Genomic DNA, 1,088,140 nt, shown 5'->3' with positions numbered 1-1,088,140 from the left:
TTCTCACTACAAAGGAACCGCACCAGAGTTCGTTTGTAACCGAACTGAGACCACCTCTTCAAGAAGATGTCAGTCCGGTTGTTTTGGTGCACACCCGAGTGTGATTGCTGTGTTCACCCCTGCCCAAACGAACCGCATTTAGGGGACGAATGAACTTGAGTTCAGATGCAAAGAATAGAGTTCATTAAAGCCTTGTGTCCCATCGGGGATGAAGAGGAGTAAGTAAGTAATACAGAGACAGCCCAAACTGACAATCTGGTATATTTTTATTGACTAGGTATATTAACACATTACATGCTACAGAAAATAAAAAAATAAAATAAAAAAAGATGTAAATTTTAACTTCAAATAATGTATTTTCATAACACTTTGACACGTTGTACAGTCTTTAACAAAAAAAAAAAAAAAAAAAATTCTATTTTTGCTTGTTCCGGTCCTCTTCAGAGTCAGGGCACAAAATAGCACAAAAACAAAAAATGGCAAGAAAAGTAGCATTAACATTATTTGGCATGATGAGACCTGATGCAATTCTTCTTGAACTGTAGAGGAGATAAGGTGCACGTTGTAGGATCATCAGTGGTATCTTCTTAAAACAAAAAAAAATTAAAGTATTAATTGGTCTTTGACGAACTGCTGTGGCACAGCTGTAATGCCATGACTATGAAATGAGAATTTTCTCCCAAAGGCAACACTCAGTGAGAGCTCAGTGTCGTGCATCTAAATGTAATACCCGATGAATACTTTGCATAAAGGCATTACAACAAAAATTAAAAAACACAAGTGACACGACAGAATGGAAAGACCAGATGTGAAACACAAACACTCCTTACAACCACCGAAACATTTCTTTTATATCCAATTGATGTCAAAAATAACCTCCTGAGACCCTGTGTCCTCATATGTGGACATCACATTTTTGGTTTCCTGCACTTTATACTTCATTCTACTTAACCTAGACCTGTTGTCCTCATTCGTGGACACTTGTTTGTGCCATCTAGTCGTAGTAAGAGTACAATACACTAATCCATGTAATAACAAGATGGCAGCCGTCTCTGCCAAGTCAGTCTGCACCTGATCCTAACACAAAAGTGAACAAGGTTCTAAATCTGATCACATTTTGGGGTTGAAACTTGTTTATGATTAATAATGTTTATAGGTTGATATGACAACACATTTGATCAATTTTCGCAACAGAAATAAGCTAAGACGCTGTTAATTAGGAAGTACTCATTTGAAGACATTGGGACTTTATTATCCTTGACAATGTTTAGTTTTTTAAACTCATCAGGTCCTACTGATCCCAAATAGCTAGGAGAAATTAAAAATGCATACCACACAAACGTTCAGGTCTCAGGAATATATGCCAGAGGTAACCAGACTTGACAAATGAAATTGCATTTTGTATTTTCAGTTTAGTTTGTGTAGGCTTGTCATTACAAATCATACAATAGATGATTTTAAATTCCTAAAACAACATGTGACAGGATGCCGTGTTTTGGGATACACTGATCTCACCACATTTTTTTAAACATTCTGCTTCCCCTAAATCACTAACATGCTGAAATTGCATCAGTTATGTAGTGTTCATTGGTCTCTTGTGTACCCATACAAGCTCTCCACAGGCACTCTGTAGTGGTGAATAATGGAGTTACACACAGCTGACTTTTTATCAGCACATTAACCACTGGATGTTCTTGATTTGATATTTTTGCTGAGCTCAAAAATGTAACCTTAAAGAAACGTGGAATATGGGGCTTCAGAGCTATTGCATGTGTTTTATTAAATGACCCATAGATGTGGCTCAAAATACTTAATAAACATATTGTGGTAGTAAAAACATGGCAGCATACAAAAAATATGTTTTTTAAATTTAAGTCTCAATAACAAGAAATGGAGGGAAATCTTCACAATTTATTAACACATTGTAAACCCAGACTACATTTCAGGATATCTGGGGTCAGATGCATAAACATTCTGTGATGGAGAAACTGTGTGTTCATACAAATGCAGACATCTGCACTCAGAGATAGTGTAAAATTATACGCTGGTTCACAGGCCTGATTTTAACTCCCAGTTAGATACACTTCCATTTTCTCCATCAGTCTGAAGACATGGTGACGAAAAGAGCAGCAAAATAACCAAAAATCAGTTGGGTTTTTAAAAAGTTGTTCAACAATATACAACTGGGGCAACTTGCAGCACATGGAATCAGGGTTCCCACAATTCCACAAACACAATTTCAAAAGTTTTCCATTACTTTTTTTCCTTTTCAAGGACCCATAATATTTTTTGACAAACTTGCTTGGCGTTCTTGAAACATATCCGATTTAAACTCTAAACAAAGATAGTTTCAGCTAGGGAGACGTGACGCAGGGAGAAAATGAAGAAATGTACATGACGGTTAATAAAACTGTTAAATAGACGCACATTAGAGCAACATTACCTCGACAGCTACAGAAAATAAATTGAGAAAAACCTGGAGCCACGCTCTTAAAAGCTGGCACAAAAAAGAATGATGACTACTGGTCGACGAGGAATATTCTAAGTCGGGGGCAGGCCTAGTAACAATATATGAAAGGTACTCCATGGTAGATAACTGAAACAATTTCAATACACAAAAATTTCTGTGACTTTTTCAAAACTTTAAATGGACTTCTTCCAGGCCTAGAAAATATGATTGTGAAATTCCATGAAATTTCAAGGTTTTCCATGACTGTGGGAACCCTGATGAATAAATGTGCCTTTGATTGCATATATAGTAAAGATACAGCAGGTGTTCAGACTGCACAAGTTATTCACACTTTGTGAAACTGGACATATGATTAGATTCTGTCTCTCAGCTTATCTTTCCTTTCTTCTTAACTATGTCATACTTCTTTAAGAAAACCATGCCTATGCTGCATATACATATATATATACACACCAATACACATGTATGTACACCTCAGCTTACGGTCTTGACTATAAATATGTTTGGGACGTGACACACGAATGATTTTTGTGCACAGGCATTATTAATACATCTGACCCGAGGGCTGTGTTGAATATGTGATTTGGAAACAGAATGTATTTATGTTGAGTGCTACAGAAAGCGTCTTGTTCATTTTAACATATCAAAAACAATACTGACTGACTGATGGAGCCATGCAGGCTTCAGGCCAGTAAATTCCTACTCAAAACACGAGGTAGAGAGGACGTAACTGCAGATCCTCCCTGGTGACTGACAAGAAAACAACAGCTGAGGTTTGTCACTCACCATGTTCCTACTTTAGCTTACCAGGAAGTATTCATTGCATTTATGTATCATGGAAAAGGCGATACATATCAGGTACAACCCAATCTCAGTTTGCTATAAACCACAGGATGATTTTTTTTCTTAAAAGGTATACTATGCAGGATTTTCTCAAAAGCAAATGTACTGTATTAACTCAGCGGCATGCAGTGGTTAGCAAATGGTTCCTGATTCGAACCCTGGGTGGTAGAGCCCTTCTGTGTGGAGCTTGATATTTTCCCTGTGTCATGGTACTCCGGATTCCTCCCACATGCAGGTTAGGTTAATTGGGGACAGTCAGCAGGATGCATCCAAGAGATTAAGCGCAGATAAACACAAATATAGTGAGGCTAAATGCCAAACGAGAGTGAATCTGGGCTTGGCTTTTAATTTCTCTTTTGCTGGCGAGCACATACAACAGTATGTACGAACAATAACCGAGTCCGAGAGGCGAACCATCATTTGGAGACCCCTCTGTCGACTCTTCAAGTTGAGCAGTTGTGGGGGCTTTTTGCTAGTCAGCGTGCTGTGCAGTGTACTTCTGGAGATGTTTTGGTCCCCAGATTTTGCTGCTGAGTGAGCGTTCTTTACTTTCATGCTACTCTCTGCTATGGACAGCATAGTGTACATGACCCTGGTATAAACTTATTATCCTGCCAACAACGCCTCTCTTCTTTGACACAGTCTCTGGCTTTTCTTTGATATCTAGTGTTAGTAAAAACCTTCTTGCACAATTACAATCATTCGTTAGCGCAGTTAGCTTGTTGACTGTGACGTGAATGGCACTGTCACACTCAAAGTCCCGCTGAGCCTGTTCAAACTTTAAAAACTTTCCATGGGACATAATTCTGAGTCGGGTACAGCCCTAGTAACCAACAATCCTGAAGAGTATACCTTTAAAACACAGTGTTATTATTACTGGTAACAGCGTTAGATCAGTGTCATCGCTGTTCAACACATCTTACAACCATTTGCAAGCCACCTTTTAGTGTTCACCGGGCTACCCTTAGTAAAAACAGGAATAATGTTAAGAAGGACATCACAAGTTGGTGACTGTACTGCCTGCTTTTGAGGAAAAGGTCTAAGGGTGTATTCTCAAACAGTTGGAAAATGACATTTAGCTAAAGAGAGAAAGAATCCTACAGTAACAGGACATTTTGTGGTTTATTTTCATATTGACACACTGCTCAGTGGGCCTGTGTGTGTTAAAAAAGCTTTATGTGTAATAATAACGTGTATTCAATGTGGAAAAAGCTGATGAGAACAATAAACCTGCAGCAAATGTCAATCATGGCACAAAAAAAAGACAAAGTGACACGTCTGTTTGACCAGTTACACATAAAAATGCAAAAGCATTTAGTGTTTTTAGGTGGATTTCATCTTTAAAGCATCTCTGAATAACAATGCCATAAAAACCTTGCTGGAAGACAAAAATAAAATCGCTCAACCTTTCTCCACTCATCTTCTCAAACAGCCTCAGGGGATCTTTCCTTCCTGCATGAAAGGGTGCTTATTTTGTTCTTTCACACTGCTGCATTTCAAGTCATCCATGCTGGCGCTGAATAGTGTTTTAAAAGAGGAACATACAATAATAAGTGTATAGTCTCTGGTAACAAAAACAAGTCAGAGAAAATCAAATATAATGAAAGGAGAAAAAAAAGTTTACAGTATTTAGCATGTAAGGTGTGTGTATATATATAGTCAATTCTATCATAATATTTTCCACTTTTAGTACAAAAAAAGAGGACTTGGTTTGTAGTGTGGGATGTAATAGGTCGGTGAAGTCGTCTTCTCCACAAGACGGAGTCATCAGGACAAGTCTTTGTTCGTTTCGCTCCGAGGTTCACAGTCTGGCACTACGAGAACTCACTGATTCATGATTCTGTGAGAGAAGCCGAGTGTTTTGTCTCCTGTGTGCAATCGATTTCTTTTTCTTCCCTTCAGTGTGTGAATGAAATGAAGTGGGTGGGGATACACAGCTGACACAGGAGAGGAAGAGTGGGTCGACTCTGCAGACTTCAATACTGGGCTGGAGGTGTGTAAACTAGGGTTCGACTGATATCGGTTACTGGCACCTAAAACTGCCTGTTTTGGACTATCCAATATCTCCTATTGCCTTAAGTTCCACGCACAATTACATCCAAAATGATAACATGATTATTTTGATTAAAATGAGATCCAGAATTGTTTTAATTGCACTTTCACATGTATATAAACAGCACTACTCTCACGTTCACGTGCTACTTTCCTAGTATTTAATAAATCTTTGCATCAAAATCAGACTTACAAGGTTCCTCTTCACCTGAATTCAGTGCATCTACTATGGATATGTATCTGCCCCTGCATTTCTTGTCTTTCTTTTTATTAACGGCAGTCACCAATACCATGCCGCGCTGCAGCGTCACTGTCATGGATGTCTGATGTCTTGTCGCCGGACAAGAACGGGGATGTAGTGAAGTAATGTTGGCAAGAATGGGATGAGTGTCATTCAATTTCTGTGGTAGTTATTCTTCCTGGCCTTTATGCGTTCATCGATCTGCAGACTATAGTGTTTTTTCAAGGCAGAGGTCTTGTGCACTCTTTGCATATGATTTATTCCCTACTAAATCTGAAAACCATCCAAACAACAGATGATGATGGTTGTTTTGTTGTTTTGCCCATCTGCAAGTGCAGCAGTCAGAAGAGTTTTTGTACAGGTTGCTGCTGCAGGGTGCACATGCGACAGCTCTTAGGTAGAGACTGGCTGTTCATTAAGGAAGCGCTTGATTTTAAATGCAGTGCAGCAGTTTTATGTGAGCGAAGCACGCATTTAAAAACATCAATCTCGCAGGCGATCATGTTCATTTATTTGTGGGAAACCAAGATGGTAATCGTGATTAATATTCAATTAATTGTGCAGCCCTAGTTCCGGGTATAAAATTACTTGGATTTTCCACATCCATGGGCCCATACAGCAGGCACATTAGCCTTTCCTTTAACCCTGCCTCCCGACCGCTCAGTCTCAGGCTCACGTGAATGACAGTAGGAAAACAGCTCTGGATTTGCCTATTAGTGAATTTCCCAACTTTAACGACCTAATTATTCAGTTCCTAGGGGCTTGTGTTTAACCCCTGCTTTCAGTTGTGTAGCTAAGCTAGGCTTAACAATCCTAACTCTGAGCTGGATGCACAGATATTAAATTGATAATCGAGCTTCCTACACAATTCTGCTCCGGACAACACACAAGTGTGCTCCTTTAAAGTGTAACATATTAATAAATATTAAACCTACAAATACTGTTATCTGTTGGAATACAAGAAATACTTAACTGCAGCTTTTGGAGAAGTAGTCAAAGAGGAATGTGTGTAATGAAAAAAAAAAAAAAAAACTAATATAGGCTAACCGATATCAGTCTGACCTTAGTGTAAACTCTTGAAAATGACAGTAGGTAAGATGACCCAACACGTCTTGTGCTGGCAGGGTCAGGAGAGTCTGACCCGTTGAGCTCAAAGGTTCATATACTGTGTGCTTGTATAAATCTTTTTCTTTCCGAGCGTGAGAAAATGACCATAAGAGAAGGGATGTGCTGGACACGGTCGAGGTGATGCGGAGTGCGTGTGTTTCTCAGCTCTCGTCATCAGGATGGTGTTGTTCCAACAGTCGAACATGGGTGAAGGGGAAGTGGCCTCGTTTGCCCTTGCACTCACCCTCCCACTGGCCGTTCACGTTGATCTTGGTCACTTTTACCATGTCACCCAGCTGTGAAATGACAAAAACAACATTAATGCAGGGCGACAATACACACACGAACCCTTTCAACACAGAGATTGCGCTATAGGGCTGCTACGAAGTCCCTAGATTATGCCGCCTTTGCATTCTTTACACGACAGTAGCATCAGTCCACTCCAGTGTGCGATTATAGACAGCATGCTGGCATCACTGACTCAAAAGAGGCATGACATGTAACACAACAGCATCGGCCTCTAGTGTGACATATACCATGCGTGTTAGCCGCTAACTGCTAACAGCTACTTTTTAAATCTCCCGAGCATGCATAACACGTTGTCAAAATGTCAAATCTGTGCTGCCCATGATCATGTCCTGCCGGCTGTCCCATTTATACAGACATCTTTTTGGCGCCGTAACTACGTCTGATGCCACCTTAAGCGGGATTTATACTTCTGTGTCAAGTCAACGCCACGCCTACTGCATAGCTTCTACGTCAACGCAAAGTCTACAGTGTAACCTACGCCATAGCCTTACGAGCACCTCCCCAAAATTTTAACTACACACCCCAGCAACACAAACAGAAAGCTTTAACTTTTATTTCACAGAAATAAGAGACAATAAATTGTGAAGACAACAAAGCCAAAATAGCATTTTAAGTCTTGTTTGTGATTTATATGGGCTTCATATGGGCAAAGGAAATCTATGCTAGTCGCTAGGCTAATTTATACAATATAAAATGCCATAGGCTTGTGCTAATAACGTTAGCATGTTGTATTTGTTTGGAAAACATGTTTAGTATAAGACAGCTGTTTTGTTGGTGAATCTTGTAAGCTGTAATGGAGCCAAATTTTGTAACGTTACCTTTGTCAAATGTATAAAGTCTATTGTGTGACATATAACACACACATCGGCAGCACTTTATAAACAATAACAATGGTATAACATGGCAGCAACAATAATTTACCGTCTCTATTATATGGCGGCTGATCTCTTCCTTTGCTCAGAGGGTACGAAACTCAAGAATCTCACTGCTTTCCCAATTTGCAGATATTTAAGGCAGCTGTTCTTCTTTAAGTTAGCTGCTAACTGCTATTAGCTGCTTTTTAAATCTCCTGCGGTGTGTTGCACGTAAAAACAATGGTCCCGTCCTGCCAGTTGTCCCGTTCATACAGACACCATTTCTGTGCTGTTACTACCTCCCATGGCGGCTTAAAAGTGAGACCACTCTGACCCCCGCCCCATTTCAAGATCATACCTTATATACAGAGCTGCGAGGCGGCATATCAGCGATATTCCCGCCTTGAACAGGCAGTGTGAAGGGGGCAACTTTTTCTTTCTGCTCCACATTAACTGGCAGGATCAGTTCATGCAAGTTGAACATATCAATAAGCTCAATGTCTGACTCAAATTCTATCAAGCCTGCAGAAAGAACAGTATTGACAGAGAATTGACTGACCCATCTTCATCTTAACAACTGCTGCAAAACCACATACAGTCATCCTAGTCAGACTGATATACAGGAACAATGTGACACTATATGTCTGATTACTTATTTGCATGTACAACTGACTGATACCTCAGTTTTCAAGCCTGCATAAAGTTGGGTTCTACATGTTTATTTTCACATAAGCTGCTTTAGCCTGAGAATCACACTGGATGCATTTTATTTCACTTCATTCATTCAGCCTGACGCTGTGTTCATGGGTAGTTTCAGTTTGAGGAAGGGAGGCTATTTTGATTCACCCTACTCAACCAGTTTGAGTGCCACACCTGTCTCTTGTACAGTCAAGATGGAAGCTGTGGCAGAAGTTGCTGGAAGCATTTAACATTAACATTATTTTTCATCACAATAAAAGAAGCATGTAACATCAATCTGTACAGCTGAGTCACCCAGAGTACAAAACTAGCACAAGCCAAATGCTGGTAAAACATGCAAGTTGCAGGTAAACGTGCTCCATTCACCGGCCAAAAAACACAACGATTATCCATTGAGTAGCAGGATAAGTTTGATCAGTCACTAGCCATTTGGCCATTGGGCAACAAAAGTGAATTTTGCACACTGGGATCACCATTTTTGCAGCCATTTTTCTGTTGCTATTTTTCATGGCAATAGCTGAGCAATGGTGGTATGTAGGACCACCAATAGAGGGCACAACATCAGAAGTGTTTGCTTAACATATCAAAAAGATAAGGGGGTTAATTCAGATGTCTTGGAGGCTGCAGCAGCTTCAGCCCAGATGCTATTTTATTCACCTTTAAACCCTCAGTCAGTCCTAAATGCAGTGACCATTTTACATGGGTTGGTGGTCTGTCTCATGTGGAGAATTTTTAATGTCAGAAACTAAAAACAGGTGAGGCAGACGCTCAGAGGAAGTAAATTACAGCGAGCAGATGAAAATCACAGGATGTTGTAATTTCAGGTTACACACTGTTTTGCAGACGCCACACTTTAAATAGGATTTAGTTTCAAAATAACACAGCCTGTTGTAAATTACGGAATAATTGCTGGTCCTTATCTCCAGTGAAAGTACGGTGTGCAGCACTGTGATGAATCTTGACTTCTGTCAGTGCTTCCAACAAATAGTCTAGACTTCAGCAGGCTGCACGAATATACTGTGACCTATTTTAACGGCAGCAGAGGTTTGTAAACACATCTAGTCTGCTCTGTCTCATACAGAGGCACACAACATCTTTGTCTCTCGTTATTTCAAACAAAATGGTGCCGTCTGTTTCTTGAGAAGACTTGGATCAACAGCTGAGGAATTTAAGAGCTGGCTGTGTTGAAAGTTGGTACTGTTTGCGTGTAGATTGATTACATTTATTTTGTCAGTAAACATATTTTACTGAATTCAGCTTTAGAGTCTGAATCTAGTCGTCTGCAGCTCTCCCTGAGTTTAACACAGGCCCCTTTTATTTTTACTTATTTTTATTTAGATCCCACATAGGGCTGCTACGTGGCAATAACAATCATTTACCGTCCCTGTTACATGGCGTCTGATCTCGTCTTCTGCTTGGAGGGTAAGGAGCTACTGAATCTCTTTGTTTTCCCAATTTGCATTTTCATTTACTGCCACTGTTCTTCTTCTTTGAGTAAGCTGCTAACTGCTAACAGCTTCTTTTTAAATCTCCTGCCCTCTTTATCCTGGCTTCATTTGTGCAGAGAAAATCTCCACTAATTGCTAGGCTAATTTATACAATGTAAAATGCCATAGGCTTGTGATAATAACGTTAGCATGTTGTATTTGTATAGAAAACGTGTCTAATATAAGACAATTGTTTTGTCAGTGAAACTAGTGAGTTGTAATGGGAGCCGAATTTTGTAATGTCACCTTTGTTAAGTGTTGCTGTTAAATGGCTAATTTATACAAAGTAAAATGCCTTAGGCTTGTGCTAATAACGTTAGCATGTTGTCTTTGTGGAGAAAATGTGTCTAGCAAAAGACAAGTGTTTGTCTGTGAATACTGCGAGTTATAGTGAAGCTGATTTGTGTACTTGTGTTTGAAATTGTTGCCATTAAGCCATGTTTAATGTGTGTTTAATGTGTGTTTTGCAACAACTAAACTTTATAGCACATCACAGAAACCCCACTGCTACTCTGCAGAGTTACACTAGACTGTAACAACTGCAGAGTGACACAGTCACACCACTGCACAAGTATATATGCTCACAATGGTGTAGTCCATGTGTGTAGACTACAGCGTAGGGTCTGCACTGAGCTGATGATGTATAAATCCGCCTTTGTCTACCCATTCTGTGGTTGTACCTTTTATGCAGATCAGCGAGGCAGCATAATGGCATGAAATTCCCGCCCTGAGGAGGCAGTGTAAAAGGGGCTACAGACTCACTGTATGCATCACTGTGATGGAAATAAGCTGGGAGAAGGAGGCTCTGAGAGAAAACCCACTGACACAGCCACCACCACAAATATCACCAAGCACTCCCACAGTGTCCTGCATCAGAGCAGCAAGCATGTCAGGAAGAGCTCCTGTGCTGAAATTACTTAAAACGTGGCGGCTAATGATGAGCCACTCAGGATGAACTACATAAAAATCTTCCTACTTTCTCGGCTGTAATCGATGGCGTCTTTGGGTTGTGAATTAACAGGTCAGTCTTATTAACCATCAGTTTGCTGACAGCCGAGATGGTCACAGTCAACAGTGTGTGTGTGATATGGACACAGTGAGTTCAGACTCCTATAGGACAGCCTTAGAGGATTCATGACGAATTAGCTGTCAGACTCACCTCCACTATTGTTTGCACTTTGTTTACTAATCTGAGCAAACACTGTTTACTTATCTGTCCAAAGACAGCAACTAAAAACAACATGCCTTGTTTCACTGGGCTCCAGTGTTACGCTCACATTAATCCATGATGTGAACATAAAGAGAGGCGATAGTAAAGGATCTGTGTCTGTCTTTTTCTATAGTGCCATCTCCACTGTGAATGTCTTCATGTGTGCTGTCAGCTTGCATTTGTAAAGATACTTTGTGTGTATGCTCACATGCATGAGTAAGCCATTAACAATCGGGACAATCTACACTGCCTCAGCTGAGAGCCACAAACAGAAAACAGAGAGGCAAAAGAGGTCAGCAGTCAATAGAAGGACAGCCGTGGAGAAAATGAATGCTGGGTGGAATAGCTACCTCTAGAGCAAGCGCCGTCTTGTCGTAGGCGTTGGGCACCCTCTTCTGAATGGCTCGGGCATAGACAGGCCCGTTCTGTAGGTTAGGGAGCTGGGCATTGACCACAGGCTGAGCATACTGGCCCGGGTCCCCCAGAGGATTGGCCTGAGGGGCCCCTGTTCCGTCTGTGCTGCCCACTACCCCTCCTCCAACTTGCACCCCCTGTCCAGTCCCCCCAGCAGGGGGACCCAGGCCGGCAGCAGTGGGCGAGGCAGGCCGGTACTTCTCCACGTAGGGCACTGGGATCATCCCGGCTCGGCCATCCTGGTTAGCAGCGTTCCACCACTGCTCCTCGGGTTTCTCCAGCACTCGTAGGATGTCGCCCTTGCGGAAGGGGAGGTCCTCCTCATCAGTGCCGGGGAAGTCAAATAGCGCCCGAACAAACTCTGCCTCCTCGGGCTGCTGCGGGACGCCAGCAGAGGAGCTGATGAATCCTGTGTGCTTGGCTTTGTTTATGGGCTCTATGAGTGTGGTGGTGTCCAGGTAGTGGATCTTATAAAACTCCAGCAGGGCCGGCAGCGCCTCAAACTCCTGATCCCCGATCCGAAACCGAGGAGGAGCCAAACCTGGCAGAGGAAAGGATGAAAAGGTAAAAAATAAATGGCAGGAAAAAAACAACAACAAAGCAACAGTCAAATACATACCAACGTTTTCAGACAGACCAACAAGGGCCAATATTACTGGCAGCACAGACCAGCTTGCATTCACACAGCAAGCAAGAGAATTAATTATTCACTGAAAAGTCTGTGTTTGGGGGGAGACTATTAGATCAAGAGCATGATCAGACACCAGAATATAGTCCCAAATGGGACTAATGCAGTTTTATATCACCATATAGTAAATCTTCCAGGAAATTTAAATGATTCATTCATAAAAAACACAATAACTTCAATGTCTGGTTGGGGATGATTCAGTAGTTTAAGTGCGTGATTCATCACGTGAATGCTAATGTCTTCTAAATCCAATACTGCCATTGGTTTGCAACATCATCCACAATGTCTCAGTGCAACCAAAGATATCAAAGAGGTGGTGAACTCAATAGAGACAGCATAGCAAACTCTCTACAGAACAACAAATCTATATCTAAATATTGAACACACAGCTGCAGCTGATCCAGAAGACTGCTGCTTGAGTCCTCACGAAGACCAAGACAGTGGATCACATCACTCCAGTTCCGAGGTTTTTAAGCCGTTATGAGCATTAACACGTGAGCAGTGGTGTGCCTGTGTCACTCTGCAGTTACACCTCCAAAACACTAGTTGGCAGCAGAGGTTTCTGTGAAGTGCTGTAAAGTTTAGTTGATTTAAAACACACATTAATCATGGCTTAACAGCGACAATTTCAAACACAAGTACACAAATCAGCTTCACTATAACTCGCAGCATTCACAGACAAACACTTGTCTTTATCTGGACACATTTTCCCCACAAATACAACATGCTAACGTTATTAGCACAAGCCTATGGCATTTTACATTGTATAAATTAGCCTGGCAGCTAGTGAACTTTTCCTCTTCTCATATACAACCAGGGACAACAGCAACATTTAACAAAGGTAATGTTACAAAATTCAGCTCCATTACAACTAACAAGGTTCACTGACAAAACAACTGTCCTATACTAAACAGGTTTTCCAAACAAATTTACATGCTAACTTTATTAGCACAAGCCTATGACATTTTACACTGTATAAATTAGCCTTGTGACAAACTGACATTTCCTCTGCTCAGATGAAGCAGGATAAATCACATCCAGGACTTCTGGGACCATTCTGCTTTGGGTCCCCGCAGTCAAGCCTAAACACGGAGAAGCAGCATTTATCTTTAATGCACCACATATCTGGAACAAATTCCCAGAAAACTGCTGGAACTCTCAGTTTTTTTTAAATCAAGACTGAAGACTTTTCTTTTTGCCGCTGAATTTTACTAAGTTAAATATATATTCATTTCTAACACTGAGATGCTTCAATGCTTTTGATGTTTTATGTAAAGCACTTTCAATTGATTGAACCTTGTTTTCAACATTTTAAGCAAGATCAGTGCATGATTTATGTTTTGTACAATTTTAAGTGGAAAAAAAGGAAAAGAGCACCATGCAAAAGATTTGGCACCCCATGACATTTGACCTCTCAGACAACTTTCACCAGGGTCTCAGACCTTAATGAGCTTGTTAGGACTCTGGCTTGTTCACAGTCATCATTAGGAAAGGCCAGGTGATGCAAATTTCAAAGCTTTATAAATACTCTGACTCCTGAAACCTTGTCCCAACAATCAGCAGCCATGGGCTCCTCTAAACAGCTGCCTGGCACTCTGAAAACTAAAATAACTGATGCCCACAAAGCAGGAGAAGACTGGAAGAAGATAGCAAAGGGTTTTCAGGGAGCTGTTTCCTCAGTTTATAATGTCATTAAGAAATGGCAGTTAACAGGAACTGTGGCGGTCTTATTTCAGAGATAAGAAACAATACATTGTGAAGACAATGAAGCCTCTGCAAAATGGCATTTTATGTCTTACTTGTAATTTCTCCACTAGTCGCCAGGCTAATTTATACAATGTAAAATGCCATAGGCTTGTGCTAATAACATTAGTATGTTGTATTTGTGTGGAAAATGTGTCCAGATAAAGATAAGTGTTTGTCTGTGAATGCTGTGAGTTATAGTGAAGCTGAATGTGTACTTGTAATTGAAATTACAGCTACTAAGCCATGTTTAATGTGTGTTTAATGTGTGTTTGGCAACAACTAAACTTTACAGCACTTCACAGAAACCCCACCAACAACAACTGGTGTTTTGGATGTGTAACTGCAGAGTGACACAGACACACCACCGCACAAGTATAAATGCTCACAATGGCGTAGGTCACATGCATAGGCTACAGCGTAGGCTCTGCAAAGAGGTGATGCACAAATATTAATCCGCCTTTAAAGGCAAGACAAGTCTGTCCACCCTTTCTGCAACTGTACCTTTTATACAGAACAAGGAGGCTGCATAACGGCGTGAAATTCTCGCCTTGAGGAGGCAGTGTAAACGGGGCTACAGACTCAATGTATGTATCACTGTGTTGGAGATAAGCTGGGAGAGGGAGGCTCTGAGAGAAAACCCACTTACACAACCACCACCAAATTCACCAATCACTCCCATGGTGTCCTGCATCAGAGCAGTTATCACTAGCCAGCATGTCAGCAGAAGCTCATGTGCTTAAATTACTTGAACATGGCGGCTAATGACGAGCCACTCAGGACAAACTACAAAAAAATCTTCCTACTCTAGTGGCTGTAATTGATGGCGTCTTGTGTTGTGAGCATCAGCTTGTTAACTTATTTACAAGAAGAATGGGTGAAAATCCCAGAAACATGAATTGAAAGTCTCTTAGCCGGCTACAAAAGAAGTTTATAAGCTCTGATACTTGCCAAGGGAGCACTACTAAGTACAGACCATGCAGGGTGCCCAAACTTTTGCTTCATGCCCTTGTTTGTTTTTTAAAAAATGTAAATGGTTGGAAATAAAAACAGTAATGTTGCTTTAAAATACTGAAGAAGTGTGTCATCTTTAACTTTTGTCTTTTGGAAATCAGGTCATCTTTTACTTGCTGAACTATACACAGTAAACAAAAATTTGACCATGGTTGCCCAAACTTTTGCGTCCAACTGGAGATGATTTCCTGCAGGAGGACAGAGCCACTGCTAAGGATGCCCGGAAAGGACAATAACTGAGCACCAGACATTAGGAGGTGCAAGCACAGCAGCAGACCTGTGAGCAGGGCTCTGTGTGTGTGCAACAGGGCAGGATCACAGACATTCCACAAGCGCCAATCTGACCAGTCATCTCCAGTTGTGACAGCCCAGCCTGCCCAGTTCCATTCAACCCCTGTAGCAGCAGCAGCAGCAGCAGCCCAGCCCACCTCACCACCGCTGGCCACTGAGCTACACGAGGACGCCTCAACCATCAGTCAGGAAAAAGTAATGAATGATAAATTAAGTCAGGCTGGCTGTAGATAGCTAGCTAGCTAAACTGTAAACTAGCACCAAACTCCATTTAAAAAGTAACTCACTTAACTTTACGCTGCTCACACACAATTTGTACAACATTAGCATTACTTCTTGTTTCCTTTAAACCGTCTAATTCAACTATTAGATGTCAAACACGAGAATTACACCCCCAATAAATCAACCCACATCCAATTTCAGTCAAAATTTGTACAGTTGAGGTGTTAGCTAGCCTGCTAGCTAATGCTACACGGTCCAAAATACACCGCGGTGGGCGGCAGCGGGCAGTGTACACCACATGTAAAAGTTTTCATTTTTGTTCAAAAGAGTGAATATTATGATACCACATGTATGCCGAATTTTGGAGTGGCTTCTAAAACACATGGTATATGTAAAAGTTTGTTATAAAAAGCTGGTATACATCCACATGTACCAAGATTAGATTAAATTGGAAAATTTTTAATGGACGTTTGGCGGAGCTTGGCGTAAGAGTGGAGTGTAACGGGGCTAAATCACAGCAATCCAGTACTAAAATGAACATACACATTGTCAGGTTAGTCTCAGGTGAACATGTGAACCAGGTTGAGTCAGATACCTTGCTAGGTGACACACAATTCAACGTTACCTGAGCCAGACTGCCGGTTGTTACTGATGCTGTTGATTATATAATGGGACACTTTGGAGTTCTCCGAGACGGACAGCACGTAGTCTCCAGGGCTGGTTATTGAGTCCCTCACCAGGAAAACGCCATGTCTCTGTCCCTGTAGGAGAGAAACTGCCTCCTGGCGGCTCAGCCTCCCCCAGTACCAGCTAGAGCGGTCTTCGGCATCAAAATTACCAGCCATGGCTGTGAAATCCCGTCCGAGGCTTGAGGCCTTTCCCCTTCGCCTCTCCCTATCCGCAACTCATACAAAAACTTTGGTAGACTGACGCTTCCCCTGAAAAATCCCGTATAAAACCACAGTATTGGAAACTTCACCGAGTAATGTCGAGGCGTTTGAGTTGGCAGGACTTCTCTTACACCACAAAACCCCACACTCCACCGCTACAATGTTAAAATGACAAAAAAAAATCAAAATCAAAACTAATGTGCAACAAGAAACTCCGGGACTGAAATGGCGGATCTAGGGAAAAGTTGACCTCATCTACCGGAAGGGATGCCTGGTCAATGGGAAGCGCTGCGTTCACGCCCCTAAAAAACACTGTACATACAAGTGAACGACTCCTCTGCTGTTTTAACATTTTAACATGACAGGACTTTAAACTACAGCACACATTAACTTACATTATACTGCTCTCTGGAATAACAGATATGTACATCTTAAGGGACTGTTCTTTACTTATCAGAGGAAGGGGGTGGCTGGGGTGTGACTTCTTTTTTTTTATTTATTGTATATATTTTTCTTTGTATATATATATATATATATATTTAGTTTCCTTGGCAGAAAATGCATGACCCTCCCTCCACCATAAATCAATTAGGCTAGATTTTTAAAACTTACCCCATAATACGGCACTGTATTGATGCCACGCCAGGAAAAAATAAATAAATAAATAAATAAAAAATAAAAATTAAAAGTTTCTTGTTATAACAAAAATGTTTGTCGGATTTAATTGACTATAGTAAAAAAAAAAAAACTCTTTTACAACTCCAAGATTTGATCTCCAATTTTTAACTTAAAGTCTTAACTCTAACATGAAAACTTTGTTGTTATAATAAGATTTTTTTGTCACGGTTTTACAAGATGTTTTCATGTTATAACAAGAAACTTTTCTTGGAAAAAGCACAAACCTCTCCTGTCATAATATGAATACATCTTGTAAAAATGTGAAAAAAAAATCCTGTTGTATCAAGGAACTGCAACCTGCAAATTTTTTTTAATTTATTTTATTTTTACTTTTTTTAGTTTCCTTGGCAGACAATGCATGACCCTCCCTCCACCATAAATTAGTTATTAGGCTAGATTTTTAAGCCAGAAAAAAACAAAACAGAGAACAAAAAAAGTATCAGGTAATAAAAATAAAAGTTTCTTGTTATAACAAGATGTATGGCAGATTTTATTTGACAATAGTAAAAAACTCCAGGATATGATCTACAATTTTTAACTTGTAACTTTCAAAACCTTTCAAACATCAACAGTACAGAGGTACGGCAGCCTGCTGATACCACGCCATGGGTGGGGGTGATCAGTATCAGGTCTTGTCATAACATGAAAACATCTTTTAAAAATGTGAAAAAAAATCTTGTTATATCGAGACACTTTTCATGTTATTAAAGAAATTATATATAAAATTTATTTATTTCTACCATCCCTGAACCTGCAAATATTTGGCAGAAAATGCATGACCACCCAGAAAAAAAGAAAAGAAAGAAAAGATCAGTATCAGGTAATAATATGAAAAGTTTCTTGTTATAACAAGATTTTTGTCAAATTTAATTTGACAATTGTAAAAAACTCCAACTCCAGGATTTTATCTTTTTAACTTGTAACTTTCAAAAACTTCCAAACATCAACAGTATGGAGGTACGGCAGCCTATTGATGCCACGCCATGGGTGGGGTTGATCAGTATCAGGTAACATGAAACGTTTCTTGTTGTAACAAGATTTTTTTTTTCACGTTTTCACAAGATGTTTTCATGTTATGACAAGAAACTTTTCTTGGAAAAAGGAGAAACGTGTCCTGTCATAACATGAAAACATCTTGTAAAACGTGGGAAAAAAAATCTTGTTATAACAAGAAACTTTTCATGTTGTTACCTGATACTGATCTCTTTTTTTCTGGCCTGGCATCACTACACTGCCATATTATGGGGTGAGTTTTAAAAAAGTGGCCTAATAATAATTTAGCATAATAACTTGTAGCCTTGTAACACGACGATAGAATGAAGCTGATTTAAGTGTTAAAAAATGGGTCCATGAAATCAGTCTCCCATTCAGCGGCAGTAGCTCAGCAATAGGGACTCATAGGGACTTGGGTTGGGAACCGGAGGGTTGCAGGTTCAAGTCCCCATCCGCACCAAATATGGAGTATGGACTGGTGGCTGAAGAGGTGCCAGTTCACCTCCTGGGCACTGCCGAGGTGCCCTTGAGCAAGGCACCGAACCCCCCAACCGCTCGGGGCGCCTGACCAAGGCAGCCCCCCCCACTCTGACATCTTTCCACTTAGTGCATGTATAGGTCCTGTTTGTGTATGTGTGTGTCTTTCGGACCTGTGTGTTAATGACAAAAGAGTGAAAAAATTGAATTTCCCCTTGAGACTTCTTCTTTGGTTTCTGGCTTTGAGAGAGTAGCTCATGTTCACAAATGTTGATTACACTTTACTAGGCCATAGAAATAACATACTGGAACTCTTAATATAGACAGTGGTCCCCTTTAATGATTCAAACTTAAAAGGTTTTCCTTTCAGCTCACAATATTTTTCTTCCTCTCTTGGATTGGCTTATTGCACCGTCTAAGCACACACACAGGGGCTGGGTATTGACAAGGCTAACATGGAAAACTATTGTAAAAGAAATAATTAAATAATTATGTCCACACACTCTGGGCATGTCAAACACTTAACACCTATTGGGACAACATGTAACACCCACGGATGTGTTTGGTACTATTCACTGACTGGATCCAGACCCTCCTACTCCTGCAGTCTGGTTACAGAAACTATGGGAATTGTAATGTATGGAAAAGATCACTCATTACTTACACTTTCTGACAGTGGCCTGCACTACATGTATTCCACCAGCAGATGGCACTGACACTGTTATAAAGCATGAGGCTCTGTTTAATGAAACTATTTCTGATATAATTTGCAGGAAGAAATTTGAAAACGTTTTATTTGCCATGGCAACCAAAAACCCTCCATTATGTATGGTCTATACAAGATTTTTATCATGTGTTCTCTGAGTGTGTCCTTAATGTGCCCCTGGATACTAGTAGGAGCTCAGCTGATGGGATAGGCCTATGTGTTGGTTAGAGATGATACATGGGCTGGTTTCCACATCACTGCGTTAACATGTTAATATCTCTCATTTTGCCATTCTCACATGGAGAGTGTGTTACCAGTAGATTTAGATAGATGTTTGATTAACTTTACAGAGCATGAAATGTCAGGAGATATGCCCCCCTCAGTATCTAAAATGTGCATTTGTCCCCCTTGAATAAGAACATTGAAGCAGTAGTACATTGATTAGTTTCCGTGTCGAACTCCAGTCTGCTTCTCCAAACCTGGGTGGGCCTCTACTGTATGTAATATATGTCTGTGGATAAGTAGTCTAACTATCCTGTTAAATCAAGGTCCACTTACTATTTTGTTTGCTTGTTTTAATACTAAATAACATGATTCAAATAAATACTGAATTGTTTAATTGTGAATAGCGTTTTAAAATACCTGTGATCTCTGTAGGTGTCATGCAAACTATCACTGGTATTGGCAAACCCTAAATTTCACACCTGTCTGACTGACCGATCTTGTGCCACTGAAAAGAAATACACCCCCACATTTTTAAATTATAATATTAAGCTTTAGATTTACTGGTCCATCTACGTCCCAACCCTCACCTGTGGCCATGAGCTCTGGGTAGTGAATGAAAGAATGAGATCGTGGATACAAGAGGCTGAAATGAGTTTCCTCTGTGGGGGGCTGGGCTCAGCCTTAGAGATAGGGTGAGGAGCTTGGACATCCGGAGGGAGCTCGGAGTAGAGCCGCTGCTCCTTCAAGTCGAAAGGGGTCAGTTAAGGTGGTTCGGGCATCTGATCAGGATCCACCTGGGCACCGCAGGAACTTCGGGGTAATTTTACGGGGCCGGGGCCGTTGGTGCGTGTCTCCACCTCAGGAACCACCCCCGAAGGACAGAGTTCCGGAACTTTTACAGGGGCTAAACAAGTCCCTGCGTTGGAGCAGGTACTCAGAACGGGCCTGAAAAACTCGTAGGTGGGGCTTGGGGTTTACTTGGTGCTGATTGGATATACTCAAGGCGGGATGTGACGTCAACAGGAAGCGACAAATTTTTAAAACTCAGCAGACGAGGAGTCGCATTTTTAAAAGGAGTCCTAAAAAGAAAAGCAAGAAATGGAAGACAAATCGTATGACAAGACTGATGAAGAGGTCCAGGCGTTGCTGGCATTTTAAAATGGTCGCGCAGCAGTTACGTCACATCCAGAGCCCGGTAACTTTACAGGAACCTTCCTCCTACTCCGCCCTCTCAGTGGAGACACGGCGGCTGAGAGGGCCGAGCGAGAGGACGTTCCTGGCCCAAAATAGTACTAGGAACTTCTTTAGTGGAAACGGGCCATTGGAGGTGTTCCAGGCATGTCCAACTTGTAGGAGGCCCCGGGGCAGACCCAGAGCACACTGGAGGGATTAAACATCTCGTCTGGCATAGGAACACCGTGGGGTCCCCCAGGAGGTGCTGGAAAGTGTTGCTGGGGAGAGGGATGTCTGGGGTGCTTTGTTCAGCCTGCCCCCACGACCCGGCCCCAGATAAGCGGATGTAAATGGATGGATAGAAGTTTAAAATCTGCAGTTTGCCACACTGATGGAAAACATTCACACTAAAAATGAAATATGTTAGAAAATTGCTTTATTTCGCCTCATTGCAAAACACAAACTCGCTACTCGATCATCTCTGCGCTGGTTCATAACTTATTGTCCATGTTCTCACACAGTGACTGATCAACGGCTGCTATTACAAACTGTTATTACGATTTAAAGTGAGCGGTAATCTCTTCTACTATTGATTTGTAAACAACACAAAGAAAAAACAGCAACATTAGAGCCACACACATCACAATACAAGTTATAAGAAACTGCGTTTTAAGAATCAGTGTCAGCCCACTATTTTTTTAAAGGAGAAGGGGGTAAAGTGGTGAATGCAAACGTACAGTATAAAACTGATTTGGCAGAGAAAAACATTTGTCAAACACTAAAGTCTGTGTTCATGGTTTGTTGTTAGTTTGCATGGGCTCATTCAAAGTGCTCATAACACACTGTGGTTAATAACATCTAGACTTTGTAATCTACTCTGATACAGAGTTACTCAAACTTCTTCAGGTGGTTGTAGAGCGACTGGACGTATGTGAACACACACATGGGGTCAGGCTTGTCCCCCATCTCGAGCATGTCCTCCACCTCGATCAAACGGAGACAGTCAGCCTGCTGCCTGAAACACAGAGGTACAGTTACAGGAGTAAAGGTCAACGAGGAAGTGCGAGCGATTTATGTATTTCCTGACATAAAGTTACAATCATTCAAAGCACATTCAAACATGTGCGCTACAGCCATGACTCGTTCTGTTTGGGTTTGAGAAATCTCTCAATACACGCTGGTCAGGACCAGAGTTGGGTATAACGCGTTACAAAGTAACGTTAGAGTACTTTGATTACTTTTTGCAGTAACGAGTAACCTAACGCGGTAGTTTGCTGTTTGAGTAATCAAATACTTAAGTACATTTTCAAACAAGCCATCAGTTACTTCTGTTACTTTTAGAACGCTGGTCCTTCAGCTCCGAAACAGCAACGGCCGTCGTTTGGTTCTAATAACGGAGATAACGTTAAACCTATCAGTCTGAAAGAAGCCACGGAGCTTGTGGCTCGCTACGTGGTCGGAGAAATGCTGCCGTTGTCTACGGTGGAGTCTAAATAGGTGGAGGAGGACTCACTGACAGACATATTTCAGACTCAGGACTTGCATTATGCCTGGTACACGCTACACGCTGGTACTCACCAATTATCCCCGGTCGTCTTTCACGTTAACGTTAACTCAGCGGGTTGACAAAGTGCCTCTGCTGTTTCACACCATCATTTCCCCCATTTACTCTGTGTGGTAACATCCCTAGAGGAAATATTAAAAACGCTGGGGTGTTGTTGTCATACAGTTGTCTACGGCAGCAGATCGCTGTGTGTTTCTACTGGTCAAAGTGACGGCTGTGATGGGAGAATTGGATCTCAGTGAAGGGCAAGTGGGGCGGCACGGTGGTGTGGTGGTTAGTACGCTCGCCTCACAGCAAGAAGGTTGCCGGCTCGATCCCGGGCGTGGGAGCCCTTCTGTGCGGAGTTTGCATGTCCTCCCCGTGTCAGCGTGGGTTCTCTCCAGGCACCCCAGCTTCCTCCCACAGTCCAAAGACATGCAGATTGGGGACTAGGTTAATTGGTGACTCTAAATTGTCCGTAGGTGTGAATGTGAGTGTGAATGATTGTCTGTCTCTATGTGTCAGCCCAGTGATAGTCTGGCGACCTGTCCAGGGTGTACCCTGCCTCTCGCCCGATGTAGCTAGGATAGGCTCCAGCCCCCCCGCGACCCTCAAGAGGATGAAGCTGTTAGAAGATGAATGAATGAAGGGCAAGTGGTCCATAATGTAGGCTTAGCGCCCTGTGGTCCATTGCCCAGTAGGAAATGTAGAATACTCAAAAGTACTTTAAAAGTGCTTGAGTTACTTTACTCAGGGAGTAATGTTGGAAGTACTTTTAAAGTAATTGAGTTACTTTACTCAGTAACGTACTTTGATTACTTTTAAAGTAACCCTTACCTCCCCCCACCAGGGGGTCCTGGTCAGGACCTTGGTCCTGGTCAGGACCAAGTAGGGGTGGGGGGAGGAAATCAGTACAGCATAGTATCGCGATATTTTGCATGGTGATATTGTATCAATACACGGACGCCAAGTGACGATCTTATATTATTATATGCATAATTAATTTAGGCAAATACACATTTTAATACAACTTTTGGTGCTAGAGTAATAAAATCAATTGCTCTTTCTGACCACTAGATGGTGCTGATGTTTTTTGTTCCTGGTGAGGTCAGCAGAGGTCTCAGTCAGTAGCATTTGGCAGGAAGTTCATCAAAACAAAGATGGCAGCACCAGAGAAAGAAATTAGAAATGCTCTGTCGGCATTTAAATCAAACGTCTGGACTTATATTGAGTTTTTTTAACACAGATGGAAAGGAGGACTTGGATATGGCACATGAGATTCACAGGCAGTGTCATATGAGAATAAATACTCTGGGAATACTACAAACATGAGGGCTCACCTCACACGCCACTATCCAGAGGTAGTGTTAGCCGCTGATGGCCAAGCTAACGCTAAACCTGCCCCACTGAAAAATCAACCAACACAGGACACACTTAGCTCGATAAAACTACAATCCAACTGTGAGAGAGCGAAGACAATAACACAGTCCATCAACCACTACATGATGTTGAAAACAAAGGCGACACAGCCGTACACAAGCTCTACAGAGAAGTTAAGCATAAAGCTGTGGAATCTTTGAGTTCAGCAGGAAGGGTGGCGTTAACCGCCTGGACTTCAAGGTCAGTGGATTCATATGTGACTATAACAGCACATAATCTCAGAGGTTTGGCGAACACTGTCTCACGTTCTCCAACCTAGAGCAGGGCACCAAAGTCACAGCAGAGCAAACACTGCAGACCTCCTGCAAAATGCAGCACAAGAATGTCAGTGTGTCAGGTGTATGCAGCATTTCTGACAGGTTTTATGACGGTGTTGGTCAGTCTGACTGCTCTGCATCACGTTTAGCTGCCATAAAAATGATTAAATGAACAGACTGAAAACTCTATCTTATGAAGTAAAACTGATGTTGATGGCTGACTGATTGGAATGAAGGCAAAATGCCCCCAAAATACTCAGCATTTATTCACCGTTCAGCAAATATTAATCATGGTCTCACTTTAATATAAATTTTGGCGGTGCTGTTCTGTGCTACAAAGTTCTGCACCTGTGTGATTCAGTGCTGAGTGTCAGTACACTCGCTGAGAGACTGCCATTTTCTTAACTGTGCCACCCTTTAAAAATAGGTTCAAGTACCTCTAATTTAGTACGAGTGTACTTCAGTGTAATCAAAGCACGCTCACTCACTCACAGTCTCCTTCACTCAGTCATTACTCTCCAGCTTACTCTGCGGTGGTGAAGGCCAGCTGGAGGTTGTGTTTGCGGTTCGCAGGGTCCAGTGTGTTGTAATCAAAGTCCAGGGGGAAGAAAGAGTGGACCAGAGCACAGAAAGCCATCCCATCGCTCCAGCTGGACGAGAAGTTCTGGATATCTATGTTCTGAGAGACAGACGATAACGGCACCGCTTAAGATCTTACATTTATTTTCATTCATTTATTGAGATGCTATTATTTTTGCATATGTTGAAAAAACTTGAAAATTAGCAGTTCAGCATGAGATAAGAAGGAACAGGGTGGGGTATTGTTTAAAAAATAATGATACCAGTACCTTTAAAGTGATGCCAATACCAACAGAGTACTTCATTTGATACCTCTCATGTGAATGGAAGCATTCAATTGCATAAAATGCCACCAGATGCCACAGGTGCGTAGAGTCTGGTAACATTTTATGGTAATGTTGAATACTTTGGTGGCGTCTCAGCACACTAAACTGCCAACTCTTTAAAATACACCGTGTTTGACTTCACCATACCACAGACTATGTGGGCTGAAGCTGCTGTGAGTCAATCACACGTCACGTGAAATCACAAAATGCTTGTGTTGATAGACTGCGAGCAAAACCATAGTAATGTTTTTCTTAATGTAGGAACAGAAAGGATTGAATGCAGGTATTGTTTGACTGGAGAAGTTTCAATGCTACTTGATACGGAGTTATTTTGGTTGATACCTTAAAGGTATGGAGCACAAATACTCAGCTCTAAGAGGGAAGCATCTTAAAGCTAATTCGTCTTTTTGGTCCTTTGCTTTTATTTTGACAAGTCTGTTCTCGTCATTGTCTCCGTTGTCATGGATGAAGATGTTCAAATTTCCATTTGCTGATGAGGATCATGAGATTTGTTGAAAAGCTCCAGAACACCAAGTAGAGCCTGATGATTTCAAAGTCAAGTAAGAACTGTGAACCACTGAACTTAAGTAAAACCAAAGTTATAGTTTTTGGTAATCGTGTCACCAACTCAAACAGCAAACTTGTGATGAAGTTGAAATTGAAAGTGTATTGGAAATTAAATTTTTTGGCATCTTAATAGATAATAAACTTCACTGGAAGCCCAAAATAAATTAGATCAAAGCCAAAATTTTAAAGTCAGCTGCAATATTATATAAAGTCTTCTGAATCAACCCTCATTATACACCTGATACTATTGGTTTATTCTGCCATACATTAGTTATTGTGTGGAAGTGTGGGATGATACATATAAAACATTTACAAATCTAATTTTCATACTTCAAAAGAGAGCCATTTTGTAGATTAATACATGATGTTCTTATTTCTATTTGCAGACCGAAATAAATTCTATTCTCATGGATGTGAGGTCCATAAAGTTCTCAGATATTTTTAACATTTTTTTAAATGTTCAAGTCTACGACAACTGGGCATCCCATCTGCCAAGGAAGATCATGTGAGGTGATCAAAGGCTCTAAAATGGCCCCTAAATGGAGCTCAGCTGTTTCTCAACAACGAATCAGAAACAGTTTTGTTGCCAAGTATATTTGCACATAAAAGGTGTTTTAATGACCAGTACAGTGCAAATGTCAAGAAACATGTAGGGTATAAAAATGACAAAAGAGAATATAACAAATATGGGAAATATGTAAAAATATCTGTTTTGAAAGTGGAAGAGTTGTACAGTTGTGTGCAGGAATGTGCACAGTATTGATGTGCAAACGTTAGGTGCACAGAATACATGTATGATGGGGACACGTGCATTAGTGTACACGTACCTTATAGCCAATGGTTTTTGAGCGGCACCACTCCAGCAGAATCTGTTTGATACCGCTGGCACTGGACACTCCAAAACTCTGAGAGCGCTTCAGTTTAGGTTTGGAATCCTTTGGTCTGTTCAACAGAGATGGAAATCACCGTATGATAACATATTGTTGATGGATATGGACTAGGACGAAATGTAAAATGTATGTTATAGGTTTACTTTATAGGGTCAGAGTGCATCCTCTCAAAGAGGGCCCGCTTGGCCTGTGCCCCGCTGGGGCGTGGAAGCGTTTGTGATTTCATCACATCCTGCTTGAACTCAACTCCACCTGTCTTGTTCCCTTTCCTGTGGAGAAGCAGTGGACAGCTGACACAAATACATTTGGAGTGAGGCTGATGAGAGGCTGTAGATGCACAAAACACCACATCAATCTAACAGCAGTCAACAGTAAGTTGACTTCATGTTATAAAACACAACTCACAGTCATGACTTACTTATCCAGATTAGGTGAGAAACCAGATTTTATGATGGATTTGGAGGGAAGTAATTTTTCTGCAAGAGAAATGACATAAGGTGGGTTAAAAAGAGAGAAGCACAAACAGTATAATAAACTAGAATTCATGCACCAGTCAAGTTGCAGTTACAGTTTACATGTCTGTGAAAACATGAATGCTTCACACACATCTTCACCCCTGGCAGCACAGATCTATACAATCAGCACAGTTTCAAGGTGGACACCCAAGATTAGTGTCACCGATTCAGTATCTGACCAAATGTCTCCCCTTCTGGTCCTGAGATATGACGTTGTGTAATGGCCAGAGAAGTGTTTTATGCAGAAAATCATGATGTCATTTTATCCTGTTAGACATTTGTGTGACATTTTGTCATAATTAGTTTAAGAATTCTTGAGTGACCACCAAGTTCCACCCATCGCTCTCCCCCTCTGCTGCTGAAACTCTCACCATGCCTTCATCACCTCCAGATCTGATGACTGTATCAGCATTCTTTATGGAACACCATCCAAAGTCCTACATGACCTCCAGTACATCCTGATCCTGCGATCACATCACCCGTGGCCTCTGCTGGCTCCCTGTCCCACAACGCATCCAATTCAAAGTCCTTCTCCTCACTTACAAAGCCCTCCATAACCGGGTCCCCTCCGACCTCAATGACCTGCTCCACCGCCACACTCCTTCCAACCAACCATGCAACCTCCTGACTCCACCACTCAGGACCAAGCACCGAACCTGGGATGGCAGCGCCTTCTCCTCCCACATTCGAGACTGCACCAACCTCGACCCGATTCAAATCACTCGTCAAAATTATTGTGTGAATGATGCTGTGTGTATTTTACTGTATTCTATTTTATGATTGTTTTTAACTAATGTAAAGTGTCTTTGAGTACTATGAGAAGTGCTCTATAAATAAAATGTATTATTATTAATTCTAATTAGTTCATTCTTGAGTCAAAGTGGACGTTTGTGCCAAATTTGAGGAAACTCTCAAGTCCTGCTTGAGATATTGCATTCACAAGTTAGAGACTGATGCAAGGTCACACTGACCTTGACCTTTGACCACTATAATCTTATCAGTTCATTCTTGAACGTTTGAATTTGAAGAAATTCCCTCAGGGTGTTCTTGAGATATTGAGTTTAAAAGAATGGTACGGACGGACGGAAGTCGGTATGTCCATATGTACGTACAGATGCACAGACAACTCAAATACTGAAACAAAATGCCTCCAGCCACGACTATTGCCAGTGTGGAGGCATAAAAACAACAACATATGCACTGTATAAACCCACAAATACTGTCATAAACAGGATTATGACTATATTTCACCTGCAGGCTGAGGAAAGCTCACACTTCTCTTCAGACTGGGACTGGGTGTCTTGAGAACTGGCACTGAATTGATGAGAGGAGATCAAAAAAAAGAGTAGAGAAGGAGGAGAGAGAGAAAAAAAGAAAATATAAAAATCCTTCAACATACGTAAACTGAAAACAGTGAACTACCCGCGACCTTTATATTAGAGACAGGTCCTTGTGTCGCTGGCTGAACTCACTTCGTTTAAAGGGATATTCCCCGGGTTTTACTGTAGGGTCCTGTGATGCTGAGATAATTGAGGACTGAGTTGTTACAGTTGATGAAGACTCTGTGTTGGGTTTGCTCATGGCAGAAAGTGGCAGGTATGGTTTGGGTTCAGCGACGTCTAAAGACAGGAAGCACATCAAACTCGTACATGAATTAATCTTTCACATTTGCTTTGATATTTTAAGATCAGAAAATCAAACCAGTACTGTAGCGTCACACTCACCACGTCTAAATGGATATTCGCCTCGCTTTGTCGTCGGGGATTCTGGGACTGAAGGATTCGGTGGAGACGCAGGACCCTGAGATCCAGAGCCTGACTGCTCCTGGGAAACCTGGGGCCTCTGCTCATGTGTTCCAGACGCACCTGCACAGGTGAAGATGGATTAAAATAATAATGAGAAAGAATCAGGAATAAATGGAGTGTAAAAAAGAAATTTACAATTTTCGTGGTTCAGCAGCTAAAGGCAAGTTAGATTTTAGACTTGTTAAAGGTAGGGTCTGGAGGATTTTCCAGTTGTTGTTTGTAAACACACATTCAAATTTGGCCCCTCCTATCAGGCTCAACTCTGCCGGGTGTACGGAACCCGGAGGTACAGAAGAAGGCTTCACATCAGAAGAGGAGAGGTTCAGGCACGGCACCTGCGCTCTCTCATTGGCTGGGGAAATCTCCACCCAGAAGCGGTCTGAGCTCACAAAAACATCAAAATACAGTTAAAGGGCAGGAGCTCTGCAAACAGAGTCACCACCACATATGAGTAGAAGCCCATAGGTGATGATTAAGCAGGATTTCATTTGTATATGTCTATATTTTGTTTTGTTTGAAAATCCTCCAGATCCTACTATTTAATGCCACTTGGACTGAAATGTCAGACAAATTGAAGATTCCAAAAACATGAACTGACATAAATTTTAAAGTTTCTGTTTTGTAGTGAGGACGAGGATAGAGCACAGCTGGTGAATACCTGCTGTTTGTTGGCAAGTTTTCCTGACACTTTTGTGTTTCTCACTCTGTTTATGGGATTCTACTGCCCTGATGACCATCGTACTAAGTTTGAAAACATTTTTGCATGAAGTACGCTGAGCCTCGTATGCATTGCCTTTAACCGCTTTTAGCCATGCCGCAAAATTTTGGTTAAATAGCCATTTTGTTGAGTTTGCTCTTCCCTATGTTGTCTAAGGTACAGGGACAGCGAGCTAACAGACAGTGGATCCTTTGCTCTGAGTGTCCTGGTCAGAAACAAAATATGAGTGTTGTTGGTTTGGCTATTCTGACCTGTGTGACATTAGTGCGAGAGACATTCTGCAAATTATTTAAAAACAAATAGATGTCACCAATTATTTTTAAATTTTACAACACAGCGTCAGAAAAAAAAATCATAAAATCCTTTTCCTCACCTCGGGTAGTATGTATGTATGTCGTTTTTTGTCGAGCCGCAAGTGTCACGTAGATTTATATTACCAATGGTTTATGATAAAATCACTTGACGACACCGACTCCTGTGTGCGCACGGCGAGAGAGGAGAGGGAGAGACGCTGTGCTGCTGCCAGAGGAGCCGCTGAATGAGTTCCCTCTGAGCGGTAAGTCACTAAAAGAGTCTGAGAAGTCCGGGGCTGTTCATAAAATATTTAGGACGCCACAGTTTATTCCACACTACTGAAGCTGCTCCTCTTTTTGGAACCACTGTGGAGTCAGTAATAATTTCACTTTCAGCCATGCTTGTTGTTGCCATGGGTAACAGTATGACGTCAATATGTCAGCAAGTCAAAATATCGCAAGCATCACGATATGAATTTTTCATGTCGTATTAAAAATTAAACCAGTGTTATCGTGAATGACATGATATGACACACCTCTATTTTCCATGTCCTGATTTAAGATATTTAACACCAATGAAGCCTTATTTTTAAATTAATGAATTCAATGCCTTTTCAGACTTTTTAAGGATAGTTTTTCTGAAGGAAATATGTGTGTCCTTGCTGCTAAAAATTTGCAGTTGAAATATAAAACAGGTGAAATACTGACATGAAATGAGAAACATTTAAGGATACCTCTCTGAAGAAATTTTAAAATAAAAATATAATCCACAAAAATTCCTTTAAAGGATCAGAAAGTTTGTTCCGGCAGGTGGCTGTTAAGGGAGGAGGAAAAAACAAAGTATCGGGATAATATTGTATCATGGGTCCTCTGGCGATTCCCACCGCTTAAGTGCTGCTTAATTTTCAGCTCAAGTGTTTCGAAAATGGCGGCCAGGTAACAGACTTTCTCATCTGACAGCTAAACAGTGCACTAAAATATGTTTCTGACAACATCTGAGGCAAGAAATCGACAATGCAGCAACAGAATCTTGACAGTGCTTGGCAGTGATTGACAACTATGTTAGAGACTCCTTGACTTTGATTGATTGTTTTCGTTCACGTGACTGCAGCAAATCTGACAAAAAGTGATTTTTTTCTAAAAGTTTCCAGCTGTAGCTTTAAATAATAGCTCCATTAACTGCCCTCTTATAAAAGAATAATCCCCTGCGTCACCTGCTGGAGTGTCCACAGTAGACTGAACAGCTGCTTTAGGCACCGATGCTGGAGACTGAGCAGGTTTGTTGGCAACCGGACCCTCTGCACTGAGTTTGGTTGTCATGGCAGTGACAGGGAGGTGGGGCTGGGGTTCATCAGCGCCTGAAAAACAGAGAATCTGAATAGTTGAATTTTTAAGTAGTGAGTTTAGTGACACTGACAGAGCAAATTCAGACAGAAACAGAAAAGAATTGTCCTCTCACCACATCTAGCAGGAGACTCTGCTGGTTTGACTGGAGCTTCTTTTGTTGCTTTGGGCACTGACGCAGGACTCTGAGGGACAGCTGGAGCTTCGGAGCTCGGTTTCATCATTGCAGTGAGGGGTTGATGGGGCTTCGTCAGATGACCTGATTCTTCCTGGTCTGGAGGAAAAGAAGTTCAGCTGAATACTTTCATTCAATCAACCACAATCTCGAAGTACGCTGATCTTCTACCTGCATAAAGATATTCTGTTACAAGTAAAAGTCCTGCATTTAAAATTTTACTTAGCAGGTCGTTACGATAAAGCCACCACAAACAAAAACATAATATGTGGTGTGAACATGTAAAACACGCACAGGAATCAACTGACCAGGCATTTTGGGCGTTTCAGTGGCCGACTGAAGAGAGTTGGTTAATCCAGAGGACTCTGTGCTTGGTTTGGTGATGGCGGTGAGAGCCCTGTGAGACTGGGGAACGGCGGCAGCGGCGTGGGCTGTATTAGAGTCCACTGCTGGGCCTTCTGAGGAGATGCAACCAAATATAACCAAAGTTTAGGCCAGCTCCTCAGGTCTAGCAGAGTGAAACTTCTCAGATGACCCACCTACCTTGGTTCCCGTTCTCTTGAGCAGCTGTGGCAACAGTTCTCTCTCCTTTTGCATCAGTGCCCTGTTCAGTGAAGAAAAGACAGACAAAACATGCGCTTCTGTTATTTATCTTTTTCAGGAATAAAACTAAGACATCCACAAACTGGTAGATCAGGCAACAACATGATCGACCCATGAAGATCTCTGGGGTTGTGTCGGTATGTCGAGTGCCGAAACTCTCTCTTTCTCTGATGCGCTGTCTGTCGGAGCTAGATCAAATAAATGATCCATAATGGATATATCATCATCACATCTTTCTATCCCAGTTGACATTGGGTGAGAGGCAGGGTACACCCTTACGAGACTATCACAGGGCTGGCACACTGACACACAAAGACAGACAACCATTCACACTCACATTCACATCTACAGGCAATCCGGCATTATTAATTAACCTGCATGTGTTTGGACTGTGGGAGGAAGCTGGAGCACCTGGAGATGGCCGTGGCGCCACCACCCCAAGGATTGGACCCCCCACCCTGGGTTCAAACTAGGAATCCTCTTGCTGTGGGGTGACAATGCAAACCACTGCACCACCATACCGTCAATAGTATGCCAGTCTGAAAAGGTGTGTTTTCCAACAGGATTTGAAAATGGAAAGGGAGTCAATATTGCAAATGTCATGGGGTAGAGAGTTCCAGAGGCAGGGGGCAGAATGACTGAAGGCTCTAGAACCCATGGTGGTAAAGCAATCAGATGGTGATGTGCGCTGGAATGTGGAAGAAAATCTAACATAGATACGAAGGCGTTCCGACAGGTAAGAAGGGGTTTGATTATGAAGGGCCTTAAAGGTGAGAAGAAGAATCTTGAAACTGATGCGATATTTAACAGGATGCCAGTGAAGCTGATGGAGTGATGCGATCTATATCAGTGGTTCCCAGATGTTCCAGCCACGAGGTCCAGGTTTCTCCTTAGTCATTAGTTCGAGGTCCACACAGTTTAATATGTTCAGAATTATATTTGCGTTGGGTCATGTCGTCGAACTAGTTTGCTGTCTGTGTTAAGTAGCCGTCCGTTCATCATCCAATCAACAGCAGGAAATGACACTTCAAAATAAAGTGGAGGTGGACCCTGAGCCACCAGTTGGGAACCACTGATCTGTATATATCATATATATATATATTTATATACATTTTTGACATACCTGTGTACAGAGTGACTTGTCTATTGTTTATCTATATTTGTCCAGCCTTGTTGTCCTGTCCTTAGCTCTTCTGTCTATTTCTGTGTCAGTACATTGTGACCAATCAAACAAAATGGAGTCAAATTCCTATTATGTGTGTGTGTGTACACATACCCAGCTAATAAAGCTGATTCTGATGGAGGCTAATAATCCACCCAAAACTGGGTTATTAGTTTTAAAATAATGTTGAAACATAATTAAAACTGAATGAAGGGTGGTGCAAGGAGTCAGGTTTCCTTTGGATGCCATTACCTCAGGAAGGTAAATAAGTTATGTAAGACGTGCCACTGACTGTGGCTGAGTCTATTTATACATTTGTCTTAGCAACATCACTCATTGATTCGCTCAAACAAACAAAGATGGCTCTTTTGTCTGTCAAACTGCTGTGGAGCTAAAATTAATATTAGCCCTTTATCCTCCATGGTAAATCAGTTTGTGTGTGTGTGTGTGTGTGTGTGTGTGTGTGTGTGTGCTCCTCTAAAAGTGTGATCTTCAGCTGTTAACAGCTGAAAGCTTCTCCTTTAATGACAGCTGTGGCCAACAAACCCATGTTCCCACTGAGAGGCTATTTTAGGTTTTGCTTTCAGTCTCTTTGCGAGAGTTTCCGCTCCGCTCTTCTTACATCCCAATATAGCCCCAAATGGATGCTTTGGAAATCGGGGAGTTAGCGTGAACAGTTCAAACAGCGCCTAAGTATATCAGCCTGAGGCCTGGCCTGTATTTGCCCCTTTCTCCAACCTCCCACCCCCTGCCTTTTGCTTTCCAGAGACTCGCAGTGCTCTGGCAGCCGCGCAATAAAGCCATCTCGGCCAGCACGTCAACTGGTCATCAGGAGGGAGATTAGCACCATGGTGATCTGCAGGCTCCACAACAGCTCCTGTAGGATATCACAGTCTGACTCTGTCTGACCCCATTAATCCTTTCAACCTCTGCCTGGGTTTACCTCCATACCACTGTGGCTCCTTCTAGAAACATACTGACAAACACACAAACCTTTTTTTTTTTTTTTTTGACAACTGTTGCAGCCACTATGAAATGACCTTTCTGCGTGCAAATTTATAATTTTCAAATCTAAAATTCCCTGTAAATTAATTTCATGTCCAGCGATTGCGTGCAAATTGCAACCATCCAACTAGATACTTGGTTGGGTGGTTGATTGGTTGGGCAGCCACCCAATGTTGAGACATTTGAAACATCTGTCACCTCAGCAAACACCTTTTGGTGCCGCTAATAAATTTATTAACAATGGTTTCAATGATTTCTTCTATGTGAGAGATGTCGCTGCTGTTCCCCTAAACTCTGCAGAGTATTATACAACAGTAAGTTCCGACCAAGCAATTTGATTGGACAGGAGGCACTGATATACAGCATGACAGTGCTGGGACTTTTAACTCTGCATGTATCACTTCGCTACAGCTGTTCTGAGCTATTAATTATGTTAACCATTAATTAGCCCGCATTAAGGGTCATTGTAACAAACTTAGCATTGCAACAAGGAACTTACATTCATTCATTCATTTTCCTAACTACTTATCTTGTTGGGGGTCGCGGGTCACCAGACTATCACAGGGCTGACACATAGAAACAGACAACCATTCACACTCACATTCACACCTACGGCCGGTTTAGAGTCACCAGTTAGCCTGCATGTCTTTGGACTGTGGGAGGAAGCTGGAGCACCTGGAGGAAACCCACACTGACACGGGGTGAACATGCAAACTCCACATAGAGGGGCCCCCCCACCTTCAAAAACCAGGAACCCTCTTGCTGCCAACCAATTATTTAATGACCCTACATTAAGTGTTGTCGTAACAAACTCTGCACCGCAAGAAGGAACTTATGACAGAGCTAAATTAGGAATAGTTGGAAGAAAAGGATGAAGGGACAGAAAGAAGCCTGAATAATTCACTGTCAAATCTCCAGGTATGCTCATATGTCATCAGAAGACGACACAACGTACCCAGTCCAGTTGCAGAACTATTTGTGTTGGTGGAGCCAAATAAATCATGAAATAAACATACAATTCATAACCTGTTGCCACTTTTACTGTTGATAAATGGCATTTGGAGAATTGTTGTATAAAAGCAATATCACACTCGAGGTCCTGCTGTTTTACTGAATATCGGCACAGCTGCGATTTGGTCGCAGGCAGGAGGCCACAGAAATGACCTTGAGTGTGGTATTGCTTAATTTTAGCTTCTTTCAGTTAATTGTTTTGGTTTTACAGCGCAAACTTTACAGTTTGATTCAGTTGCATGGTTCTGGGCATGGGGCCCAGAAAGACTTTATCTTAGAGACTTACATTGTGAAAGACATTTGTTAATCAGAAGATACTTTTTTTTTAGCATCACCACTGCCGCAAAAGACTTGTTTCACTATCGGGATTTGATCCATTTAGTCTAATACCATTTTGAAAGTCTAGAACAGCCACAAAATAAAATAAATGTATCTCCATTTAAGCCAGTGAAAGTCAGCTGCTCAGCTGCGCTGAGCCGTGCTTGGCCACCATAAGTTTCTAGTACACTTGCTCTTTTGGCCCCACAATGTGAAAGATCCATGAAATTCCATACCGTGGATATAGAGCTTTTTTGGCTTCATGTGCCACTGAGCAAATTTTGTAGAAATAAAGAGTATACGCTGTATCCAGTTCTCTTCATATATCCATTCTCGAAATCCACTGCCCACTACCTATATCCAGCACCAAATGGCAGACACTGACAAAGTTAGCCACAAACTGTCAGAGTGTATTTCTGACTTTGGACACAAATAAATAAGTTGGGCTGAAGCTGTTATAAGAGGTTTTCTGGAGCGAGCAGTGAGTGGTCATTGGTGGTACTACAGAACATCTTCAGGCACTTGGCACTGGCTTCAGCTTGGTGGCAACATGAGATGAGTCCAAATAAGGATAACAGTTCACATTTTGAGGTCGAGTCTGATATTCGTGGCACGTGTGCATGGTTGAAAAGTAACAGAAGTAGTTTCAGAATGAAAAAAATGAAAAAGGAGAGCTTGAGGGAGAAGTTCCTGTCTTGCGCAGTTTTTTGTCAGATTGTCAGCTTCATGAAGTTATAAAAACTGTTGGACGCAGCATCTTCCTGACCTCAACAGATTTTAAAAATGCTGAGGGAAAATTGTGTTGCATTTGAAAATGATGGGGCAAAGTGTTAAGTGATGAATCAGAGAGCTATCTTGGTACTTTGGAGGGGGGGGGGGGAGGGGGGGCTGTGGTACGTCAGAGTTGGGGGCTGACGGGTTGGAGAAGACCCAGTGATTTCAGCGGAGGGGAATGTTGGCAGGGTGTGTGTTTCGACAGGACAGCTGGTTGTCCCTCTCAGGGTGTGGGCTGCAGGGGGTATTACTGACAGGGACGTAGACGGAATTCAACTTTCCGTTCGGAGATTTGAGACATGGCTTGGCTGGGAGGCAAGATTCCTGAACGATTAGAGGATATAAATGTATTAATATACCTGTCTTCAGAGTGTGCTTACGAGTTACGTCATAAAAATACAACATAATGTGTACGGCAGCCTCTGTTAGAGGCATGTAGTGTTGACTACTTCTTTTGATAGTCAGGTAGTCCACTACTCTCTACCTGTCGATGTGAGTACATCTCCAAAACTTTACAGACTAAGCAGATATGGCTTCAAAGACCTGCAGCTCTGTCCCAAATCACAGACCCCAAAATACATGTGCCCTTTGGAGGACTTGCTGTTATAAAAGCAAGTCATGAGCAGAAGAGTTTGGGGGGGGGGGGGGGGGTGTAAGCATTGGACATTCATTTGGACCAGTGTAAAGATATAACTCATGTAATAATTTAAATATTCAAGGCCGATAATGCCAGATATTATTATTATTGGTCTGCGATTGAAAATAATGATTTGAGAATATCTAGTAATACTGATGGCAGGCGATGCTGAGCCCATACAGCAGTGCTGTTACAGCTGCTCCCCGGATAAGTGTGTGAGGCTGGTGTCAGAGGTTAAATCTATAATGGTCTCAAATGGAGACCAGGAAAGCTCAGTTCATAAGCACATCTGACCTTTTAGAGATTTAATCATTATTTTATTGAATTTTTCAGGGATCATATAAATGAATACAGGGAAGGACTGGATGTAAGCAAGATACCATTGATGTGGCGGCATCTCCCTATCATGGATGTTTTAGGGGAACTAAATACACCATTAAACACGGGCCCCGTTCATTCCTATGAAAGTTGCTCAGTGGCGCATGAAGCCAAAATGGTTCAACTGCGACCCTTAAAATTACCTAGATGATCCTGGGATTATTGACCCTACCTCCGAACTGTATGGCCCATAGAGCAAGTACACTAAAGACTTACGGAGGCCAAGCGTGGCTGAGGGTAGCTAACTTCCAGTTTAGCGCTCTGCTAACTTGAATGGGGATAAAATCATTTAATCTTGTAGCTCTTCTAGAGCAGTAGTTCCCAAATGGCCCAGCCCCGGGGTCCTCATTTCTCCTCAGTCATTAGTTCAAGGGCCAAATGGTTAAATACATTCAGCATCACACCTGAGTTTGGCCATGTCGGCGAGCTACTTTGCTGTCTCTGTCAAGTAGCAACCTGTTATTTACTGACTCTACAGCGAGAAACAACACTTCAAAATAAAAGCTCTGTGCTGGAAATTCTCTGTACTTCAAAATAAAGTGTTTTTTTACAAACTCGACACGTTTGTGAGTAAATTGCAGCCCACTCAGAATCAACCCCCACTTTTGGACAGGGACCCACCAGTTGAGAACCAGTGGTCTAGACTTTCCAACTGATGGTGAAACGGGTCGTTTTGCGGGGCTGTGATCTTTCTATCTACATATGGAGCGGATCCTCTTCCACGGAGTCCACCGTGTTATTTCTACAGAAGCCCAGAGTGGCCAAACCAAACACTGGCTCTAGATAGAGCCATTTGCGTTTTCGTATCTGCCATTGTAGTTCTCCTACACACTTGGCAGAGGGGAGAAATTTTAGTTGGTTGCACTAGACTTTTGATCGGTGACTTTTAGCTGAATACATCCGTTGTTGGTCATAGTAACTTACATAAATGGTTGGCATAGATGAGGTGACAAAACACAACGATTAGTCTTAGTCTCAGGTGATTACACACTAATGAAAACATAGCTATGAATATTATTTCCTCTATTGTCAATATATTCCCCTAAATCCTGAACACTGGACCTTTAACACGATCTTTAAACTGAAACACCTGCAGCTATGTTTAGTATAAGTGAGTTCTTTTTTTAACCTTGGAAAACCTCACTGTTATTTGGCAGACAGTCAGTAATCTCTACATTTAATGCTAATTAGCTGAGTTGATTTGGAAAATACTGGCGGTGCCGCAAGACGGCGGAGGACACAAAGCAGTCACTGGATTTTTGTATACATGCATGCTTTTTGGGTCGAAAATTTAAAGTGGTTTCTGGTTCTATGATGCAATGATCTACTGTGATGTTTGGAAGGATGGTAGTGTATTCGGCACTGTTTGAACATTGAACACAGGCACAGCTTTGTGGACTGTACGTTTTGCTATGCTAAATTAACTTGGGAAAGGAGGTTGGGCAGAGTCAGGTACTGTAAAAGAGCTACTGAGGTTCCTTGGCATGGTAGGGTGCTGTAGTAGAGTTACAATGAGGTTGTTTACAGTCAGACATTAGCACAGTGTGAAAAACACAACCACGTCATCAAGGGTTGTTTGGCATAAAAGTTTAGGCAGATTCAAATTTTTCCACAATGCAATGTGGAATCATCTGGCAACTCACTGGTTTATAAAATACATCGAAGCACACTTCTGTATAAGGGCCCTGACACACCAAGTTGACGGTCAGTGAGCACTGTTGGCACTAGGTGGCCCTTGTCAGCTTTTTATCGGCTGACTCAGGAAGTTATATCAGCAGCAGAGATGGCAGTGCCTGTCAATGAATGAAATGTGTGTGTTCAGGTGCAACTATTTGGCCACGACAGAAGTGACACGAGGCGACCCAACAGTTGGCCTTTTGTCACTACTATTTCTTTGATGTCGGTTTGGTGAGTCTGGGCCTTCAAGTGATCGCTGTATTTCAACTGTTTATCTTACGAAAACAAAATGATTGTCAGCGTAAGAACTTTCCAGACTTGTAAAAGTCTGCCTCATAATAACACAAACCACTGTGCAATGTTTGGGTGTCTAAGAAGCTGTCAAACTCATGAGCCTGGACTTCTTGGAGAGTTATGCTTTAAGCCCCGTTTCCATCGAGCAGTACAGCATGGTACAGTTAAGTTTGGTACGCATTTTCTCCTGTTTCCATGAAAAGTTGTGGATGGTACCAATGGAGCCGGTCTGCACCATCCCCATTTTGGTCACCCCTCTGTTGGGGTACCAAGCACAAAGATCCAGTAGTAAAAGGTGGATGGCATATATCCAAATCCTCACTTGGAGAAAAAAAAAAAAAAGCATTGTGGATTGCATTCCTGTGGGCTCAGGTTGGCTGCGCTTGCCCGATAACGACTAAATGCACAAAGCTGCTATTTTTAAATATCCCGTGGAGAGAGACTGTCACTGCAGCCTGTTCTAGTTTGCTCTGAAAATGTTGGTATGCAGCCTCGTTCTGTGGACGATAAACGAGGTGCAGACTTCCATCTGTGTCACCGGTGATGAATAAATACAGCGAGTGCTGGATGGAGCAGTGAGTGACAATAACCCCGCCCACATTTAAGAGGACTGTTTGTGGGGAGGAATGCTAGGGTCTAGGTACCATGTCTGAAGGGTACATACTGAAAGTGTTTGGTGGAAACAAGGCTTTAGTGTCTCGGCTTTAGTGTCTCACCTTTACCTGAAGCAACATGCTTCCACCAGCCTTTGACGTTTTTTTCACACAGAGCTGCTTGCAGTATAGTTACCATGTAGCAAGTTAAGATAAAATCAGGAACCAAGTAATTAATAAATACCTAACAAGCCATTTCTTAACAACTCTGAATCAAAGGGAACACAGCAGATAATGAAAAGCTATCTAGAACTGACCTTCATTTGTGCCTCTTTAAGTAAAGTGGTGCATCATCATCAAGTTGTTACGATGCATTTTACTATGCATATTTAATTATTTATTCAGTCGAGCACCCTCTTATCCAAGTGATGAGTTGGTCAATGGAAGTCAGCCTTATAACTGTGACCAGGTGCATCATTTTTTGGTGACCAGGCCCATTTACAACATCCTAAACCTCTCGTTCACCCATCCGTGCATGAATTGTACTTCTAATATTACAGAGATATCTTATGATATATAGAAAGATAGAATGAGTACTCACATTTATTTCAGCATGTCTCTTTACTCTCCATGGAGGAAGGGCTGAGATGTTGCTTGAAGCAGCAGCAGGATGGCTTGATCCTCCACTTGACCCTGATGGTTCAGTGAAAGTAGACTGACTTGACTGGCTCATCTCCGATCTTCCAGAGTTCACCAGACCTCCCTGGTCTTCCGCTTGTCCGTTCACGACACTACCCTCCACATTCTTCCCCTTCACTTCAGCAGGACTCCTCTCGATCTTGACCCCGGCGAGACCTTCCACCAGGTGGCTGAGGGCCTCCAGCTTCATCCTGAGCTGCAGGTTCTCCTCCTGTAGCCTGGTTACCGCCTCTGCCAAGGGTCCGTTGGAAACACACAGCTCCTCGATCCTATGCTCTATGCGCTGTTTGAAAGCATTCACATCCACATGTACCTCCCTCACGGCAGCTTGCAAGGTGGCCCTGAATTGAACCAGAGCCTCGCTTACCATTGCCTCCTGAACACACTCTGTGGCTCCCTCCATGGCTTCTTCTGTGGCCCTCACCACCCCTGAGATTCAAGTCAGATGAGTAATGGGGTGGTCGGTACAGGGTTCAGACACCAAACCTTCAATCTTTCTGTCTCTTTTCAGTTTGTTCTCAGATTCTTGTCCTTAAAATCAAACGAAGGGTTTGAGTTATTGACCAAAAATTTTGTAATGTCTACCAATTCCTTCCTTCAACGATGTTCCATGCCTTTTCAGCAAAGTTGAAGATGCAAAAGGCTTTTAAAGGATGACTTGTCTCGGGGAAGATCCCTTGGCGGCAACTCATTAAAGCCCCATCAAGCTCCATGGAGGACTTCTCTCAATGTGCGTATTCTCTTACACTCTCCTCTCATCTGGTCAAAGCAAGAGCAGTTGTTATTTATAAGTGGTGGAAAACTCATGCACAATGTCATCTTGGGAAAAGAGATTACGTACTGCACAGGCAGATCATGTTCTCAGTGCATGCAGGAGCTGAGGAATGATCGAACTAACCTTTCGGAGGGATCCGGTTGAAGTGGCAGATGATTGGCGGTGCATCTACTGTGTGTTTCCTAGATGCTTACCCCTGCTGTCCTTACCCCAGTGCGTTGACTGAGCTATCTGCGTCTCCTAAGCTTGGGAGTAACAGGTTCGACTCTGTATTTTGGGACAGAAAGGGGGCGGGAAAAGATCGAATGTGAGGGAGGGGCCTGGATTTTTCAAATGTTTTTGCCTGTCGTTGCTGCTGGTAAAACTGCAGTATTAGACAGCATGACAGCCGATTCCTGGGGGTCAATTTCAAGATGTTTTATCACCAATTTTATTCTGAAAGGGACTCAGATAACAAAGGAGAAAAAACATTTCATTTACTCTAAAAATTCCCTCCAGTTTCTAGATTAAAACACATAAAGGTTATAATTCTTTTTTATAATTTTCTTGAGCTCCACCTTCAAACGGTTCCATAGTTTCTGTCCACAGATAGAAATACAAAAACTTTTTCTTGTCGTACGCACAGACAGAGTCTTGAAATTTAATTTTCCATTTAAGTTATAACCCCCTTGGCTTTCAATTAATATTTTTTTAATATTTCCTGGCAGTCAATTGTTTTTTGCTTTAAATATCATTGCGCTGTCTGTAATTCCACAAGATCTTTAAATTTTTTTAAATTTTTTTGACTGTAAGACTGTCCCCATGAATGATCCTGATTGCTTTCTTTTGCAAAATAAGTAACACTGATATATTTAAGCTTATATCAACTGAAAATCCGGTGTTCTTTGTCATTACTTAAAACCTAATATTAAGCAAATGAAGAAAAGATTTCCATCACTCTGATAACATGTCACAATTGAAGAAAACTAATGAATATGTGAGTAATTAGCAAAAACCTAACGTTAGCAATGACCCCTGTAATATGAGAACCAGGGAGTCAGAATATTAAAATATGCATTTCTTTATATATGTATTGACAAATCAGCAAATGTGTCCCTTAATTTATTTGCAGCACTTTTTCACTTTCAATTGCAACATGTCTTCAGCTTCCTGGTTTTTCTCCATTTTGCTATACGTTGCAGTGTTGACCTCTTAGTTACCGTGTAACCAAATACCTAAAAATAGGTATTTTCCCACAATGACACACTCCTTTCTTTTGGTTTCTTTTTATGTTGCATGCATTGCAAAAAAAGGAATGAATGTATAAATTAGTAACATACATACAGGAAATACAAAAGAGGACCTTAAACTTTACGCAATCATCATCGGCCACTTGTAAAAGAGGGATATTTATACTGTATCTTGTGTTAGAAGCTGATAAAGAAGAGTTAACGTTAATGCCAGAAGTCTAAATCCACGTTTGTCAAGGTGCAGATCGCTGTACGAGTCAATCATCTCTGCGTTTCCAGCAGCTTTTTAGTCACTAAAATGTGGGTGTTTTTTAGCGACTCGTCACTGTGTTTCAAGCAGGGATAATGTCACAAAAAGTGGTAATTTTCTACTGAGTCACTGCTGTATATTTACTGCCAGAATAGTTCCACATAAGCAATCGTTTTTTACAGAGCCATCACTGCATTTTTTGCTGGGATAGTTCCATGAAAAGTGGTTATTTTTACCCAAGACAAGGCTGTGTTTCCAGCCGGGATTTTGCCACCCATGCAAACATGCAAACATAAAGAAAAGTTTCAACGTATCTGCAACATAATAACGTACAACTGTAACTTATCTGTCGTTTGCAGAAATGTACAAAGCCAACCTTCATTCTGGTGATTGGTTTGACATATACAGTCATACATAACTTCAAATAAGAAAGCTATGGTAATCATTTCTAGGCTGCTATTTAAATGTTACACTTACAGAAATGTGATTTGAAAAATCGTGGTGTGGTTTATTCTACCTACAGATTTGAACATTGTTCTTCTATTTATACCTGGTATGAGAGTGTCTGATTTATCAGAGAGGCAGGATGACATGCACTCCAGCAGCTGAGCAGCTCAGCCTCAGCTTGAGCCAGCAGCGCCTCTCGGTGGTCATAACTTCACATTACAGCTGAAAGAAACACTGAAGGTACTATGACAAGGCACAGACAGTATACACACTAGATGAAAAAGAGGCAATGCAAAGCATGTGAGAAGAAAATGTAGATATTTTTTATTTACAGCACACAGAGGTTATGACAGTGGCTTCCTGCTCTGTAAGTTTCACATTGTTTTCACACTGCCATCTGATATTAAAATATAGCGGCTTTAAAGGTCCAGTGTGCAGGATTTAGGGGATATGAGAAATGGAATATAATATTCATAACTATGGTTTCATTAGTGTATAAATCACCTTAAAACTTTTCCATGACTTTTCAAGGATCTAAAGTCATTATTTTCTTTCTTGCCCCACTTATCTGGCATTTTTCAAACAAATCAATTTCAAACTCTATTCAAACATAATGCAGCCAGTTGGTACATAAAGCAAGAAAATGTAAAAACATGTATTATAATAAACAAAATATTACACATCAATGCATATTAGAACTAGGGGTGTACCATATCACCTCATTCATGATAATAATATATGAAAAATTCATATTGTGATACTTGCAATATTTCGTCTCATTGACATATTGACGTCATACTGTTACCTACGGCAACAAGAAGCATGGCTGAGAGTGAAATTATTACTGACTCCACGGTGGTTCCAAAAAGAGGAGCAGCTTCAGTAGTGTGGAATAAACTGTGGCGTCCTGAATGTTTTATGAACAGCCCCGGACTTCTCAGACTCTTTTAGTGACTTACCGCTCAGAGGGAACTCATTCAGCGGCTCCTCTGGCAGCAGGACAGCATCTCTCCCTCGCCTCTCTCGCCGTGCGCACACAGGAGTCAGTGTCGTCAAGTGATTTTGTACTCTCAACTGCATATATGTGAATGTGTGATAGTTGTGGTATCATAACAGCCTGTCACAGGTTACAGCGTGATGATTAGAGGAGAAAGGGCAGAGCATAAAGGTCCAGGTGGAAAAACAACTCAGTCATTTAGGATTTTACAAAAAGAAGTAACTCACCTGTTGATTTATATATATATATATATATAGATCCCATTTACATTTTTAAATTCTAAATATTGTGATATTATTTTAGGGCCATATCACCCACCCCTAATTAGAACTGTGTAAAGTTGTCAGCTACAGAAAATATATTTGCTGTTATGTTGCATTACATGGAAGTTTATCCCTGAAGGATAACGGTAACATTTTAATTACACACAGCAAAATTCAAGGACTTTTCAAAGGTATTCCGGGAACCCTTAAAGTCCGCCATATTGTTTCTACAGTAGCCAAGCAAGGACAAACACTAGCTCTAGATGGGGTCCTTCGTAGTTCTCCTACATGCTTGGCACAAGGGAGAAGTTTCAGTTGGTTGCAATCTGCAACTTCACCACTAGATGCCACTAAATCCTACACACTAGAACTTCAGTTTACAGTTTCTAGCAGCTCTTATGGAGCCTCTGTGTCAAAAGAAGTCAGGGCCCCAGGAAAGCTGTTCAGGCTTGATGCCAATTTTCCCCAGCGGTGATTTGTTTTATTGCAGCGGCAAAAAGTATTTCCCCCATAGACCACCATTATAAAAGAGACGTCAGTAAAACTGTTGTTGACAGGATATCTTGAACTGCAGACAAGGTCAACTATGAATCTTTTTATTGTGAATTTTTGAGCCTTGGAGGTTTTATATTTGTAAACTTTCCTCAAGCCACAAAAAGCGATTTGAAAATGCATGATGTCATCGCAACTTGACGCAACAAATGACTCCCTCTGCCAACATGAAAATGGGCTAACATGACCACACAATGTCGGGGTGAATAAAAGTGCAACGAGAATATTGAATGGGATAAAGAAATACTGAACATTTGAAGCAAGTTTTCAGGGGCTTTACAATAAAAAATAAAAAGTATCTTTTAATGGATGCTGATGGTGTGCAGGGACACAGGTAACAACACAAGGAAAACAAAACTGACACTTGTTCAAAACAGTCTATCAAATCAAATTTATTGAATTTTAAAGGGGTGCTCTGAATTCACAAGTTGCAGCTACAGTACATAACTCCTCTCACATCAATAGTTTTAAACTATCTCGTAAAACAGTCCAGTCTCTTTTTCAAATTTCAGAAATCTCCTCAAGAAAAGGTCACGCTACAAAAAAAAGAGACAGATGCATCAAATCTGATATATATGTATGAAAAATTAGAACGCTATCAAAAATAATGTGGGGCAGGAAGTGTTAAAGGTTGTGAAGGTGCTGCATTTAAATCAGTTACACGCCCGATGGCGCAGCAGTGAGTGATAATGGACAGCAGGTCAAGATTCAAATCCAAATCTCCAAAACATACACATCCACCAAAACTGACAGATTAAAAGGTCTAAAACAAGAGACACAGCAAACAAATTCACAATATATCTATGATTTAAAAGGGTTCAACCTCAAATGATGCATGTCCATTAAAAAAAAAAAACATTATAGGATTTGTTTGATAGTTTGAAAATATAGATTCAATGCTACAAAATATGAAACACTAAAAAATATTAGTATAAAGGCCTTTACGTCAACAGAATCACAGGACAATTACTCTCATTCGAGCAATTTAAAATAGGTTCAAATGGTAAAATTTGGATATGTTTTTTTTTTTTTTAAATAAACAAAGAGATCTTTCTGGATGATTGCAGTAAAGTCGTTTGATGACGATAAACATGATAAATACAGCCACAACCTGTAAACACCACCTGCCATCTTAGCTCTTTTACACTGACTTTTGTGGGTATCACAAATAGATTTTTCACAAGGCACTGGAGACTAAATTTGGTTCACTGTCCACGGCTCAAAATCAGTCCCAGCAACACTTTTTTTTTTTTTTTTTCAGTGTTTAATATCCAAGCTCATCCAAAATCTGTACAATGAAACTTCTCAGTCAATTTTTGTGCAGGTCATCAGCCTAATGCCGCATTCACGTCATATCAGAGGAGACCGAACAACTGAATGTTGTTGCGATGTGTTTAAAGACCACCAGTTGGGTCACGACAACCCCTGCAAACAATTACGCGTTTTACTGGTAATACCTATTAATGCTGGGATCAGACAACACAGTATTTATGCATTTTGAGATGCTTGCTATAAACTGTGAACACGATGCATGATGGAAAAAGAGGTACCAGGGACTGGCTTCACTGTTGCACCTGACAGCACCATCACAAAATTTTCATATGAAATTAATTCACGTATTCATCTTTACAGTTGTGCATGGAGGAGTGATCTGTGCTTCTATGGGTCACCATCATGGTTGTAAACGTTGTCAAACTAGTTGAGAGATGGCAAATAAAATATATATTTTTTGGCCATGCATTGTGACGCATCCCAGATTAGAGCTGCCCCCTAATAGTTGACCAAACGTTAGTCGACCAGAAAGGTCTTTAGTCGGCAAGATTTCATTGGTTGCTTAGGTGCACAAAAAAAAAAAAAAGTGAAACTCTATTCGGAGCTGCACCTGATCAAAATAAAACAAAACCTATATGACTGGACCATGTGTGACTTTAATTTGAAAGGACAGACACAGAAAGTGTCCATGCTCAGCAGTCAGACAGGAGTCAGGTTAATTTCCAGGGCTGGTACCTGCGGTTATTCCACAGGCTAGTTAATAACATGTCGGGCGAGAAATCCAAAGTGTGGGATCATTTTGAGAAGGTGAAGGACGAACCCAAGGTGATATGTAAACTCATCTTCATTGGTCGACTACAAACATGACGTATCATCTGAAACATGGAAGTAGCTACATGCCCATTAGCCCACAGCGTCATTAACAGGCGGCTCGCTCCGTGTGTGATGTGCACTTGTAGATAAAATATAGGCCTATATTAATGAAGGTTTATTAGTACAGTTTTGTATTTCTCTGTAATGTAGCACAGTGTTAACAATGTTACTGATACTATTCTTTCTCACACCTTCAACTCAAACCACCAAAATATATCATTTAATAATTAAATTAATGCCGTAAACATGCAGGCGACTAGTCAACTAATGGCGCTAAATGACAACTACTGGTTGACTAGTCAGAGGCAGCCCTATCCCAGATGCTATGACAAACTAAAAAGCAACAGAGCAACAGATTCATCTTTGTTCCCGAGGTTATTATTGGGCCGATATTGTGCAGTCTGATCCCAGCATACGATGATGTGAAAGTTACTCTCTGTCCCTAAGCTCTTAAACATGACATGAATGTGGCAGTAGACCACAATTTTAAAACCCGATCTAGATTTAAAACCTTTATTCAGCCTTGACCACTACCTAGCAAGTTGGTGGGAATGCCTTATACCAACCCTCAACCCATCCCCAGCTCAAATCCTGCACTGCCCCAGAAAAAGGGACCAACCCTGAATCGATGTGTGTGACTACAAGACCTACAAAGCAGCAGAATTATACAGAAAATGTCGGGGGGGGGGGGCGTCATCATTCCCATATACATCTAAACAATCTGCCGAAACTCCAAACTTCATACTGCTGATATTTTGTTTGTTATTTTTGTATCACCCTGGATGTAAAATGATAAAGGAATTAGCATTAGCATGTTGACTTAAATGATGGGAACACAGACACCAAAATTTGCCATGGCAGTTGTGCTAAAAGATACACGTCATTAGTTTAGCCTTAGATGTTATGGAGCTCTTTCGTATTTATGGACGAAATAAAAACAGAAATAAAATGTGATAAAAGTAGTGTTGTATACATTTCAGCATTGTTGGCAACAACTCCAAACCATAAAGAAATCCTGCCCATTCATAACCCACATGTTTGACAGGGTTTAAGCATTCTATATTTTTCAAATTTAGTGTAGACTTATGCTAAAATATTAGCATGGAGGCTGCTATCACTTAACAAAGTGTGTGATAAGGTGTTCGCTTAAATTCAACTGCTGTTCTTCATATATTAAGTGTTAGCATGGCTCTTGCTAGCATTAAAAAGATGAGCATTTAGCACTCAGTACTGTGTGCTAAAGTGTTAGCATGAATTGTACTCTCATTCAAAATAATATTAGCAAGAGGCCGACTGTTGCACTTAAGTGTTAGCATCAAGCATACTATAACTTAATAGTGTACAATGACTCAACATAAAGTGTTAGCTTCAGCTTGGTATGGCTCAACAATGTAAGACAAAGAATTAGCATGAACTCTACGACCATTCAACATAAACATGATGCTAAAGTGTCAGCATGGTTCTTGCTAGCATTAAAAAGATTAGCATTTAGCACTCAGTACTGTGTGCTAAAGTGTTAGCAAGAGGCCGACTGTTGCGCTCATAGTGTAGGCAAATGCTAAATAGTGTTAGCATGATGTGCTGTTGCTGCATATGGGAGACCAGGAGCAATTGTAACAAGGGGAAACTGTAACATCTTGAATTGCACTAATCAGACATAAAATATAACCATGAAACTCCTGTATATCCACCTTATTTTCAAACAAGGAAGTAAATAGTGATCAACTTCTGTTTTTTTGTGCATGACTTCCGGTCAGCTGCTTTCCCTCATGCTTTCCCTTACCGGAGCTAACGGTGCAAGCTATTTTTTTTTTTTTTCAATTTTCAGTTGTTTATGTTAGTCAATCAGTTAGTTAGTTAGTTAGTTAGTTAGTCTGTGTATTTTGTATAGATAACTGTGCCCACGTTTCCGTTATAACGGAAATTTATTCCCTCTAAACGCGAATAAATCGCACGTCAATCATAAACTATGAACCAAAAAAGCACAATCTATCCCGAGTGAGACAAACTGCTTGATCCGCGTCTCCAGTGTACCAGCAGAGAACCTGTAGAACCGAATCAGCGAAAAAACACACCGGGCTACACAGCCTCTCTACCTGAGCAGCTGAAGCAGCGGCTCGCACCCTCGACACACAGACACACAGACGGTGCTTCTGCATGCCAGCCAAACGTGTGCGCAGCTGTGAGAAATAAATACGTGAGGTGTACGCTGCTTTTCTATCTTTTTTCCCCTTTTCTTTCTTTTTCTGTCAGCGACATACACTCCTAACACAGGACGGGTTGTTTTAATTGACTGAGTTGATTATTAAGCCATAGTGATGCGCAGATCGGCTCTGATAGCACCCGAATCAGCATGTACGCATCAACCATCCAGCTGTTACAACATGATTGAGCTAGCAAAGCAGTTTTGTGTTGCTATGTGTGGTATTTATTCAGTTTTGGGAAATCACGATGTCTAGAAAGCATCAGTGGCTGCAGCTGACAGGGACAGCTAACGTTAACAGCAGCAGCAAAGCTAACATCAGGATCGTCATCCGTTAAAAGCCTCCCGTTGTTGGATATGACATGAAACTCCTCCAGTTAGCTCAATCATGTTGTAACTAAAACATCCGCTGGAGAAAATATTTTTTTCACGGGCCACTTTGTGAGTTGAGTGAGTTATTACAACGGCTAACGGTTAGCCCAGCTAATCTACGATAACCATGTTATTAATTACACACAGAGAAAATACTAATGTTTGTTCAGTCATTGTGTTTATAGACTTTACAAATATCAGATTAGTCTAAATGGTGATATAGTGACGTGAAAATGTGATATATACATATATATAAACTCAGCAAGGTAAACAACAAGGCGATTCCCATTTACACAGTGGTAAGAGTGCTGGACCGGAAGTGTCACACAAAAAAACGGAAGTTGGCTGCATTCTGTTTTACCTCCATGTTTCTGTGAAAAATAAGGTGGATAGGTTGTGTCAAAAATCATTCACTCATTCACTACTCCCTGCACACTATAATTTCAGACACTACTCGGGTCATTTTGTCATACATGTCACGATGACACAGACCTCCTGTCTGTTTTTGTGAGCTGAAACCATTTCCCTCAGTGGAAACAAAGCTTTTATTTACTTTAGTTTCACAGATAAGAAACAATAAATTGTGAAGACAAAGCCTCCACAAAATAGTATTTTAAGTCTTGTGTGTGATTTATCCTGGCTTCGTATGAGCAGAGGAAATCTCCGCTCATCGCTAGGCTAATGAATACAATGCAAAATACCACAGGCTTGTGCTAATAACGTTAGCATGTTGTATTTGTTTGGAAAACATGTTTAGTATAAGACAGTTGTTTTGTCAGTGAACCATGTGAGTTGAAATGGAGTCGAATTTTGTAACGTGAGCTTTGTTAAATGTTGCTGTTGTCCCTGGCTTCATATGAGTAGAGGAAAAGTCTGCTAGCTGCTAGGCTAATTTATACAATGTAAAATGCCATAGGCCTGTACTAAAAACATTAGCATGTTGTATTTGTGGGGGAAATGTGTCCAGGAAAAGACAAGTGCTTTGTCTGTGAGTTATAATGAAGCCGACTTATATACTTGTAATTCAAATTGTCGCTATTAAGCCATGTTTAATCTGTGTTTTGAATCAACTGCATTCAACAGCACTTAAGACACACCACCACATCAGTATAAATGCTCATGACGTAGGCCACGTACATAGGCTACGGCGTAGGCTCTGCAAAGAGCTGACGCACAAGTATAAATCTCTAACATTGCTTGAAAAATCAACTGATCACTGTCATCAAGTTGAACTTAGACACAAGTTACCTACGTAAAATCTCTATCCAAATAGCTAGAGGTTTTTGAGTAAAAATGTTCCAACTGCCCCCAGTCTCCCCTACATGCGTTATGGTGTCCATGTTCCCACTCTATCATTGCGTGTGACCACAAGGAAAACAAAGCATATCAGTGTTTAACATGAATATTTGTTTACTGTGTAATGTAAAAGATTTTCAGTATCATCATTATGTAATTTCACAACCAATACAGTCATTGTGTAAAATGTCTGCGCCCAACACCTTTAAATGAAGTGTATGAATAGGGTGCGTGTAATTGGAGAATCAACTTGAACAGCTGGTGAGTCACCACCAAATCCTCAGAGAAAACATCCATCACAAACCCAACAAGTTGGTCACTCCCTGGGCCCCAAAGAAAGACGTGAGACTGGAAGGTAGTTATGTTCTTAAGTGAAAAGTGTTTAACTATTAAGACAAACTATCTACAGGCATGTCTAAAATACTGAGAAGCAAATGGATCTATCTTCATATCACTACAGTCGCTGTAACTGCAGTGCCTGACAGTCTTTGGTTTACCAACCCTAAGAAGTTGACATATCACAAGCCATGTCAGAAAGCATAAATACAAGAAAAAAATCTATTCAGAAAAAAACTTTTAAAATATCATATAGAAAAGAAACAGCATACCGTTTCCAGATGTGATCATCTTCAGAATCAGTCTCACAGTTTCATCATCTTACAATAAACCTCTATACACACACACATGTTAACAACTTCATCAAACCCTGAGCGAAGAGGATGAACTTAAGACTTCCGATAATAAGAGTCTATCAAGTGACAAAAGATTATAGATATGTGTAGTCTGCATGCCTCGAACCTTTCTTAATTCTTACTCAGGGATTCACAGATTCAGGATCAGATGCTGTTCGTGTGGCAGTGATCCAGATTCCTAGAGATGGAAATAATGTGGCTTGTCTTCCCTTGGCTATAAAAGTTACAAGAACTATGCAGTCAAGTCAGTCTGGCAAGTTTTGGGCAAACTTTAGATCGGACCAATCAATTGGATATTGTTTTTATTATTAAAAATCAGGTATTGGCAGGTCAGTGTCATTAGTTGGTTTGGGTATTCTTTTGTAAGTGTAGAAATTACTAGGGCTGCCCCCTAATGGTCGACCAGACCTTTCACTGATTTCACTGGTCGCTTAGTCGCAGAAACTTCATTAGGAGCGTCAAACTTTATTAGAAACTGTGCTTTGTAAGAATAAATCAAAACCTATATGACTGCAGCATGGGGGAATTTAATTTGAAAGGACAGACACAGGAAGTGTCCATGCTCAGCAGTCAGACAGAAGTCAGCTGCATGCCCGTTAGCTGACAGCGTCATTAACAGGCGGCTCGCTCAGTGTGTGACGTGCACTTGTAGATTAAATATAGGTCTATATTAATGAAGGTTCATTAGTACGCTTTTGTATTTCTTTGTAATGTAGCACAGTGTTAACAATGTTACTGATACTATTCTTTCTCACACCTTCAACTCAAACCATTGTGTTGCCCCGCCCAAAATATGTAATTTAATAATTCAATTAATGCCATAAACATGTTGGCGACTCATCGACTAATGGTCCTAAATGACGACTATTGGTCAACAAGGAAAATTCTTAGTTGGGGGCAGCCCTAGAAATTACATTTGTGTTTTGGACACAGTCACTTACAAATATATAATTTTGCTGTCTTAATTACCAGAGGGACACAAAACGAAAAGAAAGAATAAACTACTTTGATAAAGAGCAAACAAAACAAAAAGGGAACTTTTGATCATGAAATGTAGGAAAATACTTAAAGTACTGAACTGTGGAATGTTATATCTTCTATATTTATTAAATGATTTTAAAGCTAAGCTTAAGGACTGCTGTTAAAATCTTAGTGAATCCAAAATTTCATCTCCTCCATTGGTCCATCTAGCAGTTCAAACAACACTCTGTTAAATTTGACAGATACTTTAACAACTGCCTGTCAAACCTGACAGTCAGTGTAACTGTCAAATGGACCTGTCAATATCAGAGTCCTGGGGAAACGTGACATTCTGAAAATCAAAAAAATGATGCTCACAAAAGTCAAAAGGGGGATTTTTCTGCAAAGCACAAACTGTAACAACAGGCTTGACTTCAGGGTGATGGGGAGCTGCTGCTCCACCTCAAATAGTTTTGTGTCATGATGGTATAAATTCTGCATCAATGGCTTTTCTCGTATCAAAATCAGATTTAAATTATTCCAAACACCAGCCATGAATTTAATCAGCATAACTCTTTAAATAATATAATTATATCAACACCATATGTCTGTCTTTTCAGTGTATCTCGTGGAGGGTGAGGTCATGGTGGCATGACAGCAGAGATTCATGCATCCGAAGGCGGCAGACTACGTATGAGACATGCACAGTTTGGACAGGAAATGCCCGCACAGGCTGACTAATCCCAACTGGTCCTGCCTGTAAACTGCTGAGTGGACAAGCAGATAATCCTGACGACAGATGGCGGCAGAGAGGAGGGAGGAGGGCTTGCTCTGCTCTGCTGAAGCTCTCAGCAACTTTGTATCACTGCAGAGCACATCGGCCAAGAGGCTGGGATGAGTTAAAGGGGAAAGATGGAGCAGAGCATGATGGGAGGGGGGAGGAAGTGGGTGACACTATTTGATAATTCAAAAGGGTATGACCTGCAGGTTTTAATCTTAAATACAAAAATAAAAATGGTTGACTGAAGTGACAACCATTCCTTTTGACTGCAGTGGAAGTGGGATAAATTATAAACGAGTAAAATGGACAAACAAAGCATGTTATGAATGTAAATCAAATGTCTTTCTTGATGGCTAGAGGTCAGAGAGGTCACCACCATTTTACTTACACCACTACAAATCTGGAGACAAGTGGGTTTAAGAGGACAAGGGTGAACCGGACAGTAAATTCGAGAGTTCGGCTGCACAAAGAACCTGGGATGTTTCCAGTAAGAGTGGCCTGGTCAGCAGCAGACAAAAGAGGCCTGCACTCTGCTGGGCTCCAGCCAAACTGAGACAAACAAGCCCATCATTCAGCAGCTCAGCTCTCCTTACTCCCTCATCCTCATCCTCATGCTGCTCGTCAGCAAACAGGCTGTCTGTCTGTCAACAGGAAGACTCACCACCTTTCCCCCCCACACTGCTGTTTCCACCCACCAGACGTGGATAGCAATGTGTCTGCCGTGGTGCAGTGCAGGATGATAAGATCCCACACACACAGGGTACAGCAGTACTACAGAACCCACAATGCAACAGCAGACACACCGGCACAGGGCTGCCACTTTTAATGAAAAATGGGGAAAAACATGTCAACATTTGTTTTGTAAAGATTTATCAGAATCCCAAATTCATAAAGAGTCAGTCCACCATGCCTTAGGGCTGGGTATCATTTAAAAACTTATAATACCAGTACCAATACTGGCTCCTTTAAAATGATAGCGATACCAGGATACGTCATTCAGCACCCATAATGTTGAGAGTGACCTGTAGTAGCCATAATTTTCAACCATTGGGTGGCATCTCGGCACGCTAAACTGCCAACCCTGTTAAATACACTGCGCTAGGGTTGCAGAATTCACTTTGATCCCACCTTTGATTCATAGCAATAGTTACGTGGGCTCGCTTTAACACAAATTAGAAGAACCTATCGATCATGACACAAAACCATCTGAAACAGTGTGTAAACATTTTGGATTGGAAACCAGAGCTATAAAAATTTAGATCAAGGTAAACCGGTTTGCTGTTTTACAGTCATGTTACATCATTATTAACAAAACTTGTAGCTTGTTAGCCAAGTAAATTCTAATTTTCATATTAACTGTGTTCAAACTTGATTTTCTGAAAAAGTGACAGCCCTTTCAAGTCGGTATTCTAGCACGTAAACTCGGTTCGGTTTGTCAACTGAGCTGCAGTTGTAAACTTCTTGGTGTGCACTACAAAAACTGTTACTGATAACACTACACTACATGAACCTAAATGAATCAAAACTCTACTGAGTTCAGTCTAAAAGAATCAAGCAAAGAATTTTCAACTTCCAACTGAAATGCAACCTTGATTTGTAATGTGGAGTCGCAGTAGAAATGCACAGTAGAAATAAATTGTGTGGTCCCAAAATAATAACACACTGAGGCGTGGATCAATCCGATATGACTTGACATTAGTGTTGTATGCATGCACCGCAGTCTCGTTTTTGCATAGATTGAATTTGCAGGACATACAAAAAGGCCATAAACGCACACTCAAATCAGTTAGTTCACTATAAAGCTTGAATGACCAAGAATATTAAAATGTTAAATTAACCTCAGGGACGAGATTGTGTGTGACACTAACCCTGCTGCATTTTTAAGAAAATAATATCTTCTATTTACTCTTTGATATGAAGAAATAATATTCTCAAGATCAAAGTGAAGCATTGATTAATTCTCATAAAAGCCTTTAAGATAAATGTCTTTATGCAACTGTGAATCCAACAAGAACAAAAGAAAAAATGGTCCTTTCAGGTGTAATTATGTCGAGATATAGGTTTGTGATGAAACTAAAACAAGAGCTCTGAAAACATTACGTATATACAAGCCCTGTGTGAAGTGCTCAATGCAACAGCTGATACACAAGTGCATATAAATCTGTGGAGCCTCGGGGAAACTAAACACATACTGGATGTTATAGATCCATTTCAGGAATAATCTCTCCTTATCTCTTTCACAAACTTCAACCCACTGTGTAAGTTTGCCCCGGTGAGCCAGTGCTCACCTTATTGCTCTGACCTTGAGTTCCCCTGAGTTCGTCCCACATTAGGCATCACCACGTCCCCATCACCCCTTTTTCTCTGAGGTCTGAAGAGCAGATCTGACTGACGTTTCACGGGAGGAAACAAATCCTCCAACAGCCTCGATAATTGACCATAAGTGACCCTCAAAGACTGTCGTCCCAAGCTGCCCTACATCAGCACTGTAGTGTTTTTATGGCAGCTACAAATGCTCCAGTGTTATCTAAACAAAGATGGTGGATTCATAAGATGAATCTCTCAGTAGCAAGAAATCTAACTAACCCTCACATATGCAAAATGATATAGACCAAACAGAAATTATAAACCTTGCACTTTGGTGTAAATTAGTCCAATGATATTATTAGGAATGTCCCGATCAAGTTTTTTGCCCCAATCCAAGTCATTTAATATCGAGGATCTGCCGATACCGATTTCCGATCCAAAACTTCTGTTTACCTAGATCAGAGGTTGGTAACCTTTACCATCAAAAGAGCCATTATTGGCCATATTTTAGCCTCATAATAAGGGTGATACAGCCTTTTAAGTCAAATTTTGTCTATCCACGTTATTTACAGATCTAAAAGAGCATTCATTAATATGTTTTTAGCACAAGGTGGCTCCTCTGCAGTGGGCTATTTTTGATTATTGGTACTTAAATTTTGCATTCAATAAAAGCAAACGAATTTGTCCACACACTACTAAATTCTCTATTTTCTTTTGAGACTTCTCAATTTTTGGATTTGGAATAGACAGCTAGCCCAGCGAAGGCGGAATATATATTTCTGTGTCGGCTCTGCATCAACATAGAGCCTACACCGTACCCTTCGCCATAGCCTGACATGCACCTCCCCAGAGATGTAACTACACATAGCAGCAACCCAGACCTCCTGTCTGTTTTTGTGAGCTGAAACCATTTCCCTCAGTTGAAACAAAGCTTATATTTACTTTAGTTTCACAGATAAGAAACAATAAATTGTGAAGACAATAAAGCCTCCACAAAAATAGTATTTTAAATCTTGTGTGTGATTTATCCTGGCTTCATATGAGCAGAGGAAATCTCTGCTCGTCGCTAGGCTAATGTTTACAATGTAAAATGCCATGGGCTTGTACTAATAAAGTTAGCATGTTATATTTGCTAAGAAAAATGTGTTTAGTATAAGACAGTTGTTTTGCCAGTGAACCTTGTGAGTTTTAATGGAGTTTAATTTTGTAATGTTACTTTTGTTAAATGCTGCTGTTGTCCCTGGCTTCATATGAGTAGAGGAAAAGTCTGCTAGCTGCTAGGCTAATTTATACAATGTAAATCGCCATAGGCTTGTGCTAAAAACATTAGCATGTTGTATTACCGGGTAAAATGTGTCCAGCAAAAGACAAGTGCTTTGTCTGTGAATGCTGTTATAGTGAAGTCAATTTGTGTTTCAAATTTTATCTATTAAGCAATGCTTAATGTGTGTTTAATGTGTGTTTTGGGTGTGTCTGAGCTGCAGGTTGCCTACCCGTGGCCTAGATAATACAGCTGCACAGTGCACACTGCAAGTGCTTTAAAGGTATGAAACTCAATCCAATGTATAGCCCATGCATGACAATCAGATAGCTCTGCAATGCGTTAAGAAAAAACTGATTAGGCTACACTGATATATTACTCTCATTGGCTTTTCCACAAAGGGCTTTTGGTGCACTCGCAGTGGCGTTGTGAGAGTGGATGTCGTCGGTTCTGCACCGCTGTCTGTCTCTCCCCGTGCAGGGTGGTGAAACACCGTGCGTCATAGTTGAAAGCAAAGCATGGAGACTTTCACACAAATGGTGTTCTGCAGCACACTGATGTGTCGTGGGATTTTATGATCGCGCCTTATTATTGCAATTCAACTGGGCCTATACAAAAGTTATGAATGAATTTTAAATTGACTGTACCAGTATGTTGTGCGCACCCATTTCCTAATAAAGAGGCAAACTACCTAAAAATGTAATTCAATTTAATTAAATTTAAAAAAATTCACGTTATTGGTGCTTTTATGTAATTTCAAAATTTTTAAAATGAATTCTTCAATCATTTTGCTGATAAATATTTCACGAGTAATCGTTTGTTGTCAATTGTTATTTGATATCAGTAAATTAAAACAAACATTTATGTCACAATAAGAGTGATAACACATGTTACAGAGGCTATTGTGCACAAATATAAATACAGGATTGTACATAACTTCAGTAAGTAACTTAACAGTCTCATATGGCGTTTTCTTTTATGACCTGTGGTGTTTTGCAGAGGGCGGGGCTCAGCCACTGCTCCTGCTCTTACACATGGAAGCCCAGCAGAGTGGAGGAGAACAGACAGGGGAGAGTTGGAGAGTTGACACAGCTGCACTTGTTGCATCACTGTGCATGAAAGTTTCATGAGTAAAAACATCTGTGTGACAGCTGATGTAAAACAAAGGATTGGATGGGGCTCTATATCGCTCGATAAAGCAGATCCAGATCAGTTAAAAATGCCTTGATAGACTCTGATCCAGATCTTTGAGACAGGATCGGGACATCCCTAGATATTATGTAACAGAGGGTCATATCTTAGCCCTGTCTGTATGTTTTTCACTGTGATATATTTGAGGTCTTGCTTGAATTTTGTAGCATCAGCCTAAGATTTTGATAAAAATCCAGCATGGGCTTGTTTTGTGCCGTGCATATCATGAAAATCCGTCTTGTGAAAATGAAGAATAGTTTCCACAACTGAGGTAATCCCTTGTTGGTGCCACCATTCTCCAACTCCGACACTGGCGGATATTGCCCAACTGAATTCCTGAAAGCTTTCTTGAAAAGGAAGTGAAAGTATTCCCAAGAGCATGAGTGCAGCATTAAATCCTTGGGGGTGCACCATGCATACAGAGCTAGCACCCCGTTGAAGGGAATGGCTTCTGGAAAACAAATGAGCCCGGGCCGTAAAAGTGCTCTGGATGTTACAGTGAGGAGAATGGGATTGTTGCTGCAGATTTGCAGACTGACGCCATGATAACATGCTGTATGGGAGACTATAAACTAAATGAACAAGAGTGAGAAGTCACATTGACGGGGTTTTAACAAATGTAGCTGTTTTTAGCTCTCAAATGTGAATGAGGTGACTTGTATTCTTCAAAACTATTCCTGCTAATACTGCCTGAATTTGCATCCCGCCCACCACTATTACTAATCCTTCTCGTCAGTGAGATTAGTGAATGGATGGGAGAGGAAACGCAACTATCTGACACGTTACAGTAAAATCATTAAAATAAATAAATCCTGTCATAACAGCCACTCACACAAACACTGTAACAGACCTTCCGAATCAGCAGAGGCTGTAAACACAGTAGGAGTAAGAGATAAAATAAAGTCTTTCCATGGAAGCTCCTCTTCAGTTTCCGGTGCTTTTGCTCCACATTTTACTCTCAGTGAAGCAAACATGACCTTTCTTCAGTGTTGTAAATGTTGACAGACGCAATGTAGCACTTCAACAAGATCCAGGCAAGAGCCAAAATCAAAAAAGAAATAAAAACCCCAAATCATCAAACTTCAGTAGTAGAGCCGGGTCGGTGGATAGGTCCACACAGGCAGCAGATTTTGTAACAGAGGATTCAGAGTGTGCGGAAAATGCCCAGGAGTTGTGGGACAAGAGCAGGCAGTCCTGGTGTACTACAGTACAATGGTGGGGTTTGAAATGTGTTAAGTCAAACTAGTGCCTTTGCAGAAGTAGTTGCGTTAGTAGCTGAGTGTGCGGCTTGAGCGAGCAATCGTTAACTTGGTATCAATCCTCCTTAGAATTGTCAGTGACAGCAGCCGTAGGAGACAAGTCCAGCATACGGCTACGTCGGTAAAGACGGTAGCCCTTTCGGCAAAGAAGGACAAACCAGTAGACCTGCGGTGCCAGGATGCACGAGTTGCCCAAGTTGGTAGACAGCGGCAGGTGGAAGGGCACACTGTAGAGCGGGATGCCGTAGTGGCGGCCGTACATCCAGTACATGTAGGGGAAGAGGGCGATGCGGCACATAAAGAAGGTGAGCAGTACCATACCGCCATTGGCCTTGTGCAGCCAGCAGTCCTGGAGGCTGAGCTGGTGGAGGAGACACAAACAAAGAGGGGGGGATGGAAAGAGGACATGGAAGGTGAGAACATTTTAAGGAAGCACTTAAAAATACTCAGTGAAATGAAAAATATAAAATGTTTCCTCAGGGTGAAAATCGCCAGAGATACCCTGATACGACATTGTCACGATATCTGGGTCACGATACAATATTATTTTGTGGTCCAAAAGTGGGTTGCAAGTCCATTATGAATGGAACGCAAGTGTTTGTAAACAAACTTCAAATTTCAGGCGTCCAGAAACTGCGTACAGATTTTCATGGTCCCCAGAGGATGAATACTAGCGACGTTGTGACTTGTGAATACAGTGAATCTGGGTCAAAATTCCCACTCTAACACTAATAACTAAAGCACTTTGAGATTCATGGTAACACAACATACAAACATCTCAAAGTGCTGGTGACAGCAGTGGGTTAGAACTTAAGTCAACTTGCAAATGCAAATAAGCGCTGCTGATACTGATCTTTGAGAGGACAAAGATTTTTAAAGGGCTGCAGATTCGTTTCGGGGTGCCACCTTCTGGTATGACAGGACTTTAACATTAGCATGTTTACTGTTGACATGCACATAACTTTTAGCATGTTAGTATGTAACGTTGAGACGCTAACATGCTAAACGTTAAGTGCATGGTCATTTGCAAAGCTGATAGAAAGCACAGCCTGATGATATCATAAAATAGTGTAATAATTATTTCATTTGTTTATTCGTTATTCTTTCTATCCGTCTTTTTTCACCCGCTTATCTGGGGTTGGGTCGCAGGGATGCAGGCGGAGCAAAGCACCCCAGACATTACTCTTATTGGCGACACTTTCCAGCTCCTCCTGGGGGACCCCAGGGCGTTCCCAGGCCAGACGAGATTTATAATCCCTCCAGCGTGTTCTGCATCTGCCCCGGGGCCTCCTACAAGTGGGACTACCTGGAACACCTCTAACAGGAGGTGCCTAGGAGGATCCTAATCAGATGCCCGAACCACCTCAAGTGACCCTTTTCGACGATGTCGGGTTGGGACATAGATGGACCAGTAAATCGAAAGCTTTGCCTTCTGGCCCAGCTCCCTCTTCACCACGACGGTCCAGCAAACTGCAGATCCATCTCACGCTCCATTCTACCCTCACTCATGAACAAGACCCCAAGATACTTGAACTTCTTTGCTTGAGGCAGTAATTCTTTCCCAATTATATTTTTTATCAACTTTTTGTTAAAAGCATTTTTTGTATAAAGAATACAGTGAAAACCCCACTTATTTTCTTCAAAGGAGCAATATTTTAGTGAGCTCTAAATTCCTGGGTTTCAAGTGTTGTTGCTACCTCTTCATTCTTAACAAAGTCACATCAAACAAAAAAAATTATATGATTTTAAGATCTACCTCTTATTTTTGAAGTTAAAGTCTGTGGTAACTCCTGGTCTGCACATCAGTGATCATTAGGAATCAACACTGCTCCTTTAGTGCTGATCCAGGCCAAAGGAGAGCAGCGTTTGTTTGTTTTTTTTTAAGACAGAGACGAGCAGTGGAGCTTTGCTTTGCTCTTTTTCTCTCCTGACACCAGATGTCAGCAAAGACCTGAAAGCCCACGGTCCACTGATTTCACTGGGCTCCACAATAAGGCTCTTCTATTCTTAGATTACAGCTTTGCTAAAACACGCATCCTCTGACTGTACAGCCTACATGTGCTTGCCAAAGAGCAGGATGTAACGGCCACTGTATTATGGGTGGAACTAATGAGGGCATTAACTGCTGTTAACGGGTTAAGGGGCAGGAAGAGTGAACAAGGCCAGGGCCTCTTAGCTGAATGCTACTGACTGATGGTTTCTTTTTTTGTTGTTTTTTGGGTGAGCTGTGCACCTAAATTATTGATGGCACAGTGACAAGCTACATCCCAAATGAAACACAGATACTCTGGTCTTTGATGATGCAAGACACTGAACGTGACCTGAGCAGGAAGAGAAAAAGGATGAATGACTTTCTTTTGCCCAGGCAGTGAGTCATAACATGGATGCTACCTGGCTTCAGTTCATCTCACATAAATTACATGTAAGTGTGAAATATATAAAATAAATGATAAAAAAAAAAAATAAATAACATGTTTTTTTAAGAAATGCACTATGACTTTAACTAAACCTGACGTTACAACAACAGTATCTCTGATAGGCTTTTTTGTGTTTAACAAAATCTAATTGCAAAGTTGAGATGTTAAATTTTATAACATGAAAGCATCATTTGAAACCCTAATGAACTTTTTCAGATAAGTTATATGTAAATGGTTCAGCTCATTAAATCAAGACATTTGTAGCAGAAGTCGTCACTGAAATGGTTGATAAATTAAAGGCAGCACTTATTGTACTCATGAAATTATAGATGAACTCTGCATATATCCTTTATTTAAGATCTTTTTGACCAAGGTACATTTAACACAGGTTCTTCCTTATAGGGCATTATAAGTATTTGATTTTCCAGAGCAAGTTTCCATTTCCATTGCAACAACATAAACAGTGGACTCAGTGTGATACACGTTTTCTGCATGTATGGATAGCAAGCATCACACACCTTGGACGACACGTGCTGTCTACAGTGCTGACTGGTGGCAGTTTTGACACTTAAAATTCGTACTAATCCTTAAAACAATTGTTCTTTGAGTTCAGACAGAGGAAGACAAAAGCAGCCTCTCAATTTTCAGCGACTGCCGGTGTGTGTCAACTGAAAAAAAAACAACTTTCGCAAGTAGATTTTATCTGCTGTAGTTAGTAATTAAGCCAATGTGAGCTCCGTGAGTGTCTCTGGGAACTGATTGTTCCCAGTTGAATCATTTTAAAACGAAAACCATGTAAATGGCGAATTTTGATGCTTTTAGGTGTCTTTAAAAAGACGGTTACTAACAAGTGACTAAATGATACTACAGAACATCATAACACTGAACACTTCAGAGAACCTACAGTATGTGGTGGCAATGTTGAGTCATGCCACCGTGATGTAGTTCGTTTATAGTCTGACGTTAGCTTGTTACTTCTGGTGATTGCATTTAGGCTTCAAAAATCACAAAAGTGGTGTTCATTTGTGAAGATTATCTTGCTGAACAAAACATGCGAGGAACAAACTTTTGTTTGTTACAGAGCTTATTTTCTGAAATAATCCAAATTCTAATGGGAAAAAATCCTGTAGGCTTTTTGTCAAGGGAACCAGGGTGAAGCTAACTTCTGTATGTTTTACTCATGATGTTAAAGGAGAAATAGCTCTATGCTGTGATTTCTGGAGTGTGAACTTTCCCAAATGCGACAGGACAGAGCCTCTAATGTTATACCAAACTTTGATAGAGTAGCATTCAAGACCGGCAGAGGAAGATGATACAAGTGTGGCATTCAGAAATACTCATTCTGAGTGCAAGAGCGAACACTCTGTCTGAATGTACCGTTCAGTTATCCAGAGCACCGCACTCTCAGAGTGGCAGAGCTCATTCTGGACACTCTGTCTGTGGAGACAGAGCAGCAGAGCGCCGAGCACTGAGCGCAGTGAATGTGTGATTAACTTTACTGTTTGTTAATTCATGTAGAAATATAACGCTCCGTTTCTTTGACCAACCAGGCTCTCATTTTAGTGTAGAGCATCAGACTGAATTCATGAAAGCACAATGTCAAGTCACTCACTCTCCGGGACCGCCAGTGTTACTTGAATAAGTAAAACCTGACCAACCGGACCAGACTGGCCGACCCGTATGCTCTCACTCAGTGGATGGATGATGTCACAGGAAGGCAATCTTACAAAGGAGGGCGACACTTGAACGGTTTCCTCCAGTTTGTTTTGCTATCAAAGCTAACGTTAGCTAATGCACTAAAAAGTTAGCGTTCCAGAGAAATCCAATAATCCTCTTAATCCCTCCCCAGTTTCTGATGAGGTGGACATGATAACCCTTCATACACATAACGTTATTCATCCCTACAACAGGAAATACTTTTTCCCTAACCTGATATGAAGTGTGCGTTGCACATGTGAGCATTTTTGATGATGGCCTCCATCCAGTCCTTTCCTCTTATCACATTTAACCATAGTTTTGAGCCATGACTCCTTCTATTCTGGCTCCCAATAACACAACAAGACACCATTTTAAGACTCCTGTGTAGCCTACAGCCCTGTGGTGGATAGTCATGTTTTGCCTCCAGCTAATAAAATGATGTCACCTTGATGCCGGCCCTCATGAATACCATTTCAGCTTGTGCATGTGTTGTGGCGGGTTGCTGCTTATCTACAAATGATTGCCCATCTTGGCTTTTATTGTAGTAAACAAGGTAATGGTGGCCAATCTTATAATAGTGTTTACTCTCCACATTAAAACCTTCTGCTCTGAGAGTTTTCCATAAGAGCGACAGCATACTGTACATGACAGGTGTATGACTTGCCTGTTCCTGTCTGGTGACTGCACATGTGAACGCTCTGTCTCACCTGAATAAGTATCTTCCCCAGGGAGACGAAGGGTGTGCTGAGCTCTGTTAGAAACAAGCAGCCGATGAAGAAATCCCCCTGGTCCCTTCTGAAGAACTGAGGAACAGACAAACAGAGCGCACAAGCAGTGAGCAAACAAACATACGCATGGGAAAAAAAACACAGCTGACATTCAAGGACAATTTCTGGAACAGTCTCAGTGGAAATATGCTAAGAGAGGCTTCAAAACACATATCAGGTTTTAAACAGGCTGATTCTGACAAACTTGGACTGAAGGTGCAGATTCCTTAAATAGTCATATAATATTCTATACATGCTTGGACAGGATTGGACTCTCTGGCCTCTCTTCTGTTATTATCAGTTGACAGCAGCACTTTAATGCTTGGTGAACCTGAGAGAGGTTACTGAAACAAAGCTAAGGCCAAAATGGCTTTACTTGCTTCTCCTGCTGTTGCATGCTGTTACTGGTGTCTTCAATAAAAACTGCTTCTGATATAATTTGGCACAAAGCAGGTAGTAGTGTGACAGCACAGAAAAAACTAGACTTGTATACGCCATAACTGCTGTATTGGTTTGTATTTGTGCCCAACCGTCACGGTACAGTGCACAAAGCTGCACGGAGAATACACGCTATGTAGAATGATGCATGTTATGTGGAACCAAAGTTTAAGAGCACGAGTTCTGCCTGGAGGCTTTTAGTACCACGCTGTTAGCAACATGTGCTGCATTTAGCACAATAAGCTAATTGGTGTGAGAGTCAGTCACACAATGTTGAGTACAAATGAAACAGCACAGCTACATGACCTGCCTTTGGGTTGTCAGCAGGGTGTCTAACTATTGAGGCTGCCCCCTAATAGTTGACCAAATGTTAGGTCATTAGTCAACAAGATTTCATTGGTCACTTAGTCGCAGAAAGAAAACAAATAAACATGAAACTCTATTCGGAGCTGTGTCTTGTCAAAATAAATCAAGACCTATATGACTGGACCATGTGTGACTTTAATTTGAAAGGACAGACACAGGAAGTGTCCATGCTCAGCAGTCAGACAGGAGTCAGGTTAATTTCCAGGGCTGGTACCTGTGGTTATTCCACAGGCTAGTTAATAACATGTCGGGCAGGAAATCCAAAGTGTGGGATCATTTTGACAAGGTGAAGGACGAAGCTAAGGCAACTTTCATGACACCCCCAGTTTACAGAATGAGCTCTTATGTTTCACTCCAACACATGGTGGATAGTCAGCCAATAATGTGCCAGGTTAATGATACAAACTGTACATCCATATGATTGATTTGATTTGTAACATACCCAGGCTGCAAAGAAGAGCCAACAGTGTTTTGCTGGTTTATGCAGGGATAAGATCTTCTGTAGTGGCTTTGTTATTGGTCCAATACAGGTGACACATTTACCTCACTGGTAACCACTAAAATCTATATGCCTTGTAAACTTGACGTGGCTGTGTGATATTTCCCAACTTTACAAGTTGAGAAAGATCCCCTGACAACTCCAAAAAAGTTCGGGCTCAGTTCAGTTCAGGCTTTATTTGTCACATACATAGAATCCATGTAGTGAAATGTAAACAATCGGCTCCATGATGTATGAACACACAACAACTCTGACACAAACAACCAACAACAAGAGACTTGTTCATCGTGGAGGCTTCACATCTGTCCTACAGCCACAGGCAAAACAAGGCCACACTTCTTAAGGCTCATTTATACTCCCTTTATGTATGAAAATAGATACGTCAGTTTCTGCCCTCATGCTTCCATGCGCCCTTTAAGATGGCATAGACACAGCCAAAAGACGATGGAAGAGGCTGTAATTATGTACCTTTAAACTGAGGCAGTGTTGTAGACAGTGGTGCACTGCGAGGCCATTAAATACATCCCAACATGTGGATTGAGAATTCTTTTCACTATACTACCGATTCGTTCCGTTCTGCCATCATTTAAATTCCTACAGTTGTATATTGCTTGACTATGCTACACTGCCTCCACGATCTCTGGTGGTACTGCTTTGTTTCGTCCGTATCCGTTAGCTTGCAGAAGTATGGACAAAATGAACAGAGTACGGACAGAAACCTCTGTCCGTCTCTGCATCTAATGCTGAGCATAAATGAGCCCTTAGGCCCCGATCACACTGAAAGCTTTTGCAGGTTGCAAACTGTGGGGCGCACTGCACTGCCTTTTTTTATTGAATGCCACTGATAAAAAAAAAAGCTTGCTGCATCTTTTTATCCTTACCAGGCAACCATGCCATCACCTCCTTACCTTAATCTTCCTGTGTAATCAATCTACTGTTTATTTATTTATTTATTTCACATTAATTAGTATCTAGGTCCTAAAATGATCAGGCAAAGGGTACATGCTGTAGCTCTGGCTGAGGGTGAGAGGCTGTCAGCAAACTGGAGTACCACCAGTTGGTCCAGTAGCTTCACCTTGATGATGGTCAGGCATTTTTTAGGATAACTCGGGGGCAGTTTGACAACCTGCTGTCTATTGTCGGGCCGTATAGCTCTGGTTATCCAGCAACTGCCAATTTCTCCTCCATTGTTTTCCAACTGTGAACTTGTTATCGTGACCACCACAGAGGACCGCCTCTCAAATCATCCAATTGGACAATGGGAAAAAAGCTGAGATGACCTGGGGTTTTTTTTTTTCGCTCTGATTTAAAGTTTTTTCAATTCGAAGAGTTCAGGGTGCTCTGGCAAAAATGCCAGGCACCTGGAGTGCAGAAATGCGAGGCACACAGCAACACAAAAACAGCGAGCAAAAAGCTTTGTTCTCATTTAAAACAATTACAAAGAGCTGCCTCCAGCTGCTGAAACTCTTTCTGTGTGATCGGGGCCTTGGACTCAATTTTGGCAGCCTTTAAAAGCACGCCGCTCAAATGCAGACGTTGAAGTATCAAGATCCATGATGTCAATCTACATCAACACCAATCTCGACAAGCCAGTTGAGCATCATGCTACAAACTCTGAAAGTAAATGTGTGTATTTCATTTTTATTACAATAAATGCTTTCAAAAGTCAACCAAGGTTTGGTTGCCTCTTTCGCAAAGAATAAAAGTACAAGTGTGTCCTGCACTCTACTCCACATGCACAACTTTGCACTGAGCATGCTTCAATCCAAAATTAAATTTAGGTGGATTAAATTTAAGATTGACCCTTTAGCAGATATTGGCACGACAAAGGCAGATGCCTTTTCTGCCACAACTTCAACATGGCAAAGAAAAGGCAGCATGAGGCGAGCCAGAGCTGATGTCCTGTACATAAGTAATGAATGAAGCTTTCAAATATTGACCAGCGGCACAGTGCTGTGTAGTTAGAGAGGCCATCCTAGAATAGGTGAGTCAGTCTAGATGGATAAAGAGACTCCAGACAAAAGACAAGCACTGTCTGGTAGCCCTGCTTGCTGTGTGCTGATGATGAATAAAGCATGAGTGGCTCCAGACGTGGCCTTGCCATCTGCCATGAAAGAATGAGCTGAGACCACAGAAGGGAACTTTACACCACGCCTAACCGGCTACCTGGTTACCTCACCCCACCACCACCTGCCATGGGCGTTACCTTGTGTGTTACTTTTTGTCTGTGTATGTTTGAAGTGCTGCATGAGGCAGAATTTAAACTTTTCTCTGCACGTATTTAACCTGTCAAACACATACTGAACAGTGTATCTTACGGATGTCGCTTAGAGAACAATCAGAAGCCACATAAAGCTTTCTTAAAGCAGTTTTAATCCTATAACTGTAATTTGAGATACATCTGAATGTGATAAAACTGACCTGAGCTCTTAGCCGCAACACACTATTCTAATGCACCAACTAGTTTGCCTGCAGCCACTGAGAACAATAGGTGTATTTGTGGTTGCTAGCGTCTGATGCTTACCATCTGTCCAGCGATTTATTTGAACATTCTACCACATACATTAGCCTGTGTGCAAATTAGGATGCATTTACAATAAGAGAATCGTGGTTAGCCACTCGCTAAAAGCTGGACATTAACATAAAATCAGTCTCATGTATCACCGGTAGTCTTGACAGGATGTTGATTCAGTGAACATTAAATACCTGTATTATTACAGGGCTAAAATATAATGATCTGTTTGTAGTGATGGCAAACTAATTATAATAGCCCAGATGTGCTTCTCACCAGTTGTATCCCAATTCGACCCCGGCTCCTTCTGGGTTGATCTGAGGTATTACCAGGTCAGTGTGTTCTAGGTCTGCATCCAGGTCTCCTTCTAGTTGGACGTTCTCAGAATATAGACAAAAGGCAGTCTCCAAAAGGCATTCTGATCTGATGGCCGACCCATCTCAGCTGGCTCAGGACCAGTGGCTTCACTTTTACCCCTTTCCCACCAAGTTAGCTCAGGTTCTTGAACTTGTTCCATTCATGGTTCCTGGAACCTTGGTGCTATCTAATGAACCAGCTCACGTCTCCACCAGTTTTAAGGGGAACCATTGTAATCACACAATGCACAACAGAAGTAAACAAAAGTAGCAAAATCACTAAGGCTGCCCCCTCATAGACAACCAAACGTTACTCGACCAGAGAGGGGTGGCTTACGACATCACTTATCACCTACCTACAATGCAGTCTTGGGATCCCTCCCCAGACGACTTCACACCCATTCACCCCTGGTCCCACCTGACCCTAACGACTCACATGGTGGCCAGGTGGGCCAACGACTCACACTGTGACCTTAACGACTCTGAAACTAAAAGCTCACATGTGACCCCTACGACTCTGCAAGGGTTCACACCCACACATAGTTTAAAGCCTGCAACTCTGTACCAGTCATTTAGAACTTAAGAAACTTCTTGGATGAGAGGCGAAACATCTTCAAGAAACGCAAGCAAGTCCAGTTGCCTACGATATAGCACTTACGACTCCACCAGAGAGGTCATTAGTTGGCAAGATTTCATTGGTCGCAGAAAAAAATAAACAACATGAAACTGTATTAGGAGCTGCACCTTGTCAAAATAAATCAAAACCTATATGACTTGACCATATGGGAATTTTATTTGAAAGGACAGACACAGGAAGAGGCCAAGCTTAGCAGTCAGGCAGTCATGTTACAAACCAATCACAGCCGACAAATATCTTTCTCTTCTTTTGTAAATATTCAGTCTGATAAATACAGAGAAGTTGATCATGTTAGTGCAGGGCTACCCAGAGCTTTATGTCCCACTGACAATAGGCCTACACACTTATAAACAGCGCCTGGAAGAAGATCAGCTCTGCACTCAGGATTTCAGGTAAATAGGCTATATGATGCTTGTTAAGGCTGCTTAGCAACGTCAGACGCAACCTGCTGTTGCGCTCTTGAAAGCTGGCACATAAAAGGCACAAGAGCAGCGCTCTTGTCTTCCAGGCGGGTAAAGATGCAGCATGTGTACAGCCCTTAATTTCCAGGGCTGGTACCTGCGGTTATTCCACAGGCTAGTTAATAACATGTCGGGCAGGAAATCCAAAGTGTGGGATCATTTTGAGAAGGTGAAGGACGAACCCAAGGTGATATGTAAACTCATCTTCATTGGTTGACTACAAACATGACGTATCATCTGAAACATGGAAGTAGCTACGTGCCCATTAGCCCATAGCGTCATTAACAGGCGGCTCGGTCAGTGTGTGACGTGCACTTGTAGATAAAATATAGGCCTATATTAATGAAGGTTCATTAGTACGGTTTTGTATTTCTCTGTAATGTAGCACAGTGTTAACAATGTTACTGATACTATTCTTTCTCACACCTTCAACTCAAACCACCAAAATATATCATTTAATAAATTAACTAATACCGCAAACGTGTGGGCGACTAGTCGACTAATGGCCCTATATGATGACTTTTGGTCGATTAGGAAAATTCTATGTCAGGGGCAGCCCTACTAATGACAGGCAAAGACCTTAACTCTGGAGCAGTAACAGTATTTCTGAAGTGCACCCTATAAGTTCTCCAAATATATTACTTATTTCATACATAACTGTGTAAATATTCTATTTTTTTCCATTACTTTTTATACTGAAAGGTTCTGTCTTTCCCTGTAACGTCCTGCTGGATAACTCCAGCACCAGCTCATGTGTTACCCAGGTGAGCCAGAGCAGCATAAAGCTGATGAGTGAGGGAACAAGAGGAGAATCAGAGGGAGGGGTGGAGAGTTAAGAGAAAAGAGAGGATGACTGCAGCTGGAGCTGAATAATGTAGGGTAATGTGATCTCATATTGCCACTGACTGCCACTGCAAACAAAAGGGCCAGGTTTCCACTGCACCTGGCCTGCTAACCTCGGATAGTACTTGGAGAGGTGAGTGGCTCCATGACATGTTTCTGTGAACTCTTTGACATATAAATACTCTGTAGGCGGAAAAACTCCTGAATAACCTAATTCAAGTACCTTATACAATAAATATTTTCTGAAGAAAACAGAAGGCTTTGTTCGACTATAGCCACAGTATAAAGGAGCTTCTATGCTGACCAATGCTGAAATCATCAGAGTGAGACATTAGTCAGAAAGTGAAGCACTATTGTGAACTTATTCACATGCTTTACTGCTCGAACTGCATTCACAGTGAACTCAGGTTTAACAGTTCAGCAGGTTTCCAATTTGTTGTTCATACCTGCATTAAAAGTCATCATGGTCCACAGTACCTCTCCTCTTTTGTTACCTGCTTCCTCCCTTGGCCTTGCTAAAAAACTTCATCCATTCAAGTAATTTTTTCCGTGTTTTCTTGCACAGTGAGATCTTTGCCAGGCGCCCATTTGTCCTCTCAACAGTCCACCAACACTTGTATCTCAGCAGAAAACAACCTGCACCTTTCATTCTCTCTTCCTGTTCTTTATTTTTGCATCTCTTCCTTTGCAACACGTACAATACAAGGACGTAAAAGAAAACAATCAAGAATAATTTGTTGCTACTTGTTCAAAGAGAGTAATCAATAATTAATAGCTTACTGTTCTCCTCTCTTTCCTGCCATTTACTCCTCTGAAGCCTGAACACTAGTTGTTGCTTTGAACTAAGTTGGACTGTTTACAGACCACACAGTCAATCAGTGAAGTGTTTCACTCTACTGCATAAACCTGAGACCTTCACAGTCTGACCAGTACTTCAGTTTTTAAAGGGGAACTAATGTTGTTTTCAACCTGGGCCCTATTTTCCGATCTACTTTTGTCTAAATGAGTGATAGGATGTTCAATATTTGACATTTCTCCAGTACGAAGCTAGGGCTGACCTGCCTGCAGCCCGTGAACGCGCGCTATATTAAATAATAGGGCACTCAGACAGCGTCAAACAACGTCAAAATACGTCCACTAAAAGTGCATTTTTTTCCACACAGATAGGCTCGGATTGTTAGTATAATTATCCGACAACATAACAGAAAGGAGAAATGAACGTCTGTGTTTACCTTTAGCTGGATTCGGACATGTTCCTCTGCCTGTTGCTGCTCCCCCTCTCTCCTCGTCCGCTCTTCAATATCAATGAGCTCTGCATCTGTGTACGTCCATGTACTCCGTGTTCAAATAAATATGGGCGGTCATCAAACTCAAATGGCTCATCCAGATCCAGTTGGTCAAAATTGGGTAAAAATTCGGACACGTTTGTTGTGGCAAGTCAAATATCACGTCTCGCGAGATTCTTCTTCTTCTTTGGTGTTTTAATATACAGTCTATGGTGTTTTACAGCAGTTGGTCTCGCGAGACTTGAGTTGTTGCAGAAGGTTAACGCTGGAGCAAGCTTACAAATGAGACTGTTTGGAGTAGTCAAGGCTGAATTTTTACCCGATTTTGAGCAACTGGATCTGGATGAGCCATTTAAATTTGATGACCGCCCGTATTTATTTGAACACAGAGTACATGGACGCAGAGCTCATTGAAGAGGGACGAGAAAAGAGGGAGCAGGCAGAGGAAGTGTTTTGACTTGCCACAACAAATATGTCCGATTTCAGCTAAAGGTAAACATAGACATTCATTTCTCCTTTCCATTATGTTGTTGGATAAATAAACTAACAATCCGAGCCTATCTGTGTGGAAAAAAATGCACTTTTAGTGGACGTATTTTGACGTTATTTGACGCTGTTTGAGTGCCCTATTATTTTATATAGCGCGCGCTCACAAGCTGTTTGATTTAGTCATAAAATGTATACTTGCTCGTTAGTGATGTTTGAAAAGCATATCCCAAAATCAGGTGAAAAGTCTGCAGGAATGAGACACAATCAACCCTTGACAACCAAGACAGCCACTCGCAGCTCAAAATAGCTATTGTTCTTAAATGTTTAGTAACTTTTAAACTGCTAATCCTCTCTCCATGCTTTAAAAAGTCACGTAAAGTTAAGAATCTCAGCTTTTCATTGGTACCACATATGTTTTGTTTGGACATTTAGAGGCTCCGTAGTGAACATGACTACGCCATTGCATTTTGCAGCATTGATTCCACAAGAAAACCAAAGTAGTTAAGTCCTCTGAGCCAAACAGCTGTTTGTGTGCAGCTACGCTGAGGTGTTGTACACATAGTAGCACGGTGACATAATACATGGTTTGAAGACCAACATTAGCATGTTTTTACACTCATGTCCTTAATTTTATGTATGTTTTTACAGTGAACCACTTTTTAAAGCATAACACTGTCAGTATTCGAGGCAGCCTCCAGGTCCATTTATATAAATACACGTTGAAATTTGACTTGCAGAGACTTGAAAATGACTTGGCTGGTAATCCATGACAGAGAGCATCATGTCTGTTTTATTGTTGCCACTTAAGTAATCATTAGGAGATAATGCAGCTTAAAGCGAGGGTTGATTTGTAAACAATGCACTACATTACAGCACACAGTGATAAAGCATTACTGGCAGTGGACAGGACTAAAAGGACACACAACTTACCACAAGTCATGTGTTCATACCAGAGTAGTGTATGTATAGTGACGTAATGTACAGTGTGAACAAGAGGAGTATAATCCTTCAGTTGGATTGATTTTCTCAATTAACAGATCATTTGCTTGGCCTCTACACCAGTCAAGTTTCTCTTACAATTTACATCCATGTCTGTGAAAACATGGATGCTTCAAACACATCTTAACCCCAGCAGCACTGATCTACACAATCAGCACAGTTTCAAGGTAGACATCCAAGATTAGAGTCACTGATGCAGTATCTGACAAAATGTCTCCCCTTCTGTTCCTGAGATATGACAAATAATGGCCAAAGTGTTTTTGCAGAACACCGTGATGTCACAGTGAAGTTGACCTTTGACCTTTTGGATATAAAGGGTCTTCACTTCATTCATTTTATCCTGTTAGACGTTTGTATGAAGTTTTGTCATAATTAATGTATGAATTCTCAGTTTTGGCCAAAAAACATGCTTGTGGGGTCACAGTGACCTTGACCCTTGACCTTCGACCACTAAAGTCTAATTGGTTCATCATTTGCTAGTGAACATTTGTGCCAAATTTGAAGAAATTCTCTCAAGGTGTTCTTGAGATGTCGGGTTCACAAGAATGAGACAGACACAAGGTCCTTGACATTTAGCCACCAAAAGCTCATCAGTTCATTCTTGAGTCCAAGTTGACGTTTGCGCCAAATGTGAAAAAATTCCCTCAAGGTATTCTTGACATATCGCATTTATGAGAAAGGGACAGACGGACAAATGTATGTATGGACACACTAACAGACGGACAACCTGAAAATGTAATGCCTCCAGCCACGACCAACTCTGGTGCAGAGACATAATCATATAAATCAATCTGCTTTGAAAAATGGTAAATGGAAAAATGAGAAATGTAAAGTGTAATGTGAACAGCAGACTTAGTCTCCTAGCTAGGCTACCTATTGAATCTTAATCCAAAAAAGTAAATGTCTTTGAATGTAATAGTGCCAGGACAGATTTGTCTTCTCTCACCGCCAACGCTGCATAGTTAAAGTACCAAAACCTATTGACTGCCCACTGCAGAGTAGCCATCTTGTGGTAAAACATATTGATGAATGCCCACCTAGACTTATCAGTGATCATAATTATGTTTTGTGCCTTCAGACAGATTTTTTAAAACTATTTTTGGTTGAAAATGGCTCTTTTGACAGTGAAGGTTGCCCACCCCTGAAAAAAATAAATAAATAACGACCATTACCATTTCCTAAAGTGCAAGCTGACATATAAAAATTCTCTGTTAGGTCCAACTATATAACCCAAATCCCAAATATACTCAGATTACTATCGTTTAAAAAGAAAAATAGAAGAAAATTCTGTTTAAGAAGCTGGAACAAGTGAATTTTTGTTTTTAAGATGACTTAAATGATTAAATGAGCATCAGAACTTTTAGACAAACTGATTTAAAAGACTAATAAATCCGATAAATAAATCAAATGTTTCACTTACTCAACAAAGTAGGCTAGTTTCTGTTTTTTTGGGAATGTACATGAAGCAGTAATGCACTGTGTAGCAGCTTTTGACAGCAAAATCCAACTCACATATTTTCATATTTACAGTAGCAACAATGACCCATAGATGTGGCGAGCTGGTGTTACTGTCACACATTGACCAGCCTCATGAGATCCATGACAGTTGTAGTAAAACAGCCAGTAATCCCACAGTGTAGAAGAATTACTGTGATGCTAATCGTGTTAGCATCAGTGCTGCAGGGCAGGGAATCCTACTAGCAGACACTGCAGCGAGCCAGTGATCCATCAGCACCAGCACTGCATTACATTCGGTTTTGATCTTAATTATTGGCTTTGACTGAAGACAACAAGATCTCATCAACATTGCCTCGATCTCTCCCTCATTTTTTCTCACCACCCCTCCCTCCTTGCCCTCCTCCCCCTCCTCACCAGTGTGACAGGCAGCAGGATAGTGAGCAGGGCAATGTGATGCAGCACCAGCAGGAACTCTCTTCGGACGAAGGAGTTCACGGTCCTCAGCGAATGCTGCTTGTAGTCCTCGTGCCCTTTGACACGGAAGCGGTGGTAGTGACTGAGGTACATGGCGAAGATGTCGTACGTCATGTAGGGCACACCGTACCAGATGACAAAGTACGTGGCCAGCCAGTGCCTGAGGAAGACCAAAGAAAATACATGTCAATATTTATATGTACATACTCAATAACACTGAGACTGCCATCTAAATTCTTGCTTATTTCTCTTTTAATACAACAATGATTTTGTCAGGTTTGCCCTTCGCACTACCAAAGTGTGAGCAACTCCAAACTGTGCACAAGAAGAGGGGGGCAGGGCGCTGACGTAAATAAATCTAATGAGAGTGACAGACAGCGGAGGGAAATGAGATGACAGAAAAAGCTTTTTAGGAACAACAAACTGTGACAAAATTGTGTAAACCCAGCAAAATCACCATGGCTGTACTGAGGAGAAGTTGTGAGTGAAATATGCTGTGCGAAACCAAACTTAGACTACTTAAAACCTGACACAAAAAAACAGTGAAGTAATCAAGAGGAGGAAAACTTTGTCAGAAGATCTCTGTCGCCGACCTCTGCACTGCAGTGGAACCTTAAAAAACCTACAGAGGCTATGACTTATGGCTTTACTAAAGGTTGAACCAAACAAACGCTACTCAACTGTTCATATGTTATTCTACCTGCTTGAATGTGCCTTATAGGGGTGTGCCATATCATCTCATTCACAATTATACCAGTACGATTTTTAGTATCATATGAAAAATTCATATTGTGAAATTATCATTGACTTGAGGAGCAGCTTCAGTAGTGTGGAATAAACTGAATGTTTTATGAACAGCCCCGGACTTCTCAGACTCTTTTAGTGACTTACCGCTCAGAGGGAACTCATTCAGCGGCTCCTCTGGCAGCAGCACCTCTCCTCTCTCACCATGTGCACACAGGAGTCGGTGTCGTCAAGTGATTTGTCATAAACCTTTGGTAATGTAAACCTATGTGACACTCACGGCTCGACAAAAAACTCAGTATATATGAATGTGTGATAGCTGTGGTATCATAACAGCCTGTCACAGGTTACAGCGTGATGATTAGAGGAGAAATGGCAGAGCATAAAGGTCCAGGTGGAAAAAAAAACAAGTCAATCATTTAGGATTTTACTAAAAGAAGGAAATCACCTTTATTAAAATATATGTATCACAGGTTATTTTTTTTTTGTATTTGAGAACTGTTTAAATGTGTAATGGCACTACCCTGCTGGAGTTTGGAAGTTGAACAAAAGTGTTTTGTAAAACAAAGGACCATCCATTTTGAAAGCACAGTCCCTTCATGACTGGACTAGTCCTCAATCTTTTGATGCACCAGGATACATCTTGTGATACGTAATTTGTCCATTGGGTTTATTTTCTTATCTATTTATATAGCGTGTCCTTTAAAAAAAATCTCAATTTCGAGTAGGAAAAAAAATCTGACTCTCACTTTGACCTGAATCGTGCAGCCTTTTCAACATTCATGAGTCTTACGTAATATAAGCAAATGGCCATCTTACGGTCAGTGACGGGTTAAGCAGTGTTATGTCAGTATTCAGTTCTCGTAGACGCTGGAGTCGATGGTAAACTGAATGACCTTTAGTTTCAGTTAAAGTAAACACACACCACAGACTCATTTAACCTATATGCCTTGCCTCTCTCACACAAGCATGCACAGCCTTTAAGGCAGGCTTATGTAAGTACAGTATAATAAACAGCTTGGAAGGCCGCAGCACTCTAATGAGCACCGATTACCGTGATGGTTAATTATGTGGACAGCACGCAGTAAAGCTGCAGGGCAGAGCTGAGCCACTGACCTCTGACCTCTGACTGGGCTCTTCAGCTCTTAAGGTCACTGAATGGAGATTAAGAGCAGTAAGGCACAACAAACAGCTCAGGGGAGAATGAAGGCTGCAGGAGCTGACTTTGTAGGATGTATGTATAGTGTATTGAGGGAAACAGAAAAAACAGATGAACTGTTTAAGGTAGTCTACAAGAAGGACTGACCTAAACAAGAATTATATTAAAGCTACCTGTTTATTTGGATTTATAGCTTTAAAGCTTTGCAGCATATATAATTTCAGTACTGTAACACATTAATGTGTAGAGCAGTTTTAAGGGATAATTCCAGTCTATTACAACTTTGGCCATGTTTTTGTGTCTTTCAGCATTATTTTCATTGGTAAAAATAACACTGTACGCACCAAAGTCAACTGTTTATTATAGAAACTGGCCGGTGGCGTAGGGGCAGGAACACAAGCAGTCAGATGGTCAGACAGGTTTTAAACAAATCAGCCTCATTATTTAGCCTCAAACACTTCATTTTTAGGGTAAAACCAAAAGTGATCACTGTGGTTTGATCGATAAATAAAGCAAGCTGATGTCTTAGGGTCAATTTTAGGTTATCGTAGCTATATTGGTATGAGCCTACCAGAGGTGGGACCAAGTCATTTGTTAAGTTTACATGACATTAGGTCTTTTAAAACACACAAACATGTTAGTCCGACTGAAATTGCATTAAGTCAAATACCTCAAAGTCAGACTAATACACCAAGATAAGTTTGGGAGTTTAATTATTCTTGCATGTATACAGTAAATTGGACCCAAACTGGCCTAGGCGCTCTGCGCATGCTCCACAGTTTCCGCCCCGGGTTTTGACCCAGACGTCCAATAGCATTAAATGTATAACATAAGAAGAAGCTGGTAACAACATGGAAAAATCTACATCCAGAGCTGTGCATCTTTAGACAGATGAGGAGACACAGTTCATGCTGTGTCAGCTGAAGGAGTTGAATATTTTATAATATATGAATGGGAGGAAAACACAGAATGGCGACTGTTTGGTCTGTGATGTCATAGGTCAACCACAAAAAGGTCCAATTCCAACAAGCTGAAAGGGGGTGTATTCCCAACTATCGTAGCAGAGTCAGACGTACTTTGATAAAGAAATCAATTTCCCTTCCCGTGCTCATATACTGGGACAAGGACAGCCAGACTTTGGGGTTTTTTCGGACCTAATTGTATTGCGGAGTTTTGCACAGCGGCGACCGGATCTTTGCTCTCAAACCACAAAAAAATGTGATGGCACAACAGTCTCCTTCAGTACATTATTCTATGCTTTCTTTTGATTTTCACATTGGCTAGTCATCCTGTTTAATTTGTCTTCTGATTAAATCAGAATCGCTGAAACAAGTTGTAGGAAGCCTCTGCAAGTAATTGGTTGCTGGCAGACACTCTGTGCTGCAATAAAATGGTTAATCAGCAGTGCCGTGCACTGTAAGGCCGATGCGCTGCTGGTTCTGCCAGCCTGAATAGAATATAATGTCTATAGCCTTACTGTTGTGTACAACCTTTATAGACTGAGTAGTGATGCGCGGGTCAACCCGTAACCCGCAGGACCCGCAAATGCACCTGCGGGTCGGGCAGCAGTGATTGTCTGTTAAATCAGTCTGTAAATGATATTTTGACATTATTATTATAATCTATAAATCTATAATCTATTACTGTCATGGCATCCAAAGGCACTGATGCGTTGAGCAGGTGACAGTCCGCGGTCGTTTTCAAAACACACTTGTGTCACGTACTCCAAAAGAAACTTGTTGAAACTTTAAACAACAATTTATTATACAAAACGGGGGAAACAAACATTGACAAAAACAGTTCCATGATTCATATTAAATTCAAAAGATAACGAAAAAACAGCTAGAAGTTAGAGGGAACAGTGATAAAGTGGTAGAACTTGGCATTGATCCACAGCCTCAGACGGATGTGCTCAAGCGTGCCGTGCGCACAAGCGCAGTTGGTAGGCTATACTATATTTTCACATTTTTAACAATGCAATTTAAAAGTTTTGATTTTTATTAATAACCTACATTTACCAACAACAAAAAGACTACATTTAGCACCAAAAAAATATGTTAAAAAACAAAACAAAACCAAAAAAAACCGAATGTCGAATACCAAATTTTCATAACAGATACCTACCCATAGAAACGAATATTCAAATATCTGAATATTTGGGTACAGCCCTAGTGTGTATGCTCATAAATGTCAATCAATCGTAAACTGACAGTGCACTCCTGCTCATCAGCAATTAGCATACATCCCCACCTATAAATAATCAATGACCACTATATAAGGAGGTGATAATTAATACGGATAGGTGCATCCTGTTGACCTGCGAACATGGTGCAAACAATGAAAGACAAAGATAACCTTTTTGGCACTGAGACTGAAATTATTTTGGTTGAAGTAGGGCTGTCTCAGGGGAGACAGCGACATGCCTCCACTGGAGCAGTCAAGAGCAAACTCAGAAGGTACAGTGATGTACATGTTATATTAGTTTAAAGTCACTACACATTCTGAGTATCTATTTTTATCACAAAACATAATAATAATTTAAGAGATCCTTTAAAAATATAAATAAATATATGTAAAACAAAAAAATCAGCCAAAAACTCTTAACTATTAGTAACAGCCATAAAAGGTTGGGTGAACACACCTAAAATGTTGACACCAATCCCTTACAGCCTACGGAAAGTACGATAGGTCAAATTTCAATCAGAAAGTCAGTCTGCAAACTATGATGTAGTTTAAAATCTGTCTGCTCATGATTGTTTTCCCATTTAAATTCTGTTATGGTGCTGCTGCACTCCCAAAGCTCTGTCCTCAAAAAGTCAATAACTGTTTTTTAACATCTGATAGGAAACCAGAATTTTCCTTTACATGACTACACAGACTTTTTATGACACTGGGTCAGTGGAGCTTTTGGATGATGCGAACAAGGATACCAAAAGCATCCTTGTGTCGAGGTAGCATAAGCTACATGCTAACATACTCAGCATGCAGACATGGACATTCTCTCAGGTGTATAAAATACCTTTTCCTCAGTACTACAGTTTTTTTCCTCTGCAGAGCGTTGCAGAAGTTGCTGCGTCCGAGGCAATGAAGGCTAAATAAAGTGACAGATTGTGATGGAGCATTAGAGTATTCATGGGTCTGACTCTGGAGCATGTGTCTCCTAAGCTCCAGGCCGTGTGCACGTCACAGGACAGCAGAACTGAGCAGCGTTGTGGAGGAATTAAGCCCTGTGGGTGAAGGGGAGGGGCGGCGGAGATTAGCAGCCTGAAACTGGGCCTGCCCGGGTCTGGCCGCTGACTCAGTGGGATTAATACGCTAGCATTAGCTTAGCGTCACACTTCCCTAAACAGTACGGGGAGGCTATTGCTATGCTAACACTAAACTGCTGCCAGGTGGCTGATGTCGGGGACAGGGACAGATCAGAATAGGCTGTCCTTAAAAACAATATGGAGGACAAAAATATAAATACGTGTTAAACTAAAGGGTAAGTTGCCTTTTTTTTTTTTACCCAGACTGTACATGACATAAAAACTGTGGCCTGACCTGCCTGTGATCTGAAGTGCATCAGGATGAAAACAGTATTGTATCAACCTCTCTAGTACAGATATAGCATGGCGGTACAACTGTTTCTTCTTCAAGGATATTTAGGGCAGCTTAAACCCTGGACCATCCTGGTGTAAGTACACTGGTAAGCCTTGTTTTCACCCTCGAGCTGCCATTGTATGAGACTAGAAACACTGCTGCAAATGTACAAGAAAACTGATGCATCACATCTCAGCTTTTTTTTCTTTCATTCAGATTCACACCTGAAAGTGCCGTCACATTTACAGTTATACACCTATGGAGAGTGCTACGAAGATGGACTGACAGTGGATGATTCCTGATACGATCACTGACCTTTCCTCTACATTCATCATCAGGCCATACTTCACCTTGTCCCTGAGATGGCATCTCAAAAATACACTAAATTTCCTCAAATGGTCAGAATTATCTTTTGTACACAAGAAGTATATAAATGTCGAGACTACCCAGTTCATGCTCCCCTGAGGATGAACCCTTCCTATTTTGGCACTTAACAATCTTTCCTATAGATCACTGAAGGCGTTTTCAGACCAAACAGCTCCTGGGACTCCCTGACTCCATGTCACGTCATGTTCAGGGGCTGCGCGAAATGTTTCTGAAGGCTGCCATTGACCACATTTTGAAAACAATGTCATAAAGTAATAAAAAGCACATTTTGCTGGCCACTGTAAGGACAAATTTTACATTTCTAGCTCTTCTGTAATTATCAGCAAAACTGTCGGTATACCAGTGATGCACACAGGTGGGTGTGCAAGACCTTGTGAATTTCACCATCTCTAAAGTGGTTCTCTAAAGACGAAATTGCCAGGTAGGTAGGTAGTTTTTTAAGTAGTTTTTATTAGGGCTGTAGTCAACCAAAGAAAATCTTGGTCGACTAAAGTCGCACATAATCTTCAACTAATCGATTAGTTGTGGGGGGAAAAAAAAATCTGCACTTTATTTTTACTTCTGCGGTGGTGTGTCTGTGTCACTCTGCAGTTACACCCCCAAAACACTAGTTGGCAGTGGAGGACAGTGTTAAGTGTCAAATCAAACTTTATTTATATAGTTGATTCAAAACACACATTAAACATGGCTTAATAGAGACAATTTCAAACACAAGTACGCAAATTGGCTTCACTATAAATCGCAGAACTGACAGGCAAACACTTGTCTTTATCTGGACACATTTGCCCCCCACCAATACAACATGCTAGTGTTATTAGCACAAGCCTATGGCATTTTACACTGTATAAATTAGCCTAGCGTCTAGCAATCTTTTCCTCTTCTCATATGAAACCAGGGACAACAGCAACATTCAACAAAGGTAACGGCACTCAATGTGGCTCCCTTACAACTCACAAGGTTCACCAACAAAACAACTGTCTTAAACTAAACACATTTTCCAAACAAAAACAACATGCTAACATTATTAGCACAAGCCTATGGCATTTTACATGGTATACATTAGCCTAGCAACGAGCGGAGATTTCCTCTGCTCATATGAAGCCAGGATAAATCCCAAAGTATAAATCCCTGAAGGATCGATCACACACAAGACTTAAAATGCTATTTTAGTGGAGGCCTTACTGTTTTCACAATTTATTGTTTCTTATCTGTGAAACTAAAGTAAATACAAGCTTTGTTTCCACTGAGGGAAATGGTTTCAATTGGTGGTCCATTTAGTGCACTGTTGCGTGTCCGGACTTCCAATCTTTGCCCAGAAGCTAAAGTTAGCTATCCTGCCACTTGTTTGTGGATTTAATCCTTTCAGGCAAGCTCAGGGGTTTTAATGTTGCCGTAGCCCACAGGCACAACGTTCCGCAACACTTTTTTTTTTCTCCAAAAGAGGATTAGAATATATACAGTTGACATAATCAGACTGAAGTTAATATATATCTTTAAACACTTGAAGATCCACTCAATACTAAAAGTGTATGTCATCCAAGAGAGACAATAAAAACTAATGGAACGGTCAAAGTTGTTTCAGTGAAATTTAAGGTGTGCTGATGGATTCACATTGTCAACCCATACATTGAGTAACATTACAAGTTAACGATCCACCCAACCTGGAAATCCATCGGTAAAAAAAAAATAAATAAATAAAATAAAATTAAATGAAATTAATTTTTTTTCTCCTTCCTTTACCTCTGGAGGCACAGGCCGGAGTTTTTCGACTGACGGAAGTGCAGGGGCCTCGGCGATCGCTCACGCCCTTCACTTCCGGCGGTGCCCCCAGGGAATCGCCGTGTTGTTTACAAATACTTCGGGTAGAAAACCAGCAGAGTTTAGCTATATATCACATTTTTCACGTCACTATATCACCGTTTAGACTAAAGTGACGTTTGTTAAGTCTATAAACACAATGACTGAACAAACATTACTATTTCTGTGTGCACTTTTGTAATAATAACATGGTTATCGTAGATTAGCTGGGCGAACCGTTAGCTGTTAACGTTAGCCATTAGCGGTGTCTGTAATAACCATAGACTGTATAAATATAAGGTAATAACTCAATAAATGGTCCGTGAATAAAATAGTTTTTCCAGCGGATATCTTAGTTACAACATGATTGAGCTAGCAAAGCAGTTTTGTGTTGCTATGTGTGGTATTTAATCAGTTATGGGAAATCACGATGTCTAGAAAGCATCAGTGGCTGCAGCTGACAGGGACAGTTAGCAAAGCTAACATCAGGACGTCATCTGTTAAAAGCCTCCCGTTGTCAGATACGACATGAGACTACTCCAGTTAGCTCAATCATGTTGTAACTAAGACATCCGCTGGAAAATCTTTTTTTTTTTTCACGTTGACGAAACAGCGTTTTGGGTGGAGCAGTTGCTATGGACACGGAGCTTGCTGTTTCTGTAGGTACACATTTCCTGGACACCGGCACGTCTCGGCCACGCTCCCTCCATTGTGATTGGCTAAAGCGCAGCATCGTGCAAACTCAAAGCCCCAAAAATGGGGACGATATGAACAGTTCCATTGGTACCATCCACAACCTTTCAAAGTGGAAAATGCATACCTGATGAGTGCAGGTAAGAAACTGAGTGGGGAATGGGCCAAAACTAGTTACCACATATTACATGAAGGGGATCAGTGACATTGAAGTCTAACCTGTCGTTAATGACGTTGCCCCGGCATGATGACACGACGATGACTCCTGCCGTGGTTGCCATGACAGCATGGATGGAGGACACCAGTCTGGGAGAAAGACACATAAAAAGATTATAAAAGAAGTGTCATATAAAGTGAGCAAACACATTTATAAACATTCATTAATCACACTCTGGGCGGTGACAGTATCTTATATAACATTAGGGTATTTATGTCTTGTGTTTTTAGACATGCCAGCCAAGGTCAGTCCAATGTTAGCAGGCTAACACACTAAACTAAGATAGTAAACATGGTAAACATGGTGCCTGCTAAGTACAGCCTCACAAAACAAATGTCCAATAAAATTATTTTGGCCTCTCCATGTGACTGACGGCTCTATGAGGGGAGTAAAACCTGATGAATGTAGGTCAAGTTTGGAAAGAAGTGTCTCTTCAGGTGAACTCAGTCAGACCTACAAATTCAGTGTACCATCATGGGATTAGCAGTGCTTGGCTTCGACTCTCCTCGTCTATAAACAGACCTGTGACATAGGAGAACTTGGTACAGAACTCTATTTGAAGTGTCACTGTGTGAGGTGGCGTAAGGCATACACAACATTCATAGGCGTCGCACCGATCTTAAAAGGTACACACACATGAACTTATGACATCTGTTAAACAGTAACTGGTACATTAAAAAAGTGTTACTGACTGTGATGTTTTATGGCTGTAATGAAAGAAAATCTAAATTAATGTTCAGTTTACAGTCAAAGAGATGCTGATGTTTTTTTTCCAACAGAGTTAATTTGTGGCCATTTTAAACAGGACGCTGGATTATATCACCAATTTGTTCAAACTATGAATGGCCGCTTTTGCTCAGAGGAGCTCTCCCCCTGGCCGCAATCCAACTTGGCAGCACTGACAGTAAGCTGCTTTGAAATCAGAAAACATGTAATTTATTCCCCAACACTCACTGCAGCCATAACAGACAGTCGCCCCTCTAACACAGCACTGTGTTTAAATGTCTCAGCTTTTCACAGGACCTTGTGGGGCTGGTTCACATCACCACCTACTCATCACCACCTACAGCAGCCAATGGAGACAAACATGGGTTACCTTGTGAATTTGCATCAAGTCCGACAATTACTCAGCCCCCGCTTGTTATCGATGAGAGGCCTGTTTAGGCTTGAGAGAAAACTAATTTTGAATTTAAACATATTCTTGTAGTTTATCTGTCTTGTTTAGGATTAATACTGTGCTACGATTCCCTTTGCCATCAGAAATGAATCATATTTGCATATAAGACTACTTCTGGAGCTACACTTGTACAAATATAAAAAGGATTATGAAAGGAATTGTGGGCTTCGAAGGTCGAGATTGAGTCAGATGTTAGAAATATAATCAGCAGGGTGTCTAAAGGTATCAGACAGTTAGATTTAATGCTTTTCAAGACCCGTTCAAGACATGTATTTAACCAATTTTAGGACAGATTTTTGCATCAATCATGTTTTACTTATTTAAGCATCACAGGTAAACATTGCAGTATGTATGTGGTCCTGTACAGAGGTAGGTGTTATGTAGGAATATGGTTATTAGAGTGAGTCAGTTGACATTTTGCCAGCAGGTTAATGCAGGTATCACGTAAAATGACAGTATAATAGTTTTATTTTTTAAAGATTTGTAACATCAGAACACATCATGATAAATGTTTTAATTTACCTTCGCTTTATACTTATTTTTACCGAACAGAGTTTGAACACATCATGATGTAACTCAATGCAACCTCTGTGGGCTGTTCAATAACGTTAATGGCTGCTAACAGCTAGGGATGCTGCGATCCAACTTTTTCACTTTCGATCTGATACCGATACCACAGCCCTAGTACCTAGTATCTTCTATCTCTGTGTTCTGACCAATAGGTTCACTTTTTTTAGTACTTATTTTGTAATGTGGAATAATAGAAAAGGCTTGATCAAGTGCTATTACTCAAAATGAGAATAACATACTTCCCGAGATGCATAGTCCACAACAGTAGGTTATTATGACAAAACTTGAGCCATTTATTAGATATTTAAATTTTTACACGTTTATACGTTTAATACACCTTTTGCATTCGGCCGTTCCATCTTTTTCGTTTTTCAGAAGGAAGTACTGCCACACCACTGACATTTTTTTCAACTATCTATTTTCAACCAGTTGTTGTTATCACATGACCTCCCCCTCCCGCTCTCCTCTCTTCTTCGTGTGTTACAATGAAGTGCTGGATGGAAAAGCTATAGCAGATTTGTGGAATGGAGTGCTAGTATCACAGTGCTAGCATCGCACTTTTCCCCTGCAGTGCGATCCGATCCGATCCACGTTTTTTGGCTGGATCGCAGCATATTTTCGATCCAGATCGCAGCATACCTACTAACAGCTAACGTTAAGTAGCTCTCCTCCTGCCAGTGTCAACATGGATTTGTTGTTCCCAATGTAGCATTATCAGGGAAACAACAGGGTGGGTCCTCTGACGCAACAACAGTGAGTTTACTGTGTCCTTTCGGCACGAAGGCTTCCCAAGGAAGACCTCTGTCACCTTATTTGCCGATAGGCCGATGGCAGTCAACAAGGCGAATATCGGCCGATATGTTCAGCTGATGAATCAGTGCATCCCTATAGGTGATGTTGTTTCTGTCCTCACGGTGTGCTGGTGTGGACGGTGGGTCGCTGCTGCTGCTCGCTGTATGTGGGTATGTGCATTGCAAGTAGTTGCAAGTTTCAACTCGTCTCGTCACAAATCTTTGGTCTGAACTGAGTCAATGGAGCGCCATACTAAAATAAGAGGCCTCTTGTATTTCACGGCATTTTGTGTTTCTTTTTTTCCTAAAAATTAACTGTTTAGCTACGGGTTAATGGGTTTTGGGCCACTGAAAGCAAAATTCATCTAAACTAGCATCCCTAATCTGAAGTCATAATAAGCAACAATACACATCTTTTGTCCTGTAATTCACAATATACTTACAGCAAATCCCCATGGAGCAACATATGGTCACAAAGCCCAAGACCCTCCCCAATACCACCGGACCCTTAACACATGTGGTTAGAGTCAATATCATTTGGGCCCTGCCTGACTCAGGTCCTGGTTCAGGTCTCAGGTTAGCAGGAACCAAGATGACCTGAGAATTCTCCTTGCGTAAGAAAAGCTTCAGACTTTTAGTCCTGCTGTAAATAATGACTAGTTTTACAAGGCCAATAAAGGCTGCCTTCTTTCTCTTTTTTTAACGAGTAAATCGTGTGTTGCAAGTGGCGAGATTGAGAAACAAAGAGTGTATTTGTGCAACTTTCTGCTTGAACCTGCTGTCACCTCGCACCAATCTCCATGGGAATGCGGCCATGACACCGGCATCGGCAAGGCAACGAAGGCCACGTGACCGGCAACTACAAAACCACAGGCCTGAGCTGGAAAAGACTGACTGGCCTCTCTAGCCCCAGAAAACACACACACACACACACGGACACACACACACACACACATTTTACCCCCACGCCTCACTGCCTTCTAGGGCTGTATGGTCGCATACTCTATCACAAGACCCAGATTTTACACAGCCCATTCATTGTGTGTCCGCCAGTAACCCCCGCTCTCTCTGCTGATGAAAGGTTGAGGTTGATGGGGTGAGTAGCGTGTGGAGGGGAGAAAGGGAAGAATGCCTCGCTGCCTTGTTCGGCAATGTTGTCTTTTCTTTCCTGCTGTGTCAGGCCGGTGAACACCCTCAGCTTCCCTCTCACACTACAACTGAGTCTTCTTACTGACTGTACGTTATACACGGACGACTTGCTCGTTCATGTTCTGTCACACGCACAGTGTCTGACAGTCAGGAGTGGTGTTTTTTTCCTCCAGTAAATGGGCTACGTAATCTGTAGTTGCATTGGTGCTGCAGCAGGGCGAGAGAAAAAGTGACAGCAGAGGCAAAAACAGCAAACAGGGAAAAGTGCATTTCATGGCAAGAAGGAACTCTCTCTAACACGGCCACTCAGTCGTATAAATGGATGCAGCTACATCACTAACTGCATTGTTCGTGAACCATTTTGTTAGTAGTAGAAACACTTTATCAATTACACAATCAACAGAAAATCACCTTGATACTTTTTCTTATCTATTGATGGTTTAAAAACCAGCTGGTTATGACTAAATTTGTTAACTTTAAAATGACAAAACAAGCAATTTGGGTTCTGAGAAATTCTGGTCATCATTTTCGAGACTGAATGATTAATCAAAATCAATAGATTAACCAATCATTGATTTGCAGTGCTAAAGGTGGGTGAGCTCTGGCCTCTAGTCAGTGGTCATCATAGGTCAAACAACCACCAATATAAGGAAAAAAAGCAAATTATTTTTAGAAAACATCAATTGTTTTAACTCTATTAACAGACACGTCCCTCTTGTAACTTAGAGCACCCTCAAATAATGTACTTCAATTTCCTTATGGTAAATATTAGCTCTGACAAACGTACTGTTCAAAGTTCATATTTTCAGATGCAATGATTATCATGTTTTGTCATGTGCAGCTTCTGAAATGAACTTTTTGACTCAGCAGCCGAGGGCAGTGGCAGTAAAAAAAATCCACAGGCCAAACATAATTTGAGATTTCATTGAGATAACAAGGTATTATATTGAATACAAACTGAAAGATAAAGCCATGTTTAAATGATTTTAATGTGTTGAACAACTCATCACTAAAGCTTCAATATGTGTGTAAATAAAGGAGGATTTATACATGTGCATCAGCTCTATGCAGAACCTGCGCCATAGCCTACGCTGTTGTTAGCATTTATACTTGTGCGGTGGTGTGTCTCTGTCACTCTGCAGTTACACTTCCAAAACACTAGTTGGCTGTGGGGTTGATTCAAAACACACGTTAGACACACATTAAACACACATTAAACATGGCTTAATAGCGAATATTTCAAACACAAGTAGACAAATCAGCTTTACTGTAACTCACAGCATTCACAGACAAACCCTTGTCTTTATCTGGACACATTTTCCCCACAAATACAACACGCTGGTGTTATGAGCAGAAGCCTATGGCATTTTACATTGTATAAATTAGCCTAGCTGCTAGCAGACTTTTCCTCTACTCATATTAAACCAGGGACAACCAACGTTTAACAAAGGTCACATTACAAAATTCAGCTCCATTACAACTTACAAGGTTCACTGACAAAACAACTGTCTTATACTAAACACGTTTTCCCCACAAATACAACATGCTAACGTTATTAGCACAAGCCTAAGGCATTTTACATTGTATACATTAGCCTAGCAGCTAGCGGTGATTTACTGTGCTCATATGAAGCCAGGAAAAATCACACACAAGACTTAAAATGTTATTTTGTGGAGGCTTTATTGTCTTCACAGTTTATTGTTTATTTGTGAAATTAAAGCTTTGTTTCCACTGAGGGAAATGGTTTCAGCTTACAAAATGTGTAGTTACGTGTAGCTTGTTGTTGTTTCCTACTTTGTTGCGCTGTCACATATGTACAAAGTTTACACTGTTAAAAGTCTAGTAATGAAGTCATGGATCAAAGATTCGTGACTGTGTTTTAGTTATTAAAAATACATTTTTTCTTATAATTACATCATAGGAAATCAATGTTTCACATACTATTAACAGGAGAAATCGATCTGCTCAGTGTTACGTGCAGTGGCTCTGTCAGAAATAGACAAGGCGTGTATTTTTATTAGTTTCTGGGACTCTTCTGAAACATGTTGCAGCACATCTGCTGAAATGACAAGAATTATCTGCAGTGGCTAAAATCAGCTCCGTCAGCTGCTTGGTGGAAATCTGCAGATCAAATGTATGTTCATTGTACTGGACTCCACCATAGTGTCAGGTGTACCTAATACTTTGTCCACCACCTTTTATTCACGAGGAAGGCAAAATATTATATCACATATATACTGAGTAACAATGAAAAGTTAACGTCATCTTTACTGTGTTCTTGAGGCAAAATAGATTTATGTCAAGTTAAGGTGTTTGGCCGTTGGTCATTTTAGACCCACTTAACTGTGTACTAAAGGCACAAAGCATTGTTACCCATCTATAAGTCCCTGTACTGAGAGCACTGCTGCTGTGTGAAACTAAAAAGGCCACGTTAACTGTGGCCACGAGACTCTTAAGCCGAGAGTGTGCCAGCGGGGTGATGCTGAACATTATAATCCCTGGTGAAGTCAGGTGTTGTTCTTTAAAGTGGGCTAAAGTTGCACCTGGTCTGATTTCAGATCCTTTTAGCTGATTTTACATATTTGGTGTTGAGCAGTCATCCTGGCAGGTGTTCAGCTCTGATTGCTGTCGTGTCTCAGCACTCTTAGAAATCACCCGTCAATCAAGTAATGCGGTCAGTAATGTTACATCTTTCTGTCAGCTCAGACGTGATGGTGATCATCGCTGACACTCATTACCCACTTCTCTCTTTTCCAGACACACTGGACACATATGGGGAAGTTCATCCTGCGCGGCAGACGCACAAAGTCTGAGATGTCCTGAGACATAAGACCGAAGCAACTACGTTGACGTTTGATTAATCATTTATGCCATTTTTCAAGCATAAATGCAAACTGTTGTGTTAAAAAACCTACTCAATTATGATAATTTCCTGCTTTTCGTAATTTAATCTGTTAGTAAACTGAATATTTTGGGGATTTAAACTGAAAAACACACAAACATTTAATTGAAAAAATAACTGGCAGATTAATTGATAATGCAAATAATTACCAGTGGCAGCTCTACAGATGATAAACCCCAGCATCATAGTTTTTCCTACATTAAAATGCGTGTATTTTTGTTCCAGGAGAGGCAAGAATAGCAAAGTTGTCTCCCTGTCCTTTTATCTCTTTTAAAAAATTTTGTTTTGAGCATTGGTTTTTCATTATCATTTTCATTTAAGTGAATGAAAGAGAAAAGGCCTCTCTCAACAACGAAGTCTGTGGGTATGGATTAACTTTTTCTGTGCTGACTTGAGGATTATTCTCACCCCTTATTCAATAGGCTCTTATAGGCTCTAACTATAATGGTTATGCTTCAAACACACAATGTTATTTACAAATTGAATTACTGATAAAATCATCTCAACTTAAAAAGTTACAGTGCTGACAGAGCCCACCATGACATTGCGAATCAACACAACCTTACACATCTTGAGGTCAAAGAAAACACCTCACGTTACCTCAACATCAGGACTGTAAGGAGCAAGTGCGGTCTGCTTTCTGATGCCTCAAATTAAAGGAGAATTCCACAAATTTTACACATATAAAAACAGTTTAGTCGTCGTACTTTATGAATTGATGTAAAGTTGCGCCTGTGCGAGTTGTGGATGTTTCAACTTGAGCAAACGTATGCCTAATCCCAGAGTATACTGATCTGCTTCAACAAATCATAAGGAGACAAGAGGAAAAAAGGACAAAAGACTGAAGGGAAATAACAGAAAGAAGTCCGAAGTCTGTCGCTAGCTGGTTTACAGCTAATGCATAGATGGATCATCGGCTGTTTGGGGCTAATAAATAAACAATCCAGCTGTCAAATTCGTGTACCTTTGAGACTGAGATGTGGAGTTATAGAGACATACAGGCACTAAACATTCAAAGAGGGTTTAATGAAGGATGCTATCATGTTGCATTGTGGGAATTGTAGGCTGCATGTGTACGATCTTGACCCATTCTAGGGATTAAAAGTAAATAGCTCTACCAGGGAAGAATGATATTGGATTTTTTTCCGATAACCGATATCCATATATCAACTTTTTTCCTCATCTAATTTCAGTGATCATCAAGTCTCCTCTGTAGTGGAATTAACATCATATTATACATGCATACTCATCGTCACGGCTCACCAGCAGGTGGAAACATGAAATACAATACTTTTCAATGTATGTAATATTAATACATTGTGCAAAATAATTAAAAGCATGTTGGTCGATTGCAATAGTTCATTTTAAAGCCAATATCAGCCGATACCGATGATGTGCCGATACTACCGTACATCCGTAATCTCTGCTGATTTGATTTTGACCATTCATTTTTTATTTTGTCTCTCAATATCATCATCCATTCTTGAGAGCTGGGAAGACTCATGTCCTATTAAGAGAAAAAGAAAAAAGCCTAAAAAAAATTATCAAAACATTATTTCTATTTTTGGGGTAAAATATTATTTTTAAAGGATGAATTTAAACTAAATGGATATATTCTATAAAATATTTAAATCTGCTTTCATTTTTTTAACTTCCAGAAAATAGTCTTGTCCCAAACAAAATTCATAACTCAAAGGACCTTCAAAATCTAAAACTAACTGTACATCCCGATAACACTAGTGTAAGAATATACTGCTCAAATAATCTTTGTTGTTTTTAATGAACATTTTTGCCCTTTAAAGATGTGTCCTGGGCTTTTTGTCCATCAGATTTCAACAAAAATATCATTTAATCAGGTATTGAAAGGGGTTGACTATGTCTCAAGGACTCCTGCCTCACTTCCCAGTTTTCCAAAATGGTGGGAATGCTGCTCAAGTTCTGGTAAGCTTTCTATTTTATGATAAATTCATTCATCAACGTTGCCATCGGGGTTGTCTCAACCATAACAGGTCAACTACGTAGCCCTTCTAAATCCAAACTAAATAAGAATTATGGAGTATTTTGATTAGCATTAAGAGAACTCTTGGCAACTTTGAAAAAATAAAATGGCCACTCACTACGACTGCTGTGAAATTAATAAATATGTAATTCTTTGTCAGCTCCTTAAGACTTAAACTCTGTCAGATCTTACCTCCAACATCCTTCATGTATGCTATTTAGGGTTGCAAAGGTATGAGATTTTCAGGGTACGATAACTGTCTCAGGAAGTATTGCGGTTTTACAGTATCACGGTATTACATATTATTACATATTATTATTATTATGATCCTTAAAGGAATGAAATTATGTTTTTTCTTGTCCATATAGTTTTCTACCTTAAGTTGAGGGGAGGTCCGTTGTATAAGCTTATAGCTTCTTGACCTCTCCTGTCACATCCTTATTTTTTCTATTATTTATCTGGATTCTATGTAGTTTTTACTATGTGTGCAAATAATAAAATAAAAAAAATAAATAAGAAGGGTTATTTTTGGTTGAACAAATGTTGCAACCTTAACACTATTCAAAATAAAATTCAATCAGACATCTAAAATGAAATTTACAAAGGATGGTAAAGGAAAGATGAAATATATAGGCTATACATTAGGCTTGCAGCAATATACCGGTTTCAATGTATACCATGATATAGCTCATAAGAAAAAGGTTATCATACTGTGTATATTTGCTTATCTATGATACTGAAAAAACAAGAGCAACTGGATGTTAAATCCCTCCTTTTATTTTAGTTACTTTTTAAAGGGAAGACTTTTTACACATACTTCCATCGACAAAATGGTTTCAAATATAAATTATAGTTGCAAAACATTTGTTCAACCAACAATAAGTTTTCTGTTTTCATTCTTTTGAGGGTCATTGGGACTGAAAATAATATAAATATTGTAATAGTGTGAAACCCCAATATCTTCTGAGATGGTTATCATATCATGAAAATCTCTTACAGTTGCAACCCTATTATGTTTATGCTTTTTGTGAGGAAAGAAACACACAGTAACTTACTGGTTACAGGAATTTTCAAAAACTAAACTAAAACGGTGAGGATGAAACCTGCTGAATTTCCTGACACTGCCCCACTACAATCAAAGACACCAGCATGATCCAAGCCTGTGACCTGTGTGGCAGAGTAGATGCTTAAGAGGCTGGTTAAGTCGTGAACAAGCACATCCCCTGAGGCATGGATGCTTGTAGGAACATTTTCCATCAGATGAGCATTAGTAAATTAGTAGAAGCGTTTTTTCAGGAGTGTAGGGTTCAGTGTTTTCCAGTGCATAGCTAACTCAGCAGTCGACCCTGACCAGAGCTCAGAGGAGGATTAACAGGAGTGACAGCGTACAAATGAGCATTGAACTGAGTTGTGCACATGTGAGCAAGTCACACTGACCCACATACACAAGATATATTCATTATTATTATTACTCTGCAGTACTCAAGAGATGAGTTACTGATGAGGTTACTTGATCAATAACATGGGAACTGACTACAACATATCCTGGTGATTTGAATGTGACTGCTTTGCCTGGTGGTGATGTGTATTTTTCTATTTATCTATTTATTTTGTTTTCTTTTTTTGGACTGTGATAGTAAGGTTGTGTTTTTTTATTTTCTATTTAGTTATAATTATATATTTATATAAAAAAAAGAAAGTATAATAACACATGGATCAAGCTTGGGATTGTTCACACAAAAACATCTGTCCCTTCTGGGGATGTGACATCATCTCGGTCACAGTTATTTTTAATATCATAGGAAAAATTCATATCGTGATACAATATATCAACTTGTTGACATACTGATATCATACTGTTACCCACGGCAACAACAAGCATGGCTGAAAGCGAAATTATTACAAATTATTAAAAAGAAGAAAAAAAATTATCCAAAAAGAGGAGCAGCTTCAGTAGTGTGGAATAAACCATGGCGTCGTTAGGCCTGGGCGTTCTTAATAGGACTGGACTACATGTCTACATGTGATTTACCGCTCAGAGGGAACTCATTCAGCGGCTCCTCTGGCAGCAGCACAGCATCTCTCCCTCGACTCTCTCGCCGTGCGCACATGGGAGTCGGTGTGGCGTCAAGTGATTTTGTCATAAACCTTTGGTAATGTAAACCTACGTGACGCTCGCAGCTCGACAAAAAACTCCATATATGTGACTGTGCGATAGTTGTGGTATCATAACAACCTGTCACAGGTTACAGCGTGATGATTAGAGGAGAAATGGCAGAGCATAAAGGTTTTCATATTATTCAATTCAATATTAATACTGTATACAGAATCTGAATCTCACTCTGAGTTACTGTTGTTGTTCACAAACTACAGAAATTAGAGATCATTTTTGTTTAGTTTTAGTAAATATTTGAAGGCAAACTGTAAAACTATATCACTTATTTTGTTACAATTCTATGTAATATCTTTTATTCTATTTTTTACTATTTGTCTTATTGTCATGATAATCGTTGTTGCAAAAGTACCCAGAAATATCGTATTTTAGGGCCATATCGCCTGCCTCTAGGCACTAACCTGCTGGAGTTTGGTATTGTGAAAACGGTTGGTAAAATAAGCTATCATCCATTTTGAAAGCACAGTCCCTTCATGACTGGACTAGTCCCCAGTCTTTTGATGCACCAGGATACATCTAGTGATTGGTAATTTGTCGATTAGTTTCATTTTTTAAATCTATTTATATAGCATGTCCTTTACCAGTAATGATCACACTGCTCTGGCTAGATGAAGACAGTATGGATATTCATTCATAAGTCTTACGTAATATAAGCAAACTGCAGAATAGTAGGGCTGAACAATATATCGTTATCCAATCTATATCGAGATATGAACATGCAAGATATTAATATCCCAAAAGGCAACGATATTGACAATATAATTTCTTCATGAGTTTCCCCAGCTCGACCTGCATGTACAGCTCAGCCAATCACAAACATCCTTTTGACGCTTGCCCTAAATGTACAGCTAAGGCCAGCCAATCACAAACCTCATTTCCTGCTTGCCTTGGATCGACAGCGAAGCCAGCCAATCACAAACATCCCATTGAGCGAGGGAGATGTGCTGCTGCTAGCAACTTGCTAGTACACACTACACAGTGGGAAATTTAAGATGGACGTGGAAGATGAGGTCGGTGCAGGTTTGGTGGCGAAAAATAAGTCAACCTCCATTATTTGGAGGTATTTTGGTTTTAGAAAGGAGGATATACAGTGCGAGGGCTTGTGACAAACATGCATCATCACCTAAAACAACACCACCGAGTACTGTATGAAGAATGCCTTGCAATAAAAGACATGGCGGGGACATCTGAGGCCTCCTGTGTCAAGCCCAAGCAAGGTTGGATTGCTGATGCATTCAGTAGCATAATGCCATACGAATTGACCTCCATCAGGCACAAAGACATTACAAACGCCATAACGTAGCATATTGGTAAACGCATGATTCCCGTGTATTCAATCACTAAAGAGGGTTTCCAGAAAATGGTTCGGACTAGTTTTTTTTTGTTTTGTTTTTTATTATAAAGAATGCTAAGTTTTCACTGAACCCATAGTCATATCGTATCGTATCGGTATCAAGATATCTGGCATAAATATGGAGATATGAATTTTGTCCGTCAATGATGGGTTGAGTAGCACTATGTCAGAATTCGGATCTAGTAGATGCTGGAGTCGACGGTAAACTGAATATTGTAAGTTACTGTTGTTGTTCACAAACTAAAAAAATGAGAGATAATATTTGTTAGTTTTTAACTGAATATTTGAAGGCAAACTGTAAAACTATATCACTTATTTTGTTGCAATTCTACTTTCTTGAATTATTGATAATTCTTATTTATTCTTAATTTGTCGTATTGTTAAGAATATTGTTATCGCAACTATACCCTGAAATATCGTGGTAATATTTTAGGGCCATATCGCCCACCCCTGGTCCCTTCCAATGTGGACTAGTTACAAGGCCTGGTGGGTGCAATTTAATTTTGTCCCACACTACTTACTGCATGTGAAACCACCATGAAAACATGCATGTTGGTAGAACTTTTAAATACACACACACACACACACACACACATATGGTCTATTTTACATGCACAACACACACAGATTAAACTCTTATGAAAAGGCTCAGTTTGCATTTAAGCTTTTGGTGTCCATCAGTCTTTTATATCTGACTGTAGCATTTATATATTCCTACAGGGACCCATAGTTTTGCTGTGATAGCTGCAAATCATCCTTCTAAAGATTTTTGGGGGATTACTGTGCCCATTTAGCTCAGAAGCACCGATGCTAAATCAAACATTACACCCGTAAAATGTTAATACACAAAGTACAGAAGCTGGTGATTCAATTTAGATGACAGTAGTCGCTGTTACGTGACATAAAAGATAAGATAAGACGTTAAGAAGCAGGCTAACTGACGGGGGGAACCGCTACCAGCCAAAAGCCACCAAACAAGGTCAAATGCTAAACATTAGCTTAGTGTTATGAGGTGTTATAGCTAGGTGTGGTGTAAATAAAGAGATGAATGTAGCTGGTTTACCTCTCGCTGACCAGCACCACGTCGGCATCGCTCCAGTGTTTGAACACACACGGCAGAATCCTCCTGAAGGCGAAGAAGAGACCGGGGAAAACTACGGCGCCACAAGCTAAAACTTGCAACATCCTGCCGGTATTTTCCTCTGAAGCTGCCCGGAGACCTGACTCGCTCCCCTCCGACAGTTTGGCCCGTTTACTCGCGGCGTTGAGGCATTTTACTGCGGGCCGGGGGTCGGTGGTTTTTCACCGGGAACAGTCCACCACCATCCGCACACACACACACTCTTACACACACACACTCACACACACGCGCTGTGCCGTGCTGAGACTCAGCAGCAGCACCACTGTCGAGCTAAAGGCAAGGAAACACACACTGAACTTTCCCACCATGACTGTCAAAATAAGAGTCTTGATCCGGTGCCAGAATAAAGGGGGCTACTTCCGGTGAGAGCTTTCAAAAGGCAGGAAAAAAACGGATTCAGTTTGTTTGTTTGCTTGTTTTAAATTCTTCTTCTTAAAGGGTACATTAATATTATGTACATACCAGGGGTACCTATATACAGGGGGAAAAAAATATAAGAAAATATTTAATTAAAAAAAGTAATATAATATACACATAATTAGTTTTAATTGTCTCTTATTCTTCTTTTTTATATTTTATTTATAAACTATACTATAAAATAAATAAAATAAAATAAAACTCCGTTTTGGAGTTTGTCCATCTCTTCCTGTAAATGTGGAAATTCAAATAAATAAATAAGATTATAAAATATTAACAACAATAATAATAATAATAACATAATAATAATATCATCATCATTATTATCAAACATAATTAGTTTTATTGTCTTTTTCTTGAGGCTGCTTAGTTATTTATTTTTTGTTTTGTTCTTTTTTGTTTTATTTAGTTGTTTTTTTGTTTTTTTTACCTCTTATTGTGTGCCATATTGTTGTGATTCTTAATAAAACAATTATTTAAACACAGTAGTTCAAAATCCATTTTGGAGTTTGCCCATTTCTACTTGTGAATGTGGAAATTTAAATAAATAAATAAAATTATTTAATAATAATAATAATAATCATAATAATAATAATAATAACATAAATATAATAACAACAATAATAATAATAATTCTATTATTATTATTATCATTATCAAACACATAATCAGTTGTAATTGTCTTTTTCTTGAGGCTGCTTATTTATTTATTTATTATATTATTGTTATTATTATCATTATTATCATTATTCTTTTAGGGTTTGTTGTTGTTGTTTTTTTACCTCTTATTGTGATGCCATATTGTTGTATTTCTTGATTTAAAAAAAAGATTTTTTTCAAAAAGTAGTTGGAAATCCATTTTGGAGTTTGCCCATCTCTACTTGTAACCGTGAAAATTTAAATAAATAAATGAATAAAATTATATATAACATTTATTATTATTTTTTATCATTATTCATTCCTTCATTCATTTGGCTCGGGAACCGGAGCATCACCGGTTCAAGTCTCCGCCCGGACCAAAATATGAAGCCTGGATTGGTAGCTGGAGAGGTGCCAGTTCATCTCCTGGGCACTGCCGAGGTGCCCCTGAGCAAGGCACTGAACCCCCCCAACCGCTGTGTGTATATGTATGTGAAACAGACTGAAAAGATTGAATTTCCCTCTTGGGGATTAATAAAGTATATAAAATTAAATTAAAAATTAAAATAGAATTATTTCTGTCAAAACACATAAAAATGTCTTTATCCTATAATTGAATCGTTGCTCAGTTTTTCTTCTTTTAAATTGTTAAACATCCACACATGGTAACTAAACAAATGACGACTCATTCTTCTCCTAATTCACAGAGAGTACAAGAATATTTTATATCAATTCTAAATTTATTCAGCATCTTTTTGTTAGATATATTAGATGCAAATTTTAAAAGAAACCTCTTTGACTTCATTATTGAGACAGAACTACCAGACCAAAAAAAAAAAATGAAGAAAACACTGGGGAGAGCTGCACTGGGTCAAGACACTGTGTATAGGTAACTGAAAAATCAGGTGCTCTTCAAGGAAAGGGCAAGTAGTCATACAGGAGTAAAAAGTATGGTTATGGATGCAATCAAATGACGACTGTCTAAATTTGAAATGAGTCAAAAAATTGATTTGTTTCAGCGGTAACAATCATGATGCACAACTTACCCTTTTATTCTGACAGTCAGCTCCCTTACTGACAGATGCACAACTTGAAAATTAACTGTTTGTTATTCTAAGTGACTTTATTTTGTGGTCCTTCAGAATACAAATGTAAACATTAATAGTCAGTCAGTAAGTTAATGAACAGTTTCTCAGTTATTTTTGATGGTGTCTGTCCAACAGTAGAGAGAGAAATACACAGACGCTTTACTTAAATGAGACGAGTATTGATTCGGCACAAGTTAATTATCTTGTGTGCCCAAAATAATAATTACATTGTGCACACAAGATAATAACTTGTTCCCTTAAGACAATAACTGTGCACAAGATTAAAATGGGCTCATAAGATTCAACTTTGTAATTACTGCACAGAGTACACATAACCAGAGGTGCAAAGAGAAACACCAAGACACACACAGAACATATTAGGCAGTGCAGATATACATATGTTAGTAAAATATAAGGGCTTAGTGCAGATGTCATTACAGTACTGCTAATGGTAAGATAATGTCCACAGTGTTCATTGTTTCTGTCACAAGTGCTGCATTCAAAACTTTATTTAAATTTGCATTCAATCATGTTTCAGCCACTTGGGGGCAGTGACACCAGCTGCAATCACCATGTTGACAGTCATCACCTACGGGTCATATGTGTCAGCAAACAGTTCCTTATTGACACATATAGCAGACACATTTTGAGATATTTGGAGTCTCCCATATCTGTCTCTTTAGCTGCTAAATGCTCCACCATGTTCACATGTTGCTGTTTGGTGCTGGGCAGGTTGCAAACAGAGGGTTTATCACAGCTTGTTTGTTAAAAAAAAAAAACACGAGTCAAAAAAGAGAGAATGTGCCGTAAAACCGTAACAATGAGCTATAAGAGTTAAAGATGCTAAACAGAGCCATAAAGATAAAAACACCACAGTTGAATCAACACTTCTGACACAGTCTCTGTATCTGCGGTCCGTCCATGCTAAACTGAGGCTATCAGCCATCAGATGCTGCTATCAGCTTTCAGGTAAACGCTCCCTTTAAAGTCAGTTGACCCGGCTTCACTGGCCTTGTTGGGGAGTGTCTGATGGCCACTTGTTAAAGACGATCTGGCATCAGGATTCACCACAATCCATGTTAGCCTCCATGTCAGTGGAGAGACGAAGGACAGTCACAGCACATTTCTCTCAGTTACTCAGACTATTTGGACGACACCAACCAAAATTTTACATAGTAAACTTAAATCTGTCTTTTAAACACCCATACAAGTTCAACATGATTACACATGAGATATCATTCACAATATTTATTTGAATAGAAAAAGTAGTATAGTACTGTTGAGGGGTGTCTATCTGACCATGTACAGTGTGAGTGTCACCACTGTAGCATGTTTCTGATTGGAGGAATAAGAGCTGTTACAACCATCTTCCCTAGCTTTGTGAGGTCATCTGGGTGACACTAAGATATCACCAACTGCTGCTCTGATTATTGTATTTAAACTCTCTGTGTGAATGAAGTCACTGAGCACAGAAAAAGAAAGTTTATAGTTTGTTTAGTTTTATTGGGAATAAGATATTATGTGAACTGAAAAAGTGGTGTTGGATTTATAATACTTTCATGCAATAATCACTATGACAATTTTGCATGACGTAAAAAATAGTCACAAAGAAAAATGGGTAAATTTACAAACTGATGGTATACATTAGATCTCTTGACTGTGTTGCACGACACACCATATGTCATTATGTTATAAAGATATAAAGATATTTGAGGCTGTCCTCCCAAGATGCTCACATTCAAGTGACAAAGCCCTCTAGCTGCTGTAATAATCATGACAGGAGCAAAGGAGGAAGTCAGGTGACGTTATGGAGCAGCAAAGTCCACGCAGGAAGGAGGTAGAGGGGGACAGATTGGTCAATAAAGCATCAGATTTTAGGTCCCCAAACTCTAACAAAGTAGAAAACATAACCTCAAACCAAGTAGTTATTGTGCCTAAACCTAAGCAAGCTTTAACCATGGCTTTGTCAAATCATAAACAAGATTTGTTTCTTATCAGTACTTATTTATTTTTTAAATGTATTGGTTTAAATTGTATCAGGCTCCATCCATACAGTTATCTTTAACAAAGACTGTTATACAATTTGACAAGAAAACATGAAAAGACAAGAACAACAAAACTATATTCTTGTCAATTAAACACATTAAAGGAAAATATTTCAGGCCTTATACATTTCTTTTGTTCTCATTGCTTTACTATTTATCAGTCCATGTAATGTTTCAATATAGTGTCTGATTTCTATTTTCGGTTGTTGTATGTGTGGCATACATGTGTGAATGTAAAATGTTCCATATAAAATAAAGAGGCTTAAAATAAACCAATTTTTGCAATCAATATCATTTTTATCATTCAAAATATAATGTCTCTTTTTTTTAGATAAATAATGGAACCGGTCAACGACTTAAAGAAATATTCAAGAGCTATCCAAGATAATTTCATATACAGGCATTTATAAAATAAGTGACAAGTAGTTTCAAATGCATGATTACAAAAAACACACATTTAACGTCAATATCATCTCTGAATCTTGAGAGCACCTGGGGTCTCATTTATATGTACTGCGTATGCACAAAATGAGGCCTGTAAAGAGGCGTACGCAACAGACTTGATGGGAGAAACTTTGACCCATGCTTACACACATTGTGGAGACAGGAAATTGGAAGCGCAGATGGTGAGGTGGAAGCCTGATAGTAGACATTGTCAAATGTTTTTTGGCGTACACCATTTTTGGCAGTAAGTACATTTTTAGTATTGATCCCACTGAGGCCCCTGGTTTAGAGGATGACTCAGATTCAAATGTGACTTCTCTGATTTTGTTAGTGACACAATAATTCTTGTTAAAATTCCAGACAGACTCCCATTTAAAATTTTTAAAAACAGAGTTCCAAAAACAGCTTGGCAGGAGGAGTCGTGGCTCCCTGGCAAAATCTCCTGAGATGACAATTGGTACATGTTTTTCTCTTTGATGCACTGTAAATTACAATATGTTTCCGTAGTATTTCACAATAAATTACATTATTATCACCTCACAGGCTTCTACTGTGATTGCTAACCAAATCAGAACTTTACTGTGAAATCCATGCAGAGAAATACAGTCATTTTACTGCTAAATTACAGTAATATATGGAGTTTAACTACAGTTATTTAGCAGTGGGAGCACACAGTAATCCAATGTACATAAACTGTGAAGTTACAGTTAAATACAGTTATTTCACAGGAACATTCTGTTATATCACAGTAATGTAATGGGCTTTAACTGTGAGGTTACAGTTAAATATAATAATTTTAAAGGAGCTTACTGCTAAACCACAGTAATATGAGGCATAACTACAGTGATATATAGTATACAGCTGTTATTTCACAACATTTTACTGTAAAATGGCAGTAATTTACTATAAATGTAAATTCAAGTATTTTACAGTGTGCATTTCTAACATAAGGTTACATTTAAACTGCGGACTCACATCCAGTATGTTACTTACTCGTATTAAACACAACAGACCAGAAGATATTGCTTTGAAAACAACTGCAAATTCTTTCAGAGGAACTGGAATTCCATATTTCTTGTGAAATGTATCCATTTTTATTTAGTGTCACTAACAAAATAACCCAACTATTTATAAACAATGTTTTATTTTTAAATCTAATATCTCCAAATTAACATTTATGTGGAGACAATTGTGTTTATGAATTATTAACCAGGATAATAATGCTTGTTAATGCTGGTTAAATTATTTTGGAGGGATCTTTCTTATACCAGTGATTTGGTTTTGTTTTCCCGACTAATGGTGTCATCCTGCCTATAGGTGGTTAAGATAAAAAGACACTTCTTTGAATTGAGGGCACGGACAAACAACGTTTTGTGTCATTTTATCTCAGAGGACTTGATGAGATATTTTATGTTTCATTCTGTAAATCTTTTACTGATTCATAACAGATGACTTACAGATTACTGTTTCAAGTGAGAGTTTGAACGTACCTAATCTTGGAACCGTATCTCATGGCTTTGTAATTGATAACGTGCTTCCTCCATAACGTAGTCTTCTCTGATAATTATTTTGCACAACTTGCAGACTGATTACAACACTGTAACTTCAGGCTTTATAATTCTGCACAGTGTCATAAATGTGGTGTTGTTTATCAGAGGAAAAAAATAAGGACAGATTAGCAGGTGCTGGGCAAGTGGGCCATCTGAAACCTGCCGAACAGAGTCAGAGAGACACTAATTTGTAGCAATCAGGTTGTAATCAGGTCTGTTTGTTTTGGAGAGGAAGAGACCTCTGTGGATAATTCAGCTCCCAGGAAAAACCTCCTCAGCAATGAACACTGAAGGAATCCTGACCAGAAGAAGTTTCAGCTGGTTGTAATCCTCACTGCTGCCCCACCCTAAATCTTATACACTGGACCAGAGCAATATCATCATCTACTTGTTGAGTGTTTTATCAAGGTGGCACCAAACGGTCGCCTTATTTTATTACTAATACATCAATTAATCCTTGTTGTCCTTTGTATAAAATGTCAATAAACACCTGTCACAATTTCCAAAAGTCCAGAGTCTTCCAACTGCTTGATTTGTCTGAGCAACAGTCCAAAACTCAAATGTCATACCCTTATCTCACACAGTAAATTCACAATGCAACTTAATTGGGAAAGTTAAATGAAGCTAAATTGGGCAATTATAAAGTACAGCCGACAAATCTCTTGGCTCACAACACATATTTCCATAATGAACAGCAGCATGACCAAGTTATGGCTTCAGGAAGTCAGTATTTAAGTCTCGAGACATCTTCATTTCTAACGTCCACCCTGAAGCTCTGGAACTTTCCATGAGTCACAGAGTGCATCCGTGACTTCAGATAAGCTGTAATCACCTGAATATTCCTTGAGTTTCCTTATTGCCACTGTAACCTTTATGAGAGCACGCCAATGTTTCATTTCTCCTGAAAACACAGAGAGCAGTGAATGTTGCGTGAGTGAATCCAGGGTCATCAGAGCACAGAGATACCTAAGATCGAGGCTTTTCTGACATTCTCAACAACTTTAGCTGATTAAACGTGTAAAAGTGCGACTGTAACTCATCAAATGTTCTGTTGTCCTTGCAGCGAGCACTTTAGCTGCCATGCCATAGTGACTGGAATAAGGAACATAATCCTAAGTACTGTAAGTACACATGAATCTGCTGGATCTCCAGTAGCTGAAAACGAGTTAATGAGTAAAGAAACACGGAATCACACCCTATGTGAGCCAGAGTTCAGTTTCTCTTTGAAGTTTATTTGATATGGTGAATGTCCTTACTACTTTATAGGATTCGTAGGTGTGGTCATTAAACTCTCTGAATCTTTCAACCCTGTATGATCTCAGAATACCACATACCATCTTAGGTCATCAAAACTGATAGATTCACCAAAGGAAATCAATGTGTACATGTGTCATTCAGTCAGAATCAGGCCAGACACTAAAAACATTTTAGAAGACAAACTGGGCCAGGTACAAATATGTGGACTCTATGCTTGGTGGATTCCGTCTTCTGGACCAAATAATACCATAAAAGCAGGTACGGGAAACCAAAATAAAACTTCGTGCCCCGGCATAAACACTAGTAAACCTATAAAAACCCAGTGTGATATCAGTTATTAGCTACACATGCTTCCCAGTGTCAAACCACTTCACCATTGCTACTTAGACTGTGCATGTGAGGCCAGTCTAGAAGGAAAAGTTATTATTGACTAATAAAAAGCAATCTTTCATGCTGCCAAACTTAATCAAGTATTAAGGGTCAGGTTGCAGAAACAGTGAGTAAACATTTCTCTTGTTCCTGTTCACATTTATCATTTTTCAAAGTACAACTTCCCATCAAGTTGCATAATATCATGTAGAACACAATTAGCTGCCATGTCCCAGTGCAGTGTTTATCATCTCTGGAGGGTGCCTACTCTCACTGAGTTGTGTGTCTCAGTTGAATCATTCTGTTCCAAAACACACCAGCAGTATAGCAGAAATATCAAGACAGCTGTCCTGTTATTTTCATTACAGTCTATGAGATTACACAATGTGTTTGACGTGTGCTAGTTGGGTTAAGATCACAGACTATATCAAAATAATGGATGTAGCGACCCATTGGTTTGTGTACTTATGTTTTGAAGCCTTGAGTTTACCATTTTGGTCATCACCATCTTGGATTATTGGTGCTCGATGTGACCAAATTTGGACGAGAGAATGGAGCTCTGGAGGAACATTTAAACGGGACAGTTAAATAAAAATTCAGCCCCTTTACAGTTGTCATGAATGTGGAATTAGCTGTAGGGACCAAAGCTGTTTTTTGTACCAGGTTGTGAACATGTTTATTTCTGCTGTTAAGCTTGGCATTTTAACATGGGGGTCTATGGGGATTGACTCGGTTATGGAGCCAGCCTCAAGTGGCCATCTAATGAACTGCAGTTTTTGGCACTTGCGTGTTAGCTTCGTTTTTCAACCCTCTGTGTTTCCTAGAAATTCTGTCTATGTACTATGAATGAAAAAAACAAATACGTTTTGTCAATTCTTTTAAAGCATTAGACACGACATGCACTTTTTTTTTAACATTTACCGAAACCACAACCTTTCCCTAATCTTAACCAAAGTGCGTTTGTTGTGGAAACCCAACACTCAGAACAAGAGTGACGGAAAAACATAACTTACAAACATACTCCGCCACTTTGGCATCGTTCTTCTATAATGTTGTCAGACAACAGAACCAGAGGTAGCTATCAGGTTTTTTTTTATTCTGTCTTCTTTCTTGTCAAAACTATAGACGGTATATAAAGTTGGACGACATGACAGCTCCCCAAAAGTGAAGCCATAACATTTGTATTGTTTCCTGACAGCAGTATAGCTCATAAAGCGCACTCTCTCATGTCCAATCTAAAAAACTCTAATACATTTTTCTCAAAGATTTTCAAAGGTTTCTGTCATTTAAAGTATTTTTTAATCACACTGCTGTATGTTCAAGTGTTAGTTTTTCTGATAAGTTTGGTTATAATTAGTTATTTTATGCTCTAAAATGTGAATTTTACAACATGATTAACAACTGTGTGAGCCAGTTAGTGTGCTCACATACAGTGGAGCTGCTCACCATTGGTTGGATTGGTGTATGGGCAGGAAACTTGATACCAAGGAGATCGCTACTGTGCAGTCTCTGGCTCCGAATGATGTCACCAGGGCAAGATGGTAGCCGCTGTATCTAGGAGGTTCAGGCTATTCTAACAGGTTTTCTTCCTAATGTATGTGAAATATAGGATCATCAAATTCAGTTTGCTGAAACTGTTTTTTTTCTCAGGGGTAACACCAGGGTCAGTCCTTGGACATTTGCTTTTTTTTTTATGCATGCTTCCGCTTGGCAACATTATCAAAAGTAAATATAATACAGCTTATCATTTATATTTACACATTGACGACACACATCTCTTCCTCATTGGGTTATCTTGGTCCTATAAACAAGCTTGTAAACTCTACTGAATTGAACTGAATATCTAGGACATTATTATATCAGTTAAAGGTAACACCCAAAGAAGATTCAAATGTCAAAATGATTAAGTGCTTCAAAGACTACTAATAGTCTTTGAAGCACTTAATGGTTTGGCTCCCCAGTACATTTCTGATGTGCTCGATGATTACAGTCCAATCCAATCATGACAGATCATCATGCGGTGGTTTTTCCATCTGAACCTAAAAGAAAATACAGATTTTGTGAGATAGTGTTTTGGTACTGCGGATCAAAACTGAAATCTGTCACAACTGTGCCCTTTAAAACATTATTGTATTTGTTTTGCTTTCTTGTATTTAATTCTTTCAGATTGTCTACAGGCATGTTAGTTGCTTGAATACAATTTAATGAAGCACCTTTTTGCCAGACACAATTGTCTTTTCCAGGATTGGCACCTCACAGAAGCATCCAGCCAACATCTGCACATAGGGCCCACATGGGTAGTAAATGGATGGAAAAATGGGCCTTATATAGGATTGTGCACAGGTTCCACATTGGCCCTTTGCCAACTGCCCACAGGGGTGGGTTTACCCAAGTGGGCCCCAGATTAGATGCCCATTTTGGGCCCATACCAACACATTCTCACTCCAACCTCATCACATACTGGCTATGGACTTTCCATGTCCACAGACAACGTGCTAGGTACCCTCGATGCGTTGGTTGTTGATGTTCTGGGACACCGTGACAAGTTGCGTCAAGTGTATCTTGAAAGTTTTTTTCAAGATACACTTCCGTTTACACAGGAAATGTAAATGTAAATTACCCATACAATCACTCCACCATACAACGGCCATACACTACCACCCACAGAATCGAGAAAGAGCTATCAATCTGTCAATCCTTTCCGTGTCCGGGCTGGATGAGGTTTCGAGTGTTGAGTCAAATTAAGCCACAGACTCCACTCCTGGTGGTGCCCTTCCATCAATTCCTTTAACTTTGAGCTTTGAAACCATAATCCCCCCCGGAACCCAAAGACTTTGGTTTCCCTGACGCTACCCGATGGGTCATAGGAATGAAGCCAGCAGATCGCTAGCTGGAATTGTTTATGGTCAGAACTATGACGCTACCTGATCGTCTTCAAACCTCCGACTTTCGTTCTTGATTAATGAAAAGATTCTTGCAAATACTCTCGCTTTCATTGAGCTAAGCTACGCTAACTAGCTGCTCATGGTAGACATGAGAGTGGTGTTATTACTCTCATCTGATTCTTGGCAATAATTTAACTCAAATGTAGCTTGCTCACCCAGCAATGTGAGCACAATGTAAGCCAGTGGGAAGAGCGCTTTGGACCCCCGGCATCACATGATGCACCCCGCATTTTGTAAATCCACGTTTGACAACTATATGAAATTGGCTTCAAAGCCAGGCAATGTTCCCAGGGCCTTGGGCCCCACCACATGTACCATCTGCAAACTGTGTTAAAATACAGTTTACACATCCATGCCAACAGTGTCTTGTATACTGGCCATCAGTGGGGAAAATCTGGGCTGCAGGGGACTGTTTTTGTTGCAGGTTGGTCACTGGGAAGAACTGGCAGCTATGGCTCCTCCACACCGTATCCATGTAAATGACATGCTGCTGTGCTGTGGTGACCGTGTGTTTTCAGCTACAGTCTGCTGCGCAGCTCACCAAGCAGAGCAAACTGAGGGACTTTCAGACAGTGAGCTTGTTCTGCAAGGCTGCCTGTTGGATCAATCTTTATTGCTCCAGCTACTGATGCTAGCTGGCTAGTTTAGCTCGTGCTGCTGGCTCAGGGACAAGCTTAAGGAAGCCACTGCAAGAGAAGAGCAATTCACCCTGTAAGTGTTTCTATAACCTGAGGCCTTGTATCTGAGTGTATTAGTGTCTATAGTGTGTTGCTATACATGTTTCATGGCATGTTTTCTAATCTGTTGCCACTATGGTAAGAGTTTGGTTCAGTTTAGGCACAAAAACTAGGCCTTTTTGGTGAAGGCTGAACAAAGACGGTCATTGTTAAGTGAAACCAATGTCTCCTTTGTCATAAAATCACAAGCTTTGCTGAGCCAACCATCCACTCCAACTTTATTCAAAAGGGTTTACAATGTCGTGCCACTTCTGCTTTTGCTTCTGAGACAAAAATGTCATAATTCATACGGGACAATGGAAAACATTTTGGGCAAGTGAACAATGCTCTCATTTTACTTATGAAGATAGACTCAGTTTGATGTTTGTGCCATATCACCGTCATACCTGACATAATCAGGATGGCTTGCCACTAAGATACAGAGAGCTTTTTTTTCCAGAGGTGAGACTAAGTCATTGTTTTGCAGGTGACAAGTCTCAAGCCTTTGCATGCAAGTCCTAAACTTTGAGTTTTGTGTCCTAAGTCCTAACTCATTATGTTTTGTCTTTATTAATTTTGTATTTATTTATTAAGACAAGTTTGTCGGAAGTTGTTAACATCTGTAATTTTCGACCTGTTTGTGTCACAGGAAATGTAAAGTTTCTGCTTGTAAACAAACTTACAACATCGGCGAAACACCTCGTATTTACATTTATTTCCTTGTGCAACAAAAGCATGTGGTTATAAAAAAAAAAAAAAATCATGGATTAGCTTTACAATCATAGGGGGAGTGAAAGATGGGATCTCGAATGAAAGTCCCAGGTTTGTTGGATCCATCCACCTCCTCTCCAGCCCACCCTCTTAAGACTTTGTAGCTCCTTCTATTATGTTGCGGCTGCATTTCAAGTACACAGGCATTCGAATATATAGAAGGGTATACCCACTTCCTCTTTAGTAACCAAATAATCTACCTAGTGGTACACCGAGCCCGTCAATCACCACACCACTGGTTAGAAACTGACACTGCCTGGCAGCCTATCATACCACCACAAAAGGTGCCATTTTGCGTTAGTGTCAGATGCCGAAATCACTGAGGAAGCAGTGGTATTTGATTAGTTGGGAATTAGAAGGGGCTGTGTTTTCTCCTGAGACTTCAGTGGATGCTTATGGATAACTTCAAACAAAGATGGAGAGTTGGAGATGGAGAATCAAATGTCGACTTGCTCATCTTTGAGCTTGGGGGAAATATATCAGGTCAGAAGGCTCAAGTCCACGAGAAACCACACATCATTGGTGTCAAAGTCCAAGTCGTGTTATACGTCTTTATCAGATTTGTCAAATTAGGTCTAAAGTCATCAAATTTGTGACTCCAGTCCACAACTCTGCTTTTTTATAGATGATTATCTTCCTGTTAAAGACATGGCTGCTGAAGTTGAAGTGGAGTAGTCAAATCTTCCACATGGCACATATTCACTCGCAGTTTAGCCTGCTGTCAGGCTGCTACTCCTGCTTCGTCCTCCAACACTCCCAGCTCCACTTACGCATTACAGGGAGCCGATATGTACTTCCTCAACCAATGGCAGTAGTGATTGAGCCATAAAAACCAAATATAGCCCTGTGGTAAGCAATAATAAACATATTAAAATCAATACGGGCCTTATGGCTGAGCTGTGGTGATGTATTACAACACACACACACATATAAAGATGGGAGGGCTGGAGATGATGGGCTGGTGTGATAAAGGGGTCATAAAAGAATATCCTCTGGTCTTACGGGAACAGATGAAAGTCATATTGACAGACTCTCAGGTGAGTAACACAGCTTTCCTCATTACGTTCTCTCAGATCTGTTAGAAAAAATCTAGGGTTTTACATAACAAAATTTCAGGCAGCACAGATACAAATATAAATATACAACTATCTTTGTACCAGATTTTATTCATCCTGCATGGTAAGAATCATTTATGTGAAAAAAAACATGGATTGTATTGTTAGTCCAGGTAAATAATCTTGTAATAACTCTTAGATGTGACCACAAAAAAAATATCTCGAGAGTTATATTCTTTTTTTTATATCTCCATTTGTAAATTAGTGTCTTTCACTTACATTTTATGCAAATTATAAATTTGGGTCTTCCTAAAATGGGGTTGTAAACTCTATTCGGCAAGTTAAAAGTTCAACAAAGTGAGTTCACGTTGATTTTACTTGCTGCTAAGTTTGTCTTTTTCAGCACAGAGGTGGGTAAAATTAATAACAGGCTAAGACTAAATTTCCTGTTTGTGACCCAGAAAGGTTTGATAAGGTCTAACGTTGCAGATAGGTGCCAGAACATATTATACGTGTGCTTGAATAGGTATTAACACTATGTTTGTGCTTTTGTGTATCCAGCAGCACAGCTCAAAATCCAAAGAGCAGCTTTCCAGACACTGATTTATTCCCTGTTTTTGTGGGACTGACACTCTGAGACGATGCAGCTGAATCTTCCTGTCCTGACTCTTTGCCTTCTGGGCACAGGTAAAAATAATATCCATATTTACTATACAGACTCTTTACAGAACTCTTGCCATCACATTCTAATAAGGGTTTCTTTACAAAGAGTTTTTATAGACAGTTATTGTTTAATGGCTTTAATTTAATTATTAATTAATGGTAGGTAAGTAGGTCAGTTACTAGGAACTATCAAGAACAGATTTATTGGCAAGTTGTTGCAACATAAATGTGACACTTTCTAATGTCACAATGGAGGGACAACTACGCAGGTTGATTTTGGCGCTGCTCATTGTGGACTATATTGCTGTCATTGTTCATTTTAGTCAAACCATACAGTTTGAAAACGAGGCTGTAAAAATAGGAATCGTTGTGGATTTTTTACTTAAGAATGAGCTGTTTATATCTACATAGAGAGCAGGTCCTCTTCAATGAAGTCTGCCAAACCAAACACCGGCTCTAGTTAGGACCATTTGCATTTTCGCTTCGTCCACCATAGTTCTCCTACATGCTTGGCACACCTGACAAGTTTCAGTTCTTCAACCACCACTAGATGTCACTAAATCCTACACACTAGACCAGGGGCTAGCTACATTCACTATCAATGGAACCATTTGCTGCAAACAAATTTGAGCCTTAACACAGCCTGTTAAATAAAGTAGCCTATCAACAGTAATAACAGGTCTAAATGAGCATTCATGAACATGTCTTACCACAGGGTGGCTCCTCTACAGTGGGCTATTTATGAATATTTGGTACTTTAACTTTGCAGCATTGGTGGTGAAAGACAAAAAATCTCTCCATGTACTATTTAATTCCGTTTTTCCTTCAAGACTTTAGCAAGACTTGCTGGTGATCCTATAGACTGCTGTTGCCAATGCTACTGAGGAAATTAGAAAATTTAGAGGAAAAAGAACCAGGCTGTTGACATATGACATTTTACATCTTAGTTGACGGAATGTTAAAACAAGGGCTGAGCCGAATACACGAATAAAACGAGTATCTGGTACAGATAATATATTTTCATGAGTATTATATGTACTTGTGATAAAGGAAAATCCTAATTTTGGTAGCTGTGTTTAATCCGTTACATTTGTGATAAAAATGATCTGAAGCTCAGTTGTTGAGGCTATTCTGTAAATACTTGTAGGTAACTCGTAGGTAATAAATATTGCAACTTCTGATCAATCCATCTAAATTACAACTTCTGATTAGGCCCAACTCACTTTTGTTTTAAAATCCACGCACTTCTGGCATAAACTCCGCCCATTCTGAGTACAGATACAGATAATTTAGTTGGTTGAACATAAACAGATAATGATCTCACTCATCCCTAGTTAAAACTTGCTGCTTTGTAATTTGGTGCATAGCCTACACATTTTTATAGTTGGAGAACGTAAGAATTTCTTTAGGTGATAGTAAATGCGTAAGCGCTGTCACACTATATGTCACATTCACCCATTCACACACACATTCATACACTAGTGGCCGTGGCTTCCATACAAGGTGCCACCTGCTGATCAATTTTTAACCAACCCGGACAGAAAAAGCCATCCTTTAATGTCAGCATGATATGTGGTCGGTCGCCATCATAGTTTCACAGGGAGAAATGCAGCAGGACAGGAACAAAAGTTGAGGTGGTGAAAGTCCAAGTAGGGTAGGCAGGAGGGGTCAGAAACACAGGCAGCCACTGGAGAGATGCTGAAGAGCCTCATGTGGCTTCAGAGCTGCCTGCACTCGACCTTTAAAGGAGCACAAGTGAGATTACTGTGATCTCTAAATACAAAACAGTCACAAGATATCAGCCGACGGTTGATGCTGACATCTTCTTTAGTCGTTTCAAGTGACGTTGTCCTTAAATGTCGTAAAAATCAGCAAGATATTCCAAAGTGGAAAAATGTGACGTACAATAAACTGTGAAGAGGAAGTGGAAAATAAATGTGTGGCAGAGGGGTTAATGGACGTTGGGCATGTGCACCTTTACCTTTCTTAACTCATTTTTAATGCTTGTGATATGACAAAGAGCTTTCTTTGTTGAGGATGAAATTAAAAACTTTTTATTGGCGTGAGAAATACAAAAGCTGCTGTATGGCTTAACCATTAGCTAACCTTTCATTTGAGTCATCCATTTAATAGCGTTGGCAGAGGAATGTAATAAATAACTGGAGGAATGTAATGAAAAGAAATTACACGACATGCCACACATTTTAACAATATTTCATGATCACAGTAGGCTGACTTACTTTTGTTCACTGTGAAAGTGAATATATTTCTTTATAACCTGGTGTTATAATTCAACACAGCCAGAGAAGAAAGACAAGTTGGTGACAGAAGATGAAGGTTGATAGAGACTATCCCTTCAGGGTGATAAATGTTTATAGTGTTTGTTAAAGGTGGTCACAGTCATTGTCAAGCTGTTTTAATGGCACCATTGGGTCAAAGATTGGGTTTATTAGCTTTGACAATGTACCCATTAATAATATAAAATATGTTGTTCCCACGTGGTAATTAAAACACTTTACATTAATACATTTTATAGATGTTGATAAAGCAGCACATAAAATCTGTGGTAAGATTTTTTAAAATAAAAGCTAAGATGAAATCAGTGCTTGTGTATAGTTGCTGCCATGGGCGGATTATAAAACAATGGGCCCCTGGGCACAGATATACAAAAGGTCTCACCACCTTGAATACATAGTTGTGGTTCTGTGTCTCCTTGTGGTTGTTTTGTGTCTCTTTGTGGTTTTTTTTATGCAGTGTTACTCTTGACAGCTGTTTTATATTTAGTCTTGAGACGAAAATCCTTATTAGTTTTGGTCACATTTAAGTAATTTTTATCCTTCAGAGTTTAAATCTAGTTTTAGTTGAGGAAAATTCCAAACCTTTATGGCTATGAAAATTCATGACATTTTAGGCCCCGATTACACATTGCATGCTGCACTGCCTTTTTTTAATTGAATGCCACTGGTAAAAAAACACAACTGCGCCATTTAACTGTTGCCAGACATGGACTCACCTCTTTATTCTAACCTGCCCGTGTCCAGTTTGACAACCTGCTGTATATCGTCGGGCCGATATAGCTCTGGGTATCCAGCAACCGCTACCACCAGTTTCTCTACCATCGTTTACCAACTGGAAACTTGTTGTCGTGACCACCACAGAAGGCCCGCCTCTCAAATCATCCAAATGGACAATGGGTAACAAGACAACAAAAAAAAGAGATGACATGGGGCATTTATCTGCTTTGAGTTGAAGTTTTTTCAACATCTCCAGCTGCTAAAACGCTTTCTGTGTGATCAAGGCCTTCGTCAACTTTTAGTCATGATGTTTTCTGTATGTTTGTTTATCTTTAAATTAATCCAGTGAGGCTAATTCATGTATCAGAAATTAGACTCAAGAGCCCCTTTTACACTGCCAGATTTTTGACGAATGTTGGGCCGTTTTGCCGGCAAGCTGCGAGCGTTTAGACACAGAGCCAGATTGGTGAGTTGATCCGAGGTGCCCAATTTCCCGCCTCGTAGGGTAGACATATTGGCGGAATCTTTTTGGTTTAAACAGAATGAGTTGGCCTTCCGCAATGGGAGGGGCTGTTGAAGACTTGTGGGAGGAGCTGTTGATGATGCTGCACGTGCGACCCACTGGCGGTGGATAAGCAGGAAACAGCTGATAGCAGGAATTAGTGAGCAGCTAGTAGCAAGAGGGAAACGCAAACCTGACAGACACTGTAAAGATGAGCAACTGGGGAGACAAAGAATTGTGTGCCCTCCTTGCCTTCGCAAATGAAGAGGCCATTAACCGTCAGATGACGGGCCGACTTACGAAAGAATCGCTGAAGGACTGACTAGCCGCGGCTTCTCTTCCACGTCACTGTTTACGTCACACGCTGAGCTACACGTTTTGTTACTTGCCCACGCCCCCCATTGCCCCAAAAAAGGCGCATTCTGTGTAAACAAAAGTAGGCAGGCGGCATTTTCAAATTCTTTGACACCACAAATAACTAATCTGAGACAACCATGATTTGTACCCAGGTTCATTGTAAACTCTGACTTATCCATCTCACTGTTAAGAAGCAGAGAAATAACTTCTGCAACATGTTAGTCTGGAGGTTTAAACTCTCTATTTGCTCCTTTCACTGCCATTCAGCGGCTAACATGTGGTGCTAGCTGCTAACAGCCACCGCTGCAACCAACAAACTTCACAAATGCATTTAACTGTTCCACCATCCACAGTTGGACACACGGCTGATTATTTACTGCTGAATTACAGCTCACAACTTGCACCAACAGCTGATGATGTTCTGGTGTGAGTGTTTCCTGGCTAGAGAAAGATCTGGCGCAGAATATTTACAGGAGTTTACCAGCCTGTCTCTCATGTAGCATTTGAGATAATGACATCTCGTCAAGGAAAATGAAACAGATTTCGTCTTAGTTTTTATTATTAAGATCTATTTTTAATTTGTCATCATCTCATTTTCGTCATGGAAAAAAGGTCATTGATGAAAATTTTTTGTCGTAGTTTTCGTCAACAGAATTAACACTGATTTTGAGCCTCTTCCTGGTACGTTTTAATTTGAGTCACATTTTGCAGGTGAAGGCCGATGGGGCCCCTGATGTTTTGGGCTCCTGGGCCTGTGCCTTGTTGTACAACCTAAGTCCTTAGCTTACGTTGTAAAGATTTTAGAGATCTGAAGCATTTGAAGGTACTGTAAGAAATGACATCAAAATAATAAGAAAAAAAAAACAATGTAGGCACATGCGGACTGTTTCTATTGTGGATTTCAAAGGGTCAAAAAAATGTATTCATTATGATGTGGCAACCATTTTACTGGTTCTCCTTCAACCCTTTTCTATTTGTGTGCTTTTATTAACACAGCAGTCCTCTGTGTAGTACAGTCAACCACAACGAAGCCACCCACAACAGCTACAGCCAAACCAACAACTGCCAAACCCACCACACCTGGCCCAGTCACCACTACCACAGCTGGAACTGGAACAACCACAGCTGCCGGAACTGGAACTACCACAGCTGCCGGAACTGGATCGACCACAGCTGCCGGAACTGGAACTACCACAGCCGCCGGAACTGGAACTACCACAGCTGCCGGAACTGGATCAACCGCCACTACAACGAAAACCACTTTAGCTCCCACTAAATCCACACCTTCTGTGGGTGGAGAGGGAGAAGGGCTTACATCTGGCGCTATAGCCGGAATTGCCATTGGCTCTATCGCTGGGGTGGCTGCTGTTGGTGAGTACAACAGAATAATGGGGATTTGATATTGAACAATACAGGGAGAAGATATGTTTCCTTGACACTTGCTGATTATTAGAATCTGAATCAATACAGATTTCCCCGTTCGAATCAACCGATCTGGACATACACATGTAACTGGGGTTGTAGGTCTACAACTACAACTACAATTAGTTCTATCATTTAATGTTTCAGAACTATGGACGCTCATTCTTATCAAGAAAAGACAATAAAAGTTGTAAATGATAAAATAAAATAAAAACCTCAGAATTATGAGGCACAAAATCATAATTTAGAGACAGTAATTCAAAATTATGAGGAGGTACTAAATCAGACAGTTGACCTTCTCAGTCAAAGTTATAAGATACAAAATCATAATTGAGATAGCTAAGTCAAAACTATGAGACAGTAGGTAGTTTTGACTTCGTACTGTATTGTTAAGTGTTAAATACTACAACCCGTGAGAGCGTGAGATGGATCAACAGTTTGGTGCAGTGATGCAGGCTCTGCACTGGACCATCGCGGTGAAGAGGGAGCTGAGCCTGAAGCCGAAACTTTCAATTTACTGGTCCATCCATGTCCCAACGCTCACCTATGGTCATGAGCTTTGGGTGGTGACAGAAAGAATTACATCACGAAAAGAAACAGCCAAAATAAGTTCCTCTGGATATGTGGCTGGGCTCAGCCTTAGAGATAAGGTGAGGAGCTGATATCCAGAGGGAGCTCGGAGTACAGCCGCTGCTCCTTCGCGTCAAAAGGGGTCAGTTGAGGTGGTTCGAGCATTTGTTTAGGATGCCCCCTCTGCACATCCTGTTAGAGATGTCCCAAGCACGTCCCACTGGTAGGAGGCCCCATGGCAAACCCAGAAAATGCTTGAGTGATTTTATATATCTCATCTGGTCTAGGAACACCTTGGGATCCCCCAGGAGGAGGTGGAAAGCGTTGCTGGGGAGAGGGACGTCTGGGTTGCTTTGCTCAGCTTGCTTCGCCATGACCCAGCTTCGAATAAGCAGATAAAAATGGATTAATAGATTAAAACTGGCCAAATAGATTGGTTGAAAGACCGAACTTTGTATAAAAAACATAGTGATAGCTTTCTGAGGCCCCTCTCACCCCTTAAAGCCTTACCATACCTTTAAGAAACTGTGTCGGGGTCCGCACCAGATCGCTTCCAGGACGAAACGATTTATGGCACTCAGACGGCACACGTCATCTTACCTAGCTGCTTACATTTGACTAGTAGTGAAATGAAATAGTGACTATTATAAATAGGCGCAATACGCGCTAGAGCTCATGGGAAATGTAGCCTTCATTCCGGCAAAACACTACTGCTTTTGTCCACAGGGTCGCCAAAATCAACTCAAAATGAAAGTTCCTTGTAGGGGTTTTAAAGGTGCAAAATGTATGGTGCGCCCCTGCACTAGGATTTGTCTCTAAACTCAGCTGAAGTCGTGTAAGTGACTGCTTATGCTGCTCGAGTCTTTCACCCATGAAAGGGAAATAAGGGCTCCAAAAAAGAAAAGAAAGAAAGAAAGGAAAGGGAAAGAGACATGGATCATGACAGGAAGGGCGTTCCACAGAGACTGCTTACCCATGGGGCCAAGAATATGGTGCTACAACCCTGCACAGCGTCCAAACTTCTTTGAAATTGGGGTTGTAATTCTAATCACATTTTGAGTGTGTAACACAGGAACACAAGCAAGCAGGTTTAAACTGATCATTAAAAAGTGTCTATTCTCTCTGTTTTCAGGTGGTGGTATCTTTGGTGGGCTGAAGTACATGGGGAAGATCTGAGACCAGTTATTGGCAAACAAGAATGTAAATGGTTATGGATTGTAAACTAAAACATTTCATCCCGATGCTGTTAACTGGACAATAAAATTTCCTTTTGTCTGAAAGGCTCAAATCAGAATATGACAGTGGCTATGATATGGGCCCAGAGGAAGACAGAAAAGTTAATTTGAACTTTGCTCTGTTATTTTGATTGTCTGGCTGAGAATCCAGTAGTAATCTTTAGTTGATCAAAAAACTTTTGGTTGTGATAGAAAATGTATTTTATTATATTTTCATGTTGTTGTCTTTAATGACAGTAAAATAATAAGCTGCACTTTTAAATAGATTGGACAGTCCTTGACTAATGGAGTGTTTGGTTTAAAATAATGAATGTACTTTATGTGTCATAATTGTGGTCTTTTGGATTTCAATATTTAGGGTAGCTAACAATAACGAGCCAGATTTTATAATAACTTTTTTTCATTTTTTATGATGGTAGTTGTGGAGCCTGTGCAGCTCCTGAGGTTTCAGATAAAAATAAATTGTCACTAGATTTTAAAGATTAAGAAAAATTGTCTGCTTTCTTAAAAAAAAGAAAAAAGAAACTTTGTAAATTAATACAGACATTTTTAAAGCCGTAGTTTATTTTCTTATCATTAACTGGGCTTTTGAACCCAAATTCTGTATTCCCTGTATTCAGAGGAAAGGCTTTGAAATCACTCTATACATTTAATAAATAACTGTTTCCCATCTTTCTCCTGACTGACGTCTGTGACATAATATTACATCTTTATAAACAAGAATGAAGCAACAGTAGCTCAAGCTGTGTGGGGAAAGTCCAGGTGTGCATTATATAAGTAGGCTACTTCCTTGCAAACTTGAGTTGTTTGTTCATATAATGAGTGTGATGACGTTACGGTATATGATGTGCGTTGTCTTAAATGAGTGTTTGCAGCATATGATAACGAAACTTTACATCTCATTTTAGACAAACTGGTCTCAGCTCAGCGCTTCATAATGTTGATAAAGTGTAAAAGTTCATTCTTGTGATTGGAAATAGAAGTACAAGGAAAATAATCTTAAATTATGGGCAGTTTTCCTGCCTTTTACTGAACGCTCATCACAGATGGAGTTCACTCAGTTGTCACTGTATTGGTAAAATCTTGTCAGTAGAGCTACTAATAATGTAGTGGTCAAAATTTAATATAGCTTTGCTCTGAATTAGTCAGGAGTTGAATGCATCTTCCTGATGATGTATGCTGACTAATGTTAAAGAGGTGCAACAATACATTGACCTGTAATGTGTATAATCACGACTTTAGCAGCCTATTGCACCGGTGCTGAGTAAGTTCAAACAATCCTGATCTCACTCCAAAGTCGTCAAAAACCAGCACTTGGTCAGTGACAGACACCAACGTAAAAAGTCACGTGAGCATGACACGCAGCTGGTTGTTGTTATTCTGTAAGGGCGCCTGGCAGCATCAGGGGGAACGTAGCCGAGCAACAATGTAATATAAGGGGGTAAAAGTCTTAGTATGGTGGGCGGGAAGGGTGGTGGACAGGTCCAACAACCAACGATTGTCACCCAGGAGGCCAGTGTTTGCTTAGCCAAATCCTGTTCTTTTGTCCTAAACCCAATCACGTGCTTTTGTTGTTGAAGGGAAAAATGTCAATTAGTGGTGTTGTACCACTGTACATTTCCTGTGAAAACATAAGTGTATTTTAAAAAACATACAATGCATGTAACAGGCTGAAGTTGACACGGCGTCCCAGAAAGTCAACAACCAACACACCCAGGGTACCTTGCATGTCATATCTCAACGTGAAAAGTCCACGACCAAATGTCAATATGTGACGAGGTCGGAGTGAGAATGTGTTGGTTCGAACTTCACATAGTTATAACGGAAATTATTCCTAAGTTGTGTTTTATGGATTACTAAAATAAAAGTGATTGCACCATGGAGATAAGTTACAACATAACTCTAAGTAATAATAGTTCCACGTGCCCTTAGGTTAGGTGTTAATCATAAAATGTCATGTAGCCATGACGATGGACCTCTATCTTTAATTGGCCTCTTGCCTTACTTATGACTAGGGCTAGGTATTGTTTCAAATAATTACTCTACCAGTACCAATACCCTTAAAGTGACAGAAGTACCAGTAGAGTACTTAATTCAGTACTCATAAAGTAAATGCAGTGACATGTAGTATTGCCATACTTTTAACCTTTTGGTGGCATCTCAGCACACTGAACTGCCAACTTCATCAAATACAATGCACTCTACTTCAACACACCACAGACTGTATGGGTTGTAGCTGCTGCCGCAGGAGTGCGAGCTCTGCATCTGGACTGTTGCGAGAGTCTGCCCAGTTGCAAACACCAAACACTTAGTACTAGAGGCGGATTTATACTGGTGCACCAGCTCTATGCAGAGCCTACACCGCAGCCTACGGATGTGGCTTACACCATTGTGAGCATTTATAGTTTTGCGTTGGTGTGTTCGTGTCACTCTGCAGTTACACCTCCAAAACACTAGTCGACGGTGGGGTTTTCTGTGAAGTTTACTGTGATGTTTAGTTGATTCAAAACACACATTAAACACACATTAAACATGCCTTAATAGAGACATTTTCAATTGCAAGTACACAAATCGGCTTCACTATAACTCGCAGCATTCACAGACAAACACTTGTTTTTCGCTGAACATATCTTGCACTGTCTATGTTTATGCCCCTGGTTCTGGTTAATTTAAAAATTGATTAGTGGAGCTAAAAGTAATTCTTAACCATCAGTGTGAGAAAACATGTGGATACCTCCAATATTTGATGGTGAGTTAATATTTAACAATTGGTAAAATTCTAATTTGTTATAATCAGTATTTTAGAGTAGGGTGACCATATTTTGATTTCCAAAAAAGAGGACACTCGGCCGGCCACGACATAGCCTACTTAAATGATACTCGCAGCTTACTCAAAGATGCCTTATAATTATAATATATTTAAAAATTTATATGTATGGATAGAAAATTCAGTTATATTAAAAAATAATATCTCTCAAAGACAGAAATTCAGATAGGCCCCAATAGGGGACACATACACACACTAGAGTGTGGCGATCCGAGCTCGACGGTACCCGACGGGTCGGGCCAGGGTTGGTCAAAAATGTAGCTATAAATCGTATTCGGGCTCGGGTCGGATTCGGTCAGCTTTCAGTGAAAATGTAGTGTAAAAATAAATAAAATCCTATTGTCTGTCCTGTTTATTGCTTGGGCACTGTTATTTATGTGACAACACCTGAACATAACACACACAGACACACATTGGCTGTTTGTTTCTACCTCTCCCCTCTCTGGAAGTCTCGGACCTCCAGCCGCCCGCCTCCGCCTTGATTAAACGCATAGGTTTTTCCTATTTTATCTTATTTTGTTATATTTCTCCCTCTTGTCTCGCTGGAAGAGTCGGACCTCCTGCTCCCGTCTCAAACACGGAGGTCTCCCTCTCCGCTGAGCACGCCCGGCCTGTTAAATAGCCTGTAGCTAACCATAACAACTGTGTGACACAAACTCAGTGCTTTGGTCATTAAATAATGTCGGGCTCGGTTCGGGTTCGGACAGAAATATGCGGCCCGTGCCACACTCTAACACACACACAAACACACGGAAAACCGGACACTATCATCAGTTTATAAAAACCCCCCAGACGCCCCGGACGGGACGTGAAAAGTGGACATGTCCGGGCAAAAGAGGACGTTTGGTCAGCCTATTTTAGAGACTATGGTGTTATATAGTTGGTGACAGCTGTTATAAAATAAGGGAAGGGCTAGGTAAAATATAACTTGTAAAGATTCCACTAAAGATTCGGGCAGTAACATGTCGGTAAAAAAGCACAGTGACATTGATAATAATATTGATTTATAACTGTAGGTTATTCACAATTTTGTTTATCCAGAAGGACAGTAATGCAATATGTAGTGTGTGCAGAGGAGACCAACAAAGTAAATTTACAGTTTGGACAATCAGGATGTGAAAGTGATAGACAGTTACCGTATGAAGATTGGATCCGGGATGATGTCAATCAACTTCCAGGTGCTGGCAAACAGATGGACTTGAGCCACGTGACCCCCTCTCCACCATGGAGACCTGTGGAGAGGAGACAAAGACACAAACCCACAGAGGGAGAGACAGAGAACAGAGAAAACATGAACTCAAAGAAGAAAGAGATCTCCTGGAGAACGAAGATGTTCCAAATATCTGATATGAGTCACCCAAACTTAGGAGAGAGGAGTCTTTAAATAGAAACAGTAACAAAAGGTGGACTTTGATGAGGTCATGAAGTAGTGTGGGATTATGGGTCGTCATTATTAAACAGCCACCATTGTTTATGAAAATCTATCTGACATGTTTCCACATGGCGAAAATCGTCACTCTGGCATTTGTGCGCACCTGCTGCATCTCTACATTGAAAACAATGAATTAGAGGGCACATAAACATGGAATGTGTTCGCCCGTCTTTGCTAGCTAGCACACCCTGTGGTCCCTTCAAGTTGCTACAGCCGCCAACTGCAGGTCCACCTCTGGAGCTGCCACTGGCTCTCCTTCTGGAGTCCTGGAAACATTTAGGATAATGTAAGTACACAGCTCAACAAAATACATCCTCCTGAGACCTGAGCTTCTGTTTGGTATACATTTTTAATTTTTCCTAGCTATTTGGGATCAGTAGTAGTATTTCCTAATTAACAGCGTCTTAACTTGTTACTGTTGCTAAAATTGGTCAAATTTGTTGCCATATCAAACTACAAACATTATTAATCATAAATAAAATGTGATCAGGTTTTGGACAAAATGGCAGAGATGGCTGCCATCTTGTTTTTACATGGATTAGTGTATTGTGCTCTTACTGCCACTAGATGACACAAAAAAAGTGTCCACAAACGAGGACAACAGATCTAAGTTAAGCAGAATGAAGTATAATGTGCAGCAAACCCAAAATGTAATGTCCACATATGAGGACACGGGGTCTCAGGAGGATATAACATAGGCCTACTTGTTGGTAGACATTTTAATTCTGAAATGGCAAAAATGGGGCATGACCATTTATATCTTTCATCAGAAGCACCTTAAAGTCTGACCTGACACGGATAGGGGGCAGATGAAGGGAAGCTAAAATGAATTTAATAGTCAGATGTTCTAGTTTTGGCCTCAAGAACCATTTCAAGACTTTTGGTACTCGTCTAACACACTGCAGGCCTGACAACAAATCATTTCAAAAATGAAATGTGCATGAAGCAAAGACATAAATTAGGATCTTTGCATCAGCATCGCTAAGCAAAACAGCAAACTTGGTCGGTCAACCACTTCACTCTATAAAGGTGAAACACAGCTCCTACAAACCTGTGCAGCTATACTCACCCAAAGATCAGCAATGTCAGCAGTGCATGGTTAACACACCATGGGGGCAGTGAGAGGACAAACCAAAAGGAAAGTGTACGCATGAGTCAGCTTTAGTAGCTTAAGGGCCCAGGTGAGCTTAATCAGCTGACGACCCTCCCATGTCAACCAATCGCCTGCTGAGGTTGAGGACAGCCTCTAAACAGTGGGAGGAAGTGGAAAAACACTGTTCAGGTTATTAAAAGTTCTCTTAATGCTAATCAAAACACTAATATTTCCAACATGATTCTTTTTTAGTTTTGATTTAGAAGGGCTACAGAGATGACCTGTTATGGTTGAGACACACTCGATAGCAGTATTATTTAATTAACTGATCATAAAATAGGAAGCTCACCAGTATTTGAGCAGCATTCCTGATTTTTTTGGAAACCGACCCTGCGTTCCAAATCGCATACTTCTACTATATACTTTTAGTATGTACTGCAGCTGCCCTTAAAAAGTATGTAGTGTAGTATGCAGTATGCATGCAGTATGCATACTATTGGGACACACTACATCCGCCATCACATCGCTCCCTGAACTCCAACCCTCTTGCTCACTTCCGCCGTCGTCCGTAGCGCCACATTTGAATATTTTGTTTTGTTGTACTTCGGAGATGCAGTAAATCTCTTCTCATCGAGCTCACCAGAGTCGTGCATACCGTCGGAGGTGCCGGAGAACTCTGTTGCTGTTATGTCGTAATGTATGTTGTTGTTTCTAATAAACTGACGTGTTCACGTAAACAGTCCCAAGCCTATTATTAGTGACCTGTCTATTGAACTAGTCACCAGTAGGCATATTAACCCCCTTCACACATAGCTCTCTGTTGCTGGCAGATGTTTGTTGTTAAATATATTTACAGCTATGCAGCTGCTGGCACTATATTCTGTCTGCATGTGAAGCAGCCTTACACTCACATTACTTTTATTTGTAGTGTAACATACTTGCACATTCTTACTACATTACTTAATATGTGTTTGACTTTTACTATTTATATATTTACTAGTCTATACCATATCCATAGTGTATTCATATTTAGTCATATTCATTCATTATTTATACCACACTTACACTACTGCCTATACTGGTAGAATCTTCTATATTGTAGTCATAGTTGAACCCTAACATTGATTATACTATAATCACAATAAAGTTGAATGTTGTAACTGTGTTCTTGCAAAACTGTATGATATGTGACAGTATATAATCAGATCATTGCAGTCCTAATATGTAGTGTCTTAGTATCCCAAATTAAATAAACCATGTATGAAAGGAAGTGTGGGCGTTGGTTGTACACGGAGCTCATTCAGTGCGACGTAACTTCCGCTGCGCAAAGGACTGTGGGTCAGAATGGCCAAAGAAGCATGCTGACATGCACACTGCGAAATATTAACGGATGTAGTAGAACATCCTGGTACTTTTGGCATACTGCATCTGACATACTATGTATTGGGACACACTAATTCTTTTTCTGGCCTACTAAATAGTATGGTAGTATGGGTATTGGAACGCAGGGCAGGAAGTGAGACAGGAGTCCTTGGGACATAGCTAGCCCCTTTTATGCCTGATTAAATGCTGCATTTGTAGAACTCTGACGGTGTTAACAAAAAAAAGGACCAACATTTTCATTTAAAAACAATATTTTAAAACAAAGATGATTATAACAGTAAAGTTTATAACAGTAAAGTTTTAAGTTTTTAAGGATTTTAACACATTTTTTAAATGTTTAAAGTTGTGAATTCTTGTCTGGACTGAGGCTGTTTTTTTGGCACAGGGCAAGTTTAGAAGTTAAAAAATGAAAACAGATCAAAATGTTTCATAAATCATATTCATTTCATATAAATAAAGCCTTTAAAAATAATATTTAATCCCAAAAACAGAATAAGTGTGTTGGTGAGTTATAAATCCAAGGCTATTTTCCCACTTCCATAATCTAGCTTTATATTTAATTTCATATTATTTAGTGGTAGATAGATAAACCAGTACAGTTATATTGTTGGTATTGCAGTTTGTTATGTGGTCAGTAGATAAATATAGGTAATGATACAATTTTCTTATTACATCACATCTAAAGACAAAGACATGACTTTGGTGTAATTCCTTAAGGTGAGGTACCCAGTGGGCGAAACTCCTGTGATGTCACAGCCGCACTGTAAAGTGTACTTCAGCCTTCATGAGGCCTTCACGGTTTCACAATATGGTCATTAGCTATGAAAGTGTCAACACAGAGAGTGCCTGGTTACAACACTGAAAACAGCTCTGCTCCCATGTAGGCAAATTACTGTTAATCCCCTGAGCTGTGTGATCAGCCCATATGGTGTGCACGGGAGCCAGAGGGACAGTGTGCATATGTGTGTGTGTGTGTACTTATATATCTATCTTTGTGGGAACCAATTTGAGTTTTAGACCTTGAAGGTGAGGAGATTTTTGGAGAGCGTGGACTTTCAAAGGCCTGTTTGAGGGTTCAGACTGGGTGTAATGTTCAGGTTAGAATAAGGTGTAGATCAGGGGAATGCATTATATCAATGAGTGTCCTCACAAGGGCCGATGTACAGGGTTGTGTGTGTGTGTGCACGCATGTGTGTGTGTGTGTGTGTGTGTGTGTGTGTGTGTGTGTGTGTGTGTGTGTGCACGCATGTGTGTGTGATTAGGTTTCTGTGGCTGAGACAAATGACCTGTGAGCGAGGAGGCCAATTTGTGAGGAGAAAAGATAAAGTTGTCTGAGCAGAGCTGAGTGTTACAACACTAACTGTGCTGTTCCAACAACACTGTTATAGGTTAGATACACACAGTCAGTGGGATTAATGCCATGTTAGCCGTGCATACCAGGGTTTTGGGTATTAATAATCAGACTCTAGCCATTCAATTAAAATGTATTTGAAAATATTGTGAAGTTTGATTGTTTTAATGTGGAGGTCTTTGCTGTTCCATCGACCATCGACACTGAGACGTCATATCTCATGATAAATCACGGATAATTGAGTCAAAAGTTTGATCTGACCTCATATGTTTTAATCTATGCTAGAAGCACAGCTCTCGCAATGTCACTTACACGGTCCAACATATTCACTAGTGGATGGATTGCCATGAAATTTTATACACACAGTCATGATCTTCAGAGGACACATACAGACTTTGGTGATCCCCTGACTCTTCCTCCAGCTCCATAGTTACGGTTCATATTTTTGTTTTTGTGTCAACAAATAATACAATTACAAATGCATACATCCAATAGCTTATGACTTTAATGACGCAAGAAATTCAGATGGAGGGCAGGAAGTGATAAATTCATAAATTCATCTCTTTTTCCTAAACCTATCCACATAACGTTAAAACGTCAATTTGCGTTGTACTGAAGTAGTGCATTTATTTTTCAAAGAGACTGTATGTAAATGGTACATTTCCTGTAAAAATGGAAGTGTATTTTGAAAACAGATGATGCATCTAACAGGCTGAAGTTGACACAGCGTCCCAGAACGTCGTATCTGGACGTGGACAGTCTATGACCAAACGTCAATATGTGACGAGGTTGGAGTGAGAATGTGTGTCGTTACAAATGACCTTGTCCTCCAGAGCTCCTAATTTAAAGTTACATGGTGAGTTGATGAGAGCATACAGGAGTCCAGTGGGCAATAACTATTTTGTGTGCAGTTGGGTCCACGACTGAAATGACTGCCATCTTGATTTTGGACAGATTTGTAAATGTGCTTGAGTATAACTGTCCTCAATATTTCTAGTCCGTATATGGATGCACCGCTGTCAGGCTGATTTACTAGGTAACATTACTAGCTAACATTAGCTAACTTAAGCCACTATTTTGTACCCACTTGGTCAACTGTTCCCACAGGTCGGGTTAAATGCTGTTAAAAACCTGGATCGTGGCTAAAAACATGGAGAAGTTGTCACAGCACATTATAATTGTATCCAGCTCCAGGCATGTTTAACCGAAAGCTTTAACAGTAATGTTAGACATTAGTTGACTCCGCTCCTCCAGATTGAAGACGGAGGTTTTTGGTCTACATCAGAATATTGCGCCTTTATGCCGCCTCGCCGTTCTGTATAAAAGGTATGATTGCAGAATGGAGGGAGAGAGTTGTCTCGCCATTAACCCGGCAGTGGAGGTAGTAACAGCGCCAAATCAATGTCTATGTAAAAGGGACAGCTGACAGGATGGGACCATGGATGGGATGGGTGTGATATTTTGACGTGTCATGAGTGTAACCCACTACAGGAGATTTGAAAAGAAGCTGTTAGCAGTTAGCAGCTAACTTGAGGAAGAAGGAACAGCAGCTGAAAATGTCTGCAAATTAGGAAAACAATGAGGTCTGAACTCCCTGAAATGCCATAATTATTGTATGGAAAGGGCTATCGATGCAAATAACAAGCATTTTTGCAGTGTCGGTAGTCGTTGCCTGCAGCTGCCTGCCCACCATCTGGACAGCACACCAATATATGATCTCATAGGAAAAGAAGCAATTACAAATATAGAAATATACACTCACTTATAAACTCTAATGAAAAATATTGTTACAAAAAATGGTCATTTTAAATTTGATTTTCATTCCTTTTTTGTTTTTTTATTCTTGCAGGTACATACAGCCAGGACGCTTCCCTTCTCCAACACACACACACACACACACACACACACACACACACACACACACACACCCACATACATTTCTTTGCCCCCAGACGTTAACAAGCTCAGTGGCTCAAGGATAAGTGTTTCCTCAGAGGGAAGCGAGAGGAAAGATGGGGGTGGTGTCCACTGTAAACCTTTGGTTCTGGGTTACACTTATTCATTGGTTTAATTTTACTAAGTTACACTACATTTTGTTCCTTATAGTACACCGTACTTTTTAAATATCAGGTATGCAGTTGTTATTTTCTACCCTCATCTTTCTAAACAGAATTTGAGAGTCAGTTTATCTGATAAGCCGATGGACTTGTGTCAAGGTACTGACTACAAAAAACAGCTTCAACAAATATCAGCATTGGTCCACACCAACTCAATCTATAGGCTACACACTAACACCTCTTCTGTGTACACACACACTTCATGACCACAGCACACAGCTCCCTCTAGTGGCTGTAGTGTGAAACCAGCACCTCTGTCAGATGGCCTTGTTTTAAGTGGGTCAAAGGTGTTTCTGACATAAATCCACTCCAACCATAATCTGCTCATTTAGCCTGGAAGTTCACAGATGGCATTTCACACTCAGTGACCTCTGCTTGTTTTTCTGGCTATGTGCAGGACTGGTGATTAATATAGGAAATAACACATTTTTAACTTTTGGTGAGTTGCTAATACTGCACAAATTACCAGATAAGGCATAGTTGAGGTTTATTGTTTTGTTTTTTTGTTTTTTCATCACTAGTCAGTGTTATTATACCATCAGCTGGGTTACATCCCATTATTTATTTTATTTTATTCAGGGTTCCCACACATTTTCATGGACAAAATTAAAGAAATGTCCATGACTTTTCAGGAAACCCAAAATAAAAAATAAACATATGTGTTTGCCCCACTTGCGCTGTGTCTTTCAAACATATCAGATTCAAACATATTTTCAGCTTGTGGGTATACACGAAGGAAGAGAAAGAATGCAGGAGAAACAAAATATTGTCACACATCGACGCATATTACAGCTACTGTACTTATGTTGATTAGATTACTGCAACGATCTCTTTACACACAATAAAACTCCACGGCTTATCCAACACTTGGAGTGATTTTTACTAATTCCTTGACTTTTTCAAGACCTAGAGGATGTGATTGGGAAATTCCATGACTTTTCCAGGTTTTTAATGACTGTGGGAACCCTTTATAATATCTATTTTGTTTTATCTAATAATTCAGATTTGACACGTCTCATTAAGCCATTTAAATGCTACAACTTAAAGCTGCAGTAATTAATATTTTTAATATTGTTCCATTAACCAATGGGTGACTTCACTGTGTTGTGACGCCCCTCCCACTGTCTTTGAGAATGTTTCAGCCAGTCTCGTCAGGCAGCTGGCTGACATGGGAGGGTCGTTACCTTGATTAGGCTCACCTGGGCTTCCAAGCTATAAAAGCTGCCTAATCTGTTCACTTGGTCTCTCCCTTCCTTTCAGCTTACATCCACTGAGCATCTTTGGTTTTGGTTTGCACCTTCAACACCTCCACAGAACACTTGACACTCACCCATGCATGGCTTTCATGACTGACTTGGCTGATCTACACACTCCATTGATTATTAAGTTAATTTTAGTTTAATAAATTTGGCTTGTTTTAAGTAAATCTTTTGTGTGGACTCCCTAATTGTCACATACTCTGAGCCAGTTTGTGACAAATGGGGGCTCGTCCGGGATCCATTAGTTTGTGACCAATGGGGGCTCGTCTGGTTTGTGACTTGTAGTTTGTGAATGCTAAATTGAGTTTAAGCACTTTTGAGGAGTACAGTTTAAAGTGTTTTGGTATTAGCATTGTGATTGAGACTTTTGGGAGTATCACACAAGGATTTTTGTTTTAGTTCTTTGTGTGGCTCATTTTTGTGGATGTTGGAAGGGAGTAGCATTTGTTTCCCCCTTTCGTTGATTACAAACCCATGTGTTTGGAAAATTGAAAAACAAAAGTACTGGTGCATGTAACTGGTGAATACAGCCACATTAGTTTGAAGAGCCATGCATCCCCTCTGTAGGCTGAAGTGGTTGATCTCAACAGGAAATCAACCAGTTTGTTGTTTTCACTTAGTGTGGCGGAGAATGTGGTTGAAGACATTGTCTTGGGAGCATTTCCCTGGTTTCCTGAAGGTCACCAGTTTCTGGTTGCCTTTTGGGTTCCAGTGGAACCAGTGCATAAGTACCCACCACCAGTATCTGTCCGAAGACTAGGTTTGAGATTAATTAGCTGTGACCAGTTAGAGCTGGGGAGCCTGAGCTCTGTGGTTATTTGATTTCACCATTGCACATGTTCCTGTGAACTTGTTTTTGTGGGTTTGTAATCTTAAACTGTGCCCAGTTTTGCTGAATAAATGTCCTCTGTCTGGTCTTGATGGTAAGTTGCACTATCAACTGTTTGAGCCTGGCATGCTGCAAGATGGCTAGACATGTGGTAGAATTTGATTTGGTTGGTAAACAGTGGCGGTGAGTAAATGGTTGACAAATTTGTTGTCCATATCTGCAATTTGGTAGCTTGGCCTGCTAATTTTGGTGATAAGTGCTACAGCTCATGCTTTGTTTGGTTTTGCATGTGAGCTTTGTTGTAGCTTGGTTCTCTTTGTGTGCGTCTTGGGACGACTTGGTTGGCTAGTGAGCCTTTTGTTGAGAGGAACCTTTGGGTATGCTACTTTGGTTTAGAACTTATGTAATACCAGTTCAGTGTGCTTTGAGAAGCTGTAATTCTGAATAGGCAGAGCATTCTGACCTGTGCTTTGTCTCGTTGCAGGCCACTTTGTAAGAATGTGGTGAGCTTTGGTGCTCATTCTGAGAGCAACATTTTGATGTGTACTTTGGGTTGTGGGTTTAACAGTCTCCTGCTGATTCTACCTCACTGCTTTGTACCCACGTTACTGAATTCGTGCAAGCTACAAATCTGCATTCTGAGGTGGGTATTGTTCCAAACATTTTCCATAAGTCTTTGTAACTAGCCATTGGTTTTGCTGTGACCCTTTTACCATGCAATAGCTTCTGATGCCAGTAAATTTCTCATTCTTAAATTGCTCCCCTGGATCCAAGGTTGCTGGGTGAGGGATTTGATCTGGTAAGATAGAGATTTAGGTCACGGTAACACAGAAGTTTGTATGATGGCTCATCCAATGTAAAGGGGAACACTTGGTAGACTCAAGTCAAAAGTGGAAATGTTTCTCATTGTTTCAAGTTTTGTATGTTTTGTGTTCCAGATGTCAAGGTGGAACCTTGATCCTAAGAGGGGGGGTGTGACGCCCCTCCCACTGTCTTTGAGAATGTTTCAGCCAGTCTCGTCAGGCAGCTGGCTGACATGGGAGGGTCGTTACCTTGATTAGGCTCACCTGGGCTTCCAAGCTATAAAAGCTGCCTAATCTGTTCACTTGGTCTCTCCCTTCCTTTCAGCTTACATCCACTGAGCATCTTTGGTTTTGGTTTGCACCTTCAACACCTCCACAGAACACTTGACACTCACCCATGCATGGCTTTCATGACTGACTTGGCTGATCTACACACTCCATTGATTATTAAGTTAATTTTAGTTTAATAAATTTGGCTTGTTTTAAGTAAATCTTTTGTGTGGACTCCCTAATTGTCACATACTCTGAGCCAGTTTGTGACAGTGTGTACTCAAAAAGGTGTCACTTGTTGTGATGAACCCACAGAGAATTATCATCCAAGAGTTCCACTCAACAATATGAGGCTTTTGGTTTTAAATTTTCAGTCCACAACTATGTTCCAATTAACCTCATTTCAAGCCACAGCAGGCAGCTCTGATGAAAGGTATACTTCACCCACAAAACAACCATATATATATATATATATATATATATATATATATATATATATATATACACACATACACACATACACACATACACAGTCAGTACGTTTACATGCACAGCTTAATCGAGCTATGCTCAAAATTCGATTTTGGCGTCCTATCAGATTTCGGTTTCCGGGTGTCCTATTACGTCACTTAATAATAAACAACTGGAGTCAGGCGGCAGACCGGCATTTTCGAACAACAGCAAGATGGATAATCGTACAGCTTTGTTCATCTCGTATGTATTGTACGCGTTACTGATTGTGCAGATAAGGTGCACGCTATCCCTCGTGGTCATGGTGATTTTGAGAGGCAGACTAGAACGTTGTATGCTGTTGGAGGGCTACAACAATAGCATGTCTTGTCTGTTCCGGGGTCATACGCCAGTGCGGGGTGTGTGGAGCATGCACACATGCATTGTCTAGTTTAACTCTGATTAAGGAGAAAATCGAATTCCAGTCGCATTATCTGGGTGTCTTAATCGGAGTTGGAGAACTTCGATAGTAGTCGGAGTATCGCGTTTACATGCACTTCAGTTGTCCAGCTGTAGTCGGATTAAGGCAATAATTCGTTTTTTTTCAAGTATCATGTAAACGTACTGAGTGAACGAAGAATCCAAAAAGGGCGAACATTCTTGATGAACTGAAGTTGTAGGGGTCTGTGTTTAACAACGGCAAAACTATATCAAAACATCTGTTTACAAGCTCTAACACAACTCATGCAGTGTAATCCAAAAGTCATTTGTCATGTGCTCAGTACTGCTCAGCATTTTGCTAAAACTTTACTATTTAAAACATGGAATAAACAGATAAGTAACGCCCCTGCGCACTTCAATGGAATACACAAGCATCTTGAGTTAGAATACACCTGGCTACCTGTGTGTGCTACTCATATAGAAGTTTTGATATGGTTTGACCCCCTTTATTTCAGTTAACCAAGAATGTTTGCCGTTTTTGGATTCCTTGTTCACCATTGAGGCAGGCGAGGAAAACAACATAACACAGGGAGAGTAACTGATATACAAATGGTCATTTGATGGACGAAAAAATCCTTTCACAAAGTGTACAATATCTTCTCAGCAGCAAATACCAAACAAAATTAAGGTGAACATAATGGAGCATTCAGCCACTAAAGAGCCAGATATTTTTCTCAGGAGGTGGTTGAGACCAAAAACAGAGCTAAAAGGAGAGCAAATACAGGAATTAAACTCCATCATGAGGCCAGAAACATGACTGTACAAATGTTATTGTTGCTTCATGTCTGCTGGATATATTCGCAGGTAACCATTTAAAACCATATGTCAAATGTTGTGTTAACAGTTTGTTCTGCTGCCCCCAGGTGGCCAAAAAAAAAAAACAATTAATATTGCTTTTAACAAGTTAAAAGTGATCAGTAGTTTGTGTTTAATTTATTGTAGTCTTGAAACAAATTGTCTCTGAATTAGCTGTGTTTTTATTTATATTTAATATTTTTACCTCATAAACTCCTCCTGAACTTTTATTTGGCTGGCTGGATACATAATGGTTAAATAAAGTAATAAACACATGATGCAGAGTAAGTTAACATGTAATTTTATTCATTCATATACTCTTGAACTGACTTACATGTCAAGTCAGCAACATTATTGCTGGGAAAGTATTGTTGATGCATTTTATACAGCAGCTTTGGTAAGTCTGGCTTTCCCACAGTCCTCATCATTGGCGGTCGCTCATGATAGTCCCCCTGGGGCATCCATTTTGTAGGTCTCAAATGGCTGATGAGAACAATTCAACAACCACAGCCACAAACTTTCTTGCAGTGTGGGCATTGATGTGAGGTGCTGGAAGTGGAATGTGGAGAGTCTTTTTGGTGGGGACTCTTCTTTTGCTGCTGCTCAACTCTGGCAGCATTTCGGAGATTGTCTTGATGGAATGTGGCTCCTTCACGTAAACTGTTCATGGGGTTCTGTTTTTAGCATAATCTGTCCAGATAGTTTGATCTGTTTATGTGATTTTTGAGGCTGATCAAAATGTTGTTCTTGAAACGCCTTTTCTGACCTTGGGATGTTTGTTGGCCAACATTTAGTTGTGAGTTATAGGACCAGTTTCTGGAGGCGTGTGTCCAATATTACATGGCCTGTCCATCTTGTCTGGTGTCAAATAATGTTGGTGGCAATTCTGTCAATGGTTGCCTACTAATGAACACTGACATTAGTGTGCTTCTCCTTCCAGCTGATGCGCAAGAGTTTTTGTAGGCATCTCTGGTGGTAGGACTTAATGTCTCTCACGACTCTTATATGCTTACTCCAGATGTCACCGTATAAAAGAGTGGGCAAGATAACTGCTTTGTAGACCTTTACAAGCAAGTCAGAGCTTTCAAATACTCTTCTATGGAGCTTTGCAACAGCCCCACTGGCACAGCAGATGTGCTGGTGTACCTCATGGCCAATGTCTGCTCATGAGAAGAGGTGACTTCCAAGGTAGAGGACCTGGTCCACATTTTCAAGGTTCACACTTTTTTTTTCTTTTCTTTTTTTTTTTTTTTTTTTTTTTACAGAGATCCCATGACTGGGAGGCAAGGAAAACCCTTTACTATGTTGGCTTTGCTTTTTTACACAGAACCAAAAAATGCAAGCATAATGCAGCCCCACTCTATAATTTTAGAAAGCATTCCAGGGTTCTGCTGTTACTACCTTTGCTGCCGGCTTAAAGGCCAGACAACTCCTTCCCCGCATTCTGGGACTGAATGACAATGCGCAATAATGGAGCAACATTCCCACCTTGAACAGGTGGTGTAAAAGGAGCTACTGTCGCTTGGTATTGTTGCGGAGGAGTCTGGTGGGAACTGATGGAGATCTGCATGATGTTCATGGCCAGACCAAGGAGTTAGTACGCCCAGGTAAAGGAATAAAGTATGCACTGAAGATCTTTAAATGTGTGGACTATAATGATGTTATCGTCTGCATACTGCAGCACACGATGGATATGTGAAAGATCTTGGTCTCAAAAGAGTTGAGCAGCAGTTGAATGCTTAGGTAAGGTCGATGGAGGCCAGTTCTATTGGTTGGTTTTGTTTCCTTTCATTTTTTTGTAACTGTCTAGCTTGGAGGATCAGGTCAGTTGTACCACAGGCAGGACGGAAACTGCACTATGATTCAGGGACGACTTCTTCTGATAATGGGAGGAGTCTCATGAAAGAAATGTGGGCAATAATCTTCCCAGTTGGGGACAGGAGTGAGACGCCCCTGTAGTTTCCACACTCTGTCATGCCTCACTTTTTACAAAGGATGACATCTCTGAGGTCTGTGGGTATTACCCTCTCATGCCAGATCTTCATGATGAGTTATTTAAATTCTAATCATTCTCTGAATTGACTTGGATGTAAAATCAGCAGCATTATTGCTGAAAGAAGTCTTGCTGATGCATTTTTATACAGCTGCTTTGGTATGTCTGGCTTTCCCACAGTACAGTTACATTCACTGTGCTGTCCATAAATACTGTACAAAAATAATATGTGCTCTGACATAAAACATCCTCACTCCAGTAGTGGATTTCCACTGTTCTAAGAGGAAACCATAAGGCTTTGTTCAATGACATATACAGTATGCGCTTTCAGTTACTGGCATTATGTTAAATAGAATAAATTAGGTCTTGCAGTTGCTATGTCAGGCAAATCTCTGCAATGTCATCACACAGTAATGTCCTTAAGGTTAATAGTCCATGTTCAAAGTACATTAAAAAAGAAAAAAAAAATCCACTAAGTGGGTGTAGATTCAGGTCCAGGCACAGCTGTAAAATGTCTTTTCTTAGAGTGAAGGTGGTCTTCTTGATGTCCAAAAAGGCATTTTAATTGGACTAACAGCTGCCTCTTGAGCTGAATTTCCACACCCTTTTAACAGTATTTTCCCAGTGTCACTTAAGTTCCATTCAACTTGTGAGCTCAGCTTGACATCCTTTAGTTCGAATGTGCTTTCACATCCACCCTTTTCTCAAAAACACACTGAGTGGAAGGTCAGATGGCGTTTTGTTCTCTGTCTTTGTGCTCCATATTCACAGTCTGTAATGGCAGGACTCTCTCCACCAGGAGGAGCTCCCTCGCAGCAGGCAGTGTCTGACTCCATTCTTGAGAGCAGTTCAGTGCAGCTTGTCAACTCCTCCACGGCGTCAGAGTCGACACGTCTGATATTTGCTGTGTGGGGTGGGGGCCAGCTCGTAGAAGAGGACGTAGGCGTTGCTGCTGCGAACCTGACTGGAGGACACTGGACTCACCCTGCACAGGACACACAGTACATACTGTAGGTAGTACACAAAATATCACAGAGCATTTTTCTCTGATCTGATCTCTGAACAACCGCAGGCACACACAGGCACTTACATGCATATACCTAATGTGCACATTTGCCAAAAATTGGACACCTGTATGCAGCTAGAATGAGGTCATTTCCATTTGACAGCAGCTGCAGTCAATACAATTCAATTGCACAGCTTTCTGCCAATGTGATAAGAGTAACATGATGATATACACGTAGATGTGAGAGGTGATACCTGGCGTCGTTGTAGTTGTACCACTCTCCTAGCGTCGGGTTCTTGCAGTAGGCTGTGTAATGGCCTCCCAAAGTGTTTCCCGTGTGGTTGGATACTGCGTACAGGTTATACACAGCGCGCTCTGCAGGGAGACACAACACTGTCAGTCAACAAGACGATCCAGCCGACCTTGGATGAAGCATGAAATGTCCTCCTCTGGTGACAGCGTGCGTCACCTTCAGCGAATACTTACCACCACTCTCTGAGGCAAACTCCCGCAGGTCCAGCTCTTTGAGAGGGAAGTTGACGTACGTGGAAAGTTTGCTGGTTCGGATGTTGGAGTCTGAAAAACGCTTCAGGTCTGAGAGGAACACGGAGTCAAGGAATCGACAGAAGCTCAAAATAACATTGATGTGCTTTAAGTGACATCACTAAGAAGCGATGACACATTTTAAGAGTCTGGAGAAGACAAATTTCAATGGTAGTGAGTTTTGATTTTCTTTTAGAACATTTTTCTGTCAAAATCTTCTCTGTTGAGCACAACATACTGCAACCACCCCATCATACAGACAATCTATACAATCAGCACACTTTCAAGGTGGACACATTAGTGTCACCAATTCAGTATCTGATCGAATGACCTTTGGATGTAACATGTAATCACTTTATCGTTTTATCCTGTTGGACAATTGTGTGAAATTTTGTCATAAGTAGCGAATGAATTCTTGAGTTATGGCCAAAACATGTTTTATGAGGTCACAGAGACCTTCGACCTTTGACCACCAAAATCTAATCAGTTCATTCTTAAGTCCATGTGGACAATTGTGCCAAATTTGAGGAAACTCCCTCAAGGTGTTCTTGAGATATTGTGTTCACCAGACTGCGACAGGCACAATGACCTTTGACCACCAAATTGTGATCAGTTCATCCATGATTCAAAGTGAACATGTGGGCCAAATTTCACCAAGTTTACTCAAGGTGTTCTTAAGATATTGCGTTCACAGGAATGAGACCGATGAGGTCACAGTGACTGATGAGGTCACAGTGACCTTGTCCTTTGACCAACAAAATATAATCAGTTCATTGTTGGGTCCAAGTGGACATTTGTGCCAAATTTAAAGAAATTCCCTCCAGGCGTTCTTGAGATATCATGTTCATGAGATGGATAGGCGAACGAATGGATAAACTGAAAACATAACACCTCTGGCTACAGCTCTTGACAGCCTGGAGGCATAAACAAGTGCCTTATCTTGCAGGTCTAACATATTCTTCATGCTATCAAAAAACACAGTTCTACATTTGGTTATGATAAAAAATCTAAGAAATCCAAGGTCCAACAGTTTCCATGGAATGACCCGCCTACACTTTATCTTATCAATATAATACTCTGAACCCTGAAAGCAGTCAGCCATATATTTCTGGTGTATCACTGCTGTCACTTACATGTGTACGTTCATGCTGTAATCTTTAAACAAATGGCACAAAGCTGAGAGGAAAGGATACGAAGCACGAGGATCTGAGGGAACTTCTGAATGCTGAATCTTTTGGTGCATTTCCTTCTGGTTTTGCATCTGTTGCACGTCTGAGAGAGAAAGGGATAAAACCGCGGAGAGGGCGGTGAGATAGTGCAGCTGTAAAACCCATATATCATCTTCACAAAGGAACGTGGAGGGGGTTGTGTTCAGCGAGGCCTCTTACCGGTCTCTCTTCTCCGTCCAATACATCTTCTTTTGTAAAGAGCCTCAAGCAGTCTTTGAGAGTCACTTCGCCTGTGCTCTTCTGTGGAGACACAGAACATGTCCGATCAGGAAACAGCTACATTATATTTATAGTATACTATATGTCACAGCATGACGACACTGGCCGTTTTGTCTGTCTACCATCAAAGTATGACATGGTAACTTTGAAACCAAAAGTAACCCTTCTGAAATGGTACCTAGACCCTAGATACGGGGGCTTATATGTGTGTGTTCTGACCTGTGCAACAGGTATGGATAGGTCCCAGAATGGATCAAACACAGTGGAGCGGAAGCCACAGACGGTGCAGGTCACAGAGCTCTTCAGCTGACCAACAAACAGATCTTAAGGCAGAATGAAGAGATGGAGAATTATATTCAATATGCATCTTAATTCAAGGATGGTTGAAGGTAGTAAAGTAACCAAACAAGGTAAATCTCTTACCCACTACTTTGCTGTCTTCTCTCTCCAAGTACATGTTCCACATCCGCTTCCCTTTTTCATCGTCCCTGTGAATGAAGTCAAACAAGTCAATTATTTTAAATAAAAATCCAATGTAAAGTTTTTCTCAGATGCAAGCCACTTTAAAAGGGACATTTCACCCCAATTTTGGTTTGAGTTGCAGAGTGTTAGAATTATCGGCCATAGAGATGTCTGCCTTCTCTTGAGTACAATGGAATTAGATGGCACTTGGCTTGTAGTGCCAAATAAATACACTTGAAAAAATGAGCAACAGCAATGTCTCTTTCCAGAAATCATGACCCGGTAACTAGGGCTGGGCGATATGTCCTGAAAATTATATCACAATGTTTTTATCGTATGAACTGTCCCTTTAAGACACCACAAAGTTCCTTTCTCAGGGTTGGAATTCCACTTATTTCAGTATGAAAATGACTATTATGAATATTTAACATACATGGGGTAATGTTTTCTCTGTGGAAAGGTATGAGGTTCAGAAATGGCCACTAACTGCAAAATCTTGAGTAATTAATTACGTTATAATTATAAATGATTACACAGCTTATTCCCACCTCTCAGGTATGCAGCTCGGTTTACTGGCAGAGGTCAGCGACAGGGCAGGTTATGGGTGACTTATTGGGAGCAGAGGTGAGAGGTGGGGTTAAGTGCTGACTTACGAGAGGTGGTCAAAGTCCTCGACAGACACCTTCGGTCGCACTGTCACTCTGTTCACCTCGTTATGGAGGCCGTCCAGTAGGAAACGCAGGAACTCCTGGGCGTCCTGCTGACTGCAGAGACAAAAGCTTGTTACTTTCTGTTAGTTGAAAAGCAAAACTTTTGCCTGCATGAGTTGAGAGGTGTCGGAGAAGACCCTGGGCCGACTATAGTAGAACAAAGAGCACACCGTCTGCTACACTTGCAATTATAAGAGATTTAGTGGGAACAATGTTTGGGTGAAGAGGCCTTTGTCATTTTAATCAGGTAAAGCACCCTGATCAAAATCTCTGTACCAAACCTTGTTACCAATAAATCTCTTTTAATTTCAAGTGCAGGAGTTCTTTGTTCTACTTTGTTTACTCTGAAATCAGCTATAATTCTTGAACGAGACTGAATGAAACAATCTGCTTGCAGGCAGGAGGATGGGGAGACTCACTTGCAGCCCACAAATTTGGGAGCGTATCTCTGGATCTGGCTCCTGAAGTCAGAGGGACTGATGGCCTCGTTGTTCACAGTCGTCCACAGGCTCTGAGTCAGCTTGGCAAACTCTGAGGAGAAGGAAAGACAGACAGAAAATGAGACCACGATAATGCAACACCAAAATTTAAAGGTAAAGATTTTACTGATAAAATGATGACACAGACTGGATCCTCTTACACGCAGAATTTCTTTCCTCAGAATCAGCGTTTTGCTCCAAAGTCACAAACGGGGTTTTAAGAGAATCTGTGGTCTTTAGCTTAAGATGCAAAGCTTTGACCTTGACCAGGGCATTTCTTTACATCAAACTGTGCCGCAAACCTGAAGCCTGAACTCGTGGGAAATTTGTACTTATTTGTACGAAAATAAATGTTTCATCTTATCCTAACTTAAAATGATTATTTAAAAGGCATCAAAGGGCATACCTGCCTTCAGCTCAATGTCCACTTAACTACATCTTAAGGTCTTCATCAGCTAATGGAGCTGGCTCAGGTGTCATGGTGTAAGAGTGATGTAACACAGTTGAGGTAGGTCACCTGAGGACACCTGAGCCAGTTCTGTGCACTGATAAAGAGTCAACTGAGACTGATTGATTGTGGTTGAAAGCTCTGGAACAGCTAAGAAGTGGGACCTTGAGTTGAGAATATTTTGTTGCATAAGTTAATTGCAAAAAACACTAAACTAAATAAAAACTAGCTGAGGTAACTTTTTTGTACGAATCACAGAGACACACAACATATGGCCTTTTGTACTGAGCTTTGGAAAAGTAGGATTTAATTAGGATATGCAAACACTGGAGTCAGTGACCTGTAAGAACATGCTGCACAAACACACCCTCTAAAAAGCCCTGCAGGAGGACAACAGTCCCTTTCATTTTGTGCCAGCACAATTCTAATTCTGCTGAAACTTATAATCTCAGTTCTGTATGATCTGATTGCAGTTTTGTCACTTCGGTGTGGTCATTCTTCCCACGCCAAGTGATGATGGTTTAGTCGTCATATTTTTAGCAGTGCAGCATAGCAACATGTAGTTTCAGGATTATGAAGTACATATAAACTGACAATATACGACCTACTGCCGAGCCATAAAGTGACTCATCACTGACAAGTCATGGCACAGTTCTACAGTATTCCTCGTTATGTTTACATGTGTTGTCACGTCTCTCCCCTACCTTCCATGAGAGCGGCGTTCGTCATGCAGTTGTTGTTGAGGTCTGTGCGATGGACGTTTCTCAGGCAGTAATCCCTCAGCTCGGGAGTGTTACTCAGGCATTGTAAGATGGAGTTCATGAAACACTGGAAAATCGCATAAAACGCAAAAAATTGATTAAATGAGGCTCCAGAATCAGCAGGTCAAAGTGCAGCATGCTGTACGATTACACCACAAAGTGAATAGAAAGCACTTACTGTGTTGCCCAGGTTCCTCAGTCCCACCAGGCCTTGAGGACCTTTGTGCTATTCAAATAGAAAGAGAGGAGATTTTTAGTTTACGGCTGCATTTTTGGGGAGTTAGAAATTAAAGAGATAACAAATGAAGGTGTCACACAGCACGACAAAGACACAGCAGAAACATCTGACAGGCAGCTGGACAGTAGATAACAAATTAATTCAAGGATTAAAGTTCTTTATATTATACAAGCTGTTCTCATGCACTGTTGGTTCAAAAATGACTGTACCAGAATTCTTATGACCTATGTAATAGTGAGCCAGTAGTTCGTATATAACCCACATAATCGGAAGGCTGTAACCACATGAACACTGCACTGACGGGAGTAAAGAAGAAAGTCGCACAAAAAATCGAAAGTCTTGGGGTGGTGGATTGGTCAAACAGATATAGGGCTTTTCTCACAACACCATTCATAGGGCACTAATTGGTTAGATATCATATGAACTGTATGAGGACACATTAGATTATGTGAGCGTGCTACAAATCTGAAGCTCAATATGTATGCCAATCCTTTATGTATCAACACACAAATCGAAAAAAGTGTTGATACATGCTGCAAAAATAATATTGCAAACATCATCACAGGGGGCCCAAATGGGAACAAATCATACAGCACTCATACATACCATAAAATAACTAATATAGTTTGACTGTTTTCTGAGCTGTTGTTTTGTGAGTTAATGCAATCATACTAACGTATCAAATGATTATGTAATGATGTCCTTATTCTAAAGAGACACATGAGGTCATTTTCTAAAAGTGTCCACACAGATATTTATTGTTCTTTCCCTCGTCAGTGCAGCCTGCTGTGGGCGCCAACAGATCAGCCTGCACACGCTCCCAGTATGATGTAACTACTGTATGATAGCAACCCTGTTACTTTCTTTAAGTGTGAAAAAGCCTCGAAGGACCGTCTGGCATTTATTCAATGCGCACCATCTGATGGTCACATTGCTGGCAGCACTGTAGCTGTGGATATCAGCTACTGTTCCACATGCTCAGATGAAATACCACAGTGTGTCCTGACCAGTAGCCACCACTCACACCACGGTGACATCACACCGGGCATGTGACACAGACCTGGAGAGAAAAGCTCTACTGAGAATCTGCAGAACACGACGTGGTGTCGTGCTGTTTGTGTGAAGAGCTTCACATTGCTGCCTGAGTCAAGGATCAACGAGTTATACAACATATCTGGAGCCACCGGCAGCGAAGTGTTAATCATCTGTAGGGCTGACTGATGCAAGGCTCTGAAAGCCATCTGCTGATGGATGTATGACTGAGAAATTACAGAGCAATCTCAAGCATCTGGCTTTTTCTTAAACTCTAGCTCTTGTCAGAATAATGCCTTCAAACAGCATTTAGATTAACTCGGTCATATCTATCAAACCTTTATGGGTGTAATGGATCTGCAGTGGATAATGAGATTATCATTTTAGTTAGAAAACGTGACTTGTGGATCAAAAGATGTGGAGACACCAGGATTAAAACAAATTAAATGTGATTAAACATGTCACTGGGACTACTGCTTCATACTGTCACTTACAGCCTGTTGCTGCCTAGGTATTTAAAATGCTTTTACACTTCAACTAAATTCAGACTAGTTTTAACCTCCATGTCAAAAAACAAGTGTTAGGTTTCAGGTCAGGAAAATGCCAAAAGAGAGGCTGGCTCCACGAGCAAGTCAATCCCCATAGGCTCAACTTACAGCAGAAAAAAAAAAACGTGTTTACAGCCTGGTACAAAAAACAGTTTTGGTGTCTGTGACTAATTTCCATGTTAATGACAACTTTACGGGGACGAATTTTCATATATGTCACCTGTTTACATTTTATTACGGCTTAAAGTTATGCACAATTAAGAACGTGGCCACTTTGTGTGACAGGCGGATGACAAGTCTCTTCCCAGACAACAATGTTGGATAGCTAACGTAAGCATGGAGTATAGGCTTAGCCGTAGCTGCTGTTATTTCTGTGCTGTTTCATGTCGTGAAAGTTATTTTTAACATTCTGGTCACCTAAAAAAGTCTTGTTCAGCATTTGGTTGAACTAAAAGACCCTTAAAGGAGTCGGATGTTCAGTTTTTTTTAAGTACATTTTGTTTGAATGGTTTTACGCCTGTCTTCTGCTGGCTAAAATTAGCATTAGCATTATCACAGTTAATAATAGACTGTGAAAGCATTGTGCTAACCAAGCTAGCAGCTAGTGTTAGGGTTATCGCCACCCTCTTGTCCAAATACAGTCACTTCTGACTCCAAAAATCCAAGATGGTGACTTAAGGCTTTGAAATGGGAATCCACAGACCAATGGGTGACATCATGGTGGCTACTGTAAGAGTTTACTATATTTATTCTGATATTACGGCAGAGAAAGCAACAGTGGTGTCATCGCATAATATGCAGGCCCCTAAGTCAAGCTTGCTGTGACCATGGCGAGTATATTTCTCACACTAACATCTGCCGCTCATGTGAATAATTGTTGTCAATAGATAAATACCGTTGTTGACATTGTTTTCTTTAGCAACACTGGTATCAACAGGTGACACTCTGGCTTGTGACCTGTAGCTCATCCTTAATGAGGGAACAAAGTAACACTGCAACGTGATCACCCGGTGCCAGTCAGCACCGTCATGCATCAATGCCTCTGCTGACAGCTGAAGAACTGCATGTGGAAATATCAGCGTCGAGGAACAGGCAACAGGCAACACACTGACAGAAGCATACATGGGGGCACAAATATGTACACTGAGCAGCACTGTCAGCTACCCGTAGATCATGGATATCTACTGCAATCTACTCAAAATGTCTGCTGTATCTGTTCATTTGGTATTTCTAGGAAGGAAAAAAAGCATGTCTCTCCAGAAAAAGGTGTGTGTTTGCCTTTTATTTTCCAGTGTGCCTCTCCTATCATAGCCAACGCATGATATCAGTGTAACCGTTGCCAGACTTTGAGATATGAGGTGTGATTCGCAGCTAACCAAGCCACATACAGCCTCTTAAAGTAAATATGGACAGGTTTGTATATCCTATGTGTTATCAAGACTTTCAGTGGAGAGGTTTGGTGCCTCGTGATGGCCGTCATGTTGTTCCAAAAGCTTTCCAACCCTGAAAATAGAACTGTGACAATATAAACTATCAACAGCACTCCTTGGCTGAAATCTCTGATTTTTTTCTCCCCTTCTTCTCTGCAGCATTTGAAGGTGACCATATGGTGTTGAGTCCCAATCTGCTGCGCTGCTCTTGTGAATACTGACCAGCGGGGCTCGGCATGCTCAGCAGGCGGCTCCTGATTTAAAAGACCCGTCCAGAAACCGAGGAAGTGATGCGTTCAGGTAATCTCCGTGCTCTGAGCAACAACGCTCTCAACTGGTTGGCATGACTTCAGAGAGAAAGGAGAGAACGCTATGTCCTCAACCAGCTTTACATGCCTGCTCAAGGCCGTAGGACACGTGACGAAAAGGAAGCAACGCTCCTGCACGCACGGTGCCAGCCATGCCACTCCCTCAGAGACAGTATAAACATAAATCTCTGCTACATACCAGCAGGGCTGAGAGAGGACCAAAGTGCCAGAGTCAAGCAGAAATATTAGTAATCTCCTGAAACTGTACAAACTATGCAGAGGTTAAGTTATGGAGTTCATTTTTATATCACTGCCAACATTTATACAGCTTGAGAAGACACAGAAATGTTCTTGTCTCAGCTGACTGCTCCTTCACTCATTGAGCAGCTTCAGATTTTTAAGGAGAGGTGAGAAAAGTTTCCCCTGATGTACGAGATGTGCTAAAGTGATGCTGTCAATGCCTCAGTTATCATTGACTCGCTAGATGAGCTGGTGACAGAGCCAGCCGGTGTCAGACAGACATTCATAACGTGCCATGAAAGCACGTTCAATTTTAACACAATAAAAAGAAGACAAGTGGGCAAACGAGCAGTTGTAGTGACAATCGTTCGTCAAATCTTGGCGATAATGCTCAGCTCGGTTGCAATTTGCCAAGCAGAAGAAGAAAAGCTGTCAAATCTTGTGACCGTCACAACGGCCATATTTGATTTGAGACAACAATACCCTGCCAAAATTTGCGCACTACATGATTAAGCTAAATGCTAATATCAGCATGCTAGCATTAAAAATAGAAACACCAAGATGCTCATGTCCAGTAGGTTATCTTGTTTTCTTGCTTTGAACCTTGGGATCACGTCTGGTGTCACACTGCCTGTTTCAACTGGTCAGAATCTTTGGTCTGAACTGGGCTTTACCTTCACTTTGACTTTTCAGAATATGAGCTGTTTGATAAGTTGTGAAGCCAAAATCTATTTCTGTTTGCAAGCAGAGGTTTGTGTGTTAAATAAGCCAAGTCGTAGGTGAGCAGGTATGTTCGGGCTGCAGGCCAGCGACTGAAGGGTGAGGCTAATTTGCATATTGCCAGATCTGCAAATACTAAGTTAGGTAAAGGAGTTATACCCAAGCCATTCTAAGGCATGAAGGGATGTTTTTTATGAAAAAAAAAAAAGTGTTTTTAGATTCTGAGATACGTTTTCAGGGGTTTGATCAAAGCGTGGAGAGAAACTTTAACACAAAGAGCAGCTGAGACCGATGGGAACGCCATCAGCTGTGCAGAAAGTTGGTAGTAAAACCAAATATCATACGCATTGATGGGCACAAATTGGCTACAGTTTGATAATAGCTCAATCTTTTAAATCATTTTTCAAGCAAATATGCCACATTATCCTGGCTTCAGCATCTAAAATGTGAGGACTTGCTGCTTTTCTTGGTCTTAAATGATGGTAGACTGAATATTTTCGGATGACGGACTCTTGGTTGGACCAAACAAGCTATTTAACTACATCAGATTGGCCTACTGGGACATTGTGATGGGAACTTTTTCGTAGTTTCTGACATTTTATAGGCCACAAAATAAGCTGATCAGCTATCAGATTTATTAATAACTCTTCTGGAGTTTCAATAACTGCGAAATCTGTAAAACAATTGGAGAAATATGAATGACATGCACCTATGTATATATGATTTATTAGTAATACTTTGCAAAGAATCTAAATAAAAATGTGTTCACAGAAAAGCTGACGATGGTGCCCGAAGAAAGTCAGAGGGTCACCATCATCACCATGAATGTCTTAACTGAATTTCATGGCAATCTATCCCATGATTGTGGAGATATTTCAGTCTGGACCAAAGTGAGGACCAATCAGCATCACCTGGAAGCACTATAAACTACAGTTACACTGAGAAAAGTTGCTGCAATCGTCCACTGTAAACACTCGTGTGCACACCACTGAAGGACCAGTAACACCCCCTCAAGGACAAAGACTTGCAGCCTGTGACCTTAAACAAACTCAGTGCTGTAAACACTCCGGACACAAGCATGTGCCGGCTGAGTGTTAGCAAAATGTACTGTGCTGATGATGAGGCGACAGTCTGGATACATTCCTTCTCCGCAGCGCTCCCTCCTGTGACGCAACTAACGTCACACTTGAGTTGTCACACTGGAAGCATCAGTTTCATGCCACTTCCTAGGGGTGTGTGTGTGTGTGTGTGTGTGTGTGCGTCCAGCCCCCATCCTTCGCCACTTAAGGGCAGATAAGGGCTTAAAGGTCAGAGTCGGACCTGGACCAAGCTCTCTATAGTGTTACATAAGGGGACAAAGTTTGTGCCGGGGGGTGATTTAAAGACTGTGATTACATAATTTTGTCTGAGAGGCTGCACACAAGTGTCCACACTGTATTTCATGGGGGCTATTTTTTTCTCTGCTTAAGCACTGCTGCAATATTTTTTAATATGAGTAACTGTTTTTAGTTTTACTGCCATATTTGCACAGATATACCCTGAAACATTGGTCAGCATGCTATTTTATTAAAAACAAAACTTACAGGCACATGACACAAACTTTCACTTTCCTCTTCTTAAAGGGGAACACCACCCAGATTAGGAATTTCAATATGTTGTTTCCATGGCTTTGGAACATTCAGTAAATATTTGTGAATGTGTATCTCTTAAGTCTCAGACGTATCTGTATATAACATTCATTGTCTTCGGAGCAGTTTGATATTTCAGATTTTTATCACAAATTTGAGTTTTGGCACTCTAGTTTTTGGATTTAGGGGAGAGTTGGTTATATTTAGTGATATTTTTGAACTTTTTTAGACCATAGAAATAACATATTTGAGTTTAATCGTCCCCCTTTAAGGAACAAAGGTTTAAATATCTGAGTTAAATACATATTTAAGAAAACAATACCACTGTAAATGTTCAGACTGGGTGTTCATACTTATCAGCTAAATAATGCCCTTCTGAAAACTACTTTCCTCTCGAGGGTGCAGGGCCCAGACCCTCTTCTCAAGGCTGAGCCACCTTACAATAAAACAGGCTGCTGGTATGACACACACAAGTACATATGAACTTTACAAACTCTGCACACACAGAAAAAAAACATGCATTAAAAAGTTCCCAAATGAAAAGGTGTGAGGAAGAGGAGGATGCTGTGAGACAGGTGAGGCAGACAGGAGCAGGGGTGCAGCGGCGGGGGACTCACCTTGGCCTGGTTGATGATGAGACCCATGAACGTGGACACCAGTTTGGACCGGGACAACGACGGACTCTTCCGCCGCAGCTCGGGCTTGTCTGTGGGGAGAGCGGCCGGCTCCTCCGGTACCGTCACCGTGTACGAGTGTCGCAGAGAAGGCATGGCAGCGCTGTTGAATGTTGTGTCCGACACCGGGACGGTAGTGTGATCCAATGCAGCTGGACACAGTGAGATCCTGCTGACAGGCTCAAGTCACTAATCAATTAGTAATCGATCGATAGGCAGTCAGGCTGTGTGTCGTCCTGCTGTGTGTGCGGGTTGTGGGTGTCTCTGTCTCTGTCCCGCACCTGTGCACTACCTGTCTGTGCTGGAAGAAAACACACGCAGTTGAGTGTGTGTTGGAGTTTTTACTGCGTGTTATAAACACCCCCCTCCCACCCTGTGAGGACCGGCGCTGCCTTCAAGGGCTGTGGGAAATATCAAAACTGCTCTTGGTGCATTGACAGGAACAAAGAAGATGTGGAAAGATATATGTAGAGGAAGTATAGATTGTTTATTTAACACAGCCAAATTATGTTCGAAAACAATATAGTACTGGTAGATTTCTACTCCAAATACAATCATAAATCAATCGCGAAAATAATTTATTATTATCATTATTGTTATTATTATTAAATAATGAAATTAATCAATAATAAAGTGATGCTTTAAAACACATCATGGGGGTTGTTCTGCATGGAGCAGCAGGTGGTGGCCTCCATCAGTGAGACCCCCTTTTTATTTATTTATTTATTTATGTCTAACTTTTGTTATTTTTTAATACTTTAATTTATCTATTCATTTATTTATTTTCAACTTTTATATTTTTTAATTTATTCATTTATTCAATTATTTATTTATTTTACAATATGTTTAACTTTTGTGACTTGTATGTATTGAATGTATTGATTTATTTATTTGTGAAGTTTTAAAAATGTATTTATTTTTAATTCTGTGATTTAAAAAAAAAATGTATTTATTTTTAATTTTGGGATTTTAAAAAAAAAATGTATTTATTTTTAATTTTGGGATTTTTTTAAAAAAAAAAGTATTTATTTTTAATTTTGAGATTTTTTTAAAAAATGTATTTATTTTTAATTTTGGGATTTTTAAAAAAATGTATTTATTTTTAATTTTGGAATTTTTTTTAAAAAAAATGTATTTATTTTTAATTTTGAGATTTTTTTAAAAAAAATGTATTTATTTTTAATTTGAGATTTTTTTTAAAAAAAAAAGTATTTATTTTTAATTTTGGTTTTTTTTTCTTTTAAAAATGTACTTATTAAATTATTTAATTTTTTTACTGTTGTTATTCTTAGTTTTATTTATTTGTTGAATTATTTGTTTATTTCACATTATGTTTAAGTTTTGTGACTTAAAAATATATATCTATTTATTTTCTTCTTCTTCTGTGATTTTTCAAAAATGTATTTATTTATTTTTCTCTTTTCTTTCTCTAACATTATTTTACTTAATCTATTTATAACCCAGACTCTTCTCCTTTCGCCTGTTCCCCTTGTTCCAACTTATTTATCCTTTTTACTGCTTCATCAACACAAACACAAACACAAACACTCAAAACGCCACTCAGTGCCGTCGCCATACGTTATGCCAATATGCCTGTTTGTCTTTTCTGTCAGTTGTTTGTTACACCTGTCTTGTCTCCCACATTGTTCCTGTCATGTCTTTCACCTGCTTTATGCCTGCATCACTTATTACAAAAAAACATGCATCACGTTTATATTTTGTGATAGATTCATCATCACAAAATATATTTGTGAAAATATTCCGTGAACACAATCAATGATATGCCTTATCAGCTGACTGAATTGTAGGAGAATCAAATCAGAACAGTGTTTCCCCTGATTCATTTTACAGTGATTCTTATCATGCATCTTTTCCAATGAATGATATATATTTTTTAATCCTGAGTAAAAAGCTATAAATCTTTTTATATTATTTTTGACATGTATCAGTAATATAACACCTCATATTTACTTTAAACACAGTTTAAATACACATAATGTACTTTAACAATATGATTTATGGACTGAAACAAACCTTGAGGTCCTCCTTACCTCATGGTCGGCCATGTTTGTTCTGTTTACTTTTAGTAGGTGCTGCAGCTGCCTTTAAAAATTATGCAATATACACACAGACCTACTTTCTCATAAAATTACACCCTGAACTTTGACCCTCTTGCTTTTATATCCATTACCTTGCAGATAAAACAAACGCCCCTTACAGAGTTCACCAGACACGGAGATCAAGCCAGAGAGCTCTGCTGTTGTTACTTTGCAATGTATGTAGTTTAACTTTTAAGTTATTACTGTACAGACTGTAGATTCTAACAGATTTGTGACAGTGAGGTTTTCTGTCCTTGTTATTTTCATGGTTATGTCCTTTTGTTGTTTGTGATATTTATGATTATTTTGTTTACTTACAATCAATATTTCTATTATTACTATTCGACTGATCATCAGTTACTTGAATGCACTGTCATCCATCACTGCGGCTTCTGACAAAGGTCAAGCTATCATCTGAGCCAGGTGTTTCCCATGATGCCTTGGGTCTTGCAATCAAGGGAGCGCAACTGCAGCGTCGCTGTCCACATTTGTATGATGTCAGAGCAAGTCGGGATGATGTCAGGCACAAAACTAACCAGCATGCGTTGTGCAGGGATGGCCACTGATCGAATCTGCGCAGGCCTGGCTCATCTCGGACAAGTCTGATGTGACGAATCTTCCGCTGCGCAGAGGATTATGGATCAGAATAGCCAGAAAAGCATGCTGGCTTGGATGTGGTAGAACATCCTGGTATTACTGGCATACTGCATTTGACATACGATGTATTGGGACATACTAAATCTTTTTATGGCATACTATATAGTACGGTAGTATGGGTATTAGAACACACAAAGTTATGTCTTTGGTTGATTTAAATTTTTACTTGTACCTGTAGGACAATAGTTTTTAAGAACTTCTACTCTGATTGTTTGACATTTGTCTAGTTTTGCAGTAAAAAAGTTCGGTATGGTCTTTTCCCTCTGAAGTTTAGCGTCAAGGGAACAAGTGTAGAGTTCAGGTTTACTCACCTCGTCATTCAGCATAAAAGTGCTGATAATGGAGAAACAGAATAGGAAGTGTTTTAGCTGAGAGACCACATGAGCATTATTATCAGTGTGTTCTTTAAGGATGTATTAATGTCTCCAGCTACAGCACCAAAATGAGCAGAAGGAAATGTATCACAGTTTGCAGTTTTATAATCCACTCAACAAAGGATATTAACATTTCACTGACAATATGGTGTTAAGAACAAGGTGCAGTAAGCCTGGTCCTCTCTGGAATGAAATCTATTGTGTCACTATCACTGAATGTGTGGGTGGTTTTTTAAAAAGGGTATAAAAATAGAAAGCATTGGCAGAAAATTAAAGCTCTCATCAGCTTTGTTCAAACCTCAGCCCCGTGCAGAGGGACATGCTGACCTTGACTTTGATCCTTAGACTGTGGTTCTGTCTTGACATGGAAACTGAGTCTGATAAGAAGCTTGATAGCTGGCCTTGTAAACATTTTACAGGTCCTCAGAAATGACTGAGTCCAGTGCTTTCAGAGTCATGTAACACTCCATACTAAGCTGATGAATCAGACTTTATACCTATGTATAGAAGCGTACATGAGGAGGGGTGAAACCACACAATATGTCTTGAAAAGAGCAGAAACCTTGTCAATTACATCTCGATTTCTCTTATGTAAAATGGGAATTCTGACTTGATTGTGGCTCTAGAAGAAAAATCATTGTGTCACCAATAAAATTAGGGTCTATCCTCTGGAGATTGTGAATACTAACATTAAATTTCATGGCAATCTGACCAGTAACCGATAAGTAGGGCATAGCATTTAAACATGCAATCCCATTCACACCCAACTGCCACACCATGACATAACTACAGTGTACACAGTGCGTCACTGAGGAAACACCTAAGCTATAGTCGGACAAACCCATCAGGATCACTGGGTGAGGGATTCCCTCTCTATAAACCCCATAATTAACCACCCACATGCAGAGGGGAAGAATGTCACTAGCTAACTTCAACACATTCCTCTCGCTGCAGGTTGGTACTGTTTGTTCTACAGCAAAGATTATTTTGTAAGATCACATTCCACATCTGTCACGTCAGGAAGAACTTGTTCCAGAGCACGCAGTGTCTGTATTGTGGCAGCGAGCTGCTGACAAAGCTTGACATTTTGTTCAACCACGCAGTGAGGTTAAGGACAGATGGTCAGGAGCTGGTTATTGTCCCATACAACATGTGGGTCTCAGGTCAACCACACTAGCTGAATGCTAAATGTGAGCATGCTAACATGCTGATGTTTTGGAGGTGTAATGTTTACCTCAGTCATCATGTTAGTGTGTTACCATGCTAACCTTTACCATTGACCACTAAACAAAAAGCAGGGACAAATGTTGATAGGACTGCTCTTGTACAGCACCCTTCTAGTCTTACAACTACTCAAAGCACATTCACCCATTCATACGCACATTCACACACTAGTGGCTGAGGCTGGCATGCATGGTACCACCTGCTACTCAGTGACAAATCACACGCTCTCAGGGTGCTTTTAGACCTAGAGTTGTCTTGCTTTGGTCTGAATCAGGGACTTATTTTGTTACAAAGTTGTATAATTGCCTAGAGTTGGTTCATGTTCTCACAGCAGCATTTAAAAGCGGACCAGATCAAATGTCTTGTGTGAGAAAGCTGCTCTTGATTGGTCAGAATTTCCATGTGGGAAAAATCCAGGAAGTAAACCAAACGTTGAAGAAGAGTACACTTGCAAGATAAATGTGACACTTTCTAATGTCACAATGGAGGGACAACTACGCAGGTTGATTTTAGCGCTGCTCATCGTGGACTATATTGCTGTCATTGTTCATTTTAGTCAAACCATACAGTTTGAAAACAAGGCGCGGCTCCAACTAGAAAACAATGTTTTGATGCATTGGATGTGCTGAATGTGCATATTAAGGCAGTACAGGAGGAGGTGCACATTAATAATCCTCCAGGACTGTAACATGCTCATGTTTAACCCAAACTATGTGTCATGTGACTGCAGTTGGTTCAGATTCAGGTCGGAACACCTTCTCACCACAAACGAACCGCACCAGAGTTCGTTTGTAACCGAACTGAGACCACCTCTTCAAGAAGGTCTTGGACCGGTTGTTTTGTTGCACACCCGAGTGTGATTGCTGTGTTCACACCTGCCCAAACAAACCACACTGAGGGGGCAAACGAACTTGAGTTCCATTTAGCTGAACCAAACAGGGCAGGTGAAGTTTGGACACTCAAAATTGCCCAGTGTTCTACGATATTTCAAAATCGGCAGATGAATGTTTTTAAATGACCTCTGTGGCCTTTTGTTTTAACACCTCTCTAAAACAAACTTGACTGAATCATTAAACATTAATAAGTGATATCAATAAACTTAACAAAAGTGACATTTAGGGGGGATTGAACTCAATGACAGAGATATGATCAAGATAACAGCCATGTGCCACACACATTGATAAGAGCTGTTGTTAATAATCACCTCTGAGTGCCACGTTATGTAACCAGCCGAGAGCACATGCATGCAATGACCATCAATCATCTCACAGACACACAGGTTCCAAGTTGCTACTATTTTCAGTGTGAGAGAAAATCTCTGTGAAAGCACTTCCCAAATAATTACAGTGATTACAACTTTAAACACTTTTCCCACTGTAAAAATGCCAATCCCTTTTTGTTCAAACATGCAAATCTGCGCGTCCACTTTGCTCCTCCGCCCTCAGTCGAGGTGAGGCGAGGTTGCACACATACACGTCATTAATGACAGGGAGTCCTTTTCTATAAACTACACCTTCGCTAAACTTTACAGTGAGTACACTTAGCTGCCTATATAAAGAACAGTGAATCATGCACGCGATGACGAACACCAGCAGCATGACGACATAACAGACACATTGAAACCACTCTTTGAGAGTGGTTTGAGCAGCACAGCTAATTACAGTAATAATCTATGTTAACTAATAATTGTTGCAGTCTTATTGTGAAAAAACATGCTTCAGTAGATACAGGTATGTAGGTAGGTACTGCAGGGCTACCTCACTGCCCTGCTCAAGGTTACCAGTGACCTATTAATGGCTGCTGTTGACGGCATGTGCTCCGTCCTTGTGCTCCTGGACCTTAGTGCAGCCTCCTTAGGTACAGTTGATCACAGCATCCTGTTTGACAGACAGGACAGAGGCACTGCATGGCGAAATCTGTCACAGCATTAGAACGTTTTTCATCTTCTCTGACTAACAGGAGGTTTTGTGTCTCTGTGAATGACCATTTCATTTTCTTCTCTTAAGTATGGTGTGCTGAGCTGAAAGGGGATGCTTTCGATTAACTGGTCCATCTACATCCCAACCCTCACCTATGGTCATGAGTTCTGGGTAGTGACCGAAAGAATGAGATCACCCATACAAGCGGCTGAAATGAGTTTCCTCCGTGGGGTGTCTGGGCTCAGCCTTAGACATAGGGTGAGGAGCTCAGACATCCAGACGGAGCTCGGAGTAGAGCCGCTACTCTTTTGTGTCGAAAGGGGTCAGTTGAGGTGGTTCGAGCAGCTGATCAGGATCCTCCTGGGCGCCTCCCATTAGAGGTGTTGTGGGCATGTTCTACTGGTAGGAGGCCCCAGGGCAGACCCAGAACATGCTTGAGGGATTAATGAAATTTTCATTGACTGTATCAGTATGCTGTGCCCACCCATTTCTGAATGGGAATTACAAGTGTGTGACACATCAAAAGCTCTGATTAGCAGCCATTGTGAGGGATAATACACTTAAAAGGAGAATGCCATGAGTGGTATGATGGATCGCTTTATTGTACAGAGCAAATTACAACAAAGCACCAGCAAAGACGACCTACCACCAAAAGAAAAGAGAAAAGGAAACTGTCAGTAGACAGTATCACGAAAGCTACCTATTTAATTTTTTCTTATTTTTATTATATTATGTTGTGATAAGAATGATAACACACATTATTAAAGTAATTGTTCACAGATATAAATACAGGTGTGCCTTGAGTTTCTGGCTTGCCTTTTGGTGTGCCCTTTTGGGACAAAAAGTTTGAAAACCACTGCTTTAAATAAATGTTGCTGCTGATGGGTGCTTTCACACCTGCCCTGTTTGATTTGGTTCAGTCAAACTCAAGTTTGTTTGCCCCCTAAATGCGGTTTGTTTGGGCAGGGGTGAACACAGCAATCACACTCAGGTGTGCAACAAAACAACCAGACCCAGACCTTCTTGAAGAGGTGGTCTTGGTCTGGTTACAAACAAACTCTGGTGCGGTTCGTTTGTGGTGAGAACGTGTTCCGACCTGGATCTGAACCAACTGCAGTCACATGACACATTGTTTGGGTTAAACATGAGCATGTTACAGTCCTGGAGGATTATTAATGTGCACCTCCTCCTGTGCTGCCTTAATATGCACATTCAGCACATCCAATGCATCAAAACATTGTTTTCTAGTTGGAGCCGCGCCTCGTTTTCAAACTGTATGGTTTGACTAAAATGAACAATGACAGCAATATAGTCCACGATGAGCAGTGCTAAAATCAACCTGCGTAGTTGTCCCTCCATTGTGACATTAGAAAGTGTCACATTTATCTTGCAAGTGTGCTCTTCTTCAATGTTTGGTTTGCTTCCTGGATTTTTCCCACATGGAAATTCTGACCAATCAAGAGCAGCTTTCTGGGGCAAAGCATTTGATCTGGTTCTCTTGTAAATGCTGCCATGAGAACACGCACCAACTCTAGGCAACTAAATTAGTCCCTGACTTGTTGTGGAGTAATCTTAGGCTGAGCTTCTGCCACTTACACTGAATATCTGAATACAAATATTACTATATTACTGACAAATATTTAGGATGAGTAGTAGGTGACTAACAGTCTGATACACACACACACACACACACACACACACACACACACACACACACACACACACACCCACCCACCCACACACCCACACACACCCATAAACACATTTACACCTACATACTTATGTAACCATAGATACACAACAGAGCAAACATTCACTGCCAAGGCAAGGAAACGAGGACAGGGGACAATAAACCAGCGTGTCAACGGAGCACATTTGAAAGGCATGTATATAATCAGTGGCCTGACTGCCCTACATGTAACACAGCATGACTGAGTGTTACTTGCATGGTCTGGCATGTAAGTGTGTCTTCTGCTTCAAGAGAGGAACAATGTGTTACATCCTGCTGAATACTGCAACTACTATGCAGTCCTATCAGTAAGAAGGGTTACTCAGTGTTTCCCAGGTCAACCTGCCCTCTACAGACACTTTGTATTTTGTGTTCCGACAGAAATACACTTTAAATCAGTCTTAATTAAAATAATGACAAGAGGAAGTTTCATATTCAGCTGTAAAGTGCATTTTTGATTGTGTACTTTCTCTTCTTCAACCTACTTTCTTTCACACCCCCTCTCATTTCACATAGCATCTATCAAATGTTACTGACAGCTGATGGATGACTACAGCGTACATAAACACTTTGAAGGTATGTCTCACTGCAGAAAGAATTTACTTGAATAGATTTTGCAACTTCCAAGTGCCTGAACACAACCACAAGGTGTGGACTGAGTGACACAGATCATTTAATCGGAAGCTAGGTGACAGCTGCATTGTTTAGTTTACTTCCTGTCAGCTACTGAAACAACAGGACGTACGTTTGGGCACTTTTTGGTGTAACGTAATAAAACTGTGCCAAGAGGTCGGGATGAAAGTCAGCAAAATCAAGTCTGAGGCCATGGTTCTCTGTCGGAAACCAGTGGATTGCCCCCTCTGGGTTGGGAGTGAGTTCCTGCCCTAAGCGAGGGAGTTCAAGTATCTCAGGGTCTTGTTCACGAGTGAGGGTAGAATGGAGCGTGAGATGGATCGACGGTTTGATGCAGCGTTTGCAGTGATGCGGGCACTGTGCTGGACAGTCATGGTGAAGAGGCAGCTGAGCCAGAAGGCAAAGCTTTCAACGTCCCAACCCTCACCTATGGTCATGAGCTCTGGGTAGTGACCGGAAGAATGAGATCACGGGTGCAAGTGGCCGAAATGACTTTCCTACGAAGGGTGGCAGGCTCAGCCTTAGAGATAGGGTGAGGAGCTCAGACATCTGGAGGGAGCTTGGAGTAGAGCTGCTGCTCCTTCGAGCTTAAAGGGGTCAGTTGAGTTGGTTCGGGCATCTGATCAGGATCCTCCTGGGTGCCTCCCGTTGGAGGTGTTCTGGGCACTGGTAGGAGGCCCCGGGGCAGACCCAGAACACCCTTGAGGGATTATATATCTCGTCTGGGAACACCTCGGGGTCCAGCAGGAAGAGCTGGAAAGTGTTGCTGGAGAGAGGAACGTCTGGAATGCTGTGCTCGGCCTGCTGCCCTGTGATCCAACTTCAGATAAGCAGTTCAAAAAGGGATGGATGGATATACGGTACTGACTGTGTTCACTGAATGGACATGACTACAAACTACGCAACAAATAAACTCGACTCACACTGACTTTGAGAACTTCTTCATTTATTCAAAGTAGGGTGGTGCTGCTCTCAAAGCATAAAACATCTTTTGGTTGTGTTTTTAAACATCAAAAAAAAAAAAAACAAAAGATACTGATTATTTTAAAAAAAAAAAAAAAAGTCACGACATAAACCACCAAACTGACAAGGACTGTACATTTGTACATAGAAGGTAGCAAAACAGGCCTACCTATGAAAAACTGCTACTCACTGCATAACTAACCCAAAACTGAGAATTTCAGTGGGCTTCAGTGAAGAACACTGAAGGGTTACATAAGATGTTTGATGACATATATTGGTGCCAAATAGAAAACCAGGGACCATATTTAGAGAACCTCAGTCTATTGACAGTGTTACAATGTCTTCAAATGTCCGACCTAAAAGGCAAACTGTTGTCCAGAATCAACGTCAGAGCCAACAATCAATATTAATCAGAACTGATTAGGATAGAAATTAAATATTTTAATGGCACAACTGATTGCATATCTTACACATCTATGACACCAAAATTTGAGTAGTATTAATTTCACACTGCGCTCTCCTCACACATTACTCTGCATCACTGCATTCATAAACTCCACTTTGACATCCAAGACAAACGTAGACCACCCATTCACAATGTTTCTCCCGCTGTTTGCATCATTAAACACACCGTCCAATTTCCTTCTTACATGAATGATGATGTAAATTTTGTGGAGGTCAAACAGTAAGTAAGCTGGCTGGTGTGTTAAGTGTCTAACTGACAGTCAGGAGAATTTATATTCACTTTTAATTCCACAGCAGCACATGTATTATATGCTTGAGGATCCAGGTCATAGTTTTGTCTGTAAAATGTCCAAAAGTCATAATACCCCAAGGCCCAACAACACCAGGGGTGCCCCCGGAAATCTTTCACAAGGGTGGCCAGATGGGCCTCTGAAAATCTAACCAAAAACCGTAACTGAATTTCAGGCCAGTTTCCTTTTCTATTATGCTGTTGAAGCATATTGGCTCGTCAAAACCTTTGTTGATAAGAGAGTTAAGGAATCGCATACTGATATACTTTAGTTTCTTATTGGTTAATATTACTAATTATCAGATGTGCATGGAATAATACCAGTACAGTTAACATTCTGAGTTCCACAACAACCCGATTTTCTTGTTTTTTGTACTTATACCTGTGAAGCAATTCATTGTTCTTTACATAGACTGGTTGGTCTTTTCCTGAAAAAGACAAATGAGTTTTAAATGGAAGACCTACTCTGATTGTAAGGAGCAAAACATTTACTGAGAGCAAGTTATCACAAGTTTATGGCAGACTTGTCAACACAGTCTCACTCCGACAGTGTCACGTATCAATGTTTGGTCATGGACTTTCCACGTCCGGATGCAACATGAAAGGTATTGTGGGTGCATTGGTTGTTGGTGTTCAGGGACACTGTGTCCAACATGTCCAACACCTTTACACCTGACCTATTCGGACTTTTGCCCACTGTGTTTCCCCCCGATGCGAACAAGCATCTTTAAACTATATCTGTACGTTCACACCAACAGCGACCAGAGCTTCCAAAACAGCAGAAGTCATTCATTTTCAATGAGAGCCTGGCAACTTGGGCGACTTGGTCGTCAGCCGCACATCTTGGGCGACCAAAGCGACCGGAGTGTGTCTGGAGGGGAGTTAAAACTCGTTTAACTTTATGGTAATGAGCTCTGACGCGGTTCAGTGACAACTAACGTGCTTCGATGAAGTGGGTCACAGAGAACCAGCCATGTAACTTTAGTTCCTACAGCACACTTGTTCCGACAATGGATATCGAGAAGTTTACTACTTGCGTTCGTGCCCACTCAGTCCTTTATAATGTAAAGTTGTTCAGTTACAAATACCAAAATAAAAAGAAGGAGGCTTGGGACCATGTTGCAACGTAGCATGCAAGTCTTCCTTGCTTGGTTTGAATGGGATGACATACTGCAAAGCAAAGCATTTTATCAACACACCAGCAATTACGCTGCTTTCAAGCCAGTAGTCCGCTTTGCAGCTCCTTTAAATTGACAAGCACGATTGAATGTTCGAATGAGTCACGTGATGAGCGACTAGAGCAACCAAATCTGCCACAAATATTTTTGACAGTCATGCTTCTTGGGCTTTCACGAGAGACTTTGCCTCTTTGGAAGCTTCTGGTTTGAACGTACAGTAACAGCGACTGGCCGTGTATCATGCAAATACCAAAAGACAGCTTTTTTCATCAGTGTCTGACACTTCAAGTCACTGCCCAAGTGCCGCATTTTGACGACTTCGGAGTGAGACCGTGTTAAAATCATGGGTATCTATAGAACCCATTTCCATTCAGATATTTTGAGATGAGAGTTTAAGGGACACCTTTAAAAATGGCCATGCCTGTTGTTCCCTCACCAATATTTAGCCTAAATTTGGAGCGTTAATTGGCCCTCTTCCTGACAGGCAATGCCGACATCATTGGTACCAATGAAAACCTTAGGTAGCTGAAAAAAATGAGTGCACCACAGCATCTTAACAATAGCAGTATTGGCCTGGACATCTTTATATTTCTTGTTTTGTTTTGACTAACAGTCCAAAATACAAAAATATTCAGTTTACTGTCACATTAAATGAATTAAAGCAGAAAATCCTGTTAGTTGAGAGGCTGGAACGAGATCATCTTTGGCCTTTCTGCTTAAAAATGACAAATTGTTTAACTGATTACCACATTAAATGGCAAATCATTTTCTGTCAGTCACCTGATCAAGTGCATGACTAACTGTTCACAACAGTTTATCTTATTTTTTTGTGCATTTTGAGATCAGAGCACAATGTGGGCAGAATCAGGATAAGGAGATTATTAATGATATCAGGTGTAAATGCAAAGCCCTGTAACCAAATGTCAGTATCCAGATAACGTTGATGCTGACCATTATGCAACTTCAGTGTTATTGCTTAGTTCTAATGCAGAATATATTGTGTTCATAGCAGGGTGACGTTAGAGTGTGGAGGTCAGGAAGTTGGGTCAGATGTTTGCCTTCAACACCATTGTTCTTGGGTCAAGTTGACAGTGAATATGACTCAAACCAGCCAACATGTGTGGGATTATAAAATGTCCTACTCTGGCGCCATCTGGTGGCAATATAGAAAACACTCTGGCAGACCTATGCATTCATTTTTCTACAAACAAAAACCACCAGATAAATTTGCAATGTGTTGTAATCACGTTGGGGTGAAACTTACTTTTCTTGTTTAGTTACGTACATTCAGTTGCATTATGAATATGTGGTCACTGTGAATGTACAATTTACTCTGTCTACATCTTCTGACTGGAACACAGCTGATCTACTCTGACCTACCAACGCTGATAAACTTTGTGCATCTTCAAGTCTTTTCTGTGTTTGATTCTGTTTGATGTGTTGCCCTCCTTTGCTCGCAGGGTGTTAGGAGAGGAGAGTGTGAATACGAGCCGGGAACATGGAGATCACAGCGCTGATGCTCAGCAGAGAAACGGCAGGTGTGAGGTTACAGCTCGAGCTCACAGCTGGGAAGAGAAGAAAACATTTATTATGTAGGATGCGCCATGGCATTTTTTTCTCACATAACATAATGTGTTAGATACATATATTTATTGTGTTGTTTCTTTATTGTTTATATATTTATGTTCACAAATTCCAACCATATCCAAGTGTGCATTTTAGTTAGTTATTATTGTGGGTCTGTTGAGTTATTCTAAAACACTGGAAGGCAACAGAGGCCCCAGGATTGAAAGAATGTGTTAATGCAATGGTGGAAATAGCATCTTATGGATGGTTGCTCAGCAGTATAAATGGCAATCAGGAGAAAGGAGAATCTCCTTGGGACTGGTACTGGACTCAAATCAAAATGGAAGATAAGCCTACATAAGTATTTATTTAGACTGATATATATATATATGATTTTATGCTGTTAAATATATATTTTATATAATTATATTTCCATACATATGCATGACAGTGATGTGCAAAGACGGTCACATCGCTGTTTAGCACCTGTCATTAGCTCATTCCTACCTGAATAAAGAGTTACTCATATGTAAATTAACTCTCTAATGCACCCAAACTCAAACTGAATGGCGCAGTCCATGACAAACATCCTGCACTAAAGGCCGTGTACACACTGACAGTAGAGGTGACTGAGATAAAACAAAAAGACTCATTTCTTTATCACATCTCAATCACAGTAGTGTTACGACAGCAGTGTGTAGTGACGCACGTCGCAGGTTTTTAATGCCGTGTCTCTGCATCAAATGTCCAGCTTGTGTTACTTATTAATCAGCAAACGTCAGATAGAGTTGTTCTGCCCAACTCTTGTTAAATATCCACAGCAGTGAGGTGTCTCATAAACAGACTGAGACAAGCAGGAAATTCACAGAAAGCCACAGAGCAGCACAAGTTAAAAATATGAAACACAAGAGGAGATTAATTCAGCACTCATTTTGTCGCATTGTTCTGCTTTTTAAACGTGTCGTCTTGGATTTTGAATTTTAACCCAAGAATAAATAACTTTGAAGTACTCTTTGTGTCTTGTGTGTACATGTGCTCCTGGGGCTTACTTCGGCAGCTTTTCCCATCCCGTTGCAACATCCCAGTCACACAGCTGCAGACTGGTCCGGTCATCTTACTGGTGCAGATCTGCTCACAGCCTCCATTTTCCTCCTCACACCAGTCTGATTCTAAAAGAAAGCGTCACAGATGAGGCACGAAACCCTTAGAGAAGCTTAGGAATTTGACTAAATAGCTCTGGAAATGGCTCGAATTCTGATTTTGGATATAATAACTTCTGTAAAGTTAAATACAGTGAACTTGGTTAACATCATTCCTGTTTTTAAAATGTATCTCAAGGATATTAGAAATTCACTTATGAACTGTTTTGCTCGAGGTAAAACCCAAAGACAACTATAAAAGAAACTAATAAAGTAAGTACGTCAGGACCAGAGGTGGAATTAAGTCACACATGTGCAAGTCTCAAGCAAATCCCAAGTAAGTTCTTGTGGTGAAAATCAAGTCAAGTCCTTGCTATAAGTCATTGGTCAGGTCACAAATCAAGTCATACTCACAAATTCATAAAGATAATATAACATAAGCTGCACCCAGTGATGGAATGTAACTGAACACATTTCCTCAGATACTGTATGTACAAATCTCCTCTCCTCCAGTACATTTTTCTGACAGCTTTAGATACTACTTACTTTACAAATTAAGATTTTGCAGATGACAGAAAATAAATTTGCTACCATTTTGATCATCTAACTTGTTTCTAATGCAAAAACATTTCCTGGTTGCAGCTTCTCAAATGCGAAGATTTTTTTTTTTTTTGAAGACTGAAACACCTGCTCCGAGCTCTCTGGTCAGGGTGAAAGACTCCACACACATAACACACCTGCTGCTGTGAGAGAGCAGCTGAGATAATAACACACTGTTAAAATCCCCAAATGAGCGGAGCAGGAGCGGGAGGTAAAAAAAAAAAAAAGTAATTGGAGAAACTATATCATGGCACATCATTAACCCTCAGCAGACTGAGGGGGTTTCAGGGTACTGTGATCATTTTGGCACTCTCTAATGTTGTTGTACTATTTTATCAGCATTGTCAGAATCATGTGACTTTTAGGGAGAATATATTTCTGCATCATACTTAAGAGTAAGAGTAGAGTAAAAAAAAATAAAGACAACAGCTGAAGAAAGTTCTAAACTATCATTAACAGTATGAACACAGACTCCCACACACAATCACTGCAGTTTCAAAGTGTTCCATATTTTATGTGTGTGATACACTATTTTACAAATCTAATTATTCGGCAGTGGACACATTGCAAAGTGTGGATGATGAGGTTTCTGTCAATACTTTTTTCACTCTTGTATAATAACTCATGGAGATATTAATCCAAATGAATAACATATTAATGGTTTCATTGAAGACGCCCCGCCTTCACTTCCAGCAAATTGTGCGCAAAGCATTGTGGGGATTTTCTACCAGCAGAGGATCCACAAATGTAGCCTTGGAATTTCTCTGAAAGAAGGACTCAGTCCTTCATGAAACTCGGAAGGATCCTTGACATTGGAACAGTCCTTCGGCGGGGGTCTATGACGTAGCTTCCTTGAAATTTGGCCCTTTGAGGATCCTTCCTTGACTTTGAGAAACACCCAGAGTGTCACAGGTTGCAAAGCACAGTCAATACTTAATGAGTTACACTTAACTGACATGTGTCACACAGACAGAACCGAATGAAACCACGCTGTGAAGCTCATGATGTAGCCATACATACTGCCTTTCCTCCGAGGAGAGCTGCAGGCAGGAGGACAGAGCTGTGGCAGAGTGGGTCCTCCCCTGCAGCAATATGTGCGTCATCATATTTTAAAAGCAAAACGTGACTTCTCAATAACTAGAAAAATATAAATATTAAATTTAAAAAGTCATCTGCCACAAGTCAAATTCAAGTTGAGTCTTTCATCAGTGTTAGTCAAGCAAGTCTCAAGTCCTCAAATTTGCAACTTGACTCACACTTGGGTCAGATCATGTGACTTGACTCAAGTCCCCCACCTCTGGTCAGGACTAGACTGGACTCACCTCTCCTTCTGATGGGGCCCACAGTCAGTATGTGCTCTTTATGGTCACTGTCCTCCGAGTACATTCTTCTCTTGTGCGGACAGTTCTGAATACACAGCACACGTATAGTAATACAGCACATATATGTAAATACAGCTCACGTTGTTTCATCGCTGCTTTGACCTTAAAGGGATAGTGCGCCCAAAAATGAAAATTCAGCCATTATCTACTCACCCATATGCCGTATTTTCGCGTGAGACCAGCGAAAGCACGTGAATGCACATGAACGCAGCGCCCATGTCTCACGGTCTCGCGCAAGCGCACACACGTGAGCGTGGTGCACAGAGAAGCAGTTAGAGCTACAGGCTACAATGAGGCTAAAAACAGAGATCAAATGACGTTTTTCCAAACAACTTTTTATGTCGTTGCTTCAGGACACTTGGATCACTATGGACGAGCACTATGGAGATATGTCGTGGTTTCAATTATGTGTTTTTGGACGACTGAATCTGGGGCGCCCAGCCTGCATTAGGTGGAGTTGTGTTGCTACCTCCTCTCCCCTTGGATCTCCGCAAGTGATGTGAGGACTCTAAAACTTCACCTGAGCCTCCATCAGTATGAGGGTGAGTAGATAATGGCTGAATTTTCAATGTTGGGTGCACTATCCCTTTAAAGATCGTAAGATTTTCTCACCACTTTGCAGGTGTTTGTTTCCGAGTCACACAGGGAGACGTCACAGTGGAGGTGCACCTCGTCGTAATCCCCGATGAACTTGAAGACGGTGACGTGGAAGCGACAGGTGAGGGACACGCCGTTCTCTGCCATGCCGATGGTGTTGTCCTTAATGTTTGGACACCTGGAAATAGTCATCATTAGTTTATGTCATTTCCCAAGCAAAAATTCACCAGATCCGGTTTCTCAGGTGTTTGGATTTTCTGCTTTATATCATTTTGAAAGGTAGTTTTCACCAGCCTACCCTCTCTCTATGATGATGTAGCGAAGCCGGTCACTGCTGTAGCGGGATGGCGTGGCCCAGCACATGTTCACAATGAGGATGAGCTGGTTTTCATCCGCCCCTTCCACAAAGACGCCCACGAACAGGATGTCTCGCGTGCTGAGCACCACCTCCCCCTCCCTGTACGGGTTTCGGTACGAGGAGTTCTTATACAGAGCCATCTTGGTGATGAAGTTTCCCTCCTGGGTCGGTAAGGTGAGATTTATCACACTGGAGGAAAGAAGAAGGAGAAATGTAGCCAGGTGTTTTATTTGAAATGAACATTTTAATCCACTGTGTCGACGTGTGCTCCGTCTGACCTGAGCATGGGCTTGAGGACAGTCTCCAGAGAGATCTTCAGGTCCAGTTCGTAGGCGCAGGAAAACTCCACATTGATGGTTTTGTCTCTGGTGATGACGTTCCCGGTGTTGTTCACACTCTCGATCCACACGGTGTTCTTATACATGATGTGTGTGCCGTTTGACTGCCAGAGAGATGTTTCAAAGATTCACAGTCAGTAAACAAAAAGGCAACAAGGCTGTAATTTGATATTTTGGTGTTAATAACTAAAGGAACAGTCACAATCTGGGAAATACGCTTGTATTCTTCTCATAGTTAAATGTTTTGGGAAACATTTCTGTATTCGCTTTGTTTGAGTGAGATGAGGTAATCAATCAGTCTCACGTCTGTGTTTAATACTGAACTAGAGTCAGGACCTGGTTAGCCTGGCTCAGCTTACACCTCTGAAACTCATTAATCATTACCTTTGCCCAGTGGTGGCCTGAGCACGTGTTGAGCCGCTGTAGAGGCATGATTGTACAAACTTGACAACCCCACTGTGACTCGCTGTCACAGTGGGCGTGAATTAAACAATTCACAAAGTCAATGTAAAGATGGATTAGATGCGAATTACTGCTGGGAGGCGCCGTGGACGCAGCACAAATAACGTATAATACAGGAATTAAGTAGTGCCAATGAAGTGAGTAGCTGCCAAAAAAGTGTAACAAAACTGAACTTCAGCATCTTCCAGGGATATATGACGCCGAGGATGTATCTGCGGAAGTTCATTCATAGATTCAACGATTTCACGCATGTATGAAGCGAGTCAGCACAAAATATTCTAGCATTCGAACTCGTGCAACAGTGTACTGTTGTGTTCACACTGGGCATAAATAAAGCAATTCACACGAGTGAATGACATGTAAAATCATTTCAAAGATGCGATTAGATGTGAATTCCCCCCAGGTGGCACGATGGGCACGACGTGAATGATGTGAAATACGCAAATTAAGTGGCACAAAGTAAGCAAATAGCTTGATTTCGCGTCATTTGCGAGAGTTGAAGAATCTGAACACATCTTCCAGGGACATATGACACGGAGGACGTATTGTAGCGTTTGAGCTCACACGAGTAACGCAACGCAAAAATTTGCTTTGCGTTTGGTGTGAACACACATCATTGTTAGAGCTCCCTATGAAATATATTTTTTATTCCAGATTATAAAACAAGTGAGAGGACAGAGGCGTGTTTAGGCAGTTTGTATTTTACATTTTTTTTAGACAGAGCCAGACGAGCAGTTTCCCTCTGTTCCCAATCCTCATGCATGCTACGCTGACCAAATTCCAACTTTGGAACAGCTATTGAACTTCTCATCTAAATCTTGTTTCTTAAAAGTGTAAACTATTACTTCTTCTCTTATAGAGATGGAGTGTGGAGCTTGTCTCCCCCTTCTGGCAGTGAGAGAAATTACACTCTTAATGCATGCTTATGCCTCCAGGGGAGCACACTGCATTTCTCCCAGAGGCGCAAAGGTGGTTAAATGTCAGAAACCAAAGGCACGGTGTGTTTGTGTGCTAAGGAACTGCTTCCAAAACAACCCATCTAGAAATCAAAGTAACCAGAACAGCCAACACGCATTAATCCAGTAAGAATGGGGGCCGAATGTGAACTGACCAGTACGATGGAGCCACAGTGCCCCTTGGTGTTGTTGATGCGGAAGGAGATGAAGTCCTCTCCCTCGATGCCTGCGCAGTGCTCGTCGTTGATCCTGACGTCCTCTCGTTCAAAGCCCAGCTGGAAGAGCTTGCACTTGGAGATGGAGACCTCCATCTGAGCGTGCTTACAGGTCACCTCCGCCTGGATGATGTCATCATCACCTGCCAGACACAAGGACAGATATCAACGACTGTACATGTCAGTGTCAGGCAGATATTCATGATGCTCGTACCCAGAGGCTATCCCCACCATTTACAGCTCCAGTGTGAAGGATTTAGGGGCAGATATGGAATACAATATAACAATTTAGTTTTCTTCAGTGTGTAATCAGCCAAAAATAAGAATTGTTGCGTTTCAGTTGCCTGAGAACGAGCTGTTTATATCTACATAGGGAGCAGGTCCTTGCCTACAGAGATTGACGTGTTGCACCACCATGTTTCTACAGTAACTGAGAACAGACAAACAGAACACTGGATCTAAACAGGGTCATTCATGTTTTCACATCGGCAAGCAAGCTGCCCTTGCTGCCTCAAGTGAGGGAGTTCAAGTATCTTGGGGTCTTAAATATAGTCTATATAGGTGATTATGTTAATACATCCAAATTGTTATTAATTATGCAAATTTAGCAACATTATGCAAGTTAGCATCCGGCAGTTTCTACATGCTAGAGACCCATTCTGTACATTTATGACATAAAACTTTGGGTAACTCAACACTTCTGGTTCATTGCTGGCAAGTGGACTCTCTGGGAGGCTGGTGAATGAAAATTCCCTTTTCTCTGATTTGAGGTATAGTGACAAATTTAGAGTGTAATTACAAGAAAGAAAGGTCATCTTGGGCTCAAATGGAAGCTTATCAAATTGGGAAGATTTCTATTTACGAGTGAAGCAGTAATATGAAACACAAAGTGATAAAAACTGATCATTTTGACGAGAATTTGCCAAACGGACAGTCATTTTTTTGTTGTTTTTAGGGATGTTGTGTGTGATATTTTGAAATAAAATGGCAGCAACCCCCAGAATCTTATTTTGCTACTTTCCCCTTTGTCTCAGGATACTCCTTGCCAAATTTCATACTTGTATGCCATCATAGTGCCCTAATATTTGCATTTACATCATTATCATTTCACCAGAAACATGCCCCCATAAAAGGGGTTTTGGGCATCTTGAGACCAGACGGCCCCGAGTTGGGGGTGCTCATTATCAACTTGTGATGGCCCAATGTACAGGCTTACAGGAAATGATAATGAAAAAAAGGTAACATCATTAGGGCTGGACCTGGCTCCCGGCCTATTACTATGAATTCCAAATTCAAAAAAGGAAATCTTCTGTCTTCTATATAATCTATCTTTACCTGAAAAGTCGACTGAACTCAGCTGAAGTGCGACCATATTTCAGAATGGTAGTTTGTTTCTATCATGTACCGCATACTGGGAAAGGATTTAAAACGGTGGGGATGGATGACATGGCGACATTGTTGCCCTGTGAAGCGCTCACCTCCAGTGCTGGTGGGTAACTCCGGGCAGCCACACAGGTCTCCTCCGTTCTCCAGCTCACAGGTGAAGTTTGTGCAGATCTCTCCTGCACAGGGGTCGTAGATCCATTCTGCTAAAGACACGTCCACACACAATGTTAGCTGTCACACACACTGTTAGCTCAAAGAAACATGCAGATTCAGTACAGCGACTCAACCAGCCAAACTATGACCGATGAAAAGCACTGGGTGAAATTTCTGCCAAGGACATGTCACTTTCAATGTCCTCTCAAATTTCATAGTTTCAGCTTAATTTTCCCTCCTAAAATCTTACAGTGTCCTCTTACTGTCCAGACAGTGAAATCCAGGTGAGACAAGAGGAGTTGAAACATCAATACACTCATCTGAAACTATTCTTGTGTGTGTGCCATGTGGCTGAGAGAGGCTGGTGCCTCGCGGTGCCCTTACAGCAGTTCTCCTGGGCGATCCACTTGGTGGTGAGGGTCCCCATGGAGCGGCAGGCCTCTGCGTAGGCTGCCAGGGAGCCGCAGACCTGAGCCTTGCGGTGATTATAGCAGCCGTCCAGGTAGCAGGACTGGTAGAAGGGCCGGGGATCCAGCAGGCCATGGCACGGCTGGAAGAAACCCTTCAGCTGGGTGAGCTTCTGACAGGCGTCCTCACCTTGCAACGCCAGCACTGCCGTGTTGTCACAGGACTGAGCCAGAGCCACGTACTGGGTTTCATCACAGCTGGAGGACAAAGGTAAACATCCGTCACAGCTCAGTAAATTCCAGCTAGTAAATCTGAAGCCTGTTTGTCTAGACTAAGGTCAGTTACCATGTATTTGGATTTATGTTTCTGTTCACATGACAAATTTAGGTCCAATAGCCATTTCCCACCAACATTAGTGCATGAATGTTGGCTGATGAAAATTGGCAGATTTTTTTTTCACGGATTATCTGCCTTATGTACTGCTGTCTGGATAGTAACAGTTTCAGCAAATACAAAAAAAAGTTATTTTTATAAAAAATACCAATTACAGCTTCGATGTTAAACGTATGAGGTGATCTCCAAAAGATTTTAAAACGATTGTACAATTCTATATCTGTAAACCTGACCCACCTGTTCTGCATACCGTTGGTCTTCCAGCTCTGAGCCAGCTCCAGGGCGCTGACAGCCGGCTTGCCCCTGGACGTGATGTAGTCGTCACTTGGGTCTCCGTTGAAATTCCCACAGAGTCCGCACACCTTGTTCTGAAGCCGCTGGCCCATGGTGATGCTGAGGGTGTTAAAGCGGTTGTATCGAACCTGGATGTCCTGGGGCGTGTCGATGACAATGAAGCCCTCAGATGTGGACAGACGTGTCATCAGTCCAGTTAGAAACGGTACAGATACTGGTGTACCATTGACCTGTGAAGACACAGGAGATGAACATTTTTACTTCTCTGAGATAAGACACACAGTCATTTGTATTTCATTCATTTTCAGTGACCAGCATAATGTCAACGACATTTCTCAGCTCTCACCGAAGGTTGGAAATGGAATTTCAAGTCCACTTTTAATTGTAGGTGACGATTAGTACCTCAATGTAGATTTACCATTTTACTGGCACTGTAAATCCCTAAAAATTGCAAGATTTTGGACAGCAGTAAGTAACACAAAACACCAATAAATATTTTTGTTGAGTCTAGTCCAATGTTTTATAGCTGGGGTCGCTGAAGGTGAATTTATTCTTGTGCGTCAGCTCTATGCAGTATCTAAGCTGTCGCCTATGCAAGTTGTGAGCATTTATACTTGTGTGGTGGCGTGTCTGTGCCACTCTGCAGTTACACCTCCAAAACACTAGTTGGTAGAGGAGGTTTCTGTGAAGTGCTGTAAAGTTTAGTCGATTCAAAACACACATTAAACACACATTAATCACACATTAAACATGGCTTAGTAGAGACATTTTCAAACACAAGTACACAAATCAGCTTCACTATAACTCGCAGCATTCACAGACAAACACTTGTCTTTAACTGGACACATTTTCCACCCAAATACAACATGCTAATGATTTTAGCACAAGCCTATAGCATTTTACATTGTATAAATTAGCCTAGCAGCTAGAAAACTTTTCCTCTTCTCATATAAAACCAGGGACAACAGCAACATTAAACAAAGGTAGCGTTACAAAATTCATCTCCATGACAACTCCCAGTGTTCACTGACAAAACTGTCTTATACTAAACCCGTTTTCCAAACAAATACAACATGCTAACATTATTATAATAATGTTAGCATGTTGTATTTGTTTGTGCTATAGCACAAACCTATGGCATTTTACTTAGTATGAATTAGCTTAGCGTTAGTGGAGATTTCCTCTGCTCATATGAAGCCAGGATAGATCGCACAAGACATATAACGGTATTTTGTGTGTGTGGGGGGGGTTTGTCCTTACAAGTTATTGTTTGAAATTAAAGTAAATAAAAGCTTTGTTTTTCAGCTTACATAAATAGCCAGGAAGTCTGCATCGCCATGACATTTCTGGGGAGGTGCATGTCAGGCTATGCTGTAGGTACGGCGTCAATTCAACACAGGGGTATAAATCCAGCTTGAGACTACAAACAGTAATGGACTTTTAAAATATGTAATTTGGTCAAAATTATGTTCAGAAGCCATTCTCAGTTAGGAAACATCATGGAAAAATAATTTAAGTATGTTTTTTGAGCAGTTAAAGAGCGTCAGAGCCTCCAGGACCCCGAACAGAACATTAGGATTAAGAATTAAAGCCAAGGTTATCCTACAGCGTAATACTACAAGTCTGACAACAAGATATTACACATTTTCACAAAAGATATCACTGAAGGGTAGCAGGACAGAAAAGAAAGGAGAAACAGACAGCCCAAAGCAAAGATTGTGACAATCTGAGTTGGTGCTGTAATGACTGTTTTTGTGACCTGAGCTTATTGCCACTGATCCCAACACAGCTCTTAAGGCAGTTTAGAAAAATGTTGCTCACTCAGATCAAGTAGGATTAAGACTCACTGAGAGCCAAAGTTAAGAGCAATCAACGAGTCATTATTTACTGTTATTTAGTGCACTTTCAGTGGAATGATACGGCCTTAAGCCTGGAGGTGCTCTACCAGGCTATTAGTGATAATTGGCAAATTGGACTGCAAGTACTCTGGCAAGAAAAAGGGAGGTTTAAATTGGATCTGTTTGTTTAGTTTCTTGAGGGAAGCTTTGATAAAGGCATCTTTGATGACAGACAGCACATTGCCAGAGGAAAGTAAGATGATAACATAAACAAAAAAACATACACTGATCAGCCAAACGTTAAAACCCTTGGTGAGTGAAGTGAATAACACTGATTATCTTGTTACAATGTTCTGCTGGGAAACCTTGGGTCCTGGCATTTATGCGGATACTACTTGATGCGTTCCACCCACCCCAACACCGTTGCAGACAAGTCAAGGCATCGACCTGACCTCCAGATACCCCAGATCCCAATCTGATCGAACATCTGAGGGACATGCTGGTACCCCAGAGGTATCCCAATCCACGGTGGGTCTTCCTTGGCTCTGACCTGTTAAGGCATGGACACAGGGCCTCTGGGTGGTGTCCTTTGGTGCCTGGTATTGGGGTGTTACCATCAGATCTTTTGAATCCTGTGGGCTGTGAGGTGGGGTAACAGTATGTCCCATATATGTTTGATCAGATCGGGATCCAGAGAATATGGAGAACAGGTTGACACCTTAAGCAATTTGTCATGTTCCTCAGGTCATTCCTGAGCAGTTCTTGTGGCGGGACGTGGTGCATTATCCTGCTGCGGGGCCACAGCTACTGAGGAGTGCCGTTGCCATGGGGGGGGGGGCTACCTGGTCTGCACTGGTGTTTAGGCGGGGGGAGCGTGTCAGGTGGTATCCACATGAATGTCAGAGCCCACGGTTTCTCAATAGAACACTGCACTTTAACAAGATATGGTCAATGTTGTTCACTTCACCTGTCAGTGGTTTTAATGTTTTGACTGATAGGTGTACAACGAAAAGCAGCAGTGACCCATCGTCCAACACCCGCAGACATGAGGACAGAAACAAAGGGCTCGGCGAGGACAGAGCACCTGCTGCAGCAAGCGAACGTGCCATCTGCGGTCATTTTGACCTGATCAACGAACTTCACTACAAGCTGAATGGCTGTTGAAACAGGTGATGTGCTTTAAAACCAGCCGGCTGTATTGCAGGTGACACCATCAGCCGGCTTGAGTCGAGCTCAGATCTGCCACCACTACAGCTTTTCTTCACAACATTCTAAAATAGTTTTGTCTTGTCTTGAATGTTTGGTTTGAACTGGGTTTTAGACCTTATTATTCAAAACACTTTAGATAAACAGTATCAAGTACAGATGAGTGGTGCACTGTGGCAACTAAGTGAGAGTGAAGCAGTAAAAGCGAAGAGAAAGGTTTCCAGGTACACAGTTAATAAACCATCCCCAGGTGATACACAGGTGTTGTTACAGTAGGCTGATATACTGACAAACCAATGATGGTCCAACGCTTCCCTCACCTTGACAGTGCTGCCAGAGATAAGGATATTCTCCTCGTTGATGTAAAGGTAGACATGAGAGATGGTGGTGAGGTTTGGTGTGCTCCATTTATCAAAGTTGGCGATGAGCTGGAAGGAGAGGTCGGGCAGCTTGTGACAGTTAGTGGACAGGACGAAGGAGCAGGAGGCCGGGAGCCGTAGGGACGCCCCATCGAAGGTCCTGAACACCCCTCCGCCGGATGCTATGCATTGCTGGGAACGCCGTGCGAAGCAGCCCCTCACTCCGTAGCGCAGGGTGCACTCCTCCTCTGCCTTACAGCGCCTCGGGTCACACTGGATCAGATTTCGTCCAATGCACTGGCAGCGTTTGGTGCAGTCGCTGTTCCAGAACAGCTGTTTGGGCTGAAATAAAGACTTCTGTTAAAATCAGAGCTGAAACAATCAGTCGACTGACTGATTAATTGAAAAGTGTTTGTCACAATGTGAAAAAGACAATCAGCCTAATCATAACCTCAGATTTATTCAGGCTGAATAAAGTTTCCCTGCAGGTTTGTAACACCAGCCTGATTTAGTGTTCAGTTTTGCTTCCATACATCAGCGAGTTTATTCCGTGTGGTGCTGGATGTGAGACTGACCTCATAGTACTTGCCATCAGTGTAGCAGCCACAGTTCTGAGGCAGGATGCAGCTCTTGCCATTGAGCACGTAGCCCTGGTCGCACTGGCAGCCCTCGACACAGTCCTGGCTGCAGTCCCTCTGGCCGCGGGCTGGGGCGCACTGGGGCGGGCAGACCGACACACAACTGGAGTAATGGCTGTTAGGTGGACAGCTCTGGACTGGGAGGAGGCAGGTTGGCAAAGATATTAGCTAACGATCGCACCGACTCCACTGTGCATATAGGACGTATTTCCAGTATACATAGGTGTTGATTTTTCAGGGGTAAATATTTGTGGAGAACAGTTGACTGGAGAGTACACTCCGGAAGCTGTTTAAAGGGATAGTTCTACATTTTGATGACGAGAACATCAATATCAGTTTGAAGCCCCATTTCCACCAAACAGCTTCAGTATGGTAACCAAACCTAACCAACCAAAACTAACCCTTCAGACATGGTACCTAGAATCTAGGTCCATTTTGAGTTTTCATCACAAACAGTGCTGTTAGGGTTGTTGCCACTCACTGCTCCGTCCAGCACTCACTGTATTTCCTCATTACAGGTGACACAGATGGAAGTCTGCATCTCATTTAGCGTCCACAAAACAAAGTTGCACGCCGACATTTTCAGAGCAAAATAAAACAGGCTGCAGTGAGTCTGTCTCCATGGAATATTTAAAAATATCATGTTTGTGCATTAACGTTCCACCTTAAAAGTCGCCAGGAGTCGGCCCAGTGAATTAGGTTATTTTTTCTCAGTCTACAGCTGCTGTGAGAGGCAGCAAAACATCCTTTTATATTTTAGTTAAAGTTTTCTTATGTATGTAGACTCGCCACGGTATGAACAGTGGTTACATGAGCCTCAAAACCAGCCACGACTCAGCCCTGAGCAGAGTGACCGTCCTCTATTGACCAGTCAACAGACTGCAGTGTTCACAGCTCCAGATCTGTGTGCTAGGTACCCCAACAGAGGGGGGACCAAAAATGGGGACGGTACGTAATGGTTCCATTGGTACCATCCACAACTTCTCACAGTGGAATCAGAAAAAAAAAGTGTACCAAACTGATTGGGGGAAGCAGGGCTTAATACTTGCCTGTTAAATACGGAGCTGGAGTCAGGGTGCGGTTAGCCATGCTTAGCATAAAGACTGGAATTAAATGAAAACCCTAACAACACCTCTAAAGCTCACTAATTCGTTTAACCCGCACACAACCATAAATTTAAACTACAATAACCCGTGCAGATGTCCCTGTGCACAAGTCAAGTTTGTCATATAGTTTACATCCATATCTGTGAATACAATGGTTGCTTCACACACATCTTTCCCCCAGCAGCACAGAAGATCTATACAATCAGCACAGTTTCAAGGTGGACACCCAAGATTAGTGTCACCGGTTAAGTGTCTGATCAAATGTGTCCACTTCTGTTCCTGAGATATGACGTTTAAAACCAGCCAAGTGCGTGTTTTATGCAGAACATTATGATGTCACAGTGACCTTTGACCTTACAGATATGAAATGCCATTACTTGATCATTAAATCCTTTTGGACATTGATGATAAGTTTTGTCATAATTAGTGCAAGAATTCTTGAATTATGGACAAAAACATGTTTATTGAGGTCACAGTGACCCTGACCTTTGACCTTTAACCACCAAATTCTGATCAGTTTATTCCTTAGTCCAAGTGGTCGTTTGTTGTCAAATTTGAAGAAATTCTCTTTCAGTGTTTTTGAGACATCCTATTCACAAGAATTAGATGGATGCAAGGTCACCGTGACTAAGACTTTTGACCACAAAAATCTAATCAGTTTATCTCTAAATCCAAGTCAATATTTGTGCCAAATTTGAAACAATTTATTCCAGTTCTTGAGATATGGTGTTAATGAGACAGACAAGGTCACAGTGACCTTGATCTTTGACCTATGGCCACTAAAATCTACTCAGTTAATTGCTGAGTCCAAGGGGATGTTTATTGCCAAATATGAAGAAATTCCCTTAAAGTGTTCTTGAGATATTGTATTCATGAGAATTAGATGAATGCATGGTCATAGTGACCTTGACCTTTGACCAAAAAAATAGAATCAGTTTATTTCTGACTGCACGTGAATATTCCATCACTACATCATTCCATCCTATGAGACATTTGTGTGAATTTTCTTTTTCTGAGGGCACACTTTTTTCTGAGGTCATACTAACCTTGACCTTTGACCATCAGTTCATTGTTGAGTCCAAGTGGCCCTGAGAGGCCTCACTCCAAATTATATAACAGATCTAATATTGCCCTGCATTCCTTCTTGCACCCTGAGATCCTCAGATGCATCTTTTCTCCTTGTTCCTAGATTAATTCCCAAAGCTGATGGAGCCTTCGAAGTCAGAGCTCCAGGATTTTGAATGACCTGCCTGAGGAGGTCAGGGCCGCAAACTCAGTCTCATCTTTTGAAACAAATATCAAAACTTCCTTTCAGTGATTTTAACTGCTTTATTATTGCCTGTTTTACTCTGCTCTGTGTATTCTGTTTTTATTGCTTTTGTCTTTTATTCGGTTTTGTAAAGCTCTTTGTAGCTGTGTTTTGAAAGGTGCTACATAAATAAAGTTTCTTAATATTATCAACCCGAAAACACAACGCCTCTGGCTCCGGCTTCGGCTATCGCCAGCGCAGAGGCATAAAAACACAGGGGGAGTTTAGGGAGAGTTGAGTGATGGAACTATTTTCTGCAGCAGCAGCTGGCGCAGTGACTGTGCCAAATGTTTATATTCATATCTCCTCATATTGCTGTTTTAGCCAGTTCACCCAAATGAAAAAATGATATGTCCTCTCACTTTGGGTTTTATGTGCCCAGGGTTTGAGATACACTTTCCACCTTAAACCAAATACACTGGAGCTGACTGGATTTGGTTTGTGGTGCTCATTGTGCTAAAAATTGCATGAACATTTAACTGTAATTTCAACAGTAGGGTATTTTCACACTTGGTCCCGCACTGCAGTGTCACGTCAAAGTAAAAACAAAACCATGTCAATATATATCATATATTATATATAAGCTAGGCTATAGTGTGAACAGAAAGAGGACTGAGGCCCCATCAGAGCTCAGGTTGACCAGGAAGAGAACTGAGTCCTCTTTCAAATGACCTGACAATGTGAACACAAAAAGAACTGAGTCCCTTTTCTGTTGGTCCACTTTTTGGTGCACTTTAAGAGGACTGAGTTTGGTTCATTTAAAAAGGACTATATGTGAAAACACCCTACGAACAGTCAACAATGGGCCCCTTTGGCGCAGGTATACATAAGGCCCCACCACCTCTCCTACATAGAAGCAAAGACAAACAGACTTTGTGGTGGTTTTGCTTCCCTTCTTAGTCGTTATGCATCTTTTTGTGGTCTTTAGTCTGTTTTAGGTGTTTTCGTGTAATTTTTTTATACTTCTGTCTCTTTCTGATTGTTTTGTGTCTTTTTGTAGCCGTTTGAGTTTCTCAAAGGTAAATTTGTGTCCCATAAAGATAATTTTGTGTCTCTTTGGGGTAATTTTTGTATCTTCTTGTGGCTATTTTGTGTCTTTTTGTAGCCATTTTGTTTGTTTTTGTGGTTGTTTTATGTCTTATTGTAGCCGTTTGATTTTCTTTAAGGGAATTTTGTGTCTCTGTGGGTTATTTTTGGGTGTTTTGTGTTGCTTTGTAGTTATTTTTTTTTCTCCCTGTGGTTGTTTTGAGCCTTTTTGTAGCAGTTTGAGTAATTTTGTGTTCTACTAAGATAATTTTGGGGTTCTTTGGGGTAATTTTGGGTCTCTTTTGGTTGTTTTGTGTCACTTTGTTGACATTTAGTTTCTCCTTGTAGTCGTTTTGTATCTTTTTGTAGCCGTTTGAGTTTCTTAATGGTAATTTTGTGTCCTATAAAGATATTTTTGTCTCTTAAGGGTAATTTCAGGTCTTTTTTATTGTTTTCTGTCGCTTTTTAGTGATTTTGTTTCTTCTTGTTGTTGTTTTGTGGTTTTTTTTGTAGCCGTTTGAGTTTCTTTAAGGTAATTTTGTGTCCTACTGAGATAATTTTGTGTCTCTTTAGGGTAATTTGGGTCTTTTTTGGTTGTTTTGTGCCACTTTGTGGTTGTTTTTGCCTGTTTTGGTTTTTTTGTCTCTTTACAGTTACTTTGCAACTCTTTGTGGCGTTTTCGTGTGTCTTGTGGTATTTTTGAGTGTCTTCCTCACTGGTGCATGTTAATTTGAAATGTAACAATTTGCAGGTGAAGGCCGAGGGGCTCCACTGACACTTGTAGGCCGGTTCAGTAATCCATCCATGCCTTCGACAGAAACAAAGTTCTTGTTACTGTGAATAATCAACAGACTTTGCTGTCCACAGTTTTTACCGTAACTTTTTTTCACCAAAGAAATAGTCCCTATTTAAGCTGCTGACAGTGCGCTCTGTGGATTATTTACAGTAACGGACATTTTCCTGGAGAGGCATGCTGCTGTTGATATTTTAGTGACAGATATCTTAAAGCCTGGACAAATGAAACTAAAATGTCTGCATGAGTAGATACCACCAGAGGTAATAACATACGTTCTGTAATACAAGGGGAGACCTTTGTACCACTGCACACATCATCAATGCATATGGTGAAATTACGGTGAACCCAGACTTGCACTCACCACACGGCGTGTCGCTCCTCCAGCCAGTAACAGGCACCCCTTGGGTCTGACAGGTGCCGGCATATATCTGCAGCCAGTTACAGATTGTATCCTGAGCTCCCTGGTCCAAACAGGTGTCCTGCAGGCAGCTTTGATAAAAGAACGCTGGCGCCACCTTGCTGTGACAACGTGCAAACACACCTCCTCGATCCACAATTAGCCCACACAGCCTCACTGCCTCGGGCTCCACAAACACATACAGTCCATCCCCGATGTGGAAACGTATGCCATTGCTGACTTCATTAGCTCCATTGTCTGTGTCCATGTTCACGTTGGCATCGGCCACCATGAGAGGGGCGTCATTTAGCACGCTTGTCTCTCCCAGGCCGCAGCGTGGGCAGGAGTCTCCACAGCCCACCTGGCAGAAGGTGTCCCTCTCGGCCCAGGCCATGCCCCAGTCGGTGGTGGTGAGGGTGGGAGGGGATAAGGGCATGCCCTGGCAGAGGCCGCACGAGGTGTTGTAGAGGTCACGGGGCAGAGTCAACAGGAGGAGGGTGTTCCAGTCAAAGGCCACCTTTAGGCCAAAATCTGTCTCCAGAATGAGCTGCATGCCCCAGGTGAAGACGTTGACCTTCCCCGGGCCCAGCTTCAGAGGAAGGTACAGACGCTCCTTATTCACCTGGGTGAAGAGAAATTTAATAAAAGGGTCATTCCTGTTCAGCAACATCACTTTGGGAAAAAAATGGTACACATAATTAATGTTTTGGTTTTTTTTACACTAAATAAAAATAGTGACATGTTTAACTTTTAGGAAAACATATTGATGATCACTGATCAGTCTATTATTTTTTTTATTATTTATAGATTCCTTTATTCCACTGAATAAAAGGTTACTCCGGTTTCCTTCCACAGTCCAAAGACTTGCAGGTTAATTGGTGACTCTAAATTGTCCGTAGGTGTGAATGTGAGTGTGAATGGTTGTCTGTCTCTATGTGTCAGCCCTGTGATAGTCTGGCGACCTGTCCAGGGTGTACCCTGCCTCTCACCCAGTGTCAGCTGGGATAGGCTCCAGCACCCCTGCGACCCCCAACAGGATAAGTGGTTACAGAAAATGAATGGATGAATGTAAAAAAAAAAGACATGAGTAAGATTTATGCTCACCCTACTATATTCATTTCAGTTCCCTCCCAAATAAATATGTCACTTCCTGAAAATGGTTTCAGTGGAATTCTAGTCTTTTTTTTGGGAGGTGAGAGACTAAAATGACTTCACAGTACAGTACGTGTGCATAAAAGACCTTGGTGAAGTAAAAAAATAAATAAATAAAAAATAAAAAAAAAACATTTTAATGTGCATTATTCTATGTTACTTTGTTAAGAAGACCTGAATCTATAATTTAAGCCCACTACCCCTTGGCCCTCGAAATGAAGCAACGAGGGGTAGGGGTTGAAATCTTTCCCTAGGAATTGGGACACCACTCACTACGTCACCACGTCGGTTACGTTCACTCAACTATTTTAAACAGGAAACTGCAAGCCATCTACATTTCCATCCGACATCTACAATGGAGTCTCCGGTTGAGTTTGTCCTACCTATCGCGTTTGCTGTATTCATCATGCCCAAAGAAGCTTCAGAGTTCACAAGTGGGGTATTAACTGACCTATTTTATGTTGTAGAACAAAACATGAGAGTCTCTAAAGCTTGTGTTAACCACAGACCTTATTTCAGGCATGGAACCAAAAACCCATTCAAAAAATGCACTGATTTCAAGACAAGGGAGCCGTGAGGGGTAAAATGCCAACTCATCTCTGGGATTTAGGACTCTTTCTAAGAACATCAAGGTGAGAAATAGGCAACGTAGTATCAGAATCTGGATTCATATTTGATCAGTGCTGCTTAGTTTCATCATTTGATCTCATTTTTTTCAGCCACTGTTTACACAATACAGGACACAGTCTGGCACCCACTTCCTGTATACAAACCCTCATAATACAACTAAACAGTGCGCTAAAATACATTTCTAAAAACATTTTAGGTGAGAAATAGGCAAAACAACAACATAATCTTTGAGAGAGCGAGAGGCGTCTGCGGAGGTACAATCTGTAGTTCGAGCAACAGCTCTAGATCCAGCAAAAATATGCCAAATGATGTGAAATGTGTCATCCAGCAAATTTGAGCTGGGAGATGAACAGGGAGATCTAACCTCTGGCAAGATGGAGAGAGGTTTACCATAGGTCATTTACACATACTAATCATATTGCTGTGATACAGAGCTGGTTGAAATTCAGCAAAGTATCCCTCTAACTGTTATTCTGGGATCAGCATCAGCTCAAACAAACACATTCCTACAGAAGCATTTTTAGGCATAGTCTCTAATCCATGTGACCTGCACGTTGTTATGTGGGGAAGTCCAGGTAATAAATAACATGAAGACGCTGAAAGGAGCTTTTATGTGTTACTCATATAATCTAATTGTATAAGAGAGAAAAGACAGAAACAGAGAGTATGAGAGAAAATGTGTGAGTGTGAGCGTTGGTTCGTGTGTGTCATTTCTGTTCCTCCTCAGATCTTTTAGTCGGTTTGTGAACCCAGTCCAAATGTCGCTCAGGGTCGGGGTTTTGTCTGAGCCAAATCCAGCCTGATAAAAGATGCCCATTGAAATTAGATCCACCTTAAGCCAATCAAAGAGGAATTCACCCTCTGCCTGGTTATTCAATCGGCTTGATTAGAAATAACATGCCCTCACAAATACAACAACTATGACCTTCAGGTTTCACACAGGAAAGTCACGTTATCCTTATCACAGGTAATAATAATCATGTCTGTTGTTTCATTCACTCTTTGTGCACTCACCGTCACAGTGTTTTTGTAGCTTCGAGACACCTCAATCTCATACTCGTAGACCTCCAGTACGAAGCCCCTCACCCAAATCGCCTGGCCTGTGTCCCTTTCCTCGTTACGAGCTGCCAGTTTAAAAGGAGGAAAAGCTCCACTGATGGTCGTCGGGTCCCTGTTCCCTCGCCCACAGCTCGTGGTGGCCATCCTAAGCGTACAAGAGCTCTGCAGCTCAAACGGGACGCCACCAAATGGCAGAAAATGTCCATAACCTGCTACCACACACAAGGCCTCAGTGCGCGGCTGGCAGAAGTACAGGCCGTCATTCTCCTGGCAGTACTCCTCAGGGTGACAGGGTGCGAGCTGACAGTACACACTGTTGTCAGAGCCATTGCAGTAGCAACGCTCCTGGCACTCCCAGTCTGTCCAGAAAGTCTGATTAGTGGCCAGCTGGCGCCCGTGGCTCATGCAGCCGCAATCGCTACGTGCCACACACAGGCCGTCGCGGAGTGCAAAGCCGTCCTCGCACTGACACCCCTCCTGGCACGGCAGAGGGCACGGCTCTTCGGGTTCATCTAAGTTGGCACAGGTCAGAGGGCAGGCAGTGGTGCACTCATCGAAATGACTGTTCGGTGGACAGGGAAGAGCTGAGACAGAAGAACAAGGTAGGAGAAGGTGAGACAGCGGCAAAGACAACAGCAAAATCCATATTACAACTATACTTCAAAACCCATTGTTTGGAGTCACTCACTGGGACTAAGTGGTGGCTCTGAGGAGCCTTAACACTGCCCTTTGGCAGCAGCTGTAGACAGTTTGGACTCACCACTGTAAAAATGGATTCTACTAGTGACCAAATTTGTGGCAAATAAAAAATGTCTGTGTTCTGAAACCACTCCACCCAAATTTGGCACAAACGTTCACTTGTACTGAAGTCTAAACTGATTCGATTTTTGTGGTCAAAGGTAAAGGTCACTGTGACCTTGCATCCATCTAATTCTTCTTCTAATATAATATCTCAAGAAGAGTGAGTGAATCTCTTCAAATTTGACACAAACATCCACATGGACTGAATAATAAACTGATTAGAATTTCGTCATCAAAGGTCAAGGGTCAGGGTCACTGTGACCTCACAAAAAATAAATTTGGCTGTAACTCAGGAATTCATACATTGATTACTTATTATTTTACAAAATCTCACACAAATGTCTAATAGGATAAAATGATTAAGTGATTCAATTTTATGAAAAAAAGCACAAGCCCCGTGCACAACGCTGTTAACTTGGTGTAGGTGATGGCAGGAAACATCAGATTGATAGTAATAAGCAGATACACTGCATAGAAGAAAGCTGAATTGCTTCTTCTTTTAATTTAGTCTTCATTTGAAACATTTCAACTGACGACTAAATTAAAAGATTAATATTAAAAGAAGAAGCAATTTGGCCCTCTTGTGTGCGGTGTATCTGCTTATTTACTATCACTCTGATTAAATATTAAAATTTTGCATAAAACACTTTTCTGGCCATCACTCAATGTCATATCTCGGGAACAGAAGGGGAGACATTTGGCCAGATACTGAATTGGTAACACTAATCTTGGGTGTTCACCTTGAAACTGTCCTGATTGTACAGATCTTCTGTGCTGCCGGGGGAAGATGTGTCTGAAGCATTCATGTTTTCACAGACATGGACGTAAACTGTAAGTGTAACTTGACTTGTGTGCAGAGGCATACAACCCTGGGGCTTTTTTTGTCAAAAATATGACTTAATACAAAGCACAACTAGCTGTGTCAGACTTGAAGTTTTCTCATGTTGGTTGCGAAGGACACATTTCAAAGCTAACTGAGCTAGCAACAAATGGAAGCAGTAAATCAAGCCATATTTTGGCATAAGTACGATTTTTGGGAGAATATGGAGCACATGAACAGTCAGCTGGGAGGTGGATTTTGCTGAAGTGGTGGGTTGAGATGTTTCAGTGGACATTTTGAAACTGGATTGTTGTTGGAATCTGAGTAAATGTTGTAAATCAGTTGGGGTCCTTGTAAGAACAAGCCCTTAGCCGACAAGGCGTGAGTGATAAAACAAGTTTGTGGTGGCGTCTGCGTTTAAAGAAGAGGTATAAATTAGTGAGACACTACAGAGCAGCTGTGGAGTGGAACTAAAGAGGAATACAGACAGACCTTTTTCCTTTCACATGTCAGAGGCAAGTATGACTAATAACTTAATTAACTGCTAAACTGCATTTCAATAATTGCTGGAACAGACTCATCATCATTATTAGTTCCACCTGGGCGTTTCCTGCTTTGACAAATGACTGCTGTGAAACAGGTCTCTTAATCTGATTTATCTGGGAGCAATAAAGGAACAAGAGTGCTCTGATGGGAGCAAGGAGGATTCAGGTTAAAGGGACAGTTCACATCAAAATCAAAAATACATATTTTTCCTCTCACCTGTGAGTCTGTTTATCAATTTAGATTATTTTGGTGTGAGTTGCCAAGTGCTGGAGATATCCGCCATTTTTTTTTTTTTTTTTTTTTTTACCAAACTCCACCCACCAAACGAATCACCATGTGGAAGGAAATGTGGATCTACACATGGATGAGAGGCTACTGCTAGCCCACCTTAGCCAGCTAATGTTAAAGCTCAGCTGAGGAGGACACCATTACTGTTTTTAATCTTGCGCTGTCACAGCCATGAGCCTCTCGTCCATAAGTAGATGCACGCTTCATTCTGAGCGGTGATACTACTGGGGGGTATAATTTGGTAGAAAGAATATAGTTCCTACATGAGGTGCTCACAAGAAGGTCTGTGATTTATCTTGAGTAACCAGGCTTGATGCCAGACAACCAGAATACCAGTGTATTTCTTTAAAGAAAAGATATATCAACTCACGGCAGTTGGTGGCACTCCTCCAGGAAGCAAGGCCAACTTGAGCATCCTGACAGGCGGTGGCATACGCCTGCAGTGAGGAACACAGGGCTGAACGATTCCCTTCCCTCACACACATGTTATACAAGCAGTTCCTGAAGAACGGCGAAGGGTTGACCACTGCATGACATGCCAGAAATGAACTATTCCCCGGGTCATTGATGTTGCCACACATCCAAGGACTCTGGTAGAGACGCAAATCTGTGCACATTCGATACAGGTCATCGCAGTCACCGTTACAGGTGAGGTCATCAGCAATGGACCGCCAGCCCTCTGTGAACTGTTCAGTAGACTCCGCCAGACGTCCATTTGGAAGCCGAAGGTCATCGGTGGCATTGCTGTTGAAGACACCGCATAGGCCGCAAGTAACATTGTAGTAGAGGGTGGAGAGGGAGATGTTGAGGAGCCCCTGGCGAGTGTACTGGACACGAAGCAGACCACGGGACTCCACCACTGTAGCATTGCCTGGTGCTCTGTAGATCATCATTGTCTCCATTGGATGGACATATGGGAGAGCCACTGGTTCACCATTCACCTGGAACACAAAAAGGTGTCAAATCCATAGGTATGCAACCGCTGAAAATACCCTGCACAAAGATTTAAATGCAACACTTTTGTTTTTGCTCCCATTTTTACAGGTTTAAGTTAAAGATCTAAGACTTTCTTCATTGACTCAATAGATATATTTCTTTCAAATTTTGGTCTTAGTTAAAGTCCATGTTAGTGAGCACTTCTCCTTTTCCAAGAAACCTGACAGGTGTGGTATATCAAGATGCTGATTAAACAGGATCATTATGATATAGGTGTGCTTTGGGATGGTCCCATTAAAAATCACATTGTGCAAGTCTTTTGTGTGTATAAAAAAGAAGTCTTGGATCTTTAATTTAAACCTTTAAAAAATGGGAGCAAAAACAAAAAGTGTTGCATTTAAATTTTTGTTAAGTATAGATAACAAAAAGGTTTTTGCTTTGCAGAGAAAATACTAACCTTTACTATATCAAAATCTGTCCCTCCCATCTGAGCTTCCAGGTTAGCCACTGTAACGATCACAGGTCTTTTCCAAGTGGGGCCTTTGTTCATCAGCCGCCTGCCAATCTTCACCTCCACCATGGAGCCATTAGCCGGCACTGCACCACACAGCTTCAACAGGTAGTAGGAGCTGTCGTCTGGGAACAGCAGGAAGGTGCCATCAAAGGAAGACGTCACTGAGTTCTGAGTGATTGAGCACACTCCCTCCCTCCGAGGGTAGCAACCCAGCAAGCCCACCTCCGCCACGCATACCTCGCCCTCTTTGCAGGACTCGTTGAAGCAGGAGACTTCCCCAGCAGGCCCGCAGGTGCAGCGGAGGGCACATTCACCTTCCTCACCACTGGGACCTGCCCAGAAAGTTTGATTAAGGGGGTAATAGAGGCCGTTATACTCACAGCCACAGTCTTCACGCTGTACACAACGACTGCCGCTGAGAACGTAGCCTTGGTCACACTGACAGCCCTCAGTACAAGGGTGAGCACAATACAGGGGAGCGGTGAGGTCGGAGCAAGAGGCTGGGCAGGCACTTGTGCACACTTGGTAATGGCTGAACTCCGGACACGACAAAGCTGAGAACCAGTAAGAGAAATAATGATGTCAGATGACACTAGCACATGTAAGATGAAGAATCTGTGTAAGCTAATTCAAACTGAAACTCACCACAGAAGGTGCGAGATCTCCAGGGTCGTATCGTGACACCAAGGGCCTGGCACGCCAGAGCATAGGCCTGGATGGCCTGACAGAGTGTGGTGATATTATCCCTGTTGCTGCACATGTCATATACACAGCTATACACAAAGGCTGTAGGGTCCACTACGGCTCTGCAGTCCCTAAAAGGTCCATCGGTTTTGTTGATGAGCCCACAGTAGTCTGAGCGAAAGTAGAAGGCTTCTGTAAGAGGGTCACACACGCTGCAGTTCTGGGCGCAGCCATCTGTACACCTCCAGTCTGGGTCCTCTGCTCGCCAGCTGCCTCCTAACTCCACCACGCTATCTGCTAGAGAGCCGTCAGGAAGCACGGGATCATCAGCAGGGTCGTCATTGTAGTTGCCACAAAGGCCACAAGTGTTGTTGAAGTAAGAGCTGGGCAGGGAGATGGATGCATAGTGTTGGCCGTCATAGGTAACTAAGAGTCCAAAGTCTGTTTCTAAAGCAATGGCAACCCCAGACTGGTAAACCCTAACAGCACCAAGCTGGAGTTGGACCGGTAGAGTCTTCACCAAGCCGTCCACCTAGAGAAAGAATAGAGGGAAAATCAGGAAAGGAACAAAGAATGAAGGTAGAAAACTTGTCCATTGTCAATATATGCTGGTATCCTGGATCGTCAACATGCAGCCCTTTTCGTCCCCCTCTGCGTGTGATAACGATGCCAAAGGCACCCGTTAGCATCTTTATGAGACGCGCCAGGCTTCAACTAACTCAAATGTAAACCCACCTGCAGCAAAACTTGATGCTGAGAGCAAATGATATCGTATAAAGAGCAAGAGGAAGCAATGTGTAGGGCAGGAGGGACAGGAGGTGGATGGGTCAAACAAAACAAGATTTGCAAATTTGCGCCCTGTACGTGACTATAAGGCACCTGGGGGTGGGGACAAAGTGTCCGTGTTTCATGACCCAGGAATGGGAACAGGTTGCAGCCAACTTGTATTTTGATATCATGAAAAACAGGTAGATGCATCCAAAAGGTAATTATAGGGGCGTTGGTGGTTTAGTGGTAGAGCGGACGTCCCATATACAAGGTGGCCCGGGTTCAAGTCCAGCCTGTGGCCTTTTGCTGCATGTCATCCCTCTCTCTCTCTCCCCCTTTCACACTTAGCTGTCCTATCCATTAAAAAAGGCAAAAATGCCCCCCCCCCCCAAAAAACATACAAAAGGTAATTATAGATCTGTTTACTGTCAAAATCACCCTTCAAGGTGGTCAGAGAAGATCTTCACAGCAAAGTTTAAATGCAGCCACATAACCCAAATCCAGAATTCACATCGGCCAAACCAAGAGGCAAACACAAGAAAAATATTATGGTAATTCCTCACATAAAAGGAATCCACAGATTCTCACCTGGACTGTTCCAAAACTGCCTTTGGGTAATGTGACTCGGTGTCCGTACACATCCACTGTCACATCTCTGAGCCAAGAAACCAAGGCGACCCCACGGTTCTCATTTTTGGCCTCCACAGTGAAGAAGGGCAGCCCAGCCACCTCCCAGCAGGGCCGAGCCAGCAGGTAGGAGCAGGTTCCCTGGAAGTGATAGAGGAAGCCATCGAAGGTGTGGTAATGAGGGTCGCCAAATACCACACAGGTGCTGGTGCGGGTCGGCTGGCAGTAAAAGGCCCCCTCCTGCTGCTCGCAGGTCTCCAACTGCCCGCATGGAGCCTCCTGGCAATGCACCTCGTTGTCAATGTCAAGGCAGCGGCATCGCTGTGAACACTGGTCAGAGAGCCAGAAGATTTCTCCTCGTCTGTAAAATCGCCCTGGAGAGGATGTAGGAAAGACAGAAGAAATATTTACATACAGTTCTGCATGAGACAAATCCACATGGGCATAACTGGAACTTAAACTTGCCATTGTAGCTGCAGCCATTGGCAGGATCGATCAGTTCAGTGTCAACGCGGAAGAACCATCGCCCAGGGATATTAACATTGGTTGTCTGTTCAATGTTCACCACATCATTTGAGCGGGATCCTGGCAGGTTGAAGAAGTGACCAATGTCTCCGCCATTAAAACCTGACTGAAAAGGGGAAAGGTGTGAGGGACGTAAGGTGAAATGTTTATCATACAATGTCTTTAATATAAAAGGATGATCAAATGTATAAAATGATCTTGGGGACTTTGTGAGAATACCTGAGCTGTTGTGCCACCCAGTCCTGTTAAAGGATCTCCACCGCTGGCTGTTCCTGTGCTCCATGTGATTTCTCCATAGTTGAACATACTGAAGAACCCCACGCCATCTGAGATGAGTACAGTTTGGAATGTGTTCACCTTTTAATCAAACAAGAGGATGAAAATAGTTTTACAAAGAGAAAACCAGACATAACATGCAAAAAAACAAGAGTACCATAATGGAGAAGAATCACTTCAACATTCAAAAAATGTCCCACTTGCGAAGGACTCAGAGCCACAGCTGCAGCTCTATTAGCTATAGCTGGTAGTTCTGTGGAGAGAGGTGTGGGTGGAGTCAGCAATGTAGAGGGTCTTAAAGGGGATTGGTTCCTTTCAAAACTTAAAAATTCCCTGTAGCTTCCATTTCAGTATCTCTATTGGCACCTCATGACAAGGCTGTCACAGCAGGATTAAAACTGTAGGCAAGCTCTCCCTGTCAGAGAGCATCTGGCAGTCTCTATTGGCTGGTGACTTGGGCAGTAACACAGTGGTACAGCTTTGGCAGCCTTCTGCAGTTTCAACAGGCCACTTTGACACTCTGTGGTGAGTGATCTGCAGTTACATTTATAAACATTGTGCACGTACAAAACGAGGCCTAAAGGAGGCAAAAGTTGTGATCTATTAAATCAGGCTTGATAGGAGAAACTTTGATCAATGATTATAAACATTTTGGAGACAGGAAATTGGCGATGCAAATGGTGAGGTGGAAGCCTGACTGTAGAACTGAGCGCACACCATTTTCAATTTTTGTCTGTACGTACAATTTTTGGTATGGATCCTACGCACTGTTTTATAAGGCTGAAGCTTGGAAATGAGTTAGCATTTTAGCAATGCCGGCTTCCTTGTCTCAAAGTCAATGGGTTTTTGGTTGGATGCCTTAAATAATGTGGTTAACACAAGACTTTCACGTTTTATTCTATGAGATAAAATATATCAGTAAATACCCCACTTGTGAATTTCGAAGTCTTAAAAAAAGACGGTTGCTAACAACTGGCTAAAAAAGGCTACAGGACGTCATTCCAGCCTTGTTGTGTTGGCGACACTGAAGGCATGCAACCGTGGTGTAGTTCGTTTAAAGCCTAATGCTAGCTTTTTGCTTCTGGCGATTGAATTTATGCTTCAAAAATCTGAAAAGTGGTGCTCATTTGTGAAGAATATCTTGCTGAAATAAACATGTAAGTATTATAAACAGAGCCACAGAGCTTATTTTCTGCAATAATCCAAAATCTAATGGGAAGATCTCACTGGCTTTTTGTTGCGGTAACCAGGAAATTGCTAACTTCTGTGTTGGCCTACGAATAAATGTCTTCCCTGCAGCACAAGATTTGCTTTTTTGATGACCTAGCAGTTGTTAAGATAGGCTAAACAGTGCCAGTATTGAAATGTGTAACCAAAATATTTCATGCAGTGTTTGGACTTTACCGGTGTTGTCTGGCTTCCTCCATAGAAGGTGACTTGATGCCATGTTGCAATAAAGACCCAGGTAGCCGTGAAGGTGGGCATGTTTTTAAAGTACTTCCGGACATCTTGTGTTGCCCTCTCCAGTATTTCTGGTTCTGTGGTCTCTCGGTAGTACACATCTCCGCGGATGCCATTGTGCACATCTGCCCAGAGCGGAGCAATGAACGATCTGCTGTCACTCAGGGGAAAAGCCTCCGGTGTGAACTGGCTAACCTGCACGTTGAAGGAGATCACGCCATTGTTGTTGACCTGTGGACAGAACAGGCAGGGTTGTACTTCAGCATCAAATGGATTCGTCAGTGGTTTGTTACAAGAGTTTGAGAGTTTTGATCAAGGCTTACATAGATGGAACGGTATGGGATGTTGAAGAAAATGAATGGAATGAGCAAAGTGATTTCAGCAGAACTCCCATCATCCATCTTTGGGGTCTCTAGATCTCTATGGCTGGGTCCATATGGATACAGGATATCCTGAGAACTAGCTAAAAGGAGAGTAATGCATAAGAGCTCATTAAATCAGGGTTCCCACACATTTTCATGGACAACATTTCAAAACTTTTTCATGACTTTTCAAGAACCCATAATAACATTTTATGAATTTTACTGTGTCTGCTGTCTGGCTATGGTATTTGTGTCACTTGGTGTAACTGCAGATTCTGATCTCAAATTTAAAGCTCATTTTGATGCAATGACCAAAACTACATTTTGTCATTTACATAATATAGCTAAGGTACGACCTCTGAGAGGCTTGTTCATGCTTTTGTTTCCAGTTATTATTGTATTATTGTAACGTTCTATACACTGACCTACCTAAAACTGCCACTGCAAAAACTACAGACCATTCAGAACGCTGCTGCTGCCAGGGTCTTAACAAAAACTAAAAAGAGAGACCACCTAACTCCAGTTTTACGTAACGTACACTGGCTCCCAGTATCTTTTAGAATCGATTTTAAAGTCCATCTATTGGTTTTTAAAGCTCCTAATGGCGTGGTCCCTCCTATATCACAGACTTCCTATCACCTTATGTCCCTCCACGAACCCTGAGATCCTCCACAGCTGCACTTCTAGCTATTCCTAATGTCACTACAAAAACCTTCGGGGATGCTTCTTTTAACTACCAAACCCAAAAAATATGAAACACCCTGGTTTTCCATGACTGTAGGAACCTTGTTAAATGTACTTATCTCCACCCTAAAGGTTAAATGAATTGATGTGGATGCCTCATACCTGCTGTCTGTAGGAAGATGCTGAAGAGGTGGAGCAGAATGACTGGACAGCCTGGCCTGACCATTCTAAAAAACAGAGAGACAGAATGAGATGAAAGATCATTACGGCAGTGTGATTGATTTGTTCATTAGGTTACCATTTCCTGAGCAACCCCGTTTGAGCAGCTGCTACATTATCTGTCCTGCATTGTCCTTAAAGATAATGGAAATGCAGGCGGACATGAGTCATAGGACAACTTCTTATAAACAAGGCCGTTAGACAAAAGTGGAGAGGAGGGAGAACCATCAAGCCAACGTCACGTTACTTCTTTAAGATCAGGCTCCCAGGTCTCCCCTGAGGGGCCCTGAAAAGGCCCTATTATGCATGCCAGAACAATGTGTCAGGATCACATTTGCCTTACAGTCCCATGTGAGCCAGCAACAGTGGACTACGGGCCTCTCTGTGCCTCGGTTCCCTGCAGCTGACCGAACTGGCCCGCTCTGCTCCAGTGTCTCTGTGTCTGAAGCCGCGAGGCTGCTTAGGACCTCATTACCACTTCTGTTTGGGATCCATCCATGCCTTGTTGGCTAGAGGGAGAGCAGCGTAAACACTGGGGCACTAATGGGTTTAAGTGAGTAGGTTTGAATTGCCGAGGTCCTTGCAGTGGCCCTTTGGGGCTGTTCAGTGCCTGGCTTGGCAAGTTTCCCACTGGCAAAGTAGAGTGTACAGCCAAATTGGCAGATCTTCCAATCACCCTATAGCATTTAAGCTTAATTGTTTAATGAAAGAATGAAACTTTAAAGGTGCTGTCTGTACATTTGGTGAATTAACATTAATGAGTCTAAACATCACTGCCAACTTTACCCACAAGTTAAAACTGCTCTCTTCTGAATATCATAGATCTTGTTAAACATTTAATCTATATCTGCATTTTCCTCTGTTATTGTGATATTTTCAAACTGTGAAACTGTCACATGTGAAGTCCTCACCAGTATCGAAACGTCTCCCGCTTAATTCCTGTAGTGTTTATTGTTCATAAAGTTTTTTACCAGGAGCGGAATTATTCACAGAGGTCTCTTCCTCTCCAAAACAAACGAACCAGGTGATTCTAATCGGTAAAAACACTGAATAAAGCAGCATTACAAATCGGGGTTTTCCAATGCGGTTTGGCGTGTCAGACAGGCTGCTAGCCCGGCACCTGCTAATGTGTGCTCAACTATTTCTTTGATTACTTAAGATCCAGATGTTCAGGGAGTTTTTACCAGGAGCCAAATTATCTGCAGTAACCAAACAGACCTGAAGATATAAACTGGTAAAAACACTCAGTAAAGCAACTTCATGTTAAGAAAAATAAGTGTTTTTTCGTGGAGTGGCTTCTAACCGCAGTGGCCAATACGAAGAAGCAAAGATGTGAGAATGACCCTACAGCCAGTGTTTAGTTTGTCCATTCTGGGCTACTGTAGAAACATGGTGGTGCAATGTGGTGATTACCGTAGAAGAGGACCCACTCCCTGTAAAGATATAAACGACTCATTCCAAGGTAATAAAAACACAGTGATATTTATTTTCAGGTGATAATCCACTGAAGAAAACATACTTATTATATTATATTCCATTTCTGCCAATATATCCCCCTAAATCCTACACACTGGGCCTTCTAGGTTCATACATAGTCAATTAATCAAAATAATGTCTACTAAAGAATTTAAGACATTTTGGAAATATAATGAGGATCCACTAGGCGGCCTGATAACTACCAGCTAGTCAGCATTATCTCAGCAAAGTATTACTGGAAAGTCACTGTTAGCAATGATGTCTTTGTAGTGTTTTAAACATTAGATATAATTCCGTTTGGCAGATAAACTTTAGCATCTGGGTCAAAATTTAATCAGTTGCTGCTGGCTACTGTTATTAATGTTTTTATCAGGCAGTTTATGTCTCTGTAGAGTTTTGGCTTCTAATACATACATAACACCTTACTACCCTGGAAATCCAGAGTTCACAATTTGAATTTGCTCAGTGAGTCACTCTGGCAATCAGTAATGATGCTCATTACCCATGCCATTGGAGCCGAGCTGCACCAATCACATCAGTGTATCTGATATAGGTGGGCCAGAGGCGAGCTAAACTGATGACGACAGCGCTGCGACGACGAAGTCCGGAATCAGTCAGTAAACATTGCAAGATGGCTACGGATGAACATCAATTGTTTGAAATGGCTTTGGCCACTACAATGAACGAGTTAGACTTTTTTTTTTTGTTGTTGCTGTTTTGCCTACCGGATACGGCAAGAGTCTAATCTACCAGTTAGCTCCGCTGGTAGATAAGCGTATACGTCACCCCGTGTATTCTTCTGATTGGCCGTAGTGTTATCCGATTGCGTGCAGTGATATTTACAAATGCATGCCTGGTGCTGCCCCTCAAGTTGGGCCATTTTCATTACTCATGGCCAGACCCTAAATCTTTCTAGATTTGGGTCTGGATTTCCAGGCTAACACCTTACTTCAATAAAGAATAATTAAAGAGGAATTAGTATGTTCATTTCAAGGTTTAAACTTGTATCTTGGGATTCAACTGGAAAATGTATACATGGTTTAATGTCCATATGTTCAGTCTGTCTTTAAGCCCCCCCTCCCGAAAAAGCCCAGCCTGCTCTGATTGGTCAGCGTTTCTGGGTCTTCTGTATCTCGGCATCAGTATAACAGTACTTTCTACTGTTAAAAAATCCTCAATAAAAGCTTCTAAACCAAAATGTTCACAACCAGACATCACAGTTGACAACATCAGCAACATGATCACATATTTTCCGGACATTAGCATGTAGCTACATGTAGCAGTGTATGATCACACTTGCAGTAGTGTGCCTGGGGCAGATGACCATATAAAGAAATCCTTCATGAGCTGACATCAGCTTGTCGTGAAAGTAGAAAAATGTTGGAAACAGTATTCAGAACAGTCTGAAGCCTGAGGTTTCTGCTTACATGGATTACTTTTATATATGTTTACGTCATAATATGAAACATTGCCCACGTTTAATATAAACATCTGACATTTTAACGTCATATATATATATGACAGAAAATAAGAAAGAGAATGATAGATCCTCTTTCATTCATTCATTCATTCATTCATCTTCTAACCGCTTCATCCTCTTGAGGGTCACGGGGGGGCTGGAGCCTATCCCAGCTGACACCCTGGACAGGTCGCCAGACTATCACAGGGCTGACACACAGAGACAAACAACCATTCACACTCACATTCACACCTACGGACAATTTAGAGTCACCAATTAACCTAGTCCCCAATCTGCATGTCTTTGGACTGTGGGAGGAAGCCGGAGTGCCCGGAGAGAACCCACGCTGACACGGGGAGAACATGCAAACTCTGCACAGAAGGGCTCCCACGCCCGGGATCGAACCGGCAACCCTCTTGCTGTGAGGCGAGAGTGCTAACCACCACACCACCGTGCCGCCCTAGATCCTCTTTAGGATATAAAAATATATACGAAAGAGGATCTATAGTATATATTCTTAAATGAATATGAACCCAGCATGATAGTGCATGATGTAATTTTTTGTTTTTATTATCCATACAGTGACAAAAACAGGTGTTATCTGTTAAATTCAAGCTTTATGACGCCATTGAAAGCCTTGGAAAAAGTTAGTAAGTGGACCTCTGAGTTGATATTGGTTGTGTTTAAGTGTTTAAATGTTTAAATGTAATCACTAGGGAGGGGGGAAAAAATCGATACAGCATAATATTGTGATAGTTTTATATATCGTATTGTCACACAGTGCCAAGTATTGTTTTTTAAAATTATTTAAATTAATAACATTGGAAATACAAACTAAACTTTAGGTAGCCTCCTCACATAATATAATCAATTGCTTTTTCATTCCTCTAGATACATTTTGCTAAAAAAAATGGCTGAAGTGATATGAACAGACTGAAAACTTTATCTTATTAGATAACACATATGTTGACAAAGTTTTCCTTTGGGGAGATAATTTAAAGTTGAAAAAAGGTAATACACCGCAATAAATTTTATCACAATACTCATCATATTGCAACATATTATAATCAAATGATATTGTGTCGTGACTTAAGTATCATCTTCTGGTGATTCCCACCAAATCCTGGCCACGCAGGACCAGCCATCTTTGCTTTAAACACTGACCAATGAAATTCAGGAAACTTCTTTATTTAATTTGAAAACTGAACTTTGATATCTATGTGTAAACACTTTCAGCCTACACAGTTAACTGTCCTGAACACAATACTGTTGATCTGAGAGCTACGTGAGGTCAATCAGAGACTTAATCACCTCTCTAATGTGTGAATTCTATTCAGCTTGATGCTAAATTGTGTTCAGGTGTGCCAAGCTTAGTGAGCACCGCTGAGAGAGGTCTGCTCTAATGTCATCAGCCTCTCATCAAACATTGTCAACAGAAAGATTACCACAATTGCTCTTTTGACTCCTGAAGCTCACCATCTTATCTGACTGGCATTAACTCAGCACCTTTTAGCATGGCAATTAAGATAAAGCCCCTGGGACTTAAAAGATGAACAAGACACTTCAGCGTGTTTATCTCTGGGGTCACGCTCAAAGAGACACTACTCTTACTGTATCAGGTAAGCCACATGCTTTATCAAAAATTAATTCACTTTCCTATGTACACCTAATTTACTTTTCTTTGCATATAAGGCTTGAAAATGAGTTGGAGTTGTGAAGTTAAGAAGTGATATACATTTTAATAGTCTACTTTTATAGTCTTAATTTTAAGATTAGTGGAAATGTACCTGCAAGAGTAAACCGGTGGTTCCCAACCTGGGGTTTGGGACCCAAAACGGGGTCCAGAGATAAATTTGAGGGGTCACAAGATGATTAAAGGGGAAACTGACAAAATTTCTGTGACACAAAACTCGTACTTTACTGATTGTTTCGATTTTTTTTCTTGTGAAATATGTGATACATCTACCTCTTCAGGTTTCTAAAAATCCTTACAATTAAATAAGTGGTTGAGCTGGTCATAGCTCATGTCCACACTTTGACCGTAATCTGTAATAAGGGGTTGGACGTGGATTATATTTTGTTTTAAGGGGTTTGCGATGCCTTAAAATGAAGCAAACAAGGTTGGGAACATCTGTGTTAGATATCAGCAATTGTATTAGATCATGAAATGATGATGACATCACCAACAGCAGCCTGTATACTAGATACTTTTTCCTGAACAGATCGTAAATGACCCCAAATACCTGACAAAAAGTGCATGTTTAAAGCATCAAAAAGCCTAATGAGGAAAGTTCAAGTTCATTTACCTCACAGTTAAATCATAAATAAAGAAACTACCAAAGAGTAGGGGAGGAAATGATGCACTCACCTGCCTTCAGAGGATGGACATCTAGCACCTCAGTAGTCTGACCTGGCAACCTCCTTATAGCAGTGTCCCATCCAGCACAGGACCATCCACAGAGTGATGGTGGTGATGATGATGAAGGTTGTCAAAACAAGGCAGTGGAGGTGATAGGGATTAAAAGAGGAGAGTATATGTAGAGGGGCTGGATTTCCAAATAGAAGAGCACTTCTTGTCCAATTCCAGCTCCGCAGGGTTACCAGCAGAAGCAACAACAATCCAAAAAGTCTGTCTGTGTGTTTAAATAATGACGTCCTTACAGGAGAAAAGTGGAGATTAAAAAGCACCTGTTGTAGCTGTGCCTGAAGAAGCAGGTGCAAACTTTACCTGGGATACTGTTCAACTTAATCTGAGATCAGTGTTTGGGGAAGGGGGTAGGTGGGGAGGAGAGGGAAGTTGAGGGGAGGGACAGCATAGGAATCTGAGGAAGAGAGGGAGTGGAAACGGAGTAATATGTAAGGAAGGGGGAGAGGGGAGGTCAGAGATGTGGAAATGATGGAGGTAGAAGTGGAAAAAGCAAGGAGAAAAAGTGCTTGCAGACATGTTTTAAAAGCAGGAGAAGAGGAATTTTGTTGCACAAAGAGAGGCTCTCATAGAGGATGAATGTCAGGCCTTTTGGGCAGGATCTGTCATTTACACCTGCAAGGTGCCAAATGATAAAATATGTCTTTGGTGGAAAATTTGGGGGAAACACTGCAGCCTTTATCTTGTGGAACAATGAATAACCAAGGCCTCAGCAGCATTTAAAACCATTTAGTGGTAATTTCTATAAAAAATGACAGTCAGTTTTCTCCCCTATTTAATTGTTTGTTTGGCAAGTCCTTTGCGGGTATAAATCAGACACTCTGCCTTTGGATTAGGCCTCAGTTATGGTAAAGACTTTGCCAGAGTTCAGTCGGTGCAGTTAGGGCAGCTTCAGGGCACCCGAGCACACAAACTCGCCAAAGAAGTACAGTCTCACTCTGGGGCATTTATGGACAAAAAACAGAAACACACACACAGTCTGAAACCTTGCTTTTCAAGCTCCATGGTAGGTAGAGTTACAGAATTAACATGAGTCACTTTGGATACTGTGTACCCCCTTTTTTTAATTAGGAACAGCCTCATTTACAGGGTTATACAAGACACTTCATCTCCATAGATGCTGGAAAGATAGGGAGGGGAAATCTCAGGTGGATCCACACTGATAGGGGTCTGGGAAGGAGAGGGCAGTCAGTTGGGTCTTTGTTGCAGGAGGACAGTGGAAGTAATTGGAGAGGCAGGGAGCAAGATGTGTGAAAGGCTACAGGACTGAGGGCAGGCCCCGGGCTCCCATTAAGCAGCACCGAGGCTCTCTGCGGAGGCTTCTTTATACCTCCCACGTCTTGTTGTGTAAATGGACACATACTCTTAAGCAACCTGTGAAAGAGAGTGTCGCACAAAAAGGGACAAAAAAATCAACAGTTACAGGTGACCTACTGGGCCGGGGGAGCCTCTTGATGTTGGGTACAGGGTTTGGGAAATGTCGCGCACAGAGAAGTGGGAAGGATGACGATTGGCTGATACACCTGATTTCTCGCACTTACTGTTTTTCGTTCCCGTTCACTGACACCCACATCGACTCATTAGGAACAGAAAACACGATAGGAAATGATAACGCTCCCATTTCCTCTCCATACTTGGGTGGTCAACTTGAGGGTATAGTGTGGATTTTTTGAAGTGGAGTACTTATGAGTCAGTGCATTACATACAGTAGATGTCAGTCGGCATGCTCTCAGTGTGGAGGAACAGGCTGGGGTCTCATACAGAGGCTAAGGGTGCTTTCACACCTGCCCTGTTAAGTTCGGCTCAATCAAACTCAAGTTTGTTTGCCTTCTAAGTGCGCTTTGTTTGAGCAGGTGTGACCACAGCAATCACACTCGGGTGCACACCAAAACACTCGACCTGAGACCTTCTTGAAGAGGTGGTCTTGGTCCAGTTACAAACAAACTCTGGTGCGGTTCAGTTGTGGTGAGAACATGTTGTGACCTCGATCCGAATCAACTGCTGTCGCATTAAGCATAGCTTGGTTAAAATAAGCATGAGCATGTTACAGTCCTGGAGGATTATTAATGTGCACCTCCTCCTGTAATGGTCTGCTTGTAAATGCTGCTGTGAGAGCATGAACCAACTCTAGCCAATTATACAACTTTATAAAAAATGAATCCCTGATTCGGACCAAAACAAGACAAGTCTAGGTGTTAAGGAAACCTAAGTGAAACTTTTCTATACTCTACTCAAAGCCAGACTCCATTAATTGTTTTAAAGAGATGGTTCAGATTCACTGAAGTCACACAATAAAACAAACTACTGATCTTGGCAGCAGTAGACCAGCATCTCCCATGTTCAGCAAGGTAAAATTGCTGTTTTTGACAATGGAGTCTGGCTTTGAATAGAGCATTGATAAGTTTCACTTAAGTTCAGTTTTAAATACTAAGGTTTTCTGGAAATGCATGTGGAGGAAGTAACCTACAGAGCATATGTCTGGATAAATGAGACTTGGAATATACTGCACGAGTTATGTGAGAGTTTGTAAACGCATGTTTTGATATAGTTTTACTGTTGATACATGCCGACCCCTTTGACTTTAATTCATCAAGACTTTTCTTTGTTTTTGGATTCTGTGTTCACCACAGCAGCATGCGAGAGAAAAAGTTTTCCTCAGGAATTCAAAGAAGCATGGGGTGAGTAGCTGATATACACATGGTCATTTAGGGGTTGAAGTATTCCTCTAATTAATGTTCATATGTTAACAATGCATATGAGTAATGTAGACAGTTTTTGCTTGTAGTGACAAACTTACTGACAATTGTCACCTGACTCTTAAAGATCACAAAGCATTTTTAAAGTCTTTTGGCTCATTCTATCAGTTTTAAGGCCCGTACACTTTAGGCTAGGACAGCAGACACCCAAACTTTGTGTGGCCATTTTGAACAGGTCCAAACACCTTTGCCTTAGGATGTGGTCAAGTGACTCATTGTACACGTAAATTATTTGAATCATTCACTTACATCCATCCTTTCTGCAATACTGCTGAAGTGTGAAAGCTTCTTCACCTTAATGACACTGAGTCTTTGACTTTTGTCTGGTTGTTGGATGGGACGATTTAAACTCTTAACAAGAGCAATAAAAATCACCTTTGATATTGAAAGATTGACTAAAGCATGAGATAAGAGCAGCAGCTCTTTGAAGTAACATTGAGTGGAAGGGCCTGAGCTCTTGCTGTTTTTCAAAGAAATGTCTAAACACAGACTTCAACATCAAGAAACTCCACTAAGTGAAGATGCAGACCGATGTCAAGGGTGCTGCAGTGTTCAAGAACGCAACTCCAAATAGAGGTGGCCCAAGGGCTTTGATCCCTGGAGAAGAGGCAACAGCAGGAGCAGTTACAACCAAATAGTTCAAGTGTCTGTGGAATAAGAAAAAGTTGCAGTACTGATGTTAGTAGCACTATCCTGGTTAGAAATGGGAGTGGCTAAGAGTATCAGTGTGGCTTGAAATGCCAGTGGGTGGTGCAGCTCATACCACCTTTAAAATTGTTTGCAAGAGACAGAAGACAGAAATGACATCAAAGGTTTCTGTGCAGCAGGAGGGCACCGTGTGGGAACAGGGTCAAAGTATCCAGCATCACACGTTCTGGAGAATCCATCAAGCCTGACCTTCACAAAGAAGGTCCTGGACTGGATACCCACTGAGCTCTGTTCGGCAGTCACCTAATCCGTGGAGTGGGCCACTCTAATTCAACCCGTATGCCCAGCGGTTGGCTCTGCCCTGCCCTCCTCTCCTTCCTTTCCATTCACAATGGTGAACCTCCTTCCAGTAACCCAAACCTTCTTACCCCAGTGACTCCTTCACCTCGGAGCACAAAAGACCCTGTTCAGCCCTTCTGCCCTCAATCCCACTTCATAATGCAATGGGGCAGATCAAGGGCAGATCAGAATACCAGCCATGCAGCCAGGTCCTGTTTACGCAGCGAGGTGCTAGGTGCGATCTATACAATGCAACCGCATCCATCTTCCAACCTCGGTCTGACCTTACATTAGTGAACATCTTCAAGCACAGTGACAACAGTTTGGCCGTGACCATGTTCACTGTTGGTGAAATTACACAGAGGTTCACAGCTCTACCCAGAAACTGCTGTGACTTTTCCAGCAAAGCTTTCTTATCCACATCTTAATGCAGCATATCTGTTAAAGGATAACTTCGGTATTTTTCAACCTGGGCCCTATTTCCCCATGTGTATGTGTGCGTATGATTCATGGGTTCAACTCGTTCTAAAATTGGTTCAGTATTGAGGGAGGCAGATGCAACCGGAGCCGCGAAACGAGCTAAAACGGTAACGGGGGCAAATGCGTCCCGTATAAGTTTGCGCATTAAAAGTGCTTTTTTTCGCCACTGACCGGTTCAGATCGCCAGTGCTATCTCTGTAAATAGCATATTGTAGCGGCCCTGGGGCAGTGGTGACTGTGAATGAGTGGAGTCAGCTGTCAGTCAGTGTTGGAGCAGAGGGGGATGGCGGCCCCGCTGGGTACTGTAAGTGAGTATGTGTGTATGAAGTGTGTGTGTTACGCTAGAAGAGTCAGAGTTTGGGACGGAGTCTTTTACGTGCTACCCCCTGGAGTGTTACCGGAGTTTTTGGAGTGCTCAAATAAACAGGCCTTTTTCCCAAATGCAAGAACAGGATGTTGTGCAACACCCCGTACAGCTTTCATAGGATGCCTTTGTCGGACGGCGAGATGCTGAAGTTGTGGCTAGTTGTGCTACAAATGGATGCTAACACTCCTGTCCAGACACTGCGCCTTGCAGACCATCGGGTCTGCAGTGCTGATTTCTCCCAAGATGACTACTGCCAGCCGAAGAAGAGAAGACATCCAATCCCGAAACACCTCTTCCTCAAGAAAATGGCTGTCCCACAAGTAGAGAGAGCTACAGACACGGTGGAGCAAAGCTCGTGACATCACACACCCCAGAGGTAAGGGAAAGGCTAAGTTAGTATGCTATCTGATCTGAACCGGTCAGTGGCGAAAAAAAATCATTTCGCGGCTCCCGGCTGCACCTGCCTCCCTCAATACTGAACCAATTTTAGAACGAGTTGTACCTATGAATCATACGCACACATACACATGGGGAAATAGGGCCCAGGTTGAAAAATACCAAAGTTATCCTTTAACAATACCCTCTAATAGTTACATTGAAATCATCGAGAAATTTCCATGTAGAACCCACATGCAAAACAAGACCAAGAAATGCAAACGGCTCTTTAGCCCCGTTTCCACTGAGCAGTATGGTACAGTCTAGGTCAGTTCGGTATACTTTCATTTGTTTCCACAGTGAAAAGTTGTGGATGGTACCAATGGAAACGTTCCGTACCGTCCCCATTTTTGGTCCCCTCTCTGTTGGGGTACCTTGCACACAGATCTGACACTAAAAGGTGGAGCTGTGAACACTGCAGTGAAAACATGTTTATAGCCCGGTACAAGAAAGATTTTGGTCCTTCTAGCTAATTTCAACATTCATGACAACTGAAAGGGGGTGAATCTTTACATAACTCACCCGTTTAAAAGGCGTTAAGTTACACATGATTTAGGGCATGGTTGCTTTGAGTGACAGGTTGTCTGTGGATCGTGTCCACAGGTTCTCTCAATAAGACACACCCCTCACTCATCCACAGCTCAACCCTCTTGTCCAGGTATACCCCTTCACAACCAAAATTAGCTGTATGTATGTGGGTTTTTTAAACATGGGAAAACCTGCTAAAAATAGTTGTTTGACTCCTTTCCTATTGTCAGTAGACCAGAGCTGTATGGAGATGTATTTTGACCACCACCAGTCATTCTGTGGGAAACGTGAATGTCTGAAATTTCATGACAATCCATCCAGTAGTTGTAAAGACATTTCATCTTGATCAAACAATGCCAACCTGCTGTTGTTTTTTTTTGTTTTTTTTTTTCCCTTATCCGCTGCGATGGTCCTAAGGACAGAGGGATGGTGTATGCTGTAAAGCCCTGTGAGGCAATTGTGATATGTGATATTGGGATTTATAAATAAAATTGAAATTAAATGCTTAAAAGTAGTCAGGGGATCGCTAACGTCCATTGTCTGGGACATAGCATGACCTAAAAGACCTTAAAGAGAAAGTCGACTTTATGTTGGTACTGGAGGAAAAGTCAGCGAATCATCAAAGTCACTGGGAATCATCCTTTGGTAATCATGAATGTCTGTACAAAATTAGGTCTTCATCCATCCAACAGACACTGAGATACTTCCCTGGATAAGTGAGAACTTTGACCTGCTGTTGGAGGACTGATTGTCTGTGCATCAGAGAGATCAAATATCATGCAAATCCATTAAGTAGTCATCAAGCCATTTCACTAAAATCCAGAAGTGTCAACCCCATGGTGGCACTAGTGAATCAGGGAATCACCAAAGAAAGTCAGGATTTATTAATCCTGTCATTAATATTGAGATACAAATTGGATAAGCTCCTTAACACTCCTGAAAGACAGACTTAACTTGAGCAATATCAAGAGCACCTTTATGCTTTCCTTGGCTCCCAAACCCTAAGAGGAGGGTCCTTGATGGTGACAGTGTTTTGTGGGGTGGGTGGTGGTGGTGGTGGTGGGTTGCACAGATATCCCACACAGGATTAGAGCCACGCTGCTGGAAGAGGAGGAGGGGGAAAATAGAGGGAATGCCCCAGAAACGCAACACTGCCTGACACGTATGGAATGGACTCTTTGCAGCTCGTCTAAGACGCCTGCCAGAACGAGAGGAGATCTGCAGAATCCCATCTTCTCCACGGCCAAGCATTCAGCCTGTGAAACGGAGCTGTACATGCTGAGCAAGTGTACATTCTGCCTGTAACACGAGCGATGTCCCACTCCATACCTTGTCTTTCAGTCAACTCTCTGAAATGCTCTACACAGTAGTTTACATGTAAGCAGGCCAATATACACTGTGTTTTATGCAGAACATTATGATGTTACAGTGAAGCTGACCTTTGACCTTTTGGACATTAAAAATGTCATCACTTCATCATGTTATCCTATTAGACAATTGTGTGAAATGTGTGTTATAGTTAGCATAAGAATTCTTGATTTATGGTCAAAAACATGTTCTGTAAGGTCACTATGACCTTGAACTTTGACCTTGGACCATAATATTCCAATCAATTCATTCTTGAGTACAAGTGGTCGTTTGTGCCAAATTTGTGGAAATTCCCTCAAGGCCTTCTTGAGATATTGTGTTCATGAAATGAGACAGATGTAAGGTAAGAGTGACCTTGACCTTTGACCACCAAAATCTAATTAGTTCATCCTTGATTCCAAGTGAACGTTTGTACCAATTTGAAAAAAATCCCTCAGGGTGTTCTTGAGGGTTATTATATAACTAGAGTATGGCCAAAAACATATTTGTAAGGTCACAGCGACCTTGACCTTTGACCACCAAATTCTAATCAGTTTATTCTTCAGTTCAAGTTTGTGTCAATTTTGAAAAAATTCCCTCAAGGTGTTCTTGAGATATTGCATTCACGAGAATGAGATGGATGCTGGGGTCACACTGATCATTGACCACCAAAATCAGTTCATTGTTGAGTCCAGGTGTGCGTTTGTGCCAAATTTGAAGAAATTCCTTCCAAGCAATATTGAGATATCGTGTTCATGAGAATGAGACAGTTGAGGTCACAACAACCTTGACCTTTGACTTCCAAAATCTAATCAGTTCATCCTTGAGTCAGAGGGAAAGTTTGTGCCAACTTTGAAGAAATTTCCTCGAGGCATTCTTGAAATATGTTCCCGATAATGGGATGTACATTTGGACGACCCCGAAAACGTTATGTCTTCGACCACAGTCTTCGCCAGTGCGGAGGCATAAAAATGTACCAGTGAAATAAACTGAAATAATTATAATTTATTCCTTAGAGAGAAGTGAGAGCACCATTACACAGTACAGGTGGAGTTAAAATGGCAACATGATCTCAAGAAAGGAAACAAGGAATTACCATTAGAATATCGAGATAAATATTTGAGAAACTACAGAAAGCAAACGTGATATAAATTAAACACCATATATATACTAAACAGCACAGGGCAAACTGTAAAACTGTATCACAGATTAGCAACTATCTTTAATTTTTTTTTTTTAAATCTGTTAATAATCTTTGTTTTTGGTATGACTGAAGGATAAAAGTGAGGATGACTGAAGCACAGATAATATTTTCAAAGTTTTAAAATTACAAAACAACACAGTTTCCCTGAAATGTCACATCTCATACACATTTTTAATCAACCATATCAAGAAGTATCACAACATGCAAACCACCGACTTACCACAATATTACTTTGGAAACAAAATGCTTTACGCTCATCCCATTACTTCCCATGTAACCACATGATCATAATATAGTAAAATGCATGTGTCAAGACAGAAAAAACCCAGAAGAGATCTCCAGTTATCGACTACACAAAGTAAGTTGTGTGTCGGAGGAGCGGTCCGGACGGCACTTTACGGCTGCCACAGGACGATGGCACCTCAACACATTTTCACACACTTTCAGTAATGCAAAGCTTCGCTTACAATTGGTAGAAATGTGCTCAACGGAAACTATTTATCGTGGCAGCTCACTTCACCCGACATGATCTAAAACATGAACTCAATTGCAATATTTAAAAAAGTCTTGCTTGTGGAAGACCTTCCTTATTTTTAACAATATGTATTCATCAACAAATGCTATTAATATTGGGCCTAACTTACTCTGCAGAAAGGTCAGGGAAACTTCAACAACAAATTTTATTTAGAGTCTACGATCAGCCTGACCTGCATGTCTTTGGACAGCAGCAGGAAACCAGAGTGATTCTTCATATGAAGCTACACAGACCTCCCGAAACATCATTTCTTAGCCACCAAAAAACTGTCAAGATGTGTCAGTTTCTTAAGATGTTTATGTCAGCTTCTGAAACTCAGCTTCACCAAAATCTACATACAGGGAGCCCATGTCCAGCAACCCAGCAGGTTGGTGGTGCCTTATATGAGAAGTTACTATAGGGCAAGTCCGTGTCCCCAGCTTTCTATGCATGCAGCATTCCAGCAAAGATATCCTTCCACTGATTACTGAGGCTGATTGTAAGTGGAGTTTTCAAGTTCTCCCCATGTCTGAGAGGGGTTCCTGTGAATGCTCCTATGTCCTCCTATTGTCCAAAGACATGCGAGTCAGCTAATTGGAAACTCTAACATCCCTTTTCCACTGCAAGAACTTGACAAAACACAACACAACGTGCAGTCACGATTGGCCTAGATTCTGATTTTTCCTCCACTGTTCTCCAACTACTCACTGTACGAGTTCCTGGAAATTAATTTCAGCACTGCGCTGGAGATCCTAAACACAAGTTGCAGGTACTTGCAACTTGAAAGATAATTGAGAACTCTCAATAAAAATATAAGGTCTCCAGGCCCTCATTAGTATTCGTGGAGTGGAACCATTCAGAGGGAGCTAGAATCAGTGGCTGGAGAGATTTTTCGGGGTCTGATGGAGGCAAACACAAAGTAAAACATAATATCTAAACCTGACAAGGTTCTTAAAATTTCAGGTTGTGAGAGGTACCGGGTTTTGGGCTGTTACTTGCCTACAGTGGAAACGGCTGTCAACTGGCCCTTCCCAACTCCCTCCCCTCTCTGCTCTGTGATCCAATGACAATTGAGCGGGCTTGGTACCCGATAGAACTTCAGTCAACTTTCCTCTTTCCTGTTATACTTAGATAACGTTATACTATGTGCTTGTTAAAAGTGTTGGACAAAATTGAGTAAAAGATGTGGCTGGGGGACCTGTAAACACATTACACTGGTGTCATGATGGACACTTACATTGTGTAGTCACATTTTAACGGAGCTACTGTTAGCAAAACACTAGTTAACTAGCTGGCTAACGTATAGCTGTCAAGGGAGTTAGCCTAATGTCAGATCACCAGGGGCTGTGCACATGCCGAACTTTTTCCACCCTTAAATTTATTGTTTTCAATGTAGATGTGCAGCAGGTGCGCTCAAATGCTAAAGAAACACCGTTGCAGCATGAACATGATCCTGAGCACCTATTTTTCTGGGCAAGATGGCTGCGCCCTGAAACTTTTAGAATGCATCAGAGCACACTGCATGTCATGTGACAAGGACTAACCAACCACAGCTAACAGAGCTTTACATCTGTCCCATGAACAATAGGCCTACACACAAAGAGTGCCTGGAGGAAGATCAGCTCAGTCTGCACTCAGGATTTCAGGTAAACAAGCTGTGATATGGTGCTGGCAAGGTTGCTTCGTAACATCAGACGCAACCTGCCGCCGTGCTCTTGAAAGCTGACACAAAAATAGCACCCAGCACCTGACCGTGCGTTTTCCAGGCAAGTTTCCTTCCTCCTAATTTCTATGGTAATGTTTAAGAGATTTGAAAAAGGGCAGACAGTTTGGTTGCTGACATATTTTTAAGATGGCATGACTTACTGTTAGCCAGAAAAGAAAAGGCTCACGCTCCTTTGGTCATATTATCTCTGTAAGGCTACGTTTCGTGCGGCCCCAAAGGAACTTTTGGTATTATTAATTTGGATATCGATAATGTCTAGCATCCCATCATGTATCTGTCAATCACATAATGTAGTCCTTGCTGTTGTCTTGTTAAAGCTATACTGCCTGGCGCCATGAAACTATCTAATAAACACTGCGGCACCTGCCTGAATGGAAGCGGTGTCACAATGTTTCTTTTCATCAATGTCTGACTCAGCGACAGCAACTAAAGTGGGCGGGACTTAGGATAGGTCAATTTCTGGTAGGTGGGACTGTGTTTTTACATCTATTCTTTGATTATGAAAACAATCTATGCCAATGTGAGCCACTGCACGACCCCACGTCCTGTGAAACAACAGCCTCTAGAAGTATCAGGAGAGACTGAGGTAAATGGGTGAGGGTCAGGAACCTGCTGGTTGAACCCATTCTAACCTAAATGCAGCGGAAGTGTCCGTGACACAGCAGCGGGTGTGTGGTTACCATACAGGCTGGGCCTCAACGTTTCTCAGCTGTCTCTGCATGGGGACAGAGAGTTGCTCCATTCACGGGCTGGACGGCCAGAAGACCTGCAGTAACTTGAGTGCCAACGCTCCCTCTTTTCTGTCCCAGACCCGAGCTCACCTCAGACTTGTCTCGTCTTTCTGCCAGGGCGTCTTGACTGAGTGGCAGTCAGTGCTCTGTGTTATCCCCCAACGCACTGCATTTGTGAGTTCAGCTCGGGGGGGGGTGGGGGTTATCCCAGGGCACTTTACTGCTACCAAGAGTCATGTGGAGACAGAGTGATCTGAGTGACAGGAAGAAGCGGGGACAGATCTGTTACTTGTGCACACACTCCTCATGTTCCTGGAAAAGAACTTCTCATGGGCAAATCTTCGATAAAAGTTAAAAGAAATGAAGCCTCTTTGAGCCTGTCGTGATCATGAAAATGTAAATAAAATGTAATGTTTTTTGTGTGTAATGCAAATATAGACTGTACTCTGGTCACAAACAATTGGCAATATGCAGAAATTAAATAGTCATATGACTCAGCTTGGCTGCAATCATTTCTGCATGATTAAGGTTCATTGTTTGCCACTGTCTTGGCTTTTAAAGAGTAGATTCATTCAGCATGATTTTCACCCAACTGTCTTCTCCGAGGCATAAAATGTTTCACTGTTCCCTGCTGCCTGAGGACACTGTTCACAGTTTACAGGAAACACGCCTCGGAGTTATCTTCTACTCGCAGAAAATGAGCAGAAAAATGAGGAGAAAACACGAAGGGCTGCTGATTACGGCGCAGGAAAGCCAGACAAGGCATTCTGGAAACTGTGAAAGGTATGCACATAGCAGATGGTACTTTTGAAATCCAATTTCCATCTTAACTTTTTTTTTTTTCTTTTCAATTTCAATTTGTTTTCAGTACTCAAAAAAATACTTAAAAGCCCCATGCATGGTGTAAGCCAGGTTGAAGTTTTTCATCCTAAAATCTCAAATCTAATCAAACACTCGAATTATAAAATAGTTTTTAAAGCCAATGTGCAATTTGTGCATTCACTTGGTAATTGCGGCAGCTGTTTTCTTTCTTTGCACCACATCCGGATTTGCATATTTTTCATAAATGAGACGTAAACTGCAGTCTTACGTCAAGCAACTAAAGCACAGAAAAGTGCAACTCAAGATACAATCTTGGTGAATGTGGAACTCCGATGTGCAAATAAACTATTGTATAGGTTTGTTCAATATGGTGGACAGCAAACATCTTTACATTCAAGGCTGTAAAATATTGCCTTTCTTTTTTTTTGTCTAAACAAAAAACAAGGCTCAAGTCAAAGCTTAGTATCCAGTAAGTGTTCATCTATAATTCCTGATGTCCCAAACTAAAGAGCCCTCTGATCAAACTTCTGAGGAGCTGCAGCGGCTTTTCACTCTGGGCACCACTAGAATCTCATCCCCGTCTCGGATGCTGTAGGAATGGAGGGCCCGGCTGGCAAACTTCAACTCCTCTGGTCCCAAGACTGAACACATCTCTCGGTTGATGTAGAAGAGCCTGATGCCATTCGTGGGCAGCTGCAGCAGAGTTCGAAGGAGTTTCTTCAGGTCGCCCACCGTCTGCTCCAGACGAAGGCTGACGGCCTCCACCCTATCGCCCCAGCGAATGTCCACCATGGTGCTGCGGGGGCTCAGGTCCACCTCCGCCAGGGGGGCCAGTTCACCGTACTTGGATACAAGAATGTGGTACCTGGAAGAAAGCAGGGCTCAAGTCAGATCACTGAAGGGTTTGTTTTTTGTTGTTGTAAACATTACTGAAAAACAAGTAAGTTTTCAAGAAAATTTTAAAAATGTTAAAGTTGCAATTACAGTTTACATCCATGTCTGTGAAAACATGAATGCTTCACACACATCTTCCCCACTGGCAGCACAGATCTATTAAATCAGGGCAGACTCAAGGTGGACACCCAAGATTAGTGACACCTATTCAGTATCTGACCAAATGTCTCCCCTTCTGTTCCTGAGATATGACGTTGAGGAATGGCCAGAAAAGTGTTTTTGCAGAACATTATGATGTCACAGTGAAGTTGACCTTCACCCTTTTGGATCTAAAATTTTGTCATTTCATCATTTTATCCTTTTAGACATTTGTGTGAAATTTTATCACAATTAGCACAAGTTAGTTGGTTAGTTAGTAGCAGTTTATTTCCACATGTAAGTTGCAAATAAACAAAATAGTCATACAATGACAAACAGACATTAAAAAAAATGTTAGTAAGGGGGTGACAGGCAGCAAAGGGCCACAGGCTGGAGTCGAACCCGGGCCGCTGCGGCAACAGCCTTGTACATGGGGCGCCTGCTCTACCACTAAGCCACCAACGCCCCGATGACCACCAAATTCTAATCAGTTCCTCGTTGAGTCGAAGTGGACATTTGTGCCAAATTTGAATAATTCTCTTAAGGCGTTCTTGAGATATCCCATTCACAAAAAACAGACGGACAGATGTATGGACGGACGGCTAGACAACCTAAAAACACAATGCCTCCTGCCACAGCTATCCCGGACGTGGAGGCATAAAAATGCAACAGAGGAGTGAGGGTACAACTCTTGTAGGAGACTACGTAGACACATAGCGTGTGACGTGGGGGGTCAGGAGACATGGGAAGACTGAAGCCCTGATCACACAGGACGCGTAATTAGTATTTAGTTCCTAAAATGTTGAGGCAGAGGGTGCTTGCTGTAGCTCTGGTTGAGGGTGAGAGGCTGTCAGCAAATAGTTTGTTGGGCACAGGGAAACGGAGATCTGTGTGGGTACACGAGACCCTAAAGAAGACGGTGGATCAAGGGGAGTACCACCAGCTGGTCCAGGAACATCTTCAACAAACGCAAGAAAGTCCAGTTGCCTTCGATATAGCATTTATGACTTAATTCTCATTAAAAACAATTACAAGCTGCAGCTGTGGCTCAGAGGTAGAGTGGGTTGTCCACTAATCGGAAGATCAGTGGTTTGATCCCTGGCTCCTCCAGTCTGCATGTCGAAGTATCCTTGAGCAAGATACTGTCCTGATGATGCTTCCACTGGTGTGCCAGTGTGTTAAAAACTGAGTAGCAGGTGGCACTCTGTACGGTAGCCTCGGCTACCAGTGTATGAATGTGTGTGTGAATGGGTTAATGTGACTCGTAGTGTAAAAAGCGCTTTAGTGGTCGTATGACTAAAAAGGCACTATCTGGTGCAATGCAGGTCCATTTACATCTAAAACGCGTCCTGTGTGATCAGGGCAGGACTGACCAGACTGACTGACCAGTACTCAGTGTCGCAGGGATAGTGAGCTGGTAATCAGAGCAAACCAGCCACGAGAAACTACATTCTGTTTCTCTGCTGGAAAGTAGTAACATTTCATGTCTCCGTCTACTGGTGGGCCATCATGATTAGAGTATGCATACATAATATGATGTTAACTCTGCAGAAGATGATGATCACCAAACTTAGGTGGGGTAAAGAAATGGATATATCGATGTAATTATTGGCCAAATGAGTTGTTATATATCAGCAAATCTGATATCGGCAAAAAAATCCAATATCTTGCATCTCTTATTATCACCACACAAAACTCAATACAAGACAGATTCTGTGTAGCATATAAGAAATCTCGCTTTACCCCGCCTATGTGACGCGTCACATCCGTGCCCGATGTAATTTGGCTGAAAGACACAACATGTTAATTAGTGAGCTGACAAGTGTATTTTGATCCACATGTACCCTGTGGTCTTTTTTATCAGTTCCTATGGTAATGCAGAGGAGGGTGAGATGCAACAGGGGCCCCCGTCTGGACTCAATCCGGAGACATTGCACTTATGCAATCTTTTATACTTTCTGGTCTTTCTGGCCAAGTGGAGGCCTGTAACAGTGAGTGATATCATTTTTTTTGTCTACCATATAAGAAGCAGAGGGAATATCAAGGTCTATTTATAGAAAAAAAAAAAAAAAAAAAAAATCTGTTCCCATCACCCACTATTGCTTCTTCTCTTTTTCGATGTGCCAACTCCTCCACCTCAGCCCAAACTGTTTCATGCTAAATTTCAGCTATTTCCTTATAGTCTTGATGTTTCCACGCAGGTTATTTTAAAAGCAAATTAAAAATGGGCATAAAAACAGGTAAACGGAGACCTTGAGTGTGTTTAAGAGGCAGAGAAACACTGCGTTCTCTGCCTCTTGCTTGCCGTGAGAAAGCTCTCAGCCACCTCAGGGGAATGCGTGTTCGAGATAAGGACCCAGGAACGATTAAATAAAATCCAGGAGAAAAGGCCTGTGCTTTCAAAGCTACTGTAACAGCTGGGCCAATCAAAGCAATTTCCCTTCCCTCCCCCAAAAACTCCCCCACAAAGCCATTCCCCCTGGCCTGGGGTTTCTGGCCAAAACTTGTGGTCCATCATGGGAATTCTCCTCTAATGCCACAGTGCACAAAGTGCCATTCTAAGAGAAGCCATTTAGCTAAAAGGCTTCATTTAAGGTGGTAAGCATAGTATAATAGGGCAAATAATGCTGCAGGTGATAACAAGTCAGCATTCCGATTGTCTTTTCCAGCATTCTTCGGTAATGGGCAGTAAAGTAGTGGCGGGAATAACAAGTTTTGGAGCTGATACAGGAACTCTCTATACCAGATCTTAACTGACTTCTCTTTCGGTGTTTCGTCCTGCCTCATTCTCTCATTTCTCTAGTTGAAAGATGACCTGCTTCAAAAGTTAAAATGTTGATTTCCCCCTTTTCCCTCTCAGACTGGCCCTCAATATCCACTGTTCCCAGTCCAGTCCCCTTTCAGTCCCTCTCTACTTATTCTACTGGATACTCCGACTCTCAGATTACTTTTTCAACCCAGTCCTCTCTTTCACTCTTTCCTTGCAACTAATCCTTCCTGTCCAGCCAACACATTTCTTCCTTTATATTTCTGTCTCCTTGTCCCACAACCCCCCACCCCTTTCCCAGATTATCCACCATTCTCTGTACGTCCTAAATGGATTATTGAGATATATCAGTCTCTATCAGTCTGATTTATGGTTTGAGCTACTGAGTTGAGTTACTCAAAGCCAGGCTGTGTCAGATGTGTTCACCTGAGAGGCTGTGACCCACCCTGCAGAGCTCTGATATCTCGGGGTAGCAAGGCCGCAGCCCTGTCCGAGAGGAAAGGGGATAGCGGTGTGTTCACTGCTTACCCAGCGTGTCCGACACCCCATAACACCCACATGCTGTCATGGTAATCCCTAACCTTGGACCTACACTGAAAACCTGGCTCCAAACCAAGACCACCAATGCATAGAGGCAGTTTACAAACAAGAGGAGAAGAGGAACATGGGGACTGGTAAAATGAACATCTCTGAAGGCCTTTGGATGGTTTGTGGCAAAGTATGATGGACATGTGACATGGTTTAAAATATGCACAGCATGGGGTGTACAGGTATAAGACACTTCAATGCATTTTAAGATTATTTTTTAACAAAATTAAAGACATATTTTTGGACAAATCATCTTCGTATTCAAGCACTGTGGGTGAGTATTAAGGTAGGAAGTATGTATGTAGTGCCAAGCAGAGTAGGGCTGCGCAATTACAGCCAAGTGATTACTTTCTTTGTTACTGAGATTATGATTATTTATTGTTTTTAGGGCCAAAATGATTTATCTATTGCACTTTACATTTAAATCAACAGAGCAATACTTTCACATTCATGTTGTGCTTCACTTCATCTTCTATGGAAAAAATATGAGTAAAATTATGCCAAAAGTTTTAAATTTCATTTCGTTTCCAAGGACATGGCGCATTACAGTGTTGTAGAGAAGATGTTTTCATGGACTACTGCATACTCTGGAGCTGAAATATGCAATCCAATCGAGACAGCACTTGTGAAACTTAAATACCAGGTCTGTCCTATCAAGTAAAAGATGAGATGATTTTTTATTTAGACATCTGGAAGAGCTCAGTGTAGTTGCTTTTGGTGGGCTGATACGAATGTAAATGATTCTGATAAAAGGCCAGATGATATAGTCTCATGTCAATCGCAGGACCCTGAATTAATCGAAATCGTATCGTGGCAGACTTTGTATCATTGTCCAAAGAATCAATATAATATAGATTTGAGATTAAACTTGTGATTTACACCCCTATGCACAGCATAATGATCAAATACATCTTGGATCTTCACACGCAAAAGAGCCAGGAGATCCAGTTCAGTTCCAGTGACTTCAGAAAACAAATCAATCTCTCAACTTAAGGTTTGAGGTTGACAGAGTAGGTGTATACATAAAAAAAAAAATCAACCTGCTACCTTCTGTATCACTTTTCCAATCAGAGAATTCCCAGCACAAAGGACTCATTGAGCAGGGAGAGACTGGTGGCATTGTCTCCCAAAGGTTAGTTTCCCCCAGTCAGAGACTACACCTTCCTTCACAAATCCCTCCAACATTCTGCCCAGGTTAAGTGGAATGCAGTCGGAGAAGAGCGCTGGCAATTATTTGCCCGATGTCGGCCCCTCTGGAGGGATTTCCAAATATTATATCACATATTGTAAATGTGTCGAGGACAAAGAGTGTTGCTGTTGTTACAACATTACAGGTGTTCACAGGGGTACAAGTCCTCCAAGCGTTGACACCCGGTGCTACATGTTAAGGCTCCTGATCGACATGAGCTATGAAAACAACTCAAGCCCACTAAAGTCACCCGAATCATGGCATTAATGACCTGGTATATATAAATACACACAAAAGGTCCACATCTCAGGGGCAGTGAATGCATAAAGTTTATTCTAACATTCAAAATGAAAGCCAAGTTGTAAATAATAACATCTAATGACTCGCCTTTTTATCTTGCTTTAAAAGGAAAATAGGGCTGGGAAAATTATTAATGTTATATTGATGTTGTGATATGAAGCTAGATATCGCCTTAGATTTTGAATACTGTTGAATAATAAATTGCTTTATAAGTCAGCTAGATACAGTTTGCTGCAGTAAAAGGGACTTAAGTGAGATAAGGAGACTTATTGGATAAGACAAATGGTGACAAACATTTTATTTGGGGACACAATTAACACCTGACATGCTTCACCCACCTAAACACCAGTGCAGACCAGGTACCCCCCCCCATGGCAACTGCACTTGTCAGTAACACTGGCCCCCCAGCAGGACAATGCACCATGCCACCACAAAAACTGCTCAGGAGTGGTCTGAGGAATGTGACAAAAGAGCTCATGGCATTAACCTGGCCTCCAAATTCTCCAGATCCCCATCTGACCAACATCTGTGGGATGTGGGAGATCTGGAGCTATTGCCCTGGTGCCTGACACCAAGGGACACCCTACAGAGGTCCTGTGTCCATGCCTTAACACATCAGAGCAAAGTCCAAGGAGCACCCGCCATGGATTGGGGGTACCTCTGGGGTAACAGCAGGTCCCTCAAATGTTCGATCAGATTGGGATTTGGGGTATTTGGAGGCCAGGTCGATGCCTTGAGCTCTTTGTCCCATTCCTATGGTCATGCCTGAGCAGTTCTCGTGATGTGGCATGGTGCACTGTCCTGCTGGGGGGCCACTGCCATACAAGTGCTGTTGCCATGGGGGGGTTATTCTTGTCTGCAACAGTGTTCGGGTGTGTGGAGCATGTCAAGTAGCATCCACATGAATGCCAGGACCCAAAGGTTTCCCAGCAGAACATTGCACAGTAACAAGATGATCAATGTTATTCACTTCACCCACCAAGGGTTTTAATGTTTTTGCTGATCGGTGTATTGTCAGAGGTATGTCTTCCCAGCGTAAAATTGTTTAATATTATGAAGCTTAGCCACACCTTAATATTGCATTGTAGTGTGTGTAACTAACTGATGATGGAGATGAAAGATAATCTTTTTCTATGTTAACAGGAAGTCACACCCAAACCACATCAGCCATCGGTAAAGTAAAGTGAAAGTGTAATACTGTGTGTCTCAGTACCTCTCAGGGAGCTTATGTTCTGGCCTGTCCTGGTGGTACCGGATGAAAAGCCTCTCGGCATCCTCTCTCTCCCCACGAGACACTGCGCTCCCATTCAACACCACTACAGACGGCAGCCTGCAGGCAGGGACATTTGGAGTATGGAGATTAGAGAGGAATTAAAAGAGCATGCTGTACTGCATATGTATGGTGATAAGGATTTGATGTGTGTTTAAGTTCAGACTCACTGTGCTAAAAGAAGGCAACGTCTCTCATGGGTGGAGTAAGGCTCTAGTAGAGGAATCCCCATTGCTTTGACTTCTTGCAGCTTAGGGAAGAAGTTCAGCCTTTCAATGTCCTCCCATCTACTAAGCCCTGAATGACATCACATCACAGAGTTACAGGGCCGTAGAGAATATTTACCTAACACCACTGAAGCACTGAACATTGAACATGACGGATGAAACATGTGCACATCCTTCATCATCCCTCTCAGACCTGAGTTGTTGAGGTTGATGCAGCGCAGGTTGGGGAAGAGTCGCTGCAGTGTTTCCTGAGTGTCATCAACAGAGTCCACGCTGTTTTTGGCCAGAACCAGTGTGCTCAGACTCGGGTACATCTGCCCAAACTTCCTCACTTCTGCCCATTCATGCAGCTGGTTGTCTGTGATCTGCAGCAGGCGGAGTGATGGACAGGACGTCTGGGATAGTGACACAGTGTTGTAGCCATTCAGGCACAGGAAAAGCTCCTCCAACCTGGATGATGAGGGGAATGGGTTAAGTTTGAGAAACATAAATGCAGACAACAATAAAATATTGTTCAGGCTGATAAACTTGTTGTGCTTACTATGAGCTTACTGTTCTTTTTAGACAGAGATTGCGCTATTGCTGCTATTAAGTCCCTTCTTTATGCCTCCTTTTCATTTTTACACAGAACCAAACGAAAGCTGCATCGTTACACTTCAGAGTGTGATTACAGACTGCATGCCAGCATTGCGGAATCAAAAGAGGTATGATGGACGTGACAGCTTTGGCCTCTTGTGTGACATAAAACAACTTTATGAACAAGGGTTTAACATGGAAATAACAGTCATTTACCATCCCTGTTATATGGTGGCTGATTTCGTCCTCTACGTGAAGGGTAAGGAGCTCCCAGACCTCATTGTTTTCCCAAGTTGCCAACATTGTTGACCACTGTTCTTTGAGTTTGACGCTAACTGCAAACGGCTACTTTTTAAATCGAAATCGGGCACGTCTAACACGTCAGAGAAACGTCACATCCATACCGATCATGATCCCGTCCTGCCGGCCGTCTTGTTTATACAGACACCATTTCAGTGCTGTTAATACCTCCCATGGCGACTTTTTTTTTTGTATTTGTCTATAGAGTAACATCAGTCATATCCTTGAAGCAGATTCAATGTGTTAGCGTATTTCTCGAAACTGTTCACATTGGTCAACACTAGGGATGCGCACGATTAGTCGTTTAAGAGATTAAACGTCCACTCCCTCGCTAGTCGGCACCAGAAATATTCGTCGGTTAAACTTATTAGTGTTTTATCCATGTACAAGGCAGCTTAACTGTCATGCAGCCTCCCACCACTAGTGGGTGCTACAGGGCTGTCAGACAGCAGTCCCCCTCTCCGCGGTAATGCTCGAGTAGACTGGAGTTTTAAAACAACATGGTGGGAAATTGGAGAGACGTCCGCTTACAAAACCAGCGCGGTTTGGCAGTACTTTGATCTAGAAAATGAATTCAGCAGCAATGAATCTTTTTTGAGATGTTATATTATTTGTTAACTTTAAATGAGTTGTTGTCAGATAATGTGCAAGTTTACATTCATACTGCACAGAGCAAAATGCCTCATTTCAGCTGAAATTTAATTATAATTTAGATGTTGTTTTTTTAACTTTAAAGTGAATTGCTATCATTTCTGTCAGATAATCCGCAAGGTTCAATGTGCCCCACATTTCAGAGGCAATTTAAATCTAAAAAATTTCAATTTCAATTTCAAATTTTCAATTTAGATGTTATTTAAGTGGTTAACTTTTGAATAGTCTCTGTATACAGACTCTACATTCAGTGAATGTAGAGTCTGTAGGCAAACCCAGGATATCTTGCCTCCGGAAGAAGAGCGGAAGAGCCCTGGTTTCCGGTTGTAGGCTGTTTGTAGTCCACGTGATATTGACCAATCACGTTTGAGCCGGCTGGAGTTGTTGCCAGGTTAAATGGTCCGTGCGGTGAACTAACGAGGCGGAACATAATTGGCGTCACTGCAAACTCTGAATCCATCGCAATGGTGCATGTCTTCTTCATGCATATGTTTATACTGTTTCATTTTTCCTACGTGTTTGTAAGTTTGTTGTTACTTGACATCATCCAAGAGATTTACTTTCACTATAATCTCACCTTCAAAGACCGTCCATTGACTGTCTAACAGATACAGACGATTACCTAACATGTTAAATAATAGATTACAACAGGTATGCTCCTCTGATGTAATCAAGAAAACATAATTAAATCAGGAAAGCCCAAGAAAGCTACGATTGATTTCTTCTTGTCGTCTGAGTGTAGATATAAAGATGCCCTGTATTCACTGTTCTGGGCACAACCTCTGAGCTCTGAGCCTGAGGTTGCGCCTTCTCTATAGAGAATAAACTCTCGTGCACAAAGCTATTCAGTCTTGATTGCTGACTCCCAAGCAGATTGGCTAAAAATTGCCACAACACGTGTTGTACCTTTTATATGGAAGACGAGGCAGAATAATGGTGAAACATTACCGCCTTGTGTAAAAGAGGCTTCTGACACTCAGCCCCAAGCCCACTGGCTCATGATGAAAATGTTAATCTCTAAGAACAGGCCACAAATCAATATTTTCAAAAGTAATTTCCTACAACAGCTGGGCACTGCAGGTTTCAGCAAACTTTACTTCAACAGCAGTTCACTGTGCATTTGTTGGGGAGTATTTTCAGGTGCAGATTAATACACGTTTGGGGCTGTAGTGAGTATTTACAGCAGCAGGGGGGGTATATGTGGGACTAACTCAAAAAACTTGCAGCATTTTTTTTGTGGATACACCGACAATAATGATGGCTTTGGTCTTTTCATAGGATTTGTTAATAGTAAGAAATAGGAATATTCCTCGCTTTATCCATTAAACTTTTTATCAGTTCAGTGGACAATCTGTCTCACCTGCTCCCAGTGTCAAAAAGTATTCTGCATAGATGTTGCTTCCAGTGACTTTGTATCACCATCTTTGACATGCTTACCGTGGTAGAATACACACAACTTTTTAAATAACAAAGGAAAAACATCAGCTGTGTATAGAGGACTTCCCTTACTGTACTTCATTGTACAGTCTTTCCATTGACAGCACGACCACAGGCAACATCTCTGTTTCATCACTTACTCTGGTGTGTGCCGTGTGAGTGTGTGGACAGTGTCCCAGCTGATCTGTGTGTTAATGAGGACAAGCTGTCGGATCCTGGAGAACACCCCAGCCATGCTGGGCTCCAGCGGCACGCCACTCAGAGGGTTCATGCTCAGATTGAGGAAGTCCAGCTGGGGGATGCTGGAGACAATGGAAGAGATCTGGCAACCCACAAGCATCAACAGACAGACATTAAATACAATACTTTTCTACAAACTCTGGTTTTGTTATTCACTTATTGAAACTATTTTTAAACTAACACATTTGTGCGATAGACACTGGTGGAGGTTCATGTATCAATGGTGTACAACTCTGGCAATGTGACCTGATACGATACAGATGATCTGATCTTTTTTCTTCAGTTGGTAACATCCAATATGATGTTCTGCTCACCTGATCTGGTCATCACGGTTTCTTAATTATCACGACTACTTGCAGGGTTTTATTTGGCGTTGTATTCTCAAGTGCCAAATTACAGATACATAGTTGATGTCAGTCAGCACACAACCAGTTTAAAGAAGCAATGTCCTACTGTGAACAGCTGCAGCAGCAAAAACATATTATAGCCACCCAAAACTAGAGATTACACTTTGAGGTTGTATGCCTCTGCGAACGAGTCAAGTTGCAATTACTGTTTACATCTCTGTCTGTGAAAACGTGGATGCTTCACACACATTTTACCCGCTGGCAGTACAGAAGGTCTGTACAATCAGCACAGTTTCAAGGTCGACACTAAAGACAAGTGTTCTTGAGTCAAAGTGAATGTTTGTGCCAAATTTGAGGAAACTCGCTGAAAGCCTTTTTGAGAAACTGTGTTCAAGAGAATAAGACGGATGCAAGGTCACAGTGACCTTGATCTTTGACCACCAAATTCTAATCAGTTCACTGTTGCATCCAAGTGAACATTTAAGCCAAATTTAAAAACATTACCAAAGTGATATTGAGTTCACAAGAATGAGATGTACCTGCACAAGTACGGATAACCCAAAAACACACTGCCTCTGGCCATGGCTATAACTGGCGTGGCGGTATAAAAATCTACAGTTAAAGTGTACGCTATATTGAGAGTATTTCACCGCTTCACCTTTATGTCAGACAGTCCTTTCCGACAGGGAAGACGTTAACAGCTTCAGTTCCCCATTTATGCGCTCGTCCAAAGTCACCAGACTCCATTGACAATACAATAATTTTGGCTCGCTGATATCAGGAGCTGTTGTCTACTGCTGCTTTGATCAGTTACTTAGTTTGTGTTATTGTGTGACTTTGTTGAATCCAAACTTACCTCTGTAAATGCCAAAGTCGCACAATAACATAAAGAAACTAACCGACTGAGGCAGTGTTTGACCAGCAGCTCCTGTGTTCGCCGATATTAAATCACTGTTTTTCTCAATGGAGTCTGGCTTTGAAGATAGTGGTGAAATGGCTTCAGTTCCCTGTCAGAAATCACTGTCTGATAACAAGATGAAGCAGTGAAAACAGTCAAAGTATTACACTGGTATTGATTTGTTTAGGCGGCGAAAATACATTTTGTTGCTCCACAGCAGTACATTTCCTAGCTCTCACATAGGACTCCAGCCTGCTTCTCCAAACTGGGGGCGTGCCGACTGCCATTTACCGTATGTATAAATATCTCATACAGCCCTTCTTTAAAAGATCCAAATGATTCATTCAAAGCTTACACAGACCCATCTCACTGCAGGTATTGTAACTTGTCTGCAGGAGAACCACAAGTACAACTACTAACATTAATAATGTTAGAGCACGACACTGTCCCAAACATGTCTGTCACAACTAATGGTGTCTTGTTTAATAACTGAGCCAGCTGTAGTCAGCACAAACAAAAAAAAAAGAGACCAATGAGATAACTGTCTCTGGCTTGGCTCCACTTTCTGAAGATATTAAACTGTACTACTAAGCAGAAAGTCTTTAAAGGACACCCACCTCTGCCCAGTCGTTAAGTTGATTGTGGGACAGGTCCAGCTCGACCACATGGCCACAGAAGGCTGCAATATCTGACCTATCCCCGGATTTACTGATTCCAGAGTCACTAAGAACCAGTATGCTGGGCAAGAACAGGCGATCTGCAAACACACGTTAATTAGTCAAGTTAACTTAACTCCACTTTTAAGACATTCAGGAGGTTGACACGTTCATGTTCTCTTGTTCTGAGATGAACATGTAATGATTCAGATGATGCAAGTGCTCACTTAGCACGATCGATATACTGGTGTCATGTGTCAGCATCACCTCTCACCTTTGACAGGGGATCCTGGGGGGCTGGGCATTACCATGACTCCCTGTCCATAGGGGAAATTCTCTGGGTTGTATTTCTCACTGAGGACTTGGATGAAAGTGCGCACCTCCTCTTCATCAGAGGATGACTCCATGGTCCCAGCCCTGAGCCGGTAGCCGAGGGAGAAACAAAGAAAAAGAGGGTGCAAACAACACAGTCAGTTAATTTGTTTGGCTTTGGAGCCTTTGACACCCTGGGTCAGTGTTTGAAGAAGACGACTGGTGGCGCTACATACTGTCTGTTGTTGTTATTGTCAACAAAACTCACGAAAAGACAAACCAGTATTCTGACATCCTGCCCTGTCTGTGGGACTCACCCAGTAGTAAACATCACACAAACTGGAAACTTAAGGTCAATGGGACTGTCACGGTCTACAGATATGAGGCTGCAACGAGAAACTTTGCATGTTGACAGCCCCACATGGCATCCAACAGGAACATCTGAGAAAATTCAACTTGTGGAAGGCAGCAGAGTGCATCACATATCATGTGACAAAGAACAACCAATCATGACCTCTTTCCTTTCTCCTGTAAATATCAGTATACACTAACTATGGAGGAGAAGCTCATCCTTTCAGCAAGCAGCTAGCCAGGGCTATTCCACGTGTCCCGAACAACAGACAATAATTTAATAGCCGCCACACTTAAACAACAAGCCTGGCAGAATTCTGGCACTGCGTTTTCCAGGTGGCACGAGTAGCATCCCGGGACTGACCTTGTGTTTTCCAGATTGTAGACGTGGCATGTGTATCTGACCTCACTGATAAAGACGATGTGGAGGAAAATCTGAATGTTAAAAAAATAACTTCAGGTCAAAGCCACAGGGAGCTAATGGAGAGGGTCCAAAGAGCTGCGTGCAGCTCCAAAGTTGCAGGTTGCCCACCCCCGATCTAAGCACACACAAACTCATCATACTGTGAAAATGTTTACGTACACATTTGTAGTTTTTAAAACATGAAAAACCAGTTGTATGGTCAGTGACTGTGGAGGCAGTGGGACCAGTTAAACTCTGTAGGATATTTGGCACCTTCACTGGGCTTAAGTGCACCTTCAGGGTAATAAGGAAGCCTTTCATTTGAACAACTCTCAATTTCACTTGCATTTCCACAGGCCTGTAAAATAACAACTAAAACAAAAACATTTTGAATACTGTTTTTGGGTGCACATTTAAATGAGCTGCACATACAAATTTGATGTATGGGGTACAAGTTTAGTGTTGTCTGTCTGACTAGGTGGGTAAGGGCAAATAACGGAAGAGCTCGGACAGTCTGGAGAGGTAAGGCAGCCTTTAAAACCAGGTAAAAAAACAACACTTACAATATTAAGATATCCAAAATCTAAGATGACATCTCATCTTGGTAATCTCAAATCATCATGATAATGATATATTGCTTTGCCTTATCTCAAACTATTTCACTTGTTCTTGTTGCTCCTGCTGGCAGCCATTTTTCCTCTGAGTATGTGTCGCATAAAAAGGTCTAAAAATATCCCATCAACATCACAGAATAACCTCAAAGAGACAGAAACAGAAACGTGAGAGGCAGAGCAGCACTGACAGGAGCAGGTGCTTGGCTGACTCCAGTCTTCCTCTTGGTGAGGCTGAACCACCTGTTCCTGCCTAAAGTCATTTTGTGTAGTGCTGAAACAATTAGCAAACTAACCCATCAGTTGATTAATTGAAATTAACTATTAATCATTCTGATAATCGATCTGATTGTTAGTGTTTTAAGTAAAAAAGCTTAAATGCACTTTTCCAAAGTGTGGATTTGCTGCTTTTCTGTATTTTTAAGTTACTGTTGCAAAAAAAAATCTTTGAGTTTTGTACAGTTAGCTGGATAAAAGAAGCGATCTAAAGACATATTTTTCTGAATTTGTTGACATTTAATGACCTAAACAACTGATCAACACATTTATTGACCTTAAAATCAATATGAAAAATACAGCTGCAGCCCTAACTCTAAAACCACACTATACTTGTATACTTAGTGACAATTCTTGGTAGCTGATAGTTTTCCTTTAAGGTGTGGGGCATAGAAAACACAAGACTATTATCACTCCAACTATAAATACTTAAAATACAAAAACCATCCTGTCAACTTTGGCAACTAACAGCTGATAGCTGATAGCCAGCCTGGCAACCATAAAACATACTGCAGCCCTGCAGTAGACATAGCAGCACAGGGGAATGTCAAGTTCCCTGATTTAATCCACGTTGCATTTATCAATTAGCAGGCTGAGAAAGTTTTCTGTATTTGTAGTAATATGATTAACATATGATGTGATGACATCACTCATAACAAAGCATACAACCTCGACCTTGTGTACCCCCAGGTTAGCCCAGGACTCACGCCCTCTCAACCCTGATCAGCCCTATCGCTTTCAGACAAGCGGGGTCTGATCATCTTAAACTCGGCCGACCTGAGGTGGTGTGCTCGCAAAATGATTGAGCGCTGCGTCCGGACTCTGTCTGATGTTTCTGTCATAGATAGTTTCTCGTTTCACAGATCCCCAGATTCAGACCTCTGATGTGGCAGAGACCAAAGGAAAGCCTGTTTTCAGCTACACGTCAGATCGCATAACTCCTCTGCCGCTGAGAGAAAACGCTGATGACAACTTTGATGAAACAAGAAGAAGAGCATCTATAAAAAGAGCTCAACTGAGTTTGGGAACCAGAGAAAACTCTTTTACACTCATGCACATATAAAATGTCTGAAAGCTTTAGGGACTGTTCGTCATTAATGAGGGCGGAGGGGGTGGTGCGAGAAGATGGAGACATGTCAAATACTTCTTTAAGCACTGGGGAGTGACTTGTGTTTTTTATTTTGTTTTAGGGGAGAGGCATGCAAATTTAAATATCTATATTTTGTATTTGTTTTACCACAGAAAACACAGCATATTTTCTTATCATAGCCAGAACTATAAGTATAAATAACCTGATCCACTTTAATGTCCGAAAAAGAACGTAGGACAACTGAACATCGACGGCAATAGTTTTATCTCACATCTTATTTATTTGTCACTCTGCCAAACTTAATCATAACTCTCAATACCTGCACATAAGGTGCGGGATATTAATAGTTCCAAATTTAACATGAAGAGCAAAATAAAATATGTAAACAATATATGGATGTAGTTAATATTAAATTATGCAGAAGCAAAATAATAAACAGAGAAAACAAGACAATCTACTGGATACGTCGTCACAAGACTCATTTAAAATTTGGCCAAAAACAAACCGTTTGCACTAGGGGTGTGCCATATCATATCCTTCATGATAATACCTGTATAACGTTTAATACGATATGAAAAATTCATGTTGTGATACTTGCAATATTTCATCTCATTGACATATTGACATCATATTGTTACCTACGGCAACAAGAAGCTTGGCTGAAAGTGAAATTAATACCGACTCCGCGGTGGTTCCAAAAAGAGGAGCAGCTTCAGTAGTGTGGAATAAACTGTGGCGTCCTGAATGTTTTATGAGCAGCCCTGGACTTCTCAGACTCTTTTAGTGACTTACCGCTCAGAGGGAACTCATTCAGCGGCTCCTCTGGCAGCAGCACAGCGTCTCTCCCTCTCCTCTGTCTGATTTTGTCCTAAACCTTTGGTAATGTTAACCTACATGAAAAAACTGCATATATGTGAATGTGTGATAGTTGTGGGATCATAAGAGCCTGTCACAGGTTACAGCGTGATGATTAGAGGAGAAATGGCAGAGCATAAAGGTCCAGGTGGATTTTACTAACAGAAGGAAATCCCCTGTTGATTTAGATCCCAGGAGACATTTTTTGTATTTGGGAGCTGTTTAAATGTGTAATTCAGATGTTTAATTTAATAATTTAATTTAATGTTTAATTTAGGTAGATTTTATTTAGTTGAACTATTAATATTGTTACAGAATCTGAATCTCACTCTGAGTTACTGTTGTTGTTCACAAACTAAAGAAATAAGAGATCATTTTAGTTTTTACTTAATATTTGAAGCAAACTGTAAAACTATATCACTTATTTTGCTGCAATTTTATTTTCTTACATTAATAATACAATTTTTTTTTAAACTTATTTGTCACATCATGATGTAATATTGTTATCGCAAAAATACCCTGACATATTGTGATTCGTAAAACAAGTGGATATTGCACTTACTAACCAGTGTAGAGTGAAAAACTAGGGCTTTGTTTCAACTCCAGGATTTTGTTTCCAACTTTTACCTTTTTCAAATTTCAAACATCAAAGGTTAAGTTTAAAAATCTTGTAACTAATTTATGGTGGGGTGAGGGTTGTGCATTTTCTGCCAAGTCACTCAGGGAGGCCCAAGGAAGAATATTTTTAGCTTTGGTGAGGGATATAATCACAAAACGAAGTCACACCCCAGCCACCCTTTCCTCTGATAAGTAGAGAAGAGTCCCTGATGGTGCATGAATGGAGAGAATACAGGAAGGCAGACGTTGCACCACATAAAAAGGGATGAACCTGCATTATAAAACTGACAAAGAAAGGTAGAGTGACAGCTGGTTTCCTGGCAGGGCCGAGAAAGACAATACAGACGCTTTCAAGAAGGTTTGATAAACACACGCCAGACAAAGCTAACAGTATTATACAGAGAAACACATCCCATTTAAACCTTATAATTTAATGTTAAGTCTCTCACCCTGGGTGTTTTTCCATATAAAATGACAGACTGAAATGTTACTTTAGCTCTTCTTCAAATCGGCACACCTAACAAGCACCAAATTATTTTTCTGTCTAAAAGCTCACCTTTAAAACTACTCGCTGCTGCCCTCCGCGGTGCAGTTAGTGGCAACAATACTAAAACTATTTCAAGATACAGTTTAACAGGATGTAGCAAATAAGGTTTTACTGATGCCGAATTGAATGGCGACCCACAACGATTAAAAATAACCCGAAAGTAAGACTGTATCTATTACATAAGCTTAGTAACAGGCGACGCTACATTGAACTAACAGGTTTGTCAACGGGGTTTGGTGAAACATTCTTCAAGCGAGATAAGCACGGCACGTTTGGGGTGGGAGGGGGGGCTGGTTACGAACGAGGCCTGGCTGCCTGATGTCGCTCGTGCAAAAACAAATGGCCAAAATGTTGATTTGAAGGTCGACATTTTGAAAGTAACGGTCGGTACATTTATATATTTAACCGCTGCACAATTACACGGCAGTGTCAGTGTTTGAGGTGCCAGTGTAACTTAGCTACCTTCACCTTTACCGTCACATCGTAAAAAGTGTTTTCATTTAAGTGGCTGTTAAAATGGAGTCGTGCTAATGTCTCGACGGTCTAACGCCCCATGTTAGTATCCATATTGCATTTTGTAACGGGTATATTTGGAAACCAATGCACTCACCGTCCCCGGAACCCCCTCGATGTTGTGTTTGTTTTTGTTGTTCCTCGGTTAGTTGACAGTTTAAGACACGCCTACTTCTCCGGAAGTGACGTTGTTTAAATGTCTAGTTTTTTTTTCGTCTTCCTCAATGATCGTTCTTTTAAAAACTATACACAAGAAATAATAAAGGCATTAACCGGCAAAAAATAGAAAATTAAATTAAATTTTAAAAAAAACCCCATAAATTAATAAAAATAAAAAATCCTCAAATTCCCTCGCATTTTCATAGGCTTTTAAAATAACAACTAAAATATATATATATTTTTTGTTTTGTTTTTGGGTGCACAAGTGAGTGTGCTGCCCATACAAATGTGATGTGCAGGCTACAAAATGCTGTCAACAATATTTGCTAAGGAAAAGAAAAAAGTCATTTTCTTTGTCAACCCAGACAAGGAATATAAAGGGTGACCTTGAGGGCGCAGTTGGGAATGATTATTACTGTTACTTACACTGATTACAAGTATTAGCAGTAGAAATAGGGTAATAGTACCCGACCTACACACTGGTAGTTTTTTTCAAACAGAAAAACCAGCTGTATGGTCATTTAAAGTCACACAGTGACCAGTTCAACCCTGCAGCATAACCCTGCAGGATATTTGGCAAATTAACTGGGCTTAAATGCATTTTCAGAGTGATAAGGAAGCCCTTCACCTGAACAGTTCTCAATTTCTTGCATTTTCACAGACTTTTAAAATAACAACTAAAAAAAAATTAAAATAAAATACTGTTTTTGGGTGCACATTTGAGTGTGCTGCACGTACAAATTTGATGTACAGGCTACCAGATGTCAATAACTATTTCCCGAGATGGAAAATAGTAATTCATTTTCTTTGTCAACCCAGACAAGGCATATACAGGAGTGACCTTGGGGCCCCAGTTGAGAATGATTATTACTATTACTTGTATTGATAGGAAGTATTAGTAGTAGTAATAGGGCAGCTGGGCGATATGGAGAAATTTAAATATCACTATATTTTTGACTGAATACCTCAATATCTACACAGCAACAATATGTAGGGCCAATATGTACTGGCTTACCAGTAATGTGGACAAATAAAGACAAATACCATAACAGCTAGAGGAGTCTGTAAAGTTGAGAACATTATATCACTTTACTGTATTGCAGCCTTTTAAACCAGGAGGAGACAACACTTATGATATTAAGGTATCCAAAATCTAAGATAATATTTAGTCTCACTAACCACAAATACCTACTTCAAACCCTTTCACTTGGTTGCTCCTAATTCAGTTGTCAAATTTAGTGGTTAAAAAAACAAAAAAACAACAACTATGGTTTATAATATAATTTCTGAAGTTTGATTCAAGGCACTTGTATCCTACATCACATAAACAATAAAGAAAGTTACATAAATACATATCATTGTTTACATGTGATGTTCAATGCAGTGATGGAAAGAAACTTTATTTCGGTTATGTAAAAACATGACAAGGGAAAAATAATCTGTCATAAATTCAGTATTTTTAGACAAACTGTTGCACACATACGTAGGCTACGCACTCCAATGTAGCTGCTTGGTCCCACTGACATTTTTCTTCTACTCTTGGTCCTTTAGACCAGTGGTTCCCAACTGGTCCAGAGCCACAGGGTCCAGATTTCTATTCATCAGTTCAAAATCTGCAAAGTTTAATATATTCAGTGTCATACCTCAGCATTTGACCAAGTCATTGAGGTAGTTTGCTGTCTCTGTTAAGTAGCTGTCTGTTAGTCACTCCCCCTACAGTGAGAAGCAGCACTTCAAAATAAAAGCTCTGCACTGGAAATTCACTATACTTTAAAATTAAGTGTGCCTTTTACAAAATTGGTACTTTCGCGAGTCACTTAGAATGTAACCACAACCCACTTTTACACCATGTCCCACCAGCTGGCAACTACTGCTTTAGACTGTACTTGATAATATGTTATTAGTATTTAAATAATGTAGCTGACGTAGCAATACATGGCTCCCGGTCGTCTACTTAAAACTGCATGCATGTAGGTCAAAGACAACATGAAGTTCATCTCCTTGGTGATATAATTTTGATTAAATAACATTAACTCTGCTTATTTTTCCATAACTTCTCCAAACAGTTAAGATCAAATTTGAACATCTGACTGAATTTTGCATGAAATATGGCGCAGATCTCTTCATGACAGGAAGGTTAATTAAAAGGTTACAATGACAAAATGATTCAATTTGAAACTAAAGTCATTTTTACAATAGAAAATAATTTAATTGATCTTTAACAGTCTTAGAGACTGTTCAGAAAGAAACTTCAAGAAGCTGGATTAACGATGTCTTTTATTGTTTGCATCATTTATATGCCCCTAAATTGTGGAATAGTCTGCCTGAAGGAACTAAACAGCTCTACCAAATGCTGCCACTAGATGGCAGTCATGTTGTGTACAGCCAAACAGCACTGTACATGGAGACTCTGCCACCAAAAAGCAGTGTTTGAAAAAGTACAGCAATTTTTAAATAGTCCATTACAAGTAAAAGTCCTGCATTTCATCAAGACATCAGGTAAATATACTTTATTTAAAGTAAAAATAAAAATTGCCTCTTTGACTGATGCATATTAATACATTTATATTGCACATACTGATGCAGCAATACATAAGTAGCATTTTACTGTTGTAGCTGAGTAAGGATTTTTTAATTCACTTACAGCCAGTATTGTTTATCTGCTACAGGAATGTGAGAGCCACGAGAGAAGAAGAACTTGCTGGCTGGTTTAGACACATTTAGTTGGTGTTAACTGACTCTAACGTCTCCTTTAACTCACTTAGTTTTAAAAAACTGCCCAGTTCAATCTTGCACATTTCCAATCCATTGGAAATCACTTAAACAGAGGCTGCCAAGATGTTTCTACATTCTATGATTTTCACTTATCTGATTCACCGTTTAACAGGCTGGTTACGGGCCAACCATCGCACATCAAAACCACCTGGCTCGCCATAAAACCAGTACTTCATACACTAGGTTAAAAAAAATCAAGGCATTTCCATCAATGTCCAATTCTATAAATATATCAGATTTTAAATTGGGATGACCCAATATAACATGCCAACTTGTGCTTGGCATGCAAAGTCGTCCATCTCTGTAAACCTAGTGGACCGTGACGTCACCCACTGGTCTGTGGACTCTTTGAAGCCTCGAGTGTGGCACTTTAGCTGTAACCATTTCGGGTTTTTTTGGAGCCAGAAGTGACCATATTTGGATGAGTGGGTTGTGCAAGAGTGGGATGAGCAAGGGGTGGATGTGAAGCTGAGGACACTATTGGCAGACAGCTTGTCACTGTGGCTTGTCCTTGATTATGTGTAACTCTAAGGCTTAACAAAACCCTCCGTACAGTTTCATAAAGGGGGAAATTAGCCACAGAGACCAAAACTGGTTTATGAACGAGGCTGTAAATATGTTTATTTCTACTGTAAATTCAGCATTTTAACATGGGGCCTATGGGGATTGACTGGCTTCTGGAGCCAGCCTCAAGTGGCTGTGAGAGGAACTGCAGTTTTTGGTACTTAAATAACTTTTAAATAACTTTTTTTTTTTTTCATTTTTATTTATCAATGTTATAGCCCTGAAGAAATTCTTACATTCTCCAATTGTAAAAATGTGTGGCCTATGTATTGAATTAATAAAAAAGAAGGAAAAAAGTCTCAACAATTCTCTAAATTGTATTACACAGAACCCAAAAGAAATAAATGAAACTTTTAAAAAGTTTTATGTTAATTTATACGAGTCGGAATCACCAGAAGATCTGTCCACGATAGATACATTCTTAAATAATATTGAGTTGCCTAAACTGAATCAGGACGACCAGAGGTATTTAGATTCATCATTTACCTCCAAAGAGATCGAAAACGCTTTATCTACACTGCAATCTAATAAATCACCAGGGGAGGATGGGTTCCCCCCCGAATTTTATAAAGAGTTTAAGGATTTGCTTATACCTCTCCTTATGGATGTAATTAATCTAGCATCTAAAACACAAAGCCTCCCTGATTCATTTCAATGGCTATAATTACAGTGATCCATAAAAAAAACAAAGACCCCTTAAAATGCTCCTCTTTCCGACCAATTTCACTCTTGAATGCGGATTATAAATTGATTTCTAAAGCTATGGCAAACAGGTTGAGTAAATTCTTACCAAAATTGATAAACCGAGACCAGGTTGGCTTTATCCAGAAGAGATCCTCTGCCAGTAACATGTGTAGGTTACTTAATGTTATTCATATGGCAACCTCCAGTACTGAACCTAGTATAGCCGTTACCCTGGACGCGGAAAAGGCCTTTGATAGGCTTGAGTGGCCCTATTTATTCAAGGTTCTATCTAAATTTGGATTTGGCTCCTATTTTATTAATTGGGTCAGAACACTTTATAAGAAACCACAGGCCAAAATAATTACTAATGGACAAATGTCCACTGCCTTCCCCCTCAGTAGATCGAGCAGACAAGGGTGTCCCTTGTCCCCTGGGCTTTTCGTTATAGCTGTTGAACCTCTGGCCGAGATAATCAGACAAGATTCAGAGATAAAGGGTGTGAAAGTGGACCAGACGATACATAAAATTAATCTTATGGCAGATGATATAATCCTGTACTTAACAAGACCATTTGATTCCCTTGCTAAATTAAAAACTGTTTTACATGCATTTGGATCTGTTTCTGGATATAAAGTCAATTACAACAAAAGTGAAATTCTCCCACTCTCAAATTTTGACTACACTGAATACCAGCAAAGAGGTCCATTTAAATGGTCTCCAAGCGGGATAAGATACCTTGGAATTATGGTGGATAACAACCTTAAAAATGTGTACAAACTCAACTACTTACCACTAGTTAGTCGAATAATAGAGGATTTACAGAAATGGATGAATTTACCTATTACTTTGATCGGCCGAATAAATTGTATTAAAATGAATCTATTACCAAGGTTGCAGTACCTCTTTCAGTCCTTACCGATTCCAGTGCCATCCAGTTTTTTTAAAAATATGAATAAACATATTAGACAATTCATATGGAGTGGTAAGACTCCAAGGGTCTCAATGGGGGGTCTTCGACTGCCTAACCTTGAAAAGCATTATTTGGCTGCTCAAATACGACTTGTTTCTTTTTTATTTGAAAGGGAAAATGTCCCACCTTGGGTTTTAATTGGAATGTATGCTCTTAAAGAAAATGTTCCTGCAGACTTTATCTATAAATGGACACCTACAACCATCTCCAGAAGAACTGACAACCCTGTCTTGACCCATATCATCAAAACGTGGCATGAAGTCCAGAAAAATATTGGACAAAAAAATATATTTTCACCCAAAACTCCATTGAAACAGAATGAACTCATACCTATGTCAGTGGATAATAAGATCCTGGAAACTTGGCACCAGAAAGGGATTCGTCATTTGGAGGACTGCTATAAGGATGGATGCCTGATGTCTTTTGAGGACCTAAGGAGGAAATATGATCTGTCCAGCAGAAACTTCTTTTGTTATTTACAGTTAAGATCATTTCTTAAATCTGCTTTGGGACCTGAAATAACTTTACCTACGCTCAGTGATCTGGAAAGACTGCTTCATGAGGGTAACGCACCTCGTCTTATTTCAAAAGTGTACTCCCTCTTGATGGATAATGCTCCAAAACCAGGTTTACATAAATCAAGGGAGAAATGGGAGTCCGACTTGGGTGTGACAATAGGTACAGAGCTCTGGGCTGAATTGTGTCAAAAAAGTCTAACTGCCACTCTTAATTCCAGATACAGGCTGACTTATTATAACTTTCTTCATCAGACCTATCTTACGCCACAGAAGTTACATAAATATAAACCTGAGATATCCAACCTGTGTTTTAGATGTAGTATAGAAGAGGGTTCATTCCTACACTGCACTTGGTTATGCACAAAACTTAACACATTCTGGCATGATTTCTCTGACATCATTAGAAAACTCCTAGGACTGCATCTCCCATTAGATCCTCAAACCTGCTTATTGGGAGATACTACAAATATTGATGCATGATTAAGAAAAGCTCAAAAGAGGTTCCTCTCACTGGCCTTGTGCGTTGCCAGGAAGTGCATCGCCATCACGTGGAAGTCTGACTCCCAACTTTCTATAGGAAGATGGGTTTCAGAAATTAATAGCTGTGCTCCACTTGAAAAAATTACATATACACTCAGGAATGACTATAATACTTTTACAGAGATGTGGCAGCCCTATTTAGCATATATGGACACATTGCCAGCTTCTATGGTGGACGGGTTGTAGTTTTTGCAAGCTCTTTGTTGTCAGTGCTTACTGTTGTCTTCCTTGCCTCTCGACCGTTTTTTTTTTTTTTTTTTGTAAATCATTATTATATTATTTTCATTATTTATTAATTTTATTTATCTATTTATTTATTTTTTCTCCTCCTCTCTCTCTCTCTTTCAGTTTGTGGGTGGGTTGGGGAAGGAGTATGGAGTTGTGTGTTTGTGTTTTCATGTATATCTGATTGAATTGAAAGCTGAAAATAAAATATTCTAAAAAAAAAAAAAAAAAAAAATTACTGAACGTCAAACGCGGTAGCTTGTCTTGAACCTTCCGAGCTTGGCAAGCAATGAATTCCAAATCTATAGTGGTAAAAGTCTCAGAGGAATATACAGAATTTAAGAGTGGGTGCACAGATTTGTTTGCTTTCAGCGTAAACACTGAATGCATTTAGACTTATTTTTAATGTTGATAGGCTAATTTAGACTTAATACGCAGTGTTACAATGATGTGTGTTTCAAATATGTTCTGCAGCTCCAGGCAGATTTTTAAAAAAATCTTTTTAGTCAAAAAATGGCTCTTGACAGTTTAGGTTGCTGACCCCTGCACTAAGGGGTCTATAAGAGGAAACAGCACTATTCTGTTGTGGAACAGTGCCTTCAGCCAGTCAGCCTGGTGTATCACAGGTCCATGAGAGTGAAATATAACTCCAATTCACAATGAGACAAGAAAACACTTCTTTGATCTTTGAGTAACCATTTAAAACTACTTCTATGTCCTGCTTATTTGCAGTGTTGTGCTGTATGTACCACTTCTGCAACTGTGTCTTTTTTCCAATCTTGAACTGCATGTCTTGTGTTTGTTTTTGCTTTGATGTATTTTAGGAAGTGTTTTTTTTTAAAAAACGCCATGGGACTTTGTCATAAACCTTTAGTAATGTAAACCTACGTGATGCTCACAGCTCGATAAAAAACTCCATATATGTGTGAATGTGTGATAGTTGTGGTATCACAACAGCCTGTCACAGGTTACAGCATGATGATTAGAGGAGAAATGGCAGAGCATAAAGGTCCAGGTGGAAAAAATTTGGGAGCTGTTTAAATGTGTAATTTGTGGTGGATTTTATTTAGTTGAACTATAAAAGGAAATGATGTCATCAGTGCATCCCAGGCAGCCCTGCAGACATCCTGGAAAGACTCTCGTAACTGACCTGGGGACTAATAGGCTAATCCTCATGTTGTTATTTAAGTGTAGGGATTAACTTGTAAAAGCATGCTATATATGTGTGTGTATAGATGAATGGGGCAGGGCTCACATGAGTTTAGTTTATGATAATGTAAGAAGAGTATTCAACAGTAAGGAGGAGGAATGGCTCACGGTGGGAGAGTAAGGAGGAAAATCAGTCCAGAAAGAGTGAGGAAGATGAGACGGGGCGAGAGGGAGTGGCAAAACACTCCTAATCCGGAATGATCCAGTGAGTCAATCTTAGTCCAGATTATTCTACCAGTGCCTCAGTGTCTGTGGGACGGACAGGACACAGAGGCAGAGGAGTCTGAACAAGCTGCTGGATCACTTACTCTCATACACAGAATTACTTTTCTTTTTCTGCTTCCATTGGATTATCATCATCATCATCATCATACCCAGAGGGACAACAGCTGAGACACATGGCGCTCCTGAGGTCAGGCTGGCTGTGGAGACAGAGTGAGTTCATACAGGATGGTTTCCAAACATGATCAGCAGGGTTGTTTGACAGCTCTGGCTGTTATGATAAGGAGCAAAATTACAATTTCTCCAATGTGGGGTTGCAGCAGTACTGGTTTTAAGGCACACCGTGATATGAAAGTTGAAGGTTATCATATTGTGTACATTTGCTTATCCATGATATTTTTACAAAATGCAACTGGGCGGAGAATCTCAACTTTATTTTAGTATTTTCTTTTCAGAAGGGAAGACCTTTCACACAAACTTACATTTAAAAAAAAAAGGTTTTCTGTAGGGTTGCAGCAGTCAGTTTTAACTTTACTGTGTTTATTTTACACATATTTCCATTAAAGTTTTTTATAGTAATAAAACAATAACAATACCATGAAACCACAATATTTTCTGAGATGGTTATTATACCATTGCAACCCTACACTGATGTGAGGATTTTCAGTTTTCTCCATCTTTTTATCAACTGTTTCTTAGAGAAAATAAACAACTGACCGTTCGCTAAGCCCCGCCCCTTTGTGATGGTGGAGTTAGCATGGAGCTCACACTGTAACTAACTGCACTCCCTGAAGGAATATTATCGTATTTTTGGAAAAATGAAAGAGTGATTCCAGAGAGAAGCGGACAGTGTTTGAAGGATATATCCAGGATGTCAAACTGACTCAGCAGCAACAACAGGTTAAAAAGACAAAGATAGTTAGAAGCTAAAGCCGAACTATAGGCTACAGATCACAGTGTAAAAGTCAACCACCACATCACTGCTGTTCGCCACAGAATACAATGAATAGAGTGGTATTCATGTGCTGCTGCCAGCACCTGGACCTCTGCTGCTGGACAGGCAGGGATCTGTGGGGGAAGTCAAACAACGTTCATCTACACACACTGTGATGACCCACAGCTAGTTGAATATCAGCAAAGTTTCCCTGCTTCCCTTCACTGGTTCCTGTACAGCAGGGTCGGCCTTTGTTTCACTGTTATAATCATTAAAAAGCAAAAGCAGCATGTGTATACATTCAGCAGGCTATATCTTCAGTAGCTAGCTAGCTAACCCTACACTTTTCAGGGTTTGATTTTGGAACAGGGAAGACTGACATGGTTGGTGACAACGCCTTTCAACTGGAGAGTCTTCAACACCGGGTCACCGACCAGTATCTGCTATTCACCCTGATGAAGACTCTCCAGTTGAAACGCGACGGTTTATCCGTGTATCAATAGCCCCTTTTCCACCAAAATTTCCAGGAACTTTTATTACCAGGAATTTATTTAACTGGGTAAAAGAATTCATGGTAATCTGTGTGGTTTGCGTTTCCACTGCATCTCAAAGTTCTGGGAAATTTATTCAAATTAGCACGATGACATAGATGATTCTGCGTGTGCCCTGTATTTGGCTCCACCAGCTTGGCTGGTTACGTGCTGCTAAAGAGTTGGGGCTGTTTGTCTCAACCAGCAGCTCAGTTTAAAAGTATTTTAAGATAAGTGTCAAACTAAGTTAGTCTACATACAGACAGCTATCATTTGAGCTTATTAGTAACAATTCACTATCAGCTGAACTCGCGTGCTGTCCTTGTGTAAGACATAACGTTAGTGTCAGTGGATGAGAGACTGTGGACGGAGCATATTGAATATCACTGTCTACATGTTTACATGTTCATGCTTGCTGAACACATGTATTGATAAAGTACTGGCTTCTTACTCGCTAAGGTTTACTGTCACTTACAGTAACGAGTAGCTGCTGTCAACGAGTCATTTTTGAGTTATCTTCACTTCATTTCCACCGCGGCAGCTCAGCTGTTCACTGGTTACCGTGTTGTATAGGCGTGTGTATGTGTGTGTGTACGTATGTGGAGGAGTTCAGCGCTGGCACAGAAGAACCGATACCATTAGCGCTGATCAATACTATGGTCTTTGATAATGTAGCCCCGGGGCTAATTTAGTACCGGGTGTCGGCACCAATCCTTAATCAAAACACAGACTAAGTGAAGCACACTGCATGTGTGTGTTCCACCAATCAGCGTTCTTCAGCACACAGCCTTGCCCCTCAAGAATTCCGGGTAATCTGAAAAGTCCTACCCCCTACTAGTAGGTACTTTTTCCAGGGAAAGTTTTGGGTTGAGGGAAAGAAAGTCAAAAGCCCGGGTAAATGAGAAAAGTTCCTGCGGTGGAAAAGAGGGTAATGAAGGATTTTTAATCATAGTCAGTGTACCTTGGATGTACTTTTGGACTGCCTGCCTGTACCATGAACTTTAATACTGAGTGAGCCAGCCAGTCGATGTTTATTATTGTTATGTAACTATTTGCCCTGTTCTTGAAGAGCACCTGATTTTTTTATAATTAATCACAGTGCCTTAACCCAGTGCAGCACTCCCGATTTTTTCCTCATTATTATGAGTGTGTTTTCTCCTTTGTTATTTTAAGAAATGCTCTTTAAAATTTTAAAATACATCTCAGTAATGAAAGACATGTTGGCTGTCACAGGAATCAAACATTTGATTTTCCAGTTACAGAACAACAGCTGATTATGTACTTTAGACCAACCAATATTTGGTTTGTGGGGCTAGTGTCAATATCTGACAGTTTTTTAAAGAATGAATATTCTTTAAATAACTAAACATTTTCAAAAAGGATCTCTTAAATAGTAAACTTGTTGGTGCTCTCAAACAATTTAACAGAAACAGGACATTTTCTTAGCATTGCTATACTGCAGTTTCTTTCTTCACGTGTAGAGGATAATATCAGTCGATGTATCACTATTGTTTCTGTGGTTTTCAGGATTTTTCCACACCCAGTATATCTTAATCCTTAAACAAAATCCTCACCTGACATTCATCATTCAATATAAACTTGGCTTCTAACAGGTAACTGGGCATTTTCTAGAAAGTGAAAACTGTACCGGTTATGAAACTTTGACCTTTGTAACTTCTAATCCCATTAATTGTCCCTGGCCATGTCCTTAAGTGGCTTACCCAGGACAGTCAGTGGGGATGTATCTGCTGGAAAACATACTACATCCAAAAAACACAACCAGGGATGCAGTGATTTATCAGCTGAACATCGGTATCAGCTGATATTCTTCTTATTGAACGCCATCGGCCGGTTGGCATATAAGAAGACATTCAGCAATAGCAGTGGCCGAAGCTTTTCTGCTGCGTCACATCTAAAAAGCAGGGCTCCAGACTCATGGCTACAACCTTAAATGAATACTACCTGCCCCTTCAAGGACAAACACTAAAGGTTCACCCTGACATGTGTGTCTTCTCTAGCTTCTTGCCTAAAACGCTGGAAGTTAAACTGGTGTGACCTCTGGATAGATGGGAGTCTTTGCTTCTACAAGACTGACAGCAGGCGAGAGTTGGAGCACCGCGTCAGCCTCAAGACATCATGTGTAGATGTGAGATCTGGCCTGGAATGTGGAGGTAAGGCACGCTGCTGTTTAACCTGTATTAAAAAATAATGTTTTGAGCCAACAAGCATTGGTCAAACCCACAAGCATCCATCTTAAAGCTGTACTGGTGGACACAGTGGAGCATTGAGCAGATGAAGAGACACATATTTGTTGCAAGGCCACTATTTAGAGATGTTATGATCTAATAGGTTGGTTTCAATTTAGAGAAAGCAAAGACTTTAAGCAACAATGTGCCTTTCCAGTTTTTCAAGACCGGTAGAGCAGACAGCCATCATGCGAGAGTATTAATATGTACATATACACCGATCAGCCAAAACATTAAAACCATTGGCGGGTGAAGTGTTCAATAGATCATCTTTTTACAACGTAATGTTCAGCTGGGAAACCTTGCATCCCGGCATTTGTGTGGATACCACTTGACATGCTCCCCCACTCAAACAGGAAGTACATTTACATGCACAAAGTTGAACTACGGGTACAGCTCGACCAGGCCATTTAATTGGACTTCTGTCCTTGTCCCAGTATACAAGCACGGGAGGGGAATCAATTTATTGACTGAAGTATGTTCGACTCCGCTATGATAGGTGGAGATATGCCCCCTTTCAGCCTGTTAGTATTGGACCTTTTTCTGGTTGACCCATTACGTCACAGACCAAACTATCAACAAACGAATTAGCTACGGTTAGCTAGCAGCTAACTGGTACTATGGTGGACAACTTTACAGCTCTGTATATTTCGTTCGTCAGAAAAAGCATGACTCTGGTAGCAGATTTTGCCACATTGTTTTCGGCCTCTTCATCTGTTATGCATTAATGCTTTTGACTTCTGGATCAAAGCTCGGGGTGGAAACGTTGGAGGATGCTCAGAGCGCCTTGGCAAGTTTGAGTCTGATTGACTGCATACATGCAGGAGTAATTCAACTCCCAACCACATTATCTGGGTGTTTTAATTCGACTTTGAGAAATTTGGTAGAGTAAAATTTCAGTCGGACTAACACGTTTACATGTATGTTAAGTCCAGTTTTAGTCAGACTGACACAATAAATCGATTTCTCTAAAGTCATGTAAATGTACTGACTGTTGCAGACCAAGTATCCCCTTCATGGCAACAGTACTCCCTGGTGGCAGTGGTCCCCCAGTAGGACAGTTCGGCCTTTCTATTCATTAAGTAAAGACAATTAAATCGACTAAATGTTTTCACCACCATTTAAGTAATCATGTCTTTATGTTGAGTGACAGCAGACTGCTTGTTGCGCCAATCAGAAAACATTAACGGATTTTCTCAGCTGATTTTGTAAATCTTAACGTGAGCATCTACTGATTCTTAGTTGAATAAAATATATAATAGTAAATATATATATCTAGGGATGCACGATAATATCAGCACATCATTGGTATCGGCCAATATCGGATTTAAAAGAAAAGTATTGTATTTCATGTCTCCACCTGCTGGTCGGTATGGGTTATCGGTCAAGTAAGTTGTCACATATCGGCATATCGAATATCCGCAAAAAATCCAATAGCCTGCATCCCTTTATAGATCAGCCAAAATGAAATATTTAATGTTTGATCATAAGACTTCCATATGTCTCTGAAGTTTGAACAGACAAAGGACTGTTCAAAATCTGCTCATTTTTGGATGAATTACTTCTTTAACTTGTTTCTGGGCTGCAGGTGTGACTCCACCAGAGAGTAATCCCAGGGAGAATCTCATTGTGGTTCAGCTCGCAAACGGCTCAACAGTCAATCTGTGTGCTAACAGCGAGGACGAATCCATGTACGTACCCTCACTGCACTCATGTCTTGTATGCTGTGCCTCCCTTTACATCGATCCACCAGTTCCTCACCCCTGTTCATGTCTTTTTTCAGAGCGTGGAAACTGACACTGCTGGACACCAGGAGAAACCCGGTGAGTGATCGATTGTTCTCTGTCAGAGCTGAGATGTGATCTGTTCGATGTTTTTGTTATTTCCACCTCAGTGCTTAAAGTTGTCTTTCTGTAGGTGTTCACATACGACCCATACGATGACTCCTACCAGGCTGTGCCCATCAACAGCTACCAGACTGTCTACATCACACCTGGAGCAGGACCAGGTATGTTACCATAGTGATGCAGGAACACGAAAGCAAACCCCAAGCCAACAAGCATCTTCTGCTTGTGCCTTCCAGAAGACTTTGAAAATGGTATGAGATTTTCCTAGTGCATTAACCATCTCAGAAAATATTGTGGTTTCATGGTAACACAGTTTTATGGAGTTATTTTTGTGAGTCAAGTTGACCCTTAAAGGAATGAAACCAGATTATTTTTGGATGAACAAGTGTTTTTTTTTTTTTTTACTATAACTGAAACTTGAAACCATTTTTTTTTTAAATTAAAGTTTGTGTAAAAAGTAAAATAAAGCTGAAATTGACCGCTGCAACCTTTCCTAAAAACTTGTAAGTCTGTATAAAAAGTCTGCCTTTTGAAAATAACTAAAGTTGCTTTTTTTTACAGTATCATAGATAAGCAAATGTACATGGTATGATAACCATCAATTCTAATATCATGGTATGCGTTAAAACTGGCAACCCAAGTTTAATGACCTCTTCATTCCTTTTTTCTCTTAAACACAGGTAATTTGTCTGCAACAGTGATACTGCTTTAAAGTTGTTTGGTGTAAGGCCCGCTTTGGGAAGACTCAACATATTCAATTTTGATTACTTTTAGGCCACCAAAATTAAATACTCTAATATTTCCACATAGAGATGAATTTCAGCCTTCATGTTGGGAAAAAAAATGCTGTAAATCTTTTTTTTTTTTAAGTTAACTGCACACAAAATATTAAAAATCCAAACATTTAAAAACTTTTGAATTTAGTCATTGTTTTGGTGCACTGGGGGAACCTGAATTCACCAACATGGCGAGTGCGCATGCACCGATCAAATACAAGACCAACACATAACCCAGACAGCATCTACAGTGCCTGTAAGCAGCACTAACACAAACACACACACACATACTTAACTGACCTCTCCCCTACAGATCCCTGGCTGTCTCCTCCTCTCCTCTGTTTCCTCCTGTCTCCTCCTGTCCACCATGTAAACTCCAGATAATCCATCGGAGTCCGACACAAATGTCAAGCTTCAGTTTAACTTTACTTTAGTACACCAATTTATGCTTTTCAAGGTCCACCATTTCCCCCCTCTGTCCTTTGTCCTTTCCCACGTAGCTTTACCTGCACAGTGCACACCTGCCGGGCGTGTCGCTTCATTGAACTGTGAGGCGTTCGATTTGTGATACTGAGGGTGTCACGCGGGCGGTGCATTAAATCAGTAATGAGTAACATCGAACGAAGCAACATTTATACATAATGTGATTGTAGAATAATAATGAGAAAGCCACATGTGTTACTGTGCAAATGTTTGATATTGGTTCATATAGAGCAGGAAACAGGAGTGTAAATATAGACAGTGCAGGTAGTATACACTTGTGTTCAAAGACAAACTCACATTAAATTAAAAATGGTGCCACTTCTGCCATCTTATCTTCTCTTTTGTAAAATAGTCAGTAGCAGTCTATAACACAATCTACATGAACTAGAAAAATGAATAAACTATAAAAAACTTTTCAATTGAATAAGTATTTTCTTTGATATTTATGTCATATGGTGGCTCAGAAGGTAGAGTGGGTTGTCCACTAATTGAAAGATCAGCTGTTCAATCCCCGGCTCCTCCAGTCTACATATTGAAGTATCCTTGAGCAAGATACTGAATCCTAGATTCCTCTTGATGGCTGTTCCATCAGTGCGTGTTTAAAAAGTGAGTAGCAGGTGGCACTTCATATAGTAGCCTTGGCCACCAGTGTATGAGTGTGTGAATGCGACTCGTAGCATAAAAACTGCATGGGGTGGTCGGAAGACTAGAAAGATGCTACACAAGTGCGGGTTCATCCATATATGCAATGATGATTGTTGGGTCACATGTATGCTGACGTTGCCTAAAGTCAAGTCTCTATTTGATCATGTGACAAGACGATACTATACAGTATCTAGTTAAGGTGCAAAATCTGTCCAGACTGACAAGCTGAGCACATCTGCAAGTCCAGAGAGCAGTCATGTCTTTCAAACAAAATATCAACTGGGTTAATAAAGCCAAGACACCTTCACAAGGAGCCCCATTACATTTAGGATCAGTGCACAATGTACCACATTTATTTGGTGTACAGTAGGACTAAAAGGTGTAGACTGTTTCTGGTGAAAATCAAACATGGCATGTGTCTCCCTGTGTCTTTTCTCTCAGGAACCCACCAGGTGATCGTGCAGAGGGACCCGTTTGATGGAATTTTAGAGAACATAGCACTGGGATTACTGGCAGGCATGGCAGCAGGGACGGCCATGCGATCCTTCCTCTGGATGCCCTTCTTCTTCTGCTGAGATCATTATCATTACCAACAGGATGACGCTGCACGCCGCCCGTGTGGGAGCCTGACATCAGCATGTGTGGAAACACCTCATCTTTTGTATCATCTCTTTTCAGATCATGTCTGCTGTAACAAACAGCTGCTCCTCTGGTTGTTCCGTTTACTTCATGTGCACTTTTGCATATAAGAAGCTGAGAAGGACGCTATGTAATTATACATTCCCCGTGCTTGTGTGTACAGCACACTGAATCTATGCATGCGCATCTGCAAACATCTGGAAGGTAATTTTGTATCTGAATGTTCTTCAATCTGCTGCCTGAATTTTACACTTCATAGCTTGATCATAGTGTAGTTTATAAAGTATGTAGCCTATAAAAGGAAATAAACTGATGTATTTAAATCACAAACAAAGCTGTATTATCAATTTTTGAGCAATATTATTTTAGTTTAACAAAGTCATCCCAACTAAGGGTCGACCGACAAGATTTTCCTCGAGCTTTCAACCATATTACAAGGTCTTCATCGGTGGATGGAGCTGCCTCAGTTGTCACGGAGATAGATCTGTTGAAACACAAACTGTTCGGACTTCATCCAAAGCATTTCTTTAAGGACTTCTAGCCTGAATTGTGTTGACTTAAAAGTTAAAGATCCAAAAGAGGCGACCTCTGCTGATGAAGACAGGAAGACTGTGTGATATGGTTGAAAGCTCAGGAAAAAGGTATCATTCGTCCAATTCAAGAATGAACTTCAATGGGTATGTCTTAATCCAACACAGATGGGAAGTCGCAAAAATGCTTTGGATGAAAACAGCTTCTGAACATGCTCCATGTGCTAAGGAAGACCATGAAACTGTGTTTAAAAGCTCTACAGAAAGCTAGTAAGTAGACCTTGAGTAAAGATTTATATGCCTCTGTGCCAGAGACAGCCGTGGCCGAAGACATTATGTTTTTGGGTTGTCCACCCGTCACATTCCTGTTAAAAGGATATCTCTAGAATGCCATAAGGGAATTTTTTTTTAAGCTGGCACAAACACTTGCAGGGTTCCCACGGTCATGGAAAACTTGGAAGGGTCATGGAATTTCCTCATTACTTTTTTCCGGACTGGAAAAGTCATGGAATTAGAAAAATCATTGAAAGTTTTGTAAAAGCCATGGAATTTTCATGTGTGATGAAATTCTTACAGTAATCATCGATAGATAACCTTCCACATAATGTAACATGATGTACTTTACAGACCTCTAAGCCGACTCAGAGTGGTGACTCAGCATTTTTTGCGCATATGTGAACACTTCAAGAGAACTCAGACCCCTCTGAAGCGAACTGAACTCAGACCCTTGGGAGGTGGTCTGAGTATGGTTCACTTCAAGTCCTTAGTTCAGTTCGCTTAACCTGTGCCCTGTGAACACAAAGTGCTCCAGGTTCACTTTGCTCTTTCCCACTGTATTCAGCCATCTAGATCAAATGCTGTTGCACTGGGACGCATGAAAAAACAGAAAAGACCATGTCAGCCTGTAATGCTTGCAAGGAGGCAGGATGGCCCTAAATACGCGTTACTTTAAGCCTTTATGAAATGTAAACAGGTGAGTTATAAAAAAATACACTGCCTGTACAGTCGTCATGAATGTTGAAATTTGCTACAGAGACCAAAATCATTTTTTGTACCAGGCTGTAAACATGTTTATTTCTGTTGTAAAGTTGGGCATTTTAACACGGGGGTCTATGGGGATTGACTCTCTTTTGGAGCCAGACTCAAGAGCATTGGCTTCAATTTTCAATTTTCAGTAAGTCACAATTTTATATTCATTGTTGATTATATCCAAAAAGTTATTTTTATTCTGTTTGTACCAACGCATTGATAACAGTACTAAGGGGAAAGGTTGTTTTTTTCATTCTAGTGATAATGCAATCACCTCAACAGACAGACAGAAGAACCTGAAAATTTATTCCAACATGTTGACAATTCTGAGAATTCTTGAAAAATACCAGAATTTTCTGTTGAAGCACTTGCTGCTTTGCCACATTTTCAGATTCAGTCTGAACTTACTAAGATTACTACTTGTTCAATCTAAAAAAAAAAATTATATCTCTGCGATGCCAGTCCCACATCCTAATCCTGAAGTCAAACTCCCATTCACAGCTGGTGTCGTTCTCTGGTAGTGTAGCAGCTCCCCTAGCTCCAGCCTTTCCACTCTCTGAGCTCTGTTGTTTCTTGATTTGCTGAAAGCAAAAATTCTCCAGTGGCGTATTAAGAAATGTAGCAATCCCAAAGCTTGCCTGTAATTGTATAAATCCAGCCGAAGCCATCTTGCATCTTATCAACTACTGTTTAAAATCTCACAACAGCATATTTGGCAAGTACAAAAACTCAGTGATTACAGCTGAAATTTAGTGTAGCACATTGTCTTTAAAAAAATAGAGATCACTTGAAGCATTTAACCAGAACTTCCCTTCTGTTACTCCTCCTTACATGTGACTCCTCTCTGAGCATGTCCATTCACTTGCCCTTTACCCTTCACTCTGTCGTCTCCCAACTTTCCCTCTGCTTCAAGTTTCCGGATCAGATCATGAGGACCCTTCCCCATCAGACCCGACGGGTGCCTGTAGGAGCCTCCCAGGCGGTCCCACAGGGTGAAGTATTGGCCGTAATTGTACTCGAAGAAGAGGTGGTGGTCGGTGTGGTGAGCTGAGCCGTTGATGGCACCCGTCAGAGCGCCAGGGACGCGATAGTCACCGTCGTGGATCGAGATGGTCCAGATGTTGACAAAAACGTACAGGGCCAGGTATAGCACCTTGTGGAGGGGGAAGAGGAAGGGGTAGATGTGGTATGGGAGTCCCTGCATGAAGCCGTCGACTGGATGGAAGGCGTGGCTGGCGAAGGGAGTGGGGATCTTCCATATGTGGTGGGGTTTGTGAAACAGCTGTTGAGTGGAAGGAAGCAAAGAGGGTGGAGAGAGAAAGTTATTGTGTTCTTTAAGAATCCTTACAACTGTGATTTTATCTGACTCTTTCATATGGTTTCCATTTATTTAAGGTATGCATACAAAAAGTGTCTAATAGTTCATGGTATAAAGAGCCTAAGTTAACAACTGTAACTCTGTCAAATACACCATGCTTGATTTCAACACACTTTACAGACTATGGGTTGTAGCCACAGCAGTAGTAGGCAAATCACATGTTGCATTAAATCACAGAATGCTTGCAGTGATTGGCTACAAGCAAAATCATTAAAATAGCCTTTTTTTCTAGATCTGCTAGGAAAAACATCAAATGCAGGTATTACTTGACTGGAGAAGTGTCAGTGCTAATTGGCACTCAGTTGTTTCGGTCGATACGTCAAAGTCTGGGTAAAGCAAAAACAAACTAAGCACAAAAAGTAAGGAAAATTGTGTTTGGCAGGTTATTTCTTTATTGTAACAATGCTTCTTGGCAATAAATCTTATACCATTGGAAAGCCTGTTTATTTCCCTTTTAAATGGTGCCACATTTGTAAGGAACATGCATTTGTGGGATGAGCAGCAGAGCTGAGTATGTGGGTTGCACCCATGAAGCATTTGCCAAATCTTCTCTGCCAATGCCAAACAGCTTTTTTTTGCTGTTGACTCTTGGTGGTGGATTGGATGATTGAAGTCTGAAGAAACAACACATATTAGCAATTTAACAGTTCATTCATTGAACAAACAGGAGCCTCGGTAGCATGTGGAAGAACCATACAACACCAAACGAGTCAGAAGATTTGGCAAATGTTTCATGGCTGCAACCCACATACCCAGCTCTGCATTCCATAAATGCATGTTCCCTACAAATGTGGCACCATTTAAAAAGGAAATAAACAAGCTCTCCAACAGTATAAAATTTATTGCCAAGAAGCATTGTTAGAACAAAGAAATAATCTACCAAACACAAGTTTCCTTACTTTTTGTGCTTAGTTTAGATATGTGTAATGAGTTTGTCACACTGCCGAAAAATGTGTTAATAGTCACTCAGCCAAATTTGATTGATTAAAAAAGCCTTAAAGGGGCAAAAAGCGAAATCGTTTCACTGCTAGGTTTGCTGTTGTGCACTGCCTGTAGACCAAAACAAAGTGTGTCATGAGCCACACCACCCTCTCCCTCTGCCCCGGTTTCACTACAGGCAGATTCACTCGCCACAGGGGCGAGGAAATAAAACCTAAACAGCCAACTTAGTTTGGCTTAGTTTAGCAGTTAGCTTTGTCTTTTACTCACTCTTGGTCTCTGCTGTGTTTAGCTATTTCTCTGCTTTCCTGTTAGCGTTAGCACTAGTCGGCTGCCACGCTAACGTTCCTACTCTAATCCGTGAGGCTCCGGCTCAGGCAGAGGAGTAGGAACGTTAGCGTTAGCTCCCGGAGTTATTACTAGAGCTACTACGGTTACTGGAGTAACTTACAGCTATGGAGCGCTTCTACCAGCTCTTCTATTCACTGAGCCTTGCCTCCATCTCAGCAAATATATTACATTTATTACAGCTACCATCATCATTGAAGTAGGCAGGGGAATAGCTAAGCTAAACACTAAGCTAAGCTAAGCTAAGCTAAACACAGCCCGCCAGGCTGCCCGCCGGGCTACATTTGACAATGCTAATTGCAAATGTTAGCTGGGCTGCCGGGCTCAGCGTTGCCAGGTGGGAAATGTAGGATTATCGCACCAGAGACTCAAAATTATCGTATTTTGAGGGAAATTATTGTACATCTGTCATAACCAAAATAACAATCCTATTGATGATGCGCTATAGGCAATTATACAACAGTTATACAATTAGACTGAGTAATTTGATTGGACGAGAGGCATTCCGTCCGTGAGTGCTGATATAGAGTATAACATCACTGGGACATGTAACAGTAAAATCACTCTGCTTACAGGTGTTATAAATACAAATACAACCGTTAATTAACCAGCTGTCACACTGGCTACATTGACACAAACTGACACTATAACGATACACCAAGAAGATATTTTCCCCAAAATTACATTTGAATTCAATTATGAGTGGTCATCAGGAGAGGACAAGGAAAAGGAAAGCCAGGACTCTTCTGTGCAGACCTCCCGTGTGTTTGTGTAACATCAGCCGAGCTCGACAAACTGGAGAGGAGCAAAAATGAAGCGAACACGGTGAGGAATTATCAATAATCATCTGATGAGGTACTGATGAGGATGACGGAGAGCGGAAGCTGAATCCGGCCGTGCCAACATCCAGGTTTGCCAACGTTTCATCAGCCGAACTGGACGAAGTTACACTGTTGCAGATCAATGTAAGGCCCTGTCTAAATACCCGCACTTGCACCCTGAGGTCTTCCCTGAAGTGCACTTGCCAAAAGTGCAGTTAGGGGCTAAGTGCGCAAGGGATCGACGCTGTTTAAAAAGGAGAATTGGGACAGTTGGGTACCCGTCACTTCCGTTTGGGTCCAGCTGGTCCGTCTCCTTGGAGACGAAACATGGCGTTAGAGGAAATAACGTTCGCAGCACTGCTGCTGCAAATGATAAATAGATACAATCAGCGAATGATGAGGAGGATTAGGAGTGTAGTGTAAGATTTAATCTTTAATCAGATAAAAGTGTTAAACTGCATAAGTTGATTAAGAATGAAGTTCATATAACCATGTTTTATGTTACCAGTTCCTATAAAACTGTTTGTTATGCATCTATGTGTGATAAAACAAGGTTATACAAGTTTATGTATTCATAACACAGGGTTATGCATTCACATTGAAGAACACACATACACCACACCATGTATTGTTTAATAATAACACACACACACACACACACACACACACTCTTTAATGTTTGTATTCCATGACACACATTCTAAGCTCACATTGCATGAACGCACAGGGGACTGTATAGAGAAAGTTTTATATATTTTTAAAAAATAAAGTGAAACCAGGCTCCAATCTAATGGTGGGAGAATTTGGGGATTTCCAGGCCTAGGTCATGTTTGGGCAAGGGCCCAAGGGGCCTACTACCAATAGATTTGGACCAGATGGGAAAAGGCTAAAAAGAAAAGGATCTGCCACTAATAGGTTTGGGTTTAGGTGGGTAGGATTAAAGGAAAAGGGTGGAGATTCTCTCGAATCTTCACCAGCATAAAAGAGAGAACGCAGAGAGCGAAACTTCAGTCGCGCTCCGGAGCCTGACTCAATGAGTTGTATGTGTTGTTGCTTGTGAACACATTAAACTCGATTGCACCTGATTCTACTTGACTCCAGTGTTTCTCTAAGTGTTTGCCAACTGAACCTAAGATACTAAATCAACATCAGAGGACGATCTGCAGGAGAAGTAGGAGACGAGGTCGGGTGCCATCTGGCCACTTCCAGGCACCGATTTTCGCTTCTACAGGAGCCGCAGGAGAAGGCGGCATCTACAACAGATCAAAGTATTAATGCTGATGCCCAACCAACTGGTAAATTAAATTAAATTTTACTCTTGAATTTACCTGTTAATAATGTGTATATTAGCTGTAACGTCTTTTTTTACTCTACCGTTAACATAGCATAGATTACCGTTATTTCTGTTAAATGTTTTTTGCTTGGATAAATTGTGATATAAAATAAACTATAAAGACATACAGTAATAATAATAATTAAAGACACAATCAAAACTGTAAAGTGGACTGTCATACAAACCTCCAGTCAACTGTAAACTGTATATTATTTCATTATTAACGCCCTGTCTTGTATTATTAAGTCCACACAGCTTGTTGTTTGACGTTATGTTCCTCTAACGGTTGTTGTCAGTCGGAGTTAACGGCTCGCGGACACGTCAGTTACCGTTTGAAGATGGTGAGTTGTACCGGCCAGCTGTGCAGTGTTACAGCGTCACGACACTATGGAGGATTCTGGGTAAAATCCTTCAGCGAAGTGAGGTCTGATGCACACTTTCGGAAGGGGTGCATTAAGGGCGCAGGTTTGCACCCTTGATAACAACAGAAGACAATTTGGACACCCTACGCACTTGTGCCCCTTAGCGGGAGCGCGCAATTAAGGGGCACAAGGGCGCAAGTGCGGGTATTTGGACAGGGCCTATATACAAAGTAGCTTGTGAGTTCCTGGCGTGTGTGCTGCGTTGCCTGGCAACGGACTGGGGGAAATGTTTGTTTTCGCGGAGCTACATAACATAGTTAAATAATTTATTTCATCACCTTTTGTTAACATTTCCTTACTCAGCATTGCTGTTTAAGCTGTTGTTGAACTGTTGTATAAAAGCAATATCACACTCGAGGTTGTGATGTTGTACTGTATGTCGTCACGGACCGTATCACAACCGTGACAATATACATTACAACATCACTCCCTCTCGTGTGATATTGCTTAAATATAGTCACTCTAGTGTTTACTTTATTTTCCATTTTCCTTGCTCCTGTTTTTCCTCTTCTTCTGTTCTGAATCTCATTCTCGCTCGACTTCCTGATGGGTCCTAGCGCCTCATGGGGCGGGTACAGCTGACCATTCAGCCAATCATGCTCATTGTTCAGAGACAAACGCCACCCGTATCTCATGCTAAGCAAAGTGCGATTGGCTGGAAACATGTCACATGGGAACAGATGCCTTCAGGGCTCACAAAAAAACTCCGGCATACTGATTACAACAACACATTCATGAAATGGTCAAATTATCGTACATTCGGCCTTTTTTGGGATTATTGATCGTACATCGTACAGAGGGCCAAATTATCGTGCAAATACGATAATTATCGCATACCTGGCAATGCTGGCCGGGCTACTCACCTAACACAACCGTAACGCCTGACCCATTGCTGGGACCGAACCGCTAATGACTCAAGGTCCGGACATTAACCCACGCATGCACGATTGTAACATTAAATTTAATTGAATCGACATAGCGACAGGTGCCTAACGTTACTGTAACACTAATTAAAACAGACATTTGACTCCGTCATTTCACTTCGAAAATATGCGCTGCCATTGCTCACTGCCTGTAGCCTTTTATAGGGAGGGAGGGCCAAGGGCTCCACGGGGGCCCTTGGCCCTCGCATTTACATAGCACTGGATGTCTACCCTGGAAATCCAGAGTTCTCGCGAGAGCACAATTTGAATTTGCTCAGCGAGTAATTCTGGCAATCAGTAATGATGCTCATTACCCATGCCCTTGTAGCCGAGCTGCACCAATCACATCAGTGTATCTGATATAGGTGGGCCAGAGGCGAGCTAAACTGATGACGACAGCGCTGCGACGACGAAGTCCAGAATCAGTCAGTAAACATTGCAAGATGGCTATGGATGAACATCAGTTGTTTGAAACGGCTTTGGCCACTACAATGAACGAGTTAGACTTGGCTTTTTCCCTAAAAGAGGAACTGAAGACAGTGCTCGAGTCTTTCCTTTGCAAGACGGATGTTTTAACTGTTTTGCCGACCGGATACGGCAAGAGTCTAATCTACCAGTTAGCTCCGCTGGTAGCTAAGCGTATACGTCACCCCATGTATTATTCTGATTGGTTGTAGTGTTATCCGATTGCGTGTAGTGATATTTACAAATGCATGCTTGGTGCCGCCCCTCGAGTTGTGCCATTTGCATTACTCATAGCCAGACCCTAAATCTTTCTAGATTTGGGTCTGGATTTCAAGGCTACTAGATGTCCCAAATCCTCAACAATCTTTTTGGATTTCTGTTTTGGGGTTTTTGGCAATTTGGATTCTTTTTGGATTTTTAGCTTTGTAATTTTTTTTAACAGATTGTTTTGAGGTGTAACAGAGTTAGACCTCTCTGGGGTCTAAGTGACCCCAAACATAGCTAACATCACAATGTAAGACAATGTAATGTGCATTTCTTTGACAGTAGAGGACTTTTTGGCAGACAAAAGGAATTACATTTCTTCATACATCGCCAAAATAAAATATAAAACATGAAATGTGTCTTTGTTTGGTGTAATAGTAATGCATTGTGGTCATTTTTGTCCATTTTGTCATCTTACTTAAATCAATCAATCAATCAATCAATCAAACCCAGTGTGTGGCAACAGGAAATGAAAATGATCTGCACGACGAATTATATAAGAAAATATATTTTTTATTATTTATATATATTTTATTTTTTATTGTAGATTTATTAAGACATTAAAAAGGGAAAACAAATCAGTGATTTATCTGTGTCAAATGACTGAACTGTTGGTATTAAATGCATCATACAGCCTGTAAGTGGAAAGATGAACCTAACAGGTTAAAATAAAGCACATACTCACCTTGTAAAAAAGCTTATGATGCAGGAAGCGATGGATCCAGTAGATACACATGTCAGTGAAGAAGATGAAGGAGATCGTACTCAGGAAGAGCCCAGGCCAACCTGAAAGCACACAGGCCGTGTCACCACAAAGAGCTCGGTGCATTCAGGGCTTCAGACGCATTGAACCAACAAGATAACAGAAGCTCGGTGAGGTTATTCTTCAACTTACCCAGTGGAGACTCTTTGATGTTATCGTATAGTTTGCTGTATCCTCTAACTTCAGCGAAAAACAAGGCCACCGTGGGGATGCTGATCCAAGGAAGAGAGGTCATCGCACATTTGATCTCCCTCTGAACCTGATTCTAAGAAGGAGAAAATAACAAACAGCTGATTTAAAAGAAAGAAAAAAGGGAAATGTATACACATATAAAGATACAGCAGGTATGTAGATTCCTGGTGATACTTAAAGCTACTCTTAACTTTCTTGCATTTCACATAGCACTTTGATTATTTGAATATCCACAACTCCCGCCTCCCTCCAAAGTCCCATCCTCCTCCTCCTGCAACCCCACTTCCCTCCACGGCCTACTCCCCCCTCCTCCATTACGTCCTCATTACGTCTATCATAGACGTAGGCGTTGGCAAGGTAACTGGTCTATAAAGGGTTGCCAGACCTGGTATAATTTGTTTTCACACCTTCTTAATGAGCTTCCCATGTTTTTAAAAGAAATCAAGCCAATTTGCCCAAGTTTCAAAGGGTTAATTCATCTGTAATAATGTTGAACAGCTGCCATTAACACAGAATCCGAAACCCTATTGAGAGAAGTATTGAGAGAAAGACTGACTCACTGTTAATGCTCCCAATGCTCCTGATCATTGTGTTCTGGGGGAACACTCAAGCTTAAAAGGTAAGTTTTTTCAACCCAGGACCTGTTTTCCCATGTTTTTGTATCATCGTTAAGGGTCACATTCACACCTCACCGGCAGTCATGAGTTCACCTGCATGTCTTTGGACATGCAAACTCTGCACAGAAGGACTCCCTCACCCCGGGATTTGAACCCTCCACCATTGGCTTGAACCAGGAACCCTCTTGCTGTGAGGCGACAATGCCAACCACTATCGCAAAAATACCCTAAAACATGGTGAATTATTTTAGGCTATGTCCCCCATAGTAGATGGAACGCTACGTCACTCAGCAAAAACAGGAGATCCAGGCTTCGTACCTCCAAAAAGTGTGGGTGTTTCATCAGTTTGTGGTCGAAGATGAAGAAGTAGCTGATGGTCCCCAGGCCCAGGTACAGGACCACAGCCCCGAGGTTGGTCAGCACCAACAGGCTGAGGATCTGCCGCAGGGCCCCGTCCTCAGGCCACGACGCAGGGTACACGTACGGGGTGAGGACGTAATAGTCGGCAACATTCAGCACAAGATCCATGGTTGAAACTGTAACGTGTGGAAAAGAGAAAAACTAGTCTGACGTCCAAACATCATGTGAGGACGCATTATTAAAACAGCACTTCATTTCCCAGAAGCCCTGCTGTTTCCTGTCATCTCTTGTATGAATCATTTGAGACATGTTTAAGGTCAAACTTTACACCTGCTTCACTTTATGGCATTTAGAAACTGCATTAACAATTAATAAACTAAAAATAAAATAAAAAATAATAAATAAAATAAAATAACATAAAATAATTTAAAATGTAATAAGATACGATAAAAACATAAAATAAAATACTGAAAATGTTAAATGATAATGACAAAAATATCGAATGAAAATAATAAAATGATGAAGTCAAGTAAGTTGAACTTGAGCTATTATTTTATTTGATCTTTTTTGTAAACTACTGTTTCTGAGGTCAAGAACGAGCCTTCACACTCTACATGTCTTTATAACATTTAATCACATTTAATCACATTTATAGAATATTTAAGCCGATTATGTAAATGACCTGAAAATAAGAAACATTGTGCAGATCTTTGGAGCACAAGTATAACTGGATGATTAACTGAATAAACTATTGACAAAGCACAGACAGCTGTATTGCACACATAATCTTCCCTTTATGTCAAAGATCCTTGAGAAAGTAGTCGCAGACCAGCTGTGTGATTTTCTCCATGATAATAATTTATTTGAGGAATTTCAGTCAGGATTTAGAGTGCATCATAGCACTGAGACAGCTCTAGTTAAAATTACAAATGACCTTCTGATTGCTTCAGACAAAGGACTCGTCTCTGTACTTGTTTTATTAGATCTTAGTGCTGCGTTTGACACAATTGACCATCAAATTCTACTGCAGAGACTGGATCACTTAATTGGCCTAAAAGGTTCTGCACTAAGCTGGTTTAAATCTTATTTATCTGATCGTTTTCAGTTTGTTCACGTTCATAATGAATCATCCTTACGTACCAAAGTTTGTTTTGGAGTTCCGCAAGGTTCTGTGCTCGGACCAATCCTATTTACTCTATATATGCTTCCTTTAGGTAACATCATTAGAAATCACTATAAATTTCCATTGTTATGCGGATGATACACAGTTGTATTTATCGATGAAGCCAGAAGAAAGTAATCAATTAACTAAACTTAATAATTGCCTTAAAGACATAAAAACTTGGATGAGCACCAATTTCCTGATGTTAAATTCAGACAAAACTGAAGTTATTGTTCTTGGCCCCAAACAACTCAGAGACTCTTTATCTGATGACATAGTTTCTCTAGATGGCATTGCTCTGGCCTCTAGCACTACCGTAGGAAACCTCAGAGTAATATTTGATCAAGATTAGTCTATTAATTCTCATTTAAAACAAACCTCACGGACTGCATTTTTTCATCTGCGTAATATTGCGAAAATTAGGCCTATCCTGACCTGAAAAGATGCAGAAAAATTGGTCCCCGCTTTTGTTACCTCTAGGCTGGATTACTGTAAATCTCTATTATCAGGTAGCTCTAGTAAGTCCTTAAAAACTCCCCAGCTAATTCAGAATGCAGCAGCACGTGTACTAACAGGAACTAAGAAACGAGATCATATTTCTCCTGTTTTAGCTTCACTGCACTGGCTCACTGTAAAATCCAGAATTGAATTTAAAATCCTACTGTTAACTTATAAAGCTCTAAATGGTCAAGCTCCGTCATATCTTAGAGAGCTCATAGTGCCTTATTATCCCACCAGAACACTGCGCTCTGAGAACGCAGGGTTACTCGTGGTCCCTAAAGTCTCCAAAAGTAGATCAGGAGCCAGAGCCTTCAGCTATCAGGCTCCTCTCCTGTGGAATCATCTTCCTGTTACGGTCCGGGAGGCAGACACCGTCTCCACATTTAAGACTACACTTAAGACTTTCCTCTTTGATAAAGCTTATAGTTAGGACTGGCTCAGGCTTGCCTTGTACCAGCCCCTAGTTAGGCTATCTTAGGCCTAGTCTGCCGGAGGACCCTCCTATAATACACCGGGCACCTTCTCTCTCTCTCTCTCTCTCTCTCTCTCGTATCCTATTACTGCATCTTGCTAACTCGGCCATTCTGGATGTCAGTAACTCGGCTTCTTCTCCGGAGCCTTTGTGCTCCACTGTCTCTCAGATTAACTCATATCACAGCGGTGCCTGGACAGCGTGACGTGTGTGGTTGTGCTGCTGCCGTGGTCCCGCCAGATGCCTCCTGCTGCTGCTGCCATCATTAGTCATTAGTCATACTTCTACTGTTATTATACACATATGACTATTGTCACACTTGTATACTGCCAGATATTAATACATACTTTCAAACATATTGTACCACAGTAGCCAGAACTATATTATTACTTTCAATAATGTTGTTATAAGCTACTGTCATTACCTGCATCTCTCTCTCTCTCTCTCTGTCTCATTGTGTCATAGGGATTACTGTTAATTTATTATGCTGACCTGTTCTGTACGACATCTATTGCACATCTGTCCGTCCTGGAAGAGGGATCCCTCCTCAGTTGCTCTTCCTGAGGTTTCTACTGTTTTTTCCCCGTTAAAGGGTTTTTTTGGGGCCCAAATTGTGATTTGTGATATTGGGCTTTATAAATAAAATTGATTGATTGATTGATTAATTGATTGACGAAGCCATTACATTAGTAGGTAGTAAGTGTATACATTTAGTTTTAGATATGTTTTTCAAACCTTTATCGAGCTTACTGTGCTGATGGACTCTGGACGTTCGATTTTGGCTTCCTAATCCCTGGGCAGTATCCACATCCTGACTCCACCACTTCAGTTTTACCACAACAGATTTAATTCCTGCAGCTACAATAAATAAATAACTATGCCTAAGTAACCATACACAAATTCATATAACATAAAGTTATAGGCACCATACGTGTAGGTTAAGATGTCACACTGTCACTTTAACTTCCTGACCGACTGTTACAACTTCACTAAACATGCATATTATTATCACCGCATGCATTAACAAACACTAAAGACTGCATCACACGGTGTCAGTAGCGATTAAGTCAGCTGCACTAAGTTATTAATATAATATTATGTCGTACCATGTGTCGGTTGTTCGTCTCCCAGTGAAACGGCGAAGGGATCAGTACTAAACTAAAGGTGTCCAAGCGACCAATCAGTGCTGATTTACCTCTGACGTCGTAGAAAAGGCATCCAATGACGGCGTAGCTTCTCATCATGGCAGGATTGTTGTGATTCCCGATTGGCCAATTGGAGGATCTGATCATGGGGCTACAGAGACAGCAGTACCTCGCTTAAAGGTGCTGCCGTTTTAACGTTTAATCGCTAGACTGGATATTCATTACTGATATCTGCGACATAATTTTGCCTAGTCAAAACTCTAATTACAGATATCTGTCATTCAGTTTTGACTAGTCAGAATGACGTTACAAATATCTGTAATTCAGTTTTGACTAGCCAGAATGACGTTACAGATATCTTAAATTAAAATTCATACCAGTCACAATGACATTACTACTAGTCAAAATGACGTTATAGATATCTATAATGGTAATTCCGGATAGTCGGACTTAGTGATTAAATGTTAAAACGGCTTGCCATAGGCTCCGCTTTACTCAAATGTATACAATATCGAGGAAACAACTTTACAGGTCACACCAAGCTTTGGAAGTCACCCTCCAATTCGGCATCTTTCATTACATCCAGCACTGTTTCCCCCTCTTTGATAATGATTCAAGTGTAACACACACACACTCAATCTTGCTTAGTCGACCTTCTTATTCAAAACCTGTAACGCCGATTTTTCCAAAACAGCCTTCTTAACAGTTGAAATGTTGAAATCAGGCCATGTGAGTTGTGTGTGTTAACAATTCAGCCAGGCAAATATTATTATGCAAAATTTCTTAATGGAGTTTGGTGTGCAGGTGACAACTGCCTCTGGTGCGTTTTAAAAATAGTATGTCCTTATATTCTGCATCAACTTTGTCATCAGGTTTTAGCACTGAATCATACTTTTGATGATCATAACTAAAAAAAAAAACAAGTGTTCAAATCATGATGTGTTCAAAGCAGTCTTTTAAGCTGTATGCACTGGTTTCCTTTTTTGTGCTTTGTTGTATTTTAGGTAGCCTTGTGTAACATCTTGGCCAAGGGACTACAGATGAAAAATAGCCTTTTGGATAATGGCATTTTCTAGCATTTTTATACCATGTGTATTTATTAATTTGCACTGCCCCTTTCTAAATAAACTCAACCAGACTTGCATGGACGGCACTAATTTATTACTATGAAGTACTGTTTCTTGCATCTACAAATTTAAACTGTTTGGTTTTTTTAATGGCAGAGATGACAAACTGCTTTTATTCTACTGTGACACCTACACTTAACCAGCCACAAGGTGTCGCCTGTGCTCCAAGGTAGAAGAGGGAGTAGCCTTTGAAACACTGTGCTGCGTTACAGTGGACTACAGGTGCTGTGTCACACATAAATATTATAGCAATACTGCTGGAGATTAATGTATCAAAAGCAGAAATAAATTTGACATTAGACACATTATAATCTCCTTTATTAGGCCGGAGGATAGTCGATTATGAGAATATTACAGAGGAGGAAAGGTTATAGCCCTCCATTAACTGCAAAACTTTATTTCACTTATCTCGATGAGGTTTATAAGAGTGATTAGATGAGGGCTTATCAGTTGACTTCTATTGTGAGGATAATTATTTCTTCATAACCTGCATGTATTCTCTGCTTTGTCCAGCAGGCTACAATGGTGCATTGTTTTTATACATTTACATGTTGACGAGCCACAGACAGAAGCTTTTAAATTATGTGTCCCTTCTGTTGGTGGTATTTCATGTTTAAAGACCAACAGTGGTTGGTAGTTTTTGTGCTCTTTCTTTCTTTCTTTCTTTCTTTCTTTCTCCACTTCACTCATTTCATTCTTCACTGTTAAACAGAAGCCATTGCCAATCGTCTTTCTGATCAATTTTCATTTTGATGTTTATATTACCACCAGGGACTGACAAACATTTAAAATGAAACCTCTTCACCGACTGCAGTCCTTTAACTGCCACAAGGGGTCCTCGCTGAACTTAAAGCCCTGTAATTAAAAATGAGTACGGAGAATGCCAGGTGGTATTTTAATTTATTCCTATTTTTCAAGAAGCACCTTTATAGACGCTTGGAACACTTTCCTGTTGGATGGAGGGGTCATTCACATGGAAACAAAACAAAGTTGCAAAAATCAGTGACTGTAACTTACTTTAGACTTTTTTTCCTAATTTCTATGCCTCCGTGCTGACAATAGCCGTGGCCGGAGGCATTATGTTTTTGGGCCATTTGTCCGTCCATCCCATTCTTGCGGGAATTTCCAGTTGGACTCAACGAAGATCTGATTAGATTTTAGCGAACAAAGGTCAAAGTCACTCAGTATGTTTACATGCATAGTTAGTCGAGCTACGGTTACAGCTCGACGAGGCCATTTCATTGAACGACTGCCCTTTTACCAGTATACCAGCACAGGAGAGGAAATGATTGACCTAAAATATGTCTGACTCCGCTACAATAGGTGGAGATATGCGCCCTTTCAGCTTGTTAGTATTGGACCTTTTTCTGGTTGACCTGTTACGTCACAGACCAAACAATCGACAAACAAGTTAGCTATGGTTAGCTAGCAGCTAACTGGTACCATGGTGGACAACTTTACAGCTCTGTACATTTCTCTTGATGTAGATTTCGCCATGTCGTGACCAGCTTCTTCTTCAGACACTGTGGAGCATATGCTGAGATCACATTATCTGGGTGTGTTCGTCCAACTATGAGAAATTCGATTTAGTACGATTTCAGTCGGATTTTAAAAGTTCGGTTTTAGTCAGACTAACACAAAAAATAGATTTTCTCTAATGTCATTTAAACGAACTGACTGTGACCTTGTATCTCATTCTTGTTAATGCAGCATCTCAAATGCCTTGAGGGAATTTTGTCAAATTTGGCACAAATGTCTGAATGGGGTCTGAAAAGGATAAAGCAGTCCAACATGCTTCAGGTTTTCCTCATAACTTCAGTGAAGTCTGAACACAGTTCATTCAGTCAGCCATTACACCTGCTCAATCCCCTGCCAGCTCTACCCTCTCCTTCCCTTTTTTAACAACCACAAGAACTACCAGCTGCCTGAACAGCGCCAACCCGTGGAAATGCTTGATACCAGAACACCTTAACATTACTATAAAGACTAAGTATGTGTAAACAAGATGGTTTTTATGTTTATATCACACAATTTTACTCTTACACAAAAATCCAGCTGGACTCAACAATGAACTGATGATGGTCAAAGGTAAAGATCACTGTGACCTCACAAAACATGTTTCTGGCCATAATTTAAGAATTCATGCGCTAATTATGACAGAATTTCACACAAATGTCTGACAGGAGATGATGATAAAATGATGGCATTATTTATATCCAAAAGGTCAAAGGTCAACTTCACTGTGACATCATAATATTCTGCAAAAACACTTCTGGCCATTATTCAACATCATATCTCAGGAACAGAAGGGGAGACATTCTGAATTGGTAACACTAACCTTGGGTGTCCACCTTGAAACTGTGCTGTTTGTATAGATCTGTGCTGCTGGGGGAAGATGTGTATGAAGCATCTATGTTTTCACAGACGTAAACTATAACTGCAACCACTGACTTTGAATTTTACCTTGAAGAACATATTCACGATTTACCTGAAAAGTTAAAAAGGATAAGAAGAAAAAAATGATCAAATTAGATTCAGATTATTAATATTTTATTCATTCACTGAATGCTGCGCTCAAATATTTAAAGGGTCAATTCACCCAAACTACAAAAAACCACGTCCTCTCCCTTTTTGCTGTTGGCGCTGGTGGTATCAAGCCATGCAGATACTTTTAATCTAATGTGCCAAAGTTTTGAGATATCACCCTTGAAAATTGTGCTTCCACCCCAATAATGTAAAAACTGAATGGAAATTAGTGAGTGCTGCTCCAAGCATTACATCACCCAGCTCCACTCTGCAAGTGAAGCTAGATGAGAAGTTTGGAGAGTTCATGTGATCCACATTACAAATAAGTAAAAATCCTGGTTTTGGTGGCTGCTATGTTAAGTGCCTAATATTTGTCTCAGACTGTATTTACTGATACATATTTAACAGCTTTTCCACAGACTGCAGCTTTACTAGTGTTGGGCAAGCTACTTGGAAAATGTAGCGAGCTAAGCTACCAGTTACTCAGCATCAAAATGAAGTTTCACCACATCGAAGCTATCCCCAGAGAAATGTAGCAAGCTAAGCTAAGAGAAAATGGCAAAAGTAGGAACTGTTTATTATAAAATAACAGACTTAAATTAAAACTTTCTTCTTTTTTGAAGACTTTGTGACATTTGAACATGTCCGCCAATAACATGAGATCATCAATTGGCCTACTGGGCTCTCTTTCTCCCTCCTATTCGTACTTAAAGGCTCTCTAAGTCTTCCTAAGCTTGAAAAGTTTTTGTCACATACAGCAAACATCTCTTCATGATCCACGAGCTACATGTCCTCTGAATATGCTGTGAAAAAGTCCGGTCCCTGTAGGCAGCCCAGGCTCCGTGAATGGCAACAAAAACACTTTGGTCCAGGCTTCACCAACCAGCCAGTGTGAGAAAATTTAGAACAGTGCATACTTCATCATCCAGCCCGGTTTCTTTTGTTAGTATATACTTAGATGGAAAGTACTGCCTAGTTTCCCTGTAAATTTTGGGGAAATTACCTAGTACTTTCAGACTAAGGACAGGCAAACAGTGCGCACTTCACCATCCAGCCCAGTCTCTTTTGTTAGTATATACTTAGGTGGAAAGTACTCCCTAGTTTCCCTGTAAGTTTTGGTGAAAGTACGCTGTAGATGTGAGAACAGCACCTACCATGTGGTTTCTGTGTAATTAAATAATAAAAACATTTTATAACTTTTCATGACTCATTATTGTGTATTTTAAGATATATGTAGGCTATATTATTACATTACTGTATTGTTTGTGTTTCGTCCTCGGATGGCACTACATGACTTCCAGAGATGTGCACTTGAGAGAGGTAAGTTTGCTTTGTACTCCAGTCTGCCTGTTAATTAGGCAATTTGCAGAATATAGACCAATTTCTTGACATATTCATATTCAAACTCATTCAATGAAATGTAAACAAAACATAAATATTAAAACCCTGGAGTGTGGGTGAAATTGCCTGATGACACATAGGCTACATAAAAGTAACTGAATCAACTGCCATGAGCAAAGGGCAAAAGCATTTGTTTTTACTGCACTTCATACATATACAGATTCATATAAGGAAATTAAACCATAAGTTTTGGGAAATTACATAAATGACGAGTTATACTCTAACTCCCGGGAAAGTATGTGCTAAGTGACCGCGAGGGATACTCTAACTCCCGGGGAAGTATATGCCAAGTGACTGCGTCATTATACACTAACTCCCTGGAAAGTATGTGGTAAGTGTCGGGAGGAGTTATACTCTAACTCCCGGAAAAGTATGTGCTAAGTGACCGCGAGGGATACTCTAACTTCTGGGAAAGTATGTGGTAAGTGACCGGGAGGAATTATGCTCTAACTCCCAGGAAAGTACATGTAAGTTCCCGGGAATTATACGCTAACTCCCGGGAAAATGGGCGAGAGGTACACTCTAAAACGTGGGCTGACTTATGAAGTGTTACCAAATGACGTATCATCTGAAACATGGAAGTAGCTACGTGCCCATCAGCCCACAGCGTCATTAACAGGTGGCTCGCTCAGTGTGTGACGTGCACTTGTAGATAAAATATAGGCCTATATTAATGAAGATTCATTAGTACGGTTTTGTATTTCTCTGTAATGTAGCACAGTGTTAACAATGTTACTGATACTATTCTTTCTCACACCTTCAACTCAAACCACCAAAATATATCATTTAATAATTTAACTAATATCGCAAACATGCAGGCGACTAGTCGACTAATGGCCCTAAATGATGACTATTGGTCGACTAGGAATATTCTTAGTCGGGGGCAGTCCTAAAAATAATTAAAACTTGTCTTTTTGGGGGAACATTAGAACATGAACATGTCCTGTAAATAACACCTGTCATCAGTATGTCTCTGTCTCCTCTCTTCATTCTTAATACTGTTCTCAGGCAGAGTAGGGCGGGTCTTGCCAAGACAAGCCAATAGCGAAGCAGCAAGCAGAGTAAACTTTAGTATTACTATACGATGTCATGCGGAAGTGGCGCTGGCATCAATAACATTTCTTATCCTCAGTTTTGTTATCCTTGCTATTATCCAGAACTCCGCAGCAAAAAAGTCCGCTGCACTTGGGAAAAGGAGCTTGTAACTTTTGTGGACGCAACAGCGCGACTCAGTCAATTAATTAACTTCGCTACTGAAAAGCTATTTGACTCAGAAAGTAGTGACGTTACCACCACGCCACTGAGAAATGTAGTGAAGCTGGTAATGTTGCTGCTTGTAGTGACACTACTGCCCAACACTGTACTTTACATAGCTGATAACACAACATACTACAGTAGCAAGCAAAAACTGGAAATTCAGCTCATATTCAACAACATTTCAGAGACTTGCATGAACTGGACATTTTTCCCAGGCTGCTGTACTAAATAAAAATGTGTTTTCCATGGCTTTGTGGACAGGGCTGTCACATTCAGGCACTGGTGTCAGAGTGAGCCACCTCTACACACACTCTCAAATTGGCTCGCTGTACTCACTGGCAGTGATCAAGTTTCTGAATTTTCATTAGCATGACATGCAGCACGGCTGCTGCCCTTTAAACATCAAGCTCTTCTCTGCTGTTCTGCCTGTGCTGTGAGGACAGCAGATGGCCACACTCTGTATTTATCGATATAAAGCTGTGGCTGTCTTATATCATAAATACGACCTCCTCTGTTCACACATACGCCCAACGTGTGCACATGTACAATGTTAAGATTAAATGGCTGAATTTATACGACACTTCCATCCAAAGTGCTTCACAATATGCTGCTCATTAACCCATTCACACACTTACACACTGATGGCAGTAAGCTAGCATGCAAGGTGCCGGCCGGACCATTGGGAGCAATTTGGGTTCAATGTCTTGCCTAAGGACATTTTGACATTTGGGCAGGAGGAGCTGGAGCCTGAACTGCCAACCCTGTGATTAGTGGACGATCTGCTCTTCCTCCTGAGCCACAGCCACTCAGTACTGAATTTTCTTCTATGCAAATAAAATTACAGAACAAGAAAAGTATAACCTAAAGTGTAAAACGGAACAACTCCATTATGTTCTCACACTAAGCACAATTTGGCTTAATGAACAGGCATATGTGTATTAAAGGAAATATTAAAGCAAAATATACATGTAATAACATTCATTCTGATTATATCAACACTGTATTTACACACTGAATGCATCAGTTGCATCCTGTATGAGTCTCTTTTCTTTAAACAGAGCGTTTGCCAGTGGAAGCTCGACTGGAACCGTCTCTACTTTAGAAGAAAGTTGGTGTTTTGAGCAGAGCATGGGGCTGTTTAACAGGCTGTGAAGGCATCTCCCTCTGTGTGCAGACACACATCAACCAATCAGAGTATCTGCAGCGAGGCAACCCTCATGCTGAGCCCCAGATAACCTGCTGCTCATCATCTCCTCAGTAGGCAACAACAGTGGATGTGTCACTTTGGGAAATGTAATCAAAAACTGGAGAAACTTGTCACAAGTGGAGACACGGTGGCTGTTCAACTTTTGACACCATCATATATTTGATTATCTTGTCACGCGGCTGATGGGATTAAGATGAATATGACCTTACCTTTCTGACAATTATATTGTCCGTATATGGTAATATATATCACGGTGTGGTTGATAACTCGATTCTGATTGGCTGCAGGGTGTCCGTTAGAAACTGATAATGGACACCTAGTAAGTAGTTCTGATAAAACTGTCTGTTCAGTGTTCTAAATTAATGCGCTGACTACATGATATTATCAGTCTGGATCTAATACAACAAGAAGGACTTTGCATCAGCTCTATGCAGAGACTACGCCATAGCCTACACACATGGCCTATGCTGTTGTGAGCATTTATACTTGTGTGGTGGTAAAAAGTTGACTTTTTAAAAGACTTGTGGTTCTCCTAGGACAGCAACACTTCAAACATATGATGACCAAATACACTAACCAGCCACTTTATTAGGTACACCTTGCTCGTACCAGGTTGGACCCCCTTTTTAATTCTTGGTGTCATAGATCCATCAAGGTGCTGTTAACATTCCTCAGAGATTTTGGTCCATATTGACATGATGACATCACACAGTTGCTGCAGATCTGTCGGCTGCACGTCCATGATGAGAATCTCCCGTTCCACCACATCCCAAAGGTGCTCTATTGGACTGAGATGTGGTGACTGTGGAGGCCATTGGAGTACAGTGAGCTCATTGTCATGTTCAAGAAACCAGTTTGAGATGATTTGAGCTTTGTGACATGGTGCGTTATCCTGCTGGAAGTAGCCATCAGAAGATGGGTACACTGTGGTCATAAAGGGATGGACACGGTCAGCAGCAATACTCAGGTAGGCTGTGGTGTTTAAACCATGCTCAGTTGGTACTAAGAAAATCTCCCCCACACCATTACACCACCAGCAGCAGCCTGAACCATTGATACAAGGCAGGATGGATCCATGCTTCCATCTGAATGTGTTTTTTCCAATCTTCTATTGTCCAGTTTTGGTGAGCCTGTGTGAACTGTAGCCTCAGTTTCCTGTTGTTAGCTGACAGGAGTGGCACCTGGTGTGGTCTTCTGCTGCTGTAGCCCATCTGCTTCAAGGTTGGACGTGCTGTTGGTTCAGAGATGTCTTCTGCAGACCTTGGTTGTAACCAGTGCTTATTTGTCTTCCTGTTGCCTTTCTATCATCTTGAACCAGTCTGGCCATTCTCCTCTGACCTCTGGCATCAACAAGGCATTTTGGATCTCTGGATATTTTCTCTTTTTGGGACCATCCTCTGTAAACCCTAGAGATGGTTGTGTGTGAAAATCCCAGTAAATATTCAGACCAGCCCGTCTGGCACCAACCACCATGCCACGTTCAAAGTCACTTTTAATCACCTTTCTTCCGCATTCTGATGCTCAGTTTGAACTTCAGCAGATCGTCTTCATCATGTCTACATGTCTAAATGCATTGAGTTGCTGCCACGTGAATGGCTGATTAACTATTTGCTTTAACGAGCAGTTGAACAGATGTACATAATGAGGTGGCAGGTGAGTGCAGAATATGATGCATTAATGTAGATTATACTGCCCAACAGTAAATAAAGGAGTTAAAATGAGCATTAACTTCTACAGTAGTAAAATGAAACGTGGTCATTAATGCAGCAGTAGTAAAGTTGTAAAACACTGACAGAATGTTTCACTGCACAGCGACTGCTTTTACTTTTCATACTTGTAGTAGGTTTTGCTGATAATACTTACACACTTTTACTTAGAAAAGCTCTAATAAACAAAAATGACTTTAATTTCCCCCGGAAGATAAATCAAGCTCACTTTTTCAGCAGCTCCCAGCTTCATATTGATAGCGTCTCACGTGCACATTGACATCCATATATTTCATATTGACACATTACTTTCCCAGCTGCACCACTGAGTGTGAGATCCAGGCCAGCGCACACAACGCAGCGTTCACAGTTCAGACCTGCCACCAAAGACTTGTAAATGAGATGGTACATAATCGCATGCTCATTGACAAAATTAGGCTGTATTCTTGGTCACCCTGGTCTAAAGATCTGTGGGATCAGAGTATCCTGCACATAAAGCCAGCCAGCAGTGAGAACCACTTCACCTCCTCTTTAGGTTTGGATGATGCAGGCCACAGCTGGTGTTGTTTAGTCAGTTTGGGGCTGGGGCTGCATCTGCTCATAAATAACACAGTCTCATAAAATTTCATGGAATGAGAATTAACTCTGAAATGAGATTATGTTGTATGAATACTGCAAACGTAATTTTCCTCGACCATGAATGGATTTATGTGACAAACAGCACAAATTGGAGGCCCATTTTCTGCTGTCACATGAGATGTTCAGGTAACAGTTTATAATCGGACGTATTAGAACTTTGGATTGAAGCTGACTTAACAGCAATGATTGCAAAGGGAGCAAAGGGAGTGTTTGTTATTTATGAGGGGGGAGGGGTTGGCGCAAAAAGGGGGAGGCATGTCAAATAATCTTTTTAGCACTGGGGATGGACTTAAGTTTTTCATTTTGGTTTAGGGGAGGGGCAGGCAACGTTAAATGGCTGTATTTTGTATTTATTCTACAGCTAATTTTTGAAGAAAACATGACTTTTTAACCAGCAGCTTTGGAAGGCATGTTGTCTTTAAACAAAAAATACACAATTTTTCTTAGCCAGAAACTGTAAAAACAGAAAATATCACTGGATTTTCAAATTTCTAACTATCCTTGGACACATCATGCGCAACGAACGCTTCTGTCAAAGAAAAACCATAACCAAATGTGAGTTTAAAATAGTGATATTTCATAGAATTAATTTATTCTACATGTTGTACAAAAAACAAAGCATTTTTCAACCCAAATTTTAACTTACAAATAACAAAGGGTACATTTTAAAAATCTGATAAATAATTTATAGTGGAGGATGGGTCAATCATTTTCCACTCAGGGAGGCTCAAGGTAAAATATGACAGCTTCAGGGAGGGTAAAAAACCCCAAAACAAAACAATAAATAAATAAATAAATAAATAAATAAAGTTACACCCCCATCCACCCCTCTCATCTCATAAGCAAAGAACAGTCCCTGAAGGACATTAAAAAAAATACCAGAGCAAACATTTTGTCAAAGCTGCATGTTCATTATCTCTCTGCACATTTGTAACTCAGGATTTTTCCATCATTTCACAAACTTTTATGCAACCAATAAGTTTGTACACTCCTTTGCACGACATGGCTCTGAACCAGAGTGGTGAACTTGAGCTACATGACACGACTCGAGAGAGAATCAAGTTATAAATCTACTGACTTTAGACAAAATTAAAATAACTCTTACGTGGACATGACTTTGCACTCGTTGATCTTGACCACCCACTTTGAATGTTACAAGTCAATTAAATGAATGTTATCAGTGGCCTAATACATACATAATGGATTACAAGGGGCCTGCTACACCTATTAATATGTTCATAAGGCCTTTATCAGCCCATTAAATGGCTGTGTTTTTTTGTTAGGCAGCAGTCTCTAGTGGCTGTAGTAATTATGAGGGGTGCAAGGGAGGAGGTCAAACAAACACAGATCCAGCCCTCACTCCTTCACAGCTCAAGCCTCTTGTACAAATATGGTCACTTCTGGTTCCAAAAACACCAAGATGGCGACAACCGAAATGCCAAACGTGAGGCTTTGAAAAGGAAGTCTAAAGACCAATGGGTGATGTTATGGTAGCTACGTTAATTATATTTTACACAGAGATCGTGCTATAGGGCCGCTACAATAAACCAAAAGACGGCGGCATCATTCCGCTCCACTGAGTGATTATAGACTGGTGGCATTGTGTAATAAAAGGAGGTGTAACGGGACTGACAAGTAACACAACAGCATCAACCTCTTTAATGTCCTTTTTTTAATGCCAAAACACACGCATCAGTAGCACTTTATAAACAACAACTAGGGCATAACATGGCCAAACAATCATTAACTGTGCCTGTTATATGGTGGCTGATCTCATCATCTGCTCGAAGGGTAAGGAGCTCCCAACTCACATTGTTTTCCCAATTTACAGACATTTACAGCTGCTGTTCTTCTTTGAGTTAGCCGCTAACTGATAGCAGCTACTTTTTAAAACTCCAGAAATGGAGTTTTAAAAGTACACATAACACAAAGTCACACCTGTCCTGCAGCGTTTAGCCGCTGTTACTACCTCTTATGACAGCTTAAAGACGGGACCACTCTGTCACCTCAATCCGCGGTGGTACTTGGTGGCATAACAGTGCGATATCCTGCCTTGAACAGGCGGTGTACTGGGCCTTATGGTTATGCTACATCACGTTAGGTAACAACCATACTTATTCTAACCCAAATCATTATGGTTTTTCAAAGTCTAACAACGTAGTATTGGCGCCAAAACACAACAAATCTGCTCCTGATGACAGCTGATAACAGCCATTTAATGGTCTGATAATGACCTTCTGAACCTCCTGGCGCGTAGCAGGTCGCCTCTAACCCATATCTGTGAGGCTAATAACCACTGATAACACCCATTCAGTCGAGTGATAACATTTGACTGGGTCTTGACCTGAGACCGAACTCCTTATAGCTAAGGCTCGAGACTTACTTGTGACTTTGAAAATAAGTTTGTCCCACCTCTGCTCTGAATCACGAGAAAAAATGAAACTCCTCTTGCCTCTTGTCCATACATGTTGACTTTGATGTAAGCATCCAAATCTTCTACAGATGAAAAAAAGAAAGATGAAATGAATGATGAAACTATTGGAAAATAAAATGCCAACAGAGTAAAGGTGTTTCTGCAGGACATTTTGTGTATTTTAAGAAAGAACAAAATTTAACCCTGGGTTAAAAAATAATTAAGACAGCCATCTGTGAAAAATACCGTGTTAATCTAAAGACGTTTCTATTTATGATCTTTTGATGAAGAGGTCCACCGTTTCAGGTGTGCTGTGAGGAATTCAAAATGTCACTTAGCTAGGGGAGTTCATTTTATCTACAGAGAGCAGTAATACAGAAGAGTCAGGGTTTTTTTTGTCAGTATTTCTTCCCAAAATATTCACCCCTGATGACAAATGCTGCTTTCAAATTAAACTTGTGAGGTTGTGCTTTCGACATGAGCAGTCAAGAATTTGGCATTCAAGAGGTTTACGTTGTAAGATCACTGTTGCTAGGTGACTGACAATCAAGATGGACGTTGTCTTGTTCCTTTTTCAAAAACGGTGACTCACGTCCCTGCATTTCAGTGTCAAATTCATTTTTCATGGCCTCGCACATTTAAAAAAAAACATACAAACTTTTTCAGATCAGAGTATTTCCACATATGATACCATAAATACATCAGTGGGTCATTCAAACGGCCTAAACATGACCCCACTTGAAGGCATCACAAGCCCTCATCAGTGTGTTTGAATTATTTTTCAAACTAACAGTTAGTGAACTCTCCAGTGAGCCATGAGATTTGGCTCCTCCAAATATCCATACACTGTTGAATCAAACAACTTAAAACATATTAAAATGCAAATTGCCTTCTGGACACAACATGCTCCACCCATTCCACTTTGATGATTAAAGTTCACTCATCACACAGGTGGCACATCCGTCTCTTTGAAGCTGTCTATTTGTAGATCCTGCACATCCTGAGAGGCACAGTCTGATGTAATTCTTCCTCAAAGAAGGGTAAAAGGAAAAATTTTTTAGGAGGTAGCTCTAAACAGCTGCAGTTCACTTTGCTTTGTATTTCCACAAATGTTGAAGGCCAGTGTGTGACCAAAATGTGTTGGCTTTTATTTTCACTAATATCTGAACTAGCAAGGTAATAAAAACCTTTCCTTTTTGTTTTGTCAGTGAAGGTGCAGTTTTTTTTTTTATTACTTTTTAGACGTGTTGCCAACAAATACGGACTGAAATTAAAGCACTTGAGAGAACAGTGTTGCCATATAGAGGTTTATGCTTGCAAAATGAAAACCTCCATTTATTTTTTCACTTGATACATCCTCAGCATAATTAAAGGTTATGATTTTCACAAGAAGCTGATGCTTGTTGTTATCATGTGCTCACATTTTCAGTGCCCATTTTTAGCTGCTCTCCAAGGATGTATAAATACAGAGTTGGTTGTGTGAGAGTAAGCAATACTGTGCATTGGCAATAATTCTATAGCTATTATTTAATCACCTTGACTGAAGGACTTTGGCTGATGTGAATCATGGCGAGGGTATTATGAAGAAGAAAGGCCAAATTACAACTTGGATGTGAATGGTTTTTACAAGTTAGCATCCAGTAACTACAATAACTCTGATCTATACGTGGCATAAGAACAGCCTCACAAAGTCGTGGTTATGTCTCAATTCCATGCTACACACTATTTCCAAGCAGGTATTGTGTGGCAACATAAAGCACACTCAAAAGAGTCAGAGTGTGCGCTACAAAATGGATTTTTGAATGTGACGCTGATGCACTATATTCTCTCACAAAGCAATGTACAAAGGACATCAAGGAGATGGACAATCAAACATTTTGGGCCAAAAATGGCCGTATACACCGATAAGCCAACACATTAAAAAATTGAAAACATTAAAAACATTGATCATCTTGTTGTCCTGATAGTAAACCTTGGGTCCTGGCATTGGTGTGGATGCCCCTTGACATGCTTCACCCAACCAAACAAGACATTCTCACTCCAACCTCGTCACATATCAGTGTTTGGTCATGGACTTACCACATCGAGATACAAAGTGCAAGGTACCCTGGGTGTGCTGGTTCCATTTTCACAGGAAATGTAACGTTTGCATATAGTCTCTTTTAAAATAAACTCACCACAAATGTACAACACAGTGAACTGACGCATTTTTTCCTTCAGCAACAAATGCACGTGTTTGGATCTAGGCAACAAAAGCACATGGTTGCGTTTAGGACAAAAGAACACTGTTTGGGGGCGTTGGTGGCTTAGCGGTAGAGCAGACGCCCCATGTATAAGGCTGTTGCTGCAGTGGCCCGGGTTCGAATCCAGCCTGTGGCCCTTTGCTGCATGTCACCCCCCCCCTCTCTCTCCCCCCTTCACACTTACCTGTCCTGTCCATTAAAGGCAAAATGGCCAAAAAAAATATCTTAAAAAAAAGAACACTGTTTAGCTTGTCAATTTTATGGGACGTGAACACCAGCCTCTCGGTAACCCGTCCACCACCCCTCCTGCCGGCCCTGCTTGGACTTCCACTGCCTTAACTTTTGTTGTTGTCCCGCCACGTTACCCCTGGACAATGCCAGGTGCTGTTAAACAATAACGGCAACTGGCCGCGTGTATTGCCGACATGAAAGGACGGCTTTTTTCATCAGTGTCTGACTGCGGAAGTCACTGACCAATCGCCTGATTTTGATGACTTTGATGTTAGACCGGGTTGACCCAAACACTGTTGTGGACCAAGCACCCTCCTCAATGGCAGTGGCGATCTAGCAGACATACTGAAAAAACTGTTCAGGAATGGCCCAAGGAATGTGACAAAGACCTGGCCTTCAACTTCCCAGATCCCAATTCAGTGGAGCATCCTTGGGACATGCTGGTACCCCTCTTCACAACCCACAAGACTCAAAGGATCAGCCACCAACACTCTGGCGCCAGACACCACAGGACACCCCCTACAGGTCCTGTGTCCATGCCTTGACATATCAGAGCCAAGTGCTATCCAAGGAGGCCCAACTGTGGATTTGGGGTACCTCTGGGTATCAGCACATCCCACAAATGCTTAATTGGATTGGGATCTGGGGAATTTTGAAGCTAAGTTGATATCTTGAGCTCTTTGCCACACTTCTTGACATTTTTGCAGTATGGCATCCAGTGTGCCTGCTCTATGGGCCACTTAGTGTGGAAGCATTGCAGATCTTCCATGCAATTTTACATGCAGCAGTTGAACTTTTTTGGCTTCATGCGTCCCTGAGCCACTTTCATAGGAATGAACAGGGTTTCACCTCCGACACTGTATCCAGTTCTCTTCATGCATCCATGAAAAAAAGTGACAAAGTCTGTGTAATGTTGCACAAAGATGGAAGAAAACCCGTGGTGGATGAGTCAAACAAGCACAAGACTTTCAACCAGGAGACTGGTTTTTGAGACCTGATGTCAACATTGACTTCCTTTGTAACAATGTTGCTTAGTACAGTGGTGTGAGATGTGTTTGCCTTTTTCAAGGGTATGTCTAGCAAATGACACTGGTTTTTCTTCAATGAGAAAACATGCATATTTCCAAGGTGTCAGTCACTCATAAGGGCCCATTCTCCACACGACACATTGTTTGAAGGCCCATTCTCTCTATGGGCCCCCCCACCTCACAGACCCCTGTGCAACCACACTGCCTGCAATGTCTATATTCACGTCCCTGGTGTAATATGCTAGTATGTGTAGCATATCATACTGTGATGAATGTGAAGTCTGTCATGTGACACATGTGGGGTTAGATTAGCAACAAAAACACTCTAAACCTTACCATGAAGTTTATAAAGTTAACAACATGTTTTAAATTGCGACAGTTGGGATGGTAATATGCAGAGCTGCCCACCCCACTAAGAATTTTCCTAGTAGACCAATAGTCATCATTTAGGGCCATCAGTCATGTTTCCAATATTAATTTGATTATTAAATGATATATTTTGGTGGTTTGAGTTGAGGGTGTGAGAAAGAATAGTATCAGTAACATTGTTAACACTGTGCTACATTACAGAGAAATACAAAAGCGTACTAATGAACCTTCATTAATAAAGGCCTATATTTTATCTACAAGTGCACGTCACACACTGAGCGAGCCGCCTGTTAATGACGCTGTGGACTAATGGGCATGTAGCTACTTCCATGTTTCAGATGATACGTCATGTTTGTAGTCGTCCAATGAAGATGAGTTTACATATCACCTTGGGTTCGTCCTTCACCTTCTAAAAATGATCCCACACTTTGGATTTCCTGCCCGACATGTTATTAACTAGCCTGTGGAATAACCGCAGGTACCAGCCCTGGAAATTAACCTGACTCCTATCTGACTGCTGAGCGTGGACACTTCCTGTGTCTGTCCTTTCAAATTAAATTCCCACATGGTCCAGTCATATAGGTTTTGATTTATTCTGAGAAGGCACAGCTCCTAATAGAGCTTCACGTTTGTTTATTATAAGCGACCAATGAAATCTTGCTAATGACCTCTCTGGTCAACTAATGTTTGGTGGATTATTGGGGGGCAGCCCAAGTAATATGTCTTTTTTTAGGACAGACATATACAGTACAGGCCAAAAGTTTGGACACACCTTCTCATTCAATGCGTTTTCTTTATTTTCATGACTATTTACATTGTAGATTCTCACTGAAGGCATCAAAACTATGAATGAACACATGTGGAGTTATGTACTTAACAAAAAAGGTGAAATAACTGAAAACATGTTTTATATTCTAGTTTCTTCAAAATAGCCACCCTTTGCTCTGATTACTGCTTTGCACACTCTTGGCATTCTCTCCATGAGCTTCAAGAGGTAGTCACCTGAAATGGTTTCCACTTCACAGGTGTGCCTTATCAGGGTTAATTAGTGGAATTTCTTGCTTTATCAATGGGGTTGGGACCATCAGTTGTGTTGTGCAGAAGTCAGGTTAATACACAGCCGACAGCCCTATTGGACAACTGTTAAAATTCATATTATGGCAAGAACCAATCAGCTAACTAAAGAAAAACGAGTGGCCATCATTACTTTAAGAAATGAAGGTCAGTCAGTCCGGAAAATTGCAAAAACTTTAAATGTGTCCCCAAGTGGAGTCGCAAAAACCATCAAGCGCTACAAGGAAACTGGCACACATGAGGACCGACCCAGGAAAGGAAGACCAAGAGTCACCTCTGCTTCTGAGGATAAGTTCATCCGAGTCACCAGCCTCAGAAATGGCAAGTTAACAGCAGCTCAGATCAGAGACCAGATGAATGCCACACAGAGTTCTAGCAGCAGACCCATCTCTAGAACAACTGTTAAGAGGAGACTGCGCGAATCAGGCCTTCATGGTCAAATAGCTGCTAGGAAACCATTGCTAAGGAGAGGCAACAAGCAGAAGAGATTTGTTTGGGCCAAGAAAAACAAGGAATGGACATTAGACCAGTGGAAATCTGTGCTTTGGTCTGATGAGTCCAAATTTGAGATCTTCGGTTCCAACCGCCGTGTCTTTGTGAGACGCAGAAAAGGTGAACGGATGGATTCCACATGCCTGGTTCCCACTGTGAAGCATGGAGGAGGAGGTGTGATGGTGTGGGGGTGTTTTGCTGGTGACACTGTTGGGGATTTATTCAGAATTGAAGGCACACTGAACCAGCATGGCTACCACAGCATCCTGCAGCGACATGCCATCCCATCCGGTTTGCGTTTAGTTGGACGATCATTTATTTTTCAACAGGACAATGACCCCAAACACACCTCCAGGCTGTGTAAGGGCTATTTGACCAAGAAGGAGAGTGATGGAGTGCTGCGGCAGATGACCTGGCCTCCACAGTCACCGGACCTGAACCCAATCGAGATGGTTTGGGGTGAGCTGGACTGCAGAGTGAAGGCAAAGGGGCCAACAAGTGCTAAACACCTCTGGGAACTCCTTCAAGACTGTTGGAAAACCATTTCAGGTGACTACCTCTTGAAGCTCATGGAGAGAATGCCAAGAGTGTGCAAAGCAGTAATCAGAGCAAAGGGTGGCTATTTTGAAGAAACTAGAATATAAAACATGTTTTCAGTTATTTCACCTTTTTTTTGTTAAGTACATAACTCCACGTGTTCATTCATAGTTTTGATGCCTTCAGTGAGAATCTACAGTGTAAATAGTCATGAAAATAAAGAAAACGCATTGAATGAGAAGGTGTGTCCAAACTTTTGGCCTGTACTGTATGTCGTTTTCATTTTGGCAGTCAGTGGAAATTGACCTTTTCTGTTGTTTAGACATGTGAGAACATTGAACATTTTGCTGTCTTTTTTGTCAAAGCTGAATTGGCCCTGCTTTCCAAAGTCACAATTTGGCTTATTGTATAATTTCCTGTTAGTATAAGACTTTAAAGTTTGTTAATATCGTGAATACTACCTGCAAAAACACTACACTATAAAGATTAGTATTTACTACAGCCTATACAAATCTATCACTCAAATATTATTAAGATTTGCACTGTTACCACCATTAAGTGTATATTTTCAGTATGTATTTTCTGTTGAGTTTAGACTCTGTGTTCTCTACGCACCATTTAACATTTTAATTTTCTTCTTCTTCTTCAAAACAAAACACAAAACAATGAATAAGACTCCATTAAGCCCTACAGCAATGTGTCACCTGCTGATTTTGTTTTATTTAAGTAAAGAGTTGCCTCATACATCATCCCCCCATTTTCACAAAAGACCGTCACTTATGAGGAACAAGAGTCACACAAAGAGAGGAGAAAAAAAGGCAAACAAAGCCAATCCTCAGAGCTACCACATTAAACACCTACTCTCTTTGTGACGTGAATGGGTCAGCGTACAACAAAGGTCTTAAGATGAAACAGACTAATTTTGCTGTCATTGTGGCCTTTCACCAGTTTCACAGAGTGAAAGTTAGAGCCTTCTTTTGGTTAGATCTGTAATCACTATCCAATCCCCCTTGAGGAGAAAAAGAAATTTAATTTGACAAGGAGGTAATGAACCCGTGCAGCCATTATCTTAGATAACCCATTTGAGAGACTGGTTGAGCACTGATGAAAATTCTATTAAACATAGCTGGCTGATTTCTCTATTTTGTTCAGTGGCAGAAAAGCCTTTTTTACCCTTGCCAATTTACTTTGAACTCTCTGAGTTGCCAAGGATCATTATATCAAGGCGCTTCAAACACTCACCCTTTACTTAATGATTCAAAGGCAACAACCCTAGACTGTGGGCTAATAACCTCTGTGATGCATACACAAGACACCTAGGCAAGCGCAGGAAATACTTTTACTTTTAGTTTCTCTCTGGAGTTTGAATCAGAGTAGGATTCTGGTCTTCGACGCAACTTTTCTGGTGTCTTAGAACTTTCTTCTTTTCGATCCACTTTAGTTCGGACTCATCTTGGCCTCAATTAAATGCTGACTCAACTTTTATTTAACTTTCCAGTAAACTTTGAGGACACATTTTCTAGTATTTTCTCCAAACTGCAGATAATTCAGTTATTAAGTGCAACACGCAGAGAGTACTTCACCTCATTTGATACATATCATTTGATGCTCAGCATACTGCGGATGCCACATATAGAAGGAAGGGCTGAATACAAACATACACTGAGACGGAGCCGTCACAAGCTTTTGTCCTTTTTGAACCATCATCACGTCAAGTTAGAAATACTTTATGAGATGGAACTTAAAGTGCCAGGTCCTTAAGTATTTCAGTGGTAATTACTGAAAGTCATGACCCTGTAATTCATTTTAAAGTATTTTTCTGAATGGTTTCTATCTGTATACTGGAAACATTCACATGATATGCACAGGTCTGCTGCTCTCCAGGTGTGATTATTGTTACGTCTTTTATTATCCTTCATAGAATGGGCAGAGTATTCGCAACAGCCGACTTCCGCCACCAGAGCCGCCTAAGGGCTTGTGCTGGCTAGGCTACGGTCTACTGCACAACAAAGACAGGAAAGCTCATGTTTTGTCATTAGCACTGGCTTTTACCATCTTAGGTCACTTGCAAAATTAAAACCTTTCCTGCCGATCAAAGATTTAGAGATTTTAGCCCACGCTTTTATTTCCTCTTGCTATTACTATTGCAGTTCCCTCTGTGTAGAAATCAATCAATCAGTCAATCTGAACTGTGGAACTGTCTCCCACTTACAGTTAGATCTTCCCCCTCCACTGCCACATTTAAAACTCATCTTAAGACCCATCTCTTTTCCTTTTAATTATCATTAGGATGACATCCCTGACCACACTGCTTAACACGTGTATTTTCTATGTTTCATTTTGTTGTTTGTGCATCTTATGGGGAGTGTTATGATGTTGTCAAAATATTGTATGCCCGTATTAATTATACTTACGTTCTCCTATTTACGACAGTTTTTATTGAACGTTCCTGCATCCTTTGTGAAGCACTTTGGTTGACAGTTGTTGTTTTCTATGAATAAATCCGACTTAGGAGCAGATCGGCCTGCAGACACTGGATGTTGCTGGTGAGTGTTGGGCTGTTATTACCATTTGCTTTGTAAGTTTGTTGTTGACTGTGTTAATGTAGCGCTACTCTGGCTACCTAGCTAATGTTGGTGAAACACACCTATTTGCAGCGAGTCACTGAAAAAGGTGTTGTGGTGCAGTGCAGAGCGCTTTATCCAGCACTCCTCAGCGCCCTCCCACCAGGCTTTGTGGACACAGACCCTAATTTCCAGTTTAGCCCTATGCTAACTTGAATGGGGTTAAAATAATCTTTCAGACTTTGCAAACGTTACCTGACTGAACTGATCGAAGTCTGGGGTTTGTAATTCTCAAAACAATTTATCCATTATTTTACAGCTGGAACAGTAGCGACTGTAGAGCCTATGAAGTTTAACTAACTTTTTGGTGATTGGCCAGTGAACCTGCAGGCTCATATACACACCCCAAATGGCAGGCACACAAGGCCGGTAAAGACACAGATTTTGCAGGACCCGCAATTTATTTTGTGACCACCTACTCCCGCCTGTGACAAAATTAAAACTACCCGCTCCTGCGAGATTCAAGTTAGATCCTGTGGGACCCTAACCTGTTTTCATTCCAAAGTCTTCAAATACCGCCGATTTGTCATTGATTTTGGTATCAGACACTGATGCTGAAAGCAACCTTTATGGTGGTATAATACACCACTGACCTTCGTCAGTTTGTAATGAGGCTGGGCAGAACCTCTCACGGTGTTATGATACGTCCCTGGTCGGCGAGATGGCACCTGTAGCGGCAGTACGATACGCCAGTGGATGGCATCAGTTTGAAACGCTGCTAATAACAGCGTAATATAAAGGAGCTGGAAAGCCCCTATACAGTGGGTGGGTCAAACAATCTCCGGACTTTCACCTGGAAAGCCAGTGTTCGCTTCTTGTATAAATGTAGAGCCAAACATGGTGTTCTTTTCTAAACCTAACCACATGCTTATGTTACAGGCATAAACTGACACGCTGTCACAGAATGTCAACAACAAATGCAGGAGAATACCAAGCGCACAATATGTAGACATGAATGGCATTGACCAAGCAGCGATATATGATGAGATGGAATGAAAACAGCTTGGGGAACTACGGGATTCTAAACCCAATTCAGTCCACTAGGTCATACTACATGTCCCCAAATGTCAGCAAAATAAGAACACAACAATGATTCATTGGAAGTTGTAACATGTAGCACAGGAGATCAACATCTCTGCATATATATTCAATTATTTTTTACATTTGCAAAGTAACAGTGTATTATATGTAAGTGCTCTTAAACAGAGCTTGATGTGTTTGCATGGATATTTTGACTCTGACTTGACCTAACAGACCTCATATAGACTTATCACACAGTAATGTAGAATTCCATGTGTCCTTGATTAACTTTGATAAGACTTATTTGATACAAGTTAACTCATTTCAAACTATAACACAGTGGTGGCATCTCATTTGTCCTTCTTGTTTTATTTGTACCCTTACTTGTGTCTTAAGTGGGAGGATGTCAAAAGAAAAAGGAAGAAAAAAAGATGTGTGAAGGAGGATATAAAGAAACACATTTAATGAATGAGACATCATTAGCTGAATCAATGTCAGAGGCACAGCTGGATCATCTGCCAGCAAGCTCCCAACTGCTCTGTGGCGTATGTTTGCGTTCAGTGTGTGTTTGCATGGATAATGTGATGTCCAAACAGTGGGAGCACACAGTTACCACTGCTGGGGCTATTAGTTTTTATTCACATCCTCCTACGTGACAACACAGAGTTTGAAACATTAGCCTACGCATGTTGTCCATGAAAATAAACAATCCTACAAGCATCCACACGCATCAGTGAAGGGAGGAATACATTTTCGCAGGAAGTGTTTAATGTTTGGCTTTGGTTATTTAATTATAGCCTATTGTGTAGGAAAAGGGGAGGTTCTCTGCACGCTGACTTTGGTCTTTAGGCCTACTTTTCCTCTTGTGCAACCAGCAGGATGACATTTTTGGCTCTTAGTAAAATGTCTTGAAATTTGGTAAAGACACTCATGTCCTCCCCAAGTGAACTGTAATCACTCTGGTGACCCCTTAAATGTCCAGTGTGTAAAATTTAGAAGGATTTATTGGTGTATAATCACCTGAAACTAAGAATTATTGTGCTTCCTTACCTTAGAATGAGCTATTTATATCTACATATGGAGTGGGTCCTCTTCCACAGAGTCCACCATGTTGTTACAGTAGCCCAGAGCGAACAAACCAAGCACTGGCTCTAAATAGGACCATTCATGTTTTCACATCCACCACCATAGTTCTCATGTTGAGCACTTGGGGGATGTTTCAGGTGGTTGCAATCTGCAACCTCACTGTTTAATGTCACTAAATCCTTCAAATTATACCTGTAACTTTTCACCTGGTGTCATCATCCAGCCAGAAAACAAATTTGTCAAATATTTCATGACTGAATTTCGAGCTTTAATTTGGGGTCCATGTCACTGGTCTGACATCCCATTAGTCCGACGTCCCGTTGTTCCGATATGTGATTATACTAGGCTATACTGTATTTGTGTACCATAGAGGATCAGCAAACACAACAAAAGTAGGCTACTGGTCGAGATACAAGTGTCATAGAGAGGAGAGAGTGAAACATCATAACCTCCTGTTATTAACTCTGAGGTCCGGGTTGTGTGGGGAGCTCTCCGCGGTGCTGAACGGCTCCCGGCGGGCGTATTTCTACCTTGATGGTGCATCGCGACCGGCTCTGGGTCAGCTGGGAAAGGCTTGAGGCGAACAGGCTCACGGCTTATGTGTTTGCCACTTTCTTTTTCATTTTAACCCACACCATGATCTTTTCCTGACCCTAACCAAGTGGTTTTTGTGCCTAAACCTAACCAGACCTTAACCACAGGGCATCATGATGATTTCGGAACAACGGGACTTTGGAACAATGGGTTTAATATGGTCGGAACAATGGGATATCGGAATAACGGGCTGTCGGACCAATGGGCAGATCCCTTAATTTGATGCAACGTAGCTAGCATTAGCAGGCTAAAATGCTCAACTAAGATGGTAAACATGGTAGACATTTTACCTGTTAAACATCAGCATGTTAGCATTGTTACTGTGCAGACTGTTTTAGAGACTGTTTGTGTGTTTTGAGTGAACTTGGAGTGATTTTAAGGTCTGCCCTCACCATGTTTCTTTTCCCTAAACCTAACCACAATAACTTTACCTGCCTAAACCTAACCTCCGTCATTTGTGGGGCGATTGATGAAAATGCACACACAAACTGTTGTATGTGCATTTTCTTGGAATATCATACAAACCGTTGTATGGGGATACACTGCATTTTGAGCTTGTTAGCATGCTGACAGAGGCATTTAGCAGACTACAGCCTTCCAGAGTCTTGGTAATGCTAAGTCTTTTGAGCCCCGTTTCCACCGAGCAGTCCAGTATGGTTCAGTTCGGTCTGCTTTTTCCTGTTTCCATTGTGAAAAGTTGTGGAGCCGTTCCTAACCTTCCCCATATTTGGTCCCCCCTCTGTTGGGGTACCTAGCACACAGATCTGGTACTAAAAGGTGGAGCTGCAGTCTGATTGGTCAGTAGAGGACGGTCACTTTGCTCAGGGCTGAGTTGTGTCTGGTTCTGAGGCTCATGTAACCACTGTTCATACTGTGGAGAGTTTTATTAGTAAATTATAACAGTAAAACGAAAGGATGTTTTGCTGCCTCTCTCAGCAGCTGGAGTCTGAGAAAAAAATTATTTAATTAACTGAGCCGACTGCCGGCGACTTTTAAGGTGGAACATTTACCTGTAATGTAACTCAGTGCAGTTGAGTTGACAATGTGAATTCATCAGCACACCTTAAGTTTCAATATAACAACTTTGACCATTCCATTAGTTTTTATTGTCTCTCTTGGGTGACATAGACTTTTAATAATAAGTGGATCTTCAAGTGTTTAAAAATGTATATTATTCAATTTATGTGAACTGCATATATTCTAATCCGCACCTGGAGGATCCCAACATCCTTCCTGTGGGCTACAGCAATACTAAACCCCTGAGCTTGCCTGAGAAGGACTAAATGCACAAAGCTGCTATTTTTAAATATCCCATGGAGAGAGACTCTCACTGCAGCCTGTTCTATTTTGTTCTGAAAATGTTGGTGTGCAGCCTTGTTCTGTGGATGATAAACGAGGTGCAGACTTCCATCTGTGTCACCGCTGATGAGGAAATACAGCAAGTGCTGGACGGAGCAGTGAGTGACAACCCTGCCACTTTTAAGAGGACTGTTTGCAGTGGAAACACTAGGGTCTAGGTACCATGTCTGAAGGGTTACTTTTGGTTCCAAAGGAACCATACCGAAAGTTTGGTGGAAACAGGGCTTTGGATTCAGCACTATATGAACTCACGATAACTTTCAACTATGGTGTGCTCCAGGGATGACACTTTTCTGTCACGAAACGAGGAAGCTTTGCCCTGTTTCCCTTGACGAAAAGCCTATGGGACTTTTCCTTTGGGTTTGGATTATTTCAGAAAATAAGCTCTGTGGCAAACAAACATCTATGGTACTCGGACGTTTTGCTCATCAAGATAATCTTCACAAATAAACACTGCTTTTATGATTTTTGAAGCCTAAATGCAATCACCAGAAGTAAAAAGCTAACTTGAGGCGATAAACAAACTACACTACAGACGCATGATTTAACATCCCCACCACAATGAGGCTGTAAAGCTGTGGTCGGAGTGATGACGTGCTGTAGTCTCATTTAGCCACTTGTTAGCAACCGCCTTTTCAAGACACATAAAAGCTTCAAAATTCAGGAGTGGGGTATTTACTGACATTTTACATACTAGAACAAAACCTGAAAGTCTCTTAAGCTTGTGTTAACTGCAGACACTATTTCAGGCATCTAACCAAAAAGCCATTGAAAAAAACCAAAACAACATTGACTTTGAGACGAGCGCACCGGTTTGTGCAACAATGCCAACTAATTTCCAGGTTTTGGGACTCATTTGTGGGGCACTGTATTGCGCACTGTTCAATCTGAATCATGAACAAATCTAAAGTTGAAAGACATGTAGAAAATAAACTTATATAAGAAACTGTAGTCACATTGTGTAATGAGCTTACAAAACACGTGCTTAAGTAACACATGACTCATTGTGATTTAATGCCTTTAGTGCCAAATGTATCATGAAATGCTGTTTCCCACCATTAAGATATAATTAAGTTGGTGTGAGTTTGTGTGATTAAGACTTTTAATGGATCATCACACACATAGTTACTTCACATACTTATATGAGGCCAAATTAGCAGGAATCAAGGTACACAGAAAAAGGTATTTCACACCTCACCTAGTCTCATGAAGCTGTTCTTATAAAACTAGATGTAAACATCTACATGTTGCTGCATGACCCAGTCATCAAAAGAAACTAGTTATTATAAAAGAAAATGTATCGAGATCATTTCTGTTTGAATAAAAAAACGTCACGTATAGAGACAAAAGAGAGGCTGCCTTTGGTGTCGTATGAACTGTCTAACGCTGCAGACTTCTGGAGATTATACCAGAATCACACTTCCAGTATTCACGGCACCTCACTAAAGCACAAATATGATGTTTGTGAGGAACTTTTCGTCTCCTCACATGGCTGCTCAACCTGTCTGAACCGAAGATTAGACCTTGGCTAGGGGCCTCACAGCATGAATGCTCAAATTATGAAATGGTAAAATCTGAAGCCATGTGTGCTCCATTTAATATTTATCAGCTCCTGGATGCATGTCAGTATTTATTTGTTCCTTGCCTCCTTGTATATTCATGACATGAATAATGCTGTGTATGTTAATCAGATGGCAGACCAAGAGCAGCGTCTCAAAGCATCCTTCTGGAAAATCAATCATCTGCACGGCCTCCTTAGCATCAAACAAATCCGCTGCTCCCCAGACAAGATCACAGCTGAGGAGTGTACCATCTCCTTTTTACATATTGCTGGACTAACCACAGCCACTGATTAGCAGCATCCCTCCCCCCTGATAGATGCTTTGTGCCTGATTTTAATGAACTGCTTTGCATTAGTGAGCCCTTCTCTCCTCCCTGTACACTTGCCTCTACTTGCTCTCTTGCAGTCTGGCAAACCGGGGCAGAGCTCCTGTGGAAAAAAATAAATAAAAAAATAAAAATCAGTCAACACATCTATCAGTAAGCAGCCGGCCAGGCGCACTCTGAGCCAAGACAGAAATATTGACAAAATGTCTGCTAGCCATCTTATTATCTTGCCCAGGGTTGCAGTTGGCAAAATAGCATATGCTGGAGGCAGCGGCGGCGGCGGTGGTGGTGGAGGGGTGTGTGTGTTTCCATGTGTGTGTTCTGCGGGGTAGAAAGAAGCCAATGTTTGTAGAGCTTGCAACCCCGACACCCTGTTGTTGTACTGCTGAGCTTTCAGTGCTGCACCATCATCTGTGGTATTAGTATTTCTGGCCGTGTTAGTGAGCTTGAAGCAGATACCAAATGAGAGCACATCTGATAATGAGTGATTCACTCACTACATTTCTGCTCTTGGTATGAGCTGATGGTATATTGCTGTGGCAACATGAGCCAGACACCAGTTGCTCGCACCAGTTGCTCAGCTGAGAATATGTCCAAGAAAATTAATGAAATGATCGCGATGTCATCGTTAGAGGATGGAGGATAGGCGACGGGACCAGAAAGAGAAATCAGTTTGACACTGAGGATGCTGCGCAGCGAAAAGTAAACGCCATTTATTCTTATCTGAAAGGATACTTGGCTGTATTACAACTTGAGTTTTACTTTAAGAGCTGCAGCCAGATTTTCTATCAATAATGATGACCCTAAAGTAATAGGAGAGATCTGAAAACATGGCAACATCACTATAACAAAATCAGAGGAGAAGAAACAGTTAGTTCAGGGGTGTGAATATGGTATTTGGTCTTTTTTTAATATGTATGTTGATGTTATCAAATGTCAAGTCTCTGATCATGTGCACGATAGTGTGCACTAGGGCCCATTGTAACGACTGTATGCCACTAGTTGAGGCTCATTTATACTCTCTATATGTGGACAGAGATTTCTTATTACTGTTTTCACTATATATCTAGATATTATTATACATTATCAAGTTGTTCTGTTTTGTCATTATTTAAATTTCTTCATTGCCTCTTTGGGTCATATCTCACTTGAACTGTGCTACGCTGCCTCCATTATCTCCAGTGGTACTCTTCTGTCTAGTCAGTATCCAGAAGAGTGAAGACCAAAGGCTTTGTCCGTCTCTGTATCTACTGTTGAGTATACATGAGCCCTTTAGTCAAACGTATCAAACAACAGGAGAAAGTGGAGGAGGTCATAATAATGTACCTTTAAATGGAGGCATTGTTGTAGACAATAGTAGTCAGTGCAGCCATTATATACATCTTGACATGTGGATGGATAATTCTTTTCACTATTTTCACCATACATCACTATAAATTATCATATATTACCGATTCGTTCACTTCTGCCATTATTTAAATTTCTTTGTCATCTCCTACAGCTGTATCTCGCTTGAACTATGCTACACTGCCTCCCCAATCTCTGGTGGTACAACTCTGTTTCATCCACATCTGTAAGCTTTCAGAAAGCATGCTCAATACAGACGAAATGAACGCAGAGTGGACAGAGGACTCTGTCCGTCTCCGTCTCTGTATCTAATGTTGAGCTTAAATGAGCCCTTAGATGATCTTAAAGTGTCAAACACTGTAAGAACTCTTCGGATACACCCTGAAGACAGGACCTCCATCACCAAAAAGGAAAACTGGGGTGCTGTATGATATTACATGTAATAGATGGGGTAAACACTACGTCATGGAAACGGCATAGACCCTGGACAAAAGGCTGAATGAAAACAAGAAACAGACCAAACAGGGTCAGAAGGTGATGGACCAAAATTCAATGAATAGACGAGAAAAAACCAAGGAGGCCATTTTCATCCAACGGCAGAGGCCCCTGCTCCAATATGTAATACCCTGCTATTAAGTGATCGAAATTCCAGACTGGGCAAATGTAGGTTGTTAATGAAGGCCATGAGATGCAGTTAAAATGTCTGCAATAATATATTAAAATAATATTGAGAATAATCGTCAGAATGCTGCAAAGGACATTGTTTGTTCGTGGTTTACCTGGTTAAGTTACTATCAATGGTGTCGCTTATCAAAGTGATTAGTTTAATACAGCACTACAATGCTTACCAAGCACAGGGTGGATTAATGTTCAGCTGCAACAAGCTACAAGCAGGCAGTTTAACGATGTGAGTCTCTTCCAAAATAGCTACTGTTAAAATGTGTTACCATCCATGTACATTGGCTTTCTTGACTCTGGATGTCGTGATCGACCCATCAGCTAAATTACTTTTTTTTCCAAACCTTCAAGGTTTTTGGGAGGCTCAAAGTTTAGGTGAATAAATTAGCATGTTGTTGTGAGCAGGGCTAGGGTTTGCTGTTGTGTTACTGCTCCTCATTATTGAGTCAGGGTCTACTAGCCAGCGCAGAGTAGCACACAAAGACCAGGTTTAATGAAGTAACATAACAGGATACATTCGGAGGACCTCTGCAGGCCACCCTGCTATCACACCCATGCACACCTTGTATTTGGCTCCACAAAATGCAACTGGTCACACACACGTGTGCAAAGGGATCTGCTGGAGCAGCTCACACTGACTCAGTGTGACATGAGTCAGTGTGACCGCTGAGTCATGTCACACTGAGTCAGAGATGGAGCAGAAATCTAGGTTGCTTTAAAAGTGGAAAATGTATTCAGGGATAGTTACGTATGTCTCATGCATGTATGTCAAATGTGGTATGATACTATTTTTCTGAAGAGGACAGTCATTTCCACAGTGGCTTACTTCTCAGTGATTTTTTAAGTGGTCGAACAAATGACTAATCCTGTCAGTTCACATTCTGCATCTACATGGGTGAACATGGAAAAACACATGTTAAATACCAATATAGTTATGTCTATCTATTCACTTAGAGTTAACATAAAGTTAAAACTAAAACACTATTTGTTATACTAAAGGTGGTGGTGGGTCTGTGTCACTCTGCAGTTACACCTCCAAACCACTAGTCAGCAGCGGTGGTTTCTGTGAAGTGCTGTAAAGTTCAGTCGATTCAAAACACACATTAAACACACATTAAACATGGCTTAATAGAGACAATTTCAAACACAAGTACACAAATCAGCTTCACTATAACTCGCAGCATTTACAGACAAAGCACTTGTCTTTATCTGGACACATTTTCCCCACATGCTAATGTTATTAGCACAAGCCTATGGCATTTTACATTGTCTAAATTAGCCTAGTAGCTAGCAGACCTTTCCTCTACTCCAGAAACCAGAGACAACAGCAACATTTAACAAAGGAAACGTTACATAATTCGGCTCCATTACAACTCACAAGATTCACTGACAAAACAACTGTCTTACACTGAACATGTTTTACAAACAAATTTAACGTGCTAACATTATTAGCACAAGCCTATGGCATTTTACTTTGTATAAATTAGCCTAGCAAGGAGCGGAAATTTCCTGCGCTGCCACTATGCGTAGTTACATTTCTGTAAGGTGCACATCAGGCTATGCTGTAGGGTACAGCGCAGGCTCGACATAGAGCCTGTGTCATAGGTACGGCGTTGATTCGATATAAGTATAAATCTCGCATTAACGTGTGAACCAGTGCAGATGCAAGAGCAGAAAGCATCATACAGTAGAGTTTGTGTGTGTTATTCATGAAACGTTCTTATCTCGCCAATCACAGCACCTGAACAATTGGCCATTGATAGATATGGGGTTTTGAAAACGGTCGTTAGTTACGTATTCTGCCACAGTATATTGTGGGTTTAGAGGCCTCGCCATGAGACTTTCAGACACGGAAAGGTATAATACGACCACGAAGAGAAACTTCTGAGTTAGAAATAAAAACACTGATGTCTCAGGTCCCATTTAATCTACAGGCTCTGTTGGGCAGCCTGAAAAGTGGCATCAAAGGAAGTCAGAAAAACGCAGTATGGAATGAAATCACTGCTGTGGTCAACAGGGTTACAGTGGACAATCAATCTCCAGCTGAGGTTGGAATATTTAATTTATGATGTGTACCGACCATTAGCCTACATATATTGATAATATTACAATATTCATATAAAAGCTTTTAATTGACCCAGACAGAGGAGCTTGGGCCGCACGTATCAGGTCTGCTTCCATTACAGGCACAACAGGTGGCGAAGGAAACACAGACACACCACCTGCGTCCGAGCCATATAATGGTGAAATATTAATAACCCACAGACCACTAGCATTTAAATATTTACACTGATAAAGGGTTTAATTATTTCTTTTTAAGGATGCTATTATGATAATGTATGCTTTGATTTTTCAGTGTTAAAAAGAAAAAAAGAAAAGTATTAGATGAATTAGAGCTGGGCATCGGTGGTGTCCAGCCTTTGGTCACCCTGGAGCTGTACCACAGAGCTAGGCAACTGTGAGCTGTGATATAAAGCGTGCATCCATGTGGCGACTATTTTAACGTGATGATTCTATGGCTGCAAATACTTAGATGTCAGTTAGAATACGGTCTAATAACAATTCTCCAACTCAGCCAGATTTACTGTGCTGTGCCGCAAGTCCACGCTGACTTAAACTTGAGTACACAAGTTGGGACCAGACATGAAATTGGGTCGTAGCCTCAGCTCACCTTGCCATGTTTATTATTCTTAAGTCATTGTTGGTGAAAGATACTTGAATGCCTTGTTGTCCTTCTGTCAGCGGAGTGGTCTGGATTGCTAAAAGCTCATAAGTACTATATCATAGGCAAATGGACTTGCTTGAGTTACTTGAGGATCATCCGAGAGGCCTCTTCAGTTCTGACTGGTGCAGAATCAGAGGCTTTAAACTCTGTGTGGGTATGAGTTTCACAGAGTCATTGAGGTCACATGTGAGTTGTTGACCCACCCAGCCAGGTGAAAATGGGTGTTCAGTCGTCTGGGAAGGGATCCTCCTCTGTTTAAGGATGATTGTTCCAGTTTGACATAGATGGCGTCTTACAGACCTTTCAAGCTTCATTCAAGCAAATCCAGTTGCCTACGATATAGAACTTATGATTACCATGACCTGGATGACTGAGAATCTTCACTTGCTGTCATTGTTCATTTTAGTCAAACCATACAGTTTGAAAACGAGGCGCGGCTCCAACTAGAAAACAATGTTTTGATGCACTGGATGTGCTGAATGTGCATATTAAGGCAGTACAGGAGGAGGTGCACATTAATAATCCTCCAGGACTGTAACATGCTCACTCATGTTTAACCCAAACAATGTGTCATGTGACTGCAGTTGGTTCAGATCCAGGTCGGAACACGCTCTCATCAACTGGACCGAGACCACCTCTTCAAGAAGGTCTCAGTCTAGTTGTTCTGTTGTGCACCCAAGTATGATTGCTGAGTTCACATCTGCCAAAATGAACCGCACTGAGGGGGCAAACGAACTTAAGTCCAATTGAACTGAACCAAACAGGGCAGGTGTGAAAGCACCCTTAGAGAATTCCACCATCATTGCTGCCATGTAGATACTTCAATGTCACTTCACTCAGTTAGGAACTTTCCTAAGCAAAAAACAACAACATTTGACCGCAGCCCATGACTTCATGCTCCCTTCTCACAAAGATCCTGGGATAGCAGGAAGTGCAGCAGAAATGTCCTTCAAAAGACGCTCACAACTGAAAGGGAACCTTCTTATCCACAGCTGTGAAAATAAAATGCTCCCATCCTTGACATGTTACACATTAAGACTAGAATAAAAATGACTGAAAAGTGTCTTTGTTGGGCAGTTACAGGGAATGTTTCACTGATAAATCCTTCAACAGCATACCCCACAAACAAGCTGGCTTAATAATTGAAAAGGTTGCAGCTAGGTTCAAGGGCTGTTTACTGGCAGAATGGATAAAAATGTGGGCTGAAGAATGAGATGCAAATTAAATGCACAAACAGTGTTGGTAAGAATGAACTTTCAAAAATAAATAGCAATTAAAATCATTTTTTTAAAAAAACGGCCAACAATGGTTGATTTAGAAAAAAAGCAAAAAACATTAATATAATAACTCAAGGGTTTGTGTCTCTTTCCACTGATGGGCCTGTGACTGCATCATAGAGTGAAAAACTCAGAGGTCATGGACATTATAATGTGACAGATACAGACAGACTGAGCAGAGGATTTTCAATGTGAGCCTTTTAGATTTTTTGAGACGGAGCATTAGCCACTCTAATATTGAGATTTTTCTGGAGTACAGTGAATCACAATCAGTTTTAGCCATGCCAGTGGGCAGGTTTACCTTTACCTGAAGTGTTTTCTGTTGAAATCATAATGAATGCAATCAAATTAATCAATAGCATTAATAACATTATCACATTTCACCTTGTCCTCCAATGGTCTGACCCTGCTATACTTTGATTTAATACAGTTGTATTTTGATCTTGGAATGAGGTATTGGGTTTTCTGTGATTCAACAGATGATTGTGTTGCTGTATGCTGGTCCCAGACTAAGGATAACTGGGCAGATTTTGGGTCCGATTCACCCCTGTTGACAATGGCGGGGGCGTTTCTGATCTGTGACTAGTCTTTACAGTTAATCTGGTTAATCTTTCCCTTTATATATGCCCGCTAGCTGATAATATGTTTGAAAACAATTTGAATGTTAAAAAATGCTTGGGTAGTGGGGCAAGATTCTTCTGAAATTATTGGTCCTTGAAAAGTCATGGTAAAATGTTGTCGATGAAAATATGTGGGAACCCTGTAAGTGGTAAATAGACTGCACTTGTATTGCGCTTTTCTAGTCGTCTGACTACTCAAAGGGCTTTACACTATATGTCATATTTACCCTTTAACACACACATTCACACACTGGTGGTCGAGGCTGCCATACATGGTGCCACCTGCTACCCAGTGACAATTGACACACTCTCACACACTAATGGAACAGCCATTAGGAGCAATATGGGGTTCAGTATCTTGCTCAAGGATACTTCAACATGCTGACTGGAGGACCTGGGGATCGACCTGCCAATCTTTTGATTAGTGGACGGCCCACTCTACCATTTGCTGGCTGGAATCGAACCCACTGCCTCTGCGGCAAGGACACTACCTTTGTACTGCTCTATCTACTGAGCACCTGTATTAAACATACTTGATATGTACGACTTGAAAGCCTTTCGTAAAAAGGGAACTGCAATAGCCAGTAGTTCTTTTTACACAGAGATTGCGCTACTGAGCAGCTATAAAGTCTCTCTTATATACCACCTTTGCATTTTTACACAGACCAAATGAAGGTGGCATTATTCTGCTCCAGTGCATAATTTTAGACTGTATCCTGGCATTGGGGCGGCACGGTGGTGTGGTGGTTAGCACTGTCGCCTCACAGCAAGAGGGTTGCCGGTTCGATCCCGGGCGTGGGAGCCCTTCTGTGTGGAGTTTGCATGTTCTCCCCGCGTCAGCGTGGGTTCTCTCCGGGCACTCCGGCTTCCTCCCACAGTCCAAAGACATGCAGATTGGGGACTAGGTTAATTGATAACTCTAAATTGTCCGTAGGTGTGAATGTGAGCGTGAATGGTTGTTTGTCTCTATGTGTCAGCCCTGCGATAGTCTGGCGACCTGTCCAGGGTGTACCCTGCCTCTCACCCAATGTCATCTGGGATAGGCTCCAGCCCCCCGCGACCCTCAAGAGGATGAAGCAGTTAGAAGATGAATGAATGGCATCAATCAAGGCGTAATGGGTGTGACATGTAACGCAACTGCATCGGCCTCTAGTGTGACATATAACATACGTGTCCGCAGTGCTTTCTAAATAATAACAATGGCATAACATGGCAATAACAATCATTTACCATCCCTGTTACATGGTGGCTGATCTGGTCCTCTGCTCAGAGGGTAAGGACCTCTCAGACCTCATTGTTTTCCCAATTTGTGGACATTTTTGGCCACTGTTCTTTCTAAAGTTAGCCGCTAACTGCTAACAGCTACTTTTTAAATCTCCCGCTTTGGGTTGCATGCATAACACATCATCAAAACATCACACACGTGCCACACACAATCCCGTCCTGCCTGCCGTTTCATTAACACAAACATTGTTTTGGCGCTGCCACTACCTCCGTTCCCGGCTCTGAAGTGACACGATTCTGTCTCCCAATTCCACAATCGTACCTTTTATACAGGACAGCAAGGCAGCATAACAGTGCAATATTCCTGCCTTAAACAGGCAGTATGAAAGGTGCTGCTCAGCCTTGCAAGAAAGTTTTCCCAGTGGCCACTCATGGTATTGCAACAAAAAAAAAATCCCTGCACTTAAATAAAAGAGGCGTCTTTAAAATTGTTGACAGGACACCTCAAACTGCAAACAAGGTCAATTATGACTCTTTCTATTCTATAAAAACGTCTATAGACATTTGTCAATCTAAAAATCTGTGATGTCACCACAATTATAGTCTATTAGGCAAGCAGGCACACGTGGGTGGGGCTGATGGCAGAAACACTACTGCAAATATTCAGTGGGCTACATACTGCAGAAGTAAACCAAGAAGCTAGAGGAACTACTTTGGTGTATGTGCCAGGCGAGCAACTAAGTCCCTTGAATTACAGCTCTGAAACCGTTTAGTATAAATGTCAAGTGTGTGATCAAACACCTTGTCTGAATCATCCAGGGTCTCATTTATAAACATTGCATATGTACAAAACAAGGCCTGAAAGAGGCGTACGCCACTTCCCACGCAAAAGTTGTGATCTATAAACACACACTTGATGGGAAAAACTTTGACACATGCCTATGAACATTTTAGAGACAGGAAATTGGCAACACAGATGGTGAGGTGGAAGCCTGACCGTAGGAACTGTCAAACATTTTTGGCGTACCCCATTTTTGACTTTTGTCCCTACGTACGTATATTTTAGTATGGATCCAATGCACTGTTTTATAAATGAGACCCCTGGTGCATTCTTACAATTAAAGTATTAAAAATCTGGTTAAATCTGTTGTTATGTCTGTGGTCTCCCGTATTTTCAAAATCAGTTAAGATTTGAAGGTCCTTTCATGTGCACCAGGCATTAGCAAAGACATTTGTTGTCCTTCACAAGAGACAAGAGGGCAGTTTAATAATTTAAAGGGATTAATGAAGGGTATGCCTTTCTGAACTGAGGGAACAAAGAAAGTATTTAAGAGACAAATAACTCATTTGAAAGAAGAATTTAAAACCTGAAGTTTATTGACCTTTTTACTGTTAGCAAACAATGATGGTTTTTTTGGGGCTGGGGCTTAACTGGAGGCAAAACAGTTCTCCACAGACATTAGCCAGCGCTAGCTAGTAACTTCTGTTGGCTTTTTTTAGACAATGGAGGAAGATGATACAAGTGGTGCTTTCAGAAATACTCATTCTGTATGCCAGAGCACACTCTGGGCACACTGTCTGAGGAGACGGAGCAGCAGAGTGCCGAGCGGAGTGAATGTGTGATTAACTTACCTGCTCATTAACTAGAGTGACCATATTTTGATTTCCAAAAAAGAGGACATTTGGCCGGCCACGAAATAGCCTACTTAAATGATACTCGCAGCTTACTCAAAGATGCCTTATTATTTTAATATATTTAAAATTTATATGTATGGATAGAAAATTCAGTTATATTACAAAATAATATCTATCAAAGACCAAAATTCAGATAGGCCCCAATAGAGACACATACACACACTAGAGTGTGGCGATCCGAGCCCGATGGTACCCGACGGGTCGGCCGGGTTTGGTCAAAAATGTAGCTATAAATTGTATTCGGGCTTGGGTCGGATTCGGTCAGCTTTCAGTGAAAATGTAGTGTAAAAATAAATAAAATCCTATTTGTCCTGTTTATTGCTTGGGCACTGTTATTTATGTGACAACACCTGAACATAACACACACAGACACACATTGGCTGTTTGTTTCTTCCTCGCTGAAAGTCTCGGACCTCCAGCCGCCCGCCTCCACCTTGATTAAACACTGAAAATAAAATAAAAGAGGGAGACAGGTTTTTCCTATTTTATCTTATTTTGTTTTATTTCTCCCTCTCCTCTCGCTGGAAGCGTCGGACCTCCCGCCTCCCGCCTCCCACCTCCCGCTCCCATCTCAAACACGGAGGTCTCCCTCTCCACTGAGCATGCCCGGCCTGTTAAATAGCCTGTAACTGTAACAACTGTGTGACACAAACTCAGTGCTTTGGTCATTAAATTATGTCGGGCTCGGTTCGGGTTCGGACAGAAATATGCGGCCCGTGCCGCACTCTAACACACACACAAACACTCACAAAACCGGACATTATCATCAGTTTATAAAAACCCCCCGGACGCCCCAGATGGGACGTGAAAAGTGGACATGTCCGGGCAAAAGAGGACATTTGGTCAGCCTACATTAACTCACACAGAAGACGGCATTTTAAGACTCCTATGTAGTCTACAGCCCTGAGGTGGTGAGTCGTGTTTTGCCTCCAGCTAACAAACTGACGGAATTGAGATGTCGGCCTTGAAAGGGTCTATTAGTGTAAATTCATTAAACCATCCATCTAGTGGCCATTAGAGAATCTGCAGTCTTCCCCAGCCCGTTGTAGTGGTTGCTGCTTGGCTTTCTAAACTATATAATTTCCACTTAAACCAGGAGCAAAGTTTTAGCATCAGTGCACCCGTCTGTCACAATCAGCCTAGTGCTGCTTCAGTGATGCCAAATCTAACTTCCGGCCATGCAGATGGAGCTAAAAGACCCGCTGTTCAGGTTCAGTCTTGTCTTGTTTAACTGACACACCCAAGGTACACACAAATATTTTCTACAGGGCTCTTTGAGTGTTTGCCACTGATTTAATATTTTTCACATCCCTGCCTTTCTTAATTACTGCATATTTCTTACAGAGATCAATGAATCTGTGAATGTCAGTGGGTTACGAACCTCACAGACCATCTAATGCTCATTCCTACTGCTGCCCTGGCAGAGCTGCAGACGACTGTCAACTCCTCCGTGTAAATCCTCGTCTTTTGATCCGAAATGAGGCTCTAGTGACTTTGAAGGCGGTGGCAGGTAAAACAGAGAGGAGAAATGAAAGAGACACAGGAAAAAAAATGGTGGAAACTACAGTTGATTTTAAAGCAGCAGAGGGAGGCAGCATTAATTAGGGAGATGTGACCTGAGTGCTTCTCAGAGCTCCCATCTATTTCCTCCGGACGCCAGTCACTTGAGATGTCTTATGCTTTTTGGGAAGCTGCCAAACTCTGGGAGGATAAATGAAACATTTAGGGCCTGATTGAGTCCCTGAACAATGTACAAATACCCTCCATGCACTGCATGGTCCCGCTGAGAGGGGAGCAGTCAGTACATCCAACAAATGCAATAAGATGAAAAGTTATTGATTCCTAATGTGGGGAAATAGTTTGTTGCAACAGCTACAGTAATATGATACAGCAGGGGATGAAAGGATATAAAAGCTGCCGAGAAACATTACTACTAAAAGAAATGACAGCAAAAACAGATCAAAAACAGCTGAAAGTCATATAAACTACAGCAGAAACTTGGAACATGTTACAGAATTAATGTTATTATGGATCACAGTTAACGAATGTGAACAGGCTCACATGCTAAACTAAGATGACGTCCATGTTAGACTCAACACAGCCAGTTTGGCTGTTCTTAGGCCATTACATGGCAGTTAGCAGGGTTAGAAGTTCTAATAATATGGCACTTAAGAAGGGGCCATTATCAGGCCATTAAATGGCTGTTTACATTTACTGTATGGCTGTGACCTTGTGTGGCTACAATAATAATAATGGCATTACCCAGCTGGCAACAGACGTCAGTATGACGCCAGAAAAACCCAGTCTCACTCTGTCGTTGAAATCCAGCGTTTGAGCAGTGACTTGCGGCATCACACACATTAAAAAAGACCCCCTTCAACGTCGGCATGATACATGGCCGGAAACTGTTATAGTTAAACGGCACCCGGCGGCGTCGGGAGGAAGACAGCAGGACAAGAACAGAACTTAAGGCAGCAAAAATCTGGCTGGGGTGGACAAGAGGTGTGGTGGATGGGTGCAACAAACATTGACGTTCACCCAGGAGAGTGGTGTTTGCGTCCCGTAAGATTATAAAGCCAAACCCTGTTCTTTTTTCCTAAACCCAACCACATGCGTTTGTTGTTGAAGGAAAAAAAAAATAATCAATTTGCGGTTGTTGTACCAATTGCAGTATACCATTATGGTAGAAGTGGACAGTGTGAAGGCGTAGAAGCTTTCGGCTTCAAAAAAAAAAAAAAAAAAAAAGAACACTCTAGCTTTTATAGTTTTTGTATTATATTGATTTTAAACAGGTTCATGTAAACAACAATCCCCCAGCGGCCATGACGGGACAATACAGTGGTGTCGCTGCGTGTTTTCACCATCTTTTGCGCTGCTTGTAGCATAAGGTACTGTCGTCATCGCACATAGACAATGAAACACCGAAGTCGTAGCTTTCTGCTGCAAAAAAAAAAAAGAATATTCTAGCTCTCATAGTTTTTATTTTAGATCAACTTTAAAAGGGATCATGAAACCAGCAACCCCATGTAGCCGCCCGCAGCAGATCTGTTTTTAGAGTTAAGTCTTTATAAAATGTAAACAGGTGAGTTACAAGTTCACCACCCGTACAGTTGTCATGAATGTTGAAATTAGCTATAGAGACCAAAATTGTTTTTTTTAATCAGGCTGGAAACATGTTTATTACTGCTTTTAAGTTGAGCATTTTAACATTTGACTTGCTTTCATTAAAGGAACTGCGGTTTTAAGCACTTCCACAAAGGCTTCATTTTTCAGGTTGCAGCTTGGCCCAACCCTAATAAAACTGAAAGTGAAACCTTACAAAACTGCAACCATTTCAGAATGTTAGATTTGCTATCAGACATTTAATGAGCTGATAAGCCTTTGAACCTAATAGTAGGTGTGCAGGCCCCCTCTCACCCATATCTATGAGGCTAAAAACCAATAATAATGGCCATTTAATGGACCGATAACATCTGAATTGATGCAAAACATCATCCTAGCATAGTTATTGGTGCTAAAAGTGCTTTGTAAATATTGTCAATGTAATTAATGTTATTAATTATGATTGAGCATGTACAATAAAGTACACCACACTATTTCATGTGTCGGATATAGTACCATCTTACATCACAGACTCCACAGACACAGTACATTATGTACTCTAACTTACTGCCAATAAGTCATCACTGTCCTTATTGTAAATGTGGACATCAAAACACACAGAGAACACACAGAACATACAGAGGCAACAGTGCTAACAGCGAGCTGTAGCTACTGCTGATGAACAATTACCATCTGAAACAGACGTGCTGCTTTCATAGCAGTGAAGCAGTGGGTATGGTTGTATCCTGAAGGCTTGAAAAATGAGCGTGCACCTGGAAGGTTGCCAGTTGAAATCCCCAGACTGCCAGAGAGGGTCTGGGAGGAGAAAGTGAATGACTAGTGCTTTTTGTGTTTGTATAGCAAACAATACAAATAAAGCTTAGGATGAATTGGACCTACTGTGAAATTTGATTGGGATGAATGGACCTTGATGTTCTTTCTCTCTGTCCCCAATCTCTTTTAATTTACTGGTGTTGTGGAGGATATGGTTCTCATCATTAATCAGCAAGACAAATGAATCCCCAGCTGCCTCAGTGTGAGAGAGCGCAAGAAACTGAGGGAGAGAGGAAGAGAGGTGGAAGAGGAAAGGAAGGGGCGGGGTATATAAATCAAGTCTGCTTTGATTAATTCACCTTGGTCTAGAGGACATGGCTAATAAGATCCATTAGGTTGATATTCAGGATTCTCATATATTGTGCTAAATGTCAATAAAAAGGAGGCTAGATTATTCAAAATGGTTAATTATACCAGGCTACTCAAAGTCCTTACATTTAGTAACACCAATTAGTGATGTTCAACTCAAATTACAATCATTTAGAGCGGCTAATTATCTTACAGAGGTTCTGCTTTTTGAGTGGCTCTGGTAAAAGTCTTAAATCACGTAATGAATAAACGAAAGACACATTAAGTCCTGAATGCAGCATTCGAACAATCAATACATCACTTCCTGGTTGGAGGTTTAGTTAAATCAGATCAAGCCCCTTTTTTCGAAAGAAAACCATTGACAGTACTTCCTAAGTTTGCCATATAACTCAATGTTATTGTCACTATATTCTTTTAAATGCTGTATTTTCTGTATGGAGACTGCCTCTGAGGCCATTGTTGTTCACTCCCTCATGTGGCCACAGGAAGGCTCTCTAGCACCTGTTTCAGAGCTCATCTGCAGTGAGCCACAGAACGAGAGGCACTTCAGATGGGGGTCTAACAGGCAGAATTAAGGTTGCAACACTGGAGCAAAATTTGCATTTCTCAAAGATAACACTGCAGCACAAAACAGAAAGTCAAATTCCATACACAGTTCCTAAAATCTAAAATCCCTTTTCTCTCTTTTTCCTTACTTCATCCAGTAAAGTACAGTGAAGAAAGACAGTTACACGCACAGTAATCTTGTATTTGAATCCTAACACAATATTCAGTTAGTTCAATTCTACCGAGGTTGTTACATGAAATGTCCAGCCCTACCAATAGAAAGGTCAATATGAGCTCAGCGAGATGAATATAAACTAGTTTTGTACTGATGTAGACTATTAGAAACAGCTACGATTTCATGAGAAAATCATTTCTGCATTTCCCCTTATATTAGACAAACAAATGTGCAATTGGACCTGGAGCTGAAGTCAAGACAACACAGGAATGATTGAGAGTGTACATAACATTTAAAAAAAAAAAAAAAAAAAAAAAAAAAATTCAAAATGAAAAATGAGAGCCACTATTATTAATGACATGCAAAATTAAAATCATTTATAGGATGATAAACAGCTCAACATTTGCTTTTAATTAAAACAACGTACATTATATATTTTATCTTCACAGCATATTATTACTTGGGTTGTTTTTATATTTACTTGTTTGGTGCCATGCCGATATTTCTGGAGGGCTAGAAAGCAAAACAAAACTGAAAAGTTGATTAAAAAAAAAAAAGAAAATGAACTTTACTTTGTAACAGCAGCAATTAAGAGGGAAAGGGAGAACTGGAATAAATAGGAAAGAAATATCTTACATCCATATTATAGAGCTAAATCAAATAGCATTATCCATGTGTGGTTCAACCAAAGGGCAGTAATAAATCATCGACTGGCTTTATAGCTTATATGTGCACTTTCAGGGGGATAAATGTCCGGTCAGGAGCTGGAGTTATTGACCTTGTTGTCATGGTGTTGCTGATGTCCAGAGCCCATTTGGCTAATCATGCTAATGTGTGTAATTCCATCTGCTAATATAAGATTAATGTGGACAACAGATTAGCTCAGATACAGAGGTCGACTTTTACCCTTTTGCCAATACCACTTTTGGCCACGCCAAGTCAAACCATGCCACGCAGATTTGTCTTTTCATTATCAGTTAAAGGGTGCTCAGCCACACTAATTCGCACCAGAGATGGACCTTTCATCAGAGCACAGTGTTCCTGGTTCAACCCTGACAACATTTGCACATGGGGTTCATGTTGGTAGTAAATGGGCTGAAAAATGGGTCCTATATGGGATTGTCCAGGAGTTCAATAATGGCTCCATGCCAACTGCCCACATGGATGATTTACCCAAATAGGCCATGCATGGGTAATGCTAAGGCTACCTGGGCCCATCATGGGGATCTTATCTGGAGCCCACTTGCATAAAATCAACCATGTGGGCAATTGACATGGGGCCATTGTAGAACCTGTGGATAATCCCATAGAGGGCCCATTTTTCAGCCCATTTACAACCTACATGGCACATAGAAATGTTGGCTGGGACCCTTTTTCCCTTTTTTTGGTGGCCTTGTGGGTAATCTTTGAGTGTATGAGGTGTGCTTCCTTGTGTGTGGTGGGGAAGCAGCTCTCTCTTGAGGTGTCATGGTGAAGATGGCATGCGGCAAAGAGTGATGATAGTCAGCAGAGTTAAGTGTCTAGATAAGCTCAGGGCCACTGTTTAACCTCATCAAGCTATGTTTACCGTTTTGTGGTGAATGGCACCTGAACGCCTTCCTCAAAGGGGAACTAATGTTTTTTTCAACCTGGGCCCTATTTTCCGATCTACTTTTGTCTAAATGAGTGATAGGATGTTCAATATTTGACATTTCTCCAGTACGAAGCTAGGGCTGACCTGCCTGCAGCCCGTGAGCATGCACTATATTAAATAATAGGGCACTCAGACAGCGTCAAACAACGTCAAAATACGTCCACTAAAAGTGCATTTTTTTCACACAGATAGGCTCGGATTGTTAGAATAATTATCCAACAACATAATGGACAGGAGGAATGAACGTCTGTGTTTACCTTTAGCTGGATTCGGACATGTTGTGGCAAGTCAAAACACTTCCTCTGCCTGCTCCCTCTTCCCTTGTCCCTCTTCAGTGAGCTCTGCATCCATGTACTCTGTGTTCAAATAAATACGGGCGGTCATCAAATTCAAATGGCTCATCCAGATCCAGTTGGTCACAATTGTGTAAAAATTTGGACATGTTTGTTGTGGCAAATCAAAACAATCATTCAGAGAGTGAAAGTCTGGCTCTGAAATCTCATGTGTCGCGAGATTTGAGTTGTTGCAGGAAGTTAGAGCTGGAGTGACCTTACAAACGCGAGTAGTTACTCTGTTTGGAGTAGTCATGGCTGAATTTTTAGCAGGTTTTGACCAACTGGATCTGGATGAGCCATTTGAGTTTGATGACCGCCCGTATTTATTTGAACACGGAGTACATGGACGTACACAGACGCAGAGCTCATTGAAATTGAAGAGCGCACGAGGACGTATTTTGACGTTGGTTGACGCTGTCTGAGTGCCCTATTATTTAATATAGCGCGTGCTCACGGGCTGCAGGCAGGTCAGCCCTAGCTTTGTACTGGAAAAATGTCAAATATTGAACAATCTATCACTCATTTAGACAAAAGTAGATCGGAAAATAGGGCCCAGGTTGGAAAAAAAGTCATCTGGACCACTAGAAGCTTGTTACCAGCTAAGAATGAGCTAAGCTAAATTAATGCTAATGCTAATTTCTTGATTGTTGGTGTTCCATAGTTATTCTGGGCTACAACACTTGTTTCTTCCTCTTTGTTTAATTGTTACCAACACAGCAAGACAGTACTAACACATTCCAACTCAGGGTTACAGCAACTTCTCTTCACTGTTTAGCACGAGGCACTCACTCTCTCTTGTGTATCACTCATACCTGTCCCCACCAAACAAGGCCAGGTAAAAACCAATTAGCTCATAACAAAAAGAACACAATGACTTCACTTAAACACCGCAAATTAAAATACAAATGAAACAATATACAAAGTACTATAAATGACAATGAAATAATAATTTACCAGTAACTCAATCTATTACTACTTAAATAAAACCTCCAACCCCCCTACTCCCCCTCAAACAAGTCTGTGTTGCAACACTCATCTCATGTCTGTCTGTGCAGGAGACCAGAGAAACAGGTGTTCTTAAAAGGTCTCTGTGTGTCTCTCAGTGGTTTTTTAGCTTCTAACTGAATCTCTGTAGTTTGGAGTTTAGTTTATATCCTGCTTTCCTGTTTGTACTTTAGATATCTGCTGTATTTTACTGTTTATTTGTTCACATTCAGCTGCATGAGTCGTGTAAAGTTACTGCCGATGAAAACCCAACTGTTCCTTATTTTGCTGCCTCACAATAAAAGCTTTTACATAATAAAATAACAGGGGACTTTTATTGTTAAGAAAATTTTCTATTATTCAGAATAAAACAAATGAAAAAGATGTACAGTACATGTGTAATATTTTGACATCTAAATCGCTATTTTCAAGGTGCAATTTCTTTTATTGTGAAAGTCAGTGACACAAGTTGAACCTTTGACCCCGACGTCACATCGGTCGCTGACATGGAGGTTTTATGGTGGTGGAAGGAGCATGTTAAAATCTTTCCTAACCTGGCAGTGATTGCGTGAAGTGTTTTCGCCATTCTCTGCATCGAGTGCTGTCAGTGAAAGACACGTCTCCTCCACTGGATTTGTAATTCAGAGAGAGAACCCAGCTTAATGTGAGTGACTGTAGCCTGTGTGTCTTTAATCACGGTGCGGATTTGGTTGCGGGACTTTTATTAAAGAGTGTGGGCGGGTGCAGCTTTGACTTAGATTTAATGATGGGTAACTGGAGCTTTCTGGGTATGGGCTTGTGTGGGTTTTCAAAAATGGACCGGTGCAGGACTTTGATAGAAATGCAAATTCCCGCGGCACTGGCCTGACCAAAGGGTATTTCTCTTCACCGAACTATCAACCCTCAGGATAACCTAACAACTGACTTGCTCTTGGAGTCAAGGTTTGACCTGAGGTTGAGATAACACAGATCTCCTGCCCCGGCATCACAAGCATGGCCCTGGGGCTTCCTCTCCGTACCCTACAGCCACAAAAAAATCCCCTCTTAACATGGATAGCTGGTCTTAATGGAACAAAAACAGACAACCTTCCTGTGAGGAGGCTCTTCGTGACCTCTGGGACCACATCATTCATAGCCCCGTAGACAGGCACAAAGATATATTAAACCCACAGGCAAAAGACGCCTATGGATTAAACATGGCGAGGCCTTGAATGCCATGAAGGCAGCTCAAACACAAAGAAGGTTAAGATGAACTACAGCCTTGTGTCTACCTTACTGACCAGTGACCAATACCCTTTAGCTTTATGTAGGCCTTCTGGGGGGGTGCACAGGTACAGCCTAACGCAACACACAAAGTCATTGTATTCAACTGTGTCCATAAATGTCTCTGCTGCTGCACCCACAATCAAACTCTTAATAGTTTAGTTTTTATAGGAAAACCCTGGTTTATTTGGATGATTACATGGATCATATTTTCATAGGTGTGGCCATGAATTTTGCCAGTTATGATAACATCGTAATCACAAAGTTAACAGCTGAGATCTCATAATATGGCAAAATTGCTAAAAATAGGTCCAAAGGGGCAAGAGTGGCAGCGGTGACTATGTTTACATGCACATTTATATTCCACTATTATATTCCACATATGACAATATTCTGACTTTGAGACATGAAAGGTAAGTATGGTAAGGTAAAAGTTTAATGTCCCTGAGGGGCAATTTGAGATACAGTTGTCATGAGTACAACAAAAGAGACAGTACTAAGACATAACACACATTATCCAGTATCACACACTGCCAGGGTTAAATCATGGACATTAAGGGTCAATGCTTGTTAAGGTAAACAATAGCAGACAGGTCACGTAAACAGCATATTCCTGTTGGATTTTCTGAGTTGGGCCTTTTTCGGAAGTCTTTATTGGGTAGAGATAAATAGCCAAAAGAAAAGCCCCCATTTCTGGTTGGAAGGAGAAACACACCCACTTCTAAACATTAAGAAAGTCTTGGTTATCAACAGGGTTTTGGATATGCCCAGATATCACCAACCTTTTCAAGAATGTGGTTGAAGGCATGAGAGAGAGAGAGGCTGTGCTGGCACGGTCCAACAAAAAAATTATATTTTAATGTAAAAAAGCAAAATGACAAGTGGCTTCAGCTGTGCCACTCTTCTTTAATTTGATGTGATAAATGTCATGTCAGGGCACATTAATCGTAGTATGCGTGACTGTATGTATACATTAGTGGAAAATTAATTTTCACTTGCCATGTAAACAGCTTAGTATCAATATTGTCTTTTTTGGAATAAGGGCAAAAACTGGATTATTTTAACTTTTGAAGCCAACACATTCTCACTCTGACCTTGTCACATATTGATGTTTGGTTTCCACTTCCACATGCAACGTGCAAGGTACTGTGGGTGTGTTGGTTGTTGATGTTCTGGGACACCGTGTCAAGTTCTGCCTGTTACATGCATGATCTTCCTTCAAAATACACTTCTGTTTTCACTGGAAATTTAACGTTTACTTCAACAACACACACACATGGTTGGGTTCAGGCAACAAAAGCACCTGGTTAGGATTAGGAAAAAGAACATGGTTTGGCTTTAGAATCTTAAGGGGTGTGAACACCGCTTTCTTGGGTGAAGGTTGTGGTTTGCTGGATTCATCCACCACCCCTCCCGCCTGCCCCAGCCAGACTTTCGTTGCCTTAACTTTCATCCTTGTCCCACTGCGTTTTCCCCTGACGCCACTGGGTGCCATGAATCTATAATGGCAACCGGCCACGTATCATGCCGATGTTAAAGGATGCTTTTTTTCATTGGTTTCTGACCTCACCATACTTAGGAGTAGTTGTGTGCACCAAGTTTTCAAATGCAATGACAGATTATTGCTGTGATACACAACTTACAGCCCGTGGGCCAAAGTCAACAGGGTGCCAGGTGGCCGACCATCTTCTAATTCACAATGAAAAGAAAGTGATTCACACTGGGATTTTTGTTTTGTTCTTTGAATATAAATAAGGTGCCAGAGATTTATATACTAATAAGTATTACTGATGTTTGGTTATTAAGTGACCCCTGGTTTCCTGCCATTTTGCAAAAGTGGTCCCACTGCAAAGCAAGTTGAGTATTCCAGGATTATTGCCTATGGGTGCGTTTAATCAACCTGTTTGTTTATAAGTGTTCAGCTCATTTGACTGCTTTGACTTCGTGCTCTGTGGGGTTTCATTGTAGGAGTGTAGTGTTCCCAGATATTAAAATAATTAAATCCCAAACAAAGAAGTGCACTCAACCACTCACTGCCCCAAAAAGCAATGGACTGCCTGAGAGAACAGCCAAATCTGTGTTGTAAAATACCACAGCTGAACATAGAAGCCATACCTGATGCATCCCCAGTAGCAGAACAGGTGTGCTGATGAAGTTAGGAGCCCAACCCAGCTCCTCATCAAGGCTGAGATCCATGCTAACGACAGCAAACAAAAAGCAAACATAGGTCAACAGTAAAACAAGGAGATGCTGTTCACTTCTGCATCCTCATTAATCTCCTTAAACCTGTTGAAACCAGCACACACAGTCTTACCTGATCAAGACCGAGGAGGCCACTGCACCTCATGAAGACACCTCATGGAAGCAATGAACCTGCAGTGATAGCAACAGAGCAGCCAGACACTGCAGAAATAAGGAAGTGACATCACACTAGGCCAAATCAGCAGGGTTGCGTTCAGCTCCGACAAAATGTAGCAAAAACATTTATTTAAATGGAAACAGTGATCAAACTGGCTTTATTGGCATGTAAAACATATGTTTATAATATAAATATTTAATGTTTACGTTTAACATATCAACAAAAAATATAAGTACAATGAGTAAAGATGTGCTAGACCTTCACTGCTGACTGGGTAACACCTCTGACACACCCACCACATGATAGAAAATATACCTCAAAGCCAGGTGCAAACCATTTCAAAGAAACATGTCATTCAACCCAGAAACTAGTCTCGCCACCAGACAATCAGAGATCTCCGCCTTCTGATAGTCTGGGGACACTCCTTTCTAAAGTGTGTTTAACACACCGGCAAAAACGGCCGGCAACAAAGCAACGCCTCTTGCATTTTTGAAAAGGACACGCCTTCTTGTAAACGTGCGCTCCCCCTTTTCTCGTCCGCAAGGAAACAAACACACAGAGAGCTTGAAAATGGATGCCGAGAGATTAAACTTCGTTTTATCAAGCGTGTGCTCATCCGTGAAGAAAATATTTTTTCCAGCGGATGTCTTAGTTACAACATGATTGAGCTAACTGGAGTAGTTTCATGTCGTATCGACAACGGGAGGCTTTTAACAGATGACATCCTGTTGTTAGCTTTGCTGCTGCTGTTAACGTTAGCTGTCCCTGTCAGCTGCAGCCACTGATGCTTTCTAGACATCGTGATTTCCCAAAACTGAATAAATACCACACATAGCAACACAAAACTGCTTTGCTAGCTCAATCATGTTGTAACTAAGATATCCGCTGGAAAAGATATTTTTTTCACGGACCGTTTAATGAGTTATTACCTATTACAGACACTGCTAACGGCTAACAGGGCTAACAGCTAATGGTTAGCCCAGCTAAACGTGCATACAGAAATAGTAATGTTTGTTCAATCATTGTGTTTATAGACTTTACAAACATCTGATTAGTCCAAACGGTGATACAGTGATGTGAAAAATGTGATATATAGGCTATATATAGCTAAAAGCTCTGCTGGTTTTCTACCCGGAAGTATTTGTAAACAACAAGGCGATTCCCTCTGTAGTCCGGCCAGACAGATGAGTCATGGCCTTGTAAAAGATTATGTTTCTTTCTTTTAGTTGGTGAGAATGTGTCGCCACAAACGCGACAAACATCCACTAACTTTGACGGCGTTTTCTGCGAGCACGGCTGAGCCATTTTGTACCGCTACACGTGTTTCTAGTGGGACTATGTTTACAAGCACAAGAGTTCAGCGAGCCACCGAAGGCCTGCCCTGCAGATTTCCTATTGGTTCTGCAACGTACGGAGTTTTTTAAATTCTGAAATTGTATCCGCCCATCTAAACACAAAATCAGGGAGAAAGTCATCAGTCTTTAGTTAAGCAAAGCATCTAAAGTCTGACTTGTGACTCTACTCAGAAACAGACAACAAAACAAACAGAGCATGCCCCTGATCAGATCACCAGATCAGGTTCGGGAGTCAAGCCCAGAAAAGGCCTGAGGCCTGTACTACGAAGCCACTTCAACTTACCCAGGATATCTTTTCGTTATCTGCTTTGACCCTAACATTGGCCGTGGATAACCGGTACTACGAAGATGGCTTTCAACTAGTTCAGTCAACTCTGGGTTTCCCTATCCAGTCACGAGCGTGTTCATGTGAAAGAGGCGGGGGTGTTAATTACAAGTGACATCATCAGAGCCGATGATGAATGAAGTAGGCTACTTCATATGACATGAGATGAAACGGTACCAAGAGTGTCTGGGACAGTAAGATGTCAGTGGTGTGGGATGTAACACATACCCTGTAATCCTGGAAAACATAGAAACATTGAAACTGCTCTCCAAAGATTCACCATTGGCCGAGACTTGAATTACGTGTAGGTATCACCAGGCTATGTGACATTAGTATAGTATAGAGTAGTAGAGAGTACTTTTTTCTGCATAAGTTTAAATTATGTGTTTAGTGTTGTAAATTATCTCTGTGTTTGTCAGAAGCTCTGATTTTAAAACCAGTGGAAACAGAGCCCTGGAACAATGAAATGAGCTTCTACTTCTGCTGACCTGTAACAACATATAGGCTCCTCTTTTTTACCTTAGACTCCAGACTTTCGTCCATGTATACTTTTTTCTTCAGTGATCTGATTTGTCAGAGGTCGGGATGTCGACAGGCTGTGATCCAGGACTCTGAAGGTAACCAGCTCCGGAGCAGGTCAGCTGTTCAGCATCAGTTACCACAGTGATTCATCCTGGTAAAAAGAAAGCCAGCTTTGTGAGGTTACCTCCTTAACTCCGAATCCTGCTTCGTAGTACAGGCCTGCCACAGCAAGAGGGTTTCTGGCTCGAACCAGTGGGGGAGCCCTTCTGTGTGGAGTTTGCATGTTCTCCCTGTGTCAGCGTGGTTTCCTCCAGGTACTCCAGCTTCCTCCCACAGTCCACAGACACACAGGTTAATTGGTGACTCTAAACTGTCCGTAGGTGTGAATGTGAGTGTGAATGGTCGTCTGTCTCTATGTGTCAGCCCTGTGATAGTCTGGTGACCTGTCCAGGGTGAACCGTGCCTCTCGCCCAGTGTCAGCTGCAGCCCCCCAAGACCCCTAACAGGATAAGCGGTTATGGAAAATGAATGAATGAATGAACATTTGTAGAAACCTTTTAGTCCCGACTAAAATATTGCAACAATTGTTGGATGAATTGCAATGAGACATTCATGGCCCTCAGATGATGGACCCTTCTAACTCTGGTGCTCTCTTGATAGTTCAATCTGGTGCCACGAGGACATCGAAGTTTTCACTTATCCTGTGAAATATCTTAATTTCTGCAAAATTGATTACTACAATTTTTTCAACAGACATTTATGGTTTCTGGATGGAGAAAAAGACTTTGGTGAAATCCTCCATCAAACACGACCATACAGACTCGAGCTCCTCTCCCACAGAGCACAACAGCAAAAGGGGGGAGGCAAGGTGGGAGACCCCCAGAGGTGAACATGGGCGTACAGAAACTGAGCATCAAATGTTCCACATATTGCCTACAGAGGTCTAAGTGGGTCAGGTGATAACAACTAAAACAAATTTTGTGTAATAATAATACTTAATATTACAAATATACATCTGACTTTGCTGCACACATTGCTGCTGCACAGTTGACCCTGTTACACATTAACCTGCAAAACTAATTGTATTTGTAGAAGTATGTAGTGTGTAGGTTTGTTGATGACAGGATAAAAGCAAACCGAAATCAAACCATGCCACCCTGACTCACATTACTGTATAAATAAACTAGGTGACATTCAACATGAAAAGGTGAAGTGAATTAGGTCAAGATGGCTGTGACTTCCCTTCAGTCATAATCAGACTGGTTCAGTAGTTTTCACATACAAAACCAAAAGAAATTAAAGCAGCCCAAACATCGCCCCCACTCACTGCTTTTGTTGCAAAGTATAATAATATAAACTAAACATGAAAATCGTCAAAATGACCCACTGAGCACAAATTGCAGATGAAAACAAAACAATCATAACAAATGCTGAATGGCACAGAGCAATTTTCTGCTGGAGTCAAACAAACAAAGGTGATGTTTTAACCGGTAAGTGGTTGCGGCTCTGATTTCACAAATAACAAAGACAGCAACTCAAAGAGGAGGGAGCTGTGGCTGAATGGAAGTTATGTTTTAACAAAAAACAAGCACCTTGGTGACAGAGAGGGATTGTATAAAAACAATGTCACATATCAAAAGTGACTGAGAGGGTTTTTGTTTTCAGTAATGACGACAAAAGGGGAAAAACTTGACGGCCGATCGATTTAAAACACAATAAAAACCAAGAAGCAGCGAGAGCCACAGGCCAAAACATGGCTTAGTAAATATAGTAAGTGTTTCATGGACGTGATTATGGAAATTATCTCCTATCAGTTTCTTTTAAAGGAACAGTTCAGCATCTTTGCATGTCTGTGCATTAATGTTGGATCTGGACTGGACTAAACCACTACAGTCTGACACTACATGGGCATTCAGAGAGTGCAGACCTCCACCCAGGCCAGAACATTAATATGTAAAGATGTAGTGGAGTAATGATGTCCAGAGCAGAGAATGAAGTCACCGTCCCTCTGTGTGTGTGTGTGTGTGTGTGTGTGTGTGTATGTGTATTGTAGTCCGAGCTTCCCTGTTCGTTGTGAGTCAGGCTGGCCGACCCCTTCATGTTCATGTCCCCACTGGCTCGCTCATTCAGTACTGTGCTCTGCACTGTGCACGCTACCTGGGTTGGGCATGCTCAGGAGAGTAGCGAGCACCACCGTATTAGCAACTGTTAGCTCTGTCATCACTGTTGTCGTTGTTAGCACTGTTAGCACTGTTAGCACTACAGATAATGCCGTCTCAACTTACAGTGACAGGACTGCATTGTCACAGTAACATTATGGTGACCCCCCCACAGATTCTTAACCTGACTCCAGTTGTTCATTTCATGGTCAAACTAGAGGAAACTAGAGACCAATCTCACTTGTACCTGAGATATTTTATGGACTGGTATGTTTTGTTTTACTTCTAGCAACTAACAGCAGTTAGTCACGTCTGCACTGAAGTGCCTTTGGGCGGTGATGCATTCACTTACTGTTGTACGTACTGAGCTGTGTTTTAATAGAGATGCATTTACTTACTGTTGTAGGCTACATACTGAAGTGCCTTAAGTACAGCGATGCGTTCACTTACTGTTGTACATATTGAAGCGCCTTAAGAACAGTGATGCGTTTACTTACTGTTGTACATATTGAAGTGCCTTAAGAACAGCGATGCGTTCACTTGCTGTTGTTCAAACTGAAGTGCCTTAAGAACAGTGATGCGTTTACTTACTGTTGGTCATACTGAAGTGCCTTAAGAACAGCGATGCGTTTACTTACTGTTGTTCATACTGAAGTGCCTTAAGAACAGCGATGCGTTTACTTACTGTTGTTCATACTGACGTGCCTTAAGAACAGCGATGCGTTTACTTACTGTTGTTCATACTGAAGTGCCTTAAGAACAGCGATGCGTTTACTTACTGTTGTTCATACTGAAGTGCCTTTAGAACAGCGATGCGTTCACTTACTGTTGTTCATACTGAAGTGCCTTAAGAACAGCGATGCGTTTACTTACTGTTGTTCATACTGAAGTGCCTTAAGAACAGTGATGCGTTCACATATTGTACACATATATACATAGATGCCGCATCGAGCACTGAGCCGTACGTCAATGTCGCCGCCATATTGGATGTGGCAAGGCTGCGCTGTAAACTAATACAAGTGAATGGACTTAATTTCATAAAGCACCTTTCTTCCAAGAAATTTACGTTAATGCCTCTCGTTTATTCATTCACACACACACACACACACACACACACACACACACACACACTAATATACTTGGGAAACAGTTAGGCACCAAAAACAATGTATTTGATCTTCTCAGATGGCTAAGATAAGAACTTTATTAATCCCACACAGGAGCAATTCACCTTACATCAGCTATAGAGAACAAGGTAGTGCCGAAAAACAATACACAGCAGCCTATACACATATATGTGTGTGTGTGTGTGTTTCTATATATATATATATATATATATATATATATATATATATATATATATATATATATATATATATAGAGGGCGGCACGGTGGTGTGGTGGTTAGCACTCTCGCCTCACAGCAAGAGGGTTGCCGGTTCGATCCCGGGCGTGGGAGCCCTTCTGTGTGGAGTTTGCATGTTCTCCCCGTGTCAGCGTGGGTTCTCTCCGGGCACTCCGGCTTCCTCCCACAGTCCAAAGACATGCAGATTGGGGACTAGGTTAATTGATAACTCTAAATTGTCCATAGGTGTGAATGTGAGCGTGAATGGTTGTCTGTCTCTATGTGTCAGCCCTGCGATAGTCTGGCGACCTGTCCAGGGTGTACCCCGCCTCTCGCCCGATGTAGCTGGGATAGGCTCCGGCCCCCCCGTGACCCTCAAGAGGATGAAGCGGTTAGAAGATGAATGAATGAATGAATATATATATATATATATATATATAGCCAGGAAGTTTCCACTCTGAGAGAAGCGCTGGAAACACAGGCAAGCGTGATCGAAGACCAGGGAATGGCTGTGGCTCTGGATCGCCGGATGACAGACTTGGAGAGGTGCCATTGCTTGCCATGGATCACCCGGCTGCTGCGTCGGGATCGCAGGAGAGGGAAGCGCCGGGGTCGGCGGAGCCTGCTCAGCAGTCACTGGGGGTGACGGCGTGCCCCCAACTCCTCTCCCCAGCATGGAGTACCGTTCTAAAGGAAGGGAAGCGCAAGCCTCAGAAGCCCCAGAAAGTGTAATTGTGTAGGATATCTGAGTCACCAAACAGCTTAATTTCAGTGCTTACAAATCCTGCCATGAGTACAGTTAGGTTCACCTCAAGGCTTTGGAACCATTGGCGTTTTAGTTTATATTTTTGTATCTGTCTGCCCTTTTACTGTGTCTTGTATTTTTATTGTAGGCCTACTGTAACTGTACTACACACACACACACACACACACACACACACACACACACGTATACTGTGCATTGTTTTTCGGCACTACCTTGTTCTCTATAGCTGATGTAAGGTGAATTGCTCCTGTGTGGGATCAATAAAGTCCTTATCTTAGCCATCTGAGAAGATCAAATACATTGTTTTTTGTGCCTAACTGTTTCCCAAGTATATTAGTGCGTGTGTGAATGAATAAACGAGAGGGATTAATCTAAATTTCTTTGAAGAAAGGCACTTTATGAAATTAAGTCCACTCACTTGTATTAGTTTACAGCACAGCCTTGCCACATCCAATATGGCGGCGACGCTGACGAATCGCAGCAGCGGGCAAACCCACTTGATTCGGCGTCTATGTATATATGTCTATGGTTGTACATACTGAAGTGCCTTAAGAACAGTGATGCATTCACTTACTGTTGTACGTACTGAAGTGTGTTTGAACAGCAATGCATTCACTTACTGCACATACTGAGCTGTGTTTGAACGGTGATGCGCTTGCTTTCTGTTGAATGGACTGAAGTGTGTTGAATGATGTGATCGCTTGATGTTGCACATACTGTACTAAAGTGCCTTTGAACAGTGATGCGTTTGCTTACTGTTGTGCGTACTGAAGTGTGTTTAAACAGTGATGCATTCATGTACTGTTGTATGTACTGAGGTGCCTTTAAATCAGCGATGCGTTCACTTACTGCACATACTGAGCTGTGTTTGAACGGTGATGCACTTGCTTACTGTTGAATGGACTGAAGTGTGTTTGAATGATGATGCGTTCATGTGATGATGCACATACTAAAATGCTTTTAGAACAGCACTGAAGTGCCTTTGAACAGTGATGCGTTTGCTTACCGTAGTATGCACTGAGGTGTATTTAAACAGTGATGCATTCACTTACTGTTGAGCTTTCTGAAGTGTGTTTAAACGGTGTTGCATTCACTTACTGTTGTATGTACTGAAGTGCCTTTTTACGTTGATGTGACTGCTTGGCTAAGGAAAAAAAGTCAATAAACTAGATTGCCAGTGACAACAAATCTTTGAATTTAATTATTCAAATCAGCAAAGTCACTTGTGTGTTTCACCTCTGTTCCTGACTACCCAACATTAACATTCTGTGAGGCAAAATGTTGTAAATGTGTGTATGAATGTGACTCTACGAGCCCGGGTTAAATGCAGATATATAATTCCTAACAAGTTACTTTGTATTTAAATGATTGTATAAAAAAATGATGCAAGAGAGAAACACTGCATAATGGCGACCTGGGTCTGATTGCAGAGCAAGGACAAGTATCTTTAATTGTTGTGAGCCCCTTACAGGTGGCCTAATTTCCTGAGTGCCCTTAAGGGTTGCCATTACCACAAGAGTTTATGGGTCGGCTCTCTCCTGCCCCTTACAATCTCACAATCAATAAATCATTCATAATCACTTCTGCTTCACTTGTTGATATCAGGCTGTAGAGGTTTGCTTTGCAGGGCCTCTTCATGGCCCTCTAATCTTAATGGCCCCTGGGCAGGCTCTAAATATCCAATCTGAGGACAATATTTAACGGATAACAAGGACACTTTTTTTAACAGAGTTCATTAGATCAGGATCAAAACACTGGCCGGCCTGCGCTGACTCAAATAATAATGTGGCTGCTGCACACGTGTAATGGATAAATGCTATATTATTCATTTCAGGATACTGCAGCTTTAACCTTTTGAGCTCGCAAGGTTAACACATAAAGACAAGCCCGCATCACTGACCTTTTCATTACGCTAGACAAAACACCAAGGACACACACAGCAAAATGATTATACACTGGTTTTATAAAGTGCAGCCATTTGCTGTTATGGAGTCAGTTAACTTGTAATGAATAGAAATTCTTTCTATTTAAGTTATTCAAGGATATTGAGTAATGAGTCTATAACAGACCAACTGGCACACACATTAAGCATGAACTCAGAAGTACATTTTCTATGACTGATAGCTTGCCTCGGGTCTTCACGTTCTAATCAATAGCAGTATCACCTTTACTTATTTAAGGTGTTGGCTCATTATGTACAGCACTTGAGGTATAATGAGAGCCTGAGGTGAAAATGTAATTAAAAAGATAATATCTTCCTCTACTGGAGTCATCTACTGAATACTGAATATTATAGGTGTGTTAATGTCTAAAGTAAAGCCTGACTCATGAACATTTAATATGAATGGAGAAATACATTTTTTTCCAGATGACAGATAGCTCGCCGCGCGTCAATCCCATCTGCTCTGTTGGAATCAATAACTATCTCCATTTATTTAAGATGTTAGTTATAAAGGTTGACTGCGCTCAAAAAACAGGGAAGCAGAGATTGATTTTCAGAGTATAAACCTTGTCGAATTTATTCAAGCTTTCACGGTGCTCCTCAAGGTATTACTCGATATTTGTGTTAATTAGGAGCGCTTGCTTTATACTTCATGTTCACACTGGTTTATGCATGTGATAAAGATTTCATAACATCAGCGCCTGCCAGGGTTCACTTCAGACTGCAAGAAAGAGCTTTCAACATCACCAAAGAATAAGTGCATATATATGTATACATATATGTATATAGACCCATCCTGTTTATCTGCTAACATCCCTTTGTCTACCTGTCTCAGTCTAAATACACTCATGATATTCATCAACGCAAAGTTCACTGAAGCTGAACCTGTGCAGATGATGGTGTTTTATGCGAGGCATTTCAAAACAAGACTAAAGTGTCCCTCCAGTGGTCCCTATAAGGCGCTAGGTAATTCATTATACAACTGAATGATGACAATTTTTTGCCTCTCCAGGCTTTCAGCTCAAGCCTGCTGCTGCTCTCTCATAGCCGTTCTCGGCATTGCAACCTGTATCCGATGCCCCCTTGACATTATGGTGGCATACTTAAGCTATCAGTGTTCTGCTCTTGCCAGCCGCCGCACTGCCCACCTGAAAGCTATGCTGCAACAGGTGCAATCTCTTGCTGCTATTTTTGCTGCTGTCCATAAAGCATTTCATAAGCACAACGTGAGTCTATATTCCCCAAGGAGGGGAAGTTATTATCCCTGCTGTGCCGTGCTTGGTGTTTCCTTGTGAGGAGTGATGAAATCAGAGCCTGAACGCCGAGTATCATCTCTGCACATATTCACATAATGATCCACTGTGAGAGCTGACTGACTGATGTTACAGTAGGTAATTAGTTCAGATTTATTTTGAGACAGAGGTCTACACAATCATAAATATTATTTCAAATATCACCATGTAAACCTATAAAGCCTCTGAGAAATTTTAACATGGAACGAAATATCCTGCATTGGACATTTCTTAAAATAGCTTAATAAGAAGTCGTGTGCCCCTCTTATAAAGCAATGGAAAGTCACAGCGAGGGTGTTGGGGATAAGGCTGCAACTAATGGTTATTTTCATTGTCGATTCATTTGTCAGTTATTTTCTTGATTATTCAATTAGTTGTTTGGTCTATGAAATATCAGAAAATGGTCAAGAGCTGCCCGTGTTTCCCAAAGCCTGAAATGACATCCTCAAATGACTTGTTTCTTCCACAAACCAAAGATATTCAGTTTACCATTGTAAAGGGAGTAAAGAAGCCAGAAAGTCTTCACATTTAAAGGTCCAGTGTGTAGGATTTAGGGGGAAATACTGGCAGAAATGGAATATAATATAATATATGAAGTATGTTTTCTTTAGTGTATAATCACCTACATATAATAAAAAATAAGAATCGATTCTCACGACCTTGTCACATATCAATGTTTGGTCATGGACCTTCCAAGTCCAGATACAAAAGGTACGTGAAAGGACGTTCTGGGACACCATGTCAACTTCAGCCTGTTGTCTTCTTCTTTTAAAATACACCTCTGTTTTCACAGGACATGTACAGTTTGCATACAGTCTCTTTATATACGCAGTATGTTGGTACAACACTGAATTGATGTTTTGTTTTTCTACTTCAACAACAAAAGCATGTGGTTAGGTTTAGGAAAAAAAACAGGGTTTGGTTCTGTAGTCTTTCGGGAAGCAAACACTGCTCTTCCAGGTGAAAGTTGGTGGTTGTTGGACCCATCCACCACCCCTCCTTTCTGCCCAGTCAGACTTTCGCCACCTTAACTTTCGTTCTTGTCTTGCCGCTGCCAGGGAACATTAAACTATATCAGCGACTGGCCGTGCATCATGCCGAAATTAAAGGACGGCTTTTTCCGTTGGTGTCTGACGCTGCAAGTCGTTGCCCAAGTGCTGGATTTCGATGACTTCGGAGTGAGACCAGGTTGTTCTGGCCTCATATTGATGTCTGTTGCCAGCTGAGTGTTCCAAAGAGCACTGCTGCAAAGAACACTGAAGGAATCCTAACCAGGAGTTCACGCTTGGCACACAGGAAGTTTAATCTGGTTGCAATCTGCGATCTTCACTGCTACTGTAGATGCCACTGAAGCCTACACACTGCTTCTTCAGGAATCTCGATCTCGATCTTAAAACATTACTCAAACTTAAATGATCAATTATTTAACTAGTTGGTGATTAATCTAATAGTTGACAACCAATCAATTAATCTGTGTAATCTTTAAAAATATTGACTTAAGAAAATGTGGTTTGCCAATATTTTCTTGTACATTTGTCAAAATTGGACATTTTTAGGCTTTCAGAACGAAAGAGGTAAATAGTGAAGCTTTATCATCTGAAAATGCTTACTGAAGACTAAAAAAATAATGTGTTAATGTGTGGCTGCATTATTCCACATTTTCTCAACTTAGCTGTGGTGCATCATGTTAATATACCACCATTTACAATAAAAAATAATACCAACACTGATTATTTTGGACATTAATATCTTTTCTTTTTTATTAAGACAAGAACTCTTCATTGTTTTGTAAAAATGTCTATTTATGAACCAATACAAAATGTGTATGGGAATGTGGAACTCCTTTCCTCCATTGATACACATTAACATTTCCCAAGAACAGCAGAGAGACAAAAAGAATCAATCTAAAAACAATGACTGGTGACACAATCAAAACTTTTTCGGGAATCAAACGAGCTTCCGAAGGCGGAGATGTGTTGAAAGTGACAGTAGCAGTAGTACAGCCACAACACGTTTATAATCCTGCTTCATTCCAATAAACAGTGTACTCTTTATGACCTATGTCAACACAAAGCAATACTTAACACATCTTTTACAATGCACCAAATATTAAGAAAAATACAGAAAACATGTACAACATATATGCAAAATACCACCAATTTTGCCTCTTGGGTCTAAAATAATGTGTTGTTGATTCGATGAGGATGCATTGTACTTGCTTCTATGTCATTGGTGGGGCCTAAACTTTGCATTCTACCTGAGATGCAGTCACATCGGTCAGCAACGCATGAACCAGAGACAGGACATTATCAAAAGAATTTAATGTGGAGAAAACTACACCAGTTACACTGTAAGACCATTTTTTACTTTACTGGGCATTTAATAGAAAATAAAATGATACATACAGTAACCTTACATATCATTCTGCTATTTATTTCAAATTGAATCCTCATCATTTCTCTTAAAAACTACTTGAATGTTATGTTTATGTTTTGCTCATGGTACTTTTTGTATTGGAACTTTGGGAGAGCAGAGTTATTGTAGGTAAAACATTTGGAGAAACACTCCGGCCGTTCCAACGCACAAAGGATTTAATATGCACAAATAAAATATTAATGCATCAGCCTTAAGGGAGAAGACAATATTCAGTTCTATTCCTTTATTGGCAAGTACATATTTTGAAGTCTGATTTAAATGGAAGCTGCCACATGTCACTGAAGCGAAGTAGTGCTCACTGTAAAATACAAATCACACAATCTCAGTCTTGCAGATGAGGTGGCATCTGCTCTGTGATTCATAAAGCAACAATAACAAGTCAGTTAATAGTTTTATCAGACACCAGACTGTAAAACATCGAACCTAATCAGAACCCGTCCCCGCCCCCACCCATCCATGTAACAAACACAAAACAGTGTCATCAGCATACAGTGTTAACTTAGTGGTAATTCCTTTGTGAGTACAGAACTTTTTAAATTAACTCAAGTTTTAACAGATGGAGAGAGTTGGACACGGCACCTTTGATCTTTGTCTGCAACATCACTCCTGTAGCCCCCATCTCCGACTGACACATCCAATGGAAAAGCTAAAAATATGTCCACAGCTTGCACCCACTCTTCTAAAAACTGCAGAAAAAATATTCAACGACTTTTAAAATGCACAGATGCGTTATGCTCAGGAGGTTAACATTTGCGTAATGCACTTCACAAGAATCTTCTCCACTGCCTCTGAACAACCCCCCAAAACCACAATCTCCATATGGAAAGACTGAATGCTGTCTTCATGCATGACGATGATATATTAAAGCTATCACATTGTTTATGAGTTGCAATCTGAGCTGCACATTAAGAAAGTCCAATCAAATGTGTTAACATGGCAATAAAGGACTGAATCTTGGATATGAGTGTCCACACAGCAAGCAACACCAGTCTCAACAGCGTCTAGTGAGATAATAATAAAAGTGAGTGTGTTTCATCATTAGATATGATTGATATTAATATATCTAGGGCTGCCACCTAATAGTCGACCAAACTTTAGTTGACCAGAAAGGTCATTAGTCGGCAAGACATCAGTCACAGAAAACAACAACAACAACAAAAAAGACTGGACCATGTGGGAAGTGTCCACACTCAGCAGTCAGACAGGAGTCAGGTTAATTTCCAGGGCTGGTACCTGCGGTTATTCCACAGGCTAGTTAATAACATGTCGGGCAGGAAATCCAAAGTGTGGGATCATTTTGAGAAGGTGAAGGATGAACCCAAGGTGATATGTAAACCCATCTTCATTGGTCGACTACAAACATGATGTGTCATCTGAAACATGGAAGTAGCTACATGCCCATTAGCCCACAGCGTCATGAACAGGCGGCTCGCTCAGGGTGTGACGTGCACTTGTAGATAAAATATAGGCCTATATTAATGAAGGTTCATTAGTACAGTTTTGTATTTCTCTGTGATGTAGCACAGTGTTAACAGTGTTACTGATACTATTCTTTCTCACACCTTCAACTCCATTGTGTTGCCCCGTCCAAAACATATAATTTAAAAAATAAATTAATATCATCAACTTGCGGGTGACTTGTCGACTAATGGCCCTAAATGACGACTATCGGTTGACTCGGCAGATTCTTAGTCGGGGGCAGCCCTAAATATATATATGTGTGTATATATATATATATATATATATATGTATATAAAAACAGTATCACTACAATACATGACACCTATATGATATGCAATGTTTAAACTCACTGAAATTTTATTTCTGAATCTCAAAAAATGTATTTTGTCACATCATGATGTATTTTTTTTTAAAGGATGCAAACACTGCAAGTTTTGATTTTTTTTGTCATGAAATTTTTTTTTTACTTTACAAGTTGCCATCATCAGGCAATTAATTGAAATTTTGTTCTGTATTCATTTGATATGGTTTATGTTTGTCCAACTGATTCTAGCTCTTAAACTTTAGAACGTCACTTTAAAAAAACTGAATAAATAAATTCCTTGAAAAAACACTTCATTCTAAGTTTATAATTTGTGATGATAAAATGCTCAAAATTATGTGATATCATGACATTCAACGCCTGCTCAAAGCTTTAAAGGTGTACGCTACAACCAAGACCTCCACCTCAATCCACTCACAGCTGTCATATAAAGTACGGACTCATTAGGCGAGCTGCTTGCTGTGTGAACACATAATTAGGACAATCAATGCCACAGACAGACCCTCATCGCCATGTTAAAAAGCCAGGGCGTTAATGTAACCCATGGATTACGACCACGGAGCACAACGTGTGCATTAAGTTCAGTTACACACAACTAATTACTTTTGGCATTCGTCAGTGCTCCCCAGCTGGCACAGCCAAACAGATCCTCATTCAGTTTTGGCAGGTGACAGAAAAAGCAAGATAGAGAAGCAAAAGAGAAAATGAGTTTCAGCACGTACACACATGCAGGAAAACTATCAATTGTTTACGCACTCAAGCTGCGGCATCAAAGCAAAGTATATATTTGGAAGGTGTGATGGAAGTGGAAAGACTGGCCTGTCTCTCAGAGCATTTCAGTTTGAAGACTCTCCCAAACATTTGCTTGTTTTACATTTTGACAAAACTCACAATGAGCGTGACACAATAAAATCCACAAAGGTACTCCATTGTAATTCTATTAAGTTGTAAAAAATATTTCTTAGTAAGGATTAGTGTACAATACAGCTGTGATTCCATTGGCTTGATTTACATTGGATTGTGTGTCTATATGAGATAACATGAGCCCGCTGTAGGGAAGGACGTTTTGTGCAGCTTATGTGTTCCTAAAATAAATTTGAATGCGTTTGGAGTTTGGTTAAGGCTGTTTCTCTTTTTCGGTGAAGTTATGTACAGTACACCAGCATCTTTTGGCTGCCGGGTGGTCTTATATTAATACCAAATATTTTTTCAACAGCCTTTTATTACTGAGGCATCTTGACTGAGAGTCTGCCAAAAAAAATAAATAAATAAATTTAAAACAATTTACATTTTCTTACTTGGCCATTTGTAAGAAAAATATTTTAGAGTGAGAGCAGATGGAAATCAATTGAATCTCATCATTGCAACTCAATAAAAGCTGGTGGGGAAAACAGGGCTTCCATTCAGACAAATAGAAGAAAAATATTACAGAACAGAGGAAGAAATCAAAATAATGAAATGGCAGCGCAGTGGGGGTAAATAATGTACTACTTCTCTTTACTAAGAAAGGTAATTGTTTAAGAGGCAGTAGTAAATCTGCTCTGAAGACCAAACTGAGGTTGCAGAACATGAATTTAAAAACTGAATTGGCCCGATAAAATCATTTCATGTTATCCTTTGCTGCCTTCTTTTTGATTATGTTCTGAATGTGGTTGTGTTCAGGAGGGGGCAGGGAGAGCATATACAGTACATCAAACCTGTTTCTCATTTATGTCCTTTGTACAATGATATGTAAAGCATTCCATGCATTTTTGGAGCTGTCGAAACTTCAGGGGAAAGAAAAAGAGAGGGAAGTAATGGCTTGAGACAAATCACAGTATACTGGAAAGAGTTTTTGTTATGCAGTAGAGGACGTGTGTGTGCAGACACATTTAGGGAAATGAATAAAGTGGCTGTGTAATTTTACCCTCATACAAAAGCCAACAGCACATTGATAATTACGAGTGGGGAAAGATGAAACAGGAAAAAAGGAGGTGGGGGGAGCAACAGGGTTATGCAAATGAGGATCAACACAAATCCAAAGTATGGATAGAACAAGGCACAGAATTTTCTGCAAATGGTTGAACTAAATAAAATTCGTACCAGCAGTTAGGGAGGTGTCGAAATGGTGAAGCTCTCTACAGTGATTTCTGGCAACGTCTGGCGCACCCTCCCCGCCCCCAACCCCATCCCCTTCTCAATTTACCGAAAACCCAACCCCCTCCCATTTTTTGTCCTTTTTTGATTTTTTTTTTTTTTTTTTTTTTTTTTACACACAAAACATTCCATCTACATCTGCAGACTAGACTAAACAACGGCTTAAAACCAGGCCTTTCTTTAAAACCCCTTCTCTCCTCTACTCCTCGACCCCTCTACTCTCACTAAAAGTGATCCTGAACCAACACAAATCCCTCCATCTGCCCCCCCTCTCCTCCTGCCCCGGCCCCAAAAACAGCTCCCTGTCCCAAAGAGGACACTGGAGTGAGGGGTCCTGCTTTGATTAGATGTAGTACTCTTTCTTTTCGTCCGAGTTGGTGTGGCCACCCTCTGCGTTGATGATGGCTGTATCTGCGTCCGCTGCGTCGTCTGCTCCTTTGGCTTCGTGTGTGAAGTAGGTACCTGAGGAGGAGGGAGGATGAAGGACAGTGTCACGGACTGGGTAATAGCCTGCTGCGTAGATGATACAAAAGATTAAAATGTGCCTCTACATCCCACAGCACCTAATTATGTAAATCCTTCTCCGTGTGGCCATTTACACAAACCTAACACCGGCAAGCTGTAATACTCAGATTATACATCATTTTCCCTCTTTTCCATTCAAATTGGCACATGAAAATCTGGGTTTTGAAATGATCTCGAGTGTGGGGAAGAGCACGGCTCACACCTTCAAATTAACCTTGTCAAGTTCAGAAGGGGGGAAAAAAAAGGAACTAGCGAGCCCCTTCAAACTTCATTTACAAGATTTATTCACATCTATCACAGTCGAGGTTTATAACGAAGGCAATATTCCAGGTGTGCTTCAACTGTGGAAATAAAAGCACAAATGCTGCTCGAATAGATGGAAACAAGGTGTTCATTATTGTTGCACCGCAAAGATGGTGACAGGGATGTGTTAAGATTGCACCTAATAATGAAAAGCTGAATCCTGTTTTTTTCCCTTTAGGTGTTTTCGTTCTCGCATCAGCCATTATAGTCAGAAGCCCTTTGGCAAACAGCAGCATCAGAAAGACACTGATTTTTAATGTGAGACTGTTTTAGTCAGTGTTTAAATCACCCAATCTGTTTATTTTGGAGAGGAAGACACCTCTACGGATAATTCGGCTCCCGGTAAAAAACCCCTGAACATCTGGATCTTAATTTGAAGCGATAAAAGGAGAGCACACATTTGCAGGTGCTGAGCTAGCGCCCCTTCTGATACATGCCGAACAGCATCGGAGAAAACTGCTTTATTGAGTGTTTTTACCAATTCTAATCACCTGGTTGATTTGGAGAGGAGGAGACCTCTACGGATAATTTGGCTCCTGGTTAAAACTTCCTGAACAATGAACACTGAAGGAATCCTAACTGGGAGGTCATGCTTGGCACACAGGAAGTTTAAGCTGCTTGCAATCTGCGATTCACACCACTAGATGTCACTGAAGCCCACACACTGCTCCTTCAAGAAGGTTAATGCAGAGAATTTTTTTAGGCTTTCAGAATGAAACAGGTAAATACAGTCAGGTTTTATTCAGTGTTTATACCAGTTTTAGTTCCCAGGTCCATTTATTTTGGAGAGGAAGAGACCTCTGTGAATAATTCGGCTCCCGGTAAAAACTTCCTGAATATCTGAATCAGAAATAAGGTGTGCACCGCTAGGCAAGTGGCTTGTTTCCAACATGCCAAACAGTTTCACAGGAACACTAATTTGTAATGTAAAACTGTTTTATTTAGTATTATCACTGGTTTAAATCACTTGGTCTGTTTGTTTTGGAGAGGAAGAGACCCCTGCGGATAATTCGGCTCCCAATAAATACCTCCTGAACATCTGGATCTTCAATTATCAGATGAAAAAAAGGTGAGCACGCATTAGCAGGTGCTGGGCTGGCGGCCTGAGAGGAAGAGACCTCTGTGGATAATGCGGCTTCCAGTAAAAACCTCCTGAATGGCTGACTCAGAAATGAGATGTGCAGACATAAGCAGGTGCTAGGCAAATGAATTGTTCCCGACATGTATCAGAGAAACATTAATTTGTGATGTTAAACTGCTTTATTCAGTGTGTTTATGAGTTTAAATCACCAGTGGCCTCATGTACAAAGGGTGCGTATGCACAAAAATGTGGCGTACGTCCTTTTCCACGGCAAAGTTCAGATGTATCAAGAGTGAAATGACCGTGGAAATGTGCGGTGCCTCACGCCAACTTCATGGCTGGCGTACGCACGTTTCTACAGCTGTTGATCCTTTGGCGACACTTAGAGGTGATGCTGGGAAACTGTTAAAATAAATTAATGTGAAAACAATTAGTCCTAAGAGTGATGTGCACATCAGAGAAACATGAACAATTAACATTGATGAACAATTAACACACCCACGTGTCTGCAATTAGATGAGTGGATATAAAAGCATGCGCAAAGTGGTGCCGAAAATACCGTTAACAACAACGGCTGCTTTAGCAGTATTAGAAGATTTGTAAATGGTGCAATATGAAGAGAGCGTGTGTTCAGAGACAGATGGCGCTGGCACATGATGACAACTGGCTCATCAGCTGCTTTAGGTTCCCTAGGGCAATCCTCCTGGAACTGTGCGCAGAGCTGCAGCCGGCAGCGCGACACGGCGAGGAGCCATGCGCTGCCTGTTTCCATACTGGTGCTGACCACACTGGGGTTCCTAGCAACAGGGGCATTCCAGAGGGAGCTGGCCGACTGATCGGGACTGTGCCAGTCGACCCTGAGCTGAGCCATGCCAGCTGTGTGGGATGGAATTATCCGCATGTCAGCCAGGTATATCAAATTCCCATACAATGCAGCTGAACAGGCCAACATTAAAGCGCAATTTGCAGCGACAGCCGGTTTTCCTAACGTTATCGGAGCTATCGACTGCACGCACATGGCTACAGTATAAAAGCACCATCACAGGATGAATTTGTTTATGTCAACAGGAAGCATTTTCATTCGATCAATGTACAGATCATATGTGATGCGCAAATGCAATTAATCAACATTGTGGTGAGGTGGCCTGGTTCAACGCACGATTCATACATCTGAGTAACAGCATGGTTGGGAACAGACTACTAGCTGGCACTGTGCGTGATGGGTGGCTTCTTGATGAGTAAATAATTTATTTGTTTAATTGTCCTAATATTAATCCCCCTGATGCGCATTGAACATGTGCGCCCCCAAATATTATCCTGTCTTCACACCATCAGTACTAGTCAGTGGTTAAAGTTAGTGACTTGCTGTTTTTTGCTGGTTAAACTACAGCTTCAGAGCTTTCTAACAAGCTCCCGATTGTCTCTGTGTGTAAAGTACTCATGTCAATAAACCCATGTGTAAAGTGTGACATTTTCTTAATCAGCCACACCTTTTCCCCGGCGCACTTCTGCAGTGAGCTTCTCCTCTCCTGTCCCCCCGCCTGTTTTGGCCACACTTTGGCAGTGGGCAGCCCTCCTCCGCTTCACGTCCACCTTAATGTCGGACCACATCTTTTTTAATTCTGCGTGTGTACGCTTTTCTGTCCCCACAGCATTGACAGCCTCACACACACTCCCACTCTCTCCGCTTACATTTAGTATTGATGCTGGAGGACAGCAGCGTGCCAAAAAGTACATCTTTGTGCGCCTTCACTTCAGTGAGTAGCGTCTCCAATTCGCATTCTGTGAAGTTTTTCTTTTTTCCTGTCTTATTCATTCTTTTGTTTTAGTTTTCTGATCGTGCAGAGAGGGGAATCTCAGGTGCAGGGTTAATTTAAATATGATCTGCATATTTAAATGGGGGCGTGGATAAGGAGTTCACACTTGGCACATGGGTTTTAGCTGGTTGAAAGCTGCAGTCCTCACCATTAAATGCCACTAAATCCTAGCACAGTATTTCTTTAACATCAGGTTTATATGACAATTAAAAGAAAAAGTAATCAATCACACATTTTTACTTCCTCTTGTACAGCCACGATCCAATATCTGATACACTCTGAGACTTTTGGTAAGGACGCCTCAGTTCAGATCAGAATAATGCTGTAATCCGCCCCCGTTGCCAGTTAATACAACCCCACTCCTACATTTGTTCTCATGATTATGGGTCGCTTCAGGTAAGTGTTTTGTTGAGTAATTATTATGGAAAGTTTCAGACAGAGGCAGTTAAAAGTCGCCGTTAACATCCTGAAATTCTGATGAATAATTTTCCTGAGTGACCTCCCCTGGCTCCTGTCTCACATCTCAATATCTCTGTGCATACATGGAGCCACCTGAAGAAGGCAAAAAATAAATTAATCTGTCTTTTGTCTCTTTGTTATCATCATTATTCTGTCATGAATATTCATATCTGGCATCCAATCCACTTTCAAAGTGGGCTCCTTGTGACTTGTTTATTGCATTTTATTCTACTATTTATTATTAAAAATATTAACAGCCTGATAGAAACACAGGCAACGTGACTACGACTCAGAGGTGAGCATTCAAGGATGATTCCAGTTTATAACAGCTTGTGTCTCACTTTGTAGTTTCCTATAAGTTATGAGAACATCACTTAAGTGAAACAGAAGGACAGTTCATTCAGATTACAGGAAAGGAGTTTAAAATATTGCTTTATTCTAATGAGTTTCATATTCACATACAGGCGAATTTATAATGAATGGACTGCGGCCCCATGAATTGCAGATCACTTGCAACTACTATTCCACCAAATGAGCTCAGGATTCTTGAACTTCAGTGCTATAAACACATTCTCACGTTGTCCTCGTCACATATTGATGTTTGGTCATGGACTTTCCACGTCGAGATATGACATGCAAGGAACCCGGGGTGTGTTGGCTGTTGACGTTCTGGGAAGCCGTGTCAACTTCAGCCTGTTACATGCATTGTGTGTTTTGAAAATACACTTCCGTTTTCACAGGAAATGTATTGTTTGCATATAGTCTCTGTCAAAATAAACACACTACATATGTACAACACCGCATATTGACGTTTTTTTCCTTCAAACAAAAGCACATAGTTGGGTTTAGGACAAAAGAACAGGGTTTGGCTTTACAATCATACAGGAAGCGAACACCAGCTTCCCGCGTTAAAATCGATGTTTGTTGGACCCATCCACCACCGTTCTGGGACTTCTGCTGCCTTAATTTTCATTTTTGTCCTGCTGTGTTTCCCCCTGATGCTGCTGGGCGCCATTAAACAATAACGGCGACTGGCCACGTATTTTGCCAGCGTGAAAGGGTGGCTTTTTTTTTGTCGGTGTCTTGACGCTGGAAGTCACCGACCAAGTGCTGGATTTTTACGACTTCAGTGTGAGACCGCGTTGGATAAAAACCCCTGGAAAACAAATGGATCCTAAGATATCACCAAAAAAAATCTGAGAATCTGCCCACATTTATACCACTTTTGATCAGAACCAGTGTAATCAAGAATGTGTCACTGACAGGGGGTGTTTCAGTAGTACTTTAGTAGTAGCGAACTTTTGTTCTGTTACTCCGATACTTGTTTTTATCCAAAAAACAAGCATGATCAAACAATTAATGAGACCATGCACGCTCTTTTTTGTCTGACGATTTCTCACTGGACTTCTCCATCCTCTCTTTCCAACCTGTAGAATATGACACACCCACTGATGTCATCACGGTTGGCACCTTAGGTCAAGGAAAATCTGCTATATCTTGGTTCCAGATGTCACGAAACTTTTCGGGCTCCAAACAAATTTATTTTTGGTTAAAATGTTCTGAAGGACTCAAAATTAGGTTTCATGTTAGTGGAAAAGGGGTATAGTTGCCCTGTCTTGAGGTCTGATTCACAAATAAGTGAACACTGACCAACGGGACCAGACTGGCCGACCCGTATGCTCTCACTCAGTGGATGGATGATGTCACAGGAAGCCAATCTTACAAAGGAGGACGACACTTGAACGGTTTGTTTTGCTATCAAAGCTAACATTAGCTAATGTGCTAAAAAGTTAGCGTTACGGAGAAATCCAATATTCCTCTTAATCCCTCCCCAGTTTGTGATGATGTGGACATGATAACCCTTAATACACATAACGTTATTCATCCCTACAACAGGAAATACTTTTTCCCTAACCTGATATGAAGTGTGCGCTGCACATGTGAGCATTTTTGATGATGGCCTCCTTCCAGTCTTTTGGTCTTATCACATTTAACCGTACTTGTCTTTGTTTTGTTGACGGGCAGTAGTGGCTAGTTTTGAGCCGTGACTCCTTCTATTCTGGCTCCCAATAACACAACAAAGTGATATTTTAAGACTCCTATGTAGCCTACAGCTGTTTAACTGATCACAGTTAAACAATAGAACAGTGACACACCTGCATTGTTAGCCTATCATCTTGCCGCTGTCTTTTAAAATATGATTCTCTTTCTGCCTTTAGTACGTTCATGCTGCAGTTGTGTGCACCCTCCTTCTCCCCATCACCACCTAGTCTTTGCAGATTCATCAGCTTCATCACCCTCATCGGCCTATCTGTCTCAGCAGCCACCACCATCACCACCACCACCAGTGTCTGGACTCCATGGGGGGATTTATCTTGCTGCTGCTCCGGGCAGATGCCCCTCGATTACTTCCCCGAGTCTAAGCGCCAAAGTCATTCTGTCAAATCATCATTGCATATCATCTGTTAATCCGTACACCTATAATCTGTATGACACAATTACCTTTACCTCATTCACCTGTCTCTCATGATTGTTATATCAGTCTGTCAGTGCTGTTTGTGTTTTCAAACTCACACCTTCAGACTGTAAAAGACAAAAGATGATTACCTGTTCACACTAATATTCTCACTGTAACAGCGTGCGGCTATTAGCGCTAATCTTTGTGAATTGGACTGTTTTTGCAATGAGGCTCATTTGCATCGAAAGGCCAATTTTGCGCCAATTGTATGCATATTACTGCACCTAATTACATGGAAAAAGAACAGGAGCACTGCTTCACCCTTCGCAGGAGCTTTGAGAATGACATGTCATGATCTCTTTGGTTTTCCTTTGTTTTACTCTATTCTTCAGTCATGTTTCGTGTTTCCTGTTTCATTTTCTTACATCTCCTCTCACATTAGATCACTTCACTTCCTGCCCTTGGGTTTTACCGCCAGTTATGATTGTGTGCCCCGCCCTGATTAGTTTCACCTGTCCCTCACTGGTCCTGCAGTCTACTCACCTGTTCCCACCTCCCCAATTAGTGCCTCCCTACCTGCCTGGTTCCTTTGTTCTTTGTCAGTACGACTTCATTTTAGGTTTAGAGTCCTGTTACCAGCTTTCCTCTGCCTGCCTGATTTTTGGACTGTGAGCTTTCTTTTGAAATAAATCTTTGAACTCATCCAGCTGCCTCTTTTGTTGTCTGCATTGGGTCCAAGCCTGCTACCTGCTCTCCAGGACCGTGACATTACACGGTTTCTTTTTGTCTTCAACGTGCAGCGTAAAAAAGCAGCGTAATCCTTTTATGAATTTGCCCAGCAGTGGCCTTTTTAGGAGGTACACATGTAAGATCTAATGTAACCCAAATGACAGCTCAGCCATAAATTCTACCTCTAATAATAATAATAATAATATACCTATAATAATACCTCTCTAATAATAGTAATGTTCAATTTTGATTGATTCTGTCAGAGTGGTATTCACAGGAGCCCTGCCAGGGATTTTGGGCCCATAAAAAGATATCACATTGGACCCCACCACCACAGGTGACACGAACCCTGCTAAGCTGCTGTGACATTCACCTCCAGAAACTAATCAACCCATCAAAGACAGTGACATACTCATACTTTGCTTTTCTATTCCATTACATTTTAGGGGGGAAATACTGTACTTTTTACTCCACATTCATTTGATACTAATAGTAACTGGTGACTTTTAAAATGAAAACACGTACTTGTAATGACATATTTTAAGACTCAAGGCTTTCTACTTTTACTTGAGTGAAAAATCTGAGGACTTCTTCCATCATCACAAGCAAAATTTTAGTTACTATTAACTGACATGTGATTTGACACAATACTGCTCACTTCCTGCTTCAGTTGAGAGTCATTGAGAGTCAGAGAGTTCATTAACAGTGGAAAGGCTGCTGAGGAGTTCAAGGCTGCACCTGTACTTTGGCCCGGTACCAGGAGGGGCGGGGACGACTGATTTAGTATGAATATCTTGATAAATGTTTGTCTGTATTGATTAAATGAAAAAGATGCTGCAAAATGCAGTTGGGAAAAAAATTCCTCGAGGGCTTTCTACCAGAGAAGCATCTCATGGTTAAGGTTTGGAAAAAAAGTTGTAGTTTGGGATAAAATTAACGGCTTTCTGTCAGAACTGGCTTTTTGATGGCTTTAACAACAAATGCAGGTGGTTACATTTCACCAACACAAGCATGTGGTTGGGTTTAGGAAGAATGAACAGGGTCTGGCTTTACAATCATACAGGAAGTGAATACCTGCCTTCTGGGTGAAAGTCAGTGGTTGTTGCACCAGTCCACCTACACTCCCACCTGCCCTACTCAGAGTTTCGCCCCCTTGACTTACGTTGTCCTCTGGCCACATTTCCCCCTGATGCCGCCAGACACTGTTAAACGCCGACGTGAAACAATGGCTTTTTCGTTGGTGTCTGACGCCGGAGGTCACCGCTCAAGTGTTGGGATTCAGTGACTCTGGAGTGAGACTGGGTTGCTACATACGGTGCTGCTGGGTATTCATTTACCTGTGTTTATGATTAAGACTATAGTGGTGTTGTACGTGACTGCATTATATTGAGATGTGTTTAGTAACACATTAGTAATAAGCATGTATTGGACTAACACCTCTGTGACAGTGTCAACAAAAACTGAACGTTAGACCTCCTGAATGTAGACTTTGTGGATGGGATTAAATTGTATGGGTGTTTCCAAAAAAGTGAGCAGAGGATGTAAGTTAAAGCAGGACGTTAATGGAGATAAAAATAAATATTACTACACTTTAACAATGTGTTTTTTTTCTTAGCTCAGGAATGTTTCAGTTCACCACTGAGATCCATCAGCAGACAACGGAAATCATCTTTATCTGAACACACACTTCTGGACAGAAGTCTGAGGGTAACCACAGAGTTCAGAATCACCATATAATAATAAAACATCTCTACACCTTTAAATTGCCTCATTTACACTATTTCCTCTCTGAAGTGGTATCTGATCCCATTTCCTCCCGCATGTGAAATATCAAAGTGTGAAATTTGTTATAGATTATAATTATTTCTGTGTTATGAGGGCAGCATACGAGATGCGTTATACTATTCAGCAGGGCGGCAAGAAAAATGTAATTTTACTCACCATCAGTAACCCGTAGCCTTAATAGCCATCTTTCCATCATGTGGAGAGGATTTAAAAAGAGTTCTTCACAGAAACAGAGTAAAGAGGCCACACCTGACAAACTTTACAGCCAGCTGGATCAGCTTGTGTTTTAGAGACAAGTAGTGTGTCGCTCAGAAATGCTAACAGGTAATGCATAAACTGTTCTTGACTTAACGTTGAGGGGATTGTCTCATAATATTCCTATAAGCATGTGCAACATACTATAGTGTTGAGTATAGTCGGTCTAAACTCAGCTATGTTTCCTTCGAGCTGCCTGCTTCACTAACTGTAATTTATGTTTTATTCTTTATCTATCTTTAGTATATCTATTCTGCTATTAAAGCTGTGTTTTCAGGTCCAGTACCTTTGTGTCTTGCAAAGTAGCGCCCCAAGACAATGAGTAGACAGAGCATGGCGAAAACGACCACGGCCACCACTCCTCCGATCACTGCATGGTCCACCGTTCTGGGTGCTCCTTCTCCAGCTCGTGAATCTGTAAGAGAGAAAAGAAAAAAGAGGAACTCAATATGGAAAGACAACAACAGTACTCAGTGTTACATTGTGGGAAGAAAAGTCAGCCACCACATGCCTCCTGGGATGTCTGACAGTTAGATGAGACAGAGATGTGGGATGTGTAGGTTGAGTTCTTGATCTTGTGTTCCTTTTATCGCCTCAGATTTAAAATAATACCGGCGTTTTACACTGCAATATGTCTTCTTTTGGTTCTGTTTGTTTCCAGTTACTTCCCCTGAGACCAGTTTGGCTTCTCTTTTTTTTAATCTGGTTGACATTTTAATATCCACTCTGCAAAATTGCCACAACGATAACAGTTTGGATTGCAATCAGGAACTGATTAAAGTGAGCGGGATAATAATAACCATGTTCCTGCCGGACTATGAGAAATCACTCAGGGACAGATTTAGCAAGAAAACTGTGCAAACGTGCGCTGCGGTTTTCATCCAGTTTGCGGCGGCAATTGGTGTGTATCCAGCACCTGATTTACTGAGGCAGCAGCTCATTACAGAGTCAGCTCCTGGTGCTGCCCTCCAGACGCACTCTGCAAGTGAAGGAGAGCTCATTACTATTACACTGAATATTACTCATAAAATTATGATATTATAATCTTGTTCTATTAATTAATAATAGCCTAATTTCTTCAAATCTGTTTCTAATAATCACTTTTTGGTTATATATACTGTGCAACAAGGTGGTGCAGTGGTTGGGGTTCACTCTGACTGTGTGTTCTCTCTGTGCCTGCGTTGATTTCCTCCCACAGTCCGATGTATGTCATGTATGTTAGTTAAAGTGATGGCTCTAAACTGTCCATAGGTGTGAATGGTTGTCTGTCTTAGTGTGAGCCCTTTGATTGACTGGACAGCCTGTCTCGAGTGGATCCTGCCTTTTGCCCAATGTCAGCTGGGATTGGCTCCAACACCCCTCTTGACCCCTCAAGGATAAGCTGGTATGGCTAATGGACGGACCATCCATCTATCCATCCATCCATCCATCTGTATTTAATGCATGTTTCTTTCCACTCTACAGTCTTCCTTGTGGCTCTTGTAAATCCCTCCACGCTATGTTTACGCCTCCTTTTTCTCTGCAAAACTGACAGTTGCAAGTGACCTCAATTCAGTGGAATACGTTCCATCAGTCAACCTCTGATTATTTGCACAATCCTACTTTAAATGCATATGCAATCAGAAGGCACTCATCAAGACTCAAATGACAAGGAAAGTGTGACTCCCAGCTATACAGCACATGTCTGGGGCAGAAAGCCATAAAGCCATGCAGCAACTGTAGCAACTGTGATGTCATCAATTGGTTTTTGGACTCTTGTTTTCAGTTTCAGTTCAGCATTACAGCCATCGCCATCTTGGTTTTTTGAAGCAAGGAGTCACCAAATTTGGATGAGAGGGTGAAGCTGTTAACACGTTTATTTCTGCTGCACAGTTGGGCATTTAACATGGGGGTCTATGGGGACTGACTTGCTTTTGGAGCCAGCCTCAAGAGGCCATTTAAAGAACTGCAGTTTTTGGCACTTTCACATTGGCTTCATTTTTTCTACCCCACAGATTGCTGCTTGCAGAATGCGCAACACATTCTCATCCCAGGTCATCAAATACCAACATGTTCTTACACATTGCTGTGTGATGCTAATGCCAAAGGAACCCTTTAATGTCTTTATGAAATGCACCCTTTAGTGGCTGTATATGACGTACAGCTGTCTCCCGGATCAAACATGTTATAACACATGGTTTACGTTGTCAAGCAGTCATGCTTTGGTTTAGGCAAGAAACCTGCTTAGTTAGGTTTAGATAGAACATCATGTTTCGGGGCAGCTGTGGCTCAGTGTTAGAGTGGGTCGTCATCAGAAGGTCAGCGGTTCCATCCCATGCTCCTCCAGTCTGCATGTTGAAGTGTCCTTGAGCAAGGTACTGAGCCTTATTCTGTCTTTTCACCTCATTTTGAATGTCCGTTTAGTCCACTGCTAACATTGTTGTCCAGTCTTGTCTCATCATCACAAATGAAACACAGATTTCGTCATAGGTTTAATTATTGAAGATATAATTTTAGCTCTTCAACGTCTCATCTTTGTCATGGAGAAAGAGGGTCATTGGTGAATGATTTTCGTCATAGTTTTTGTTAATGAAATTAACATTGATTGACTAACATTAAGTTACAACAGCAGTGACTTTTGGTTTCTCACAGGACACAAACAGCAGGCTCCTGGGTGAAAGTCTGTATTTGTTTGACCCAGCCACCCCTCACGCCCACCCCATGCCAACTTTCTCGCTCTTTATCCTACGTCACTTGCTCTGAATGTCAAATATTGCTGCAGATGGGTTTCATTAGAGTTAGCTGGAAGCCCAGTGCTACTCATAAAGGCGCAAAAGGGTGCCCGTGGTATTGTGTCATACACTGAGGGGCCTGACAAGGTGTCACTATTTCACAACATGGGAATGAGAAAGGGCTGGAATACTTAATATCTGAGTAAAGTCTTAGTAAATCTGTCCTTCAGTATTTTACCCTAACAATGTATTTCTTGCATCAGTTTAATGCTGAGAACATTTTAGAGTACATCTCAAGGAGAAACTTTAATGTGCAGAAAACAAAATATTCACAAATTACTCACGGAGTGGGAAAAGTTGACAATGTTTTTAAGCATTAAGTTTTAAAAAGTGCCTGTAAGTGAACAACAAGCCTTTATGGCTCCTGGCTGTAATGCTATGTGAAAGCTATTGATCAGGTGTCGGGATCCATGACAACCCAAAGTTAATATCTGTTTGTGGATGAGATTAGTCCTTCACAGCACTTAGGAGAAGCACTTTTTTTTATTTTTTTTATAGTCCTGCACTATATAGTAAAGTGGATGGAGGTGGTAGAGAGAAGATGACTTATATGGTGAAGTGTTGCTGAGATGTAACCTGGAATTAATTTGCCATTCACATAACACTTTGGCATCTAATATAATGTATACATTACTAATGCATTTTTGTGCTTTTAGCTTATTAAGATACCATTACGCCAAACACTTAACCTTCACTTCTGAGCTAATGCCTTTTTTAAAGACAAGAAAATAGGGAATGCCAGAGAAAGTAAAGCCAGGACACTGAACAACAGCCAGTCTTTGGCAATCAGTGCACGTGGAGGAAACCATCAGCCCCCACCATCCATTAGCTGTAGCAACTCACTAAAACCCCTCTGCACGCTCCTCCAGCCTCGTTCTGCACTCAAGGGATTTGCTGAGTGAGCTCCAGGAAAAAGAAGCAGCAGGCCACAATTTATTAACGAATAGCAGAAACAGAGAGAGAAACATCATGGATTACATCAGTTGCCGCCCACCTCTACACCCCATGCCTTAGCCAACCTGCGGGAATAAAAGAGGGAGGTGGGGGAGGCAGAGCAGTGCTACCTGTCAAACTCAACAAAACATTACCTGATAGATCTAATAGGTTATTTTGACTTCAGATTTTCTTTTTTAGTGCTGGGCAGATTCAATTAAACTGAGCAGGAATCCCTCTGACATCCAATTCGCTCTTGTCAGGCTGCTAAAGCTGTGCTTTAACACACTTTCCTATTACGATGTTAATGTGGACTTTGGCTTTGGGGGAAGCGGGCGAGCGTGTGTGTGTGTTGTGTGCGGCGTGGTCAGGGTGGTGGAGGTGGCTCGGACGGCTGCAGAAAATAATTCTCGGTTGTCTATGTCAAATGTTCCTGGATTAAATTCATTTAAGAGGGAGGGGAGAAGAGAACATCAAAGTCTCTACAACAAGTCCACATGTCTACATCATATCGTATGTTACTTCATGCCATAATAAGCTCTGTCGTGTGGATTAACCTGTGTAAACAAGACCGGCCCTTTAGAGCCATACCTGTAATGGGGCTAGTCTGGCGTGTTGGTGGTGCTAGAGGGAAGGTTCTGGGGTCACCAAAACATCCTCTCAGTCTGAAGGAGCATGAAAATCCACAGCAAACCGCATGGAAATCATTTTTCCACAGAGGTTCCTTTAAGGTTAGAAATCCTTGAGTTTGACATCTTGTTCCAGCTCTTCATTGAAGTTATATGATGCTTACACTAAGAGAAATATTCCAACCCCAGAGTTCTTTTTTTATATAACCATTCCATCAAAAAGAAATATTGTACATGTCTTATGCATCATTTAATATCCCATTTCACATTAATTCAGCCTGACATATTTGTTATCTTTGGAAACTTTGGGATCTCCGCTAGAATTTAAAATAAAGATCTGTGCGTTTGAAGAGGTTGATTTTCAAAATACTTGACAAGGTGCCATGTTTTTCAGGAATAGCTTTGACATGAGGGTGGAGGGAGACAAAAAGGGTCAACAAAATCCACAGAAACCATCTTCTGTGGACCACGAATATCAATCATTTCATGGCTACCTGGTGACCAGTAAGGAATGTCAAACCAAATGATTGATTGCACAGTGGCTGAAGAAATAGCCTATGGAAGTTGCAATTTAAGAGATGCAACCTGGGTCTTATTTTTGTAGCTTTGGTCATCATTCTTATGGGGCCAGAAGGACACTTTACTCATTTAGAAATCAAACACTCTCTATTACACAGATTAAAGAAAATAGAAATAAAACTCGCAGTTTAAATGGACTGATTTTCTGACTCTGGGTCAGTCTGAGTCAGCTCTATGGGCCCCTTGATGTGGAAGATCTGGGTATTTTTAAATCCCACAAATGGAGCATTTTTTGGGCCTCATGTACCACTGAGCGACTTTCATAGCAATGAATGGGCCTCGCTTCCAAAGCTGAAACCAGCTCTCTTAATACACCCATGATCCATCAAAGCACTCCTTGAGCATCAGTCATAATTTAGGCGGCGAGTTTGAGACTGAAAAAGTAAGAGATATTAAATAAGAAGTAACCACCGTGTACACAGCTGTGGTCTACTCAGAATGGGAATACACTCTGTGGCCTTTTTAAAACTGTTTTTCTCATGTTTAACAAAACCTGGATACGCATGCTAATTTTGGTCGAAAAAGGTTAAAAGTTAACAGCTGAGATCTAGGAATTAATTGGCTAGTTAAATTTACGTAAAATTACTTCCAAAACTAAGAAAAAGGATCCAAGTTTTAACAAACCAAATGATCCTTCAGCTTCACTGTCAGGAACTATTCATAGTTATTTTTATTTAATCCTGTTGCCTTTCTTTCTGTATCAACTGGCATACTCTTTGTTAATTTACTGGATGTGATCTGACTAGAATTTCAGATATAAACCCTGAGTCTGAAAGGTGAGTGTTAATTAATACAGCAGGTCCTGTCTCCTCTTTATTAGAGATGACAGTGTGTTAAAGAAGTATTTCAGTACTGGAAAGTTGGTCTTTTCATAAAACCAAGCTGTCTTTGCAGTAGATATGCAAATACATTTAAAATCGGTGCTACATGGCCACAGAAAAGAAGAGAAAAAGGACAGTGGCATTTGCTTTTGCTTAAGATATAGAAAACCTTCAGCTACCAGAATGTACTGTGCTGCACTGCACTAATAAACGCCCCCGCTGGGAATATGAACTCGTCCGTTTGACACAATGGCGACTGACTGGCAACAAACAGTCTCATATTACAGTTAAACAGTGAGGTAGAACATGTTTCTGAAAACATTTGAGGCAAGAAATAGGCAACACAGTAACAGAATCTTGGTTTATATTTATCAGCACTGCCTAGTTTTATCATTTAATCTCTCAGCCTCTGTTTTCACCGTGCAGGAAGTAGTGTGGCGTCCACTTTCTGTTCACCAACTCTTGCTATAAAAGCTAAACAGGGCACTAAAACATGTTTCTGAAAACAATTTAGTCAACACAAACAGACAGTGCAGTCATATAATCATGATATATATTAGATCAGCAGTGCCTGGTCTTACTGTTTTTTCCAGTTCTAGTGGCATGGAACGAATGAGTGACAACGCGTCTGGATGATCCATAATCATAAAGATGAGTTATTAAATATGCACTTATTCCTCCGTTTCTCGACAAACACTGGAACGCTGAATCAAAGTGTACGGGAAAGCGGGTATATTATTTACGGTTTTCTTAAGGTTTCCTGACAATGTTGGCAAAAAGCGCAAAACAATGTGCAACGCTGAACTGGCAACTACACTGTGCGATATTGTCCGCAAGGATATGTCAGGTAAGTCTGACACAAAGTCGCAACCAGTGAGTGAACTAATCGCAAGTCTAAAATCAAAAGTGGAGAAATGTGAGGGGAGATTGGGATCTCTTGAATCCTTTGCTAACGGCTTTCACAGCTCAAAAAGGACCAGGACACATTACAAAAGGAGAACAAAACCATGCGTTTAAAACTGGTGCCTGATGCCTTTCTCTCTAAATTTTACTAAACTTTGAGTCCGGTCTCACTTTGAAGTCGTTAAAATCCGGCACTTGGGCAGAGACTTGTAGTGTCAGAAACCAATCAAAAAAGGTGTCATTTAACGTCTGCATGATACGCGGTTGGTTGCCGTTAACAGTGCCAAGCAACGTCATGGGGAATGCAGCGGGACAAGGACGAATGTTAAGCAGCGAAAGTCCAACTGGAGCAGGTGGGAGGAGTGGTGGATGGGTACAACAAACACGGACTTTCACCCAAAAGACCGGTGTTTGTGTCCCGTAAGCTTCTAAAGCCAAATCCTGTTGTTTTTTCCTAAACTTAACCACGTGTGTTTGCTTCTGAAACAATGTCAACAACCAACTCACCCAGGGTACCTTGCACATCGTATGTGGATGTGGAAAGTCCATGATCAAATGTCAATATGTGATGAGGTCGGAGTGAGAATGTGTTGAAACTTCACTGAGGCTAGCTATGAATTCCAAAAGAGGAAAAGTCTTGGAGGATTTAATAGTGTGTGGACAGATTAATTTGCTCTCACCACCAACGCTATAAAGTTTAAGTACTAAATAATTATAAATAGCTCACTGCAGAGTAGCCACCTTGTAGTAAATCATATTAACGAATGCTTATTTAGAAGTATTCTTAATATCAATGGGCTAAAATAAGCTGTTACCTTTATTCAAATGTGTTTGCGGTTCCAGACAGATTTTATCTTATTTTTTGGCCAAAAATGGCTCTTTTAATAGTAAAGGCTGCCGACCCCTGGGTTGGATGGAGGGCAGTCTACCACAGTACAGCCACACAGACTACCCACATTGTTATGATACAAAGCTGATTGAAAATCTGCTAAGTATCTGCATGTTTTTGTCATGTCATTTTGCAGAACTTAGCTTGTACCCAATTAAGAAATAATTCATTAATAATCTGCATGTCAGGAGCCTATGGTATGACATGATTAAATAACAAATATCTTTTCTCTGTTCTCTAAACGTGACAGAAACCAACAGAAAACAACAAAAGGAGAATCTATTTGACGTGATGTAAACACCTCCTGCACTCTGAAACAAAAACAATTCATATTCATTGCTGTAACAGGAGGGTTTCATAGTGTGATTTTCATGTAGTGTTGTTACCTACAGTAAATTTAGCTCTGGCACTGTGTTTTCATTACTGATGGTGCACAGCAGCCATGATTCCTTGACATCCTCTTTTCTCGAGTTTGGTTGCAGTCTGAGTCTTTTAAAGATGGAATTTTAATTTAAAAAATGAAATGAAATAAATGTATGATTCATCATTAGGCACTCTCTTTCCCAAAATCAAAGTGATCACAAAGCTCAACTTGCTTGCTAGGTCTTGCCTTTTCGAGGTCAGTTATGCTGCAGTAGCATTTAGAGTTCTCACTTGGAAGACGAAGCCGACAATTTCTGTCATAATCAAAACCGAAAAATAAAAGAGGGTTGTTTGGGTTCCATATTTAAAGAGCCCTGTTTGTAAGCCCAAAGAAGTGCCTGGATGACAGCTGCAGAGCATGTGCTGTCAGTTTCTGGAAGCACTCAGTCCCAATGATCCCATATAAAGCAATTTGCATGTCATATCAGTGAGTATCACTTATGAGCAATTACTGTCACCTAGTGAAATACAGTATATTTGTGTTATTTTCTCACACAGGGAGTCAAACTTCAAATTGCATGGGTCATTGTTTTAGCAATCAAAGAAGTGCACATTCAAGGCAATTTCAGTTACTGCCTTAAAAGTCACTTCTGTCGCTGATAAAAAGCACCTAACGTCCACATCAGACTCTAACAATCTGCAAGTCTTGATATTAATTACAAAAGCAAGCAATATCCCAAAATGGTTGGTGCCATTTATAACTACTTGAAAGAGCCATTTGGCCATTAATTTAGTGATCATGACTCAAAGGAGAATTTTCAGTTCTGTCTGACAGCCGTTTCTCCACTTTCTTGTCGCTCAGTGTGAAATCAACAGACACTTATCTCCACACTCTGCAGCTCTCTCAAGCTTTTTGTCATATTTTAGCTCATTCTTTTAGTTTTACAGCACACAGACTGTTTGGTTTGGTCTCTACACTGTGACAAACACTGTTTCAGCAAAAGTAGACAAAAGTAGACAAATGTTTTCAGTTCACAAGCTGTGATAAACTGCATGCTACCTACCCAGCAAATACAAAGTTAGCAACTAGCTGATGAATACAGGTGAGATCCCAGCAGCTAGAGAGCAGGGTATGTGTTTTTTTTAAAGCCCAGACACACCAAACCAACTTCAAAGATGTAGCGGCTACAAAAGCAGACAGTTGCTTTGCCTAATGTTGCCTATGTCTCCTCCAAAAAGCTGTGAATGAAAACACTGCAAAGACTACAGCTGACGACCAACCAGCATGTACATTATGCATCTGCGTGAAGGAAATAACTCACCCCACCAGCAGGTGGCGAAAGTCTGTATTCGTCATTCAAAAAGGGAAACTGGAAGAACGTTTTGATGTTACTTAGCCAGTTAGCACATTAACAACCCAATCCAATGTTGAAAGAACAGATAACATTTACTGTGCACCAGTGAACAATAACACAAACCACCGGGAAGTGTTTCTGCTAAAGAGCTCAATGACTAAAGAAAAACAATTTTACCTTATGCGACAAGTTTGTATTGATCTCACTTCATACCTTTTGACCTTAAGTTCTTTGTTTACTTTCCTCACTTTCATTTTTCTTCTTGTGCGCTGAGCTGAACTGCCAACCAGAGTGATTTCATTCACCAATGGACTCTACCATTGCTGACGTTCATTAAACACACTAGACTGAAAAAAGCCAACGGGGGTGGACGAGGGCAAATGGCGTGGGACACACTGGGGCAACAGACTCTCATCAGTAGCTAAACATTGACAGACTTACAACCGTCAGCTTGGTGTGTCAGCGCCTTAAGAGCTGACAGAGACCAAAACCAAGCCTGAGGCCCTGCGTCCACCAAAGCATTTTTCAATGCCCAGCAGGGAGCGCTTGAGAGCACTTTGGAGCACATTGTTTGTTCAGCTATTTGGTTGCGTCATGTTTCTATGATATGGAATATCTGCAGAAGTAAAAATGTTGGCACAAGGTCGAGTACTTGCTCTGGCCATTGTTCTGTATGAAGGGAAAACTTAAACATGTAGGGAGAGAGGACGGACCTGCCAGTCTATGTGGGCTCATAAGAGGAAACTAATCTTAATATATACACAGTATACTGACACATTTCTCCTCCATTGTTGCTGTTCAGCACTTGTACGTGTAAGGTGTGACTGTTGGTCTTTGTGGTATTTGTCTCTCCTCCACTGTGATTGGGCAGTTTTCTGTGGGGGTACTTATTTATAGTCAGTGTATGTACATACATTAGATGTCAGTCAGCGGCCCCCAGTTTGGAGAAGCAGGCTGGAGTCTGACACAGAAGCTAAGCAACATACAGCTCAGGACGGCGTCAGCAACAAAACGCATTTTAGCCACCTAAAAAATGTCCAACGTAAAAAAAGCAATATCAGTTTAAGTGTACACTATACTGACAGTACTTTCAGTGCTTGACCTCACAGTTGGACAGCTCGTTTTGACGGGAAAGCTGTTAATGGCTTCAGTTCCCCATCTATGCTTTCATCAAAGCCACCAGACTCAACTGGGAAAAACATAATTTTAGCTCACTGAACTCGGGAGCTGCTGGTCTACCCCTCTTTGGTTGGTTAGTTAGTTTGTGTTATTGTGTGAGTTTGGTAAATCTGAACTAACCCCTTTAAGTTCCAAAGTCACACAATAACACAAACAAAGTGTCAAGGCAGTGGTAGATCAGCAGCTCCTGCGTTCAGATATGTTTAATCATTGTTTTTCTCAATGGAGTCTGGCTTTGAAGAGAGCGACATAATGGCTTCATTTTTCCAGTTGGAAATCACTGTCTGACATTAAGGTAAATCACTGAAAATACTGTCAATATAGCGTACACTTAAATGGAAATTGATTTTTTTCAAGTGGCAGAAACACGTTTTGTTGCTGACCCCTCCGCAGCAGCAGATTGCTTAACTTCCATGTCGACTCCAGTCTGCTTCAAAACATCTGAAGTGTCCCTTTAATGTTTACAACAAATGTCATCAATGGTTTTGTTGTTTGGTTGTACAAATAATCAACAAGTAAATGTCTAGTGGTCATTTAAACCATATAAAGGTCCTTCAACATACAACTGAAAGACCGATAGTGTCAGTTTAAAAGCAAGATACACAAACAAAGAGTTGCAGTATCAAGCTCCATGTTTTCATATTACGTCAATGCTGTCTGGACTTATCTCAAAGCTGACACACAGCTCAGTCTCCCTTTGAAATGTGCTCGAAATATAAATGATTAATCACGAATGAGCTTCAGACAAGGTGTCCACGGGGCTAAACAAAGCACGCAACAGTCAATCAAGAGTGGTCATTTTGGCAGTGGGAGAAACGCCCACCTTAAGTGGGAACGTGGAGTATCTCATTTTCATAGGACATGTTGACAGAGGCCTGATTTGAGACAGAGGAGATCTCCTAATTGGATCTTCTAATCTGCTAATTAAGCATTAGTGATTTCACTGGTGTGCCCGTGCTGCCTGCAGATAGAAGGGCAATCAGGAATACAGCAGTGCTATGTGGGTGGGGTGTCATAAGAGCACATTGCCTTGTCAAGATCCACTTCCATTGCCCACAACACTCTCGGTTAAAGAGTGAATGTAATTAAAGTCCCAATGAACCTATTCATTGAACCTATTTAAAAATGTCAGTTAAATCTTTTGCCTCTCGGGTAGCGCACCACACCGCTTACATACAGAGCGACTCGGCCTGAGATTTATTGAGTCTTTTTCAGAACGTCAAAAAAGTGTTGCACTTTAAGAAGAGAGCGGCGCCGTTAAAAACACCGGCCGAAAAAAAAAAGAGAAGTGGAGGGGTCAGATAAAGTTGAAAATGAAATGATTAAAATCAGTGTCATAAAATTTTGACTTTAGCAGTGATATAAGAGACATGTCTGGCTTTACCAGCCTGATCCCCGATTCTGAAAAGGGTTGTCTGTGATTTAAAGGCCTCATTACTTTTGATATCTGTTACAGTGACTGGAGGAACCAAAAACACTCTGCTCCAGGATCTAAACCTGATAACGTGTGATATTGAAAGAATATTCTGGCAATTCAGAGTTGCACTTGAATAAGTTTGGAGAGCTCTCAAGAGACAGGCATGAAACAAGAATAGTCAAAATTGAAGCATAAGTTGAAATATCCAGACTCTCACTCACTAATGTGGGTCAAACTCCAAAACGGATGGAACCTACATTTCCCATAATGCAACAGCCTGATTATCATAGGGTCATTTTATGTTGCTTTATGTGTAAAATTCATGGTGGGCTCCATTAAGATCATGGCAGAAAATCAAAAGTTTTACAGAGCATCATGACAGAGCAAACTTCGTCTTTTCATTAACAGAAATCGTCATGTTGCAGACCTTCTAATCAAGAGGTAAAGGGGGATGGTGGATCCTGTGGCCCGTTGGCGAGACACCTGCCAAGCCGCAAACCACTGTTCGAGACTTACAGTTGTGTTGTGTCTTAGGGAGTGTTGCCATGTTTCGGGCAGAATTCTAGCCCTCAAATGTGGGCATTTTTAATGACCTGTCACTGTTTTTCCAGCGGAGACAGTACCACAAGAAGCAGACATTGCTGTACTTCCTGCCAGGGGGCTAGTGGCACAAGAATCGGTTGTCTCTCACTAAAACGTTGCTGCTTTTCCAGCTGGGATTGTGCCATAATTTATGTCATAACCAAGTGATTTCTGTGCCTAAACACAGCACAACAGCATTGCTGAAACAAAGTTTTAACGGATCCACCACATCCCGAGTCTTCAACAGGGGGTCCTCAGAGTTACCGCAGGGGGGTTACCAATTTACCTCTTTATAAGATAATTAAAAATTCAATTTAATTTTTTTCAAAAAGTAATTGTGCCTGAAAACACACATTATCATGAATTCAACATTATTAGTGAGATAAATTGTCCTATTTATAAAACTTATTTAGTTAACAAATCCTTGTGCAATCATGTGAGCTTGCTAATGCTAAATCAATCTGCAACACTTTTTTTGCGTTCACACATTGACCAGTTAGCTTTATTATTACCAACATGGGTGCGTTGGTTGTTGATGACCTGGAACGCCATGTCAACTTCAGCCTATTACATGCATTGTCTGTTTTCAAAATACACTTCCGTTTTCACAGGAGGTGTACAGTTTAAGTGCAGTGTCTTTCAAAATAAACATACGATGTCGCTACAACACCATGAATTGACCTTTTTTTTTGCACTCAACAACTAATGCACATGGTTGGACTTTATTATCTTGCCGGATGCAAACACTGCTCTCCTGGTTGAAAGTTGGTGTTTGTTACACCCATCCACCCAAAATTGGTTGTCTCTTCCGAAAGCGGAAAACCAATCACATTAACCACAGTGTTGTTGAAGCATAAAGTTTCAACTATCCGCTACATCCTGGGTAGGGGGTCACAGCTTTGTCTCTTTTTCAGCAAAGGGGTAAATAAAGATATAAAATGTAATCAAACAAAATAAATTTAAATCTATGATCAGCAACTTTTACCATAAATATCATACTGATTTCCTGCATTAGTTATGAGGAGGGATGGGAGCATTGTAACATTCACATTTGTTTTCCTGGAGTGGAAGAAACATTGAGAAACTAATTTCTTTAAAACAGGAGCAGTATAATTTGAGGTAGGCTCCAGACTAATTGTTTCAAGGCAGATATAACTAATCATTTTTGGTCAAACAATCAATAGGAGAGAAACAAAGAAGTGACTTCACAGGGAATCCATACAGACTCTAATTTTGCATTCCTAACTTATCAGAGATTGCTATAATTTCGTTGGACTTCCTTTTCAAATGAGCTTTTCTACCAGACTGGAAAGGTGGGGGCTGCTGTAACATCATTTTAATGTAATTCAATTAGACAAAGCAAAGAGGACAGTGACACTTCATTTCATTATGAGTTCATATCTTTTTTCATCCTAAAATCTTTTCTTTTGTCGCAGCAAAACGACAGTTGCAATAGCAGTTATACTGAGGCACTGTCTGCTGAAAATAACACATCGCCAGTATTTGATTTCAACCTTCACTTTCGGGCACAAACTTTTAAAATAGAAAGCTCAAGCAGCTGAATGAGAAACTCGGGGAATGGTAGAAATGAGATTGAATATTAGTGTTCATTTACACCTGGTAGACAGGTGGGGGGGAGAATGCCATGCAAAAGATGCTGGTGTATACTTTCTTTGTGGTATTTCACATGTAATATAAAGCTTTGTGCATGTAATGAAATCTATTTATAGTGCCAAACAATACAGTCATGAGAGAGAAAGCAAATGTTCCATCCCCTTGAAGAAATAAGCCAATACTGCATTATCTCCTAAGAAACCTTGTACCTTGTTTTTTTTTTTTTCTGATGGGACTATTCATCATTTATCTAATCACAGCCGGTATTCATCCAAAATGTAATATAATTATGGGCTATAACTGTTCTCAGGATATTAAGCTGTATCTAGGCCACGGCTAGCTCAATAAACACCTTCTAATAATGGCTTTTAGTGGTCTCAGGAGTGACTTATCCTAACACATTGAGGACTCTCTATGGCTCCCAAGGCCAAATGAGTTTGCAGCTTGTTGCAGAGATGCACATCAGTCCTGTTAATGGGGACACTGTTTGAAAAAAAAAAAAAGAAGCCCAGTGGAGATTCTCTCCATCCACCAGACTGCCCCTTTCTTCTCTCATGCGTGATTATCAACCCCCTCCCCCCGAACACTCTCCTCCCATCCCGCTGTCACCGAGCTGCCTCCAGCCTCGGTCATTTCAACGGCTGAAAAACTCCCCAGGATTTATGCTTGTGGATGCAAAAGGTGGCCAGAAGCCTGGTTTGCGTGTGTGTGTGCTCATGTTGAATGATATTTCTTTCTTCATCTGAGGATTCCCTTGTGTTAGAAAATCTTCTGACTTAAACAGAGATAAGGTCACATTACTGACTGACAATTAGTCATCTATTCATTACAAATAAATTAATGTTACTTGTCATTAAAAAGTAAAACTGTGATCTAAACTGAAAAATCTCCTCAAGGTCAAAGTGACAGAAATGTAAGGCACTGATTGAATTGAGTCCCTAATTTAAGTCCTTTGTCTCCTGCTCTTGGTACGGAGATAATAACAACAGAGGAGACTGTGTGTATCCCGGTGTTGTGAGACAGAATGGTATCAGTGAAATGACATCAGGGGCTTTGTGTAGATCTGTGTACACAGCAGAGTCATCCCTGGGTGAAGGAACTGTGCCAAGGAAATGACGGGCTAATCCTGGAAAAAGAGCCTGAGACAATGGCTACATTTACATACACGCAGTAAACAGACTGTTGTACATTCTCTGGTCAAGGTCGTACACAGAGATGATCTGTTTACACGCGCACTTCCATAGCTTACCTCACTGACTCTACCTATTTCCATAAATCAACAAATGAAAGAATAGTTTTGATGATTTGCAGCTTTAGTCTTTTTTTTTTTTACATTGTGTGTTCTTTTTTATTCGACTCTCTCACTACTTTGGTTAAGGTCTGGTTCAACTACAGCTACTCTGTTAGTGCCTTAAGTAGTTTGTTTTCCTCCTTAATTTCCCCTTGAGTTGCTTTAAAGGGGACCAATTATGTGCATTTTGATTCATGCATGTGTTTTGGGTCCCTACTAGAATGTGTTTATATGCTTTAATGTTCAAAAATTTTTTATTTCACTCATACCATCTGTGCTAAAACACCTGCATTCACCTTCTGTCTGATGTGCAACGTTTTAGTCACTGTGTGTTTAAGCCCCTCCTGAAAAAGCTCAGTCTGCTCTGATTAGTCAGCACGTACAGCTTTTCTGCATCATTGCAGTTGGAAGGTGACAGTAACAGAGAATAGCATCACTTTCTACCATAAAAAAACCATCAACAAAAAGTTCTGAACCTTAATCTTCACAACTTCAACAGGAATATGTTCCGAAATCTGGGAGAAATTAACAACATCAGCAACCAAGATTACATTTTACCCTGAAGTTAGCATGTGGCTACATGTAGCGGTGAGGGAAATGAATTTAATGGAGTATAGTACCACCTTCCACCATGAAAAATCACCGATAAAAGCTTCTAAACCTGAATATTAACAAGCGTACATGTTCCAGCAGGAATATAATCTGAAACTGGGTAGAAATTCACAACATCAGCAACCAAGATTGCATTTTCCCTGATGTTAACATGTGGCTACATGCAGCAGTGAGGGGAATGACTGTTACGGAATATAGTTTCCCTTCCTACCATTAAACCTCTTTAACAAAAGCTTCTAAACCTGAATCTTCACAACCAGACATGTTTCAGTAGGAATATACTCTTAAATCAGGGAGAAATTAACAACCTCAGCAACCGAAATTACATGTTTACCTATTGTTAGCCTTTAGCACTTGTAGCAGTGCACATACAGCCAGAAAAATGACCCTAAGAAATAATGTGTGAAAAATCACCAATAAAAGCTTCCAAATCAAAATATTCACAACTGGACATGTTTCAAAGGAATATGATCCGGAATCTGGGAAAAAATTAACATCACTGGCAACCAAGCCTACAATTTCCACTGACGTTAGCATATGGCTACATGTAGCAGTGAAGGAAATGACTGTAATGGAGTATAGCGTCACCAAAAAAAGCTCCTAACCCCAAATTTTCATGACCAGACATGTTTCACTGGGAATAGAATCTGAAATCCGGGAGGCACCGACAACATCTGCAATGAAAATAACATGTTTTCCTGAAGTTAGCATGTAACACTTCTAGCTGTGTACTTGCAGCCAGAGAATGACCCTAATGGAGTATTGTGTTAAAAATTACCACGTGAAGCTTCCAAACCAAAATATTCACAACTAGACATGTTTTAACAGGAATATGATCTGAAATCTGGGAGAAATTAACAACATCTGCAACCAAGATTATATTTTTTCCCTGATGTTAGCATGTGGCTACATGTAGCAGTGAGGGAGATGACTGTAATGGAGTAAAGTGCCACTTAGTGCTGTGAAAAATCACCAAAAAAAAAGCTTCTAAACCTGAATCAACATCCGCAACCAAAATTACTTATTTACCTGATGTTAGCATTTAGCGCTTGCAGCCATGGAACAATATAATTAAGTATCGCCTGAATAATCACCAGTAAAAACTTCTAAACAAAAATATTCACAACTGGACATGTTTTAACAGGAATATGATCAGAAATCTGGGAGAAATTAACATCACCAACCAAGATAAGCCTGACATTAGCATGTAGCAACTTGTAGACACATCCTGAGGGGAACATTACACCAAATTTTATGCCAATCCAGCTAACAGTTTTCACAGTTCAATCAACTGCAGATGATCTTGATGAGGCTGTCCTTTGAGGAAATGTAGAGTCAAAAACCAATGATTGCCCCTGCATGATCTGCAAGTATTGAGTACATCACTGCGGTTCCAACACCACTTCTTCTACAAAGTCGTGCAGATTAATGCAAATTCTTCTTCTATAGCTAGTGCTAGACTGTAAACACTTCAGCACTTCTCACACATACTGTGCATAAGGACAGGCTGCCACGAGGGAAAACAAGGATGTATGTAAACAACACCAAGAAGTCTCAAAAGGACGACTATAATTGAAATTTCATATAAATGTTTAATCACACCCACTGAAATGAGAGTAACTGTCTGTTAAAAGAGGTTGTTCCAAATTAATGTAGACGTTGGCTTCATTTTTTTCTGAACCAGCACAGTGTGATTTTTCAAAAGTACATAAAAGGACTTTGTGACGTTTGACCTTTGTTCCACAGACCTGTGGCTGCTAACAGACAGTAACGCTGCAGAGCCAAGAGGGGGAAAAAATGGAATTTGGCCATTATGTAAAGATGGAGGCCTAGCAGAATATTTTCTTCGTTATCACAGTCCCTGTATGCCTGCTTTGTCATGCTATTTTGGCCGTCTTTGAGGAGCACTGTTGTGGCACAATCTCCACCAGGTGTAGCAACGCTGACAAAAACCGGCAGTGATAATAAAATCCTTTAGCTGAGTGCATGGTGTCGGCCTCTAATCCGAGCCTCACCTCAAAGGAAATTCAGACCAGCTTACATGCATGGATGGTGTCAGGTATAAAAAGAAAGGAAATCTGCTGTATTCCAAATACAGCTCACATCATAGCCAGACGCTGTATCAGTGCTGCTAAAAGTGAGTGTGACAATGGATGATCTCCACGACTGGGTTTGTCCTATTTACACAAAATACTGAGGGTATTGTTTATTGATAGGTTTTTTAAAGGAATATCCTTGCAGTGACAAATCCCTGGTTGTAGCTTCACTGAATAAAATTGGAAAAAAACATTTACTCCGGCTTTGTCTGCCAACACCCAGACCGAGTGCACATAAGGGAAGAAAATGGCACAAGAGTGACCAAAGCCTCGGAAGCAGGCCAGCCATTAGGAATTATGGACAGGGGGACTGAATTTTCCAAACTGGGCCCCTCATCTACACCCATTCCAGCACCCACCCTTAGCTCTAATACCAATACAGCAATTTCAAATGGTCTCACTACAATAAAAATGGCTACAATGGGGACTAACATAATCTCACATGAATAGAATTGGGCTCATTGAATCCACAAGACTCTCAGCTTTCCAGTCATACCCAATTTATGCAATTCCAAGACTGTTTTGGGAGCCTAGAATGCAGAAACATTCAAATTTTGAAATATGGCAATGCAACTTTTTTCCTCGCCAAATTTAGCCTAAATTTGGAGCTTTATTTTGCCCTTTCCCAACAATATAGCAAAGCATGCTTGGTACCACTGCTTGCTTTAGGTTGCCTAGTTTCATATGATACCAGTGTCTTCACCCAAGCTTCAACAGCACGCTACAGTGGCTTTTATTTGTTAGTCTGGCTAGCTCCTCACCTTGGCCACGTTCAGCTTCGCCTGTCATGCCTGGTGCTTCTTCACACCCTTTTTTTTGGCCAGGAATGTGGTCACTCTGCTCCGTCCAGTTCCTTGTTCTCTCTGTACCTTGGCTTCTCTGTTTTTTAAGCCCCTGTTTTTTGGTGAGACATTTGGACTTAGTTATTCAGGCTGCAGTTGGCTTTGCATCTGTACATTAGCAGCACATGTAGACCCCCGCAGTAATTCCGAAAATGAGGCAGTTGAAAATTGAATAACTACAGGGGGTGGGAGATCAGATTACAAAGTTGAAATGTGTTTTAATGACAACAGTACATTTATTCATCATGTAAATCCATATAACTTCTGTCTATTGTCAAGTTCCTGTTACTGTTTGCACTGTAACCACTATTGTCAATGATGTAAATTGTTGTACTTGATCAATTTAAGGCTCAACCGTAGACCTTTGCATGGGCCCCCTCCCTTGGCCTGGGTCAGGGTCATCTGTACTCCTTTGCCCAATCGCCCAAACTACTGAATAAAGGTGTTTCCTCATAAGCTCTATTCAAAATTGAGTTTTCCTTCCTCTGCCCTGTTGTGCTCCATGCCAACACTGGCCCAGCCAAGCTCACAAAAACAACATAACTGCCTCAGATGAAAGTTACAAGACTTAGCTGCTGTCATGGCAACACTGAGCCTAAATGCAAATTATAATAAGAGCATTCAAAAACAAGGAACATGCAGGTCACATGCCTTGGGATCCTATTTTGCAACTAAAACTTGTAAGAAATAATGCCAGCCTCCAGCTCACCACCTGTTGTGTGTGCCTGCTTGGAGCTCAGAGTATCAACCAAATTATGGTAATTATGATTTAAAAAAGTAAGTCTAACATATATCAATATAATATATACAGAGGGCATGCTAACTGAGAAATGCTTTACCAGTAAATGGTGCATCTATACAAGACAACAAATCGTGTGCTCACTGAGGCATAGAGAATGTGTAGTCAGTGGGTTCACCACTTTGGTCCAGACTGAAATATATGTCCATGAAAGTTTGTACAGTCAATCATGATCCCCAAATCATGTATCCGAATGACATTGATGGTCCCCTAATGTTTGCCCGAAAGCAGATGACACATTAACCCTTTAAAAATGGACCTCTGTTCAAAAAGATCTAAAGTTAGAATCATAAAAGCTATAACATTCATTCTTTTTATGGCAGAAAGCTAAGACCTATGTCTTTACCGTCATCATGTCATGACTTTATGTTACCTTGCCTTACATGCGGCGCAAACATAGTATTTAGCTGTAATTATGCCAGAATTTCCAGATGTGTGCCATATCATCTTATTCACAATAATACTGGTATAATTCTTAATCTGATATGAAAGATTCATATCGTTATACTCGCAATATTTCGACTCGTTGACATATTGACGTCATTCTGTCAAGCATGGCAACAAGAAGCATGGCTGAGAGTGAAATTATTACCGACTCCACGGTGGTTCCAAAAAGAGGAGCAGCTTCAGTGGTGTGGAATAAACTGTGGCGTCCTGAATGTTTTATGAACAGCCCCGGACTTCTCAGACTCTTTTAGCAACTTACCGCTCAGAGGGAACTCATTCAGCGGCTCCTCTGGCAGCAGCACAGCGTCTCTCCCTCTCCTCTCTCGCGTGTTCGTGTCGTCAAGTGATTTTGTCATAAACCTTAGGTAATGTAAACCTACATGAAAAAACTCCATATATGTGAATGTGTGATAGTTGTGGTATCATAACAGCCTGTCACAGGTTACAGCCTGATGATTAGAGGAGAAATGGCAGAGCATAAAGGTCCAGGTGGAAAAAAAAACCAAGTCAATTATTTAGGATTTTACTAAAAGAAGTAAATCACCTGTTGATTTATATATATATAGATCCCAGGGGACATGTTTTGTAGCTGGGAACTGTTTAAATGTGTAATTTGTGGTAGATTTAATTTAGTTGAACTATTAATATTGTAACAGAATCTGAATCTCACTCTAAGTTACTGTTGTTGTTCACAAACTAAAGAAAAAAGAGATCATTTTTGTTTTTACTGAATATTTGAAGCAAACTGTAAAACTATATCACTTATTTTGTTGCAGTTCTATGTTTTCAGATTAATGATATATATATTTTTTTCACTAATTTGTCATATCGTCAAGAATGTCGTTATCGCAAAAATACCCTTAAATATCGTGTTATCATCTCAGGACCATATCGCCCACCCCAAGCTCATAATGTCATAATGTCAAGGCACAGTTGTGCCAGAGGAATGAATGTATCTGCACTTTGCTCATAAAAATAAGCATATCTCAAAAACTAAATATTGTACATAGTTCAAATGACTTACATAGTTTAAAGAAATATTTTGTTTATGTTTGTACAATATAAAACTCTTTTGGATTAATATGTTTTGTGTTTTTATTTTGCAAAACTTAAAAAAAAGTCAGATTTTTTATTATTTTTTATGACACAATTTTAATACTTGTATGAATTATTATGGATTATTTACCTTTATAACCTTTTAGCTTAGGTTGTACAGATTTTAGGGATATAAAGCATCTGAAGATACTCGCAAAAATACGAATGCAGGCATTGGCGGACTGCTTCTACTGCAGAGCTCAAAGGGTTAAATAAACAAAATATGTTTTCTTTTGTCAGCCAAAAGTTGATGTGTATTGTTATTTTACATATTTTTACTGTTGGCAATATGCTAAATTGTTTGCAAGAGGTTTGAAAAGGTCTTGTGAGAGATAATGTGACAGCAGTTGGTGGGAGACTGCAGGTGTTGGCGTTTCAGCAGGTAGCAGAGCTGGGCGACAGATGGGGATGATTGACAGTTTGGATTCATGTGAAATTGTTCCACTGGTTTGTGCTCATCTGGTGGCTTAATGCAAACAGCGAGGACATTAGAAAGTGGTAAAGAATCACACAGAGGTGTTACCAATGTTTCCAAATGACTGTCTGAAATGAATATAAAGAAAACCATCTCTTAGCAAAACATCTATTAGAAACACTAATGCACGGAGGTGTGATACACGTAATATTTTCATGTAAACTTCTGAAATACAGTAAATATAAGCGATAGGCAAGATGTTTGGAACAAGCAGTCTGATTGGTCAGCTGCTGGTGCTACAACTTTGGACCCCAAAAGTACGACTCGACAACAAAACAAGGCACATAAGGTGTGTGCCACTTGTTGACGTGCTTACAATGTTTAACTCCAGACAGCGTTTGGTGCTCAGGCTGATTAAAAACATCAGATCTGTGTCACAGGTGAGGAGAAAAATCACTACTGATTAGACCTCCCTGTCTATTTCAACACTTCCCTGTCTATTTCATCATGTGAAAGCCAGACGGAACCTTAGAGGTTCACTTAACTTTCAGCAGGAGGTGAGTTATGAGAGGAGAAAGAGCTTTTGGGAGGGGGGGCTGTTTGTCACCTGCCATACTCAGTTGTGAGTCTGAAACTAATTAATGCAGCATATGTGCCTCATTTGAATAGAGCCCCAAAGGCGGGTTCAAGTCACTGAGTGCCAACCCTCAAACACATCTATCTCTGTGTGCACACATAAACGCTTATTCGAAGAAGAAAAAAATGGATCCCACAGTGGCACTGATGTAAAATTCCATAATGGACTTTCCATAACGAAATCAAAACACCTTTTTAGGCTACAAAAAATCTTTTCTTTTCTAAACAGGTGTTAAACAGGTCTCCACTTAGCCTTTTTTAAAATCCAAGTCGAAAGCAAGTTGAAAACACCGTTTTGTAATATTTCTGCGGTGACCCAGTAGCACCACCCTGCTGACATCTCTGCCCTTCCAAGAGTATTCATAAGATTCTGTCTCCCTTTTCAGTTTTATTCCACATATTTGTTGTGGTTCCAGCAAATACGGCAAAAATCCAAAAATCCTTTAACTCTTTAAACCCTTACTGTGTTTTCTCTCTGGTACGTCATGTGTTGGTGTTTTCAGAATAGGTTACTGAAATGCCATCATGTTTACTCGTTCTTTTCATGTTTGACAACACCTGTATGAAAAGGAAAGATTTCACAAAACTGTATATTGGTTGTTTTTTTTTTCTTCTTCTTCCCTACAAACAACAACTATCTTAATATAAATGAAAGAGTGGAGAGCCTTCAGAAATATAAAGTGTTAAACCAACATTGAGAAAAATTATTTTTAAAGTTATTTTTCTTTTTCCTATTTACATATCACGCTTTGGGTAAACAGGAAGCACAATACTTCCACAGAGTCAGCCACACCTGGGCCTGATTTTTACCCTGTACATGTCAGTGAATCAGCACAATCTGAATCATGCTGAATTAGCTGCCAGCAGTTCCTGTTTGCATTGTAACCAATGTCTTCTGACACTAAAGAAAATATCTAAATTTCATGACTATAGGGCATCAGGGGCGTTTGTAGGACTTTGTAGGACACTGGGAGCCTAGCCCGGGTCCTGTATAGGGATATGGAGAGATCCTTCTGCAGGAATTTTTTTTTGATGAACAAGCTCTATTTTAATGCTTTTTTAACACGCTCTTTACCGTTAAAAACTATTTTTTTTAACTTCACTTATTATTTTGTTATTAATTATGGATGATGATCATAACTGCTATATCGTAGGCAACTCGACTTGCTTGCATTTTTGAAGACGTTTCGCCTCTCATGCTATAGTTACTATCATTAAAATATTCTTGACTAGAGTCAGAGAAATAGATAAATGTATGTATTTAGTAATAGCGTAAGGAGCTCGGACATCTGGAAGGAACTTGGAGTAGAGCCGCTGCTCCTTTGCAGCGAAAGCGGTCAGTTGAGGTGATTTGTGCATCTGAACAGGATGCCTCCTGGGCGCCTCCTGCTGGAGGTGTTTTGGTCATGTCCCATTGGTAGGAGGCCCCGGCGCAGACACAGAACACACTGGAAGGATCACATATTTAATCTGGCCTGGGAACAACTTCAAGTCCTTCATATGTAGCCTATATGTTTAGATCTGGGGCAATTTATTAAACATTTGGGGCTGACTTCTGGACTCCCAGGCGTAACAGCGTCAGTGCAGAGTGTGATCTAAAGTTTAATGGAGCATGCTTTCGGGGTGTTGGAGGCTTAGTGGTAGAGCAGGCGCCTCATGTACAAGGCTGTTGCTGCAACGGCCTGGGTTTGAGTCCAGCCTGTGGCCCTTTGCTGCATGTCTCTCCCTCTCCCCCTTCACACTTCACTGTCCTGTTGATTAAAGGCAAAAAATGCCCTAAAAAATATCTTAAAAAAAGGAGCATGCTTTCAATAATTTCTAAGCAGATTCTTTGATGTTTATGCTCAACTGACATCACAGAATTTGCTACATTATGACGTCAAGACTGAATATAAAGAAGGGCGACATGTCTCCTCCGGTTGTAGAAAAATTACGCAAAAATATCCTAGATACAGGCTTTGCCATCTTGTGCTGATGATGTCATTTGGAGTCTACACAGTAGAGTAGTAGGGAAGCGGTAATGTGGTAGCAAATTCCCACCCATGCACCTGTCCAACCCAATCGCAAAGCAGTGCCATTGATTGCAAGCACACCGATTGGTACACACAGCTGCCAATCATGACAAACAAACCTCCTTTTTAGAGCATCAGATAATTGATTATAAACAACTTATCAGAAAAAAGAACACGTATAAGAACTACCTAAAATGAAAGAAACCATCTTCAAGAAAAATTTCTTTGAGGTGTACTTTGATTTTTTTGCTCGGCCCATGACCCATACTGCAGACAGCCACCAGGGGGCGATTGAGATATTTGGCTTCACTGTTGGGGAGCTGTCATACTGTCCTTTATATACAGTCATTGCTTATGACTGAGAAGAAAGGTGGCTTTTTAAAATGCTACTTCCACAAGCTTCTAGGTTCAATCAAGGCCAAAAACATTTCATCATCATCAAACCCCCCCCCAAAAAAAGATTTTGTATGCAAAAAATCATCAAACTAATGCTCTGGCTGTCAAAAACCTGCCACTGTGTCCCTTTAACCTAGCAGTATGCCATGCAGTCAGTGATGTTGGCAATGCCATCTGTCCCTTTGATAGTCGGCCGACCTAAGATCACCTGCGCACTGCTGTTTCTGAAGTCTGCAAGGACTTCGTCTTCAAGTTGAAGGGACGGCATTTGGACTTTGGCCAAGTTTTCAAACGCATGTCTTTCCCCATCGTTTCCAAACTCGACACAGGAACCAGGCATCACAGATGTGGAGTGCACGCATTAAAAACACAACAGACAAACTTCTCCTCTGAAAAAGACTTTCCAAAGATGGTCGCCCCATGCAGCAGAAGCAGCAATCAAGAGTCTGAAGAAACAAGATATTTGTTGCACATCAATACCTGATGGTAATTTGGGACATTGTGGTCTTGTTATTTAATGAACGCTTGTCTCTTTAATGACATCCAAATGTGACAGCTTAGTCCTTGGATTAAAGAGAAAGGTCCCGTGCTTCAACTGCCACAATCCTGCTGTGAGCAAAGTGGCCATTATATTGCTGCATTCCTCTCCACTACCAGATCTCCGAGCGCGGCTCAATTATCCCACTACTTTCACAACGCTTGCTGACAGCCGTGTTGGCAGGTGTGTCCTTTCCAGACGCGTTCACCTCTCCGGATGGAAAATTAGTCAGTGCAGCTAGCCATCAGCTAAAGCAACTGACATCTTCCACCAGCATGCCCTTTCATTAAGAGTGAGAAGATGGAAGCGAGAAGAGAAGAGCAAGCTCTGCTTGAACATCCAACACCAGAACGCCGGCTCTGAACTGAAGACCATGTGCTGTTTTAGAAACAAGCTACAGGGAGTTAATTTAACTCAAGCAGATAACATGATGACAAAGAAAATCCTCCTCAAAGCAAAGCCGTGATTATTGAGTGTATTGATGGCCACTATTGTCCCACAATGCATCTGGATAAAACTGACACAAACCATGGACAGTGGTACAATGGCTCCAGCTCAGAAACACAAAATAAGTAAGAAATCCTCATGCAGACATTTTTACTGGTTGTTCTGGAAATTCTACCTCTGAAAAATGTGTGTGACAGTGATTTATGTCTGTTGATGTCAGCGTGGTTTACAAATTATGCCACTTCCAAATTAGTGCACTATTTAGCTATAAAGTGAGGAATCTGTGCGTTTGTGTGTCCTTCACATAAATGAGGAACTGTTAATCCGATCTACTTCACACGTGGCGGGTGTATCGCTGGGTGGCTTAAGATGTACAGTCTTGAATTTGGTGCAATTTGGACATTCAATATCAATAAACTTTGAATGAACAAGCAAACAGTGCTCTGTGGCTCTGTGGGGCTCCCAGGCTCTGCAGAGAGTCAAGTAAGTCTCCATCTACATCACTACATCACTCACTTCAGTACAATTAACAACAGATAAAGAAAGAGACTGAAGATGTTACATTATAGCAAACTCAAACACTTCAAGCATCAGCACTCCTAAGTCATCAAAATCAGGTGCTTGGTCAATGACTTCCGGTGTCAGGCACAGATGAAAAAAGCTGTCCTTTAATGTCAGCATGATACACAGGCAGTCGCTGTCATTGTTTCGTGGCACCCGGTGGTGTCAGGGGGAAATGTGGCACGACAACAACAAAAGTGAAGGCAGTGGAAGTCCAAGTTGGGTCCAACAACTACCAACTTTTACCTGGGAGGCCGGTGTTTGCTTCCCATAAGATTGTAAAGCCCTGTTATTTTTTTCCTAAATCCAACTACGTGCTTTTGTTGCCTAAACCCAACCGTGTGTGTGTTGGCAAAACGTGACCATGTGCGTTTGTTGTTGAAGAAAAAAATGTGATGTTTCCACCCTTTCTCTGTTGTTAGGAATGTTGTTGGCTATTTGCATTGAAACATTTTTTTCTGCAGTAAAACTATTAACTCTTACGAGTAAAACTCTCAGTGCTGCACAGTAAAAGTCCTGCATTCAAATTTGTACTCAAAGTGAAGAGGGAAAAAGAGGAATTATCAGCACACTGTACTTGAATTTACTTCCAACCTGTTCAAGGTGGAGCTTTCACTTTAGATATGATGCTGAATAGTTTAAAGAATAATAATGCATCATATTTAATTATTATATTTTGTGAGCAGAATCTAAATCTGTGATGCACTTAATATCACGTCTCCGTCAGGTAAATGTAATAGTAAAGTGATTTTCTTTGAAGCAGAAGTTCACAGTAAATACTATTGAGCTGCATATTTTTTAGTGTTTTGGGGGCCTTCTGTTATTTTGGTGTGCAGTGAGTTAGATTAGCAACATAGTTCAATATTTTTCATATCCAAACATCATAATACATCTATAGCTGTTTGGGGCCCAGGTGCACTGCTCAGGATCCGAGGAAGTGCAGTGTCGAGAGTGAAGGTGTTTCAACAAAAAGCTGCAAGGAGCAATACTGCATAGGCCACGCAGTTGGCCTGCTTTAAACAGGTGTGTTTTAAATGGGTGCTGGTGAATAAAAACAAACTCAAGTTTGTTTGCCCCCTAAGGGTGGTTTATTTGGGCAGGTGTGAACACAGCAGTCACACCAAAAGAACCAGACAGAGACCTTCTTGAATAGGTGGTCTTGGTCCAGTTACAAACGAACTCTGGTGCAGTTCGTTTGTAGTGAGAGTGTGTTCCGACCTGGATCTGAACCAACTGGAGTCACATGACACATTGTTTGGGTTAAACATGAGCATGTTACAGTCCTGGAGGATTATTAATGTGCACCTCCTCCTGTACTGCCTTAATATGCACATTCAGCACATCCAATGCATCAAAACATTGTTTTCTAGTTGGAGCCGCGCCTCGTTTTCAAACTGTATGGTTTGACTAAAATGAACAATGACAGCAATATAGTCCACGATGAGCAGCGCTAAAATCAACCTGCGTAGTTGTCCCTCCATTGTGACATTAGAAAGTGTCACATTTATCTTGCAAGTGTACTCTTCTTCAGTGTTTGCTTTACTTCCTGGATTTTTCCCACATGGAAATTCTGACCAATCAAGAGCAGCTTTCTCACACAAGGCATTTGATCTGGTCCGCTTGTAAATGCTGTCATGACAACATGAACCAACTCCAGGCAATTATACAACTTTGTAACAACATGAGTCCCTGATTCAGACCAAAGCAAGACAACTCTAGGTCTGAAAGCAGCCTGTGATTCAGTATTCATAAATGTCTTAGGTAGGTAATCTCACCCTCCTAAGAATTTTCTTACAAGCCACCAACAGAAGTCTGTATACCTCTCTTAATATCGCCATTCACAATGGTCTTAATACGGTTTTAAAGCTTAACATAACTCTAGTGGATAAATACTAAATCCCTTATAAAAACATTTTTTTTTGGTAGTAACCAAACCCAGCATGAATCATTTGTGTGTGTGATTTGTTGTGCAATCCTCCCCAGTTCCTTGACATCCCTTTAAAACAAGTGCTCAAGTGTTGTTTGTGTTTTTTAAGGAGGTATTTTTTTTCTGTTTTGGTCAAAGTAAGTGAGAAAGGTTTTGTAATCAAGTTGTTTGTTCCCTCCTTTATTCTCCGAGTTGGTATAGCTTCAGCTCATTCTACTGTGTGAGCATTTACGCAGCTCTTTTTCCTGTAGTTTTTGTTTCGATTGAGCGCCTTTAACTCTGTGGGTCTCACAAGTGAAAATGACTTTGTACCACAAGAGCTTCCGACAGCCAGAAGTGCAGCGGTGTTTATCCACATGCATAATAAAATCAGTCATTATGTTGGAGTTTTTCCAGTTTCTGGGTCTCTCTCTCTCATTTCAGCATCAGAGCTAAAGCTTAATTTATAAGAACACAACGTTTCAACACCCACTTCTCCAGTCCACTGGCAGCTCATCTCAGAGCCTCTTCTTTTCTCTGCCGCATGTTTAATTTGTACCCGCCTGCCCTCCACGCCTCTTCCCCTGTACCTGGCCTATTTTAGAGGGAAATGGACAATCTCGGGAAGAGCCTTCAAGCTCAATAGTGTCTCAGCTTCCTCTCTCTTTTAGTCACGACAAGCGGGGCATCGCCATGGCAACAACATTTGAGAGGATATGGGGAGCCAGGCGGTCAGCGCTGATGCTTTTCTAACAGGATCTGACTTGGTGTCACACACTGGGCACGGAAATACAGACATGAATTAGCATTTTTCAAATACATTGTCATTTTTGGAGATTGCCCCGTTGACACCCAGATTCTTAATCATAATTGTTAATGACACCTAAAGGGAGCACAAAGTAAAAGGCACTCAAAATAATCACAAATTAAGTCTGTTTTTTAACATGAGTTATACACTAAGAGATGGTGTTGAAAACAAACTCCAATCAAGCTAATTGATTATTGTCAACACCAGTGGTGATAGGTAGTTACAATGGGCCCCAGTGACCGCTCTTATAATGGGCCCTAAGACACAGGGTTATGTGACTAAAGCTACCATATTATCTTATCATCACATGATCAAATAGAGACTTGACACTGGTTAATACCAACATACACATTACCTAGATGTCATCATCACATATATATATATATATATATATATGACAAAAATACCAACGGGAATAAGGGATTATTCATCTAATTGTATAGTTTTTTTTAGGTTATTTATAGTTTATGGCAACACATTCACGCTCCCACCTTGTCACATATTGACGTTTCATTATAGACTTTCCACGTCAAGATATGACATGAAAGGTACTCTGGGTGAGTTGGTTGTTGACGTTTGGGGACGCTGTGTCAAGTTCTGCCTGTTACATGCATTGTCTTCTTCCAAAGTACACTTCCGTTTTCACAGGAAATTTACCGTTTACATACAGTCTCTTTCAAAATAAACGCACTTCATTGGTACAACACCACAAGCTAACGTTTTTTTTTTCCTAACACACGTGGTTTGGTTTAAGAAAAAAGAACAAGGTTTGGCTTAACACCTCCTGGGTGAAAGTCCGTCTTTGTTGGACACATCCACCACCACTCTCACCCACCCCACGTGGACTTTCGTCACCTCGACGGACATGTATTATGCCGAGGTGTCTGATGCCGCAAGTCACTACTCAAACGGCAGATTTCGATGACTTTGGAGTAAGACCAGGTTGTTTATGGAGACTAGGCGTATATTTACTAACATATTTTATTATAGATTGCTACTGGCTATTTTACAAAAAAAAGAAAACAAGATTGTGATCGAAATAGGTCTGTCTTTTCAAAGGCATTTACAGCAAATGGCAAATGGAGTCTGTCTTTGAACACAGGCATATTTCTAAGGTATCAATTTAAAGTACTCACAAAGACCTGTTTTCTGCCCAACACAGGGGCCAACCTGCCTGCATTGTCTATATTTAAGCCCCTGCTCAACACATTCTCATCTCAACCTGTCAAATATTGCTGCTTGAATAGTAGATATTCATGTCTACATATGATGCACTGGGTATCCTCCTGTGTCTGTTGCTGATGCTCCAGGACGCTGTGTGGATTTCTGCCTTGCATTGTGTCTGTCGTGCATACAGTCTTGTTCAAATTAAACTTCGGACGTTGCTAAAACACCTAATATTTATGTTTATTTCCTTGTGCAACAAAAGCACTTGGTCAGGTTTAGAAAAAGACATTGCTCAGCATCGTTATGGGAAGCGAACAGTGGGCTCCTAGATGAAAGTCCGAGGTTTGTTGGACCCATCCACCTCCCCTCCCTCTTGCCCTATAGAGACTTTTCAGCTCATTACATTACCTTGCTACCAGTGACGTTATAAACTTTGACTGCCTGGCGGCGGATCAGACCACTGCAAAAGGGGCCTTTTCGCGTCAGTGTCTGACGCCAAAATCACGGACAAAGTGGCAGCAATTGACGAGTTAGGAACGAGGATGGACTGTATATGTTTGTGGGTCAGGCGGGGTGGACTGGATCTCCAAAGGGCTGGGTTGGTGCAGGTTTTAAAAAACCCCAACCTGGGCATCACTACCAGCAACACAACTTTATTATTAGACCAAAGCATTGGCATGACGATGACCTTGATGAGGGCCAGAAGTTGATTGCTCAAGAGATAATATGGTAAAGTGCTTTATATGAAAGCACTTTACCATATTATCTCTTGAGCTACAGCCACCGCTGTTTATCTAAATTAAGTGAGCCCTTCAGTCAGAAATCTCAATAATATTGACTATTGTTAATGCAACTCATTAATTTGCTTTACTCAAACTTATCTGTTTAATGATCATGAGCTGCAGCTGTGTTTCATACAGGCAAATTAAACAGCTATGACGGTATTGTTGCAGGTGTTGCACAGTTTGTGGAGTTGATTCTTTATTTTCACAACTTCCTCTGGCCTAGCTGCTGACCCTCTCTGCCCCTGGGGACACATGTTACTGATGTGCTTATTGATGCATTTTCAGCCACTGACTCATCACTGACAATATTCATTGAATCAAGGCTTGAAATCCAAGTCAAAACAAAGTGATTCACTATTTACTGAACTACTGTCTGTATTGTATTCAGACTGGACACCCACATGGGTGACTGGCTGATCAGACCTCTCCTCAGGACTATGTGGGTGTATACGGACTGTGCTTGATTGATATGTCTGTCTCTCCTGTTTGTTTTCCACCTGTTAATGCTGCAATAACTGATGTCTTGTTCACATGTGGGCAGCAGAATCAAGCTGTGAACCAACCCTGTGTCACTTCCAACTTTTCAAATACAACGCTTGGTCAGTGGCCCCCGGCATCAGATACTGACGCACCAAGCACCCTTTAGCATAGTAGACGCACCAGGTGGTGGCATTGTTTGCAATCCAAGTAGCTACCGTAGTATATAAATTCAGAAAGTCCATATAGGGTGGACAGGAGGGAGGTGGATGGGTCAAATGAACTCTGTACTTCCAACTAGGAGAAAAGTCAATCAAGTTATTTAAATAACAATGTAGTGTGCTAGTATAATAACAAGGAAAGATTATCCAACATGTTCTCATCCCAATTTGTCACATATCGCCGCTTCCTCATCGGATTTTTACCATCTACATATCCCCCTGTGTCCACTGTTGAAGTTCTGGGACGCCTCTTCCGACAAAGGGACCTCAACAAAAAGCACATGGTTAGGTTTAGGCAGGTAGGTCCAAAATTTTTGAAGGGTGTGGGGGGGGGTATTAGATAATGTGAAAATACCTGGGGGCCAGCTGCTTCTCGCATCAAATGGGTGATTAAAAAACTAATCACATACAAATGAGACAAACACAACAGTTTCATCTTTCATTGAAAAAGTATTCAGCTTTCTTGAAAGCAGTGGCCCTCGCTGTCGACTTAATGCTCCTCTCCTGTGGCTATGTTAGGTACCAAGCAGGAAATGTCTGCTGTTAGTTAACTGTTTGATTGCCTGTTTACCGTGTTTATGAAAACACATTATTTCTGCCATTGTGAGGTGACTGGACAAAATGCAAGTGAACTATACAGTGTAGCAGGCCACATACAGTATAGTATGTTTGAAAGACAAGTGGGGGGCTGTTTAAATTTGGTCTGTGGGCCGCCGGACTTTGGACATACCTAGGTTTAGGCAACAAAAGCATGTGGTTAGGCTTAGAAAAAAACACATCATTGGCTTTGCATTTATACGGGTAGTGTGCTTCCGGGTCAACGTCCAGGATTTGTTGGGCCCATTCACCGCCCCTCCCGTCTGCCCTATAGGGACTTTCCAGCTCCTTATATTATGTTGTCACCGGCTGTCTTTCAAACTGATGCCGTCCAGCAGCATATCAGCATCGGTATTTGATGTGATGGGAGTGATAATGGGTTGCTCGACCACATCATAACATCACTTTTAACGCTAATATGGAGAACTTGTTCGCAAACAGTTGCATCCTTACGCATCCGGCCGCTACAGAGCAACAATATAATTCATTTGGAGTCGTGTTTGTGTCCAACTGATGAACATGATTTCAGCATTCCCTCTCTCGTAGCCCCATTTTGGTCTCTACCAACCCCTGAGGGAAATATTTGGCTCTTTAGCAGCTAAATGCTCCACTATGAGTTTTTCTTGATTTCTTTTTTTCTTATACTACAGGAGAGGAAAAAATGACCTGACAATTTCATGTGTCATATAGTGAGGTGTTAAAATGAACAGGGGACAAACACTTAACCTGTATTTGAATTAAACTGATGTCTCAATGCTGACCTTGAGTATATCTAAAATAAATGGCGTCTTGTCAACATCCCATTTTCATTCTTACACTTTACAGATCATTGTTGGTAACCTCTATAAAGCAGCTGGATTTATGGTTTTATCTCCTGGAGTGGAAACCACACAGCACTATTTTCAGAACAAACCAGTTTTAACCTTCAAGGAAAAACGAGCATGATGCATTTGATGTGGAAAATGTGGTCTATATGTTGTGGGCTTGTTCTTAAGGTTATATTTGCATTAAGAAATGTTGGAAGGCTCTGTTGCGTGTGTGTTTGTTGTGCGGCTGGTGAATGCATTAAGGAAAAGAAAAAGCAGGCATTTCACGGGTCAAAACATGATTTGTCAGCTGGTACAAAAAAAGAAAAAAAAAACCCTGCCTAATATTTCCACTGAAAGCCCGATTTCACATCGGCATAAGCCTCGTGGAATAAGTGAGTGTTAATTATATTTAAATATTCGATACAACACCTGAACCCTCTGCTAATGTTCATTCACCAAAATCGTGTATGCATATTAATGAAATCCCATCTCCATCAATCCACCGTGAAAATCCATTCATCTGGTTTAAGCCCATGTTCTTTTGCCCTTTACAAATATTTTATGAGAGGGGAATATTGTAACTAAAAATCCTTTTTTTTTTTTTTTTTTAAACAAAATGATATATAGTATGATAATGCAGTTATTAGTGTTCCCTGGCATTTAGACTGGCAGTAGGCTGCTTAAACACACATTAATTACACCTGCTTCTTTGACATCTACTGCAAACAAAAGATGTACACAAAGTCACACAAGTAACAGGTTTTCAAACCTCTTCAGCATTTCCACTTCATAATGTACTTAAGCCTGCAACGGCTGATTTTATTGGCCACTTTGCCACACAACATTTACACATCATCACCTTTTAAGTTGATTTGACGACCTTGTTGGCAAAGAGTTGCTTATTTAAACAACCAGCAGACACAGAACAACATTATCATTCATTTAAAGTCCTGTTTCTGGCCACCTGGTTAATCTAAGTCTAATATTCACTCTCTTTTAGCTCTGTTTTTGATCTCTACTAATACCTTAGGGAAATATCTGGCTCTTTAGCTGCTAAATGCTCCACTATGTGCACTAGATACTCTCTGTCTGTCTGCTGTTTGATGCTGAGCAGGTAGTGTACAGAGGGTTTATCACAGCATTTTGACTAAAAAACAGCTGCTTGTTGCAGCTGAAAACAACACCATGAGCAGCGTTCCTGCAAGCCATGAATATGTTACTTTCGCATGTTTCATGCATATATCAGTATTTCTAAAGTGATGAAGTATATGAGCTGACTTTGTCATCACAAAGTGGAGGGGATGAGGGATGGCCATCATCTCGGCGAGACTCCTGCCAATCTGGAGACCACAGTTCAAGACTAACAAACAACAAAACTGGTTGTGATTTAGCAAGTTGTTGCTGGTTTTTAGACAGCAAAAGGGTGTTTTGTAGCAACCTGTTGCTGTTATTCTGGCGGGGATAGTGCCATGAAAAGTGGTTGCTTTTCACAGACATTACTGCGTTTCCTGTCAGGATTGTAGAATGGAAAGCAGTTGTTTTTTACCAAGACATCACCCCATTTCCTTTTGGGACAAAGGCATGAAAAGCAGTCACTTTTTTACCAAGACATAGCTGTGTTTCTTGCCGGAATAGTGGAATGAAAAGCAGTTGGTTCTTATTGAGACATCACCTCATTTCCTGCTGGGATAGTGGTACGGAAAGCACTTATTTTCTATCAAGACATCAACTCATTTCTGGTCAGGATAGAGGCATGAAAAGGCAGCTGCTTTTTAAATATATCCTGTGTTTCGTGGCAAGGCTGCAGCCTTTGTACATGGGCACCTGCTCTACCAGGTGAGCAAATGGGTGCACCGAGTGGTTGTTTTTTAACCAACATATTGCTGCTTTTCCAGCTGGAACTGTGCCCTTAAAACTGGTATTTTAAGCCCAAACACGGCCTTTTCTGAACCATAACCAAGTGGTGTCTGTGACTAAATCTAACCACACCTTCACCACAGCTTTGTTGAAACATAAAGTTTTAATGTTCCTCGAATGTGCATATGTAAAACATCAGTGGTTTGTAGAAATGTACAATGGCCACTTTTGTTCTGGAGATTTGGTTGCTATGAGAGTGAAGCAAGATAGTCAACAATGAGCTGACACTCACTCTCGTAAAGCTTTTGTTTAAATCTAAAAAGATCTTTTAGCAGCCAAATTCATACTGAATGATGGCTTCTGGAGCCAGCCTCAAGTGGCCATTAGAGGAACTGCAGTTTTTGGCACTTCAGCATTGGCTTCATTTTTCAGCCTCGGAGGTTGCTGCTTGCTTGTAATATCCACAGTCTTGATTCTATACAGCTGCTTATTATTGTATTTAGCCCATAGTTTCTAGTGAAACCTCCAGCTAATATCCAGTAAATATATTCATGATGAATTACTGCAGTTAAATATTTCCACTTAAAAATGATGATGAGCTGGGACACATTATAGTATCCAGGGCAACCGTTCAAAACCTCGTAAATGTTGAAAAACAAAAAGCATCTGTGGACCGGCCAATACAAGCTGCCAACATCATTTACAGGGAGAGGACCTCAGTTCAGCTGCAGGTGTGTCTGTCTGACACAGGAAGTCAACAGCATGTCAGGAGGCACTTCAACGGCCTCCTATACCACTACCATCACTGTGATATAGTAAACATGCCAACCTATGCTGATTACATCAATTATTCTCATTCATGTAGTACTCCAGATGTCCCTCTGCCCAGCAACACTTTCCAGCTCCTCCTGTGGGATCCTGATGCGTTCCCAGGCCAGTTGAGATATATAATCCCTCCAGTGTGTTCTGGGTCTGCCCCGGGGCCTTCCACAGGTTAGACATGCCCGGAACACCTCTAATGGAAGGCGCCCTGGAAGCATCCTGATCAGCCCGAACCACCACAGCTGGATGCTTTCGACACGAAGGAGTAGCGGCTCTACTCTGAGCTCCCTCCAGATGTCCAAGCTCCTTACCCTATCTCTAAGGCTGAGCCCAGCCACCCTTCTAAGGAAACTCATTTCAGCTGCTTAGATCCGCGATCTCATTCTTTCAGTCATTATCCAGAGCTCATGACCATAGGTGAGGGTTGGGACGTATGATGGACCGGTAAATTGAATGCGTCATCTCAACAGTCTGGATCATGCATCATTGCAGTTGCCGCGGCAAACTGCTGATCCATCTTACACTCAGTTACTGCCCAAGCGCCGGATTTCGATGACTTCATAGTAAGACCGGGTTGGCTTCAACAATGCTGTAGTCAACATGTGGAGGAAGGAAAAAGATCATGTCCTGGTGGAGCATTCCCAGCAGGAAACAGAATAAACAACCAATTTTCATGCCACTGACTGTCCCCGCTGGAAAAACAGTGACGGGTTGCTGCAAAACACCCATGTCTGGTGCCTACTGATCCACTGCAACCACAGCAATGACTCACTAAATCGCAACCAGTGTTGTTGTTTGTTGATCTTTAACAGTGGTCTGCAGCTCTGTGGGTATCTTGCCAAGGTTGTACCCTGTAAATGTTGATAAGATACATATGAAACATGCAAATATAACTTCTTGGTGGATTGCAGAAGCATACAATGCCAACATTTTCTTCTGGAGAATGGGCTGGCACACACAGCCAGAGCGATTATGGTGGTAATCCACATTCAAATGAAAGATTACGTAGTGATCTTCATTTACAGCTCCAGTCTGCAGTTCTACTGAATTTAACACTCACAGTTGGCAGTAAAAGAACTTGCATGAGCGATGGAAAGGGGAAATAGCTTTTACCTTAATGTGTCTGAAGGAATCAATTCTATATGCACGACATTTAAACACTGTTAATAATAAAACACTTCCTGTGCAGTAAAATACCATTTTAATACAGATCCTCATTTCTATAGTTATTATTTAAATTGTTTTTGGGTTACATAAGGATAAAAATGTCACCAGAGATTTGATTCTGACTATAATGTCAAATGGATACCTCACTCGTGCACTCCATCTTAAATAGCAAATCTAATTGTAAAATCTGCAGCACAAGAGGTCAGATGACTCAGGACATAAATTGCGAAAAAATAATTCAAACTGAGTGAGAAGAGCAGAAACCTGTCCATGTCAAATGCCTGGACCATTTTTAAACGGACCCCCCTGGGAAGTATGAGTCATCAAACTTTATCATTTAAAAAGATAGGCTGGCTGTTTTCTCTAAAACACTTGAGTTGTTTACAACTCGCACGCCTCGGCAATCACTGAGCCCATCTGGCCCTATCTTTAATTTTGATCAAATCTGACCATTCATTGAAAATAAACAAGTAACCGAGCAATAAAATCATGTAAATGTAATTTTTTATGGCAAGCAAGGCTGGATTACCATACCGGCAAAATGCGCTCAAACCCTCAGGGGACCCAAAGGTTCTTCTTGGTTTGGGGTAATCTGACAGGTGCATTTGTTTTGTCTACCTATATGAAACCTTCTGCATATTTCTGTATGTGATTGCGTTTAACTAAGCAGCCACAAACAGAAGGTTAATAGGTGCGCGTGGCACATTTTCTGAAGCCCCTAATTTGATCATTATAGCAAGGGAACGAGGTCTGCTTAAAACTTCCTGAAGGAGAAAACTGAGCACATGCTTAATAGAAAGTTTGTGGCCACAAGCTCATGAATTTGTTCACACAAATTACAAAACTGCTGCCACAAAAAGATGAAAAAAAGGATGCAAATTAGGCAAAATGAGAAAATGATGCGTATCATCTTCATTCAAATTAATGAAAACCAGAAAATGAGGTCTATTTTTGCCTCCACACAGAATCGTCTCATGCTGTTGATATAATCAGTCCTGGCCTCAGAGCGGGTTTTATTCCTCTGTGGCACCTTCAGGGAACCACTGTAATTGGTTGCTTGGTGCAACCATTTCACATGTGTAGTTCCAGCAAGGAGAATGAGAAGCTTCTGTTTTTTTTAAACAGGGTGTTTATGTAATGTCTGGATCTATGCAGTGACAGTAAATGATATAAATATATCTTTGTGGCACAATTAATGCAACAAAAATAAAACGTAGTCTGCCTGCTCCTTGGCAGATGCTCTGTGGCCTCAAAAGACAGGTCTGTTGGATCAATACATGACTGACGCCAGGCACATAGCTGACATTTCCAGGCTGGGCAGCCTGGCACAGCTGTCAACTTTGCAACAGTAAAAGTAGGCATGCTGCAGAGAAAGGATACAAGTTCAAAAAAAAAAAGAAAAAGAGAGACATAAAGAGGAAAGTAGAGATACCAACCATGAGCTGCAGGTTCAGTGCTGGGCGCAGTGTCTGAGCACACAAGGAGAGGACATGGCAGTTGAGGAGGGAGGTGTGGAACAGGAGGAACAGCATGCAAATAAAGGAGAAATGGGGGAGGGGGGAGGAGGCAGGGAGGGAGCGGGGCAGGGGGAGAAAACAAATGACACCCATAAGCAAGCATTCAGAAGACCAGAACATGACAAAAGACATAAGGCTTAAGGGAAATCAAAGGGAACCAAAGGCAGTGCAGAGATAAACATAAGCTTACACACAAACACACACATACGCACGCCAACACACACACGCACACAAACACACTTCCCACTGCACAGGCTGGACGTTCCACTCAGAGGGGAGGGGGGCTACTGGTTGAAGAGATATGGACAAGACTATTATCATGTGCTTTAGGCAGCTTTGGTGTGGAGAAAAGACAAACTATCAAGAGGAAATAACTGTGCAGCTGTCCTGATGTAACAGTGTATGACTTGGAAAACACTTCACCACATATTTACAATGTGAATATTTGGTATGGCAACGACTCAAGTTAAGTTTTGACAAAGTAACAGTGTTCAGTGGTGCAAACGACTTGGTATGATGATATATTCACAAACATGCTTTGATGAATTTTACCTTTAAACATCTAGTTTTCATTTTAAATGTACAGTTGTGACCTTACACTTAAGCGCTTGCACTAGCAGGAGGAGATCAGGTGCTATTGCAGCTAGTGTGCAGATGTCCACCAGACGCATGAATGTTTTAGATGTCAGACTGCATGTTTCAGAAAAGGGGTTTCAGATGCTGTTGGATGACATCTGACAAACACTTGGTTTGAAGCATGTTTTCACTCTGTCCAAAACCTTCATGTCTCCTTAGATGTTACATCTGTGCTGCTGTCAGCACCACAGCTGGTCAAGAGGAAAGTTAAGTACAACAATTCCAGTTTCTCTTAAAAGCTGGTTGAATTTTGAGAGTGTTTTTATCCAGCCCACTCACCAAAAGAAAATGTTAGGAACATATGTTTCTACAAACCACAAGCATGTAACATTTGCACGTTTTACACATATTATATTGAAGTTTCTAAAGTGATGTAATACATGAGGTGACTTTGTCAGCGGAGGGTGGATGAAGTGCTACCTAGCTGAGACAGCTGCTGAGCTGCGGGCTACTGCTCGAGACCAAGTTACCAACAAAAGCAGTTGTGTTTTAGTGAGTCATTATTTTGTTTAGATTTGCTTTTAGGCTCCAAACATGAGTGTTTTTTAGGGACCTGTTGCTGTTTTTACAGCAAATGTTGAGGCTCCAAACCTGTGTGTTTTGTGATGACTTGTCGCAGGGGATAGTGCCACAAAAAGCCATTGTTTTTGTCTGTCATGTCGCTGCTGTGTCGACGCCGGTGTGTATTTCCAAAGCGCTGTCAATCACAAAGGGGTTCCGCCTTTTAGACAATTCCTCCAATCATCACGCATACACCGAGCGTTCTCTCCCACCTACCACTCCGTTAGGTCCCAGGGAAGCTGAGCCTCCCTGGAAGTGACGATTTTGTCGCATTTATCCAATGACCGTCTCGCTTTGCTGCATGAAAAAAACCTGCTCAGCACTGTCTCATAAGAATGCTTGGAGGCTCCGCGCCCACCGTGCTGACATGAGAATGTATGACAGGGCGGTCGTGTTTGAACAGTGGTGATAAACAGCTGACATTTGAACATCAAAGTCGTGATGTGAAACGCATCCTAGCGGATGTTTAATGTATTGTAAATCAATTCAATAGTGCATATTTGACCATTTCTTCTATGAAATTTTAGGGGAAGTTAAGCCTCCCTTGTCTCAGAGCAATCGCCCCTGGTCCAGTGTTTCCACTATGCACAGTGATAACATGTAAACAAATCTGTAGTTTCCAGAAACATTTAATGTTGAATTGTATTCACATCTTAAATTTTGAACATTGAATGCAAAAAAAAGTTTGTAGGTAGGTATATTATAGGAAGAAATATGTTCTATTAGATTCAGAACATAACTGCAGATTTGAGGCTGTTTGAGACTTACTGCAAATACAAGCAGTGAGACTGGCTGCACTGATCAGGTTGATTTTATATCAGATCTTACCAACGCACAAAACAGAGACAAGTCACAGCCAGACCAGGTGTGTAGCTATGATGTACTATAACAGTTACAATGAGGCAGCAGACTACTGCACTCCAGGGAAACAGAAGCAGGGATCACGCCTTGCTGAGAGTGAAATGCTGTGCTGGAGGAAACATATGCCTTTTAAAAACACTTCTGAGGGAGACGCTTGCCACCGACAAATGGGGCTTGTCCGAAAGCATTGCTTTCTAAGTGTTTATCAAAGTGTGTCTGCATCAAAGTGTCAACTTTTAACACACAGTAAAAGTGCTGAAATTAATTTTAAAATGATAAAAGCGACATTTGGTCAACTCTGGAATACGGGCATGAAAAAGACATCAAAACAGATCATGTTCAATAAAGACAGTTTCAACAGCTGCAATGTCATTCCAAGAAGCTAAATGTACATTAGTGTGCCTTACGTTATTTTGGCCTTCTGTCTCAGTGGAGACACGAGGAAAGTGCCGGAAAAGCTATTAAGACGCAGACAGATGTTTGTGTAAGAGAGAGAATGATGCTCAGTGTGTGTAATTGTTCAGGGAGCAGTTTATAGGCTAGTGCAACACCTCAGCTCCGCTGCCACAGGCTCAGGGTGCGGGGAACGATCTCACAAGGTGAGACTGTTTTGAGTCCATCTCAGAATTACAGAGGTCTCTGGGGACCCATTTCTCTACAAGGTCCTCGAGTAGTTGAGTGATGTCAGTGCTAAATAACGCCACAGGCCAGTCCTTACATGGACAGTTTCTTAGCATATTTTGTTGAGGAAAACTTACTTAAACAACTGCTTCAAGCTTGAATCCAGATTAGCCAGCTAGTTTACATTACTAACCTTTGCCACAAGGCTAATCAATAAAGCATATATGAAACAGCCCAATCAACATACTGGATTCTGATTAAAGGATCCCAGCACAGACAAAAGCATTGTGTTCAAGTGACAAGTAATAAAGATCGCACTGTGACAAGCTTATAGATCTGTAATTACTTTGCTTTCCACAGTAATTAAGAGCTGCAGCTCACCAATTTACCTGTTCTGGCTCTAATGTAACAAACAGGAAGCCAACTGAGCAGTTATCAATAATGGGTGATATTTACAGTTGCATATTAATTGTGCTGACATTCTTTCAGGCACAACAGGATTCCTGGAATTGCCTATTTTGTTTTTGCTCGACATCATGGCAGCCCTGAAGAGAAGAGGGTGGTTTTCTATTTAAAGACTCTATAGTTGTGTTTTGAAGGTATCCTCACTGTAATGTGTATTTATAATAAAACCAATCAAATGTTGAGTCAAATCTGCAGTGCCTAAAATTGTTTTGATTAATAAGCATGTGAAGATCTTTACATGTGAGGAGCCACAAGCACATTGGGGTTGTTATACAGCTCTACCTGCCTTAGTGTTACCTTCAGCCAAGCTAATTTGGCAACAAATATTTGATGTTGACTCCAATTGCAGTTCGATCAAAAGAAAATAGTCAGTGCCACTTGTGAATTATTGAATGACTTGCTTAGAGGAGACGGTTCTCCCTGATGATGACCATGGTATCTCACTTGCTGGTCTATCTCACCTCTCTGAAATTCACATTTGCGAGAGGGCATTACTTTGATAAACTGACCAGAATGTAAAGGGTTAATTCCAAAGCTGTCTTAAAGAAATTGGTTGGCGATAAAACACTTATTATCGCACTTGAAAATGAAGACTTGCAGTAGTTGGGTCCACATGAACACAAGTACAGACAAGAATACACAACACGTTCTCATCCCATCATGTCACATATCACCGCTGTGTCAGTGGACTTTGATGTCTACATATTACACACTAGATATCCTCCTGCATCTGCTGTTGACGTTCCGGGACACCACAACCAACACTGGGAAGTCAGCAAAAGCACGTGATTATGTTCAGAAAAAAAATCCATCATAGTTTAGTTCTACATTCATACGGAAGTGAACGCTTGGCTCCTGGGTGAAAGTTCGGGGTTTGTTGGACCCATCCACCTTCCCTCCCAGTCACCCTATAGGAACTTGTATCACATTATTTTTGGCAGCATTTTAAACTGACGCTGTCCAGCCACTTGTCATACTGCCACAACAGAGGCCATGTAGCTAACACCACAGAAGGTTCTGGTCGGCCGTGCTACAAACTGACGCCACCTGGAGGCATATCATACCACTGCTAAAGGTGGCTTTTGGTGTCGGTGTCTAACGCCAAAATCACTCGAATCAATCAATTTGACAACTTAGAAATGAGAACAGTCTGGAATAGAAATTGAGAACGGCCCAACCTGTTCTCACTCCCAACTCGTCAAATGCTGGAGCTTTGTCTGTTGTCCTCGGCATCAATTGTGCAAATTTGCAGGTAAGCCCAATCAGTCTTTTTTCAGCATTGGCAGTATAAAAACAAAATCGGGGAGTGCGGCAAAATGCCGCCTGCCTACTTTTGGTTTGTGTTTCCCTCTTGCTACTAGCTGCTCGCTAATTCCTGCTATCAGCTGTTTCCTGTTTATCCACCGCCAGTGGCTTGCACGTGGCTACCTCGGATCAACTCGCCATTCCGCCTCTGTGTGTCTGGCAGTGTAAAAGGGGCTACTGACATACCAAGGCACACTTAAGCAGTGGACTGACTCACTCCAAGCAGTGGCATTTTTTGACTTGCTTGCTTTAAGCAACTTCCGTACTATAAAGAGTGAGAAAATCCACATGGGACAGACAAGAGGACGGTGGATGGAACAAAAATCTCTCCCTGTGTGACACCAAAAAGTCAATTTAATTATTTAAATAACAACACAGTGTGCTAGTATGTGTAGCATACTTTGCTAGTTGTGTGTGTCATGTGATAAATGTGATGCATGTCATGCGGTGCTATATTGCATTACTGAAAAATGTACTTATTTCAAGTCGAACCATGATTTTCTTCTAAACTTAACCCCATGCTTTGGTTCCCTAAAATTAAGAAAGTAAACCTAAAGCATTTTTACATACATTCTAAGTTTATTTTGAAAGAAGACTACGCATTTCCTGTGAAAATGGAAGTTTATTTTGAAAAGACACAATGCATGTAAGGTGCAAAAACTGCCAGGCCATCCCTGAGCATCCGAAACTGACACTGGAGGGTACCTTGAGTAGGGCCACTGACCAAGCGTCAGTATATGATGAGCTGGGAGTGAGGATGTGTTGCAAGGCCATATATTTTAAATGAAAATGGGGAAATGGCTGACTGGTGGATTTTTATTTCCATGGGATTTGACATTTTTCAACAGAACAGCCCAGCAGCCATGTCATGGCTGCACTGGTGTTCATTGGCATCAAAATGTAAAATGAAGCCTCTGTCCTTGTAAGCTTCAGTCAACAGAAAGGCAGCATGGCCTGGTAACCCTCATTACACTGTGGGTGGCAGCCATGTGGGACCATTCAATATGTCTGCTGCTGAGTGATTGCCTGTCCATTTTTGAGCAGCCTCCTCCTCATCCACCATCTCTGGCTTCACAGGTCAACTGAGACATCGGCAGTGTCCTCACTGACATTCACAGACATGATGCGGGCACATCAGCTCCATTACTAGTTGCCACGCTTCCCATGAGCCCTTTGGTGACTCACTGTGACATGACATCCAGCTCAACATGCAGAGATAACGGCATGCCAATCATAATTGTATTGGCAGAAATGGATTAGGTGGAACCCTGTGGTGCTGAAAATGCCAACAGGCTGCTGGGTGTCCCCGCTGGCAGCTAGATTACTTTTTTGTTGGATCCACTTTCTCTAACCTGCCTTCTCTACTTTGGCTTTAGTTTGTGATTTCCTACATTTCCCAGCATTTTGCCGTCCCCCACAGAGCTCTGTTGATAGAGAAGCTGGTACCTCTTTCTCTTCAACAATAGATTTCTCTCTGTAACAACTGTTGAATGTGGTGAAAAACAGTGCAGCCAGAAAGAAACTCCATTTCTGAGTCCTGAGGAGCTAAAAGCTGAGACTGACTTATCATTTTTGTTGTTGATCAATTGTTTTTTGCCACTTTAACATGGGACTGAGGCAAACTCTGCAACCAAACAACAAAACATAATCTTAAATGTAAGAGCAAACTGTATAACAGAACCTGGTTTGTCAATTGTGTCTTAGAGATGGAAATCTTTAGTTGGTCCAAACCGAAATCCTTGAATATAATACTGAATAGGTTTGGGCAAAATGACAGTACATACTGTGCAACAGTGTAAGTGAGTCTGCTGGTAGAGATTTGGCCATGATGTTTCTACCTTGAGAGCTATTCCAGGTAGGTTATGTAGCGTACTAGTGATTCTCATGTGATCCACCCATTTTAAATGTTATTACTCTTTTAAATAAGCTTTAGTATTGGTTATCAGCAATATCACTAGAGGTCAGAAGGCTCCTGCTACACTGACGAGCATGTTCAGAATGCTGTTATCACCTTATTAAATAGTTGAAACTACACGTTTCTTCATGTTTCAACTGTGCTTTGGTTAACATGTGGTTATGGTTTAGGCAAAAAACACTTGATTATGGTTGGGTAAAGATTATGTTGTGGCTTCAAATACTCATGTTTGGTGGCACAAATGCTACTGAAAACGCCTTGATGTCTCGCTAATGAACGACTGGTGTTTTTGCTTGTTGGTCTCGAACAGCAGTCTGCAGCTTGGCAGCCGTCTCGCCAATATATCATGCCATCCACCATCCCCTCCACCTCTCAGTGACAAAGTCAGCTCATATACATGTCGGGGCGTAACAAGAAACATGGCAGTTTAATGGCCGATGACCGCATTCTACACATAATTGTCGGGAGAGCTGCAGTGATTCATCAATTAATCGATTAGTTGTCAACAATTAAATTAATCATCAACTGATTTAATAATCGATAAATCAGTTTCAGTAATTTTCTCTGATTCCAGCTTTTTATATGTGAATACTTTCGGTTTTCTTCTGAAAATCTTTGGGTTGTGGACAAAACAAGACATTTGAGGACGTCGTTTTGGGCTTTGGAAAACAGTGTCATTCACCATTTTCTGACATTTTATAGACCAAATCACTGATCAACAATAAATAATTAGTTGCAGTCCTACTCGTCTGTGTAGCAGGAGCCTTCTAACGTATATCTATAATGCTGATAACCACTACTGATAACCAGTAGCGTAGTGCTAGTTGATAAGGTGAGTATACTACTAGGTAGATGTAGATATACTCTCCTATATTTTCCAATGGCTTTTTGGCTGATAGGTGGGTATACTGTAAACATCCGGAGAAAGAGGTGGGTATATCTCATACACCTGTGTATACCCTCCACTACACTACTGCTCATGCCAATGTACTGCAGTGACAACATTCAAATTGGGTGTGTGAACTCGCAATCTTGCGTATCAAACTGCCTCGAAAGGTAAAGCGGTTTGGGGCAAATGTGAAGGAGAGTGAAGTTGTAAATACAGAAACCTGTATTATAATTTAGGCAGTGTGTTAATTCAATTTACAGAACAATTACTGCATCATGATACATACAGTTAATATAAAATCACATATACCGTGATTGAAGATTTTGGCAATATCGCCCATCCCTAATACTGGGTGGCTCTCAACCCAGTCTCACTCCAAAGTCGTTGAAATCTGGAGCTTGGTCAGTGATCGATGAAAAAAGCCGTCCTTTCATGTCAACACTATATACAGCTGGTAGCTGTTACTGCTTAGTAGCACCTGGTGCTGTCAGGGGGAAAAGCAGCGGGGCAACAACAAAAGTTAAGGTGCCGGAAGTCTGAGAAGTTTGGGAGGCGTGGTGGTTGATCCAACAACCACAGACTTTCACGTGGTGGGGGCAGTGTTCGCTTCCTGTCGTGACTGTAAAGCCAAACCCTGTTCTTTTTTCATAAACCTAACCACGTGCGTTCGTTGTTGAAGCAAAAAAACGTCAATTTACGTTGTTATACCAACGTATTGCGTTTATTTTGAATAAGACTGTATGCAAACTGTCCCTATCTAACAGAAGTGTGTTTTGAAAACGGACAATGCGTGTAACAGGCACAAGCTGACAAGGCGCCCTAGAACGTCAACAACCGATGCACTCAGGGTACCTTGCATGTCATATCTCGATGTGAACAGTCCATGACCAAATGTCGATGTGTGTCGAATTCAGAGTGAGAATGTGTTGTGAATTTACCTCAAAGCACTGTTGTGCCTAAGAACCTATGACTACAAAGAGTTAATAAAATAACAGTGTCAAATACAGGATGTATAGGCACAATTCAGCAGTTATTTGAACACATTTTAACTCACTTCATGCATTCTAGGAGCTGAAAGGTCGTATAAATATGGATAAATGTGTAAATACTGAGTCAATAGTTGCAGATCTGTCTTCACTAGTGGTACTTTCCAGATATTGTGAGGCTGATTACCTCTTGGCCCTTCTTTACGAGCTTCATCTGCTTTTGGCCATTGTGGAGTGCAGTAATACCTCCAGAAGACAATATACCTCCACATTAAGAAGATGAGTTGGGCTCCAGACTAGTGTTTTCCATGATGCTGAGTGCAACAATATCATTGACTCTCTCTTTGGGCTGTACGTCACATGATGCCACTTATTGTGTTGCTATTGACCTTAATCAAATTAGTTATAGCTGGCTGCTCCAATTTCAAAATGGACAAGGAATCAAACCGAGCAAAGTGAGAACAATATCACACATTATCTGGCACATTGTGTGCATGTGTTAGTCTGGAGAATGTGAGGTGGAGGCACATCTAAATTCACAAGATTCCTAAGTCACTTCACCAGATGGTGTTTATGTAATTTAAGACCCAGACAAATGTAATAGATAATTGTTTCTCTTCCCTTCCCCTTGCCTGTTTTGTTGTCCTGTCTGTAGTGTGGGTTAAATGAATTGGTTGTCAGCACTGTTTATGGTCCTTCATCAATTAAAAGTAATGCTAGCCTGCCGCCTGATTGTTTTATTTGCACAAGGTCCACATTTATTATCTCTTTTCTTCATTCAGGGATTACGTGGCATTGTTCATTCCGCAGTGTGCTGAATTGGGGGATGATTAGTCATATTGTGTTGATGGAGGAGAGAGAGGTGAGGTAATGAGAGAGATATGTGGGAGGATGAATGCTGAATCCCTACAAAGACAACGGTGCGTTTGTACTTTTGGGGTCGGCTCGTGTTTCACAAAAGACCTCCTGTTGGACCGACTACCACTAAAAAGATAATAGACTGCTGCCCCTAAGGAGAGTGTGCAGCACAAAATGTTGCTTTCCAAGGAAAATCTTTCTTCACATTGACACAGAAATGGCATAAAAAAAAGAATATGGACAGCAAAGCAGAGGATACTAAAAGAAAAAAGGAGAAATATTCAGTTCCTGAAAGGTGTTTGGAGAAATATAAGAAAACAAACATAAGAAACAGGAGACTGTAAATGGAAATTAATAATAATTCCTAATTGAAGAAGGTGGTCAGCAAGATATCTCCATTTAGAAATTTATTTAGTCGTGAAAATAGCAATTTAGTCATTTCCCCATGTCACTTTCTAAACCCTGCCAAGCACTTAAGAGCCATGTGTTGAGGTCTCTAATAGATTTTTTTTTAAAGTGCTCTATTCTGTCCCTCTAATGGGTAACTGATAAAAAAAAAAAAAAAAAAAAAATCCTACTCTGATAGATTCATTTGGCAGTGGGCGGCACACTGTGGGTAAATGAAATCAACTGGCAGAGCGAATTATGGCCATGTGAGTCTGCTGCCTTCAATCTATATACACAGTAATAATGGAATGCCCCTGATAGTTGAAAGCAAAGAGAGGACATCTGGCAGAAACTGTAAGTGGGTTGTTTTAACCTGAAAATATTGGCACTGCAGACGTGAGGTTTGCTTTATCAGGTGGAGCCCACACATCTCAACGTAAGTCCTGTTCATAAGGGACTGAAATAACTTGCCAACATACTGCGCAGTGATTTTTAGTATTTTACTTCGATGGAATTATTTGAATCTTGAAGTCACGAAGTATGGAGGTGGCTGTAGAGTGGAAGGCAGACTCAGAGATAGCATATAATACGATTAGAAATTGCCATTTTGTTTCTACATAGCCAATGTTCCATACTCCAGACTGCGAGGTGTGGCTGAGAGCTGAGTTTGTCACACATTCTGTTCCCAAGGTAAAGAATGAGCATCAGTGCTCAAGCATTTAACACTTTTATATCAGAGATTGCAGTGAAACTTGGGTCTTAATTATGCAATCGTTTCAACTGGTTATGATAATACTGCACTTGGCACAGTAATAATTGATATTGGGAACACAGAAACATTGCCACTATGTAATGTGATGGGAGAGAAACACAAGTAGTCACATTCTCACTCCGACCTCGTCACATATATCCTTTGGTCATGGACTTTCCACATTGATACACAAAGTGCAAGGTACCCTGGGTGCCTCTGTTGACGTTCTGGGACGCCGTGTCAACTTCAGCCTGTTATATGCATTGTCTGTTTTTAATGTACACTTCTGTTTTCACAGGAAATGTACAGTTTGCGTACAGTCTCTTTTGAAATAAACACACTACGTCGGTACAACACTGCAAATTGATGATTTTTCCCGTCAACAATGAACACACGCAGTTAGGTTTAGGAAAAAACAATAGGGTTTGGCTTTACAGTCACAACAGGAAGCGAATACTGGCCTCCTGGGTGAAAGTTGGTGGTTGTTGGACCCATCCACCACCCCTCCCAACCTTCTCAGACTTCCGCCACCTAAACGTTACGCTAGTAGAACACTGCAAATTGATTTTTTTTTCCCTTCAACAACAAATGCACGTGGTTACATTTAGCCAACACAAGCATGTGGTTGAGTTTAGGAAAAAAGAGCACAGTTTGGCTTTACAGTCACAACAGGAAGCGAACACTGGCCTCCCAGGTGAAAGTTTGTGGTTGTTGAACCCTTAGTCTCGCTCACCAGACCTTTCTCAAGAAAAGAAAGGTCTGGCTGGGCCGACTCTCACTTTAAGATTGGAGAAAAAAACGCCCCGGCTGCTTGTATTTCTTTCAACCAATCACAATTGTTCTGGGCGGTGCCACAGCAACGGTGCGCTTGCAAAAATATTGCCGGGGGAAACAGGTTTTGGTGTAACATGCCCACAAAAATACCGCCTACAGGACGCGAACCATGGCAGAAAAATGGCTACATCCCCGCAAGATCAAACACCGCAAAAGTTAGTAAAGGACGTGTTGAAAATGGTTGAAAACTGCTACACAACCGGAAGTGGTAGGGCGGGACTTCAGCGGGTGGCTCGTTCCGCCCAATGAGAGGCTGATCTATGCAGTGAACTTCCGTCCACTCAGACTACTGAACCCTACACCACCCCTCCCACCCAGCCTACTTGGACTTCCGCCCCCTTTACTAACATTGTTGGCCTCTTGTGTTTCCCCCTGACGCTGCTGGCTGTCATTAAACAACAGCGACTGGCTGCATGTCATGCCAGCGTGAAAGAACAGCTTTATTCGTCGGGGTCTGACGCTGGAAGTCACTGCCCAAGTGCTGGTATTCTGTGACTTCAGCGTGAGACTGGGTTGGTTGGATGGTTTTTGGATGGCTTTTTACATCGATGTCTGATGACGAAATCACTGACCAAGTGGTTGTATTTGACGACTTTGGAATGAGAAAAGGTTGGAAATGTTGCATTAAACCCTCATTGCACAGGAAAACAGACAGTTAAATTATGAATTTTAAACAATATCTAATGAGCACAGATTTGCATGCATTTTTGCACAACCAAAATCAGAAACTGACAAATGACAAGAAATTACATTTTGTGAATCTGCAGAAATGCGACCGTTGAAATGAGACAATGGGCTACTCACATGTAAACTAATATTCCACTATTATCCTGAATGTAACAATGTTCTAAATTTGATACCAGTCCTGTAAACAGCATATTGCATTTGGATACTATGAATTAGTCCTTATACAGAATGTAGCATTGAACAATTAAGACAAGGGACAGGCCAGTATTATTTGGGTTGTAGGAGCATACTTTGGACATGTAAACAGCACAATCAGAGTTACCGCAGTTTGCAACACATGGCATCTCGTCTGTTCACGGTCAGCTTTGTGCGTTGTACACTAACTAACTTGCTTAAGGTTCGCAGGGCTAGAGCAGACATGCACGCCCAAAAGAAAGGCTCAAATTTCTGGCTGAAAAGGCAAACACCTACTTTTAAACATTATGAAAGACGTGGATATTAGCAGCTTTTTTTGATATGCACAAATATCCCAACACAGACTTTTTCAAGACAGTGTCTAAGGGAATGAAAGAGGGAGGCTGTGTTTGCACGGTCCAACGAGTTTTCCACTTTCACATATTTTGATGTGATAAACAACATGTTAGAGCAGGTTAACCAGTGTATGCATGGCCTTGTTTGAATGTGAATATTAATTGAAAATTCATTTTCATTAGCCATGTAAAAAGTTTAGTAAGAATATAATTTCTTTTTGCGGAGTCAAATATCGGATTATTTTGTGCATGTAAAAGTAGTCAGTGAAACATAGTCTGAACAGTGGGCACTGTGGCAATAAATGGCAACATCAAGGAATAATCAAATTAGGACATTTATTTTTGTTTACATTAGGTGACATTATAAACTACTGGTCTTACAAAACCAAATAAGGTTGTTGCAGCAAAGGTCATGAGTGAGTTAAATTGAGAAAAATTGCATTGCTTTTGTTTGTTTTCTTTTGTAATTTTGTTTTTGTGACTGTGTTATTTCTTCTTCTAAGTTAAAAACTACTCGGCCTCACTTTTATTCATTGACTAATTCATACATTTTGTGCAAGTAATCTTCGGAAAATACAAGTCTCCAGTATTATTATTTACCTATAAAGTAACTCTATTATTCTCAGCAGGCGCATTAGGAATAATCAGCATAGATCCGAGTGGGAATCAGCCTGGATAGCTATAATCAGAACGGGCCTGTGCAGACTCTAGACTCCTTGATCTGAGGCAAAGGAGCTATCAATCAGCCTGCATAGATAGGTATTCTCTTTAATCCAATCAGATGGCATAATCAAGCACAATGCCTGTGATTTCTGCCAGCCTCGTGAGATTTGTTCCAATTGAGCGGTCTGTCAGAGAGGCTTTGATTGCATTTGGAGCTCAGGCTGATTTCTGAGTCGAGGCATAAAGTGATGTTTTCTATCTACACCCTTTGGAGATTTATACTCACAATAGCCCCGAGTTCTGTTTCTGAAAGAGCGAGATAAAATTTGCTTATTTCAAAAGGGCCTAATTTTCAAGTGCTCGTGTTCAGTTATTGTTCATCCCCACTGCTACCCTCTTCCCACAACCCACCTAGTGTATGATCTATAATTGACTTTATGAATGAGAGATGTGTTTCATATAAAAGGCAATTCTTGTGTCTGCTGTGAGTAAATGTTATAGAACAATTATCAAACTCATAGAATTACCACAGTGAACCCAGGATCCATGGTTCATCATTTACAGCCTTCTTAGCAATTTGTTTGCTTGAGTTTTTCCCATCATGCCATGTCAAGGGAATTTACACTGCTATTTACATCTGCAATGATTGTATTCCTCCTGTGATGGAGTAGCAGTTTAGGAGGGGGGGGACTTAACTGGGCCTGTCGTGAAAGGATTCAGGGAACAAAGCAGTGAATGAGCAGTATTGATGGCCACAGGGTTGCTATGCGAGCTAGGCCTTGGCCTACGATTTGTTCTTTGAATCCCAACACCTGTACGCACCCACACATTCATTTGGAAAAAGTAGAAAAGCTTGTGGGGGCACATCATTCTGTGCAGTGGAGCGCTGTAATTACTCTTGAATCGTGACTGTGATAGATGCGGTTGTATACATTCCATCAGAGTCTATTTTTATCTGTCATGTTTCCATGTTAACCAACGTTTTGTGGAGCGTTTGTGCATAACAGATGTGAATCATCATGAGCAAAGTTTGCAACCTTACAACGGCTGTGCTTAAGAAAAATGTGAAAGTAAGAGAAGTCAGAGAATGATTGACAAGTTGTTCATTGCCTCACATACATACTTATGCATTAGATGCACTTGTTAGAGAGCAATTATTTACCACAGGAGTTACACTGTGATACTAGTTTTGCAAAAATGGTTAATAATATTTGCTTAAGAGTTAAAGACATAGTCAAAAAATTTTGGGAAATACATGCTTTTTTCCCAGAGTGGGATGAGAATATAGATCAGTCTCATCTCAATCTCTCTGGTTGTTCAGAACGAAGCTGGAATCAAGCTTGCGCTCCGGCCACACTGCCTGTGTGAGCAGAATGATTGTATTTGGTGACAAGACTGATCATTTTAGCCATCATTATATCATTACATATATACTGCTTGTTATAATTGGAAATACCACAATAAAATTATTGTAGCAAATGAGTGGTGAATTTTATCATTAATTCTATTTACATTTTATCCATCATCTCTGTTAATCATTTCTTAATTTCATCCTGAATTGTGAAGTAAGACTTTGTTTTCTGTTTCAACAGCACTACGAACATATCATTGATCATCAGTTTGATGTTAAATAATAATGATGATTGAGGTTTTACTGCAACCGTGGTTTGCAGAAACATGTTGAATTACTGGTACAGTTGCACGTAATGACAACTGTTCCTCTGGCACCATTGGAGAGCAACAGTGGAAGTCTAAATTGCACTTCTTCTTAACTGTATCTCTCTTTGACAGGTCTGATGAGTGGTGAAGAGGGCACAAATATCAATATGCAAACAGATGTTTTCAGATGTTTCTGCATCTATTTATGGCTAAAGTGTGGGAGTGTAAATGAAGCTAGTGTATGTGAGCCCAGTTACACAACGACTGAGATTTATAAAACAGAATTTGGTATACCTGTGGCTTCATAATTCATGTGTATATTTCTTTCTTTGTGTGCACACACTGCTTTAGTCGTGAATCTTCACAGAGCTCTATGCATCGGGCCCCTGGCTCTGCCAAAAGTTCAAATATAACATGCAAACAAGGGAATTGTAATGATTTACACTCACTCAGATTAGAGTCACCAATTCAGTATCTGACCAAATGTCTCCCCTTCTGTTCCTGAGATATGGTGTTGAGTAAAGGCCAGAAAAGTGTTTTGGCAGAACATTATGATGTCACAGTGAAGTTGACCTTTGACTTTTTGGATATAAAACATTAGAATTTCATCATTTTATCCTATAAGACGTTTGTGTGAAATTCTGTCATAGTTTGCGTATGAATTTTTGAGTTTTGGCCCAAAACATGATTTTTAAGGTCACAGTGACCTTGACATTTGATCAATGAATTCTAATCAGTTAATTGCTGAGTCCAAGTAGATGTTTGTGCCAATCTCAGGAAATTCCCTTGAGGTATTAAGTTCACGAGAATGAGACACATGCAAGGTCACAGTGACCCTGACCTCTGATCACCGAAATCTAATCATTCCATTGTTGAGTCCAAGTGGAGGTGTGTCGCCAATGTGAAGAAATACCCTCAAGTTTTTGTTGAGGTATGACATTTACGAGAATAAGACAGATGAAGTTGAAGTGACCTTGACCATTGACCTATGACAACCAAAATGAATCCAAGTCGACAGTTGTGCCAAATTTGAAAAAACAAAAAACAAAACAAAAAGTCAAGTCATTCTTTATATATCGTAGGACAGACATGTGAATGTGTGGATGGACGGACAACCACCAGCAAAAACGTAATGCGTCCAGCCACAGAAATCGCCAGTGAGGAGGCATGAAAAAGCAAAGTTCCCAAAATCATGGGAGTTTAATATTGACCTTGGGATCAAGATGTGCAACAAAAGAATCTCAACCTAAGATCCACTGACTAGTTTAGTTTGTAGGTTTCTGTTTCTCACAGTCTTCATAAGTGAAAGGAAAATAAGCGTAAAATAAATATTTGACGCTCAGCCATTACCATCTTAATACTGGCTTGTATTTGAGAATGTACAGTATGTGAATACGTGTTTTTGCCTCGTCCATGACTTTTTACCTGGTAAATAATGGACAGCATCTGGAATTGACTGTAGAAGCTTTTAAAAAAAAGGGTAAATGATGACAGAAACTGTGTGACCGTAACCCATCGATAAAGGAACATGCATATGAATATGACTCCCACTGTGGCATGAAGATGGAGATATAAGGAGTGATTCAAGGCTGTGCGGGGTATAAGGGAGCACACATTCACACACACATTCACACACACACACACACACACACACACACACACACACACACACACACACACACACACACACATAAACACAGATAAACAGGCTGTGTGAGGGTGATACTGTACCTTGATTGGCTTCGGGGTAGGAGATGGTGGTGGTGATGGTGGTGGTGGTGTTTGTGGCTGTGGTGGGTATAGGGGTAGTGGTGGGAGCATCTGGATGAGAGGACAAATACATGACAAACACAGGGGGGAAAACAAATGAGTAAAAAAGGCCATGAAGATAAAGTAAAGTCAGTGTGACGCGATGGTATCGCTGCTTGATATATGACCAACGGCTCATTGTGTGTCAGCATGTGTGTGTGAGTTAAAGGTCGGCTGCAGACCTTTTGATGAATTGGCAACGGCAGTGCATTAAATAATGCACACCCAACAATGACACTGCGACGCATCGCCTGGTCTCGCACCGGCTGAGCTGATCACAGATCTTGTTGGGATCTCTTTTCTTTTATGTCTACTCACGGCCTACACACCATGACATGAAATACTGACAATGCTAGCGAGCACATGGTTGTTAGAAGTGATTAAATGTCTAATGAGTAACACATGCTGGTGTTGTACTTATGCTGTCATTGTTATGCACTGAGCTATCTTGACAAACAAACGTGTCTGCGCATTCTTAATATCTCCGAGGAGAAGAGTACAACGTTGGTGAGGATACAGGCAACAAAAAAACACAAAAACAAAATCTGATGTTTAAAGTCAAACATAATGACAAAATAAATGGCAGTGCAAAAAAACAGAAGGAGAGAAATTATACACACACATTAAAAAAAAATTATAAATGAACAGCATCAAGCAGTGTCAGTGAATACACAGACTTTGACCAGAGACCATTTTTCCTCCCACAGCTCTTCCTTTTTTACTTCATTATCCGGGTTAGACTCCCCACCCTGACAATGACCAGGGGGAGATATCAAAAGTGACATTTTCCTTGTTGAAGTGGCAGGGCTGCGCTGATATGAAGCCGCTGGCAGGGCTGCTTGGACCTCCCATGCTGCTCAGATTGCCTGGGAATGGACTGAAAAACCTTATGGGGTTATTAAAAGGTGCAGAGAAAAATAAGCTATTGCTGGCTGTTGATAAGGAGGATAGCTTGTCTACACTTTAATGAAATAAGGTGTTATAAGAAGGTGGGAAAAGGAAATGTGTATGGACAGGGATGGGAGAGAAGAGGGAAGTCCGGGAGATGGAGGAGATGCTGTTACACTGACTGTGCAGTGTCAGATGTGAGGGTGTATCGTAGGACTTGGCACCAGCTACAGTTTTACTGGACGCACACAACGGCTATGAAACAGAACAAGCTGTAATGTCTTTCAGTTATCACAGAGGATAAAACTGTAGCCTATAACTTATCTTGCTCATAGACAGCACGCAACAACATTTACAGTTTTAATCTGCTTTTCTTGCCTCACTTTTGATTCACTGCATAGAGACCTGTAGGAAAACACACACCCAAACTGAGGAGGTGCTGGTTCACAGGTAGGAACGCTGCACTCTCAGATTCAAGTTTTTTTAATTTTCAGTTTCTAAATCATCATGTCACCTTCTTCAGGATGAAGATAATGTGCCAAAATGCTAACCTTAAAAAGAATACATCAGAATTGTGAGTGTGCTTTCATGCTCGCACTGCGGAAGTGCAGTGGAGAATTATTGGCTGGTTGCACTTAACATAAATGTAACTGTGTTTTTAATGTTTTAAATGTAATACTTCCCATTATGTCACATGACATTAAATGCATTTGTTTGCATAATGATTTTTAACTTATTCTAAATAGCAGCTATTCCAATAGCAATTATCAGCTGGACTACAAGACAGTGGACATAAATGTAGTAGTGATTTGGCACTATTGAAATAAATAAATAAATAAATAAATATGAGGCTGGTGTTGTTCTATGTTTTTGTAATTATAAACAAAACCTATGAAAACTGGATTGAGTGTGTGTTATTAGTGGTTATCAGCATCATTGTTATCCAGTGATAACCCAGGTGAATAAGACCAAACCCAAGAATGACTTGATCCTAACTCTTATCTGCCAAACCCTGCACCTTCTTCCTTACTGTTTATTACATTTGCATTTTTTAAAAATCTCAAATTATGTACCTCCATTTGAGCAGCATTTGCCAAAATCTTCTGTTTCAGATAATTACTGAGCATTTTAAACTATTCATTGTGTCCTGTCCTGTCACTTGGAACAAATGGGCTTTGGGCTTCGAGCCCCAGAGACAAAGTACTGACAGACAGACTAATACATCGTTGATTTTGGCCTTATCATGGGATTTGTTGACAATATAGTAAAAAAATAAAAAAACTATCAGCAGCTCTATACTTTAAATTGATTGCCAGTAGAGATAAAATGTAGATAAGAAATGAAAAGGACCAAATTTCATAGTGGAACAAGAGTTGATTTTATATACAGTAACCTGACTGCAGATTAGTTTTTTATGGTATCTTTCTACTGTTTAGAAAAGCACTGGTTCCAGTTCTAAATACTGCACCGTTTTCCCTAGAAACAGCATTAAAGGGAGGAGCACTGTGATTATTTTTCTGTGGTAATGGTCATGTCATGGTTGTTGTAACTGCATTACTGAATGTACACAAGCAATTGTTGACATTTCAAGTGAATATAATTCACTGTGAAATCACTGTAAATTGAAAATGCAACACATCCGCAAGTTACATTAAAGAGATAATAAAAGTTATCCTCATGTTTGTAGAGCCGTATGTCTTCCTTAAGGGTACAGAGGTTGTTTATGATATAAAAAGTAGTCTTCCCTGCGGGCAGAAGATGTTCATAGTTACTACAAAAAACTATTCACAATTGTTAGTTTAGAAAATCATCTTTTTTTATGCACTTGAAAAAAAAAGTATCAAGTAATTCAAATACAAGGCGGAGAGGTCCACAAAGCCCCTTAGAACTCTGCCTGAAGCAAATTTAAAAATGCAAATGCAGGCCTTCAGGTGATCGGGATCAGTATTCAAACTCTGCTGATGTACACTATTTTTTTTTTAATCTATCAACAATTCTGTTCTTTTAAAGACAACCTTGACAATACAAAAGGCTTTACACACCAATGTGCAGACAAAGGCGAGGAGAAATGATCCATTGGGAAGTCGGCTGGCAGATGAAGCTTGAGCTGATGAGTTTCACACATGCTTGAGAGCCACAAAACTCCAGCTCAGGGATGGTGCTGTCTAATTGGTTTTATCCCGTCATGAACTGTGAGGGTCCAGCAGATGTTTGGGATCATCAGTGTCAACAACTCATTAAAAACTTAGCAGTAAAAATGAAAAAAAAAGAGATTAAAATAAAGATTAAAAGAAAGATGATTGAATGTACACCAAATTTCCCTTTTTTGTGGCTAGCTGGTGCAATGTATCAAAGAACAGTGGAGCTCATTGACTTTCAAATGTGACAGGCAGAATGTGTTTTTCCTCCCGCTGAGTCACCGGGCCTTGTTTACTGATGAGGCTTATGAATCAGTGTTTCTGGTCTGAACGAATGGAGCAGGACTGCAGGAAGCGCCGAGATGCAGCCTGACAGGAATCATTCCTGCTAAAGCCGTTGAGTTAAAGAACTCCATGTGAGCACCGGATGAGAGAAACACTCCATATCTGCATAGTGCCAGTAATCACACCAAACAATATGAAAGCTGAAAAAGTACCCCTGGCACAGAGTAACTGTTGAAAACATATAACTCATAACAAATGACATTTTTATTCCCTAAACCAACAGTGCTGTAAGGTGTGCCACATAATGACAATGACCTGATTCTCATGGAAACCAATGGTCAAAGGCTACTGAAGGTCTATGGAATAGTAAAGTATTATATAGTGCAGTGTAGTGAGGTTAAGTATGGTGTAGTGCAATACAGTATAATAAAGCATGTTGTAGCAGTCTAATCTACTCCAGCCAGTCCTTTACCCAGTCCTTTGAATTATATAAAATGTATGTAAAATTTAATACGTTTATATAAGAAGCTAAATGGTAAATGTTAATGCTAGAGGCTAAATAATTTTTAATCTGTATAGTATAATGTAGCGCAGTATATTACAGTAAAGTAAGTATTCCTATAATACAGCTCACCTATAATACAGTATGGTAAAGTAGGCTTATAGTATAGTATAGTATAGTATAGTATAGTATAGTACAGAACAATATAGTATAGTATACTGTAGTGTAGTATAGTACAGTAGGCTTATAGTATATTCTACTAGTCTAGTCTAGTCTAGTCTAGTAGGCTTATAGTATAGTATAGCATAGTATAGTATAGTACAGAACAATATAGTATAGTGTAGTGTAGTATAGTACAGTCAGCTTATAGTATAGTCTACTAGGCTTATATTATAGTATAGTATAGTATAGTACAGAACAATATACTATAGTCTACTATAGTCTAGTCTAGTAGACTTATAGTATAGTATAGTATAGCATAGTATAGTACAGAACAATATAGTATAGTATAGTATAGTATACTGTAGTGTAGTGTAGTACAGTAGGCTTATAGTATAGTCTACTGTAGTCTAGTCTAGTCTAGTAGGCTTATGGTATAGTATAGTATAGTATAGTATAGTATAGTATTGTAGGGTACTTCTACAGAATGGTATTTTTATCATGTTAAATGCTTCTGTTAAAATGTTAAAATGCAGGAACTTTACATGTTATAACAGATTTGACTCCTGTAAAGTTAAAATGTGGCTTCAGATTTTGTCTGAAAGATGTCAGCTTTTAGTTTTAAGGGGAGAAGCTATCACAGATAGTGTGAGCCGTTTTTTAAACCAGCCAAAATGGCTTTGTTTAACTTTGTCAATGAAATATTTAAGGGTAAATCTGAGGGGAAAAACAAGTCAAAACAACATTTTTCTACCAGAAACAAATGCATTTTTGCACTTCATGGATATCTGAAGTTCACTCTTCCTTCTTTACTTGTAACATATTGTACATTTGAGTGACAGGTGTTTAAATTAGGAATGAAGTCTTGCTTGAAGCTCGGGAGACAGAGCAGCTCTGCACATTACAGCCTGCCAGAGAGTTTTTTTCTGATACTGCCACTGGGAGCAAAGTTGGAAATTGTCACATTCTTCACACTGTAGCTTTCAACTGGCATAAATTGACATCTTATCCCATTTACTAAAAGTACTTAAATGTATCTTGTTTTCCCATAATTACAATTTCATGTGAGTGAGTGGGGTAAATACTCTGATAAAAGGAAACAAAGAGAAATGAAAGCCAGAGCATCAGGGATTCAAATTCTGAATCCTTTTAGATGCTGCTTGTGCAATGCTGTGACCTCGTCAGAAACGATTTCTCTCCCCTTTTTGCTTTCATGTTTCCGTGCTTCATTCAGTTTTCTGATCTGCACCATCTAACTGTTTTATTGATTTACTGTTTTGTATCCATTTAGTCCCGCTTAGCACTGCAAGGGTTACCTATATTTTATCCTTCCCAAGGTTTCTTCCATTTTCCCTGTATTTTGCTTGTGTAAGTTTTTCCTTGGCCCCTTCAGGAGGTGTCCTTGCTCCCTGTATAATCCCAACCGGTGAAGCCCTGACACTCTTGCTGTGATTGGAGGCTTTGCATACATACTTGACATTGACACAAAGTTACATTTGTGGAAGCCAGATTCGAGAAAAAGTATAAAATATTGGCCTGTTGTGTCTCTTTGAACTCTTGCCTTTGATTTGATCTCACCAGAGAGAAGTTGAGCTGATCTTCCTCCAGGCGCTGTTTTTAAGTGTTTAGGCCTATCGTCTGTGGGGCAGATGTAAAGTTCTGGGTAGCCCTGCACTTCAATTATCAACATTTACGTATTCATCACAGACTGATATTTATGGAAGAAGGGAAGTATATCTGTTGGGTGTGCTGGGTTGTTCCTTGTCACATAACATGCAGTGCGTACTGCTTTCGTTCCAAAAGCTGAACCACATGTCCTCATCGAAAACAATGAATTTGAGGGCGCAAAAAATGTAGCATGTGTACGGCCCTTTAAGTTTGTGTTTTTTTAAAAATACTTTTAATTGTAGAAGAAAATATAATTCCCCTAACTAAGTGTAGTGTGTTGGTTGAACATAATTTCATTAGAAGCTGTCATAACACAAAAAGGTTGAGACAAACTGTTGTAGCCTAAAGAGCAGGGACAAAAGACTGAAGGGTAGTTTTCTCCAAGCTGGGTTATTTTTGGAATTTCAACATGGTGGGAAAAAAAGCTTTGTGGTATGGATTTCTTGGACAAAATATATATTTGGGATGATTTCACATTTGATGTCTACCTGCCAGTGCTGTCCATGTGAAATTTTGGGTGTAATCAAATAAACTATCACAATTACTGTGACCTCTGCCTTCTATATGGCAATCAAGAGATGCATGTTGGGATGTTACATGATAGAATTTTCCCAAAGTCACCACTGTAATGCCATAAATTGATACATGCAGTGAAATTAAAGCGTTCAAAATGTCTTCATAGGAAAAAAAAAAAAAAACAGCATTCAAAACACAACCTCCTTGCAAATTTGTTTTGGAAGTGATGAATTACTCTTCCTCCTCATAACATTTTACACCAGCAATTTCACTTCCACTCAAGTGCAATTTCAGCAAACTAAGAGCGCTTGCAGCTTGAATAGGATGTTTCGGGACACTTTGCACCTCTGGAAGAAATATTGGATGCCACTTAAAGAGCTACCGGTGACTTGTGGAGAAACTCCCATGTGCTTTAATGGAGAAGAAGTGTAAAGTAAGTAGGAGGACGACTGAAAGCAACAGGGTCACTGAACATGCTTATGGTGTGCAATAAAGCCAGTACTGGTAAAGGAGCAGGGAGGAAGAGAACTCAGTTATTGGGTAAGCGGCAGCCTGTAAACAACTTAAAACCCCTCGGCACTGGGTCTCACTCGACTGTGAGAGGAAAACCCTGATGGTTGTGTTTTCTTACCCTGTGAAGTAAGAGCGGCAGTAAGAGTTAGAGCAGTACAGACTGCATTCTTTTCGCTGTTAACATTGTTAGTGTCAGCCAGTCTCACGGTGCTCTCCATCACTTAGGGTCACAATACTCTGGAACCAGATGTATTAAAGGAGATGCTGGCCATAGCTGCATTTGTTCTGGCTGTCAGGCAGGGGGAATGTTGGGGGTGGAGGCGCCATGTGGACTTCATCATTAAATTACACATCTCTAATGTACAGTTTGGGATTTTGTGTTGATATTGTGGCTGGTTTTTAAGTTTTAATAGAGAAAATTAAATCTTAACACAGGAGACGAGACAACCCTTCTGTTTATTGCATGACAGCTTTTGGGGTTTTATGGTGCATTAAATCTAAAACATGGTACATTTTGTCAGACTCTCAGAGGGACTTTATCATTATGACAGTCTTCCCCTTTTTACTTGTCGCATTTGAACTAGATGTATCTTTCTGAAATAGCCAGGAGGTATGGTGGTTAACTTTTGAAAGACTGAAATAAGCATGTCTTTATCTTTGTGAAACTCTTTAATTCACCTTAGATAGAATAAAGCCTAATTTTCGGGAGGCTGTACAACACTTTTGATGAGTATTGCTTGACAAAAATGACATATTTTCAACAGAAAATGTCTCTCGACACCCTGCTTTCATGTCGCACACCTGGAGAATTTGATTATGTTGCAGACAAAGTCATATTTTGTCAAGCAATCTGATTGAGTAGTGTTACTAATGTCACCGTGTAGATGGTAGTTTTCAGTCCACACTGGTTTAAACCTGTATTCAGCATCAGCATCGGCTCCTGGGGAGCTAAGAAAGCAGCCAGCCAAACTACCTTCGCCAGGCTGACTAACAGCAGACATTTAAAGGACCAAAATATTTTTCATGTCAGCACCATGCCGAACACACCCTAGTGAGTGAGGGGTATCTGCCGCTCACAGACAGATTGGGAGCTGATCAATCAATGTAGATGCGGTTAATAAATAAAAACACACATAGAGCAAATGTTTGTGTGACTTAAGCACTATTCGGATGGGATTAGTTTTACATGGGCACGTGGGGTAATGTCACTTTACCACAGGACGTCAGTAATATTAATGGCCGATTCGCACAGGATAAGAAATATCAGTAAAACTACCACAAGTGGGAGGGGTAAATCCATTCACGTACCGCTGTCCCCTCCTGCCATCATGTGCGTATGATACTTTACCCCACGTACCTATGTAAAACTAATCCCATCCAAATAGGGCTTTAAACAGCTGTCTGTGCAGTTACACTTCACTAAATGCAGCAGAAATAGACGCAGAGCATAATAAACCATGAAAACAACTTATAGCCTTTCACTGAAGCATAAATTGAAAACAACACACGCCGTTAAATTTCTGCCAAGCAACATCTATTGAAAGTGTTTAGCACCCTAACATAAACAGAGGAGATGAAACACTTTGTGTGACTGTGGTCTGTGTATCCCCATAAAACAGTTTGTATGATATCCGACAAAAATGCACACACAACAGCTAATTTGATATCCCACAAATTTGCACCCCACAATTGAGGTTACGTTCTTAACGTAAAGTTGTGTAATTACGGTAATGTTACGTAGATTAGGTTCAGGCAAGTAAAGTTACTGTGGCTGGGTTAGGAAAACAAAAACCGTAAGGATATATCTTACAATGACGCAACAGCACATTGTTCATGTGATCGCAGCCTTCCAAAATATGTGGGTTACACACAAATTATTACTACCTTATGATACCTGGGATATGTAGAAATTTGGGTGCATCACTTTTTGTAGGAAAACGTATGAACAGTTTATGAGAACAGCCTGCTGTGGTTAGCTTGATTTTTATCTAAGGTAAGATATGACACCACAATGAAACTTGATATCCACCTAGATTTGTTAGCAATGGGACAGTATTTAAATTTTTCATCAGCACGGTGTAACCATCTTTCAACAAGCTAGTTGGTGACGTCACAAAAATGGTGTGTCTCTGCTGTGGGAACTGCCCATTGGTTCAACAGCCCATTGGTTCGACAGCCCATTGGTTCGACAGCCCATTGTTCCGACCATATTAAAGTCATTGTTCCGAAGTCCGTTCCGAAATCATCATGATGCCCTGTGGTTAAGGTCTGGTTAGGTTTAGGCACAAAAACCACTTGGTTAGGGTCAGGAAAAGATCGTGGTGTGGGTTAAAATGAAAAAGAAAGTGGCAAACACATAAGCCGTGAGCCTCCTCTGCCTCAAGCCAGTCGCAGCGCACCATACGCCCGCCGCAAACCGTTCAGCACCGCGGACAGTCGGACGAATGGGATGTCGAACCAATGGGCTGTCGAACCAATGACATGGACCCTCTGTTGTTCGCTTGTTTGCTGGTCAGAGTTGTTGAGCTAGGCTTGGTAAACGTGGTAATGCTAGACATGTTTTGTCCTTTGATGACTGTTTTGCTCTCTGATGATATGTTTTTTAATGGCCAGTGTGAGAGATATTCTGAGCAGAGTAGTGCAAGAAGTAAAGGAAGTCACTTTTGGGCAGTCACGCCCAACAGGCTAGACATGTTTCATTGCTAGATGCAAGTCAACCTTTATGTCAACATTACCAGCTGTTTTGGTGTGAGAATTGAAGTTTTGGAATACTTATATGGATATGGAAACCTGGGAGAAGAGTCATTACAAAAGCAATAAAGGGTGAACAGAATAAAACTTTTGGTTTATGATCTAAGGCGAAGCTAACGTCATCAATCAGCCTACGTTAAAAAGCTGCTTAGAAAGGAGCTCATCGTTTCGCAAATTTTACAGAGGAGCCAGCAAGATCTTGGTGGCTTCTCCACCTCAAGGATAAAAGTGTGTACCAGTAAGAGGATGGGTGCATGAATGGAACTCCAAGCTAGCACTCCCAGCTATCTAATCCGACATGCACAGTGGAACTGGACAAGCCTGACAGTTCTTCTGATGGTGAGTCATACTGTTTATTATCTCAATGCTTCTCGAGGCAGAAATTGCCTTAGTTTGGTTTACAGGTAGAAATGTAGCTTATATACACAAAGTAACACAGAAGCACCAATCCTTGAATTCATGTGATGATGCACATACACGCTACCATGGTAACTGAATGATCTTGCATATAAGTAGGCTACAAATCACTTATACAGACCCAGAAATCGCTTTGTTAACAGTTCATGATCACCTGGTGGATTTATTAGTTGGGTAGGGTAGTCTTGGTTCAATTATTTGGTCTGCACTAGAGTCCAACTCACAGCTTTCACACAAGTCAAAATGAATCCCACTACACAGGCAAACCTACCAGAGTTTGTTTTACCCAAACACATTAGTTGTGAAAGCACCCTGTGAGCAAAAATAAGGCTAGTTGGCTCTATCTTGGCGAATCTAATATGTTGTAACCAGAACCAAATGCTTCATATCACCACTGTACGAGTGTACATGCTGACGCCCCTGCTGCTTATCTGATTTCTTACATAGGAGTGTGTGTCTACATACACGCCCTCCTCCCAGCTTCTGTTTAGGTACTACCGATGTGTGTGTATGGTGGTGTAGAAGCAGGAGGTACTGTGTTTGTGTGTGTGTAGTGGTAGAGGGGGGTCTGGAACATAATGTGAGAATCAGCTTCTGACAGCTCAGCCAAAACACCCTGTCTTCCCATTAGCAAGGCGAAGGTTCGGCATGATTTGCTGTTGAATTACAGTCGACATTAGTAGTGTGGGAGCCACGGACACATCAAAGTCATCAAAAGACTAGCTCTAAAAGGGTGGAGGCCTTATGTGGTTTTAATGGTGACTGTGTGTTTTTTTTGTGTGTATGTGTGTGCAAGGCTTTTAGTTGCCCACATGTTGCATTACCGTGTTTATCTTTGTCTTTCGCTCACCATGGGGGGATGTGTGGGTGGTTGAGAGAGGGGCGACTTGCAGCCCTCACCATGGGATTTTGTTGTTTAGGCCCGGGGAGAGAGACGTACAAAAAGCCTGCTACAATTACCAGAAAATTCATACTTCATGCAAAGTTAAGGATAATAGATCGCACACACGTCAGCGACAATGTGGCTGGCTTCTCTTATTGATGGTCTTTAATGTGTCCTGTCATTGATCTGCTTACAACACATTTGCATGCACACAAACCTTTGTTTTATCATTCCCTTAACGATGACTCCAAAATGTCATTTCTTATTTCAATATTCCACTTTTTATCATAAACTATCATTGAAAATTGAAATTGAAACACTTTGTCCTGGTTCTGGACTTAACCCGCAATCCAAATCCTTTCTCTGAATGGCAGACTAATTCCTAAAGAAGTCAGCGCTGGGAATTTTCTTGAGTCCAAAGATTTACGTACGTGTCAAACTGACTCTGACAGAGAGAACCAGGGGAATATACAGAGAGAGAAAAAGAGACTTTCTCTTTACACAGTTAGTACAGACTAACAGCTGTAATATAGCAGGTGGCAGTAAGCTGTTTCCTGATTTTCAGCGGTACCTCTGTTGTTTTATTGCACTCATCATTAGCACAGCAACCCGCTCTGCTGTAAATAACATCCATTCAGCTGGTGTCCGTCAGGCATTGAGAGTCTCTTTTTACCCCCCTACATAAAAAAAGAAGCCTTTTCACTCTGCTAATTCCCTCTGACAATAGCAGCCAAATAATTTCTCTGCGGGCTCAGGGTCTACCAAAAAGTGATAGTGAAGTAATTTTGGCCGGGGAAAATGAGCACATTAGAGTGTAATGCCCTGCTCAGGGAGAAAATGTTACTGGTATCAACAGCATAAAAGCATGTTAAGATAATGCTTATGAGGATGAGAGGAAAAACAGAGAGAAAGAGAGGCGGATGCTGCATCAACAGGAAGATCAACAGGAAGCCAAAGAAATAAAGAAATCTGGCAGAAGTAGGTGGAGGCAGGTTAAAGGATTACTCCAAGTTAGTGGGAGGTAGAACATACACACCGCACTCATGTATTGATCCCAAGCTACGTTTTGGCTGTAGTGCTGAATGTAAAAACAACAACGAAAAAAAACTGGTTCACACCATGCTGATGGACAGTTGTTAATAATGCATTTTTTAGCAGTTTTTCCTTATCTGAATTAAGGGTCAAAGGATGGAGGATGTTACGCGCTCTACAGGTTGCGGAGCGCTTTGAGGCAAATGTGTGACATGTATTGTTGGGCTATATAAATGACATTGACATACATCAGCATGTAATAAATTATGACAGATGCTATTTGCACCCAGGTGTCCATTAATCAACAATGCTATTTGCACCAGAGGTGTAATGTGGCTATTTACACCAGGGTGTATATTCCTGGGTTTCCTAGCAACGTAGAAATATGATGTTAACACCAACTGGTCTATTCAGACATTGTGCTAAAGTTAATGTACCCAGTGTGATTTATATATCAGAAAAACAGAAAGTAATACATCAACTAAGTCTAAAAATAATGAGCCAACACTGACTCACACAGGAATCGAAACCCAGTCTACATCACCTGACTTTCCGGCAGTACATATGCAAGATCTTTCTTGGAAATCTACCACTTTCAAGAGGAGATGAAACACTGAACAATATGACTGTGGTTTGGTTGAATTTTACCTTTACTTTTTATGCTAGCTAGTGACATCACTGGGGCGGTTCATCCCTGTTGTCTGCTTGTTCAGTTGTTGTGCAGTTGTTGTGGTAGGCTTGGTAAACTTGCTCGTATAAAGCATGTTTTGTCCTTTGATGGCTGTTTTTTTCTTTGACAATATTTATTTATGGCCAGTGTTTGAGGTGTTTTGAGTAGAATAGTGCATGGAAGTACGCATAGTCATGTAGTGCCTGACAGGTGGGATGCATGTTGTTTACTCTCTGTTTTGGCAGAAATGGATGTACAATACTGGGAGAGGAGAGATTATGATGGGGTGAGGAGTAAACAGAGTAAAACTTTTGGGTTATGATCTAAGGCAGGGGTCGACAAACGCTAGTATTGAAAGAGCCATTTCAGTCAGACACACTTTAAATGTTTATTTCAACAGCAGAACACAGAGTTTGGTGTCTAGATTTCCTGATGCTAAACCCTCTGATGGTAATTCATATAGTTTGTTTTTTACTGATGCTTCATGATGCAGAAAATGGTTACATTTGACTCTCTGGGCTTCGAGAGGTGGGAATGATGTGGATCATGACGTAAGGTGGCTTATGGACGTGACCGCTGGGTTAGGCTACATTAGTTATGTTAGCTGTGACATAATATCGTTAATGCAATGTTGTAAGCATCTCCCGTTGTTATTGTGGTCTGACAACTTGATGAAGAAAGTGGTAGAACACATATTTGTGGTGGAGAAGTGCTTTGTGTGGTATTAATTAGTCAAGTTCAGGCTTTCCACTTTCATTTTCGCTGCTGTCGTCCAGCTCCATGGAAACAGGTCTTACTAATATTTTTGTTCTTGCTGGCTCATAAAGCATAGGCAGTTGGTTTTTAACTTTGACAGTAGTTCTTTGAATCTCATCAAAACTCTCAAACTCCATTATATCAACACTTAACCAGTCTGAAGTACTCAGTGTTCATAGTCACCCAGTGACGTCTCCAACTAGCTTGTTGAAAGATGGCAATTTAGTTTTCTAGCAAATCTATGTGGATATCAAGTTTGATTGCAGTGTCACATCTTGCCTAGGTAAAAATTAAATGCAGTCATGTTGTTCAGTGTTTCATCTCCACTTTAATTTCAGAGGTCTGGGACTGGCTAGTACAAGCCCTAACCCTGACCTTTTTGTCCTCATCCTGAACAGTTCCAACCTTAACGCATCAACATGACGAGTACTAGCCAACCACAGCATGCAGTGGGATGCATAAAAACTTGTCACAGGGATGGGTGAAAATCACCAAACAGATGTACTGTGACTTTTCTCAACTGGGTGCAAAAAGACACTCTCTAAAAATTATCATGTGGCCTGTTAATCCATGAATTGAAAATTAAAACCAATGACTCACTGGAGCTGATGTTGTCAGGTTTACTTTTAGAGCTAGTCCATATATCATGTACATTTGCTGTGCAGTGATTTTTTCCTCACAGTCTCCAGTCGCCTAATACCTTTCTTTTTTGGGTAAACAGCAAAAGTTTAAAACCTGACAAAGCCTTTTCGGAGGGATTTAAGACAAGCTGAGGTCATAAGATCAAAATTGTCCAATTCAACTCTCCACAGACTTTTTTTGACTGGCCAGTACAAAAAGTATGTAATATTTCAGGGTACTCTAAATATTATTTTTAAATTAATTTTATTACTTCATTTAAGGTCTAGTGTGTGGGATTTAATGCCATCTAGTGGTGAGTTGCAGATTGTGCCAAGCATTCAGGAGAACTACAGTGGCTGATGCAAAATGGCAAGAAAAGCAAATTGCCCTGTGTAGAGCCAGGGTTTTGTTTGTCCTTTCTGGGCTACTGTATTGACAACATGTCGCAATCTATGAAAGAGGACTGGCTCTCTATGTAGATATAAACAGCTCATTCTAAGGTAACAAAATCACAACTAGGTTTAGTTTAAAAACTAATAAAAACATAATTATGAATACTACATTATATTTCTGCCAATAGATGCCCCTAAATCCTACACACTGGACCTTTTACTCAATTATGTTTTCTGTACATTTTATTTTTCTACCCGTTTTAAGACCTTCTCTGCACTGCCAGGATATAACTCAATCCCTGTCTTACATTTTATGTTGATAATTACCTAAAAGCAGTTAGAACCGGTCTTCAAAATCCACAATGTAAAATGTGCATGTAAATGCAGAATGTAAACTCCTCTCCAGGTCATTAAAATAACCAAACAATACACAGAGAGAGAGAAACAATACTGAGGACACAACCTCTTCTTTGGTGGCAAAAAATAGGACTGCATTAAAAACATCTCAAGGAGCTGCTTTGGTGTGGGTGTGTTGCCACAGGCACTGGTGAGAAGATGAAATGCAATCCAGTTTGAGTAACAATATTAATGAGTTTGCACGCTTATCAGGGGGCAAAACAGTTTGCATGCATTTTTTTCCACCACCTATTGTGTCCATTTTAATGCAGCCTAGGGACCCCATTTTTCTGGATCCAAGTGCAGGGCAGAAAGAGCACTCATGTGAACAAAGTGGACAGAGCAAAGAGATAAGCTTTTGTTTTTTTGCCATATCCACTATGCAGTTTGAAACAGGGAGGGATTAAAAGCATACCATAACTGTATTAAAACACAGCCCTTATTTACAAGTCAGTCTGCACACATTAGATTATGATCATTGTCTCAGTCCTCCTACAGATGCTAGCAATGAGCACCAGTGCCAACAACTCACCAATCATGTAAATATCATCCTAAGGATGATCCGGGTGTTTATGTTCCCGGGGCAATTTCTCAAAAAAGGCAGGTACAGAGATACAGGTAGAAAGAGAGAGAGTAAAGTGATGGAGGGTCAGTGTTAGACTTGCGTACCATAGACGTAGAGGATGTAGTCATCGAAAGACTCCCCCACTGCATTGGAGGCGACACAGCGGTAGGTTCCGTTGTAGGACTTGTTTAGGTTTTCGATGTAAAGATCGCCACCTGTGATGACGGCGTGAGATGGCACATCGTCATCCACCTTCACCCAGTTCACTCGCTGTGGCCTGAAACAAAAACCAGAGCACCATTAGGATACCATGGATATGATACACATTCAAACAGAGAATAGAAGAAGAAGTGATAGATGATGTGATCCTTTTAGTAACCAAATTGAAAGTCTAAGGAACTGCCCTAAGGGCTGCCATGTTCATTATACCTGAAGTACAAAACTGTAGCGTAAAAAACAAAAATTATTTTTGGTACTCTGAGTCTCCTACCACCAATATGAGCGAAAGATGTAAAATTTGACCTCTGCAGGGCACAGACCTAAAAATGGTATTGCCACATTTAAGAGTTGTCTTCCCCTGGTACCTCTTTTTGCACCTAATGCACACCTAATTTTGAACCACTCTAAGCATTTTGACCAAAAACCATTAGGTCAGAACCCGAAAAGTTGGTTTCCAGCTGGAACCAAAGACCTTAGTTCTGGAACCGGGATGACATTAGTGGGCGTGTCATATTCTACAGGTTGAAAAGAGCAACATATTCTCACTCCCAACTTGTCACATATTGCTGCTTATTCAGTGATGTATGATGTGCTGGGTATCCTGAATGCATCTGTTGTTGACGTTTGGGACGCCATGTTAATTAACGCCTGTTACTTGCAGAGTCTTTTCAAAATACAATTTTGTTTTCACAGGAAATGTACAGTTTTTGTTCGTTAGCTGCATACAATCTTTTTCAAACTGAACTTATGTCAGTGAAACACCTCGTATTTACTCAGCATTAATACAGGAAGCAAACACTGGGCTCTTGGGTGAAAGTCCAGTGTTTGTTGGACACATCCCCCACCCCTCCTGTCTGCCCTACAGGGACTTTCCAGCTCCTTAAGTTAAATTGTTTTCCTGCTGCGTTTCAAAGCGATGCTGTCCAGCATCGTTACACATGGACACCGCCTGGCAGCATATCATACTGCTGCAAAAAAAAGATGGCTTTTGTTGTGTAGTGTCTGACCTGGTAATCAATGACCAAGCGGCAGTATTTGTCAACTGGAAACGGGATGGAAAAAGAGTATGGAGGCTTTCAGGTACACGTCTTCTACGTGTTCTTATCAATTATAGTTACTGTTGTTGTTTTATGGATAAAAACAAATATCTGTAATAACAGAATAAAAGCTCACAGGTAATCAATGTCACTCAATGTCAATCTTGCTACTACTGTTTACCTCCACTGTGCAATTTGCAACATCCTCTGTTGATGACGCAACCTTGATTACAATAGTTCTGCTCAAAACTGGTGGAAATGAGGGCTGCTACGCCGGATTGCACCAAGGCTTCAAAAAGGCATTCCACAAATCAATGGGCAATGTCACAGTAGCTATGTCCATTATTTATACAGTCTATGTTCAAGAACGAGAGCTAATATGAAGGAAAAGAGATATGGGAAACATGGATGTCCTCGGCATGTGGTAAGCATGTGTCAGTTCACTAATTGCAGCACAATATTTTGTGTGCAATGACATGGTATCATTGTTTGAAATCAGTAGGACTTATCCTTTAAGATTGAATTTCAAAAAAATAAAAATTACACCCTACTTTAGGAGAGAATAAAAAATATATATGCCCAAGAAACTTTGGGATACGTTCTCTGAAATCTTACAATTTCTGCAGTTATTCTGTGGCAACGCAGTGGCTTTGTAAAACAACAATGTTTAAACATGTGTTATGTCCTAACTCTGTTTATCTTGCAGGTGATCTGAATGCCTCCTGCCATCAGTACCTGATCTCTGGCATCTGTTGGCTTGCCTTTAAAAAGCTCTCTCTGGCCCCACCCATGCTTCCTCTCTTTCATCTTGCAGCCAGCACTGCGGCCAGCAGGGTTTCAACCACCTCCTTTGGTTTCTTTGTTTACTTTCAATATCAATATATAACTTTTTTTAAAACACAAGAAAAAAAACATTTCTATTTCCCTTGTCACGACATCATGTTTGCCGATTGTTTATCTAAGCGAGTTTCTCTTTTTATGGTAATGCAATGTTTTTTTGGCATACGATTCAAATAGTGGGATGTTGGAGCATCCTTAAACCACCAAGAAGAGTTTTCTCTCAATCACTACTGTGTTTCTGTAATGCCATACAATCACCAATAGAAAGGAGCACATTCCCCTCATATAGTACACGCCTATCTGGGGGTTCACCACATGACAACACTTGAGAACTCTTCCCACATTTAACAGCTCTCTAAAGGTTATTGTCTGTCATTGAGATAAACAAATATACCACCTTTTTATTGATTTACAAGGAGCTGTTTTTACAAGAAAAAAAGACTAATCACAGAGAATTAGGACATAAAAACAAGACGTATTAAAATGACATTCCTCCCTTTGTGTACAGCTAAAAGCAACAATAACTGTGTAGCAGCTTTGTCTTCAAATTGCAGGCTTTCCGTGCTCGTACACTTGTGAGTGTTGCTGTGTAGGTGGGCGCCTACCAAGCGTCTGTATTTGTTCTCTTTTCTACCTTGACTGAGGTTTATAGCGGGGTGACAGATTCCATTTTTATGACAATGAGCTGAGCGCTCAGAGCCACCGAAGGTGAAGAGAAAAAAAAAAAGAAGACAAAACACCTCTATTTTGCCGCTGCAACTTCCAATGGCCACTGCCAGCTACTGTTATTTCCCCTGAGCGTGTGCTGATGGTCTCTCTTGTTGCATTTTGTTGTGGTGTTTTAACTTGTTTCCCCTCCATTTGAAAACATTTGGTGTGGAGGGAGCAAGCAAATAGGAGAAGGGGGAAAAAAAAAAGATGATGCGAATAATCCAGGAAAAGAAAATATGAAATAGCAGTTGGAGCTCAATAGCAAAAACAAACAAAGCACAAGTGCGTTTAATGGCTGCGGTGGACGGCTTGAAAGTGAACGCTGTGTCTATTACAAATGCTCCCCAGATGAAATGAAATGTAAATAAATAATAAATATATAAATATACATCTTTTCCTAAGATGGAGTGAGGGACATGACCTAGAAAAAAAAAACTTTCTATAGGTGGATGGGAGGTTGAGAGAAGGGGAATAGGGAATCCAGAGAAGGAAGATAGACAGAGATAGACGAAAGAGGTAAGATGGGGCTGCAAGGAGAGAGGAAGGGCAGGCGTCTAGAATACAAATGGCTGCCTGCAGCCGGGGCCCCCTGTGCTATCTGCTGGTAATGACTGCACAACTCTCAGCAGCTCTAATGAAAATGACTTCCAATTCCCGGCTCACTGTATTGATTGTGTTTTCATCTTTATAAAATGAATACGGGTAGTGAGCTTGTCTCTATGCCAAGTATGAAAACTGTGGGGGGCTGGTGGATAGAGGCAGTCTGAAGTACACAGTGTTTGGTTCAGTGTGTGTGTTTGCATGTTCTTGTACTTCTACCCTTCAGAGAATCATACAGAGTTTGAGACACTCAGAGTGAGAATAATTCTTGCAAAGTGAGGTGATTTTGATTTAGGATTTAGATGACATTTCATCATAATACATATCAATGACATTTCATCATCATAAGGCCAAGTCAAAGTTCTGCACTGGTCCTGTTTATTAATCATCTATCATATAAATGCCACTGATTTACTTAAAGGGATATTTCACCTTCATTTTCAACCAGCTTTGTATCAAAACAATGTAGGTAGTATGTGTAAATGAACTGTGATAAACTTCCCTCCATCTAACCAGTGCCTAGATATCCCTCCTGGGCCACTGGTGGAACTCCGCCGGATGCAGAGTTTCTCTGACTCTCTGGTTATTGCTCGAACGACACACTACATTTTCCAATGCATTCTCACTCCGACCTCTTCACACATTGATGTTGGGTCATGAACTTTCCATCCGTCAAGGTATTACATGCAAGGTACCCTGGGTGCGTTGGTTGTTGACGTTCTGGGACACTGTGTTAAGTTCTCCCTGGTCCATCACTGAATGTTTTCAAAATAGACTTCTGTTTTCACAGGAAATTTAACGTTTATATACAGTCCCTTTCAAAGTAAACGTACCACATTGGTAGAACACTGCAAATTTATGTTTTTTACTTTAACAACACACACGCACGTGGTTAGGTTTAGGAATAAAGAACAGTGTTTGGCCTTTTAATCTTACGGAAATCGAACACTGGCCTCCCAGGTGAAAGTCTATGGTTGTTGGACCCATCCACCACCCCTTCAACCCACCTTACTCGCACTTCCGTTGCCTTAACTTTCGTTGTTGTCCTGTTGCGTCTCCCCCTGATGCTAACCCTGTGTAACATACCGAGGTCAAAGGATAGCTTTTTTCATAGGTGTCTGATGCTTGAAGTCACTGACCAAGCGCCAGATTTCAGTGACTTCGGAGTTAGACTAGGTTGCATTTTTGTATTGCCTGCCACCCGTGCCACCGCTAGAGACACAAACATATAGGAGCAGATCAAGAGACTGAACCATCCCCCACTTTCTCTCTCTCAAACTTGGACCGAAATCCAATTAAGCGGTAAAACTAGGCAGTGCTCATCGAATATATATCAAGATTCTCTTACTGTATTGCCTATTTCTCACCTTCAGTGATTTTAGAAACAGATTTTACTGCCGTGTTTAGCTGCAACAGCAAGAGTTTATCAACAGGAAATCGGCACCATACTGTTTCCTGCACAGTGAAAACAGAGGCCGAACTACCACTAGGCAGCACTGATCCAATATAAATCAAGATTTTGTAACTGAGTTTCTCACTTCAGTTGTTTTCAGAAACATATTCTAGCTTCTTTTTTAACTGTAATATGCAATATTGTTTCTTGCCAGCCAGTAGCCATTGTTTCAAATGGACGTGTTTGCATTATGTCACCCACCAGCGAAAGTGTTTATTGGTGTGGTGCGGCACAACACATCATGGTAGTTGGAGGTTTTTTCCCTCTTGAACAAAAGTGTCCTTTTTCTCTGTCTTCTCTGGCTCTGTAGCACCAATTTCAAAAGTATTCCTACTGCATAGACATCCTAGTTTTATTAAAAGCCCATCTTTCAAGCAGTGAAACACTTCTTAAATAGAATACCTCACCGAAAAACCTATGTTTTGAATTTTAAACACCTTTAACCTCTGAAAGCTTTGGCAGTCGGCTCTGAAAAGCTCATTAACAAAGGACAGGAGTTTTATTCACCTTGCATTTAAAACACTGACAATGGATTCCAACAGCAACCCAGTTTCAAGGCCAACACGTTACCAAAACGTTTCTGTCCATTCATATGCTCAGCATGCTCTGGACAATTACAGACAATATGGCTACATAAATTGGTTCCATTTGTCAGTAGGGATGGGTGGTATGGCTTCCTGACTAGTCAGTACTGAAATATTAAAAAGTGCTGGACAAACTGTGCTGCTATCAGTATTTTTGTAATGTTAATTCATTCTAACAGAGTTGGCAAATTCCCAATTGTGACAGAAAACAATGACAAAATGTCTGGCGTTAGGCATTTTTGATGTTTGATGTTATGTAACTGTGTTTGCAATCTCCAATCATGGCTGACAGGGCACAACATTCAAAGTGTTGGATCACTTTACTAAATTCAATAAAAATGCAGCTAAATGCATTATATGTAAAAAGGTAGTTGGGTGTAAAGAGGGTAACCTAAAGAAACACTTACTGGGAATCCCCACTGGAAGCGAGATGTGAGCAAATGTGAGCGGCGTGTAAGCGTTCTGTCATTCAATCCACACTGACTCCATCTTCCATTACATCTGAGCCGTCTGTCAGCTGAGTGGACAGCGTCTGGCTAACCTGCCTTCACCAGGCTGACAGCAGAAATTTATTGAACCAAAATAGTTTTCATGTCTGCTCCATGGGAAGAAATCAACATAGTTTATATGTATTGATTAATTGATTTTATTTCCCCACCCACTGTTGCGAGTGAGGCAATCTGCCTGTAGTGAAGCGGGCCTGCAAACAGACAGGCTGGGAGCCTTGATCAATCAATGCAGATACAGACATGGTTAAAAAATTTCAAAACACAAACAGCTGGATATTTGTGTGATTTGAGCAGCTGTCTGCAGATTACACTTCACTTAAGTGCTAAAAATTGTGGGGATAAGTGTAGATTGATACATTTAATAAAATGGAAGTGCTGTTAGGTGAGACGCACAACAAGCTGTCAAAAATGCTTCTAAAAACGCTTTCAGTGGAGATTGGCTGTTTACAACTGTGACACTCTATAAATCTGAAGCAGTGCAACGTGTTTGACTGCTTTAGTAAAGCAGCTGCGACGTATGCAGCCTCAGTGCAGCCTCCCAATACAGGATTTGCAAAAATAAAAATGTAACTGTCTTGACCTCCTCAAATAAAAGTAACACTTTTTAGCATTATAAAAGTAAGTCAATAGATATAAACACAGGACACAGCTGCTATTGGTTTTAAGCACATTTAATTCATGTTCCTAAATAGTCCCATAGACAATAGGTATGTTTGTAAATCTAATCTGATGCTCTACACTAAAATGACTAATGACTAAAATGATTTCTCTTTCTATGAATAAACAAAGTTAGCACATGATAACGCTCTGCTGCTCTGAGAGTGTGGTGCTCTGAATAACCAAAGGGAATATAAATTGTAAGTGTGCTCTGAATTATCCAATGGTCCAGTTTGTGCCAGAGAGTGCTCTGGTGCTCAGAGTGACTATTTAGGCTACGACTGATTGAGCTGTGTTGCTTATAGTCATTGATATTTTCAACAGTTTAGGGAGATGACCATAGCCCTTAACCCTGTTGTAATGTTATGTTATGTCTTTATTATTTGCACCAAATTATGGAGGGTAGTATCAGTAAGAGTACTGACAGGTAGTATCAGTATCAATAAACAGTATTAGTATCTTTATCAGTAAAATCCTAATGATTGCCCATCCCTATTTGGTGCAAACACATTTAGCTGTTGATGTCAGCTATTATAACTACGCCTACAAACATAACTCAAGAGTGAAAGATATTAGGAGCTTACTGTGCTGGGGATGCAAATTTGCAAATCCTTGGGTAGTGAAGAATGATCCGCCCTACTCTCCTTTGATTGGCTATTACTTGTTGCCTTTGTTGTTTGGACGAGTTAGGTTTAGGCAAGAGGAGTGAGACTAGTTAGAGTTAGGGTAGAAATATCAGGTTTTGCCAATCAGAGCCAGAGTAAGGTAGAATAAGACATGCCATTCCTTCACTATAGAACTTTTTCGCAGCAGACATCTTGACTTGTCGTAGTAAGAAATGCCCAGGTGAAATTGATAACATTAACAATGGCTCCATTCCATTAAGTGTCCAACTAAGGTTTTCCTGTGAGCCAGCAGGCACAATACCAGGGCCTACCCTAAGTGCAATGTGAGGAATGTGTGGGATTTGCAAATTTGCACTGGGGACAAACCGAAACTGTGTAATTCACTATATTTTGGCAATTTTGTGCTGTAGGAGGGTCTCAAAAACTTTCAATGCATGTTTTGATTCTTTTTTCTTAATGAAACTGGGTTGCCATCAAAATCCATTTCAACTGTTGCGAATCCAAGCTCACCCAAGTTGTCTTCCTCTGCCAAGCTACTGACTTTTCAGAGTCACTGTTCAAGCCTACAGACAAAAACTTAATGTCAAAAACCTTAATTTTTAATGGGTTAAGCCTATTTCTTTAAGGTTGCCATTTATCTCCACACTTGAATTTACGTGTCCTTGAAAGGACCCACTGCAATGCCACACCTGCAAGTTGGTCACAACATTGGTTCTGATATAATATTCATAGCTCCAGCCTCATTCAATGGTTATTTTGTCCCGTTCAAATTTGAACTGCCTTGTCAACAAACTAATATGATTGATACCAACAACACTGACTGCACTGATGTTTGGATAGCTCAGCAGGTGTCCTGTCTGGAGCCTGAAGCTCTCATTCCTTTATTCACCCCTAAGTGCCCTAATGGCTTCATTTGCACTCCATTACATTTCACATCACAAAGACGTGTCATCTTAAGAAAACAACATCTTGGTTTACAGATAATACATGTAGTATAACAACCTAATGAGTGTCAAACAAGATCTTCCTTATGCTAACACAAGACATGTCACAGAACTTTTTAACACTGATAAAGATCACTGTGAGTTCAGTTTTGACATTGTGGCAAAAATGACTCAGAAACTGTTCTTTGTGCTCAGCTCTGTGTACGAACAATCTTTAAACTTTAATCACACAACTGCCTTCATCTGTGTACACCCAGTGCCTTGAGTCCATCAACATATTCTCTCAGTCTCACACAGTCTCCCTTGATACCTTCAGAAAATTAGCACTCATCACTAAAATAACACCCTGCCTATTCAACCCTCTTCGTGCTAAAATTCCTCCTGTTAGATATTAGGACCCAGTCGCTCGCTATCATTAATGCCCCTTTCTGCTCTGTTCTTCGCCTTTAGAGGAGCAGTAATTAAACACCTGCTCGAAATATCACACAGTAATTCTGATGTGTTTCATAATTACAGGCCAGTTTCAAATTTCCCCTTTGAAATTTCTGAAAAAAAGAAAATAGCAGCCATTCAATTAAGCTATTATGTATCCAGGAATGGTCATTTAGAATTGTCTGGCCTCAGGTCTTTATGTAACATTAAGACCAGCTTAGTCACAGTTTGCTTCTCTGCAACATTTACTTGCATCAAGGCAACCCTCGTATCCATCAGCTCTACCCCAACTCTTTATTGTGGAGATCTCCTGTCTCAGTGAGGAGACAGGTGCTAGAACCAGTGGTTAGTTCAACCACATCTCACACCCCTAAACTGCATGTTTAAAGTTTGTTGTCTTCTCCTAACCTTCCTAGAGCCTTACGAGAGCCAACTTTCAACTAGAGTTGGATTGATTTCTGGTTTTGCCGGATCAGTCTGGTGTACAAGCTTAAACCTGTTTGATTTTATGCAAACCAACTGAACCAGCATTTGTCATTATAACTGAATTTTGGCAAATTCAAAAGTAGCCTGCACCCCACAGAGCTACAACCAACTTAAATTGCCTAAATAATAAGCAGTATGACAACATGATTAATATAATAGGCCCATTATGTTTCTAAACGGACTAATGAAGCCACCAGTATCTCACGAGATATGGGCAATTTACTGCCAAGTCCAAGTTGGTGTGGCACCAAAAAGGAGACAAAATTTCAGTAGAGGTGATAAGATGGAAAGCAGCAAATGCCATGTTTGTTTACTTGAATGTTAATGAGGTTTGGGTGACAAGAGGAGATATGGCAGGGTTTGTCTCTCAAGAAACTAAAACTGCACCAATATGACACGTTAGTTTAAAAGGTGATAAAAGAGGTGTCCTAGCCTAGCTAGGCTAGGCTAACATTATTTGCTGTTGGCTTTATATAATGTATTGTTTTAATAAATATTACAAAATAAATATATATGTTTTCTGAAATTTAAAACGTAATGTAACATTAAAAATGTAGGAGGATAGCAAGTAGCTGACTCACCCATCTTTTAAGTGGCTCAGTCTCTAGTCTGATCTCGAGCTAATAGCTACGTGGTTTCTTTACATGATGTAACTGATTCAGTGTGGACAGAAAGCTCTGATGTTACCCGATGCTACACAATAGTCAGTTTCTAGTTTTCTGTCAGGACACGGTGACATTACGTTTGAGTTAAGCGGGACACCAGGTCAAATTTGGTATGCTAGTCTGGTCCAGTCCGGTCTTTGGCTTAACATCAAACTGGTTTAAAAATGTTCACATGGTAGTGATTCTGTGAATTTTTCAGGTTATGACTGACCAGGCTATAGGGACTCACTGACTGCCACAGGCTCAGAAGGGAGCACCACCTCTAGACCGTGATTTCAGGAGGAGGCCCTAGCGTATATATTCTGGGCAAGACTCAGATCTTTTTAAAACGTAAATCATAAGAATTTTCATTTACTGTCAATTGTGAAGTACCATCATAGAGATAGAAACTAATACTAGCTCATATAGGGAAAGCCAATCAGGTAGCTCAATAAAAATTGTAAACAGAAGTTGAGCGAGGATGGATCCCTGAGGTACTCCAAAGACTATTAGTGATGGTTTGGATGTTTTAACTTCAAAACAAATTCTTCTTTCTTTTTAACTTCTGTATTTTAAGTAAGAGGAAAACTAATCAGGAACAATCCCGGGATTGAGACAAACTGATCAAGCATCAAGGACTGGTAAAAGGGTATAAGAGGACTGAAACAGCACAACATACAAATGAACGGTATCCTGAGGTAAACTTCACCTGGAGAGCAGTTGGTAGCTTCATGACAGCACAGTAGATGTACAAGGCTTCTGTTCAGCTATAGTCTCACCACAGCATTAATTAGGGGCTGGGCAGCCTAAGTTGCCAGGACCCTATTGTTTTGCTGCATGTTCTTCTTCCCCTTCTTCTTCTTCCGAAGAAATCATACTTCCCATGCGCGAAAAATCACCAAACTTGGCACAAAGGTCCAGTCCCATGCCAGATTGCCTCAGCTGCAAAAACAGGCCAATAGTCCTGATGGTGGCGCTACAGCTGGCCTCTAAAATTCAAAATTTTGAAAATTCACAACAAATCAACCCTATGTGCTACAGATTTACAACTTTCATCAAACTGTAGCCCCAATACTGAAGAAACTTTTGTACATTTAAACCTATTGCCAATTATGAAGTCCATCACTCTGTTTTTTTTTTCAAAAACTGTAAAACATATTAAACCTATCTCCACCCACAATTTTTGCTCAATTGACACCAAACTTGTTACAGAGCATCTTCAGACTGTCCTACACAAACGATCCACACAGATTTTTGATTTATCGAAAATTGAGCCTACAGTGCATCAAAATGTTTGACCATAAATGGTACTGTAAACACATACTTGCAAATTCTTACTGAATACATTTTCAATGTTCATTAAACAAATGACAAAATTCTAGAGTCATGGTAGACGATGTTTGGAAAATATCAGAATTTTATCTCAAAAACTGAATTTTTTACAGCATTTTGAATTTCGCTCTCATGCGAACAATTGGAGTCAATGCAAAAATGGCAATTTTAAACATCAGTTTTTCACTTATGGAGCCAATAAATCATTGTTAAAAACAAATTACCAACATCTCCATGCTGTCTAGATGCAATTTGTGTATTTTCGGATTTTTGTCTTAATAACTGAATTTTTGACAGCCGTTTGAAATCTGCCTTTACACACTAGCAGCTGCTGTCTTGCACACAGGTGACTGGCTTAGTCAAGTTGTGAAGCTACATGTGACATTTCTGTTTGACAATTAGCTCAGTGAGATAGAGGATGGTTCTTGGTGTTGAAGATTGTGAGTTCAAGCCTCAGCTTGTGCAACATTTCCGTATGAGAAATCTACCCAATCTTTTCATAAAGGTCCAGTCCCATGCCAGATGTCCTCAACTGGAAACACAAGACAATAGTCCTGATGGTGGCGCTACAGCAAGCCTCTAAATGTCAAAACTTTGAAAATTCATGACAAATCAACCATATGTGCTACAGCTTTGGAACTTTCACTTTGAAATTTGCTTTTCCATGGATGGCTACTGTCTGGCACCCTGATGCTTGGCTTAGTCAATTTGTGAAGCCACACATGAACTGTCACTTGCCAATTAGCTCAGTGAGATAGAAGACGGACCTCAGTTTCAGAAGTTGTGAGTTCAAGCCTCAGCTAAGGCAGAACGGACATTCTAATGTGAAAGTCAGGCATCATGCTATGTGGATTAGAGACTACCAAGGTTAAAATAATTATGATCCAGGCAGTTTCACAGAGAGACAAATGCTTTTTATCAACACTTTTCCCTATTATCCCTTGTCTCTTTTCCCTGTTTATTTGGCTTAGCTATCAGTCAATGTGCAGAGTCTATCCAATAGCTACTTTTATATTTTAAAAAATGTTTTCATCTTTGTCACCATGGATAATGTTTAGCTTTAAGCTAGATCAGGCCAGTTTGTTCATAACTGCTAGCAGTTAATGTTATTCTTACTTTCTTGTTCTTGAGTTTTTTTCCCTTTCCTTTGTATATTACTTGCAAATTTGCATTATTACGAGTCTGATCACTTCAGCCACTCATCCACAATTTGAAGGGCATGCCATAATTATAGGATGTAACTTCTATGTTGTGATATGCTTTGCTTTAGTGTGTGTGTTGCTCAGAATTGCCTAATTTTGCCTAAAACTGCCCGGCCCCAACCATTGCTGCGCAGCAGCTATAATTCTTTCTAAAGAGGCCTCGATCTGAGAGATTAGAGATATGCTCAGAGCAGCTTGTTGATAAGCAGTTTAACTTGATGTGTTTACCCTAAAAAGAGAGTAAAAAAAATTCTTACCATTGCCAGAGAATGATTCAGCCCTTATATTATGAGAAATGTCAAAGGTACAGCTCATGACAGAGTTACTTAACTTAAATTTGTACAATTCTGTTCAGTACAATCATCGCGGTACCTTTGCATTTGTACTACATTAAACTGTTGTGGCTTCTAAAGGTTGTCAAGATGAACAGCGAGTTCCTATTTTCTCTCTTCCCTGCGTTCTCTCGTATTTAAAGGTCTTATTTGATTTTTCAGCTTTAAAGGTACAGTGGCATCTGTGAATGGTGGTGTAGTCTTCACTGAAATTACTGTAATATGGTAAAGGGTAAATGCACTTATAGCACTTTTAAACCTTCACAGAGTGTGCTGTTATATTTGACATTTCCTGTTTTCTGCTACTGTATGCTGAAAACCTCTAATCATTGCCATTTTGGGTTTGGTTGCCTAAGTGAAGACAAATTGACTATTTTTTTGGCCATTACACCCTTGCATTGAATTTGGACAATACATTTCAAAGGATTTACTGAGCTGCTGGACTGCAAGACTCCTTTAAAGGTAGGTAGGCGCCATATCTCTAAAGTTTGAATTGCATACTCATTCATACACTGTACACAGATTATGTATATGATGTGGGCAATAAAAAAAGACCAAAAAGGTCATATCTATTGGTACATATGCTTCGTGTTCATATGAATATAAGTTTTTTATGGCACTGCTAATGTTCCACATATGCTAACACCCTGCAGGCGGAACTGTGGGCGGTAGAAGGTTAATGGAGTTGTATATGTGTACATTGTTACTTGATGTAACTCTCACTCAATACCACTTGCTGCTGCAAAAGTTCAGTGTTCATCTCTTCTCAACCGCAAAGACAAAAACAGCAAGCAATTCCACGTACCACTGCAACAAGATACATGCACACACGACGGAATGAAGTCAAGGTATTTGAATGAATAAATAAGTGTGCTTTCCCGACCCATGGCACATTTTTAATTAGTTAAAACATCTGTCTGTGTGTGTGTGTGTGTGTGTGTGTGTGTGTGTGTGTGTGTGTGTGTCGTACTGGGGTTTGCCTTTGGCCTGACACGTCAGTTCCAGGTTCTCTCCTTCCCTGGTCAGACCCTGAGGAAACTCTACCACGATCTTTACCTCCGGTTTGTCTGAAAGGAAAGAGAGAGACAGAGTATTGAATTCTGGGACAACATAACAGACAAGGCGTTATATATCTTCACTCTGCCTCTAGTTCCTACGGGTAACTTCTTTCTCATTGATTCCTATTTGCAGTCATGCAGTTTGTAGCTGCCAACTGAGTACCAGGAATGTTTAAATGTTCGTTCCAATACAGCCCAGTCTCCTATAATGTCCATATGCAACAACTCCAGGATTTACATTCAGCACTTCAAATTGTCAAACTTCCCCAAAGTTTTGATGTTTGGCTCGGCACATCCTAAGAGGTGCAGTAAGGATTCATGTCACATCAGGAGTGACATTAGGCACTGCTGTTCAGGCAGGGCACCGCAGTGGAGTGAATTATTTGCTGATTGGCATCAGCTGCTCTCCGTTAGGCTACCTGCTGACTGGTAGCATCCAATCATATTCATAGAGGTGTATAACACAGATATTTTAACCCGACTCCTCACATTATCACCCAGCTGATATGGACACATCAGCTGCTCCTGCAGCTCCATCCACTATTAGTCCAGTTTTGCTGCAACAACCTTATGGTCAGACATGAGGTGTAGCTTTTGGTATATTGAATCTTTTTCAATATATATATATTAATGGAGTTAATTTGCGACTGGATGGCTATAGTGTTGTAGTCAGGGATTTGTTTTTCACTTTTTAAAAAAACACAGAATACACTGCTCACCATGGTCACAGAAACACTCCCTGTAGGTTTAAGGAATAAATACAACAATAAGTGGAGAAGCAGCAACAACAACAACAACAACAACAACAACAACAACAACAACAAGAAACAACAACCGTGATCTGCCCCAGCATGCCCCAGCTGCTGAACTTAAACAAGAGATCAGGTCAAGGTTATGTTGCTGTAAGGGAACTGTACTTTTATTACGACTGAGCTACAAGCCACACAAACATTTGCTCGGTCTGGTCAATTTGACTTGACATTATGTCAACAGTAACGTACATTCAAGGTGTTTTTCCTTTACATCTCCCTGCTACTGCTGCCTTAACCTCAACCTGCTCTTCCATTGCATCAAATCACTCTTAAGCCGTGTTGGGTCTACCTTGGGCATAATATTGATGGAATTTTAAATCAACCTAACACCAAAACACGAGCCAAAGCTTTGGGGAGTGATAGATGTGCTGCAGTACAGAAACACAAGTAGCCCTGAGTATGTCCAAAGACGTTACCTGATAAAGTTGCTACACAAAACAGGAGACACTGTTGACGAGCTGAGGCAGCTGGAGAGAAAATGGAAGAATGTTGTTTTGACAATCAGTGGGGTGCTTTGACAGTCGCTGCTGTGCTATTCTTTGCAACCATGGAGTTTCTATTGTTCCCATTCCCTTGACTGTTGCTGGTGTTATCAAAGCCTTTTCTCATCTTGGTGTGAGAGATGATCCTTTATTCTGGACAAAAATGGAATGTTTTATTCAATCTATCATCCGGGTAAGGGATTGGATTCAGTGTTACTATGTACTTAAAGTAAGACTGAGGCAAAACAAACGCAACAGAAATCCTGCTTTGACTTACACCTTTTAAGGTACAAGAAAATCGTGAATGAGGAAGAGCTGAAGAACAAGTAGCGTCATATTCACCAAATGTATTAATTCCTATATCAAGGTGTGGAGGTACCTATTTGAAGTGCATTATCGTACTTAAATGGTATTATGTTAATTAAAACATTCACCCTGTCACCTAGGCGGATACAGCTTATTAATGCACTGGTCAATTTTAAGATTTTGCGTCCATGAAATGTCTTCTCTCAGACTAGTGGAGAGAAAACATCCAAAACACACATTTAGGTGTATTTTAATTCTGATTTCTGTTTTGGAAATTTATGCAAAAAGTGCTTATTTAATTAGATAAGATAAGAATTAGATGCCTTGTTTGCATATTTGAACATAACATTTTAGAAAACTTGTAATAGAAAAAAACTAATTACTTAATATACATAGCCAGCTGGGAAAGTTTCATGATGACATCTATTAACATCAGAGTGGCACTGATTATAATCAAGGACTGAGATGTTTGCTGCTGTTTTTACTCAGATTTTATAATTTATTTATTTATTTTTTGCACTTTTAGCATTTTTTTGTGCACAGATGTCTTAAATAAATGTTTGCACTGATCTTAGCCTGCAGACCTCTCTGCGGCTTTCTAGCCCAATTACATTGGTGTGTGTACTTTTTTGATATCTGTTATCTAAATTATTTTTCCCTATTCAATTTCAGTGTCTTATACCATTTTTTCACCATAATTAGTGTGGGTATGCAAGTATTTTAAACACAGAAAAAACCCACTGCAATAGAAGATAGACTCCATTCCCACTGCCAGTAGACCAGAGCTATGTACACAGAATATGCCTTTGACATCTTGGACAGGCTAGAAAACAGGTTAGTAAACAGTAGAAAGCAACATGGAGGCCAGTGAAAATGATACAGTGATTACTCCTTTTTCACATCCCTCGCTTATTCGGTCTCTCTCTCTTTCAGACTTGGTGCAGACTAATTTGGAACTATGTTCGAGTGCTGCTTGAATGGAGAAGGGCGGTATGTTGTGGCGGCCCATCATTGCATTGCGCCAGCAAAGGGCCTAAAATTAACGCATCAACCCACTATGTCATATTTCCATCACTGCCTATTGAGGCTGGAGCCAATGAATACCCTCGACAACTGCAATCATTTGACTCCGGAGTGAATGCCGATACGACCTTTACCATTACATAAAAAAGCCAGATGTTAGCGGGTGCTAGTGGGAGTTTTGTGCAGTGGGAAAGGGGCTATATTTTTGCTCTAAAAAATATGGCGTTTTACAGTACATATCTTCAGGAACATTGCCTAAAAATGTGTTGTTTTTTTCCAACCTTTGAGCCAGAAATCTCCACAGCAGCATGTACACAGATTAAACTTTACACTTTATTCCTTTCTATAGTCTTAAGATTTTTACAGAGGGGTTTGTTTATATATCATTCATAGCCTGATGTATATAACATTTTATTCCTAAATACATGGTGATTTTTTTTTTCCTTTAATGTCTATTGACAGTATTTTCTGATTTAGGAAAATTCCCTCTGTAAAAACAGCCCGTTCTCATTCCCAACATGTTAAATACCACCGACGCCTTTCGTGGCGGTACAATTTGCCATTGAGTTGCGCCATTTATAATGCTGGCAGGTGGCCTCAGTTTGAAATCCGGCTGGTAACAACGTAATATAAGGAGCTGGAAAGTCCCTATAGGGTGGGCAGGAGGGGAGGTAGGTGGGTCCAACAGACCCCGGGAGCCCGCTGTTTGCTTCCAGTATGAATATTGAGTGAATCCATTATGTTTTTTTTCTAAGCCTAACCATGTGCTTTTGTTGAACAAGGGAGTAAACGTAAATACGAGGTGTTTTATTGATGATGGAAGTTTATTCTAAAAAAGATTATATTCATCTAGTAAGCAGAAACTGTACATATCCTGTGCATGTAAGAGGTGTAAATTGACACGGTGTCCCAGAACGTCAACAACAGACGCACCCAGGATACCTCGCTGTATGTTGATATCAAAAGTCCACTGAACAAGTGGCGATATTTGATTTTGGATGAGAATGTGTTGGTAAAAACCTTTGACTCTAATATAATGTCAGCAAAATGAAACACGAGATTTTTGTCCTGGAAATGTACACAAATCTGCACATATTTAATTAGACAATGCCTCATTTGCATATTTAAACATTAATCTTGTGAAAATTGAATTAAAACATTTTGCAAGTGTATTCACTGTAAGAAAATCTATTAATAAAACATTGATCCCTTTATCAAAAGCAAGATTTGTATCACTGGCAGCTTTCTAAAACGATGGCTAACATTAGCTTAATTAACCTGAAGACCTCACTTGAATCCTTTCAGCACATGAAGCCCTCGCTTGTTTACTCCAAAATGTTATTTTGTTGAAGTTTCCCTACATTAGATGCTATAGATAAGCACCTCCACATTTGAGTCATCTCACACCAGACTGATTGCTGAGTCACAATGGTGTAATTACAGTTTTCTGATTGTGATGTAAATTATTCTCGCTCTTTTCTCCACTTTTATAGCCTAAATGCACAGTTTGGTGCTTGCATTTTTAATCAGCCTGTAGACAGAGGGCCTGAGTTATGATTTCAAAGCCGGCTGTAAAGTTTCACACTGCTGTCCGACCTTCTCGGCAACAAACAACACGTGTCTGGCCATCCATCTGTCTAAATCACACCCTGCCAGTGGCTGGCTCTCAGTCTTGATGATGGACAGCAGATGGGCAAAAAGCCAAGTCTTCTGCTCAGTGGGCATGCACGGGTTTAGACAGCAACCCTTTGGTTTTGTTTCCACTGCAGGCACTACATGGCATCCTGCAACTTTTTCTTCGCTCACAACGTCATCTGACCTTGTCATCTCGGAGCCATAAACATGAAGGACGCCAGGCATCTGTAAGTTGTTTTGATAGCCTCAAGTAGTTATGTCGGAGCTTTCTTGTCTCTGCTTGATGGAAAAACACACACTGCACTGCCAGATCTGGATACTGCCACTCCAGTGGAAATGAAATAGTATCTACAGTATGCAAGAGGGCCGTTATCATTATGCTAACTGAATTATTTGCTTTATTGTGCGCCTCACCTCATAAGCACTCAAGACGGCACTATCCATCTCCTCGCAGCCGGCTGACCTTAAGGGAAAACCAACCAGGCAACGAAGCAAAACAGCTTGCTTTGCTTATGCACATAAACATTACAGGCTTATTTAATTATGCCATCCCCTGACAATGGCCTTTTTTGCTGGTTCTTACTACACAATGCACTTCATTCCACTCACAAATTGCCCACACAGTGAGTGATTGAAATGTAAATCACCTCGTCCATCAGTGTAATATACAATCGGTAAACAAACACAATGTGTCACTGTGTGGTAACAGCAAAAAATCGCTTTAATTTACAGATCCTGTCGCTTAGTATTCCAGGAAAGGAAGCGATATGTAACTGGATTCTCAGAAAGAACCATGTCATTTTCTACTAATTGAAGGGAAAATGTAGTTCTTTTGGCCTTCTTAGCCATTCAGAACATGAAATTCAGTTTGATACAACATATAAACCAAATAATCACTGACAGAATTACCTTAATGCTCTCTAATTAGCCTGTGTTTCAGAAAATGCAAAATAAAACCATGCCAGTTAAGTTAGCCCCTAAATGTATAGCTACATATGGCGAATGCAAACGAAAAGCCTGAGCTGGAAGAGCCTTTTGATGTGATTTAAATATTTTGGAATGGACTGAGACTGTGAACATGTCTCCACAAACACAACAATTTCCATCGGGATTAATAAAGTTCTATCCAATCAAACATGGCATTTAATAAATAAACCATTTGGAGCATCATCACACAAATAGGACTATTACAGGGATCGAGATGGAGTATAATTTCTTTATGCTTGACCAGTCAGTTTGATGTGCTTGCCCTGAACAAACACAAGCTGTCCAGGAATTATCCACTGCCTTGGCAGCTCATCTCATCACCAACAGACACAGAGCTACTGAACTGTGTGCAATGAGAATAAACACAAACTGCTGAAGTGAATGTGAAAAGTTCAAACTGCTCTGCTGGCTCTAATGGTTGATTAAAGATAATCAGACAAAAGTTGCACTTGTCTCTGATAGGATTTTTATTTTTCATTTACTTTGCGTTTTAAAATATACTGTTTTTTTTCTTTTGTAGTAATGAAGGAACATCACAGATGTTAACATTTTTGTCTCTCTATTCAGCTTGATGACCCTGTGCCAATATTTCAGCATAGTAATGTTTTATAATAAGAATTATGGCCACTGAACCACCATTTATGTTTTTCAAAATAAACTAGGATTACCACATGCCTCCACACACCAGTCAAATTTCTCTTACAGTTTACATCAATGTCTGTGAAAACAAGGATGCTTCACACACATCTTCCCCCCTGCAGCACAGAGGATCTTTATAATCCACACAGTTTCAAATTATATATTATCAAGTGAAGTTGATCTTTGACCTTTTGGAAATGAAATGTAATCACTTCATAATTATAACTATTATTATTAATTAGCAAATCATTTCTTGAGCTATGGCCAAAAGCATGTTTTGTGAGGTTACAGTGACCATGATCTTTGAACTTTGACTGCAAAATTCTGATCAGTTCATCCTCGAATCGAAGTGGATGTTTGTGCCAAATTTGAAGAAATTTCCTAAAAGTATTAGTGAGATATCCCATTCATGAGAATGCTACTGACAAGGTCACAGTGACCATGACCTTTGACCACCAAAATCTAATCATCTTTAATCCAAGGGGACATTTGAGCCACAGTTGAAGAAATTCCCCCTAGGCATTCTTGACATATAAAAAAAAAAATCAGACACATTCACAAGAATGAGACAGACAAAGTCACAGTGACCTTGACCTATGACCACCTAAGTTCACTGTTAAGTCCAAGGGGAAGTTCGTGCCAAATCTGAAGAAGTTCCCTCAAGGTGTTCTTAAGATATTGTATTCACAAGAATGAGACAGACAAGGTCACAGTGACCTTGACCTTTGACCAATGACATTAGATATTGTGTCCAGATATTGGCATAACAGTGTAAATGTGTTTTTCTTTTCTCCTCTGTACTGAAAATGCACCTAACCATGATCCTGAATCTGAGGTACACACCGACCTGTGGATTTTGTGTGCTATTGCATCCCTAATGTTCAGTTAGTATACCTCCAATTAATTAACTCCAATTGCTTGTGGCAGTTTTTAGTCAGTGCATATAAGAAGTATTCTGGAAATCAAGAATCTCAATAGTAAAATACACAAGTCAAAGATTATAATTTTGAAATCACCGATCATTATGTCAACATGTTCCACACAAACAAATATATTTTGGTCAACACAATCCAAATGTAACGTTAAAGTGTATGGTTAGAGATATCAAAGAGAAGGTGCAGTGCAGGACTAGCTGTGCCTGTTTGTTGCCCATTACAGTATGCACAGAGCATGACAGCAGCAGCCTCTGCATGTAGCAGTGTGAGGCGCTGAGCCGGGTGGTCCATGTGAGCTCCCTGTTATCAGAGGCCAACAAAATGCCATGCTGCCTCTGTAGATGAGCTGATCTCCTCTTCTCGCTCTCCCAGGGAAAGGTCAGATAGCTACAGAGGAGTTTTTCTTTTTTTAATAGAATGCTAGGACATGCCAGGGGCCAAAGACATAAGGTTACAGAGGCACAAAATACATAAATCCCATCACTTTGCATCAATGAAAAGATCTAAAACTCCACATTTTAAAGGCTTAACATTTTAATTACCTGTCACATGGCTGGAGAGTTTTGTTTAATTTATGATGTCATGGCAAGTATGTCCTGCTGAAAAGGTGTTGCAAATAACCATCTGTGATGCCTAATAAAGGCTTTCTATTAGGGACGCACCAAATATTCGGTAACCGAATATATTCGGCCGAATATTGCAAAACAACACACATTCGGTATTCGGTGGAATAAGTTAAAAGCAAGGCCGGATAATAGTGGCGTGTTTTGATGATGCAATAAAACAGTGTGCGGTGACGGACGGAGTGAAATGTCGGCAGTGTGGCGATATTTCAAAGTGTTGGAGAGTGATCGAAGAAAAGCAGTTTGCAAAGAATGTAATACTGAACTATCTAGAGTAGTGTTGCAGGGTATACTGGTACCAACAGTAGGCCGCGGTACTAAAACACCACCGTACATGATACCATAATGTTGGAGTACCGTAGTACTACGGTACCTCAGGTACCACTACTGCAGGATAAGTTCAAAGTCCAATCGCATGAGGGTGAGTGTTCATGCGCTGTCCAATAACGGCGGGCGCTGGCCACCTGGCACTCGACATGCTGCTGCAGTGGTTTGTTTTCCTCTTCTTGGCATCATGACTGCCCAAAAGTACCTGGACAGCCAACCGTGGCGGCACACAGGTATGTGACGTGTTAGAGGAGAAACGAGCTGTTTACATTTCTCTCTTTGTGGCAGGTAACGGTCCACAAACCTCACCGCACTTTAGGGACTGTTCTTCACTTGTCAGGGGAGGAGGGTGGCTGGTTGATTTTTATTTTATTTCAATCCCCCCTATGTTAATCACTTATTGATGCTGTTTTTGAAGTATGAATAAGTCAATAAGTAATTTATTCCATTGAAATATCATTGATGTATTATAGAAAATTGATTTATCTTTTTATAAATGACAAAAGGCACATCTGCCTCATTTTCACTGTGGTATCGTGATACTACTCAGAACCGTGATATTTTCACTGGTATCGTACCGTGGGTCCCAATTTTGGTACCGTGACAACACTAATCTGGAGGGGGTTCATCTGCAAAAACTAATGAACAACTAAACAACGGCATTCGGTACTTGGTATTCGGCCAAGCGTTTAATTTTATTTGGCTTCGGCTTCGGCCACAAATTTTCATTTCGGTGCATCCCTACTTTCTATTGCAAAATAAAGCAGTTGTTGCTGTAGAACCATGACCTCTGACTTCAATTCATGGCTGAGTGTTGTTTCTTCTTTGTTTGTCAGGAATTTCACTGGGTTTATTTTACTGCCTGATGTACAAGTAAAGTGTATACAGAAAAACATGCATTCATCATTCTCACACATAAACTGATAATTTTCACTTGATTCACATCTACACCTACTTCTGGCTATTCTGGGAGAGTTCACAAGCACCCAATTTCACAAAAATTGAAATTTCTGCCGTTGTGTGTGCATAGTTTTAGTCTTGACCCCACTCAGAGTTCTCTGCACCCTGTCAGCGCACAGTAATGCTGAGTTGTACTCCAAAACATTTTGGATGTCGAAACAATAAACTAGTTAAAAAGCAGGAACAAACCAGTGTCTCACAGTTTAGCTCAGATTAGCAGCACACTATCAGACATGTGCCTGCAGTGTGCTTCCACGCTTCTTGGCTCCTTGTGTGAACATAATGACTTAAACTGTAAACTCAGACTGTAATATACTACTTTAATGCATTTGAGGATAGTAAAAAACTGGAATTACCGCCTCACACTTGTATGCGTCCGAGAACCTGTCAAAATATGAAAACATGGATGCTTCACACACATCTTCCCCCAGCAGCACATAAGATCTATACAATCAGCACACTTCCAGATGGAGACCAAAGATTAGTCACCAATTCAACATCTGACCAAATGTCTCCCTCTCTGTTCCTGAGACATGGCATTAAATAAAGGCCAGGAAAGTGTTTTTGCAGAACATTATGATGTCACAGTGAAGCTGACCTTTGACATTTTGGATAAAAATGTCATCACTTCATCATTTTATCCTCTTAGATATTTGTGTGAAATTTTGTTAAAATTAGCTAATGAATTCTGGAGATATGGCCAAAAACATGTTTTGTGAGGGCCCAGTGACCTTTGACCATCAACTTCTAATCATCTCATCCTTAAGTCCAAATGGAGGTTCAAGCCAAATTTGAGGAAATTTCCTCAAGGTGTTTTTGAGATCCTCTGTTCATTAGAATGCAATGGACATGGTCACAGTGACCATGACATTTGACTTTTGACCACCAAATTCTGATCAGTTCATCCTTACTACTCAAAGTTCATCCTTAATACTCAAATTGAATGTTTGTGCCAAATTTGAAGAAATTCCGTCATTGAATTCTTGAGATACTGTGTTTACCATAATTGGACATACATACCGACAGTGCAGGCAGAAACGCGTTACTAGTAACGTGTAAGAAAGCAGCTAGCTAGGTGAAACGCTTACGTTAGCGGCTGAAAATATTCTCATTACTTTGGTTTTGGCTGGAGGAAAGATGACAAGAACACTACTGTTGCAGGTAGTCGGACAAAAACTCTTTCCACTGCAAAAAACACACATCCTCAAACCTCTGGTCGGAAACACATCGACTCCTACGACCAACAGCACAACAACATGAAGCTCCAGGAAATACACCCCATCAAATTTGAGCCCTTTGTGGAGGTCGGCTGTAGCCCTGCACTGGCTAAACAACCAAAATAGGACTTTAATCTTGGACAGCTGCAGCTACAAAGAAATGATGACGGTTGTGGCTGGATATGAGGTGAACGAAATGAGTGCTCCGTGAGTGTCTCTCCACCTTTCAGGCAGAGCCTTGGGAAAATACCTGTCACAGGTAGCTTAAGACCTCCAGGTAAATAGGAGCAATCTAGCCTTAGCTACACTTAACAGTGATTACCCTGACATGCACACATCTGAATTTTGGAGAGATTCGCAACTACCAATTGTATTGAGTGCAAAAACTCAAAACTGAGTAGTGTAACGAATTACTGTTGGCAGTAATGAAAAGAGTAACGAGGAATGAGTAATATATGACATTTTTAGAGTAACGAGCCTAACACCTTGCACGGACAACCCAAATACATAATGCATCTTGCCACAGCTATCACCAGTGCTGATGCATAAAATTTATCTTGTAATATGAAGACAACTTCAACAGCAACCCAGTCAGTTTCTGATGCTTTATAATAATAATAACAAATGTTTAAAAAGACAGAAAATGTTCTTATTGACAGAAAGGTAATGTGATACCATATTTCTTTGGAAGGTGTTTGTGAATGTGCAGTTTTTATTTGCACTTTTTATTCATCATGCACTGAGAGCATTTCCTTCTACTGAGAATGCCATGCACCAAAGTTTAAGTGGGTGGAAAATGTGGGAAATTGATGTCATTTAATTAGCGGAGATGGAACAGTCTACTCTATTGCAGTCCAATTTTCCCCTTTTATTCATCATAACCTGTGCACAGAGATGATTTCCCCTTCAATGACACTGCCATACATGTCATACACCAAAGTTTTAGTTAGTTAAAAAAACTAGCAAATTTATGCCATTTAATTAGTGGGGATGGAACACTCTTCTCTATTGCAGTCCAATTTCTGAGTTAAGCTGATGAGACACTTAAAAAAAAAACTTGCATAATGCAGTTAAAATATCCATGCTGATTTCTAATTTATTACTGAGCAGAAGTACTTACACTGCACCTCCAGGTATTTCTGTGCTTGGTAGTCCTTGACTGCAGGGTGGTCTACGATGCAAGCCACTGCTACACCATCATCCTCCTTACTGACAGTGAACGTTAGTCGGCTGGTTACTGTGTACATCTTGTCGTAGGTCAGCTCGACTTTGGGCTTGCCTGTGGGAGGTAGGAAACACAAGCAGACTTAAACACAGCAATACAGGTGCTTTCTTGGATTTCAGTTGAAATATGAATGAACCTCACATAGAAAGTCCATAAACTTCACTTCTCTCTTGCGGTCTGGCAGGACCCGGTCAGGTAGAGAGCAAAAGGAACTCAGGAACTCAGCCTGTCGGTGACAATTTATCAGTCGATTTGGGTCCAGACCTTCACCTACAGTCATAATCTTTGCTGCGCAGTGACCAAAAGAACAGGATGGCAAATGCACGACTTCTTTCCAAGTGTCCTTCGCAGTACGTCTGGTTATAGTTCCCCAAAGCTGAACTCATTAAGCATTTACTTCACCTTTGCAAGTGATTCCATCGAAATGAATCAATTTTAGTCTGAACTTTTACTGTTTTAAGTGCAGGTGTGACAGGCCCTTGGTTGTAAATACAATTACTTCGTCACACTGAGAGGAGCTGTGTCTCACCATGCCTGGAAAGCAGGATGATCCTCCACGAGGAGCTGGACAACGTGACTTTGCAGAGGGATATCTTGTCTATTTTTTAGCTTGAGGCTCATTTATGCTCCCTTTACATACAAAAATAGATAGTACGTTTCAAACGGTAACATCACTGTCCTCAAACTTCCATGCATTCTTTATGATGGCATAGATACAGTCAATAGATGGCACTAGAGGGCAAAGTCAAAAGGTTCACACAACAACAAACGCTTGAGGAGGTCGTAATGTTGTACTTTTTTGTACTTTTAAACAGAGGCAGCGCTGAAGACGGCTGTGGTCTGTACGGCCATTATATAAATACATCCCCATATCTGGATGAAGGATTCTTTTAACTGGTCGGTGAAGATTCACAGTCATCCAGGCCATGATAATCGTAAGTGCTAATATCGTAGGCAACTGGACTTGCTTGCATCCAGTTGCCTACGATATTAGCACTTATAATTCTTTTAACTGATTTTTGCTATATATTATTATATGTTACTGATTCATTCTGTTCCGCCATTATTTAAATTTGATTGTCATCTCCACGGTTATATGTTACTTAAACTATGCTACACTGCCCCATGATCTCTGGTGGTACAGCTCCATTTTGTCTGTATCTGTAAGCTTTCAGGAAATGTGCTCAAATACGGATAAAATTAATGCACAGTATGGACAGGAAGATCTGTCTGTCACTGTCTCCAACATTGAGCATGTTCTCCTTTACCTCAAGTACTCCTTGACCTAATTTGAGGTATAACTGAGGATTCAAAAACATGGAGGCTGATCTAGAGCTTTGACCTTGAATCAAAATGGTCTTGACATGATCTGCTGAGGCCTGGCCTGACTGTTTTCAGAACATTCCCCTGGCTTGAATTGGTTGGGTTTGCACCAATTTTCTAATTTCTGTATGAATTAACAGACACTTAAGTTTCAGTTTCACTGCACTTGGTGCTCTGCTCTGTCTCCTTAGACCATAGAGTGTCCTGAGCCTCTGATGCTGGTGCTCTGAATAACGGAATGGTTAATGAGTGTGCTCAAGTGCTTGGAGTGACTTTTCAAGAGCACAGACTGTGTCACAAATGCCACAAATGAAAAAAGATTTTAGTTGACTTTAGGCTTGCAAATACATATATTTTTTTATTGTGGAAATGTAGGTTTTTAATCAGGCAAGAACCCTAAAACTGCTCCCGTGGTTTGAGCTTAGACTGGGCTTGGACAGAAACTGGTGGTTCATGTCGGGTCAAACTTGATTTTTTTGGGCCCATCTAAAGCTCTAGGCTGTTCCAGAAACATCACAGTTATCTCAATCCATCCATGGCCACTTATCCATTGCAAGGCTGCAGGGGTTTGGCGCATATCCCAGCTCACACTGCGTGACAGGTGGGGTGCACCCTGGACAGGATAACCGTCTATCACAGGATTGACACATACAAACAGACAACCATTCACACCTACTGTAAAGGCAATTAAGAGTCTTCAATTAACCTAACCAGCATGTGTTTGGACTGTGGGAGGGAAGCACAGCACGTGGAGAAAACCTGCACAAACGTTCCCATGCAGCAGAGGATTTGAACCCAGGACCCTCCTGTGAATCAGTAGTGCTCACCACTGCACCATCATTCTTTTCATTTTCTTGCAGCTCTCTCCTGCAGTATTTTGATCTATAATGTCTAATTTAAACACAAACACTAAACACAGCACCGCTTGTCGTCTTAATCACTTGAATGGCTCCTCATAGTTTGCTGGTTGGTTGGCTTCCTCCTTCAGGGCTCAATTGATTTTCAGTGTCTTCTCCACACTAAAGTCATATAATGAAAACTGAGCTCCAGAGGTTTAAGGCTGGCAATACAAAGAAAATATGAATAAAGTATGCATGCTTTTATTCTAAAATATCTTTGAAAACATAACCAAATGTTCATATTTTGGTTTCTTCCTAACTTGTTCTGAAACTCTATTTCATGCATCTTTGGCTCCTCTGGGTGTACTTTGCGAACAACTTGTTTTGTTGAAGGGTCAGTCCACTAAGTTTTACTTGACACGATAACAAAGCAGAAACCTTTGGACACAAGGCTGCCGGGGGAAAAAAATGCTGTAAAAATGTTGAAGCCTGACAAAGACAGCCATTGTTTGGCTGCAAGTAGAATGTCTTTCTTCCACTGACCTTACAAAATATGTAGAGTGGAAGTGAGGAGGCTGTCCTTGAGCATGGTCCGAGAAGGTGAATCAGCTAACAATTGCCTGCTGTCAGGGGCTACTGTGCGACTGTGAATCACTCATTAGGCTTTATGAAGCCAGATTTATTGTGTGGCCCCCTTTCACGCAGCACTGCCAGATCTGAAGCCGGCAAAGTAACCCTCCTCTGATTAGTGTCTTCTCTGTAATATCACACAGACAATATGTTCTCAAAAGCAATGAAGAGGATACCTCATCACAGTCATACAAAATAAGAAAGATAGCTGCAGACAGAGCCGCACAGTGGAGTCGCAAAGAGAGATTGATTATTTTTACCCCTTTGTCCTACTTCCTAACAGTCTGTTGCACAAGTGTGTTTGTGTCCCATCAATAAAACAAATACTGGAAGAAAAAAAAGTGAAAGAGCCTGCCAAGAGAAATGCTGCTACAGGAGAAAATCTGTCTTATTAATGTGAGCAGTTGCATCCATCAGTTTATATCTTAGCTGTAAAATATGTACTAAGAGCACATTCTACCCACTCCTGCACTGTGGCTCAGTCGCTGTGGTGATACCGTCACCGTGGTGACAGCTGTCTCTTTGGATGCTGGGAAAGCAAACCTGTGTGATGTGCCTGGTGTAAAGGAACAGGTTGTCATGAATAAATACCACTAGAGGCTTCAGATTCATGAAAGCACCTGAAGCGGGGACCTGAAGGGGTCTGCTCAAATCAAAATGTCTTTTGAGATGCATGAAACAGTGGAGAAGAGACGTCTTTATTCAAATCCTGTGTCTATGGATCTCTTTCTTTAAAGCTTAAGAGTTCATTGTAAAATTATATTACTTTTCTGCAGGAGCTGAGTGTCTGTGGGTCTGAAACCTGTACAAAGGCAAGTAATTAAGGAAGACATAAAAATAATGTAACATTACCATAAATGGTTATGTGATTTAGATGATCAATGGACCCAAATCTTAATTCCTGCCCCTCCTCTTTCTTCAACCATTCACCATTACCATCACCATTGCAGCTCCTTTGCAAGGGAAGCCTATCACCCAGTGATAAGAACAAATGCTACTGCTCAGGTCTGTTGTGAAACTATGGAAGGGACAAACATAGGAACTACAGTTTGTGAGGCAAATTTGGTTTTCTTGTTTTCTCCTTGCCGGGATCTTCACATGACCACAGAGCAGCTGCTTGCTCACAATCCATGTGTGCTAGGTAAAGATAAAACAAATCAATCCTGCTGTGCACTGTATAGCACAAGATGTGGCCGGTGCCCATTCCTTGAGGAAGGCAGAGGAGACACAGTAGTCTCATAAGATGGACATCTGACAGAACTCCAAACGTGCTGCATTAAATATTAATCTGTTCAAGTAGAGACAATGAAGCTCTTGAGGGAAACATACGTGTGTTTATCGTACTTGGTTGATTCACGTTGCTGCATTAGGACATGCCCAGAGTAGACATGCAGCAACACTCCACAAAGCAATTTAATCACATTGCCTCCCTGGGTTGGCACATCCCAGCTAATGTACCTGATCTACTTTGTGTGTGTGTATGGCTCATCCAGTGTTTGCGAGAGGCACCAGATAATACAGCTCCAATCGCATGACGCCACTCAATAGGGCCGGTGTGACGCTGCCCTTTAGCGCTCATGTCCAGCTCATCATCTTGATCCTTGTCTTTAGGTTGCCCTGCAGTTTCCGTCACAGGCCTGGTCACCAAAAAGCAACAGAGCAGTACATCTGTGCATGCTCATAAAAAAGGGGGTGATGGAACCTTGGGGACATCGTGACTGGTTCAGGACTAGATGACAAACTAACTCTAAATATCCTAAAACATGAATCCCGACTGATAAAATTCACATGAATGCCCCCTGATGTCGGAGCAACAATTCAGAAAGACGGCAAAAACTTTAGTACACGAGTTGCCGAGTTGACATCATATATGCAGAAACATGGTGAATGAAAGTTAATGTTCTGATGATGGTAATAATCTTTGTATTATTTCACATACTGCACACCAATTTTTTGCTGACATGTAATTAGTAATATGGTATTAGCCTCTAACTGTTCTACGAGTGACCTAGATTAGTTACAAATGTTATTTTATTATTAGTGAGGAAAAGAAATATTTTAATTTTAGGGGATTTTACTGGTGCAGCAAAAAGTCTGGGACAAAATCACTGTAACATTAAGCTTCAAACTTTTATCAACATGTTGTTTAAATGCTCTGTGCAATAAAATCCAGCACATCTTCTTTGTAGCATCAATGTTGCTTCCACATTACGACTTAAAAGCTCATGGAAACACTGAAGTTGGAAGAACAACTTCCCAACTCTGGAAATGGGACCATCTGCGGCAACCCAGTGTTACTTAGAAGTTGTCAAAATCCAGTGTTTGGTCAGTAACTTCCAGCGCCAGAGGCCGACAAAAAAGCCATCCTTTCATGTTAGCGTGACATGCAGCCAGTTGCCATTATTGTTTAATGGCGGCCGGTAGCATCAGGGGGTAGCGCAGCGGGACAACAGTACAAGTTAAGGTGGGGGAAGTCCGAGTAGGGCTGGCGGGAGGGGTGGTGGATGTATGCAACAACCACTGATTTTCACCTGGGAGGCCGGTGTGTGCCTCTCATAAGATTGTAAAGCAAAACCCTGTTCACATACGTGTGTTGGCTAGATGTAACCATGTGTGTACCAAGTGTATTTTGAAAACTGACAATGCATGCAAGGCAGAACTTGCCAGATCGTCAACAATCAATGCACGTATGTTCACTGATGTTCATGCACTTGCTTAGATTTAGAAGAAAAACATCTTGGTTTGGCTTAACATTCACGTGGGAAACAAACAGCAGCCTCCAGGGTGAAAGTCCGGGGTTTGTTGGACCCATCTACTTATTATTATTCAAAGGCACAACATAAATTTTCATCTATACGCGGATGACACATAGTTATATTTACCACTGAAACCTGGCTCTTGAGATGTTTCCCATGCTCTCTCATGCCTGACAGATATAAAACATGGATGTCTAACAACTTTCTCCAACTAAACGAGTCAAAAACAGAGGTTATCATCTTCACCCCATCTAGCTCCAGCACCTGCAATCCTGAAAGTCTCCCCTCTACTTTTAGCATCCAGAAAGAGGCTCGAAATCTTGGTGTCATCCTTGACTCAGAACTATCTTTTGATTCACAGATAACGAAGGTAGTACAATCATGTTTTTGGCAGCTGAGACAATTAGCAAGAATCCGACTGTTCCTCTCTTCCACTGACTTGGAGAAGGTTGTCCATGCTTTTATCTCCTCAAGACTTGATTACTGTAATGCTCTGTACTCTGGGATTAGCAAGGGAAAAATCCGTCGACTGCAACTTATTCAGAATGCTGCTGCCAGGCTTTTAACAGGTACAAAGAGAAGTGACCACATCTCTCCAACCCTTGTTGCTCTCCACTGGCTGCCTGTGAGTTTTAGAATTGATTTTAAGATTTTACTACTTGTTTTTAAAGCCTTAAACGGTCAGGCTCCTGCCTATATCCGTGACTTGCTTTTACCCTACAAACCTGAATGCTGCCTGAGATCCGCTGGCTCAGCTTTGCTTATGGTCCCAAGGTCCCGTCTTATCACAAAAGGTGACCGGGCCTTCGCTGTCCGTGCTCCACAGCTGTGGAACTCCCTGCCCAGCGATCTCTGGCAGGCAAGCTCAGTGGATTCTTTTAAATCTCTTCTAAAGACTCACTTTTATCGATTGGCCTTCTCTTAATCCTGTTTTATTATTGCTGTACTGTATGTTTACTTTGTTGGGGATGGGTGTTTTTAAGTTAATTTTTAAGGCCAATTTTATTTCTCTTGGTGTTTTTTTATGCTGGCAATTGTACTGTATGTGATATGTTTTATCTCTGTTGTACAGCACCTTGTAACTCGTTTTTGAAAGGTGCTACATAAATAAGGTTATTATTATTATTACTTCCCCTCCCAGCTGCCCTATCGGGACTTTCCAGCTCCTTATATTACACTGATGTTAAAAACTATCATACCACTGTGAAAGGTACCGTTTGCATCGGTGTCTGACGCCAAAATCACTGACAAAGCCGTGGTATTTGAAGAGTAATAATGAAATATGAATATGAAAAAGGGAAATAACATTGGACTTATTCACTGAATACACTGCTTACTTATCATTTCTGTGTCCTTGTTTTAGTTTTAAATCACTCTCATTCTATAAACCTACCAAGCAGGTGATAATTATGTGACTTTACTAAAACAGAACTAGAAAGCCCTTAAAAAGTGAAGTGAGCATTGATGAATTAGTGAAAGCTCTCTATTTGAAAACATCATGCCGTGTTAAGCACTTAGAACATTCTGCGAGACCAACTTTGGAGATGAATGTCACTGAGGCAGTGAAAGGTCAAGTGGTACTTAAAGTGTTTTGTAGATCCCAACATACAAACTCAGCTGGTCCTCTTTCCTCTGCGCCTCCTCTACGTGTCTTTAACTATCATCGTTTAACCACTTTCTGGCAAAGCAGTAAGGGGGTGGCGTCGAGTTAAATAAAATGTATGTCTCGACACTTCAATCGCTTTTCTTGCCCAAAATATTCTTTTATCCACTTGTGGAGTCTTCCTGCTGGGGAAGAGCAGGGTAATTGAAATCACCCTGTGGTTGTCTCATAAGACTTGAGGCTAATGGCTGTTCTGGTCCCTGTCAGTCAATGAAGTGCCCTACCTACTGGCTTTTCTTTTTTTATACCCGTCTTCTTTTCTGTCGTCTTAAAAGAGCAGAAAAGAATGACCTGCACAGCAAGATCCTGCACTGCTACAGCTCCCTCTTTTCATGACTTTCACTGCAGTCCAAGCATAAGAACTGGAGCCATCAGTGCCGAGGCATACGCTGATAAATCACTAAAAAACAGGATAGTGGGAAAAGACAAGATAAGGAGATAATAGTGAGATAATGGGTCTGTGCACATTAGGAGAGATGGTTGGATTTACATTGGCAAGCATGACAATTGCAACCTTTAAATGATATTTAAGAGAGCCTGATTATCCCTCCAGGTAATTAAGTTAAATTCTGGGGACGTTTAATTAGAAATAAGTCTTCCAGGCAAGAAGCCACAGCCGATGGTAATTTAAGTAATTTTGCCCTAGTGTCAGAACTCTGGCACCCTCAGCCATTCTTTCTCTTTCCATCTTTCATTTCCCTGCACTCTTCGTTTTTCACATTTTTCAGCATCAGCAGAGCACTACCAGGTTTCTTTTTCACAACATTGCTGCAGTGTCGACTAAACAAACTGTGGAGTTATTTGACACAGTTTGTTTAAGAGCTAGCATTAAAGCAGCAGTAGTGTCAGTGAAGTTGTACTCGCAAAGACCGTATTTATGTAAAATGAGAAAAGCTGGATTTTGTAAATGGGTCCACCATTGTTTTATCCGTTTCAGCCAGTAGCACCTTTTCACCTGTGGCGAAAATGGATAAAAGCAAATGGCATGCTCCAAATGCAGTCTTGTGACCAGTGAGCCTTTAAGTACCACTGAGTATTGTGATGTGGCAAAAAATTGCATCTATCAATTTTAAAACTTCAAAGAGTGCCGAGTGTGTTCTGTAAATGGCAATCCATTCCCGACAAGTGTGAGAAAACAGCATGGGCGTGGGGGTCAAGGGGGCAGTTAACGTTATACAAATCATTTTCTGCCATTTAATGAAAAAATAAAAGTGTTTTGTTTTTTTTTATGAAAACAAGTGAATACTCACTAAAGTAGGGAAATATCACTAAAAGCAAATAAAGTCACAGCAGTATGAGAAATAAAAAATAATGCTGGATGGAGAGTTTTTTTAATGGAGACACTGTGGCAAGATTCTATTTAAAGGAGATGCTGTGTAAGTTGCAATTGTAGTGGTATTGATCATTATAAGTTATTCGCTTTTTTCTGCAGCCGGACACTAGAGCATTTGCAAAATTCAGATTCATTATCTGGTGATGGTGCAGTGGTTAGCATTGTCATCTCACAGCAAGAGGGTTGTTAGTTTGAATCCAGGGTAGGGGAACCCTTCTGTGTGGAGTTTACATGTTCTTCTCGTGTCAGCGCGGGTTTTCTTTGGGTGCTCCGGCTTCCTCCCACAGTCCAAAGACATGCAGGTTAATTGGTGACTCTAAATTGTGAATATGAGCGTGAATGATTGTCTGTCTCTATGTGTCAGCCCTGTGATAGTCTGGTGACCTGTCCAGGGTGTACCCTGCCTCTAGCCCCACCGCGACCCCCAACAGGATAAGCAGTTACACAAAATGAATGAACAGATGAATAAATATCCTCATTATCTCCGCCAGGTGTAAGCTATCTGGCAAACTACTGGTCCAATCAGCCTAATATTTTGTGTGCATATATATGACTCTATACTCAAGGACCCCTTGTGGTTGCAGTGATTCATAATTGTTAAAAAATCTGTTTAATTGACTATATCATAGCATCATTGACTGCCATCTCCTCACTCATTTTTCATTTATCATTATTATCTTTCCTTGATATTTGCGCTTCAAGCCTTTAAGGCTACATAGTTAAGTTGTTTCTTTTTTTGTCTGCTTCAATCACATTTATTATTTCATACTTTGTTGTGCTGTAGCCTACTGACCAAATTGATAGTGTTAAATATCCAGTTATGAATGATATGGGTCAAAGATTTGTGGCTATGTTTTAGTCATTAAAAATACATTCATCCTCATAATTATATTGTATCCACATTTCACTGCCAGTGCCTTTTAGCAGGAAAACTTAGATAAGGCATGTATTTTTATTACTTTCTGGGGCGCCTCTGAAACATGCTGCAGTGTGTCTGCTGGAATTACAAGAATTGTCCAGAGCAGCCGTGATCAGTCCAGGTGACCGCTTGGTTGCTCTGCACTCTAAGTGCACTTTTCTAGTTCACTTTGTAATTGCCTGTTTAGACACAGTAGTTAGGTGTCATCTGTCTGCAACATTTAGGAGCGCCAATGAAATCAGTGACCACAGGAGCATTTTCGATACTTAGAGTCTAAGTGGTGCAAGCACTTGCTTGTTCACATTGGTCAGCAGAAACAAGACATTTTGACAGGATGTCAACAGTAATTTTTTTGTGATATTAACAGCTACAGTAGTTTTGAGACAAACTCTGACCTTGACACACTGGACCATTCTCAGATATGAGCTGACCACTAAGGGTTTAATGTGCTGCAGTGTAGAGGTGAAGCTGCTCAGGGCCTTCTACACAACTTCTGATTAGGACCTTTGTTTCAAAGTCTTTACAAAGCTTGCCGTATGGGCTCTGAGGTGGAGCTGCCTGGCAGGAGGCCTGTTCACCCCTGAGCTCTGCTCAGACTTCTAAAGCTCAGCTACCTTTGATGAAGGCATGAAAGTTGTCATGGTGCCAACAGGCTCTGGCCACCACTGCACATCCACATTGCTTTAATGGAAACTATTCAAAGTCTCAGCAGAGCTTCATTTAAAAAGCAACAGCATTGATGCAAGCACTAAATAGGGAAAGCCAGCAAGGGAAGAAAGGAAGCCGCCCTGAAAATGGTTCATTTAAATACATGGCATAAGGGCTTAAAAGATGCATACGTGCATGCAAAAGTTGGGATTTAGCAACACTTGAAAACAGAATGTGCACACCTACAGAAACTTGTGTACAGATGCATTTTGGAAACAATGGCAATTGCAACACCGGTGTCACAGTGGTGAAATAGTAGTGAAATAAAGGATCTTTCTCACAGAAGTATTTTTGTACCATGGCAAACAGAGTCTATACAACTATTCATGATGACCTTTTAGGCCTGAAACAATACTTTTCTGTTAGTTTGTTCAACAAACCATATCTGAAATGACAAGCAGCCAATGAAGCGTGTCATTTGGTGCATACCAAAATTGCTTTCACCTATAGCAGCTTTATCCATTTCCAGGTTCTTCCCTCTGTGGAGCAACACCACTGATAAGGCAGACTGCACTATAAAAGCAAATGCTCAGGAAGGGCATCAAGCTCCGCTGTCCCCTGATGCCCACCACTGTGGCCTGTGCTTTGCTGGTGTGTAACAACACACTGTTTGCCATCGACTATATATAATAATTTCTTCTTCCTTGAACGGTGCGGCTCTCTGAGGTTGTGTTGCTCACGGCTGCTGTGACATGCGGCCCCTCAAGACGTTTTGTCTTATTGGTTCAGTCATTATTCAATTAGCAAACTGTGCAGTCCACCTGGCCTCGAGTGTTAATACTGCCGGGTATCTTTAAATGTAGTCATAGTCCTGAGATTAGAAATCCATGTTGGTTTAAGTCATGTTCAGATAATGTCTTCTTTGTTATCTTAAGTGTGCAACATTGTAAAAATACATAATCACTACTAATAAGACAAATGGTTTGTCTCATCAACCAGCACCATTCAAAAAGTGTGACCCCGCAAATGAACAGAACAGTCACAAGCCCCTCTATTTAAATCTCTAAAGCCCAGTTCAGACCAAGGATTCACGATGAGGCGTGTTGAAACAGACAACTACTTGCAACGCGCTGTTCAACAGCGCCCTTAAAACCGGCCGGTTCACACCAATGCAACGACATAAGACGGTGTATCATCTCTATGCAATAATTGTGTGCACTTATGTTCTGATCTGCAGCTTTTCAGACTGATTTTGTGGCTGAACAAAATTTGTAGCCTCTTAAAATTATGAATGAGGATAGTGATAGTCAAATACTGGCTGTAAATAAGCAGCTGATTAATTTTCTTATCACTAAACGTGATTTCCTCGTGAATAACATTTTGATTCATTGTGGCTTCTAGAGAAATTTGCATGCAAGTGGCACAAGTATATGGACTGGATCAACAATCAGAGGATCCATGGTTCTTCTTTTTGCTTTTATGTGGAATGTATGTGGCTCCATGTTTTTTTTTCTTTCAAAGCGAGAGGAACAGTGAATGCAGGAGGAGTTTTCTTCCTTCTTACAGGTGACACATCATGGCCCTTTTTCTCTGGTTCATAGAGCACAATGTGTTTGTGTCACAAGGAGATTTCTTTGTACGGATAACCAATAAAAAAAAAAAAGACAGATGAGTGAATAATTTTGAAAGGAACTTTAACCCTGATCTTCTGCATTACGCTAGGGCCACACCGCCTGCGGAAGTGCTGCGAAGCGCAGCGCACCGAAATTCTCGCGTGCACCGGAGCATTTCCGTTCACATCAGACGCGCATTTCTCCACGCTGGTCGACAAGCGCTTCTGCTCCCAGCTGTTTTCTCGGTCACATTTGGGGCTGTTTTTCCATCATGGGTAAGTAAATAACCTCATAAAATTATAACACCATGTTTTCCTAACAACTGTACATGTATGTGCACTTCTTAGTAATGACTATAACCCGTGAATGAATGTCCACAGTAGGCTGGTAGGTTACATACACACACAGAGGCTACACAGACACACACACACTCACACACAGACAAGGAGTGTATGTTACCAGCGTTGTGTAGTTTGGTCTGTATATAGGCAGTTGAAATACCAGTTTGTAAATCTACTCTTGATTTTACTAAATCTGGTGTTTTCTCTTCCTGTTTCCAGCATCCCAACATTGATCTTTTTTACTGTTGTCCTTGTAGAATGGGTGCTGGGGGTCATACAACTCTCTGTACTTCTCCACTTCCACAATCAACTTCACATCGTCCATCTTCAACAACTCCGCTGGTTCTGACGTCTCTGCCCCTCTCTCTATCTGTTTGCGTGTGTGTGCCCCCACCCCCACCCCCTATAGCCGGCCCACTCTGTGTCTCTCTGTCTCGTGTGTGTGTGTGTCTTCATCTCTCTCGCGCTCTGTTTAGATAACACTGACAATATGTATATAAACACACACATACATATATATATATATATATATACACATATATATATGTATATATATATATATATACATATATGTACACATCGCATTTGTCAAACGTGGTATTTTATTTTGAAATTCGTTTGATTCTGAAAATTGACCGGATTCTGTTGTTGTTACTTTGTTTGATTTCCTGCCTAGCTTGACACATTCCCTCGCGGCTTGCGCAGAAAATAGAACAGACGCCGAACTGAGCGCTGCAAATCGTGAGCCTGCCGCGGAGCTTCCCGGCGCGGCGCGGCCAGTGTGGACGACACAGTCGGTGAACATGGGTGCCGAAAGGAAACTGCCTTCTCTTCTCGGCGCTTCGAGGCTATTCGCGGCGCTTCCACAGGCGGTGTGGCCCTGGCGTTACATAGGTGCCCTATTGTGTTAAGAGAGGAAATATCTCAACTGATGATTGTGATTGTGTGTGTCTACCTGGAAGCTCTTTATCTCCCTTCATCCATCTGATGGTGGCGGCAGGCTTACTGCTCATGGCAGTGCAGGTCATCTCAGTCTCGTTGCCCTCGCTCAGGACCTCATCCCGAGCCTCGATGATGGGGTTACCTGGAGGAACTACGACAGGACAGACAAACAGAACTCTGTAAACACTGGGGGAAATATAATACTTCTACACTCTGAGCACTACATGACAAGAAAATATCAGAACTAAAATACTGTAGAGGTTTTTTTTTTTTTATTTAAAGTTTGACATTTTTAAAGTAGGTTAGATGACAATTAGAAAGATGCAGAACATCTATAATCCAAGACACTAAATCCAAAATGTCCTTGTCCATATTACTTATTTATTGCCTTTACTTATAAATAATTACTATTAAAATATTAGTATTTGTGACTATGAATAACCAATATAAAAACATCCAAACACAAACATGCTTAGCAAACATTATGTAAAGCCCATACAGATGTACAGGAACATATAATGAACAATCAAAAAAAAAAAAGATGGTTTAACGGACAAACTCAAATTAATATCATATTATTAATATTGTTGAGCCATATTTGAAAAGATGAATATATATATATATATATATATATATATATATATATACACAAATGTAGTATAACTACTGCTATTGTTGCAAGCTACAAAGTCCACAGCCCAGTCACAAGAAGAAAATGTCAGCACTATTAGCTTCTGCAAATTACATATAAGTTTTGTTTTTGCGTTCCATATCTATCATATGTATGAACATGACTTAGTTCAGATTACATGCATATGAGCTGAGTTTTTTATTAGGAGGAGGGGATGGTGGATGGTGTGACACCTAGGTGAGACAGCCGCCAAGCAGCAGACCACTGTTTGAGACCAGCCATGCTTTTTAAAGATACATTGTGGGGCATTTCAAGCAGTGATTGTGGTGACAGTGACCTGTTTTTTTGTTGTTTTTTTTCAGGCGATATCACTACATTTCTGGCAGTGGTTGTGGCGACAACAATCCGGTATTTTATAAGATGGCTGGCGCATTTCCAGCAGCGGTTGTGGTGCCAGCGACCTGGTATTTTTTTGGCAAAGTCAGCACATTTCCAGCGGCAACAACAATTGAGTATTCTTAGGGCAATTCTGGCAGCGACAACAACTGGGTATTTTTTTAAGGTGACACTGGCACATTTCTAGCGGTAGTTGTGGCAACAGCAACCTGGCATTTTTTAGGCAATGTCAGCACATTTCCAGCGATGGCTGTGGCGACAAGAACCTGATATTTTTTAAGGTCTGACACATTTCTAGCAGTGGTTGTAGCGACAACAATTTGGTAAGTTTAAGACAATGTCAGCACATTTCCAGCAGTGGTTGTGGTGACAACAACTGTGTATTTTTCAAGGCAACATCAGCACATTATTAGCAATGGCTCTGGCAATAACAACCTGATCTTTTTAAAGGTGACAATGACACATTTCTAGTGGTGCTTGTTTGGACCACAACTGGGTATTTTTACGTTGACATCGACACATTTCCAGGAGTGAAAGTGGCGACAATAATCGGGAACTGCCCATTGGTCCGACATCCCATTGTTGCGACTATATTAAACCCATTGTTCCGAAGTCCGTTCCGAAATCATCATGATGCCCTGTCGTTAAGGTCTGGTTAGGTTTAGGCACAAAAACCACTTGGTTAGGGTCAGGAAAAGATCATGGTGTGGGTTAAAATGAAAAAGAAAGTGACAAACACATAAGCTGTGAGCCTGCTCCGCCTTAAGCCTTTCCCTGCTGACCCAGAGCCGGTCGCGGCGCACCATCAAGGTAGAAATACGCCCGCCGGGAGCCGTTCAGCACCGCGGACCATCAGACTAATGGGATGTCGGACCAATGGGCTGTCGAACCAGTGACATGGACCCCAATAACCAGGTATTTTTTAAGATCTGGAACATTTCTACCAGTGGTTGTGGTGACAAGGTGGTATATTTAAGACAATGTCGGCACAGTTCCAGTGCTGGTTGTGGTGACTGTGGATTTTTCAAGGCAACATCAGCACATTTCTAGCAATGGCTCTGGCAACAACAACCTGATCTTTTTTAAGGTGACAGTGACACATTTCTAGCTGTGCTTGTTTGGACCACAACTAAGTATTTTTTAAGGTCTGGAACATTTCCAACTGTGGTTGTGGTGACAGCAATCTGGTATATTTAAGAGAATGTCGGCACATTTCCAGTGATGATTATGGCAACAACAACCAGGTATTTTTTTTAGGTGATGTTGGTACATCTCCAGTGGTGGCTGTGGCAACAACAACCACATCTTTTTTAAGGCAATAATGCCACATTTCTAGAGATGCTTGTTTGGCCAGTATATGGGTATTTTTAAGGTGACGTCAGCACGTTTCCAGCAGTGGCTGTGGCGACGACAACCAGGTATTTTAAACCAAAACATGATCTTTTTCTAACCATAACCATGTTAACCATAGCATTGTCAGAACACAAAAGGACAAATAGTTGCAACATTTTTTGCTTTGAAGAAATGTACAATGCCAGCATTTATTCTGGCTCATGGGTCGAAGTCCAAATCCAATACTGTGTTAGAAATCTCTTGAGAAGAATGAGTCACATTTATTTGATATGATCACCAAAACACTATAAAACTGTTCATCTCCAATTGGCTTTCAAAACTCTTACAGTAATATGTAAAATAAAGCAATATGTCTAGACTCTGGCAGATAGAATAAAAAAATCCACTGATTGGTTATCAGCTGATGTTACTTTTGGATCTTCCCATACACTCACTAGTCATATCACCTCTTGAGGCACTTCTTTCTAACTGATAGTGTTATTGAAGAGAGCATGAAGCACACAATTACTGTATTTTGTAATTTCCTCCTCAGGTTTTGGTTTGAATGCTTTTCATGAATATGTGAAGAGGACACTTTCAAGCCGGAACAGGATGATGCTGCTCTTTAACGAGCTCCTCTGCAATGAAAAGTTGGTGACAGCTGACCTCATCATCAATCAGAATGTCGGCAGGAAAAACAAAACAAAAAAGCTTTCATCATTTTATGGCAAACTCTGAGCTGAGTTTTACTCTGTTCATTTTTAAACAATGTAAGCCGATTAGCTGTTTCTTAGAGGGGTCATGTAACTTTAACTCTCTCCTACACACACCATTAATGTCATGCATACTCACATACCACGGCTATTATTGTATATCCTCTTTCAGTGAGCGTATCATGATGGTGTGTTCATTTTGTGGAAACTCATTTCCCCGATTGCATTGAACACCAATCTGTTTTATGTGATTTCACACACATTTAAGCCATATCGATATTGGAAGAAATATAGTAATATCTTGATATGGATTTCAGCATGCTGTGCAGTATCCCCCAGCCCTAATGCTCACTACTGAAACCACAGGCATAAAGCTAAATCTTGCATGGGCATTACTTAAACAATGCACACCATATTACAGTGGAACTGTGCACACAAATACAATTCATTACACAGGTGTGTGTGTCTTTTCAGCAGCCTGTATTTCAGCACAGAAATATGATAACTGGCCTCACATTCTTGCAACCTGGCTGCTGTATATTAGCTCATTTACACACTACAACATTAAGACAAGACTTAATAAGCACATACGAAGCATGGTTTATCCATTTCAGACTTGACTGTAGCGGCTGTCAGAGTCTCTCGGAGGTTTCACAGTGAGCTGCCACTATGTTGCTCAGCATGTCAGTGTCTGCTGTCTTCCACTGTCTAAATGTTGATTAAGAGGCTTTACCTCCCTGCTACTATTAGCATCCAGTGTTTATGCATTTCTCTCTATGTGTGTGTCTGCGTGAATGTGTGCATGTGTTTTGCTGTTGTACTTAGCACGGTGATGTCGGCGTAGGCTTCCTGCGGGGGGTCCGTGTAGAGCTGGCAAACATATCGACCCTCGTCTGACAGTGAGACATTAGACAGCGACACCCGCAGCTCGTTGTCTGAGAAGTTCACCAGCTGAAAGCGAGCGTCTTTCAGTGCTGAAGGAGAGAAAAATACAATATTTAGAAGTTATGTGGCATATTTTTAGACATACAGGAAGTACACATATGCTAATAACAATAATCAACAGCAGTAATGTTGACTGAAGCATCAAATGGCATATAACAGTGACCTTTACACCCTGGCATTAGAGGAACCACGTAGGATTTGGAGCCCTTTTTTTTTATTTGATCTCTCAGTTTTAGTGGGACAAACATAAATGGACAAACCAGACTTCATCATATATCAATATTTGCTGTCAAAATCCTTTGCAGTGATTGACTGTTTGAGGTCTATGACCCGCACACATCAGAAGACCCTATCGTAGCTGCCATCTTTTCTGTGATGCTGTGCCAGGCCTGTGCAACAGCCATCTTTACTGCTAGCTTTTTATATATTTTGTTTGTTCGTTTGCTCAGTGGATTGAGGTCAGATGACACAGCTAGTCGAGGATATTTCATAGTTACTATTCTCCCGTCATCTGCTGCTGACCTGACAATCAGACATTTCTGCTTCTATTCTGATCTGCTCTATGCAGGAAGATGATGTCCCCATTGTTAATCCCATATTTAGAGCTCTGATCAGATCAGATGTTCCAACAACGTTATCTAAAGCCTAGTTCACATTACACGGTTTTCACCCCACTTTAGACATCACAGACGATCTTGAGAGCCACCTTGGGTCGGAGGTGAGTCGGCAGATAGTCTGCCACGATGAGTCCTCATGTGTGAACAAGCCTACGAGCAAGTCGCCCCCTCATCTGTGACTGGGACTTGATATCTGGCATGCTAGAAAACTGGAAAAGTCTGACACGACTGACAAAGAGCATCAGCCAATGAGAGGCAGGATACGTCCCACGTCAGCATGCAGGAGGACTCAAGAAATGTAAGGAGGACAAGCTGGCAAGCAACAATAATGGTGGCGTCCACAGGATCAGGAGCTGTCGAACATCCATGCTGACAAGTAACGTTCAGCGCTGGGGAACTTCATAATATCCTGTTTTATTCACGCGTGATAAAATGGAGTTTGGTGACATCACCGCGTTATCTGGGGCTCTGTCAGCAAGGGCTCGGTGGAGAAACCTTGTGGTGTGCACACACAGGTCGTAACACAGTTGGTGAGACTCCCAATGACAGAAACACACGTCGCCAGGTATGAACACTCAAAAGATTATGATAGTCTCCGCAACTCAAGACTGGTTGGCCAGTTGTGTAATGTGAACTCGCCTTAACTTAGATAGTAGATAGAACTTATGGTGAGAGCAACAAAAAAATAAAACCCAAGTTAAATTAACTGCTTCTTTTCCATTAAGGTTTGACCCAATCCAGGGCAACAATTTATATCATTTTTATATATCTTTGGATGAATCATTTGGTCCATAAGATAATGAAGAATGCTCGTCACTCTTTTCTCAAGCCCATGGCAATGTCATCAAGTTGCTTTTTCTGTCATGAGCAATAACTTCTTAAAGTTAAATGAAGACAAAACTGAAATCCTGCTTGTCGGCCCAAAAACAAAAAGAGAAATGCTTCTTAATAATCTGGGGAATTAAACTCCCTGGATTAAATCTGTGGTTACAAGTCTTGGTGTGAAGCAAGATTCACATCTAAGCCTCCAGTCCCACATTAACAAGGTGACAAAAGCACAATTATTCCACCTCAGAAGCATAGCTAAGGTACTCGGTACTTTTTGTACTTGGTACCGATTCACGTCCGTACTACCGAGTACCAATTCACTTAAAATGAATCGGTGCCAAATTTCGGTACCTGAGGTGGAGGCGGAGCGAGAGCGCATGACTCGCACCTCAGACTCAGCAACAATTGTGACAAAAACAATGTGCAGACAAAAGTTAAGGTGCAGCACTGTTCCTAAATGTTCTCAATAAAATGCTGAAACTGAGAAATTTAGACTATGGGCTCGAACGACGCATAGTGCGTCCAAATTCACACCCGTTCTTCTCTGTGGATTTTCTCCGTGACCGTGCGTCATGGCGAAAAGCCATGCATATCGCGTGAAACGGCACAACTGTAGCTTTCCGACAAGACCAAGCATTTGTCGGTAATCCAATGTTTTCACAGCGAAAAAAATGGATAAAGTTACAATAAAATGATGTACAACAGAGCTTTCATACAGCTCTGCACACACATTACTCTTGGATGGATTACTCGTGAACGCAGGCTCGCACAGAAATGCCACGCATATCACATGAAAGCGCAGGACTAGACCTTTCCAATGATACCACACACTTCAATGATGACAGCATCATTGTGCTGTCATCCCATCACGCTATAAATCCAGATCAATTGTCTACAAAACGAAAACCTGACGAATTTCTTTACAATCCATTATACAGATCTTGTTATCAGTCACTTCATATAGTGAAGAATATCGTATCTTACCACGTCTTAGGCTTGCGTGTGTTTCTCCCTGTCTATCCACATCTCCATATTGTCCAGTTGACACTCCATCAAACTTTGTATGACAAGACCAGCCACTTCACCTTTGCGCACCCAGACAACTGCAGCCTAATTATGCATGCTGACAGGGCCGTAGTCACCATATACATTGAGGGGGACACGTGCCCCCCCACCAATGCCCAAAATGTCCCCCCAATATATAACTGAAACTGAAAAACAAATATTATCTTGGAGGACATCATTGCACTTGGTTGACTATTTTTCTATGATCTTAGATGTAAATATTGCATGTTTCTTTCAGATAAAACACATTGTTGACTTGTGAATGAGTCAATGGAATTTCTTGCAATAATGAAAAAATACTGTCAATCATGTCCGCCTGGCACAAACCACATGTTTTGGACAGCTGTGAAGTGACAGAATGTCCCACCATCATGATCCTTATATTGCCAGATTCCAGAGAGTCCAACTTGCTATGGTGAGATACATGTAAAAATGTAAGAATTTAGTAACACAGATTTGTTTTTTCATTGATATAAAAATTAATATAAAATACAGGCACATAGAAGGATATGGAATGATGGCAAATCTGGTTAGCCCAGATTGTCCTGAAAAAAAAAAACAAAAACAAGATATAGCATGTGTATGTAGCCTTTATAATGACTGTGATATGAGCTTAAAAGTAAAGGCAGTAAAAATACCCCAAAAAGGCCTAGGGCCCATAGGATTAAAAAGTACTGAAATAAGGTACCGTTTGGTCCCGGTACCGAATTCCAGATAACGGTACTGGTACCATATCGGTTCAATTATGAACGGTACCCAACCCTAACAACCATTTCTTAATGAAAGAGATGCAGAGAAATAGATTCATGCCTTTGTTTCAAGCCGACTCGACTCCTGTAACACACTTTTTACTGGCCTCCAATAAAACACCACTGAGAAACTTCAGCTCATTGAAAACTCAGGCCAGCCTGAGCTGCTCTGCACTGGCTTCCTGTTACAGTTAGAATTGATTTTAACATCCTCCTCCTTGTATACAAAGCCCTACATGGGCTGGGACCGAGCTACTGCTCTGCTGCTGGTTTATTGGAGGTTCACAGCAACAGCCAGAAGAAGATCAGGGATGCAGCCTTTGTCAGTGACGGCCCAAAGCTTTGTAACACACTACCTATAGATATCAGAGAAGCTAGCTCGCTAAATATTTTCAAAAGAAAGCTAAAAACGTATCTGTTCACTTTAAACTTTAACAAGCTTTGACTTCCTGATACAGGTCTGACGCTCTCTTTTCACCCTCTTACTTTCTGTTTACGCTTCACGCTGCTGCAGCTCTTTTAAAATCTTTCTTGATTTTATCATTTAAAGTTTCACAACTCTGTGATTTTATGAATCAGTTCTGTTTTATGACCATTATGTCTATTTTCATGTGAAGCACTCAGTGTTTATACTACCCAGATTGGAAAGCACTTTGTGTTGCATTTCTTGTATTAAAGGTGCTATGTAAATAAAGTTTATTATTATATTATTATTATATTGTTATTATTGTCTAACCAGCACTCCAGAAGCAAAAGATATTCAGTTTACTGTCACGTAAGACAAAAAATCAGCAAGTCCTCACATTTGAGAAAAAGGAAATAGAGCTTTTTTGTCTGAAATATTTTTCAGATGAATAAAATAACTGAATTCTCGTCTGTCAATCAATTAATCAGTTAACCATGTCAATCCTACAGCAGTGACCGTTGTAATTAAAAAATGAAAAACACAGCTTTCCTTTCTATTCATCAGAGTAACAGATGAGATAGGAGCAACAAAATGGTTAACCATGGCCGTTCATTATGGTGCAAAATATATAAATAAATAAGAATGTACAAACAGGAACCATCGAAGAAGCAATTAATTCTCATTACTGGTAATTCAGACAAATAATAATACAAGAATAATGATAAGAGGTTGCTGTCTTTTGTCTGTGTTTTCATTCATCAGAGGCTCTCAGAGTTGTTTCAGCTCCTCATAGAATCACTCACTCAAACCTGAGAGCCATCCAGCCGTCCTACTTTTTTTTTTTAGGTGTAGGCCTGCTTGTTTAAAAATAAATATAAATATATATAATAGTTTTTATTGTTTTGTTTTTTTTGGACAAAGATGCCGCTAGTCATTTTTTGCTTGAAGTGCATCACAGCTTCAAGCACGCTTCAAAGAACGTTGCAGCTGGAGAGAGTGAAAAAAAACTACCTCAGTCTAATTAGTCAACAATCAATCCCAGAGCAAAGTGATGTAACACAGAGAACAGCAATGAAAAAGAAAAGGGGAGAAAATCAAAGCACAAGACACAATTTACACTTTAATAATTCCCCCTTCATGCATGAATTATGACCACCTCAGTCAAGATTTTTTTCCTAAGTGTTTCATTCCTCTTTAATTTTGTTTTTCTTTCTTGCTTTTCTTTTTTTTAAACACACATTTTTTTTATGCCCACTCGGGTGGAGAGCATGCATTTGGGTTTTCAACTTAAGAAATTTGTATCAACCAAACCCATGAATAAAATGGACTGCACTTGTATAGTGCTTTTCTAGTCCTCTGACCACTCAAAGCGCTTTTTACACTACAAGTCACATTCACCTATTCACACACACATTCACACACTGGTGGCCAAGGCTACCACACAAGGTGCCACCTGCTACTCAGTACCCATTCACTTGCACACTGATGGAACAGTAATCGGGAGCACTTCTTCCTGACTCCCCACCTCATTCAGCTCCTTGCTTTTGAGTCCTCTCCGATGCCTGATGTACTTGACAAATTTAACAACTGTATTACTCTGTAGTTGTTACTTGACGTTACCTGATGTTATTTGCCTTTGAGGGTGTGCTACTATTGCAGGACTGGCAGGATATTCTTGATCACTTCTGATCTGTCCTGGCTGCAAGATCGGTACTGGTGCAACACGCAACAGGAATGAGAGAGAGGGTTTGTGTGACCAGAAAGTTGCTGACTTGTTTGTGTTTTGCACTCGATAAACTTAAAGCAAATACACTTGGGCGATGACGGTATTGGATTTAACGTAATGAATATGAGCTTGTACATAACAGAAGTGGTATTTTGGAAAATTGAAAACACAAACTTAATTTTAAAAAATGTAAACAAATATAAAATGTGTCTCATGTTGCTGCCTCACTGTATCCATGGCAACAATATACTTCCTGTTTCTTGTTTTCTGTTTATACTAATATCATATACCTCAGTCTTAAAGTCTTAGGCCCAATCCCATTTCTACCCCTTAAATCTTCCACTTGGTATTGAGTGCCTATGTTTGCGAGATAACCCTTGATGAAGGAAGTGAGAAATATTAGGGTAGAGATCTTTCCCTAAGAAATGAGACACCACTTCATGCAAATTGGCGTGGCCGACATGCAGGCATACGTCACCCATAGTAGCGACGCAAGATACTGGTAGTCATTCAGGTTTGAAGATGCCAGCTCCAGCGCTTGTGTAGTGGCGTGTGCTATGTTTATGCTTCTCCGTCTGATGAATCAACAGAGAAGAAATGCTGAAAACAGGAGGCGCCTACGACGTCTTCTAGTTCTTTTCGATTTTGTTCAGGTAAGTCGATTTGTTTAAATATTTTGACACTGTGTTCAACCAAGTTCCTGATGAGTTTACGCTAGTCCAACCATCCATTGTTTGTATTGCCTACATTCCGATCGTACGGTAACAAATCGTTTTCCAAAACTTGCCGAAGTTGCTGACTTCATCTTCCACTTTGTTGAAAGTGTGGGTCTGGGCTCCCTTGGAATCTAGGGCGGGTTTTAAGTGTTGGAAACCACTTCCACTTTCTCAATACTGTTTTGGGACACCACTAGCCTAAATGTGAAGGCATACAACCGAGTGCAAGTGGGTATTTCTAGGGGAAGTGTGGGTATTGGGACAGGCCCTATATCAGCGACATACTGTATTGACACATCATTTTTTCTGGAGCAGGTGATGGGAACAAGTAACAGGTGAGCCATCTTGCTTCCATCTCATCTCTGTTGAGAGTTGCACATGCACAGTGCCGATAAGGCAGCCGGAACAGATTGGGCACTGACAAGCCGACGCATTCTCTCTCCGACCTCGTCACATATTGACGTCAGTACAACACAGTGAACTGACATTTTTTGCCTTCAACAACAAGCGTGCATGGTTACATTTAGCCAACACGAGCACATCATTGGGTTTAGGCAACAAAAGCACGTGATTGTGTTTAGTAAAAAGAACAGGGTCTGGCTTTACAATCATACAGGAGGAGAACACCGACCTCCTGGGTGAAAGTCGATGATTGTTGGACCCATCCAACACCCCTCCCGCCCACTCTACTTAGACTTCCGGCACCTTAACTTTTCCTGTTGTCCTGCCATGTTTCCCCTTGACAAAGCCAGGCGCCGTTACAATAACATCAATACAACAATAACAGCGACCAGCAGCGCATCATGCTGACGGGAAAGGACAGCTTTTTCATCGCCATCTGACGCTGGAACTCACTGACCTAGTGCTGGGTTTCAGTGACTTCGGAGTCTGGGTTGGACAAGATGCTTGCCATGTGTGGCATTCTGTCAGCCATATTGATTTTGGGAGCTTAATGTTGCGCTTACGATGGCTAGTAAGTGGGTGGCATTGTATGGCATAACGCTCTGTGGTGGCTGATGTGCAACATTAACATCAATACCCACACATATACAAGAAATGGTTCTGAATAGATGTTGACTGCAGGGACCACTATGTGTTAAAGGGCTCTGTTTAGCCACACAGCGGACACACAGCACACACTGACAACATGATTCGTATTAACCGAGGCCTCATCCTTGGCTGTCCTTTAGTCGGCCCACAGTGAAACTGAGGACAAATCCATAAATCCTGTCTCTTCCTCATCTGTAGCCACTTTCATCTTGCCTTACCTTGTTTGCCCATCTACCTAAGCACACTCTATCAGCTATAATGTAGAATGACAACATGTGGTTAAGATGAAAGCCTACCCGTCTCCATCCCTCTTTGATGTGCTGATAAATTCTGCTCTGATTGACAGCAACTCCAGGCTCTTTGCACTCTGCACTCTCCTAGTATAGATCTGTGTACTCATCCTCTGGCTCTGCTTTTTTCTTAAAGCTTAAAGCATTAAACATGGAAACTTCTGACACAGAGGACCTCGAAACAGACATAAATAGATAGAGAAACCACAGGGCTATGCTATGATTTCACAGATGATGAACAGAGGGAAGATGCTGCTGCTGCTGCTGCTGTATGGCCATACAGTTTTTGCCTTTGACGTCAAGAGATGGAAACAGAGAGAGCGATTGAAACAGAGGGAAAAAGAAGGAGAGGGAGACCGCCAGTGAGAAGCGAGAATACTAATCACCACAATTGATTTTGTGCATCATTAAACAAGAACATCAGGCACATTTTAAGTGATACCACAAGGCTGACTGGAGATGAGTTTTTTTTCTGTGACCACACTGAGGAAAGAGATGCGGAAAGCATTCTGCACCCAAAAGTTCAAAAAATTGAATCTCAGCATACATTTACGCTCTGACTGGCCCAATGGAAAAAAGGCTTTGGTTGTGCTGTTGATTGCTCTGTACATGACATAATGTGCTGCTGCCACTTTCCTACTTCTCTCCATCTTTGATTATCCTGCCAGAAAGGTCTGCTCACTTCACTCAAAACAACTAATACCTAAGATGTTCAAACACACTGGGAAAAGATGGAACAGAGGAGTCTATAAATTCAGCATACAAGGGCGTTATTTTTCATGCAAATGCTTATTTCTTCCCTACACACGTTCCTCACATTCGCCAAAAAAAAAACCTTAAACGGTTGGTTTCCATTAGTGCAGCTATTAGATTCTTTTATCTAAGCACAATGAAGCCCTTATTGTGGCACATGAATAATATGCCCCTAATTAGTGTAGCTCATTCAAAAGCCTTGTTAGCCCTCATTAAAATGAGAGGTCAGACTCTAATCCTAATGATTTAATTGAATTAAATGCTCCCAGATTCAAACATACCGATGCTGCAGTATACACACGCACTGAAGAAAGCATACAACCAAATTTAAGAGGCATAGCTGTATATCCTATTCTTACTTTTTACTACTGTTATGATGGAGATATATGATCCAGTAGATGAATCGAAGGGTATTGTGATAATTAGTGGCAGCAGTGGCAGTATCTCAGGACTGGTAGCTCTGTTATTAAAGGAGAAACAGTGTGAGGATACAAGTTGACTTTTTAGTTTTTAAACAAGGTGTTCAACATTGGCTTTGTAGGACAATATAGAGTTAATTTTTTTTTCTTTTTTTAAAGATATTCACACATCCATCTCAGATGTAGGTGCTTTGGAAAGTATCACTTGAGTCTTAAGGAAAGAAGATCCCACACACTTTTTTGGCTCAGCATCACAATTTATTGGTCATACCAATGTTTCTGTCCAACTGGACCTTTGTCAAAGTAGTTAAGTAATACTCTCTAGTATTTAGAAACACCCTTGATGAAGGTCAAGGGAGACCAAAACATTAATATGACCAATAAATTGTGATGTTGAGCAAAAGCAGTGCGCTAGATCGTTTTTTCTCAAGCTTTAAAGTCACAAAAGAGGTCTAAATGGTCACCAAACACAGAATCATACTAATGTTTCCATCCATCTAAACCTTCATCCAGAATATTTATTAAAATTCTCTAGTATTAGTAATACCCTTAAGGAAGTTAAAGGTATTGAAACGTTGACCAGTAAATTGTAATGCTGTGCAAAGCAAACGTTGGATCTTCTCTTCTCAAGCTTTAAATTGATAAAAGAGGTCTGATGATTACCATAAACAGATAATACCCTGGAAATAGCCTGGTTTGTAGGAAGCTGGTATAACATAAAACTAAACACTTCTTGAGCTGAGCATCACAATTTATTGGTCATACTAACATTTCAGTCCATCTGGACCTTCGTCTTGAGTATTTAAACAAACATCTAGAATTTAGTAATACCTTTGACAAAGATAGAGTCATTGAAACATTGACCAATAAATTGTGATGCTGAACATGAGCAGTGTGCAAGATCTTTTTTTCTCAAATTTTAACTTTATCAAAGAGGTCTGAAGGTCACCAAAAGCAGATAATATCCTGGAGAAAGCCTGGTTTGTAGAAAAATTACATAAATGATAGTGTCATCAACATAAAACTAGACACTGCTTTAGCTCAGCATCACAATTTCACTTCACAACACTTCGGTCCATCTCAACTATTGTCAAGAGCATTTAAGTAAAACTCTCTAGTAGTAATACCCTTGACAAAGTTACGGGCATTGAAACGTTGACCAATAAATTGTGGTGCTAAGCCAGAACAGTGTGCGATATCTTCTTTTCTCAAGCTTTAAATCAAAAAGAGGTCTGACACTCACCAAAAACAGTATATCTCGGAGATAGCCTAGTTTGTGGGAAGATGCATAAAAGATAGCGTCATCAATATAAAAGTAGACACTGCTGTTGCTCAGCATCACAATTTATTGGTCATATTAACATTTAGGTTCATCTGGGCCTTCATGAAGAGTGTTTAAGTAAACATTTAGTATTTAATAATACCCTTGACGAAGTTAAAGGGATCAAAATAATGACCAATGAAACGTGATGCTGAGCAACAGCAGTGTGTGGGATCTTGTTTTCTCAAGCTTAAAATGAATAGGTCTGACAGTTACCAACAGCAGATTACATCATGGAGAAACCCGGTTTATGGGAAGATCCATAAAAGATCATATTATTAACATAAAACTAGAAAGTAATTTGGCTGGGCATCACAATTTATTGGTCATACTAATGTCCATCTGGACCTTCTTCAAGAGTATTTAAGTAATACTCTCTAGTATTTAGTAATACCCTTGACGAAGGTCCAGAGACACCGAAAGCTTAGTATGACAAGAGCAGTGTGTGGGATCTTCTTTTCTCAATCTTTAAATTATTAAAGAAACTAGACATTGCAGTTGGAAAATAATTATTTATGTTCAGAGTAAAGAGCAGGAAGCCTAATGTTGATCCTTGTAGGACACCTATTGACAATTTGTGGACTTTATTTGTAGCCAACAGCAACAAACTCTGCCAGAATGTCTGATGCATACAGTATATAAAAAATGAATAATCCACCTCATCTCTCCTTTGGAGCTGAAATTTCCTGTCATGTTCCAGTGTGTTTCACCTTTTCTCTTTTCAAATATTCCAAAAGATGTTGAGTGAGGTTAAGGTCTGCTGGGTCCAGAGGGAAAGCCAGGTAAGTCGAAACAACTTTAAAGGAGAGATGAAGTGCAATTGTAAAGTTCAACTGAGGAAATGGTTTGGAAACTACAACTCTTCCATTATGGCTGCTGTCTGTCAATCACCTTTTGACTGTACTTTAACCTAGAGTAGGGATGCTTTGTTTGTTTGTTTGGCTCTGTATCTGGGATAAAGATGCTTTTCTATTTTCATGACATCAGTTGAATACACTGTCCTCCAAATGATGATAAATTTGGGTCAGCCCAGTCTTGCTTTGAAGGAAAATGACTTGGCTTTAAATATCTCTTCAGCAGGCATCATAGTGCACTCTGAGGAAATATCATTTTAGGCTCTCACTTGATTCACTTACTGTAGCTCTTTGATTTAAACAGGACATATTATGTTGATGTTAGTTATTTGTTCAGTGGTGAGTGACATAGCTGTCTCACTGCCATCATTTCAGTTGACATGAAAGATAAGATGCTGCTAGGAGTGGTTTATGATTCTGTTTTTTGTGTCAATTGAATAAGTATGCTGACTTAAGAGTTCTGTAAATCAATCTACAACAGAGTTTACGGGCATTTTAATACATGCTTGTTGCAATTTCCTGTCACTGTTCATGGATGCAGCCAGTCAGCCCCTTCCTGGCTACAAAGCTCTAATTGGTAGATTGTTTCTATCAGCTGGTGGAAATCAACACATTCTCACTCCGACCTCATCACATAAATTTTCGGTCATGGACTTTCCACATCGACGTATGACGTGCAAGATACCCTGGGTGTGTTGGTTGTTGACGTTCTGGGATGCTGTGTCAACTTCAGCCTGTTACATGCATTGTCCGTTTTTGAAAATACACTTCTGTTGTCACAGGAAATGTACAGTTTGCATACAGTCTCTTTCGAAATAAACACACAGTCGTTACAACATCGCAAATTGACGCTATTTTTCTTTCAACAACAAACGCACGTGGTTACGCTGAGCCAAGCTTTAGGAAAAAATAACAGGACTTGGCTTTATAATCTTGCAGGCAGTGAACGCCAGCCTTCCAGGTGAAAGTCGGTGGTTGTTGGACCCGCTCACAACCCCTCCCACCCACTCTATTCGGACTTCCACTGCCTTAACTTTGGTTGTTGTCCTGCCATGTTTCCTCCTAATGCCTGCGCATGCCCTGCTGCTTATCATGCCAACATGAAAGGACCGCTTTTTTTGTTGGTGTCTGACGCTGGGAGTCACGGACCAAGCGCCAGATTTTAATGACTTCAGAGTGAGACCAGGTTGTGAGAACAGCTGTCAATGGCCAACAGCAGACTTGCTGATCAAATCAGACATGTTGGGGTGATTCAGAACACTGGAGTCAGACTGCAGATATTTTAAAAGACAATATCGAAAATTGTCAAATTCTTGCAGTGTGACAAAAAAATATCTGCAACTGGATCCAGCACTGCAGAAAGAACAATCGCTTGTTCTTTTGTCACTGGCCTAACCTTCAACACCATTTCATACAAACGTTCTGCCAAATTTGTCATATCTCTCCCTTTGTAACTCACAGACAAACAAACAGAACAAATATATACCCGTCTTGACAGAGGTCAACATGCTATAGGACTATACTTATTCAGTGAATATCAGACTTTAAAATACCAAACAATTCATGCTTTGTACTGGGGAACATCCATTAATATTTGAATGAAGTATTTGGTGTGCCAGCAATTTGAGAAAATCCTTGCCAATCAGATATAATCCATTTCACAAAAGCATTTCTCAGAGATCGCATAATCCTCTTATGTATCACTTCTAAATAAGGCATTGTGGTAGAAGCATGAGCTGAATAAATAAACACTTTCTAATACACATTGAAAAGAAACACTGAGGCACTGTGGCACTGTGGCAAGGACACAGTTCCCCCATGCTTAAGGCTTGGGACAACAATACTGTAGGCTCAAAGAGATACAAGGACAGACGATAGAGAAGAGCCTGGTTCACACAGCAGGGCTGAACACAGTGGTATATTTCAGAAACAAAAAGTGTCAGTTCTGGCAAAGAGAAGGTGAGCCGGGTGCCACTGCAGAAAGTTTTTTTTATTATGTCAGAGCACGCAAGAATATATATTTCATTCCTCTTTGTGTACTTTGGACAAAAAAAAAAAGAATGTGACCTTTAGCTTCATGCTCTCGTTGCCCTGTTCTTCTTCTCTTGTACTATTATATCTGATAGCAGGAGAAGGACATCACCGATGTCTGACAAAGGTAATTGATAGTCAAGTCTTTGGAAGAGAAGACTGTCCAAACGCTGAAAGGCTGTAAATTATCTGATCTGTCAGTTTTTGCAGGCGATAGTGATGAAGTTAATTTAAAAGCAATGATAAGACAGCACAGTAGAAGGAGACTTTGTAAGGTGACAAAGTGAAAGTCCAACTTTTCCTCTCCCTATTCAAGTTCCTGAGTGCAGTGTCACTGATTACTGCTGACACATAGTATACCAGCTTTAATGAACCCTGTTGTTTTGGATTCTGTGAGCACTCTATGTATTTACTGTATGTTTGAAATACTGTGTACGTGCTCCACTCTCTACTCCAACTAGACAAGAAAAAAAATGAGTTGAGCACATTGAGTGCCAGAGCAGTAAATAGTGTGACACTGGTGCACTATAAACTAATTGTGTGGATGCATGGGTAGATGAGTGCATATCCTGGGCAGAGTGTCCATATAATCTTTTTTCTTTTTTTGTCCTGTCCCGTTGGCCCTTTTGAAATCAGCTGCACAACAAAGTCGAAGGCCTCTGGAAAAAAAATATGCTGGGTGCAGCACTATTTTTCTAGGTACCGCATGCTCTCTTTCCCCACAGGGACAGTGTACATTTAAGCCCCGCCCACACCGGTGAGGAAAACAATTAATTTCTCTCTACTGACTTTGTATTACGTGAAGGTGCCTCCTTGTCATTAAACAACCCGGTCTCACTCCGAAGCCTTTGAAAACCGACACTTGGTCGGAGACTTCTGGCGTCAGACACTGACAAAAAGAGCCATGCTTTCACATCAGCATGATATGTGGCCGGGTGCCGTTATGGTGGAACGGCGCCTGGCAGCATCAGGGGAAAACATGGCAGGAAAACGAAAGTTAAGGTGGTGGAAGTCTGACGAGGGTGCGGGAGGGGTGGTGGATGGGTCCAACAACCACCGACTTTCACCCGGGAAGAAAAAAAAGAGACCCATGTGATTTGAGTCAGACTAATGAAGCATCATGTTAGCTACAGTCATTAAAGATACAGCTTTGCAGCCTGATGGAGAGGACGAAGGATGACAGGGACAAACAAGTCTTTCAGTGTACACATGGCATGCAAGTAGTGTATCAAGATAGACTTAAAAAAAATCTGACCCTTTCCATTAATGCTTGCATTAGACCCTGCACTCATGGAATCACGTCCCATCTCATATTACCAGCCAGCACTTAAAATTTTGAATAGTAAATGGACTGCATATAGATGGCACTTCTCAACCTGAGAAGGACAAAGTGCCTTCCAAAGCCTCTCATTCACCCACGCACACACACTCGCACATTACACTGATGACGGCGAAGCTGCCGTGCAAAGCGCTGGCCTGCTCATCGGGGACAATTTGAAGTTCAGTGTCTTACTCAAGGACACTTTGACATGTGGACAGGAGGAGCTGGGAATCATAATGTCTCAGTCATAATTGGCACGACTAAATGAGGTCACTACTCAGGGAAATACAGTCTGTCATTTGAAGTGTTTTGCACTCAAGGCAGAAGAAATGAAAAACATTAAAATACAACATTTAACTTTTGACCAATTATTTGATTGATGTATTGATTATTAATCGTAACATATGGTCACTTTTTTTCCCTGTTGCAAAATCATATACACTTATGTGCATTAGGTTTTGCCTTCTCACTATCATGAATCATCTTCACAAATGTATTGCCAGTACAAAATAAGGCCTAATACAACAAGGTGATGTTCTGTATTTGAACCTTTTCAACAGTTTCCATCTACTTTCTGAGGTCTAGCAAAACATTGTCACCTTGAGTGGAGGTAAATTAATATTTTATGTTTTGAAGTTATCATAAATGCCTAAAAGAAAATAGAAAACGGCTGGCTATTATGAGTCTCAGAACAGTCAGTGCCACACAAGTTATCATCCATCAAGCTGATATGATCACACTATGGAAATGTAGCAGACAGTCAAGGTAAAATTAGAGTTGATGAGTCTTGTGGCACAAATAGACTTTAAAGTAAAACTTAAGAGAATTGGGATCAATACATCCTCGAATGGCTCCTTTCCCCCCCTTTTTCACCTGTGCTGCCTGCATGATTTTAATTCATCTCGCCTTTTTTCTTGTGCCTCTCTTGATTCATCTTCATTCTTTCTCTGCATTTCATTTGAATCTTTTTTTCTTCTCGTCTCCGGCTTTAGCCGAGGATGACTCCCATCCAGAGAGAGCAGGGGATGATGAGTGCGCCTCGCCTAAGTGGCTGCAATCAATTGTGATTAGTGGCTGCTGCTACTTTTTGAGAGGAGCACATCAAAGTTTTTTTATTGGGTGTCAGAGTGGGTGAGATGGGGTGGGGCGGGGGTAATTACATTCTTTCAAAAATCCTCCTCCCCACTCTAGGTGAAGTCCAGGCTTCCAAATCGCTGTGTAGTCAACACCTGAATCCAGAATGATATGGGCACATTTAGCATTGCTTCAGCAGTTGTTTACACTCATGGGGGCCTTTCTCTCTCTGGTACCGCTAGTTGTAATCAAAGAACTGTCTGTTTTCATGTTTTAGTATTTTATCCATATTCTGCATTGTTTATTCTGGAGTTTTACACCGATCAGCCAAAACATTAAAACCCCTGACAGGTGAAGAAATTAACAATGAGCATCTCATGACAATGTAAAGTCCTGCTGGTAAACCTTGGGTCCTGGCATTTACCTGGATGCCACCTGACACACACAACCCACCCAAACACTGTTGCAGACCAATTACATCCCCACGTGGTAACAGCACACCCTGATGACAGTGGCACCCCCAGCAGCACAATGCACCATGCCACACTGCAAAAAACACTCAGGATGGGCCAAAGGAATGTTAAAAAAAGCTCAGGGCACTGACCCAGCTAGGGGTGGGTGATACCACAAAATTTTTATTTTGATCTGATACCAGGTAATACAGAGCCAGAATTGCTGATATGTCATGATTTATGAGGTGAATAATCAATCTGCTTAAGTTACAGCAAGTGATGACCAATTACAGTTTCAAAATGTAACGTTAACTGATGCTGAAGATCTGACTTTACTAAAATATTAATTTCACTACAACCTGAATAGTCCTTGTCTGAGCATCTTGAAAGACACTGTGCCAGTGAACTCTTTTCGGTTGCAGTTCCCAGTTCTCTTTCTCATGCTGTTTCCTCTTTCATTAATCCATCATTGCTATTATGTGTCGGATAAAACTAGTCAGGCTCAGACACACTATCTGCATTGAATGTCCAAGGACAGCTACAGTCACGGGGATGAGCACGAGGTTCTACTCATAATACAATTAAGGGTCTGCATCAGTAAATAGGGGATGGCTGGGAGGTGAGTTTACCGTCCTCCTACTGCTGATATCAGGTGGAAGTGAAACTGAGAAGACGCTGCTGGATCTCAAGTACGTTGATTGAGTGCAGACAACTCAAAAGCAGTAGTGAAGCAAAGAGTAGCTACACGCAACGGACAGTTGCTTGCAGACAGTTTGACTTTGAAATACAAATAGGTATGATATAGAAAAGAGAAACTAATCTTTTTTTTGGTATCGATCCTATTGATGCTAGGATCTATCTTCAAAATGAAAATGTAGAATCGAGAGTATCGATATTTTAGGAATGATTCTCCCACCCCTACCGGCCTCAAAATTCCCCAGATCTCAATCCGATCGAGTATCCATTGGACGTGTTGGAAACCCATCTCGCAACCCACAGTACTCAAAGCATCCAACCCCCTGCTGCTAGACACCACAGAATACCTCCCACAGGTTCAATGTCCATGCCTCAACAGGTCAGAGCCAAGTCATGCATATCTCTGGAGAACCAGCACCTCCACAAAGGCTCAATCAGTCGTTAATGTTTTGGCTGATCAGTATGGAATCCTCCAAGAGTTCTTTATCAATCATGTCATTTTTTTAAGTAATAAGTTCTGCTTTTTGCACTTTTTTGCTATTAACATTAATCAAATAAGTGACAATTATTACCCAACTCTGCAGCTCCATCTAGCTGTTAGCCTCTTTTAGCTCATTAGCTCGTTTGGATAAAAGAAAACTGTTTTCAAGCCAAATGTTCACAACCTACTCAGGAGTAAACAGCTAACTGATTAAGATTGTCCAAACCTTGCAGCTTAAAAGCTTCAGATATTTTTCTCAGGAGTAAGTGGTGAATATTGGACAACCATTTGTCAGGTGACTAGAAACAAGATTTTAAAGCAATGGCTTTATTACTCCATGTCTGCTGGATGTCTTTATAGGCAATTGCTTGGCAACCCAGCATGTTAACATGATTTATTAGAGCTCAGTTTCTTTGAAGATATACTATGCAGGATTGTCACTAAGTGTTTGTGAATACACTCATGTGCGAAAGTTAAGGTAAAAGCAAACCCCAGATCTATGCAGGCGGCATTTCACCTCGCTATATATGCTGTTTTTCCTATGTCTCTTGGAAGCCTGCTCCGTACAGTCTGGCTGGCTGTTCAATCGGTGTGAGTGTGTGAAAAACTGAGTAGCAGGTGGCGCCTTGTATGGTAGCTTTGGCCACCAGTGTATAAATCTATGTGTGAATGGTTGAATGTGACTCATAGTGTAAAAAGTGCTTTGAGTGGTCTGAAGACTAAAAAGGCGCTATACAAGTGCAGGTCCATTTACCGTTCACCGTTAACATCCTGAGTACAGAAAATAAGAAGAAAATAAGAATATACAGGCAGAGGTTTGAGTCTCTGCAGATAATTACACTGATGCACACTTCTAGTGGGTCACAATGTAATGGCTGTAGAACAAGGACACCATCATGGCACAGATTGGTAGTGTATAAGCCTTGCTTTCATTACGCATTGACCCTGACATTGTCTGCCACCAGGTACAATCTTCCAGGAAAATGAGAGTTCTATTAACAGTACAAAGAAAGTGTGTCAACCACTGCACAAACATGAAGAGGATAGTGATTTTCCCTGATAGCTATCTGTCACTATTCCAAGTTACCAAAGAGTCCATCCATCCATTTTCATCCGCTTATCTGAGGTTGGGTCACGGGGGTAACAGGCCGAGCAAAACATTCCAGACGTCCCTCTCCCCAGCAACGCTTTCCAGCTCCTACTGTGGGACCCCGAGGTGTTCCCAGGCCAGATGAAATATGTAATCCCTCCAGTGTGTTCTGAGTGTGCCCTGGGGCCTCCTACCACTGGGACATGCCTGGAACACCTCCAATGGGAGGTGCCCAGGAAGCATCCTGATCAGATGCCTGAACCACCTCAACTGACCCCTTTCGACACAAAGAAGCAGCGGCTCTACGCAGAGCTCCCTCCAGATGTCCAAGCTCCTCACCCTATCTCTAAGGCTGAGCCCAGCCATCCTTCTGAGGAAACTCATTTTGGCCACTTGTATCTGTGACCTCATTCTTTCTGTCATTACCCACAGCTCATGACCATAGGTGAGGGTTGGGACCTAGATGGACCAGTAAATTGAAAGCCTAAGAGCCACTGATGTCAAAAAGTACTGGTGTCATTTCTTTGCAGTTACTATCTTCAGTCGTGGAAATGGCTGATGGTGGAACAACCAAAGTAGTAGTGGAAACAAGTTACAAAGTTGTCTGTTTCCACTTTATAGACAGATGCACAATAAGAAGAGCTGCTTGAAATACTCAAAGCCAAGAGAGAGTTGAAAGACTTGTCTATCTCAACCAGCCCTTTCCAGCTGAACTCCCTCCTGCTGTTTCCATTTGACATTAAATGCCAGACCCCTTTCAAGTGCGAGGATGATCTAACAGTTAGTTCTTGTTCAAGATCCTGGTCACACGCAAAACAGATGAAGAGAGTATTAACTTTGGTATGAGTGATGACATGACAGTGAGGCCAATGTGTGGTATTTTTCACTTGACTTGGGCGTAGAACACAGCGTGTGTGATTGTCAAGGATACACAGCGAGACACCGCTGCCTATTCATGATTCAACATTTATCATGATTGTGTAACAAAACCACTGTGGCACTTCAATTACTCTTGGGTCACTATTCATTTTTAATGGGACAATCTTTGTACCAATCATGATTCAACATTTTGAGAAATAACCAAGTTCAAATACGTTTTTCAATTTAAGTAAATGTCATTAATCACAGTGGGCTCAACTGCTATTAAATCTATTTATTTAACAAAATAATTAGGTCAAATGTAGTCTGTTTGCTAGATCCCATTGTGTCCTTCATGTTGGGATATTTTATACACACACATATCACACATACATATACGTATATACATATATTTATAAACAGTGTGTATATACACACTTTTTCCCTCCAGGCTGCCTGATTAAGCTGTTTTCATGTAAAGCCTTTCACCCTGAACCTTGACCTTCAGTGGACAGATCACCCACTGCTACAGGAGCTGCAATCTTCCCCTCCTCCACAGGAGAACCAGGGCAGTGTTTGTGTGTGCGCTCAAGTGCTCCTTTTTATACAAGCAGCCATGTAGCTGTGTATTTGAAGAAGATACTGCTTTAGTTAATGATGTCACAAGTATGTGCCTTTGTTCTCACGTACACCACAAGCCTGTTCAAAGAGAATAAGAAGGATAACGCAACCCAAAGTGTGAACTAAGCCTTTAACAAAGCCATGATTTTAGCTAAAATGTAGAATTGTATGTTAAAGACCAACCATTTCACCATTCATGAGTATAGCTGTTTTTCTATTGAAGCATAAGACATATAGATCTCTTTACAGTCTCTAGTATAAAGGCTGCAGTCTTATAAGAGGCTTTTGTTCATCAATCTTATTGATGCCACAAGGCCGAACAGTATGCACTGTTATGTGAAGTAACTGTTAGAGGTATGATGGAGGCTGTTTAGTTAACGAAATATTGGAGACTTGTTGTATTTGTAGGTATAATATCTAATTGTAGGTATAGATGTTTGGCTGTGCTATTAACAAGCCTCCAGTTATTCACATTTAGGGATTAATTCCTAAATAATCTCTTTGTGCATTTCCAAAACCTTGAATGAAAGTCATAATTACTGAAGTGTATTTTGTCATAATACCATCATATCTTATGTGCAGTAGCACTGCACTTCCTATTGATAATGTTGTTATGATAATAAAACTAATTAGGGCTGTCAAAAATGATTAAAGTATCAATCGCATTCTGTGATGCCCTTTGGCCTTCTAAAGACAGACGACCCAAAGGTGAAGCTTATTAATTACAGACCTTATTTTTAGACATCTAAACACAAACCCTTCCCATCGACTCCGTGACGAGGGAACTGGGAGTGTAAAAATGCTAACTCATTTTCGGGTTTCAGAACTCATTTCTGCACCATTTGATATGAAAGCGAACTGCTGACTAATACGGGAAACATTTTTGATGGAGTTACAACACCAGCAAAGAAAACTGAAGCCTCCAGTGCAGAGCAGACATGTCAGAACAGAGACCGAGAGTTAGCATTAGCATAGTGAAAGTTAGTGTGCAGTTTCTGAATGTAAACCAAACCAATGTGAACTCACTGTAACCCTGTACAGTCTGTTCTCACAAGTTTTTTGTGTTTTACTAAGAAAACTACTGCAACCAAATTCCTATGTGTCCCACATATTTTGAAAGGCTGCGATAACGTGACAGCAATCCCAGGTACTTGTAAGGAGGCAGATTGGGTTGATAGATGGGTCACAAAAACAATGGACATTCGCCCAGGTCTTTCCTCTGGAGTCGCGTGTTCGGATCCATGTGAACTTTGAGTCATTTTAAGTTTCGTCCTCATCATGTTTCTTTTCCAAAACTTAACCTCCTTAACTGTATGTTAAGGACGTAACGTCACCGGGGCGTCGGTAGCTCAGTGGTAGAGCAGGCGCCCCATGTACAAGGCTGTTGCCGCAGCGGCCCTTGCTGCAGCCTTTGCTGCGTGTCATCCCCTCTCTCTCCCCCCCTTTCACGCTTACCTGTCCTGTCCATTAAAGGCAAAATGCCCTAAAGAATATCTTAAAAAAAAAGAGGACGTAACGTCATTAGTGGGGTACAAATTTGTAGGATATCATACGAATATTTCTATTAAAGTATGTTGCATCGTAGCAGATATTGTATGTTTCACAACCGCTAATGCTGTGTCAGCTGCTGCCAGTTACAAGCTAACAAACAGCTTATACTAATTAAAGATGCTAACTACGCTTACCATATTGTTGCGTCTACTAGACATTTGGTTTGGTTGCACAGACGACACCTCATCTGAGTTTGGATCTGACCGAGGCTCAAACATGTATGGCTGAATCTCTCAGATGTTTCCTCCAAAACTAACACTAGCCATCTTGACGCACATGGCGCTTTCACCGGTCAATTTAGCGCTAATCTCGCATAGCCAGATCTCTCTTCACACTATGTTTTCGTCAAAGAATTTGTCACGGGGGGAGAACGAGTAGCTGTGCTGCCAACCCCTTTTCAGGCTACTTTTTAATGTGGGAAAACCAGAAAATATTAATTACAGCAGAGTATTTTACACACTACACTATATATATATATATATATATATATATATATATATATATATATATATATATATATATATATATATATATATATAACTAGTATATGCCACAAAGAAGGGGAGGTCGAATAAAACCCAGTGCATCACATCCATCTCCTGATACATATGGACATTTGAAACTCATCAAAATAAACTAAACTGAATAAAGGTGCTCACAGTATGCATCAGACATAAAGTATAACAGTAGGATGGCCAACAGTCAGGTTACTCTGTGTATGAAACTGCAGACAGTTTCAAAGCACTCCTCCCTTTCTGTCTCTTTACCCTCTCTTGCTCTCCATCACACACTCACAAACATAATCCACCACTGTGGATTCAGACGGAGATGGCAGATGTGATATTTCGAAGGGGGCAATGTTGTTTGGAGGCTGTCTGGTGGATGCCATGTCATAATGAAGCAGTGCAGCTGTGGCGAAGATGCCTGGGAGGGATCACAGGAGATCAAGGAGCCCCCCTGTCAAAGAAGAACACCTTGCCCTTGACAGCCAGCTTGTGGGAGTCGGCTCACTGCAGTTCGGCACAACAGCAGATAAATACCAAGCTCGGTGTAGCGTATGCAATGAGGCTTTCTGCGAGTGTGCCCTTGTAAAGTATGTAGAAGGTGTGTTTGTAAGGCGGTGAACATGACTAAGGAGGGGTGGTGAGTGTGGAGGCGGGCCTGACACTCACCTCGCAGGGGGCCAGGGAGTCTCTGGTGGATCAGAATGTAGAAAGAACTAAGTCATGAGTGCATGTACAGTATGTTTGTGCACACGCCTGAAGTCTTAACTCAAGAAAAAGGTCAGAACATATAAAAAATGTACTCTAACTGCAGCAAACAACAGGCAGCAGTCTGTATCATCATATCTGGGAAAGGTGCAGTCAAATATGTTGAACATGCAGCCTATGAACAGTCATGCAAATACATGAAAAAGAAGTGTGTGTGCATGGTTATGTTAAAAAGAGGGAAGAATTAAACACTAGAAGACATTTTAGACTGGGGATTTCCAAATTAAACTTGGACTTACATCAGTATATATTGTTTTAGTGCTTCAAATTCATTTTATATACACTTTTTTTCCATCTGTATCCAACCATAAACATAAGACTGTATGCTTTGGACACTCAAGTCCACATATCACTTCAGCTTATCAAGTTCTCATGGCTAACATGTCAGCAAATAACTGCCTACTTTTACATCCAGCAGACATGGAGCAACAACATTGGTCAGTCCAATATTCACTCTCCTTTTAGCTCTGGTTTTGGTCTCCACCATAGACTGTATATAAAGATGGACAGCATGACAGCTCCCCAGAAGTGAAACCAAAATATCTTGACCCCCCTCTGGTGGCTGGCGACAAAAACACCTCACCTCCCTCCTGCCCTACACTGACATTCTCAGTCTTTATAGCATGTCAGTAGCTCTCAGCATCAAGTATTGCCATGGATGGGTTTGCACTGGAGTTAGTTTAAAGCCCAGTGCATCTCGTAAAGACACCAAAGGCTACCTTCAGTGTCAATATCACACACCAAGGGGTCCAGGGGTGTTACAAAGCATCAGTATTTGACGCCCTGGGAATGAGAATAGGCTGATAATATATATATGTATATTTAAAGTTCAGGTCTTTAGACTCATTCAGTATGAACTGGTGATGAAACAGGATGTTCAAATTTGATATAAACACAGAGCATTTCTTTCTCTATCTCTTTTCATCAGATGTTGGAAAATGGATCTTTGTTTGGTGGCAATGTGTAGAAGTGGGGTTACACACACACACACACACACACACACACACACACACACACACACACACACAGGAGCTCGGCATGCGTCAGGCTAAGAGAGCAGTGTGAGGACCAGTAGCTGAAACAGCTGACTACAGCTATAACAACAGCTAAACTCCAGGTCAGTGCTAAAGCCATTTTGTATTTCATACCAAGAAATATACCTAACACATGTATCTTCTTCCTGTGATTAACCAGTCTAGACAACAAGCATTGCGGGAGTTTGCTAGATCGATTGCAGTGATTTCACACAGTTTTTCAAATCATGCTCAATTTTTCCACAAATTTAAACACAAAAGTAAAACCCCATCCTGTTCTGAAATGTTCCAATACTCTACTCTACATCATGCTGTCTAATATGCATGGCTGGAATACCCAAACCTGTCTCCTACACAGTATGTTGACTAGTTTGATTTGCCAAATACATTTTGGAGGAAACATGATTGCTGCCTGGATTACGTTTACAGGCATCATTTGTTTTTAATCTGGGAAGTGTGACGACTTAATACAGAAGTCATAGGGAGGATTTTAGGGTCGATGGTTGTGCATTGGGACCAAGGGACCCTGACACCAGAGTTTGTGGTTCATGTCCTCGCATGGACAGATAATGAGACAATGGGCCCCACCACCTCTCCTACACAGGAGCAAGAAACACAGATTCTGTGGTGGTTTTTGCCTCTGTTTTGTTGTTGTTTTGCATCTCTTTGCTATTGTAATGCATTTCTTTGTGGTTTTGTGTCTCACTGTAGTCTTTTTTTGTGTCTTGGTGGTTCTTTTGCATATTTTTTGTGGACATATTAGCCCCATTTCCACCAAACACTTTCAGTACGTACTTTGGGAACCAACAGTAACCCTTCAGACATGGTAACTAGACCCTACGTCTGTTCAGTGTTTCCACTGCAAACAGTACTTTTAAATGTGGGCGGGGTTGTTGTCACTCACTGCTCTATCCAGTATTTGCTGTATTTCCTCATCACCGGTGACACAGAGGAATGTACGTACCTTGTTTATTGTCCGCAGAACGAGGCTGAACCCCAATACTTTCAGAACAAAATAGAGCAGGCCGTACGTGAGAGTCTCGATAGGATATTTAAAAATAGCAGCTTTGTGTATTTAATCCTTCTCAGGCAAGTGAAGCCGGCCAGCGTTTCATGATGCTTTTTTTCTCTAAGTGAGGATGAGAATATACGCAGTTCACATAATGCGGTATGTAAACGCTTGAAGATCCATTCATTACTAAAAGTGTATGTCATCCAAGAGAGACAATAAAAACTAAAGTAATGGTCGAAGTTGTCATACTGAAATTTAAGGTGTGCTGATGAATTCACGTCATCAACTCATGCACTGAGTAACATTACAAGTAAACGTCCCTCCTTAAAAGTTGCTGACAGTCGGGCCAGTGAATTCAGATTTCTTTTCTCAGACTACAGCTGCTGTGAGAGGCAGCAAAACATCCTTTCATTTTACAGTTTTAGTTTTTAGACTTGCCATGATATAAACACTTATAATAAGCCTCAAAACCAGCCACAACTCAGCCCTGAGCAGAGTGACTGTCCTGTATTGACCAGTCAACAGACTGCAGTGTTCACAGCTCCACCTTTTAGTACCAGATCTGTGTGCTAGGTACCCCAACAGAGGGGGGACCAAAAATGGGGACAGTACAGAACGGTTCCATTGGTACCATCCACAACTTTTCACAGTGGAAACGGAAAAAATGCATCCTAAACTGAACTGAACCGAAGTGAACTGAACCGTACTGGACTGCTCAGTGGAAGCGGGGCTTTTGAGTTTCTTCCTGGTCAGGATGTGTTAATTTGAGTGACACTTTGCAGGTTAAGGCCAGAGGGGGCCTTCACACTTTGGGCCCCTGGGCCTGTGCCTGATAGGCCCATCTATAGTCCTGCATCCCATGTGTTGTTTGGTTTGGTCTAATTAAACCTTTGGTTAATGTTAGGGTCTTGTTGTAGTTTTATTTAAGGGGGGGTGGGGTTAACCATCACCCTAAGACCACAACCTTTCACTAACCAAACCCAGTGCTTTATCTGCCTTAACATAAACATGTATCATGCTGCAGCCGCAGGGAGCCCATTTTATGGGAAAACAATATTTGCAAATAAAAAATATTTTAGCAGACGGGGTTAGGATCTGATGCAAACTCTTGAGAGCTGTATTAACTACACGGCTGTAAAAGTTCTTAATGAATCACATCAACCTCTGTACATTTTGAACTTACAGCATAATATTGTTATATAGTTACAGAGGTCAATACGTTATACTCAACATTCTACACTCAGGGGTTTAAAAAGCATAATTAAAGAAACCAAAACTTGGCAACGACAGAACAGAGCAGAGAATGTCCAGCTCAACACAGCTAATTAGAGCTGTGACATGATAATTGGGCAAGATAAGAATAAACATAACAGGTCATTAAATGTTTAGGGATATGAGCTGCTTTTATTAAAGCAGGCACGCTGAAAGCGAAACATGTTTGGTGGATTGTATTAACCTCATTCTGTATTAATCCTGCTGCAGACATGTGGGTCAAACTTAATGCAGCTCCGTGGAAGTGCAAGTAAAGTAAGAGAATATTAATCAATGTTTTGAAGCTTTACTGCCGGCTCCGTTCGCATGATTTGGTTTAACACATTTTATGATATTTGGCTTAATTTATCAGCTTTGTCTTCAAACTGCTTCTTGGGTTATTTTTTTTACCAAATGTAAATGAAATGTCAAAAGTCTGTCTAATTTTATGACTGCCTGCAAAATGAACCAGCGAATCTGACATAAATAAATGCCTCACTGGGATTGATTTCCATGTCATCTGATCACATCAAGCGGCTTCAGACTTTAATTACACACATACCATATCAATCACATAAAGACACGGCAGTGCTGAATGATTTCTCTTGTGCAGGCGAGTTACTTTTTCCTCTGACAGACTCATAATAGCCCCTTAGGTGCTCTACGAAGGACAAGATTTTCTTGCACTGTGTTTTAACACCGAGATTGTGTTTTCCTTTACACATAGATGTCACAAAGAAGAATTTCTGTTTTTACAATATACTTGGACCATATATTTAAATGTCTTTGTAAAGTCACCCTGATAGCATGATGATGGTATGCCAGTTCAAGATGAAACTGGACTTAAATTGTGAAGTCAAATATGTTCTGTTGTGAAAGCTTTCTTAGTTCTAATGCTGCATTTGTGCCATGACGGAAACATGGGAGACATAAGAAAACCTCTTGTTATAACAACTTGGGAGCATTTAGACATTGTTTCAAGATGATTAGTTAGCTCTGTAGTCACACCAGAGAGCTAATTAAGCCTTAACTGCCTACATTTTTAATTATGTTACATTTTTGTAGTGGAACGAACCCTGACCCTGTGTTCTGGCATTGGCAGCCAAAATGCTGAACAAACAACTACAAATCAAAACTACTTACGGGAAACAAGGCCAAACAAAAACAGCACACCAACAATAGTCCCACCAGTCTGTTAAGTTCATATTTGTATCTTATTTTTCTTCCACTGTCAAATGCCAGTGGAAATATGAAGGAGAAAATCGAAAATTGGCTGCTTTAGTGATGACTCTGAACAAAATGTACATATTAATGGATGTTTTCCTCTGGTCAGAACAAAATCAATTTACTTTAAAAGCACGCTTAAGTACACAAGAACACCCCTTAATTAAAGATGACAGAACATACGACAGTAATGTAACTCATAATGATGCCTGATACTCACGTCTCATGTCTCTGAAGTAAATTGTCTGTCTGTTCGGGTTGAGCAGCTGGATAACAGAGTCGTCGTTGTTCTTCACCCGGCAGCTGATGATCGCCATCTCGCCCTCCACCACCGACACATTATCTGTCACCAGGTTCTGACTCACCACTGGACAGGACAAAGAAAAGAACACATACATTACCACAGGTGTATTGGTTAATCCAAAAAAGCAAGAGAAACCCAAAGCAATTGCAATTCTGATAAGAGTAGCAAGCCTTTTTTTCAAGACACCTCTCATCTTTTAGCAAGAGTCTTTTTGAATGATTCAGATATAGCATAACACTGCTATATCTACCATATGATAGAGGGTGTTTCCAGCCACCCAACCTTTTATGGTATTTCAGGGCAGCTCAGCTTAGATCAGCCTTTTCCTGGTTCTCTGATCCTTCCAATCTACCATTGGTCCAGACAGTGGCCGGGGGCCTTTCAAGAAACCTCCCTGTTTTAGCAAGAGTCTTTTTTGAATGATTGAGATGTAGCTTTATCTACCATATAATAGGGGGTGGCTCCAGCTACCCAACATGTTTAGGTATTTCAGGGTAGCTCAGCTTAGATCAGCCTTTTCCTGGTTCTTTGATCCTTCCAATCTACCATTGGTCCAGACAGTGACTGAGGGCCTTTCAAGACACGTTCCTGTTTTAGCAAGAGTCTTTTTGAATGATTGAGATGTAGCTTTATCTACCATATAATGGGGTGGCTCCGGCTACCCAACCTTTTTATGGTATTTCAGGGCAGCTCAGCTTAGATCAGCCTTTTCTTGGTTCCCTGATCCTTCCAATCTACCACTGGTCCAGAGAGTGCCTGGGGGCCTTTCAAGACACCTTCCTGTTTTAGCAAGAGTCTTTTTGAATGATTGAGATGTAGCTTTATCTACCATTTAATAGGGGGTGGCTCCGGCTACCCAACCTTTTTTGGTATTTTAGGGCATCCCAGCTTAGATTGGCCTTTTTCTAGTTCTCTGACCCATCCGATCTACTATAGGTCTACACAGTGTAAGAGGACTTTCAAGATACCTCCATGTTTTGGTAAGAGTATTTCTGAATGATCAAGATTTTGCTTAACGCTACTATATTTACCATGTAATAGAGGGTGGCTCCAGCTACCCAACCTTTTTTGGTATTTTAGAGCAGCCCAGCTTAGATCGGCCTTTCCCTGGTTCTCTGACCCTTCCAATCTACCATGGGTCCAGACACTGCCAGAGGACAGACTCTTGATACGTATCTTTACCCTGTCACTCTCTGCAGGATTAAGCAGAACACAGCTAATCCTTCTGTTAAAACCACAATTACACCTTGGTATGAATCACAAGATATGTTTAGGAAACCAACAGGGTTATCACAGTTTTCTCCCATTTGGGGTAACACATTATTTACACCAGGTAAAGCCTGGATTTAGGCCCTGGGCTCAGAGGGGATTAAAGAAGATCTCAGGCCTTTGTAGAGATAACATCCTCATGTCCTTTGAAAATGTTGAAGATAAATTTAGGATCCTCAAGATAATTTGTTCAATATATTTTTCAAATATAGAGTTTAATTTGCTCTAAGATTCAGTCATATTAATGTCCTCTTTGGTATACTGTATCACTGAAGTACTTGAATACTCAGACCACGATGCTAAAAGGAAGATCTCCTTCCGAAAACTGGTAAATGTGTCTACAAAATCGTCATTACAAATGAATTGTGTGGACAGAGGGCATTCAGACAGATATTACAGGACAGGAACAGAAAAAAAGACCCGCTATCAAGCACAAAACTTAACTATTAAGTGTAGATTTAAATTGATCCAATATAACTGGCTTATGAGAATGTATTTTACTCCGGAAAAAACTCAAATTCAATCCTCAAGTTCATGACAATTACATAAAATATACAACAGAGAAAAGAAGGTTCAGAGTTCATTGAGAGGCAGGGAAGATGTTTTGAGGAAGACTTGAAAGATGCAACCAAACCATTTTAGAAAGAGTGATGTATTATGTTCAGAATCAATAGAGATATGTGATACAAAAAAAAGGTCTTTTCGAGGTTACAGAATAAAAAGCCCAGTCACCAGAGGAAAATGTTGGCATTGTATGTTTCTGCAAACCCATAAAGTTATCTTTAAACATTTTGAATATATAATAACAACGTATCTAAAGTGACATAGTATATGTGCTTACTTTGTTATTGGAAGTTGGGGGAAGATGGTGGATGGCATGACATGGGTGAGATGCTTGCCAACTTGCAGACCCCTGTTAAAGCCAATAGCCAAAACTATTGTTTTTTTACTGAGACATCACTGTGTCACTTGCTGGGATAGTGTCATGAATGGTGGTTGTTTTTCACTGAGACAGTGCTGTGTTACTAGCCAGGATGGTGCCACCAAAACTGGGTATTTTAAGCTCAAACGCAGTCTTTTCCAAACCATAACCAAGTGCTTTTTGTGCTGAAACCTAACCACATGTTGATCACAGCACAGTTAAAACATAAGGAAACATAAAGTTTCAATGCATTAGCTACATAATAATGTACAATGTAACAATGTAAGATATGAATGGTTTCACATAAGCACATAAGGGCTGTCAGGTGTATTAATGGAAAACAGGACAGAGGCATGACTACAGAAATGATCAGCACACATGGGATTAAAAAGAAACACAGTACGACAGGAAGACAGTAAAAACCTACCCAGTAAGGGCTGTCTATCTGTCTCCATGATAGCAAGTAATATAAATCAAATCAGGGCTAAACAAAGAGACGACCCAAAAGATTGTGGGGAGACAATAATTTCTATCTGGCCACTTTCAAATGTGACAGTTTTGTTAAATGACAGAGCACAGCGGCAACAAATTCAGAGCACAAAACCAGGTAGAACATCTCACTCAATAGGAAAGGATATCTCCAAAGAATATTAATGGATATTGATAGGACAGTGTTTCTCAATCTGTCACTCAGGGCCCCCCAAGGGGTCCCAAGATAAATGAGAGACATCGTGAGAGGATTAATAGGATAGGAGAGCAGAATAAAACATCTGTACTACACAGAAGTACATATACTTTTCTGTTTATTTATGTACTCTGCTTACAGGAAATAACAGGGTAATTTTACCTGTTCTAGACATTAAAGTTGATTGATATAAAAGAAGAGAAAAGCAGATATAAGCTAAAGACATCTGCAACAATTGATCACAAGCTCTGCAGACAATGCGTGAGGACACTTGCATAAAGTCAATGGATTCAATAAGCTCTGCAAATGTTTTGTCTTTAAAACTTTGCTTCTTCTGCACAAGAGAAGGAACAGAAGTCCTCTAACTCTCCTTTCTTGAGTAAGTGTTGTTGATGTAATATAACATTTAATGAGTGTCAACGTGCAGCAGGTGGCAGACCAAAACCCTTTAATGCGTGTCCACCGGAATAAATAGATCTGAGTGACCAGAGAAACAGTACGAGCCTGTGGGCTGAGAAAAATTGGTCACGGCCGTCATCGGTCATCAGCCACAACTTAGATTGCTGCACTTCCTTGTTTCACAAACAATATCTTTGCCTGACGAATGAAAAATGGATTCTTTGTAGCTGTATGTTATTTTGATTTGAAAAACTGCAGTAATAACATCTCAGACTTTGCTTTGGGGTTGCATCCATTGTCGAGGTTGATGGTATGCCTTGAGTGGCTTTGGTTTGTTTTGTTTTAAATGATCGCCACAACACCAGCACCTGGCAGCTCGGCAGTGGTGGCTGCTACTTATGTTGGTCCCCAGCACAATATTTTTCTGATGAGATACAGCGCACACATATGCTCTAGGCTGCAAGGATATGGAAAAACACAAACAGGCAGTCAAAGTGAAAGGTCAAATCAACAATTTAGGGTATCAGCCAACTATATTTGAATTGCTTATGCTCCTCAGTAACAGAGAAACAATACTGTGCAACACATCAGACCACAATACTGAAAAAAAGGTGCAGACTGTTCAGCCCAGCAGATTATCGTCATCTCATCAGACAAATACTTTTGACTGACACAGCAGCCCATCAGAAACACAGAGTCATGTATAAGCCTCTTTTACACTGCCTGTTGAGGCGGGAATATTGCGCCGTTATGCCGCCTCACTGTTCTGTATATAAGGTGCCACTACAGAATGGGAGGACAGAGTTGTCTCACCTTTAAGGCGCCATGGGAGGTAGTAACAGCGGCAAAACTATGTCTGTATAAACAGGACAGCTGGCAAGATGGGACTATGAGCAGGATGGATGCAACATTTTGAAGACATGTTATGTGCATGACCCATCACAGGAGATTTAATTTAAAAAAAATAGCTGCTAGCAGTTAACAGCTAACTCAAAGAAGAAGAACAGTGGCTGAAAATGTCCACAAATTGGGAAAAACAATGAGGTCTGTGAGTTCCTTACCCTCCAGGCAGAGGACAAGATCATCACCATATAACAGGGGCAGTAAATATATTTATTGTCATGTTTCTGCCACTGTAATTATTTATAAAGCACTGCCGACATGTATGTTTTATATCACACAAGAGGCTGACACTGTTGTGAAAAACGTCAAACCTGTCACACTTCTTTTGTTTCTGCGATGGCGGCATACTATTTAAAACCACACCCTGGAGCAGAATGATGCATTTGGTCCCATACAGAAATGCAAAGGCAGCATAAAGAAGGGACTTAGTCACAGCCTTGTAGCACATCTCTATGGAAAAGGGGCTATAGAATAAGCATTAACACACATACTTAAAGTCATTTCTGTGACTTGGCTGAGACACATGTCAGACTAAAAGAAGAAACAAACTGAGCAACTGCTTGTGCTTTTCACAGCCTGTGTGATGTCCAAAGGATTAGGTATGTCAGCAAGCTTGTTTTAGATGTTATCCAACTACCGTAGACAAGAGAAGGAAAAAAAAAAAAAAAAAAAATCCATGTCCTTCCCTTTCCATTAATGCTTTGTGATGCAGCGAGACAGGGAATGAGAATTACATTATGAGACACTATACAGGATAAAACTGTTCCTGACGCCCCATATATGTCAGATCAGGCCATTTTCTGTCTGATGCTGTGTAATCTGAGTAGTTGCATTGTAAGCCCAGTCCTGACATTTGATGCTCTCAGTGGATTCAGCCTTTGCTCCAAATGGGTCTCACAGAAATACATGAAATGACCACAACCTCTGAACAGGGCATTACGCTGTAGTGGCATGTATTGTGTTGAAAATACGTTCAACACCACAGAAATAGTGCCAAGAGAAAGTCAATCAGAATCCTTTGTCATGGTTGACTCATGAATTACCTGGTTCAATAATGTTATGACCCATAGGCCGGGGACGTCCGAAGTCTTGGCCCGTGGACCGATTTTACGCTCACGGTTTGTTGTTCAAAATATACTATACTACCACTACGCAATATTGGTTGATCAAGCTAGATCACTTTTGATCCCCTCAGTGGTTCATTTGCCTCTCCCACTCCAATATATTGAATCCTAACCCCTGTATCATGAAACACATGGTATTGCCAGATTCTTGCCAACACACAGCCCTTCAACCAAGAAGGGTAACGTCAACAGCGTGGGACACCACTTTCAGGAGCGGTGACCAGTTTGATGCAAGAAGCAGCTGCCCAGGTACTTTTACATTATCTAATCTGGCCCTTATTCAAAAAAGTAAGACACGATTAGACGTGAATTCGATGGATGTGATGCGCATGACGTGAAGTACACAAATTAAGCAGAGCGAATGAAGCAAGTGGCATTTTACGTCATACGCTTATTCACGCGAGAGAAACGTGATGCAAAAATCTGCATCGCATTTGGTGTGAAGACAACATAAAAATCAATTAAGTCCATGTACGGAGCTTGGGGCAGTGGATGGGTCAACAAACAATGGACTATCGCCCAGGAGAGTGCTGCTCATGTCCCATGTGAGACAACAGGCCAACATAGACTTCTTTACACCTAACGTAATTACTTCCATTAAATTGTTACAACATGTTTCATGATGTGCTTATGTCACTTTACATCGTTCTTGCATCACGTACGTAACAACCAAATACACATTCTTTTTCTAAACCTAACCAAGTAGTTCTGGTACCTAAACCCAACCGTGCTGCCACCACATGACTTTAACACAATTTGTGTCACTACCATGTAATAGGCACTTTAGAGGTCATGGTAATTTCAAGCATACCATTGAGATCACATTGTCTACTGCCCAGTGTTGCTTTTGATGAGTTTAAATTCAGTCTCACACTGACTAAATATGACAGCATTATAAACAGGCTCTAACTTGGGGTTGGATACTCTTCCAAAATACAACAGACCATAAAGAGGCTATTGTTTTGCCAAGCTTGCAATTGAGGATAAGAGAAAACTTATGGTTAAAGTGGTTGTAATTCCCCCTTACACTTTCCTCCTACATAGCTGCAAAAATAGCATCACAAATAACATCTTCTCACAAAGAGGCTAAAAGGACCGACTCAGGATTGGGGGGGGGGTTGAAGCAAAAGAAACTAAAAGAACTCACGAAACATCAACTGCTAATTTGCATGCCTCAGTTGTCAAGCACCTCTAAATATCCCTGCCATTTAGGAGACAAGGAGGATGAGGTGGGAAGACAGAAATTGCATCCTCTGATGCTGACAGATAAGGATAGACAGCTTAACAAACGAGATTCAAATGAGCATCCCTTGGTGGCCCAAACACAGCCCTAAATAAATGAACCTTGCTGTCTTTAATATTCAGAAGTGAACCTCATTTTTTTTTCAAACATGTGCAGAGGTGGGCGGTAGGGTGGGCATCTGGTTATGATAATACGCTAACATACTACAAAATGCATTTCAAGGCATCCGCTGAAGGTTACAAGGCAGCAGCAGGGTGCTGCAAGGTGTCCACTAAGTTGTGTTTTAAGCCAGTGGAGGTAGTGCGAAGGACTTCAAACGGCGGCTGCCTTGTCAGCTGCTTAATTGTTCCTGTTGTGCTAAATAAACAACTCTGACACGCTGGAAGATGGTACGGGGAGGCGGTGGGCTTTACACTAATTAATGGCCAACAACAACCATGTGCCGTGGCCACCTAGGACACTGTCAGAGGTGCTACAGAAAAGCACTTCTGACACTGTGGTGGGAGAAGGCTGTTTAAAGCTGCAACATGAAGCTTTTTTAACATTTCAAAGAGCATTTTTGGCATGAAAGCCTTGAGGGGGAGGTGGGTCGAAGTGCCACTTTGAAAAACAAAGGCAAAAAAAACAAGCGCCAAAGCCTGTAACTGGAACAGTTTATTATCGGACGACCTTTCATTGTATAACCTGCTGTCTATGGAATATGACCTATGGGTACCATCACAAAAACTTTTTCCCTTAAAGAAACATACCAGTGATTTAGTCCATTTACTATCAATTACATACAACAACAGAAGCATGGTTCCAGAAAATGTATTGAATTATCTTTACAGTGTCACTTATCCACAGGTTTCAATTCATTTCATATGTAAATAACTAAATAATGAATATGTTTATCATTGAAACTTGCTTAGATCATGCCATTCATTGCCGTGAACCAAGTCCACATTTTTGTCAAAGTTACATTTTTGGTATGAGGTGAGATTTTAAACTAACATCAATCAAATCACTGCATACTTGATGCTCATTTAGGTACAATGTCAGATGCATAAAAGGACACGGACTAAGCCTTGTGTCCGTACTCAGTGCTCTTGTCATATGTCATGTCTATTTTCATACAGAAAGGAAGTCGAAATGAGCCTTCAGTGCAGTACATGATTCTTTGTTAAGAATATTAACACTGCAGATAAGCTGGTATACTACTTTAACTTCAGTTACAGTGTGGGTCTTGCTCAGTTATTGGTAATTTTAATATTTTTTAATTAACTTTTATTTTGCACTGTAGACTGACGATAATCAGAGTAAATTAATTTGCCATTAATTGCTTGTGATCCAGTAATCTGTGCTGTTTATGGTCATTATCTGCACATCTGAAGCCCTAAGTTGGTCAGGGGATTGCTTCTATTGATAATTAAGTAGAGTTAGCTATTTGAGAATGAAAGGGAACTTGCCTTTCTGCATTAATACCTTATTCTAGGTGCAAACATTTATCACTTTAAAGTATCAATAAACGACAAACAACACAGTGTGATATTTGGTATGTCACCAGACATCTATCTGTGCCAAATACAGCAATTTGGATGTCACCATGCAACATATTTTCACATGATGAATCACTGCTTGTTCAGGGGACTTTTGAAGTTTATAATTGACACGTTAGATATCCTGGGTGCGTCGGATGTTGACGTTCTGGGACAACATGTCAATTTACACCTATTACATACATTGTGTCTTTTCATAATACACAGGAAGTGTACAGTTTCTGCTTATTAGATGCATGCATTCTGTTTTTAAATATACTTACAACACCTTGTATTTACATTTATTTCCTTGTGCAACAACCGTCCGTGGTTAAGTTTCAACAACAAAAGCATTTAGTTAGATTTAGAAAAAAACATCATGGTTTAGTTCTACATTTATACGGGAAGCAAACAGTGGACTCTTGGATGAAAGTCCCGTGTTTGTTTGTAGGATGCTTTTTCTTGTCAGTGTCTGACACAGTGATCACTGACCAAGCAGCGGTATTTACTGACTTCAGAATGAGAATGGATGTGACCATGTTATATGGATAATGACTTGTTGTTAAGCTGAGTTGTAACTCTCAAAGTAAGGTTTATGACAATAGAGTAAAGGAGGTTTTAAAGGAAGGGTAAAAAAATATTCTTATTTGAAGGTTCCCCATTGAGTTTCTGACCACTAATTGTAGGTAAGAGAAAAGTTCTAATCCTTGTTTTGTATAAATAATAATAATAATGCATCTTATTTTTTGGCGCCTTTCAGAGCACTGATGGACACCTTACAAAACACAGTTAGAAAAAACAAGCAGCAATACATCCGTAGATCATAAAAGCAAAACAATTCGGTCATTTAAAACAAAAGTTAATACAATGACCAGACAAAAATCATGATTATAAATATTAGGTAAAAAAAAAAAAAAAAAAATCATCATCATGAAGTCATCATCAGTGCAGATCACCACCATATGTGTGTCACTATTAAGTCAGACCAAATATGCCAGCTTGAAAAGTTGGTTTCCAGATGGGAAAATCTCATCTTCTGCTGGCATGTGTACTAGGACAAACACTATGTTTTGCTGAGAAACAATTTAGCTACACAGGGTACTTTCAGCGACCTGACATAATGTTACTGACACTTTCTCAATATAACAAACAGTTGCAACCATGATCAGATTTTTCAATTCAAAATAAAGTCAGAACATTTCCTTGTGATCAGAGGATAAATATTTCATGAGCGCCAGAAAACTGACAAACAGCCACACATGTCCTCTCTGGCCCCTTGTGAAATACAAGGTGGAGCTCACTGTTGATATTTTTGAATGCAAGTGAATTGACTGTGCTTCTTCAATACCTGTGAAGCCTTTATGGAAGCTGCTTATAAGTCTTTTCATGAGAGACAGCTCATCGAGACGTGTGACAAGTGTGGGAGCATCAAGTTAACCAACTGAGGGGCAGGAGGACGGGACTAACAATACACTACCTTCAAACAAAGCGCTCACGTCAAAGCTTTCAGTGAGATGCACTTAGTTACAGCTGACAGTCCTGCACGTCAGCATGAGTACACTAGAAGATAAACTCACATAACTGAAATAGACATTATGATAATGACACATCAGAGATGGTGGGAGTAATATATAATTGCTAGTCTGAGCTGCACTTAATGCATTTCCTCCAAATGTTTAAATCTATCACTTATTTTGCCTTTTTCCATCACAAATGAGCGTGGGCATTCACACACAAACACAAAGGCGCTGTCACATATGCATTTGTCCACTGGACAAATGAAGAGATGAACAGCATACTCTGAGCAAACAGCTGGAAAAAGAAGAATATCCAACGTGCTGTATGTCGGTGTCAATCAGTCAGAGGAGCTATGAAGAAGTTAGGAGGCACACGTCTAGCTCAGTTACTCATTCAGCAAAGCTTTGAAGTGCACATCTTTCCAATCTCCCAAGCAGTATACTGCCTGGAAGGTGGGAATGCTACGATAATCTGCATCAATCTAGACCACGGCGCAGTCAAGAAAAGGAATAAATCACTGCGTTATTGGCCTCCTGTTCTCAGGCAACACAAGCAACCACCAGCAGCTGCTGGAAAATATTATTTGATTACAGAAGGGTTTCATTGTTGGAGAGTTATTGTTCAATGACAATGACAAAATACAGTTCTTTAAATTCCTGTTTTCCAAAGCACACTAAACATGTCTTTGTACATCCTCATGGTGCTGGGTTTTCTTCATTTCAAAGCAACTTGAAAAGGTAAATATGATTACACATGAAGGAACATTTAGTCTGTTTGATTTTCTACAGAGTTACACCATCATCACCCAGTTGCTTGCAGAGACTTCAAAAACTGTTGAAATACACTGTAAGTGCTTGACTAGATTCCACAACATTTTAGTTTCGAAGTGACTGCTTAACACATTCTCACTCCCAACTCGTCACATATCGCCGTTTGGTAAGTGAACTTTCACGTCTACATATATGCGCTAGACTTCCTGGGTGCATCTGTTGTTGGCGCTCTAGAACGCCGTGTCATTTTACGCCTGTTACATGCATTGTGTCTTTGAAAATACACTTCATTTTTCGCAGGAAATGTACAGTTTCCGCTCATTAGATACATTCAGTCTTTTTTTAAAATAAACTTACAACGCTGGTAAAACACAGCGTATTTACATTTATTTAACTCTGCAAGAAACGCACAAGGCTAGGTCTGGAATAACATCACAGTTTGGCCCAGCATTTACATGGGAAGTGAACAGCAGCCTCCTGGGTGAAAGTCCAGTGTTGTTGGACCCTTCGACCACCCCTCTTTAAATTACGGTTTTGTCTGGTGGAGTTACACTGCAAAAACTCAAAATCTTACCAAGAATATTTGTCTTATTTCTAGTCAAAATGTCTCATTTCTAGTCAGAAAAATCTCATTACACTTAAAATAATCGCTTAAACAATCTGTCAGTTGAGCAAGTTTTTTTTTCTTATTACAAGCAAAAAAAACTTGCTCCACTGACAGATTTTTCTACTTATTTCAAGTGAAAATTTACTTGAAACAAGTGAAAATTGCCTAAAAACAAGTAACTTTTTAGGTGATGAGTCTTATTTTAAGTGTAATGAGATTTTTTTTTTGACTAGAAATGAGACATTTTGACTAGAAATAAGACAAATATTCTTGGTAAGATTTTGAGTTTTTGCAGTGTATAAACTGAAGTCTGACAAAAAAGGATGCCTGTTTGATCGTTATTGTGTGACGGTACCTGAAAGGGGGAAATATGGCAGAACAACAGTGAAAGTTAAAGCAGCGGTAGTTTGTAGGGCAAGTAGGGCTGGCGGGAGGGGTGGTGGATGGGTCCAACAACCATCCACTTTCACTGGGGAGGCCTATGTTCGAATCCTGTAAGATTGTAAAGCCAGTCCCTGTTCTTTTTTTCTAAAACCAGCCACATTCTTTTGTTGCCTAAACCCAACCATGTGCATGTGTTGGCAAAACAAAACCTCCTGCATTTGTTATTGAAAAAAAAAAAAAAAGTCCAGTAGTACCAACGTAGTGCTTTTATTTTGAAAGCGACTGTATGCAAACTGTAAATTTCCTGTGAAAATGGAAATGTATCTTTAAAACAGACAATGCATGTAACTGGCTAAGTTGACACAGCATCTCAGAACATCGACAACCAATGCACTGCACCCAGTGCACATCAAAACTCGACGTTAAAAGTCCATGACAAAACGTCGATATGTGACGAGATTTGAATGAAAAATGTGTTGGTTTTGTCGGTGTGTGTGCAGGAATCAATGCCCAAGGGGTTGTATTTGACAGCTTCGAAATGAGAACGGCCTGGACTGCTTAACAGCGATAGCTGAAACTTTACGTTTCTTGTGCGAACATGTGTTTATGCACAAAAAACACTTGGAAATAGTTAGGAAAAGGTCATGTGTTGGCTTAAAATATCCATTTGGTGGCACAATTGCTGCTGGAAATGTCACAATGTCGGTTTTGTTGTTTGTTGGTCTCAGCAGTATACAGTGGTGTCATGCCATTCACCATCTCCTCCTCCCAATGACAGTCAGCTCATGTACATCTAATCAAAGCTACATCACTTTAGAAATGTTGACGTAAGTATGAAACATACAAATGTAACATATCTGCGGTTAGCAGGAATGTACAATGTCAAAGGTTTCTTGTGGCAACTGGGCTGTAGTGTGTGTACTGAAAGTCACGTATTAGCAGTAGTCTCTTAATAATTCAAAATATACCCAGCTTTAAGGAAAGATTACAAGGTCTACAAGTCTTATAAGCAAGTCCATGATTGTCATGTACTGTAAGAACAGAAAAACACTGGCTATCTGGAAGGCAACAGAATGTTGGTGTACTTTAAAAAAAACAAAAACAAAAAAACAAATTAAAACAGTAAAATATACATGATGTGTAACAAACGAGTAAAACTTGCACGAATACCAGCATCTGTTTTTACAAGGGGCCAAAACTATCCAGTATTACCTCAGTTCTACAAACATGCTGTAGTATAATCCTATTTTTTTATTTTTGCTTTTTAAATTTAAGCTAATCAAGAACAAAATTTAAAAAATAGATGTTTTTTTATTTTGCTAGTACTTTGCCTGAGTACTGTTTTATGGTGGTAAATGTAGTTGTCCAGTATTGTGCAGTGTAATGCTGTACAGCCCCTTCATGCTTTGACAAATACAAATAGATGTGGCTAAAGTTGTCAAAGTGTATCTTTTAAGTTTTAGCCGGTGTCGTGCACCTCTGGTGTTTCCAACTTTTTTTCACTAACACATTTGGCCCATGGCACTGAAGAGTGGGCTGGATTTCAGCCCTCGGCCATCCATGTCAAAAAGTCGAAGCAGCCAATCCCAGATTAAAGTTGTCAGACAATGACACTCCAAACTGCACCGTACAAAGCTAGCCTCAGGCCCCAAATTCACTAAGGCTGCAATGGAAAGAAGAAGAAAAAAAAGCCTTGTTCCATTCGCCTGGGCTAACAGCTGCATGTTTCCATTTGATTCAATAAGAAATGTATGCATAATAAGTCAGGTCACACAGATGGCCAGCATGACATTGAGAAAGATTTCATCAGGAAATCAAACCCACTGTCAGGCTGACATCAATTTTATTTGTGGATTTTATTTTGTAAATAACAAATCACTTGTCCACAGGATTGAAGGATAAAAGGGTTGCTGAAAATATCAAATATTAATTTGGGCATCAGTCTGTCAATGTATCTTTTTTCCCCACCCTGCCGCTCCCTGTGGTGTTATTAGTAGTAATAGCACTAGCACTGCATCTTTTATAAGTCCTACTGTTAAAAATACATTTATTCATACCCTGTCTCAATCAGAAACATGATGCAACATACAGTAATCTTATACAGTATGGTATATTTTCTTAATTCGTATACTTAACAGCTGTGTGCCGTTCTGCTCTCTGCTCTGCTTATGATCGCCACAACCAATCCAGAGATAATAATTTCCCTTTGACATTTCGAGGAACATGTGTATGTGACAGCATGCTTAGTGAACAGCATATAATCATTTTCTCCTTTTTTTGTTGGTGTGGCTCCTGCTGATAAAATAACAAATCTTTTGTGCACTGGGCCTGAGCCTTTATGTGTGTGTGTGTGTGTGTGTGTGTGTGTGTGTGAGAGAGAGAGACAGAAAGTGAGAGACTGTGTTTGTGTTTTGCCAATGTCTGATTGCAGGCAGTCCTGTCTGATTGCATGTTTTCACAGATGCGTGTGAGCACGTCTGATTGTGTGAGGAGTTGATTTCTGAGTAATCTTTATGAACAAGTGTACTAGTACAGCAATATTACATATCAGGGCATTCTTTACCATATTAATGGCCACAGGCTATATACAATGTAAAGATACAGTTGATATGTATGAGGCAGCGTGAATAGCATAGCAAAATAGGTCGAGCAGGGCAAGAAACACAAGTGGCCAGATGATCACATTGTTTACCAAAAGCCCAGGTTCCTCAAACGTATTTGAAAGAGAAATGCGAGTGGTGAAATTAACACTTAAACTATCCATTTTAAACATCCATAACAGTTTACAGACTAGCTTCATGGTCGACTGAGCGTGCTTGCAGTCGTAGTGTTGCCATGTTCTCTGATGTTAGTGCTTACAATTGCCCCTTTTACACTGCCTCTGCAAGGCAGGATTTCCATGCTGTTGTACTGCCTCGCCGCTCTGTATAAAAGGTACAATCGTGGAATGGGGGAACAGAGTCGTCTCGCCTTTAAGCCAACATCGGTGGCAGTAACAGCCACAAAACGAATACTATATACATGGGGCAGTAGGCAGGACGGGTTCATGGGGGGCACAGGTGTGATGTTATGCGTGCAACCCACCGCAGGAGATTTAAAAAGTAGCTGCTAGCAGTTAGCAGCTAACTCAAAGAAGAACAACAGCAGTCTGCAAATTGGGAAAACAATGAGTTCAAGGAGATCCTTAACCTCCGAGGACGAGATCAGCTGCCGTGTAACAGGGATGGTAAATGATGGTTATTGCCAGGTTATGCCAATATTATTGTGTATAAAGTGTTGCTGACGCATATGTTATACGTCACACCACGGGTTGAAGCTTGTCTGTGTAAAAATGCAAAGGCAGCATGATGAAGGGACCCGGCTTCAGATAAGCAGATGAAAACTGATGGATGGATCGTGGTTTGACATCAAATAAGTATTTTTGTCACAAATATAATGTCATATAAGTCACTTGCTGGACTGCACATATGTCACTGGTATAGCATGCTACACATACAAGCATACTAGACTACTTTGTTATTGAAGGAGGTCAACCTTGACTTCAGGATCTGAACTCCTGTCTCCTGAGTGAAAGTCCTGTGCTTTTGTGACTCATCCAACACCCCTCCCACCCACTATTCTTTGACATTTGTATGACATTATGTGCACTTTAGAGCTTTTCATGCTATGTCACGTCACCTCCTTTTCTCCTGTAATTATTACTACAGTCACTAAAAGCCAGCGTCTAACAATAAATGTAAGCGTGGGTCAAAATAAGCTCGTTACACATTTGACATATGTGGTCATGTTTTGGTGGGAGCAGGCAGACTAATACCAGTAACCAGTTCCACAACAATCCTGTATTAATGTGTTATATATCTAAACATGTAAGGTAATTCATTGTTCTTCAAATAGTCTAGTTGTCCTTCCTTAAAAAAGATACATAAACAGCTTTATCTGAAGCCCCATTGGTAACGCCACTGAACAAAAGGCAACATCAAAGTCAAAATCTGTGACATGTTTTTTAAGATTAATTTAATGCGTAAAATGACTGGAGCCTGTCATTTCAACCACGATCTCTGAGAACAGAACAAGCCTTCAACCAAGCTGCTTGCCATGTGAATGTTGTGTTAGTACAGCCGACTGACGGCTGGAGGCAGCCAGGAAAAGGTCAAGATCCTTGTATGGCCTGACCACTTCAAACAGTGGAATCCCTCTCGGTGAGGATTTGAAGGAGGCAGTGCAGTTAATCTGTGTGTCAGAGGGAAGCTCAAAGATATGACATACAGAATTTGTGGCAGATGATCCCATTGGTCAGTTTAGTGATCAGACTCCACAATAAGTCTCTGATTGTGTCTCTAGTGGACTGTTGCCTTTAGTGTCTCTTTTACAGCAGCAACATAGCTGGCATGTTTAAAGGCGACCTAGTGTGTCAAGGGTATTATCCACAATTAGATTATAACAAGATAAGTCAGTATGTCATTTTTAAAAGAAGCGTACGTTTTATGTGTGGCTATAAAAATGAAAAAGACCCAGTCCAAACAGAAGACACTGCAGCCTGCAGCGCCTTAGTGTGTGCCAGAGGTGCACATAACATTCACAACTGTAGAAATCAACAAAGCATTTTATCTGTTTCCCATCACTTTCCACTGCCTTCACCTGTTAAAGATTTATGTGTTTTGTCGAGTAACTACAGAGGTGCTCACAAATTTGTATTGTTCCATTATTGATGTTTTGTGTACCTTTTAATGTGTTTTACTGAGCAGTGAATGGTTTTATAGAGCCCTGGTGGGTGGCACATTACAATGGATCATACACTGACTGTTTAGCATTTTGTCATTAACTGAAAATAAACAGCTGCAGTTTTTCAAATTCATAATCCTGAGTGGAGTAAATTAATCCTAACAACAATGGAGCCATTACAGAGGTGACTGAATATGCTCACATTGGCATGGCCTTGAAGTTTTAAAGGGTTTGTTGTGCAGTGTTACATTATTTTTTGAATAAATTCTCAACCTGGTGTTTCCTCATTTACAGATAATCCAATACACCACTATAACATTCAAAGGAATACTTCACCCACAAAGTGACTATTTGTCGATCAATTAGTTGTGCTGTGTTACCATGAATTTGTGAAGAAAATTTTGTTTTACATGCATATTTCCACGGAAAACATTAATTGAATTAATGGAGACCACATTTAACAACAGCAAAAACATTCCATAAGGTTTTCAGACCAGAAATCAAACAGAAGAAGAAGTTCTTCCGTTTGTCGCAGAGTGAAAAACAGTGCATCCAAGCAGCAACAAGTAATCACTGTTAAAAAGTATTTCCCTTTTTCTGTTTGACCTCACCAAATGTTGTTTTGTTTTCTAAAATGTTGTGGTGTTTTGGGAAATGTTGTAGTGCTTTCTAAAATGTAGTGTTTTGGGAAATGTTTAATTTTCAAAAATGTGTTTTCTAAAATGTGTTTTCTGAAATGTAGTAATCTGGAAAATGTTGTAGAGTTTTGGAAAATGTGGTGTTTTCTGAAATGTGCTTTCTACAATGTTGCAGTTTTTTGGAAAATGTTGTCGTGTTTTCTAAAATTTAGTGTTTTCAGTGTTTTCTTTTCCTGTTTGACCTCATCAAATGTTTTGTTTTCTGAAATGGTGTGTTTCTTAAAATGTTGTAGTGTAAATGTTGTAGTGTTTTGGAAAATGATGTAGTGTCTTCTGAAATGTTGTGCTTTCTAAAATATTGTAGTGTTTTCTGAAATGTTGTAGTGTTTTGGGAAATGTAGAGTTTTGGAAAATGTGGTGTTTTATAGAATGTTGTAGTGTCTTCTGAAATGTTGTGCTTTCTCTAATGTAGTGTTTTCATTGTTTACTTTTCCGGTTTGACCTCACCAAATGTTGTTTTGTTTTCTGAAATGTTGTGTGTCTTAAAATGTTGAAGTGTAAATGTTGTAGTGTTTTCTAAAATGTTGTAGTGTTTTCTGAAATGTTGTAGTGTTTTGGAAAATGGAAGTACTGAGCCTACAACTGGATGAATGTCACTTGGATTATAGCACGAGCTGTGCGACAGTTTGTAAATGAATGTTCTGATACAGTTGTACTAAACATGATCCTCAATCAATCAATAAATCAATATGTTCCCCATCTCCACAAAGTCAAGGTAACACAACATGACTTACTGATTTACTATTTAAGTGGTTATTTTGTGTGCACAGTATCCCATTAGGTGTCCATCTGTCCATAGAAAAAAGCATCTTCATGTCTGTTTTAATAGATAAAAAAAACACATTTTAAATTATTATGAACAATTATTATGTTCATTTATGAGAGCATCTTTTCTCGTGGTGGCAGGAGTATACTTCTGTAACTCACCCTCTGACATGTAGAAATTGGGGGTACAACAAGAAAAAAAGGTGAATGTTTGCCCTAATCCACTGTGACTAATAATACATGTGAAACTCCTTCAGAAAGTCATATTTAGAATATCCTATATGAATATCAACCAACAGAAGCCTTGCTCTAAAGCCTGCCAGTGTTTGTTGCTGTAAAGTTGTAATGAAGACTCTTTTTCAGTGCCAATATCCTCTTTTCCCATCTTGATTGCATTATTCAGTCACGTAATGCATAATAGACCAAAGCTAAAGCTGGTGATAGCAGAAACTCCCCTTTGAGATTCATTCAAAAGTAAGATAATGCATCTGACTGAATTGCTAATAAATTGCATTGCTTTAAAGTGTCAAAGAAACACACAGAGCTGATATCTAGAGGGGTCACTGTTAAGGCAGTTATATATAAAACTCTTAAATGATATTCTCTCAGTCACAAATAATTAAAGACTTAATATCATCAAAAAATATATGACAGAATTTCTCACATTTTCTGAGCACAAACTCACCAAAGTATTGAACAAATTGAAATCTTGACCAGATAATTGCAGTAAATTAAGAGTCAAAGTTGCTGCAAATTTATTGCAAATCATCCTACAGGGAACATAAATGTCTGCACAAAATTTTATGGCAATAGATGCAGAGATATTACAGACTGAACCAAAGTGGCTGACAAACTGACATTGCCATCCCTACAGTCTTTCTATTAGTGTGACTTTAAAGGGACAGTTCAATCCCAAATCAAAAATACATATGTTTCTTCTCGCCTGTAGTGTTATGTATCAATCTAGATTGTTTTGGTGTGGTTTCTGAGTGTTGGAGATATCTGATATCCAACCGTAGAGATGTCTGCATTCTCATTGAATGAAACAGATCTAGATGGTGATTGGCTAGTGGTGCTCAAAGTGCCAAAAAAAAAAAATCATTTTAAAATCTCAACAGCAATGTCTCTTTCCTGAAATCATGACCTGCTTAATCAAGATTATCCACAGACCTTGTTGTGAGCAGTAACACAGCGCAGAAGGAAGCATGCATCTACTTATGGATGAGAGGCTCATGCTAGAGACAGCGAGAGATGTTATCATTAATGGCTTTTTCATCAACTTAGCTGGAACCTTACCTAGGTCAGTAAGTACGTTTACATGCACAGCTAAGTCCAGCTACAGGTATTGCTCAACTAGGCCATTTAGTTGGACTACTGTCCTTGTCCCAGTATGCAAGCACGAGAAGGGAATTGATTTACTGACCAAAGTATGTCCCACTGGCTAGGTGGCGATATGCCTCCTTTCAGCTTGTTAGTATTGGACCTTTTTTCAGATGACCTATTACGTCACAGACCAAACAATGGACAAACAAGTTATCTACAGTTAGCTAGCAGCTAACTGGTACCACGGTGATCAACTTTACAGCTCTGTACATTCCGTCAGTCCAAAAATGCACGGCTCTGGATGTAGATTTCACCATGTTGTTTCCGGCTTCTTCTTCTGTTATGCATTTAATGCTTTCGACTTCTGGATCAAAGCCCAGGCGGAAACTGTGGAACATGCTCAGAGCGCCTCAGCCAGTTTGGGTCCGATTGACTGTATACATGCAGGAGTGACTCAACTCCCAGTCGATTATCTGGGTGTGTTAGTCTGACTTTGAGAAATTAGATTAAGTACGATTTTAGTCGGACTAACATGTTTACGTGTATTTCAAAAGTCCGGTTTTAGTCGGACCAACACAAGAAATCGATTTTCTCTGATGTCATATAAATGTACTGAGTGGTGCTAGATGAGCAAGCAGTAGATGCACGCTTCCATTCCACAACAAGTTCTGTGGATTACCTTGAGTAACCGGGTCATGATTTCTTGAAAGAGACATTGCAGTTGAGTTTTTCAAATGTGCCATCTAGTTCCATTATATTGGAGAGTAGGCAGACATCTCTATGGCTGATATCTCCAACATTCAGCAACTCCCACCAAAACAATCTAGATGATAAATAGCACTACAGGTAGCACTACAAATGCATATTTTTTATTTGGGGGGTGAACTGTCCCTTTAAGTGAAACAACTTTCTCTTGTTGTAAGTAGCATTAATAAGAGCATCAGCAATTACAGTAAATAGTTCTCACAGCTATATTCCAATAACCCCACCCCCACTGCATACACACTCAAACACACACTCCGTACCTCTCCCACTGATGCTCGGTGGATTTGTGACACATTATGTAAGAACTGGGTGTGAAGAGCTTTATAGGGTGTTACATGCTTGCAGTGAGCATGTAAGTGGCTTTTGTGCTACCACTGCTGCTGTATGCTGCACAAAACACCTTTATCTCTCACTGAGCGTAATGAGTGCAAAGCAAATTTCAACAATGCCAGTAAATAAAAAAAAATAATAATAAAAAAAAGGAGGAGGATTTTACGGCTTTAAGTGTGCTGCAATATTGTGGTTTGTTTATGATATATAATAAAAAAGCCAGCAACCCCATTTATCTATTTACTATTCATTTGCATTCTGTTATATCCAGTGTTCAACCACTCTGTGCTGTGTGTTTGTTTTGCGTTTTCTCCTGCCAGTATTGTGGCTATTAAAAAGCACATACTGCAACTTATATAAACATTTATTTCAAGCATTGCTGCATCATGGAAAAAAAATCTCATTAGATAATGGAGGCTGAAACGCCTGGAGTCAAAATATGTACGTCAGTTTAGTCCAGTGTTACTATAATGTAAATGAGTCTTTGGGAAAATTAGGCAATTATAGAGTAATTATTGATAAATATGCAACAGCTGTTCCAAAATTGATTTTTGAGTGTTGTTGCAAACATGTAACTAAATGGATGCTCATAGGAATTCGACACAGATTCCATAAGGTAACATCAAAACTTGAGTTTGAGTGCCTTGCTAGCGTCCCCCAGAGGCTGCAATCATCACTACAACCAACAATGTGAAACTTTTGGATGCATGAACAAAAGCAAATTAGGGGTCTAACTTTTGTCCTGAGGGTGACACTAGGAAAGACCCGAAGGAATGTGAAAATGAAAAGGGTTTATCTAGCAATCACACTGAAATGCCATTCCACTCCATTCATTCATTCAGCCTCGGGTAGACAATTTAATTATCTGTGCGGCCACAGTCATTTCCAGTCAACATAAGCTTCGATAGCAGCTGCTCGGAGCTGTTAAAATGTTTTACTACAAGGAGCAAGAAGAAACATCTCGATCTAAGGGTTATTATTTCTGTAAGGTGACTTATAATATTCTCTGAAGCTGTCTCAATCTGGCTATTTTTCTGTCGCTATTTTTCATATATGCAGCTGTTTTTCTGGATGTGGCACAAGAAGATTTCCCCTTTCTTAATCTCGCATATGAAGCTCTCATTGATGGATTGTTTCTCCAACCATGGAAAACAGCCATCAATAAGAAAAACACTAGACTTGCTTGAATTGCAAAGCAAATTGGGAATGTGGGTGGTGATTTAGAGGCCCGGAACCAAGTTAAGGCAGGCAAGCTATTAGGAATTGTGGACATGAGAAACAAAATTTTTCAAATTGGGCCTCTTATTCACACCCACTCAAGCACTACAAGTGGAAAAGAGACCTTTGCATAAGCTCCCCCTGGGCCTTGAGTCGGGGTTATCTGTACCCTTAGACGCCCCCTGACGGAGTTAAGGTTCAGCATTTTGGGAACATGAATGTACATTCTATAACAAACTGCAACTTTGATTTTGAAAGTAGGAATTGTGTTGTTATAGTGGCACTAGACGAAAGGTCAGGGGTCCCAGAATACACCAAGATTCATCCACTGGGAACCATGAATATTTACAGAAATCTGACCTGTAGCTTCCAAAGTACCTTGTCACGGATGTGTGTCTATCAAGGGGACGTTTTGGCCTGACCGTATCAATAGACATAAGCCTTGTTTCCACCAAGCAGTCCCGTACGGTTCAGTTCACTTCAGTACATTTTTTCCCGTTTCCACTGTGAAAAGTTGTGGATGGTACCAATGGAACTATTCCACCCCATCGCCATTTTTGGTCCCCCCTCTGTTGTGGTACCTAGCACACAGATCTGGTACTAAAAGGTGGAGCTGTGAACCCTGCAGTCTGATTGGTCAGTAGAGGACGGTCACTCTGCTCAGGGCTGAGTTATGGCTGGGTTTGTAACCACTGTTCATACCATGGCAAGTTTTACAATAGTAAAATACGACTACAAAAATAAGATGTTTTGCTGCCTCTCAAGAAAAAAAAAACAAACTTAATTCACTGGGCCAACTGCCGGCAACTTTTAAGGTGGAAAGTTTACACTGCAGCCTGTTATATTTTGCTCTGAAAATGTTGGCGTGCAACCCTGTTCTACGAACAATAAACAAGGTGCAGACTTCCATCTGTGTCACCAGTGATGAGGAAATACAGCGAGTGCTGGACGGAGCAGTGAGTGACAACAACCCCGCCCACATTTAGGGGTACTGGTTGAAACGCTAAACAGACCTAGATTCTAGGTACCATGTCTGAAGGGTTACTTTTGGTTCCAAAGGTACCATACTGAAAGTGTTTGGTGGAAACTGGGCTAAAAAGGCACAGTCTTCAAAACCAAAAGAAGTCATTCTTTGTGGACCATGCATATCCATACCTATACCTAATATCATGGTAGACTGCAAGTACTTGTTCAGATATCTTGATCTAAAACACTAGATGAACCAAGAGACAGTCTTCCCTTTCCACAGCTTTCCACTGGTTGTTCTGCTGAGTTGGTTTGAAGTCTTGAAACACTCATTCTGAGTTTATTTCCCCTCAACAAACAAAGAAAAACACCCCAAAAAATAGCACAATAGAGGTCACTAATTCTAAAATAACAGGTGGTGATGATGATCATAGACATTTCCTGCAGCTTGAATAAACTGATTTCATTTAGTGTGTTATATTTTCTATGAAATCTGAGCTGATGCTGCTTCAGCTGCATTTTCAGATTCGTTTACATGCTCTCTGGCTCACCAAAAGCCACTTAACATCAAGAGCACATGCTGTTTGAAATACAGAAGGCACAACTGCAGCTCACAAAGCTTTGCAATGAGGTCTCCCGATACAGTGGGAAAATGTCACCATCATTTCACTTGCGACACTTCACAGTAATTAGTTTCACTTTAGGTACGACTTGATATTTGTAATGAAATGTTTGTGCTGTTAAATGTTCATTGGCAATGTCACTCAGGGAAAAATAAGTTAGGATTAATTTTACTGTAGTTACTATTAGTAACTACAGTAAAGGTACTATAGGTACTATTAGTAGTATTAGTAGTAGTTATTATAATACCCTTTTAGAGCTGACGTCACAACAACGTCAGTTTGTTAGCTGGAGGCAAAACATGACTCGCCATTACAGGGCTGTAGGCTACATCGGAGTCTTAAAATGTGGTCTTGTTGTGTTATTGGGAGCCAGAATAGAAGGAGTCATGGCTCAAAACCTGCCGCCACTGCCCGTCAACAAAAACAGAGACTACTATGGTTAAATGTGATAAGAGGAAAGGACTGGAAGGAGGCCATCATCAAAAATGCTCACATGTGCAACGCACACTTCATATCAGGTTAGGGGAAAAGTATTTCCTGTTGTAGGGATGAATAACGTTATGTGTATTAAGGGTTATCATGTCCACCTCATCACAAACTGGGGAGGTATTAAGAGGAATATTGGATTTCAACGTAACGCTAACTTTTTTTAGCACGTTAGCTAACGTTAGCTTCCATAGCAAAACAAACTGGAGGAAACTGTTCAAGTGTCGTCCTCCTTTGTAAGATTGGCTTCCTGTGACATCATCCAATAAAAAAATTCAGTCTGACGCTCTACACTCCGATATATATTTATCCATGAATCACACAGTCACTCCACTTGATGCTCTGCTGCTCCGTCTCCCCAGACAGAGTGTCCAGAGTGCACTCTGCCACTCAGAGTGTGGCGCTTTGGATGACCAAACGGTACATTGCGACAGTGTCATGAATTTACCAACAGTCCAGTTTGTGCCAGAGTGCGCTCCGACTCTCGGAATGAGTATTTTTTGAAACGCACCACTCACATCTTCTCCCTCCATTGTCTAAAACAAGCCAACAGAACTTGCCAGCTAACGCTAGTTAGTAAAGTATCTATATAAACTGTGTATAATATATGTATATATCTATGGGATGTGATGATTGGGCAGCTCGAATTGCTTTTGAAAGTTGATATCATCCATCCAAAAATGATCGTATCCTGCAATAACCCACATTAGTGTAACCTCACTGATGACTTGGCCTCATCAAGTAAGGTTTCCCTGTCAGGGCGTGTAACATCCCCCACTCCTCTCCTACAGGGTGGTTACATTAACCAGGTGCATCACTTTACATATGATTTCCTACAAATTAACATCTAAAGCAGGCTTTCCTCCCTTCTCTTCCCCTCTCTGCCTCACTCTGCTCCCGCCTCCCGTGCCCCTCTCTGCTCGGAGGAGACAGAGGGGAGGTATTGTGCCCGATTCAAATAAAGAAATCGAGAAGTAAACAGAGGAGCGGCGAGGGAGGCAGGAGGGAGGGATGGATGGAATACGGCTGCTGGTTGGTGTCGCTAATGATGAGGAAAATGGAGGGTCATGTGGGAGCCATGGCTGGATGGAGAGAGAGGGAGATGGTGTAGTATAAAGAGTCGGGATCACTTGAGTGGTGGGCGGATGCTTTGTGTGTGTGTGTGTGTGTGTGTGTGTGTGTGTATCATCCTGCTGTGTTCTCTCCCTCTACCTGCTCGAGTCGTGTGCGTTGACATGTGTTTATATTACACGGTGGCGGAACATGCCTTTACTTGTGTGAGTCAAACCAGGTTATCCAGGAGTGAAAGTGAGTGTGTGTCTGTGAGCGCAGTGTGTACGCGCTTGTAGGAGTGGAGGGGGCGGCAGCCAAGTGATTAATGCGTCAGAGAGGCAGCTGTGGTCTGGGCTCACTCATTTGGAAATATCTTTCAGGGAAGAAAGACAGAGCGGGATAGCGGTGGGAAGGGGGAGGAGGGGGTGCTCCTACATCCCCTGCCAGATAAACAAAAGCGAGCGCAGAGCCTTTACCCGGGTCGAACGGGGCAGTGAAGGAGAGACAGAATTAGAGAATAGAGGAGGGAGGTAGAGGGCACTGCAGCATCCTTCTGTCCTCTAACATATCAAGATTCATTAGTGTCTCCTTTAAGCATCAGTGTCTCTTTAACTCCTGAATATGAAACAACACCAATGACTGGGACATGTTTAAAGGATAAGTCCAGTCATTACCACTCAGATATTCCACTGTAGCTTTGACCAGGGGCGTATTATGAGACAATGGGCCCCTGGGCACAAACGTGTTAAAGGCCCCACCACCTCTTCTACATCAACGCAAGGCACACAGGCTTTGTGCTGGCTGTGCCTCTTTTTGTTGTTGTCGTTGTTGTTTTGTTGTGTTGTAGTTCTCAGCATCTTGTTTTTTGTCACTGTGGGGTCATTTTTTGTGTCTTTGTGGTTGTTTTGTGTTTCTTTGTAGCTCCCCTGCATGTGTTTCTAGTTGTTTTGCGTCTTTATATGTTTATTTGTGTCTCTTTGATGTACTTTTCTGTGGATTTGGTTTATTTATTTGGAAGTTTTGTGTCTCTTTCAAGGTCAATTTATGTCCCTTTGAGGTATTTTTGTATTTTTTTTTTCTCTTTGTGTTTGGTTTGTGCCTTTTTGCATGTTTTTCTTGTTGCTTTGTGTCTCTTTGAGGCATGTTTGTGTCTATTTTGGTTGCTGGGTTGATCTTTGTAGATTGTGTGTCTTTGTGTTTCTTTGTAGGTCCTTTAGTAGATCCGTAGTTGCTTTGTATGTCTTTCTTGATGTTTTGTGTCTTTAATTGTTTATTTGTGTCTCTTTGAGGTACATTTGTGTTGTTTTGGTTTATTTCGTGTCTCTGTGTAGTACCTTTGCATCGCTTTGTGGAAGTTTTGTGTCTCTTTGAAGTCATTTTGTGTCATTTTTAATGTCAGTTTATGTCCCTTTGAGGTATTTTTGTATATTTTTTGTTTGTTTTTTTCCTCTTAGTATTTGGTTTGTGTCTCTTTAAATGTCAATTTGTGTCTCTTTGAGGCACGTTGGTGTCTTTTTTGGTTGTTGGGTGTCTCTTTGTACTTCCTTTGCTTCTCTTGGAGAATGTTTTGTGCCTCTTTAAAGTAATTTTGTATCTTTTTGAAGTCATTTTGAAGTCATTGTGTGCCTCTTTCACGTTATATGGGTCTTTTTGTGGTTGTTTTGTGTCTCTTTGTAGTTGCTTTGCATGTCTGTCTTGATGTTTTGTGTCTTTAAATGTTTATTTGTGTCTCTCTGAGGTACTTTTGTGTGGTTTTGGTTTATTTTGTGTCTCTTTGTAGTTCCTTTGCATCTCTTGGTGGACGTTTTGTGTCTCTTTGAGGTATTTTGGGTTTTTTTTCTCTTAGGATTTGCTTGTCTTTCTTGTTGCTTTGTGTCTCTTTAAATGTCAATTTGTGTCTCTTTGAGGCGTGTTTGTGTCTTTTTTGGTTGTTGAGTTTCTCTTTGTAGGGATCTCTCTGTAGTTCATTTACTTCTCTTTGTGAATGAATTTTGTATCTTTTTTAAGTCAATTTGTGCCTCTTTCACGTGATATGTGTCTTTTTCTGGTCGTTTTGTGTCTCTTTGTAGTTGCTTTGCATGTCTGTCTTGATGTTTTGTGTCTTTAAATGTTTATTTGTGTCTCTTTGAGTTACAGTTGTGTAGTTTTGGTTTATTTTGTGTCTCTTTGTAGTTCCTTTGCATCGCTTTGTGGACCTCTTTGATGGTCAATTTATGTCCCTTTGAGGTATTTTTTTCCCCTTGTATTTTTTCTCTTAGTATTTGGTTTGTGTCTCTGCGGTTTCTTTGCATGTCTGTATTGTTGCTTTGTGTCTCCTTAAATGTCAATTTGTGTCTCTTTGAGGCCTATTTGTAGTTTTCTTTATTTTCTTTTTGTAGTGGTTTTGTGTCACTTTTTAGTCATTTTGTGTCTCTTTGTAGATCCTTTGCTTCTCTTTGTGAACGTTTTGTGTCTCTTTAAAGTAATTTTGTGTCGTTTTCAGTCATTTTTGTCTCTTTCACGTTAATTGTGTCCTTTTTTGGATATTTTGTTTGTGTCTTTCTCGTCGTTTTGTGTCCTTTAAATGCCAATGTATGTCTCTTTAAGCTACATTCGTGTCTTTTTTGGTTGTTGGGGTTGATCTTTGTAGACTGACTCTTTGAAGTGCTTTTGTGTTTCTTTGAGGGTCCTCTCCATGCCATTTAAATGTCAATTTGTGTCTCTTTATGTGTCTTTTTTGGTTGTTTTGTGTCTCTTTGTTGTCTCATAGCAACTCTTTCTTGTTGTTTCGCATCCCTTTGAATGTCAATTTATGTCTATTTGAGGTTTATTTTGTGTTTCTTTGTAGTTCCTTTGCATCTCTTTACACCCTGGACAGGTCGCCAGGAAACCCACGCTGACACAGGGAGAACATGCAAACTCCACACCGGGAACCCTCTTGCTGTGAGGCAACAATGCTAACCACTGCACCACAGTGCTGCCAAAGGAAAATGGATATATACAACTAATTTAAAGCAGCAAGAGGAAACCTAATGATGAGTAAATTACATTTTCTATTAAAATAATGAGAAAATGTTGCGTTGTTCATCGTAGGTGTGATCGGAGGTTTGAGGCTCTTCCAGGTTGACACATCGTTATTTGAGTGACGAGGTGTGGGCACGAAGGCCCCTGACACTTTGGGCCTATTCAGAAATCCATCCATGGCTTTGAAAAAGATGCAATATTTCTACAGCAAAGTCTGATTAACAGTTTTAATCATTCTAATCAACTAACGTTTTTTTCTGGTGAGCAAAAAAATGATAACCAATTCTAGTATCATTTTTAATTTTGGTGAATTGCGACCACAATTGTATGAAAGTGTTTCTCAGTTTGCTGTATTTGTAGGAAGAGATATTTTTATTTGTCTCCAGGCTGCATTGTTCACATTAATGAAGAAGACTGTTGTTTGTCTTCAGATTTTCCATTAAAACAGTTTGTCAATTCTTCAGTCACGCAGAGGATTTCAGCAAGATCATTTAGTTTAACTGCCAGTTATGTTTCTGGCAGATTATAAAATCTGAAATGAGTCCTAACACTTTATTACTTTATTTAAAACCGGGCTTGTAGCATCACAGTTGGTGACTTAACGAGCTGTGCAAGTCTGGCTCCAAATTACCAAACTGGAAGTCATGTGAATTTCCAAGATATATTGACAGTTGCATGTAAGGCATTCCTTCCTTTGATAAGTGAACACAATGCTGACTGCAGGATGTTCTGAGTGTAGGAAAGTCACCTTCAAAATAAGAGGGAGTGCAGGTGGAAAACATCATGTAGGGCCACTGTGCATCCTGACTCAAGCATTTCAAACGTGTACCAAGTCGTGTGAATATTATGTCGAGTCAGGCAGCTGTGAAACAGCGTGGGAAGGCAGAACAGGGATATCTCACCATCATCTCCTGACACACGCAGGGCGAAGCAGGTTTACTCCTCAGGGGCCATGACAAGTGACAAACAACTGACGACGAAGGCGTCTGTCTAAGAAAGAGCTCTAAAAATGCACGGCAGTGCAATCTATCTGTCAAACAAACAGCACCCGATATTAATCATGTGACGCACAAATATGACTAATAGGCTATGAAATTACGCAAACGTACAATAAACACATCAATAAATCACACTGTGACTTAAACAACAAATTGAAATGAGGAAAAATGTGATATTTTTCTTTCCTTTCAGTTGGTTGATGAAATGAATTTAAATTCGATTAATTATATTTTCACATCAATCTTTATTGGATATTAAGAAAATATGAATAATGTCAGCACTTGCACTGTTATATTTTTTAGCTTGTTAGCATCTTGGATATGTCATTAATCAATGTATCAGTTTAGTGCAGTTAAATGGAACGTGCAATCAGACACGTGCACAAATCGACCCCATGTGGTGATCAAGTCTCTCCTTTTGGCCTCTGACTGGATATGTGTTTTGTAGTTTTCATTCCTTTTCTGATTTTATATTTAAGTTACGTGTGGCCCATGCCATCAATTCTCAAATAAAAGCATGTTGCATTTGAGTTTTAATTCTGCGAGACTGCAGGTGCCCCAGCCCCTCCCTCTTCGACTTCCCTTGTCACAGCCACTGCCGTTTACGCTCACAAACCAAGCGCCCTGCAGAGCAGCATCTACGTCTCCCTGATCTGCCTTCATGGGCAGCCAGGTAATGATAGTGTTTCCCCGAAGCCTCAGCATTGTTTGTCACTGTTGTGAAATTAAACAACCGTGAACACATCTCAATATAGACAGACTGACTTAAGCCATAACACACTATTAAGCTATTAAGCTTGTTTAGGAAAAAAGTGTTGGGTTTAAGAAAAAAGAACAGGGTTTGGCTTTAACAATCTTGTGGGGAGCGAACACCGGCTTCCCAGGTGAAACTCGGTGGCTGTTGGATGCATCCATCACCCCTCTCGCCCACTCTACTTGGACTTTCGCACCTTAATTTTCGTTGTTGTCCCACCGCGTTTCCCCCTGATGCCGCTGGGAGCAGTTAGACATTAATGGCAACTGGCTGCGTATCCTGCCAACATAACCGTACAGTTTTTTCCGTAGGTATCTGATGCTGGAAGTTACTGACCAAGCATCTGGATTTAGACGACTTCGAAGTGAGACTGGGTTGGTTCTCTGGGATTCATTAAGACACTAATACTATAGTTTACAAGATTCTTAAGCGGTGTAATGAATTTGAAAAACGTGAATTTAATTTTATCTATGAACCAACAGGAAATAAAGCAAACATTAACTAGATCACAGGTTAAATCAAAGGGTTCAGGTGTGTTCTGATCCTGCAACAAGGCATGTAGAAAGGACACATTTGTAGGAGGTTGAATTTAATGCAAATAAACCAGAGCACCGCTCAAAAGACTCCTTTTCTCTTCAGCACTCTGTGGATTTCATATGTAACTGAAGAACTTTGATGTACAAAATTGTCAGCAGTGTGTTTGTGTGTCAGAGAAGCATTAAGACATCCCCACCATAAACTGATGCAGAAGAACTCACCAGAATGCAGGAAATTAAGTGTTTGATTTCCCCCGAAAGGCCCGTGCTTGCTTCTCGTAAAATTGTAAAGCCAAACCCTTTACTTTATTCCTAAACCCAACCAAAAAGACATGTCAATTTGTGGTGTTTTACCGACGAAGTGCATTTATTTTGAAAGACACTGTATGCACACTGTATATTTCCTGTGACAATAGCCCCAAAAATGTCTGTGTTGGGCACTGTTTAAAGTGATGCTTTTACTGTTAACTTGGACACTGAGTTTCCCACACTAAGTTTACCATTAACCATTTGTTGGCTGCTTGAGGGCACTCCCTTAGTCATGTAATTGTAAGTTTTTAACTCCATGAGTTGCCGAGGAGTGCCCGAGTGTGCTGCTAGTTAACATCTGTGAGGTCAGACCATCTCATTTGGGGAGGCTGTACACTTTTGTAGCCTGACTGTGCCTCAAATTCACACCAGACTGGAGATGTCAGCAGTGTTTCGGCGCTAATGAAGCACTGATCTGAAGCTTACAACAGGCCAACAAAATGCAATGGACAAAGAAATGTTTTCAAGTAGACTCCATGGCAGTGTAGACTATGCCTGAGAATAAGGCTGCCGACAATTTCAGGTATTCTATAGTACTCTGTATAATAGGGTAGTGGTGGTATGGTGCATATGGTGAAAGGAGAGGAGGGGTTTTGTTCAACATTTTCTCATTTTCTGTCTGCTGTCTTTTGTAGGGCCTGTGAAACGTTCAAGTTTCTGTGGTATGAAGGTTTATTTCTCACTCCCACGTTCTTTTTCTTACAGCACTGTTCATCTAACACAGTGCAGTGCAGCCTCTCACTTTTCTGATCCACTCTCCTACAGCTGGATTTCGATGCTGCTAATGCTAACTGCACACTTCCTGCTGCTGCTAGAAATTAAAAGCGTTTTACTGCAAAACCACAGAATCGATTTTTGATTGTAGAAACTCCCAAAAATGTAGTAGTATTTGTTACCAAGCACTCAAATACGAGTATGGTCTATGTGACATGATTGAAACATTATCTGGTGTTTTTCTGGTCAGTGGATCGGTTTAAAACAGGAAGCAATGGTGGAAGTAGAAGAAAATGGGCGCCCCATGTACAAGGCTGTTGGCGAAGCGGCCCGGGTTCGACTCCAGCCTGTAGCCCTTTGCTGCATGTCACTCCCTCTCTCTCTCCCCCTTTCACACTTGTCTGTCCTATCCATTAAAGGCTAAAAATGCCCAAAAAGATATATTTAAAAGAAAGAAAGAAAGAAAGAAAGTAGAAGAAAACAAAGTGAACTGGTTCCATGACACACTACAAGTGACAGACGCTTTCTGTAAACTAACACAACTTCAGCTAATTTAGGCTGTTGTTGGGTAAAACCACTCATGAGCAGCCACAATCAGAGCCATACGACACATTCATTGCATGACCTGGCTCAGGGCAGATATCCCAAACATACAAAGATAAGCAGTAATTGAAAACCATGAAAGCTATGGAACTAATAAAAAACACTCAAGATCACCTTTTGTTATGTAGGATGTCATTATCCAAGCCACGTCTTGCTAATTATCATTTAATATATGTATTTTTCATATTCATGCTTAATCAAAGAGTCCCCTGTAGTTCTGTATTTTTATTTTATACAGTTAAATTACTGTTAGGTTTTTCTAACATAAATGTTATATGTCATAATTACTTTACATGTTGCCAGCATGATTGTTACTGTCCCATGTTTGATTTGTTATATTAATTTTCTTGAATTTAAAAAAACAAAACGATGCGGTGCGATACGATACGATGTGATTCGCTATTGTCCCTGTACGGAAATTTGTCGTGGACTCAGGACCTGCACAAGTATTGTTGCCTTACAATAATAGTCCAGAAGAAATGAAAAGTGTATGCCATAAGAAGAAAAAAAAAACCCATACTACAAATAACAGTACTGCACATCAGCCAGTATTAATTTTATATTATATTAATATCGCTATTACTTTTCTTTGATTTAAAAAAAAAATAATAGAATCACAGCTGTATGCCTCCACAAACCAGCCAAGTTGCAGTTACAGTTTACATCCATGACAGATACATCCAAGATTAGTGTCACCAATTCAGCATCCAACCAATGACGAACATGATGATGTCACAGTGAAGCTGACCTTTAAGCTTTTGGATATCAAATGACATCACTTTATTTTATCCTGTTAGACACTGGGTGTATTTTTTTCATAAGTACCCCATTAATTCTTGGGTCATGGCCCAAAATAATGTTTTGTGAGGTCAGAGTGACTTTGACCTTTGACCACCAAAATTTAATTAGTTCATTCTTGAGTAAAGTGGATGTTTATGCCAAATTTGAAGAAATTTCCCCAAGGCATATCGCAAATACAAGAATGAGACAGACAAGGTCACAGTTAGAGGTCTCAATCTCCTCCCGAGCCAGATGGGTCCCTAAAACTTTGACAGGTCAGATCGGGTTTGGGACAAAAATGTGTGCTGATTGGCCAGGTCAGGCAGGGCTTGGGCTGTTGGACATAAAAAAGGCAGGGAGAGAAGGAGAGCAAGCAGCCAGACTCCATGCCAGGCTTTCTGTCTTTCCTCCCAAAAATACAGTATTGAGAGTCAGTGGTCCACCGAGCTGGTCCATTTTCTGCTGGAGAGGCGCGTGGCTTGCACCGCCACACACAATATATTGCTGCTCCCGTGCTTTATTCCCACACCAAACAAATAAGCAACGTTTCACCTCACGTAGGAGGCTTCATCAGGCTTATAGAGTAAAGGGCAGTCCCTCTTTTTATAGCATGTCCTCCAATAAGAGTGAGGCTATCTGGAGACCTACAAAATACAGTACAGGCCAAAAGTTTGGACACACCTTCTCATTCAATGCGTTTTCTTTATTTTCATGACTATTTACATTGTAGATTCTCACTGAAGGCATCAAAACTATGAATGAACACATGTGGAGTTATGTACTTAACAAAAAAGGTGAAATAACTGAAAACATGTTTTATATTCTAGTTTCTTCAAAATAGCCACCCTTTGCTCTGATTACTGCTTTGCACACTCTTGGCATTCTCTCCATGAGCTTCAAGAGGTAGTCACCTGAAATGGTTTCCACTTCACAGGTGTGCCTTATCAGGGTTAATTAGTGGAATTTCTTGCTTTATCAATGGGGTTGGGACCATCAGTTGTGTTGTGCAGAAGTCAGGTTAATACACAGCCGACAGTCCTATTGGACAACTGTTAAAATTCATATTATGGCAAGAACCAATCAGCTAACATAAGAAAAACGAGTGGCCATCATTACTTTAAGAAATGAAGGTCAGTCAGTCCGGAAAATTTAAAACTTTAAATGTGTCCCCAAGTGGAGTCGCAAAAACCATCAAGCGCTACAACGAAACTGGCACACATGAGGACCGACCCAGGAAAGGAAGACCAAGAGTCACCTCTGCTTCTGAGGATAAGTTCATCCGAGTCACCAGCCTCAGAAATCGCAAGTTAACAGCAGCTCAGATCAGAGACCAGATGAATGCCACACAGAGTTCTAGCAGCAGACCCATCTCTAGAACAGCTGTTAAGAGGAGACTGCGCGAATCAGGCCTTCATGGTCAAATAGCTGCTAGGAAACCACTGCTAAGGAGAGGCAACAAGCAGAAGAGATTTGTTTGGGCCAAGAAACACAAGGAATGGACATTAGACCAGTGGAAATCTGTGCTTTGGTCTGATGAGTCCAAACTTGAGATCTTTGGTTCCAACTGCCGTGTCTTTGTGAGACGCAGAAAAGGTGAACGGATGGATTCCACATGCCTGGTTCCCACTGTGAAGCATGGAGGAGGAGGTGTGATGGTGTGGGGGTGTTTTGCTGGTGACACTGTTGGGGATTTATTCAAAATTGAAGGCACACTGAACCAGCATGGCTACCACAGCATCCTGCAGCGACATGCCATCCCATCCGGTTTGCGTTTAGTTGGACGGTCATTTATTTTTCAACAGGACAATGACCCCAAACACACCTCCAGGCTGTGTAAGGGCTATTTGACCAAGAAGGAGAGTGATGGAGTGCTGCGGCAGATGACCTGGCCTCCACAGTCACCGGACCTGAACCCAATCGAGATGGTTTGGGGTGAGCTGGACCGCAGAGTGAAGGCAAAGGGGCCAACAAGTGCTAAACACCTCTGGGAACTCCTTCAAGACTGTTGGAAAACCATTTCAGGTGACTACCTCTTGAAGCTCATCTCACCTTATTTCACCTTTTTTTGTTAAGTACATAACTCCACATGTGTTCATTCATAGTTTTGATGCCTTCAGTGAGAATCTACAATGTAAATAGTCATGAAAATAAAGAAAACGCATTGAATGAGAAGGTGTGTCCAAACTTTTGGCCTGTACTGTACATATAGGAATAATATTATTTCTCAATCAATCACAGATGCATTTTATCATGTTTTTCACAGATTCAATTAATACACTTATGAAAAACCATTTATAAAAACATTTATAAAAAGAAAAAATATATACATATGTATTATTTACAAAAATGGTCTAATATCAAAGTCCAAATTCATCCCATGGGGTTGGAGTGTCTTTAATTTATGGATCCAGAATGTTTCCCTTTGTTGCAGTAGTCTGGTCCGATCCCCCCCTCTTCGTGGATATTCCAATCTTTCAATACCAATGTACCTCAGCATAGAGACACTATGGCTCATTTGTTTAAAATGTGCTGCTACTGGGTTTCTCATATCTCCTGTCCGGATATCACTTCTGTGTTCTTCTTTTGTCCAGTAGTAGGATGGTAGAAAGAGTCACATTTATTGGTGAAGTTACATTGTGCACAGGCTCCACATTTGAAATTTCCTGACAGTTGATTTAGGAATGTAGCAGATCTAACTGGGGGGAGATCTGATTTTATCACCATCGATCTGATGTTAGGTGCTCGTTTGAAAACAACAGTAGGGGGTTCTTTGAAAGAGTCTTTCAGAAGGGGGTCACTCTCAATAATGTGCCAGTGACGGCGAATGATATTTTTAAATCCATGCCCCATCGTTGAATATGTTAAAAAACATTTTGGTCCTTTCCTTTCAATTTTTTCTTTCGGTTCGAGACATTCCTCCTGTGTTTTATCTTCAAATCTCTCGACTGCATCGTCAATCCAATCTTGGGAATATCCCTTATTTTGGAAATGTTTTATCATCACCTCCTTTTGTTTCTGATATAGCTCATTTGAGCCACAAATACGTTTTAACCTACTGAATTGACTAATTGGTAAGCTCTTCTTGAGTGCCAGAGGGTGAAAACTATTACCCCACAACAATGTGTTGCGGTCTATGGGTTTTCTGTATAGATCTGTGACAAGTTTCCTCTCCTGTTTCATGACAGTTACATCCACAACGTTTACTTCATTTTCATTCATACACATAGTAAAATTGAGATGTTCACTGGCCTCATTTAGGAGGTTCAGACATTGTATCATTTTACCTTTGTCACCCTCATAGATAAGAAAAATATCATCTAAGAATCGTTTCCATAGTTTAATATTTTTCAAGAATGTGTTTTTCGCTGGATTAAATACAAAGTCATTTTCAAATTTCCCCATGTATAAGTTTGCATATCCAGGTGCCATCTTACTCCCCATTGCTGTCCCACAAATCTGGTGATAAATATCTTCTTTGAAAAGAAAGAAATTATTTGTCAGGACTAATGAAGCCAGTTCTTTAATATGTGCTGCACTAGGGGACCCCTCATCCAGTCTCTGTTCCAGGAAATATTCCAGAGCATCCAAGCCTCCTTGATGGGGGATATTTGTGTAAATATTTGTGTGCGTTTTAATAAAGTCTGTGGTGTCACATATAAAGGATGGGAGTTTTTTGACACAGGATTGAAGGTGGTGATCTACAAATGTTGATATTTTTTCAGTTAGAGACCCTATACTGGCCACAGTCGGGCGACCCTTAGGATTAGTAAGTGACTTACGTACCTTCGGGAGTGTATAAAATACTGGTGTAACAGGTGCCTCTATTTTCATAAAAGAATATTCGTTTTTTGAGATTATCCCCTGTTCCAAAAAAGTGTCCAATTTAGCATGGATCTTTTGTTTATACTCCCCAGTCGGGTTTTTTGAAAGTTTTTTATAGAATGTATTATCACTTAGTTGTCTCAAAGCCTCCTGTTCATAGTCCTTAATATTTTGAATCACTATTGCCCCACCCTTATCTGCACATTTGATAATGATCTGAAGGTCTGATTTTAATCCATCCAATGCTTCCCTCTCCTGTTTTGACATATTATTAAAAGATTTATATTCTCTCTTTTTAGAAAGCGCTTGTTGCATGTCTCTCTCCACAAGTCTACAATATGTGTCCAGGGAAGCATTTCTACCTTTAAATGGAATAAATGTAGATTTGGGTTTAAACAAATCCTGATTTCTTAAGTTTTCCCTTTGATGTCAGCACCGATTGAAATAAGTTGATTCGGAGGATGTGCATTCTTTATATTTGTTTCACTAATTGCGCTGCCACACAGCCTTGGCATTAGGAGCTGACTAGTGCTTTTTTTGGTGGGCCGGGTTTGGTCAGGCTGAGTATTTTATGTTATGGTGTCAGACAGGCAAGGTTCAGGCTTCAACTCGCATGGGTTAGTTTGGGGACTTTGACCTTTAATCACGAAAATCTTATCAGTTTATTGTTGAGTTAATGTGGACGTTTGTGCCAAATTTGAGTAAATTCCCTCAAGGCATTCTTTAGTTATCGCATTTAGAATGAGATGGATGGACGGACTACCTGAAAACAACGCATTGTCTCTGACCGGCGCAGAGGTATAAAAAGGAGACAGAAGCTGCATTAGCTATGTGTTGTTTCTGGGACTCCTAAGTTCTGGCAGCTACACAACCAATTATCAAACACTCATTGTTTTCATCTTGCCTTTGTGTATGAATGAGAGTCAACAAACTGTAATCAAGAGAGATGGGAGTCTATAAGATGCTGACAGTACTCGTGTTGAGCAGTTGTTTGACACACTTCAGGCCAGACTGGCAAAAAAGGAACAATGAAAAATGACATTTGGCAGTCTCTGGAGACAATGTTAATGATGGAGTGAAAAATGTCAGTGGGCGTGTTGCTCGTCTGCAAACATGCATTCTCAAAAACACTTAGACGCTGTAATGCCTGTTGACTAAACTCAGTGTTGGCATACACTGCCAGCTGTAACTGACAGCCACAGAGGTTTTTGAACTTCGTGCGGCATCAGCTATTGTAAGACTTTTTATATGCAAATCAAGAGAGCTGTGGCATATCAGTATACAGCAAGTGGATAAACAGCAGCCAACAGGCCAGGGGTACCTTTTTTTATTTTATCAAAGGTCCACTTAGGAATTTACAATAAGGCCAGCGGTCTGCAACAGTGCCAAAGGAAACTACCAGCAGGGTCGATTAGAGCACTAAGACTGAATGAATTACTATAGGATGATACCAAAACAAGCTCAAAGCTCAAAGAGGCTAGAACCCCCGTACAGCTAAAAAAACTGTGTGATAATTTGTTGCAGTGTTGGCACCAAGAGCCTTTTCACATTAAAATTTCTACAATAATTTTACTCGGTGTTGATTTTAAATAATGTTGATCCAGCAGCTCTCAGATCCTAACGCTTGGTCCAGGCTGAATAACATCCAGCAGGAAATGGACACATTGGGATTAACTCTGTTGGGTTTTCTGATGTTGTCCACAGTTTTTAGCAGGCAGCTGTGAGCAACAGTCAATACTCCATCACTAAAAGTTTTTTTTTTTGCTACTCTTTTGTAGAGTGCATTTACTTAAACTTATGTTTCTCTTGGGGCTTTCTTTGCTCTAGTTCCACTTCCTCCATTATGGAACAAATAACTCATGAAACACTTTGCTGAGAAGCCTCCACAACAGTGGCCATAATGCTACCGCTCTGCTACCAGAGCAACAACAGCCTCACACACATCGCAACTCTGTGTCCTGCTTCCTCAAACAACCCAACAACATGACCAGGAAGTGAAAACTGCAGGATTGTTTTTTGGTCAGTGACTTCCAGCATCAGACACGGACAGAAAAAGCCGTTCTTTCACATCAGCATGGTACGAGGCCGGTCACTGTTATTCTGTAATGGTGGTGTCAGGGGGAAACGAGGGTGGACAACAACATAAATTTAGGGGGTTAAAGTCCAAGTAGGGTGAGTGGGAGGGGCGATGGATGGTTTCCACCACCACTGACTTTCACGTAGAAGGCTGGTGTTAAATGTTAAGCCAATTTGCGGTGTTGTACCGACACGGTGTGTTTATTTGGAAGGAGACTGTATGCAAGCTGTACATTTCCTGTGGAAACAAAAGTGTAATTTGAAAACAGGCAACACATATAACAGACTGAAGTTGACACAGCGTCCCAGAACGTACACAACAACACAACCAACATACACAGGGTACCCTGCACGTCATATCTTGACGTGGAAAGTCCATGTCAAAGTGTCAATATGTGATGAGGTCGGATTGAGAATGTGTTGGCGTATGCTACCAATGTACACTGTTGTGTCCTTCCCCAATAAAGGTAAATGGGGGGTTTCACAAAAGGAAAGAAAGAAAGAAAGAAAGAAAACTGTCTTTGTAAATCAAAAGGTGCCTGAGAGAGATGTGGATCAAGAGCAGAAAGGCAGGGGGCCCACAGAGACTGCTTGTTCGTAGAATTTGGTCCTATGCCCCTGCTTAAAACATCCACATTTGGTGGCACAAAAGCCGCAGGAAAAGCAGAGACTGGTTGGTGAAAAACATGTAGGTTCACTGGCTCAAACAAAGCAAGGAAATGCCACAATGTCAGTTAAAAACACCAAGTTTCTGTGCCGCCAACACCAGAGGAAATGCTGTAAGGGGTCACCAAGGGGTTGTTTGTTGGTCTTGAACAGTGGACTGCAGCTTGGCAGCCGTCTCGCCTTGTGTCACACCATCCACCATCCCCTCCATCTCCCAATGATAAAATCAGCTCACATGAAAATGATATGTATCAAATGTAATAATTACCTTATCCCTTGTGTACAGAAACATAAATATGAACATTTCTTCTGGCAACAGGCAATTTGATGTCTTCTTAGGCCTCACTCATAGACAGAGACGACTGTTAAAGATGCAGTTTTCCAGTGTACTGCTGCCCTCTGATTGGATGGCCGATACCTACATCGACCCGACTAAAGTGTCAAGTGACGGCTGCACACAGTTGTTTATTATTTTATGATGACTTAATTAGGACAAATAATTTAATCATTAGAAAATGACTGCGTGCGACCCTCTGTTGAGAAATTACATATTATTACATTTGCTAATCAAAGAATGAATATTTAATGCTACCCCATACTGTAAATATCAGGCTGAAGTTGAATTATCCAAAACTATGATTAAATACCCCTATAACCTGATTTCATTTAAGCATAATTAATCATCTTCCTCTTTCACTTGATACAAGCATAGCCTGAGACAGCCTGGAGGACAAATCTGTCTCTTATTTATGTTGTGTTGTTAGAGGCATGCATGTTGCACATTTTACTGACATACATATTTTACATTTAGCAGCTTGTGTCCATGTTCTCTCGGTATCAGTGATGAGGTCGTGACTGTTACTAAATTTGGGTTTAATCACTAGTTCGTCTCATCAGGTGAGACAGCATAACAAAATTTTATTTATCTTGAAATGTCAAAGATAATCGCTTTGAACAGCCGCTGTCATTATATTTTCTCTTCGATTATGAGGATGGAAAGTGTTAAGAGACGGACTGACACTTATGTTTTGTTTTGGTTTTTTTTCGTGGAATTTGTTTACATAAAAAATGTAACATAGCCTCACCAGTTTTAACTTTTAAGAACAACAACATTTATCTACAAATAAATACGAGTCTAAATGAAAACACTTGCCCTCTCGCACCCTCTTAATGTCCTCTAAGTTTGTCTTTGTAGTTCACTGTGAGCAGATGGAGCTGCCCACATGACAGCTCTTTCACTGAGCTCAGTGCGTACCCTCATTACTGACAAGAGCAGGGAGTCCAACCTCTCTGCTCCCTGTAAAGTGTAATTTCAACCGTATTTTTTTTTTTTTATAGCAAGCAGTTTTCCTCATCTTCTACATTAAATTAATTGTCTTCTCTCCCCTCCTCCTGTCATAATAAAGAGGCGGTGGTGGAATCTATAGTTTCTGAGTGACACATTTTTGCTTTGCTAAATTAGAAACTCTAAAAAAAACTGACCTTGAACAGTTTTATCTGTCGTAAAACTACAATTATTTCTTAAATTTTTATTTATTTACTTCACTACTTGTGGGCTTGAATACGATTCAAACTTCACCCTGTTATTACCTGGATAAATCTATGAGTCAACAGGAGTCAAAACAAGGTCTATTTAATGAACAAGCTGCATCCTCAGCTCACAGTGTCGCTCTAAGCAGCTCATGTATTGACAAAATGTAGATTGCAATGCATTGGACTGGGGACTATTGACATTGCAATAGCAAAGACACATCCCGTGGCTGGGAAATTTTCTTGGTGCAGCGAGAGATGACCTTGCTGAATACATATTCTGAGGAAACGCTGATAGAGCTTCAGCAGCTTGGGAAATTGAACCTGTGTTATAAAAGAAAAGCATACAGGATGACAAGCAAACACTGCATGCGTGTGATTGATTTAGTCATTAATCTGAGCAGGGTGTGTGTGTGTGCGTGTGTGTGTGTGTGTGTGTGTGTGTGTGTGTGTGTGTGTGTGCCTGCATGCACACACATAAATGTTTGTGTGTGTTTAAAGAGCCTGTCTCTGTTCACACATGGATAAGACTCCTTGTGTTTAATGGCTGCGTCCCTCAGCCCACCTCCATCCTCTCATGTCTTCCATTCTATTGATTGGCATACAGAGCAAACACACGAGTCGCCCACGCAGGAGAAGAGAAGTCTTGTCTGTAGTGGCAGGTCAACTAAGGAAGCACTGTGACCTTTGACAGCAAGAAATATTTTGCTTGCTGTCCAGTTGTTTTTTTCAAATATGGTCCATTTTTAGAACTGGTCTCCTCCAGTGAAGTGAGGGAAATAACCTATTTCCAAATTGCAATGCTCCACCTACGTTTCTTAACTCCCTAGTTGTTACTACTACTTATTTCAATATTAACAATGATAAAGTATATTTTCAGCTGTTGCTGTTGCTGTGTGCCACTGCTCTGCTAATAAATGTTATTATATACAGTATATAATAAAGTAAACAGTCTCTGACTTTGTTACAAGAGAATGATCTGCTGACTTGTCTTCTTTTCTTCTTTTGTGTTTGACTATATTGATTGCACATTTGCACTGGACCAGGGGCATAAGTATAGACAGTGCAGGCAGTGCGGTTGCAGTGGGGCCTGTGGGGTTAAGGGACTCGTACACAGAGTGGGCCCTTGCAAGTAAATAATAATTTTAAAAAAGATCCTACTTTAAAAATGGTGCAAAAATTTGGAATATATGTCCTCAAAAAGGTATCTACATCATGGTTTACTCTTTTATTTTTATAAATAGTCAGTAGCTGTCTAAAACAAAGTATATGCTTCGTCTACATAATATCTATAAATAAACTATAAAAACTATTAAATTATATAATTTATTTTCTTTGAAATTTTTATCAGATAATGATAATTGCTGTCAATATGTATGTTGATGTTGTCCAATGTCAAGTCTTAATTTGTGTCAAGACAAAACATGCACGACAGCGTCATAACAGTGTGTGCTGGGGCCTGTCATAACTTCCTTATTCTACTGCATTAAGAAATATACCAAACTCTGCCCTTCTTTACTGCTTCTGAGGCTTGATTATCTTCAGTATGCATTTGATAGAGTCAACTGCTACATGTTCTAAATATAGAAAAAAACCCTGTTTTTTTAACTTTATCAAAATTCAACCCAGTCTCACTCCGAAGTCGTCGAAATCCGGCACTTGGTCATTGACTTCTGGCGTCAGACACGGATGAAAAACAGCCAGTCATGTCAGTATGATACGTGGCTGGTCGCAGTTACTGTTTAACACCACCGTCAGGAGGAAACGTGTCATTACAAGAACGAAAGTTTGAGTAGGGCTTTCCATAAGTTGTAAAGCCAAACCCTGTTTGTTTTTCATCAACCCAACCACGTGTGTGTTTGACAAAACGTAACCACGTGCGTTAGTTGCTGAAGGAAAATAACGTCAATTCGCAGTGTTGTAGTGATGTAGTGTGTTTATTTTGAAAGAGACTGTATGCAAACTGTACATTTCCTGTGAAAACTTAAGTGTATTTTGAAAGAAGACAATGCATGTAACAGGCAGAACTTGACACGGTGTCACAGAAAATCAACAACCAACACACCCAGGGTACCATGTACGTTGTATCTGGACATGGAAAGTCCATAACCAAACGTTGATATGTGACGAGGTCGGAGTGAGAATGTGCTGCAAGATCAGTAAATTCAGATTCCTCTAAGAGGATAGTTACCAGAAGTTGTCAACAAACTGAGTCAGTTCCTACTTTTAAATACCTCAGCTTTTTTAAATGACGACTACTTGTCTTTTGAGGCGCATATCCAGCATGTCCCAAAAAACCTGAAGCTTTTACTTGGCTTTTATTTCAGAAATAAGTCTCGCTTTTCTTTTTGTGTGAAACAGAAATTGGTGGAATCTACCTTTTTACCTTTCATTGATTATGCTTATGTCTTGTATATTTATCCCTGGTCATTGTCTTCACCTGCTGGATAGCATGTATCATGGGCCTCTGAGATTCATTACAAACTGTGGATCTCTTACTCGCCATTGTGTTTTACACTCCAAAGAAAACTGGCCAGCTTTAAGTACACGTCACCTCAGTCACTGGTATGTTTTTATTTACAAAACTATTCTTAGTAAAATTCCTTCCTACCCTTCCTGCTCTCTTGAATATATAACATGGAAGTTATAATCTATGTTCGCAGAACTGAATAGTGAAAGAAAGCTTTTAGGTTCTCTGCACCCACAGCATGGAACAATCTGCAAAATGATCTAAAGCCTCAACACATGGTGACCTTGAATGAGTTTAAAACAATGGTGAACTCTGTTGAGTCCAGGCTGTCTGTGTGCAACTGTTTTATCTAATTATTCTATTTTACTCAAATCTATGTGCTTTTATGTGAATTTTATTTTTTGAAACTATGTGTGGTCCCTTGTCAAAGAGGTCTCTGATCTCAATGGGACAAACCTGGTTTGGCTAATAAAAAAATAAAAAACATCATAAGCAAGTTTCTTGAAGACGCTTCACCTCTCATCTGAGTGGCCTCTTCAGCTCTACCTGACTGGTGGGTAGTCACAGGCTTTTAACTCTTTGGTTATATTTAGCCAACGCATGCACATGGTTGGGCGGCACGGTGGTGTGGTGGTTAGCACTCTCGCCTCACAGCAAGAGGGTTGCCGGTTCGATCCTGGGCGAGGGAGCCCTTCTGTGCGGAGTTTGCATGTTCTCCCCGTGTCAGCGTGGGTTCTCTCCGGGCACTCCGGCTTCCTCCCACAGTCCAAAGACATGCAGATTGGGGACTAGGTTAATTGGTAACTCTAAATTGTCCGTAGGTGTGAATGTGAGTGTGAATGGTTGTTTGTCTCTATGTGTCAGCCCTGCGATAGTCTGGCGACCTGTCCAGGGTGTACCCTGCCTCTCGCCCGATGTCAGCTGGGATAGGCTCCAGCCCCCCCGTGACCCTCAAGAGGATGAAGTGGTTAGAAGATGAATGAATGAATGCACATGGTTAAGTTTAGGCAACAAAAGCACGTGGTTAAGTTTAGAACAGGATCTGGTTCTACATTTATACGGGAAGCGAACACAGGGCTCACGGAGGAAAGTTGGTGATTGTTGGACCCATACACCACCCCTCCCACCCATCCTTCTTGGACTTTCACCCCCTTAACCTATGTTCTTGTCCAGCCGCATATCCCCCTGATGTCGCCAGACACTGTTACACACTAACGACATCCAGTTGCGGTGATCAGAGATCACTGCCCAAGTACCGGTATTCGATGACTTTGAAATGAGACCGGGTTTGTTTGGTCATGTGCATGTATGTGTGCATGTTTGTGTCTGTCTGCAACTAATCTCACAAACTACTGGACCCATCGGCCTAATATTATTTTGGGCACATTTATGACTGTATGCACAAGGACCGCTTGTTGCTGCGGTGATTCACAATTTATCTAAACCTATTTTATTTCATCATAACCACTGAGTCATCACTCTTCCTAACCAGCCAGTCGGGAACGCAAGTGATTAACAAAACCACATAGTAAAAGGCTTTTCAGGCAGTCGGCTACGCTAAAAGCAAGCCATATTATTGCCTTTGTCAGAGATCTAAAGCTAACATCCATAGAAAAAAATTGGTCTCATTTTGAACTGGAATATCTGCAGATTAATTCCATACATGAAAAGTTATGATCCATAAAGGTGAAGTATGATATGAAATGACTAAACCCCTGTTTTTGTTATCTTGCTGCAATGTTGATTGTAATGGAGCCGGCAGGGACGTTATAGCAAGATTCTTAAACAAGGGAGGGTTTTATTGGATAATGTATCCGAGGTTTGTCTTCGTATAGCCTCTCTACTCTGGCCAAACCTTGATACTGTAACCTACATATTGTCTCAGTCTACCTTGCACTCCCTGTTTCTCACCCGCATGCCCTCAGACACACCTGGGGGAGATCTGCACTATACTGAGTGCACTTTTCTAGTTAATGTCATGGCTGGAAGTCTGGAGTTCATCACATCTGAGTTGCGCGACTGGCTTTGGCTACACATTAAAAGGTAAAGACAGAGCTTGGAAATACTGTGTTTGTTGTTTTTATCTTTAGTTATGTCAGAATTGATCTATATCTTTTATTGCTTTATATTTCTGTTTTATTTATTGTACACTTAGTTCAAAGTGAAAATACATGAAGATTAATCTAAATTCATTGGGTTGATTTTTATTTCTTTAAGACAGAAACTTTTATCAAGTTATTAAATTGCCTCATAACTAAGTTTAAATGTAGAATTTTGCAACAGACTTTGCAGACAAGCATCCATAAACATCAAATTCTGCGTGACTGGACTAAAAAGGGCATCAATAATGAATCCAACTTTTGACATTTTCTAAATATTAATTTCAAACATATTGTATTTAAAACCTTTAAAACGGGTTATGCTGCCAATATTGCGACATTTCTAACCCTCTGAAGTACTGCAATCATTGGCAAATAGTTCAAAAGGCTAAGAGAGCCATGTTTGGCAGCTTACAGACTCATTTGGCACATCTGTTTCAGTCCAACGCAATAGAATGCAACAGAAAGATAGATCTAACACGAACCTGAACACTGAGAAGGCGGCTTATTAGGGTGTTTGAATTTGAACGAGTCAAATATTTCTTTTGTCCTGACAGTTTTAGAAAAGATAACATTGAGAAGATGAAACAATATTTTCTAAGTATTTCACTACTGAAGATAAAAAGTGTGCACCGATGTATGGTTTTTACATTAAAGTCAGATGAGATGATGATTGCCATTGGCAGTGTCTGTTGCTGCTCTGATGGCATTCGGCTGCCGAGACCACCACTGCTTGGTGGCAGCAGCATAGGTTTGTGACCGAGAACAGGCCTGTGAAGGACTGGGCTCCATCCAATCGGCCCCGAGGGAGGATCTCTTACTGTTCAATTCTAATTCATGTACATATAAATAACTGTCACTGGCACTGCTAATTGGATTAAAAGGCTTGGTGGAGGAGAGACAGGAGAGAGGGGGAGTGAAGGCAGCTAGAGAGGCGGCATGACTTGATTTACAACACACAATTATTTTCTTGTAAGGGGAGCTATGGAACAGAGTTATTATAATTTTGTATTTTTGATTTTAATTTTTGTTTTCAATTCAGTTTAGTTTCCAGAGTGAGTTTGCCTGTTTCAGTTTAGTTTTTATTCTTTAAAAATGTTTAGTTTTGGATTTCTTTACTTTAGATTTGTATTAGCTTTAGTATTAGTTTTAGGTTTAGGAGTTTTTTTGTAATATGGGGCAAGATTTAAAGTTCAGTTTACACTGTAATGTTAAGTCTACACAAATGCTCTGGATTGTCGAAATTACAAACTTGACACAAAAACCCATCCCTTAAGAGCCTGACATAATTTTTTTTACGTTACATTAAGTATTTCTTATTTAACGTATGAAGCCAATTTCACCTAATTAATTTCAGTCCTATAAACAACACCATCATTGTGACCTTCACATATTGTGGCATGTTGAGGCTAAATGGGAGATACCCAGTATGCTGTGAGACATCGTGTTTAAGGCTATAAGCAAAGGAAAACTGGGTTTAAATGTGTTTCTATATCACTCACGTTACCAGTCACACAATGCATAATGTTTATGTATTTCACAATGGATCTAATGCATCACAGTTAATGTGATAAAAGACATTTTGCAGCATGAGTTAAGTTGTATACACAGTTAGGGATCTGCTGCCTGTGTGGTTATTACATCGTCTAACATATAGTTGTGGTGAAATAAAGAGCACCTTCTAATTCAGAATTCACCTTTTTTGCCTTATTCTAGCAATGGAGGATCCTAAATCCATCCACATTTTTTTAAATAATTAAATGAAACTAAAAAAATTGTTGTAAAATGTGTACTAATTGGGGTTTACAGTACAGATATTAGAATGCACACACAACACTTAGCAAAGGCAGTTCACTTATAGTCATGAAGGCATCCTAGTCTCAATAAATATATGCACCAATGCACCCTCACTGTGTTGACAAAATCACCAAATTGATAACAACTTAAACTACGACATTTCCTCTAATTTTTAAAAATCGAATCTAATTCTGTACACAATATCCTTTAGTTTTTTATTTTATAAACTGTAAAAACAGTGCTATGAAAGCAGATTCTAATCACGCAAATAATGGTTTTTTTTTCATTAAAATTAAATCATTATTTTATTTCCTTAAAACTTTAATCTATTGTAAATTCTCAAAAAACAGCCATTATTTACCTCAACTGCACAAAGAAGCAGGACTTTATTTGAAACAGGCTAGTATTAGAGACACTCTTTCATTATTGATTTTCTATGTGCTTATATTTTATCACATGTGTCTTCCTGATTTTTGAATTACTCATTTAACTAACTGTGGATGATGTTTGCTGGTCATAGACATGCATTAGCCTTAGTTTATTTTACTTGCAGTACAACAACAGATCTGCTCTGAGTTTCTCTTTTCACCAGAAAAAGGCCATGATCTCTTCCACTGATTAATTTCAGTAGCTTTCACTTTGCCTTTTTGATTGTTTGTTTATTGTAATTTTTTGTTTTCAGATAGGCTATATATTGTTATATGTTCATTAAGGTTGTTTGAATGGACAGACAAGGTGAGTAGAACATATGGATGTGTTTCTGTTGCTACAGCTACAGCTGGCTACAAAAGAAAGACATAAAACATGTTCATATTCTCAAACAGTGCTTCTACACTAATTAAAAATATAAACACTTTTGTTTTTGCTCCCATTTTTCGTGAGTCTTCACATTTTAGAGTAACTTTACTGTGACCAGCCCAAGGTACACCTGTGTAACAATTATGCTGTTGAGAGAATTTGAGAAAACAAAACCTTTGGTGTGTACTGAAAAAGATCTTTTACTTGAAGCTGTGAAAAATATGAGCAAAAACAAAAGTGTTACTTTTTTGTTTGTTCATCTCTTAGAATGTCTGGTCTAAAGAGAACTGCTGCCTCAGTTTTCCACTACTTTTTAACTCTTCTTGAGTTTGACGAGATTCATGACACATTTCTACTGTCTACTGACACCGTGAGCAACACAATGAACTTGTGAACTGCTGCAAGTCCAGACATACAGAACAGAATGTGAAAGAAAAACTCGGTCAGTGGTTGTTAAGAACCAAACCTCTGCAGATGCTGCCCATCCTTGTTTCTCCACCAAATATGACCCAAATAGTTCAGCTCGGTATCTTTAAAATGTAGGGGCAGTTTATCCAACACATTCTCACTCCGACCTCGTTACATATCAATGTTTGGTCATGGATCTTCCATGTCCAGATGTGCAAGGCACCTTGGATGCGTTTGCACAGTCGCTTTCAAAATAAATGCAGTATAACACCATGACTTGACATTTCTTTCAGTCAACAACAAACGCACATGGTTGGGTTTAGGAAACATTCGCTTTACAATCATACAGGAAGCAAACATCGAACTCCCAGGGTGACAGTCGGTGGTTGTTGGACCCATCCACTATCCTCCCCGCCTGCCCCACTTTCGTTGGTGTCTGACACTGGAAGACACTGCCCAAGCGCCGGATTTCATCGACTGTGTTGACTGAGGTCATGATTGGCAGCTGTGTGTGCCGATCAGTATGCTCAACGTCAGCGGTGCTGCTCGCAAGCGGAGATTGCTACTGTGCAGACTCTGGCTCCAAATAACGTCAACAGCCCAAGATGGCTGTGGCCATATCTGGGATATTTTGGCTAATTTTTGTATGGTGGGAGTATGTGGAGAAGCGTCGTCCATCTTTTTAAACAGTCTGGGTTTAAGGCACTTCTGCATTGGCTTCACTTTTCAGACTCAGACATACTACCTTGGTTTAGACAAATAGTCAACAGTAGCAAGTCTGCTACATGAATGCAGTCGGAGCTAAGTGCATATATGCAGTGTGTGTACATAGATACAAAACCTGAAACTCCATTCTTATTTCTAAAACAGACTTTCATTCAAAGTTTTGTCATTTTGAGAAAACATTCTGTTTTGCAATCAAACTCTTCAGATAACTGAGTTTGATCTTAGCACGACCTGATTAACTGCAGCGTACACTAAGATGCTACAGCTATTTAGGACACTGGTAAGCAACTGCAGACATACTGTATCAGTCAGTAGCAATAAGCACCATGTGATTTGGAAGAAATGGACTGTGGAGAATGCGAGAGGCAGATCTATCTGATCTAAATCTAAATGTGAGAGAGAATGAGAGAAACTGAAATGGAGAAAGATTGCAGATTGGTCGTACGCAAAACACAAACACTAAATACTGAGAGGAAGCATGAAGCATGTCAGGGAGGAAGAGGAGAGAGAAGCTGGAAAGCTGGAGCATGGTGAGAGGATGTGGTGAAGAGGAGGAAAGGACATGTGAGGAAGGCTTACCTGGTTCCTGTGCAGCTCCTGCGTTGGAGGAGGAGGAGGAGGAGGAGGACAGGAGGGGAGGGGAGAAGGGAGGGAAAAAAAAACAGAAAGGGAGGTTAGCATTCAAAGCCCCGTTTAAATTTAATCGCCCCCATTTGCCCATGCAAAGAGGTGCATGCTTGTAAAGCTGCAGGAAAAGCCAGGTAAGAATGCAAAGACAAATCATTCATGCTGTTCCCCTCTGCGAAAAGAAAATCATTAAAAGAAAACAGCAGATTTGAGAAACAGACAGTCGTTGAAGTCAAGGTTTGAACTCCAAAGGCAAATTTATTTGGCTACAAATGGGCTTTGATCAGCATCATCTTTGAAGTTAATTCCAAAATACTGAGGATTACAAGTCCTGCAAAGATATTTTGTGTTAATATCTTTCATCTATGTTTGGCTAGCTGCTCGCCAAACTTCTTCTGCATTACATAGCTCCTTGGAAATATTTTTTAAAAACAACATCACAGTGATTTGCTTAAACTTTTAACTATAGCACACAATACTGACAGCAGTTATGCATAGTTTGGCAGACTTAAACCAGAACAGAGTCAGCTCAGGTTAATAAATGTGTGAGAAATGACACCGTAGGCAACAGCGTGAGGTTGCCAGGCAACCAGCAGGATGTCACTGCTCAGAGCCAAGAGACAGTAAAGCACACAACCCCCCACACAACCACAAATTGCCGCTTTTATAATTGGGTTTTTGTACGGAATAAACAAACGAAATATGACTTATTAACCAGTGAGCCACAGAGGTGCTGGTAGGTGGATTTTTTTTAAACCCTTGGATAGATTTTTTGCCTCCAGTCTGTATGCTAAGTTAAGCTAAAAGTAGCTTCATATTTAACAGTGGCATCAATCTTCTTCTTCATCTAAAAATGACAGCAAAACACACACTTTTAAATAGATAAGTAAAAACTAACTAATTGGCTGAGACAGACTCAACTGGGACATGTGCATGAAATCCAACATTGCAGGGAAAGAGCAGCGTTGGCCCTCAGTATACAGTCTGGCATCCATTTAGGCCCCCATCGTTGAAGAACATTTTTCAGCCAAGTAAGCATCAGGATTCCAGCTACGAGGAGGCTTTTGATTAGAAAACCTATTTCCTCTTCAACTTTTGCCAAATTCCAATCATGGTGATATTCTAATTACCATTATCCCGAGCAAGACAGAGAGGCAGAGATGGAGTGGGTGTGTGTAAGTGAGGCAGAAGAAGAGGAGTGAAAGGAAGGCAGTCTTTGCATGTAAGCGGGGGAAAATCGGAGGAAAATGCAGCGTGAAGATCAAGTGAAACAAAGAGCAGAATTACAGCTCTTTTACATACTGTTACACAGAAACATTTGTGATAAAGATGTTGCTCATTTGCTTTCCATAAACACTCTGGGCTGCGAGCTCGAGTGCCTCGGTGAGCCTCAAACGGACTAGGTGGTAGGATGCGTCGCCCAACCACATCAAAAATAGAAATTACATTCATTTCCAAGCTACTGCGTTCATTATAAAACTGTTTAATTAGCATGACAAATTCAAAATTCATGCAGTTTGAATACAATCTCTGACAGTTCCAACAAAATATTGAAGCTGATGGAGTTTGACAGCCTGCAATCTAACCTGAAAAGCCTTCACCAAAGCTATAAACCGCAGCGCTCACCTAAAGAGTAAAGAGTAACTCATAAAGTCTCCCAGCATCACATCAGTTGTCTCCTGCTTAAGCATTCAGTTGTAGCACACAGGAACCAGAGTAACAAAGTGCTTCAGAGAGTCACATAGTCAACCCAGACCACCCTGGAGTTCAGGTTCATGCAGTGTGATGGGGTGAGGGGGGGTTTGCTTTGGGGAGATAACACAGCAATAGGCGAGACATGGAGCAGCTCTCCCCCATGTTAAGTAAATGGAGAGCGGGGGAAGAATAACTGCACGGCCGCTTTGCCCCTTATGGGTCTTGTGGGAGTCCTCGCTATTCCACCCCGACCTACAACCTCCAGAGGTGAGGTTAAATGACAAGGACTGCAGAGATGCATTAAACATGAGTCATTTGGACAGAGAGCTAGACGTTGGACCACTCCAGAGATGATAGGGACATTAACCAGGGTTTCACCAGGGCCTGAGCTGCATTTAATGAAGGCCTCCACTACCTCCCAATGTCTCTCTCTACATTTGACTCACAGCCAGGGAGCTAAGTAGTTCAAGATAAACACAGCCACTACTCTCTCTGGCTTCAGTTGGTGGGTTTTCTGCCTCTTTCTCTTCCTCTATACTCCAGCCTAACTATTATTGTAGTCTCTTTGTTGTGTCCAGTGGTCAAGACTGACTTGTCAAGTTCTTGTCAGGCACAAAACCAGCAGCTGAGAACAAAGAACTAAAAACAACCATCATCAGCAAAAAGGATGAATTTGTTCAAACTGGTCAAAACAAAAAATACAAAGATATTGTACAATAAGAATATATATACTGACCGACGGTTTTATTAGGTACACCAGTTCAACTGCTTATTAATGCAAATAGCTGATCAGCCAATGACGTGGCAGCAACTCAATGCATTCAGGCATGTAGACATGGTGAAGACGACCTTCTGAAGTTCAAACTGAGCATCAGAATGATGAAGAAAGGTAATTTCAGTGACTTTGAACGTGGCATGGTTGTTGGTGCCAGACGGGCTGGTCTGAATATTTACTGGGATTTTCACACACAACCATCTCTAGGGTTTACAGAGGATGGTCCCAAAAAGAGAAAACATCCAGAGAGCCAAAATGTCTTGTTGATGCCAGAGGTCAGAGGAGAATGGCCAGACTGGTTCAAGATGATAGAAAGGCAACAGGAAGACAAATAACCACTGGTTCCAACCAAGGTCTGCAGAAGACCATCTCTGAACCAACAGCATGTCCAACCTTGAAGCAGATGGGCTACAGCAGCAGAAGACCACACCAGGTGCCACTCCTGTCAGCTAACAACAGGAAACTGAGGCTACAATTCACACAGGCTCACCAAAACTGGACAATAGAAGATTGGAAAAAAACACATTCAGATGGAAGCATGGATCCATCCTGCCTTGTATCAACGGTTCAGGCTGCTGCTGGTGGTGTAATGGTGTGGGGGAGATTTTCTTAGTACCAACTGAGCATGGTTTAAACACCACAGCCTACCTGAGTATTGTTGCTGACCGAGTCCGTCCCTTTATGACCACAGTGTACCCATCCTCTGATGGCTACTTCCAGCAGGATAACGCACCATGTCACAAAGCTCAAATCATCTCAAACTGGTTTCTTGAACATGACAGTGAGTTCACTGTACTCCAATGGCCTCCACAGTCACCACATCTCAGTCCAATAGAGCACCTTTGGGATGTGGTGGAACGGGAGATTCTCATCATGGATGTGCAGCTGACAGATCTGCAGCAGCTGTGTGATGTCATCATGTCAATTTGGACCAAAATCTCTGAGGAATGTTTCCAGCACCTTGTTGGATCTATGAAACTAAGAATTAAAAAGGGGGTCCAACCTGGTACTAGCAAAGGGTACCTAATAAAGTGACCTGTGAGTGTATTGTTTTCACATCATGAACATGAATAATATATATATATATATATTTAAATATATATAGTTACAGAAAAAATCCATATTTTTATAACTTGGATTTTGTTTTTGCATCTTTCGCCATCATCCCTTTTCCACTTTGCACTCAGAACTACAACTCACACGTTCCATGCTGACATTTGGAAGCATCGCTAAAAAGGAGTCAGATGAGGCAAGACATACAAGCAGGCACTTTGGCAAACCTCTTGGTAAGAAAGATAAATTTTGGGGGGGGGGGAAAGCAAAGGCAGGAGGGAAAATTATTACCCAAGCTGTCTGTTGTAAACATCCATCACCATTTACAGACAAACTTACTGGTCCAAATTTAACCCGCAGCACTCACCCCAGTTGTGCTCATTTTTCCTGTGGGGTGAGTGAATATTACAAACATGCTGGTGAAGATTCTCAGTCATCCAGCTCATGGTGATTCTAAATGCTGTATCAAAGGTAACTAGACTTGCTTGAGTTTCTTGCAGATCTAACCCTTACGACCCACATGATGGCCAGGTGGGTCCACGACTCACAGGTGACCTCTAAGGACACTGAAAGGGTTCACACCCACACGGGGTTTAAAGCCTGCAACTCCCCACCTGTCAGTTAGAACTGAAGAAGCTTCTTGGAAGAGAGGTGAGACATCTTCAAGAAACTCCCACTGGTCCAGTTACTTATAAAACAGCACTTAGAAATATTAAAGACAGTTTTTGGCGTGCTCACTTTTCGATTTTAAAGACCCAGGTTGTAGGGTTTATGGGAAATTATTGGCAGAAATGAATACGACATTCATAACTATGTTTATATTTGTGTAAAATCACTTGATAATAAGAATTGTTGTGTTTTTGTTACCTCACAATGTGTCATTTACATCTACATATGGAGTGGGTCTTCCTCTGTGGATAATGCAATGTACAGTAGTCACAGTAACCCAGAATGGACAAACCAAACACTTGCTCTAGATAGGGCCAAGCAGGTTTTGTCTTTGGCCACTGTCCTACACACTTGGTACACAGGAGAGGTTTCAGTTGGGTGCAATCTGCAACTTCAACACTAGATGCCACTATATCCCACATACTAGTTCTTGATCTCCAAACGAAGTACTCTGTAGAACTTTTAGAGCCACTTTATTGAAGGTATGTGAGCATAATGATTCAAGAAAATGCATTTTATTGGAATTCTGATATTTTTCAATTTTTTTTTTTTAAATTTTTAAATTATTTTGTTTCTTTTATTTTTTTTTTTTTTTTTTACAGTGTAGGCTAAACCAATGGCTTTTTACAACCTGTGTGATGATCTAACTGGCCAATTTTTATTGTGTTGTTGATACACACAAAGACGCACATGCATAGAGACAAATATACAGGAATACTGTGAATAAATGCAGGCAGAAGCGACAAAAATAGGACCCAAGTTGCAGTAAGCTGGACTTCCTGGACATCCTGTAAGCCGTATTTCAACTTATTAATGGTGCTATCATGATATACTTTTAAAGCGGCAACATGTTTAACTATAAATAAAAGGAAACACAGTAAAGGCCACTGCTGCCGGTATTCAAGCTAATAGTTTGCATCTGCTGAAACAATATTTCTTATTGATTTAAGTCTTCTAAATAATGTTCATGGTTGTAGTTCCATTAAAAAAGCCTTAGTTATATTAACATTATGTTGTTCTGTAGGTTAGAGCATCGTACACATATTAACACCATTTCTTACTCTTATGTGAAACTCTATTGTGAATATAATAATAATATCCACTCCAAATAAACGACAGTAGATGTTAGGATGTTTTGTTTCAGACCAGGAACAGATGACAGATAACCCCACTGACCAAAGTCACTATTCAGAGACAGAAGGAAAAAAAAAAAACAATATAGCAGAAGCTATTTTATTGCAAAATGCACATTACTAGTGAATCTAAATATATTGATATGCTGCTATGGCACAGGACCTTTACCCCCTATGAATTTAAAACAATGTTGGTCCCACCGCTGAGGCACTGAACATTTGTAAAATAATAAAACCAAAGACAGGTGTTTTTAAAAAAAAAAATGAGCTCCAACCTCACAGAGTAACACAAAAAAAAAACCTCTCAGGTGTTACGAGAGCAGTCAAAAAAAAATTCAGACATAACAGCCCTGCTTTCATCTGTATTCATCAGGTGAGGGAGGCCTGGACACTCTCCTCTTCCCCAGAAACACAATAATAACAATGGCTTCCTCCGACACAGCACGACAACACGCTTCCAAGCGCGTCATCTTCAAACGTAGCTCTTGGTTAATGGCCTGGAACACACATTCAATGTCTATCAAAGAAGGACGTTGCTGGGATGGATGCACATGCTGACAACCTCTCTAGCTCGCTCCTCGATCACACAAACACACGCTAACACTGTGTCCCCGTTACACTCCTACCAGCGCATACACGCACACACACATACACAGAGGAGCCCTCCCTCCAGTCAGTTTAAGTATAGCAAGCAATAATGTGTTGATTAAATCTGTGATCAGCTGCCTAAGGGGCATGAAATTGGACATGATGAGTGTGGCACATTAAAAACTAATTATCAATAGCACCAATCCTATTGTCTTTCTTTTAAACCAGTCACAGCAGTAAATCAAGTGTGGAGAATGGAACACTATGTGCTCTATCACAATGAGCTCTGGGGTTACAACCATACCTGGATCCTGGCTGCTTCAAAGCAGTTTTTTGATAAAAAATGAATCTATTATTTACTGCCTGTAGCACTTCCTTATTGTATTACAAACTCACGGAGAGTTGACAAAATATGCTGCCTGCAGGGAATCAAGCTGCTCTACCTATAACGCTCCACAATTTAAAAAGGTAAACCAGCAAAAATGTTTTCTTATTTGTGTCCTCCAAAAGCCTGTTGCAGGACTGTGATCACAAGTGCCTTTTAAATCTCCGCACGCCTGCACGAACAGTTCGAAAAGCACGCCGTCAAATCTACTTTCCTGTCATTTGGCCTCTGTTTGACTTTCTGAGATTTTAGAGTTTCTATTCAACTTTGGAAATATGAGCAAAGAAGAGAGTCAGGTAATGTTATAAAACGACAAAGTCCGCGTAGGCAGGAGGACTCCAGGGAGGGACACTTCAATGAACTGACCCACCTCTATCTTTTCAGGTCTTTTTGCATGTAGCCGCTTCTTAAGGATGCTTTCAAGATGGCACCTGCTGTGGTTGCTGAGAGACTTGTGATGCAACTGCAAAGTCTCTATATTTCATCACCAACAATGTGCCGTGGGACAGAATCTGCACTTGTCTCATCTCACCAAAAGGATTTCTACTCAGTTATGCACTGAACTGTAAAGCAGCTGTCATTTGATGTAACCTACGAGGTATAAACATTGCCTTTTTTTTTTTTTTTTTTTTTTGCTTCTCTCCTTCCTCCTCTTTTTTCTCTCCTTGGATGTTGCTCACCCATCCACTCTGCCTTTACCTCCGGCTGTCTCTGGGACCCAGCGATTAGAGCGCTGGGTGCTGTCCTGCTGATAAGGCTGAGAAGCCTCCTGCCCTCCCTCCACCTCCAATGGCTGTGTCCTCAGGGTGCAGGGAAAAGAAGGAGCCCAGGGTAATGTCCCCCCCAACACCCCCAATCCTCACCCCGTCTCACCATTCACCGAGTCATGGGTGGCGGCTGAATACGCTGCCTCGTGCGTCTCATGACTTTGAACAGATAGGCCCTCATTTTCATGGTGGATAAGAGCAGCCAGAGAAATGAGCAAAGAGTAATACAGCTCAGCTTATAACAGTGTAACATTATGCATCGAGGGCTCTTTTTATGAGAGAAATTGTACATTCTGGAGTGTGTGTTTACAGTACCATCTGGTAGATTGTGTACACTTAGCACTGGAAATGTAGGACAAATGGTGGTGCTCTAACGTGGATAAGCTTCATTTCATGAGTGCCTCTATTGTCTCAATTTCCATCCAGCTGCCATGAAAGGGAAAATAATATAGCACAGGTTATTTACACTGAGAGTAATTTGATATAATTATAACGCAGTTGAAAAACTGTAGCTTTCCATTGTTGCCTCCAGCTATGTTAATCCTTGTTTTATTATGTCAGTATCTAGAATTGGATTTCAAGGATAAGGCCGGTGTTATTCTGTATTATACATAATGTCAACAAATGGTTTCAATTGAAACTAGGTTTAGGCTGAGTGCCACAGACTGTAGGGAAGTGTGCACTGACAGATTCGATGTTTGCATTAGCTACTGTAAAAAATAATAAGTATAATTCTGAGGAAAATCGACGAGGAAAATCCAGCGACCGCCCAAATATTACCATACCATCTACTCAATGATAGAATTGATAAGGAGAGGAAAACCTAATCCCCAAGGTGTTGGAAAAGAAAAAGACTTGGCCGGGCTTATCTCTGGGGTCAGCGAAGGTCCACAGCCATTAATTTTAAATGAGTGGAATGGATTTGTGGTAATGGAAACCCAATGGCTCCAGACAGCATTGGGACTTGGTGGCGTGAAGACACCAAACGGCGGTGTGATAACCTGACCACTCAACTGTATGAAGTGGAAGAAGTTGAAAAACTGATTTGGGTTTTCTGCCCCCCACACAATATGAGAGCCTTAAGCGCAATGCATTAGAAATCTATTTGGAGGCACTCGAGCGTAACAGAGCTGAAGGTGTCAGGTAAACTCTCTCTTTTTGTCAAAATATGACCCATCTAATTCAAGTCTCTTTAGTTTTTAGGTCATTATTCAACATATCAACAACTGGTAAACAAGTAACCTCGTAGGAGGGTAAGAGCAATTTTTGTGGTTATAATTGTGAAACTGTAAAGGTCAGGGCTTTGGTGAAGAGAATGTTAAGATCTCTGGTATGTGTTGGTTGGAGAAAAGGCCAATTTCTGTTGTTAAACTCCTCACATCCATGTGTTGAGACAAGGTGTGACAAAGTAGCCTCAAACATAACATTATTTTTTCACGCAACAGAGGAGTGTGGAGTTCATAAATGCTACTGTCATTTTCCACTCTGGGAAATAAAAATAGTTTTGCTCGCTCTATTATTTTGTGGACTTACAATATAACAGTAATGACTGTTTACACTTCACATGAAGCTAGTTCACACCCTGCAAACTGTGAATGTGAAACACACACTGAAAAATATGTTCACAGCGGCACATACTTCCCGTATGCCACCATAAGGCTGGCTATTATTTGATACACTTTTGAGGCATTGTTTTGATATCCAGTCGAAGTTGTGGTTTAATGTCCCACTTGGGGAAGAGGGGACAACATGTGAGGCTTTTCAAAGAGAATGTGATGTAACCTTTTATATGAAATGCTATTAAGAGTGGTGGTTTGATGTTAATATGTTCACATGTTTAGTTACACTGTATATTCTCTGACACATGGAGATTGTAGCTCAAGGAAGGAAACTCAGATGTTTTCCATATGTACTTTATAGCATCATTTCAACATTAAGTGCCAGTTAAGGCTGATTTATAGTTGTTTATAGCCTTACGCAGATGGCTGACCCCACTGCCCTGCAATTACACCTCCAGAAAGCTAGATGGCGGTGGAGTTTCTGTGCCACAGTGTTGTGTTTGCAGTGCAGTAAAGTTCAATTGATTCAAGTAATACATCTTAAACACACATAAAACATATCTTAATAGCAACAATATAATTCCAAAGTGCAAAATTCAGCTTCATCATTATTCACGAGGTTCACCAACAAAGGAGTTACCTTTTTCTGGAAAGTTTTCCCTATAAATACAACATGCTAATGTTACTAGTGTAAGCAAATGACACTTTACATTGCATAAAATAGTCTGGCGGCTAGCAAACTTCTCCTGTACTCATATTAAGCTGTGAATTTCAGGAACATTTAACAAAGGTAACATTACAATATTCTGCTCCATTAGAAGTCATGACAAAACATCTGTCTAAAGCCCTTTTCAGATAGGAATTGCGCAAATTTGCAGGAAAGCCCAATCAGTCTTCTTTCAGCATTGGCAGTATAAAAACAAAATCAGGGAGTGCGGCAAAATGCCACCTACCTACTTTTGTTTATACAGAGTGTGCCTTTCTCGGAGCAATGGGGGGCGTGAGCAAGTAACAAAATGTGTGACATAAGCAGTGACATAGGAGGGAAGCCACAGCTGGTCAGTCGGCGATTCTCTCATAAGTCGGCCTGTTCTTCACCGTCCCCATCATCTGACAGTTAATTTTACAGTGTCTGTCAGGTTTGCGTTTCCCTCTTGCTACTAGCTGCTTGCTAATTCCTGCTATCAGCTGTTTCCTGTTTATCCACCGCCAGTGGGTCGCACGTGTGGTGTCTTCAATAGCCCCTCCCGTTGCGGAAGACCGCTTCAGTCTTTTTAAACTAAAAAGGTTGCGCCAAAGACAGTGGATAAACCAAGACGGTCCACTGCGAGTCAGTTTCCTGTATCAGTGTCACGTGGGGTTCGCGACCACCACGCCCCTTAAGGAGACTAACAGCAGGTCTTGAATCCATTGACTATAGTGGGAGAAATGAACGTGATTACAGATAATGGCCGATTCTTTGGCCTCATAGTCACGAAAGCAAATATTAAACCCATTTATCACAAGCCACATATCTTCAGAACATTCCGACACCAAAATGGCAAATTTCAGACGGACAAATCAGGAGAAAATTTACTTTGTTCAAGACCTGTCTCTGTCTCAACAACACACTCGCGAGATCTGGCAACAGATATCTCCTCTCTGGTGCTGAAATCAGTGCAGTTTCACCAAAGATACTGGATTAAAAAAAAATAAAAATTTCTAGCGAATATCTTAGTTACAACATGATTGAGCTAGCAAAGCAGTTTTGTGTTGCTATGTGTGGTATAGCGTGCTATGTGGACAGGGACAGCTAACAGCAGCAGCAAAGCTAACATCAGGACGTCGACTGTTAAAAGCCTCTCGTTGTCAGATATGACATGAAACTACTCCAGTTAGCTCAATCATGTTGTAACTAAGACATCCACTGGAAAAAAAAAAAAAAAATTCACGGACTGTTTATTTATTTAGCTTACGGCCAGTAAGGGTACACACATGTTGACAGAAGCGAGGTTGGGGATACTCGTCTTTGATTGGCGGTTCTGCATCGTCTTTGATTGGGGTACGGGGGACAACGCCTACTTAGGAGACCAGAAATGTATACCATTTCATACAATGGGAGTATATTGTAGGTGGGCCATCTTGTAGTAATCCAGTATCTTTGGTTGTGCCAATATGACTACCCTACGAGGGGGGAAATTGGGCACCTTGGGCACATCAACTCGCCAATCCAGCTCTGTGTGTCTAAACACTTGCAGCTTGCCGACCAAACGACCCAACATTTGTGGAAAATCTGGCAGTGTAAAAGGGGCTTAATACTAGGCAAGTTTTCCCACAAATACAACAAGCTAACATTATTAGCACAAGTCTATGATAACTCCCTTTGCATAAATTAGCCTAGCAGCAAGCACACTCTTCCTCTACTCATATGAGGCAGAGAACAACAGCAACATCTAACAAAGGTAATGTTACAAAATTTGGCTCCATTACAGCTCACAATATTCATTCTTCATTCTAATGTCTATACATCTGTCCATTAACTATACCTGCGTATTCTCTTCTAGATCACAAGGGGCTTTAGCCTGTCCCAGCATGCACTGCGTGAAAGACGGATGTGTCTATTTAGAGTCCTTGTCATTCACAACAGTGAATGACCGAGATCTGCACTGAGGCAGAAATTGCACGCTGACCCTTTCGAGTCCTTCGGTAATGAGTGTATAATATATGTTTTTTTATAGGTGGGGGTGGTAATGCAGGAGTTTTCCAGATTAAAATGCCCCACTTTGAGCTATGCAGCTCAGAGGCTATTACACCAGTACTCATTCCCTCCCACCTTGCTTTTGACTTAATTGAATCAGCCAGTCCCCATATCAGATATTCCTTAACAGAATACTGAAACCTATCCACCCTTTTCCTAATACCATTAGGGGAAGCAGGAGAGCAAGATGGATGCTTTAATCCTGCCGGTTCAGAGCACACAAAAGGAGAGCGTGCCCTGCAGTAAGACATTAGCCACAACATTCACTGCCGAGGCACAATATTCTTCCGAGCAGAAGATTTGCCCTCTCACTGCCCGACTGAAAGCTACAATAACGAGAGCTCATTTCCTGTAGACAACCTAGCATGTAAATAACAGAAACCAGCAACTCATTGCACTGCTTGTTATAGGGGGAAAAGGAAAAAAAATAGAATCACTGCAACATGTTACAGTCGGCAGCACCTTATTTCCATGATGTCTACTACAGTTTTTTATGAGTCCACATGGGTCCAGTACGTTTATGCCATCTGTTCATGAACCCGGCAGATATGCAGGAATGCATGTCCAATTTGACACAATGGTGATGCAGATGAATGAGGTTCAGGCAAGCCTCCTGCTGCTGAGGTATTCTTATTTCCCTACCTATTTTCTGCTGTGTCAAACTGCAGCTAAGCTAAGGTGAGGTCCATTATTTCTGGCCAGCTCAGGCACAAACTAATCCTCTTATTTGGGAGGTCAGCGCCAATCATTATACGGAGGGGTGCCATTACAGTGTACACTCCAGTGAGCTGATTTTCCCCTTACATAAATATATGACTCAAGGGACTGCTCTTACTCCCCTCTCTAATTTATCCCTCCTGCTTTTACTTCTTAGCTCTCATCCTCCTGTTTTTTTCCTCTCTCAACTTTCCCCTCGCTTATCCATGACCTTCTCAAGCCCCTTTTTACCTTTTCATTTTTCACTCTCCCACACTTTCAGCTCACATCCCTCTTTTCCCACCCTCATTTTTTTTCAGGATGCCCAGAGTGGCGTATAATTGAATCTGCAGAGAATGCATGAGCAGGAACAATTAGCTCAGTCACTCAGAATGTGGATATAGCTGTACAGTAGGATAAACAGAATAATAAAAAAAAAAGATAGGGAAGCAGGAAGATAAGCCTGAACTGTATGGGTGCCAGAACAAAGAGAAACACACAGCTCACAAAGTACACACGATTTTGTTCCCACCAACCCCTGACAAAGATGGGATACTCTCATTTTGCATTGCGTGTGTTGTCTTTGCTGTCATACTATCCAGCTTGCCAGAGACATTAGCAATAAGTTATGGAACTCTCCACGCTTGTGCTCTCATGTATTTTTCATTGGTATGACAAGAAGAGGATTTTATTGTAGGAGGGTAAGCCAGATCTAGGAAGGCTACTGTAAAGTAAATTTAACAATTGTCAAATACATTTCAATGGTAATTCATCTGAAAAGGCCCAGACACACTGTACCTACATCAAAGAATAAGAGGTAACGAAGGCCAACTGTATCGCATCGCCTGTGTCTCAGCAAAATAGCTGCATATAAACACACTACAGAGACTATAGCCAGCGTCCAACTAGCACGTATGTTCTGCACCTGTGTGAGAGGAAATAAGTCTCCATACCAGGTAGCCTGTATCCGTCACTGAAAAAGGGAAACAGGAAGATGGACAAAGCAGATTCGAGATGCTAGTTAGCCAGTTAGCGCATTAACAACACAACCCAATGTTGAAAGAACAAAAAATATTTACCGTGTGCTAGCGAACAATGATACAAATGATTATGAACCATTTCTGCTGAAGAGCTCAATGGCTTAAAAAATAATCTTACCTAATATAACAGCTTTGTTTCAATCTCACGCTCTCTTGACTTTAATCATTTGTTTGCTTTCCTCACTTCCGTTTCTCTTCTTGTGCACTGGGTTGTATTGCCAATCAGAGGGATTTCACTCACCGACAGGCTCTGACGCCAATTCAACATGCTATATCAGTATAACAGCCAACAAAGACCGACTAGTGCCAACGGTGCTGGACACACTGCAAAAACTAGGGCGATAGATGCTCACCTACAACTAACAATGTCCAACAGCCGACCGTTGGCTTGGTGTTTGAGCCCAAAGTTGGGGACACATTTCACTCTCAACCAAAAATGTCAACCTGCTGATGGCACAAGATAAAAGTTCTGATTGTCAAATTTATTATGTAGGGAACTGAGAGTGCCTGAGCCAAAAACGTATACAATCAATCTGCTATTTAGAGACATTCCACTGGAAATGTGTCTCTGATCGGGCAAAGCTAAATTAAACAGCGTAAAAACAAATTCCACCCAATTGTTATCAATACATTTTGTGCAGCTGTGGATAAGAGGTAGAGTGGGTTGTCCACTAATCAGAAGATTGGTGGTTTGATTCCCGGCTCCTCCAGTCATATACTAGTATCCTTGGGCAAAATACTGAACCCCAAATTGCTCCCAAAGGCCGCTCCATCAGCATGTGAGTGCGTGTGAATGGTTACTGGGTGGCAGGTGGCACTATGTACGGTAGCCTCGGCTACCAATGTGTGAATGGGTGAATATGACATGTAGTATAAAAGCGCTTTGAGAGGTCAGAAGACTAGAAAAGGGCTATACAAGAGCAAAAAAGTCAGGAGTTCACCAAAGACTCCATAATGTCTGTACAAAGTTTCCTGGCAAACCATCCAATAGTTGAGATATCTAGAACAAAGCGGTTGACTCACTGACCATCCAACTGACCCTTCCATCCCCAGAGCCACACTGCTAGCTGGCGAAAAAAACCAAAAACAATAAAAAGCACTACTGCTAACTCCACAGTCGTGAGCAGCAACCATGTTTGGCGCTGAGGAATTCTTGTTGGACTGATCCATAAGCAATAGCTTTATTTTATTGTCTGTATAGTTTAATTGCATGATAACAATTTCTTTATTAGCAGAAGTGGTGCCTACATCCCTCAGGTCACCATCACAGATGGGGCGGCAGCCTGGTGTGAAACCACACAATAATAACAACCCCTTGGTCCTGCTCAGGCTGTTATATAAGTGCAACAATGCATGACTCTGCTGAATTTATGAATATCTAAAATGGGCAAAACAAAAAGCAACACTTTTCTTCCAGGGTAAGGAAAAATGGGAAAAAGCTTCTCTTCTGTCCAAAAATATATTGTATATATTCTGCACAGTGTGGAGCTGACACTGGCAAAGATGGACCATAAATACTTCATAAATACCAATTACCTCAAGAAGTAGGCATGAAGAAAAGAGCAGCTATTTCAGCCAATTATGAGGCTTCTCTCTCAAAGGGTGGAGAAAGATGACTCTTTTTCCTTTCAAGCTTCCCACTGAAAGGAGAAACCTCTGTCATGTTGTGGAGCCTCAATAATGTTTCTCTCCACCTTCATGTCAGGGATGAAAGGCCCCAAATGTCCTTTGAATGAAACCCCCAGAGGACTTAACATGCATCAATAACATTTCCATCCTTGAAGATGTTTGAGGGGGACTACACATTATCTTCTCACAGACTTTGAGGCTCTGCTCACATCCTGTGACTTTTATTTACCCCAATCTCAAAGGTCCTGCCTCGCCACGCCATAGATGAAGATGGAGGGAAAGGGAGAGAAGAACAAAAGAAAACAGAAGGAGGGAAAGGCAGAGTCAGACAGCACATTGTGGTGAGTGTCGCCTGCTTAAAATAGGACAGCTGCCTCTTGAAGGAGCCATCATTCTTCATAGGGGTAGCCTGTCTTCATTTCCACCCTCGGCAAAGCACACGGGGCTTAACACACTTACGTCTGAGGATTTGCTGCACTTGAAGGTGGCAGCAATTCCCTAGACTGCAGGAGGAGGGAGCACTGCAAAGCCACCCCGAGAAAAGCCAACCACTTTAACAAGTTCAGCCGAGGCAATATCCAGACCTCCTCCTTCTGTCAGAGCAAACTTCTGGCCCCAACTAGGTTTCGGTGTATGTGGGCTTTCATTATTGCAAATGGCATTTTTATGTTTTTATAAAAAAGTGATGAACCACAACATACATTTTCAATGCATCAGTAAGGTCCATTTTTGAAGATGTTCCTGGTATTTCGCTTTTAGTGGACATTTTGCCCGGAGAGAGAGACAAGAACCTCAGAGAGAGAAAGGTGGATGGTACAAAAGTCTTCTCAAACTTGGAAACCACATAGCATACCACTGGCCTGTTAGCTTGCCCCCAGAAGGGCCATTATACATTTTTTAAATTACAGTCCTCACAGTGTGGGAAAAAAACTGCTGAACAAATAAGAGTCCGTGGTGCATTCCCAGTATAAAACTGCAACGGTAGGCACTCAGGAGAGACAAAAACCAGCATACACGTTTAGGGAAGCTCTGGGAAATGTTGGCTGTTTTTACAGTCTGAATAAATCATGAAGCAATTTGAGAATATTTTTGAGCGTGTTTCTCTACTACAGGAAATAAAATACTGTAATACAAAGTTTCCAAGACAATAATAGTAGATTTTGCTTGTTTCAGTGTGTGCCTTAGGAGTGATTTTAAGAGACTATTATGGGATTACTAAAACAGGGCCATGTCTGATGGCATGTTTTTGCTTGATTAACAGGAGTCCGCTGTCAGTGCCTCTTTTGGACTCCTATGCATGAAGTAACTGTCACTTCATCCACGTTTTTCCATTGTCTATGCTCACATCTCACTAGATTCTAGGTCATTTAAATTCAGTAGGACAGCAAGGAAATTCCTGTCATACACAGATTTACTCCACCATTGATCCATAAATTATTCATCCAGTGGTCCAACCCTTGTTCAAACTGTACCTTAGACATTGTATCCTGAGAAGAGGGAGTTGGAGCTTCTCCAAAGTTGAATCTTTAATTGTCAGCTTTTGCTGTAAGTGCCCTCCCCCATGTTCAAATTAAGCTTATGACATTCAGCTACAAAGCAGTGATTATGGAGAAAAGGTTAGCAGATATTGCATCCCCTGGTCCCTCAAAATGACACAGTGAGTCATCTGCAGCTGAGCAGCTAACAGTGACAACAGGGATGTCGAATAAGCATTATTTGTGTGAGCTAATTAAAGAGCTTGACTGTGAGACACCTCACATCCTCCACAAAAGGCAGGCACGTGGAAGAAGTATAATTTCATCTGACCACCCACACAACTGATCTTTCACTCGCCTCCACTGAGAACATACTTCCCCCAAGAAGCACAGTGAAACTTGGGATATTCAATCCAGAACCCTGAGTTCTCTGCTTTAAAATTTGCGGATGGTGGTCACTATGATATCTCTTCAAACCTGACTGATAAAATGACCTTAGAAAAAGTAGAGTTAAATAGTTGGGTCTTCAGAACCCGATGGCTCTTTGAAGAGGGATGATATCCCTACTTTGAGTAAGGCTAATTAGATCATTGACATTTTGCCTTGTGGCACCACTGCAAAAAGTATATACCTTTGAACCATTACTTAAAAAAGCCAAAACACTTTCCAGTTCCATTTTCAGCTACACTTAGTGCCCCATGGTGTAGCAAAGAAGAGACAGAAAAAGAACATTTTCATACCTTATTCTGGCATGATGACTGACTTCCTAACATTTTCCAAACTGGCGACCAAATGAAAAGGAGGCCAGATAACAATGAGAATGTCAGAGAAAATAATAATAAGACACAGTCCTAACCAACCCTTGAACACCATATTGCAAGGCAAATCACTGTTGAGATGACTGCACTGCCAGATGTGCCTCTCACACTGCAGTATCACAGAAAAAAAACAGCCAGCATATGCTCCACGCCGAGGATAACTTAACTGGTACAGACCTCTGGTAAGCGGATTGAAAGAATTCCCCAAGCACATACGGCCTACTTCATACAATATGGTGAGGGTACGCTTGGACCGCGATGATGAGCCAGCATAGCCACATGATGGTCTGTGATAAATTAGTTGGGGATCTATGGTGCAATAAATTGTAGCGGATCAAGGGAGCGAACAGCGAGTATGACTTGATAGGATACGCTTCATCCTTCAGCTGTACTTCCCATGATGTTACAAAGATCCGATTCGTCTTAGGCTGTTTGAAATGGCAATAATATTAGACGTCTAACTACTTGATGTCAACACGGGCGATTTGGCAGTTATATGTAGCTTTTTTAAAGGGGTGTGAGAGCACAGGAAGATGCTGTTCTGTGGTGAGAAATTCCAGCAACGTGCTTTCAACAATAACTGAAAAAGGACTGCAAACAGGCACTTGCAGCACATTTGTCTGGAAAGGACAAACACAATAAAAAGCCAAGTGGAACCTCTGTAGTTCAGCTTGGATACAAAAAAAAAAAAAAACAAAAAAAAACCCCTCTCCATTAACGGTAGGTTTATCTTTGACTTTTCTGCTCTCAGATGAGGAATCAATGCGCTTTAGCTCTGCAAGCCTGTGTTCTAAATTGTACGTGGCCCCTTGGCAGACTTGAATTGTGGATGTCCTCCTTCACCCCAGGCTGGTTCATCCAAGGTCTTATCTACTTTTATAAATTACAAGTGAATGTATTTGATTAGATATGCATTCCTTTAATTTTTTCCTCCTCAGCCAAGGGCCATGGACCACATTGTGACCTCCGATCTTGTATCTTAAACCTCCTTTTGATCCTCGAGAAACATATTCTATTAGTCAGATACAAGACACTTGCTGGAGTCTGAAAGTGCAGGTGTCAGTACTCAATACAGACTAATAGAGCACAAAACATTTCAGATAACAGCCAAATGATTCATTTGGCGCAGAATCACCCGAGTGAAAATTTAAAAAAAAAAAAGACAAGCTCGAAGACAACCAAACAAATGAATCTCTTTAGCGGTTCCTACAGTTGACTCAGCCTTTTTTCGACAGACATCTGTCTTTTCTTCACAAAGCTCTCACACATTGTTTCTCACTATCTTTTGTCATCCAAGATAGAGATATGCACACACAAAAAAAATGGTGTTAGCCCAAATACACATTGTTGGAAGTGATGTTTGCTGACATCAGCTTTGTTGATGAGTGTGCTGTAGGTAGTGCTAAAAGCTTTAACTGCATCTGTGCAGATGTTTGCTCTTTGGTTTTTGATATCAAAATATCATTTGGTTGAAATTATTATTTGCTAGTGAAAATCTTTAAACCTTTATCTAGAGTTTCAGCTTGTCTAGATATAGAAGCAGGGAGTAGAGCAATGGTCTTAAGGTCATGTGATGTCATGTTAAATGGGGGTTTAACATGTTTTATTGGGTTTCTATGGAGCTTTTATTGGCTTTTTGGGTTGTAAAAGGTTTAAATGAGTTTCTAAAGCACATAAGTGAGGCGCATAAGTGTTCAATGTGCTTGCCAGTATGGTGCTATAGATTTATGACACCACCTGATGGTTTACTGTGCTGCTAATTCATGTTCGCCTGTCAGTCAATTGGGTTGAGTACTCATTATGACAAGTGAGAGTTGTTATTTCTGTAACTTGACTTAAAACAAACAGCTGCCTGTAGCAATTTTCAGCCACTGGCAAATTTGCGTCAGCATTTGTCGTGTTGCTATTTTTGTGGCTCTGGATCACTCAGGAAGACAACTTCACCATTTTAATCCCACCCACAAAGCTCTGATTGTTGCACCAGGGGCACCAGTTTCAATCTGAAAACACATGCATTGTTTTGCCACGGTTTCCTGGTTGAGCAACACGTTTCCTCGAAATGGCGTACGGTGAGCTCTGCGCTACATTTTCTTTCATTTGGTGGATGTGCTACAGGTGTTACAAAATCAGCATGGATGTGTATATAAACCACATTCTAGTAGATCTTTACGTGTATGTACAATTTTTGTTTTTATTTTACACTTGCTCTGGCAACTTAAATGCATACTTCCTGTGCTACTGACGCCCTTTGGACTTAAACTGAATTAAACCCAGCTGTGTTCAGTGGCCATCCTGGTTGTTGGGGGCTGATATTACTGTATTTAAGAGGCAGTGGCAAGCTCATTCTTTAAACTAGCGCAAAGGTAGTGGTATCTTATGAAACTAGACAATATAAGGCATCCGTTGGTCTCAAACATGTCACTTTATTTTGTGGAGAAAGGGGTTAATAATGCTCCAAATTCAGGCTAGATTGTGGCGAGGGAACAACTGCCATGTCCTTTTTTCAACGTATCTCAACATTCTCAACATATCTGACTGAAAATGGGTGCCATAAGTACCCATGAGTCTCCCCTGAACTTGAGACGGTTTGTCTCCAGTAAATGTTTTGTTCCTTATAATTAATACACTCCTTCAAATTAAAGCACAGTATTTGTCTTTTTAAAAAGAAGGACAACCGGTCTATTTGAAGAACAATGATTCGCCTGATTCATAGATACATAACACATTAAAACAGGATTGCTGTGGGACTCAAAATGTAAACTGTACCAGTATTAGTCTATGCACATTAAATAATTAGTAATATTAATTGTAGTATATTCCTTAAAGCTCTATATTGATATAGTTTTATACTAGGCTGTAAAGTGCAACAGCAAAGGCAAATTCCTGAAATTCAGTTACGGCTTTTGGTTTTGGTGTACCACCCCAAGATTTTCAGTGACCACACCTAGCCACCCCTATGAAAACTTCTGGGGGCACTTGCATATCACAACAGGGTGTTTACTGCACCATTGTTTCCATTAATATCATAATTTGATACGTTTTGCTGGGGCTGAACACAACCCAGGTCCCTTTGAATCACTGCAACTATTTTAAAATGGGCTGATGACAAATACGAGAACTGAATGTCACAGAGATATAATGAACTTCAAGTGGCGGCAGTCAATTGTCCATTTTTAATTTGCAATATACAACTACTGAAAAAGTCACATCTAATAAATGACGCTGCTCTCTGCTGACAAGATAGTTGACTGTTTACCTGCTGTTTCACCTTTATATGAAATTAATGGACTTCTGCTCACTTGTTGACTTTGCTGCTTGTAGTGCTTATGTTGGGCTGTTATTCAGTATATCTTTTTGAAAAGTCAATTATAATTGTAAGTATGCCTGGCTCAGCTAATCTGGCTGTCCAGACATTTTATTTCCTGGTCATGCTGATCTCACACACCGGTCAGAGAGATGTTGACTGTAGGCACTTAGTGTGGAGCAGCAGCCAGAATGAGCAACACTGGCTGTCACAGATGCTGCCAATCGAGGCTGTCCACACAGAGACTGCTGTACACCTGCCATTCTGGCATATTCTGCATCCTACTCTAATTCAATTTACCACTCAAACCCATTTCAGAGCCCGTCACACATTTTCCCGGCCGAGAGGCTGTTGCATCAAGAAAGCCTGGAGGGTGTTGGTAGATACTGTACGCTGTGAGGCATGTGCGAGTATGTGTGAGCGAGTGTTGCTGGGAGTAAGAGAAAAGACAAAACACAACCCTGTATATTTCGGGTGAATCTATTGAAAGAGGCCTTGGTTTCATTAGAGAACAGATTAGGAGGGAAAGTCAATATCCAACAGCTTTGGATTTAAAGCCCTACTTACAAAGGCATTAAGATTCCAGGAAGTGATAAAAACCATATGATTCTTGCTTCTTTTGTTTAAAGGGGGGAAAAAGAGGAGTTGACTACTGTAATTAGACAGGACTTCTGTGGGATTTTCGGAGGCCACCACAATTAGCTTGCAGTTGATTTGAGTGAAATTCTTAATTTATTTTAACGTACTATATCAGTTGTCCTTATTGAGCGATTTGGTTTATTTGAAAATCTAATAAACATTATGTACAAGACTGCCTCAGGCTTTGCACACATTTAAAACAGATTATCGCAAATAAAAGCACAGCGATGTCTGAAGGCGTATTTTCATTGTGGGCCTCTGTGATAAGGGGGGTACAGAAGGGGAGGTGGGTGGCGAGCAGAGAACGGGGGGAGCAGTTGACAGGCAGACAAAGGCAAGAAAATCAGTCACTCAACAACAGTACAAAACACACTAACATTATCCTCTCCTCCCTTGCGCCAAACAACTCCAAAAAAACTGCATAATCACAGCAACAGCAACTCAAATATTTGTGCCTCTCACTTACTCGGCGATGAGATCAAATAGGTGTGCAGGGACAGGCTATTTATCACTGTAAAGGTCAGCAGGAGCTTAATCTAAGCCACTCTTTTAGCACAATTACCCACTTCACACTATCAAAATATGATGGGTGAAAGTGTGCATTGGGGGGAAGTTTTAGAACATTATAGAAGATTATTTTGAGATGTCTCTAAGACCCCTATCATACTAAGTATGAACATGCATCTTGGTGATTCAGCCACAAGCGAACAGAAATATAAGTGTAAATGACTATCAAGATGCTTTGTCATCCATTCACTCAAACTACTTGCCAAGGTTGGGATGGCTTTGACCACATGTCTTTTGTAGTGTAAACACAAATGCCTCTTGGTGCTTCCCCAACAAGGACTGCGTCATTAACACAGGACGTGGTGGTTGTTTTGGTTCGCCATCATGGACAGATTAGGAGACAATGAGCCCCTGGGCACAGAAATGCAAAAGGCCCCACCACCTTTCCTACATAGTAGCTAGACATGCAGATTTTGTGGTGTTTTTTTTTTCTTTTTTTGTGTTTCTTCATAGTTATTTTGTGTCTCTTTGAGATCCTTTTGTGTCTTTTTTGGTCCTTTTTTGGACTCTTTGTATCTCTTTGTGGTTATTTTGCGTCTCTGCAGTTCTGTTGCATCTTGCTGTGCTCATTTTGAGTCTCTTCCTAGACCATAAACCCCAGTCCATCCACGACAATTTTTTTTAATGTAAAGTGTACACAAATGCCCCAGATTGTCAAAATGACATAAAAACTGTATGTTTACTTAACACAAAAACTCATCTCTTGTGAGCTTGAGATAGTTTTTTTAACGTAGGTCAACAAGCTGAGGTTAATTTGACATCATTTTATAAAGCTGCATTTGACTCATTAGTTTAAGTCCAATAAACACCATGATCATTGTGCACCTAACATACTGTGGTGTGTTGGGGCTAAATGGGTGGAGTTTCCCAGCACGCAGTGAGACATAAGCCGAAGAAAACTGTGTTTAAATGTGTTCTAAATCACTCCCATAATGCTGCCAATAATGTTTATGTATTTCACAATAGTTCTAAGTGGGTACAGTAGTGACCTCCCACCTGTGTGGATATTAGAGTGTCTTACATGTCCAACAACAAAAAGTTATGTTAAACTGACATAAAATTCCTGTCAGACAAGGGTCATGTGACACATTTATTTTGTGTCTGGTATACTCACAACCTTTATGTTACAGGACATTACTAAACTAAAGGTTCTGAGTACAAGCTATCTACAAAACAATTTAAGTTAAATGAGCTAGTTGGGGTTTACAGTATGGTCGGCAAGGTTTAATTTGACAATTTGCAGGTAAGGACCTGACATTTTGGGGTCTCTGACATGTGCCCAGAAGCCTGTTCAGTCATACTTCCATGCATCCTTTTATGATGGCTTCGATACAGCCAATAGATGGCACTAGAGGGCAGAGCCAAAAGTTTCATACAACAACGAACAAAGCGATGGCAGAGGAGTTTGTATTGTACCTTTAAATGGAGGCAGCGTTGTCGATGGCTAGATGGAAAATTCTTCTGACGATATTAACAATTCGTTGTGTTCCACCATTTTAAATTTCTTTGTCGACTCCTATGGTTGTATCTCACTTGAACTGCACTGCCGTCAGGATCTCCAGTGGTACTGCTCTGTTTCGTCCGTATCCGTAAGATTTATACTTTGTACTTTACTTTAGTTTCAAAATGAACACAGAGTACAGACAGAAAGCTCCGTCCATCTCAGTATCTAACACTGAGCATAAATGAGCCTTAAGAAAACCATGCACAAAGCCCTTTGACCTTCTGGCGTAGGTGACATGGGCAATAACAAAATCCGAACGCAAGTGGTCAGCTGGAAACGCACGATAGACACAAGTGTGAACGGCACTGTGTCTCAGTTGTACACTTGTCTTCTTATCAATAAAATACATGTTGATAGGTATAAACAGGCTCTATTTATGGGCACATTATTATACTGGAATTTAAGTGGTTTTCAATAAAGTTATCAGCTGATGTTTTAATTTAAGCAACAAAACAGAGGACCAACCATGCTGTGCTTGTGCACCCTACAGAACCAAAGCAGCACATCACTTTTTTTGTTAAAAACCAAGTGCTATTTGTCTCATTAATAATATATTATAGTCCAAAGTATTGAGGATTTCTTAGATCTTAGAAGTTCTTTTTGTTATGGGGATTGTATTTCTGTAAATTTTTATTCTGCTATAAAACTCTGTATTTGGCAGCAAGTCTGGAGGAGCTGGGGAAAGACATCTGTGTGTGTGTGTGTGTGTGTGGATATCATAGGGGAAATCTGTATCCTTTCATACAGCAGAGGGAAGGAAGCCCTTTCTCGTGAAATCTCACGATGCCAGAGAGGCAGTGGAGTCAATAGTTTGAACCAAATATGATGGAACACCAACATCAACATCAGCCTCATCACTGACAGAGCCCATTCAGAGAAGATGCCAATGGAATTTGACAGCGTGATTCAGGGTGATGTGAACTCACTGGTCTCCAGTGGATTAAACAGTATTCAAAGGGACAAAATTCAATAGGTTTTCTAAGTGTAGTCATATGCAATCCTCAAAACACACGTCAGCAAACATTAATCTTATGCACGCTGCATTACGTGGCGTGAAAAGTATTAAAATGACAACTTCCTCCATTCAGACAATCCGGAAGAGCAAACACTGACATGTTTGGTAAATTATCTGTGATTGATTAATTATATTATCATGCATGTCACACAGAATCATGAGCACTAAATCAGAACTGCAAAGCCGGATAAAAACATCAAAGCATTCAGTACGCTGATGTTGGAGGCACAACATGCTTATTAAACCCTTTTTTGAATTCATCATACTGAACCAGCGGACTGACTAACTACACTGTTCTGATGCACAGTGTGACTAATCTATATTAATCCGACATGACAGTGGGAAACTCTTCAAAATCAATATCTCTGATTGATTGCTGTCCAACTTGTGGTGCCAGTGCTCGCACTCTCAGGAAACGACAACCAACAAATCCAAAATCGTTTAGCCGTATATCACAATAGAGCCTCCGCACCAATAATCCGGTTAGTTGCTGTGGAAGTAGACTTTTATTTTTTATAGAAAGGATATAATGAACAACCATCAACGCATTTTTGAGTACAACCCCCACTGAATAATGTAGGTTGGTTTAACATCACAAAGCGACTTTGAACCGGGAGAATGTTAGTGCTAATGCTTGACAATCTTTCATTTTCCGACCGCCTGTAACCTGGCAAGCTGATCACATGATAGCCTTCCCTGGGTTGAATCATTCCCAAGGTGAAACACACACAGAGAAACATACACGCGTGACTTTCTCAAATTTAGTGCTGTTTGAGTGGCTTCCTATGGGTCTCAATCTGCCACCTGTCACATCTGTTTCCTGGCCTCCCTGCTGTGGTGATAAGAAGCAGGCATTACAATTGTCATTTCACTTTTTCACCTACTATTTTTTTTATCTGTTTCAGTGTCCATTGCCCACCCATCTCTCAGAAAGGAAAAAGTGTCTACTCGCACGCATAAAACAAGGGGAAAAAAACCCCACAATCCTGCTTTTGCAGCTATCAAAGCTATCAATCAGTCATGCCTGGAGGCTAAAATAGAGAGCTGTTCTGATGGATACATTTGCCACATCCCCAGTTCAATTTGTTTGGCAGCTTTGGAGAATGCAGCGAGTTTGGTGTGCAAACACATTGTACCAATCATTCCCATTCAACTGGCAAATCATGAAATAACAGTCAAGGCCGTTTGGGGAGCCTTCTGTTTGTAGACACGGTGAGGCAGTGGCCGTCTGAAAGTACCGCCACGCACAAATAATGCCGGTAAAGATCTCAGCAGAGATGAGGAGCCACTCCATTTGTCCTTTTGGATGTTTCACATTTTTATCAGTTGAGAGCTGATGGGTTACATGGTAAATATAATAATGTGCCTATACACTGCGTCACACATCTGTTAAGCCGTCAAATGACTGCTCCTACCTAACCACAGATGCAGAGTAAGTATTTGAATGTTCAACACTGTTTTTCACAGCATTCAAAGTGATAATTACAAAGTGATGAATAGTTCTCAGTGGTGATAATCATAGTGTAAATTGGATGTTTTTTTTTTTTGTTTGTTTTTTGCCACCTAAGTAAGTTTCAGTTTGTATTTTCATGGAGTAGAAGCTATTTGACGTTACTGGGAAATTGCAGCTTGCATCATAAAAATGAAAAATGAAAAAATTGTTTATATTCAAGAATACTAATATAAACTATCCAATGGAAGCAAAGAAGAAAGTTGGGTGACATCATTGTAGATCTACAAAGTCCAAAAAGGAGGAGGTCAGGGTCAATGGGTGAGTCAACAAAACCTTGGACTCTTCATTCCGTATTCCCTACAAACAGTCAATGTTGGTTTATTCCAACCATGATCGTTCCTTAATCTTGACTAAGGGTTAGGGTTAGGGTTAGGTGATTATTACTGTAACCATAAAGACAAAGGTACCCCAAACATAAGCTCTACAAACAGATGTGCTTATGTGTGCAGGATCTGTGGGCAACCAAACAACTTCTTGGTATCAGAGGCATTCTAGTTTCCACTTACTGTCCATTTGTAGTCAGAGAAGTACTGACCACACAACATCACATCTGAATGGCAGCTAAACAGCTGTGTGGAGAGGTGGAATGCATTGGCTGAAATGCAATATTGGAGCCCATCAACTATCATCTTATGACAACTTGGCTTTAAATTAGCTTTTATAAGAATGTGTCTGCTTTTATATGCAGATATCTGTTTACAGAGATGAACCAAAACAGCATATCCTCACTCCCAACTGTTGATGTTCTGGGATGCTGTGTCAATTTACGCCTGTTTCGTGCATTGTGTCTTTTCAAAATACTCCTCTGTTTTCACAGGAAATGTACAGTTTCTGTTTGGTAGTCTGTTTCAATGTAAACTCACAACATTGGTAAAACACTTTGTATTAAGTTATTTCTTCATGCAACAAATGCACATGGTTAGGTTTAGAAAAGAATGCCATGGTTTGGCTCTACATTCACACGGGAAGCAAACAGCTGGCTCCTTGGTGAAAGTCTGGTATTTGTTGGACCCATCCATCAGGGACTATCCAGCTCCTTAAGTCATGCTGCTTTCCAACAGCGTTTCCAACTGACCCTGTCTGGCAGCATATCACACCGGTGCGAAAAGATGGTGTCTCTCAGTGGTGTCTAATGTGGAAATCATGGACCAAGAATTTGATGACTTCAGAATGAGAGCATGTTGGCTGAAATGGTCGGAGCATCAAAGAGGATGTCTTGGTCTGGACATCCACTTGCTACACAGGATCAAGCCCCCATAGGCTTTATCATCATCAGACTGATAGCCAATGGGTTCCCAGATTGCCCCAACATAACAAATTTGTAATTTTAAATAAAGACGTTTTTCTAATCATAGATTATTTATTCAAACCCAAAGCATTATTTTCTCCTAATCCAAACTCTAACAAACCACACGCTAGCCCTGTGCCCGGTGGATCAGATTCGGCCTAGTAGAGACCCCATTATTATGCTGATAAAGAATTATGTATCATATGTTTAAAGGTATTTTCCTGTCATTACTACTGCAATCAATATAATTGTTAACTATTAATATTATTATTTTATTTGCTTAATAAACCCATATTTGTGCCTAAACCCAACCATAGCGTTGCCATATCATAACGTGGACTTTTTGTCCTACAGTGATTTGGCTGTGAAAGGCAGTGACAAATGATGGCGTCCTACGATCAGGGCGTGAGATCAGAAAACATAAGCCATACTGAAGGGCAGTTACGAACAGCAGTATTTGTTGTTTAATTTGGAGGACTTGTTGGATAATCTGCATGAGCTAAAGTTTGAATTATCCTTAAAGGGCTACCCAAATAATCTTATAAGGGGTTTATGCAGATTTTGCTGTCACATGATGAGATGAGTCCTGTTTTAAAGGCTTTTATATCCTCAAGAATGGACAAAGAAAAGTTATATTATGAAGTTGTTTGCCATGATATTGGCAACTGATATAATTTGCAATTGCTTGATCAAAGAAAAAAACTGTGAACCTTTACCACTGATATTTGCTTTCAGGTCTAAGGTTCAGCTGTCATTAATGCATTTATAGCCCCCTCCGCAAAGGTGAAATGGACTTTAACGCCTATTGGCTGAGACCAAAAGTGGTGGCTGTTTTCAAAATATTTTTACTTCAACACTTTTCTCTAACCTTGTCAACAACATTAGCGGGTACCTGCATGTGAGTCAAGGCTCGGCTTTATGTTTGACTGAGCATCTGACTTATTGACTGGGGTCATGAGGAATGACAGAATAATAACCAACTACCCCGCAGATGTGTGCTTCCTCTTCTATTCTCCATTACCCCATCTGTTTTCCACCAACCTGTGCCAACAGCTTGAACAAATGTAAACGTGAGATCTCAACAGCCGCTCCGTCCTCAACTCTCTAAGTCTGAAGGGGCTTATTTGCGAGAGTTGCGACATCCATTGCTTCCCCCTTGGAGAGCTACCTGCCAGCGATCTCACTTTCTCCCTTTGCCACACATGTCTCCTGATGCTGCACTGTCCTTGAAATGCAGTAACAACATCCTGTCTCCCAAGCTAACATGTGCCAGAAGCAGAGACAGTTAGATGGAAGAAATGAGACTTGTGCAGATGTTTTTTTTTTCTGAAACCTGTAATCTAGCTCACCCCTGATGGTCATGTGTGTGCTTGAGACTAGACATGGGGGAAATAACTTTTGTTTTAATGGCAGCTAAAACTATGTCAGATGACCCATTTGACAATCGAGTAAAGTGGCTGGGTAAGGGCCCAGGCGTACGTGACAGATTTCAGAAAGAATAGATTTAATTATGATTTGACAAATGAAGCCAATTACGATAATCATAGGACTATGTGCTTGTCGTACCACAAAATCCTCAAGAGCGCTGCCTGAGATCATATCTGCAAACACACCAACGGCAGCACATACAGTATATTCCTTAGTATGAATGCATTTTTATGACATGAGGAAATGATATCTTTTTCTTTAGGTGGATGATGTGTTCAGTTCAATTGTTCAATTCAGTTCAATTCAATTCAGTAGAACTTTCCTTTATGCGGTAGGAAATACTTGTGCCAGAGAATACTTCAAATGACAATAACACTAAGTACAGTAACCACAATTTAATGTTTTCAACCAGTGGGTTCCCTGAGTCAGGGTCACTCACTGGGCAATAGTATAGAGTATAGAGTATTAAATATCTGGCAAAATATACAAATATACAAGATATAAGTGTTTTCTGTGCCTGATAATCAGTGTTATATTGAATATGATAAACAATGAGAAGTAGTATTGTGCATGATTTGAGAAAAATACTGAACAGACCAAAGAAAGAAAGAATTTTTAATTCGTTTTCTTTTCAATCCTGGTCAGTTTCTTGTGACACTGACCTACAACAACAACATGAAGTCATATAGACTGACTGGTTACCCCGTCATTAGACAGTTTGAGTGATTAGCGTTCTGCATCATCACGTCACTGACCCTCAGAGTAAAATAATGCTTGCAGTGTTCACACTGGCAGAGTTGTTGCTGCGGCATTGCTGCTGTATCTACTGTATTTCCACACAATAAAAAGCTGATACAAGCCACAACATTGCCAGCAACACAATCCTGCCAATATTTCATAACAAAATGCCTTTTGTTAAAAAATGCAGGGATTATGTCCACAGAAATGCTGTCAGAGGGCACTTATTTTGAAACAGAGACAGGAAGTGCTCAGTTAAAAAAAAAAAAAATCATGTCTGTGACAAATATTGAAACAGTAGTGAAAGGTTAAAAGACTTTCACAGTCTGTTTTTGATGAAAACCGCGTGCATCACATGGAAAAAAATAGGTGAGCCTCCTATTTTCTAAATGTGTGAGCAGCACATGAACATGGTGGGACTTCTTGTAGTTTTTTTTGCCACCTGTGTTAACAGGTTTGAACAGCCACACTGCCCACGTGAGCAGTGTTGCTTAGGCGTAGCTTGGCTACTGTTCAGCTGCGAAACATCTGGAGAGAAGATGGCTCGCCAATTTTTTCCCACGTGACACAGATGGTTTTCAGCAAAAATAGACAGTGAAAATGGTGTTTTGATGATCATACTGAAATTATACCTCCCTTCACTACAGTTTAAATGTCAATATCTGTCACAGACATGAAGAAATATATATGTTCTTTAAACTCAACACTTCCTATCTCCAATTCAAAACGCCCTCTGACAGCATTTCTGTGGACAGAATCCCTTCATTTGTTCACAAAAGGCTTTTTTTATTAAATATTTGCAGGACTATGTTGCTGACAATGTTGTTGCTTGCACAGCTCCATAAATAGGTGGAGTATCAGCTTTAAATTGTGGAAATGCATCAGTTACAGCAACAGGTAGCTCTGCAGCAGCGCCACAGCAACAATGCTGTCAGTGAGAACGCTGCATTTGTACGGGCCGTAGCAGATCAGCAAGGTTGCCATTGTGTGCTTCTCACGCGGGCAGTATGTTCCCAGCATAGGACTGACAGCAAGTCATAATGCATTTCTCTGCACTTCATGGATTTGTGTCCTCACTGATAGTCAGAGTCCTGCATTATGGCCGGTACCTGCTGGGTGATCAGTGGGTGGTATTCTGTCCTAAATTTATTTCGGGGTTCTGTATTGGGCAAAACAAAGAACATCCAGGTCGGATCGTGGGTGTTGGATAATAAAAATATTCAAATAAAATGAAAATAATAGAAATTTATTTAATATTTTAATCCTCTGACTGCAACAATCCTTTCAAATTATTATTTATACATGTATTACATAGTTCAGTGAAATTGACGGCTTCTCTTTACTGCATTTTATTGACAGCGTGGGCTGTTAGTGGACCACAAAATCAGCTGTCAAACACCAGGGGGAAAGAACAAAGGCTATTCATGAAATGTTGTAAAACATAAAATTAATAATATTTTTATTATTGCTTTGTGTGTCAACAACCCGGTCTCACTCCGAAGACGTTGAAAACTAGCGGTTGGGCAGTGACTTCCTGCATCAGACCCTGAGGAAAAAAGCTGTCTTTTCATATCGCCATGATATGCTGCAAGTCAACATCATTGTCTAATGGAGCCCAGCCGTGTCAGGGGGAAACCTGGCAGGACAGCAACGAAAGTTAAGGTGGTGGAAGCCCAAGTAGGGCGGGCAGGAGGGGTGGTGGATGGGTCTAACAACCATCAACTTCCACTTGGGAACCCTGTGTTCACTTCCCGTGAGATTGTAAAGCCAAACCCTGTTCTTTTTTCTAAACCCAACCACGTGTGTTTGTTGCTGAAGGGAGAAAAAAAAAAAAAAAACGTCAATTTGTGATGTTGTGCATTTATTTTGAAAGAGACCGTATACAAAATGTACATTTCCTGTGAAGATAGAAGTGTATTTTGAAAACAGACAATTCACGTTGCAGGCTGAAGTTGACACGGCGTCCCAGAGCATCAACAACCAACATACCCAGGGTACCTTGCATGTCATATGTCAACATGGAAAGTCTATGACTAAACATCAATATGTGACAAAGTCAGAGTGAGAATGTGTTGGTGTCAACTCTGTCTTCTGCACCATCTGGTTTATAAGAGCCACTTCGATCAATTTAAATATCTATTTAAATTGTATTTCCTGAGTTACCTTTGTTTTAAAATATGTTATCTTTGTTTCAAGTGAATGAAATGGCTCAAAATGATCACTTCAAATGTGCTACTTAAAAAGCAGGCAGGTTGTGGAACTAATTAGTCATGTGCGGGTGGCGTGATGAGTGCGGTAGTGCGCGGCATGGTGCCAGAAATCAGACCAGTGCAGGACTCCGCAGGTGGCCACGAAGAGCTTGCAAAGACATGTAGAGATGTAGAGCCCCAGGTTCATTAGCCTGGGAAGAAAGAGTATCTTATTATTCTAAGTTAACTTGGTTAGTTTAATAACCTCACACTGTCAGCCAGTTTCTAGTCTCACACTTTCCTTGTATTTTCTCCCCTACCATGGATAACTTATGTTAGATTTTCAGATCCTGCCCTGCAGTAACCCGTGTTCCTGCCATTCCCCATCTCCTGACCTCCCCCACCCACCTACACACCTGTTCCCACTTCCCCATCAGCCTAGAAGTATACATACAAGTCCACTTCCATTTGAGATTGTTGATTGTGTTTGTGCCTCAGAGTTCCGGCCATTTTCTCTGCCTGCCTGAGTTTCAGCTGTTGTGACCCCGACCTACCCTTTGCACTCCTGCTCTAAAGACTGATCCCCTATTGGTCAAGTTTGTCTCATCTCCCCTGCCTGCCCGGCTTTGACTTTGGCTTGTTTTCAACCTCGAGTAAACTTTTTATTTCACCAGGCCGGTCTCAGAGTCATGCTTTCGGGTCCAAACCTGTTTTTACTGAGCCTTTAAAAGTAAAGGTGAAAAGGCTAAGTGTTAAATAACAATTAAGTTTACTTTCTGTGTCTTAGGTCCAGGGTCTGCCTAGACTTCTCCACTTGCTCTGCCAAGAGACATTTACTCTCTTTTCTCAGGTAAAGCTACAGTTTTCAACTTCAGCTGCCCTCTTCGGCCTCTCTGTGCTGTCCTATCGAGCTCAGTAATACTGAGTGAAGTGATGGAAAACAAGTGGAGGTGGGAGACTCGGAAGCTGCTTTGAAAATACATGTATACGTTATATATAAGTTACGGATACAGCACCTTGAGCCCTTGTTGTGTACAGTGTAATATCAGTGATTAAATAATGGCTCTGCAGGTACTACCTTTGTAAGGCTTTAAACACATTAACAGATACAGCTGTTACTTTTACTGTGCCTGTATATGTATTTTGAAGCACCAGTAGGAGCCCTTTTGTTATAAAAATAAATGCGTCTTATCAGTCTCAAAAACAAAGAGGCAACAAACAGATAAGAGCAGCCCACCCCCTGCAGTGTGATGCCACAGATTTGACCTGTTGTCTAAATCAAACACTGGTGAAGATATGGTCGCTGCAGGGCCTGACTAAGCCTTTCTAGGGCCCCAAGTAGCTGTTAAATTCACATATTCCTTAGTCAGTTTCCAGGTCAGGGCTTCGTACCATTCTCTTGAGCGCTTCTCTCAAAGTCAACAGAAATCTTTACCAGGTTCTCCAAATTAACCACTAAAATACCTTGTTTTCCCTCTGCAATGACACATTTTCTGATCTGATGCCTCTGTCCTTTTGGCTGTTGCATAATGGATCAATTAAAAATATAATTTATTGACCTTTGACAGTTGTCTTTGTTGTGCAGATTTGTGCTTGCTGTATAAATTACTTCATGGTCTTATGCCACCACCTGTCAGTCTGCATAGATAATACTACGAACGCCAGGTCATCAACAAGAGGTGAATTTAGGAACACTACATGAGGACATTTAGGAACTCAATTCCCACCCATATCAGCGAATGCCCTACAAGGCCTTTCGCCCCTTAACTTATGTTGTTGTCCCCCTGCGTTTACCCCTGACACCGCCAGGCACATTACATGATAATGGCCACCAGCCGCGTTTCATACCAGTGTGAAAGGATGGCTTTTTTCGTCAGTGTCTGACGCCGGAAGTCAGTGCCCAAGCGTCCATATTTGATGATTTCAGAATCAGACCAGGCTGAAATAAGAACCATAATAGCTATAACATGGATTCTATTTGTAGCAGACAGCTAAGGCGTCTGTGTTCCCATCTCATCTTCCTCATCACGTCATGACCTTATGTTACCTTCTCATACGTGCCATGCAACCAAGGTATTTTGCTGTAATACCACTGGAATTTCCTCATAAGGGCCGTAAGAGATTGCTGCTTGCATAATCCTGTATATCGATCAAAAATAAAACCATATAAACTTGATCATTTATTCTTTTTTTGCAGCAGAAATCTAAGGCTCCTGCCTTACCCATCATCACGGCTGTAATGATGTCATTGAGCTACATTATATGTAAGGTTGTCATAAGAATACTTCGGTACCAAGTTGATGCCAACACGCAAAAATATGTCGGTACCTGTTATTTTTCGGTACCTTAAGTACCGGATGCAACTTTGCCCACAGTGGGCCGTGTCGATTCCTGTTGGAACTGATGGGGGCAGTATACGCGCGCGTCAGTCGGTGCAGAGGACGAGTGCTGAAGAAGAACACCTGTTCTCCATCGTTTTTGCTAGAAACAATGGCTTTTACAAGTGCTGCTGGAGCAACAACACATCGGCTTGTCGAAAAGTCAGGTAGTAGGAGTTGTGTGTGGAGAGGGTCTGATTTACACCGCAAGCGATGCATTCGCGTAGCGCTCACGAACAGTCGCTGTTTACTCACATTTTCATTTCGGCGAGCATGTTAACAAGTTAGAGCATTCACACCGCATCCGTTCTGTGCGCCGCTTGACTCGTGCTGCTTTCGTGAGCAAGCTTGGAAATAGAAGAGACACAGATTTTTTTGCGCGAGTGGATGGTCATGATATTCAACAAAAAACACGAGTATGCGTGTGTTGTGACGGGACAGCAGCGGCCGCTGCGTGACTCGTTTGTTCGATTGTGGTGTGAATACACGTGTGCTGCCACAACGCTTGCAGTGTAAATGAGGCCTTACAGTTAAAGTTAAAGTTTGAAACAGTTTTAATAGAATAGTGAATTTAGAAATACAAGGGTTTCTGTTTTTTGACTTTTATCGTGGTATCGAATGAGTAATGAGAACTGGGGAAATTCCCTGGTACTGGCATTGACTACTGAAATTCTGGTATCATGACAAGCCTAATTATATGCAGTGCAAAACAGCACAAAATTGTGTGGTGGCACCAGATGGTGCAGAAGACAGAGCTGACACCAACACATTCTCACTCTGACTTTGTCACATATTGATGTTTAGTCATAGACTTTCCAAACAGGTGCTTTTATCAATTATTATGGTTTATTAACGTACATAACCTTTTGGCTTAGGTTGTGCAGATTTAAGGGACAATCCAAGATAATCCAAGAAATGACATTATAGTAAGCAACATACCAATGTGGGCACTGGCGCACCATTTCTATTGCAGAGTTCAGAGGGTTAATAGTTGTATTGTACCGTACTCTCTTTTAATATTTTTCCTGCCCAGGGACCACGGATACAAATGACCTAAATAGCTAACTGTGGCTCAACAGTTGTATTGTGCATGACTCTTGTTAAATAAACCAATAAAATAAACTAACAAAAATAATATGATGCTATGGGTATGGTTTGGTTGAGCCCCCCAAACTATTTGCTGAGGTTTAGGGAAAGAGGATGGTTCTGGGTTAAAATGTTTTCTTTGTTAAAGTAAAACCTTCAATGTCACTGTCACAGTAACACATGTGTTTCAGTTCATGGACTATGGACTCTTGAGTGGATTGAGAGTTTCTCTTTTGCCCAGTTCTCAAAAGACAGACTTTACTGCATCTCTTCCAGATACAAGACATAATCTACTCTTCTTTCATTTTGCCAACCAATATGTGTGCTTATCAGTTTTCTAAGTATCATTCATGTTCACCAGCCAAAAAACAACAACCACTAATTACTGCTTGACAAAATTCTGGCTGGACCTCAAAGTTGCTTCCGTCTTAACAGAAGAAAGAAATAACAGAGAGAGAGAGAGAGAGAGAGAGAGAGAGAGAGAGAGAGAGAGACTGCTTGAGTTTGTAACAGAAACATTTGTGGAAGAAAGAGTAAAAATGTGAAGCAGTTTGTGCGCAAGAGAGGAAGAAGAGAGTGAAAGCCACCCCATGGCCAGAGTCAATACTGATCTTAGTAAACATAAATAGGCTTGGATCTGTTACATTCACACATGGGCACTTCACAAGGAGACTATTGATCACATCCCACCAAAGGCAAAATACAGGCGAGATAAGAGCAAGATTACAAACAAAACTTTTGGCCAACTATTGCTTCCTGAAAGCTGCGGAAGAAAGAGGAAATAATGGGACACAGAGGATGCTGATAGCCAATCAAAGCAAGACAATACAAAGCCATTAATATGGCATATATTCAAAGTGATGCATGAAAATGAATAGTGTCCTGTGATACTAGGACAAAGCAAGAGACAAGATGGGTATGAGTCATTTTTCACTTATGACCTGAAACCACAGTTAAAATGCCATAATGTTGTGTCCCAGTTCAGGGGCTGTTCCGTTTAGAGTAACAACACCGTCTCCTGGAGATGAAGACTACAAAATGGTTTCATCAAACACATTGTTCAAGGAAATATATTTGCTGTCTGTGTGTAAGTAGCCTAAAATAAAGTCTTTTAGTTGCCACTCTCAGTTTTTGTTTTTAAAGGATAACTTTTTTTTTTTTTAACATTAACTTCATCTTTCCAAATTTGACATATAGCCTAGTGTGATATAAAAATGTTTTTACAGTGCTCTCTGTGTCTCAGGGGACTATTTCCAGGGGCCGAACTCTAGATGCATCCAAAAACCAAATCAACCAATCAAGTTACTACAGTCACCTTTACTTTCTCTAATCAGAGCCATGTTTGAGACGCCCACCTTCACATGTTGGGTGGGTTTGGGGAGTATTTGGGGGTTGAGCATCAGGAACTTTGGTGCAATGCATCCTTGTACATGTAGGCACTGAAATAACGGCTGTGTTTGAAGGAAAACTCAGCTTCTCTGTCAATGCAGCACACAGGGAGCTAATTTATTGCTTCAATTGACTGCATTTACCATCAGCACTGATTGGATATCCACTTAAAAATGTGGTGAATTTTTCCTTTAAAAGTGACCAACAAATGTGACCTTCTAATGGCCAAAATCTGAGGACACAACGGGTGTAACATTTGCGGTCCTCGGGTCACTGCTTCGGGGCTGGAACTGCTAATGACACAGTGTCTAGCCCTCTGCAGAGCCGCCTTCGTCCTTCAAAGGAAGCAGCCCCTGAAACGTGACACAGCCGTAGCGTGATGAAATCCAACGGTAAATTACACTGAATTTGGAAATAAGTTTAGATTTGATATTCATGTGGCTGCTTTCCAAACCTGGTGGAGAAAGCTCACAACATGCAATCAGATGCAATCAAATGCAGAAACCCAGCCTTGCTGTCTCACACAGATCTGCCATGGTGGGGTCTAATTAAAGCTACGACCCCCAAGGTATCCTTTCCCACTTTCTGCTGTGGAGGACTGCTGAGGGGGAGCAAACCCTGCGAGTGCAAAGACAAACAGACTTATTAAGCCAAACAGGCCTATGGTGCTGCTTGATAAATGACAAGAGAAACAGGGAAAAAAGGTGGGGGCTTTTGATGGTGGAATAGAGGGGGAAACAAGTTCTCCACCAGGCAAACCACTCTGGGTTTATAAAACTGGCTTATTAATGTTCAAATGGCAAGGCCTGTATCTCCATTCAGATATGCTCCCTAATGGAGGAGGGGAAAAAAGAGAAAAGTTCGCTCTCAGGGCAACACTCTGGAGAAGAGAATTCTCTTTCTAAGCCTCGACTGGCACCAAACCAATGCTGTAATTTGAGACTAAATCACAGAAAAGGATGCAGAAGAGTGCACGCAAAATGTGCTATTTATTCTGCTGCAGTTTCTTCAGTCTCTGCAAAATAAAATTATTCCTCAGTGCAAAGAAATTGGCATGCCCCCAGACATTTGTCTGCAGAATAAGAATTCAGTGAACATGAAGCTTACTTCCCGCTCTGTTCCCTGTTAGCCTTAATACTTTCTCTGCCATGGCCCTGATTTGCCCGGCCTGACATGAACGTTAGTCTTTCAAAGTTCAATCAGTCATTCCAACTGCTTCCTGGTGACAGGGCAAAGAGAACAACATGGCCACAAATCAAAGGTGAGCTGAGAGCCCCTCTTACATGAGCGGGCTGGGGAGATGTATTGCTAGAGGCTTTGAAATGCAAAGAAGGAGAAGGATGTGTTTACATGATGACATTGTGTTTATCCATCAAAAGCAGATTGTAGAGAGAGGTGGTGTCGTTGCACTATTTGGAGATGGCGGATGACTGAGCGCTCGGCAGAGCCTGGGTGGCACGCCAATCTAACAGCCAGGTCCCACTGGTGATGGAGGGCAACAATCGTATTTGGTGCCACATCTTTCTCCAGCTCCGTGTGTGCTTTTCGTCATTCCTCTGCAAACAAAACAAAAATCAGAGGCAGGGCTCGCGTTCTGCTTTCTGCGGTGACCCCATGCATGCTGTATAATCACATCCACTATTAGTTTTACATATTTTGCTTTGGTATTGGAAGGCAAAATGGGAAAAAAAAAATGCATATCAAATTCTTAAAGGAACAGTGTGAAGGGCTTGGGGGAATATAAAGGCAGAAATGAAATATAATACAATAAGTATGTTTTTTTTTTTTTTTAAGTGTGTAATAGTCTGAATACGAGAGTTGTGCTTTTTGTTGCCTTAGAATCAGCCGTTTATATCTACATAAGGAGCAGATCCTTGTTTGTGGAGGTCGCCATGTTGCACTGGCATGTTTCTACAGTAGCTGGACAAACCAAACACCGATTCCAGATAGGGACAATCCCATTAAGGCATCGGCCACCGTCGTTTGAAGGCCATCTTTGTTGTTTTTTTTCTTTCTTTCTTTTTTTTTTAACATAAAACTGCTTTTTTTGTGTGTTTCCTGGTTTAAATCACCAGGTCCATTTGTTTTGGAGAAGAAGAAACCTCTGCAGATGAGGCAGCTCACAGCAGCAGTGCCACCCGCCTCTGACATGCCAAACTACATTGGAGAGAAACTGCTTTGTAACGTGAAACAGCTTTATCTGTTGTTTTTACCGGTTTAAGTCACCTCGTCCAGGTTTTTGGGAGAGGAAGAGACCTCTGCGGATAATGTTTGGAGTTAGCAAGGTAACCTCAGGATTAACTCTGGGTTTTCAGTACCACAAAGCTGGTCCTCTTTTCACCCGGGATAAATAACCATGGTAACTTATGCTGAACAGCGAACATGCTTTGGAGCAGGTTATGTTCAGGATATCCGATTGCAGCCTGTCAACACCCCGACCTCTGACTAATCGGATCACTGAAGAAAAAAGTATCCATGGACAAAAGTTCAGGGTCTCAGGTAAAAAAGAGGAGCCTATATGTTGTTACAGGTCAGTAGAATAATTCTATATTTCCAGGGCTCTGTTTCCACTGGTTTTAAAACACAGCTTCTAACAAACAGAGATTATTTTCACACTAAAGACATGACTGTAGCATGATTTGAACCAATGCAAAGTTTATTTTAGTTTGCAGTGACAGTGTTGCTAATTTTACACTCCGATTCCGTCACTGCAGCTCAAAATAACATGAGACACCTGTTTGATGAGAACCAGGATAAAAGATGATATTCTATACAAAAAATAATCCGCACAACTTTTAATTGGCTCCTGTTATTATAAATGCAACATATGGGTCATACAGACCTCATCAGTCATTAACTAGGCTACTTTTTCTTCCTTAACTTCAGTCGCAGAAACAGTCTGGTGTTACTTTAAAGTGTTTTATGTGACATATTCAGAGTAGTGTTATCACCATCCAACTAAAAAGCAAACAATACCCTATACTACTGTAACATAAAGCCCAGTGATACCTACACGTTCTGTCTTGCAGTCGCAGACACTCTTGGTACCGTTTCATCTCATATCATATGAAGCAGCCCACGTCATTCATGGTTCTGATAATTACACCCCCGCCTCTTTCACATGAACGCGCTCGTGGCTGGATAGGAAAACCCAGAGTTGACTGAACTAGTTGATGAGCAGCTTTGTAGTACTGGTTATCCAGATGACCAATATTAGGGCCAGTCCAGCCAGATAACAAAAAGCTATCCAGTGTAAGTGAAGTGGCTTCGCAGTACAGGCCTCAAGAGAAGTTTCAGCTGTTTGCAATCTGCAACACTCACTGCTAGACATCACTTAATCCCCCTAAATTTCACACACTGCTCCTTTAAAACACTGAATAATTACCAATGAGAAGAGAAGTTTCCATTGCTCTTCAATATAATTCCATATTAATACTTAGGAGTGGTTAGTAAACTCAAGTGTCTTGTTCGCAAGCCTTGTTCTGTCTTGTTTCCTCACCCTAATGACATGTTTTACAAATTCCTCCAGCAAGTACACAAAGTGTTTTGTGTCCACAAACAAATCATCTTGTGGGCACAAATGATCCAGATCCTAATCTTGGGACAAGTGTAGATAAATTATTTTGTTGTATGCACAACTTGTTATTGTGTGTGCACAAGTTATCACACGATGAAACTTGTACACACAAATTATCTTCAGCACACAAGATAATAACTGGCATGCACACAATATGGATCTTGTGGAGGGAGGATGATAAGAAGTGTGAAAAATGTAAAAAAGAAAAGACATAATGTTTGGGACTTTGTCAATTACAGAATCTCAGTCTATATTGGAACGTTTTGTCTTGGTTTTGGGAACAATCTGTCTTTAAATATGTGACAATATGGCTTTTATGATAGACATGCATAGGGTGAGACATGTAGGGTGAAAGGAAACGGAACGGGAGAATCCTCATCCTGTCATTCCTAAAGCTTCAGAGGCCCCCCGCATGACTCTGAAGATTATGTAAAGGCCGCTGAAATATCAGAGGGTTTACTCTCCAATAACAGACATCACTGTGCCGAGATAGATATCATACCAGGTGGTGAAAAATATGCAAATATGGGCCACATGCTCTAAAGCTGGACTCTGGGTGGCTCCAAGCTCATATTAGTCATGACTCGCTGGCAGCACACACTGCCTGAATACTAAAGCACGCTTTGGACAGATGAACAGGCATATGAAGAAACACTGAGCTATATGACAATGATCTTATCAGTGACACGCAGTATACAAAGTGACATATGATGGAGAGAACAGTAATGACCCTGTCTCATAGACAGGCGAGAGCCACAATGTCTTTCCAGTTTTCAGTGCTGTTCCAATAGTCTGTGCTAGCGTCAGGCTTACAACAGTCTCCAGTTTATTTGCTCTGGGGTCTGACAACAAATGGGAAACATAAATCAGCTTCCAGGATGAAGCATGATTATGAATTTAAAAAGATACTACAGTGAACAAACAGAGTGTAGTCAGTCACTGTCTACAATATTCACCTGTTGAAACGAGTTGCATAAGAGAAAGAGCAGATGGGGAGCATTTTCAGGCAGCGTTGCTCTGACTGACAACCACTGCAAGAAATGTCTTCATGTGCTACAGTAGATTTTTTTGCCTCCAAGACGGTGATGGCGGTGGCTGGAGGCGTTATGTTTTCAAGATATCCTTCCATCCATACATCCCATTCTCTTGAACGCAGTATCTCAAGAATGCCTCAGGAGAATTACCTCAAATTTGGCAAAAATGTCCACGTGGACTCAAGAATGAACTGATTAGAGTCAGGTCAGGTTCACCATGACCTTGCATCAGTGTCATTCTTGTGAACACGATATCTCAATAATGCCTTGAGGAAATGTTTTCCAAATTTAGCACAAACATCCACATGGACTCAAAAATAAACTGTACTGAAGTCATAGGTCAAAAGGTCAATGTAACGTGACACTGCATCCATCTCATTCTTGTGAACGTAATATCTCAAGAATTTCTTCAAATTTGGCACAAACATCTACTTGGTCTAAAAGATCCACTGATTAGATTTAGTGGTCAAGGGTCAAGGTTACTGTGACCTTGCGTACTTTCATTTTGTGAACGCTATATTTCAACAACACCTGCAATGAACTTGCATCAATTTCATTCTCATGGACGCGATATCTCAAGAACAAGTTGATGGGATTTTTTTAAATTTCATGCAAATATCCACTTTGAGTCAAGGATGAGCTGATGAGAATTTGGTGGTCAAAGATCAAGGTTACTGTGACCTTAAGTACATTTCATTTTGTGAGCGCGGTAGCTGAAGAACACCTTAAGGAAATGTTTCCAAATTTGGCACAAACATTACCTTGGACTCAATGATGATTACACTTTGGTCAAAGGTCAAACATTCAGTTTGAGTCAAGGATGAGCTGATGAGAATTTGGTGGTCAAAGTTCAAGGTCAATGTGACCGTGCATCTTTCTCATTTTGTGAAGTCATATCTTGAGAACGCCATGAGGGAATCTCCACAAATTTGGCACAAACATCCACTTGGACTCACAAATAAAATGATTAGAATTTGGTTGTTGAAGGTCAAAGGTCAAGGTCACTGTGACATCATAATGTTCTGTAAAAACACTTTTTGGGAACAGAGGGGGAGACACTTGGTCAACACTAATCTTTGGTGTCCACCTTGAAACTGTGCTGATCGTATTTGTCTTCTGTGCTGCCTGGGGAAGATGTGTGTGAAGCATCCATGTTTTTACAGACATGTACACTGTAACTACAACTTGACAGGTTCGTGGAGGCCTACAACCACAAGGCATTGTTTGTATTCTTTTCTACCCGCTGTGTAATGGTCTCATAAACAGGGGTGATCAGATGCTGCTGACCTGATAGCTTATCGAGGTGGAAATGAGCTTGCTGGTGAAGAGAGCACGTTACAGGAAGAAAAGGTGAAATTAACAGTTTGCGCCTCGTAACTCACTGCAGTACATATATAAGAGAGCTCACCAAGAGATCATGGTCTGCTTTGAGGTGCTTTGGTACAAAGCAACAAGAATAAAAAAGAGATGAGGTAGAGCAAAATAATAATTAAAAAAAAGACAGCAACAGTATGTTAAAAATCCAAACAACAAATCAGAGAACCGAGAATAAAGTTTCTTGCAAAAGTTCCGCAACATGGAACATGGTTTTTTTTCATGCTTCTACCTTTTGATACAAGTTCTGCTAAACCTGTCTTGCTCTTAAATGTCAGCACTGACTCATTTTGTATAGTACAGTTTGAAAATAAGCCTGAGAGTGGTGTTGACATAGGATGGAGGATGACAGGTGATGCAAGGCAGAAAAGTAACAGCAGCTTTAGAAAACACTGTGGACCAAGATAAAGGCAAGCCCGGTGAAAGGGGTTTAGGCGACATTTTGTCTTGACATGTTGTACACAGTGTTGTGATGGTGTTGATGGTAGCAGTTTGGTGATCCCTGTGAAGGTAGTTCTCACTTAAATTCTGAGGAGCTGAGCAATCTATTGAAAACACGCAAGACAAGACTTTAATGCACGTCGTACAATACAAGTACATCGTCCCTAAATTTAAATATGTCCATCGAAAAGTGGCCACGCATAAAATACCTACATTCTTTCATTCAGTCACGACTGGGATGATGGACATTTTTGTTTAGCTAGCTACTGTATCCTCCTGAGACATGGCAATCATATTTGTCCTCTGTGAGGGACATGACACTAACACCATGCATGCAGTCTATTTGAGTCCTGATGTGTTGCACAGGACATCCTGAGCTTTCCAGTGATGTAACGCACACGCAGGCGTGATCAGCAGAACAAATCATTTGTCTTATTAAAAAGAAGGGGTATACTATATACTTTGTCAATTTTATCCCCTTCAAGTATATATATATATATATTTAACCTATGCCCTTTGTTGAGGACAGTAGGACTTGCTTCTTCTCGTTTTCAACCATCTTCAGTGCTTCAGGAAACAGGAAAAACTCCAGAGCTAGGCAGCAGAGCAGGATGTTGAATGCTCAGAGGAGGATAAAGCAGCTGAGGAGGAGCCTGAAGAAGACATTTGATGTATTCTAAATCACATACTTTTTCTTTTTACTTATAGCAGGTACTGCAGCTGCCCTTACAAAGTTGAATGCAGTGTGCATACAATAGGGACATCCTACTCTGTCATAATATTATGATCTGGACTTTCACTCTCTTGCTTATATATTTGTTACCTTGGAGATAAAACACCACACGCCAAGATGCCAGAGACGTAGGTCAACCCAGAGAGATTGTTGCAATGTAGGTAGTTTTAACCCTTGGCTGTAGCTGCATATGTTGTAGATTCTAACATATCTCTTCTTATTGTTGTCTGAAAATATGTACATTGGACTCTGGTCCTTGCCTGTTTTAATATTATGGTGTCTTGTAAGCCCAAGCGGGCTAGGCATAACTGTTTGATTATGCCCAATTCTGTCATTTTCATACTTGCGTCCATTTGCTGTTATCTTTATGATTATTTTGCCCACTTAAACAATTAATATTCCCATTATGATGATTCAACTGGACGTAAGTCACTTGAATGCAGCTTCTGAGAGTTGTCAAGCTATCGTCAGTTCGCGGCTCAGTCAATGTGACACATCTTCTACTGTGTAGAATATTTTGGGTCAGGATAGCAGAATAAGCATGCTGGTTTGCATACTGCAGAATGCATCCAATTACAGTAGAACATCCAGGTATTTCTAGCATACTGTATTTGACATACGATGTATTGGGACATACTAAATCTTTTTCTTGCACACTTTTCTTTTGAGTTGAGAGGAACCTGTACATTAAAAACAAAACAAAAAAACCCCCCAAAAACACCATTAAAGACTAATGCAAATCGTCACTTTATTACAACAAAGGGTGTTGGTCTATGGAATAAATGAAATAATGAGCTGAAAAAATTTGGTTCATTCTTGTTGAGTACCGGGCTATCAAATCACAGCATTCACGGTGAAAGGACACGGAATTGTGTGCGCTTTTACGCAAAAAAAAAAACAAAAAAACAAAGTTGTTTCTCTCATCCATAGGAAAAAAAATCAAATATTAAAACTTTTTTTGGCCCATCTCAAGAGCCTGAACAAGTACTTCTGATTCAAAGGAGAACACTTCTCTGAAAGGTATTCCAGGACACTCATGAGTTATATCTTAACATAGACTTCATATAATCAAAAACAGAGGAAGAGATGCAGGTTTAGTGTGTTTTTACACCAAAGACTAAACTTTCTATTAATGCGAAGTTACTCCTGGCATACATTCAACACCAAACATTCATTACACTTAACAGCTGTGAGAATATCAAAGAGTACATTTGTATTTGGAATCAGGAGTCTCTTGCACTCATTTGCAGCAATCACAGATGATCCAAGCAAGAACTTAGAGTGAGAAACATCGACTGCCACCTCTCGCTGCCATCTGGGCCCTCCACCATGCTGAAGTGCCTGGGGCAGCTGGCAGTGAATCATCTTCTACTGGATGTTTTTTGTTGAGATGTATTATAAATTATGTAACCGCACAATGCACAGATTTGTCACATGATCGGTGGATAGCCTTAAGTCTAGACCTTACAATACAATGCTTCATGCGTGACAGTACAGTCAGTTGTAAATGATCACGACACGCCGCATCCTTCATACAAACTTGCAATACACTGATGCGCACACACACACGCGTGCGCATGCACGCACACACACACGCACTTTCACATAACACGCTTTTATACAAAGATAACTGGCTAATTTGTGATGCCATGCTTGTTAAGGGAACTTCCCCTGGAGGCTTATGTGCAGGCATGTAAATACATCGACATCCTTCCAGCTGTACTGTGGAGAAAAGTAGGCTAAATCCTCAGTCCTCTCACTCACAATTTAGTCCAACATCAGTGTATGTATGTGTGTGTGTGTGTGTGTGTGTGTGTGTGTCTTTGTGTGTGTGTGTGTGTGTGAGAGAGCTAGAGTATGCGTGAGATTAGGGCTGCCATTCACAGTTAATTCTACATATTCTAGCGAGGCAAGTTAATTAACGGAGACCATGTCCATATTTACTAATAGCAATATTTAGAACACGAGAAATATACCACTACGGCTCAGTTCACTGGATGAGAGTGTGAGACAGGGCGCAGTCTTCAAACAAAGGTCTCAGATAACTATTGGCATTTTAAATAACAGGATAAGTCATTATTTTGTGTCTGCTGTAACCCATATACATACTGGAGTTTCTATGCTTGTGATTGGCAGATTCATATGGTCAAACAGTGGCTGAGCTCGCCACTAATCATATGCAAGAGCATTAATTGTTTTTGGAAGAGCTGATAGCTGATAGGCATGTGTACCTGCCATTTTGCTGACAATCTGAAACCACTCGAACACTAATTAGATATTAAGTAAATGTGTTTGAATGAAGATATTTAATCAGCTAAGCTAAGGGCTAATTTGCTTTGTTGGCTTTGGTCTGGCACCAAACAGACTGACAAAGTCGTTTGACTGTAACTAAAGCAAAATGGCAGCACAGCATATATCAGCCTATAAATATGCTTGCATCACTTAAAAGAGATGGGCAGGAGCATCGCATGAAATTCTGGGTCCTATGCATGAGCTGTGTCCTTGGGTCCCCTGCCCTACTTTTCCAACCCAGTCTCACTCTGAAGTCAAAATCTGGTGCTTAGGCGGTAACTTGCGGTCTCAGACACCGATGCAGAAAGCCATCATTTAACGTTGGCGTGATATGCGGCCAGACACACCTCTTCTACGCGCCTATGTGGAAAGTCTTAAGGCAAAGAGAGCACACCTGTCTGCCCTTCCAAATGCAAATGAGGGAAGCCTGAGGCAGAGAGAGCACACCTGTCTGCCCTTCCACATGCCTACATGGAAAGCCTAAGGCAGGGAGAGCAGCAGCAAAGACCCCCGGGTACAGAACAGAGCAGAGGAGCTTTAAGGGGTTAGAGCTTAGTTCCATCCCTCTACGACCTTCCTATCAAAAGTTATTCAGGAACATACCTTCCCGTTTTGGACCTGACTCCTCGAGTGTCGAGATCACCCACTCCCTGACGTCCAAAAAGGTCGGGGGTGGGCTCTATCGACATATTGAGCATCACGCTATTGATGCTCAATATGTGTCAAGTGGGCAATTATGGAAAATGCTAAGACACTAAATTGGCTTTTTTCCCTCTAGAAACTGCATTTGAAAACATGCAGGTCATAATGTATTCGATGGCAAGGCATTTAGATATTTCTCACAAAAGCATGTTCCCTTAAATCGAAGTGTTACAGTGTGAGCCTGTTACCTTTGAGAGACTGTCACGTGGGTTGTTTGTAGCCTTAATGTTTCCGTGTTTGAGTTAATCAGCTTCATAAATGATGGGCCCAGTAAGCCCAGTTTAACCTATACAGGTGTTTTCTGCTTTGTCATGGTATGCGTGGTATCACTATGGATTAAACTAATTAAATGAGCAGTTGCAAGGGGAGAGCATCTCTTTGACATTTTTACCTTTGTGCAGACCACGTAATTGGTCTGTGTTTGTATTAAAGTAGGCCTTTTACATACATTAAAAGTTATTTAACATCATTCTACATTCACACTGCATGGTGGCGAGGACGTACACTTTACTGAATCATGAGATCATCAAACTCTTCCTACGAGGCTCTATTATTAAGAAGACCCTTGATCTTACCACTTAGTAGATGAGTGAGTCAGCATGCAATGTGACCTCCCTGATACCCAGATGACTATCTGTAACTCTGCTGAATATCAAAGCAGTGAAACGCAGCATGCTCCTCTTTGATGATACCACGGAAGGTTTGAACAGCATGCATGGGCATGCATTTCCTTATTTCACACTAACATGAGCCCACTGAGGCTGCTGGAACACATTCACAACATGTGAGATGAGGTGTTTATGAAGATCTGAATATATTTATTGTGGATCTTTATGGTCCCCAGATGATAAACCCCTTTTCACTTCAGATAGTCAGTGAACCTTTCCTCTAGCACCAACCTCGAGTCAAAATGTGTAATGAGACAGCAGTAAGACAGACCGGTGCCAGAGCTGCACAAATATGGACAGTCCCTTCTTATCCCTTTCAGGAAATGTATTACACAAGGAGACCAACTTGATAGACTTGATCTAATAAACCAAATAAAATAAAGCATAACGGAATCCAAAAGGACATCACATCTTCAGGGACATGTTGAAGGATATAAGCTATGATGAATGTGGCATTTGTCAATCGTACACACCTATGGTGAGCATGCCATCTGGGTAATCAGCAGTCAGCATGACCTCCCCACACCCACACATCTGACCATCATCACACAGTACAGATTTGCCAACAAGCCTGCCTACACAAGCACATTCCTGTACTGCTATCATTAAGCGGATCTTCCAGTTCATTGAGTTCATTACCTAGCCCTTAACCCTAATATAATGCTAATATCGCCATTTGTGATGGCAGTAACTCAGTAAGACCTACGTCTTTAATTACAGCCACTTAAGCCTGGCAAGAATTCTTTTAATCCATAGACTTTAATTTAAAACAAACACACACAAACTAGAATTACCACCTTACGGTTGTAAGCCCTCACAAACCAGTCACGCTGCAATTGCAGTTTACATCCATGTCTGTCCAGCCCTAATATGTAGCCATCAAAGTTACCAATGTTTCAAGGTGGACACCCTAGATTGGGGTCACTAATTCAATATCCAACCAAATGTCTCCCCTTCTGTTCCTAAACTATGACAGTGAATAACGGCCAGAAATGTGTTTTTGCAGAATATTATGATGTCACGGTGAAGCTGACCTTTGACTTTCTAAAATGCATCACTTCATTATGTTATCCTATTTAAGATTTCTGTGAAATTTTGTCATAATTAGCATATAAATTCTTAAGTTATGGTCACAATGATCTTGATCTTTGACCACCAAATTCTAATCTGTTCAACCGTGAGACCAAATGAACGTTTGTGTCAAATTTGAACACATTTCCTCAAAATGTTACGAGATATTACGCTCACATGAGTGGACGGATGTGAGGTCACGGTGACTTTAAGGTTTGACATTTGACCTTTGACCACCAAAATCTAGTTGACGTTTATGCCACATCTGAAGAAAATACCTAAAGGTGATTATCAGATATTGTGGATGTTCGTGTCAAAATTTGAGGATATTTCCTCCAAACATTATCAAGATATTGTGTTTACGAGAATGGACGGACACAAGGTCACAGTGACTTTGAGTTCTGACCTTTGACCACCAAAAACCAGAATCAGTTCATTGTTAGGTTCAAGTGTACGTTTGTGCCAAATCTGAAGAAATTCCCAACAGGTGTTTTTAATAAGAATGGGATGGACAAATGAACATATGGACAGCCATAAGGACTGATGGTGAATCAGAAAACAAGGCAGGACAAAAAAATATTGGGGCAAAGGAATATCATGTGCCACTGCACCCATTACAACTGACTTTAGTCTGTCTTTGTGTCCTTTAGTACTTAACAAAGCCAGGCTACCTTGGCTTGGTGGTGAAAGAAAAAAGACAGCAGAGATAATGAAGAATGGCTGCTGGAGGTGTGGATGAATACTTGGCCCTGTTGGTGGCCATTGCAAACAACTGGGAGCGGTCCTGACATGATAATGATACAGCATGAACACCACTTTGGCCGGCCAATTCTAAATGTGGAGTGCCACAATTTTTCTAACTATGGGATGCAAAAAAATAAATGGCATTTTCAGTTTGGAAATAAAAAGGCAGCGCTGTTACCTTTGGTTCCACGAACGTGCTTGGGAAGGATGGAGTTTGGAAAACAGAAAGGGGAGGCTGCATTGGGTGAATAACTGGGATTTTAAAGCCAGCCTGAGTATTGGGTCACCAGGCGTGTGCACAAGTGAGATTGATCACAACTCTATTGCTGCCAAGAAACATCAATCGTTAAAGTCAGTTACAAGCTTGAGTAGGTTTTCACTTTCAGTGTCACAGTGTGTTGAGGCAAAGCTGTTTTTTAAACTCATTTCAGGTGTCACACATTAACATATAACACATATTCTTTATGAAATGGAAGCAGCAATTGTGCCAAGGCACTAATGTCTCTCCCCAAACAGAGAATCTGTATTTTTCTTTAATATAAATGAAACAAGTTAAAAGAAAATCTCTTTTGCTTTGTATTATTGATCTACTTATATCATGCAGCTGCAGTCCATTTGCGACTGTCTGCCACTGAAATAACATGACAGAAGTCAATGATATTGTATTAAAAGGAAGATTATTTTATCCAGCCTGCTGCCCTTTCATATCAGAATTTAATTTTACATGCATATTGTATTATGTCGGATTAAACTGTATGTAACCTTTTGTGGTATTACAGATTGCTACATTTTTATTAACAATGATCATTACACTTTATCAATTTCTTTTTCATTTGTATTTTTCCTTCACCACAAATACGCTAAAACACGGAACAAAATGCCTCATTATCAAACTGCAAATTCATCTATCTGATGGTTAAAATAGTACGAGCAAAAAGGGAAGAGAAAAAAAAAGCAAGAGTCACCTTTTCAGAGAGCAGCCTGAAAGATCTATTGTGTGCATTCACGCTGCCGCTGGTTTTCATTTTATATGTAAATTCTTGAAATCAGTTCAACAGGAAATCTCAAGAAAGCACTACTATCTCATTCTTGTGGCTGTAATGACCTCACAGTGGTAGGACCGGGCTGAGTAGGATTGCAGTACTCTGCACATGTTTAAGTAAACTGCTTGATTACAATGATTTAAAGAAAAAAAAAGCCAAATAAGACAGTGAATTAAAAGTATTGGTGTGAGATAGAGCACAGCAGTACTGATGACTGAGGATGAGAAATCGGGTTTTTGCTCTTATCTAGCTTCGACAGCCAGCCAACAGCAGATACAATACTGCAGGATTTTATAGACAGCAAGACCTCAGAGGAGGGAGGCCAAATACCATTGATTTGTGAATGAAAGAGCAACTCATTTTGGCAACCATAACGACCCAAGGTTCCCTTTAGCAGCACAGAACAAAACTGATGTCCTTCTTCATTAAGGTCTGCTGGAGATTTGGATACAACTATAATGCAGTGATTTGCCAACCAAGAAATCTGCATGTCTTAAGAACTCCCTGAGATACAGCCAAGTGTACAATGGGCAGGAGCACAGAGACATAAGCCCTGCTATTACTTTCAAACAGGTCAATTCTTTGTGAAAGTTCCTAGAATGCTGAAACCTGAAAATTATCTTTCACTTGCTCAGTCTTTAGATGTCTGTGATGGTCGAGAGGTCATCAATGTTTTCTTTGTAAGCTTTGAAAGATATGCAAGACAACAAATCATAAGATGGCTCTGAGATAAGAGATAACTCCCTTCTGCTGCAAAAAGACACAATAGATAGCATTGTTTTTCCACCTTTGGTCATAATCCAGCAGCGTTGGCTACTCTCATGAGATCCCCTCTATGCATTCTAGATATAGCCCTGCTGAAAAGGACAGAAGTGCTCAGTTGCATACTACTTCTGTAAGAAGAAACAAAAAGTTGGGGGGAAAAAGTCTAATATTTCTTTCTTGCAAAACTATTGTAATAACAGCTGCTGAAAAATACATTACCAAATGTTCATAGTCATACTTAATTCTGACACAGGAATGAAGATATCACGAAGACTGCATAGTAATGCCATGTCAGATTTGGTTAATCAAATCTGTGGCAGTTCCAGATTTTATGTTTAGAAAACCTGCATTTGTTGTGTAAAGCTTGAGCTGAGTAAGCTTAAATGTATGAATCAGGTTAAAGCAATTCCACAAAAGCACGCTGAGCTAACATGATCGCGTGTTGGAGATATCAGCTGTAGAGATGTCTGCCTTCTCTTAAGTAAAATTCTAAGTGCTATATCGTAGGCAACTGAACTTGCTTGAGTTTCTTGAAGACATTTCACCTCTCAACCAAGAGGCTTCTTCAGCTCTAATGGACTGGAGGAGAGTTGCTGACTTCAAAGCATGGACCTGGATGAATGAGAATCTTTACCAACAACCCTTACAGAGTCCTTTAGGTCACATGTAAGTCGTTGACCTATCCAGCCATACTGTGTGTCATTAGGACCCATCTAATCCTAACGACACACAGGGGTTAAAGCCTTAGGCTCCCCACCAGTCAGTTAGAACTGAAGACGCTTCTTGAATGAGAGATGAGACATCTTAAAGGCACTCAAGCAGGCCTCTAGTCCGTGAGTAGATGCACACTTCCTTCTACACGCTGATACAGTTGGTGGGTGTAGTTTGGCAAGACAAAAACAGTTCCAACATGAAACTGCTCCCATCAAAATCTGTGGATTACCTTGAGTAACTGGGTTATGATTTCTGGTAAGACACACTGCTGTTGAGTTTATCCAATTTTATATTCTGTTGGTGCTTTGGCCACCACAAGCCAAGTGCCATCTAGTTCCATTGTACTGGAGAGAATCCAAAAATCTCTACAGCCAACTCACTCTGACTCCAACATTGTTGCATATCGACATTTGCTCATGGACTTTCCACGTCCAAATATGACGTGCAAGGTACCCTGGGTGCGTTGGTTGCTGACATTCTTGGACACCGTGTCAAGTTCTGTCTGTTACGTGCATTATCTTGTTTCAAAATACATTTACATTTTCACAGGAAATGTAGTGTTTGCATACAGACTCTTACCAAATAAATGCACTATGTCATTACAACATCAAGACTTGATGTTTTTTTTTTCCTTGACCAACAAACGCAAGTGGTAACGTTTTGCCAACATCCACCACCCCTCCCTCCCACCCTACTCTGATTTCTGCCACCTTAACTTTTGGTCTTGTCCCACCACATTTCCCCCGACGTTGCCAAGTGCTGTTAAACAATGACGGCATGAACTACCGAGTGAGACTGGGTTGCTACGGCCGATGTCTCCAACACGTGGCAACTCAAACTATTATTTTGATTTGGGTCAAAAATCTTATCTATCCCTTTAACTCAAAGCCCTACGTACATCACCAGTGTGGACCTCTTCTTTTGATGAAAGAGTCAGTGATGTGAAATATCTTTTTGATGTCCAAAACTGGTTGAATTTTTAATTTAACTATATATCACGTAAAAAAAAGTGTCATGATTGATCCAAGTTCTCAAAGAAACCTGTTAGATTCTGGATGCTTTTGAGAGGAGACCTATTGATTTACCTGGAGTTGCTGCACTGCTTATCGCACCCAACAACCCTCTGTTAACATCCTAATCCACACATTTAATAGCAAATAACAGAACCATTTTCTGAGTCCTGTTCATTGTGGTAAATTCTACTGCCAGATACTCCATCGCCTCCAACACTGAAGCTTTCCACACAAAATGTGAAAAGTGTATTCAGAAAAAGACTCACAGAAGCAACAGCTTTCACCAAACCAAGTCTTTTATCTCTCATTTGTGGAAAAAATACATAGCTGCATCCCAGTGCATCAATGGGTTCTTCCACTGGTCACTAATCCCTGGACTGATGCATCATGAACAATGTCTAAGACTACATGGGTGGAACTGAATAGTCAAAAAATATATTCCTTGCCTAACCACTTTTCCATGACCTCCACTGAAAAGCCTTTTCAAGTGAGGAAAGATGCAAAGGAGAATTTATAAGGAGAGAAGACAAGAATAGTGCTGAGAGAATCCCAGCTGAACTGACAATCAGTGGCCAAATATTTTATGAACATCTTTGTTCATCAAAACACATCAAAATATATTAAAAATGCATTTTTTTCCTCAGTACTGAGCACCCAGATATCCACGGTATCACAGATGTATGAAATTTATAGCATAATGGAGCATTTATTAAAAAAAAAAAAAAAAAAGTCCACAAGATCAATATCATCCATTCTAACAGGGCACCAGCTACGTCTGCAACCAGTGAATACTTTCATTTTAACCTACTGATTATAATTACAATTAACTGTTCAGTTAGTGGTCCAGTAAAATTCACTTAAATTCACCTTACACAGATTCTTTGGGTGTAATAATGTGTTTGGACTAAATATTTCTCTGGATTTAGATCATCTGGACCATTGAGAGTGTGTGAGAAATTAACTGATAGCTGTATAAGCAGAATTTCTGTCTAGATAATACTGATCACTGGATTATAATAACGCTCCATAGTTGAGTTATAACTATTCATTTGTTTTTTGTCTGACAGAAGTGTTTATGAGCCTGCTGTGGTGGTTGTATCTTGAAGTGATCAGCATTAATGGAACCACAAGGAGTGTAGCTTTCCAACGCTATACCATAGGAGTTAATCACTTAAACAACAATGAATACAGCAGTTGTTTTACATAATCTTCCAAAAACACTTTGGGATAGCCGTTGGATGGCCCTTCAGATTTCTAACAGTTTTTAAACATCAGGAAATAGTGAAAAACATCCCAATTTCACAAATTTCTTTTTTCCCTTACACTTTAATATATATTGTTTGAGACTGACGAAAAGTGACATGGAAGTAATGTTGCATTGCTTCTTGTGAATTCCTTGTGTCTGTGTGTCTATCCAGGCAATCTGGATTCTATGTGGGGAAAGGCAAACTTACTCTTTGAACAGGGAATCAAAAAATACACATATACTACATGGGTACTGCAAAAATGCTGTCCATAAATAATATAAAAATAGGATGTGGTATAGTGGAAAATCTTATGAATTATAGGTTAAATTTATAAATAAATCTTTGAAATAAATACAATGGATAAAATGAAATCAGGAATCAGGAACACCCACTCTGAATACAAAGAGCAAAGCACTGTGGGAAAGCTGTATCTCTCCTGGTCCTGTCTTTTATCAGCTCAGGGAAATAGGGAGAGAAGTGCCGCGGCTCCTTTGCTTTGCATTTTGAGAATGTGACCTGCTTTTATCATAGTGACTACTTAATCACTTCCAAGTCAGTTCAATCAATTGAGAACCTTCCCGTCCAAAAAAGACTTTTTCATTGCACCCCAAGACAGTTCAAGTGCTCGCTGGGCTCGGCTGGAATAGATGTCAAAATAGAGTAAAGGCTAACTGTCTGGGCAGGAAGTAATTCATAGCAGGTGACAGGAAAAAGATAGGCATCAGAGGAGAACAAGACAAGGACACACATGGCCCAGTTCTGCCAGTCAGCTCGCAATTACAGTTTGTGGATGTTCGTAGGAGAATTCTCTCTTTTTTTATGACTTGACTTTAGAAAACTTACCAGTTTAAAGTAAACAATACACATAATCTAAACACAATTAAGCGCAGAGCAACAAGACAACAATGAAAGTCCAAGATCATAATTTCTTAATGAATAAAGAAGACATATGATGCATGTATGTGACTTACAAGTACATCAAATGATAGTATGATATGTCATATGACCTTTACAATAACCCTGATGTTTTACATAGGACACAGAAACCAGTCTCCTGGGTGAAAGTCCTGTTTGTTTGATACCTTCACCACCACTATTCAGATTTTCTCACTCTTTATACCACATCATTGTCACAGATGGGTTTACAATGGACTTAGTTAAGCCCTGTACATAAAAGGCTGCCTTGTGTGCCAGTATCAGACACCATTGCCACCTACCAAGCTGCCATATTTGAAGCCCTGGGAATGAGACAGGGCTGTCTGTGACTTTACATAACCTCTTTCTCTGACCCTAAGAGGTCATTTATGCTCTACGGAAGTTTTGTAAACATTTGTTTAGCATTTCTGTACATTAATAACAGTCTATGATGCCAGTTACCCATTCAACAGTGCCCTTGAGGTCAGGAGTTTTATTGACTACAAGGCCCATAAGCCTCGGGTAAAGTGGGCCAATCACTGGCTCTTTAAATACCATTAAACTACAGGAAATGTCAGTGATGCAAGTTCCTTCAGCCAAGGCCCTTGTTGGCTATCAAGGCCATAGCAACAGCACTGGAAGCTCTTATTGGCTCAAGTAAGGTGTCAATGGAGAGGCCAGGTGCTCGCCCCCATTTTGTGATCCTGGCTGGTCAGTTTGTTGACATGCAGAACAGAGAAATTATGGATACTATGTGGAGAAATATGAACGTTTGAAATGATGTAACAGCTTGTGGATATCCAGTGATCTAATAATGTGTTTGCAATCAATACAACACTTACAATACAAGGTTTGAAATTAGCTAATCTATTTGTGTACATAAAGGAAGTATGAATGAGCCTTGAATGTTGCCCTACCGTAGCTTGTTAAGATGCATTATTACCAGGAATTAATGACTTTTTAACTTGGTTCGAAACTTAGGCTATTCAAGCTGTACATGTTTGGAACATGCACACCATTTGCTCTACACTGAAATGCTCCAAATGAGCCAACTGGAGCAAGTGAGAATGGGTATGTTTTTAACATAAACTATCTTCATGAGTAGGTGATTTCGTGACTTATTTTCCAGATCATTTTCTCTCCCGATCCTCTTTACCTAACCTTCCACTGGCAGTTGCCACAATTCCGAGTCTGATCACATGCCGACAACCATCAGAATTAACTGAGTTTAAATCCTCTTACATGATCACACACAGAAGAGACATGAGTGGTGAAATGATTAAAAATAATTTGTAATCAAATTAGAAATCCACTTCTCCACTGATTTGCATGGATAATATTTAATATTCTCGAACATAAATCAGGACAAATATTCACCCCAATCAGGCGTTTACAAAGAGCCTGCTTACGTGATTATTTCAGCAGGGTTGTCTAAGGTTTCAGCTTTTTCATGGACCAGATCTCTCAGAAAGTATAAACTTAGTGGTAGTATGGTTCTTTTACAATACTGCTGCTGTTATTCTCCACCTTCTAGACTGACATGATGCCTTTCATATATTGTCCGCATTTTTTCAGACACAGCTGTTCAGCTATTCATCTAGCCTTCGAGTTTTCAGAGTGCTTACTTAGCATTTGCGTCACAGTAGCTTCTGTGATAAAGTGTAGGATGGCATTGATTTTGTGCCAGTGGTGGGTCTATTCTGGTATGCTTCAGTCTTTTATTCCTATCGCCACCCCTCCTGTGTTTTTTTTTCTGCTTTGGATAGCACAAAACGAAGATGTGCAGCCTCTCAACGCTCGTGTTGGGAGGTCACCCTTACCAAGCCCCGTTGGCTGTCTTTAATTTTCAAAGCTCTAACTCACTGGTGTGGGAGACAGAGTTGACACTATGGACAGTAAATCTGCACACCGAGCACACCCTTGGACACACAGTCAGTACATCATAATGCAAAAATAATCCTCTAATAAACATTCTCACAATGTTTTCCATTTTAAGGCCATATAAAATGTGTATCTCTATGTAAAGGATGCTTTCACACTTGACTTGTTTCATGTAAAGTACATACATACGTGTTCTAGCATGTGATTATCAGGATTATGCTCGGTGATAATGAAGTCAAAGGGGCTATGAAGGAGGTGATTTGTGCTTCTTGTGCCTCCTTGCAGTCATATAAAAAAATAACCATGAAAAAATCTGATGACAACTAAACCGGCCTAAAACTACAAGGCAACAATAGATATTAATAGTATGTTTATTCTTCAAGACCACGTGACCCAGACTACAGGTCTGTAAACAACTTTTAAGAGAACGTCATGTCTGTTTCACCACAATATGCTACTGACAAAGTTTAACTTAAAAAGAAAAAAAGCATTCAAACCCCATGTGTAATAGGACAGGGTATCTTTAAAAACAAACAAACAAAAAAAAAAACAATACCAGTACCAATACCAGTACCCTTAAAGTGATACAGATACCAATAGAGTCCTTCTTTAGCCACCCATAATGTGAATGGAATGGTTTGTAGTATAAAGATACTTTCAAAAGTTTTGGTGATGCAGAATGGCCAACACGCTGCAGGAGTGTGAGCTCCATACCAGGGACAGTTGTGAGAGTCCACTCAGCCGCACACACACAGTGACAGGGCTAACTTTTAGCATCACACAGCTAACATTACCTAATAGTTATTAATGGGTTTAATGACAGAGTTGAGCTGTTTAGTTTGTGATGTTGGATCTTAGCTGCTGCGTTAGCTTGTGCTACCTGGGAAGATGCTGAACTGACCACTAATCGAGGGAAGCAGCTCCTGCAATAGCAGCAACAGAAAGTTTGTTGGGACCATTAAACAATTTGGTGTTGGATGTTAGCCACTGCTGCTGTGTCAGCTCATGCCAACTGGGCAGACAATGAACTAGCCACTCGCCGGGGATAGAGGCTACGGAGACTTCAGCAACAGAAAGTTTGCTGATATGGCGGGGAGTTGAAATGGTTTGACATCAGACCCCTGGTGTTGAAAGGACTGATGCAGGTTTCATTTGACAAAAGACATTTCAGTACTACTTAGTACTAGTCGATACCCAGTAAGGTACAGTAGGCTACTGAGCATTGATACCCAACCCTGATGCTGTCATGATCCCAAATGACACTCCTGTCTGCCCTAACAGCTTCTGTCAGATCATTGCTGCAGCAAAAAACCAATGGAAACTGCCGTGGCATATGCACAATATAATCAGTTAATAATATAAAAAGCAACTGTATACTTTACTAACTCAAAAAAGTAGATTTTGTGTCAATATGAGGGTTGTGATTATACATACAGATTGCACTTGTGCACTGGTCACTGGTGGTGATTATGTTTGATTGAATTTCTTGAAAATTGCTAAATATACTATATAATATGCATGACAAATAGTGAGGGGAGCAGAGGAGACTGGCTGCTGAGGAGAAGGAGAAGGGGAATGGATATAAATGGACAAAGATGAAAGGAAAGAGGGAGGCAGGTGGGAGGGACGAAGAGGGGGAGGATGGATAGATGGTTGAATGAATGAATGGATGGATGGACAGATGGAGGTTAGGTAGCTGGAGGGAGGTATGCTACATATTGGCATCGATCCACGGGAGGGCCCATCAAAGACAGAGTGACATTTATGGCGCCGCTGACTGCGCCGGCCTGCCCTCAGCAGCAGGCACAGAAAGCCGTGACATTGTCAGCTGTGCTGGGAAAACTGTCGCTGCTCTTGACTACTGCTGAGCCATAGACATTTTCTCTATAGATCCACAGGTCGAAGGCTGAGGGGTCTTGTTAGCTGCGGAGGGTGATATACTTGTTCTGTATTAAACATGGATTTGGAGCGAAATGAAACACAGCTGGAGTGCAACCTTTTATTGCTCCCGAGAGAATTTGCCTCGCACATGTAATGAGAACATATATTAAAAGAAACATACAGCAGAGATAACAAAGTGTCGTCAAGTTGCATCTAGTTAAATCTTTTAATACATTTTTAATGCCACTTATGCTTATTTATGGAAGCAAGAAACTGACAAATGGGCCTAAGTGTTATTTTTTAATCAGGGATAATTCACTTTCACAGCCATGCTCATTTCATATTAATGTTTTCTGTGTTGTTAACTCAATGTGTCAGCTGACGTTGGGGGTTCCCACGATTCCCCTAAACTAATCTGATTTCACCATGACCCCTGCCAACCAATCATGCTGTTGCTGTCCGGCTCAATTGTTCATATACAGGTATTTATGAAATACAGAAAAGAAAAAAAAAATCAGGATGTGTACAACTCGCCCAGCTTTTTTTCTGTTTTTCTAAAGGGAGCTCAGTGTTTATATGGTAAGATGGAAATTGTAAAAATATCAAATAAAATAAAGAATAAAATGAGAGACCAAGCTGAAAGTGCAAATGTAATAATTTATACTGATTGCTCTTTTTTCATTTGGTCTGCTTTTGTTGTTTTCCTTGTTTTTTTTTAATCACTTTAACATTCTTTTCATTTTATCTTTTATTGTAAAGCCTGTGACTGTTTTTTTTTTTTTTTTTTTTTTCCCCAAAGAAGTACTACAAGGCTGGATTACCAACCAGGCGAAGCAGGCAACTGCCCAGGGGACCCAAACTCCCAGGGGCCCAAAAAGTCCCTGGTTCCCAAAGCACAATATCAATATGAAGTAAGGTGGGCTCTGCATTGTTATTTGAAGAAGAGTCCTACTGTGGTATGGTGCCATTGGGGAAAACTCTATATAATGGCTTTTACGGGTCAGTGTACATGAAACGGAATAATTTCTTGATGGGGTAAATACGTAAAAAAAAACAACTCTTCACTCCATATTTCATGCTGCCCATCAAAAAGCTACAAACAACCCTGTCCTCTGTGAGAGGAACAATGCAAAGAGCCATTCATCAGCACTTTCGTAGACTCTGGTCAAAAGATGAGGGTCACGCCTGTTGACTAACACTGTGTACCATTTTACATCTTACTTCTTATTTTAAAAAATTAAAATGAATGAATGATGAATCCTATAAAATTATGAGCAAAGATAAATCGGCCTATTCATAATAAAGCCATTTGCAGTTAATTAATGATCAATATCAACCAACATCAATCAACACTGATGATAGGCTGTTACCCATGAATCCCTGTGCAATCATGTGAGCTAGCATGTGCTAAATCAGTTAACTTATGAGATCACATTTACATACTATTAAAACATATTGGCCAATTAGCTGTATTATTAGTGTATGGACATACTTGTGAGCCTTAACGACACTTTTTTTGTGCAAGAGACACGCTGTCCACCTCAGAAATCACCAGAACATGTGCAGAGGGTGAGGCTAAATCAACTTGCCATGCTAATACTGCTACTGACTTAGCAGCTACAGGCAAGTGCAAATGAGAGACGACCCAAAAATATTCTGAGATCTATCTCAAATACAACTCGATTTGACACAGTGTAGTAGGGGGGCCCCGCTCCATCTCTCTTTGAGCCAAGTGGGCCTTGGCCTGAAAAATGTTTAAGACCCGTGGTATACAGTAATGTCTCATTTCCAAAGTTTTATTTCGTGGCAGTATTCCCATTAAGTATTTGGAGTGCACTCCTTGTGTTCGCAACTCAAAGAAAAGCATCCCGTCACAGATGGATAGAAACGTCACTGCAGAAAACGGGAACTAATAATACATGGGAACAAATAAGTGAGGAGGTTGATCTGGTCATTCATCAGTCTGTAAGCTAATTCATTTTTATGCAAACCTTCTGTGGCACAGTGTGCACGATCTGCCCGAAATGTGCCGCAACAGTACAGTTTCATTAACATATTCAAGGCAAAACCCAGACTGAAAAAACAGAGGGGGGAGTTCTGCAAATGCATCAGAGATCATAAAGGTTCTCAAAGGAATGAATGGACTTCTGGTGGACTCACATACACACACACACACACACACACAGATTTTTGGAAACAAGGGGTTAGCTGAGTTAGCTTACAGTTTCCATCAGATCAGAGTCATAGCAACCCCTTGATTAACCTGTTCTCATTCCCAACTCATCAAATACTGCTGCATTGTCAGTGATTTCGCCGTCAGACATCAACACAAAGGGCACCATTCGCTACGGTATGATATACAGCGTCAGTTTGAAACGCCACTGGTAACAATGTAATAAAAGGAGCTGGAAAGTCCTTGAAGGATTGGTGGGAGATGGTTGGTTCCAACAAACTCCAGACGTTCAACCTGGAGCCAGCTGTTCATCTGCCTTGTGAGTTTTAAGCCAGAATATAGCGTTGTTTTCTGAACCTTACCAGGTGCTTTTGTTGCACAATGAAATAAACATAAATATGAGGTGTTTTACCAACACCAGTTTATTTTTGACAAAGGCTGTATTCATCTAACGAGCAGGAACTGTACAAGTGTGAAAGTATTTTGAAAAGACACAATGCATGTAAGTGTAAATGGACATGGAGTTCCATCCTGGAATGGACACAGGAGGATACCTAGTGCATCATGTGTAGACGTGAAAGTCCACTGACAAAGCGGGGATATTTGATGAGCTGAGATAAGAACCTGTTGCCTTGACTGGATCCCTTATCGCTTTCTGAGGGCAGAAAAGAGCCACATAGCAAGAACATTTATTGATACCAGGTATAAATGCAAAGGCCAGATATCAGGTCAAAGTTCAGATGAAAAAATATTGATAGCTACTTTAAATATTGCATATTTCTTTCTGTGAAAATTTCATTCAAATTTTACTAAATATCAGACACTGAATTTATAAATACATCAAGCTCAGCTTTAGTTGTGAGGCTTCAGTCTTCATCCCTCCAGGCTTACACTTATACACACACACTACCCACTACGTACCTTTACTGTATGTGTGTGATTTGTGTTCTATCACTGGCAATCATGAAATGATTGCAGGGAGAGAATGGTGGGTAACAAGCATAGCTGTTCTGCATTCCTAAACAGCCTTTGCTGTCAAGGGCATTTACACACCGCAGAGGTGGACACATTTGTGCAAATACACACACAGTCACACACAAGTCGACAAAAAATGATGCGTTTGGGAAACGAACTTCACCTCGATGTGGTGCTGGAGTAGTTTAAAATCTGCTGTGAGAGATTTATTGGGTTTGTTTTTCGGATGATTTGTTTATTTCTGTCTGCCCTCCTCCTGTCTTAAATTACAACATCTCCAAAGCACAAAGATTTAAAAACCTCACTAAATTCCTTCAGGCTTCAGGTACTCTAAAACAGGTCATCTAATTACAGGTGCAGCTTTCCACAAAATGAGCAACACGCTGAATTTTAGCAGCGACAAAACACTTTCTTTACAGTTTCTCATTTCTCACAGATTATCAAAGAAAAGGCCAAGCATCAATATTTAATTTGATGCCACCGCTGCATCTGCAGCAGACACCAAACAATATTTGAGCATTATTGTCAGTAAATTTGTGATGGAGGGATTTGGACTTATTCATAAACAATACTCTCTGCCAGCTTCAACAGATCTTATCCAGAGGAAAGGAAATGATGAAGTGAAATGTCTTACTTATTGTGCAGCCGGAGCCAAAATAGGATCTTTGTGTTTGCAGCCTTCTACGATCTGTCAATACAAAATATATAACTGAGCATTTCTGGCTGCAAACAGACACTTTCTTTTCCTGATTGTCCAAACTACCTCACAGGGTTTTGGTCATGTTATTGTATCCACTTCCAAACTAAAGATTTTTGTAAACAAAGGAAAAGAAGATGGAGAAAAAGAGCTACTCTCTTCTGTAGCATCACATCAATGTGAGTTTCTAGGGAATGGATGAAGAGCTGACAGTGTTTATCTGTCTGGTTTCACTTGAAGAAGAAGGCAGAAAATTCTAAGTAAAGGATAACTCTAGTTGATTACAGCATGGGTCTTATTTTGGTAGCGCCGAGTTCTGGGAACACAAAAACATTGTTACAGCAAAGTTTGTCAAGGCGAGAAACAAACAGCAGACAGACTGGTTGTAAACAAGGCTGCAGTTTAGACAGATTTTTGGTTAAAAATAAGTTTTAGTTGTCACCATTCTTCTTTATTTTCCCTTCCAAAATGCTTTTTTATTTGCTTGAATCACTGAACTTAACAGTCCTATATTAGGAACAGGCGTCTTTACGGGACAGAACTTTAATTCCTTTTACACAAAACTGGGAGCTGGGAAACACGATCACATTGTTCATTTGAACAAGTGTGAAAATAACTTGAATAAAAATTAGCCTTTGAATAACATATCAGTTATGTGTTATGTCATGACACTTGAGGATAACGGCTCATGGCATACTGACACAACACCACTTTATCCTGTTGAAACACTATTCATAATGTGGATTAATTCTTATGAGAACCACATTTGATTCTTCTGATCTGTGGACCTTTACGGACTAAAGGAATATAAATAACTTTCCATGTGATTAAGAAATGGACACTTATGCTGATTGTATGTTTTTTTGTCATGCAGGTAAATCTGAATTACTTACAGCCTTCTGTGGTGCTCCTGGTTTCAGTAAAATGAACCGAGCTAACGATGTGTAGCATCTCCATGTTGACAAAAGATTAAACATTTATATTTATATGTGCGATCTAAGCAGCTTACTAATGTTGGCTCACGTGGGTAGTCAGCAATCCGCTTTTATACATCTAAAGAACTTCTATTCAAAATGAACTGCTTGGCAACCAGACCGGGCCTCTAGTTGAGACAGGCCTTTATTTGTCAAAATGTGTAGCTACACCAGGCTAGTAAAAGGGACTGGGAATTTCATTGCAACAGGACTTTTGATTCAAGTTTTATGGTTTGTATTTTTAGCAATTTTGTGACAAATCTCAGAAATTAATGTTAAATAATGATGACCAAAACTGCAAAAAATAAAAATTTAAGATGTGATGGACTGGAAATGGAGATTTTGGGAGAAGCACATATGAAACAGGGGGTTTGTCAGGAAATGAGTCAAACTCTTAATTTCCTGCATTCTGGGGCATGTTTATGCGCCAGTTTGTACATTTTCAGCATCAATTCATGGTGTAAATGTCAAGATGTCAAATGACAAATGCACGTTTTAAATATCAAGGGGTTATGTCTCAAGCGTTCCCTGAAATCTATGCCTATGTCTATTAGCCATATTCACACCACACTTCTACAACCCAAGGACCTCATAGAATTTCGTCATTTGCCACCCATGCCCACACTTGGTGCAGTGCATTCACCCCAAGGAGCCCCTGGCCAAGGGTAAAGTTTGAATTGGAAGGAAAAAAACTGTTGCCTGCATGTCATCCAGCTCATTATCTTTGGAGATGCCGGTCCTTTGATGGATTTGAGCTTGCTCCTTCTCTGGATGGCTCTCCATACGAAGTGGCTAGTTGAGCCTCCTAAATTTGCAACCAATCTGTCAACATAACTCGAAATTCTAATTTCCTCTGCTGCCTCCACCATTCCCAATTAGAGGAGATTGAAAAGAAAGTTTGGGAAAAGCAAGGAAAAATACTGAGGACAGAATTTGGTAAAATATGGGAGGTGATTGTTAGTATTTCTGCTGTGACACTAGGATTACAGAAATAAAGCTTTACAAAAGATTATCAAGAAGTCTGTGAGGCTCCTGGCATTATAGATGTGCATGATGTCATTTTTAACATGTTATTTAGAGCTTAAATATAAAAGAGGGATACGTTTTAAGCTTTTAAATGCATTAGAAAAGGTAAGGGAGTATGTGGACACCCAAGGCATACCCTCAAGTATTATTGAAAAGGTTGATGAAGCCAATGTGTAAGTGCCAAAAACTGCAGTCCATCAAATGGCTACTAAAGGCTGGCTCCATGCCCAGTGTTATTGCAGAAATAAACATGTTTACAGCCACATACAAAAATGGTTTTGGTCTGTATAGCTAATTTCAAAATTCTGTGCAGAGGGTAAAATTTTATACAACTCACCAATTTACATTTAATTACGGTCCAAAGTTATAAATGAAGGATCAATAAAATAAAAGTTATGCATATTTAAGCACAGTGCTGGTTGAGTGAGGCTGTCTGTGAGACGTCGTTACAGTCTTTGAGTCAGATCCACCTGCCGCTCCTTCACAGTGCACACCTTTCATCCAAATATGGTCACTTCTAGCTCCAAAAAAAAAAAACAAGATGGCAATGGCCTAAGTGCCAAACTCAAAGCTTCAAAGCAGTGGCCCACAAACCAATGGCTGATATCTCGTTAGCTATGCCGAGTATTTACCCAAGATTCCCTCTCGTTTTGAATTTGCATTTTTTCTGCGCTACGTCTCTTAAATGCCTGCAGCTTATGGTCATGTACCTGGTCTGTAGCTCTAACATAAAGCCCTGGCCACATCTGAGTGCTTGGGGCATACACACCCTTAACATCCTGAACACAGAAAACACAACATATCCTCATCCCAAGTCATTGCATATCACCGCTTTGTCAGTGGACTTTCACATCTACAGTACACGCTACGTATCCTCCTGCGTCTGCTATTGTTGTTCCAGGTTTGCTGCTACCGACACTGGGACATCAACAAAAGCCCATGGTTAGCTTTAGAAAACGCATCATGGTTTGGCTCTACATTTAAACAGGAAGTGAACAGTGGGTTCCCAGATGAAAGTCCAAGGTTTGTTGGACCCATCCATCAACCCTCCTTCTCGCCATATAGGCACTTCCCAGCTCCTCATATTATGTCGTTAGCAGCCGTTTCAAACTGACACCGTCCGTCGTATCATACCTATGCGACAGGTGGCTTTTGGTGTCTGTGTGTGATGCCATCAGATCACTGACAAAGCGGTGGTACTTGACGTCTTTGAAATTAGGACAAGGTAGTTTCTGCAGAAAAATACACCACTGAGGATGGGTCATACAATAAGTGTATTCGTCTATACGTTGTTTTTAGGGAAAATCCCTCACAGTATATCTTTAACACCACTGAAACATTGGCTTTTATACTTGTATGTTATGCACATATTTATATGCTGTACTCAAGTCGTGAGTGTTTTTGTGAGTGTTTGATAGAATTTATTTTGATGTTGTGATTTATTCAGTTTGCTCTTTACTGTTCATGAAATGCTATGCTCATGGATTTTGAGCTTTAAGGTGGGTTTACAAGACTCAGACTGCAGAGTTCAACATATTGTGTTGTCTTATTCTTAACCTCCAAGGCTGATACGACTCAAATTTTATATTAAAAATTGCTTACAAACATAAGAACCATGATCTTTTTGTATTTTCCAATGCATTCGTGAGTGAAAGCCCTCCAAAACTTATAATGGAGTTGTAGTTTTACTTGATGTCATCAGTTCCACTTAATCAAATGGTTATAAACACTTATGGTGTAGAAAAAAACACTTAACAGGGAAGGGAAAAACCATTCAAGCCTTCTCTGGAGTCTCCTCTGTGCACATGGTCCTCCATGGCCAATGGGAGACTAAATATCACAGGACATTAATGGTCAGTCAGGCTTGGCCCTGCAGAAGAAAACGCCAGCCAGATTGCAATCTCTCACCTTGATGCACAAATGGCCCTGCACACCAGGCCGCACCCTCCCATCCTCTGACCGCACACCGGAAATGAGTGATGAGTCTCCAGTTAAGATCCGCGGGAGGCCCGGGATTGAACAGAACTGCATTTTGTCACGCTTACACCGGAGGGGACATTTGAAACAGGATGACACCTCATGAATATCAAATGGCACCCTGCTTTTTAGCGTGACACACTTCACACTTCCTGGAATTAATTATCGGTGGATAATGTGGCAGCGACGTGGTAGACCAGTGCTCCAAGTTTTCAAGGTGTTCTGTTAAAACTTTTTGATGCTCATGAAGTCGGACAAAGAGAAGAATTTTTTTTTTGTTAAATTCCAGCGTTAACAAGCACCTCAAACAGCTCCGCAGCACAGTGATGAAATGAGACAAAAATAGCAAATGTCATCATAATTATCAGGTTTGGACTTCATATAAAAGGCTTTGACTTTAGACAATACGTCGCCTCTTAAAAGCATACGTGTTGGGTTTTATATTTCATGGATGGCCTCTACGTGTCCTTCTGCTACAGAGGTAAACGTTGCTCCGGCACAAAGACGAGTTGATTAACTTCCAGAATGGAGTTACACTTCCTCAATATTGGCTGAAAATCATCCCTGGACTCCATTTCTCAATTCTACTATCCATGCCTGTGTATTAGCCAACTTCATTAATATAAAAGGCGTTAGAGAAGAGAGGAGAGAAGGAGAGAGTCGCACCCTGGCCACTTCATCACGGCATGGGGAGAGGAAGAGGGAGAGAGATGCTTGTGTAAGTAAGTGCGTGTGGGTGTGTGTTTGTGACTGTGTGTGTGTCTGTGTGTCTATGTACGTGTCCCAGCCTGCTTCAAAGGCAGCCTCTTGGACAAGATCAGTGCTGTGACCCTGTTCCAAGCCTATCAACAGGCTGTAGGCTGGCAGGTTTCTGGAGTGGAGACGAGCCTTTAATCTGGGACAGATGAGAGAGAGACACAGTAAAAGACACACACACAAACACACACACACACACACACACACACACACACACACACACACACACACACACACACACACAGGGAGAGAGAGAGAAGAATAGCTAGGGTGGTTTCAGGGAACCTGCAGACTGAGGCAGGCGTCCAACCAGTGGAGGGAAGCCAGGTATCAAAACACACTTTTGCATGTAAACCAATATGTGCGAACACACACACACACACACACACGCACACACTACTGTAAATTCCCTGCAAAGGAATCGAAGAACTAATTCCATCGATCAGCGCTCGCCACTCTGTTGCACTAACTTTCTTTTCTCAAACAGAAATATTGTTTCCATCCACTAATTATTTTTCAAAACTAAAAACTCATCACTTTGTGCACAGATGTGTGACACTAAAAGAGTCCCAGCAGCTGAGAGGGCACAACCTCTCCTTTGCCTTTAATGTAAAGCATCTGCAGGTTGAGTTTCACTGACAACAGCTTAATACAGAGAATGAATTGCACCTGAGAGCAGCAGATTGTTGAGTATGACTCTGTTATGCTGTGCTTTATTTGAAACATACAGATGCTTTAACTCATTCAGACACTGCAGGTGAATGGAGAAAAATGTTACATGTCACCATAAAACTTCCCCAGTTTATTACTCGCATTAAGACAATTATTTTTTGTACTATTTTGTATTCTAAGGGTTTTTTTTTTTGTTTTTTTTTTTTTTTAATACTGTGTAAATGTGTAAATAAACCATTTTCAGATTAAATATGCGCCAACTGGCAAACATTTATACTTTTAAATATCTTAACATGGGATAAATACAGGTTTAAAATTCTTGTTTCATTTTGTTTTACATATTAGAGTCAAGTTTGTAATGGAGCTAATACTGGATATGTCTTTTTACCACTCCATATATCAGACAATATGGTCCACAGCCATAAAAAATGCGTTTTTGCCATATTTTTAGAATAAAGTGTTCTATGAATCAGGCTATGTATGATATATGAATAAACCCCTACGTAAAAACCTTCAGAATATACAGTAGATAGGAATAAAACTGGAGAGTCTGGTGTATGTAAGTGCGACCAGTGTAGATTTTTGGCTCAGAGTATAAGAAAAAGCACTTTTTGAGAAAACAGCCTTTTAAGGTATGTATTGCAAAATTCCATACATTTTTAGACAAGAAATAAAAAACAAAATCCAATAGATATCAACATGAAACTTCCCCAGTTTATTACTGATGTTAAGACAATTATTTTTTTGTATTACAAATTTTCTTAAATAGCATGTTTGAATGAGCCATTTTCTAATTTAATATGTGCTAAGTGACATAGGTTCCCAGAAAATACCTCAACATGGGTTAAATACAGGTTCAGACTTCTTGTTATGTTTTGTTGATGCTTTGAAGTCAAAGGTTTTTACAGAAAGAATTTTATATTAATTTTTATTACTCCATATATCAGAAAATATGGTCACCCGCCACAAAAAAAAAGATTAATTTTTGACATGTCTTTAGGCATAAAATGTTCTTTAAATCAGGCTATGAATGATATATGAACAAACCCCTTTGAATATGGATAGGAATAAAATTGGAAAACTTGGTGTATGTAAGTGTTACTGATGTAGATTTCTGGCTTGCAGTATAAGAAAAAATGCTTTATGGGTATGTATTGTAAAATCCTATACATTTTTAGACCAAAAATAAAACACAAAATCTTATAGGCTCTAGATATTACCATAACACTCCCCCAGTTTATTACTATTGTAAAGACAATTCTTTTTTGTAATACAATCTTTCTGAAATATCATGTTTAAATGTGCAAATGAGGCATTGTCTAATTAAATACACACAAATTTGCATCCATTTCCAGAAAAAAAACCCCACTTGTTTCATTTTGTTGACACATTAAAGTCAAAGTGAAATTTGGATATCTGTTTGTATCACTCCATATATCAGAAAATATTCTCAACAGCAATTAAAAAATGCATTTCCACCACATTTTTAGGAATAAAATGTTCTATGAATTAGGCTATGAATAATAAATGAACAACTGCAAAAACCAGCAGAATATAGATAAGAGTAAAACTTGAAAGTTTAGTGTGTGGTAGTGCTGCTAACGTTAAATTTTGTGGCCCTAAGTATAAGAAAAAAAAAACATTTTGAGAAAATGGTAAAATTTCTTTACATTTTTCAGTAGCGTTAAATTGGGTGTAGTATGAATGAGAATGAGATTAAGACAATTATTTTTGTATTACAGGTTTTCAGAAATTTTACATTTAAATTTGTCAGTGAGGCATTATCAAATTAAATATGCACTTTTAACATACATTTTTAGAAGAGAAATCTGAACTAAAATGAACATCTTAGTTTTTATTTTGGATGTTTCCTTCCCATTAGTCTAAAAGACGACATGTTATGGAGGCAAAATAGCCCAAAATTGCAAACTGACGAGTGCATGAAAACATTATGTTTTCACTTGACGTGTGACCACTTAAAAAAGTACCTGGTGTGATTTTGCTGACAGTGCTACTAGAATGTTCACAGCTAAAGACTTGCACCTTGTTTTGGTGTGGAAGATTTAAAAACAGCTCTGGTTCCATGTCAAATGTGACCAAGGGTCTGAACACACATGCTGTGGAATGCTTTTGTGGCAGGGTCTACAAGGGTCGCAGGCCTCCTGATGAGAAGCCTGCTGTGAGGGCAGAGGAGACCATACATGCCTGGTCAAGAAACATGTGAATACAGAGGGGGGTGGGGGAGGGGCGGGGATGGCATGATATGTTAAGAGAAGAAGAAGAAGAAGAAGAAGAGAAAAAAGAGCACAGATATGAGAATGAAAGGATGACAAAAATACAGAGATTTTGAAACAGTTGAAGAAGTGTGTGTGTGTGTGTGTGTGTGTGTGTGACAGAGCAAAAATAGAGATTAATGGAGAAGCAACAAGCCTCCTCTGCCTCAGCAATCGTGACTCACAGGAGAGTCTGTGCTCTGTGTTTGTGTGTATATATTGTGTGTACACGTATAATGAACAATAACCAACCCTAACTCATACAGCATCTATATTAAGAAAGGAAAGTGGAAAACAATCACTCTCACACACACACACACACACACACACACACACACACACACAAACACAAACAACACCACCGATGCATTTGAGTAGACAGGTAAGCGAGGGAGAGAGAGACTGATAGTGTACAAACGCTGACAAGTTTTCATATATTAAAATATCATTTGCATTTAAAAGTGTAAACACAATGTTACAAATAATGATGTAATGTGAAATATTCATACTGATTATTTTGGTGTCTGCTTCTGCTGATGTTTACATTTTTGCTTTGGTTATGTGGATGGGCACGTGACGTCAGAATGTTGCACTGAATAGCCTATTTACGTACAAGGTTTTGATGATGACGGAGGGACATTTAAACATTTTAGGAAATACAAGTTGCTTTTTTTGTTGAGAGTGAGACGACTTAGGGCTGCTCCCGACTAAGAATTTTCCTCGTCGACCAATAGTCTTCATTTAGGGTCATTAGATGACTAGCTGCCCGCATGTTTATGATATTAATTTAATTATTAAATTATATATTTTGGTGGTTTGAGTTGAAGGTGTGAGAAAGAATACTATCAGTAACATTGTTAACACTGTGCTACATTACAGAGAAATACAAAAGCGTACTAATGAACCTTCATTAATATAGGCCTATATTTTATCTACAAGTGCACATCACACACTGAGCAAGCCGCCTGTTAATGACGCTGTGGGCTAATGGGCATGTAGCTACTTCCATGTTTCAGGTGATACGTCATGTTTGTAGTCGACCAATGAAGATGAGTTTACAAATCACCTTGGGTTCGTCCTTCACCTTCCCTACTTGTCTAAAAATTGTATGACAGTCCTGCCATCGTGAGGTTAATGGAAAAAATGAGATGTGTTCAACCCTTTTTGTGTGGTGGGGTGCATGTAGTATATTTTGAACAGTATGCCACGGACAATTTAAAATCGACCCACGGGCCGTGCTTGCTGGACTTTGGACATTCCTGATGTAGCTTGAGTATGGGGGAGGTTAGCCTAGCTTACCATAAAGACAGGTAGTGAAGGAAAACAGCCTGCCTACCCACACCTCTGAAGCTCACAACACACCATTAATCTTTCATGTTTAATTAGTTAACAAACACAAGTGCTGGGCGGATGAATAAACTGTTGCTGTGCAACACTGACGGAATACATCTCACATCATTGAGGGTTAAGTTTGAATCAGATGCAAATCAGTAGAGATTAAAGCTCAAGACCACACTATTATGAGGGTCAATGTAAAACCTCAATTAAAGTCATAAAAGGTTTGAGCCATGTCTCATCTTGAAATTCTATCAGAACAATAATGACCTTTCAATAAATGTAATGTGTAATATCCGGTAGTCAGGCTTCAATGGTTTTGTGCAGATTATTTGATTTCAAATGTATTGTAGAGAGGAGAAACCTACAGTGGTTGTCTTTACAGCATGCAACATGTTGACTGGAACCCTGATCAAGTATGAATGAGTAAAACACTCTGTATGGAGAGTGCTGCACCTTCTGAATACTATAATTGGATGATGATAAATCAGGGGTCTCACTCTACCAAAGGCTATTTTGGCTACTTGACTTCTTCATAATAGAGTCATTTTTCAAAAGGACCATGTCTATTTAGGAAGAACCAGGGGCATTAACAGTAAACAAATGTGATGGGAAAACAGGCTGCCCTTGTCTGTAACACTTTGGCATCTGGGCTCTGATGTGAATAGCAAGTTCTTTCAATGACTATTAATTCTTGGCTGGTGTTGTCATGACATCTCAATTGTTCACAGCATGGCAACCAGCTGCCGATCTATCCCCCTTTTCTATCGAATTAGCTCTGGTTCTTCATCTGGCTCCATTTAGGATTCTTGGAATCTTGGTGCTATCAAGAAAACCAACCCGCTTTTCCATCAGTTTTGACCACAACCATTGGAATCATGGATCAGTGGAGGGCGTTGCAAAATGTACAATCAAAGTTAAAAAGTAGTAGCAAGACAGTGGATTGGAGAGCTGTGGTGTGGCTATTATAAATATTTGTTTTTAATCCGAAAAACAAGCATGGACCAATGCTTAAAGATAAGAGGATGCAGAAAACTATTACGTGTACGACTCAGTCCTCGCTTTCCAACCTGCAGAATATAACATGCCCACTGATGTCATCACGGTTTGTACTTTAGGTCAAGGAACGCCAGCTATGTTTTGGTTCCAGCTTGGAATGAACTTTCTGGGTTGTGAACCAATCTGCTTTTGGTCAAAATGGTTAAAAATTAGGTGCTTGAACTGGAACAGAGTCCGTTCCATGTTGGTGAAAGGACAAACCAGTCTCAGTCCAAAGTTGTTGAAATCTGGCTGACTTTCGGCGGGGTAGGGTGGGCAGGAGGGGTGATGGAGGGTCCAACAACCACTGACTTTCATCCCAGGAGGGCAGTGTTCGCTTCCTGTAAGATTGTACAGCCAAACCCTGTCCCTTTTTCCTAAACCTAACCACCATTTTGTTGCCTAGCATTTACATGTGTTGGCTAAACTTGACCACATGCGTTTGCTTGAAACTTTGCGGTGTTGTACCAATGTAGTGCATTTATTTTTAAAGAGACTGTATGCAAACTGTGCATTTCCTGTGAAAACAAAAGTGTATTTTGAAAACAGACGAAGCCGCACTCAGGGCACCGTGCATGTCGTATCTTGACATGGCAAGTCCACGACCAAATGTCAATATGTTAAGTTCGGAGTGAGGATGTGTTGGAAAAAAGGTTAAAGGTGATTGCACAAGAAATCTGAGAAAGGATAAGACAGTCAAGACTGCACGATATACTGTGGGCCTTCTTAGTCTTGCAAAGCACCTTGCATTGTGGAGTAAATAAAGGTGTGATGATCCATAAATGCAGCTTATGTTCTGTTTGTTTACCCCTAAACAAACTCTTTTCTTGCCTCAGATTTCTAACTAGTGAAGAAAATGAAGGCTCTCATACAGTCCCTGCTCCTAAATTATGATTCAGTTGTAATGTTTGTGAATCTAAACCTCTCTAACAGTGAAGAAGAAGCAACTCATTCGCTCCATTAGAAACTTAACTGTAAGCAAGAAAGTGCCATTCAATTGCCAACTGACAGCAGCACTGCTTGTACAGTCTGGATGCCGTTATGTCATGGTACTGACTCACACTATTGACCCATTAATATATTATAGGCAGCTCTTTCCTTTGTCTGGTGGTGAGTAAGTACAGCCTCCAGTGAAGTGGAATATGACCACTGATTAGGTTAATGATTCTAATGAACTTTGGGACATTGATGAGTCAATAAGCCTTTTTACACAGCACTTCGCCCTGGGCTAAGATTCACATTATGCCCCGAAAATTTGCCCAGTGTGGTTCACAGCCATTTGACACTTAAAGCCTGAAATGTGGATTCTTCCCACCACTAACCAAGCTGACCATTAAAGTAAGAAACCAAGATATTTCATTGGATTTTTTTTTTTTACATTGAAAGCACTGAAACAGTCATTACTACAAGCACAAAATTTCACTGCATGCATAAATTTGCCACTTTAGTGCTACTAAAACCACAACCCAAAAGGTTTTTACAATTGCCTTTTTTAACATTACTATCACATCTGCTATTTAGTGACACTACATTCATAACGGTTAGAGCAGACTCAACACAAAACTCTTCTCGTGTCTGGTTCAAATGTATTCTTGCAATCCTTGGTACAAAACTTGCATCAGAATGGAAATCTAGTAACGTTTCTTTCTAAGTGCATAACAATGTCATTATTTCATGTTCATCAATAAAGTGGAGGCTTATTCGAATAAATAAATAAATAAATAAACCATCACCCACGTAGCCGTTCATTTCTGCTGTGCATTTCTTGCAAAACAATGTGGTGTTATGTGCAATGTGCACTTGATTGAGTGCAATGTGAATCCAGCAAGCTAGATTCCAGTCACACTGATGCAACCTGTGAAAATACCAGTAGCCTAAAGATTACAGTGAAGCACTGATGTTAAAGTGCAAGTTAGCTAACTGAGAGACTGGAATAAATGAATAAATGTCCCAAAGTCAAAAACAGCACAGATAGCTGTAAATGTGACAGGTAATTCCACAACATCCAAATTCCAATCAAAATTTGCCTTAAGGAGACACTAATCTTTTTTTTTTTTTTATGTTAACAAGGCGTTAAATGACTGTGTAATGTAGAAACAGTAGTTTGGAGTGACTAATCCACAAAGAGTTACCACACAACTCTGCAGTCCGCCTTAGCTCTACTGAGCAATTTAACCCCCCATCAGCCTTGTTTCCAGTCTTAACAGACCTCTAATCAACTCATTTAACAGCTAGATATATTTCCCCAGGACATAGTGGAGGCAAAAGAGATCTGTAAATTAATGCTAATTTAGCTTTATTGCTGGTAGACGATGCATAAGTAAATAACTGTGTGCTGTTGTGTTTGCCATAACAACTTTATAAGACAACAATATTTCAGTACTGTGGTTTCAGATTTTTTTCTATGGGCCCTAAAACATGAACATTTCTGGACACTTGGGGAGGCCAAGCTGCCACCTCCTGGACTGAAAATGCAGTGCCAAAAACTGCAGTTCCTTAAATGGCCACTTGAGGCTGGCTCCAAGGCAGTCTATCCTCCACAGACCACATGTTAAAATGCCAAACATTACAGCAGAAATAAACGTGTTTACAGACTGGTACCACAAGCTTTTGGTCTCCATAGCTAATTACTTCATTCAGGCTTAAAATTATGCATAATTAAGGGAATGACTGCTTTGAGTGACAGGTGGATACTATCTGTTGACAAATTGAGCAACATTGGTTAGGTAATGTAACCATGACGTAACCTTAACCTCAGTACAAGTTAATCGTTACATTTTGGTCTCTCAAAAAAAAAAAAAAAAAAAAAAAAAATCTTGTTCAGCACACAGTAGGCCTGTCACGATAACAAATTTTGCTGGGCGATTAATTGTGTCAGAAATTATTGCGATAAGCGATAATATTATGTAATATTGTGCTTTTAAGACCATTTTTATTATTGCTGTCATTTTGCTGTCTTTAATAAAGGCATAATGATGGAAGTAAACCTTTTTAAAGAGAAATAAACATTTATTTAACTTGAATATTTAGGAAGGCAAAAAAAGAAAATTTAAACATCCGAAATAACACATAAAAATATCAAAATAAATAAATAAATACCTTATAAATACAAAAAAAAATAGACTCTCAGTCACTGTTAATAAAAAGTGCATTGTAATAGAAAAAAAAAATCAAACAACCCAAACGATAAAATGGACTCTCAGTTTCTCTTTTTTTTTCTCCGCCTCGTCTCCCCCTCATGAAGATTGCACTGTGTGTGTGTGTGTGTGTGTGTGTGTGTGTGTGTGTAGCCCATAGCCCCGCCTCTGTGGGGGAGACTGGACACTCTCGTCGTCCAGTCTCTTTGGTGGAGAGAGACGAGGAAAACAAACACACATGAATATGGCAATTAATCGCGGCTGGAAAAGTTACCATCTCCATTTAAATTTACCGTGCAATTAACTGACTTATCGCATATTGCGACAGGCCTAGCATACAGTTGTACTAAAAGACCCTATAAGGAGTAGGATGCTCACTTTTTCCAATAAGTACATTTTATTCCAATGATTTTAAACTTGTTTGTTGTTGTAAGCTAGCAGTTAATGTTGGGGTTATCTCCATTCTCCTGTCCAGATCAAACCCCAAGGAACAGCGCTGGGCCTTGAAGCCAATTTTGTCATGGCTAAAAGGAATTTCATTGTCATGTAATGGCATGGGGCCCAAAATGACTTTTTCCCATAGACTTACAGTGGGAAAGAGATGCCTGCTAATCAGTGGATACATTTTTTTCTAGGTGTCAAATGACTTGTTTCACTACCAGAATTTGATCCATTTGTTCCGATAACATTGCAAAAGTCTAGAAGAGCAGCAATATCAAATAATAAAAAAATAATGCAATTAGCAGAGTGCTAAACCAGAAGTTAGCTATTCATGTGGTGGAAGTAAACTGATTGGCTGCACTCTGTCTGTTGTAAGACACTAGTGCACCTGCTCTATGGGCCCCATAATGTGAAGGATCAGAATAATATCATACCACAGAAATAGAGCAACTTTGGTTTAATGTGCCACTGAGCAACTTTCATAGCAATGTAGGTGGCCCTGCCTTCAATGCTGTATCCAGGTCTCTTAATACATCCATGGTCCAAATGTGGTCACTTCTGGCCTCAAAATCCAAGATGGCTACAGCTGAAAAACATTTATGACATTTTCACTTGGTGAGCAACTTTGATTGGAATGAATGGGCCACCATCTTGGAATATTGCATGAATATGAATTCAAAAGTTCATTTGTCAGATGAATATTGTGCTATCACTTTTTTTTTTTGCAAAAATTACAAAGACACAAAATAAAGAAAACACCAGAATGTGTTTTTTGAAAGCTTCACTACCTGAGCAAGTCATAATTGAGACACTCCTCATGAAAACACAACCCTGTCCCCTCCCTCTGATTGCAATACTGAGCTGTAAATTAAAAAAAAAAAATCTTTACATACTCCTCCTAATACAGGGTAGAAACAAATACATGTCTACATGTCTGAGAATGGAAAGGAAGAGGAGGATAGGGAGGACAAGAGAAGACCGACAGTGAGAGAGGAGCTGCCTGCCACTCATCATCCAAGGGCCAGCGAGCATGGTTGAAGTCTGCAAGGCACAGGTCACCTGATCCATGTTTAATGTGTGTGTGTGTGTGTGTGTGTGTATAAGATGTGTGTGTCACTCCCACTATTGTGGCTCATCGCTGGGCATCACTGCAGGAGCTGAGGATGTGTCACATCAACCACAGGCCAGTGAGCAAGTCTGGGGAATTGTGCTCTCTAACTGTGTCTGCCCGAGTGTGTGTGTGTGTGTGTGTGTGTGTGTGTCCATACATCTGTAGGCAGACAGGACTGCGTGTGTGTTCACAAGATGGAAGCCCTTCTTCATGTCTTTTCCATGCAGAGCATATTAGCCTGTGGTTGTTCTTGACATGTGTGTGTGCGTTGGTGGTGGTTATGTGTACAGTACATGGTGTGAAACATAGCATGTGGTGAATTCTGTGGGGGGAGCTAACTGTGACAGACAGCAACTAATCAACTCCCCCACAATGACAGCATCTCCATCTCACTGCTGCAGCCCACAGACATCCCCATTTATCTCCACAAAGTTACGTGATTACTTTTCTCCTTTATTAGCTCATGTTTAGCATTAATGTTAAATACAGCTGCCTAGATAGACTGATACCGTACACTGTCGTATTTATTAAAACAATGTGATGCAATACAGACAGACACAGACACAGACACACACATAGAAAAAAACACTCAACCTCGTTTGGCTCCCTTGAGATGTGACATAAATTGTTCTTTCTCATATTCTAGTTTTTCTCTCATATCTGGTCGTAGTGTTTCTGGATTCTTCTGTTCTCTAAGGACCAGCTTAATACCCATTGCTACAGGACCCATTGTTGTAGACTTGATGAATTTTCATATTAGTGGTTAATTAGCCTTTGTGTCGTGCGTTATTTTTCCCGTAACTGAACAGGTCGTCATGGATTATTTCAATTATATGAAGACAATTTTCCGGAAATTTTGTTCATTCAAAACTTCTTTTTTTTTTTTTTTTTGTTTCCAACTTTTGAAATAAAATTAATCCAACAAGGGAGTGAAAGCTTTAGTCTAATAACAGCTGAAAAGAGGAGCCTCCCAAGAGGAGGAAAAAATCATTTAGACAGTGATGAGGAATTGTCTGAGAATAATGCACACCTTCCAGCCAATCAAAATAGAGTATTCTCCAGGGGTGTGTTTTAAACAATAGGTCATATTATCCTTGGTTAAACTTAAGAGGAGGGTCCAATGATTGACCACTGACAAAACTTAATATCTTCTGAAAGCAAAGTGATTTAAATTAATGATTTAAATGTCCAAGTGTGTGGGATTTAGGGGATTTAGTGGCATCTAGAGGTGACGACTGCAGATTGCAGAAACTTCTCCTGGTTAGAATTTGGTTAGAAAAGTGTTCATTTGTTCAGAAGGTTTTTACCAAGAGCCAGAGGTCTCTGAGGGTGCACACAGCAATCACACTCGGGTGTGCACCAAAACAACCGGACTGAGACCTTCTTGAAGAGGTGGTCTCAGTCCGGTTACAAACGAACTCTGGTGCGGTTCGTTTGTGGTGAGAACGTGTTCCGACCTGGATCTGAACCAACTGCAGTCACATGACACATTGTTTGGGTTAAACATGAGCATGTTACAGTCCTGGAGGATTATTAATGTGCACCTCCTCCTGTACTGCCTTAATATGCACATTCAGCACATCCAATGCATCAAAACATTGTTTTCTAGTTGGAGCCGCACCTCGTTTTCAAACTGTATGGTTTGACTAAAATGAACAATGACAGCAATATAGTCCACGATGAGCAGCGCTAAAATCAACCTGCGTAGTTGTCCCTCCATTGTGACATTAGAAAGTGTCACATTTATCTTGCAAGTGTACTCTTCTTCAACGTTTGCTTTACTTCCTGGATTTTTCCTACATGGAAATTCTGACCAATCATGAGCAGCTTTCTCACACAAGGCATTTGATCTGCTCCACTTGTAAATGCTGCCAAGAGAACATGAACCAACTCTAGGCAATTATACAACTTTGTAACAAAATTAGTCCCTGATTCAGACCACAGAAAGACAACTCTAAGTCTGAAAGCAGCCTTAATCTCCTAAACAAAGAGACCAGGTGATTAAAATTGGTAAATCCATGTTAAAAAATCAGAGTTTTTCCAACCCTCTTGTCACAGAAGAGTTGCTAACTACTGATGCGAAAATGCACAGATAGAAAAAAATGCAAAAATGCAAATGACCTTTTTAAGAGCCGGTGTTTGGTTTGTGGAATCTGGGCTAATGTAGAAACATGGCGATCTCCGCAGACAAGGACCCACTGTCATATAAATGTCCAGTTCTAAGGTAACAAAAAACAGCTATTCTTATTTCCAGGCAATTATACATTCATGAAAACATACTTATTATATGATATTCAATTTCTGCCGATATATCCCCCTAAGTCCTACATATTGAACGTTTATATTGAAGAAAAATATGAAATTGCACATTTTAATTAATCCCAGTCAGTCAAAAAATATCAGTATTGGTTTTGGTAGTCATCTATGTTGTTGAGCTCTAGCAGAGTGTGAAGATGTTTTCTGAAATGAATGCAAAGCTTACTGTGTTCTGTGAACTATAGAAAATCATGTTGTTCAAGTGTTAAGGTACCAGAAGTGTTGCTTACTCTGTTTAAATCATGACTAAGCACTCCTAAAGCTCTTAATTGCTCCGAGCAGAATATATTTTCAATTATTTATTCAGTTCTGCAGCAGATCCGATCTAATCCCGGCTAATCTTTGCTAAAGCCATGTCAGCAGCATGTCCAATGTGGTGAGATCTCTGTGTGTGTGGCATTTACCAGTGAATGTAGGCTAAATCAGCGCTGCATGTGCAACTGTGCGTCTCCATGTGTTCATGTGTGTTTGCAAATGGGTCCGTCATGTAGGACAGTAGCCTGTGCCCACACACGTTGATGGATGCATGCGTGTCTGCTTTGTACACACCTCCAAAGCAGGCCTATAAATAATAAATGCCCGTCCATGCAGAGGCAATGTGGCAGCGTCAGAGAGATAGAAAAATAGAGTGGCCTTGTTAATACACCTCCACCCAGCCTGCCAGCCACCCGGCTAACCAGCCTGCTCAGGGGACAGATAATGGCCGGCTGTGCCAACGGCTAACGTTGCTGCATTATGATGACGCTCAATGCCGCAATCAAATACTAAAGCATGTGAAAGAGCAATGGCTTTATAAGTATCTGTTATGTGTAGATAGGTTGACTAATAAAAAGGTGGGCAGGAAGGTGTCATTCAGAACCATGACTGGCTTTTTATTCCTTCTTTTTAATTTAACAGAGCATGATTGGGGACCCAAAGCCATCTTATGTAATGAGACCAATTTGTACTAAATGTTTATTGGATCCGTAAGTAGTATCCTGTGCTCATTTCCCATTCAATAGTCTGAGTGAAAATCACACTGGCAAAGGACGAGGAATATGAATGAAGAGGCTCGCACAAACTCTATTCAATACTCCCTCCGCTGGAATAATACAGGACACTGATGCCCTATAATTAATACGACATCAACCTTCAACGCAGGAGCAGGGAACACGTTAGCCAACCCCCAACACATGGGGAAATATAATGTTATTTAATGTTAAGGCACTTTTTGATTTTATCACATGACTGTCGTGCTTGGACGGGCAGATGGTTAAGATGGTGGCTTTCATAATCTTTGCTGATGGTTGAAAGATGGTTCACTGAGAAGAGGAAGACAGAAAAGCTCCTGTCATCAGACAGAATTTATATCCTGTGAAATTAACATCAGAAATTGCAATGATGAAATATGTAGCAGTGTTGTTATGGCCCAAGATAAGAAAAAGTATTTGCTAAAGGAATTAATGCCATGTTGGCTGTAAATAGAAAACATCAGGTGTTGCCAAAAAAAATAAAATAAAATAAAATAAAATAAAATAAAGTGTCAAATAACAAAATGTTCATAATGAGCGATGTTAGACTGGGGGGTGTGAACACCAGAAAATATTGTTTGCTTACGAGAAGGTGAGAAAGATAGTAAGAAGCGAGCCAAACTCCAGATCCTCCATCGCCACAGCCCTTTTGAAACATTCTTGCAGGTTTCGAAGAAAAGATTTTTATTGATCATTTGAGATGAGGGAGACCAAAAGCTGTTTGTCTTGGCACTGCTCCTGTATCTCGACCATATCACAGGCTGTTTTGTGTTTTCAAAAAGTTTTATGAGAACATTTGAAGATCAAGTCGGCACAGGGCCTTTTAAAGCTTTATCTGAGAACTTTTCACTGTAAAATATTGATTTTCCTATTTTTTTTTTGTGTGTTTTTTTTTTTTATTAACCTGTGTTATAATTTACTCCTACAGGGTGTAAAACAGTACCCGGGCATGATGCAGTACTGCACAGGAAGTGACACATGCTTTTTAATGTCTATCTGTGATGCTTCTACAAGGTAAGTTTTCATCCACCTGTTCTAGTGTTCATTGTCAAACTGCATCGAAAGTCCAGTGTGTAGGATTTAGTGGGATCTAGTGGTGAGGCCCTCTTGTGTGGCAAGCATGTAGAAGAATGATGGTGACCAACGAGAAAACCCGAATTACCCTATCGAGAGCCAGTGTTTGGTTTGCCTGTTCTGGGCTACTGTAGAACAACATGGCCGACATGGAAAAGGACTCGATCTGTATGTAGTTACAAATGGCTTACTCTAACATACCCACTCCAACTACCACGTTATGGTTGTATGCCTTTGAAAACGTGTCAAGTTGCAGTTACAGTTTACATCCATGAAAACTGTGGATCCATGTCTGTGAAAACATGGATGTGTCACACACAGAAGATCTATACAATCACCACCAAATTTTAATCAGTTTATCACTGAGTCCAAGTGGAGGGTTTTGCCAAATTTGAGGAAATTCCCTCAAGGTCTTTTTGAGATGTCAAATTCATGAAATGAGATGGACACAAGGTTACAGTGACCTTAACATTTGAGCACCAAATTCTGATTAGTTCATCCTTGATGAAATTCCCCTCAAGGTGTTCTTGAGATGTTGGGTTAACAAGCATGACACGTATGCAATGTCATGGTGACCTTAACCTTTGACCAACAGAAACTAATCAGTTCATAGTTGAGTCAAAGTGAATATTTGTGCCAAATTTGGAAAGATTCTTTCATGGCGTTCTTGAGATATTGCATTCACAAGAATGAGACAGACAAGGTCACAGTGATCTGGACCTTTGAACTATGACCAACAAAAAATCAATTACTTCATCGCTGACTCCAAGTAGATGTTTGTGCCAAATTTTAAGAAATTCCCTCAAGGCGTTCTGGAGATATCACACTCACAAGAATGGGATGGACAGATGGACAACCCAAAAACATAATGCCTCCAGCCTCGGCTATTTCCGGCACAAAGGCATAAAAACACAATTCTTATTTTCACGTGACTATTAACTTATGAAAATATAGTTAGGACAATTTTTTATACTTCTGCCAATAGAGGCCCCTCAATCCCACACACTGGGCCTTTAAAAATGCAGCAATAGGATAAATTCAAAAACAAAAAGAAGAAAGAAAGAAGAAAAAAAACAAACTTTGAAAAACTCTGCAGGCAAATAATTAACTCTGAAAAAAAGTTTTCACCCTTGGCCGAGGCGGAAACTTCGGAATATTGCAAAAAATAAGATAAAGATAAAGATGAGTGCACCTTGACATTGCTGTATCTTCCTCTGCTCTTCTAATGTAGTCAAATCATTACCGCCCTTGTACCTTTACAGGCCTCCACACAGACACCTAGACCAAATAAAAAGGCATAAAAAAGTCTCAGGGTGAACCTCATTGTCCCTGGATTGATTCTGTATCACCACAGTGACATCACAAGTGAATTAAAAGAGAATACTTTATATGTTAAAAAAAAGGCTAAGATGTATCAGAGTTACTGGTGGTCCATAAATCGTGTCATCTTGTCACATCCTCTTAAATATATTCACATAAAAGGGGAGAAGCGCAGTTAGTTGACTAGTCCATTAAACGTTGAAACCCTCACTAGTCAGCACCAGAAATACAAGTCAGTTGGACCAGTGGTTTACGAACTTTTTATGGGGACAAATTCCCTGTGAAGGTTTTATAAAATTACATTTTTAAGATAGAGTTTGCCTTTTTTAGGAAATGGGTGCACACAAAATACTGATACCAGTTGAATATTACTATAATATTGTGTGGTCACCACAAAATTAAGTTAAATTAAAAGTATTATTATTTGATGCGTTTCGCCCAATAAAAATGCCATTGTAATAACCAGGCAGGTTTTCTAAATATTTATCTTCCTAAAGAACATTAAGTTCAATATATGTTATTTGCTAACTTTTACTCATGAGTTGTCGTCATGTTTTTTAGTAACTGTGCAAAGTGCCACACAGTGACATTTAAAATATGATTTTGTTGAAAAATGTGGTTAACGATTTAAAACGGCTCTTGTACGCAATATTTTTTACAGACATTTTTTAACATTATAATGAAATAGTCCCAAATCTGACTTTCAGACTAGTGGACTAGTCTCAGTTTAAACATCCTTTTGAACATCAGGGAAATCAGTCATTAGGAGCATACCTTATAAAAGGTCAGGACTGTGTTCAGGCGTTTCTGACTTGGAAGCTGCTTACTAGTCCGCTCAGGTTCTTGTTGAATAAGGTTTACATTATCATGCCATCAGTCACAATCCAACCATCCGGACATTTCAGCACAGACAAGTATGTTGTACAAAGCTCTCTTGATACAGCCCAGATTTTCCATGACTACCATGCGACACCAAAGCTGAATTGATTCCTGTATTCCACATGAATATCTCTTCAACACAAAATACTACATTCCCCAAGTGTGCAGCAAGTTGTCAGCCATCTCTACCAGTGGAAAAAGATTTCTGCAGGAGTTCAAAGATTGTAATAAGTAGGCTTTCAGATGCAGAAACAACTCTGTAAAGCAACGGCAGGGAAAAAAAGGGAAGTGAAACCCAGTGACGCGCATCATTTGGCAAGATGACAGCTCCTTAGTAAAGGGAATTGGCACCGCTGTTTTAGCGGGTTCCCCGCCGAATGTTATTGCCTCTGCTTCATCTCAGTCGTTGTTGTTCTCAGTCACTTTGAGCCAAGTAATTGTCAAAGCTGAGCACCTTTCAGCCCCTGCAGAGAAGGTTGCACCGCCTTGTCAGTAAACAGCAGTGTACTTTGAATATCTAATGTCCCTCTCCTCAATATAAAGGGAGCGCCACTGATAGCGGATGGCAGCAATAACTAAAACAAATACAGGTCCAAATGTAGGAGAAATTGCTCATTTCAAATTCAAGTGTGGGAAACAAAAACACTTCACTCTTAACTCTCCAGATTTTGACAGTTTTTAGATTTTAATTTAAGAGGATTTGGGGTTTTTGTGAATGCTGGTTGATCCAACCAGCTCTCATGTACATGTACTTGGGCTTGGCAAACAAAGAAGAAGAAAAAAAAAAGATGTTGGATTTCTTTTTAGACAAGTGGGCGGAAATCTCCAAAGTGACTGTCTCACAGGGGACAAGCCAAAGTGTGAGAAGCATTACATGTTACATTTCGGGGCCTTGTGATCTCATCTTAAACTAATGCTAGGCAGAGCAAAAGCTCAAATGAGGTCAATGCAACGCCTGTGCATCAATGCTTCAGAGTTCTACATAAAAGAAGAGCTTCTGTGGAGAAACTATGAAAGCAATTCATCTTCATGAAAAATGTAATTGATAGTGATGCATAGTGTTTCTGAGCAAGGGCCAAAAAAGTTAGCTTGTTGATAGGCGCTTCATATTTCATACTTTGTTGTTTGTTTACAGCTTCAAAGATGCTCGCACATATTCTGAAACTAGTAAATAAACAATGAGGCTATTTCAGGTAAATAGGCCAGCGCAAATAGCTTTGTAATACTTTTACATAATATCAGAATTATGTGACTGACATTTGCTGTGTGCCATTACACATCCGAGGTTGTGCTGCTGTGAATATAACACATGCACTGTACAACAAAAGCAAGTACAGCTGATGGTGTGCGGCGGCCAATATTGGCCCCACTGGTTCTAATACTCATGTAGTCCTGCTCTCATTTTGTGCCTCATTTGCTGGCATATTGCAGCTCTGCAAAATCAAGATCACACCAACTAATCCAGTTGGGGAAGCAGGACCACTGGCCGGTTCCCATTCACTGCAAGAGCAGCTATGCCTGCCTACGGATAGATGCAGCTTTTGTCAACCTATAAATCAAAATGACAAATATAATATATACAGGTAAAAAAGACAATCTCACTTCCCCCCTGAAATATGAGCACGGCTCGAAACATGGCACGCACACATGCAATAAAAGTGCTGACATAGGCAGAAAAATAAAATCTCCTATTTTCTTGTGTACATTGAAGACATTGTGAGGAATGCTGGCAATTAATGACTGGAGGTATTAAACATGACATGCTGGTGGGGGTCTGGCCAACTAAAAAAAAATAAAACAAAACTAGATGAAGTGCTTGACCTTAGGCTGTCACTTTGGAAAGCTAAGCAGAATGAGCGTCATGTGAGTCTGTAATGGAGGGAGGGTCACTGCAGAGGCATATCTTGTTTCTATCCATGGTTCAACAGGGAGATTTGGACAGTCTAAGTCAAAGACAGACATTTGGTGTCGTGTGCAGTGTGGTGTGAAGGTACCTCTGCTGTAAGTATTTCACTGCTGGAAAGACCCCCCCCCCCATAAAACAGGGCTGCTGATGCAGCAGAAAGACAAATGTTTTTCAAATCTTTGTCACATTGACCAGAAAACAAAGGAAAAAAAGGGCTGTGACATTTGCTTCTGCTCCAGAGGTAGAAAACCTACAATTACCAGAATGCACCGCGTCGCACCGGAACAATGAATGCTCCCGTGGGTGGGGGGCCCTAATGTAAGCTAATGTAAACGGCTGGCTGGTAACAGATGATCTCAAATTACAGTGAAACCGTAAAGTAGAATGTGTTTCTGAGTCTCTGTTTAAATATACAGGAAACAGCATGGCGCCTAGCCTGAGTGTCAGAATTTGACTTTTCCCTAACCAATCAGTAGAGATCAACGACTCACCCAGAATCTGACGTCATTAGTATCCATGCCTCGGGGGTGCCGAAAACAAGCAAGCATTGCCCGTTTAAAATGTCTCCATCGTCGTGCACGCCCAGCTGCATCGCCGTTAAATCCAGTTTAGCAGCTTCCTTAATTTGGTCCTCCATTAACGCGAGTAGTGGCGAAATACCTCGATAGCATCGTTAATGTGGTCTGTAGGATCTGTAGCAGTCGCCATTGTTGCTATCCTCACCAGTTACCCACCGGCGTACAGCTTGACATCAGTGTGGCGCTGATTGGCTAATCGCTAAACCCGCCCCCACCCCCGGCATTCATTGGTCCTTCCATCTTTTGGACGAGTTAAATCGCAAATTCATTGCAGTATGCCAGACCAGAGATGCAAGCCTACTCAGCTGAGTGGGCGGGGTCTATGGTCTGGAACCAGGCTATATTGCGCTCACTTCTTGTGCACCAATTCTCATATTACTGCCAAACAGTGCACTGCAATATGTTTCTAAAGACATTTTAGGCAGAAATAGGCAACGTGGTAACAGAATCATGGTTCATATTTTAACAGTGCAGCTGAGTTTTACCATTTACCAAGAAATTGATTCATGCCTTTATTTCAACTCAACTCAACCCAACTCGACTACTGTAATGCAATGCAATTTTTACTGGCCTCCCAAAAATACCACTGACTTCACCGACCAGAACCAAGAGGAGAGAGCACATCAGGCCAGTCTGAGCTGCTCTGCACTGACTTCCTGTTACATTTAGAATTGATATTAAGCTCCTCCTCCTTGTAAAGCCCTACATGGGCCGGGACCAAGCTGCATCGCTACTTCCCTTGTTACCTATTTTCCTCCAAGAACACTGCGATCATCTGCTGCTGGGTGGACCAAAACTATGGAACACACTACATATAGATATCAGGGAAGCTAGCTGGCTAAATATTTTTAAAAGAAACCTAAAAATGTATCTGTTCACTTTAGTCTTTAACTAGCTCCAACTTTCCTGATACAGGTCTGAAACGTTTTCTTTTTACGCTTCATTTTGCTGCAACTCTTTCAAAATGTTGTCTTACTTGATTTCATGATTTATGGTTTTACAATTCATTAATTTTATGATGCCTAGTTTCATGTGAAGCAGTCAGCACTTATACGGCCCTTATTGTAAAGCTCTTTGTGCCCCATTTCTTGTATAAAAGGTGCTATATAAATGAAGTATATTATTATCGTATGACAGCCAAACAGTGCACTAAGATAAGTTTCTAAAGACATTTTAGGTGAGAAATAGGCAAAGCAGCAACAGAATCTTGGCTCATATTTAATAAGCGTCCTTCTGTCTGATCTCAGTTTTTTCAGCTTCCATTTTTACAATACAAGAAACAGTATGGCGCCCACCTCCTGTTCACACATTCTCATATTACAGCCAAACAGTGCACTAAAATATGTAACAGACTTTTGGTTTACATTTGATCAGGCCTGCCTAGTTTTCCAGTTTAATCTCAGTTTGGTCTGTGTTTGAGAGGGAGAAAGATCTGCTTCTATACTCTTTGTGTCTGTGGTGGTGGGCATATGAAAATGCGCAAGTTCAATCTGTAGTATGAACAACAGCCCTAGAGCCAGCAAAAACCTGGGGCTGGGGTTCAAATCAGGATCTGAGCTGTGAGATCTGGGCACTGGAAAGATTGAGGGAAGTTTACCACAGATCATTTACACAAACCCACATTGTTATGACACAAAGCAAAGGTTGAAAATGGGCAAAGTATCCCTTTAAATCTGAGAGGGCAAACTGATTTTTTTTTCTTCTGTGATTTAAATACGACAAGCGTGTTCTTCTTGCTTATCAGCAGTCGTGCTGTGAGCCTGCTGTACTCTGAAGTCAATTATTCAAATCAGCTGGTCTTTGGTGAAAAAAACAAAAGTGAAGACCCCAGCCTCTTTTGATTTATCCTGGTATCAGAGACTTACATGGGTCATTTATCAGCTAAATGGCTTTTTGAATCCATACTCTAAAGTTCATTACAGCGATTAAAGATTTATTCAGTCATAGTTATAGATAATTCATCTGTGGCCTATTAAAATGCCTTTTTGTCACTGCACCATGTGGTCGTTTTTAAAGGGAATGGGCGATGCAAACTAAGTGTTAGATACGGCCAGCCTGGCCATTTTCAATCTCCTCCGATGGACAAAGGTTCAAAACCACAGCGGGGGCTTTCCAATTTGACACATGGCTCTCAATGAAGATGAAAGGCTCAGTGTTTCTTGAACCTTTGAGCCCCCAACTTTTCTCAAGTGCCTCAAGTGTTTCAGCCCTTATGAAGAGGAGCTCTTCATCAGCAATGCTTTTATTGTTAGAAGAAAGCAAATGAAGGCACGTGACTAAGATACAGAAGTACATCAATGTGGTCATGTATGATTTAAGGTCGATTTTACGAGCTACAAAACATGCAAATAAAATTCCACGAAGGCATTTTAAATGAAAGTAGACCTTTGGGACCTGCCTCAGGTGACAAACTCACAACATTCATCAAACTGAACTGCTGTGAATATACAACAGCGAGGACTATATGAGCACACGGATGTAAGCACACACAGGATTAAGAAAACAGTGATTAAGCAAGTAACATAATTCAATAATATGACATCTCCCCTGACGACAGAGAAACTAAACAACATGAGCCATGTCATCAAATACATGCCACTATGGACAGCTTAATTACAGGCATATACAGAATCTTAAAGCATTTCAGCCCAGTCTCCAAATGAAAATGTTGGCATTATACGTTTCAGCAAACCACAGATAGGATACATTTGTACTTTTCACACATATATCAGGTTCCTACAGTGACATAGCAGCTGACTTTGTCATCAGAGGTCAGAGAGGGTGGAGAATAGTGTGACACACAAGCAAAATGGCTGCTAATCTGCACACCACTGCAGACCTCTGTTTGAGACCAACCAGCCACAATACTTGCCATTTCCAGCAGCTTTATAGCCACCAAATGTGGGTGTTCTTTAGTGACCCATCACTGTGTTACCGGAAGCTTTTTAGCCTTTGACGCAGGTGACGCAATGATTTTTACCAAGACATTGCTGCGTTTCCAGCAGGGATAGTGCCACGAAAAGTTAATGTTTTGTTACTGAGACATCACTGTATTTCCTGCGGGAATTGTGCCTTGAAAAATGACTGTCTTTTTAAAGTGGCACTGCTGTATTTCCAGCCGACACAGTGTGTTGCGGCGAGTCAAAGGTGGCTCCAAGCGCATTCCGCTCCTGCTCCTCAGGCGGAGGCTGATTATCCCACTCTGTGTGCACGTACTCCGACGCCAGCAATCGCTTGCCCACGCCAAGCCTCTCTGCTGTGTGCGAGGATCCACAGGTGAGTCAGATGAGTAATCACCTGAGCTGGGGGAGCGGGGCAGGTCAGCACTGTGTGTGCACGCTGGGAGTCGACGGACGCTTTATGGAGAAAGGGGCAAGGAAAACGACTCTAATACTCTAAAAGGACTGCCGGTAAGCGTTCGGGATTGATGCTTGCCTCTCTGGTTTCAAGACCTGGCGGTGTTTGAGCCTGTTAGTTGAATTCTTTGTTTGCTGGGTCACTTGTTTAATTTAGTCATAGACATTATGTGGCATAAAATTTGCTTCGATATTTGTAATCTGTGACCCAGGTAGTTGTATTAGCGTGCGGAGTGATGCGATTTGTGGAAATGCACTGTTAAAATATCTCAGTTAAAAGGATATATTAAAATAGATTGTTAGTTAATTATTTGGGAAGCAGACAGAAATCAGGTACAAGCCTTTGAGTAAAGTGTAAAAAAAACTGTTAAACTGTGTGCTGTAAAAACCTGTTAAAACATGTAACTTAAGACATGTAATTTAGTTCAAAATCTAAAATAAGAATAATTAGTGAGTCTAAATTTAACATCATTTCATTTGAAGCTACTACTAAAATCTTTTCCTGACATTTGTGAAAGTTAAAGTGGCAAGTGTGTCTATAGTTATAATAGTAATATATGTGATATTTAGCAGTGCTGTGCCTTTGTGTGCTGTTAAGTCCATCCTAATTTTGGGTGTTGTTTGTTATATCAAAGGTTTTTCACCTGTGCTCATGATGCAATAAAAGAAAGTTAAGTGCACTGAGTGAAGTCCAGCGTCTGGTTTCAAAGAGTGTGAGGCCCTTCCCTTTCAAGTGTGGGAAAGCTTGCACCGACACAACACGTGACACAGTGCCCCAACAAACTGCTGTCTTTTTACCAAGTCATCACTGCATTTCCAGCCTGGATACTGCCAAGGAAAAACGCTCATCTTTGAACAAGTCATCACTGAGTTTGCAGCCAAGATGGTTTCATGAAAAGAAACTGTTTTTACTGAAACATCATCATCATCATCTTCATCATTGCATTTCCAGCCAGCATAGTGCCATTAAAAAGGGCTGTCTTTCTTTAAGACACTGCAGTTTCCAGCCTGGATAGTTTCAGGAATAGCTGGTGTTTTTTTTCCCGAGACATCGCTATGTTTCCTGCCAGTAAAATGCCACAAGAAGCTGCTGGTTTTTTTTTTTTTGTTTGGTTTTTTTTTGTAACCAAGATTTCACCTTGTTTCCAGCTGTGATAGTGCCACCAAATCCGTGTATTTTAAGCAAAAACACAATCTTTTCCTCTCCATAACCAAGTGGCTTTTTGCCTAAATCAAATCACTCATTAATCACAGCATTGTTTAAATGTTAAGAAGCGTAAAGTTTCATCATATCCACTTCATAAAACAATACCATACAAAAGAACCATATCTGTGCTATGCAGAAAGATACAATGCCAGAATTTATTCTGGTGATTGGGTTGGTTTAATGGTCTCTGACAGGGTGGTCCCCCCAAAAACATATGTATGTTAAGAAAGCTGGAGCTGGTTGTGTATCCATTTTTTAATCTACTCATTTGTGCAACAAATGTTCACTTTGCTGGAGGAAGCAATCCATTGAAGTGACTGATCTCCAAACAGCTATTGTAATAATCACATATAAACACATTACAACAGTTGGCTGTCGAACAGCACCATCCCTCATGCAAGCAGCTTTCTAATCCACATTTTCTTTCTCACCACATGTACATTTGCTTATCATTTATTCCAAGCCACAATGTTTCACTCTATATATTTACTGATATTGCAGTATGAAATGACAGTTATTATCCATACTGCTTTTTCTAGTGTACAAAAAATGAAAAATAAAATAAAATAAATAAATAAATAAATAACTGACTGCCTTGAAGGAAGAAAAAAAACAACACAATTGCATGCATCTTGAAATGTTCAATGTGCACAATACTCAAGTGTGAGAACAAAACATGCCAAAACAACTTTAGTCTTCAAGGTTAAAAATAAAAATAAAATAAAAATAAATCCAGTGTATTTATATACTAAAAATGTTTGTGCTTCGCTGAACATCCCTTACGTTTTCTTCAGTCCAATTACGCCAGTAAAATCTCAGTATATGTTACAGAAATGCTCATTATTAAAGTGCGAGGTTGTTTACTCCTTCACTTAGAGGAAAACTACACCAATATAATATACCATTGTAATCTGAATATGGTGTTTCCATTGCTTTGTTTTCATCCTTGCTTCCATTATAAATGCAATTTACAGCCACATGCGGGTAAAAGAAGCTCTCTGTACAGCCCACCCACCACTAGCTCTATCCATTCATCCATGGACCAGATCAGTACTCTAATATACAAACAATTTACAGGTTTATACTTCCCAGTTGACAAAGGCATCATTTCACTTTTCTATCTCCCTGCCTCCTTCCCTGTTTTTCCTCACCTAACCCTCTCACCATGGCTTCATTCTCACGTCCAGTTCATTGTCTTGGGTCTAAACCATAGTGGAAAAAAATTGCTTTGCTGTACTGGTTTTATTTTGGCTATATTTGCTCCATCCGTCCCCTTATACCAATAAAAGCATGTGTTTGGGGCTGTTTCCCGTAGCTGAACCGATTATATTCTCCCTTCTAATAAACCAAGCCGCAGTTTGCTTGGAGGAGGACCAAGGGCTGCGTTTCCAGCAGTCTCTATGTGGTTATTTGTTTCAAATGGCATTGCTCTCTCCTGCCCAAATGAAACAAATTAGAGGAATAAACCCTCCAGAGTTCAAATAAACCTCTCCAAATATGCCCGCTATGAAATTACGTGAAGACAAGCGTTCACTTTCTCCCACTCTGCTTTCCAAAGTCCTCTGACATGTCCAGGACTACTGGTCCTTTAGCCTCCAGGGAGAATTAATAAGCCTTCATTTCCATTCCTTCCAGGCTTCACACTGTGCTTGGTCTGCTGCAGAGGAGGGCCAGACTTCATGGAGGGTGAATAGGAAGGAAAAAAAACAGAGGCTGATGCTGGGAAGACAAAGAGATTGCTAATAAGGAAGGAAACGGCTCTAAATGAAGTTTATAATCCACTGACTCCTTGATGCTCCTTGAAAAACCTCCCCACAGTAAACTGCTGCTTCCTTGTGTGCCATGGTGAGTGTGTGTAGTCTAGCCCTTCTGCTGCTAAGAAAAAGTTATCTCTGATATCTGACCTTTGGTGAAGGTAATGTCAGCTGGAGCTGAGGTCTGAGGCGATAGCTCCGCTGACCACGCTCTTAGCATGCAGGTTTCTTCACTTCTGAACACCTGCCAGACCTTTACTGAGCTTTAGGTTTTCAACAGGACAAGACAGATGTATAGAGTGGATAAAAGCAGACCTGTGTGTGTAGGTGTGTGAGTGTTTTGGCTGGGAAAGAAAGGACAAGGGCTGTGGGAGTATTAAGAGATAAACAGGACATGGGTAAATAATCAAGCCAATATTCTGATTAAATCTCATTTGTCAGAATCCAGTTTTTATTAAAGATAAACTCCCTGATTTTATTAAAGAGCCAATTAACATTCTCAGATGCCATCGCTGTTATTTCAATACTTTGACAGAGAGCTGAGAGGGAAGTTATGGATTGCTGGGTGCTGTCGGGTGGTCACAAGCCAGTGAATGTGCCATTGGGAGTCAAAGATATCCTTTAGCTGTTGGCCATCGCTGATGCTAACCAACATACAATGCAGAAAGCACCAAGCAGCTGAGACAGACAACTCAGATTCAAAGGACTCGGAAGGAAATTTCAACACACCCTACAAAAACACTCATATCTTGTCAGATATCAGCTATATCATCATGTGTCCCAACAATTTACATCAATGTGAGTTTGATTTCAAGGAACAGTATGTAACATTTAGGGGATTTAGTGGTCTCTAGCAGTGAAAAGGGCAGATTACAACCAGCTGAAACTTCTCCCGGTTGGAATTCCTTCAGTGTAATTGTTGAGCAGGTTTTAACCAGGAGCAGAACAAATGGACCAACTGGTTTAAACCATTAAAACCACTGAATACAGCTGTTTAATATTACAAACAAGTGTCTTTACTAAGCTGTTTGGAATGTTGCAGATGGGGCATAACCCAGCACCTGCTAATGTGCTCACCTATTTTCTCCTGTAACTTAAGATCCAGTCATTCAGGAGGTTTTTACTGTGAGGCCAAAAGTCTGAAGAGATATCCTCCTTTCCAAAACAAACAGACTTAAACCATTAAAAACACTAATAAAGCAGTTTCACATTGAAAAAAAAAAAAAAGAAAAAAGAAACATGGCGGTGAAACAGCAAAATTCGTAGACAAGGATCCGCTCCCTATATTTATATAAACAGCTCATTCTAAGGTAATCAAAACACTGATTTTTTCAGGTGGTTATACACTGAAAAAATACTTACTATATCATGTTCTATTTCTTCCAATATAGTATCCTCCTAAATCCTTGAAACTGAACCTTTAAGGCAAAATAGTATTTGGCTATTCAAACAGCAAACCAAACCTTGGCTGCAGAATGTAAAGAAACTCTAACTGTTGACACATACAGACATCAATTAGCCAAATGATGTATATAATATATATAAAGCATTTACTGTTATTGTTTTACCACCAACTTCTCCATCCGATGAAATGTTAAACTGTAACTTTACACCAACTAATCCAGGCTTCCAGTAGAAACACCTGATTCAAAATCAGTGTTTGATGTGGTTCACTCAATGTGTCTAAGTGAGGCTGGTGAATTAAAAGCAAAGATAAAAATCAATCTTTAACTGACTTTAATGAACATCAATTTTCACAAGACCGAGAACTTTGGGGGTGAAGAAGAAGCCCTGGCCACCCCAGGGATGGCTGTAACAGCACCAGAGCAGAGAGGGCAGAAGACTGTAGATATTTGCATTCAATCAGGTGAGAGATTCAGATCTAATTTTTAAAGGTGATCTGGCCTAAAACACCAAAGACGAAAAACACAGGCAACACATTGTAAAATGTAGCAAGGTATAATAACTTAGGGTGTCCCAATTCCTTTTTGCGTGTAGGGGTAGGGGGCATAACGAGGGGTATGAGCGGGTATGAAACCAGCCCTTCGGAGTGAGGGATTTCAGATGCTGACTTGCCAGTGAGGGGTAGACGTCACCATGGCTACCACCGAGCAAGAGACGGGGGGGAAAAGTTCATACGTAGCTAACCTTACCGTTGTCAGGTTGCTTGTTAGCTAGCTAGCTAGCTAGCTCGCAATATCTGGCATGTGTCATCTGTCCTGTTCTGCAAAATTGTCGGATGTTTCACATTACGATAACACACCAGCTAGTATAACTATGCTACCTCGTAATGTTAGCTGGTTAGCTAGCTATCTTGCTAGCAGAAGTCCCCTGTCGTCTGTCGTTCATCAAATGAAGCATGATGAATACAGCAAACGCGATAGGTAGGACGAACTCAACCAGAGACTCCATTGTAGATGCCGGTTGGAAATGTAGAAGGCTCGCAGCTTCCTGTTTAAAATAGTTACATATGCATGAACGTAACCAACGCAGTGACGCAGTGAGTGATGTCCCAATTCCTAGGGAAAGATTTCAACCCCTACCCCTCGTTGCTTCATTTCAAGGGCCAAGGGGTAGTGGGCAAGGGCTAGGGGTAGGGCCAAGGGGTAGTGGACAAGGGGGGGTATTGGGATTGGGCCATAATATAGCCTGTTATTAACCCTCTGAACTCTGCAAGTAGAGCATTTTTGGAGCATTGTCAAATGCTTCATATCCCTAAAATCTGTACAACCTTCGCTAAAAGAGTAAGAAAGTCAGTAAATCATAATAATTGACAAAAAGACAAAATACAAAAATGGGATGTCTTCCATTAGATTCTACAAAATAAAATCACAAATCATTGATCCAAAAGATTTCTACACGTAGAAACATACACAAAATAGATCAACACCTCGTAAGTTATTTGATCTGTGTACATTATTTAGTTTTTGAGAAATGCTACGTTTTATGAGCAGAGTGCAAAGGAGTTCCTCCAACACCACATTGCGTGTGGTGCAAAACTGTTTTTGCACCACATGCAATGTGGTGCAGTGACTTCATTACGAGCATACGACATGATGACATGGAAGACAAAAGCCTTAGCTTTCTGACTTAAAAATGAATACATTTTCTAGCTGATATGTATTTTATTTTTTGATCGAAACAATCCCCAAGGCCATTACGAGGAACGTCTGGCATAATTCCTGCAAAATACTAAGTTTGCACCTCTATAAGGTAAGGTAACATAAGGTCATGACATGATGACAAGGAAGACAGAAGCCTTAGCTTTCTGCTGCAAAATGAAAAAATGTAGCTATTATGGTTTTGTTTTTGTTTTTTGTTTTTTTAAAATTTTAGATCTATATGTACACAGGATTATGCAAACAATGATGTCCCACGGCCAATATGGGGAAATGCCAGTATAATTAAAGCGAAATACCATGTTTGCATGGCACATAAGATAAGGTATCATAAGGTCACAAGATGATGACGGAGAAACAGAAGCCTTGGCTTTCTGGCACAAAAAAATGAAAGACTCCTCTAGCTATCATGGTTCTTATTTTAGACTGATTTAAACACAATCATGCAAAAAATGCCTGTCCATCTTAAGGGTTAATGCTAATGGTAGGCTAGCTACAAATTAAGCAACTAAAACACAAAATCTTTTTGGAGTTCTAAATATGTTGCCAGTAACTGTAGTGCTTTTGGAGGGGGCTTTTATGAAGCAGCCCTCCATATAAAATGTGTGTTATGTGGACAGAGACGATCAGTCTGTAGATACTGACCACTGACTCTTTTTTATTTTATTTAAAACAGAGCAAAACCATATTTTGCCCATCAGTGTAAAATCTCGCCCTAATGCACTGACGGCCATGGACGTTATGGACACTTATATACTGCCCGCATGAGTGTCTCTGTTTGTGCACATATGGGGGTGAGTCCATCTGAGCGTGCACGCCGGTGTCCATATGTGCCTCGTTTGTGTGCCATTCTCCATTAAAGCTGCAATTGCCCTGCAGGCATGATTTTCCACTCTGCTGAAACCTACAGACAAGCCAGCACCTCGCCACCACGAGTCCACAGCCATCATTATGCCTCAAAAAGACTTCAATCACTCTGCTGATGACACCAGGATACTGCTTCTTCTGACAAAATATTTCCCATGGGGACCTCACACACACTTAATGTAAAGGTGTCTCAAATGGAAGGTGTCAGCGAGCTGCCACATCCCCTTGCATGAAACCCCACACCTTTGGTCATTCACCTACATTCTTTTGTGTCTCTCTGTTTTTTCCCCTCTCTTTTTCCACTGTTCCACCCCTGCCTGTACCAGAGCAAGAGAGAGGGAGAGAAAGCGCTGAACACTGCTAGTAATTAGTGGTCTTGATAATGGGGCAAGGCCAAGGAAGGTTGCCAATAATCTGGCCTAATTGCTCAGATGTATGCCAAAGCGTTCGTCTAGGACAGGGTGGCAGATAATGGCCTTGGCAGGTGCTGCCAGGGATATGCCCCTGGTGACGTGAGCTTTTAATGACCACTGGAGTGTGTGCATACATGTGTGTATGTGCGTGTGTGCCAGTGTTGCTGGAGAGATTGGTCTTAGCCACAAGGGCCGAGTAAAAAAAACATATTATACCAATACATCACATTTTATTGTTACAGAATTGCGTCTGCAAATCCTGCTATCAATATTTCACAGAGGCTTCGTACAGAAAGCTTCCTCAACTAAATTACATCTGTTGATGGCAAATGTTTGTGAGATTTAAAAGCAATTAGACTAAAAGTTTAAGGCTCTTGTAGTAGCTCTGAGAGGCTGCAACATTAACTGAACCCCAGTAATGTGAAAGTGTTGGAAGGGACAAAATATACACTGATGTTTTATGTCACTCATAGAATGATACAAACATTTGTCTGAAAGTGTTACGTTTGCCCTGGAACTGGTGCTAGAGGAAAACACAGAGGTCATTAAGATACAGGGTTTATCCTCTGGTGGGTATGAATACTCGCAGATTAGCCCATAGCATAGAGGTTTCAAAAATATACTTTTTCTTATTTATAGGTTGAAACATCAGCACCTATAGACCTCTTTATGGTCGACGTCACTATAACGTTTATTAGCTGGAGGCAAAACACCACTCTCCACCACAGGGCTGTAGGCTACATAGGAGTCTTAAAATGTGGTCTTGTGTTACTGGAAGCCAGAATAGAAGGAGTCATGGCAACTGTGAAAAATCCAGTGTATTAAACAACTATGGTTAAATGTGATAAGAGGAAAGGACTGGAAGGAGGCGATCATTAAAAATGCTCACATGTGCAGCGCACACTTCATATCAGGTTAGGGAAAAAGTATTTCCTGTTGTAGGGATGAATAACGTTATGTGTATGAAGGGTTATCATGTCCACCTCAGTCAGCCAGTCTGGTCCCGTTGGTCAGTGTTTACTTATTCAAGTAACACTGGCGGTCCCGGAGAGTGAGTGACTTGAAGTGGTGTGTTCGTAAATTTAGTCTTAAATGAGAGCCCTGCTGGTCGAAGAAACAGAGCATTATATTTCTATATGAATTAACGAACGGTCAAATTAATCGCGCGTTCACTCTGCTCGGTGCTCTGCTGCTCCGTCTCCCTACAGTGTCGAGAGTGCGCTCTGCCACTGAGAGTGCAGTGCTCTGGATAACTGAACGGTAAGACAGCACCCAACATTTATGAGTGATCCAGTTTGTGCCAGAGTGCGAAATGAATATTTCCAAACACATCACTCTCATCATCTTCCTCTTTTGTCTAAAACAAGCCAACAGAACTTGCTAGCTAGCACTAGCTAATGTCTATGGAGAGTTGTTTTGCCTCCAGCTAAGCCCTGCCTACCAATAAACATACTGTTTACGCACAGTAAAAGGGTCTATAGGTAAGGAGGTCAACAAAAGTTTTGGTTTACTCTGTAATCCTGTAATGTTGCTCTGGATGCTTCTCTGTTATGGACAGACTAAAAAAACTGACTTTACCTGTAACATTTACATATTAAAATACTGTGCTTATTAAATGCTGTGTGTCACTGTGGTCCATCATACTTAGGGTTTGCTATGTTTACTTTTTTCCTCCAGTTTAAATAAAATCACTTAATTTATCTCCCAAATCATGTAACATTAATTTAACACCTCTGACAAGGAGCAGTTAAGCTGCTAATCTCCTGCCATTTTCCTCATTAATATACTAATTTATGTAGCAAGGTGATCCAAAATGTAATCAAGCATCATGTATTAAATTGAGGAACCTGTAGTGTAAACACATGTCTTATAATTGTAGAGGAAGCACATGCATCTTTGTTATTTACTAATTACTATTCGGTCATACTAATACGGATACACACAGACAAATGGAAGCAGAGAGTGTTTATGATATGTAGCAAGGGAGCTCATCATGAAATGACAACTATAGTTTGAATAAAAGTGCTTTGATGTTTCATGTTCTTTTCATGTACTTGCACGGCTGGAATGACAATAACAAATCCTCGATACACCAATCAGCCAAAATTTAAAAACCACTGGTGGGTGAAGTGAATAAGAGATCATTTTGTTACAATGCAATGTTCTGCTGGAAATCCTTGGGTCCTGGCATTTATGTGAATGCTGCTCAGCATGCACTACCCACCCAACCACCATTCAGGGCCGAGCCATGGACATTGAATCTCCATTTTAATTTAGTTACTTTCAAAGGTAAACTTCCATTAAGTCCAAGTTTTAAATTTAAGTAATAAAATGTTTGTTCAACCAATGACAAGAACCCTTCCATTTTCATTCCTGTAAGGGTCATTCTTGCTGATAATTAAATTCTTTGATACCATGATACCACGAAACCGCAATATTTTCTGAGATGGTTCCCATTCTGTGAAAATCTCATACCGTTGCAACCCTAGCTTTGGCCAGCAGGACAATACACCATGCCACCACACAAAAACTGTTCAGGAATGGCCCGAGGAACATTAGAAAGAGCTCAAGGTGTCGATCTGCCCTTAAAGTTCCCCAGATCTGAATCTGATCGGGAATTGGTGGGCCGTGCCGGTACCCTAGAGGTACCCCTGATCCAAGTTGGTGCCTCCTTGGATCGGACATGGCTCTGACCTGTCAAGGCATGGGCACACTGGGGTGTTCTGTGGTGTCTGACACCAGGGCATTGGCAGCAGATCCAGCAGATCCTTTGAGTCCTGTGGGTTGTGAGGTGGGGTACCAGCTCGTCCCATGGATACTCGATCAGATTTGGATCTGGGAAAGATCCAAATCGGGAAACATGACCAATAGCTCAATGTTGACACCTTGAGCTATTGGTCATGTTCATGTGGCATGGTGCATTGTCCTGCTGGAGTGGGTGCGTGCCATTGTCATGAGGGGAGGAGGTACTTGTTTTTTTATTGGATAAATTGTACTTTTACTTGAGTATAGATTTGCAGTACTATATCACCTCTGTGTAGGTCAGACACTGTATAAGGCTGATAAGTTCTGTATATGTGCTGTACATACGTGTGCCAAAGGCTTCTTCGATATCATCAAATTTATGTTATTCATTAAAATGAAGATATAAACAAGCACAAGTTTTCCACATCACTGATATTACTTTCACAAATTTCCAAACTTTAAATGCCTACATTACACTCAGCCTGATGACACTGGATGACCCTGATGAAGGCCACAAGCTGAACCGTGCTGGTCTCAAAAAGTTTATACTACAAGTGTTGCTGGAGTCGAATCATGCAACATTAAGATTCTATGAGGAGATGGTGTTGGTATAGTGTACATAACATGATCCAGCGATAACATTACAAGTTGTTTAAGTGTATAAAATCCCTATCTGGATTACATTGATTGTATTCTGCAACTCTGCTTACATTATGTTCAGTCCGTATTGCTATCTCCTATCCTAGGGCTGGCTCGTGGATCCGAACTCAAGTGTGAGGCAGATGACGATATGACTTTTGCAATACAATATGTTGGTTTAACCCTAACCCTTCTCCCCTGGATAAAGACTCACTTGTCACAACAGCGCTCATTCTGCTCACACGCAATTCGTCATCGTTCATTGAAACATTTGAAGAAGGTCAGAGATTTTCTTGCAACCGCACTCCAGAAAGCTGCTTAAACAAACAAAACATAAACACTCCAGTGTCCTCAGAATTAATGTGAGGACTTGCTAAGAAAAGAATACTCAGCGAGTGATTACTTTTCATTTCCAGTCAGCAGTAATCAGTAAACAGCCCACATTCTGCAGCAAACACTAGAAACTGGAGAGCACACCACTGAATAACAAGTACTCCAAAAAAAAAACCAAAAACAAATAAAGGTTTCCTAAATACAGTAGCCGTTCATTTCCCTGGAAGCTAAGAGAGTCAACAGAGATCAAGTCAAGCCGAAACAATGAACACCATGAACGTCAGACAAAGACCAAAGCCCTCAGTCGCCAGTGACATTTACTTTTATCTCAATATGTCTCAAGCCAACAGCAACCAGAGCTGCCGAAAAGAGACCGCCACGGCACTCCACTGCATGAAGCTCGTCTCTCTGGGCACACTGCCTTTTTCTCTTTGATCAAAATCACAGCGAATCACAGTGAATAGGGGCAATCTTTTCAAACCTGATGGCAGAATCATACAACGATGTGCAAGGAAACGGCAATGCAGAGGGGCTCAGCAGGAGTTCACAGCTGACTGGAATAATCCACACATTGTTGACTGACACTCACCTAAAGGAGAAGAGAAAAAGAGAACAGAGAATATTAAATAATGGATTCCAGCTGCAATATTGACAAGACAAGAATCACAAAGAAAAAATCATGTGAAGGTAATTACTGGGAAAGTTTGAGAGGCATAGTACTGAACAGCTCAGCTGGTTCTTGTGAGGAAGGCAGACTTTCCTTCAGCATGTTCGCTGTTCTCTCTAGCTCGACTCACAGCGGACGGAAAGAAACTTGCTGACAAGTAAGGGTGCAATTAAAGCGCCTGATTGCTCATTAGTATTCAAGGTTATCTCTTGCACAGGTGTCACAAATTTGCCACCAGGGCAGGACACTGCAGTTGAGTTTGCTTTTATAATCCACACATTTTCCCAATAAGTTGGCCTAACTGTTAGTGTGCTTACTGCCTGACTGATCATCTGAAAGATGTGTTTGTTAACCCATCGGGCATTCTTGCGGTAATGTCACCCTTTTCCCAGGTCTTAAGAGCTACTTAGGTGAGTATAATGCTATCATTAAAAAGTTGTAATGAATCTCGAGTTCCTTAAAGCATACGGTTTTCTTTATCCACTGGGCAGAGCTGAGTGTTTTTCACCAAATGTAAGTTTTATCTTCAGCTTGGAAACTAAATTTCATGGATCTTGTTTGTCGGAAATTAAATGGATTGCTGGGGAAAAAATATTTTAAAGGTCCAGTATGCAGCATTTACTGGGATATATTGGCAGAATTGGAATATAATACAATAAGTATGTTTTCTTTAGTGTATTATCACCTGAAAATAGGACGTGTGATGTTTTTGTTATTTAGAATGAATCATTAATGCTTCCCCCATTGATGAGATTTTCCAGCAATCTGTGTTTTCACTGTTAGAAGATAGGGGGTGCTGTTACACATCTTGTGAAATAGAACAACATAGCCATGTCCAAAAACAAACAAAGAAGAAGATCCGCTGAAAACCAGAAGAGGATGTTTACAGAAATATAGCAGCTTGTAAACTGCATGAAAACGCTGGCGCCGACAGAGAAGTTCATGGTTGCACAAGCCGTGGAGATGTTGATGGTCTCAGACTCAATTCCTGTTTTAATGAACATTCTGAATCTGATTTGGACAAAAAAGCAAACGAGTTTGGTGGGATGAAACGGGATCTCCATGACGGTGACAGTGACACACGGACAAGACGACCACAGGGCCGAGGGACCGAGACAAGGAGAAAACCATAAATACTTAGGTGAGCATTGTAAGGAAACCTTAGGGAGACGACTTAAGGATGTTTTGTGCAATCAATTATATCTTGAGGAAACCTTAACTAGGGCTTAAAGTATCAACCCTGGATCTTTCTTCAGAGAAGGTTTTCAGAGGAAAGAGGTGCACACACATTAGCAGGTGCTGTGCTAGCAGCCTGTCTGTGACGTGGCAAACTGCATTGGAAAAACACTGATTTGTAATGTGAAACTGCTTTATTCAGTGATATACGGGTTTAAAACACGTTTGTTTTGGGGAGTAAGAGACCTCTGCAGATCACTCTGCTCCTGGTAAAATCCTCCTGAGCAGAGGGATTTCTAGTCACGAGTTCACACTTTGCACACTGCAAACAGCTGAAACTTCTCCCATGTGCCGTCCTCACTGCTCGATGCAACTAAATCCTGTGAATCCTACACACTGCTCCTTTAAGGGCTGAGTAATTAATGTAGGCTAATCAGGGGACAAGAGGTGAAACATTCTTTAAATGTGCTATTCACTCTGAAAGTCCTTCAAACGACATAGAAGAATGATTACTAGACCATTATGAGTCGAGTTATTTCAATTTGTGGCAATCCGTAAAAAAATGAAAATCATCCGCGTATGATTCATGTCCTCAAAACACTCCAGCATGTGACTGCTTGATCCTCTGAAATCTGCTTATACCCCACAGTTAAAATACTGGCCTGTGACATTCCTTAAGGTCACAGTTAACAACTTCAGAAAGGACAGATGGTTTTAGAGAGAATAGGCACAAGGTAAGGAGGATACTTTTTAAGTGCTCAACAGACCATTGTGTTAATTAAAGGAGTCTGGACTTTCAAAACACTGCATCTGTTTTTGGCCTCCTGCTGCAGGTACAGACAAGGATATACTTGGAAAACAAACACGTTTTTTCAAAGCACAGTACAGTAAAATTATACTTAACGGGGTACAGCATGTCTGTGAAGCTCCATTTAAAGTATAAAAGGGTGGCTGGCTATTTTCCTACCTTTGGACAAGGACATGAATGCACCAACAGCTACGGTTTTTGAAACCCTATCTGCTCTCAACTGCATTACCATACAACTTCCACCCAAAGTTGACAAAAACAAAAGAAGACATGCTGTTTACTGTGATGGATCACCTATATCAAGCAAGTTCTCGTCTCTGCAAGTAGATTTTTATATCGTAATGAAATGAGGTAGGACAAGCTCATTCATCAATCTGAAAACCGATGCTCTGCTTTGGAAAACGGTCGTCTTTTAAGATGCTTCAAGTGCATCCAAACTTTTGACTTTTTGAGACACTTAACCGTTTTTGAGACAAGACCAGACATCGAATACTTCGCCGAAATCCTGATGAGTGGTGCGGTTTGAACTTGCAACTTGGTCCGTAAGAAACAGAAGCTCAGAGAGGAAGTTTTACATCGTGCTCATTAGATTGAAAGTTGATGATTGCATTTATATGGTGGATGAAGGATGCAGGAGAATAAAAAGTTGTCATTTGTCAGTCAGACTGATGATTCAACTGGGGGTTGAAGTGATTCCAATCATCCTACGGCCCTGCAGGACTGGATGTGTCAGCCACGTTTTTGAGTCATCCGTCTCACAGGTCTGACCTAACAGATACTTTCAGTTTTAATTAATACAGCTGTCCATGCCAGCTCACGTCTCATTTGCGCCTCACACACTTAACTGTGACCGTATTCTGACCGAACGTATTCTAATGCTTCAGGTCTGGTGTCTGTGCACGGCAGCACTGTGGCTGAACACACTTTTTCTGGTTCCAACTTCTTGCAGTTGAAAACTCGGCAGCTTTTCTGTCTGCAAGTCCAACATGTTTTGGACCATTTTGGACAGAAACATGAGGCATTTGAAGATGTCATCTTGGGCTCTGGGAACTTGACAGGGATTTTTCACAATCATCTGTCATCTGCCAGTGAACTGCAAACTTATGTTACTTCTCTCTTTTGAAAATTCAAGTCGACTTGACTCAGAAGCTCCATCTGAAGGGGACAGCAGCAAACAAAAGGAGTTCGAGTCGCAGTTATTTTTGTTTTATTATGAAATTATTTGAATTTAACAACTTTTGGAGTAGATGGTCCAGCTGTCTGAGCATCAAAAGCTGAATATAACTAATGCCTACCTTACAGTAGAAGACCTTGAAAAGATTTGTTAAAGACTTAAGTCTGTGAGTTGCGAGTGAGTTTTTAGTCACAGAGAATCAGATTTTGCAAAGACTGGGGATCTTGCAAGGTTACTATTTGCATGACTACAACTGGATTCTGTTTCAGGTTATTCCACATCCTTTTCCTTATGCCAAACTCCCTTTAAGAAATTGGACATATTAACAATTCCTTACGTGTCCGCAAAAACACTTAACTCCAGAAACACAAGATAAAAGGCGTCACATGTCGATGGAGCTGTTGTTGATTCAGCATTAATATAATCTATAAAGACAAACTGTTTTGTGTACAAACTTTACATTCTGGATTCTGTCAAGCTAAAGCCGAACTATAGGCTACAGATCACAGTGTAAAAGTGAACCACCACATCACTGCTGATCGCCACAGAACACAGTGAATATAAAGGGAAACTTTGCTGATTCTGAACCAGCTGTGTGGCATCGCAGTGTGTGCAGGTGAATGGTGTTTGGCTTCGCCCCCGTGCATATGAGTCCAAGACAAATTTCCCTATGGGACAATAAAGTATATCGTATCGTATCGAATCTCCAGGGGAAGACAAACAACGTTCATCTGCACACACTGCTGATATTCAGCCAGCTGTGTGTCATCGCAAAGTTTCCCTGCTTCCCTTCACTGGTTCCTGTACAGCAGGGTTGGTCTATTTTCACTGTTATAATCCTTAAAAAGCAAAAGCAGCATGTGTATACATTCAATAGGCTATATCTTCAGTAGCTAGCTAGCTAACCCTACACTTTTCAGGGTCTGAGTTTGGTTTTGGAACAGGGAAGAAACGTATATCTTTTTCCAACTTCTCCAGGTAACGAGTATCATTAATACGCAACGTGTCCCAGGCACAACATTTAGCTCCAAATCCACAAAACCAGCCTGAAAATGAAGGAAATCTGAAACGACTGCATTGGAGTCAAAGGAGCACAGCTGTGTTGTTGTTAGACCCTGGTCTGAGCCAGTCTTCTTATGTGTACATGGAAATATTCTTTTCTCTCAGAGTGTCTTCTGATTGAACTGAAATTTGTCCACGTTCTTGCCCCCCCCAGAGTCCACTCCATGTTCATTGTCTACCCAGTTTGCTGCTTGTTGTTTGGTGATGGAGAGAGTGCACCTATGTCTGCGGCGGTGAAATTGCTGGGAAAGTCGTTTTGTGTAAGTCCGGTATGAGTCCATCCTACCCTGGCTGGCCTGCTTTTGAACCCAGTGACACCAGATACTAAACATATGGAGCAGCAGTATGTTTGCTCATTCAGCCGGTTAGCTTGAATGGGAGGAAGCAACCTATTAGCTGCACAACACTTGTAACCATTAACAGGAGTGAGTAAGGAGAAAGACGTGAGGTACGAGGCAGGCTTTTTTTAAACAAAGCAGCAATCTTCTCTGTTCAGCACCAACATTAAGCAGCCTGGTTCTCTGTGCTTCCACATTTGTCAATTTCCTCATATGATGCATCACCATGGGAGTACAAAGTCAAAGAGAAGCGGAGGAGTAAAGATGTTTTCTGCTTACCGGGGTCACATGTCAACCTTTAGAAAAAAAAAAGTGTGAGAATCACATCCTATCAGGAGTGTGACACTGCTGGAATAGCAGATTTGAAATTCAGCGTAGGTGACAGCCAGACAAATGCTCAAGTGTGGTTACAGCTGGGAACAGGTGTGTGTCAAGCTTCAAGCTGGCTCCATTTATTTTCTAATCTGACACGGTACGCTAATAGTGAACCTCGTGGTATATTAAGCCGCTAAAACAGTTCACTCCATGCAACACCGTGCTATATCTATCGCAATTAAACATCATCTCAAATTTTATTAAATCTAATTTACCTACAACAGAGTGTGAAGCAGAGGACAACCAAGCAACACGCAATAAGGAAAATGATTTCGCATTGAAATTAAGCAAACACTGTGGGGGTTTTCAACCAAATAAAAACTAAATAAAGAATAGTCACGAGCAAGACAAGAAGAGGCAACGGTGCAACGTTATCGGACCTGTTACTGCACAGTTTAATATTTCTCAGCTGCCTTAATTGAATGAGAAGGCAGATCTCAGCAGCCTGACTGCCTCCATTCTTTGACAGCTCAAGGCTTTCTTGGAAACCTCTCGTGATTCATGTCCTTTGCCAGGCTGCTGAATTGCCACTGCCACTTGCCAGGCTGCTGTTGTGTCTTTATTTTAAAGGGAGGAGGGGGGTGGGGGGGCAGACAGAGCAAGAGAGAGAGATGTATTTCGAGAGGATTATGAGAGAGGATAAGGAAAGGATGCAAAATCTGATGAACACCTTCCAACTGATATCACACGTGTGTCTGCGTGCGCCGACTTCTTGAATGCGTGCTTTCATAGGCGAGCATAAACCAAAAATAGCATTACTCCATGTCTTGGCAAGACTCAGAGCAAAGACTTTGCAGAGAATAAAATGTGGGGGTTAAATTTATTGCTGCAGCTAGTTGTAATGAATATTGCATTTCTAGGGTTTTTGTTAGAAACCCGAAGTTGTTGGAAAGAGTGAGACTCGGCAGGGTTATGTTTTAAATTTGAAGCTGTTACATGTAATTATAGATTTTTATATAAAGCACAGACTGAAGGATGTCATCACTGACTACTTTTCACTGATTGCTGGAGCTGTGGAGTCTTGTGCTGCTACAAAGTTGTGCCGTTACCTCTCGGCCATGAGCATTTTAGTATGACAACTTATTCAATTCAGTAGTTCCAAGGGAAATTCCTACAGCTGCTTCATGATCTCAACAGACCTGACAGTATAGCATTACCCACAGTATAATATTCTGATGTCTGTCTACTTGACTGTCACGTCCCTTTGACCAACTCCAGACTTAATCAAGGACTGCTTTGCTTCAGCAAGACATTTTTTTTTCATCTACTTCACACCATACCCAATTTAATTCTCTCACAGTAAGGCTCTGCCATGACAGCATTGGTAGCTATACCAATATGTCTTTTAGGATTCTGTATTAGGGCCGAACCATCAGAGTAAGGGGGTAAACACTGACCCTAACAAGCTCAACTTCTGGCCGGAAACCTTTAGCCATATGCCATTCACAGTGTTGGAAAGGTTATTCTTGAAATGTAATACAGATTACTAGTTAGTCTGCTGAAAATTTATAAATTTAGTAAATTTAAATTGAGAAGTTGACTTTAATTACATCATCAAAGTATCAGAATCGGAAATACTTCATCGATCCCCGAGGGGAAATTGCTTATTGATTCCTTACTGTTGCTCCGACATAAAGAACAGAGAATTATAAGAAGTAAGAATAAGAGTCTGACATAGAAATATATAGATATGACATAATGTAATAAAATAGAATCAAAAATGTGCAGTATGCTACAATGTTTAACACTAGAACTTAAGATATTAAGAATAAAACATATATCTTCACTATGCTGAGTCTGTAAGCGTGTAAAAAGATACAAAAATGTGCATTGTGCTACATTACACTGTATAAACTGGTGTCACATTCAGAAATATAAAATATGTATTGCGCTATAATGGTAACTACAATATATACATCAATAAAATAAAAACAAGAATAAAAATAAACATAAGAAATATGTCCCGTTATGTGCATTGTATGTTGAGTAAATATATACATTCACGAGATGTTGGTGAGAGTTAAGTTGTATACTGAAGTTGTATACTATATTGCACAGTTGAATAAGTGGACCAATTATTGCACGGTTAAGTTCTGTAACTTACACATTTGATTTCTTTTTGAACAAATGTTTTAAACAAAGCAAAAAAACCTGTGAAGTCCTAAATGGTGAGGGTGTAAATGTTGGACTCAAATTTTGTCCCAACAACTTTCCCTGACCCATGTTTTGCGTGAATATGCCAAAAGAAGACACTCCTGCAACGCTGGTCTTTTGCTACATGTACTAAGGGTAGCTTAACAAGCAGAAAGGCATGTGAGCCAGAGACACTATAACAAACCCAAATACCACCTGGCTTATTTTGTTTATACAGAATGTGCCTTTTTTGGGGCAATGGGGGGCGTGAACAAGTAACAAAAAGTGTAGCTCAGCGTGTGACATAAACAGTGACGTGGGAGAGAAGCTGTGGCTGATCAGTCCTTCGGCGATTCTCTCATAAGTTGGCCTGTTCTTCACCGTCCCCGTCATCTGACGGTTAATGGCCTCTTCATTTGCGAGGGCAAGGGGGGTGCGCAATTCTTTGTCTCCCCAGTTGCTCATCTTTACAGTGTCTGTCAGGTTTGTGTTTCCCTCTTGCTACTAGCTGCTTGCTAATTCCTGCTATCAGCTGTTTCCTGTTTATCCACCGCCAGTGGGTCGCACGTGCGGCGTCATCAACAGCTCCTCCCACAAGTCTTCAACAGCCCCTCTTGCTGCGGAAGTCTTTTTAAACTAAAATGGTTCTGCTAATATGACTACCCTACGAGGCGGAAAATTGGGCACCTCGGATCAACTCGCCAATCCAGCTCTGTGTGTCTAAACGCTTGCAGCTTGCCGGCAAAACGGCCCAACATTGGCGGAAAATCTGGCAGTGTAAAAGGGGCTTTAGGGACAGCATGTCAAGTTTTGTTATTACATGCATTGTGTCTTCCCAAACTAAACCTTAATTTTTACAGGAAACATGCAGCTTCTGCTCATTCAATTCAATTCATTTTTTTTCATAAAGCTCAATATCACAAATCACAATTTGCTACAAAGGGGGAGCTGGGAAACAAAAAACGGTAGAAACCTCAGGAAGAGCAACTGAGGAGGGATCCCTCTTCCATCCTCCGCTCAAAATACATTTAAAAAAAATAAATGAAAAAAAAAAAAGTTTTTAGGTTTACATCCTTAAATTTAGGCAACAAAAGTGCTTCGTTAGCTTTAGAAAAAAACTTCATGGTTTGGCATAAAATAAATATGTTTGTTACACATGCAATGTATCATCATGGTTGTCAGAAAATAACCCCCATATCCACCTCCATTCGCCCCAAGCAGACTTTCTTGCCCTGTTTTTATTGGCATGGGGTTTGTTTCTATGACAACATCTTGCCACTAACATTAGTTAGGTATATAACATAATGTAACATTAACAGAGGATTGACTACACAGTCAACAAGTCTACAAAGCACACAGTAATAAAGCAGCTGACACAAATAGAGACCCTGGCAGCTGCATGGCGGTCCACCAGTGAACGAGCAGACACAGACAAAAACAACAATCACAAATAAGAAATAAATAATCCTACAAAAACACATATTCCTCCTTTGAGTCCAGCTGGCTGTAATAAACAGACATATTGACACTCAGACCTGAGAGTGGCCTGAGAGCTCTACCTGATTACATCATTTGCACCCTGGTTTGAATCAAACGAGGAACCAATTAAACGCATGGCGTCCTCTAGTTACCACAACCTCTCAAGCTACTTTAAGCACCCATGGGTGACAAATTACATATGATGCATAAATCTCCAATTCTCATGTGCACTTACATCAAACCTTCTTCAAATATCCAACGTCTTTGATCCCAGTGTTCCCCCTTCACCCAGCATGCTTCGTAAACTGGTGTCACTATCTTAGTTAGTCACATACACTGATTATGGAGCCACACATAAATTTCCATTTACTATTAGATAAGATACTTAATCACCATGGCAGAGCCGTATTATAAGAACGGTTTAAAACTACAAGGTTCAATTTCTACTTTCAGTGTTCGGGAATAAGAGCGGGACTTCACAAGCTCTTAAACGGAATGTGTCATGACTTCCCCCCCCCTCCTCTGCATGTCCATAGTCATGCATGCATACTAATGAAGATATTAATTAGCTTTCTTGAGATTGTGCCATGGGCTTTAAAGGTAGCCTTAAATCCATGTTGGCAGCATGCTTAGACCACGGCTGTGATCCCTCACAGCATATGAGATGTTGGCGCGAGGATGAAAAGTGTTTTATGCTACAAACCGGGTTAGGATTAAGACGTCTTCCTCTTTTACGTGCTCTGGCCTGAGGTCTCCGCTAATTTAAATCCTGCTTTGCATTTCTGAGTTTTTCCATCTGCAGACCATCTCTGTGTTTGAGCTCACAGCTGGCCATCAAAGTCAATGTAATCAATAAGTCAATACTTTTTAATATGGTTGTGAGCTTATCGCTGTAATAAACTGCACTTTTACATACCTTGTTAAATATTAATGCACATGTGGTGTGTGCAAATGAAAAGACGTGTATGTATGCGTATTGCGTTATTATCTTGTATGCATAAAAAATAAAACATATATAATCTTTGCTCCGTAGATCCCAAAGCGTTCGGAGTTGGAAGGGGAAATAAGACTTGTAAAGCTGTTACCAAATCTGTTTTGTTGTTAGATACACACTGCACTAACTGATATTAATAACATTCATTAAAATCATAATCCACATTGAAATGATCAAAATAATCTTGTTAAAGCAACTGTGTAAGTTGTGCATATTTGTGATCGCACTGCAACAGGAAACTCGTGAAGAGCCGTGATGTGAAGCAAAGCTTTTTGGAATAAAAAGGACTGTGAAGGTCATTTGGAATTTAAGAAGAAAAAAAGAAGTGAAATGACAGTGGAGCAAAGTGCACTCCAAAGGCAAATGTCTCACAATGTGCCCCAGATTTCATTTTATTTTCTGACAGTGTCAAAGGCCTGTGGCTTTTTTTAAATGAGCCAGGAGTTTAACAGAAGCAGAGATCGTTGCAATAATAAGATGTCAGTTGCCATTTTAAAGTACATAAAGTTAAAGCCACTTGTTCAGTAACTTTTCCCATTTATGCTATTTAAATTCTGCTTTATGCTCCAGCTTGGACAGGGATGTCCTGCAGTCATTCCGCCTTACACTGCAGTATGTATGCATGTGCTGTTGTGTGTGTCTCTCATGTGTTCATTAGCAACTACAGTGCACAAGTACTGCTGGAAAACAAGTGAGTCAAGTGCATCACAATGGTTGTTTATCATATTTTCAAACCCTGTCTCACTCCCAACTTGTCAAATATTGACGCTTGGTCAGTGGTCTGTTGGCATCAGACACTGGTGGACAGTGGCAACCTTGGCGGCAGTTTAAGAAGCCACTTGAAGGGGCATTTGTTGACACCCTGGGCAACTACTGTAGTATAAAGAGCAAGAAAATCAGAATACAGCAGATGGGAGGGGAGCTGAATGGGTCAAACAACTCTGGACTTTCACCCAGGACACTGCTGTTCGTAACCCTGTCTCCGAGAAATTTCATTTGTATGTTACTAAACTGCTTTCTTAATTATGTTGTAGCAACATAATCACTGCCTGGATTATGTCCAGAGATGTTTCCTTCAGGTAATGAAAAATCACAATTATGTCCTGCAAAGGCTTTGGAAGGTGCTGGTTGGCAGGGGTACATAGTGCAGGACCCTGACACCAGAACTTTGGGTTCATGCTCAGACTACTGTCTTAGGTTTAGGCAACAAAAGCACTTTGGTTAAGGTTAGAAAAAGATTGAGATTTTGGTAACACTTAATAGAACATTTTACAACAAAAACTCTCGTCTTAAGGCCGAGACACACCAAACCCAATGCAGAGAGCTAGCGGTGATGAAAGCCCCCTGCTGTGTCACCTCACGTTGCTGGGTCTCGGCCAAAACTGTTGCACATGAACACACCACAAAGACTACAGCTAAATGCAAACAAGCATGTACGTTCTGCACCTACGTGAGGGGAGATAGCTCTGCACTCCAGCAGACAGTGGTAGTCCGTATCCGTCATTCAAAAACGGAAACCAGAAGACCGTCTTGACGCCAGTTAGTGCACTAAAAACACAACCCAGTGTTGAAGGAACAAAGCATATTACTGTGCGCCAGTGAACCAAAACAAAAACCCTCAGGAAATGTTTCTGCAAATGACCTCATTGGCTAAAAAATAAATAAATAAATAAATAATCTGACCTTATGTAACAAACTGTTTCGGTCTCACTGCCTTTTGAATTTAGCTTACTGTGTACCTTCCTTACTCGCGTTTTGCTTCTTGTGCACTAAGCTGAACTGCCCGTCAGAGTGAATTCATTCACCAACAAGCTCCGCCGTCACCAACGACAATTTAAAAAACAACAACAAAAAAAAAAAAAAAACAACAGCCAATGGGGGCAGACAGGTGGTTACGGACACACCGCACCAACTAGGGCAACAGACGCTCGCTGACAGCCCAAGATTGACCAAGTCCCAACCGTTAGCTTGGTGTGTCAGGGACTTAAGATTTATGCATCAATTGCACTTTGGTTAAGGTTAGCAAGGTTTAAATATAAATAATATAAATTTAAAAAAAAGGGATTAAAAATAATACTGCTGTAGCCAGTTATATTTGTATAGCATATTTCATACACCAGGGCAGTTCAAAGTGCTTTCTACAGCAATAAATTATAAAACATAATAAAGAATACTGATCTAAAATAAACATGTAAAGAGAAACAACAGCTATGCAAGTGGATACTGTATTGCTAAGTTGCCTAATGTGGCAGAAAACAACCAAAATACGTTGTCAGTAAACATTTTGCTGAAACATTTTGCTGGCAACTTCCCATTAATTACATTAATTAGCAAAATTTCCTCTTTAGAAACAGAATTCCTTCCCCTCAAAACATATTTGCTGTTATGGATTAGTTGTATGATGGACATACACACGGGGACAGAGCTGAACCAAAAATCAGTCGAGTTATTTTAATAAAGTAATGTGCTAGTATGTGCAGCATACAGTGCTAGTGACGTGACTTTACATTACGTTCCTAACAAACATACTTATTTTAACCACAGTGCTTTTTTTTCTAAATCCAACCATGTGCGTTTGTTGCCTAAACCTAAAGAACCGCCAACTTTCTAAGTTTATTTTGAAAAAAAAACAAAACAAAAACATTTATATGAAGTGTATATGTAATGAGCATAAATCGACAACAAACCTGTGTAAGTGAGAATGAGTTGCACTTTCATCCTGAACGACCTCCGTGGTTTCTTCTCTCCTGATGATTACTGTTTTCATATTGTCATCAGTACAGCTGTATGTAGCTCATGTTTGCCAGCACTGCTGCTGCTGAATAAACCCACAGGGCCAACATAATCTCCAACAGTTGAACCCAAAACCTGATTAAAAAGCTTCCTTTCAAGAGAAACATCCACACTGTGATGGAACCTGCCTTCATCTAATTTCCTTCTTTTTGTTTTGCTGTTGATTTTTTTTTTTTGCCAGCTCTGATATCTCCCACCTGGAGTCATGAATTGCTAATATGTGTCAACATAAGCCGGTAAACATCACAGGATATCCACCGATGTCAGCAGTCCAAGGTAATTAAAAAAAGGAAACCGGGAGTCATTACAATAAAAACAATCAGTTGTGTTTAGTGTAAGAAAGAAGTAAATGTGTTCAAGGTTGATGTTTTAATTAAAACCCAGTCTTTTTCAATGTGGGAGTTTCAGTTCGTTGAATGTGTGCAGAATGAGGTTGTAGCAACATAATGTCATTTTTGGAGTTCTCCCAACATCCCCTGAACACAACACAAAAGCAGCTGCCAACTAAGTAAACAAGAAAGTGTGTGAGCAGAAGTTTTATGGCTACACTCAAAGTAATGTATACAGATACAGTACACTGACCTGGGTGTGCTGAAGGCAAAGCTCGACAGTGGAGTTTATCACCAAATGATACCACATATACTGCTGTGGATTTTAAACCCCAAACTAAAGTGGACCATTACCTGGACAACTCATTCTTGGAAAAAACACTCAGATACAACTTTCTACTTTTAGAACTGGATAAAAAGAAAAGTTCTCGACATGACTCAGATTTACCAATGATTTGAGGTTTCTCCTTTTCCAAATGGCTCTCCATGCTGAGCGAGCTATTGAAGCTGGACTGAACTCTGAATTTAGACCCAAAAATCCTCAGAGTTTTTATGAAGCTCACAGAATTTTTACTGTAGCATTCATTGTTATAGACCAGATATGGAAGTACAAAAAAAAGTTCAAGCTAAAACTTACAAATAAATAAATAAAATGACTAAAATTAAACAATACTTATTCACATAGGTGATCTGTGGTTTTAAAGAAATGTCAAATGCAGAGAGAGGAATGGAGGTTCTAAGACAGCAACATTTGCAGAAATTAGTAGTGCGTGAGCAAGGGTACACTGTAAAAAATAATCCATTTGCTCAACTTAAAAAAAAGAAAGAGTTATAAGATAAAAATTTGCATGCATCTTTTTAAGTAGTTCCAACTCTGGCATTATTAAATATATCCTGAGTTTTTTTAATCTGACAAACTTGAGTCTTTCAATAGAAAGTTAATTAAGCAGAGCCAATTTAATATTCATACAAAAGTTGTGATGATGTTAGTCAAACTGTTTTATTTAAGGTATTCTAACTTAGTTAATTTAATTCCATCCTACTCAAATGATTTGAGCAATTTCTTAAAAAAAGTTTTCAAGTGACTGAAACATGTTAATGAAACAAATATATGTATTTTTAATATATATATATTTTTTAATTATTTTTATGCTGAAAAACGTCTTTATTTTAAGTGTTATCCATGAACCCCATGAATCATATTTTGGAGTGTAGATAAAATTAAAAAAAAAAAAAAATCATCAGCTCTTGATTGGGAAAAGGAGAAGTGTTAAAAATATTTGGGTGGAGTGCCATGAAATCTGGCACAGATATTAAAGGATCAAGGATGACTCCTAATGACTTTAATGAGACTGTGACTTGTCAGCTAACGCCACCAGCGGGTCAAAGTTTAAATTATCCAGTGAACAACAACCACATCTACTAACTGACTGGTAGAGATATTAATGGTACCCAGAGGATATATCATAATGACTTCAGTGATCCCATTACTTCTTCATCTGGTGCCCTCAGGAAGTTGACATTTTTGGTTCAGAATAAAATCTCCCAGCAACTACTTGATGGATTTTCATTCAATTCTGTGGAACCATTCATGTTCCCCACAGGGTGAACTGTATTAATGTCAAGCGCCATCATTAGGGTTCCGTATCGTTTGGGCTTTTATCCAATGCCTGTGCCAAAACGATAGCTTTAAAATGGTACAGGTGCCTAAATGGTGCCTGAGTTGATTACTTTTTGTTTCAAAATGAAGCACAAAACCGCCATCAATGACATGAAAGAACGTTTTCTTTTTTTTTTTTTTTAACTTTAAATATACACTTAAATATAAAAAAAATATTTGGGTTGCCCTCTAATAGTTGACCAAACCTTAGTCGACCACAAAGGTCATTAGTTGACAAGATTTCATTGGGCGCTTGGTCACAGAAAAAAACTAACAAATAAGCAAAAAAAAGAAACTCTGTTAGGAGCTGCACCTTATCAAAATAAATCAAAACTTATATGACTGGACCCTGTGGGAATTTAATTTGAAAGGACAGACACAGGAAGTGTCCACGCTCAGCAGTCAGACAGGAGTCAGGCTAATTTCCAGGGCTGGTACCTGTGGTTATTCCACAGGCTAGTTAATAACATGTCGGGCAGGAAATCCAAAGTGTGGGATCATTTTGAGATGGTGAAGGACGAACCCAAGGTGATATGTAAACTCATCTTCATTGGTCGACTACAAACATGACGAATCATCTGAAACATGGAAGTAGCTACATGCCCATTAGCCCACAGCGTCATTAACAGGCGGCTCGATCCATGGGTGCATTGAGGGAGACCCTACTCATTCCTATGAAATGGCCCTAAATGACGACTATTGGTAAATTAGGAAAATTCTTAGTGAGAGGCAGCCCTAAAAAAAACACAAAGCACTTTAAACAACTTCACATAACACATGATAAATAAAGCCGAACCAAACTACAAACAGTTGCCATATTTGCACCAGGTTTCTGTAGGCAACCCTCACCATCATCAGGTCAAAATTTCTGTTCACCCAGTACATGAGTTTAACCAACTCTGCAGAACGAAAGACATTCCCATCAGCTTTAGCTGCGCTTTATGTTAAACAATAATTTGCAGATGTTGACGAGCTGCTAGCCTAAGATGATGACCCTAGCAAACATTATACCTGCTTGACATGAACATGCTAACACTGTCACCGTGAGTAAGTTAGCATTTAGCTCAAAGCACCACTGTCCAGCCAAGAGCTGCCAGCATGGCTGTTGACTCTTAGCCTTAGTCTTTTTATTGTTTGTTTGCTTATTCTAAGTGACCATGAAGTTACGATTAATATTATTAGCAGTAAAGCTAACAAAATAATTGTCACAGTTTGAATCTCAAACAAGCTGTAGCTGCTTTATGGAGCGACACATTTACACACTGAATGACTCCCCATAAACATTTCCTAGTAAACTCCCAGAGCAGTTTCCAGCTTCCTCAGGATAAACTCACAGGTTTACTAAAATTGGATGCAAACAAATACAGCGACAACTGTATTTGTGTATACAGGAATAAGCAGGGGCTTCGTGGTGCAAATGATGCACCTGTCGCTTTGACTTAAGCCTGAGCGTGTATGAATGGTGCCCTACTTCACTGCAGGTGATTGTGCACATACACACACACATTACACGCTTTTCCACGTGAACAGTTGTTCCCTTCCTCTCTGCCTCAGGCAGAAGGTCTCCTTGGCTGACCTTAAGCTGGACTGCCGCAGCTAGTTTGCATCAGATACCTTATGGAGCGGACCGGTTTATGACTCCAACAGAGTAAAGGTACAGTGTGGAGGGAGGAGGGCGGCATGTATAAAGATCATTAAAGGATGAAATATTTATACACTGCGATAAAAGCTCCCCATATACTGCATCATTACAGGTACATTATCAAGATATGAGTCACATTTTAAGGTTTTCCATGAATAAAAACATTGATATTATTATTATTATATTTGAGTGTTGGGAGCAAATGCTTGAACATATACATAAAGTGAGACTCTGAGACCTATAAGGTGATATTTTTTTTATGGGCTCAGGTATAAACAATCTGGATGTGTCTTTTCCATTAAAGAACATTCCAACTTTTTTGCCACCTCAGAGGAAAAGAGCAATTTCATTCTCATCTCTGAGTGCCCGTAGTAAAGTAAAGATTGTTGAAAAAGGAAAGACCTCAATAAAGATGTGAAGAAACTTGTGCTAGCCTTGCTCAAAAGTATATTTAAATAAATGCCTTCCATTTTTCTTGAAGACGTGCCCTCATACTCCAACAAGTGCTGCAGACTAAAGCTCAAAATGTGCTGCTTCACGTAGCCTTTATACACAATGACTATCATGATTGCCACCCTCTTTTGCAAGGACTTCCTTAGCTCATATTACTTCATGGCTTATCTATCTAAAATACCGCTTGCTGTGATTTAATCAAGGGCCTTGTTCTCAAAACTGATGTGCCAGGTTGCTAATTATCTTCACATCAAGTGCACCTTGCTGTAGCCAGAGATGCAGGACCTTTTGATGAATGTACAATGTAATACACCGTGTAAACAAGGTGGTTGTTGCACGCCTTTGTTCTAAGCTTGAATTAACAACCCCATTTACTTCTGCTATCGCCATGCGATCTGTATCTGGATCTGTTATCTCTATAATAACACCTTCGCATTTACACATGGAAAGCCCTCTCGTTATGTAAATTCTGAATCCCCACATTGTGACCACAGAGTGTGCCAGAGTACCTCCAGATGTGGGTTGGCCGATCTGATCCCGTTCCAATTGGTTCTGTGTGTATTTACATGAGCCTTTTCCCTTTGCAGATAAGATATCCAGACACAGATCACATGGCGATACCTGGGGGAAATTGGGTCATCATGTCCTGGAGCTTCTGGGTACATGGGATGAAATATCAATATTCTCATCTGACTGTGGGTTTGATGGAAAATAAGCATAAACTAAATATTGGACTATTTATCTAAGAATGCCATTTCAGCTTTTTCTTTTTAGTAAAATATTGGTTGAGGCACAAAGCAATCTATGCAGAGTTATTCTCTCAGGGCCTGTGCATCCTTTAGTAGCCTGGATTCTGTCACCCTGCTTATGTGAGTCTTATAATGTCACTGCACAACACAGGCAGGGAGCATTTCTGGATCCCCCTCCACACCCACCTCCCACCCACACATAAACCACCGCCACATCAAACTCGTATAGCATTTTTTGGAAGATATGGCTGTGTTTTGCAGACAATGTCAGCCCCCCCCGAGCCTCTGACCTGGCTGACAGCTTTTGTGTTCAGGATCAAGTATGAGGCTGACGAGTGTGTCTGCGGGGCTAACTATGATATAGCACCGCGCTGTCAAAACGTATTGAGGACCGGATTCCTGCATGCTGGCCCGCAAGGGTAATTGGCTGTCGCCTAGTAGGTGTGCTGTTTAAATAAAATGGGCCTCATTTATCAAACCGTATTCTACCATATTTTAACACGAGCAGCGTTAATATGCAACGAAGTCATTTACACTGCACATTTTAAAATATCTAGGGACACATTCAGCATGAATGCATGATGTATTAATCTTTTGTTTAAGTATTTTATCATAAATGAAAGTATGTCTGCTGATAATAGAATTTAATCTGATTTAAATGTGATGTAATTGGAATTCCATATTTCATGTGCATTATGTATGACAAAACTGAAATAATAGTTTTAAAACCCAGTTTCTGTTTCCATGTCTTAATATGCATCACTGCAGCCAAAATGAAAATTAAAATAAAAGTTCCACTGACAATATTTTGTATACTCTTAAGCATAACAATGTCATAATTATAATGAACTCATTTGTATTTTCAAACTGGCAGACAATTTGAAAACCAAACGTGAAAATAAAACTGCAAAGGGCTTTTGCATTTGAGTTTGAATGTGTCCTGATTCAGGCTCGTCGCTGATGAAACTAAAATTGAAATTGCCTTTTTAATGTCATTTTCATATTGGTCAATTAGATTTTGAGGGACTTCTTAAGAGGCCTCTGGGACATTCCTGCCATTATGAAAGATTTCACTTTCATAATTTCCCATCATCAATATTTTATACGAACCGTCATATTAACACATGAGAGCCGCTGTCTGTCATTGTCATGTGTTGATTAGGTGAAGTGTTACTGGATGATAGTGCATAATGTGACACTGAGGAGGCTACAGGAAGCAAGCGTGGCAAATGTTTTCCATTCAAACCTCAAGCACATTTATACATCATCCCCCTCTTTCCAATGCATTATGGGAGGGAATACATGTATTCAGCCTTGTCTCACTTCACAGGCCCATTTTCAATGCACATTGAGCTGTATGTCTGAATGCCAATGGCCAGCGGGCTGACACCAGCTTTCCAGGCGTCAGATGCCCAAGCCGGTGACCCGTCCCAGCTCGCAGGTCTTCCATCCAATCTACCTGTCACTTCTGCCAATGACAAGACACGCAGAAATGGATACCGAAACGCCGCTGCATATTGACAGTGGCAGCTGCAATTCACAGGCAAGGAGAGGCTTATCTCCAGCGAGCAGCTTCTATTTCCTCTACGTGAGAGACAGAGAGACAGACGGAGACTGAGCTGGAGACAACGTGTCCAGACAGAAGTCTATATTCTGTTCTCACCTACTCATCCTCAGCAAGAGTATAATATTTGGTGGCTCTAAATGTCTCCTTTGGCAGCAAGGGGCAGGTGTTGTCAAAGAAAAGGCTAAAGCAGGCAAGGACTGGATCAAACTTTGGGTTAGGGAGGTTTACACCTTCCAACAGGGAGAATAAGAGGAAATAGCAACAGTTTTACAGCAAAGTGCACAGAGCTTTAGACAGCTGAAAACAAGTCCACATTTTAACCATTTTTTTTTTCTCAAACCACATACTTCAGCAAGTCCTCCAAACTGAATGACAAAACACGTAGGTTGTATCTGCCTTCCAGAACAACCCATTCTGATCTGACGCTCCATCAGTGCAGCAGTACAACAATGTTTGTCAGTGCCTTCAAAAAGTGGTGTATAAAGATTCTCCTCGTGGACTTAAAATGCAAATGAAACCAATACCCAAGTGTCAAAAACTACAGTTCCTCGAAAGGCCAGTTGAGGTTGGCTCTAGAAGACTCCCTTGTTAAAATACCCAACTTTAGGGGCGACCACTAGCTCACCTAGTACAGTTTGAGCCCCATGTGGGCTAGGTCCTTGGCAGTGACCCGGGTTCAGTTCATACCCATAACCATTTAAAAACAAAAACAAAAAAAGACCCAAATTTCAGCCAAAATAAAACATATTTACAGCCTGGTACAAAAACTGTCTTAGTCTCTTAAGCTAATTTCCCAGTTTATGACAACTGTATGGGGAGGTGACAAGTGGGTGCGATCCTCTAATGAGTTGCTACCACAGCAACAATGTCGGCTGAGTAACCATGGTGTAACCACGGAAGTATTAAGCATCCTGGGTATAGCATTGAAGGCAAGACCCTGCTCATTCCCATGAAAGCTGCTCAGTGGCACATGAAGCCAGAAATGCTCGATTTCCATGGTATAAAAGTACCCAGATCATTTGCACTGTGGGGCTAAAAGAGCAAGCACACTAAAGACTTGGGGCTGCCGAGCACAGTCGAGTGGCCAACTTCTGCCAGCTGAACAACTGACTTCCAGTTTAGCCCTCTGCTAACTTGAGCAAGGACAAAATAATTTAATCTTGTGGCTCCTCTAGACTTTCCAAATGTTATCAGACCAAATGGACGGAATCTTGATATTAAAACGAGACATTCTGTGGTTGTTGTGGGGCTCCAAAAAAATTATCGAGTGATTCACAGATGTCTCTTTTTCAGTGTAAGTATATGGGAAAAAGTCATCTTGGGCCCAATGGTATCATGTGACGGACCCTGGAAATTGCAGGCCATTATGAAAATCGGCTTCAAAGTCTGGCGTACTTCCTGGGGGCCTGGGCATAACTCCAGATTAACAGAGTAAAAGCATAGCCTTAGCTGTAGCTGTCTCTATTTCAGTGGGTTTTCAGTTCATAAAAGTTATTTTTAACAACTTGGCTGCCTAGAAAATCTCAAAGACCCTCTAAGGATTTGGACGATCAGTTTTTCCAGTAAGTAGGCCTACATTTTGTTCAAATGGTTTGAGCCTGTTTTTGGCCAGAGAAAATTAGAATTAGTATCAGTACAGTTTACCATAGTCTGTAACTGCATTTTGCTAACCAAGCTAGCATGTCAATCCTCATCTCTTTTGGTTCCAAAAATCCAAGATGGCGACTCAAAGATTCAAAATGGGACTCAACAAATTAATTGGGGATGTCATGGTGCCTTTGTCCATTATTTTGATACATTCTGTGGTTTTCTGAAGAATCGGTCAATTGCCCTTTTGGATTCCATTGTAAAGCCGTGGCTTTACCACAGTTGCCACATCTCAATGACATTGATGAGTATAACGATATCAAAACTGATAAAAGGAGTGATGGTCAAAACTGCAAAAACAAGACTTGGGTTGTGAAAAAAATCCTTTAAGAAGGATTAATGACTTAAAATAAATCCTCCAATGTGAATGAGATGAAATTTCCAGATGAATGTGGGTCATAGTTCCAGATGGAGTCTGTCCTCACCAGGAAAAACAACAGCATGGGTCATTTGGTCGACTGTTTAAAACAACCAGGGTTGATGTTTTCCTGACTAGCGACCTCTTGCAGTCATGCATATAATGACCGCCCTCTCTCAGTATCAAAGGTGGAATAATTATGTCACAGCTGCAAAACCTTTTAGGCAGGAAATCAGCTGGATGACTGGGAGTTCAAAGTGCGTGAACGCAACTGACTGGTTTGGATCTCTTTCAGTTTTACCTCCAAACAAAGTGGTTTACACAATCATACAACCTGTCTGATCATGTGACTGCTCTTGCCTCGTCGGGCCAACGCTATTTTTAGCGATGTCACCGCAATTTCAGACCCCAGCAATTACTTCAACAATAGGACGTGGGGAGAAAAATGATGCACACTCCGAGAACGAATTAAATCACAGAACAAATCTATCCTGTCTGCTTTGATTTGAGATTTTGCAACTTAAAAACTTGAGATGTACAATTGTTGAAACGGTTTCTTTTCAGCATCTACCAGACGACAACGGCTACAGTGCAGAGAGGGAGCTGGAAAAACAATCTACCATTCATCAGCTGATAATTACTTTGAGGCGCACAGTGACAGCGTGGACAAAAGAGGGACACTGGATGGAAAAGAGAAAAAAAACACACCATGCATTTATTTGTCCCTCGCCGATTCCTCACAGTGGGTGGCTAATCCACACTGTTCAATACTGCCATGTTGAAATGGCAACCTTGATTGATGTGCCAGATCCTCATATTTTTCACTCCCACTGACAAATAATGCACAATTCCACTGCATTAGTGAGCTTCTTGTCATCCCCACAATATAATACACCCTGGACCATGGTATTAGTTTATGATTTATTTATTAATATTTCTTAAGCTGGCGGCATAGATAAAAAAAAATGAGTGTGGCATCCAGTAAATATTGTTGAATTAAAGCCTGCATGGAAGACACAACTCCTCTTACATCTTCCTTTGTATAATGCGGCGAGGTGGGGTTCTTTGTTTTGTTTTGTTTTTTTTCCTCCCTAGATAATCATATTATCTGCTGTGGGCTGCATGCACTTGCCAAGGTTGTGCTCTCAGCTAAATCCACAATTGATCTTTCCTCTTTTCTGCCCTCCATTCATTCCTCCATCAGTCTCTCTCTCTCTCCCTCACCCTCCACAAGCCCTCCTTCCCATCCCAGGCAATCACTCAGGCCTGCAGAGATGGGAGGAAAAAGGAGGGTAGGGAGGTGCATATTTAATCAACTGAGTTAGCTCTGCTGGTGCCGAACAACAACTCCTATCAGAAGTGGGATTTAGCAAGTGATCAGCATGGGTCTACTCTCAGTTTGGGCCATTGATCACACATCCCCGACTGCAGTGCTCTACTCCTCTAATGAGGCCAATCCACAGATTTAGAAACTTTTAGGTGAGGGTGGATATGTGGGCATGAGCTAATTAAGGGGGAGAATAGAAAATGTCCTCCTTTTTAGATTTCATGTTCTAAACTTTACCCTACTTTCCTCTCATGTCACGGAAGCTACCTCTGGCTTCAGGGACAAATAGTTTCAGCCAAATGAGTTCTGCTTTGGACCAATTTAGCAGCAAGTTATCAGTAAGTCATGAGGTTAATTGTATGTCTTGGATGAGAAAGGAGTAGATTTGGCAGGAGTGTTGCCAAAGACTGTCATATTGCCTACAAGTTACATTATATCTAGCGACCTAGCAGCCTCTGAGGTGTCTGACAGACTGGTGCAGAATCTGAATCTTTTACACCATTTCTCAAGTCAGGGTAATGTTAATTGAGCACTACACTACAAAAAGATGTCAGGCCAGTGTTGTGACAGGACCGAGAAGACAAAAAGGCAACAGCAATTGGCTCCCATGTTAATTGTCTCTTCAAAGCAGGATGGCACATATTTTAGTGCAGTGTCAAACTGCGTTCGTCACTGTTTTTTTAACCCAATCAGGCCTCAGATGTCTTCCCATCTGCCAAGATCAAATGACACAATATCACTTTGAGACAAGAACAGAGCCACAACCCCTGCCTGTATATCAAATGTGGAAGTGGGATAAAAGCATGCAGGGCTTTCATCTTAAAAGAAACTTGTTGAAGGGGAGCACCACTGTTAGCAGAAAGTCTACAGCTGTCAGACAGCTACTCCCATCCTTCCCGCCCATGTGTTATGAAATGACAAAAGCTACAGACCTTAAGCCAAGGCAAATTGTTTTGTTGCAGTGCAACACAGCGACAAGGCGCAACTAAAGTCTTTATCTGTCAGGATGGAGAGAAGCACAGCTTGGCAGGCTGGTCAGTCATGTGGACTTCCCTTTTGTCACAGTAACAACCCAGCCAGGCTCAAACAATCCAGTGGACCAGGCATTATATACCTTGCTTAAAAGGATAACAGCAGTGCAGCTTAGTTGCTTTGTGTCATTAATGTCTTTGAAGTGAACCTACTAATGTATTTGCCACAGTCAGGCGCTAACACTGTCTGTGCCACCGCAGCTTCGCTTATACCTCCAACAAAGTCACAGGCTGCCATTGTTTCATAGAATCAATTAAAAACAGTTCAAACACATGCTGCCGCAGTGACATACACAATCCGTTATTTAAAAGGAGAAGAGTCGCACAGATCCATGGTGAAGTTTAAAAAGGATGGCATTCATGGTTTAACCCGTTGTTGTGTGGCCTGAATGTAGCACAGTCAAATGGTCAGTCTGATCATCCAACCTGATCTCACCTCTTCATAATTTGCTCGTGGGCAGAAGACTCTGGTGTCACAGCTTTTTCACTGTGTCTTGACACAGAAGGGTTCAGCGGTAAAAAGAGTTGAGCAGCTAGGTTGTTAACTTTTAGACACATGGGATCATAGGCGGATTATGACACAATGAACCCCCAGGCCTCGACAAATAAAAGGCACCGACACCCCGAAAACTCCTGTGCTTATTGGATCCATCCACCTCAACTCCCACTCTTGCTCTTTATACTGTGTCCATTGCTCTGATTGTCTATTAATGACACTGAGGAGTTTACATGTTGGCAGAAAGCCCAATGCATCTCATCAAGACACTAAAGAGTGCCCCTGGTGTAACACTTCCCAGGCATACTTTGACACCCTGGGAGTGTAAACAAGCTTGAACATCAAGATGCATTGGTCCACAGCAAGACATCTCCACAACTACTTTTCAAATCGCTGTGATATTTGGTATACATTCTCAGACCTTACATACAGGTCAGAATTTTCCCTTCCTCTGGAATTTAATTAATTATGAATTTTGATGTTAAAAATACTAGTCATTAGTATTGAACAGAGACAGAGAATTTTGAGGTACTTGTATTTGGGTATTTCAGTTTTATGCTACTTCATGCTTCTACTCCTCTACATCTCAGAGGGAAACATTGCACTTTTTACTGCACTACATTTATTTGTCTGCTTTAGTTACTTTGAAGACTTAGATTATATAAAATATAATCGACTTATAAATGATTATGATCACACAAAATGCGCTGCTTGAATGACACAGAGGGAAAAAAAACTTGCATTCTTTATCAACAATATATTATTTTTAAGACTTTAATGCACGAACAAAATGACACACTATTAGACTAGGATAAGGACTACTTTTTATTATTATTGGAATGCATGATAATATCGGTACGTCATCGGTATCGGCCGATATTGGCTTTAAAATGAACTATGAGAATCAGCCAACGTGCTTTTTTCTTATTTTGCACAATGAATGAAAATTACAAACATTGAAAATTATTGTATTTCATGTCTCCATCTGCTGGTGGGTCATCAGGATTAGATTATGCATGAATAATATGATGTTAAATCAACTACTGAAGACACTTGATGATCACTAACATTAGATGGGGAAGAAAGTGGAAATATTGATGATGGTTTTCGACCAAATAAGCTGTTATATAAATCGGCATATCGCATATTGGCAAAAAATTACTCATCCCTTTATCATTATTCCTGTTCTTACTTTCTAAATATATTTACAGCCTATTTAGATCCTGGATTATTCATAAAACATTCAGGGGTTAAGCCTCAAGCGTCCAGGCCTAACAACGCCACTGCAAGTACTGGTGATGATATGGTAGCATATTACACGGAAGAAGGTTTTAAATACATGAACATTTATTTAAAGTAGAAGAACTTCTTTTTTGGTAGAATGAAAATGGCAACAGGTATCTATTATTTCACTCACCCGCAACCCATCCGCTATGAATCAGAATGTTTACTTGTAGGATCCGACCTGCGCAATCTGCAAATTAACCGCAGTGCCTACAGATAAAACTGCAATCGGATCACCACTAATGTGCATAATATCGCATAAAGTAACATGACAGTATATTGGCAGCTAGGGTGCATATTCCTGCTCCCCAGAGAGTGAACTCTCATGAATTTGGTGACTCCATGATTTATTCTGTCGTGACATCCTGAGGTCATGTTTTACATTTTCCCCTCCAATACTGGTGAGGATGTCAGAAATCAACAGCGCAGCCTCTCGGGGTTGCTCTGAGGGCCTCTGCCTGGTCGCAGTGAAGGGGAAGGCAGATTGGGGAGTCCAGCTACAGATGCATAATGAACATTTCAGATTCAGCTCGAACAGAATGTGAACAGCTTTTGATACATTATAAAGTCATGTTAGTCAAAAAAATTACCATAGTCGTCTCATTTAAAATGATTTATTCCGTTGGTCAGTGCAGCTGCTCAAAGCAATGCATGCTGCAAAATAAGGTCCCCTGCTGTGGGTAACCATCAGACGGCGTGACTGATTTCCACCATTTCAGTTAGATAGATGTTACATGTATTACAGCGGAGCAAATGCACTACTACCGTTTCAAAATTGCATATTGCACCACTGCCTCGTGTTTAAAATGTGTTCTTTTAAGGCTCCTGGCTGATGCTAACTTCTCATATAAAACATAGTTTTCATATATTTATTAATTCATGAGGGGAAAAGCAGAGCGGTGTGCAGAAAAGACATCATTATTTAACCACATGCAAAGACCATAGGGGATGTCTCGCGTTTTCCAAGTGCAGTAAGACCTTGGGGGATTACCCAATCCACATCATTTCCCCCAACCCTCAAACCTCATGCCTTGCTGATCACATAAAGGATTACATGGCTTTGCAAGAACACATTTAAGCATTAACTCCCCACAAAGCACAAAACTCTCAAGGCCAAATTAAACATCTGCCTCTTCAACTTTGAAGTAACAAAGTTCTGAGCTGCAATACATTTTGAAAATGATAAATCCGCAGCTCCTCTGAAATAACCAAGAAGCTCAATTTTTTACCAAGTTTATGTTTAGCTACACACATGATTGGATCACCTTGAGGCGTCTGCTATGACAGGAAGGTCATGCTGTATGATTAGGATGCAATGTCAAATCCTCCCAGTCCCAGCTGAGAATGGAAACTGTGTGTGTGTGTGTGTGTGTGTGTGTGTGTGTGTGTGTGTGTGTGTGTGTGTGTGTACAGACACCGGGATTTTGCAACAGTGTTAATCATCAAGGAACATCCTGTGAGAGCATAGACGCTCAGCACTACATCACACTACATGAATGGAAGGAAGGAGTGAATAAATATGAAGGCAACCTTGCAACGGGTTCTGCAGTTGGAGCAGACATCTCACGCTGCTGCAACAAGTCATGCTACCACACTCAGACAACATGACACGATCCACACACACTCATCCACACATCCCCAGCCCCACTTCACAAAGCAGTCTATTGGAGCTGTCATGTCCTGCTCACTATCTTACTGCCAATGTTGCTGCTCACATTAAGTTGGTTTCCTTCCACTGATTTTTATGCACATTTTGAATTTGCACATAATAAATGCAATGAAAATGAAAGCTTTTACACTTGGCTGAGGTGGAAGAGGTGGCATATTAAAAGGGAGCAGACATTGTTAAGTGTTTCGAAAAGAGACTTTTCAAACAAAAAGATATTGGGAGGCTCTTTTTGCTTCTTCTTGTTCTTGCTGGCATATCAATAAAGACGAGATATTAATAAGGGTGATGGAAGAGGGAGAAAATACAAGCAGGTCCCCACCTGCTTTTGCTTCGGCTTGTTCTCCTTTTATCATCTGATTTCAGATGTTTTCGTTATTTTTGTTTCCTTCTTTTCTCTCTGGAGCATCTGCACTGCAGTCCGCCTCATTGCCAAGTCCACTGTTGGCTAAAAGACGGAGTGGACAGATATGAGACAGTGCCACGTCTGTGACACACGGTATCACATGGTGCTGCTGGCGACTTTCTTTCTGCCAGTTAAGGGATTTAACTGGAGGGTGTAACACATGGGAGGTTTTCCCTGCAGATCCTGATGCACTCCTCCCACCAACAAGGACATAACCCCTCACTGGCTTCCCACACACACAATTTGTTTGTTGGACTGCAGCTCCTGGGAAATAAATCCTGGGTGTCTGTGTTGGTTGAGAATTGTCTCTGCCCACCCATGTGCTCCACAATTTCATAATTCTGTCACCCATGACAACGAACAAAAGCAACAGCACCAACATCACTACACGTGTGAACTAGAAAAGTTACTAACATATGTACTGTAAACCAAAATGTGCAGCGGGAAGCACAGACACGACATGTTGGATTGGGTTTTTGCTAATTTACTGTAAAAGCTGAATATTTGGGGAAATGTGGTGTTTTTTATGATTCATTTCTTTCGTACTCAAACAGGGAAACGCTTTCTTGAAATGAAACAGTTAATCCATCCGCCCACTTCTGTGCAGCTACAGCGAGGGGTGCCAGATACAGCCGGTGTGCACAGGTTTTAGTGCAGGTCTCTTTACAGGCATAATAGCAGCAAACCTGGAAACCTCACAGTGATGACAAGACTGAAGGAAGCTGCACATCGCGATTGCACCTGGCCCATGGAACATTTACAGGATGTAACTTCCCCTCAAACCACAAAATGTCATCTTTGTGTTTCTGTTTAAACACAGATTAAACAAATAAGATACAATGAACCATAAAATCTGCCAAGTTGATCTTACTAGGAAACGAATTGCCTTGAAGTGAAATGTTAAAACGTACTCCATGGGTGAGGTTAATTGTAACAGGCAGTGTTAGTTGTAACACTTAACACAATCTGTACATCCCTCATCTAACCACCAACGCTTCATGAATGGAAAGCTTTACACATAGATGAATACATAGTATGTATGGAAATTAAGTTGTTCTTTTTATCTGTGATAGATTGATGGACAGATGTATGTAGATATCTATCTCTCCATCTACATCAGGGGAAGGATAGGTATCTGTACAGGTATCCATCCATCTGTAAGTCCATCATCCATATTCAGTGGCTGGACCGATAGCTGTACACAGATTGGGTAACCTGGCTCCACATGCCAAAATATGAGTATTTAATGTATGAATGTTGACAAGACTGTCAAACTGTGTCAGTATGATACCTGACTAATTAAAAATACAAAGTATACTTCATTTAATTAAGGACATGAGTTCAAACTGAACGGAAGTTTGAAGTGCAAAAATACACATGCGCTATAGGTGGTTTAGTTGTAACATTGCATTACTGTTAACCCTGCTGTGTGGACATTTTATCAAGCCTAGCTAACACTTGCTGGGAGTTGCATAGTTCAAAGTGATTTAGGTAACAAGACAGTTATTATGATGATATATGGTTGGATTCTGTGACTCACACAGACAGCTCAGTAATCGAAAAAACAGGCATGACAAAGAAATGTATTTAAATCGGCTGAAAACACTCACTGTGTTACCCAACTCAACTAAAACTCATCCAAGCTCTGTGCAATATAGCAGGTCACTGTTTGCCACTATTGTGGTCAACTGGTCAGAAGCACGAAAGGATCAACCCTTTGCAACCACTTAAAAAGTTTAATTGTCAAGTTTATGTCAAATTCAGTGGTTTAATTCAATTTTGTGAAAAGTGAAAGAAAAGTGAAATCAACTTGTTCCCTCCAAGTGTCAGCAGCTTGACCCGTTCAGATTCCCATCTTAAGATCCCTTTACACCTGGACCCATCTAACCCTGATGACACACGATGGCCAGGTGGGTCAGTGATTCACATGTGACCTAAACGACTCTGTAAGGCTTCACACCCACATGGGAGTTTAAAACCTGTGATTAGTGCGTCAGAACTGAAGAAGTCTCTTGGATGAGAGGTGAAAAGTCCAGTTGCCTACGATATAGTACTTATGATTCATTTCAGTGTTTCTGCAAGTTCTCTTTTGTTAACATGCTTAATAATACATAAACGTGATGTTGGCTGAAGCTTGATTGAATATAATTTGTGTTACAACTGTGACATGGAGCCCCGTTGACGTCAGAAGTCAAAGAGAAAGATTCAGTCTTTATTTGTAGATATTTTTAAAAGACCATTTTATAAGGCTTCAACATGAATTTATTGATTGTATAATTTCACTTGAGTTGTGTCTTAAAGGGACAGTGCACCCAAAAATGAAAATTCAGCCATTATCTACTCACCCATATGCCGATGGAGGCTCAGGTGAAGTTTTAGAGTCCTCACATCCCTTGCGGAGATGTGCAAGCGCACACACATGAGCGTGGTGCACAGAGAGGCAGTTAGAGCTACAGGCTACAGTGAGGCTAAAAACAGAGTTCAAATGACGTTTTTCCGAACAACTTTTTATGTCGGTGCTTCAGGACACTTGGATCACTATGGACGAGCAGTATGGAGATATTTTGTGGTTTCAATTATGTGTTTTTGGATGTTTGAATCTGGGGAGCCATAAGCCTGCATTAGGTGGAGTTGTGCTGCTACTCCCTCTCCCCTTGGATCTCCGCAAGTGTCATGAGGACTCTAAAACTTCACCTGAGCCTCCCTCGGCATATGGGTTAGTAGATAATGGCTGAATTTTAATTTTTGGGTACACTATTCCTTTAAGATGCTCAGAGTGACATTTTGTTGAAATAAAAAATAATCCTTCAAACTAATCATTCTCTTTTTGTACTTAATTTATTTATGTAAGTCAATCAGTTAAGTTAAGTCAAACTAACTTGGTTTATTTAAGTTTCTAACACTTAGAAAGAACAAGTTATTTCACTTGTCATTTTTAAGTTGCAACAACTACACAAGACTAGAAGTTAGTTACCTGCATTTTCCAAGGCAATTGGTTTTCTAGAAATTTTTTAAGTAAGATCAACTTGTCAGGGTTTAAAATGTGTGTTAGTTTTTTTTTTTTTTTGAGCTTCACAGCAGCACTTTTTTTTTTAAAAAATTTGGGCATAGCAATGCTGTTTTTCTCTGCTGCCTCAGTTTTGCTCACAATGCTGGCTTTGTTTATCACCGCCGCCTTTTTTATCACTTCCGACCCAGCCCAGCATCTACCTGTGGCTCTGATCCTTCTGATGTCCCCCTTGGGGTTGGGATGTATCATCAATTCCAGCTGTCTACTGTCTCGTTGTGCTAAACTCTAAAGGAAAAGCTCACAGCGAGTAACAAGGTCAGAGCACAGATGCAAAATATGAACTCTGTACAGACACACAGAAATGTCTTTCACATGGATTCTCTGCTTCAGACTGAAATAACATTAAAAGCCGCCGAGGCTAGGCAACACCATGAAGGTTTGTTTATTTCAAGAGAAGCTTGTACTGACACAGGGCTGTCTGTAATGTACTACTTACGACACACACACACACACACACACACACACCAACAATTACTCTGATGATGAATTGTGGCAAGACGCCCTTCACTAATTTAAGGAAATCACTCGGGGAAAGAAAAAGTTAGCAGAAAAAAGTCATTTTTGGCATTCTACATCTGTCAGTCTGTGTTTTAGCCTGATTAGTGCGCGCTAATCGACTCTGCTAATCACACCCTCAGGTGAGAGAGAGAAAGATGGGGGGAGAGGGATGAGAGAATGGGAGAGAGGTGGAGGGTGATGGAGAACATTGCGAGCTGGTAGGCTGCAAAATGGTGGAACAGCTGCTGTGGTCTTTTATGTGAAAGCCCAGGAGAGCTGTTCCGTTGGGTGTTACTTGGTTGCAGTGCCACAGTTTGCTGCAGGAAAACACTGAGAGCTGAACTGGTGGATGATGCTGTTGCTGCTAACTCATCCGATCCAGTGCATTATTGTGAAGACCTCATCTCTATTATGTTAGGAGTGGGACACATGGAGAAAACACTCTTCCTTAGCCCGCGGAGCCCCTGACAGTTACTGTACTGCTGTACAGAACATCTGGAGCCAGATAAATAATCTAAATGACAGCAGTCCCCACACATAATCTGATATTTATAAAAGTGGAATGTGAGGTGAGACTGGAAGCACCTCAGACCTATAAAGACCATGTGTATACAAGGTTTTCGAGAGCTGAGCAAGAGTTGAATGCAATTTAAGATGGAAAGAAAAATAATGCGAGAAACAGGATGAGAAAGATATTAATTTAACTGTCAGCCAGATTTAATGTTTGTGCACGGATCTGTAAAATGCCAATCAAAGCCACATTTCTAAACTTAAATTTGTTTAATTACTTATATGTGCTCAGTCCTATTATAATTTTTCCCTACACTGGGGGCATCATTTTGTTTCCTTGTGTTTGTTTTCTTTTCATCTTATCCTTTACTGTGAACTACTTTGTAAAGTCTAAAATAAAAAGAAAAAGATAGATAAGTCATACAAAGTTTTAAAAAAAAAAATAGATCAATCATTGTTTGATGTTTTTTTTTTTACTTTCAAATAAACACACACCTCCATGCGCTTTCTGAACGCCACAGCTTAGTTATTATATTTGAATGTGATAATACAAGGTATCATGAAAGTATATTGGTTCATATAAAAGCAGATAAGTATATATAAAACTGTCTCTTTTAATCGTGTGGCTTAGGAAGGATCTCGAGTCATTCCAAGTAAAAAGACTAAAATCTTCAGATTCACACCTCTGGATTGAGACATCAGTGCCGATGATGGTTTCCATGTGATGAATTAATGATAGTACAGGTGCTATAAATAGCCGTGCAGTAATAGTTAGGAGTAAGGATGGCTGCTGTGGCCTGGTTGCAGAAACTCGATGATGCAACACAGAAAATTAGTGAATTTGCTAATTTTTATATACACAGGTTGAAAGACTGGTGGAACAGACACAAGTACTGATATGCAAAGAGGAAACTAAAGAAGTATTTCACTGCTGGAAAGATGGAAAGATTTTCATTAAACTGGGGGGTTTATGCAGTAGAAAGATGCAAGACACAATTTGCGTCAAGGGCTGTGACTTTATGATCTTTAGATGTAGGTAGAAAACCTACAACTTCCTACCAGAAGACACTGTGACAAACCAACCAATAAACACTCCGGCTGGTGGGTGATACAATGTGAGATTGGCTGTTTCAACACAGGAAACAATATGGCTACTGGCTGGTTACAAACAATCTCAAATTACAGTTTGACAGTGAGCTAAAATATGTTTCTGGAAACATCTTACACCATGTCCTAGCGAGATGCAACTTAAGTGAGCCTCAAGAGTATACCCATTTGATTGTAATGTTTTCTACTGGACTGTCCTAACTGCCCATGACTGACACAGCACAATGAAGCACGCCATTTTGAATGCAAGTTTTGTCTGACACACCGTTTTTCTTTTTTTTTTATTCCTTTTACCGCAGTGGATGAGGAATGGCTGATTCACAAGGTTTAAATGAGGAATTATCTACATGATACCTCCTAAAGTAATGTGAATACTGCTCTCCAGGGTGAAAGTCAGTATTTGCTGGATTCATCAACCACCCCTCCAACCCGCCCCACTTGGACTTTCGCTGGCTCAACTTTCGTTCTTGTCCTGTCGCGTTTGCCTCTGATGCTACCAGATGCCATTAAGCTATAATGATGACTGGCTGCGTATCACACCGACATTACAGGCTGGCTTTTATCGTCAGTGTCTAACGCTGCAAGTCACTGCCCAAGCACCGGATTTCGACGACCCCGGAGTGAGACCAGGTTGTTAAATGACATAACTGAGGTACATATTCAACACATCTAGTTTAACCAGAGAGTGTCCAATTTCACATGATGTGGTGAGCCAGTCAGAGGCTTGCTTGCTGTTAGGACATGGTCTTCGGCGAGACATAGGTGTTGCCATCAATGAACTCAGGTTTTCAGCCTCTGTTGTGTAGTATAACCAGACAGTGCACTAAAATATGTATCTTTATATCTTAGGTGAGATACAGGCAGTACAATAACAGAATTTTGGTTTATATTTAATCAGCGCTGCCTAGTTTTACAGTTTCACTGGAGTTTGGAATGAGTTTGGGGAAAAGAGGGGGGTCTCTTTTTCTCGATCCACTTCTATACTCTTTATCTTCATGGTGGTGGGCATACAAAAAATGCTGAAGTACAATCTGGACTTTGAGCAACAGGCCTGGAGCCAGCAAAGATTTGAGCTGAGAGACGAGCAGGGAGATCTGGCTGCTGGAAAGATGGAGGGAAGTTGACTGTAGTTCACTTCCACAATACTACCCACACTGTCATGACACAAAGGTGGTTAAAAATCCGCAAAGTTTCCCTTGAAGGGCATATCTACAAATATAGCATTTATGGATGTATGTGGGGCTTGAAATCAGGCTTGTGCATATGCGCCCCATTTAACAATGATTGAAATTGACAAACCAAACTGTTTCGTCATGAACGTAAACAGAGGAGAGGCATCTGGCCCCGGGACTTTTAGGTGGCTTTCATACAATTGGTCTGAGAGAGAGAGACAGAGAACTACACTGTTATATTTCAGTAAACATGACTCAATGCTGAACAACCAGAGGACTGCCTGTAGTTTCTTTTTTTCTACACTCAGCATGTTTAAGTGTTAGTGTGCAACACTGCTCAATAACTAATGGCCATGCAGAGTCCCTGAGATGCCCAGACTCAGATGAAAGATCAGGGTAGAACATCTGTGTCATCTGTTTCTTGCCTGCGTTCATTTCTTTATTTTCCCTTGGTCTTATGAAATCATTTGTTAAATATGTTTTTTAGCTGCCTGGTATCCAAGAATTATTCCCTCCCTCAGCAGCAAGTGGGAATTGTTTTCCTCCCAAATGCACAGTTTTGTTTTGTTTTTTTTCTGCCTGAGTAACTGCTTTGTCTCCGGGTGCTTTTTTATACGCCCACTGAGATGCATTTATGCACACACGTAAACACACTTTAAGGCAAAACAGCTAATGAAATGTACTCCAGGATTTCCAAAAATCCGTACTCTACAGGGATACCACTCACTCCTCCACAGGATGTGTCTGACATGACCGCTGCCAACTTCCAGACATGATTGCTAAATGAGTATCATGTTTCTTTTTATCTAAGATAACTGGATTGACAGTCATGCAGGCATCAGTGATTCACCAGTACAGACAGCGCTAGGCTAGACTTCTTAAATCACCAGGCCCCAGAAAGCTAAATCAACAGCATCCTCGACTGTAGCGTGAAATAAACACGCATACAAATAAAAATGATATATTCAGGAGTACCAGGTCTGCAAAGCCTATGAAGAAACAATAAAAATTCTTTAACATGATTAATTTCCTTTGAGGCCAAAAGAATATTGATAATTATATCTTATAAATCATGTTCTATGATCCCAGGCAGAGTCTCTAACAGGGCTCTGTGGGTTTAGCTCAGCTTACAACTGCACATCTGCTGGCCAAAAGTGTCTGCAAGCAATGACATATTATGTAGCATATTGCCACTTGAATCATTTAACAGTGGTTCTGCTGGTTTTGCTAGCATTTATGCCATCCTATCAGAACCTCCCTGCCCAAAGCATTGATACTTGTCTATGCCCAATAAAGTTCTTCAAATTATTTCTTTGCAAAACCTGGACTTTTCAGGCACCCTCGCCTATACTCACGCTACACTGAGCCCTTCTTGTTTCAGATATGTTTGAGTACAACCTGACATGGGCCAGTGGGCAAGCTTCCATCCTCCCACAACCTGTGCTGTAATAAAGGTAGCACAGGCAGCAGCAATGGTGGGATGAGGCTACCGAGGTGTTAGAAGGAGGAAGAGGAGGAGCGGGGAGGCCAGGAGGTTGGTCAGGGACCAGCTGGGAATTGGAAGTGCGGCGAGTTCGGTGAGGTGCGAATGGAGCCTCGGCATCGTCTGAGGTTTCCATTGCACTTGACTACTCTTAGCTGAGCCAACCAAGCATGGAGGAATGTGCGGGTGGGGGTGGGGGCGGGCGGCTGCACTCTCTCTGGCTCAGCTGGGCAGTTATCACCCTCTCACCACTGCAGCCTTCATTTTCTGTCTTCAATCAATTTCAGGGGGATTTCATGACTGTTTGTGGTTTTGTGACATTAATGTATACGTAGTGTCCAAAACAAATGCATCTATATACTGCTAAACACAACTCATGTGCTTTTCATGAAAATATCCACTACTTTTTCCCAAAAATTTGCCATATAGAAGCAGTGACAACAAATTATTGTTCTTTAATGGTATCATTCCTTTATATATGTTGGAGATAATGGAGGACAGAAAACAGAATGACAAGCTCTTGAAGTCAGGGTAAAGTAAAATCAGAGAGTTCTTTTTTTTACAAGTTATACATGTTAAAAAATACTTGTTAACAACATGTACAAAGACTGGAAAGTATACCACTGAATTGTATATTTAGACCATTGAACTGGTCACCATTTTCATGTCCAGGATTTTTTGAGCGCACCTAAAATGATGGCATGATGGCACTGGGGTCCATCTCTCCCTCACTGTGTTAAAACTAATGTTAGAGGGCATAGTATCAGTGTTGTTTCGTTCACTCCCTCTGTGTATGCGGTGAGTTTGCTACGTTCTGCAAGCTCTTTTAGCTCATCTATTCAATAAATACTTGAAAAAACATCTCTATTAAATGACACAGTCATACACCGATCAGCCAAAACATTCAAACCACTGACAGGTGAAGTGAATACCTTTGATTATTTTGTTCCAGTGCATTGTTCTGCTGGGAAACCTTTGGTTCTGGCGTTTATGTGGATACCGCCTGACATGTTCTTCCCACTCAAACACCATTGCAACAGTACTCCCCAATGGCAGTGGCCCCCCAGCAGGATAATGAACCATGCCACACTGCAAACATCACTCAGGAATGGCCCAAGGAATGTGACAAAGACCTCACAATGTCAACCTGGCCTCCAATTCCCCAGATCCCAATCTGAATGAGCACCTGTGGCATGTGCCATTAACCCACCTCTCAACCCACTGGACTAAATGGACCTGCCGCCAACGCACTGGTGCCAGACACCGCAGGACACTCCCAGAGATCCTGTGTCCATGCCTCGACAGGTCAGAGCCAAGTCCGATCCAACGAGGCCCCACCTTGGACTAGGGGCACATCTGGGGTACCGGCACATCACAAGAATCCTTGAGCAGATTGGTAACTGGGAAATTTAGAAGCCAGGTCGACACCTTCAGCTTTTTGTCACGCTCCACAGGCCATTTCTAAACAGTTTAGAGGGGATATATCGATCGGGATATATCTATCAGTATCTGTCATCTGCCAATTGAGTTGTTACATATCAACATATTGGATAGCGGCAAAAATCATGCATCCCTAATTTTGGTTGTGGAATGAAAACTGTCCACACATCCCGACCTCAGCAAGACAAGCCACACTGCAGCCCCCTCTGACAGTTGTATAGCAGTGATCCACAGCGGGAACAGAACAGCACTTCACATTTCCACCATCACACAAGTCTTTATTCACCATAAAGCACAAGTTTTTATACTTATTGGGTCCTACTGATCCAAAATAGCAAGGATAAATTAAAAATGCATACCAACCAAAGGTACAGAGATCATCTAGTTGATTTTCGAAGGCCCGTACAATGGCTAACACAAGCTAGTTTTGCTTGTTTACACTTCATAACCTTGACCTGGTTAGCTAGCAGCAAGCTAGCTAGCAAGAATTCTGCAGGGGGAGAGTTTACAAGAGTGGTGAGTTGATTTCCACATCCTGGAGAGTGACATACATCCACATGCCATCAACATTCAAAGCCGACCACAAACAGCACCACTAAGACTTGCAAAATAGACAGAAGAGCATAAATCTAGCACAAAGTTAGCGGAGCTGACAGAGACACTAGGGAGTCAGTCACTGCACAGCAATTCACTAAATGTTCGCAGCAACTCGTTCTTTAGCTGAGCGCCATCAGCAAATACACCCTCAGGGTTTCCGAGGAGAGGATACTGCTTATTGTTTTACAATTTTGAAACCTAACTTTATATACTTGGATTTTTTTCTAATCATTCAAACTTGGCCTTGTGCTTAATTACTCACATTTTTTTGTGTTCTGACAAACTTAGAAGCATATTTTCTTTTTGCTTTACCCTAACTTTAAGAAATCCTGAGGGACCCATTTGATTGGCTTGGTGTCTAAAAAACACCTGCTCTGAAACACCTTTGGTTCTCCAAAGCGACTCTTTATTGTTAATTGGTATGATAAAAAGTCACTTTGTCTGTGGCTTCTTGAACTGTCTCTCTGCCAGGAGAAGAGTAAACAGTGCAATATGTGGTGTCAGTTTGCTGTTAGCACAACAAAATTTTAGACTTCAGAACTGGATGCTTTTCACCACAATGCTGCTTGGAAATCAAAGCTGACTTCCAAAGATACACAGTCTTGTTTGTTCATTTGACTCTTCTTCTGATTATTTAACTGTTTCATGCCCATCCCAAGCCTCCAGAGTGCTCCAAATGCAAATCAGCTAACATTGTCTATGCAGAAAACTAGCAGGACTTACTTCCTCCCACTTTATTGTATTCATTGGAGCACCTGGCAAATTAAGCAGAAGGCACTGCTGCCAGGAGCTGAACCCATATCATATTTATTTATTGTTATTCTGATGGCAGAATGTTGCATATTGCAGATTTGAGGAGTAAGATACTCCAGTTGACGACTGTTGGCACATGGCTGAAAGCAGTAAGGAAACCGAGCTACTTTGCACTGCTCAGTCAGTCTGGTGCAGTGCTGTATCTCCAGGAGATGATAAAATATACACCAGCAAAGGTTCTGTGTGTGCCTTTGTGTGGGAGGCAGCTGGGAAGAAGTTATCATTAAGTCAGTGAAATCAACAACGAAGTCTACCACAAAAACACTTGCTCTCCACCCTTGTTCTGTTTTTCAAAGCGTCTAATGCTCATCTGCTGGTGGTCCAAAGATCTGAAGTCACCATGCAAGAATATTATAGTGTCCTGGTCGCAGGTCCCCAAAGGAAGACACGCAATTTGAAGTAAACAAAACAGGAGGAACCATCATAAGCAAAATAGTGATTCTCTTAACTATTACTGGGATAAACCACCACCACCACAAAGCTGCTCAGATGCAGTTGTTCAGTAGTTGATGAAATTATCTCTGACACATCTTTGCAGGTTTGCACCTCTTAGGAGTGGCAGCACACTGTTGACAAGGCAGATATACATTAATAAATATGTATCATCATTCTTAAGGAGGCGGTAGACAAAAATTATATTTGAGAAATCGCACCTAGCAAAACTGTAAATGTCACACAAAATAATTTGAGGCAAGCTTGTGTGAAACATTGGTGATGTAAAGACATCTTGTAGGAAGTAAAAAAATAGCCTACTATTAAGAGAGAAGCAAAAATGAAGCAATGGACTTGATCTAAAGCTTTACGTCATCAATGCTGTACATCAGATGCAGTGCAGGACTGGGTATTCGTAACTAAAATTATTCATTGCAAGTCACAGCTTCTCAGTTATGTGCTCCCACATCTACTGTTCACTTAAAAACCTGAATATCTTCTGTCAAAATTAACCACATATCAAATTTTTATTGGTTTGCAATAAATGCTTTGTTATACAATTATGCAGAGATGGATTACAAAACAGGCCTTGGGTCCAAGGAGTGTGGGAGGCTCGCTGCATGGTTCCAGACCTCTGAATTGCTGTTCACATCTCAGGTTTTTTTTCAGCAGTTCAGATAGGTCTGGTGTTGCGCTCAGTGAGGGCTGTTGCCCCTGGTTGCAAACACAACCGGCTCAACTGGAGCTGTGTGAGCAGGATTGAGAAAAGGATTGTTGTCTCGCTGTGCCAGAGACAGAAAAATGGCAACAAAACGGTGCCAGTTTTGAATGAGATCAATGCAGCTGTGTTAGGTGTTGCACATTTACTTACAGAAACCAAATCTCTTGAATAGGCTTTTTTTTTAATACATGTGAAAAATGTCACATTAACTGCTCCTTATATCCATTACTGCAGTTTCCTTGCTGATGTCAGCAGGATGAAATGACTCACTACTGACTGGTTAGGGCAAAATTACAATGCCCTTACACAGATCATGAACGCAACATGAATGCATTTTTATTTCCTCATTGCTTACTTTCTCCTTTGATTAGCCCACACTGGAATTGGCATAACAGTTAAAATAGGTTTACAATAGCAATGTATAAGGTCCTGGATAATTTCTGTGCGGATGCGCTCATTGACTATGTTTACATGCACACTAATATTCCACCATTATTCCAACTATGACTATATTCAAAGTGTGATACAGGTCACACAAATAGCATATTCCTTTTGGATATTCCGAACTAGTCGTTATTCTGAAAAAAGCATTCTCATTTTAAAACACGGGGGATACGCTGATACTGATCCAGTTTTAGGAGCGGTCTTTGGACCTTGTTTACAGCATATTCGGAATATGTATCTGAAATGGGGTTTTTACCACAGTTTGCGTCAATGGCCTCTTTCCAGTTTACAGTCAGCTCTGTGCATTGTCATGGATATGAGATGCATGCCCCGAAACCAAAGCCCACATTTCTGGTTGGAAGGAGAAACACACTTCCTTTTGAACATCATGACTTGGATATCAACAGGTTTCTGGATATTACCATCTCATATCTCAACAAAGAAGCAAAACTGCGCAAGTGGCGCTAGTATCTAGTTCCTAAAATGTTGAGGCAGAGGGTACTTGCTGTGGCTCTGGTTGAGGGTGAGAGGCTGTCAGCTAATAGTTTGTTGGGCTCAGGGATACGGAGATCTGTGTGGGTACATGAGAGCCTCAAAAAGACGGCGGATCACGGGGACTACCACCAGTTTCTCCTCCATTGTTAACCTACTGTAAACTTCTTGTTGTGACCACAACAGAATGCCCGACACTCAAATCATCCAATTGGATAATGGGAAAAAGCAGAGATGACATGCAGCGCTTTTTCACTCTTAGTTAACCTTTTTCATCAGAGCGCTTCGATAAAAACACAAGGCACCTAGAGCGCAGAAACACAAGGTACGTCGCAAAAACAGTGAGAAAAAAAGCTTCACTCTGCCGCCTCCATCTTCTAAAACCCTTTCTGTGTGATCGGGGCCTTAGTGTGCTAAAGTTTTAGCATGTGGCAGCACAGCCAGCTGTTTACTGAGTGGGGTCTATATACACCAATCAGCCAAAACATTAAAACCACTGGCTGGTGAAGTGAATACCATTCATTATCTTGTTCCAGTACAATGTTCAACTGTGATACCTAAGGTCCTGACATTTCTGTGGATGCCACTTGATGCACCCACCCAAACACATTACAGACCAAGTAGTCCCCCTCATGGCAATGGCACTCCCTGATGGGGAGCCCCTCCCCCCCAGCGGGACAACGCACCATGCCAAACCATAAAAACTACTATGGAATGGTGCAAAGAGCATGAAAAAGAACTCAAGGTATCGACTTGTGTAACCTGTATGTGTCATCGTATCTACAGAGTAGATGTATGTGTTTGATGTATTGTGCTGCAAACAAAATTGCCCTCCACCGACATTAAAGGTCTTCTAAGTCTAAGCCTAAGACTTGTCCTCCAAATTCACCAGATTCCAGTTTTATCAAGCATTTGTGGGACATGCTGGTACCCCAGAAGTACCCTCAATCCACAGTAGGGCCTCCTTGGATCAGACTTGGCTCTGACATGTCAAGGCATCAACACAGTGGGGGCGCTGGCTGTGGGTTCTTTGTGTCCTGTGAGTTGTGAGGTGGGGTAACAGCACATCCCACAGAAGCTTGATCATATTGGAATCCTGGGAAGTTAGAGGCCAGGTCATCGCCTTGATCTCTTTGTCACATTCCTTTTGAGCAGTTTTTTATGGTGTGGCATTATGTATTGTCCTGCTGGGGGGCCACTTCCATCAGGGATTTGCTGTTGCCATGGGAAGGTGTGCTTGGTTTGCAGTGCTGTTTGGGTGGGTGGAGGGTGTCTGGTGGCATCCACATGAAAGCTAGGACCAAAGATTTCCCAGCAGAACTCCAGCCAGTGGTTTTAATGTTCTGGCTGATTCGTGCATTCAGTATCTAGGTTTGTTTCACTTTTCCAAACCTCATTTTTTGGCTTTATAAATCTAATATTTTAATGTTTTTTCAACAGCAGAATAATGTCAACAGCCCCCCAAAACACTGTACACATGGACCTGTGTACATGTTCTATGTCTCTTATGGTTGCTAGTCATATAAAAGTAAACCTATAGCTGGCCCATATGTGCGTCTGTGCTATGATGGACTCAGGAGTGTTCCATTCCTTCCGCCCCTTGACGTGCTGGATAAGGTTTCAGTCCCACTTAACCCCGAAAACAAATAAATAAGTAAACAAATCATTTGTGTGATTGAACGTATGAATAAACAACGGTGACCCTCTTTGCAGAGAATCCATGCTTCCTAATTAATGTCTGTGTTTGGCTATCTCTCATTTGTTACAGTTGGAGGAAGTGACAACAACTATTTGTCGAGCCAAGCGGGGGACAGAGGCTAAAAACTAGGTATGGAGGGAAGAAAGAGAGAGCAGATGGGACGGTGTCAGGGAGTGCAGAATGAAGCATACCTTCATCCATCACGGCACACATGCAACACACACACACACACACACACACACACACACACACACACACACACACACACACACACACACAGAGCCTATCTCACTCATTTTATAGCAGACTTACTGAGGCCACAAAGCACAACAAACAGTTGTGCTCTCTAGTCGGTGTCAAGCTAAATTCGCCACTGAGTACGATGTCTCAGGACAGCAGCTCCTCACAGTCAGATAAACAGTGTGCTGAGTGGTGTGTGGAATACAGACCGGACTGAACAAAAGTTTTACGCTTAATCCTTTCTCATGCGCCATGCAATCAAATAAAACCCAGAGACTTATGTCTGTGCAAATCACTATTGTCTGCAGTGAGAAAAAAGCATTGATCATTTGTTAAAACACCAAAAACAACATAGAATATCAACTGACAACTGACCCCTTGACAAGTGGCAGCTGGGGGAAGGAAGGCAGCTCACCCCTCCTCTCACTCAGTACCACACGTAAAACAACTGACTAGAATTCCCTTAAAACCCGGCACCTCCCATCATGGTCTGGGAACAGGTTTTTGGGGCCAGCTTCCTCCTATAGCAGTCTGGGGTGACCCAAAGTCGGACAGATCAGTCAAAATAGAGAAACTCAACCCACCTGGAATAATAATGATGGTGATAACAAAAATAAATAATCTTTAAATAGATCAATATGGACACCGCAGTTGTAACAATACAACATTTTAGCCCAGACTTCATGTCAGTAACAGATGTAACGATAACCTGGTTGATCCGACTTGTTCAACCTGTAGAAACACACACACACCACAGCCAACACAACCCTGACACCACTTAATTTACTGGCCTGCATTCATTTTTGTATTCACTGTTTTTGTTGTCAGTGTTATGTATTGTCTTGCCATAAAAAACAAATGAAAGAAAGACAAGTGACCTCATGTGGGAGTGCAAACAATAACAGTTGCAGCCCAGTCACCACAATAAATGTTGACATTGCTGTGTGCCTATCAGTGTTTCTAAAGTAGTAGTAATTAATTTTATCTTTTATATCTTTTTTTTCTCTTTACTCCTCTCTGAATCCTGTATTATGTTTTATATTTTATTGCTCTGTAAAGCACTTTGAATTGCCCTTGTGTATGAAATGTGCCATACAAATAAAGCTGCCGTGCCTAAAGCGTTACAAGCAGCAATTGTGGCGCCAACACCGGGTATTTTAAGCCAAAACATTATCCCATTATCCCTAAACATATCCCATAAACATAACCACATGCTCATCAAAGCATTGCTGAAAAGTAAAGTTTTGACTTAACGGCTAACATACAAATGTTACACATCTGTCCTTTGCCAACATTTATTCTGGCAATTTGGTTGACTGTTGTCTTTGAAAAGCAAAACCGGTGATGGTGTGATAGTGTTTTAATGCTCAATCGAATGGATCTAGCAATCATATAATCAATCAACAGTTGATGGTTGATTTTAACCACAAAAACAATCTTCCCCTTACTTTAACTAAGTAGTTTTTCATGTCTAAACTCAACCAAACCATTTATCACAGGTTGCTTTTTTTCCCCATTTTTTGTCTTTATTTTTATTGCTTTCATTTCTTTCCTTCTTTTGTTTCTTTATCTTCGTTCACTCCTTCTTTCACTCATTCTTTGGATTGCCATTAGCACCAGCACCATTGGCTATTCTTCCAGGCATCCAGACACATACAGTCATACATGCTTACACACTACTGTATGACACATAAACACAACAAACACAACAGCTTGTCTCACTGATTTAAAAAATAAAGTGCGGAAAATAAACAAAATCGCGTCCTTACAACAAACATTAAACCAAACACAAAATTAGAAATCGATCACAAATTCCTGCAATTCACTGCAAACTTGATTTTTGATCTTCATACAACAATGATTCTTCATAAACATCAGTTCTTGTCTACATGACCTTAAATTACACATCTATCCATCCTGCGCTTTCACACATTTCATGACAAGAAAAACGGGTATTAAAATAAACAAAGCTTTCATCTAGTTGGCTGCATTGAAAGAACCCTGCTAAACAAGTGGTGTGTAGAGAATCTTAAGAAAGAGATCAGACGTGTCTGATGACACAATAAGGGTGGGAATCACCAGACGATACAATACAATACAATACTATCACGATACGTAAGTCATGATAAATATGATTGCAATTTTAAAGGTGTTGCAATATGCTGCGCATGCAATAAAATATATTGTGATATATAACATTTATTGAACTGTAAATTATGTCCCCAAGGGAAAACTTTGTCAACATCTATTTTTTCTAATAAGATGATGTTTTCAGTCTGTTTATCTCCTCAGCCATTTTTTTGCAGCAGTAAAATGCATCTAGTGGACTGAGAAAGCACCTGATTGTATTATTCAAATAGGCTACCTTAGGTTTAATTTGCAATTGTGCTATTAATAATTTATATATTCAAAAAATTGATACCCGGCACTGTGTGACGATATAATAAAAATACCACCCCTAAATACCACTAGACCAGTGGTTCCCAATTGGTGGGTCGCTGGTCCAGTCTGAATGCACCACAAGTGACTCACAAATGTCATTTTTCAGCACAGTTAATTTCCAACTTTTATTTTTAAGTGCCATTTTAGCAAACTAGCTCAATAACCTGGCCTAACGCAAGTATGACGCTGAATATATTCAGTTGTGTGGACCTTGAACTAATGACTAAGGAGAAATCTGGACCCCGTGATTAGACCAGTTGGGAACCACTGCACTAGATTATGATTGAAATCTCAGCTCCTGCCAGCACTAGTCACTATTGGTATTGTCGTTTATGTATGAGTGAGTTAAACAGAAAAGAAAAAAATTAAAATATCAAAGATTCTTGATCATTTTGTAAATTGAAACAAAATCCTCAATATATGCTTGTTCTGGTGAAGTATCAGGCTCTGACAGTTTTTGCTTTTGTTTTTCTGAATGTGAGAAGAATGGATCTGGACCCTGGCTGGGGAGCATGGACACAAACATCAAGGAGCAGGAGCTCCACCTGTGACCCTGTAGGATCCAGCGCTGTGTTAGGTTTGGAGTGTGATGTAGGCCTGGCTGCCCCTCTGAATTCCCCGCCGGGGATGATGGGGATTAGCTGGAAAACTGTCTGAAAATGACTAAATAAACAATGAAAGCAACAGCGAGAGGGGAAACAAAAGACAGCATGACCATGACATTGTTTTTTGAACTCTTGTTGTGGTTCCTCAAGGTTATAAAAGGTGACAGCAGAGGCAGTCGAAAAGAATTTTAAAAGACTTAAATCAAAGATAAGCAGATTGACGGCGATTGGATGATTCTAAAATATATAAATATAAACAAGCATACGTACATAGCCTTTTTTTTTTTCTTTTTAAATAAGAGTAATAGTTGAGTGTGTTTTCTACTTTCTTACATGCAAAAACTGTAATTTCCATACAAGCCACTCACCAAATATCTAGAAAGAAGGCCAGGAGCCTTATAGAAAATTGGGTGCATAATGCAGCAATTCACTTCTCATTTCTGCTCCCCACATATTGGATGGGGCCAACAGAATGGTAATAGAGTTGATGTCTCCATCCACCGATTCACGCTCATTTGTTATTTATTCATGAGAAAGTAAGCAGGGTGCCCGGCTTAATACGGTTTATATCATTCACTCGCTCATGCTATTCAAATTCCACTATAATACAATCTCAGTTGAAAACTTCTCTCCCCTTGTTCTCGAAACACAACTTCATTCAAACTAGTAAGTCAGAGAAAAGACATTCTTTTCACCGTGCCACGAAACAATAACCTGACAAGGCCAAGCGAGGAGGAAACTCATCCAACGGTGCTTGGAGGAGAATGCGCTAACAGAGCTGAGGAGTCCTATCCTTGTGGTTGTATGAATATATTGTAATCACGGTAAATGGCTTCAACTGTCAAGCTTTTTCACTTTTTGTGTTCCTCCTTTGATCACACTCAGAGCAGCCATTTTGCCCAGGACTGTGTGGGATATGTGCAGCCTTTAAAGCCTTTCTGCCTGCTACAATGAATCTGAACCAAACCTGAAACAGAACCAATTAAAGTTCTTGTACCAGGAATACCAAGCTGTTACTATACTCCAGTATGCAGTGAGGATTTTTGGCCTTTATGACTACAGTACACCTGAAAACAGTAGTTTCACAATACACTGGAAAGGGCTTATAGTGATCCCATCTGTATGGGTCAAACTGATCATTATCAGTGGATGATTGTATACTGTATATAGATATATTCTTTTTCTTCTCATGCAAATTATTATCTAAGTGAAATTGGTATACGATACCAATATAATCAATGTAAAGTATTGACATGGCCTACTCCACCATTTACTGTATTATACTGACTGTTTCTGTGACCCGATCTCACTCTGAAGTTGTTGAATACTGGCACTTGGGCAGTGACTTCCAGTGTCAGACACCACAGAAAGATTCCACCCTTTCACATCGGCATGAGTAGGGAGGGTAGTAGGGGTGGTGGATGGGTCCAACGACCACCAGCTTTCACCCAGGAGGCCGGTGTTTGCTTCCTGTATGACTAAAAAGCCAAACCCTGTTCTTTTCTTCCAAATCCAGCCATGCATGCGTTGGCAAAACATAACCACATGCATTTGATGCTGAAGAAAAAAAAAATAAAGTCAATTCGATGTTGTACCTACTTAGTTGTTTATTTTGAAAGAAACTGTTTGCAAACTGTACATGTCCTGTGAAAACAGAAGCGTATTTTTAAAAATGCATGTAACAGGCAGAAGTTGACACAGCGTCCCAGAACATCAACAACTAATGCACCCAAGGTACCTTGGACGTCAAATGTTGACATGTAAAGTCCATGACCGGATATGTGACGAGGTCGGAGTGAGAATGTGTTGTTCAGATATAGTGGTATACTGATATACTGGTACTCAAACTTTCGCAACCTTAACTTTCACTCTTGTCCTGGAGCATTTCCCCCTGACACCAGCGGGCAGCGTTAAACAATAACAGCGACCGGCTGCGTATCGTGCCGACATGAATGGATGGCTTTCTTCATTGGTGTCTGACACCAGAGGTCTCTGACCAAGCAGCGGTTTTCGATGACTTCAGAGTGTGACCAAGTTGATCTTAACTACTTCATTTCAAGGTTAAACCAAGTGTGAATGCAGAAAATGCAGGAAACCAGGGAGTAAGACTGGTCAAAGCTTGTCCAAGAAACCTGTATACCATGACAAATGTTAACAAGTAGAATTGGTAATCATCTTACCATTTTTATTTTTTTCTACCTGTCTAATCGCCTTCTTGTGTCTCATCAGTCTTCTTTTTATCAACGTCCCTGCACACTCAGATCTCAGAAATTGATGTGGGAAGCCAATCTTAAAGTTTCTGATAGAAATAACAGCCACGATTTAAAAAAAAGGAAGGCAACAAAAAACAGAAAAACAAAGAAGGATCTTGCTTGTACAGCAAAACAAGAGGTGAACGAGGTGAGCCAACGCTTTCCATTCTGATCACGTATCATTGATTACTTTACAGAATGGTTCTGTCAAACACAAGTCTGGCAGCCGACCCTCCAACACATCTCCTATCATTCTGCCATCTTGGATCAGTCAGGGTGGACTAGCTACTGGTGGCGCCCCCTCCTTCCCAAATCCTCTGTGTTTACTTAACCTTTAGGAAGTCCTCATTAGCCAGCTCACTCTTTAGAGCCTATCGGGTTGTCAGGAGAGAGATAAATTAACAGTGGGAGCATTGATTTGACTTATGCCTTAAGCCGGGATCACGTTGGCCGGTCAGTATGCACGATGTAATTAGTTTATCAGCAAGAAGGGAGTTTTCTTAAGTGATTAATCAGGAGAGCTCTCGGACTCCAAAGTAAAAGCATGAGCAGCTGGTGGAGCAGAGTGCCACCTGACTGAGGCAAGACGTCTTCACCAGTGACAGCAGCATCAGTGGTTGGACAAGTGACCTACCTCTGTGGATCATGAGAATAATGACTGTCCACTCTTGGTAGAGAGGCAAACATAGCTTTCTCGTTTGTTTTAACCAAAACGTAATCGTAACCGAGAAGTTTTAGTTCTCTAAAGTCAGTGGAATCCTGACTGTAGAGAGGGCCAGGCAGAAAATGCTCCCTTGAATTGTTTTTGTAACAGCTATATGGAAGATTGTTTTGGGAGGCACTGCCAAAAGACTGTCTTTAAGGTATGAGGACTTTCAACAAGTCAGTCCACTCAATAACTTCAGATGCTCTATGTGGATTCCTAAAATATGGTGCCACCCTCTGAGCATTTCCCCCTCTGAGGTAAGTGCTGGCGAAAAATAAAACTTTAAAAAGCCTTCCTGCTTTCAGAGTGCTCTGGGCATGAAAAATCAAGGGAGTAATATGGTTTATAATTGATTAAGCGTCATTAAGCATCACAAACAAAAAGACAAGCCTCAGCAAACGTACTGCTAATGTTAAAATGCCTCTGGCTAAAGTGCCTCCTTTTGCACATTTACGTGCGGTGGTAATGGAAGGTGGGGGTGGGGGATGGGTTGGGGTGTGGTGGGGTGGGGAGGGTTGAAAGAGAACTGAGAATGGGCTCCACACATTCATGTGCTGTGGAACAGTGACTTTAGTAGCAGAGGCTGAAAAAATAGTTATAATGCCGACAGAGGCTGGATGAACTCCTTGCACTCTATAGGCATTTGATTAAAGGACTAGCATTTATCATGCAGTTGCAAATCCAGCTGCTGCAGCACGAGCGTGCTGAGTCACAGCATATGGACCAGCCGTGGGAACAGAAAAGGAGTCCAAGCACAGAGAAGATGGAGGAGAGAGGAGAGACACATGCTGCTGGGATCTCTCACTTTGGTCCAATAATGGAATCTCATTACCAAAGTGAGAGCTGTCCAGGCAGACCTAATGAAGCCCCACATGGTGAAGGCTGGCCCCTTCATGCTGAGACGAGGGAGGGAGGAAGGAGTGAGGAGAGCTAGTTGGACTGACAAAGAGAGCGCGCAGGAGAGACATCAAATCTATAAGTAGGAGGAGATGTGTCAGAGCTAAATAAATATGGAGAGAAGAATACAACAGACGAAGGGCAAAGGGGGCACTGAGGGGCAAAGAGATGGGGGTGAGAGGAAGAGTATGAGAATCAATCAAGATAAATGATGCAGTATCTCCCAGTGGAAAACAGAGTGCTTAAAAAGACACTCCAGAAAGCATATGGACACATGCTAACATCCAGGCTTTTAGTGCTAATTGACAGGTGGCTCCTCCAGGTTACCACCCGCCCTCTGTAGAGAAACTTGTGTTTTTGTATTTTCTCTGAGCGTGTTTCATAGGTCAATCGCTGTGTGCTAATTGGCTAGCCGAGCCGACGGGCCACACAGTTCCACTGTCCGTCCCTAGAGTGCTGTCATCCTGTCGCCGCCTACACACACAGCTACTTTTCCTCCTTGGTGGGAAGGTGTATGGCAGCTGCCGGATAAAACAGGAGCCGCGGCCTCCCCAAGGGCACATCGGGGGATAAAGTGCAACGGCCCCGGCTTTCAGTCAACAGCGCTAAAAATACCCAGCGATGCCACTGTACATGCCTCACAGCACTGTCACTGTCTCTCTGCAGTTGACAATACATCCAGCTGAGATAGTGTAAAGGACAAGGGCAGGCAACTGACCATGATGTCTAAAATTCATAAGATCACCTTGTGGTTGAAGATGTGGTTGTAGGAACCAATAAACTCAAGAATATCAGATGCATGTTGGACTTCAGTGAGTATTTGATCCTCCTGTACATGTTTTAACTGACATCACACACATGTACTGTAAATAATGGACCATCCCTTTGATTTTTATGATCTGACCATGTCATGCATAAGATAACCACTGACAAGGGTTTGCTCACGAGAAGCAAGATTTCCAAGAATACACACCCAAAGTATTTTCTGTTCCCTGGAAATATAATAACAAGAAAAACAACTTACGTCTTAGGCATAAACCAAATTGGCCAACCTGTACAAATACACGTCACTACATAAGTACATATGTTTTATTCATTTATTTAGTTATTTTTTCCGGAAGTCCATTGCATCATCTTGTGCAGTTCTCGGATTCATCAGGAATGCCAAATTAAGCACGGTAAGTTCTATTTTGCCCACCAAATGCATCTATTATTAGCCAGGTTAATTAGCCACCTGAACCCCACTGCAAACTGCCAACTTTATGCCTTACAGCAGCACAGATTTGTTTCTGACAGAGAGGGAGAGAGAAACAGAGAGGGGAAGAGAAGGTGGAAGGTGGACTATTGCATGAAATGTTTCTGTAAGTTATTAGTAACTTACTCAGAATGCTGCTTTGCCAGTTTTGACCCACCAGAACTTGTGGTATTTTCTGGTAAGCCTACCTGAAACAGACCTTGGTCCCACAGGTTGTGGGTCGAACTGTGCATCACTAGTTGATTAACATAAAGGGAATTCTTTTGACTAAATAATAAAACTACCTAATAATACACTAAAGAGGTCAGGTTTGGACAACACATTCTCAATCCAACCTCGTCACTTATGGACGTTTTGTCATGGACTGTCCGTGTTGAGATATGACGTGCAAGGTACCCTGCATGCTTTGGTTATTGACGTTGTGGGATGATAAACTTCCATTTTTCAAAGACAAATGTACAAGTGGCAAACAGTCTCTTTCAAAATAAATGCACTACATTGGTACAACACCTTTGGTACGTTGGTACAACACCACAAATTGACATTTTTTCCCTTCAACAACAAACACACTCTGTTATATTTTTGGTTGGGTTTAGGCAACAAAAGCACGTGGTTGGGTTTAGGATAAAAGAACAGGATTTGGCTTTACAGTATTACAGGAAGCATACACCAGCCCCCCAAGTGAAAGTCAGTAGCTGTTGGACCAATCCACCACCCCTCCTACATGCCCTACTCAGACTTTCGTTGTTGTACCACCACATTTTCCCCCGATGTCTTCGGGTGCAGTTAATCAATAACGGTGACCGGCAGCATATCATGCTGACATAAATGGATGGACTATAACCAAATCATTTTGACTGTGGCTGGAATTACCTTGAAAGCAAGTCACTTTTCCTGGGATTCCCACTATGGTTTGCTTCTGCTCCCAGGACAGAAAATGTCTCCTTATTGTGAAAATTTTTTCATCTTTACTGCTAACCAAATACAATAGACAGGGCCAGATTCGACCACTGGGAGGCCATGGGCAAGTTTTTCTTTCAGTAAGACACACCATGTAACAAAATATAGTTTTAAAGACTTTACTACAGTGCAGTCATATTGTAAACCAAAGCCTCTCTACAAGGTCAAAATTTCAAACTATACCTGAAATATTTCAATAATAACTTTATATTTTCTTGTTACAGACAGGTGAGAGAAGTCTGCTTGATCACCTTGAATATTTATCCTCAAAATAAAAACCTCCATCATTTAAATATTATTATTTTACCCATGATACTATGACTTCATAAATCTTTTATAATTCTAATAATATAACTTTTTTTTTGATAAATGCACAACATAATTCTTCTTTTGCTTTTAATTTCTTTTTATTTATGAAATCTTGTGTGTATCCCCCAGAGTGCTTTACCAGAGACAGAAAAAAACATACTGCAAAGTCTTAACTGCTTTTCACTGACTTGGAGGCAGCCAATAAAAAGCAAAGCACGGATCAGAGGACCTTGTCAAGTGATGCATTCCTGTGTCTTTTTTACCAAAATCCTTCACAGGAACTTTACAGGCTGGAGCAAGAGAACTGTCAGTGAAAACCTAAGCAGGCTGATGGCTCGCAAATGTGTTGACAGGGATTTGAAAGGAACAATGTGATATTATATTCTTGTCTGTAATCTAATCTTACTATGGTTTATAGTCATAATTCCAAAAACAAACAAGTAAACCAAAAAATCCAATATCTGGGCCAACTTTGTCCTGCATAATCCCCAGTGGGAAAAGCTCTCCAGCTCAAAGCTCATTTTGCTCCTCTAATATCAATTTATAGTTCTGCCTCCTCCTCCAAATCACAGACTGTCACACCAAAGCTATTTTTGCAAAAAGAAGTGAGAACATTACAAAGGAAGACAGAATTGGTCACCAATGTGACTATTTATCATGCTTTATAGAAGGTTTTCTGTGCTAAATTATTATTTAAGACGCTGACCTTAGAGAATTGACAACATCCATAGTAGATTTTTCAGATTTATTTCAGTACTGCAATGCATAAAGATGGTAATTCGCACAACAAGGTTTTCAGATCAATGGTTAGCATGATGATTAGTAACAGATATTCGTATCTGACTGATGTATCACATTAACAAAATACTGAACAGACATATATACAACTTGAAAGTGCCTGCAGTCTTTTCCAGTTTGACATGTACAAACTGTCCGGAGGAAATCCACACCATAAGCCTCCTCATGATTAAATGCCCACCAAGTGTGCGAGTGAGTCAAGCAAGACTGACCTCCCAAGAATAAACCACAGCATCAATCGCTTGTTGAAATGCCTTAAAATTGAATATGGCTACATTTTACTGACATCTAGCTAAATGTTTCAGTCAGTTTAAGGAGCAAAACAGACCAAGCTGAATTCAAAGAACTCTTTCAAAGTGCACAGAGGAAAAAAAAAAGCGGAAGCACAAAAACATCAGAGGAAACTGTGCTAAATGGTTGGAATCAGTGATTCACAAGGCTGAACAGCCAGTTAGAGACCTCTCTCACAGATTGCGCTAAACTGCTGGAGATGAACCAACTGGGGCAAATGGTGCAGGCGAAAAATACAGCCGTTGGTCAATTTCACGTGGCCAAATGATGCCCGACGGCCAAATGTGGGGTTTGGTGTGCCATGGCCCTAAAGTTTCTGCTATTGCTAGCTGCTGCTCATTAATTAACCTGGAGTTCAGCAACAAAGGTGATTGTAAAGATAATGCCCTGTGGGTTCTTGATGGGAAAAAAACATTATGTCATGAAAATATGTGATTCTACTCTTTGGAAGATGCCAAAAACGACACAGTTTACACACAGGAGTTGTAAAAACAGTTCAAATGCACTTGCCCTGGGCTGCAGACTTTACTGGAGTGTTCATAGCACTTATGATATTGAATTACTCTGCATTAGCTCACTCACTGCTGTCAAGTACCTTCACTTTAGCCAGCTACCATCCCATATACCATAGCTTATATCATTAGTAGTGCATGTGTAATTGTCAAAGTGTTGTTGCATCTACACTGATGTGTCAATAATCAGAGAGAATTACCAGTTAATGTAGCTGGGCCATCAGCTCATACTGGGAGAATCTGGTCCCTGGAAACAATTTTACTGTGCTTGCTGAATGAAATGTCAATATGCTGTCAATAGTCTTACCACTTGACTGCAGTACATTGCCCACTTGTCTAAAACATACATGAATTGTTTTTATTTTATTTATTTTCCCAAACCAAATTAAATAATTAATACCCCCTTTTATAACAATGGACTCACCACAACATCCGGTCTCATTTGAAAAGCTGAGACCCTTGGCATTTATCCTCTTTAACATGTCAGCTTGACAGTTTGAGGATGCACACCCCTGAAAAAAAGGCATAGCCTACGGGCTTGAAGCCGCACCTAGTCAATCCATGCACAGCGTTTCACACCACCGGGGACTGTTATGCAAATATAGTGCAAGAAAAGAAAAACAACTTGAATCATTTTCCATTTATTTGATGAACTATGAGTCCATGCCACCATTAAATTTGATAAAAAGCTAAATTAACTTATGTCCACATCTGTGTTTTAATCAGTCTATTGAGATGGATGAGGTGTTCTCTGTGTGACAACGGCAATGTCCCATATAACTCCGGAGCCATTGCTCTGAATAGGAGGTAATTTTCACCTGGTGTCAGCACTTTTACAAAGCCTGATTGCTTGAGAATAATGGCCACTTTGGCAACTGTCAATTTTCCTCTAGGGTAAATTGTTACAGGGCTGGTGCCGTGTGATCCGCTGAAGCTGTCATTTCCTGAGCTCCTATTTCAATCAGGGCCACCTTGCTTACTTCATTACAAAGATGGGCAGACAACTCAGTGCTTTGACTCACTTACGAAATCCACCTCCCTGCATTTTCTCATTCATTCAAGAGTCCAGCTTTGATTTCTGCTCTAAATGGAAGCAGTGCTCCAGTCCCATCTAAGATGTGTTTGCTAGTTATTTAGTCATGACCTTAATTCTTCAAATTTCTTTGGTGTCTTCTGTAAAAAAAAAAAAAAAAATAGTGTAACCTTGTGGATTCTGCAAATAAGTCGGATGATTTCACCACACTGGAAGATTTTTTTTATTATTATTATTATTTTTATTTTTAAATAGCATATGAAAAGTAAGTCTCAGAAACTCAATATGAGACTAAGTGACTTGTTGAAAGATGTTTTTTTTTAGCACTGTGCATTTCTTAACGATTTATTTCCGTCTTTTGAACAGCCAGAGACAAAACTTAAGTCAGGCCTCTAACAATCTGAGACCTTCTGCAGTGTTTCATTCACAAGAAGAAAACCACTTTATGAAGATTTTCTCTGTCACTAATGAAACCGAGCAATTTCCATAGAAAGAGCGGCACTGACTTCACATTATTTTGGGCAGATAAAGTCTCAATGTGCCCTCCAGCCCAGTGTGCATGCATTAAAGCAAAGGTCAGAGCTGCTGTTAATACTTGGGGGCACAAGTACCAATAAGCCTTAGCTGAAGAATGCAGTGCATTAGAGGCTTAGTATTTTCTTTCTCATTCTCATTAGTGCCTTTTTCTGGCTCGGCTTCACATTCTGTGCACCGAGCGACAGAGCGAAAGGCTAGTGAAAAGACTGAAACATGCAGCAAGTACATGCAGACCAGTAAATAATGGACTACAATCACCAGTTTAACACAAAGGGGAATCCAATGTCCATGTTTCGTCCTTTGTCTATATGTGAAAGTAATATAACCCAATTGATTGCATACAGATTTGAAGGAGGAGCTGGAAAGCGTTGCTGAGGAGGGGGATGTCAGGAATACCTTGCCCAGCCTGCTGCCCCTGCAACCCTGCCCCGGATAAGCAAATGAAAATAAATGGACAGATGAATATTAAAGCTATTATTGTTTTTTTTCTTTTATCAAGTACATAAATTGGCTGAAAGTCACTATTTTTTGTTATGAGAAGAAGCCAGCTGCTCCCTGACATCCATGAAGCTCCAAAATCCACCATCACCAACAGTGCCGCATCACTGACTCCTCACCATTCAAAATGTAAGAATGGTGCATAGCGTCTCAGAGACAGTTAACAATCTGTTCAAGTATTTAATAGCAGGCTCCATAGTTCATTGTTCATTAGTGTTCCTCACATTATATGAGATTTAATCCTTCACTGAAACATTGTGTAGTGGTGTTTAATTGACTTTTATGGCACGTGCCTTTCCAGACAGCCCAACCTTGAAATTACACATCTGAATATGCAGCCTTGAACAAGATGTCCACTAGGGCTGGAGTGCTATGTAAATGAAGGCAAAGTTCAGAGCTGTGCAATCCCCAACCTTGACTTGTGCTCTTGTTGCTGAAACAACTGTACACCCTGTGCATTTGAAACCACGCAGTGATTCAGAAAATCACGTCTGCTTGTTTTATCTCCTCATTATCCTACAGAATTCCAGTAACTGTTGATGGTGAGGTCTCTCAATGCTGCCTCCTAGAAATTACATTTTTCTACTTCAACTACTAAACATCATTCATATTACATTGTGGTGGCATTGTAACTGGTGCAGTTTCTTAAACACTACATTTATGTACCATGCTGGTTTTGCAGGGAGGTAGTCTGGGTGGATGGTGGATATACAAAGTGCAAGACTGTGACACCAAAATCCTGGATTTGTGTCCACCCTCTTGTCTGTGGTTAGGCTGCGGCATAAAAAAACACTTTGGTTAAGGTAAGGAAAAACTGTGATATTGGTCTACTGTTAATAAAAAAGTATTAATACATTGTATGGTAATAATGCATTGTACAATTGCCTATTCTGGCAGAAAACAAATGAAAAATCAGTGAGAATTTGAAGCCTTTGCTCACTGATTCTTGGTTTTTCCAGGGTGACCGATCTAATTTCCTGTCGCAAGAGATATAGTGTAGATGACCTGGCATTGCATAAACATTTGTTGTGTGAATACATGGTGTACGTGACATGACATAAACCTATCATCCTGACGTGGCTTCAGCTACATCATCTGGCATGATTCTGGCTGAATTTGGTTATGTGAGGAGAAGCAATTGTTCTCAGAGCTGGTTGACTGAATAACAGAAAAACAGTAGCTTAAGTGACAGGAAACACCTTTTAATGTGTGTTGGACAGCTGTAGGTGTGTCAACTGATACTGCTTGTTGGTCAGGCACTATAAATTGTTCTCTGGCTTTCTCGTGAGTAAACTCTTAAATGTCCACTGGCTGTGACTGGCTGATCATGAGTCCGCTTTTTCTAGACTCTCGACAGAGCTCCTGTAATCACATCACTGCAGCACTGAATTCTTATCAAGTTATTCACATAAGAAGACTGAAAAATGTAATATCAAAAATGAAATAATATCTGCAGAGCTGGAGAGCTGACGTTGGAAACTACCAGTGTGTAACCCGGTACTGTCAGTTTCTAAATTAACATTATATATTTTGGCAGAAAAGAATCTGGTACAGGTGTTTTTCTGACACCAGATCAGTTCAATGAACACACAAAAAATGCAAAGAAAGAATTCACTGAATGACTATTTTAAGCAGTGGATAAGGAGTGAGGGACAACTTTGAGTGGACTATATACAACAGATTCTCACTCCCAACTTGTCCCATATTGCTGCTTGTTCAGTGGACTTTTGATGTCTACATATGACGCGCTAGGTGCATCTGTTGTTGATGTTCTGGGACACCGTGTCAATTCACGCCTGTTACATGCAATTTCTTTTTTTTACACAGGAAATGTACAGTTTCTGCTCATTTATTTCCTTGTGAAACAAAAGGTTAGGGTGAGAAAAAAATATCACGGTTTGTCTCAACATCCATACAGGAAGCGACCACCGGGTTCCTGGGTAAAGGTCCGGTGTTTGTTGGACCTATCCACCAGCCCTCCCACCTGCCCTGTTGGGACTTTACAGCTCCTTAAGTTACATTGTTTTCCTGCAGCATTTCAAAGTGATGCCATGCCGATCAGCTGTAATTGATGACTTCGGAATGAGAACGAGATGTATACAATATGCCAAAATGCAGAGGGTAACCTTTAAAGCTTCCTGTTTATTTTCAAGTGCAAAAAAAACTGTAATTTGATCTTCAAAGATGAGCAGGATAATACATTCTGTATGTCTGACTCTCACTTATGAAGAGTATGAGCTGAGTCATTTTTTGTGCTGGTTGGAACGTCTGAAATTTGATTTCATCCCTCCGAAGCAGCTTTAATAAAAAGTTCATATTGGCTTCATACAGGAGATGTAACCTTAGGTGAAACCAACCTGTCTGGTACACCTATGAGTCAATTATAATCAGGAACCAATTACCTGGTGACTCCAGAGGTGTTTCAGTCAGTATAATTAGTTGATCAGAGGGCTAATCAGGTGTGCTGGGGTAACAATTTTTTTTTTTTTCATAAATGAAGATGAGTAAACATGCACATATGCTAACACATATGTTAAGTAAGAAGAGCGATCACTAATTTCCCCGTCAATCTGTTTGCTCCACTGGACTCTGTCTGTTCACAGCTGTAAATATGAGCTGAAAGCTACAACTCTCAAAGTAAAGGCTGAACCAAAACCGCAAGGTGAAAATGCAAGTTGAAAACCGTCTCCTTAGGCATAGTGTTTATCAAAAGGTTTTTCATTTTACAATCTACATATACATACAGATGGACAAACAGCTCGATAGCTATGAAGCTAGCTCACATATACATAGATAAGACTTCAGTTTATGCACCATTCAACAGAAAGTAAACAGTGGTGTCTCAGATATGTGTTAAAGCAAGCAAAGTAAACCTGCTGGGAAATGCATGGTCATATATAGCCTTCAGAATATGCACTATTCAACAGTGGGTAAACAGTGGTGTCTCAGTAGGGCACACCTCATTAGTATATTGTACTGTGGGCAAAAAAAGGCTGACCACATTTCCACTGAGGACAATTAAAGAAACCACTTAGGACAAAGTCAGATTCCAAGGCAGTGTCATGAGGGACACATGTAACGCCCCGAGTCAATCCTAAAACCAATATTCAGCATGATGCTTTGCTTTTGATCCTGAGACTGATTAATTATGAAAGTTAGAGTTTGTGAGCATGAACAACTGTCTTCCAACCCAAACTGCAGACAAAGACTTCACTGAGCAACCCTGTCTCCTAGAAATTATGTGTGTATGTTACTAATCTGCTTTCTTAATTATGTTGTTGTGGTAACCCTAAATAATGTTCAGAGACAACATTTCCCAGGGCTGCCCCTTGAAAGTCAGAGATTTGAATCATCAGTCAGAGAACCTTCCCAGCAAGCATTTTGGTTTAAAACGTCTAATAGCCGTCTACATGAAGACCTGACGTCTAGGCTAAATCACGGCTGAATTTGGGCTGTCAGTGAAAATTTGGTAGACATCTAACCATAGCCAGACGTCATCAATTATATGGCTATGTAGAGACCATGTCCAAAAAATGGAGATAAACACATTTTAATTACTGTTGACTCTCCATACGTGATTGAATGTCATACCGCATGCCATCTGCAATGGCGAAAATTACATTTAATCAATTTCAAAATTAAATCGGCTAGATTTGGGTTACATGTAGCTAGACTAAATCTGAGCTAAATATAGCTAATACGTTTAAATCACGACTATTCCTTGCTGGGTTCAGTCTACAGGATGTTCTCATAAACTGTTAGTATGTTTTCCTATGAAGAGCAATGTACCCAAATTCGAACATATCCCATGAATTTTTCAAAGGCTGCGATCATGTGACCAATAAACTGACGGGAGTAAACAAGGAAGCAGTCCCGAGTGGTCATGTAAGGAGCCACGTTGGGGTGGTGGATGGGTCACAAAAACCCGGGAACTGCCCTTTGGTCTGACAGCCCATTATTCTGGCCATATTAAACCCACTGTTCCGAAGTCCATTCCAAAATTATCATGATGTCCTGTGGTTAAGGTCTGGTTAGGTTCAGACACAAAAAACACTTGGTTAGGGTCAGGAAAAGATCATGGTGTGGGTTAAAATGAAAAACAAAGTGACAAACACATAACCTGTGAGCCTGCTCCACCTCAAGCCTTTCCCTGCTGACCCAGAGCCGGTCGCGGCACACCATCAAGGCAGAAATATGCCCGCCAGGAGCCGTTGAGCACCGTGGACCGTCGGACTAATGGGATGTCGGACCAATGACATGGACCCCAAAAACCCAGACTTTACAGGGGACCTGGAGTCATATTTTCGGAAACTCGTATTTTCATGAACTGTGAGCGAGCTTCGAGTCATTTTAAGGTACGTCCTTGCCGTCTTTCTTTTCCTAAACCTAACCACAGTGACTTTACTTGCCTAAACCTAATCTCCATAACATTATGTTAATTACGTAACTGTGCACTGAGGAAATAACGTCATTTATGGTGCGCTAATTCGTAGGACATCATACAAATCAGTCTATGAGTATATGTTGCATTTGACTGACATTGCTCAAAATCATGAGTGTTTTTTTTATTATCTAGTCAGTGTGCTGTGCAGTCTACGTCTTGGGATATTTATGTCCCCAAATTACTCTTGGTACAGACAGCTGCTGACACAATATAGCAGCCCGAAGGAGGAGAGACTCTGAATGGTATTATCTTCTCTCTTCTGCTTAGAAGCAGCAAATTTACAGCTCATAGCAACTAAATCCGATACAGTCTCTGGCTTTTGTTTGATATCTGAAAATGCTGTTGCACATTCCAGACCTGTCGTTAGCGCAGTTAACTTATTTATTACATTATGCCAATGCCCCTGTCAAACTGAATGTACTGCTGAGCCCATTCAGACTTTAAAACTTTAAATGAAAAAGAACCATTCGTAAAATATTCATACTGAACAGCCAAATCTAACTCAGGTACAGTCCTAAATGTTTCTTTTCAGTAACGAAACACTATATTCATGAACCATGTAGGCTTCGGAAGGAGGTGGTTGGGGAGGATGACAGTCCTACAAAGTGCAGAGCCAAACAACGGCGTATCATAGGGAACTGCCCATTGGTTCGACATCCCATTGTTCCGACCATATTAAACTCATTGTTCCGAAGTCCGTTCCGAAATCATCATGATACCCTGTGGTTAAGGTCTAGTTAGGTTTAGGCACAAAAACCACTTGGTTAGGGTCAGGAAAAGATCATGGTGTGGGTTAAAATGAAAAAGAAAGTGACAAACACATAAGCCGTGAGCCTGCTCCACCTCAAGCTGGTCGCGGCGCACCATATGCCCGCCGCAAGCCGTTAAGCACCGCGGACAGTCGGACTAATGGGATGTCGAACCAATGGGCTGTCGAACCAATGACATGGACCCGTATCATAATACTGCGGAAGGTTACACCTGGCCGCATTACAACCTGACACTGCCTGGAGGCGTATCATACCAGTGCGAAAGGTGGCTTTTGGCGTCAGGTGTCTGACACCCAAATCACTGACAAATTGGTGTCAGTGTGTCAACATTTCCGAGAATTGACAGAAACTTAAATTAGATACAATTCTTCAGTATGTTAATAGAAAATGTAATTTGTTTGGGGTTATGTTTTCTATGTTTGCTTTTGTAAATCATTTTTAAGTAAATGCCATTGGCAGACTAACAGAAAATTCAATACTAAAGGAACCGAAGGCTAACTTATTTGCCTGTGGATTGCTTCACCATCACAATCAACAATAACAATAAATTTAATTAATAAAACTGTCTGTGTTCTCAACCAGACAATAAACCAATGTCAAAAAACATGACTGTTTTCTCAGTGTCCTTGACTCAACTTTCTATTCAGTCTTTGTTTCCTTACTGTACATTTCAGATTGTGGAACCTGTTCATTCATTCTGAGAACACATGCTTGATCTGTTTTGTTTTTTTTCAAGTGGCTTAGAGCTTCCTGTGCTAACCATACAGCAGAAAAGGATTGGTAGCAGTCGCACAGTATCCTTGTCCCTTCAATGTAACGTCTGCCAGGATGTTCTTTAAGCTGAGTCATTCTCTTTGTCTTGCTGTTTGTTTTCACTTGCAATTTAATACACAAGATTACTGATATTACAGGCATGAGAAAACAATTTCATTTGGAGCGAGGACAAGACCATTGATGCACAACAGTGAGAGAAGATAACAGACTGTTGAAAGTAAAATTTCATTTTCAGATTAGAGACAAGCTGTGCAAAGGCCTCTATAAAAAGCTGTCTCGCCAGATGCCTTTTTGGGCAAATCCTTGATTTGATTAGCTTTTAAATGCTGTTTAAAAAGCCTCCACTGCACAAAACACAATTAGGTTTTTCAAATGGTGAACTAGTGATCCCCTCTACAGCTTGATATCCGCAGGCTTATCTCTCAGTTTATTGCATTATAGTGGCAAAATATTACTGTAATTATACTGTAAACAGAAGCCATAATTGGAAAGGGGGGCACCCTGTAATGTGCAATCTAAATCAGTCTTGCAAAACCGAGGATGGCTAGCGAAGGTGTGCAATTGTATCAGCAGAAATGTGAAGGTGCAGCGCCCAAGAGAAGAGCAAACCAAGCACAGCGATAAGGCAAGAGAGCCATTAAAGGGAATACACAAATAGACCCTCAAATGAATGAATGCACTGGGTAATTCTCAAGACAGGGAGCATTAAAGTGTAAAGTGTGGCTTCCTACTAAAGCTAACTTCATTAAGTTCACAACAAGAAGATCTGAAGCTGTGGGCTCTCTCATGAGAGATGGGTGCACAGAAAACTGCCAGAGTAGACTTTTTTTTTCTATTTTTTTTTTGATATCGGAAAAAGTATTCAAATACCTTGTGAGTTACAGGGGCTGGAGAGTACTTTTTAAAACCCACTAGTGGGGTTGTAAGCCCAAGGGGATGTTGGTCAGTCTGTTGGCCTGTCTATCCGATTGTCCCAAGAAGTACCTACAGGAAACAACTAAAAAGCCCTAGTGTTTCCGATGGCCACTGAGAACATTTTAAGGATCCTCAATGTGTTAGTGGTCACTGAAGATGTTCTAGAAGTCATTTTTACAAGTCCTAGTGTTCCTTTAGGAGGTTATAGGCATCCTTAAGGAAGGAGGAGGTTCTGATGGTCACTGAGGAGGTTATAGTAATCCCTGAGGAGGCTCCAGGGGTCCATTAAGAAGCTCTAGTGGTTCTTTATCCTGGGGTTCGCTTAGAGGTTGTACTGGTCCTGTCATACAATTACACACCTACGGAAATCCAAAACATATAGAACAATAGAAATGTGCTGCAAAAGAAAAATGTGCTGCAGAAATCCAAAACAGACAGCAAACATGCTGCAAATACAGATGCAAAGTCAAAAACACACAAACCCCAAAAACAAAGGCGATAAAGAATGCTGCATATCCACAGCTGAAGTTCTCTGGGCCTCTCAGGGCAGCGCTAAGTGGAACATCTTGATGTTTGAACTAGTGAGACAGAGCAGATGAGAGAGTGTGTTTGCTTTGAAAGCGGGAAGAAAAGTGGAGTAAAGAGCCGACATTAAAAGGTATGTATTCTTTTTTTTAAATTTGGCCTCAGTCTTTTACAATATTATAAAAGAGCGACAGATTTATGTAGCTATGTAAATCAAGCTGTTCCATTTAGCGCTGCCCCTAGAGGCCTGGGGAACTTCTGCTTCAGTTTTGGGGGTTTCTGTGTTTTTGACTTTGCATTGTTTCTGTATTTGCAGCACGTTTGCTTTTAATGACTTAGCGTTTTTTTTTCATTTGAAGCATGTTTATGTTACTGTATTTGTTGAAGATTTTTGAATTGTTTCCAAAGCTGCAGCACATTTCTTTCGATAGAAATGTCTGTCTGACTGCTGAGTGTGGCCACTTCCTGTGTCTGTCCTTTCAAATTAAATTCCCACAGGGTCCAGTCATACAGGTTTTGATTTATTTTGATGAGGTACAGCTTCTAAAAGAGTTTAACGGGGTTTTTTTTATTTTGTTTTGTTTTTTTTATGTGACTAAGCAGCCAATGAAATCTTGCCGACTAATGACCTTTCTGGTCGACTAACATTTGTTCGACTATTAAGAGGCAGCCTTATTTACTATCAACCGAAAGACACCTCAAAACAGTCTATAAGCAGTTTCTGATCTGCCACTGCTTTGGTTAAGTTTATGCTACTAAAACGACTCGGTGAGGGTTTGGAGAAGATTGCTGTCATGGTTAAAAGAAAGAAGAAAGAGGTCGCTCGCCAGGAACATCTAAATACCGTCCATCTGTCCCAGACTTTGGTCCAAAGCAAGATATCCCTACAGCTATTGTTCAGATTGTCCTGACCCTACCCTGATCTCCTCTCATGCCAGCAACAGGCCAAAATTTCCACAAGCACTAACACAAAGTATTTGTGGAGCACTGTGTGTAAATTTACTCTCACAGCCGTCTGCCAGAGGATGAACCCTGTGTTGTCCTGTAGTGCTAACTTCCAGACAAACTTCATATTTCAGCCTCACTCCTCAAAGAACGGTAAAATCCTGAGTAAAATGTTGATCCCATTCCCGGGTGTTTAGTGTCTGTAACTATTTATTCCCATGAATAAAAGTCTGTAAATATAAATTCGCTCTCAAAAGCAGAAGGAAAAAATAAAAGTTTATGTGGTATTTTTTAGTGTTTGTTGTAATGTAAAGGACTTCACTGGATTGTAACTCCACTCCAAAAAGCATCTTCTCTTTTGATGGTATAGCACAAACAGACCTTAAGACATCTGGCATGTTTACTTTGCAACTCCGCAAGAAATCATTTCTGTAAACTTCTGAGGCAACATCCACAACTCTTGCGTAAGTCTGCCTCTTTTTTTTTCTTTTTCTTTTTCCTGGGAGAGAATGAGAAATGTGGACATGGGCTCTTTTTGATGGTTTGTCTTCAGACAGACGGGCCAAATTGGGCCGAATCAGAGGAGTTTCACTCTCCATCTCAGCATCTGCAAACGAATGCAGCTCTTGTCATCTGTTCCTGCCACAGCCACTTAAAAACGACTGATTAGCTTCCCCCACAGACTGTTACAGCCGAGCTAAAACAGGGAAAACTGTCCTACAAACTAAATATTACCTTCACCTTTTTTACCTACACGTTGAAATCTGTTATTTTCCCCTGAGCACCGCATCTCTGGGTAGCAGCGAGGAGACAGTCTGATACACTGCCTCACCGGAGATAACAAAGTTAGCTGTAAGTGATTGTCTTCAGTTATGTCAACTTCCTCCCAGTCGTCCCCTCCCCAACAACCCTTACCTCCCCCCCCCCCCTTTTTCCTTGCACTTACCAAGCAGCACAAGAAGACACACTCGCCAGCGGGCAAATATCCCTGTTAGCACTTGCGCTCAGTGATTTGTTGGTTTCAGCTGAAAAGGTTAGCGCTCAACATAATGCGCGGGGGTAAAACATGCTCCAGTTAAGGCTACCTTAATCTGCCTTTTCTTCTGGGAGTCTTAATGAATGTAGGCAGAGGAGGCCATCACCGGCCTGCCTGGCGGCTCCATCACATCAAGTGGTGCTGAACCCATGTCAGAATTAAGGGTGCAAGACACTGTCACTCAGCTGGAAAGAGGTGAAGGCCTGGGTAATGAGAAAGTGGGATGGTAAAAAATCCAAAAAAGCCCTCTTCATTATAGGCCCCACTGTCCGGTTTTACATTCACACTGGCTTCTTCAAACCTATTTGACATGTGAGGGGGAGAATGAATCAGGTTCCCAGATATTGTAGGATCATTAAAAACCTCTCCCACATACAGAGGTGGTGTACGGCGTTATAAAATATATGATGTAGTGGCGGGACAAGCCCAGCTGGAGCTCCACAGAGGAGCACAGAGCAAGGAGTGTTTCTCAAGAGTTTGGAGATTAATACAGTTAAGCATTCATAATTAGATCACCTGTTTGTCCTGCCCCAGAGGAAGTTTTCTAGACATGGCGTGGAGAGTCACTGGAAGTCAATTGGACGAGTGGTTAAGAACAAGAACAGGAGAAAAGCAGAGGCTGAAAATAGCTAAGGTTGTTAAGAATAAATAGCTGCAGCTGTTAAGCCTGTATTTCAAGATAACAACTTAATTCAAGGGTGGCATGGCGCCGCACTGGTTAGCACTGTCGCCTCACAGCAAGAAGGGTCTGCGTTTAAAACTGCCAGCCAGCTGGGCCCTTTTTTGTGATGTTTGCATTTTCTACCTAAGTCCAGGTTCTCCGGCTTCTTCCCATCCTCCAAAAACATGCAGGTTACATTAAATTAACAACTGTCTCCTTGAAATAAAGTCCTGGTTCACATTCAATTTCCTCAAATTAAACAGTGACAACAGAAATGTTAATAATTGGCTCTAAATCCACTCTCAATAAATCCAATAACTTCACCATTCCGTTCGACCACTCCTCCATCTCCCCTTCCCCTCAGGTAAAGAGTCTGGGTGTCATCCTCGACAGCACACTCTCCTTCACAGCACACATTAACAACATAACCCAGTCTGCCTACTTCCACCTTCGAAACATCAACCGCCTCCGCCCCTCTCTCACCCCTCACACCACCGTCATTCTGGTTCACAGTTTAGTCACCTCCAGACTTGACTATTGTAATTCCCTTCTGTTTGGCCTCCCCCAGAAAACCCTCCATGAACTTCAACTGGTACAGAATTCAGCAGCTCGCATCATTTCAAGAACACCATCCACTCACCACATCACACCCATCCTGCAGCAGCTCCACTGGCTCCCCATCACATACCGCATTCAATACAAAATCCTACTCCATACATACAGAGCCATCCACAGTCTTGCCCCTCCATACCTCTCTGACCTCATTAATATCTCTGTACCTACCCGTACCCTCCGATCCTCTTCCTCCATCCATCTCTCTGTCCCCTCTGCTCGCCTCGTCACCATGGGGGGCCGAGCATTCAGCCGCTCGGCTCCCCAGTTTTGGAACTCCCTCCCCCCTGACCTCCGCAACACGGACTCCTTACCCCTCTTTAAAACCAGACTGAAAACCCATCTGTTCAAACTCTCATACTCCGTCTGATCCTTGCACTGTCCATTGTATTTTATTGTTTGTTTTTATCCCTCTTTTTATGCACTTCTGTACTTTTGTAAGGTGACCTTGAGTGCCATGAAAGGCACCCTTAAATAAAATGTATTATTATTATTTATTATTATTAAATGGTGACTTTAAATAGCCACTAGAAGGGAATGTGAGTGTTTTCTGTCTGTGTGATAGTCTGGTGACCTTTTCAATGAGTACCCTTCCTCTGGCCCAATATCAGTTGGGATAGGCTCCAGCCCCCTGTGACCCTGAACACAATGAGCAGTTACAGTATGTATAACAAATGAATGAATGAACTTAGTTCAAGACATCAAGTTGTTTCCTGTGATAAAATATTATCTGTTTTGCTAAAAGTAACTCCTTTTTCTGTGGATCACTTTCTTGACATATTTACTCAACCCCATGGAGGTCAGATGGTATAAATACTGTGTGCACTGTGTGTGCATGCATCAATTTAGCAATCTGCTCACTCTTACTATAATGCCGTTTTTAGACTTTAGACAGACTGCTTTCCTATTGCTGGTGGCTCAGAGCCATGTACACAGCTCAGTATTAGACAAGCATGCTTTTTTTTGTGGTATGTCATGTTCAACGTCACGAACGGGCTGGAAAATATATTAGTAAACAAAGCCCTATGGAAGCCAATGAAAATGTTGCAGTGATTACTTCTCTTTTTATATCTCTTACTTACGCCATCTCTCTCTCAAACTCATTGCTGACAAAATTTTGAACAATGTTTGAGCACTGCTTAGATGGAGACAGACAGTTTGTGGCAGGGCATTAGTGTACTGCACTGGAAAAGGAGCAACAATCAACCCGGTCTCCCTCCAAAGTCATTGAAAACCAGCCCTTTATACTTCCGGTGTCAGACGCAGATGAAGAAAGCCGTCCTGTCACATTAGCCAGGTGGTGTCAGGAGGAAACGTGGCGGGACAACAACAAAAGTTAAGGCTGGGGGAGGGGTGGTGGATGGGTCCAACAACCATCGACTTCCCCATGGGAGGCTGGTGTTTGATTCCTGTAAGATTATAAAGCCAAAACTCTGTTCGTTTTTCCTAAACCCAACCCGGTGCAACCCTGTGCATTTATTTTGAAAGAGACTGTTTGTAATCAGTAAATTTCCTGTGAAAACAGAAGTGTACTTTGAAAAGAAGACAATGCATGTATCAGGCAGAAGTGAACACGGTGTCCCAGAACATCAACAACCAATGCACCCAGGGTACCTTGCATGTCAAACCTGGATGTGGGAAGTCCATGACCAAACACAGATATGTGACAAGGTCAGAGTGAGAATCTGTTTTGAAAATCGGGGTGTCCACTTGGGTGTCGCATCACCTCTGATCGAAGCCAACAGGAGCTGAAGCTAATAAATACCCATGACTACTGCAGTCATTTGTCAGTGGGTTTTTGTCCAGTGGGAAAGGGGATAGAGACTCTGCACCCAATTAATTGTGACTGACTGACACTTAAATATTCTGGAGAATTCACATAATAGACTACAAACCAGAGAGTCACAATATGTTAGCCTTTGTATAATTTGTTAAAAAGCACAAGTGATATCTCCAAAGTTCAAACATGAAGCTCATGACCAGCAACACAAAATTAAAAGAGCACTTGTCGAACAGATCGGCTGATAGTGATTGTAAGGTTTTAATTCCTTTGTCATCTCAAGTAATCAAACTTATCTCATGATCATTACCATTATTTGATCTGTAGATTGTGACTACAATGATGTGTCCTCTTGCTCTTGAGACAGTGAAATGACTCCATGATGTACAGACCATGAAGTAAGCCTGTAATCCCAAGATAATACAACATGTATTCCATGATCATAAAAAACAATGTTTGATATTTCCAGATAACACTTCAATTAAACCCTTATCTTAGGATAAAGGGTTTTAAAAACTACAAGTAAGGACCTTGATGAGATAATTAAGAGATCATAAGATAACTTCATTGCTAAATAACGAGAAAATGAAGTCATGATAGTGAGATAATATTTGGATCATAAGTGGCAGTCATGATTTAAACATGCGTTTGGAGTTAAAATGTGGCTTTTGAACCATGTGTCAAGTTAAAACTGAACTTTTCTTCCAGAGGTTCAAGGTGATTCTTGGAGTCCTGTTGCTCCATTGTCATCCATGCTTACATTACAGGGTATTCGGACAATGCAGAGAATCAACTGCACTCTAGGAGTGAGTGATAAACCAGCCAAGTGGGCCTTTTATTGCCCCTGGTCCACTGCTGCCACACTCAACATGAAAGCCATTTTCAATTGGACACAAGCATTCAGGGGACATTGTTGGTAGTCTCCATCTATTTCTCCATACCTCTGTCAATGGCCGGATTGTGAAGTAAGGCTCTGTGTCCCTGTGGACAGCTGAGAGCAGAATTTCCACTGAAGTTTCCTTGGTAACAAAGCTGTTGAGCCTTGAGCTCTTACAGTACATTCCCATTTGCACTTTGTAAAGGTGAAGGTACAGGATTTGGCTTGACAGTAGGGAGTCACCTGGGGCCCTGGCTACGCGAAGCAATTTTGACAGATCAGCAGTTGTGCTATGAAATGGAGGCCTCTCTGGCTGAGAAATATTACTTCAAAACGGCCAAAAGTCTGGGTTTTCCTCTAAGACAAATATTTGTTCTCGTCAAGATAATTACCCAGCTAGCATTTCTGAGCTTGTGTTTAACTCTAACAACATTTCATAGTTGTCAACTGTTGGTATTCAAAAATAAAAGCCTTACAAATAAGATATATACTGGCACCATTTCTACGATCAACTGTCTTGTATCTGGAGAAAATCCACATATATGCATCCCAGATAGCCAGATCACAAATATAACAGCAATGCATCTTGTTTTTTTCCAGGCATCCACAAGGGTCCATCCATAGGGTTGGCCCTATTCCAGTCCAGAGAGTGATGGAATTGCACCTGTTTGGTAACTGCCTGCAGAAGAACGTCTGCGATTTAGCCGTTTAGTTACAACGTTCAGAAGTTGTTGCACCTGCAGGCTACAAAGAAGTAATGAAGCTTGTGGGTGGATATGTGGTGGATGAAATGTTGCTCCACGGGTGACTCTCCGTCCTTTAGGCAGAGCCTTGGGAAAATAATGGTCACAAGCAACTGAAGACCCCCAGGTAAAAAAAGAAGCTGTCTAGCCTGAGGTACATTTTTCAAGTAACAAACAAAATACTGCTCAAGATTGACACCAACTCATGTCGAGATTCGTGCAGTGATACCTGGCTGAAATCTGATCACATGCAAGCCAGACCATAAATTTCATAATCATGCATTTAGTGTTGTATTTACAGCTGGAATCAGCATGCGTTTTTTCCTTATCCAGGTAAGTTATCCAGGTACAGGTTGAATATTAATAGCAGGTGGAACTGGGGTCTAAATGTCACAGTAAAACAGAAAACTGACGCCCATGGCTTTTCAGGGCTGCTTTTTGTGCTTCTGTTTGATCTCCGGTCGTTTTGACCATGATCCAATACCCACAGAGGCTGTGATTAGCATATCACTCACCACAGTCTGCACTTGGCTCTGTCCACACCAAAGCATCAGCTTTAAGGGGAAATGAGCAAGGTCTTTACTGGCCCACAGCACACATGACCATAATGTATCTGCAAGCGTCTGATAAGTTGTCGATAGAGATCTGCGGTGGCAACATGTTGACGGAGATAAGCTCTGCTGGTGATGCACTTTCCATTGGCTGCCTATAGAGGTCATAGATTATTACGCACACTTTAACAGCTGTTTTTTTGCTTTGTATTTGTCTCCTTTTTCAAACAATACAAGCACAGCTCAGAGAAATAGGGAAGCAGGTCTGTGGTGCTCTTAAGTGATCGTGCACTTTTCTCTAAACTATCAATGATCCGAAGGAAACATGAACAAGAACCAACATGCCCTTGCTTCAGAGGTTCCCCGTCCCAGGAGAGGACTAATGTTGTCTTTACTAATCAAGGTGTTTAGGAAGGAGCAGGCAGAGGAACACGGTGAAAATAGAGCCGTCAGTGTTGTTCCCCCGGGCCGCACTACGCAAGCCAACCGTGGAGGAAATCACAAGGCAGGCACATACCGGGAACGAAATGGCTACTTTGACTGAGGCGGTTTTACAGTAAATAGGTTTTACATTTCTGTTTTGATCAGGAGTTTAAAGCCGGGCTGCATGATTTTCTTGCCAAGGACGAGAACGTAGTGGCTGGGGATACAAACTTGCATATATAAACGACACAGATATCCTTACTGATATACAGATTATAAGATTCTTCTTAAAAGGGTGCTAGAATTTGACATATGGCAATAAAGAACAGCTCTCTTTGCACATACATTCTCTAATATTAAATGTCTACTGTGTTGGATTTAGGGGGATATATTGGCAGAAATGGAATATCATATAATAAGTATGTTTTCTTTAGTGTATAATCACCTGAAAATAGGAATCACTGTGTTTTCATTAGAATGAGCCGTTTATATGTACATAGGAAGCGGGTCCTTGTCCACAGCGATTGCCATGTTGCACCGCCATGTTTCTACAGTAGTTCAGAATGGACGAACCCAGCTCTTGTGTTTTTGCACCAGCCATCATAGCCCCTCAGTGATGAGAGCGTTGGAAAAACGTCAGAAGTATGGGTATTTAAACATGGCGACTTTGGCAAAATCCTTCGAAAGGAGCTACCTGGTGTGTGAACTTATTTCTTCTTTATTTTAGTGGCCTGTCTCAGACGTGCCGAACAGCATCAGACAAAACACTGATTGTAACATGACTCTGCTTTATTCTGTGTTTGTACCAGTTTAAAACACAAAGTCCATTCATTTTGGAGAGGAGGAGTCCTGTGCCAATATTTGGCTCCCGGTAAGACCTACTGAAGGTCTGTATTAGAAAAACGTGAACACACATGAAGCTCATGGTACGATATGATACGATACAGTATACTTTATCATATAGTCCAGAAGAAATAAAAAGCATACACCATAAAAAAATAACCTAAAAACATACTGCACATAACAGTATTGCACATCAGCAACTCATGTACTGCACATAACACCAGCACACAACAGAGCACTATAAGTAAAACACAACCCCTGAGCATCAAGCAGCAATATTTAAAATCCTAACTGAGGTTGGCACAAATTCATTTTTAAAACTGTTCTGTTTAAAAAAAGCTTGCATTATGTGTGCACCATGCCAAACAGCATTTGAGAAACAATGATTTGTAACTTGCATCTGTTTTATTCAGTGTTTTTACCGCTTTTAATCACCTGATCACTTAGTTTGAAGAAGAAGAGACCTCTGCAGATGATTCGGCTCCCAGTAAAAACCTCCTGAACAATGACCACTGAAGGAAATCTAACCGGGAGAAGTTTCAGCTGGTTGCAATTTGCAGTACTCACCACTAGATGCCACTAAACCCCCTAAATTGTATACACTGTTCCTTTAAGTCAGAAAATGAAATGAAATGTGATTTAAAGTATAGTTCAGAAATGTGTGAAGCATCTCTGAATACTACTGAATAATAGTACAATTCTTCAGTGCACTGTAACTAAAGGATATTTAGTTCTTTCCCAACAGAAGCTAAATTCCTCTCATTGTCTATTTCAAAACAATAGTCATTAAATGTTACTATAATTAATCTAAGCACTGTTAATGCCACAGAAGCAGGGAAAGGCAAAACTAAAGGGGGAAAAAAAGCAATTAACTTATTACAGAGAGCAGCTCAATATTCCTCATCCACAATGCTGCTCATTAACTTGTTTGCCTTATGCGAGCAGGCGCTTTGTGCCTAGGTGGCATTTCAATACAGCAGCACATGTTATGTGATTGAACTTATAAATAATTGAAATTGCATACATGCACACACGCACGGTGCGTCACTGGGATGGAGAGGAGCGGTAGGAACAGAGCAGAAGAATCTGGGTCAGGGATTTGACTCTACTTCTGAATGAAATTCAAGCCTGTATGTGGTGATGCGGGCTGTGTGGGAGGAGGCATGTCATCTTAATTCCCTGATCTCAACATTAGGGAGAGATCCAAAACACAGATCTAAAAGTCAGTCAGTTAATCCAGTGAGGAATTGAACTGGGAGACCCTTTCTAACCAGATTCTTATTTTCCAGCATTATTTGCAGATTCTTTTGTGTGCTCCTGTTGGCAGCACTTCTGTCAATAGCAATCAAAGGCAGATGGCAGAAGCTCCACATTCTGTTTGAACCTTATGTAAGGTGATCAAAAGCAAAATCGATGGATCATTGATTGTCTTTATGGCTTGGCTAAAACTGTTGCAGGGTATTTGGGATATGCGTCTTGGTAGACTGACCCTGTCTCCTCAAAACTGTACATATATATATGTATATATGTGTATACATACATATATATATATATATATATATATTCAGTTCAGTTCGATTTGTAACAGCAGTGTTTTGACAGAAATGATGCTGCACAGATTTGTTTTCTCTCAGCATAATGAGAAAATGTTATTTATTTTTTTAAAGATATGTTTTTGTGCATTTTGCCTTTAATGGATAGGAAATGCAAATGTGAAAGGGGGAGAGAGAGAGAGAGAGAGAGGGGGGATGACATGCAGCAAAGGGCCAGGCTGGACTCGAACCCAGGCCGCTGCGGCAACAGCCTTGTATATGGGGCGCCTGCTCTAACCACGAAGCCACCGATGCCCAGAGAAAATGTTTTCAACAAACACAATAGCAAAGTCCCAAAACCTTCACACTGAATTTATCTGCAAAGTTAACTGACAACATGTTTTAACTTCCTAAAATATCCACTCGTCCACAATAAAAGGGTGGTCACCATCTAGACTGTTATATTTAACCTTCTACTTTTGTACAACTTTTTTAATCTCTGACTCCGACACTTAGCAGTAGCATGTCTACTGCCTTGCTTTTAAATGACCATAAGTGTAGTTTATTTATCAACTTAATTCACTCATCCTAAATAACATCCTTCTAAAAGCTTTTTTTCTCTCTGTAAAAGTGCAAAAACGTGCAACCAAATACAAGGTCAGGAGGATAATTATGCGTGGGAGGTCTGTTCAGACTTTGGAAAGCAGTGTCAATAACGGTGTTTTTCACGTGGATGATGGGATGACCTTGTTGCAGATATAAAGGATGGGGTCAAGGATGTAAGTTAGTTCGTCAGTTAGTTTGTAAGAAACTATTGTGTGGAAAACAAGCAGTGCGAGTGGCTGGAGAAGAGAGACTTTGCTGGTATCTTTCCCTGAGTACTGGCTAATTGTGTACCTGAAACAAAGGGTGTGGGTTTTAATATTTGAGGGGCATATATGCAATGTGGGGTTTGGGGATCCTCCACCAGAAAGTTTTAAGTGTCAAACATTTACCTTCCTCCATTCTGGTGATTATTTTTGCACCAGTTTGTGCCTGTTCTGTATTAATTTAGAGTGTAAACATCTTCCTCTTCTACTTTCACGCTTTTATTTCTGGGGTTGCGCACATCGTCTAGGGGGACATTTCTCCTGCAATCCCCCTAAAATCTACATGTATGTCAGTAACATGTAGTAGCATTTAACTCTGTTCCTGAGGTGGTTTCTCCAAGGCGAGAGAAAAGCAACATTCCCATATTCTTGATCAATACCTCCCCCAGCTTCCTAAATAAAACAAAGCACGTACGACACTCCATCTATTGTCATGAGTAAACATGCATGTATGAGCATACATTATTCTCACATGTGAGTGCATCACAGGTGGAGAGAAAGGTCTTGAGTGTAACAGTAATGGTTAGACTGTATTTCTTGATCAGAGTAAAAGATGTTCTCAGTGGCAATGCTTTGGTGCTCTATCATACTATATACTTCTTATCTTTCCCCTGAAAGGGTTTTTTTTTTTGGGAGTTTTTCCTTATCCGCTGTGAGGGTCCAAAGGACAGAGGGATGTCGTATGCTGTAAAGCCCTGTGAGGCAAATTGTGATTTGTGATATTGGGCTTTATAAATAAAATTGATTGACTGATTGGTGTTATGTTTGATCAGGCCATGCATTTTGATCTTCATATTAAATGACTGACCCGTACTTGTCTTATACAACCAAGAAACATTGCAAAGCTCAGGTCCGTGGTGTCTCGACCTGAGCTCGAGATGATTGCCCAATGCTTTTGTGTCCTCCCGACTGGACTGCTGTATTTCTCTTTTTAATTGTCTGACAAATCTTCTCTGAATCGTCTTCAAACACTGCTGCTCGGCTGTTAACCAGGTCCAGCAGGTCGACCCACATCACACCCAGTTAAGTTTCTTTACACTGGCTTCCCATCAGGTTCAGGATTCACTTTAGGATACTTGCTCTCACCTATCGAGCCCCCCATGGTCAGACACCTGAATACATCAGTGACCTTCTCCATCCATATATGAACAATGACCACTCACGGTTCCAAAGTATTGGACCGTCAGTTGGTCCAATACTTTGGAACTCTCTTCCATTAGTTTTACGGTCTGCGGTCTCCTTAGAAATGTTTAAAAAAACAACTGAAGACCTATCTTTTCAAAATGTCTTTTGTCCTATCCTGAATTGTCTGCTCTATGTTTTACTTTCTTCTTGTAGCTTTGTGTTATTCGTTATATTGCTTTTGTTTTTATTGACTGCATGTTTTATTGTTTGATTGCTTGATTGATTTTTATAAGGACATAATTGGCTAAACCAAATTGGAGATGTCCTTATCAGAACATTTTTGCCCCATGATCCCGTCTAATGTAATATATCAAACCTTTATTTGACCACAAAAAGACTCAAGATTTAAAAAAAATCTATTTTCTAGGAGTGTCCTGGCTGAGACAGGCAGCAACTTAAGTTACAGACAGACAGCATAGAACAAAAATATAAAATAAAAGTATATACAGCTCTAAAACGAGCAAAATAAAACACAAAATGAAATTAGTACGATGACAAGCCCAAAACAGTGTTAATAAATGCTATAAGCTAACCCTTACAATGCAAAAATTATTATTTGGGTTTGAAATAAAGTCATTCATTCATCATTTCATTCATTTATTATTAGATTATTATTTTGAAAATGCCTATCTGCATCTAACGAGAAGAAACTGTACATTTCCTGTGAAAACTGAGGTGTATTTTTGAAAGACACAATGCATGTGACAGGCAGAAATTGACGTTTGATGTCAAAAGTCCAGTGAACAAGCGGCGATGTGTGACAGGATGAAAGTGAGAACATAATCGCCACAACCAAGGCCCAATCCAATACTAGCATTTTGCTACATACTGTAAGCTTACATCTGCAAAGTGCACACAAGAAATGAAATGCATGTGTAAAATATACTCAACTCTTGAATATGTTCAGAGCCCCTGAGGAGATATCAGCAAAAACGTATTTTTTCCACAAGTTCCCAGCACACCAAATACTGTCTGACACAGTTTATATGTTGCTCCACTTGTTTGTTTCCCTGAAACTTATTGATCAATATAACGTTGAAAAGTTTTTGTTATTCCCTCAACAAAAGTCTATAGGATTTTTGACTTCAGTGGAGTGTGTGTGTGTGTGTGTGTGTACAGCACACAACAAGTCCATCAGAAGGCCCTCCAGCCAATTTGGCAGTGAGACAGCCCTGAGCACCCGTAGACTTATCAGAACCGCACGCCAAAATCTGAGTCAGTGAGGGTGGAATTTGGGAAGAAGCACTAGAGTGGGAATAAAAGTGGCCGACACACAAACTACATAAAGTGCCTTATGGAGTCCACAAGTGTCCACTCTTCTTAAATAACATGCAAATGTATGTCCGTCTGCTCTGTAGTAAATATGAAGAATCTGTCATGTGATGCTCTCCAGTTTAAGTGCGCATAGACGCACAGTTAACGCATTAAATACCTGCATATCATGAGTTCTCTATGTGACACAATTAAATCTACACTTCTCCGTTTACTCACTGGCAGAACGCCAATGAAGCAAACCGGCCAAACTAATACATAAAACATTCTCTGCATAGCAGCCTCACTGAAACAAGGGAGTCATGAATAATAGTTTAGAGAATAATAGATTATAAGTTTTATTGCAACTTGTAGGCTATAAATTATAGACCATGATATTATGTGCATATTTTTATTTTATGAATGGAAACGTGTAAATAGAGCAGGAAAGCCTGTTTTGAGCCGCAGCAGTGTGTGTTGTTACAGGAGCTAAATTACAGCACCATGGACAGAGACAGCAAAACAAAAGAGTAGATACATTGAGTTACTTTGGAATCTATTTTCATTCATTTATCTCTTACTGTCATATGTTTACACTCATCGGCCACTTTATTAGGTACACCTGTTCAACTACTCATTGACACAAATAGCTAATTAGCCAATCACGTGGCAGCAACTCAATGCATTTAGGCATGTAGACATGGTGAAGAAGAGCTGCTGAAGTTCAAACAGAGCATCAGAATGGGGAGGAAAGGTGATTTACAGAGGATGGTCCCAAAAAGAGAAAATATCCAGTGAGCCAAAATGCCTTGTTGATGCCAGAGGTCAGAGGAGAATGGCCAGACTGGTTCAAGATGATAGAAAGGCAACAGGAAGTCAAATAACCACTGGTTACAACCAAGGTCTGCAGAAGACCATCTTTGAACTAACAACACGTCCAACCTTGAAGCAGATGGGCTACAGCAGCAGAAGACCACACCAGGTGCCACTCCTGTCAGCTAACAACAGGAAACTGAGGCTACAATTCACACAGGCTCACCAAAACTGGACAATAGAAGATTGGAAAAAACACATTCAGATGGAAGCATGGATCCATCCTGCCTTGTATCAGCGGTTCAGGCTGCTGCTGGTGGTGTAATGGTGTGGGGGAGATTTTCTTAGTACCAACTGAGCATGGTTTAAACACCACAGCCTACCTGAGTATTGCTGCTGACCGTGTCCATCCCTTTATGACCACAGTGTACCCATCTTCTGATGGCTACTTCCAGCAGGATAACGCACCATGTCACAAAGCTCAGATCATCTCAAACTGGTTTCTTGAACATGACAATGAGTTCACTGTACTCCAATGGCCTCCACAGTCACCAGATCTCAGTCCAATAGAGCACCTTTGGGATGTGGTGGAACGGGAGATTCTCATCATGGATGTGCTGCCGACAAATCTGCAGCAGCTGTGTGATGTCATCATGTCAATATGGACCAAAATCTCTGAGGAATGTTTCCAGCACCTTGTTGGATCTATGACATCAAGAATCAAATAGGGGGTCCAACCTGGTATGAGCAAGGTGTACCTAATAAAGTGGCCAGTGAGTGTATATTTCACACATAGAGATTTATTACAACTGAGTGTAAATGTGTAATGTCCAGGTTTAACACTGTGACAGCAGCCGTTGTGTAATCAACCTGTTTTTTTACACAACTGCAGAGAAATCTTTTAAAAACAGCTGAACTCAATTATTTTTACAAAACAAACTGTCACTTGTTTTTAAAGCACATATTTGTCATTTTGAAATGAATGTTTAACGTTTGGTGACAGTGTTGTGACAACTGCTCTGGCGTGCGAAATCCATTATGACACGCAACCCTAATGATTGCATTGAGATTGAGGGAGACCATTTGCAAAGTTTCGATTAAAAGCAACTTCTGGTTCTTTTCAAACTCCCCTTCTGTAGACGGCAAGGGTGTAAAAAGGAGCGAGGAAGTGATGTGAGGAGGCAGCGTGCGGTGGCAGAGTGGCAACGGGGAGAGAAAAATGCATCTGGGCAAGTTAGACAACTTAATTAAAACAATGCTGATTACTTTGTCAACTGATGGTAATTTAAAGGCTGAAGGAGGACTCGGAATAAAGGGAGATATAAGAGGCTTAGAACTCTGCTGGTTTTCATTATTGTGTTAGTTCTCCATGAGAAAACAGTCCGCCACCAAAACTCACTCCCTCAGCTAATTGGTGTTACTTTTAAAACGCTGCAGCACAGTGAGGTACGTCAGTGCCCCAGGTCTTGACAAAAATCTTTCTAGAAGCTTCTATGCACTGCCTTGGAAATGTGGCTCCTCTCTTGATCTGTATTCCCTGAATGGGAGGAAAATGATGACCCTGAACTACAGTGAGTCATAACATTCACAGTAGCATTGTCAGCATTTTTACATTGTGTGCATGACTTCCCAAAAGTGTCCCTTAATAGGCTACAGGAAATTTAATCATAAAACTCTAAAACTCTGGGGGAACCTAATAACATTTATAATGCAGCTGCAATATTTATAATGATTTCAGTGCAGTACTGATTCCAAAAAATAAAAGAAAATTATCATTGTAAGTCCAGCACCTTTTTATTTTGGATTGGTGGTTAAAAAAATGTAAATTAAATAGATGGTGAATAAAGTGATAAATGGTGTATTGAAAAAAATGTCTGGATCAATCTATAACCACATTAATAATCTGCTGAAGTCCTAAAAAGAAACTGCAGATTGATAATAATTACAAATACAAATTCCTTAAATCACATTTTTTATTCAATCTAAATGGAAATTGTCTATTGATTTTTTCTGTTGTTTGACCAAACAATCCTGACTTAAGCTTTTCCCTGCACATTTCAACCAATCACGCCGTCTCAGATATTTAGATAAGACCATCTTCAGGCCCAGACACGCCAAACCAACATCAAAGAATTAGTGGTGACGAATGCCGACTGTAGTGCAGCCTCATATCAACTGTGTCTTGGCCAAAAAGTTGCACTTGAACACACCGGAGAGATGACAGCCAACAGCCAACTAGCACGTATGTTCTGCGCCTGCGTGCACATAAATAACTCCACATACCAGCAGGCAGCAGTCATCTGAATTTGTCACTCAAAAGGGAAACCAGAAGACTGGCAGAATGGATTCAAGATGCTAGTTAGTAGGGCTGTACCCAAATATTTGGATATTCGAATATTCGTTTCTATGGGTAGGTATTCGTTATGAAAATTTGGTATTCGATATTTGTTTTTTTATTTACTTTTTTTTTTTTTTAATTATTATTTTTATTTTTTTTATTATTTTTTTGGTGCTAAATGTAGTCTTTTTGTTGTTGGTAAATGTAGGTTATCAATAAAAATCAAAACTTTTAAATTGCATTGTTAAAAATGTGAAAATATAGCCTACCAACTGAGCTTGTGCGCACGGCACGCTTGAGCACAAAAGTTTCTTTTGGAGTACGTGACACAAGTGTGTTTTGAAAACGACCGCGGACTGTCACCTGCTCAACGCATCAGTACATTCGGATGCCATGACAGTAATAGATGATCATGTAGCCTACCAACTGAGCTTGTGCACATGGCACGCTTGAGCACATCCATCTGAGGCTGTGGATCAATGCCAAGTTCTACCACTTTATCACAGTTTCCTCTAACTTGTAGCTGTTTTTTCGTTAGGCTATAGACATTATATTCTGTTCAGGCCGGCAGAACCAGCAGCGCATTGGCCTTACAGTGCACGGCACTGCTGATTAACCATTTTATTGCAGCACAGAGTGTCTGCCAGCAACCAATTACTTGCAGAGGGTTCCTACAACTTGTTTCAACGGTTCCGATTTAATCAGAAGACAAATTAAACAGGATGACTAGCCAATGTGAAAATCAAAAGAAAGCATAGAATAATGTACTGAAGGAGACTGTTGTGCCATCACATTTTTTTGTGGTTTGAGAGCTAACCAACGGCTCAACATTATGCCGACAGTCAGTCTGGTGTGTCATACAATACAATACGATACGATGCAATACGATACGGTGCGATACAATGCAACACAGTATACTTTTTTGTCTCCATACGGAAATTGTAAAAGTTAGTAAGGAGAGCTTTGGCTGGGATGTTTGTAGAAAGTAGTACAAAGTTCATGGACATCAAGGAGGCTCATACTGACAGCAGCCATTTTTTACAATAATATAAAAATGATATAAATAATATGTTTTAAACATCAACAACAGTTTTTAATCGTTACCTGTTATTGATGCCATCAAAACATTGCTCTAGATAACTTAGAACAATGCATTACTAAGATGAAAAACACTGAAATCACAAGAAATCTGTGATGTAAAGGACCACCTGAACGTCCAGGTTAACCTTGGAGAGACATATATACATATATAGCAGCTTCCCCACCCACTCCACCTAACTCCCCAACCCCCTACCCCTCCAGCATTTTCAGAGCATGTCAAAGACCCTGAGAGGTTAATTATTTGGTGCATGATCTGTTTATTTATTTAACTCAAACCACATTCCCACCGCTCTTATCTATTCCTTCGCAGCATGTCAGGAAGTGCACTGAATCCTAATAACCGGGATTCCTTTGCAGCTCCCAGCTCCACTATTAAAAGTAGTGCGGCGGGTTTGGGAATGAGATATCAAGTGTACACACAGGCATCAGGCACCAATCTTCTGCCGTCACTGTGTGAGACTTCAGATGAATTCAGAGAGCTGATCTGAGATTGACACAACCTCAGCTGTTGGTAAATATCTAAAAATGATGTTTGCGAATGTAAATTGAGGGAAATCTGAAAGGGCTAAAGGTAATTGGTGAGAACTGACTGTAGATCACAAATCCTATGCTTTCCTTTCACGACCACACGCACTTACTCGGTGTCACTCAAGGCAGGTGGAAAGAAGCTCTATAGCTCGGATAAAGTAAACGATGTTCACGCCAGCGTTTCACTCACCCATTTCCTCTCGAGGTATACACTGAATCTTGGCAGTCAGAGGAAAAAGGACAGTGTTCTCATCATTTTTTACAATCCTATGCAACGCTTTGCTCCTGTATCAAAGCTGTAAAAACATGGACATGGTGTGTGTGGGTGACTAACATCTACCTAATGGGTAAAATGCTAGTGGATACGATTTGAACAAAGTAAGAATTTTCACTGCAGTTGTAAATGTTGCATTGTCTGCTGCCTAGAAAGTCTAAAGGGAAATACAAGCATAACACAATGTAACCATGCTATATAGATGCCATGAGTCATCTCAACTCAGACCATCTCCCGAGGGATTGTGCAAGGTATTACGTCCATATTTAACGATTTTGCAGCCCACAGTTTCTGTTCAATGCCAATGTTCATTACCACTGAAGGAAGCAACATGCCCATTATTTACCAAGTTTAAAATTAAAGGTGTGAAGGTCAGGGTGTTAAATGGGTGTGCTGCGCAACCAGTTTTGGGGCTGGAGACTGGACTTTGCATTCAATCAGACAGTTACTGTATAATGTTGCCAAGAGGACAGTAGGCACAGCTTTCTTCAGCCTATGTTTCTTTACATATTGGCGAATCATGGAAATTCATGAAATATAAGCTGCCAGCAGTTGTACTGTTTGCACTGAAATCATAATATATATTGCGATATTTTAAGATCACCTCTAAAGTACAGTAGCACAAAGTTAAAGTGTTGCTACAGTGCCTTTAAACATAAAGATTTATTCACTGTGAGCAACAAACAAACTAACAGCGCTCTAGTTCATATATTTGAAATATTTTACTTACATTTTACTGAAATCATATTTAAAATTTGCAAGTTACACTGGTGCTCCATGGTTGCAAAATGTGACTTAATAGTCGCGTCCTGGAGCCCTGCAGGTACAAGACACACGGTTCCTTTGCTCAAACTATGTTAGTCTCATAAGTTAAACTGTTGCCGTAGCATGTTAAATGTGATGATTTTTTCACTGTTAGCTGAAAACAAATTAACAACTCTCCAGTCTATATATTAGTAACATTTGCAAGTTGCACTGGTGCTCCATGGTTGCAAAACGTGACTAAACAGTCGCGGTCTGGAGTCCTGCAGGTACAAAGACACGCTGCTTTCTCTGCTCACACTATCATTAATCTCATTAAGTTAAACTGTTACCACAGAACTGTTAACGGTGATGATCCTCCCACTATAAGCTGAAAACAAATTAACAGCTGTCCATATTATTTGCAAATTGTACTGGTGCTCCATGGTCGCAAAATGCAACTAAATGGTCACTGTCTGGAGCTCATCAGGTGAGAAACATAACTTGCCTGCTCACACACTTTCACTCAAGAGACAGTAATCTGGGTGGGCGGAGAAGAGTGAGTGAGATATCATGTTTGTGAGTCTATTTATGTGTGTGTGAGAGAGATCAAGAGAACCAATCTCATGCCAGTAGCTTAAAATGACAATGTGACCATTTATACTTGATGTTCTCGATGTAATCATTATATACATCCCATGTGCTGCAATACATTGAGTATATACATCATATCGCCCACTCCTACTTGGACTGGAAGTCTACACACACCTAAGACCATTACACAACATGGGTGATGCCTTAAAAGTCTAGGAGACACATCAGACTTTACTCTTTCATCACCAGCTTGAGCTTTCACCTGGCCGGTCTTTCTGCTCACCTGCCACAGGAAGGAAAAACACTGATTGACACACACGCCTGAGATCTTCTCTAATCTCATGTAGCCCTCCAAATACACTTCTGTTAACCTCTAAACGCCCTCCACCACCATTGTTCACCCATGTGAGGAGCCACGCGCTGCTTTACTAGCTGATGCATTATAAATCAATTATGTTCTGCTATGGAACCAATCCCTCTAATCTTTTCTCTCCAACATCCACTGAAATCATAATGATGAGTGAGCTCATTCATTTCGCCTCATGTGGAGTGGCACTATCACCAATAGTATCACAGTCCTCCCGTAGGGATCCAAGGGTGCTCATACATACTGTATACCCACAGAAAGAAAAAAAGTGACATGAACATATTGTTGGCAAAGGGTGGCTAATGTGAGCAAAAGAATGACACAGAAATGCATTGTCGTTCTACAGAAATCTTTTCATCAGCCCAGGCACCAGAAGGAAAATGCTGGCATTGTACATTTCTGCAAACCACAGATACGTTATATTTGTATGTTTCATATGTATCATATCAGCTTTCTAAAGCAACATCATATATGAGCAGATTTTGTCATCAGGAGGTGGAGGGGATGGCATGACGACACCTTGGTGAGATGGCTGCCAAGCTGCAGACCTCTGTTTACGACTAACAAACTACAGCTACAGTTGTTTTTTAGGTGCCTGAGTGTTTTTGTTTTTTTTTTTTTTTTAGTGTTTTTTAAGCCAAAACATATTTTTTTCTTACCAGTAACCAAGTGTTTTTTACCAATCAAGTGACGCGCCAGGACAATAACGACAGTTAAGGTGGCGGAAGTCCTAGTAGGGTGGGCCGGAGGGGTGGTGGATGGGTCCAACAACCATGGACTTTCACCCAGGAGCGTGGTGTTTGCCCCCATTAGATTGACTCTCTCTCTCTCTCTCTCTCTCCGCTAACTCTGCCGTACTGCATGTCACTAACTCGGCTTCTTCTCCGGAGCCTTTGTGCTCCACTGTCTCTCAGATTAACTCATATCACAGTGGTGCCTAGTGTGACGTGTGTGGTTGTGCTGCCGCCGTGGTCCTGCCAGATGCCTCCTGCTGCTGCTGCTGCTGCTGCTGCTGCTGCCATCATTAGTTACACTTCTACTGTTATTATACACACATGATTATTGTCACATATGTATACTATCAGATATTAATGTATACTTTCAACATATTGTACCACAACAGCCGGAATTATAATATTATTACTTTAATTAATGTTGTTTTAAGCTATTATGGTTAATGTCTGTTCTGCATCTCTCTCTGTCTCATTGTGTCATACGGATTACTGTTAATTTATTATGCTGATCTGTTCTGTACGACATCTATTGCACGTCTGTCCGTCCTGGAAGAGGGATCCCTCCTCAGTTGCTCTTCCTGAGGCTTCTACCGTTTTTTTTCCCCATTAAAGGGTTATTTTTGGGGAGTTTTTCCTTATCCGCTGTGAGGGTCCTAAGGACACAGGAATGTCGTATACTGTAAAGCCCTGTGAGGCAAATTGTGATTTGTGATATTGGGCTTTATAAATAAAATTGATTGATTGATTGATTGATTTTGAAAAAAAGACAATGCATGTAACAGACTGAAGTTGACACAGCGTCCCAGAATGTCAACAACCAACACACCCAGGGTACCTTGCACGTCATACGTGGACGTGGAAGGTCGACGACCAAACATTGATATGTTACGAGGTCGGAATGAGAATGTCTTGCAAAAACTGCCACTTGGCCACTGATTTCTGCATCAGACACTGACAAAAAATAGGCATCCTTTCATGGCACTATGATGTGTTGTCGGGTAGTGTCAGTTAATAAAGCTACCAGATGGCATCAGTTTGAAACGCCACTGCACTGGGCAGGTGGGTGGGGAGTGGATGGGTGTTTGGTTTGGGTGTGTTTGCTTCCCGAATGAATATAGAGCCGCCAGAAACTGTACATTTCCCATGAACACAGAAGTGTATTTTGAAAAGACACAGTGCATGTAACAAATGTAAATTGACACAGGGTCCTGGCACTTCAACAACAGATGCACCCATGATACCTAGCACATCATATGTAGACATGAAAGTCCACTGACCAAGCAGTGATATGTGACGAGTTGGGAGTGAGAATGTGTTATATCTGCACGTTATTAAAAGTATAAACAAATGTTGAATGTTGAAAAATGTTAAAACAGTAAGAGAGGTACTTTGATGCTAACCTTTTAAACCAATTAACCAAACCCTAAAACAGATTAAAATCGCAGCTGTTGCTGGTACGACATGCCCTGCACCCGCCTCTGTAAGATGTTCTGTTGAGGGTGTTGATTTGCGCACCACACAAACTGACAGCACCTACTTTTACAGGACACAAGGACATCTACCTTAATTTATTTCACTGACAAAACGCACATTGATGATGGGAGGTGTTACCGCACGGTAATGGAAAATGGAAGTATAAGGTGTTTTTGAAACAAATAAGCTGAAAAGTCAACAGGGACCTTCACACTTAAAGCACTGCAGAGTTGAATTTGACACCTTTAATGGGAGGCACAAACCACAGGAATATGTATTATATTTGGTCCAAAGTGCTTAAGTGTTAAGAGAGTTGTACTTAACACCATCATTTACAAAGACGAGCATTGGGGAGCCATTAGGGCTTGTCTTGTATTTGACTTTGTGAGTAGCAGGATGTTTAACAACGCATGGGAGTCTGAGCAGGTGCCTGAGTGATTATTTCACTGCCCTTTTTACCACAAGCCACATTTCTCATGTTAACACACACACACATACACAGGCGGGCATGCACACAGAGAGAGGCGACAGACTAACCCACCCACATTCAGACGATGTGATAAGATATTCTGCATGACAGCTGTGTGTACAGAGAGGAAAAAGAGATGTCTAGGGATCGGCTAAATCCAGTCTGCTATAGGCACAGAACACATAATAAATCCTATCGGCTTTAAAAAGCATCTTGCTCTCCTTCATCTCCCACAACCTTCTGAAATCGAGTAACAGCGAAAGAATTCCAAAACCTCTAGCCTGCAGCTACTTCAACTTCAATTTTGACTCACACCCCGTAGCAGAAACTAAAGGCACTTTGGTCCAAATATTGTCTCCAGAGGTTAAGTTGAAACATTGCTTGTTGCAGCAGGGTAACGCTTCATGCTACCTCACAAGGTCTTTAAAGGAAAAATCCTCCCTCTGGTATATTTACACTCAGAAGTAAATGTGTCATATTCAGTGCATTCCCATTCCCCACAACCCACTGTACTTAATCTACCTCAGTTTATAGTTGATGTTATGTCATCCGTGAATGTTCTCCGTGTTCAGAAAATAATTCAAATGTATAAAGCAGCCGCAGAAATGCAAAGTGTACCCTCAATGTCAAGTTTTCACTGTTGCTAGATTTGTATTTATATAAGTGCAATTGTGACTTTCTGAAAAGGCCATATCTGAGCCATGACCTTAACCAAGAGGATATGAATTCTAAGTAAAGAAGGTCTTGTAAAATTCACCTGTAACACCTATCAAAGGCATGCCCAAAGTAAATTGAAAGTCGTTCTGATTCCATTTTTAGTACATGAACATGAATGGTTTCATTTGAAAGGTAACACTGAAGTTTTTTCCTCAACAGTCAGGATCACTGTAAGTGCTTCTTTCACTGAGTTATATAAGTTTCTACATGCTGAAATAACTTTTTTTGTTATCTTCGCCAGAATAGTGATCTGGTAGGTATTAGCTGGAAAACACAATGGGGCCATATCATGAAGCCTCACACAGAATTTAAAGTAGACAACGACAGCACAGAAAATAAACCCTTTACACGGGTTTTTGTAAGGTTTTGTCCTAGAGCTTTTCATAAAAAGAGGGTAAAACAATATGCTGAATGTGTGATTGTAAGTAAAAAAGTAATCAACACAGACAGAAATATCTGCCAATATCAGCCAATCACTGACTCTTTAAATACCTCTAAACTACAGAAAATGTGTTCCCTCAGCTCAGGCCCTCGATGGCCATTGAGGCCATAGCAACAGCGTTGGAAGCTCCTATTGGCTCGAGTGAGGTGTCAATGGAAAGGCCAGGAGTTTGCTTCCATCATGGCAGCCCCCCGTCGATTTGTTCATATGTAGAACAGCAGAAATTATGGATAATATGTGGAGAAATATGAACTTTGGAAACGATGCAACGACAGTTTGTGGATATCTATGGATTTAATCATGTGTATGGACTAAACATTTGGCTGGATTTAGATCATTTGGATCACTGTCAGTATGTGAGAAATGAAATGGGAGCTGTGTAAGCTGTGATTCAGTCTGGATAATATGGATCTGCGGGTTATGATAACGCTTCATATGTGAGTAAATTGTTTTTTTGTCTGACAGAGGTGTTTATTGAGCCTGCTGTGGTGGTTGCATCTTGACATGGTCGGCATTCATGGAACTACGAGAGGTGTAGCTTTTGAACAATATGTCGTATGAGTGAACCACGTCAATAACATAAAATACAACTATTGTTTTACATATCATAATCATCACAAAACACCTTAGGAGGGCCCGCAGGCTGGCTGTCGGATTTTTAACAGTATACGCACAACAATACTGAAAGAGAGCTCATGCAATGGAAATCAGTTGGTGGTTTAAACACAAATGTAGAAAGAATGTTGAAGTGCAAAGACAGAGTTGTTCTTGAGGGTGCAGACAGTAGGTACATCTCATTTGGCTCAATTCCAGCTCAACTGAGAAATGTATAACATGTCATGTGCTGCTTCGCATTCTGGTCTCTGGCTTGAGTTTGTCTTCCTCACCACCAATGGATGTCTGTCTGTATGATTTTTGAATTCCAATGCAACATTTTGAGAGAGAAGCCTTCACTTTTTTTTTTTTTTTGGGGGGGGGGGGGGGAATTATGAGAGACGAGAAAACCTGAAATTTATTAATTTATTATTCATTTTCTGCTTTCTGCAAATTCTGCAATGTTTGTGCAATTTCTGCAGTTTTTCTGCTTGGAGATATTTCCAGCTGCACTACGACTGTCTCTCTGTCATCTATTCTTAGTTCCATATCAGCTGAATCAGAAAAATACAGCACGCCATCAAAGTCTGAAATGGCCTAGAAATGCAAGGCACTTCCTTAACAGAGCTGTGTGTGTGTGTGTGTGTGTGTGTGTGTGTGTTTGTGCCACACAGCAGGCTTATAGCAGGACAATATGACTCTATAAGTCACGCCCATTACACAGACTTGATCCATCAGGCAATCTACTGAATTTCCCTTGGGGACAAAACTGATTCTGAAATCCTATTTAAGTCGGTGATAGCTTCATACCAAAATCAGATGTACACCGGCTCCCTGGAGAGTTGCACTGTACTACTTCATCTGCTTTTACGAGGCTCCTTATTGGTTAAGTATCCCCTATCAACTATTGGGTGGGTCTTTATCTAAATGGCAGCCACTTTTCTTGATGGGCTTGTTTGATTGATAAAAATAATTTAACCAGTGAGACGAGAGGCAATAAATAAAACTAGCAGGGAGCTGTGGCAGAGAGTGAGGCGAAGGCACAATTGTTTTTTAATCTGATGGTGATGAGTGAGGTCACCTGCAATGATTAAAGTATAGGGGGGCCCATCATAGCTGAGCAACTGCTTGGGTTTTCTGTTTGCACCTTGATGAGATGAAGGGCCACGAGCATGCAGAATGGAGAGCCATGCCGCACCTCAATCCCTGATTTACTGCCTTTGGCACTCATTGATTGAAAAGAGCAGCACATCGTGGCTGATCTGCCTAACAAGGAATGGGTAAAGGGGAGATTAAAGTGTGTGTTTGTGTGTGTGAAGTCTGTGAAGTGAGCTGCCACCTACACACCCAAGTCATCTGACTCACTGAAGTTGCGAAGCAGACAACCAGGCTGATGGGAAGAATGAGGGAAAAGAGGCCGAGCTGAGAAAGGACACAGAGTTTACATGCCAATGGTTTGTGCTATGCAACATGTTCCCCGCTGAGCTCCTGTTTACACATATAATGACTGCGATATGGACATGCACATTTCCAAAGAGGCTCACCCACGCATAGAGCAGGCACACACTATCTCACACACACATCCAATTAAGCAGGCAAGCTTGAGATAGGCATGCTTTAAAAGCTCACAATCAGAGAAGACTGACTTAATTAAGACTCCTACGTACTGTATCTCTGATGGCATTTCATCTCTTCTAAGATCCTGCCAGCTGCACCAAGCATCTGAGCTCACCAGGGACCTTGCAACAACTTGCAACACCAACACATCAACTCCACGTTCCTCGATGGAGTTGTGATGAGCTTTGGCTGCTAAGCTTCACTTTTCCACACAAAATGCAAAATGTTGTATTTGGAAACTGTTTTTCTACATTGTTAATAAAAATAAAATAAAATAAACCCAAGACATCCCCCTGTGAGTAATTCATAATTGCCTGTTCAGACTTTCAAATGAATACGCCACCGCAGGCTACACTGCCACGGAAAAGGGGGTAACCTGAGAGCTCAGAGAGACCCAGAGGTGCGGAGATGTGCTCGAGCCCAGATGCTAATTGGTATCCTCGAACTGATTCCTCTGCCTGAGATCTGATAAGAAGATGGAGAATCTTTGGTGTTGGGCTACTGTTGCTCCATAATTTGCTCAGAGAAAATGTAACCAGACACAGCAGGACATAAGCAGGACATAGGCAATAGGACACCTAGCAGAAATAAATAAAAACAGAAAACTTTAAAGGTAAAGTAAGATTTGTTGGCGTTGAGCAATGGATCGCAGATTGTGACCAGCTGAAGCTTCTCCCGGCTACAAATTCTTCAGTGTTTATTGTTCAGGAGGTTTTTATCATGAGCCAAATTATCCTCAGAGGTCTCTTCCTCTCCCAAACAAATGAACCAGGTCATTAAAATCACTACATCACTGAATAAAGAAGTTTCACTTTACAAATCAATGTATCTCCAAAGCTATTCAGCATCTCAGAAATGGGCGGCTCTCCTATCTCTGATAGCTTATGTGTGCTCGCCTTTTCTGATCCAATGTTCTGAAGGTTTTTACCGGGAGCCAAATTATCTGCAAAGGTCCCCTCCTTTCCAAAACAAGCAGACTAGGTGATTTAAACCAGTAACGTTAAAAATACTGAATAGCAGTCTCATGTGACAAATCAGTTTATCTCTGACAATGTTTGGCATGTTGGTGGGAGCGGCTTGTCCACCACTTCCTAACATGTGCTCTTCTTTTGTCTCCGACAACTAAAGATGATTCAGATGTTCAGAAGGTTTTCACCGGAATTATCCGCAGAGGTCTAACGGACATGGTGATTTAAACTGGTCAAGACACTGACTAAGGGTGCTTTCACACCTGCCCTGTTTGGTGCAATCAAACTGAAGTTTGTTTGCCCCCTTAGTGTGGTTCGTTTGGGCAGGTGTGAACAAAGCAATCAGTCCAAGACAATCAAGTGTTGAGAATGTGTTCCGATCTGGATCTGAACCAACTGCAGTCACATGACACATTGTTTGGGTTAACCATGAGCATGTTACAGTCCTGGAGGATTATTAATGTGCACCTCCTCCTGTACTGCCTTAATATGCACATTCAGCACATCCAATGCATCAAAACATTGTTTTCTAGTTGGAGCCGCGCCTCGTTTTCAAACTGTATGGTTTGACTAAAATGAACAATGACAGCAATATAGTCCACGATGAGCAGCGCTAAAATCAACCTGCGTAGTTGTCCCTCCATTGTGACATTAGAAAGTGTCACATTTATCTTGCAAGTGTACTCTTCTTCAGTGTTTGCTTTACTTCCTGGATTTTTCCCTCTAGGCAATTATGTTCGTAACAAAATTAGTTCCTGATTCGGACCAAAGCAAGACAACTCTAGGTCTGAAAGCACCCTAAAGCAGTTTCATGTTACAAATTAGTTTATCTTTAACAATATAGTGGCAAAGCTTAAACTTAAAGCCTGGCTTGACGTGGCTTGGCTTTGCAGTCAAAAAACTGTATGCTCCCTTGTCTGGCAACACCTGTCCCTGAATGAATGGTTCCTACCTATACTGACAGACACCCATGACAATACAGTGACCTCCACAGGACAAATTAGCACCTGACATCTAAATTTTACACTGGGGATGGCTCCTATAACGATGTTTGGCATGTCGATGCAAGCAGTTCGTCCACGACTTCTGACCATGTTCTCATCTTTTTGTCTACGCTAACTTAAGACCCAGATGTTCAGGAGATTTTCATTGAAAGCCTTATTATCAGCAGAGGTCTTTCCTCTCCAAAACAAATGTACCAGGTGATTTAAACCTGCAAGACACTGAATAAAGCAGTTTAACGTTACAAAAGAGTGAAACTCTGATGCTTCTTGTTGCAGATGGGAATCTGACTATGAAGGTCAACAAGAGAATGCCAAAACAAGAATGGCCCTATTTATAGCCAGTGTTTGGTTTGTCCATTCTGGGCCACTATAAAAACATGGCGGTGTAGCATCTCCATAAACGAGGACCAGCTCCCTATATAGATAAAAACAGCTCATTCTAAGGTAAAGAGAGCATAGCGATTCTTATTTTCAGGTATACACTAAAAAAAACATATTATATTCCATTTCCGCCAATATATTCTCCCCAGTTCTCTACACTGGACCTTCAAAACCTAAATAGAATAACATTCTATTGGAACAATAGCTTCCATTTGACAATGGAATTAAAGAGCTAAAATATTAATAGCAACATGGAGACCTGCTGTTGTATAAGAGCAATAACACTGGTAATCTGAATACTTCTGTAAGTACTCTTCTTTGGTCGACTACAATGCCGTCTCAAGGGTACCGGCTTAAAAACTACTTCAGTAAAATCCGAGAGCTTTAATATCCTCAGACAAACTACAATGGAATGTTAAAAAAATAAGGGCTTCACTGAAATATTAAAATTAGACCTTAAAATCAAGAAGAAAGCCCTGAAACTATGGTGCGCCGTGAATAAAGTATGATTTCCAGTAAACTTAATGAAAATGCATCAAAGTCCTACAGGAAAAGAGCTCGGCAGAATCAAAAACCTTCAAAGACAACATTGCTTTTTTTGTTTTCTGATAGATATTTTTTATGTAACATTAACAACAATGCTTTTGTCAAAAGAAAAGAAATTTTCAGTTTGGAATAGCACATAGGAAGACAGTGGGAACAAATATTTGACTGTGTACACTTCACACGATAAGGACGGGGAAAATCCGAGCAGTTAAGTGGTTGTCAGAGCAATAAATACACGAACATGGCTTCAACTGAGAGACATACTTTCAGCTTTTCATCAAAAATGTTTTGCAGGATAAGCTCAACAATTCATGTTCTTGGACTTAAAAGCAAATTAGTCAAAGTACTAGTCCATCTGCTCAAGTGGGAGTGAATTGGGCCCTTGTGTTGAGTTTTAAAACTATCCATCCATCCACTCGGCTGTTGACAAAAAACAGCAACTGTATAACCTCTCAGGATATGGCAAAGGACACATCTCTGTGTAGTAAATTCCGCATTCAATCTACTTTATGAATTTGGGCTTATCAGATTGCTGAGAACAGGTTGGCTCTGTTTGCATTTACATCTGCATCAACCCATTTAATCCCACCAGTCTTATTCTACCCAACATTCTAGTCTGTTTTTTTTAGTTTCACTTTGAGTGAAGTTACGGATATGTGGGATCTTAGTGACGGCCCAGACAATGCATACAACATAACAGTTAACCCTAAAAATCAAAAAGATGCTGTCTTTGGTGATTGTGGTCGCGATGGATCAGATATAGACTATGAATAAGTAAGTAAGTAAAATTTATTTGTATAGCACTTCTCACAGGGAGGACTCACAAAGTGCTTCACAGGATTAAAATACAAACAAGAATACATATATACAAACATACAGGTCACATACAGAGACACAAAAATGAAACAGTTGTTGCAAAACTAAATCGCTTAAGACAAGTTAAAGAATGCCTGCCTATACAGATAGGTTTTAAGATGCTTCTTAAAGATATCAACCGATGCTGCGGCTCTCAGATTCTGTGGGAGGGTGTTCCACAGTCTGGGCGCAATGGACTCAAAGGCCCGGTCAACTCTAGTTCTAAGCCTAGTGCGAGGAACTGCCAACAGGCCGTGATCGGCCGGCCTTAAGTGTCCTACTAGGAACATATACATGCAGCAGGTCAGACAGATACTCAGGTGCCTGATCATGAAGGGCTCTGAATGTTAAAACAAGGATTTTGAACTGGATCCTAAAGCTGACAGGTAGCCAGTGTAGGGAGGCCAGGACAGGAGTAATGTGGCAGTTTTTGGGTGATTTGGTGAACAGCCTGGCCGCGTCATTCTGTACCAGTTGGAGGCGATCTACATGAGTTTTACTCAGACACATGAAAAGAGAGGGGGCGAAAGGCCATTTGCCAACTTATGCAAACAGATCCTGACAGAAACAACTTTACCAGTGATTGTGACCTCCCCCTCCAGTTCGTTCTCATTCAGAAGTCATCGAATACTGCTGCTTTGTCAATGATTTTGGCGTCAGACACCTGACGAGAAAATCCACCTTTCACAGCAGTATGTAACCTTTGGCGTTGCTATGATATACCGCTGGTCGGCCAGACGGCACCTAGCAGGGTGGTATGATGCGCTGCTGGTAATGACATAATAAAGGAGCAGGAGTCAGGTTGAAATGCTGCTAATATACGAGCAGAAAATTCCCTGTAGGGTGGGTAGGAAGGGTGGTGGATGGGTCCAACAAACCCTGGACTTTGACCCACGAGCTGAACCAAGACGTTTTTTTCTAAACCTAACACACGCGTTTGTTGATGTCCTGGTATTGGTGGCGCGTCCTGGAACGTTAACAGGAGACGCAGAAGGATAACTAGCATGTTATATGTGAATGTTAAATGCCATTGACAAAGCGGTGATATGTGTATGTATAAGGGTTTTTGGTACGTAAAGTAGTCACTCTTTAATATGATAAAGCATTGTAATGCTGGGGACAGCCAGTGACAGTTTTAAATGTCTTAATAACTGAGCTGGGATATATAAGTATTCTGCTGACTGCATAGGAGGTTATGTTACTTGGGTCAATAAATGATAGAAACATTATTCCATTACTGAATATTTTAAAGGGTTATCAGTGACAGATGATTTGGATAGTTTTATGTCTTGGAAAATTTGGGATCAAACGAGTTAACTCACATTTTCCTTATCTGTATAAGCTATCTACAGGTCAATAAGCTAGTATCAGGTGAAAATGGGGTCTGAAAGTCGTATCTGAAATGTACAATGCATATGGAACACAATGCAATGGATGACTTTGTGTTTTGTAAGAGTTTAACTGATAACCAAATAATAAAACATTGACTGTAAAATCTAATAATTTCAATTAAAAATATCAGAATGGCGTGATTTTTCCTCTCACTTCAGCTTTCAAGGCAACATGACTGTCAGCTTTATCATAACCACTGAGCACTTAAAGGTGTCAGCCTTAACCAATTAGAGGAAGCCGACCTTTGGTCATGATAATGAATGAGGTCAGTGGATGGCTTGCTGTTAGGGACCAGAGGGCCTGGATTTGTTCTCCAATTATTAAATATGTTTGAATAAGACCCTTAACACTTAAGTGCTCCAGGAGCTTCACACCGACTACAAGACTGGACCCGAACCAGAGGGCGAAGAGAGACTCATGTAGTGAGATCACTTTTTATTTCTGATATTATTAAAGCAATGATTGCTGGAGTGTTTTTGCACAGTAGAATTATTGCCCTGATGGTGGCACTAGAGGCACCAAAATTATCAAGAGTGCTTGGTGTTTTCTAGTTAATGCTGCTGGAACAGCTGTGCACAGTGACCCTGGGGATGGTACATATTTATTAGGCTGAAAAATGGCCAGTGCCTTTATTTATATTTAATTCTTTTGAATTTATTTTTCATAAAAATATAAAAATACAGTGTTTCTGCATTAATGATAAACTGGGAAAGCTCCATCAACAAGTGAATTCTTTTCAAAAAAAAATGTCATCTGTTTAATGTGTCTTACTTCTGCTGCAGATATTAATACTGGAAACTGGTGTAGCCTGAGTATTGGTGGTAACAGTACATACACTGAGCCGCTAATGTCGACAATTGACCATTCTTGAATGCAGTTACATTTACATGTTTTAACAACGTCAGTGTCATGTTAAATTATGTAAATACATAATTGTTTTTCCCTAAACTCATTATTCATTGACCACATGAATAAAAAGTGATATAATTAGTATAACATCTGACACAGAGGGCATACGATTCAAATGTGATCACATTCACTTTTGTTTATGCTTGTATCTCGTACCCAGAGGGTACTTTGGGGAAATGGCCCACTGTGCACTGACTAAACACAACCTCCAGATGAAGGTTCATGTTTTATCTTCTGTGTTATTCCTCTGAGGCCTGGATGAGGAGATGGGGGAATTGCTGGGACAGAGTTTCGAGCATTGTAAGACTCTGTGTGTGTGTGTGTGTGTGTGTGTGTGTGTGTGTGTGTGTGTGTGTGTGTGTGTTGCTGGGAGACAGACATCTGGCCATGCAAAACAAACAAACAAACAAACAAAAAAGATACCACTTACGAATGTGGTGAAATAAACTGGTGAAAACAATAACACTGCATTATTATTTATTAATTTATCATCATGTTTTACATTATAGTAGGGGCCACATGAGCAATGGATCAGTTAGCCAGTGAGTCCACCAATTTGGTCTAACAGACGTTTGGTCATAGACATTCCACGTCGAGATACATACAAGGTACCCTGAGTGCAATGGTCATTGATGTTCTGGGACGTTTCAACATCACTTCCATTTTCACAGGAAATGTACAGTTTGCATAAAGTGTCTTTCAAAATAAACACACTACATCTGTACACCGCAAAAAAGTTTTTTTTCCCTCATCAACAACAAACGTACGTGGTTATGTTTCGCTAGCACACACATGGGGGTCCATGTCATTGGTCCGACAGCCCATTAGTCCGACTGTTCGCGGTGCTGAACAGCTCGTGGCGGGCGTATGGGCATCAGCAGGGAAAGGCTTGAGGCGAAACAGGCTCACGGCTTATGTGTTTGTCACTTTCTTTTTCATTTTAACCCACACCATGATCTTTTCCTGACCCTAACCAAGTGGTTTTTGTGCCTAAACCTAACCAGACCTTATCCACAGGGCATCATGATGATTTCGGAACGGACTTCGGAACAATGGGTTTAATATGGTCGGAACAATGGGATGTCGAGCCAATGGGCTGTCAGACCAATGGGCAGTTCCCACACATGGTTGGGTTTAGTCAGCAAAAACAACACATGGTTGGGTTTAGAAAATAAAAGACCGGGTAGGAAGTAAACATCGGCTTCCTGGGTGAAAGTAGGTGGTTGTTGAACCCATCCACCGCTCCTCCTGCCCTCTCTTTAGGCTTTTGCTGCCTTCTTAACTTTCATTGTGTTCCAACCGCATTGCTCCCTGACGCCACCGGGTCCGGTTAAACTGGGTATCACGCCGGCTTTTTTTGTCAGTGTCTGACACCTGAAATTACCAACCAAGCTGGTCAAGTTGGTCCAGACTGAAGTATTTTGACAAATATTGGATGCACTGCCATGACCCACTGTTAGTTTGTATGCTTACATTACATAAATTAGCGTAGCAGTTCGTGGACTATTTCTTTTATCATTATTATCATTCGTACTTATTGTTGGTTAAAGTCGCTGCATCTCCTGACAGAACAGTATGGTTGCATTTCAGCCTGCATGTACATTTTTTTCAGCTGAACATTGTTCAAACAGAGCAGCTTATGTTGCTGTAGGGAGAAGTTCGCAGAATGGGGAAACAGCGTTGTTTACATACAGCATGTTCTTTTTCTGTTGACCCCATTTTTCTCCATGATCGAATTTATTTCCACACTGCTGATTTATTTCCGATTTAATAACATCATTCTCATCAGTCTTTCTCTCGGCTGCTTCCTGTCTGCCTGCTGCTGTTTGACAGTTACACAGAATTTCAAAATAAAGGTGTAACATAAAGATGATAATATGGATCGACGTTTTCACTTTGCATCTATGATACTGGATTGTTGATGATTGAATCGATATATAAATCAGGGGCGCTTTGAGTTTGAACGATGCAACGCTTTAGCCAATCACAATGGAGGGGGTGGGGCTGAGACGTGCAGGTGTCCTCAGGAAATGTGTACCTACAGAAACTGCAAGCTCCGCGTTCATGGTGACCGCTCCACCCAAAACGGCGTCTCGTCAACATGAAAAAAATATTTTTTCCAGCGGATGTCTTAGTTACAACATGATTGAGCTAACTGGAGTAGTTTCATGTCGTATCCGGCAACAGGAGGCTTTCAACAGATGATGTCCTGATGTTAGCTTTGCTGCTGCTGTTAGCTGTCCCTGTCAGCTGCAGCCACTGCTGCTTTCTAGACATTGTGATTTCCCAAAACTGAATAAATACCACACATAGCAACACAAAACTGCTTTGCTATCTCAATCATGTTGTAACTAAGATATCCGCTGGAAAAAATATTTTTTTCACGGACCGTTTATTGAGTTACTGAGTTGCTACAGACACCGTTAACGGGGCTAACAGCTAACGGTTAGCCCAGCTAATCTACGATAACCATGTTATTAATTACAAAACGTGCACACAGAAATAGTGATGTTAGTTCACTCATTGTATTTATAGACTTTACATCCTATTAGTCTAAACGGTGATATAGTGACGTGAAAAATACGATATATATATATATATATATATAGTGATGTGAAAAATGTGAGATATATACTCTGCTGGTTTTCTACCTGGAAGTATTTGTAAACAACAAGGCTAGTCCCTGGGGGCACCGCCAGAAGTGAAGGGGTTGAGCAATCCCCAAGGCCCCTGCACTTCTCTTAGTTGAAAAACTACGGGCAGTGCCTCCATAGGTAAAGGAAGATTTTTTTTTTTTTTTTAACCGATGGATTTCCAGATTGGCCAATAGATGCCCCATAAATCCAACACTCTGGACCTTTAAGTGTCAAAATAACTTGTCTCGTTGCTATGGTGAAATAGCTCCTTTATGGCTGAAGAATGTACTCTTTACATTTATGCTTACATCAAGAGATCTGGAAAAAAATGCTGCAAGATTCTTGCTGGTTATTGGTTAAAGAAATGTACAGAAAGGTCAGAGAGTGGCTGTAGCACTAAACTCCTGAACCTCTCTTGGATTTGGTGAAGTGGAAGATAAGTGGATATCTTGACATTTCTGTATTTTTCCATCGCCTCTGTATCTAAAAACAGCATGCCATAGGGTGAGAATTCCCACAGAAATGCAACTGATACTGACCTGCTGTTTACACTGCTGTCAGTCCATTTTTTCCTGCTTCTCTAGGCAGAGCTATTTTTACTGGAGTCGTATAGAAGACTGTTAGATGCACACTGGATGGAAGCAAAGCAACCATTTTGAAACTTCTGCCATAATTTCATAAGCCATGGTTTTAATAGATGTGGCTGTGGAGTGGTTTAGATTGTGTTTTTCTTTCTGTGAGACACAAAACACTTTCCCAGACAATTTGGCCAGTTACAGTTAAACTTAGGAGGCTCTGTAATCTATATCCCTGGGCTGTGAATCTGTCCATTTGTCAGTGGACAGTTCGTCATTCAGACAGTGATAGAGGCAGACAGAGAGCAGGTCATTTACAACTCTTAACCACAGCTCAAGGACCATCTGTTTCAAGGATTGAAATAGATTGGATTCAATTTACATCTTAGAATATATGCCAGTGAGTCTGGCTCTCTTGGATGAGGATTTTTAGGTCAACAAGTAAAGTTAAATGCTGAACAGTTTGAGTCTATAGATAAGTCAGGACTTATAAATTGAGAGGTGAGGCTACAGTGGGGGATTTGCAAATGCGAAAGGGCTCAGAACATTTAATCTGACAGCACAATCAGCAGTCAGAGGTTTGGCAGTCTCATCGGCTGGTCATCAGCTGGTCACGCTGCTGCTGCCAATGTGGCCAATGAAAACTACACCAGCTCCACTGGCTTCATCAATAAATCAGGATGAAATCAAAAGCTTTTGATACAACATGACCGCTTTTAGAAAACGGTACTTAACGTGGCAGCTGTACAAAAGGTGTTGCAAAACAGTGTCATGCAGAGGCCTGATTCCTAATGCCAATGTCTTGTTTGTGAGTTTTGGGGACCGTACAAATTAGAAACTCCGTGTGCTGTTTAGGAAAGGTGCAACAGACCATTTCATTAGTTGCTAGGAAACAGTTTAGGTCCAAGTTTATTTCCTGACAGGTATCGCAATTAGAAAACAATTATTGGGAAATCCTGAGCCCAGTTAAAATGTTGACGCTAAAACTCAGTAATCGTCTGCATTTAACAATCCAACTATAATTGTATCACTGCCAATTTATTTAGGATGTTCTGGTATAATAACATTACGACATTACGATTGTGTGTCAGTCAGAATAACTAGTGTCTGGCTGATGAACAGATGGGTCATCTACTTTCACTGGTTGCATTAAAAGTGTTTACAACCGCTATTAAGATATAGAGCAGAGCAGTCGTGTTAAATGATACGTTGATGTTCTCCCTGGGGATTTCCAGGCTAACTACGTTCACTGCTAAGTGCTAAATAAAATGATAATGAAATTGTATTTCATGGGGGTTATATGGCATATGGCTCCTTGGCTCAGACAGCTTGGCCCTCTCACTTTCTTTTTTCTTTATGCTTTTTAGAAACTGCCTACTAAGCAATTTTTGACCTCACTACAACTGCAGGACATTTGTAATTTCATGCTTTGTTTAGATTTAAATGAGGAGAGTTTTACAGCAAGCGTCTGGAGTGCAGTCAGGTCATAAAAGCCTTCACGTTCCCCCTTCTGGGAAAATTCCTCAAGTGATGTTGATATAAATAAAGACAGACATATTAAAGGGACACAAGCTGCAGTAGACATTATTCCTAAACAGACAAAGCAACAGAAAAAGATCCAATCCATACAGTCTTGCCATTTTGGTGTAACATCTTCCCCATGATCCTATCACATGTTTATCTTTATCTAATGCAGTTGAAAGCTCTGCAAAAAACTCCTAAGTGGTGCTTAATCTTATTCCTAGGTCGTCAAATAAGGCTGCTTGGTCAGTAGCGCTTGACGTCTGATATCGACATACAAGGTACCCCTTAGCATCTGTATGAAACACACCAGGCTTTCAGCTAACTCCAGTGTAAACAATCTACCGTTTATTTATTTTTTTCACAGTAATTAGTATCTAATTCCTGACATGTTGAGGCAGAGGGTACCTGCTGTAGCTCTGGTTGAGGGTGACGGATAAACAGAGATCTGTGTGGGTACATGAGACCCTAAAAAAGAGGCTGGATCATGGGGAGCACCACCAGTTGGTCCAGGAGCTTCTCCTCCATGATGGACATTTCCAGGCATATTTTAGGATGACTCAGGGGCAGTTTGACAACCTGCTGTCTATCGTCAGGCCATATAGCTCTGGGTATCCAGCATCTGCTACCACCAGTTTCTCCTCCTTTATTTACCAACTGTAGACTTGTGGTCGTGACCACCACAGAAAGCCCGCCTCTCGGATCATCTGATTGTGGTGCTAGAGCATAGATGGGCGAGCCGTGTCGCAATGCAAAAACAGCAAGCAAAAAGTGTCATTCTCATTAAAAACAATTACAAATATGATCGGAGCCAGAAATTTATTTTGAAAAGACACGGTATGCATGTAAGACTGCATGGATGTAAAGACTGGAAACATTACTTTTCCTATTTTGAAAAGACAGTGTATGCACCTCAGAAGTGGAAACTGCACGTTTCCACTAAAATTTATTTTGAAAAGACCAAGTATGCATGTAACGAGCAGATACTGACATATCCAAAACTGATGCTAGAGGGGAACCTACTGCGTCATAATTTGAAGCGTAGGGCCACTGACTGAGCTGCCGTATTTGACAAGTTGCGAGTAAGAATGTGTTGTCTCAAGACCAACAAACACACTCAAACATTTCTATCACTATGATATCATGGAAATATGACTTTGCTCCTACCATATCTCTGACAAGGGCTTAGTTGGTTTTGTTACATCAAAGCTCTAGCTGGGTGTCGCTGCTTAAAAATGGAATCCTCCGTCCAGCACCATCAAACACACAAAATCTAAACAAATATAAAGAGAACTCAGTCTGAGCTGTAGAGCTGTGACATTACGTTGTTAAAATGTCAAGGAAGAGGAAACGTCATTTCAACACTGGATGAGCGATGAAACAAAGGGTTCAAGTGAATTTAACGTGAAGCCAGGCAGATATGTCGCTGTCATTTTCCTTGGCATTTTCTGGACTGGCCAAATGCTAACACATCAGCAGTCTGACTACAAGTTTTGTTTACTCTTCTGTCTTCTTTTGCCTCTACTTCTCCTGTTGTTTCACTTCCTCATCCATACTAATTGCCTTTTAAAATACTAGGAGTCCTTAAAACAATGACTTGAATATCTCAGTGACTGTAAACAGCTTTTATAAGAATGTTGGGCAAATGCGGCACATTCTCTGAAAAAGATGTGTCAAGCCACAGTAGACATGCATCCAACCTCCTTTCCTTAAATGTCCGGACTACTTTGAAAATGACATTGCAAGTGGCTGTTATAAAAGATGTGCTCTGTTTTCTATCAAATGCAAAGTGGAATGCTTGAAATGGAAAGATGCCTGTCCTATTCTGCAGCACAATGATGCAGTGCACTTAGGATAATTATGTTCCATTGACTGTCTCCCCCACGGATACATCAAATGTGACTGTGCATATTTCTATAACGAAATGACAATGAGCATGCAAAAGACACCTGCTACTTGAAGCAGCATATAGAGTTTGTCTTTGGTCCATTATATGTTTTAAAGGATGAGGTTAGTGGTATGTTTTTTTTTGTCAGGAACAATGGATTGATTATTCTAACAAGCGCTGCCTCAAAGCCTGTAATGGCTTATTCCTTTGTGCCACAGAGCTCAATTGTTGTCCAAAACCAAAGAATAACACATCAATGAGCCAAACTGTTGGACCGGGTGACATGTTACATCATGACAATGAACACAGTCAATCTGGCACACACCATTCTGGTGCCACTTATTTGAGCACCAATTTGTATTAATCTGCAGTGGAAAAACAGTCCCCAAGTTGCCCCTGACTGAACAGCATTTGTTAAAGTACAGTGCTTAACTCTTTCAGGAAATTACTGTCTAAAATGTCATATAAGTGACCTCTTGTATAACATTTAGGTTCTCACTAGAGGCAAATGAGCTTGGTGTAAGGGAGTTAGTTAGTGTTGAAAAATGGAAACCTCATTGTCGGTTTTGATCTTTTCATTGGATTTGTTGACAATAAAAAAAAAAAAAGATAGAATAACAGCAGACTTATCCAAAGCACAAGTACAAACACACACACACACACACACACACACACACTGCCCAATTACAGGCAAGTTAGGGTTTGTGAAAAAGCCACTTTGAAAAGTGGCTCATTTATTTGAGTTTTGGTAACCTGTCAACCCAGGAGATTAGAGATTTTGGCAGTGCAGCGTGTCAAAACATATCAAATTCTAGACTCTGTAACTTCAGCTAAGCATAATGGATGTGTCCGTGCTGTTTGCCATAATTTGCTTCCTTTGGTGTTCATGCCAGTTTAGAAAATAACAAGAACCATCAGTCCAGACTGCAGTTCGCTCTTCGTTTCGATGATGTTCGACTTTCAAAACACAACTAACTGCCACTTCTGCAGATTCATGGACCACCATGACCTGCATTTTGGAGGTGTCGTGTGTTGTTACTCGGTGCGCTAAGATTGAAGGATGTGAGGAGTTGCCAGTATGAATATACTGCTCCACACAAGCTTAGTGTCCTATTTTTGTCATGGTGTATGGTGAATGGCAGAAGCTTTGTGTCAGTGAAGTGGAATTTTCTGCACATACATTGTTTGTTTATTTTATTCTCGCCCGCTCCCTGGTATTTTGGTGACATGCTGAGAGGTTTGACTGTACCAGATTGAAGACAGAAAGTGTTCAGGAGAAAGCTGGGAGTCAGTCAAAGTTGCACAGTGTAACACTGATGTAAAGGATGACCCATATTTCTGCCAGTACTCCATCCTGCACCAGGATAGTGGAATATGAAACAGGGATCAGTCAAAGTTAAATCTATCGGGGCTTTTGGGTAAAACCACATAAATGGCTGATGTGTGTGTGTTATCTTAGACAACCCAAGCTGGTTTTTAATGCCTGTTAACTTATTTTCAAACTGTACTGAGATGAATGGAAACCAAAGGCTGTCAAAAACTAAATAAAACTCTAACCCTCACGCTACATTCAAATATTTAAAACACAACAGCATGGTTTACTAAACGGTTACCTGAACAGTATATGTCCCTTATAGTAAAAATAGCTAAGTCATGTAAAACCACTGACATACAGTAGTAAACATGAAAGTTCAATGATAGTTTATCAAAGTTATCGTCACTTGAAGTCCACTTACTAGCTTTATCTGCATCTCATGTGCTGTGCTTCTGTTAGTATGCTTACACGTAGTAAACTGCATGCACTATGTAGCTACGTACTTGCATGTTGCATTCATTTCCACAGGGTTTCAAACTGGGATGCATGATAATGTTGGCACATCATCAGTATCGGCTTATATTGGCTTCAAAGTGAACTATTGGAATCGGCCAACATGCTTTTTCTTCTTTTGCACAATGAATGAATATTACATACATTGAAAAGCATTCTGTTTCATGTCTCCATCTGCTGGTGGGCCATCATGATAATGATGAAAATATGCATGTATAATATGATGTTAATGCTACTGTGAAAGAGACTTGATGATCACTAACATTAGGTGGGGAAAAAAGTGGGTATATCGATATGGTTATCAGCCATATAAGTTGTTATATATTGGCATATCTGCAAAAAATCCAATATGGTGCATCCCTAGTTTCAACATGACTGTCCTGCCTGGTCAACCCTGTCTCCTAGAAATGACATTTGTATGTTACTAAAGTGATTTCTTAATAACGTTATAGTGGTGATGTAATCTCTGCCTGGATTATGTTCAGGGACGTTTCTGTCAGGTAACAGTTCATGTCAGTGCAGGACCTTGGCATGACTATTTTGCATTCATGTCTCAAGTTTAGGCAACAAAAGCACTTTGGTTAAGGTTATGGAAAGATTGTAATTTTGGTTACATATACAATTATCGTAATTTTAATAGTCACTTTGCATGGATACTGTATTGCTAAATTGCCTATTTTTGCAGAAAACTGAAATATGTTTACAGTCAACATTTTGCCGTTCAGTATCTTTCTCTCCAGTACAACATTTTTGCAACCTGCCACATTAACAAGCAACATTTCCTCATAATATTAATAGAAAACAACATTTATTTGGCATTACATTTCCCTCAAAACTTCAAATAAGTTAAATATAAACATAATTTCTAGGAGACAGATCTTGTTTGGAGACTTGCAACCAAACATGCTTAAACACCAAACATAACCTATGCCCACAGATCATATAATCACAACACATGGAAAGTTACTGAAAAAAAGATTCACACAAAAATGAGACAAACACAACTGTTTCATGGTCCACTGAAAAAGTATTCAACTTCTCCTTTTCACTGCTCCTGAAAGTGGAGCCCTTGCTATCGACTTTACGTTCCTTCCTTCGTTTGTTTACACGCATACTGTCTATTTATGAAAATGCACTAGGTCCCCCTGTGTACTTCCTACTTGGTGCATGTCTTCAAACAACGATAGTCTTGCTATCATGTGGTGTATGACAAAAAGCAAAGTGATCTTGCTTGATTACCACACATACAGTGTATTTTGAAAGACAAGGGCTATTTAAAATCTGTCGGCAGGCCATGATTGGCCTTCGGGCCAGACTTTGGATATGTCTGCACTAAAGCAACGATGAGTTGTAGGAGAGCGCTCCAGAAAAAATTATGCGGGTCTTCAAGTTAAGCAAACTTTTGACAAACCGCTCGTTTGATCCCTTAAAGCAACAATTTCAGATACAAATTCAACACTCTCAGCATAATCTGTCATCAAGTATAGATTCTGTGATATATGAAGGCTTTCCCTGCGAGGCAATGTGCATAAGTAGGAGGGAATACACACATTTCTGTGGATATAAATTAGTGAAGCAGATCATAGAGCTCCATAAAAGAATAGAAAATCTTCAAATGACTAAACACTGAAAAACACTAAGCCCAGTCACTATGACCTGCACGCTCTGTAGGTCAGACTGCACTTTGCACCACTGATCCAACAAAACAAGGGCCTTGGTGTGAACACACCTTCAAATTCAGACCTTCTTTTCTTCTCCCCTCTCCTCTTTGTCTACAGATGGCTTCCCGGGTACAGTGGCTGAGTGTGTGATGGGAGGAGGGGGTGGGATTCACTCCATTGTGTTTGTACTGCTGACTTTGCCAGAACCAGAGCTAGAAGCATCTCTGTTATGGGCACGCAGGCTCAATGCATCACCTTAATCACTCTTGCCTCACATTTCAGCTGCACGAAACCTTCACCGGGGCTGACAGCAACAGGATGCACGCTCGGCCAATCCCTCCTCCATCACCAATACCAACAAAGAGCAAAGAAAGTGCTTACCTAGGAGAAAAGACAAAGAGAGAGCGTCAGAGGGAAGCAGGGATATTCAAATAGCAGCATTACAGTGTGTTACACTCAGCAGCCCCACATGTTTTTCACTTAGATGTTTTTCACTGATGTACCCATGGTATAATGTAACATAGATGGCACATACATCTCCCACATGTTTTCCTTAATGACCACTCACCATTCAAACAAACTCTCTGTACAGGGAAATACTCATCACCACAGTTATCCATCTACACAAATGCACATGTCCAAGGTCTGATACCAAAACCTGTGAGTGGAAAAACACCTAAAATATAAGGCAAACTAAATTCCTCTGTTATCAAGCTTCACATCTTTTCTTCATTAAACGGCTCTAAACATGCTTTGATAGTCCAAATCAATATCAGACTGAAAAATTTGATAAAACTGATGGGACTTCTGTTTTTTTAATAAGCCTCATCAACCAGCAAGTAATTGGAGAGCTCAATTCACCGTTGTCAGAGCTGGCAAATGGTAGATTTCAAGGGAATGGTAATACATTTCCTGGCTGCTGGATTTATGTATATTTCATTGTGTGAATCCCAACTGTACTTTCTAGTAGTATCTAATAAACATAGTGGGGGATTTAAACAGGCAGAACAGTGAGATGTATGAAAGAGCGTGCTCGGGAATAAAATATCAATAACACATTTCCAAAAATGGTTACGGGACCAAAACATATCCAAAAAAGCCCCATCTTTCCTTTTTACGGCACCAAGAATTGGAATCTAATTTTCACCTTTGCCGGAGTATAATATATCCTCTGCAGCATCTTAAAAAGGACTAACCTAAGTCAGAAAAAATGTATGAACCACGAGGCAGAAATGTATCAAATCCTCTTTGTCACTTTCTATTAAGCTTAATGAAATCTGCATTTTTTATGTGCATGTAACAGATGCTGGGTGCATGCTAGAAATAATTCTTGTATTATCTCCATTATTAAGGATTAAATTAAGTTACAAAAGAAAAGCTGCAATGGGAGACTTACGTGATTCAAAAATGAAAACGGTAAGACAGGAGGGGAAGTCATATTTCGGCATTTCTGCAGTTGCATGAATGATAAAGTTCCCTCCTGAAATAAACATGCTATCAGTTTTCTGCTTGGACATGCCATAATGTACGGGGTAAAAAGGAAGAAACTTGGATTACTCTATCTATGGATTATTAAAAAATGTCAGCGAGCCTTTTTCATGTCCAAGTACAGTTTGTAATAACTCAGCTGCTGGTCAGTTTCATGAATTCTTCACTCCTCCTCCACCTCCTCTGTGAACTCTCACTGACAGAAGAGGACACAATTTTCTCTTCCTTAAAGTCACATTTAGGTGTACACTATGGTCAAAACAAGTTCACAACAAATATTAACTCCAACTGACATTAGCACAGCATTTTGAACAACTCCAGTCCATAACTCACAGACCGTAGCTCCAGTGGATCTGAACCTATGAACCTGATATTTGTGAAAAGCTGTGATTTCCCCGAGGCTTAGGTGTTCAAAGCCAAAACATTACTTCAAAGCTAGAGTAAAGAGCAGCGGCCTCCAAAAATGTGCTATGCAAGGGCTGTGCTGCAGCCTGGAAACTCTGCCAGAACTTTACAAATGCCATAGAAACATTGCAATGATGTTGTTGATAAAAAAAAGCAGAGATTTAGATGAATGCAGAGGTAGTTGCTGGATGCCTCTTTATCCTCAAAGATCAGTCTGTATCCTCCACAACAATGCAGCATGCTTCTACTCACTAAACAGGTTAATACAATGCCAGCACTTACAGACACATTAATCTTAACAACTCATTTAGTGTCTTTGGCACTTGTTTCCTTACGTCACACAGAGAGAAAATGACGCATGACTCTGGAAAATTCTTTTGTTCAAAACATACAATAATATTGGTGACACTTTCTATGAAGACCACATCTATAATGTGAATTATAATGCATTTATAATGCTGTATGACTGCACTCATGAACTCACATAGGCCTAATGCTTCCTGGTGCACAATGTCAACAGTCATAAGACATTATAGATGTGACTTATTGAATTATAAGTGTCTTATGGTTGTTCTTGACTTGTTATAAACTGAAGGCTGACTGATAGAGCTTATTATTATGAGTATCTACTCCGATAGCAATCTTTACTTGAAACATAAGGTTAGCTTGTAGGCTAACAGCATACATTCCAGTATCTAACGTTAGCTTGCAAAATAGCCTCTACGGTGGTTAGCTTGCTAGCTATAGCATAGGGCTGCAGCAAATTTTGGCCATTTTTTTCTATCATGGCACAACTGGGAGGACACTTTCTCCACCTTTTCCACAATCCAAGAAGAGGACAAAAGTGGACAGAAATTGTTGCAGCCCCTGAAATCCACAGTAAGTATGTTATATGTAGTAGCTAGCAAGCTAACCACTGTAGGGGCCACTTTTAAGCAAATGTTAGCTACTGGAATGTTTGCAGTAGCCTAGGAGCTAAGTGTATATTTCAGCTGAAGCCTGCTAGCTTAAAAAATTAGTTGGTAGGTAACGTTAGTCTACTAGCAACCTTGTTTGAAATGGGGAAAGTGGTTAGCTAGCTAGCTATAGCATGTAGCAGTGTCACTCGGGATTTTGAGGGCTGCAACAACCCCCCCCCCCCCCCCTTTTTTTTGGAAGCCAACAATCTTGCAAATAGCGACTCTACAAGATGCCCAGTTTGGGTAAAATTTTATTTTGTGACTTAAAAACTCCCCAAAACTCCCCATGACTCATTAGCCATGTTTCCATCAGCCTGTTTAGATGCACATCTAGAAGTATCGCATCGGAAAATTATGATGGAAACGCCAAAATTCAAATTAAAATCCCCTGATTCGCACAAACTAAAATACACTCGCTTTAGCCGGGTTTTGGTTGATTAGAAAAAATGCTGATTTGCACAACGGGGGATGGAAACAGTTACAGTATGTTCAAATTAAGTCTGACGTAGCGCTCCTCTCTCCATGGTGATATCCACACTCCGGGTCGGTAAGGCAGTAATGCATTTACAAGCTGGTTGCCAACCGCCAGAAAATGTAGAAGAAGAAGAATGCGAGACTTGTTTTGTTTCCGGTTCTGCGGAAAACTCGCATGAGTTCGTAGTTTTCACCAAAGTCTGTACATTTAATGGAAACACACAGGATTCGTATTTCTTTTAATGCGCATTTCCCAATGATTCGAATAACGTTTGGATGGAAACATAGCTTGTCTTTAGATGTGAAAGGGTGTTAGACTAATGTTTTTACAAACTATTCTAGTGTATGACAGACATTAACCACTTATGAAGCAGCAATATTTCAAATACATGAAAATGCATCACACTTTACTCAACACCAAACTGAAACCTTATGATGAAACATGCATGATTATAGTTGCATCTTGTTATGTATGTTGACTACTTCACTTTACTTAATGATAACTTGATACTGCATGGACAATTAAAACATACTATGAGTACTTACTAGTTGATTGTTTAAAGTGTGTGTAGATCAGTTTAGGTATCCATAATGCATCATAAGCCTCATCAGCCATCCTCTAGTTTACAACTAGTTAAGAACATCCACAAGACACTTATAATTTATCATAAGTCACATCTATAATGTTAATGACTGTTGATACAGTGCATCAGGAAGCATTGTGTATGTTTATAAAGCATTATAGGTTTGGTCTTCATAGAATGTGTTACCATATTTATCTTGATGTGATAATATGAGATTTTATTTACTGCCAAAATTTTCTCAGTGAAATAAAATATTTCCACCGCATTTAAACCGAGGGACAAGAAAAAGCAACAAAACAACATTTATCTGTGTAATCTGTGTGAGCCCCCTACAGCTTTCCAAATTAAGTTATTTTTACATGAATCATTTCAAGCACTCGACTCAGAGTTTGACTTAAAATAAAAACAGAAAGCAGCCTCCCTGAACGGTCATTATGGCTAATTGCATGGGGATCTACATTCAGGGCAACTTGCTGACTGACCTAATCACCCTGCGTATTCATCCGCACACGCTGGCTTGTTTATGTGTGAGGCTCATTTTCCCTGTGGTTATATTGTCTTCTAAGGAAATTCAAAAGGTTAAGTGCAATGGCATTATTATCCTGCAGACTATTATGAGGACGGCCACGGGTCATTTCACTTCGATGGCCGACTGTATTTATTCAAACCAGAGACACAAGGAGCTAAATTAAATGGAAGAGAAAAGATAAAGAGCGGAGGCAGAGGCACACTGACAACAAGACCGTCCTGAGAGACGACCTCAGGAAACTAGTAGTGTTTCAGTGGTTACTGTTCTCACACAGTCACAGCTGACTGAGGCAGCCTGTTCTCATTCCCAACTCATCAAATACCGCTGATTTGTCAATGATGCTGCATACTGACACAAAAAGGCACCTTTCATGGTGTTATGATATGCCACCAGGCAGCGTCAGTTTATGTTAAGATACTCCTTTAAATTGTTGTGTTTTTAAAATTCTAACTAACTTTCCAATAAAATCAGTTTGAAATGCTGCCGGTTACAGTGTAATATAATGAGATGGACAGTCCCTATAGGGCAGGCAGGAGTGGAAGTAGATGGGTCCAACGAACCCTGGATTTGACCTGGGAGCCTGCTGTTCCCTTTCCATGTCAATATTGAGCCAATCCATCCATCCATCCATTTTCAACCGCTTATCTGAAGCCGAGTCGCAGAGGGCAGCAGACCGAGCAAAGCATTCCAGATGTTCCTTTCCCCAGCAACGCTTTCCAGCTCTTCTTGGGGAACCCCGAGGCATTCCTAGGCCAGGCGAGATATGCAATCCCTCCAGTGTGTTCTGGGTCTGCCACGGGCCTCCTACCAGTGGGACGTGCCTGGAACACCAACGAGAGGCGCCCAGGAGGCATCTTGATCAGATGCCAGAAGCAGTTCAACTGACCCCTTTCGATAGGAAGGAGCAGCGGCTCTCCACCGAGCTCCCTCCAGATGCCCGAGCTCCTTACCCTATCCCTAAGGCTGAGCCCAGCCACCCCACGGAAGAAACTCAATTCGACCACTTGTATCCGTGACCTCATTTTTTCGGTCATTACCCATAGCTCAAGACCATAGGTGAGGGTTGGGACGTACAGTAGATGGACCAGTAACACAAAAGCTTTGCCTTCTGGCTCTATTCTCTCTTCACCGCAACGGTCCGAAACAGCACCCACATCACTGCAAACGCTGCGCCAAACCAATCCGTCTCATGCTCCATTCTACTCTTACTCCCGAGATACTTGAACTCTATGCTTGGGGTAGCACTCCCAACTAAACCATAATGTTTTTTCCTAAACCTACCCTTGTGCCTTACTTGAACAAGTAATTAAACATAAATGCAAGGTGTTTTAGCGATGTTGTGAGTTTATTTTGAAAAAGACTGTATGCATCTAATGAGCGGAAACTGTACATTTACTATGAAAACAGAAGTGTATTCTGAAAAGACACAATGCATGTAACAGACATGAACTGGCTGTGAATTTACTGTGCTTATCAACATTATCATCCTGAAAACCGTGTTCCACCTCTACTCTTCATGTGTTGTGGAAAAGCAGCATGTAAAATGCCATCTTAGGTACTGTAATATGTGATGCACCAGCGCAAACACTTGCATCTGGTTATTCATTTCCTGGACCCATTATAAGCTTATATTTCAACGGTAACTGTGTTAGGAGATATCCTAAATTAAAAAGAATGGAGCATCCTGGAGCAGTGTTGGTGTCACTTTACAGAGCAATTAGATGCAATTAGACTCTTGCTTTATCGTCTGGCAGTAGTTAATGAAAACCTATGAGTCTGACAGAAAGCAAACACAGACAGTAGCACCCTGGAATGACCACTGTGGCGAACACTATGAAGATCTACATCCAGGGCAACAGGTTAAAAAATACAGAATGTTCCTTTAAGTGCTTAAAATAGTAAGTCACATTTGAAACTGTAAGGTACTAAGACTGTTTTGTTGCGTTTGAGTTTTGATGAAAATCCAGTTGGAACATTTACAAACTGTATCAGGTTAAATCAGTTTTAATCAACACTGAAAAAACTCAAGGCTATTTGCATCTCACTAATCTATATGAAAGTGATTGGGGAAAAATAGCTAAAAATGTGCCACGGGAATATTATATGCCTCCAACTGACATGGGAGTAATAAAGAGAGGCAGCTCAAATTGCCCAAGAGGGCCACTAATGTAGAAAGTGATGGGAATGGGGTTAAGATGTTTTAGTCAGTCAGTGGATGCATAGCCTTTATTACTGGGCTTCATTTATTCCAAAGGCTCCAGACCTTTCTCCTGAATCAAGATTGATGGAAGGTAGGTGTCACTAGGATTGAAGCTCTTAGAGCATGGGAGACAGAATATGTGAGCATGACTAAAGACCAGGCTGAGGCCTACTAGGAGGAATACTGAGAGGTTTGGAAGCAAGCTACCTCTTTTCTTCTATCCCAAATCTGTGTTGTTTTCCTCAAAGAAAAGGTTTGGTACAATTTACTTTTAAAATCTGTCATAGGTCTTGAACATACACTGTCTAAAATAATGGATGTATCTACCGTGATGTCACCCAATGGTTTGTGGACGGTCGTTTTGAAGCTTCTAGTTCAGCATTCGGTCATCGCCATCTTTGTTTTTCGGAGCCAGAAGTGACCGTATTTGGACGAGAGGGTGGATCTGTCTGAGATTCAAAGTGAGGCCTCACAGACAGCCTGTCACTCAAACGGGCAATGCCCTTAATTATGTATAAATTTCAACAGGGGAGTTAAATAAACATTCACCCCTGTACAGTTGTCAAGAAGGGGGAAAACAGGTATAGAAACCAAAACTGTTTTCTGTGCTAGCCTGGAAGCACGTTTATATCTGCTTCAGAGTCAGGGATTTTAACATGAGGGTCTACAGGGAATGACTCACTTCTACAGCCAGCCACCAGTGGTCATTCAGTGAACTGCAGTTTTTGGCACTTCCGCATTGGCTTCATTTTTCATCCCTGGAGGTTGCCACTTGGTCATGACTTCTGGAATTTCAACACATTCTCATCCCGATTCATCACATATTGCCACTTCAGTGGCATATCAGTGGCCTGTCATGTCTAAATATTAAATGCTAGGTATCCTCCTGTGTCAGCTGTTGACATTCTGGGACATTGCAACCAACACCAGAATATCAACAAAAGCACATGGTAAGGGTTTGGCAACTAAAGCATGTGTTTAGGTGTGAAAAAAAAACATCATCGTTTGTTTCTACATTTGTACGAGGAGTGAACACCAGTCTCCTGAGTGAAAGTCCAGGGTTTGTTGGACCCATCCACCCAGCCACATTATTAACTCATACACATATCATACTGCTGTGAAAGGTGCCCTCCGGCCAACCAGCGGCGTATCATAATACCACAGAGGGTTCTGTCCTGCCGCATACCAAACTGCCGCCGCCCGCCAGCATATCATACCACCATGGCATTGGTGTCTCACACCAAAGTCACTGACAAAGCGGCAGCATTTGGTGATTTGGGGTTGAGAACAGACTGGAAGCTTTGAGATTTGAAAAAAAAAAAAAAAAAAAAAACAACAACAAAAAATCAACAGACCAAGGAGGAGTGATCAGACAGGTGGGTGAGTACCAGGAAAGGAAGTATTAAAGAAATAATACAGAGAGGTGCATGTGAAAATGTAGAAGAAAGATAAGCCTGCGATGAAGGTTGGACAGGGAGATGACAGCTATAAGGGAAAAGACGAGTAAGAGTGGAAGAAAAAGCAAAATGAAATGTACAGATGCTGATTTAGATGAATATCAAATATTTGTTAAAACCTAATTACCCGACTGACTTCAAGACGTCTCTTTTGACGGCGGCTTTTATGGTGAAGCAGCTGTGGAAACTTTAAGTGAATATAGTACTGAGTGCATTAAACATCACAAACAACTGTTGTCTGTGCTTCCCCTCCTCCGCTGCTCACGTTATCTCTCCTCAGTTTGAATGCAGATTCATTTGGGACTGAACTTTATCAGATGAGCTCTGTGTTTGGTGAAATATGGTAATGTGCAGTAGAAATTTTTACCTCACAGATTATTGACATGACATATTTCCACTGTATTAATAATGCAGACAACCTCTGCAGTCTTATCAAATCACAGGTGGAGCCAAAGCAGTACAACTACCTATGCAAATCAGGCTTTAGGGAAAACCCTGAATGATATTGCCTTCAGGGGAAAAATGAACATGTCAGGCGGAATGCTTGTCTTTCAAAGAAACAATCTTCGAAGGATTTGGATGACAGAACACCAGTCCTGATTAGACCTGACGGGAAGCTAGCCAATTAAAGATCACTTCCATCTGCCCTGTTCACTGCCCACGCCTCATAGTCTGCTCCCTTAAAGTGGGACCGCTTCAGTCACAAATGATTTGCAAGAGAGGAAACCTGTTAAGAAAAATGACTAGGAAATTTATTTCCGAACTGTAAGCAAGCCATTAGATAAGGCCCGAACCCCTCCTAAAGCCAGCAAATGGCTGTCCAAATGTTAATTTGCTGAACAGCCTGCAGATGATGCAGAACATGGCTTTCACCTTCTCCTGCCATACATAATTCATGCTATTGACTGGTGAGGCAATGCCACTTTCATGCACCGAGCTCACAAAGTGGTGCCACTTTCACACACCGACGCAAGCCAATGAATCCACACCAACTGTGCAGTAACGCTTAGCACACAATTGAGGTTGGCGTGAAATGTCCAGACAAGATACAGGCATGCTCACATTTCTGATACTGGCACAGACACCCTTATACTAGTGTAGAGAGACAAGTGCACACATGCTGTCACAGAAGAACCTTAACCACAAAGACTACTTCAAATTACAGATAAAAAGAACCAACAAGAGAAAAAGGAATCGGTTGCGCTCCTAATTTCTGGATATGTAATCACAGAGCGTGACAGGTCACACAGTGCAGTGAGTATACAGTAGCATATAACCGAAGCCTGCCATTGCCTATGAAAAATTCTTCATGGTCTAAAGCATCAGTCCCACAGGGAACATTAAATATAAATTTCTGTGTGCCGCTCAGTCTGACCCACTTTGGAGGATCCAACAACTGCTGCCACAGAAGCGGCTTTTGGCTCCTCCTCAGTACCAATAGGACTGCTGCCACTACAAAGCCCCCCTTTGATTAACCTCACTGCCAAAAGGCGACTACCGTATGACTCCTGTATTTCTCTGGTTGGACTAAGACTGACAACAAAACACTGAGAATATAAGTAGCCAGCAAAGAGTACAAAGTGTGGACAACAGTGCATCTGAAAGTCCACGGTTGCATTTCAACACAGATTTGCAGCGTTGAACACGTTCCCAAGTTCGGGTCCGACCAGATGGCCATCATCACAGGAGTGAAATTTAGCTCTGGATTGTGAGGAGGAGTGATAGGTCTTGGAAACGATGCCCATCGTAAACATTTGCAGTCCTGTGTTTGGCGGCCAAGACGCAAATGAATATTTAATCTAGTGGCATGATGATATGACACATTTGAGATACGTTGGAGAGCAGGGCTTTCTGTGAATGCATGACTAGTTGTGTCATATATTCTTGCTATGAGCTTTAGTATCTGAGTTGTTTCATAAAAAGTAGCTTAAGAAGAGTGCCAAAAGGGATGAAAATAACTGAACAGCATGACAGAAGAGCTGGACAAGAAAAACTGTTGTTTAACAATCACATTCTAATTTTAACTCACTCTGTTGTCCAACTTCATTGAGAAGTGCAAAGACTGAAATACTTTCCCGGGCATGTGTGGCACAAGACAGAGTTCTTTATAACTCAATGACTCTTACATTCTCGTTTTCTTTAACCTTTAGCACCTGAGTCATACATTTTAAATGAACAAATCAGAAACATCTCCTCTGTCCATTGGAAGTTGGTAAAACCAACAGGATTACTCATACAAGTCTAACTTTGACTGAGGCAAGGTCTCAAGTTGGAAGGAGAGCTTTATAGATGACTTGATGGAGCGGGTGGCACAGTGGTGAAGTGGTTAACACTGTCTACTCACATAAATAGGCAACAGTATTCAAACACGCTGGCTGGCCAGGGCCCCTGTGTTGAGTTGGAATGTTCTCCCCATGTTAGTGTGGGTTTTCCCTGGATTCTCTGGCTTCCTCCAACATTTCAAAGACAGGTTAGGTTAATTGTTGAATCTAAATTTCCCGTAGGTGTAAATGGTATAGCGATTGCACTTGTATAGTGCTTTTATAGTCTTCTGATCACTAGAGGCACCTTTTACACTACATGGCACATTCACCCATTCACACACTGGTGGCCAAGGCTACCATACACAGTGCCACCTGCGACTCACACACCGATGGAACAGCCATCAGGGGCAATCTAGGGTTCAGTATCATACCCAAGGATACGTTGACATACTGACTGGAGGAGCTGGGGATCAAATTGCCGATCTTCCGATTAGTGGACTACCCACTCTACTTTCTGAGCCACAGCTGCTCTCTTGGTTGTGTGTGTATGTGAGTCTGAGACTGCCTGGCATCAAGTAACCCAATCAGGGTGCACCCAGGTCCCCCGGGAAGTTCCTCAGCTTTGTAGCCAATTTTCAGAGTGGCCACATACATGCGTCACGTGATGCTTTGATAGCCACAGAGACTTTTTCCAATAGACAACCTCTGAAAAATGATGGGATATAATATCGGAATTTGATCCTTTCAGTCAGGTAACATTTGGAAGGTCTAGAAGAGCTGAAAGATTGAATCATTTTATCCCCACTCAAGATAGCTGCGTACTAAACCGAGAGTAGCCAGCACGGCCAGCTGAAGTGTCCAGTGCGCCTACTTTACATGTCATCAAACGGCAGCTTTCGGAGATGAAAAATGAAGCCAACACAGAAGTGCCAAAAACTGCAGTTCTACGAACGGCCACTTGGGGCTGGCTCCAAAAGCCAGTCAATCCCAATAAACCCCCATGTTAAAATGCCCAACTTTACAGCAGTAATAAATATGTTTACAGCCCGGTGCAAAAAACTGTTTTGGTCTCTGTAGCCAAATTCAGCATTCATGACAACTGTACTGGGGATGAAGTTTTTTTTGTAACTTACCAGTTTACATTTTATTAAGGCTTAAAGTTACGCATTATTAGGATGGGCAGCTATAAATGACAGGCTGTCTGCTGATAGTGTCCACAGCCTCAGTCAGATCCACACCTCACTCCTCCACAACGCCAGGCTCTCGCCCAAATATGGTCCCTTGGGGCTTCAAAACAGGAGTCCACAAACCAATGGTATGCGTCAAGGTAGCTACTTCCAATAATGATACAGTCTATACGTGCCACTCTAACAACAAGGACAAGTAAGTTGCAACAAATCCAACAAAGTGTAAAGGACACCTGTGTGTTCAGAAACAGAAATAATCATAAATACAAAATAAATCAATCAAGTGATACGTGTTAAGTGAAATAGTTATGATGCCTTTGGACGATATGGAGAACTGGAGCAGTGTTAGGCTCAAATTGGAGGAGATCAGCTCAAACATCTCAGGATAATAGCCAATGGGTTCAAGCATTTGGTTTTTATCTGCATGGCTATAAAAAAAGGTCAGCTTCCTCTGATGGAAAAAGTGCCGTTCAAAGGAGGGACACCAACAGCCTTTGACCTGTTCAACTATTTCAACTAAGTTCTAGTATTTTCAAGTAAAAACCACAGCATGTCATTTCCTCATAGCATCAAACCTGAAAGCAGGACGGGATCATTCCACACAGTGAGCCATGACTCAGCCATACTTTTGGGATAAGGTTAATCACGTCCTCCGACTCATTTGCAGACAAGAACTAAAACAAGATGATAGCACAGGGCCAGCCACAGAGGGAACGTGACCAGGTGATAACACCACAAACTACGTTCCTGAGGGACACCCTGTTAATTGAAAGGCTCATTAAAGCGTAATTTAAATTATTCATCCGGCATGTCAGAAAAATGTCCTTTCTAAGTCAAATAATAATTTCATTTCATTTCAAAGCTGCAATGACACTTTGGGATTGCCCTTATCTGTGCCTGCAGTGCCGCCCCTCAGGAGAACTTTAAAATCACTCACCTGACACCTTGCCTAGTATTCCTTGTGTCAGTATCTCTCCCTCCTTCTCCCTCCCTTTCCCCTCACTCTGCGCTCTTCACTTCTCACTCTGAGAGCAAATCTTAAGACAAGCGGTTTGATGTTCAAAGCAAAAGGGCTTGAAAGCTTTTCACCAACCACCCAGACTCAAGACTTCCCCCTTCAAAAGGAAAACATAAATTGGCTCAAGAAAAATTATTCACACTGGACACAAACATGGGCAGACTTTTCCCTACGGATGTAGCAAACTCATTGCAAATAATACAGTGTGCCTGGAACTGTAGAGCCTCTACATGTTGGGATGAAGACAACTTTGCTGAGGGGAAAAGATTAATCATCACACATAGCCTTCTTTTCACCCTCTGCGCCCTCAAGAGTTTATTAATTCTTACTTTGTACCTGTCAAACTGAACTCAGGATTGGAAAGGTGCCCTGCAAATGCATTTCACTAGTGTTACCATTTCTTCCAAACCCCATGCTGATACCTAACACACATTTCATGAATATGAAACGGTTTATATAAGCATTGTTGACAACCAAACCAAATAACAAACAGCTTAATTCTTGGATTTAACTGCCATCACATCAATCAGCTTGACTTCTTTTTTCCTCTGAAATCAAGCAAACTTGAATCTCAAAAATATTTTTCAAGATCTTGAAAATTTAAAAATGCTTCACCATGGAGTTTGTGTTTAGCTGGTTAAAAAGTAAATTGTCAAAGTACTCAACTTGAAGGCACGGAACTGGTTTAAAAATGGATTAATATGAAGTCTGTTATCGCTCTCCTCCTGTGGAGTCAGCGCTTTGTTAGCATGAAGATTCTACGAGGAAACAAGATTAAAGCCTGGAGCCTGCTAGTGCCCCTAAAAGCTTCTGTTCATTATACCACACAATGAAAATGGGTTGGATGGAACAAACAGCATACTGACACTTTTATAACAATCTGTCCATTTGATTTTGAGGTTTATTGTGTACTAGTGGGACATTTGAACAGTTGGATTCATCCATTTGGGGGAAACATGAATATTCGTACTAAATTTCATGCTAATCCTGTCAGTGGTTGTCAAAATATTGTATCTTCCTCGGAATCAAAGTGATGAAGGGAGAGAGCAATCATCCATCACCAGAGACATTTAAAGTATACTGCAGACTGATCAGGAAGGTAGAAGTAACCAAGCAATCTGCACGCCTCTGCCCCACAAAATTAAATTTCATCTTCATAAAGTGTTCATGCTCCATCTGTAATGCATATGTTTTCTGGTTGCAAAGAAGATAAATCCTCTGTTTTCATTTTATGTTTGGATTTTTTTATTTGTATTTGACTGTGTATTTTCTCTAAGTCCAATCTCCTAATATTTCCAGTACTTAATAAACATGATAGGAAGTTATCAGCAATATTGGGCAGCTACACATTACTTAGTAACAGTAATTACTTTTTTCAGCAATGAGAAGTGTACAGGATTATAATTTAAAATTCAGTAATGACATTACAGTTAACTAATCCTGGCTGGTGGTCATATTATCTTGGCACAAAGACTATAGCTGCGGCAGCTGGTTTGCCTATTTTTAAGCCCAAATGTGGGGTTTCAGGGTGTGTGAATCGTGTAGCTTCACAGCAAGGATAGAATTTCTTTAAAACAGTGTTTAGTCACCGTGACTGACATTTAGAGGCGCTCCAATACCATTTCTTCCCTCCCAGTATTGATTCTGATACCATTCATTCATTGGGCGAGAGGCAGGGTACACCCTGGACCGGTCACCAGACTATCACAGGGCTGACACATAGAGACAGACAATCATTCACACTCACATTTACACTTACGGACAATTTAGAGTCACCAATTAACCTGCATGTCTTTGGACTGTGGGAGGAAGCCGGAGTACCTGGAGAAACACATGCTGACACAGGGAGAACATAGAGTCTTGCTGTGAGGTGACAATGCTAACCATTGCACCACCGTGCTGCCCATTGCATAAAAGTAAGTAAAAATAAAAATCAACAATTGCACCCGACAAACCCTGTATGGATGTGAGATGATTGCCGTCATTGTTGTGTGCCATGGCTCAAGTTAAACCCTATTGAAAAACATGAAAAAAATAAATGCAGATGCAATAAAAATTGATAAACTGCGAACCTTACACTATTGCTTACTTACTACTGGAAATCAATTATTCTTTGCCGCTCCAACACAGTAGTTGTCAGTGGCTGGACAGTGAGACTTGCTTCATAGTCTGCTGTTTTAGAGCAACTGATTTCCTAGAAAACTGCCATTTTATTTGTGTGTGACTTTATAGCATATTAATATAACTATCAAGTATAACAAAATAGTGGATATATATATATATATAAATATATGTATACACATTATGGTATATAAATAAGTAACATTTTATTGGATTGGTGTATCAAATTGGATACTCACTGATATCTGATCCAACATTAGGCATTATTGGAGGCATTTCCGATACTGATATAACTACTGGAACAACTCTACTAATGTTAAACTGCCTGTTGATGATAGGGCTGTGTGTTGGCACGAATCTGGCAGTATGACACGTATCGTGATACAGGGGTTACAATTCCACATATTGCGATGCATCGTGATACTGACGACAAGGCAATATGGTTATTTTTTAAAAATCTAATTTTAGGAGCTAGAGCTGTGACCCTTTATGACTCTGCCTGTTAAGTAGACTTGTCAAATGGTTGAAGTCAGATTACAACACTGAAGAATCTAGCTGTCGAGTGGGGGTTTAAACACAACACAAATAAACCTCTGCCACAAATCTTTACATGTAAATTATTAATTAAAATGTATAGTGTTTTTTGAGAGTTTATACCGTAGCACAAAACATGATATGACAATACTTAAGGGTATCGATATTTTCTTATAACTCTAGTTGATCAAGCTGTTCTCGTTTGTACCTTTTTCTACAAAAAATAATGGGCCAAAATTCATTCATGTCCCATGTAATCATGAGCTAGTAAGTCGTGCATAACCCACGTATTTTGGAAGACTGTGATCATGTGACCAATGCGCTGATGAGAGTTAACCAAGAGTGGTCCCAAGCAGTCTGTAAGGAGGCAGGTTGGAATGGTGAATGGGTTATGAAACCATGTACTTTCCCCCAGGACTCTTCCCTGGTTTTCCCAAGTAGATAGGCATTCAGTATCGTGTGAAATTCATTTCATTTTCATTCAGTCATTTTAAGGAATGTCCTCACCATGTTTCTTTTCCTAAACTTCACCACAGTAACTTTACTTGATGAAACCCTACCTCTGCAACTTTATGTTAATTACATAACTTTATGTTTAGGATTTAACATCATTCGTGGAGTGCTGTTTCGTAGGGTATCATACAAACCGTTCTATGAGGAAAAATCAAGTTGACGGTCAGTAAATACCTACAAAATGTAGGCTGGCTGCTTATTAGATTATGTCTTGCATCATAATGTGAAATACAGAAGATGTGATGTCTGGGTGTTGAGAACTTTAAACTTTTTGAAGCAACTTTTGATTGAGTTGTACTGAACAAAAGTTACTCAACAAGGGGTTATCAGCCATAAATTCCAGCAATGTAAGCAAAATAAAAATAAAAACATCAAACTATGAGCTGTTAGAGGAGCGAGGCATCAACACCACTCTTGTGTTTATGATTGCGGAACTCTCCAGCGACTGAATACCATGAGATGTTTACACTGTTTCCCTCATAAACATTCAGAAAAGTCCTGCTAGTTTACATTACGTTTAGGGCGGGCAAAGATACTACAGAACTTATCACATGAGAGTAAGGCAATGCTTTGTTGCAAGCATGACAGCGAGAATCACCGCAAGTGGATACAGCTGGTGAAGACAATGCCAAGCACGGTAAACAAAAGAAAAAGCTAGGTGTGAATTTCACATTAGCTGCCAGCTGTGAATGTCACTGTCAGAATTTGTAAGGAAGATCAAATCCAATAAGGTGGAAAAAATATGGTGTTGTGGTTAAGCTCAAAGCATCTACTGCTTTCTGTGATTCAACCTCTTGCTCCTGTGTGGCGCAGATTAATAGTGATGTACAGTGTAAGGAAGGATATATCCTTTCATTCAAGAAAACATGTCCGACGACACAAGAAGAAAAATGGCTTCCCACTTTTCCCCTCTAAGAAAGCCTATAGTGCACAGGTGTTGCAGGTACTGTCTGTTATCATAGATTACAAATATAGAAGCATTATTATACAGTTGTTTATTATTAATTCTTCTTAATTCTTGCTTTATATTCTCAAATGGCACCGTTCAAATAAAAGTGTAAGCTGAAGAGTCCAATAATGACGTAACATAAACGTGCTCTTCCAGTTCATCAGGCAATATATGAATCTCCACATAACCCATCTGGTGGTTATGCCTGTTATCCCAGAGGTGCTCCACATTGAATTAATTGGTGCATAACGTCATTGGCAGTGTGTTAAATTGTACAAACTGCTCAGCAGAAATGAAATACACTGACCTCTGTGAGATATCTTCTGTTTGGTTTTTTAGACTTCTGACAATTTGCACAAACAAAATCCTTTTTCTTTTTTAGTAGGAGATAATATTTGCCTGCATTTTGTCTTTGTGCTTGAAAAATAACAGTCAAAATTTACTTTCAACACCACGGGAGAGAACTTAACAAACCTCTTTCTCTTTCTTACTACTTTTAATGTTCTGATAAAACTTGTGAGCTGTTTTAATGAATGTAGATCAATATAAAGCAGGCTGACCGACGGCATTATATTTTCATCAGGGTGGCAGCCAAATAATCCCTTTTAAATGTTGATATTTAATGCCACTGCCAATAGAGAGCCACTCAGGAGGTAACCAACCGCGGGTTGACAGAGCCTTTGGTAAATAACATCAGAATTGAGCCTGGAGCCTGGCACTAGTCCAGTGGACTGACATTTACATTAGAATTAACTTGACGGTCACGGACAGAAAACCAACTTCATTATCATGATCTAAATAATGTGTCCATTATTCTGTACCTGAGGTCTGGGGCTTTCTGTGAAGGTGCTTTGGAGATAACAAATCCTTCTCTCGCCACAGCAGAATCAGCTAATGTTCATATCTGTTGCACAGCGGTAATTGTTAAGCTGTGATACTCAACAGCTGCATAGAGACCTTCTCATGTCTTGAGACAACACAGACACATTCATCCCGGCGCCGTGAAGGCGTGGGTGCATGTGGGCAGCATGCCATTAGCCATATCAAAAGCTCCTGCCATTTCGTTCTCTGCTCAAATTGTTTTTCATCAAACCTCATCGATTGTCGGCTCGCTTCCTGTCACTGTGGCCTCGGTGTATACAGTTTGTATTCCTGCAGCTCCACAGAAATCAGCAAATCCGCAACGCCGTGGGGATTTGCCTTTGGCCTTTTCTGTCTCTCCCTCTCTCTTTCCTCACTCTCTCGGTGTGTCCTCTTTCAGTGCCAGTGCTCTCGCTTGTGAGGCAGCCCCGGCAGCAGGAGGTCAAGAGTGACAGGAAGTGCAGGTGTGCTAATCTCCCCTCGGTCAGCTCTGGAACTGGACCTCCATCAGCTCACTGTGGTATTTGACGTAACAGATGGGTGAGGAGATAAAGGACAATGACCCCCCACCCCCCCCGACAAATGGTAGAATTTCCTCGAGTACAGCGCTATACTTAATGGTAATGGTTTAGGGATGAAGAATGGGGAGATTTGGAAACCCATGGAGAAAAATGGTTACTGCATCTAATCCAGATGACAGCAATGACCCCATTGTCACATCAGGGAACTGTCCGCTTCACTTTGATTTTGCTCCACTTGACCACTTGGGGAAAAAATCTTGAAACAATTCAAGGCTGAAATGCTTGTCTTTGATTCACCTTTGGGCTATTTTTGCTGAAAGGAGGTCAAGAAGCGTAAAGCGTAACGTGTGGTCAGATGATCTAGGTTTTACTGCCAGGAATACAAGTGCTGGCAGTGGCTTCAACACTCCCTTCTATATCTTCATCAAGGGCATCATTTCTACTTCAAAATCCAATTTTGGACCCCCAAAAGATTTGTGTTGTCCATCATCACCCAGAGGCCAGAATACACGGAATTAATAGCAAGGCAAGGTTCGCCCATTTCGGCTGCTTCCTTGCAGTTGCACAACACTCTTAATGGGCAGCAGCAAGCAGGAGAACTTTTGACTACAAATTGAGTCTCTGAGGCAGTTCTTCCTCAGGCTGCACACAAACCTGACACATGCTAACTGCTAACCATGAGGTGAAAACTGGAGTTAGACACCCTGGCATGCTTTGGAAATGTAGGCGCTGCTGTGAATCATACCAAAGACTTTAAAGTCATCTGACACCACTGGGGGAAACAAGTGTTTACTCTGTGTCACTTTCTGTGGGAGTGCTACTGAACTCAGTTTAAAGGGACAGTTCACCCCAAAATCAAAAATACACATTATTCTTCTTACCTGTAGCGCTATTTATTAACCTAGATTGTTTTGCTGTCAGCTGCCAAGTGTTAGAATTATCAGCCACAGAGATGTCTGCCTTCTCTCTAATATAATGGAACTAGACGGTACTTGACTTGCAGTGCTTTAAGTGCCAAAAAACACATTTAAGAAACTCAACAGCAATGTCCCTTTCCAGAAATCATGACCCAGTACCTCAAGATAATCCACAGACCCCATTGTAAGCAGTTTCATGGAAGAACTATTTTCCTTCTACAGAGCCATGCCCACCAACTATATCACTGTGCAGAAGTGTGCATCTACTCATGGAACGAGAGGCTCGTGCTCGTGACAGCACAAGATGTCAAAACTGACATTTAAATTAGTTCTAACATCAAACTTCTTACAACAAGATATGTGGACTCTCTTGAGTAACCTGATCAGAAGCTGAAGTGAAAGCAAACTTTTAGACCCAGTGCAGTTAATAATAAAAGTTTCACTTTCACTGCACCATCTGTACCTAGAGTATACTCTGCACTTCGAGATTATGGAGCAATGAATAATGAAATGAGATATACATATTCCAACAGAGCTAATGAACAGTCCAGCTCCAAAAATAGAAAATCAAAATGTGGCAGCAGAGGTTTTAATCATGGCAGGATACAATAAATGAATGTGCGGGAAACTCTGCGTTAATGGTGTCTTCCTTAATTGAGCTGTAATGTTAGCTCGCTCAGTGGTGCTAGTGAGCTAGCAGTAGATGCACACTCCCTTCTGTGATACAGTGATACAGTTGGTGGGGGTAGTTCAATAGAAAGAAAATAGTTCCTATGTAAAATTGCTCACAACAAGGTCTGTGGATTATCTTGAGGGACCAGATCATGATTTCTGGAAAGAGATATTGCTGTTAAATATTTCGAATGTGTGTGTATTTTTTTGGCACTTTGAGCATCACAAGTTGAGTGCCATCTAGTTCCATAATATTGGAGCGAAGGAAGACATCTCTAGGGCTGATATCGCCAACATACCACCATAGGTAAGAGGAAAAATATGGATTTTTGATTTTAGGGTGAACTGAACTATCTGAGGAAATGCAGTTGGTATTTTGGTCCCATCTGTCAGTTTCTATCAGGACAAATTCAGATGTTCTTAAAGCAATCACAAGATTTAACTTCTAGTTTAATCATACACACATAAATCTAATAGCTAACAGATTGACAACCTCTCATGGTCAATTCCTAATGGAAAAACATGCGTAGCCTTAACCGGTAGATATACATGTCCACTTGTAGGGCTGGGTGCTATGGATCAAAAATCACATCTAGGTATTTTTAGGCTTAATGGCAAACCACAGAATGCTTTATTTTCTACAAAGTGGGCTAAATGTTTAGTTGTAAGTCAGAACCACATGTGAGCTGTCCCTGGCACTTTTATTAAAACAGATTGTGATCAAAATAAAAGGCAAAGACATGGTTTCCCTCCCTGTCTGAAAATATACAGCTGCAAAAGCTAAATGAAAAATTATCTAAAATGAATACTAGCCTATATTAAAAGGAAAATAGGCCTGTCTCTGAGAATCAGTTGATTTCAACCACAATAACAGACAGAATAAAACAGAGTACCGACGCCGTGTCTCCCTCCATGTCGCAGGGGAACTTGTGAGCGAGTGGAGGAGGGGTTGAGTGTGAGAGAGGAGAGATGCAAAGACTGGCACGGCTTTGTGGAAGAAAGAGGTTATGTAACACCACATCAAACTATATTGATATAAAGAGTATTTTCTCATCCTCGTATTAAAATATATCTATATATACCTTAAAAAGTCAATACACCAACCAGCCCTATCAACTTGCTTTGAGTCTGGGCTCTTCCCATTGCCACAACCTCAGCCCTGCCTTGCTGTTTTCTGTGCCTTGCATGCTGCACTGAAATAAATCAAAGGGAGGATGATAAAAAAAAAGTTTTTGTTTTCTTTTGCCTCTTCAACCACATCTGGTCAGGTGCTGGATTGCTGAAACATCACCAGAGGACAATTTGAATGAGATTTCATCACCGTAGTGATGAAATCCAATTGCAATAAAAATGAAACACAAAATCTAGCCTTGACAGACTCGCTTCTCACCAGAGCATTTACTTTCTACCTCAGTTTCTCAGGTGATTCTTTTTTGCCCGTGTCCTTTAATGGCTTAAATTACCTCATTATTTTTAATTCTAGTTCACAGTCAGCGGAAAACGACAAGTGAGAGTTCTGAGCAGCACACAGCCAAAGAGTATATCCTCTAATAGAAAGTGCTGTTTATCATTGTTGCGGGGCCTTCACTGGCAACTAATTGAGAAGAACAGAGAGTGAGAGAGCCGTCACTTTAGAGCAGCGTGCTCCATGTGGAGATGCTGCATTTGACTCGTCACTAGGAAACAATGACGCATAAACATATTGACCAGTCCAAGGCCTTGGTGAAAAGATTCTATTAAATTGGTCTATTAGACACAGCATTGGTTGGTTTGTAAATTATTTATTGAGCAGAGTGCAGTATGTACAAGAGGTGGGCATGTTGTTAGCCCCTAACTGCTAATGGGGTGCCTCAAGGTTCAGCATTAGGGCTTCTGTTTTTTGTATTTATCCTTTTAGCCTCTGCCATAATGTACATGATGCACAAGTTCATCTGCATGCTGATGACAGACTTACTGATTGCTCTGCTTCTGCTGAGACTCAGGCCCTTTGCCAGATTTAACTAGTTTTTATTGCTGTTCAACATCTGAATGCTAATTCAGAAAGTGAATGTTATTCATTAAAAAGCCAAGTTGAAGCTTTCAAATCTCCAAGCTATCGTTTTACAATTTTATGATGTGATTATTTTATGACTTTTTATGATTTATTTCATCTTATGATTTGATGATTTTATCTTTGATTTATTTTATTTTTTTTTTTTATGATTTTCAGACTCATGGTTTTGCTATGATTCAAGTGTGGTGGATTTGACGGAGGAAGACTGTGAGCTCTGTTTGATCCACGGCGCCACAACTGGGTGATAGATTCTGGGGAAGCTGTGGGCCATACCTGGCACAAACAATACCCACAGTGAGGTTAGCTCTTGAGAAGGCATTCGGGGGTAATCTGAAAGATGCTTGTTTCAGTTAAATCCATGAATGTTGGTGAGTCTGTACCCATTGGAATTTATATCAAATCAAATCAAATTTTATTTATATAGCCCTTTACAATAACCAAAAGTTACCCAAAGTGCTTTACAACAAAGCCATAAAACAGTACAGAAAAACAATACATAAAACACAGGTTTTGACTGTGGAAAGTGCCATAGTGCTGCAGGTTATTAAAAGCCTTCCAGAAGTACATAAAAATAGAACAGACAAGATAAGTACACCCGAAAAAAAAAAAACAAGACAGTCCTAGTCAGACATTGAAAGCCAATCTAAAAAAGTGGGTCTTCAGCTTTGATTTAAAAAGGCCGAGATCAGTAGTGGTGCGAATGTCGGGGGGCAGTTTGTTCCACAGTCTGGGAGCAGCAACAGCAAAAGAACGGTCACCCCACTGTTTGTATCTCGACCTCGGGACTTCTAACAGAAGCTGACCCGAAGAACGCAGGGCCCTACCATGATCACGGATAGTTAAAATCTCAGACAAGTAGGAGGGAGCCAGGCCATTGATGGCATTAAAAACAAACAACAGAAGTTTAAAATCAATTCTAAAACGAACTGGAAGCCAGTGGAGTGACGACAGCACAGGGGTAATGTGTTCACGTCTGGACGTGCTTGTCAAAAATCGGGCAGCAGCGTTTTGTACAAGTTGGAGACGTGAAATTGAAGACTGGCTGAGGCCAACGTAAAGGGCATTACAGTAGTCCAGTCTTGAAATGATGAAAGCATGGATTGCCTTCTCAAGGTCCTGTCGACTGAGAAACGGCTTCGCTTTGGCAAGGAGACAGAGCTGAAAAAAGCTTGTTCTAACAACAGAACTAATCTGTTTATCAAATTTCAGCCCATTGTCAAATGTTACCCCAAGGTTTTTTACAGAGGGTTTAAAAAAGGGGCCCAGAGTACCACAATTTGTTGTGAAAACATTTGACATAGGTGGCGTGCCAAATAAAATACATTCAGTTTTGCTGTCGTTCAGGTGCAAAAAGTTCTGCGCCAGCCATCGCTTTACATCGGTAATTCAATCCAGCAGCTTCGTAAATGCAGTATTTTCATTGGGTCTCATGGGCAAATATATCTGCAAATCATCAGCATAAAAATGAAAAGACAGATTGTGTTTTTATAATTGCTCCCAGAGGTAGGATATACAGTGAAAACAGAATAGGGCCGAGGATAGATCCTGTGGCACCCCACAAGGGAGGATGCATGTGAAGAGCAGAGGTCACCAATCATTACGGAGAAGCTCCTATTTGCCAGGTATGACCTAAACCATTGGAGAGCAGTGCCACGGATGCCAACATACTGCTCTAGGCGAGATACAAGGACTGCATGGTCGATCAGGCCGTGTCAAAAGCTGCTGTGAGGTCCAGCAGCACTAGCACAGCAGGATTCCCAGCATCCACAGACAAAGCAATATCATTGTGCACCTTTAGCAGTGCTGACTCAGTGCTATGTCGGGATCTGAAACCAGACTGAAATTTATCAAGAACAGAGTTCAACTCTAAAAATGCCTGCACTTGAATAAAAACAACTTTTTCTAAAACCTTAGAAAGAAAAGGCAAATGGGAGACGGGCCTAAAATTGGACAACACTGAGGGGTCAAGGTGTGGCTTTTTAAGTAGGGGCCTAACCACAGCGTGTTTGAAGGCAGCTGGGACAGACCCTAAGCTAAGACAAGTGTTGATAAAAACAAGCAGACTTGACCCAACAGAATTAAAAACCTCTTTTAAGAACTTGGCCGGAATGATATCTAAGGGACAGTTAGTAGGTTTCATGCCACTAACCACCTTGGTGAAAACCGACAGAGAAATGGTCTCAAACTGCTCGAAAACAGCAGACTGTATAGGAGGAACACACACATCATCATGGGACGTATCAATGTTACTAATGTTCTGCCTGACTGTTGTCACTTTGTCAGCAAAAAAAGAGACAAACTCTTCACAGGTTGTAGTGGAGGCATCAGACAGGACAGTGGGGTTATAGGCTCTGATTGTTAATGATGTCAAAAGCCCTAAAGGGTAACACAAGATATGCAGTTTCGATTAATGGGACCTCAGATCACTGCCACTTTGAAATGGAAATTGTTGAATCAGTTAATCCTTGTTTTTAACTGTTTATAAATGTCCTTTTATGCTGAATTGCCTTGTCTGTGTTATGTTTATTATGTCTATATATTTTCATGAGAAACACTGCTTGTAATGCCTGTATTGTAAAGCATTTTGTGCTGCATTTCTTGTATGAAAAGTATGTATGTATACATATGTATATGTATGCTATATTAATAAAGTTTATTATTATTTTTATTATTACACATCAGAACAAGAGCATATTGTTCTTATAAATACCTGAGCATAGTGTTAGACGATTGTCTTTCTTTTCAGCCACACATTTAAACTACTTGTGAAAAGGCTTCAGCTGAAACTCTTATTTTTTTTTCCTTCTTTTGTTGGGAAGTGCTTCTCTTTATTGGCCAAAAAAAAGGACCGGCCTCTGCTACACTCTTGACTGCACATGATTATGGGGATGTATTAGACAGCACCCTTCCAGTGTTTGCATGCCCTGGACTCTGTGTATCATGGTGCACTGAGATTAATCCCTAACTCATCACTGTATCCTGTGGGTTGGGTGGCTGTCTTTAAAATTTCGTAGACTTTTGAAAGCTACTGTTGGTTTACCTTAAGCATATTTATGTGTGTACATTAAGCAAAGTTTGAAGTTTTTCTTTGTAGTAATCTCATTCTGTGCTCCTCTTGTGTTTATATTGCTTGTTTTTGAATTGCATAGTTTTGATTTTTTATTTTAGCTCTACGTTGTCTGTAACTTGTGTTGTTACCTGTCTTGACCAGGACTTTCTCTCTTTTTTGCAAAGCTATTTTCGGCTTACTTTCAGCATATTTATTTGTGTACATTAGAAAAAAAAAAAAAAAAAATGAAAGAAAGAAAATGATGGCTATGCTCACCATTCACAGAGCATGTTTTTATTATCTATACCTAGGTAATGTACGGAGTCTGGCAAACAAGCCTTTATGTATGCAGCTCCACATAAGTGCAATCTCCTGCAGAAGGACTTAAACTTCTACTTATTGGTTCCTCTCGGCTGTTGCAGGGATTTTGTATGCAATCATGTATATGCCAATGTCAGGGTGTATTTTAGTTGGTAATAATTGTTTCTGTTATTTTTAATGGTTCACTTTTTAGCATATATTTGTTGCTTTATAGTAAAATGATGTAATGTTCTGAACTTGCCAGACTGTTCTATCTATTCTATTATTGGCCTCTACCCACTTTACCCACATTACTGATGATTATTTATCAAACAAACTAATTGTGTAAATGGCTTATTCTTCAGCTATGGTCCATTTTAAACATATTTTTGTTTTTAGAAAATCTAAAACATACTTAGAGAAATGTATTGATACAATGTGTTCAGTTGTGTAAGACTTGCATTGTTATTTCCATTACCATACAATACATTTTTTATTAATTGTACATTAAAAGAAAATACGAGCTATTTGGATATGACAGCCAATTAAACATATTCTTGATCCAAGAAAAAAATAACCCTAATTCCTTCTTATTTTAGCTCCCTTTATGGAGCTAACTGTCCTCCAGCCACATGCTCCCCTGTCACGTAAACAACCTCTAAACTCGAACTATCAAAGTGTGTTGGAAATACCTCATCCCGATGGAAAAGGTTAAATGTTAATATCACTACAGAAGAGACTTGATGATCACTAAAATTAGGTGGGGAGAAAAGTGGATATATTGATATTAGTATCGGTTATCGGTCAAATGAGTTGTTACATATTCATTCATTCATTCATCTTCTAACCACTTCATCCTCTTGAGGGTCACGGGGGGGCTGGAGCCTATCCCAGCTGACATCGGGCGAGAGGCAGGGTACACCCTGGACAGGTCGCCAGACTATCACAGGGCTGACACATAGAGACAAACAACCATTCACGCTCACGTTCACACCTACGGACAATTTAGAGTTACCAATTAACCTAGTCCCCAATCTGCATGTCTTTGGACTGTGGGAGGAAGCCGGAGTGCCCGGAGAGAACCCACGCTGACACGGGGAGAACATGCAAACTCCACACAGAAGGGCTCCCACGCCCGGGATCGAACCAGCAACCCTCTTGCTGTGAGGTGAGAGTGCTAACCACCATACCACCGTGCCGCCCTTGTTACATATTGGCGTATTGGATATCGGCATATATCCAGTATCGTACATCCCTAAAATATTGTGATATTTAATTTTATCCACATTGTCCAGCCCTATTAAAACCCTCAGTAGCATTGCGATTACTCCAGGAAGAACTGCTTACCACTGAAGTCATACATTATTTAATTCAGCCCTCTGCATTCTGCATTTAAGGACTGCATTGATCCCCTTACATTAATATCACAGTGCTTTCTAAAAGACACCTCTTAATGCAATATCAATCAGCACACATTTTATCTGTTAGCATCACAGCAACCAGGAGCTCGTCTGAAGGTGGTAATTTACCCCGTTTGATATGGCTGCTGCAAACTTGTTAAGCGTCTTAATTAAAAGCCTGATTTGTTTAGCAATAATGACAATTTAAAGAGCAATTCAAAGACATAGTTAAGAAGCTAGGCAGTCAGCAGCTAATTTGATACTGTTTTCTTTTCTTTTCTTCAGGAGCTATTTAGCACAAGGAAATGCAATACATCAGAGCAGCCCAACAAGAGGATCCGGAGCTGTACATCAACCAATCAAATATTCAGCTATTCCAGGCTGGCCTTAGACAAGGGACGCAAGGAGAGCAGCAAACAGGCCAAAAGTCATTTGAAAGAGCGGACACAGAGATTACACAAGTACCAGCTGTCAGAATGCCGGTGAATCAGCACACTCCAAAATGAAAGCTGCAGAATGTGACAACAGGGCTGCACTTGATGGACACGTGTTGACAGGAAGCGTCGCCGGTGATGGGCACGAGGATACCCACAGTTGGCTTTTCCGCCAAAATACATCCAAATTGGCTGACCTGTCAGGCTTGGCACATCCATCCAGAAGGCTGGAATCACAAGCCAAGCAACTTTACCCTTTTAAAACCAGCCGCTGAGCCGCTCCAGTTCATTTTCAGCAGGTAGCCAAAGTCAACTTGTAGCTGGAATAACCTCCACTGACGCACGCGAGCCAGTATATCAGCAGCCGTCATGATTCAAAGGAGGGGAGTGGATTCACCCAAACACCCCACCAGCAAACAGGTCACTGAAGTGTTTACATTAAAGTGCAGATGAACAGGAGACAGTAAAGCAGCAGGCAAATGTGAAATATGAGATGAAATATGTTTAACCCATTCAGATCCACTGTTTAATCCAATGAACATGACCTTTCTAGGATATCTAGAACTGTAATTTTTTTGTCATCTGACTCCACCCAAATGCACAAACTTATTTGATGGGATGGGAGCCAATCACAGGGAATGACATCATCTCAAGTGGACTCGGTAGAGCCACGCCCCCTTTAATTAATAAGCGGGCCCACCCTGAGGCAAGGAGGAAGCCAAGGCACATTTCAGTCTGTAAATCATTCTGTTAAAGTACATAATTTGTATTTAAACTGAGTTTAAAATAAACAAGAAATGTTATATTACTGATACATGTCAAAAAATCTGCCATACGATACGATACGATACCATGTGGTCTGACGCGATAAATTTTATTGTTCCAGTTGGGAAATTTGTCTTGGACTCATAAGCTGCAAAAATATCCATCCACTGAAATGGACAGGGGATCAGAGTGTCACCAGAAAATGAATCAGGGAAATACAGTTAGGGAAAGATCATTTCTGATTTGATTTTTCTAATGACAGAATCAGCTGTTTTCTGGAGATATTTCAGAAATTAAGGATATTTTGAGAAGTAATGATGGATACAATACAAAATATATATGCAAAGTGTTTTAAGGCATCGCTACATTGATTGATATGGGTTAACTATTTATGAACAATAAATTAACTTGTGTTTTTTGTTGGAAAAAAAGGTGTATTAAGACTTTTTTGGGTCATTTTTACTATTAGGTGGTTTATGCGTAAAGATTCTTTGTCCACTGGAATGAACAGAAAAAAATAACACACTATAAAGTATCCAATCCAAAAAAAAAAAAATAATAATACAAATAAATAAATAAATAAATAAATAAAATAAAGGTTTTGCTAATGATTTACGAGTGATTTTTTTTTGTTTCTTGGTGGTGTGTTTAGAATATCATTAAGTTCTAAACGGGTTAAAAGGAAACAAAAATAAATAAACAACGTAAATGTAAAAATCAGTTATTTACAGTTACAGTTCAGCTTGCGGTTTTTGCCATTGCATCATCTAAATGCAATTTTAATAAAACTGACATATTTTCAGTTAATCAATTGATTTAAAAAAAATTACAATAAATCATTTCAACTATGGTTCATTCTAAAAATAAATTTATAAATAAAATAATAAAATGCATTTATAAAGTGCACTGAGGAGAATATGTCTTTTTTAAGGTTATTTAAATGTTACCTGAGAGAAGATATAATTATGTCATTGAACACTCCTTTTAGCATTTAGGGGGAAAAAGGTTGTGGGTAAAATCTGCCATTAACCAAATGGACTTGGCTGGCTGAAGGAGAGCTCGCCTAATGTGTGGTGTACTTAGTATGGAGGGACTTGTGCCAATTTTCGGTGCTTCAGAGTGTTCCAGTCAGTTCCAGAGACGCAGCAAGGGTCCTGAAGAAGTTTCATTTATTCTCAGCAGGGCAACAGAAGGGAACCGAGTTCCGCCAGAGATACAAATGGTGTATCCATGTGAGGCGACAGCAAGCGCGCCAACCAAAGGTCAGATACCACAATTTCATCTCTCCTTCTTTTCCTTGTTCCCTTTCCTTACAGTGGCTACAGCAGAAATCAGAAATACAGCATCATGCATGTGTCATTATCTGTATTATGAACAACACAGATAGATGTTTTGTTTCTTGCCGATGCCTAATTTGTGGGAATGAAGGCAGGGAATAAAACCCAGTCCTTTCATCTCTCGCTTGTTATCTTTTTCAATATGATCAGTGTGCTAATGAATCCAACCAGAGAGCATGGTAATGGTACCTCATTTTAGTGAATGAAACATCCAGCATGAAAACCTTTTAAGGGAGAGTTTGGCTTGAGGCAAATTTGGGAGAGTTTCAGTTTCCTCAAACTACGGACTGTAACTATTCTTCCTACTTATCCTGAGCCACACAAACTCATTAGATAGCTTTTTATGTTGCTGTGTGCAGTTTGAGGGTGTGTCAACTTAGGTAGAAGAAAGTAGCTTAACCTAGCTTAGTTTCATTAATTAATCAGTGCTATTAGCGCTATAGAAACTAGACATGATGCCACGCTCACATAATTACAGCAATTTAATTTCACTTCCTTGCTTTCAACATGACACATAGACAAAAAGACTGATTAAAATAAACATGATATTTAATGGGCTCCAGACACTGAAACAGTGGAAACAGCTACCTGCAATTGTTGAGAGAAAATTATCTTAATTGTTAGTATAAGGTTTTCAACCCTTTAAAAATGGACCTCCCGTCTGAGGGTGTGCTGTTTTCATTATCCTGTTTAAAACTGATCTAAAATAAAAGACTCTAAGAGACAGAGCATTCATTCTTTTTGCTAAGACTTCTGTCTTTTGCACCATCTTGTTGTCCACGTGCAATGACGTCATTACATTATGGCACAAGCAGTCCAAAAGACGGTGACGCAAGAGTATTGTCCCGTCATGGCCACGGGAGATCGTTGTTAAAACCGATCTAAATTAAAAACTATAATAGCTACAGCAGAAAGCTAAGACTTTCTTGTTTCATGCAATCACGTTGTCCGCCTGTGATGACATCATTATGTTATGCTACAATCAGTCTAAAAGATGGTGAAGACATGCGCTGGCACCAGAGGGCAGGGAAACAGGTCGATAGGAATGTCTGTTGCATTAAATTAATGGCATGATTTAAATAAATTTATCAATTATTATGGTTTATTGAGTTACACAACCTTTTAGCTTTTAGGTTGTACAGATTTTACAAATATGAAATACCAAAAAATAGGCACTGGGGAAATAATTCTACAGCAGATGAAACTATCAAAATGGCTTTGCACTCTACTCATCAAAATCTGTATATCTAAAAAAAATTATCTCTAAAAATGTACATAGTTCAAATAACATAAGGAGTGTTAAGCAATATTTTGATCATGTTTCTACATTAAGAAATATTTTGGATTAATATGTTTTGTGTTTTGTATGTTTTTGTATTTTTTCAAATGCAATGAAAGAACATCCAATTTTTGTATTTTTTTTTAATTTATGGTAATTTTAATACTTTTATCAATTATTTACATAACCTTTTATGTTTTAGGTTGTACAGGTTTTAGGGATATCAAATGCTGAAAAATACCAAAGACTATCAAAACACCTTTGCACTCTGCCAATAAAAATGAGCATATCTCCAAAACTAAAAAATGCACATGGTTAAAATAATTTACAGACTGTTAAGAAACATTTTGATCATGTTCCTACATTTAGAAATCTTCTGGGTCAATGTCTTTATTTTTACAATTTCAATAAAAAAGCATTGTATTTTTTTTTTTTTAAACCATAATTTCAATACTTTTATCAATTAATATATTTAATTGATGTTTTGTATAACTTTTTAGCTTAGGTTGTACAGATTTTAGGGATGTAAAGCATTTAAAAATACTCCAAGAAATGACATCACACTAAGCAAAAATACCAACATATGCACAGGCGGACCGTTTTTATTGCAGAGTTCAAACGATTAAAAGAAACTGTCAACAAGTTGTAAACACGCTCCTTTCCTTTTGGTTCCCTGAAACCACCCAGCTTGTGCTCGTAAGTGAAGGCAGCTTGGTGTTTTACAATCAGCAATAACATCACAGGAAAGTACCATAATAATCACCCATAAACTGTGTTTAGCCTGGACTTACTATCGTTATTAGAGTAGTAATTCAAACCCCTGCTAAGACTCTTTAGATCCTAGTTCTCTCCATTTCTTTAACACCATCCAAATCTGTACCAAAGCACTGCCTATTGCATTGCTTTGATTTCTAGTTTAGGAATTATTATGGTTTTAGATTTTAGGTCAGGGGTAGCCCTTTTTATGCAGTTTACATCTCAAGAATCCCAAAATTAAGAACCTCTTACTGCTGAGAAGTAGCCAGTGGAGATGTTATAGTAGCTGCCCAGAACCATTGGCAGGATATTTATAAAGTAGCAGATTGGCTGCAGGTAGGCTAGCCAGCCCATCTGAGTTGGCTGGACAAGTCCCTGAAACAACCCATGCTGCTAATCCGGAAACCCTCTGATCAAATTAAAACATGTGAGTGGATGAGGAAAAATCTGCAGATCGGTGGATCCTTTCCAGCCGTCTCTGAATACATCTATGAATATGTGTCTGCTTTTGTCTCATTTGAGGGAAATCCTTGGGTTTGTGCAAAAGGTTTGATTTAAGTGAAACACAGTTAGCTGAGCCGACTAGATGCGTGTAAAGATGACTTATTAAATTTGGGTCTGAAGCTAGTGCTGCAAAAATATTTAATGTTGGCAAGAGCAGCATGCAAGATGTAATTTCAAGGGAATCAGTCTGACAAACTATGGAGGCAAACAGTTGAGCCAAAATACTTGACTTTTGTAAGCATTTTATTGTTAAATATAAAACAGAGTGACAGTGTTTTTAACATCACTAAATGTCTGCCTGTGTATTTTACAGCCGTTCGCCCTGGCACTGAGTCTGAGCAGGTTTGTCACTGCCGTCACTGCCCCAACAAAACAACAACAGCAATCGGCCGCTGCTCTTCTTACTATTATTCTTATTAATTATCTCTCATTGTTTTTTTATGACTGTCATTTATATCTTTTATCATCTACTTTCTCTTATCTAATTTAATTGTCCTTTTTGCTTTTGTTGTAATGTCTTACATTTTTATTATGCAACACATTGAGCTGCATCCTCTGTATCAAAACTGCTCTGTAAATAAAGTTTATTACTATTACCTTTATTTAACCCTTTGAACTCAATAGAAACAGTAATCCAGTGCCTATAGGTATTTTTTAGCTCATTGTGATGTCATTTCTGTCAAAAAAACAAACAAACAAAAAAAAACAATATTAATAAAAGTATTCAAATTGTATCACAAAAAGAAAATAATACAAAAATTGGACAGTGTTTTTCATCATTTCATATTTCGCCATTGCACGTCACACTTGCGTCTTTGTGTATTGGCCTACTACTGGATGGATTTATTTATATCCATAATTAACCAGTATAATCAGCACTCAGAAAGTATTGTCTAAATGTAATGGTAAATTTTCACTGGCATGTGTTCGCGTATAGGATGACAGAGACGGCAAAGATTCCCATGACAATGTCATTGTAAACTAAATGAATGAGTTTAGTTGGTTATTAAAGGGTTAACCCTTTGAACTCTGCAATACAAATGGTTCGTCATTGGTATTTTTGCTTTTTGTGATGTCATTTTCTTGAGTACCTTCAAATGCGTCATATCCTTAAAATCTGTAGTCTTTAAAGAAATTACACAAAAATCAGACATGTTTTCTCATCAGATTACACAAAATAAAAAAACAAAAATTATGATCCAAAATATTTATGTGTAGAAACATAAACAAAATATTTCCGAAAACTTTGTAAGTTATGTGAACTAGGTACAATACATAGATTATGAGATATCCTTATTTTTATGAGCAGAGTTTAAAGGCATTGTGATGGATTCATCTTTCATTCCTGTGTCACCAGCGCGCACCACACGTAACATAGTGCAGTGACATCATTACCAGCGTACAACGTGATAACACGGACAACAGAAACCTCAGCTTATTAAAATATTCATTATAGATTGATATAGGATTATGCAAACAACAATCTCCTGTGGCCATTACAGGGAAATTCGAGTGTAATTCCGGCTACGTCAGGTTAAGTAACAAGGTTATGGCATGACAACAGGGACGATGAGAAGAGCAGAGATAACAATTTATATTCACAACATAGATTTCTCACAAAATTTAAGATATTTCTGGCAGCACAGTGATGCAGTGGTTAGCACTGTCACCTCACAGCAAGAGTGTTCGCACTGCGGGGTGGGGGAACCCTTCTGTGTGGAGTTTGCATGTTCTCCCTGTGTCAGCGTCGGTTTTCTGTGGGTGCTCCAGCTTCCTCCAACAGTCCAAAGACATGCAGGTTAATTGGTGACTCTAAATTCTCCGTAGGTGTGAATGTGAGCGTGAATGGTTGCCTGTCTCTATGTGTCAGCCCTGTGATAGTCAGGATAGGCTCCAGCACCCCCATGTCCTCTCACAGGATAAGTGGTTACAAATAATCAATAATAAATAAGACATGTAGTAAAAATGCTAGCAAAAATGCATTGTCGGAAACGTAGGAAACCAACAGGACGATGACAAAGCACTGCAAGTTGTGGGAACATTTGCATGCGTTTAAAGGTCCAGTGTGTAGGATTTTGTGGCATCTATTAGTGGAAATTGTTTATAATATTCCTAACTTTATTTCCATTAATTTATAATCACCTGAAATAAGAATTGTTGCAATTTTATTACCTCAGAATGAGCTATTCTGGAGCAGACTCCGTAATGTTGTTCAACAGTAGCCAAGAATAGACAAATCAAATACTGACTCTGGGTGGGGCCATTTGGATGCATTTTTTGCAATTTCGTCATTCTCCTACACACTTGGCACAGTTTCAGTTCTGCAACCTCACCGCTAGATACCACTAAATCCTCCACACTGGACCTTTAAAGCTCAAATATTTTAGGTCAGGCCATGGCATGTGGGCTTAAAAGTACACATACACAACACAGACGCATGCCATTTGGTGGTTATCTTAAAAGCCAAACTTGACTTGTGACTCTTCATGTCTCTGTCTGCTCAAGCACACTTTGACAAACGAGTGTTGGGGCCAAAAGAAGAAAGGCAGCAGAGTCAGCTTAGCTGTTACTGAGAGTTTGAGGTAAACAAATCCTCTTGTGGCTGAGATTTAAAGCAAAGCCTGTGCTTTTCTGCTCCCGGTTGCACTAAGGCACACTGTGAAATTAGCTGAAACAAATTAATGCTATGAAGGGAAACAAGGGTGGCTGAACAAAATGCGGTCTCAGTCAAAAGATGTTTGGCCAAGCTCATTCTTGGCACATTCCCTTCAAGGCAGAGCCTGTACAAGCGTGGTATTAGTCCCTAAAAAGCCTCAATGAGACCAGAAGAATTTTAAATCAAATACTGTAAATGGAAAAGTGAGTACAAATGAGAGCAGAGCAGAGTAAGAAAAGCTTGTGCTGATGAAATGTCTGACCACCCACACAAGTGCAGAGGCTAATGATGACATTCAATAAAACTGTCAATATCTGGCCAAAATACAGACATTACTGTTCAGTAAATTGATTGGATTTTGATTTATATTGAGAGCAAACATTGGGTTTATCTTTGCATTCCATGCCTCTTTGAAGAGTGGGAGAGCATTTGCAATTTAGCAGTATTGGCAATAACCCCTGGCAGTATGTATTCTTGCCCTATTGCCTGACCTTTAAGAAGCCTCTATAAATTAGCTAGCCCACAGTTATTCAACACAGGCATTAAAGAGTAATGCCCTCGCTCCAGCTCTGAAGCATCCCTGCTGGGGAAACTGCAGGCGACGTCGACTCTCTCGGGTCGCATTTTATTAACCGACAGCGACTTCCTGGGCACCTCATCTCACTCATCTTGTAAATGGGATCTGAAAGATCTGGACTAGGGAAAGCACTCAGGTACAAAGTCAATACAGTGCAATTTGATAGTGAGACCTTATTAAAATGGGAAAAATACTGACTTTACTGGCGTATTTTACATGCTGTAGTTTACCAACATTTACTGTATTTATTTTTTGGCATTGCCCACCATACAGAATGTGCAATTCCTAAGTAGCTCTGGAAAGCATTATGGAGGAAAAAATTAAACATTGATGAATTCCATAGCTTTTATAACAGCTTTTGTTTGCATGTTAAGATCTATTTTGCTAGTGTCAAAGATTCTTAAATAGTCCACACGCCAAGAAGATTTTAAACTCCCTGTTTATCCTCAAAGTGTGGAAAAGCCTCACGGGTGAACAAGAAGCATTGCAGGATGCAGTATCACAAAGGATTCAATTCAACCAAATGTGCTTATGAAATACAAAGCCAATAAACTTTGTGTGCACAAGAAGTTGGTCTCTCACCAGTTCATGTCACTTGTTCTGATGTGTGTCCTGGTAGTGTTTGAGATTCACTAGCCCTTTTTACACAAAGATCACACTATAGAGTCGCTACAAGCCTCTTCCTTCCGCCACCTTTGCATTTTTACACAGAACAACAGTGGCATCATTCTGCTCCTTTGTATCACTTTAGACAGCATGCCAACATTGCAGAATCGAAAGAGGGGTGACATTTAACACAACAACATCGGCCTGTAGTGTGACATAAAACATATGCATCCACAGCACTTTATGAACGATAACAATAGGTCCGTTTCCACTGAAGAAGTTCCTGGTACTATTTGGGGGGCAGGAACTACTACAGGAACATCCTCTCGCTCGGCCCTCTCAACCGCCATGTCTCCACTGAGAGAGCGGAGTAGGAGGAAGGTTCCTGTAAAGGTACCGGGCTCTGTATGTGACGTAATCGTTGCGCAACCATTATGACCGGGGCGATGAAGGGACGCCATTAGCCATTAGCGGTGTCTGTAATAACTCCGGTCACAGTCTGTGAAAAAAATATTTTTTCCGGCGGATGTCTTAGTTGCAACATGATTGAGGTAACTGGAGTAGTTTCATGTCGTATCCGACAACGGGAGGCTTTTAACAGATGACGTCCTGATGTTAGCTTTGCTGCTGCTGTTAGCTGTCCCTGTCAGCAGATGCTTTCTAGACATCGTGATTTCCCAAAACTGAATAAATACCACACATAGCAACACAAAACTGCTTTGCTAGCTCAATCATGTTGTAACTAAGATATGGAAAATGCTGGAAAAAATATTTTTTTCACAGACCGATAACCATGTTATTTACAAAATGTCACATCCCGCCTTGAATATATCCAATCATCACCAAATAATCCCCAAGCCCCAGCCAGGAGTTTCTCGGGGCCGTTCTGAGTACCTACTCCAAGGCAGGGACTTGTTTAGCCCCTGTAAAAGTTCCGGAACTCTGTCCTTCGGGGGTGGTTCCTGCGGTGGAGACACGCACCAACGGCCCTGACCCCGTAAAATTACCCCGAAGTTCCTGCGGTGGAAACAGGCCTAATGGCAATAACAATCATTTACCCTCCCTGTTATATGGCGGCTGATCTCGTCCTCTCCTCGAAGGATAAGGAGCTTTTGGACCTCATTGTTTTCCTAATTAACATTTTCAGATGCTTTTGTTCTTTTTGAGTTAGCCGCTAACTGCTAAAAGCTACTTTTTTAATTTCCCGTGGTGGGTCGCACACACAGGCCGTCAAGACGTTATACCCATCCTGCTGGCTGTCCTGTTTATACAGATGGGGCAGCTGTGGATCAGAGGTGGAGCAGGTCGTCCAATCGGAAGACCGGCAGTTTGATCCCCGTCTCCTCCGGCCTGCATGTCGAAGTATCCTTGAGCGACATACAGAACCCCAAATTGTTCCCAATAGCTGTTCCATTGGTGTGTGAGTGTGGTAAAAACTGAGGAGCAGGTGGCACCTTGTATGGTAGCCTCGGCCACCAGTGTGTGAATGGGTCAATGTGACTCATAGTGTAAAAATTGCTTTGAGTGGTTGGATGACTAGAAAGGCACTATAGAAGTGCAGGTCCACTTACCATACACACCATTTTGGTGCGTGCGAAACCATTAGTGGAATACTCTGCAAAAGACGCTAAACTTTGACAGTCTGCCCCCATCACGGCTGGTTAAATGCCTTATTTCAATATGTATGATTTCATTTCTATTTTAACTGGTATGCATTAGTCAGGGGGTGACGACAAAAGTAAGGTTATCATCAGGTATTTATTTTTGGGGTAACTAATATTATTATTGAAATTTTATCAGTAATTCCTTACACCACAGGTTACTGGGAAAAGTAATATTATTATTGTAAGGCATCACTGCCCAACACTGATAATGAGCCTGCGTCTTGTTGGAGTGGACTATATCAGTGGCTGATATGCAATTATTTATTTATTTTTATTTTTTTTAATAAAAGCACTAATAGCTTAAGGATAACATTGGTGTTACTCCGATGACCACCACTCTGCATTACCAGAGTCTTGCCACAGACCAACAACAAAAGTGAAAAAGAAGGTGGCACATTAATTAAGTGGAAAGAGCCAACTGCTACAAGTAAAAAATCTGCAATTCTGACTATGTATGCAATAATTGGGGTCAGAGATATTTCTCTGCGCGGCACTCACCATTGATTTTGATGTTTACTTAAGTTTGTGTGAGAAAAAGTACATTAAGAGCATTAAGGTTCTCGAGTGTGAAAAGTTCAGTTGCTGTGTAGGTGGTGGTAGAAAGTTGTGCTACTTGAAACTGAGCTGGAAATAGAGTGTAAGCCATCTGCTCAACCCGCCGGACTAATTCATGGAGCATTTGTTGGAAGACAGAGAAGAAAGTATTTGTGTGGCCGCTGCTTTGTACATCACTGTCAAAGACATGCAGCGAGCAGCAACTCACCAGGAATTAATAAATGAACACTTCTGAATCTAAAGTAAACAGGCATGTTAGTCCATCAGGCATCATCTGAGGCCCCCCGCCATCTTTCACAGTACGACTCCCATCCTTTGCTGTAATTAGCTCGTTTTGGAATGACATGACAGCAAGCAAAATATGAAATGAAAAAATGATAAACAGATGAGGACAAAGTTAAATAAGTTTCCATGGAGACCAGCAGCACATCCGTATTCATGTTAAGTCAGGCCTCACTTTACCAGATTTAAACATCTGTCAGTGTGTTAATGCTTTGACAGACATGTTGAAAAGTAAATTAGCTCATCAGAACCACGCGGAACAAGCGTGAACTTTAACAGGAAGAAAACAAATTATGCAGTGTTACATGAAGGGGCTACAGTTTTTTTTGTTTGTTTTTTTACATTTACCCATTTCCGGATATACCAACCCTGCCCTGAAGAAGCACAGGTGACGAAGACGGTGATTAAATACTCACCTCACGTCTCATGTGAGAAGTTGCACTTGAACATGCTGTTAAGACAGCTCTCTCTCACTGACTGCCTCTGACACTGATTCAACCTGTTTAATCAGCTATACCAAGGGTTCTCAAACTTTTTATTAAAGGTCCCCATATGAATATTACATAAAGGCAGAGGTCTGGAACAATTCCAGCAAGTTGTGCATAATGTAACAATAATTCCATTCCTTCTATGGCCCATCACAGAGAGAGGAATGGCACAGTTTGCCTGTAACTAGTGCCTTAAAACCTTGGACAGTGTGTATGATTTCCAGATAGAGGCACTGATCCAAGAGTATATTGGTCAGAAACATAGAGAAACCTCTGAGGCTGAGAAATGAAGCCAAAGCACAAGTGCCAAAAACTGCAGTTCCTTGAATGGCCACTTGAGGCTGGCTACAAATCAGAGTCAATCCCCAAAGACCTCCATGTTAAAATGCACAACTTTACAGCAGAAACAAACATGTTTACAGCCTCGTACAAAAACGGTTTAGGTCTCTACAGCTAACATCAACATTCATGACAACTTGTAAAGGGTTGAATTTTTATATAACTCACATATTTACATTTAATAGGGACCAAGTTACGCATATTTTAAGGGCTAGCAGATTAGTCACAGGCTCTCTGCGAGGCCTCACCAAAGTCTTTGAGTCAGATCCACCCCTCGCCTCGGCCGAAATGCCAAACTCGAGGCTTCAAAACAGTCTACATAACAATGGGTGACATCACGGTAGCCACGTGGATTATTTATACAGTCTATAGTCAAAAAGCTATACAATTTGAGCATTTAAGTTGTTGGACTGCTCTGTTCTCTTTTCTATTTAGCAAACATCTTGCTGCTGTATTCGCAATGTCATTTACCAACCTAGTCACCATCAAAAATGTGGGCTCTGAAAGTTTCTGCAAACCATATACACGTGAAGTTCGGACATTTTTATGTAGTGGATACATTCAAACTTTTCTGAGGTTAAAGTGTGGTTAGATTTAGGCACAAAAAACACTTGGTTATGTTTGGAAAAAGATCATGTTCTGGCTTAAAATACCCCATTTTGTGGGCACAATCCCGGCAGGAGAAGTGTGATATTTTGATTAAAAAACAGCAGCTTTTCGTGGCACTATCCAGTTCGCTACAAATTCAGCTAAGAAACGTTGATATGATACATATGAAACATGCAAATGTACCATACACGTATAATGCCAACATTTCTGTCTGGGGACTGGACTGCATTGGACCCTCACTGACTGACGGGGAGAACTTGTTGTCATGGTAATGACATTACGCTTCTTCTGATTGGTTTGAAATGAATATGTGCAGATAATTACTGAGCTATAGAGCAACAGATGAGGGCCAGTGATTGCAAACAATGCTGGACACAACACAGAACTATTGGTGATTGATGGCCACCAATGCTCAACAATGGTCCACTGGTGCCAGATGACTAATATTCAGCTTGTTGTATCAGGGCCTTCAGACCAATCTGCTACCAATTTGCAACTACAACTGGCAAAGGGCAGCATCTCATACCACCTGGTTACCTGTCCGTTTTCATTAATAACACAAACTAAGGTTAGAAAGTAGCACAGAATTACTACACTCATTAAACAGTGTTGCTGGAAAGAGAACCATGATGCTGAATACAGTCTAGACAGTTTTGGGAAATGCTTGTGACTGTGAACTGATAAACTGACATTATACAAAAAAGTTAACTGTCTATCTTTTAAACATTGTGGGTTTTTGTGGTATAACCCCCTCTCTCTGTGGTACATGGTTGGTTACCACTGTTCAAACAAGTATTCCCCATCATCATAAAAACATATTTTTCCTCTTGTCTACAGTGCTATTTATTAATCTAGGTTGTTTTGGTGTAAGTTGCAATCTCAAATATAACTGTGTACCACTCTATGTCCCTACTTACATTCTGAGGTTTTTGCAGGTCCTTGAGCGCAGCGCAGGTGGAACTCTTCTTTTTTTCCCTCAGCTGTGGATTGTGTTTTTAGTCGCAGTGTGGGTAACTGATCATTTGATTGACCAGAGCTGATCAGACTAGATCAACAGATGAGAGAAGCAGCTGTTTGAGAGTGAAAGCGAAGTTTTAGACCCAGCGCAATTAATGGCAAAGTTTCACTTTCACTGAACCTGCCGTTTTGCCACACTGTCTGTACCCAGAGCACGCTCTGCACTTTATGGAGTGGAGCCATGAATAATCAAATGATTTGTATGAGCCAGGTCTCACTCCCAAGTTCTCGAAATCCGGTGCTTGGATTCAGAGTCAGTGTCTGACGCCACAAAAAGCCGTCCTTTAAAGTTGGCATTATACGCAACCAGTTGCCGTTATAGTTTAAGGGTGCTCAGTGGGGTCAAGAGGAAACACAGCGGGACAAAAATGAAATTCAAGGTGGCGAAAGTCTGAGTAGGGCAATGGTAGGGGTGGTGGATGGGTCCAACAAACACTGACTTTCACCCAGGAGAGCAATGTTATTAAGAGTATAAAGCCAAAACCCAACCAAGTGTTAGTTGTTGCAGGAAAAAATGGTGGTCAGCTGGTGTTGTTGTACTGACGTAGTGCATTAATTTTGAAAGAGACTATATGTAAATGGTAAATTTCCTGTGAAAACGGAAGTGTATTTTGAAAGAAGACAATGCATGTAACAGGCAGAACTTGACACGGCGTCCCAGCACATCAACACCAAATGCACCTATATAATATACAGTCAGGTCCATAATTATTTGGACAATGATACAGTTGTCATCATTTTGGCTCTGGACACCACCACAATGGGTTTTAAATGAAACAATGAATACCTGCTTAAAGTGCAGACTCTCAGCTTTCATTTAAGGCTTTTTTCAAAAGTGTAGTATGAACCGTGTAGGAATTACAACCATTTCTTCACACAGTCCCCCAACTCTAAGGGCTCATAAGTATTTGGACAAACTAACATAATCATCAATTAAACAGTCAGTTTTAATACTTGGTTGCAAATCCTTTACAGTCAATGACTGCCTGAAGTGTTGGACACATAGGCATCAACAGATGCTGGGTTTCTTCCCTGGCGATGCTCTGCCAGCCCTTACTACAGCCGTCTGCACTTCCTGCTTGTGTTTTGGGTGTTTTGCCCTCAGTTTTGGCTTCAGCAAGAGAAACGCATGCTCAACTGGATTCAGGTCAGATGATATGTCTTGGCCATTGCAGAACATTCCACTTCTTTGCCTTAAAAATGTCTTTGGTTGCTTTTGCAGTATGCTTCAGGTCATTGTCCATCTGCACTGTGAAGCATCGTCCAATGAGTTTTGAAGCATTTGGTTGAATCTGAGCAGATAATGGTGCCCCAAACACTTCAGCTTTCATCCTGCTGCTCTTGTCGGCAGTCACATCATCAATAAATACAAGAGAACCAGTTCCACTGGCAGCCATACATGGCCATGACATAACAACATACCTCCACCATGCTTCACTGATGAGGTGGTGTGCTTTGGATCATGAGCACTTCCTTCCCTTCTTCCTTCTCTTGTCTTCCCACCATTCTGGTAGTTGATCTTTTATCTGTCCACAGTATGCTGTTCCACAACTGTACAAGCTTTTTAGATGGTTTTTGACAAACTCTAATCTGGCCTTCCATTTTCAAGGCTAACCAATGGTTTGCATCTTGTGATAAACCCTCTGTATTTATTCTAGTGAAGTCTTGTCTTGCTTACAAGAGCAGCAGGATGAAAGCTGAAGTGTTTGGGGCACCATTATCTGCTCAGATTCAACTAAATGCTTCAAAACTCATCGGACGATGCTTCAAAGTGCAGTTGGACATTGACCTGAAGCATACTGCAAAAGCAACCAAAGACATTTTTAAGGCAAAGAAGTGCAATGTTCTGCAATGGCCAAGTCATATCATCTGACCTGAATCCAATTGAGCATGCGTTTCTCTTCCTGAAGCCAAAACTGAGGGCAAAACACAAGCAGGAAGTGCAGACGGCTGTAGTAAGGGCTGGCAGAGCATCACCAGGGAAGAAACCCAGCATCTGATGATGCCTATGTGTTCAACACTTCAGGCAGTCATTGACTGTAAAGGATTTGCAACCAAGTATTAAAACTGACTGTTTAATTGATGATTATGTTAGTTTGTCCAAATACTTATGAGCCCTTAGAGTTGGGGGACTGTGTGAAGAAATGGTTGTCATTCCTACATGGTTCATACTACATTTTTGAAAAAAGGCCTTAAATGAAAGCTGAGAGTCTGCACTTTAAGCAGGTATTCATTGTTTCATTTAAAACCCATTGTGGTGGTGTACAGAGCCAAAATGATGACAACTGTATCATTGTCCAAATAATTATGGACCTGACTGTATATATATATGTGTATATATATATTCCAACAGCACACCTAATGAACAGTCCAGCTTCAAAACGTGGTGGCAGATGTTTTAATTGTGGCAGGCTGCCACAAATAAATCAGTGTGCAGACCTTGCATTAATGGTGTACTCCTTAGCTGAGCTGTAATGTTAGCTAGCTCACTGTTGCTAGTTGAGCTAGCAGTAGATGCACACTTCCTCCTGTGCAGTGATATGGTTGGTGGGTGCAGTTCAGTAGAAAGAAAATAGTTCTTACATTAAACCGTTCACAAGGTCTGTAGATTATACTGAGCAACCAGGTCATGAATTCTGGCACTTTGAGCACCATCTAATGCCATATATCCCCATTATATTTGAGAGAAAGCCGAGATCTTTACAGCTGATATCTCCAACCCTCTGCAACTCACATCACAACAATCTGGATTGATAAATTGCACTACAGGTAAGAGGAAACATGTATTTTTTCAATTTTGGGATAAACTGTCCCTTTAAGTGTTCAGGTCGATACTTCCTTGATATCTGGGTTGATTTAGCTCTTGATGAAGGATTGTGTCTGCTTGTCACATGTAAATCTAGACCCATAGCCGAGCGCTGGCTCAACCCCTTCCTATCACCCGCTTTGAAACTCCTCTAAGAGAGTGATTAAGACGAAAAATAGCACTAGTGCTTCAACAATCAGGCGTAATGTCTGGCACAAAGCTGCCATTATTGCCCGTCTGTTTTCCAGCACTCCACTCTTTATCCTACCAACGTGCGTGTCTTAAGTGCCTTACCCATCAATCATCTTTATGTTCCGAGAGGAAGATTTATTGAACGAGGAAGATGGTTGGAGATGAGATTCATCTCTGGCTGAAATAATAGGCAAAAACACTCCCAGGTGCCTCCACACACAGGTCGTACATATGATAGCTTGTGAGTATGCAGTTATTACCGAGCTGTGACTAAATGTGTCATCAGATTGTGAGTAAAATAGGTTGCCAGGAAAGATAAGCATGACAGGCTTACATGGAAAAACAGGGCAAAATGGTCTTTGCATTGACATGTAGTGCAACTGACATGTCTTGTTGTGCCTCACTGTCTCACACAGCTGACTGCGTTGCGCATTTGCTCATGGAACATCTCAAAGACAGGAGATGTCTAGACAGGTAATACATGTCCTGTCTAGACATGAACAATACAATGAATTTAAAGAACTCTCTTCCTGTCTTGAGGAGATGGAGGAGCACATACAGTAGCCTCAAATGAGCTCTCTGACAGCCAACTTTCATAGTAAAAGAGAGCAGCGCTGTGGTGAAACATGGCTCGAGGCAGCACTTAAAAAAATCTGGCAATATTTCATTGTGAAACATGGAAAGCTCAATATGTCCAACAAAGCTCTCCCTTTAAATCCTCTCTCAGTGTGAGAGATAAGCATGCCGCAGCTTTTAGAGATGACAGTGAAATGTATTATGCTTTAACAAGACAGAGAAGAAGTTGGCCGAGGTCGACGTGTGCCGTTTCACCCATCCAGTAACAGATTTCCCTCTCTGCTCTACATACTGTAGAAACATCAAATTTTCATGCCAGGTTTGGACCAAGAGGAAGCCACTGTGGGAAACAGCCACATGGTGCGTCAGAAACAGAAAATAGAGACTTGCCTTTGTGGACATCTACAGCTTCCCTGTGAGGAATGAAAGCCCAATATGATGTGAATGTGCCAGGAGAGGAGTGCTACACCACATCACAACTTCCTTTGATTTGAATAGTAAGGTTGATCTTTACCTCGCTGTGTAGGTGGAGGATTTTACAACAAGAAGAAGAAAGAGTGCTGAGAGAAATACAGTAGAGGCAGAGGCTTTTATGAGTTACCACAATGCAATACACAGTCGAAAGTTTAACTCAAGGTTTTTATATAATAGCGAAGCAAAATTGAACAACACTGCTATCATGACGTGGTCCGCACACCCACACTGCCATCCATTCAGCCATCTGATTCAAAATCCCATGTTCAGGATGACAATGTCAGTTTATCAGTGAGCCAGTGAGTAACTTAAGTGATTCTCTGACTTTTTATCTAGTTCCATCAAACTGTCCAATATCTTGATTTATGGTGAAATACTTTGAAAATACTGCCAGTAAGCATTAACATTGGGTAGCATGCTAACTCACTAAACTAAGATGCTGAATGTGCAACACATTCTCACTCCAAACTCGTCACATATTGGTCGTGGACTTAACACGTCCACATCCAACGAGCAAGATACCCTGGGGGTGCTGGTTGTTGACGTTCTGGGACACCATGTCAAGTTCTCTTCTTTCAAGATACACTTCCGTTTTCACAGGAAATATAACGTTTGCATACAGTCTCTTTCAAAATAAACACACTACGTTGGTACAACACCACAAATTGCCATTTTTTTTCCTTCATCAACAAAAACACGGTTAGGTTTATGAAAAAAGAACAGGGTTTGGCTTTAGAATCTTACGGGATGCAAATAAGGCTCTCTCAGATGAAAGTAGGTGTTTGTTGGATCCACTGCCCCTCCTGCCCACCTCACTTGGACTTTTGGTGTCTAAACTTTTATCCTTGTCCCACCACGTTTCCCCCAGACGCCACAGGGCACTGTTAAACTATAACGGCAACCAGCCGCGTATCATACCAGTGTTGAAGGATCCCTTTTTCCTTTGATCTCTGACGCTGCAAGTCACGGATTTCTATGACTTCAGAGTGAGACCGTGCTCAAATGGGATATGAAGGAGTTAGGAGATGAGGAGGCACAAAATAGACAAATGAGAAAAGCCTCGTTACCTGATATTTAAAAGAAAATACGTAAGTTACGGTATATATTGTGAATAGGAGGTGATTAAAGGGTTAAGTATGTAGGATTCAATGGCATCTAACAGTGAGGTTGAGGTTGGAGGTTGCAACCAACTGAAAATTGCCCCATGTGCCAAGTTTGTAGGAGAACTACAGTGGCAGATGCCAAATGGGAATGGCCTTATCTAGACCCAGTGTTTGGTTTGTCTGTTCTGGACAACGTGGTGGACTCTGTGGAAGAGGACCCGAGGTCATTCTTAACTGATAAAACATGGTTATGATTATTATGTTCCATTTCTGCTAATATATCCTGAGAAATCCTACACACTGCACCTTTAATCAGTTGAGGAACCTTAATGGTTAATCAGCTGATGCATTATTACAAATCTAGATTTAGGAACTGTAAGATCATTTTCTGATAACCTTCAGCAAGAACCTTTGTACAAAAGGCTTAATGGTTTAGAAACATTACTTGGAGCTGACTGAGGCCTAGTAAGTGATCAATACTATCTCAAACTGTATTCTAAAAACAACTGGAAGACAAATACCTGATAAAATTACAATGAAAATGACATTCCGTTCTTTTTCAATTACATTTTAACACTATTGGGAGCCACCATGACTGCAGATTTGAATTGCTTCACCTCTAAAGGATGTTTAGCTGCAAAGTTAAATCCAAAACAGTTATTCACTCACATTACCATAAGCACAGGTTTCACTCTGACACTATTCGGAACCACTGCCAAACTTCCGCACAACCCTCCTGAGACTTTTCTCACAAATTAAAGAGGCAGCCTGTCATCTGTTCTTTTCTTTTCTAGGCAACAAACATATTCATTATAGTAATTAAGTTCAGAAGAAAGTGGCTTCATGCTGAAAAATATAACAAAAAAATGTCCTGTGTTTTAAAACTTTAAAGCCCATCAATTTGACCTGCAACCTCTCATCTCCCAATCAAAGCAATGTCAGCATAATTTAATTTATTTAGTCATTCATTATTTTCCTAGTAACTGTTAAAGGGCACTCCTATAATATTCCTCTCTTGCAAACCAATTGCAAGAATAAACAGTGGCACCATATGTTCCATTTATTATGTGTATACGTTGAAATTTTACACTTCAACAAAGCTGTGGTTAACATGTGGTTAGGTTTAAGCACAAAAACCACTTAGTTATGGTTGGGAAAAGATTGTGTTTTGGCTTCAACTACTCATGGTGCCACAACCCAGCAGGAACACTATCATCCCTGCTGACGGGTTGCTACGATACACCAGTGTTTGGAACCTACAAAGCCTCTGGGAAACCACAGACAGGTCACTACAAAACACATTTGTAACCTATAAAACATTGAAAGGACACTAATGGGTCACTACAAAACACCCACATTTGGTGGCTAAAATGCCAGTGAAAACACGGCAATGGGTTGCTACAGAACACTTAGTTTGGAGCCTAAAAAGCCGATTAAATCCAACAATCGGTTGCTACAAAACACCCAAGTTTGAAGCCTAAAAAACAATGGAAACACAGCGATGGATGGCTACAAAAACACCCACGTTGGGTCACTAAAAAGCCAATTAAAACACACAGATACACAACATCAGTGTTTGGAGCCTAAAAACCTTTGAAAACACACCAATGGGTTGCCACAAAATATCATGTTTGTTTGCTTAAAAGCCAATTAAAACACTGATTGGTCGCTACACAACAAGTCATGCTTGGAGCCTAAAAAGCAGTTAAAAACATGCTAATCGGTAGCTACAGAACACCCATAATTGAAGCCTTAAAACTGGTTGAAACACAGCTATGGGTTGCAACAAAACTGCCACATTTCGTGGCTAAAATGCTGCTGGAAACACACTAATGGGTCATTACAAAACACCCAGGTTTGGAGCCTAAAAACTGCTGGAAACACACCAATGGTTCATGACAAAACACCCACGTTTGGTGGCTAAAAACTGCTGGAAACATACCAATGGGTCATGACAGAACACCCACGTTTGGTGGCTAAAAAGCCAATTAAACACACTGATGGGTTACTACACAACACCCATGTTTGGAGCCTTAAAAATCTTAGAAACTCACCAGTGGGTCACTAAAACACACCTACGTTAGGTGGCTAAAATGCCACTGGAAACACACCGATGGGTCACCACAAAACAACCATGTTTGCAGCATAAATGCAAATGGAAACACACAAATGGGTCACTACGAAACACTCATGTTTGGTGGCTAAAACAAACACTGGAAACATAGCAATGACTCCCTAAAACACAGCAGTTATTTTTGTTCGTTGGTCTTGGACAGTGGTCTACATCCACCATCCTCTCCACCTGCTGATGACATCAAATGATATACTATGATCATATGCTTTGTCATTTTAGAAAATGTTGACGAAATGTGCCAATGTAACATATTCGAGGTTTGCAGAAACATACAATGCTAACATTCTCTGGGTCCATGTCATTGGTTCGACAGCCCATTGGTTCGACATCCCATTAGTCCAACTGTCCGCAGTGCTGAATGGCTTGCGGCGGGCGTATGGTGCGCCGCGACCAGCTTGAGGAGGAGCAGGCTCACGGCTTATGTGTTTGCCACTTTCTTTTTCATTTTAACCCACACCATGATCTTTTCCTGACCCTAACCAAGTGGTTTTTGTGCCTAAACCTAACCAGACCTTAACCACAGGGCATCATGATGATTTCGGAACGGACTTCGGAACAATGAGTTTAATATGGTCAGAACAATGGGATGTTGAACCAATGGGCTGTCGAACCAATGCGCAGTTCCCCATTTTCTTCAGGTGACTGGGTTGCCTATTGACACATTGGCCAACTATCGTTTCTCAGTTTGACGATGTGACTGCTCCTATTTTTCCTTAGACTAATAATTTAAATGGGTATAATAAAGAACAAATCCAAGCGTCTACACATGCTGTTTTCCGTGAATAATGGAGTTGAACGTCACACAAGTGAACATTAAAAAGTAATACCCTTACTTCGACTTCTCGGGATCCCTGCTGCGAAGTGTGGCCGGCGCTGATTCCCTCGGGGTGCATCTCATTTGCTAACTGTGGCTTCCTGTCCTTGCATTTCCCTCATCTCATCAGAGAGTACTGCAGGCAAATTGTTTGCACATCACACAGTTCCCTCTCAAAGAAATGTTATGTTTTCCATTGCACTTCAAAAATGAACGTGCATGCAGGCTGTAATTTCAGTGAATTCTGATTAAAATCATAAAGGGGTTCTCTTTTAGTTATTTTGTTTTCATACTGAGATCAAATTAAGTGTGTAACAGTCGCAGAAAATGTGTTTGGGCTTGGTTTAATCTGATTATTTTTCCATAATGTGACACGTAGCAGTTGCAACCAGACTCCACTCAGCTTGCAATCCTTCCCCGGTTATTAATTACCCCACCCACGTAATATAAAGAAAAGTGTGAGGCTGACATTACCATTTGCTGTGCGGTGATTGTGTTTCAAAGTTCATCACTCACGCTCAACTTCATTTTCACATTTCCCCAAAATGGGAGCTGTCTCCTGGGGCCGGTGAAGGGGAAATGGGCCTAAGACCTATTTACTGAGCCATAATCCTATCAATAATGAATCAGCCCTGACGTCTAAGTGAGCACATCCCCCCACTCTGCTTTTGGATGAGAGCTTTTCGATGTTGAGAGTTCACCTCTGACCTTACTCTGTTCTATACTTTGCCTCTCGGATCTTCAGTCTTTTGTTTCCCTAATTTCTGGACGGGAATCACCAGCGTGCTTCATCAGGACTGAGATGTTGGCAGGTTTTTATTCCAGTAAAAACACACAGCACCTGACTCCATTGATTAAGACACTTTCAGTCACAAAGACAGCTTTAATATGAGCAATCAGCAGCTGCAGCGTTTGGTTAGAATGGAGACTTTCAATGGGGGCTTTAACCACAATGAATCTGGGGCTGTCTCTTTATCGAGCAAATCAAACCATAAAGCAGGAACAGCATGGGAAAAGGAAATTATAAGGAAAAGTTCAAATCCAAAGGGAACATAAGTGTATCTGCCAGGATTAACATTAATATGTCATAGCGGCTTATTCTCCCTTTAAATTTGAATCAGATTTGTGCAGGTTTTATGTCTACATGGATCACCTTTTCTTTCTAAACTGCCACTGTGAAGGAGCAGTCATCAAAAGGCTTAGTCAAAGGCACACACACACACACACACACACACACACACACTCCCAGTGACTTAGTTCGCCCTCCACAGTGTCTCTTTGAAATGTGCCACTGTGCTCCCGAACAAAGGTAATAATGTCTCTCTTCTGCCGGTATCTGGGTCGAATGAGATCAATCAGTCTTTGGGCAAAGAATCAGCATGTGCATCGCTCTTTTGTCACCAGTGCCGAGACGTAGGTGGCAGCGGGGATGAGCCTGATGTAAATCAAAAGACTTTGAGTTCAACCGGGGAGACATGGTTCAGACACTATCAGCCCTGGCCATCAGTGACCCTCAATCCCTGAACAATAGGTCATTATGGAGCCCTGAGAGCCCTTAATAGACTGACTGACAGATGAACTTGGAAAGGTGTGTGCGTGTGTTTTTGTGTGTGCAGAATGGTGGTGAAATGCTGCACGCTTTCAACAAACAGGAGGCAGTGAGTCATGGGTGTCATTCTCCCTGTGTGCAACAATAAAGCTGATACATATTTTGCCTGTAGAGTTTAAAAGCAATGCACGTGGATCTTTTTGTAAAGAGCCCACATCCGACCACGGGCAGGGCAAATGTTACGGTCCCAGTGATTCAGCGTTATTTGATTCCCCCCGTCAACAATGGAGGTGCTACAGGTTTGGCTGTAATAACAAGTTTAGCTGTAATAACAAGTACTGTGCCTTTTAAAATGCATTTATTTATTTATTTATTTATTTATTTATTGTGAGAATATCAAGCCATAAGGTGCCTTCCTGAAAAGGTGGGAGATAAGACATTCCTTTATTTTGGGGAACAGACTGCTGCTGAAATTCAGCAGAAAGCCTGACAGGACAATCAAAGAAATCTAAATAAGAAAGTGCAGGACACTTTCTCTAAAGTGTACTGTATGAATGGAAAAGTTTCTCCACATCTACTGCTGTGCTCTCTTCCAAAAAAATATGTTTTACCTTGAACCTTGAACTGCAAGGAATTTGGGGATTTGTCGGCACTGTTGCTAAAAACAAAATTAGGAAATATATTTATATGCCTAACCTAGCCTTGACCAAATTAAATTAGCCTAATAACATCGTTAAAAAACCACTGTCTTTGGGGACTTTTCTGGGACAACATGTTTCACGGAGGTGAGCTGCTTGTTTCCTCAAATACACCGCTGCCTTTCTCCTTCCAGTCAATTTAAAATTCATCAGTGTGTCCAAATAAGTGGAAGCTTCAGAGGTTAAGTTAACTGAGTTAATTGTGAGTTGTTGTTTTTTTTTTTAATCTATTTATATGTTCAAATATTTTCATCAGTGATGTTAAACAGTGACAGTAATCTGCTGAATCCACCTTTGTGGTTTTATTCGCATTTACCTCAGTCTCTGTCCTCCTAGCTTCTGATTGTTTAGTTCAGGGACATGTAAGTCACAAACAAGGAAGTAAAGAAAGTTTTCCGTCTCCATCCTGCTTTTTCTTCTCAATACGCATGATCCAGCCACCACATATCACACCCTCAGCTGACATAAGCATCATTTCCTCTCTTCCCTATAGCGATGTCTCTCCATGTAGAAAGTTTTAGTTTCATATGTGCAGGTTTTTTGGATAGTTTGGATTCCAGCCTGATACAATGGAGGTGCATGGAATTCAGGTTGTGTTGCTTGTGGCTGTGAAAAAGAATTTAAAAAGTTCAAGAGTAACAACACGCTTTCCAGAAACAGTCGACAGTAGAATGTTGCAGTTTTTATAGACGCCGTTATGAAAATGTGGAAATCCTATTCACGTCCACTGTATTGAGGTGGAAGCAGAAATCTCAAAGATGGATGTCTCTGAACCTAGATGAGCTAACTTAAAACTTAGCTGCAGCATTTTGCCAACGATCACTCAAACACAAAATACAAAAAACACTGATTTTCACTGACTTCCAAAACAACTTATGTGACTGGCCCTAAAACAATATATATTACTGTTCTAAGAGTTTTTTTTAACATGCCCTTTACATCATGAGACGCATTTCTGCTCCAAAACAAAATGGTTAGGTTTAGAAAAAACATTGTTTTTGTCATGTCACAAAAGACACGTCATATACACTAGCGTATCATGCTACCCATACTAGCATACTAGGCTAAGCTGTTAAAACAAGTCAACGTTGACTTCTTTTAACACTAACGCTAGTCTCCTGGGTCAAAATCGTGTATTTGTTTGACCCATCCCCTACCCCTCCCTCCTACAAAAAGTTGCACAACATAATGCAGACTTTGTTGCTTTTTATCCTGTCACCTCACTTTCTTTAAACGAAAGTATGGGTCGTAATAGGCCTGCGTTACTTGTCCTAAGCCTAAACTAAACTTAGCCAACATCAACATCGTATATGATAACAAGCACCACCACCAGGACCAAAAGTCAAAATCTCACCTCAGCTACCCTGAAAATGACTCTTATTAGCAGACCATTGTGTACTTTAGAATTTTGATTAGCATGTCAAGTAAACTATCAGCAAGATTGTCATGATCTTTTCTTTTAAGATCGTTTTTTTGCATATTGACAGAGGACAGTGTAGCTATAGTAAATGGACTGCACTTGTTAAGTACCTTTTTAGTCTTTTCAAGCACTCAAAGTGCTTTTAGTCTTCATGTCACATTCACCCATTCACAAACAGTTTCACACTGGTGGCTAGGGTTGCAGCGTTATACCAGATTCAAGGTATACCGTGATATAAAAGTTGACAATAATTAATAGTAATAAAATGTTTGTTCAACCAACAATACGCCCTCCCTTTTCATTTATTTAAGGGTCATTCTGACTGATAATATAAATTCTGCAATACTGTGATATCGCAATATTTTCTGAGACAGTTACTGTACCATCTCATGCCGTTGCAACTCTACTGGTAGCTGAAGCTACCATACATGGTGCCACTTTGACTCAGACACTGATGGAACAGCCATCAGGAGCAACTTGGTGTTCAGTATCTTGTCCAAGGATGCTCAATATGCGGACAGGAGGAGCCAGGGATCGTACCGTCGATCTTCCCATTAGTAGACGATTCACTCTACCTTCTGAGCCACAGCCACCCTAATCGAGCCTTGAGCATTGCAGTTATATAGCATGGGCTGTAACCACTCAGTTACCAAGGCGCTCCAGCTTGTCATCATCTTAAAAGCACTATATCACAACATAACTTGAACACAAAGGTGAACTTACTAATCGTTTTCACCAGCTTGGTTCCATGGCAGTTTAGAGGCCTGGGGTTCAGATAAATGAGCTTCCACTGTAACGGCCCTAAACTTTAGCCTCACTCTATTAGGCGGTGGGAAAAGGGCCCTGAGTGGGAGCTTAGTCACCATCACAGTCAGACTTCACCTCAGCCATTTAGCACCTAGCATACACCCCCTATTGCTAGTGGCTTGACAGGACGTCAATACAACCAGACATGTGCTAATGGCAACGGGAAAGGCTACAGAGCTCCCAACAAACAATATGTGGTTTTAACGAAGTCAGGAGGTGCTGCATATGTTTTTTCTGGAACAATCAATAGATGCAATGTGTATCCTAAAACTACTGGGGGGAAAGTTAAATTAGGCTCGTGTGAGAGTTGTGCTTCAGATACAATGTGAACTTACGCATGCAGATAATAATTTAGAGATGCTCTGGTACTCAAAGTCAGCAAATGCAGTTAGGGGGTGAAACTAATACAAGGATGTGTCAGTAAAAGCAAGAAGCCTCCATTAAAAAGTCAAATACCAAAGCCGACAGGAATTATTGAGCAGGGGAGAGACAGCCTGTCACTGTGTAACAGCTATAGCTTCACCCAAACTCACTTTATAAAGACTGAACAAACACTGTGCTGCTTACCCAAGCCACACCATTGTGTAGTTGTATTTGTTGCAGAGACTCCACGAAGAAATCAGCTTTTTCCTTCAGCAGTCTCATTTGGTGCACATCAGATATCCTCTCCTCTTTCACTTGGGTAAACAATGGCAGGGAGATGGAGCCCGTGACTCAGTCCCTGGTAGACGGTGCAGTTCACTGCCATATGAAAGTTTAATCAAAAGAGCAGCAGGCAGTGGTTAGTTTCTCAGGGGACAGGCGCAGAGCCACCAACCAGGAAGCTTTGGCAAGAGGTCTCATATCAAATTTAGAAGTCATTAGGATTGCTAATAACAAGCACTGGCCAATGCCATGAGCCTTGCTTGAGAGAACACAGCAAATGAAATGCTCGTCCTCATCTTAAGTCCCACAGGAGAGGCCAGAGAGAGGCCAGAGCTCGCAGAGATTTCCATAAGCATTTTTAATAAAATCCAGCATGATGAAAGATAAACAACCGGGAGGCAGGATGGAGTGATATTTAATAACCGCAGACTTCTTGCCTCCCTAGGTATCTATCCTCCCTCAGCGGACCCTTGTGTCAATATAGACTGCGAAGTGTTTAATCTAGAGCGATAAGTCCAATCATAAAGATTAAAACCAGGGAACATCATCACAGCTTGTGAAACAGGATGTTTGCTAGGGAATAAAATCAATGCCTCGGTGAAGCTCTGTGGTACAGTAGCTACATAGGAGCCCAGACAGGTTGTTAGAGGATGTAAGAATGACTTAGTGCAAGGTCAATTGTGATCTTGCGGCAGTTTCAGCTTTTTTGCCTGCTCATCCCAGATCCCTCATTTCAGACTGTATCAATACTGCTACTGAGGGGGTATGAGATGTGGCGTCCAGTTTGCTTCATTTGCCACCTGTGTGCTATAAATGAGAGCACAATGAGACAAATGGCCAATTTGGTAGCAGTGAAATATCCAGTCTATCTCTCGGTGTGGGAGGTGAACTCCCGCGATGCACTCTACAGGGGCTTTTGATAAAAGTCATGATGTGGAAGATAGGGCAGCAAAATCGGAAATTCTCTAGCAATTATATGTGTTTATCAGCGAGGAACTCTGTCTAAACACCTTCCACAAGAAAATGGATAACTTAGAAACTAATCCACGAAAAAGAACTGCAGAAGTCTTCAGTGTGTCTGAGGGACACTTTGTGAAGATGTGGATTATTCTAAGTAACAGAGATGCACTATGCAGTTTTCACCCATTTCTCTCAGTGAAAAAAGGGTGCCCATTTGAATTTGGGGACCTTAATCACCTGAAATGATGCAGTCTGACAAGTAAGCTGCACAATTTGCCAACTCAGCCAGTCTGTGTCTGCAGTTATAAACTGTAAGTCAAAGCTTCTCTGGAAGGACAAGATCCATGTGGCTACTTAAGGATGCTTTCAGATGTAGAGTTGTCTTGCTTTGGTCCAAATCAGGGACTAATTTTGTTACAAATTTGCATAATTGCCTAGAGTTGGTTCGTGTTCTCACGGCAGCATTTACAAGAGGACCAGATCAAATGCCCTGTGCGTGAAAGATGTTCTTGATAGGTCAGAATTTCTATGTGGGAAAAATCCAGAAAGTAAACGTGTTGTTGTTGATGTGCTGAATGTGCATATTAAGGCAGTACAGGAGGAGGTGCACATTAATAATCCTCCAGGACTGTAACATGCTCATGTTTAACCCAAACAATGTGTCATGTGACTGCAGTTGGTTCAGATCCAGGTCGGAACACGTTCTCACCACAAACAATCCACACCACAGTTTGTTTGTAACCAGACCGAGACCACCTCTTCAAGAAGGTCTTGGAATGGTTGTTTCGGTGCACACCCAAATGCGATTGCTGTGTTCACACCTGTCCAAACGAACCACCCTCAGGGGGCAAATGAACTTGAGTTCGATTGAACTGAACTAAACAAGGCAGGTGTGAAAGCAGCCACAGAAGCACTTCTTTCAACATATCATAGCAGTGACCATATTAATGTCAAAACCCAAAACCACATTTTGATTTGTGCAAAAACAGTAAATTTAAATTGAGCCAGTTACTGTGCATGAGACTCTCTTGCAGCTCCTCTTAAAGTTTAAAGACAACACAATTGTGACTTGTGTAAAAATCTAGTTCAGCATTGTGTTGAAAAAAATACCTATGATCAACTGAAGGGAAGAAAACAATTGCCAAGGACAAGCTTGTAAATGAAAAAAAAAAACCCAAAACTCCAGAGGCAATTAAACAGTCATCAGTATTACTTGCCAAAAGTTGAATGGCACCTTCATCTTTCTTAAAAGCCAGGATAAAAGACCGAGATAGACGAAATAAACAAGGTACTGTAAGCTTGGTTTATGATGGGTGATTGTGATTTTATAAAAAGAAAGAAAATTTGGGCTTGATTGACGCCACAAGGACTATTCAGCACATTGTTCCATGGTGATAGCCAAAATGCTTAGAGGCAGTAACTCACTACACAGCATTTGACGAGGTGACAAAAGAAAACAGAGTAAAAGGAGTCTTATCAAAGAGATTCTATCACCAGACTTGCTGTACCCCACTGGGAACATTGTGTAATTTTAAGAATATTAATCTGAGCAAAATAAGAGCTTGGAGTACCATTCACACACGTTAGAGGGGAAACTCAAACTCAGCTTTTTTAAGCAATGTGTTGATCAAAATGTCATCACCAAGGTGAGTTTTTGATACCTTTTCTCAGAGCTGCACAAGCAAAAGGCTTTTGGCTGTTACAGATGTACCCACTTAATTGAGCTGACTCACACTGCTGAGGCCTAATATTAGCTTCAGCTGAACATGACAGTGCATTTTTACATAGACAAAGGCAGCTGTGGGCCTCATCTTCAATTTCTTCTATTGGACTCACTGCAGAGAGGGATCAGTGTGAATGATAACAGCAACCCCTAACTATTTCAGTTTATGCATGAGCATGTGGATATGTAACTCATCCACATACAACAGTTCATATTATGTCTGACAAAAATGCACACACAACAGTTCATATGATATCTAACTAATCAGCAGCATTAGCACCCCTACCAGTTAGTTTAGGTTTAGGAAAAGAATCCTGGTTAGGTTTAAGAAACTTAATTTGTGTAGGGTCAGGTTTAGGAGGAGAACCATGCTTGGGTGTTGTCACGTCGTGTACTTAACATAGAGTTTCTTACGTTAGTTTTAGTAAGGTTAGGTTAAGGAAAAGAAACAGGTTACATACTTAACATAGAATTACACACCCAAGGTAAAGTGACAATGTGGCAACGCACCTTAAAATAACTCATACACACAACACACACAGGGCCACACAACACACAGGTACTATACAAGCCACATATCCTCATTCAATAATACCTATGATTTTTTACTAAAATGCACATACCACAGGTTGTATACCTAACAAATTAGTACAACACAAATTAGCATGCCTACTGGTTATATTAGATTTAGAAAACAAAATATATAGTTGGGCATCATCATGCCACGTACTTAACATTAGGTTACGCAGTTTAGGTTAAGGAAAGTAGACTTACATAGGTTAGGTTTAGGAAAAGATTCATGGTTGGGCATCGTCATGTCACAAACTTGACCCGTTACGTACTTGAGATAAAGTCATGTAGGTTAGGTTTAGCAAAGTAGAGTTACGTAGGAGTCGGTTGAGGAAAAGATTGGGCATGTCATGTTACATACTTAATGTTAAGTTACGCAGGTTAGGTTTAGGAAAGTAGAGTTACGTAGGTTAGACTTAGGAAAGTGGAGTTATGTACATTAGGTTAAGGAAAAATTTGGCATCATATTACGTACTTGACATAAAGCTATGAACTTAATGTAAAGTCATGTAGGTTAGACTTAGGAAAGTAGAATTACATAGGTTAGGTTGAGGAGAAGAAACATGGTTGGGCATTGTCGAATAACATACTTAACGTAAAGTTACGTACTGAACTTGACAGCATACCTTAATACATTCTATGCTTACTCGCTTTCACACGGAGACGCAAATACCGGTCCTCTTGGTAAAAGTCTCGTTAGTTTGACACATCCACCACCCCAACATACTTTCTCACGGAAACTTATGCTGTTCTACTACTTCCTTTTTACTCTCGTCAGCACATTTGTCATATGATCACCGCATTCACGATCACATGGCTTTTATACGAATGAATTGCTCATGATGACATGGGTTTTTCACAAATTCTGGTGCATTAGTTTTTGTTGTTATAATACAAACACTGCATGAGAGCAGCCTGGAATATGATATTATTTTATACTTGGGGAAAAATGAACCTATGCTGTAACTTCTGAGGTCAGGGAAATGCAGAGGCATTATAAATAAGGTAATCAGACTATTCTGGGGAGAAAATGAAGGCGAACAGTACAATGCATTAACCAAAAGGTCAGTTGCAAACATCCATCACAGTTTACAGAGCAACTTCCTGGTACAGCTTTGACCGACTGTATTAACCCTAGATGTCCATGCAGATTATTACAGACATTTCAGTTGTACTTGTTCTTAAATCACCTCAAAATAAAGTGGTTCAGATAATCATGCCAAACTTCTGGCTTGATTACAACCTGCTCAGGATTCATGCCCTGTCTGACTTTTATCAGTGCTGAATCCACTCATTAGCTAATACAGTGAGTACAGTGTCATCATAATTGATAGAAATAATCAGCCAAGACTATGAAATAAAACTCAAGTTGTAGTAAAATCTAAGTATCTTCTTTCATGTTAATTTTCCACTTTAAAGGGTCTGTTAATGTCCACAAGCTTATCCAATACGGTATTTGCATTATGTATGACCTTGATCAATGCCACACTGACACTCACTGAGAAAATGCTGCATGCTCCTGACCTTCTAGTGGCTAAATATAAGGTATAGATTCCCAAGAAGTCCATTAGATCCTGAAAAGGATAAAGTGTGTAGTATAAAAAGCAGCACTTTATCAGTCTGTCTGTACATCAACTTAAAGCTGAATGTCGAGAGAGCAAAAGAAAAATCTGCACCAGCAGGATGAGTGTGACTACGGTGGGTGTGGGGGTGAGCTGGCTCGAGGAAATGAGCGTGAAGTGATAGATGATGCAATTGTGAATTCACTTCATTAGTTAAATAGTCCCTGGCTTCTCATGTGTTATTTGACTGCAGTGTAATTTGAGCAAAAAAGTTGGCTATGTGCAATTAAATCAGACTTTAACAGTGAGGGCTGCAGACTCACTACAGCATGAATGAAAACATCAGAAATATTCTGTAATTATTTTATCGAAAACATTCCTCACAACCATTCGCAATTCCCCAGTTTAAAGCCAGACATTCTGATTATTCTCAAATAATCACCTGATTTACATAAACCTGATCATTACAGAGCGTTTGGAGCGGGAGGTATCTCAACAAAATAACAAACAGCGTTTAACCTTCCCTCTGGAGACCTCACATACATACTTAATGATAAGGCCCATTTAACAGGTGCACCAAGGGAGGTTTCCATAAAATTACCCATAATGCCTATGTGATTAGCCTATATGTTATGTCCTACTAACTCCTGAAAGGGATGCTAATTGTTCAGTACTCAGTAAATAATATTCAAGGCTGCTTGATTTTTTTTTTTTAACTCAACCATAAATAGATGCTTCTGATGTGTTAAAATCCATTAACATTCCACAAAGCACTGCTGATGAGACGAGACAGAAACATGGTAATTTGAGTGACAAAATCTCAAAAATAGTCACCTTGCACACCTACAAATTATCCTCAAAAGAGCCTCCATTTAAATTTCAGTAGCGACATACAATGAGACTGCTGCACTATTTTCAGAACAGCATTCTACACTCTTCCATGTGGTTCAAATTCCTGTTTCCCCTGCGATGAATTTGACAGAGATTTAGAGAGCTTTGTTCACATTTAGCTCCAGAATGTAGTGAAAATGACAAAGCTTGTACCGTTTGAGGGCATGACTTGAAAAAGCATGTCAAACTGACATCACAGGGTCAATCAACATGGGGATGGCAAGTTTACAGGTCCTTGCATTAGGACCAAAGGTGGATACTTTTAAAGGCAAGCCAAGTCATTCTGACTTTACGACCTTGACACTGACATTGTGGACATTAAAAATGTTAAGACACATTTTTGCTCCAAGTTTATGAGCCATAAGGCTTTCAATTGCATGAAACACCATTCATCGTCATTCAGTTGTGTGACTTGCGCACCAGAGACATAGTTTTGTGTGGTGGATAAAAGTTTGGTTGTGACTTCCGGTTCAACCATGCCTGAGTAAGACATGAGTTACGTTGCTTCAGCATTCGAATCTTATAAAACTCATCTTAAACAAAATATTCCGGCCAATACAAAATATAATAACTGTCATATCCTGTAACAGCTAATTACCGGCACAGAGCTTTTTTGACGAAGACAGCAAACTAGCTCGACTGCATGGCCAAAACACAATTATGACACTGAATGTATTTAACTGTGTGGATCTCAAACTCATGACAAAGGAGAAATTTGGACCCCGTGGCTGGACCAGTCGGGAACCACTGCTTTAACTCAACCAGTATTTGCCGTAACATCTAATAACACTGGGATTTAAGACCATGCCAAACCGCCTTTGTAAAACTAATAAAGTCAGTCCTGCTGCCTAAGACTATGGAGAAGATCCAGCTGAGGACGCCCATGGCCTGGCTATTGCTTCACTTCATATTGAAATATATTCACCTAAGACTGAGATTGTGGCCATATTTGACTCAAGGATTCACCAACTTTTGACCACAGTCAGGGGTGAAAAGTCAGCCCTCAAATGCAAAACCGACACAGTACGCTTGGGTGGTATCTAATTTTACGTACCTTCATACTTTCCTAACGGTAAAATACTACCGCTGATGACCAGGGGGGCCCATTTTAATTGCAAAACCGCAACAACAAGTTCAGAGTAGTGCGTCCTGGGTGCACGGACTGTGTGGGCCAGAGCATGTGAGTGGAGCAGAGCGGGTGAAAATTTCCGCTCCTCGCTCGCAGACCTGTCACTTTGCGCCGCTCTTCCGCTCCGCTTGGTTCTGCGCATTCTTCGCTCCGTTCCACTCCATCATAAATTTTATCCCGCTCCACTCGCTCACCACTCCGCTCAAAACAACTGCGTCGTACTACCCTAACCTGTAATCTTCTATTCACAAATAAAACGGGGTCTGCAAAATTTTTCCGACAGCCCATTGGTCCAACATCCCATTGTTCCGACCATATTAAACCCATTGTTCATGATGCCCTGTGGTTAAGGTCTGGTTAGGTTTAGGCAGCCGGGAGCCGTTCAGCACCGCGGAGAGCTCCCCACACAACCCGGACCCCAGAGTTAATAACAGGAGGTTATGGTGTTTCATTCTCTTCTCTCTATGACACTTGTATCTCGACCAGTAGCCTACTTTTGTTGCGTTTGCTGATCCTCTATGGTACACAAATAGGCTACAGTAATAATCACATATCAGAACAACGGGACGTCTGACTAATGAGAGGTCGGAACAATGCTACGGCACCAATAAAACATGACCTTGGTAGATTCTCTGGGGAAGCCCTCTCCCTGCAGTTAGGGACCGTTCTACACGGTACCGCTGGCAGGGTGGAAATAGTCAAAGTGTGGAGGAGACGGACCAGGTTAAGCGGCCGACCTCCGAAGCCCTCTCGCCTCTCCCTGCAGTTAGGGACCGTTCTCCAAGGTACCGCTGCTTCTCTTCGCAGTTTCTTTTCTGAAGTACACAGTAAACTCCATAGTTTTGAAAGAAAATAGTGTGGGTGTGTGCAGGTGCAAAGATGCATTCTGGATGGGGCATGAGCGACCGGAGCGAAATTGGAGCAAGAGATAAGGCTCTGCTCCACCTTTTAAAAAAACAGCCGCTCCTCGCTCAACACAACATCCTCCCGCTCCCCGCTCCGTTCACATGCTCTGGTGTGGGTGTCTCCAAGCACACCTGTTGTTTTGGTTCAGCACCACAAATCTGCAGTCAGAGGCAGATGGTCTTGGTTTTTATTTAATTTGCACAATGATGATGGAAATAAGTCATAAAAAATGTTGATGAAGGTGTTTGTGTGACAGCAATGATCCAACGCCGTTTAAGTTTTAATTCTATTTTATCACGATCCTGTCATTAACGGTCACATCACATTGTAAAGTGTGACACAGCAGCATATGCACCCTTATGCACTTCAAGAATAAAACATGAAATGCTCAGAAAGAAAAAACGAACCGGATGGTGCAATGATTGATGAGCGGCTGTAATCTGACATCTGCAGCTGTGGACAACACACATTGTGAGAATCAATCATATTATTTTATAAAGGCAGACCATATTAAATGTTCATCTTTTAAGCTGATCTGCTGGTTGGAGTGTTTCATTAAAATGGTTTATGATGAAAATTTAAACATCAGTCTGTTATTGCTGCAAAGTATTTTGTTTGCTCTTGAGGACAAATCATGAGATTGACAGCAGACTAAGGCTGGTCAGGATATTGATATTATATCTATACCATGATATGAGACAAGATATCGTCTTCTTTGATTTTGGACATTGTAATATCGTAAGTGTTTTCTTTGCCTTGTTTAAAAGGCTGCATTACAGTAAAGTGATTCAATGTTCTGAACCAAACAGATTGTTCTAGCTGTTCTATTATCGGCCTTCACCCACTCAGGCCTCCAGGCACACCATACTGCCTTTTTTTTTTTTTTTTTTAATTGAAAGCCAATACTAAAAAGCTTGCTGCACCTTGTTATTGTTGCCGAACAAACCAGCCAATCACCTCCTTACCCTAACCTTCCTGTGTAATCAATCTACCGTTTCTTCTTCTTCTTTTTTCCCCCACAGTAATTAGTGTCTAGTTCCTAACATGTTGAGGCAGAGGGTACTTGCTGTAGCTCTGGCCGAGGGTAATAGGCTGTCAGCAAATAGTTTGTTGGGCACAGGGAAACGGAGATCTGTGTGGGCATATGAGACCCTAAAAAAAAGAAGGTGGCTCAAAGGGAGTACCACCAGTTGGTCCAGGAGCTTCTCCTCCATGATGGCTGTTTCCAGGCATATTTTAGGATGACTCGTGGGTCTATTGTTGAGCCATATAGCTCTAGGTAACCAGCAACCTCTACCACCAGTTTCTCCTCCGTTGTTTACCAACTGTAAACTTGTTGTCGTGACCACCACAGAGGGCCCGCCTCTCAAATCATTCAATTGGGCAATGGGGGGAAAAAAAAGAGATGGCATGGGGTGCTTTCCCCTCTGAGTTGAAGGTTTTTTTTTTCAACTTGAGGAGTTCAGAGCGCTCCAGCAATAACGCCAGGAGCCTAGAGCGCAGAAATACGGCCCCAGATGTGGGCTCACACAGTTGTAATGTGAAATCGCCTTCACACACATTAGAATAATATTTTCTTGCATATAAAATAATGTAAAAAAAAAATTGTCTCCAACAACAGATACAAAATCAAAGCTGTACAATCTCTACATAAAGAAGATCTCAAGTTCCTAAATATTAAACCTTAAAGCTACTATCCCTGTGACAAACCTCCTAGATGTGGTCTCCTTTGCTGTGAAAATCGTATCAAATTTCTTGTTTGATATTCAGAATCCTCCATAGACTAGGACTCATCCACTTACCACATTCATCTCTCAGAAAAATGTTGGGGACACATTAACAAGATGTAGAGTAAGAGGAGACAAAGATGTCTCAAGGAGGAAAACATCTTTCCAGCCAGACAGCTTCTACAGTAAGAGCTTTCCATTTTAGGAACATCCTTCTGTTAAAAATACGACATAGTGACTCTTACCGTTCCACCGTCCTACCTCTGTTCTGCACATAACCTTAAAACTTGGCCAAAAAACAAGTAGACCTTCCATCACACCTCGTCACTGCATGCTGCCCTGTCTGCTCTCGTTTGCTTGGCTTTTTGACAGATTGCATCCTGTCTGGTTTTATGCATCCTCTGTCATGTAATGTGATTTTGTGTTGTCGTGTATTGTGCCGATTGTCTGCTTAACATCATGGAGTATTTACCTGCTTTCTGCATGTCCTGCTTTGCATGATGCTGCCTTACTCCTCTAAGCTTTTTAAACCGTTTAGCTTTCTATGTTCCGCTTCCTCCAGTTCCCATTTTATATGTTGTGTGTTTTATTTGTTGTCTTAATGGCCAATTTAACATCAGGCCGAGGAACAACAGTTGGAAATTATCCTTTTAGCTAACGCTGCACACTGATCAATATCAATGTAAATTTGCCATTGTCCCTGAGAATAAATGAATAAAATAAATATGCTATCTAATGTGTGATATCGACCCGATTACATGCAGACACACAAACTGTGCTCCTTATTGTCATTGGACTGAAAATAAAAAAACACAGAGCTTTAAAGTTTTAAAACGGTTTTATGTCCACTAAAGTTTAACATATTTTTAGACTTTTTTTTTTTTCCCTTAAATCAGTTTCACATTACTATGAATAACTAGGGCGGCCCCCTAATGGTCGACCAAAACTCTATTCGGAGCTGCACCTTATCAAAATAAATCAAAACCTATATGACTGGACCATGTGGGAATTTAATTTGAAAGGACAGACACAGGAAGTGTCCACGCTCAGCAGTCAGACAGGAGTCAGGTTAATTTCCAGGGCTGGTACCTGCGGTTATTCCACAGGCTAGTTAATAACATGTCGGGCAGGAAATCCAAAGTGTGGGATCATTTTGAGAAGGTGAAGGACGAACCCAAGGTGATATGTAAACTCATCTTCATTGGTCGACTACAAACATGACGTATCATCTGAAACATGGAAGTAGCTACATGCCCATTAGCCCACAGCGTCATTAACAGGTGGCTCGCTCAGTGTGTGACGTGCACTTGTAGATAAAATATAGGCCTATATTAATGAAGGTTCATTAGTACGCTTTTGTATTTCTCTGTAATGTAGCACAGTGTTAACAATGTTACTGATACTATTCTTTCTCACACCTTCAACTCAAACCACCAAAATATATCATTTACATTTATTGCATTAATATCGTAAACATGAGGGCAACTCGTCGACTAATGGCCCTAAATGACGACTACTGGTCGACTAGGAAAATCCATAATTAGGGGCAGCCCTATGAATAACAGTAGTCTTAGGCTTAGATTCCGAGTTGGACCTATGTTGACCATTTATGTAACTCTTATTAACCCCATAAACATGCATCACAAGCTGTGAACTTTACATCTTTACATTTGTCGCATTTGACGTTAACAGTCAGATGGTTTCCATAAATCAATAGGGTTTTATTAAAGCAGCTTTCCCTTTACCACAGAGCCCTTTTTATGCATGCACATATGTTTCTCCTCTCCCGCCCGAAAAAAGAAACAATTTCAATTCAATGCCTTCTGCTCATCCTTCAGATCCAGACATCCGATCCACTTAGCCATAAAGTTAATTCTAATTCCTCTGTCCCATAGAGAGGGCTAAGAGTCCCACCTCGCCTGGTAGAGCTCAGAGATAATATCACAGGTGGCTCGAGCAGCAGGGGAGCCCCAAATCTCTATTATCAGCCCAAGGGGAGAGGCAGTGGAAGGAGGAGGCAGAGGAGACTGCAATATGGTGAGTTTAGTTTCACCTGGCCTCACAGTTTGACCTCTGGACCATGTGTCAGCTCCTCCAGAAGAGCTTAAAAATAATTAAGGAGCAAAAGTCTTCAGAATGGGAAGTAGATTCAAATAGCGACATGCATGTTAAGTGCTCACAAGTGTATAACACGCAGCATAGTGATACGGGAGAGCCTCGAAAGAGCTTGTTAAATACTGCGTAAAACTGCCATCAGGCACGCAACCCAACCAAAGTCGACACAAGCCAAACTTCTTTTTGGCAAGCGCACATGACTGATGTTCACAAAGGTGTAAACCTTTGGGTAACATTTTAAATAAGATTACACCCTGCTGATTTAAATGGGATGCACTTTGAAGATCACTAAAAAGCAGAGGTTAAAGCAAATCTCCCTCCTGACACACACATAAATAAAAGTGTGCATTTGTTTGTATTTTCACTTTGGAGGAGGGTGAGGTTTTCCAGAACTTCAAGTTTAGTTTTGTTTATTGGGTTCACCTTTCACTCATGTACTGCAGCAGCTGTGGTCCACAGCAACTTTACCCTTGTGACAGCGCACAATACAAATGCATATAAAACATAAGAAATAACAGGACGACACTAAAACACTGACACAGACAAACAAGACAGCCCCTGGGAATACAACAATTAGGATATATAATTTTTCATTAATTCACTTGGTAAGTAGCAGCCAGTTTGGGGCTAAATTTTGCTCTGATCACCTGATGATGATGCTCCATTATTGTAGTATTAACCCAAGTGTTTCCAGAATACTATTCACATTCTATGTTTCCATACACACATTACATGTGCATTGAAAGGAATAAATCCCAGGTAAATGTCATGGGTTTTTTTGTGCAAAATATCACTAATAAACTATAATGCACTATTAAATTTGTTTAGTGAATAATTTCAAATTTTCTTTGGTATTTTTGTCACAAATAGATATGCAATGATGATTGCTGGGTAGTATCTATAAATGTTGTCCAATTTCAAGTCTCTGATCATGTGACAAGACGACATGTGCAGAGTTGCGTACACTATCGGGCCTGTCATAACAGCGTGCACTGGGGCCCGCCGCAACTACCTTACACCACTGACTCCAGTCGTGCCACTTTTCTATTATGTCGATGTGATAAATGACAAGTTAGGGTATTCACAGCGTGCAGGGCTGCATAGGGTGTATTAGTGCAATATTCAATTTAGTTGGCCCTATAAACAGCTTAGTAAGAAGAATGTATTTTTTAGGAATAAGGGTAAAAATCCAAATATTTTGTGCAGGTAAACACAGTCATTGTCAAAGATAAAAGCTGTTACTGGAAAATATACTGCACAATTCTCGTCACATATGCTGAGAGTTTTCGGTCTGAGGACAGACTGTACCAGAGGTGTTCCTGCAAGTGTGGCTTTGGATACACAGAGGTTTATCCTGATTTTGTAGCAGTTTTAGTTTTCCTACCAAGTTTTCTTGTCAGTGAAAGACATTTTCAAGTGCAATTCTTGAATGACAAGCACCACATAAATAAAGTGTTGAAACATAATAATAATGTCTACAACAAAGTTTTTATAATTTATAAGGTCTATGTGTGTGTTGTGTAAAGGCATCTGTTTTGTTGTGCAAGGCAGCTACTGGAGCACACTCTTGTGTTTGTCAGATGTTCAACCAGGTGAATCATAGGTAATGCCCAGCAGTTTCCAGTTTGGCAAGAGCAGGCACAGTCCGTCCACCACAGAGAGCAGACGGGTAGCGAGGCTGTGGCAGAAGGACGGCAGAGAATGGCCAGGTAGCAACAAACAGGAACAGATTCTGCACCGTCCGCAGGAAGAAGAAAAGGAATCTCAGCTCTCGAGCTCATTAGTCCTACAGCTGACTCTCTATCTCCTCTGTGGAAAAAATATACCATACATATGCAGTGATCCTCCTGTATTACAAGTTGCATATGCGTGGGGGTACTGCTCGCATCATTCTGTCATAGGTTTCTTGTTTTCATTAAAAAATATATTTCACATGATGTGGACTTAAAAAATGGTTACATTGTAGAAGTAGAATTTGATTTTTATATACATTATTTTCCCCATAAAGAAGTTTGTTAGCATCTTGCCAAAGTGACAGCCGTCTCTCGTATGAACTAGACTCCAGAAGACCACGGGCACAGTGAAGGGCAGAGGATTAAAAATAGCGAGAGATAACCAGGACGGAGGTGAGAGGCACAAAGTGTGAAAAGCAAGAAGAAAGAGGAAGAAAAGAGCGGATGAGAGAACAGAAGGCCGGGGAGAAAACTCGAGAGAGAGAAAGAGGAGGGGAAATGTCTCTTTTTCCCGCTGACCCGCTTCCTCTGCTCCACCGTCCTCCACGCCCCCTTCCCCTCTGGGCAGCCAGGTGGCCAGGCTGGGCACAGACGGCCCTCCTTCCCTCCTCCATGCTGGCCCTGCTGGCCCTTCCAAACACGAAGCAGCAGTAGTGGGAGGACACCAGCCAGACGTGGTACAAAGGAAGGATGGACAGGCAGTGTTTGAAGGCCTGGCACTCTCACACACACGCACCTTCCACAGAACGCACAAGGAGGACAGAGGACAGCCTGGCGAGCTCGAGGAGGCTTTTTCAGAGCAATTGTTTTCAAGAAAAATGACAAGTGGGCATCCGTGGGGCATTCTACATGACTGAGGCGTGTGTGTGTGTGGATTCTTTTGGAGCTGTTTTGAATTTAAAATCAAATGGATGTGTGTATTTGTTTGAATTATGAGAATCAGTGACAAAATTATCTTCTGCAAGATCAGTTTTCGGTCAACAGGTGTTAATATCTGAAGCCCCGATAGTGATCCGTAGAGGCTGTAATGCTAAAGTAAGGTTTAATGCAATACTGATAAAAGTATTCTTTGCAGGATTGTTGGTTACTTTTCTTTAACACACTTTCCAGCAAACGTGAAAGTAAAAAAACAACCCCAGATTTTTTCACTTAGCACTCCGCCTCGCTTTTTTTGTTTTGTCTCTCGGATGCCTGCTGCTTATGGTCCAGCACCTCGCTACCTTTTTATGAAGCCCCAACCTCACCTGAGTACTTTGAGGTTACGTGCCCATAAATGTCCTGAGCACAGAAAATAAGAGGAAAATAAGAAAACACAGAGGGCAGAGAGTCTCTGCAGAAAAATACACCATCACACACTGAGAGTGGGTCATAAGTGATGATTGAGAGGGATTACTTCTGTGTGAGTCTTTTCATTGCTTTTCAAAATATCCTGCATATATTTTTTAGATGTCTTCATATTGAACATGAAGCAAATTCAAGACTTCATACAAAATAAATAGAAATACACGTGGATGCAAAAAGATTCAGGTACACTTTAAGTGTTGCCAAACAGTGTTGGGGTCATTACTCAAAAAAAAAAGTAATGCATCACATGTGACATGTTTCTTTAAAGGGAGTAGTTACTCCCTGTAAAAAGTAATTCCTTGCAGTACTAGTTACATTACTTTTGCCCTCAGCCACATCATCGCCTGAGATGCATTGTCATGAAATTGCAAGTTAACAACAGTGTAACATTAAACCTTACATATGTCCACATATCAGCACAAAACATACCGGAAGAAGGCTCAGGAGAATCAGACTGCACTGCAGGAGGCTTTAACTACCTCAAATTGAAACTACTTTAATACACAAAAAAGGTTGGCCTTCCTAACACTGCATAGTACAAAAATTATTTGCGTGAAAATATTAAATCAGTAAATGAAACAATACTAAAGAGTGGCCAAACAAATTAATTCAAAGTCGCTCAGTCACCAATCCATGACCTCACAGCAGACTAGACGGGTTATTTGACATGTTTATCCTTAAAGGAGTGGTTATACCTCAAGAGGAACAGTCTCTCAAGATGTCTTTAAGACAACCTGTGCCATCTCTGAGTCAGCAAAAGACTGCCTATGCTGAAGAGGTCTAAAGATTCTTATTTCTATCTGTCGAGTACTAGCACTTGGTCAGGGATTTCCAGCGTCAGACACAGACGGAAAAAGCTATTGTTTAATGATGCCCGGCTGCGTATCATGCAGATGTTGTTCCTGTCATGCCAGTCATGTTCTTGTGTTTCAAATACATGGGCCAGATGTGGCCGTTGAAGAGGCAGGGGAGGTCTGGCACCATGTAGCTCCTAGAGCACTTCCTCTTTTTCTATTCTTAATACAGAATGGAAATAAAATAATATTGGTTGAGCAAATTGAGTAAAGGTACTTATGTATAAAGCAGAAAGTCCTCCACAATAAGGATGTAAGTCTCCTCTCCCTTATGGTCAGACTTTGGGATGATCTCAGTATACAGAGTGTTACTGATGCCATGAGACTTTTCAAATTTCACCAGACTGTCAAACGATGCACAGATCGTATTCATCATGGCATCCGACGTGGCAGGACAACAACAAAATTTAAGGGGGGAGGAAATCTGAGTGACAGACTTCCACACGTGAGGCCGGCGTTTACTTCCCATAATATTGTAAAGCTGAACCCTGTTCTTCTTTCCCAAACCCAACCACATGCATATGTTTGCAAAACATAACTAACATCAAAAACGTCAATTCGAAGTGTTGTATCAACGTTGTGCATTTATTTTGAAAGAGCCTGTATGCACACTGTACATTTCATGTGAAAACAGAAGTGTATTTTGAAAAGACACAATGCATGTAACAGGCTGAAGTTGACACGGCGTGCCAGAACGTCAACCAACACACCTGGGGTATCTTTCATGTCATATCTAAACATAGAAAGTCCAAACATCGATATGTGACAAGGTCGTAGTGAGAATGTGTTGATCTGCCCTTTATGCAGATAACTGAAGAACTTATGTAACATAACCAAGGATGTAAATGTTTGATTAGTAACTGTAATGTGATTACTGAATTCACAACAGTAATGTGATACCCAACACTGCTGCCAACAGAGGTGAAGGTGCATTCAAAAATGTTTCAGTTTAAGCAAAATGTTTCTGCTCATGGTATCATGAAAGAAGTAAAAGGAAATGGCAAATCAGAACAATTGTTGGTGCTGTTGGTACACACATCAGTAAGATCTATATTGACCATAACAGTAAAACATTCCTCCAACACTACATCCTACAAATACACGTGTTATGGACTATGAAAAGAAGAACTCAAATACACATACACTCCAACTGGTTCTGACAAATGGAGGTAACACTGCCTGCTAAAACCCACAATCTATGATTATGTCATCGCTGCTTATACACATACAGTATATTCCCAGGGAACTGTATCTCCATGTAAACAACATAATGCTGGTTTATGGTAGAATTATAGGTCACTGCTCTCTTGTAAGAATACTGTACAGTAATCAATCCACCACCCACCGCCTGCACCAACAACCTGAGGACTACTGCAGGAGACGTCTCAGTCAATACAGCTTACTTAGGTTGAAATCATATTTCTCAGCTTCAACAGGGTACAGTGTACCCAAGGCTACCATCTGTACTTCCATGGCAGATGTCTCAGCCACTCCATCATCTGGGAGTCCTCAGGCCTTTAGGGGCCATGCTGTCTGTATCAGAGTGAACACAGCAACCCATTGAGCCAGCGTACAGAGGACAAATGGGAGGACAAAACTAAGAGGTCATCTGTATGGATGTGAACAAAGCTCCATTCAAGCGCGCTGTGAACACGCAAAGAAATATGAAGATGAATGGAGTGAAAATGAATGTTGGACTCTTGTTTTGCTGCCAAAAAACGAATGCGCTCTGCGTAATGTGATGCCATCACAATGGACACTGTTTCACACAGGGGCATGAATGGGCTGTGATGTGGACAGCCGTTATTGACAAGACGGAAAGGCTAGAAGGGTGGTGCCAGTGGTGTGGCATTGCCCGCCTCGTGCACAAAGTCCCCAGTAGCAGCATTTAACCTTCGTAGGCCTTGGCTAATTTGCTGCGCCTCGCCCGGCACACAATCTCCCAATAAAGGCTGCAGTCTGGAGCTGAGAAGAATGACGAATCGCTGCAGAGCCACTCCAGCAGAGACACAGTAAGGCAACTCGGGCGATCTGAGAAACCACTGTTCAAAAGCAAAAACAATTGCAGCCCCGTTGCATCAGTTGGATGTTGGGTCCACCGGAGCATTGCTGAAAAATTCGTCATCCCCAAAGCCAACAAGGTCCTCAAAAGTTAAAACCCAAACAATGCTCTATGAAGTGATTGATCTCTGCAGCATAAACACCGTTCTCCCATTTTTGAAAAAGGAGCCAAACTCATTGTAATTCAGGAGACACAGAACCACTGGGTTCCCTCTTCTCCCCATTTAGTGCACTGACTTAGCTAAAACACATTTCACTGGATTAATCTGGTCCGCCTGGAAGGTGAAGATAAAACGTACTTCAGGCCAATATCAGCAGGAAGGACAAGGGAGGGAGGATAATCACATGGAGCAAAACTGTATCAGACATTGTAATGATAATTATTTATCGTCCCCTGTCAAGGTCAGGATTCTTTCCCCGAGTTGTGAAAACTTTTGGACCTCAAATAGAACAATCTGCTTACTCATTTTCCTCCCATGCTTAATGAGTATCTGACTGTGAAAGGTACATAGGAAAAAGACAAAAAGATAAAAAAACCACACAAAGCACAAGGTCAACAACATACTTCCTCAACGACCCAAATTAATAAAGGTCTAGATAAAGAACAATGATTAATTGGCCCTTTGCATCAATGCAAGGCAAGGACAAACCCACAACCTAATAATCAGTTCTCAGCAGGAGCTAAACTGGAAACGACAGCTTTTTAGCACAAAGACAACACGTCGCCACCCTCTGAAGACCGCTGTCGTCCTTTCATTGCATCTGTCCACCACATTCAAAGGCACACACCTGCTTCTCCCTGTTGCCTCGACATCATTCAGGCCTCCTTGTCACATTTTACAACAACATGAACACGTATCCCATGCCTGGAAAGAGTTAGGGGACATTAAAAAGATACACGCTTACAGAGCCCCCTTCCCGGTCCTGTTTAGTGCTGAACAGGAGCTGGCTTAATTTCCTCCGACAGTCAGAGGGAAGTGGAGCAGAGGGAGAAAGAGGAGGAGGAATATTTTTAACCAGCACCGCTACCGATGAATCACCTTGGCACCCGCTATCTCCAGGGGGCATTCTCTGATGGGTAGGGTGAGAGGTGCTTGTTTGAGGATGCAGGAAGAGGAAAGCCCAAACTCACTTACCTAGAGAGACAAGAGAGAAACAGAAAGATGTAAATCATGTGACATATATGAAGATATAAAGTAGCACAGGACTTTAAAACAAAGCACCGAAAAATAAAAGAAAACAGGTCCACGTAGATAAATAATATAGCTGGGGAAAAAGGCTTTTCTAACCATAAGCCTGCAGGCACAATGTCGAACATTTATTGGCTGTTAGTCCTGTGAAACCAGCAACCCAATAGCCAGGATAAATGTTGGCATTGTACATTTCTGCAAACCACAGATATGTAACATTTGTACATTATTATTCAGTGGAGATGTTGTAACTTTTCTTTATATCTAACAACACTGTGGTCAACCTGTGGTGATGTTTAGGCACAAAAACCACTGGGTTATGGTTGGGAAAAGATCATGTTTTGACTAAAACATACAGTTTTGGTGCCACAATCTTGGCTAATGATGCAGCTGATGCTTTGCTAAAAATGACCCAGTTTTTATGTTGTAAGCACCACTGAAAATGCTGCAATGTTTCGCAAAAAAAACAACCGTTTTTGTTGTTTGTTGGTCTCAAACAGTAGTCACAACTTGGCAGGTGTCGTCACGGTTTCATACTATCCATTGTCCCCCCTACTCTAAAGAGAAACTCAGCTAATGTACATGTAATCCAAACTACGTCACCTTAGAAACACTGATGTGATATGAACGGAAAGTCGCCTTTTAACACATTACAGTTGATACACGCATGTTTTCTCTTGCTATGTAAATGTCATCATGACATTGGCAGATTGGCACTCTGCCTAGTTAGTCTGAAATGTTTGATGAGTAAACTGAATTTTTGTTCATAGGTGCAATTCAGTTTTAAACCTGAGAGGCAGTGTCTATCCTGTCGAAAAGCCACAGAGGAGGAAGAAGATGTGCTTTGATTTGGAGCGGAGCCTCATAGCAGAACTTACAGGTGAGCGGTCAGCTTGACAAGAAGTCTCTGGAGATTCCATGCTCCACTGTTCTAGTTACGTGCTGTGGCTCCTGAAAGAGCTTGGTGTCATGCTGGCGTGTTGTAATTTTAAGCTCTATCATCTTTTAAACTAAATTATAAACAGAAGTGTAAGACACTGCGATGTCAGCAATTAAAGTAGGTATGGGTAGTGGAGAAAATAATCGTAAATTAAAGTAATGCTGACTTTATGCCACCCCGAAATGGGCCACCCTAGTAAAGAAGTCTGGACACACCACTGGTTAGTATGATGTGGAGCTAAAACTCAAACGGCTATCTGCATGTATCTGCTTTTCATCAGTTAGCACTGGTTCGACATGTCATGCTAGTTGTGATCTGTATGGAACAGCAAAGTACAGGTGTGTCCAATGGCCCATTTAAGACGTTACATTCTTAACTCCCTAGACTTGTGAGAACAGCTTGATTACCTAACTTGTTCACATAATATTATATTTGTGTATTTTGTTTGTCAGTTGTTTTCTCATTAAAACTCCCAGATATAAATAAACATTGTGAATATAGCATAGACTGTAAAGGTTGGTGATACAACTGTATTCTAAATCAGATTAGGGTTGTACAGTGTTTTTACAACTTCCATCCATCAGATTTGTGAACTATGTAGTGTAAGCAATGTCTTTGCCAACGAGGAAGGATACAAATTAGCCAGCTGCTGCATCTGGTAAGTTTTAATAAAATGATTTTGTTTCAGCAATTATCTGATCTCATCTTCGGCATGAAATCAACATAGAAACAGTTGCTTGACTGAAATATTGTTGATTAGTCATGAAAACTTCTTGTTTAATGCCATTTTTTGTCCCAACCATAACTTACACCATTATATTTAAGACTCACATGCGCTTCATTTGTTCGATTGGATAGTGTCCACTTTTGATTTAATTCCTCAAGACGTGTTTTCTCTGTAGAACAAATTAAAGTGTTTTTTGATAGCAGACACATGTAAGTTGTTTGCCTGAAAATATTACATATGTAGGCAAAACAATCTCTCTTTTTGGGGGAGTTTTTCCTTTTCCACTGTGAGGGTCCAAGGACAGAGGAATGTCGTGTGCTGTAAAGCTCTCTGAGGCAAATTGTGATTTGTGATATTGGGCTTTATAAATAAAACTGAATTGAATTGAGTAAAAGAGTGCTACAATTGTGATGACTGTGCCCTTTATTATGTACACGTGTAACATATCCGTGGTTTGCAGAAATATATAATGCCAACATTTCTTCTGGAGACTGGGCTGGAAAACTTACATGGAAATGTAATATATGTAACCACACATTTGATTTATCTTTTCTGGCATTTTCAAGAGGAACATTCTGTCCTAACAATAGTCCACGAGCAAAAGCATGGCAGAGCATGAAACTGAAAATGGAATAAAAAGAAGTCAGCTGTTGACTGTTGCTTTAAAGATAACATAAGATCATTTAAGATGATTCTTTATTCATCCAATAGCTGCAAAATTTGCAACATTACAGCAGCAAAGGGACAGTGCAAACGGGAAGCATCAGTGGAAAAAAGATTCAAAGCAATACATAAGTACGTAAAATAAGTAAAGTGTACATCTAGCATGTAAAAGTGCAAAGCGCCAAACAGACCGACATGATTGCCTTCATGGCTCACTGATCAACAAAGATTAGATGCCGATTAACTTCCATTTCTCAAACCCAACAACCAACTACTGCTCCAGTGCTCATTGCTTTTTCTTGTAGTTGCTGCTCTGGTTTTGTAGCAGGGTGTTTGCTTCCTATCAGACTGATACAAACCAAAGCACCTGCCACTTTCAGAATGGTGTAAATATCCTTGTGTCTGACACTAATCATTGGATAACTTATGAGATTAAATGGCTGTGAGCAGCAGAAGAGACTATGTGGACCACATCCTGACATGTCAGACTTGAGGTCTGGCCTGGTGAAACAAACACGGAATTCAACAGGCATAGAAATAGCTAATTTTGTTCCATAATCTTTTAATTGTGTGTCTACAAAAAAATAAGTAAAGAGTCTGATTGAAATATTTTGGTGAAGAACCAGCAGGTAAGAGAAGGTAATCCGAGAGATAATTCAATTAACTGCCACTGGTAAACAGTTGGATCATGATTAGTAAGTAAAGCGATAACAACATAGAAAACTAGAGTTAAGACTTTTTCAAATCCTATCACAGTAAGCTTACAAAATATCCATACACTGAATGAAAACCCATTTACTGGCAAAGAGACAAAGAAAAATGAAAAAGGAGGGCGGAGGGAGAAGAAGTAGTTGACTCAACTGATATATTTGTGATGGTTCCTGTTCTGGAACTATACCTCAACATGTCTGGAAATGTTTTATGCAGTATTATTCATGGATCTGGCATGGAGTCCGATGTACATGCTACAAGGATTTGTGTTATACCAGGCGGGCAATGTTCACACTGTTATGGAGTACAGCAACAACTAGGAGACTGTGTATGTATGAGTTTATGTGTCTGTTTGTGTTTGTCTTTGAATGGAACAAAATGGGAACAGACAACAGAGGCGATGCTGTAGTGAAAAACACCACATCCTAATCCTCCTGTCTCAGCTCGCTCTGCTGACAGAAAAACTATCTATCTAATTCAAGCGAGCGTAAAACATGGTTAATCGGTTGTGTGGCCATCTATCATGCTGGCAGCCACATGACTTGTGGGTTTGAGACTGCGGAGAGACTTAACCCGCGAGAAGGTTGGGATTTGCCAGAACAAGTCAGCATGATATGCACCAGTACACACCAGTGGATATTTATACTGTGTGTGTATGCTGCCCTCATCTTTAAACTTCACAAGAGATTTTGAGGAGAAGATAATGAGAGCAGGGGAATTTAAACATTTATCAGCTTGTGCGGCACATGTACAGTCATGCAAACCTGCATAAACTACACATTTTCAAGGTGAGTTATGGAAAATTCACCTCATGTTTGATTTGCCAGTAATAGGCCCACAACCTGCCCTGGACAATCTCAACTGGCTTCTTTCAACCTGGGAGTAGCAATTCTTTACCAAGCTCCCTCTGGATGTCCAAGCCTCTCACTAATGGGGCTGAGCCACCACGCAAAGGAAACTGACCAAGCGAGAGCTTCATCTTTAGGCTTACCTTCCCCTTCACTATGACAGTCTAGGGGCTGGGTTGGGTGCTGGGTGCTGCTCTTATGCCTGCTCTGTGCCAACTTTCAAGGGTGCTGAGGCAGTTTGGACCTGAGTTTGCTAGGCAAACATAACCAGCCATATATCACAGACTACCAACCAGACATCTTGAGTTTTAAGATGATCTTTCTGTGTATCAGGCCTCAGATACTGTCCGTGGGAAATATTTGGAAAGATATGTAATGTCACTAATGTGTAAGAGTCGCGGACATTTTCACTCTCACATTTGAGCACATTCTCTGCATGTCTACACTGACAATAATGGATATGAGGGTGCAAACTAGAGTTAGTGCCAAACCAGTCAAGTTACTTACAGCTCACATCCATGTCTGAAAACATGAAGGCTTCACACACATCTTCCTCCCGGCAGCACAGATCTATACAATCAGCACAGTTTCAAGGTGGACACCCAAGATTAGTGTCACCAATTCAGTATCTGACCAAATGTCTCCCCTTCTGGTCCTGAGATATGATGTTGAGTAATGGCCAGAAAAGTGTTTTCTTTTGTTTGTTTGTTTTTTCCGTAACATTATGATGTCACAGTGAAGCTGACCTTTGACCTTCTGGATATAAAATGTCACCACACAAATGTCTGATAGGATGTTATGGTGTAGTGAAGTTTTGTCATAATAAATGTATGTAGTCTTGAGTTATGGCCGAAAAACATGTTTTGTGAGGTCACAGTGACCTTTGACCTTTCACCACCGAATTCTAATCAGTTCATTCTTGAGTCCAAGTAGACATTTGTGCCAAAAGTGAGGAAATTCCCTCAAGGCCTTCTTGAGATATTTTTATGAACTGAGACTGATGCAAGGTCACAGTGATCTTGATCTTTGTCCACCAAATTGTAAGTATTTCCTTAGTCTTAGTGCAAAGTTTGAAAAAAAAAATCCCTAAGACAATCTTGAGATATCAGGTTCACCACAATTATACAGAGAAGATCACAATGACCTTGACCTTTGCCCTATGACCACGAATATCTAATCATTTCATCATTGAGTCCAAGTGAACAGTGACAAATCCGAAGAACTTCCCTCAAGGCCTTACACAAGAATGGGATGGATTAGTCTTGCTCACCAGACCTTTCTCAAGAAAAGAAAGGTCTGGCTGTGCCGACTCTCACTTTAAGATTAGAGAAAAAAAACGCCCCGGCTGCTTGTATTTCTTTCAACCAATCACAATCGTTCTGGGCGGTGCCACAGCAACGGTGCGCTTGCAAAAATATTGCCATGGGGAAACAGGTTTTGGTGTAATGCCCACAAAAATATCGCCTACTGGACGCGAACCATGGCAGAAAAATGGCTACATCACCGCAAGATCAAACACTGCAAAAGTTAGTAAAGGATGTGTTGAAAACGGTTGAAAACTGCTACACAACCGGAGGTGGTAGGGCGGGACTTCAGCGGGTGGCTCGTTCTGCCCAGTGAGAGGTCGATCTATGCAGCGAACTTCTGCCCACTCAGATTAGGGACGGATGGACAATCTGAAAACATAATGCCTCCACCCACGGCTATTGCCGTGGGTGGAGGCAGGAGACAGGTAGACCGGGTTCAATCTGTCTCCTAGTTTCAGTGCAGAGGACAAACAGTAGCTTGGAAATGGGCAATACACAGGGTGAAAAACCCTTTCACATTCTATCAACAAGATCTTAACCCTGATGTTACCCCTTCACTGAACCAAGAACTTTCTTTGAGCTTCAACCTAGGCTCAAGAATGGATGTCGTGTAATAAACATGACATTGTCACACTGTAGCCTTGTTACTTTTCCAGCCTAGAAGACACCCTGAGCTACGTGTGAACCTGTGTCAAGAGGCTTATTCCCCTGAAAACACCTGTAAGGTGTGACATACCGTGTGTTTAAGAGTGTGACAAGCCTCCAAGGTACCTTGAAACATACAGAATTTAACATTCTTTCGGGGCTATGGGATGACAGTGTCCGTTGCATTTTGTAAATTCATACCGATACCTTTCTTTTGCTGGCATTGTATTGGCAATATCTGCAGCATCGCCCACTATTATCTTGTGATTTCAAGATGGAACAGCATCTCTCACTTTCTGTCCTCAGTCTTGTGTAATCTCAATACAGAGAGTGCCGCTTAAAAAGCTGTCAAAATATGGCCCTCATATATATGCAAATATGCAATAAATGCTATCTGCTGTGCTGAGAGCATGGCTTAAATAAGCCAGATAGGGCAAAGGATGGATGGATGGAAACTCCAAACAGCCCTCCCTGCAGGGATGCAGCTGTTGGCAGGGAGCTCTCTGTCTGCCTCCGCCTACCCACAGCCGTGTTGCCCCAGTCAATCGGATGGCCAATCGTTGGACAGCACTTATTTTCTCAACAGATGGGAGGATACCCTTGCCAAAGTTTTGGAGTGATGCCCCTATGACCTCTTGGAGCTCCCTGAGAGGGAGCCCGTCTGCTGACTCCTGCTGTGGCCCTCTCCCTGGGTCATATGGGGTTAGTTTGCAGTGGACACAGGACAAATCACTGGCACAGGCCTGTAGTTACTGAACTGAATTGTGTGCGGGGCTCATGTACAGTACATCCCTGAAACTCAAAGTAGCTCTGCAGTGCATTCCTATCACAGACTTGCAAGCTTGTCAACAAACAACGATGAAAGAACATGGGCATGATAGCTCATTCACTTAATGAGGTAATATTTTAATCCGTCAGTCTTCTAATAATAAACAGGGCACCACAAATGAGCTATTTGTGAGCCAATTATTATGCAGAGCTATTAAGCTTTTAAAGGACTATACCAGCGATTTTGCATGTAAACAACTTATCCTAAAGCCAAAATATTTGGCATTACTGTATGCAGCTTTTTAGAACAATAACCATGTCAGTGCAATACAAAACATCTGCAGACACTGAATGCTTACAAAGATATCCCCACAAAATTAACCCTTATATTCCAAATTATACATCAGTATTACAGTAAAAAACAAGCTAGGCTGCAATTTAGACATTTCGCTTTCGACAAAGAAAACTATATTTCCATTTGTAGCATTATATTTGGAGGTATGATTCTGTTCTGGGGCCTCTCTGCCTTTCCTCGAGCCTAGGCACAAAGCCTCTTCCACACACCTACGTGGAAAGCCTAAGGCAGAGAGAGCATACCGTCCTGCCCTTCCATGCGCCTACATGGAAAAAACGAGATTCGCCATTTGGTTGCATAGAAAGGAATCATGTGATCCTGTGATCATGTGGTTTCAGGGGAGACACTGGGGACTAGCCCCCCTCGAATTTTAGAACATGTGTATTTCTCTTGCCAAATAAAACTTGAAAGTAGCGGATGTCTTTTATTTTGACAAAATTAAAGACACTCCAAAGTAGTCCAAAGACACTTTATGTGTCCCTACCAATGTTGAAACAAAAACTGCACCCTTGTTGTAATCTCTACAACCTGGATAATAATAAAATCATTTCGTAGACTTTTTCATTTTTCATTCTCTTGTTTACAGAGCTATTCTTGACCTGCTTCCAACATACTTATGTGTGTACATCAAACAAAAAAATGAAAATGGCTCTCCTCTCAGTTCTCAGAACATGTTCCTATTGTCTGTATCGAGGGTACGTACAGAGTTTGGCAAGCGAGCATTTATGTATTCAACTCCTTATATGTGGAATTTTCTGCAGAAGGACTTGAAGTTGCACTCTTTGGTCCCTCTCAGCTGTTTCAAAGCACTGTTGCAGGATTTTGTACGCAATCATCTATATGCCAATGTCACACTGTATCTTAGCTGGTCCTTGTAATCATGTGTAGTAGCCCTTTTTTTGCATTTTTATGATTCCTTTCTAGTATATATTAACATAATTTTGAACTTTTCTTCGTTGTAATCTTACTTTGTTTTATATTGCTGGATGTATAGCTGTACATTTTTATTCTGTATTGTTGTTTTATGTTGTCTGTAACTTTATGTTGCTGCCTATCTTGGCTAGGACACTCCTGAAAAAGAGATTCTTAATCTCAAAAGGTTTTTCTGGTTAAAAAAGGTTAAATGAATAAATAAATAAAAATCTATAGGCAATACAACAAGATTTCGATAACGAAAGCATTCTGGTTTCCATTTGTAGTATGTTTGTAGCCCAAGCAGTATTGACCAAGCACTTTTGAGAGGCAGGTAAACAGTCCATGTGGAGATGCGGAACATTCATATGCAGACATCTGTTTATAGAGATTAATCAAAATGATCGCGCACAGAAGAGGAAGTCTTGGTCCAGATATCTGATGGGTTCACAGATTAAGGTACTGTTCTTGTGCACAAGGGATATCCTCAGTATCTCAGATGTGAAATTCAGCCGGTTGGCTCATTGCACAGCAAGTTAGAGTCCTTTGTGCCATAATTTCTATTTGCAAGAAGCCTGTTGCGGTTCCCCTCAAATGCTCTTACAGCCCCTCTCCTTAGATACAGAAGTTCTGAACGCATGCTGGCAGCTCTTGACTGACCATTCAGCAAGAAAATGGCATGCTGTATTCTGAAATATTCTGCACCACTAAATTTGCCAAACACAGCTACATGTTGATATACTGGGATTAAAACATAAAGCCATTTTAAATCTCCTTCTGTTGATAAGAAGAACAGACTGATATTTACAACTTCAGCCAATTTATAAGCCATGATCTCAGCATAGCCAGTCTAAATTGCTCTGTAAGCAACCTGCAATTATTCTTTCATGCTACTGCAAACAATGTTTGTATTCACTGGTATACTTCATTAGCTTACAAGTAAACGGAGAGATAGCAGTTCAGATGCAATGCAAGCTAATTTAATTGAGTAACAAAGCCCTTACATTATTAAGAGAAATGCCAGATAGAAATTGCTAAGTACTGAAATTATTTACTTATTCAGTCAGCCACTCGAAATATTGACAGTCAACTTGATTTAAAATGCATTTAGTGCTTAAACACAGCCAACATTTGCCAGTGTATGAGCACATTCAGAGAAAAGTAAATAAGAATTGTACTTTTTGGAGCACACAAGCTTGTGACTGGGGAAGTACTTCACCTAACCTTTCTGCCCCTAACCAGGCTGAGTCACTGCTACAGACTACTACTGCTTAATAGGGCCATTTTTGTCCCATTTATGCATATTATGACTTCCTGCTAAGAATGCAGAGCCACCTCAAATGTGTTTACTTCTCTTTTGGCAAAGTAAGACCGACTTCAAATGTGTTTTACAAAATTGAAATGAACTTTTCTTCTCTGACCCCATTTAAAAGCTACAGTAGAATTCAAGTTATCATGCCTACTTCCTGCACACAAGGACACATGGGCAAATACACTGAGGAATTATGACACAGTGGTAATTGAAACAATGGGAAAAGAGACTAACTATTCACTGGATGCTTGCTGTTGTCCTCTTGCACTCTGCAAGGACACAATCTGCTTTAATGAACTGACACCTCTTTGTAAACCACTCCACTATGACTGAAATGCACTTTCTGTAATGTAAAGAGACGACGCCGATCCCTATGAATCATTGCTGCTTTCCTGCTGGATCACAAGGTAGCCTACGACAAAAGAGTCTTAATTGGTAAGACTTTTTAACACTCAGCAGCGGTTATCTTTCATCATCTTACGTGGCAACTTTTTTAATTATAAAAATTTAATCCCTTTAAATTAAATACTAACTTGAATGCTTTAATTGTTCTCAAACTTTGTCCCTGCTGAGTACCAACACACTCTCAGACAGAGAGGTAATCAAATCAAAGCTCACTAATGGTTCTGTATCAAACAGGCTCCCGATCTGCAGTCTATTGTACTCTGTCAATGCAAACAAATAGCACCAAAGCTCCTGATTTTGTGGCATGGTTGGGTGACTTAAAGGGCCTACCAAGCAATGTCAATGACATTGACACGCATCAACCAGGAAGAGACTTAAAACGAGCACAGGGAGGTGCAAAGGAACTGCAAAGAGACATAAAATAAGAACAAAAAAGGGGTAAAACAACCACAAGGAGGCACAAAATGACTACAAAGAGACTCAAAGCCACACAAAATGACACACAATTATGTCAAAGGGAAACAAAATACCCTCAAAGCAACACAAAATGACTACAAAGAGATACAAAACAACCACTAGCAGACACAAAATTACCACACAGCAACACAAAACCACAAAAAGATGCATTATGACCACGAAGAGCTCCAAAATAACAACCAAAAAAGAGGCAAAATCACCACAAAGTTTGTCTCTCTTGCTCCGATGTAGAAGAGGTGATCGAGCCTTTTGCATCCCTGTGCCCAGGGGTCCAATGTCTCACAACCTGCCCATGGGTCTGAGGTCAACAAGAAGGAAAAACGATCCACCGTGCACATGGTTATGTAGAACTCTCTTCAGCTTACCGAGCCTCTTTAGCTAACCACGTGAAACAGAACTGTCCTTGTCCATGCAAGCAGTGAAAAGTGACAAAGTATTTGTTTGCGTCCTGTGTGTCACAGGCCAGGGTCTATAGGTTTTATTGGCTGGATCTTCCTCAAAGTTCCCCTCGACGGCATGAAGCAGCTGTTACAATCTGATGGGCTGAAAAAATATGCAGGGCAACCCACAGTTCTAGTAACACTGTGTCTCATAAACCCCATGGCCTAGAATAAAACTGCTGATTAATAGCTTGTGCACATTAAAAGCACGATCAGGTTTGAGAGTGCCAACTGTGCTTCTGGCCCCAGTGTGTATTGAACTGCAATGCAATGCTGAGCAGGATAGAGGGGAGCAGAAGCAGGGGCCGCGCTGCAGCGAAGACACCCTGTGCACACCATTAATGAAACAGCACTGACTGTACAGTACGTTATCTATAGAACGCTCGACTATGAATTTCAAAATCGGACAAATGCAAATGTATAAGTAGAGTGAAAGATATGAAAACCGGGGAGCTGTAAGAGCAAGCCCGGTGAGGTCTTTTACTGGGGAAATTATTTAGGCATGAGCAGTAATACCCTCCATTAAATTTTATGAACTCAATTACCTCGGAAAGGCTGACTTCTTGTAGTGACACTGCTCTAACCTCTGTAGATGTACACAGGATTTCATTATCTTGACAGCAGAATGTGTGGATTTGTAGTAACTGAGTTTGGTTTGGCTTTATTTTCCCAGAGTTGTGAAGGAAATGTCATTAGAGCGAAATGAGTGTGTGAGGCTGTGTTTAAATTCCACCTCAAATAAGGGTGAAATTGAGCATTGGTGAAATAAATCTTTTGTGTTGCTTCAACTTGCAACTACTGTTATTTGTTTCCCAGTCTCTGAAGTGACATTTGTTGTGTTTCTGTTCCATTCCTGTCTATTTAGTGCAAAACAGATGAACAGCGAGTTAAAAGAGGGTCTCCCCATGACTTCCACTGAGGCTTGGATTGCCCAAAACTTCCCTAACAGTGAAAATCAAGTCTTTGTAGTGTCTTCAAATAGACATATTTAAGCTGGGGCCATTCAGTATCAAAACCCCATCCGGGTTTTTATTGGCAGCTGCAGTTTGGGAGGCCTTTAAGCAATGAACATGGCAGCCTGAGGCATGGATCGAGGGCTGAGAAACTCCCAATCCACTCGTAGAGGCTGCAGTCACCTCCAGAAGAATTCTCCCAGGACCAGAGGATGGAGGTCATGAAAAGGTCCCTAGATTTAACAGAAAGTGCCAGCAATGATAAAGTACTCTGCCAAAAAGAAGAAGAATTTCCAACATGCTGTATCCACGGGGAGTAAATGAAAACAAGGTTAATGCATTCGGCTCTTATTACCCACGCTGGAAGAGAGGCCATCAGCTGTGTCGAGAGGCAGAGAGGCAAGAAATCAAAACAGCAAGTGTTATGCACGCTGGTATGCAATAGTAGGAAGTCTGTTGGGTTTGTTCTTTGGTAATGACTTATAAAGCATGGCGGAATAACTTTGTTTCTATGCTGTGTGCACCTGGGCTGAGAGGTCTGCACCAATGTGCTCTTATGGGAACTTATAGTGGGTGAATTGACTGCTGTATTGCTTTAGTGGCCCTCAACAGCTGGTAGATTCACTGCAGGAAAAATGTCCCAATGAGACAAAATGTTTCCAGACTCCCTGTTGGTTAGTCAACCATGGGTGATTGTTTCCAGATTACAAGAGTGCCAAGAAGCCCTCTGTGACCTACAGTGTAATGGGATGGGTCTTTAATCTCCTGTTTTGTTCCCCAGATAGTGTTGTCTTAATAAGTGGCGTGTCTGTGTTTGGATGTAATACCCTCTCTAATAAGACTTAAGCTCCCTTCTCTTTGGATGCCAGCTTGGAGCTCTGGTGCCTCACAGTGTGAGGTCAGGCCGCTCTGCCTCCCAGCTCTCGCACACCCAGATGGGCCCCCATGACCAATTGCTCCGGTGTCAGTCATGTTGGCCTGTCAACACCGAGCTTAAACAGCGGGGCGACGGGAGTCCTGCGGGCCGACGGGGGTCCATGGATTCAGTATGGCAAATAATCTCTCAACAAGGACTGCTGGCTGCTGTCTAATGTGCCCATTAGTCATATGGAGCCCCTAAACTTCAACCCATGCCGAGACAATAAAAGCTGAGCAACAGCAACCTAACAGCCACAAACTCTGACGGATGGACGTGTTTTGACAGCAGAAGTAAAAGGAGCTTTAAAGCAGCCCTACTAAACTATACCATAAACATCCTGTGAAGTATCACACACAGTACACAGAGCTGTGGCTTATCAGAAGAGACCTCAGGATGTTTATGATCTACTATTCTAATCCACACAGGAACTTGTTTTTTATATAAGCTATAGAGTTGGCGTTTATGGGGTTTGAGTTATTTACTTGATGATGAATCATTGGTAATAACCACAGGTGTAGACCTGAGTCACATGACTTGGACTCGAGTCAGACTCAAGTCAAGAAATTTGATGACTTTGGACCTGATTTAACAAAATCAGAAAAGACTTGCAACTTGTCTTGGACTTCAGCACCAATGACTCGTGACTTCACTTGAATTTGAACCTTTTGACTTGAAAATATTTGGCACCTTCCCTCCAGCCCAAAGATTAAAAAATATGTTATTCAAACAATGCGCCACTAAACTAATCATTTCCGTTTATTTCAACTTCCATTAATGCCATTTATTCCCAGCAAGTAAACATTTAATTCCTCGGATCCACTTTGTTTGAACCAATCTGACCCTGTCCAGTCAAGTTACAGGAGATGAGCATGAAGAACTATCTTTATATTTCAGAAAAAAATTATACCAACGTTGGTTGGTTGGTTAATAAAAAACGAATAGTAAATTACAGACGGAGACGCAACAACTTCGAAATTTGCTTTAAATTTCCAGTTGCACAAGAACTTTAGTCAAGGCTAAGATTAACATAGTGAGCGAACTAATGCTTTGCTAACGTTAGCTAAACAGCTAAGTAACTTTTTTAACTGGAGCTGTCAAGGGATTCAAAAAATGAATCAAATTAATTCCATGCTGAGTGATTTATTAATCTAAATTAATCACGTTAATCAATTTTTGCTGTAAAAGTATTTTAAAAAATTCAATTCAACAGATGTGTCGTAGTTAAGCTGCTGGATTTTGGGCGCAGTTGTCCCCTTGTCCTCTACCATCCAAACTGCCCTGCAGTCCATTGCAATCTATTTTGCAAGGGAGTTACAGGTAGACTTACTCAGTTTGTGTCTGAACACGTGGTTGAGTGTGGCTTGACGAGGCTGGCTGCTAGCGCAAGCATCAGAGGCTGTGCTAGCTCGGACCTCTGGGTTTGCTGCTAAATGCTTTGTGTTGAGGTGAAATTTCAAGCTTGAAGTTCTCTGATGGTAAGAAGATTCCTTACTGAAGACAACGGTGCTCCTATCAACAGTTCCATCTAGGTATTTTTTTAAATATAAATGTTCTATTCACAAGGCCAAGCAGCGTCGTCTCGTCTGCCTCCATCATGTGACAAAGTCACTGTGGCCTTCCATGACGCACCGCGTCAAAGGGCACCACGGAATCCGATTAATCAGCATTTATTTTTTAAGGTGTTTTTTTTTTCTGTGATTAATTAATCGAAATTAACACCTTATTTTGACAGCCTTACTTTAAATATACTTGTTTTAACAAATAAACGCAAATTTTAAAAAGTATCCCCAATTTTGTACATTTAATATCACTTTATTGTATTATGACTTGTTTAGGGTTTAGGACTTGGGACTTGAATGCAAAGACTTACTTGGGACTTGCAAAGCAATGACATAGTCCCACTTCCTGTAGTAACATAGCTACTGGTATTACTAACATAAGACAAACCTTAAAGTTTCACTGTCATGAGTCATGACCTGTATAATGTCACTTCCTCTTTACTCATGCCATAATGTCTGTGGATTGAGATGTAGTTTTATGGTTTAATACAGGTGTTGTCGGAGCACTACACACCATGTGGGTATTTGACTTATGTTTTCGCATTAGCTGCTGTTATGTGTGCTTTTATACTGCTGCACGTTTCCCCTTGAAGAAAATGAGAAATGGCTGAACTGAACTCTACTGAACTGAACTCAAAGAGAATTTACCTGTGGATATTTTCTTCACTTATCTAATATATATTTTAAGTCACTAAACCGCTCGCTCTCAGTTAGGCCATCAACACGTTAAACTGAGTCCGGCTGTAAGGAGCAATAAAAATAAACTTAAATGAATGCAGAGGGTATGACCTCTTTACTTTTGCCAGCAATTATTACCTGGCCCATTTAGCACAATCTGCACAAATCAGTGAAAGTGAGTTTGTTCCCCCGAGGCTGCTCTTCCTATAAAACCCCATACCCTTCCACCCCCACCTCCACCCCCCACCCTCTCACCCCATCTGCACCTTGAAGCCTGGGAACAAAGCCCATTATTGCTCCTCTGAACGCAGATGCTGTGACAGGTAAATGTTGTCTCTGAAGAAAATGTCCCATGATGACAACATTCACTGCAGGGTGACTATTATCCCTGATTCATCATTCTCATATACTGCGGTGGTTTGCGTATTTCTTGCCTGCAGCTTATCAGCAGCAGCCATTCTCTCTCTCTGCCTTGTGCTCCTCTTTCTATCTTTCCCCCCTCTCCTGCCTTTTTCTCACTCTGTCCTGCTTCAGCAAATCCCAGCAGCCAAATGCTTTACCCCAGAAATCTAATGGAAGTGATTTGACTTCCGATTAATAGGGCTGACAGAGGCATAACGCTGGGGCAGTGCACTACTGTGCCTATTATGCTAAACACAAGCCGCATGGAAAGAAAGCCCGCGGGGCTTTAGACTGTTTGGTAACAGCAGCTGGTGAGGTAAACACAAAACACATTTCTGAGGAGTGACACAAAAAATGTGATATCAATATTTCATACTTTGTAACGCCAGCGTGGCATTTCCAATTAAATCACATGTCTTGATGTAATAGACGCCAGGATATTATTGGTTTCAGTCTTGACACCTATTATTTCCACTATTTTCTTCATTCCATTGTGACGAACACCACTAAATGTGATAACTGTACTTCTGGTCGGTGTCTTCCTCTGAGACAAGGGTATAATCCAATGCTCTGGGACCAAATTGAAGATGTTATGTTGAGGCTGAAGACCAAAGTATACAGTATTTGTCTGCTGCTCCATGGTGCTGTTCATTCTACTCCCCAATGTGGCCACAACAGTATTTTATCAAGAGTTCATAACTCTCCGCTTGATTTATAGACAAACTGTCTACATCTGCCCCAACATAAAGTCTGATCCCTACATTGTTCTCTTCACACTATATAAATATTATATTGTGTTTTCCTAGAATCAGGACATGGCTGCCTAGGGGACATTCTATAAATACAGCCTGACAGGCTACATGGCTTTTAGGGTCCTCTGTGAATTCACTGGGCTTGCTTGGAGTAAAAGCCTCTGTGTTTCTGCAGCTCTGAGGGATGATCTGTGTGCACCAGCCTCACTGTGATTTGATCTGACTCAGAGGAGGGCTTTTTTCATTTAAAAGTGCCAGCATGTCCAAGGTCTGTCAGAAGTAGGAGTGGGAGAATGGGCTGAAGTCCTCCATGAGGGAGTTCGCCAGGAGACAATCAAACAGAACCTCCCGGGATCTGCCATATTGCAATAGGAGAGAGTGATGCAAATTCAACCAATCAAGGCAAGGGCTTGCAATTTTGCCCAGTCCTCGATATATTCAGAAGAACACACTGGCAATGATTATCCTTCAGAGAACAGGACGTGTGAGAACATGAGGATCAAGAATTGGGTTTGGCTGCGTGAAAGCTTTTAGCTTTTCCATTTCAAGTGTCACAGACAGCTGTCATCACAAAAGTCGCACACTGAAAGGTCACCGTCAAACAAGGTTGAAGTTGAAACAAGTCCAATTTTGTCTACAGGAGTAAGGTGTCATATTGGAACTACACCCAGTTCTGAAGGTAGTGCTGTTGCAAAGTTAAGACCTTGTTCAGACTGCCAGCCCAAACCTGTTGTTTTGGTAAATTGTATCCAGACTGATTTTAAAAAGTCTGGACAGCAAAAACCTCACAAAATGTGAGTTTTGCAAATCAGATTTAAACCACATAAGGAAGTGATTTCTAGGGGTAGAGGGGGGAATGATGAGGCATAGTTTTGCAATATTTTTCTTGGCAATATTGTATCGACACAGACAAAAAACACACACTGAAAACTTTATCTTATTAGATAAAACAAATGTTGATAAATGATTACAATATATCGCTATATGTTATCACAATACTCAGCATATCATACAATGTTTAAAATGACAATAACATTGAATCTTGACTTAAGTATCATGAAAATATCATATCGTGGGGCTTCTTGTGAAGCCCACTTCTAGTGGTTTTAAATGGATTCCAATAGACCCTTTTACTGTTAGTAAACAGTATGATGTTTTTGGGTGGGTGGGGCTTAGCTGGAGGCAGAACAATTCTCCACAGACAGTAGCTTATGCTAGCTAGTAGGTTCTTTTGGTTTGTTTAAAACAATGGAGATATATGATGCAAGTGGTGCATTCAGAAATACTGCCAGAGCGCACTCTGGCACAAACTGGAGTGTTCGTAAATTCGGAGCACTGTCTGAATGTACCGTTCAGTATCCAAAGCACCACACTCTCTGAGCTCTGTCTGGGGAGACGGAGCAGCAGAGCACTGAGCGGAGTGAATGTGTGATTAACTTAACAGCTTGTTAATTCATATGGAAATATAAAGCCCTGTTTCTTTGATCAACAGGGCTCTCATTTTAGTGTAGAGCATCAGACTATATTTATGAACGCACCATGTCAGGTCACTCACTCTCCGGGACCCCCAGTGTTACTTGAAAAAGTAAACACTGACCAACCAGACCAGACTGGCCAGATAAATTTGACAGGATTGATGGAGGTGGGATGGCCGGCTGTATGGTTGATTACTATGCCAATCTTACAAAGGAGGGCGACACTTGAACAGTTTCCTCAAGTTTGTTTTGCTATGGAAGCTAACGTTAGCTAATGCGCTAAAAAATTGAGAGAGAAATCCAGTATTCCTCTTAATCCCTCCCCAGTTTCTGATGAGGTGGACATGATAACCCTTAATACACATAACGTTATTCATCCCTACAACAGGAAATACTTTTCCCCTAACCTGATATGAAGTGTGCGTTGCACATGTGAGCATTTTTGATGATGGCCTCCGTCCAGTCCTTTGGTCTGATCACATTTAACCATAGTTGTCTTTGTTTAGGTTGACGGGCAGTGGCGGCTGGTAAATTTTAAGTTTTGAGCCATGACTCCTTCTATTCTGGCTCCCAATAACACAACAAGACAACATTTCAAGACTCCTGTGTAGCCTACAGCCCTGTGGTGGATAGTCATGTTTTGCATCCAGCCAACAAAGTGACGTCATCATGATGTCAGCCCTAAAAGGGTCTATTGGGTTTCTACAGATGCGTCTCACTCTGGACATTGTGGACGCTCAGATTGGATTTTAAGGTGTCTTTGAACGCAACACACAGTGGCATCAAATCCAGAGTGCCGGAAGGTGCTGAGGAGAATACATGCTGCTACTGTCAGAGGGCTAAAGAGGATGGAGAAGAAATTCTGTGGATAAAAAAAAAATGAAAAAAATAACCACAAGTTGAGAGCTGGATTGATTAGATGGTGAAATAATGGACGCCATTGCCACAGTAACCGGTGTAGATATGTTGTTGATATCTGGACAAAAAAACCCAATCTGATCACTTGCAACAGTGAGGACAGTCCATCTTTACAATCTGATTTGAGAAACAAAATTAATTTGCCTGCAGTCTAAGCATAGCCTAAGTGCCTCTGTCATTAAGCTCCCAACTAGCTCCTGCAGCCACAAACTATTACAAGGCAGTCAACCAAGTGCTTGCATTTACCTACCAAAATAAAAGCTGACATCCTTTGGGAACAGTTAACGATCACACCGACATAAATGATCCATCTTTTTAATGACACAAATTCCACAGCATCGTGTGGAAAGTGCCAGACAACGATGCTGAAGATCAAAATAACTCTTGTGAAATTCTGATGAGCAAGTCAACACAGCATCACAGGGCACAGCTCCCTCAGCTCGCTCACACACACTCACTTCACATCATTTTTATTCATTGAATGAGCACGCATGTCAAATCCCTCTTAAAGTTCAAGTAACCAAAACAATTCAAATGCCATGCTTTTTAGGAGCTTTAGTCAAGCAAGGAACCTTCCATTACCACCATGAATGAAAGCGATGTCACTTTTGCCTCTCTACACCAGCCAAACTAGGAGAAAATTCTTGTATGCTCCATATGCCCAGTATTAGCATTATCAGAAACAAAACAGTTACTGGCACACAATCACAGCTCGCTGCATAGCCCCTCAAATCATTTAATTACGAGGCCCCAGTTGAGTGTATATTTAAGCCATCATTATCTGCCGAGTGCAATTGTTGTTAGGAGAATCTGCCGTGGCTCATAAAACAGAATTAAAAAGAATAGTTAAAATTCCCCTCCTTTTCCTCAAACCTGTACTGGGGCCCATTTATTTTCTGCGTGGCGCTAATGCGGCATTAAAGGCTGGGAAAAAAAAAACAACTTTAACAGGGAGGCCTACAGTAAGCTTGTGGACATAAACTAGTTCTCCGTTATCTCCCCATTCATCTTTACTCAGCTACCACAGGGACATGGAAATAAATAAAAAATATGGAAAACAACTTTCATAAAACCTCAAAGTGCATAAGGTGTGCTCACAAGTCGGCAAAATAGACTGAATCCTTAGAATGGTATCAGATCTGGTGCTGCTCTCCAGGTGTTCCTCCCTACTTCCTGACCTCAGACCTTACATGCATTACCTTTAAAGATCCTGAAGTAGTGGTGTACGGTGAGAATCATATATTTCATTGTGTTGTTTCACTGCAGCACTTATGCACTGACCTTGAGTGCTTGCTCACTTGGTGAATGTATTGATGGAGCTTCTCCTGTAAGGAGGCGCACCTGTGTTTATGCTCAATCTTTAGAACCACAAACAGTATAAAACCTGTCTCAATGGTCACTCTAAACTCCGTTCACAAAGATACCTGATTAAAGCAATACAGATCCTTTCAAACTGTTAGGACGGTGCCTATGGTGATTCAATCATATTATCTTTACTCAGACGAGTCAGATTTCAGAACTTGAATTCTAGCGGAGCTCAGATTTCCAAAGATAGAGCTCCGCTAAAGCCCTTAGTGAAGTGGATCTGAGAGAGGAGATTCCTGAGGAACTTTGGAAGGATACACACTTAATCTATCAGTGCAAACCATTGACTGATCCAATGGAAAACTGTATACCACACCCTTTTCCACAAAGGTTAGGCTCTCTAGGATCTATAAAGATGTGAGCTCAACTTTTGCAGGCTGTTCAAATAAACTGTTTTCCTACAAAAAGTAATGCATCCAAATTTGTACATGCCCCATGCAATCATGAGCCAGGAATTCATGAGTAACCCATGTATTTTGGAAGGCTTCAATCATGTGACCAGTGCGCTAATGGGAGGAAAAAAGGTCAGTCCCGAGTGGTCCGTAAGGAGGCAGGTTGGGGTGCTGGATGGGTCGCAAAACACAGGAATTTCCCTCAGGACTTTCCCCAGAAGACAGGTGTTCGGAACTGTGTGAACTCTGGGTCATTTGAAGGTATGTCCTCGCCACGGTATTTTTTTCCCTGAACCTAACCATAGTAACTTTACAACACCCGACAATGTTTCGTTTCTTAAACCTAAGCTACGTAACTTCACTATGCCCAACCATGCTTCTTGTCTTACACAAACTAAGTAACTTTATGATGCTCAACCATGCGTCTTGTCTTAAACCTAACTTGCTTAACTTTACAACACCCAACCATTGTTCTTTTCCTGAACCTAACCTGCATAACTTTACATTAATAACTTTAAGTGAAGGACATAGCATCATTCGTGGGCTGCTAATTCGTAGAATATCTTATGAAGCATTGTATGAGGGTACACTGAGTTGTGACACTTGTCGCCAAGCACTGGCAAGCCATGTACATTTGTTCTCTTCCTGTCCTGCTTTACAATCCTCCTGGGAGGGAATCTTAAGATCACTGTTGAAGGTTACTGAAAAATCTATTGTTATGTTTGCATAGTTTGGTGCGACTCCACCCACAGTCCCACCCTCTCCCCTTGAGGCAGCCTTTACAGCCTTTGTCACCCTACTAACCAGACACTTGGCACTGCTAAGTCTCCAATACTTCCTTGGCACACTCTTTGCATAAGAGTAGTCCTTCATTTTGTCAAACTTGAAAGAGTAGGTGCATAATAAGGGGCTCCTTGAGAACATTTTACATGATGCAGGCCCCTATTTTTGAATGAACATGAGAGCTGGACCTTCCAGATATCCCTGAATGATTCATCATTAAATGAATGAATGACTGATTGTATTTCAGCGACATTAAATTGTAAACTAACAGGCAGCTGTCTTACCAACCAGCATTATATTATGTTCTAGTATTTCTTGTTATCTTTTATCAGTCTACACATATTTTTTATTTCATTATGAATTAATTTTATATTCTTAAGTCTTGGTCTGGGTTCTGTTTTTGGTTTGTAGTATTTATCTTGTCTTGGTTTTGTCTTGTTTCCATTGCACTCACTACTTGCTCTTTTGCTTTATCACTCTTGTACTGACAAGATATTGTTGTGTTGTCTATCTCCTCTATTTTGAAAATATCAATAAACAAAATGTTGGGGAAGAAAAAAGAGTTTCCCAAAGAGAGCAAGTATGTCATGCTGGAGGAAAGTGCATAAAAATTGTATTTGTGTTCCTCTAAACAGTGTAAACACTGAAGCACATCCGCCCGTCATGGAGCTACTCTCCAGGGATCAGAAATGCAGCTACGGACCAGAATTAGCTACACTGGTCATGTTCATTGACTGACAGAATATGTCACCCAGTATTGCTGTGTTATGTGCTTTTAATAGTGGCTTAACCATTGTTGAACGGACAAAATGATGCCAGTCCACGTCACATATAAGTAGTTACCGACTTAAAACAGACAAGGCGACAATCACACACACTTTCCAGAACAATTGGCCAGATGTGCAGTGGTATGAAAATAAGCAGGGTTTAAATTTCTCTTTTAAGCTCTCTTTTGTCATCCCTGATACAACTGCTGTCAGTCTTTGCATGTACCACTAAGTCTGACACGTACTGAATGTTTTCAGGGAGAAGACTGTTTGAAAGTAGGCTGCATTATCTCCACACCTGCATTTGTACAATTAACTGCATGGAGACTACAAAGACTCCTAAAAGACAGAATTTGGGGCAGTGGGGTGCAGCTCTGCCTTTGGGTGTGGCCACTCAGAACATTCACAACACTTCTGCATTTAGACAAAATTAAATGGCACAACTAAATGCCCTAACAAACCAGAAAAAAAAATAACGCTTTGACAAATTACATTAAGTTCACTTACTTCAAACCTTGCACTGCGAGGAGACTGAAGTTATTTACTGCAGAAATGTATCATCACTCGACATGCTTCTTAGTATCAGTCACAATTAACTGTGTGTCTATCTTCATAGCTTCCGCAATTTGCTATAATTGCCTGATGCTTTGGATTTCCTCACATGATTCTTTCATCTTAAAGAGGTAAATGACACTTATTATATTAAAGTGTAAAGTCAAACAGTTCAGAGAGAACATTATAGGTTACCACTTAAAGGCAGCAGAATCAGCATGAATAAATGCTAATTACCAAGAAGTGGTGGTTCTCTGTTGCATATAAATACAGGAATGTGAAGGTTGACAAGAAATAGAAAATACACAGAGATTATGATTTATGATAATCTCTCTTTGTAATACGGATGAGCGAGTAGACCAATATCTGTATCTATCTATGCTCAGTGTGGGCTGGGTTTAATTACTGGAAATGGGTGGAAACTAACCAGAAGTTGTTATTTAAGCCTGAAAATGATCTTGGCTGATCAGGAGTTGCTATGTTTATCATTTATGAGAAAACTTTAGCCGGTCTCATTCCAAAGTTGTCGAATATTGGTGCTAGGGCAATGAATTCTATATCAGACACAGATGAAAAAAGTTGTCCTTTCATTTTGGCATGATACGCAGCCAGGCACCGTCACTGTGTAGCAGCGTCTGAAGGTGTCAGGGGGAAACACAGCTGGACAACAACGTAAGAAAAGGGGGTGAGAAGTCCAAGTAGGGTGGGTGAGGCGGTTGGTTGATGGGTCCAACAATCACCAACTTTCATCTGGGAGACTAGCGTTCGCGTATGAATGTAAAGCCAAACCCGGTTACTTTATTCTAAACCTAGCCACATGTGTGTGTTGCCTATACGTAACCACATGCGTTTGTGGTTGAAGTGAAAAAAAAAAAAAAAATTAATTAAAAAAAAACATCAATTTGCGGTGTTGTGCTGACATAGTACGTTTATTTTGAAAGAGACTATAAGCGAACTGTACATTTCCTGTGAAGATGCAAGTGTATTTTGTAAAGACGCAATGCATGTAACAAGTGTAAACATGTGACCTGGAAGCCCAGAACATCAACAACAGAAGGATACCTCGCATATCATATGTAGACATGAAAGTGCACTGATCAAGTGATGATATTTGACAAGTTGGGACGAGAATTCGTTGAAGATGCTGATAGTATTGATTGTAATGTCGGCAAAGCTGTTCAAACAACAAGGGTGTCATTAAATCAGTGTGTACATTTGGAAACTTGGCATGCCAGTCTTAAAAGGTCCAACAAACAAACCATCCAGCATGTTAATTGACCAAAGGAACTAAATGGAGCATTGTACACTCAGCAAAATACCTTCCCTTCCTCTAACTGCAGTCCAACACCATTAACAGCAAAATTATCATGTAGTTTGTAAACATGTGGATCAAATGCTTTTAGCAGAAAATGTGCCATTAATGAAGATTTGGTGCAAATTTGATTTTTTCAGGAAACATTAACATGACCAGTCCGAACATCAAAATGTCACATGGTGACATGATTTAAAATCCCACAACTAGACCACCACCCAAAAGTGTTCAAAGTGCCTGATCAGCCCTGTGGTAAGAGTTCTGAAATATTGTATTTCATGGGATGCTGAACATAGAGTTGACTTATTTTTCAGGGTACAAGGAGTTTAATTATTTTAATGCATGAATGAAAACGTTATACATAATAATCTGTATTAGCAAGAAGCTGCATTATGATTAAGAACTGTTGCAGGTGAAAATGAAATGAAAATAATGTAGCCTTTCGAGGTCTAGAATCTTCCTCTCTGTATGGGGGAGAGGTTGTTTAGTGTCATATTGTACTGTATATTGTACAGTAAAGGGGACTGGATAAAAGTCTTCCAGATTCGATCACACTTTAGCACACATTTCAGAGTGTGAGCTGTAAAAAATCTTTTGTACATGTCTCACAAAGCTGAGGGGGGATTTGGATGCTGTCCTGCTACCTGAAAGCCAGCACAGTTAGTGCCAGTTCCTGCAGACTGAATGAGTAGCAAGGTTGGTTTTATGCAAAGCACATCTTCAGAGTTAGACTCTCCTGCACATATTTGAATCATTTATTCAGATGCACGATGTCTTAATAAGGGCTCCTTATTCAGTCCTGGTGACACACGGTTTGATTGTTTATTTGTGGGTTTTCAGGTTGTGCTGCACATTTTCCAGCTCCCTTGGAACAGCCCTGCTGTGAGGAGGAGAGTTAGGGCCATTTTCCTGGCTCCTAACCACAGCATACCTTCAGCCTGGTGGAGCTTATTAATTAATCACGTAACTATGTTCCATAACCTGGGGATTACAGCAAGCATGAGTCTCATAACCATCTGCGCACTTCTTAAACCTAAGGGCAGTCAGACTCTTTGACTCCAGGGCTCAAGACATCAGACTGAACTACACAGGAAAGCCATCTGCATTTAATGTTTTAAGCCTCGTACACACCCACCGCATCAGAGCCCAGACTTGTACCATTAAGTCCTGTTTAAATCATCTGAGATGCTGTGCTCCCCACCTGCTGTGGCAGTTCAGACCATTCTCATTTCCGGGTCGTCAAATAACAATACTTTGTTACGCCCCTTGGAGTGTGATAATGACGCCAAAGGCATCCTTCAGCATCTTTATGAGATGTACTGGCCTTTTAAGTAACTACAATGTAAACACATGATGGGTCCTTTTGTATCCTGTTGGACTGTTTAGCAGTTTATGTGAACAGCATCAGCTGACAGGGAGTAAACTCGGACCCAAGCTGTTGCCTAGCAGTGCAATTCCAGCGAAACAGTCTGTACTTGATGCTGAAAGCAACTGACATAGTACAAAGAGCAAGAAAGTCTGCACAGGACAGGACGGAAGGGAAGTATATGGGTCAAACATATTAAGACTTTCATCCAGGAGACCAGAGTTTATGTCCTATGTGAAACCAAAAGCCTTTCTTTTTTAATTCAACATTACATAATTAACAAAAGGTCGCTGTAAACCTAACTGTGACTGTTTCACAACATTAACCATGTGTTACAATGTGTTTCAGCTGTGTGTCACATAGTAGGCTGAGTGGGCGGAAGTCCGCTGCAGAGATCAGCCTCTCACTGGGCGGAACGAGCCATCCGCTGAAGTCCTGCCCGACCACCTCCGGTTATGTAGCAGTTTTCAACACGTCCTTTACTAACTTTTGCGGTATTTGATCTTGCGGGTAAGTAGCCATTTTTCTGCCATGGTTCGCATCCTGTAGGCAATATTTTTGTGGGCGTGTTACATCAAAACCTGTTCCCCCCGGCAATATTTTTGCAAGCACACCGTTGCTGGCACCGCCAAGAACAATTGTGATTGGTTGAAAGAAATAAAATAAGCCGGGGCGTTTTTTCTCCAATCTTAAAGTGAGAGTCGGCACAGCCAGACCTTTCTTTTCTTGAGAAAGGTCTGGTGAGCGAGACTAGTCACATAAAGACGCCAAAGCAACACATTCTCACTCTGACCTCTTCACATATTGACGTTTGGTCATGGACTTTCCACGTCCAGACATGACATGAAAGGAAATTTACAGGGTTTGGCTTTATAATCTTACGGGATGTGAAGACCGCTCTCCCGGGTGAAAGTCAGTGTTTACTGGACCCATCCAGCAACAATTTCCAGTGACAATTATAAGTTCTTTACAGCTAAACTGATGGGATGGTGAAACATAATGGTTGTTAAAATGTGTGCCACTATGTCTTGTGTAAGTTTCTTTAAAGCAACACAATGGAGGATTATGCTTTTTTACCTCACAGGGTCGGTCCCCCTACAGACGAAAAGCATAATTGTCTGTTACAACTGTCGCAAAAATCTTTCTGCACGTACATTTATTGACAAGCCAACAATACCGGTAAACTTCCTGAAGCTGGCCGTGTGCGCGATCATCATGTCTTCAGATTGCTTTATTTATTTATCATTTTAGCCAAATTTCAATCTGCTCTGTCTGCAGTCTCTCATTCACCGCTACTGATTTATGATCGCGGTCAACACAAGCACATCACACTTGCGGTGCTAACAGCAAACTGTTAAAGATAAACTAAAATGAAAGCTCTCTGTATATAGGCTAACACTTTTTCTGAAGATGTACCTGAGGCAGCTGACCTGCAGACACTGAGTCTCCTGAGTAGAGGGTGCATATGGAAGTATTTTTTTGCAAAGTTAAAAGGTAAAAGGACTTACACCTGGTTTCCACTTACATATGTGACCGGCATCTGTAGATCCATAAATAAAGGGATGATGCCTCTAGTGTCCAACGCAAGGCAGTGCATTTGTTTACAGATGGATAAAAACCTGATTGAAACTACTGGTAGCCAATTATGTTTTTAAAGTAGGAAGTAGTCATGCAGGGAGAAAAAACAAATGATGTAAAGTTCAACATTTTGATGCATCAACAGTCACATCGTAGCCCTCTGAATCTGAATCAAATCCTGAGGTGCCAAGAGATTCCCAGCCTCACAAAGGTTTATTATATCAAATCATGTATACCTAACATTACAGCATTGCCTTTCTTTTTGCACACTAGGTTGTTGAGTTTTAGGAATTTGTAGCATTTTTTCAGCTGCTCCTGAAAGCCAATTAACTGAACAGTTAATTGAGTAAGTAAAATGTAAAAAATACAAAAATTCATAGAGACTGTTAAGAATTTTTTGGGTGGGTGCACACCGTTGGAGAGACTAAAAATCCTGGGTATGGCCCTCACTACTGCACAATAATAATAATAATTTGACTTTTTCTCCCTAAAGTAAACCATCACAGACTTTCTCTTCCTTCCCCTTGGAGTTTAGAACATCTGCTGAGAAGTGAGAGATTTGCATCTGTACTGTGAGGTTAGCCACTTTATGTCGAACTGTTGAGATGATGCTCTTCATATCTTCCACTCACACACAATTTCTTCCTTGTATATGTTGGGAATACAGTTGAGACTTAATATGTTTTCATTAAAAATAGGGGGGGAAAGCGTATTTCAAATTAACTCCAAATTTTCTCTGGCTCTGTACTACTTTTGCTTGTCTTTTTCACATCATCAAGTGCCCTTGGGGAACCAATTAAAAAGAATATGAATGATATTGCTTTACCCCACTGCACACACAATACCTCTTCACAGGCCATCTGGTTTTATGGATTGATCTAAGAATGCGAGAAATAAAAGAGGTTTAATCTGTCTGCTATTATTAAAAGCAGAAGCCCTCTACTCCACTGCGGCTCTCTGTAACCGTCATGTCTTCTAACTGTATAAAACACATCAACAGCACCAAACTGAATGGTAAGACTGATGTGAGTGAGAGTCATACAGCTGCACTTGACAGGAATACCAACACAGTACAGGGAAGAGGTTTGTGTTCATTGTTGTGTAAAAGCAAGTGGAAGTTCAAGAAGGTCATCCGCTCTCAAACCAAGTTCCCTTCCCTAGAAATGAAATTTAATTAATCCATTAGTAATTGTGAAATTCAATTTAAAAATCTTGGAAATTAAATAAAGAAAGCATCTTTGAAGCTGCGAGCATTACGGCAGTAGGATGACGGATTAGGGTCCCATTACTCACGATTTGTTATTCAATAAATCATTAATGGGCTCTATGAATAGCAAGGGTGATGGACAAGAGTTAGAGAGTGCAGAAGGCAGTGTTGCTGATGCATCAAAATCTGTCCGAGTACAGGGCCGAGCAGCCATGCATACTCCACAATGCGATGCATAATGTATGGCTTTTGGGTGTTGACGTGCTGCTGGGTCATAGCTTCATGACAGCTTTTTCAGCTCAGAAATGGGCTCTTTGGATGACTCCCTTTAACAGAGCGCTGGATTGTTTCTGCATATGTTTTTTCTGCAATAAAGAGGAACAAATGTATTGTAGTAATGCTGACTCATAAAAGGAAAAAAATAAAATCACTCACATCAGTTAGCGGCCCCTAGAGGTTGCAGTTGCAACGGCTGGGTAGTGCCCAGCACCAGCAATGCCACACTAAACTCAGTGGCCCCTTATAACACAGTAATTACTCAAAGATCCTGTGATGGGGTCACAATGAAGACCCTTCATCAAGCTGCCTTTGCTTTTTTTATACAAAACCAAACAACGTCATCACAATGCCACCCTAGTGTGTGATTTTAGAGAGCTTTCTGGTGCTCTGAAAGCAACAGAGGAGTGATGGTCATGATTTGAAAGGTCTAACTCAGTGGTTCCCAACTAGTAGGTAGCGGGTCCATTCTGAATGGACCATAAGTGACTCATGAATGTGTCAAGTTTGTCAAAAACACACTTTATTTTGAAGTACGGTGAATTTCTGGCACAGAGCTTTTACTTTGAAGTCCAGTTTCCTAGAATGAGAGAAAGAATGGACAGCTACTTGACAGAGACAGCAAACTAGCTCGATAACATGCCCAAATGCATTATGCAGTATAAATTAGCCTTTACACAACAGCGTTGGCCTCTAGTGTGACATATAACATGCATGTCAGGTAGCGCTATCTAAACAATAACAATGACATAACATGCTATTTACAATCACCGTTATATGGCGGTTGAGCTCGTCCTCTGCTTGGAGGGTAAGAAGCTCCCAGACCTCATTATCTCCCCAATGTGTGGACATTTTTGGTTGCTGTTCTTCCTCTTTGAGTTAGCTGCTAACTGCAGCTGGCTTCTTTTAAATATCTCAGTGGTGGCTTATGCACATAACATGTCAGAAAGTCGAACCCATCCCATCCTGCCAGCTGTCCCTTCTATACAGACGTCGATTTATAACCTCCACTGCCCACTTTAAGGTGAGACAACTCTGTCCCCGTATTCCATCATCATACCTTTTATATAGAACAAGGCGGAATAACAATGTGGGATCCCTGCCTTAAAGAGGCAGTGTAAAAGAGGCTTATCTCATCCACAACAAGGTGTAACAACAACGACTTGGAATCTCAGTTTGCGTACTCAAGTACCTCCAATATGAGTTGAATGTTTGCTTGCAGCTTATTTGGAGTCATTGGGGTAAAAACAGATGAACAAAGAAGCATCTTATGATAAATAGATAAACCAATTTAGCTTCATCTAGTTTACCTTAACCGCATGCTGCCATAAATGTGTGCCTACTTTTATACTGATTTATTGACACGACTTGTGTAGCTATAGATGTAAATTTTTACTGATGTAAGTAACAGCCTTAATTTTAAGTCTCTATTATTTTTACATTTCAAAATGTCACAAAATGTCATGTGTTGTTGAGACATCTTTGAACCATCCACTGTGTCTTGCTAATCTGCTGAGGCATTCATAGTCATGTATCTGTTGTAGCTCAGCTGTGACTGGTGCATTGAGAGAAAGGGTCAGTCACTTGTTATTCTTAAAGCCTCATCAGGATTGGGACTAAAAATATCCTACATAAAGGCTTAATTCCTTTCTGAGCAATACTATGCTCAGAAAATTTCAAAATGGTACGCCCATTAGATCCTGGTATTTCTGTTGCACATTTGGATATTTTGCCCTGACAGTGTTGCTGGATTAAAGGTCAAAGATTAAATATCTGGCTCTGGTCCAAAGTGTTGGACAGACAATGAGAGGGACAGGCCAACATCAGCATCTACACCAGCATGCAGAAACTGATATTGAGAAGTTTTCTGCATTACTAATATATATTGTTAATTCTATGGCCTTAATGTCGATCACTTGGAGAGGAAGCACTGTGCTTTTTTAAATTAGGTGTGGCCCAAATGACTGCAGATGAAAAATGCATAAATCTGCTTCTGCAATTTCTCTCCTCTCCATCACACTCCCTTTTCGGCTTGATGATGCATCGCTGTGGGAGTCTAGTTGTCACCCTGGCAACTGGCATGGTACAGGCCTTACAACCTTAGACAGAAAGCCCAGCGGTGACTTCCCCCCTTCCCTTCCAATATCATTCATCTGTGTGCAGTGACCCTCACAACACTCGCTAGTGTTGTCGTGTGGAAATGCCCCGCTCTGTTCAGAAACGGAAGAAATTTAACAATGATGGATCTGTGAAATGAATAAATACGTAAATAAATAAATCAAATGGGCAGGCCATAAAGAGAGATTGGGGCCAGGACAACAAATTGCAAGGTGGGCCAAAGTTGAAAGATAGCAACATCAACAAATTGAACAGAGATGGGAGAGAGGGGGCCAGAGGAACATATCCGATCACCTGTGAAATTGGGCCACGGAGTAAAAGACATGAGAGGAACATTTCTCTCAGTAAATACAGCTTACTAGTTATTAGAGGTGACTCTAAGGGTATACTCACCACAAGTATGTTTAGAGGACTTCATTTGAATCGTGATGCAGTTACTTCTTTAAAGAATTTACTTTACCAAACTAAGATGCCTTTATCTTATCTTATCTTTTATAATACAAGACTTTTACAAGGCAACGAACATCATCCAGCAACCCTGTTTCCAGAAACTAATGTTGGCATTGCATGTTTCTGCTAACCATGGACAGTGTTGCGAGAGTTACTTTAAACACGTATTCCTCTACAGATTACTGAATACATGTCCTAAAAATGTAATTTGCTATGTATTCCATTAGATTACTCAATTTAGTAACATACTCTAAATACTTAGGATTACTACTGGAATACTGGATCTTATATTTCCACACCAAAAAAATGACATTGTCCTGGCTTTGCAGCTCTTCTGCCATTGTCATGTGGCAGGTGCCCCACACACACTTTTTAAACATCTGTTTATGGAAATGGCATACCTGAATTTTACACCGTGTCCTGACAGTAGGTGAGTGTCACTCTCTGTCCACTGTGCATGTATATCATGCACTCGACTGGACGTGTTGCCACTTAAAAGATGGCCAGGTGCTTTCTATCTTTCTGTTTGTACTTTAAAAAAAGAAGACAAATGTTTTATACTATGATATTTACTGGAAATGGCAAACAATACAGCCAACACCAAGTAGGTTCTTATTCGCGATGGTCATTGACCAGAAACTTTCAGCTTCCTCACGATGTCCCCGCAGCCAGCTGCCACTGTTTTGGGGTTTTTACAGTTAAATGAGGAAGTATGGTGTAGGTAGCTTCTCACATCAACTTCATGAATCAGCCGCTCCTCGTCCATTGTAAAGCTTTCAAAGTGAGCAGACAAATAAATAGAATCAGAGCCTCTGACAAAAGTTCAGCCTGACAGCAGCGCTGCGTTGCTCATGGCAAACTCGGACATTCCAATAGAAAACAATGCAATCAACCTGAGGCAAACATCGCGCTCAGTTACGACATGGTGTTTTAGCCAATAAAACAAAAACAAATAAAGTAATCCCCTCAAGAAATCTGTTTTTAAAGAGAGTAACTACATTCAGAGTACCATCACTTTAAACTGTAACTGAATACAGTTACTCATATTTTGTACTCTAAATACGTAATTTAGTTACTTATATTCTGTTACTTCCCAACCCTAACCATGACTATGCAACCTCTGCACATTATCATACAGTGGATACATTAAAACTTTGTGTTTCAACAACCCTGATGTGAATGTGTGGTTTGATTCACAATTGAAAACAATTTGGTTTAAGTTCCGAAAAGATCATGTTTTGGCTTAAAATGCTGGCACAAACTCGACTGGGAAAGCAGCGCTGTGTCTCTAAAAAGCAACCGCTTTGTGTGGCGTGATCCCGTCAGGCAAACCAACAACAGGGCCCTGAAAAGGTCCAGAATTGGTGCCTAAAAAGCACAGCAATGACTTGCTAAAAAACAACTTGTTTTCTCAGTGACACGCCATCCAACATCCCATCACGTCACTTTTGAAACATTGATAGGATACACATGAAATGTGCATATTTTCAGTTTGCAAATTTGTACAACACACATTTTCTTATGACGACCGGGCTGCATCAGGATGTTATCCCTTCAATGAGTGACAATTCTAAAATTGACAATGACTCACATTAGAAGCAGTTATTTATTAATACCAGGATGTGGGGTATGATTTTGTATTCCGAGAGCAGAGTTGGGACTTTTTAAACTCAAGACAGATATTCCTGGAATCAGCACATAGTGGCCACATCGGGACGGGGGCTACAGGAGCTCTGCAGTGGTTTCAGTTCCCTGTCACAGTGGTTGCCACTTGGGACACAGCTGATGGTGTGTGATTGGGGAGATATCACATATCTGTGCAGCTGGACCCTGCTGCCTCAGCAACAGTGCTATAGGACAGGCATGTTAAACACCAAGTGGATATAAGTCTTTGCGAGTCGTCACACGGGTTTCTCCATCAACCTCATCACCAGTTAATAAAACCTGCACTGATAAGCTGAGAATATTACCGCACTTTGAGAATCAGCCATTCCGCTTAAAGACAATGCCGGGCCAAAAAGAGTGGCTCAATTTCCGCCTTCATTAATCTAATCTGAAATTGAGAAATGATTTGATGATGGCACTCCTGCCCTGTCATATTGAAGCCGTATCTAGCCCTCTTGCACGTGCATGCAAACAGGCGCACTGGGCATCATAGGCAGATGCCAAGGGATAAAAAGTAAGCACTATTTGGCAGGATGCAAAAAAGTATCCTTCATTTCAGGCTGGCATCAGATTGAGCCTTCAGACATACTCACTCACTTTCTCCAGCCTTTGTATGAAAATGCCTCTGCAGCAGCACTCCTTCTCTCCCTCCCTCCCTCCCTCTCTCTATCCTTCTCCCCTTTCTCCCTGCAGCCTTCCAGACAGATAAATGGGAGGGAGTCAGACTGAATGAGGTTTTCTTGAATGATCCTACTTCCACACCAGCAAACCAATTACCATGACTAAGATAAACCCCTCCAGCACCCCTTCCAACCCCCCCAACCTCCCCACCTCTTTCCAGGCAGAAAGAGTCAGCCATTGTTGTGGCTCTGCATTTCTGCCGTGGCCCCTGGGGTTGGAGAAAAAGTCAAAAGTCAGCCTGTAGTCACTTTTCTGCCTCTCCAACATGACACGAAGGCACACATAAGCACAGGCCGCAAAACATAGAGCGGCATTTCCTCAAAAAAACTGACATTTTCCATCCAGCCACTTCATTAGCATTTTCCTCTCTGTATCTTAAAACTGAGAAATGTCACAACCATGCCTGAGGGCTATAAGTCGCAGCGCTGTGTGATGAGTAGGTCTTGTTTTGGTGCCAAACTTGGGGGCAGGGACCAAAGCAGCCTTTGATTTATTCCTCTTGCCATACTGCTACTGACTTCATGATTAATGCCTTGTTGAAGGTACAGTTTCTGTCTCTACACAATCTCATAAAAAGGGCTGAGACTGTATCGTGCTTAACACAGATTTGGTTACTTTCATTTGTAATTTAGAGAATATAAAAACACTTGTTACACAAACAAGTGTCTTTTTTTCCATGATGCTTTTTGTCAAATTCCATTCATGCAATGCTAGTTCAGAGGAGCGATTTCAACTATTGTCAGTGTTCACTGTGCTAAATTCATGACCCATAATGAGAGTGCTGCATTGAACATAGTTTTCCTAACCTAAGTGGGTGTTCAAATCAAAAATGGTACTGTGTTAAAAAGATTAAATACCATCCAGGAAGTACAACTTGAGTATTCTAACAGAAATATGCATATTGATTGGCCAATGCAGTGCATTGCTGGATGACGCCTTACTAGAAAGGCTAAAAATGCCAAGTTTGCTCTGAAGGATCATGAATGTCTCAGCACGTTTCATGAAAATCTCACTAATCGATTTTGAGATATCTTGGATGTAAAGTCGATATTGTTGCCTGAGAAAGTTGAAGGGGTCAACATCCTCAAGCCATAGCGCACCACAGTCACTGAAACTAAATATCTTGTTCTAAATCAAAATGACGGATGGGTGAACAAACCACAGGTGAACCAACATCGTCACCCTTAGGCCCTGCTGGAAGCAGCACAACAAGAACAAGGAACCTCATTTGACGTATCCTCCGGTTATGTAGGTTTAGATAAAGAACACTTATCTAGATTTAGTTGCACAACATAAGTTAAAGCTGTGCTATAAATACTCTGTCTGCCACTGGAACAAAAAGACCTTAACTGTAGCCTTCTGGCTAAGGGCATTTCCATTTAAAAACTATTGGATCTCACAGACAATGGCTGCTTATTGTAGTGCAGCCAGTGAAAGGTGCCCCTGCCTCTTGGCAGGGTTACAGCTGCTTACAGTACTGATACACCCCCTGTGCTCAAGGTTAAACTGACCTGGAGACTCTACGTGGGCTGCTGGGCACTTAGCCACACAGTGTTAGCAAAACATGAGGCCTGATAAATGAACTCATCCATCTTTGTTGAGCCCTGCCACATATAGTTTGTCCTGGACAATGCAATAGTTAAGGCACCCTGAAAAAAAGGGGTTTCAGTGATAGTTTTAGTTAACAAGAATGATGATCATTAAAGGCAGAGGTATGATTAAACCTTACTCTGAGGAGGTGCTTTGAAGACAAGGACAATAAGTATTATTTCTTAAAAAGAGCAACCCAATAATCTCAGGAGAGCTCAGAAACACCTGAAAGCAAACAGAGTAAACAAACAGTTTCTTTCGGTGACATCTAATGTTTAGATATTTAAATACAAGGCAAGGCAAGGACAGCATATTCCCTATTCTTACTCCAACATAATTTCATAGACTGAGCCATTAATATTATGGGTTATATTCACAATACACAATCAACAGTAGAGATTTCAAAGACAAGAAGTTGAAACACAGGATTATAATGGCATCTGTAAGGGAAAACAACATGAGTTCAAACCAAGTCGTTGCAACAACAAAATCAGATCTCTGGTTAGAATTTTCCTTCAGACACCTGACCCTTCTGAAGTTACAGCCTATAGTTCTTGATATTCTGTTGCATGCAATCATTTTGGCCTTATTCTAACATCAAACTATATTATCAAGAAATGCTCAACACATAGTAATCAATAAAGTCACTCCAAAGGGATATCTGCATATAAATGCAGGATCTGTTGGCACAAGATTTTGGTATCGGAAGCTTTCTAGTTTCTGTTTGTAGTCTAAGTATTGACCAATCGCGTTTGAGTGTGCTTTGGTTGCTTGCAGGTAATAGACTGCATGTACACAACACTTTGAGTCTTAGCAACCATTTAAAGCACTTTATAACACAGGCACCATTCACCGTTTATAAATACACTCAGATTGGTGGCCAAGACCACTATACAAGGTTCCACCTGCTCCTCAGGCAAACATTTACAGGTAAACTCACAACTTGGAGTGCAGTTGGGAGCAATCTGAGGTTCGGTATCTTGCCCAAGGACACTTTGACACGTAGGCTGTACGGGCCAGGGATCAAACCACTGTAGAGCTGTCTACCTCCTGAGCCACAGCCACCACAAACAGTGGGGAGCAAAAGAGGCAGATTGCATTGGCCGAAATGCAATCTCCAAACCCATCAGCTACCGTCTGATGATAATTAAGTCTTTTATTAGCTTTATTAGCTGGCTACTCGAGAAAAAATCTGGTTGTAGAAGTCATCTTTCAACTCCAACTTAATTGTCGTGTCTCAAGTTGTTAATCAAGCTGTAAGCAATGACCAGTTCATGGAGGAAAAAGTCACGACCCACATGTGCATGATCTGTCACCTGTATATCTGCTGGCTACACTAGAACCCTAGAAATATTGGCCGTTGCCCCAGAGGCTAAATCATCATCAGACCCATGGCCGTTGAGTTCCTAGCCTGGCCATAAAGCACACTGATGTGCATGGTTTCTGTCAGGATTTTATCTCTTGTCAATAACTCATTGCTGCTTTCCTTGTTGTACATGCAGCTGTTCTTGCCTCTAAAAGAAGTGTTTGTGGTTTCAGAACAGTGTACAAAATAAGATAGTTTGCTTTTGCCATAGGCTTTGCAAGATAGTGCCTTGAGCAAACACAAATAACTACTGAACACAGTGCTGAGACGTGTCAGCAATCTACACATGGTATCTACTTTATCAGGAACACCAACAGAAACATACGCCTATCTGGCTGCGAGGTTTGCCAACAAAACAGCAGTGCTTTGAAATAAGATTAAGTCTTTTGATAATGCTACTCTACAGATTACTGGGTTTTACATTATTTTATTTTATTCAAGATGAATGGCCAGTTGGTGGTCCAAACATGTGCAAGAGCAGCTTGCAGGGAGCGCTGCTGGCAAAGCAAAAATGAGGATGAGAGCTGATGTTCTGGGGTGAAAGGTCACTGGCAAGAAGTTGGTGGTGGTGTGAGTTTGACAAGTGGAGTAATTGATCATGAGGGAGTCCACTCTCCTCGTTACTCCCTCGAGTCCCACACTGCAAACTGAGGAAGCTGCTGAGCAATCCAGAAAAGAAGGCATCAGCAAGATTCTTTGCAATGCAGCCAATGTTCTTTGTATTTATATTCCTGCTTTCCCTCCCTTTCTCTCCTTTCTTCCTCGAAAAAAAAAAAGTGAGACCTGCTGTGAAATGGTGTAATCCAGATGCCGTGACAATGCTTTTGTCTGTGAACCACCAGAGGCATCACTTATTTTTCAAGGGAAAAAAGTTGGCGCTTTTGATGAACTCAAAGTACTTCTCATATGCTGTGGAATATAGAGGAAAGTACATGGCTGCTTATGATGTCTAGTGTAAATCCTCTACCTGGGGTCTTGTTTCACATCGTCTGGGAGGCAGTAAAGCTCCACAGTCTGCTTTTTCTGGCACCTGGAATATTCATTAGCAATTGTCAACATGATTTAGTGCTCGCCTGCCTTGCCTGCTTTCCTTTTAGTTGAGATCATAGTTTAGTATGCGTGACAAACAGCCATTGAAAAGCAGACTTTTATTTGACACAGCTCATAGTCGTTAGCATCCTGGCTAGGTAGCATAGGATTAATAAAGCTTTTCAAGAGTTTAATCAAGATTATTTCTCAACTTCAACTTTAGATAAAATGTATCTGCCAAGGCTATGCTGTTGGACCTTGAAGCAAATGGTCTAAATCCAAGGTCAGTTCAAACCTATCATTGACTGTTGAGTCAAGGCTTTAAGAGATTGGCAGTTGCACTCAATGTAGAACATCCGAGTAACCTTGAAGAAAAACTAAACATTTTCCTTCACTTTTCACATTTTTTTTCTTCTTCCAAAATGGTATCAATCAATCAAAAGCTGATCTGTTCATATGAGAAAAAATATTTTCTCCTGCTGGATTTGCTATAAAGTCTCAGCACCTTGTTATTTTAACAAAGGTATAACTGCAGTAACGTTCGAGCATCCAACACCTCCCTTGAGGTTTGACAAGCCTAATGGGAGGTAGGGTAGGATCAGATGAAGCATGACAAAAGTCAGCTGTTAAAACCAGCTCAGCTTCAGGGAGTGGGTGTGTTTAGCTCGCTGTTAGCATAAGCTCCCCATCATGTCCTGAAAGCAAAATTTCTGAATACCCGCCAAAACCATCAGCCGCAGCATGTACCACACAGATATTGAATGATAGCATGGGTTTGTCCAATTAGTAAGGGATGGGGAAAACGATCAACATATGTATATTAGCTCTGCTAACATGCTACTACAAACAGCTATCAAAAAACACCAGTACTGATTTATATCTGGTAATGCTTAAAAAGTTATAAGTTAAGAACAGGACTGCAGTATTATAGACTACAAATAGGTAGCAAATCAAAAGAATAAACAACAATAATTAAATTCATCACCACCATCAGTGGACTTGCTCAGCAGGGCGAAATAAATCCACACTGACCCTCCACATACAGTTGCTGCTGCTGCACAAAAGAGATGCTTTACAGTTTATCCCAATGTATGTTCCTATTGGTAATTGCTATATCTGTCGGTTAATGACTGAGGGCAGTTTTAATGACCCAGCTGTCACACGCAACAGCACTTCTCTCTACACTGGCATCAGCAACACACTCGAGCCGGCATGGTCCAAGGTGAAAGTCATTGCAGCATAGTGACTCAGTCCCTGCTGGCATCAGTGGGCAACTGGGGCAAAAATACTCTTCACTCTATGACTCCCCGCGGCTCAGTTTTTATCATCACAACTGCCACTCTTTGTCGCGTTCCCTCAGCAGTGGACTCATACAGGTACGCCTTCTACTCTGACAGCATGTTCTAAAATGTTAGGTAATCCATAATGTCCTCTGCTCCTTGTCCAAAATGCCTGTCTCAACTCTGATAGCTTTCTGAGCTGTAGTGATGCCCCTTTTACCTGCCTGACATAGAGAGAGGAAAATAGAACGGGTCACATTTTCTGGGAGCAGACTCGCAGTGAAGAGTGAGAATAGGTCAATTTCTCCCAAAGACCTCAAAGAAAACTTTTTATGCATGGGAGACGCAGAAAAGTGAGGAAAGGTGGACAATTAGAGGAAGTAGATGCAAGCTTACAAACAAAACAGGTAAAAGCCAAATCAAATGAGGGTTGTGATTTTGGATCTTTCCAAAATGGAAGAAGAAATTGACGCAGTCACACAGGTTGTAATTAGTGGACATACAGAAATTACGCATCTGAAATCAGCACAGTTCTTAACTGCTCCTAGCAACCACTACCTCAACATCCATGTCAACTGAACAATACATGAGCAGAATGACAGATGCGCCATTCACCACTGATGGGTTGGAGCAACAATGACGCAATGCAATGAAAGCAAAATGGCAATTCAGTCTGGAAAAACAAACATTGGATTAGATTTCGTTTATTAGACAGAATCCATCTTTAAAATGGATTGGGTTTGCAGTCTCAACACTGGAAAATGTATGGCTCAAGTTCTGCAAAGAATGACGAACATTTTTTCCTTGCATATAGTGGAAACAAAATCAGAGGAACACTTCCACGTAGAGCTTACCAATTGCTCATATCTAGGCATCCTTTGTGCTCAAGTCGCACAAGGAAAGTCTCCAGCACAGGGGCCATATTGGAGTAAGTATGCCTGTGTTGCAGAAGCCCCCAATTTCATTGGGTAATGTATCCCATCAATCCCTGTCAGAAGCAAATGCACAGTAATACATTTTGTATTGGATGTGGTCACTCTATTAGCCCCTTCAGCTTTACATAACCCAGCCATGCTTTGATCTGCAATGATGTGTTAGGGCAGACATGCATGAGTGACTGCTTCAGCATGAGTCCCAGGCAAAATGGCAGAAAAGGAAGAGGGAATGGCTTTAACAGCCCGGCCTTATTGCATACCATCCCCTTTTATTTTCATGGAAATCCACTTTGTTTCCCTTTTCTATGACGGAATGCTCATATTGGTTTTGAATGAGGTATAGTTTGCATAGTTTGGTATAGTTTGCATAGTTTTCAAGAATTGTATTTCATTTTACATCTTTCTTATAAAGATTGCTGTGGTGCATCTGAAGTATGGTTTCAAGGCGTCAGACGATTATCAGTGTGTTCCACAGATGTGTTATTCTTTTCTTTGCATTTTAGGGGTAGGACAAAATATGAATATATCATATTACTTCCTGTTGTGATACATCATTGATATACTGGTGCTAGATATCAATATTTTTATTAAAACATGCAGGCACTAATCTAAACAGAGTTCCCTGCCAATTTGGCTTACTAAAGTCATTACTTCATGACGCACTGTGGCGGTGCTTACTAAATGAATGAGGGCAAAGTGAACAGATGTTACCTAACTTGCAGTGAAGAAGAAACTCACATGAAAAAAAAAATGGCGAACGGTGCGGAGTCAGATCAAATGATGTTAGTTCACATATAAGTAATAAAAGCAGGACAGTCGAATGTCTTATCTAAAACTGCTACTGTCAGTTGAACAGGTAATGTGGTAGGCTGCTAGGTCAACGGATTCAACATTTTTGTGTTTGTGCTAGACCAGAGAATATTCTGTTAAAAAAAGATCAGTGATGCTGTTTTTCTGTCATTCTTCTCCAAGTTAATGAAAACTTAACTCCTGGCATTTTCCGCTGGTGTTCTTCACCACGGTTTTGGTAGAAGGAAATACCACAAGTAACTGGGTAACCAGCTTTAAAGGTGACATATTTTCTTTTTAAATAAGTGCTGTGTTGTCGATCTAATTCATGCCGATGTGAAGAGTGGTCCAAGTGGATTCTGAAAAGTATTGAATAAATATTTGAAAAAGCAAGGTTACTGTTAAATAATCAAAGAAACTTCAAAGTGTGAAATTTTACAATGGGATTTGGTATGGCAACAGATGGTAGATTGAGTGATTTGTGGTAAAGGGGAACTAGCTACAAATCTAAGCACTTTTTTGGTCAATTGTTTTATTTCAGTTATCAGATTCTGTATCTTGATTCCATCATTGTTGGGCAACATATCGGAATAGTATTGTATAATAAGTTAGCCTGTAAGGCGGACTTTATACTTCCTATGGTGTAGGCTCTGCATCGACGTAGAGCCTATGCCGTACCCTATGTTGTAGCCTGACGCACACCTTGTCACTATTAAGCCATGTTTAATGTGTGTTTAATGTGTGTTTTGAATCAACTAAACTTTACAGCACTTCACAGAAACCCTGCTGCCAACTAGTGTTTTGGAGGTGTAACTGCAGAATGACACAGACACACCACCGCATAAGTTTGCTCACAATGGCATAGGCTATGGTATAGGGTCTGCCGCACAAGTATAAATCCTGCCTAACTCCTACCCTTACTATATTTTGTATCAATAGTTTAGTTCCTAGAGATCTGTAGATTTCAGCAGATTCACTGTATAGATGTCTCTCATCATTTTTTCTGCCACTGCAGCTAAATAGATACATCAGAATAGCATTCATCTTGTTATCATCCACATAATTCCTGTTCCCACTCGGTGTTACCAGATGTCTTCTCTGTCAGTGGTGGCTTTTGCATTTTAACTGCTGTGCCACTTTATCTCAATCCTTTATGCAATTTTGCTGGCTACATTACCTTTTCTCAACAAGCCCTATTGTTTGCCAATGTGCTAATGTCTGAATTTGAGTTGTTCATCTATTGTTCGTGCACTGTGTTGCTTAATGAATATGCCTCGCTTACAATACACCACATTATGCATATTTGGTCTTCTCAATTTAAGGAGAACAGCTCTTGCCATTCACATGCAGACTTGTGATTGTGATACAAGGATATTTTTCACTGTCCTTGCCTGTGACAGAACACCAGCTCTTTCTATCAACAATCACTAGAAGCCCTCCTACCTGTTTTTAGAAATGCAGAAAAATTATCCAAATCACCATTAAGGCAAGAACACACACGTTCACAGCCTTTTGTAAACCTCCAGAAAAACTTTAGCAATCTATTTTTCCCCAAATTGCATCATTGCTTGCCAAGTCGCTGCCATATCTTTCCTCTTTGTTCCTTCAGCTCATTTTGACATGCTCTGGGAAACTTTCACATCTGCCTTTGTGCTTTGGTTGAATCCCAGCCAAACTGAAGAAGTGAAGATGCATTAAGAACACAGCCCTGTAATTTTCATCACCTTCTATTCAAGACTTTTAAGACATTTTACTGCTCATTAGAATGTAGAGTAAACTGTAGACAGGTTTATTATTGGGGGAAGAAAGCAAAGTTGACATTAGAATCAGAAAATAGTTTGCATGACTGGTTTAACTTCTCATAAAAAGAACACCTCGCATTGTACTAGACTTTTCCATGACCTACAAACACCTCTCGGGTTCTTGTTAATAACTGGATGTGTTCTCAGAGCAAGTTCACACCTGTTTCCTTCATATCCATCAATAACACCTGTTTTAATACTCGTTTTAATAACAAGAACCTCCTGTAGAATCCCCCACAGACTGGTGAAGAGTCTCTTTGACAAAGGGCTCGTTGTCATGGAGCCTCTGATTGATGGCGCGTCTTTGAATCAATGGTGCCGCTAGCTTCTCCTCGCTTGGCAGCAGTGCGTGTGGGCCCGCCATTTGTCTGGTCAGACTTATGCTTACAGTCGCCACTAAATCTGAGTTTTCCATTTTACATACTAATGTGAAGATTATTGGTCCAAATGGTGTTTGATATATTTGCTTTTGGTTTAATTTGTTGTTTGTGCAGTTTGGTGCCTTAATGCATCATTTTTCTTTCATTTTGACATGTTGCAAATTAGGAGTGTATATCCTGGAGACAGGGTCTGCATTTAGGATGAGAAAAATGTAGAATATCACCAGGCATGTCCTCTAGAAATTGTGTTTTAAGGATAAGCAAACCAACCTGAAAATACAGCAGAAACCTGAGCTGACTATAGTTCTGCCAAAAGTGATCCCACTTAAAAACAAGAATAACAGGCTGCTTTCATTATTTTTCCCGGACCATTTCTTCTTGCCAACAATATGACAATCCCATTTTTTCTGTCCTCACTGCCAGCTGTGCAAATTTGATTGTGTTTAATTTTTGCTTAATTTTGCGGTGCACAGTTAGCTGGCTGTTATGGCGTAGAAGTATAAAAATTTCATGGTGGGGAAGTGCTCGTAGCAGCTTTATTACTACGGTGGCAGTAAAAAAGAGCAGACTTGCATTCTTGGTATTGCCCTCTGAGATGATCATCTTCATTACATGCTGTGTTTAAACCAACATAGAGAGGAGCCGCTCATTTTAAATGCCTCTGCATGTGTGAAGGATTCTGCATTGTTAGAGAGTGCAAGGTTATTGTGTTCACTGAGGGAATTGCACATTTAATGTAAACAATACCACCAAGGAGATGCAGCATAAAACCAAGAAGTGCTTTCAGGGGAAAAGAAAAGGCATTAAGATGCTGGAGTGCTGATACAAAAAGACACAGATATACGCATCATTTACTTATGTACACGTTCATAAGGTAATATATATAAACTGTTGCAGAAACACAATTCCTCCTTCATTTTCAGAATTCCAAAGGTTTTTTTATTTCATTTATGTTCATTTGAAGTTGTTTGTTGCTCTTCTACTTAGGAGTAACTTGACATTTAATCCATTTTTCCCACTTTTCACGTTCTTATTCTATTAACTGGTCCTGGTCCTGGTCCTGGTCTGTTTTGTTCATTGCAACAGTAGGTCTTTACCTTTTTGCAGAGAAAAAGAAGTTATTCGTGTCACGGCTGGTCTTTGCAGCGAGATTACTTGATTTATTGGTGAAATATACTTACAGGTAACAAGAGTCCAAATTAGGCAATAGGCCCAGTAGACATGTAACAGGCAGGCAACAGGCGGAAAGGCAACAGGCAACAGAAAACCACATTGCAATGATCTGACAGAGTAACAAAGATTCTGGGCCGGTACATGTGGAGACTGGCTGATAAGAGAATGAGACGCAGAGACAGAGGTGGCTGGGGAAGACCAGGCAAAGCAGATGAGGGAAGTGGGAACAGGTGAGTAGATGGGCGGGGCGGTTAGGTGATGGGTAAAGGAGGGACAGTCCGAGGGCATCTGGCAGATGGATGGTAATGGCAATAATGAAGGGGACTGGGGAATAGGGAATGTGGCTGGCAAGGAGGGAAGGAAAGACAACTCTCCTCTATTGCTGCAATCTGTTGTACCCCCGGACGCAGGGAAAAAACGACCTCTGACACGGAAAAGCGCAATGCAACGGTCATTCAAATCAGAAATCAAGTAAAAAACTGGAAACATCTAGCCCATGTTTGCCAACATAAACACAACTGACATCACAGCAACATGACAATACAAACAATGAAGTGAGCAGAACAACCTTATCTTCAATTATTTTACTTTCTGTAATATTTATGTATTGTTTGCTCTGTCAGACGTGCTGTAACAAGATTGTAGCTGCCATTTCAGTTCGGTGAATTTGTGCTTGATAGAAGTCCTAAAGAGCGTGCTTATCTTCATCTCTATTCATACAAAACAAATGCACGCAACTTTATGCCATTAGTTATTTTTTATGCTAAATATTTTTGCTAATGGCACTGTGGTAATTGGTGTAGGTGCTTGTCAAACTCAGACTTGCCATACAAACGTCAGTTTGCTGCGGGTGTCAAGGTCTTCCCGAGCAGATGCACTGGGACACATTTAGATCGAAGTCAGGAATACAGTCTCGGAATCATGGACTTCCAACTTGCACTGGATTGCAGCATATACCTCTCTGAATGACGCAATACAATTCAACAACCCTTGAAACTTGGTGTATAAGTTACAATAGAGCAACAAGTCCATGTATATAGGGCTTTATATAATGTTTTTGCTGTGCCTGTAGTCCTTTTTCACAGTGCTTGACCACTCTGTTGCCAGCTCAGGTTAATATCAGCCATTTGCCAGCATAAGCCAAAAACTGAATTTCATAAAGTTCTGATCGCCGACCACTCATATTTGGGTGATATTTATCAGTGAATACATGAATATTAGATTGGCAATAAAGAAACTGCTATCCCAGCAGTTAATCATTGCATGGGGATCGGGCTATTGCTCCGGGTCGTTCCAGAACTCGTCTTCCACTATCCCATTGTAATCGTCTGGATGCCAGGTCATCAAAAGTCACAGGCTAATGATCAAGCTCGCAGTTGGTGGGCCTCAGTGGCTTGGCAGTCCTTGACCGTTTTCCTTCTTATGTTGATTTACCCAATAAATTGCTGCTCTCGGCCATTTTGCATGCCGACATGAGGGCAATTAGAAATGTGCGGCAGGGAACCTTTGCCTCTCATTAACTTAAGCTAGGAAATTTAAAAGAGAGGAAGGGAAAACAGCTAGATATCTCTCCCTCTCCTGACAAACTCTACTGTCTCACTCCATTACAGCAGAGACATGTCCCTTACTATATAGGGTGCCAATCAATAAGCTATTGGTTTGGCCCAAGTGATGTTATTGCTTTAGTTGCACTCCCTGGACTTGGATGAAGATGATAAATTCAGGGGGACTGGAGGGTGTCAGGGTAATTAAGTCGGTTAAAGTAAGCTCAAGTGACGATTCCCATGCTAAACAGGCAAAGCAAACGACCTGAAATAACCCTCACACTAGTGGCTTTGTCCGGTAGGCTCAGCGAGCGCTCTCAGGAAGTCGTCTCTGTGCATAACTTTTCCCCCGCAGTGTTACGGTAATGACTTGGTACAAGACACAGCAGCACCTCAAGCATGGCGAAAAGTGAAGCACCGATTCCAGCCGCTCGCCTGGCCTCCAGACACGGGGAATATTTATCCTGACAAAGAGTGAGTGATTGAGGCACGCACCACACTAATCTCTCAATGCAATGAAATGTCTTTCCCCATGGCAGAATATTCTCATGCAGTCTGCTAAGTTTCCACTAATCCACGCATATCATTCTGAATAAAATGTGCCTTTCAGGGAATGGTTAGTTTGGATATTAAAACAGAGCAGCCGTCTCCACCTGTTTTTTTTCTGTTTTGAGTGGGTACAAGAAGGTTCTCTTTTGCAACTGTCATACAAATGATGCAAAAACCAGCATCAAGCTGGTGAAAGAAACACCCTCATAGTAAAAAAAATAGCTCATTTAATAAATAAAAGGCAACCTCTAAACAAATGGTAAATAATTCAAAAGCGGGGAAAAAAAGCTTCACTGAGCGGAGTAACAGGGAGCGGGAGAGGGAAGATGAGTCTGACGTAAGGAGGCAGATGTTCGTCCTGTACTGTACACGCTTGTCACTATTCGTTGGGGTTCATTTGCTGTCTACTTTGTCAAATGGAAGGAAAGGTTTCATTATTTATTCAAGTGAAGTAAAAGCACCGGCGAATCCGAGGACATTTTTTAAAAAAAGAATCAAACCAACAGAAAATCGTGTCATGTCGTTTGAAGCAATTTTAATGGTAATTTTATGGTGCGCTGCTTGGAAATAATTGCTGTCAAAAATGCCACAACAATTTAAGAAGAAAAGCTTTTCAGGACTATGGACACATCGCATGCTACGTCCTCGCGCATTACACACACAAACAGCCGTATGTACTCCATTGTGTGAGTACAGGGATATGTGAAGTCCTTAACAGTCGGAAAACTAGGACTGTTTTAAAGGAAGTTACGAGAAGGCCACAACTATTTGTTAATAATGTAATTACTGTCATTATTATTGTTTTGGTAAAATCTCTCCCTTGATGAAGCAACACTGCAAAATGCTCCACACCTGTTTCGATCACATTATGCATTTCCAATGAGCAATCTTTTTCAGCGGCAATTTGTATAATGTTCCATTACTTGTGTTGGTGAGCCTCATGCAAAATTACATATTGCATTACCCCAATCATCCACCATCTTTGACCCTTAAAAGGGCCACAACTTTTTAGCAAATCAACCACCCAAAGTGTAAAGCTGTGCTGACTGCCCTCATAAGCTGCAGCGCTCATTACACCCCTTAAAAACAACAAACTGATGAGCTGGCTATTCTCGGAGCCCTACATGTATTTTGTTCTGTGGTTAATGCTAAAGAAAGGGCCATGGGGACAAAAAATCCAGACGGTTTGTATCACTGGGAGCATCGACGTGCTCAGCAAATTTCTTAGCAATCTGCTGATTAGATTTGGGTATGTCTTGTGTTCAAGGCCATAAATCACACTCATTATCTCATGATTTCTAATCCAAGATGAAATTGTAGAGGACCATTTGCAGTTTCTGCATACATTAGAGAGAGTACAAAGTTTACAACAACTGATGGCAGGGGTAACTATTTAAAAGTACTTCAATAATATGGCATTTAATTTGTATGAGATCAAGTGACTTCAAATCAATGCAGTAGAGGTCAAGAGACTTTTAATCCCTGATGTGGGTCAAGCTCCAAAGACATCCTACACTTCCCATAATGCAACAATGGCATATTTTTGTTCCCTTTGTTCCTGGTAAACACCTACATCAAGACATGTTTAGCTGCAGCCACATTCTGTCTGAAACCTATGCAACATGCTACTCCAGACCACGCAAGACAAAACTACTAATGTCAAAGTTACTTGAACCATGCTACAACGTGACATTGTTGTGAATAAATATGAGGCCAAACATAGCTCCACTTTATTTATATACAGGATTCATTATACATAAAGATGTGATTCACCTTGTAAGTAACGAGATGAAACCCTAACCCTTTCCCCGACCCTAACCTAAACCACCTGTCTTTCAACCTAACACTTCATAGCTAGCTAAATGCTAACTTGTGAGCTAACTTATTATAAACATTATATATGTCCAATGTCCTTTTTCCTGTGCAATATCATATTTTCTTTAAACTCCAATATAGCAATTGACGTTTAGCCACCACAGCTCTACCATAACCCAATATCACCATCCACTATCACCCCCACCATTACCACAGATTTGACCGGAACTTCTGTCACCCCATCAAGCAGCCACCACCCACTCAGAAATAAAATTGGACACGCCTCTTCCTCAGGTGCAGTGGTCTACCCTTTGCTTGGGGATTGAACCCTGGTCCTCCAAGCGGAGAAGAAAAACTTTTCCACATCGCCATTCCTCTCCTGCCATGTCACACAGATCAGCAGGCCAGTGCACCCTAATTGACACCCAAATCCTTACCCCAACCCTAAACCTAAAACTTCATAGCTAGTTAAATGCTCACTTAGCATTTTCGTCAAGGCTTCTGCTTCTGGACCAAGGGGCAAAGGTCGTGTAGGTATATTGGGCAAGTCATGTAGCTGGTGGGCGGGTCAGGTAGCTACTACAGCCACAGCTATACCTACACGCCTACATCTTCACAAACTCTCTCTCCCGACTGTCATGCAGACTCTCTGGTATACAATTTTTAGTCCCCAGGCCAAGCCAAACTGAACAGGGGTTATTTTCTCAGACTTGACAATGCCTCTCCAGAGCCACAGAAGACATATACTACTGTTCCCACAGGCGGTAGTACCACCCCTGACTCCTGAACTGACATTTGATGTGTAAAACCGGTAGAGTTTCCCTTTAAGAGTGTTTAATGCAAAGCTCTCTATGACAGCTGCTTCTGTGCTTGGCTGCACAACATTAGGTTTCTTATCTATGACACTGAAATAACGTAGCATACCAGAAGTAAAATTGTCAATAAATACATTCTCTCCTTGAGGATTCTAATCCATCTTTGGGGGATCAACAGTGGAATGTAATCCCCCAGGAAGGAAACCGCTTCCACTGCCTGGGAACTTCTTCCTAAAGTAGCCTTAGCCTCTAACAGGGTCATGTTTAGAGAGCTTTAAATAGAAACACCCTGCATTTTCCCTTGCATTTATTTTAGAGAACTATTCCCAATATTCTGCTGATGGCTTGCAATGAAATATTAATTCTTTGAGTGAGAATGCAGGATGTTTTGCCCTGGGAGTTTAATTTTATGTCCACACTAGGCAATTTCTTTCCTGCACCACTTGGCATGTGCTCACAGAAATGACCATGTAGAGTACTTAACACTGCAAAAAGTGAAACTGAATGGTTAAACTGGAGAACATTAACAGATGCATTCTCAAGTATCTTAAAATGTTGTGATATGTACAAACCTACAGTAGGATGGTACTTAAAGGGCCATATAAGTGTTTTAAGGGTTATTTGATTTATTTTAAACCATATATACTTAAAATATCTGTAGATCATTTTACTAACATGCCATACTGTCTTGGATTTTTAAATGTGCTTAAGGCATTTCAATAATTTTGTAGACCAGTGGCTCCCAACTGGTCCAGCCTCGGGGTCATGATTCTCCTTTGTCATGAGTTCAAGGTCCCATAGTTTAATGTATTCAACATCTTACTTGCGTTTGGCCATGTCATTGGGCTAGTTTGCTGTCTCTGTCAAGTAGCTGTCTATCAGTCACTCACTCTACGGCAGAAAACAGCAATTCAAAATAAAACCTCTGTGCTGGAAATTTACTATAATTAAATATATATATTGTTTTTATACAAACTTGACACGTTCATGAGCCACTTACAGTCCATTCAGAATGACCCCGCATACCACTTTTGGATCACAATCCACCAGTTGGAAACCACTGTTATAGACCAATCATCAAAGGAACAATGTGTGGGATTTAGCAGCATCTAGTGGTGAGGACGGGAGATTGCAACTGGCTGAAACTCCCAGTTAGGATTTCTTACAGTATTCATTGTGGAGGTTTTTTAGGAGCCCTATTATCCACAGAGGTCTGTTCAAATGGACACGCTGATTGAAACCAGTAAGAAACACTTAATAAAGCAGTTTCACATTACAAATCAGTGCTTGTCTGACGCTGTTTGGCCCTTCATAGATGGACTGCTAGCCCACCACCTGCTAATTTGTGCTCACGTTTTGTGTCTGATAACTAAAGATCCAGACGCTCAGAAGATTTTACTGGGAGACAAAATATTTATAGAGATCTCCTCCTCTCTAAAACTGGTAAAAACGTTGAATAAACCAGTTTCACCAGAGGATCAGTGTGTTTCCGACATTGCCTATTGCGGAGGGCCTGCTAACTACCAGGGCCACAGTAAAAATGTAAATGGCCCTATGTAGAGCCTGTGTTTTGTTTGTCCATTTTGAGCTGCTGTAGATACATGGCAGTGCAACATGGCGGACTCTGTGGATGAGGACCCACTCCCGTTGCAGACATGAATGGCTCATTCCAAGGTGACTAAAACATGACAATTCTTATTTTTAGGTGATTATATACAAAAGAAAACATATTCATTACATTACATTACATTTGTGTCAATCCTACACACCGGACCTTTAATCTAGAAAAAAAAAATCGGATCACTCAAAAACAGAACAAAAAATATCTTTAGGTGTATCCCTTATCTACAGTACACTTAGAAATATGGTTTATTAATTACCAACTCTGGGGAACAGGCTCATCGATACTATCAGATGAATGACGTGCATCTCCAACATCAACTTTAAGGTACCACAATAAAAGCTTACATTTCCTAAGCAAACTTCTTATACATACACACACACACACACACACACACACACACACACACACACACACACACACACACACGGTGTCTCCTCGGAAAGCCGACAGGTGGTAGATGATAAGGCAAAGCTACTTCATGGACAGCTTGAACATCAACATCTGTCAGTCTGCCACTGCAGCATCCATTAACGTCATCTCTCAGCTCTCCATCAAGCTGACACTTAAACAGGGACATTGGTGAATGGAACACGCCGTCGGCCCACGTCCGCTCAGGTGAAACGTCAATCACTTCCTCATAATTATCCCCTCGCACCATAAAGAAACCTTTCCAGCCAGACACAAACCACCACGACAACTCGCATGACTGCAAAGACAGAACGACACAGCCGAGAGTTGTCCTCGGTTTATCGCAGATGAAGTTTTAACACTGCCCCGAACAAATGGAACATGCTGTTACCAAGCAAGACAAAAGCTACCTCAAGGGCAAACTGAAGTAACAGCATGACACAAAATGTTTTATTTTTCTGTATGATCTCTCCACTGACATGGTAAAATTAGAGAATCCTGTGTGTTGAAGCTTGTTTTGAAACCATGCTCAAGTGGTACCTTGCTACGTAGCAGTTTTGGTTTTATTTGTGCATATTTGGAAGTATCCATCTCCCAGATTTTTGCTCCCAGTGTCCCGTATATTCTGGATAACAGTTTACGGTACAATCTGTTTTCATCTGAGCTATTTTCTACCAAAGAAATAGTCTCTTTGGATAATCCAAAGACCTCATTGTCAACAGTTTTTCAAAGTCATGAGAAGATGGTTTCTTGAAAAAGATATGTGTAAATACTTTCAGGACCTGAACAAGTAAAACTAAAACTACCTAACTGGATACCAACAGAGGTAAGTAATTTATTTGTAATTTGGGTTACCCTTTAGATCAGTCTGGATTAGAGTTTAGAGCTGTAAAGATCAGAAATTAAACTGTATTTTAAGGCTGCATCCCAATGCACCTCTTGGCCCTACCACTTAGCCCTTACCCCCTTAGTTTTGAACATTCATGTCAAAAGATAGGAAGTCCCAATAGAAGAGTAGGGCTTAGACTAGGGATGCACAATATCGGCATGTCATCTGCATCAGCTGATATCGGCTTTAAAATTAACTATGGGAATCAGCCAAAAGCTTTTCTTAGTGTCCCTATTACAGCTTAACGCAGCACAAAAAATTGTTTCTAAAAACATTTGGGCAGGAATTAGGCAATACAGTAACAGAATCTTGATTTCTATATATTATATATATTCATATGAAAATTGTATACCTCGAACTTCATTACCTACAGATTAACAATATGATTAAGATGTACAGTGCTAAATCTCTGGCAGTGACTCAGAGTTTTACATTTCACTCCAAAAGGAAAGGTAATGCTACATAGATTCAAAACAAACATCCCAAAACTACATTTGTAACTATTTTGGTAACAAATGGAAATGAGCAAGACATTAAATTTGGTGGGAACTTCCCATGGCCACTGTGACCTAAAAGGTGAGGTGGCATTTTTGAGCTACAGTGGACAAAATGTAGCTGTGAATGTTAAACACAAAAACAGGCAGCAGCTCAGTTCTACATGTGCTTCTTAAAAATAAATAAATAAATAAAAATGTCACCACTGCTCCTGCCACGACTACTAAGCCTACTACTAATGGTAATAGCAGTAATAATCAGTAAACTAAAGCCATCTTGTTAGGATGAAAACATCCCAGACTTGACAGTTATGACCCGCATCTCTCCTCTCTATAAACATCTCGTGTATTAACATTGTGCATAACTAAATACTGAATGAGCCACCACTCAACTTAGATGCCTCAGATGAATATTTATGAAACTGGGATACACACTGGAGAGTTTCTGCCTGCTGAATGTTAAAGCACCTGTGAACCAACTTAAAGCTGTTTGATAACAGGCCACCAGCAATTTCACTCATCATTATCACAACTTATATTGTGACTGACACATAATAGACTTAACATATGGCCAAGTTAAGTGAGCTTTACATACAGTATACTGTTATGTGAAGGTGAAGTATTTGATTTTGGAACAGGGAAACGGGTTCCTCCAAGTTTTGTCACGTACTTGTCAATAAGCTCACACACCTCTAAGTGAAAGATGAGCTCTACTGCGCTCTACAAACTGTTTAACCCAATCGCTAGAATGAATGTTGGCATTGTACATTTCTGCAAAGGATATGTACTTTTACTTTGAAAGTCCAGGACACAAGTGGAACGTTTGACCCTGTCGTCACATTCGTCACCGACGTGGAAGACTCTGCAGACCTACGATTAGGTGGCATCCTACATTGAGTTCAAGACACCCAAGGAGGATCCTTTGGGGGTTTTATGGTTGTTGAAGAAGCATGCTGAAATGTTTCCTAACCTGGCAGCGATTGCGTGGAATGTTTTCGTCATCGAGCTCAGCCAGTGAAAGAGACTTTTCCTCTGCTGGATTTGAACGGAGAACCCAGCTTAATGTGAGTGACTGTAGCCTGAGTGAATTTAATCACGGGTGCAATTCAGGTTGCTGGACTTTCATTAACGGGTACAGTTTTGACTTAGACATAATGATGGGTAACGGGTCAGTTCTGGTACTGAGCTTTACAGGTATGGGCAGGTGCAGGTTTTCAAAAAGGGACCCATGCAGGTCTCTGATGCCACCACTGTCTCGCTGAAAAACAGCTGGTTTTGTTTGTTGGTCTCGAACGGTGGTGTCAGAGCATGTCAACCAAAAATGAGTTGGTTCAGAACCCAAATACTCAAATATCTTTACTAACAGAACAAAAGTTTGCAGATAACCAATGTGATCTGAGATTTTTCTACAATTGTTGACTTCTGTTTTGCATTTCGCAATGCCCTCCATTAATGGAATATCCTTCACCACGCTCATTAATGGTGGAAATGCAAGCTGGTTCACAAGATAGCAACATGGTTCCAGGAACCACAACAACTGTGGAAGAAATCTTTTTGATGGAGTTGTTGACACAAATGACAAGAGGCAAACTAGAAAGAAAATGGGGGAAAAAATGACTCTATACAAGACTCAGAATATTAAATATTAATAATCAATAGATACAGTAATCCTTAAGGCTGGAAAAATGTGTGTTTACCCAAGCAGTTTTTGTTTCGTTAGCTCTTGTTATATTTCTATTATTTTACTGTGTTGTTATAACTGGCATGACAATGTCATAAAAATGTTTTAACAAAGATTTAATTGAGAAAAACGAATTGTGGCCAGAAACTGAGTTTCCAGACACATGATATGTACTGTGTGTATGTGGCTCAACCTGCAGGAAGTAACATTACACTAAACAAAAGCTGAAGGTGTACAGCACAGACATCTTGTCCTGTTTTTTAAATGGATCTATTTTTCTCATTACTGAAAGAAGTGTTGTCTTTTCTACACATGTTAGAGGTTGGCATTATGTAAGAAATCAAACAGCACTGGACAGTATAGACCTTCATAAAAGCCACTTTTTTTGGCTATAGTGGAATGTAATTTATTTTTCCTACTCTCCTCTTTTCCTTGATTTCATGGGCTACATTTGCAAAGAAATACAAAATTACAAGTAAGGGTAATTCTCCCAGTCACGGTCTGAGGCCCACTAATATCCCTCAAACCCATAAATGTCTGAATTATAACTGAGCCAAATGTACCATAAAATACTCATTTCAAAGTAAACTCCAAACTGAGCATCCACCACAAATTACTTATTTCTCATGGTGTGAAAAAAACGTACAGACAAAATGTCATACAATATGGCCTATACTGATATTTTATGGGGCAAACACTGGATAATGTGAAGTAGGACAATCATGCTGAGGCTCAACATCAGTTATGGCACTGACCTTTTCCTATAATTGCAGCAAAGAAGTACGAGTCATTTCATTAGGCCTGCGATATCAAACAGTTTGGATATTTTATACTTAGTAGTGTGATTTGTGAATGATTGCTCTGTTTCTGCAAATGGAAAGGTCAGCGCTGAGGCCGGGCTCTTTTTGGAAATAAAGTGCTTGGCAAAGCAAACGAAACAAGACAGCAATCAGAATGTTAATAGTAGAGTGAAGCACTGCGGCAGGCACTGAGACAGTCTGAGTGTCTGGATGTAGCAGCGGGGTCGGACTGGCCATGAACTGGAGCAGTTGAAGAGTAAGATGATGAGAGCTGACATGACTGGCCCTGCCATAACCTTGGCTTCACTGTGTAGTGGACCAATCCATAAAACCTTTCCTGTCCAAGAATCACTGAAGAAAACGGACGAGGCAAGAAGACAGTTGGCAATGTCTGTGCAATTTGTATGGAGGTACTGTACACTCAGTATTCTCTAGTCTGCTTGGTTGAGAGCCAGAGCACCGATTTCTGTTTGAATGATAATGCTGTCTATTGGGCTGGACAATAAACCCAAGTTATACAATAACCAACATTATGGATCTCTTGCAGATCAAAGCTCACTCATACCACATATCTAAATAAATGACTATACACTGGACAGTTAACATATCGTGTACATTTGCTTACCTACAGTATTGAAGAAGAACTGCAACCTGACGGAGAATCTCACACTCATTTGTTTCTGCTCAAAAGGGAGACTTTTAACACTTACTTTCCATTTAAATTTGGTTCCAATTTTCAATTATATGAAGTATTTGTTCAACCAAAAAAACCCTTCTGTTTTCACTCATTTGTGCATTGACCATGAACCACATTTTCAGTTTTATGCAAGAGAAGATTCTAAGCTCTCTATTGATATCAGTATTGATATCAGGAAGCTATCAGGAATCAGGAAGCTATCAGGAAGATATCAGTATTTTGTTTCCTAGAAATCAAGCAAAATATGTCACGTTACATAATGACTGTGACTGAGTCGTGATTTTAAGAAAAAGGACTTCAAAGATTCGTGACAGAGCCCTTCAGCTTTCCAAACTGGGGGCATGTACTGCACTCTAGGGGCTGTTCCAGAGTGAAAAATACTCAAAAAGCTCAGGGACATTTAGTTTGCAGCCAGTAGGATCAGGCTGAATACTCTGATTAAACGAGTATCCGGTACAGATAATGTCATTATCTGTAGTGATGAAGGAAAAATCTTCATTTGGGTAATTATGTTTAATCTCTTACTTTTTGTTTTTATCAAAAATGATCTGAAACTTAATTATGAGGCTGTTTTGTGAATAGTTTTCTAATAAATAATAAAATATAGCAACTTCTAGTAAGCACATATCAATTTCAGGCTTAAAATGACAGTTTACGATCAGACCCCACCCACTCCCGGTCTAAACCCCGCCCACTCCGAGTACAGATAGTTAATTTAGTTGGTTAAATACATACAGACACAGATAGAGATGCATGTGCACTTGCTCAGTTGCTTGGAGCTTCAACAAATGCCACCACCCGTGGCCTCTCATACAACCACTTGAGGGCACCTCTGTACGTTCGTGTCTGATGGTGACGAGCCACTGACTGAGCATTGGTATTTGACGAGATGGGACTGAGACTGGATTGTCACAACTCTTCGAAGGTAGAGAGCTAACGATGTCTAGTGTGTCTACATTGACGAATAGGTGGCTGTGGCTCAGAAGGTAGAGCGGGTCGTCCACTTATCGGAAGATTAGCGGTTCGGCTCCTCTAGTCTACATATCAAAGTATCCTTGAGCAAGATACCGAACCCCAGATAGCTCCTGATGGCTGTTCCATCAGTGTGTGGGTGTTAAAAACTGAGTGGCAGGTGAGACCTTGTATGGTGGCCTCGGCCACTAGTGTGTGAATGTGACTCGTGGTGTAAAAAGCACTTTGAGTGGTTAGAAGACTAGAAAGGTGCTATTGAAGTGCAGGTCCATTTACCATTTACCAAAATTTAACTTTATATTTTCATGCGTGATGCTAAGCCACTTAGAACTATGTCAGCTCAAGTGGGTTGCTGAAGGGTTTTAAGAGGTTTTAATATTCTGCAAACCAAGGTTTTGTTTATTTGAAATCAAGCAAAGACCCACTGTACCAAACCCTGCCCTGTTACTATAAGCCTTTTATTCATAATTTCAGACAGACATGGAGAGAGGAAGAGTGACACTGAGTCGGACCAGAGTGTGGTTGACGGTGTTTGCAGATAGCTTGCCATCATGCCTTTCCAAACTTCAAATTTATATTTATCAATGCGACAGCTGACTGATTTCATTTAAGGGTCATTGTAACTGATAATAATATTAATAATTGTGTATTCCCGTATACCATGAAACCACTGTAACCCTTTACACTGATATAAAATGACATCTAACCAGAGGCTCAAACAACCTAAAAACCCAGCATCTCTACCTGTACTGCAACAGGACGCACATAAGTGAGTCAGCATTAGGAAGGAAATATATGCAGTACGTATAAAAAAAATAATTATAGCTACATTTATCATTATCATGGTAAATATGCTAATTTATCTTGATATATATTTGAGGTCATATCGCTCAGCCCTGCCTGTCACACAGCATCACTGGTACCATGAGTCAGATGTTGCCCATGAACATTTCTTCTTACAGCCAGTCATCTGAACTGTCAGGTGATTTATGGGAGATTACAGTACGATCAGTGACAGAGTAAAAAAAAAAAAGTGATGCACATAAAAATAAGCAGCGATCAGTGAGAGAGATGGAGGTTAAAAATCCTCTGACCTGTGAAGATGGAGATGTGACTCCAGCCGGATTATGAAGGAGAAATTGGTTACCAAAGAAACACATCACATCAATACGTCAACGCTGTCAGTAGTAAGAGATTCAGCATTAAGCCATCCTATCTGAGCGGGCGAGTGTTTGCTCAGTGTGTCAGGGAAATTGAAATGTTTGTGTGGCCTGTGTTTTCCTTTGATTATACCCGTGGAGTCCACACGCAGCATTTTAACTACGTTGTTTGACCATTGAAAGTTAATAGCGTCGTCGCACATTTCTTATTTATTTTACAAGATATTAAAATGTGAATGGCTGTTGTTTTTGTCTGTGTGAAAAGCATGTTTCTGCATAAAACATCAAAATATGACTGTAAAGCCAAGCTGCTCCGCATCATAGCATCTGTTCTGGGTAGCCTAAGGGAAGTCATTTGAAAGTTGCTAACACCAGTGTTTGTTGGTGCTGTGGGAGAACTTGCACTGGTGTGAAAATTGTCCCACTGCGACAAGCCTACAAAAGACAACATACGGTACATGCACTGCACAAATGACTCCATCCATGCAAAGAGATATGCTGCTGCTATACCAAACCCTCGGTTATATAATCCTTGGAATAAAGACGGCAGTTGTGTCAATGAGTAATTCTACAAAACACAAATGACAACCCAAACAGGATTAACAAACAAACAGGAAGCTCGGTGCACCGACTGGTGAAAGCGTCAGGGTGGCACGGAGGTCCCCAGGTGCTGACAGTAGACATTTAAAGGTTCATAAAATTCACCCAAATTCACAAATATGTAGGCTATTGCTACAGACATTCTTGATATCTTGCATTACAACATCTGCTGTGACAGTGGATGTTGTATTCGCTCATGTTAGTGATGATAGTGTTTTATCATCCAGGGGATGCGCCATGTTTTTTTATTCCTGATAATGCTAGTGTGATATTGTGATTGTGCTACTAATCAATTCTGTACTGATTCAAGTTGATGACACACTGTGCTAAAAAAATATTTTCACCCGACCTGGTCTCACGCCAAAGTTATCGAAACCAATCGCATGGTCAGTGACTACCAGCATCGGACACCGATAAAAAAAGCCGCTCCTTATTGTCAAAGCCAGTTGGCGTTATTGTTTAACAGCGCCTGGCATCAGGGGATAACATGGCAGGACAAAAACGAGAGAGGCAGCAGAAGTCCGACTAGGGCGGACAGGAGGGGTAGCGGATGGGTCCAACAACTACCAACTTTCACTCCGGAGTCTGGTGTTCACTTCCTGTTAGACTGTGAAGCCAAACCTTGTTTGGTTTTTTTTCCCTAAACCCAACCACGTATGTGAGTTCACAAAACAAAACTCCTTGCGTTTGTTGTTGAAGGAAAAAAACATCAACTGGCAGCATTGTACCGACGTAGTGTTTTTATTTTGAAAGAGAGTGTATAGAAATTGTACATTTCCTGTGAAAACAGAAGTGTACTTTGAAAGAAGACAATGCAGGCTGTAACAGGCTGAAGTTGACACAGCGTCCGAGAACATCAGCAACCAATGCACACAGAGTACCTTGCACACTGTATGTTGACGTGGAAAGACCATGACCAAACAATGACGGTCAGGGTGAGAATGTGTTGCAACACTGGCAGCTGCAATTTTCTTCCCGTACGTATCAGGCAGACAACAACAAAACTGGTCTTGCGTGAGATATTGTTCAGCCTCAATAAGAGAAAAGAAAACATAAAAACTCTTCTCAGAATGAATTATGGTAAGTTTATTTCTCAAAATGTTGAACTGTTATATTTATACAGTAACTTCCTTTTTTATGGATTATTCTTCCAAAAACTATGGATAATCCAAAAAATGACCACATGTGGGTCCAGGGGATTCACTTCACTGACAGCCTATCGACATCACTGCTCAGTGTGCATTGGCTGTTCATTGTGTGGGGTCTATGTTAGGGTTAAAAACCTGAAGCAGTAAGTCATTAAAACTGTATATTTAAATATTTGTTCATCACTAGTGGTATCATCATCCCATATCACATATTACATGTTGTCCTGATATAATGCAGCCCTCGTGATCACTTCTTCCTGATCATGATGCGTCCTCTGCTCCATTCAAAGCATGTGAGACAAACTTGACTTTTGTCTTTCAAAGTTAAAAAATTCTGTTCTGCTCAAACTTGCCCCAGACTTGTTTCCACCCCTTTGCAACAGACAACCTACAACCTTATAGCTGTTAACTCCAGTGTGCTGTGATTTAAGTCTACCGCACCGTGCTTCCCACTTCTTAAGTGGACATCACACAAAACATGTTTTTCAGATTCCCGTCCCTCATCTAAACCATTACCTTCCCCTGCATGCTGAGGAGCTTCGCTGATTGTCGCTCAAAATAGCGTTCCAAGTATTTCACTAGAAATGTCACCAAAACAGCTCCAACAGTGACAACAATGGATTTCTAAAAAGGCTTTTGTCACTGTGATTGTGGCTACATTTGGTGATAGAGTCTGCAAGTCAGATTGTTAGAACTAACTGCGTTCTTTCAGCCGGTCTGATAACAATGATGGACTCTCAGACAGCTTCTGTTCCCTCTTGCTGATTCATACAGACCACTTTGCTCAGTCATCAGTCAGCCGACGCTTTTGTTTACATGCACAGAGAACTTCATTCAAAAACTAACTGCTCCTCGCACGCAGTGTGAAACTAGGAAAGCATAATTATGTGTATTTTTTGAGAAGTGCCAAGAAGATTGATTACTTTTAGGGTGATCATTTGTTTCTGCCATATCTGAAGAATCATAGTGTTTGCTCACATTTCATACTTTGGGAGAGATATTCTCTTAAGTAGTTTATTAATCCTAGCATAAATCCTTGGTGAGTACAATCTGTTAGCAGTTATGGCCAAATCCACACAAGACCCAAGTTGTAATTAACCACAATTATGCTTTAAAATCAGATAAGGATGACTTTCTAAATCAGATCAGTCATCTGAAACAGCCATTATACAATCCTGACTGCAGTCTTGGAAAGCACATTTACTGAAATACTCAAGTACACTTATTTGTTGTGTAGTTACTTTTTACTTAAGTATAAGATGAGTACTTCTTCCGTCGCTGCTTGACCACTCATTCACCCATCATGTTGGCCATCAGCAGTCCCTGAGCGTGACAGCCCAAACTGAGCTTGACGCCTGTTGAACGAGTACAGTAGAGCAATTTTTTTTCCCCCTGAATAGTCCACTGTAAAGCAGTGGTTTGGAAAATCTGCTGACCCTTGAGTTTCCAGCCTCTGGCAACAGTGTCCAGGAGCCAGACACCCCCTGTGCTCAGACTTAAACAAAGAGCTGGGTTGACGGCTGGAACTGGAGCATGCTAAGAAACAATGCGAGAGTCCTGACCTCCCAGACCTTCCCTCGCCTCCTCCTCCTCCTCCTCCTCCTCCTCCTCCTTCCTTCTCCCCAAGTGTCCTTCTCGCCTTGTTTTTTTTTCTTGCCCCCTGCATGTAATGATTGCTCACACAGCATGAATGGGGTGCATTATTCCCCCTTGAAATGCTAATTATGAACTTACGGTAACATCTAGTCACGAGTTTGCTGAGCCACTAGTATTCTTTGAATGAGTCCTTTTTTTCCAAGTCCATGTGAAGAACAACTGCTGAAACATTTCAAATTTTGCCACTGCATGTCATGGCAACACCTTCATCTGATAGCTTACTACTGGATGCAATCATTTATATTCACCAGTATAATTAGCTCTTACACAGCATTGTCTAAATGTTCACATATGGGATGGTAGAGGTGGCAAAGATTCCCATGATAATGTCATCGAAAACTAAACTAAATGAATGAGTTTATTTGCTCATTAGAGGGATAACCCTTTGAACTCTAAAAAAGAAATGGTCTGCCAGTGCCTACAGTGGTATTTTTGCTTTTTGTGATGTCATTTCTTGGAGTATCTTCAAATGCTTCACATGCTTAAATCTATACAACCTAAGTTAAAAGATTATGGAAGTTAATTACCCATAATAATTCATTAAAGTAGTAAAATTGACTCTTTTAAAAACAATTATATAAAAATTGGCCATGTTTTCTCATCAAATTTAAAACAAAAAAAAAAACAAAAACAAAACAAAACAGATCAATACAAAAGATTTCTAAATGTAGAAACATAAAAAAAAAAGTATTGCTTAACACTTCATAAGTTATTTAAACTTTGTACATAATTTAGTTTTTGAGAAATGCTAATTTTTATGAGCAGAGTGTAAACTGGTGTTATTGATTCATTTATTGTTCATTCCTCTGGCACCACTATGCATTTTGGCACCATGCATTTATGCATTTTTGACGTAACGTAGTGCTGTAGCATCATTACAAGTGCACTGTGTGTTGACACAGAAGACAGAAGTCTTGTTTGTGCTAAAAAAAGAATGAATGTTCTTGTTATTATGGTCTTTATTTTAATTGGAACAACATGATATGCTCCATCTCAAAATCAGGATCTCAAAGTCCTGCCAAATTTTGATGGGACAAGATGTAACATGTCCCAGAAGATTACCTTTCATTATGTCTAAAGGTCTGCACAACTCTGCAATATCAAGCAATGGAATACAACATACAGCCTACAAAGTATATTCTGCTGCCTCCCTCATACAGTATTGAATAACCCTATATTTTGTATGCGATTTATTGTCTCTGTGATGTCAGTTCTGTTATCACAGCTTTAATATTTCAAAGGCACCAGTGTTTTTGCTTAGTTTACCCCTTTAAAAATGCATCACTGATAGAAATTTCATATCTGGATATTATTTGGCCCATGAATGTACACTAATGTCTGATGACATTCTCCTAATTACAGCTTATTGTTTCCAAATCACACTCTCTAAATTTAATCTGCCTCTGGACTTTTGGCAGCATAAGACTGGGCCATAAAAACACCCAATTACAAACCATTTACTTGAGTTTATGTTGACAGGGATATTACAAGGTGATTTATGACTTTCAATCAGACAAATGCATAATCATGTTTCCTGTGAAAACATCTTAATTGTGTTTACAGGTGCATTGAACTTCTGCAAAGATTGTGAGATTACCCAGTTACACATGATGAGATTACAAAAAGAGAAATATCGTCTTAGCTCCGACATAAGAGCCACGTTAAGTCACTCAAGGGTTTGCTTCAAAAGCTGCCATGAACCCTTTCCCCCTGACTTAATTAATTTCTGAAATACTTTATGATGATTACACAGTAAGGGTTCTGATTTACCTCCTGTAAGGCATTAGTGGATTTGATCAACACTGTTAAAGGTGCATTTAGTCTTGTTAGTCTCTTTAATTCTAATGACAGAAGGACCGTACCAGTGATGTTTAATGGTTTACCCCATTAACAATAATTTACATTTCACTTTTCAATGATCCAAAGATTGATAATCGATCTTACAAGCATCCATATGGGTTCATTTACGGAAACTCTGACAGTCAATTTGTAGAACACTCTTGCTTAAGCAACCATCCTAACTGTCAGCTGTTTGGTCAGTGGACTTCCCAGGGTGCATTTGTTGTTAACGACATCACGTGAACCCCGAAACACGCTTTATTATCATCATGTCAAAACCACAAAAGCTCTCTGGTGCCCACTCAACTACCATTACACTACTGAGAGGAGTGGGTGTGGATTGAAAGAGCTTGTTAATTTAGCTGTTAGCAGTTAGCAGCTAGTTACCGTTACCTCTAACCAGCTCACAGAGGATGCATCGATTTACACTGTGAAGAGTTCAAGCTCTGTTCAGTGCAAATGAGTTTTGGGTGAAGGTCCATGACAATGTTCTCATGATGTGTTCAATGTAATCTTGTAAATTGTAGTTTTTAGTGAGAAACTTGAATAAATCAAGCTGTTGGGAGGAGAAGTTTGTTGATGTTTTCACAGCAATATAGAAAATATCAGAGGGAATTATGATGCATCATATACAGTTACAAGGCTTTTTGCTTATTTTCTTAAAAGATGTTTTCCATGTGAAAGAAGGTTATGTTAAAGGTTGTTTCATATTTGTGTCTAAATTTGATCTTGGAAAGGACTGGATGACTGTAAAACTGTTCAGTTATGTTTTACAGTGAAGAATAAATAACAACAAAAAACAAAAGAAACACCAACATAAAACATCAGTATTGGCGAAATGTTATTTTAAACATTGGTATTAGTATCAGCCCAGAATTTCAAAATCAGTGCAGCCTGTGTGCAATTAAAAACTTAATTTGTACAATTTATTATTATTATTTTATAATGAATTGTATTTATTCTTATGAAAAAGGTTTTTTTTGTGATTATTAATTTATATGATTGTTATAACACATGTACAACATGTTACTGAAAGCAAATTAGCACATATTATCTTTTTTATGAGCTAAGTAGTTTATTTGCATTTTGGTAATTAATGTGCAGTACTTTGACCAGTGGTGTATCATACGCCCGAGAATGGACGCCTTTTTTGTCTGTGTCTGATGCCACAATCTGACCAAATATTTTTGATGACTTCAAACTAAGAACAGTTGGCTGCACAGTAATCCGCAACACAAATTACATTACAGCAATAACCTTAACATTACAGTAGGATACTGTGAAAGGTTTACAGTGTTTATTACTGTAGATTGTTGTGAATTATTTAAAAAATACTGGTCGATTGGGTGGGCATGCGATGTATTTCTGCAGTACTGTGGATCAATTTACTGTCATATATTTTTCTGTGTATTTCTAATTTGTTTTCTCAGAATACATTTTATTTATTCATTTGTTTTGTTTTTTTCCATCATGTGGGTTGAAATTGATCGTATCGTCGAGTATTTCTTTGATAGTTTTTTTCCTCTGTCCTCGCCGGGGGCTCAGGGAGGACATAGTCAGAGAAGTCTGTGGAGGAGAGGTGAGGAAGACAGAGATAAGTGGGCATGTCCACATCTTTTTAGGTGTTAACATTTTTATCTCATGGATTGCCCTTCCAGTGTTGCAGTGAAAGGCCAGAGCATGAGGATTTGAGTTTTTCTTTTTTCCTGGACCAGTTAGTTGGGGGGAAGGCTGCAAGCTAAACTCAGTGAGTGATATCAAGCTACCTTATCATGAGGTCACCTATATTGAAAACATCTGTATTGTAGATGTGCATTTGTCCTTACGATTACTTGATATTAACATTCCAAGCTATGATAACTTGAGTTCTTTAACTTGAGTGGTCACTTATCCATTATTGCACAGGCAACTTTGCCTTCTAAGTGGTCACATTAGCATCCTAAAATACAGTTACATTATCTAGCCAGCTTCTCAGCAAGGAAACGGTTTGTGATACCATTAAAGCATCCCTTGTGGTGTTTGTGCATTAGTTTGGTGGTTATAGATTGAACATAACTGCACAACAACCAAACTGTCTGTACTTTAAGCAGTCACTTGGGAAAAAGTTTCATCAGTGATGTTATGTATATGCAAATGTGCTAAAATTATTCAATCAAGTATGATACTTTAAAGAATCTGAAAATTAAAAATACCCCCAGTTTTTGGCCTGAGACTGGTTCAGCCAAGATGCTTAACCGCAAAGATGCTGCCTGGCAGAAGGCCCAGCTTTCAAAACCCACAGATTGCTTTATCATTGACACAACTCAGCAGCAAGTGAAATCAGGCTGCACCAAAAGTAGCTGCTGGATAATTTAAGGAACATCTATCCTCCAGCGATCTGACCCCTAAAAAAAGTTTGGGCAGACTGAGAGGGAAGTAGACAGAAAGCTTTGTCGCTGCTGCCATTCAAGTGTGTCACCAACAGAGTGCACGTCACAATAATGTGTCAATAATGAATATGAAGAAAGGCTGTGATGATAGACAGATTTTTACCCGAGCAAGGTTTGGGAAAAAGTCACTGAATATGACAGGTGGTGGAAATTTTGAAATGTCAGTGGGTAAAAAACAGGTGTTTATCTTTTGTGCACTTTTCTTTTGGATCTTTGGCAAATGTTCCTTTTTATGCAATTTATTTTTGTAATATTTTACATTTTCCTCTGCACTAGTGAAAGTCATAAATAAGGCCCAATCCCAATACCCCCCTTGTCCACTACCCCTTGGCCCTCAAAATGAAGCAACGAGGGGTAGGGGTTGAAATCTTTCCCTAGGAATTGGGACACCACTCATTATGTCACCGTGTCGGTTACGTTCACGCATACATAACTATTTTAAACAGGAAGCTGCAAGCCGTCTACATTTCCAACCGGCATCTACAATGGAGTCTCTGGTTGAGTTCAGCCTACCTATCGCGTTTGCTGTATTCATCATGCTTTGTTTGATGAACTAGCTAGCTAGCTAACAAGCAATCTGACGACGGTAACGTTAGCTATGTAACTTTTTTCCCCGTCTCTTGCTAGGTGGTAGCCATGGCGATGTCTACCCCTTGCTGGCAAGTTAGCATCTGAAATCTCTCACTCCGAAGGGCTAGTTTCATACCCACGACCCCTCGTTATGCCCCCTACCACTATACGCAAAAGGAATTGGGACACCCCTACCCCTCACAGGAATGTGCAAATGTAGGGGTAGGGCCAAGGGGTAGGGTTAAGGGGGGTATTGGGACAGGCCCCAACTCTTGGTAGTACTCCAGGTTGAACACTGGTGTACTACTGCACTGGTGGCCAGATTGTCATCAAATTTTAGATCAAGTTTAAAGTGACAACTGTTTACCTAATATGGGGCGGGTGTGACGCTTTGACTGAGAAGTTTCAGAGCCTGTAGTCTGATTAAATTTATCCGTCACTCAGCACTATACTTGTGTCTAGAGGCATTTCAATCTATGGAGACTGAAAATAAACCGAGAAGTTCTAGACTAATTTCAATTTGCAACTTTGTTCGATGATGCCAGGACACCTAAAACCTAATTTGGAAGGGACAGATCATGAGTAAGGTTAGAGCTCAACCGACACTGGATTTTTAGGGCCGATGCCAACATTAGGGAAGGGCAATAGGGCATTAGGGAGTAAAAAAAAAAAAAAAATCAGATATTAACATAACGATGAATATACAACGAGGCAGGGAATTTTACAGTTTACCAATAAACTTGACTTTTAAAAGTGACACCTGTGCTCTGAAAACAGTCCACTTCATTGGGGATTTAATCATTATACAGGGTTCTTACAGATTTTCAAGACAAAATGTTAAAACTTTTCCATGACTTTTCATAGACACATAATTTTTGCCCCACTTGTTTACCTTTTTTCAAACATATCAGATACAAACTCTATTCACACATAATTTCAGTTAGTACATGTGGGGAGAGACGAAACACAGCAAGAAAATGAAAGAAAAGGCGTAATGGTAAACCAAACATTGTAAAACACTGACACATATTAGAGCAACATTACGTTAACAGCTAACGGAGATAAATTTGCTGTTACAGTTAATTATGTGGAAGGTTTCACTTGGAAGATTAGTGTAACAACAACAAAATTTCATGACTTCTCCAAAACTTTAAATGATTTTTACTAATTCTATGACTATTCCGGGCCTGGAGAATGTGATTGAGAGATTCCATGACTTTTCAAGGTTTTAAGAGACGGTAGGGATCCTGATCATAAAGTATCTCAGTTATCTTTTTCTGTATTACATTCTGTTAAAAAGTTTTTGTATCGGTGCATATTGGACAACATAATTGCTGATACTGAGAGAGAACCTTTGGTGTTATATTTAAGGAATAACTACTTTATTAAAGTTACGGGAATTATGGTTATTGGGGTTTTGGTTAAAACAAACAATTCTGACTGTTGGTAGTGCAGCCAAAAAACGAACAATTCCCCATGTTGAGGTCAGATTGCTTGTTGAATGTAGCAACCCCTCGGAGCAGGTCACAACTTGTAGTCACACTGTTTATTGCTGTAAAGACTATATACTGTATTTCTTCACCACTTTACCATTGACCAATATAATGATAGGATGTTTGGCTTTGAATGAAAACAGATATTCTGCAAATATGAAATGTTTAAATTATTTAAAAAAATACATTTTTTTCACAACTGTTCATTTTCAGAGTGCATCAGCTCGCAGGTACCCAGAGTTCTTTCCTACAGTACATCACGCTGACGTAAAAGTCACAACCCTCTTATTTCTTTCTTTCACACCAACATTTCATTTACAACTTTTAGCAATTTGTTCAGTAGCTTCCCTTTTAAGACGCGCCGGAGTAGCAGAAATCCATTAGCAGGTCAACAGTTACCGTAGTAGTGAGTTCTCTTCTATTGGAACTAATAACATGGCTGTGGTTGTGCTTTGCTGAAGATATGCATTTCCCAAACCCCTCACTGTAAAGCACTCAGGCATCTGTCTCCTAATAAACCACTGAAGGAACAGAGAAAAGGGGAGTTTTTGAGGCCATTCTCTCAGAGCATTTGCTCGATTTACAACTATTGTCATATGAACTTGGCTGATATTTTACTCTGGTGGGGCACAAACTTCCTTTTAAGGTTTGTAAATGTCAGCTTTCAGTAATGCCTTCCCTGGAGATACGCTATTAAGCCCCCCGTTATTCAGGCCACTTCTTCTGCCGGGCTGTAATTGTTTGAGGGAGTGCAAACAAGCTAAATTTTGTTCTCCATAAAAAATACCTTCTGGGACATTACATTACAAGGAGCTACCTCTTCACTTTGTGTATTGATACAATTTATGGGCTGTGCTTTCTAAACTAAAGTGGTACTGAGTCATGTTCCTCAAGGAGACTGCAAAAAAATGATAATTTTCTTCCACGGTGATGCATCACTTTAAAGCCTTCTTTCATGGCGCACTCATTTTTTATGACAAGAGAGTACCAAATATCATTAACAACAAAAGATACATGGAATTCTTTTCCACAGTTTGTAGCTCACCTGGGAGTGGCTAGTTAATTACAGAAAATATGGCACTTAGCAGGAGTAATTTTACTACCCCAGGTAAATTAAAATATTTGTCATAAACATACAACTTGTATTTGGGATTATTGCCGTTCTAAATAAGCAGGGAGCTCAGAAATGTGTGTTAAGTCTATGTGCAGACATTCTTGGGTGCACAAGATAACAATGAGTGCAAAAATCATTGTCTAAAAAGAAAGCAAAAGATCCATATCTTGTGTGTACAAGATAATTTGTGCACATGATAACAAAATGCCATATTTCAAGACTTCCAGAGCTCTGAAGCTTTGCCAGGTTGTCAGGTTAAGAAGTATTTTTTTTTTTTTTAACACGTGGGAGTCTTCATCACATATCTAATATATCTGTGGCCGTTATTATGCAAAGCATTTTGCCTGATATGTTCACTTGTTGTTCATTTAATATTCAGCCTCCTACTTCCCACTCCACTGCACCATGTCGCCTGCTTTAATACAACACACATTATTGCTTCGGATGACCAGTATACAAAAGCCAGCTGAAATCTGAAGGTGGAGGTAAATCTGTAAACTTATGTTCACCTGTATTATGGATTAACCATAATTAAAATTGTCTGGTTATGTCAATAACAATTAAATCATTTAAACAGACCTAAAATGTGAACATACAACTAAAGCTCACCCAACATATTTATTTATGGAAGCTCTCAGCTGCTACATGCATACAATGTCTGGGCTGTCTGTTACATATGAAGTCCTCAAAAGCCAATAGTCCCCTGGGCTTTTTTTCTCATTCCACTTCACTGGGCTGAGACTGGAATGAGTTGCATAAGACTCCAACTGGACAAATTAATCTGTTCCTGTTTTTGAGGCTGCCATCAGAGACATTAATCCAGATGCATGCTGTTGCTCTCCAGTTTAATAACTACCCTGACAGCCACCGTGCTGTTTCACTGCGTGTTTTATTCCCTTTAAACTAGGCCTCACTTGTGTTTGCTCGTGCTGTTTGTCAGTCATCCACATGATGCCTGTTGTTCCTCAGCTGTAACCTGCCTAGTCATTTGCTTTAGTTTTTCCTCTGTTCCCCTCTGTTGCTCCTGTTTGCACCATTGTTGTTGTGTCTTTTTATTAAGGCTTTTTTTTTTTTGGTTGGATATGACTGTTCCGGATCATTGCTATAAAACAAAATGTATTTCCTCACTGTCCTGCCTGGCTAACCTTCAGCCCTTAATAAATACAAACATTTTGTGTGTTTGTCTGACTTTGGGGGAATCTCATTTAATACTGTTGTAATGTGGTTATACACTAGTGCACCGGGAGGTAGTCTGGCAGAATATCATCCTCATTTGCTTTCAAGACAAAGATTGTACAGTGAAAACACACTGTTGCCATGGGCAACGAGCCATGGTTCATTTCAAGATGGTCAGGTGGGTTTTTCCACCTTGACCTGCGCTGCTCTTGTTCCTTACTAAATGCCTTTGTTGACAGATGAGTGAATGGAGCTGCTGGAGCTGTGAGGAGAGGAGCTCAAAGTTGGTAAAGCAGTGGGTGTTCCTGCGCACAAGCAGCTGAATGGCCAAGGTCCTCCTCTCGGGCCTACCTAGGAGCTGTGGAGCTCCGTCAACACGTGTGTCTCCAACACGACAGTGCACATTTCTAACTGCCTTTTGATGACCAAGGACATCAGCAAACCTCCTTCTTTGACCCTTTGTACAGCGCTGCTTTTCATTCGCCACATCAGAGCGAGGCCTGTGGGATGTTGATTCATCTTAGCGAACAAAGCCGATGGACAGAAGCAATGAAATACTTATTTTGAGGTTTAAACATCTGTCTGTCAGACAGTCCGCTGAACACCCACACATATGCATTCAAGCACACTGAAAATTCATGCAGGAAAACTTGAACGGTCGGTTCCACTTCACTTTATATCTCCCCGAATGATGGCAGGTGCCCTTGAGTCCGTTCGGAGGAGGCAAACTGAGGCAGGCTGACGGTTGACACATTAGCCCCTTTTACACTCCCTCTTCAAGGTGGGAATTTTATGCCATTAGGGGCCGTACACATGCCAAGTTTCTTGCGCCCTCTAATTAATTGTTTTCATTATAGACACACAGCAGGCAGGCTCAAACGCCAGAGCGACACCGCACTGCGCCCTGAGATAAACAGAATGCAACTTTTGGAATGCAGCAACGTGCACTGAGCGTCACGTCATCTGCTAAGGTTGCTTCGCAGCCTCAAATGCAACCTGTCACTGTGCTCTTGAACACTGGCACAGGAAAGGCACAAGAGTAGCACCCAGCAGCTGACCTCGTGTTTTCCACAGGGCTAAAGACGCAGCATGTGTACAACCCCTAATGCTGTTCTGCTGTATACATGGTACGATCGCAGAATAGGGGGACAGAGTTGTTTTGCCTCCGAGCCAGGATCAAAGGGAGTAACAGCACTGAAACAATGTCTGTATAAACGGGACAGCCGGCAGGATGGGATCACAGCGGGCACGGATGTGATGTTTAGACGATGTGTTATGTGTGCAACTCACATAGGAGATTTAAGATGTAGCTGTTTGCAGTTGGCAGCTAACTCGGCAAAGAAGTACAGCAGCTGAAAATGTCCACAAATTGGGAAAACAGTTATGTCCAGGAGCTCCGACCGCTCTGAAAACGAGAACGAGCCGCCATGCAACAGAGATGGTAAATGATTGTTACTGCCATGTTAAGCCATTGTTATTGTTTATAAAGCACTGCCGACGTGTATGTTACACGTTACACCAGAGGCCGACGCTATTGTGTTACATGCCACGCCTCTTTTGATTCTGCAATGCTGGCATGCTGCCTTTAATTAAACACCGCAGCAGAATGATGCCAATGTAGTTTGGTTCTGTGTAAAAATACAAAAGCGATGTAAAGAAGGGACTTTTCAGCAGCTCTACAGCGTGACCTCTGTGTGATTAAGGCTTTTTATGTCTCAAAAGGTGTTCATACAGACCTGTGTGCTGCCAAAACATACTTTGTCATTGATGATTTAGCTAATTTTGCTGCATCTCAGTGTTCTCATGGTTCATTACCTGTGGCATCTGCTGCTGTCTTTGACCTTCAGACAAAAAGAAAGGGAAAAAAGGTCCCTCCTTTTTAAAAAACTCAAGATCGGCAATATATTGGTTTATCTGCAGTTGAGATTATTTTTAACTTTTAAAAGAGAATGTTTTCAAAATCCTAAAGTACAAACTATTTATTTTTATTGTCCTGTAAGCACCACTTTGACCTAGCTGTAATACAACAGCATTCTTCTTTAGTTTCATTACTCACTGAGTTCATCTATGAAAGGAAAGTAATTGTTTTCTATTTTTCATACAAAAACACTTCAATGAAGAAAAAATTTTAGTTTTAAATTTCTACAGTTAGTTGTGATTGAGTTATGATTAGGCCTGCCTTGTTAGATCTTTGTTAAAATCTTTAGTTATTATTTCACTTGAAAAAACTGGAGAAAAAAAATCACAAAGTAAAGAGGCAATCAAGTTATTCTAATTTCAATTAAAGACACATTTTAACGGTTTGACAGTTTTAAAATCAACCAAGAAGAGTTGAGTGAGAAGGAACCACACCTTGTTTTTAAAGTGTTAGTGAGTATCTGTCTATGCCAGGGGCAAAACTCTAACATGCTGGTTCCCAATTCGTTACTGCTAATACTATTGGCGATGTATTACTTATTGGAAAATTGAAATTTAAATAATCTGTATCAATGTCAGAAATCCCAGACTGGTTTACTCTCAGTGGAAGCAGAATAATATGCATTGGTCTCTGGAGCAGCAGGGTCTGGTTTGCCAAGTCTGGCCTGCATCCCAGTTTGCATTTGCGGCCCTGTAAGAGCAGGATACAAACTAGGGATGAAGGGGTGGGGGTGGCTGCTAAGAGAGGTTGCATGCTTGAATTAGTGCAGGTTCCCATCAGCCCGGGAGAGCTCTGGAGCAAGCTAACACACATATACCATCACAGACAGAACACACTGCGCACGCATAAACCTGCTGATACAAACATTGGCACGGAATCACAGCATCTCCAAGCAGCACGCTCTGTTTATTTATTTATTTTTTTAATGGACACATTTAGACATATAGCATGCACGCAGGCACGCAGCTGAAAAATGGTATCTCTGCATTCACTCTCACCCACAGCTTTTCTCCCTCTGAGCAGCCTAAATGCAGAGGAACTGTTATGTAACTCCAGCTGTTTCCACTGTTCAGTTAATACTCTATCAGAGTAAGTCTGCTGCCACATTCAGCTCAACGCCTTCCACCCTGGCAGGGAGCGACAGCCCTGGGCCTGCAGCTACTGTCACCACATTTTACAACAGCCTTACTTCAATTTACTGCCATGTCGACTTCATGAATATTCCAGTGATGGTGGAAAGGCATTTGCCCGATAATGACATGGCTACCGTGGGTTAACATCATACACGAAAACACAAAGCAAATCCCTGTTACGCAGTGGAGTGATAAACAAAGCTGAGGGAAATCTAAATCCATGAGAATGACATTTGAATAGATGCAAAAGCTCAACATTAGCTTTCTAAAGACTTAGCCACATAGCAGATTTATAGCTGAGTCATATTTGCACTTTTTATTATGACTGCTAAAAAAGGCAAAAGAAAGACAGAGATAATTGGCTCCCTGGGAATTAGACAAAAAAATGCTGTATTTTTTATCTCTTCTATTGAACTCGCTTATTTAGTTATTGTTTTTATTTTTTCCTGTACATATATTGATTTTTGGGGGATGCCAACTTAATGTACTTAAGACCATGTGGATATACTGCAGATTTCTGCATATGCAGGCTTTATACGCGCAAGCATGTGCACTTTTACAAAAGGTAGAGGATCCCAGCTGCAGAGACAGAGCAGGCAAATTGTCAAACTAACTGGAAACATTGATCCCATCTTGTGCACGTGCAGTGAGATTTAAAATGTAAGACAGTTTTAGTTTTTGGTATTTTCATGCAGCAGAGCAAGGCTAAAACATGCTACTAGATTTTAGATTTCTTAAAGCTACACCATGTGTAATACTGGACGTAACTACCATAATGTCACCAACTGGTTTGAGGAATGCCGTGTTGAAGCCTTGAGTTCGGCATTTTGGCCGTCGCCATCTTGGTTTTTTGGAGCCAGAAGTGACCATATTTGGATGAGAGGGTGAAGCTAGAAAGAAGCGAGGGGTGGATCTGACTAAGAGTGTAGCGACGCCTCTCCGACAACCTGTCACTCAAATGCCCCGCCTTTATATTAGTGTAACTTTGGGCCTTAATAAAATGTAAACAGGTGAGTTATACAAGTCATTATTCGACCATAGATTCATCAGCCTACTTAAATCATACCACCTCTACGGGGTCTAATCACTAAAAACGTTTCACATTTTTCATTCTTATGTGCACATGTATTTGTAACATTTCAACAGCTTATCAGACGAGATTCAACAATTCAATTGTTGCGCTTTATTCTCTAGATGTTTGACAGATTATATGTATAACATGTATTGAAATGTCACGTAAGCTCTATAGAAAAACATCTATGACAAAGCAAAACAGTTGCTTTTTGGATAGTCCACCAACATTTCAGCAGCTTATTAGTGAGATTCAACAATTCATGTTTCTAAGCAGTTTGGGGATCTTCCATCTTGACTTGGGACTTGAGTGTCAACTCTTGAGACTTTTTGTACTTGTGACTTGCAAAAAACAACAGCTTGGGACCGCCTCTGCCACTGATGGTAACTGATCTAATTAGGACGCATCACAACAGTGTCAAAGCACAACAGAAAAGTGCACAAGGGGGAGAAGAAATGCACAGAGAGCGAGAAAGAGAGAATCTAGTTTAGCTTGATGTATGTTCATATAAGCCTGGTTCACATCTCTTGACAGTTCCTTCATAAAGCTGTTGACAGACAATGAACTGCTGACCCAGCAACCATGATAGATGTTATACTGTAATATGTTATCAGATACATAAAATGAGCCACCCTACATAAAGTTTTTATGATATTTAATCATATTACTACCTCATTGGAAATTCAATTTATGGCTGTGTTCATACAGCAAGCCTGTTAATACCAACAAATTCTGATTTACAGCAAAAACTTTTCCTGCATATATGCAAAAGAATAAAAGCAAAGCTGTAAAACCCACAGCTAGCTCCAGAGTCTCGTATTGCATGTAGGAGGCTAATAAAGCCATAATGCTAAAGAACATAACGGCACAGGGCTGAATGTTCCTCTTGTTTGCTTTGTGGCTCAACACCATATATCCTCCAAATGACTGGAGTCTTTTAATTGACCGTATATGGCAAAGTAAAGTGGATGATTAGCTGGCATCGATCTAAGTCCCCTCACGACACCCAGTGACATTTCCTCCCTTATTTTATTTTATGTTTTGCATTGCCTTACTTTCTTTTTTCCTGTCAGGGCCCCACAGCTGAGTGAGCATGCAGCGGAAAGCTAATATCACCATACTAATGCAACCCTTCATCTTCCAGCTCCACCCCTGCCTTTTTTTTCCCTTCTTCGTGGCAGCAGTGTGGACTGTAAAAATTATGGATTTCCTTGCAAATGGAAATGGGAAAAATACGCTGGGTAGAAAAAGACAAGGAACAGAGGCCCTGGTTTGACTTGAGTGAGACTGGGGCCCCCTGAAAGCTGAGGTCTTGGTTCTTTACAGATTAGAAGATCAGTCCTCCCAGCACTTCCCCTCAGGGCCGAGCAAAAGGAGAGCGGTGGAGGAAAAGCTTTTATTCTGATGCAGCTCTGCCAGTGTTTCCATCCCAGAGCTACGGATGCTCAATCTCCTCTCTGAACCAGCTCCCAAAAAACAGGCTTTTCTGCTGTAATGCAGACTAAATCTCTAATTACAATTTTGGGCTTGAGTAGCAGAAGTCATAATTATGGTACCTCTTATTATGCAAATTAATTGACTGATTCCAAAGAATTAATTACCTCTTGTCCCAAGTTTGATTAGCAAATGAGAGTTTTCGGCTTCTATTTTGATTTGGTGTTTGGATTTCTTTTTTTCTGCTGGGAAGAATGGAATAATAAGGAAACAAAAGGTGATGCGGATGCAACATGCCGGATGAATGTGAAATTGAATGGAATATTTACTCAGAGCTACAACAGATGAGCCTTGTTGGAACATGCAGTGTCTGCCGATATCACAGTTAAATTTATTCCCTTCATCAAGGTAAAATGTAAAAAACCATTTTTGGACAAATTATGCAGGATTTTAAAATTCTGGGAGTTTCTAAAATGAGAAATTTGTTGACAGGTGTTAACTGATTTTAATACATCAAGCCCCTAACATGCAACAAGTCCATACGTGTGAGTGTATAACAGTTTGTATAATATAAAAAAATCTATTCATGACTATACTGGGTTAAATATTTGTTAGAATTACAACCTTGAAAATTCATATTTATTTAGCTGTAATTATTCAAGTTTCTCACCAAAAACTACATTTTACAAGATTACATTAAACACATCATAAGAGCATTATAATTTACCTTTGCCCAATACTCACTTTCTCTGAACAGAGATTGAACATATTAAAATGTGACTCAATGCAACCTTCGTCATGAGTCACTTGCAGCCACTGGCTACTAACAGCTAACGTTAGCTAGCTCTTCTCCTGCCAATCTTAATACAGATTTGATGTTACGATGTTGTAATGTAGCATTATCAGGGAAACAATAGCGTGCGTCCTCTGACACAACAACAGTGAGTTTACTACAACTTTTAGTCCCAAAGGCATACCGGGGGAGATCTCTTTTCATCCCAAACACATTTTTTTTTATTGTCCCCAGGACGCCGGCCATCTCGTCACACAATGGTGAGATTACATTTGCCAACCAGTCGTTGTGTTCTTCTTGAACCTGTTCATTATTTTAAGTTTGTGGCCGTGTGCGCAAAACTGATGTGACACAACAGAAAAACATTGGGCACTGCCATCAGTGAATGTCATCTTATTTGCCAATGGCAATCAACAAGGCAAATATCAGCAGATGCCGATGTTCAGCCGATAAACTGGAGCATCCCCATGCACAAAGCCAGGTCCATAAATGAATAGTTCTCTCAGTTTGGTGTGGAAGAAACCGGCCTGTGCCATCCTAAACCCTATCCAACATGTTGGGGTTGAACTTGATCATAGACTTCAAGCCAACATCAATGACCGACCCCACTAATGCTCTTGTGGCTGAATGGGAGCAGGAAAGTTTCAAAGTCTGGTGAAATGCCTTCCAGAGGAGCGGAGGTTTCTGTTGTTATAGTAGCAGATTAATGTCCATGGTTTGAAAATTAAGATGTTGAATGGGCTTCATAAAACTTTTGGCCATGCAGTGTATATTGCAGACTTTCTTAAGGAGCTGCAGACACTCGGAACAAAGCGTGTAGTCAATCGCGTATCTGCTTAACCATTCGAGTCTAAGCATGAGGCTTTAGCTCCAGCTCCCCACCACCGCTGTGATGTGCCTACAGTATGTATTCAAATAGAGTTGTATCACCTCACCCTTCTTGACATTTTCAAAGTTAGCCCACCTCCAAGAAAGCGTGAAACGAGTGGTCCTAATCCCTGCCTTAGCTCCGACTCAGTGCCTCCAGTTCATCTCCAGCAGGATTCAAAACAAAGGCTCGGCAAATGAAATGCATGGGCAGAGAGGCAGCGCACAATGTGGTCCACCTGAATAGACTGAAATGAACTAGTCTTGACAAAGCCAGGGGGATGAGAAAGGGTCCCGTCAAAGCTCTGAGGCCTGATTTGCTGTACTAAATGAGAAACCCCTCAAAGCTGGAGAAAGCCAGACCCTTGACTTGTACCCGTGAGGCACCTAAAAAAAAATTAGACACATGCTTTCCATTCTTCTCAGTCATTATCACTAGATCAGAACTGCAGCAAGAATTAACTGTCTAATTGCTTCTGTTAAACAGACAGAGACAGGCATTATAAGAACTATTGAGCTGAATTCAATGAACTGCCGTCTTCGGTGTTCGAACCGGTGGACAAGGTCAGCGTTCAAAGTCTCAGCAATAATGCAGGTTGCAAAGAGAATAGGTAAGTGTCAGACCAAAACAATCCAATCCACATCAGCATCCAGCCTTTGGGTTTGTTTTGCAATAAGCCTGCATTTGTCATTGGCAGGGCTAATTATGAGGGCAACAGTTATACTACAGGATAAATTTCTGCATAACAGAACCCTAATTTTGTCTGCCAGGCATTTAAATTCTTCCTTCCTATGGAAGATAACAGGAGCATACGAATAGCAATTAAATGCTGCTCAACTTTGGTGAGATTACACTCCTGAGAAAGACAGCCAATAAGAGCAGGTTTATTGCCTCTGAGAAGAGAGAGGAGACAATGTGGTAGAAAACAAGAATGTTGCACCAACTGCAATCATATAAAAGAAAGAGTTTAAACTGTTTCATTTTGGAGACGAGCAGATGTGTCAAAACTGGCATCACTTATCAAATTTAACACACATGGCATGTGCGAACTTAAACCACAGCTATACAGTACAGCATATACTGGCTGTAACTTTACTTCCTGTTAGATTTACAATGTACTGCTCCACACATGAACGCTTGCAGATGTCAGGGTCACCTTTGGGATTAAAAGGACACAAGCATATAACGCACAATTACTCTTACAACATCAGCAATCCATAAGCTAAACCATCCCCAAAATGAAGAGGTAAGAAAAACATACACAGAAGAAGACTGGAAATACAAGTCCCAGGGACAAGTTATTGACGATTTCACATATTGACTGCTTACAGGCAATGGTATACTGGGCTTTACACACAGCTGTACAAGAATTTAGATGCAGCTCTTCTAAGTACCCAGACGGTGGAATAGCAAATTATCATTCCCATCACCAGACAGCAGCATTGATATTGGATGATTCTGCAAAAACCCCCAATTAGGTTCAATAAGTCCGTTTGACATTCTGCACCACTACTTTTAAAAACTAATATAAATAATAAGCTGCTCAATTGTCCAATGAACATAATTCCTAGAACTACCCGGCCACAAAAGTCATATTTGCGGTGCCAAAGAGACAGACATGTAGATGCTGCTTGACCAGCAACAACACATTACAGTATAGATGAAGACAGTAGCTGATGATGATGATGTCACGCTTTAAAGCTCAGTGAAACCAATCAAAATATAACCAGTTTGGTAAGGTTGTCATAAGTATAGATAGTTCAATACTTTTTCGATACTACTTGTTTAAAACAATATGATGTCTGTAATGTCACAACTAATAGAATCAAAAGTACCGAAGCTATTAAACCTTTGAACTCTGCAATAGTAATAGTGTTCCAGTGCCTACATTGGCATTTTTGCTTATTGTGATGTCATTTCTTGAGGCATCTTCAAATGTTTCATATCCCTAAAATCTGTACAATCTAGGGCTTGGCAATATGAAGATATTATATCGTTATCGCGATATGGGACAATATATCGTCTTTGATTTTGGATATCAATATCATATTATAGTGTTTTTTTCCATAGTTTTAAAGGCTGCATTACAGCAAAATGATGTAAACGTATCAACAGACTAGACTTTTCTATTTGTTATAACTTGAGATCTCAGCTTTCTGCTTGAAAGAATGATCTATTACAGTTCTTATTTCAGATCTATTTAAACAGGATCATGCAAACTACAATCTTCTGCGGCGGTCCATGGGAGGTCGGCTTTTAGAGGTTCTGATACTCAGCTTTTGACACAAGCTGTAATTACCATTTACAACATTATAAATATGTTGGTATGTGTTAAGTGACTTTTTCTGTACCAGCTCCGTGTGCAGGTTGTTATCAAAGAAAATCCTATTTGGTGTGCCTAGAATTTTCTTTTTTCTTTTTGCCATAGTATCAACAGAAGTATCAAGTATCCTTTTTTTATATTTGCATTGTTTGCGAAGTTTAAAATTCTGGTGTCGTGAGAACATTACAGTTTAGTTACCTGAATCTGAACATGACATCTTTGTGATTTTGAACAGAAACTTGTGTATCATCTGTTTTTCTGGCAAGTAAAACAACAGTCAGGAAATATCTGTCTTTTTCAGCAGAGCAGTCGCTTTTTGACGAGTCTGCCTTTAGACAAAACTGAACAAACAGCTTAAAAACACATTCAACTTCAGGTGAACAGCAAACTGACATTAACAGTCACACAGCAAAACTGTCACATGTCAGTTTCCAGTTGGCTGACTTTTTTTATAACTAAACCACATCCACACGAGCACGGATATCCTGTTTCTCTTGGACAATGTTTATCTCAGTTTTGTTGGTTTTTGTTTCCTTGGAGATTTGAAGATGCTCTTACTCGTTTCACATTCACTTCCCACATGCTTCGTGTCTCTGCTCACAGAGACAAACATTGCTATTTCTCACAAAGCAGGCCAGTACCCAACTACTATATCTGACTATTTACAAAATGCATCTTGACATTTGCTTTAGGATGTCGTGACCCTTTCCAGTAGGCAGGAGATAACCGAAATGTGATCACAGTACAGAAAAAAAGGCCATCTTCTCGAGGAAGGTTGAGTGAGTCATGATTGGATTGAGAAATTATGCAAAGTTTTTTTTTTTTTTTTTTTACAGCATTGACATAGAAAAGACTGGAATGAAGAATGTGCTTGCTCCATGCTTTGAGTTTCCATTCAGCAGTTTTCAGGAAAAAAATAGTGATCACGTATTACGTAATAAATAAAAAATGGCAGCAAATGAGATTTTATTGTGCGTACAGTATCGTATGTTTTAGCAACCATCAAGTCACCTTTCATTTGAAAGGATTTGAGAAAGTTAAGTCTCTCAGTGGAGGCAGACAGAAGGGATATGGGAATGAGTATTACTTTCTACATACATACTTCACTCTTTCACTCTTTCATTTCTATTGTTTGTCCCCTACCTTTGAAAAGAAGAGGCAATTTGCTGGGCATGTGCACAAAGGTGACGAGTTCACACACACAGATGGATGTGACAGATGGTGGAATGAATTCCATGTCAATGTATGAAGGAGTTGCAAAGTCCAAAACTGAAGTGTGGGACATCAAGCATGCTACATACCATTAACTCTCAAGTAGAGACATTTATTTACCCCAACTGCAGACTTTTACAGAGTCCTTCGTTCCACATTTCCCTTGTTTTAAAAGTATATTTAGTCCGATTGTACTAAGAAGGCCTTCCTGTTTTCAGTTCTGCTTCAATTTGTTGCATTTTGCTTTTCATGCAAACTCAAAACTTCCCCCATATTTACCTATTTACATATACGCCTTGAAAAATTTAGGATATACATTTCCACAGCACTAATCCCACCAGAAAAACAATTAAGTTATGTCACACTCATCACTCTGCTGCTCTGAGTTTCTCTTTGTAATAGAAATACTCTTTCACACACAAATTCAAACTTGTTCAAATTAGTTCAGCCGTGCCATTTGCTCAGTATTCATTCTCATAAAGCTCAACACTTTCTACATGCATTTCAAAAAAAACTTCAGACTACACAATCCCTCGCCACTGCCAAGACAGGCTTTTAATGTGACCTAGAAAATGCACTTCCTTCAGAAAATGCGTGTGAATGCTGGAAGCTGAAATAAATTCAAAAGCATTGCTGAAAATGCATCTGAAATTCAGGCAGAAATTGCAACTGAAAACAGCATGAAACATTTATTATGATGATTTTAAAAACTGTAAAAGATTTCAAACAGCTGACTGATTTATAGTTCAAAGTCTTGTAACCTGTTGAAAGTTTAAATAAAGTCTAGAACTGAACTGCTGATGCACTAGCAATTCAAAGTAGTGTAGGTTCAATAGGATTTGAGGATTCTATCCATTTGTTTCCACTGTAAGAAAAAAAAGCTTAATATTTTAAGAACAGGTAGAAACAAGACAAGTAATAAATATGCTAAGGAGTGGAACAGTTTCATATTTGAATGGTTTCCAGTGTTTACAACAGAAATTCTGAAGGTTTTTGCTGGTCTGTGAACGCAGCACAGGCACTTGGCAGCAGTTTGTGGAGTTTGAGTCACGGGGTGTATAATTGATCAGTCAGTTGGATCCGAGCTGATTAGATGAGATTGATGGATGAGAGGAGCGGCTGCTGCAGAGGCAAACCTTTAGAGTTTCACTTTCACCGGACCTGGTGTTCTGCTTCTCTGTCTCTTCACAGACTATGCTCCGTGCTGCGAGAGTGTCGAGCAATTAATAAGCAAATGCTATACATATATATATTCCAACGGCACAGTGAATGAATGGTCCAGCTCCAAAAATAAAAATCAGAACATGGCAGCAGATGTTATAATCCTGGGGGGATGCCACAAATAAATGACTGTGTGGGAAACCCTGGTCTGTGTAGCTGAAAGAATGCAGTAGGCAACCAAAAAACACACAGAAGAAAAATAATAAAGTGTGAATACTGAATCAGCATTCACACAAATATCCGCAGGAAGGGTTGAGATTGCCTGGACAGGACTATTACAATTCCACTTTTCATGTCAAACCTTAAATATGAACTCCCTGTTTAAAATATTGCACTACTGTTATAATAATATTTTCAATTATTTATACCACACAGCAGAGCAAAAAACAAATCAGTGGTCTTATCTTAAAAAGCGCACAGACGCCTGGTCAAATCAAAATGATACATAACGTCGAACTCACCTGTAAGGCTGTTTCTAAATCTGACATTTAAGCTCTCAGTCAGTTACTGATGAATGAAAAATTCAACATGATGCTGTGATAAAATGAAAACTATCACTGTCTCATCTGCGTAATAATATCAGGATGTTCATACCTGCTGATTTTCCACATTAACTGAAGCCAGCAGGAGGTACAAACTCCCAGGACATCGCTGCGTTTTGTTCTGCCTGTCCAAGTCGGTAATTTGGCTCAACACCTCACCTAATGACTGTTTTGATGAGCACATAAATGCCACCTTGGTTTTTCTGTGATTCAGAAATCAAGCTGTGAGGTGGGTATACTGTAATCATCAGACCTCTACTTTTAGTGGTCTGGTGCATCTCCAGCTCCTGTTAGGTCTGGATCAATGCATGGTCAATCCCTTCCCTGAGAGGATGTATCGATTTGGTTCCTCTGGCTGACCAACCTCTAATCTCTTGAAACGTTGTGGTGCTCCGCCTGCTCTTTGGAGACACTGCATCCTGCCTGAGCTGAGGCCTAGCGCACAGCACAAAAATACAACCATGTCAGAGAAATCTATTCACTGCCGCTTTGATAGTCTGTAATGTGAAATGTGTTCGATTTCGAATACACGGCCTCCCGCAGTAGGGGTTTAGGAGGCTGCTTGGAGTTCCCATCAAATAGTTTTGTACACACAGAGAATGGTCCGTCTCCGTCCAGTAACATGCAGATTTTATCGGAAGGATTCAGTGTTGTTTCACTACAAATCAAGGGCAAACTGCAAAGAGTAAAAAGTTATTTTACTCACAAGGAATCATCCTTTCCAAAACTTTGTGTTTTGCCAGAGCAGTAATTCTATGTTCTGGTAACACTGCTTTCAGTCGCTGAGCTAGATGTGGTACATTTTCACTAAATTAGTATTATTGCTTCTATTGTTGTTTCTTTTTTTTTTTTTATAACCTTTTCAGCCGTTTGGGTGACACATCACCTATATTCTCTAATCTCATAAAGACCTTACTTGTATTAAATGACAAGACTGAGTTAATGTCTCCTAATAGGCTCATAAGGAGCATCCTGAAAGCAGACACTCGACGAGAGAGAGCAAGCAGCATCATGTTAATGAATGTGTACATAGCGCTCCATTTGGGTTGAGAGGGGGGAAAAAATAAATTAGCAAGTGCTAAGCATCACAGCTCATGCCATATTTCTGTCAGCCGGGATACGTTTACTATGGTGTGAAAGAAGCCACAATGTCTTGGAAGTGATTAATATTTGATGAAGGCTAAGTGCAGGGAGGGAACCATAAGGCTTAGTTTGCTGCTTGGGGAAGTGTAAGCAATTGTATGTGACTAGGAGAAAAGGTCAGCTTTGTTTGGCATCAGTGTAGGTCACCACAGAGAACTGCCCATCTTTTGTTAATGGGTGCATTCATAACAAGTATCTTTTCGATGGTTTATTTAAAACCTGCAGGGTTTCCTTTAGTTAATTTGGTCTCATGTCTTCAGCAAGGTTTTATACAAAGGGCAATGTTACGCAATGGTAGCCAGCAGGTTATAGCAGTAAAGCAAATCATATTTAAAATCAGGGATTGGATTTGTCAGTCAGAGTTAGGATTAAAAACAGATATAGATTTTTTTTCACCTGATACTGATAACCAGTAATTACCTGCTTCTCCTGGCCGTTAACCAATACGATGACTGATAATTTCACATTTTGGGTTTTTAACAAGAAGTGTATAACCTCTAGCTTATGTACACCTGAGTGGAAGAAAGGCTAAGATGTAGTAAGACAATATGGCTGATTTAATATTCCATAGCCCTGACCAAACCAAATCAAACTAACCAAACCAAATCAAACCGACATCACTATTGCTAACAACAGTTCTGACTCTTCAGACCTGCCAGCATCAGGTCTACCCTTAACGGCCCTGCCCCCATATAACCCTACACTACAGATGAACATAGTAAATACAAGGATGTGAACGTAAAATGACTTTCAATCAGTATGATGAAGCCCAGTGTTACTGTGTAATTGTCTGGTGTGTCAGTAAAGTGTATAAACTACACTAGTCTATACTTACAGATACAAACACTGACAGCTGACTAACACAGCCAGGCCTGGTCACACAAACTGCACAGCTACCAAGTTGGCCAACTCCGACAAACAAACAGCTGTGTCTCACACACACGGGTTGCCAGGTAACAATACAAATAATCTCTAACTGCATGTAATACCGTAACATCACATGGCTACCGGGTATTAATACGTTTAACAACAGAGTCGAGCCTTTTAAAAGCTTGGTGTTGGATGTAAGCCGCTGCTGCTAATTAGCTGGTGCTAACACTCTGGAGACGGTCCTTCAGCGCTGTGTCTAACCTGTTTAAAAGCTGCAGGAAATTTGTTCATTTGGTGGGGTGTCAGGCGGTCAGAGATATGACCCTAGGTGCAGTCCTGTTGTCTTCCGTCCACAACGCATCTTCTAGACAGCTTGCTGCAGTTGTTGTGTTTCTTCTCTGTGTTTATTGGCGGCTAGCAAATGAAGTTTAAGGGTACATGTAGCACCACCCACTGTGTTGGGTGTGCAGATGCTGTCCTTGTTAAGTTATTGAAGCAGTCTGGCTTCGTACTATCGGCGCTATTTATCGCCTAGAATATTAATTATCGGAATAATGCACAGTAATACAAATTCAGCCCAATATATATTGTGCATCCCTACTTCAGAAGACACAATCTTCTTAAAAAGGGGCCAGGTAAAGCTCAAGAAACCAAACCTCAACACAAAAATGCACCCAATAAAAAATTTAGTTCAATTTGGATCATACAGAATGAACAAAACCAAATATCTTCTATAATAAATGGCCAAAAGAGTTTGAACACACCTATCCCCCAGTTTTTTTTTTGTATATGTGTAGAGTTGTATCATGGTTTGGGAAAGGCCCCTTGGTTAGCTTAATGCTTAAAGCTTAATGATACAGCATACAATATGTTGAACAATAGTGTGCTTCAGCCCTTTTCAGCTCCTATGGGAAGAACTGGAACACTGACTGCGAGCCAGGCCTTATCAGCCAACATCAGTGGCCGACCTCTCTGGTGCTCTTGGCTGAAACCTTCAGCTAGGTTCCAGAATAGTGTGGAAAGCCTTCCCAGAAGAGTGGAGGCTGTTAAAGCAGCATATTAATGCCAGTGGTGCTGAAATGTCCAACAACCAGATATGGATGTCCACATATTTACAGTACATATACACTCTAAGGTATAATAAGCTTTTGACTTTATGAGTGGTCCCAATAACCTACAAATTTCAAGCAACCCTCTTTTGGCTTTTGGTTGTGAAATATTAACCAATAAGCTATGAATACATATTTAATGAGCAATTTTACATTTTAACTGATGTAGTGTATTAATGCAATGACGCACTACACAATCCAACAGACCTTAAAATAGTTCATTAGTTGGCAACAGTATGGAGCCTATTAGTAATAGATTAATTTCAACCTGGGGAGTAGAGGAGTCGGCCTAATCCTAGTCATGCACAAGCCAGGACACGTTATCCAGAGCTGTTCATAGTGTCTAAATATGAAGGCAGTGGGATACTGAATGTTTGGCTGTGCCTACAGAATATATTTCTATATAGACTCAATGCAGTTTTTGTTTGTTGTGGTTCAAAGAGGTTGGATCACACCTAGTCTATGTCTGAACTTCCTTTAAATGCACTGACTGCAGGGCAACTCGAACCACGGGGGGTTTCTACTCTTTGGCTTCAAGCATGAACTAATTTTTGCATAGCAAACTGCATGAGCAGTGTTATATAACTATGAATACTGAAAAGGTTAATACCACTGGGTAAGCACCCTAACCCTAAATGCGCATGCCTGGCTTTCCATATTTGGAGTCCGCAACATTGCATTTTTATATTGAAATTCTCTTTCTCTCTCTTAGGGCAGTCAGGCGCACTCAAGCATATGGACAAAAACAACGAAAACAATCTGTTGACTTAAGTGTTGATTCTCGGTGGGATTGGCAGCGCTAGCAACTGTTTTACTTGTTCTGATTCAATGTTATCAAAAGTATAAGTCTAAAAGTTAGGGTTTGTGCATCATGTTATGGTGGAGGCGCCCCCCCAGGCTTGAAATAAAGAGCACATCTGCCAACATCTGAAGAACATCAGAGTTATTACAGTTATAAAGCATCGATACTAAAATTCAGGGAAAACCAGAAGAAAAAATAGGGTGGGGAAAATTGATACAGCACAGTATCGCAAAATTTTTGTGTGGCAATATCGTAAACATCACACAGTGCCAAGTGTTGATATTTTTTTATTATATAAATTATTAATATTACAAAAACAAATTAAACTTTAGGCAACCTACTAGAATTTAGCATAGCGTTATTTCAGGCAGGACACGATGTCAAGCTCTGCTCACATCCCAGCTACATCAGCTGATCACAAACAGCCCAATCAACTGATGGAGCAGCTGATTGATGGAAGGGAGTCAGCTGCTACATCACAATTCCTTTCTATGCAACAAATTGGCAAATCTCATTCTGGGCACCCTATTTGAACTGCTCTGGTCTGCCTACTGTTGCTTGTACCTCTGTAAGCCGCTTTGCAACCTGCCTCCACCCCAGCTCCTCCTTTTCATGCTGTGTCCGACTTATCAATGTCATTTCTGTTTGTCACTGATGCTGCTCTGTTCTGACTTTGGGGTCTTTCCTCTCCCTGCTTTAGGCTTTCCATGTAAGCACATGGAAGGGCAGAGAAGTGTGCTCTCTCTGCCTCAGGCTTTCCTCATTTGCAGATGGAAGGGCTGAGAGGTGTGCTCTCTCTGCCTTAAGGTTTTCTACATAGGCAAGTGGAAGAGGCTTCCTGGGTAGGCCCAGAGAGGCCCCAGAACAGAGTCATACCACCAAATATAATACTACAAATGGAAATTAAGTTTTCTTTGACTAAAGTGGTCCTGACTGAAATAATATAATCAATTGCTTTTTCAGTCTACCAGATACATTCTGCTGCTGCAAAAAAGAGCTAAAGTCAGATGAACAGACTGAAAACTTTATCTTAGATCATTCAATTTAATTAAATTCAACATAACTTTATTTATCCTGAAGGAAAGTCTTGTACCAGAGGATGCTTCTAATTCCAGTAACACTAAGTTCAAGAACCACAATTACAATGATTAACAACCAGTAACAACTACACAACCAGTGTGCTCCCCAGCTCAGGGTCCCTCACTAGGCCCAGTTTTAGAATAAAAGAATATTAAATATCTGGCAAAATATACAAGAAAGAAGTGTTTTCAAGGAGCAAAAGCAAAAGTAGTACCTAATAGAGTAACAGGAGTAGGATTAGTACAAGAGTTACTAAAAATGAACTAAAATGGAGGGAAAAAAACAGACTGCACCTGATAATCAATGTTATATTGAATATGATATAACAATGAGAAGTACTGTTGCACATGATTGAGAAAATGATACTGCACTACACTGACAAGTGATGCAACAGATGCTGACAAATTTTTCCTTTGGGGACAGTTTACAGTTGAAAAAAGGTGATAAATCACAATATTTTGTGATACTCAGCATATTCAAAATTGCAACAACATTTTATCTTCAGTACTGTGATAATGGATCTTCTGGTGATTCCCACCCCTAGTAAAAAGACACATTTTTAATGATTAAGACAATTTAAATCATCACCAAGTAACCAGGGGTAACGCTGAATGTGAGAACAATGTCTGTATTCCAAGTAGAATATAACATAATATAAAATATAAAATAAAATATATTTATTTTTATTGAATACATAGGAACCAGAAAATGTGGTGTCTGAGGTTTGATATACTGTATGGTACACATTTTATTTTTTAGTTTTGGTACCACATTCTAATAAGACACCATTTTAAAAAAGGCAGTTTAGAAATTGACACTGGAGCTTTTTCTGGAAAAAATACCTAATACGTTTTTTAAAATTTTTATTCCCTGTGACTACTCCGCTGTCGCTGATGGCTGCAGGCTATGCATACGCATGGACACACAGGCAGGTAGTGAAAACAGCATGAGGAGCTCAGGCTGACTGATGCACTATTTATTCCATGCAGCAACATGGTGATGCTACACTGATGACAGTGCGAGTGGGGAAAATTACCAGGCTGCCTCTCCACAGGCCTGACTGATTATTCTCAGAGACTAGCCTGGGTGCGCCATAATCCCCTTGTTTCTGAGGGGGGCCTGATTGTGCTGCCATACATGCAGGAACTTTAATAAAACAAAACTTCAGAGGAGGCCTGCGACGTGGCGCGGTGCTGGGTCGGGGGGAAACGAGGCGTGAGTGATCTGCCGCTGGTCTGCTCTGTCTATGTGCATTAAACAGCCGAGCAAAGCCAGCAGTTATGTAATAACAGAGGATTTTTTTTTAGCACAATAGGTGTAGTACGGTCATGGAATGATGGAGGAGGATCAAAAACAACTTTCTTTTAACAATTATTTTCTTTAACAGTATATGGATTTTACAGGTTCAGACATCATTGTTCAGATCCTGTTGTTTCATTTGCACTGGTAGCACTTAGCATTAGTCAAGAGTATTTTCAGTCAATAAACTGTCATATAAATTGTTTCATCTATAATAAGCCAAATAATAATTACAAATGCCAGTCAAATGGCAAACATGTTTAAATTGTTAATTTACAAAAATCAAAACACTGAATGTTTTCTATAATTACAACTGTTGAGGAGAAGGTGATTTCTTTATTTTTGCAGGTTAATTACATTATTATTATTTGATCATCAGAATTGTGACTGTAGAAGCAGAAGGAGAAAGATCACTCTGAAAAAAAAACAATAATTGATTTCCTGTCATTTTAGTGTGTCAAATTATTCATTAAACTGTGCAGTTTTTGTTAACTGATTATTAGCTATCATGTGGAGAGCACAATGACCACACAGGTGTGACAGAGCTGCTGATTTAAAAATCTGAACCAGATAAGACACTCACATAAGAAATCCTGCCGCTGACAACAACAAACTTTAATTTCTCCAGTATTCACAACCATGGCCATATAAATACCAAGGTTGCCCAGCACAACCTCCCCAAACCTGAGACAATGTGAAATTTTCATATTTTCATGTCCATGAACATGAAAGTTGAAATGCTGAAAGCCCTCTCCACAATACCAGGAATACAACTCCAGAGGGAAAATGTGAGAGCCTTTACGAATGTATTGTCTGACTGACTGAAAAGTAGTCAAATAAAATACATTGACTGGGACGCCGTGTCAAGTTCTGCCAGTTACATGCATCGTCTTCTTTCTAAATACACTTCCATTTTCACAAGAAATTTATTGTTTACATACTGTCTCTTTCAAAATGAACAGTGAACAGCGCTATCCTGTGTGAAGGTCATTTGTTGAACCCATCCACCACCTGTCCTAACCGCCCTACTTGGACTTTCGCTGCCCTAACTTTCGTTCTTGTCCTGTTGCGTTTTCCACTAACACCTCAGAGTGCCGTTAAATTATAACGGTGACCAGCAGCTTATTATGCCGCAAGTCTAGGGTCACTGCCCACGTGCCGAATTTCGATGACTTTGGAGTGAGATCCGGTTGGGCTTGGGCAGTTGGTGCACTTGCTGTGCCTATAGTCTGTGTGGTCACAAAAAATGAGCTGTGCACGGATGACCGCATAGGCATGGGTAAATGGTGAGATTTACATCACACGGACCACAGCAGACCCTCTCAGACACGCAGATGCAGAAACTGTAAATTGGCTTTAACTGTAGAATGTCAACACAATGCAAGGTAGTTAAACCAGGGCCATGGCAGGATTGCGGAAATACTGGGGAAGGTAATGGGTCTAGTATTACCCTGGCTAAATTCACAAAATATAATTTAATGAATGAAAAATATTAATGAATTTGATTCAATACTACAATAAATACAGGAAATACAACCTCGTTGGCCTTGATGGTGGCTACAGCCTTGATGATAAGATACCAAATACGCTCAAACTAGTGTGGATGAAGCCAGTTACTGACGGGATACAGCAACATAAAAATCTTAAAAAACAAGCCTTTTAAAACAACACTCGATGATTGCCAACATCTTCTAAACAGCGAGGCCAAACAGCACCCACACATACTCCAAGACTCTCATTCTGAACAGGTTGATGATATAGTGACTATCAGGTAAGTAGTTAGCGGGCATGGATCTCTCTACTTAAAGAAATGCCTTTAAAAGTTCAACCCCAACCTCGAAGGTCAATATTCACTGCCTAAATGAACAGGAATGACAAAACTGCCCTCTTAAATGCTCCAAGGCTTTTTTTTTCTCAAGATAAGCTTCTATTAAACAATGTCCAATTGTTCCAACTGCTCATTAATTTCAGTGGGAAACACATTGTCAGTCTCTAAGCCATGGTAAATTACTCACTGGCACCAAGTCAAAATCATATAGGAAGTGGCTGTGTGAGCTTCAGCTTCAATCTGTGAGGCACCGTAGGAGTCTCCATCTGACTAATGTGAACAGTGAGGGGTACCCAGCTTTACAAAGTAATCAAAACCAATACAACAAAGTTTTTCATTCTGCAGTTGACCAACAGAATCTGGTTCTTTATAGATTCACAAAGTCCTGTGAGGATAACAGGCCGACAGACAGAATTGCCAGGGGTGCACTGACTTGCTCTGAATTTGAAATGAATATGCTACCATGTGTTTGATGCCTATCTTTGCCCAGTCTATGAGAGCTGAAAAATATATATGAATCAGCATTCTTCAATGCGTCATGCTGCTCATATTCTAGCAGAAATGCCAGGCAGCAATATGCACAGAGGTCAGGGCCAGCCGAAGAGTTTCTGGGGCCCAGGAGAGAATTTGATTGGAGCAGTCGCTTTTGGGAGAGAGCTGTGCGTCGAATCAGGCGAGATGTGTAAACAAAACAGCATCTACAAAGCATGGCAACATCTCTCTGACAGACACATGCTATAATCATATTCAGTCAAGAGCTGGGTGTGCTTTGAAAAATTTAGAATCTAGTGCTCCAGTCAGAGTTTCAGTACCACAACCAAAGAACTTGGTAACTTAGACAATTCTAAACATGTTTTTCTTTAAAACTTTCATTTTACAAAAGGAGCAGATGTGCTCAAATGTTAATTGTCTTAACACAAGTATTCAAGTCAAGTCAATTTTATTTATAACGCCCAAAATCACAAATCACAATTTGCCTCAGAGGGTTTTACAGCAGATAAGGACAAACTCCAAGAAAAAAGCCTTTGAAAAAATTGGTAAAATCTTGATTGAAACTTGAAATTTTCAAAAGTACTAAACCCAAGAGGACAATTCTGATCAGACATGAAGTGCCAGATTTTAGTACTTGATGTTTTCGTTACTGAACAACTTGGTCTCACTCTGAAGTCGCTGAAAACTGGCAATTGGGCAGTGACTTCGGCGACACAGACGAAAAAAGCCTTCCTTTTACAGCAAATGAAAAGCGGCGAGTCGCTGTTTTTGTGAAATAGCGCATGGTGCCGTCAGAGGAAAAGTGGTAGAACAACAACATAAGGGTGCCGCACCTCGCACATCACGTTACGTGGAAAGTCCATGACCAAACGTCGATTTGTGACGAGGTCATAGTAAAAATGCGTTGTACTCTAAAACAGGGATCTTCAATGTTTTTCTCTTCATCATTTTTCATACCCCTAGGTGAGCAGGGACCCCTACTACATATATTATATAAAACTGAGTTGCATATTATGCTGGGCCTACAATAATATGTAGAATGGCCTAAAGTGCCATATATAAACACCCTTTTATGGTACATACAATATTAAGCTATTAAAATTAATAATTATTAGCAGATTTGTAGATTTCTACATCAAGTTTGTTCCTAGGGATACATGATAATATCGGCTCATCATCGGTATCGGCCAATGGTGGGTTTTTTGGGGGGGTTTTTTGCACAATAAATTATTATCACATACATTGAAAAGTATTGTATTTCATGTCTCCATCTGCTGGTGGGCCATCTTGATAAGAGTATGCTGCATAATATGATGTTAATTCCACTTCAGAAGAGACTTGATGATCACTAAAATTAAGTAGGGAAAAAGTGGATATATCGATATCGGTATTGATATCGGCTACGGGTCAAATGAGTTGTTACATATTGGCACATCAGATAGCGGGGGGGGGGGGGTCACAAGAATGTCCGTACACTTAAAAAAACAAACAGCTAATTGGCCGATATGTTTCAATAGTACGTAACTGTTAGCTAACTAGTTTGCCTCGCTCCCATGGAAAGTTGCATCGTGATTTAGCATTAGCAAGCTAACATGACTGCACATGGATTCATGGGTAACAGTTAGCCCATCATTAATTCTGTGTCATGTAATTTATTAATTCATTTCTGAATAGGCCAATTTATGTTTGCAAATTGGATCCATGTTAATATGTTTGTTATTAAGAAAATAAATTAAATTAAATTAAATTAAAACTTGAATTTAATTACCAAACAATTTGGCGGCCCTCCTAGGGGTCCTGGACCCTTGTGCTGAAGACCCAGTTGCTGTACAGTATATATCGTAGTGCTACAGACATATTAAAGTCAGTGCCAAAAGAAAAAAATAAATAAATACTGGGGTTTAATACCCAGCAAATACAGCTGCAAATACAGCTATTTAAAGCTGAATATTAGGTACAGCCTAGTCTACCACAGTCTCTGTTATTTAGTCTTTGCTTGAATTAATGTTCTTTGGCAGCCATCTTTAATAAGTAAGGGGTAACATAGGTGAGGGCTTTAAATCAAGAACTCAATGAGCCTGTTGTCCGCTGATTAATTATGGTCATTTTGATATTTAATTAAAACAACCATGCACTCCAAGGCAAAATTCTCAGCCAGGTTCAGTATTGCTTACTAATGAATCACTGTCCTTACAATTAGATATTAAAGGGAGCTTTTTGAAATATAGAATTTTAATGCAGTCAGACACCAAAAATCTGCATCACACAAGTGACCTCTTTTGCCTTATCCTGTTATACATCCATACATTTACAGTTCTATGCACATTAGCCTGAATCTAACATGCATGTAAATAGTAAACAACTTCATGCATGCCCAAGCAAAATTAAATCTACAAAAAAGAATCAAATTTTCAAGAATATATGTTCACTGTCCCAAATTTTAATCCACTTCTTGTTGCATGAATGCCCAGATGGTGTCTGGCATTTTAGGACTTAAGAAGAGAGCTCACAGTTTTAAATTATTAACGTGGTCCCATATGATTAATGGGCAATATGTTACAGGCCCACATGAAATGTTCAGGGTTCATCTTAGTATTACAGCAGATAGTAGCAGATGAAATCTTGAAAATGTAGCAGTGCTGGACCCGCAGTCACACTCTACTACCTTTGCCATTTTCCCTCTGAAATGACCCACAGATGTCATTTTTCCAAACATTAGTGAGACAAAATAGAAGGCAGACTGACATGGCCGTCACACTCAGCCTTTGCTATTTTTGCTCCGAAATGACCCACCCTTGTCATCTTTCAGCACATTAGCGTGACAAAATAGGAAGGAGATTGAAGTGGCACCATCTGTGGATGACAGAGGACGCAATGAATTGATTTTTACTGTCTGATGTGCTCTTTCACACTGTGCTACTTTTTCTTTTTTTAATATTATTGACTGACCACAGAATATTTTACCAAATTAAAAGAGAGAAACATAAAAATGAATCATTAATTGATTACTAACCCAACCATTCAACCGTGATAATACACTCATTGCAAAGGGAGATGTGTTTAACCTTGAGTGAATTGTAATTATGCTGCAACATCGTTCACATCTCTGGCGCACTGGACACCACTAATCACATAATTTTCCTTACATATTTACAGGGGCTTTCATGTAAATATGCTACAGTTGATAATAATACACTGGTGCTGAATGATTAAAATGTTAGATGACAAAAACAGATATATACATTATGATGACAGATTAATCCTAATATTCATGTACCAAACATTTGATGGTTCAGTCTTCTCAAATATAAAATGTAGATGTTTGTAGCTATTTCTGACAGTTGTTTAAAGATAAATAGGTTCATCTGAAGAAGAAAAAAGTCGATTGTTTCAACAATAATGAATACAATTATAAATGTTTTGTCTGTCCATATCAGCAGTGCTGAACCAAACACATTTGATGCCCTGGGCAAGTTTCGCCAGGTGCTCACCCCACTGAAATGCAGCAGCCATGTTTACAACAGCACTGAAGGTAGTAACAGCGCTGTCATGATGTCTATATCAATAGGACAGCCAGCAGGACAGGATCAAAGGCGGCACGGGTTTGACGTTTTGATTACGTGTTATGCGTGCAAACTACTGCAGGAGATTTAAAATGTAGCTGTTAGCAGTTAGCAGCTAACTCAAAAAAACAGAACAGTGGACAAAAATGTCCACAAATTGGGAAAACAATGAGGTCTGAGAGGTTCTTACCCTCCGAGCAGAGGACAAGATTAGCCACTTTCAGAGACCATAATTGATTGTTATTGCCATGTTATGCCATTGTTATTCATTAGTGCTGCCAAAGCATATATTTTATGTCACACTAAAGGCTGACGCTGTTGTATTACATCTGATACCTGTCATGCCTCTTTTGATTCCGTGATTCTGTGTAAAGATGCAAAGATGGCATGAAGAATGGACTTCGTAGCAGCCCTGGAGCGCAACCTTTGTGTAAAGACATATTCAGGTGAGCTGCATGTTCTTGTCCTGTTGTCTCAGGACAAGAACATGTATCCCTACTTGAATGAAATTATTTATTTTATTTTATTTTATTTTATCTTATTTCATTTTGCTGTACTTATTCTGTGGTGGGGGTGCTTTGGGTGTGGCCGCCTATGTTGCCCATTAGGACGATCCTCCTGATGATTACCTGATTCAGCTGCACAGATTTTAGGATTTTAGGAGATGTGGTGTTGCACTTATAGGTAACTTGGTTACTTTTACGTCTCAAGGGTGTGTGATGAAACTGTTATATGTGCAATTTTTCAACTACAGAGAGAGTAATCTACCAAATAATGGTTTACATTTCCTATACAGTAATCTTGAGAATTCAGGCTCCTTCCTTAAGACTTTTAAGTATAAACTTGGCACAAGAGCACATTCTTTCCTCACTTAACAGAAGCTTCTGATATATGAAAAATAAACTGACCTTCTATGTGAGGTATAATGGTGTTATATGGCTCTCAAGAAGCACTAACCGAGCCCTCTAGGCTGCAATTACTGGCCAATCATTCTGGTGTAGGAGGTAATATAATGTATGTGGAGCAAATCGCCGTCCTCCACTAGCATTGTTCAACAGGTCAGAGTTGACATGGAGGATGTACAGCGACAGGAACACGCTAAGTGGCTCCGTAGGTGGTGGAGAGCGAACGTATTGTCTCAGATTTCAATTTGACCAACCGCAGGCTTGGATCATGAACTACTGAAGTCATTGTATGTAAACTCACAAGGTCCGTTCTGATAGTGGTAAATTATATTTACATAAAAAAAAGTGACAAGACATCAGCCTTATTGCAGATGTATTCTCTCTACTGTAATTCTACTGCTGCTAATTCTGTCTTCTTGGCTTCACCCCCTTCCATTCGAGTGTGGATAGATGGAAATACAATGTGTTGAAGGGATAGTTATATGCAGTAGATGTCAGTCTGCAAGCTCCCCAGTTTGGAGAAGCAGGCTGGAGTCCAAGACAGAAGCAAAGCAATCTTCTACTGTGGAAATATCAGTTTAAATGTATGATATATTGCCATTATTTTCACCTCTTTACCTTTCCATCAGACAGCCCGTTCCAACAAGAAAGCCATTAACGGCTTCAGTTTCCAATCTATGGTCTCATCAAAACCACCAGACTCCATTGAGAAAAACAGCAATTTTAGCACACTGAAACTGGGAGCTGCTGGTCTATCGCTCCATCAATTAGTAAGTTAGTTTGTGTAATTTTGTGACTTTGGTGAATCCAAACTAACTCTTTAAGACAACAAAGTCACACAATTACATAACCAAACTACTGTAACTGGCTGCAGCAGCAGGAAACCAGCAGCTCCTGTGTTCAGCAATGTTAAATCACTGTTTTTCTCAATGGAGTCTGGTTTTGAAGAGAGGGCTACAACAGCTTCATTTTCCTGTTGAAAGTCACTGTCTGACATTAAGGTGAAGCAGTGAAATTATTCTCAATAAAGCGTTTACTTTAACTGACATTGATTTTTTTTTTTTTTTTTTTTTTTTTTTTTAGGTGGGACTTTTTTTATTTGGCTAAAATAGGTTTTGTTGCTGAAGCCTCCACAGCAGTACATTGCTTAGCTTCCATGTCATATCCCAGCTTGTTTCTCAAAACTAAAGGTGTGCCATCTGACATCTACTGTGTGTAATAAACCGTCTATGGATAAGCATCCCATACAACCCCACTTCAAAAAATTCCGAACTATCCCTTTAATAACTGCATTATTGGTTTTGTTAGGTCACTCCATTATGCTTCAAAATATCTATACTTGTCAAGCCCTGCAGGTAGGTGGAGCCAACAACATTTACCTCCTAAGAAAACATAATTTCATCACTGATCAATTATAAACGGAAAACAACCATGCCACCCTAAGTAAAGAGTTTCAAAAGGTCAGTGGGCGTGGCCCCTCAAATGCACAAATTCAGAATGCAACATTTTCTTCAGCTTCACAGACACTGCTATGTTGCAGGTATTGTATCATCATAGCTGGTAACTCAAAGAAGAAATGTTAAGATAAGCCGAGATTCTGTTCAGCAATCAGCAATGTACAGGGAATTAGATGATCCCTGCATGTCAGGTCAACTCTGCAATGCCAGACAACCAATCAATACGCAGACAGTTTGCTAGACTCGCAGCTTCTCATCCTCAAAAAATATTCTTATGCGGATTAACTGCTCCTTCACCCATTTTCATTTTCAGTCGAGAAGGTATTAATCTGACAGCCAAGTGAAGCCCAACAAATACTACACACTTCAAAGCAGCGGGAACTGCTTTGGGAAAAAAAACGGCCGGGTTCAAACATTTCCTTTCATTCCTATTTTCAGCCTGAGACACATACCCTTCCCATGGTGTTTTAAACAACTTTCAGTAAACCCTAAAATAAAGAGTACCTTACTGATGTTCCAACTGAGCATTCTAGCTCATTTAAAGTTAGCTCCACTGCTTAAGTCAAGTATGTTAGGGCTTGGAGAGCAGGTAAAGCCTTGTGTAAATTCTCCAGACCCACGACACATAAACACACCACTGTCCTCTTTTTACTAAGTAGAAGCATCAATCTGTCATGTTCACTTCATTGTTTTTTTAATGATTTTTCAGTTGCCATTGCATCTGTAGGCACTCTGTCTCAGTCTGCCTCATTTATTTCAAGTTCAGTTAGTAATGTCCTACATTTCACAGAGAGTCTTTCACCTCCTACACAGAGCACAGTGTCTTTTGGCTGCGCTGCATTCGGTCTCCTGTTCAAGGATAATTAGAAGAAAAAAATACAAACATTACTTATTAAGTGCTGGGCTGAGGAAAACTCTTCTAGAAATTACAATGCCCACACACAGTCACGCTCCCAAAGAACTTGTAATGGACGGAAGGATGGACAAGAGTCTCAGCATAACAGCTTGTCCTGAGGTCAAACAGCAAAGAGCCACGACCTGGCAGAGAGGCCCGAGTTCCGAGTGTTGTCCGTCCATTAAAGTTGTGTGGGAGGGTGGTGTGCAGCCACTTTGCTTTTTGCTCCCTTTGGTGGACAAATTGGTATCTGTACCTCCTGCAGGATGTGATTTCACCCTGAGTGCTCGTTCAATGTGAGTGCTGGGGGGGAAGAAGAACTCGCTTTTTGATTAAAACTAAAACTAGCTACGAGACAACTGAACTATGTTCTGCCATCAAACGCCATTGTAGCTATATTAGAACCATTCCATCTGGCAATGGTGTTCTGTGGGCAGCAATCTATGGGGAAAAAAGGAAACTATACCACCTGAAATGCAGTGGCCAATTATTGTTTTTTGTTGCTGTTGTTTAAGGAGTGATTTATCTACAATTTGAGTGTTACTGCATGCCTTCTTCAAGAGAGAGTGCAAGAGGACAAATGCAGTGAACTGGATTCAAAGTCTGTCAGATCAGAGGCTGATGGAGAGCAGGGGGTGGTTTGTCCTACTTGCTGAAAGATTGTTGTTTCCAGGGCCTGATTAATTGTGTTCTGGGACATAAACAAACCAAATATATACCTATTTGCATGCCTAAAATGTAAACAAGCACTCTTTACATTTCAGTCTTTGGTGTGGGTTATACAGTGGTCTTCTAATCCTTATTGTGGTCCACAGCAGGGATACCAACCTAGTTGCACTCCAAAGTCATCAAACACTGGCGCTTGGTCAGTGACTTCCGGTGACAATGAAAGCCATCTTTCACATTGGCATGATATGCGGCCAGTCGGCGTTATTGTTTAATGCCACCCAGTGGTGTCAGGAGGAAACACAGTGGGGCAATAACAAAAGTAAAGGTGGCGCAAGTCTGAGTAGGGTAGGCGGAAGGGGTGGTGAATGGGTCCAGCAACCTCAGGAGTTCAATTGTTTATCTGTAAGATTGCAAAGCCAAGCCCTATTCTTTTTTCTGAATTCCCAACTATGTGCATTTGTTGTTGAAGGAAAAAAAAACATTAATTTGTGATGTTGTACTGACATTATGCGTTTATTTTGACAGAGACTGTATGAAAACTGTACATTTCCTGTAAAAACGGAAGTGTATCTTGGAAACAGACAATGCATGTAACAGGCAGAAGTTGACACGGCATCCCAGAACCTCATCAACCATCAGAGTGAGAATGTGTTGGGGAGACTAAAGTTGCTTTGTTAGGGGGTCACTTTCATAAAGTCAAGGTGGCAGGGGCAAGATAATAAACAACTAGCAGCTCCACCCAGTTCAGATGTCCACAGGGACAGGGAAGGATTTGAGGACATTCAGGGCTTTTTTTAGGTTTATTCATGCACTCTGGCATCTTAATTACATTCAAAGTACAAAAAAATGTCCCAGTTAAAATCGATTTATTTTCATTGTGAATAAGAACATGTTTGACGGGTCACCTGGTATTCTATCACAGGCCAGATTTGGCCCACAGGCCTTATATGGAGTATCACTGATCTATAATATTTCCCCATTGCTTGATGCAAAACTTGTCTTAGTGTTTGGATGAACATGTTATTTCTTCAGTAAAGTGTAATTTTTCTCTTATAAAACACAAGGTCATGTCAAGGCTTAAAGTACACATCATAATAAACACAGTGCTTCTCGTTCACAGCCAAATCTCCCCATAGAAATACTCGATTTTTGAAGGCCGAACTGCAGAGAGCCTTGGCTTGCAGCGGAAAGCACTGTGAGCATAGCATTCCATCAAAGGTGCTTTGTGAGTCAGGAAAACCCTGAGTTCACATTGAACATCCTCTTTATAGTCTTCATCAATACCATGTTTGCTGCCAATTCTTACTGTTCTAAATGTTGAACAGGCTCACTGGGCAAAAGAATCGATTTCTGGTGCCAACATGCCATCTCTGCTTTAACTCGAGTATTTCATATTAGTAGGCAACAGAACCTGACAACTTGATCAGGAGCTAGCCGGCTCCAAGGAATATTAAACCAAAAAGGCAACAGAGGTATGCTATACTGATAAATCAACTCATCTGAGGGGTTTGGAATTGCTGCCGATATTTTTTCATTTTGGACAGGAACCTTTTATCACCCACTGTTATGCCCACGGGATGCTAGCACTATGTAGAACTTCACAGGCTGCTGCTGCTTTGACAAGTTACATAAATATGATCACATTATTTATAGTACATATTGATAGCTGCTCCCATTTTACTGGTATTGTGCTCAATTTTAAAAAGAGCAACCTGTAATAGAGACCCAAAAAAACCCTGTCAGTCACATGTAAACAGCTGATTGTCAGTTTCATTGTCCAACACTGTCTTTTGACAAATCACAGACATAGCAGCAAAAATTGAGCAAGGTTCAACCACAAGGTGGATGTCGACGTCAGAGGGTTAACTAGAATAATAATAATAATAATAATAATAATAATAATAATAGGAAGAAAATATGCTTTAAGAGCTCAGTGTTCATTCCTGATGAAGAAACATCCTGTTTTTGGGTCTGAATAATAACTAGGGGAAAACAAAATGACTCAGGAAGGTTTTTAGAGCCATTGCCAGTTCTTTTTCATGCAAAAGACAATCAGACTGTGACACTAAATAGAATTAAGTGGTACTTCACGTCCTTACAATCTATAATTTCTGCACAAGGGAGGGCCCCATTGTTCTTCAGCAGGTAAGATTTCCCTCCACATAACCCAACTAGGACACAAAGAAAATGAGATGGTGCGTTATTGTGCAGCAGTTGTCTGGCATTAGTGCAGAAAATATCAGTCAAGACAGGGTTACAATGGTTGAGACAAAGGACGGGGACGGAGCACAGTGGGGAGAAGTGATCCAGTTCCATGCGAGACAGTGAAACAGCCTGAAGGGTCTCATCAGGAGCAAATTCACTGAAATGTAATACAAGCTGGAGTGTTATGTAAAATGAAAGATGGGAGAACCCAGATCACTCAAGCCTACTGCGCCGCGATGGCTGATGCATACCTGTATTGTATTCAGAAGGGCATTCATTTCCCCTCGGATGATTACAGCGGAACACCAGCTGTATTGTTTATTTGGTTGAAAGCACAAATGATATGCATTGATTCCTTATTCATTCATTGTTGAACTTGGCATTGTATCTATGAATGCGGGCAAAATGGGCCCAATTACAGCAAGCGATGCCTCCCTGTGACTCCACAGCAGCGCAAGATGATGAAGGCCTCAAACTGGGAGGAAAAGAGCAATCAAAGGCCACTTGTTGTCTTTTGTAAATTCAAAAACTGAAATGGAAAAACATTTCTTGCTGTGACTGACAATGGCTCACTTGGGACTACAGATTAGATTAGTCAACCACACGCATGCATTATAGGGCTTCCACATTTTCTTACTGTGACAACTGCTGCAGTGTCCTTGACATCACTTTACACACTATGGCTCAAATTATGTGTCAAATGAGCCACAATATGTAAAAAAAAAATACATATTTATTAATGGTATGTAGTAGCTTATCCAGGGAAGTGTTAATGTATTTGCTGGTTCCAAATTTGGCAAGTTGCTGTTTTTCTGTGTATAATATCATTGAAAATTGAACACTATTGGGTGCTACGACTATTGATCAAATTCAGTTTGGTCTCTGATAACATGTGAAAGGCATCTGTCCTCTGTCCTGTCTGACACTACACACTAGGAAATAATCAAAAAAAAAATTGAAAACTGGCAAATGAAAACTGAGATACCAGTACCATTGCCAGTGCCCTTTAAGTTAAACTGTATGGGATTTTTCCCAAAAAAAACAATGTTGTTATAAGAAGTAAGTTCTCAATCATCACTTGCGAGTAACTAGAAGTGGCGGTGTATTGTTTCTGCAGAGACTCTCCCCTCTGCCTGTATTTTCTCATTTTCTTCTTATTTTCTGAACTTGACACATGTATGGACGTGTACCCCAACAGACGAGAGGGAATCCCAGGATGACTTTAACTTCCTCTTTCGCTGGTGAACGTGTTTAAAAACACCAAATGACAATCCTGCATAGTATACCTTGAGGGTGATACTGATCCCAATAGAGTACTTCATTTGATACCTTTATATTTTTATTTGTCATTTGACACCCATCATGTGAATGGAAGCGTTCAATTGCGTAAAATGCAACCACCATTCCTCACAATCCAAATGACTTTTAGTGGGTTGGTATTGAGCACCGATACCTAGCCCAATCACCTCTCTGTTGCTCTGAGTTTCTCTTTTTAGCAGAAATATTGTTTTTATTCACTAATTATTTCCAATTGCTTCCTCCATACCTTCAAACTACCATGCTCAACTTTCAGAGCAGTTGCACTAAAATCAAAGTGTGCATTGGCGCTCCCATTGGCACCCTAGGCTGCCCATGTTAACTGCTCTTTATAAAAAACGCAGCACAATCTAAAACAAATTAGTGGGGCAAAGGTATGGAAACTCTGTGATTCATGACCCTGCAAGTAAAATTACACCGTGAAGCCGTGGATTCAAACTGTATTTAAACATAATTCCAGCTAGCTGAAGGGAACAACGATTGTGGGTAGAAATAAAGAAATGAATGTGGTGGTAAACAAAAGGTCCCACAGTCATGCATACTAGAGCTACGTTATGTCGACAGCTAAAGAAAATACATTTGCCAGTATGTTAACTTACATGAAAGGTTGTCTAATCGAAGATTACTGGATCAATTAATTTCATCTCACACAACAAAATATCATGACTTTTCCTGAAACTTCAAAGGATTCTACTAATTACATGACTTTTCCAGGTTTCCCATGACTGTGGGAGTATCGGCGAGTATGTGAGTCTGTGTCAGGGTTGGGAATCTCTCTGTGATAGACGATTCAATATGTATCTAGATACACAGGTTACGATACGATTCAAAAACGATATATTATTAATACAGAACGATTCGATACGATTCGATACAGTGTAGGAATGATACGATTCGATACGATTCAATACAGTGTAGGAACGTTACGATTCGATATATTTGATACGATTCTACGGTTAACATTTGTTGATGTAGACATTAATCATATATTATAAAATAAAGAAGCCAATTCTATAAAAGTGACATTCTTACAGTATTTTCAAATTTGTAAAAGACCACATCCCCAAGCATTGTTGCTGTATGGCACTGGCAAAAATAAAATAAAAAGACAAACAACAACAAAATCACACATTGTCTGTGTTTTTGTATGTATCTTATATGGACTTGAGTCTGGAATAAAGTTTATCATAACGCTGTACAATATAAACATAAAGCAGAATAAAATAATAACATGCAATGTAGGGGCAGAATCTGACATCTCCTGTTATTAGTTGATATCGTGGACTGTGATGACTAGCAGCTTATCACTGACAGCATGTCAGACTACTTCTCTGTGTTTGATACACTCTGTGTTTGTCATTTATAAAAAGATAAATCCCTTTTCTATAATACATCAATGATATTTCAATGGAATAAATTACTTATTGACTTATTCATACTTCAAAAACAGCATCAATAAGTGATTAACATAAGGGGGATCAAAATAAATAAATAAAATCAAAATCAACCAGCCACCCTCCTCCCCTGACAAGTAAAGAACAGTCCCTAAAGTGTACTGAGGTTTGTGGAAATGTGAACGGCTCGTTTCTCCTCTGACACGTCACATACCTGTGTGCTGGTGCTGCCACAGCTCGGCTGTTCAGGTATTTTGGGGCAGTCATGACACCGACGCAGACTTCTTGGACCTGGAGCCGGGCTTCTCGGTCGCCGCCGTGAAACGCTATGGCCGCCGTATTTGACAGGAATATGTATTTCTGTCTGTGTCTGTGGCCCCCGTTCAACCCACAACCGGAAGGATTCGCCTTTAGTTTCTGCTGCGGTTTGGCTGCTCCCTGGTTTATCCAACCAGCATTAGTTTCTGTTCCTCATTTCCACCGGTCAAGCTGGCGCTGATGTTTACATCCATTATCATTGTCAGTAATGCCTGCTATGGAGCATGCGGCCAGCTCTCGCGTTGTTTTAGAGATGCAAACTGTTAAAGCCAGTCAACCGATTGCTAGTCTCACGATACCTGATCCATGACTCTACCATCAATTCATCTAAGGATTCATGGCTGATTCGTATCGATTGAGGAGGCTGCTACCGACACAGCCATATCTCTCTCTCATATCGGTTAATCGTCCCCAACCCTACCAAAGTCCAAGTGTTGGAAATCGGGATGGAATAAAGGTTATTGGAACTTCTCTACAAAAAAAAAAAAAAAGGTAAGGAATTATACCAATTGAGGAGACTGGAGACTTTTAATGTGAAACATCTTTGCTGACTGTACCTTAACAATAATCCAAAACCATCAAGTGGAAATAATTAGTGAATGAAAACAGTATTTCTGTATGTGTACAGTAAGGCATGACTGGCTGTATGAACACAACAGTTAAATATGGAAGAATTTATTATTAATCAAAGATGAGGGAGAAATTAAAACTAAATGATTGTCTCTAATACAACCTTGTTCCAAATAATGGCTTGATTCTCTCTGCTGGTAATGTAAATAAAGGCCAGTACTGAAAATGCATGGCATGGAGATTGTTAACAACTACACAAGAATTTAATCAAGCATGTAGTCAGCCAGCGGCACAATGAATGTGGGAAAAATCCACAGGGGTTGAATTCTGTTAGGAAAGCAATGCATTTAAATGTGTTATTTCATACCAGGACTGTATTCATTTCAACCTTTCTTTAATCATTTCAAGCATTAGTGCCAAAACAGTAGCCATAATCATATTTATATCAGCATGAAAATGTGCTTTCTTAATCAAAGCCAATTTTTTGTAGTCCAAAATTTTCACATCGTAAATTTATGTAGGATAGTTTTTTTTTTCTGTGGTCACATTTTTTTCTGCTGTTATGCAATTGGATTTTTTTTTGGCTTGTGATCATATACGCGTGTGTGTGTGTGTGCGTGGGTGTGTGTGTGTGTGTTATCCCAGTTGTCAGTGTTTGGTCAGGATTGCTTCCATGTGTCAGAGGCGCAGGGCAGATCCACCTGCCTAAGGCTGCTCTCTGATGTTGCCAAGGCTCCTCCTTGGGCTTCACAATAAAAGGCCACGTTTCTTTTCTTTTTTTCCCCTCATTGTTTCTCCATGAGAGAGAATAGAAAACTCAAGTTAATTTTCTTTTATGGTGGATCTCAAGATTCTAGTTGACGACCTGCTGATGAAATCGGATCGACTGTTGACTTGCTGATGAAAGGAGCCATGGTATTCTGATTTTAACCCCCCAATCTCACATTGGGAGTTTTTAAGAGCTAGTTTAGGTGACACTGTCAGCAAAAAATTGGAACCAAGCTGCTGCACGAGCCACTGTTTCTAAATAATATCAGACCCCATACAACAAACTGCTTGAGAGTAAGCCTGAAGCGCAACATCAAGAGGAAGGATCAGGAAGTTACCATAAGAACATTGAATCATGCTCTGGGATTCCAGTCACCAGAAGAAAATGTTGGATTTGGACGTTACTGCAAATCACAGATATATTACATTCGTATTACATTCGATTTACACTAGGGATGCACGATAATATCGGCACATCATCAGTATTGGCTGATCTTGGCTTTAAAATCAACTACCGGAATCGGCCAACATGCTTTTTCTTACTTTGCACAATGAATGAATATTACAAACATTGAAAAGCAATGTACTTCACGTCTCCATTTGCGGGTGGGCCATCACAATAAGAGTATGCATGAATCTGGTTTTACATCTGGAACCTCCTGTCTACAACAGGCTTGAGATGCGGCCTGGTTCAGATTCCAGAGTTGCCTCTTATCCTGAAGCCTTTTCAAGGACTCTAATCCCGTTTTGGTTCGGCGGTGGGAACCTCTTGTGACTGCATACCTTTGCTGACGTCAACCACGGCAGGACGGGTGCTCTAACCACTACACTGGGAAGGCCCCTAAGAGTACGCATGTAGGATATAATGTTAATTCCACTATAGAAGAGACTTGATGATCACTAAAATAAGTGGAGAAAAAAGTGGACATAGCGATATCAGTATCAGTTATCGGACACATTAGTCGTTAAACAACTGACATTATCAGATAACTGCAAAAATCCAATATTGTGCATCCCTATTTTACACATATCATATGGACATTTCTAAAGTGACGCAGTGTTTGAGCTGACTTTGTCATCAGGAGGTAGACGGGATGGTGGATGGCATGTCACCGAGCTGCAGACCACCCTTCGAGACTTTAGCAAGTCATCGTTGCATTTCACTGTGTTTCCACTGGGGATAGTGCAGCAAAGAGTGGCTGTTGTTTTACCGCGACGCTGCTGCATTTCCTGCCTGGATTGTGCCATCAAAAGCAGTTATTTTAAGCCAAAACATGATCTTTTCCCAACCATAACCAAAAGGTTCTTGTTCCTAAACCTAACAACACGTTAACCACAGTTTTGTTGAAACGTAGAGAAACATAAAGTTTCATTATATCTGCTACATGCTAATACAGAAATGTAATATATCTATGGTTTGCAGAAACACACAATGCCAACATCTATTCTGGCAGTTGAGTTGTCAAATCCATAGCAAAACTAGTGACAATCTGGCCTGAAGTTGTCAAGGTTAAAGCTCTACGCCAAAGTGCAGACTAATTGACCAAAACAAAAAACTTATATTACAACCCTGACACAAAATTTCCACCTTTAAAGTAAATAGAATTTTTCTGTCAGATTGAGAGACGAGAGGGAAAAGCTGTTGAAATAGGCGGGAAGTGAAGATGGCAGCATTACAGGCCGGCAGAGAATCACCAGAATAACACCTTATGATGTCTGAATTTGATTAATTTAACCTGAGTCCTCGCAGCTGCTTAATCGGCAGAGAGTAAGCTGACAGCAGGACAGACTGTCTCAGTCTTGACTTGAGGTTCTTTTCCGCCCAGTCACATGCTTTTATATGCATGACGTAGCGCAGCACAGCCAATCACTGTATGTCTCTGACAGTGACAGTTGAGCCGTGGCGGTGCTGTAACGCAGACAGACAGGAGGGAAAAGTGGCGAGTGATGACTAAGAAACATTTTGTTCCAAAAAAGAAAAGTCAATCCTGCTCAAAGATGACAGCTGCACTGACTTTATTTAGTAAAGGTTCAAAATATTACCAGGCTCATTTCTCACTGAATGAAAGAAGTGACAGGAAGAAGAAGCGAGTGTCACGGGGAGGAAGTGCTAAAGTCCTATATGCATTTCGCACAAATGACTAAAGCTGGAGATTGGTCTCACTAGTTTGAACTGATCTCTAATTTTATCAGAACATGACCACAGAGGGGGCTTTCTGTGGCACGGACCTCGGTCACCAACATGTCTGATGAAAAAAAGGGCATCTAGCATCCATTAATCTACTTTTTTTTGTTTTGTTTTGTTTTTTTGGTGATTAATCTCACAACTTATTTACTGATTATTCTAAAGATTTTTTTTCTTTATTACTCAATTACAGCAACAATTTATATGGCCAAAATATATATCAAAACTTGTCTCATTCATATCTAAAAGTTTTATTTAATAATTCTCTTTTTTAAAAAATGACAATAGTGGCATATTTTAAGAGAATTTCCAAAGAAACAAATAAAAATAAATGATTAATAATAATAATAATAATAATAATAATGACAGATGCCTGATCAGAAATATACTGGAATGCTGCAGCACATAGATTAATTTAATCGCTGTAAATCAAAGCAGCTCTTTCCCTGAACTGGGGAATTAATATTTTTACTTAATGCTTGACTTAAAATGGTTATGACATGGATTCACTTCATCACTGTACTATGCAGTTTAGGTAATCACTGGTAAATGTGTTTTTGCATCAGTGTGGCTCAGGGAAAATAACCAAAACGATTTGCGGGCTGTAACAACAGTCTCTAATGTTAGTTATGCATGGACGTTAAAGTAAAAGAAAACATAAAATGGCTGCATAACAACATTAGATGATGCAGAGTGTTACGTTATCAGCAGTGCAGAAAATTTAGGCGACAACTACTGATGGAAACATGTTCGGTATGTTGATAATCCTGTCGATAATCCTGCCCCCATCCTGCCTGGATGGGGGCAAAACGTACACAGGACAATGCTGTCTTGTTGCAAAGTGCTCCAGCGTGCTTTCGCTTGTGTCTATGCATAGCAGTTGTGCTCCTATATGAAGTATGTGTGAGAGTGAGACATTTGAGCTACAGCTTTTTCTCCTGGAGGATTCTTTGCACTGACTGAGCGCAGCCCACCTTGGCCGCACTACCTCCTAACGAAGTTGTGACATGCAGACGCACGTTTTACAAATCAGTGTATTTCCGTAATTGATGAATCACCCCAGCCCTAAGAAAACTGTGTTGAACATACATCCTACAATTCCTCTACAAAGTGCCTTGTTTGAGATAAAAATGCAGGTGAAAAAACAAAATCACTTAAAGAGTGATTTTGCATCGAGCTTCCACAAAGTTGGGAGAGTCACAAGAGACTGATTAAAAACAAGAATGCTCCATAACGAGAAAGTGGAGGCTGAGTTATTCTGACTTTTAGCCTCAAGTACGGGTCAAGCTCCAAAAAACTGCTGACGCCTTAAAACTCCATACCCCGGTTTGGAACACAGGCTTTTTATTATAAATCTGTCCAAGCTGAAGCAGAGAAAACCCTGAAGACATCATCAGGGATATTTTCTCAAACTTGACAAAGCTCCCCCAGAGCCACAAAAGACATTGTGCAACTGTTATCACAGTCTGTCTGTGTAGCACCAACCATAACAAGTAAACAGATCTCGATGTGCAAATTCACTGGAGTGCCCCTTTAAATTCTAATTGGCTGAGGGATTTTTATTTTTTTTTTTGCATGTCAAGTACGGCATGACTTAAAGTGAAGAAGTACCGTATACAAGACATGTTTACTCTAATCCCTGAATAAATGCATCACAGCCTTGTAATGCCTTCGCTCCTTAGACGTTCTTACTCTTAAAGCGATTTACTGATTTTTTTAAATGAGCACACACTCACTAGAGGCCTCAGCCGGACAAGACTCCTACAAGTGATGTTTGGAAAATATTTGCATTCACCTCAGTAGCCTTTTGTACATCAACATTATGTAAATACGATCATAAATATTCAAACGTCAGTTGAATTTGACTCATTTCGCTTCTTTCACAGCCAGATTGTCGAAACTGTACAGCGCAGTCTAATTCGATACCGAGGCCAATAGGCTGCTTTCAGAATGGCAGATTGCTGCCCACGCCCACCCCCTCATCTCCCCCCCTCCACAACCCTCAAGAGATTTGGAATCGGAGGGTGCTTACTTGACATCCCATCAGTAGACGGCTCACTAACAAGTAGGCCATAAACCTTTTTTCTCTCTTTGATTACACTAAGTGCACAGAGGCCAGATGCGACCCAGCCCAGTCATCTGTTGGCTTGCCAGCAGAGTCACTGTCGACTGGCTGGGGCAGGAGGAGGAGGAGGAGGGAGGAGGGGTCACGCGGGGTCCCCTCCCTTCAGGAATAAAGCCATTGTTCTTCATTACAGCTGGAGAGGCTGCTGGGGGGCACAGAGGGAGAACAAGTCCATTTCCACACCTGTTTTCCATCACCAGGGCTCCTACCGGCTTGACTCAGAGCCAAACCACGCTGTACGAGGATTCGACTGAGGCTGATACAGGCTTACTTTGTAATGGAAGCTGCCTGTAGGCCACGTTTTGTACCAGTTCACAGTGATAACAAAAAAAAAAGGCAATTTTCACGCCTAAAGTTTTTACATGGAGAGAAATAAACTCTTCAGTTAGTTATTTTCATCGGGGTAGAAACAATCTGTAGAACGGCATTTAGACTGTTTTGGAAAACTCCAATAAAACTCTGCAGCCGTAACAGCACCAATTTAGCTCTTCAGTACCCATACACTCTAAAAAATCATCAACAGGTTCGATTTAATTAAAGTAACAATTTGCATGCATTTTTTTAAGCAGTTCCAACTCTGCAATTATTAAATAAATCCTATAAGTCTTTATAATCAGACAAACTCAATTAGTTTAGTACAACCAACATGATTTACTTTGACCTCAAAAAACTTAATTAAGTTGAAACTTAAAGGTAATTTAATTGAAAAAAAAATCCTGTATAGATCATCTGTGTTGAGTGGCTGCTGTGTTTCTGCATCCTACTTTATGTTTGTAGTGTTTGATCATCACAAACTGAAATTACGAACATATTGTCTGTTTAAAACATTGTATGAAAGTGAAAATATGTTGTGTATCATCTGTCTGAGAGCCTGTGTTCCCTCTGTGCACAGATTTGCTCTGGAATACGACCCCTACATATTGAAACTGGTCTGTACAATGGAACTTAAGTAGATCAAAGATTATGTCATCACTGTGAGCTCGGGGAAGTAGAGCGTGAAACTTCCTGTACTGTCCGTTTTATGGCGACCTAAGGAAAATTCTTTCTGACAAAGTACCAAAACAGGTAGGCATGTCCCAGTTAGGGCAGGGCAATATGAAGATACTATATCGTTATCCAGATATAAGACTATAAATCATCTTAGATTTGGATATCGTTGTATCGTGACGTGGCATAAATGGTATTTTTTCCCTTGTTTTAAAGGCTGCAATACAGTAAAGTGCTTACCTTAGAACGCTTGCCTTAACCCACTTAATCCATACAAAGTTTTTGCATCAGAGAGGGTATTTGGTCACAAATATTGTTATATCTGATTTTGTCCCTCAGTCCTGGCATTAATGAAGAGACTTTAAGATACCGAGATATATACCGTGTATCGAGATACAGCCTAAAAATATTGTGATATAATTTTCAAGACACATCACCCAGCCCTAGTTCCAGAATCATGATGGAATTAAAAAGCTTTTTTGATACTCACATATTTGCAATATCTAATTATATTCATTAAGCCTCGACCAGAAGGAAAAACACAACTTATGCACAGTAGTCGGCCCTAGGGTGGATATTATAAAGCATCATTTTGCCCAGTAGATGAATGTAGTATTCTCATTGCTGTTGCTTCTCCTCTCCGTCCTCCTACACTCTTTATTCTGAGCATTTAACTGTTTAATTGGCATTAGGTATTTATTTTTGTGTTGGATTGTTAACTGTTATTTATTTGCTTTGTATCAGTGTGACAGCACTACAATAATGTTTTTCTGTAAATGTCGGAATAAATTCATAAGTGGTGTTGAAACGGCCAGACACGAGAATAAACAATTCATAGATAAGATATGTAGATATGTATTTTTAAATATGATATGTATTTTTATTTATATTTCACTTCATCATCATCATCATCATCATCATGTTGTATTTTTAAATCAATGTATATTTCTTTCTTTCTTTCAGTCCCTAGAAAAGCCCTTTGCTGCTTTCTACCTCACCTGCACATGTGAACTGTTTTATTTCCTTTTTCTCTGCTCTTTTATATCAGAATGTGCAAATAAATTTTCACTTAAAGCAACTTAATATGTATCCAAAAGTTGTGTTGACATTTGTTGGTCAATCTATTTCAATTAAGATATTCTAACTGATTCATTTTAATTCCATGATACTCAAAAATGTCTTCTTAAAACTTCTTAAAACAAGTTGTCAACTGACTAAAACATGTTAATGAAACAAACTTTGTTTTTAGAGCTTTCTGTACATGGTAATGATGAGTTAACAAATTTGTGATGACATGCACTTTGGTGCCACAAACATCATCTGCTGTGAGAAAACTTTTTCGCAGCACGGAGATTCTTTACAATCAGTAAAGGAGGTGAGAAAAATGCAGAGTGAGATATGTGCCAGATAAGGGTGTCCCATTTAAGGCCAAGTGTCTTTTGAAATTCATCCACAGAAGTGCAGACATAACACCTCAGCTCTGGTATGGAAACTAAAACAATCCTTTTCTCAATACCTGATATTGAATACAGACATTTTTTTTCTTCAAAAGCCTGTCTTTTGTTTTACAAAAGTAGCTGTGCAAGAACTGAAAAACAGTATGATTCAAATGAGTGCGTGATCACAGAATATGAAAACAAGATTATGAGCATCTAGTTCATCAGTGAGGGAGGACTGCTTTGTGTGCAGCTAACACAGAACTCAACTTCTGCCTCCAAGTTAATGTCATACAGGTCTGTTAATCACAAGTGCAACACCAGACTTAACTCGCTCAATAACTGATGTACAGAACTAATGTTTACAGTTAAATATCAAGATTCATCTCCTCATTTCCGGCCTGTAAGACCCCATTAAGTGGGGACTTTCTCAAAAACTGCAATTCCCCGAAAACAATGACAGCACGGCACAGCGCCTAGCATTTATTTTCTAAGAGAAGCGACAAATGTCTTGTGGAGAGCACAACAGGCTCGAGGGTGGCGAGGGACAAGCAGGCAGCATGGATGGAGATCAAATCTTAAATGAGCTGATGGGAGGGGGGGAGTAAACAATCACATCTGAGATCCATTGTGTATTCAAGGCAAATACATGCAAACTGCAGCTTAAACTCTGACTACAGAAATACAACTCCTTTCAGGGGCTGTATGAGAGATTTTTAAGAGATCTCATCACATTACTTTGCTCTGATTAACTTATGAACAATCCTGCGATCATCACGATGAGGTAGTAGTTCATGCACTCATCATCGGCTGTGAACTCAAGCCATTAAACCCTTACATACAGAAACAAAATAACACTTTTGGTTAGGAATAAATGTATGCTTTATACTCCATATTAAAAACTTTTTGCTTCAAATAAAGTATGCTGTATCTCAGTCAATAAAGGTGTGACAATGCTAACAGAAAATAGGTGAATTAACTCATGTTGCACCAGGCGCTGCTGCAGCATGTTCCATGTGGGGTGTGTAAAATGACTATATCGTGAACCTTCAGTTTAAATCGTCACATTTTTTTAAGCCACCAGCTTGAGACTCACTTCGGTGCTCCTCTGTGGCCGTCACTCTCTCACAGACACACACACAAAAAGAAAGATCCACACCTCCGACTTTTTAGTCACATTATGTGACCATTGAGCACCGGTGCAACTTGCAAAAATTAATAATATAAGAACTGGAGAGCTGTTGGTTTGTCTCCAGCTGACAGTAAATAAATCCCCACATTTGCCAGTGCCGTAGTAACACTTAAACTTAATAAGTCTGACGATAGTGTGAGCAGACGCAGCGTGTATTTTTGTGTCTGCGGAGCTCCAGACCGCAACCATTTAGTCGCATTTTGTGACCACAGAGCACCAGTGCAACTTGTAAATGTTATAATATAAGGACTGGAGAGCTGTTGCTTTGTTTCCAGCTCACTGTGAATAAATCCTCACTTTTAAAGGTTCGGTAGAAACTGCTTAACTTTTTGCTAAATGCTAACAACACCTGTTGACCAATAGCTTCAAGTTCAAGTTCCGGTCCGAGATGAGCTGGTGCTTCAGAATAAAAGCACCAGTGGTTCTGCTTTGATTTATTTAATTATAACAATACTTTGACTTTATTATAATGGGATTTTATTTAAGTTATTCCTAATGATAAAGATATATACCATATATAAAAATATTGCAATATTATTTTCAAGCATATCGCCCAGCCCTAGTTGTAACACTGCAAAGTAATAAGTCCCAAAGCGAACTTCTTACTCATGTCCATTGTCTGAAGACAGCATGATTATTTGAACACTGAAAACAAGCAACCTAAACTTTCAGAATTATATTGAATTCTCTGCCAAAGCTTACATCTACACAACAGACACAACTAGTGCTCTTATCTACTGCAACTTCATGAAACATAGATAAGAAACATTATCAGTATCCAAGATCAAACACACAGGAGCCATGTAAACCGAGAAAAAAAAACTAAGGTTATGTTTAAGTCATCTGTTTCCATACTGATATTTATTTTATAAGTCATGTGACAACAGCCGTCAACAGCCCCAGCTCTCACCTGCACGGCTGCACCATGACATAACTTCCCAAAAATGAAAGCAGAAACGCTTCCCACTAAATCTGATGGATTGCCTTACCAAGTTTTCAAGTCTCAGCAAGCTTGTGGTCAGAGCGTGCTGCGTTGGCACTCTTTAAACACCTGTAAAGCACCGTGTCCCTGGTGTTCCAAGCGTATAATCTGCATTACAATCGGACTCGCTAAACACTTCCACGCAGAGCCAGAAAGGAGTTGCACAAAGATGACTTAAATGACGGACATTTTAATAACATGCCACAATGCAAGATATGCCTTCGTGGAAGTTTTAACCACTACGGGGCTGCATGATTATGAGTTATTTTAGTCAGTACTTCCATTTTTTTGAACATACAATGCGTTATCTGAAACAGAAGTGCCCCCTATAAATAAAACTTAAAATGTACACATCTATGAATCACGATTTCATTAAAGTAAGTGAAACTGGGCGGAGAATCTACATGAAAAATGTCACAGTAACAACCAACTCTAATTATTCATGGAAGCCAAACTCAGGACTGCAATCTGATTGTTATAAGATTGTGTGCCCACTTAATTACGATACAAAAATATACACATTTTTATCACATCTCTCTGTGTGCTTATTTTGGTGAAAACGTGTTTTACAGTGCATATTCTCTCCAATTACCGCAATACAATAAAATCAGATGTTAGATTTCTTTGTTGTCTAAAAATAGTGGGGTGGTCATCTCAGTGCTCAGCTGGAGCCCTTTATCTTTGAAGAAAGAATATCATCACTGAATTTCTATTCATCTGAATATACAACGATTGTGTGAGATATAATGAGGACAATCTAAGACACTGTGAATTCTAGTTTCCTGTCCGTTGAACTGTCTTAAATATTCTGAAATGTATAGGCTTATGACTGACAGATCACACAAGACATATCACTTATTAGCCTGTTTCCAAAGGATGAACTGGAGGTACACTGTATCCCCTCAGCCATCTGAAACAAGAGCCACGGCAGTCCAACACAGCGAACTGTGAATGCTTTCTCATAAATCCATTTCATTTGGAGCACTTGTGTGATTTGATGACCGTGTGAGGTGAGCCTGTGTGCCAAAATGGAACTTCTAGTTGGGGGTGAAATTAATTAATGCAGCCATCTCTCTGACTGCACTGCAATTCTTTCCCCTCTTAGCACCAGCTTCCATTTATTTGTATTGAGTGAGAAGAAGAAAAAAAAACATACTAATGCTTAGCACAATGAGAGCCTACAGTATGCAGCCGGAGGTAAATAATTGATATGCTTTGTGTAAGCGGCGGCCTGAGCTTTGTTTGAAATCAGTGGAGCCATTTCCATGAAGGTGCACCAGCACTACCCACTGTCCAAAGACCAACAGAACCTTGCCTTGGTTCACAGGACTGTTTAACTGACTTAAGTGTAATCAGTGTGCGTCCATTTTAATGGATAAAACGTCGTAATGGATTAAAGCCTGGTGGATAATCCACAATGTGACAAACGGCGACATCTGCCTCCCTGTCATTCTCACTGTGAAGATGCTCGGACTCAGCAGAAAAAGGGTTTATATTCTGGAGCAGCTTTGCGCCGAATAACTTTGTTTGTAATGAAGTGACTTACGGAGAGGGTGTAACGGCACACAAATAGTGCTGAGACACACCAGAGCCACTTTAACCAGTTATATAATGGTGGAACCTATTTGAACGGGTTTCTAGTTTGTAACAGCATGCGCGTGCTGCGGGGGGGTGCGTTGCCCCGACTACTATTATTTCACTACATCTTCATCGTATCAATGCGCAAAGATAAATAACCCCCAAAGCTGGATGATGCATCCCTCAGTAGTTCACCACTTTAACGCGGAGCACACAACGATAACATGTAACACACACACACACACACACACACACACACACACACACACACACACACACTCCATCCTATAAAGTCTGGTAAATAAACGTGTGTGTCTGTTCCGCAGCCCGCCAACTCGCAAATATCACTCACACAACAACATCTCGGAGCGTTTAAAAGCCAAAAGCGTGTGAAATTCATGTCGCAGTCCCCCCCACTCCTCGCGAGCTTTATTTGTAGCATATTCGCTTCTTAAAAGCGTCTGACTCAGATTACTACACCCGCACGAAGCTTTGATGTTTCCATGCATGATGCTGCTACAGCGAATCCAGTCCCGATATCACGACAACACAGCCCGGAAACTCATTGGAAATTCCGCTAATTTAAGCTTCTCTTGTGTGCCAGCGGTAATGCGTACGTATTATGAGCGATTTAAAGACAGAGTGTGGACCACACTGAGGTGTTTTCCACTTCGGCTAACCTTATAAACACAAAGAAGCACATGTTTTATTGAAATTATAACTTTTATAACAGGTTCACCCGCCGTTCTCATAGTCAAGCCACTAAGTCCAGCGGGATGGCCGATAGTGAATGAATTCTTAAAACTGTGATTTAATGGAAAAGTAGTGCTGATTCAAGAGATATCTTCACGCCGAATTCATCAAAAAGCCACATTATTATACATAAGTCATGAGTTGCCTGCTAGTTTCTACGACTCTTTCGCTAAGTCATGTCCAGTTAAATAGACAGAGTTGTGAATAGAGTTTGCTGTAGCGTCTCCTCAAGCTGCACGCTGGCAGGGCTGCTGCATATTCCACTTTAACGCACCGCTGTTCTCTGTGATTTACAGCAGCCCAGGCTCCCTTCTGAACAATATGCCACAAAAGTAACCAAGCCAGCGGACTGAGCAAACAAACACCCATGTAAGCATGCCAAACGTATGTCCCTGCGCCTCCTGAGCGACACAAACACCACGCTATTTCTTTTTTCCACACCAGAATTGGCCACATTTAAGAGTTGCCAGCTGTGTAAGCGGCAAAGCCATTTATAATGGTGAGCTGACCAAAGTGATGTATTCCTCGGCTACGTATCTGTAACGCCTGTTTTTGTACATGGCAAACACATAAATGTGCCCATTCCCGTCTATATTTCAACTTTACGGACAGTTAGGTTTTCTTACTTGCTCAACAACATTATACATCCAAATGCTCTGCCGCGCACGTTCAAAAATTGCCCAGTACGCTGCTAAAATGACACTCCTTCATATCTGCATCCACGGAAATGTGAGGGGAAAGTGTGTATTCCGTTTAGACATCAAAGGAAAAGTCCTACCTTTACGAAGAGCCGCTTGAAACATGAATAAAAAGAGAATAGTCGCGAGAGAGCCGCTGCCAGTGTTCGCCATGTTGGACACCTGCTTCAGTATGGCAGAGAGAGGCAGCTTCACCTATAGCTACAACGGGACTCACTTAATGAGATGCGAGAAAGGGAGGGTACTATACTGTTTACCATATTCATTTAATTCGCAGTTTTGATAAATCGTGTTACTTGTAATGAATGTGTGTGATATTACACAACTCTGTGCATCTATTTAATATTTAAAAAAGGGAAATAAAAAAAACTAAGGGATGCTCTCAGTGCTTTTAACGTTGTGTTGTACTGCAGGAGTGCTGAGTAAGGAGGCGTGTGTGTCTGTGTGTGTGTGTGTGTGGTGTTATTGGATGAGTCCCATCCTCACAATCCTGGTCTTTTTAAGCTCCTGCCTCTCTTGAACCCAACAGATTTTGTCAAGTTTTTTTTTTTTGTTCTTTTGTATTTGGTGTTTGATACCAAAAGCTGCACTGTTTGTGGTGGGCAGTAGCTTCAACAAGCAGGGCCAGCCTTTGGATTTTCGAGGCCCCAGGGTCCCGGCTGCCTACACAACCAGGTGGGTCTTCAAAGCACTTCCCTAAATCAGAGAGTCAGTAGTCCCTTTTTACAAAGATCACGCAATAGAGCTGCTACAAAGTCCCTTCTTTATGCCACCTTTGCATTTTTATGCAGAACTGAACAGAATCAAAAGAGGCGTGACAGGCTTGGTGTGTAACGCAACAGCGTCAGCCTCTAGTGTGTATATAACATGTGTTGGCAGTGCTTTATAAACAATAGCAATGTCAAAACATGCCAATAACAATCATTTACCATCTGAACTTGACCCTTACATGGAGGGTAAGGAGTTCCCTGACCTCACTGTTTTCCCAATTTGCGGACTTTTATAGCTGCTGTTCTTCTTCTTTGAGTTAGCCACTAACTGCTAACAGTTACTTTTTAAATCTCCCACACTCACACTCCCTCATCATTATATTATTTAAGTTTTTCTTGAACATAAGTGAACACAAAGGTTCTGTATAAATCCTTTAAGTTGTGAAGAAGACCTCTTCAAGTGTAATGTATGCTCCATTTTTAAGCTGGTGTACATGTTAAGAAATACATTTTATAATCCTCAGAATTCAGACCACTTTTTTTATTACCAGCTTTTATTGTACTTTTACTTTCAATACTTAATTACATTTAATATAACAAAATAACTTTTAATACTACAGTACAGTAAATATCAGCTGCTTTAAGACTATTATTTAAGTAGTCTTTTAATACATAATCTTCTGTCAGAGTCATATTCTGGTACCATATCTGTATTTTCACTCAAGTGTGGGTTTCATTAAAATGCTACCTGAATCATAGGCCAAAAATAATATTCAACCTCATCATGATAATATGTACAAATATAGGCTATAGAGGTAATCAGAATGCATTTCATCATTGCAGCCTACACTTTGGGTTGTCCAGTTTAATGTCAAATATATAGGCAAAAAAACTGGATAACAACAAGTAGGATATACGTTATCCAGAAGTGTATTTCCTTCACTCATAAAAAAGGCTTTACATGGGATTTATATCTTGTTATCTGCTGGCGTGCTTGCATGAAGAATATAACAGCAGTGATCACGGTGTACATGACTGTAATTGTTTTTCTAACATTTCCATGGCAACGAGTGAAAGACTGGAGACCTCACCAGGGACGTTGTAGGGGGGGGGGGGAAGTGGGACTGATTAACTTGAGTCCCAAATGGAGGGAGGCCTCAGAAAGTCTGGAATGAAAACTTGATGATGATTTTGTTTGTTTGTTTTTTTATTTCTATGTAATCAGTGCCATAACTAAATTGAAATTGTCTGAATAAATTGGTTAAAATATGGAATCTAGTATAGAAAAAATAATGGAATTTCTCTGAGGCACTTATCACCCCGGAGCCACAAATTGGTTTGGTCCACCCCTGCACTAGAATTTGTCTCTAAACGCAGCTAGAGACAGTGAGTGACTACTTATGCTGCTGGAGCACTAACATGCACTGTCATGCCTTTCCCCAAGAAAGGGAAATCGATGTTCCAAAAAAGAAAAGACAGAAAGAAAGACAAAGGAAGCCAACTGACTTTGTAAAAACAAAAAAACAAAATCAAAAGGTATTTGAGAGAGACGAACATCTAGAAAGCGTGGGGGGCCCACAGAGAAAATTTAGGCCCAGGGCCCAAAATTTGGAGCTACGCCCCTGGGCCTGTATATCAGTGGCTTGCAGTCTTTGCCCTTGCAGACTTTACATGGTGACAGTAAACACATTAGTGTGACTGAAGTCCCAGTGGGCTCAGTCCACAAGTCAAGAGGGTGGACATTTGAATTCAGCCAAGCATTGAGGTTTGACTGAGCAATAAAACCCTTACAGGACCAGAAGACTTTTATTGTGACAACATTTCAGACATTTACACCATAAATGGGTGCATAAAAATTAACAGAAATGCAGGAAATTAAGTGTCTGACACTCAAAACTTTCTGGTGGAGGATCACCAAACCCCCCGATTCATATGTGCCTCCACCCCCCACAATGTTGAATTAAAACCTACACCCTTGGGGGACCAGTCTGTATTTCAGTGACCTGGAGAGCTGGTCAACCAGGTGGGAGCTGGTCTGGTGCTAGTCTCATTCACTCTCTGGAAGAAAGTCAATATTAGTGCTTCTTCTTCTTCCTTTGTCTTTTCATCTTTTTAAATTATGCATATCCAAAACATCTGACTGGTAAAACACAAGGCAGAACCTTGCCAGGTTCTTAAAAGTTAAGGTTATGGGTCATTAATTTCACATCGTGGAAAAATGCCTTTATGCCTGTTGTTTTTATTTCTTGCAGAAATGTGCATTATGAAGCATAATGGAGTTCCCAAGCTGTGATGATGACTTTGCTATCCTCTCAGTTGTGATGAGAAAAATAAAGCTGGGTAAAAATACTGGCCACATTTAAGTCTGAGACACAAAGAGTTTGTCAAGCTGATACAGGTCGACAAGTATTCAGATTGCTTTGAGATACAGGATGTCAGTGGGTCATTTTCAAATTGCTAAAAATATTACAGCCACACATCAAAAAGTAAGGGTCCAATTACAGCAGGGAAGGGGAGGCAAACACACACACACACGCATGTACGGTACAGGTACACAAACATTTTCAGAGGTTATTGCAAGGCAGAAATTATCAGCAACAGTTTTGTTTCAGTTAATAAGATGCCTGATTATTTAATTGAATACTCTTTTGATTATCTTTGATTTGACAGAGATAAACAAATCAGGGTGGATAAGATCCAGCAACCTGCAGAAAACGGCCACAATTACCTCAACTGAATTAATTATTTTACCTAAAGTTTATTTATAAATACAGCACAAAGGTGGAGTTGTTAAAGCCTTGGTTGTGAAAAAGCAGAAAGGAGCAAATTTGACTAGAGGCCATTTTCAGTTATGGCTCATAAACATAACTAAAAATGGTCTCATTTGTATCTTCTTTTTAATGTTCAATATTTTTGGACCCTAAAAACATGGTTCATTGGTGGACTTTAGGTTATCCATGTAAAACCAAAGAACAATCTACAAAGACAGAAAGAGAAGAAGAATATAAGAAGTAACCAGGTAAAATGATCAGTTCTTTTTTATCATTTATTTTTCATTTATTTCAACTGGTAGTGTGCATGACAGCAAGTTCTTTGGTTAGTGCCATGATAGACATTAATGACCTTCTGGCCAAACTCCAAGCAGCTGCCTCCGCAGTGCAGGCCTTGAACATTGCTCACTCAGATTTTGTGTCCCCTACTGCAACAGGATGCCAGAAAAATACCTCCTGAGGTGAGAGATGGAGTCCTTGTGGACAGGGACCTTGGCCAGACAATACTAGTTAACCCTCGCCGCAGGTTACCCTACAACCTTACCCACCTCACTTCCAAGTGGAGATCAGTTGAGATGTCTGCTCCTTTCTTTACGCAGTGGTCAAGACAAACAGCTGCAGATCTGATGACCACAATGCCAGTCATTGACCTCTGGCCTAAGGTTTTAATACCAGGTACAACTTATAAACCAGATTTTGGTGTATGATGTTATGGACAATGCATCCAATGAAGTGGGATTAATACTTATGCGTTGAATCGATACCGTAACCTATGCCGTGACCTGAAGCACACCTTGCACCAGAAATTTACTCATCGCCGTGACACAGACCTCCTGCTTATTTTTGTAAACTGTAATCATTTCCCCCAGTGGAAACAAAGCTTTGATTTACTTTTATTTCACAGATAAGAAACTATAAAATGTGAAGACAATAAAGCCTCCGCAAAATTGCATTTTATGTCTTGTGTGTGATTTATCCTGGCTTCATATCAGTAGAGGAAATCTCTGCTAGTCGCTAGGCTAATTTATACAATGTAAAATGCCATAGGCTTGTGCTAATAACATTAGCATGTTCTATTTGTTTGGAAAACGTGTTTAGTATAAGACAATTGTTTTGTCTCTGAACCTTGTGAGTTGTAATGGAGCTAAATTTTGTAACGTTACCTTTGATAAATGTTGCTGTTGTCCCTGGTTGGATATGAGTAGAGGAAAAGTCTGCTAGCTGCTAGGCTAATTTATACAATGTAAAATACCATACGCTGGTGCTAAAAAAAATTAGCATGTTGTATTTGTGGGGAAAATGTGTCCAGATAAAGACACGTGCTTTGTCTGTGAGTTATAGTGAAGCTGATTTGTGGACTTGTAATTAAAGTTCTCACTATTAAGCCATGTTTAATGTGTGGTTTGGGTGTATTTTGAATCAACTATACTTCACAACACTTCACAGAAGCCCCACCACCGACTAGTGTTTTGTACCACTGCACAAGTACAAATGTTCATAGCGGCATAGGCCACATGTGTAGGCTAAGGCGAAGGCTCTGTTTAGAGCTGATGCAGGAGTACAAATCCACCGTAATAAAAAAAAAACATTAGGGATTTAGATCAGACAAGCCAATCCACCCAAATCCCCCTGCAAGACTGGATATGTACTTGTTTTTTAACCACACATTCGCAAAGACAACCGGCTGCATCATGTATGTATTTGTTCATGTATTTGCCCAGGTGCTATGCTTGTTACTGTAGGATTCCACTAGAGGGCACACCACAGATCTCAGACCTGATTTGCATCAACAAACAAGGTGAGCTACAAACGCTCGGGGCTGCTTCCTTGTTAACTGCCATCAGCGCATTGGTCACATGATCGTAGCCTTTCAAAATAGGTGAGAGATGCACAAATTTGGGTGCATTGCTTTTCTTAGGAAAACATGCAAAAATTTGTGAGAACAGCCTGATTAATTAAATACCATTGCTCAAGACCATGGGAAACTCCAGAGAAGGAGAGAGTCGGGCGCTATGGGAGCTGGCTATCTTTCACCAGAGAGGTGATGTTCCATGTCCCTAAAACAAGCTTTCATAACCTGGTGCCCCTGCCTAAATCTGCTGCCCAACTGGAGATACACCTAACTTTTAAATCTAGCCTTGCAGAAAATCCAGTGGGAATCCATGGTGACCCCAAGTCATTCCTTCAAGCTTTGTTTAGGCCCGGTGCCAAGGCACTTGCCAGCAAGCATCTTCAAACCAAGGTAATAGTCTCCCAAAGTCGAAACAGGTTGAGATTCCATTCCTTGGGCCAGTTTGCCATGGGTGACTCTGACAGAACTATTGGAGCCAACAATTCACTTCCTGGATCATGGGGTTACACAAAGCCTTTTAAAGTGAGGGTATATGATTCATTTCATTTCTGCATCCCATAGTTCTGTCCTCGACTGATTGGTCCCAAAAGGAATTCATCAAAACAAGCAGACATGCTGTCCCATATGGAAACTTTTCATCCACTGGGGATGAGGCTTAATGATGCTTTGTTATGTTATCCTAGTGTACTCGAGTTGACTACATAACATACTGTATGTAGTAACGTTTTGAAAACACGTCGATGGTAATGAGCAGTCCTGTAAGTACTTTAACTGCATCCACATCCTATATGTATATAATCTGCTGTATTTCCTGTTATTCTCCTTTTTGTATGCCATTTACTTAGTTGCTATGGGATTTTTTTCCTGCTGAACATAATCAAAAGGTTTATCTTTATCAGTGTCACAATGCAATAACAATCACACACACTCAGAATTAAATGCCTAAACTGTTAACTAAAACACGTTGTGTAGGCACAGGCCAAGAAGCAAAAAAAAAAAAAAAACAAAAAAACCCCCACTAAACTAAACTATACTGATCAAGACATACCAAATTAATAGCATAACAAACTGGACCAAAATGAAGGAGAAGAACTAAATGGAATATCATGCTTCCTCTGTCATCAATATCCCTGAGAGACCCTGGAAAGATGCAAAATGTTGTTTCCAATAAGAGAGCAGGTTCTTGGCAGGGAAAGGAAAACAGTAATTTCTGCTGTAACAAAAAAAAGTATATTGATTGACAGCTCTGTGGTAAGCTGAGCCAATACCTGCGTATTACTGGGAGCGTGACCACTGCGAGGCCCAGATAAGATATGGCATGGCTGCAGAAGTTTGCAGTGGGGAAGAAACTTTGGATTGAGCTGTTTGGCAATCCAGGTGGCTGGATGTGGGATGGTGACTGGTGTCTTTCTCCAGCTTAAAGGGGGTGGCAACAAGCCACAGTGGGTGCAATTTAAGTCCCAGACACACCAAACTGACTTCAGAGAATCAGGTGATGAAGATGAAGGCCCCCTGCTGTGTCCTCTGACGTTGCCGTTTCTCGGCCAAGAGGTTGCCCATGAACACGCCGCAAAGACTACAGCCAACCAGCATGAACGTTCTGCACCTGCATGAGATGAAATAACTCTTCATACCAGCACATGGTGACAGTCTGTGTTCATTACTCAAAAAGGGAAACCGGAAGACCATCTTGACGCTAGTTAGCCAGTTAGCACATTAACAACACAATCCACTGTTGAAAGAACAGAGCATGTTTACTGTGTGCCAGCAAACAGTAACACAAAACATCATGAAACATTTCTGCTAAAGAGCTCAATGGCCAAAGGAAAATAATGTTACCTTACAGTATGTAACAAGCTTGTTTTGGTCTCACTCCATCTTGACTCGAGCTGTTTGCTTACCTTCTTACCTTCTTACCTTCTGTTTCTGTTCTTCTGTGCTGAGCTAAACTGCCAATCGGAGTGATTTCATTCACCAACGGGCTCCAACATTGCCGATGCTGATTCAACATGCTGAATCACCTACCCTACCCCCCCCCCCCCCCAAAAAAAAAAAGGGGACCAATGAGGGGCAAGAGACGCTCACCGTTGGCCCAACATTGACCAATGGCCGACCACTGGCTTGGTGTTCCAGGGCCTTCGGGCTCAGACTGTGTTGATAACCCTAGAAGATTGATTAGGACAAGTTGCTCCCTAGAACACTTGCACCTGCTTGTAGGGCTGTCCCGAACTAAGAATTTTCCCAGTCGACCAGTAGTCATCATTTAGGGCCATTAGTCGGCTAGTTGTCCGCATGTTTATGATATTAATGTAATTATCAAATTATATACTTTGGGCGGGGCAACACAATGGTTTGAGTTGAAGGTGTGAGAAAGAATAGTATCAGTAACATTGTTAACACTGTGCTACATTACAGAGGAATACAAAACCATACTAATGAACCTTCATTAATATAGGCCTATATTTTATCTACAAGTGCACGTCACACACTGAGCGAGCCGCCTGTTAATGACGCTGTGGGCTAATGGGCATGTAGCTACTTCCATGTTTCAGATGATACGTCATGTTTGTAATCGACCAATGAAGATGAGTTTACATATCACCTTGGGTTCGTCCTTCACCTTCTCAAAATGATCCCACACTTTGGATTTCCTGCCCGATATGTTATTGACTAGCCTGTGGAATAACCGCAGGTACCAGCCCTGGAAATTAACCTGACTCCTGTCTGACTGCTGAGCGTGGACACTTCCTGTGTCTGTCCTTTCAAATTAAATTCCCACATGGTCCAGTCATATAGGTTTTGGTTTATTTTGACGGGGTGCAGCTCCTAATAGTTTCACGTTTGTTTGTTTGTTTGTTTGCCTGTTTTTCTGTAACTAAGCAACCAATGAAATCTTGTCAACTAATGACCTTTCTGGTCGACTAACGTTTGATCAACTATTTGGGGGCAGCCCTAAAAGATTGCATCACATACTGAAAAAAACAGCTGCAAACATATCCCTAAACATCTGCAAGATTCCTTCCTTAGTTCAGTCAATCCACAAAGGCATTACAAGATTACTATGCTTGAAAATGTCTTCTTATTACAGAGTGCCCTTGAGACATCTCGGACAATTAACAGTTATCCTGTGAGAGCTATAAACATACACCGAATCTCATGGCAGTGTTGGATGGACTGACCAACATCATGGTATCAGCGGCCAGGTTACATTGCCATCTACTGACCTCCACTGCTCACAGGTCAAGAAAGGAGGAAGTCAAGTCAGAGAAGAATCCTAACCCTAACTGTGAAAATGCCACAATAAAACAGAACAGTGAACAGTGACAGTGAAATGAAGGCATATGGCTCAGACAAACACAGTGTTGTGGATGGTTGGCCAGCATCAGCGTCCCCAGAAGTAGGAGCGTAACCTCAATCCAATACCAGGAAGAAACACCACGTCAGGCCAGTGTCTTACAGAGAGGAGAGATAAACAGCCCGACACACAAACATGGCTCACAGACTCAGTCACAGTGAGCCAAATGCACACTCATACGTATAGCAGGGCGACTGAGCGTGGTGGTGCAGCAACTAGGAATGTAGGAGGTAGCACTGGGTTCACACTGGGCTGTGTCTGTGTTACTGCCGTCCAGGATGGGGTAGGAGTAGAGACTGGCACTAGTGAGCCAGACGGTGCTAGTGTCGGTCATACGACAATGAGAATAGATAGGCTATGAGTTTCAATTTGAGGGTTTCCACAGTCAGTGCTTCCTTTATCGCAGGGAGGAGGGAGGGGGGTATTCCTGAGAAGGAAAACACTCTGCTGCCTGCAGATTTTTTGATTCTCTGGAAAGTAATGTAACCACTGTCCTGTGATCGGAGGCCAAGAGGGATTACATGATGGATGATGAGAGTGGATAAATATTGTGCTGTGAGCCTGTGATGATTTAACCAGCACACTTTACAGGGAGGTGTGGGCTGCATTTGACGCCATAAAAGGGAACATTTGTATTTGTGGGAATAATGTGACGGCAGCGTTTTACATGAAGTACTTTCATGAACAAAGACTGTGCCACTTGTGTATGCAAATCTGTTAATTATTGGGTAAGATAAGGACAGTTGAGGTTGGGGGTGGTGAATGAGAGTCCAGGAAAGAGGAGTGAGAGGGGTCTAGAGGTGGGAAGAAATGGGGGTCAAGCACGAGGTGACGAACAGAGGTTGGAATGGGGATCGATGATGGGCACAGGCCAGGAGGTGTTATAGAGAGGAACCCGAGGCGTGAGACTCAGGTTGGGGGCAACTTCTCAATGAGGTTTCGCAGGTTCATCATCCCCCCCCCGTGGTTCCTGTAATGAAAGAGAAGGAGGTGAGGAAGCAGAAAAGAGATTTGTCTCACTAACAGGAGAAAAAGAGGTTTCATAGAGACACCTATAAACAGGCAAGAAATTGAATTAAATGAGTGTCTTGATTTATGTTACATCTATATATATCACAGTACTAAAGCTCATGATGTTTGCTTTTATTAGAAAAGACAGCCAGCTGGAAAGATGTGAAAATCCAAACATACATAAGAGGTGGAGACAGATTAAAATGGCCACCAGAGGGACACCTTTTCACACCCGAGCAGGACTCCCTAGCCGTTCTCCAGCCCACCTCGTCAAATTAGTGGCATCCGCAGCTGTAATCCTGTACGCACTGTGCGTACAGTTTTTTCAGTGATTTATCATCCTATGTTGAAAATAAGGTTGTGTCTTTGTGTTCTTTTTTTACTGATGGATGTGCCTGAGATGCATTTTATGGCTGTGTCCGCACTCACTATGATGCAAATACATATGGATGCTGATGATTGGTGCACACGTCACGGGCCAGAGGTCAGCGTATGATAAACATTTCTGGTGCTCAATTGTGATAGCAATATTGGCCTCTGCGCAGGGTGGCGCAGGGTGGCGAACCCCGCGCAGAGCTAGTTTCGAGCAGCGCTACCAAAGGCGCGCTCAGTTTGGTAGTTTGGCAGACTGAGGTGCGCTGAGATGGGTGTGGTGGCGCAGCAGGGGGAGGTGTCGACAGATCCAGCTTGGCGCAGTGACAGTTTTGTGCCAAAAGGCTTCGCCAAAGGTGCGCTAAAAGCTCGCCAGCTGAAACCAGGTCTACTGTCAGCGCAAGCGGAGCGCAGCCCGTGTAGAGGAAGTTTGGCTGACCAGCGGACAGTGCGCACACGTCACCAAAACCTCACAGGCAGGTTTCCAGAATATCAGGCACATTAACGATGCAATAAATACCCCAAAAAAACACTATTCAATGCATCTGCAATCAGCACATAAATGTATCTCTATATCGACTGTCCTGTCACATCTGATGTCAGATCAAAGGGGATTGGCACCGTTTGGCACGTTTGGCACGCGTAATGGAAACCCAACCTGATTTGATTAACACAGCTGCAAACTAATGAGTTCACATCCCTCTCAGCCAACCACAAACAGCCACAGCATCAGATAGGGAGTATATATTCAGCATCTGTCGTCTTAGAAAAGTCAAAAGAAAAGAAACCAAGTGAGACTGCGAGAGAGAAAGAGAGAGCGCGCACACGTGCACGAGAGAAACGCAACATTGATTTACAATTGTGGTGACCTCCTCCCAGGCTACCTTTGCATCATCAGCCCCTGCATCTTCCCCTTGCCCCTCTATACAGAGTTGAGCAGGCTAGGGGTAGAAACGTTCCCCTAAGAAATGAGACACCATTCGATTACTGTTTGCGTCATCATGCCTTCCCGCAAGCTGGCTGCTACGTCAGCAGAAGTGACAAGAGTTGACACAAACAAACGAAAATGCCGTTGTCTCGGGTTGTGTGTGTATTAGTTGTATCATGAAACATGAGTGCTGTGATTATAATATAAATTTAAAATGCTGAAAATACATTTGTGCGATTCTCTGGGAGATCGTTCAGCCATTGCTACATAAAAAAAACTTTTGCCGGCTATCTCTTTGATGGTTGTGCAATGGATGATATGAAATTTCTCAAAGCCCTGTCTTTCAAGTGTGGTCTTCTGCAATCTTCATTTCAAGGGCAATGCAGCCCTCGGTCTTGGCACTAGCCCTTACTCCAAATGAGAACTGAGACACCCCTTCCCCTTTTGTGAACATGCAAAACCAACGGGAAGGGGGGAGGGGGAAGGGGAGGGGCTGGAAATGAGATGCACCATAAATGTTACAACGACAGAGGCTTGCTCCTTCAGCTGTTTACACCTCTCAAAGACATATCTGAGAAATACAATGACTGACAAACGACTGAGTGGACTTGCACTGATGAACATCCATCACGATATTGGAATTGATGCAGAAGCTGTTCTGCAGGAGTTTGATTTAACAGGGAGATGCAGAAAAAAGGGAACGGCAACTGGCCGCATATCATGCCAACGTTAAAGAACACTTTTTTTTATGTGCTGGATTTCGGCAAATTCGGCAGTGAGACCATGCTCAACCATGATGTTTTGTTCTAAACTGGACCACGTCTTCTTGTTGCACAAGGAAATAAACATATGATGTTTTGCTGATGTCGTTTATTTTGAAAAAGACGGTATGCATCTAACAACCAGAAACTGTACATTTCTTGTGAAAACAGAAGTGTATTTTGAAAAGACGCAATACGTGTAACAAATTGACAGTGTTCTGGGGCGTCAACATCAGACGCAGGAGGACACCTAGCGCATCTTATGTAGACGTTAAAGTTCATACACAAAGCGGTAATATTTGACGAGTTGGGATGAAAACATGTTGGAGCTCCATGCATAAGGTTTTGTGACATAATAATAAGTTGGCTGAAACAAAGTAGTAACTGCAATAAGTATGAACACCTCACAGCAAAAGGGTTCTGGGTCTGAAGCCACTGGCCGGCCAGGACCCTTCTGTGTGGAGTCTGCATGTTCTCCCCGTGTCCCACAGTCCAGAGACATGCAGGTTAATTGGTGACTCTAAATTGTCCGTAGGCGTGAATGTGAGTGTGAATGGTTGTCTGTCTCTATGTGTCAGTGATAGTCTGGTGACCTGTCCAAGGTCAACCCTGCCTCTCGCCCAATGTCAGCTGGGATAGACTCATCAAGCTCAACAATAGCTCCACTGAGCCTGCTCCATGTGTGTAGATGCTTTTCAGTGTGCACACATCTATTTTCTTCAGGTTGCAGCATAACGACATATATGTGTTTTTTCTGATAATATTGCAAGTTTGCCGCACCAAAGTTGATTGTGCAGCTGTACTAGTTTGAGGATGCGAGGTGGGACAAAGAAGCCTACAGTCTGTGTTTTATCTGACAGGTAATTCTGTACATTTATGGATATCGAACAGCACAGCAAGACTAATTGTGGCATTGGATTTGGCACCGATGTGAGACAGGAGGAAAGATGTGAGAGTTACAGTGAAAAGTAACAGACTTGTTGCTCAAAAATATAAACCAAAACCGAACATTAAACCAGTATTTCAGGAAGCTGCTGCCGTTTGCTGATGATAATTGCACTTTTTCATTTTGTCAAGGTTCAAAATATTGACAGGACAAAGTAAGTAATTGATCCAACTGAAGGAGAGAAGCAGAGGGAGAGGAGGAAATGGGCTGTCTCGTGAGGCTGTGTTAAAGCCCCAGTATACATTTATAACCCTATAAAACTGGGACTTTTTCTCATTTGTTGAAACTGATTTATGTTCTCATTAGATCTCAGTGCTCCAGAAAATATGCTCTGTAGTTTCAATCACTTCAGTGACTGAATGTATGACTCTGAAAACAAGTGTTGTTCTTGAGAAATGAAGAGCTCTTTGGTTTTAACAGCTGCCTACAATTAAAGGAAGGCGCTAACACAAGTCCTGCTATAAAGAAATATCAGAATATTTTGAATATCTAATTCAGGATTTGAACCGGCCAAACATATTTAATTATTTAGCAGGATCTGGTATTTCATACAAATTCTTCTTAGTTTATAGGTCTGTTGTTACACAAAGCTGCAGGAACTACACACCCTCACATTTCCCCAAACCTCCCTCATCCCCGAACTTGTTTGGGTGAGAATGGAACAGGGACTCCTCGGATTCAATTATGTTCTCATTTAACAGCGGGTGGACCCACTCTACTGGGGACATGGTCACCTCACAGGAATACATGCTGGTACTACTCCCCAAAGCAGCATGAATGGAAGGCGCATTTTAAAGTGATTTAGATTCAATATTCTCCAGTTATCGTTACAATCTGGTGACGGTCATGATCAGCCTGCTTCCTTCAGAGGGGAACCTTATTACCCAATCTGCCCATTTATTTGCTTTGTGATAATCTCTCTCTACTATTGTCCAGCTGGTAATTACTCACCATCTTTCATCTCTGTGGTTTGCAGTTTAGTCTCACACCTGTGTTCCTGTTTGTACTCACTTATCAGCCTTATTTTACTGTTTGCTGATAGCTTTTGGTTGTATTGGAGCCGCATTAAAGGAACAGTGTGAAAGATTTAGGGGGATTTAGTGGCACCTAGTGGTGAGGTTTGCAGATTGCAACCTGCTGAAACTTCTCCAAGATAGAATTCCATAAATATTTATTGTTCAGGTTGTTTTCCCGGGAGCTGAATTATACACAGAGGTCTCTTCCTCTTCAAAACAAACAACACGCTCTCATCTGGCACATCATCACATTTTGCCGCTTTGTCAGTTGACCTTAACGTCAACATATAACGTGTTAGGTATCCTTCTGCACCTGTTTTTGATCAGATGCAGGAAATGAACAGCAGGTTCCCAGGTGAAAGTCCACCCCTCCTGCCTGCCCTATAGAGACTTTCAAACTCTGTATATCATGTTATTACCGGGAACATTTCAAACTCACTGTTGTGGCAGTTCAACTTAGGCTGAGGGGCTGAAGGCAGAGCAGTCCAAACCCAGAGACGTGGTTATAGCTCAAGCTGGTGTGGAGAACATGAGACAAAGAATAAAGCGTGATCAGAAGTCCAAAAACCACACGAACAAAACAAGTGTCAGAAAACTTCAAAGCTGGCTTTGACGTCTGTAAGGCAGAGGTGACTGAACGATCTGGCTGTCTGAATGTCTGAGTTACACTGCAGTGGCTTGATTGCAGATGAGGAGTCACTGGGGAGGGAAAACACAAGGGAGAGGTAAAGCTGAAACCCTAACACTCACACCGTCTTGTGGCTTATCATACTGCCGCAACAGGTGCCATCCAGCCACGTTATGAACTTGTGCTGCTTGGTGGGGTATCGTACAACCACAAAAGGTGACTCTTGGTGTCTCTGTTACCGAAATCACTGACAAAGCAACGGTATTTGACAACTTTGGAATGAGTATGGGCTGACACCGATGGAACTGGTGATTTAAACTGGTGAAAACACTGAATAAAGCAGTTCCGTTTTACAAGTCAATGTTTCTCCTAAGCTGTTCAGCTTGTTGCAGATGGGCTGCTAGCCCAGCACCTGCACATATGATGATCCAGATGTTCAGGAGGTTTTTTACCAGGAGTCGAACTATAAGCAGAGGTATCTTCTTCTCAAAAACAAACAAACCAGGTGATTTAAACCGGTAAAATCACTGAATAAAGTAAATAGCCCTACCTGGAGCCAGTGTTGGGTTTGTCGATTCTGGGCTACTGTAGAAACATGGTGGTGCAACATGGCGATCTCCGTAGACAAAGATCCACTCCCTGTGTAGACATAAACGACTTATTCTAAGATATCAAAAACACAATGACTTTTCTTTTCAGGTGATTAGACACTAAAGGAAACATATAAATACATACATATTATATTATATTCCCCCTTAATCCTACACCCTGTTCCTTTAGTTTCTGCAATTGTTAGTTAGCAGAGCTTCATTAGGGATGTTATTCCTAAAAAAATAACCATGTGTCTAATTAACCCCATATGGACATTTTCTGGGCTATTTGGCCAGCAGATCAGTTTGAAATATTGCAGGAAGGAGTAGTACAAACAGTTACAGCTTCAGTGAGCTGGAGAGGGCTGCAGGCGACAGCCTCGAACTGTAGTCTGTGACCACCACACCTCCAACATCAAGGAAAACAGCTTTACTTTGCTGTGCCTTGAACTCGCAGCATGCCAGCACGGCTCGTCTGCTTGAGGCCATTGACGGCGTGACTCAGTAAACGGAGAGCCGTAAGCCAGCTTGATCAGCTGGTATATTCAGCCCCTTCTTTATCTGCTGGACACTGTTGACAACGTATTGAACTCCTGTTGGTTGCGAGGCAGTTTTACCAGGAAAGAACACAGTCCAAAAGAGAAGTAATGTGACATAATACAACAAGCAGTTTCGACCAAGCGATCTGATCCGAGCACACCCGGCAACGTTTTAAGTGCCAGAGCTGGAGCAAAAAAACGGAAGGTTGCAAAACTGGATCAAAAAACGTATCGTTTTGTTGTTAACCTTGATTTATATGGCAGACTTAGTTTTGATGATTGGTTGGAAGAGGATGACAAGAGCACAAAACAAAAGACAAAAGGATACAGAACACTGTCAGATGAAGAGCTCAACACATCTGGTCTGGGAGTGACATCAGTACGTCCCAGTCATTTGGTTCTTTTTGCAATGACCTGAAAAGCTGATTAGCAAAAAGCCGCCTAAAATGGGTTGTTAGGACATCTTATAAACAAATGATCCAACGAATGCTCGTGACAGCCTGATAACATTTATAGAAAAGTGAACGTCAATAAAACAATTTCAGAACTTGAAGTTAAGCACTGCATTTGCAGAAATTCTTCAACATACTTACAAAGGCCAAGTGATTCATCGGATTAAATGAGTTAGTCTTTTTTTTTTTTTTTTTTTTTTAGTGAATCTGCTTTATTAGGGTCCGGGCAGCTAAACTGCCAGGATTACTATTGTAATCCTAGTATTCTTCTTCTTCTTCTTCTTCTTCCAAACTTCCATCAACAAATCAACCATACGTGCTACAACTTCACAACTTTCATCAAACTGTAGCCCCAATACTGAAGAAACTTTTGTAGATTTAAACCTATTAAAAATTAAGAAGTTCATCACTCTGTTTTTTTTTTCAAAAACTGTAAAACGTATTAACCATATCTCCTCCCACAATTTTTGCTCAATTATCACCAAACTTGCTACAGAGCATCTTCAGACTGTCCTACAAAAACTATGTTTCTCAGATTTTTGATTTTGCATCAAAATGTTTGACTGTAAACGCTACTGTAAACATATACATGCAAATTCTTGCTAAATAAATCTTTAATATTCATGAAAAGACAAAAAAAGAGACAAAATTCTAGAGTCATGGTAGATGATATGTGGCAAATTTCAGAATTTTATCTCAAAAACTGAATTTTTGACAGCATTTAGAAATTTGCTCTAATGTGAACAATGTAAATGTACAAATGGCAATTTTAAACATCAGTTTTTCACTTATGGAGCAAATCAATCATTGTTAAAACAAATTACCAACATCTCCATGCTGTCTTGATGCAATTTGTGTATTTTCAGATTTTTGTTTCGATAACTGAATTTTTTACAGTGGTTTGAAATCTGCTTTTCCATGCATGGACGGCTGCTAAACCCGCATGCCAGGCTTAGTCAATTTGTGAAGCTAAATATGAATTGTCACTGACTTATTAGCTCAGTGAGATAGAACTTGATTCTTAGTCTCAGAGGTTGTGAGTTCAAGCCTCAGCTGATGCAAAAGGCAGATTGTGTTGCTAAATTCCTATATGTCTTCCAGTTCTTCTGCTTGTTGCTTAGAATTGCCTAAAAAAAGCCTGGGCCCGACCCATCGCTGCGCAGCAGCTATAATTTAGTTATTATAATTTGTGGTGCTGTTTTTCAGTGCAGGTGTGTGCCTCCCTAGAGGGCAGCAAACAGGAGGGTGACTGCAGTTGAAAGGTTGTTTTTGAAAGGCTAAACGCCATCAAATATGAACTGAGGCAGAATATTTCTTTAGGTAAAAACATGTTGTGAATTTTGGAAATGATAACAATGAATTTTGGACTTTATAATGCTCTTGAGCAAAAAACTTGCACTCTGACCTCGTCACATATCGATGTGTGGTCGTGGTCGTACATTACTGTTAATTTTGACAGCTATTTTAGATTTAGTTTTGGGTGTGTCTCAAATCACATACTTCCGTTAGTATACTTCTATGTAGTATACTGTGTGCACTATGTACTCATTGGTGTAGTGAGTGAGCGAAATCTTGACAGGGTAGTGTTGTCTCAAACCAAACACGGCCGTTGTGCACTCACCGGAAATGACGACTGCAAATTAGCTAGTTAGCAAACTAGCATTAGCATTCATGTTATAGAACACACTGCTGGCTTATACCCAACATCAGTATAGTGGTGCTTAGTGCAAAAAACATGCATATTTGTACAATGCGGCGACATTCACAGTCGCACAGTCCTCGGCCGGCATTTCCAGTTTGAAAAGCGGTCCCTATCCTTCTGCTACGTAGCCAAGATGGCGACCACTGAGTGCGAGAAAAGTCCACAGTTCCACACTCAACTTTTTGACTGTTTTGAGTGCACCATCTAGGTACTCATAGCGCACTGCATTTTCTATACTTCTCAGTGTGAACGCACTTGTGCACTCAAAATAGTAAGTGTAAGTACAGAAGTACGCGATTTGAGACACAGCATTATTATTGAAACAAAAAAAGCTTATTAGTTTGAGTCATTTTTATGCTTCATAGTTTTAGCTGAGGAAAATTCACTACATACGTCTATATGTTTCTTTGATCTTTACTAATCCAGTTAATCCAGTGAGGGTAATGTATCAGAAATTAGAATCAAGGTGAGAGGTTGTATAAAAATTTCATTTAGACGGATTTTTTTCCACAACAACTCCAGCAGTGTTTGACAGGTTTAAGGGCTGATTTATGAGCACACACTTACTGATCACCATTTGAAAAGCTCAGTATCTCTTTAGTCATGGTCCAAAAACTTTGACACCACAAATAACTAATCTGAGACAACTGGGATTTGTCCCCAGGTTCATTGTAAACTCTGATTTCGTTAAAGCCTGAATTCTCTCTAAATCTGCAACATGTTAGTCTGGAGGTTTACACTGGTCCTCTCACAGAGTTGGTGAGCGTTCATCTCTGTCAGAGAAAACTGATCTGAGTTCAGACTGTTTATTTACAGCACAGCTACACGATTAACTGAGCCTCCTACCTGCCTGTCAGACAACATCAAACCATACATTTCCTCGAGTCCAGATCAGAGTGGAGTCCATCAGGGATTAGCTCTGAAGTCCGGCGGCTGATGGCTTCTTGCTTTGCTGCCGTTCAGCGGCTGGCGAAACATCCTGGCAGCGACTATTTACTGGAATTTACCAGCCTGTCACTCATGTGGCATTAAAAGATAATTACAAGCCCGGCTGTTCACAGCTTGTCCGTTAGTCCACCACTAACATTTGTGTTACATCTCGTCTCGTCAACGAAAATGAAACATAGATTTAATCATAGTTTTTCTTATCAAGATCTATGTTTGGCTCGTCATTGTCTTGTTTTCGTCATAGAAAAAAGGTCGTTGACGAAATTTTTTTATCAACGATATTAACAATATATTGAGAGCTAACTGCCCCTCAACATACGTACAATACATTTTGATTATATACTTTATTTTGGTGGTAACAGTTGTATGAACGCAGGAGAGGGTTTGCTTTAAGGAATCAGTCAGGATGTGTGGACATTATGGATTTAATAATGAGCAAAAGAAATCAAAAGAATGAAAGACTAAACATTTACAACACCTTTAATAAGAAACCAATCTTTTATTTTGTTGACAAAGTGAAAATAACGCCTTGCTTTCCCTGAATCTTCTAACGCTATCTCTAATAGCTGTGGATTATGCAGTTCATTGACATTCTCTCCAGTTGATTGTGATTTCCTATTCAGGCCTTTGATGCAGGCCAGATTTAAACATTCTGTTTGTGAACCGTCCATACCTTTGGTCTGTCGAGAGCTTGGCAGGATTGGAGGCTGACAAGCCAAGCAATAGTCACCTCCCCCTGAAAAGAGCCAGGGGTAGTGTGAGGTTCATGGTCTTCAAAGCACCACTCTCCTCCTTCATCATTATGTGGGATGATGCCAGCTGCCGACTGATTTAAATGAAAACATATCTTCAGTAGCAATGAAGTCTTTATATACAAGACTATATTCTTTAAAGCATCTTCATGTCGCATTATCAAGGTGAATTAAGGGCTTTCCCTCAGGTGTCTGCCAGAATGTGTGTGTTTTTCCCAGATATATCAATTTCCTGATGTTTTAATGCCATTAGGTTGAGCTCATATTTTGGGGGATATTATTAAAAAGCAAATATACACAAGTCCTGTATTCTCCACATGATAAATATTCATGCCAGTCAACCAAATGTGAGTTGAATCCCTCAGGCGAAGTGAGTTTTTTGTGCAATTTCATCCTTTGGCTTTGTTTCATCCACAGTGATGTGTGTGTGTGTGTGTGTGTTTTTCATGGATATTTCGCAGTATTTCAAGTAATTGCATGCATGTACTCTTGGGAACAGGGTAAAAAAAAAAGGCACTACTCCCCCCAAATTGCCAGAGAGGTTTAGCGGTACACCCCTTTGAAAAATTGCTTTTAAAATAATTTCAGTCTGCTTTTTAAAGAAGGATTTTGTTTTTTTTAAAACACATTGGCAAAACTCTGAGTCCTTGACGCAAGAACTGACAGTGGACATGGTAAGAAATGGAAGATTTATTATCTAGATTTTTGGGGGATGAGAGGAAATGATACCAAAACCAAATGTGGATGTCAAACATAATGGATTTGTTTGTTTCTAGTGAGACAATGTATAGAATCACAAACTAATGGAAGTTAAAAACGTCCTCTCTCATCCTACCTTCCACTTTGTATCACCTATTTGAATTTAAATTTAAACCGTTTATACCCGCATTACTTTCCCACTGCCACAAGTCTTATTAAACCAAAACCCAATTTGAAATGTTTAGATCTCCTACATCTGTCTCTGATAATTAAGCAAAAATGACATGCAGTTTGGGGCTGTGGTGTGTAAAGAGGGCAGAGGGGAAGCACATTGGTTTGTTATTTTATTTATTCAGAGAACAGCGTTTTCCAGTTTTGCATTAAGTTGATTTAAAGAACTCATTTATGTTTTTAAGAACCCTAATCTGAAGCTTGAATCTGCTAAATGCCAACTAATTTAACTAAATGTGCTACATTTCTGATCTCTTGTCAGAAACAGGTGTAGATTTTGTTAGTACCTACGAAAAGATCGGAGCTACTAACATATTGATGAATGTCGACATACATGTAAATTTCCTTCTGCAAAGAGTTTACACACAAATTCGTTCTGCTCACGTTTAATAAATGAGACCCAGTGTGTACCAAAAATCTTTGTCCCATCTTTATATTAACAAACTTTACTAACCTTCTGTTTGGAAGCGTTGATGCAGCCATCCTCGTCTCATGGTGCAACCAAGGCTATTCATGAGAAGGCTGAGACACGGGGTCAAACATGGGGGGACTGCACATGCACGGCGTAACTTGAGCTGCGATGCTGGAGGGTGACAGCAGGGGCACTAGATAAAAAGTACAGGATCCGCTCAGGCGATCAAGGAGTGCGCTTGGTGCGGTCTGCTTTGACTTTTGGACGGCGGCTGCCTGAAGTTGTCGGAAGTGCATCTTTGTCATTCTCACCCACAACGCAGGCCACCAGTGACAGTCCAGTAATAAGCTGTGAAAATGACATGCATGCACATCCCCCTTATTCCGCGGTCTCACGCCATCTACTGAGCTTTTGAGGAAGTGCAGACCAGATTTTACTGCGCATGTGCAATCCCCCCATGTTTGACCCCGTGTCTCAGCCTTCTCTTGAATAGCCTTGGGTGCAACCAGGAAGTAAACAGCCCTGGTCATGTGACAATTTACACTAAACATGTGATACTGCACATATTTCAATGGGACCCTTTGTTATTTCAATATTTGCTGGAAATGCATTGACACATCATTCATTAACATTTTAAGAACCTTTTTTGCGGTCACTGTTGTTACTGATGGGATCAATGCATGGACTGGGGCTGTAATTTGCACCTCTTCCCACTCAGTCATTCACCAATTAGACTAAGACAGCAGTGTGTTAGGTGCAGATTGGATTCATCACCAGCCGAGGTCAAAAGGCAAGGATGAGTCTATTTCAGGTCTTATTTATTGACCATTTTAGTTGTATTTTCATCCCCTTTATAATAGCCAGGGACAGTTAGGTTTAGTTGCTTTATTGCTTTATTGATTTTAATAAAACATTGTTGGCCTCAACCTTTCCTGTCTGCATGGTTTTAAGTGGCGGAAACAATTGATTGCTGCTTTTATAAAAGAGCGTTTTTGCACACACTTTGAGTGTGAAATGCAGAAAATAGGAGTTGTGGAAGAAAACAAGCCGAACTGGAACACCTGGGAATTTTTAAAAATCAGTCTGTTAGAGCTGTCATCGACATTGCTGCCGCCTGTTGTCACGGCAAACGTCTGTACTGTTATTTTGGGAACTTGCTCCATGGTGTTTGCAACATGTGTGGCAGCGAGCTGATGGCATTTGCTAATTATTGTAATCCAATTTCAGCTCATTGTGTTTTTGCAACATGAAGTATTGGGCTGTGATATATCATGCCACAGCCCTAATTAAAACCTGGGTCAGTAACTTTGAGGGAGAATCATTTTTGCTTTGGCTCATTGCCCCGTCTGCTGCCCGAACACACAATGAGCAACAGCCTTGGAGGCAGAATATCTCAAGATTGTTTTGTTGTTGTTGTTTTAATGACATGATTTAATGATGATAACAACTTGTTATTCCCGGAAAACAAAAGGTGGGATTCTCAATAATGACACATCAAAATTGGGTTAACACAACACATTATCATGGCAGCATACACAAGAGTTTCTACAGCTGATTAAGTAAACCAAGAAGGCCTTTGGCTCAGTCTAATGTCTAATATAGACAGAAACTGCACTTTTTGTCTCTGTTGTATGTAAGAGGTGCAATTTAATGTCCCAGTGGGATACTTCTACTGGTCCCCGTCTATTTAATAGTGTCCTTCCTGGTTGGGGCTTCTCATCAACCTGTTGGACGTGCTGCATCCTCCTTTCTCTGTCCTCCTCCTCCTCCTCCTCCTCACGGTCAAGATGTACTGCTCCGTGTAGGAGGGCCCTCTCTGCTGATCTTTTATTTTTTAAGTAGTGGTTTGAGTTAAAACTGAGAAATTGGTCTGTGTGAGTGGGTTTCAGATAAAAAATTGCTAAGTGGACCTTCCCCTGTGTGTTCATTCATGCACACACACCATAAATATGTAAAAGTGCATGCTGGTTTAGTTGACTTGGCTTCCTGGCAACACATAATTAGCTCAAACAACAGTTGACAACATAGACTGCTTATCATTAGTGGGAGGCAGCCTCTATGAATGCCATACAATAATAACTTCCAGGGGCGCAGTTCTGCATGTTGTATTGGCGTAATAAGTAGAGGAAGTATGTTTAGCCTTTTGTCATTGTTTATTGTCCGTAAGACAACATGAACTGAAATAACTGAGTAGCTTTCACACATTTCCATCAGAACTTCCAGTGATGGATCTAACACATTCAAAACCTTGAGCAAACCTTTCTGTGCGGAGTTTGTTCTCCCATGTCAGCGTGGGTTTCCTCCAGGTGATCCGGCTTCCTCCCACAGTCCAAAGACATGCAGGTTAATTGGTGACTCTACATTATCGGTAGGTGTGAATGTGAGTGTGGGCCTCTCACCCAACGTCAACTGGGATAGGCTCCAGCCCTCCCAGTGACCCCCAACAGGATAAGTGGTTACTGAAAATGAATGAATGAATAAACCAACAGTAAGGGGAATGAGTATGTGCAAATTTCTTCTTATTATTGTCTTGTATTGCGCTCGTGGTGTCTTTTGCCTTTTCATTTTCTCTTACTCTTAAAAAAAATAAAGGGTTGGGGGGCAGTTTTGGTTTAGACCACAACGGTTTCTCTAAAAATGGAAAAGTCTGTCCTTTGCGTTTTAAAAAAATTCTGCGTTTATATGACGATGTTATTGAAACGATCCCCGTTCACACGGTGCCGCAAAATCTACTGGAAACGCTGTAATATGTACGCCAGGCCAATGGGTGGCAGTGTAAATTTGCAAAGCAACATCAAGGCATGATGCCATGCACCTGCGCTCCTCTACAATGCGGTGATTATGTCTATGGTGATTACAAACCAAAACAAAAAAGACACAATGGCAAAAGCATGCAAAGTTGTGCACATGCACAACTTTGTATGGATGGACGATGAGGTGGAGTTGCCACAGTAGATCTACACTTTGCCGGAGAAGCGCTGATAAATTTCCAAAAAATTGCACTCTGGAACCCATTTTTAAAACGTTGCGTTTTCAGGCACCCAAAACACCACTGTTGTGTAAACGATTGGCCAAAAAGCAACTAAAGTTTACCGTTTTCAGTTGAAATCGTTGCCGTATAAACAGGACCTAAGGCCCAGACCAACCAAACTGAAAACTGTAGAGAACTTGCGGCGATGAAAGCCCCATGTCATGTCACCTCATGTCGCCTGTGTTTCGGCCAAAACGTTGCACCATGAAGACGGTGGCCAACAAGTGCATAGGTTCTGTGCCTGTGTGAGAAGAAATACCTCTCCACACCAGCAGACAGCAGTAGTCTGTAGTCATCATTCAAAAAAGGACACTGGAAGACTATCATGCGCCAGTTAGCCAGGTGGCACATTAGCAACAGAATCCAATGTTGAAAGAACAGAGCACATTTACCATGCACCAGTGAACAATAACACAAACCTTTATGAAACATTTCTGCTGAAGAGCTCAATGACTAAAAGAAAATAATCTTATCTTACGTTACAAGTTTGTTTGGTCTCACTCCCTCTGGACTTGAGCTTTTCGTTTACTTTCCTCACTTCTGTTTCTGTTCTCATGTGCTGAGCTGAACTGCCAATCAGAGTGACTTTATTCAATGACGGGCTTTGCCAGCGTCAATGCAATATGTTGAATTGAACGGTTAAACACCCACTAACACCAATGAGGCCCAGTGCTGACCAACAGCCAACTGTCGGCTCGGTGTGTCGGGGCCTTGAGGCAGCTGCCTATGTCACCTAAAAAAAGCACATGTCATTACCTCCCAGTTAACACTTTAAATAATAACTGTATCAAACCATTAAATGTGTTGCTTTGCTTTACATTTAAAGAGAAAATGACTCTGCTCCAGATGTACTATTGAAACGTTTGTCAGCTTTTTATATCTGTCAAACCTCATGAGGAGCAAAGTACGGGTGAATAAGTGCCATGAAATGATTTTCTGCCTCTTTTTGTCTTTTAGCGGTGCACAGCTTCCCTCCGAACTCCATTACCGGAGATGACACACCTGCTGCCAACTGAACTGGAGGACTTGAAAGGAAAATCCACCCTCACACAATCACAATCAATCACTTTATTTGTCCCCAGTGGGGCAATTAGTTTTGCATAATGTTAGTGCAAAATTTTAAATCTAAAAAGAAGTTATAACTCTTTGATATCGAAGGCCTGACACTTGAGCATGACCTCTGCCTTTGATGTTTGCCACAGTCATAGTGTAGCTGCACTGAAATATCTTGATGCAGAGGCACATCGTCGTCTCTGTTTGGCTTTGTTACACAGCAAACACATAATGGAGCCACAGTGGTTGTGTTTCAGTGAGAAACAGGACCACTGCCACTTGAGCTTCACTACAGTATGATATTGACACTCCCCAGGGGTGTCACCAAATCCAACAAAACAGATTATATTCTGGGTTAACACTTAAAAGCACGTTTGCCACATTTCACCACAGCATGAAAATCAGGCAGAGGCTTTAAACTTGCTTGATTTAATAATTCATCACAGTGAACAGAGGTCTATTTTTTAAAGCCGTTGTAAGGATAGATCAATTATGGTTTGCTTTTGAAATGAATTTAAATAAGAATTACTAATTTAAATTATACATGATTTGTGGTAAATTAACAAAATCATGCAAAAACATTGGTAAGTGAAATTAAACATAGATAGAAAAAGTTAGAGGATCTCTAAGTGTTAGTATAAAAGTATAAAAGCATAATATACCTTTGTCTTAACTTTCCTTTTATGTGACTTTTTCTATGTAGGTATATAGGGGTCATTTTCCGTAACTGCTTATCCTGTTAGGGGTTGCGGGGGGGCTGGAGCCTATCCCAGCTGACACTGGATGAGAGGCAGGGTTCACCCTGGACAGGTCACCAGACTATCACAGGGCTGACACATAGAGACAGACAACCATTCATGCTCACATTCACACCTACAGGGGGTTTGAACGCTGAAATGGGGGAGTTCTCTCCAGGTATTCTGGTTTCCTCCCATCATCCAAAGGCATGCAGGCTAAGTTAATTGGTGGTATATAGGGTGTAATTTCAAAATGAATGGAATAAGACTGGCATGCAAACCCCCCCCAAAATCTGTAAAAGATAAAGTGTATGCTATATTGAGAGTATCTTCACCGCTTTACCTTTCCGCCAGACAGCCCATTCCAACAGGAGAGGCGGTGATGGCTACAGTTTCATATCTATACTCTCTTAAAGGGATAGTGCACCTAAAAATGAAAATTCAGCCATTATCTACTCACCCATATGCAGAGGGAGGCCCTGGTGAAGTTTTAGAGTCCTCACATCCCTTGCGGAGATCAACAGGGGCAATGGGTAGCACACCTAATGGCAGACAGCGCCCCAGACTAACGTCCAAGAACACAAAATTGAATCCACATAGTATCTCCAACATGCTCATCCATAGTGATCCAAGTGTGCTGCAGCCGCGGCATAAAAAGTTGTTTGGAAAAACGTCATATGAACTCTGTTTTTAGCCTCACTGTAGCCTGTAGCTCTGACTGCTTCTCTGTGCTCCACGTTCACGTGTGTGCGCCTGCGCGAGACCAGCGAAAGCATGAGCTTTGCTCACCCGTGTTTACATCATGTGACACGTGCACCACAGGGAGAGACAACGGTAGCCCCCCCCATCCCTTCAAGCTCTTGATCTTCTTTATGTATGCTATTTATCTGAGCATGTATATTTGATTGTTCATGTCAATAACGATAAAATATAAGGTTGCATCTCCCTTCATTAATCACTGGTTTATTGCACCACCAGGGGAGCACGCTCAGTGTTGCAAATCAAACACACCCACAGTGCATGTCACAGGTGCATTCTGGGTGTGGTAAAGTGCTAGAAGCTAATGCTCAGATTGGATCCTGCAGTGTGACTGCTAACTTTACCTTCAGTGAGGTGTGTTTGTGACAGTAATCTATGATGTGACTGCAGAGCCTCACTCAGCTCAACATGTTTGAAAACTCTGAGGATCGCAGTGGGACAGAGAGGCTGAGTAGACTGGATATACTGGGACCAGAAAGGCTGAGTGGACTGGATATTTTATTCTTGGAGTATGAACGTGCAGAGAAGTTGAGCCTGGAGCTGACTGAAGACTTTGTGGAGCTCAAGGCCCACAGGATATCAGACAGGTGAGTACAACAAAACACTTTCTCCTGGTGTCGTGTGCACCACACATGTTCTGCAAAAACGGCAGCTCTCTCCTTGCTGTAATGTGTGTGTGGCGGCGGCTGCTGCTGCTGCTGCTGTTTAAATTGTTTATCTCTGTGTTGCTGCTTTGGTGATGTTTTATTCTGCTGTAGGAGAGTCAGATTGTTAGGCTAATAATGTTTGCACCCACTGTGGTGTCCAGAGCTTTTAAAAGAAAAAAAATAGTTGTTGGTTATTTTTGATAAATTGTCTGAGTTCTGTTTTCTTTTCTGGTTGTGTTATGATAATTACTTGTATGAGTAGGCTGCAGTTGCAGTAAAATAAAGAATATCTGGTTGGTTTAAAGGGGCTCTGTGGTGTGTGGAGGCCAAACATTGTCTCTAGATGGGGTCATTCGCATTTTGCATTATGGCGCCGACCCCTATAGTCCTCCTACATGCATGGTGGGTGAATTGAGGCTATTTTTTCATTGGACGGTTAAGGCGTAACCTGTCCTGCTTGTCATGATCCAGGTTTCTGTGTGTGTGGACCCAATTCCAATCCGGCCCCTAAAGACTCAAGCCCTGAACCCTCACTGACTTAACTGACGTCAGCTGTAAGCGATCGAGTGTGACAGTCTGAAAGGGCTCCGGATGCTACAAACAGGAATGGGACAGCACTTATCCCCCTCTCTACAAAATGTTGTTGACACTTGGTTGTTGGCTCTGGGCGTGATCATTTATCGGTTATTGTCAGCATATATTCCACACGCAAAGAATATATATCTATATATATCTATAGATATAGATATATAGGCTATTCTTTGTGTGTGGAATATAACCACTGGTATTCCTCTGACTTCATGTGTGTTTACGTACCATCTTAAATCTTTGTTAATGTAATGTTTCATTGTTTATCTCTCTGTTTTTTTCGCTTTCCTTCCATAACGTTACCGTTTGCATATCTGCCGACCGTGTTTTCGTTTTTTATAACACTATATACAGTACAGGCCAAAAGTTTGGACACACCTTCTCATTCAATGCGTTTTCTTTATTTTCATGACTATTTACATTGTAGATTCTCACTGAAGGCATCAAAACTATGAATGAACACATGTGGAGTTATGTACTTAACAAAAAAAGGTGAAATAACTGAAAACATGTTTTATATTCTAGTTTCTTCAAAATAGCCACCCTTTGCTCTGATTACTGCTTTGCACACTCTTGGCATTCTCTCCATGAGCTTCAAGAGGTAGTCACCTGAAATGGTTTCCACTTCACAGGTGTGCCTTATCAGGGTTAATTAGTGGAATTTCTTGCTTTATCAATGGGGTTGGGACCATCAGTTGTGTTGTGCAGAAGTCAGGTTAATACACAGCCGACAGCCCTATTGGACAACTGTTAAAATTCATATTATGGCAAGAACCAATCAGCTAACTAAAGAAAAACGAGTGGCCATCATTACTTTAAGAAATGAAGGTCAGTCAGTCCGGAAAATTGGAAAAACTTTAAATGTGTCCCCAAGTGGAGTCGCAAAAACCATCAAGCGCTACAACGAAACTGGCACACATGAGGACCGACCCAGGAAAGGAAGACCAAGAGTCACCTCTGCTTCTGAGGAGAAGTTCATCCGAGTCACCAGCCTCAGAAATCGCAAGTTAACAGCAGCTCAGATCAGAGACCAGATGAATGCCACACAGAGTTCTAGCAGCAGACCCATCTCTAGAACAACTGTTAAGAGGAGACTGCGCGAATCAGGCCTTCATGGTCAAATAGCTGCTAGGAAACCACTGCTAAGGAGAGGCAACAAGCAGAAGAGATTTGTTTGGGCCAAGAAACACAAGGAATGGACATTAGACCAGTGGAAATCTGTGCTTTGGTCTGATGAGTCCAAATTTGAGATCTTTGGTTCCAACCGCCGTGTCTTTGTGAGACGCAGAAAAGGTGAACGGATGGATTCCACATGCCTGGTTCCCAGTGTGAAGCATGGAGGAGGAGGTGTGATGGTGTGGGGGTGTTTTGCTGGTGACACTGTTGGGGATTTATTCAAAATTGAAGGCACACTGAACCAGCATGGCTACCACAGCATCCTGCAGCGACATGCCATCCCATCCGGTTTGCGTTTAGTTGAACGATCATTTATTTTTCAACAGGACAATGACCCCAAACACACCTCCAGGCTGTGTAAGGGCTATTTGACCAAGAAGGAGAGTGATGGAGTGCTGCGGCAGATGACCTGGCCTCCACAGTCACCGGACCTGAACCCAATCGAGATGGTTTGGGATGAGCTGGACCGCAGAGTGAAGGCAAAGGGGCCAACAAGTGCTAAACACCTCTGGGAACTCCTTCAAGACTGTTGGAAAACCATTTCAGGTGACTACCTCTTGAAGCTCATGGAGAGAATGCCAAGAGTGTGCAAAGCAGTAATCAGAGCAAAGGGTGGCTATTTTGAAGAAAGTAGAATATAAAACATGTTTTCAGTTATTTCACCTTTTTTTGTTAAGTACATAACTCCACATGTGTTCATTCATAGTTTTGATGCCTTCAGTGAGAATCTACAATGTAAATAGTCATGAAAATAAAGAAAACGCATTGAATGAGAAGGTGTGTCCAAACTTTTGGCCTGTACTGTATATGTATATATATATATATATATAACACTTCCGGTGTTCCGAGGGCAACCCCTGTATTTGACATCACAACGCTATGAACTGTGGGTAAGTTCCTTACCATAAGTCCGCATCGATGCTGACCTACGGTAAGGGGGCATAAACGGCTCACTCACTGACTCTCTGACTTGACGATTTGACAATGGGACAGCCCTCACACACTCACACACTTAACATGAACGCGCCTCTAAGTCAGTGAGTCTGTAAGGGATCGGATTGGAATTGGGCATTTCTGTTAGCTTGTGGGCTTTGTTTGGGGGTGTTGTGTTCTTCCTTGTTTCGTGTTATTTATTCATGTTTAATCTGTCCTCCTCATGTGTCATGTCTGGTTTTACTTCTTGTCTTTGTGTGTTTTCCTGCCTGTTTTCTGTCACACCTGTCCTCCATCAGTCTCATTAGTCCTTCCCTGTTCCCAGTCTTCCCTTCACACCTGTCCTGTATCAGTCTTGTTTGCTCCACCCTGGTGTTCCCCACCACACCCTTGTTGTCAGCCGATCCCCATTTCCCTCCTTTTGCCTGTGTCCTGTTCTTGTCATTAGTTTCCTGTATGTTTCATCTAGAGTTCTCAACGGGCCCAAAAATTCAACCTGAAACCAAAATGACCCGAGGGACTTGAAGCCCGAAACTGGCTCGCCCAATATCATCACATACATCACTGGGTCCGAGCCCGACTGAACCCGAGTTTTTTTGTGGGTTTTTTTTTTAAATGGAAGGGGGAAAATGATGCTCTACCTGTGCACATCAGCAGTCTGGCTTCCCTGGCTCAAATACAGTATCTTTAATCACTTAAAGTCAACCAGTCATTCATGTCCCAAAATAATATTACCAGACAGACAGGCTTCAACGTCAGCGTGGGGGAGAGCAACCATTGCGCATCATGTAGCGCTGCGCCGCTGCATTTAATGAGCCGCAGCTGCTCTCAACACTTTTCCTGCACCTGAACGCTGACTGACCGACTGAACTTCACTCACACTTCACAGCAGCATATCTTGTTTTAGTATTATTATTTTTTTCGCCGGAACGGAATTCAGCATTCTTTATTTTTATAATTCACATATTCTTCTTGCTTAATTATTATAGCCCTATTATCATCCCCCTTACACACACACACACAGCAGACGATACTTCTCACCTCGCTAACTTTCAGCCTCTCCCATTGGTCAGTAGGTTTTCTGTGACGCTGCGCTTCTTCTACATTCACCATAGTTTACAGCAAACTGGAGATGATGGATTAACAAAATGATGAAAGCTACATTTTTACAAGTATAGAGGAGATGTTGATAATTGACAGGCTCCAAAATCAGAACCATGGACAGCAGCATTGTGTGTTAGTGTTGCTGTCACACCCTCACACAGTGTGCTTCTCTGACACCACACACTTTTTTTCTCTCTCTCTCTCTCTCTCCGCTGTCCGAGCCCGATTCAGCCCGCCCCAATTAACTTAATTAGTCGGCCCAAACCAACCCGACCCGTCGGGCTTATTGGGGTCAGGCTCGGGCTCGGGTTGAAATTGAGAACTCTAGTTTAGTCTGTGTTCACCCCTGTGTTCTTGGTATCTGCTCCGTTTCCTTCCTGATGTCTTGTGGTATGTGGTATGATGTCCTAAACCTAACCAACCCAACCAACAAAGGCAACAAGCACGAGCCAATCAGAGGGAGAGAAGGGCGGGTCATGCCTTTGCCATCCTAGGAGAAGAAAATTTGCGACCAGTCCTACTTTGCTTTACTCTGCCTCTGATTAGCTTACCCTAAAATTCTTAAATTAACCCGAACCAATCTCACTCCTCATGCCTAAACCATGGATGTATCAGGAGACCTGGATACAGCACGTGAAGCCAAAATCGCTCTGTTTCTATGGTACGAAATTACCCAGATCTTCTACAATTATGGGGGCCATAGAGCATGTGTACTAGAGACTGACGATGGCCGAGTGTGGACAAGTGGCTGACCTCCGCTGGCTGATCGGCTAACCACCAGTTAAGCACTCTAGACTAGACTTTCTACTAGACTTCTAGACTTTCGAACTGTTATCGAACCAAATGGATCAAATACCCATAGTGCAACAAGTCCTTTCGCGGGGGTTTTGACGCTAAATCTTGCCCTTCTAACCAACCTAACCAACAAAGGCAACAAGCCTTCTCCAGTCAGAGGGAGAGTAGGACAGATTGTCTTTACCAAAAAGAAAATTAGGAGAAGGAAAACTTTTGGTCTTTGCAGTTTGCAACCTCAGTGCTAGATGCCACTAAATCCTGAACACTAGGCCTTTAAAGTAACAGTACTTTGAGTCAATTATTTGAGTAAGCAAATGCCTTTTCTTTTATTCCTGTTACTGGGAAGACAAACCTACAAAAACTGCCCTCTGAAATAACTTCAGTCTGTCTTTAAAATATCTTTTGAGTCAGCTATAGTCATTTACACTGTGTAAAACTATTGGATAAATAGCTCTGGGTGTTAAGAGGCACTACTCTTTGCTCTGTATAGATCATGCTCCTCTGAGTCTCATGTGGTGTGCAAAATAAATGAGGAGGAACGCAATCAGCTCAAAACTGCTTTCAGATTAAAGCAAGTCCCCACAGATGGGATCAGCAGTGTACAATTTGACCCCTGAACCCATAATAATGTTCTGAAATCCCCGCTGTAATCGACTACAAGGCCCTGACAGGTTGTTGGATGTGCGCAGCTCTCCACCAGAGTCACCACAAGGGCTCTTCACTTAATGAAATCTCTCAGCTTTCTTATTGATTTGCTTCAGGTACTTTGCAGTTGTGTGCAAAACAGGGGTTATTTGATTTTGAGTAAACACAGCAATGTTACTTTTTTCCTGGAGTGCGGAGCATTGGTGTTCTTTCCTTTCCGTTGCACTTTCTGTAATGTTCAAGTGTTACCTGCAACGATTAAAATTAATAAGTCAGCACAGAATCGAGATCAGGTTTATTTATCAGTGAGGCCAAGCTCCAGAACAACATGGATCACAAATGCTCTGAATTGGATTTTACTCATCTTCAGCTGACAAAGGGCTTGTATTAAATCATTGCATCAGATGAACTCATTTCTTGTGTTATCTTCTTGAAGCATGCAAACAGGACTGCATTAAAAGCAAAGCCCACCATCCCCAAACACAGCACTGTTTTTAACAGTGATATCTTTATTAATTCCCCTGGCAACTATATTCCTAGTTTTTGCCTCACTGAGAACTTTGTTGATTTTGCCCTTTCCCAGCGTAGTCTGTGTACGCAGGGCTGCTGGAGGAAAAAAAAAAAAAAAAAAAAGTTTGCTTAAATTAGACTGACAGTGATGCTGTTTCTGAGGAGAAAATCTATTTTGTCATTTTTTAACTTGCAATTTTGACAGGAAGTATATTTAAGACTACAGTTTCAGCCACGTATTGAACTAAAACTGCTTCTGCTATTTTCCAGTCAGTGTTAATGTTATGCACTTGTGTGATACAGTTTGAAACAAACAATGCAGAATCGATGATTGTTGTACAAGTTGTTTATGGTGTATCCTTTGTTGATTCAGACAAGTTTTTTGAAGTAAATACACATTTTGTTTTTCTTTATTATCTCAACTAAGAATTTTCCCAGTCAACCAATAGTCATCATTTAGGTCCATCAGTCGACTAGTAACATTGTTAACACTGTGCTACATTACAGAGAAATACAAAAGCGTACTAATGAACCTTCATTAATATAGGCCTATATTTTATCTACAAGTGCACGTCACACACTGAGCGAGCCGCCTGTTAATGACGCTGTGGGCTAATGGGCATGTAGCTACTTCCATGTTTCAGATGATACGTCATGTTTGTAGTCGACCAATGAAGATGAGTTTACATATCACCTTGGGTTCGTCCTTCACCTTCTCAAAATGATCCCACACTTTGGATTTCCTGCCCGACATGTTATTAACTAGCCTGTGGAATAACCGCAGGTACCAGCCCTGGAAATTAACCTGACTCCTGTCTGACTGCTGAGCGTGGACACTTCCTGTGTCTGTCCTTTCAAATTAAAGTCACACATGGTCCACTCATATAGGTTTGGATTTATTTTGATAAGGTGCAGTTCCTAATAGAGTTTCAGTTTTTTTGTTTTTCTCTGTGACTAAGCCACCAATGAAATCTTGCTGACTCATGACCTTTCTGATTGACTAACGTTTGGTCGACTGTTAGGGGGCAGCTCTAGTACATGGTATAACAGTCAACTTTACCTTGAAAACCAGCATATGGCTGCAACCCTAGTCACATGCTCAGTACATTCCAGACAGTCCCTTTGTGATGGGGAACTGAATTAAAAGTGAAACTTATCTGTGGTCTCTTCAAAGCCAGACGCTATTGACAAAAAAAAAAAAAAGATTTTACTTCAGTGTGCATTGGAGCTACTGGTCTACCACTGCCTCGATCAGTGTGTTATTGTGTGACTTTGTTGAATCTGAACTAACCCTTTAAGACACCAGAATCCCACAATAACACTCAAACTACAATTCGAGGCAGTAGCCTTGCAGAGCAGCAGCTCCTGTGGAAAGAAAAGTAAAATTACCATTTATGTCAGTGGAGTCTGGCTTTGAAGAAAGAAAGTTTTCACTTTTATGACTTCGATTCATCAAGACTTTTCTCTGAAAAAACTATTCCAAAGTCCAAACCGAGTGAGCGTGTGGCTCCCTATTGTGCTCCTCCAAATAGGTAGTGTGTTTTCAGGTGAGGGGTACTATGGCAGAGCGAGAGCAGGGGGCTGAGTGCCAGGAGGCAGTGTGTTCAAGTGCTATAACCCTGTCACATAGGAATGTTCTTGTGCTTATCCTAGAAAGGCATTAGAGCCCTTTGCTTGAAAACTTTATATGAGACGCAATGAAATGAGCCATACATCACACAGGGAGAGCTACTACTCCCACACTCAGCCAGTTCATTCAAGTTTATTGTGTTAAATCTCCCTGTTAGGATATAACCCCAGCAAGCAGAAATCAACCAACTACACTCTGGTTTGATGTCCTTTTTTCAGTGATGGCACATGCATCCCCTCTTTCAACACGTCTAATGGTTGCGGGGGAAAAAAAAGAAGAAAAGTGACACGCAGACATGGCAGCCTGTCAGTTGGCAGCTGTGGTTTTGAAAAGCTGGTTGTTGCCTTTGGAGCAGGCTCCAGTGAATGTGCTCCGTTTTCCACATGTATCGCTTGAGCTGACTTTGTGATCAAAATGATATTAAATGAGGTGTGCCAGGGGAGAAGGAGGTTACAGAGAGGTGAATGTATTAGTTGCAGCATTTCAGAGTGAGCATAGAGAATGATGGAGATGGAGATAAAAAGCTGGCAGGCCCCTGTTTCCATTAGCATGCTCTCGGTGTTGCATCCTCTCTTCCCACAAAAGTACATATTGGCTGCTCAAAAAGGCGGTAGAAGATGCCAAATGACATCAAATGCTTATTTGCATATCAATATCTTTGCTACAGCCCCATGCACTTTGGAGAGACAGGGGCTGCACTTAATGCAGGAGGCAGCGTGACCATTAGTACACTATGGATTACATAAGTAGATGATGAGAGTCCTTGCAAACTGCTTTTGGAGTCAACATGTTCATATTACCCTCTGAGGTCAGAAGCAAGGCTGCTTTATCCAGCCATGGTCAGAAGTTTTCATTTTCTCTCTGGTCCCAGTGGAGAGATGAAGTTGCTGTGTATTCTGCAAAGTCACTAAATCCAACCTGGTCTCATTCCAAAGTCGTCAAATACCACCGCTTGGTCATTAATTTCTGCCTGAGACACTGATGAAAAACAGGCATCCTTTTGCGAAAACATGAAACGCCATCGGTAGGCGTCAGTTAATGGTGCGACCACCAGGCGGTTCCTGGCTTCAAATGTTGTCGGACAACAATGTAATTTATGGGGTGTCGGTGGCTTGGTGGTGGAGCAGGTGCCCCATGTACAAGGCTGTTGCCGCAGCGGCCCGGGTTCGAATCCAGCCTGTGGCCCTTTGCTGCATGTCACTCCCTCTCTCTCTCCCCCTTTCACACTTGTCTGTCCTATCAAATAAAGGCTAAAAATGCCCAAAAAATATCTTAAAAAAAACAATGTAATTTATGGACCTGGAAAGTCTCTAGTAGGAGTAGGGATGTGCCATGTCATCTCCTTCATGACAATACTGGTATAATTTTTAATATGATATGAAAAATTCACATTGTGATATTCAAAGAGGAGCAGCTTCAGACTTCTCAGACTTTTTTTTAGCAACTTACCGCTCAGAGGGAACTCATTCAGCGGCTCCTCTGGCAGCAGCACAGCGTCTCTCCCTCTCCTCTCTCGCTGTGCGCACACAGGAGTCGGTGTCGTCAAGTGATTTTGTCATAAACCTTAGGTAATGTAAACCTACGTGAAAAACTCCATATATGTGAATGTGTGATAGTTGTGGTATCAAAAGAGTCTGTCACAGGTTACAGCGTGATGATTAGAGGAGAAATGGCAGAGCATAAAGGTCCAGGTGGGAAAAAAAACAACTCGATTAATTAGGATTTTACTAAAAGAAGGAAATCACCTGTTGATTTAAATATATAGATCCCAGGGGTCATTTTTTGTATTTGGAAGCTGTTTAAATGTGTAATTTGTGGTAGATTTTATTAATATTGTGACAGAATCTGAATCTCACTCTGAGTTACTGTTGTAACAAACTAAAGACATGAGAGATCATTTTTGTTTAGTTTTTACTGAATATTTGAAGCAAACTGTAAAGTTATATCACTTATTTTGTTGCAATTCTATGTTCTTAGGTTATATATATATATATATATATATATATATATATATATAATATTGTGATATTATTTTAGGGCCATGTCGCCCACCCTTAGTCAGAAGGTTTGGTGGATGGGACCAGTAACACCGGACTTTCACCCAGGAGGCCGGTGTTTGCTTCTTATATGAATGTTGAGCCAAAGCATGATATTTTTTTTTTTTCTAAACCTAACCACGTGCATTTGTTGCAGAAGGAAATAAATGTAAATTTAGGGTGTTTTACCTACGTTGGTTGTTTACTTTGAAAAAGGCTGTAGGTGCTGTACTATGCTGTATTTCATGTGAAAATGGAAGTGTATTTTGAAAAGACACAATGCACATAACAGTCGTAAATTGGCACGGCATCCCAGGACATCAACAACAGACGCACCCAGGATACCTAGCGCATAATATGTAGATGTGAAAGTCCACTGGTGATATGTGACAAGATGGGAGTCAGAATGTGTTGCTAAATCAGGCAACACAGTTGTCAGCATTAATTTTGGTTGATGCCATAAGTTTTTCTAATTGAGCTACATGTTGAACCTGGTTCCTGGGTTTATGTTTAAATGGTCATAAATCTTGTTGTTGTCCTATTCAACAAAAGTCGTCTTATCTTTCTATCCTTAAAAAACACAGAAATACTACCTCATTTGTTGGTGTGCTTCTCTTGCAGATTTGGGGACTGATGATTATTGTGCACAGTGGCGGATTTACGCACAGGTATCATTTCCAACATTTTAAAGGACCAAGGCCAAAGGCCTAATTATGTGGAATAACCAAAATGGATGAGAAGTCTAAGTGTACCTGACAGCTAATTGAAGGCTTACATGATAGCAACTGGAGCTCAGGAGCAGGTTGATATAGTGCAACACTTTGAAGAGGTCTTGGTCCTTGTTGGGTACGGATCTATAACTGAGTTGATCAGGATAGAAGCCAGAAGCTCTGAGAGGCTTGGAGAACCAACAGTGAGAACAACAGTCCATTTTGGTTTGGAGCATAGTTTTTAGTTTTAGAGTCTTAGAAGTGTGTACTCGAGTCACATTATTGACTCAACCAGACCCTAGTCATCAATCAGATGACTTTAGACATGACAAAATGAAAAACGACTTTAAAATCAAAGACTCTTGACTCCACTTGAGCTTAACCTGGCTGACTTGGAATGGCTTGACTCCTATCATGTGATTTAGCTGTTTTTAACTTTTGTTCCAAGCTGAATTTAAATAGACTCAATGAGGGATTCAAAACTGAATTCAGAGCCAAAATGTTATAGAAACTCCGTTGTCCAAGGAAGACAATGCATTTTTGAAGGCATGTATTAGGTCCATATGATATCCTACAAAAATGCAGACACAACAGTTTGTATGATATCCTATGAATAAGCGCCACATGAATGACATTACATAGTTTAGGTTTTGGAAAAGAAACGTGATGAGGACGTACCTTAATATGACTCAAAGCTCACTCAAAGTTCACACAGTTCTGAACAGTTCTGAAAGTACCGGGGGACAGCCCATGTTTTTGTGACCCATCCATCATCCCAAGGGACTTTTTCTAATCTATCATTTTCCAATTAGGAATCATGGGATATGTTGGTATTATTCAGGCTGTATGAGAATTCTTTGTACATGTATACAGTGTATTCCAACCCGTTCTCATTCCAACTCCTCAAATACTGCCACTTTGTCATTTGACTTCAATATCAACATATGACACGCTAAGTATCCGCCTGCATCCCTTTTTAATGTTCATGGACTGTATCTCAGTTGTCACTGGTTGCATGCTTTGTGTCTTTTCAAAATACATTTCAGTTTTCACAAGAAATGTACAGTTTTTGTTTGTGACATACGTTCAAAATGAACTTGCAACGTGGCTAAAACTCTTTGTTTTTAGGTTTATTAACTTAAACCTTGGCAACAGAGGTCAGTGGTTAGGTTAGGCAACAAAAGCACGTGGTTGGGTTTAGAAAAAACATGATTCAGCTTAAAATGAGTATGTTTTTTGCTGATGTAATGTCATGTCAGGTGACATACGTCATAAGACGTCATAAGACGTATGTCACTTCTGTAGCATGGTACACATACAAGCACACTATGCTGTTATTAAGTCTTGTGACTTTCATTTTTAGGTGAGAAACGAACAGTGGGATCCCAAGTGAAAGTCCGATGTTTGTTTGACCCTCCCACACAGCCCATATGGACTATCTTGCCGATAGCCAAAGAGTGTCTGTGTGTTGGTGTTGCAGACATCCTCTGACAAAGTGGCGGTTTTTGACAAGTGTGATTGTTGCCAGTGGCATCAGAAATAGCTACCACCTGATTAGTATCATTCCTCCGCGAAAGGTGCCCCTGTGTGTCGGAATCTGATGCAGAAATCATTGACAAAGCAGCAATGTTTGACAAGTTGGGACCAAGAACAGGCTGTGTATATGAAATATGCGTCTCAGTTGGAGGTTTTAATCGCAGTTTGTGGCACACATTATTGTCTGTTTACGGTCAGCTCTATGTGTTGTCATGGATGTGTTGTACCCAAACCAACTCGCCAACAATTTGTTAAACATTACAAAATACTCGCATATGCGTAAATATCACAACAACAACAACCTTTTCAAGAAGCTGGTTGTAGGAATGAAAAAGGGTGTCTGTGTTCACAAGGTTAAAACAAGTCTGCCATCAAGAGAAAACTTTGGGTCACACTTTCTATGAAGACCACATCTACAATGCCTTACAAGGGCATTCAGTGAATGATAACGCATTGTAAATGTGGTCTTCATAGAAAGTGTGACCAAATTTGGATCAAAGTGGCACAAGGAGCTCCATCTGTTCCACTTTTCCAGATGAGATAGATGACATGTTAGGAGATGTTAATAGGAGTGAGTATGGCTGCATGTAAACAGGAATATTAGTGGAATATTCAGTTTCACTCGCCATGTAAACAGCTAATATTTTCTCTTTCAGAATAAGAGCAAAAACAGAATATTTTGTGCATATAAATGTAGTCAGTGATGTCTCATTGTACTGACACACCCTGGAGTACACTTCGACAACAGTTTATTTTAATGCATTTGAAATTATCGTTTACTTATTTTGGTGCCACTACAACAACATACACAAATATGCCATACATCAAAATGACTGGATTAATGTGATTATGATTTATACGTATTTACTGTTACCCAGTGACACCTGCACATGCATGCAGCCCACAGTGACAAGTGACTGTGGTTCAGTCTCAGTATAAATTGGCCAAGGTATTGTACTCTTTGTACAATAATTGAAAAAAAAAGCTGACTGAAGCCTGGATATGTGTCAGTTTTGCAAACAAACCTTGACACTGAACAGAATTTGTCAGGCCCAGTGTGTGTTTACATGAATTGCATGTCTGTGTAGTCAACACCATTAACCACTTGAAACCTGTTTTGGCAAAAATAGAAGTAACTAATTGCAGATATTTAGTGTGACAACCCTGATGTGCTTTTACTCAATGATGATGATGCAATGAGAGGTTCACGAGGCACAGCTGGAGCTAAATTTAGAGTTATTTTGACACTTCTGGCTCAGTGCTTTTTTTAAATTTCAAGTGTGGTTTACAAATTAATATCTCATGTTCATCACCTAAGGTAGCAAGATCCTAGGAACCTTATTTTTTCTCTGCTTCCTTTGCTTCTATTGTTGGTGACAAGTGCTCAATTCAGAGGTGTGTCTGCACTTAATTTCACAGACATCATCTGTCAGTCACACGGTTTTGTTGCACCACTTTGACTAACTACTGAGGTCTTCAAATGTTCATTCAAACAAAAGCGAGAATTACAAATCCTGCCATTGCCTCTCCTCCAGACAGTTTCATTTGGAGCTACCCAACATCTATTGTATAGAACACAAATAATGATAATTACTGTTATTACATACAAGCATGAATAAGCAAAAGCATTCATTTAACAGTTGCCATGAACTGGCTGGAGATGAATCACTGTTCTTTCAACATGACAGAAAGTAACAACGTGGACATTTATTTCTACAAAGAACTCACTGAATTATTATTTGCCTTTTAATAAACCGTGATGGATGATTACAGCTGGCAGTTTGGGTTTTAATTTCACCATTTGGCTTTTGATTTCACATTCAAATAAATTTAGATAATCTGGTGGTTTGTTTCAAACCTGTCTGATCACTCAACTCAGGGGCAGGCTGTCCATCGGGGCGCTCAGGAGGACTCCAGAATGGTCAGTCCATTTTAGGCCAAACTGGCCGCTGGTCACAGAGTTCTTATTTTTATAGCCATGGTTGGAGGCATTATGTTTTGCGTTGTCCGTCCATCCATTTGTCCCATTCTTGTGAATAAGATATCTCAAGAGTGCCTTGAGATAATTTCTTCAAATTTGGTACAAATGTCTGCTTAGAACCGATTAGATTTTGGTGGTCAAAGGTCACTGTGACCTTGCATCTGTCTCTTTCTCGTGAATGCGATATGTCAGGAAAGCCTTGAGGGAATTTCCTAAAAATTTGGTACAAAAGTCTACTTAGACTCCTGAATTAACTGATCAGAATTTGGTAGTTTAGAGTCAAAGGTCTACGGTCACTGTGACCTTGTCTGTCTCATTCTAATGAATACAATATCTCAGGAACAACTTAAATTTCTTTACTTTGGCACAAACATTCACTTGGATTCAGTGATGAATTGATTAGATTTTGATAGTCAAAGGTCAAGGTCACTGTGACCTTGCATCTGTCTCATTCTTGTATATGCAATATCTCAAGAAGGCCTTGAAGGGGTTTCCTCAAATCTGCTACAGAAGTCACCTTGGGCTCATGAATGAATTGATCAGAATTTGTTGGTCAAAGGTCAGAGGTATAGGTCACTGTGACCTTCCAAAACATGTTTTTGGCCATAACTCAAGAATTCAAATGCTAATTATGACGACATTTTACATAAATGTGTCATAGGATATAATGATTTAGTGATGACAATTTATATCCAAAAGGTCAAAGGTTCACTGTGACATCATGATGTTCTGCAAAAACACTTTTCTGGCCATTACTCAATGTCATATCTCAGGAACAGAAGGGGAGGCGCTAATCTTGGGTGCCCACCTTGAAACTGTGCTGGGGGGTTGGGATGGATGGATGTAAACTGTAAGTGCAACTTGACTGGTCTGCAGAGGCATACAATTGCAAAGCGGTCACTGTAGTTCAGTTTGGTGTCCGCAGTGGCTGTATGGTCCTTGGCTGTGGCATGGTCCAGCCGACCTCACAGAGTGGAACACTGCCTCTCAGACAGGGCCAATCTAATACTTTAAATATTGACGGAGGATGTGAGTGGCCCCTTCCAATTTGGACAGAACCTTGTTTTTGTTTAATTTCATTGGCTTAGTCATTTTATTGTGAAGAGTTTCCATCTGTCTGAAGTTTCTGTGGTAAATGAATACTTACTCTTGTCTTTCTTTTGCACAAATGGCAAAAAGAAAGACAGGAGATGAAAAAGAAATGTGTGGTGTGAGAAAAATTACTGGCTTAAAAGCAAAATATAGTGGTGGAAGATGCAGCAAAATGTGCCAAACTGACAGATCTTTTCAGCAGTGAAAGGGCCGAGGTTGCTGTCATCACTGTCAGCCAGGCCACTGATGACTCTCAGAGACCAGCAGGGGTAGGCTGGGACAAGCTGACCCTTGCATTTTGGCCCAGATTGGCCCACCACAATCAATCACACAAATATAAGTCGTATATATCATATCATACAAAGATGTAGGTTTCTTTCAACATTTGAGGGGACATATAATAAAGAGGGGTTCTGGGGCTCTTTTTTGAGCATCAAGCACTTTAGTTTCTGCATTCTGGTGAGTTTTTATGCACCTATTTGTCCTTGTCCACACACAGACCTACATTTATTTTAACAGGCATAACAACATCCATGTTACAAAGACTGATGTTTTTTGTTGAACTTCCAATATAGTCAAGTCAATCTGTGGTCTGCAATAATAATCATTCAAGTTTTTTTGTGACGTCTTGGAGCATTGAAAAAACATCATATACTATTATATACTTAGTCGATCAAGGTAAATTCAGGGCTCAAAAAAACAAAGAAGTGCAAATGTCTCCTTCTGAACATGTCTAAACAGTTTTCTAAGATGCCCTTCCACATGTAACCATCAGATATGACCATATGACGCATATCAGCACCCAGACTGAGACCTTAAATGAGACCAAGCAAGAAAGTTGCTAAAAGGGCGTTAAAAATCTGGGTTAAAAGTGTTTTTACGACCTGCAAATTCTCCATGCCTCCCTTGTGTTTTGTATTATCTATTTTGGCACATTTTTTGTTGCAGTTGCTGTTTCATGAAGGCACTGAGCCCAAAGGGGGCGGGGTTTAAAAATGTGACTGGGACAGCCCAGTGTCAATTAAGAAAATATACCAATGGGCCAGATTACCTGTATTATTGGCCAGTCAGACAAAAACCAAAGCAAACAAAAAGGCGAAAAATAAGACAGCCGTGTCGTCCCAGAAGACGTTGGCCCTCTGGGTAAACTGCCGGGTATGCCAGATGGCCAGTCCACGCCTGGAGACCAGTGGACTGCTGTGATGCTTGCTGGTGATGGGAAGTACAGCCTCCATTTGTTGTGGGGGTTTTGAGAAGGTATGGGAATGTATACCCTGGAGGGTCGTGTTTCTGTCTCCAAATATTTGTTTGTTTCTGGTGACAAGTTGCTTTTGTCTCACACACACACACTTGTTTTTAGGGAACTATATTGTAGTTTATGGTTAAATATATATATGTATATATATAAAAAAAGCATTGAGTATCTGAGTGTACATGTATGTGTGAGCATTAGTAACTATTTTAGCCCTGAATTGGCTGGCTCTACAGGTTATGGTACAGAGGGTAGATGGCAGTATACTGTGACTTTGTGTTCCTGCTCACTCTGTGAATCGCATACTTTTCTTTTTACCTTTAGTAGGTACTGCAGCTGCCTTTAAAAGCTACGTACTGTTGCATGCAGCATGCACACAATCGGGACATACTACTTTAATGTTATGCCCTGAACCTAGAGACCCTCTTGACACCGTGACAAGTTCTGCCTGTTACATGCATTGTCTTCTTTCAAAATACACTTCCGTTTTCACAGGAATTTTAACGTTTACATACAGTCTCTTGATGTTTTTTTTCTTTCAGCAACAAAAGCACATGGTTAGGTTTCGGAAAAAAGAACAGGGTTTCGCTTTAGAATCTTGCGGGATGTGAATCACGCTCTTTCAGGTGAAAGTCCATGTTTGTTTGACGCATCCATCACCCCTCCCGCACGCCCCAGTTGGACTTTTGTTAACGGCGACTGGCTGCGTATCATGCTGATGTTAAAGGACACCTTTTTTTGGCGGTTTCTGATGCAGAAAGTCACTGCCTAAACGCAGGATTTGGACGACTTCGGAGTGAGACCGAGCTTGACAGCCGATGTGACGTGTCTTTGGCTGCAGAGGATTGTGGGTCAGAATAGCCAGTAAAGCATGCTAGCTGGCAGACTGCAAAATCCGACCGGATGTAATAGGACATCCTGGTATTTTTGGCATACTGAATTTGACATACTATGTTTTGGGACACACTAAATCTTTTTCTGACATACTACATAGTATGGTAGTATGGGTATTGGAACCCATGGTAAGGCCTGACCTGGTCTTGATTTGATTCGGTGCAGTGTTTGAGTGCTTACACAGACTGAGGAGGCAGGTGTCAGGAAGACATCCTAAAGTGTCTTCAAGGGCCTTCAGCATTGTCAGATACTCTTTATACCACAAAAATTGGATTAGTGTTAAGATTGCTGCCAATTATTTTTTCAGTTTTCACAGTAGTGGTGGTGCAGCGATATAGAATACTGAGTTGAATTTGGGTGAGCTTCCTTTCACTGTGTATTTATTTTGTTGTACATGCAGCTATTTGTCTGAATTATTTTGTGCTGCTATCTTTCAGCTTGAATCATGATGAGTGTGACGTGACTGACATTTTGCTGCTGCATCCTGTGTATGTATGTGTGTGTGTGTGTGTGCGCGCGTCTGTATGTGTGCGTGTAAGCATTGGCACCAGCTGTGATTAAAAATGTAGGATAAAGGGAGTTATTATGTGAGCAGAAGTATTCATATTAAACACTTGTCCTTATTTATGTTGGAGCTGCCAACATAGTGGGTAACCACTTCCAGTACAGCACTGCTGTTAAGTGTTTGAATAAAAGAACTCTTTGATTTTATTCTCTGCAAATAATATCATTGGAAATTTTCAGCCAATTCGTGCTGCAGTAAGTGATGGAGATAAAAACATACAAAACAGCAGCAGGGCCCCTCAGTGAGAGCGATGCTATCTAATGACACTGTGCAGCCATTACATATAATAGACAAATATTTGCTTTGTTTGGCTGTGCATGACACAAATGCTATCAGCAAGTTTTCTTTTTATCAAGTCTAAAGATTTAACCATTCATGAAGGATGGCACTTTATAATGTATCTATCACACTTTATTGTAGGGCTAGGCAACATAACCTATAAATAATATTGCAGTATTTTTGGGCTTTATCCCAATACACAATATATATTGTGATATTTTGAAATCCTCCCTTAAGTACTGTAGACTACTAAAAAAACTAAACGGCTGAATAAACTACTGTTACAATACACTTAAATAAATACTGTTATATTAAAGTTAAATAAAGAATAGTTACAGTGAAGTTGAAGTACTATTATGATTAAGTTTAATAAATTATTGTACAGTAAAATTAAATGCAGTACTGTTACAAAAAAGTTAAATAGAGTATTGTTGCAATGAAATTAACATACTGTTATAATAAAGTTAGGATAAGTAATCTTATAATAAAGTTCCAGTGCTGTTATAATACACTTATTTAAATTTATTATTAGGCCTATATTACTTTATCTAAGTTAATATAATAGAATTAAATAAAGTATTATTACAGTAAAGTTGAATGAGGTAGTATTTCAGTAAACTTAAATTAAGTATTGTTAGAATGACGATAAAGTACTGTTATGATAAAGTTTCAGTACTGTTATAAAAAGGTTAAATCAAGCACTGTTATTATAAAGTTAAATAAATTAATATAATAAAATTAAATAAAATATCATTACAATAAAGTTGAATAAGGTAATGTTACAATAAAGCTAAATTAAGTATTGTTATGATGAAGATAAAGTACTGTTATAATAAATCAAATAAAACAATGGTACAATAAAGTTAAAATACCATTATAATACAGTTAAAGTTCTGTTATAAAAAAGTTAAATAACGTCATGTTACAATAAAGTTAAAATACTGATATAATGAAGTTAAATAAAGTACTGAAATAAATCAAAGCAGAACCTGTAGTGCTTTTATTGTGAAGCACCTGGCTTGTCTTCAGCAGGTGTTGATGTTTTTGTTCTGAACTAAAGGTTCTAGTCAGCAGTCAGCTCAAGTTAAACCATTACAGTGGCACTGTTAAACGTGTGGATTTATTCAGTGTCGGTGGGAAACACACTAACAGCTTTTCAGCTTATATATTAATAATATTAGCCAGTCACACTGGTGCTCCATGGTTGCAAAATGTGACTAAGTGGTCACAGTCAGGAGCCCTGCAAATACAAAACCACACGCCTCTTGTGCTCAAACCCAGAGAAAGAGAGAGAGAGAGAGTGCTCTGGATGTGCGGCAGAGTGTGTGTGACGTATCATATTGTGTGCCGGTGGCTTCAAAAAAAAAAAAAAAAAAAGACACTTCATACCTGCTGTTTGTGACTTGGTCATTTTATAGGCTGCGGTACATCGAGTCTATTTTGTGTAATTCATTTTCTATTTTTTAATTTTTATGACATTTCTGTTAGCTTTGATAAGTTACCAGGGGAATGTTTTAGTATTTATCATACAATAAATATGTGTTTTATACCACACAGTAACAAAGTCGTCAGCAGATTCAAGGACATGTGAAAATGTCTATGAAGGTATTTGTCAACAACAAATAAGTACACATACAAAACCTGTTTACAGTGTGTTGAATGGGCACTTTATATGCATTCTATATATCAAGGTCAGTTTACCAGTAACTCATCCTGTGAATGGTTACTGCAGCTTTGGAGGAATTTATCAAGTTTGTGAAATGAACTGCTGATGATGTCATCAGGATTGTCTCAACTTGGGTTTGTTGGGTGGTTGTTTAAACAAAGCGTTTCCCATATTTGTACTTATTTATCTTCATTTTAGCATTCATGCTATGTTCACATGGGATTCTTGCTGGTGTTTGTGGAGACGCCTTTGTGTATTGCGTATTTCCGCTGTAATCCAGATGGCTTTACATTACACGTGCTCAATCTTAGTGTGTGCAGAGCTCGTTAGACACTTGTGTATGTGGATGCGTTCTCTTCTCTCCTCCCCACCCTCCTTCTCATGTTAGTTTCTGCAGCCCCCGGAGCTGCTGCGAGCTGCCTCCCCGGGGGCTTAGCCAGATTGAGTCAGGCGGATGGTTATCTAGGATGTGCACAGCCTTGTCATAATTGCCCCCCTCATGAGCTCACCACTGCCGTTATTTCACACGCTAAACCCTATTAACTGTTGCATATGTTACCGTGCCTCGCCTTTATTGTGCAACTTTGAACGCCGGTGCCAATTAGCTGAGTTCGCTCTGGCCTCTCTCGGTGACGGTATTAGGAGTGTGTCCTTGGAATTATGGCTCATTAGTTCATTTGTTTATCCTGGAATAATTTCTAGATTTACTGTTGGCAAAAAGAGCTAGTTGTTTTCTTATTTGGTGTGACCTTTTTCCAATTACTTTTGAGGAGGGTAGTGCAATCTCTATAAGTATGTTGAACCTCCAAATGGTGTTTGCTTATTAGTGATGGGATGTATGTTTTGGTTGAATCCTCAATGTAATGTTTGATTTTTAAAAAAAAAAAAAAAAAGTATAATTGGTGTATGATATCCTTTTGTTTATGCTTTCTCTATTAATATGAAAACAACTAATAATGGAAATTTAAAAAGTGGAAATGTCATAGAGGAAGTTGGACAACATACTCCAGCGAGGTGCCGGCTCATAGATGTCATGGTATGCAGGGAAAAGCGACACATTCATAACTGTGATGCAATATTTTACGTATCAGTGTTTACGCAGAACTTGTCTTCTCGAAAGAGGCAAAGATTACACTTTCCTCCTTCCACTTTTTCTCCAAAGGAGGCGAGATTTTTAATCTCAAAGGGTTATATATATATATATATATATATATATATATATATATATATATATATATCAACAGGTGATTTCCTTCTTTTAGTAAAACCCTAAATGATTGAGTTGTGTTTTTTCCACCTGGACCTTTATGCTCTGCCATTTCTCCTCTAATCATCACGCTGTAACCTGTGACAGGCTGTTATGATACCATAACTATCACACGTTCACATATATGCAGTTTTTTGTCTAACCGCGAGCGTCACGTAGGTTTACATTACCAAAGGCTCATGACAAAATCACTTGACGACACAGACTCCCGTGTGCACATGGTGAGAGAGGAGAGGGAGAGACGCTGTGCTGCTGCCAGAGGAGCCGCTGAATGAGTTCCCTCTGAGCGGTAAGTCACTAGAAGAGTCTGAGAAGTCCGGGGCTGTTCATAAAACATTCAGGATGTCACAGTTTATTCCACACTACTGAAGCTGCTCCTCTTTTTGGAACCACCGCGGAGTCGGTAATAGTTTTACTTTCATCCATGCTTCTTGTTGCCGTAGGTAACAATATGACGTCAATGTCAAAAAGTCTAAATATCACAAGTACCACAATATGAATTTTTCATCTGATAAATTAAATCAAATCAATTAAATTAAACAGGTATTATCATGAATGAGATGATATGGCACACCCTGAGTACTTGATCACAGATAATCTTAAATTTGGTTAATTAGAATTTAAATTAATAAAAACTTAGTATCAGAATTTGACTGCCATCATGATTATGGTCACTTTTAATGGTGTATAATTCATTTGTACCTTAATAACTAAGGATGCATTTTGAATTTGTAATCAATTTGAAAGCCCAACAATGAACAAGAGTTGGAAATTAGAGTTTTAGAGCTATAAAAACAACACGTTCTCACTCTGACTTCTGCTTTGGAATCTTATGGGACCCATACACCAATGCCTCCCACCTGCCCCATTCGGACTTTCGCTGCCTTAACTTTTGTCCTTGTCCTGCCACATTTCCCATGATGCCGCCAGGCGCCGTTAAACTATAACGGCAACCATCCACATATCATGCCAATGTTAAAGGATGCTTTTTTTTGTTGGTTGCTGACGTTGCAAGTCACTGCCCAAGCGGCAAATTTCGATGACTTCAGAGTGAGACTGTGCTCATAAAAACTATGTAGAACACATCTTTTCTGTTTTAAAAGGTGTAAATGTAATCCTGGTAATTGGACACTAGAACTTGTCTTCTCAAAATGTGTCTTCTCAAAAGAGGCAAAGATTACCATTTTCTTCCTTCCACTTTTCCTCCTGAAGAAAACAAGATTTGCTGATTTTACTGATTCATAAAACCAAAAATAAAAACCTTGCATCGGAGTAATGAGATTATGGCTTTCCCTTCCTTTTTGAAAAAATAAACCAATCAAACAAAACAAGGCTACTGTCCAATTCAAACCAAACAAAATGTATTTGATCACAGGTAATCTCAAATTTGGTAAACTAGAATTTAAATTAATGGAAATTCAGTGTCAGAATTTGACTGCCATCATGATCATGGTCGATTTTCATGGCGTATAATTTATTTGTACCTTATAACTGAGGATGCATTTCGAATTGTGTAATCACTTTAAAAGCCCAACAATGGACAAGAGTTGGAAATTTGCTGCAGCTATAAAAACTCTGTAGAACACATCTTTTCTGTTTTAAAAGGTGTGAATGTAATCCTGGTAATTGCTCTGTCACTATCAAATAAACAATGAAATACATTTATCTGATACTAAATATCTGTGACAGTCTCCAAACCACGAGTGGAACGTCCCCCTCACCCCTACTATGGAAATACAGCCCTATAACATCCAGATTGTTAGATTACTAAGAGGGCTAACAGTATGAGAAGTGAAGGAGAACATGAATTTGACAAATGACACCGCAAGTTGTCTCCTTATGTGGAACGGAGCATGTTAACCTCTTCTCCCTCAACTGAGTCACACAGGCCTGTGCAAGGTCCTCTGGGAGTGTGTGTCCTCCTTTGGCATGCTGTGCAGTCCTTTGCTGACATACTGATACTTTCTTGTCATTGATCATATGCTGGAAGCAGGGCATTGCTCCGGTTTCATCATGCTTGCTAGACCCTGCTTGCTGCACCGGCTAACCTATCTGAGGTCATTACACTCTACAGTCAGGACCGGGCACAACTATACCTCAGGAGGACTTGCTTTCCATTTTCACACACACACAAACTTCTAGACTGACTTTCCCTTGTTACCATCTTTCTTGTGAGCTGCAAGGAAGATGGCAGTAGTGTATGGCAGGAATTCATTTTCCGCATACTGTTTGTCTGAGTCATTGGAAATGATATTCCAGTCATGTTATCCACACAAAAAGCAATGAAAAGAAACTTAAAATTGAATCTCAAGCTGTGTCCTAAACTGGAGCCGAGGCTGGTTATGGGAATAGTTAATCCTCCTGACTGTTGTCAGGCGATAGATGCTGGAGCACTCATTCTCAGCAGCGAGACTGCAGTATGTGGCGGGATTGGCACTAAGCTGACGGTCGGTGTTGGTCAGTGTTGGGCCGACAGTAAACGGCTGTTGCCCTAGTTTTTGCAGTATGGCCTGCACAGTTGGCACTTTTCAGCTGTTGTTGACATTTTTTTAGGCTGATTCAGCAGCTTATCGACGAATTGAATCACTCTGATTGGCCGTTCAGTTCAGCATGCAAGAAGAGAGATGGAAGTGAGGAAAGCAAATAGATGACTAAAGTCAAGAGGACGTGACATTGAAACAAACTTGTTATACTGGGTTTGATTTTAAGCAGAAACAGTTTGTAATTGTCTGTGATGTTCACTGGCGCATGGTCAATATCCTTGTTGTTTCAACATCTAGTTGTGATGTTAATGTGCTAACTGGCTAACTAGCGTCTTGAATCCTCTTGATGGTCTTCTGGTCGAAGGTATAAATGCTCATTGTAGTGTGTTTCATTTTTGTAACTTGTAACAGGCTTCAGAAAACATACAAGACACATTTTTAGGAAAAGTCATAGGAAGAGAAGCTTGTAGGTTTTATCTAAACAGAGTTATTTGCATTATAAAAACCGTCGTGGCGGCTCTAGGACAAGTGCACTTACATTGATCACTTCCATAAAATAAAATGAGAAATTGGAGAAGATTGAAAAAAATGTTAAAATTAAATTAGGGAACTGATCACAGATGCATTGTCTCTGTGTGTTTTTACATCTATTGTTGCTTTTAATTTGCAGCTATACTTTTAATGAAGCTGACATGTCATGATAGTAAAGAACCCCCCCGGGATTCCGGGATTACAGTAGCCAATCAGCATTGAGCTGCAAGCGACAGGACCCAGCGAAATACCGCTCCAGATGAGATTTCTCATCTCAAGCAACGAGTGAAAAATTGCTCTGTTGCACTGTCGCTGTTGCTTGAAGCCCGAGCAGTTTTTCTCCCGAGTGAATATAAGCTCAATCGCCCGTTTGCATTGACTTTGTATGTAAACTCGTCGATAGCGAAAAAAAAACAGGTCCGGTGTGAACACACCTTTAGCATTCTGTGCACCCTAATCATTCTAAATTTTGAGTTTTTTCTGGGCCTGTGAATGCAGCACATGCAGAACGCTTCATGGGTTCTTTATTCCTCAGCAGCAGTTTGTCAAGTTTGAATCGTGGGGTGGATAATTGATCAGTCGATCCAATCAGAGCTGATCAGATCAGATAAATGGTTGATAGGAACAACTGCTGCAGAGAGGAGTGAAAGCAAACTTTTAGACCCAGTGTAAATTAACAGTCAAGCTTCACTTTCACTGTGCCTGATGTTCTGCTGCTCCGTCTGTGCCCAGAATGCGCTCTGCACTCCCAGAGTATGGTGCCATGAATAACTGAACGGTATTTCAATCAAGGGGTGACAGAAGAATGAAGTAAAGATAATACTTAATACAGAATATAGGTGTACAGATTAATGGATGATTTGTGCTGATTAAGATTTAAGTCTTGGGCGTCGCGACACCAGAGGGAGATATTTTGTGATCGAAGGATATCTAAGCGGCAGCAGGATAAATCTGAACAGTCTCACTCCGAAGTCATCGAAATCCGGCGTTTGGTAAGTGACTTGGGACATCAGAAACCAATGAAAAAAGGCGTCCTTTAACGTCGGCTTGCTATGCGGCTGGTTGCCATTATAATTTAATGGTGCCTGGCGGCGTCGAGGAAACGTGGCTGGACAAGGACGAAAGTTAAGGTGGCAAAAGTCTGAGTGGGGCAGGCAGGAGGGGTGGTGGATGGGTCCAGCAAACACCGACTTTCACCCGAGAGAGCGATGTTCGTGTCCCATAAGATTCTTAAGCCAAAGCCTACTGACTCAATTGTCAGACCCAGACAGACCCCTGACTGAACTTTCGCTTGAGCTGAATGTGTATATATTCCAATCGTGCTCCTAATGAATAGTCCAGCTCCAAAAATAGAAAATCGATACGTGGTGGCAGATGTTGTCATCGTGGCGGGCTGCCACAAATAAATTAATGTGTTGGGAAACCCTGGTCTTGGCAGTCCCCACAGCATGTAAGAATAAAGTATGATGATGTTTTGTTGTAACTTTATATTGGTAATAATTTGGTTGATTAAACATTTGCCATACCTTTAACATTATTAACAAAGTTTAACTTTGTTCAACAAAGTTTTTAAGCCACACTGAGTCTTTGAGGTGTGAGGCTGGAGCAGTAACTTAGACCTTTGAACAAAGTTCTCCTTCAGTGTGCAATCTCTTTACAAGTTGAGATGTGCTGGGTTCTTATTGGGGTAGACTGAAATGCAAAAACACTGAAAAGACAGCCTGGAAATAAGACTTCAAGACTCTGGTGATGGTTACGAGTTCCAAGAGACAGACTCTCACTACAAAGCTCAACTTTTTGTCTACTGTCTGTCCAAGTTTCTCCTTTTTTTTTTTTTTTTCTTAGGCCAGAAGGGATCTAGAACAAAATAGATTATAGTGCTTTAACTGTTCACCCAACGTGGCATAGAAACTGGGGGGAAAAAAAGATTCTGAATAAGGTTTCCTTTGCACATCCAGTGCCTGCCAGCATAGCTACTTTTCCAAGTTTATCCCTTATTTTAATCCTTTCTCTTGCTGTGGTACCTTGTCATTTCTCCCCTTAATCTCTTCAGGAATAGTTCTTACAAGTATTTAGTGAGTGACTTTGCTACAGTGAATTGGAAGTTATTGTGGTGTTCCTCCAAAGCACTCATTTGAGGAATGATGTACTCTACCAAAAAATCTAAGACATGTCGCCAGATGGATAATGGTCTTTCACTTGTTTAGTCTCAGAACAGATATAAGTGCTGTTCTCGTGGGAATACATGCATATTGTGTCACTTTGTGGGGAAGAAAAGAAAAATGCTCAAGGTTGTTCGCTATTTTTGGAAAACTAAAGAAGCCATATCCATAAATCATATGTAAAACACAAGAGGCAGGGATGGTGTCTTTTCTCTTTTTGTGCTGCACATTGCTTTTGGATTAGGTACGTACACTGTAGATGCTCCCTTTAAGGGTAATTTTATTTTCCCTTCCTTGGCACAACCCCTACATGCAGTGATGGGAAACTACAATGAATTTAGCATCTTTCTTTACAACAATGAGGGAAATACAAGCTGGAGTTTACTGCGAGACAGATCTCTCATGTCTGATGTGAGAAGCAACACCCAGTCACGTGAGAGAAGGGAGATGGTTGGGAGTTCTCTAATACAAGACACAGTGGGAAATTGTAATTTAGAGTTCCATGTCCTCTCCCCATCAGTACAATAGGATTCAGGTTGAACGTTTGCAAAGTGTCCATTTAATTCTAACTTGGTACAGCACAGTTATGGAAAATTCAAATGGCATTAAAATCACTCTCGATCTCCGCAGTTATTAAAAATCATGGGATGTCCTGAGGTCCCATTCAAATAGGGTATTAAATTAGAATAATAGAGGTTTGATATTAGATTTATTGAGCTGCCGGACTGCCCGAAGAACAGACAATCTCTCAATTTTCTTTCACTTTGCATATCTGATCATTTTCTACTTGGCAGGTTTGACATGTTATAATTTATATACAAATTATTTCAAATAATGACCTTAATAATACATTCAGGGCCATTATGGACCAAAAGACATTCAGCAAAGGAAACTTGCTTATTAGTGTTATAGGCAGTCATAATGACTACAGTCTTTTGTGTGAGTATATGTAATGGAGTTGCCACACCATCCCAGGGTCCCTCATGTCTACCTCTCTTACATACTCAGCTTACAGTTTCTGAATATCAATTTAGATTTAGAACTATGAATGATATGTCGCAGTTTGGGATTTGTGTTGTTTGTGTAAGGTTTTTTTTTTTTTTTTACCCTTAGAAGCTTTCATAATTTAGTGAACGTACTATATGGAGTATGTCTGAGAAGACCTCTTACGCATAAATCACCTGTGGATCGCAAAAGGTACTTCTGTGGTGTGGTGGCTCAGCAATGCTCTGTCACAGCAAGGTGTTCCTCAATTTGACCTACCCTAGGGCTGGCTGGTCCTACATTAGGGGGCCTTTTTAGTGAAGCAGCCAGAGGAAGCATTAGTTTCATTTGCAAGTGCATACAGTAACAGTAGATTTAAGGTCCAGACATACCAAATTGATACCAAAGAACTAGTGGTGACGAAGGCCAACAGTTGCGCTGCCTCACGTCGCCTTGAACGCACTACAGAAACTACAGCCAATGGCCAACCAGCACACACGTTCTGCAACTGCATAAGAGGAAATAACTTTCCACAGCAGCAGGTAGCTAGCCTGTATTGGTCATTCAAAAAGGGAGACCATAAGATTGACATGATGGATTCAAGGTGCTTGTTAGCCAGTTAGCACATTAACACACACAAAAACAATGTTGGAAAACAACCCGGTCTCACTCCGAAGTCGTTGAAATCCAGCGCTTAGGCAGTGACTTGTGGCGTCAGATATCAACGAAAAAAGTTGTGCTTTAATGTCGGCATGATACACAGCCGGTTGCTGTTATAGTTTAACGCAGCCTGGTGGCGTCAGAAGGAAATGCTGTGGGACAAGAACGAAAGTTAAGGTGGCAAAAGTCCGAGTAGGGCGGGCACAAGGGGTGGTGGATGGGTTCAACAACCACCAACCTTCACCCAGGAGGGCCTGGGTGAAGCTGAACACCTCCCATTAGATTATAAAGCCAAACCCTGTCCTTTTTTTTGAAACCCTACCATGTGCGTTAGTTGTTGAAGGAAAAAAAACATCAATTCGCATCATTTCATCAAGGTCTTCTCATATCGCTCGTAATCTTGCCCCTCCCCTGGGACCACTTTGCCTTGGGAGACCCTACCAGGGGCTAGTAGCCCCAGACATCACAGCCCCCACAGGATCACATGGACAGGCAAACCCCTCCACCACCTTGAGGTGGTGATTCTTGGAGGAGTTCACTTTTTATTGTTCTATATATTTTGTATTTTCAGTTTCATTGCATCAGAGATGGTTTTCAGTTTATAGACTGCTGCAACCTGTTGCCTTTTGAGAAAGTGTTCATAGTTCGTACAGTGTATCCCAGAAGTGTTTGAAACGATCTTTATTTTTGTACTGAAAATAGTTTACCAAAGTTGCCAGTGGGCAAAACGTTCTCAGTCCCAAGCAGGAGGATTGTCTGTCTTTGACACTTGCACTATTGTCTGTTACAAATCCATGAAAAGAAACATATGCTTATGTATCTTTTCTCTCACTATTGAACTCACACCGATCTGTGACTCCTAATCTAAGGTGTGAACTGAAGCATGGCTGCTGTGCGCTGTTACACCCCTCGCCCCTTGGTAATTCATCAGTGGCACTGATATTTCTGCAGCATTTAAAAATAGGATATGATGCTTTCTGGAAGATACGCTTCAGTGTCAAGGTGTATAACCAGTCTGAACTCCCACAAAGTTTGAAGTTGGTGGTCTCCATATTGAGAAAGCCTTAGTGTTCATGTTGGTGCTCTCTGTGCTACTGACAGATGCAATCAGTGAGTTCAAAGCGGCTGTTTTCCATGCTGTCAATCATCAAACACCTATGACATCACGACTTGGGGTGTGTCCAAAAGTGCAACCTGCTTGATAGATTCAGCCCATATGTTTATTTAAATTTGTTTCTCCCCCACAGTTTTTCTCTAATTTTGGCATGCCTGTTTCCCTGCTCTGCAGTTCTGTTGACCCGCAGAGGAAAGACACACACGTTACCTCCATAACACATGAGGCCTGATTTGCATATGTGAAAGCGCAGGGCAGATTTGCACTGTGCCTTTCATTGAATTTGCAGTTGCAATCTGTGCGTAATTAGCGATTGAATTAAGGTAGCAGCTCACCACACACTCAGCACCTGGGACTGCCTTCCAGCAACAGTGTGTGAGTGCAGGAGAGCTCAGTGGGTGCCGTTCAGTGGTGGGATTTCTCTGAGGTCCCCGAGCTCAGGCGAGAAATGAGACTTTAGTGATGCTGCAGAGAAATACTGACACAGTAATAAGACTAATACAGTTACTGAAGCTGCAGTTTGATAAATATATACAGTACATACCATTTAAAAGCATTTTGGGAAATGTAGGAAATCACTAAGTGCTGTAAGAGTAAACAGTCGTACAGAGTAAATCCCGTTCTGGAATGCACTGATCATCACAACAACAAATACATGTTTATGTACACCAATGTAAGAGCAGTCGAGGGAGTTGTAAGAATATTAAAGACACCTAGGGGTAAATATATTGTCGAATTAATTAAGATAAGCAATTCACAGTATTTTATTGGCCCAGTGAGTGTAAGCCTAAGACAAAGGTTTTACCAGGAAATGGAAATTACCCAGTGTGCCCAAAATAAAAAGGCAAGCAGAATGGGCCCCATGTCTGCCACCTCAACAATAATGTTTATTTTATTAGCTTTTTCATGTCATTAAAACTAATTTCTCAGCAAAATGTGTTGAATGCAGTATTTTCACGTCAGTGTGATATTGTTAAATTAATTTTGAGAGTGTGGTAATTATTGTAAACAATGAGCCAATCACCACAAGAAACAACAGCCTCAAAGGGACAGTCCAATTATTTTCAGAACAAAGAATGTCATCTTCACTGCTATTCCAGATCACAAATTGCTGCAGACAAAACAGCCCAGCAATGAGGTCGGAAATAGAACTTTATTTCAGACATGTCAAACTTTGAAAGACAAGTTCATTCGAGGTTTGCACAGTGCAGATATCTTGTTTAACTTAAAGCATTTAACTTCCATCAAGAGACTCTCCATAAATGTAAACATAAAACTCAGACTGCAAACACGAATTGCAAACTTCATTTCAAGTACCTGGTAATATATGTTTTGTAGCCTGCAGGCACTGACTGCTCATCAAAGGTACAGGGCCCGAAGCACAGTTGTTATTGACAGATGACATTTTTGAAGAAAAAAAGAAAAAAAAAGCATCAAAGGCTGGTTAGAAAGTGAGGGCTATGAAATGAAAAGATAGCATTGCTCTTTCTGGAAGTTCCTTCCTCACTTCTTCGAGTGTGATTCCCATCTGCTACTACTGAATTCGTAGAATGCACCAAAAGAGCAAGAATCTGAGGTATACTGACAATGGATCAGATTACTAGGGCTGCCCCCGACGCAGAATTTTCCTAGTCCACCAGTAGTCATCATTTAGGGCCATTAGTCGACTAGTCGCCCACATGTTTACGATATTAATGTAGTTATTAAATGATATATTTTGGTGGTTTGAGTTGAAGGTGTGAGAAAGAATGGTATCAGTAACATTGTTAACACTGTGCTACATTACAGAGAAATACAAAAGCGTACTAATGAACCTTCATTAATATAGGCCTATATTTTATCTACAAGTGCACGTCACACACTGAGCGAGCCGCCTGTTAATGACGCTGTGGGCTAATGGGCATGTAGCTACTTCCATGTTTCAGATGATACGTCATGTTTGTAGTCGACCAATGAAGATGAGTTTACATATCACCTTGGGTTCGTCCTTCACCTTCTCAAAATGATCCCACACTTTGGATTTCCTGCCCGACAATCTTAACAGGCATCATATAGCATCATTTACCTGAAATCCTGAGTGCAGAGCTGATCTTCTTCCAGGAGCAGCAGTAGCTCAGTCCATAGGGACTTGGGTTGGGAACCGGAGGGTTGCCTGTTCAAGTCCCCGTCCGGACCAAAATATGGAGCGTGGACTAGTGGCTGGAGAGGTGCCAGTTCACTTCTCGGGCACTGCCGAGGTGCCCTTGAGCAAGGTACCCCCCAACCGCTCAGGGCACCTCACCACGGGCAGCCTCCCACTCTGACATCTCTCCACTTTGTGCATGTATAGGTCCTGTTTGTGCACATGTGTGTCTTTCGGACCTGTGTGTGATTGACAAGCAAGAGTGAAAACATCGAATTTCCCCTCAGGGGGATTAATAAAGGAAATAAACTTAAACTTAATAAACTTAAGTGTGTAGGCCTATTGTCAATGGGACAGATGTAAAGCTCTGGGTAGCTCTGCACTAACATGATCAACTTTTCCATATTTATCAGACTCCATATTTACAGAAGAAGGGAAAGATATCTGTCAGCTGTGATTGGTTTGTATAGTGAATCCTGTCGGGCTGCTGAGTGTGGCCTCTTCCTGTGTTGATCAAAATAAATTCCCACACGGTCCAGTCATATAGGTTTCGATTTACTTTGACGACGTGCAGCCCTAATAGAGTTTCACATTTTTTTTATTTATTTTTTTTGTGCAACTAAGCAACCAATGAAATCTTGCAGAAGAATAACCTTTCTGGTCGACTAATGTTTGGTCGACTATTAGGGGGCAGCCCCACAAATTACGATATGTTCCAGATGCAGACGGCAGCTGTTTACAGCAAAAAAGCTCAGATAAACCTGCTACCTGCCCAGCACCAAATAGGAAACAGACAAAGTTAGCAACTAGTTGATCAAGCAGTCACAACATGTAAGAGCCAGACATTTTCTGCAGGAGTTGGTGGAGACCAAACCAGAGCTACAAGGGAGTAATTACTGGATATATAATTAGGGGTGCACAGAAATATCGGCACATCATCGGTATCAGCCGATATAAGTTTAATTGTTTTTTAGTTATTCAACCTTTATTTAACCAGGAAGTTCCACTGAGATTGAAAATCTCTTTTACAAGAGAGACCTGGCCAAAGTAGCAGCCAATCAAAACACATTTAAAATGCAACAAATACAACATATAATACAGAAATCAACAATATAAAAACAACTAATCAAACATAGTGACCCCTTAAGAAAAACAAGCACATGTCTCTGTCACCACATTCTTTATGATGCCCTTAAATTAATCAGTGGATCCACTGTTTCTAATTTTAGATCTTTTTGAAGATTGTTCCATGTCCAAGGTGCAGAGTAGGAGAATGCAGTTTTCCCCACATCTGTTAACACCTGGGGTTCATGAAAAAGCAACCAACTGGAGGATTGAGCTGGTAACTACCAGAGCTGACACACAGAAAGGTGCAGTGGTGGGCTGGAAGTTTGCCCAATATTGCTTTTCGATAAAAATATATCAGAGCTGTTGCCTTTGAATGGTCAGTGATGTCCAACCCACCAAACTGAATAGAAACGGTATTGGCAACATGCTTTGTCTTATTTTGCACAATGAATGAATATCACATACACTGAAAATCTTTCTATTTCATGTCTCCATCTGCTAGTCGACCATCATGATAAGAGCATGCATGCATAATATGATGTTAATTCCACTACAGAAGAGACTTGATGATCACTAAAATTAGGTAGAGAAAAAAGTAGATATATTGATATCGTTATTGGTGGAATAAGTTGTTATGTATTTTATATATATATATCGCCATATCAGATATTGGCAAAAAAAGAAATCCGATATAGTGCATCCCTAATAACTAGTGGTGTGAAACACAACTGAACACAAATGAGTGCCAATTAAAAGGCAACAAAACGTGTAGCTCAGTGTGTGACGAAAACAGTGACGTGCTCCGAGGGAAGCCGCGGCTGGTCAGTCCTTCAGCAATTCTCTCATAAATTGGCCCGTCCTTCACTGTCCCCATCATCTGACGTTTAATGGAGGGCGCGCAATTCCTTGTCTCCTCAGTTGCTCATCTTTACAGCTACAAATACCAGAGATTTCCTCTACTCATATGAAGCTTGGATAAATAACACAAAATACTTAAGATGCTACTTTTGTGGAGGCTTTATTGTCTTCACAATTTATTGTTTCTTATCTGTGAAATTGAAGTAAATAAAAGCTTTGTTTCCACTGAGGGAAATGGTTTCAGTTGACAAAAAAAGACAGGAGGTGTAGTCACATTTCTGAGGAGGTGTGCATCAGATGACAGCTCTAAAAAGTGTTGCTGGAAAAAAAGTGAGTGAGTGAGTGAGTGAGTGAGTGAGTGCATCATCTTACGCAACTTGACCCTATATGGATATAAAAGGTGTCTGAATTTATATCTTGCTTGAAAATATATCGATATATCACAAATAGTCATTATCTCTCCCAGCCCTGGTTTGTGGGTGAAGTATTCCTTTAACTAAACTACAAAGCAAATCATATTCCAGTAAAGGATGCACAATAATCTGAAAGTGGGCGGGGCCCGAAATGTTGTGTTTTCAGCATGTGCCGGTGGCCCCAAGTAAAATCAAGTCATCCAACTTAAAGGGTCATTTCAATAAAAATATATAGGCTAAATGAATACATACAAAGATAAATTAAAGCTATGCTGATTAATGTCTTTACATGCTTAAATCTGTTTGACATTTACTATTAACCTTTAAGACTAAGTGTCTGATACAGGAAGACGAGGCTGAAGGGAGAAAAAGCACAGCACATGTAGCAGCCATATTCCATCTTATTAAAACAGTCGTGTGTCCAGTGTGGACTAGAACTGCTTTATTGTTACTGTGAGCTCTCTGCACTGTATGGCACGATGACCTCATGATTTATTACAGAGACGGCTGAAAATATAAACACAGCCACTGAAAATAGCGTTCCAGAAATGAACATTCTGCTACATTAGTAGCTTCTTGACTACTCCATGTTTGGACATCGGCCTGTGCATTCAGAGGCACTCTGAAGTCATTTCCTTATATATGAGGCAACCGAATGAGAAACATTCATAAATATAAATGCTTATTTTATCAAACTAATGCATATCAAACCACCGTTATAGTCTGCTGTGCTCATAACAAAGAAGGCTGACTTGTTCATTTCATTTTATAGGCACTCCAGTTCAACAGCTGAAATTAAAAATATCTTCACAGCAGCTACGTATCCATGTGTCTCTTTGCAAACCACTCCCAGCGGCAGTAAAAGTCTCCTGAGAAATACTTCTGTGAAGGTTGGATTTTATGGACAGCCTCATCACTCAGCTTTTCAAATGATTACATGAGCCTGGCAATGAGGAAAATACTGAAAACAGTTTTTTTCTGTGTTGCCTAAACAGCCAGGGCCAGATGAGTCATTATTACACCATTTAGCAGGCAGCCAACAGTTGGAAACCCTAAAGAGCTGAAAACAGCAGAGCTTTCTTTGTCTGTACACGGAAGCATACCACTGGAACTAAACATGCACTTAACCTGCAGAACATCAACCTTAATTACATGAAATGGCAATAGCTGTGTTTGATATCAGTGTGAGGCTTGGAGGAAGGTTTTATTTTTTTATTTTTATTTTTTGCAAATGGCCGGCCGAAATGTCCTTCCTAATGTAGGTGCATGACTTTAGAGTAGCACTGATAAGCTTTAGTGTAGCACTGATAAAGAATAGTCACTGTTGAGAAATGAATCTCCTTATCACTTTAAAGGCCGTTTTTATTTTGCCTACCTCATCCTCACAGTGGTCAGGGTATTGGAAAAAAACTTAACATTTTTCTTATATTTTGAAAAAATCAGGCACGGTGATGTAGCCCAGTCAGTCAGATGATCCTTCAGCCTGTCCCTTCAACACTCCAATGTCATATATGTGGTTTCCAGGGTATAATTAAGCCTTTCTAGTTCCAAATTTGAACACATGATTCTATTAAGATGTATCTTCAATAGGTTTCTACGGAATTCACTGCTGATGAATTCTTTTAATTTAACTGACCCCAAAATCAAAGCCCCAATTTGTAGGATATGAACATTTCTGACTACCAGTTTTTTTAATCAAAAAAAGGAATTGCAGCAGCAAAGCATGAACCATGCATCTTTTCCAAGGCAAATCATAGTAGGGTAAAACTGTGAATAAATACACTTCTAATGTGGGATGTAATAATCATTACAGACCATTGAGATAGCTAGTAAGCTAGTAGGGTTTTACACCAAGGCAAGTGACAACCCAAGTGCCACAATGAATGGTGACAACATTTGTGCAAACCATAAATATGTCATATATGTACATTTCATATATAGTGGATTCTTTTTTCAATTTTCCATTTATGATTTAAAACCACTTGGTCAGGGTTAGAAAAACATCATGTTTTGGCTTAAAATACCTGCTTTTGTTGCTAAAAAGGGCTGGAAATGTCCTAAGTTTTGTTAAAAGAAATACTTGCTTTTGTTGCTACAAACATGGCTGGAAATGTCCCAAACTCTCATTATAAAAATATCCGCTTTTGTTGCTACAAATATACCTGGATATGTCCCAACCTCACATTGGACATTACCTGCTTTTGACACTACAACCATGGTCCAAAATGTCCCAAACTCTTGTTAAAAAATACCCATATTTGTCACTACAAACCTGCCTGGATATGTCCCCAACTCTTGTTCAAAGAATACCTGCTTTTGCTGCTACAAACATGGCTGGAAATGTCTTAAACTTTTGCTTAAAATTACTCACTTTTTTCGCTACAAAGAAGCCTGGATATGTCCCAAACTCTCATTAAACAATACCTGCTTTTGTTGCTACAAACATGGTTGGAAATGTCCCAAACTCTTGTTTCGAAATACCTGCTTTGAGGCCACGAACACTGTTCCGATATGTGATTATACTAGGCTATACTGTATTTGTGTACCATAGAGGATCAGCAAACGCAACAAAAGTAGGTTACTGGTCGAGATACAAGTGTCATAGAGAGGAGAGCATGAAACACCATAACCTCCTGTTATTAACTCTGGGGTCGGGGTTGTGTGGAGAGCTTTCTGCGGTACTGAACGGCTCCCGGTGGGTGTATTTCTGCCTTGCGCCGCGACCGGCTCTGGGTCAGCTGGGAAAGAAACAATACCTGGTTGTGTCGCTAGAAACATGGCTGGAGATGTCCTAAACTCTTCTTTAATAAATACCCGCTTTTGTTGCTACAAAGAAGCCTGGAAATGTCCCAAACTCTTGTTAAAAAAAACCTGCCTCTGCCACTACAAACACACCTGGATGTCCTGAATTCTCGTTAAAAAATACCTGCTTTTATTGGTCTTCAACAATGTTCTGCTGCTGTCTGCTGCTAGTTGTCTTGTTAAGGTGTCACGCCATCTACCATCCCCTCTTCCTTTAAATGAGAAACTCAGCTCATATACATGTAATCTAAACTATATTACTTTTGATATGTTGATATGATATGTATGAAATGCACAAATGTGACATATCAATAGTTTTCAGAGACATACAATGGCAACATTTCATTCTGGCGACCGGACTGCCAGTGATATGCATAACTATGCATCTGTATGAGCATTATACTTATCCCATATATCCTGCATTCCCTCACAGCCATGACTGTGTACATCCTCAGAGACCTAAACTCAGCGTCCCCAAGATGCAATTAATCTCACTAACAATGGGGCAGTATATCGGGATGTGAAGGAAGGTCAGCAGACGACTTTGAACAAACAGTGACAACAATGGCGGACAGGTTTGAGAGATGGTACGGCTGGGATCCTGTCCTTATCTAAACAAGATATTAAACTCCTCCGGTGTTGCCATAGTTGTGTTTACATTTTACATTCTGAAATTCTCAAAGAAGATATTCTAGTGTCAGCCAAGGATGATTGGGCCCTGATCTTTTGCCCAGTGAATATACTCTTTAATCCTCCAGGCACACACAAAGTAAGTGGTCAAGGATGTGAGCAATGCAGCTCATGGCACGGCCTCTTGTCTATGTGTACATAGTGGTAAAAAGAAAGATATAGAAGAAGCCTTGGAGTTTATTTTCTGAAATTGTGGTCATTTTACTGTCGAGTGTAATCCCTTTGTGGGCTGGAATAAAAATACAGCGACACATATGCCCAGCCAGTGCAAGAGATATTCATGTTCCCCTGCACAGGCGCAGGAAGTAGGGGTGCAAATATGGACAGGGGTACAAAACAAAAACATCTAGAGTAATGTAACTCTACAATTCTCAAGTCTATTGGTGAGCTACACCACAGACTGCATTCTCTGCTAACACTGCCAAACAGAGTGAACACTGTCTCATATGAATGGGTCCAGCGCTGGTTGAATGCGCATCAGTATCCAAGTAAATGCTTGTCTCCCATATGAAATGGCCGTATCCTCACTACCCTGCATTATTATTATAAGCTACAGAATGATGAACCGGTCATAGGCCACATCTTTCGCCCACATGCTCTCACTCCCTCATCCTCGCCTTGCAGTTTCCATGCATGACTTCAGTGTTCTGTGACTGTGTAGTTGGTGTGGCTGCTTCTGCATACAGAATGTTGGTGTTCCAAGTTTGCTGTCTGTTGTAGTGTGAAAAGTTCTAAAACTGGTGTGAAATGCTGTTAATAGCTATTCTTGGATGAGAAATGATCCTGGCCAATTAAATTAATGGAAAAACCATGCTTGATGCCCATCATTTAGTATGACGTCATTATATTGATACTGATTTTCTTGCACCTTCAACTTAATTTGACCCGCAGCGTCTTTGACTTTCTGATTTATGCTGCGGTCTAACTCCACATTGTTACCAGCTACGAAAAATAAATGAAAATGAGCCCACCTTGTGCTTTCTGTGCAGATCAGCAAGTACTGGTGAAAGAGTTTAAGGACATGTTTTGCTCTCAGTCTACACAGTTGGCCATATGCCACAGTGATTTCTCAATGTAGCATTAAAGTCTCTCCTCAGTCTTTTCAAATTCTCTGTGCTTTATTGTGTTATAACAGAGAGACGACAGCACAGCTCCATTTGCTACTTCAGAGAAAGCTACATCAGTCTTCTGTTGATGCCTCCGCAAGGATTAGAACTGAGGGAACAATTTCCCCAAAAGGACTCATGCTGTTTTCCCACAAGGAAGATAATGGATGCATGCAAAACGTCAGGAATATTTCTTTCCTCCTGCAGACAGCTATGCTGCTTCCAAACAGCCAGGCAGCCAGTTAGTGTGCTCGCAGCCTAGGACAGGAGGTGTATCTGTTAGAGTTTGACTGCCACATCACTGAACTGAAGCACTAAGTGCAATGCTTTTTTTCTAGTGTAGGGCAGAGTTCTGTATCATAGTGCTCTGACTCATATAAAGAAGGAACCCAAGACTCAGGTGTTTCCAATTTTGCTTCTTTCTTGGTGGGCAGTAAAGCAGAGCTGCCATTTGGCCTTCACCATTGATTTTAATTCAAGTATTGTTGCTAACAGTAGTTCATCGAAGCTGTTTTGGTATTTAGAGAGGGAACGGAAATATAGAAAGAGAAAACACTCAGTTAATTAGTAACATTCATATCCCAAGAAAAGGTTTGGACAGTTGTGTGTTTGCCAGCTGAGGATCAAGAGCACAGACTTCTTTACACAGCATACCCTCCATTGTAAAGGTGCCACTGCTAATACTCTAACCTCAGTAAATGATCCCCACATTTATTTTATGACTTGGCCAATTATCATAAACATGAGAGATTGTTGCCTCATCATCCCTGGCATCTATACTGCATTTAATAGCACAGTATCAACCAGGAGCCAGCAGTGTAGAGACTTTATGCTGTAGGTTCAAAGACTAAAACTCTGTACACAAAAAGGCAGGGATATGTATGTGCTTTGCGTGAATTTTTAAAAGCTGCATGTCTCAGCTGTTTGAAAATTGTACACACATGCATGAGCCTGACTTTCAGTCAGCTAGCTAGCTGTTAATACAACCAATACAAGTCTGTCTTTAGAACATCAGTCTTAAGAACTGTTGATGATAATTAAGACTAAACTAGATTCAGAATCACATACCATGCACCCATACCCAATATGTGTATTATTGTTCAACATACTTTTGTGCACATAAACAGTAGTGTGTATCTTGTCAGCTGCACAGTGCTGTAATTACCACGCCACTTCCTGAAAGCCTCCTTGCAGGTTGGGGATGCATAACCATGGTAATCCTTGGCAGCTCTGGAGTCTTTGCTTTTTCATCTCGTCTGCAGGAGTGAAGTTACTTTTGCTGTCAGAAAATGCGAACTGCAGATGAACTCGTTATGTAGTGTTATGTCACAGGAATCTTTGCTAATATCAGCATGCCAACAAGCTGATGTTAAGCCAACACATTCTCACTCTGACCTCGTCACCTATCAACATTTGGTCATGGACTTTCCACGTCAAGATATGACGTGCAAGGTACCCTGGGTGTGTTGGTGGTTGATGTTCTGGGCCGCCGTGTCAACTTCAGCCTGTTACATGCTTTGTCTGTTTTCAAAACACACTTCAATTTTCACAGGAAATGTACAGTTTGCATACAGTCTGTTTGAGAATAAATGCACTCTGTCAGCACAGCACTATGCATTGATGTTTTTTTCCCTTCAACACAAAACGCACATGACTACGTTTATCCAACACTCGCACATGGTGCATTTTATGAAAAAAGAACAAGGTTTGGCTGTACAACTCTACAGGAAATGAGCAGCGGCTTCCTGGGTTTAAGACAGTGGTTGTTGCACCCATCCACCACCCCTCACACCTGCCGTTAAACAATAACGCTGACAGGCTGCTTATTGTGCCAATGTGAAAGGGTGGCTTTTTTTCGTCAGTGTCTGATGCTGGAAGTGACAGACCAAGCACCAGTTTTCAACAATTCTGGAGTGAGACTGGGTTGGTTTAGCAGGTATTATGTTTATGCCTGTACCAGATTTATGAATATTATCCTCACAACTGCATTTCATTTTGGAATATTTATGTTGTGATATACTAAAAAATCTCACATAGCCTGTTTTAGCCTACTGAATAGTTAGTGTGGAATTTCGGGCACAGCCAGTGTCTGTGTCAAAAAGTCCTTCAGCGAGGTGCCGCTGTAACAATCTGTAATACAAATGCCATTAAAGAATAACTAGTCCATACCCATTGGTAGCTTTGTCACCTTCTACCTATGCCAATCCTCAATGCCTATGTGCAGTTTCACATAGATTGACCACGTCAGTGAGTACAAAAACGTGGGACAGACAGAATGACTGACTGACAGAATGACACACTGACAGTTTCCATGATTACGTACAGCATACCATACCATGACTTAGTCATAACAAAAATTAGGAAAAAAAAAAACCAAAACATTGGGCCACAGGGGGAGCCACAGCGATCGGTCGCATTGTAGCCATTTTTAAGCATTTTTCTGTTGTTATAGCGCCACCCAGTTGCCAATTAGAGTTAAATTTCTCCAGTCACCTTGAGGCGTCCTGTTCTACATATCTACCAAGTTTAGTAAAAATCGTGCAGATCGGTCAAACTTCCTAGGAAGAGATTGATTTGAAGTGTTTTTCAAAAAATTCAAAATGGCGGAAAATGTATATAACCGGAAGTTATGGGTTCTTGAGGCAAATATGTTCCTCATGAGGAGAGGCATCTCTGTGCAAAGTTTCATGTCTCTACGACATACGGGGCATGAGATACGCCCATTCAAAGTTTTCAATTTCAGTCGGTTGCTATAGCGCCCCCTTTGGCCAATTGATGTAATATTGCTCCCATGACCCTCTACCACTGTGCCAAATTTCACATGGATTGACCAAGTCAGTGAGGAGAAAAACGTGGAACAGACACACCCACAGACACACCCACAGACAGAGGTTTCTTCATTATATAGTAAGATAAGATTGAGTGCAACAAGGATTCTAGATCAGATTTGTAGGCTGCAAACAGTCATGCACAACAGTAGTACTGACTAACAACTACAAAGAATAATCTTGTTTGTTAGATTCTGTTTCTTATTTCATGTTTTACTTCCACTTTTGTCTGATTACTCTTCTTGTTGTAGAAGTTTTAGAATAGTGCTGCACCAAAGTGCAGTGTGGAGCAAGAGTAAACCGATGTCCTTGTGCGGGCAGCACCCAGTCACCAAGAGCAAATATACGGCACTGCAAACGAGCCGCTGAGGACAGATGATGGTAAATTAGCTGGGGAGGAGGGAACAAATTTGGTTAATTGTTGCTCTGGCCCTCCTCAAACGGCAGCCCAATATAGGAAAAGATTTAATGACATATGAAGGAGAGCCAGAGAGAAGCTGGCAGTAAATCGTAGGAGCATTTTGGTGATGGGGTTCCTCACTGCAGCATCTGCACTGACTTTCTTACCCAGAGGGTGGAGAGGTTTCAAAGATGTTGTCATCACTTTAAAGAAACTGCATATTTTTTTAAATTAAATTTAACTCAAAATCAAACTGAAAAATATGTGAAAAAAATTGGATTTTTTGTTGGAAATTTAAAAAGAGGTCAGATAAACCAATGGCAATATTTTGTTAGTCTTGACAAGATAGTTGAATAGGTTTAGAAATAAGTTCTAAAACTAAAATATTTTTGTGCTGCTTGCCAGCATGGACATACTACACCTAATAATTTTGTTCCATCTGAGGAGCCAGCAAGGCCACAGCTGCTTCTAGGAAAGAGGAAGTTAGAGAGTGGAGGAGTGCTGCATGACCATCCTTTGACCTTCAAAAGTATCATATCAGTGTTTCTAAAGTGATTTAGTATGTGAGCTGACATTTTCACCTGGAGGTGGAGGGAATGGTGGATGGCATGGCACCTCAGCAAGACGCCTGCCAAGCTGTAGACCACTTTTCACCTAACAAACAGAACCGGTTGTTTTTAGCAAATGCTGCATTTTCAGTGGCTTTATAGTCACCAAACGTGTTTTTTTTTTTAGCAACCTGACACTGGGTTCCTACCGGGGATAGTGCCACTAAAAGCGTTCATTCTTTACCAATAAAGTAGCTGTTCTTTACTGACAGACATTGCTGCATTTCCTACTGGGATTGGGCAACCAAAAGCGGGTATTTTAAGCCAAAACATGATGTCTTCCTAACCATAACAAAGTGTTTTTTGAGCTTCAACATTAACGTCACATTACAATGCCAACATTTATTTGTCAGTTGTGTTGTGCCTTTGGCTAGAGTCAATAATCTATCCATTTTTTAGAAGGGTCAATTCAATTTCGACCCAGCCTTCCGGGTACAGTATATCGAATCATCTAAAATAAGGCATCTTTAAAATTGTCATCAATGAGTCTCGTTCATGAAATGTAAGTAAATCTGTGAGTAGATTAACACATAAAAAAACCTTGGTACTTAAAACCTACAACAGATTCAGAAGAAAGTGAGTGAAAGAAAAACTTGTCCGATGTTGAGATTGAAGTTATTTCCGGTGAAGTGGGGTTGAGAAAAACATTTTAATTTTCTTCTGTTATTAGTAATGTGACAGGGACAGGTAAACCAATGGCCTGGAAGGAGGTTACGTGTGCTGTTAACTCTGTGTCATCTGTTGTAAGAACCATCCAAAAAGTTAAACAAAAATGGTTCGACTTGAAACTTGATGCAAAAAACACACAAGTACACAAAAAAAACCCACAACCGCTACAGGAAGCTCTTCCCAGTCACAGCTCTCGGCTGCAGATGAGTGCATTACTTGCATCATGGGAGAGACCTCTCTGTCAGGGGAGACAGCGATATGCCTCCACTAGAGCAGTCAACAGCAAACTCAGGAGGTACAGTGATGTATGTGTTATATTAAGTGTTAAATCATTATCTATTCTGACAGCCATCACTGATCGCTCAGTGTTTGGTCAGTAACGTGGGTCTCACAGTCTCACCACTCAAACAGATCTGATGGACAATGTGAATTAAAATTGTAATTTCTAAATATGACAATATCTATATGCAATCCTTATTTACATAAGCACTGTGAGCAGTCGGAAGCAGGTGTAGATTTTGTTAGAACCTTTGAAAAGATTAAGCAACTAACAATTCCACTTAAATTTCCTTCTGTGAATAATTTAACACATTTGTTTTGCTCAGGTTTCTTAAATGAGACCCAATGTGTTTAAGGTGCTGCCTTTTGTTAAGTCTTGAAGTCACATTACATCTCACAAATTGTCTAGATTTTATATCAGCCTATGTAGCTGACTATCTGTCATCTTTTAATTCTCTTTCTTTTGGCATCCCACAGGGTTTCGTTCTTGATCCTATTGTGTTTGACACTGACATGCTCTCTCCTCCCACTCTTCCTTAATTAACCCCAAATTGTGTGAATGTTGGATTTGTGGGAAGAACTCCACGTCCCTTCATGCCTTGAATAAGTGGATGCAGTTAATAAATGGATAGTTGCCTCCAACTGGAAAGAATATTAGTTATTTTAATAAAACCACATCAGTGAGATGGCTTAACTTTGCTGAGAAGCTGCTTCTAAGTATTGGATGAAGGTATTGTTGCCCCTAATATCAGAGTTGAATTAAAGATAACTGGGCAAATATGGAGTACTTAAGGCTAATTAGGAGTTGACAGGATGTAAATGTTAAACGTGTAAAGCTGTGGTTTCTGACAGGTAACATGGGTGTGAGTCGTGTAAGCACAGTATTGCAGTTCTGAGAATAAATGAGCAAGCGTGCAACAGGGGACATTTCAGCCTTTAAACTCTTGTGTTTTCTGTCCAGCTACAGTTTAGATACTAACCTTAATTTGATTTATCCAGGCTGACAGTGGAAGCTGCCAAAATATGTGTTGTGTTTATAGTACCATAACAAAAGCAGCACAGTGTTACATAAGCCCACTGTTAATTCAGCCCCAAAATTAATCAGATGAAGAGAAACACTTCAGAATGGCACATAGAAAATAAAATAGTAGTGACAATATAACCAGAGTATCTTAAATGCATCAGACCATGTTCATACTGATAATAATGCTCCAGCAAAACATAGCAAGGGGTTGCATTGGTGTGGGTGCATTACTACAGAGCACCGGTGTGAAGATAAAATATGAACCAGTCCAGTCTGAAGGCTTATCAGATGCCAAGATGGTGCACACAGTGGTTTATAGCCTACTTGCTTCGGGTTGGACTGTACAACTCTGGAAAATCATCACAGCAGCAAGAATTTTCTCTTCCACCTTGACACTTGTGAGCATTGGCACAGTGCTACCCACTAGAATTTATGCTACTTGATATGTGCCCTCGCACATATTTCAGTGGCCAACAAAGGGCATTGTGGGATGAAAAAGAGCTGCCTTGTCAGCCCACTCTGTAAAATGTTCAACATGAAATCAACCTGACATTGGCAAGTCTTGCTACTTCATAGGTCAAAGGTCAGTCAGGTTACATCTCACCTTGCACTTCGCTGAATTAAATGGTGAGTAGAATTTGGTGTGACTGCAGAAAAACTGCTTTAACTCAAAGTCTGGAACAAACATCAAAAATCGAAGGTATGGAACTCTTAACTGTAAAATAAATTTCTAGCATTTCCCAATTTCATTTAGAACGTACCTCAGTATGTCTGTATTTCAGTTTGTGTACTCAGTGGACCTCAGTCCACCAAACCAATTAGCTAAGTTATTATTAGAGTTCATTTTTAATGGTGGCACATAACATAAATTACCGGGAACTGAATGGTCTATTTCCATGCTGTCAACAAGGTTTCACACACTGCAAGAGAAAGTGAATGCTACGAAAGTAGAGTTAATGGGGCAGAGAGTTATTAGAGGACTGTGTGATAGAGGCACAATGGCAATGTCCTGCAGGTCTCAGGAACTGGAAGCAGAGCAGTAGCAATGTCTCTGGAGCCTCAAAGGAAACAGCACAGGTCTGTTGTCACGACAAATAGGAGTTTTGGAGCAACTGTGAGGAAGAAAGTTTGACAAACCCTGAGCTTGTTTAAATCCTGTATTATTAAAAATGATACTCTACTGCAGTATTTTGATTCCTCAGCTAATGATGTTGTGGGAATGTGACCTGGGGGTTACATGTGGTTCTGCAGATTGGACAAAGATTTGCAGTGAAATTTTTCCTAAATACACTTTCTACTCATAAACAAAATTTTTAAATTTTCCATGTGACATATTTTACATGTATTTGCCTCTCCAGTAGCCCAAACCCCTTTTATAAAATCTTTGTTACACAAAGTTGGTGAAAAGTCTCAGTCATCCAGGTCATGGTAATCCTAAAGCAGGATTTACACTTGTGCATCAGCTTTATGCAGAGCGTACACCGCAACCTACGCACGTGGCCTACACCATTGTGAGCATTTATACTTGTGTGGTGGTGTGTTTGTGTCACTCTGCAGTTACACATCCAGAACACTAGTCAGCAGCGGGGTTTCTGTGAAGTGCTGTAAAGTTTAGTTGATTCAAAACACACATTAATCACACATTAAACATGGTTTAATAGAGACAATTTCAAACGCAAGTACACAAATCAGCATTCACAGACAAACACTTGTTTTTATCTGGACACATTTTCCCTACAAATACAAGGGGTCATCCCTGTGTTTCCCAGGTTCTATGTTCCCCACTTAACCCTGCAAAAAAGCTTCTATGTTCCCCGCTTACACAAAAAGGGTTCTATGTTTCCCACTTGGTTAAGTGGGGAACATAGAACCCGGGAAACATAGAACCTTGCAAACATAGATACGCTCCCAAATACAACATGCTGATGTTATTAGCACAAGCCTATGGCATTTTATATTATATAAATTCGCCTAGCAGCTAGCAGACTTTTCCTCTACTCACATGAAGCCAGGGACAACAGCAAGGTAATATTTCAAATTTCCGCTCAATTACAGCTCACAAGGTTCACTGACAAAACAACTGTCTTATACTAAACACATTTTCCAAACAAATATAACATGCTAACTTTATTAGCACAAGCCTATGGCATTTTACATTGTATAAATTAGCTACTAGCAGAGATTTTCTCCACTCACATGAAGCCCCTATAAATCACAGACTTAAAATACTACTTTGTGGAGGCTTTACTGTCTCTACAATTTATTGTTTCTTATCTGTAAAATAAACAGAAATAAAAGATTCATTTCCACTGAGGGAAATGGTTTTCAACTTACAAAAATAGACTGGAGGTCTATTTTTGTGTAGTTACATCTCTAGGGAGGTGTGCGTAAGGCTACGGCATCGATTCGATGCATTCGTATATATCCAGCTTAAGTGCTACATCATAGGCAACTGGACTTGCTTGAGTTTCTTGCGGATGGTTCACCTCTCATCCAAGCTTCTTCAGATCTAACAAATTGGTGCAGAGTTGCAGGTTTTAAACCCTGTGTGGGTGTGAACCATTGCAGAGTCACTGAGGTCACATGTGAGCTCTGGTTTTCAGAGTCACTGAGGTCACATGTGAGTCGTTGACCCACCCGACCATCATGTGTGTTCTTGGGTTTAACTGGGTCAAGGTGTTAATGGGTATTAAGTTGTCTGGGGAGGGATCTCAAGACTGGATTGTAGGTGGGTGATAACTGGTGTCATAGGCCACCTCCTCTGTTTAACGATGGTCATTCCAGTTTGACGTAGCCGGCTTCTTTCACGCTCCTTTCAAACCATCTGTCTTCTCTGCACAAGATGTGAATTACTGTCCTCAAAGGACTGTCCCTTCTCCTTTTAGATATAAAAGGACAGCTGAGGAGCTGGCCCTCCTGTGCTGTGCCATGTGCTTGTGGAGTGGATGTATTGTTTTCCCAGTGTACAAATCCGTGCATTCCTGGCTGCGCTGGCTGCTGCATCTGTTACACAAAGGTACATTTATCCACTTGTTTTGGTCATGTGATCACACACTGTTTTCTCTATTTTACCTGTTAAACCTTTGGAAAGTCTTTTTGATGTTGGGACCAAATCTCTGTTAATAATCCTCCTATTTTTGGCTAAAAAGTGTATCTTGCTATGATGGTCTGCTCCGCGGGTCCCCACAGTCAGTGTGTGGATATCACAGATATCGGCTCTTGTCCCTTTGGAGAAACTGACTCATGATCTCAATCATAAATCAGACAAATTTTGGAGACTTTGAAAACCCTTACATTCCTTCTTTCAGAGACACTGACACATTTGTCCTTGGCAGGCAATGGCTGAGTGTTCGATCTGTATGTGCTGTGCTATTTATTTATTTCCTGTTATTTCTTGTCATAGTCCTGTTTTCTCTCTGTCTTTCAGTTTAATGTTTTATATATTGCAGCATCTGCTGTTTATTTGGGGTGGGATTTTTCTGTTGTGTGTTGTGTGTTTTTTTTTTTCTTTCTGTTGTTGATGTTTAATAGTTCATATGCGTTTGTAAAATTCAAAAATCTATAAAAAAAAAAAGCTATGAAAGAGCCAGAGCTATGAAATTAAACCAAAGTTTTAATAAACCATAGTTTTCCTTTAAAGGATTAGACCTATAATTAGCTTTCATAGTTAATTCATGAATTATGCAATTTCTTCTGTTTCTAGGTGAAGCTTTTTTTTTGCTGACTCATGCAAGCCCTGAGTTTATTATAGGACTTGGGATGGTGGTGTCAGATGTAGTATGAGCAGTGGTAATAATATTAACGCCTTCGTGATATGGAGAAAATGTGCAATATGTTATGAACTCGCTCAATATTGTGTCATGACGAACGAATGTTTGGATGCACCAATTTAATGTGCTTCATTTTGTCATAAAAAAACAAACAACAACAGCGCCTTACATCACCTGATGGATGCTGGGCTGCATCTTCCTTGTTATTTGCACATATGGCGCTTACAGTTTTTCTTTTGTGACATCACAAAAGCTATTGTGCGTGCAACTCTGTTATCTGGGAAATATGGGGAAGCTGTGAAGGAAAGTGGAAGGATTATGTAACCCTGTCTCTGAGCAGAACTCTGTTATGTGCAGAGCCCCAGTGTTTAGTCACGTCTCAAAAAGGAGTTAACCAAAAAGAAAAATGAAGTTGAATGGAGGGGGTCTTTGCAAGATTCAAGTAAAAAAAAAAAAAATAACAGAATTGGTTTACTTATAAGTAGCAGATATTTTGCTGACAGAAATGACCTTGAGTGCAAGTGTAATCACTGCATATTAACACACGGGTAAATGATTCAGTATTTCTCTGGGTTTTGTGAAACAGTGAGGTGAATTATCCTGATATAAAAAAAAGATAATGCATTTATAATCATCTCATATTGTTAGCACCATGTGTAGAGCAATAAGAATCCAGAGGACTTGTGTTATTGAACATGGTGCCTAAACTGTTCTCATATACACTAATTACATAAGGAATGTGAGATGCTCTTTGTCTGAGCTCTGCTACTGCAGTGTTTATGAACGTCTGCTACAGGGCTGTGAGTGCAACAGAAAAATAAAAACAAGCGAGTCATGTGGATAGCTACAGCTCTACAAAGGATTGCATGGGCCAAAAATTCAATTGCATAAAGGTGAAAATCGAATTGCAAGACCTTTTGGGGTAGCTCGATGACATCATCCGAATTGACAGAATATGTCTGTGGAGGTTATTCTCAGACAGATGGGAGATGCGTTTTATTCATTCGTATCTGTTTTGCACCTGATTTGGATGTACAATTTCCAATGGCTGCAGTGTTTGTCAGGGAATGTCAACCTTGTTTTTATATCTTAATTTGTATTAGATATTTCAGATTTCATCCTGCCTTGTTTCCTTTGAGAGATCTGTTGATGTTCATAAATTTTGATTGAACAGTCTAACATCACAGGAGTCCGTATGTGAACTTTTGCTTTGAGATGGGAACACTGTGAAAGCACTGCAGGGTGGAAGTCAATAATTCTGCAAGGGTATGCATTCGATTTGATCTTGCACTGTGTGGAGAGAGATATGATGGTTCAACTTTTTAATATCAGGACAGTGTTTCATTGGTTGGATGGATATTTTTAAAACTTTATAATACTTAAAATTTAAGTGATACTGTTAAAACTTGGCAGCCAGTACACACAATAGCTGGATTTAAATCTGTCTTGGAAAGTAGGCTACAGATCCTGTGATGCTGATGCAGAGAAAACAAAGATATACCCCCCTTTTAAATAAATACAGACTGTTATCATAGAGGCTAGAATAAATCTGTCAAGTGCCAAATAGGTCCACACTTGAACAATGGCATGCCCTAACATGCGGTGATACCCTCAATGTAGAGAAACAAGGCCGTGTGCCACCACTATTTCCTCATTATGAGCCCACAGGGAGGCTACGTCGTCACTTAGAGAGATAATGTGACAGCCCAGAACAAAGAACCAGGTAAACAAAGGCAAAGCTTGAAAAACACCCTCGCTTTCTCCTGTGGGACAGCGGGTAAGGGAGGGAGGGGAAATGGAGCAAACAGTCCTGCACAGAAATAGAGTGTGTTTTGATATTTGAAAGCCTAACCAAACGGTATAGATAGACAATCAGATCGACCATCAGCCATTCATCTTGCAGATTTTGTCTGCAGTGGCAAGGTTGCTGTAAATCATCATGAGTAAATGCACTGTCTGTTGCTTATATTTATCACTCATAATGCATGCTCATGTTTGTGAGTGTGTGATTTATTTATGTAAAGGTGCCTAACATATTTCATATGAGCATAATGTTCTCAAGGATTTAATTGCTCATAGAGATGTGCTCTCACTGTGCAGCCTAGTATCCAGGGAATTGCATCCATGTTGGACAATTTCTGATTTACATCATGTGCCAACAGTCAGTACCAATGCTTACAAAAAGGATTGTCTTTTTTGTAGAGATGCAGAAAGTAACGTAAGGTTTTTTGCAACTCGGTCATCAACAAAAAAAGTCATCGAAATCCAGTGCTTTGGCAGTGACTCGCAGTGTCAGATACTTACAAAAAAGCCATCCTTTAATGTCAACATGATACGCGGCCGGTCGCCATCATAGTTTAACGGCACTTGGCGGCCTCAGGGGGAAACACAGCAGAACAAGAGCAAATGTTAAGGCAGCGAAAGTCCAAGTAGGGCTGGTTGGGACAGGTGGTGGATGGGTCCAACAAACACCAACCTTCACCCGGGAGAGCGGTATTCACATCCTGTAAGATTATAAAGCCAAACCCTGTTCTTTATTCCTAAACCTAACTGCGTGCTAGTTGTTGGAAGAAAATAAACGTCAACTTGCATTGTTGTACTGACATAGTGCCTTTATTTTGAGAGAAACAATATGTAAACAGTAAAGTTCCTGTAAAAATGGAGGTGTATTTTGAAAGAAGACAATAAATGTGACACGGTGTCCCAGAACGTCAACAACCAACTCACCCAGGGTACCTTTCACATCATATCTGGACATGGAAAGTCCATGACCAAATGTTGATATGTGACAAGGTTGGAGCGAGAATGTGTTGGTTTGTGTCCCATCTAAAAACTAGATTTGTTTTTAACTCTCTCCAGAATTTTTCCCATATCTTAACCAAATATTTTAGTTACCTAACTGTATGCATATCTTAACTTTAAACAAATTTTAACTAAATTACTGCTTAGTGGTTGTAAACCAGACAAGTTGCACCTACAGTTTACATCCATGTCTGTTAAAACATGGATGCTTCACACACATCTTCGTCCTGACAGCGGAGAAGATCTATACAATCAGCACAGTTTCAAGGCAAAAACCCATCATCAATCAATGTCCGACCAAATTTATCCCCTCCTGTTCCTGAGTTGTGACGATGAGTAATGGCCAGAAAAGTCCTTTATGCAGAACATTATGATGTCACAGTGAAGCTGACGTTTTGGATATAAAAAGTCATCACTTCAACATCTTATCCTATTAGATGTGTGTGAGATTTTGTCATTATAAGCATATCAATTCTTTAGTTATGACCAAAAACATGTTTTGTGAGGTCACAGTGACCTTGACCTTGACCTTGACCTTGGATCGTCAAATTCTATTCACTGAATTCATTCTATTCCATTTATTGTTGAGTCCAAGTAGACATTTGTGCCAAATTTAAAGAATCTCCCTCAAGGTGTTCTTGAGAAAACATTTCATGAGAATAAGACGGATGAAAGGTCACAGTGACCTTGATGTTTGACCACAAAATTCTTATCAGTTCAATGTTGCGTATCCAAATTTGTCCAAATTGTACGAATTTAAAAAAAAACCCTCCTCAAATCCTTGTGCAGATATTGCTTTTACGAGAATAAGACAGATGCAAGGTCACAATGACCTTGACCTTTGGCCACCTAAATCTAATCAATTTATTGTTTAGTCAACATCCAATGGCATGTTTGTGCCAAATTTGAATAAATTACCTCAAGGCATTCTTGAGATATTGCATTCACAAGAATAGGACGGACAGACAGACAACCTGAAAACATAATGTCTTTGGCTGCAGCTTTTGCCAACATGGAGGCATAAAAATGTTGTGGAACCTAATCTGGAATGGGTTGCATTAATTGTACATAAAAGTAAATAAACTTGGCTGTAGCTTACAGCTCATGGATGAACATGTGTGTTGTCTGCAGTGGTATTAAAAAGTAAGGACCAAACCAGCATCTGAATGGACCAAGGTGACATTTTCAGGCAAGTTTATACTGCTGCTCCTTTTTGTGCTGCAGCTAACCGACTGATTAGCAAGCTCTCTAGCTTGATAGCTGACATTAGCAATGCACTCAGCGGTGAACGTTTGTTTGGTTGCTCATTCGACAAGCTGAGCTGAAGGATAGGATGTGTTCATGTTCGTAAGCTAGCTAGACATAAAGAACACTTGCTGTTCAAAGTGTGTGGCTCTTGTGTTGTATATCAGGCTGCTGATATACAGAGATAGACAAGATTTTAACTTTGTAGTTCACGTAGAGACAATAGATGCTTCTCAGAGTCAAGGCAGAATCTTTTAATGGCTGAATTTCAAGGAGGCTACGTCATTGAATCCTGGCGAAGGACTTCAAATTCTACCAAGTCCTTCCATCAAAGAATGTTTCAAGGATGCATGTGTGTATCCTCAGTGGGCATGATGTACCCACAACTCTTTGAGCACGATTTGCTGGAATTGAAGGCAGGGCCTCTTCAATGATGCACACTTGGGGTCTCATCTATGAGTGCGCAAGATCCATACTAAAAATGTGCATATGGACAGAAGCCAAAAATGGCATGCGCCAAAATATATTCAACAATTTCTACAGTCAGGCTTCCGCCTCACCATCTGTGTCGTCAGTTTCCCATCTCCAAAGTATTCGTAAGCGTGGGTCAAAGGTTCTCCCATCAAGTTTTTTTTATAGATCACAGCTTCTCCATGGGAAGTGGCATACGCTTCTTTCAGACATTGTTTTGTGCGTACAGTGTTTATAAATGAGACACCTGGGCACTCACTAGCCTGTTACAATGTGTGTTCACAGAATGCTCAGAAGGAGCCTTGCCTTGCTTCTGTAGGACCGAATTTGGAAGGACCCATCCTACCAAGACAGCATCCTTGACTTTGGGAACCACCGAGTGATTGGTTTGTCTTTGATTTGTTGAATTGGACTGTGCATAAAAGTGTGTGCATGCTCATAGTGTCTGTAGACATCATTTACAAGAATGTATATTTGTTTTACATATGTACTTAAAACAGTTACAGTTGGATTTATATTACAGTTAATCCAAAAGGATTATGCCTGGGCTTGAAATGTTTTGTCAGACAAATATAAATGAATAAGTAGAAGCCTGTAGGATTTTCCTTCCAAATTACAATTTATAGATATCATTTTAAGAATTATTATCATTTTAAGAACTAGGTAATTGAACTTTTCTTTGAAAATCCATATCAGACACAAATTATTATTCCAAGCAGATTTTTTATTTTTTATTTTTCATGTCTTAAAACATGTCTGGAGGGGATTTACAGTTTTCTTGATTACTTTACAAATCTCTCTTCCTCCACAGTTTTTCTGATTGCATTACTTTGAAATGGGGAAAATTGCAAAAGTAAAGTATAAATTGCGTTCAAGGTTTTGGCAAATGTATGATTATATAATTTGTACATGTGCATATGATTTACCGATAATGGGTAAAGTCTCCATTTGTCATCACTTTGTTGATAATAAGTAAATATATAAAGAAACAGAAACACAGATGGTAATTTGGAGTCATGTGTCACTGCTGAAACACCCATCATTACACTAACCAAAGTGTTCATGAGGTGATGATAATCACTTGACCAATTAGGCTAAGTTAATTAGGAGAATAGTTGTGGTGGCAGCCAGAGTGTCTGTACAGTTATCCACAGTACTGGTATGGCAGTCAGAGGAACAGCTCCTCGCCACCAGGAAATTCTTGTTATTGTTCAACTCAAGCCTTTAATGTTTAATTAATGCCCTTGCGTTCCAGCTCACTGAATGCCTTTACCACTAAACTGGCAAATACTAATTCATGAAAATAAAACCCTGAGGCAAAAATATGGGGAAGCACATGGACGGAAAAAAGTGCGAAGAAAAATGATTCACTCAAACTTGGGTGTGGAATCCCAGTCTAATTTAACTTTCTTTAAGTTTCTTTGACTGTGAAACCATTGTCATTCACTGCAAAGGCTTTTCATATCCACTTACACAAACCACTGTTTGAATTATGGCTCTTGGTTTATCTGCTGCCTGCAAATAGCCAAGCTCTCCACAGTTGCATGCCTGCCATCCAGTGTGTGGGGACGCTCGAGCTGAGTCAGCCAACAGCAACAGCAATATATATATATATATATATATATATATATATAAAAGAGTTGCTTAAATTGAATGGGATTTTGATTGTAACTTTTGAGCAGGTTTTACCAACCAGCTCGCAGTACTGTTATGAAGTCACTGTGAGACTACTTCTACTTCACAGCTGATTATTAATATGATCATTTCTGCTGAGCTATTCCATATTTATTACTTCTTCCTAATCCTTGACTTTGTTAAGGCAGACCAAACATTAAATAATGTGTGCTACAGCTTGGGAATAAGATGTCTGTGTTACATTTTAAAATCCTACTGTGCTTGTTATTCCTCCCTCATTACTTCAAGGAAACCTCTGCTGGGAGGTGAGGTTAAAACAAGTAATTTAGAGGAATGTAATGTTATTGTTATATATTACACAAAAGATTATACAAAGAAGGCACCAAGCACACACTGCCACAGAGCTACTAGAGTGGTTTAAAACAGGGCTTACCAATACAGAGACACAGGGAGACACAGGTGTTTCCACACAGTCCGTCCACTTAATTATCCACTAAAACAGGTTTGTAGTCCAAACAGTGCTCATAATTTACACTAAAGGGTCTTGTCATCCAAATTAAAGGAACAGTCTGTAAGATTTAGGGGGATTTAGTGGCATCAAGGGGTGAGGATTGCAGATCGCAACCAGCTGAAACTTCACCTGGTGAAAATTGACATTCCGCTGTCCCAACAAGCTGTCAGAGTAAGCATGGAGCCCACACTGTAACTAACTGCACTCCCTGAAGAAATATGATCATATTTTTTATAAAAATGAAAGAGTGATTCCAGAGAGAAGCAGACAGAGGGGTCTACAGTCTGTGTTTGAAGGATATATCCAGGATGTCAAACTGACTCAGCAGCAACAACAGGTTAAAAAGACAAAGATAGTTAGAAGCTAAAGCCGAACTATAGGCTACAGATCACAGTGTAAAAGTGAACCACCATATCACTGCTGATCACCACAGAACACAATGAATATAAAGGGAAACTTTGCTGATATTGAACCAGTTGTGTGGCATCGCAGTGTGTGCAGATGAACTGTGTTTGGCTTCAACCTGTGCTGCTGCCATCATTCGGACCTCTGCCGCTGGATGGGCTGTGATCTCTGGGGGAAGTCGAACAACATTCATCTGCACATAATGAAACACAAAGTTTCCCTGCTTCCCTTCACTGGTTCCTGTACAGCAGGGTCGGTCTTTTTTTCACTGTTATAATCATTAAAAAGCAAAAGCAGCATGTGTATACATTCAGTAGGCTTTATCTTCAGTAGCTAGCTAGCTAACCCTACACTTTTCAGGGTCTGATTTTGGTTTTGGAACAGGGAAGAAACGTATATCTTTTTCCTACCTCTCCAGGTAACGAGTATCATTAATACACAACGTGCCCCAGGCACAACATTTAGCTCCAAATCCACAAAACCAGCCTGAACATGACGGAAACCTGAAACAAGTCAATGGAGCACAGCTGTGTTGGTGTCAGATCCTGGCCTGAGCCGACCCGATTTATGATTGGCCAGTCTGCGTCTGGGGGCAGGACTTAGTGAGCGGTCAATTCCTTCAGTGTTCATCGTTCAGGAGGTTTTTACCAGGAGTCGGATTATCCTCAGAGGCCTCCTCTTCCAATATGCAAAGTGGCTGCTAAATACGATGGCTGATGTGAAAACGTGAATAGCCCAATCTGCAGTCAGTGTTTGGTTTGTCTTTTCTGGGCTACTGTAGAAACATGGCAGTGAAACATAATGATATCTGTGGACGAGGACTGGTCTCCTATGGAAACATCAATAGTTCATTCTAAGGTAAGAAAAACACAATGATTCCTATTTTCAGGTGATTATACACTAAAGAAAACACATATATTAAATTCCATTTTTGCCAATAAATCTCCTTAATCCTCCACACTGGACCTTTGACCTTTTGAAGACAATTAAAAATCTGCATTTAAGATTTGTTCTCTTCCTGTCGTGGTATCTAGTCATGTAGATGGTTTCAGATTTTCCTGCTGAGGTTTTGAGATATTCATTGTCTAATCTCTACAAACAGAAATCTGCATATGAATGCTGAGGCCAGGGGACAAAATTTTGGTTTTAGGAGTATTCTGGGGTCCATCCGTAGTGTATTTGTACTCTGAGTAGTCGTGACCAATTATGCTTGAGTGGGAAGTAAACAGTCAATGTGGAGAGGTGTAATGCTTTGGCCTAAATGCATTCTCGGAACTCGTCAGCTCATCTGATGACATTTTTTTTTCAAATTTGTCTGTATTCATATGCAGATAACCTGCTTATGCAGATTAACTAAACTGACCAGAACACAGAGTGGGAACAGGTCTGGCTATCCGCTTCCTAGATTGGATCTACCTATACCAAATGTCGCTCTTAGAGGCTTATCGTTGTCAGACTGATAGCTGATGGGTTCTGAGGTTGTGCATCTTCCAAATTAAAACAGTTTTAGGTGGATGGAATTTCAGTTGTGGTAACTTTAGAGTCAACTTTTTTTTTTAACTATGACCAAGATTGTTCCGTAACCTTAACCACATGTTTATTATTGCAACCATGACCATGAAGCTTCAATATCCCTTGTGCTAAATAGGCGTGGGAATCTCTAGGCAACTCATGATTTGATTTGATTATGGTTATGATTCAGACTACTTGCTACTTTTAGGACATAGCATACTATATTCGTAGTGATCCATAGTTTAATTACCAGATGAATTTACTCGCATACCATCTGGCTTTTGTACATGTCCCTTTTCCTTCTTAACCTTATCGCCAAAATTGTTCTATAATCGAGCTTTTAAACCAGTTGGATTGTATCGATCTACTGTTGCACACACTTTTGTGGGATACTGATACTGGTGTAGTGTCTACTGATTGCATACATTCCACTGGATTTAGTTTGAAATTACTATGTACTTTTGAATAGTAGATGGTCCGTAGCCTGTTTTTTCTAACAAGTTAACTGCATTGATCAATTAATGTGAAAGCACCTTACAGTCTCTTGCCTGTATGGGAATAACAAAATGAGGGGGAGGTGACGTGCACTACTGTTTTTTGTTAATGTTTGGTGAACAGCCAAGATGCGTAGCGAACTTGATGCAGGGTTTCGAGGTAAAACAGACTGTGCAGAGAGTTTTTTTTTTCACCACAGATTTGGCTCAAGTTGGTTAATGCTGCAGTGTGTGTAGGTCAGCCAGTGTCTTTTATCGTTACTGCTGATTGCTTTTCTGCTCCATTAATGTTCGTCTCTGGCTTACTCATGCTCATAGTATGGTTCATATGATATCCTACAAAAAATGTATGTGCAACAGTTTGTATGATATCCTACGAATTGGTGGCCCGCCAATTATGTTATGTCCTTAACGTACAGTTACGTAATTTATGTAAGGTTACAGTGGTTAGAATTAGGCAACATATGTTACTGTAGTTAGGTTTAGGAAAAAGAAACGTAGCTGGTTGTCTTTAGATTTAGGCAAGTACAGGAACTAAGGTTAGTTTAAGGGAAAAGAAACATGGTGAGGATGTCCCTTAAAATGACTCGAAGTTTACACAGATCTGAACATGTGATTCCAGGGGAAAGTCTCCGGCGAAAGTCTGCTTTTTTGTGACCCATCTACCACCCAAACCTGCCTCCTTACAAGCACTCAGGACTTCTTACTGCCATCAGCACATTGGTCATGTCTTTCAAAACGTGGTATATGTACGAGTTTGGGGGCATTGCCTTTTGTAGCAAAACTTACAAAAATGTGTGAGAATAACCTGCTTGGTGATGGTAGAAGACAGTATTTACAATATACTTCACCCTCACCTTGAAAATGTTATTATTTAGACATTAAATTAAAACATGCTAGCGTCCGCTGCCTTTTGTGAAGATAAGTTTAAAGTTAACTCTTGCCTGTCCATTCTGTAGACTGTCCAGTTGCTGCACTGCTTTCACAGTTCAGTTCCGTCTCCTTTGTTCCAACTCTACGCTATTAATAAATATTTAGATAATAGATTATTGACATTTGTGAATCCATACCAAATCGTCCATGTCTGCTTTGTGATGAATCTAGGAATCAACAACTTTCCCGACCCCTAGTGCTAAACCAAACCTTAACCATGACATTGTCACATCCTAAAACAGATACTACCCACATGGAGCTTCCATTGTGTTCATTATATTGTGTGTATTCTTTTGCTTCCAATGTTTGTAATTAGTGGGCGGTGTGCACTATAAATAACCTGAAGTTGAGGTTGCTTTACTGTGTTTCAGTGTATCTTATCTTACTACATAATAACTAAAACTCTGTCTGTCTGTGTCTCTGTTCCACATTTTTCTCCTCACTGACTTAGTCAATCCATGTGAAATTTGGCACAGTGGTAGAGGGTCATGGGAGGATGCGAATGAAGCAATATTACATAAATTGGCCAAAGGGGGGCGCTAAAGCAACCGATTGAAATTGCAAACTTTGAATGGGCATATCTCATGCCCCGTATGTCGTAGAGACATGAAACTTTGCACAGAGATGCCTCTCCTCATGAGGAACAAATTTGCCTCAAGAACCCATAATTTCCGGTTGTATAGATTTTCCGCCATTTTGAATTTTTTGAAAAACACTTCAAATCAATCTCTTCCTAGGAAGTTTGACCGATCTGCATGAAACTCAGTGAACATAATCTAGGGACCAATATCTAAAGTTCCCTCTTGGCAAAAGTTGGAAAACCTACTAAAACTGAGTTTCTATGAGGCAATTAATATTGCAGAGGGCGTGGCTCATCACATAAAGGTGTATAGGTGTACCACGCAACTTTGTAGGCATATGACCATACATAATCTGAGGGGACCCCTCCATTATTGACCCCATCAAACAAAATGGGGGCACTAGAGAGCTAATTTCTTATCTAGGCCTAACCGCCATATCAATTTTTACTAAACTTGGTAGATATGTAGAACAGGACGCCTCAAGGTGACTGGAGAAATTTAACTCTAATTGGCAACTGGGTGGCACTATAACAACAGAAAAATGCTTAAAAATGGCTGCAATTCGACCGATCGCTGTGGCTCCCCCTGTGGCCCAATGTTTTTTTTTTTTGGTTTGTTTTTTTTCCCTAATTTTTGGTATGACTAAGTCATGGTATGGTATGCTGTACATAATCATGGATACTGTCAGTGTGTCATTCTGTCAGTCAGCCATTCTGTCTGTCCCACGTTTTTCTACTCACTGACGTGGTCAGTCTATGTGAAACTGCACATAGCCATTGAGGATTGGCATAGGTAGAAGGTGACAAAGCTACCAATGAGTATGGACTAGTATGTGCTAATGATAAAGCTGATGTCTCTTGGTCTGTATTGGTACTGTAGCTGGTTGAGGCAGATTACTGAAGGAAAATTTCAGTGAACACATTTACTGACTTCAAACTGATTGCAGAGTTATGTTTGTAAGTATTGGTGGTGATAACCTGAGGATAGAATTAATACCTCCAATTTTACTTTCTGTCTTTACTTTAACACATCATGCTACACTCCATACAGTGTTAGCTCAACGTATTTATAGCTCCAGTCATCAACACAACAGTTTCTAAACTTCATGAAAGAGTGAATACTGTTTAGCTCAACATTCAGTTCAAAAGAGGAGCAGGGATAAAGTCCAGGTAGAGACTTAGGAAAATCAATTGCGCTGTGTAAAAGAAAGCAATCTGTCAGACCCCATAACTACAGCACAGTGATTTAAACACATCCAGTCAGGCAGAGCATGTTTGAAGAGTGGCTTCACTTGCTATTGTATTGAACCCGGCCTATCAGGGAATCTCTCCACCACTGAGGTTCCACAAACAAGCGCTTCTATCCGACCCTCTTGCCCAAACATGTATCTGCAGCATTCTATTTCCAACCCAGACGCTTCGGAATCGATGCGACATCACAGTGTGCAGGATAAAACTTGACCTTAAGAGTCATTGCCAATCAAATTAAATATGATTTATAAGCGCAATAAACACGTGGTACTTTCTCAAGCTCAGCCTTTCCCCTCATTGTTGAAAGAGTGCAAAGGATTTTAAAAAAGCAGAACAATATCTCAAAATGCAAATATTGGCTCTAGGCACAAAGGGAAATATACAGTCTCTTTTGAGAACGAGATGTATGTTCAGTCCAGTCTTTAAAGGTCCAGTGTGTAGGATTTAGGGGCATCCACTAGCAGAAAGGAAGTATAATATTCATAACTATAACGTTAAACTAAGAATCACTGTTAGAATGAGCCATTTATATCTACAGGTGGTGCTTCTCAAAGTCAAGGATGGTTTCTTGGTAGGACAAGTTGGGTCCTCAAGAGGCTAGGCAAGACTCCTTCCGAGCATTCAGTGAATACACATTGGAACAAGCTAGCAAGTGCCCAGGTGTGTGTCACTGAAGAGGCCCTGCCTTCAATTCCGGCAAATCGTGCACAAAGAAATGAGAGTACTTCAGAACCACTGATGCGTCAATGAAACATTTTTTTTTTAGAAAGGACTCAGTCCATGGTAGAATTCGAAGGATCCTTGACATTGGTCCTTTGGCGATATGCAATGAAGTAGCCTCCTTGAAATTCAGCCGTTTAAGGATCCTTGTTTGACTTTGAGGAGCACCAGCAGAGCAGGTTCTCTTCCACAAAGTCCACCATATTGATGCTACAGTAGCCAAGAACCAGTTACTGGCTCTAGATAAAGCCAGTTGCTTTTGTGGGTTGTGTTACGACCGTAGCCTATGTGCCAGCAGCAAAAGAGAGAGGCCTCTGATTAGGGGACTACTGGTCCTGCCGCCCCTCAGTCTGGGATTTTTTGGTTGTCTTGTTTGCTTGTTTTATTTGTTAATAAATCCCATGGATTTGAGTGTTTTAAAGGTGTCTTATGTGGTTGTTTTGGGTCAGTGTTGGAGTTTTGTTTGCCCCATAGGGTGGGGTGTGGGGCGTAACAGTCGGCCACAGTAGTTCCTTTATTTTTTATTTTTGCTTCTATTAGACAATACACACTTGAGTGTGGAGGGGGAAGAGAGAGGGGGATGACATGCAAACCCATGGCCACTACGGCAAGGACAGTGCCTTTGTACATGGGATGCCAGCTCTAACCACTGAGCTACAGGATGCCCCAGGCCTCTGAAGTTCTACATGCATGGCTTCAGTTTCAGCTGGTTGCAATCTGCATCCTCACCACAAGATGAAAATCCTACATACTAGACCTTCAAATGTGCTCAGGTCAAACATCAGAGCATGTTTCAGTCGAACTGTCCATCAGAGAAAAAAAAAATCATCTCAGCAATCTGCCTACAAGCTAACAGTGCACTCCAGTTGTTAATGACTTGCAAACCAGATTTGATTAGATACATTTATGTTTATGCCACTTCATAGAATAAGCCACCAGGAACTTGTTAAACATTTGCACAAAGGAAAGAGGAACACTTTCATGCAAACTGTAAACACTTTTTGACATGTCAAAGAACAATAAGCTCACAGACAGAGCTTGGAAAAAGCATCGTTTTTAGGGATGCACCAATATATCAGCTGAACATTGGTATCGGACAATATCGGACAATATTGCTTTGTTGATCAGCCTATCTGCAAATAAGATGACATTCATTGATGGCAGTGGCCAATTTTTTTCTGTTGTGTCAGCAACTCCAAACTAATGGCCTCAAACTTAAATGAATGAGCAGGTACATGATGGCTCCTCATTCAGAATGAAATAAATCTGGATGAAATCATTCGGAATTAAAGTTTTTCCAGGTGGTTTATTATATATTAATTCCAAATGAGGGTTTACACGGGAGATCAGTTTAATCGCCTTTATTTGGGTCTGTGCAAGATTTGGGGCAGGGAAGGTTTCTGATTGGATAGGGGGCGGGGCGGATGTTACATGTACTGGAAGAAAACACTGTAGTCCTTGCTCGGGACAACAAGATGCTTGACGACGCCATTCTTAGTGCCTTTTTTGGGCTTGTTTTGTTTATATTCTTGAAGCAGCAGTACGACAACAACCTTGTTCTGCTAATACTTAGTTTGTTGAAGAGGAGAAGAGAGGTAGATGGTCGAAGAAGGGAGATAGAGGTCCAAGCTGTGGCAAATGGAAACTGGTGAGTGCAACGAGTCCGACTGCTCTATCTCAGCCCGTTGCTATGCACGCTGTATACATCATCGCGCCAGAAGGGCAAGGAAACGAGCATGTGTAGAAAGAACGGAATGGCTGGAATCGGGTAGGAGGTGTATACAAGACAGAAAAATTCCTCCATTCGGGTTCTGAAAAGGAATATTCCACCACTGTGCACCCGATTAGATTTTCTTTCGGGTTGGCTGTTTTCATTCAGGTTGAGGTGTTTACAAGGAGCATTTCTATTCGGGTAGGGCTTCCAACCAGAATGCAAAAGGAATACATGGCTCCATGTATACGCACGTAATGACTGTTTGGCAAATGAGCTCTGTATCTGATAAGATGGGTTTTTTAGCAGTCAGCATCCGGTTGTCCCAGGGACAAAAGAAAATGGGACAATAGAAAATTTGTTTGGGGTGAACAGAGATCTTTCCTGGGATTCCGTCATGACCAAAGGACACAATAAACTCACTATCAACGTGTCTAGGGCACACCCTACAGTTTGTCTGATAAGGTGGGGAGAGCCACAACTAGTAGCTAACATGGGTTACATTGAGTTACAATATGATGCGTTCAAGCTCTAATCAGTAAAAGTGAGTATGGGGCAAAGGTAAATTGTAACGTTCTCATGGTGTGTTCCATGTAATCTTGTATGATGTAGTTTTGACAAAGAACTTGATTAAATGTAGCCTGGAAATCCAGACCCAAATCTAGAAAGATTTAGGGTCTGGCCATGAGTAATGCAAATGGCCCAACTCGAGGGGAGGCACCAAGGATGCATTTGAAAATATCACTGCACGCAATTGGATAACACTACGACCAATCAGAACAATACACGAGGTGACATATCCAAAGCACTACCAGCGGAGCTAACTGGTAGATTAGACTCTTGCCGTATCCGGTCGGCAAAACAGTTAAAACGTCCTTCTTGCAAAGGAAAGACTCGAGCGCCGTCTTCAGTTCCTCTTTTAGGGAAAAAGCCAAGTCTAACTCGTTCATTGTAGCGGCCAAAGCCGTTTCAAACAACTGATGTTCATCCGTAGCCATCTTGCAATGTTTACTGACTGATTCCGGACTTCGTCGTCGCAGCGCTGTCGTCATCTGTTTAGCTCGCCTCTGGCCCGCCTATATCAGATACACTGATGTGATTGGTGCAGCTCGGCTCCAACGGCATGGGTAATGAGCATCATTACTGATTGCCAGAGTGACTCGTTGAGCAAATTCAAATTGTGCTCTTGCGAGAACTCTGGATTTCCAGGGTAGAATAAATGTGTTTGAAGGAGAAATTTGTTGATGTTTTCACAGCAATACAAAGAGAATTTAATAATATTAGAGAGGGAATTATGATGTATTATGTGTGGTAAAACGACTGTTTGAAGCAGTTCATTTTTTAAAAAGACCTTTTTTATGTGTAAGGTTATATTAAAGGTTGTTTCATAAATGTGTATGATTGAATTTGTGCTGATTCAAAGGTAGTGTAATGAAGGGCTTAATTACTGTAAAACAGTTCAGTTACTATTTTTCTGTTTATAGTTTAGATTTATTTGTTTCCCTGGCATAAAAATGTGAAAAAATGACAACAAAAGTAAAATAAACCACAAAATAAAAACATCAGTATTGGTATTGGCTATCAGCTGTCAGCCAAATTGTTATTTTAAACATTATTTGCCCAGAATTTCAAAATCTGTGCTTCTGTAAATATTATATTTTACTTGGTCCTTTAAGGGTTTCTCATAATAATAAAAATTATATAACACAGCAAAGTTAAAAATACAAGCATTTGGATGAGCAAAAAATGAGCTTGGAGGCCAAGAGATGTGTGTGGAAGCTCTCAAAACGCCAAGTAGGCCATGTGAGGTCAAGGATGTCCCTTCAAGCTCAATTAAAAAGTTTACTTAAACAGTTTTTCTTCATTTCTCTTTGGGTTATAAACAGTGGAGCAGAGCAACTTAAGTTGCAACAACTACAGAAAGTGAATGTGAACAGACATAGGGGCACATGGACATACCATATAGACCATAGACAAATATTCACAAACCAAATTTCACGCTAATCACAGGTGATGTCATGTACTCACAATACAAATGCACATGTACTCCTCATTTATTTACTTACTGGAAGTTAAACTGTTGCTAGATGCTTCACACCAAAGGTTTTATGTGCTCTGCATGATGGCTGCTTGATATCACTTGGAGTTGGATCAATTTCCTTCAAATGTCTGGCCATTGGTGAGCGAGCGTCCTGTCTTTATCACCGTGTTCATTTATTTGTATCAACAGTCGCCTGTTGCTTTTGCTGATATATTGGAGGCCGCAGGGACAGTTTATAAGGCGGACCACATGGCTATATGAGCATGTAATGGCTGCTTTTATTTTGTCGTTTCTTTTACTTAGTGTGCTATGAAACCGGTCTGCTTCGACTGCATTTTTATACCCGCAGCTAAGTCTTCAGAGAGCCATGTTTGAAGTCACAGCCTCCCTGGAGAGAAGACCACTTTTCAACACTTTTCAGAAAGGTGGTCTCTTAGGTTTCTGCCACTGTGGGGGGAGAAATGAAGTAAGTTGGTCATAATGTGAATTTAAGTGATGGGCTGTCAGTGGTATAGAGTGTGTAATGTGCAAACATATGAGCTTTGTTCAGCCACCTGCTGGGTATTTGCAGGGGTATGCATCAGTGCTCACCAATATAATGCAAAAAATGCATCATTTCCACAGGAATTTTCTAAATCTTATTTTTGTCTGTCACCACATATCCAGTCTTTATCAAAGAAGCTAAATGTGATTTTAATTTGAGTTTTGCATTAATGATACAGCTATCTACATAGCATTTGCAAAGTGAGCAGCTGCCCCGGGGCCCCCACAAGCCCCAGGTTCACTGTTTGGCACTTAATTGTGACTTTGTTTGGGTGCAAGGGAATATGCACCACCAAAGCCTAGTATCAACTTACATGTTAGGAGCCTTCAGGTTGGTCCCTGTCCATTATCAGGTAATTAAGCATGCCCTGATTTGAAGAGATATATCCTCAAATAGAATCTAGTTTTAAGATCTTCATTAATTGAGCTGATATTGTGAGTATGTTGTACACTGGGCATATTCTGAAAATGATTTTAATCAAATGACCACATAGGGAATCAGGGCCATATCAATTAAAGGTCCTGTGTGTAAGGTTTAGGTCAAGGGTTGGCAACCTTTACTATCAAAAGAGCCATTATTGGCCAAAATCTTAAAATAAAGGTAAGATGGTTCTGCTTCTGAATCCACTGTTAGTCTAGCTAGGGAGACTCCCACTTTATGAGGTACACCTTGCCAGTAGTGGAGCAAGAACTGCCTTAATTCTTGGCGTCATAGATCCAACAAGGTGCTGGAAACACTCCTCAGAGATTTTGGTCCATATTGACGTGATGACATCACACAGCTGATGCAGATTTGTCGGCTGCACATCCATGATGAGAATCTCCCGTTCCACCACATCCCAAAGGTGCTCTATTGGACTGAGATCTGGTGACTGTGAAGGCCACTGGAGTACAGTGAACTCATTGTCATGTTCAAGAAACCAATTTGAGATGATTTGAGCTTTGTGACATGGTGTGTTATCCTGCTGGAAGTGGCCATCAGAAGATGGGTACACTGTGGTCATAAAGGGACGGACACGGTCAGCAACAATACTCAGGTAGGCTGTGGTGTTTAAACCATGCTCAGTTGGTACTAAGAAAATCTCCCCCACACCATTACACCACCAGCAGTCTGAACCATTGATACAAGGCAGGATGGATCCATGCTTTCATGTTGTTTACACCAAATTCTGACCCTACCATCTGAATGTCGCAGCAGAAATCCAGACTCATCAGTCCAGGCAACGTTTTTCCAATCTTCTATTCTCCAATTGAACTGCTGCTCACTGGATATTTTCTCTTTTTCAGACCATCCTCTGTAAACCCTAGAGATTGTTGTGGTGAAAATCCCAGTAAGTCAGCAGTTTCTGAAATACTCAGACCAGCCTGTCTGGCACCAACAACCATGCCACATTCAAAGTCACTTTAAATCACCTTTTTTCCTCATTCTGATGCTCAGTTTGAAGTTAAGCAGGTCGTCTTCACCATGTCTACATGCCTAAATGCATTGAGTTGCTGCCACATGATTGGCTGATTAGCTCTTTCCGATAATGAGCAGTTGAACAGGTGTACCTAATAAAGTGGCCAGTGAGTGTATATACATACGGAGTGGGTCCTCTTCCATGGAGTTGGCCACTGACAAAGCAAACACTGGCCTTTGTGATTTGCATTTTAACATCAGCCACCATAGTTCTCACACACCCTTGGCATATAGAAGTTTCAGTCGGTTGCAGTCTGCATCCTCACCACTAGATGTCACTTAATCCTACACACTAGACCTTTAAATATCATCTATTTTTATTTGACAGTGCATAGTGATGGGAATTTATTATTGTTTATTTATTAATACAGGTTGACAGTTGTTTCAGTTTTTCAGTTGGCAGGGGTGGTACTGAATGTGCCATATGGATTCATTGTTTGTATGAATAATATCATTTACTGCACTCACAATGAACATTTAATGTACAGATGCTGCCAGAGCAATACTGAGGCTGGTAACACAGCTCAGGACTCAGTGCAGCCTTACTGTTTCTCTGCTGTTAAATAGCTTTGAGAATGTTACATTACTGCCACCATTTGGACGCTGCATAAAATGGTCAGTCAATATATAATTCCAGCTCAGTCCTACACTACCAGAGCATATAAAACTCCACCAAACAGCCCGATTTACCTTTATACCCTCTGCTTCAATAAAGTAAATTGTCTGTTATTACAGGAAGGTGCAGAGCCTCAATATCTTGGCTGGACACTCATTTTAATTCTAAATACAACCACCATTTCCTACCTTGTTATCCCATAAAATTAAAATCCAAAGTGACATGAAGCTCGGTATTAAAGCTCATGGGTCTACCTTTATCCACTTCCCTGATCTTTGTGCTGCCTTTATTCCATATCCAGTATTAACGGTCGGCTCTTTTAACAGCCTTTGCATGACTAACTCCCCTAATTACTGCCACTGTCACTTTTCCCCAGTTCATTCCCACTTCTCAGCCGAATAACAATCCGGCCTGCTGTTACCATGTTATCATTTTCCTCTACCTCCCCTGTACCACATCTCCCTCTTTGCATCTTTTTGTAGCATTAATATGCAAACGACAAATACATTTTTCTAACATGATGCGTTTTAATGATGTCAGTGCATTGCTAGTTCTTTCATGGGTTTGTTACAAGATAGTCTCTTCTCAGCTTCTCTCTCTAAATGTATTATTTTGTACCGCAGGCTCTAGAAATCTCTCCAATCTTGAGTGGCAGTCCGGTATTTGACTCTGTCCTGTTTTTTGCACTTGGCTTCTGCTGCCTTATTCCTGATCAAACCTGATATCACGGACAGATTGGAAAAGAAGGCAGTCTTTACCTTTGCTATCTGTCAGCTTAATCCCCATGGAACATAACTTCATTTTCTCTCAACACTGTTTTGTTAGCCACCCTTGACTCCTTCCCCCAAACGCTCTTCGTGTTTCATCACTCCTAATGATTAAAAGTTTCTCAAATCCTTTCCTCCCTTTCAAATCCTTTCCCCTCGGTAGTGGAAGCAGTATTTTTCTCATCTAACAATGAGATTATTGCTATATTTTCGTCTGAAATAAAGAAGCACCTCAATCCCAGTCAATTGGTGCTGGTACCTGCAGAGCTTAGATCACTCTTAGAGTGCAGTGTTTCCATATCCTTCTCTTTATTCAAAGAGCGTAATGCTAAAATGTCATCAGGAGCAAACAAATCTTCACAAAGCTTGAGGGGCATAGGAGGGAAAAATATTCATGAAAAATGGATAGAACAACTCCGACACGCTGTCAGACATCAATACAACTCAAAAAAATCAAATGGCAGTGCAAAAGTTTTGCTAGGTATTTGCAGCATGTAATTAAAATGAAGGAAACAACATATTTTCCTGCCTACCTTTGTCATATATACATACATACATACATATACACATGGGGGGGGGGGGGGGGGTGATCACCACTGGCACCACTGTTCCTTTACTCCCCGCATCTTTTCCAGCTCCTCTTTCAGCCCTTGGTATTTTTCAAGCTTCTTGTGTTCCTTTGTCCTGATGTTATTGTCACTCGGGATTGCTACATCTGTCACAACTTCTTTCTTCTGTTGTTTGTCGACAACATGATGTCTGGTTGGTTAGCCATCTTCAGTTTGTCAGTCTGGATCTGGAAGTCCCACAGGATCTTAGCTTGGTCATTCTCAACCACCTTAGGCAGTGTCTAAGGTTCTGACCTTGGGACTTCCAGCCAATAGTCAGTGCAGATGTTCCTGAATACTATGCCATTGCCCTTGAAAGCTTATCACTGTCAGGCCAATAGCTAGTGGGTTCCAAGATTGTGTTGTGTGTAACCAGCACAACATATAAGCATTTTCTAATCTGATACCCCTGTTGGTGGGATGACATTATTTGTTAGTGACTTCCAGAGCTGTTGGAACCACAAAACTGTGTCGTGATCTGACACCCCTGCAGTAGAAGAGTTATTTAGGTTTACGAACAGTCCAGGGACCTTTGTTGTCACGGTGACTACAATAATTTATTGGTCATGGTGGTCGTAGCTGAAAGAAACCACTGTTGACGATAAGTAGGAGACAGAAAGCAAACAATGGTCTCCATGTCTAAGTCCTATGTTTTTTTGACCCATCTAAGTATCCTGATCTCCTCCCTCTGCAGACTTTGTGGCTCCATAACAACATTCCACTACTCGCACCTTTGGTCACAACAGAGAAAAATGCCATAAGGATGTCACACTTCTTGATTTGGAAACAACCTTGTGATTGAACATAGTCTTGGCAGAAATTATGTTTCTTTCAAAATGTACAGATTCGGTAAAGCCAATCAGAACAGATCAAATGCGGATGTATTTTGATGAATGTCATCATGATGTCATCTTGTAGGCATGCATCCAGTGTTGTAGTAAATATTCCTGAGAAATATCAACAGGATTCGTCCATGCTGGAGGGAACAGTAGCTGGAAAACCACTGTAAAACTACTGTAATAACCATTTTTCGAATACAAAATTTATGTTAGTATGTTGTGGGGCTGAAATCCATACAGCTGTCAGCATGTATCTGTTCTCCATTAGTTAGCGCAGATTTCATGTTGTGCATAGTTGCGGTCTGAAAGGAACGCCAACTGACAGATGTGTCCAGTAGCTCTGCAATATTGTTGATTAGCAATGAAAACTTTTTGTTTTTTTACTTTTTTTTTTTTTTTTAAAACAATTTCACAACTGAAACACAATTTATACTAGGGCTGCAATGGGATGAAATGTTCACGGTACAATAATTGTTTCAGAGAACATCACAGTTTGACAGTATCTCTATATTCCAGAATTCATTATTATTTGTCAGAATGCTGCTAAAGGAATGAAAATTGAAGAGTTGGTTTTGGTTGAACAGTTTCTTATTACTGTGATTTGAAACTTGAAACCAAAATAACTAACATAAAGGAGATATTCTCTGTCCAGTTGCATTTTTTAAATATCATAGATAAGCAAATGTACTTTGTATGATAACCGTCAACTTTTATATCAGAGTCTACCTTAACATCTGTATATCACTGCAACCCTAATTAAGACTCACATGTGCTGCATGTGTAACATCAGATAGCATCCAAATCTTCACAACTTGTTTCTTTATAACAAAAACAGACACTTGTAGGTTGTTTATATGGAAATTTGTGGGTGAAATAATATCTGAGTTAAAGTGTAAAAAGTGAAAAAAGGTTACTATTGTGGCGACTCTCTTTTATAAACACTATAAATCCAGCAAGAATCTCTGCCCATCTTAAATAATTATAAAATTACAGTTATGTTATCTTCATCATCATGACTGTTTGTTGTGGGCTCGACCTGTAGTGGACCTGCTGTGGCACTGGTCTTTTGGACTGTCAATTACAAATGACAAAGCCTTGAAGTCCCTCTGTGACATGTGTGCCCAGTGCCACACACAGGCACTGATTTCATGGCTCTGCAGTATAATTCACAAACAACAGGTAACACTCAGGTGGGTTTGGAAAAGACTGTAACAAGCTTCCGAAAAGCCTTAACACCGCGTCGTATGAACATGGAGTCTCTGATGATTTCCCCATTTTGCTTGTTGAGAATTCTTTTGCAATGCAGTCACTGTAATTAAAGAAGGGAAAGAGAAAGTGCAGATTATGAACGCTGGTCCATTTCAGAGTGTTAAAAGTGGTTCTCAGTCTTTTAGTGTTGGACCCCTTGTGATGAGCTGACATGCCTCAAGGACCCCCCTGCTTTAAGAGCAACTACCGGCATCCCCAGCTGCACATCTGTGACCTCGCCTGTAAATGAAAAGTACATCTACAAAGCCACATCCTTGTCACTTATCCTGCTGAGTACATACTTCAACTTTGCTTCAGGAGAATAGAAGTGCTCAAAGAGAAAAGATTACTTCTCCCTTCAAAGTTGGTTCATTGATAAATTATTTTTTCGGAGAGGGTCTTTCAGTTAGGAATAAATTGTTATTTATGATGTGAAGGTAAGTGACAGAAGACATCACTCAGCTGTTTTCACAGGCTGAAGAGTACTCCTCACGTCAAGCAAACTAAACTCAATGTGCAGTATGCCTTTAAATGTGTGACACATAGCACCCTTAAAAATTTGCATTCTAATTGTTTATAGTGGCATATGTTCACACTGCTCTCGTTGAGATGTTTCATCATAATGGGTCATGGAAAATAGTGCATTTAAAGTGCCAATCAAATTACTTCACATATGCCTTTGTGGAAATGCAAGAGATGATGCAAATAACTGGGTCCTGACAGATATCAGTGTTCTATTTCTGTCAGTCATCTGTCTGTCTGTACTCCACACTGATCAGAAGGTTTCGAGATAAGCTCTCGACTCTTTTTTACCCTCCTGCTTTCAGACGAGCAGCAGCAGCAGCAGCTGTTGAGCCTCTCAGCTTCCACCCAGCTTTACTCACAAATTTCTCATTTGATTGAACACGGGCAGAAAAAAAAAAATCAGAAAGCCTTATGCGGGGCTCAGGCCACCGTCCAGCCTGATCCGTGACAGAGTTCATAACTTGCTCAAACATCTCTGCCCTCCGAGCAAGTTCACGACAGAAGCGGAGGGTGCAGTTAGCTCAAGGATGGGGCTTTGAAGAAAGAATGAAGCAGCCTCGCTTAAGACTTGAAACCCTCTCGGGGATCTTCCACCATTTCCTCTCAGTGCAGGGAATGAAACCTAAATGCTGTCATTTGCATATATTTCGTGCGGAGAGCGGAGAGAAAAGCGAGGAACACTTTGGGGAGCATTTTAAATTAGGAATGTGTTTATTTCCTGGACTGGCCTGTTTAGCATTAAACGAAATCCAATCTCTGTTTAGACAGCAGCAAATTAGGCACAATTAATTATTTTTTGTTGTCCAGGGTATTGGGATTAGTCCAAGCTGTTTATATCCATCCCTCTTCACTGATGCTCTAAAGTATTCCAAAAAGGAGGCTGAAATGTTGATGTGCGCACTAACAGATTTACTGTATAGTGGAAGGGGATTAGAGATGTTCAGCATGGCTAGGCCCAAGAAATGACGAGTAGCTCTTAGTCAAAAAATTCTCACACACATCCAGAGTTCATTATCTCATTGAGGTACCTTCCTCAGGAAGCACAGCAGTGTTTTCACCGCAGTACACTGCTGTTTCCTTCATTATCTGGCTCTTACCTCTAAGAGAGAAGCTTCGGCTTGCTCTCAGCCAGTTGTTAACTTTTATTCTCACACACACAGGATCAACATCAATTATTTAAAGATATGGTAGTTAGTGTAAAAGTATCTTTGCTGGCTTTGCACATCTCTTAGCACAATCAGGAGTTCTCGTTATCATGTCTTACTGTACAGGGAATAGACTTTTGCAACCTGTAATGTACCTGATGTAATTTCAAATGTAGTTGTAGCAAGTTATTTCACAGTTTTTACGTGTGTGATGGATGGATTGCGTTTAAATGCATCCCTCAGAAAACACTAATTCTTATTCTTTTTTTTTTTTTTTAAATTTAACTTCATGTGGAGAATGCAAGAAACAACAAAAAAGTTTTCTTCCCACATAAAATCAAACTTCCCTTTTGTTCTCGGCGATATACACCTGTCTTTGCAACTTGTTTACACCAACTCAATCCATAGCAGCAGGATCACTCGCTCTGCATTTAAAACATGCATTGCACAAAGAAGTGTAAGCCTACAGTACATTCACCTTCAACAAAGACATCCCTCTTGTTATTGCAGCACTGAAGATGGAAAGCCCTGCATAAAATACCTTCAACATGTATTTGAGACTGTTGTTGTGACATTTCTATTCCTATTTATTAACGATCCTCGCAGATTATAGACGGTGGTCTTTCAAAAGTTCCCAGCTTGCTTTGAAGCAGACAGGTTGGATTTCACCACATGATACACACTGAAGCACTGTTTAGAGATCAGCAGCTCGGAGCAGCTGCTCATAATTTCAAACTTGACCTAGTTATAAAAGGAAATGTTCATTAAGTCAAGATCTGTGCATCATAAAATAAAAACAGCTTGCACTGCATGTTATATATTGTACTATACTGCAGCAGCAGATAGTGTAGGGAAAACATGAGATGTATATTGTCAGTATGTTTTTCTCATTATGTATGTGCAAGCAAATCAGTCTCAGAACCCACTGGCTATGGGTCTGATGACAGTAACCCAGCTGGGGGTGAGGGCAGATATTTTGGGCTGATTTGGTGTAGGCAGCAGATATCAGGGCCAAGACTTCCTCTTCTGTGTGCCGGCCATTTTGCTTAATCTCTGCATCATAATGACTGACTCGCGCGCTAGTTTGTTTGTTGTGCTAACCTTAGCATTTATCCTTTGTGTTTCATATGGTAGGCCTACAAATACTGATCCATATCTCATAATTAATCAGACTTTGATCGTCTGCCTGTCTGTTCCTGTGTCCAAGGCTTTTTTATTTTTTTAGATTTAAAAAGGTGTAAGCTATTTATTGTTCTGTCATCATGCTATTGTTAACATAAACAGAGGATTTCAATACAAAGTGGTAACTACTGTATGTGGATGCCAACCCAGTCTCACTCCGAAGTCATCAAAAACCAACATATGGTCAGTGACTTCCAGTGTCAGACAATGACGAAAAAAGATGTCCTTTCACTGTGCCGTTATTGTTGGTGAAAGTTATGGGAAGGTAGTGTAATTTCACTTATTATTTTCAAATGAAGGTAACTAGTAATATGTATTACATTTTGAAAGTAACTGGCCTAACACTGGTTAAGACTACTTGGATCACAAATGGAAACCAGAATTTGTCCCGTCACCTATAGATTCTGCAAACAAATGCAGATTTCTGTTTAGAGATCACTGCAAAATTAGGTGTAAAGATACATCATTTCTAACAGACAGGGTTGGTTCATCTGCAGAAAGTGCAGCTGGGGGGAGGAAGAGGTCTGATTTGGTGACCTTAGAATTGCATCTCTGCTTTTTTCAGATGATGTGGTTCTATTGGCTTCATCACAACATGACCTCCAGCACAAACTGGGGTGGTTTGCAGTTGAGTGTGAAGCGGTCAGGACGAGAGTCAGCACCTTCAAGTTTGAGGCCATCGTTCTTTGCTGGAAAGCAGTGGATACTCCCTCAGGGTTGGGAGTGAGTCACTGCCCTAAGCAAGGGAGTTCAAGAATCTCAGGGTCTTGTTCACGAGTGAGGGTAGAATGGAGTGTGAGATGGATCTGCAGTTTGGTGTAGTGTCAGCAGTGATGTACCGGACCATCATGATGAAAAGAGAGCTCAGAGGCAAAGCGTTTGATATACTGGTCCAGCTACGTCCCAACCCTCACCTATGGTCATGAGCTCTGGGTAGTGACCGAAAGAATGAGGTCATGGATACAAGCGGCTGAAATCACTTTCCTCAGAAGGGTGTCTGGGCTCAGCCTTAGACACAGGGTGAGGAGCTCGGACATCTGGAGGGAGCTCGGAGTAGAGCCACTGCTCCTTCGTGTCGAAAGGGGTCAGTTGAGTTGGTACAGGCATCTGGTCAGGATGCTTCCTGGGCGCCTCCCGACTGGAGGTGTTCCAGTCCCCCAGGAGGAGCTGGAAAGCATTGCTGGGGAGAGGGACGTCTGGAATACTTTGCTCAGCCTGCTGCCCCTGTGATCCAGCTTCGGATAAGCGGTTGAAAATGGATGGATAATTAATCTGCAATGATTTATAGCATAGCTTGAGATCCTCCATATTCTATTACCTAGTAGCAACTGATCTTAGCAGTCAAGAGTGTTTTCCAAGACCATATCTTAGAAAAGGTTCCTTTCTCAACAGTGCACCAGAGGAGATATGAAGCTGGTAAATGCTGACTCCTTTTGACTTAAACATATTGTTCCATCAGCTCCACGGTGTGAAGGAGTCCACTGGGATGCTTCCAGTGGTCCCAGTTTATTTACCACTGGCAGGATTCTCATCATCCTCTCCTTTTAACCGTTGACCTGCAGTGTCACAACAGTTGTACTCATGCTGTCTGTCGTCTTGCTATTATCGTACTGATAAAGCAAATGACTGCTTTTTGCTCTTAAAAGCAATAATGTGTCAAAATGAATGAGCTTGCTTGTCATTATCTTGTCACATTATTAATCAGAGGTGTAAACAGAACAAAAACTTTATGCTGTGTAAAAAAAAAAAAAAGGTAGTTTAATGAATCCAATTACTTTTGTTCTGCAGTGAATCAATTTCCATAAAATTTTAATGGTAAAATCTGCACAAAAACATTTGCCTGTTTAATTAATGATAGATATATTTACCAAAACACAAAACCATTGGTTGCTTGCTGTTCTTTATAATGGGATATTGATTTCAAATGGGCAGATGCAACATTTTTCAAGAGGTCTGTCCACTCTGTAACTCTGCAAATTCTTCCAATCTTGTTTTTAAAAAAAGTTATTTACGAAACATGATAATTAACAAGACATACATGAATGTTCTCAACAACTTTAGGTCATGCTTCATTTGGTCAGCCAGTCCATTTATTTGGGGGGAAGCTCTTCCTGTTGGTTACCCAGCATCATTGTAGTTACATCCATACTGTAATCACTTAATGTTAATGTTCTTGTCTGACAACAGGTTCACCTATTAACAACTCCCCTAATGTGAATCTCCATGTGTATAATGTCATGTGTATGGCATTTTGAGGAGCTCGGCAAATTCATTTACATGTAACTGTCAGCCTCTTATTAGATATCCTAATATCCTGCTTTTTAAATTAGTTATTTTCCATGTCAGATTGTAACAATCCGATCCATCTAGTCGCTTACTCATGTATGAATAATGGGGTCGTGATTTGCATACTTTATTTATCCCTTCATTATGTACTTGCGTTCCTTACTTATTATGTCGCAGGCTGACAGTCCCTGCCATGCTTTCTACAGCACAGACACAGGATTGCAAATACGTGGAACTTAGGAGGCTTTCTAGCATTTTTGTGAAAAGGATTTTCTGGGATTGCTTGTTGGCAGGCTGCCTTCCTCAGTCCCATGATGAATCCCTCCCTCTTCTTCATGATACCTCCTCCACTCTTTCATTCCTGTGATGCTTCCCACCACTGACAGAGATGTATTCTATATTTGATACACTCAAGGGTTTTCAAAATGACTTTGTAATAATGGTGCAACTTCCCTCCCATTTTCTAGTGTAATGGCAATTAAGCCACATAGGTTGTTTGTGTCCTATCATTTAATATGACCCACAGGAGTGTTTCCTAAATTAGCACCCACACTTGTGTGGTTAGGTGTTGGAAAAGATTCATGGTTTGGGTTAAAATAAGTCTTTTTGTTATGTAACTTAACTTACAAACAAACATAATGGGCCTTTCCAAAACTGGACCCTACCCACTCCCACTCTGTTGTTGAGTGTAACTCTGTTTGTAGTCACCTTCACAGCTGAATGAAGCTCCATTCATCAAGGTGTAGGGGATAAACACAGCAGCTACTTTGGGACAAACTTCCCTCTCTGCAGCAGAAAGAGGAACTGTCAAACGTTTTTTGTAACCATGGAGAAAAATAAAGCTCAATCCAATTTTATGTTCTTCATGATAGAAAAAATAAATTATAATCTGCATGTAGTGCTTTTGTTTAACTTAATTTTTGTATTTTATGCTTTTATCATTAAAAGAAAGAAAAAGGCAGCATTGTCACCTCACAGCAAGAGGGTTCAGGTTTGAAGCCAGGGTGGGGGAGCCCTTCTGTGTGGAGTTTGCATGTTCTCCCCAGGTCAGTGTGGCTTTTCTCTCGGTGCTCCAGCTTCCTCCCACAGTCCAAAGACATGCAGGTTAATTGGTGACTTTAAATTGTCCATAGGTGTGAATGTGAGTGTGAATGGTTGTCTGTCTCTATGTGTCAGCCCTGTGATAGTCTGGTGACCTGTCCAGGATGTACTCCGCCTCTCACCCAATGTCAGCTGGGATAGGCTCCAGCCCTCCAACAGTTCTTCTACACATACAGCGCTACAATCAAATGAACGTGACTGTTTTCCAGAGACTAGAGAGGGATATATTTTATCCTTTATACAATGTAACCCTTAAGATGTTAATGCCTCTATGACAATAGGCCTAAAAATGTCAGTCTTAGTTTGAGCAGTTTACGTTTGTAAGGGTATTCTCAGAACTTTATTTGTACAGAATGTCTTCCATGATGGACACAATACGGCATTGCACAGGGTCAGTTAGTCAGCATCAGTGCAGACTCGTTGTCGGAGGGTTCAGTAACTCACTTCCACTCGTCATTGGTTGGTTAATGAGGATAGTGACAGTGAGATACTGGCTACAGATGCATTTGTAGTAATGATGAAACAGCGAAAACAAACAACTGTAACTGTAACAAAACGACTGTATTTATGATCAGTACACCACAATAATACAAATAACCTGCAGTAATTAATCAGTCAGTGAGAATGTGTTGTGTGTTGAGGGGTATAAGCACATACAGCGAGCAGCAGCAGTGACCCACCGTCCAACACACAGTGAGGACAGACAGAGGGCTCGCTAGGAACAGCACACCTGCTGCAGCAAGCAAACACGCCTTCTGCGGTCATTTGCGGTCACAAGCCGATTGGCTGTTGAAACAGGTGACATGCTTTACATTCTAAAATGACCAGCTGAGTTGCAGGCGACACCATCAGCCAGCTTGAGGTGAGCTCAGACCGGCCAGTTCACACCGCTGCAACTTCTCTTGGCAATGCTCTAAAACGTTTCATCTCGCCACGAATAATTTGTCTGAACTGGGCTTAAAGCCTTTGGAAACACATCTTGAAATAGTAAAAATGCATATATTATATCGAGTATATGTCGAGTGTCTCATTAATCATCCACAAAAGTCTGAGTGAAAATAACCATTCTTAACTATTAGAAAACCTGGTTTAAAAACAGCTCATTTTGCTGTTTAGACCACTTGCCAGGACAGAGTGGGCGTGGCAGATAACGCTCTGATTGACAGCTCCCTCGTTTTGATTGACATCTCCCTGGCTCAGCAATGGCTGCCACAAATTTAATCCAGCCATACATGTTTGAGCCCTCTGACGATTCAGAGGTCGAAGCAGAAGCTGAAAATGATTCCTTTCAGGTGGTCACTGAATGGTAAGTTTCAAAATGTTTTGTGATTCATATTAATGTTACTTCGTAGAATAGTTAGCATAACTTTTACATGCAGTGTTAGCTGAGATGAATGACAACGGGAGCCTAGCGCTTTGCCTTTCTTCATTGAGATACGTTTTCATTGAAAACATAAATCTGCTACGTTTTTCTGATAATAGCCTTTTTCATTCAAACACATCCAGTCTTAATAGATTAAATGTGTCGTTACTCTGACACACACACCGACTCTCAAAGCAGGAGAAACCGGTGGCGTTGTGTAGAAGTATTTGCCCGCCTCGAATAATGTTCCTCTCTGGCTAAAATTGTGCTGTTTCCCGCAGCATCACCACAATTGGGGATATGTTTACGCGTAGCAAAGCTAACTGCTTGGGGTTGGGGTTAGGGGTGAGGAAGGGTGCACATTATGTCCCCTCCCCGCGAGCCGACACCGGCACCGGGCCCAGGGGGCAAGCCCGGCCGCTCCCAAGCCGCCTCTTCCTGCAGCTCCACGAGCTGCAAAGGCTCGGATTGTCCAGGCTCTGGAGCCGGTCAACCTGATTTGAGTGCTACTGGGAGCCCGCCGGAGGCAGAGCCTCCGCTGGGTCGCAGCCGAGCGGTTCAGCCAGTTTACAATCTGTATTTTCTAAACATCAGACTAGAAAGCTGTTTGTTGGCTCAGATTCGAAGAGGCAGATTTAGCTGGAGCAGAAAGGTTTTGTTGCGCTGCCACTGGGGGGCGGGATGAGACAACTGATGGATGATTTATGATTGGTTTGGAATTAATTGCGTAATAAATCTCAGAGATAACCACGGCCAAATCAAACCCAATTTCAAGAATGTACAAAAACTTAAAAGACAGATATTTCGAATTTGGATGGAAACTGATTTCTAATTGTTTTTATATTTTTAAGACCCTAAATTACATAGTTAGAAGGCTATTGTGGATTTGGGTTTCCAGAGGCTTTAAGGCTTTTGTATTCGGTGTCATCACATTGCATGCTAGTGAGGATGCCATTATGCTACATTGTGTTTGGTGTAAATTCACCTGAAAGCTCCAGGTGGTGCCAGAGGAGTTGATGAATCTAACATCTTCTCACTCTGCTCATAAAAATGAGAATATCTTAAAAACTAAATAGTGTACATGCAGTGTTCGGAAATATTTTGCTTATGTTTCTACATTTAGAAAACTTTTGGATCAATATGTTTTGTGTTTTAATTTTGTAAAATCTGATGGGAAAAAAATGCCACAGTGGTAATACTTTACATTATTATGGTTCATTGACTTACATAACCTTTTGACTTAAGTTGTATAGATTTTAGGGGATATAAAGCATTTGAAAGTACTCAAAGAAATGACAGCACAACAGGCAAAACTACCAAAGTAGGCACTTGGGGACTATTTCTATTGCAAAGTTTGCAGTCTCAGTTTAAGGGTTGCAGCCTGCAGCTGTTTGCCCCAGGATCTTAGAAGTGCATATTTAAAGAACAATAAAGTTGACAGGAAGGTTTGGTTATAAACTTAAAATAGCAAGCCTATTGATCAAGTGAAATAGGAACTGAACCCCTAGAAAAGGGGTAGTTAACAGTTATCTACGTCACCTTGCACTTGTAGGCATCAACATAAAAGTAAAGCCACAGAAATGTGTCATCCTGTCCCTTTGTCTTCGTGCCCAAACTGTTATCCTACACAATGCCTTACTTTTTAACAACCCTCCTCATTAACCTGTTTCAATAGGAAATATATCTCACTGAGGAAATAAAGATGCTTTTTATGGAAGTCCTTAAAGCACCCTCCTTAATAGCTTTTTCTGTTCTGTTCTCAGTTTCTGGTTGTGACAGTAATTCACCTCTGCACTTCAGTTAGATGATTAAGTGTCCATTCTATCCTACTACAGACTAGAGGACTATACCAGGGGCTGTACAAGGGAGGGAGTTCACCACGGTCTGGCCGTCTTTGGGCCTCACTGAGCCTTACATTGCTGATCCTGGATAAAAAGGTATCACAAATCTGGTTTTCGACTGGCAAAGTTAAAGGAAAACTTTTAATATTTCTACACCGGATTTGATTTTCCTGGATGTGCCATGGGTTCTTCGATCAGATGTGATAACAGTCTACTCACCAATTTACATATGGAGATCTGGGAACAATGAAAATAGGCCAGATGGAGCTCTAAACTAAGCTGCTGCATATACACTCACTGGCCACTTTATTAGGTACACCTTGCTAATACCGAGTTGGACCTCTTTTGCCTTCAGAACTACCTTAATTCTTGGTGTCATAGATCCAACAAGGTGCTGGAAACATTCCTTAGATTTTGGTCCATATTGACATGATGACATCACACAGCTGCTGCAGATTTGTCAGCTGCACATCCATGATGGGAATAGCCATCAGAAGATAGGTACACTGTGGTCATAAAGGGATGGACACGGTCAGCAGCAATACTCAGGTAGGCTGTGGTGTTTAAACCATGCTCAGTTGGTACTAAGAAAATCTCCCCCACACCATTACACCACCAGCAGCAGCCTGAACCGCTGATACAAGGCAGGATGGATCCATGCTTCCATCTGAATGTGTTTTTTCCAATCTTCTATTGTCCAGTTTTGGTGAGCCTGTGTGAATTGTAGCATCAGTTTCCTGTTAGCTGACAGGAGTGGCACCTGATGTGGTCTTCTGCTGCTGTAGCCCATCTGCTTCAAGGTTGGACGTGCTGTTGGTTCAGAGATGGTCTTCTGCAGACCTTGGTTGGAACCAGTGCTTATTTGACTTCCTGTTGCCTTTCTATCATCTTGAACCAGTCTGGCCATTCTCCTCTGACCTCTGGCATCAACAAGGCATTTTGGATCTCTGGATATTTTCTCTTTTTGGGACCATCCTCTGTAAACCCTAGAGATGGTTGTGTGTGAAAATCCCAGTAAATACTCAGACCAGCCCGTCTGGCACCAACAACCATGCCACGTTTAAAGTCACTTAATTCACCTTTCTTCATCATTCTGATGCTCAGTTTGAACTTCAGCAGGTCATCTTCACCATGTCTACATGACTGAATGCATTGAGTTGCTGCCATGTGACTGAGAGTTCAAACCAAAGATAGCTGGTTAGACCATACAATCTGGATGGGTCCCTGCGTAAGTGTCTTTGGTGTCCTCCTGTTTAACACTGACCATTGATGGAACACCTTATTTGTTCCCCAGATTTATTTATCTTTGACATGGCCATAAGCAAATGCTGAAATGAGCTATGACACTCAGTGACTTACCCATTATAGACCATCAAAAACCTATACGTGACTAAAACAATACTGATGTGATGCTTCTTAAAATCTGTAATGAATAAAAAGAGGCAAGAATTTTAAAATTGGTCCCTAATCCTCTTTAAGTCTTCATCATCACTGTTTTGAGTATAATCTCAAAAGTGTAATTGATCCTTGTTAAGTCCTCTTGTTCTTAAGAGGAATATGAGCCTGGCTATGTTTGCATTACAGGGCTAATCAGAGTTTAGGTATTAATGCCAGACACTAAATGTACCCCTTGGATTGTTAAGAAAATTTCCTTTCCTTGCAGTGACACATGTAAAGCCTCTCTGGGTGGGTTCCTCCCTATGAGGGACCGCTTTGACATTAGACTAAGTGTATTTGACCTATTACTCATATAAGAATATTGATTAGTGCAGCTTTAAAAAGCTGCAAATGCAACCTGGCACTCCCTGGGGTGCAAATACCGTCTCCATGATGTTCCCATGCTGCTGGTTACCTTAACAGCGAGATGGGACCACATGTGGCCTCCTGAAAAACAAGATTGAAACATCACTGTATGTTTACAGAGGCAGACATCCATCTTGTTCATCTGGTGCTGATGGCTCTTTGTTTTTGCAAGGTCAAGCACCCACTACATATGATTCAGTGTTCAGTCCATCAGAACAAGGACTAAGGGGTTTATTATTATCATTTATATTCTATTTCTACAAAGAAATGTACATGTTCATGACAGCCATATGAACAAAAGCAAAGACCAGAGTATTGGCTTCCTCATATTTATATTTTGTGTGGCTGTTCATTATCACATTACTGAACAAACATGACTGCAAATCAGACGCAATCTCCCCTTTGTTTAGGAAGTATAAGGACAAAAATATATAAAGTCCCAGCTACTATAACAGCCCAGCTCTTTGTGACTGCGTTGGGTTTCAAGTTGTTGCTATTTGCATAATAGCCAGATCTTAATGAAAGAAGGAGGAGAGCATCGACTACATATACAGAAGCACAAATGAGGTAATAAGGTGCACCTGGTGAGACAGGCAGCAGGGAGGACTGATGAATGGATGAGCCACAGGTGTGTGAGGCCAATTCTAATTCTAAGTACTGAATATGTAGTGAGTTTACACTAGAACATGACACAATGAAGTACACTTGTAACAGACAATCAGAACCCCCGGTTTGAATGGGTTGATGGGCACGAACGCACAATGGGAATAAAGGAGCCTCTCAAAGCGTGAAACAAAGTGACACAATTGTAGACTGTGGAGTGCCGGCTGAGCACACAGCTGAGGTTAAAAAAGGAGAATGAATGCCCTCGCTCGACATGTGGAACCTTGAGCTACTTGGATAGAGGAAATCTCAACAAACACAGAGGCTAAACCCAATGACATTTAAACACATGTTTTTTACCCCTTGTTGCTAACTCAGCTCAGACTAATAGTGCAATTAATTCTTTCATTCTGACTTACGCCAAAGTAATTGTCACATAAAATTTCTCAGATCTGGAACATCACTTCTACTATGGCAGATGGGGAAGTCAGACAATCAAAGAGGTTGTAAACAAGCAAACAGCTTAGCCAGACTGTGTAAACCACTTTATTTGGAGGTAAAACCTCAAGTGAGAACACCCAAAATGTCTGTAAAAATCCCTCATTGCTCAGGAAATCTGTGCACACACACACTTTTTATTGTAAAAGCAGCTAATGTCCCATCCTGTAAAAGAGACAAACCACAAGGGTTATTGCACAGAGGATGTTTTTTGGGGGGGGGTCCTTTTTTTTAATGAACACAGAAATCAGAGAGGTCATCCTAGCATTCATAACAGCTATATTTCACACCAGAATTAACTCATTTCAGTGGAATCACTTTAATCGGTGGATTAATTCACGGAGGCAAAGTAAATCTGCCCAGAGCTTTCTCATACACCGGAACACTGGTGAACTCTGACAAGTGGATTTGACCGCTGACCAATTGTCTTGACAGTGCTGACCTCTGAGGGAGCCAGAGAGAGTCCAACATTGAGAAAGCAATATTATTAGCTGTGTTGGACCCTGCTCTGCTGCTACAAAAGATCTGCAGCATGGTTTGCATTCAGCCGTGAGACAAGAGTAGATGGTGCAAATATGTTCCCCTGTTAACTGGATGAATTCATTATCCCGTTGGCTAACAAGAGTTCAAGCAATCAGTGCCTATTTTGCGAGAAAACACGAATATATTTTGCTATGCCACTTTGCCAGGTATAATTAAAACCAAGCGTTACAAATGACAGATTTAAAGTTGCCCTTCTCCTACACCTGGATAATTATGTTAAGGTTCCAGACATGGGCATTGAATGGTCTCTTCTTACTGCCACCATTCACCCTTGTGCAATGTACATACTTCTATCCTGTCAAGTTCTCCCAGTTAAGTTTCTCTCCCCTCCAACAGGTCAGTCTCAGCTAAAACGTTGAACATCAACAACTAGATATTTGAGATACTTGAAATATAAATAATGATAAATTGTCCAACATATAAACAGTAAGTTCGGGGCCTTTTGAATTCAGAGGGCCCAGCATGCCCCCTTAATAATCCAGGCATGCCCTCACCTCTCTCCCCATCCAAACCACCACTTGACCTTGCCTCTGGTTGCATCGCCTCCTCAGGCTCAAAAACACACCAGGTTAAGAAGAGATATTTGATGGAGTGATGCAAGGACAGAAAAATTGATCAATACTTCTCGAGAGGTCATCTGGGTCAGTTGGATGAAGTCCAGCAAGGAGTAAGCCACCGCTTGCACCATGTAAGAATATCCTGTTGGGGAGATGAAAGAAAATAATTCCGACAAACAAGGTCTGGAGGGTGAAGGAAGAGAAGATCTGTAGGCAGAGACCCCGAGTGACATTGCTTTAGGCGAGTGAGGGGAGGGTCTGGGAATCAACACTGATTTGAAAAAGCATCAGTGAGAAAGAATAATTTATAAATAAATCTGAGATCATTTAAGGTTATGACTAAAAAGGCCTTAAGCCAAAGAAAAGGAGAGAAGGCGGCATCATAGAAGAAGAACTCTGGCCAACAAGGAGAACTTCTGCGATTACTTTAGGGTTTTCGAGCAGCCAGTGTTGCACTGACATCACCTGAAAACCTCAACCAACATCGGAGCACCACACATCCTATGTTTTCAGAAAGGCAGTGCTCATACATATCTTGCCAAAGGTCTTGCCCAAGTATAATGCACTTAGCAGCAGATCAGCGGAGCAGACGAGCTCTGTGTATCAAACTGGCTCCCTATGCTATGGTTAACAAGTCATAAAGATTTATTAGTGAGTAGGCACAAGAAAGAGCTGTTATTGGATGCTAGGGAATAGAGAATGCAAGTAGACATAGGCCAGTAATTTATAGTCCCACCAGAGTTAGTCTTCACGGCTGAAGACATAAAGTTATATTATGATCTGACAGTCAGAGGCATCATGGGCATAATTTAAAATAACCTGCTCTAAAACCATATTTTTCCTGCAACGAGGGATTCGGATAGTATCAGTTTCATCACATCCTGTGTGCTTATGAGTTCTCATTTAAGTTATTGACTTGGTAATTTAAATCATCCCAGAGGAGTTAGCTGTCACTGGTGCGTCCAGGGATCCTTTATTTCTCTATTTTACATGTACAAAAAGTGCTCTGGGTAGCTTTGACTGAGTAGCAGGCCAACCCCATAAAGAATCCAATGTGATCTCCTTCCAACTCATCATATTTGGCATTTGGCCAGAACCTCTAGCATTATTAAAGTGATGCTTGAGGCAGCCTTTTGCATTGTATTCTGATGCAGAAGGGGTCAGTGGTAAGAAAAGGTCAGGAGCAAGGTTTAGGCAACAAAGCTACTTGGTTATGGTTAGGAAAAGATCACAGGTGCTGCTAAAAATAACTCAGCTTTGAGTGGCACGAACACAGGGGTAAGAAGGGGTTGGCAGGTAGGTTTAGGCTAAAAAAACAAATAGGTTATGTTTAGGAAAAGGTCGGGAAGCTGCTAAAAAACACCAGCTTTGAGTGGCATGAACAGGGCTGAAAAGGCACTGGCATGAAGCTACATAGCACCCGGCTTTGTGTGGCACAAACTTGACTGGAAAGGCATCAGTGTGTTCATATAAAGGATCCAGCTTTTAGGCCTCAAAATTACTTGGTTATGGTTAGAGAAAGATCACAAATGCTGCTTAATAACACCCAGCTTTGAATGGCACAAACGTGGTTGAAAAGGCACCGGCACGTAGCTACATAGCAACTGGCTTTGTGTGGCACAAACGTGGCTGGAAAGGCATAGGTGTATCGCTAAAAAACACCCAGCTTTGATGGGCACATTTTCTCAATTTTTACGGTTATTTGTTCACTGTGGAGGCATGAAAAAACTATTTTCTTTCCAAATTCAGTGTTACACCGGTAAGTAATTTACATACTAATTATCATTTTGTTGTTTGGATGTACAAAGCATTTATTTTTTCTATGTTTTCATCACGAACCACTGATCAGTATTACCCTGTGGTTCTCAAGAAATCCCCCTTGGTTACCTGTTTATTACTGAGCTAGAATGAAACATGGTACTACACCAGTATCAAACTCAATCCATGTGGGTTTTGCAGAATGGTTCAGTCCCAATGTTCTGTCTGGCAGGTGATTTCATTACCAAAACCAGGAGAAATCCTGCATTTTTGGGGCTTAAGGATGGTCAAACCTAAGGATATTGCATGCATAAATTCTGAGCCGTCATAATAAGGACACCACAACATGAATTTGTCAAAGATGAGTGTACTCAGGAGGCTTTCCAACTCACGATCAAAGCCTGATACTTGAAAACCCAGCATGCTTGCCTGCATCATCTTGTGTCAAATAAGAATGCATGAAGACTTAACAGCTTGTTAACAAAGCCATGTAACAAGATTGACCATAGTATCAATTATGAATATGAGGCCATGCCAATGTAGTTGATGTGTTATGAGATGTCAGAATAATTTTAGGGCCACTCTGTCACTGTCATGGTTACCAGCAGCAGCTATTGTGTTGCTGAAGCAACTGAATGAACCATTGTGGACTCTTTACTGACAGCTATCTCGGGGTGTCTGTAAGCCCAGTCTCAATCATTCTCACCAGCCAGCCACACTGTCAGTATTGGCAAAAACAGTGCTGCTGCATTTACAATCACATTCTGGGGGAAGGAAAAAAAATTGTATTGGTTCATGAGATTTTCAGAGAGTGCCACTGAAAAAGCAGATAAGTAATGGTGGAATAAAATGTTGCTGTGGGAAAAAAAACTCCTATTGGAAGTGAAAGTGTGGCATTCCAAATTTTACAAATTAGAATCAAATGTTAATAAAAAAAATTATTTCAACTGCATCTCACAGGCTTCATCAGTCAGCTGTTCAAAGATCTTGAAGATGGCACCGTTCAGTCAAATAAAAAATGCTCAGCCAATGCATGAGCCAAAATAGTTTTCTGTCCTCCAGGTTTGCTGCCATGCATGCATTCATGCCTGCTCCAGGAAAGTTTTAAAAATACTAAACTTTGCAGAGTGTCAAGCTCTCAAGGCTACTGTACATCTCACTCTCAGAACAAAAAGTTTTCAAAAATCAGCTGTTTATGGTTTTAATTTAGATTTCTTGCATGCTGTGATGCAGTGTGAGCGCTGGAAGGATGTCTCCATTATTTTATGAGTTAGTCTTGTGGAGAGTGCTGTCCTTTGGGTGTGTATTAGACAGCTGTGATTCCAGCAAACTGAAAGCACGTCAAGCACTGCAATGAAGTCATTCTGAATGCAATCAGTGGTTATAATGTCAAAAATGATGCAGGTTCAATTAAGGAAGGATATATTTCAAAGAAGAAACAAGATTATCTCTCTATGGCTTCTGATGTGGAGCAAAATTTCCCATGCATGTACTGTATAATTAATTTGGAATAACATTTGCGTCTCCACAGCCTCAGTCACGAAGGAAGAAGGAATACTGACAGGAATAAGAGGTCTCAAAGAAGAGGAAGAGAAACAAAGGAAACATAGGACTCTACTTCTTAATAGACATAGGCAAGAGACGGGCAGTGAGCACACATTTCCAAATACACTCAGACACTCTAACTGGATACTAAAAGAAAGACAACATACAACATGAGAGAGTGTCAGTTTGAGTTTAAACACCCAGCACAGCAACATCCTCATGGTGCCTACTACCTGCTTCACATCCAGGGTTGTGCACAGTCAGTCATTTTAATTAGCCATCCTTGGCATGGCTGCGATATATCACGTGTGAACAGAAGAGACTGCTTGGAGGGGCTAGTTGTTAGCGATAACAGCAGCCATGGTGGGGCTTGTAGTAGTCTGTGAGCATTTCAGGCAGATAGAAAGTGAGTCACGGCTGGTAAAGTGAACATAATTAACCTCAAGGGAGCAGGACGGGAGGCAAGAGCCTCAGTCCCTGATCTCCGGCCTGGCAGCTTCCAGGGTGAGGAAGTCAATAAAGAAATGCCTGCATGTGTGTGTGTGTGTATGTGCACTTGATTTTTATGATTAAATCTGTTTACAACACTTTTATTGTCCAAAACAGTTTAATTTGCACTGTGTGAATATTAGGATAAAAGAATGGCAGGAATACACTGATATCCACGGATCCCTGCAAGAAGAAGTCAAATGGACCAATAGGTTAATTAAGCATACTCCCTTTACGTACTAAAATAGATACATCTGTTTCAAATGTCAAATGCTCCTGCCCTCATACTTCCATGCCTCCTTTATGATGGCATAGGTACAGCCAATAGATGGCACTCAAGAGCAGTGTCAAAAGTCTCACACAACAACAAAGGAGGTGATGGTAGAGGAGGTTGTGATATTGTACCTGAAAAACAGAGGCAGCGTTGTAGACAGCAATGGTCTGTGTGGCGATTTGATACATCCTGATGGGTGGACTAAGAATTATTTTCACTATATATATTATATATTACTGATTTGTTTCATTCTGCCATTATTTAAATGTCCTCGTCTCCTATGGTGGTATCTCGCTTGAACTTTGCTACACTACCTCCACAATCTCCGGTGGCAGAGTAGACAGAAGGATCTGTCTACCTCTGTATCTAACATTGTCCATAAATGAGCCCTTAGAAGTAAGATAAAAAGCTGACAGATGTTAATCTTAACAGAAAGATATATTTACTGGAACTACACATATCATTTATTTTTGTATTCTTTACAGGCCAGAGTTTCCTCACTGGCACTTGCGCCTTTTTTAAACAGTAAGAATTTTTTTTTCTTTTAATTTTCTCTGAAAAGGTTTGTATGTGACATTTAAAGCATTAACATAGCAGAGCATGACTATTTGCTATGCTGAGATACAGGAGAGTAGGCTAAAGGGGCACTGAGCAGAGAATGAAGTCACGCTACTGTTTTTGTGTTGCAATCAAGCCACAAAAAATGATGATGCCAACATGGGGAAAAACTGCAGTTCCACAAATGGCCACTTGAGGCTGCCTCCAGAAGTGAGTCAATCCCCAGTAACCCTCGTGTTAAAATGTTACATTTTACAGCCTGGTACAAAATGTGATTTGTATAGCTTATCCTTGTTCATGACAACTGTACGGAGGGTGAATTTATATTTAACTCACCTATTTCAATGCTATTAATGCTTAAAGGTATGAAAAATTAAAGGCGTGGTTGCTTTGAGTGGCAGGTGGGTGCTATTCGTTGAGAAGTCACTACCAGGGTAAAAACTTTGGTTAGGTACCATAACCATGCCGTAACCCCAGACTCACAGAGTATCGGCATAGCTGTAGCTTTTGCTACTTCAGTATGTTTCCAGTTGAAAGTAAATTGTAACGTTTTGGTCACCCAAAAAAGTCTTAGTGTAGCATTTGGTTGGATATTTAGTTTTTCTAGTATGTGCATTTTGTTTTAATTGATTCATTGCTGTTTTTGCAAGCGAAAATTAGTGTTAGCATTTGTATTTTCACAGGTAATCATAGCTGTAAATGCACTGTGCTAACCAAGCTAGCAGCTAGCATTAGGGTGAGCACCACCTCTTGTTCGAATATGGTCATTTCTGGCTCCACAAAAGTGAGACTGCAACAGCCAAAATGACATGTCAAAGCTTCAAACAGGTGACTTATTTCATATGGTGTATGGTAGTGATCTGAGCTTCTCTGTGGTTTGTTGTGGTAAGCTGGTCTAGCAGCATGTAGTGCATGCGTGTATATCGCACCGGCTAGCTCACTGCCGCCATTTTGCACTGCACTGCTGATACCACTGATAGGGACGGGGGCGATGCGGAAGCGTAGCCACCACCCACTGCTAACACTTACAGCTCTGTGAGCAATGTTGCCGTTAGCACTGTTTATGGAGTTAGCACCGTTTGCTGTTAGCTGCTGGCTTAGCCACCTCTGTGTTGACAACTATGTCCAGAAAACTCACATGCTCTATATTTCACAGAGCCCCTTTAAACACTTGTATTTTAGTTGAGTGTTTCCGTTTTTTTCCACTTCTTACTTGTTCTCCACCATGTCTCATAGGGATTTGTTCTACTTTTGACTTCACTGTGTTTATATAACAGCTATAAATGCTGCTTTTTAGATGAATATTTCATATTTAAAAAACACATCATAAGATTAAATATTAAGCCAGAGGCTCCCAACCTGTCCTGACTTAAACTGCTTTCTTTTGTTAAGCTCAGTTCAGTTCAAAGATTCAGAGTCGCTGCTAATGTAGTAATACCAATGCACCACACCTTGATGTTATTTACAGGAAGAGCTTAACAGAAAGACACTGCACCTCGATATTAAATCCAGTGGAGTCTGTTGTGTTTATGGTTTGTTTTTAATGCAGGGAATACGAACTCCTAAAACTGTGTGGGAGGAGACAGTTAGCAAATAAAGCCATATTGCTACAGTTACAATATACACTTCTTATTTCAATTTTGATCTCATTCACAATCTGGTCTGTGCCTGCTCTGTGAAGTGGATTGTTGCCCCCCAAATCTGTGGGTCTGTCTCGCTCATACAATGGCTTTTGAGATTTTGCAAGTGGCCCAGTGCACTTGAGTCAACACTGCAGTTGCTGGAACTCCACTGTTTGACAAGAATATTGCACATAATGAGCAAGAACTCAACTTTCTCTTCCTATAGATTCATTTTTCGACTCGACAGGAGCACCTTGAGCTTGAGACGTGAAGTTTTTCACCGGATTCATCATCATGAGCATGTGTGATCCTCATTCTTCCTTTATGTTGCAAAATTAATGTTGCAATCGATCATAATTCCCCCTTTACTTCATCATGTTTCCTCCCGGCCTGCACCTTTAAACAGCTGCTGCTCCTCCGCCCTGTGTGTGATCATCTGTCTTTTTATGTTTTGCAAAGGCTTTCTATATAGTCTTTCTATGTATTTGCAAAATTAATGCGACAGTCGATCATGATTCCCCCTTTACTCCTGCATGCTTTCTCATACTGCACCTTTAAAACAGCTGCTGCTGTTTGACCCATTTTTCAGTATGGTGGAGATCATAATGACTTACAGTGAATGTACACTGCTAAAAAATTAAGGGAACACTCAATCATTACAGTATAACATCAAGTCAGTTAAATTTCAGGGATATCAATCTGTCCATTTAGGAAGCACAAGTGATTGTGAATCAGTTTCAGCTGCTTTGGTGCAAATCAAAGTGACAACAGGTGCAATGGAGAGGCAAAAGCAAGACAACCCCCAAAAAGGTAGGTGGTGTCCACAAACAGTTGCTCTCTCCTTATCCTTCCTGACTGACTCTTCTCTAGTTTGGTCTTCTGCTAGTGTCCTTGTCACTACTGGTAGCATGAGGCGGTACCTGCAGCCCAATCAGGTTGCACAGGTAGTCCAGCTCCTCCAGGATGGCACATCCATACGTGCAGTTACAAGAAAGTTTGCTGTGTCTCCCAGCACAGTCTCAAGAGCATGGAGGAGATACCAGGAGACCGGCTGTTACACCAGGAGAGCTGTACAGGGCCGTAGAAGGCATCAACCCAGCAGCAGGACTGGTATCTGCACCTTCGTGTGAGGAGGAACAGGAGGAGCACTGCCAGAGCCCTACAAGATGGCCTCCAGCAGGCTACTGGTGTGCATGTTTCTGACCACACTGTCAGAAACAGACTCCATGAGGGTGGCATGAGGGCCCAACGTCCTCTAGTGGGACCTGTGCTCACAGCCCAGTACCTTGCAGTTCCATCATTCACCAGAGAACGCCAGAATTTGTAGTTCTGCTACTGGTGCCCTGTTCTCTTCACGGATGAGAGCAAGTTCACACTGAGCACATGTGACAGCCGTGAAAGAGTCTGGAGACGCTGTGGTGAACGTTATACATCTCACAGACCTTCACGTCATAACCAACGGTACCCTGACTGCTGGTACTGGTATGAAATCATTAGAGTGATAGTCGGACCTTATGCTGGTGCAGCAGGCCCTGGGTAACTGCTGGTGCAGTGGGCTCTGGGTTCCTCCTGGTGCAGGACAATGCTCGGCCTCATGTGGCCAGAGTATGTAGGCAGTTCCTGGATGATGAAGGCACTGATGCCATTGACTGGCCCTCTCGTTCCCTTGACCTAAATCCAATTAAGCACCAATTGGTGCATCTGACGCCGCCAAGTACCCCCACAGACTGTCCAGGAGCTCACTGATGCCCTGATCCAGGTCTGGGAGGAGATCCCCCAGGACACCATCCACCCACTCATCAGGAGCATGCCCAGATGTTGTCAGGAGTGCACACAGGCACTTGGTGGGCATACACACTACTGAGTCACATCATGAGTTGCTGTGATTCCAATTTTCTAATTAGATTTTCTGTGATTTTGAGTCCAGCCCACAGTGGGTTGATGATTTTGGTTTCCATTGACCTTTGTTACGTAATTTTGCTCTCAACAATTTATATAATATACATCAGTAAAGAGTTTCAACTTCAATAATCTGTTCATCAAGATCTGATATGTGATTTAAATGTTTCCTTCATATTTTCTAGAGCAGTGTACATTCTTTTCTCCCTTTTTTTGATTAATCAGTGAATCATTTTGTTTATAAATTACATTCATTAATCTGGCCTCTTCCTTGTTATTCTTCCTTGTTAGGATCTTATAACTTTTTTATATAAACAAACAGCAAGGGGCCAGTGCCCGTCTGTGGACACCGTCCGACTAAGCGTAGAGGGCTGCCGACAGATTCAACATCACTAAATCTACTCTCCCGACACGTGCATGGTTTCTGTTCTTTTATAAACACCCATCTGTCACATCACATTTCCTGTCCCGCAGGACAAGCCCCGCGTGTATCTCTGTTAGGATTTCAAATGGTAGGATTTTCCAATACTACCCGTGCAGCTGGTGGATGGCACTTTCCTATTGTGAAGCCTCACTGTGAATAAACAGAACAAACTGAATAGGAAGCAGTTCGACTCGGTTATATTTACAGCGCACTGTCACAGTGAATGGTTATGTCATGTCGCTGTGGGCCACCCTGCTAGCTGGCATGATTCAAAAGGCTTTCAACTGGAAGAGTTTGAACAAGTTAAAGAAGATCTTGAGTCCCAGGTCACAGCGGGAATGCATGTCACTGGGGCTCGGCACACCCTCTGCCGCCTCGGTTTATGACAGTTTAAGCATGAGTGATGCTCAGTGCGAAGGTGTTTTCACATCCCCTCAAGAACTTTGTTAATTCATTGAAGTGTCTTCAAAGGCAATTTAAGACATTTGTTATAATTTCAGTTGTGTTAGAAACACAAGTTGCATGCTCCCTCTCCTCCTCTTGTCATTCAACCGGTGTTGCAACATTTTTCACAGGGTTTGATGATCAAATGTGACACCCTGATGAAAACTCAAAGCAGATTATTTTGGTGGCAAAGTAACAACGGGATATAGAAAGAAGGGGGGCTATACATGTTGATCCACTTTCAACATGCATAGTCCCGTCAGCATTGTCAGGTATGCATATTTGCAAACTTTAATTAGCAATTAGAAGAAAGTGACACTTAATGAAAAACATTCCCACAGTATATTTCCTTCTTCTGTTGCCTAACATCTGCGTTTGCCCTTTAATGTGTAATTAACATGTCGCTCAGCTTTTGTTTATTATTTTCAAGGGTAAATGTGTTAATTACTCCTGTAACTTTGCTTTTTTTTTTTTCCTCAAAAGGCATTGTTTCTCTTCTGCCCTCGCCTGTGCATTGAAGTGTGCGGCTATGCAGCAAGCTAAACAGCAGATTGCTTGTGGAGTTTTTACCAGAGGCAACTTTGAAACTGTGAAAACAGTGTTGGACAACAGTTTGATATACGATTACAAATGAGATACAACAACTTACCAATACAAAAGTTAGACCAAAGCTGTTGTTACATTAAAGGTATACTATGTTGGATTTTTCTAAAAATAGGAACAATTTATGGAATATCAAATTTTCTTTTTTTTCCTTTGCACCAGTGGTAGCTGTGGCTGGAGGCAATGTTTTCCAGTCCATCCATCCATCCATCCATCCATCCATCCATCCACCCGTACCTCCCATTATCGATATCTCAAGAGCACCTTTAGGGAATCTCTTCGAATTTGGCACAAATGTCCATTTTGACTTATCAATGAACTTAACAGATTTTAGTGGTCAAAGGTCAAGGCCACTGAAACCTTTTCTGTATAATTCTCATGAATGCAATAATTCCAGAATGCCTTGGGAGATTTTTTTTTTTATTTATTTATTTTTTTTTCATATATTTGGCACAAACATTCGCTTTGAGCCAAGGATGAACCAATTAGAATTTGGAGGTCAAAGGTGAAGGTCACTGTGACCTTGCATCTGTCTCATTCTTGTGAATGCAATTTCTCAAGAACACTTTGATGGAGTTTCCTCAAATCTGGCACAAACGTCCACTTGGAGTCAAGAATGAACAGATTGGAATTCAGTGGTCAAAGGTCAAGGTTACTGTGACCTTGTGTCCCTCTCATTCTTGTGAATGCAATATCTCAGGAGGACGCACAGCCGGTGTTCCCAGGCGCCCGGAGATAAACCAAGTTAAACTTTTGGAATGCAGCTGCACACACCGCATGTCATGTGACAAGGAATAACCAATCACAGCTGACAGATATCTTTCAATTCTTCCATAAATATTCAGTCTGTGATGGAAAAGTTGATCATTTTGGTGCAGGGCTGCCAGAGCTTTTAATCTGTTGCAAGGACGATATGCCCACACAATTCTAAAACTTATAAACAGCACCTGGAAGAAGATCAGCTCTGCACTCAGGACTTCTGGTAAATAGGCTATAATATGGAGCGTGTTCACCTTAGACGCAACCTAACGCCGCTCTAAAAAGGCACAAGCAGTTCCAGCTGATTACAGACGCAGCATGTATACGGCCCTTTGTGGAGTTTCCTCAAATTTGGCACAAACGTCAACTTGGACTCAGAAATGATAGGGACCTCATGAAAAATGTTTTTGGTCATGATTAAAGAATTCATATGCTAATTCTGACAAATTTCACGCAAATGTCTAACAGGATGAAGTGATGACATATGACAGATCCTTGAATTGTATAGATCTTCTGTGTGTGAAGCATTCATGTTTACACAGACGTGGATGCAAACCGTAAGTGCAACTTGACTGTTTCTCAGAGGCATACAACCACAAGGTGTAATTGTAGTTTCTTCCTATTTTGCTGTGTTTGGGACGTTCCTGGACACAGTGTGCAGGTGGAGTCAGGATTTTATATAAAGGTATCGACCAGGTGCCAGACTGTAATTACCACGAGCATCCAAGAACAATGCTTTCACTTTCACTTTTGTTGGTGGTACTGCCAAAAAACAGTAGCCTGCAGTATTCCTGCATAGTACACCTTTTAACAAGGAACCTGCATTCAGAAACATATAGACAAGCTGTCATATTATTTACATTGTGCTTTGTGTCAGAAAGAAACAAATTATAATAGAGCAGAAGTAAAAACAGTAAAAGCTGATTCCGACACAAAAGTGGACAAGGTCCAGAGCCTGATTAAATTTCATAGTTGCAACTTGTTTGTTTCTGATAAATTTTGTTTGTAGTTTGGTATGGCAACACATTTGACCAATTTAAGCAACAGTAACAAGCTAAGACACTGTTAATTGGGAAGTACTCATTTGAGGACATTGGTGCTTAATTATTGTTGACAGTGTTTTGCGTTTTACACTTATCAGGTCCTACTGATCCCAAATAGCTAGGAGAAATTAAAAATGCATGCCAAACAAAAGGTCAGGTCTCAGGGTGATATGTAAAGAGCGTGGACTTTATTCTGTACCTACATCTCTTACTTGCTCCGTCACAGTTGCTTTGTGTGGAAAAGGCAGGCCTCAGCTACTGATATGCAGACATTACTGCATCATACTTTACTTGTTTATCACATTTTTAAGTCTTGCTTACAGACAAATTGATAGAGCCTTGGCTGTCCCTCACCCTGACTCGATAATGTAGAGTTTCAATTTTGCTTGTGTGCTGCTGCAGATGCCTCATACATCAAGAGATATAATGAGTTGCCCGTAATAAGACATAAACTCCTGCAGGAATCTCAGTGCTTATTTGCAACTTTAAACACATCAGTGACTGCTCTTGGATGTATATAACATGATGAGTAAAATATGAGTAATAATGTACGAGCAGGTGACAAATAAAGGGAAAAATAAAGTTCTGAGTTGCTCCTGAACCTCCCATATGACTGGAATGAGATGTGATGACTGTAAAAGCCGTACGTGAGTTTCACACAGAATGTTCTGTGAGTCCTCGTACTCTGGGATCTCTCAGCCCATTTATTATCATTAATCACCTGCCTGTATGTGTTAATGAACTTTGGATCATATTTCAATTCTACTGATAGGATTTAATGTACAAAGAAAATTAAATAATCATGAGAGAAGTAGTTACTTTTGAGACATATGTATATAGGATGACTCAGCCTCATGTGTAGAGTGATGTACGACTTTCTAACCTGAAGAACAAAGGGTTCCTTTGCATATTATTTGTCTTTTAAAGCCAGTTTTTGGTTATGTTACAGTAGATTTGACATTTGTGGTTGAAAATAAAATGCATATTAAACGGGACCTACAGTGACATGTAGAGCCGTGTACAGTATAAATGTACACATTTATGGTTCATACAATCCTAAGTTATTACAATAATAGTTATTGGCAGATCGTTAGATTTATACATCATGTTTGTTTCAATGACGGAGGGGTCTCTTGCTCAAAAAGTTATAAAATGATCCATTGTTTTGCCAGAATGTGACTACACTTGAAATAAAAATACAGCTAATTGGACTATGTTTCAACAGTATATAGTGGTTAGCTAACTAGTTTGCCTCGTTGCTATTGACAGTTGCCGCGCAGTGATTTAGCGTTAGCTAGCTAACATGATTGCACAAGGAATCATGGGTAACAGCGAGGGATGCACCAGTTTATTGGCAGCAAACTGTAAAGAGAAACTATTTGTTGTAACTTAAAAAAACATAGTGTGACAAGTTGAGGTAATTTTGTTATGATTCAACTTGTCTTTTCAAATTCAGTCAGCTTAAAATTCCAAGGCAGTCTGGACACTAACTTTGTGAAGTTGAAAGAAATAGTTTCTTTTGACAGTGCACAGTGGTATCAGTCGATATTCGCCTTGTTGACTGTGGCTGATGGTTTTTGTTGTTGTGTCAGTCTAAAAAGCAGGGCTCCAGACTAGCGGCCTCATACTTAAATCAATGAGCAGGTAGAAGGAGAAAACAATGACTGTGTGGCAAACGGGCTCTGTAATCTCACTGTTGGCTGATGAAATGGCGAGCAGTAGCCGGCGTATTTGGGACGAACAGAGATCTTAAAGGTTGCAGTAAACTCACCATCGTCATGTCAGAGGACGCACGCCATTGTGCAACAAATCTGCTTTAAAGTCAGCAGGAGGAAAACTAGTTAGCAGCAGCGGTGACAACTAACAGCTCACGGAGGTTGCACTGAGTTACATTATGATGCATTTAAGGTCTATACAGTAAAAATGAGTGTTAGGCAAAGGTAAATTATATCGTTTTCATGATGTGTTTAATGTAATCATGTAAAAGGTAGTTTTTGAGTAAATACAGCTATTTAGAGGACATATTTGTTGATGTTTTAGTCAGTTAGTTATGATACATAAAGTAAAAAGACTTTTGAAGCATTTTTTAAAGATGTCCTTCATGTGAAAGTTTATATTAAAGGTAGGATCTGGAGGATTTTCAAACAAAACAAAATATAGACATATACAAATGAAATCCTGCTTAATCATCACATCTGGGCTTCTACTCATATGTGGTGGTGACTCTGATTGCAGAGCTCCTGCCCTTTAACTGTATTTTGATGTTTTTGTGAGCTCGGACCGCTTCTGGGCGGAGATTTCCCCAGCCAATGAGAGAGCGCAAGTGCTGTGCCCGAGCATGTCCGAGCGTGCACCAGTGCGGGCCTTGCCTGAACCTCTTCTGTGAAGCCTTCTTCCGTACCTCTGGGCTCCGCACACCCAGGAGAGTTGAGCCTGATAGGAGGGGCCGAGTTTGAATGTGTGTTTACAAACAACAACTGGAAAATCCTACAGACCCTACCTTTAAAGGTGGTTTCATAAAGTTGTATGATTAAATTTGCGCTCATTCGAAGGGAGTGTAATGAAGGACTTAATAACTGTTAAACAGTTCAGTTATTTTTTTTTAGTTTAGATTTTGTTTTCCCTGGCACAAAAAGGGGGAATAAATAACAACAAAAACAAAATAAACAAGAATCGGTACTGGCTATTGGCAAAATTGTTATTTCAAACATCTGTATGAGTATCGGCTCAGAATTTCAGAATAGATGCATGCCCAGTAACAGCTGATCACTAGTGTCGTGTTCTGTATTTTGAGACATTTTAATTGTTTAAAAAGAAAAAATGAAATAAATTAAATGACCAAACAATAATTTGGTGCCCCCAAAGATCATTTTTAAACCTTGGGTGTTAGGCTGGGGGGTATATGAAAATCAAATGTCACAATGTTTTAACTAGACAGCCAGATATGGATGTTGTGATGATACTGTAGGCTTGACTATTGGTCCTTTCACTTAATGTTTATACAATGAGATTTTTGATAAATAATAATTAGTGATGTGGATATAATGTCTAAGTGAGTAAAGGCAAATAAAAGAACAGCTGGAACAGTCTGGTATGTTTGGAAAATACAGTAATGCACCCTTTTAAACCAGGAAAAGACAACACTTGTGATATTATGATGTCTAAAATCTAAGATGATCTCACGTCTCATATTAGTGTCGATATAATGTCGATTTCTTGCCCAGCTGTACTTGCATGGACATAAAAAGAGAGTCTATTCTGCACTAAGCTGTGTATGGGAAATGTTAGCATCAAAGCTTTGTCAGGGCTCTCAGCCACTGAGTGCTATACGCTCAGTCATCAGCGAGTCATTTCTCATCAAACATTGAACTTCTGCAGTTGGTGGAGAGCAGCTGGGGCATGTGGCTCTGAAAACTGCAGCTGCCTCCTGTCACGAGGTCGTCGTCGCTCATGTCAGCTCGACATCACAGCGAGTCAAATCAGTGTGTGTTATGAGCAAACTTTTTATCTCAGCTTCCAGTCTGCATCTCCAAGGAAGAGGCTGTCTGTCTTTGGCTCTGTTGATCTTGTAGCAGAGGATCGCTCATTTGGATGATTGCATTAGTGCCTTCTCCAGTTGCTGGACTGTGTTTTGGTGTTTGGCTTACAGTTTTTTGTTTTCCAACACATGATGCTGGGCATAATGTGTAACCTGAGCCATGCTTAAAGGGTATTTCTGGTTTAAACTTGGAAAAAACCAATGGCAGAAGTTCGGAATGTCATTTTTGAGCCGGAAAGTTGGTCAGAAAACTGTGACTGAGAATTACAATTAGTAAAACATTCACCGTTTGTCTATCCTGTGGGTTTGTTTACAACCTGCACGAATGTCTGGCATCTTACAAGATCACAGCAAATTTCACACCTTGCTCAGCACACTTTATGAATACTTGTGTTTGTCTGTGACATTGTTAAATAAAAGCCCTGAAACCTAAGTCCAGGTGAAGTGTATAATGGATGTTTTACATATAATTGGAAACATAATTGTGCTAAACGGCCTCTTCCCCATTACCATGTGTGTCTCTTTGAGCATTCACTGCTTCACATTTTGCATAATCCTGATGATGCAACATTTATCTACTGCAAACATAATTAACTCATTAACTGGAAAATTAAGTCCTCAGGATCAAGAACACATACCACCCACCCTTTCTCAGTATTTTTTAAAAGACTAACTCTCTCGCAGCTGACGTTATTGCAATAGTCAGTGCAATGCCTTTGAAGCTGCAACACAGGGATTATACTGCAGCTCCCCCTAGTGGCACATATAGGCTACTGCGGTAAGTGAACGAAGCATGAGGGAAAATGGAGCAGTCATGACACAGCACACTTCTACTATATTTTGTTTGGTCTGTATGTGGCACATTCTTATCACTATCATCCTGTGTTTTTACTCTTTTGCTGACAGATGTCAAGGGAGAGAACAAGGATGGTTGTGACATGGTTTGGTCCTAAAACCTTTGATTCTGCCAAGCCTGATGAAGCTGTGTATTGGGTGATACTGTGTGGAGAACAAAAACCTTAAGCATAGTGGCTTCTTAGTCTCCAAAACTTTTTTTTTTTTGGTCATTTCGGCAACACACCTACCAAGCTGCAGACCACTGCTCAAGACCAACAAACTGCAAAACTGGGAATTTTTTTAACACAAGATGTTGCTGCGTTTCTAGCGGCTTTTAGCCACCAAACGTGGATGTTCTGTTGCAAATCGTTACTGTTTTTCCAGCAGGGAATATGTCACATAAAGTGGTTGTTTTTTACCGAGACATCGCTGCGTTTCCTACCAAGATAGCGCCAAGAAAAGAGGTTGTTTTAACAGAGGCATCCCTGCGTTTCCAGCCAGGATTGTGCCTAAAAACATGGTTGTTTTTTACTGAGATATTGTTATTCCTGCTGGAATGGTGCCTCAAAACCTGGTTATGTTTTACTGAGACATCACTGTGTTTCCAGCCAGGATTGTGCCTCAAAATGTGGTTATTTTTTACTGAGACATACCTGGGTTTCCTGCAGAGATAGTGCCTCAAAATGTGGGGTTTTTTTGTTTGTTTTTTTACATTGGCCTGCCTGAATTTCCTGCTATGATAGTGCCATATTTATTTATATTTTAACTCGAGACATACTTGCATTTCCAGCCTGGATTGTGCCTCAAAACGTAGTCATTTCTTTACTGAGACATCACTGCATTTCCTGCCGGGATGGTCCCATGAAAAGTATTAATAATTCTATTTATGATAATAATAATTCAAAGTATTAATAATTCTGATTATGATAATAATAAACTTTATTTATAAAGCACTTTTAAAGACAAAGTTACAAGTTACAAAGTGCTTTACATGGTTTATCCCAGATTTAAAACGATGCAGAATTCAAGCAAACAAAATGAGGCAATTACAAGAAAATACAAAGAACAATGAAAACAGAATAAAGATAAAATACTGGGGCGTTGGTAGTGTAGTGGATAGTGCCGGCGCCCCATGTACAGAGGCGATGCCTTGCTGCTGTGGTCACAGGCTCGACTCCAGCTTGCAACCCTTTGCTACATGTCAACCCCCACTCTCTCTCTCTCACACCCCATTTCCAAAGGCAAAAAGCCCCAAAAAATACTGACAACACAAGATAAAAACAATAAAAAAGAAGCAAACGAGACTCATAAAATAAGCAGTGTGCTGAAATTAATAAAAAGCTTTTTTTGAACAGATACGTTTTGAGAAGTGATTTAAAAGATGTCACTGATTCAGTAAGCCTAGTAGTTGTTCTTTACTGAGACATCGCTGCATTTCCAGCCAGGATTGTGTCACCAAACTGGGTATTTTAAAGCAAAACATGATCTTTTCTCGACCAGAATCATGCCATTTTTGTGCCCAAATGAACCACACATGAACTACAGCATTGTTGAAACTTAAAGAAACTTTAAATGTAGCCTCTACATAATAATGTTAAGATGTAACATATCCGTTTTCCGCAGCATTTATTCTGGTGATGGGGTTTTCTCATCAGTGAAGGGGTTCTGCTTAGTTCAAACTTAGTTTTTTCCTGAACACTTGAAAGAATTCTCATCCTCGTCGGCATAAAAGTTGAGCTTGAAACTGCTTTCTTCAAACAGCTGTTTAACAAAACAATATCAAAAAGTGCCAAGAAAAGTGTTGGGTCCCATCCATCCACAGTTCCACAACAAATGAGCTCCATCCAGCGATGACGACTGTGTGTTTTAACATCGGTTTGCCCTGTGTCCATAAAGAAATGCTTTTCACAGTTTGTGTGGAAGAACTGACTTCAGCCCCATCTAAGAGCCAGGCCTTATCTCCCAACATCACTGGCTGATGTCTCTAATGCTCTGATAGCTGAATGGGAAGAAATCTCTGCAGCCAGCTTCCAAAATCTTTTGGACGGGCCTTCCCAGAAGAGAGGAGGATGTTATAGCAGCAAGTTAATGACCATGGTTTTGAAATTATGTGTTGAGATTTCACATTTTTGTGAATACTTAGTGTGGGATCCAATTTAACATTCCTTGCCTGCCTTTTTGAACGAGTAAGTAATGTTCTGTTTATCATGTCACTGTTGTAACAGACAGGTGTAGAATATTAACTCAAATAAAAAACATCTTTTTTAAAATTCTCGCTCTAGACAGGGCATTGCTATCTATTTAATCATCCCACCAAGTAGTCTTCAAAGAGTCACAGTGAGAGCCTGATCCAATCTACCAGGCAAAGCAACAAGCAACTGCTTATCCTGCACTGCCACCTAGAGGAAGCATGGCAGAACAGCAGGCAGTAATTTAGAGCTGACACACATGAATGCATTTATTGTCTTGCTGCAGCATAATCAAAGTTTCAGTGATAAACAGTCATTAATGACAGAACCAAACAAATGGAAACAGGCATTGTGCAGCTCCAAGCAGAAATACCAACGTGTTCAAAACAGGTTGTGGTTTATATCAGCTGTGTCGTGGTTTCACGCAAGAACGCAGCTACAATTTAATTGAGAAGTCTGGAGGAAGTATTTTACTTTAGAACTTTCTGTTCCCTTTCCTCTGCTCCATCTCAATATCCCCTCTTCTACTGAATTCACACACATCCTGTTCCCCTTATTTCTTCCATTTGCAGAAAAGAAAATTGGTAATGTAAGAGTCAGGTCCGAAAAATCATTTTTGTCGGAGTGTCAATTTGCACTTAACAGTTTTATTGCTTCCTGATATGTATGCTTCATGGTGGTCAAAGTGATATTTGATCAGGGCCAGTTCAGCAGAGTGTGAAGTCATGTTGAATAGTCTGAAGTGGCGAAGTATTTCCTTGATATTACTGTACATAGTGCATATTTCCATTTCTTAAACATTCCCTAAATGAGCCATAAATATAAAGATACAATTATAAAAAATGAAAATTGGGACATTTAACCAAATTATCCTCAGAGGTGATTTCATGCAGTCAGATTGACCCAGTTGCAAATTAAAAATCTTTTCGGTAAGAAATCAATAAATAAAGTTATTCTTTAATTCACAAATTCTGAGTGTTATTATGTGGTTTGACATTCAGAGGCAAAGGACCTTGCTCATAGCTGATCGAGTGTATTTAATAGAAAAAACCTTTTGTTGAAGTGTCCGTTTATATTTCATAACCTTTAAACCAGGGATGTCAAACTCATTTCAGTTTGTAGGCCAGCTACAGTACAGTTTGATCCAGAGTGGATCGGACCAGTAAAACCACTGCATGATAACCTTCAAACACGAAACTAAACTTTTATCCCTTGCCTTGCAAACTACATTCCTCAAAAAAAATAAGGAAACACTTAATGGTCACAGTCTAACACCAAGTCAGTTTAATTTCAGGTCATTTAGGAGTAGCTCCATTTTACTGTCAGTCCACACAAATGAATCTCTCGCCATGTTTACTGTTTTGAAAGGAACAGGAAGTCGGCGTCTTATTCGTTGTTGTCGATTCTGATTGGCTTGCATGGCTTCATCCTTCTCCCTACACTGCCGCCCATAGGTTTGGCATAGTTATGACGGCGCTCGACGGCGTATTTATCCGGGTTCATGTAAATGACAACATTTTTGAAAACGATGTTGTGTGCACGATGTTATTATTGAAAACGGAGGGGGGGAAATATTCGTTTCTCTAAATACCCGGCTATGTGTAAATGTGACGTCAATCTGTCCATTTAGGAAGCACAAGTGATTTTGAATCAGTTTCAGCTGCTTTGGTGCAAATCAAAGTGACAACAGGTGCAATGGAGAGGCAAAAGCAAGACAACCCCCAAAAAGGTAGGTGGTGTCCACAAACAGTTGCTCTCTCCTTATCCTTCCTGACTGACTCTTCTCTAGTTTGGTCTTCTGCTAGTGTCCTTGTCACTACTGGTAGCATGAGGCGGTACCTGCAGCCCAGTCAGGTTGCACAGGTAGTCCAGCTCCTCCAGGATGGCACTTCCATACGTGCAGTTACAAGAAAGTTTGCTGTGTCTCCCAGCACAGTCTCAAGAGCATGGAGGAGATACCAGGAGACCGGCTGTTACACCAGGAGAGCTGTACAGGGCCGTAGAAGGCATCAACCCAGCAGCAGGACTGGTATCTGCACCTTCGTGTGAGGAGGAACAGGAGGAGCACTGCCAGCGCCCTACAAGATGGCCTCCAGCAGGCTACTGGTGTGCATGTTTCTGACCACACTGTCAGAAACAGACTGCATGAGGGTGGCATGAGGGCCAGATGTCCTCTAGAGGGACCTGTGCTCACAGTTCAGCACCATGCAGCTTGACTGGCATTCACCAGAGAACACAAGAATTGGTAGTTCTGCTACTGGCACCATGTTCTCTTCATAGATGAGAGCAGGTTCTAAGAGTGCATACAGGCACATCGGGGCCATACACACTGCTGAGCCTCATTATGAGTTGCCATGATAAAATTCACGTAAGTTGGAGCAGTCTGTGATTTTGAATCCAGCCCTCAGTGGGTAGATGATTTTGGTTTCCATTGACCATTGTTACATCATTTTGTTCTCACCAAATTATACAATGTACATCAGTAAAAATCTTCAACTTGAATAATCAATGTTCATCAAGATCTGATGTGTGATTTAAGGTGTTCCCTAAATTTACAAATAAAAAGCTCGGCAGTGTCATAGCAATAAATTCAATGCGTTCTCATCCCAGCTAATCAAATACGGCTGCTTTGTCACTGGACTTTCATGTCTGTGTCTGATGCGCTAGGTATCCTCCTACTTCTGTTGTTGATGTTTCGGGACACCAAGTCAATTTACGCCTTTTGTGTCTTTTCAAAAACTGTACTGTTTCTGCTCGTTAGATGCCTGGAGTCTCAAAATAAATTTACACCTGTTTACAATTAATTCAGGCTGTGCTCATTCTAAAGTCGTCAAATAAAGCTGCTTTGTCAGTAATTTCAGCATCAGACACCTGACGCCAAAAGCCAACTGTTGTGGTGGTATGATACGCCACTGGACGGCTTCATGTTGAAACATGAACAACAACATGAAGCATGGGCGTGGAACATGGGCGTGGGGTCTGGGCGCTCCTGCGGTCTTGGGGTGCCGTACCGCTTCCCCCGCGGGGCTGGCCCTGAACCCTGGTGATGGTTTTCATAAACACATTGGGAGGGTTCAAACACACGCATGCAAGTTCGATACTTCAGCTCCGTGACGCATCGCAAAGAACCGATGGGATCACTTAAAAGGGGCCCACTTGCTTCTCGAACCTACCACACTGGGCTGGCAACTCTTCTCCACAATCGGGCTTTCCTCCTCCACCAGGACTCTCACATTTTTGGTTTTCAGTATAGACTTCTCTTTTGTTTTTGTTTTTCAGTACAGTATAGTAGACGTGTATATGTTTATTTTTGATAATCTGTATGGAGCACAACCACCTCAAGGCCACAATACATCAGCTACACTGCCTGTTTCTCCTCTTTTTTTTTGTTTGTTTGTTTGCTTGTTTGTTTGTTTTTTCCTCCTTCTTCTTCGCATGCACTGTCGCTATATAACTTAGGACTTAAGCACCTGCCCCTCAATCCCCCCTGCTTGTTCCTTACTTTCCCCTTGACACACTTTGGTGTATCACGGCCCTCTCTGGCTCATATTAGGAAGTTTTTCTAATAAAGGCTGATAGGCTAGTCTCCGGGGAGGGTGAGTGACGGTCACAATCGCGCACAGTATGGGTATAAAATACTCGACTGCAAGATTAACAGTGCATCAGTCTTCATAAGAAGCTTACACCCTTTCGTGGCGCTAAGCTACGAAGACCAATGCCGGTAACGTTGTAGTATAAGTAGCTGGAAAGTCCTTATAGAGTGCGTGGCAAGTGTGGTGGATTGGTCCAACAAACCCCGGACTTTCACCCAGGAGGCCACACTTCACAAGTCGAGCCAAACAGTGATGTTTCTTTTCTAAACCTAACCACGTGCTTTTGCTGACATTCTGGTGTTGGTTGCAGTGTCCTAGAATGTCAACAGCAGATGCAACTGAATACCTAGCGCGTAATATGTAGACATGAAAGGCCACCGACAAAGCAACGATATTTGATGACTTTTGATGAGAACATGTTTATTTGCTTGTGCAACATAAGCACGTGGTTAGGTTTGGATAAAAGCAAAATGGTTTGGCTCAACATTCACACAGGAAGTGAACTACTGGCTCACAGGTGAAAGTCCAGGGTTTGTTGGACCCATCCACCACCCCTCCCAACCGCCCTAGAGGGACTTTCCAGCTCCTTATGTTACCGGCGACGTTATAAATGGATGCTACCATATCTAAATATCTTTAGATATAGTATTGCTCCTGAAACTTGGAGTGTCTTGGTCTTCACAAGAACATCGATATCAGATGCGCAAAGTCGTCCAATGGGCCAGATTGGACCCTTTGGAGGGCCAGTTGTGGCCCGCGTGCCGTATGTTTGATGCCCTTGCTTTAAACAAAAGTGTATCTTCCACTAAAAGAAAATGTCCATGCTTTGTTTTTGCCTATGTAACCTCCTGATTGTCCATCCGCTCCTCTGATGCAGCTGTATAGTCAACTCAACCTGAAAGTTAAGTGAACATTAAACCTATATAGTAACTGACCTTGTGTTCTTTTTTTGCCACTTCCAGTCAGAGCAGGGGTTTTCAGCATCTCTAGAATTTGAGCCAGTCCAAGTAAAACCCAGCCTGACTCATCATAAATCTAACAGCCGTTAAGGGAAAAGTATGATAGGTGTTGCAACTGCAGTCACACTGAAATTCATTGCCTATTCATTTCCACAGATGGAGGGTGAGATTCATTTCCTGTCACAAATTCATCCCTCCTCCTCAATCTGATTAAACTTTGACCTGCGACATAGGGAGGCTCCAGTGTCCAAACGATTTGAGTTAAAGGATGGGACTGACCTCTCTGTCAGGAAATATGGATTGTTGTCATTTCTTGTTTGTATAACTGCCTGTCAAAGAGATCCAGCAGAGGAGTAGGAGGGATGCTGTGAGTGTGAGGACAGGGAGAGAGGGCATGCATTTATATATCCAGGATGCATCAGCACTTAAAATATCAGATGAGGGTTGGTGTTCATATTGCTTCACATTTTAAAATGTCTTCACTCTACAATTAAACTCACTGCAGACGGTGGATCTGAGCATCTGTTTTATGTAGATTTCATCATATCAGGGTTCTGAACGAAATGGAAGAAAGTTAATGAATTTACAAAAGAGGGAAAACAAAGGGCAGAAGTAGGCAGTGAGATAAAATAAAGACAGCAGGCCACAACATAATCAGCAGATTTTCAGAAAAGCATCCCGTCTCCCACGGCGGCCCTCCTGTCATCTCACAGGATCATGCTGCGTCATAAGTGCAAATTATCAACATCAAAATTGCCAATTAAATGCAAGCACGCTAATTATTCATATTGCAGAACAATCATTTCAGGAAGTATTTTGCTCTCTATGAGTGTATGCAAATTATGTAACTCTCATATACTGTAAAGCATCTTTTACAGTGCTGCACTTGTGTCATGTTGACTCAGTCTCATCTGGATGGAGAGCATCCTTTTTCACTTACTCAAATGTTGCCTTTTTGGAGAAAAATTGAATTTTTATGCGTAAAAATCATCAACATGACTGTTCAGTTTGTCATGGTCGGCCAGAAGGAAACTCTATAAAGTGTAAAATACACTGAGTTAGGATGAAGTGAGTAGAAAACCCTGTGGGGCCATGTAGATGCAACTGCTGAGGGAGATGAGATACACTGTTGGCTGAAAAAAAAAGTGGTTTATCATCTAAACAGACTAATGCCTGTAAACTCCTTTGCTTCAGATTGACCCTCATGACCGTCATCCAACTGTTAGAAGTGACTCCAGTGATGTTTCTTAATCAGACTGTGTGAGTTTCTTTTCTTTATTTCCCTTTTCTTTTATACTTTAAAGGAACAGTGTGTAGGATTTTGTGACATCTAGTGGTGAGGATTGCAGATTGCAACCAGCTGAAACTTGTCCCGGTTAGGATTCCTTCAGTGATTATTGTTCAGGAGGTTTTTACTGGGAGTCAAATTATCCACAGAGGTCTCATCCTCTCCAAAATAAAAACTGACATGGTGATTTAAACCAGCATGTTCTCTCTCCCAACTTATCAAATATCATCATGTTGTCAGTGAACTTTCACGTCTACATATGACACGCTCAGTATCCTGCGTGCACCTGTTGTTAATGCTCCGGGACACCGTGACAATTTTCACCTGTTACAAGGACTGCATCTTTTCAAAATACACTTCTGTCTTCACAGGAAATGTAAAGGTTCTCTTTGGTAGATATATACAGTATTTTTCAAAATAAGAAACACCTTGTATTTATGTTTATTTCCTCATGGTGAGGTTAAGAAAAAACATCATGATTCGGCTCAAGACACAGACAATAGGCGAATGCAGAGCTCCTTGGTGAAAGTCCAGGTTTTGTTGAACCCATCCACTGCACCTTCCACCTGCTCTAAAGGGACTTTCCAGCTCCTTCAATTATGTTGTAATCTAGCAGCGTTTCAAACTGATGCTGTCTGACAGTATATAATACCACCGCAAAAGGATGCCTTCTTTCACTGGTGTATGATGCCAAAATCACCGACCAAGCAGCAGTATTTGCAGGCTGTTTAAACCGGCAAAACACTGACTAAAGCAGTTTCACATTAACGAATCAGTGTTTCTCTGATGCTGTTCAGCCATTCGCAGATGAGCTACTAGCCCAGCACCTGCTAAAGGGACAGAAACTTTTACCTTAGAGAGGAGATGTGGTTTGCCCCCATTCCTCGGTGTAATGCATTCTTTAAACAGATGTGATTGGTTGTCACAGACATGCCCTTTTGTGAGCCTGCAAGGTGTGGACACCCAGTGGAAATGAACTGAACTGCATCACAATATGAAACTGTGAAAGTATTGTCACTGTTTGTGTGATCACTCTGCTTATGGAAGGTTGAGACAGACCCAAGTCATCACTGTTGTATTATCCTTTCTTAGTGTTGTGATAATTTTGCTTCTGACATCATAGCGTTGTTGCATTGTGTGGTAAATGTGTGTGTATCCCTGTGATATCAACCAAAAACATTATCCCTGTATGACCTAATCTGTAGCATTTCATTAACTAACTGTTATTCCGTGTTTGGAGAATATTTCTCTTACCTATTCGTAATTCCACCATTTTCTTCTCGCCATTAGAAACTCTTATTCCCTCAAAAGTCTTCCTCCCTGCTTCTGTTTTCACCTAAGGAGCTCTCTTGAGGGATAAGATGCTCTCTGAATAACTTTTATCTCTACCAGGACTTAGTCCTATCTTATAGCTATAGTTGGTAATCCTGTTCAGAAACACTTCTTGTTATACTGGGTGAAATGGTCCTTCCATCCTGAGAGTAGTCAATATGTGTTCAGAAAAAGGAATGAAAAAAAAATCTGACCTCAGCTGCAGGCCTGTAAAAACTCTGACCAATCCCTGCCTCTCGTTGCGAGTGGAAAGAACCAATGAGATGCCTTCATGTCTTGTTCTTATATATCGCTCAGGTCCTGCCCACGCCCCCCCTCTGTCCTTCCCTCCCTCCCTCCCTCTTTCCTGTGTGCACTCATCACGTGTCACCGTTGCCGGAAATATTCAGCACACTCCTTAGCAGAAATACCGAGTTAGCAGGAGTTTGCTGAACAATGGCAGAGAAAATGCAGCCAAAAGTACCACTTCCAGCGTTACTTGTAACGGCTCACCCCGCTAAACAGGCTGAGAAAAGAAAGTCGGAGGCAGAAAAGGCTGCGACGAAAAAGGCTTTGGATAAAGTGAGAGGTTAACCAGAGTCAACCAACATCGCAGCTTTTGAACGGTGGAGACAACTGAGGGAGCTGAAGGGCCTGAAAAGTGATGCAGAGGTTGCTGTCTTTCTGTTAGACAGGTAATTATTTGTTTTGCTTTGGGGGGATTTGTTATTTCCATGAAATATGTAACGTTAGCCAACTTAGCTACTTTTGTAGCTTGTATTACCCCAATGCTAACATTAGCTTCTCTGTCGGTGTACTGCAGGATGCGAATATGTTTTTCGTAGGCGGAATCCGGGAAAATGTTGTTTGAGTCCCTGATCCAATCCAAAAAGGCCAAAATCCGTCACATGACTGCATCGCTCGCTCGCGCTTCCCTGCCGGCTCACGCTTCATCACAGGGAAGGAGGAGGAAGAATAACCCATATTGTAATGTATATTTATTATTAAACTAACGTTAGTCAAACAAATTTCTCTGATTCGCGTGTGTGTGTTATTCATTATGCTGACAAATTTATGATGTTTAGTCTTGGAGCTGCTGTATAAATAATTTCTACATAATGGAATTATAGTAATGCAAGTAATTATTCAATATATAGACATGCAGATTGGGGAGTAGGTTAATTGGTAACTCTAAATTGTCCATAGGTGTGAATGTGAGCGTGAATGGTTGTTTGTCTCTATGTGTCAGCCCTGTGATAGTCTGGCGACCTGTCCAGGGTGTACCCTGCCTCTCGCCCGATGTCAGCTGGGATAGGCTCCAGCCCCCCCGCGACCCTCAAGAGGATGAAGCGGTTAGAAGATGAATGAATGAATGAATAATTAAATTATGGTAATGCAAGTAATTATTCAATATATAAATAATTTCTACATAATGGATATGGGGTGCCGTTTGTAAAGGGTCTCACGCTGAAAATAACATCAACATGTTTCTTGTTATTTTAGGTAGTTATTATCACGCTAATGTATGTTCAAGTGTCCATTTCCCCCGATAAGTTGGTTTTAATTCGTTATTTGATTCTATAAACAGTCTGACCATCTCGAGCTTTTATTTTGGTACTTCCGGTGACCGGCAGTGTGAATTTGCATATTAGCTAAATATTTAGTTTCACCCAGAACATTTAGATTTAACATTTATATTTAGATTTAGATTTAATATTTAGATTTAACATTTATATTTATATTTAGCATTTAGATTTAACATTTAGATTTAATATTTAGATTTAACATTTAACATTTAGGTGCCACATTTAATATTTAGATTTCACTATTGAATATATTTCTAAGTTGACAAATATTGCTGTAAATGTGGTAAAAGGTGACGTTAAAAAATTCACAACACTTTTTTAAACATTGTTTGAAGCTAAATGTGGCAAAATGTTGATGTTATTTTCAGCGTGAGCCACTTTACAAACGGCACCCCATAAATGGAATTATAGTAATGGCATAATTAAGAAGAACGATGAACTATTTACAATGTAGGCCTATTAACACAGCCTAATGATCAAACAAAAGAGCAAACAAATGAATCAACATTTCTAATCTAGCCTCACAATTTCGTTACAGCTGTTTGGTGCGTGAAGGTGAAGTTGCCATATATTTTCATTTCTAAGTAACAGTGGCAGACTGGCTGTAGAGAAGATATGAATGAAGGCATGATGACATAGCTCTGGCTGGGGTGCGAGTTTGACTGACAGGCTGCCTGTCCAATCCTAGTGCTTGAGGGCGGGGCTTTTGCGAATTTTTCCCGGATTCCGCCTACGAAAAGCATATACGCCTGCAGGATGCGCGTTCATGTTTGTGGGGGCGTGGCTTTGGATGGAGCACTGACGGGAGGGTGGTGAAGCTATAGGAGGTGCCACTTTCAAATCTTGCTAGCTCTCCAACATTATCAACTATAGCTTTAAAGGAGAAATTCTAAAAAATAATTTTCATGTAGATGAAATAGTAGGGTTGCAACAATATGCAATTTTCCCAGTATGATAACTGTTGATCAGGGTGTTACAAAATGTATCTTATTATTAGTCAGATTGACCCTTAAAGGAATGAAAACTGAAAGCTTATTGTTGGTTGAACAATCATTTATTTAATGAACGTATGTGTAAAACATCTCCCCTTAGAAAATAACTAAAATAAAGTATAGTTGTTGTTTTTCTCAATATCATAGGTAAGCAAATATACACAGTATGATAACTGTCAGCTTTAGTATCACACCTAGTATGTAGATATAAATGATTCATTCTAAGGGACCAAAAACATTCAGGTGATAATACACTATAAAAAAAAAAACGTGGTAATATATTCCATTTATACTAATATATCCCCCCAAATCTTACACCCTTACATTAGGATTACCACTGTGTTCAGAAATGTTGGGTCAGATAAAGAAGTCGGGTATAAACGGACTGATGCAGTGCAGCTTCTGCAGTTTCCATGATCCCAGTAAACATGTTGTCAGATAGCCGCTAAGCCTCGCAGTCATTTCAGCTTCCGATGAAAATGATTTGTGTGAGGTATTTGGTTGGCACATAGTTAGTGCGGATATTTGTTGGCTCCATCCTTCAGAATCCTGTTTTCTTAGTCAGATTGTCAGCAGAACAGAAGCCAGTCAACATGTTGACATCTTCTTCCTGTGAAATGCTGGAATAAATTCCAGTGTTTTCAAACCAAGAAAAATAAAGAACTTGTATTTACCTATTTAAAAAACTGTTGAAATACACAGTGTGGTTACAAGGGTATGTTTATCAGCCATTTTTAAAAGGGTGTACACCATAAAAACCTTTCCTCTGCAGACCGGGTTGACACATTCAGAATGAGCAAGATAATATTCAAGTGAAGAGAAAAGTACAACTTTCTTATCTAAATGAAATTCATGAAACTGTCACAGTTATGGCACATTTGTCACTGCCGTCACTCAGGAGGCAAAGATGAGCATCCAATGGTAATCACCTCAAACCTAATTACATCACAGAGGACAGAAAGATTCATTAGTCCATGTCTGATACAGCTGTCATCTCGTTAATGAAGTCCAAGCAGGCGACAGTTGAGAGTTTTATGTTTTTGGAATTCTCTTATTGCATGCCATTGCTTATTATATTTGCAAAATTGTGCCATAACCATTCTGTAGTCAACATCTTAGTATTTTCTCCCACTTTCCGTGTTGTCTACCTCAATTCTGTGCCTTGCTCGGATACTGCAAACAGAGTGCAGTGGTGTTATGAGCCTGGAAAATCATAAACAGTCCAACAAAATGAGGCATAAACCATTTGTGTGTGACTGCAGCACAGAGATGTGAAAATAATAATGTGCATGGCTTGTAGACATGGATTTCTTCACAATAAGTCATGAGAAATGGGTGTTTGGATGGTAGTGTGAAATCAGCATTCAAGGCTCAAAGCATTCTCTGCTTATATCAGAATATTTCTACCACAGGAGTTATTACATAACTGGCCAAATACCGACAGTCTGTTTCAATGTTCTAGGCCTGCTAAGTCAAGATAACAAAGTGGTTTGATCTTAACTTTGGTCGTTTCCCTCATTATGTGCAGATAACGCATAACGCTCATTGCTTTTATTAGCCTGATATGATGATTTAAATGGAAATTCTTTTTTTTTTTCCTTTGGCCTCATTTGACTCATTTGTAAAGCTATTTTTTTCAGTTGTGCATTCTGGTACAAAGTCTCAACTAAAGTAACACAACGCTAATGTATTAGATATAATAGATGAGACTCAGGATGCATGATGTGTTTTTGTGGGTCAGATTCATCATGCTTTCTTTCTCCAACTTTAGAAAAAGATGTTTCACAGAGAGATACACAGCACGGAGCACAGAGAAGCAGTCAGAGCTACAGGCTACAGTGAGGCTAAAAACAGTTCATATGATGTTTTTCGAAACAACTTTTTATGTCGTGGCTGCAGCACACTTGGATCACTATGGATGAGCAGTATGGCGATACTATGTGGATTCAATTTTGTGTTCTTGGACGTTAGTCTGGGGCGCCGTCTGCCATTAGGTGTGCTAGCCGCTCCACCCGCCAATCTCCACAAGGGATGTGAGGACTCTAAATCTTCACCAGGGCCTCCGTCGGCATATGTGTGAGTAGATAATGGCTGAATTTTCATTTTTGGGTGCACTATCCCTAGTGTTGCCTATGGTCAGTTAAATGAGAAATTCACCAATTTTAAGTAGATATCCAATTAGTGTTGGTGGTAAATGCAGTCAGTTGAAGCAATAAATTCCTCAGTGTGTGCTGCATTGACAGAGAAGCTGAGTTTTTCTTCTGAGTTTTCTTTCTTGTATACAGCTGATATTTCAGTGCCTACATGTACAAGGATGCACTGCACCCAGGCTCCTGATGCTCATTCCCCAAATATTCACCAGACCTGCCTAAGACAGGGAAGTGAGTGTCACAAATACGGCTATGTTTACAAAAAGTAAAGGTGTCTGAAATAACTTACCTGCAAAAATTACATATTTAACAAAATAGTGTTATCACCAACAAACATGCCTTATTGCAGTGGTTCCCAACTGGTCCAGCCATGAGGTCCAGATCTCTCCTTAGTCATTAGTTCAAGGTCCACACAGTATAATACATTCAGCGTCATACTTGTGTTTTGGTCATGTCGTCCAGCTAATTTAGTGTCTCTGTTAAGTAGCTGTCTGCTGGTCACTCACTCTACAGCAGGAAAGGCACATCAAAATAAAAGCTCTGTGCTGGAAATTCACTGTCCATTCAGAATGGACCCGCGGCTCACTTTTGGGCTGCGACCCACCAGTTGGGAACCACTGCCTTATTGTATAGTGTCTGGAAGCTGTGAATCACCTCCACAAAAGCTATTATTTTGTTGGCCAAAACATAGCATGAGGTGACTACTCACTCAGTGATCTTCTGGTCTCTCAGCCCCACTGGTTTTGGTTGTTTTTTCCAGTTTATCTTCACGATCCTGAAAAAAAGGTCTTCGGTGATTTTCCTACTGGCCACAGTTAGCCCAACAACCAACCGACAATCACCAATATATTAAAGCACTTCATTTAAACTTGACAGAACCAAAAAAAAAAAAAAAAAAACCTGTTGTAGTTATCAGTCCACTTTTCAGAAAATAGCCAACTCTGGTTTGGTTGAAATAAACTCACTCCAACCTCATTACATATCAACGTTTGGTCATGGACTTTCCATGTTGAGATATGACGTGCAAGGTACACTGAGTGCGTTGGTTGTTGACATTCTGGGACGCCGTATCAACTTCAGCCTGTTACATGCATTGTCTGCTTTCAAAATACACTTCAGTTTTCACGGGAAATCTACATATACATACAGTCTCTTTCAAAATAAAAGCACCAGTCAGTTACAACACCACAAATTGATGTTTTTTTTTTTTCTTTCAACTAAGAATGTGCATGGTTACGTTTTGCCAACGAAAGCACGTTTTGGTTTTACAATCTTACGGGAAGCGAGCACCGGCCTCCCGGGTGAAAGTCAATCAAGCAATCAATTTTATTTATAAAGCCCAATATCACAAATCACAATTTGCCTCACAGGGCTTTACAGCATACGACATCCCTCCCTAAGTCAGTGGTTGTTGGACCCATCCACCGACCCTTCACCCGCCCTACTCGGACTTCCGCCCCCTTAACTTTCATTGTTGTCCTGCTGCATTTCCTTCTGATGCTGCCAGGCGCCATTGAACAATAACGTCAACTGGCCACGTATCATGTTGACGTGAAAGGACTGCTTTTTTTCTCAGTGTCTTATACCGGAAGTCACTGCCCAAGCACCGGTATCCAACAACTTCAGAGTGAGACCGGGTTGAATAAACCCATAATTGACTAAGATGTGTAAAGCTCCACTCGCTGTATTCACCCACTGTCTCTCAGCTGACAGAGGCAGTCATTTATCAGAAGCAGAAGCAAAATATAAAGACTCAAAAAAAACGATGATGTACTCAACTGATTTTTTTTTAGATATTTGTCCAATAGTCCAACCGCAGTCTCCAACACACCTCTGTCCAAGTGAGGAGTGAAACATTCATGTATTGTAATGCACACACTGGCGCCCTCTGGTTTGTAGTTGGCGACAGCATCCAACAAAACTCCCCAAACTGAAATTCAGTGGAGGCCCCCCATTCGGGATGTGCTTTTAAATTGCTCAGCTGCAGCCTGGGTTGTTCTCCCCTGGTTCTCCCACATGAGTTGAATAAATATGTTGCCTGAACATCAGAGGCCCCAATACACTGTAAAAAATACCCTCGTCCATAACAGGCTCTGCGCTCATTATAAATGATGTCATTTTCACTGGTGGACGTGCAGCTAGTTTGTAATACGAGACAAGGAGGAGGATTTGATACTGGATGCATCTCGACGCCTGGATACCCCCAGATGGAGACTAGAAATACAAGCCGAAATAGCTTAAAGTTCATCCGAGCACCACTGACATCACCGAATCGAGGAAGAACACCAGATTTTGAAACAGCCCCCAGAGTCGCAGTGAACATTATAAAAACATGTTGTCATACAATATCTGAAATTTAGATGAAGTTAATGATGAAAAATGGCAACATATCCTTTAAGACACTGCAGAAAAGTCAGAAGTATTCTATCAGTCTCCAACTTCAAGCATCAAAATGAGCAAAGATCATTAGCTTCTTCCTAAACTGTGACAGCATTTAAGACACTTCTTTCTCTAGATCTTTCATTTGACCTGAGCTCCTCTTCAGTGTTTTTAAGGGCTCATTTCATATCTCATCAGGTCAGCCCCTTTTCTTCAAGTAAGGGCTGAGGTTTGGGCTCAGCTCCCAGTGCTACCCAACACCATAATGAACCTTGGTGGTGATAATAAGGGGTCGAAGTAGCAGATTAATTTTTAATGAATCGCTCCCCAAATGATAATGGTTTCCTGAGGACTGTCATTAAATACTTTAATGATGACTTTGACCATTGCCATCCACAGGGCACTGCGGAACAGCCCCCAGGGAACGCTGTCATTACAGCCTGATCTGAGAAATGTCCTTTTTAAAACTGTGGCCAAGTAGCAAACAGTTGTGAATCATAACTTTGTGATCATGCGACTGCATGTAAATGTCTGAAATGTCAAATGGTACTGAGTCTTCTGCAGGGTGACATTTTCAAAATGAAGTCTGAGAAAAAAAACACATTTTTTGATAACAGATCAAAAAAAAAAAAAAAAAAATCCAATTTCAAAAAAAAAAAAAAAAAAATTCACTTAACAACAACTTCGGTCTGACTGTCAAAGCTTTGTCTATTATTTCTGTTTATCATGCTTACATTGTTCTGATCAAAGTAATTGTTTAAATCTGGGAGTGTAGACAAAAATGTTAGCATTGTATAGCCCTTTTCCCTGCACAAAAAAAACACTAACCCACTAACATCTGGCTCTGTAGGCAATGGGAGAGGTTACAATCAGCATTCACACCAGAGTCAAATGACTGCAGTAGTCTTGTATTAATCACCTCCAGCTCTGATCAGCATTGACTGAAATACAACACCTGGGTGAACGCACTAATTCTAGCCCCTTAAGAGGCGAGATGCAATGATGCGCCACCACAGTAGCCTACCGTCCCTCTCCGCTCCAGCAGCGCTCTAACATTGATCCAAATTAGTCATTGCTGTGTGTTCAGCAGCTTCTTACGCACCAAATGTGGGTGTTTTTTAGTGACCCATTACTGTTTTTCCAGCTGCTTTTCAACACCCAGACATGGATGTTTTTTAGGAACACATGGCTCTTTTTCTGGCAACTTTCTACCCGCCAAAATGTGGGTGTTTTTAACACTCCACTGCTGTTTTTTTAGCAGGTATGGTTCCACAAAATTGGTTGTTTTCCACCAAGACATCACTGCTTTTGCAGCAGGATTTGTGCCCCCAAAATCACCTATTTTAAGCAAAACATGAACTTAACTCTAACCAAATGAACAACATAACCACGTAAGTCACATCCTTGGTGAAATGTAAAGTTTCAACGTATCGGCCAAATAATACACCCATCCTTGAGAATTAGGACAAATTCTGTTTCTGGGGTGAAACATTAGTTTTAAAGAATTTATATGTATTCAGTAAATATGATATATGAAATATTTTGATGTACTTTGATTTTTTGCCCTTTGCCAGAAAACACCCCTGTGCCAGACAAAAACTCTCAACTTCAAACAGTTAAAAATGTGTTAAAAGGCTTCAGAATCTCAAACTAACAGAACGTACTGCTGACATTGGTGTAAAACGTACTGCTATAGTCGTTGTTTTAAAATATATTTATTTTAAGATGATGGCTTTGTCAGATTTATACAAAAACATCTTTCAATCGGGCATAAAAGGGGTCAGCTATATGTCAAGGTCAAGGTGTTTCTCAATCTTAACAGGTCAACTCTGCAGCCCTTCGAAATCCAAACTAAATAAGAATTTTGGTTTAAAAATGAGTATTTTAATTAGCATGAAGAGAACTGGAAAATGAAATGACTCCTCACTACGACCGCTGTGAAATTAATAAATATACAACGTCTTGTCAGCTCCGTCAGATCTTACCTCTGACATCCATTATGTTTGCTATTCAAAAAAGAAAATTAAATCACTGGGAGGTTGGCTCATTACAAGGTTTAATAGTCTAGACTTTGATCTTTTAAAATAAATTTCCCCAGTCTGACTGAAGAGTAAAAATTAAAACCCTCCAAAACAAAAGGTTTTGTCCCAATTCTTGAGAATGAGTAAACAATGTGCAAATGTATTTTATCCGTGGTTTACAGAAAGGTACAATGCTGACAGTTTTTTTTTCTGGCAGTTGGGTTAGAATCAGTTTACCAACAGTTTCGTCAAATCATATCAGTCACATTTTTACCTCTAGTCCACCTAACCTGAATGTTTTGGACTGTGGAGCAGGAGCTAAACATGCTGGTAAACGTGTCACATGCAGGGTGACAGCGAGAAAAAGACCAGAGAATCAAATCTATAACCCTCTGACTGAGAGGGCACAAGTTAACCACTTATGACACGGTGACATGCAGACAGAAACAAATACTTTAACCTTCTCTCTGGGCTGCCATCATCTCCTGAAGAGAAAGTAAACACAGCCAAGGAAACCTATAAATGTCCCGGGGAGAGTGACACCAGGGAACTGAATAGCAATATCTTTTCTTGTAAATAACCTGGACGCCCTTGTCAGCCTGACTCAGATCAGCACCTTGAGGGACGTCTCACAATGTGTCTGCATCTTGGCGCCATGCCTACATAATAGAGGGCACATCAGACCAGGGGACTGCCAACCATTCGGTGAAGTGGAACTAAAAGAGGAGGAGGAGGCAGAGATGGAGTGAAGGAGAGGGGGTATTTTGAAGTGTGGGCAGAGTGAGTTACTGACTCACATTCAGCCTCCATGACAGCCTGTTGACAAGCTTCAGCTGCGGGCCGAGATTCCCCTGCTGCTCCGGGGGAAGCTGCTGGGTGAGCATGGCTGGAATCAACAACACTTTGAATTTCATCACTTCCTCGCCTGCCATGATGCGCAGTTTGTTTGATGCTTCTTCAATTCCTGCATGTCAGGTTCATATTGCAATTTTCTGTTTCTTTCGTCTTTTTTTTAATCTGTACGATTTTTGACATTTGCTTCACCACATCTGTGAGGTGAATTTATCTCTAGAAATTTCCAAGTGGGTATACTGTAAACATTTCAGAAGCCAAAGGCATCAGTGAATATAAAATCTATATGTTTTCAGTAGAATTTGCCAATATCCATGAACAAGAAATTGCTTCCCCTCCGCCGTCGGAAGGATTTTCCAAACCCTTAAATGCACCTCGAGGAGACAAGGAGAGAGGAGGCTTCTGGAGTTTAGAGTGAGGAAACACAGGTGTTTCCTATGCATATTGAGTAACATATAAATGCCGCACCTCCACATGTGGCACAGTCGCTGACGTCATTTAAGACTGATGCTATTGAACTTCTAACTTGGCACCTTCGGCTCCCCCGTCCTTGCATCTCTCTCTCAAATCCTTGCTGAGAGGAGCTATGAGGATGCGTGAGTGGGAGGAGCGAGGACTCACATTAGCACCCAGTATGTGGGGAATGGGACTTTTTTACTCTTTCAAAGTGCCACATGAGATCCGCTAATTGACTCCTCAAGTGGTTTCAGGTGTGAGATTTTAGGGGCGCCCCATGTTCCTTATTCAGTCCCATTGACATCTTGTGAACCATAAATCGATCCGATCAGTCATCATTAAGGCCGTTTCTTTCCCCTTGATATCTTCTTCATAACATAAAAGAAGACCATACACAAGACAATCCTTTGGAAAACTCTTGGAGCTTTCAATATTGAAACAAACAACCAATCAACCTGATACAGAAAAACACCCTTTATATATTCACAGACGCTAATGAGGTAATGAGGAGCAGCTGCTGAGGGAGGCAGCAGGGAGGGCTAATGATTGGATGAGCCACAGGTGTGCAGGGCAGGGGAACACTGAGAGGCCGTTTACACGTGGCCGGCTATTTTCATAAACGGACATTTCACCGTCTCCGTTTTCAAAAAGATCTTCGTTTACACTTACCCGTGTATATATACACAAGAGCATGCCAAACCTGTAGGTGGCAGTGTAACGAGAAGCTCAAGCCTTCCATGTATCCATTGTCACCATAGCAACATAGGTCGCACTTTTGACACAGGCGCAAGTTCCGGCGCATACTGTGACGTCAGCTGCCTATAACTCCGTTTATCTCCGTTTACATGCAAACGCGCAACCGGAGTTTTCCAAAATCTCCACTCTGGCCGGAGTTTTTAGAAAAACTTGTTTTCAGAGGAGAAATCTCCGTTTGCATGTAAATGAAGGGCACAAATGAAGGAAGATGTCTCCGTTTATCAAAATCACCATGTACGTGTAAACGGCCTCTGAGGGCACCATTGTGGACAGATGAAGCATGGCTGGGTCAGAAACCAAATTCCACTCACAGGGTTGACGCGGCTGTCCATGGACTATGATGTACTGCAACATGGACGTGGGTGAGGAGAGCAGTTTGAGGACCCGAGAAAATAAAAATGATGGACATAGCCACTGTGATGCCAACTGTTAGTTCGTGGATTCCTGTTTTGAAGCGTTGAGTCTATTTGGCTGTTGCCCTCTTGGAGCCAGAAGTGACTATATTTGGACGAGGGGATGGAGCTGTGGGTGAGTGAGCGATGGTTCTGACTCATAGGCTGTGTTCAAAATCATTCATTCATTCAGTACTATTCCCCCTACTCACTATATAGGGAGTTCTATGTACAGGACTATACAGTGAGCTCATCTGCAACATGTAAAAACACTTTTGGACACTTTTCAGGTTACAACTGACATTTGTATTATGATAAAAACATAAAATTATAAATGAATCCAAATGAAAAAATAACGTTACAAAGTAGGCTACTATGTGGCCATTTGTGTTGTATTGAGATGCGTTACAAATCAGAGCTCGTAGCGACCTAGCCTGCTCACATTAGCTAGTGTTATTAGCCCTACTCTGTACAGTAACTGTGACACACTAGAGAAGATCAATTGCCAATTTTTTGGATCCATCTACCAGCCCTCCCCGCCGCCCTACTCGGACTTTCGCTGCCTTAACATTCGTTCTTGTCCCGCTGTGTTTCCCACTGACACCGCAGAGAGTGCCGTAAACTTTAACAGTGACCAGCTGTGTGTCATGCTGACGTTAAAGGCTGCCTTTTTTCTTTGGTGTCTGACGCCGCAAGTCACTGCCTAAGCCCTGGATTTCAACAACTTCGGACTGAGACCAGGTTGACATTTCAGGAAGGAGCAGATAGGATACATTTGCATGTTATTATGTAGCGGATACTTTGAAACTTATGTTTCCTCACTAAGACCAAGGAAGTGGATCACATCACTCCAGTTCTGAGGTCCCTACACTGGCTTCTTGTCTGTCAGTGAATCGACTGCAAAACTACTTTTGCCTTATAAAGCACTAAATGGTTTAAAGCCCAACTAAATTTCTAACCATCTGCTACAGTACGAACCATCCAGACCGCGCAGGTCTTCTGGGACAGGTCTGCTTTGTGTGTCCAGAGTCAAGACTAAACATGGGGAAGCAGCGTTTAGTTTTTATTCACCACATATCTGGAACAAACTCCCAAAAAACTTGAAGCCTGCTGCAACTCTCAGTTCTTTTAAATCAAGGCTGCAGACTTTCTGTTTGCCACTGCTTCTTCTTTAATCAAATATTTATTCATTTCTTACACTGCACTGTAACTTTTATTCTTGTATTTTATATCTGTCTTAGTATGCTTTAACTTTATATTTTCTATTCTCTAGCTCTTTAATGAATTGTTTTTAAATGTTCTTTTATGATGTGTTTCTTTTGCACCTTGTCTTGATGCTTTTGATGTTTTATGTAAAGCCCTTTGAATTGTCTTGTTGCAGAAATTAGCTTTATAAATAAACTTGACTTGCCTTCAACAACACTGTGATTGAAGTGTGGTAACGTTTAGGCACAAAACGTTATGGTCAGAAAAAGATCATGTTTTGGCTTAAAATACCAATGTTTGGAGGCCAATCCTTGCTGGAAAAACAGCCCAGTGTCGCTATAAAACACCCATGTTTGGTGGCTAAAAAGCTGCTGAAGAAAAAGCAGTGACTCGCTTAATCATGCAAAGGTTGTTTGTTGGTCTTGAGCTGTGGTCTGCAGCTTCAGCTTGGCAGGTGTCTAGGTGACAGGGGTGCTAACTTTGCCGCAGGTAAAAATGTGATTGATGTGATTTCACTAAACTGTTGGCTTATTCACAGACTGATTCTAACTGCTCTTCCTCTAATCCAGTCGGCAAAAAAGAAATGTCTGCATTGTACGTTTCTGCAAAGCACAAGTACATTACATTTGTATGTTGTTTTGTGGTGATATGGCGAAACTTTACGTTTAAACAGCGCTGTGATTGATGTGTTATTAGGTTTAGGCACAAAAAACACTTGGTTATGGTTTGTAAAAGATCATGTTTTGGCTTACTATATACAGTTGTTGGGGGCACAAACCCCACTGGAAAATCTATTGCCCTTTTTACTGTAAATAGAAATTTGCAGGTAAGCCCAATCAGTCTTCTTTCAGCATTGGCAGTATAAAAACAAAATCGGGGAGTGCGGCAAAATGCCACCTGCCTACTTTTGTTTATACAGAATGTGCCTTTTTCAGGGCAATGGGGGGCGTGAGCAAGTAACAAAACGTGTAGCTCAGCGTGTGACATAAATGGTGACGTGGGAGGGAAGCCGCGGCTGGTCAGTCCTTCTGCGATTCTCTCATAAGTTGGCCCGTTCTTCACCGTCCCCGTCATTTGACGGTTAATGGCCTCTTCATTTGCGAGGGCAAGGGGGGCGCGCAATTCCTTGTCTCCCCAGTTGCTCATCTTTACAGTGTCTGTCAGGTTTGCGTTTCCCTCTTGCTACTAGCTGCTTGCTCATTCCTGCTATCAGCTGTTTCCTGTTTATCCACCGTCAGTGGGTCGCACGTATGGCATCATCAACAGCTCCTCCCACAAGTCGTCAACAGCCCCTCCTGTTGTTTAAACTAAAATGGTTCCGCCAATATGTTTACCCTATGAGGCAGAAAATTGGGCACCTCGGATCAACTCGCCAGTCCAGCTCTGTGTCTAAAAGCTCGCAGCTTGCCAGCAAAACGGCCCAACATTCGCGGAAAATCTGGCAGTGTAAAAGGGGCTTCTGCCTCGCTGGGCGATATGTTTTTAGCCATTTTCTTTATAATGATGGGATCTTGGGTCGTTTACCTCGGGATATTTCACGACTTCCACGAGTCTCTCCTCATCCATTCTTCATCACACACAAGACACAGCAAAGTTCTCTTTGCACCAGTGGTGAGGAGTGGAGTCGAGCTGTCATAGGAGCAGAGAAAAAGAGCTGCTACGGGAGCTGGTATGTACAAGCAGAGGGCAAGTGGGGAAAAAATGTATTTAATTCCTGGGACAGCAAGGCTGGAAATACGACAGTGGCATAAAGTGCCACAGGGCAGTGCCAATGCACGTCTTGCCATCGCTGGTGTGAGGTTGACGGGCGTATTTTTTTATGCATGGCATTTGCCGCGGGTGTGTTTTGGCGTTTATATACTACTTTAGAAATGATGATACGATACATATGATACATATATGATACATATGATATGTGGTTTTCAGAAATGTACAATGTCACCATTTTCCTCTGCCGACTGGACTGCTACACTTACACACATTATAAATTTGGGTGTCTTAATATATCTTAAAAGGTGAATTATACAGATGTGGGCAGTAATGGATCTCCTTACAACTAAATGAGCCCCTTCAGGGTAAAAAAGACTCACTGTGTCAGAACCAAATCTTGGAGTAATTGTTTTGTGATGATGACGACCAACCTGCTGCACATTATTTCTTTTAGGGGGCACTTTCAGGTTTAAGCAATATCAAACAAGTCAGTAAAGGGCCTCATACATATTAACTAGGCATTAAAGTGTCATATAAAGACGAACAAACATGCTACTTCTTCATCTGAGACTTCCATCCCATTCAAGCTTTATCTTCTCCCCACAAACACTAGGGGGGCATCAGTCAGACGCCTCTCACTGTAATTTTCTGCTTAGTAAGCACACTATGCTTGAATCAGTAAAACTAGTGGCCCAGAGTTAATTCATGTGCTGTGTGAATTAGGGCCCTGTGCCCCGCTGCAGTGTAGCAGTTCTAGCATGTCACATTTAAGACTTTGATTTGCTCTTGTCTCTGTCCCAGGCTTGCCTGTTATTTTGCTCGACAGCTCTCTTAATCCATCTTATTTCTTTGCATGCATTAATCACCTCTAACCGCATCAGGCTGCTGGAAGAAAAGCTTCCCTCTCACCTCCTGTGGATTACTCTCTTTTCTCCGCGTCAATCAATGATACAGTTATCTCTTGCAGTTGGAATTACGGTTTGAAAGCCAGTGTTTTTGATTTCATTATCGATATGCCACATAAAAAGACATAAAAAACAAAATTAGTTCTAATGGTTGCATTTCACATTACCTTATTTCTATGACAAGAGAAAATAATTTTCTTTATCACATGTGTTATTGTGCCCGCAGTTACGGTTAATGTGGCTGATGTCGTCCTTTGGAATACATTAGACACCTGTGTGAAGGTTACAAATGCTCAGAGATTAATTTCTATGTATGGGCTCTGAGAGGGGCAGGGGCCACTGGCCTACTGTATAACCTTTGATGCTTGTTCTTGATGTTATCTGTTTTCACCGTGAACTGTTTGATAAAAAGAACTGCTTGAATATACTTTTAAAGGGCACTTCTTCAGAAAGCTGGGAAAAGCGCCAACAGAGAGAGACTCTTTAAAATCCGCCGCTAAGCTTAATAAAATGGCTTGTGTACAACCACCTAGCCTAAAACACCAATGCTTTATTCCCTCATATTACAAGATTTCTAATGAGTTAATACACAGGATTTAGTTTAGTTTAGTTAAGTGTATTTATTTGCACATGCATGCATATAGGCAAGACAGTGAAAAGTTTAAAAGCTGAGACATTGTGCAGGAGAGGTTAGAAGCCAAAACTGGCTCCTGGAGATACCTCCCCTATTGAATAGCAATAATGATACATAAAAAAAGAAAAAAGCTAAAAACAAAGTTTTCATTATTGATCAAAGTTTCAAGACTTTCAGTATAACAAATTGATAGAAATGTACAAATTACAAAAGAAATGCTAAAATGAATTACAAGTCAATCAGTAAACTGTTAAGTCTTTGTAAATTAAAGTCTTTTTCAGATGTTTAAGGGGATATTATGTCAGATGTGGAATATATTATAAGTATTTTTTCTCTAGTGTATCGTCACCTGAAAATACAGTAAGATTCCTTGTTTTTGTTACCTTAGAATAAGCTGTTTATTTCTACATAGAAAGCGAGACCTCGTCCACGGGGTTGTTTCTACAGTAGCCAGATTACAACAAATTAAATTTGTTTGGGATGTCCTTATTATGACAACTTGACATTAACCAGGATGACATTGCCAGAAGATGTCTTTGTATCAATCATTATGTCAACTTGTCATGAACACAAAAGGAGGTGCATTTCTTGTTAATGTCGAGTTGTTATGACAAAGACATCTTCTGGTAATGTCATCCTGGTTAATGTCAAGTTGTCATTATAAGGACATCCCAAACAAATTTAATGTCAACTTGTCATGACAAAGACAACTTCTGGTAATGTCACTTTGATTAATGTCAAGTTGTCATTATCAAGCCAACCCAACAATGTCAACTTGTCATTACAAACATGGAATGACACTTAATGACAGCAGTCATAAATGTTTATGACATGTACGTAATGTTCATGACAGGTTCATGACAGTGTCATGTCATAGTTACGACAGTGGCATGTCACTCTTATGTAGATACCTTCAAGTAAAGTGTTACCAACATTGTTATCTGTCTCTCAGTTTATATTTAATCTGCTCCTTTTCATATCACCTGCAACCATCTCAGCTACAACCGTGTGCATGCATGGTCTCAAGAATGCGTAAGGTGTGCACATTTTCCCCGCACATTCTTCCTTTATAAATACCAGTTTATGTGTGGTAAAAGGTTTACACATGGTTTTTGTGCGCACACATTGTTTATGCATCTGTCTTCAGGTCTGTTGTTTTAGAGAGGAATACTTTGGCTTCCTCCTAAAACGTCCAAAACAATGAACACTGAAGGAATCCTAACCAGGAATTCACTCTTGGCACATGGTAAAAGTTCCAGCTGGTTGCAGTCCTCACTGCTAGATGCCACTGAATCCAACAAACTGCCCCTTTAATTATACGATGTGTAAAAGTAAGTAGACTTTACTCTTTTCATTGTGCCAGATATAAATGCAGTCAGAGGGAATTAGGACAACTACACATTTTTTATCCTAAGGTGAAGGCTTCAATCATACGACATACAGCAGCTGAATGCGTTAGAGGTGGCAGGAATTTGGCCTATGTGACAAAACACCTGAGCTGACTCAAGAGTGTTTCTCTTCAGCTCTGTTTTTTTTTTTCAGTGTGTAAAACTGTGACACTGTGCGGACCGAAGGCCACAACAGAGAAGAGAACACGCTTTTTCACATTTAACCAGCTTAGTGTGAACATGGTCTCAGTCTCCTCCATCATCCTTGGCAGCTCATCCACACCTGCTCAGCATGTACCAAAGCATGTATGGGAATGTGTGTGTGTGAGGGAGATGGGGAGGGAGAGTGTATCACAAATGCTACATTATGAGAAATAAATGTACAAACATTTGTATGCCAGACCCCTACTACATATTGCCACAATTAGTTTATCATTTCGGGCCATAATCCCACAGATGGAAGCTTTGCACCATTGACTCCTCAGCCAAGCACATCCACCAAATGTCTGACTGAACGCCTCTGAGAACTGGTGCTAAATCCCCTAGATGACCTGATTCTGCTGCAGCTTTTTAGGTCTTCAAGTCATCTTTATCTATGCACCAAAACCAAGAGAAATCACCATGTTAGAGCCGTTTCTCTCGCAGTGCGCACTGATATATGAACTCATCTGTGCGTCATCCTGGTTTTTATTGCAGACGTTCTCCAAAAATGACCAAACAGAACATTTGTTTTCCAATTCAGCATGGCTGTGATGAGTGAGAAAGCATTAGTACGCTGTGTTAGCACATTAAAATGAATGTGTTCTGAAGGCAAGCCCTTTTACCGTGGGTCCAAATGTTCTGTACTGCTCACATTAAATGAGGAGTTTCTTTTTTCACTGACTGAGCCTTTAATCCGATTTCCTTCATAGATCTCAGGACCTGGCTGTTGGCATCCTTTAGCTCAACTGTCCACCTGGATTTTTTAAATGATTAAGGTGATGATTAAGTTTTTGTTTAAGGTCATTGCTGTGGTGTTTGATTTGGACTGCACTTTCCCCAGAGTTAATGTAGTAAACAAACTTGAAGTTTGGGGTTTCTGTATTATTTCGGTATTTTACATTACCTGTTCGGTAACACTTTACTTGAAGGTATCTACATAAGAGTGACATGACACTGTCATGAAACTGTCATGAACATTATGTACATGTCATAAACATTGTCAGTGTCATTCCGTGTTTGTAATGACAACTTTACATTAATCAAAGTGACATTACTAGAAGTTGTCTTTGTCATGACAAGTTGACATGAAATTTGTTTGGGATGTCCTTATTATGACAACTTGACATTAACCAGGATGACATTACCAGAGGATATCTTTGTCATAACAATAATAATCATTATGTCACTTTGTCATAAACACAAAGAGGTGCATTTCTTGTTAATGTCAAGTTGTTATGACAAAGACATCTTCTGGTAATGTCATCCTGGTTAATGTCAAGTTGTCATTATAAGGACATCCCAAACAAATTTAATGTCAAATGCAATGAAAATCTTCATTCATCCATCCATTTTCTGTAACTGCTTATCCTCTTGAGGGTCGCAGGGGGCTGGAGCCTATCCTAGCTCACACTGGGTGAGAGGCAGGGTACACCCTGGACAGGTCACCAGACTATCACAGGGCTGACACATAGAGACAGACAACCATTCAAACTCACATTCACACCTACGGACAATTTAGAGTCACCAATTAACCTGTGTGTCTTTGGACTGTGGGAGGAAGCTGGAGCACCTGGAGGAAACCCACGCTGACACGGGGAGAACATGCAAACTCTGCACAGAAGGGCTCCCCCACCCTGGGTTCGAAACCAGGAACCCAGTGCTCACCACTATTGCACCATACCACCCGCAATTGAAATCTTAAAGACTCTATTTTGCTGTGTTTGTCCATTATTGAGCTCTTTTACCAATAAATGCCAAATCACTGGACAAACACTCAGCGTCAATTATGCAAATAGAGAATTCTGGGTATAAAAAGAATTAAAGATTTGTTTCACAAAAATGTGCAGCTAAAATCGTTTATTGATCTAAGAACAGAACATTCCTAACACAGATTTTTTTAAACTCCGAATGGTGAACGTTGTCTTGTCACTTATCTAAGAAAATAAATTAAGATTGGGATTATCTGAGGTGGAGGACATTTTAGTGTCCTCAGTCAATATTAAAGGTAAAATCTGCACGTTATCATATTCTGTTTAATGGAGGTGATTTATCCTTCCCAACTTTATTAGATAATTGGGATAAAGATCTAGGGATGGTTTTAGATGAAAACATTTGTGAAAGAATACATGTCTCATTTACAAGTAATACAATTAAGGAAACAAATTTTAAGTTCATCCATAAATTCTATCTCATTCCTATGAATATGCATAAAATTTCCAAGGATACCACACCAAACTGCCTTAAATGCAAAACTAAAGATGGGACATTCAGGTATCTGTTATGGGAATGCAATCTGCTGACAGATTTCTGGAATATGATCCACTTCTTTACTAAATTGGTTTTGGAAGCAGATTTAAACCCATGTCTCGACTTATTAAATGCAATGCCCCTTAGGCCCCCGCCTCCATTCTGACCTTGGCACGTCCAGCCCATTCTCAGTGCAGATGTTCCTGTACGCTATGCCAGCCACTTGGTTATGGGGTTCCATGTACACTCCTCCTGCTTGCATCTTACACTCTGCTACTATGTGCTGAACTGTCTCAGGAGAATCTTTGCACAGCCTGCACCTGGGGTCCTGTCTGCTGTGGTAGACCTGTGAAAAAGTATTTGCCCCCGTCCTGATTTCTTATATTTTTGCATATTTGTCATGCTTAAATGTTTCAGATCATCAAATAAATTTTAATTTTAAACAAAGATAACCTGAGTAAATACAAAATGACGTTTTTAAATGATGATTTCAAAGAGCCTTCCAGACCTACCTGGCCATGTGGGAAAAAGTTATTGCCCCCCCCTCCCTTGTTAAATCACTACTAATTGTGATTAACCACATTTTTTTGAAAAGTTGAGTTCAATTTCACTAGCCACACCCAGACCTGATTACTGCCAGACCTGTTGAATCAAGAAATATATACTTAATATATATATACTTAAATAGCAAAAAAAAAAGCAACACATCATGCCGCAATCTAAAGAAATTCAAGAACCGATGAGAAACAAATTCATTGACATCTATCAGTCTGGAAAGGGTTACAAAGCCATTTCTAAGGCTTTGAGACTCCAGCAAACCACAGTGAGAGCCATTATCCACAAATGGAGAAAAATTGGAACAGTGGTGAACCTTCCAAGGAGTGGCCCGCCTCCCCAAATTACTCCAAGAGCACATTGACAACTCATCCGGGCGGTCACAAAAGAACCCAGAACAACATCTAAATAACTGCAGGCCTCACTTGCCTCAGTTAAGATCAGTGTCCAGTGTCAATAAGAAAGACACTGGGCAGAAATGGCACCCATGGGAGAGTTCCAAGGCAAAAACCACTGCTGACCAAAAAGAACACAAAGACTCGTCTCACATTTGCCAAAAAACATCTTAATGATCCCAAAGACTTTTGGGAAAATATTCTGTGGATTGACGAGACAAAAGTTGAACTTTTTAGAAGGTGTGCGTCCTGTTTCATCTGGCGTAAAACTAGCACAGCATTTCATAAAAAGAACATCATACCAACAGTCAAACATGGTGGTGGTAGTGTGATGATCTGGGGCTGCTTTGCTGCTTCAGGACCTGGAAGACTTGCCGTAATTGATGGCGCTCTCTACCAAATCCTGAAGGTGAATGTTCGGCCATCAGTTCATGACCTCAAGCTCATGCGCATTTGGGTTATGCAGCAGGACAATGATCCGAAACACAACAGCCTAATCAAAGTCTGACCTTAAATCCAATTTAGATGCTGTGGCATGACCTTAAACAGGCCGTTCATGCTCGTAAACCCTCCAATATGCCTGAATTAAAACAATTCTGTAAAGAAGAGTGGGCCAAAATTCCTCCACAGTGATGTAAAAGACTCATTGCCAGTTATCGCAAATGCTTGATTGCAGTTGTTGCCACCAAGGGTGGCACAATTAGTTATTAGGTTGTAGGGGGCAATTACTTTTTCATACACAGTAGGGCCAGGTAGGTTTGGATAGCTTTTTTCCCTTAATAAATGAAATCATCATTTAAAAACTGCATTTTGTGTTTACTCAAGCTATCTTTGTCTAAAATTAAAAATTGTTTGATGATCTGAAACATTTAAGTGTGACAAAGATGCAAAATTGTTTGGAATATTGTGGTTGAGGGTAGGGATGGGAAGATAAGATTACACATAGTGTACTGTTATGATTATATGTTCACCCACTGGTGATCGCTGATTATCGTCCACTCTTCTGAAATAAGAAGATGAAGGAGAAAAAGAAAGAAAAAATAAATGTCAAATCAACAATATAAATGTATGGTGTAAACCTTTCAAAGGTCCAATGTGTAGGTTTTACTGGCATCGAGTGGTTGCAGAACTCAAACCTCTCCCATGTTCCAAGCTTCTCGGAGAACTACAGTGCCTGACGCGAAAATGCGAATGGCCCTGTCCAGAGGTCATTTCTAGATTTGTCCATTCTCAGCTACTGTGGAAGAATTCTAAGGTAACAAAAACTCAGCAGTTGTGAGTGTTATATTCCATTTCTGCCAATAGATTCCACTAAATCCAACACATTTGACCTTTAATAATAGGTCTTGGTAGAACTTTTTCTGGCTACCAAATACCCCTTTTCCACAAACATGGAACCAGTTATGTTCTGGTTTCCACACTTAATTTTGGACCAGTCAGAGCATTTTGAAAAGGGGTAATAGAGTTTATGTGATCCTAAACAGTCATATTGGAATTCATGTGTGTTCTTTTGCATACATCCATATATTTTCCATGTCATACTTCCCTGCACAAGCACAGATCACTGACAATACCACGTCCCAGCGATCTGTTCAACCTACACAAGGCTGCCATAGCTGTACTGCTGCTGTGTTTAGAAAAGAAGGCCAAGAACAGGAACCGTACTATAAGCAGAATGAAGTAGGAAATCCAAATAGTTTATTGGTTTATCTTTATTTCCTGGTTCCGATTTGTCGGCTCCTTAAAACAGTTGAACAGTGATTCATTACGCCAAGATAAAAGTCCAAGCATGGAACACTGCTCTATGTGTGCATCACTTTGGATGAGTGATTTACAGTCATTAGGCTAATTGGAGTTGAGAGAAGGTGACTTCTGTGAAGTGTTGAACAGTGGGAGAACTCACTGCTTTAACCATAAACTTCCAAGGATCTCATTCAGCATGACAAGAAAAATGATATCTATGTGCAATAGCCAGCATTTTGACCAGAACTGGAAACCAAACAAATTGGGCTGTTTAAGTGTTCTGTGCTGGAGGTTTTGTGGCTCTGCTTTTGGAAATTAGTAACACTCTGCAGTGTGTTTAATTAAAAAAGGCAAATGGCAGTGATTCTATACCTGGTACCGACACTTATCTTGCTTTTACAGCTGTACTTATGGGCAGACGTGCTATTGAACAGCCTGTGAGTGTAATTAATTAACTTTTCTTCCTGCTTTCATACTCTTTACATGCACTCATTCCCCAGATGTGTTGATACATTCATGTTTGGTTAAATGTGGGAAAAGTGAATGCTCTCAGGCTCAAACATATTCTGTAGTTTATAGTACTTGTGCTTCTAAATCAGATTCCCCTCGAATGATTGCTTTGGGTCATGCAAACTCACCAGTAGTCCTGTTCTGGAATATTTCTTGGCCCTTGATGTAAGATCTTCTGTAGCAGATATGATTAAATGCTAATTTTCTTTGGGATATGTCTTATGTATTTTCTCTCAAATGGGAAATACTTGCACTTACTAAATTGCATTTCATTTTCATGCAGAGACTTCTATTATACTTATTCTTTTTGCATGGCACAACACTGTTCTTAACTCAAAATTGAAATTTTGTTCAACTTTTCAGACTTTGTGAGAGTTGCAGGGCGTATTCTTGGCACCCCTCTGTGTTGTCGGCCGCTGCTGCCAGGAATCTTTTACTCCCTTGTTACTTTTTTAATTGTGACCCAAGTTTTGAACCATGTGTCAAAGCAGTCCTGTGTCTTCCAACTCTGAGTTATTGCCAAAAATCTAACTATTCATTTGCTCACACATCACCACAGTCTTGGCTTCACTCCACTGGCTTCCTCTAAAGCAGAGACATAATTCTGAGACTGTAGTCATTATTTTTAAAACATATTTAGGTTTGGCTACGACCTGGTGATTTAGGCTATGTTCACATTAAAAGCAAATGTGGCCTAGGCCAGATTTTTTTTGCTCCCATGTGACACAAATCTGATTTTTTCAGAGTAGTGTTGACATAGAAATTAGATTTTTTTTTCTCCAGTCAGATCTGGGCCACTTTTATATGTGATAGGCCTACTAAATGCGATACATATCCATTCACTGGCCATGTGATCACTTTGAAAACTGTCATATTGGAATTTATGTGTGTTCTTGCAACACATTCTCACTCCAACCTTGTCATATATCGACATTTGGTCATGGACTTTCCACGTCGTTATATGACGTGTAAGGTACCCTGGTTGCCTTGGTTGTTGACGTTCTGGGATGCTGTGTCAACTTCTGCCTGTTACATTCATTGTCTGATTTCAAAATACACTTCTGTTTTCACTGGAAATGCACAGTTTGCATACAGTCTCTTTCAAAATAAAAGCACTACGTCGGTATAACACTGCAAATTGAAACACATGGTTACGCTTGGCCAACACACGCACATGTTTGGGTTTAGGCAACGAAAGCATGTGGTTGGTTGTGGAAAAAAGAACAGGGTTTGGCTTTACATTCTTATGGGGGAGCAAACACCAGCCTTCTGGGTGAAAGTCAGTGGTAATTAGACTCACATTTTTGTCCCGCCGTGTTTCCCCTTGACGGCCCTGGGTGCCATTGAACAGTTACAGCAGTTAGGGCTTTTTTTTTATCAGTGTCTGATGCTGGAACTCACTGACCAAGCGCTGGTGTTCAAGGACTTCGGAGAGAGAACAGGTTGGTTCTTCCGATCCATCCATCCATCCATTTTCATCCACTTATCCGGAGCCGGGTCGCGGGGGCAGCAGGTCAAGCAAAGCACCCCAGACGTCCCTCTCCCCAGCAACACTTTCCAGCTCCTCCTGGGGGACCCCAAGGTGTTCTCAGGCCAGATGAGATATATAATCCCTCCAGCGTGTTCTGGGTCTGCGCCGGGGCCTCCTATCAGTGGGACATGCCCAGAACACCTCCAGCGGGAGGTGCCCAGGAGGCATCCTGATCAGATGCCCGAACCACCTCAACTGCCCCCTTTCGACGCAAAGGAGCAGCGGTTCTACTCCGAGCTCCCTCCGGATGTCCGAGCTCCTCACCCTATCTCTAAGGCTGAGCCCAGCCCCCCACAGAGGAAACTCATTTCCACCACTTGCGTCCGCGATCCCATTCTTTTGGTCACTACCCAGAGCTCATGACCACAGGTGAGGGTTGGGATGTAGATGGACAAGTAAATTGAAAGCTTTGCTTTCTGGCTCAGCTCCCTCTTCACCGCGACAGACCAGTGCAGCGCCCACATCACTGATACATCTTATAAAAGGAACATTTAATTGAAGCTGTTTTTCAACCACATTCATTCCATAGAACCACAGCAAAACACACACCTCAGAGATTTTCAGATGGGTTTAAATACCCGAACTGTGTCCATGTCAACAGAACTGATTTTCTCTCAAAATAAGTTTCCCTGAACAGAGCAGCACCTTAACACTGGCCCAGGTTCTGAACATTGTCAAATATTAGGCTACTGAAACACACATTTATTTAATTCTGCCCTCCGCTCCTTTTGCAGAAAATGGTCTGTGACTGTCTCAATAATGCAGTGTTTATGGGACTGAGCTCGAAATGCGAAGCGCTGTCAATCACAAAGGGGTTCCGCCTTTTAGGCAATTCCTCCAATCATCATGCATACACCGAGCGTTCTCTCCTACCTACCACTCCATTAGGTCCCAGGGAAGCTGAGCTGATTTTGTTGCATTTACCCAATGACCGTCTCGCTTTGCTGCATGAAAAAAACCTGCTCAGCGCTGTCTCATAGGAATGCTTGGAGGCTCCGCGTCCACCGTGCTGACATGGGAATGTATGACAGGGATGTCGCATTTGAACAGTGGTGATAAACAGCTGACATTTGAACATCATAGTCGTCATGTTAAGTGCATCCTAGCACACGTTTAATGCAATGTAAATTCTTATTTTAATGTAAATTCAATAGTGCATATTTGACCATTTCTTCTATGAAAGTTCAGCCTCCCTTGTTTCAGAGCCATCGCCCCTGCTGGAAATGGCCATCATGGAGGTGAAGCTCCTGCAACCTGCATAACTTTCAGTGTGATCGGTGCCTATGTCACTTTTTCCCAAGCAAATGTGACCTTTTTTTGTTGTTGTTCTAGTGTGTGATATTACTGGTCACATGTGAGGTGTTTCAGGGAGATCTGTTCACACTGATGTCAGATATGGGTCACTTCAAACATGAATGTGAACAGTCAAGGCAGAAAGATTCGATCGTAGCCTCAGAACCTTTCACTTTTAATTAAAAAAAAAGAGATTGCCATTAATTATTTGCTGTTCAGAATTGAAGCTTAAAAGGAAAACTCCAGTGCAGAGCTACAAGCATTATCAGTCGAAGCAATGACACAGTGTCAGGTGTTTGAGAAAGATATACATGATGGGCAGGTGCTGGTTGAGGCATACTGTCCTATTATATTTAAGACTGTTTAAATGGCTGCATCCTGGAGTCATCTTTGACGTTAACAGACTCAATGCAAATAATGATACAAAGAATTCGCAGCTGCTTTTGTTCTCATTTGGGGATTTTTTTAAACAGAGATAAACTGTTGAAGGAGACTCTGGTATCGCACTGCAGAGGATGTCCTATTTTCAGAGGAAGAGCACTAATTAGACTGTGGATTTAAGCATTTCTTCAAGCCCATGTGATGAAACTGATTTCGTCAAAGCTTCTGCTCAGTTTTATAACCCAGACTGAGCAGATTCAACATTTATCAAATAAAGGTCCCTGTACAAGAAATGTGAATGTCAAACTGGTGCATTTTTATGTGTTTTTTTTTTTTTTAACGCTACTGTAGCAATCAGTCAGTCAGTCAATTAATATATTAGTCACGTGAAATCAGATAAGGTACACTTCCAGTAAAGTGTAATCCTGTCAGTTCCTTCATTCAGTGCATTGCACTTTCGTCTCTTTTGCCTCCTTCACTGCTCCACTTTCACTCTAAGCTGCTGCTTTATACAATTGCCCTTGATTGAAGTTACAGTTAGTTGTGATTCTGCCTCCCAAGGACTCACAATACTGTTAAAGTTCCCATCCTCTCAAAAAGGTGTTTTTTTTTTTTTTTTTTGCTCATTGTTACCTCACTTGGGTGTTTGACCTTCGCTGTGCAGAGTGATGTATGTGCAGAGTTTGAGAAGGCTGCTTTCAAATTCATCTGCTGAAGGGGGGGGAACATTTCTTTGTGCGCTTGACAAATCTGAGTTCAAGACGTGCACTGACATGATTTTGCTTCATCGTGCTTCAAACCAAACTTGGTACAGTGTGTAATGAACGTGTGCAGTGACAGAAAATTAACCCTCCAGTGAAGAAGGGACATCATGTGTTCAGTTAATTTCTTAAAATTAGTGTATGTATGGAATTTGGATTTTTCAATATGGGATAAAGAGTTGACGTAGGTTTCACAGTTTTAATAAGGTTACTTATTATTATTTTTTGTGAACCCAAAAAAAACCCGTATCAGACACATATGATTATTTCAGGTATTTGTTGCATGCCTGGGTGGAACATTTAACTGTGAGTTGACACTGCAATGGCAATCAAATTTTTTTTTAAATTAAAAAATTAAATAAAAAAAATTCAAATTAAAAAACAAGTAAGATAGAAAAAGATAAATAGAATAAATAATAATAATAAAATAAAGAATTGATAAAATAAAATAAATAATACAGTATAAATGATACAATAAAATAAAATGAAATAAAATATATAAAATTAATAAAATAAAATAAAACAAGTTATTGTGCAGCCCTCACAATATCACATAACCACAGTCTTGGCTTTACTCAACTGACTTCCTGTTCTAAGATTGCAGTTATTACCTTTAGCACATTCAGGTTTGGCCTCCACCTGAACAATGGATAATCGTCCGCCAATTCAGACCTTTATAATGCCATTCTCTGCTGCTGCAACCTGTTCTCTTTTCAAAGTCGTCAATTACCACCATTTGGTCAGTGATTTAAGCATCAGACACGGAATAAAAAAGGTATCCTTTCACTGTGGTATGATATGCTGCCAGGCAGCGCCAGTGTATAACACTGCTGGATGGTGTCAGTTTGAAACGCTGTTGGATAAGAACGTAATTTAAAGAACTGGAGTCCCTGTAGGATAGGGTGTGTGGGAGGGGAATGCTGAGCCAAACCTAACCACATGCTTTTGTTGCCTAAACTTGACTACATGCTTTTGTTCAAAGTCCACTGACCACATGGCGATATTTGACAAGTTGGGAGTCAGAACGTGTTGGCTGTTTACAATAAGCTTATACCCCATGTGTGGCTTGTACCATGTCAGCACTACTGGCATTGTCTGTCAGTTCAATGACACAGTGGCAAGAGTTTGAGAAAGCCGTACCTGAGCCAGCCTGCCCCCTGCCCATTATATATTGTCCCATATTAAAGACTGTATATTTGAACAATTGTTTCCTGTAGTCATCTTTGATGTTACCAAACTTACTGCAAACAGTGATATTAAGATTTTGCTCTTTTTCTCATTTTGGGGATTTTTGAAGCAGAGATAAACTGTTCAAGGAGACTGTGGTATCGCACTGCAGAGGATGCCCTATTTTCAGAGGAAGAGCACTAATTAGGCTGTAGATTTTAGCATTTCTTCATGCTCATGTGATCAAACTGATTTTGTCAAGGCTTTGGCTCAGTTTTATAACCCAGACTGAGCAGATTCAACAGCATTTATCAGTTAAAGGTCCCCGTACAAGAAATGTGAATGTCAGACTGGTTTTCTTTTCACCAGGTGGAGCTGTGCTCGCATTCCTTGTTTCACTTATTTTATTCTATTTTTTGTCTTTAAGCTGTTGTGATTTAAGACGTAAATTTTAGTTAAATTGTGATTTTGCCTCCCAAGGTCTCACATCTCAGAAATGCCTCCGCCACAGGTGTATGAATGTGTGTGTGAAAAGGTGGAACTGGCTTGTATTGTAAAGTGCTTTGAGTGGTTGCTGAGACTAGAAAAGTGCTATATGAATTAAGTTAATTTACCATTCCATTTGGGTACTGAAGTGATTTTGTGTCAAGTCCAGAAGCCACTTATAGTTCAACAGCCTATGCACCTTACACAGGTGGGATGTGTAAACCTCAAGTCTCCAGTGTGCACTGACAGAAAATTGATTTTCAGTGACGTCTTATGTTCAGTTAGAGTTTGAAATGAAAAATAGCATATTTATGGATTCTAGATTTAAATGGGGGGAAAGGAATTGAGCTTGACATTTTTTTATAATTCAAATTTACTGATTTTGTTTAGGGTGGTACATTGGTCATGTGATTTTTGGCCTTTCAAAATACGTGGGACACATACGAATTTGTGTGCATTGCCTTTGATAGGAAAACATGAAAAATTTGTGAGACAGCCTGAACAATGAGATTTTACATGAACAGCACAAACTGGACAACTTACTAGAATCCTATTGTTCTTTCTGGAAATCATCTTTGGGTTTCAGTTTTTTAAATCGCTTTTTTGGCTCACATGACTGATGGCTTATGCTCTGCCAGAAGTCGGTTTGATTATATTCAGGCTCGATTACCTATCCTGTCCCAGGCAGCCAGTAGGGATGTACCCCGATACGAGAACCTTACAAGGGAAATCACAAGTAATGTGATGGAAACAGATATTTATTCAGCCCGAAGTTGCCCGTTGTTATGTACAACGTGTCTGTTTCTTCAAACGATTCATATCACTGTGGATGCCCATGCTGTTTGCAACATAACACTCTGATCTCACTGACTAGTTGTTTCATTTACTACACATTATGGAAAAGTGAGGCTATATTCTGTGGTCGCTCCCACTGACTCAGTGCACAGCAGGCAGCGGGGCTGAGAGCTGACCGTTCCCGGCTTTGAGGAGGAGGCATCATGTACAAGAGCTGGGAGAAAAAAGCCTTGTGTGGCAGCTGGATTTCTTTCAAGCCTCCGCAACCTATACATCAAAAATAAAGTTTAAAACCTGTTGAAAATAACTGTGTATTAATTTCTGCTATTTAAAAAACATGGTCAAAGTATTGTAAAAAACAAACAAACAATGTGTTGCCTTTTATTTCAGTCAATATTCATCTGTTTAAGATGTCATGCTGTACATCAGTAATTACTGACTTAGAGTTTACTCACAACTTATCAAGCGTTTCATGGTTATTTCAATAAACAGAAATAAAAAGAACTGGTGAATAAATGTGGCATTGAGAAATAAAAGTCTCCTTAAATAACTGAACGTGGAAGTATTAAATAAAAGCTCCCTGAGATATAAAATAGTAGTAAAAATATCTATATTTACAATTTATTTATTGAAATATATTGACTCATGATATATTTATATTAGTTGTATTCATTTATATATTATCAAATTAGATTTAAAATACAACATTTGCCCAATTTAATGTAACTTCCAGTATAAACCCACTTCCGGTCATGTATCCCAATCAGAGTTGGGTATAATGCGTTACAAAGTAATGCGTTAGAGTACTTTGATTACTTTTTGCAGTAACGAGTAACCTAACGCGGTAGTTTGCTGTTTGAGTAATCAAATACTTAAGTACATTTTCAAACAAGACATCAGTTACTTCTGTTACTTTTAGAACGCTGGTCCTTCAGCTCCGAAACAGCAACGGCTGTCGTTTGGTTCTAATAACAGAGATAACGTTAAACCTATCAGTCTGAAAGAAGCCACGGAGCTTGTAGCTCGCTATCTGGTCGGAGAAATGCTGCCATTGTCTACGGTGGAGTCTAAATAGGTGGAGGAGGACTCACTGATAGACATATTTCAGACTCAGGACTTGCATTATGCCTGGTAAACGCTACACGCTGGTACTCACCAATTATCCCCGGTCGTCTTTCACGGCGTGTGTGATGTCATCGGGTTATTCTTGTCCTGTTTTTATTACTTTTACTATTATTTGAGTCACTGTGTCTGTTCATGTGCCAGCCGACATGTTGTTGTAGTCACCTAAAAGCATCAGCAGATGGCAGAGCTACATTTGAAGCGCCACACGTAAACTATCACTATGTATCTTCCACAGGAAGTTCTGACAAATGTTTCAGAATAAAAGCCTATTTAGAAAATGGAGGAATTCTCTCAGCCGAGGTTATAAGGGGCTTTTAATTTGAAACAAGTGTTGAGTTTGAAATGACGGTGCGATATGTTAACTTTACAAAGACAACGGAGTGGATAAAAAGTAAATATATAAACACACAGAGGGATTAATAAATAACGGACCGTCTATCCACCTTATTTTTCACGGAAACATGGAGGTAAAACAGAATGCAGCCAGCTTCCTTTTTTTGTGCGACACTTCTGGTCCAGCACTCTTACCACTGTGTAAATGGGAATCGCCTTGTTGTTTACCTTGCTGAGTTTAGCTATATATATATGTGTGTATATCACATTTTCACGTCACTATATCACCGTTTAGACTAATCTGATGTTTGTAAAGTCTATAAACACAATGACTGAACAAACATTAGTATTTTCTCTGTGTGTAATTAATAACATGGTTATCGTAGATTAGCTGGGCTGACCGTTAGCTGGTAGCTCTTAGCCGTGTCTGTAATAACTGACTAAACTCACAAAGTGGCCCGTGAAAAAAATATTTTCTCCAGCGGATGTCTTAGTTACAACATGATTGAGCTAACTGGAGGAGTTTCATGTCGTATCCAACAACGGGAGGCTTTTAACGGATGACGATCCTGATGTTAGCTTTGCTGCTGTTAACGTTAGCTGTCCCTGTCAGCTGCAGCCACTGATGCTTTCTAGACATTGTGATTTCCCAAAACTGAATAAATACCACACATAGCAACACAAAACTGCTTTGCTAGCTCAATCATGTTGTAACAGCTGGATGGTTGATGCGTACATGCTGATTCAGGTGTTATCAGAGCCAATCCGCGCATCACTGTGGCTTAATGATCAACTCAGTCAATTAAAACAACCCGTCCTGTGTTAGGAGTGTATGTCGCTGACAGAAAAAGAAAGAAAAGGGGAAAAAAGATAGAAAAGCAGCGTACACCTCACGTATTTATTTCTCACAGCTGCGCACACGTTTGGCTGGCATGCAGAAGCACCGTCTGTGTGTCGAGGGTGCGAGCCGCTGCTTCAGCTGCTCAGGTAGAGAGGCTGTGTAGCCCGGTGTGTTTTTTCGCTGATTCGGTTCTGCAGGTTCTCTGCTGGTACACTGGAGACGCGGATCAAGCAGTTTGTCTCACTCGGGATAGATTGTGCTTTTTTGGTTCATAGTTTATGATTGACGTGCGATTTATTCGCGTTTAGAGGGAATAAATTTCCGTTATAATGGAAATGTGGGCACAGTTATCTATACAAAATACACAGACTAACTAACTAACTAACTGACTGACTGACTAACATAAACAACTGGAAATTGAAAAAAAAAAAAAAATAGCTTGCACCGTTAGCTCCGGTGAGGGAAAGCATGAGGGAAAGCGGCTGGCCGGAAGTCACGCACAAAAAAACGGAAGTTGATCACTATTTACTTCTGTGTTTGAAAATAAGGTGGATAATGTAGTCTGTTTCAAATGAAGCTGGGAGCCTCTGCAGTTGTGGTGAGTAAAAGCCCCGCCGCTATTTGTTAATGTTATTACTTTATGTCCGACCGTGAGGATGTACCATTGTTTGCTAGCTTGATGCTAATGACAGTAACGTTAACTCAGCGGGTTGACAAAGTGCCTCTGCTGTTTCACACCATCATTTCCCTCTTTTACCATAGATATATATAACGTTACATAGATGACGCACCCTGGCTTGTGGGATGCGTCAATACCGTCGCCATCTTGCCTAGGTGCTCTGACCGGTTCAGACCTGTGTCAGACTCCGCAAAAATGCCACATTTTTGCTCTGCATTTGGGTGTACGAACAAAAGAAGTGTTAAAACCAAGCAGAAGGGAATAACATTCCACAGGTAAGAAGTTGTTTTACAATATTTTACTGTTACGAACATGTTTAATGAGATATATATCTCAAAAAGTGATCCTTCTTTTAAGCTAATCAAGTAAAGTAACTCCTGATCTGGTCCTAATGCCAAATTAAGCTAACGCTATATCACACAACTTAAAGAAAAAAAAGGTTTACCTTTATACCTTTATATAATATTACTTATAAAATTATGATGCTTTGTCAAACAGCTATGTCGGTGTATGTGTTATTCCAAATTGTCAAATTATCTGTTTCATGGCACCAACGTGACATAATGCAGCATAACCTTAGTAGTTAACTTGTGGCCTGAATTGTAACTACAAATTATGTGGAACTGCGTTTTTCTGACACACTTATTTTGTGTGTAGTTTCCCAAAAAACACAGATAGGAGACGGGCATGGGTAGCAGCAGTGAGGAGAAAGGACTTTGTCCCGAGTGACTCCTCAGTCATCTGCAGCTGTCACTTCAGACCTGAGGACTTCGACAGGACTGGGCAGACTCCTAAAAATAATACTAGCTACTGTACACTGTGTTTTTTGTAAATATGACCTAATAATGTAAACAGTTCTGTGTCCAGGCTCCCATGAGCACTGTGGTGTTATACATATGAGATTAAAGCAAAATTTTGTGTAAACATGCAGCTCTAAGTCATTTATTTTCACTTGTACAAAACCAACATTTGTTAATCAGAATCTGCACTGCAGCTTGGCACAACCCTGCTGATACACTATTTTTTGCACATTGTGTGAAATGTGAATAAACATTTATAGTCAAAATTAATAATTAAATGACATCATGGTGGGCATTGTACATCTAGTAAGAAAAAAGAATATTTATTACATGGGGAAAGTTTAGTTTAAATGTGTTGTAGAACTATTACTGTTACTCTTCTACATAAGATCAAATATTTTGGTATGAAAAGCTGCATTTTTTATTTAACCAAGTATCCTGTATCATAACTACATGTCTGACAATTGTAACAAACCAAACTGCATGAAAATCAGTTGAGAATTCAGCGAGTAATGATGATTTTAATCATAAATAATCTCCTGCCTCAATAGACATATATGCATTAGGCAGCGTGGCTCCACCTGGGCAAGATGGCGGCCGCGTTGACGTATCGCTCCAATGAGGAGTGCCGTTGACTGCGGCATCTACGTATATATATCTATGCTCTTTTACTCTGTGTGGTAACATCCCTAGAGTGAAATATTAAAAACGCTGGGGTGTTGTCATACAGTTGTCTACAGCAGCAGATCGTTGTGTGTTTCTACTGGTCAAAGTGACGGCTGTGATGGGAGAATTGGATCTCAGTGAAGGGCAAGTGGTCCATAACTTTAATTTTGGAGACAGGCTTAGCGCCCTGTGGTCCATTGCCCAATAGGAAATGTAGAATACTCAAAAGTACTTTAAAAGTGCTTGAGTTACTTTTCTCAGGGAGTAACGTTGGAAGTACTTTTAAAGTAATTGAGTTACTTTACTCAGGGAGTAACGCAGTAAAATAACTGGTTACTTTTTTAAAAAGTAACGCCGTAACGTACTTTGATTACTTTTAAAGTAACAACACTGATCCTAATATAGTGCTCCAGGGATGACAATTTTCTGTAGACTGACGCTGAAGTTATCCTCGTCCTGGTTCCCACATCTAAAAGTCAATGGGATTTTGGATTTTTGCAGAAAAATACTTACATGTTTTGTTTAGCAAGATAATCTTCATAAATGAACACTACTTTTATGGTTTTTGAAGCCTAAATTTAATCCACACTAGTGACTGATTTTTTTATTTTCTAATTGTGTCATGCACACTTACACAGGGCTGCTGACTTTTCAAAAAACTTGGAGTGAGATTCAGCGAGGCCGACTACAATTTTGTTGTTTAGGCCTGCACATTTATACCTATTAATTATTATGTCTCAATATCATAGACAATTAGGCTATGTTTTAATACTTAATTTTTCTTTTCTTTACCAAATACAACAGGTAACCACAAAACCTTCATTTAACATAATGTGGCCTATTACATGGACATACATTTACATTAAAAAATAAACGCTGTGTCGATATTAATATAAATTTGTCATGAATCATGTTTCTAATTTGCCTTGTTTTACATCATTTTAGTGTGGTGACTACCAAATTAACTCATAAGTGCAATTCCAATCACATAATTCACATAAACAAACAATGGCTCAATTCTGCTAAATATGTCCATCGATGAGCATATGCTCAGTTAGCGCCCATAATTTATGACAGCAGAATTTTTCACCTATCTACTGCTTGCTCTGCCCAGCTGCTTGAAATGATGGCTGCTGCAGCAATAGGCTACTATTTTAATTTAGCTGCTAACATAAAGTACTCTTTTCTGCTAATTTAGCATTTTTGACATTTACAAAGTTCTCCAAATGCCTTTACATGCTCTCACAACACGTATAAGAAACTAAATGTAAAGTTTTTGGGTTTTTTTAAGACTTTTTTGGGGGGCTTTTTCACCTTTAATGGATGGGACAAAGTGAAGTGGGAAGAGAGAGAATGGGGGAATGACATGCAATAAATAGTTGCAAGCCAGAGTCAATCCCATGACCGCTGCAGCGAGGCATCACCTCTACCTAAGGCCACTGGCACTATCCACTACGCTATCAACAACCTGATGTATAAAGCTTAAAAGCTAAGGACTAACTACTTCACAACACACATGCCAGCATACCCGGAAATGAGAAATGCAAGACTTGAAATATTTCTCCTTCCTCTTCTTACTAGCAGGAGGGCATCATTCGTCATTGTAGGTAGTAGTAGTCTAGTTATGTAAGGTGGCGCCACCTACTGTACAGGAGTGGAACGACTACCAGCACTTTTCTTTTTTTCAAGTGAGAAATTGGAGGTGTGGCGTGAGACCGTGTGAAATCAGCCAATTGCATGACTCTCATAGCGAGACACCATTACAATGCGTTAGTGTAACAATCAAAAGCACATGTTATTTAACTACTCAATTACACAATTTGAATAGAGGTCTTTCACTGCACATAGACCATTTACAAGTAAAACGCTAATGTTATGCTATAAACGAAGAACACCATGGTTGCATGACTCAACACCACACCAATAGGGCTGTAAAGCCGTGTTTGTCAGGATGATGTTTTGTAGTTTCATTTAGCCACTTGTTAGCAACATAGAACAAAACTGCTGCACGGGCCCCAGGTACAACGTTTAGCTCGAAATCCACAAAACCAGCCTGAAAATGAAGAAAATCTGAAACGACTGCATTAGAGTCAGTGGAGCACAGCTGTATAAAGAGGCTCGTTCAAGATGAGCCAGGACTGCGCAGATTCGATCACCAGCGATCACTGCACAATGCATGCTGGTTAGATTTGTGCCCGACGTCATCCCGACTTGCTCTGACGTCATACAAAAGTGGACAGTGATAATCTCATGAGAGCGAGGTAGCCACAGTTTTTAGAGCCAAGACACTGCAGTTGCTCCACCGACTGCAAGACCCAGGGCATGATGGGAAACGCCTGGCTCTCACCTGATCTAATAGCTGATTGGTTTAGATGCTGATTCAACAATATAACATTTTAGATCAACTTTTCATTTTTGTTAATTTCAGAGATTTAGATTTTAGTTGTCTGATTTTAACGTTTATTGTGTGAACAGAAAGACGTGTTACTGATGGTGACGTTTAGTCGTCAGAGGCTAAATACATTCATTATTAACTATACATAGTTTATTGCATATTAACATTGGACTGTTTTAATTATCAAGTATTGAGCAAAACACAGAGACTTGTGGTCAGTGGGATGTGAGGATTCTTAAAATAACATCTGTACAGTTTTTTTTCCTTTATTTAGCCTGTGTAGTTGAGACGACAGGTCTGCTCTGCAGCAGCAAACTGATATGATGCTGATTTACAGGAGAGTTCATGTCAAACGGTGGGTGAGCCGTGAACATAAATTACAGAAAGCCTGTAAAGCATTTTAATAACTCAATCTATCATAATTAAAACAAGTGAAGACTGAAAACTAACTGATATATGGGTCTGATAATATTTTTTAATATTGGACAGGATGTGAGTGTTTCTGTGACTTCCTGTACAGACTGAAGGCTGCTGGAAACTGTCAGGCCCAATTCCAATCCGATCCCTTACAGACTCACTGACTTAGAGGCGTGTTCATGTTAAGTGCGTGAGTGTGTGAGGGCCGTCCCATTGTCAAATCGTCAAGTCAGAGAGTCAGTGAGTGAGCCCTTTATGCCACCTTACCGTAGGTCAGCATCGATGCGGACTTACAGTAAGGAAATTACCCACAGTTCATAGCGTTGTGATGTCAAATACAGGGGTTGCCCTCGGAACACCGGAAGTGTTATATATATATATATATAGTGTTATAAAAAACGAAAACACGGTCGGCAGATATGCAAACGGTAACGTTATGGAAGGAAAGCGAAAAAAAAACAGAGAGATAAACAATGAAACATTACATTAACAAAGATTTAAGATGGTACATGAAGATGGTACTCTGACATAAAGTCAGAGGAATACCAGTGGTTATATTCCACACACAAAGAATAGCCTATATATCTATATCTATAGATATATATAGATAAATATTCTTTGCGTGTGGAATATATGCTGACAATAACCGATAAATGATCACGCCCAGAGCCGCCAGTGTCAACAACATTTTGTAGAGAGGGGGATAAGTGCTGTCCCATTCCTGTTTGTAGCATCCGGAGCCCTTTCAGACTCTCACACTCGATCACTTACAGCTGACGTCAGTTAAGTCAGTGAGGGTTCAGGGCTTGAGTCTTTAGGGGCCAGATTGGAATTGGGCCTCAGAAAACTGTCCGACTTCACCGCAGCTTTTTGTCCCCGCTTCCTGCTGCAGCCGCCCAATCTCGTCCACTTTCCAGATGAGATGCAGTTCAAACGAGCCTGGTACCAGACCATGGTTGAAGCTGGCTGATGCTACACTATGATTGGCCAGTCTGCAATAGGTCCCATACCCTCCTCACTTAGTTGCTACTTTCAGTTTTGATCATTACAAATACGTTGCAGACTTGTTTACCCCTGCTATGAAGTGCTTAATAGAATCTAAATTTGGACCTCATTACGATCCCAACACCCGCAGGCTACCTCCAATGTCAATGATCAATCAAATTTACGACTAGCTTCTGATGACAGAGCAAATTATGTTGAGGAGAGGATGTCACTTTTCCCAGCAGTTTAATCTAAACAATAGCTCCACACCTAGCAGCTCTGATAAGGACTTAATGAGGTGCAGATGGTGAGGCGGGCAGCAGGGAGGGCTGATGAGTGAACGAGCCACAGGTGTGCAGAGCAGGGGAACACACCGAGGGCACCTGGTGAGGAATGGCTCGTACTACTGAAGAACAACACACAGACGTGACTGAATTTTTCACACGACGTACCATATGTTGGACGTTTTACCTGAAGTTTACTTAAAATAAGTGAAAATAAAGATGTTTTAAGCGGGGCATTAATGTTTCCTATAGAAGATTAAAACTGATTTAGAATTTGTTGTGCCTTCCCCAGCACCGTGAGAACCAAATGGCCGACTGCAGACAGCGGACGGCACAGCAGAGCAGCGACCCAGGTTGGCAATTATATATTTCTACTTATTAAGAGCTAAATAGAAAAAGTTATTTTCCTACACATCTACTTGTAGGAGAAGTTAATTGTATGCAGCCCATAAAGCAACCAAGTGAATGTTTGGACTTTTCTTTCTACACCTCTCACTGCTGGGACAACATAATTATTCCACCTCGCCATACTGGAAGCGTTGTCTTTGTAGAGTGACTGCACTATCAGCTTAATAAGTTCTAAAGTTCAGCTGAAGTGCATATGAGGCTCAATCAGTCTGAGTTAGTCAAATCAATGGGCCCCTTCAAATACCAAGAGGAGTGTAGGCCAATGAATTTTTGAAGTACTGTTATCTGCTAACACTGGTGGTACTCGTCTCTGGTTGACTGCTCACTGTAAAACCACCTGCCCAGCACCAAACAGCAGACAGACAAATTTAGCAACTACAGAACATAGTTGAGTTGGCGGATATTAAATCAGACCTGAAAGGACAGAGAATACAAACTCAGCATTCAGCAGGTGGACACAAACACAACCTCAAATGAATGTTTATATTGCCCAGTATTGGCTAGATGTGTAAGTAAGTTTGCCATAATAAGTTAATAGGGCAGTGGCGCAAGGTTGTTATGACAGGTCCCAGTGCATGCTAGTTAGCAGTGACCTGGGGCAATAGAGCTTTCTCCATAGCCGCCGTCTATCTCTGGAACTCTCTCCAAGTCCCACCCCAAACACATTAGACACACTGACCTCTCCTGATTCAAATCACTCATCAAAACCCATCATGTCATCTTTTTGTGATCATTTTTAACCAATGTAAAGTGTCTTTGAGTACCAGGAAAAGGGCTCGATAAATAAAATATGTTATTATTATTATTATTATGCTCACTTGGCTTGCAGATGTTCTTAGTTTGTCACTGCTGACTAATAACAGTATATGAAGAAGGACAATGCGTCTCCACTTCCTTCCACTGTACAAAAATGAAGCCAAAAATCCCAGATACAGCCGCTGCCATCTTGCATGGTGACAGCATTTGGAGGCAGAGTGTGTGCAGTGGCAGTCTTTTGGGAAAAAAAACATTTATTTGATCTGACTTTGATTTTTTTAGTGTGGCCCATGTCCCATCCACTTACATTGAAGGGGTGGGGAATATGACCCATCCTGCAGCCAGCCACCAGGGGGCGATCAAGATATTTTGGCTTCACTTTTGGGGAGCTTTCATGTCCTCTATCTTTATTACACAGCATATGGTCATGACGTACACTTATCTTATATGCTTATCAGCCAGCAATCATTACTGTATATCTGTATATGACAAGATACCGAAGAAAATCTGAAAGATTTAATAGAGAAGTTGTATATTTGTCGTTTTTAAAGTTTATTTGGAATAAGCATATCATTTTGTTATTGGCTAGAGACCAGAATGAATTGATTAAATAATTAATCTTTATTTTTGTGCCATGCAAGCAGTTATGCCCAGCCCCCATGAGCTTATAAGACGCCATAAATTCAACGTAAGCTGGGATCAGATTCCAACGAACATAAATTCAGAAGGATTAAAAGGAGAGAAAATGAAACACAGCAACAAAAGCATCATATATAATCATATCATCATTTTGGAAGACCAATTTGTGGATCACTCACAAAGGTATTTATAATGTAAAACTGAAAGAAAGAAAGAAAGAAAGAAAGAGATCAAAAGAAACACTAGTTTAACAGACACTCTTGCTTCCTTTGCCAGGCTTTAGTGACAAAATTGGCAAACTTAAACACATTAAAATTAACCAGCCATTTTAGCTTTCGGTCATCTGAGCACCCAAAAGTGTCAGGATTTAGACGAGCCATTTCACTTAATATAAGCTCTCTTAAGTCATCATAGTTTGTGCAGTATGAGAGAAATAGAGATAGGTTTGCATTTCCAAGGTTACATGTATTGGCACTAATTTCTATCTTAAAGTATACTATGCACGATTGTTTATTACTGTTTGTAAATGCTTGCCAGCAAAAGTGAAGTAAAAGCCAACCTCCAAATGGCTGCTGATTACAGTCTGGCACCTGACTGCTACCTTTTTAAAATTCCTGACCTCACCTAGGTGCTGTGGGGGTGCACGCCCATAAAAGTCCCGAGCACAGAAAATAAAGGCGGAGGTCAGAGTCTCTGCACCACCACACACTTCAACTGGCCCAAGATTAAAATTTAGAGGGATTACTTCTGTATGTGTCTATACATTGCTTTTGTAGGAAAATCCTGCACAGTATATCTTTAATATGAGTTCTTCTTGACGCATTGTTGGAGGGCCACCACTCATGGGGCCCCTGTGCAACTGCAGTGGCTGCACTGTCTATATTTACGCCCCTGTCACAAGGTGATAACATTTTAATTTGTGTTTACAATTTGTTCTGCTTCTTTAAAGGTTCAGTGTGTAAGATTTGGTGGCATCTAGTGGTGAGGTTGCAGCATTGCAACCAACTGAAACTTCTTCCATGTGCCAAGCGGGTAGGGCAGGGGTAGGCAACCTGTGGCTCCAGAGCCACATGTGGCTCTTTAGCCCCTCTACAGTGGCTCATTGTGGCTTTGACAAAAAAATACATATATATGGAAATGACAGTTATTTTTCTTGACATTCTCATTTTCATTTGTCAGTGTCGTAGGCCTAAAGAAGTTCCAGCATTCTCCAACTGTAAAAATGTAAAGATAGGCTTTACATACCAAATGAAGAAATGTTTTAAGATTTCAACAACTAAAATGTACGTAATTCATCTACTGCCTGAGACTTTTTCCTCAAAATTTTGCCGAACCTTAACAGCAGGGTCCAGTCTTGAGTCTTCCTAGCTGGTTAGCTATGGATGCCAAATCCAAAAAGTAAAAGTCTTGGAATAACAGATTTGTTTGCTTTTACTGCCAGCTCTGCAATGTTAAAGTACCAAATAATCATAAACAGTGCCCTGCAAAGTAGCCACCTTGTATTAAAACATATAAATGAATGCTCATTTAGACCATTAGTGTAGGGTAATTTAGATTCAATAGGCTGTTCCCTTCATTATAAGGCTCAAATTTTGTTTTGCGGCTCCACACAGAGGCGTTGCCCACTTGAAAATGCAAGGCGGGGCACAGCCTAATGTGGGGTAAATTGTAACATAAACTTTTTAAGTGGTTACAAAGGGTCAATTCTTCCGTGCTTCTGACCAGTTGACCACAACAGCGCCAAACAGTGACCTGCTAAATTCCGCAGAGATCGGACATGTTTCAGCTGAGTTCAGTGACAAAGAGTGTTTTCAGTCAATTTCAATACATTCCTTTTGTCATGCCTGTTTTTTCGATTACTGAGCTGTCTGTGTTAGTCACAGAATCCAACCATATATCATCATAATAACTGTCTTGTTACCTAAATCACTTTGAACTATGCAACTCCCAGCAAGTGTTAGCTAGGCTTGATAAAATGTCCACACAGCAGGGTTAACAGTAATGCAATGTTACAACTAAACCACCTATAGTGCATGTTCTCTATTTTCGCACTTCAAACTTCCGTTCAGTTTGAACTCATGTCCTTAATTAAATGAAGTATACTTTGTATTTTTAATTAGTCAGGTATCATACTGACACAGTTTGACAGTCTTGTCAACATTCATACATTAAATACTCATATTTTGGCACGTGGAGCCAGGTTACCCAATCTGTGTACAGCTATCGGTCCAGCCACTGAATATGGATGATGGACTTACAGATGGATGGATACCTGTACAGATACCTATCCTTCCCCTGATGTAGATGGAGACCAATACTATCTAGATAGAATTGTATTGAATTAATTGTGTTAGACGCTTTTCCAGCAAGTGTTACAACTGACACTGCCTGTTACAATTAACCCCATCCATGGAGTACATTTAAACATTTCACTTCCGCCACTTCTCGGATGGAGACTTTCATTAAATCATTTGGAAATAAAAGACCTATGAACCCAGGTTTATTTAACCCAACATCATTTTCCTGGAGCTGCTTTCAGATGCCTTTACAAAAAACCCCAAACAAACAAACAAACAAAAAAAAAACACTTAAAAAAAAAAAAATCTAAATTCTTTTTTAATTTAAACCTTTGAACCCAGAGCAAATTGGTGCGATTTCTTTTAAAAAATATGGGGAAAAAAGGCAATGGGCAACTTGGCAAGAAATGTTCCAAATAAATAAATAAACAAGAGATAAATGAATAAACTTATAAAAAAATGGGGGGGAAAAGAAAAAAAGCAGGGGGAACTGCATTATTATTATTATTATTATTATTATTATTGTTATTGTTAATAATCATATTATTATATTTTAAAATTATGTTACACAATTATAATTATTTTAAAGCATTCTTTCCATGTCATTTTCTTGTTTATTTTTTAACTTTTTTTAGACTAATTTTCTTGTTTTTTACTTTTCTCTCTCTTTTTTTTTGCTAATTTCTTTATTTTTTCCTTTCTTTTTTTTGGGGTTCTTTTTCGTTGCTCATTGCCCTCTTCCTATGTTTTTAAAAGAAATCAGGCCGACTTGCTCAGGTTACAAAGGGTTAAATAAAATGAATTAACAGTATAGTTTATAAGAGAGGTTTGGTGGTATCTGTCATCTGTTGAAATAATATT

The 1,088,140-nt window shown here is 40.7% G+C and overlaps 10 protein-coding genes across 16 annotated transcripts; 2 read left to right on the top strand and 8 right to left on the bottom strand.

Moving 5' to 3' along the window:
* Window positions 1-1,891: 1,891 nt before the first annotated feature.
* Window positions 1,892-16,904, bottom strand: LOC125898975 (adapter molecule crk-like). Its single transcript, XM_049593085.1, has 3 exons — window positions 16,270-16,904; window positions 11,623-12,227; window positions 1,892-7,009 (listed from the first exon to the last, which is right to left on the bottom strand). The coding sequence occupies exons 1-3, from the start codon at window positions 16,487-16,489 to the stop codon at window positions 6,875-6,877; spliced, it is 960 nt and encodes a 319-aa protein (XP_049449042.1). The 5' UTR covers window positions 16,490-16,904; the 3' UTR covers window positions 1,892-6,874.
* Window positions 16,905-21,205: 4,301 nt separating this feature from the next.
* Window positions 21,206-41,421, bottom strand: LOC125898962 (smoothelin-like protein 2). Its single transcript, XM_049593064.1, has 14 exons — window positions 41,288-41,421; window positions 40,292-41,148; window positions 31,782-31,842; window positions 31,547-31,696; window positions 31,179-31,337; window positions 30,934-31,077; window positions 28,628-28,768; window positions 28,376-28,522; window positions 28,155-28,217; window positions 26,807-26,864; window positions 26,532-26,657; window positions 26,326-26,440; window positions 24,554-24,705; window positions 21,206-21,801 (listed from the first exon to the last, which is right to left on the bottom strand). Exons 2-14 carry the CDS (start codon window positions 40,790-40,792, stop codon window positions 21,675-21,677), a joined length of 1,944 nt encoding a protein of 647 aa, XP_049449021.1. The 5' UTR covers window positions 40,793-41,148; window positions 41,288-41,421; the 3' UTR covers window positions 21,206-21,674.
* A 9,932-nt stretch (window positions 41,422-51,353) lies between these two features.
* LOC125898979 (TLC domain-containing protein 3A-like) lies at window positions 51,354-97,221 on the bottom strand. Its single transcript, XM_049593089.1, has 5 exons — window positions 96,827-97,221; window positions 83,651-83,737; window positions 75,010-75,229; window positions 64,192-64,287; window positions 51,354-59,730 (listed from the first exon to the last, which is right to left on the bottom strand). Exons 1-5 carry the CDS (start codon window positions 96,946-96,948, stop codon window positions 59,425-59,427), a joined length of 831 nt encoding a protein of 276 aa, XP_049449046.1. The 5' UTR covers window positions 96,949-97,221; the 3' UTR covers window positions 51,354-59,424.
* Window positions 97,222-108,229: 11,008 nt separating this feature from the next.
* LOC125898984 (period circadian protein-like) lies at window positions 108,230-118,638 on the top strand. Of its 3 annotated transcripts, none has more exons than XM_049593097.1 (4): window positions 108,230-108,369; window positions 110,762-110,887; window positions 115,733-116,107; window positions 117,861-118,638. In XM_049593097.1, exons 2-4 carry the CDS (start codon window positions 110,842-110,844, stop codon window positions 117,902-117,904), a joined length of 465 nt encoding a protein of 154 aa, XP_049449054.1. In that variant the 5' UTR covers window positions 108,230-108,369; window positions 110,762-110,841; the 3' UTR covers window positions 117,905-118,638. The 3 variants fall into 3 exon arrangements, with proteins under 3 accessions (XP_049449054.1, XP_049449053.1, XP_049449055.1); XM_049593096.1 differs by lacking the exon at window positions 108,230-108,369 and adding an exon at window positions 110,091-110,182; XM_049593098.1 differs by lacking the exon at window positions 108,230-108,369 and adding an exon at window positions 110,231-110,324.
* Window positions 118,639-133,358: 14,720 nt separating this feature from the next.
* On the bottom strand, window positions 133,359-148,077 carry LOC125898970 (ubiquitin carboxyl-terminal hydrolase 2-like). Its single transcript, XM_049593077.1, has 12 exons — window positions 147,685-148,077; window positions 141,102-141,149; window positions 140,867-140,990; window positions 139,655-139,766; window positions 139,179-139,289; window positions 138,487-138,551; window positions 138,283-138,386; window positions 138,004-138,084; window positions 137,809-137,887; window positions 136,559-136,666; window positions 136,327-136,447; window positions 133,359-136,051 (listed from the first exon to the last, which is right to left on the bottom strand). Exons 1-12 carry the CDS (start codon window positions 147,835-147,837, stop codon window positions 135,946-135,948), a joined length of 1,212 nt encoding a protein of 403 aa, XP_049449034.1. The 5' UTR covers window positions 147,838-148,077; the 3' UTR covers window positions 133,359-135,945.
* A 9,244-nt stretch (window positions 148,078-157,321) lies between these two features.
* On the bottom strand, window positions 157,322-190,552 carry tecta (tectorin alpha). The gene is made up of 23 exons (XM_049593037.1): window positions 190,489-190,552; window positions 189,604-189,743; window positions 189,224-189,511; window positions 187,763-187,900; window positions 187,484-187,649; window positions 186,980-187,392; window positions 185,585-186,155; window positions 184,883-185,493; window positions 183,860-184,430; window positions 180,990-181,618; window positions 178,158-178,815; window positions 173,497-173,696; window positions 172,883-173,263; window positions 169,462-169,748; window positions 168,808-169,088; window positions 168,363-168,473; window positions 166,825-167,027; window positions 165,192-165,355; window positions 164,854-165,102; window positions 164,571-164,733; window positions 163,899-163,983; window positions 161,887-162,006; window positions 157,322-160,836 (listed from the first exon to the last, which is right to left on the bottom strand). Exons 1-23 carry the CDS (start codon window positions 190,550-190,552, stop codon window positions 160,736-160,738), a joined length of 6,594 nt encoding a protein of 2,197 aa, XP_049448994.1. The 3' UTR covers window positions 157,322-160,735.
* A 13,238-nt stretch (window positions 190,553-203,790) lies between these two features.
* Window positions 203,791-226,034, bottom strand: LOC125898967 (tubulin-specific chaperone cofactor E-like protein). The gene is made up of 8 exons (XM_049593075.1): window positions 225,954-226,034; window positions 220,555-220,697; window positions 220,242-220,381; window positions 218,280-218,461; window positions 215,369-215,625; window positions 215,119-215,245; window positions 214,892-215,008; window positions 203,791-208,667 (listed from the first exon to the last, which is right to left on the bottom strand). Exons 2-8 carry the CDS (start codon window positions 220,685-220,687, stop codon window positions 208,322-208,324), a joined length of 1,302 nt encoding a protein of 433 aa, XP_049449032.1. The 5' UTR covers window positions 220,688-220,697; window positions 225,954-226,034; the 3' UTR covers window positions 203,791-208,321.
* A 7,812-nt stretch (window positions 226,035-233,846) lies between these two features.
* Window positions 233,847-242,055, top strand: plekhb1 (pleckstrin homology domain containing B1). The gene is made up of 6 exons (XM_049593095.1): window positions 233,847-233,935; window positions 237,205-237,357; window positions 239,021-239,123; window positions 239,216-239,255; window positions 239,350-239,440; window positions 241,625-242,055. The coding sequence occupies exons 1-6, from the start codon at window positions 233,899-233,901 to the stop codon at window positions 241,756-241,758; spliced, it is 558 nt and encodes a 185-aa protein (XP_049449052.1). The 5' UTR covers window positions 233,847-233,898; the 3' UTR covers window positions 241,759-242,055.
* A 1,678-nt stretch (window positions 242,056-243,733) lies between these two features.
* Window positions 243,734-255,530, bottom strand: sc5d (sterol-C5-desaturase). The gene is made up of 5 exons (XM_049593086.1): window positions 255,448-255,530; window positions 252,165-252,382; window positions 251,170-251,302; window positions 250,960-251,060; window positions 243,734-244,663 (listed from the first exon to the last, which is right to left on the bottom strand). The coding sequence occupies exons 2-5, from the start codon at window positions 252,372-252,374 to the stop codon at window positions 244,199-244,201; spliced, it is 909 nt and encodes a 302-aa protein (XP_049449043.1). The 5' UTR covers window positions 252,375-252,382; window positions 255,448-255,530; the 3' UTR covers window positions 243,734-244,198.
* A 63,426-nt stretch (window positions 255,531-318,956) lies between these two features.
* Window positions 318,957-910,271, bottom strand: cadm1a (cell adhesion molecule 1a). Of its 5 annotated transcripts, XM_049593070.1 has the most exons (12): window positions 910,141-910,255; window positions 516,694-516,711; window positions 467,652-467,798; window positions 440,547-440,699; window positions 436,667-436,804; window positions 423,542-423,700; window positions 412,388-412,484; window positions 398,914-399,086; window positions 383,580-383,669; window positions 367,160-367,192; window positions 329,172-329,300; window positions 318,957-319,935 (listed from the first exon to the last, which is right to left on the bottom strand). In XM_049593070.1, exons 1-12 carry the CDS (start codon window positions 910,211-910,213, stop codon window positions 319,817-319,819), a joined length of 1,329 nt encoding a protein of 442 aa, XP_049449027.1. In that variant the 5' UTR covers window positions 910,214-910,255; the 3' UTR covers window positions 318,957-319,816. The 5 variants fall into 5 exon arrangements, with proteins under 5 accessions (XP_049449027.1, XP_049449028.1, XP_049449030.1 ...); XM_049593071.1 differs by lacking the exon at window positions 516,694-516,711 and having other exon boundaries at window positions 910,141-910,271; XM_049593073.1 differs by lacking the exon at window positions 383,580-383,669.
* Between the last annotated feature and the right edge of the window lie 177,869 nt (window positions 910,272-1,088,140).

Source organism: Epinephelus fuscoguttatus, linkage group LG12, assembly GCF_011397635.1.
Source record: "Epinephelus fuscoguttatus linkage group LG12, E.fuscoguttatus.final_Chr_v1".
In the NCBI taxonomy this organism is placed as follows: domain Eukaryota; kingdom Metazoa; phylum Chordata; class Actinopteri; order Perciformes; family Serranidae; genus Epinephelus; species Epinephelus fuscoguttatus.
Note: the sequence above shows the minus strand (reverse complement) of the source record. Positions and strands in the feature narration are given on the sequence as shown.

Excerpts from the sequence above, each read along its gene's own strand:
- LOC125898975 (XM_049593085.1), bottom strand. The coding sequence starts at position 16,489 with ATGGCTGGTAATTTTGATGCCGAAGACCGCTCTAGCTGGTACTGGGGG. Across the intron at positions 12,228-16,269 it reads CAACCGGCAGTCTGGCTCAG|GTTTGGCTCCTCCTCGGTTT; the intron begins GTAACGTTGAAT and ends TTCCTCTGCCAG. Across the intron at positions 7,010-11,622 it reads AGACGGCGCTTGCTCTAGAG|CTGGGTGACATGGTAAAAGT; the intron begins GTAGCTATTCCA and ends GTCATTTCACAG.
- LOC125898962 (XM_049593064.1), bottom strand. The coding sequence starts at position 40,792 with ATGGAGGGAGCCACAGAGTGTGTTCAGGAGGCAATGGTAAGCGAGGCT. Across the intron at positions 31,697-31,781 it reads TCAAGAGAACGGGAACCAAG|AAGGCCCAGCAGTGGACTCT; the intron begins GTAGGTGGGTCA and ends GCATCTCCTCAG. Across the intron at positions 28,523-28,627 it reads CGAATATCCATTTAGACGTG|ACGTCGCTGAACCCAAACCA; the intron begins GTGAGTGTGACG and ends TCCTGTCTTTAG.
- LOC125898979 (XM_049593089.1), bottom strand. The coding sequence starts at position 96,948 with ATGTTGCAAGTTTTAGCTTGTGGCGCCGTAGTTTTCCCCGGTCTCTTC. Across the intron at positions 83,738-96,826 it reads GTGGTGCTGGTCAGCGAGAG|ACTGGTGTCCTCCATCCATG; the intron begins GTAAACCAGCTA and ends TCTTTCTCCCAG. Across the intron at positions 64,288-75,009 it reads TCCTGCTGCCTGTCACACTG|TTCTTCAGAAGGGACCAGGG; the intron begins GTGAGGAGGGGG and ends TCTGTTCCTCAG.
- LOC125898984 (XM_049593097.1), top strand. The coding sequence starts at position 110,842 with ATGCAGCTGAATCTTCCTGTCCTGACTCTTTGCCTTCTGGGCACAG. Across the intron at positions 110,888-115,732 it reads TCTTTGCCTTCTGGGCACAG|CAGTCCTCTGTGTAGTACAG; the intron begins GTAAAAATAATA and ends TTATTAACACAG. Across the intron at positions 116,108-117,860 it reads CGCTGGGGTGGCTGCTGTTG|GTGGTGGTATCTTTGGTGGG; the intron begins GTGAGTACAACA and ends CTCTGTTTTCAG.
- LOC125898970 (XM_049593077.1), bottom strand. The coding sequence starts at position 147,837 with ATGCCTTCTCTGCGACACTCGTACACGGTGACGGTACCGGAGGAGCCG. Across the intron at positions 140,991-141,101 it reads TGAGGAACCTGGGCAACACA|TGTTTCATGAACTCCATCTT; the intron begins GTAAGTGCTTTC and ends GCGATTTTCCAG. Across the intron at positions 139,767-140,866 it reads GAACGCCGCTCTCATGGAAG|AGTTTGCCAAGCTGACTCAG; the intron begins GTAGGGGAGAGA and ends CCTTCTCCTCAG.
- tecta (XM_049593037.1), bottom strand. The coding sequence starts at position 190,552 with ATGGTCAGGCCAGGCTGTCCAGTCATTCTGCTCCACCTCTTCAGCATC. Across the intron at positions 184,431-184,882 it reads CAGATTTTGATATAGTAAAG|GTGAATGGTGAACCAGTGGC; the intron begins GTTAGTATTTTC and ends TTTGTGTTCCAG. Across the intron at positions 178,816-180,989 it reads GCTACAAAAACACTGTGACG|GTGAATAAGGAGCGTCTGTA; the intron begins GTGAGTGCACAA and ends CTCTTCACCCAG.
- LOC125898967 (XM_049593075.1), bottom strand. The coding sequence starts at position 220,687 with ATGGAGTCATCCTCTGATGAAGAGGAGGTGCGCACTTTCATCCAAGTC. Across the intron at positions 215,009-215,118 it reads CGTTGCCTTCTTTTAGCACA|GCTGCCGTCTGTAGTGGTGT; the intron begins GTGAGTCTGAAC and ends CCCTGCCTGCAG. Across the intron at positions 208,668-214,891 it reads GAACATAAGCTCCCTGAGAG|GTACCACATTCTTGTATCCA; the intron begins GTACTGAGACAC and ends GCTTTCTTCCAG.
- plekhb1 (XM_049593095.1), top strand. The coding sequence starts at position 233,899 with ATGGCGCTCCTGAGGTCAGGCTGGCTGTGGAGACAGA. Across the intron at positions 233,936-237,204 it reads AGGCTGGCTGTGGAGACAGA|CTTCTTGCCTAAAACGCTGG; the intron begins GTGAGTTCATAC and ends TGTCTTCTCTAG. Across the intron at positions 239,441-241,624 it reads CACACCTGGAGCAGGACCAG|GAACCCACCAGGTGATCGTG; the intron begins GTATGTTACCAT and ends CTTTTCTCTCAG.
- sc5d (XM_049593086.1), bottom strand. The coding sequence starts at position 252,374 with ATGGATCTTGTGCTGAATGTTGCCGACTATTACGTCCTCACCCCGTAC. Across the intron at positions 251,061-251,169 it reads CATCAAAGAGTCTCCACTGG|GTTGGCCTGGGCTCTTCCTG; the intron begins GTAAGTTGAAGA and ends GTGTGCTTTCAG. Across the intron at positions 244,664-250,959 it reads ATCATAAGCTTTTTTACAAG|CTGTTTCACAAACCCCACCA; the intron begins GTGAGTATGTGC and ends TCCACTCAACAG.
- cadm1a (XM_049593070.1), bottom strand. The coding sequence starts at position 910,213 with ATGGCGAACACTGGCAGCGGCTCTCTCGCGACTATTCTCTTTTTATTC. Across the intron at positions 436,805-440,546 it reads CGCCGACATCACCGTGCTAA|TTCCTCCAGGTAACCCCATC; the intron begins GTACAACAGCAA and ends GTCCTGTCGTAG. Across the intron at positions 423,701-436,666 it reads GGGAGATAAAGAGCTTCCAG|GCAAGCCCAAAGTCGAGCTG; the intron begins GTAGACACACAC and ends TACCTCCCACAG.